The following is a 1,075,471-nucleotide window of genomic DNA, read 5'->3' as shown; positions in this document are numbered from 1 at the left end:
TGTATAAGTACATAAAAATCTTCCTCAGTTGTTTGTTTTACAGCTGCAGTTTTCATTGTATGGATATACCTTTATTTGTTGATTTATTTGTAAATATTTTTAATTGAAAAAAATGCACACAGTAAAAGGCATGTAGTTCAAAAGTCATTACAATGAAAAATAGGTGACTTTCCTACCCTACATACTCTCACCCCCTTCCCAGAGGCCACCACCATTAGCAATTTTTTGTATTTGCTTCCAGAAATTTTCCATGTGTGTAGACACACAAACACACACACACACACACACACACACACACACACATAACGTTGCACGTCAAGTTTTTTTTTAATAGAAATACAGGATACATGGGAGTATGTGCATGCATCAAATTTATTTTATCAAAAATGGGGGCACAATTTTTTTTTTTTTTTTTTGCAGTACATGGGCCTCTTACTGTTGTGGCCTCTCCCATTGTGGAGCACAGGCTCCGGACGCGCAGGCTCAGTGGCCATGGCTCACGGGCCCAGCCGCTCCGCGGCATGTGGGATCGTCCCGGACCGGGGCACGAACCTGTGTCCCCTGCATCGGCAGGCAGACTCTCAACCACTGCGCCACCAGAGAAGCCCCTTGTGTTGTTTTTTAGATTCCACAAAGCTAACTAATAAATGTTTCTTGATTGATCAATTGGTAAATGTGTTCCTCTCAGCGATGACACTCTACGCCTGAGCCAGGAGCCCAGCACTCAGCTCACATCACTTCTCTGAGGCTTTCCTCTCCCATGTGCTCTAGCTCCACATCGGCTCGTGAATTCCTGGAATGCTGAAAGAGACCTTAGAGTTTTCCTAAGGTTTATGACAGCAGTAGCAGCTACTGACTGAAATAAAGGATTTGAGGAACAAATATATTTGGAAAACACTGAGTGAAAGAAAATCTGAATAAGTCCTTCACTGTAGAACTTCCCTAAAGTGAACTTCTCATATTATATTAGCCCATGATATGCTAGGCTGTGTTGGGAATCTCTGAGAAAGGAATATAGTGCCATTTCTCAATACCCTCACAGTGGAACCCTTTTCTCTCAAAGCTTCCCCTTGGACTTGGTTCTGTGGAAATCACCGTGGGACACTGACCCACCACAGGCCCCTCGTTCTGCAGGTGGGAATTCACATCTTTGGATCACAGCGCCAACCCAGCAGTGAGGCTGCCTGCCTCCGGCTCAGTCTCTCCATCTCACTCTGGGGCTCCATCTTGATCTTCTCCACCACTTCTGGCCACACCACTAATTTAGCGCTTTGCATGGTTGGTCGTGTATGCACTTCTGTCTAGAACGAAATTATAACTTTCCTAAAGGGAGGGGCCATTTCAACACTCTCCTCATCTCCTCCTGAGTGCAGAGAGTCAGGCATGGGGCCAATATACTCTGACCGAAGAAAGAATGGCGAAGAAATGAGTGAGAGAGGTAAAAGTTTATCACAGTGTTTTGAAAAGGGATCTTATATATCTCTTTGGGGACTGGAATAGATGCACCATCATTATTCTATGTTCCACTAAACAGGAAAATGCTTTCCATGACCTCACCATACTTCCCCATCATCAACTGTAAGGAGTGCCCTAATTTCAGGACTGTTAAAAACAAATCTGTATCTTAAAAAGTTGATGAAATACAGCAAAGACGTTTACTCAAAGCAAAACTCAGTTCTACAGATAACCTCGTTCCACTGGAAACTCATTTCGAAATTTCCCAAAGCCTCCGAGTAGGAGAGGAGTGGGCAGGGAGTGGGAAGAAAGAAATGTCGGTAGTCACAGGGCTAAAGAAGGACAGTGAAGGGAATTCTGCCAAAGGCCAAAGTTGTAAGTGCCTTGAGGTTTTCAAGGGTGGTGGCCATTGCCGTTGGGTGGACTCCAGCTGAAACCGAAGAGGCAGGGCACACAAATGGCATCAATTAATCTGAGATCGGTAATGACATGTTTGTTTTGGATGGAAGGGATGCCATTGTGGCTTCAGTGCAGTGGTTGGGTTGTTGTGGACAGAGGGTGGGGAAATGTGTGTCCTGGGTACAGTTGTACCATGGCCCTTGGAAGCTAGCCAAGAGGGTTCGTGGATGTTTTTTTGGTAGTTGGGAGTCTCTGGGTTAAAAACATTTTCTCGAAGAACCTCAAACAAAAGCAGCAATTGCTCATTCTGAACCTGAGAACCAGAGGCTAAGACTGACATGCCAATGGCCACGGGGTAATGCTCTAGAGTTGATCTGAACATCTTCACTTTTTTTTTTTTTTTTAAACGGAAGGCTTTTTTCTCTGATTGTGTAAACACTGGGACCAGAAGTCATTTCCCCATTGCCAGAACACTGTCCAAATTCACGAGTTCGACATTTCAAACCAGACCCATGCCCTCAGCGGTCAGGTTGGTTTTCCTTTGGCCAAACACAACCTTCTGCACTTGGACGGGGCAGCCTGGGGTAGGAGGGCACTTACAGGGCTTCTTAAAAAGGACTTCAAAATCTTCTGGGAGAGAAAAGAACTCTTTCCAGAGGGATATTTGTGATTAAGTGCAAATGAATCTGAAACACATGGATCAAATTTCCCTGAAATTACACACAGTTTTAAAAATTAAGGGGGGAAAGGGAATGGGTTTTCTGGTAACCCCAAAACATCTGAAGAAGAAACACACACTCGGGCACACAAAAATAAACCAAACGATGGTGTCTGAGGGCTCCTATAAATGCAGGCTCCAACTGAACTTGTCCTTGAGTTAGGCTAAGGCCTCCCCTTGGAGCAGCTAACATCAGCGAACAGGAGAATCTGGGGCTGGGAGCCCATCTGCCACTGAAATGCCCTGCAATTTTGAAGCGGGAGTCAGGGCAGCCGGGGAAAAAAGCCCATTTTCTGTCCGTTAAGCCTCTCCATTAGTTACCTTTACCTTTATGAATGTTGTTAAGATTGGGGCTTTAACATACATAACTTTAAATCAGTAATATCCTTCATGGTTCCATGATTTGTTGGCTCCATATGTAACCCCTTGGCCCATTAAATTGGCTCCAACTCAAATCCTATGGTTCCTGTACTTTCAGCTCTCTTTTTGCTGGGAAGGGGCATGGAGCGGAGGAGTGTGCAGGCAAGAGAAATGAGAAGAAGCTAGAGAAAGAAGAAAAAACGGAATTCCTTCTACTGAAATTTCTCAATGTGGAACTCATTGTCTGTACTGGCTTTGAGGCAGAAAAAAAAAAAAACCTAAGAGTTTAAATATTTGTTGAAGTCTGGATTTCTCCCTGCACCCGTCCCCACCAACCCCCACCCCCACCCCGCCCCGCCCATTCCCTCTTGTAAAATTAAAGCTGAAGCTAGCAGTTCACATCTCGCTCTTGAAATGTCACCAGCAACACTGCTATTATTCTGATTTTCTGGGCAACGCCCATCGGTTCCCGGCTGCAGCTCAATTAAGCTAACTCTGCTTCTCTCGGATCTGGCCTGACAGCTGCATTGAATTTGGGTTCATGGGGTGATTTATCGGGCCTGCTGATGTGCAGCCACGTGATTTTGGAGTGCAAAAAACCCTGGAATGCACCAAAAAGCAATATATGCATTATTATTAATAATAATAATAAAGATAAATGTCAGCCCCAAGTGACTCTGGTGACCCTTGTCACTCCATTTAACATTTTAACGGTGGCATGTGACCCCTGCGTGGCACTCGGTTCTGTCTGGTGCCTTCAAGGAGGCTAAGAAAAGGTTATTTGTCAAATGCTGGGTCAGAGTTGGAGGGGGAGGGTGGGTATTTTTAAAGCTCTAGGTCAGCCCAGCCCAGCTGCATTCCTGTCCCTGTCATTGAAGGAGCTGAACTTTGTCACATTATTAAGCTGTCAGCAACACCAGGGCGTTGTTTAGATTTCTGGTGGGAACTCCTCACACATGCTCCAGGGCTCCATGGGGATTTTATCAACACTATTGTAAAACATGCACAAATGAGCTGTGCTGGAATTGCCCTGGGAAGACCCGGCAGCCAGGCCTCATCGGGCGGCAATACCAGAGCCGGGCTCTTGTGCTACCCACAGCACCCTCCCCAGAGCCCTCTGCAAACACCCATGCGTGACGGGTCCCTCCTTTCTGCTGGGTCCCTTCTCCCTGAGTGCTGATGGTCGAGAGCCCTGCTGTGGCCTCCGCCAGACCGGATGCGGAGAAGCTCTGAGTTCAGGTTCACGTGGCGCTGAGGTGGCCCAATGGGGCTGTGGTCCAAGTCCAAGTTCAGCCCCGCCCCGTTTATCTCTCTTTCCCCCCACAGGTCAGTTCCTCCCTCACCCCTGAGAGCCGAACGTTCCCTCATTGTTCATCTTCCAGTCTGGGAGCCGGGAAGCCTCCGGTTACACATTAGGGAGGTTGAATGGTCAAGAATTATGGGGTGCACTCTCTCTGTAAGGAAGGGCTGTATTCACAGGGGGCTGGAATCCAGAGTTGGGCTTCAAATTTTAGCTCTCAGCAACAAGACTCCAGGGAAGGGGCTCAGGGCTGGGGGTTTCCAGCAGCCCTCAAATCACACCACGGCGCGCAGCCCACACTTCACGTCCCTATGGAGCTGCCTCCAAATAGGGCAGAAAGGGGCGGGGAGGGGAGCAAGGGCAGAAAGGGGCGGTATGATACTAACACACCATTGTAAAGCGATTATACTCCAATAAAGATGTTAAAAAAGAATAAGCAGTAATGAGAACACCTGCAAGGACACTCCAGAATCCCTGAGGTCTTTATAAAGCTGGGAAAGCATTGTTCCCACCACAGCCTACCCCACTACTGGAAGAGAAGAGGGGAGGACAGCCCGGGACTCTTGGGATCCGTTTAAATAGCAGGCTAGACTTGAGCAGGGTGAAAAAACCCTGTCCCCTGTTCGCTCTGTGACCTCAGACCACGACCGTCTGTACAGTAGATATAGAAGCAGCATGTGCCTTGTGGGCTGTTATGAGGACCAGACCAGATAAAGGAAATATCAATGTTGATTATACTCTGAACGTAATAGCTCTGCCACACTGATTTTTAGAGAAAGCAGATCCGGGCCCCAGTGCCCCTTGGTGTGTCTGGCTTATTCTGCTCTGACTTGTGGCTGTGTTGCTAACTGGCTCGGTGAACTTGGGAAATGACCCTCTGACCAGCAAGGAAGGTGCCCTCATGACTCAGTCCTCCTGTATCTTCTGTGATTCTTTTTCAACTTGCGTGATCAGAAACAGCACGAAGGAGTCAGAGCCACTGTTCAGAAACCCGGGTCCACGTGGGACCGAAACCACGTAGGCAGTGACACTCGCACAATTGAGCACCCCATGCCTAAGTGACAACACATGGCCACTTCACCGCCCCTTTCCAGGGCACACAACACGGGGCTGGTTCCCGCAGGGAAGTGGAAAAGATCGTGTACCTGCTCAGAGGATTCTTTTCCACATAAGAAGAGCCCCAGATCTTTCTCCAGACTTCCCACTGCTGACAACTTTGTCCATCACCTGGCAAAGAACTCCTCGGGGATGGGACACTTCTCCTAACCAGGTCCCTTGTGACCACTGTGGGGCGCCTGCTAACAACCTCATTAGATTGGGTTTGTCCAGGCCTTCTGACGGATGCTCTGGGCACATCAGGTAGAAGCCACAGGCCTCTCCTAAGACATGGAAGGCATTACGATTTCCCCTCCTTTCGAGTTTGTGGAGGTGGATATTGTTAATGACAAGCAAAGATGCTACCACGTTTATTGACAAGCAAGGCAAATCATCACTCGTGGGCACGAGACACCGAGATACTGGGACAGGTCACTGATGCATCGTGCTTCAGACTTAGGGTCTAGATGGAGGGACACAGAGCTACGTCCAGGTCTGCCATCATGTGACCTTCAGCAAGCCACTTCCGCTCACCAGACCACCTCCTCAATTCAGAACAGAAAGTATGAGGATGCACCCGTCCTCCTTAAAAGGCTCTGGGGACTAGGAATAATAAGCGGAAGTGGGCTTTTAACAACACCCGTCTCCAAGAGGATTTCATAAAGCAATACACCTAAAGTTCTTGATACAGAGGGAGGCATGCAGTAAGAGCTCAATAATTATTGGCTATTGTTATCATTGTCAATCTGTCTCCTTTCTAGATGTAGTTAGTGCTGGATGCTGAGCTGGATGCCATGAAAATATTATTTCACTTAATCCTCACAACTTGACGGGGACTGTATTATTTTGCACATTTTACAGGTGAGGAAACTGAGGCTCAAGAAGATAGTTTTTTTCTCAGGTCCTCTAGATGGGGCAGAGATTCATACCCATGCCCTCTAACTCCAAAGCTGGTGCTCTTTCATTTCTAACTAAATGAAATAATGTGCACAGACGTACAATATTGTTGATAACTCTTACCAGTATTATTTCACCAAAGACCCTGGCTTCCTAGTATAATGTCTATCAGTTAGGATTCCATTCATTTGGCCACATGCAACAGGACACTCAGTTATCAGTGGCCCAGGTGATAAAGGCATTATATTATCTTACACAAACACAAGGATGGAGGGAGGTGGTGCTAGGTTCAGCAGCTCTGTGAAGTCAGAACACCAAGGAGCTCGGTTGGCATTTCTCTGATTCTCTGGTCTTCCACCTCATTTCTGCAAGATGGCTGCCAAAGGGCCAAACATCACATCTTCACACCACAGCATCCCAACAAGGAAGGAGGGGAGGGGTCAGAAGAGCTTTTTCTCGTGCAACTTCCTTTTTTGTTATTATGAGAAAAATCTTTTCCAGAGGCTCCCAACAGAGTTCTAGTTATGTCTTATTGGCTGAATTGAGTCGGTGGCAAGGGGAAGAGAGTGGCTATAATTGAACTAGAACAATCAAATCCATATCCTGGGACTTCAGGAAGAAAATTGGAGTTCTGATTAGCAAGGGGAAGGGGGAAAAGTCAGCAGTATTGGGTGGTCAGCGATTCCTTTACATAGTATTCAAGCCCCGACTCCCTTCCCTGCCTCATAGCCCACTCCCCTTCTCATCCCCACCTTTCATTGCTCTCCCATTGGACCCTGCTCTGGCCAGCCAGTCTCCTCATTACTTGACCCATATGCCATGCTCAGGCCCACTTGCACATTTCTTCTCTTGGAGTTCCCTCTGTTTACAATATCTTTCTCCTATACCTTTGTCAATGAAAATTCTATTCTACAATAAAGGACAGTCATAATTCATATTCATCCCCAATAAATGCAGTCCACACCAGTGTTGCTTTCTTATATACTTGGGAACACTTAGAATTTGAAAGAAAGGGTGTCTAGCATGGTGGTTAAAAACATGGACTTTACACAGCTACCCTGAAGGTATTTGATTCCTGCCTATAGTATCTACTAGCTGTGTGACCTTGGGCGAGTCACGTGGTCTCTCTGGGCCTCAGTTTCCTCATCTGTCAAATGAGATTAATAATGGCTTCTACCACACAGGATTGTTGTAAGGCCTAAAAGAATTAATGTAAATGACTTTAGAGCAGTGTCTGACACATGGTGAATGCCATTTGTATACGCTCATTTTACTATTAAACTATCCCTTTCATTACTTAAATCCTAGATTACAAGACTGAAGGAGAATATCCAGATCCGTCAATTCACATGGTAGTTATGTGAATTGAGATCTAGAGTGTTTAAAACTGATATTTTCAAGGTCACAGGAGCAATTACATACTGCTGGTAGGTCCTTGAAATACAGACATTTTGGTGCCAAGGGTACTCTTTCAGAAACTTTGTAAAATGTTTCTGAACTCCTGGATCGGGTTTCTCGAAGCCTGGGACTTCACCACCATCAGAATCCTCATCAGAATCCTCTGGGTGCTTATTAAAAGTTATGATTCCTAGACCCCATTTCAGATTCTCTGAATAAGAGTCTCTATGAGTGAGGCTCACATCTGCTATTTGAACAAACTGTCCAGATGTTTTTTGAACCAAAGATTGGTACCTGCTGCCAGAGGGGTTGGCATTTCCTCCAGGAAGAATCACATGGACAAGACCTAGGATAGGGAGAAGGATATCGCTAAGGACCCAGGCAGACCTTCATGGAGATGGGAAATGACACTCAGCCAGGAAGGCACAAGGTAAGGATCTCTTGGGTCTATTTAATCACTGTCAGTCAGAGCCCTGTGGGATTTTAGAGACTGAGAAATTTGTCCAATGCTGTGAATTTTCTCAAAGGAATCATGTTGGGGAAGGAGACAAGATGGGAAGGGGCAACTCTCCTGAGACCTGGTTTATGACCCAGCTCTCAGTCTTGGGCATTTTTTTCCAGGGCTAATTCCATGGAAAATGTCACTGGAGAAGTCTGACACTTGGAGGACAAATGGGTTAAAAGACCCTTGTATTGTTTTCTTTGGTACATAACAGATTACCACAAACTTCACAGCTTAAAAAAACACACATTTATTATCTCAGGGCTCCTGTGGGTCAGGAGTCTGGGCACAGCTCAGCTGGATCCTCTGTTTCAGAATCTCTCACAAGGCTGCAGATGAGATGTCATCTGGGGCTGAGGTTTAACCTGAAGGTTTGACTGGGAAGAATCTGCTTCCAATCTTATGTGGTTGTTGGCAGCATTTAGCTCTTTACAAGTTGTTGGATTAGGACCTTGGTTCCTTGTCAGCTATTAGTGTAAGACTTCTGAGAGTTTCTGATCATATGGGCAACTTCATCAAAACCCACAAAGTTGTCTGCTACCAAGAAGGAAGTGACAACCTTTGTAACCTAATTATAGAAGTATAACCTGATCATATAACTTAATTAACATTGCTATATTCTATTGGCTAGAAGCAGTTTACTCAAGGGAAGGGGAATATACAAGGCTCTGAATACCAGTACATGGGGATCATTGGGAACCTCCATATTGAAAATTTTCTCTCTCAACCTAAGTGGGTGAAACCATTGGAGAGAAGTGTGGATAATGCAAATACATGATGTGGGCAGGATTATATTAATCCATATATACCACCTCTCAAATTACTTTACTACGTTAGCGAATCTCATATTTATTCATGAAATATTACTGATGAGGGTATAGAAGTAAGTATTTCCAGGCAAACTAGATGTACGAAACAAGGGACTTCCGCCAAGAGGATTTTAATCCAGAAGGAGAGATAAATTATTATAATAGTTGCTTTTAAATTCTCCCTGCCAAATCCTCACTCTAAAGCCACTTCTGGGAGTAAGAGCACAGAATCTCCTAAAGGTTCCTATTAAATGCAAATATATTATCCCTGGACAGAGAACAGAAGTGATGCATTATATTTCAGCAAGATTTGGCTAACAGTCACAGAACAGGTGTAAGCAGAGACACCAACTCAGACATGGTGACAGACTGATGGGGACAATGTGGTCCAGGCCTTGGGGGGGCTATAGAAGGGCCTCTTTCTGACTGGGGAAGGGGCTGTGACAGCAAGTGCTGGAAGGGAATAGGCAAGCACACTACCAAAGGGACATTCTTCACCAACAATTCCGTCCGGGGCGGACTCAAGTTTCAGCCAACAAAAATTTAGCCAAGAAAGGTGCTTGGTAAAGTATAAAATCCTTTAACCAATACCCTCCACTTCCAAGCATTATTAATGCAAAAGGAAGTATAAAAGGAGGGTCATTCATTACTTTCATGTACCCAACAAGCTTTTATTGAATGCTCTCTCTGTGCAAAGCATGGGGGCCCTGTCTCTGCTCCTGTGCAACTTTTTGTGGGACCACAAGCAAGGTAACTCCACGCTTCCTTGTAATACTCAGGGAGAGTTATTCTATAGCTCCCATGGGAATCTGCAAAATATGGCCCCAGTCCTCCTTTCACGGAGCTCTCCTGGAGAGAACAATGAGAGAAGCCAGCCTGACATTTCTAAAGTGGGAGCCTCAAGTGAAAACCTCTTCTTGGAAAGACAGCAGGAAGAGAGGAGCCCGGAGGTTTGGAAACGGCATTTGATAACAATAGCAAGGGGACTGCTTTTCTGAGGGATTTAAACATGTGCACTGAACTCTAATTGGTGTGGGAGAAACTGGGACGTAGAGATGAATGAACCATCTATTGGAAGAAGGCCTGATGCATGCCTCCCAGTACCAGGCCAGGGACAGTGTGCCAGGCTCACTCCAGGCCAGGGAGGTGGGAGGGACAGATCTCTAGCTGAGGTTCCTCAGCAGAGTCAACTGCTTTGTGATCTCCAAAAATCACGTTGGTAGAAGAGAGGAGAGAATGTTTGCCCTGTGCTACCCGATTCTTGTTCTAAGCAGCTGAAGTTCTTTATTAACACGACAAGATCTCTAGCCCACATCCAACCATGTTTTAACCTTGCCTATATTGGTCCTTCAAGTTCATGACAGCTCATGGAAACCCCTTATGCAAATGAAGAGTGTCCAAACCAATGGCTCTGACCTAGACTAGCCTTATGAGCACCAGGCCATTGTCTTGGTGTTCAAGGGCTCTTGACATTCAGCTCATTCTGTGCAGTAGGCATGGCGGCGATCCTCAAAGTTGGACATTCAGAAGCTCTGGCATCTAGAATGGACATCTAACCCCAAGGGCTCTAGAGGAAAGAATTGGAAATTTCAACAGAGATTTGAAAACTTGAGACTCTAGTCACAATGCAATGCAAAACTCGGGGCCAAATGAGGTAAGAAGGTGTTTCTCTATTAGCACCAGAATAACTTGTCTCTCTCAAATCTTACCTTCTTCCATAGATGCTGAGTGACAAAAATTCGTGGCAGCTGGGGAGGAGAGACACAATCTAAATAGGTGGAGGGTCTCTTCCTGAGACTATGCTCATGGTCTTCCTTTGTATTTTAGTTTCTCTCCGGATTTTAATATTTGTGATCTTTATACTATCAGAGAACAAAGACATACGTAACAGATGTCAATTTACTATGATGAGTTTATGTAATATTATGATTTGTTTTCTTTCACATATCTAATATTTACCCCTTTCTTTCCCCCCAATCATTTTTCTTCTGACGCATGAGGACACTACATTAAGAATCACCAGGGTGGCATATATCCAGACAAAACTATAATTCAGAAAGATACATGCACCCCTATGTTCATAGCAGCACTATTCACAATAGCCAAGACATGGAAACAAACTAAATGTCCATCAACAGATGAATGGGTAAGGAAGATGTGGCATACATACATATATATATATATATATGTGTGTAATGGAATACTACTCAGTCATAAAAAGAATGAAATAATGCCATTTGCAGCAACATGGATGGATCTAGAGATTATCATACCAAGTGAAGTAAGTCAGAAAGAGAAAGACAAATACGATATGATATCACTTATATGTGGAACCTAAAATATGACACAAATGAACCTATCTATGAAACAGAAACAGAGCCACAGATATAGAGAACAGACTTGTGGTTGCCAAGGGGGAGGGGGATTAGGGGAGGGAAGGATTGGGAGTTTGGGGTTAGCAGATGCAAACTGTTATATATAGGATGGATAAGCAACGAGGTCCTACTGTATAGTACAGGGAATATCCTGGGATAAACCATAATGGAAAAGAATATGAAAAAGAATGTATATATATGTATAACTGAATCACTTTGCTGTACAGCAGAAATTAACACAACACTGTAAATCAACTATACTTCAATAAAATAAATTAAAAAAAAAAAAAGAATCGCCAGGGTGGGCGATTGATACGTGAGTACTGGGAGGGAGAAGCGTGGGCTAGGATGTAGAGGGGCTACTCACCCACTTCAAATCCCTCCTGTCCCCTTGAAACTATACTTATGAGCAGGAGCAAATCTATCAGATTGGCAGAAAAGTTATTGAAAAATGAGGAATCTCTGAATTTTAGAATAAAGGAGCCACTTAGAGATCCTCTGCTACAATCCGTTCTCAGAAGCCAAGAAATGATAGGGAAGGTACCCAGATCACAACAAAGAGCAAAACTAGGATACAATGCCAGGTGTGTCTGGTTCCCAAGCTTAGATTCTTTCTCCATACTGAGCCACCCCTGAGATGCTCAGACACTGATACCACAGAGGGATTCAAGCATCAGACCCATTTCTCCTCAGGCCATTTGCAAAGGCCACTTTCTACTTGAGAACATAAATCTCTGTCCTGTCCTACAGTGGGTAGCATGTCCTAATTCCTGTTGTGTCTCTTCCCTGGTTCCCCACCCCCCACTTACGTCCAGCCATTCCCTGGGCTCCAGTGGACAAGAAGAGGCTTGTCCAGTTGAGTTGAACCCCATGGTGGCCAAGTCCCCACCTGCCTCCTTTTTGTAAATTTCCCTATGCTAATCTTATAACAACTTACACACACGTATGCACAGAAACGAGCAATAGTTAACAAGAAGAATCTCAGTCGAGGGAAACGTGAATGTTTAAAAAGCAAAGAATATATTTTAGCTCATAGAGCAGGGCTGATCTGGAAATAATCTGGTTTCGATATGCCTCTCGTGTAACCCTTCGAAAATATAAGACCCTTGCAGAACTCCCTATCTCTAATTTCTTTTGTTGCAATTTTCCAATAAAATCTGGCCCTGGCCCAAGTTCTCAGAGGACTAATAAGGATAAGAATGTCCCTGATTTTCCTTCAAAATGAGAAATCATTTCAACGTGAGGAGTTGGGCCGCAACTGGCACAATCCCCCTGGGTCTCTGGATTTCAGGAAAAGGGACCCGGGTCTCTTTCTCTGGCCATCCCAACAGCCTTCCCGACTTATAATTATTCAGTCAGCAGCCCAGAATTGTGGCCTACTTAGTTTTCTCTAAAAGCACTTAAGGACAGTTTAATGAAAGGAAAGAGCAGCAAAGAAAGGGGCAAAATGCTTTTTTTAGGAACAGAACAAAATATCATGTTTTCTTCTCTTTCTCTCTTTTTTCCCTTTTTGCAATATTTCTCCTCAGAGAAAATTATAGTCTTGAAAGCCAGCAATGTGCTCTGTATGTTTTGCTTATTACAGTGGTTAAAACGAGCACCACGGATGATGGAGTATCATTATAACATTCTTGATACCCCTGATATATTTGCGCAAACATAGTTGTGGGCGATGCATGCACAGCGATGAGCCTGTGTTGTCTGGAGAAGTCTCTCCCCATCTTTGTTTATTCGCACAGCCTCCTGCCTTTCTCTGGAATCCGTCCTTTGTATTCCTTTGTACAGCTTCTGTCTCTTCGAGCTCCCCTTTTCCTGAACTTACCTTCTTCCCCACCTCCCTGGAGCAGCATCAGGATGTCTGGGTGCCAAACAATTTGCAAAGGAAATGGTTCAAGTTAGAAATGGAGTAAGATGGAGGCTGTAACCACAATGTAGGATTTCGGGTCGTTACCACTTCATTTCCTTTGGTTTGCATCTGTGCCTTTCTCGATTTTCTGTTCCTGTTTATACAGGATCCCAGGAAGAGGCCCCCGTTTCCTAGCCAGTGGAGCGGGAGGGCGTCTAAGAGCCAAAAAATAGAAAAATAAAAGCATAATACCATTCAAAGGCAATATTGAAGAGCACTGAGTCAAATGCTTTTGGGACAATGAGGAATAATACCCTCCCCCATTCCACTCCTTGCTCTAAAAATGTTTACAATGTGCAAAAAAGGAAAACATGAACGTTTAATAAGGCCAGACAGGTCAAGGGCCATAGGAGTTCAGGAAATAAGGGCCCTCTGAGGCTGGAAGATTCTAGGAAGGCTCCATGGAAGAGCTGGCCCTGAAGGATGGATGGGGCCCAGGAAGAGTAGAGAGAAGTTAGGAGAACTTTCCAAACAGAAGAAGCCGTAAACTTTAAAAGCATGTCACTCACGGTTGTCCTGTGGGTCAATTCAACACTGGAAGGCTGGTGGGACATTCCATAAGAACACTTTCTAAATAAGCATTACTTATATTCTAGATGGACTAATTTGCCCACTTCGTTGGCCTCTGGTGCTAATAATGTAAATCTTTTGAGTTCGAGCCTTCTTCTTAAAATCTAGTATCTACTTAGTTATTGGATTCTATCTGCCTGTGGACACAAACACTTTGGGATTCTGACAAAAGTTATGGACTGTTTCCCTAGAAGCAGTCACATGAACACAAAATGATGCTTGTAATTTCGAGGGCTTCCAGAAGCCTCTTTATGAAACCCAGGTGAAAATGCCTGGACTAAACCATCCCCGAGACAGAGATATTGACTTTGATTTATCATGGTAGCCTGATGTGCAGAACACACTAGTTGGTCACTGAAGGTTGAATGAATAGGAATGAATTCTGTGTTCCCCCACACTTTTTGGTCCCCGGGACTTCCATCCATCTGCCCTCCTGGGGCCACAGACTCAAGTTCCCTGCTGATCCAGATGCCAGTGTGGAAGACTCTCACAGAACCTGCCCATTGTGATTCCAGCTCCTATCCTGGTATCCAAGAACCTGTCCTTTTCTTGAATCCACCTTCTTATTGTTCTGGGCCCATCTTGCATCTTATCTCCTGAGGGCTTGGCTCTCTCTGCCATCTAAGGTAATAGTTAAAGGGATCCGTGTCAACATGATAAAGGAAGAGAAATAGACAAGCCTCTCCTTTCTCTTGTTTCTGTCCCGGGAGAACCCCTTGCATCTTCATGGCTGCCTTCTGGAACCGGACCTCAATCTTACTTTCTAGCCCTGAAGTGCCTCCAGTGAGAGGAACTGAAACCTAGTGGAATGGGATGTATCTCTTGGGAAGGTCAGAGAAGAAGATGCTTTGTGGCAGGAAGAAGCTGGTCACACTCTCTCTAGTCATACTCCATGTTAAGAAAGATGATCCAAAATTTGGAAATAACACAAAAGATGACTGAGTTCCCTTCTGGAGTCATACTAGAGCACTGCCTCACAAGCCTTGATTTTGTCCTGGGGATATAGCTTTTTTAACTTCTTATTTAATACCGATTAAGAGCCCGGACTTTGTAAAGTTAGTTGTTAATTTATAGAAGATTGATAGATGACACATAATTTTTATCTGGTAGAGATGTAAGCAAAGTCTGTCTAATAAAAAACATAATTTCAAGGGATAGAGTTGTATGGTCCTGTAGGACATTACCTAATCTTGTATTTAAAGTTTCTATGTTACTTCATTAATCTGTCTTGCATTGACTATATATACTGCAGTCTCTTTCATTCTCTTGTAAAGTAGTTTTAGCATCCTGCAGTTTTCTTTTTTTTTTTTGGCGGTATGCGGGCCTCTCACTGTTGTGGCCTCTCCCGCCATGGAGCACAGGCTCCGGACGCGCAGGCCCAGAGGCCACGGATCACGGGCCCAGCCGCTCCGTGGCATGTGGGATCTTCCCGGACCAGGGCACGAACCCGTGTCCCCTGCATCGGCAGACGGACTCCCAACCACTGCGCCACCAGGGAAGCCCCCTGCAGTTTTCTTGATTAAAGAGTTCAATGAATCTATGAACTCACTCTAAAGTTGTATGGGAATTACGAGGTTTTTTTTGTTTTTTTTTAAAAACTCTCAGCTACGTCTCAGCTGTGGGCAGAGGCCAATGTCAGAGGTATTTTAAGACCCAGAGTGCTGTAGGGCAGCACTTCTCAGACTCTAGTGGACACACGAATTACCTGGGGACCCTTTAAAATGCAGATTCTGATTTGGTGGTTCTGGAGTGGGGCACTTCTCACAAGCCTCCCAGGGATGCCCGCTATGCTGGTCCATGGAGAACACTTCACTGAGGCTGTAGAACGTACATAGTCTTCACCAAAGACTGGATGGATCTATAAATCTGTGTCTCCACCTCCACCCACCACCCCCTGCCCTTCGAAAGGCACAGCAGAACCAACCGAAGAGACAGCCCTGACTACCAAAGACCTGGGCTTGGTGGAGGGTTTCTGGAAACTTTCGGGGGAGGTTCAAGTGTGTGTAGAAGGGAGTGGGTAGGAGGGTGGGGCAACCAAAAGGAAATGAAGTGATTCATGCTCAAGTGCGATTGCATGAGCATTAAATACAATCAGAGGGAAACCCAATCTCCCTATTGCAAAGGGCGATATCCAACTTGGAGCGCTGCTCTCCAAGCAATACAGCCCCCTCCCTCTCCTGACGGACCCACCCAGACTCTTCCCCAAGGAGCCCTCAGGGCTGTCAAGTGCACAGGCAGTGCTCAGACTTCGTGTTTTCCATGGCAGTTGAGGTCTTTTCACCTCCTTTGGGAAGAGGAGAGGTGGGCCCCTTTGGTTTTCAGTGGGCACATTTCAGTACGTTGGTGTCCTGTCTCCGCTCTGCTACATGCTCTCTTACATCATGGTGCACTCATATTTTTAATCCTGCACATTTCTTGGAAACACATAGATCTCAGAGACTCCAAGAAACACACAATTGGTTTAGTTCACTCCTACCCCTGGGCCTCTACCAAATCGAAGAGGTATCTGTTCCCAGAGAGAATGGAAAGCTTCGATTCTGGAGCTCAAAGACCTGCTCGTGGACTGCACTGCACTGTGATGAGGACAGAGAGAGAGAGAGAGAGAGAGAGGAAGAAAAGGGGAGAGAGGAAGGAAGGGAGGGAGGGAGGGCATTGTTCATACAGCTAGATTTATTCTGTGAAAGAGATGTCCTTTATTCTGAGAGTATCTTCTCTCTGTCTTTTTTGGAGGCCATGTTAGATATCTTCATTGAGATGATATTGGTAGTAAGATGACAGATTTTGTGTTGCTTTGCTTTTGCTTTTGTTTTTTATGTCCTTGTTCAGTAAAATAAAAAAGTTGGCAATCCCATGTTAGTCCTCCAATTTGGGGGGAAACTGTTCTACTCTGGAAAGCCACACATCCCAGAATCACTTACCCTGGGCTCTCAGGCTATAGCTGGGATACCCCTGAGTAACTGAGTCCCTTCTTGCATCTTTCTGGAAAAACAGCCTTTGATTCCCGGGGCTGGCCAGTGTGGGAGCAGGTAACTTTCTTCCTGACATGGGAAGCCCCTCTGTTCCTCCCTTCACCAGTCTGCTTAGAGGGAAGAAACACTTGGCAAAACAGATAACGGAGCATCTTCTACACTGATTTAACATAAAGTTTGGAGACTGGGAATGAGTTAGAGTTTGAATACCTGGGAGTGAGTCTTGGTTCTTCCACTTAAAAACTGTGTGAACTTTTGCAAGTGGTGTAATATTTTTGAAGCTGAAAAAACTTTCAGTTGCCAAGAGAATAAAATCAGTAACATATATGAAGAGCTCTGTAAAACATAACATAAAAGAGCTGTGAAAATATAATCTATTGTTACAAGACCTCTCCCTCCCTCCTACCAAATTTCCACACACAAGTGAAACATTGTTGGGTTTATAGCTAAGATTTCTGGCTCCCTTGTGCCCACTTTTGGTGTGGGGACAATTAAATGATCTCAGAGACAAGCAGTCTAATTTTCAGTTATTTATTAGATTTTAATATCTGGAGTTTGTCAGGGCATCAAGAGCTATCTGGGTAATTCAAATGTGCATCCAAGGTCAATAACCACTGTTTACAGAAACTGGGTAGAGAAAAGATATCTAACCTAACTAGCTAAGTTGCAGCTTATCAAATGTTCTGACATAATAATCTCATTTCAGTCTTAAAAAATTGAGTTTTACTGTTCCCAGTCACACATGAAAAACAGAGGATCTAGAGATTAAATTACTGCCCAAATTCACACCATTAGAGCAGCAAGGACAGGATGCTAATATATTTTGGGGTGATTAAGACGCCCTGCCCTTTACCCATCACTACCTCATGCTATCAGAGAGCCAACAGTGAATCTTAATTCACTCACCATAGGGGAATTTTTTTGACAGGGTACCAACTTGGATAAATGGTCCCAACTTGACCATTTATCAAAAGTGTAACTTTGGACCCATCTCTTTTGATAGATCCTGTACCATTCATAGAAGAAATATAAAATCTTCTCAAATAATTTCCAGGAAAGTGATTACAAAAAAACAAAACCAAAATCAAAATACTTTGCAATTGTAAAAAATATAATTATTAGCTTTCTCTAATGAACTAACTTACCATTAGCCAAGACTTGCTGTTTTTGCCATAACTGAAATGTAATTGAAATGTCATTCATTTTCTTAGTAGGGCTGGTAAATGGAACTGCTCATATCTGAAGGGTTAAATAAAATATTTTTATACTATTTACACTGAGCACTAGCTAACTCCCTGGGCTAATATTAGACATTATCCCATCAGTGCACATTAGATGTAGCATAGGCATCTGTTACTGATGCTAAACATCTAATTGGGGGAGTGGAAATATAATATAATAAAGAGAATGTATATATGAGGAAAACTGAACTCCAAAATGCTTTAAATTACAACATGATGCCTCCCACTTTATTTAATCAAGTCCTTTCTTATAACTCAGTTAAAATGAGAGGGAAGAGAGAAAGGGAAAGTAATACTAAAATTTATTCCTAATTTTAACTCTGAAGTATACAAATCATAGTGATTTGGTGAAATAGTTTGAAGTTTCCCCCAAAAAAAAGAAAAAGAAAAAGAAGAGTTCTGTGTTTTTCCTGTAAGGCCTCTCTTCAAGAAGATAATTACAGAAACTATACCTTAATCATTCTACTATTCTGACCCAAGAAAATTTAGATGTTGTTAACACAGATGCTGCAGAAATAGACATGGACCAAGAGTGGCGGGTCTGGGTGATAAGGGTCAGTGCCAGAAGGTTCCTGGGGTCCTCAAAACCTCAAAAAATAGACAAAAACAAATTCAACTCACCAAGTATTTCAGTTACATCTGGTGAGGTGACCCAGGTTAGCCGGGAGAACCACAAGTCTGCTTCTACATGTTAGAGTATGTTTGACTTAAAAATGGCAGGAGGAAGCAGAAAATAGTCTGTGTCCCTAAAAAGTGCTTGACCTTGTCCATCTCATAAGACGTCTCTCTTCCTTCCTCCTGTCCTGAAGTCACCAAAAGACGGCAGACGCCAGTAAAGACTCCCGCACATAGCAGCAGTGGAAGGTACACTCCCTCCTTGAGGGCTTCCCTGCCCTCAGTAAAGGAACTCAAGGGAGATCTTCTAAAACAGAGGTCAGCAAACTATTCCTGTTTTTTTTTTTTAATAAAGGTATATTGGAACACAGTCATGCAATTTGTTTATGTATTGTCTAGAGCTTCTTTTATACTGGGAAGGCAGAGTTGATTAGTTGCCACTGAGATCACATGGCCCACAAAGGGTAAAATATTTACTACCTTTACAGAAAAAGTTAGCCTACTCTTGTACCAAAAAGGGCACCAGCTACAGAGCACCAAGATTGGTATTTTATCAACTCCCAAACTCTGGTTTGCAATCCTTCTGTAACCCTAGCACACCTTAGGGAAAAAACATATATCCATCGGTAATACCATCTACCTCCTCTAAGGAGGAAGGATTTTCCATGAAGCTAGTGCAATTTAAGCTTCATGTCACTCACTTGCAGAAGGTCTTGGGAAGGACCCTAGGGATGTGTTCATATGGTTAGATGTTTTTATAACATTTGAAAACATAAGAGATAGAGACTATTGTGTCTTTCCATTCCAGCTTCCCTTCCGCTAATCTTCTCCATGTCTTGGGTAGTGCTGGAAGGAAAGTGGGAATTTTGTGGATCCAATTAAATAGAAGTTGAGAAGGGGAGTTGGGGGTACATCTAATTGGGTTTCATGAGACATGGATAGAGAGAGACAGAGAGATGGTGTCTCATAGGCACTTCTCTTTAGGTTAAGTTTCTGCCAGTTCTCCCAAGATATGAATAACTCTCAGGACTCTTCTGAGCGCCCACTGCGCCAAACCATTGTCATTGTGACATAAAAGTACAGGCTTAGCTGTCCTAGCACAGCGGATACGTCCTGTGACGTCCATCGTTGAAAGTGTGTGGTTGCAGGGGAGAAAATTTGTGAAATGTGTGAAGCCAGAAGCTAGTCTATGGGAAATTCTACCCAGGCTCACAGTACATAACGGAAAAAAACATGATAGATTTTCCCCCCAAGATCTGCAAACAGTCTAAAAATGTCAGATGGCACTGTTAATTACAAGTTGTGATGCTAAAAAACACTTTTCTATCAATAATAAAATTTTTTTTCAATCAACCACACTGAAAAAGGTCAAAATATCTATTTCTCTTATAATAACGTATAATGGAAAATAATCTGAAAAATATATATATATTTCTTTTGCTGTACACTTGAAACTAACACAACATTGTAAATTAACTATACTTCAAAGCTTCGAAAGAAAGAAAGAAAGAAAGAAAGAAAGAGAATATCTCTTTCTGTAGAAGATGATATAATATTGCAATTATATAAAGAAATGTTCAAAGAGGATGCAGCCCACACATATAGGAAAACTAGTATTATAGAGTGCATCAAATAATTAAGTAATAAAAACATCATGCTATTTTCTGGATTTTGTGATGTTTGTGGTCACCTTTTTAAAATTAGTAATGTCTTGTGATGTTATCTTCATTCTAAAAAAATTGTATATACTTTTTCATAAATAGGGGCCCCCAGATCAAGTCAGCTTTAGGCCCACAAAACCTGGCCTATGCATGTACATACTTACACACACTTGTGTGTTATTAAAACACAGATTTTCTTTCTTTCCTTTTTTTTTTTAATGCTGGTCATTATAACCCACTACATTGATGCAGTGATCTAGTAATGCATTAGGATTCCCAGTAGAAAAAAGCTTCCTTAAAAATCTACACAAACAAATTATCATTTTAAGTGAATCTATTACTAAGTGGATGTCTCATGTCTTATCCCAAGTTACCTTGCTGCAATGGTCTGGATGGGATAGAAAGACATAAATTGCAGAGCTTGGTTGACCTGGATCTGAATCCTGACTTCACCTTTTTTGCCCTCTGAACTTCCCTGAGACTTAGTTTCTTTATCTGTCAAACAGGGAAATTGGTGCCGACTTCATAAGGTCCTCGTGAAGGGGAAATGAAGGAACCAGTATTAAAAGTGTAGCTCAAAACCTGGTGGACGGCAGGCCCTCCACCCTGGAGGTTCCTTCCCTTCGCCATCAGCATCTCTCTGGGAGCCCCCAGCGGCTCCCGCACAGAAAACACAGCTGGCAAAGAGACACTCCAAGGAAAGCCTCTGTAATTAATGTCATATTCACTCAATTTCAGGTCTAGACAATATTTTTCTAAAACAATTGCTTCCAAGGGCCAGTAATAAAAACAGAACAATGTCAGTCATCAGAACTCAGAATGGGGAGGATAAATACTGCCTGACGGGTCCATTCTAACTTTGATCCGAAACTCTGCATTCCTCTGGGAGACTTATAGTAAATGATTTCCACACTTCTCCATGGCTGTTGGTCCTTGCTGTGCATGGCCCTGTGTCTCAGGAACAAAAGACAAGAATGCAGAGAGAAGACGGCTTTAAGACTCTCCTTTAAGGGATCCAGAAGCCTCAGCGACTGGGGTAGCAGATGTTAATTGCCCTCTGGAGATCACTGTCCTAGATACAGTGTGAGATGGGTCCTCTGAAAGCTATGGACAGCCCCAAATCTCTGACCTAGAGTATTTCCCCAACCAGCATGCCAGGGGTCTGAAATCCTGTCTGCTACTTAGGACAGCTGCCTGTTGTCCTGGAAAAGCAGAGGAGGAGATGAAAGGGAACTGGAATTTTCCCTGGTATTGGGCCTGTTGAAGGGGGTCTCTGTTCTCCCTCAACCCACCTCTACGCTCACCCTATCCTCATTCTTCCTAACTAGTTAGGAGCAGGGAATACGGAAAGCGCTGGCCACAGTCGCCAAAGTATCTCGACTCTGAGAGGGTGCCATTTTGATGGAATTCTTCGCAAATGGCATCTCCTAGAAATGGACAAAGTTGTTGTTCAGGTGCTGGCAATTTAGATCTTCCATCCAGAGAAGTTTCTTCACATCTTCCTTCATGGGGAGAGAGAACAAGAGACTAGAAACAGAGAGAAATGGAGAGGCTGACAAGAGGAAAAAGAGAGAAAGAGGAGGCCCAGAGGGAGACACAGAGAGAGGAAACTGGAGGCAGAGGCTGAGTGGCCTTTGTTACAGTCCTTGGGAATAAACCCAAGGCTCTTCAGTAAATAGAATTCAGCAAAGAAGCCAACAGACGTTCCCACGAACGCAGGGCACAGACCACCCAGCACTCAGACTCCTTCGCCAGATCCTGGAGTGTTGTCACCAGAAGGTGTATCTCGGTCTGCAGAGGCCCTGGGAGTCATTCGTGTTTGCCTACCCCCTGACCTTTAATTCCCATATTTGAATGAGGACAAGCCTTTGTGATCCGAAGCGAAAATCTACATCCTTCTCTCTCCCTCACCCCACCCAGATTCAGTAGCTCCTCCCAGCAAGAAGGAACAGTTCAGCTCAAAATGGCACGTGGCCTCCTTGGGCATGCTCACCCACCGGGCACCCAGCAACCCTCCATCCTTTAAAAATAGGTCTTCCTCCTGCAATTTCTCCAAACAAATCAAAAATCCCCTTCTCCGGTTAAGGTATTCTCCATCAAGTCAAAGGGGAGCCTGATTTAATTAAATCTTACGTATGAGTGACTGATGATCTTCCTCAGTGCTTTCAGGAGCATCTACACTATAAAAAAGCAATTTATGACAAAAAAGAAACAAAGAAACAGGAAGATGAATCTCTCCTTGGTAGGGCTCCAGGGAAGGGGGCAAAGAGAAGGGATAAATTTCAGGAAGGGTGGAGACTTCATGGAAGGCCCAGTTGGTCTGCTAGTGCCCCTAAGTCACACCACAAGGGCAAGTGTTTGCTCTATCTAGGTAGAAAGTTGCTTCAGCATCCGGGAAGTCACAGCTCTCCTCGGATCAGAAACCTGATACACCTGTTTGCTGCCATAGCACCTAACAGGAGAGCCAAGGGAGTGTAAGACAGTGGTCCTCCAATGGCGAGCCCTGCAGCAGCAGCATGGGCATCGCCTGGGATCTCATTAGAAATGCAGAATCAGAAACTCAGGGGGTGGGACCCAGGAATCTCTGTTTCTACAAGCCCTCCAGGGAAGGCTGATGTACTTCAAGGCTGAGAACCATCTATAGCGCATGATGAACGGGGAGCCTTCGTCTTCCTCCAGCTACTTTCAAACCTTGAGTAACTCAGTTAACTTCTGTGAACTTCAGTTTCCCCAAATATCCAATAGTAGGATGGGATTTAATCAGTGTCCTAGGGAAAACCTGGTTTCCTCAAATGCTGCATGAAAAAAAAAAAAGAATAGCCAGATCATTCTGGGAAACCGCTCCTTAGACATCCGTAATACATATTAGCCTATTAAAGACTTCAAAAAAGCCAACCATGAATAAAGAAGCCTGTTTAACTGTGTTTAACTCCGTGTTTGGGAAACATGTTTGAGTATAGATCTTCTTTCTTAGTCACATCCATTAACATTGGGAACAGGAGGGTTTAGGTGATCACCAGGGTCTTTTCCAAATATAGTACCTTGTAGGTCTACATCGTCCTGCTCCAAGGAGGTTGACTCTCTCTGTTCTGGCTCACGTCTGCTGCAGCACATGTAAAGTCAGCTCTAATAAGCAAATGCTCAGCTTATACAGGACCCAGGCCATCTACAGGAGTTTATCTACCTTATGATTTATGTGCATTCAGTAAATTTGTTAGTGCAGTGTACAATCTTACCCGTCTCTGCCACCTAGAGAAAAAGCTAGAGAGGGGCATTATACAGCTTTGAGGGCAAGAGGTGAGGCAGGTGGGGAACAGCAGGAGAGGTGAGGAAGACATCCTAGGAGGGGAGGTGTGGTGGACGGTGAACTGCTACAGAGAATAGAGGGCCCTTGGGAGGGATGAAGCTGACTGTCCTCAGCCATCTGCAAGACTGCCAGTAGCACTTCACAGTTTCTCATTTCTTAACCCTCTGCCCGTCTCAGAGGGCAGAGAAGATGAGTCACATGCATGAAACACCCTGATCTCTGAAAGCAAGGGATGCCAAGAGTAATAATCATTACTAACTAATAATCATTAGAATGTTCTGCAATTTACAGAATATTTCTGTGTAGATCCTTCCTTAATCTTGGCAATAACAAAGCTGCGCAGTAGGAATTACCTTTTATTCCCATTTTGCAGATAAGAAAACTGAGGATCAGTTGGGATTGTTTTTTCCTGGACAAAGTTCAGGAAGGGTGGAGACTTCACGGAAGGCTCTGTAACTGGGAGTAAGTGGATTCACTTCAAGGGCTCTTCCACCATTCCAGGTGACAGCAATCTCCAAGGGCACGTGATCTATCCTTCTAAAGCCACTTCCATTCAGAAGTTCTCTCTGGTTTGTGCAATGTTGAATTCACTTCACATTAGCCCAATGCAGCCCTGACAATCCCCTCCCTAATAGTGTAATGGCTCAGAACATGATTCTAGAACTGATAGCTCAGGATCAAGCCCCAGGTCCTCACACTAGTTGTATGACTTGGGGTTTTGTGGGACTAACTGTGTAAAGTTTTTAGCACAGTGCCTGGCATAGTAAGTGCTCTCTGAATGTTGGCTGCTCATCCGTCATTGTGAGAAGACAAATCTTAGCTGAGTTCAAGCACCAGGAAAGGGAGCAGTAATCACTAGAGGAATGAAAAGTCATGGACTATCCCAGGGCCAAGGAGACCAGTCATGCAAAGAACAATAGACCCAGGACTGAAGGCTTTGGTTGGAATCTTTGCCATTTAATTCCAAGTGGACTTGAGCAAATAACGGAACTGTTCAGTTTTCTCTTCTGCTTGTTGGCAGTTGTCATGTCTTACTTTCTACATGAGGCTGTTAGAAGGTTAGACAGACCAAGCATGACCCTTCTAGCAGACACTCTTGGTTGCCTACCTAAGAGCCACTTACCCCAAATTCTTGATAACTGAACCCTGACTTTGTTCAGGTTCTGCTCTTCTCCATAGTCATTTCCTTTAGGGGATGTGCTCTGGCTGGTCTAAGCTCATAAAGGCAGCTCCATTCCTCTCACCAGTGACTGGTGGAAGTCAGGCATGTAACTCACTTCTGACCACTGGGATGTGAAGCCAGGTCCTCTTTGAACTTGGGGAAAAGATTTTCCGGATTTTAAAAAGATGCATAAGAAGAAATGGTATCTCCTTCCCCTGGACATGGTGCATCTAAATGTGATACTGGTCCTACTGCAGCAGGTGTCTTGCTACCATAGGGTGACATGCATGAGCATGATGCTAACTCTGGGAAGATGGCAGAGAAGAGGGATGGAAAGCACCCGGGTCTCGGACAGTGTTGCTGAGCCACTTAATTAACCAATCCTAAGATGTCCTATCTCTGAAATTCTTTGTTTAAGGGCAGTAGAGTCAGGGTGTTGTGCTGTTTACGTCTGAGAGTGCCGTAGTGTCCCCCAGGTGATAGGTCACTGTAAAGTACTATTTTATGAATCTGTGGAACTATTTTTTGCAGTGAATCCTCCAAACTCTCTGCATAAGTGAGAGAATAACAACAAATTACCCAGCAAAACCCCAGCGGGTCATAGCACTCAGGTGACAAGGCGTAGATCAGTGATGCAGAATAGAATCTTGATACAAAACCAGCCTAACTGAGCTTCAGAGTTTATTTCCCTGTAATGATGTTCAGATCTATGCTCCCCCATATTTTTATGTTCAACAAAAGAGTGCCCTAAAGAAATAATATATGATAAGGGAACACATTCTGCCACTTTACGAAATCCATATGCCCTCTCCTTTGCCATCCAGATTTCCAAAGCTGACATTTACTGTGCATCAGAACATAGGCAAACCAACTGCATGAAATCATCTGGAAGTCACAAGTCCATTGCTTCAGCTTTTAAAAAAGTGAAATAGAGAGATGCTGGCTGTGGCAAGTGTTCCATTTTCTAAATAGAATGCTTGATTTGGCCAGGCCAGATATGACCTAATGACAGAGATTCAATTGCATCTGAAAGGAACATAAATTAGGATATAAGTAGTAAAATTGCATGTTCTTACTAAACTGAACCTATGACAGGATTTTTTTTTCTTCTAATAGCTGTTCACTCTTACTATTTTCCCTGAGTTGACAGCAAATGGTCAATATCTTCAAAATTATTTAAGATCCTGTGGGATTATATTTGTTTTAAATTTTGTATTGGGAAGGCAGGAAACTGTTCCTGGTAAAGAATCGGGAAAATGTCACAAGGATAATGTCTTGGTCGGAGTTGTGACTTTCAGTAATGACAAAGCCTGCATTCACTCCTGGCACATAGTAAGTGCTCAACAGATATGTTTGAAAGAACTAAATCACAGTATCCTCTTTATTCTAAGCAGAAGACCCTGAATGTCCTCTCAAGGTGGCAGTTTAATGTTCTGTGAACAGGTCTGAGATGTAAATTGTAAGGAAGTACTAGGATAAATGTCTTTATTGGAAAATCTATGATTTTTCAAAAATATATGACAGTGATAATTGATGTACATGATGAGCCACAGGGATTCACAACCTCTAAGTACCTTAAAAGGAAGCATTATTGTGAAGAGCATGGAATTCGGAGTCCACAGAACTGGGATTCTGTCCCTGGCTTCTCCACGTAGTAGTTGCATGACCACTGGCAAGAACTTCAACATCTGCACCCATAGCTTCTTTTTTTCCCCCAAACAAACAACTTTTTATTGAAGTGCAGTTGATTTACAATGTTGTATTAGTTTCAGGTATAGAGCGAAGTCAATATATATATATATATATATATATATATATATATTCTTTTGCAGATTCTTTTCCATTATAGGTTACTATAAGATATGGACTATAATTCCCTGTGCTCTACAGTAGGACCTTGTTGTTTATCTATTTTATGTACAGTAGTGTACATCTGTTAATCCCAAACTCCTAATTTATCCCGCCCCCCCTTTCCCCTTTGGTAACCATAAATTTGTTTTCTATGTCTGTGAGTCTGTTTCTATTTTGTAAATAAGTTCCTTTGTATCATTTTTTGAGATTCCACATGTAAGTGATATCATATAATATTTGCTTTTTCTCTGTCTGACTTACTTCACTTGGTATGATAATCTCTAGGTCCATCCATGTGGCTGCAAATGGCATTATTTCATTCTTTTTTATGGCTGAGTAATATTCCATTATATATATATGTATATATATAATATATATATATATTCCATTATATATATCTATATATCACATCTTCTTTATCCATTTATCTGTCAATGGACATTTAGATTGCTTCCATGTCTTGGCTATAGTAAATAGTGCTGCTATGAACATTGGGGTGGATGTATTCTTTTCAAATTAGAGTTTTCATCTCTTCCAAATATATGCCCAGGAGTGGGATTGCAGGACCATATGGTAACTCCATTTTAGTTTTTTAAGAAACCTCCATACTGTTCTCCATAGAGACCACACCATAGCTTCTTCTTCTTTTTTTTTTTTTTTTTTGCGGTACACGGGCCTCTCACTGTTGCGGCCTCTCCCGTTGTGGAGCACAGGCTCTGGACATGCAGGCTCAGCGGCCATGGCTCACGGGCCCAGCCGCTCCGCGGCATGTGAGATCTTCCCAGACCGGGACACACACCCGCGTCCCCTGCATCGGCAGGTGGACTCTCAACCACTGTGCCACCAGGGAAGCCCACTATAGCTTCTTTATTGGCCAAATGGATGGTGACAGTAGTGCCTACCTTATAATGTGGTTTTGAGGATTAACTGAGATAATGCATGAAAAGCACTCTCCAAGGTGTCTGGCATATTAGTCTTTGTCAGAATCACCCAAAATACGACAAATGAATGAATGAAGGAAGGAAGGAAAAAATGAGCTATGTGGTGATAGCTTTCAAATCCAATCTATGATACTAAAGCCTAGTTCTGTTTGACCAATCATGGATGACACATAACAGGAACTCAACTAACCAGACTCTGACTAACCAGAGTATGCTTCTATTACTGTGCTTACTTTATTGTGTCACCATTATTTGTTCGGAAATTTCTCTATAGCTATATTCATCTTCTTATCTCCAACAACCCAGCGTTTGGCATATAGTAAGCACTTAATAAACATTTATCAAATAAGTGAGTGAGTGAATAAAAAAATTTCCCCGGGGTCAGAACGGTTTTCTGTAAAATATTAAGTGACTGACAGGGGACCCATTGGTAGCTGCTAAGACAAGTCAAGATGAAGCCACTACAGAAAGCCTTCGCTGAAGGCGAAAAACTACACGCTCCCACTGCTGGCCCTGCTGCCAGATGAAAACCACATCACGTGGCAATTTACATTGTGCTCTCCTAACATGGACAGATTCAAGACAGCCTGGCTTTTCCATCTTACGAACCATTCTGCCCCAACACACTGGCTACTGTTCTTTCTATTGAATCACAACTTCTTTTTTTCCTGGGTATTGATAAACAGCTGCAGAGTCAAATTAGTACTGTTTACTGTCAAATTAAGATGGAAACCGATCCTTTCTGTTCTTTGTTTACAGTGCCTGTACGGCTTGTCCCAAACCTCCAGAGTAACTAAATGCAAACGGATGGCTTCTGACGGTGGATGCTGTCCCAGATCAAACAGAAGGCAGATTTTGTTTGTCTTCTAAAGTAAACTATCTTTTCAGGTTCATGGGCTCGGAATAACAGCTATCATATTTCTCCAGCTGGTTTTTATTCCTTTACTAATTTTACAGCTAGGTCTTTTAGAAGGAGAGTTCTGTCTTTGTTCCATTCCTATGGGGCTAGTTCTGTGTCAGGGGAACAGAATATTCATAGAAGTTCAGGAAGCCGAGAGAGAGAGAGAGAGAGAGAGAGAGAGAGAGAGAGAGAGACAGACAGACAGACAGAGAAGAGTGTGTCTGTGATTTGGATGCATGGATAATACTGTTCTGAAAACTCATCATGAAATAAAAGTGTTTATTGTCAAAACCTAAATACTGTGGCAATCTCTAAATAATAGAATTTTTAAAATCCTGGTCTTATTACTTAACTTTTATTTTCCTTCCAGAGTCTTTGCCGTTTGTATATTCGATTAGCAGACCTGTATGTTCCTCTAAGTTCTTTTCTTAAAATGTTGAACTAAATGGGTAGCATGCCCCTTAGAAACCATCTGCAGCTTGACATCACTTTGACTGATTCCACCACTTTGGGGGACAAGTTTTCAAACCAGCCAATGCACTGTCTGGCGGTGCCCTCTTCTCTGTTGTTCATCAGCCCGTTATGAAGAAGAATCTTGCAAGTTGTCTCGCTGAAATCCAGACATGCTACTTCTGCTGCCTTTTCTGGGTGAGACAGGCAACACTCACATCAAAGGGAATGATACTGTGCTCACATGAAGAGTTCTCATGAAACCCAAGCTGCCTCCTGACAATGACAGCTTCTTTATTTCATGCTTGCAAACCACAAACCAAATTCCCAATTGTCTGATCTAGAATCTCACCCAAGAACCCCACCATGTTGATTGTTCTGCAATTAGTAGAATCTATCCTCTTACCCTTTATGAAAATGGGACCAATAATTTGCTAAATTCATTTACCATTCATTTCACAAAGAGTCATTTTACGTATGCTATATAATTTAATCTACATGACAATTTTATAGGAAAAGTACCATATTCCCACTTGATAAATAAAGCATCACACAGGAGGTTAAATTCTAGAACAAGAGTTGACCTTCTTGTTTGCCATCCTAGTTCAGATGCTCCTGCCACCAGGCCCTGCCTTCTGTTCCCTGGAATTTGAAGCCTCAGACCTGGCTTTCAAGCCATCTCTAACGTGACCTCACTCTTTCACTTCAAATTTCCACTCTTCTAACACTTGAAGCTCCAATCAAACTGGGTTACTCCCTGAACCTAAACATGTCTGTACAATCCTTCTTCCATGTTCATGCCATTCCCCAGTCCTCGTCACATAGCCAGGTTCCTGTTAAAATATCTCACATGGACACATACAGACAATCACTCAGAGCTGTTGCAGTGACTGCTCAGTCATTTGACAGTGAATAGAAGAGCACCTTGCTGGGAGGACCGTGGGCATTGCAGACATTAAAGCCAGTGAGCTGAAGACTCCAGCTGAAGAAAATACTTAGAGGACCCCCAGGGGCTGGGGCAGATCATCCAGGAAAACCAGGCTGAGCAGACATGGGGCTTGCATTGGATTCGTTCTCTCACTGGTGTTACACCTGGGGACACGGATCTTTCCACCATCTTTAGTGCATCTGATACAGTAGAAAATATCAAATTCATATAGTCTTTGGCAGAAAGACAGTCTTCCCCTGCCAGAATCAAGTGGGAAGACTGCAGCTGGAACACTTACTATTAATACAGTATCACAGGTAGTCAACTACCTGAAGGCAGAAATTGCAAGGTGAGTTCAGGTGAGGACAAGTGGATCGAGGCTATAGTACACATTCCTTGAAGATCATGGGGACCAGTCAAGGTGAGACTGAAGCCTCCTGGAGCACCAGGCTAATGAATGGGTACTCTTTGTATGCTTCTGGGTGGGTGATGGCGAGCCCTTGAAGGTTTTTGAGCAAGGGAGTGACGTGCTGAACACAACGTTTAGGAAGGTTAATCTGGTCATTCTACGGAAAAGGGAAATTGTACACGCCATATGCTCTGACTTCTTCACAGTTGGAAATCCTGAATATTCTCTGAATCTTCTCACTTCTTATTCACCTACACTCATCACAAATTATAAGGAAGCCTGGGATGCAGTTCCAACGTCGTTTTTTCTTGTTGTTTTCTTAATTTTTTTTATGAACAATATATCTACACTAGTTCTAGTTATGCAAAACAATGGCTATGGTCGAGTCACACAAGTTCCTAAAATGGAAGAAACCTCAAGTTAGGGACCTGAATCTGGTGTAGTACAAACTTCATCGTTGTCATCTTAATCACCATCATCACCATCATCACCATCATCATCATCATCACCATCATCACCATCATCATCATCACTATCATCCTCCTTATCATCATCCATCATCATCACCATCATCATCATTCATCATCATCACCACCATCATCATCACCATCATCACCATCATCATCATCACCACCATCATCATCATCATCATCATCATTATCACAATCATCATCCATCATCACCATCATCATCATCATCCATCATCACCATCATCATCATCATCCATCATCACCATCATCATCATCACCATCATCACCACCACCACCATCATCATCATCCATCATCATCATCATCATCATCATCCATCATCATCACCACCATCATCATCATCATCATCATCATTATCACAATCATCATCCATCATCACCATCATCATCATCATCACCATCATCACCACCACCACCATCATCATCATCCATCATCATCATTATCATCATCCATCATCATCACCACCATCATCATCATCATCATCATCATTATCACAATCATCTTCCATCATCACCATCATCATCATCATCACCATCATCACCACCACCACCATCATCATCATCCATCATCATCATTATCACAATCATCATCCATCATCACCATCATCATCATCATCACCATCATCACCACCACCACCATCATCATCATCCATCATCATCATTATCATCATCCATCATCATCACCACCATCATCATCATCATCATCATCATTATAACAATCATCTTCCATCATCACCATCATCATCATCATCAGCATCATCACCACCACCACCATCATCATCATCCATCATCATCATCATTATCATCATCCATCATCATCAGCATCATCACCACCACCACCATCATCATCATCCATCATCATCATCATTATCATCATCCATCATCATCACCATCATCACCACCACCACCATCATCATCATCCATCATCATCATCATTATCATCATCCATCATCATCACCATCATCACCACCACCACCATCATCATCATCATTATCATCATCCATCATCACCATCACCATCATCATCATCATAATCACCATCATCATCATTATTATCGCCACTAACTAACTACTGAGCATTCACTCTCCCCTCTAGGTACTTGCTATGGACTCATTTATTCCTTATCATACTATAAGCTAGAGGAAAGTGGCTGACCTTTACACTTGATCATCACAACATTTTGCTTCCAGGTTCTCTTTGGTGTGTGTCTAGTCCAGGACCAGAACAGAATTTTCAACCTACATCCTGGGAACCAGTTCAGGGCTCAAGCTGGTTATAATCTGGAATTTTTGTTTGCTTCACTCTTTGGTCCCAATCAATATTCAGATCTGGATTGCTTTCTTTCATTCTTCAAATATTTTGTGAGCATCTGCTATGTGCCCAGGACTTTGGTGAACAAGACAGATGTGTTTCCTGCAAGGATGGGTGAGTTTTGCTTGGAATGCTTGAAGGTAGAAGTTTCAACCCCCGTTATGATAACAAAGAAACCTGGGTATAAGACTTGGCTCCGATGCTAATTATTCTGGGACCTTGGCCAAGCATCTAAATCTCCCTAAGCCTCAGTTTCCCTGTGGTTAGAAAGACAGAATTCACCTGGAGACTCTCAGCTCTTCATCAGAGTCTGGTTTTCAGAGTTTAAAAACTGAAGTTATGCTGCAATCAGATGCCTTTCTGTCTCCCCATCTCGGCCTTTCTACTCTCCAGGGCTGAACAGTTTGCTATCAGTGGAGTGAACATGCCACATTGCAAGCTCTTCCCCACTGAGGTTAATTGGAGTCATTCTTGTCTTGGCCTCCCCACATCCCATGGGGGCCTGAGAGGTCCAGCCTGGCTATTTGCTCAGTGTCACTCTGAATCTCAACCTGTTCCTTTTTAACTTGATATTGTGTCTCTGTTTACTTTACCTAATAAGCAAATCATTTCCTTCATAAAAAGCTCATTTTGCAGATGAGGTGGGATTCAGAAAAGGGCGATGCCGGTCATTTTTCCTGACCTCTTCCATTAGCTGAAGTACTTGCTGAGAGGTGATGTCATTCCTTGAAACAGAGGCTAGACGTACAGGGATAAACAAAGTTACTCTTCTCCTCCCATTAGAAGAGACCATGCCAATGGAGTTATGCTGGGTTCTTCAGAAAAGGGAACCCAGGAACTCAATACCAGGCTCATTATATAGACCCCACAAAGTCTCTTTCAACGTAGGACTCTTGACCTAGAGCATGCTATTAAAGTGGAAACAGGATTAAGTAAGGCAGCTGCAAATCACAAAGCACTTGAGCTGTCATTTACTTTCACCCTTCTCTCCTTCCAAATGAGCATGCAATTTCCTTTGTGCGATGGCATTTGGCATATGCCAACCCAAAGCCATTTTGATTTTTCCTATTCTTCTGTGGTTTCAGCCATGCATCAGAGGCCTATATTTTTCCTTTTTGCCCACATAAAAAAAAAATTCATAGTAGAACAAGAAGTTGATGGGAAGACTGGAACTCTTTCACCAAGAGGCAAGAGGAAAAGTATGAAGTATTCAAAGAAGATATTTAACACCTTGGGCCAGCCATTATGTTCTCTGAGCCTCAGTTTCCTCCTTCAGAAAATGGGGATGAAAGCTGCTTCCAGAAAGCTGGAGACACTTCAAGGAGATACTGTATATAAAACACATATTCATTCATTCAACAATTAGTAAGTGCCTACTCTGTTCTACACCGGGATGACTTTTAACTCCCTCAAAAACATGAGAATGCAGACCTAACTACCTATCCTATTAAAATAGATTCAACAATTTGTTTCGGAAAATCACTGGATTTTCATAGCCTTTTTCTCTTTATCTTTTTCCCTTCCCTCCCATCCCAAACTTCAGTGTGAAGAAAAACCTCCTCCTTCAATGGCCCCAACTCAACTCCCTTCTCCATAAATCATTCCTTGAATCCAGTAAATCAGACTCAGAAAAGGTGTCTTGGAGAAAAGACACATATGAGAAAAAAGATGGGTGACTTTTGACTGATTCGGTTCCCAGTAAAAACTCGAAGGGTATGTTCATTCAATTCCACAAACATCTAGTAAGTGCCTATTAGACATGCCATGTGGTAGCTCAGAAAGGGCTGAGTTCTAGTTGGCATTCCATCACTAATTGATTCCCGACACTGGCCAATTCCAATTCCATTGCCTCTCTGGATCTCCTTCTCTATAAGGGCGGCTGGAGTAGATGGTCATTAATGACCCTTCCAACACTAACGTTTATGGTGCTGGTGAGTGCAGGGAACGGAACTGAAAAGTAGCTCCTGCAAAAATGGAACAGCTTTGCCATTTCTGTTCTTTATTTGACCACAATCACTTAAATTATTTAGAACATATTTCCATGTTGAGGTCTAATTACAGAATTTTCTTTTTTTTTTTTTTTTTTTTTTTTTTTACTGCTGTTGTTGCTGTTTGAATCAAACTTGTTTTGCTCTTTGCCTTGGGTGGAAACTTTTAATGCTGAGTGTGTTTTTATGAGTGTCTTTAAAAGCGAGATTTAGATTCAGCCCCTCTGCCTCGCTATGGAGGTCCCTGAAATTTACAGGGGAAGAAAAAATATCTAGTCACTTCGAATCTAGGTCAAACCAAATTTTAATATCCAAAGAATTTAATCAGAAAGCTGGAGTCTACATTACTGTTTTAAGATACCAGATTTGGCAAGTGTTCTATTTTGTTATGAAGGACCCTACCCATCTCAAGGCTAATGCAGTACATATTAGCATTCAGGACCTCAGCAAGTCTCATTTTGTTTTGAATTTAACTCTGTATATCCCAGCATTTGTTAGATAAAGGCCTCTCTGCTTCAGATGTAGTCTCTTAGGTCATATCATATTTATTTCTCTAGTTTAGAGTATTTCAAGAGTTAGTTATCAATTGATTCAACACATTCCAAAAGTAAATGTGATAATATCTCATTAACTCAGACCTCACTAATTTAGAATTTGTGCACCTTGGGGGCACATAGGCAAACCTAAGCCAAATAGTAGTGTAAGTGACATTTAAGAAAATTTTAACGTTCTTAAGAAGACATAGTTTTAAGTACATTAAAAAAAAAACCTCTTGCATTTAAAAAGCAGAAAAGGGTGCTACATACAAATGATCCTAAGTTATTTTCCAAAGCTGACACAGTAGCCCCTCTTTGCACAATATATTTCTGGCCATTATCTGTGACACAGTTTATAGCAGAAATCATTTTTTATACATTCTGCAATTCTAGCTTTTCCCTTTCTGGCTGTACTGGTGCCGCAACTTAGTAAAAATTAATAATATCACTGCTACAGAATATACCATGTTGGAAAATGTGACGTGTTTGATCACAGTGTGAAATTTGCTTTCTATGACTCACCCCAGGGTAATGATGAAAGCGTTTGTGGTGGGAAGAATATTTGAGTTGAGTTTGGGTAAACGCAGAAGGAACGCATGTTGTCAAAGAATTGACCTAGTCATCTCATTATGAACAAAGTAAGGCCCAGAGAAGAAAACCGACGCAGCTCCCTCCTCAGTTTAGCAGGAAGTGGAGCAATATGTAGAAAGTATGGCTCTTGACTATGGGTTCAGGCTTTTACACTACCCAGTCTTTATGTGATGAAAGGGGGAAACCTCACCAGCACCATCTTGCTCTGTCATAAATGCTCTTATGCTGACCCGGTGCCTTCACGCCAAGCAGCCACAGAATCCCTTGTTGAAGTTACACTGAGAGCCTGCCTACAGAATTGTTCAATTTCCCCCGAAAACCATGTACTTAGCCTCTAGATTTGTTTTTGTTCCAAGGCATCTGACTCAGTGGCAGCCCCATAGAGACACAGTGTTTAGGTAGGGGTGGGGAGGGTAGAGGAGATCTATCTATCTATCCATCTATATTTATATATAGATAGATATATAAAAATATATCCTGCCACATTATTGAGCCTGACCCTTCCACCCATTTCCACCCCCTGCTTACTGGTAAACCAAGGGTAAGTGTGTATTTTAAGGAGAATGTACTGAGTGATCACCAAAGCAACCTGAACTTAAGTTGAGCTGAGAACCACAGGCCACAGTAACCTGATTCTTGGAATGTTTACCCCTGATCTTGGCAGCCCTTTTCTTTCTGGTTTACGATTTTCAATAAGATCCCAAACAACCAAAGAGGGGAGGAAAAAGAAAAAAGAACAAGCAAAGGGAGAAAAATCCCTAACCTTCCCAAACCAGCCATTTATCACAGTCGTTCACACAACGACCTCAGGGGAGGTCACCACTACTTAGGAACTGGCGACGGTGCTGTGATGAGCACTGAAAAGGGCATTTTTGGCCTAACAGACCAATTAGCCAATGATCATATCCACTTCCTCGCTCCTTCCTGAATTTCTTAAACATGTGTTTCTTGGAATCCACCTCTATTGCCACATAGACCCAAGTGACAAATCATCAACCCCCAAGAGCCAGTGTTCTGCAGCAAACCAGCAGCAAATGCTGCAACTTGCCAGAGGGCAGGAGGGAACGATAAGCCAGACTACCAAATTTGGTTTAAAAAAACCCCAAAACCTGTTTGTATTGGCTGAGTAGTATATTCCAAAGCACAGTGGTGGCACTTACTCCTTTGCAAAATGTTCTGAGGTCCTATTACACTTAAGAGGAAGCTTGGTGAGAGAGAAGGTGTCATCCGGGGCAGGCTGGCTGGCTCCCAGAGAAGCAGTAGCCTGATGAAGCAAGCTCCAGCCGTCCACACACTGGTCCTCAGCCCGGTGGGTGCAGCAGTTAGATTGAGCCCACATGTGCCCAGATATGAAAGATGAGTTTCTTACAGGCAGGTGTTTGATAATCAAACACATAGGAGGCTGATGTATAAACCAGAAGCTAGTCTGGATCTGACATGCTCTCTCCCTTCTCATCCCTGTCTGGAATGATTCTCTGGTGATGAGATGCCAAAGTCTTCTACTTACAAATTTAGATATGTGATGTTGGGAAGACTTTTCCACAGATTGGCTTCTGGCTCCACACTTTTATACTTGGCTTCTCCTCCAGTCTCATCCTACCAGTGCCAGGCACCTTAGGACACAGTCAAAATGAGATGATTTTGACCCTGCGCCTTTAGGCCATGATGGGAGCAAGTCCACCCAGCGGGTAATAGGATTTTCCCTGACGTTCCTACACGAGGAGGGTTTGCAATAACATAATCGTACATGGGTATGATGACAAACTACACTAATATACACCCAAGAAAACTGAACTTATGTATCCCCAAAGCAATTGCCCTTTACCCAGATCCCCCAAGTGCCCACAGCCACTCCAATGTCACCTGACAGGAAGGGAGGTATTGGAGGGAAGGTTGGGGAGAAAAGACAGAAACCTTGACTACCTTAAAATAGCTTACTTCTGCCAATTTTACAAAGACGTACGAGCACTAGGGCCTCTCGCATGCAAGCGGGGGAGGGAGGTCCTAAAACTTAAGCCTCATCAGCTTCATAGTAAATCCAGCCCTTAAATCTGGACATGCCAGACCTGTTGATAAAGCTCAGTGCAATCCCCTCCTCCCAGAAGGCTGGCTCATCTGATGTCTGGGCTGAGGAACTGATCTTCTAGGTCTGTAGCTAGCGGATGGAGGCGGGGGGCGTCCTGGATAATCCTTAAAATGAATCCATATGTTGCTGGATTTGTCAGATGAGTGGGGAGGAGGGTGAGGAACCAAGACCAGCAAACATCTATATTCAGGGGTTGATTAGCATCGTGGGGGAAGGAGACCAGCGAGCAGCCTGGCGTGGAGTGTGGGAAGCAGGGGATGGGGGAGGGGGAGGAGGATGGCACAGAGACACACACATACACACACACCCACCAGGCCCAAATGTGCGGAGCCAGTGGCTGCCGCACGAAGCTGGAGGGGAGGGTTGCTGAAGGACTTGGTAAGCCATGGGCACTCCGATCATCACCTGGTCAAGCCCCAGGTGACTGGGTGTGTGACAAAGAGTAGGGTAGCAGCCCTTTCCCATCTAAACAGAACACTCATGGCTCTGGCACCTTTAGGAGCCGCCACTCTCCAAGGAGATGACCCTGAACATGGAGGGTGGTGCTCCGGAGGTGGAGAGGCAGCTCACGAGGCCGGGCACAGAGGGCACATCATTGGGAGGGCCTTGATGGGGAGAGGAGAGAGGTGGAGGACACCATGTGCTGACCACCGCTGGCACATGTGACACATCTTCCCAGGATCCCCAAGGTGACTGAGTGGGGCTGTGCAGAGCGCGGAGACCCTTGTGATCTCCTTGTGATCAGATCGCATTGTTGTCATTGAGACCTGGGAAGACGGGAGTTCCATTTCACGGACATTAGCATCTTAGCCTGCTTTTTAGAAGGAACCCATCTAGGCAATATTATTGCTCTGATTTTGAAGGTTGAGGAAGGATAGGGCCACCTCAGGCCCATCCGTTAGGGGTGAGAGGGTCAGATGAGAATGAGGTTCTACTTATGTATTTATTCGTTCATCCATTTAATACTCGTTGAGCTTCTACTATATGCAGGCACTGTTTGGGGGTAAAATAGAGAGTTCCAGCTGATAGACTGCCAAGGGAACTGGCCATCTCTGAGTTAAGGCATCTCTCCATCTCATGGGAGCTGGTGTACAAACTAAGTGGGAGGGCACACCACCCAAAGGTCAAGGTTGTGGACTCTGGAGCCAAATGACCTGGGTTTAAACTCATAGCCAACCTTTACCAGCTGTGAGAACTCAAGCAAGGTACCTCGTCTCTCCCAGCCTCTACTGTTGTAGTCTTTACCTGTAAAATGGGAATAATAATATTTGCTTCCAGGGTAATTTTGAGGATTAAACTGTAGAATCCACAGAAGTGTTTAGCATCGTGTCTGGTGCACAGGAAAGGCAAGGGGAGTGTGAGCTCTTCACAGTATATTTGTATGAGGATGATTCTCTCCTTGTCCCCGTTTGGGAGTGGTTCAGCAGCGCAGAGCTGTGAGCCAGACGGGCACACATAGGATACAGGAAAGAAAGCACAGGCTTCCACAGGCAGCAGAAGACAGCACTGGGGCCACAGTTTCCCCAGAGCATGCTGACAGCAGCTGCAGGGGCCTGGGAACTTGCTCCACCTCCTCAGAGAAGGAAACTGGCAAATGCCATGAGGGAGATGACAGCTGCACACACTAGCACTCAGACGACATCTTCTGGAGACTAAAAGGAAAACTAGAGGAGGGAGCTTTTGAAAGACTGAAGGACGGCTGAGGTTCCCATAGTGACAGATGGTGAAGTGAACTCTGCTGATCGCATTTCTCCCTCCAGGCTAGAGGCTGAGGACCTGCGGGTGACAGAAGAAGTATCCTCCTCTTAGTAGGCCTGGGAAGGGAGGAGGCATTGGCTGGGGATGAATTCACCGGAAGGGTGAATAGGAGTTTTCTAGGTAAGACACCAGCGAAAGGAGACATCAAAGTCTAGGAAGAGGAAAGAAGCAAATGAGAATGAAGTTTGAAAGTTAAATCGGAGGCAGATTGCGAAAACCCTTCTATGCCAAACCTACCCAGTCTCGCAGTTTGGGAGGCCCACGGGAGGTTTATAAGCCAGAAGTAAAAAAGCAGATAGGACAATCGGGCATGCATTTATTAAAGGTTCCCTGTGGCGGTGTGGAGGGTAGATGATAGAGGTGCTGGCGGGGGAGGATTGGGTGTGGGCAGTCATCCGACAAGGTCAAAGTTACCAGTATTCCTGTACCGAGGGCTGCCCAGTTGGCCCGTGAAGATGCACTTCTTCTCTCTCTGCAGCTTTTCTAATCTCCTTTCTTTCTCCACGTGCTAATAGCTCCTGATGGTATCCCCCTGCAGGGAGCGTCTTGCCCCTCTGATTCTTCACCTTGGGGGTACATAAGAGACCAGATCGGTGTCTTGACTTTGCAGAAGTCTAGAAGAATAAAGGAGCATTCAAAGGAAATAAGATGAAAGAGCAACTTATTTTTGAGGCTATCTTTCTAATATCTTAAATATCAGGGCGAGCTAGATGGGGGCCCCTGGGGCTCAAGTTGTGTTTCTGGGCTGACCTGAGACACGAAGAGCTGATTGGAAAACGTTAAGAAATGCCCCTCCAGGCCAGGGTGATCCCCTTTACCGGAATGATTTACTAGAATGGAAACCAGAAGAAACGTTGACCTCGGCTGTTTGCTTCCTTTTTCGGCGTGTAACCACATGGACCTGTGAAGGGGGTAGGGGACGAGAAATGCCTTTTGTTGGAAGCATAGTCCCTGGAGCTGCCCTCCCCCAACCCTCCTCGGCCGTCTTGGTCCTCAGCCCTCCTGTCCCCTTGCTTCCCCAGACACACCTTGCTCCTTCTTGCTTCCCCATCATGGCTTCCACACTCGGCGACATGGGAAATGCCTTCATCCTCCTCATCCCTTCCAGCCCTCCGGGTCCAGAGCACTCTCCTCACCTTCCACTGGCCTCCCCGAATTAAACCAGTCATCACCCAAAATGAAAAGAGCAGTAAGGACAGTCACCCATGCGGAGCCCCACCAGCCAGACACTGGGAGCACTGGACTCAGCCATGCACTCACTCATTCTATAAAAAGTAAGGAGCGCCTATGACAGGCCAGGGGACCAGCCAGGAGCAGGGATTCGGCAATGCATGGGACAGGCTGGGGCTCTGTCCTCGCTGGGCTCTGTGGTGCTTCATAGCCTCCCAGGGACCCTGGGAATAAATAGGCTGTCCTGTTCTTTACAGATGGGATAATGGAAGCTCAGCCAGCCAGAGCATCTTCTCCAAGGCGGTACAACTGGTAATCGGGGGATAAAGCTTTAGACACTGGTCAGTGGGATGCATGGCCCTCCAGCTTTGGACACACGGGTCACCTCCTACAGCGTCTGTAGTGGCACCGTGTCTGACCTCCAGTGCCTACGATGTTTTCTCATTGTTTGGTGTGTGTTGGATGCAGCTCCTTAACTGAGATCATTTAAGGTAGGGGCCCGATCATTTGTGTCATTTTCCCCTATAGCACCTGGTGCCAGGCTGAGCCGTAAATACTTGGGGAGTGAGGCCAGGCAGGCCTTATCTGGCTCTCCAGCTCCTGTCTCAGGTTTTACCCATAAATTCAGCAGCAGAGGGAGGGCCAGTGGGACTCCTGGGTACTGAGACCTATCAGGCTTCTCTCCATGTCCCACCATCTTCAAATCCTCCTACAGACCTTCTCTTGCAGTAGGAGGACTTGCTAATCCACTTGATATCCAAAATCTTCTAAATGTGACATTTAATCATGTCATGTATTCCAAAGATACTGTGTGTTCTTTTTTTCATTTCTCGTGTAAATAATGAATAACAAATAAATCACACAACACTGGTCCCATGCCAGGCATTGTTCTAAAACATGGTGCTTGATATTTTGGGGGCTCTCGCCTTCTGAGATGGCCCACACTCTGTCTGTGGAGTGTGTTTCTCTCTAAATAAATCCATTTATTACCTATCAAAAATAAATAAAGTAAAATAAAACAGCATGCTTTGTTGGACAGAATCAGCATCACCTGGGAACTTGTTAGAAATGCAAACTAAAGGGACAGTCTGGGGTGAGGGTAGGGATCCAGCAATCTGTGTTTTAACAAGATTCCAAGTGTACTGAAGCTGAGAACCACTGTCCTAAGGGCTTTTCGTATATAAACTAATTCCCTGAATTCCCATTCCAACCCTCTGAGGTAGGTTCTATTGTTAGCTCCATTTTGGAGCTGGGGGAACAAAAGTACAGAGAGGTTAGGTAACTTGCTCAAAGTCACACAGCCAGGGAGGGTGGAGTTTCCAATCCCTCAGTAGGGGAGAGGGCTTGACCTCAGGGAATTTGCGGAGTTCATGGTGACATCTGTCTCACCCCTGGAAAACATATCTGGAGACAAGAGGCTGGTGGGCACTAGACAGGGCCACCGTAGGACTTTGGAGGCCTAGGGATGTGCCAGTTTTCCTGGGGTTCATGTGGACCTGTGAACGGTCACTGGCCCCAAGACCTTGAAGAACAATTTGACTGAATGTGTCTGAAAATGGTGCTGTAGAAAAAACAAAGTGCTTAAAAATCATCCTCTGCCATTTGTAGTTATTACAAAATATTGGCTTTATTTCCTGTGTTGTACCATATATCCTTGTAGCTTATTTTTTAATTGAAATATAGTTGATTTACAATATTTTGTTAGTTTCAGGTGTACAGAAAAATAGTTCAGTTATATACATATAAAGAACTAAAAAAGAAAATATATATTTTTTCAGATTCTTTTCCATTATACGTTATTACAAGATATTGAATATAACTCCTTAATTATATTTCTTTTTAACCCATCCAACATTTGGAACATTAATACCACCTATCAGTCGTGTTTTCTTCTTATCATGTTATGTGATGTATCAATTCATTCTAATGTGCAGGCCTGGCTGTATCGAAGGGCTTGTCATGACCTTAGGGAGGTGGAGGATGTCAAGTTGAACACATTTGGCAGGAAGCTGTGATTCCACTGACACATCCAACCAACACTCCAGGTAGGTGAGTTTATGGGCGTGTGATGTGAAGGGGTATTGGGAAGACATTTAGTTATCCCCAGATATCCCTTTCTCACTCATGATACTGAGATGTCACCCTTGAAGAATTTTGGATTTCTCCAATCCCCTGTGACAGTGCAAGGGTCTCTGGCTACGACTGGAAGGGGCAGGTATCCAGCTGAGAGTACAGTCTCTGGGGACTAGACCACTGGGGAGGGACCAAGGAATGAATGTAGAAAAAAGAGAGAGAGAAACAGGGAAGCATTAAAGGGGAGGCACCAAGGACTATTCCACCAGCCCCCCAGATTTCTTCTTCCTTATGACCAGGTAGAAACAGCATCCTCCCGAAGGATGCCAGATGGACAGCATATAAGAGTGCACAGGTAAGTGCACAGGTAAGCGCACTATGCGCTACGTAAGCACTGTGCTGATACTTCACAGGCACTAGCTAATTTAATCCTCACAACAACCCCGTGAGAGTGTCACTATTATTATTTCCATTTTACAGATGGAGAAACTGAGGCACAGAGAGGCTAAGTGTTACACCCAAGTTACACAGCTGTGTGACAGAGTCAGGAGCACAGACAGCTTGACTCCAATGCCATGCTCTGTGCCATCACACCAGAAATATGGCCCTTACGCCATAACACACACACACACACACATATGCCCTTGGAGGATTGTCAGGGAACTCCTGCTTTCAAGAACTGCTAGTTGCCATGTTCTGCCTTTTAGAGCCAATGAGACAATAAGAACTTGTTGGTCGTGTGTTAAGAACGCTTATTTGATACTAACATAGTAGATTTATTCTCTGTCACTCCAGAGCACAGAACTAAAACTGAAAGGGGGGAGGTTCAGGAGGCAGACAGTGGCTCAACAGAGGCTGTGTCATAAGACAAAAGGGCTGTGGTAAGTAACAAGCTCCCCATCAGTGGAAATGTTACAGCTTGGGCAGTCACAGGCCAGGGAAGGTCTATACCCCAGGGACAAGGTTGGAAGAGACCAGAATCAAAGCCCCCCACTCCTCACCCCCAATCCCTGGCAGTCAGTCTCAACACACTTCTCCAGATCTGCCATCTCCAAGCAGTGTGCTCACCCAGCAGGAGATGTCTGATGAATATTTAATATCATCTTCATAGACTTTCTGGGAGGAATTTAATAAAAACAGCAAGCATTCATTCTTTTCGTCTCCTAAGGGTAAGCCCATTCTGACCTGCCCAGTCACCGTTTCTGTTCTCTATCTGCTTCCGGAGAGCCCTATGGGGATTCAGACTTATTTAAAAAAAAAAAAAAAAGCCCATGTATAATAGGGTCTATGTCTTTGCCTCCGCAGAGGAAATGCTCTGTGTTACTGTAAATAATAATTTGCAGGTCAGTGAGGGTTGTTAAATGTCCTTGATGCTTTTTCTCACTTCCCTCCAGACTTTTGTAATTACTACTGCTCTGAACCCAGCTGGCAGAGATGCATATTTCTCTGTCCAGGAAATGACAGCAGTGTGGTACCCTCTTCTCACTGTGGCAAAAGCCTGTATGACTGTGGATCGTGCCTGTCCTGAACCATTCACATCTCTGCATGAAAACAGCCACATGGGAACTGAGCATGTTGTTTCCCCAAAGACCCAAGGCATGGCAGCTGGGTTCTAAAGTTGGCTGTGCCACTATGTGCGTGACTTCAGACCAGGCACCGAAACTCCTGGGCTTCTGTTTCTTGACCTGCAAAGCTGAGAACACAATAGTTACACTGACCAATAAGTATCATTGCTATGAGAATTCATGCTTTTATCCAATATTTCTTCCTAAGTCTTTATGGATCATCGCTAAGGGCCAGGGGGCCAGGCACATTGTAGTCCCTGGGGAGGGGAGGATGCAGTCATAAACAAGATAGGCAAAAGTCTCTCTGCCCCTGAAGCTCCACCGGGGGAAGCAGAGAAATAAGGGAACAAGCCAAACCTACAGAATTTCTAGTGGTGCTAAATGCTTTGGCGAAAAGTAAAGCAGAAAAGGGAGGTGGGAAGTGCTGTGCAGTAATTGGGGAGGACATCTCTAAGAGGCTGCAATTGGAACTTGGACCCAAAGGAGGTAAGGGGGTGGGTCCAGGGAATATTTGGGAGAAGAGCATTCCAGGTGGTGGGAATGGCAGGGGCAAAGGCCCTGGAGCAAGTGTGAGTCTGCAGTTCAAAGATGCTGAGGCCAGAGTGGCTGGAGCAGAGGGCGTGAGATGAGCGGTCACTCTGAGGTCCCAGGGAAGCAGGACCAGACAGGGTAGGGCCTTGTAAGGCCTTTGACTTGGACTCTGATCGAGACAGGAGTCGCTGGATGGTTTGGAACAGAGGCGTGACATAGTCTGACTTGAGTTTGAAAAGAATCTCTCCAGCTGCTGTGTTTAGAAAAGAGAATCCAGTGAAAGAATATTTGCCGAGGGTTTTTGAAAAGCACGACAGAGAGATGAAGCACAGGGAAACCTTCAGTTTTCCAGACCCCTCAGGGATTTGTAGTTCCGGAGACCTAGTGTGGATTAGATACGACCACCCAATCACTGCACTTTCTCTGTTGAGAAGGGAAGTCATTTTCCCTCCCCTTCAATCTTGTTGGTCCTGCAACGACTTACCAAATAAAATACAGTGGGATTGACGCCGGGTATTTTTTTTTTTTTTTTTTTTTTTTTTTTTTTTTTGCGATACGCGGGCCTCTCACTGCTGCGGCCTCTCCCGTTGCGGAGCACAGGCTCCGGACGCACAGGCTCAGCGGCCATGGCTCACGGGCCCAGCCGCTAAGCGGCATGTGGGATCTTCCCGGACCAGGGCACGAACCCGTGTCCCCTGCATCGGCAGACGGACTCTCAACCTCTGCGCCACCAGGGAAGCCCCGACGCCAGGTATTTTTTAAAGGACTGGCAACGCAGGAGCAGGACCCAGGGCTCCACCACTCGGGCCAGAGCTCCAACATCAGGCTCTCTGAGCACAGTTCTCCACTGTGATCTGTAAGTCCCCAGTGAGTCCAGGGAGCCGCTGAAACACCTTCCTATAAGGGATGGTGAAGCCTGGGGGAAATGCTTTGTTTGGTCCCACTACTTACCAGCCTTATGATATCGCACAAGTCGCTTAGGCTGCCCGAGACTAATTTATTCAGGGTAATAAGTTCCACTATCCAAGATCACTATGAAACATCAATAAGAGAATACATGAGTCCCCAGCTCGGTATCAGGCACTCATTCAATTACCATCGCTCCTCAAGATGTAGGAGAAAAACTTACGGTTACGAAGAGGGAAGAAGGGGGAGTGGTAAATTGGGAGATTGGGATTGCCATGTATACACTACTGTATGTAAAATAGATAACTCATAAGGATCGACTGTAGAGCACAGGGAACTCTACTCAATACTCTGTAATGACCTGCATGGGAAAAGAATCTTAAAAAAGTGGATATGTGGATATGTATAACTGATTCACTTTGTCGTGCACCTGAAAATAACACAACGTTGTAAATCAACTAGACTCCAATAAAAATTAATTTAAAAAAATTACCATCATTCTTTTGTTGTGCCCTGTATCAGGCTTAACCCTAACATAGAGTGTGAGGCTCCCTATAGGGCTGGATTTAAACCTTTCTTTCTCCTTGTGACTTTACCTACTTGATTGGAATATTCCACCTCTAGACCCTCCCCTCTGGAAAGTGATCGCAAAGGCAGGAGACTGTCCAGGGAAGGTGTCTGCTAACATGTGTGTACATGGTGGAAGGGGTTATAGAGAGAGCCCGGCCAGAACAGAATCCAAGTTTGCTGAGTCCTGTTTATAGGACTCTTTGCTGGGCAAGGGCTTCCCTAGGGATGTGGAAGAAGCCTGGTTTGCCAGAGAGTGAAAGTTTGAAGAGGGGATACCCCTAGGAGCCAGCAATGAGATGTAAATGCTTCCCATCCCACGCCTCCCCCGTCAGTTCCCAAGGACTGTGAGGCCCCCATACTTGTTTTGGAGAGAATTTTAGTCCGTGCTCAGAGGAAAAAAAGAGAGAGAGAGAGAGAGAGAGAGAGAGAGAGAGAAGTCAGTAAATCAATAACAGATTTTCCTTCCCATCAGTTGGTTTCAAGGTTTGAGCCAATGTCAACCGATCTAGAATTTCGAAGTTGTAAATAAAAAATTGAATGGTAAGATTTTTATCTGAACCACCTCATGAAAGGCACTATTCAGAGTACTGGTTTATCACACTCCTCACGTAGTCTGAGCTAAGGTATGGGTGCAGAAGTGCACACCAGTCCAGGAAATGCAATGGGAAAGTTTTCACTTCTGCCCGGCTTGGGCTATGATGCTAAGATGTGGCACTCTTACTGGGTCTTCTTGTTTCTCCTCCAAATTATTTCCCTCCGTTGATTTCTTGCCCCTTGATCTAATCAACATACCCCCCACTGTACCAGGTACTGTGGAAAGTAACAACAATAATAGCAAGGGCAGTTACTATTTTCTGAGCACCTACAATGTGCCAGGCACTGAGCTTGCCACTTTTCATATCTTATTTCTGATTCTTCTGAAAAATGGATAAAGTGGTCATCATTACCTGTTTTATACACTGATAAACTGAAACTTTCAGAAGTTAAGTAAGTTGCTTAAGGTTGCCCAACTAGTGAGAATAATAAAATCATATGATCATTTCCTTGCTCCCAAGGAGTTTTAAGAAAACCACCTCTCATCAATCACCCAGGATTGGGACTTCCCTGGTGGCGCAGTGGTTAAGAATCTGCCTGCCAATGCAGGGGACATGAGTTCAATCCCTAGTCCAGGAAGATCCCACATGCTGTGGAGCAACTAAGCCTGCGAGCCACAACTACTGAACCCGTGTGCCACAACTACTGAAGCCGCAAGCCTAGAGCCTGTGCTCCACAACAAGAGAAGCCACCGCAGTGAGAAGCCTGCGCACCACAATGAAGAGTAGCCCCCGCTCGCCACAACTAGAGAAAGACAGTGGGCAACAATGAAGACCCAACACAGCCAAAAATAAATAAATTAATTAATTTTAAAAAAATCACCCAGGATTCTCTTACTTCTAGCCGTTCACTAACATTCCTTTGGCCAATAAATGTGCCTAAACCACTTACTATGTGTATCTGCAAATACAACATTGGCAACAGAGAAAAAAATACATAGAATGATTTTTTTTTTCAACTTTGTGGAATATAATGGAAGGTCAGAGAAACAGGACAGCATGGGCCAGAGAACCCAGGGAGAGTTTTACAGAGAGAGTAAGACTTAGGTTGTGTATTGAAAAGTGAAAAAAAAAAATCATTCAAGGGCATTCCTAGTCAGGGGAACGGGATAAGCAAAGGTACTGAGGCACGAATAAGCATGACAGGACGAAGCATAGTGGATGGACGTCTGAAGTGGAAGAATGAAACTCTTCCCACCCCCTACAGGGACTGGCCAGGGGAGGGCATTTTTCTAGGAATTGAACTAGACGATTGCAAATGGTAATTCCAATGCTTCACATTTCTCAGAAGGTTTTAGAGTACTTTTAAAAGTCAAAGAAGAGTGGAAAAAATCAACCAACCAACCAACCAACACTTCTCCGTGTTAATACTTGAATCACTAATTCTACTATGAGAGAAGCAGTCCACCAAACGTGGGGTGATTAAGAAGGTGTTTCTGCCCTTCTTCATCGGTTGAAATCAGAATTTCTCTGAAAATTCATCTTCACCCTCAGAAGATGTGCATGTGTGTGCCTCTTCCAATAATATGTACTTTAGAAACCTGGAAAAATAAGAAAGTGTAACTGCTCCTTATCTTGAACCTGGAAAGCTCTGTGGGGACCAGATCGATTGTGCCCATACCACCACCACCCCCATAGATACATCTGAAGGTCTCGGGATGTCAAAGATCACCATGGAATGTTTTACTGTCCTAGTCTCCCCTCAGGAACCACCAAAGATGGCAGATTATTCCAGACTGAAGAACCCCAATTTAGGGGAAATCTCCTGGAGGGTAAGGGCTGGATTCTTTGGTGAGAGAAACTCCTACCAGGTGGAGTGGCACTTTCTCAAACCTAGGAATTTACATGGTGAAAGTGGAAAAGAAGGAGGTGCTCTTGCAAAGAGGAAGAGAGACCCAAAGACAGAGATGGGGAGGGTCAGGGGGTGGCAAGATTCAGAACTGGGAATGCTTTCAAGGGGACCATCCTACAATGTTTTAACTCCCTGGATGCCCTTGCACTAGGGCAGATTAATATTTAGGTGCCTTGTTGTCTCTTGTGGCAGAGCCTGTTATCCACCCTCCTTGTGTCCCCATCATTTCTGGGTGGTCACTGCTCTATCAGAGGTCTCATTTCCCAGCCCCCCTTGCATTCAAGTAGGGCCACGTGGGGTCTTCCAGGGCCCACTAACTGCCCTGGGCATGGAAAATTTTATTCCTTCAAATATTCCCTTGCTTCCTCATACAGAATCTATTCCTAATAATATTTCAATTGTCAGGATAATAATAGCACGCTAAAATTAATAATTTGCAGTTTAGAATGTTTGTCCATACCTATGGTCTCATTTCATACCAACAAGAACCCTATGATGTGGCTATGGTACCCATCTTGTCCCCATTTTAGAGATGAGGAAACTGAGATTCATGTCTTAATAGAATCTGGTAAGTGGTGGAGCCATAGTGGAGGTAACACACAGCTGAACAGATGCTCTCTAAGTGAAAGTTGGTGGATCCATCCCTATTAAATTGCTTTGCTTTGTTCCTTGCCACTGCTACTCTCATGCTACCCAGCTTTATGATCTTCAGGTGATTCCCACGGATCCAACTCTCCTATTTTTGCACTCAAACAAGCAAAAGGCCAAGGAGTCATCCCTGGTGCCCATGGTTTAACTTCGAATCTCAAGTCAAAATGACGATGACAAATGTAGAGAACAGGTCCAGTGGAAGTCAAAATGTCATGGCCTTCGGCAAAATCTCTGCACACAGGAGTCTTTGCCCAGGTTAGTTGTCCAGCTCTAGAAAACAGAGCCGCGAAACACTGTCTCTTAGCAATTTTCCAGGAATATTCATTGTCTCCAGCACGACATCACATTCATTCATTCAGTCAGTAAATATGTTTAGAGCAGGGTTTCCCAACCTCTTTCTCATTATGACTCCCCTTAAGGAGCCTTTTTAGAAAATTTTCGCCCAACCTCCTCATGAAACTTTAATACCACCGATATACTGTATACCTCTTTACGTACTGTGGCCCATTGAAGGGCCATAAACCATTTCTAAGACATTTTCATTGCCCTCGCCCAAGAATCACTTTCACCCCTTGGGGGCATTATCACCTCTGTGGAGAATGCATGGTTTAGAGGACGTACCATGTGTGAAGGATATGAAAGTAGAAAACAGACCTGATCCTTGCCTTCAAAAGCTTCCAGTCCAATACGAAGAAGGCTATGTCTCGCATTATCAACAATCCTAGTAAAGAAGAGAAACCAGTGATCCTGGGTTGATTTTAGAGATTTCTCTCTAAACCACCAAAGGTGATTTTAAGACCTTTCTCAATCCAAGACTTTAGTAGCATTAGATAGGGTTTCAGTTCTGGGCCATCATCCGTGGGGCTCTACACACAAAAAAAAATTGGCAAAGACCTGTGTTCTGTGTGGAAATATGGCTGGGAGGCACTCACCACACATTTATGGCACGGAGAATAATTTTTGCTAAAAAAATTGTTTAGAGTGAAACACAAGACAGAATGGAACAAATTCCTCCAAAAATTATTTTAAAAAATGGTTTTTTGTTCAATCACTTCTATTGAAAAACCATTCAGCAGGATTTAAATACTCAAGATAATGTTTCACTTTCTCTAACAAGGGAAAGAATTTGAAGCTGAAAACCCAACAGCTCCTTCATTACTTGAATGGAAATCCCCTTGAATTCCATCATCCACTCAATCACAGGCTTGTAGGTTGAGTCACAAAAAGGTAACCAGTGGTCAGGAAGAAAGGGACTGAATGTGAAAGTCGTTTCCATTTCGCTTTAGCACCTTTGAACATGTTATTGTAATGCTTCTGGTGGAAGTGGGGAGGAAAATCTCATGGGTCATGCTCCTTCATTCAGCAAATATTTATTAAGTGCTGCTATGTGACAGGCCCCATGTCAGGTGTTTTTTTAAAAAAAGAAGTCTATTAGGGAAAGAAGTACTTCTCTGACATCTGTAGCATGCCTGGCCTTGTCCTTGATGCGTTAGGGATTCAACTTGCATTATTAGAACATTTTTCCACAGGGATCAGGAGACCTGAGTGGTAGATCCACCTCTGGGTCTAGCTGTGTGGACCTCTATCAGTTGCCTAACATCTCTGGGACTTGATTTCTCCATTCATAATAATTAGGGAGGTTACACTAGTGGTTCTCAACTATGGCTTTCACCTGGGGAGCATCAAAGATATACCTATGCTTGAATCCTATTGGGACCAATGGTCTCAGAATCTCTGGAGGTGGGACTTGGGAGCAGGTATTTTTTAAAAGCTCCCCCCACTGATTCTTCCAACTCTATCTTCTTTGCTAAAGACTAAAGACAAAATGCTAGAGGGGAGTCACCTTAAAACAAGATGGCAGCTCTGGCTTTCTGACCATGGGCAATTCTCAACACAAAGAAGAGAGCAAGGCTTGCCTCCCCTCCTTCCACTTCCTGTTTGAGCATGTTTATGCTTTCCTTCCTCCTTTCCCCCATTACCATCTGTTTCCTGACTCCATTTCTCTCCTGACCCACTTGCTATGGCCTACTGCCCGCTGTCCTTTCCTTCTGCTTTTGGTAAAGCCTACAGTAGCATTCATTTGAAGCTAAAAAGAGTTCCTGCTCTCAGGAAGGATGACCCGTAACAGGAAGATGAAAGGCCCTCTGACCCTGAGAATGCAATTACAGTCCTCAAGCAAATGGGACAGGACACTTCTAAGAGTCGAGAGCAAGGCTAAAATCAAACCCTGTGGAATAGTACATTCCTTGGTTATGCGGAAGAGTTGTATGCCTTCCACCTCCAGTGGAAAATTAGACACAATTTCTCCAGGATTTAACCCAAAAAGCTAAGACATTTGGAGTGGATTGGGAAGTCTTCTGGTCAAACATTTCTGCCCCATGCTCAGGCTCCCAAGCCCATCAGGGAGACTTTTTACTTGATGTGTTTCAAGTTGTGGATGTCCCCCTTTAAAAAATGGAAGTTCCATTAAATTAAAACATGTTTTTAAAGATGTCTATAAACTGAAAACCCCAGGGCCTCTGTAAAGTGCCGTTGTTTTGTCTGCTTGAAGACACAGATGCTGAGCTGTCTAACTTACAACCGCAATGACTTAAACACAGAAGGTATTCAACTAATGTTCCATTCTTCTTATGAAAAAAGTAAAATTTACACTGTTAAAGTCAACCTGGGCCCTTTTTGCTCAAGTCTTTTCTTTTGGCCCCCAAACCAAAACCCCTTGCATGGATGAGAAGAGCTCCCAATTCAACTTTTATCACTTAGCAGAGGGTTTGGTACCAGAATGAATGAATGAACGAACAACTCAGTGGAAGCTTTTGTGATTTTTCTCTCCTATAAGTCATTGTCCCTTGCTTATTCCCCGAACAATACTGTTTGCATCACAGGGAGATCTGGACTACTTTAAGATATAAAGCAACAATGCCTATATGCCGACCACACCATCTGTACTGTGACCAAAGGTCACCCTCACGGCTCTTTCCACGTACCCCATGAAGTCATTGCCCACAGTGGTGGTGTGGTACCTAGGACACTAAGAAGGAACTTTCAACCCTGGGTGTTCCATCTGGCCCCATGAAATCGCCCTGGAGTTTCAGTTGAGGGGTTAGTTATTCATTCATATCACATTTAATAATCTATTTGTAAATTTGCATTTTGAAATACTTGTATAGTCACAGGAAGTTGCAAAAATGTACAAAGAGGTCCCAGGTACCCTTCACCAAATTTCTCCAATTCACCAAACTAATATGCAATGTGGCAGAGTCACTTTTATCAGGTCTTTTCATGTGAGGGAATGGGAAATAGAGTGACTGACCTTCCTGGTTTGCCCAGAGTGGAGGGGGTTCCCAGAACATGGGATTTTTTAGATTTTAAACCAGGACAGTCCTAAGCAAACAGGCACAAGTTAGTCACCCTAAAAATATCCATACAAAAGCAAGCAATATTTGGGGGCATCTATCCCCACTGCTCTTTTTGTGCCTTTTCTAGAACTGGTTTCCATCACCCCCTCTGTGCTCTGTGGCTATTCCATTTCTGCTGTTTGCAGGCTCTCACCTCCCGCTAACTGGATCTGTCTCTCCTCCCAGACCTCTGTTTTGGAATGATCCCCTCATATTGTCCTGAGTTCCCCATTAGCTCTCAAGATTTCTACTTTCTCAACTCCATTGCTGGTCTCAACAAGATATTGGGAGAAAAGCGTTTCATTCCAGTGCAGTGAAAAGAGCCCTGGACTCAGAATCAGGAGGTAAGGGTTCTCATCCCTCTCCTGCTATTGGCCGAGTGACTTTGCGTAAATGATCTTCCAACTCTGGACTCCTGACTCTGAAAATAAGGGAACGGGTCAAAAACAGGCTTTTTCACCTACTGACACTGTTGACATCTGGGGCTACTTCTTCTTTGTTGTTGAGGTCTGTCCTGTGCATTATAGGATGGTTAGAAACATCCTTGGCCTCTGCTCTCTAGATGCCAGGAGCAGCCCTAAGCTGTGACAGCCAAACATGTTTTCAGACACACCAAACGTCCTCTGGGGGCTAAAATCACCCCTGGTTGAGGATTGGTCTGAAATATTTTTCAAGACACTTTCAGTTCTGGAAACGCTTGCTATCATTAATCTGCAGTAAATTATAAGTGATTAATAGTTTCCCCTCCACCTCCCTAGAATATTTGCATTTTCAAAGCATAACTCGTTTGGAAAAAAGTCTAGAAGCAGCTTCAGTGAAACATGAAAATCAGCTCTCTCTAGGCTGTGTTCATAGAGGTTTAATGTTTTTTCTTTTCCTCTTCGTTTCCTTCTCCCCGTACGCCTGCTCCTCCTCTTCCTTGTTTCTTCCGTTTAATGACTACATGATCATGTATTACCTGAGTTATTTTTTATGCATTTTTTGACAAAGTAATTTTTTTGTTTTTACTGAGGTATAATTGACATATAACATTATATTAGTTTCAGGTATACAACATAATGATTCAATATTTGTATATGCTGTAAAATGATCCTCACAATATGGCTCGTTAACATCCATCACCATACATAGTAACAAAAAATTTTCTCTGGTGAGAAGAGATTTTAAGATCTACTCTCTAAGCAACTTTCAAATACGCAATACAATATTATTAACTATAGTCACCATCTCAGCTTCTTCATCTTTAAAGCAAGAATGCTAATACCTGAGTTATTTTTTTAATTGGATGTTTTCAGATCCAAATGAAGTCAGTAGGTTTTCAAGCCAGCACTATGAGTGAAACAGGAAGGATTACAGGAAAAACAGGCACTCACTAAGTCACATCATTCTGAGCTCTCAGACCTTTTCATATAGTTGTACTTACTTTTAAATTTGTATGATGTAATTTTCCACATCAGATTATGTTGGCAAACAAACAAGAGTTTTCAAAATACTCTTCACACCAAAGGCATCCCTCCAGCTCAGGGTACCTCAGCTGGAATGAACAAAACCTCATCAACTCTCCCCTCCTAGAAGCACAGTGCACCCCGAACCCTTCGCCTCTGACACTGGGCCTGTCTGGCTGAGGGAGGGTCCTAGAAAACAGACTTCGTGGAAAAATCTAAAACACCTCCAAAGCTCATGGATTATCCATTTCATACAAATGTGCTAAATATTTGATTTAATCATATGAACTTATTGATAACTGACTGTTTCTGACCTACAAAAACTGCAATTTTATATGGGTTTCCCCTAATAATATTCAGGAACTGTCAAATACATGAAGAATCCCACCCATCAGCACTGGTCCTCCAGCCAGGTGCCTTGACATCAGAAGTAGGTAGGAAGGGAGAGAGAGGGGTGGAGGAAAACCTGCAGGGAGAAGAGACACGAAGCCAGACCTCTTATGAGTGATGGGGGACCCCTGGGGATGATGGTGACCCCCACAGCTGACCTGATCCACGATGTCACCAAGAAGGACAGGTTGAGAATTGGGGCTCTGCCCTGTGCAGTGTGTAAGCTCCCTGAGGGCAGAAACCATCTGCTATTATATGCATCTGTTTGTCTCACTCTGTGCCTCTCACAGAGCGTTACACACAGCAAGGACCCAGTAATCACTGCTGTATGGTTATGTGCATAGGAATATCTAAATCACATTGTGCTATGAAATGCTTCATCCTGGCCTTCATTCATTTACGGGTTCCTTCATCCACTGTATTTGCAAAGAAAAATGCTAGATAATGTGGTCCGTTCAAAAATCTTGCCCCAGCTCTCAAAATATTTGTAGCCTATGCAAATTAGGCCTAAAGAAGTGGTTTCAACGCTAGAATCCAAGTTCAGTGTGGTTCCGTGTATATGGCTTTATCACTGAAACAAGTGAACCAGGGGAACTCCCTTGAAGTTACATTCATGACCCCAGTCTCTCTGACAAAAGACAGTACTCAGTTAAAGCAAAGGAAAAAGTCTACTTGGAAGAAAAAAAAAATTTATTTCATTACTGGCTAAATCTTCACATGCTCAGCAACTCATTTTTGGATTCTCAAAACCCATGAGTTTGCATCCATTGTCAAAAATACACATGAGTAGGAAATTCTCCAAAAATATTCCAATATGCAAAAGTCAGATTGAAGAAATGATGAGGGAGCTCATTCTAAATCTTTTGGATTATTTTGGGGGTGCCTTTTCCTTTGTATGGCATTTATGGTTTATGAACAGAATTGACTAGGATCAGGCCTTCCTAGTGGTAGAAAGCCAATTAGATTTACTCCAAGTGATTAGAGCTACTAGCTCTGACTTGAGGTCAATAGAATAAACAAATCATTACTCAGGGAATGGATGTTCTTCCATCTTTTAATAAGAATTTCAACAAAATCTGACAAACTCATATGTTTGGATCATTTTCCTGTTTTTCCCTGACATTTGCATAACTAACAGCTTCTTCCAACATGGCTTTGGCTGGTGTTAAGTGACTGCCAGAATTTGGACAGGACCATTCATAGGAGGCCCTGTCCCGTATCGGCAGCATGCAGCTGATCCCTGGAACCCACTGACTCTCTTGGTTACCATAACGAAAAGACTGCCAACTTCAGCTTAGTTCCATTATTTCTTCCCAAGAGCACCTGGCCAACCATATCTTGTTTTTCTAACCTCTTATTTAGGCATTCAGGATCTCCAGTGGAAAAGAAAACTACCGGAGGAGAGAAGAAATTTCAGTGCAGGGCAAAGGTCAACAGGAGTTGGCCGACCTGTGTTCACAGCCCACCTTTCTGTCTCCTATGGTACCCAAAGCCAGTCATGCTCCTATGTATCTCATCTACAGATCACAGAGGTGAAATTAGATAAGCCTGAAATCCTTCAAGTTCTAATTCTCTGTTATTCTATGGCCTCAGGAAAAAACTATGCCTCTTTTCTGCTCTCCCTCCTTCCCTTTCTCCCCTTCCTCAATCAATCTCTCTCTCCCTCTCCCTCCCTCCCTCCTTCCTTCCTCCCTTCTTCCTGCCTTCCCTCTCTCCCTCTCTCTCTCTCTCTCTCTCTTTTTTTCCATAGGGCTTGCTGAAGGCTGGCAAATGCTTCCCAGCAGCCAAATACAAGTCATTACCAGAAGCACCGCAGCTAAACAGAGGGAAATGTTTAGGTAAGCATTATAATGGGCATGGAAATAAAGAGACCACAATTCAAAGCATAAGTCATCATAGATGAGAATGCACGTCTGGGGCTAGGTTTATGAGAAATGAACGGGATGAGGCTCGGCTGGCGAATCCCTGGGCTTGTGTTTTCTTAATGCCAGGAGTGATTTATTTTCTGGTAAACAGTTTTGCTCAAGTAGGGCATCCAGTTACTACAAACCTTGTTTGGTATAAAAACTAACTGCATAGAAAAATATTGCCTTAGCAAGGTTTAACTGGTTGTTAATCCAAACATGTGGCAGAGACTGAATTCCAGGGCTCAAAATATCCTCCCGATTCTCAGCAGCATCAGAACGTCCAGAGGAGATCATAATCATCACTCTTAATGAGGCGTGACTCAGAGGTAGCGTATGGAAAGAGGACATTTCCAGAAAAACCATGGTATGGAAACCAAGCCTGCCGGGGGAGGTAAGCTGTCCCTTAGGTAGAAGTTCTACTCAGCTCTTTTGAAGTACGAGGCTGGGCTGCCTTGGGAAGATGAAAAAAAAAAAGTTTTTAAAATCCTTTCCACACAAATCTCTTCACATACAGCTCTGTTCCCTGGGATGTTTCATCACCTTAAGAAATATATTTAAAACAGACACAAGGAAAAGTATCCTTTTATAAGGAAAGCAAAGCTCTGGGCTTTTATTTTTTTAACAAAAAAATTGAATTGCCTCCTTCAAATTCTCTGCGTTTGCCTCTCAGCATCCATGAGACCTAATTGTCATATTTTAAATATTTTGTTTTTATGTTTAAACAAAAGCTTGAAAGAACTGAAGAAAGAAAAATGAAGGAGAGAGAGAGAAATCTGGTCATCAAGAACATTTAGCTTCTATGTCAAAAAAATGTTTTAGAAAGAGAAAGAGAGGAGATAAGTTTAATGTTCAGATCTTCCAGCTCCCACATCTCTTTTCCGCGGGGGTTCCTGCTGCGCTAATAGCTTTCAGTTGCCTCTCCGAGGTGTCCGGTGACCGTGTATTCTGAGCACTGCAAATACACCCTCAGCCTGCATGTCCTGGAGGGTTTGTTTAAAATACTTTTCCTATTTCAAGGTGGCAGTTGGCAGTCAGAACGATCCTAAATGCCCCTGGAGCCGTTGGAGTCTACAGGATCGTGAAGTGTCAGCTTACCCAGCACACAGACCAGCAGCTTCGCCACGAGGCAGCAGGCTTCTGGCTCCACGCACTGGGTTCCCTGCCACGTGCAATACACTCAGTGCAGCAGAGTCAGGGCGCCCCAGGGGGACTTGGCCCACGGAAACGGTCGGCTCAGCCATCCCAGGCAGATATCTAAACCAATCCACCGCGTTGATTCACGCAGATCACATTCATTTAAGAATTCCAGAGATGGGGATTTCATAATCTTCCTTGGTTGTTCGTTCCAATGTCTCACAACCCTTCAACCAGGACCTGCTCCTTCATCTCCAACCTAATCTCCCCTGATGCAATTCCAGCTCCTCCAGTTTTTTGCTTTTTTTTCTGTCTTCACTAGAAATGAAAAACAGCTGGACACCATCTTCCGCATAAAAACCCTGCATAAGCTGGGAGACCATTATTAAATCAACCAGGTCCTTGTCTTCTCTAGGTTACACAATGGATGCCAGCGCCTTCAGAGTTCCCTTATCGTGCTGATTCCTCTCATTATTTTCCTGACTGTCTGTGTCACTCAAATCTAGAAATTTTATGAGGATTTGACTCATACTAACTAAATGTGTGCATGTGTACATGCATGTATAGGAGGGAGGTTAAGCTCACAGTTCCAACATGTTAATTTTGTAAACTCTTTTACTGTGAAAAACAGCAAAAAGAATTTATATAACATACATGCATGGTTTAAAAAACAAATTACAGTGAGAACTCACATACCCAGCACAAGTTCTTTTTTCTATTAACAGTGACCTTGTGTTTGATTTGCTTTATTTGAGAGGAGATGGAGAGTCATTTCGCCATTGTTTGTAGTTTAAATTACATTTACATTTAAATCACACTATGTTTTAAACCAATGATGCTGTTTAAACCCCTTCGCACATGTTTGTTATAGCCTCTTTCCAATCTGACAATATTTAGCTAAGGCATCAGAAATTTTATAAGGTGGCCCATTCTAAAAAAAGCTGAACCCAAATCAAAAAAATCTTTAAATGGGGAATGTTTTCACTGAGCCAAGTTTACTAACAGTCTAGTTCTGTATTATTGAAATATTCATGTCTGAGCTAAAATACAATGTTTTCATCAGGAAATGTCAGGAAACAGGCCATTTAATCATGTTTCTAGCAGATGATATTTGATGGTATTGTTTCCATCATCCAAACAAACTGCCAAGTATCAGATGTGCCCAGCATTCAAGTGAGTCAGAGATTCAAGCCCCTGTAGATGTAGCATCATGACTTTTCTACTTGCTGTTGGTCAAAAAGATGCTGCTTCATGAAAACATTTGAGATGAAGCAAAGTGAACAAACCACTATCATTTTGTATATTTTAGGGGAAAATACACAGATCTGATCTGTGTTCATTAGATCTTCCTTTATGGTCATCCTGAATCTCTGCTTGAGTCAGAAGCCCAAAGGCTTCCTGGACATTAAACCACAACTCTCAGTTCAGCCAACGTGAAGGATGGTGCACGTGCTGTTCCCCAGAGGCAGCTGTGATTCCCTCTCTCACCCATAGGTGGCCCATCCTTTCGTTTTTCTTTTTTTTTTCTTTCTTTAAATTGAAGTCTAGTTTTGATTTAAAATGTTGTGTTAATTACTGCTGTACAGCAAAGTGATTCAGTTATACATACACATACATTCTTTTTTATATTCTTTTCCATTATGGTTTATCATAGGATATTGAATATAGTTCCCTGTGCTATACAGTAGGACCTTGTTGTTTATTCATCCTATATATAATAGTTTGCATCTGCTCACCCCAAACTCCCAATCCATCCCTCCCCCAACTCCCTCCCTCTTGGTAACCACCAGTCTATTCTCTATATCCGTGATTCTGTTTCTGTTTCATAGATAGGTTCATTTGTGTCATACTTTAGATTCCACATATAAATGATATCATATAGTATTTGTCTTTTTCTGTCTGACTTACTTAACTTAGTATGATAATCTCTAGATCCATCCATGTAGCTGCAAAAGGCATTATTTCATTCTTTCTTATGGCTGAGTAGTATTCCATTGCATATATGTACCACATCTTTATCCATTCATCTGTCGATGGACATTTTGGTTGTTTCCATGTCTTCACTATTGTGAAGAGTGCTGCTCTGAACATAGAGGTGCATGTATCTTTTTGAATTATAGTTTTGTCCACATGGAAAAGAGAACCCTCCTACACTGTTGGTGGGAAAGTAAGTTAGTGCAGCCACTGTGGAAAACAGTATGGAGGTTCCTCAGAAAACTAAAAATAGGATTACCATATGATCCAGCAATTCCACTCCTGGACATATATCCATCTCTTCTTAATCTCAGAAGAAGCCTCAGTTTTCCATCTTGGCTCTGCTTTTCCCAGAGTTCTCCATTGCTAACTTTTCCTGTCCTAGAAAAGGATCAGAAGTCAAAGCTCTGTTCTCACCACCTTCATATCGAGTTTTCCTCAAGCAGCCTAAGGCATTTCTTGCTTTTTGTTATTTTTGTTGTTGTTGGGTTTGGTTTTTTTATTTACCTCTCCTGCCAGCTGCTTCGCTACCATGGCTGGGACTCTATCGCACTTGTTTTATGTTTACAGTTTTTCCTTTCATGACTAGATCAAGGTTTGTGACTTGGCAACACACTTATTTTCATTTCTTTCAAGAATCCAGATCTTTTTTGAACACAGACCACAGTTGGCTTCATCACATCGTCCCAAAAAGCTATGCAGAGGCTGGCTTCCTACATCCAGTCCCTTTATCCAATACCAACCCTTTCCCTTGGCTTCAGGTAAAATATTTTTAAACCATTGCCACGCTTCCTGAGAATTTATAAAGACTGTTCGCTTCCACTTTTTTCCCTAGCTAATACCCATGTTTTATTCTGATTCCCTTTGCTGAAATTGAGAAACATGCAAGATATTTGATTTCTCTTTGGTAGCAGCTTCACTGTGGACACTTCTTGCAAGAATTTTTCTCCACCTGTCAGAACCAAGGCGAGACTATTTCCCATCCTTATGGCTGCTCCAGGTTCCAGAACAAGGCTAGACCCACCTGACAGGCTCTGTGCCAGATCCAAGGTCGGGATGAGCCAGGCTACCTGTCTTGAAAGAAAGAAACTTCACCATTAGGACCACCCACCTGATACCATCCTGCAGCTTTGGACTGGTCTTTTAAGAGGGAAAGGGGGAAAAAGAGAAAAAATAACATAGCAAAATTGATCTCAGCACTACCCGTGGAGTCATTAATGTGGTTTCTTGCAAACTGCTCATAAAATTCATGGCAGCAGCTAATTGCTACCATGTTCTTCCTCATATACTCTCATATTAAATTTGAAAGAAAGAAATAAAAGCCCTTTCAAAGCCATATTAATCCATGCACGGCAGTGGAATGCGTGATCTAAAGCGAGCCTCTCGCATCGCCACAGCTATGTGGGCTGGTTGGCAAACGTGGATTTCATGTCACTCACAATACAATGAACAATGTCTTTGCCAGCCACTGGCTCTGCCTGGGCCCAGCTCCCCTGAACCACAACAGCCCAAGCCAGCAAGGAGTGCCGTGTGAGCTCCCACACGTGAGCAGCGGCACATGTGCCTGAGTGTGCATATCGGTCTCGATGGAATTCAAGCTAAACTTGGCGTGTATCTTTCTGCCTCCGCCCCCCCACACACATTTGCTTGAAAGTTCTCAGCAGAAGAGTGGTGGCCCGTGGCCAAGATCTGGTTGCCACTTTACCCTCAGGAAGTTTCACTGCATTTGCCCTGCAATGTGCTAAGAAGACCAGCCTTGCCTCAAGCACCTCTTCCAAGAATTTAAAGAACTAAAAACTCGACAAACCTCTCATACTTTCTTGAAATTCGCACTCGTAGAAGGCTCCTGTTGGAATGAATTATTCCAAGCTCTCCTGGGAACCGGGCTGCCCCTCGGCCGGTCTACACAGGTGTGGTGCTATCAGTTTTGATGGGTCATGGCATCCCTTCTGATTGGGTGTGGCATCTATCCAATTGGTCCTGGCGTCCCTTCTTATTGTTTGAATCAGTGCTGCACTGATTAGTACATATTGTAAGTGTATTAAATGCAATAAATCTAGCCAAGAAACCAATATGTTCAAACAATATATCAGAATAGCTAGGTGACAACTAACCAAAGACATGGCTGAGTCTTCATCTGACAATTTCCTGCTGCTGTATGAAAATATGACCCTCTCCCAGGTATATCAGAGATGTCATTGTAGAATTGCTGCAGATGAATTTCTTATCCCAATCCTGCCTGAACAGGAAAGCTTAAAGAGGACTAATGTGGGTCTCCATTGTCAAGAAAGACAGAGCCCATAGTATCTTATGGATGATTCTTTTATCCCTCCCTCCTGTCCCAGCCTCATGACCTGCAAGACTTGATCTCTTTTCATTACCATCCCAGACCCATTCTGGCCCCAATTCAGCCCTAACCAAGCCACGCAGCAAATCAGAAGCTCCATCCCAACCAATGGGCATGTTTGGTACTAGTTTAGAATTAGTCTTGGGAGCTGATGGGAACAAGGTGAGCATTCTGTGTCCACCAAACCTCTAGCCTTAGCCTCATCCTCACAGTCATTGTCCCCCCACCCCTTATCCCATTATTTCTATGGAGACGGGTGCCCTGCTCTGAAGCACAGCCCACTGATGTGAGTCTCCACCCTAACATAATATTTGTGACTGCCTCTCACCTCTATAAGTAGCTCAAAGCCTCCTACTCCTCTCTAGGTGGCTTCCCCAACACTCTCATCATCTCTCTGCCATTTCCAAGAGGAAGAGTTCTGAAATCACAAAGTCTTAGGACAGTTGGATCTCTGCTCTGGGCAGTGAGCTTTGGACAGGAGGAGATGATGTGGGCATGAAATTGGCCAATATTCTCTTTCTCTTGGGTTCATCATTTTGAGTGCACCCTCACTAAAAGAGAGGTGAGAGTAGAAACCAGTGGGAAGAGGGCAAAGGGCCATGACTTTAGGTCTTGGATTATAGGAGAAAAATGTCTTTATGGTTCATATATGACCCATCCCAGTGCCTTGGGCATGACACCAGATGAGGACATGGGGTCAAAGTCTAGGTTAGAAATAAAGTACGTTTCCTCTGTCCCTCTCCCTCAGGAGTCTGTGGCAATGGTAAGCAGCTGATCAAGTACTAGAGGTTCATTATCTTAGATTCATTTCAATGAACACATGGTTCTAGCCAGGCAGCTTTCCCTGGGTTCAGGGCTTGTTTACCATACTCTTCCCCATTGCCTGGGGTCCTGATTCTCACAAACAGAAGTTCCTGGATGCACAAGGCACCTTACCCTCCAGACAAAAATTTTCACCCCTGCTTAAACACTCTTGCTGCTAAGCCCCAGTCACCACATTGGCATCCTAAGATGTATTCATCAACACACATACAACCCAAGTTCAGGCACTGATTCTGTGACACATACTCAGCCATCCTCCTTCAGGACCTTGAGTCGGTTTCATACATTCTGACAGCTCCCCTCAACTGTTGCCCTATCTCAGACGTTTCAGATCACCCTGCAGCTATAATAATAGAAGTACTCGGTGCATGTCCAAAAGTGGAGCTGCTGTCTCTGAACACCGCTATGTATCTGTGTTTTGTCAGAGGAAAGTAGCAAAACATGAGAAAATTACTAAGCAAGTTACATTTTCATTGGACGGGGGTTCAAGCAACAGTGTTCATGAAAGTCTGTTGAGAGAATTGATATCTTCCCTGAAGGTTTTAGCTTGTGTGCTATTCAAAAAGAAGGATTCTCATAAATAATATAACTCAAGTGACCCCAGGTCTACAAGCTTTGGGTATTAGCTTCTGTCTAATAGTCAGATAAAATAATTCAAGTCTTTACCTTTCATAACTATGGGGAATCCAGTGCCTCTCCAGTATTTCTCAGGATTTTGACAAGGTATTTACAATCTTTTGGAGCTTGCCTCTACCTGCCAGCCCTAAACCCTTGTTCCTGGTTTACCCCCAGTCATCCCTGATTTCAGCCCATGCTCCTCCCACCCATAACACTGCCCCCAAGGGCAGATCAGCCTCCTTTTATTCCCCAAGGCAAACCCAACAATCTTGTGTGGAACAGACTTTGAAGGATTACAACAGAGGACAGGAAACAACTTAAAATTGGATATCTGATATGAATGTTAATAAAGTTGTTTGTCTTAGCCCTTCATGCGGGTTTGGATGTCCACTATCCAAGATGGTGACTCCAGATCCGTCACAAATCAGGGGTCCTTTCTCATCACCTTTCTTCCCCAAGCCTCTGACTGCTATTACCTCCATTCCCCCAATGGTGAGCCCTTAGGCTAACCCAAAGGACACCGAAATTTTCACAAAAATCATGCAAAAACATTTTAGGCCTCTCTTTGATTCAAAGGCATCCATATAAATAGAACAGGATGTAAAATCAAAGGCTCATTAAAGTGTCTTCTTAAAAAAAGAGCAGCTCCCCACTTAGTAGAAGGTCTGCCTTCCTTCTAGGAGGTGGCAAGACTATAACTTTGAAAGGCAGCACCTTTCTTTCTTTGGTTCCACCATGATAAGTTAATCCAAGGATTTATTCCAATCATGGTGGAGGGATTTTAGGGTGCTTAAGGTTTTCTTAAGCATTTCCAGGTGGAGTTTAAAGGTATGCTTGTATCTGGAAGAGAGAGAGGAGACCTTACCTGCAAACCAAGATAGCCTTTGATTTGATGCACAAACGAAGAGAAGTTCAGATGATCCCATGGACTATGTTCTCCCAGGCATCCCCACGTCTTAACGAGATGGGTCTACAACCTAGTGGGATGGATCTTAAAACTAGAATTCCAAAGAAGAGGACATTTGTGGGAAAAGGAGGCAGAGTAATACAAGTCAAGGAGATAGACAGCTATGTTAAAATTCACAGATCTGTTATGGAAAGGTTTCTGGAAAACAAGTGAGTGAGGGGACCAGGACAGGAGGGAGGATGTGTTGTGGTCAGAGAAGATTGTGTTCTACTGGAGGGCATGGACGGTGCCACCCAGATGCAGATAATGGGAGGTGCCAAGAGCAGAGTGCCAAGAGAAAATGTTGGGAAGATCTTAAAAAGGAGTGGGGAAGCAGTTATCGCTGTGATGGAAAATCATCTTTTGATCTCAAGTGAAAGGAAAAAGGGAAATGCCTCAAGTAGATCGAATGGTTAATTTGGGGGTTTTATTTAATTTTAGCCCCTGGTACTGATTCCTATATCCCTTTTAAATAGTAGGGGACCTGATGTAACTTTAAAGAAAATTAAAAGTTGGCCTAGCTTGAAGTCATTTTTAAGAAATTTAGTATCCATTTAAAGCCAAAGAATCACAGAGGAGAGAGTATAAAGTCTGTTGCAAATGTGTGCATTCTGACTAAGACTAATATAGATCTCAAGAAATCCCCTCTCTTAACTCAATACAACACAGCCTTCTTGTGGTTTCGACTCCTTCCCCAAATGATATTAGAACCACCCACGTCAGAGGGTGGAAGCAAGAGGTGCAAGAAGCGGGATATTAGCGGAAGGCATGGGATCAGCTTGGAGATATTTGGGCATCCTTGTGAGCATTTGGTGGCTTGTTAAGCTCCAGGAATTGGCTGTGCTTTAGCCTCCTGCCTTTCTGTACTGAGCGACAGATCAGCTGGCTTGCTTTCCTTATCGATTAAGTAGGGTCATCCTCTTGGTGTCTCAGATCCTTTGTGTCACTCTCTTAGTCAAACGAAGGAGCTGTATGGTTTAGAATTCATCTGCAAATAGGAAAAGAACCCAAGTAGCAAGCCAATTCCTTGAGCAGCTCTGACGCCTCACACAGGATGCTCACGTGGAAAGTCCCAAGTATCCCTTTATTCAATAGAAGTCAAGTGATGTCTCCACCTGATTAAAAAAAAAAATAGGTAATGCAATTGAAATAAATCAGTATTCTTACACAACTCAGAATTGTATTTTAGAAGTAGAGACAAAAGATAAATGGTAAATCAAACATGAATATCATGTGAATGTACATACAGAAGAAGAGTATCAAGGAGGTCATAGTCCTGACAGAGTGACCAGCTGTTCTGGTTTGCGTAGGACTGAAGGGATTCCCAGGACATGGAGTGATGAGTGCTAAAACTGGAAGAGTTCTAAATAAACCAGAACGGTTGGTCACCCTGGTCTACGATGAGTGAGGTTAGTGACAATGCAAGAGTCAAAAGAGATTTTTTTGTGTGACCAGCACAGACTAACTACACAGTCAGAGAGAAGCCTAGGAGCTGATCTCCATGCTGTATATTTGAAGGATGATATACTGAAAGTAGAGCGGTCAGACTCCTGCTTTGCTTTTGTTCTGTCTGGAAAGAAGAATGATCTTCAGGCCAAGAAGAATAAAAACAAAACTGGTTAAGGGTCTACCAAAGCTCAAGATGGATGTAGAGTTAATAAGAATTGACCCAGCTGTTTGAAATGAAATCAAGAGGGCTAACCCAGGAACTTTGAACCTGAAAGAAACAGCAATAGAAACTACCAAATCCTGTGGACAGTATTTAGAGTTCTCAAACTTGAGTGTGCTTGATGTCCTCCTGGAAAGCTTGTTAAAGATGCAGCTTCCAGGGCTCCACCTTCAGATAATCTTATTTGATGGATCTCAAAGTTGGGGGTCTGCAGTCTCAATAAACACACCAAATCATTCCCCTAAAGGTGGACCTTTAAGAAGTGTTTCTTTGAGAAACACTCTTTTAAAGAACACTGGTGAGCAACCAATTGGTGAGCAAACAGTTGGTCAACACCAACAACTGATGGACAAACAAACAAAAAGAAAAGATTAGAGATTAAAAAAAAAAGAAAAATACATATATGGATGTCTATATGTGCGTGTAGGCACACATACATGTTTAAATTTCAAATAAGAAATTTCTAAGATGGATTTCACAAATCCATCTTAATGAGCAGCTTAATGAACCACTTGTAGGTCCTGTCAGATGCAGGCGATGCCTCTCTGGAGGACAAAACAGCTGGTACTGGCAGAGAACACACTTGGTCCTCTGATGTCCAGACTCTCTAGAGACCTTTGGGCTGAGCACTCTTCAGAACCATCTGTTTGGAGTCAATGCCTCCACCCAAAGGAATGAACTTCAAGGTAAGAACTGAAGACACCCTGGACAACCAAAGCTTAATATATTATCACTTGGGTGTATTTTTGTCATCAGCAGGCCAGACAGTTGCAGGTATGCAAATCAGAGTTCTGGAAACCACACCACTGAAAATGCCTGGGCTGGAACCTCATCTCCACCCAGACAGTTTATATTCTAATAATGGCATTTCCTTCCTATCTGGTTGCTAATTCTCTGAGATGCAAACAAAAAAGAAATGAGAAAAAAAGAAATGATTTGCCAATTAGCTCTATGGAAAAATTCCTCCAATTAAGTAAAATAAGTCAGAGGAAGACAGATACTGTATGACATCACTTATATGCAGAACCTAGAAAATACAACAAGCTAGTGAATATAACAAAAAAGAAACAGACTCACAGATATAGAGAACAAATTAGTGCTTACCAGTGGGGAGAGGGAAGGGGGGAGGGGCAAGATAGGGGTGGGGGATTAAGAGATACAAACTATGATATAAAATAAGCTACAAAGATATATTGTCCAACACAGGGAATGTAGCCAATATTTTACAATAACTATAAATGGAGCATAATCTTTAAAAATTGTGAATCACTATACTGTACATTTGTAACATATAATATTGTACATCAACTATACTTCAATTAAAAAAAAAGAAAATTCCTCCCAAATTAAAATTTGTATCTCTTTTTAACTTTGGTTTCTGAAATAATAGCTAATATGTGCATCATGCTTTATTTCTTAAATAAGTCCTTTATGCATGTTATTATGTCTTTATCCTCCACCAGCCCCATGAGTAGGTAGGACAGAGAGTTTAATGACACCTGGGTCCTCTAGGCTGAGAAAGGGCAGAGCACAAATAATCAGAGCTGAGACTCAACTCAGTCTCCTGATTGCAAATCTGAAACCACAGCCCTCTGAACTGGACAATCATCCCCTTAAATCCTTCGGGGAAAAGGGGAGCAGTGCAGATTACTTAACGAGCTAATTCCTCCATTGAAGAAATGGCTCAGACAGTTGTGGCTGTTCTCCTGATCACCGTTATATTTGTGTTTGCTTTTTCTTAAAATTAACTTCATTATGTTCCTGAGTGGCGGATGCCAATGCGTATCTGCAGGGAATTACAATTCTGGGCTGGAAGGAAGCTCCCTCTTGGACGCCTTGCAAGACCCATCAAAGAACCTGATGGAAATTGAGCCTGTCATTAATGAGACAGGGCAATTTGGCACAGAGAAAACAATTTTCTAAAATGACTGTGTCAGCAACCTCATTGGACTCCCCACTGAAACAGAGCAGGGACCTGTTCCCAGAGGGCAGGGGCCATGTGGTTACACATTTATATGCTCTCTGGTACCAAGCACAGTGCCACAGGCAGAGTGGGCGCCCAGGAATGTCTATGAGGTGAACAATTCAGGATGGGTACATGATTTGTGAGCTAGAAAGAGGTGCAGAGAACAGAGCCAAAGAATAATAAATTAAGGTCTGAGGGTTTTCTTCCCAGCTCCAGCCTTGTAAGAGCATTTTACTCTTCTTTCTCACGGGTAAAGTGCTTTAGTGAAGAATAGGACAAGCTAAGCATTTATTTTTCAATAATCTATACAGAATCTGCCAGAGGTGGGTAAGCAAGCAAAGCAATTAAACCACTTTAACAACAGAGGGGAAGCAGTCCAAATTCAAAACCGAGAAACCTAGCTAGGAGAAAAAAGCAGTTTAGGTCACTTCCCTTTGTAAATCGATCCCACTGGCTAACACAAGGTTGACTATGCTTAAGGGTTAAATGCATTACCAGCTGGCAAACAACCTTCTGGAGAGAGAAAGAGGAAGCAAGAGAGGCCAATGCTTCAGCAGTAACTTATTTAATAAAAATCATCTCCCCCTCGCATTTCTGACACCACCGGGCAGTCACACCATCCTACCTTGGGTCACCAGACTTGGCTCTGTGAAGTCAGAGGAAATTATAGAAATCCATCATGGCTGAGTTTTCTGAGCTGGTTATTAGTCGCTGCTTTTTATCTTCCAAACGGTCCCTAAATTTAATTGCTTCATTGTAATGGATTAACCTCTGAGGTCCACAGTAGCACTCATATTGTGTTCAAAGGGAAAGTTGCAGTTTCTGAGCTCGGTGGAGGAAGTTTCACGAGACCAAAATGTCCCTGCTCAGTTCTGGGTAGCTCTGACAGTCACTTGTCTGCAGAGGTCACACAGAAGTCCAGGCAAGGAGTAACCCCAAGAAGACTCTTATTTGACCTAAAGGAACCAATGTATGCCCTCCAAGCTGATTTCAAGATGAAAGAGGAGTGGACAGTGACCATGGGGTTGTCACTCTGCAAATAGATATTAAAAACACTTGGGCTTCCCTGGTGGTGCAGTGGTTAAGAATCTGCCTGTCAATGCAGGGGACACGGCTTCAAGCCCTGGTCTGGGAAGATCCCACATGCCAAGGAACAACTAAGCCCGTGTGCCACAACTACTGAGCCTGTGCTCTAGAGCCCATGAGCTACAACTACTGAGCCCGCATGCCACAACTACTGAAGCTCACGTGCCTAAAGCCTGTGCTCCGCAACAAGAGAAGCCACCGCAACGAGAAGCCCGCGCACTGCAACAAAGAGTGGCCCCTGCTCACCACAACTAGAGAAAAGCCCTCACACAGCAATGAAGACCTGATGCAGCCAAAAATAAATAAATAAATAAAATTTAAATTTAAAAAAACATTGGTTTTCGGGGAGGATTAGACACAGGTCTTACTCTCCTGCTTCATTTATGCCTCTACCGCTTCTAGACCTTTCCCATCATCAAGCAAACAGGCTCTACTATCTCCCATCTATAAAAAGGTGCCTCTCTTGGCCCCAGAATCTTTGCTATTCTTTTTTTTTTTTTTTTTTTTTTTTTTTGTGGTACGCGGGCCTCTCACCGCTGCGGCCCCTCCCGCTGCGGAGCACAGGCTCCGGACGCGCAGGCTCAGCAGCCATGGCCCACGGGCCCAGCCGCTCCGCGGCATATGGGATCCTCCCAGACCGGGGCACGAACCCGTATCCCCCGCATCGGCAGGCGGACTCTCAACCACTGCGCCACCAGGGAGGCCCTTTGCTATTCTTTATAAACAAAATTCTTACAAGTATAATTTACACTCCCCTCCCACTCCAACGTCTCTTACCAGTGACCAACAGCCCTCATTGAGTCAGGTTCCATAGACACTTTTTTTGGTTCATCTTCCTCACCTTGGCAGTGGCATTTGATACAGGGGACTGGTCCCTACATCTTGAAACATTGCTCCCTCCTAGATCCCATGAAACACACCCTCCCCTGGTTTTCCTCCTACCTCTCTGGCCGTTCATTCCCATGTCCCTTCCCTGGTTCTACTCCTCCTACTTACCTCTCAATGTCAGGTTTTTTCCCTGGGCCCTCTTCTCATTTCTCTCTATCCTTCTTTCCTAGATTTTCTCATCTGTCCCTATGGCTCTAAATGCCATCTAGACACTGATGACTCTACAATGTACATCTCTAGCATCTGACTTCTTTTCTGAACTTCAGACCAGCATATTCATAGTTTATCCGGCCCAAATTTAAATTCTTGAGGATTCACCATCTCAGGAAATGAATCCTACCCCTCTTTACCTCTAATCCACTGGCCTGTCCCGTTGCATCTGACTCCAAATTATATCTCATTGGGTTCTGACCCAGGGATTAGAGCAAAGGAGAAGTCTTCTTAGAGTATCTGGAAATCATGTTCAATTTTCATATATGTGTTAGAATTGGAATGGCAAAATCAAGAGGGGTCGGGCATGGAGCAGATATATCTGGTTTGAGTTCAGGGCCTGTGAGCACAAAGTCTGGGAGACAAGCTTGGAGAAAACAGCATACTGCAGTGGTCACTTTTGCAGTGTCCATAGCCAACCCTCCCTCCTTCTTTCATTCAACCCATTTCTTCCACAAATATTCACACAATACCTTCTGTGTGTGTCAGACACAGTCCTGGCAGCTGGGGGCATAAGATGGAGAACCAAGGGAACACAACCCCTGCCCAGATGGAGCTACAGCCAAGTGAAGGAAATAGATATTAACAAACACAGACAAATGCTGTATTTCTTTGATTCTAGAACATTATCAGTTGTAAGAAACACTACTTCACCAAAGGTATACATAAGCTGTAAGATGCAGTCCAGTTTAGAAGCCTTAAAATATTGGGGAGGAGATATGGCACATAATTGTATAATTGTGAGACATGTTATGAAGAAAAAGTACAAAGCACTATGGGAGATGATCACAGGGTGTAGGTGAGACTAATTTAGACTGTGGGAGTCATAGAATCCTTCTTGAAGGAGTAATATTCAAGCTGAGATATCCTTCCTGGAAATTCCCTTTGACTTCCATGTTACTTTGAGGAGTCACTGGAGCCTTAGGTGGTAGATAGTTTTGACATGGGAACACCTCCATCGTATTTAAAACAAATCTCTTTTTAAATAATGTAAGGACATTTTAACACATTCTTTTCTCATATGTTTGAAGAGAAGAGCATCATTTGATGATAAAGCAAGAGTAAGTTCTGTGTCCCAAGCCCAGTCTTGCCACTAATCTTCATCATGCCAGGCAGTTCACTTCATAGGGATGGTCTGAGCAACAAGGATGAGAAAGAACAAAAAACTACAAAATATAAATGCCCACATACACAATCAATCTACAAAATATAAATGCCCACATACACAATCAATAATAATATAACAACAACAAAGACAACAGGCCATGTAGGACCAACCAACCACATCTTCCTAGTGTTGGTGGTTGATGACCCCTCAAACCTATTTCTCACTCATATAATGATCAGCAAAACCCCAAGGGTGACTCTGCCTAAGACTTTTTCTCAGTTCCTTTCAAACCCACATGGACTTTGAGGTAAATCTAATCCACATGTTTCTGATTCATTTACACTTAACTCATCAAAATGTTGTTTTCTAACAGCTATTTGATGGCCAAGAAGTCATTCTTAAAGCTCTTTTCTTAGAAATAGGATGTTGCGGTTTGCCAAGAGAAAAAAAGGCTGAGACCCCAAAGGTTTAAATTCGACTTGAAACTAAGAAATGGTGAAGTTTGGGCCAAATCTGGTCCAATGCTTTCTCATTATTCTTAAGAACCTTTCTGCCCCAGTTGGTTTTTCAACTCTCAGTTCAGTGTGAAAATGCTTGGACTAGGCAGGGTTGCTGGTCCAGGATGACCTTTGAGATGAATTTGAACTAAAAAATAGGATGTGTTCAAAAAGGATGTTTTTCTGTTGGCTCATTTTCCTCCCTTGAAATTCCCTTTACCTCCATAATTTACAGGAAGCCTCTTGTCAGATAAATGGCAGCTCCTTGACTCACCCTGGGGTGCTCCCCCTAGGGTCGGGCTACTCATGGTATTTGGAACCACTGCTTCTTTCTTCGTTTCCTTCTCAATGAAAGCTCTGTGTCAAAGCTTTCAAGAAAACAAAAGTCCTGGAGCATGAAGAATTTCATGGCCCTGCAAAGAAACAGAAGATACGTTAGATCAAATTTAGGCTGATAAACTCACCAACTCCCTTGACTTGACTTTAATTGCAATGACCCTTGTAAGGAGGACTAAAAATAAACACTCATTCATGGCTTTGCTCTGGAATCCCATAAAATCTACACGAATACACTACTTCTGGTTTACTGTAGCATCTCAAGACACCCTGCCCAGATGGATTCGATTCCTGCCATTTGGAATTAAGACAAACCTTTAGCAGCCCTCACAAGCATAGAAACTCTGATCTTCCTCCATGTTTGTTTCTCTTTGGGCAGCTTCCAGACATGGGCCATTGGACACATGATACACTAGTAAGATGAGTTTATGAATTCTCTCTGGTGAAGGAGCAAACTGTGTAGTCTGGCAGCAGTAACTAGGACACAATAAATGTCCAAAAAAATATGTGTTGAATTAATCTCTATCAACAAAACTCAGTGGGTCTATAGACCTAGTGGAATAGAGAAGAGGAAGCATATTTGTACTTTGCAAAGCAAAAGAAGAAATTGACCATGTAGGGAGGGAATGAAATGAGGAGAAATGCAGAGAGAAGGTACCTAGTTAAGTCATTCTGCAACCCCAGCCATTGGTTTTTCTCCCGATATCATATATGTATATAAAATGTGTACGCACACACACACACCCACACATACACACACAAATGGAATACTACTCAACCATAAAAAAAGAAAATCCTGAGATTTATGACAACATGGATGGACCTTGAGGGCATTATGCTAAGTAAAATAAATCAGACAGAGAAAGACAAATAGTGTGTGATCTTATTTATATGTGGAATCTAAGAAACAAAAAAACAAACCCCACCAAACTCATAGAAAAAGGGATCAGATATGTGGTTATCAGAGGTGGGAGGTAGCAGGCGGAAGAACTGGATGAAGGTGGTCAAACGGTACAAACTAGCAGTTACAAGGTAAATAAGTCCTGGGGATGTAATGTACAACATGATGACTATAATTAACACTGCCGTACAGTATATTGGAAAGTTACTAAGAGAGTAGATCCTAAAAGTTCTCATCACAAGGAAAAAAACTTTTCTTCTTTTTTTTGTGTGTGTGTATCTTTATGAGGTGACAGATGTTAACTTATGGTGGTAATCATTTTGCAATATATGTAAGTCAAGACATTATGCTGTACACTGTAAACTCATACAGTGTCATAAGTTAATTATATCTCAATAAAACTGAAAGATAGATAAATAAATAAGTAAATAAATGCCAGCAGTTACAAAATTTTAAACAGATATATTTTCTTTTATTGAAGTAGAGTTGATTTACAATGTTGTGTTAGTTTCAGGTGTATAGCACAGTGATTCTGTTATATATATATATATATATATATATATATATATATATATATATATATATATATATATATATTTTGAGGATAGTTCCCTGTGCTATACAGTAGGTCCTTGCTGGTTATCTGTTTTATACATAGCAGTATGTATATAAACATATGTATATTTTATATGAGGTAAAAGTTTTTGTCTTTTACTGATATCAATAAATATAGATGGGGCAAATTAAACAAAGCTAAAGTTAGTGATAAAAGTGTGGGAGAAATATCAGTTCTTGAAATGGGACAAAACTTGAATCAAAGTCTATCAATAAACTCTCATGAATTTTTATAAGTTTGTGAATTCTTTATGGAATGTGACTAATATAATCTCTGTCAAAAATATATGTATATATACATACATGTATATACAAAAAGTATATACATATATAACACATACATACATGCACACACACACACACAAACCATCCCCAGTGAAGAAATACAGTGATTTATGCTATATATCTGTTTATATAACAAGTTTTACTTAGGCTAATGATGTTTAAGGAGGAACAAGTAATTGGAGATTTAATTAATTAGAGACATGCACTCATGTCTACTGATAGTTTGAATCATATATTTTGGATAGTTTAAACCAAACTATACATTTATTTCTCAAAAGATACACTTAAAATGGCATTAAAACAAAAAAATCATACTCAAGCTAAGAAATTCATAATAGAACTATAAACAGATTTCTGAATAATGAATGTGCAATCTGATTATAAATTTAGTGTATGGCCCAGAGCCTCTGTTCACCTGTCCTATTCCTTAGGAATTAGTTGCTCACAGAACATAGCTCAGAGCTAAGCACCTTAACAGGTAATTGAAAAAAGGCCTGACTCTTGACCAAGTTAAGTTAAGCCAAGTTAAGCCTTTATCTGTATTTCTTTCATGTACACACACACACACACACACACACACACACCAGAGACACTCACATCTGTAGTTAGATTAATGCCTCATTTATCTGACATTATTGTTAGTACATTTCCCAAATAAATAAAGCTCACCCACTGAAAGTTATATATTTTAATTGGAATCACAAAACTTTCTAAAAGAAAATACACACTACTCAAACTTCTTAAACATAAAATTCTCAATATAGTATAAACTGTAAACAATGAGTCATGATGGTTCTAATTATGAACATCAGTCATTTTACTGGGCCCTCAGACTCTGTTGAGGATTTTTTAGCCATCCTCAGGCTATTTATTATTTTTTAACTGCATTCTGAACAGCTGAGGCAGTGAGACGTCTCCCCCTCCTTCAGTGCCGTGCATTTGATGGCAAATTTTGCCTTCAGAATAAAACCTGAGGGTTGATCTCTGAAGACAATAGGTGTTCTGCTTGGGAAGGATACAGGTGAGGTTGAGTCTGAGATAGTATTAAAATAAATAGTTTGGTAACTCTAGCCATCACCCCCATTCGATTCTTAGGGAAACAAAAAAATCAGCTCCACCCAGGAGTAAAACACAGTGAAGGTTAATATCCCCAAACGGAAGTCCTCTTTATTTTGCTCCTTTTGGGTTGCCCAGCCTGCCCATGCAGGGTACCTCATATGGAAACATGTGCCCTGCCCACGTAAGCAGAGTAGGGAGGCTGTCCTCCTATTTATGGGAGGGGACCGTTAGGCAAACAGTCCTGTACAAAAGCAGGGGAACCCTAAAACCAAGGATCATCCAATGTGGAAGGAAAGCTGATTCCATAAAAGGGAAGGATCAGGTGAATAAAGAGATCAACTGTTATTCAGAGAACAGAAGTGACATTAAAATATATATATAAAATTAGTATTTGCAGAGAGTTTTAAGAAGATAATGCATTCAGAAATGGAGAGCAGGGTGCTACAAAAAAGAAGCATTCAAAGAACAAGAAGGAGTTCCTGGAAATTAAAACATAATACTTTTCAAAATATAACAGTCACACCAATAACAGAACCAAGGTAGTTGTCTGGAATCTATAACTGGGCAAGCATTCCATAATATAGAGCAATACAACAAAGAGATGGAAAATGTGATAGGAAGATTAAGAGACCATGGAAGAAAAATCTACTAAATCCAGTCTATGTCCAATAAGAGTTTTAGAAGTAGAGAACAGAGACAAGGGAGAGGAGAAAACAATCAAAGACAGGAGGGAAGGATAAACGTTCCCTGAGCTGAGGAATGATAAGAATCTCCAGATTGGAAGGGGCCCATAAAATCTCAGAAGAATGCCTAAAAAGATCCCACCTAAAGGTACAAGAGATTTCAGGATTTTGAAAAATAAAGAGAAAGGCTTAAAAGCTTCTGAGAGCAAAAGCAGTTTTTATAAGGGAATTTAAATCAGAGTGACATCAGACTACGGTTACAGTAGATGCTAGAAATCAATAAAGCAGTGCAAACAGTTTGGAGACAAGAAGGGACCCAGAAAATGCACCTGTGTATCATAAAGTAATCTGGGGGCTGACACTGCTAGTTTCTTGCCTTCTTTACCATTTTCTTAGGAAGGGGGATATCAATGTACCCAGCTAAAATTATTCACATCACCAGACTCCCGTGACGCTAAGAGTGAGCATATGACCCAGTTCCGGCCAATGAGTGTAAGCAGAAGCTGATAACTGGAACTTCCTGGATAGTGTTTTCAAAGGAACAGAGTCAATAGCCTGATTTTTTTTTTTGTCTATTTGTCCCTTTGCTCTTCCCCCTGCCTGCTTCTCAGAATGTGGACTTGATGCTTGGAGGTTCACAACCATCTTGTGGCCAAAAGGGCCACAGTTTACACAATAAAGATGCTAATAGAGAAGGGTGGAAAAAGCCTGGATCCTTCAGGAAAAATAAAATCATAAAAGTATTAAAAGAAATGTGGGGAAATTTTTTAAAATCGTTTTGGAGGAGAAAGGACCATTCTAAGTGTGACACAAGATGCAGAAGCCGTAAAAAGAAAGATTAATAGATTTGATAAATTAAAACTTTAAAATTACAGTACAGGAAAAAGAACCTCATAAAAAGTCAAATAATTAAAGACAAACTGTGAAAAAAAACATAGCTGCAACTCTTATCATAAAAAGACAATGTCTTCAATATATAATGAAATCCATACAAATTGGTACAGAAAAAAAGACTTGACTCAGAGAAAAATAGGCGAAACATAAGAACAGTTCACAGGCAAAAGAATACTATCACCCTTGTATGAAAAGATGTTCAACTCATAAAAAGATTAATGTAAACTAAAACTATGGTGAAATACCATGTAGATATAGACATACAGATATATAGATATAGTCTTGTTCAAGCTTGTATATTCATAAAATATTCTGGACAGATAAGTAGGAAAATTGTTCCTGGAAAGAGGGAGTGGATGACTAAGAGATAATGATGGTAGAACATTTACTTTTCACCATATACCTCCTTTTATAAATTAAACGTTGTATTTTGAGGTAATTGTAGGTTCACAGGCAGCTTTAAGAAATAATACATGGGCTTCCCTGGTGGCGCGGTGGTTGAGAGTCTGCCTGCCGATGCAGGGGACACGGGTTCTTGCCCCAGTCCGGGAAGATCCCACATGCCACAGAGTGGCTGGGCCTGTGAGCCATGGCCGCTGAGCCTGCGCGTCCGGAGCCTGTGCTCCACAACGGCAGAGGCCACAACAGTGAGAGGCCCGCGTACCGCAAAAATAATAATAATAATAATACAGAGGATCCTTGTATCCTTTACCTAGGGTCCCCCAGTGGTAACAATTTGCAAATCTCTAGTACATTATCACAACTGGGATATCGATGGCGATACTGTCAAGACACAAAATATTTTCATCACCACGGGATCCCTCTTGTTGTCCCTTTACAGCCACATCAACTTCGCTCTCACCCACAATCCCTCCTTAGCCCCTAGCAGCCACTAGTGGACATTTCAAGAATGTTACACAAATGGAATCATATATTATGTAACCTCTTCGAATTGGCTTTTTTCACTGGCATAATTCTCTGGAGATTCATCCAGGTTGCTGCATGTATCAATAGTTTGCTGTTTTTATGGCTGAATAAGTTTCATGGTACAGCTTTCACTCATTGAAGGATATAGGGTTGGCTTCCAGTTTGGGGCTATTTTGAATAAAGCTGCCATAAATTTTCATGTACAGGTTTTTGTGTGAACATCAGTGGTTTTTTGCACTCTGGGCTAAACGCCCAAAAGGGTAACTGATGGGTGGTATACTAGTTGCAGTTTTTCTTAAGAAATTGCCAAATTTGTGGCTGCACCATTTTACATTCCTACCAGCCGTGGAAGAATGATCTAGTTTCTCCACATCCTCTCCAGCATTTGGTGTTGGTATTTTTAATTTTAATTTAACTGATATATGTTTAGTAATATCACATTGTGGTTGTAACTTGCATTTTCCTAATGGCTAATGATTGTTGAACAAGTTTTCAGGTTCTTATTTGCCATTTGTATATCCTCATTGGTAAAATGTCTCTTCCTGTCTTTTGCACATGTTTTAATTGGATTTTATTTTATTTTTAACTGTTGCGTCTTGAGAGTTCTTTATATATTTCAGATACTAGGCTTTTGCCAGATATGTACTTTATAAGTATTTTCTCCTTGTCTGTAGCTTCTCTTTTTATTCTCTTAACATGGTCTTTTGCTGAGCAAAAGTTTTGAATTTTAATGACATCCAATGTATCATTTTTCCTTTTGTAAATCATACTTTTGGTATCAAATCTAAGACTCTTCTCCTAGCCCGAAATCCTGAAGGTTCACTTCTATGTTTTTTTCTAAAAGTTTTATAATTTTATGTTATATACTTAAGTCCATTATTCATTTGAGATATTTTTGTGTAAGATGTGAGGTTTAAGTCAGGTTTCTTTTTTTTGAAGGGGCCATGGATGTCCAATTGTTCCAGTAGCATTTGTTTAAAAAGATACCCTTCCTCCTTCGAATAGCTTTTGTACCTTTGTCAAAAATCAGTTGGGCATATTTGTGCCCATTTCCCTAATGGCTTTCATTGATGTACATGTCTGTCACTCCACCAGTACTACACAGTCTGGATTACTATAGCCATAGGATAAGTCTTTAAATCAAGTAGACTGATCCCTCCCTGTTTATTTTTCAAAATTGCTTTAGCTATTCTAGTTCCCTTGCCTTTCTATATAAATTTTACACTTGATCTGAGCCAAAAGGCCAAGAAGTGATTCCATATGAATTTTAGAATAATCTTCTCTATATCTACAAAAAGCCTTCCTAGGATTTTGATAGGGATTGAATTAAACCTGTACCTCAATCAGTTTGAGAAGAATCAACATGTTTACTATGTTGTCTTCTTACACATGAACATGATATTTTTCTCCATTTATTTAGATAATCTTTGATTTCTTTCATTAGCATTTTGTAGTTTTCAGCATACAATTTCTGAACACGTTTTGTTAGGTTTACATCTAAGTGTTTCATTTAGTTTGAGTGATTTAAATGGTATTGTATTTTTCATTTTGTTGTCCATGTATTCCTTGTTAGTGTATAGGAATACAATTGATGTTTGTATGTTTATCTTGTATCCTGCAGGCTTGCTGAAATCATTTATTAGTTCTAGGAGATTTGGGTGTTTTTGTAGATTCCTTAGGGTTTTCTACATGGACAATCATGTCGTCTCCAAATAAGAACAGTTTTATTACTTCCCTTCCAATCTGCATGCCTTTAGTTTCATTTTCTTGCCTTATTTCACTGGCTAGCACTTCCAGAACCATGTTAAATAAGAGTGGTAAGAATGGACATTCTTGTCTTGTTGTCACTCTTGGGGGGAAAGCGTTCAGTCTTTCACCATTAAATATAATGTCAACTGTAGATGAGGTCTTTATTAAGTTGAGGAAGTTCCCTCTATTCTTATTTTTCTGAGAGTTTTTATCATGCATGAGTGTTCAATTTTGTCAAATGCTCTTTCTGGATCAATTGATATGATCATGTGATTTTCTTCTTTAACCTGTTAATGTGATGAATTACATCGATTACATTCTGAGTATTGAAGCAGCTTTGTATCCCTGGGAGGTACAAATGACAAGGATTATTAATGCAAATAGGTTGTGGTATCTTTGAGCCTCACCTAAATTGTTCTTTCTCTGAGCTCCACCACACTTTCTCTCCTGCTGAAGAGGTTATCAAGGCTGGCTGCAGTGGACACCGATCCAGGCAAAGATCACCAGGCCATGGTGCCAGCAAGTATCACAGGGAAGCAAGCATGCCAAAGAAGAGAGTGCTGTGGATGCACCAGGCTGCGGGGAGGAGGAGTAAGGAGGTATGCCCACCATGACAAGTTTGCTGCCTGCAGAGCCCAATGGGATACCAGCCTTCAGCTGGCCAACAATTCCTACTTGAGGACAATATGGCTGATTAATTCTGACTAATTTTGCCCATAAACATGCAAAGCATGAAGGGAGTATGCATCCAGCTATCAATGGAATGCAGTACTTGGGCAGAGACACTCACATCAGCTTACTTTGCCTTGCTACATTCTAAGAACATATTCTGCATTTTTATTTGTGTGGAACAAGTTGTCCTCAACAAATCCCAGACTTTGTCACATTAACCTAGTGCTCAGTCATAAAAATACCCATAGACCTTGAACACTACTCATAGGCTACAGTAATGCATCTGTGAAAGATGAAATTTAGAAACTATTCCTTTTAGCCCAACGTCTGTATAACAGTTAAGCTGCCTGGAGAAAATAGGCAAGATTTTGTGTGTGGAGGATCTCTCTCTGCACCTAAGACCCCAAGGGAAGCCAGAAAATAAAGTCAAATCTCCATTTAGAAGCAGAGGCCATCTGTAAATCTACTTCTTTCACAAGAGTCATCTAGAGAGCAATTTATATATGTCTAGTGAAAGTGGGAAAACATTGTCCAGCATTTTAGATGGAAAGGGTTCCATTTTTTGTCTATTTTTTCTTCCTTAGATCAGTATTTCTCAAACATGTTTCATTATATCTCCCTCTAAAGCATCTTTTAGGAGATTTCTTTCCTAATTGTCTCCCTGCTTCCATGAAATTTGGATACCACAGATATACTGTTTAGTTTGATGGGTAAGGTTGAGTTTTGGGGGGCCAAAGTTATTGTAATATCTAATTCTCTCCCAATCAATTTTTCCCCCTGGGGAGCAATACTGCCTTGTTAAGAATTCATATCTTAGATAAATGAGTATTTAAATTCTTCACAAAAGCAGAAGAAAGGAATATTCTAAAACCGCTTTTAAGGTTGCTCCCATATCCTGTCCTCAGAATTGCAATGACAATTATTCTCCTTTATCTGGATTCAAGTATACATACTTTAGTCCAGAATCAAGTAAAAAGAGATTTATTATAATCAAAGAAATGTCAGGGAAGTCAGTTTGGGGAAGTCAGTTTCAGAAAGTCCTAAAAGACTGGGAAAGTCACGATCAGGCAGCTACCTTCTCCTTAATCTAATAAGTTCTAGGTGAAGGCTCTCACCTGCTTTTGCCCAGTGCTGTGTGTCTCCTGCAAAATCCAAATGCCTAAATCCTTCGTCCACACAAACTTCCAATGTTCCTTCACTGTTATGTTAAGGATGAGGGGTAATAGAGGGTGAGTTATATGGCACCATTTATTGCAATATTTGATGGCTGGACTCAGATGAGATGTTTAAGTGGACAAGCTTTACTTACGAAATTATATAAAACCTGGCGTTATGTCTTGGACTCAGAGTCCAACAGATTTTTGGTACATGAACCATGACATATTTATCAAGGGTGGTAACTGCAATGTGGTAATGAAGTTGGGTATCTGATTCACCCACATTAAAGATTTCTTTCATTCATTTCTATTGGATTTGAGCAGCCATAACAATGATGTCAGGTAGCAGGAAATCTAAAGCTGTGTGGTGGCAGCTCAGCATGCCAGGGTACCAAGGTTTGCCAGGGAAGACAGTTGCTGGGTTTGAGGGCACCTCTAACAATCTCTCCACAAACTGGTTTAATGAGGAGTCTCAACTCATTGGGAGATAAACCTGAAACAGTCTGCTTTATGGAGTATCTGTTACCAACCAGGCTCTGTGGACTTGCCCTTCCCCCTGGACTCCGTACTGCTAACCATAGCTGAGATGGCAGCATACGTGTCCCATCACCTTCAATTATCAAAGCAGTCTCATTTCAGCTCTGTGAGAGTCAGTGCTGTGAATGTAAAATCTCCAATTCCATATTCAAGGGGAACATTTCTCTTTCCACCTTCCGGACCTCAGGGTATGCTACACTGGGAGCTCAACTGGCTTAGCCAGGGGAGGGAAAGTGAGACATGGTCTGCTCTCACACACCTCCTCCTTCCCCTTCTCCACTCTCATTTTGGGGTGGAGAGCAGAGGGTTAGAAGGTATATATACCTTCTTACGTGACTGCTCACAGTGAGCTTTCAGACTTTTCCCAACTTCATCTTGGTTAGTCCTACCTGCAGACTTGGCTCATTATCTATGAACTCAGAATGGTCAGGTGGTAGTTCCAACAGCCTTGCTGATAAGGGACTCAATTTAGAGATGCTCTGCTAGGCACAGGTGGTCTCTTGAGAGATGAAGCCACCTCTTTCACTTGTCCTCCAGCCAATGGATTCACCTACTTGCTCTGATATTCCAAAACTATCAATACTTCGGTCTCTGGAAAGACTATGGCCCCAACTCCCAATTACCCTTCCCAACCCCAAATGTGGGGTCCATGACACATATAGGATCTATTTCCCATACTCTCAGGAACTATAGAGAGGCAGTCCTTGTCTCTGCCCCCAGGGTTCTTTCTGCCTTTCTGGTCTCCCTGGTATGGCTTCTCAAGTCTGGTGACTTGATGTCACAACCAGGGAATTAAACGTCTAACTTCTTCTACTTGCTGGACTTACTTACCTTCAATGGATTACATGAAAATTTATGAGGGATTCTCTTGAGGTCTCCATCTTTTGGCTTCAGAAAGTAAAACTTCCTTGGGAAGGGAAAGGGAGGATGGTTTGAGAGGCTCATGGCACTCCCTCAAGTAGGAAGTCTCATTCCACCCCCCGTTACCCTCTGATATCTACTGAGAAGAGGGATGGAGAGTAGCAGAAGCCATGCCTCTTGGCAAGCCTGATGGGAGTGTCTGATCCATTAATGATGTGAAAACAGGATCTCACTCCCCCGCTACATGGCTTCTTTCCAAGTCTCTTGGTTCTTTTTCTTCCACAAAGATAGCTTGCAAATATGGTTTTGGGTTGCTATGCTAACAGTTCCAACCACCAGTCCACCTGATCTCAACTCTATTGCTCAATTCCAACTACCTCAATCTCTGGGTCTCAGTGCAAATTTTCAAGAGAGGGAATCTGATTGGCTCCGTCCTGAACAGACGTTCACTACAGTTTCAACCTAATGTGAACAAAAGAGCAGGTCCCCACGTGAAAACACATCTTCATAGTCCAACTCATTCACCAGGGTCTAGGTTAGAATTACGGTATCATCACATCAACTAAGTTGAGGCATTCTGGAGAGCAAGAGGTAGAGTTACCAATAATTCTCCAGGGACTATAGCATACATTGGGAATGTCCTGAACAAACTAATATATATATTCATCCAACCCAGAGGAATTGCCAAAGAAGGAAGAGTGGGTAGACAGGTGTACCAGGTACATTTATGATGTAGTGAACCACAGATTAGTCAACAAGCTCCCTGAGGGAAGGAAGTGTGTCTTGTACACCTTTATATGTTGGAGTCTTTCACAGTGTCTGTCAGACAGGAGACACCTAATGAATATCTGTTGCATAAATGAAAATATAACAAGCTCCAATATCTCAGTGAAAAAAAATGTAGTTAATTTTAACATGGAATCTTTTTTCCTGTAAAAGGGAAAAGGTTCATATTATTCTGAGAGATAATTTTATAGTCTTGCTGATCAAGTTGCCCACACAATGCAATGAGAATTTTGAAGCTTGGGAAAGTACCCTGTTTAGAATTTAGCCTAAAACATAACCTGCACCAAAGCAGCATCTTTTATTTCTAATGAGACTCTTTCATTTACAGCATTTATCATTCTCAACTTTCTATGGAATTTCAGCCCTTATCTACAGGGTTATATTGGCAATCCTATGTCAGGAATTTAGGCAGAAATGTGGTCTCCCTCCCTTGTGGTTGGACACCCTCTGCTGCAGGATAATAAAACAGAGCAGAAAAAATGGAATATGGCCAGGGTTGGTGGATGAAGGGATACAGAAGAGAGAAGTAAGAGAGTAAAAGTCAAGAAGATACCCAAAGACAGGAGTAAGTCCACAGCCAGGAAAGAATTGAGAACAAGCTCTGAACAGCATCTCTGATGGGACTTCTCAGGGACTTCCAGCTCCTCTCCCATGTAGGCTTTCTTCAGGTATCTGCAGCCCTTTCCATACACCCATCTGAAGCCATCTCCAAGAACAACATCTTTGGAGCCAGCAGAGGCACCCACATGTGGCTGGGCAAACCACCCTGCCCCTCCCCCACTCAAGAATCAGAGTGGCACTCTCCTTATAGCTGTTAATATGGCCTTGGTCTTCTAGCTCTGTTCGAGAAGGCATCTCTGACTCCATGACAAAAATAATAACTACCAACTCTGTGAAAGGAAACTTCCTTTATTTTGGAGCATGAGACCATTATCTTATTATATATTATTTTGTTTTAACTGGGTTTATATTTAATGACTTTCTACAAAAATTAGAAGTGATTTGTGTAACAAGAGAAAGAGAAGAGATAAAGGGGAAGAACGAATACATCACTTCCTCCCCCAACTCTCCTTTCATGTTTTGAAGCTATATTTTTACATTTATTTAAATTGTCATAGATAATTTTGTGGTTGATTCTTGTACTTATGAATGTTCAAGTTGCTTTATCTTTTTTCCTCTTAAGACTATATAATTTTAATTAAAATGTGGGCTGAGTAATGTGGATTTCTCTGGGAGGAAAACCCCCCTCCACCCCGTGATCTTGTTCTGTGGGAGAAGCTCTAACGCCAAGCATTTCCCCTCTCTGGGTGGCTGAATCACAGACATAAAGCCTCAGAGTATTTAACTTGGCTTTTGAGAGTCTCCTTGCAAACTTGAACTTAATGAGGACAGGAAAATTATTACAGAGGTGTTCTTGATGGCATCCAGAATGAAGGCACATTTGCCACTGGCCAGTGACAACAAGGTTTACCCCACTCTGTGTCACTGCCAACCTCAGGCTCCCGGAATTTCCCTGAGGCCTAGTTGCCTCAAAAACCCAATAAACAGTCCAGATTGTTTATTGGAGAGATGTTCTGCCTCTCTCCCACTACTCACCATTGCCCTGGGTGGCATGACCACCCTCGCTTTTAGGTTGGGAAAATGGCAAACTCAGGACCATGTGTATGGGACACACTGAATTATCACCTGTGAGAAGAAAACAGAGAAAGAGCGAGAGAGAGCCTCAAGAAATCAGTTAATCTGGGAAGGAGAACATGAATGCGTTTATAGTGTAAGGAAAATAGAAGGGTTACAGGTTTTGGTGGGTTTTTAAGATTTCAAAATGTTTTGTGATGGTTTACACCCACACGATACCATGTTTTAGACCACAGGTTGGCAAACGCTGGCCTGTGGGCCAGATCTGGCCAGCCATCTGTTTTTATAAATAAAGTTTTATTGGAACACAGCCACACCCACTTGTTTACACAGTGTCTATGGCTGCTCTTATGCTCCAAGGCTGAGTTGAGTAGTTGTGACGGAGACCATGTGCGCCACAAAGCCTAAGATATTTACTATCTGGCCCTTTGCAGAAAAAGTTTGCCAACTCTCGTTTTAGACCAACATGAAGGCACAGTCTCATCTTCCTAATTTAACAGGAGGACATTTATACATCAATGCAAAAGTAGAACCTAGGACCCTCCCTTGTAGGTTATGATCACGTCATTGTTTTTCTGCACCCACGGGCATGTCCTAGAGTGGAGGTAAAGAGCAGCATCCGCCTCCATGTTCACCAGGTGTGTAACTTTGGGCCAGCCCCTTAACCTCCCAAGTCCCAGTTTTCTCATCCGTGTATGACGGAGGAGATGGCAGATGGGATGGCGATTGCACCTTGCTCATAAGGTTGTAATGAGATTACGTGAATGAACACACCCTTTGTATTAATGTCAAGAGTCAAGGACAGTGCCTGGCCATAGTGCAGCCTCCATGCACATTGGTTGTTGAGTGGTCCTTTTTCATTGCTGAGCCATTTCTCAACACCCACCATCCACGAGACATGCATTTCTCAGAAAAGTGGTAACAGGAGAGCACGAAAAAGAGGTAGTCACCCATTGGCAATTTAGCAAGATCTAAGTTCCTACCTCTTATTTATTTTTTCTAAAAATCATTCGTAACAATCCATGAACTGGATGTTCTAGGATACGGCCTGCAGAATAGCTCCTATAAAATCCAAACTAACAGTGAACAAGAATGATAATACTTATTTGCACTGGAATCTGCTCAATTCAGTATCTCCCTGGATGCAGCTACTACAACTCACTCTCATGCCCCAGTGAGCTCATTGTTCCTTAAATAGCCTCACCCCTGGGCTCAGCACCCAACTCTCTTCAAAGAGCTCAATAAATCAGTGGCTCTCCCCGCGTATCACTCGTGTGCCACAAAGTCAGATGCACAGGGTCTGGGCTGACCTCAGCTTAAAAACAGGAAAGCTAATCAAGTCATTGCTCCATGGGAATCCAAGGAACACGGGAGTAATTTGCCCCAAACACCCAGTGCTACATTGTCCCTCAACAGAACAGCTGAATCAATTAGCCTAATTAAAAGAGGTGGAAAATTACTCATGGCAAATAAGTTGCCATGAAAGGCAAGTCTTAATTTGGCCTAAGGGAAAGCAAAGAACTCACGCCTATGTCTTGCCAGAGTCTATGAATGGGGAATAATTGGCAATTTATGTGCGTGTGTGTTTAAGGCCATGGTACAAATATGTTTTCGTTGACAAGCAGCTGAGGCTTCCCCTGGTATAAAGAGAGGGTTCTAATTAAGGGATAGTATAATTGTGTGTGTTGGCTGAAACTCCGCATGAGTACTGTGGGTGTACACTTGGGGGCCTGAGACAAACCCCACTGTGGGGATCCAGGGCTGGAGCCAAAATCGACCCCTGGGAGCAAGACCTCACATCAGCCGAGTCAGCCTCTGCTTCCTTCTCAGGGGACATTTCCCAGCTCAGCAGACTTTGCAGGGAGGGTCTGAGGACTCTACCGCAAGCATCCTAGGAAGACAAGCTATGAAGTTAAAAAGTAAAATTAAAAAGGGTGCCTTCATCCCATGGAATCCCATTAAGAATAGTGCTGGAGAAGTACATCTCTGAGTGTAGGAAGGTAATCGAAATTACTTGATAAGAAAAAAACAGCTACATGATGGTCTATGTCAGCATGGGCGCAGCCACCTTGTTCTTCCATCCACAACCCAGCATCCAACCTCTGGGACTGTCCCAGTCCTTTGCCTGCCCCCAGCCCAGCACCATCTGCAGGGAGCACTCCGAGACCCCTGCGTGGCTGAGAGAGCTGTAGGTCCTTGGGATCCTCAGGAAGGGACGTCTACAAACCCAGCATAGCTCTCTCTTGCCCATGTTGGCCCCCCTCGGGCAATGTAACTTTGATATGCTTTTTTTTTTTTGAAAAAAGGAGAAAGAAGAAGAAAGAAAAATGTCTCCTTTCAATGTCTTTCTCAAAGGTCTCTTCCCCAACAGGGATGAGGACTTGAATGAAAGAAGGCTATGGGGAAGAAGAAAACCCTTGCTATACTTGGGTAATTGAAAAATTAAAATATTGAAATAATCACAGGATGCGAACGTCTCCCAACACCCTCTTTCTAGGTTCAGGGAAGGACCCAGAGCAGTGTGGTTCTGAGCCAAGGGCAGGACATGGGATTCTCAGTCACCTTGGCTTCCTCCTCCCTCAACGCCCCATCCCCACCCTGTTTTCCTGGTCCCTCCCATACAGTGCGGCTCTTAAGCCCCTACTGTTTGCCAACTTTTCCTTGTGAACCCAGCTCATCTCCACTGTGGGTTTCTGGACCCTGGACTGTGTCTTACACTCTCCTTTCATCTAGCTGGGGACGATAAATGATTAGCTAATGACCCAGAATGGGGGATAGTCGATAGACCTAAAGGATCCTTGAGAAGAGGGGGCCTGAGGTGATGGAGGGACCCAACAAACACAATCTTTTAATTGACCCAGGACTAAGGCTGCATGCCCTGCGGATACGAAGAAAATCAGTCCCAGTCCCTCTGTGCTGTGACAGGGCTCAGTTTTTGAGATATTAAGCTTAAGAGGCAGTAGAGCTTGGGGTTAAGAGCATCAGCTCTGAAACAAGCCAGAGGGAGGGAGGAAGAAAGATGGAAAGGTGGAAGGAGGGAAGGAAGGAATCAGGGAGAAAGTGCTAATACCAGTTCCATACGAGCCATGTGCCAAGCCATGTGCCGTGCCCTTTACAGACATTATCTCACTGAAGCCTCCCCTCAAACCTGTGGAATTTACCATCCGAAGAAGAAGGGAATTTTAAAGAGAGCCCTCTTGCTAAAGCTCAGAAGCCATATCATTAAACGTCTTATTTGATCTGTAACCCTCAGCTCATCTGGGACCCTCACCCCCATCCCCGAGCATATTCCATCCTCAAACCCCATCTCACACCTAAGATGAGGCTCAGAGATGGGTGGGAGGGAGGGAAGTGTCTTCCTTCTAAGTTAGTCGATCATCTTTAAAAGCTAACATTTGGAGGATTTTCTTTTTTTTTTTTGCGGTACGCGGGCCTCTCACTGTTGTGGCCTCTCCCGTTGCGGAGCACAGGCTCTGGACGCGCAGGCTCAGCGGCCACGGCTCACGGGCCCAGCCACTCCACGGCATGTGGGATCTTCCCAAACCAGGGCACGAACCCATTTCCCCTGCATCCGCAGGCGGACTCCCAACCACTGCGCCACCAGGGAAGCCCTGAAGGATTTTCTTTTAGTGTCATAAACTGTAGTGTGAATGCCAAAATCTCTACCATGGCTACCAAAGCGCCAAGTCAACTTACCATATTACCCACCATTATCCCCATTATACAGATGAGGGTCCAGAGAGATTCAATAACTGGCCCACATTTCCAGAGCTAGACTGTAGTGGAGCCAGGGCTCCAAAGCCACGCGTGTTTGTTTGTTGGAGTGCCTGGCTTTCCACTCCAACACACTGCCTTGCATCCCCGCACCCCAGAAGCCCCACCACCATCCATCTCCCCACCCCTGGCCTGGGCCGGGATGCAGATCTTCTTTCGTGTCCAGAATCATGAACCAGCCTGAATCAGTCCCTTAGCAGCCTTAACTGTGAATGTCCCAGTAGCTTATTGTGTGGAATTGTCTGGAAAAAAAATTGTTCTTGTGAAATGGAAAAAAAAAAATGAAGTCAGATAAGATGCTACAAGAAAAAGCTTTCTTTTCTGACAGGTGCCATTTTTCTCAAACTCACATGGATTTAAAGTGGATCAGATACTGCTTCTTTTAGTATAACACAAGGATCAGGTAAATGGATCTACGGTACCAGTTTCTATTTTCCACTTGCTTTGAAATTGTTTACATAATGTGGGCATGGTCAGGTGTTCGTGCGGGGGAGAAACTCTGGAATTTGGGACAGCGAGAAGATCTCTCTAGGAGAGTCTGCCAAGGCCTGAACGGGACTTTGAGGACATCCTCGGGCTGTAGTTTTCATGAGGGCTTGTTGAACTCAAATTCTTGCTAAAGCCCTGTTTCTTTTCCTTGCTCTTTATTGATGAAGTTTTCCTTTGAAACCTAAATGCACGAAACAACAGATCGTTCTGACCAATCTCAAGAGGAGGGCCATAATGAACCAGAACTGACTCTCTTTTCGACTTTTTAGAAATGGGGGAGAGGTGGCAAGAATTTTTATCTTACTTTGTCAAGGGACAACAAGCTTCCATGGTTAGTCATTTTCCCATTTGATGAGCACGCAAGAGACTGAACAGAGTAGGTAGATATCTCCTTGTTCTAGCCCTGAGGTTACTCATGGACAAAATGATTCTAGTGTGTTCTCTGCCCCTTCAAGTCTGACAACTATTGATTGTCCCTCATTTCTCAGTGTCTGTCAAGATTTTTTTTTTTGAAACATGTATCTTAATTTGAAAGCGAATGAGTTTTTTGGAAAGAAATAATATTTGCCACCATTTTAAAAGGTCTGTTGTGTCCCAGACTAAGACACAAGTAGCTAGAGGTTTGGATGGAGATGGGGGAAGATGGGCTGGCTGGAGGCCGCTCTCCAGACTCAGAGCATCTTGGGTCCACTGTGGCCTGATTGTGACACAAGCTTGTGGGTTTTGGCCTCCTGGATCCAGAAACACATCTGCCAAAGAGTCAGGAAGAAGACAAAATTCTCATCTATCCTGGTGATCAGCAAGATAGAGATAGACAAAAACAAAAAATAATCAAAAACAGGTAAGACACACAAAAAATAGTTTTAAGCCAGAAAACTGCCCTATTCCTTAGTAAAGACATCAAGGATGCCACACCCATGTCTACACCTTCCCCGCACTGCAGAGTAAGTCAAGCCCCCCAATAGTATGTCCATGCCCCATCCCCAATAACATCCCTGGGTAGCAGACAGCCTCAGCAGCCTCTCCATAAGGCTCCAGGACATGGATTCTCACTCCGGAAACCCAGTGGGGGCCCCAAGAAGTAAGGGCTTTTTCCAAGTAACATTCTGAGGTCCTTTTTAAACCTCTGTATCTCTGCTAAATCTGCAAGGCTCCATGGAGTTGGGTTGGAGCCAAGGTGGGATTAAGTGGGATTGTAGAGGTTTTCCGAATAAACAGTTTCCTAGTATTAGCAACTTTGCACCTACAGCGAAGGCTCAACTTTTCCCCCTCCCTTTCTTAGCCAAGAAGTGTATATAATAATTCTGTTGTGTGAGATACATTGTGTGTGTGTGGATGTGTGTGCATGTGTGTGTGGTGGGCCACATATGTGTATGCACCTCTATACACAAGAACTGCAAGACCATATCCATACCTTCCCTGCACTGCAGAATTGGCCAAGCCCCAAAGAAAACATGCATTTTGGATGCCTGCATAAGTGTTTTCAGTGTGTATGCATGTGTGCATATTTCTGTGTATGCGTGTGTGTAAACACATATAAATATATATCCTTTCTCTCCTTATTGATTCTCTTCCAAAGATTTCATCAAATCTGATAACCATTCTTTTCCATTCCTATCCAAACCAGGTTTTCTGTTATGTCTGCTTCAAACATCACAAAACAAAGGTTAATTTTTTTTAACAGCCTCAGTCATAGGACCTAGAACTGCTGTTTCCCCTTCCTTGCTGGCCTTGACCTCGCTGGGATATCTCCCAGCAGAATTCCCCAGAAACACGCCATCAACCGGGTTGCATGGCCAGGCATCTCAAGTCCTCCTTCTGGGTTGTGTTATAAATTTTGGCTGAGACATTGACACATGTCAACATGTTACTTTCAGTGACATGTTTGTCTTTTCTTTGTTAGCTTTGGTTCAAGGCCGTGAATCCATTTGGAGAATCGACTTTTCCAAGCCTAAGTAAAAGTCTTCTAATCTGCTTCATGGATTTTGGGGTTTCTCAATGCCTGCCCCCTCCTTCCATTGCTCTCCCTCCCCTCTTATTTTTCTTAGAAATCCAAGTGAAAAGGATATTTGGTGATCAAAGGGAATTCAACTGGCAGGGCATGAATGAAACAAACCAATGAGCTCCTGGTGACCTCTGTCTTTGGTTGGATCTTGATGAGATCCATCCCTGGTACCCACGTTTGCTGCCCCTGGGGAGTCCGCAGCCATCTCTCCGCTTTTTCATCTGAGCTCTGTGATTCGTTTTATCTTTTCAATGACAACAGTGATCTGTGCTGAGGTTTTAACCCTGCTTTGTCAAATCTCTTCTCTCCTTGGTCATTATTCAAAAGATCTTTGATCTATTTGAAGTCAGACTCCAGGGTACCTGTTGCATTCCTTCCAGGAGTTTTGAGAGCTCCAAAGCCATCTCCCTTTGCCCAGATGGGCTGCTTCTCTGCTCATTTCCTTTTGCCCTCGAGACAGTAATTTCCCTTGGTGGTGCTTTCGTTAGCTGTCGTGGAAAAAGACGAGCCACAGCAGCTCGGCTCAAACGTGGCTTGGGAAAAGTGGCCTAAAAGTGAAGATGTGTTATGCATTCCTTGGGGCCAGCTGAAGGTGGCCAGCAGGAAGCCAGCTTATAGCAAAAGAAACACAGTTTTGTTGTCTCTTTCTTTAAAAAATTCTTCTTGGGCTTTGAACAAATAATATTAATATAAAGCTTGAACACACATCTTAATCATCAACCTTAAATCTAAATCAGTTTTGGCTGCCCCAGAAGTCCATTTACAAAAGGTAAAGATTTACCCCCATTAGGATGGCCTAAAGAATTAGTCACACTCTAAAAAAAAATCTATAGCAGGAGACAGCATGTGAGAATGAAGGGGGCAATTAAACCAGAAGTCAGACAACTGGATTCTAACCCCAGAACGGCTTCTGTGTGGCCATGGGCAACCTATTTAATTACCCTGGGGTTCAGTTTCCTCATCTGTAAAAGGGGAGGAGGTGGGCTGAAACCTCTAAATTTCTATGTTCTGAGCAAGCAAGCAATATCATAATAATCAAGTATTCTCCTAAGGCAACTACTTTGAAGGGAAAATATATTTATTTGGATATACAAGTTCTGGTGTTTGTTTTTTAAAAAAAGATTTTCATTGCTTTATAATCACACCTCGTATATTCCAGCTCCTGTTAGAAGCCTTTTATGACTCTGTCATTCATAAATTTGTCCAAACTCTTTTTTAATCCATTTACATTTCCTGTCTGTACCGCCTCTCAGGGTAATGAGTTCCATAACTTTATTATGTGCTAGGAGAGTATTATTTCCTTGTTTGCCCTAACTTACCTCAAGCTTCCAAACTGCCTGCTTGCCCTGGTATTTCAGAATTGGGTGAACAAGTTCATCCATAGTCTTTGTTTTATAAACTGGAGTTAAAATCATTTTAGGCTGCTTCATAAACAGCAGCCCACCCCACGCCTTTCCCCTAATCGTAATAGTTACTTGTGCAATAAATGTGGAAGCTGATGCTGTTAAGAAAGTCCTGGCTTCAAATGACTGAGAGTCAGGAGAGCCTGAAGGCATAAAGCTTGGGCTCTAGAGTCAGACAAACCCAGGCTCCGATTCCAGCTCTGCTATTTTCTTGTGGTCTCTCTGAGCCCCATTTCCTCATCTGGAAAAGAGAAAACAGTCCTTACGTCAGAAGTTGTTATAAGAGTTGACTGATGTAAATTTTGGAATGTGCCCAACACAAGCCAGGGACGTTGTAAATATCTCCCCAGATCTAGTGGTTGGTTCGGTGATAGTTAATGGATGCCATGACACTAGATAGAGTTTAATGGGCAAGATGTTCTAGAATCATGGCTCATATCGTGAGCATGGGTCTAAATAAGTGGTTGACAAAGAATAATCTAAGCTTCAATGCATGAAAAAAGCATGCATGGGGAGTGACGTTCCATACATGACCAAGTGGGTAGGATTTGAGGGGAGATCTTCGGCAACAGATAGGTAGGAAATGTGATCTGAGCTTGAACTAAAATGGTATCAGATCATGGACAATAAATATTTACAAGGTAGTAGAGGATGTTTTAAACCAAAGAAGGCAGAGGAAGCCAATATACTCTTTCCAAAGCAATGGCCTGAGTGTCTCAGAGAATAGAAATTCAACATCTAGATCTTACTAACAAGTTGTGTGACCTTGAGTAATTCAAAGCTGTCTCTAAGTCTAGGTTTCCTTGTACATAGAATGGAATCAGTCTAGTTCACTGACTTACAATTCCTGTTCCTTAGAACCTGTATTAAGGAAGAGAGGAAAGAGAGAGGGATGAGGATAGGATAAAGTCCTTGTTCCTAATTCAATCCAAGTAGCTATCTTTCTAAGGTCCTAAATGGGTTCATAAAGGAAAATTACATAGAACCAAAATCACTCTTTAAAAAACCCTTAAATCACCCCAATGTATACTGTGATAAGTTCAAAGGAACCAAAACCAAGTGAAGAAAAGCAAAGTCACCTCTCCTGTCTCACCCTGACTCTGGGGTATGCCATCATTGAGCCAAGGGCCAGGCTGACTTCTCTCTCTCTCTTTCTGTCTCTCTGTCTCTGTCTCTCTCTCTCTCTCTCACACACACACACACATATAAACATACATACGGTTCCATAAATGCATGAACTAAAGCTATTACAATGAACTTCCCTTTAAGATTTAAAATTTGGTTTGTAAAAAGTCTTCCTAAGCTGGAAAGAAACAACTGATACCACTTGATTAGATGCTGAGGTGCCTTCCACTCTAACAGAATGAGATTCCATCCAGAAGAATGCAAGCCCTGGCTCCAGGATTCTTATTAGAGAGATTTGGAGAGACTCCTTAAGAGGAAATAGGGACAATTTATTTGCACACCTAATCAGACAACCAACCGGTGAAGGAAGTGTATGGAAAATAAGCCAAAATACATAAGCATTTCTGCATGAATGTGGAAGCCTAAGAAAAACAAAAAGAAACACTTGGCATCCAGTAGATCCATAACCCAATGGGCGTCCCCACAAGAAACTGGTTACAAGAAAGGAATGCAGAAGACTCCATAGTTATTCTCTGAAGACAAGATCCCAATGTGTATTCAGCATCAAAATGACCAATAAAATTTCAGGCACATCATCAGCATGACTGCTTTTTAAAAAATACATAGATGCTTTATCCAACTCCTGAATAAAAACATGGCACAACCCAACTAAGGTAATTTGCATCGTTCTCATTCTTATGCCTCAGAAAGGTGTAATGAGCTGGGCAAGGCAACTCAGAAAACAGAGAGAGAAAACAGGGCAAGAGAAGCAAGAGGAAGAGAGGGAGGGAGGGAGAAATGAAGGACAGACTGAAATATTTCAAAGAGGGGTACTGAAATAATTAGAGTCATAGAAGATTCTTCAACAGAGAACACTTGGAAGGGATGTTACCAATATCCACAAACTATCAACAGAATTACAAAGGAGAAAACAAGGTGGCCAAGGTCTTCAACCCCATTCATAAGTCCTTAGAGAAAAGAGTGTGGGGACTCACCAAAAGCGTACTCTATCCAATAAAGCAACATATATTTAAAGGATATCTCACAGGTATAGTGTTCACATTTATCCACAGGAAATGCTTGGAACTGGTTATTCCACCAGGAGAATTCAACAGATGTTATAAATAATTCAAGAAAAGTTAGGAAAAAAATGTAGATAAATTTGAGAATTTGATTTAAGGAGAATGCAGCTCTTCATATATCTTTGGCCAAAGAACAGTCCATTTCTTATAGGGAACGTTGTCATCTTCAACCTGGAGCATGATTCTGGAGAATACTACTCAAAAGTCTTCATATTTCCCCATTAGTTTGCTAATGTCCAGAGGCAAGGACCAGCTCTTACTCTCTTTTATGTCCTTTGAAAGCTCCTGTCCAGCACAGTACCTCATACATATTCAGCAGTCATTTATATTTGCTGAAAGAAAGTTAATTGCATTGATTCATTGAAAGAGCTGGTAAGTATGGTCTCTCTACAAGCTTTCTTTTTTTGGGGGGGCCACACTGCGTGGCTTGCAGGAACTTTGTTCCCTTACCAGGGATGGAACCCATGCCCCCTGCAGTGGAAGCATGGAGTTCTAACTACTGGGCAGTCAGGAAATTCCCTATACAAGCTTTCTTGGTACTTCCAATGTTCCCTTTGGATCCATAAGATCAGTCCCTAATAATCATTACATTTCTTGTCATCTGGAAAACATTCTTTCTGTGTTTTTTAACTTCTTTAAAAGATCCAACCTATTTGGTTCCCCAAGCATCCATCTAATAAGCCTTTTATAAAAGTATGTGATTTGAATAACAACAGAATAAATGTAGCCTTGGCCTATTGTGATACTAGGAAACAGCCAGTGCCAATCAATTTCAAAACAAATCCCAGAGTTAGTGCATCCAAACACAATGGCAGTCAACCAGCAATTTTCTCCAGAGCATGACCATTGGTGCTGAGCCTGCTAAGGAAAAGCAGTATTTGTGAGCTCTCAGGATTTGTCATCATGTTCTTTGAGGAGCTACCAACCCGGATGTGAGAGATGGAAAGTCTAAGCCCAGTTCTATCATGAAGGCACCTGTGGCCTCAGGTGAATGATTTAGCCTCCCTGGGCCTCATTTTCCTCATCTGTAAAGTGTAGAGCTTACTGACTCAGGTCATAACACCCAAGTCCCAGAACTGGAGCTTCTTAAATCTATTGATTAAGAAAACTAGACTTTTTTCTGTTTCCAGAAAGTGAGGTTTTGATTTCTATATTTGGGAATATAGATTCTCTAACTTACTCTAATTTCATTACAGCTCCATGAGATATTTGGAAGCCCAGAAAAGGTTGTGTGGGGGGATGGGGGGGAAGGCGGGGAGGATTGCATAAGGCAAGAGTTTAATACTACCCTCCCCTTCAACTCCCCTGATTTGAGAAGAAAACCAATCTTCTCTGTGATGTGACCACACTTCATATATTTCCATGTTCATATTTATCAATGAAATAGCCCTTAAAGAAGAAATACTCCTTCTCAGAATCTTCTTAAGATCTATCCTCTACTGCACTGCTGAATGAAAAACTCCTGGAGAATAGACACTTTAGGGCACAGTCCTGAAATTGTTCAAGAAGTGGAAAAGCAGAGTCCTATGTGAAAAGAATGGGGCTAAGAGAGCTGTAAAAAGAAGTTGGCCATGGAGAAAAAATAGAAGTCTTGCTGGAGAAGTCAGAGAGGTGAGGCTTATTCTAGATAGCCGCAAACCCACAAGAAGACAGAAGCCTGCCTCAGAAGATGTTACAGTCCTTCCAGAATTCCAGTTCTTTACCAGCAAATAGAATGGACGTCAATGAATGACGTGCCATGCAGCACTATAGCAATGGGCCAAGACAAAGAAGATGAGGACAAGAAAGGGCATGTTCTTCAAAGGCTCACGGACCAGCATGGCTAGTGATTGGCTCCTAAAAAATGCTATGAGAGTGTTTGTAAATAAATAACATAGAAATAAAAACCCTTGTAGTCCAAAACACACATGAAATAAGAGCCTGCCACAGACATCTTGGAAGGCTTTCAGCATTGCTATCTACAAGACTTTTCCATTCATATAAGCAATAGGCCTGAGCTGTGACTGTGTCCTAACAAGAATGGATGATGAAAGGTCTTGTGCCCTTGCAGCCAATTTCATAGGACCTGGAGACATGCTTTGCCCTGTGGCGAAAGAGGATATAACAAAATAGAATATGAGGACTCTACCTACAAGAACATCACAATCCAATGGGTGAAGTAAATTATGCACGTGCCCAAAGTTAAACACCTACCCAAGAGATGGCATCAGGCAATGTAAGAAATAGCAAAAGACTAGTACAGACAGTATGTGTGATAAGTAAGAAGAATGTGGATGTAAGCAGGTCAGGGACGTTTTCATGGAGAAGGGCTTTGAATTGTGGGCATGAGAGGCATAGTGGAGATGAAAGGAGAGACTTCCTAAAAGCTAGAGGAGTGAATATAGATAGGCACCAGTTCGAGCAGACTAGCACCATTTGGTGGCAGTAAGATATGACCTTACAGTGACTGGGTAGATCAGTTGGCCAGACTAAGCAACTCACACTTTATCCTGTGAGTTGTAGGGAACCTTTGATGATAAACAATGTAAGCTAGGCTCTTGGTCATCCAAAATTCCCTAAGTGAGCCTAAAATATTGATCATTGTTCCTTGCTCCATTGAGTCCTTGCTCCTCGTAACCATAGAAACACTCTTCGGAGCTGCCCGCATCACATGTGGTTTTAACAGATTTTCTTCCTAAATTACAGGCATCTTTGAAAACGTGAGGAGGATCCTAGAATTGGAAGAAGTCTAAGAAGTTGCCAAATCTATTTCTTATCAATGCAGAAAATTTTTCTACAAGACCCTCAAGAGCAACGTATTCCCTAGGCTGGTAGAATACACTGAAAGTAGGAGACACTCAGGAAAGGCTGGTGGCGAGTAAGCAAATGAATTCAACCACTTCTTAACCTTGGTCATTCGGATCTCACTTGCAGGATTGAGCAGCACTGATTTCTCAGAAAGTTCTTTCTTCCTTTGAGTGGAATTCTGTCCTCCTATTTCTACCACCCATTGGCTCTAGTTCTGTCATCCAAAGAAACAAAAGAAATTGACTCATTTTTTCATGTCCCTGCTCTTTTACTATTTGGAGACATTTGTTGGGTCTTAGCCTTTTCCTCTCCAACTAAACACCTCCAGTTCCTTCCTAGAGCTCAAAGGAACCAGCCTGCTATTGTGAATAATGCTGGGTTCCCTTTTCTCCTTCTTAATTCACTGAGAAGGATGGGTTGCAGAAGAGATTGGGTTATAGATTCTAGGGGGAGGTGTCACCCAGAGGCTAGATCAATGAGTCTCTGAACTTTTACATACGTGCCATGCTTCCCTGGGTTGTGTGTTCTGACCCTGCTACAGCTGAGGCCACTTGGCCATTTTCCAGTGAGCCTGATCCTTTCTCCCCGCAAGCTCCCAAACTCCCATGCTGTAGGAGGATCTATGTGACCTGTCATCCTCCCGCTGCTTCCATTTCCATCAAATGGCGTTTTCCCAGGAAGGAGCTTTCTCAGCACCCTGCTGGCAGTCTTTACACTAGCCTGTCTACTCTAAATCGCAGCCATTACCATTTAAGCCCACTTCCTCCAACTTGGTCCCCAGCGCCTCAAGCGAGCAAAAGCAGCTGGTTCCTCATCTTCCACACCATAATCCTTCAAATCCTTGAAAGTCATCATTAAATCACAATTCCACCAATGTCACCACACCCCTAAGCTTCAGGGAAGGCTCGGCTACAAACCAACCTTCCACCTTCTAAGCAGAGGATCGTAGTCAACATTTCTAAAAAGCGAAACAGAAAGCACTTGAGCTCATCATACTTAATAAGCATAAATATGGTTTCTGGAATTTTGGGTTTTTGTATACAGTAATATTTTTTAGTTATGTACAAATATGTCCTATAAGTACATAAATATTCTTCAGGCACTGAAATATTAAATGTCTTTGTGTTGTGGGTTTTGGGCAAAAGAGTTTGATAAACACAGTCTTCTGCCAGCCCAAAGCTGTGGCTGTCCCTAGTTAAGGGCTGTGTAATAAAAAGAGGGATTCTGAAGGTAGACACCACGTCTGTCTTATTCACCTAGGCATCCTCACTCAGTATCTCCATGAAGTAGGTGTCTAATAAATATTTGCTAAATGAATGAGAAACACTCACTGGCTCGGTGACCTCTGAGACTCAGTCCCCTCATTTATAAAATGAATTTTCAGCACTTCTTGGTAAACTTGGAGTCCCCTCCCTCAAACCCTACCCTAAGAATCCATGACTATCTCTGGGTCCTAGAGAATGCTTTTGCCATGGCAAAATTTGGTTCCAGTAACATCTTTCTTCCCCCAAATTCACACTGTACAAATAACCACCACTGGGTAGGAAGTGTAAGGATAAGCTGGTGCTGAAAAAAGGCTAAGAAAAAAAAAAAAAAGTAAATCCTGCCCAGTGTATGTCAGGCTGTGGTTTGTGCTAGATTAATGAAAGCCCCACATGGCATAATTGTGTTTACAGTGAGCTTATAGGAGTTTTCCCTCAAGGTAGGGAAAGCGGATCGGGTTAAACAAATTATTTAGCTTTTCCTGACCTGAACTGGCAACAGTGATGGAGAGCAGTAGTTGAGGAATGGCCTTCCCAATTCCAGCCCAAATTATGCTCACCTTGGGTGCTTTTACAACCAGAGGCTGGTCTTCCATCAGGGAGGTAGAAAGCAATTCCTAGGCACTACCCTAGAAGGTCGAAAGCCCCAACTTGTTTCCTGTGGGCGAACCGTACCTTGTCCAGTTGTGTAGAAGACTCTCAGCTACAAGGCAGCAAGTAACTGGTATTACAGGAATGAAAGGTCCTGCTTTTTGGATGGAAAAAGTGAAGCAAATAAGCAAATTTGATTGCCCAGAACTAGAATCCTGTTATCTTTATTGCTATGACTCAGCTCTTCTTCTTGAAACAGAAACACCTCATGGAGTTACACGCAGCCCACATCCACAGGAGGCTGACACCCTGAAGTTCTGGTAAGAAGAAAACACAAATCTTATCTGCTGAGTCTACACAACACCAAAAATCTAATTTGAATGAACACTTTACTCAATGTATTCGATGAAGGACCTATAGCTCCGGCATAGTTGACTTTGGTCTAAAAGCAAATTAATTTTAACTACAGCTTAGGGTATATGGATATATGTTGCTTAGTTTTTTTGTGTGTGTGTGTGTGTGCGTGTGTGTGTGTGTGTTTTCAGTCAATCCATAGCCACTGCCAGTTTCTCTTTAGTCTCTGAAGATATTTTTAGGTATGAAACTGTACTAACAGGATGTATGTAATTTATTGGCAGAACTTTCCTGTCAACCCGTCAGTCATTTCTGATTCCAAATTACACGGGCCCAACCCAGGTCTGGGATGCATTCACATTAAATGATTGCGGATCGTTTATTTCAGAAATGATAGGTTGGAGAAAATGTGCTTTGCACATGAGAAATGAAATCCCACAGCACATCAGGTTTCCTGTTTCCTTGAGATCCTCCTTTTTTCCATTTAGTCTCTATTTTCACTTTTCCTCCCTCTCACTGAAAGGTCTTGAGAGGATCCAAATACAGATCAGGAAAGGCCTAACTACCCACTCCCTGGCCCAGGGTTGCATAAGACCACGCACGCTCCCGGAGGAGAAGAAGGAAGGAATCCCAGTAACGACTGACACTTGGCACGGCCCTTGGGAGTTCAGCAAGTCAGGAGAGGCGGTGTGATGACCCACCTTTGCAGGCTCAGCTGGATTAGGTGACTTGGCCAAGGTCACACAGAAAGGATGAGGATGCAGGAACATGAATGCATGCTTTCTCGACTGTGTGCTCTTCTCTCCCCACTGTTTGTGAGCTCCCTTGTGGTTCCTTTTACCCAGCACCACATCTGTACCAATAAGCCAAATCTCGTGTCAGTGTGGGTTCAGTCAGAGAAGCACAGCCTCTGTGGATGTCATGGAGGACGGGATACCTTCTGCGGGTATGTCTTACTGTCATGGAACTGGCTTACCGAGCTTCTCTAAATCCTTTGCCTGCTGTCAGTGTGGGCAACCAGGAAGGGAGGAAGAAGGTGAAGTGGGAAACATCAAATCCAACAGGAACGGTGTGCAGCCCTTACCACCTCCAGTCTTTTTTTTTTTAATTGAATGAAAGATTCTTTAAATTCCATAGTGCTTTACAATTTTCAAAAGTTTCACATGCATGATTTCATATAATCCTATAATAACCCTTTTCTCCCCCTATGCCTATATTATCCACCCCCCCCAGTGCTAACAGCTAGTTTGTTCTCTCTGTGAGTCTGCTTCTTTTTTGTTTTATTCACTAATTTGTTGTATTTTTTAGATGTCACCTTCCAAGTCCATCCATGTTGCTGTAAATGGCAAAATTTCATTCTTTTTTATGTCTGAGTAGTATTCCATTGTGTGTGTATATATATATATATATATATATATATATATATATATATATATATATATATATATATATATATATATATATATATACCACATCTTTTTTACCCATTCATCTGTTGATGGACACTTAGGTTGCTTCCATATCTTGACAATTGTAAATAATGCTGCATTGGGGTGCATGTCTCTTTTCGAATTAGTGTTTTTGTTTTTTTCAGATGTATACTCAGGAGTGGACTTACTGGGTCATATGGTACTTCTTTTTTAGTTTTTTGAGAAACCCCCATACTCTTTTCCACCATGGCTTCACCAATTTACATTCTCACCAACAGTGAGCAGAGGTTCTCTTTTCTCCACGTCCTTGCCAGCATTTATCATTTGTGTTCTTTTGATGACAACCATTCTGACCAATCACCACCTCCGGTCTTGATGGTGTAAGGCCTTTCCCTGGGGAGATGCACTCAGGCCTGGCCCGGGAGTTGAAGAAGCTGGATGAGGAGTTCTGGAGGCCTGGAAGCCACCCTGAGCCAGCGAGGCCTGCCAGCATAACAGCCCCAAGAGTGCCTGCTCATACTTCTGTAAACAAAGCTGGCCCATAAACAATTACACGGTTTGGACTTTATGATTGTTCTTAGGTAATTTTTATTATTATTGAGATTTTATTTATTTAAGCTTTTAATAGAGGTATAAGTCACATATTATGAATCTTAGGTGATTGATACTAATAAATGTACACATCCATGCATCCATTTAACAGGAACCCCTATCAAGGTACACTCCATGACTCCAGAAAGTTCCCTCCCAGTCAACACCCCTCCCCTGCTACCACCAGAAATAGCCACTGCTCTGATTCCCTTGGCAGTAGATTCACTTTGCCTACATTAGAACTTTATATAAATGGAATCATACAGTACTTACCCTTTGGAGTCGTGGATTCTTTATGTAACATAACATTTGTTAGATTATCCATGTTGGTACGTGTATCAGTAGATCATTGCGAAGTAGTATTCCATTACATGAATGTATATGAATTGACCCACTCACCCGCTAATGGACATTTGGGTTGCTTTTACTCTGAGGCTATTATCACACAATTACTATGAACATTTTTGCACAAGGCATTTGGTGGGAGGGCATGTGATTTCACTTGGATAAATACTTATGGGTGGAATTACTGAGTCATAGGTAGAGGAATATTTAATTTCATTAGAAACTGCCAAACTATTTTTTTTAAATGAGACGTTATGGGTTGAACTGTGTCCCTTCACAATTCATCTGTTGAAATCTTAACCCCTACTACCTCAGAATGTGACTGTGTTTGGAGACAGAGTCTTTAAAGAGGTAATTCAGTTAAAATGAGGGCATTAGAATGGGCTCTAATCCAATACGATGGATGCCCTCATAAGAGGATATTAGGATACAGATACACCCAGAAGGAAGACCTGAGAAGACACAAGGGGACAATGACCGTCTATCCACCAAGGAGAGGGGCCTCAGAAGAAACCAATCCTGCCCACACCTTGATCTTAAACTTCTAGCCTCCAGAATTGTGAGAAAATAAACATCTGCTGTTTAAGCTAATCAAACAAAGTTGTGGTACTTTGGTATAGCAGCCCTAGGAGCCTAGCCTAGATGCTTGGCTACCATTTCCAACTCATCCCCTGCCACTGTCACCTTCAATTGTCCCACTTCAGCCACCCTGGACATTTTGCCATTTCCTCCACACGCCATACCCACTCCCGACTCTGGGACTTGGCGGTTGATATACTCTGCCTGGAATCTACTTCCCCCGCATTGCTGCATCCCTTCTTTCATCCTCAGCTCAAATGTCACCTCCTCAGAGAGGCCGTCTCTGACCATCCTACCAAAACAGTCCCCATCGCACCCCCATCCCTCTCCATCACCAGCTAACTTTTTTACTTCATAAGAGCTTTGACTTTCTAACGTATTACATCTGTCTTGTCTTATCTCCCAAGGTAGACTGTAAGCCCTACAAAGCAGACACGGAATTGTTCAACACTGTACATTGGAACCCACAGAACCCACAGAAGAAGCACACAGAAGGTACTTATTAATTATTAAGGTAATTAGTAATTATTTATTAACTGAATAGTTTTTTTAAAAAGAGAGAACAAGTTCTACGCACTGCCTGGCACAGAACCGTTGCTAAACAAATAATGCTATTATAATTCTAAAGATATGTAATCATTGAAGCCATAAGAAAATATCATCACGTGGTTACAGTTCTCAATTTAAGACACACAAAAATGGACTTTAAAAAACAAATATAAATTATAAGCATGTTAAAAACATCCCCATATTCAGGCATTAATTAGTTTTCTTGCATTAAGCATAGTTTTCTTTTCCATTCTTTATTTAAATTTTTTAACTCTTTTTTTAATTGTAATCTATACCCTGAAATTTTTCTGCAAAACAAAAACTCCATGGTTGAAAGTCTTACCATGAAATAATTTAAAATAACACTTAGAGTTTTGTATTTCCCATGTCTTCAGGGTCTGATAACTTCTGTATGCCTGTTCCCAGGATGTTTGGCTGTGCTGCAATTCCTACCCCTAGATTTCATGAGTATTCCTTCGTAGCTAAAATAATCACCTTATCTTACTGAACTAGAATGATTCTCTTATTTAATAGAACTTCTTCATTGGGTGTCTGTATCTTGCAATCAATCATAAAAAAATAAAAAGAACAAGTCTTCTGTCTTGTAATCTTTTTTCACTTAACTGCATAATGTGAAAATCTTTTCATGTCAACAGGTATACACATGAATGACTTTAAATGGCTACGTACTATTCCATTGAGTGGCTAAAATATGAAATCTTACCAGTCTTCTATAATTTGACTTTTAAGTTTCAAGGCTTTGCTTTTCTCCTTACAATTTTTTCTTGCATTTTTTTCACATCTTAAATAGCAGTTTATTTCCATAAACTGAATCGCCAAGTAATTCTTAGCTTATTTTAATCAAGTAAATGCAGAGAGCACGTATACCCTCCCACTGAAAAGATCCAAGAAGTGGGTAACACTGAGCATTACTAAATGTAGCAAAACCACTACCCAACTTTAAAATACATAAAATGATCTTATCTAGAACTTGTTCTAAAAGAGCTGGATACATATTTTCCCCTTAAAAAACAGTAAGTGATATTCCCAGTAAAAACATCTTAGGAAAATTAAACTTTAATACTTGCTCATTAAATAGTATAAACTTTAAAATCTTTGTTTTTTTAAATTTTTATTTCATATTGAAGTATAATCGATTAACAAAGTTGTGTTAGTTTCAGGTGTACAGCAGCCTGATTGAAATCGTAAACTGGCTTTTGATTAAAAGACAGAACTTGTATATTTTCTTGTGAAACTTGAAAAGGTAAAAGACTTAAAATGAAAGGATTCAAAATAGTGGGGCATTTTATAGGTTCATGGTGTCTATAATATATCTGAACAGTGAATGGGCTTCAGAATGGGATGTAAAAGAGTTGATGTCACACAGCCTCTGTCCCGACCAGTGCAAGGACAGAGCTGGATGGTGCTGGTCCATTCTGCTGGCTTTGGCAGAAGACAGCACTTCTAAGAGCCAGATCTGAAATCTCGGATGCTAGTTATGCCCAATGAGGATAACTGGATCTCTCTTTCTCAAATCATAGGCTTGAGAAATTCCTTACTAAAGTGTTCCCTAAAATTAATTTTATTTTAAACTTCATTTTATAGCTGGTGCTCATGCAGCTCTGACTACTGAACCCAGGTAGCTGTGCTTTGCAGAGGGGGGCGCTGGTGGAGGTGCAGGGGAGCCCATGTTTCTTTCTTAGCTTGTTTTAGCCCAACTGTTACTCAACCTTTGGATGGAATGGATTCTAAAGGCTCAGAGTGCTCCATTAGCCACTCTAATTATTCCAGAAAAATTGAATTTCCAGGAGTTTAAGTTATTTGAGGAGAGAGAATGACAGGCAAAGGCCTGTGGTCTACAAGACGGAACCAAGAGGTTTCTGGGGTGTCAGCACAAATCACTGCATTGCTCTGAGCCTGATGAGAGGGTTGGGCTAGATGTTCTCCTGTATCTCCTTAAATTCTGAGATTTTTGTGACCCAGTTGTCTCTGGGAGAATTCAAACTTCTTTCCTAAAAGACTTAATCACTTCTTAAGTTAATTTGGAAATTCTCACTTTAGCTGGACATAATATTTTGGAAAAAAAAGTCATTCCCTTATGACTTCTGTTAACTTCTGTAGAGCAAGCAGTTAATTCTACTTATACGTGGGCCTGGGAGCTCATAAAGAGCCCATTCTCACCTGGGGGCTCTGTGAATCATCACAGCCTTGCCGTCATTTTAAATAATTCAATGGAGTTTAATAGCAAGTGTTTAATTCAACACACTGACTGGAATTCACCAGTCCAAGGCACCCTAGACTGAAGATATTGTGGGAGATAACAGAAATTAATGAGTTTCTTTCTTACTTCATTCAGATGACCAGCTGAAGTTATCTCCCTTGCCTGAGTTAGAGAACTCCCTAGCTCTCCTCTCTTCTGCTTCCTGTTCACCTTGGGCACCCATGTGCATTTGTGAAGTGTGCATATAGGTGTATGGAAAAGCTCAGCTGATTGGAAACCCTGCGGGACTTTGGACAAGGGAGTGAAGATCAGACCACAGAGAGTTAACCTAAAGCGCACTACTAACTTATAGCCCACTATTTCTATAGCAAAGGAGCAATTTTAAGGCAGAAAAAATAATATGGAGCCTCTGCTATATCACTTGTATTATAAAAATTGGGGGAGAGGAATCTTCAAAGATGGGAGAGACCTGAGTGACTGAAGCAGTCATGTTCACATTGTATGGAAGGGAAGCATATTAGAAGACAAATCCCAGAGCCGACAGCAAGGCAGATCGCTGGAATCTTCCCTAGATACCTGCTCAACCGTGGGGCCCCCAGGGACCAGCTGGTTGGGCAGTGAAGGGGGTATAAAGTGATAATAGTTTGAATTTGCAATTTACTTTTCTTGACTTGTTTCAACCTGATTTCACAGACGTAACAATGCTCATTTCACACTACAATAAAGTATTGACTAGGAACTAGGGAAAGGGGCAGAGAGATCTAATCCTGGGCTGAAGTGCCATAGCAAGACTGGTCCCAAACTTGAACTTTTAGAGGACATCACCTGAGGAATTGTAAGAAATGGACATGAGGGGAAAAAAAACCTCCTCTAATGCTTTGTCTATGTCTTAAGACTTATGAAAAAAGATATTGAAAGCTGTGGCATCAGAACTCAATCCATGCAACTGAACTTGGGAAAATGTCATCCTAGGAGAACCTGCTCTGTTTCTTAAATCTCCATTTGTCATGTGGCCCTAGAGAATAATAATTTGTCATCCAGGTAGAAGTTCATTCCTACAGTCTCCTGCTGCAATCCAGTTTTGTGAAGAATGTAGCTTCTATGCGAAGCTTAATTGCCTCCATCAGTGTTTTTGTGAAAAAAATACAAAAGAATATAAACTGGGGATACTGCCCACTAATATTTCATAACTTACATTTTGTTTTACTAGTAGGATTTTTTAGCACTTAATTATATAGTGTTTAATTTATATTATTTATACACATTTCAATAAATTTTCAATATGGATAATATCCTGTATGCTTCCTTTTTCTTAGCGGTAGATATCCTTTACATACTTACTTTACGGTTTTACATATATAATTACATATCAATAGTTTAGAACTTTAGGCACTGAGCTTGCAACATTATAATGCAATAAAATGACTCAGAATAGAAAATGAAAAAGAGAGGTTCTAAAAAAATTTAATTAGAGAGGGGATATTGTTTTGTTAAATGCCTGCAATGTAAGCGTAAAAACATTTGAAAACTAAGTTAAGCTTGAAGCTCCCTTGCAGCCTTGGCAAAAAGGGAAACATATATCCTAATGAGACAAAGCCTTTCCCCTGTGCTAAAATATACTTGGCATATTACACAGAGTCCTCTATTTGAGACCTTGAAAATATAATGGATGTCCTCACCTTGAGTTTTATAGAAGACACAAAAATTGTCTTCAGGGCTTCCCTGGTGGCGCAGTGGTTGAGAGTCCGCCTGCCGATGCAGGGGACACGGGTTCGTGCCCCGGTCCGGGAGGATCCCACATGCCGCGGAGCGGCTGGGCCCGTGAGCCATGGCCGCTGAGCCTGCGCGCCCGGAGCCTGTGCTCCACAACGGGAGAGGCCACAACAGTGAGAGGCCCATGTACCGCAAAAAAAAAAAAAAAAAGAAAAAAGAAAAAAAAATTGTCTTCAATATGGCCATAAAATAAAATCTGAGGGTACATTATCCATCAAGATGGACAGGAAACTTGAACATGGGGGCAAAACCCAGCTCTTTTCATGGCAGTTGCCAGGATGATAACAATAACACTATCGGTGAAGGTAAGATTTCCCCAGGGAAAAATGAAAGTCCCACGAGCAGACCATAAATAAGTATAGGAAGAAGCTCTCCACCCTGACACAGAGGATCTTATATTTGAAAGGATAAGTACGAAAATCCAGACTTAACCTAATCCTCATAATTCGTGTTCAAGAGTCGCTCAATTCTCTCTGTTTTTAAGGTCTTGCGAGAAACATTAAAATTCTAATTCTTTTAAAATGAATTGGAGCCAAAGCTGTGTTTTGTTAAACCAACACACCATATTATTTTGGTCAATTTCATCTACTAGTGAAAAAGCAAAGCAGTCAAACCACTGATTTCAAATGGTGCAGATACCTCCAAAAAGGAAAGCAATCAGCAAAAAAAAAAAAAAAAAAAAGCCTTCCATCTCTTTCCTTCATTGTACCAGAGCACCAGTTACTAAGAATCTCAGATGAGTAGAGAAATAACTATTAAAAAATTGAATCCTTGTCTACACAATGCCAAAACATCTAGTAAGTCTGGTTAAAAAAAAAAAAAGTCAACCCAGATGTTTGGCGCTATATAGACAAAACATCCAGATGACTGGCTGAACTTGCAAATAAACTGCTGAAACGGGCCAGATGTTCTGGCTTCTTTGGGCTTCGGAGCCTAGGGGGTCCTTGGGGACATCAGGAGAAAGCAAATGTTCCCTCTGGACCTTCACCACCTGCATGCCTTCCTTGGAAACTGAAGTGGGTGTGCAACAGCGGGGTTTCAATTAAAAACGTCAACGACTGCCTTAGAAAAATCAAGGGAAAAGTACAAAAAGGCCGTAATGTGATATTTATCTGAAATCCGTGTTTTGGGAAGTCACTGAGTCACATCTATCTTGAGGCACTGTGGTTGCATATCTAAATATGCTTCCCCTTGAGACTTTCTCTTTCAACCCAAGTTCTGGGCTACCCTTACCCAACCCAGGGGGCAGTGGTTTTTTTATAGGCAACCGTTAAAGCTGACATCTACAGCTCTCTGTTTCCCCACATCAATTTTGCCCCTTCCTTGCTCCCTTCTTCATGGTTCCTGTTATATCTTTTCTTTCCTACAGAGGTGTGCTAAGTAGGAAAGGGAGAATCCGAATCAAACCAGGGATTCTTCTGGTACAGCCCAGCCATGGGCAGCCCTGGCAGAAAGGGAACAGAGAGACTGGGATGCTGAAGGCTGCTGCGCTCCACAAGGAAGAGACCCACGTGGCTGCCAGCCAGCCAGCAGAGGCTCCAGCAGCACTCAGGCGGGTATTAACTGACAGGGTGAAACAGAGCCACAAAACCCAGAGTCCCCTCCAGCAGATTTGTCTAAAATGGTGCCTCGCAGGAAACTGAGGGCAGCAGGAAAGGAAGAGTCTCATCAACCACCATGTGATTACTGAGCTCCCGACTGTATTTAGAAAACAGCTTCGGCTTCCATCAGAAAGTTCAGATATGCCTTCAATCCATGATCTAATTTTTGTTTTCAGAAAGGGGTCTGTTTTGTTTGTTTTAAAAAACATCATTAAAAAGATCTCCTTTGAGTCAGTCTCTTCTGTAGTCACCTTCCTTGGGAGACTTTCTGCTTCTCTGTGAACGAAAAGCTGTGATTGCTTTCTTGTCCCCCTCCAGAAACACTTATTCAGACGTGATTCAGACAATTTCCCGACTGCCACTGCAGAAGGAGTTTCTGCGTCTCTCATCAGGATACAATTAACAGAACAAATGAAGTGATGTGGGAAGGAAAATAGAAAAAGGAATCATTCCCACTGTCCTACGTGAAGTCGTCCCTGCACTCTGCTGGGCTGAAGGAAATCAGAACAGCAGATTTGAGAGTTGAAACAACATCAGCTACACACCCAGCCCAAGACCCATAGGACACATCCCGATTTCACTCATGTCAAAAGATGGCACAGACAGACGGGAAAATTTAAACACAAAAATAAAGTGTTATTTTCCTCTCTTTGGATTAACAAAAAACTCCTTCTCCCATATCTAACCACCCCCTCCCTGCGTCCCCTCCTCTCTCAGGGGTTGGCTTTATTTAAAAAACTATATTTCTGCCCAGGCATTCAAAAATGCTGAGTGCCTCAAGCAAAGTAGTAGAATAAGCATGTTTCTTACTGCTTCTTGGCAACTCTGCAGCCCAAGACCTGCTTCCAATTAGGGATCATGTGGCTTCAGTTTAGTATTATCATGAAAATGAAATTACCACTTTAGAAAAGTCAAGTTATTTTGGAAGTGAAAACTGCAGGTCAGAGCCCACCAAAATTCCAAAAACTTTGCTCAAGAAACATCTTACTGAAGGGTCAAACTGGTCTGGCTGATAAACATCCTAGGGTTTTGTGATATGTGCCTCTCCTCCGGCAGCGCCACTGCCCCCAACCCGGCCCTAGGTCAAGTTCATTGTCCTTGGGAAAAAGGTATCCCTCTGATGGCAGATCCAAGTTTGCTCTGCTTGCAAAGCAATAGCATCGGCTTCTCTGATCCTCTGATGTACTTGAACCAGCAGACCTCATGCACTCACCTGGCTGGGACATAGTCTACCTTAGCTGGCTCTTTCTCTCCTGAGGTTTCTATTCCCTGCCCAGCCCCGCCGCCCCACCCCCACCCCCACCCCCAACAAGATCGTAAATTCCTGAGAGCAAGGGCCATGTCTTTACTTTTTTGTAGCTTCATAAATTCTTAGAACAGGAAGGGACCAGATCCAATTGCTTCATTTTAAAGATAAGGCCTATTAACTAGTTCTGGCACACACGCTCTGAGGACTGAGGCCTCTGTCCGCAGCCAGGTCAGCCCCGAGCCCACAGGATGTCTGACAACAAGGATGCCCGACAACAAGGATGCCCGACAACAAGGATGCCCTTCAAAAGTGTTGCAGACCAGACCCGGGAGACCTTGCCTGTGAGCACAGTGGTTAAGACCCTTGAGAGTCAACCCAGCCAAAATAATAAATAAGTAAATAGCTTAATTAATTAGTTTTTTTAAGTTTATTTAAGTTTACCCTTGAGATTCAGAAAGACTGGGTTCAAATCCTGGGTCCATCACCAACTAGTTCTGTGACTTAAGACAAATTGCTTTACCTATTCTAGGCTTCATTTATTCATGTGTAAAGCTGGGAAAATAGGGTTTGCTGGGGATTAAAGAAGGTAATGTATGTATTTAGTCCCTGTGCCTATCATTAGGAAGCACTAAATAAATGGATATAGTTTTATTGTCATTTACTATTTGGCATGTTTGATGTAACCCAAACAGAGGGGTTTCTTTTATAGAAAGCTCCAGCGTTTGTCATATGAAAACATGGGTTTATTTGGAGGAAATGGTCTGTATCGACTTTTTGGAACCATCTCTGTTATTATGAAATTCCAGGAACTGGAATAAAATAACAAGGGGATGGGAGAGAGGGTGAGTGGATGGCTCACAAAGCAACTGGAACCAACCAGCCCGGGGGTCACGAACTGAATGAGCACCCACTGTGTGTCAGGCGCTGTGTCTGGTGCTGCAGGAAATCCAGGCCATGTTAGACGTGGCTCGGTCTTCAAATGCTCACAGTCTACTTAGAGACATAGAATTCACGGGAAGAAAACTAAAATTCCAGCTGTGGGTAGTCGTCTCAAGGGGTCTGTTGATCACAAAAACTACAGAAGTACAGAAGAAACAGGATGCCTTCCAGGTGGTGTGGGCAGGGAAAATGTCACAGAGAAGGTGAAACTTAAAGGAGGCTTTGAAATTTTGCCATTTGCAGCAACATGGATGGACTTGGAAGGTATTACGCTAAGTGAAACAAGTCAGACAGACTTGATGACATTGCTTATATGTGGAATCTAAAAAATACAACAAACTAGTGAATATAACAAGAAAGAAGCCGACTCACAGATACAGAGAACAAACTTGTGGTTACCAGTGGGAGAGTGAAGCGGGGTTGGGGGGGCAACATAGGGGTGGGGAATGGGAGGCACAAACTACTGGGTGTAAGAGAGGCTCAAGGATGTATTGTACAACAACGGGGAATACAGCCAATATTTTGTAGTGACTGTAAATAGAAAGTAACCTTTAAAACTTGTATAAAAATTAAAAATAAGATAAAGTAGGTTTTGAAGCACTGGGAAGACTCAGCTAGGTGGAGATGAGGAAGCAGCACTCCTTACGCTAAAGAAAGAGTCTCTGTGAAGTCCCAGATGTAGGGATTTCACGATGTGTTTAGAGGCAGTGAAACCAGCCTGACTAAAGATAAAGGTACACTTACAGGCTTAGGGAACAGAAGATTAGAAGAGTTGCTTGAACATGCACTGTGAAGAGCTTTGAATGCTTTGCTTATCACAGGGCCTTAGCATGACTGTGCTGAGTATGAGTCATTAGTCATTAGCATTGTGCAGTGTACAACCTAAACAACTGTCCTTAGCAGCTTGGCTAAATCTTTGGACTTCATCTTGCAGGTGGTCATGAGGCACTGAAGATTTTCGAGTAAGATATCAGGGTCTGATTTTTATATATGTTGCTGAGGACATTGCACTCAACTTGGAAGAGTTTTAGAAGTGGGTATCACCAATTCCACGGAATAACTGACCACCAATTACCAATTTGGGTGTGGAGAAGGAGGGAAGTCATGGTGCTTTAAAGCCCTGGCCCTTTACGATTCAGTCTCTGCACCTCTGGAGTTTAAGGAATCTTGGTCCAAGTTAACAATTTTTCAAAGCTGACTGGGGAGAAAAGTCTCAGAATAGAACATATTCCAGCTGTCCAATCTTTATTGTGGGCTGTTCTAAAATTCTCCTTCTCTAAAAGCAGAATGTCTGAAAGAGTTTAGAGGAGGGGGGGTAGGCTGTGGGGCTGAGGCGAGGGAGAAGCAGCCATGGTACCAACTAAACCTCCTTAGAGGCAGGAAATGAAGGAACAGGTGGATGTGGGGACTCAGTCACGATTCTTCCATTTTCCCTTTCACTGTCTTTGAGAACAATCGTTCTGTGACTTAACGTCAAAAATAGAGACAAATCCAGGATTGTGCCAAGAAAAACTCCGCTGGATATAGCACAATACTGAGTCTACCGTGAGGTGGAGGGCAAGGAGGGAGACTATTACAAAAGGAAACAGCCGTGTGTGGTCCTCTTCACACACATTGGCAATTGATGGGTGAGTTTCTGTATCACGGGCTACTTCAAATGCCATCCAGCTCGAGTCTTTGACCCACTGCACCGGGCAGACAACCCCACGGCAACCGGAGGCTCCCAGGCACCCCCAGCCCTGGGTTCCCCATGTCATAGCTCCTACTGGCCACCAGGGAAGACTGAAACTCAGAGGAGAGCAGAAATTTTCTGCAAGGCAGGAAAGGTGTGGAGCAGATGCTGGGGATGGGGGTGCCAAAGGGATGGAAACAGATGCCTGGGAGTTTCTGCCATCAACACCTACTTGTAGATTCAAGTTTGAGCCGTCATTTGCAGATGCCTGTGTAAAATAATCCATCTCCCATGACCTCAGTGGAACATGACTTGGCTGGCGGGGACAAAGCCTCCTGAGGAGAAAAGCAGCTTGCCCAGATCTTCACAGAAAGCTGAAAAGATCCCAAGATGGGCCCCACTGCTTTAAGGCAGGAGGACTGGAGAGAGGTCAGGGACCCCAGAGCTACACCAAAGGAGCCTTCCCAAGCCCTGTGGTTGACCACAGGAGAGAGAAAACGTGGACGGAGAACACAGGGGTGGAGGATGGCTCTCCCACACACTCTCCCAGGCCCCTAGGGAGCATCAGGGACCATGTCCCCATCTCCTCCTTCATCTACCACACTCGGACACACCCAGAAGAGTCATCTGTTTCCTCAGGAGAGAGCAGCACAGGCAAAGCCCGGCTGACTCCACAGAATTCCATCCCAGAGCTGCCCCCAGCCCAGGGCAGACCCCTAACGGATGTGCCTGGAGGGACCCCGGGAAGCCCAGGCATGAAACCAGAACAGAAAAGAAAATGACTCCAGATTGCTGACAGGCAGCCCCGCGTCCGTGGACTGCAGAGGTGGGGGTAATGTACAAACACAAACCGAGCAGCTACCAGAGTGGGGTTCTGGGTGGCTGGCATTCCACCAGCACGGCCACCGGGATGGCAGCAGGGATCAGCAGCATTTAGCCTTTTTTCTGTCACTTCTTGCAAATGCTGCTCGGACCATCTCGAGATCAGGGTCTCGCGTAGGATTCCAGAGCACCGCTGGGGCACTCGGTGGGCTGAAAATTCGGGAGGAGAGGATGCCACGAGGCCCCTTGCCTGTGGTCAACACCACTCATTGTGATGAATGGGACATCCCCTCATTTCTCTCTCCTGCTTCTTTCTCTCTGCTGCCTTTTTCTTACACACAGAAGATGTGTGTGTGTGCATACATATATACATATAGAATATTATACATAGATAAAATATAACATAGTATAATACAATACAATAGATCCTTGTGTGTCGGCATAGAGGTCAAGATCCTTGAGACTGACGTTCGGGCAACGGCCGGTTTCATCAGCCCAGCACTTTGAAAATCAGCTCAGAGCAGGGTCACTTCGAGATCTCTGTGCTACCAGTTTTCAGGAGGAACCAGGTGTATTTCCCTTAAGTGTTCCAAAGGTTCTCTGTGAGTGGATTATTTTACTCAGCTCACAAAACCAGAAGCTTCCGTTAGCTTCCATGACTGTCACATCAACAAGCTTCCAAGGTTGGGCAAACAGTTGGTAGCATCTAGCAGAGGCTGGCTCACGCTTGAAGATGGGGAAGGGTCTCCTCGAAGGGCCACAAGCTTCTTCCTCCTTTCCTGACCTTCTCCTCACCTCACCTCTCCTGCAATAGTGTTTTAAGAATGAGCTGTTCCTCCCCACCATCCCAGCTCCATCCCTGTCTCTAGATGGATGGCCGTAGGACCACACCTCACTCTGCTGGGTTGCTGATGCCTCACCCTCCTGGTCTTTTATATCCCTGGAGATGTAGAGATAAAATTCTGAAAAAAAGTGCTCCAGTATCTCTGGGCATTCAAAATATCCACAGAGACCATGAAATCTGAATTTGTGCATAACCCAAGCTGTCACCACCGCCTGGAATCACCCCCTTGTCCTCCTGTACCTACTTCATCTCCAGCTACAGATGCCTGCGTCAAATTCCTTCAAGAGGTCCCGAGCTCATTCACGTGTCAGTAAATGTTTATTGAACATGCACTACGTGCCAGCACTGCCTGTTCTAGGCCCTGGGAATAAGGCGGTAGGCAACACTGCCAAAGTCCCTGCCCTCTTGGGTCTTACAGTTAAATAGTGGAAAAAGAAAATAACTACTTCCTAACATGGTAGGGAGTGATAGGGGCTACAGATAAAAATAGACTTGGTTAAGAGGATTGAGAGTGAACTAAAGGAATTGGGTAGCACAGCAGATGGCAAGGGGCTTGTCAGAGGAGCCCCTCTGAAGGGGGGACACTTGGCAGGGATTGAAGTGCAATCAGAGAGCCTGCACGAGGACATTGTTCACCTATTTAAAAATCCTGAATTCCCTATGGCAATGAAAGGTGGTAATAAAAATTAAAGTTCCTGCGTTATTGCAGCACCTAATCACTTATCACAGGCTTTACACTCACCACTTCATTAGCCTCTCGCTACTCTCTGAGGTGTTATTTGCACTTTAAAGATGCTGATATGGAGTCTCAGAGAGGGGAAGGGACTTTCCCAAGTCCATTCAGAGAAAACCCAGTGGCAGGGTGGGATTAGAATCCGGTTCTCCTAATTCCCAGCCAAATGCTTCCTAGGAGAATAGATAATGTTGGACGACCTCACTATCAGGCATATTTTTGCTTAAGACTTCAATCAGAGATACATGCCCCAGATATATAACTCTGTCTGTGTGCAGCCCCAATTCCCTTCCAGCTGGCCCTAAAATATAACTACATGGCTACAAATAGGCAAATAACTCACTGACGCACCATAGGTATCCCACTCTTAGATAAATAAGAGCTAAATATATTCAATCAGAAAGGAGGTAAAGAGCAGAGAGTGCCCACTATGTCTACTATATTTGCTATAACTACTACATACATGTTTGTGGACTTGCTTACCTCTGCATGTTAATAAATGGATGCCCCTGGACTTTTGACACTTGGGTCCCAGCTTTCCCCACAGACAATGGACTATATAAGGTGGAAAGTTGCCTGTCCTATGTGACTTTGGACAAATCTTTTCCCCTCTCTGACCTCAGTTTCCTCTTTTGTAAAATGAACACTTTGAATTAGATAATCTCTAAGTTTCTGTCACTTCCTGACATCTTACAATTCTATACAAACTCGTAATTTTTAGTAATAAATACAGATATGGTCCTAAGGAAGCCCTTGCATGCTGTGCCACATCATATCTGGCTAGAGACTTTCAACAATATCTTATCACCTTCTTGATTCATTTTTCCAGCAAAGAGACTCTTCCAAACCTAAAAAATTCCTGAGCTTTGCTGAGACGAGGTGCAGAGAATGTTCATTTGTTTTTCTAAATCAGTGTCAATTGCTGACTAAAAAACTGAGGCAGGGTTAAGCCTTTGGGGATGAGTATGAGGACAAAAGGGAACAACAGGAAACGGGAAGAAAACAAGCAAAGGAGAAGAAAGAGTAAGAGAAGGTGAGGAAAGGAAGGAAAAGTAGTGGTGGGTTGTGGGTGATGGAGGGGTGTGGGCAGGGACAGGAAATGTCCTGGAAAGTATTTCCAGAGCTTTGTGATCTGTTTCTTGTATAAGGCATACGGGCTTCATTAATAAGAGTGTGTGTGTGTGTGTGTGTGTGTGTGTGTGTCCTGAAACATGTATTAATCATGCTGGTGACGAGCAGATGAAATCAATGATTCCTGAAACTTCCTCTGAAATCAACTCAAGAGACCACGTACGTGATGTTTCCTCAAACTGGCACCAACGTAGTCATCCTTCATGGGCTGGTGTCCAGGACCCTTTTCTCTTAGGCTTACCCCTCACTCCAGGATCCACCCCCAAACTCTCCCTCCTTCTCCAACCCCATCACTGATTTCTCCTTCTCTCCTGGAAGGGGAAGACTTGTGTCATCTCCCTAGCCAGCTTCAGCCAAGGAAAGTTTTTATTTCTCAACTTTCACACATTTTCTATATGATTTGAGCCTTTTACTCCACTTTTTTCATTCTGGTTCTTTTTTTCATTGAGGTCTTTCCATGCATTTTACCTTCACCTATGTCTATAGCATCTTATATTTTATGGAAATAATCCTCAAACTGGGTGTGTGTACCCCTACGAGGTCCAAAGGCTTTCTTTCAGGCAAGAAAAATGTAAGAGGGGGCTTCCCTGGTGGCGCAGTTGTTGAGAATCTGCCTGCTGATGCAGGGGACAAGGGTTCGAGCCCTGGTCTGGGAAGATCCCACATGCCGCGGAGCAATTAAGCTCGTGCGTCACAACTACGGAGCCCACGTGCCGCAACTACTGAAGCCTGCGCACCTAGGGTCCGTGCTCCACAACGAGAAGCCACTGCAGTGAGAAGCCCGCACACTGCAACGAAGAGTAGCCCCCTCTCGCTGCAACTAGAGAAAGCCCATGTGCCGCAACGAAGACCCAACACAGCCAAAAATAAATAAATAAAATAAATAATTTTTTAAAAAAAAGAATAATGGAAGAGAATACTTTTCCAGGCCCTAAACTTCCATAAATTCTCTTAGATCAGCACCACCAGTCTGTGGCATCTGCTTTCACTTCCCCTTTCAAGGTCACCATTTTCTTACTTGACAAAATATGGTATATTTCTTGCCCATCCAAGTCTTGCTTTGGGGTATGACTTTGGTGAGTAAAAATCTCTGGGACACCACACAAGGAGCAATTTGATAATGCATTGTTCCGAAAGGAACTCCTTGGCAGCAAAGCAATGAGGACTTTAGTAAGAATGATTAAAAGGGCAGAACCTTTTTTCTTCCAGGAAACCAATTAATGGCAGGACTCTGTGACTTTAACTGTGGGACTATCTACCTATCTACAAATTAGAAATAAATAATTGCCATAGGAACATATCAACAAGTATATGTGAATTAAAATTTTAAGTTAGTTTTTTTTCCTGACAAAAGACAAGGCTGATCCGACTGATTTATTTGAACATGCGAACCACCTTTGCCAAGGGGGTTTTATGTGAGTGGAAATGTTCTCAAACTGAATGAGTTTCTAAGGTTATGACAAAATATATGTAAAGCACATATGCAATATGCCAGAAATTATAACATTTGCAACTATTAAACTTACTAAAAAATTTTAGACGGTGTGAGAGATTGTATTTTTATTTCCAATTGTTTGCTGCCCCATTCTTATAAAAGGAATATACCTGGGTCAGGCTCTGCCCTATGACCTGCTTTGACCCATGGAATGTGAGCAGAAATGATGTATGCCATAGCTGCACAGCAGCTTTAAATGTCACCACATGGTTCTGCCAGAGCTCTTTTTTTTCCCTCTGCCACAAGCATGTCATGTTCCAAACAGCAGGTGCTGCTTTAGCCTGGATCCTGGAAGGAGAAGACATATGGAACAGACCCATAAACAGCCTGCAGCCAACATATCAGGTAAGCCAGAAATAAGACCTTGTTACAATAAGCCAATAAGATTTGTGTGCATTTGTTATAGCATCATAACCTAATAAAAGCTGACTAAATAGAGCTACAATATGACCCAGCAATCCCACTCTTGGGCATATAACCAGAGAAAAACATAATTCTAAAAGATACGTGCACCCCTATGTTCGTCGCAACACTACTTACAATAGCCAAGACATGGAAGCAACTTAAATGTCCATCGACATGAATGAATAAAGAAGATGTGGTACATATATACAATGGAATATTACTCAGCCATAAAAAAGAATGAAATAATGTCATTTACAGGAACATGGATGGACCTAGAGATTATCATACTACGTGAAGTAAGTCAGACAGAGAAAGACAAATATCATATAATATCACTTATATGTGGAATCTAAAAAATTATACAAAAGAACTTATTTACAAAACAGAAACAGACTCACAGCCTTAGAGAACAGACTTGTGGTTACCAAAGGGGAAAGATGGGGGGGGATAAATTAGGAGGATGGGATTAACATATGCACACTACCATATATAAAATATATATATATAATTGTATGTATATAAAAAATAGATAATCAACAAGGACCTGCTGTATAGCACAGAGAAGTCTACTCAGTATTCTGTGATAACCTATATCAGAAAAGAGTCTGAAAAAGAATAGATATATGTATATGTATAACTGAATCACTCTGCTGTACACCTGAAACTAACACATTGTGAATCAACTATACTTCAATTATAAAATAAAAATTTAAAAACATAAAATAAAAAAGGAAGCTGACTAATTATAGATAACTCAAAAACATCTGACGGGAAGGGCAAATAACTTTTCAAAATTTATTTATGGAGTATGAGAGTGAAAAGGTTGCCAACCTCCGTTTTAGATCAATGCTCTTTTCCCATTAAGTAAACCACTTTTACACATTTTGTGCAGCTGTGGCATACATCACTTCTGCTCCAGGTTTATGTTAGATGTGAGCACTGGAAATAAAGAAACGAAGAACACATATTCCCCAATCTTCAAGAAATTAGAGTCTAATACAGCAGAGATATACAAGTAAGGTACCACTGCCTGATGAGCATGACCACAGATATGGGTCCAGAGAACAGAAATATCACTTCTAAGATAGAAGACACTGCAGTCAGATACAAATGCATATATAATTTCCTAGAAATGTAAAAGGAGGTGGTATGTTTTTCAGAAGTAGAAACATCTGGCATTGCTGGAGTCCACTTTTCAGAAGCAGTAGAGGGAGCTACAGTCTGTGGCAGACAGACCCTAGATCCCCACCTCCTATTGTTCACACTCTTGTATAATCCTCTCCCTTTGGAAATGGAAAGGTCCTATGACTTACTTCTAACTAATAAAATATGGCAAAAGTGATGGTATTGATTCTAGTCCATTACATAAGACTCCTGGAAAACTCGCCCTGGAGTTTTTCCTTCCCTTGTCAGCTGTGAGAAAGCAAGTGCTCTTTAAGTAAGTGGAAGCTCACATGTCAAGAGACTGTAGGAGGTTCCTAATAGCCAAAGGAGACTTCACTCCTGCCACCATAAGGAAATAAATTCTGCTAACAATCAGAGTGAATTTAGAAGTGAATTCTTCCCCATTTGAGCCTCTGATGAGACTACAGCTATAGCTGATAGCTTGACTGCAACTTGGTTGAGGCTCTGAAGCAGAGATATGAACTAAGTCAGGCCCAGGCTCCCATATAATAAATATGAGTTGTTTCAAGTTGCTAAGTTCATGGTAACTTGTTACACATCAGTAGAAAGTTAAAACACAGTAAAAGTGTGGGGAGGCACTCTTCAAGGAGTCTAGATTTTATTACATGGTTAATGAGGAGCCAAGATGATGGCTCAAGGGAGGGAAATGATACAAAAGTAAGTTTTAGGATTGTCACTCTGACAACAGCGATGGAGAAGGACTTTAAGGGGCAAGGTTAGAAGCCTCTCATCTTCCACAAAGCCAGACATACAAATGAGTATGTGACCACAGACCAAGAAATATCAAGAAACATGTATTTATTGAGCATCTACAGGATGCTGTGTCAGTGAAGAGAATTGTAGGAAGAGTCACAGAGCATGGTTCCCACACTTCAAGATTCTTATGTCAAGCAAGGGAACAAGATAGATGTGCAAACAAGGATTTGTTTGCTTTGTTTCATTTTGTCTTCTTAACTGACATTAATCAGTAAGTAGATAGTACTCGAGAGGAGGGATGGATCAAAGTCTCTTCCCACAGGAGTGGTGAAGGAGTGATTCTGTGAGGAGTGATTCTGAGGTCCATCTTGAAGGCTGAGTAGGATTTGGATGAGCCAGGTAGTGTTTCATGGCCAGCAGACAATTTCCCGGTGAGAGAAAATACAAGTTGGTTTGGAGAGAAAGCCGGGAACTGGGACTTTTGGAAAGGACTTTAGAGGGAAAGACTGAAGTGAGAGATTAGTCTTTCCCCTTCTTATTTGTTTACAGTACTGACTATAGTTTGGAATTTGTTGAAGGGCCACCCAAGAAGGCTTCATGGAGGAGGTGAGACGTGAACTGGTTCTGAAGGATGGCAGGGCTTAGATGAGCACCTAGAAGTAGAGAGAACCTTCCAGTGAGGAGCAGGGTGTGGCAGTGTAGTGGGGATTCAAGGAACGTAAAGAAGACCCATCTGTTTGAGAGAAGAGAAGGAGAATAGAAAGAAATACAGGGAAAGAAGGTTGAGAAAGTTGGTTGGTGTCACATTTTTACCTCAAAAGCTTTAAGATCAATCAATACCCTTTTGAGCTTATACATTCTTAGCCCTTCCACGGTCATGTTACTCCCTATTCATCATCTTTTAAAACTATTAATAGTTTTCTATTATCTCTGGGATAAAGTCAATGCTCCCTCCCATGACCTACAAGGCACTGCCCGCTCTGGCCTCTGCCTACCTCTCTGGCCTCAACTCCTACCCCGAAGGCCCCTAGCATCTGGCCTCATTTCCTCAAAACACCGAGCTTCTTCTGTCCTCGGGTCCTTTACACAGCCAGGGTCAGCAGCCAGGAGGAGGAGGAAGCCATGTCCTAGGCAGTATTTCCCTGGACTCTCCTCACCTCAGTTTGGAGTCCTTCTTTGTCCTAAGTGCTCATGGCACCAGCTTGCTTCACAGCACTTATCATGCATGTCATTACAACCCTGGTTAAGGAGTGGTTGAGTGTCTGTGGGTCTAGCTAGACTCTAGGAATCTAGTCTGTGTTGTCTACCACCATATTCCCAGGCTGTGTTGTGTCTGGCACAGAGGTGGCACACAATAAATATTGACCCAGTGAGTGGGTGGATCCATGGGTCCACCCGTGGCTGGAGTGTAACCCAACATAGATGACAGGAACCAAAGCTTGAAAGTGATGCTCCTACCACTCATGTTCACCCGCCTGGGACAGAAGCACCACTGGACACAAGCACAGACCACTAACTGGCAGTGAGTGAAATACTTCTACAGCCATCCCTCAGAACACGGAAATAAGGGAGGAAAAAGAAATAAGGTCTGGCTTGGCATCACTGCATGCCATATCTCCATGGCTGCATAATGCTTCTATTGGCAAGTGTTCACCACAAACTTACGTGTTGTTTTTTTTAAATCACCCCTCAATAGATAAGAAACCAAGAGATTATGATACACCTGGGGTCACATGGCAAATTGACAGTGGAACTACAGGTTCAAACTCAAAACCACGAGGTAGTCAACATATTCAATGAACAGGCATTGTTCAAATGTGAGCTCTTTGGTTTCATCTGGTGATTTCATTCCAATTGTATGTAGACTGAGAGAAACCCCAGTCTGGCAGAGGACTTAATATTCAGAATGTAAGAGGATTTAGGACTTTCTGGGGTTGATGCCAAACTCTGTGCTGAGGACAGACAGTGAGTTAAGAGGAAATGAATGCCTGAGAAGGGTGACCTTTTTGAGAGAGGTTAAGGGGGATAGGAGAGAGTTGATAGGACTCAGGCTGGGGTGCTGAGGGCCCCAGGAGGCACCTGTGCAGGGCGTGGGTCCATGTTTGGTGATTTTAGAAACTCAGAAGGGTGGTTTAAACATGGGGCCACTAGTCTGGGTCTGCATCCTGGATCTTCCTGTCTTAGTGACCTCGGAAAAGTGACTTAATCTATCTAGTTAACTAGTACCTATCTTATGGGCTTGTTACAAAAATTAAATGGGAAAATTCTTATCAAGCCAGGGTAGCAAAGTTGAGCCACGCTGAGCCTCCTGGCTGTTTTTGTAAATAAAGTTTTATTGGAATATAATGACACTCATTTGCTTACACATTGTCTGTGGCTGTTTTCACACTGCAGTGGCAGAGTTAAGTAATCACAGCAGAGAACATATGGCCTGCAAAACTGGAAATATTTGCTGTATGGTCCTTTATAGGAAGAGTTGCTGATCCTCAATATGAAGCATCTATTACATGTTTAGTGTAATAATTTAGTACTAACTATGTACACATTTAAATATCTATTACACAGTCTGGCACAAAGTAATAATTATTAGCTTTTTTTTTTGCGGTACGCGGGCCTCTCACTGTTGTGGCCTCTCCCGTTGCAGAGCACAGGCTCCGGACGCGCAGGCTCAGCGGCCATGGCTCACGGGCCCAGCCGCTCCGCGGCATGTGGGATCTTCCCGGACCGGGGCACGAACCCATGTCCCCTGTATCGGCAGGCAGACTCTCAACCACTGCGCCACCAGGGAAGCCCCTTAGCTTTTATTATGTAACCCCCTCCTGTCAGATGAAGGCCCAGAGAGAGGGTAAGTGGTTTTCCCAGGGCTGCTGAGCTAGCTTGTATTAAAGAAACAGGGTTCAAGAAAGAGAATTAGGTGCCAAACAGGGCAATCAGGAAACTTGCCCCCAGAGGACTGTGTACCCAGGACACAGGAAGTTCAATTCAAGGAATCTGTAGGTCAAATCCAGTGTCTTATGAGTTGAGCTGGCTATAGAACCAAAATTGATTAATCGAGAATGAAAAGCTAAGGAGAGTAAGTTTCCTCATGTGTTTTTCCTTATTAAAAAAATCCAGGAAGACCGGTCTGGAGAGAAAAGCTATTGTAAAGGATGCCTTTGACTCCTGAGTGATGGTTGTGACAATTTACCGAAAAGTGATGAGAACCTGCTAGCAAATCTTCATCTTAACTAAGGTTGGGGACTGGCTGGTCATGGCAGTCCATGATTTCCCTTTCAGGAAAGTAGACAGAAAAACTTTCCATTTAATTGTGTGTTGTAACCCAGCAAATACAATCCAGAAGGTAAATAATGAAAATAGGCACTTTCAGGTCAATGATGTCTTTGTACAATCAAATAAAAATTTGGGTGCGTCTGAGGAGAGGTAGTTATTGTATATCAGAAGCCTTTGAGCAAGCACGCAGTTTTAACATGAGGCAGCAAAACAGGAGGCAAAAATAAGCTTGTTACTAGGGTTTATATTGCTTTTTTTTTTTTTTTTTTTGCTTACTCATTAACACACAGATGGCAAATACTGGTCTTCTAAATATTGATCGTATGTGCTTCCATTCCCCTATCCATGGCAGACATTACTAATTGATCTTGGCACATTTTCCCACTGATTTCAGACTGCTTCAGAATTTACTTCAATGCCATGCTCTATGAATCTACCAGGTGGCATGCAAGATGAAATAAAATCGCCATCCCCAGATGCATGGCACATGCTGGGGGCTTATTAAATTTTTCTTGAATGATGAATTAATTAATTAATTAATTAATGGATGAATAGGTAGGTGATTCAATAATGGATCTTTCTAAATGCTGCAAACTGCTGTTTGTTCATATCATTGATCACAAGAGAAACCAATAAGGGGTTGGAGCAGATTGTGGGTTTTTACTGGAGAAAAACAACTCCGGCGCATCCTTGGAGTCTTGAGCTAATGGTGACAACTACATTTCTAAAGAATTGAACCTGGGAGGAAATGGCTCTGGAACCAACATGTTGCAATTATCCAGAAGTATGGCTCACTACAGTGAAGCCTCATTCATTTGTTCATTCAATAAATCTTAATTTCCTTAGTCAGGATCCCAGCAGAACACAGATAATGGTAGAAACAGATAAACTCAAAAGGAGTCATCTTCTGAGTTTAATGAAGAGACTATTACAAGGGATAGTACAGGATCCTGGGAGTAGAAGGAGGGAGGTTTTACCATCCCTGTGGTTGACAGGGGCTTGTGGCTGCAGCCCAGAGACTCAGCCAGCTCGATGCTGATATCCCCTGTGCTTTCATTGGTTTCCAAAAGGAAGCTGGAGGGCCAGGGAGCCTGTGTCAACCAGGGTTCTCCAGAGAAACAGAATCAATAGGATATATACAGACATGTATGAGATTGATGATAGGCATTGGCTCATGTGGTTATGGAGGCTGAGAAGTTCCACAATCTGCTGTCTGCCAGCTATAGAACAAGGAAATTCAGTGGTATAAGAGAACTGGGGGCCACGGTGTAAATCCTGGAGTCCAAAGGCCCAAGAACCAGGATCTCTGATATCTGAAGGCAGGAAGAGGTGGACATACCAGCTCAACAAGAGGGAAAGAGAATTCACTCTTCCTTGCCCTTTTTGTTACAGTTGGTTCCCCAACGAATTGGATGATGCCCACCCACGTTACTCGGTCTATCAAATCAAATGCCAATCTCTTCTAGAAACATGGTCAGAAACACCCCGGAGAAACAATACTTTACCGGCTATCTGGGGATCCCTTGACCCAGTCAAGTTGGAGCATAAACTTAACCATCACAGAGCCCATGGACACGGTTCATAGGCGTCAGCCCCGGGGCACAGAATGAGGTGAGAAAAGGTACAGAGTGCATCTGGAGGGGCAAACAGAGACACCCAGCTCAAAACCAGGCAGCAGCGTTGGTGAGACCTTGTTTTGAACATTGAGGACTCAATACAGAACAAGGTAGACAAGGTCCTGGCTGAAGTTGACAGTCCAATGGTGGGAAGAGAAGTACTGAACTAATGAATAAGTGAAAATAACATGATTTCACATATTTTAGAAAACCCAAAGCTGGTGGTATTTTACCAATATTGCTTTGGCTACTTTTTCCTAAATTAAAAGATGAACTATCACCAGCAGATAAGGCAAATGCCAACAGAGACCATTCTGCCTAATTGGCTGTCCATTCTTGAAAAAGAAATGAGGCACGATTTTCCTTTTTTGTCTTTTAATCACGTGCTCGCTTCTCAAAGTCATTCACTCTTCGATAGTTTGAGAAAACAGATTTTTGGTTTTGGAATGGGTGCCTTGTTTAATCCGGGTTTATGCAATCTTGGTAAATCAGGGAGAAAGATATGTCCAGTGGGCAACACAAGAATGTTTTTTTTTGTGTAAGAAAAAGAAAACAGAGATTTTTTTCCCGAGTTGCAGGAATCAAGTCTTGACCATACTTTGGTGTTTCACATCCATTCATCTCTTTATTTCCAATCTGTTCTGGATTCTATCCAAAGAGAACTATGACATTTCTCTTCACCGATACTATTTTAGAGCTTAATACCCTACAGGATCTTTCTTAAATATTGTCTAAGGAGACAGGATTTGGCCAAGGGTTTTGATGGTTTTCTTGGGGGCATCTGAGGGAGGGCTTGGCAAGTGTGAAAGGGGAGAGTTTCTTTTTTTATTCGAATGTGTTGTTTTGTTTTGTTTTGTTTTTTACCAAGATACCAAGTCCCGATCCCCAAATCAACAAGCCATGCCCAAAGTTACAACAGTAGAGAAGGGCTGGCTGAACTTTCAAAAAACTTGCAAACAAATTCACAGTCCAATGGGTTCACAGTCTTCCGCAATCACAAATCCTACAGTGAATTCCAGAACAATGAAAAAAGAGAGAGAGAGACATAAAGACCCCCAAACCAGCTGAGCCAGTATTTAAAGCCTTTTTAATTGAACGGAACTATTTTTTATGGTGTCCAGGATATGTTTCTGGCTTTTCAAGCTGTCACATGATCTCTTGTCCAGATGTGCGGGTGTATCTCTGGGACGGGACCGGCCACAAGCTGCAGTGCTTCCCTTCGGCTTGTAGCTCGTTCCTATAACTCAGCCTAGTCCTCTCGGCTCCAGAAGCCCCGCATTAATCTGTGGTAGAACAACAGTCACACAGGAGGGGATAAAGTTAAACAAAACACTCGCATGAATCTGGAAAAGCAGAGGGGCAGTGGGTGGGGCTGGAGGGGAAGGAGCACCAACTCAGAAGAGGTTTATTTGTCAGCTCCACACAACGCTGAAAGTGAAACCTCCAAGTGTGTGGTGGTCTGAAAACTTCCCTTTTTTTTACCTACTGGGAATAGCTTTTACCCGAGGACAAGCCTTCCTGGAGCCTTCCCCAGGAAATTAGCAAATGCCTCTGTTTGGAAAGTCAGGTGGCAGGAACCCACAGCAAGGCCAGCAGTGCCTCAAGAACCGCAGAGAACAGGGCTTCTCCTTCAAAGAAATTTCTGGAAGCCCAGGCCTTCACCGCAGAGCAGGCGGGAATGGGCAGCCAGGGGGTAGCCGCCTGCCTGGAGCGTCTTTGCCGGTGACCTCTGTGGGGACTAACCCGTCAGGCTGCTTGGAGAGCTTCTGGCAATCAGTTGAATTGGTTAAGCCTTGGTTTCTTCGCGTATGAAGTGGGGTTATTAATAGAACCTGTCTTGAAGGGTATTTTCAGGATTTGATGGAATCGCTGTGAAAGCACTTAGCACAGCGCCTGTCACAGATGAGGGTTTTGATTCATTCTTGAGTTCAAAAATATTGGCATGCCATCTGTGCTAGAGGCTTGGGGACATCTGTGAACAAAACAAAGATCCTGGCCCCGAGGAGCTTACTTTTGGAGGGAAAAGGGGGTAAACATCATAAGTAAGCAAACAAATGTGTGTGCAAAGGTGGTAACACGTGCTACAGCAAAGGGAAAAGAAAGCCCGGTAAAGGGGATTGGGTGATAAGGGCAGGCCCTATGAAGAAAACGATTTTAAAATTCATTCAAGGGACTTCCCTGGTGGTGCAGTGGTTAAGAATCCGCCTGCCAATGCAGGGCACATGGGTTCAGTCCCTGGTCCGGGAAGATCCCACATGCCGTGGAGCAACTAAGCCCGTGAGCCACGACTACTGAGCCCACGTGCTGCAACTACTGAAGCCCACGTGCCTAGAGCCCGTGCTCCGCAACAAGAGAAGCCACGGCAATGAGAAGCCCGCAGACCACAAGGAAGAGTAGCCCCCTCTTGACGCAACTAGAGAAAGTCTGTGTGCAGCAACGAAGACCCAAGGCAGCCAAAAATAAATAAATAAATAAGTGGTCCTTTTAAAAATAAATAAATAAAATTCATTCAGTAAAAGAAATGTGATTTACAATCTTATCTTAATTCATAAAGGACGTCTATCAGCCCCTTAATTCACAAGGAACATCTATCAATGCCACTGGATTCCTAGCCCTAACAGTTGAGAACGAGGGACTTACTCCAAATGAATGTGAGCAACTGGAGAGTGTGCGGGTGTCTCAGAGACCACTCCCCCCCGCATTTAAGATCCGGCTCCCCAGCCTGCTGGGCCTGTTAGCCCGGACCCGGCCTGGGATCGCCCCAGGAGTTGGAGCCATAAGATGTGTCTGGGCCAGTTTGCCTGTGGGTTTTCTCCCCACTGTAAGGCAAGTAGAGCCCAAGGTCCCAAGGTCCCAAGGTCCCCTTTATGATTCTCCACTAAAGGGGCATGAAAGGTAAGAGCCTGATATTTATTAAGGGGGTCTTTATAGTCTTTTCTGCCTTAACTCACACTCTTACAGTGCCACAGCACAGATGCCAGAAGGGAATTCTCTGCAGGGCCTTCCCCCAACCTATTCCATTTTCAGGACACTTTTCCCTCTTCCTTGGAGTGTCAATCCTTCCAAAGCCTCTGTGCTCTACTCGGTTTGACTTCAGCTCCAGTGGTGAGAGGGAAGATTTATTTCCACAACTTTCTGTGCAGAGTGTTTCACAGAAGATGTATTGTTCCGAGTGAGATTTTCACCGGGGCAGTGGAAGAGGTGAGAAATCTGCCCCCAGAAATACTGTCACATTTCTTCAAAATCATTGACTCTGAAAAAGAAAGAAAAACCTATAATCATTTCAGTTAGGTAGTATGCAGATATCTGTATTGTATGTTTAAACATATGTGGGAGTCTGACATAACCCACATATACACACGTTAAATCATATCATCTCGGGGTCAGAAGGGTACGACAAGCAGAAGCCCTTCTCTCGCCGTAATGCGTTCTGAATTATGCCTGCATGAGGTATAACATGGGTTACAGCCAAGGAGAAACATTTACCCCTCTGCAATCTAGCCAGTCTGCTGAAATTCTGCAGATGGCACCCAACAAAGGTAGGATCTTAATTCACAGGCTGAATTATGATAATTAATTTCAAAGCACTTTCATTTAAAGTGAGTTTAAAGGCAAAGAAGTTAATAAAATTACTCTTAATGAGTTTTCACGGTGGTTTTCACCTCTGGGTACACATTAGAATCACTGGGACTTGGTATTTTTAATCCATACCTGTAGAGAATCTGTTGACAGCAAATTCCAGTGTTCAGTATGCTAGGTTCATTTTTGCAACAGAAAGAAATATTCTGCTTATAATAATGAAAACTTGCAGCAAGAAGGCTCATATATAATTTCCCTCCAACAATGTTTAAAATATAAATCACTTCCCTCTCCACCCCATAGTCATACCCTGATTATTTTTTCATTGGCCTTTGCAAAAGGCCTTTTGACTCTTCTTATTGCAGTCGTGGGGAATAGTTGAAAGAAATCATGGTTTAGGAACCCAGAAAGATGGTCTTCCCCTCCTTTGACATCAGCTAGCTGTATGATTTTAGGTGAGGCCTTTGTGCCCTCAGCTCGCTCCTCAAGAAAATGGGCAGATTGTACTAGGCGATCTTGAAAATCCCTTCATTTAGAAAGAAAGCATGGAAATTATGGAAGGAGTCAGAGAGAGGGGAGTTTGAATCCAGCTCGGTCCCTTCCTAGATCTTGGACTTGTCTCGGTTTCAGAACAGCCATTGGTAAACACGTCCTGGGAAAATGAATTGAGATGGCATGCATGAAGCCTCTTTGCAAAAGATACAATTAAATATTCATTTCCATTCCATTTGGTTCTCTTCCTCCCCTCAGGCTCCTTCCTGAGTTGACAGAAGACTCAAGTAAAATACAAGAAGTGGTTAAGAAACCCACCCAAATGACGAAGGAATTTCTACTTTGGCACATTTTTTTTGTCCAGTAAATTACTCTTTTCTCTCCAGGTAGCCCAAAGGAGACAGGCAGTTGCTCATGCTGTCAGCAGGCCTTCAACATTCAACGTGCTTCCTAGAGTTGATGACTCCCTTGGGGACCCTGATGGTGGTGGGCATTGGGGGCTACGGGAGAGATGTTTTGGAGGCAAGCCCTGGATGGAAACCTCCAAATCACATTCCGCAGTCACCCACTGGTTATTCCAGCATTAGATGAGCCCGACTGGTCTCAGCTACTGCCTTTCAGTGCATCAGGGTCAGGCCCTCTGAGTAGCATCTTTGGGTAGATCTGATGCTTCCATCTTTTCATGGGAGGGAAGAGACCATTCAAAAAGGGCAGAAAAGAAAGCAGACGTTTTCTTGACATCTCTGAAAGCGGTATTCCTTCCAATAGCCCGGGTATCCCGGGGGTTTGCCCAGCCCTCTATGCAAAGGACTTTCTACCCTAAAAGGAACCATCCTTCCGATGAGTCGAGCATGGCAAAGCCAATGGTAGATAAAGCAAGCATAATTCCTTGCCATCTTGAGCCATCGTAACTATGGAATATAAGCTTGGTGTGTCGATGGTGCTTTGAGCCTGGCAGTTGGAAAAACATCTACATCGGACTCGTTCCCTGAATGAATATGATCGGGGGTGTCGGGGTGGATGGGAGAAGAGAAAAATGAACCGGAGCTGTGTGAATTTCATCAGTTTCCGTTCACAGGGCTTTGAGTTAACTTCTTTCAGTTTCAATTCATGCAGGTTTCCCTCCTTTGGAGAGCAACTTTGACTTTCAGGTTGAAAGAAGCTAAACGGAGCTGAAACCACATTATTTTAAGTACTTTCAGGTTGAGTCGAGGAGAAGAAAGAGGTGGAAAGGTTGCCCCAGACTCCTTCCAATTTCTCCTACAAAAATCTGCTACTGGTTCACCTCCACAGTTCTGTGATTCCTGGTCAGCTGTCCTCTCAGCTAGATTCGAGTTGAATTGGGAACCCAACTTCCCATTTATTTAGCCTCTCCTGGAGGTCCACTCCCCGAGCCCAAGCCCACCCAAGAGGGAGCGGAGCTGGTCTGTGAGGGAGGGGCAAGACCTACCCTGAAAGACCCATCTGCCCCCAAATGTCACTCTGTTGACCTTTCTGAAATCCCCCCTGGGGCCTGGGATGGTGATCAGCAGAGAATTGGGGTTGGAACCTCACCTCCACAATTTACTATCTGTATGACCTTGGCGGGGTAGGGGAGGGGAGGTTGTTCATCGCCAAACTCTTTTTTTTAATTTTTTTTTTACTTATTACTTACTTACTTATTTATTTATTTATTTTGGGCTGCGTTGGGTCTTCATTTCTGTGCGAGGGCTTTCTCTAGTTGTGGCAAGCGGGAGCCACTCTTCATCATGGTGCGCGGGCCTCTCACCATCACGGCCTCTCTTGTTGCGGAGCGCAGGCTCCAGACGCGCAGGCTCAGTAGTTGTGGCTCACGGGCCTAGTTGCTCTGCGGCATGTGGGATCTTCCCAGACCAGGGCTCGAACCCGTGTCCCCTGCATTAGCAGGCAGATTCTCAACCACTGTGCCACCAGGGAAGCCCAATCACCAAACTCTTGATGCAAATGTTGATGATTTCTTTAAATTCCTAACATTTGTCTGACTACCTCAAAATCACATTGTTGCTCCAAGTTTGGTTCAGTTATTCAACATGTTTAGTGAGGACTCCTTCGTCTGTCTCTAGTCCAGTACCCTTAAAATGCTAAGTGCTTTGGGGAGAAGTCAGGAATGGAGTAGTTAAGAAACATTTAGGAGAATGGGAAACTCTTAGACAACAGGGAGGAAGGGAGATGGGCAGAGTACTCTGAGCGCGGGGAACCCAGGAGGAAGCAGGAGGTTTATGAAGTGGGGCTAGAGGGCGCTGAAGCCAACTCCACTTATTCCACAATTTGGCCCCAGAGAGGAGTTCCACTCATACAAATGCACTCAGTTCCTCCGAAAACCAAGCAGCCCCTCAGTGGAGATTGTGACCGCAGGAGACCCTCTCGTGGGTCTGACTGAGGCCATCTTTCTTTCCAAATTACATCCTGTCCCCTCTGAGAGTCCCACTGAGGAAATGGGTCACAGGGCAGCCAACACCCCTGACCCACGTTCCATGGCATTTCCAAATAGAAAGAAGGAGGGAAGGAGGGAGACAGAGAGAGAAAAAGAGAGAGATTATCCTCCACGTAGGGGGAATCACTGCTCCCAAGGTTGCTTTGATTTCTAGAAATTAATTAATGTGCATCCTGACAAAATTCCTGCTGCATGTGGAGCCACTGTAGACAGGGATCACTTACTGGAATGAGAAAGCAAGATCGGGTACAGAATAAGAGAAGGCGCTCCAATGAACACAGACAGGCCCCAGTCAGTGAGAATGGGGTTTGCTCAATGTTTCCAGTAACCAGAAGGTCTACATTACATGGTTACATGGTTAGAATCTCCTCAAGGAGATTCTATCGGGGATGGTTTTCTCTCTAGAAGAAAAGCAGCTCAAATGTTCAAGGTCTGACCTGGGCTCAGTACTGAGTCAAGCTCATCTTTGACGATGTAAGTTACAGGAACTGACTCCACAAGCCACCCAGGATACTCAGCTCCTCATGGGTACGTCTGAGACCCTTGCAAAGTCAACCCAAGGGCCAACAACTGAAGCATACACACCCACTTTGGGAAGTGGGGAGCCTCCACCCTGTGCAATGGCCTGTTGGACAGTGACTCAGAGAGGCAATGGTTTGGGGGTATGGAGGTACTTTTAATGAAAATCCTTGAGGCATGAATCCAAAACTCTTAGCTTGAACCCAAAGACTCCCTGTTACCAAAGCAAAGCTTGCAGAACAGCATTTCCCCAGAGTCCACAAACTCCCTGTGGCAATGATCACTGACTGTCCCCCAATACCTATTCTGTCTTTCTTCTGCAGTCCTTAGATGCGTGATTTTTTTTGTGGGGCACCTGGCTGCCAGATTAAAGACTGCATTTCCCAGCCTTCCTTGCAGTTGTGTGATTGGGTACCTCAGTCCTGGCCAATGAAGTTAAAGTGGTGTGTGCAACTTGCTGGGAATGGTTTTAAAAGCAAAGTCACGCCCTTTGTCCCCACCTCTCTCCCCAGCCTTTTTCTGTCCCACTGGCTGGAATGTGGCTATTGTGGTTAGAGCCCCAGCAGCAAACTGGGACCATGACATATTCTAGAGAAGCCACGCATCACGGAGTATTCAGATTAAAGATGCCTGAATCCCTGTTGCCACGGAGTCCAGGGGTGCTCTGGACTGCCTGCCTCTAAACTTATTGAATGTAAGGTGTAAAGAAACTTCTACCCGGTTTACACTGTTGCTCACATCTAAACATCATGCCTGATGCATTCCCTTAACATGCTGCGTGTTTTCTCGCTTCATTTCCTCTTCCAGTTATTCCAAAATTTCCCCTTCTAATAATTTCAATTATTCAATTAACAAAGTTAAAATAATCAGAGCTAGCCTTTGTAGAGTGTTTATTATATGCCAGCCACTGTTCTAAGTGCTTTATAGGAATTAATTTATTTGTCACCACAACCTGTGAAGCAGGTCCTGCTTTTTTTTTTTTTTTTCTGTTCAAGGATATTTATCATGAGAATGTTTGCAATGGCAAAAAAATAGGAAATAAACTATACCGATGGGGGACTGATTGAATAATTGTGTGTGTGTGTGTGTGTGTGTGTGTGTGTGTGTGTGTGTGTGTGTGAAAGGGTTATGCAGCTCTCTCTATACTGATATGGGACAATCTCCCAGGTGTGTAGCTAGTGAAAAAGGCAAGCTATCAAAGTGTGCTTTGACCAATCAGGAAACTGAGGCATAACTTGATGTTACGTTTCTTACAGATGGTTTGATATTTGAATCCAAATTATCTAACTTCAACTCTGAAAAGTAAGAGAAAGGGATGGATTGGCCCGGGTCTTCAGCTGCCAGCTGAGGTTCACAGTGGTGGGGGGAATCTATCCACTGAGCAGAAAGTTGGATCAGATGATTTCCAAGATGCATTCTGGTTCTGAAAGTTCCATAATTGCACGACTAGGAGACATTGTAAGATCCTTAGGCCACCAGTGAAGATTCACTGATGTGTATCACACCTCTCTTCCTGAGAGAAAGAGAGTGAACTGGAACCTTTTTTTTTTTTTTTTCGGTACGCGGGCCTCTCACTGTTGCGGCCTCTCCCGTCGCGGAGCACAGGCTCCGGACGCGCAGGCTCAGCGGCCATGGCTCACGGACCCAGCTGCTCCGCGGCACGTGGGATCCTCCCGGACCGGGGCACAAACCCGCGTCCCCTGCATCGGCAGGCGGACTCTCAACCACTGCGCCACCAGGGAAGCCCAAACTGGAACCTTTTAGATATATTTTCAATGCCTTTGTTACAGGATGATTCTAGATTCATCAGAAACTCGGTCAGAACTTGCATTTTCCCAAGTTTCTGATGAATCAAGCCTCATCTCCACCCAGTCATGTTTCATTCAGTCAAGAACAAACCAACAAAATCCTTTCCACATTCAAGTCTCTATGCTACCTGATCAGAGAGATATAAAATAAAATAAAATAACAAGAATATGACACTGTCCATGCCTCCACACCCTGTGAACTCTTAGGATAAAAGAATCATGTAAAAGAGTCTTAGGCTTGAATTCAGAAGAACTTGGCTTATGTCCTGGACCTTAAGAAAGTCACTTTTCCTCTTTGAGTATCAATTTCCTCATATTTGAGTTGGGATTGATAAGACTTGGATGAAAGAGTTGGCGTGAAGATTAAGTAGCATGATTATAACACGCTGTACATCAAAAAGCACTAAAACCATGTATAATTCTTAACTGCCCTTTATAATCTTCATAAACCTCTTTGACACACATTTTCTATATCATTTATTCCTTATCACAATCCAGCAGGATGTGTCACGTGAATAGTGTCACCCCATTTTACAGAGGAGGAAACTGAGACCCAGGGACATAAATTAACTTGGCCAAGTTCACAGTCATTCCGTAAAAGAGTCAGCCCTTAGAGCAGACACCTTCAAGCTGAAATCCTGACTGTGCCGTCTCCAGATGGTGAAGCCGCAGACAGGACACTTAGCAATTTTAACATGAGCTCTGGAGCCAGGCTCCCTAAGTGTGAATCCCAGATCTGCCACTGCATCCTGTGCAACTCTAGAAAAGTGGCTTAACCTCTCTGTGCCTTGGCTCCCTCATCTGTAAAATGGAGACGGAATAAGGTTAGAAGCATGATGAATGTTTAAAGATTCTCTACAATATTTTGTTCACGTACTGAAAGTTTCACTTTCAAATCTCTCCACTGTCTTTCTAAAGGACAGTCCTGTGCTTGGCTTGAAGGAGCTTTCAAGTCTGCTCTTCCTTCAGTTCATGAGGGTCTGGTGTCCACACCTGTTGCAATGGCCCAAAACCTCAAAGGAAAAGGACATCATAAGAGGTACATTGATTCCTCAGCTGGGGGCCAGAACCCCAGGCTGCGAGCTCACCCCGTGCAGAGAATTTACACCTCTGAACAGGGAAGAGTAGACTCTGCTGAGCAACAGAGGAAAAGCAGGAAGGAGGGATAAAATCCTAACTGTCCAGGCTTGACTCTCACCATGTAAACACTCCCTGGCTGCACACGGACACCCACGGCCGCACTGGCGTATACATTTACACTGGGACCAAGCAGATGAATTGGCTCAATTCACTAAGACTCTTGTTTAATTTGGAGGCTTGAACGTCCAACTGCCAAGTGAAATGCCTGTCTTAGAAAGCGCCTGTGTATTTTAAAGGAACATTGCATGCATTTTAACCAGAGATTTCCGCTGTGTGTTTATTTCCAATAGTAGAAATGCCAAAGGGTGGTAAGTTTGTTGCCTCTCGTCTGTGGTTTTTGGGACAAGATGACTGGCCCGCCTGAGGACATTGAATGATGGGCTACAAGGAGTGAACTGGAAATCAGTGGGGTTCCTCTGTGCCCCATTGTTCAGCAACCAGGGAGAGGAAGGGGCTAGTGTTAGTCTGAAGTCTAGGGTGCTTGCTGATGCTATATTTTATCCAAGCCGTCAATGTAATGTTTGAATATTGCTTTGCAGTTAGAATTTTTTCACATGCATTCTGTATGTCACTGGGCATCAGAAAGACTACTGGTCTGGTTACATCCTGGGGCATCTCAGGTTATGCACACAGCCTGATGCTAGCAAGAGCCGTCACCCTACTTAAAATGATGCCACGTCCTGGGCATGTGGTCTTAGATCACTTAACCTCTCTCTGTGTCTCTTTCCTCATGTCCCTACATGTGAGGTCGTGAGGATTAAATGAGTTAATGCATGTAAAGCATTTAGCATCCAAACCATAGTGAACGCTCAATAGGTATTTGTGACAATGATGCTGAGGATGGTCATGATGATAAGGGTGGAGGTGATGATGGTGATGACAGCAAGGATGCTTCTCTCTCCTCCTTTTTGGTAAAATAACAGTATTAATAGATTCCAGTCACTTGAGGTCTATTGTGAGCCAGGAAACCACCCTGATGGGCACTTTATATACATTGTGTCTAATCTGTAACAACCTCTATGTTCTAGCTGGGAAAATGGAGGATCAGGCTGGTTAAGTAACTGGCCTAAAGTCACAGCCCTAATAAAAGGCAGAGGGTTTGGATCTCTGGATACCTCCCTACCACAGTGCACACCTTTTTGCTGCATATCCTGGACAGTTTAGTCCTCTTAAATGCTTTCCAGAAAAGGAGGTGTGTAATATAAAAAAATGAACATACAAACAGATCTTTTGAAAGCTGAGTTCTTGCCGGTTTCCCCTTCCTCTCTACATTTTGTTTTACTTCTGTCTTGACTTTTCTACCTCCTACAAGCTTCTGTTCCCAAGTTTCCTGTTCACAACACCCCTCGTTAGAAAGTGTTTTGTGAAACAAGAGTTTTTCCCGAGGCCCCAGGTTATGGCAATGCCAGTTTGGAAATCCTGGGTTAAGTAGACAATGTATTGATTGGAAATGACAAAGTTGCCTGACTCATTTCAGTGGGCCTGTGGGGACTGAGCACCCGGCATGTACCGGCAACAGTCCTATGTGTAGGAACAAAGCCCCTGCTTCCACCAACCTGCATTCTGGAGGATGATACCTACAGCTCCTATACACAAAAAATCACTAAAGCTGTATTCTTTGCAGGGAAAGCCATGCATTTCAAAGCATTCATGTCTTCAGCCCATTCTGGAGTCAAGAATTTCAGAATCCAACCCCAGCTGGGAGAGACAAGGAGTTGGGGACACTGAGATTTAAGTCTTGGTGCTACTTTCTTCATCTGTGACCTCAAGCAAGGATTAGCCCCTCTGATCTTCAGGTTAGTCCTTTGCAAGGGAGGTGACACCCAATCCCTCGGTAACAATGCTTTGCTTTTGCCCCATACATTTAACCATCACATTTTACATCCGCATTTCCTTTCATTGTGCCAAGCCCAGCCCCCCAGGTCACGGGAGACATCAGCTCTCTGGATCTCTGTGGAGCGCAATGAACTAGTAGCCACCACTGCACGCTGACCATTCAGGGGCTCTACCCCCTTGTGCGGATCGGGACCGAGGATTCCGGGTGGGGAACACAGGCAGCAGCAGATGCGCCGGCTGAGCTGAGAATGAGGGGTGGCCAAGGCCTTGAGAGGAGACTGGTCCATCCTAGACAAGACAGCTTGTGCCCCCCAGACCCTCTTGCCAGCCCACAGTTGCTGCCTAGCTTGTTGATGGAAATAAATTAAGTGAAAGCCATTTAAGCGAAGTGGTGTTTGTGTGTGGTTTCTCTTAGTCAATATCCTGTACCTAGGTCCTTGTTTTGACGTTTGGGTGTAGTTCCTCAGAAAGAAACCTTGACCCTCCAAAACCACTGAAGTTCTGCCTGTGGTCAGGCTGCTTCCTCACTCAGTCCTGCACCCAGATGCAGCAGATTAACCTAGTCTTTGAGATTAACCTAACCGACACTGAAGGGCCCTGAATTCAAGTCCCACCTTTTCACTCACGAGCTGTGTGACTTTGGGAAAGTTACTTGACTTGTCTGTGCCTTGGTTTCCAAATCTCTAAAGTAGGGATAATAATATTGGGGGTTGTTTTAAAGATCCAGTTAAATAATGGATGTAAAGAACTTAGGACAGTAAGCACTTAGAAACTGGTAAAAGACAAAAAAAAAATGCATAATAGCTGATTCTTATCAGGTAGAGTGGGAGGAAGAAGGGAGGGGGCTCAGGAGAAATAGCTGTGCCCAGCATACCTTAAGCATAGGCCCTGGGCAAAAACGCATGGTAATCTAACCTTGTTTCTGAAAAAGAATGGATATGTATATCCATTGCCCGGTGGGCGGCAACACTTTCTTCCTAGTGGAGAAGCAGGCAGGCCCGGACCTCAGAGCCCCACAAAACAGTGGCATCTAGCTTATCTTTTTATTTTATTTATTTATTTTATTTTTTTTTGCGGTATGCGGGCCTCTCACTGTTGTGGCCTCTCCCATTGCGGAACACAGGCTCCGGACGCGCAGGCTCAGCGGCCATGGCTCACGGGCCCAGCCGCTCCACGGCATGTGGTATCTTCCCAGACCGGGGCACGAACCCGCGTCCCCTGCATCGGCAGGTGGACTCTCAACCACTGCGCCACCAGGGAAGCCCTAGCCTATCTTTTTAAAAGCCTGAGGCATTTCATGTCCCAGAGCAGGCCAGAGGGACACAGAAGTAGTTTTGTATATATATATATATGTATATCTGATTCACTTTGCCGTACACCTGAAACTAACAGCATTGTACATCAACTAGACTCCAATAAAAATTTCCAAAAAAAAATCTAACCTTGCTTCAAGTACCCACCAAGAGCTTGACATCTTCCAGACATCTTGGGATAGATATACATTTCCTGATTTTACAGATAGATGAACAACCATGGCTCAGACACACTAAGAGGCTGCCGTCACACAGGTGGCTAGTGAGTGTCTTGAGGAAGGGGACCACTTGGGGTTATTCATCACTGTATCCACCATCCCATTACCCGGCACCTTGTTGCTTTGCCTGCCTCGCCTGGCAGCAGGTCCCTCCCAGATGACCCGTGTCTTACAGGCAAGAGATGAGATGATGCCCGAGACTTGGTCATGGCAACTGAGGAAGAGGGAAGTTATTAAAAACCCTACTTACCAGACAACTTCTGTGTCCCTCTGGCCTGCTCTGGAATGTAAAACCCCTCAGGCTTTTAAACTGACAGGCCAGATGCCAGTTTGTGAGGCTCTGAGGTCTGGGCCTGCCTGCTTCCGCACTAGGAAGAAAGCATTGCCACCCGCTGTGCAATTGTCCACACAGCTTCCGTCTTGGGCATATGGGCCCCTCCATCACCCACCAGCAGGAAGGATGCTCCTGTCTCCTACCTCTGACTCACCTCCCACAGTCACCTCAGCTCCCACCTGGTAACATTCATTTGTGCACGTGGGATTTCCTCCTTCCCCCTTCAATCTCAGGGATTAAGACAGCTGGCCCCAGACCGACACCTCTTCTTGGCCAAAGCTGGTTCCACCCCTGAGCATTGCTCTCCTCCCCACCACATGCCTCCCCTTTCCTCACCTCTCTGGCCAAGCCCCACCCTGGAGCACTTCCTGAGGGTGGGGCCTATGTTGGAAGTTGCCTAGCCCAAGCCAAGGCCACATGGTTCCAGGGCAAGTGGGGCAACAGCACAGTGGATGACAATAGAAGGCAATGAGGGAAGATGCACAAACGGGACGGAGCATCCGCAGAAAGGACAGGTGATCTGGAGAAGGTGTCATGGTGGAGGGGCAAATAGACAGGTAGGATATGGACAGGCCCAACTGGGTGTGGAGGTGATGCCTTACTGAGAACCCTGGTGCACTGTGGGTGAGGAGATAAACTGGGGTAGCCACCATGGAAAACAGTGTGGAGGTTCCTCACAAAATTAAAAATAGAGCTACCATATCATCTAGCAATTTCACTTCTGGGTATTTATCTGAGGAAAATGAAAACTCTAACCCAAAAAGATATCTGCACCCCCATGTTCATTGCAGCTTTATTTGCAATAGCCAAGACATGGAAGCAACCTAAGTGTTCATCAACGGATGAATAAAAAAATGTGATTGATATATATATATATATATATATATATATATATATATATATATATATATATGAATATTACTCCACCATAAAAAAGAAGGAAATATTGCCACTTGTGACAACATGGATGGAACTTAAGGGCATTATGCTAAGTGAAATAACAGACAGAGAAAGACGAATTCCATATATTCTCACTTACATGTGGAATCTGAAAAAACAAAACAAAAACCAACCCCAAGCTCCTAGATACAGAGGACAGATAGATGGGTGGTTGCCTGAGGTAGCGGGTGGGGTGAGTAAAGTAGGTGAAGGGGACCACAAGGTACAAATGGCCAGTTGTAAAATAAATGTCCTGGGGGTGTAATGTACAGCATGTGACTATAGTTAATAATACTGTAGTGCATATCTGAAAGTTACCAAGAGAGCAGATCTAAACGTTCTCATGACAAGAAAAAAAAATTGTAACTATGTATAGTGCTAGATGTTAACTAGGCTAATCGTGGAGATCACTTTGCAATATATACAAATATCGAATCATTATGTTATATACCTGAAACTAATATAATAGTATGTGTTAATTACCTCTCAAGTTTTTAAAAAAGGAGATGGCCTGCTGAGAAATCCTGAACCAACTGTTACATCTGGAAAGGGACCCGAGGGATATTGCACCAGCCTGATAATGTTGAGACAGAGACCCCAAAGGTGTGACAGCTCCCCAGTCCACCTGGAATCTTGGAAAACACGTAGGTTTTGAGGTCAAATCGTCATGAGTTCTAATCCTGCCTTTGCCCTTCTGACCTATGGCACCTGGAGAAAGTCGCTCAACCTCCCAAGCCTCAGTTTCCTTATCTGCCAAATGGGACTGTCAGTATCTATCTCAAGAGAGTTGATGAGAGGATTACTGGCTAGATGTGCATAAATCACTGAGCCCTGAGCCTGGCCATATCCTGAGCTCCATAAATGATTCTCTACTGTCCTCAGGATCAAGGGCAAACCCCTCACTCCATGCTTATGAACTCTCATACAAACATATCCACTATCGTAATTTAATTTTATATTCAGAAATTGATGTTTTTTATTGTTGTCATAATACACACCACAAGATACAAAGTTCAACAAAACCTTAAGCCAGTAGGGATGCAAATTGAAAAAAGGCCCAGATCTGTCCACAGCAGGAGTCAGGCTTCAGTCAGCATAAAATTGTCATGCTCCCAGTAGAGGGCAAGGGTCTTTAAGATTGAAAATCTTGGACTTGGGGGTCTCCTTAGGGTCCCTCTGGCTACAGGAGTCTAAGTCTGACTTGGGGAAGGCTGGGAGGAGCAGAAGAGAGAATCTTATCCTCTGAGCCTGCATGGGATCGGGGATTGAGGTATGAGCGCCGCATGCAGGGCTTGTCTTCCTTGTCTTCCCTGCAGTGGGGTGTAGGAGTGGGGGCCATAGTAGGTTTAGAAGCAGAATGCTTTCTGTGAGCCCCTTTACAACAGAGGACAAACGCCGGAGTCCAAATGACCATCAGTATTCCAGAACTCTCCAGAGTCTTCCTGGAAGTTCTCAAGCCATTAGCCAAGCACTCTCTCAACATTTAGAAGGAAAAAAAAAAATGGCATCTCTTGCTTCCAGAGTACATGCTATAAATCTCTGTACCCATCTTCTACGTACCTTCCATCTCCCCTCCCACTTGAGCCAAGCACTCAGAGGATTCTGGGTGGCTTCTTCATCCCTCACACCAAGTTCTAGCTTTCTGGAGAACCAGGGACCAGCCACTACCACTTCCACTGGTTGGACTGCATAGGAGCATCCTAGGCTTGGCTAGGATATGATGTAAATTGTAGAGATTGAGAAGCAGCCAGACCCCAGCCTCCTCTTCCCCTGCCTGGAGGATCCATCTCCTCTCACATCTGCTTAATCAGATGGACTGCAGACCCATTTTTGCAAAAGTAGGTTAAGGTCAGAGCCAAGACAGCTGCAGAAAGAAGAAAATTGCTTGTGGATCCCCACCTGGGCTATCAGCTCACTCTGGTCCTGGAAATGACTAGACCATGTTTGGGCATCCATGTTGATCAGCTGGCCTCCAATGAAATTAGGTCCCAAGGAAATCTGAGCTTCCATCTCCTTGGAGCTGCATTGACTCTGGGTGCACCTGTCTTATTCACGTTTGTGCCTTGAGAGAACCATGTGGGAACGAAGAAGAGATGCCCCAGGCCAGCCTGGGGAGGAGCCTGTGTCAAGTGCATACAAGAGCCATGCTTACAAGGCCAAGTGTGGGAATACTGGATAACCCAAGCAGGTCATACCCTTGAGCCATGGATGCATCCTCCCCTCACCTGCAACTCCAGCCAGCTGTCTTCATAATACCTGTGTGTAGACAACAAACAAGCCAGGTGAGAGTGTGGGTAGCTCAGGGAAACTCGTTGCCATGACCATAGAAGAACCCAAGCAGCCCTGGGGGTAGAGATAGGCTAGCATCATCTTTAAGTGTAGAAAGGACCACTCTTCTCAGAGTGGTCCTTTCTCTTCTCACAGCTCCATCACTCTGAGTAGCAAACACCTTCTCTACCCACTCAAGTGCTGGCCAGGATGGTAGATGATTGTTCAGGGCTGGAGAAACTGTATCAGTGAGGGTCCTGATCCCAGACCTGAAAGCAACATAGAGATTTCCCTGAGTACAAGGCTCTCCTCCCCAGTGCCTCTCTCCTCTGGTCCTGAGCTCTGGAGGCGGCAGCCCTGCAGCAGCTTCTGTGACGGGACCAATTAGAAGAGCCTCCTCGGGCTGGTCGGGGCCCAGGTTTCCACCCATCATGTCATTGCACTGACTGCCTGGCGGAAGTGGATGCTCTCAGAATCAGCTGGCTAAGCTTGGATGATCTAGGTGGAGAAAGGCTTTCCTTTTCAAATCTGGTTGAATTATGTTTTTATACCATTTCTGCTATAACTATTATGATCACGCTTACAGTGCAACATGGACAAAGATCCGTCTTGACCACAAACAAGAACCTCATAGAAGACAATGTAGTGACTACACGATATCTACTTAAAGGACCCCCTAAGGGCTCCACACCCCCCAAAAGCTCTCTCTAGCTGGTTTGTCACCATCCAAGGAATTGCCATCTTTACAGTTTCATTCCTTTGGGTTAAGGTAGTGTTCCCTGTCAAAGTATAAAAATTCCTGGGAGGATAACACATTGAGTGCTGGTCTCCAGCATCTTAGAATCCATTCATCATGCTTTCATCACCCTCACCCAGACCATCGCAGCAGCCCCCTTGCCAGCTGCCCTGCTCTGCTTTTTCCTCCCTCCCACCCATCGTCTCCTCTTCTGCCAGCGATTACTTTTAAAAACCTCAGTCCTTGCCGCTTCCCTGCCTAACAACTTCCCCTTCTCCTATAGAATCCAACTCAAACTCCTTAGGGTTCAAGGTCTCTCATTTTTTAGTCCCTGCGTGGAGATGGAGACTCTTCGCTTCCGTCACCCACACCCTGACCATTTGTTTCCCGAACAAACAAGCCTCTTTCACATCGCTCTTCCCCAGGGTGTTCCATTTGCCTTTCCTCCTCCCGTCCTCCTGAATTGAGAGGCACCTGAAATTGTATCCCTGTTGGCTGGGTTTTCACATCCCACCCCGTGCTTCTATGAACCCTCTGTCCTGCCTTTCTCTTCACCCAAAGATTCTTTTTGGACCCCTCTAGAAAGACACTCATCCCAGGGCCCCATGATTATGTTTGGGTCTATTGAATATAATATAAAGAATAGATTGTATTATATTTTTTCATATATATATATATATATATATATATATATATATATATATATACACAATAGGTATGATAATATTCCTTCCCCCTTTCTACTGTGAGTTCTTTGTAGACAAGGACTTTGTCTAATTCATCTGCTTGCCCCAGATCCCAGCACTGGCTACACAGCCAGCCTTCAACAAATATGTGTTCTCTGCCACCCCTGACAGTCAGCTAGGAGATTTTGATATGGAAAAAAGGAGTGATGGGGCAGAATGGGGTAAAAGCAGTAACATACTTTGGTCTGAATACAGCAAGCAGTCACTTGAAGCCTGGATCCAGGAGAAGAATCATAAAAGGTAAGAACTCAGGACCGGCATCACCTTCCAAGTCCTGGCCTCCAGGTCAGCCCAACCTTAGCAAAGACTGCTAGCCACTTACAGCTTCTAAACCTCTCTACCAGAGTTGATGTCATTTTATCTTTTTTTTTTTTTTTTTTTTTTTGGCTTCGTTGGGTCTTCATTGCTGCGCGCGGGCCTTCTCTAGTTGCTGCGAGCTGAGGTTACTCTAAGTTGCGGTGCACGGGCTTCTTATTGCGGCGGCTTCTCTTGTTGCAGAGCACAGGCTCTAGGCGCACTGGCTTCAGTAGTTGTGGTGCGTGGGTTTCAGTAGTTGTGGTGCGTGGGCTTCAGTAGTTGTGGCTCGCAGGCTCAGTAGTTGCGGCACACGGGCTTAGTTGCTCCATGGCATGTGGGATATTCCGGGACCAGGGCTGGAAACCTGCAGGAGACCAGGGCCTGTCCCCTGCATTGGCAGGTGGATTCTTAACCACTGTGCCACCAGGGAAACCCCGTCATTTTATCTTGACTCCCAAATTTAAATTTCCAAATATACGTGTGTTATTTTTCTGTCATCAGTTTCTAATTTAATGGCGTTATAGTTAGAAAACGTGGTCTGTGTGTTCCTGATTTTTTTGAAACTTAGTAACCTTTATTGCATAATATATGGCCAATTTCTATAAACATTTACACAGGAAAGACTATGTAAGCCCCAACTGTGGGGCACAGGGCTCCCTGTATGTCCACCAAATCGATCTGGTTCTGTGAGCTGTTCAAACCCTCGACAGCTGTACTAACTCATGGTCTGCTTAGTCTGAAGTCCATTGTATTTAACATCTGCCCCTGTGATGGTGAGATTCACAGCCTCTCCTCCTAATTCACTCTTTCTCGACAAACATTATCTGCTTTCACTTGCCTCAAAGAGTTGTCAGCTCCAGGGAAGAGAGGGTTTGTGAACTACAAAGCACCCCATGCAGGTTAATTATTACTGCTGAAAATTTTTGCAACACCTCTCACCATCTTGAGAAGAATAAAAAGCCTTTTTTTTAAATTTATTTATTTATTTTGGCTGCGTTGGGTCTTCGTTGCTGCACATGGGCTTTATCTAGTTGCAGTGAGCAGGGGCTAGTCTTTGTTGCGGTGCGAGGGCCTCTCGTCGTGGTGGCTTCTCTTGTTGCAGAGCACGGGCTCTAGGAGAGCAGGCTTCAGTAGTTGTGGCTCACGGGCTCCAGAGCACAGGCTCAGCAGTTGTGGCACACAGGCTTAGTTGCTCCATGGCATGTGGGCTCTTCCCGGACCAGGGCACGAACCCAGGGCACGAACCCGTGTCACCTGCATTGGCAGGCGGACTCCCAACCACTGCACCACCAGGGAAGTCCCCTAAAAGGATTTTTAATAGTTCTTTTAGGCCTTCTTCCCATCTTCCTCATCATTGCTCCATGGCTGAACACCTACTGTGTGTGGGCTCTGCTCACTTCATTCTTGGGTTTCCCCTCCGATGCCCGTAAGGAGGTGTCATTAGTCTCAGAGGGAAGAGCCTTGCTCAGATCCCAAGTTCATAAAGCAGCAGAGTCTGGAGCAGAGCCCAGGTTGGCCTGCCTCCAAAACCTATGCTTTTATTATGTTTTGTTTCATTGCTTAAATTGTTTTTCTAATGATGAAATATTTCATATGTATACAGAATCATATACATAACACTATATAGAAAGTATAAAGAATAATCCCTACCACGCAGCCTTAAGCATAGTACATTCTAGATGCTTTTGAATCCACCTGTGTGCCCACCCCATTCTCATTCCCTCCACCCTTTTCTCTGGGGTATCCACTCTCCTTAATTTTATGGGTATTTTTTTCACCTTGCTTTTTTCTCAGTAGTTTTACTATGTGTGTATATATTATACATAGATATGTGTAATAATATATTATTGAGTTGTGCAACTCTGAACTTCAGTTAAGTGAGTTCATACTACACATATTCTTCTGCAACTTGGGAGATTCATCTTTATTAATTTGACTAGAGGGATATATTCATTTTCACTTCTAAATAATTCCACTGTATGAATGTATATCACCATTTATTTATTTCTCCTACTACTGGTGGATATATAGTTTGTTCCTACTTTTTGCTTAACAATGGTGCTGTAAATATGCTTATCTCTTGGTGTACATAAGCAAAAGTTTCCCTAGAGTGTAAATACTAGGAGTGTGTCTTAGCTTGGGCTGCCATAAGAAAATACCAGAGACTGGATGGCTTAAACAGCAAAAATTTATTTATCGAAGTTCTGGAGGCTAAAAATCCAAAATATAGGTGTCAGCATGGTCATTACCTGGTTAGAATTCTCTTCCTGCTTGTCGACAGCCACCTTCTCACTGTGTCTTCACATGGCAGAGAGAGACAGTAAGCTCTCTTATAAGGGCACTAACCCCATCATGAGGACCCCACCCTCATGGCCTCATCTAGACCTAACTATGTCTCAAAGGCCCCATCTCCAAATACCATTCCACTGGGGGGTTAAGGCTTCAACATGTGAATTGAGGAAGGGAGCACAATTCGGTCCAAAGCAGAGTGGAATTGCTGGGTCATAGGTTACACCTATCTTCAAACTTACTAGATATTGCCAAACTGTTGTCTAAAGAAGTCAATTCAAACTCCATGCTCCTGACCTGCTTCCTAACTCAGCCACCTGCCTCCTTCACTATGCCTCCCATTAACATTCTTCACCCAGATTCAAAATGTTCTCTCTCCAAGAGCTTAAGAATCTTTTATGTGTCATGATCTGTTTCTCTTCCCTGCCCCCTTGCCCAGCCACCCTACCTTGTTTGTCTCCTCCCACCATCACTTCTCCCCACCTTCCTGGTGATGACACTGGCTGACACACACCCACACCCTACCTGTGCTCCAGGAATCCAGTGTGCTTTCAGGGGCAGAGTAGAAACTAACATTCCTCTCTCAAAGGCATGTGGAGAGATGGTGCCCCAGCTTCCCTATGGTTAACCACCATGAATAAGCCAAGCAGTGACAGAATCAGTGGGCGCTGAAAATCTTAGAGGTGGAAGAGGTCCAAGCAATCGTCGTCTACTCCCCCTTTAACACAGGAGGAAGTGAACACCCAGAGGGGAAAGTGTTTTGCCCAAGGTCACCAAGCCAGTGAGGGGCCACTGGGCTGGAACAATAAGTCCTGTGTTGTGAGCAGAAGTTACCATCCCGGCAGTTTGTAGGGACAGGGGTAACATTATTCTAATTCTGGTTTTTGGATACAAACAGCGAGTCTCATCATAGTCTAAAGCAGAAAATTTAGGTTGTCCCAAATGAATCACCTGTTTGGGGAGCTGATTTTTGAGGGCTAGTTTTACGTCCAACCAAAGCAGACAATAATGAGTACATTATAGCAAGGGGTTTGTTTCTAGCATAGGACAATGAATACCTTGTTCATACCATCATTCATTCAAAAAGTATTCCTTGAACAGCTGCTATGTGCCATATTCTAGGCACTATACCAGGAAAGCGGGGGAGGGAGGGCAAACAGGCGAAAATCCCTGCCTTCTTGGAGCCTACTTTCTAGTGGGTGATAACAGACAATAACAAACAAAAAAAGATAAAAAATGAACAAGCACATAAATATCAGTGTGTAGGTGTCTGTGTGCGTCAAGTGGTAGCGACCACTCTGAAGAACAGCAAAACCAGGTAAGAGAGAGACAGAAAACAAGGGCCAGCAGGGGGCGCTGTTTGTAATAAGGTCTGTGGGAGGGTAGAAGGAAATGATGTCAGAAAGATGGCAGGACCAGATAGATCATTTGGGTTTATCTCTATTCATTGCTCTATAATAAATTGCTGTAGGCAAACTTTATGGCTTCAAATATTTCAAATGTATCATCTTGCAGCTCTGGAGGTCAGAGTAGGTCATGGGTCTCACTGGGCTGAAATCAAGGTGTCAGTGGGGCTGGGTTCCTTCCTGGAGGCTCCAGGGGAGGATCCCTTGCCTCCTCTTTTCTAGCTTCCAGAGGCTGACGTCGCTCCCTGCCTCCTGGCCCCCTTGTCTCTACCTTCAAAGGCAGCAACAGGGTGTCAGGTCCTTCTCACCTGGAATTCCTCTGACCATCTTTCCATACCCACAAGTCCACCTCTCTGTTCTCAGCCGGGCAGGGTTCTTCACTCTTAGGGACTTGTGGGATTAGGGTTGAACCCACTCGGATCGCCCAGGGTACCTTCCCCATGTCAAGGCCCATCCTCTTAATCACATCTGCAGCATCCCTTTCACCACGTGAGGTAACACACAGGCTCCAGGCATCAGGCCATGGACATTTGGGGACCATTAGTCTGCCAACCACGAAAACCACTGGAGGATTTTGGTAGAAGAGTGACCTGATTTCTAAATGGCTGCTTGGCAAGGAACAGACCACGGGAGGCAAAGTTGGGGGGCGGGGTGGGGAAGGGGACCAGCTAGGAAGCTGCTGCAAGTACCCAGGGCAGGGGAGGTGGCGGGGAAGGAGGAAGTGGATTGGAGCCGTGGAAGTTTCAAGAGGCCTTCTTTCTGCGGGTGTATTTTAAAGGTAGAGGCAGTAGGATTACCTGACCAACTGGACGTGGAGGGTGGTAGGAAGAGAAGAGTTGTGTGATTCCAAGGATTTTGTTCAGAGAATGGAGTTGCCTGTCATCGGAGGGAAAGATGCTGAAAGAAACAAGGGGTGGGGAGGGATGAAATGAGGCAATACTTCCACCCACCAGAGTTAAGCCAATGCCTCTGCTCTGGCCCCCAGCTTTCAGGATTTTATATTTCAGTTGGGAAATCAAGACACACAAGATAACACAACTGATTACTTCTGAAACATCAGAACTTACACTTACAAGTGAACGCTGTCCCCAAAGCTGTCATCTCGGGAAGCCATATACATTTATTCCAAGGCTGCTGCCCAAACAGCCAAACAGCCAAAACATCCTTGGAACTTCTTTCTAGGAACTGGATTGATTTACGGGCTGTAAAGAACATCAGCCTTGTCACTTCTCCATCAGAAGTTCAGTTTGAACATTGACTTTATTCACCGGACCTGACTCAACTTTCAAAGAATTAAAACCATTTTCCCAGAATGATAATTGGCCACCACGGGGGACAGGCACATCTCTAGCTGTGGCCGTGCCACTGGAAAAGTCGGCTGCCATCTCCAGGGAGGACGAATTTCCTTCTACAGACCAGTATCCCATCCAGTGGAGGTTAGAGCCACCTCCCTCCAGAAGCTCCAGTAATGATGTCATTAATATTGGTCAGAGGTGGTCTTCTTAACAGCCCAGCCCTCATCTGGGTGTATAGATTTGGGTATAATATGGTTTAAAATTGTGCAACTTGGTGATAGTGGATCATCCATACATTTCACAGAGACATTTTTTCTTCTGGTTTCAATACCAGGCATATTCATGTTTCTCATAAGCTACTGTATTGTTCAGATTGTATGGTCCTAGTGAAGATGTAACTGGTCATATTTCTTCCTTCATTCTACAGACCAGAAAATTTTCTGTTTGCTCATTTGTAAAATATGGAAGCTTACTTTCTAGTGGGTGCTAACAGACAATAACAAACAAACAAAAAAACACAAAAAACCAACAAACACAGTGTGTAGGTGTCTGTGTGTGTCAAGTGTATCTTCTTAGGGTAGTTTTGAGGAGGAAATCAGACATTCCATATAAAGCACTTCACACGATGCCTGAGAAACTCTTGAGAAATTGTATTAACCTCGGTCCATGTGCAGGATCACGTTTACCAGATCACTGCTCACCTTTTACTTTTCCCTGGAAGAACTTACTCCTTTCAGGCTCCAACTGATGGTGTTGCTTGCTTCTGATTCTTGTCTGGTTTTCCCAACATTCCCTTCGAGTACCTTAGCCGTCCAGTTGGCCGTGAGGATCAAGCGGGTGAGTAGGGGTCTTCTTTTCCTACCTTCACTACCCTTCCCCTTTCTCCTCCGACTGCCAGGCCATCCCAAAGACAGGCAACGGCCCTGCCAAACCAATGTCCTATAAATTATCAGCCCTGCCTGCTGCCTTCATGATGGACCTAATACAGAGGTAAACTACTACCTGGACTTCCCCTGCAGAAAACAACAAAGACTTCATAGGCTACAGGTAGGAAACTTGGTCTTTGCTGGTATCTGGATGCCCAGAGAGAGAGGTGAGCTCTATCTAAGAAAAGCTTTGGGTCTCCATCCCTTTCATTTAAACCAACACCCATGATTTCCATTAACCTGAGAAATAATTACGTGACGTTGCCAGGAGCACCTTTCTTCTCTCACAGGGAATTTTGGGGGCATTTTAACAGAGGCTTCTGGAATCCGTGCGTGGTTCATGCTTCAAATCTGAGTCACTAGTGGCCCAGTTGTTTGGAATTTTAGTCCAGTGGGGGAGATAGTTTTGTCCAGAATATCCTTTAGAAGCACCCCAAAATGGCAGTGAATCATGGCTCATTTTCTCTGTTTGTCCATGACTTAGAGTGGCCCTAAGGGCAGCGTGAGGCCCTCTCTACCCCTCCTGCCCTATTTCTCCTCCTCCCCTGTCCCTACCAGGCCCTTTAAGAGGAGTCATGACCCGTGGTTGATGAGATCATTGTCCGCATTAGATGAGAAAATGGATTTTTAAAACTCCCCGCTCTGTTCCTGGCACATAATAGGCCCTTTATTAATGTCAAGGTAATTTTCTCTCCCATCCCCCATGTTTGCCCACCAAAACCATGAAGGTCAGACCCCAAAAGACAATCTTCAGAGGCTCTGATCTGGCTGTGAAGATCCCCAGCCTCCAGAACCTTCCCCAGCCCATTTATAACATCACAGTCTCACTACAGCTGCTGATGGACCAGCCATGTCCATCTTTCTTTCTGAGTCTCCAGGACTTTATAGAAACTTCCAACCACTTGATTTGACAAATGACTTTCTGAGTGGAAGGGGGTTTTACATTTAATACATATCATAAGAGACATCAGAGCTATGCTCAGGAGATCAAATAGTTTCTTCAGCTAAGAATGTAAGCATGATCCTCATTAATATCTTTCCAACAAAGGCCCTGAGCTCCCCACCCCCGTTCCTCTATGATCTCAGTTTATTAATGTTGCTGTCCCCTCCCCCTGGTTAAGCTGCCCTCACCGCAGAATCTCATTCCAGTCTGATGTACACCCTCCATAGAACACACCTCCTTGGCAAGCATTTAATGTTAAAAAAAAAAAAGTCCTTCATCATCAAACAACTGAACGCCATCTCCTGGGAAATAAAATCTGAAAAGTTAAGAAGGGAAAAAGAGAGGGCTATGATTATTTTAATCTTATTCCAGATGCTCAAGTACGCTCCCAAACAAAACCCTAATTAAACGTGAGCCTTATTCAAAGGGATGATGACTGTGCAAGTGTTTGAGACAAAGTTTGGCAAATAGTAGGTGCTCAGTTAATATTTATCTAAAAATAAATAAGAAGATCCATACAAGCTGTCCCATGGACCACGTTCTGTCAAGCCCCAGCCTGAACAGACAAGATAGGTTACTTTTACTGCAGTCCCCACCTGGACCCAGGGTGCTGTGATTTTTCAAAAGCACCTTCATGCTTACTAGCTGCTTTGATTAATGCAGTGTATCGAAGCTTGCACCTGGCCTTGAGAGAAGGGGGCCTCTCCCAGGTCCCTCAAAGACAGGATTAACGCAGACACCCCACACTGACACACACGAACACTGGGAAAATCTGGTTCTCGCAAGATTTTGGAAGCCTCTAAAGATTTTGGAATCTCTGTCAGCACTACAGACATTGCTGAGATTGGAGCTCTGATTCCTTATCAAAACTAGAGTGAATAAAAACCTCTTTACCACCAACATCAACACCAAAAGTATGTCAGAAGAGTACCGACATTGTAGGATGGACGCTTTGGTCCCTTTGGTCAAAAGGGCCAATGTACCAGCCAGAAAATTTCCCTTTCACTTAGCCACTCCAACCCTGAAACCAATGCCCAAGTCATGTTGTTCCCTGGGCCTCAGTTTATTGCATCCATAAAATGGGAACAAAGAGGTTGGCTTCGTCTCCCTGCTGGCATTCTTGGGAGAATAAAATTAGACAGCCTGAGAAAGATTTCTCAAGAATGGAAACTTACACATACAAATTGGCAGCCACCAGTGAAGGACAGATGATGTGGGTACCAAAGAGAGCCAGCGGGAGCTCCTTGCCAATCTGGTACTAGGTAACAGGGGTAAGGATGCTCAGATCATCGCGGGTTGTGTTCTTCCTTCGAGGGCTCTGTCCTGTCACCCAGGTTCAGGTCATTGGCAGTCCTGGATGTGAATCCCAGAGCTGTCATCTACCAGCTAAATAACTTCATAACCTGAGCTGGCCCCCTGGCCTCCCGGACCCTTCACCTCCTTGCATACAAGGTGGGCTACTATCTCCTCCCTCATAGAGAACAGCCAGAGGTAAGGATCCAATGAGGGAATGGAGGCCAGCGCACAGAGGTGCTGCACAGATGTTAGCTCATCCTGCGAGTTTGTCCTGCAAAGAAACCATTCTGCTCTCAGAGACCCTCAGAGGGGAGGAGGAGCTTCCCTACAGCTGCCTGTGGAAATTTGTCTCAAGTTCCGCCCCATTGCTCTGGGTCTCCTCCTCCCACCCTCTCTGTGGCACTTCCACAAGCCTTGGAGGGTCACCTGCTGGGAAGCAAATGGCCCTTCGCCTCATGCTCTGTCCCCTGCTGGTAGAGGTGGTGGCTGCAGGGGAGGGAAGATGGCCTGAGGTGGTCGCTGGTGGCAGCTCTGGACCAATGGCTCTAGCATCTCCCGCGGCCCCCAAGCGGTGCCCTAAACAGAAGGGGGAATTGGATGAAATCCTCCTGCACGGCGTTCCCATCTGCGTTTCACCACCCTCCCCCCAGCAAGGCCTGGGGCTCCACAAGAAGTGCTGCACCAGATCACCCACCCGACCTCCAGATCCTCCTGTCAAAGCCTCCTTAGACTCAGAACTCTGGGACCCGGATGGGATTCAGAGAGCATCCTATCTGGATTCTAACCTGGGTCACTGAGCCCCTTAAACAGCCTGGTAGGCAGTAATGGGGGTACTAGAGACACTCTTTTATTTTATTTTATTTTATTTTATTTATTTATTTTTTCAGTACACGGGCCTCTCAGTGTCGTGGCCTCTCCCGTTGCGGAGCACAGGCTCCGGACACGCAGGCTCAGCGGCCATGGATCACGGGCCCAGCCGCTCCGCGGCATGTGGTATCTTCCCGGACCGGGGCACGAACCCATGTCCCCTGCATCGGCAGGCGGACTCTCAAGCACTGCGCCACCAGGGAAGCCCAGTATATAATTTTTAAATGCAGCAATTACTACTTAATGAATGCTGTTTGTAGCACTGATGAACTTTTCTTTTCTAAACAAGGAGTCTAAGGGGAAAAAATGATGAAAAGGCTCCTTAGTGGCAAAAGGGGCAAAACCCACCAACCTGTCCCATTTTACAGGTGAGGAAACAGAGTCGCAGGAGTTAGGCCTCTCCCAAATCTGAGCAGCTTCTCTGGAGTAGAAGCAAGATTCCATATTACAACCCCAGAGTTTTGCTTCCTGTGCTGTTTGTTCGAGCTGCTTTGTCTCATCCTGGGCCCCATCCTCTCCACACACACCCGATAATTACCAGGTTACACCAAACAAGAAAACTATGCCTTGTTAGCCAAAGGATGGACACATGTCAACAGGCCCTTCTAAAACTACGTTGTCCATTAGGTAAATACATGTGGATATTTAATTAATTAAAATTAAACTTTACAATTCAGTTTATCATTCGTACTAGCCACATTTCAAGTGCTAGGTAGTCACTTGTGGCTGGTGGCTACCATACTGGACCGTGCAGATATAGACCATTTCTATCATTGCAGGAATTTCTACTGGGCAACACTGGTCTAGAAGCAGTGACTTTGACAGGAAAGAGTCCAGACCCTGTGAGTGGGCAGGGCTTCGAGGTACTTCACACGTCACCCAGGCTCTGCATGGACTCCGAGTCTGTGGGACCCCAAGGACCTGGAGACTTTGAGAGAGAAACAGCCTAAAGGACCACCTCCCTCCTAGACTGGTGCTGCGGTTTCTACGACCAGAGCCTCTCTCGAGATTCAGCCACCCTGAATATTTACAAGTCACTTTGTCACAGGTGAAGAAGCACTCACATGGGCATCAGAGAGGGGGTTTCAGCGCCAGGGCTGCCTTTTACTAGCTGTGTGTCTTCAGCAAATAACTCCTCTTCTCTGGCCCTCAATCCCCCACTAGGGAAACCATTCTGTCTTCTGAAGCCCAAAAATTCGCCGTTGCCCCATCCTCAATTCATTCATCTCTCGTGCGTCTGTGTCTTATCTTTCTTGGGTGTGTGTGCATTTAGAGAAATGTTCATCTTGATCAAGGGCATGGTGGAGAGGGCAGGGGAGATTGCCTTGGCCAACATCAGAATATGGTTTTTTTGTTTGTTGTTTTTTTTACGTCTTTATTGGAGTATAATTGCTTTACAATGGTGTGTTAGTTTCTGCTTTATAACAAAGTGAATCAGTTATACATATACATCTGTTCCCATATCTCTTCCCTCTTGCGTCTCCCTCCCTCCCACCCTCCCTATCCCACCCCTCTAGGTGGTCACAAAGCACCGAGCTGATCTCCCTGTGCTAAGAGAAAAACCTCTGAAGAGACTAAGGCAGCAGAGGGCCTTTGGGCTACTGTTTTCCATGCAAGAATCCAGTAGATGGGGCTGCTGCATAGAGGCGATGTCCTGACAGGCTTTGCCTTAAGCTTGTCATAGCGAGTGCCCAAGCTCAGAGGGCAGGAAATGCGTCTTTTTTGTCCTTGCAGGACCCCAAATCTCTCCATACACCCAGACTTAATGAGTCACCGCTAGAAGCCTCAGTACAGGCCCAGGGAAGCCCCTCGTGCCCTTTGTGTGCCTTTAGCCCTGATGAATTTTCCCTTTCCCCTTCCAAATTATAAAACTGAAGCTATTTTCTCCGGTGCCTTATTTAGTAGCTGTCAAAAGTTGGAACCTGACAAAGATCAACAACTTTTTACCAGCTCAAACTTCACTCCTGTCCCAGGTGGGTTTTCCCCTGCTCTGCCCTCCCTCTCCTTCCCCAGTGAAAACTTTCAAAGTCCACCGAGGTTGCCTGAGACCCTGGCCGCGTGCCTCTTTGGATACAGAATGCTTTTAAGGAAATAAAAGTGCATCCCCGCCATTCACTTTTTCCTAACTGCCTCTTTTTCCTTCCCAAGCTGACGATGGAACTAAATCCTCCTCCCCAGATGAAGGTTGATTGGCAGCCTCGGTCCACAGTCTCTCACCATCTTCTGAGAACAAGACTCACCCAGCCTCAGCACCACAACTGACAGCCAATGGTTCGTCGGAATTTCCAACTCCTATGATTTCTCCCTTCAGTTCTTCAGAGGTAAAGATGAGAGTAAAATATGTCAAGAAGGCCCCTGGCTGTGCGTGCCCACCGTGGGAGTTTTGGGGGACAGAAAGGTGCACATCCTTTGCAACTTCACCGTGAGACTTCCACAGAAGGGCTCTTTTGCTTGTAAATGGCCCATTTAAGGCTTCAGGTTCAAGAGCGTACCTGGTCCAGCCTCACTGGGAGGAGAGGGGGAAGGGCAGCAGAGGAGGGCGACAGTCCGGCAGGCACCCCTTCTGTTGAAACCAGAGGGACCCGTCCTGGTAGGTGAAGCTGCGTATGGCAGCTCGGCTGCTGTCTTAAAGCGATGGATGAGAACAGGAGCTGTAGGTGGAGGGAGATTTCATTCCCTGAGGTTGGTCTCCAAGCTGAATAGACAAAGGAGCAAGAAATGGGGAAAATTCTCAAACAAAATAAGGAGTATTTGCTGGTCCATCTGAGTGAGAATTCTCAGAATATTTTCCAAAGCTCCAAGCTGCTTGGGGACTGTGGCCACAGTATAGAGATAATTGCCCCATGTTCATTAGGAGAGCCTGTGTGTGTAAAGGGAATAAATATTCAAGCTTTGGGGCCAAATGTTGGTTCAAATCTCAGCCCCGTGAGCTTCTGCTTGCATAACTTTAGATAAGTCACCTGGACTCTCTGAATCTTCATTTTCTCATCTTTTATAGATTGATTATTGCCAAGAGTCAATGAAATAATCTGTGTGAAGGCACTCAGCACCGTGCCTGGCATGTAGTAAGTACTCAGATGTTAGCTACTATCTTACTTTGCAAATAAAATAATACCACAATGCCCTTCTAAGTAGAAATAGAGATGTATGAGAAAATTCTCTCTTTCCACAGGCTACGGGAATTTCTTTAGGATTAACATACTAACACTTGTGGAATTTAAGACTGACACCCAAAGAAAAGTCACGGGGGCGTTTGATACGTGCTCCCTAATATTTGCTTCCCGTTCTACCTAACAACCCTTACGAGTTTGGAGTTCTACTGATGAAGCCACGTGGTCAGTATAAATGGCAGCATATTCACCAAAAAACAAATATTTCTCAGATCCAGTAAAACCCTATGAAAACACCACGCCCTTTCTCTCTAACTCAAAACCAGACACGGAGAGATTGGGTCCGTCCTTGTTCTAGCCCTGACTATAATAAAATGACCCTACGTTCATGCTATGGAATATTTTGGACCCCACTAGAAGATCGTAGTGGAGTATGGGATCTGTGTGGGGTGTGTGCCAACAGCCCCGAGGTGGGCAGACACCGCCCTGATGGTGTTAAACAGTATGTGCTTCGTTCCCATTCTTGTTTCTCAGTCAAGGTCAAGTAGATGTTCTTGGAGCAGTTCAGGGGCAGCACAATTCCCAAGGGTTCTAACCCCAGCCCAACTCTAACTCCCGCAAATGAGAGTCACATTATCGTGGGATTAGAACCTTGAGTTTGCACAAATAGTGAAAAGGGAGGGAAGAAAGAGCGTGGTTTCCGAGTTTGAAGACCTCAAGATTTTCTAACAAGAAATTCGCTACGACACGTGTCCCGAGCGATCAATAGCATGTGGCCACTCACAACTGAAAAGTACGCTGGTTTATTCATTCATCTCACAAACTTTTATTAAGCACCTACTATGTGCCATGCCCTGTGCCAGACCCTGGAGAATCAAGAAGGAACTAGGCACAGGCTCAGCCTTCAAAGACCTCACAAGGGTACAGGGGAGGCCGACCATGCAGGGTGACGAGTGCTGTGCAGGGTGACAAGCACCGTGCAGGGTAAGCACAGGGCACTGTGGAGCCCACAGGAGGGAGAGACTGTTAGTTGTAAGCAACTCTGCCTTGAGCCAGGAGGCCAAGGTCCTGAGATGGGAGAGCCAGCGTGCATGGGAGGCCCCCTGGGGACATGGAGGAGGAGTCAGGCTCAGGTAAGAGCACCTGAGGCCAGCAAAGGGAAGAAGGATCAAGTGCAAAGGCTCTGAGTTGGGAGCCTGTGATGGGCATCGCAGTCTGTATAGGGGGTGGGGGGGACGCTAATTCCAAAGCCCACATTCCTCTCCCATACTCACCATGTCTCTGATAGTTACACTTATATTCCAAATGCACAGTCAAAGCACAATTAGCACTGAATCTGAAAAAACGCAATGTAGATGCTTATTCTGGAACCAGAAAAGACCTTCAGGTTTCCTAGGAAGTTTATGACCCTACCCCTCAAACACTGAAATGAAGGCCACGTGTGAGGTTTCAAAGCTCTCTAACGAAGCACATGCCTCAGCGTTCTTTGATAATAATATCTGACCTCTCTCCTTGAAAATCAGGAAACATTTCTTCACGTGGCCTCTTGTCACATTGTAAGCCAACTGGCTATTAGTCAGCATGCATCAGGAATAGAGCGTAATATCATTCATTTAATATAATTTTTTAGAAACCTCATAGAGTGATAGAATGCATAAAATGCCCCAGGCACTGCACTTAACCCCCTCCCTAAGTCAGCAACTCTGAGTGCGAACGCTGGATCTAAGCTGGTTGAGCCAGGCTACGTGCAGATCCAAAGCCAGCTGAGCCCCGCACGTAGGTAGGATTTGAGAGGCACCAAGAAACCTACCCTCAGTGGCAGAATTCCAATAAGTTATTCATATTTTGAGTGAAGGTAGTGGGAATTGGGGGTTTTGTTTGTTTGTTTTTCCTTTTTTTTTTTAATAAAGCAGTGGAAACCTTCCTTCGTGTGAAATCTTGCAGAGTGCCCCATATAAAATCATAATAGCAGATTCTTAAATAGTATTTACTATGTGCCAGATGTTTTAACTTATTTAGTCCAACAACAACACTGTAAGACAGATACAGCATACTGTTACTGTCAAGATTTCCCAGATGACAAAACTGAGGCACAGAGAGGTTAAATGACCTGCCCAACATCACGCAGCTGGTAGGTGGTGAAGCTGAGGTTCGAATCAGGGTGGTCTGGCTCCATAGCCCATCCAATACTGACCCCACTGGGTGGTCCCAAAGCAGAAGGCAGCATGGCCCTGGTCGGAGCCCAGGTGGAGGGCAGGGCTTCCAGGCTCCATGGGGATGGGGTCACCCTGAGGCACATCCATGGAATAATTCCATGAAACACAACTTGAAAGCCATTGGACTGTGGTGTTATCTACCAAGGGTCACTTTACGATAACACCTCCTTCTTGGAAGGAGTGACATGTTAGTGCATTAGTATGAAACCGTTTTCAAAAACCTGGTTCTAAGTCCAGGGAAGTAGTGATGGGGACATCCCAGCCTCAGGGCAGGGATGCTGGCAAGGGCAAAGCTGGGTCCAGGGAGGGCTGGACTCCACAGTCTGAATACTAGGAGGAGAGGGTGATGCGAGAAATGGCGCCTCCAAGACCACAAGCTCCCTGCCTGGCAGGCGAGCGGGAGATCAGGCTAAGAGCAAGGTGCCTGTGAGGCTCCTAAGGAAGGGCCTTAGGGCAGGCAGGCTTCTGGTTGCTGAGCACAAAAGAAGGAGGGTAACTCCTGGCAGAAGCATAGCGTGACTAGAGTTGTAGGGGGCGGGTGAGAAGAACAGTCTGACGTGGGAGTGTCAGGGCTCCCCGTGTGGTGACACTCAGAGTTTTTCAGTTTCTATATTGATAAAAAATTTTGCAACTTTCAAAATTGCAGAACAAATAGAACCATGACTCATACTTCACAATTTGCCTGGCAAATTTACTGTAGTATCATGATTCTGACCATTGCATGTTTTTCAGGGGTGATGAGACATCAGGATAGAATACTTGGCACAAATATGTGACTGTGGGGATGGTGGGACACACATAACCCCCACCTCATGTCTTATGTTCAAGATTAGAAACCAGTGATTTATGTGGATTATGTGTCTCAGTGGACCTGGGGGTACACGTTTTGATGTATCCACGTGTGTCTTTTTGGTCTGCTTTTTAATCAGCTCTGAGCCACATTTTCGTCCTCTGTAACTTCATGAGATTAATTACTTTGGACCCACCATTAAAAGTATTAAAATTTTGAATGGATTTGAAATTTGAATGTTTAAATGGTAGGAGTTTGAGTAGAAACTTTCAGGATAACATAATTTAAGAGCTGATGATATGCACAATTAAATCTTGACACTTGAAAGGAACAATTAAAAAACCAGATTTCTGCCCTTTGGTTTCTATCTGAGGAATCAAGTCAGAAAGTCTATAGTCTCTTGTGGAAGAAATAGACATGAGGGGCCAAGTCTTGTCACTGTTAGATGGCACCTAGCATTGTGTCAGCAACAGAAGACATAATCGATAATTCGCTGAATGAATGAATGAATGATAAATACATATATGCAAACACTCAAATATACAGTCTCTACGAGTTGAAATACAGGCCCCAATCTTACTATACTTAGGGACCGTTTTTCTATTTACGATTTTTCTGGTATTTGTTCCTTTTTAAATGTGTTCATTAATCCTAGAAGTCAGTTTATACAGAAAGAGAAACTATTTTATATCTTGAATTTGTTCAACACCTTTCACTCAGATCTCGTTGACATTGTCCATATTTTCAATTTGCAGAGCACCAGTGGGCTGTCCAGGCCCAGGGTCTCTAATATCTCACACCATCACGTTTTTCACTCTCTCTCTCAGGGGCTTTTGTGGAATAGAAACTATTCTATTAACTAAGAGACTAGTTCTCCTTAGAAGGTGATTCATTTGAATAGTCTGAAACTAGTATTTGGTGAATTGCCTACCTCTACAGGCGTTGGGACAGACCCTTAATCTTTATTTCATTTAATCCTCCCACGTGTAATTTTGCCCATGTTCAGGAGATGAGAAATTGGGGTCAGAGAGATTTATCCAAGCCACAAAGATAGGGAGGGGCAGAATTGGGATTCCAAGCCAGGCTGAGTCCAATGACCATTATCTTTATATCAAGGACAAACAGCATTAGTTCAAATGGTGGTGGTTGGAAGTGAACACCTTAACAAGGCTAGGAGCCAAACCAGGGATTAACCAGGAGGGCTTTTAGGCCAGTGGGTAGAGCTGATATTTGGGGAGACCCTCCTGTTACACCTCAGTTCTCACTGTGTAGCCATTTGGCCAGTTGGATGCTGCAGGGGCCTCCTAACCAGCCAGGAGCCCACTCTGGTCCCCCTCCAGGCCACCTTCCATGCTCAGCCAAGGGGATTGAATGTCAATCAGAGGAGGTCACTGCCTTGTTGAAAGCCCTTTAGCACCGCCCATTGCACTCAGAATAAAGACTCCAATCCCCACATGCCAGAGGTCCCACCTGAGCGGCCCCACCCACCTCTTTGGGCTCATCCACCCCCCCTTCTGCCCATGCTCTCTGCTCTCTAGGCACTGGGCATTCACTTCCTCCTTCCTGCCGCAGGGCCTTTGCACGTGCATCCCCCTCCCTGAGAGCCCCATCCCACCTTGCTCTCCACCAGGCCACCTTCCTCCCCCTTTTCCTGTCTCAGCGTAAATATCCCTTCCTCAGAGAAGCCACTGTTGATGATGATCAGCTTAGGCCCCCTGCAGTGCATCCCAAGGCACCTTGCCCTGATCTTTAATTTATCACTGTTAGAGTGAGACAATTACCTGCATGATCGTGTGTTGAATGGGCACACCCCGCCCAGAGGGAGATTTGGCTTAAGTGACACCCGTGAGGCAGGAACCCATCAGTATTGTTCATCACTCTATCCCCAGCCTCTGCTTCAGCACCTGACATATAGGAGATGCTCAAAACATGCTTTTTCCACCCAGGAAGCAGTTCAGTACAAAATCAGGCACTTGCCCGTCTAGCTTCAGGCCCAGGAATCCCCAGTCGTACTTACTATCTGATTTCCTTGAGTTTTTTCGGAAGCAGTGTGTGAGAAGTCAGGGGAACCAGCGTGTAGCACCCATGTCACAGGAAACCGTTTACCACTTGGTGATCCTCTCTCCCTGCCACGTTTTAATAAGCGTAATAGCAACAGCAGCCAACATTCATTAAGTGCTACACTCTCAGCAGTGCGTTCCGAGATTTTCATTCAGCCTAAGTCCACAAGGCATGATCCCATTTCACTTACATCAGATCCTGGCCTGGCTCCATTCACCTTCCAGAGGCTCCGTCTCACAGGAAAAGCCCCCATTCGAGGCCTGGCCTGTGAGGCCCAGAGGCTGGGTTCCTCTCTGACCTCATCCCTGTGACTCTCCGCCCCCTCATTCAGCTCCAGCCACACCGGCCTCCTTGCAGCTTCTAGAACACTCCTGGCAGGGAAACCCCCAGGGCCCGTGCACCTGCTCTTCCCACCCCCACCACCGCAGGGAGCCCTCTTCCCCCCCGCAGAGAGCCATGGCTCTGGCATCTGCTTTAAATGTCTCCTTCTCTCCCAGCCTCCCCTGACCACCGTCCTGCACTCCCTCGGCCTCTTGGTCGCTACATTTCCTCCATCAGGTACCACCATCTAACATACTGTTATGTTAGATGTTATATTAGCTATTATGTATCTGTTTATGTATTGTCTCCCCCCCACCCCTTGCAAGGGAAGCACCATGTGGGGAGGGCGGTGCCTGCTTGGTTCACAGCTGTGCCCTCCTGCCTGGCACAGACCAGGAGCTCAGCAAACGGTGACTCCACCGGTGTCAAAAGAAAGGAGAAAGCATCTCCTTTCCTCCCAATGCTCATCCTGAGGGATGCACATGCCACCCCAACACCTTCCTGGCCACCTGGCTCTGCCGAGGCTAACGCTGCCCCTGCACCCTCTAGAGGAAGAGACCAGGAAACTCAGCCTCCAGAGATTTGGGGTGCACCACGGCCCCCAAAGTCTGATCTGAGACAAGCACCCTGTTTCAACTTCCCATTTCTTCAGTGAATCCAGATGATGAGTTTCCTTCCCCATCAGTCGTGCATTTGTCCATTGTTTTAACCGAAGCCATCACTTACTCAGATGGAGGAGGCCCCACCCTTGGGGGACTCAAAGTTAAGACGCCGCCTCCCAACAGCCATGTGAGCTACATTCTGTTGAACGTGTTTTCCTTCTCATTTATTTTTCTAATCTCAGATATAGAATTTTGTTACCTTTCAAAATATGGGGCATTTAAGAAAAGCAGTCTTTTCAGAAAGTGCTCATGGCCAGAACTGACTGCACTTCTTTCATACCTCCTGGTCCCAACCTCCAGGGGTGAAAGGGCTGCAGCTTGGTCCCAAATAGGAAAGCACAACATTTTTTTTAACCAGGGAAGGGTTGTGTTTCCACACATAGGACAGGTTCTGAGCCCCGGGACAGCAGGGAACTTGATCATTTTTCATCTCAGACACCACATCTCTGAATTCTTTCCCCGACCCATGACGGCTCAGCATTGCTATCAGTAGCTCCAAATATTTTGCTCGTGTTTAAGGCCTTGTAGTTATCACACAATAAATACCCCCAAACATGCTCCCCACTTCCTGCCTCCATTCCTTCCACTGGTTTCACAGCTCTGTCCTTTTCAAAGTTGTCCCCTGTACTTAGGATGACCCGTTTCTTCTGCTCTATCAAACCACCCTGCTTTCAAATCCCTCCCTCTCTTTAAATCCCTCTTCACTTTTTTTTTTTTTTTTTTTTGCGATACGCAGCCCTCTCACTGTTGTGGCCTCTCCCATTGCAGAGCACAGGCTCCGGACACACAGACTCAGCGCCCATGGTTCACGGTCCCAGCCGCTCCGCGGCATGTGGGATCTTCCCGGACCGGGGCACGAACCCACATCCCCTGCATCAGCAGGCGGACTCTCAACCACTGTGCCACCAGGGAAGCCCCCTATTCACTCTTGAGTGAAACCTTCTACTGTGGTCTCACAAGGAGGGCCCCTCCCTCCTGCCACCCGTCCCCAACAACCTGGAGAGGAAGGAGTAATAGTAGAACTGAAATAATATGTCAGTTTCAGCTAACCTGAGCCAGGTACACTTTCACCAGGTGTTTCAGATCTTGGCTCCTGGGGAAGATAAGGATCCAAAAGAGCAAAAGCTGAGGACTTCATGTCCCCAACACCACAGCCTAGAGTGCCAGTCAGTACCTGCTTTGGAATGGACAGGGTATGGACTTGCCTACACCCTCCGATTAGAGGAATTAGCAGGGCATCGTGCACCCATTAATTCATCAATGTCATCCTTCAGTTATGTAGCAAATAGTGATTGAGAGGTTTAGTTATTTGATTGCTGAAGATTTTACAATCTAACTTTCAAACATGCCCTATTACACTGCAAATCTTCTCACAAGAAATTATGTCTTACTGAACGCAATTGAATTTGATAAAATTCAGTTCCTTCATTTGGCCCTCCATGGTATTTTTCGATGTAGTAAAAGAGCACTGGGCTAGGACTAAGGAGAACTGGAGAGGAATCCCATCTAGCCTACTTAACCATGGGAAAGGCACATGACCTCTCCCAGCCTCAATCTCCCTTATCCATAAAATGGGTGCGATACCAACTGCCCTGCCTACATTACAGGAGTTGCTGTATCTTATTCATCTCAGTGTCCTTGGCCATCAATACGAAGCCTGATCTATAACAGCCTTTCCAAAAACATAGATGACACTGAAAAGATGGTAGTTACATTGAGAAAATAATAACAAAGGACCTTTTTGTTGAGTCAAGCATGACGGACACAAAAGCCTCACCTCTACTTAACAAAATTCGGTGCATCCTTCCAGACCTAATTCAAATGCAATTTTATCCACGAAGTGGCCCATCCCCACAACCCCAAGACAGAAAAGAGTCAAGGAGGTTGTGTGGCATCTGGGACACCGGGCCATACCTAGGAGGTACCACCCCCTGGAATGGAGCTCTTGAGAGCTGCCATGAGGAGAGACCCAGTGCAGGTTGTGGAGTCTGGAAACCCAGGTCCTGACCAGGAGGAGGGATGAGCCAAGGACCCAGAGCAGAAAAGGACTCTGAGCTATGAGAGCAGGGATGGATCAGATGGGTCATCTGAGAACAAAGTTGGGGGTTTTGTGGAGTCAGTAGAGATGGTCTCAAGGGGAAAATGGATAAGGACAGACTCACACTCTGTGTGTCTGGAATGTTCTCTGAATCAGGCTGGATGGAGACCAACTCTCCCTTTCTCAAATCCCATAGCACTTTGCACTTCTTGGGGCACTGCCCATACTGCCTGTCTTCGTGGTTCTTTGAATATGTGCGTCCCTCCCCTAACATCAACTCTTTGAAGGCAAGTCCAAGCTTTACTCATCTTTGTACCCCTTTCTCAGACCACACCCAAAGCCTAGCCCAGTGTCTTGCCTATAACCACTCTAATAAATATTTGTTTGATGGATTATGAAAACATTACCCTCTTTGGTTTCCAATAGGATTAAATAAAACATGGTCCAAGATACTATAGAACCTTATAAACTAGTTCACTCATCTAGTTTTATCACCTGTGTTTTGCATTTTCTCCCTTATCCTTTAGCATTTTACAGCACACAGTTTTCTCCAAGAAAATCACTCACTGCTCACCAGGCTGTGTGTTTCATTCCAAATAACATAAGCATGACTACCACTTATTGAGCCTTGTTGCAAAATGGCCAGCTGTTGGCCAGAAACGTTTGGCACCCCTTAGAGAGTGTGGAGTTATTGCTCAGAGGGGCTGCTAAGCTGGGACTACATTTCTCAGCTCTCCTTGTACCCAGGTAAGGCCATAGGACCGGTTCTCATCAATGTAACATGATGAAAGTGGATGCATCTCACCTGTAAGGATTTTAAGGAACAGCAGGGCTTCTCCACTCCCTCTTTCTCCTTTGCCACCTGAAGTCAGAGGACTTGGAGTTTCTAGGAGGTGGGGGAGTCACAGGGTGGAAGCCTGGATCCCTGAGTCACCACGTGGAGGAAGGCCTCCTGCTTCCCTGTTGAGTCTATTACATGGGCAAGAAATAAACTTTAATTATATGAAACCACTGGAATTTTGCACTTAACTGTTACAACAGCTAGCATTACCTTAATTGTTTCACTAAACCCTTGTAATGGCCCTGCATGGTAGGTACTCTCACCAACCCTCTTTGTATTTTTCAAATCAGTGAACTAAGACACAGAGGGGCTAAGTTACTTAGACAGGGTATCAGAGCTAATAAGTGCTAGAGCTGGAACTCGACCAAGATTTGCCTGTTTCCAAATGCCATGTTTTTCCCCACTACCTTGTCCTGTCTCCCATCCATCAATGACCTTGGACTCTGTCTTTGACATCATGTTTAAAGTAGGGGTTTCTGGGCTTCCCTGGTGGTGCAGTGGTTAAGAATCTGCCTGCCAATGCAGGGGACACAGGTTTGACCCCTGGTCCGGGAAGATCCCACATGCCGCGGAGCAACTAAGTCCATGCGCCACAACTACTGAGCCTGCGCCCTAGAGCCCGCAAGCCACAACTACTGAAGCCCGCATGCCTACAGCCCATGCTCTGCAACAAAAGAAGCCACCACAATGAGAAGCCCGCACACCGCAAAGAAGAGTAGTCCCTGCTCACCGCAACTAGAGAAAGCCCGCACGCAGCAACGAAGACCCAGCGCAGCCATAAATAAATAAATAAATAAATAAATAAATAAATAAATAAATAAATTAGGGGTTTCTGACCTACCCTCTTAAAAAGAAGTTTAGATATATGTCTCCCCTTTCCTTCACAGAACTCCTTCCATCACCTAGAAGAATTATGAATGCCAAGCCCTGGAGTGTTCTACAAAGAACTTAATTTCTTTCTCACCTGTTCTGACATAATTTTTTTTTTTACTACCAGAATTGAATTATTTCTCTAAGGAAATATTTAAACTTAATACTGCTTGGCTTCTGTGTTTTTCACCAGGTATGAAGGTAAGAAGAGAATTCATTATGGGTTTTGAGTGGGAGACAGGAAAGAGAATGGGGAAAAAAGAGAAATCATATGGCTTTATCAAATCCCCCCTGGTCCTTTCTTGCTTCAATAAGCTCTCAAAACCTTTGTACTGGTTCTCAGACAAATTGTTGATACAATTTATGCCACCCACAGTTTTGTCTGTATTAGTTCTGTATCTTTTTCACCTTCTGACTGAGGCATTTAAAAAGTTCAGATGACTTATCCAGAATCATATAGTATCAAGGGACAGAATTGAAAAGCAAATTATATCAGCATGAAAAGGAATAGAAAGAAAGGTCAGTATAAACTCATCTGCAAAAAGGAGCTTTTAAAATGACAGGAGTTTCTTTTCTTTCTTCCTTCCTTCCTTCTTTTCTTCCTTTCTTTTTTCTTTCTTTCTTTCATCACCCTTTACATATAAAATTACAGTTACACAACTTAGAAAGAAAAAACAAGGAGTAGGCAATCCAGATTTTTTTCAGTGGATGAGTGTTTTGCTTTCTAATTATTTCATCTCCTCGTTTTATATCAAGTCATGTGTTGTCATCATTTCCTTGGCCCTTAATTTGCTATTCCTAATCTTCTGTGGGTTGGGAAGCTAAAAGATAGATACATACATACATGGATAGTTAAAAGAAATTGTTAAAAGAAACAACAATTGTTAAAAGAAACTCAATAGAATTTTTGAACTTTCGAACTTTCTACAATGATGGAAATTTCTCTGTGCACTATCAACTTACCACTCTTGAGTCCTTGAAGTATGGGTAGTTCAGCTAAGGAATTGAATTTTACATTTTATCTAACTGTAATTAATTTCAATTAAATTTAAATAGCCATGTGTGCCTAGGGCCTACTGTCCTGGACAACACAGGTCTTGAACAAGGTGCTAAATAAGAGTCCATAAAGACTCGTCTGAAGCTCAAGGGACACATATTTTGAAAACTCAGCAGCATTATTTTTTTTTAATTTACTTCTGCCCTGATATGAGTGAATAATGAAGCCAGTGGAAAGACCCTCCAGCAAACCTGGGCATGGGAGGGGAGCTGGGCAATGATTTGGCTCAAGAAGGACAGTTCAGCCCTTGTGATCATGGAAGGAGGACAAGGGTGCTGCAGGTGAGAAGCAGGGAAGCTCAGTCAGGGGTGCGCCTGAGGCCAGGGGAGCCTGGAGAGAAAAGCTGCTCTTTCCAGGGAGCCCTTCCATCCTGGTCACTCAGGGCAGGGAACAGGGCAGACAGAACCTCCCGAGACACCCAGGACCAGCTCAGAGAGTCCCCTCGAGCACAGCACACATGTGGCACCAGCCTGGATAATGACAGGATGTTGACGTGGGGTTTGGGGCTTTTTTTTAATCCCCAGACTTGCTCACAGTTTTTTTCCAACACAAGGCTTCAAGCGACCAGAATTGGCATCAACACTCTTCTCTATCCCTACCCTAAGAGTCAAGGATCATTCTAATGCGGTTGGGAAGGTTCAGGGACTACGATCTGAGTAGATACCGGGTCTTCCAGGGCGTCTGTGTCCTGTAGGGGATACTTGGTGGCTTTCTGAGTAGGATGGAGCAGCCCTGCTTTCTGAAGGGAGTCCATCCATCCTTTGCAGCTTTGTCCCAGGTATTCCCTGGAGCTACAGCAACCTCAGCAAGTTAGACCTCAAGGATCCCAGACCAAATTCAGGGTCTATTGTGTTCAGAAATGGCATCTGTCCATCTCTGTGCAGGAAGAGAGAGCCTCAGTTCTGAACAATGACACACACATACGTCTTTCCTGGCCAAGGATAACAGTGCTTGTCTGCGGCCTGCAGGTACGTACCACTGACTAGCTCGCCCACTTACTCCCTCATGAAAGGGACAGCTTTGGCCTCAACCTCCCATACTTAGGCACCAGGTCCTATTTCAGCATCAAATCTGTGCAGTTCTTTTCTTTTTGAAATAAAGATATGCATTGATATAGAGTCATGTGTCTATTTAATAGAATATAAAAGCAATAACTGGTCATTGAAGAAAATGTAAAAAAAATATAAGCAAAAACATCCAAAGACCCCCATCCAAAGGCAACCTCAGTTACCATTTGTTTGTTTCTTGCTCGCCATTTCTCTTTGCGCAGAGTGTTTCCCCTCTTGACCTAGTTGTAAGCATTTTATAATCAGTATCTTGGTTTTTGTTCCATCATGAGCTTTTCTTGTAATCATACAGACTTAGCAACCATCACTTGTAGTGTCTGCAGAGCATCCCGTTAAGAAGAGCTACCATATCCGCTTACTCATTCCCCTCTTGAAATACATTTTTTCTAGCATTGCCCATTTCTAAATTATGATAGGAAATGACTCTGTGTGCAAAGGTTTGCCCCCGACACACACCAGTTTTGGGAAACTCTCCTTAGGATGGAATCATAGAAGAGGAATTTCTGAGTCCAGGGTCCAGAAGACAGGGAGCCAAGGTCCAGGGTGGACCAGAGCCAAGTTTATGAACCAATAATCTTGACCTTCTTGGCATTCCAGCTCCCAAACACAAGACCTACTGCCACAGGATTATCTGGGCATTTATTTAAAACCCAGGTTCCCGACAGTTGCTAGGTGATTGCTTGATAATCACTGCTTCTGATCGACCGGACCTCCAGTCAGGAACACATTTTGGAGAAGGTCTTCCTGAGCTTTCTCTTTACCTGTTGCTATTAAAACTGCAGACAACAGGGACTTCTCTGGTGGTCCAGTGGTTAAGACTCCTCGCTTCCACTGCAGGGGGCACGGGTTCGGTCTCTGGTCAGAGAACTAAGATCCCACATGCCGCATGACAAGGCCAAAAAAAAAAAAAAAAAAAAAAAGAAAAAAGAAAACTGCAGACAATAGGACTATTCTTAACCCTTGCCTCTTGGCAGGGGGAAAAACTCATAACAGCAATCAGTTCATTTCTTAGTTCCCTTTTTGAAGTATTCACTTAAATTTTTTTTTAAATCATCCCACGTAAAGGTATGGAAATTGAGATCCCACTGATTAAAAGTCCTGCCTTTACCTTACATGATCTTTGAAAGTTAGCTGTTCCCCATGCGGACTTTTATTCTTTTTGTTCAGTATTTCCCTTGCTGAGCCCGTCCACAAGTCCAGCACTCTGGAGTCTTTTTACTGGAAGACATGGAGAGGGTCTCATCAGTTTTAATCATGAACCTCAAGGAGGTAACTGGAATTTTAGTCACAGAACATTACACATCCACCAACGGCAAAGTGTTTGGGAGTTGCTGATGGGACCCTCCAAGGAGGAAAAGTGAACCTGGCTCAAACCCAAGATGTGCAAAGAACACTTAAAACTCTTCCATCTCCCTGAACCCAAGCCTGCTCCTTCGGTGTTCTTTTATTAGGAACGATGAATTCACATAAAACAAAACTGAGAAATAAAGACAGAGACAGAAACCAAGTCAAAAGCAGAGACCAATTTTTGGAGCACGCAGGACTTCAGGATGAGCTGGGTGTGATCCCAGAGGCTGCCACCCAGTGGAGTTCGAGGGAAGCATCTTGCCTGCCGCATCCTGGCCCCGCATCAAAAAGGGCTTTCTCAGAGGAGGCGCTGAAAAGGTGTCCGGGTATTAATTTGTCTGTTGTGAGAGGTTTTAGTGCAGCTGTAAATCACTGCAAATCACAAACAGGGCCTCCACGGAGGTATCCCTGAGCGGCTTGAGCTTGGTGAGGCCTGAAAAGAAGAAACTTCCGTCCATCGCAGGAGGGATCGGGCGACAGACTACAGGCCAGTGTTAATCACCTGATGTGGTTAAAAGGCAATGGCTCTGGTCCCACAAAATCACCCTACAAAAGTGAACCTGGCAGGTGTTGTGTTTTGGTAGTTGAGAGATTTTTAAGGAAGCATTTCTCAAAAGTTAAGATGTGTTGAGACTCAGAGGCTGTGGTTCAAGGTTAAAAGGCCCGGGTCAGGGAAGGGCCATATACAGTTGTCTGGGAGAGGCTTCCTTTTAATATTAGACAAGCAATCAGCCAAATCCAGAGAGAGAAGTTGAGAGGCTGGCCATTGAGATAGGGACCTGGCCGGGTCATGGGTGTCACTTTAAAGTAAAACAGTTCCCTAGAATTTGAAGTTGCTTCACGCAAGTCTTCAATGATAGTCAGGCCCGTGCATGGCCTGGTACGATGAACCCACCCCAGGGTCCATTCTCTAGTATTCGCAGATGAAGAGAACAGAGGTCGAGGCAGAACAGCAGGAAGCAAGCGCTTGTGATAAAGCTTATTTTCTAACTCTCTATTATTAAGATGCCCCTTCTCTTTAGAGTGGGTAAGAAAGGCTGGAAATCCCAGGTCCAATCACCAACGATCCCAAGGGTGGTCCAGGAGTCTGTGATGTTAACCAGCCCCCTTCCCCATCACATGATTCTGATATCCGTGGTTGAGGACCCGTTGTGACCAGGACTCCCCAGAGCACCAAGCGTGGCTCCACCCATGTCCCCAACGTAACACTTTCAGAGGTGAGCAACCCTCAGATAAGCTCTGTGCTCCTAGGGTGAAAAGGCCATGGTTTCTCAGCCCTTCTTTTGGAATGAATCACAGAAGGAGGACTCTGCATTTATTCTTTGCGGGTACAAGCCAGTGACTCAATTCTGGCAGCAGCATTCTTGTCAGATGGCCTTTGGGGGCCCCATAAGCAAAAGAGATAGTCAAATGCACTAATTCAGCTAGCTGACTGGGGCCACACCTCCCCCTCAGGGTGAAGCTTATCAATCATATTATCATTCCCAAATACTTATCCTCCCCTCCTCATTCCATCAGAGCTGCAACCAAGTAATATGACATAAAAAGAAAGAAGTGTTTATTGTTTTAAACCATTGAGCTGTTGGGGGTGTTTTTTACTGCAGCAAAAGCTGCTTGACACACACAGCTTTGCTCCTTGTTAGACACAGGAATGTAGGATTTTCTTTCACCCAACATACTTCTTTTAGACACCTACTCTGTGCAAGGCATTATTCAAGGATAAATGTACAAACCTTACAAATATAGCATCGGTCCACTCCCTGCCATTCAGCGTTAGCCCCTTCTGCTACAGAAACAAATTATGTCATTCCTACTCAGAGCTCTTCAATGGTTCTCTGGTCAATTTAAAATTAAAGCCCAAGTCCCTTATGATGGCCTGGAGGGCCCCACAGGGTCTGGCTCTTGTCTCCTCTGTGACCTCATTTTCTACCACCCCTCCATCAACCACTTCTGCTGCCACCCTGGCTTCCTTGCTGTTCCTGAAATATGCCAAATGTGCCCCTGCCTCAGGGCCTTTGCACTTGCTGTTCTTTCTCCCTTGACTCTTGTTCCCCAAGATACCACAGGGGTCACTCCCTCCCCTCCTTTAAGTCTTTGTGCAAGTGTCACCTCTTCACTGAAGCCTGCTTTGACCACCCATTTGAATTGAACCTTCCTCCTTTGCTCTCCGGTACCCCTTCCCTGCCATAACTCACTCCTTCGCACCTATCACTGTCTAAGTAGTTCTCAGAGCATGGTGCAACAATCCTGAAGGTCTCCAAGACACGTTCAAACTATTTTCATGATAATATGAAGATGCTACTTGCCCTTTTCCCAGTGTTGACGTTTGCACCGATGGTACAAAGGCAGTGGGGGTAAAACTGCTGGCACCTTGGCGTGAATTGGGTTAGGCACACCAAACTGTACCTTTGGTCACTGTGACCTTCACTGACACACTCACAATAGAAAAGATGCTAGTTTCACCTAAGAATGTCCCTGAGGAAAGGGTGTAGATGATTAATTCTATTAAATCTTGACCCCTGAGCATATGTCCTTCTAATATTCTGAGGAATATGCACAAAGCCCTTCTGTTACCTATCAAGGTATGATTTTTTTGTCTCAAGGAAAAATATTCATGTGATTGTTTGAGTTACAGGCTGAATCAGCTGCTTCTTTCATGGACTACATTTCACTCAAAAGAATGACAGAAAAATTATGATCATTCCAACTTGGGCATTTGACAGATATTTTCTGGAAAACAACTGGTATTTGCTGCCAAAGATAAAATACTGGCTTTCAAGCAAAAATTAAAATTTTTGGAAGACTTGTATCTGTCACTTCCCAAAACTTAAAGACTTTTCTGATGAGTTTGAAGATGACATGCATAAATGTGATTTTGGTACTGGATCATGAAAGGTATGAACATTGGGAAGAATCTGTATAACTTGGTGAACCCATTCTTTGCAAATGATCAATTCGTAAGGCGTGGGTAAAAGACCCATTCAAAGTCCAAGGTAGACCAACAGATTTTAATGAAATAGAGTATTGATATGGTTTCAGATTCGACATTACAACCAACCTTTAAGAGACTACTACTTGTTGAGTTCTGGTGTAGTATCAGAGAAGAATATCCACAATTAAAAGGCTATTCAAATACTCCTCCTTTTTCTAAGTACCTATCTGTGTGAGGTCAGATTTTTCTCCATCTACTTCAGCCAAAGCAACATATCAGCACAGACTGAATGCAAAAGCAGATATGAGAATCCAGCCGTCTCCCACTTCAATCAGAAAATAAAGAGATCTGGGACTTCCCTGTTGGTCCAGTGGTTAAGACTTCGCCTTCCAGTGCAGGGGGTACGGGTTCAATCCCTGGTCGAGGAGCTAAGATCCCACATGCCTTGGGGCCAAAATACCGAAGCATAAAACAGAAGAAATATTGCCACAAATTCAATAAAGAGTTAAAGAAAAAGAATGATCCTCATCAAAAAAATCTTAAAAAAAAAAAAGAAAGAGATCTGCCAAAATGTCAAGCATGCCACTCTTCCTCTAAATTTCCCTTTTCTAAAAAATAGCAATTTTTCACTAGATATATGTCATTTATCCTAAAATGTCATGAGCATATTGTTACCTTTAAATTTTCATATGTGAATATTTTTGGTTGCTCAGTTTTGATTTCTAGTATTGTAAATTTCAGTAGCGATAACCTACATAGAAAAAAAGTTCTTTGAGATCCTCAATAATTTTTAAGGATAGATGGGGGTTTTGAGACCAAAAAATTTGAGAACTGTTTCTATATATAACTTCTTAGTTATTTTTTGTCTTCCTCTTTTATAATGGAAACTGCACTAAGGCAGGGGCTATTTTCTGTCTTGTTCACTATCCCCAGAGGTTAGAAAAGTGCCTGGTATTAGTAGGCAGTTGGTAAAGATCTGTTGAATGAATGAATGAATGAATGAATGCCACCCAGCCATACCCTCCACTCCTATGAACATGTCTGTGGCACAGTCCACAAGGCCTAGCTAAGGCTCTGTACCCATCCATCTGCTCTGAGATATTTTCCAACTTCCTGCCCTCTCCAAACAAAACCATCCTCACCCCACTGAACCATTCTGAACTCCCACTCCACTGACCTGTCTCACTCATCCTGACCCCAAGGCCACCCCTTGCCTTGTCTGTGTGTATCCACTTATCTTCCCACCAGCCTGCAAGATCCCAGAGTATCGTGTCATGAGCCTCTATCTCTTCCTCAGCTTGAAGCCCAGAGCCTAGCACCGAAGAAATACTGTTGAAGTGAAGAGATGCTTTTTAAATGAGTGAATGATATACCACATGAGCATCCTTTCACATGAATAAGCACATGTGTACAAACATGCAGAAGATCCAGCAGCCAATCAAAACCTTTCTCCAGTACTGCCTGGATCCCCCACATTTCTGTACCTATAGCTCAACCCTTGACTCTCTCTTTTTTTTTTTTTTTTTTGCGGTAGGCGGGCCTCTCACTGTTGTGGCCTCTCCCCTTGCGGAGCACAGGCTCCGGAGCACAGGCTCAGTGGCCATGGCTCACGGGCCCAGCCGCTCCGCGGCATGTGGGATCTTCCCAGACCGGGGCACGAACCCGTGTCCCCTGCATCGGCAGGCGGACTCTCAACCACTGCGCCACCAGGGAAGCCCCCTTGACTCTCTCTTGAAGGTTCTCTGGCTGACCCTCACTGGCCCATGTGCCAGAGCTAGTATCCAGACTTCTGCCTCGTGGCCACAGATCCAGGCATTGTTCCCTTGCAGGAGTCCTTGCCTTGGTGATAACAGTAGCATTTCTTGAGCATCTACTATGTATCACTCATAGATATATATAATCCCCCCAGACCTTCCAACAACCTAATTAGGAAGAACCAAAAGGAACTAAGGGCCGTGTCTAATTAATTTGTTGTATCTCCAGCCCCCGGTACAGTGCCTGGTACACAGTAGGTGCTCAACCAGTATTTAGCAAATAAATGGATTAATGAATGAGTCCCACCCCATTTTACAGATGAGCAAACTGAGCCTCCTCAAGGGTAGGCATCCCATCCATCATGTGATCCTCTCTCCAAATATTCAGGGCTGCCAATGGTATACACCTGGCTTTGCCCCCACAAGCCTCTCTACCCAGTTGGACAAACCCAGTCTTCAGGTCACAGACCCTCCTGGTCCTAGCTCATCCCAGTGTTCATTCAGGAACAATCTCTCACTGGCAGCCACCTGAGACAAGGCACCTCAGGCCTCCCAACCCTGCCATCCTTGGCCGAACAAGCAGGTGTGTTTCAAGGTGCATTAAACCTCTTGCATGAAATCTCTTGATCTCAGCTTGGTCCAGACCAGGGACTAATACCACCAGGACCAGCTTGCAATGCAGAGAGCAGCAAGCCGACCACAGGAAGCCATCCTGCTCTCAACGAGAATGAAGCTGAGAGCCCTTCTTTCAGCAACTCCTCAGCTTCCGCTGCTGGGGGAAGAAAAGTGAATAAGGAGGTCGGGGAAAGGCAGGCTGACCTACACACTCAAAACGCACCCAGCCTCCCCACCTGTGGCTACCGTTTTTTGCTGGAAGGTAATAGACAAGTGACCTGGCCAAGCCTAGGGTGGCTTGCTTTCTGAGGGCTTCTAAGAGCTGCACTTGACCAGACGAAACAGAGCTGGGAAGGAGCTAGGAAGTCCAAGGTTGGCCTCCCTCCCCCGTGCCCAGGTCCCCTGGGGAGCTGGCCATAACCATCCTCTGCTCAGTTATTGCCACTTATAGCACAGGGAGCACGTGTGCCATTGTGAGAGCTGACTGTGCATCAGAGAAGGAGCGCCAGGACCCCAGGTGGGATTGGAGGGCCCGGGCCTGTGTGTCGCCAAGTTCAAGGGACAGTACCTACTTAGCGATGGGGGAAGAGACACAAGAGGATCAGTCCCTTCCCAGCAACCTCTCTAGACAACCGAAGGGCTGTGGTGCCTTCACCAAAAAAACAATTTCTTGCTTTATCACTTTAAAAGTGATTCATTTGAGCTTCCCTGGTGGTGCAGTGGTTAAGAATCCACCTGCCAATACAGGGGACATGGGTTCAATCCCTGGTCCGGGAAGATCCCACATGCCGTGGGACAACTAAGCCTGTGCACCACAACTACTGAGCCTGCGCTCTAGAGCTCACAAGCCACAACTACTGAGCCCGCACGCCACAACTACTGAAGCCCATGGGCCTAGAGCCCGTGCTCCGCAACAAGAGAAGCCACTGCAATGAGAAGCCCGCACACCACAACGAAGAGTAGCCCCTGCTCTCCACAACTAGAGAAAGCCGGCGCACAGCAACGATGTCCCGACACAGCCAAAAATGAATGAATGAATTAATTAATTAAATTTTTTAAAAAGTGATACATTTTAAAAGTAGAAAATTTGACTAATACATAAAAGCACTAAGAAGAAAACTAAAATCACCTGTAACCCCACCCACGACCTAACTTGTGAACATTTTGTACAAATCCTCCAGTTTCTTCTTCTATACGTATCTTTATTTTGTAACATAGTGATCTCATAACGTTCAGACTTTTTTAAACAGGTTTTCCACCAAGCACTGCATGGTAAACATTTTCTTCATCACAGTAAATAAGATTTTGCTATCTTAAAAGTATACAGAGGGGCTTCCCTGGTGGCGCAGTGGTTGAGAGTCCGCCTGCCGATGCAGGGGACACGGCTTCGTGCCCCGGTCTGGGAAGATCCCACGTGCCACGGAGCGGCTGCGCCCGTGAGTCATGGCTGCTGAGCCTGTGCGTCTGGAGCCTGTGCTGCGCAACAGGAGAGGCCACAACAGTGAGAGGCCCGCGTACCGCAAAAAAAAACCCCACAAAAATAACAGACATATTGAGGTATAACTGACATACAGAAAGTTGCACGTATTTAAAGTTTTGTAATTTTTTTAATATAAATTTATTTATTTATTTTTGGCTGTGTTGGGTCTTCGTTTCTGTGCGAGGGCTTTCTCTAGTTGCGGCGAGCAGGGGCCACTCTTCATCGCGGTGCGCGGGCCTCTTACTGTAGCGGCCTCTCTTGTTGGGGAGCACAGGCTCCAGACGCACAGGCTCGGTAGTTGTGGCTCACGGGCCTAGTTGCTCCGCGGCATGGGGGATCTTCCCAGACCAGGGCTCGAACCCTTGTCCCCTGCATTGGCAGGCAGATTCTCAACCACTGCGCCACCAGGGAAGCCCCTAAAATTTTGTAATTTTTGACATAGGTCCACATGCATGAAACCATTGCCATAATCAAGGTAATGAACATGTTCATCACCCTTGTAAGTTTCTCTGTGCCCCTTTGTCATCTCTTCCTCTCTCTGCTCTCCCCCTCCCCAGCACCACTGTTCTGTTTTCTGTCACTGCAGAATAGTTAGCATTTTCTAGCGATTTATGCAAATGGATCAGACAGTATGGACATTTTCTCCTCTCCCTTCTTTAATTAGCATAATTATTTTGTGATTCATTCACATTGTTGCACATACCAACAGCTCCTTCCTTTTTATTGCTGAGTAGTATTCCACACACACTTTTAACATTCCTGATACATACCACCAAATGGTCTGTGGGGATCTTTTTGAGGCCCTCCATCATAACAGTACAGTGATTTGGAGTTGATCACCCCTGAAAAGCTAACGTTGAAATGCCACTTGTCCCAAGAACACCATTCTGCCTCCTGAACTGCCTGGCCTCCAACACGAATTACCAGAAACAAATAAAAAAGGCCAAGAAAACATGCAGGAGCAGAAGGGCTGGGGAGGGCAGCCGTGGGTTCTTGGGGTCCTGATGGTTCACATCTCAGCCCTCCAAGCCCAGAAGGGACTGGTTTCCTGGATACTGCACTGCTGGCAGGAACCTGCACTAAATCAGCCTCTGATTGCTGGCAGTAATGGACATTCATGAGCAGGGCTCTGGGACAATACAGACCCCACAACAAGTGTTGGGGGCTGCATCTGCTCTCCCTGTGACCATGCATGAACATTCTATTGATACAGACAAATCTAACTGTAAAATAGCAAAAAAAAAAAAAAAACAAACAGCAAACAAACAAACAAATTTGCTTTGCTACTAGACTGTAAAACCGCTGGAGGGTAGAATCTACGGCTGACTCATCTTTCTCCACAGCCTCTCACTCTGGTAAGTTCTCAATACACTTTCTCAAACGCTGTGGCTTACATGTTCTTTGAAATAGCTCAGCTCCTGCCCGGCACCACAGAGATAGAAATCAGATGACCGCAGGGCAGACCAGCTGGGGGCTGCTACATTCGGGAAGGCTGTGTCGTTGAGTAGTTGTGATGGTTAATTTCATGGGTCACACACCAACGTGTTCATAATAAAAGCAAGAGGAATGCTCATGACAATTTCAGTTTTCATTTCTGTAACTGATCACGTGGTCATAGCTACGGTTTATAATTACCTTCTCCCACTACCCGCTCTGTACTCCCTTTGCCATCCGCAAGCACCTCAGCTGGTTGTGATTCTGTACCTGGTGGGATGACCCAAACCTTCATTCCTGAAGGGTCTGAGTCATTAGTAGTCCTGCCTGGATTGGGTTGTTGTAGTTTTTCATTGACCTTAATCACAGGACATGGAGATACTAAGAGACTAATTTCATGGGCATGGAATAATCCGGGGCATGGAATACTAAGCCCTAAGGGATCTCCTATATTTCAGACACACTCTTCCTTACCTTCACTATGGAGGAGCAGTCCTATTTCCCCTTGGGAGTCAGGTTCAATCACCCCAACCAACACTATAACTCACTATAACTCTGTACCTGTTGATTCAGAGGAAGGAGGAAACCAGAGTGGCTGGGTGGCTGTCTTAACTTCCAGTTCAGTGGAATCATTATTGTGTCTCCCACTGGAAGCCTTCCTCCTTCTGGAACTAAGACCTCTAAGCCAGCAGAGCATAAAGTCACAGGAACGGAGAGCAGAAACTTTGATGGTCACTGGGAGTGTAGCCTTCTCCCCACTCCCCTCCCACAAGCTTCTCTGCTTCCTTCAACATACAGCCCCATGTATTCTCTTTAAAGCCACTTTTGACCTCTCCAGCTGGAGTTAGTCACTACCTCTGTCCCCCTTGTTTTCCATTTTATTGAAATTATTTGTTTATTCATTCGAGAAGTTTATTGGGAGTCTCCCATGTGCCAAGCACCCTGGCCCTTCCCCACATGGAGTCCAGAGTCTAGGGAAGCCAAAGACACTGAAGACAACTTATCTGACCATATGTTAGGAGCAATGATGGAAATGTACAAAGGGCACCACGGGCCCACTGAGGAAAGGCGCCTGTCATGGGGTGGGCAGGGAAGTAACAAAGGCTTTCTGGAGGAGCTGGGCCCTAAAATAAGCCTTAAAGAATGACTAGGAGTTATCCTCTTCAGTAGCTCATAATAGCAGTTATCCTGCGTGACAAAGGAGGCAGGGGGCAGGGAGCAAAGGCAGAGAGGCGGTGGGGTGGGGGATGGGTGCAGAAGGAAGGGTCAAAACACTTACCCACCAGGAGGACCAGAGGCCAATGCAAAGGGCTGAATGGTCAGTCTGGTGGTCAGGAGCATCTACTAAGCGACAAAGCTGGAGAGGTGGGTACCAGCCAGGGCACCAAGGACTTTGTACTCCATGGTAAGTGGGCCAAAGGGAGCCATTTGAAAGCTTGGCTAGGTGACTTAGATGTATATTTTAGGCAAGTCACTCATACATCAGGGTGGGAAAGCGATGAAGGAGGATGAGACCAAATCAGATAGACTGGTTATGAGGAAATTGCAATAATCAACAAAAGAGGTATAAAGGACCTAAACTAGGGGAGTCTTGGATGGGATGCAGAAGTAGAGATGAGTATGATGAATGTTTCGAAGGTAAAATGGATAAGACTCTGTGTTTGATTGCAGTGTGGAGGCAAAGGAGAGGGAGACTCTCAGGTTTCTAAAGTGGCTCGAGTGTGGATGGTCTGTCACCTTCAACCAGGACAGATCTGTACCTTATTCACCTCTCCAACCTCAGAGGCCAATAGAATGTCTGAGACATAGCCAGTGCTTAAAATTATTTCCGAATGAATGAATGCATCAGTCAAGAATAGGGCCATAGTCTTACCTCAGTGTCCAACTCCAAGAGGACATCTACACAGAGTGCAAAGTGAATAGTGCCCTGGAATTGGACAGCTGGAGGCCCTGCCCAGAGACCCTTGGCTTGAGGATGGTCCCTGTCACAATAGCCTGAGCTTCACAGGGGAAAGTGCTAAATGAGGACTCGCTACAGCAAGGAATGGAGGAAGCCAAATAACCATAAGTAGAGGTGACTTAGATCCTTGTCACTTTCAAGCTACTGACAGCTTATCAGGTCTATGTGAGCAGAATCCCAGGAGCTTGACCTAGAGAGAGAGGAAAGGATTTGGAGAATTTAGTCAGCGAAGGGGACTGAACGTGGACAAGAGCCATGTTTACAAAGTCAAAAGGTGGTCCCCCCCTCTTCTTAGTATAAAGAGGTTATTGGAGGTCAACTAAATGGAAACTCTAGTTCCTGTAAAAGGGACCACATAAAATTGTTGAGAGGAGGAAAGATCAAAGACTACAATAGATTTTTTAAAGTGTTCAGTTGATGATGCCTGATAGAGTTACCAGAAGTTATTGGGTATTTGTACAGGATGGGAGAGTTGAGTGTTTTTACCCTCCATCTCTTCTCTTTTTGTCTCAGTTGAGGACTCCTCCATGGGCTTTATGGATTCCCACTGGGAGCCTTCTCAGCCAAGTGTCCTTGAGCAAGCTTTCCATCTCTCATTCTTCAGATTCCTCCTGGTAGAACAGTCACAGAAATACCAACCTTGGAGGGCTTCTATAGGGTCGAGTGAGATCCTACACATTGTATGTGCTCAATAAATGTCAGAGTTTATTCTCAGAGGCAGAACCCCATCATTAACTTAGAACAGATCAACCTTTCTGAGTTTCCCCACAAAAAAGCATGACCATGTTTTGTGAGAATTCAATGAGATAATGGAGTGTTTTGTATCCTGGGAAGAATTTTCTAAAGAATAAAATGGTGATTGTTGAGTGGGAATGAGGAAGGAAATTCAGGCCCCCAATCCTCCTGGAGACAGTGAGGGTTTTCACTCAGAGAGTGCAAAGTTTTGTCTTTCATTCAAGACCTGTGATTCAGATCAGGGATCTGCACACGGGGTTCCTTGAGGGCTGGGCTTGGAATCTCCCTCCAGGACCACCCAGGAGTCCGAGCAGCCACGGGACGCCTGCAGCTTGTTGACTTAAGAATATGAACCATTGGAATGTACTACACCTGTCTGGACTGGCTACCTAGCCTTTTAGTCCTTCAAGGTGTTTAATTTAATCTGCAGAACTCTATACAGGGGACCCTCATTGCCTCTGAGGTTACTGCTTGCTTTTGTAACATCAGGCTTGGAAGTTATAAAATTGCAGACTGCGGGAAAAATACCAAGTCCCTAACATTGTTTTGACCACCTACCAACTCTGTGGTCCTGAGCAGATCATTTCACTTCTCTAAGCCTCAGTTTCCTAGCCTATAATATGAGGCTTCGAATAACCTGTTTATCTTGCAAGGTTAGGAGGATGAAGAAAATATTTTTTGCAGTATAAACAATTATATAAAATAAATATATGAAAAATTTCTGTTCATTTCTGCTATATTAGTTAGGTTAAGTGACACTATGCTCCAAGAATACAACAAAGAGTCATTTCTTGTTTAGTTAAATTTAAATGAGGATTGGGTGGCTCCTGAGGGCAACTTTCCTCCACGCAGTGATTCAGGGATCTAGGCTGCCTCCATCTTGAGATGCTAACACCTCAACATCTGACTTCCTGTATTGTGGAAGAGGAAGAGATGGATGGTGACCCATCCAGGATGTTATCAAAGGTCATGCTTGGGGTGGTTGTACATCACTTCTCCCCACATCCTATTGTCAGAAACCAATCACGTGGCCCCAATGTAACTGGAAGCGAGAGTGAGAAATTTAGGGCAACCCATGAACTAATTGGTGAATACCACTATCTCTGCTACTTCTGCACTAATGACAATGAATTCACTGTTAAGAAAAATGCAGGACAAAGTACAAAGACCTTAGAATCAGGCAAGGCTGGATCCAAATCTAAGATTTGCTGCTCACTAGCTGTATGAGCTAGTTTGCTCAACTTTTCAGAACCTCAGTTTCCTTACCCTCAAAGTGATTCAGATGTATACATATATATTCTTTTACACTATATGTTATTACAAGATATTGAATATAGTTCCCTGTGCTATACAGTATGTCCTTGTTGTGATATGTCTTTGGAATGTACTTTCACTCATTTGTTCTAAGCACTTTCTTCAAATGAGGACAAAGTGGGTGCTAGAGTGTGCTACTGAGAATTACAGGTTCAATATCTTGTAATAACCTACAATGGAAAATAATCTGATATATATATATATATATACCTATATACAAAACTGAATCATTTTGCTGTACACCTGAAAGTAGCCCCATATTGTAAATCAACTATACTTCAATTTTTTAAAAACTTATAGTAAGTTACAAGTAAGAGAAGCCTGAGAAACAGGGACATAAATAACTTAGAAGTCTCATTTTTCCTCATGTAACTAGAAGTCCACAAAGAAGGCTTTCTCAGCATTAGTCCTGGGGCCATACTCTCAGAGACCCAGGCCCTTTCTGTCTTCTCCCTCAGCCATTCTTGTATTGTGCTGTCACCTCAGCATCACATTCTCACTCCAGGCAGGAAGAAGGAGTAGGACAAAGGGGGTCCCCACCACCCCTTCAAGGAGTGCCACTCAATGTTTCATTTGTTTCTCATTGGCCAAAAGAGTGTCACATGACAACTGCTTTCTGCGGGGAAGCTGAGAAATGTAGGTTTTTAGCTAGGCACATAGTTCTGATAGTAAGGAAGAAAGGAGGAACGGATATTGGGTAGACACCTAGCAGTGTAGACTAGATGGTGTCTGTGACCAGCTGATTGACACAAGGGATAAAGGAGTGATAAAAAGTCTAAGGGGTAGGGGGCTTCCCTGGTGGTGCAGTGGTTGAGAGTCCGCCTGCCAATGCAGGGGACACGGGTTCGTGCCCCAGTCCGGGAAGATCCCACATGCCGCGGAGCATCTGGGCCCGTGAGCCATGGCCGCTGAGCCTGCGCCTCCGGAGCCTGTGCTCCGCAACGGGAGAGGCCACAACAGTGAGAGGCCCACGTACTGCAAAAAAAAAAAAAAAAAAAAAAAAGTCTAAGGGGTAAATCCCCACCTCAATCATCTACATCCACAGTAATGCTGCTGCTACTGACCAGGGTCCTTGGACTCCTTAATCAATAGTAATTGATAAGAGGCCAGATGAGGAATTCAGGGAAGGTTTTTATTTTGTTTTGTTTTGTTTATAAATTTGTACATTTATTTGTTTGTTTGTTTGTTTTCGGCTGCGTTGGGCCTCCATTGCTGCGCACGGGCTTTCTCTAGTTGCAGCGAGCGGGGGCTACTCTTCATTGCGGTGCATGGGCTTCTCATTGCGGTGGCTTCTCTTGTTGCAGAGCATGGGCCCTAGGCACACAGGCTTCAGTAACTGTGGCACGTGGGCTCAGTAGTTGTGGCTCGCGGGCTGTAGAGCGCAGGCTCAGTAGTCGTGGCGCCATGTGGGATCTCCCTGGACCAGGGCTGGAACCCGTATCCCCTGCGTTGGCAGGCGGATTCTTAACCACTGCACCACCAGGGAAGCCCTAGGCAAGGTTTTATTGGGGCTTGTGCTGCAGCACAAGGGAGGAAAAACAAGTAGCAAGTACCCTTGCTCGCTAATTGTGGGGGGGCGAGCTGGTCCCTTAAATGGGGTGAGGGTAGGGGTGGATCAGTGGGTCGGGCCAGAGGGGTAGCTTAGGTGGTCGGCCCACCCCTTTGGTGGTGCTGTGTGCAGGGACGATGCTCAGTACCCTACTTTTGCTCCCGGCACCTCAGAAGTGGCAGCTGGGTTTTGGACTTTTTGTATCTTATTGTTCATAATTTGCCCCACCTGTGCATACCTGCATTAACTTTTAGTCCTTTATTTGTATTCTGTTGCTCAAGGAGATGTTTATCTAGGTTCAAGCACTGAGTAAAGAGTCCCAGGTCCCAGCCTGTCTCACTGCCTTGCCATCACTAAGTCTCAGCGACACGCAAGAATAAACATCTAGGGTCAGCTGGGGGTCAGCTAAGAGGCCCTGCTAATCTAGGCTGGGCTAACTCATGTGTCTGGGAGTTGGCTGACTGTTGGCTGATCTAGACTGGCCTCAGCTGAGACAAGTGGGATGATCTGGCTCTGCTCCTCAGTGTCTCCTCCTCCAACGGGTTAGCTTGAGCATGTTTCCATGGCAATGAGAGGCACAAGAGAGCAAGAGGAAACATGCAAGGCCTCTTGGGATCTAGGTTTGGAGCCAATGCACATCACTTCCACTTTATCCTGTTGGCCAAAACAAGTTCATGACTAAGCCCAGATGTAGCCTTGGAGGTCAATGCAAAGTTATATGGCAAAGGCATGGATACAGGAAGGATGAAGAATTAGGATCATTTTTACAGTCTTCCCCTTCCCCCTCCATGGGCCATGGGCCCTCACACCTAGGGGTTAAAAGTGGAACTAAGTGGCTAAAAAGTATTCTCTAGGCAGTAGTGTTCATCACATTTGCACTCATTCACAGGTCTGCTGATAGAAGAGTACATCCAAGCAGCACAATAACTTTATTTCCTAGAGCTCACTTGGGGAGTTAAATGTTTTCCCAGGAAGCAGAGAGAGAATGTCAGAATGTATGAGGGGTGGAAGAGCCAGGATGACAAAGGCGGCATCAGGGTAAGAAGGGGAAATACAAAACCTTTAGCTGCAGAAATGGCCCTTCACCTGAACTTGGCTCTTCACCTAAACTTGGAACTGATGGAAAACTAAGCCTGCTTCAGAGCTGCCTTTCTGCACAGAGCTGCTATTGTGCAATGGGTGGTACAGATTTAGCTAACCCTATAAAATCCATTTCCCTGGACACATCCTGCAAGGTTTCTGTGGCCCCTGGTGGTAAAACACCAAAATGGAGCTCGTTCGTCAAAGAGCGCTGTCGTCTGGCTCCATTGCTCCTAGGGGCACACACTGGAGGAGAGAATTTCTCCTCTGAGGCCTTGGGGTTGTCTGCTCATGATCTTGTAAGTCACAGCAAGGACAGAGGAAAACGTGGGAGAAATGAAACTGGCCAAAGGAAACGGCCAATTGTACAGACACGGTGCTTTCAGGAGAACGTGACAAGGACTTTCTTTCCCCTCAGGGAGAAGGACAAGAACATAGTCAGCATAAGGCTTGCACTAGGATGAAGCGGACTGGGTTGCAAGAGGCCTGAGTTCTACTTTAGATAAGTGAGTACCCCTCTCTGGGTCTCAGTTTCCCCAAACAAGCAGATGAAGCAAGGTGGGACTGAAGTCCCTTCCAGCCCTTGGAGTCTGTGTTTGGGGAAAACCTGGAGGCCATCACTTCAAGGGATGTGTATGGTACCACGTACGTGTCCTCCCCAGAGGGGAGAAGATGGCAGGCAAGCTAGACACTGGCATGACTGGAGAAGAGTAAGAGGCCCCAGCCCAGTAGAGCAGACCCCTTACAGTAAGCCCTTAGGAGGGCAGAAGGGGCTGCGTGGTGTGTCCCCCAGGTGGGGACATCAAAGAGAGGGGGAGGTTCGGAAAACTAACTTTGCTTTAGAACTCCAGAGGAACCGAGACAGAATTCTCTCTGCATATGTGTGGGCAGCATTCACAGCAGACAGCCTTAGCTCCCAGATCCAAAAGGGTGACCACTTCCTACAGGGAGAGCCAGATGGCATTTCTGAACCAGATGTACAGTTCTAAAAGGAGCGCAGATTATTATATTTAGTAATTCAATGTCGGGGCTCAGAGCCCTTGAATGAATTAGATCTAAACATCCAGTCATTGACCAAACATGACCTGATCACCCACTATGTGCCAGTGACCCATGGGGCATCTTGTTCCCTTCCTGCCTCCATGCCACAGATGATAAACACCGTCACCTCTCAGCCACAGGTGGAGACCCCGGCCAGGGAGACACCATGGAACTGCAGATCAGTCTTGACCAGGAACACAACAGGACGGCCTCTGTTTCCCCAGCCTCCCTTCTAGACCGAAATTTCCTGCCCTGAAATGCTGCCGACAGCCAGGCCAAGCAGCCAAAAAAAAAAAAAAAAACAACCCTTTTAAAATTAACGTACTAGGCTATGGAGCTGGTGGGAGGAGGGGATGAAAAGAAGGATCTTGGAAGAACTCCAGCTATTTTATTCCAACTTTTTCATTCCAGTTTGGAGATCTGGGACACATTGATTCACAACTTTATAGTTCTTATTCAGCATTGATTTATGGGTTGACCAATCTGGGCCTAATCTGTTGGAGAAGGATTGGTTTTTCGGTCCAATAATGTTATATTTATGAGCCCATGAAGTGCACCGGGGCTGCAGCCCAGCCTGGAGTCAATAGAACAGAACTTCTAAGATCTCAGAGAGGGGTGTTCACAGACCATCTTCTGCTCCCAGATCATGCTTAAAGCTCCCCTGTACATTAAAGGCTTCTGGTGTCATCTCATATTTGAACTCCAAAGTGCCTGCCCGTAAATCTGTAATGACCGTGAACGGCTCCGACAGTTGGGAACGTTCCTGGTTCCGTTTGCCTGTCACTCTCCTCCCCCGCGCCAACCCCGCCCCCCAGGTCTCTCTCTGATTGTGGAAGTTACTAGCCCGAGCCTGGAGCTGCAGACACCGCTGGGTACTGGCTGGAGACCTCGCAGCTGCGCAGGCCAGGGCAGGATTTGAATGTGCGCCCAGCCAAGGCCATGCAGAGTTCAACAGGTTATCGTCTGCTTCCGGTTCGACTTGTGGTTATTCTGCTTCAGTAACTATAAAGAAATGAGTGGCCTGGAGAGACAGGAACTCGTGGAGAAGCCTGCCTGCCGTGGTGAAGAGGAAATACAGCTATTCAGAGAGCATGCATTTCTGTGTTTCTCTTTGATGGGAAAGACATTTTCCTTGTCACCCTCTGGGCAGTTTTCTGTTCTCAGCCACCACCCGTGGGTCATTCCCAGCCTGGTCATTCTGAGGATGCCTCCGGCAGCAACCCCACAGTGGGTCCCAGTAGTCAATGTCCATTGCCAGCCTTGACCCCCTAATACACCATTGGAAGTCTCCAGACAAGGGGGTCACTGCATGGTTTGCCCTTAGAAGAGAAAAATCTAGCAACAGCAAGACACCACTCAGAGAAGGCACCAGCCTCTGAGGGATGAAGAGAGAAGCTGAAAATTCTAAATTTCAGAGTCCAAGCCCTATAAAGATGACCAGATCGACCTATAAAGGGAGTTTTTAGCATCCTGGGAAGATCATTTACCATCCTTGGATGAGCAGTTAAATGGATTGTCCAGACCAGGAATCAGCAAACTTTTATTTTCTGCAAACAGTCAGATAGTAAATATTCTTGGCTTTGCCGGTCACATACGGTCTCTGTCACATATTCTTCTTCTTTGTGCAGGATTCGAAAATGTAAAAATCATTCTCAGTTCCCAAGCTAAACAAGAACAGGTTATGGGCCAGGGTTGCCTGACCCCTGGTTTAGAAAACTAAAAAACGTTGTTTTCATTTAAAAATGCTAATGCAGGGCTTCCCTGGTGGCGCAGTGGTTGAGAGTCCGCCTGCCGATGCAGGGGACACGGGTTCGTGCCCCGGTCCGGGAAGATCCCACATGCCGCGGAGCGGCTGGGCCCGTGAGCCATGGCCGCTGAGCCTGTGCGTCCGGAGCCTGTGCTCCACACGGGAGAGGACACAACAGTGAGAGGCCCGCGTACCACAAAAAAAAAATGCTCATGCATCCTCCGTGTGTGCACACGTGTGTGCTGAGTGTAGGTGCACCCACTCTGTGCTGGAGGAGGCGGACTGACAGCTCCCAGCAATGGAAAGCTTCACTCTGGGGAGCCCGGAAGAGTGGCCGTTGAAAGAATGCAGGACTCAGGAGACATCTGCTCTGCCTGCCACCCCTGAGCAAGTCACTCGACCTTTGTGACGCTTCCTGTACCATCTGCACAGTGACAGGCCAGATGCCGTCTGACCTCCCTCCCAAGTGCGATATTCCATTTGGTCATCTCAAACGCTTCTGGGAACCAAGTGGGATGCAAGAGAAAGGAATGGGTAAAATCTGTTAGATCCGTTCACTCCAGCACAAAGCCCAGCTAACTTTGAGGTGGCTTAAGGAGACCATCCCCCATCAGAACACCCCACTTTGGGAGCGGAGCCCCCTGGCACAAGCCCGGCCTGGGGAGACCCTGAAGGAATGCTCTGCCCGGGAGTGCCAGCCTTCCCTGCCATGCTCACCACGGAAAAGAGCCATGCGGCCCGCGCACCACGCCAAGAATCCAGGCAGTTGAATGAGCCATGCCATTGTGGGCAGACACCGAGGCTCCCAGAAAACAAGCAAAGGCGAGGCCTGGAAGCTGCAGCGGAGGCAGGTCGTCATGACCTTCCCTCCCGGGCCAGCACCAGACTGGCCGGCCAACAGGTCTTCATCTCCATCCAGGCGGTCCAGGCAGCCCTCAGGATGCAGGAGGTGGCACCCACCGCTGCCAGACTGGATGCCCGGGGACTGCTCCCTCGGTCAACATTTCTGAGCACCAGCTCCGTGCCTCAACGCTGCCAGGCCCCGTGGGGATGGGGCAAATGGGAGGAAATGCCTGCTCCAGAAGAGATGGCTGGGCCAGAGTCAGTGCCCTCCAGAGAGCACAAGGGCAAGAGACCCAGCCCTTGGCGCATTTTGGAGGAAGCAGCTGGAGCACAGAGCCTTGGGTGGTGCCCCTGGTGGCCCCTCATCAGAGGCTTTGCACGTTCGTTTTATGGAAATGGTTTGAGCTGCCGGTACCCCCCCAGCCAACCTCATCCATGAAAGTCAAGGTTAGAGTCAGCCTGCTTGCTGCTTGCTGGGGCCCTTGCTTTATAGGAGGCTTAGCAAATGCCCCCTGGGACTTGGGATCCTGGTGCAGGTGCCACAGTGACCTGCAGAAATCCTTGCATTTTCTGGCTCTCTACACAGAGTTGGTTGTTGGAAGCCAGGTGGCCCGAGGGGGTAAGGAGTGAAGGAAACACAATACAGTTACGGCCAAGTCCCCTTGTACGTGTCATGTGGCTAAGGACATCGACCTTAAAGGACCCGAAGGTTATCAGTATTTCAGAGCCGCCGAGGCGGCACAACCCTCCTGGCCTGTCCTCATCCACTCTTTCCTGTGCCTTGTCTCATCCTCCAGTATCTCCTCCGCCTCTCCATGCCCAGTACACATGATGTCATTGGTACTGTGGCCCGGGGGGTGGGCGGTGCCCTGTTTATTGTTCCAGTTTGCTGACATTTTCTGATTCTTCAGGGACCTGCTACTTCCAGAGAGCAATTCTGCTGTCACCCTGGGGAAGAATCATCAGCCAAAGGCAGTTCAACAGTCCTGGGTCCTTGACCTACTTCTGAAAAGAGAAAGTCCAGTTTAAGAGGCAGCCCCAGGTGGTGGCACAGCCAGGGCCTTGGAGACAGACAGATCCAGGCTCTGTCGGTTACCAGCTATGCGACCATGAGCAAGTCACATGACCCCCTTTCGCCTCAGTTTCCTGATCAATGAAATGGGCTTTATAGGCGCTAGCTCCCAACTTTGCTTACAGGGATGCTGTGAGAAGTAAACCCAGTCCTGTACATAGCACACAGCACAGGGCCCAACACCTGATAGGAGCCCGGTCAGTGTTAGTGCGGACGTCCTTTAGATAAAGGAAGATGGCCAAGGGCAAGTCCAGGGTTGGCTTCCTGCTCCCAGAGTGCAGCACACACCAGTTAACCTACAATTGTCCAGAGCCTAACAGCCCACCAAGAAGGCTCAGAAACCCAGCCCATCTGCACCTGGCAGCGAGGCCATCTCCTGGGGACAGTATCTCATTGCCACACTCTGGCCAGTTGAGTGGCCTCAGATAAGAGACCCAGGGTGCCTTCTGTGAGGTCTTGGCAAGGTCCAGAGGGTCAAGTAAGCACTCATCTGCTGGCACAGGCACTGCCCACGTGGTCTCCCTGGTGCCTCCTCTTGGGTGTGCCCGTGGCCAATCCATTCCACTCTCGGATAGAGAGCTGCTTTCTTCAGATACACCACTACTTTGCCGCGAGTTCCTGCTGGGACTGTCACTTGCTTATTTGTTGTCAGCTGCATTCCTGCTCTTCTTTGCTCTGCCCTGTGTCATAAGGGCTGAAGCCCCACAAACTGCACCTCCCAGACTCCCTCCAGTGGGCCCCCAGCTAGGTTCTGGGAAGAGGAGGCGCTGACAGGGAAGGCGGGAGGCGGGGTGAAGCAACTCTCTCCCTTCCTCCCCCATGGCCCCCGGTGGCGGGTGTCAGGCAGTAGCGACAGCACTAGTGACAGCCGAGGATGACGGTGGCAGGGGCTGCAGCCTGGCAGGGTCGCTCCTGGGTTCCTGCTGAAGCAGCTCAGCTCTACCGCCGAGACCTTGGCATCACACTGGTCCTGAGTCCCCTTGGCATCTCCAGCCCAGGGCTGGTAGCGCTTTCCTGCAGTCACTCCTCTTGGGGTACCCACCTTCCCCTCCACACTCCTCCAGCCTTCCAACACCCTTGCTCCCGATTCCTGAATGAGTCCCCTCTGTGTGCAGAACCCAGATAGCCTCTGTTTCCTGACCAGACCCAGACTAACTCACTGGTCGAGTGACCATCCAAGATTCACATCTTCAGGGTGGTGGCACACCTCTGTCTGGCCCCCCACATGCTGACTTTAAAGTTCAACCTTCAGAAGGCAGACTTGTTTCTATTTCCCCCTTTTTCCAGTTTCCTGGATGGAACCACCCCAAGGTCCCCGTGTTCCTCCTGCCATCCACTCACTTCCCCTTTTGGAACTTTGATGAAGCCACAGCAACAGCCTAAAGCAAGAAGTAGGAACGTATGCCTTTGACTCCACAATTACACCTCCAGGAATTTACATGAACAACATAGTCACAGAAGAGACAAAACATGTATCCCCAGACACGGTCATTACAGGACTGCTTACGATTGTGAAAAATCTGGAAGCACAAATAGAAAACGGGCTAAGTAAATCTTGCTTCATATATAACGTCTATTTTTTAAATAGAAAGACTTTCATCATCTATTATCAAGTTAACAAACAAAACAGGCTACAGAGCAGCAGACATACTGTCCATCTGTAGAATTGGACACACATGTATGTGTTTCTATTGAAACACAGATGTTTCATATAGTAGTTGCCAGAATACTGACAGCAGTTATCTCTTGGGGGTGGAATTTGGGGTGAGTTTTATATTCTTCTTTGTTCTCCTCTGTGTTGTCTGAATTGTTACAACAATTGACAGGTCCCTTTTACAAAACACTTTGTTTTTTTAAAGGCAGTGTGCTGGGAAGACAGCAGTGAACAAAACAGACAAAAATTTCTTCCCTCACGGGAAGCTGACATTCTAAGAACAAAAAATAAAGTAAGACATATACTGGGTAAGGTGGATATTGGTGCGAGGCAAAAAAGCAAGAAAGGAGAAAAAGAAATGTATCTAGGGAGTGGAGGCTGATGGTTAGGGAGCGGATTACAACTTTTAAAAGGATAGTGATGCTTGAGCCACGACCTGAAGGAGGTGAGGGAGCAAGCCATGTGATATATCTGGGAAAGAGTGGTCCAGGCTGAAGAAATAGGCAGTGCAAAGGCCCTGAGATAGGAATGTGCCTGGTACACGGGAGAAGCAGCAAGGGGGCGTGGGTGACCAGAGGGCAGGAGAGCCATAAGAGATGAGGTCAGGCAGGTAACAGGAGACCAGATTATGTAAAACTTTGGCTCTTACTCTGAGTGAGATGAGAGCCACTGAGAGTCTTGTGCAGAAGAATAACCTAGTCAGAAATATTTTTAAAAGACCACCCTGGCTGCTCTGTGAGAATGGAGAGGGAGCAGGGAGCCCATTTAGGAGCCAATTGCAATAACTCAGGTGAGAAAGGATAGAGTGGTTTGGACCAGGTCGTAACAATGGAGGTGGTGAGAAGTGGCTGGATCATGGAACTCTCTAGAAGGTAGAACCAATGTGATGTGCTTTTGGATTGGATATAGGCATGAGAGATAGGGAAGAGCCAAGAACGACTTCAAAGTTAGAGTGAAAGAGTCCTTAAATCACTGCCCCACCGAGTAGAGAATCCCTTCTGCTGAAGCACCAGCTGCTCCCCATCCAGTCTCTGCTTGGTGCCCTCCTACAACAGGGCCCTCACTACCTCACACAGTTGAGTCCGGTAACTGCTGGTAAATCCTTCCTTGGCTGAAGCCTGCTCTCCTCCGCCATAGGTCTTATGCTTGCCTTCAGCTTGCCACCTTGAACCATCGTGTGCTTGTCTCATGATATGCCCACCTGAACGACACCCTAAGCCTTGGGAAAAACAGGTATCAGGACAGATATCGGAGGGAAGTTTCAATCTAGAATCTACAAGACTAGGGAATTCCCTGGTGGTCCAGTGGTTAGGACGCCACACTTTCACTGCCAAGGGCCTGGTTTCAATCCCCGGTTGGGGAACTAAGATCCTGCAAGCCGTGTGGCAAAAAAAAAAAAAAAAAAAAATCTACAAAACTAGATTTCCTTTTTTCTGTCCAGCATCTTCAAACTGATATTTTGTTTGAACCCAGTTCCATCCCACCCCCCATCCCCCACCCCAGAAACTGTCAAATTTCCCCTGGCTGTACCTTCTGCAAGATGAAGGCCATCCTAACCTCTAACCTCCTTCATTCAGCCCCATCTTCAAAAACCCTAAACCAGGCCCAGTCTCTGAGGCCCCACTCACCCAGGACGGGAGCTCAGACTTTTCTCTGGTCTGCCCAGATGGAATCAGTGTTATGTCGGTTCCTTCCTCTGATATCCTCAATCTCAATCTCATACATAGAAACATAAATATATAAATATATATGGGGATTCTGATCAAATGATTCAGTCCCTGCATCTAAATTTAGGATTTATATACCAGCCCCTCTTTGTTCTTGAAAGATTTCGTTTTTTCTTGCTGTTTTTAATCTCACACAAAAGAAGTCAGTTAAAATGAAAACAAAAGACTGTTCAAATGAGTAAAAACCAGAAGCTGATGCCCTCAGGTGTGGCACTGGCATTCCAGTTTAGCTGCTTCTTCCTCTAAAGAGCAGAACAAAGGCTGGTCCCTTTGGGCCATAGATTCTCTTCCTGAAAAAGTGAAGGGGTTAGTCCCTCAGAGCCGGAAGGCAACTCAGACCTGAGTGTGTGATTCTCACTCCACCCGGGGCCTCCTGACTTAGGACCCAGGAGAGAGGAAGTAAAAATGCCCGCTGACCATAAAAAGGCATTTGGACTGCACTTTCAGGAGTGCAAAGCTGCCATCGCGTCCATGTCTGATTCTGATAGGCAGATGCCATCAGCCCCATTTGACACAGATCAGAAGACTGAGGCTCAGAGGGATTAAATAACTGTCCCAAAGTCAAACCTCAAGAAGCCTGGCCTCCTGTGACTGCCATTCTCACCACTTCCTGCTGCTTCAAATTGTTTACATGCTGGGATTGATAATCCCTCTCTTTGTGGGACACTGGGCTGGGAACCCCTGGAAGGCAGGGCCTTTATTCTATTCATCTTTGTGTCCCCCAGGGCATCAGCATTGTAGATATCCAATAAATGCTTGCTGGAACTAGTTTGAACTCCACTGAAGCTTTTTTAGAAGTGGGTGGTTAGACTTAATAGACCCTGGCTTTAAAAAGAAAAGTCCCCCAACGAGCTGCTTTGAAAGTTTAAAGGTTGAGGAATCCAGGCCTCTGCAGGGGCAAAGACAAACAGCAGTTTCTGGGGAACAGTGGCAATGCAACCAGCAGGAATCCCAGAGCAGACAAACCCCTACTCACTACTACACAAAATGTGTCTTGGGCAAGTGGCATCAGCATCCCCTGATGCTGATTTGAAATGCAGAGTCTCAGGCCCACCCCGGAGCCGCCGAAGCAGAACCTGCAACATAAGCTCTCCATGCCAAAGTCTGAGAAGCTCTGGGGGTGCCAGAAACTGCAGAAACCAGGCAGCTTACCAGCTGTGCGCCCTGCAAAGGCTCGAGGTGGGGTTTTACTCTGTGCAATGTGGTTTCCAAGGCTTGGTTTGTTTCTGGAAAGAGAGCAGTAGATTTGCTTCTGGCAAATGAGCACACTTAATTAAAATTCTAATTCAATCAGGAAGGCGAGAAGGGCCCTCTTCCTCATGGGAAGTCAGATCCTGAAGGGCATAGGTTCCTCCAGATTTCTGAAATTCCATCTAGGTCTCCACCAGGGGACACTGGCAAAGTCTGGAGACATGTTTGTTTGTCACAGCTGGGAAGGATGGTGTTACCGGCATCTAGGAGGAAAGGCCAGGGGTGCTGGCTTCCTCCTTGTTGGCCAGTGAATCGGTTTCTGCTCCAATCCAGAGAAAAAGGGTGGATTTACCAAATTTAGGGAGGTCTGGGAGCTTTAGAAAAGAACCATGACAATCTTTAAAAGCTTATTCTTCACAAGCACGAGAAAAGTTGAAATAAGACTCAAGGAGTAAAGTAAGGCTGGGATAGGTAACTGAGAACAGAAGGAGCAGGGGAAGGAAGAAATGTGGCACCGAAAGGCCAACACCCAGAAAGTACATATAAAAATCTTGTTTATTACACAAAATACTTTCTTATTCATAAGAAAGACTTAAATAACCCCCTTCTCCAAATACATCAGGTTTTTCTCACTTCTCTATTTTCCAAACCTCTTGAAATGTGGTTATAATGAGAAAAAATAAACTTCTTTTCCCAAAAATATTTTTTAAAGAAATGTGTAAAAGTCACCAGAGATCAGATACCACATCAACAACTCAAGAAAGGAACACTGGAGCTGCCCTTGAACTAATGCTTTTGTAACATGCTTCTCACTTGCCTTCCCTCCACGGGACTCAGAAGTCACCCATGTGGGCCAGGGAAGGATGATTCTCCGAGCATCTTGCCCAGGGTCCCACCACAATCTTCGGGCACTTGTCCTGCCAGGAGCTCAAGGCCTTCTCCAAAACAAGAGAAGGACATCTGAAGGGCCGGGAGAGCTCCCAGGAGTGGGGCAGGTGGGAGAGAGCTGAGAAAGAGCCTGGCACGGCAGAGAGTGTGAAGACACCATCATATCAGATTGAAATGCGAGGGGAGGTCCATTCCTTCCCATAAGTAGGTTGAGCAGAATAATTCCGTCCTCTGCTGGGTTTGCCAGGCTCAGGGGTGACACAGGCAGGGATGCCTGGTGCATTCTGGATCCCTTTACTGCGCGGCTCGGATACACAGTCCGGGGGCAGCTCCATCAGTTGCCATCCGGGGCATCCGGCGGCGGCTGCGGCTGTGGCCCCAGGGACGAGGCCAGTTTGGTGAGGGCCCTCGCTATGACGTCCAGGTGGCCATTCATCGTCCGCAACTCCACCAGGATGTCCCCGACGTTGGCTTCTAAGGTCGCGGTGGCGGCGGCGGCGGCGGCGGGCCGGGCGCAGGGCGGCGGGGAAGCGCCCGGGTCCTCCGCGCCCTCCTCCCTGCCCGCTGCACCCGGGCGCGGGGCGCAGGTAGCCGGCCGATCACGCTCATCCCCGCGGACGCCGGGAGGGGTGGTCGAGGGGCAGCCGGGCAGCCAGTCGACGAGGCGCGGGGCTCCCTCCGGGGAGGAGGCGACCACCGAGTAGAGGCCGGCGCGCCGGGGGGCGCCCGAGCCCGAGGCGGGAGGCGCAGGGGCGGCGGGAAGCGGCGGCAGCAGCGGGGGTAGAACCGAGGGCCCCGGGGAGAACGCCTGGGGCTCGCAGGACGACGAGGGAGAAGGAAGGGCGGTGGTGGAGGGCCCCGGCTCCTCGGAGGAGAGGAACAAGGTGGTCGAGGACTGGGAGTCCAAGGTGCTGGGCTCTGAATCTGTCAAGGAGGAAACGAGAAAGGGTCACTCGGGCATTTATTGAGTGCCAGCTGTATGCCCGGCTCCATGCTAGGTATAAAGGAACTGAGTTAGAAGGTGGAAACTTATTTCCTACCCCTAGATCCGATACGGAAGAGTGGGTCTCAGGAGCACGGGAATCCATAGGCAGGGGAGACCATGGAGTCCAGCAAGGCAGCCTGGTGGGTAAGGCTCTCTACTGAGGTCTAGAGAGGGGCACTGCTGGGAAGACAGCGAGGGAGTTCCAGGCGGGGGCGGAAGTCGCAGCCTGTTCGCAGGCAGTCTTGCCAAGGACAGTAGGTCAAGGCTGTGAAAGGAGGACCCCTCCACCCTCCTCAGAAGCAGAAGTGTGTTAAGCAGAGGGCTCTCTCCGCTGTCCCAGCAAAGCCAGGCTCTCAAGAGGAAGTTGAAAGAGTTTGGGGCCAGGAGCCAGATCTCAGCGCTGTTTCCCACTCTGCCAGAAAATGCCATGGAACCTTGGGCCAGACCCTTCTCCCCTTGAGGACTTGGTTTCCTATCCCAGCGACCCCTGGGTCCCAACCAGGACTGATCAACCTGCCTTCAAAAGTCTTCAGCTTGGGGCTTCCCTGGTGGGGCAGTGGTTGAGAGTCCGCCTGCCGATGCGGGGGACACGGGTTTGTGCCCCGGTCCGGGAAGATCCCACATGCTGCAGAACAGCTGGGCCCGTGAGCCATGGCCTCTGAGCCTGCGCGTCCGGAGCCTGTGCTCCGCAACGGGAGAGGCCACGACAGTGAGAGGCCCGCATACCGCAAAAAAAAAAAAAAAAAAAAAAAAAAGTCTTCAACTTGAAGCACGGGTCTAAGTTCACAGGGGGCCGCACTCAAAGACTCTATAAGCCTCCTGCTGTGAGTTCTCCCCTAATCCCCTGGGTCCCCACGTAGAAAGTGGGCAGCAACTGGGTACGGCAGCAAGGTGTACCAATCTCAGATCAAAGGATTCACCTCAATGCCAATGACCTCAGCTGTTTCGGCCTCCCTGTTCCCACCTTTGGGTAGACGGCTCGTGCTCACCCTGGAAGCGGTTCTGAGTTTTACTGGAGCCCGGTCTCCGCAGGCTTGCTCCCAGTTCCAGCTGGAGTGTCTGCTCTTGGCTCCCCTCATTGGCAGTTCGGGTGCCCACCTTTATGCCCTGCCCTTGAGGGGTTCCAAGCCTTTCAAAGGCAGAACTTGCTCTATGACCTCGGCCTGTTATCTTGGGGGGGGGGATGTGGGTGGGAGAATGACGTGATGACAGAGCCAGTGAGTAAACACATTCCCCGTTGCTTGTGAACATGTGTGTTCTCGCTGCCCCTCCTGGGTGAGCTGTTCCTTCATTTGGGAGTTGAGTCTTGCGGAGACTCAGAGCAATCATCTGGCGAGAACTTGTTCCCTCATCCTGACTTCAACCCAACCGCATTCTCGCAGTACTCACTGGTCCCAGATGTTCCAATGTCCAGTCGGTGTGGTTGTGAATTTGGTCTGATGGGAGCAGAGAAGCAGTGGCTCCTCGGGGACCGCAGTTGAGGACAGCCACCCGTGTGCCTGAAAACTCCTCTGATGGAGATTGCATGGGCACTTTCTGCTCCTGGCTTTCACAGAACTGCCTCTCTTCCACCAGAACTTAAGTTCCTCCGGTTTCTGTGAGGCTCTTCTTTTGTTAACCACGAATCTCAGACACTTCTGGGCACATAACCCTCATGAGTTGAAAAGAATCAAAGAGAAACCCTACAAACTGTTGGCTCTGCTTTTGCTTGAGAATGATGTTAATAAGCTTCACACATAGCAGACAAGAGGCTGTTTATATATATATATATATATATTATTTTTTTTTTTTTTTTTTTTTTTTTTTGCGGTACGCAGGCCTCTCACTCTTGTGGCCTCTCCCGTTGCGGAGCACAGGCTCCGGACGCGCAGGCTCCGCGGCCACGGCTCATGGGCCCAGCCGCTCCGCGGCATGTGGGATCTTTCTGGACCGGTGCACGAACCGGAGTCCCCTGCATCGGCAGGTGGACTCTCAACCACTGCGCCACCAGGGAAGCCCAAGGCTGTTATATTTAATCGAATAGAAGTCTAACCAGGGAAATGAGATAGAGGCAAGTACACAAAATGTTCTAGCGCAGTGTTTCCTGAATTTTCATGTGCAGGCCATTCCCCTGGGACATTGTTAAAGGGCAGGTTGTGATTTGGCAGGTCAGGACTGGGGCCAGAGACTCTGCATTTCTAGCCAGCTCCCAGGTCATGTGGATGCTGCTGGTCTGGGGACCACACCTTGCAGAGCAAAGGTGTAGACCAAATATACAAGGTCGGCAATAAAGCTTAGGGTTCACAATCATAGAAACTCGAGTAACCAGGGGTAGAGGAACAACCTAGAAGCCTCGTATGATCATGAAGATAGTCATAGTAATGATGCTGATGACCTCGCCTAGCTATCAGAGGAATAAGAGAGGTGGCCTATCCTGCTGTTAGTTTGATGGGTTTCCAGCAAAGCCTTGAACCAGTGAGCACTGGCTTAGGGAGGACTGAAGGTTTCTTAAAGAGGAAAGCCCTTCATTGCTGTTTAAACTAAAACGTCAAAGATTTCTGCAGTGACCATGCATGAACATGCCTTCCCTTGTCACTGGCCCTTAGCAGAAAGTGACTGCTTCCTCCCAAGCCTGTAAGTCAAGGTCTTCTGAGTACTTTCTGTTAAATCCTATTGCTGAGTCAGGCTGAATCATTGCTTGGCTGGTAACTATGTACCTTGAACGGCTGACCTTTTCTATCTTTTTTTACACCCACTTGGCATTCCCTGTCACCACCACTTAAACCCACCTGCCTGGGCCTAGGCTTTCCCTGGGGAACGCCTGTGGAAGAGGTGAAGTGTGCAGCTGGCTACAGGAACCTGCAATTCGTTTGCAAATAAACCCTTCAGATCATCCCCTGAAACCTGCCCCTCTTGCTACCTTCCCCTTCTCAGTAAGTGACCTTCCCTTTGTTTAGCCAAACACCCAGGACAAACCCTTGTCCCATCTCTTCCCCTTACTCCCCACGTCCAATCCGCCAGCAGTGCTTATAGCCTCTGCCTTCAAAGTATATCCAGCATCTGATCAATTCTCACTGGCTCCAGGCAGTGGTCCAGCTACTGGTGGCTGAGCTGAGACCAGAAGACGGGGCTCCTGAGTTCCAGGTCAGTGCTTCCTCTGCCACACCCAAAAGCTTACTGGATTTGAATGAATCATTTAGAACTCTCCCCTGGCTCTATTGTGTCTCCCCAGCCCTCCTGGCCACCCTCCACCATTTGCCCAGGAAAATTGTTTGCTGAGTCTTAGCCTCTTTTTTATATAAGATAATTGCTACATTTATTCATTAAGTCATTCAACAAATATTTATTGAGCACCTATAATATGCCCAGCAGAATGCTCCACAGTGTACAAAGCCAGACCTAAATCCTGACCTCACTGTGGAGGCAGAAAATAATCAAATAATTGCATAAACAAATGTGTAATTACAACAGTGATACAATCTACATGCTATAAGCATCTAAAAGAAAACGGAGGGTTTGACCTAATCAAGGAAGATTCCCTGAGGAAATGCTGTTGGAGTGGAGTAAGGATGAGTAGTTAAGTAGGAAGAGGGGAGAATGTTGATGCATGAGCAAGGGCCTGAGGCAGAAGGGAGTGCTGCAAATATGTGGGACTTCCAGAGAAAGCCAGTTTGCTGGGAGTGGAGAGAACCAGGGGAAGGAAGTGTGAGGTGAGATGAAGCTCAAAAAGGAGAGCAGGGGTCAGGAGATGGAGTGTATGATAAACACTGCCAGTATTGCTCAATACCCATTTTCTTCCTCCTTTTCAGCTGGTCCATGACCACTTAGAATAAAGATTACATTTTCTAGCTTCTCTTCCAACTAGCTCTAGCCATGTCACTAAATTTTGGGCAGAAAAATGTCTGTAGAAGTGCTATGTACAATTCTTTGTTCCTGTGTCTGGGTTTTGGTTGCAATGGCTGGTGCTCAAGCAGCCCCTTTGGACCATGAGGTAGAAACCACATGCTAAGGATTATAGAGCAGAGAACTGAGTCCCTGAGAATTTTAAGGAACTGCTATACAAATTCTAGCTGGCTCAACTGTAGCCTTTTTGTATGAGAAAATAAAATCTTATCTATTCAAACTCCTGTTAAATTGGGATTTCTGTCACTCACAGCCAATCCAAATCCTGATAAACATGGCTTTGCGGAATTTATTAAGGGGGGTTGTCATTATTCTATGAGCGATGGAAAGCTTTGAAAATGCCTTAAACATGTGTGTGTGTTTGTATGTGTGTGTATGTGTGATATGATCAGTTTTGTATTTTGAAAAGTTCACCTGGCTGCATTGGGCAAGAAGTAGACAGAATAGAAGCCGGGGACACAAGTTAGGAGGTTGCCGTTGCAGGTGAGAAATTACAAAATGACAGTGGCTTTTGCTAGGTTGGTAGCTAGAGATGCAGAGAAGTAGACAGCTTCTAGAGACAGCTGGGACCCAGAAACATTAGGATTTACTATCAGCAGGGATGCAGGAGGTGGGGGAAAAGGCATCAGAGAAATGGGTGCACTCCTGGCTGCTGCTTCAGTGCAAGGTTCCAGAAATTCTGGCTGCAGAAGGGGAACTTTCCCTTTCTTGTGCTCTGGAGCCTGGGTGGCCCCTTCCCAGTCCACACCCAGCCATGCAGCATAGCTCAGCTCTGACACACCTCAGCAGAGGCAGCCCGTGGGAACATTTTCCCAGGAGCCTAGAGGGAGGAGAAACAGGGTAGCTTTGGGCAGGGAACCAGAGGAGCAGAAGTCTGTGGGAAAAGGATGAAACCTGTCTGGGGGAGAAGCAACATCTCTCAGCAGTGCAGCCAGGCCCTGGCCTTTGCTGGTTCAGACTTGGCTGGGCCACTGCCTGCTTCTTTCAGAACCCCCGGCACACAAAAGGGAGGGTGAGTGTCGGATGAACTAAACCCAATAATATTCACTCCTTTTATTTTCCAGAAACGTCATGAGACCCACAGGGCAATCTTCTGGTTTTAAGACCTGGTGAGTCACGCCTACAAATACCTCTGACTCAATGTGATCCCAAGTTCTCCCCAGGCATCTCCCAGGAACGTGGCTCAGCAGGAGAACCAGAGCAGGACAGCCTGGCAGGGGAGAGAAGGGCTGGTGTCTCTGGAGGGGGTGAAAAGGGCCAGCTGCAGTACAGACCATGAGATTCCTGACTTGACACTGACTGCTCCTAAAAACAGCCAACATTGACCGAGTGCTATCTCCAAGCCACATGCTAAATTCTCTCTTCTAATCTTCATGGAAGACCATGATGTGGATTCGGTTTTTAATCCCATTTTCTTGTGTAGGAAACTGAGGCTCTGTTATGTGAAGTACCCAACTCACTGTCACAGAGCCAGGATAGGAATCCAGGCAGCTAATGCCAAAGGCTATTGTGTGTGAAGGAGGGCACATGCTTTCTGGAGTTTGCAGGGATGAGACAAGGGCTGAGAAGGAGAGCTAACATTTGTGGAGGGTCTGCTACACTCTAGGCTGATGATTTGTCACCTTGACTGCACATTAAAATCACTTGGGGAACTTTATAAACACTACAGTTGCCCCAGCCAATTAAATCACGATCTCTGGGGATGGTGCCCAGGCATCTTATATTTCAAAAGCACCCATTTTATAAGATAACACTAATACGCAGCTAGGGTTATTCGACCAAAGCAACTTTCATATGTTTTCTTATTTAGTCCCAACAGTGGCCTTCTTCCCATTTTCAAACGGAGAAACTGAGGCTCCCAGAATTTGCATAGCTTAGACAAAGCCCACAGCCACCGAGACCTGATCTGTATCTGGCTGACCCCCATGCCATTCATGTTGATTCCATTCTCTCTCATATCTGGGCCTCCTCCATTTTGAAAGCGTGTGAACTTTCGTCATGTAAATTTCTTTTGCAATTTGCATCTTTTTTGTTCAAGTGCAAGTACTGTTTAGGCCAGCTGTTGGAGAGTAGCAGTGCAGTCTATAGCTACTGAGTGGAATGGGCTGCCCAGGGGCCTCTGAAACCATGGCTATGGCTTCATCCAGGCTCTGCTACAGCCAATGGACCAGGACATCTGAAGAGATGCCCAGTAGCCCTGGCCAGGATGTGCCTGCGGTCTCTCCCAGAACATCGCCCATTCACTGGAGTCCCTGCCTCTGAGGAGCCACCCTCTGAAGATCAGAAGGCCCAGCCCTGAGGAAATCCTTAGTCTCTGCTTCCAGCAGCATTAGTGACTTCCCAAGGATGACATGGGAAAAGTCATCACCCTTTTACTTCCGTGTGGATTATCCAAGCCTCTAATTTCCTAGTGGCTGAGGGCTGCGCTAATGAGAAGGGGTGTTCATCATCAATCAACTTAGTAAAAAAGCAGCTGGGAAGGCAGAAGGGCATCCAGAGACTGATTTGAGCAGCCAAAAGGTTCTCCTGCACGAAGAGTCCTTTTTAAAGAGGGGAGAAAAGGAAGTGACAGCAGGGGTCTATCCGCCCATGCTCATGGCAGGATTATTCACATTGGCCAAAAGGTGGATGCAGCACATGTGGCCATGGATGGATGGATAAACAAAATGTGATATTGATATAATGGAACATCACTCAACCTTAAAAAGGAAGGAAATTTTGATACTTGCTACACGGATAATGCTTCACATTATGCTAAGTGAAACAAGCCAGTCACAAAAGCGGATACACAAAATATTATATGATTTCTCTTGGATGAGGTTCCTGGGGCAGTCAGATCCATAGAGGCAGAGAGGAGGATGGGGGTTGCCAGGGTTGAGGGGAGGAGGACTAGAAAGTTAGTGTTTAATGAGTGCAGACTTCCAGTTGGGGAGGATGAGGACATTCCAGGAGATGGATGATGGGGAGGGTTACCCAATAATGGGAAGGTACTTAAGGCCACAGAACTGTACACTTAAAAATGGGTAAAATAGTGAATGTACAGTGTATATATTTTACCACAATTAAAAAAGAAACAGGTGGGGGAGGTGTGACAGTAATTCACAATTTTATCCATACACTTGAAGGAAGGTCTATGTACGAACTTTCTGGGACGGTTTGTAAAACAGGAATAAGAAAAACTGGTAAATAAATGACTGTTGAGAACATTATAGATCAGATGTAAACACCCCGAAGACTCCCCTAAGCATGAGGACCCTTTACCCAGATCTGGATCTAAACATTACTGCATCATTAAAGACTGTTCCATTTTCAATCAGCAGGGTGAAAAGTTCTAAAACAGTTTTGTTGAGACTGTGGACATAGGTTAGAAGAAAGGAAAGTCTGGAGTCTGACGCTTTTAGATCCACTTTTAGACTCATTCTACTTTCGGAAGCAAAGTGATGTAAACCCTCCAAGCATTTCGCAGCCAAGCTGCTGGCTCCTCAGGGTCCCCCTTTCTCACTAGCACCACTGGCCACCGAGAAAGAGTGGGGATTGTTTCAGTTCAAGAGCCTCAGGTCCTCAGCCCGGCCCCTAGCTGCCCCACCCCTTCCTCGTTCACTCTGCCCCAACCATTTCTTGAAGGTATCAGACACCTTTCGACCTCAGGGCCTTTGCACTTGCTGCTCTGCCCGGCATGCTTCCCCCCTCGAACATCCCCATGGCTCAGTCTGTCACCACCTTCAGCCTTTGCTCAAGGTCACCTTCTCCAGCGGCCTCTTCTGGACACCCTAGTTGAAAGGACTACCCTCATTCCCCCACATCAGTTTTCTGTCCCCCCCGCCCTGCCCAAAAGATGCTGTCACTGTCCCACTCATACCCTGGGGCTCATTCCAGGTGGAGGGAGTTATATGAGGCTTGGGGATTGTGGCCTGAAAGACCATTTGAAAGAGCTGAAGTGTAGGGTGCCCAGGGCTGGGAGACTTGCATGAAATGACTTACTAGGTAACAAAGATGGGGAGCTGAGCGGCTGGTCTGCTAAGGTAAGGAATTTGAGCTTGAGCAGGCAGAGGGGAGCCACTGAAGGATTTTAGGCAGGAGAGTGATAGATTTGATTTGCATTTTTAAGCGATTACTCTGGCAGCCGGCCTTGTGGAGGCTGAACTCAGGGCGTGAGGCTGGAGGCAGGAAGACCAAACGTAAAAGGAACCTCTTGGCTGTTCAAGGAGCTAAAATGATACTACGGCAGAAAGAGACACAAGCGTGAAGTCCAGCCAACCAGTATTAGAAGCAAATTTTTTTTCCAGGAATGGATTGAATTTCAGCAAAAAGAGACTTTCCTGCCACCCTTTATGGACAATACAGTGAAGGCTGCCTTCTACCCTGGTTCAAGTTGTCCACCCTGGGCCGTTCATGCGTCAATATTCAATAAAAGCGAGCGTGGGTTTTATGGGATTGTTTGTTAAGCGTGGAGCCAAGCTTTTCTACTCAGACAGAACTGCTCTGCCAACGTCTAAATTGGCCGTTTTTTGCGTATAGGGTGTGAGGGATATCTCTATGTGTCTTTATGAGCACACCCATTTGGAAGGAGACCTATGTGACTATATATAATATCTTTATGTGATTTTTTGAAGAGATGTTTATACAACCTGTATATTCCTTGGCATGAATATGTTTGTAGCATGGAGAAAGGGAGAGACAGAATGCAAAAGCGATTCCCACACCATAACCGACTTTGGCTCACGAAGAAAAATGCAAAATAGATTATGTTCCCTAGCAATGCCTGCAGGGTTGAAAGATTTCCAAATCCACCCATTTAATCCTTCCTCTTGGAAGGGCACTCACCTTTGAACTTTATTTTTTAAAACTATCATTTAAAAAAATAACAATCGCACAGCCCAGACCAGGCCCTACTGCAGCCCAGGCTCCCCGCCCCTATCCCACACCCCAACAAGAGAGCTAACCAAAGGGGCCATCTTGCTTGCAAAACAAACAAACAAACAAACCAAAAACCCCGCGGGCTGCTTGATGAACTTCATGGAAAGAGCCAGGCTGTAAAAGACGGCATTCTGGCTTTAACAAGGCCAGGAGCCCGGAGCGCCGCCAGCTGGGTAGTCTGAACCAACCCAAGAATATTAGAACCTGGGGTCACCCGGAGCTGGGACGCCACCAGGAATGCGGGGAGGAGAGACGGTCTGGCGGGGTGGGGGTGGGGGGGCGGCGCTGGGTATCACTGGGGCCCCGCGTTGCCAGCTCCTTGACGCAAGTCAACAGGCGGACGGAGAGGCCAGGACAGCTGGGCGGGAGCAGCGCTGTGCCCGCAGCACGGGGCTCGCCTGGGCCCTCTTCACACAACCAGGCTCCAGGACCCCTGGGGTAGGGCAGGTGGACACACACGCGTGTCCACTCACCAGCTCAGCAGGTACAGCACCTCAAGGAGGAAGCCTCCTTGGCTCGTTCCGATGCCTCCTTGCCACGCTGTTGACCCACAGGAAGTAAAGAAGCAGTGGAGCATCCCACCTGCAGAGGAGGGAGGGGTGATGGTCCCATTTCCCAAAGCCATAAGCAGCCAGGTTCTCAACAAAGGTGTTCCCTGAGTCAATGGCAGAGCAGAGGAAAGGGACCCTTCGCATTCCTCTGGACCTAAGTGGCAATGCCCAGCTCTGGACACGCTTGGTAAACGTCTACTAAGTGGATTACCCTGTTTTTCTCAGCATTCCATGCAGCCCTGGGAGCAAAGCCTCGCTCTTAACATCTGACGCCTCTGGTGTCTGTCACCTATTTCCACAGTTCCCCCACCCCACCCCCTGCACATAGAAGCAAATGACCCCAAGAAATGGCCCTGTGAGTTCTCTCACTGCCCCATCCGGACACTTTTAATACTTGATCCTTTCTCTTGAGAATTCCCTGGAGATTAGATCACCCAGCCGTGCCACTGTGTCTCTCCTTAGGAAGCTCTTCTAATTGAGGTCCGAGCTCTCCCTTTCCTTCATTCCATGCCAGCCCTCCTAATGATAACCAGGCTTGTGCCTGGTTCAATTGTGCCAGGCTCAATTACACACACAGCTCAAATGAGCAGCCCCAACTCTAAACTTGGCCCTGTGCATTGGAAGGGGAGGTCTTGGGCATCTTACTCTACCCAGAAAGAAAGATGCTGTTCCCCCAGGGGAAACAAAGCCAAGGATGGGTGGGGTGGAATCTTCTGCAAAAATAAAAGTCAAGAATGAAGAAACAGGGACTTCCCTGGTGGCGCAGTGGTTAAGAATCCGCCTGCCAAGGCAGGGGACATGGGTTCGAGCCCTGGTCCGGGAATATCCCACATAATGCGAAGCAACTAAGCCTGTGCGCCACAACTATGGAGCCTGCGTTCTAGAGCCCGGGAGCCACAACTACTGGGCCCACGTGCCGCAACTACTGAAGCCCACGTGCCTAGAGCCCGTGCTCTGCAACAAGAGAAGCCACCACAATGAGAAACCTGCACACCGCAACGAAGAGTAGCCCCCGCTCACCGCAACTAGAGAAAGCCCATGCGCAGCAACGAAAACCCAATGCAGCCATTAATAAATAAATAAATAAATAAATAAATAGATTTATTTATTTTTTTTTTTAAAAAAAGAAGAAACAGACCAGCTCTGGCTCCCCCAGGGCACTGGGGCTGAAGGCTGATGTTGCATCTTCAGCCAGGCCTGTTAGGACCCTGCCCTGCCCCAGGCATGCCAGAGCAACAGAAGTGCTTTGATTTTTCCCTTTCTAAAAACGTCCTCCAGCCTGACCCTACCTACGCTTTCACTACAGGGTCAGCAGAGGGTGAAATGAGAGCATTCTCTCGGAATTTCCTGACTTCTGTGAATTTTTCTCAAGATCTGGCCATGAGTCAATGTGAGGCACTGTGACACATGGTGTGCCTTGCAGTGGCTCCCCTGCCTTCTGGAACACCGTGAAAAGCATCTGCCAGCTGAGTAACTGAGGACGAAAATCCATAAGACCCCCCCACCTTCCCCCCAACTCTCCTTCCATATTGTCTCCAAAGTAGAGGAGATATGGAACTATATTTTATCAGGATATTAATATTCTCTAGAAGTACGGAAAGATCTGTATTGATGCAGTTGACTTCCTTTGCAGAGTTAAGCTCTCTTGTATGATGTTTGTTGGTCTTTACGTTTCAGGTATTTAGAGAATGGGGCAGGGGGCGGATGAGAACAGCCGTGGAGGAGAGAGGAGGAGATTGCTCAGATTTACAAAGTCCTGGCAAGATCCTAGAACATCCCCTGAAAGGTCCAGGTGAACCGGACTAGGTAGGCAGGTAGATTTATCTGCTCAAATTTATTGATGTTGACAACCAATCTGAAATAGCCAAACAAAACAGATTAATTATAATTTTGCATGCGAATTATCTGACTGCCAGGACTGGATATCACTTCCCAGTGGAGACCAGCTACAACCAGTATCTGCTAGTGATGGTTTATAATCCCCCCCCCCCAGAGTTTTGGGGGGAAGTGCTCAGATCAATGACAAAAGATCCTGGAATTAAAATGAAGGGAATACTACACAGCCATTAAAAAGAATGAAATTTTGCCATCTGTAGCAACATGGATGGAGGTGGAGCGTATTATGCTGAGTGAAATAAGTCTGACAGAGAAAGACAAATACTCTGTGATATCACTTCTATGTGGAATCTAAACAACAATACGAATGCGTGTATATGCAAAATAGGAACAGATTCACAGATATAGTGAACAAACTAGTGGTTATCAAAAGGGAAAGAAAAGGGGGAAGGACAAATTAGGAGTAGGGGAATAAGGGATAACAAACTACTATGGATAAGGCAGATAAACAATAAGGCTGTATTGTATATCACAGGAAATTACAGCTGTTATCTTGTAATGACTTTTTTTTTTTTTTTTTTGGCAGTACGCGGGCGTCTCACTGTTGTGGCCTCTCCCATTGCGGAGCACAGGCTCCGGACGCACAGGCTCAGTGGCCATGGCTCACGGGCCCAGCCGCTCCGCGGCATGTGGGATCTTCCCGGACCGGGGCACGAACCCGTGTCCCCTGCATCGGCAGGCGGACTCTCAACCACTGCGCCACCAGGGAAGCCCCTGTAATAACTTTTAATGGAGTATAATCTATGAAAATATTGAATGACTATGCTGTACACCTGAAACTAAAGTAACGCTGTAAATCAACTACACTTCAATTAATTAATACGAATGGAGTGTTAAAACGAGACTGCTAAATGTTTGTGGAGCCTGGCCTCACTCGGGCTTCTTGGGAACGTGTGTGGAAGCATTTTGCAAACTGTCATATGCTATGCAAACAGCAAGGAATCACCATCCTTAGGGTGTATTAAGACCCCACCTTGGGACCAAAGAAGATTAAGCCTTTTATAAATAGAGCAGAGAATTTCTAACCGTCCTAGTAGGGCCGAGTGCCTCTCTTTCAAATGCAGAAAACGAAGCGCAGACCCTAGGGGAGTTACCCAGACATTGAGGAAAATGAGGCACCTCGTACCCCCTCTGCCTACGTAGCCCCTTTCCCTCCTTAGACCCCCAGGAAGAGCATCCTCGGTTGTAGAAAGTCGAATTTGGGGAGGAAAATCCCAGTTTGAAGCAAAAGCTCTCAGAGCTCCTACACCTTCTGATCTTCTGAGGTAAATGGAAGATAAATATTGTCTGGGGCTCTTTCAACCAAGGTGAAGAAGGTAACTTTCCTCTCCCCACCCCCCATTTCTTCTCCTTCCCCCAACCCCCTCCCTTCTCTTCCTGTCTTCTCACCACCATCCAAAGAGACAACTCTTCGGTTTTCTTCTCGTTCTGGAAAAAACTGTTTTTCTGAACTGCTGTCTTTTCACTGACTTGTGAAGGCAAAACAAGAGAATTAAATGAGGCCATTGGGTAAGAAGGAATCAAATCTTACTGAACTATGATTTCTAAATTAAAAATTTTTTTATTATATATTGTAGATATTTTAGAGATTTATTTTAAATTATTTTTCTTATAACTATATATATATATATATATATATATATTTATAATTTATTTTTTTACACTAATAGACCTTTTCCTTTTCCTAGCCGACCATCTGCCATCTTTTTTTTGTAGTTTGCTTGCTGAGATGCGGCCCCGGGGTGGGCACTGGGGGAGCCGGGATTTCTCTGAGCCCGGGCCCAGCCTCTCTTACTGGCAGGCCCCGGAAACATGTTTCTTCCAACTCCGCCCCATCGTGCTGTGGTTCCCCTCTATACAAAATGGGCAAAGCAACACCCTTCCCTCCCACAGGCAGGAGATGAGGTGGAATCCTTGCAAATTTGTCAAGTGTGTGAAGGTCCTTGGATTAACGAAGTTACTTGAGGGAAGAAAATACGGTTCCAGGGTGGAATTCCACTCGGCGGTCATGTGCTCTGGCCCTCCCGCCACCCAACCTGCCCCCACCCCCGTGTCTTACATGACTTGGAACAAGGACCGTGAGCTCTGAGGGCTTCAGAAAGCCTTTAAGTCATCTCTTGGCCTGCTCTTCTTTACCTTTTAATAAATTCTAGTTCTACTCCTGCTTTTTTTCTTCTTCACGCAGCCAAAACCTTCTCTCTCCTAATGTGGCTTATCAGACGAGGAGCCAGCTGGTTGGAGACGGGCCCCCTCCCATCTTGCTCTTTTCTCTTTGTCTCTCATCCCTGCCTCTCCTTTGCCTGTGCTTCCCTTTGCACCCCCTGTTTTCAACATGTCGTACGTTTCGATAAATTGAAACGAATTTGACTCTGAAGTCTTGGCTGTAAAATTTGCTTCGTCCTCCTGGATTGGCACTCTCTGAAATGGAGCCTGGTGCCTCCTGGGGAGTGTGGGCCACTGGGCGGTGGTGGAGGAGGGCCCTGCTGTCCCCGAGGAGGCTCTTTCCTACTCAGGGCTTCCCGACCTCAGCATCCCATGTGGAATGTGGGAAAACACCCAGGCAGCTGCTAGGGCGGCCGTGAGACAGCGGCCAAGAATGCCCCCGGCCCTGGCCGCAGCTGTGTCCTCAACAGGTGCTGGCTGGCTGCCGGGCATGCCTGCATGTGTCACCCTCTCTTCTGGACACACAGAAACATCCCAGATCAGGGCCACCGACATGGCCTCTCTCCATTCACCCCGCCAGTCCTGAGGCCACAGAGATTTGGGGCACAAGACAGTCCCAGGTGACAAAAAGCAGCCAGAGTCACGTTTCCTCTGCCCTCCACCCTGCGCCCTCAGCGTGAGGCTCACTGGACAAATGAGAGCCACTCCTCCGATGAGAGGCGCCTTCCCGGCCTCACTGCAGGAAAGGCGGTGTTTCCAGAGAAGGGCAAGGCTGACCCTTCACTGGCTGGCTCTGATCACGGCTCCAGAGAGGCTGCCACACCACACTCCCTAAGCTTGGGGACAGGACAGAACCAGCCACCTTCATCCTGCCCCTGGGTCCCCTCTGTCACCCCTCCTGCCTTTCTCTCCTTCACCTGCCCCAGCTTCTCACCTCCCAGAGCCCACCCTCCTCACAGGGAGAGTTAGTTACCCTGGTGGGGCACGTGTGTGTGTGCCTGTCTGTGCACACGCGTGCGTGTGTGTGCCTGTCTGTGCGCGTGTGTGTGCCTGTTTGTGCGCATGTGTGTGCTGCCTCCTCAACAAGACAAGAGTAGGGACTGTGCCATCTACAGCTATACAGCAGCCCCCAAACAGTGGCTTTTTTGGGGGGTTTTTTATTATTATTTTTTGTTGTTGGAGTATAGTTGATTTACAATGTTATGTTAGTTTCAGGTGTACAGCAAATGTGAGCAAAGTGAATCAGTTGTACATATACATGTATCTACTCTTTTTTAGATTCTTTCCCCATATAGGCCATTACACCAACAGTGTTTCACTCATCCCTATGGAAATAAAAACCAAATCAGAAAAACATCACGTGTTAAATCCCGTGTGTATCTGTATATAAAATCTCCTCTCCCAATCCCGTGTGCTTTGGGAAAAATAGTATTTACTTGTGTCTTCCTTTTTTTGCGTTACGCAGGCCTCTCACCGTTGTGGCCTCTCCCGTTGCGGAGCACAGGCTCCGGACGCTCAGGCCCAGCCGCCATGGCTCACGGGCCCAGCCGCTCCGTGGCATGTGGGATCTTCCCGAACCGGGGCACAAACCCGTGTCCCCTGCATCGGCAGGCGGACTCTCAACCACTGCGCCACCAGGGAAGCCCTGCTCTCTTTTATTGTGTTTTACTTTACATTTCCCAAGGCCTGTTAAATGGAGTGCCATGAAAATTCAGTTCCATGACGTAGAAATGCTGGAACATTCGGAGCTGAACAAAGTTAAACAGGACTTTTCAGCATCTTAACACAGTAAAGGGCATGGCGATCATCCACAAGAAATGTAGAAATCAGGGTTTTCCAAATCTGCTTAACCTCAGAACCCCGTCTTTGGAGGAATATTTCAAGGAACTGGCATCCCTTTGGTCAATGCTTCAGTAGACATCAGCTCCTCTCGTGAATGATGTACAGCAGCCAGCAAGGATCGTGCACAGGCCAATATGCTCATTAAAGACCAACGCCTCTGCCTTCCTTCAAGCCAGAAGAATAGAAATGCCTCATCTTCCAGAACTTTTGACAATTACAGGAGGAAGAAGCCCTTTGGCAAGTGACGGATTTGCTCCGGCCTTTGTGTTTCAGCCTGGGATAGTGAGGGAATATCCAAAGCTATTCTTTCCACCAGAGGCCCTCAGAAAAAGCCAGAGCCCTCAGCTATTCATCACCAGCAGTATCAGCATCAGGGCGACAAAAGCATTGCAAAGCCTAGAAAAGTCCAGATCTGGCAGTGAGCCGTGATGACTCTTTTAAATACAACTCTTACCCCGCTGCTGGCCGCCTTCTTGGACTTGGTCTAACTTCTGTTGAGGCCCCTCGTTAATCAACTCTAACCTCCTGGCGCCCCAGAGGCTCTCTTTGGTGGTCCATGCGACAAGGTCCTGGGACTTGTGTCCTTCTTCTGGATGCTTCGAACTGCCCTACAGCCTGGACGTAGATCCATGAACCAATTTTGTTTTCTTCAAATCCAGGGGAAGAGAGGAGTGGTCTGCTAGCTTCCTGGGAATGTTGGTGATGTCAGAGAGTTGGGGTAGGGAGGGGGGAACTGTCGGGGCCAATCCAAGGGACGGGATCAGGGCATCTGGAGAAGCCAGGCCAGTTCCCACAGGGCACCGACTTGGAAGCTTTGTAAACAGAGCTCACTTGGCAAAGGATCTGTGTGGCCACTGCCATCCACGGCAGCATCGCTGCTGGCAGAGTGTTTACTCCCATCACTTCCTCCTCATTTCCCCCTGACACTGTCCCTACAAAGAAGGATGGGAATTGGGTGAGAATCAGGCAGACGATATCCTCTGGACAACCATCAGGGTTTCTAAGGATCACACCAAGCCGCTGCCGGCCAACTCATGTTTCTTCCTCTTCCCCTCCATGGGTGTGAGTACCCAGTGAGGCAGCGAAGAAGCCCAGTTCAGGAGCTTCCCGTGCTCTGGGAGACAGTGTGGTCGCTTTGCTGCTTGGAGCCTCAGTGTGTCCATCTGGGACTTGAGCACAGTGGTTCCCTCCTGGCTTGTCTCACAGGGGCCTCTGAGATGCACGATGGGGAGCGGGGGCTGAGAGAACTAAAGACCAGCCTCCGCTCCATTTCCCCGAAGCTTTCCATTCCTGCACCTCCGCCTCTGTCCCCCAGGAAGATCAAATAGAGACTCCCTCTCAGCCAACACGAGGCCGCAGGAGACCCAAGGTCCCACCGCGTTAGATTCCAATCACAGAATTACATGGTGAGAGTCCCCTGAGCTGCCTTACCTGGGACTACAAATCATATCATAGAAAAGACAGCCCCCGCCCCCTTACCACTTACCCGCTCTCACTATGCCTGTCTCGTCTTCTCTGCCAAGCTCTTTCCTGGGAAGCTATCAGGACTGTGGCTGAGCACGCGTGACTTTGACCCTGACAAAACTGAACCCAAGGCGACCCTACCTCCATCTTCCTAACTGGTCCGTATGGAGTGAGACGGCAGGACCACAGGGAAGAGAGAACAGAATGGGTTCATTTCTGCTGCTTCCCCACTCCCCCGAGCCAGCCTCCAGATCAGTGCTTCCAGTTACAGACGCTCTGAAGCTGGTTCCCAGAATATAAGTCAAATGGAAGACGCCCAAGTAGAGAAGGTGCCTTTCCCCAGACAGAGGAGCCCTCCAGGGCACCCACAAAGAGCTCAGGATAAGCCCTTCCCGTTTCTGGGCTGCATCTCCTTTATCCTCCTGATGGTAACTCGCAAAGCCTTCATCAGCCCCGTCTCAGACCGCAGGATCTGTAGAAGGAGTCCCAGCCCTTCACACACCCTCTCCGTCTGCAGGGACCTGACAGTGGTCATTGCTCTCGGCCTCGTATTTCCCTTCCCTGAAGTCCCAGCAAAACCGCCCGAGCTCAGAGCCTTGCGGTGACACAGGGAAGACACCAGGAGAACCCCAAGCTGTAATGTGGGAGGGTGAGGACCCACTAACCAAGACATGAGAGGAGTGGTGGGGGGGACACAGGAAAGGGAAGGAAAGGAGAAAAGACAGGAAGGGGTATGAGAGAAGGGAAGGGAGAAGATAGGAAAGGAAAGGAAAGAAAAAGAAAAAGAGAAAGGGAGGAACACTTCACCACAAAACCTTTAAAAATGAACTCTCTTCCCCAACAGAGGGATGTAATGGGGAGGAAGGCCACGAAAGGGAGCACAGACAAGTAAATATAAATACAGTTATTTTCGGGCTTGGTGGGGAATGGATGCTGGTGGTCTCCAGCTTCTTCCTGGTGGGTCGGCGCTCATCCCAGGGAGGAAACCTGGGCCATGCCAGCCCTGGCCTTGCGGCCCGACCGGGTGGCCGGCGTGGAACCGCAGGGCGGCCCCAGGGGCGGAGGCTCAGCCACACCTCAGAAAAGCCAGGGTGTAGGTGTGAGCAGCACTGTGATATCTGGCGGAGGAAGGGCTAGTTCTCAAAGCCCCCATTCATGGACGCTACGCGCAGGAGCGGCAAACAGGAAAAAAAAATTGTTTCCCGGTCGGCCTCGCAAGGTGGGTTCCTGTTTATTAATCAAAGACCACATCAAGAATGCAGGGTTACAAATGTTCCTTCTCAGGAGCACAGAAGCTGGTGGCTGGATGTAAAAAAACTAAAAATCCCAACCGGTGGACAAAAAGCTGCCGCTAGGGGGGCGGGGCCCCCGTGTTCGTTTCCGAAGGAAAATTCTACAAAAGGATGGGGGGGCCAGCAGCAGGCGTCCGTTGCCGAGGGCAATGTGCTCTCCATGGGGCTGGAAACAGGCCTCCTGTTGCCGGAAGCTCTTGGGTGGTGGGGTTAGCGGCTGCCCCGCACCCCCTTTCTTCCTGCTAGCCCCCTCTTCTTCCTTCTGAGCTGGTAGCAGTGAGAAACGCCCAAGGGGATTTTTTTTTTTAAGATAATTAGCAATTAGTTCCCTGTGGAAATCGGGGAAAATCGAAAGGAGGCCCTTGGAGGAGGTTCAGAGAAATTCATTCACCAGGCAAGGCTGGGCCAGACCAAGAGGGTTTCCCCCCCGCCCCCCGGAGACCAGGCTGCGCTTCCCACCTACAGCAGGGACCGTGGAAAAGGAATTAAAGAAGCAAACTGCAGATAAGATGGAGGCTCCCGCTCTCCTTTGAAGCTTAATTAAAGCAAACTGATCAGCCTTACACTGGGCATACTGCAGACTTCCCAAATGGCAGCGATAATCGCTAACAGGGAGCAATGTTATTCCAGAATCGGGGATGCACAGGAAGCTGGTTCAGGCTTCCAGTGCGGGTAGAGAAAAATCTGAACTGTGATAATTAAATACAAATCGCGCCTGGGGGCAAACAAACAAACAAAAATCCTTGCTCTCTCCAGCTAAGGGGGAAAGGGAGCAGCAGAAGAAATGGATTCAGGGCCATCTACATTTAATTTCATTCTCGGGCAGATCTAAACTGATTTCTGAGTGAGGGAGATCAAACAGACCTGTCAGCAGATCACAAAGCCGTCTCGAATACGTGCAGGGTGTACCCCATCCAGCACCCAGACCACCGGTACATTTTATGATTTCTTGACAATACAAATATTTGGCAGTGCTGAAATCGCCCCAATCAAATCAACCTGGGGCTTCATCTGCAGTTCTGAGGTGCTCTCCAAGAGTCTGCTGGAGCCCAGCCCCAAATAACCACGGCTCATCTTACTCTAATATTGCAGGAAACGATGTCCTCCTTCCCATGTCTGCTCACCACCCTCTGCAGGGGGAGGGAAGGTCTCCACTTGGTGTGTGTGGTTGTTGCTTTTGCTGTTGACTTGGCCGCTCTTGTTTTCCACACACACGGCAGCCCAGTGGCCTGAGTCAGAAGACCAAGACTCAGACCTTCCCCTCTAGCCCTTCAGCGGCAGGCCCTCCACCCTCCTGCCTGCAGAAGGAGGCCAAGGCCAAGTTCAGGCTGGGAAGCCATAGGGGAGAGCAGGCGTTTCTGAGACAGGGCCAAAGTCAAGGCTCAGAAGGGTCCACCTGAAGAGGGGCCGTGTAGGATGAGCAGGGAAGGGAAACGAAGCAGGAGCTGCTGCAGCTGTGATGCCTCAAGGTGCCCAGGGAACACCAGGCAGGTAGGTGCCATCGTCCATGAGGCTGCTGTTTGCTTCTTCCACAGAATAAGATTTCACCTGTGTTAAGACACTGAAACATCTGCCTCATCTTTCTCTTTGAAATTAGAAGTTCTTGGAGCATACAATGTGGGTTTCACTCAATGCCATTTTGGCCTTACTTTGAGAAGGTGGTATAATTTTCCCTCTTCACAGGTGAGAAAACAGGTACAGAGAGGTATGGGATCAGGAGGAATCCCGGCAGGCTTCCTGGCCTATAAGGAGGGGCCCTGAAGATCTTTCAGGAAGCCTGGAGAAATCTGTACTTGCTTGCTAAGCACCTGTCTCCAAAAGCCTCAATGTCAAGGGTTACCCGTGAACCTAACCCATGAACTTGATGTATAACTTCCTCCATACGCCCATAAACTTCAATGCCTCACCAACGTGTGGAGGATGAGGCCCTGGACAGCAGCTAAAGGACCGTGCATTCCATCCTTACCCCGCTGAGCCAGGCCTATGAACAGAGCAATTTCTATCAGACCCCAGCCCTAAGTGCCCCTGGATTCCAGAGAGTGGAGACATGAAATTCAGCCCTGTTCCCCATCACACAGAGACACCAACCCCCTACACCCCCACCCCCCACCCACCCCCTGGCCAAAAAGTGTCAGACAAGCCCCATGGCAAAGCCAACAAAATTCACTGTTTCTCCCCATGCCACACCACCATGCTACAAAGTGACTACCAACTCCCTTCTTTCAGTGATTGCCTCGCTTCTTTCCTCCTGCCTGGGAGATTGGTGAGATACTAAGTTACTAAACGGGCAGTACTTTGTGTTTGTGTGCCTGCAGTCTGGAGTTGACCTCGATTCCCTGGTCTCTCCCTGCCATCATTCAGCCTGAGCCCAGAGCTTATAATCAGCCCCTCCCCAAGCCTTCCTCCTGAGAAGCCCGTGGCTCTTTGGGGCATGTTCCCCTCGCTGCAGCAAGTTAGTGAACCTGGCTTTATGTGGTGACTTGAATTCTTGGTGATTCTAATCTGTTGCAAAGAGCAGTGCCGGGGGAAGTAACTGAGGCTAAGCCTTGGGTCTGACCACAGCCTCTGCAAACCCAGCTTCCACAGGGATGATACTGATACTCTGCTGAGATATCACCTCGTTATCAACACCTAGTTTTCCAGAGGGAGGTCACAGGCCCCAACCGTGGGGTCAATGGCTCTGTATCTTCTTCCTATTTCTCCTGGAGGCCACTTCTCCAGTTTGGGTCCAGGGTTCTGAGAGGGGAAAAGAGCAGAGGTATACCCTCTGAGCTCTGAAATGTACAGGTTGACTTTGTCTTATTGTTGCTATTTTTTTAATTGAAGTATAGTTGATTTACAATGTTGTGTTAATTTCTGCTGTACAGCAAAGTGACTCAGTTATACATATATATTCTTTTTCATATTCTTTTCCATTATGGTTTATCACAGGATATTGAATATAGTTCCCTGTGCTGTACAGTAGGACCTTGTTATTTATCCTATTGTTGGTATTTTTAATTTTTACATTGAAAATAGTCTTTTTTTTCTGATTCAAAAATAATAAACAGTGCAAAAAATTCAAACTCTAGAAAAACATAAGAAACTAAAACTAACCTGAAATCCACTAGTCTGTTAATCACCACTAACATTTTGGTAATCCATCTCTTTATATCTCTGTCCGTGAATATACATACGCTTTCTATATAAGTGGGAGGTAATACGTACTGGTGTTCTTATATGGTGCACACCTTTTTTTCTTTTATGGTCTTTTTTCTTATCTCCCACCTCCCCATCTTCAACACTTCCCCTGCAGGGCACCAATGCTGCCTAATATGCCCTCCTCCCACCCTGATCTTCGTGCTGCTTTCTCCACACAGCAGTGGAGCATGATAAAAGCCCTGCTCCCGGGAAAGGTCTAGATTTTGACAATGGACCCTGGACAAAGAGACAAAGACAGAGATCCACACTTACAATTAAGGAATCTCTGATAAGAAGTCAGAAGACCTCTAACCCATGTGGTGCTATCATTTTAAAGACTGTTGCTAGGCCATAACTGAGTTCTGCTCAAAATATACCGACTGGTAGGACAAACAGAGCAGCCCCAGATGTCCTCCTCTTCCTCCCAAAAGAAAGTTGGATAGGGTGGGACGGGAGAGGGCATCCTATGTGGATTTCAGCACACCCTGTAGCCCTTTAGATGGTACTTCCAGTCCGTTCTGTGTGTGTGGCAGGGATCTGGTCAGGATGGTACCAAATCAGGGTGTTACTAGCCTCCTTGGTGGCTCCACTGCCCACACACGTCTCCCCACAATTGAAAAGAACTCCTCAACCCTACCAAACATAATTCCCTTCTGCTCCCACAGAGAAGCTTCTCGCTTTCTCTCATTTCTAATTATTTAAGATCGTTCACCGTCTTGTGTAACATCCTCAAGATATCAGCCATGCTCAATGGCCACTTCCTAATGCGCTGCTTTCCACAGCATGTGGTAAAGATGGATGTCATTTTAATCAACTCTATTTTTTGCAAATGCAGATGTACACTAAAGATGAATTTGATGGTGGTTACTTGTTTAAGAATCAATTTATTGCATGAGACAGGGATATCCTAATTGGGGCTACAAAAATACATGATTTGCACCCAACATTTCAGGAGCATATTTGTTGCATTAGAGAGAGATGGGGGCGGGGGCGGGAGCGCATCTGGGTCCCTGTCTGTATGTGTGTGTTTCTGCATCTATAAGCTTGGGCCTCTGGTCTCTGGCCTTTTAAATCAGGACCAGGTTGCCTGCCACATGCCTCTCTTCTGCCTGTCACTCACCAGAAGCGGCCCCTTACAGGCTGGAACTCTGCTGTGCAAACAGGTGCGGCAGAGTTCATCCAAAAGAGTTGAACAAAAAACCTCCCTCCCCCCAAAAAAACCCCCAAAACAAAAGCTTTCCACTCAGAGCAGGCAAGCTTTACTTTTTTCAAGTAAGTGTTACTTAACAGAAGGCCTTGTAAAGCTCATAAAACCCTGGAACATCTGGTAAACGGTGTCAATTTTACACATTCTCCAACACAGGGTACATGACTCTTGTTTCCACTGGCGTAACTCAAGGATACTGGTGCGTCTCCGGGCATCCTGCCCATCCTGATTTTCATGGGATGGTCCCAAGCCAACAGGTCAACTCTCCTTCCACCAGCCCAGCAACAGACAACAGAAAACCTCAGAACCCAGATCCAAGAGGCAAGGGACATGGTGGGGGAGTGGAATCAGCCAAGGACATCACTCCTGCTGTGACAGGCGCACACAGCACACTGGGGGATGGGGGAGGGGGCACAGACTAGGGTGCTGCATGTGAGGGGCAGGATGACTTCTCTGGGTGGCTTTAAAATACCATGAGAATCTGCGGTTTTAATATTTAGTCATTTATCCCAGTTGTTAAACATACCACCTTTGGCCTGAGTTGGATGCCAGGGATTGAGGGTTACTCAAAAACATTTAAAATCAATATTTCCAAAGTTGTCTGGAAATGAGGTCACAGTCCCATCAGCAGATGCTATTTGCTATACATGTTTTTATATTCTGGCAAGTGAGAACCCCAAAGGCTCCACTGTGAGATTCTGACTTTGCTCTCAGAAGAAGGCTTCTTGCTTGCCTGCCAGACTGTCTTCCCACTGTGTGACTTTCAGCCCTAGGGATGGCCGTAAGAAAATGTCAGAGAGACCATCTAAATTTTGAGTCCCCAAGCAAACGTCTCAGAAAGCAAAACCTCACCCTTTTGCAAACCCTCACACTCTTGCATGTCCCTTCGGGATGTATTTAGATCTCAGGATTGTCCCAAAACCCAGGGATCAGGCAGTGCGTGCACCCAGGAATGAGCCGAGGACACCTGGCTGTAGGAGGACTGACTGTGTGTTCTTCGGCAAGTCCCCCACTTCATCTGAGAAATTGCTCTGTGTTTCTCACAGACTTGATGGGAGACTCAAACAACTTAATACACATGAATGTGGTCTGTAAGACATTCCACAAGGGTTACTTACAGTTATACCTGCGTAATTGCTGACCATTTTGTCTTTTCTATAGTCTTCCCTAAAAAAACCCAGTTCTGGCTAATGAATTAACAGAAAGTCTGCTGAAAGATTTCTGGGAAAGAATTTTTGCTGCTGATGAAATACTGAGGTTAGAGAAGAGAGCTCGCTGGTATACCCTCTTCCCTGTGCTTCCTGACTTCAAAAGCAGAGCTGCAGCAGCCATTCTGTCATCATGGGACCACAAGCCCAAGAGTAAAAAGTCCATATGTTGAAGAGGGGAGGGAGGAGGCATAGAAGGGGCTTGGATCCTTGAAGACATCACCAAACCAATGCCAACAAATGCCTCCTTTTGGACTTCTTGTTATGTGAAAAGAAATAAACTCTACTTGTATAAGTCACTGTCAGTTTTCTGTTCCTTGCAGCTGAACACATCAGTCCCTCTGTTAGCCACTTTCATATGACCTTGTATTTTCCTCTGTAGAACTTATCACAGTTATAATCACTTAATATATTATTCAATCCTTAGTATAATTATCTGCTCAATGTCTCTATTCCCATCTACGCTTTAAGTTCTGCGAAGGCAGGAACCACCTCTGTCTGGTTCACTGCTGAATCCTCAGATCCTCGCTCACTGTCCAACATATAGTAGTTGCTCAGTAAATATTGGTTGGTTAAGTGAATAGCTCTGGTCCTAAATGGACACTGGTCACTTTGCTTCTTACTCCCAGTAGTGTTTAGGTTCTGGGGACGTGGAGAGGCCACTCCACCATTTTACTTCCAACACTAACTTGACTCAGATTTTTTTGCCAGTCAAGCCACCCGCCTTGTGGAAGATAACACCCAACATCAAGCCCTTAGAGGACCCTCAGTAAATACTTGTTGAACAGAACTTGCAGCCTCCCAGAGTGGTTTTCAATAAACAAATGCATTTTGCCTTCTAAAGTCTATTTGAATCCTTTCTTCAGAAGTCTGAGCCTCAACCCCAGCTTTGAGAGCAGGAAAACACAGGAAAATAAGTAATACCCGCCCATACGGTTTCTGGATTTTGCTTCAAGAAGAAGGAAGAACATTTTATCAGTGAAAAATCTTCCTTTTCTTGCAGCTCCCTGGGCTGTGTTACCACTTCTAGCCTCAGCTGGAACGAGCAACCCAAAAGCAGCCCCAGAAAAGAGAAGGAAAAAGAATTAAATCACACCACCCACAAGGGATCAGGAGTTTACAATATAGTTTCCCCGTGGTTGGCTGCGAACACCGTCTGGAGGGTGGTCTCTCCCTCCATCTCTGGTCCCCGCGTTCTCCCTGTGCGCCAGGGGTATATATTACCTTTCCCTCTGTTAAATGCCAACACACAAACTCCTGGAAATGGTCCATCAGCAATTCCAAGACAGGATCCCCCACATAAGGCAGGAGGATCCTGAGTTCCAGCTTCCTGTCTCCATTCATAATGTACCTTCCAAACGGAGAGAGAGACTGGGTCCTGAGGGGCCATAAAGCATAACAGTCAAGAACCAGGATTCCAGACCTGGGAATTCTGCCACTTCCTGGTTATATAATCCTGGCGTTTTATCCAATCGCCATAAAACTCACTCTCTGCGTTGCTCAAATCGGGAAATAAGTGAGATAACCCATGTAAAAGTGCAAGCCTGCCACAGAGTAAGCCTCGGAAAAAACTTCAGATATTTTTATCCAGGCTCAACCAGACCCACACTTACCTATTAAACCATGCTTCGGGCTTTGTTAAATGGCCTTCAAGATTTTTCTTCCTGATTGGCTGGTTCCCCCAGCCCTCTCTGGTCCTGCCTATGTTGCCTCTGTGTGCGCCTCTCCTAGCCTCACTCTCTAAACGGGCTACTCCAGCTTGAGAGATGCCTTTTACAGCCTTTGTGGAGCCTGGAAAGGGCTATCTCGGTGAATACCTTAGTCACCCTGAACTTTGCTCTCCGGTTCTCTGCCAGGCAAATTATCTCCCCTCAGCTCGTTTGCATCCTCTAAACATCAGGGGTAATAATCGCTCCCTTGCAGGATTGGTATAAGGTAGAAAAATTAAATAATATTTGCAAAGTGCCAGGCACATAAATTGTACTTAATATTGCTAGTATTAATAAGAATATCCTCATCAATATTATTATTCAAGCTAATCATTCAATAATATTATTCAATAATAATATTGCTATTCAATGATAGTATTAATATTCAATAATATCATATGTTCATTATTATTATTCATATCATTAACATTATTAACATTTTTATTCAGAATTCAAGTTAGTCTACGCCTGAGTTCACCGAAACAAACAAACAGACACACAAACAAACCAGAAGTAAGGGCAAAAAATGTTTTTCTTTTCTTAAAGCCGAGATGCAACTTGGCAGTTGGCTGGGGTCTGGAAAGGGAGCCGGCCAGCCACCCAGCACGCTGCTGCTTCCTGGGAAGATACTGCTTTAAAGCTGAAGCCCCACTGGGCAGGGTCCAGAGATGCCTGGCCCATAATGGCCCCACCACACAAACAAAGAAGAATGTGTGCTTGCAGATACCTGTACAGATTTGGATGAAATAAAGTCCCCAGATGGACCCCACCAAGCTTATATTTTAGAAGGATTTCTTTCTCTCTCTATCCCTCCATGTGTGTGTCTGTCTCTCTCTGGCAATATTCTGGACTCCTGAAAATAGAGGTTTATTATGGAAATGCTGACAGACCCTTAAATAGAGCACTGTATTTGCAACACTGTAATTATGCCTCCATTGAAAAGCTCCAAAGAAAACATGATTTCCTTGAGCAAATAAATCACGCGTGGCTCTAAAGGCCCAGATTTAAATCATTTGAACCATAAAGAACAGTCGTGTTCCATATATAAAGGGAATATAAATAATAATGACTGAAAAAAAACCCAAAAACCTAGGCCTATACCAGGGAAACGTAGACAAACTTTTACGGTCTTCATAAAATTGGACCCACGTCTCACTACCATCCGACTGCATAAGTAGGCACCAGATTAGCCTTAGGACACTGTTGATTTGATTGGCCTAGAAATTGCCCCTGAATAAATAAGAGATCCATACCTTCTCCCGTGCACACCCGGCACCGGACTCCCGTTTCTCTCCCTTTGTCTCCCTCCCTCTCTCCCCCTCTCTTATCCTGACCACACCCTACCTCTCCACGCACCCCCCCCACCTGTCGCCCAGTCCCACCACTAACATTTGCTCTGAGACACTCCTCAGCGATATGATCTAAGGTTAGACCCTGCAATTAACCGCCTCAAGGCGATGCAGTAGCTCAGATGTGTCCGGTGACTACAGACAGGCTCTCACTCCCCGTGGAAAATGACTTGTGCATTTCTCTGTGCTCTCAACACACATCTCATTGAAGACATGAGGCCACCGATCCTTGAGACCAGCACCTTGACAAGCAGCGTGTGTTTGACATGCAACCTGTGTCTGCAGCCTGGGCAAAATTCGCTCCAGATTTCACAGTCACCATACCAAGCACTGAAAAAGGGGCCCTTCTGTGACTCTGCAGCAGCTCTCAGCAGCAATCAGAGAAGCCCAACACAGTACTGGAGGACAGGCTTTTTTTTTCTTTTCCAGCCAGATTGTGGTTTGCTTATTTTCAAACAGTTATTGATACTTCCAAATGGCAGTCACTAAATGACAGGTTTCATTTAGATGATTATCAAAAATGAAACTCGTAAAGTTTGAGGCTATAATTCCTTTTCTTAATAGCAAAAGAAAACCTGCGTTATAACTATATAGACCTCATGTGCTTATCCATACTTATTTATACCTACAAAAACCAAAAGTGTTCTATGGCTTAGTTTTTTTCAACAACATAACTATATCCAGATATTTTTCAGATGTAATTTTCATATTTGGGGGTGAATTCACTCTTACGAGGCCTTTCAAATTACAAATGAGAGATTCAATTATGTTCCTTCTGATTTTCTTATCAAGTTTGTTTTATTATATTCTGATCGTTTGAAAACTGGGTAACAGAGAGTGGCCTAAAGCTACATACCACCCCTATAAACTCAGGGCGCCTGTGACCCCGGCTTGGTACAGGGCTATATTAAAAGCAATTCAATAGAAAACAAATATACTTGAAAGCAATTTAAATCACTTTTGCTTCTTTTTAGTAAAACTAAATTGGGGATGGTGGGGGGGAGACACATGTTTAATATAATAAAACAACTTTAAAACCCTTGTATGGACTAAATTGTGTTCCCCTTAAAAATCATATGTTGAAGCCCTAACCCCCCATGTGACTGTATTTGGGGATGGGGCCTTTAAAGAGGTAATTAAGGTTAAATGAGGTAATACGGGAGGGCTCTAACCCGATATGACTGGTGTCCTCATAAGAAGAAGAAGAGACACCAGGGATGCATGCACACAAAGAAAAGGCCATGTGAGGACACAGCAAGGAGACAGCCACGTGCAAGCCAAGGAGAGAGGCCTCAAGAGAAACCAACCCTGCCAACACCTTGATCTTGGATGTCCAGCCTCCAGAATTATGAGAAAGTAAATTTTGGTTGTTTAAACCACCCAGTCCGTGGCATTTTGTTATGGCAACCGTGGCAAACAAATACAAGGCTCTTTAGATGTCTTTCATGCTTATTCTCTCTCATACCTGTCATTGCTTCCCCACAAAAAACAAAAAAATCCACTTACTCCCTCTCTCTCTATGGCCCTCAAACTCTCCCAAATGCCCATGTCACACCTGCTTTCACTTCTCCCTTCCTGCTCCCCTCTGGGGCTCAGCTCTCTATGATCAACTAGGTCACCCTGGCCGTCTTAGCCTTAACCCATCTTATCCTGTCCAATATCAAAGATCCCAGAAAATTAAAAGCCTTCCTCCGAGAGATGGATGGGGAGAGAGGCTATGAATATTACCACAATCTGCTGTCCTTGTTACAGACTTTAAGATGATAACGTAGGAGCAACTAGGACAAGAAAGAAAGGGACGAAGGTCGAAAGGACAGAAGTGCAAACAGCGCAGCAGCACTGCCTACACGATGTCAAACGTTCAGTAGAAAAGACCAATGATTTCTCACCATTAAAAAAAAAAGCATCCAAATGTTTGACTAATATGTTTGCCATCCTGACAAACTTGACCGAAAGTTTTGACATCCTAGCCACCGGGTATGAAGGTAGCCTGCTTGAAAAGGGTGTGTTCAAGTCTTATCACCAGGCTGGCTCTCTCCAGGTGGAGGCAGAAATGCAGCCAGGCTCATCTGGCCACCCCTAGCAGAAGAAAAACGAGGGAGAAAGAAGGGAGCCGTAAATGCTCAATGGAATAAGGACCATTTAAAAAGCACCAACAGAAAGTCTGATTTTTGTTTTGTGATGGACTTGTTTACAATTGACAACCAAAATATTCAGAAATGTCGTGGGGAGAAAGGGTCACCACCAACTGTGACAAATTCTACTGTTAGCAGAGTGCCTGTAAATCTGGATTCAGGCATCTGGGTGCAATCATGACAGCATTTCCAACACACCCTTCACCTTTAAAGCCCTTTCGCCAGCATTAACTAATGAATCCTCCCAACACCCTGGGAGCGGAGGTGTGATTATTTCTGTCTTGGAGAGAGAGGTAAGGTGGCCCAAAGAGGGCTCCACCTTCCCCAGGCCTGAGAGAGAGGTGACACCTCTGTTGTAGGAGCCACCCAGGGAGGAGGCCACCAGCTTACAGCGGCTGGTCCCCAAGGACAGACACAGCTCCTCTCTCTCGGAGTGAGGAAAGCTCATTTCTGCACCCAAATGGGGACCTCTCCTCCAACCATTAGTTTTCAGAGTCTTCTTGCAACACGTGCTGGCTTTGTCCAGTGTCAACTCAGCTAAACTGTAACTGGGATTCCCAGAATTCCCTTCCCTCTATGGCTCCAGATTAGGGTTGGCCACCAAAGAACTTGGAGTGGGATTTGGGGGGTGGAAGGCAAGCAGCCTCCATCACACGGGGAAGGTGGTTTGGAGCACCAAGCACCTTGGTGGCCTGCACCTGTTGCCACTGGTCCACTAGCCCACTTTGTGGGAGGAGATCCTACAAGATCACCTCCTTCAGCTTCTCTGAGTCCTGGGCCAGGCATGCATGCAGTTCCATGGAGAGACGGGCACCTGCTTCTGCAGGGCATCCATATGGTTGAGCTTAGAGGTGACGAGTGACGCACACAGGTTCCAGGATGTCTTCATGGGCTTCTTGAAGGTGCAATTCCACTTTGTCCTTGGCTCTCCCCCACTTCAAATCCAAGCTTTTCTTCCCAACTGTCAACACTGACCTGCAGTGACTTCAGGCCACCATCAGACAGAGGCAACAGCCTTCCGTAGATTTCTTCACCAGTTGCAGATGGGTGAGCTATAATCCTTACAGAAAATCTCTTATTGACCATATCGCTCATAGTGGTTTGGCTTCCTTGATCAAACCCTAACTGACACAGAGCATTTGACTAATTATGTGATCATAGAACCTCCAGACAAAGTGGGGCCCCCACCAGGAATCTCATCCCCAGGAAGCCTACAAGGCAGGTATGATGTGGTACACAGGCTGGATGGACTTCCCAGTTTCCTCCATTTCTCTCTTGTAGGTAGGCTGCTTGGCCTCCTCCCCTGTGAACCAGAGTCAGAAGACCTGTGAATCGGAATTCTAACCCCAAAGCACATTCCCACTCCTCTCTTCTCCCTCATACTCTCTCCCATCACAGTGACCCCAGCCTGTACTCTTACAGGTCAAGTGTTTATTTAATAAGGTGCTGCCTAAAAGATACTCCACCCATGTACATTTCCAGTGTCAAGAGTGAAGCTAATTTGGGGTGCAGTGGACTCACTAAGCAGTTTACATATTTTCCAAGAAAGGCCAAATCGGGAAGAAAGAGAGAAAAGGTTCAGTACAATCCTCCCAAGGGGCCACCATTTATCTAAGATGAGTACAGCCACATTGCCTCAAATCCACACCATAAGGAGCACCGGGGCATCTATGGATGCATGCTGGTCACTTGCCTATTTGCCCTCAGATCCAGTCCCCACCATTTCCTTGTTCTCTGTATTCAAAGGGGGAGAACCCAGGAAACTACCAAGGCTACCTCGCCCACTGCTACCTGCTTGGTTTGGCCAAAGGGAAGCACAGGCAAGGGATTGGAGGGTGGACTGGAAAGAGAAGCCAGGTGTTCACTTTCACCCCATCCTGTACTTTGGGCTGAGTCTTCCCCATTCAGCACAACTGTTGAACTTCCCATGGAACCAGATTCCAAGAGATAGCCCAGGCTCTTGAGCTCAGGCAATGCCTCTACTCCGCCAGCCCTAGGAAGGAAGAGTAAGCTGTACTTGCTAATATTGGGGTTGCCTTACCTTCCAAGCTTGCTCTTGCAATTCTTCTAAAAATCTTTGTAACTAATTTCCCATATTAAATTTCTTCTATGATATTACTCTGCATGAGTTTTGTTTTTTCTTGAGAGACCCAGGTTGATACATTTGCTTTCAACCCTGAGGAATAGAATTTGCCAAAGCTGACTTCCTTCCAAGATTTCTAAGCTCCCTGGACTAGTATCATTTTGTAAAATGACTGTAGATAACAACACACAGAGTGCTGCAGAAGAGGAAAACTGAATGATAACTCTGCACCCAGCCTTTTTGGGTGGGGGTGTGCAGAGTTGACTCAAGTCTCCCATCTAACCCAACGAGAGCAGACATGTACTAGAGGAGTTTCTCAAGGGATGGCAATGGGTTTCTACTCATGGTAAGTAATGGGTTTCCACACTGTCTTACCTGAAGTTCACAGCTTTCGTATAATCACCAGCATATGACCTGCTAGGCCCTGGAGAGTTGTGATGGACAACAATGCGACTGACCTCAAGAAATGTCCGGTCAAGTAGTCAAGCGTGATCATGTGTGTGCTCATTCTAAGGGCTGCTCATAAACAGAAAGCTGGACTCTTCAAGTTCAACCTCACAGCAATGCCCATCGCTAAGGTCATTCAGATAGAAAGGGCAGTGACATGCACCCCCAGGGAGGAAACCATATTCTTCTCAAAGTTCAGAGCCCGTCTCTTCCGGGATTGGACATTCCAGCCCCTCCTTTCACTGCCCTGTGTGCTCTGATCATGCATCAGGCTAATCAACTAAACCTTCAAGGCTTGCCTTTTCTTACATGTTCAGAAGAGCTTATCTTCCCTCTTTCTCCTTCCCTAAGCCAGATACTGACCCCCCCCACTCTTCAAGTCCCTTAGGATCATGCCTCCATCTCTTCCTTCTCAATCAGCTCTGTGTCTTTCCTCAGAACCTGGTAGGCTCTGACACACTGAAGTCCTTTAATGAGTCTTTGCTTTTTGAATGAACGATTGCATGGGTGCACGGATGATTAGTTTGGAGTGGGAAGCAACCACTGATGGATTCCCTAGGAGTTGTCTGCAAAGCACTGGTCTAGAAATCCTGCTTTAAATATGGTAACACATCCACCCTTGATCATCATTAGAGCTGAACGGCAGAAATAAGACTTACAAGGAGGAATGCAGAGTAACGCTGAAACTCCATCCCTGGGCACAGACCAGGACCAGGGTGTGCAGAGGTGACCAGACCTGCAAAACTGTGACCAGACCTGCAAAACTAGTTTCATCCTAAAATTCAGCCAATTCTAGAAAATCAAGATGTCTCAGGAAAGGTCTGAAGCATTCATTTTGCAGAGTCCCCCCATGAAGCTTGTTCCGTGTGGATTCAATATTTTAAAATCTTCCACTGGCACTTCCAGTTGTAGAAAATATGGATCACAATGGACTACAGGCAGATGGCTCCTGCGTTTTCCTTTGCCAAAGTGGCCTGCAAACCCAACACCCACAGACAATGCCCTCTCTCTGCAGAGGGTAAGTTAGACCCCAGGGAGGTGTCTGTTAGTAGCTGTAAGACTCTCCCTTTTCCCAGACTTTAAACTTTGGTCTCTAGCTTGTTAAAGATAGAAGGTAGACTCCCGTGGGGCCCAGACTTGTGCCCAGCCTACTAGAAATAATCAGGAAGCCAGAGATGACTCAGCGCCTACTTTAGACCCAGGATGACTTTTCTACCAGCCAGCGCTATTGTTCTGAGGTACCCACCCTTTGGGGTTCCTGACCTTGCTTGCCTTGACCTCCAAGACTTGTTTGCCCTGTTCTGCCACGACAAATCTACTAGTTGGGCCTCAGGCCTGACCTCTGAAGACATCAAGTTCATCATTCTTGGCCTGCAGACCCCTAGTCTCGATTCCTGATCCATCTCTGCATGTCCGGTCCTGACAGGAGCCACCCACACCTCAAACTGTGAGTACCTCTTTCTCAGGAGACAAACAAAACAAGACATAAACCAGCAAAAGCCCTAGATAAAGATGAGATGGCAGATTTGCAGTGGCTTGGGCACCATGCAGAATTAACACAGAATGCCTCGTGCCGTAGATGAGACCACAGCCCCCAAACAAGCCACCTCCAACCGTCCCCCACTTCACTGAGACAGGGTGGCAAAGGCCTGCCCTCCCTCTGCCTTCTAGGCAGGAAGTCTTATATGGCTCTTGCATTCCATCCAAAAGACAAAAGAGGGGGTGGATTTCTCTGAACCCTCGCCAGGTCGCATTGAGGTGGGTGTTGGGTCTTTTGAAACTGTCAGAATGAGTATGCTTCTGATTATGGGGTTCCCAAGACTCTGAGCCAGTTTTTTTTAAAAGCACATACATTTTCTTTCTGGACCACAGCCACATTGCTCTGGCTATGTTAATCCCCGCAGTAGTCACAGTGCTTCCCAGGACATCCAGGGAGTTGCTTGTTTTAGGGAAATCCTGTTAGATTGAACTCTGTTCAAGAATGTGCCCAGTGTGCTTCAGCCCAGAAGCAAAGTGAATTTTGCCTGGAGAGTTCAAAGCACTTGGGTAATTGGGGGCCGGGCAGGGATGTGCATCTGAGGGGTCAGTTAGCTCAGCCCTGAAGCATTCTGACCTGCGATCTTGGGGATGAACTAGCTACTGGAAGATTCTCAAGATGACCCAATTAATGAAAGAGCCAGTTAGTACTGATGTGGTGTGGGCAGCTGTCAAGTGGGTCTTACTCCACCTTGTGTTCTAAGACCTTCCTCTCCCACCGGGTTCTCTGGGCCCTCTCTGTGCCCGGGAATTCTCAGCGCAATCCCTTTGCTGATAGGGGAGTATGTTGCCCTTTCCAAACGTTTACCAAAACTTTCCTGACCTGGGTCCCTACAGTGATAATAGGGTATGATCATTAATCCCTGTTAATGTATTTTTAAGGGTAACCTTATAACTAACTGGAAAAGGACATTTCCTCTATGATGGGAATTTAAACACACCAGTTGTTTGCCTCCTTCATCCCATGAACTCTCCACTTCTGATTCAAGACCACGTAGAGGTTCACCATGATGGATATGAAAAAGCAAATCAGAGAGGCCGTATGCTATAGTGGAGAGAACACCACCACTAGGAATCAGGGACTTCTGTCTCCCGGCTCTGCCATTAGCAAGTTATGAGATCCTGGGCACTCACTTCATCTCTCTCGTCCCTTATGTACATGAAGTCCAGGAAGGTCCCAGGAATAATGGCAATTTGGTGGTTCAATAAAGTCACACAGTCCCGAGGACTGCCTGTAAGGGGGTGCTCTCTAAATATTTGATGAACGGATGTGCACCGACCATAGACTAGCCTGCAGGAGAGTTAAGACCTTATGACCACTTACGTATACTTGTATGTTGATCAGATTCTTTCCCGACATTGGGTTTTCTTTAGTTGAGGGAGGGAGAGGGAGAAAATAAAAGAAAGGGGGAGAGACATAGAAAAAAATGAGCTGGAACATAAAACAGGCCATCAAGGAAAGAGAAAGAAAGCAGAAAGGGAGAGCAAAGGTAGCAGCATTGAGCAAGAAATGAGGTTCCTTCATAACTTCATTCAACCCTGCTTCCCTTTCTCATCACCAGTTCAAATATACCACACGGCATGTGGCCCTGGAGTTAATCAAGCTGCGAGACAATGTTCTGAATTTGAATTAGACTCTACCTCTCCTTTTAGCAAAGGTATTTAACCATGATTACTTTCAAGGAAGAGATTCTGGGAATACTATGTTGTGCTCTTTAGAAAATAAGATTTTATAAAATGTGAACATTGGGAAATTTTAGACATGATCAGGTTTTACTGAATAAATTGCTGCATTTATAAAAGTTAATAAATTTAATAAAAACACACTACTGATATACATGAGGCTCAAATTTGCCAATAGCCTTTTTTTGTTGTTATTAAAAATCTATCCTCGGGCTTCCCTGGTGGAGCAGTGGTTGAGAGTCCGCCTGCCAATGCAGGGGACACGGGTTTGTGCCCCGGTCTGGGAGGATCCCACGTGCCGCGGAGCGGCTGGGCCCGTGAGCCATGGCTGCTGAGCCTGTGCATCCGGAGCCTGTGCTCCGCAATGGGAGAGGCCACAACAGTGAGAGGCCTGTGTACCGTAAAAAAAAAAAAATACTGGAACATACTAAAAAAGACAAACAAACAAAAAAACAAAGGTATTTAACTTTTCTTTTCTATGCCCTGACTTCCTCTTTTATAAAAGGAGGTCAACATTAGTACCTAACTCCATGGGTCTGGAGAACTGAGAGCATATGCATGTTAATCTCTGCCCTGCTAACGGATGTTTAGCCTTCCTCACTGAAGACTCGCTATTTGTAAGGTCTTGTTAGTATTTGGGAGGAACACGATGCCCTGAACTCCAGACAGGCGTCTAGAGGAAGACATATTCCTTAAACAGGAGAACAAGGGCGGTGAGCATTGCAAGGCCTCTTGGGTTGAACCCTGTGAAGTGGGAAAATGAGCTGTCCATGATAAGGTCCTTGAAGGACATGCATGAGGTCGATTGATAAACCCCAAGTAATCCACAGGCGCCATGTTACCCAGTGCGCTAAGTGCATCCCCCTCTAAAGGCCAGGTCACACTGCTCAGACCTTGAGATTCACCCCTGCATTGAGGTGAGATCCCCAGGCTGCATTCTGAAATGTGATGGTTCTTGACCAGTGAGTTATGTTTAGCTGAGAATGAACAGGTAGACTAAAGCTCTTCACAACTTAAAAGGTTATCTAGAGATCAGGTCAGCTGAGGCCTGGGGCCACCACCCTGCTCCAAGGGAGTGAGGATGGGATCCTGGGGGTGTTTTCTTCTCAAAGTAGGACTTGGGATTTTTATCACCGATGATAACGATGTGGACTCACAGCTAGGACAACACAGTGAGCTACCAGGGCCTAAAGAAGTTTGAGTGTAAAAGAAAAATTATCTAACAATGTGGTTTTAAAAAAAAAATCCATAGAGCTCTTTTCTGAAGAACTAATTAAATAAAATCCATAGTCCTCACAATGACTTCAATCTTCTACGTGACCCAGCCCCTTTTTGTAATAGATTGAAACAATTTTTTTTTTTTTTTTTTTTTGCGGTACACTGGCCTCTCACTGCTGCGGCCCCTCCCGTTGCGGAGCACAGGCTCCGGACGCTTAGGCTCAGCGACCATGGCTCACGGGCCCAGCTGCTCCGCGGCATGTGGGATCTTCCCGGACCGGGGCACAAACCCGTGTCCCCTGCATTGGCAGGCGGACTCTCAACCACTGCGCCACCAGGGAAACCCCAGAAACAAAATTTTTATGCGATAAATGAGAAAAGGATAGAAAACATCAGTATTTCATAAAACTTGTACTTCCATTTTGTGGAGGTGTTTGTAATGTCACGATCTAAAATAAATTTTTCACCCTGGGTCATCGTTAAAAAGGTTGAAAAGTACTGATTTAGAAGAACTTATTATAGTCCTGATTTGGGGTGATTAAGACCTGAATTGAAGTGGAAGCTATGTGAGAAAGAATAACAAAAACAATAATAACTATTATTATTATTTTATATAATCCTCACAATAACCTGCTGGGTAGGGTTTATTGTGTTATTCTGATTTTTCAGAGACAGAATGGTAGAGAGTAAGTCACACAGCAAATAAGTGGAAGAGCCTGATTGGAACACAATTTGTGCTCTTGGTTTCTCTGTTTACTGCAGATCCTACGGTCCTATGACTAGGCTATGTGCTTCTTCTCAAAGGGGACTGAGGGAGGCAGAAAGCTAAGAAAATTTAGAGTCAATATTGACACTAAGACTTCAGTCCTGAGTGGCTAAGAGAATGCTTGTACAAATGCCCAAAATGGACATGTCAGCAGAGACGATTGGTTTGGGAGGAGAGTGGGATAAGCGTGAATTTAAAGTGATGGAGGGACATCCAAGTGTCTAAGTTTCAAATCAGAAGAGAACTTCAAGCCCTTGGGAGAGATCACTGGGATTTGGGTTTGCACATCTCTGGGTCAGAGCCAGCACTTGTCCCCTCTGTGCAAAGGAGCACCTCCTATACACTCGAAGGGCTGGCTGGCCCTTGTGAACTGTGCACTGGCCTCATCATGGGGCCAGTGTCCTACTGACACCTTCAAATTCTGAGGAACCATCAGCCTTTCCCTGTGAGCACACCTCCTCACCCCCTCTAAACTGTGGTTCTCCACTCAGAGGTCATAGAACATGCTAGAGTCACTTTCTGTTCTGCAGCTTCAGTCTCTGAGGGCGTCTCAGACCTCCTCTAACTCCATCCCCCATCGCACGGAGAAGCATTCATCAAACCTGTCCCTTGCCTCCGTGATCAGCCGCCCTGCACAGCTCGCCCAGTCTCTCTTGCTGCCATGTGAACTGGTTGCTCTCAGAAGATGTGGGCACCAGACAGGCTGTAGCCTTCTGCAAAAAGCAATGACCCAGGGCAACCATATGTTAAGTTAACTGAAAGTTAACCTCACGCCAAAGGCAAAAATTAAGGCTCACATATGGACCAGGGGTCAACAACATGTAACAAACAGAGTTTTAAAAATTCTTGCACCAACATCAGTGTGAAGCAAACTCAGCTAGTGGATGACTCCTCTCCCTCCTCAGCCCAAGGGGACCTCAGAGGTAAGGCATAGAATGAATGATTAAGGGGCTCTGCAGTTAGAAAAATAAACTACGACAACAAAATATATAAATGGCTAAGCTGTTCACCTAGGCCATTCCTAACATTTATGGCTAGGCTGTGCGGTCAGCCGGATAACGGTCCTCCTAGAGATATCTATGTCCTAGCTCCCAGGACCTGGGAATGTTACCTTATGTGGCAAAATTGCCTTTGCAAATGTTAAAGATTCTTGAGATGAAGAAATCATCCTGAGTTACCCAAGAAGGTCCTAAATCTAATCACAAGTGTCCTTATAAAGAGAGAGGTTGAGAGAGATTTGACACATGAAGAGGAGAAGGCAATGTGACCACAGAGCAGAGTTTGGAGGGATGTGGTTAAAGCCAAGGAATGTTGGCAGCTGCCAGCAGCTGAAGAGGCAAGAAACAGGTTCTCTCCTCGAGCCTCCAGAGAGAGTATGGCCCTGCTCACACCTTAATTTCAGCCTGGCAATATTGATTACAGACTCCTGGTCTCCAGAACTGTGACAGAATACATTTCTGTTGTTTAAGCCACTACGTTTGTGATCATTCTTTACAGCAGCCATAGGAAACTAACACAGTCTGGAATACAAAGAGATGTGAAAATGCCTGGTACAAGAAATGGTACATAAAAGACACTCTGTAAAGGTTTGTTTCTTATTTGCAAGTCTTTCTCCATCCCTTCCTTCCTTCGTGTGCTTTCTATGTTCTTATCCTCCTTTTAAAAGATACATCCAGTCTCTAGGGCATAGAAAAAGGAACACAGGCTTTGGAACCTTAGCTCAAATTCCACCACTACTCATTAGCTGAGCTTAGGCTAGTCATGTAACCTTCCTCAGTTCTCACATCTGCAGAATGGGGATAACCCCACTTGCTATGCAGGGTTCTTGTGAAAAGCAAGGGAGATAATACACATCAATCTTTATGCAGTTTGTTTGCATCACGTACCCATTTATTATATCTTGCCGTTTCAACTTTCCGTATTTGGGGCAAAAAGAAAATGAGAGAAAGATCATAATAGCAGAAAATAATTATTTAAATTGTGTTAGTAATTAAGCCTGGTGTTTTTCTCTATAGTCATTTTCTGCAAAGAGCATATAAGATGAAGGATATGAATGTACTCTTCCTTCTGGGACATCCAACCTCAGGTGATTCTGCTGAGTGCGTGTTCTGAGTACAAACCCAACATGTAAAGACATATTTAGTTATAGAACATGGTCCCTGAACACAGGTGCGCTTCTTCATCTGGTGCCCAGCCCCCAAACAGCAGCATACTCCAACATAGAGGAAAAATCACCGGGATGCCTGACACTCTCCACTGTGTGCCTTTCTATGGGATTTAAACCAACATTATTAAGCATGCATGGTATACACCTTATGGCTGACTTCAGAACATGGACCCAGGAAAGATGTGATTCCGTTGTACTGACTACTCAGTAAACTTCCACACATATATGCACTTGGCTGGCCGGCCCTCTCCTTCCATCCCCCAACTAAACCACCCCTCACTGAACTCCTATAGGCACCAAAGGCTATTAGCTTTCTGGTCTTCTGGCCACACTGTAATTCTGGAACAATTATCCTGCTTGTCTCTTATCTCCATCACATAATTTCAGTGCAAAGTTTCAAAGAGGCATAAAGATTCCCCAAAGTTGGGGAAATGTAGAAAGCACTAAAAAGTCATGAAACTCATCAAACACCAAGTTACTGCTCTTTGCCCTCAGCAATTCCCTCAAAGAAGACAAACGTATTTATAGAACATCGGTCTTCCTACAGCATCTCCCACTTCAAACATGATTTCTTTTAATTACAGCAGAACTTATTGCTGAACAACCATGTCTGCATCTGATAGCTTTTGGGGAGGTAATAACACAGATAAGGAGCTCTACTGGAGTCATAACATAGCAAAAACCTAGTCACACCACTGAAAAAAGAAAACCTGAAATGTGCCCTACCCGCCTTAAAATGGGAGTCTCTCGGGAAAAAAAAAAAAAGTCTCTGGCTTCTTTAAATATCTCTCTGTATTTAATTTCACTGAAAACCACGCTTCTGGTCCCACGGTGCCGGCAGCCTTCTCATTACCTCCAGCAATTTACATTGCAGCTTTTTTTTTGAACTCTGAGTTCCCGGACAGAGTGTGGTGCAGCAAATTAGTGAATCATAAAAATTAGAGTCGGAAAAGGCCTCTGGGGTCATAGGGTTATCCTCTGCCAATTCTAGATGGTTCTCTGTGGTTTATTCCTGAGTGCTTTGTTCAAACTGGTTTGAAGTCAACAGTACATCCCACAGGGAGGGGGAAAAAGAACAACAATATATCTCTTGCCTCTCCATTCCCCTAGCCAGCCCAACCCAGGAGAGGGAAGCCTGGGGCCACCGGGAAAGGAGGGATGAATCATGGGATGTGAGGGCTGGAAATGACTTTGGAGGGCATCTCATCCAACATCAAATTTCACAAATAAGGTTCAGGGAGTTTAATGCACAAGCCACAAGGATTACATGAGACCCATGACGAGGATAGCACATCAAAGGTACTCAACAAATATCGGTTCCATTTCCTTCATCAGTTCATCTTGTGCCTTGTATTTGAGTTGGTTGTATGCACACATTAGACTGCGGCTTGTGAACTCCTTGTGGGTGGAGCCCCTAATTTATTTATTTCTATATCTCCCAGAGTCCCTAAATCACTGCCTTGCACATAAAGGATGGCTTAGTGAGTGCTGGTCAGGTTGCATTAAGTTACTACAGAAATAGTTTTTCTTATACAGATCTCACTAGCTTGCATCCATGTATGTCCCTGCCCCCATCTTGTAGACCTAGGAACAATGGTGTACATTATAGAATCAATGTGAGCCGAGCTTTCTATGGATGACACCCAAAATGGACTGCACTGTCGTGGGAGGTGTGTCAGGCAAAGAAGGAAACTGGACAGAGACATAAAGAGGGGACTCAGGAACCCAATCTAGGTTTAGAGTATTGACGTCCGGGGTGCCATCCCACCTTCAAGCTTTTATGATATAAAAGAGCTTTATTTCCAACTGCACATAAGGTTTCAACTAGTTGAATCCCTTAAAAGTCAAAGCCCTCTCCAGACAGATCCCTCTAGCCTCTCACCCTTATAAATCAAAGACATCGGCATATGGCTCCAACCATGGGTATAGGGGGAAAGAGTTGTTCCCAAAGTTTTCTCCCAAATGCACCTCTTGATCTAGCTGAGAGACTTCAAAAGTTATCCTCTGATACACTTTTTAAAACCTCATTTAACATAGTCGAAAGTGGAATTAGTTCTGTGAGTTGGTTTGGCAGAAAGATGAAGTCACATCAAATCCATATTCATTATCGACATCCCATATGTCATCTGTGCAGATGAATGGGGACTCTCGTGTGGGAGAAAGGGTACTTCAACGGAAACACTTCAGAGCTCACAGATACCTGTCTACAGTCTTCCTGTTTTGCCTCCTTTTTTTTTTTTTTAAGAATTTCTTTTTATATATATATATATTTTTTTAGTTAGTTAGTTAGTTGTGTGGGGTCTTAGTTGTGGCAGGCAGGGTCCTTACTTGCAGCTTGCAGGCTCCTTAGTTGTGGCATGAGAACTCTTAGTTGTGGCACACATATGGGATCCAGTTCCCCGACCAGGGATTGAAACTGGGCCCCCTGCATTGGGAGCATGGAGTCAACCACTGAGCCATCAGGGGAGTCCCTGGACTCCTTTTAATGGATTTATCTCAAATACTGGCCAGCCAGGGAGACTCATCCAGTTCAGCTGAAACTCTCTCATGTTTAATACTTCTCTTCCCACTCTTAACACCTAAATAGGCCTTTGAAGACGTTTAAACCTTCTTATGTGTTGTTTTTAAAATTAACTTAGTTAAAACTGAGAATATTATTGTCAAAAAATTAGAAAATGCAGGTAAACAAAAGAAAAACTCTCACCTCTTGGAGAAAATTGCTATGAATATCTAGTAGGTAGGCTTTCAAGCCTTCTTTCTCTGTCTTAGTCCTTTAGAGTGATGGGAATGAGGGTACTTAGAGAATAACTTTATTACCAAGGCTCCACTGAGAGTCAGCTGTAACTTCTAGGTCAACCTCACTCTTGGACACTTGGAAAAGCCAACAGTAGGCGTGTGTGGAAAAAACTTACAGAAATGATACAGGCTGTTTCAAACCAAACATCCTCTCCCTCTTGGAAATTATTCAGATTTCCAATCATTATCAATAGAGTTACTCCACATGTAGCTTACTGAACATGTATAATGTGCCAAGCATCCTTCATCTCGTTGAGTTGACATCTTCTAGAGCCTTCCCAGGGGCGTGATGGTAAAGTTCTAACAACTGGCAAATTTGGGGGTAGAGCCCTGACTTGTAACATTTGCCATTTTCTGTGGTGTAAATACTCCTATGGATTTCAAGTTATGACTCAGAGTTGGAAAGAGGAGCACAGCATCATATAGTGTTTCTGCCACTCAGATGTCATAGTCATAAGAGATGATAGCAAAATAGAGTCATGTAATTAGGAAGTGGTGAGTGTTGTATATTTATTACTTGTGTTTTTTGGGGGTTTTTTGTTTTGTTTTGTTTTGTTTTTGGCGGTACACAGGCCCCCCACTGCTGTGGCCTCTCCCGTTGCGGAGCACAGGCTCCGGACACGCAGGCTCAGCAGCCATGTCTCAAGGGCCTATCCGCTCCACGGCATGTGGGATCTTCCCGGACCGGGGCACGAACCCATGTCCCCTGCATCGGCAGGTGGACTCTCAACCACTGTGCCACCAGGGAAGCCCCTACTTATGTTTTTAATATATTCAATGGAAAGTTTATATAGCTTAATTATCATTAATGGCTGTGTTTAACAACTGGCTTGCAAAATTCCTGAAAAGTAATAGATTGGTTCTCGTGAGCCTGCACACCATGGAGACTTCCTCACCAACTCTTCTTCACCAAGTCATCAGGTGTAAATAAAACCTGATTCATGAGCTTTTGTTTGACCTGGATTTAGGTTTTCTTTCTCTATTTTCCATCGTCAAGATATTCTTCTCCTCCCCCTCCTCTTCTGATCTTGTCTTTCGGCAATAGGAGATATTGGGATGGGAAATGGAAGCTAGACTCCAGAGGGAAGAGCTTTTTCTACGGAACAAAGATTTGAAGAAAGGGAGAGCATTAAAGCCAGAAACGTAAGGCAAGTTCAAAAGGCATGCTGTCCAACATGGTAGCCCCTGGATGCATGTGGCTACTGAGCTTTGAAATGTGCACAGTTTGAATTGAGTTGTGCTATAATTGTAAAATTCGCAGCGGATTTTGAAGACTTAGTTCAAAGCAATATAAAATATCTCATTGATGATTTCATATTGATTGTATGTTGGATGATGCTTCATATCTGTTGAGTTAAATTATGTTATAAAATTGGTTTTACCTGATCCTTTTTAAAAGACATCCACTAGAAAATGTTAAGTTACATCTGTGGCTTGCTTTATCTTTCTATTGGACACCACTGCTCTAGACAGTTACCAGGAATCAAGGATAACCTTTGCTGAAGGTTATTTTGGGTTATTTGGCCCTAAGTTTCACAAGCTGGGGGCATGGTCTCTGAAATCTGCTGGCTTGGTGAGAAGGCAAACCCCAACCCTAATCCTTAGCATCTTTCAGGAATTCAGGCTGACCCTGACTTATTTAGTGCCAACTCTTAGGGACAGTGTGAGCAAGAACCAGCACCAATAACACACTATTGTCATACCACCTGAATTCCTTACTGCACTACTCTCCCCAGGCCCAGCAACATTCACCTGGATCTAATGAGAAAGCCCTGAAAACACCTGCAATCAAGTTATAGCCGCCCCCCCCCAGCAGTTATTAAACACCTATCTGTGCTAGCCCTGAGCAGGGACTATGACAGAGTGGGGGTCAGGAGTATTAAAAGAAGTAGACCCACAGGTATATGGCCAACTGACTTCTGACATAGGCACAAAGGCATTTCAGGAGAGAAAGGAAATTCTCTTCAATAAATGTTGCTGGAATACATAGACATTCATATGCCCAAAAAATGAATCTTGAGCCATACTTCACACTCCATACAAAAACTAACTCAAAATGGATCCTAGCCCTAAAGCCTACAACTATAAAACTTTTGAAGAAAACATGGGGGACAATATTTGTAACCTTGAGTTAGGCAAGGTTAACTGTTGCTGCAGTTAATTCTTTGCTAAGAATCCTAGCAAGTAGACCAGATCGATTCCTTTTAAGATCTGGACCCATATGGCCCCAGTCCAGGGCCAGCCGTCAGCAGCCCTCCCACCTCTCTAGAACCTTCTCCCCCCTCCCACCTGTACTCCCTCCTGCTAGCTGTTCTGAGCGCCCTGTGGGGAGCAATGTTCTCAGCTACTCCCACCCATGGAGGAATTAGTGCCTGAAAAATGTTTGTGTTGTTTCTCTCAATGGGACCTGCATTTTTACAGATCTGTGGAGCAAAAAGACTCAAAAGGATTCATTTCTAGAGGGGACATTTCAGACTCTATTGGGACTTGTGGGACCTTTCCATCACCTGGGCAATGGGCCACATTCCCCTCTCATCTTCTGCAATCACAAGTCAAGAGACCCTTACTCTCCAGTTGTGGGAGTTGCTGGCAGAGGGAAGTTGAGCTTATCTCTTGCTTCCTTTCAAACTGACCGCTCAGGAAGGAGCAGGTGGAAGGAAAGCCCTGGAGCTTTTGCTGCCTGTTGGGACCCCAGGCATGCTGGCCACCAGCTAAGTTCCACCTGAGATGGTGAGTTGCAGGCTGAGAAGTGAGGAACAAACCCAAAGTCCTATTGAGACAGGCTGGGAGCTGGGACCCTTTGCTGCAGCGCCTGCACCTGGACAAATGTCTCCTCAAGCAACAAAATACAAAGAAACTATAAGGGACTAAAAATAACTGCATGCATGCACAGTTGGGGCAAAGTATGGACAACAAGACACAAAAACGAACAAACAAAAACCAACTACCACTTCTGAAGAGCTGAGAGCAAAAGCAGGGTGTCAGGAGCAAAAGCAGGGTACTGTGCATGCCCCCCGCACACAACAGCAGCAAAGAGGCTGGCAAACCACCTATGTCACCCTTCCAAGCCTTACCCCTGAACACGCCACTACCCTCACCCCATGTCAGAAGCTAGCTCACCACCCCTGCTGGGGAGCGAGCAGGGAAAACTCTTAATTGTTTTTGCTCCCCCCCGCTGCAGCAGGGGCCCCAATAAAGCCTTGACTGAATTTCTTGTCTGGCCTCTTATCAGTTTCTAATGACTGGGGAAGGTCAAGAACCCTGATAGGTATCACTCTGGAGGACACCTCCTGGCGAGACTATGCCTGCCAAAGAGTGGCTTGGAATCTACTGGAATGGAATCCTTCTTCCCCCTAGGTAATAATGACGGGCCAGGTTAGCTCCCGATGGGGCTAGATGATGAGCCAGGACCTTGACTCAGAAGCCCCTGCGTTTTGACATGGCCCAGGTCAGCCCTGCAAGCCAGCCCTCTGGAGCCTGAACCACCCAGGGCTGGCTGAGCCCCAAGTCAGAGCCCAGTCAGAGACAGAAAACAACAATGTTGTTTCTGGAGTTTTTTAAACTGCTCTTTAATCTTTGGACAACTTAACACAGGATCAGGAAATCTCAGTTGGAGGAACAGTAGAAGTATTCTAGCCTGACTACCTTGCTGACACATAATCTCAGCTCCATCATCCCTGTCCGTTCTTTGCCTGAATGCTCCCAGTGACAGCGTTCTATTTTCAAACAAGCCCTAATTGTTAGAAAGTTCTTCCTTATATGCAGCTGTGAAAAAGAATGAGGAAGTTCTCTTTGTACTGATGTGGAAAAATCTCCAAGATATACTATCAAGTGAAAGGAAAGAAAAAAAAAAACAACCCCAAAAAACTGGTGTTGAACAACGTGTACCACATACTAACTTTGGAATTTTTAAAAATGAGAAAAACGAGAAATGACATTCATATCTGCTTATATTATGTGCATTAAGAAATTCTGAAACAATATACAAGAAACTTGAAAAATAAAGTTTCCTTAAGGGGGAATGGGGAGAATGAAGCCAAGGATAATGAGAGGAATGAGAGCTAACATGTATTGTGCAATTTACTGTGAGCCAGAAGCTACTCTAAATGCTTCACATGTATGAACCCATTTAATCTTCTCTACAATCCCGCATCATTATTCCTATTTTTCAGATGAGGACGCTGAGGCTCAGAGAGGTTAAGTAACTTGCCTAAGGTCACACAGCTAGTAAGCAGCATGGATGGGATGCAAATCCACGCAGCATAGCTTCAGAGATCCAGCTCTAAGGACCCTGCCAAACTGTTCCTTCCAGAATACAAGGGTGAGAAGGAGGCTTTTCCCTGTATCTGTATTTGTTTTTATACTTTTTGTTAGTTTGATTGTTTGGTTAGTTGGTTAGTTGGTTGGCTGGTTAGCTTTTTTAACCACGTGACTATATTAACCACGTACTAAATAAAATTTTCTCTGGTTGCTACGAGGAAGCAATGTTACAAGCTGGGTGGTGGTGGAGTGGGGTGGGGGGAGTTGGAAAAGAAAGGAAAAAAGAGAAAAAAGAAATGAAAGTTCTTCCTTGAGCTGAGAAAAACAAAAATAAAAACCTGAAGCTTTTTGCTTTTTTTGTCCTGGGTGGGTTCTCTGGGCAACTACCAGCTCCTGCTAAATGGACCTTTTCCCAGAAATGGAAAAGGACATTCTCAGTTCTTTCTGCTGATTCCTAGATGCCTTAGACTTTCATACCCTTCACCATGCTGGTCTGTCTTCCCCAAATAGACTCCAGGATATCACTGTCCTCTTAAGGGTGAGGCCCCAGACTGAACCCAGTTCTCCAGCACTGGTCTGGCCAATATGATACTCCCTTGTTTTGAGAACTGTATTTCTACTAATGCAGCTTATGTTTACACTTGCTTTTTTGGACTCCTCATGTTTCCATTGCAATTAACTGAAATGTCCAACAACTATTCCCACGTGCTTCTGCTTATTCAGCTCTTCTCTGTTCCTGCCTGGCTGAGTTGTTTTCTGAGCCCGTGCTAGGATGTTTAATCTCTTCCCATTAAACATTCTCTTGTTAGTCTGTTTGACCCATTGGTCCAGCCCACCTCAGTTGGCTCCTGAAATAGTCAAGATCCTTCCCAGCCAGACAGGTTTCCATTTGGCAGGTAAGGAGACTTAGTCCCAGAGAGGGGACTTGCCTAAGATCTCACAAATTGTTGGTGCCGATGGGGAGGAATGAATCAAGGGCCTTGGCCTCCATTCAGTGCCCTTTCCAGGAAGCCCTGCTGTCACAGGCCAGTGTCTTCAGAAGACTCCGTCCTACAGGCATGACATAGGCCGCCTCTGACAGGGACCAGGAAAGAGCGCACCGAGGTAGTCCGGCCGGTTGAGTGTTGCAGTTAAGAAGGGAAGGCCGGCATGTGCGTGGCACATGTTCATAGTTGGCTGGTGATTATAGCAGCTTAAAACATCATGTTCTAGATTAGCTGCTTGGGGTTTTCTGAAGCTTGTGCCGAAATCAGAGATGCCGTGGGGATGAGATCTTCCTTATCTGTGAAGTGATGCGATGTGGAGTTATTCAACAAGCAGTCCCCAGAGACCACAGACCAAGGAACCGGTCCAGGAATTCCACTCTCATCTGCCCGCCCGCCTGCCAGATGTGCAGGTTGAAGTGTGTTTCGATGTTCCGCCTGTCTTCTCTCCAAGAGATGGGATCAGACAGCTATTTTGAGGATGAGTCCAGAAAAGGAGGGGGTGCCTACCTAATCCTTATGCTGGTACAATATCCGATTTGGCAAAGTGGGTGGAAAAAGTGAAAACCGGAAAATTCCCTAAGATAAATGAATCCGTGGTCATGAAGACCCCAGAAAACAGGGTAAGGGAGACAGAGAAACCTCAGTTGGGCAGATCCAAGTGCTCCAGGACAATCACCCATGGGAAAAAGTCAGGAAAGTACAAGTAGCAATCAGTGAAAATGCCTTGGAGATGAGGTGACTCCAATCAGATACGGAGGCCAGCTCTCTGCAAAGGTCATGGAGGGTTTGTCTGAGACGTGAGACACACCTCAATATCTCAAATTAAGTCTCAGATGCCATCAGGAAATTTAGCTTTACTGGATCAGGTGGAACTTACAATGAAATCTTACTAACCTGGACCCCAAGATTGTGGTCTCCAGTTCTGACCCTGCCTTACTGGAGGGGCTTTTGAACATTACGTAACCTATGAGCACCTCCATTTCCCCCCTTTGGTGGTGACTCTTGGGAAGGTAAGAGGCCAAATAAGAGAGATGATTAATAATCCCCACTCTACCTGCCTAACTGATGTCCTGTAAATACAGAGACAGTAACGTCAGGAAATTCTTCTGAACTACTTCAAGAATGACAGAGAATAAATAGGAGACTTTGTTACTGCCATTAACCATGAAATTCATAAAACTGCCTATGGGGGTATGTTTTCTGAAATCCCCAAACACAATTTTTTCCCAAGTATGTAACCGACTTCACAATGTCAAAACACTTAACAAAAAGTCCCCGGGACTCCATCATGGGAAATTAAATCTCTGGAAAAGTAGAAAGGCCTCGAAAATATGCCCTTCTGACCCCAAACCAGGAGCAGGTTAGTGCGAGAAGCTGTCTCAAGTATGTTCAGTTGTGAACTGGGTGCAGCTGGCATCTCTTAACGGATAAAACTGGTTCCAAGAATGAGTCATTCTGATTATACCCTTGGGACACCATTCATAAATATCATCTGTCCCCAAAGACTTCCAAAACACAGGAGTGACAGCAAAACACACACACATATATACATGTAAGCAAGGTTTCTAACAATCGGGCCATTGTTCAGTACAGAGAAACCAGGCGCACCCTTTATCTAAGATAAAAAGAAAATGCGAAAGCAATCAAATGAAATCTGTCTTGTCCAACCTGAAAAACGGCAGTTGGATTAGAACATTGTCTATGATCCATTTTCAGCGAGCCACCTTTCCGGGAGCGTTTCAGAGAGCAGAACAGCTTTTGGGGGGCCAGCCCTCCCCGCCTAATGAAGAAACGTTCCCTGCCACCTGTACCCAGGTTCCCTTCCATGACTGTCCTCCCCAAATCGGTCCCATCCTCACTCAAGGAGCCCAACACCTGGTTAACTAAACTTTCTTCTTTCCTATAAAATGTGGTCTCAGAAAAATAGCTCTCTTTTTTTCATAGGGAATAATACTTCAGAAATGTTCATTTCAGCCTTTCAGGCTCCTGTAAGCTTTTGGAGATGGGGCGAGGGAAGGCGAAGGGGATGTGTACATTATCCTCTCCAGCTCCTCAAGGACGAGCCTGCGGTTCATCACCATGAGGGAGTCTCTCCCACCTCCCCCTTCAATCCTGCACAAACAGAAAGTCGGCAGAGGACTAGCCCTATGCAATGGCCACTTGACCCCGCTGCAGCATCTTACCCAGAACAAAGCTCCCCAAGGATGCCTTTCTGCAGAGAGACCTGAGAAGAGTCAGCAGGCCACACAGCATAAGGCCAGGTGTAGAATGTATTCATCCTTGCAGAGCCTGCAGCCCTGGGGTAGAGGCTGGGAGGCTTCAGACTGTCTCTACCCCCTTGGTGTTCCCGGCAGGGTTCAGGAGCCTTCTGTGTGGTCCCCATAGAGAGATGCACATAGAATTCTGTCCCCACAGCCTTTCCCTCTATTCCTCTCCCCACTGCATCTCAGGATTTGGGAACTAACTGGAGTCCTACCCTCTCGTGTGCAAACCCAAGTGTGGCCATGACCCCTACACCCACACACTGCTAGAGCACCAATTTTGACATAGGAATGACGCTCCCCCCCCATGCCTACCCTTTTGAGGGCATTAGACAACCAGCTTCCCACTGGACACACTTTTTTTTTTTTTTTTTTACGGTACACAGGCCTCTCACTGCTGTGGCCTCCCCCGTTGCGGAGCACAGGCTCCGGACGCGCAGGCTCAGCGGCCATGGCTCACGGGCCCAGCCGCTCCGTGGCATGTGGGATCTTCCCGGACCGGGGCACGAACCTGTGTCCCCAGCATCGGCAGGCAGACTCTCAACCACTGCGCCACCAGGGAAGCCCTGGACACACATTTTCTAATTTGCCCCCCAGGAGTTTTCGCCCCAAGTAGAAAAAACTCTAGCGTTATGCTGCGTATTCAAAACACTCAGGCAAAGAGAGAGGCAGAGAGAGGGAGGGAGTCTCACAGGCCACCAGGGCTAGGAGACACCTCCTTAGAATAAGCCAGACGCAGCCACTAATTTTTTTTAAAATTTCTTCAATGGTTATAGATCTATTCATTTTTTAAAATTTATTCTGAGTCAGTTTTGGTAATTTAATAGGAAGTTATCTATTTAAATGTTCAAATTTATGGCATAAAATTATTCAAGATAGCCTTGTATGTATAGTTATGTCCCTTTTTTTCATGGTTTGCTCATGTTTTCTGTTCCTTCTTGCTTAATTTTGCCACAGATTTGTCTTTTCGAAGGACCAGCTTTTGACTTTGTCAATCCCCTCTCGAATCTTTGTTTCTGTTCCTTGAATCCCTGCTCACGCTAGTATTTTTCCCTTCCTTCTACCTCACCTTTACGCTTGCATTTCTCCTAACTTCCTAAGCTGGACACTTAGCTCATTAATGTAAGGATTCTTCTGTTTTCTAGTTGTAATGCCCACTCTCACTCAGGTGGTAATTTGTGTCTTCTCTCTCTTCATTTCTTGGTCTGTCTAGCTACATGTTTGTCAAGTTTACTGATCTTTTCAGAGAACCAACTTTTTGTTTCATTGAATTTCTTTATTGCTTTTCTGCTTTCTCTTTCATTCATTTCCACTCTCTTCTTTATTATTTTCTTCCCTCTGTTTGTTGTTTGCTTAGTTTACTCTTAATTTTCTAGTTTCTTAAGGTATAAGCTAAGGTTATTAATTTGAGGTCTTTCCTGTTTTCAAATATAGACACTTAAAGGTATAAATTCCCTCTAGAAACATTTATGGAATGATGGAGTAAGAACCTCTGAAAATCAACTCCTCCATAAAAGCAACAAGAACATTCGCAAAAATGTTACAAGCAATTTTTTTTTTTGGAATTCATAACAATCCAAGGAGCATTATGACTTTTAAAATCAACTTTTCCATTTCTGCAAGAAAGGCAATTGGGATTTTGAAAGGGATTGCACTGAATCTGTAGATCAATTTGGGAAATACTACAGACATAACAATATTAAGTTTTCCAGTGCACAAAAACAGGATAGCTTTCCATTTATTTGAGTCTTCTTTAATTTCCTTCAACAATGTTTTGTAGTTTTCAAAAGATAATTCTTGCATTTCCTTGGTTAAATTTATTCCTAAGTACTTTCTTCTTTTTGATTCTATTATAAATGGAATTATCTTCTTGGACTGTTCGTGGCTAGTGTTTAGAAATATAATTAATTTTTGCATATTGATATTTTTCCTGCAACCTTGTTGGACTAGTTTATTAGCTCTAGAAGGTTTTCTGTGGATTCCTTAGGATTTTTTATATATAAGAGCATGTCATCTGCAAATAGAGTTTTATTTCTTCCTTTCCAACTTGGTTGCCTTTTATTTCTTTTTCTTGCCTAATTGTCCTGGCTAGAACTTCCAGTACAACAATGATTAGAAGTGGTGAGAGCAGACATCCGTGTCTTTTTCCTGACTTTAGGGGTAAAGCTTTCAGTCTTTCACCAATATGATTTATTTTAGCTCTGGGTTTTCCATAGATGCCCTTTATCACTGGTGGGAATATAAAATGGTAAAGCTGCTTTGGAATACTGTTTGATGGCTCCTAAAAAATTTAAACATAGATCTACTATATAACCCAACTTCCCATTTTGGTATATACCCAAAATAATGGAAAACACATGTCCACACTAAAAAACCTGTACATGAATTTTCATAGCAGGGTTATTCATCATAGCCAAAAGGTGGAAACATCCCAATGTCCATTAAGCCATGAATGGATAAACTAAATGTGGTATATCCATACAATGCATTACTCATTCATAAAAAGGAATAAAATACTGATACAAGCTACAACATGGGTGAACCTTAAAAACATGCAAAGTGAAAAAAGGCAAACACAAAAGATCACATAGCATATAATTCTATTTATAAGAAACGTCCAAAATAGGCAGTCCATAGAGAGAGAAATTGCATTAGTGTTTGCCAGGGAATGGGGGAAGGGAATAAAACCGATTGACTGGTAATGGGCATGGGGTTTCTCTCTGGGATGATGAAATGTTCTGAAATTAGTGGTGAGGGCTGAAAATCTCTCAGAGTTACACTGAAAACCACTGAACTGTATACCTTAAAGGGGCAAATTTTATGGTATATGAAGTTTATCTCAGTAAAGCTGCTATTTAAACAAATTTCCTTCTAAGCACATTAGCTGCTTCATATAAATTTGGATGATGTATTTTGGTTTTCATTCAGTTAAAAATATTTTCTAATTTCCCTTGTGATTTCTCATTTGACCCATGGGTTATCGAGACATGTGTCATTTAATTTTCAAATATTTGGAGGTTACTCATATTTATTTCTGTTGTTAACTTCTAATGTAACTCCATTGTGTCCAGAAAAATACTTTGTATCATTTAAGTGCTTTTAAATTTATCGACAGTTTGCTTTATGACCTGGCATATAACCTGTCCTGGAGACTGTTCCATGTATGCTTGAAAAGAATGCATTCTGCTGATGTTGAGTGGAATGTTCTATAGATCAGGTCAAGTTGGTTGGTAGTGTTGTTCAAGTCTTCTTATACCATTGCCAGTTTTCTGTCTGGTTCCCTATCAATTATTGAGAGTGGGATATTAAAGCCTCCAAATATTTTTGTTGAATTATCTATTTCTCCCTTCAGTTTTGTCAGTTTTTAGTCATATATTTGGCGCTTTGTTCTTAGGTGTGCATAAGTTTATAACTTTTACATCTTCTTGATAAATTGACCAGTTATCACTATGAAATGTCCCTCCATGTCCCTTAATACATTTTTTGTCTTACAGTCTATTTTGTTCGACATTATAGCTCTCTTGTGTTTACTTTTTATATGGTATATCTTTCCCCACCCTTTTATTTTCAACCTATCTGTGTCTTTGAATCTAAACTGCATCTCTTTGTAGATAGCACATGGTTGGATCTTGTTTTTTATCAAATCTGACAAATGACCTTTTGATTGGAGTGTTTAATTCATTTACCTTTAATGCACTTATTGAAATCTTAGATTTATGTCTGCCATGTTCTTTTTCTTTTCTGTATGTCTCATGCTCTTTTTAATTTATTTGTTCCTCCTTTACTACCTTATTTTGTGTCAATTAGATATTTTCTACGGTGTCATTTTAATTCCTTCATTGGATTTTTAAATTATTTTCTTAGTGGTTAGTCTAGGGATTATAATTTATATCTTAATTTATCACAGTCCACTTTGGATTAATACTAACTTAACTCCAGTACAATATTGAGTTTACTTCAATATAACTCTGTTACGTAACTCCTTTTTGCTATTTTTGACGTATATATTACATCTTTCTGTAAGTCCCAAAATACAGTTTTAGAAATTTTGTTTTATGCAGTGATCTTTTAAACTTGACATGAGAAGAAAAGGGAAAAATATATAATACAGTCTTTTATATTTACCTATGTAATTACCTTTTGCAATGGTCTTTATTTCTTCATGTGGATTCAAGTTACTCTTCAATGTCATTTCTTGTAAGGTAGTTCTGCTAGCAATGAACATTCTCAGTATTTGTTTGTCTGGTAAAATGTTTCATCACTGTCACTTCTGAAGGACAGTTTTTTGGATATAGTATTCTTGGTTGATTTTTTTGTCTTTCAGTATTTTGAATACGTCATCCATTGCTTTCTGACTTTCAACGTTTCTAATAGAAATTCAACTTTAATCATGTTGTTTCTGAGTATGTATTGCATTATTTTCTCTTACTACTTTTAAGGTTTCTCTTTGTCTCTGTCTTTCAATAGTTGTACTATGATGTGTCTAGATGTCACTACAGTCTTGGTAGTTCAGGTAACTTCACCTATTTTGGTCTTGATCATACAAGATGCAGATACAAATTGTTTTTATTATGTTCAACCCATGGTCTAGGAGCCAAGCAATGTGCTATCATACTTCAAATTTAATCTTCATAGCAATGCTGGCAGGGAGGGAAGCCTAGTCATGCCCATTCTGAAGATGTGGAAGCTGAGGCTTAGAAACATCTCAGTTTTTAAGTGGTAGAGATAGGATTTAAACACTGACTTTAGACTCTATGGCTTAGTGTTGAACATAGTTCAATGTTCTCCTTAAATTGGGATGTCATCCAGCTGAAATAAAGTGGGGAACATGGGACGAGCCTTGAGAAAATTGATAAGAATAATGCAAGATTTAGGAATAGAAAACTTAAATATTGGGTATTAATTGGTCTAGAAAGGAGCTGAAATAACAATATTTAATATCTGAAGTGATAACAAGGTTTGCTGGTAAGCACTAGATAATTATTTTCACTGAAGGGGAAAAAGCAAAACAAAACAATAGAAAGTGCATTTCTACTGAATATTTCATTGGGAAAATTTTACTCCTTTCAAGGATTCATGAGATGTTAAAGTTTGTTGCCTGAAAGTTTATGTGATCTCATTCTGCAGTAACTCATTGCTTTTCATGTCTCCTTCATATATAGCTTAGGTGAAGGCAAAAGTGGCTTCCCAAGACTCTTTCAGCCCTGCCTGCACTTCTCAAGTTAGAATGACAGGCTCCCCATTCAAGCCCACCAGCGTCTGAGCTCCATATGCGGCTCACCTCTGGTCCTCCACATCGTTCTCTGGTTCACGTAACTAATTAAAGCAAGATTCCAGGATGAAACACCCCTCCAGGCAGGGCCAAACCTCTCTTGAAGAAATAGGCCACCATATGAGTTCTAATACAGAGACGTATAAAAGCCCCACTTGCTCCAGCTAATCTCTCTGACCGAAAATCCCCTATTTGATTTAATACTTTGGGGTAAGGAATGTGCATCACCTTGGGCACATCTATTTAAGTAGATGTGCACCTCCAACTGGCTAACCATATCTTGGAAAGAAGGAGTGATTCTGAGATGATACCAGCTTAGATCAGGAGAAATTCAATTTGTGGACAAAAAAGAAGATAGAGATTTTGCCTTGATGGAGAAATGAGTCAATGGGGGCTGAGAAAGGAAAAACTGATGAGAGAGGAGGGCTAGCTGACTTTCAGAAAACACCACTGTAGACCAGGGATGTGATACTTGTCCTTCACAATTGTCCTTCAGCCCAGCATGGACTCAGATCATGCAACATCTATGCCTTGGGGCCAAGAGTCTGAAGCGAAGACCTGAATGCTGTGCAACTTTGATTGCACCTCAACCAGCCAGCTGGAATCATAAGCATATGCTTTTACATTCACTTTTCTATGAACTTCATTTTGCTAGAGATTTCATTAAAACCCACTTCCAGTCTTGATATGTGCAACATGAAATCCTCCAGATGAATTGGGTCTGTAGATGGTGACAACACTCTCGCCACACTCCATGGATCAAATTGCTCTGTATCCACTTAACTTGGCCGGAATGTAAAGGCAAACGCTGAGCAAATGCTATGAAATCAATAGCTACAGAGTGTTGGTTTCTTGTTTTTTTTTTCCCCCCTAGGCAGACCCCAGAGGAGACTGACACGCAGATTAGACAAATCACTTTTCATAATCCTAAGGACTGCTGCATGACACATCCAGAGTATTAATCAAAGGCTAGGGCCGAGTAAAATGTGAATTAAATTTCTTAATGGAGAGAGACGTGAACTTTCTATTCTCAGATCTCTGGCTGTGGACGTCTCTAAGGCAATGAAAAATTCGGCTACCCAGTTTATAATATTCTGAGAGATATATCACCAAAGTGACACAACTTATCATGGTTACATTTTCTGTTTAGAGAACTTGGTTTCTGATGTGCTCGAAAGGAGCTCTGGGGATGCTGGCAGAGAGCTTGAGGGTAGCCCGTGAAACACAAGGTCTTATATATTTGGGGTCATTTAAAGATTCCTTTCACCAATGTCTGGGGGCCTGTCCTGGGGTCTCAACCAGACTCCAGGGTCTCAACACTTTTTATTTAGCCCATGGAATTGCAAAGAAGTGAAATCTTTTGCTTTCTAAGCCAGCAGAGCAAAGATGAGCCTCAAAGAAATTAGACTGAAAGCAAATGAGATTTAATACTAAAATTGAAAATAAGCCTGCGCCATGGCCTTTTTTAAAGGTCAAACTCACACCAACTAAAGTCCCTGCTAGGACCCTGGTTAAGTTAGGGATAAACAGCAAGAAAAAAGAAGTCAGTCATTGTGTTTGTGAAACAAAGGTTTTTTTTTTCTCAGCCCTCACAAAGATATATTTTGGGGTATATGGCAGTGCAAAGTCCATCCAGGACAACTGGCCATCTGAGAAGGCGTGGGCACAGCAACGGACGCACAGGATTCCTCCTTGTCCGGGACTGTCTCCTGCTCCCTGTGGATGGACAGGGCTACAGACACACATGGAAGTTTTATAGGATGCCGTGTTTGTCGTGGACAACTTTCTCCTGGGGGGTTAAAAGCCTTTTATGGGCATTATCTGATGTATCCCCTGCAACCTCCTGGTAGATGGAGTGAGGAGAGAGGAAGCTAGCCGTATAGATTGGAACACCAATCAGAAATCCACAAAACCTGTTTTAAGAAGTATCAGTGATGGGCTTCCCAGGTGGCGCAGTGGTTGAGAGTCCGCCTGCCGATGCAGGGGACACGGGTTCGTGCCCCGGTCCGGGAAGATCCCACATGCCGCAGAGCGGCTGGGCCCGTAAGCCATGGCCGCTGAGCCTGCGCATCCAGAGCCTGTGCTCCTCAACGGGAGAGGCCACAACAGTGAGAGGACCGCATACCGCAAAAAAAAAAAAAAAAAAAAATGAAGTATCAGTGACTTGCCCAGGAAAAAGCAAGCTGGTGGAAAAAGAAATCAGAGGCATTCAGCTTTCCCAAGGAGACAGGGGCTGCAGGACTGCACACCTCACACACACACACACACACACACACACACAATCTGGGCCTCCCTGGGACTCAAGATTACAGTGTACACCTTGCAGGATTCTGATGAAGATTCAGGGAGATGACCTAAGTAAAAAAATAAATAAATAAAATAAAAATAACTGATCCATAATAAAAGGCAATTCCCTCCTAAAGCCTTCCCTTTCCCTCCTCACTGCCATATCCCTCTAGAAATGGGCCACAGAAGGGGGCAGAACATATGAGGCAGCCAGACTGGCAGCAGGAGGCGTGAAGCTTCTAACAACCCCTCAAACAAACTGATTATAGATTCTGTATATTCTGGGCTATACGGTGCCCATATCCATTAAAGCTCATCTCAAATGTATTTTGCATTTTGTCAGACTAAGAGTGCACTGAATCACTGGCTGAACCTTTGGCTTCTTCTGCCATATGCCCGTCTGCTCCTCTTTGCCTGTGGTGGGTGGAGGTAGATTTCACCCCTCCTCACCCTCCCCAGCTTGGAGACCCAGGGATTTTATCCGCATATGTGCAGTAAATCTTGAAGATCTATCCCCACTTGAACGCAGTGTGCTGTAGCACACCGGGTTACAAGATGCATAATTAGAACTCGTTCGGCTGACAGATTGATGGGGGTGTAGCAGAGGCCAGATGGCAGTAAATTAGGCAGCTAAACACAGCAAACTCTGGCATAACATCGGCACCAAGTTGCATGTCTTTTGCAAAGCTTCTTCAAAGGGTATCTGTTTTAGGAGGTGTTTTCTTTTCAAGGTACCTCAGCATAAATACTTTTATGGGGAGTTTGTCCTCCTGGCTTTCACCATTCCACTGCCCCAACTACTTCAGAATCACCTACTTAATACATCTAATATATCACTATGGCCTATTATTGGATGAACGGTCACATGTATACGTGACAACAGTGACTTCTTAGTAGGACTCAGAAATACTCTCCCTAATGAACTGAAAAAAACACCCTAACAAACTCATGATTTTTGTACAAATGTTCTGATGACCTCATTCTCTGAAAGTCAAATTGGTTAAGAAGAAAGTTAAATTCCAGAATGTTCTGAGGGATAAATAAATAAACCTGAGTGCTACGGGTGTTCTCATTCTAGATAGGACAGCTCGCCAAGATCTCATATAAGACAGACAAATTCATGCCTAAGTACAGGCAGCAGGATCTTCTCTCCCAGGGTCTCCTAATCTTTTTCACCTTTTTTCCACCTCTGCTTAGATTCCTGCAATTTTGAGAGCATTTTTTGATTCCCGGCCTCCTTTCTGTCTATTAATGAGTTGTCCTCCTTGCCTGTGTCTCTCAACTTCCTCTAAACCAGGGGTCTTCAGGAGATTTTGTGTGTGTGTGTACCCGCAAAAGACATTTTTTAAACTACATTTTTCAGATAACATCTACATCTCCTCATCGTACATGTAGTTATAAAGGATGTACCATCTGGCAACTGGTGCACTCTACTTACTTGTACTTTAGCTCTATCCCGTCAAACCCTTATTGCAACAGATTCAGGTGATTCCATTTATGGGAAATGTCTGCCATAGGACCTAAATGACTAAGCAGTTCTCACTGTCAATCCAATTAGTCAAATCAGACTCACTTTCTCACAGAGAAACTCGAACTTCATTTTCCATTTCAAATAAGCGTGTTAATATGTGTCCCCATGGCTACTAACTCATTTCTGAATTGTCATTCTAATAGACAGATGAGTGGGTAGATACTGATGGCAGATACAGACATACATACATGGAGACTTGCCATGAGTTTGTTATGGGGTAGAATAAAGCTCTGTCCCCTTTCAGTATTTCACCCCAAAGCTCTCTTTGCTTTGTTCTCCTGGGACTTTTCCTGGGGTGAAATGTCTTCACAAATTATCCCTTCATTTAGAGACCCAAAGGATATTTAGACCCTGGGGCAATGCTCTACAGTGACACTAGGGTGGGTGAGAGGATGCCTTTTTTGGTAACATCATTGTAAAGGAATGATGTTCTCAGGCTGTTGAGCTATAGAAAAGATGGGGGTGAAGGATCTCAAAACCCATGCCTTGGGCTTCCCTGGTGGCGCAGTGGTTAAGAATCCGCCTGCCAATGCAGGGGACACGGGTTTGAGCCCTGGTCCGGGAAGATCCCACATGCCGTGGAGCAACTAAGCCTGCACGCCACAACTACTGAGCCTGCGCTCTAGAGCCTGCGAGCCACAGCTACTGAGCCCGAGTGCCACAACTACTGAAGCCTGCACGCCTAGAGCCCATGCTCTGCAACAAGAGAAGCCACCCAATGAGAAGCCTGTGCACCACAACAAAGACCCAACGTGGCCAAAAATAAAAATAAATAAATAAATTTATTTTTCAAAAAAATCAAAACCCATGCCTTTAAAGCCATGTGCATCTGCATAACCCCTGGAGAATCCAGGTACCCCCAGAAGGATGCATACTACACTGAAGATGCTGTTCTTGATCAAGCACACAAGATGGGGGTCATTCAGGGGCCAGCAGCGAGAAGCACCTGCTGTACCACCATCTGCCTCTGTTATTCCATCAGTCATGAGCAAGAGGTGTCCCCTCTTCACTCACTCATTAATTCATTCAACAAACACCTGCTTTGTATGAACCACAGTGCTCTGTAGGCTCCCTTGACATTGTGTCCCAGGGATCCTCTTGAATGATCATTGTCAACAAAATCTGGAGACTCCCATCAGCCCTCATTTGTGATAACTATCGTAACAAAACCAGGGTGTGTGTAGAGACAGCCACTGGTTACTTGGGTAGAAAAACCTGCTTTCGGTATTTCCAGACACTTGAGCCATCTAGAATTCCAGATCCCAAATAAAATAAAATAAAAGGGGTGGGAGGGATGCCTGAGGGAAAAAGTCATATCCTAAACTCACTGTTAAATTGCTAGGAAGTGTGAGTGATGAAAATGGCCAGAAAATATGATCCTTTGGTGAATTGGGATCTCACTCATGTTTAATTGGGTCTCCTGTGAGACATTTAAATCTATGGGCAGCTATCAAGGGTGAGAAGTCTGCTCCAGTGGCCCCCAAATGATTTCACCTTCACTTTCATTTTAGTGGTGGAGGAAAGCCAGGACATTTGCTAAAATATCTGAACTGTGGATGTGTGTTTTAAGGCCTGTAGGCGTGTGGCAGTCGCCATGGAGGAAATTCAGAGTCCCATGATCACTTTCAGCGTGTTGCTTACCAAAAGCCAGGGCAGCCACGCTGGAGGTACAGTCACCTTGTACGTGCCCTGGATTTCTCAGTTTCCCAAAACAAGGCTTTTGTAAGAAGTATGGCTTAGAAATGACTATACTCAAAATTTCTTCAAGTACTTCCAAACCTCCTTCAGGCTGAAATCTAGATGCTTCCAAATAAACAAAAATAGTTTGCAAAGCACTCCCTAGCTTCTTCACCCCAAACCCATTCAAAATAAACAATAAACGTTGTTTTTTTTTTTTTTCCTTTTAAATTCCACCTCATCATCACAGGTTTGGGGACTAGAGACGGGGAGGAAAAGCAGTGGACCAGAAGGCAGGAGACTGAAGGTTTAGTCTCAGCTCTGTGCAGGGACAAAGGAGGCTCTGGACAGAGGTTGTGAATCTGCACCCCACACTCCCTTGCCAAGTGATCTTGGATAAGTTACTTAACTACTCTCTGCCTTGGTTTCCTTATCTTTAGAGTGAGAAGCTTCTGAGTGGGTTGTCAAGAATTAAAGGAGATACGGCATGGGAGTGCTTAGCCTGGTGCCAGCACATACCACGAGCGCTGTCATGTTTGCCATTACTGTTGGTGGCAGCGGGCAAGTCACTTAGTTTCTCTTCTTCTGCCAATGTGGGGAGGAAGAAAAGCACATTTTATGGTTTTACCACAATAAAGTTTTACTGCAAGGTAAATGGATCAAAAAGCAGTTTCTCCCTCCATTAAATTGCAAATGTCTTGAGGTCTAAGACCAGAACCTGGCTTTTATATTCTACCCCAAGCTCCCCTGCCCCCGCCACTGCCCATCAGCACCTTATACATGGTGGGCATCCATCAATACACGTTCGTGGACTTGAAGTATCTCTAAGTGTAACTTTGCCATAAGGGAGTGAATGAGTGAGGCCGATTTTGGGGGGGGGGTTGTTAAAGTGCATCTGAGAGAGTCTGTCTGAGTGAGAGTAGGTGTGTTTATCTGTGATTGAGAGAGGGGTGGGGGAGGGGTGGCCACACATGGGTATAAACATTTCTGTAATTGCTGAGCCTGCTCTCACTGACCCAAAGACTGAATCCACAGTAACATAAATCTCCAGCCGGCAGATAGAGATGCTGTTATTAAAATTCTAAAATAATAATAATAATAATAAAGAGGCACATTTTAGATCTCAGATGAATCAGATTTTGACACTGATCTTCCAAAGATAAGTCCGTGTGGGGAGAAAATGAGTTGCATGTTTTCCATCTTTGCCCTTCCTTGCCTTGTTTTATTGAAAAAATACCACCTAGGAGAGAGCTTTTTCACTTCAAAACACACAAAAAATCAACCCCTGCTTCTCCACAGGCCTCCCCCCACCTTCCCTGTGAATACCAAGTGCAGATGAAGCCCTTTGGGACAAGCCTGGGTATCTAAGACTGCCTCAGAAATCTGAGGTTAAAAAACACCTCTAAACAGTGGATGTCCATTTCTATGTCTTTTTATTTTGAAATAAAGGAAAGATAAAACAAAACCAAAACACCCAGTGTTTTACCTGGCATGTGTGTTTGTGATGACTCACTTCAAGAACATCCGGTGAGGGGAGAAAAACCCACTTCACTTTTACCTCTAGAAAATTCCCTTTTCATGGGAATGAAAATCCCGGCTCCCACGTGCTCAGATCTGGGGACATGGGGATGTGGGTCGGTCTTCCTGCCCTGAAGCTACGAGCCCTAGGGCAAGGCAGTGCTTTCTCTCTAACCAGATCATATTTTTCCATCTGAACGGTTTTATGATGGGGGCTTAAGCAACTTCCTACAGTCCCGTTGTTGCTCTTAATTTCTTCGACTTGGAGTGAAACCCCTACAGGGAAGCTGTAAAGAAAATAAAAGAAAGAAAGGAGGAAGAGAATGTTCCTCTTCTCTTTCCTCCCTAACCCCCCCCCATAAACATCCCACCCCATGTCGCAAAATGTATGGCGAGCGTTAAGCCTTGGCAGTATTTTGACACGATGCGCGGTCCCTCACTCCCCCTCTATTCCTTTGAGGTTCATCTTGCAGCCCAGGGCTCTGTTCCACTGCCAACTTGGTGGGAGTGTTTAGTGACTGGAAGGCTGTGGCTTGCTCTCCCCAGAACTTCACACTTCATTTTTCCATATCCCTGGGAGCAGCAGCAAATATTTCACCAGCCTGGTTTGCTGGCTACCAACATAAATCAGACTTAGGCCTCAAAAAAATATCCAGGCCTGTCAAGGCATTAAGCTTTTATTTTCTGACTCCATCCAGTGGTAAATGAGAGCTTGTATTTTCCTTGAAAACTGTAAAGGGATTTTTAAGGATTGTCGCTGGATGGCTGCCAGCTCTGAAAGATACAATACGGAGTGTAACTGGTTAGGAAAGATTTGAAAAAGTCTTAAGTATGAAAAATGGCTTTTCTGAAAGGTTTTTCAATGAAATGAGAAACGGGGCTTAAATTTCATATAGATTTTTTTTTCCGTTTTTTTTTTTTTTTTTTTCTGGAAAGACCTGAACTATTCATGAGAAAAGCATTAGGAAGAGACGTGTTCTCAGAGAAACGTGAGTTATATTAGTGAGGCGTGCTTCTCTCCCTTGCCCCCGTTCTTCCTCTCTTTCTCTGTGTACACAGACACTTGGGCTGCTTTATTAGGTCAGTTCCTGCCATCATTACTGATGATATGACAGCAAGAACAAACAGACTGGACAGTTTTATGTGCTGTGTATTAATTGTTTCATAATTGAGGCCAGCAAACCAAGTCCGCTTTGAAAACGCTGGCTTAAAATTCTAAGCAAGTTTGCAAGGTGCAGACCATGCCTCTGAGATCGCTTCTTCATACCTCCCCTGGGTGAGGAATCCAATCTCACACTCCAAATGTCGAGAGCTTTCTTGCGCTGGGAAGAGCACTGGAGTTAAATAGGCAGGCATTTGCACCGAAACACCATGCAGGTCCAGAAAATCTGGGAAAAGGTGCAAGGAACCGGGCTGAGATCAGGAACTTGGGGTAGAAAAACAACCCCACTTAGATTTTGTGATGTGTCATATTTCATCGAGGTACATGTTGAATTTCAGTGGAATAGGATGAAATGAGAATAAATGTGATCTGACCCCGGTTTCGCCCAGGTCATTGTATAGACTTGCCACCTGGGGTAGCGAGGAGGTGAGGGAAGGCAAGGAGGAAATAACTAAGGAAATAGTGAGCCTCTAGGTTGAAGGTTTCCATGTAGCATTTAAGGCAGGATGAGACTGATCAGGAAGGTAACAGGCCATGTGGACGATGCAATTTGATTTTTGAATCAGGGACCTGGGGATGAGGTGAGTGAGACTGATGGGAACACAGTAGCCATGGACCCAAGAGGAGGAAATGGCAGGTGTGTAGCAGAGTGTCATAAGGAGAAGAGCAGGGAAGACATACCCCGGGCTGACTTCGCAGGGACCCACAGCCCATCCGTCCTCCTTGTGCAGTGATTGACGTACACGGCTCCCATCCAACCCCAAGCCTTTGGTTGTATTAAATCTTGGGTGTTCCCAAGGTGGGACATTGTTTCCCTGGGTGCTTTGTCTTCTTTTTTTTTAATTTAATTTTATTTTATTTTATTTTTTTTTTTTGCGGTACGCGGACCTCTCACTGTTGTGGCCTCTCCCGTCGCGGAGCACAGGCTCCGGATGCGCAGGCTCAGCGGCCATGTCTCACGGGCCCAGCCGCTCCGCGGCACGTGGGATCTTCCCGGACCGGGACATGAACCCGTGTTCCCTGCATCGGCAGGCGGACTCTCAACCACTGCGCCACCAGGGAAGCCCTGCTTTGTCTTCTTGAGAGAGTACAGAAGAATCTGAAAGCAGACTTTCTGGACCAAAGCATTTTGAGCCATGGTTCAAACCTCAGTGCCAGCCCAGAATGAACCCACTGCTACGTTCCTTCCAGCTGATCTGGCTCCACACCTTCAACCCCTTTGGGGGCACCTGGAGCCAAGCTTCCAGCGGCTGAAGCCTCTGCAGCCACAGCCCTCACCTCCGGCTCCCACTCAGTGGTCTGTGACCACCTTCTGTTAGTTCTTTCGATTTGCTGAGCTCTCACCTGCCTCTAGCATTTTCCCTCTGAAAACTGTGTGAAATTCAGAATGGATTCAGATTTATGGACATGGATGTCCATAAATCAAGTTTTATTGGGACACAGCCGTGTTCATCTGTTCATCTCACATACTGTCTATGGCTGCTTTCACGGTAGAACAGCACAGTTGGGTCGTTGTGGCACAGATCGTGTGACCCACTGATGTTTACACCTGGCTTTTTACAGATCAAGCTTGCTGCCCTCTGCACCACTTCCCTTCGTCAACCACGCACACCCACGCTGAGTCTGGCCAGCCCCTTCCTCTTCCTTCAGAGCTGCCTGCAGACTAGCCCTCTGGCTGGTGGTTCCCATGGCGTACACTCTGAACTTAGCCTTGCAGAGCGAATATGTTGTAAACTGAATTCATTTCTAAATGCTTTGTCATTCAAACTACAAAATGGCAAAACTACTAGATGAAAAAATTTTAAAGTCATCCAGCGACCATAAAAAAAATACCCTTCTTGAAAACTGGAATCACATATCCAAAATTTTCATATTGGTTATCCATAAATAGTGATATTCTGGATGAGTTTAATACCCTTTTGACTTATTGGCACTTTCTAAATTTTCACAATAAGCATCTTCTAAATTTTCTCTGTAATGTACATGTTCTAAGTTTTTGAGAACATATATTCTATAATGTTTAAATATGACTTTTATTTTTTTTATTTTTATTTTTTTTGCAGTACGCAGACCTCTCACTGTTGTGGCCTCTCCTGTTGCGGAGCACAGGCTCCGGATGCGCAGGCTCAGCCGCCATGGCTCACGGGCCCAGCCGCTCCGCGGCATGTGGGATCTTCCCCGACCAGGGCACAAACCCGTGTCCCCTGCATTGGCAGGTGGACTCTCAACCACTGCGCCACCAGGGAAGCCCTAAATATGACTTTTAATGGGACTTTTACAAAAATATGTATTGAGCACCTTTTATATGCAAGGCTCTGCGTTAAGTGCCACGGAAATAATCCATGCCCTCAAGGAAGTCTAAAATCTGGTAGCTTTCAAAAAATGGACATGCATAATGATGCTGACAATATGCCAACTTTGCCTATTTTGTTTGAGTATTCAAGAGAGCAACTATCATTTGCTGAGGAAATAGGTTTAAGTGTTATGAAACAATGTATATGTGTCTATGTCTGCACCCCGCCCCCCGCCTAGGGGCATCCACTTATTTACCAGAAGTCCTTGAGTATGTCTCTATCCTTTTTTAAAATGGAGTGTATGTGTTTTCATTTACATTAAAGATATTCTGCTATAATATCATCCTTTAATTTTTACATTCTTTAAAAGAGAGTTATTAAAATTTCCCAAGAAGGTTTTGAGCAGTCTTCTGTTAGGTTGATTCTCAAATTTGTGGTGGGTTTAGCTGCTACTGTGAAGGGGATCTCATTTTCTATCATCTTTTCTAGTTGGTGATTGCCGGTGGGCCATGAATCTTGAATATGGGCCACCTTGCTGGGGAAAGGGAAAAGTCAGTAAAACACAGAGGAGCCTCTTACAGATCACCGTGCCACAAACTACGGAGCTGAGTCTGCACCTGAGGTCTAAGAGCCTGGGATAGGGTGGGGCTCGTCTCTATCTGTGTCACCCATCAGCAAGTCCCATGCTCTTCACAGCTGAGACCCCTGTAGGCCTGCTGCATGCACCTGGCATTTCTTGACACCACACCACCACCACTCTGACTATCCAACTTCACCACATACACACGCCCACCAAGAAACCCATCCTTCCCTTAAAAAATCCCCTGCACTCTCACTGAGGCTCTAAGCCTGTCCTTTCTGCTATAAATCTGTGGGCAAGAAGCAGCACTGACAGAGCCCTTTTTCTCTTTATACCCTCCCAGCTATCCTGGTAGATCGAATGGCCTCTAGTATCCAGCAGACCCCGGTGGGTGGAGCTCATTATTCTTAGGGCGCTCCTACTGGTTTAATAAGATCTGGAAAACTCTAGAATGATCTGAGCACCTGAGGTTTCCGGTCTTGGCCAGTCCCTGTTACCACCACCACTACCTGGGCTGAATCTTTTCATGGGTGTCATAATGTCCTAGTTCTCTCAGGGGTTTGCTGAGAACAAGCACCATTTTGGCAGGAGTCACACGAGCTGGACAAAGAGATACTCTTTGTCCACATCCATGAAATGTTGGGAAGAAGCTTTTGAAAGGCTTGTTGAAGGGCTCTAGATGATCAGACCATCCTTAGCTAATATTTATGCAGGAATAAGCAATGCTACTTCTTACTAGGGCCGGGCCCAACTTTTCCCAGTGATTTGCCCTCTAAGTACAGTTAGTCATCCCAGTTCTTTCCATAACTGGACCAGCGGCTCTCAATCACCTGGGAGCTTTTAACAAATACCAATACTTAGGCCCTACCCCAGAGAAACTGAATCAGAACTTCCCCATCTGCTGGGCCAGCGGTACCATGTCGGGTCTCTGAGCCCAAGCAGGACACGTCTGTCTGTCTGGAGAGGTGGAGGATTGGATTGGAGAGCCTGTCCTCTGACCCCACCTCTCTCTAACCACATCTAAGCTAAATACCACAAAACCAAGTAAACAGGCAAATGAGGGTGAGGTCATGATTCGAAGGAAGGGGGGGTGACGGGGTGGGGAGGATGGATATGGGAGAGAGGCCATGTTGGATGAACAGAGTCCTCTTCGAGGTCAGAATGGACACTTCACGGCAGAAGTGATCTTTGAGGGTCAGGGGAAGGATGGTGCTACCAGTGCCCAGGCTGGAGAGGGCTGAATCTCAGCGAAGTCCAGGCCAACCCCAGGAGTTCCTGCCCCGTCCTCCCTGCAGACCCAGGCCACCCTCCAGCTCCTCCTCTGTGCCCCCTGCCTAGCTCACACTCACTTCATCACCGCCTATGCTTCTTGGGTGTTCCACCCGCCTCTGGCTGCCGTGTGAGAGAATTCACTTCCTAAAATGCCACAGCAGCCTCGTGGGCGGGTTAGGGAACAGCCAGCAGGGTTGGCCACGTGCCTCAGGAGGCCATGTCTCCACCAACTAGAGGTGCCAGAGACTCATTCCGGGGGCCCTCGGGGTGGGATGGTTTGCTCACCAGAGGTGTTTACTAGAAAGGAGGAAATAGTTCTCCCAGGCCTCCTCTGATACTTTCACCAAAGTTACCAAGAAACAGAAAGAACTCTACTTCCATCTCCATTGTCCTGCTCCAACGACCTCTCTTTCCCAGCCAGGTCCTCTTTGCTTCCTCTCTGTAATAATAAACACCTTCGATTGCATGCTAGCTAGCACTGGCGGCAGCGCGTTGAGGGATTCCTGCGTGCACTCTTCTGTAACATTCCATGCCTAGATGAAGAAATTGGGGCCCAGGGAAATTAGGCACATTGCCTCGCATCACATGGCCAGTAGCTGGCAGAGGACAATTTGGACTCAGGCCCATCTGAGACCAAAGCCAAAGCAAACACCATGCCACGCCGAGAGCTTTGTAGGCCAGAAACCGGGGTCATCAGTAAAGTCAGAGCTGGTGCTCAAACAGCCCGACTATCTTCCACCAAACTCACCAGAACTCAGAGCCACTTGGCGGCTCTGGAGGGTAACAGTATAAGCTAGAGTTGAAAGCACCCACAGGCTTTGGAGTCAAACACTTACTTGACTAGCCAAGCTTCAATTTCCTCATCTGTAAACTAGGGCAATAGTACTTACTTCATAGACTTGCTGCAGAAATGAAATAAGATAAGCCAGGGGAAAGGTTTACTACAGTATCAGGCACAGCGTGAGAGCTCCATGATATAGCCGTTTTATTATCAATGGTATTATCGTTAGAAATATAATAACCACCAAACATTTTCTCACTCGTTCGGTGAATATTTACAGAGGGTCCTGCACCGGTCACTGAGGTACACAGTGAAGCAAAGACAGAACACTGCTGTCATGCTCTCCCCAGTTGGAAAGTCCACCCTGCAAAGCAAGTTGCCATCAGAAGGCTGCCTGCAAGTTGTGGACCATCAGAGAAAGACGGCAAGTGTCTTTAAGTTGGGACAACTTGAAGTGGCCCCTTCCTTTCAAACATCTTTGGAGCTAGGGTTCAAGATGGCCTATTGCATGGAGAAGAATTGGGGAAAGATGGAACTAAGCCTTATGGAGCACTTCTTGGGTGTCAGGTGCAACGCTCCTTGCTTGCATGCAGGGCAATGTCTCCCTATAATTCATGATGCAGGAAATGCTTTTAGGCAGCACCTGAGATGCTCTGGGCATCATGAAGTCAGAGCATTAAATAACATTGACCCTGCTGTGCACGAGAAGAAATAGACCCGTGGTGACAACAGCTCTGGAGACAAATCACTTTGATTCTCTCTGTGTCTGTACCCCTAACTAGCTGTGTGCTTTGAGCAAGTGATTTATTCTCTCTCAGCCTTGGTGCCTTTAGCTGGAAAAGGGATAGAAATAATAGGAGTAGCTGTCTCATATGATGGTGGAGTACATGCAAAGAGGGGCTCAGCAAATTTGATCCATTACTATTGTCTTCGGTCAATCTTCTTTACTACACCAAGGAGAGAATCTTGGTTGGCTCTGCTGGTAAGTCTAACACTTGCTAACCTGACCTCTAACAAAAAGAGAGCAAGCCTCAGGCCCACAGAGTTCCACAGACAATAGTACCTAGCTAGGACTTAACAACCTGATTTTTTTCTTCATTGTGGGGTGTGTGTGTGTGAGAGAGAGAAGGAGAGAGAGAGAGAGAGAGGGAGGGAGAGAGAAGGATTAACTTCTAATTGTGGTGAGTGACACTGGTTTTTCATTTCTGCTAGTAACAGAATGCTTCCTTTTAAAATAAACATCTTTTAATTAAAAGAAGAAATCAACTTAAAGGCAAATATTGAGGAAATAAAAGGACAGGTAGCAGGTGGATATGACAGACATCTTGACTGTGACATTTGAATGATGGAAGTTTGGGAAACAAGGATAGGGCAGTCCCCATGTCACACCTTCCAATCTCGTTAGAGACGAGACCCCCAAAGCTTAAGAGCAGTGGAGCACAATGAAGCTCCGAGGGAGGGGTTGTGCCTCTCTCTAGCACCTCTGCCCTTTCCCAGTATGTGCTAGCAACAGACCTATGTCTTTGCTTTCCAGCCACCCATTTTTCAGAGCCCAAAGAGACCACTGCCCGTCAGCCATCCCCTTCTTCTAAGAGGTCATGCACCATGTCTGTGGTTTCATTCCTTGGAGTTGCCTCCCAGGCTGAGCGATACGGCCCCATCCCCTTGGCAGGATCAAGCAGGTTTTCAAGTCTTCTTAGAAACACAACTACAAACCGTCTCTAGGTGTGGCCTACTTTTGCACGTGGCTCACCTCACTCACAGGCTATCGGGTCCAACTGCTTCCTTCCTTAGATGGCAATGGGGGCCCCTGGCTGGAGTTCCTCACGTTCCAGCCACACATCTGAGATAAACGAGCATCTCATAAAGTGGGAGAGACCAAAGCCCCATGAAGGACTCTGTGTCTATTGTGGCTCTGATTTCTGTCTCTCACGTTAGAGAAAGGGGAACTCTGGGTAGATATTGCTGGATAAAGAGTGTTATTTGGCAAAGCTGTGATGGTGGGTCTTAGAAGTCAGTGAACTAGGGGCCCCAGGGGGTGTGGGTTGGGAGAGATAAGAATCATAGTATTTGAGATGTCAACGTTCCCTAAAACTACAGCCCCACGATTCTGCTTCACACACAAGGGGAATGAGGCTGAGAGGTTACTTGACCTGCCCAAGGTCATAGGCATCCCAGTCAGAACACTGCCACGTTTCCCTTTGGGCCTCTGAACCCAGATTGACCCTGGGCCTCATTAAAAATTCTTGCCATGTCTTCTTTCTTCAGTGGATAATTTAAAATAGAAATAATAAATATAACACCTCGTTGTATATGTGTAGCACCTTTCTTCCAATAAATGGTGTTCTTTCAGCTTGCCCACACATGCTGCATGGAGCGGAAGTGTTTCCACTGTGGACTCTGACACTGGTTATTGACTGAACCTCGCCTCAAGCCCACACACATACCTCTATCAAAGGTATAGCTCATGGGACAGGGCCCAAGTCCTACAGGGAGCTCTGTGATTCGCTACTTCAGGGTGGTGTTAAAAAAAAAAAAAAAAACAGCTCTCACACATCATATACATGAGAGACATATTCAGAAAGCTAAAGTTTTAACTGTTTTTCTTCTATCTAATTCTTTGATTCTCCATGCAATAACAGGCCCTTTTGTGTTTTTAGTAGTTTTTGCTGTAGCGCTTGTAGTAGAATAGTAGTGATTACCATCATTTATTAAACTTCGACATTGTAGACATTTATATCCAGTATCTTATTTAATCTTCACAAAAATCTTAATGATATATGTATTATGCTGCCTTATGAATGAAACAAACTAAAGCTCACAGAAGTAATTGCCTGATACAAAAAAGTAAAGTCTTCTATTTTTGACAATAGGGTCAACTAGATTTTCAGGGAATTCCTAAGAGCACTACATAAAATATAACATCTTTTTTTTTTTAATGCATGACAGATTTGGCTAGAAAGTGAAGTAATTCTTTGTGTTGCAGAAATGACCAGAAAGCCCAAATCCAAAGGAGTCATTAGGTGCTGGAGTTAGCATTTCCCACACGTGAGGGACAAATCCTGAAGCCCAAGCTGAGTGAAAGGTCAGAGCAGAGACCAAGAACACTGAAGGGAACCCTCTCAGTAAGTGAACTGGTGAAACCCTGATCCCACAGAATAGGAAGGTGGAGATCTGTGACCACTTGTCCTCAGCTCTGTGTGGAGCAGACCAAGAAAAAGAACCCCCCCCCCCTCCTTATTTCTAATTACAGACCTGGACTTTCATGAGTTTGGGGCCTGAATATACACAACCACTGCGGCTGGAAGAAAAGGTTGAAATGTTAGTTTAAACTGGTTTCAACTTGGTGATACCCTCAGGCACCTGACAGAAGCAAATTCCAATTTTCTGTGGAAGAAAATACTCTTAAATGGGGCCTCAATGAATTCCTACACGTTAAGTTACAAGGAAAAGGACCTTTTTTTTTTTTTTGTCACTAAACACACAAGGAAAAAAGCCACACTGAGAGTCAGCTGGAAAAAGAAACTCTAGAATCAGACCTTCAGTGACCACAGATACTGGAACTAATCAAGCACAGAATATAAAATTAGTATGATTAACATGTTCAAAAATATGAAAGGAGATTGAAAGTATAGCAAAGGAAAAAAGAGACTATCATATCTGGCCAGATTTGATAAAAGATGAGATAGAAATTCTAGAAATGAAAAATGTGATCAATAAAATTAGAACTTTAATGACTGGGCTAAAACAGAAACTAGGTGAACTAAAATACTGAAGAGATTACACATACTCTAGTAGTAGAGGGGAAAAAAGCAATGGGAAATATGAAAATGTTTAAGAACCTTAGAGAATAGTGTGAGGCTATTCTATAGGAAACAATAAAGAGAATGGGAAAAAGCAATATTAAAAGAGATAATGACTGAGAATTCTCCAGAATTAATGGAAAGGTGCCAGTGCATGGATTAAGAAAGCCCAGAGAATCCCAAGCAGGATAAATAAAAAGAAATCCATTCCTACACATATCACAATGAACACAACAACAAAAACAAACAGAAGATCTTAAAGCAATCAGAGAAGAAGCAGATAATCTGGAAAAGAATGACAAGCTGACAGCTGAATTCTTAAGAACGGCAGGGAAAATTAGATGCATTAATATCAACCAATTCGTATCAAATAACCAACAATTTAGAATTCTAAACAAGGAAAGCTATTTCCCAAAGGTGGGGGGAGGAGCAAAAATTTTCAAAGCATCACAAACTGAAAGAATATACTACCAGAACATTCTCACTGTAGGAACTTCTAAAGGAAATGCATTTTAGAAAGAAGGAAATTGATCCTAGAGTATAGGTCTAAAATGCACGCAACTCAAGTTAGCAAAGTAAAAGGTTGAAATGTGGCTAAATCTTAATAAACATTGATGGTATAGAACAACAATAATGTCTAATTTATGGGTTTCTTAAAATTAAGAGGGAATTAAAATCCTGGACAACTGGGTGTAAAACTGGAGGAGAGCAATTAGAATTCAAGGGTTCTTTGCTTCTTTTATCTTCTGGAAAGAGCTTAAATATATTAATTTTCAACTTTATTATGTTAAATATCCATATTGAAATGTCTAGGGTAACCTCTGAAAGAACTGGAATATGGAGAAAAATGAAACTGGGGGGGGGGGGGCGAATGAAACCAATCAATTCAAAACAAGGAAGCAAAGGAGGAAAAAGAAAAAGCAGGAAAAATATTACTAGAAAGTGCAACATAAGATGAGAGAAAGGAATACAGAGAGTTCAATTATTACAAATGATTTCAATGGACTAAACTCTCTAGTTGAAAGACAAAGACTATCAGACTAGAGACTGACCTGGAAGGAGTAGTTGGTCCAAGTTGAGGAAGGGCAGAAATAAGTTTGAGAAGGTGATGCAAGCAGCACCATGTCACACAGGGATATAACAGCTTAGCATTTGACTTTGATTTAACAGGGCTTGCTAGTGTGAAGCATGGGACAGGAGACTGTTGTTTTCCATTATAAGATTTTTTCTATTATTATTTGAATAAATTTTTAACATTTGCATGAATTATATGGATAAATATTTTAAAATTAAAAAAGACTAAAAGAAAGAATCTCAAAAGACCAATCCTTTGGTTTGATGATAGATAGAAAGATACATGATGATGATAGATAGATGATAGATAGATAGATAGATAGGAGATATTTTCTTTTATACACTACTGTTTGTATTATTTGAATTTGGGACAGTACGTGTTATTTTTGTGATTTAAAAAAAAACTCAAAAATAGGCAATGGGGTACTGTAGAATTTTGAGTCAGGGGGACTTGAGAATGAGTTATTATTCGGGGAGTAGACTAGAAGATGGATTGAGAGACCAGGAGACAAAACCTAGAATCAGAGAAATAAGTTGGAACAACTAAAATGATTGTCTGGACCAGTGTGATCAATGTGGCATGGAAAGAAAGGAAAAATCTAAAAAGAAAGAAGTGACGGTCTTTGTTGACTGTTCTTGTTCCTGCAGGCCAGGGGTAGTGAGAGCAACTGAGTTCTTGAAGATGAAGGAAGAGGCAAAAATTATTTAATGAATGATGATGACAATGCCTGTTCTAGTCTGCCCCTGCAGGAGTCACTTCTACCCTAAGCCAGCTTCAGACTCTCTATCTGGAGAGCAAAATATTTACTTATTGGACATTCTGGAGTGTTTGCAGTGACCCCCAGTTGTACTGTAAACCCCTCCTTGGTATCTTTCCTGGAAATAATTTGGCATCACAGAGGACCAAGCACTACTGTAGCCTTCAGAGCCTCCGAAACACAAGCCAACTGGATGAGAATGGGAAAAAAAAATGCTCATTTGCTATTCTCCTGGAAGCTCCCCTAATCCCAGCCCACAACACTGGAGGATCTGGAAGGATCTTGGAATTCCGGATAAATTGTCGAAAAGGAGAGGACAGTACCTCAACCATGTCACAGGTCCTGGCATAGGACGGGCAGGTCCGCTCTCCATGCCCTAGACCAGGTTCTTCCTAGAGCCACGTTATCCCGTGGTTGGATAGGATACTCAGCCCCAAAAGGCAAGGAACCAATTACCAGAAAATGGAAGCACCTTTATCATCATTTCTGGTGCCTCCAGAATGGTATCCAAACTGGCCATTCCCCACGCCTTCTAGAACTTCACTTGTGTGACCTGAGAAAGTCACTGAGTGTCTCTGAGCCCGAGTTTCCTCATCTGTAAATGAGGATGGCAGTAACAGACGTCTAAAGGTTTGTTATAAGGGTTAAATGGGACAATGATTTAGAAATCAGGTGGCAGAGGTTTGGCCAAGGTATTAATTTAACACTTATTTTTTTAATTAGTGGTTTAAAAAGAGATGCTACAGAGAGCCCTTCTATTTCTGGAGAAGTGCCAGGAGAAACGTAAAGGGAAGAGGAGACAGGAAAAATAAAGTGTAGAATCAATAGGACTGAAAGAGCGGGAATGAAAGAAATGGAATCTTCATGAATTCAGAAAATATACACCTGGGCTATTATGTAAAGTGTGCTATCAGTGATCAAAATAAAGATGTCAGGAGGGGAAGTCTTGTCTCTGCAATGGGATCGTAAGATGTTTGAGGCAAGAAACTGTGATTCTTCACCACGGCATTGAGCACAGGTCAAACATTATTTTAGTTCTAAAACACTCAACGTATCTGTTGAGTAAATAATGAATAAGGGAGGGCTTCCCTGGTGGCGCAGTGGTTGAGAGTCTGCCTGCCGATGCTGGGGACGCAGGTTCGTGCCCCGGTCTGGGAAGATCCCACATGCTGCGGAGCGGCTAGGCCCGTGAGCCATGGCCGCTGAGCCTGCACGTCCAGAGCCTGTGCTCCGCGACGGGAGAGGCCACAACAGTGAGAGGCCCGCGTACAGCAAAAATAATAATAATAAGAAGAAGAAGAATGAATAAGGGAAAAAGTGAATGAATGAGAGGGGAAAGAGGGTCGAGGGAGGGAAGGATAGAGCACAAACTATAACACAGGCAGGTGTCCTCTCCTAGGGTTGGGATAGCAGCTCTCGCATGCCAAGGAGGGTGCCACCATGTTATCTATTCCAAACAAGAAGGGATTCTGAACCTTAAGGCAATTTGGACATTGTTAACCAGAATCCTTTCTGAGAAGCTAACACTGTCCCTGAGCTTCGTCCCCTGCTCCCTCATAGCACGTCCAGAGGTCTGAGCCCTAAGAAACCACCCAAGGGCTAGCGATGCACTCAAAGAAGCGTGGCCATCACGGGCCTCGCTGGTCACAGGTACAGAGGCACGAGCTAGGCTGAAGCTTTGGTGCCCGCACGTATCCAGATCTGGCTCCCACCCCAAAGCCAGTGTCCCCCAGAGGCTGAAGCCCGCCCTGGCTCTCATCACTGGTAAGTAAAGTGGTTTCAGACAACCTTGTGCACGGAGTCAGGATGTGGAAGGAGTTATTTCTTTTCCCTGCAGAGAGCTGGTTCTTCTGATAAACTACAGTTTGATTTTATTTTATTAATGCCAATAGTGGAGTGTGTTTTCTCATGATTAAGCTTCTTTTCCTCCCGCCTCTTTAGACTTTGGCTATAAATAGGAGCTTCTTTGTTCTGTCTCCTCTGGGAAATAATTGGAAACATAAAGTAGGGGAGACACCCTCGTGTCCTTCTGCATCTCTTGGTTGTTTCTCCACAAGTAGGCAGTCGCGCAAACAAACAGGCTGCTATGTTTGTATTTTCTCTGAAGTCACAGTTTCTTCCACTAAATGTTTACACATTCCAGCATTTCGGGGACTTGAGGACCAAGACTGACAGTATTTTAATATTCGTTTGAACACACGCACTTAATGTGCTTGGTTAATTGGAGTAATTAGTGGTCTTTTCATGCCAAAGCCGTTGCTGAAATTAAATCAGGATTGTTATTTCTTTTAACGGACTACCTGAAGAATTTTTATTTTGAAAATGAATCAGGACTGACAGACATGAAGTTCAGCTCTGCAACAGAGGAGGAAGGGACAAGGATTCTAGGGACCTGGGGGTCTTTGGGGAGAGTTCCCAGCCTCATTTAGTCCCTCCAGATTTCCATCTGTCAGTAATTACAATGCCCAGGGTGATAATGACTTATCACCCAAACCAGGACACTTCTGAGAACGAAATGGAGTCCCATTACTGATTTCAACAGTACCGCAGTCCTAAACAGTCCCAGGCAAACCAGGACTGTGGTCTCCCTACCCCACAAATGCATAGCTCTTTACACAGGACATTCACGATTTGATCTCATCTGCTCCTCCCCACGAGGGAGGGATCATTCCCATTTAACAGATGACGCAACTGAGGCTGCAAAGTTAATAAGCCACTTGCCCCAGGCCCACCAGGCAGTGGATAGAACCACGCTCAACCACAGCTCTTCTTCAGGGCCATATTCTTCGCCCACCACCCTGACCCACATTCCTTCTGGTCAGCCAGGAACGGCCACAGGGCTGAGTGGTAGCATGTAAACATCTGTGGCAGAATCGGAAGATGGATGGGAAGGTGGCAGAAGGAAGAGCCACAGTAAGGAGCCGGCAGGAGGTCCCAGCCAGGAAGGCGGGTGGACAGCCAGGCTGGGTTTCTGAAAGAGGTTGACCTTCCTCAGGGGCCAAGGAGGTGGCTGGCTAGTCTGGTGTTCTGGCCCCAGATGCCACCCCCCAGGCATGGATGCAGCTCAGACGAGCTCCAGGGCTCCTGTGCGGCCAAGGGAGCTCTAATTATAAAGGCAATGGCTGTCGTGACAGAATTTTCCAGGAGATAATTTTGGGCAAACTCCTGGACTGAGAGGGCTGGCCATACACAGCTGGGGGCTGTTGCGATGACTCTCTGTGTGTCACCCTCCTCTGTGACTCATCGGCCAGGCAGCACTGCTTCTCTCATGTCTACCTGTTTCTCTCCACCTCCCATCTCTCCTGCTCGCCTCATCCTTCCCACTTGGTGAAGGCAAACGTCCTCTGCTCAGTTTAACTAATTCCCTCTGATATCAGCATTTCTATCTTTACAGTTTGGCGTCCCTGTGAAGTTTCCCTTTGTACATTTCCCCGTTCCTGTATTCCCATCATTCAGGTATCATCACTCAATAACCATTCGACAGCAGTAATGCTTTTCATATGGAAAGAATTGGTTTTTTATTGATGGCAAATGTTGTGATGAACGTTCACGCCCACTTGGAGCCAAAGGAGCTTTTTATTGGATGAACCGCACTAAGATGTGGTTCCAAGAAATGTCTTTGGAGTGTGGACTGAGATGTACTTTTGGGAACAGGTCTTGTGGCTGGGGGCGGGGGAAGGAGGGCAGCCTTTCCGTTTATCAAAATCTCATCAATCAAAATGTATAATAGCAACAGTATTAATAACCCCATAGTTGCATAGCACTTGGTATTTTTCCAAGCACTTCCCTGGAATATTATCATTTCCATGTTACAAGCTAAGCAACATTGTAACAGGATGGACCGGCCTCATGAGCAAGGAGTTAGCTGATAAGTGGGTCAGTGTCCCATGAGAAGGATAATTTTTAGCATGTGTGAAAACCCATCTTTGGGTGTCTCTGAAGATCAGAAGTCCTTCCCAAGCTAAACTCTTCTCAAGGTCCCCTTTGCCCGGTCAAAATATAAAATGATGGCCACCATGACCAGGCATAGTACTCATCTCAATGCCACCTCTGTTGCAGTTAAGCATCCTGACACGTAACCCAGATGCAGTGGGAAACCAAGGTTTATTTAGCAACATATGCCATTGGCCTATGGTGTGGCCATCAGAATGTGAACGCCGTGTACTGACCGTCCCAGACTAGAGCCCTTCTCCATTGGAACTAACAAGAGAATGGCAAGCATTGGATGATGGAGGTGGTGATGCTAGCGTTTCCCACCCACATGAGTCAATTGTCCAGTTTGGACTCCAACCCACCTCTGCATTCCTCAGAAGCTAGCCTTAGCACTGGCCTTGGTAAAACAAGGGAATTAGGGGACTAGATAGGAACTTGGAAGTCATATGGGGCTACCACCATCACCATTTTATTAATATGGAAGCTAAAGCCTCAAGACTGTGGAGGGACTTGCCCTAGTTAGCAAGGCGAGACAGGGTGGAGCAGTCCCAAGAACCCAGGACTCTGATGGAGAATGTGGCTGTCTTCACTCAGCCTCCCACATCGAACCAGAGAATTTCCTAACTCACCCTGCCTGCCCTTTCTTCTTCCTTCTTAACCCGTTGGCTTTCCTTTATGCAGCTGGGACTCAGGGACTCGCCAGTCTATCTGAGGTGAGAAGAGGGAATCGTTCTACACATTCGGGTTCCCCATGCTCCACCGCCCAGCCCACGCCATGTCCACACCCTTCATTATAAGGGAGCAAAGCTCCCGGATCAGCAGGGTGTAGTAGTGGCACTTGGAGGCGATATGAACCAGCAGCATGCTGAACTCAACAGGGTGCTTGGTTAGCATCCGGCTGCCATGCCTGGAGGGGTGAGCTCGGGGATGTGTCCTGAGATCTGGTCCCAGACACACTAGATCACGCAGGAATGCACTGGGAGGAAAGGTGCTTTTGTTTCTGCACCTGCTTCCATTACTCATGGGTGTCCCTCACCAGGTCGGCTGCCTCGTTGCTTGTGTTACTAATTGGCTCATAACAGAACATCCAGACTCTGGGGCTCAGATTTTCTGTCCTTTCAGACCTAACCCTCCCTGGCTCGTGTTTCAAGGGATGTTTTCCTGCCTACCCTTTTGGCTTTCTCTAGTTCTTCGTCTGCTCTTTCTGTTTTGCTTGGCTTATGAAATGTCATATTTCATTCTAAGCCAGCAAGCTGCTCCAATAGCAATTCCATTTCAGTCCCAGAGCATCGAAGAGGGGGCCTAGACCACGATTAGCTTCTCTAGACTCTAAGATCGTAGGAAATTCCATCCGGTGCATCCGCAGCTAATTACCCATGCCATAGGCAGGGCTCTTCATTTATATTTTGCTTGGCAAACAAAGCAACTTATGGGGATTTTCCTCCTCAATGTCCCCTCAGAAATCAACCATCTAATGCTACTACCACCACCACTGAGTTAAGGAGGAAGGCAAGGCCACCAGCTGGAGCAGTGGTGACTAATAAGGCCCTGGCTTCATGGCTGTCATGGTCTCTCTGCTCGGTTCCATCTAGTCCTCTGTCCTCCCAGCATCTGTCAGGCCGGGCCTTCCTCAATCCACCTTTTCCAGTCTGGTTCCTCTCAGGTTCCTGGCTGAGGATAACTTAGGGCTTGCTTCCTTGCACATACATGGTCTTTGCTCTTTACATTGGGGGTGTCAAGAATGAAGTACCTATTCTGGGCCAGACACTGTGCTAGGCACCTTGTATACATCATGTACATTATCTCACATGATCTGCACCATGATCTTACACGGGAGCTGTGAGAACTGAGCTCAAAGAGAGTAACGATTACCCAAGGGCCAGGAAAGATTTAAATCATAACTGCCTAATTTCAAAGCCTGTGCACGCTCCAATATTCCCCCAGGTTTTTTCAGGGAGATGATTGTGCAAGTGGCCCTTCACCAAGAAGGAGAACTTTGACCATCAGCCAGCTATTCTCCTTCACCTTTGTATTTAGCTAATTCTCATCATATTGCTGAAGCTGACAACCAGGGCTCTCCCTTCAGGAACGCAGACCCAGTAACCATTTATGATGGCAATCAGCACACACATTCCAATGAACAGATACAGCTTGAGGTGGGATCTCCAAATCGAAAACAGGAAGCCCTCCAGCTTCAGCAACGTAGTCCCAAAGCACAAGCCATTCCCAGGTGTAGCCTAGAAGATTCATCTGTGGTTTCTATGTGTGCTCAAACATGATAAGAGGCTCCAGGATCTCCAGAGATGCCCTAAAGAAAAGGTTCCCAGGTACTTTGCAGAGGCAGAAAGAAAAGGTGCGCTGGGCCGGTTCACACCAGCTGGTGAGAGTCAGCTGTGCCCATCACTTCTCAGTTCTGGTTGTAGTGACGTCGCATTGATAGTTTGAACTTGGCCAAGGAGGGAATATTTACACCACAGAAATCGGCAAGCTACACATAAGGGCTTTTGTTTTTGTTTTTGTTCTGGCGAGCGAGTGGTGAAACATTTACCAACTTTTGGAAGGACGGGTAGCATAATGAGAAGCATCTGAGTAGCCAGTTTACATGGTGGGCTTTGAGGGGCTCCCACAAAGCCCCACCTGCCCAAGACTCATTAGCCGTGTTGTGGCTCCACCAATGAGGGCTATACTCCCAGCCTGGATCACTTCTCAGGACCGGAGACCGGACCACAGAGGCAAAGGCTCTCCTGGAAGTCCTGGTCACCGTGCCTACCTAGGACCCCACTTGTAGGCCAGGCTTTCTCTCCTGCCCTGCCCTCAAATGCAGTGGCTGCCCTCAGATGCAGTGGCCAGCACCCCTTGACCCCATAAGGAAACTGCTACTTGGAAGCACAGGCATGGCTGGCAAGGACCCAGGAGGACCACGGGTCCATGCTGAGGAGGACAGCATCTAAGTCTGAAGCTTTCTTACTCTCTAGATTCCTGGTTGTAGGAAGGAGCTACAGGAACTGTTGGGGAAAGGAAGGAAGGATTTTGCAGAGGCAGGAAGCTGGGTTAAAACTGCAGACTCCTGTGTTTGGGATTTCCCTTTTCACCCTCCAAGTTCTGGGAAAGAACTGTTCTAATTTGAGAAAATCCAGGCCAGGTGTGCCCCTCCCCCATTGTACCGTGGAGCCTCCTCTTCCTGACAAGGACCCCAAGTGCCCCTGCGCTCAGCTCCACAATTTAGGTGAAGCATCTGAACGCAAGAGTGGCAGAGGGGAGTCAGAAAGGAGAATGGAAGAGGAAGAGAAACAGAGGATAGAGGTAAAGCCAGAGGCGGAGGAGGAGAGTCAGAGACAGCACCTTTGCTCTGGAAACCAGAGTAAGGAAGGAGGGGAGGGTGGCGCTAAGAGAGGATGAGAACGAGAGCAAATGCCACCATCTTACTCGTTTCTACCATGAGGGCTTTCTCAGTGTAAATCCATTCTGCAGCCAGCAGCTGGATGAAACATCCTAAACTACTGCTTTCAATAGGTCACTGCCACGAACTTTCAATGGCTCCCTTTGGCCCCAAATCACTAGCTTTGCGCCTAAAGTCTCCCTTATCTGGCCCCAATCTCCCTTCTCAAACACACCTCCCACTGAGCTATTTACAGAGGACGATTCTAAATTAGAAGAGAAGCAGAGGCATGGCTGCTAATGCAAGATGAAACCCTTGATTGAATCCGAGAATTTTTTTTAAGTAGCTGTAAAGAATATCATTGGGACAGTTTGAGAAATTTAATATATTACTATTTGTGACATAGTCATATATTTAAATAATATATTTTAATATTTAAATACTCATACATAATATGATATAATATATCAACATTTCCTGGGTGGGATCATAGTATTTTGGAATATATGATGAAATGTTTAGGTGTAAAGTGTCATGATGTCCACAACTGACTTTAAAATGCTTGAGAAAAAAAAGAAAAAGGGAGTAAATGTGGTGAAATATTAATTAGTGAACAAGCTAGGTGAAGAGTATTTATTTTAAAAAGTCTTTCAACTTTTCTAAAGATCTGAAAATGTTCAAAATTAAAAGTTGGATTAAAAATAAAATAACAGGGCTTCCCTGGTGGCGCAGTGGTTGAGAGTCCGCCTGCCGATGCAGGGGACATGGGTTCGTGCCCCGGTCCGGGAAGATCCCACATGCTGTGGAGCGGCTAGGCCCGTGGGCCATGGCCGCTGAGCCTGCGCGTCCAGAGCCTGTGCTCCGCAACGGGAGAGGCCACAGCAGTGAGAGGCCCATGTACTGCAAAAAAACAAAACAAACAAAAAAAAAAAACAAAGCCTAAAGTAGCTCATGCCCTCCATCCACCATCACCACCAGCTTCCCCAGTCATGTCAGAATAAAATCCAAAGTCCATCACAGCCTACGACTGGTAGTCCATGAACTGGTCCTGGCTCCATCTCCTACCATTTCCCAGCTCTCTGACTAACCCCCAAGCTCATGAGCCTCCCCACTGTTTCTAGAACCAAGCATGGGCATTATAACTATAGAAACAGACAATAATATATAATCTGATAAAGATCGATTATGTGTGAGTGAAAGAAGAAAAACAAAGCATATGCCTGCCTCAGGGCCTTTGCACTTATAGCTCCTGTTGCTTGCAACAGTTTCCCCAGGGGTTATAGCTTACTCACTCACTTTATTCAGGTTTCTATTCAAGTATGACCACTTCAGAAAGATCATTTCTGGCAACCCTACGTGAAACAAAATCCCTGCCTATTCCATTATTCTCTATCCCCTTTCTTTGTTTTTTTTTTATGCAAAGCACTTAGCACAACTTGACATTATGTTATTTGTTTTATTATAGGTTTACTGTTTATCTGCCCTTGTTATAATCTGCAGTATCCAGAAAAGCAGATGGCATGTATTTTATATAAATAAATGAGTGAAAAACTGAACTGTTCTTTATATATTAATTTGATACATATCATGCCTGGCTATGTATTGTTGGTTACCTTGTCCATGTATCTTCCCTCACACCTAGTTCTGGAAAGCTACTTTTTTTGTTAATTAATTCTTTTTTATTTACCACTTGTCTAAGTGACAGTAAGCATAACCATTCTCACTATAAACTAATTTGAAAAGGTAATTTTCTAATTAATAAATATATACCAGTGTAAACTGTGTTCTTATAATAAAATAATTATAAATGCTGCTGACAACTTTGGAAAGAAAACAAAGGTATTTGTTAGTGGCGAGACCTCATGAAAAATCTGATAGTCTAAATAAGAAAAATGGACAAGCACAATTCCCCCACAAGGACACTGGTAAATTACTTTTGATTTAATAATTTTGCCTAAGGATCATTTCAGGCATCATATACACAGATTCTCTCTGTGGAAAGTGCACAGTAAGAGAACTTCTGTTGACGGCCTAGCTCAACCATTTACTGTTTATAGAAACTTGGCCAAGTTGCTTAACCTCTCTGAACCTTTGTTACATTGCCTGTACAATCATTACCTACCATACTTTGCAGATCTATTGCATTAAATAAGATCAAGTATACGCATGCTATCTGTAAACTTTAAAGCACTGTAAAAACATAGTCTATTATTTTATCTCTGAGAAAGATCTGGAGAAAATAAACACGTCGAGTACCATTAAAAATATTAATAAAACTAACAATAGTGCTAGTTATAAAAATGTGAATCTTTCTATACTTATTCTCCAAAGCAGCACTGTCCAGTAGAACTTTCTACAATAATGCAAATATTCTATACCTGCACTATCTAATACAGTAGCTATTAGCCACATGTGGCTACTGAGCACTTGAAATGTGGCTGGCGTGACTGGGGAACTGCATGTAAAATTTTAAACTAACTGTATTAATTTTATTTAGACTTAAACAGTCATGTGGCTGGAGGCTCCTGTATCAGACAGCATGGCTCTAAAGCATCATTGCTTCAAATATGTTTTGCAGAAAACTCCTACTTGGCCCTAACCATAAAGGGATTAGGTTTTGCAAGCATCAAGACGCCTGGTGATGGAAATCTTGTGGTTTGGAGTAAAGGAAAAAGTGTGGAATGAAGTGAAGACGGGAAGAGAAGGAAAGGAGAGGATGGCTTCTTTGCCCTGTGGCCTTGCTGATTTTGAAAAAGCAAATAGAATCTACCCCTTTGGAATTCCAGCATCCCTTCTTATGTGCTGTGTGACCTTAGAAAAGATAGTTAACCTCTCTGAGCTTCAGTCTTTTAACTATAAAATAGGAATCATAATGCCTACTTCAGAGGCATAAAGAAGCTTCATAGGAGTAAATGAAACAGATAAATGATACAAAGTGCCTAACACAGTGCCCTGTACAAAGCAAACAGTGAGCTCTCTAATTCTCCCTTCACACCGGGAACACAGGAGATGGGGGGCAGCACATCAAGTCTCTTGCCCTGGACCACACGGCTGCTGGGCAGCCTGGCCATGAGTGGGCATCCCTCTAGCTGCATCCAGCCTCAAAGCAGCCTGGCTGGCACGCACCCAGCCTCCCACCCTCCCTCCATTCACGCCTCCTGAATGCCCTGACCTCACCCAGCACTTTGCTCTGAAGATCTCTGAGGGCTTCAAAGACTCCTCTTTGGATTCAATACAAACGATGTTCCTTTTGGTATGTGTACACAGGTTGGGGGAAGGCTAGAGGGTGGGGTCCAGTCACCCTTCAAAATGAAGCCACAACTCCCTCTGTTCCCTGAGCTGCCGTTTCCTCCGCTGTCGGTGGAAAAAATGCAAAGTCCGTTTCATCCCCGTGAGGGCCTGGGGGTCCACTGGGACAGTCTCACTCCCTAAAAAACAGGTAGTGGTGGTGACCCCACTTTTCACAGGTGTGGCAAATGGATGTTTCCAGCAAACTGCTTAAAAACCATACTTTACTCCGGATTGCCCAAGGTAGTCCCATTTTTAATTATTGTCTCCATAACCCTTCAAAATATCCCAGAGTTCAAATGTCCAAGTCTCATCTCTTAGATTGCCTTTCTCCCCTGGAAGCAGCACCAAAATCCTTTGTTAGATGGTGGGCTTTCAGTGTTCAGTGTTCATAATCACCATATGTCCGTGACGGTTTAACCCCACGAGTGCCAGCCCTCTGACACTCCTCCCTTGAGAGACAGGGTCCCTTCTCCTTGAATGTGGGTGGGCTTGTGACCGCTTGGACCAATAGATATGGTGAAAGTGACACTGTGTGATTCTGAGGCTCCGGCATTAAAGGCCACACAGCTCCCCCCAGGACGGCTGGGACACCTGTTCTCAGAGCTCAAGCAAGTACAGGAGAAACCCAGTGACCCTGAGGCACCATACAGGGCAGGCCATGCAGAGGGCCCCCAGGAGGCAGTCCCGGCTCAGACTACCCTTTGTCCAGCCCAATCCAGGCACCCAACACATGAGTGAGGACGCCCCCAGCCTTTCAAGTCTTCCCAGCTGAGGCCACTTGTTTACAGTGGAGACAAGCCTGTTCCAATTCCTGACCCACAGAATCTGTGAGAGTAATTAAATGTCATCCTCCTGCACCACTATATTTGGGGGTGATTTATTGTTCAGTAACAGATGACGGGGCCCAAGTACCATGTCTCATAGAACCCAGGAGTCTGGAAAACTGAATTCCACAGACTGAATGCCCTGACTGTCAGGGATAGGGTGGGATGGGGGACCTATGCAGTTCCCACTGGGACTTGTTGATTGAAGAAGAGGCAAAGCTGGACCTACATAAGAGTCGTCTGGAGTAGAATTGGTGGCAGAGGGGAAGCAGGCAGAAGAAGACATTTTCTTTTTTGCTTTAGTATAATTCTGGACTCTGATCTGTCAAATAATTTTTTTAAATAAAGAAATCAATAGCAGAACAAAGACTTACTAATGTGATTTCAGTGGATGGCTTTACTCAAAGATTTTCATGTTGAAATTTGCTGGTGGTGGAGACGGTTTTTTATCTTCTGTTTCGCTAGCATTTTCTCTTCTGGTCACCCCCGTATTTTTCGGGGTCCTATGGAGCACGCTACTCGAGAATGAAGGCCAAAAGTGGCCATTCTGAGTTGCGATGTGTCCTTTCAACTCAAATACTTTGTGTCCTTAGAGGGACTCAAACATCTATGGAACAGAAGGAGGAGCCCCGGGCTGAGAAGAGGAATCACCAATATGATGCTTAACCTTGGGCAGCTCACGTTAACAAGCCCAGGCCTCAGTTTGGTTATTCACAAATTGGACTCAGTGATTTCCAAGGTCCATTTTCTAACATGTTGGAGAGAAAGCAGTTAATACTTATTAAGTGCTTGCCCTGTGGCAAGCACCATGCTAGGCCCTCTAGGCCCTCTATCTACATTATTTTATTTACTCCTCAAAAAAAAAAAACCCAAAAGCCTAAGAACCAGTGTCCCCATTTTGCCTGTGAGGAAACCAAGGCCCAGTGGGATGGAGGTTTCAGCCGCTGAGAGGTGGAGGGATGGAATTCTAGAATCAACAGGGCCACCCTCAGGGGACGCTCCCTCCCCTCTCTGTCCCACAGTGGTTCCCACACCTTGTGCTCAGAGGCTCTGAGAGTCTGGCTCTTCAGTCAGTTCTAATCCTCCATAGTTAAGAGGGAAGGTTCTAACTACATTCCTTTATACTATCATCAGCTACTTAAAGTGGCAAGAAACAATAGACTCTTTCTCTGCTTTCCTGGAAGGGTGGCTCTTGGACCCTTGCTGAATCTCTGAGTGACAACCAGGGCAGCCGTTCCAGCCTGACTGCCCCCCAGGTGGCCCGGGCAAGTCTAGAAGAATCCTGCCACCCAGATCTTCCCCGAAGAATTGTTAAGGGGCGTGAGCTTCTCTCTTCCCCTTAACAAGAGTCCCCCAACCCTAGGTTATTTGGCATATACTCGGTCCATCACAAGACTCAACAAAGCATATAATGACCGTTTTTACAAAATACTAGGGACTCCTCTTTCTCTGACAAACACACACCTTCTCCATTGCCAGGATGTTACTTATCCTTGTGTTTTGCTGAAGAGGGTTCTAACTGTGCAGGATGCTTCATGCTCGAGATCTCTTCTCACACACCTGTTACTGATGTCTGAATCCTGAAATAATCACCAAATGCTGACCAAGTCCCACTGCAATGGGCACTGAGGGGGATCATTGAGAACTGTGATATCTGAGGGTGTGGCTGCAGAGTGGCTTTGCCTCTCCTCTCATGAAGATCTGTGGGTCTACTTCCCCTCCCCTTGACTCTGGGCTGGCCTCTGTGACTGCCTTTGACCGACAGAACACAGTGGAAATGGCCTTGCCCATCTCCTCTTCCAAGGTGGACCTTAAAAGATGTGCAGCTTCCACTTCTGTGCCTCTTAGAAGCCTGGGCTGTGGAAGAATTCTGACTACCCTGGGACCGCCATGCCGTGAGGAAGCCCAAGGTAGCCCTACAGAACTGCCCGGCTGAGCCCTGCCTGCATTCCTGACCCATGGAATCATGAGCAATAAAACAGCTGTTGTTCTAAAGCACTAAATTATGGTGTAGTTGGTTAAGCAGAAACATAGCTAGCCGAAACAGAGTATAAGAGGATGAGAGCACCAAACTCACAGTACAGATGACATAATGGTGTCATTGAGCAATTAGGTCAGAATGGTAAGGAAGTCTTCATAGAGGAGGGGGACCTGAAGGTTTGTAGGAGGGGATGGAGTTGGATGAGTGCAAGGACAGGATGTGGGGAGAGGAAATTCTACAAGATCCAACTACTCCACAGGCCTCTGGGAAAATGCCCTGAACACCCACCGGACTCCTCATTTATTTCTACTGCAGCCACCCGACTGCGGAGAGCAAACCCTTAACTCTGGGACATCAGCCTGAGTTTGGCCCAAAGTAACCCATTACAAGTAGACAATTTCTCCAGAGTCCTGTTTTATCTCTCCAACTCCCATGAATTCTATATTGCCTTCCATAGTTTATTCAACCATATCTTAATATAAAAAATGTTTGAAATGACTTACCAGTTAGATTACTTAACTTCACCCTACCCTAACCAGTTCAAGGAAAATAGATACTCCAGGAAGAGGGGTCAAAATGAGACATGAGACTGTGTAGCTCCAGAACATACGTGCACCCCGAGGCAGGCGTCATAATCACACATCTTCAGCAGACAAATCTAGCCCCCGGCCTCCCCCTTCCTGTCTCATTCCCAGCTTTAAACTAGCCCTAGGTTCACAAGGGGCCCAAATCAGGAGACACCCGGAGGACTCCGTCCAGATGTGGATTAAAAATTAAAGTCACCTGATGCTTTAGTTCTTCTATCTCTGATCCACCCTCCAGGTCAGCCACCCGTAGAGTGTTTGGAAAGCAACCTAGGGTGATTCGCAGCCTTTCCAACACACTGGAATGCTCCCCAAACTTCTTTTTCTTAGTTCACACACAGACACACACACGCACTCTCTCTCTCTCTCTCTCTCACATCTATAGCCTGTGTAGATACGTTGACACTTGGAAGCAAAAGAGAGGAAAGCTTTTATTATTGTTTGCCATTTGAAAATGATTATCTAGCAGGATGATGTGTATTGAAGGAGACGGCCTGCAGTTAGCATCCCGGGGAGAGCTCCCTTCCTAGACCTGGGTGAGCCTGCACTACCTCCCGGCTTCTCGACTGGGGACTACCTGGTGCCAGACTTGGATGCCGGCCAACACAAATTAAAGGAATATACTGCCTCCTAGACAGGACAGGACGCGGGAGAGTGAGAATGCTGAGAATTTTAAAGGGATCATCACCTCAGCAGGAGACCAAAAATCAGCCTCAGAAAGAGCAGCTATCCCAACAGATGGTCACCTCTAGTTCAGAAAGTCTTTGGTTCTGGGTTACCACGTGATTCCAGATGCTGTCTCTCTTGCACCCCACCACCCCCCATCCCAGCCTAGGGCCTCCACCCCTCCCCACAACAACTACTCTCTCCTCTCAGTCCTTTCTGGAAATACAGCCGTGCCTTATTTAAAATCGTGAAGCCCTCACACTGTTGGTGGGAATGTAAATTGTTACAGCCACTATGGAGAACAGTATGGAGGTTCTCTAAAAAAACTAAAAATAGAACTACCATATGACCCAGCAATCCCACTGCTGGACATATATCTTGAGAAAACCATAATTCAAAAAGACACATACCCCATTGTTCACTGCAGCACTATTTACAATAGCCAGGACATGGAAGCAACCTAAACATCCATCAACAGATGAATGGATAAAGAAGATGTGGTACATATATACAATGGAATATTCCTCAGCCATAAAAAGGAACAAAATTGGGTCATTTGTAGAGTTGTGGATGGACCTAGAGTCTGTCATACAGAGTGAAATAAGTCAGAAAGAGAAAAACAAATATCGTATATTAACACATATATGCGGAACCTAGAAAAATGGTACAGATGAACCTATTTGCAGGGCAGGAACAGAGACTCAGATGTGGAGAACAGACATGTAGACGCAGCGGGGGAAGGGGAGGGTGGGAGATTAGGGTTGACATATATACACTACCATAGATAGCTAGTGGGAACCTGCTGTATAGCATAGGGAGCTCAGTTCGGTGCTCTGTGGTGATCTAGATGTGTAGGATGCGGGGGTGGGAGGGAGGTCCAAGAGGGAGGGTATATATGCGTACATATAGCTGATTCACTTTGTTATACAACAGAAACTAACAAAACATTGTAAAGGAACTACACTCCAATTTTAAAAAAATTTTTTTTTAAGGAAAATGAGAAAGGAAAGAAGAAAAGGAAATAAGTAAGGCACGCAGGCAGGAAGGAAGAAAGGATTCCTTTCAAGAATTGGACCTCATTTCCCTGGGTTCTATGTTGTCCTTTATCTTCATATTTTCTCTCATTTTGCTAAAGCTCATTCTGCAGTAACTAATGTGTATGTATATTAAATCATCACATTGTACATCTTAAAAAAATCACATTGGGCTTCCCTGGTGGCGCAGTGGTTGAGAGTCCGCCTGCCGATGCAGGGGACACAGGTTCGTGCCCCGGTCCGGGAGGATCCCAAGTGCCGCGGAGCGGCTGGGCCCGTGAGCCATGGCCGCTGAGCCTGTGCGTCCGGAGCCTGTGCTCCACAACGGGAGAGGCCACAACAGTGAGAGGCCCGCGTACCGCCAAAAAAAAAAAAAAAAATCACATTGTACAACCTAAATATGTATAACTTTTATTTGTCAATCATACCTCTATAAAGTTGGAGAAAAAATAAAATAAAATAAAATCGTGAAGCCCTAAAACGACACTCTGTGGGAAGGCAGTTAACCAACTTGTATTCAAAAATGAATCTAGAGGGACTTCCCTGGTGGCGCAGTGGTTAAGAATCCGCCTGCCAGTGCAGGGGATACGGGTTCGAGCCCTGGTCCGCGAAGATCCCACACGCAGCGGACCCCCTAAGCCCGTGTGCTGCAACTACTGAGCCTGTGCTCTAGAGCCCATGAGCCACAACTGCTGAGTCCGCACGCCTAGAGCCTGTGCTCCGCAACAAGAGAAGCCACCGCAAAGAGAAGCCCGCGCACCGCAACGAAGAGTAGCCCCCGCTCGCGGAAACTAGAGAAAGCCCGCGTGCAGCAGCGAAGACCCAACGCAGCCGAAAATAAATAAATTAATTAATTAAATTAAAAAAGAATCTAGAGGTGGGAACAGGGAGTCAGGGCTTAATGGGTGCAAGGTGTCTGTTTGGGAGTGACAGGAATGCAGTGGTCGTACAACGTGGAGAGTGTACTAAATGCTACTGAATTGTTCCCTTTAATAAATGGTTAATTTCATGCCATGTGAATTTCACCTCAATTTTTCTTTAAAAAAAAAGGATCTTCCAAGAAAGAGTAAATCCTTCTAGAATCCTATTAACCAGCCCACATTTGACTGGGCCTCAGTCCCCTGAGGTGCTCATGGAAGGCTGTGGGGAAGAAGCGGGACCCACATTATCCAATGGTTTCACGTCCTAGCAGGACAAGAGCTTTGGAGGCTCCCAGGACAGAGAGAAAATGAAATCAGCAAGCTACCCCGTAGGCTAAAATTAGCTGACCCTGTCTATGACTTGGACTTGGCAAGGGACTGAACTTCTCTCTTCTTCCTCCTCTGTGAGCCCAAACGTGTCTTATGAGACTACCACGAGGGGCCCATAAAAGTGATGATAAACTCGGGCCAGATCTGGGGGGTGCTATATATTTGGCTCCTATAACTTCATTTCTTTCTCTGCCACCAGCAAGCAGTCTCCAGGAAGTCCCCATGTCAGGTAATGCAGAATTTTTCTTAATATCATCTTCAACAGCCCAGGCCACGTTCAAAATAAAGAGAAGACAGGATGCTGGGAGCATGTCCCCTACAAATTTTAAAAAGAAAATGGAAAAGGTCCTTGTACTCCAACAAGTCGATGTGATACTTAGAAAAGAATCCTTTTGGCTGAAGAATATTTTTACTTCGTGTGTCTATATAAGTAGGCTTTTTTTTTTAATAGAAAGCACATCACTAGTGTCTAAAACCAAACGTGGTTTTGATTGAACCAGACTTACATTTATATCTGAAGCTCATTGGCTAACAATAGAACTGGCTTTCCCATTTGCCAACATCAATGTTGACCTGTTTTCACCTAAATTTTATAGTTGTCAGAAAAGAAACTGTGCGCTAGTCAGTGGCATACCCTGGCCTTTCTCAGCCACACTTGCTTGCATTTTTTGCAACTCCTTTAAATTCCCCTTGTCACAAATACTAACAATAAGGTCAAGTATTTCAGTAAGAAATATTGAATTATTATCCAACGTTGTCAAACAGCCAAGAGCCTACGAAAGCTAACCACGAACTGTAGACGGGCAGATTAACCTCAGGCCTCCCCACCCTGCCTCCATGGCTCGAGGAAAGATTTTTGAAACCAGGGGGGCACCGGGAGGGTTGGGGGGAATGGGAACTGGATGGCTCACAATCACGTCCCAGCCCCCATCCCTCGGGAGTGTCTTGTTGCTCTCGTTTGCTGCTGCAAAGAGCCAGCTTTGATTTTTCTTGGAGAGGGTTCCAGGCACCCTAACATCTCAGTCATGCCAACATCACGAGGCTGCCCAGCTCTCCTGATCCCCTGGCTGTATCCCTGTCTATCAAGGTTAATTTCTATGACAACATAAACTTCATTGCGTAGCCAATAAACTCAAACCTGATGGAACTTGATGTGGCCAGGACGGAGAATGACGAACGGGCAAGATGTCAGGGCTGGAAATAGAACTCGCTTCACCAGCCAGTGGTTTGGGAGGCATAGAGATGGATTTATGTGTGTGTGCATGTGTTTTATTTGCTCTAATAACTGTAATAGATTTCCATTAATCAATAAACTGCCTCTTGCAGAGACAAGAATAAAATGCAAGGCTCCTGATGTAAGCTTCAGGTAGAACCAGGACCCTCTCCCTCATTTTCACTCTAGCCCATAGCAGCTAAGAGCACGGATCCCCTATCACCTCAAGGGATCTGGGCAGGGCAGGGTTCTTGGGCAAGAGAGAGAGAGAGGAGAATGAGGATTGGCTTTCAACTGGACAGGGAAGAGATTAGCCTGCAGGAAGGCAGCAGCCCCAGGACAAGATGTCAAAAAAAATCATCCCAAGGAAATTTCCTGCTCTTTGAGCAGGGTGTGTGGCTTTGGAAGGAAGGTTTTAGTGGTTCCAGAAAACCTGCCTTGAAATGCAAATACACTGACTCCTCAAAGGTGAGGGTCAGGACACTTTTGTTCTATAAAAGAGGACGTCCACAGCGCAGGGGTAACTGGTGTGGGCTCGGAGAGAGATGCGGGGTCCATGGGAGGTCCTTCAGGGGCATGGTGGGCCTCCAAAAGAGGGGTCTGGAGGACTGGGTAGAGGAGACCCCAAAGTACTGTTTTAAAGTATTATGCAGGGTCGGTCATGAGCATAACTCTCGTGAAGTTCTTTGACTGTGTCTCATCCAGAGCATAAACATATCCCAACCATTTATACTTGTCACGCTACTGAATGCTGAAGGGTCCGACGTGCCAAATCATCCCTCCCTTTCCATCAAGACTCCGGTTCACTTGGTAGTAGAGTTTGAACAAGCAATCGGATAAAATATATCTATACTTTGTCCTGAAAATTTGATATTTTGTGCTGTCATTCCTCGACATTTTTATAGTGGTACTTTCTTTTGTTAAACATTAAGAATCGCACATTTTTTTTCTTCATGTTGTATATTTTGATAACATAGGTATTTCCTCTGGTTTTTGATTATCTGATATTGAATCTGGTTTCTGAAGTAGGACTCGTCTCCCACAGAGATTCTGATACCACCCCCCTCACTCTAACGCCTCTGAGAATCCCTCTTGCCCATCCTATTAGTGGAAGTGTGATTTGGAATGCTACCGAATGCCACGAGCTCAGGGCAGCCGTCTCACCCTCTTTTTCTTTCTGGAGAGCTGTCTGTGGGATCTCCATGGTGGGGATCCAGCTGCTGCCAGGTACCACACTGCAGGGTGGATGTGGGGCTGACACGAGCTCAGCTGCAGACCCAGAATGGCAAGGAATTACTCAGCCTTCCAGATCCAGCTCAAGTGTCAACTTCCTGCTGTGCCCAGGAGCTGCTGCCTGAATGGGGCTCCTCTACCCTTGGTTCACATCACTGTTGTGGCACTGCTATGCCGTGTTGTCACTTACAGCTTTATTTTTCTGTCTCTCTGAGCAGATGGTGAGTTTCTTGAGGGCATGGGGTATGTCTCATTCACTGCCATTTCCGTCATTTCTAAGAAGTGTTTTGACATCAGTGTTTACTGAATGAATAAAAATACAGCCCCTCCCTCAAGGTCAGATGAGAATTGGGGATTGTGAAGCAAACAATGACAGCTATTCTCTCAAGCAAGGGATAGGGTAAAGCTACAAATTCTTCCTCTTCTTAGCCCTCCACCTCCTTCCACCCTGTAAATGGCTTTGCACTTGTGTCTGATAATCAAGGGGCACAATAAGGCTATGTCTATCATTAAACAGGCATCAGATGATTAATTACGTTCTAAGTTTTGTGTGATAGCACTACACCTAGTACCTGTGTCTTCCATTCTTGCCCCACTAGCACAGTTTTCTTCTTGCATCTTTAAAATTGAAGAGATCTTTGTTATAGGTAACTCAGATAGTAAGTAGATAAAAGGTAACATTGAGATGGAAAATCTTTTTTCAAGATTAGCTGTCATGTACCATTTGTTTAGATGGCTAGGATATCGTGTTAATGAAGTCCAGAGTGTGGCCTCGTCTCTATAGCCAGAGCATGAAAGACAGAATAGAAAGACCTTGGACCACGACAAGGTCATGACATCTACCCTTAGCATTGAGGACAAGGGGGCCTAGGGACATCAGCTTGAACCATGTTGCCAACAGATAGATCATCTTTATCCAGGAAGGAATGACACTGATGCTCTTAGACTGAAGTTCTCACTAAGTCAGACCTGGGAGCTTTATCTATGATTTTAATGAAGTCATATATAGCAGGTCTTTCTCAATAAGGTGAGCTGGAGTATGGTATGTTGGAAATTCGTATGTTGGAAATTAATTCACATGAGTATAGGAAATTTTTAACAGAATCAGTATGAGTTTATAAAATATGGAAATAGGTTCATAAAAAGTACAAAAGTAAATAAGTGCTTAATGAAAAGACAACACAGAAGAAGCTACTCTTATAAAGGAAGGAAATGTCTCTTCCAGTGAATGAGTATGAGAACGGCTTGGAAATAGAGTCCAACCCTTCACGTCCCCTCATCTGTCTACAGGGTGATCCTGCGTAAGTGATTTGACCTCTCTGGGGTTTCATTTACTAATCCTCTACAGATTGGCCATTTTTGCCAATTCTGTGAGAAACAATGGACCTCGTTCTCTCTCTTAATGCTAGGCAGACTCTACCTGCCTCTTAAAACTCCCCATAATTTCTCCATTCTATAAGCCACTCCAAATCTATAGGTAAGAGTTGCTGCATGGAACCTTAGCATACCATCTAGTAATATATCACTGCCCACATTTAAGGAGAAGGTCAAGAGAGGTTAAGTGGCTTGCTCAAGGTCACACGTTTAGTTGGTAGGGATGTGGAACCCAGATCTTTTTGCCACTAACTGCTTTCCTCCCCTTTTTTTTTTTGAATTAATTAATTTATTTTTTGGCCACGATGCATGACATATGGGATCTTAGTTCCCCGACCAGGGACTGAACCCGTGCCCCCTGCAGTAGAAGCATGGGGTCCTAACCACTGGACAGCCAGGGAATTCCCTCTGCTTCCCTCTTTCAATATACCACTCAACCCCTTAATGCAGAGTTGGCTGCATGACTGTGACAACAAGAAAGAGAAAATGGAAGACCAGCTTTCCCCCTTTGATTATATGAAAATCATCCACTTTTTCAACACCAAGCCTCCCATGTACTGTGGTAGAAATGAAAGGCTTGTATGGCTAAATATAGATGCCAAGTATCTCACAAATACTTGAGTGTTTCAAGAAATGAGAAATGGGAAATGAAATTGGCTATAAGCAGAAATCAAAACTATCCAAATTCTCTCTAGAAACTAATCACTAACTTTTTAATCTCTGTTTTGGGCAACCTGAAACATTCATGAATTCACTTAAATAAAGAATGGCATGGGGGCTTCCCTGGTGGCGCAGTGGTTGAGAGTCCGCCTGCCGATGCGGGGGACGCGGGTTCGTGCCCTGATCCAGGAGGATCCCACATGCCGCGGAGCGGCTGGGCCCGTGAGCCATGGCCGATGGGCCGGTGCGTCCGGAGCCTGTGCTCCGCAGCGGGAGAGGCCACAGCAGTGAGAGGCCCGCGTACCGCCAAAAAAAAAAAAAAAAAAAAAAAAAAGAATGGCATGACAAACACCTCTTATTGGGATGGATTAAGTTGAATAGAGACGCTTTCCAAGGTGCTTTGTAATGGTGCTTTTTTAAGCCTTCCACCATACTGCTCTGCCTAGAGTAGGTGTTCAATAAATATTTTCAGAAAGAAGAAAGAAAAGAAGGCAGAGAGAGTGAGAGGGAGAGAGGTCATTTCTGTTCTCTTGGGATTTTGGGAAAATGGGATATTAATTCCATATAAAGTAAGGAAATAGTCTATAAAATGTTTTAAAACAGTTGGAGAGAAGCCTACTTGTTCAGTTAAAGAGATTTAAATGATTTAGGGCAGAGAACACTGACGCCCCATTCCCAGGCTCCTCCAGGCCCCTGCACAAGTACACAAAGCCGTGCACACACCAGGTATCCCATCTCAGGCCTGGGGCCTCCAGGATCAGCTCTCTCCAGTACACAGCACTGCCTCTTAGTGATGCATTTCAGAAATGGGGGACCTGGGTGCTGCCCCTTTATCAGGTGGTAAGAAGGATCCCAGAGCCACTCCTGGAAACGAAAGAGCTGAAGTTGACAGGAATTTCTTGGCTTGGGCCTTTCTCTTCTAAGATGAGGCCAATGCTGCCAAATCAGGTTCATTAATACCTTCTGCAGTAACAAAATTAACATGAAACTCAATACACCTAAATGGAAAACCTTGGAAGAGATTACAGACTGGGGACTGAGGTTGGGGTAGGGTCAACATTTCTGTTCTGAATGTGCCCGTGTATTTTAAATTTATAGTTTATGTGATGTGATGTCTCTGAGTTCCTACAGGGAAGAACCCATGTTAAACCAATTACCAAACTTAGCCATGATGTTCAGTAGAAAATTAGTTTATAAAATATGTAGAAAAATATTACTTTCAAAGAGCAACATTTTTTTTAAGTGTTAAGAGAATATTTTTTAAAAAGCATTCCACTTTGGGCTCCAGCTCTATTGTGATTCAAACTATTTGGAAACCTTACTGACTCATTTTAAGAGAATCATCTTAGTTATTATGAGTAACGATAATAGGTCCCATCAATTTTATATTTACTATGCTGTGGATACTTTGCTAGGCTTCCTCATATCTCATTAACTCATTTCCTTTCTCCACTATACAGATGATAAAGGAGATTGTGTCTAAAGTTTTAGCTTAGGAATATAGTCTCTGGAATCAGGCAGATCTAGGCTTGAGTCTTAATGGCTGTGTAACTTGGGCAAGTCTGAGTCTCAGTTTCTTCATCAGTAAAATGGGGATAAAAACAATACTACCTTCTTCATAGGTTGCTGAGAAGATTGAGATAAGTCATGTGAAACATTCAGCCAAGTGCCAAGGGCATAGTCCAGTGTGCCATGAAAATTAAATGTTGTTAAGTATTATTATTATTTGATCACATTACCAGTACCAAATACAACTTTTCCCCAAGAGGAAATTAAAACAATGGCCATCAGTGCCATCCCAAGAGGGGAAGGAGGGAAATCATCTTCTGTCTCCATTCCTTTCTCCCCGGGATATTCATATTAGTGGGATGAGGGCCAAGCAAACTTCAAGGACAGCTACAGAGGACGAAAATAGTGAGAAAATAGTTGCTGGGGTGTCCTTTGTGCATTGCAGGGGAGGGAGCAGCAAGCAGGAAAAGGAAGGACCAGGGTTTAGGAGGATGATGGGAAGAAGAAAGGCCATAAGGAGGACTTTGGGGACCTGATGACCGGTACGAGCCTCTCTACCTGCTCCTAACGTCCCTTCCTTCTCTCACTCCTGCAAGCCCCAAGGAGAGACTGTCAGGAAGCGCCAGGCACCCCTGCTCTCTGGGAAGCAACTTCTGGGTGGCATGAGCCGGCAGAAGCGTGCAGCCTTGCCCCACAGAGCCCCACAGCGGCTCTGGCATCTCCCCGGGAAAGAAGAAAGCAGCGTCTTACATGTGTGGCGTATTCTAAAACAAAATAAGAACTGCGAGATTTGATGGACTCTGACAGGGGGAAGAAGGGAGTAAAAAAGATGGAACAAAGATGCCATTTTAAAATTATTGGCTTGGGTTCAGGATTTCACTATTTTCTATGGCAAGGAGCAAGTAAAAAAATTCCTCCTATTGATGAGTATTTTTTTTATAGTCGGTGAAAGCCAAAGGGCTCGGGGCTTCCGACTATTCCCTCCTGGGGCACCTGGGAGCCGGTCCTCTGGATAACTCAGAAAAGAGCTGGATGGACAGCAGGCAGGAGACTCAAAGGCCCCCAGCAAGCAGCATGAAGGAGGCACGGGTGCAGGAGGACAGGCTGTGTTTTCAGCTAGGATTCTGTGATCTCCCTGCCAAACGGGGGTTTACAAAGCAAAAACCTCCAGAGAATTCTCATACTTTCTGGCTTATTCTCCTGGTGTTCATCTTAACAGGAATCAGCTGTTTGCCTTCTCACTTCTCCAGCATGTTGCTGAGGAGAATTTAGCATCTGGTCTGGCTATTATTAAAAACAAGAACATCCTGCTCCGTTGGGAGAACAGCACCACTGGCAAGAGAAGGACAGAGATCTTTGCATTCAGGATTCCAAAGATGGGTTTCGGTTCAATATCTGCTCTCGCTCCTACCCACCCCCCCTCCCCACCCCGGCTTTCGTTTTAAAATTTCCCAGTGCATCTGTCATTTGCATCGTGGTCTCCTCTTTCTGAAACAGAGAGATGGAGAGTACTTTTTCCTTTCACTGGGAGGCAGGAATCACTGGAGTTGTTCAAACACTGACCCGGTCCCGCTGTGTGATAAAGTTGAACTACTAGAGGAAATTTTTTTTTTTTTTACAACTGCGGAAATGAAAAAGTAAACAAGACTGGAGCTGCATCGGTATTCAGGCTCCAGCTTTTTTGTTGTTGTTTTTGTCTTTTGCTTTTTTTAAGCATTGGGCTAGGAGCCTGAAGGAACCGTATAATATGAAAAACCCTGAGAGGTTTTATTAGCCAATAAAAAAAAAAACTGAGTTCCCATTAACCACTTAACTCCTTGCTAAAGTTCCGCCCTTTCTTCCCTCCTGGATCCTTCTCTCCCTCTGATGCCTGTGAAGAATGAAATTTGGTCCATCGGTCTCTCCCCGCACAATCTGAGTTCCCAGTGTGTCCCAGAAGTTGTGGTGGAGAATTACATTCAGTAATTGTCTCTGCATTTCTCATCTGTAAAACCACTAATAAGATCTTGATAAGGAGTCAGATTTTCTATGCCCCCAAATCCACACCCAGAAAGACTCCCTGAGCACGCCTCTAAAAGGACAAAGGTCATCGTGATTTTCAAGATCTCAATACTAAATGACTGTTAGAGAAAAACAGAATCGGGCTAAGACATTGCTGGAATATGTCATGATTCCCACAAAAGGCTCCTCTCCTTTCAGGGCAGAAGAATAGAGAGAGAATAGAAAGAAACTCACAGAGAAACAGAAAGTGAAACTGGCCAGAGTTGTTGCACTGTCAGAGATGGATGCAGTTATAAAAAAAATAAATGACCTAATTTAGGAAGGAAAGGATGTCCAAGGAGATTTAAATCATAAAACCGTTGTATTAAGGCTCCCGCGATTACACATGTCATGCGGTTTTGTGTGTTTGCTTTTGCTGTTTTTAAATGAGACATTTGCACATTTACATCAATCCATCATCCGATTGCATTTTGGGAGTTCCTGGTACCCTCAGCTCTCAAAGACCCCCTTCAGCTCTGCCACTGTATCCTGTATCTCCTAACTCCACTGATTCCACTCTATCTTCCTTCCATCCCCGCATCCGGGCTACCTCTGGCACTTTGGGTTCTCCAGTAGAAATGTCCCAAGGCAGAAGGAGTACAGGGCCACATGAGACCTCGCTGCAATTTTGTGTTCTGGTCTCATTTAGTGTTGTGAAGACAAAACTAGTTCTTGAAGGGCTTGTGTGGAAGAACTTTTGCTTGTCCCCATCCCTCCCCCCTCCCATTTTTTTAGCAGTTTGCTAGATGGTCTTGATTTCTCTATAAGGATGACAGGTTGGGGGGTGGGGGGCAGGGGTGGGATTCTTTCCATCCTATTGGCTGTGGAGTGGCACAGAAAGACCTGGGACAAAAAGACAGCAATCATGACGTGAGCAACCTTTGCAATGCTAAAACATAAAGCAGGTTTTCCAGAAAACCCCACTGAGTGGTCAGACATCATTGCAACAAGATAATAAGCAAATGAAATTAAAATAAATTTTAGTAAAAGTTCAGTGGGTTTCCAGAAACTTGATCCTTCTGCTTTCCAACTGGTTGAGCATGTCTATCCAGGACAGCAGGGCCAGTTGAATCACAAAACGCTTGTGAATAAATGCGTTACAAAAATGAATAATAACCCTTCTTAGATGTCCATGTCACCGTGCTCCTGACATCTCAGGGAGGCGTCCAGTGTCCCCTGTCCCTTCTAAATAACCTATTTGAAGAAGAGTAAGTGCTTGTGGGATGGTGTGCTTTTTTTGCAGAATTTGAGGCAAATAAATGCTGTGTCAAGGGGTATCTGTGTGTGTGCTGAGCTCCGTCTTTCCCCGAAGGTTGCTCTGGCATCTCTTCCCATCCCTCCACCCTCCTCCCTCCCCGCCTCCCTCCCTTCAGGTGTGCGTGCACCCATCACACACACACACACACACACACACACATACATACACACACACACAAACACCCCTTAGTATACTGCCTTTTACATCTTCAGTGGATCCTTTGTCAAATTTTGATGTATAACTTTTTTTAAAATTTCATTTCCAAGACCTCCCGACTGAATGCTGTGAAGCCCCCGGGGAGCCACAAAGAAGCTGGAGGAGGAGGGAGATGCCCTCGCCTTTGCTCAGAGCTCATAATTTAAATGAGAGCCATCCATGTATTGGTTACTACCTGGCCTTACTTAAGCATCTTCTGCAGACCCAAGGCGAGAGCCCAGGAAGGAAGAGCAGAGGTGGTAGAGCAGGGATTGGAGTAGCCTGGTACCCCCAGCGCCAGTGAGCAACCAGCTGTCACCCACATGTTCTCTGCACCAACACCCGGACAGCTCAGGCATCCTTCGAAGGATCCTTCCTGAGCCCTTCGGACCCGATTCGAGGAGCAAATGCATGTGTTTGCCTGGGGTCTCACAGGAGAGCTGGCCCGCGCTCACCGAAACGGAGGAAGTCAGTTGTCCCCAGAAAAACTTAAAGCCTGTAAGATCTTATCATACCACTCGCCCCTCCCCTACCCCACCAGAAAAACCCTGTTTCCTAGGACAGGTCTCTAAAATGGCATTAAGTGATTGGGTCAGAGATTGAAACTAGATTGCCCACTGTTAACCTGATATCTAGGTAGGGTTGTTTGCTTACATCAGACCAGCCAGTACCTGCATTCGTACCCTGGCTCTTGGCTGGGTCAGTGCAATGAACCACCCGCCTCCAGAGGGGATGAAACATCAACACGTGCAGATCTGTGGGCCCTGCCCTCCCTGTGAACAAGGGCTTCCTCTACCTCCTCCCTGGCCTTTTCAGACTGTTCTCAAATCCCATAAATATAAACATGTGGCTCTTCAACCGCATCTGTAGATAATAACTTCAGGGGGCTTCCTGTTTACACGGCAATACCCATTTCCCAGCCAAATAAACTCTGCGAGGGAGAGCTGAGGTGTTTATGGGGCCAGTCTCGGCTGGGATCGAGTTAACAGGAAACACCCACTCTCCAAGAAATGTCTGATGATTAAATATTTGTGGGGCAGGGGGCACAAAGGGTCAAAAACACTGGAGAAATTGCTTTCTTCTTCCGCCTGTCGTTTCCAGTGAGAAACAGAAGCAGCCATGATAAATACAGCCCAGCCGGTCAGGCCTAGCAAAGCCCCACAGCCGTGCTGTTCGCTGGCTGCAGGGCCCGTGAAGCGGGGAAGATGAAGGAAGTGCAGACTGGAGAGTTAGGAGCCTCTGTCCCAACACGTACAGCCCTCAGGGTGCCATCAGGTGGAGGGACGGGGCAGGCAGATGGGCATCCACCCCTGGGAAGTCCCTCAGTCTCCTATTTGCCTGTCCTGTTTCAATGAGCAACGTGTTCTCGCACCAGCTCTGTCCAGAAAGCCTGAGAAGTTAGAGCCTTTAGCCCAGTCGTTCTTAATCGGGGCGATTTGGCCCCCCAGGGAGCACCTGGCAACGTCTGGAGACATTTTTCATTGTCACGACTGGGCGGATGCTACAGGCACGTAGCAGGTAGAAACCAGGGATGCTGCTAAACGCCCTACAATGCACAGGACAGTCCTCCCTACACACACGCCGAAGAATTATCCAGCCTGAAATGCCAGTAGCGCCAAGGTCTAGCCCAGTGCCTTTCCATAAACCAAGAAACTGAGACCCCAAGGAGGAGAGTGATTTGCGGCTGCAGGATAAAGCTGGAGAGGCCGAGAAGGCCACCATGCCCACCTCCCATGCAGTGCCTTTTAAAGCTACACAGATGTTTAATTTAAAAGGATAAATAAATATACATCCTCAAAGAGTTGCAAACAAGTTCCCTGGCCTAAGTTCACCCAAGTGCTTTTAGGATGTCTCCCAGGCTTAGAAATGAGCTGTTTCCAAGATCTCTCAGAAAACAGTGCCAAAGGGGTAAGAATGAGCAGATCTAAAAGGCAGCCTCCAACTCCTAGCGTGACGTGGGCCCCCCGCCAGTGACTGCGCTGTCGGCACCGAGGTTTCCCCGTCCCTCTCTAGAACTGCGATAAGCCAAGGCACACGGACAGCACGGGACAGAAAGCAAGCAACCGCTCTACCCCAGGCCCTCGACCTTCTCGCAGGGGAGGGACTTACCAAAAATAAACTGTGGCCCAGAAAAAAAGTCTCCAAACTAGAGTTAACCTGACTAGTAGTGGAATTTTTCTGAGGCTAGAGCTCTCCAGGCCAAGGTCCGTTTTTACTCATCCTTGTCTTTGGTTGACTTTCTTTTTAAGAACCTAAAAGAGATGTCAGAAGGAAAACAGACTACCCGCTACGGCTGGGCTGCTTGAGCTCTTGGGACTACAGTCAAGGGTTCACCTGTCGGCCCCGTTCATGTGCCCAGAGATTAGCATCATGGAACCATCGAGGCTGCTGTCTTTCTACCCTGACTCGTCCCCTGGTTGGAATAAGGGGCTTTACCCAAGGATGGGGTGAGCACTCCTTCCTTCAGACAACAGGCTGATAAGGAAGTGAGCACACTGCTAGATTCTTCACCCACCCCTCTCTAGGGGTAGCACAAAACAAGAACCCAGCGCTTACCAAGATGGTTTTCCTCTCACCAGTAAATATAGGATCTCAGCTCTCATCCAGCCCTGGCAAGTCCTACGACCAATAAGTGCCCAGGTGTAGGCAGGAGTAGGTGTCAGACTAGAGAAGAAACCGCGGATGAGAAAAGACCCAGTGTACACACATAACAAAACCAAAAAAGCCATTTTATTGAAAATTAAATTCAAACTTCAAATTAATATTACAATCATGAGAAAAATGCCAAATAATTCAATTTACAGTTGCAACATACAATACAAATAGTCCCTTTGAAGTTAAGAGTAAACTCATCCACAATCATGGCCTGTGGCACAAAGCAGAATTTGTACAATATGTGCACAGAAAGCAAATCTTGGGCAACAGCGACTGGAAAAAAATAAAAATGAAAAGCTTGTATTTACACAAAATGCTACAAATATTTTTGTTCCACAGAAATCTAAGAATGGTAAAGCATATCCAAAAAAAATGGAATTTTATTCAAAATACCTAAGAAATTACTGTAAGTTATGGTTTTGGCTGATATATTTCAAAGTACTGCATGAAGAAGCAAACAGTTATTTGTAAACATGAAGTAAACAAACATCTAAAAAATTCTCACATAGAAAATATGTTTCAAATGTGTTATCTTTTGAAGAACAACAAATTCAAGGTTTGGAAGAGTCGTCTTTTATTTATTTTATTTATTATGGTTCTTTCAAATGTCATAGGTATAATTATTGTTTTTGCTAATGCTTTGTGTTTCCATGCATTCACCTAGACTCTGAGTCAGTCCCTTTCCTGGGAATGGAGGGAACTCTTTCAGCCAGCACACACATCTCTTCCCCTCTGAATCTGCAATGGATGGGCCCCAATGGTATACAGTTCTCTGCTCACTTTTAAAAGGCCCTGGTGGGGGTAAGACGGCCTGAAGAGCGAACCACAGCTGATCTGTTGAGTCTTTCAGTTCCAACCTGGATGTCATTTCACAAAAAAAAAACCCTAAAGCTTCGGTACCTGTTCTGGAACTCTGACATAGGTTAGAACAGGTTAAAAAAGTGGCTGTATTGGTCACGCTGTAAACCATGCCTTTTTAATCTGAAGGAAGTAGAGTGCTGGCTAGTTCATGGTTCCACAGTAGCAGTAAGGCTTTGCTTTGGTCTTGAAATCAAAAATCATACACGTGACCCAGTGCAAATTAAGGATTTGGTTAAAAAAAAAAAAAAAAAAAGATAGAAAAATTTAACCCCCGGGCTAAAAAAGGGCTGAATTTGATCTAAGAAATGTAAATTACCCCATTGGAATGGTTTGAGTGAGGGGAGAAGGAAGAAGTGCTTGAATTTTTCCCAAGAAAAAAAAAGAAAACTTTTAAAGTGTTTCTGGGTTGCTGCCTGCAGCCACTATACTAACATTTCAACACAAAAGCATCCCTCAAGTCACTTAGTATGTGTACTGTAAACTTAAAAAAGCCCTTTCAACATTAAAAAAGAATGTACAGATATAGTACCTTTTTTATTAAATAGGGTACAGCTGGCACTGGCAGTAACATTTTTCTGTCAATTAATTAAGATTGAAATGTGTAACCAGACACTGGCTTTTTTAAGTGCTACTGAAACAAACACACATATTTTACACTTACAAATAAATGGACAGTGGCTTGCTTCAAGCTACCACACACAAATAATAAATAGTATCAATTACTACTTCCATCTTCAGTAATAGGAAAGTGGCTTATTTATCTAAGCATACTTGGTATACAACCTTTAGAAGGCAAAGTGTTTTGTTTTGGTTGGGCTTGGTTTTCCCCTCGATCTTTACTAGGAGGAGTCAGGGTGAATTCCCAGGCGAGGTGCACAGGTCCAACGCCCCACGAGCCGTCCCAAGATGCTTGGTGCTCTGTGAGGTGGGCTGGACGATGATGACCGGGGAGCAAGGGGCCTCTGGGGCTGGAGGCAAATCTCTAAAGGTTCTGCCTGGGGGCAGGCACAAGCTTTAAATGAAAGGGCCCTGACCTGTGGGGGAGGTGGGTGGGGATCTGCCTGGTGGTGTCGTGAAGTGGTCCTGGCTTGGATCAAGGATCCACACTTGAGAATCTGCCACGTGGCCGCCAGGAGTGGTCAAAGTGCATCCGACAGGAGGGCTTCGGCTCAAATTCATACGCAGTAGTAGACACCAAATTCCACCTAGCTTTGCCTTCCCTTCGCCCCCCATGGTGAGAAATATGAATATCAGAGGCTGTATTATGGGTCCCCACTGCCTGTATGTTCTCAGATCCGCTGCCTGCTGGAACTTGCCTGCTCCTTCAGACGACCCTGCTCCCAGAAGACAAGGACTTAACTCTGCTCCTTTAAATGCAAATTCTGTGGGAAGCTGCCAGTGGGGCCCCGGGCTAAGGCAGATTTGGGTTCCCCTGACTTACTGTTCGGTAAGGCGTTTTGGGTAACACTCCCTGTAGCAGTTTTGCTTTCCTGTACCGTGTGTATCACGACTGATCCTTCGGCCACATGTGTGGCTTTAAGCTGACTACGTCTTCACTGGTGATGTCGAGTTTTGCTTTAACTATGAAACCACAGAACATTGTTCTGCAGTTCAAGGATTCACTTGTGCTTGTCTTTTTAATATGACAAGAGTCATCATTATTTCAAAGAAATTAGGAAACCACATCACTGCAGCATTTCATGCTGACAAAGAGCAACATAAGTGATAAAGGACTAAGGGTTGCTTTTTAAATCTCTGATTATTGCTTTTTAAAAGGCAAAGCTGTGTTAGAGGCAATCAAAGATCTGAAAAGAACTAAACATAACATTTCCTTCATACATCACAAAAACAAGCTACATCTAAAATATTTGGAGATGGAAGTATTTTTAAAAATCACATTGTGTCTGGATGAACTGAAATTGCTTAGCAATATTTCAGATATGGCTCTAGCCCACTGAAGAAATTTGTTATTTAATAAAGAGCACTTTTAGAGACCGAAGTCAACATATCAATACACTAAGAAATGTTTCAAGGGTCCAAATGTCATTAAATAATTATAAATATATCTTTAAAGTTATATGACCATTCACGTTAGCAAGTTACCTCAGATTTTACACATATTCATAATTTAAAAAAAAAAGAAGACAAATAACACACAGCCAAACGCAAACACTATCTCTACCATTATGGCTATAATAAGGTATTGCCATTTTCAGTTTTGCATAAAAGAAGAAGGGGTTAGGTGGGAAGGGGGCAGTTCGGGATCGGATTTCTTTTTGGTTAAATGGGAAAAGGAAAAAAAAAAGTATAAAAAGGTAAAATAAAATAATCTATCCTGATCGGTACTTTTTGAAGTCACTTTCTTAAAGTAGGAAAAAAATTAAAATAAAAACAACTGAACCAAACAGTTCAAATGAGTACTTGCAGAAAGTGTGAAAGCCAAAGTTTGGAACAGTTACTCTGAATGGATGGCAAGGGAACGGAAGCATTCTTTCTGCCCCTTTTCCCTTCGTGGGCACCTGCACCGGCTGTGTAAGCGGGTCTGCCGAGGGCACTGGTCCACACACAGCGGCACCGTGAGGGTGTGTGGTTTCAAAGCACAGGGGACAAGCGTCTTTGCTTTTCCTCCTGCACTTGGAGTCCACCTCTCTGAACTGGCATCTGAACAGGTTACTGAGGATAACAGACCAAATGACAACAGCAACAAAAGTACCTTTTTTCCTTTGTTTGCTCGCAAAGGTACATGTTTAAATAGAGAACGATCTGGAATGTGATTAGGATTGTCTCTCTTGGGCCTCTTGCTTCTCAAGAGCTACCCTCTGAGGGTTGCAAGATCATGACAGAGTGAGTGAATGCCAAGACAAAAAAAAAAAGAAAGAAAAAAACCTTCTAAAAAATAGGCACTTTGTAGATAGGCTAGTTGATATACATATATATGCACTCTCTATATATGTATATGTTGATACATTTGGGATGTGGCTCCCAGAGGCCGCTGGGCCACTGCTGAGGAAGTTTCAATAGGGTCGCCAAACAGATTCATCCATTCTGCCACTAGAATTCAAAACGGTGGGGGAACTGCTGTGGCTTCCGTCGGCGTCAACGCCATCGTTCTGGTTCGGCAGGTTTGGGTTTAAGAGCGTGCTGCCGTTCGAGGTGGTGGTGCACGGCGGTAGCATTCTGGAAGGAGACCGGTCTCCCCCGGGCACCATGGGGAACTGATAGGATCCTGACGAGGTGCCATAGTAGAGATATGGAGTGCTGCTGGTCTGGAAGGGTCCGCTCTGGCTTTGGGAGGAGCCGGGGTAGGGTGGTGGCAGGTAGGTGTGGTAGTGGGTGGTGGCGGACATACCGAGGGACATGCCTGAGGTGACTGGCGGGGTATAAGTAAAGGTGGCTGGATAGTGCATTCGTGGGTTGGAGAAGCGGCTCTCAGTGAGGGATGAAATGCTTGAGAACTGCCTGGGGTCTGAAAAAGGGCCCAGTTCTGAAGCACCTAAAAATTACAACAGAAGATGGGGGGGGAAACATCTGTAAATAGCAGTTAAAATCATGAAAGAATTTATTTTTTTTACAAGAAAAGAAAGAAAACTTTAGCTTTCCCCCAAAGGAACAGCAAGCCACAAACAGACTTTCAAATGCACCGGTCACTACACAGACTTCTGGGGTTTTTCTGTTTGTTTGTTTTTCACTTTACAGTCTTAGCAGCATTGAGCCTCAAGTTCTTCACCCCCAGAGACTCCCAAAGGGCTTTAAAAGCCCAAATGCGTGCTAGGTCGTGTGTGTAAACCAACCCAACACTCTGATCAGACAGATTCACTCACCAGGCTTTAAGACTGAATCCTCATTGATTTTTTTCCCCTCTCTTTTTGTTCCTTGTTGTACCTCAGATATTTGAAAGTGACCTTTTTACTAAGTGGGACATGTTTCTTTGTCTCAACCCAATATAAAGGAATTCCAGAGTGATCTGTTTTGTTATTGGTACTCTTAGCAGGGCCCCTTGTCAATGAAGGAACGTCAAAAAGATACCCTAGCATGGGCCTATCACTTCAACTCTTAAAATAATGTGAAATCCTGTTTTATTCCTCATCTTGGTAACAGATTTCAAAAAAAATTAAATTAGATTTCAATGTTTTCTGGAACTATCTTACCTATCTGGGGGTGTATGGGGAGTGTCTGACCCTTAGAAATTCTCCCAAGGGGCATAAACTAGCAGGTTTTGAAAGTGGGTGGGGGGAAGGCTTGGTACCTAGGAATCACTGCATTTCAAGTCTTGATGGGAGAAGTAGGACCTGATTAAGGCCACGTGCCAACAGCAGCTTTGGGGAAAGGCTCGCTGGTAGAGGCGATAAAGCAGGAGGGTACCTCACCATCCACCTTCCGGACCCCTGTACCACATCCTACAGAATTAGCTTCAGGCCAGTTGGAACTGGGAACCTGAAGCAAAGACAGTTTTCCTCTAAAATGTAAAGTCCTTGAACTTCTAAAGCTAACAGGGTACCTCCTTAATAGGTATTTCTGGCACTTAACTTATGAAACCACAGTTAGAAACGACTTCATGTGGAAATTAGTTTTCGGAAATGCCAAAAACTTATAGCTGTGATCTTTAAAGACAGGGTTATGAATTTCTATCACTGACAGAATTGTGACAAGCCGTTTTATAATACCAGTGTTCTTAAGATTTTGTTCACACCTAAAATCTTCCAATCCTTTGGATCTCATACATTTGCTTTTCCTACCACTTTTATTTGTAAGGGAAAGCACTCAGTAATCCTTGAAGGTCTTAGTGAGCAGGTACTTCTTCAGCTTCCATTTTTTATAGCCACGTTCTTGGATACTACAATATTTATTAAACGAATCATCCCAATATTTTTCTTTCAAGGTGCTGATCGAGAGTTGTTCATTTTTGTTAAAATGCACACTGCCTGTGTTCTTTATAAAATGCTCGGGGCAAGTGCCCTGATGTGCACTGATAGCAAGAAGTGACTACTTCAAAGCAATATATCGTTAACAAGGTGTTTCTCACTCATGGACAGTCCCAATCAGACAGCCCCACCCAGCCCAGCCCAGCAATTGTGAAAAGTCTCACCTGCCTGGCTCTTCTTACTGAGAGTGGAAGGCCAGAGGCAGAAGTCAGAGGTGGCAGTGTCATCATCTGTAAAATGAGGGGATGAGCTCTAAGTTCCCTTCCGGCTCTAACGTTCTATCACCGTGAATCCCAAGACAGGAGGAGAAGCAACTGCCTTGGGGGTGGGGAAGGGGAGGCAGAGAAGGTCCCACCCCTCACAGTACCTTCCCAGAATCCACAGGCCCATAAGCAGAGAGTAAAAAGCTGGTGAGCAGCTTCTAATACCAGAAGCAAACACTTTCAAGATGACAAACCAAAACTAGCACCGTCTGGGCAGTTACTCTCTGCTTTTTATAAATTCTTCCATCCTCCACTGGCCTCTCCCTAACCCCACCCAAACATGAAATTCTGACAAGCTCACGTGTGAAAAGGTACAAGAAGTGATTAGGACAGAATCGCCAACGGGGCCAGATGAGATCTGCCATCTCCCTGCCCTGTGCTTCTGTAGTGCCTGACACGATACAGGCCCTGCCTAGAGACCAGAGATGTTCTCGGCCAGCCTGATTTTCACTGCAGGGCATCTAGGTGAACTTGAGTTGGCAGAGTTAATGGGTATAGGCAGGCCACTTCTGTGCACTTTAAGTTCAACGCTCAGCTCGTGAGAGAAACCAGAATAATGTGAGCAATTTCGAATGGAAAGATGTCACCCTTAAAACATCAGTGTTTGCCCCCGACAGGAGCACAGAGCTCACACAGGTAGGTTCATCAATGTAAAAAATGCTTCTCGTGGGTATTTATACTTAAAATATACTGTCGTCATGATTAAAATTCCAGGTGGTTTCCCTGCTTTTGATGCAGAAGCCTCATTAAAACCCTTTACGTGGGACCCTGCCAGTAAACTCCAGTGTGGTTTTGAATTTCTCTCTCCACCTCCCACCCCCAACTTCTCGATTTTACCTGATGCATTTGCCTGATGTTTTTATTATCCATCACATGCCAGGATCACTCTACCTTTTTGGCTTCTAAATGCCAGCTAATGTAAATTGACATTCATTTCTCAATTAATGAGCTCTGGCTGTGGTTTATAGAAAACAATGCCACAAACTTCCGCTGGCTTTACAGAACTTTGACCAATGACTTCTAGTCATTTGAGACTGTCATGTCTTGAGGATTAACTCCTTCTGGGCAAAGAGAGCTCATGAGGACTTTAAAGGGATTATATGGTAATTTTTATAAGTTACAAAAAATAAAATTTTCTGGAACTTAGTTATTTCGTGTTACACTGCAATGTGTTCTGTAGGAAGAAATTTTAACAACTTGCTGCAGTATCATGTGAGATCTCTTATATAATAATCAATGATGGGGAGATGGAAGGAATTCTAAACTTAAAAAGAAAGAACTTAAACCCCTTCCTAACCTTCGATTACTCATAATAATTATTACAGAAGCAAAGGATATAACTAAATTTTCTTTCCTTGAATGGGGTTGTACCTGTACTTCTAATCTCCGTTCTGTACAAGATCTCAAGTTTTTCTTTTAGACCATCTTCTCAGGTTATTTCGACCTTGTGTCCTAAACTATTCATACCCATGTCACCAGCCACATTACGTACAGCTACAAACTATCTATAGACCTAGATATTATGTCAACTAAAGTAAAGAAAACATAATATCTACTTATTAAAAGGATCAGGATGAAAGCCTGGAGAGTTCTAAAAGTACTCTTACCCCAATCTAATTTTAGAAATGTAAAGCCAAAGCTCAGTAACGGCCCCAGTGATCTGCCTTGTAGCTTTAGAGCCAGTTTAAAACTCCAGATTACAACCTACCGATTAAATAAAGCCAGCACTGCCAGGAGTTACTTGAAGCCCAAGATAAACATGGTGCATCTTCCTGATAGGCTTGTTTTACCCAGCATGGAGACAAGGGTATGCTGTACAGTAAACATGGACATGATATGGAGTAGAATGCAACACTTGGGTGAATTTTCAGACAAACAAAAAATGACTTCAACAAAATTTTGCACTTGTGAAGCTTTCAACTATGCCCCCAGATTCCCTAAGGTACCCATTTATCCTCCTCTGCTAGTTTGGGGTACTCTGGTGAAAAAAAATCCAAACCCCTCGTTTACTGTTTAGATGATCCTAATCTAACCTGCTGACAAATGGGGAAGCTAAGCGGAGAAGGGAGCCATGTGCTCTACAAAAATCACAAAGCTCCAGAGAGGCAGAACCACAGCTAGACAAGACCTCTTTGACCTCCAACCACTCTGCAGTCTTAGTCACCCTTAAGGAATTCGGTGGACACAACCACAGATATATATTTGCTGTCTTACGAGCCTATCTGCCGAAATAAATTTGCCTAGAAATATTTAAGTAGGTTCTTCTGGTGCCCATGTGCTGCCCAATGAGAGCTACTGTTCTTGGGACACTGTTTAAAAACTCTTCCGGGACCTGTTGATCTAATCTGCTCAACAGTGAGCAACTAATTCAGTTGTTCATGGCATAATGTGAATGAGACCAAGGTCAAGGGCTTGATTCCCTTAGGACCTGCTGGTTCCCTACAGATGCATTTCATTCCACAACTGCTCGCTGCACCCTTAGCCAGTCAGACAGCTGCAGATTTATGTAGCTATCATAAATAGAGCTGCAAGAGCCTTGCTCATTGAAACGGCAGCAGCGGCAGTTTTTCACAACCTAGTGTATCTGGGGAAGAATATATTAATAAAATGCCCATGAAGCTCAAATAAAAATAAAATCGATGTTAAAAGTAAAAATGTCTTGCTCCTCTCCGCCAAAGGCTATGGGGAAAAAGGAAATGGCCTCCCTTTACCCAACCAGGTCTCTTGGGTCTCCCAAGCAAGTGGAAAGTGTAGGGGAAAGGAGTGAAACCAAGATAAGAGAGAATAAAAGAGAAGCTCTGATCTGATTCCTGCAAGCCTCCACTCAGCGCCTTCCACACCCCGATGGCTAAGGAGAGTTATCTTGGGTCATGCTTGAGTCCTAACTAGAGTGAGCTGCGGAGGGCAGTGATAGTCTAATCCCTGTTCATCTTCCCCTTTGGGGCTTCATAACAATGATACTTGATGTTTCTAGGCCTTTACCCAGTACTTTCACATGCATTTTCTTATTCAGTAGACCGTCAAGACATTGTGGTTGGTTGAAAATGGGCCAGGAGAGCTCTCAAAAGGATGGGAATAGGAGTTCGAAAAGAATAGCAGACTGGGGTACTTGCCATTTGGGGCTGTCAGCTAGGAAACATCGTACCCACGTATCACACCCTCTCAGCAGTGGAATTTACACACCCCAGCCAAGGAGGGCAGGTCGGGGTGGAGAAAAGGACAAGGGGCCTTGAATCCAGGTGGAGCACAGATGGGCAAATGCAGAGCCCTCTGCCCTTTTTTAATGCAAGGGCAAAAATATACAGAATGAAAAGCCATCAGACTTCTCAGCTATGAAGCGTTAACTTCAAAGCTTCATCGGGGCCTTTCAAATGGTAGGAGTTGTCGCCACACCAAATCTCAAATAACGTCCGGGTACTTCTTATTAACCCCCTCGCAGCATCCTTTCTATTGGAACATATAATACACGAGATCTCCGCAGAGCCGCTCTCCTCTAAGAATCTTCTTCTCCTTCTACATTTTGGCTGCCACCTTCCCAACTGCTCTATTATATAATTTCCTATTTCACTCCTGTTCGAAATAGCATTTATTTTCCATGTCACTCTTTCGGGCCCTCAGCCACTACTTTACTGAATTATTAGCTGTTTCGTAGCCTGTGTTCTCCAACTACAAAGTAAGCTTTGGATGGTAAAGATGATTTATTTTCCTTTCCTATCCCTCAGAACCGTCTATATTATAAGAGCTTAAATTTTTTTAAATATAAGTGTACGAATGGGTGGATAAATCAACAAATAAGTAAATTAGTTGGGGGATCAGGAACTCTGCACAACAGCTGGTACATTTTTGACGCATCAAGAAAATAGATATTATAATAAACATTAAGTAATGCTGACATCAAACCTAAAATGTAACTCAAATATGATTCCATGCCTATAAAGCCTCGTAAAACTCTCTTTAAAGGGTGTTCAAAGCTCTCCCCAAGCATTGTTACATCGGTTGACTTCACGTTTCAGACAGGGGCCCGCAAATGGCAGTTGCCACTAGTGAACGGATTTCTCTGTTTGGCCACCGTGCTGTTCCCAATATCCTGAGAGCCCGTATCTGTGTGTAAGTCTACACTGGGGAGCCACGGGGAGGAGAGAGGAAGGAGAAAGAAGGCCAGGCCAGAAAGGTACAGCCTGCGGGAAGGCGAGTCAGCACGCTCCTCTCCCTCTGGACCCCAAGGTAACTGCTGCCACTAAGGTCACGTGGTTTATCTGGAGTGGGTTGGAAAGCTTGCTTCCTGTCTGAATTTCTAGATAGTCTATAGAGCCAATATGTCAGCATCATCCAGAGTTGTGGATGACCTTTATAGATGAAGAGATGGCACCCTGGAGACACGTGGATCTGCGTGACATCCCGAGACGAAAACGTGGTCCTCCTGTCTCAGGCCCGAGTGTGCTACTGCCTGTCTGCATCCCTGACAGTGCGTGCCAGCGGGGAAACGTAGAGCTTCGGCCTTGAGCTTCCTTAGATCTGCATTCTATGGAAACACACACAGAAGGGGAAAATCTTCCACCTTTTCAGGCCACACAGGGGCAGAGCCTTGAAACCAGAGGGTGTCATCCCGACCCAGCTCAGGTCACAGCCACCCTTCACCAGGGGTGACTGAGCAGCTCTGCAAAGGGGGTGCGGAAAATAAGGGTGAGGCTATTGGCATAGTCAGAGCCCTCTGTCCTACTCTTCCACGGTCACGTCCCACTACTGCTCAGTATCAACCTTCCTCTTTGTGGCGGGACATGTACTCAGGACCCTCACGACAGCTTTGCTCATCCCCAGACTCACGGCCACCTCTCTTTTCTCTGCCAGACCCGGGTACGTAAGCACTGCCTTCAAAGCTCACCACTACACAAGGACTTGCCAGGTATACAAATGCCTATCACCTTTTCTTTACCCTATACAGCTGGAACGTTTACAGATGTAAATTTTACCACTCCATGCATTTTAAAGTATCATCACTGGTTTTAGAGAAGCATTTTCATTTTCCAGCTAAAGCGAAAGCAAATGAAGAAGAAGAACCATGTATCCTTTGAAATCCTACCTAGTAGGGGCTTCCCTGGCGGTCCAGTGGTTAAGACTCCTCGCTCTTAGTGTAGGGGGCGCGGGTTCCATCCCTGGTCGGGGAACTAAGACTCCGCACACTGTGCAGCCAAAAAAAAAAAAAAAGCAGCTCCCCTACCTAGTTCACGGTATGGTACTGAAAAAAGACGAGTACTTCCAAAACATCTACTAAACGAATCAGTTACTAGCATAGACCCAAGCAAGCAACATGACAGAAGCAGAAATGCTATGTAAACATTACCTAAAATCAACTTTCGACTTTACGCAGAACATTACTTTGCATTTTCCACACTGAGGTTTTAAGAGATTTTTATATCAGTTTTCTTACTTTCCCTGAATTTGTTCCCTCACACTAAAATGATCAAGTATCAATCACTAAATTACTTTTACTTTTAATTTCATTAGATAATAGGTGGAAAAATATACCTCACTGGGGAGAAATGTAATGGATCACACTGATGGAGAAGAAAGCAGCAAAATGAGAATCTGAAATCGATTTTTTGAAGATAATGAGAGGTCAGACTAGCAAGCTCCGTAGTTTTGCAAAAGAGAGAAAAAGTGCCTCGACTATCCAGTATAAATATTTATTTTCCGTGTTGTAATGAATTGTACTTTTCCACTGCACGCTCACAAATTCTGAAAGACCAGCTGATCCCAAGGCTCAGAAAGTATGCTATGCTGAAGGAAAGAGAGAGAAAGGAAAAATAAAAATAAAGCAAAAAACGCACAACCTGGCAATTTTCAGAAACTTCAACCATCCCTTTAACCCACCCAAATTTTGAGGATATGGTTGGAATAATACATTTCCTCTTGGTGAGAAGGAGGGAGGCCATAGATGTGCAGTGCGTGTGTGTGTGTGTGTGTGTGTGTTCGTGTGTGCATGGGGAGGGAGGGTAAGAGAGAAGGAAGAAACCAAAGGGTGAAGGGGGGAGAGAAACGGAGGAAAAACGAGAGAGAGATCTTCTTGCTAGGCCTTGATTAAGAACTTTTTAAAGCCTAGGAAGGGTGGATAGTCTTTGAAACCAGATCCGCCACAGGAAGGAGGCCAGCACCCAGGACACCGTGTCTTTCAGAAGGGGCCACCCACAGTGCCGCGGTGGTCATATGACTGCTCTGTCACATCCTGAAGCCATTTCCAGCCCATGCACACGTCTGTGCTCCCATTTAGAGAGGATGGGATATATGGGGAACACACATATGGAAACACTTTCAGAGAATCAGTTTCCATGAAATTCATAATAAGCCAAGTGGCTTCAGATGTGGTTGCGTTCCTCCGATTAGCCAGGAAAAAAAAAGAAGGAAGAAAAGGAGGAAAAAGGGACAAATCCACCCTTTCAGACCTTATTTCAGTTTCAGAGAAATTAAAAACCACTAATGACTTATGGCTACCAAAACACAGAGCCACAATTAAGACAGGAGGAACTAGGAAAAAGAGGGACAGAGGTTTAGAAGCAATAGCCTTTCCCTCCTAAACATAACAGCTTCAATATCAGTAATCTTGTCTTAAATCAGGGGGAGGCTTTCCTGTGACGGTATCTGCCTAGGGTGGCATAATTTTCTGACATCCTGGCAACAGGCAGTGCGCATGCGCACGTGTGGGGTGGGACCACGCGGACAGAGGCAGAGGCTAGAAGACCGGCTTTTATTCGATAACATATGTGGCCAATTAAGATTATTTTAAAAATTGCAACTAAATGATAAATTGTTCCTAAGTAAATCTTTCCAAAAAGGCTGAATGCAGAGGGGACAGCCTGGTATTTTCCTGTGGCCTGTGCTAATGGTAACTCAGACTATATTAAAAGCAGAAATTTATGAACTGGTTGAGATGTTATATATTAGACAATCAAGCTTAGCTGATAGGAAGGCATGAAATACAAGAAGGGAACAAATGGGGGAGGGACTTTAAAAAGGGACATTGAACTGATATTAGTAAGTTAAGACGTTATTTTGATATTAAAACCAAAGCAGATATACTATGGAGGAAAATTCACATTAATTTTAAGGTATAACAGGAGACAAGAGAATGTCCTCCAAGCAAAAGTTGGGGTTGTTTTGGGTTACATCAGCAGATTGGGGGGTGCAGAGTGGGGAAGGAGCCAAGTTCCCTCTGCCCTTTGGGGTGCTTCAGTGGGAAAGTCTTTCAAGCTAGGTACATTGTTTAGGAATGCCCTGAGGATGGGCTGGGAACCAGCACTGCCTGGTGCTTAACAGACCAGTCTTTGCTCCAAGCATAGGAATCCTCCAAGTGCTTGTGTAGTCACAGCATCCCATGGTGTCACAGGTTTTACTACGGGGCAAGAGATTCAAAGGTGCCCACCTGCAGAGGATCTGTACTCCATGGGAGATGTCTACTCACATTAAATCCTCACTCCAGCCCTGGGAGGGAGACGGTATCACTGACCCCACATTATGGATGACAAACTGAAGCCCAAAGAAGCAAAGTGATTTCTTCAAGGTTACAGACCAGTAAAGTGGTGGCCTGGGACCTGGACCCAGACCTAGGGGGCTCAGCTGCCACAGTCCCCTCCACGGTTCAGGGATTCTGTGTCACTTTCATGCGAGTTCTAACATACTGGTGGCCATTCCTACCTGATCAATTGTCAGTGACAGGCCTGGGGATGGAGGTGGGGATGGGATGTGGAATGGGGTGGGGGTCGGGGGCTGATTCCTGTCCCCTATTTTCTGTGCTCGACTCAGCCCCAGAATTCTCATATGGTCCTTACCGTTGATGTTCTGGGTGATCGTAAGCAAGTCACATTTTATTTATTCCCCAGGTTCTCTCATTGGGTAAGACTCTTGTGAGAACAGGCAAAAGTACACAGCAAATAGTAAACATCTCCATCTCAAAGGGGTATTCCTTCATACAGTATTATTTGAATTAGTAGAGCCAGAGATGAAGGAAAATTTAAAAATTGGGTCCAAGCTAGGAAAGACGTGAGCTGAGAATTAGAATCCTGAAACTCCTGATTCACTCCACACACCCAGCTCCAGGCCCAACCAAACTCTTCTGTTAAAAAAAAAAAAAAAAAAAAAAAAAAGCCTCTTGCAGTGGGAAAAGGAGGCTAGGAGAGCAAATAATCACCATAGCAACCACATTCCACCATCCCCTAAATGCGCAGACTGTTTTCAGATCCAGCTCGATTCTCCCCTTCTTAAAGTAGGAACAGAGAGACTAAATCCAGCACCAATGCAGTTTCAGACTCTCCCTGTGACTGACTCTAGCGCTGACCCAGGAAGGCTCCAGGCAGCAGCTGCCTTGGAGGTAGCATCGCTCAAAATGTGACAAGCTCGGGGCACCGTTTTTTTTCAAATAAAATTCCCTTCAAAGGGCTTAGCGCCCTGGTGTGGTCCCACAGCCCTGAAGCCATCCTGAACCTTAACGCCTGTGTATCAAACCACCCCATGTCCCAAGACCCAGAATGGGAACCAGATGACCAAAGTGCTCTGGTTCAGGCTCGAAGTCAGCTCCCCAAGCTACAGCTCTCGCAGGCCTGATAGGACCCACGTTAATCTGGGATCAAAGCCAGCCTCATGCTGTGTCCTGCCGGGACCTGTCCTTACCCATGCCCTCTCTCCCTCTCCAGTCAGATGCATCCACTTACTGGCTCCCTCTGCCCATGCCTTGGGAGGGGTTCCTGTCCCAAGGAGACCATGTAAGAGGCTTCCTGGTTGTGACAGAAGGTAGCCTTAGATCCAAGGGCCACTTGTGTGTGTGTTGTATCTGCTGCCCAGACGGCTTATCCATTCTTGTCTCATCCAGCTTGCTGGTTCCTCAAGCTTTCCTACCCGTTCTGTGACTTCATGTCACGCTTTTTACTCGGGTTTGTGTGTATGTTTTCAGATCTCTCTATTAGGCACACAGCAAAACATTTGCTGGAGTAACAATCCTGTCCCAACTTACCTTTCCAGCCTCGTTTCTCACTCTCCTTCGTCGGGAGCTCTACAATCCATTCCGACTGGACCCCTGTCCGTGTTCTGTCCTGTCCACCTTCCATGTTCCCTCCTTCAGGCGCTGGTTTTACGTTATTCCCCTCAGCCCTCAGCGTCCCCACCTCCACTCTATCTCAATCCCTTGAAATTCTAAGCAGCCTGTAAAATCTACCTAATAATCTCCCTCCGCTTCCAAGAGTCTTCTCGTGTTCTTGCTTTAGCCCAGAGTGACCCCTCCTTCCCCTGCACCTCGTTCTTCGCTTATATTTCTCTTCTAGGCAGGCATGCACATGCAGAGGACCTACAATCACCTCACCACTTCTACCAGCCTGTAAATTCCTTGAGAACAATAACTCCGTCCTACATATCTTCAAACGCGCTGTAGCTCCTCTCAGAGTGACATTCGGGAAGTTTTTAAATGTGTGTGAGAGGAGAAAGAGATGGTGATGCCAGGTTTGACCTAAAGCCTTGTCTCTAACTGCATTTTGCCTGTGCCTTCTGATTTCTGCCTGTCCATCTGCAGCCAACGGCTTTTCCTGACCTACTACACCTGTGGTTTACTTGCACCGAAAGGGCTCAGGTTAGTTCCAGACCCACAGCACTGCTCTGCCCACCGGTTTTGGGGTGCATCTCTCGCTCTAACCTGTCCCCTGTGTTTGCTCCCTTATACTAAGAGCAAAAATTTGTTCTGGCTTTTTCAGTCCCAAGCAAACTCTCGTGTCCCACGTCAACACTGACTCTCAAAAATAATAGTTCAATTAAAAAATCATGTTGCAAATGTGTACATCGCTTCTTAGGTTGTCACTGTTTTCACATACATCTGGTTTTACCTTCACAAAAAGCCCAACTGATGTGGAAGCTGAGTCAAGGAAAGAAGGCACCAACTCAAGGACGCAGCCAATTAGTGGCAGAGCCAGGATGGAATTGTTGGGTTTCCTAATTTGTCCCTTTTCCCCGCTCAACTTGTCCCTTTAGCGTCTACTACTTTTCATCCTAAGAGAAGTCCTGACAGGGAGAAAGATGGTATTTCTTTAACAACAGGGATCATCTCGATTGAATTTTTTTTTTTAAAGTGATGACCAGCATGCCTTCTCACATTGAAGGTTTATATCCAATAATATCAGAAACCAAACTACAACCTTTTATTTAACTGAAAAACTGACTCACTTTGAAAAGAATTTCTTTTTCTTTGTTGCTAGGATTCAGCCTAAAACCATGTACAAGTCTTCCTACTGTCCTGAGACAATGCTCCTTATGTAACTTCCGAATCCAAACACAGTGTTGCAGTAACTCGTTCCTCTGACATTCTGAGTTTTTCCACTCAGGCCCTGCACACGGAATTAACTCAAAACTTCTGCAAAAAAAAGTCCCTTTTAGAGTTTGATTTGGCATCCATTTCAAAGAGCTGTTTGTATATTTTAGAATATGGAGAATTTTCCTTTGATTGAAACCTCTCTTTTCACAATGGACAAGAGATGATTTCTCTTCTGAGTGATTTAAACAAAAACAAACACATCTTAGTTACATAGAACCTTGTTCTCAAAGTGGGTTTTTTGACACAAATCAAACCCTACAGATTGTAAAGCATTTGGCAAAAGCCTTCCAACAGCCAAAGCCAAATAGTGAAATTCTCCTTGTTGTAGGAGATAAACAAATACTAAGGCAAATCGAAAAGAAAAAAGAAAAAGAGGACCTCCTTTCACTTTCTCCTCTGCTCGATAACATTGCCCTCTCAACACACACACACACCCCTGCAGAGGGGTTGCATCCTCAGTGTTTATTCCTGGTGCTATAGTAATAACCCTGCCGCAAATGGACAATTTCAACATCTGTTTGTGGCTGCTCCCAGACTCCTTGTACTTCTTTAGGACATGAAGACCGCTGTCTCCCAAGTGTAAACAGACACACCTAATTATGTATTAAGGTGTCTGAGAGGAGCTACTTGTTTCGATGACAAAAAAAAAAAAAAAAAAAAGAAGAGGGCCTGGTCAGCTCCATATCCTTGAGAGAAACACACAAAAACAACAAATAGTCCAACAGTAGCTCCTCCAACAGTGGAAGTTCTCTGCCTGCCCAAAACCTGAGCCCTATTTTTCCCCAGCCTGGGAATACTGTCCAATGAGTGCACTCTAGATGTGGCCCCAAACAGCTGATGACCGGCCCGGAGAGATGGTGCTGTCACAGATGTGAAGCAGAGTCTACTCGGTCTATTCATAAGGAGTTAATTCGAGGGTGAAAAGAGGAAAGGGGCAAAGGAGATAATTCAGGGACAGCTTTTTGTTTTCCTTCAGATCACAGTGGCCATGTGCAGCAATAGCAAATAATGTCAGTGGTCTATTAGATATGTAGCAGGAGAATAGGATTCTAGAGCCTTGGGCTAGCAGTCGGGGTTGGGGAGGGTTCTGGTCACAGCAGTGTCCCTAATGGGAAGGGTGATCATGGTGGAGCCCCCTCCCACCCCATTCTTCATCAGTAAAATGATGGAACTTGACTCAATCATCTTTATGGGTTTCCAGCTCTAAAATTCTAATTCAGCTACATATTACAAAACCTTGAGAATTCCAAAAGTACCTTTAAAATTCTATTAGAAGTGCTGTTCCTCTAAAGAAAGGTGCCCATTCATTAAAAAGCAGTATTACAGTCTTTTTTTAAATGAAGTATATAAATCCACCGTGCGAAAAATACCAGGTTTCCCTCGATATACAAAATGCCAATTAGAAAATTAAGTTCTTCCACAAAATAAAAAAAGTATAATTGTTAACAACAGTTTGCAAGGAGGCCAAAAGAAAATGGGAACACTGTTAGCTTTTCAAGAAAGTGTTTCGTCATTAAATTTAGCAGTAAAGGGGGTTAAAATCTGCTTTAGGCTCACACATTCAATGAGAGATACGATGTGAGCTATTTCTCTTTCTTCTTTGTTCTAGACTTTTCCAGCAAATTGTTTTGATCTGACCTATCTGAAATTAATACATTTATATCCACCTTTCCAACTCTTGCAGGATAGGATATATTGTTATGCATAACTTAAGTAGCTTAAGTTTCCTTGCCCCACACATAAAAATATATACCTTCAGGTTTTAAGATTCCATTAATATGTACATGTTTCATCTCAGAATAAAATTCAGGTTTACAAAAATCAGAAGGTGGATTATTTCCACTGTTGTTTCTGGTAGAAATCTGGTGAATTTTACTTTATTTTGGGTTCTCTGACCTGTAAGCATGAACATAGGAAGGATTACTGGTGTTATGTCCCCAAAAGATAGCCTGGAAAGACCAATGTGATAAAAATCCCTCTTAGGATGACACCCAATAGGTTCTGTAGCAAAATCTGGCTCTGATGTGGAGACCCCTATGACAACGCATGGTGGGGAAAGCACACTTGGAGCCCAGAGATGTGGGGTTGAGTCTTTCCCTGCCTCGTCTCCCCATGTGACCTAGAGGTCAAGTCTCTGAATGTCCCTGAGCCCAAACTCCTACTGGGAAAGCAGGGACTATAATAACATCTATACTCCGATGAGCTGCTGTGAGATCCAATGAGAATGTCTGTGAAAGTCTTTTCTATATATTTAAAACACTATCTAAATATTATTATCATTATTAATTCTGAGTTTTGCTATGCACTTAATTTTACTATCACCTTTCGATAGAGTTGCTACTGTATAATCCTTCCTGTTTTCCTCTGCACCTAATCTGTTGTAACGCGGTGTTCTTCTTCTGTAGGCTTTAAGTAACTTCTGCCATCAGAAAAGCCACTGTTATCGATGACGTGAGCGTCCTGGGTCTTTTCAGTTTCCTCTTGGGAGTTGCTGAATAAGAGCAGCAGAAGAGCTCCAGCCTCCCCACCACGAGGACGATTCCTCCTCCCTGGTAGTGTCTTCAGTTTTTCTTCACACGTTCAGGGGCACCTGCCCGAATCTCTACGTCTCCTGGCCGACCCAGCCTTCAGACCAGCATCCTCAGCCTGACGTGCTGCTGGAGGGCCCTCGTCCTCAAACTGCACTGGGCCATGGTCCTTGTCACACCCAGCGTGATGTCACCGGAATCCACAGTCCCAACCCGCAGGTTGTATTTGTACAAATCTCTTTATTCGTCCCCTGTTTCCCTCAAGGCTAACTTGCCTATTTGTTCTATTTGTTAGAGTTCACTTGCCACATTTTTCAGTAACTGCAGTTTTACCTCAGTGTGAATGGCTCCAATTTGCCTTCTACATAATCTCAAGTGGTACTTGCTTATTCGATTTTTACAAACTTTCAGAAAGATTTTTTCTGAAACTTCCAAGCGGAAGTTCTGTTATTTACCATTTGAAATGTTACCTTTGTATTAAAATGTTAGCAGGAAGACCCTTGGGTGGGGTTCACTTTGGTTTTTCTCTTAATTTAGGCACCAGGGAACATGGCAAAGAGCTGGGCAATGCCACGAAGCCACCTGCAGGGACCCAGGGCATAAGCTGTGGCTTCAAGCTGACACTTCAAATACTAGCTTGGAAGGTCTGCACAGGGGCTGAAACACAACCACATCGCCAGTTTTCTACTTCCAAGGTCCCTAAATAGAGGCCTAGTTATCTATCTCCTTGCCCACTTTTGTAGTGATTTTCAATATAATACTGCAAAGTTATAGCAAAAAAGAACAGGACCAAAGCCTTAAAACTGGAGGGGACCATGAGTCTGATCAAGACCACCCCTCGTTTGAGGAAGAAGCAAGTCTGACCATCAGGATTCAGACCTGGCTCCTGGGGAGAAAGCAGCCCTCCTTCTCAAGCCTGTTGTCTTTAAGTTTTATTCCTTTTAAAAAGTGCCTATTTTTTTTTTTTTCCCAGTGGCCTGTTATTTGGTGTTTCTCAATCTGGTTTTGCATCCTCCTTTCACTGAGCCTTTTGGTTTCAATCTTCCTTGACTGCTCTATTCTAAATGACAAAGCCAGAGAGAAAGGCTAAGAAGGAGCTTCCACAGCTAAAGGAATGTCCCACCTGTTATCCGGAATTCCAATCCATCAAGTTTTCAGAGCCCCTGGAATTATTCTACATGTCCCATCCTAGGAGATGCTGATGCCCTTTGGATCGCACCTCATTTTGGGTCCTTTGGGCTTCCAAAACTCAATATAAATCCATCAAATAAATTTTAAGGGGATCAGGTCACCGAGAAATATGCTCCCCAGACTCTGATTTTACTGCTCTCCTTCTTTCCTTTAAAACAGCTAACAAATGGTGGTAACGGTTTTCAGGACACACCTCCTCCCTCTGCACCTTGGCACTGCAGGAAGAAGAGGACGCTGGTGCCCGTGGAGAGCAGGACTTTTGTTACTTTTCAAACAGGAAATGTCAGAAGGGCTCATATCTTCGTAAGATCTGGAAGCTAATTACTAAAACCACAAATGGAAGGTTTGGGGGTGTGGGGAGGGAAGACTCCCCCTTGCAGTCCCGGTTAAAGGATTTGAGAAGGGAGTGACCACTGACTACAGCAGTGACTCTGTACAAGAGTCTCAGCTGTTTGAAGATTCCTCCTTTAACCGTAGTTTGTGCTTATGAGATTCTGCTTAGAACAAGTCCCTCATCCCTTACCAACTCAAGTTCTTCCCAGTTTAAGCCATGTCCCCATTTCTCAGTCCTCTGGGAGGCAGCTGTCCGGGGGTGTTGACTCCATTCCCAGTGCGGACAAGTACTGGTGTCTCACCCAGCTTTCCTTGTCTCAAATGCAGGAGATGAGCTAGCAAGCCTGATGTAAGGAACCCCCAGCCCCTTGCCCAGGGGTCTCTTCCCTTCAGGGCTGTTGCCACACACGCTTCCCTTGTGATCATCTAATAGCCCCTGCACAGCATTTCACTCCATCTTAAAAGCAGTGTATAGCATATAGTGTATAAAGGCCATGGAAGACATAAAAACACAAGACCTACATTTTAAGAGGAGGACACACAATGCGGGTCAGTCCCCCTAATTAATCTCATCAGTGCACTTCACTTCACTGCACTGTAGTCGGGATTTGCACGGTGCCAAGGAAGCGGAGCTACTGGAAATAATCAGATTAATGTGTCAATGAAAACAACCAAACCAAACATTTCAGCTCTCAGAATGGATTGCTGGCCTGAATTTTCCAGGTGGGTGGTTCTGTATTCACCTAATAAATCAAGCAATTCCTGAATTACCACTTCACTCTGGGGTGTATGAACAGCGTCTAAACATTAACTACGGTTTTATAAGATGCAGTATTATTCCTTTAAAAGTAAACTAATGACTGGGGTGGAGGGAGCATTACTGAAACATTTTGATGATACAGGGGTATTTGCAAATACCCCCTCCAATCCCCAGTCTCATCCCTTCCAGGTAAGCACAAACCACCGTCCTGTCACCAGCATGACTGCCACAGCCTCCCAGCCACACCCTTGCTTCCTCCCTCATCCCCCTACACAATTCTCCCCCAAACAGCCAGAGTGACCTTTGAAAGATAGAAATCCATTTTTATCGTGACCTTGCTTAAAATCTGCCAGTGGCTCATCACTGCAGGTACCTGCAAATCCAAACCTCTAATCCTGACCAGCGAGGCCCTGCATGACCTGGAGCCCATCCCTCTGACGGCATCTCACCTTCTACACACTCCAGCCACTGGGCATTCTTCTTGCCCACTGCCTGGGATGATGGGGCAGGGCTACACCTCCTGCCTATTTGGACCTCGGCTTAAATGCTTCTTCCTCATCACATCACCCTGTTTTATTTTTTTCACAGCACATATCCCTAGATAATATTTTCTTATTTTCAATTGCCTACCCTTCCCCAGGAATAGCTAACATGTATTGAGTGCCAGGCATTATTCTAACGGCTTTACATATATTAACTACCTTTGAGTCCTCATAACAACCTTTCGACATTGGTGATATTATTATTATATTATTAGCCCATTTTACAGATAGAAAAATTGTGGTACAGACAAGCTAAGTAATAACCCCAAGATCACACAGCTAGTGAGTGAAGAGGCCTGTATTTAAACCCAGGGAGTCTGGCTCCAAAGACTGAATGTTTAATCACCACGTCATACACCATTAGAAAAAGCTCCCTGAGCTTTTATTAATCACCGTATTAATAAACATTTTTATCATGTGGACGTAAAACACTATGATAGCAATTCATCACTAAAAGGAGATTTGTTATAATTCTAATCATCTTTTTTCTAAATATATCTAATTTCTTTAATATAGAAAGTCTGGTCTCTGATCCCATTTATTCTGTTATTTACAAAATTCACCTGCCCTTTTGTTTTAATAACCTTTAGCTTACAAGATTCTCATTTCTCCAGTGAGATAAAGTACACTTCATTATAACCATCCTCTGGTAAAGAGTGTGTAACAAAGATAAGTTGCATAAAGCCACACAAGGGTGTGTAAAATGTCAATGAAATTAAGTTCCTTAATTTTAAATTAAAGTTGGGGTTTCAAAATCTGTCTGCAGACCCTGACACACATGCACATATATGAGGCTTCACCATGTACAGAAGCTCAGCTGTGGTCAAGTGTCAAGTTCTTGGCATTAATTAACCTGATCTTAGGTTGCTTCTCATCAGAATCAACTGAAGCACAAGACAAAGCTTTCCTTGACATCTGTAGTAGTTATTCCTATAAATTTAGTTCATAAATCAAATACTATACTAGCCTTTATTCATATTATGGGTGGCAGTATCCAGTTTTCTGATGTGCTTTCAGGCCTTAATTTAGAATGACAGACATTCAAAGCTTTACGAATATCTAGCCCAACTAACTCATTTCACACCTGAGGAAACTAAGACCCATGGAAGTTAAGTGACTTGCTCAAGAGCTCAGAGGCACATCAAAAATTAGATGTCAGGTTCCTCAATTCCTAGCCAAGTGCTGTTTCCAACACACGTCCAGTGATGCTATGAGAGTTTAATCACTGTGCTATATGCCTGGGCCTTAGAAGAAATGTTTTTCTGATAAACCAAGTCAATTCAACAGAATTTTATTGAACAACTGCTATTGTATCACTGTTGGGTTCTAGTCTCTTTGGGGATGCGTATCCCAAATTTAAATGCTTCAATCATTTGCTGGATTAAAAAGATTATTTAAGACTTTACCAACCCTCCAAAGAGATACTAATCTAACTATATCAATAATCACATTGAATGTCAATGGTCTAAATGCACCATTAAGACAGAGACTGTTAGAGTGGATCCAAAAAAAAGACCCAATGGTATGTTATCTACAAGAAAGGCACTTTAAATATAAAGGCACACAGAGATTATGTAGAGCAATGGGAAATCCCATTCATTGCTGGTAGGAATGCAAAATGTACAGCCACTTTGGGAGACAGTGTGGCCGTTTCTTACAAAACTAAGCATACATTTACCATGCGATGCGGCAACTGAACTCCTCGGCATTTACCCAAAGGAGTTGAAAACTTATGTCCACACAAAACCTACACACAGATGTTTATATATTGTGAGGTACTCACAATACCCATGAAGTGGTATGGTGTTATTGAAAGACTTGGAGTAGTCATAAATGTATATTGCAAACTCTAGAGCAACCACTAAAAAAAGGTTAAAGAAGAAGTAGAACTGATATGCTAAGAAAGGAGAGAAAAGAGGATCATATAAAACACTCAATTAAAACCACAAAAGGCAGAAAAGAGTGGAAGGCAAAAATCAGATAAAGAACAAGGGCAATAGAAAGAAAAGAGTAACAAATATGGTAGATGTTAATCCAACTAGATCAATAATCACTTTAAATGTCAATGGTCTAAATGCGCCAATTAAATGAGAGAGTGGATCAAAAACCAAGACCCAGCTGATGCTTCAAAGGTATGGTACTCTTGACAACCTATAAACTTCTAAGGTCAGAAAAAATGGAACTTGTTCTATTAACTGCCCAGGGAGTCAAACTCTTTTCTTTTTGGAATCTTTAAGACCAATTCTCCACCACACCTTTAAGCAATACTGAGAATCACTGTTTTCCCAAGGTGTAGGTTGGGAGCTTACAGGTTTGTTATTTTTTTTTTAAATAAATTTATTTATTTATTTATTTTGGCTGCGTTGGGTCTTTGTTGCTGCGCGCGGGCTTTCTCTGGTTGTGGCAAGCGGGGGCTACTCTTCGTTGCGGTGCGCGGGCTTCTCGTTGCGGTGGCTTCTCTTGTTGCAGAGCACGGGCTCTAGGCACACGGGCTTCAGTAGTTGCAGCACATGGGCTCAGAAGTTGTGGCTCGCGGGCTCTAGAGCGCAGGCTCAGTAGTTGTGGCACACGGGCTTAGTTGCTCCATGGCATGTGGGATCTTCCCGGACCAGGGCTCGAACCCGTGTCCCCTGCATTGGCAGGCGGATTCTTAACGACTGCACCACCAGGGAAGCCCCAGGTTTGTTATGTTTGATGATGAGTACCACAACGGTATTATCAGACTTTTTCCTCTTTTCCAAGCCTGTTTTTATTTCCTCTGTAGTTGTTATTTAGAAAGGGTTCTTCTTAATTACATGTGGATTTATTGTATCCACATCAACGGGTTTATTATTGATTTATTATGAATCACTGCTCTCCTTGGCATAGGGTGGAGTGTTTATAACCATCCTTATACTTGTTATTATTATTCCATTAATGCTAACATTATTATTAATTACAACAGGAAGCTGGAATGGTGACCATTTGGGTTGGAGACGGCTGTAGCCAATGTTTGGATACAGAAACATTGGTCTTATCCCAGTCCACCATGCTTGGCTGTTTCTAAGCTGGTCACTTAACGTGAAAGTCTCTCTGGAAGAGATATGACACCTTCCTGCGGAAGAAATCCTTTGAGATATTCAGGGACAATGTTGCCTGAGCAGTATTTTAATTTACATGATGTTCATGGACTTGACATTCATGAATTCTTGAGAGTCACATCAAAAAAATAATAATTTAGACAGTTTAGTCAAATGGGATCCTAGATTTACCTCAGGCCAAGTGACTTATATTCCAACCCAATTTAATAATATACGCCTTCCTATTTGTTTTCTGAAAATGAACTGTTCGAAATAAAATACTACCCCAAAATGACTTTGAACAATTCAAATTTAAGTGCTGTAATCTACGTTTTATCATATAGAATTTAAATTATTAAAAAGCTTTTTACTTGTTTAGTTATATCTTTCTAAGTTCTCCCTTATAACTATTTCTACATATTAACAAGCCTAAAAACTAACTTAATATAATCATGCAGTTTCTCTTTCCCTTTTTCTACCAGCACTAATCAAGTAATATTTCCTGACAAAGCAGTGCTCAATAAAGTAACAAAATAATACTAATAATGTATTTTTCCTGAAAAAAAGTAAGTAGTAGCTTGGTTGATATTTAGGAATATCCCAAATAAGAGACCTGTCAAGAATATTCACATGTATATTCATTCTAAATGTAGTGAATAGGTAAATACATGCACATATGCAGGTATATGTTAGAGCACATATCTAACAGTGTTCCTTCACTTTAAAAGAGACAGTGGAAAATTCTATAACATAATCATGTGCTAGGACCATATTTGTATATATGGAATATGAAATTAAGGTAAATGACAATTATCCTTAGTCTCCTATACAGCCCCACTTCTAGATCTATTAGCCAATTCCTAATGGTCAGAGCATAGTTAACCCTGAGGCATGCAGCCTGGACTATTAGGTAGACTTTTCTTCTTCAGGCACGGACTTCCCATGAGCATCTACATGCAGAGCAGAGAGAAAGTAACAGAGGTAGCAAAGGATTAGAAGGCCAGGTCCTTGGCCTAAGGGGAGCTTTCAATCTAGCTGGGAAAAGACAAGATCTTATATATTCTTGTCATATGTTAAGAAATATTATGAAACCAAACATGTCAACAAGTGTAATTGTTTTTCAGCTGAAAATGTAATTGTTGAAGCAATTCAGAATAAAAATATAATCTGAGCAGAATGGAATTGAATTTTAATTTCCTAAAGGAGAAGACTTTAAGTTTATGCAGGGGCAAAAGAGATTTCCTTTCACTAAAATCCTGAGCTTTTTTTTTTTTTGCATATTCTGGCATCCATACGGGCTGGTATCATAATGTAACCATGTCATATTCCCATCATGTCTTCTGAATGAGACTGAAACCTTCCTGAAGGCAGAGAGGATGTCTTCTATTTTGCTTTTATTCACTGCCTGCCTAAGCACATTTTAAGTCACATACCAAGTATTTGTTGACCCGACTTGAAATGGCTGAAATGAATTGAGGAAAGACATTTGAGGTTGGAAAGAAAGCAAGAGACTACTAATATATTGGGTGACATTAATAAAAATCCAAAGTTCTTGACAGGTAGAAACTATTACCTGAATTCAATAAAATAAAACCTAACAGGAATAACTATAAATTTCTATACTTGGATCAAAAAAAAAAACCTGCAGAAGTTAGAAATGGGAGAATCGCAGCTTGACAGGAAGTGGCAAATATGAGAAAACAGTGTAACATGGCCACCAAAGAACCAAGACCACGTTAGCTGGCACCAGCAGGGGCCAAGAATAAAGAAGTTTGGTTCTGGATGCCAGGCATTAAGAGAGCCACTGAGAAACTGTAGTTTGCCCAGAGACCACTGACCAGGACAGTGAGGTGATGTGTCACAAAACCCCATCATACGGCAAGAGTTTAAAAAGGGTCGGGGGGGGAAGAATAGGTGAAAACAGGAAAAATTCAGAAGACCTTGTGAGAAGTGATAGTTGTCCAAACCAGATCTCTTGCTTTGTTTTAGAGGAATAATTTTGCTTCACTTTATGGCTTAGTTAATATAATTTCTATCGTTTTCTCAGAAAAGATTTTGACACTTTATTACATGACGGCTATAATTAATGTCAGACTCTAAATTAGAAATCAAAAACTCTATTTGATCATTTGGTTTCAAGCTGGATCTAAAGTATGTTTTGGCATGATTACTAACTGTTAGCAGCAAGTACTGGAAACAGATGCAGTCTTGATATGTGTTCTAAATGTGAAACACATTGCAAAGAGACTTGGAAATAAAAATATACACTGCTCATGCACACTCTTACTGTGCTATTTCCTGTCCTTATCAGTCATAAAAGTTTCTCTTGTTTTGTCCTTTATTTGTTTTCCCAGGTGAATAAAATCTTCGTTCTCCTTTTTCCTTTTCTTCTTCCATTTTTTCCTACATGCCAATCTTCCTTTTTTTTTTCTATTGTCTTTTCCACAAATAGTTTTTCCATTAAACAATCACTGAGCACCTACTATGCACCAATATCCTGTGCAAGGATATGTAAGACACAGTCCTGACCTTGGAGAAGCCTACCTCCTACAAAAGGGGAAAGGCATATAATGAAATTATTACTAAAGGAAAATACATACACATTAGAGGTGTGCCCAAAGTACAGAGACGAGAAATGGAGGAGAGAGTGATTCACTTGGAGGAAAGTGGTGGTTGGGAAAAGGATGCCTGAGAAGGATCAGTCGGGCCCTGTCCAGCCAATGCAGAGAAATGGGCTGGCCCATAAGTATGAAGCAGCACAGCATACTTGAGGAATGCCAGGCATTCTTAGGAGAAAAGGAGCATCCTTTACCTAGGAGAGCTGAGTATTTGCGGAGGCAGCTATCAATCAATAACATAAATGGATTGGTATTTTTTAGCTTGGGTCTGTGCTGTACTTGAATTGATGGGAACCACCACCTAAAGGTAAATGTTTCTATGGGCAAAACCAAAGGAAAAAATTTTAATTAAAATATGGGCCAGGGACTTTCCTGGTGGTCCAGTGGTATAGAATCCACCTTACAAAGCAGGGCACGTGGGTTTGATCCCTGGTCAGGGAACTAAGATCCCACATGCCGCGGGGCAACTAAGCCCGTGCGCCTTAACTAGAGAGCTCATGAGCCCTGGAGCCCTTGTGCCACAACTAGGGAGAGAAAATACACATGCCACAACTAGAGAGAAGCCCGCGTGCCACAACAAAGAGCCTGAGCAGCATGCCACAACTAAGACCCAATGCAGCCAAAAAAATAAATAAATAAAATGAATAAATTTTTTTTAATGGGCCAAAGATAAGGAAAACCATAATCTGGACCATTTGGGGACAGTTGCTGAGACAGAGGACTTGTTCCCCCAGGTAGGAATGTATGAAATGCTTTCTAAAAAGAAATATCACTAAGTCAGTAACAAAAGGAAATGGGGTGGTCCTATTCAGAGGTGCAGGGAGAACAGTCTGGATGTTTTTTTTTAATTTAATAACATCCTTACAATGGAATATCATTCAGTGGTAAAAATGAGCTATCTAGCCATGAAAAGATACAGAGGAATCTTAAATGCACATTGCCAAGTGAAAGAATCCAGTCTGAAAAGGCTACATACTGAAAAGGCCAATTATATGATATTCTGGAAAAAGCAAAAATATAGAGACAGGAAAAAGATCAGTGGTTGCCCGGGGATGGGGGGCAGTTGGGGAAGGAGAAATAGGTGGAGCACAGGAGATTTTTTAGGGCAATGAAACTATTCTCTGTAATTCTGTAATGGTGGCTACATGGCACTATGCATTTGGCAAAATCCACAGGAGTACACAACACTGAGAGTGAACCCTAATGTAAACTATGGACTTTAGTTAATAATAATATATCAATATTGGTTCATCAACTGTACCATACAAATACAAGATGTTAATAATAAGAAAAAGTGGCCAGTGGGGATGGTGCAGGAGAGAGATACAGGAACTCTGCACCTTATGCTCAATTCTTCTGTAAATCTAAAACTGCTCTAAAAAATAGAGAATTTAAAAACAAATATATATGATAGTATGTTTCTACTCTTTTGAAGCTAATGACATAACTTAGTTCTTCCACTAGCATTTATCAGGTCAGGCAAGTTTTCTTTACCAAAAGTCCTAAGAACAACAAATCCCTGGACAGACACGATCGTACTCCCTGCAGAACCTCTGAGACACGTAGGTGGGCAATTTTGAGTAATTCACTTACACAGGACCATTGAGGCACAATAAATTAACTGACATACCTGAGAACAGTGCAAAGAGTCTTTAGTGACAATGAAACTAAAACTCAGGTTTCCTTAGTTCAACTGTCTCCACCCTCTTCTTAGATCACAGTGAACCACAGAAGCCACTGTGTCATTCAAAAATTAACTTTAATACTTTTGGTGAAGTTAAGTTCAAGCTCCCAAGCTTTCTTCTATGAAAAGAAAGGGATTAGAGCAAATCTTTCAATAAAATGTGTAACCATGTCTTTGCCATCCCTGCATAAGCATGATTGCTTTCATTACTGAGTCTTTTCTCCATATGTGGGTGGTTGTACATGTATCGAAAATAAATCGTCACAGAAACAACTGACAAGAACCAAGTATAAAGTCAGAGTCAAACCGTGTACACAGGTTTCATTCTGTGCTTTGGTAGCTCAGTCTAGCTACAAGCAGCAGTAACTAGTCATACAACCAAGTTTAGTCAACTTTGTGAGCTGGGCCAACTATCCCCAACTGATCTCGTAGGAACGGAAACCACTTCTTGCATCCTCAGCACCAGTAACTCAAAAGTTATGCTCCACTGAGGTCCAGGGATGCCCTGGAAAACTGGGCCTACAGCAGTAAGATAAAAAATATCCTCTGCTCATGTCAGAAAACAGCCCATTTCTAAAGAAAGCAAGATGAATTTCAACTTACGGAATACAAAAATAACCCAACCAATCACAGTCAATATTATAGGGAAGAATATTGAATGTTCAATTGGTAACACAGGGCTTGCCTTTGTTTAGGGTCCATTAAATTTAATAACTTCCCCCTCTGTGGCTTTAAACAGAGAGCTTCTTCAAAATAAGAGTGGCTCCTATTAAACTTAATTACTTGCCCGTGGCTGCGATGGCAGAGGTGTGTCTACCAAATAGGTGGGTCTTAAGAAAGGAATGGTTCTATAGTAAAAGTAAGTAGATGGTCTACTGTTTTATTAAAGTTGCTTTAACTTTCTGGTTTATTAGTAGTAATGGCTGGAGTTTTCCTTTTTACCTCTCTTAAGGCATCACTCCCTCCTGTGAGCTGAGTGGCCCTGCTAAAATTAATGTCCACATATACTTGAACCATTACTGAAGCTGCTGGTTCCAAACCCTCAACCAGGGGAACTGACAGAAACTCGGCTATAAGTGACATTTAAAAAATGAACTACATCAAACACCTCCGGCTTTGAAATGACATGAAACAATCCTCCCAATAGGCCTTGAGTGATCAAATGGAGTTTTTCCACTGCAGTTTCTAGGCTTTGTGGTAGTAATAAAATAATTTTTAGGAACTTTGTTTATTAGACTAATCCCTATCCTGCTGCCCTTTGGAAATATTATAGTTGAGCGACTAAGAGTCATAAAAATGGAGACATCTTTAATAGTCCTGTACAGTTGATTAAGTGGAATTCGTCGATATTTAAATATCTTGAAAGAAGGAATTCAAGACTATTTGCTTAAACAGGAAAAAAAAAAGACTTCAAAAAGATTACAGTTCTTAACTCTGTCTCATGTAAAATAATCCTACAATTGCAGAGAAAAATCATCCACACAACCTGTCTTGGCCTCTCCCAGGGTACCTGAGGCAGACAATGTGTATGACCTTGCATCTCTAATTCATGTATCCTAAGAGACCTCCAGAAAGGATCAGAGAGGTCCATGGGCACAATGACCAAGACTGCAGAAAAATGCCTGCATAAACCCCTTCCACCTCGTGTATGCCAAAGAGTGGTACAGACTTAGGTTAATCTAAGATACTTCACTCAGATTGGTGGGGCGAGGAGGAGTTATTTGCAGTGAATAACCCAAGGTACAGTCTCCGCTAGGAGGCTAACGATAGCGCACACTCTTACCCACCAGTCAAAGAATAAGACTCAATAAACAGTTGTGCTTCTTTTCCTAAGAGTATGATTACGTAAACTACATTTTGAAAGTCAGTAATTATTTATCAACATACTATTTTTTAATGAGATCCAGAAAAGTAATTATCATCTTTGTGTTAAGCCTCACAAGTGCTTGAACATCAAAAATGCCATGGGTGATAACATTACAGTGATGAAGCCATGCAATGGTTTGGTTTGCTGTCAAGGTTCCTTGCTTGTCTTGCCACACACCTTGCTCTTTAATAGAATCAGTGAGAAATAACTTTGGCTACCTCTGTGTAGTGAATATTCTTTTAGGATCATATAAGATGAAATGAGATAATGTATAGAATCTCTGGGGATTGGGGGTGCCACTTAAATACAGATTATTATGTGATAAGGCCATACTTACCATAGTAAGTATGGTGGGGAGGGGAACCAACCCCTACAGGGCTTCTGCTGCACTAGGTATCTCTAGACTGGTTTCTGCTTGACTTTTATAATTCAGCTGGATATGAACTAAACTCAATACAATAAGGTAGACCCTATTAGTCAACTACATGACAATAATTTACTGTTCAGCCGTAACTTATAACTGCTGCTATTGCTCTTGTTATAATATTGAAGGCTACTCAAGGTTAAGGAAATATTTTCTGAATCTTTGTACTGCCCCTGTGAACTTCAAGATATCTGGGTTTGTATCTTTCTTTGCAATAAAGTAGAGAATGTTAGTGATATATCTTTATCATCTTATTTTATTTACTCCTTGCTTCCATAAAGAATTTGAGGGAGACTACAGGAGCTATGTGGTATAATATCACTGTCATTATCATAATTCATTAAGTTTGAGCATTTGTAGCCACACTTGAAAAATTACTCAGAAGAAAGGATAACAAAAAAAGAAGTTGTAAAATTGGATCCTCTGAAGGTCTTTAAACAGATTAAATCATGGTCTTTCTTTGCAATGGTCTTTTAGGATGAAATGGAATTTCTTTAGGAATACTTCTTTCTGAAAGATCTTTCTGGTCCCCTTTATTCCTATGACCCCTTGGAAAAGAACCTTAGCATGCCTAGTTACATGTAAGTGTAATTTAACATCTATTTTCTGACACTATAACTGAATAGTTATTTTCTCTTAGTGCTTTATTGAGTTTTTGTGAATGGCTCCCAACTGCTTTTAGCTCCATAAAAATTTATAAGTCTATGGAATAATAATAATAATGACAAACATTTATTGAGTACTTCTATGTGTTAGGCACTGTATTAAGTGCTTTATGAATGCCATATGAGTATTAACTTGTTTAAATATTTAAATATTTCATGGTGTTTTTTGTTTTAAATATACTCTGTAGCCATCCATTTTAGAAAGCAAATAATCCCTTTAAAAGTTTAGATTTTTACCTACTGATTCATTTAAACCAGGGCTTGCCTGCAAATTATATACAGACATACAATTTTTACAAAACAATGTTAGCTTCATAATCTCAGCTACAATCTGTTTAGCACATATTGTGCGTCAGGCCTGCCCTAAGCACTTTACACTAAGCATCTCATTTAATCCTCACAGTAACCCCAAGAGATAAATATTATATCCCTGTTTGACAAATAATAAAACTAAGTTTCTGAGAAGTAAGAAACTTGCCTGATATATGTGTGAGTTAGAATTCATACCTGGGTCTGAACCTCCAACCCTACTGTATAAGTGAGGAATTTTATTCTTTCTCACCCAAGATCATATGAGAATGTTTTGTGTATCCCTTCATATAGCGAGATGAGAACTGATGTCTCTACACAGAAAAACAGGAACTGTTCTGGAAAGCATCTCAAAAAGTGAACACAGAGCTACTTGGAGATGGAGACAGAGGTTAATATTTTAGCTGTCTGTGTTGCAGAGACATAGCATCCTGGAACTTAGGGATACCTTTAGACATTGAGGGGAATAAGAAGAAGAAAGTATGCAACTTGGTACCTGAGAACTTATGAGACAGGCTCCTCTCCAAGAAGTGTCCTAGGACCGGTCCCCAGGGAACTGAAAATGGGGCTCACTCCAGATGATTTGGTCCCCTAGTCCACCAGGCAGCGCCCTGGGGTGCAGACGCAGGCCCACACCCAAGAGCAAGGTCAGAGAAAGCAGGGCTCCTCTAGTTCCCTTACAGTCCACTTCTAGTTCTTTCTTCCTGATTCCCTACTGCTGACAAGAAGGATTTTCTGTTCTCTTCGCTTTAATGTTTATACAGAACCTCCCACCCTGGCACCATGTTACTTTGCCAGGAACAACTCATAGAGATGTTTGGGGTGGGAGGAAAAAACTGAACTAAACTCAGTCTCAAACTAGTTTAAAGCAGAGGCCCATTCCCACCATTGGCCTCAGATCAATATACAGCTGGGTAATGAACCAGTTTCTGTCTCCTCTGTGAAATGAGAAAAGCTGTGCTGTGTTCGTTTATGGAAATGTTTTAATTAATTATCAGTAAGTTGCCTCCAAATAATCTGGCTGTTCTGTGTTACACATGTAAATGATAAAATGCCATGTTCAGTGTTATTTTCAACGGTTTCCCCATTGCATTCACATACGAATACACCTCAGCGAGAAAATGCTGGAGGTAAGTGTCTCTAAGGTAAGTGTCTCAAGTGTCCCTGAGGTTTTTTTTTTTTCCTCCAGGTACTGCCAGAGGACAAACAGCAAAAACTGCTTCAGCCACAGAGGGTTGGACAGATGGAAGCCCCAGAGGACCCTAAACAGAAACAAGTTTGCACAAATCTGTCCCGGCAAAGTGTCACCTTGGCCTCACGCAAGACAAAACGGACTCAGTCTAAAATACAGAAGGAATGACCAGAACTAACTCAACACCCACCACCCACCACTATACCTACGATCCCGCGTCAGCCCTGGTTATCCCCCCACCCCGGGCCTTCCTCATCCCTTCCTGTGTCGTTAACTGATGTTTGCCAATAGCAGAGAGTCATTCCAGTCAAGGGAAATGATCACTCAAATGCTATACTCGGCACACTTCCCCAGCACATACCATGTGATTCATGACAATAAGAACAGCGGTCGGAATGAAAAGTGGTCACGTGGTTTTCCAAAGACTCTTGAGGTTTCCCTCCCCCACCCCTTCTTTCCCTACTCACCCCTATGGGAGTCCGTCTGTGGCAGAAAATGTGAAGGCATTAGGACCAGAGAGCCCTTTCCTGCTATTTGCTTGAGAAACAAAGCCTTCCCTCCTCCCAAGTTGAAAGAAATAAAGGAGTCTGAGCTAGTCACAACCTGCAAGCCTGCTGGCGGCCCGTCAGCTTTGCCAGTGGTGCAACTCAGCGGAGTGAGTACCGGCTTCGAGCTTTGCAGAAAATGAGAGAGGGAGAGAAAACAGAGACAGAAACACAAAGAGAAAGAGAGAAAGGCATTAACCTGGCCAGGAGTCAAACAGGTGCATGGAGCCCGAACGCTGAGAAGAGTGTCTGACAAATAGAGGATCCAACTGTGTGTGCCTCTGGGGGGCTGCTTCTGTACTGATGGGGGCAGGGCTGCAGTTTGGATGTCAAGGGGTGGATGACAGATTTTTTTTCTTATTCACAGGACTCATATGGTTGGCCAAGAGCCTTTAACTTTCCTCCACTTGTCAGTCTGACATCTTCGTGGATACTCTCTGGCTCCCTGGGATGAATTCTCCATGAGAGAGGGGCAGCCAGGATGTTGATCACGCACGCTGCCACCATGAGTCACAGAATTTTGTGGTGCCTTTGAAAGAGGGGGTGTGTGAGCCCCGGGGCTGCCACGTTGACAGCAACAGCAGTGAGCTGTGTGATTCGTGGAGAGGCTGCCTCGGTATTGAGCTGGCCACTCAGAGGCCATACGTGGCCTTTGAAGACTCTTACAGCCCCACTGCACTTGGAGTGACACATGTCTGGCAAGGATCTGAAGTTTGCAGGCGCTCTCTCTCAGAACTGGCTACCTGGGACTCCTGGGATTTAAGAGTCTCTAGAAACGGAGGGCTGTGCCCTCAGGCTGTAATTTGGCTTTCAGGCAGATGTTAGGAACAGAAAAGGAACACAAGCAGAGGAAGGCCTGGTACAAGACCCTCAGGAGAAGGCCCCAGTTAGGAGACAGAGCCAACCAAAGGGCATGCAATTCAGTGGGACTAAACTGGGAGGGCACTGAGTGTCATCTTAGACAAGGATGCCATCTCTGGTGGACTTTCAGTCTCTTGACTTCAATTGAAGTTCAAGCACTCAATAGCCCCATAATTCAGAAGACCTGGTTTGCAGCTGTCAGACCCTGTCCACATGCCTCTGATGGAGAGTTACTGTGAGTGTAGCTGAGACAGCTGGGCTCATCCCGCAGTCCCGACCCCACCCCTGCACCGGAGTGGGTTTTGAGTTCAAGTGTGGTCTTTACCTGAAATGCGCCTGGGCACGTCGGTGATGGCAGGCAGCCCGGTGCCCCGGGTGGAGGACAGCGGGGTGGTGGAGTGAATGGACGGGGGCGTCATCTGGCTCAGGTATGAGGGGTAGGACTGGTCGTAGGACCACGGCGGGGAAGACTGCGTCTGCCTGGGATCTGGGCAAAGAAGAAACGTCTTTAGCACACCAGCCGCTGTGGCCTTCGAACACACAACCCCAAACTCAGAAAGGATAAAGCAGGGGAAAATCAGAATATACAAGGACGGTTTATTTCCCACAACTCCACCCTTGCAGGCCCCCTAGGGCACAGAGCTTTCTAGACTTCGAGTCTCTATGAAAGTAACAAAATGGATCTCGTGTGTGAGGACTATTTGTCTCTCTCACACGTAAATATTTCTATTTGGAAAGCCTGTCATTTAAGAAAACAATCTGCTTTGGTTATCGTCACAGAGTTGAATTCCATTTTATTTATTTTCTGCATTTCCTGTATGTTTTTTAATATTACTCCAATGAATATGTATTACTTATTTCTTTTTTAAAAAGTTAGAAAATTTGGGAACAATTTATTTGATTAAAGAGCAGGTAGACTGTGCCTTTTACTGCTACACATCCAGCCACTATCTTTCAGCCTTGCTTTTTGGTTTGTAAATGATTCCATGATTTTAGCATGGTTCGTTTTCTTTCCAGGCAGGTCAATGGGGTGCCCTTTCCAGCCTGGGGTTTAGGAGGCTGGGGTAGAGACGAGCACAGAAGGGGCAGCATGTAAGGAGAAGAGGAAAGAGGGGAGCCAGTTATGTTATTCTCATGCTAAAGCTACGCCAGAAAATAACCTTTAAGAAAAAAACAAAACTTAATTTCAAAGCCAACTAAGAACTGAAAAGCTTCATCGCCATCCAGTTTCAATGTTAAGCACATGAGTTTCTGACAGTAAGAAAATGATCCAAAACACAACAGGGAAATGTCTTCAATCCAATTGGAATCTGTTTAAAAGATGTCACGTGTTTGGAATGTGGCCTAGTGTTACCTCCAGTCACTATAACGATAAAAATAATGGGCTACCAACTGGTTAGAGTGAACTGCTGAGAATGAGCAATATCTTTTGATTTATCTCTATGGAGTTTCTTGGAGGTACAAACAGAATCATAAGCAAATTTCTCTTATCATTTTTTTTCTAACTTCACATTTAAAAAATTTTAAACACTCTAACATACCAGGCTGTTCTCAAGACAGCTTTGTATATTAGAATAGCCATGGACTTTGGAATGTGCAGAATTAGGTTCAGGTTCTGAGACTTCTATTTTCTAGCTGTGCGATCTTGGGTTAATTACTCAGTGACTCTGAACCTCAGTTTCCTAATCTGTAAAAGGGGGTGGGGGAGTAATAATATATGAATCACAGGGATGTGGGAATTGCATGAGAAAACTATGTGGAGAGGGCTAGCATAGGAAGCACTCAGTAAGTATTAATTCTTGTCTTTTAGAAAAACTCTTGGTGACACAAGGATAGTTCCATGGTTAAAACACATCTGAACTGGAGTAAATACTTTTGGAATAGGTTTAATTTTAAATTATTCCTATATCACCTATCAGCCTCTGAAAACAAAAAGCTCAATTTTTAAAAACTATAAATAGGTTTAAGTCAATTTAGGTTTATTGCTACAAATAAAAGTGAGTGTGACAAAACATGGGTTTTCCTGAGATGATGCCTCTTTTAAAGCCTCTCAGTTTTTCTGTCCAAAGCCATTTAGTTTCAGCTATTTCTTGTTTATTTGTTCCATTCAGAAATATTTTATTTAAAGACTATCTAAATAGGACATACTTTTCTTGAGTCAAAATAATTAAATACATCTGGATATTTATCTAATGTTACTGTATCAACAGATGTATAGGAAAATTTCATCCAACTCAATTTTAAGGAATATTTACCTGAGTTTGCAATTTGAATAAAAGTATAGCACTGTAAATGGTTAACAGAAAATTTTCCTTCAGAAATCTAAAGGATGCTTGATCATTAAAGTAATGAACTTTTGTGCTTTAAAATGTTCAAGGCTGACATTGTATAGATCGGCAACATTTCAAATCTGAGTGAGTGGTCCTCGTTATATATCTGATACAGCCATATTTCCTTGCTTTAACCATTAATGTAATTCACTATTCAGATAAACGGTAAATGATCTTCAGATGGAAAAAGATGCATTCCTTACAGCACCAGAAAGCAATCTCACAAAAGTAAGGCCTTCTCTCAAGCACTATTTTCAATAGACAAAAAGGACAAGAACCACATAGCAAAATGAGCAGGGCACACAGGACTCAAATTTGGATTTGAGTTCTAATCTAACATCACCAGATGACTCCCTGAGCAAGCAGTCTAACCTCTATCTCCATCCCTCTACTATAACATGTTACCAGCAGTATTGGGCTCTCTGCCTGCAAGTGGGGGGAAAATACAAAGAAATCTAAAGAATGACTAAAATCATTGACATTTAGACATATCACGAAGGAATTTGGGAACTTAGCTTGGAAGTAAGATACAGCCTTTCATTTCTCCTTAAGCTGAGAGGCACGCCAGTACAGGGGGAAAGAAGGGGGCTTTCTGATGAGAGGATCTGAGTTGGAGTCCCAGCTCTGCTATCTGTGAGCTGGATGACCTCAGCTGTATTAGCTAACTCTCTGAACCTCAGTTTCCTCATCTGGAAAATGAAGCAGCATAACATGATAAAGTGAACATAGCAAAGTGCTCACGTGTGCTGGCTGGACAGACAAGCCTAGGCTTGAATCACAGCTCCCCACTTTGCTGAGCAAGTCACTTAAACTTTGGGGGCCTCAATGACTCATCTGTAAAATGGGAATCATGACACTTATTAGGGCTCTTGTGAGCATTACATGAACTAGGCCTTCTTTAAGGCCGAGTTCTCCTAAGGCCTAACTTCTAAGTTATCTGACACTCTTGGCACATACTAAGTATATAATAAATAGATATGATTATTGCTATCTGTAAAGTGAGTATAATTATAACTACTATCATTTTTATTTACAGAATTAGGTGAAATAATACAAGTAAAAGCATTTTGTAAAGTACTATATGAAAATGATTATTATTCTCTCTAGGAGCTCATATCACGTGGCCAAGGCCCTACTGTGTTTCATGGGGTGTTTCTTAATGTTACTGAGCTTTAATTTCCTCATCTGTAAAATGGGATACTATCTCAGAGCGTGTCGTAGCAATTAAATAACATACAGCAAGTGGCAAATTATCATTATTCAAAATAATTAAAAATCTGACTCTAAACTATCCAGGGTGGTTGGGTTGTCTAGTGTTAAGTCTTGAAGATTTCCAAGATCAGACTCAGCACAATTCAGTATAATGCCTGGCACATAGTAGGTGCTCAATAAATAACCATTGCATGAACCTCCCAGGGTGGCTGGAGTAAATAATAGAATTTTATAATGAAGTAGTAATTAGGCCTTCTCTAACTTCCCCTTAGGCTACAAAAGAACTTGTTATTGGTGACGTTTTAGCTTTGACATAAACTTCCTGACTGCTGGAATATATACTAGAATAGTCTATCAAAGGATAGCTTTCCTTTGAGTGGAGGTCCTTCCTGAAGATATCCAAGATTAGCAAAAAGAACTTCTCACTAGCCCTAAACAAGTGAGAAGATCTCGATCTCTCTCTTTTTTTTTTTTTTTCTTTCTCAGAGGACAGGCTGCAGGCCAGCCAATCTCTCTTCCAAGTTCACTGTCCTAAGATTCTATGATAATGACCTACTTAAGGAGGAAGAGTTACTAAAGAAAAATAAAACACAAGAACTGCCATATAGGGCTCACTAGATCTAGTCTAAGGAATTTTAAAAGGGAACAGTAATCTTTAAAAAAATAATAATAATAATGGTCTCCAAGCACCCCAGGGCTTCTCTAATACCCTGTGAATGAGGCCTCAACAATCCCAGCTCCCCAATGTCTGGCCTGTGTGATACTGGACAAATTACATAACCTATCTAACTTCAAGGTGCTTAATGTGTATAATGGGAATAAATAAGAAGAGCTCCCTCTTAAAGTTGTTTTAAAGATTAAATGAGGTAATGTAGGAAAGAGCTTAGCACATGGAAAGAACCCAATAAATGTTCACCACTGTTAAAGCATCTACTTTACTGAGCCTTCATTCTGTATTTATGTTTCCAGCCCATAACCTCTTATTCTAGCAAAGGGCCATTTTTAGAAAGCTTCCTGTAGTTTTGAAGTCTGCCATTTGGAGACCATATCTGCACTGGTCGCTTTGATACCCTTTACAATCATTTAACCTGAATCGTGTTCCTTCTTAGTCTTAAGCTTCTCCCAGACCAAGAAATCCTAATCTGTTTAGTGTGTTTTCTAATACTGTATGCTTCAACTTTTTTCAAACTTTTAGTGGGGGAAAAAAAAAAAGGCTATAAAATAGCCATAAAATGTCCAATCACTAAGAAAATGTAATCCTATCATAAATATATGATTACATCATATTTGCTTTGTTGTGGACAATTATTAATGCTTACAATAGAGAAAAGTCACCTTAACCTGATCTCATAAACGATTTCTGAACTCAACTTCCTGAAGAAACCTGAGACTTCTGAGATTCACTCTGAACTTGGATGAGTCAGAGCAGGTGACAGATGTTTTTAGGCACCGCCGGTCAATCCTAAGGTTACTAATAGGAAAAAGTGAGTATAGGGCCTAGCTCTGAGACAAACCTACTAATTAACCATTAACAAACAAGAAACTGTCTTCATCAACCTCAGGCCCCACAGGGCTAGTAGAACATATTCCTTTCCTATACCCCATGCAGAGCTGTACTGAATGTTTCGTCCTATTGAGTCTGCAGAAACATGGAGGGAAGTACCCTGTCCTGCCACTCCAACATAAATAAGAATATCCTTGAGTTTTTGGGTCTCAGAGGCTAGAGGTGCCAATCATCGCCTTGATATTACATCCTGGGTGACCAGAGATTACCTATGAGCACCCACAAGTTTTCAGAAAATAACTGAACTCTATTTCGCAGACATTCCCAAAAGACAAGAAAACTGCTGTTGAACTTTAAATCGTTTTAGGGTGCTTTAAAAACAATAATTCATTATTTTCCTATGGCAATCTTCGGAAACAGCATCAATATTATTTTTATTACTATATTCTAGAAATTCAAAGCATTGACAGAAGTTTTTATATAGATATGACAATTTAAAAACAAAACCCTGGGTGTTGATTTTTTTATGGGCACATACTCTTTTGTGCTTGGGAAACCTGAAATACTAAATAGCACAGGAGCATTTTAATAGGACTCCACCCCTATTTCTCCCCAAACTTCTCTCCTATCACCTAACAAAGGGGAGGGGGGAGTTTAAAGGGAAGTCGTAATCAAGTATGACCTGTAACATAAACTTGAGAGAGAAGATCAGGTCTTCCCTATACAATGGGCTGCTGTGCTCACAGCAGGATGTGACTAATCACAATGACTAAATGGGAGAGAAGAGAAAGAAGCAGAAGACTTAGGGCAGGGCACTGGAGGCGCTGGGGACGACATCAAGGAGAAAACAGTCCCCAGTCTAACTGGGAACCCATGCTAAGAACCGCCACCAGGCTTCCGAGGTCAGGCTAGTGACTGGACACCTCAGACCTACAGCTGTACAATTCCACAAGAAACTGTAGACCAAGTCTAGCTACTAAGAGCTCAGGTTAAATAAAGAGGAGCCAGTCACTTGACAAAAAGAATCCCTTCAGTATTTGTTCCAACTGAAGCAATGTCTGTTGGACAAATTTTAAAAAGACACCAGAGAGGCACAAACTACTGGGTGTAAGACAGGCTCAAGGATGTTTTGTACCACAAGGGGAATATAGCCAATATTCTGTAATAACTGGAAATGGAAAGTAACCTTTAAATATTGTATAAAAGCTTAAAAAAAATTTTTTTAATTTAAAAAAAAAAGACACCAGAAGTCCAGGGGCCCACATACACTTTGCACTTTCTCTCCCAACTCACTAAAGTTGAGGGCAAGGTTCTTATTTAGCTATCCCTTTTCCACCTACAAAGTACCAATCGTCATTACTGCCACCTTAACAGGGCTTTTGGGGTGGGGCGGCAGTTTTTACATGCTATTCTGGTGAGTCAGCAAACTATCCATTTTTATTGTGACGAACAGCTTCTGTACGCCTACGTGGCAGTGCAATGGTCTAAGGGATAGATAAGTAACAAAAGATATGTCTTGCCATGCAAAGGCTTATACGTGCAGGTGGGGAAAGTAAGACTAACAGATATAAAACAAGTAACTTAATGTTCAAAGCATGTACCTGTGTTTTTCAAAAAGCTCTAAAGATAGACATGAACCACAGGGCACCAATATCCGTGTGAATTTTGTAAGATCTCCTTCTAGGGTGGTGTTCCTTCAGCTTAGGCTACTTGGAGGTTGAGCCATCTGCTTCCCATTCTATAGACCCCAAAACGTAAAAGTACAGGAGGCAACATTCCCAGGAGATGCTCAAAAATGGATGCTACTTGGGGGAGAAGTGGTTCACACATCTTAAGTGGTCTTTGCATCAGGCAAAAAATGGAGACAACCATTTATTTAAACCGTGGATATGAGGAGAGCAAGCTCTCTCCTTTGAGTTGGACCACAGCTTCTGAAGTTCAATAACAGATATGGGGAAAAGGAAGTAAGGCCATCCATTTCCTAAAATGATTTGTAAAGAGCCATGGGCTCTAAGAGTATCCAGGCTTTCAAATGACTGAGAAGCTAAACTTCATGTCTGCCTACGTGAACTCTGAACACTTGGGGTCATAATAAGAGAGGAATAAAAAAGAGACAGATGGTTAGAAAAAAAGGCACCGTAGGAAAAAGAACTGACTCCAAGAGAACAGGTAGAAGTCTCTTAATGAAGAAGTTTGAGCCGGGAGAGCAGAGTGGGCAGAGAGCTTTAGAAAAGCCCAGGGAAAGGTACACGTGGAAACTCAGTGGTGGCTCTTAATGAGCCCCCTTTGGTAAACACTCTGGTTAGACACCTGTGGGTGTGAACGAAGGGCTGCTTTCCTAAGAACCACTCACAACAGGGCAAACCTTGGACACAGTGCTGAACTCCACGCAGAGACGGGAGGAAACAAGTCAACAGGGGCCAAGGCTGAACCAGCACACAAGCGACTGCTTCCTGTCTGTGCGGCCAGTGGGCTGCTGTGTGACGTGGCAGGACAGTGGCCGGTGATTTCTGCCATGTGCGCCCCAGTGAGCACCTGCTGTATCTGGGGAGCCCAGTCCATTCAGAGAGCATCACATTCCCACCCCTTCTCCTCCACCCATTTCCCCCTCCTCAGCACTCAACTCGGGCTGCGCAAACCTCTGATATTTCATGAGAAAACTGGGGTACTTCAAATGAGCTGCATAGAGATAGTCCTCCTAGTTGAAGATTATGCCTCTCCCTTGAAACCAGGGTCAAAGTCAATCATCTCAATGGAGAGAGGCAGCTTTACAATTTCCTATCCTAGGCTATTTCTGTCATATTACTGTCATTCATAAGACAAATATACTCACATTCTTACCTCCGTGAGTTCCCATGTCCAAACATTTACACTAAATGCTAAATCTTAAATTCCATGTCTTCTCTAATAACTCTGCTAACTAGACTGGAGTTTTAGAATGAGCTTTCCCACTCACTTCCCGTTCTCCTGACCAAGAGGGAACACCGTCTGAAAACAAACAGGCACTTCCAAGGGCAGGGGGAGCACTGGATGGGGGGCTCTGGCACTAACTGTGCAGCCGTGCACCAATAGTTCACCTTCTCTGAGTATCGCTGTCGTCAGGTATAAGATGAGAAGGGATGGGTTATCTCTAAGATGTTTTCCAGCAATGAAATGCTATGATTCTAACTACTCGGAAAATTGGGCTCCCAACCCTCAGTCCTTTCTGGAGTCGGTAGTTGCAACAGCAAGGACCGAAGCCGCCCTGAGCTGATCTGGGGCGGCTGGGAGAGGAAGTGATGGGGGCTGACACTCGCGGTGTGTCCCATCACAGAGCGTTGTGGATGTGGGCAGAGAAGGCACCGTGAGCGGGATTTTGACTCCCCTCCTGTCCCCAGCCAGGCGGTCTCCAGCTGACTAAGGTGGCCACCAGAAATGCTCGGCAGACCACCAGCCAAGCCGATTCCAGAGCTTAAGGCTGAAATCTGAGAAAAAAGCAGCAACCTGTTCGGATAGAACTGGATGCTACACGGGATGCACCAGGCATGACGAGTTATGTGTCAGTACAAACAATGGGAGGAGGGGGACTTAGGAAATCCCAGGGGACCATGGTGGGGAAGAGAATGAGAAATGACAGGTACAGCCTGAGACGTCACAGCCCCTAACAAAATGTCAAAAGAAAAACCAGAAGGAAGTTAAGACAAGGTAATGAGAAGTGCCTTTTTTCAGTACCACCAATTTGGGGCTGGATGGAACTCATCACTGTCTTACAGATAATGAGGGAATTTCCTTATTTTCTTTTTAGTTAGGGCTTCTCGTTGACAGGGCAGAGTCTGCAGAGTTCTTCCTTATATTAAGGAAAACATGTCTCCCTGGAACTCCACTCACTCCTCATCATTGCTGCCTGGGATTCCTCGTCCACATGACAGTTATTACATTATTTGAAGATAATGCCTTTAAAGCTTACTACATGATAGACAGTACTTTTACATTCTCTTACCCCATTTACCTAGAAAAACCTAATAGAAGAAACAAAAGGCTATACCATATGTCACACCTAACCTGGCCTCAGCCTCAGCACATCCGGGACCTCAATGTAAAGGTAGCAGAGGGAAGGGAACTAGCTACAAACAGGTAGGACCAGGATTTGAGAAATAACTGGGATGTGGTGCTGGCCAGGGGAAGTGACCTTAGTTCAAATCACAGTATTGAAGTGGATGCAGGAGATTCAAGTTCAAATCAGGCTATTAACATCTAGCGGGTGAGATTATAGCAGTCGGGGTGTTACAGAAGGTCCCCAGACATGGTGAATCCTGTTGTCGGATGGATGATGGTATTGTCCATGGTTCCAAGAACTGGCTCCCACTCCTTCATTCAAAAAATATCTATTGAGTACCTCCTCTGGTACTCTGCTAGGTTCTAGAGATATTAATGATGAATAAAGAGTCTGCCTGCCCTCATAGAGTTTACAGTTTGGTGGGAGAGGCTGACATTAATCAACTAATCATATAACTGTGATAAGTGCTAAAAAGGAGATGTCCTTCGCATCATAAGAAAGTACAGTGGGGGACTCCAGCCAAGGCTGGGGAAGGCTTCTCTAATGATGTGATGATTAGAGAAGGGCAAGCAGAAGTCCAGTGGATACGTAGGTGGGGTTAAGAGGGCTTTAGGTAAAGCGAACAGCATATATCAAGTTCCTGGGATGGAGGCAGTAGAGCTTTTCTGAAGAGTTGAGAAAGCCAGGGTGGTTGGACAACTGACAAAAGGTTCAAGACAGTGTGAGAAGAGACTGGAAAACAGGCAGGGAGGACCCAGGCTATGCAGAACCTGCTGGGCCACGCGAGAGGTTTTGGTCTTTATCCTAAGTGCAGTGGAAGGTCACGGGGGTGTTTTTAAGTATGGGGTGGCATCATCAGACTCACATTTTTAAAATCTCCCTCTGACAGCATCATAATAGAAACAGGGCAGAAGTCCAGCCCAGGACACACACAGGGAAGGGTGTGTAGGGAAAACAGCAGCTGAAACAGATGCAAGGGTGGAGTCCAGGAGCCGCACTCAGGGAACCAGGAAGCAGCCTGAGGCACTCAGCTGCCTCTGCACATGGTCCAACCAGGGGGATGAGGTCCTGAGATGCCTCAGCTGCATCAGATTGGCTCTGCGTGGGCAAGGTGAGCCTGCGATCAAGGGCCTTGGGCCTGCAGCTGTGATCTGGGCAGGCTCCACCTCATACTTTCTGGTTCACGGGTAAAGCCTGGGCATCTGTACAGCTAACAAGCTCCCCAGGTGATGCGAATACACGCCAAAGTCTGAGAACAACAGGCATCATTTTTACTGATGATTGTTAGAAAGGAAAATTACCCAACACTACTCTGAATTAATCTTCCCTATCAGGAAGAATGATCTTCAAATAGAATGAGCAGAACAAACATGCTTAAGAGGAAATTAAGACCCAAGAGACGTGAGGAGATAAGAGAGAGCAACCCACTGCTTTAAATGAATTCAAGTTCCTGCTCCAAGATGAACTACGCCCCACAATATTGCAAGAATGTATGGAGACTGGCAGATAAAGGGCTTCTCATTGACAGAGCAGGGTCTGCAAAGTTCTTCCTTGTATTAAGGAAAACGTGTCCCCCTTGAACTCCACTCACTCCTCGTCGTAGCTTCGCTGCCTGGGATTCCTCGTCCACATGACAGTTATTATTTGAAGATAGTAACTTTAAAGTTTACTACATGATAGACAGTACTTTTATCTCTTTCCCCATCTACCTTTCCTGAGAATGGCATTGCCATGGGTAAAAATCTAAATTGCAACTAGTTTTTTGGAGCCACTGCTTGCAGACCACTAAAAACACTTGAGTCCCTTTCAAAAGCCTGTGTATAATCAACACTTCACACTTGATGCCCAAAGTGACTATCAGAAAGCAGAACGGGTTCACTAACAACTTGTTTCCTAGGATTATGAGAACAATAGGTTAAAAGAAAGCTCCTCTGTCTGCTGTGCATCTTGACCTCAGCAAGATACACACCTTACCTCTAAAGGGATGTACAGGTAGTTAAAAGGCCCACCAGGAAGTGGTTGTTGATACGGGTCACGGTCAGCTTCGAGAGAGGAACACAGTGGCATATTCAAGGACATGATAATCCTAGTTAATGTCCTGCATCTTCAGCAAAGTCTTTAAGAATGAAAAGCAACCTTCCTAAGCTTCAAGATGAGACAAAATTGGGAAAAACAGTCAACATACTGGATGAGGAGCCAGAGCCATAAAATAACCCTACAAGATGGAAGGAGGAGGTGAAAGTGACACAATGAAATCGACAAAGAACAAGGGTACCCTGTTGCATTTGGTCAACTCCAAGACGGGGACGGGGAATTCTGCCCTCAGAGCAGAGTTTTTCATGGACTGCAAGCCACAGTGTGATGGGATGACAAAAAGTCAGCACAATCTTGAGATGGATTAACAGAGCACGAGTGGACCCTTACCCCACGGGTCAGTGCTGGAGGGTTGTGTTTTCTCAAGGTAGGGTCAGCCCAGAGCCCTGGAGAAGACAGAACAAGGCATGGGACCTCCATCTGTCACACGAGGAAGGGTTAAGGAATGGCCAAGAGCTCCCATCTACCCTCAGCCTTTCCATGAGGCACCTACTTCCCACCTGAACTGAAGTTTGGATTTCCCCAGATCCTTCCTCCTAACCTTTCCACTTAGCTATTGCTCATTCTCTAAGGTCACTAGATGAGCCAACTCCTCTTCAGAAGTTCTTCTGTCTTTACCCGAACCTACCCACCTCCAGAACATTCTTCCACATTGGTAAGTGGCTCAACATCTTCCTCGTTTCCCTGACTTGCACTGGGTCTTACTGAGTCCTAGAGAAACTGTCATTCCCACTGACTTTACCCTAACCTACCCACCTCCAGAACATTCTTCCACATTGGTAAGTGGCTCAGTATCTTCCTCATTTCCCTGACTTGCACCGAGTCCTACTGAGTCCTAGAGAAACTGTCATTCCCACTGACTTTACCCTAACCTACCCACCTCCAGAACATTCTTCCACATTGGTAAGTGGCTCAGTATCTTCCTCGTTTCCCTGACTTGCACCGAGTCCTACTGAGTCCTAGAGAAACTGTCATTCCCACTGACCATCAACCACTGCAGAGCCCACTTCTGTTCACAAGCTGCAACCACTTCAGGAGACAGTCACTGCTGACTGGCTCTTCCCAGCATCTCTGTCCTTACCTGGGTCCTCAGCGATGCTCAAAGTCATTTTCCTTTCCCCCCCACTCAGCTTGCTGACAGCCCCAAAGGTGTACTGTTCTTCTACCCTTTCCCCTACACCCTCCCCACCTAAAACCACCTTGCCAGACGTCACCTTCCCGGGACACTGATTTCTAATTTCAGCCCTGAGAGTTCCAGAATCTCCTGGTGCCTAAGTTTTCTTTCATTAAACAGGGTTCACAATACTGACTCTTCTGTGAAATCTGTCCTCTTACTGACTCTTCTGTGAAATCTGTGACAACCAGCTGTTTTTAAACAGTTAAAAAGCAAGTCCTTATCAAAATAAACAAAGCCCTGGAAAGAATCTGATGGTCTTAACTGGGAAAAGTGCCATACAATTTTATTCCTGGAATACTTCTGCATATATTAAAATGAAAAAAATGGAATGAAAATACTTTTCAAACTGATAACATCTGTAATATAATGTTGCTGCTATTAATACCACATAGTACAATAAACTCCAGCTCTCTGTTTGAAGGCCTGGGTGCCCATCCACAATTCAACATCAAAATACACCATTAGAGCATCCATTATATCAAACCGCATGCCTGACTCGCCCCTCTCCTGGGGTAGCCCCGGAGGTTGAATATTTCATTCAAAGTTAGACTCCTATTCTGATCATTCTTCCCAGAATCCACAGCAAAAGGTAAAAAGGGGCAAGAAGGGTCCCTAGGCAACTAGTAAAGACGCACATACATGTGTGTACACTATACACATATACAGATATGTAAAGCTCAAACTAAATATAAAACTAAAAAGAGAAAGATGATGCTTTGGAAAACAATGAGAGAACGAAACCCAGACTTCCTCTGGGCAGAGTCCTGAAGTCAGGCTAGAAATGGAACAGCCTTGGGGAGGGACAAGGAGAGGCATCATGAAGGAGATCGATTCTCCTTATCATGATTCGATATTAACTGAGCATCTTGTATTCCAGACAGGAGAACATTACAATGACAAGATTTTGGAATTTAAGAAATTGATTTTTCTTGGAACATTACCCGTCTTGTGTTTTTCTAAAAGCGTAATAAAGTCAGAACATCTTCAGTTAATAGGGAATTCCAACCGACAGAAGTCCAGAGACCTTTAAGGAGCTCATCTACGAATGATGCCAACAGTTGCAGTGACCACACAGCACATTGACAGCCAGCCCTTCACAGGGTCATACTGAGCTTTAGCCTTCAAAGCAGCCCAGGTCGTACCTGAACTCCACTCTTCCTTAGTAGACGGCTGCCAGAGTTGAAGAGATGTGAAATTGTGTTCACACACAGGATTTGTGCTATTTCTTCATAAGAACTGTAACCAGCAACCTCCTCTGAAAAGCTTTCCCGCTCACACGTGTGTGTGGCAGCAGCAAATTTTCCTGGCTATTCTGCCCAAAAGATCTCAAAGGAAGAAGACAGGACAAGACTCTGCAGTAACTTCAGAAATGAAAACACAGCACCACCCAATTGAAAGAACAGAACTTCCAACCACCTGCCTTGAGTGTGGTGATTTCGGTTCCTTAAGACACAAGGTGCACATAGGTGAGTAGGACCACAGTGATCGTAAAGCAGGGGACCTCATTTGACTCCCACTCCCCACATCCTACAATTCTTCTCATGCTGAAGGCACCCCCTGCTCAGTAACAGTCACGGTGCCCCTCGTGGGTTCATCCTCTTCACACTCACAGCCACCGCCACCCACCCTCGCCCACTTCACCTCCCAACCTGTTTCACCCGAAAGAACTACGGGGTCACTCGGCACTTGAATAGGACGGTAGTTTGGGACACGGCTGCTCAGCTGTGCTTTCCTATTTCTAAAAGGCTTTGCTAGTAAATGTTTCAGTGCAAGCACAGCGGCCTGAGGGCTATAACAGCCAAACACATACACAGCTGAAGCCCAGCTGGCCAGGATCCTCTTAATGCTTAAAGGAGCATGTTTGCCAAGGGGACACAGCAGCAGACTGAAGTCGGGCGGAAACAACTTCGCTTCGGGCAAGGTAACTGCTGATAAGATCATCATCATCCTACGTGATGCCTGGCAAGTTGATTTTCAGGATATCCCTAAAAAGGTTACCTTGAATATAGGCTCATATATAACTGTCCTTTAATTAGCAAAAGCAATTATATTGCATTTTAAAGCTTAATTCAGATACTCCTAATGCATCCCTTTTATGAACATTTCGTCTCTGAGGATCCTAAATAATATCTGATGGAGAAAGAAAAAGACATTGGTCCATTAGGACACGTGCCACTTAGACAGTCAGCAACATGGCCGACTCAATGGCCATGAGGCTGGTTGCCCACTAAGAGTCTGGAACTCACAGTCAACTATAGTAGCTCAAGAGGCCTTTAGCAGCTCACTTCTCGAAGAGTCCATTTCCTCCACCTATAAAATATGTACTTTACAGAATTGTTTTAAGGCTTTAACAAGAACTTTATGTAAAACTAGTTTGTAAATGGTAAAGAGCTGCACAAAGTCTGAAATGGGAGGAAACTGGGCCAAGAGAGACGTACGCTTCAGCCTCCTGAGGGTGCCTGGTGGTTGAGTGCACAGGACCCTCCAGCTACATAAATCTGGCCTTAATTCCTATATTTATGACTCACTGGTGTGTAAGTGGGACCTTGAGCAAGTTACTAGCCTCTCGGACCCTCAGTTTTTACAACAACGCTACCCATCTCATAGAACCGTTGTGAGAAATGCCTGCTACATGATACACAGTCAATAAATGGCAGCTATGAGTAATCCAATCAAAGAGGTACTAGAAAAATATTCAGGGTAGGATAATAATGGGTCACACTTCCTGAAGAAGTCAAACACCTGTTCATTCATTCATCACCAAACCAAAAGTCACTAAGCAGTGGGCACCACAGAAGACAACAGGGACACAGAGGTCAGTAAAACATGGCCCTAGACTTTGAAAGTTCAAACTCTGACGGAGGAGACAGACATGTACACAAATAATTGTCACCATGTGCAACGGTGGTGTGGGAGCCTTAGACTCAGCTTGGGTGGGTTGGAAGAAGCCTGACAGAGGTGCCAGAATTTGACCTGAGTTCTGAATGCGACCATCCTTAGTTCCCTCTGGGGCTACTGCAGTCACTTCCTAAGGATGACCCTGCTCCTACCACTGTCCCCTTACGATCCATGCTTCACACAGCAGCCAACGGAGTTCTTAAAAGCCTGTGAATTAGATAATGCCATTCTCTTGCTTCACATCCTTCAATAGCGCCCCACTGTGGTCTGGACAAAACCCACACTCCTTACCAGGGCCTTGAAGACTCTCCTTAATCGAGCCCCTGCCCGCTCCCCTTTTTCACTCCACTCTACCTATCCTGACCTTCCTGTCCCCTGCACACACCGCATCACTGCTCCCTGAGAGCCTTTGCCTGAGTTTCCCCTCGACCAGAAATGCTGCTCCTCAGAGATCTTCAAAGCTCTTCAAACTTTCCCATCAAACTTAGCTTCTTCCCTCCCTACACTGCTCTCTCTCCCATTACTCTATTTCATTTCCCCAAAGCTTCCATTATTATCTGAAATTATCTTGCATGTATGCTTATTGACCCAATCGCTGACTATATGTCACCAAAATGTGAGCCCCTGGTGAAGAGTAACTATACTATCTTGTTCTCTTACACTAATGCCTGGCAAAAAATAAGCACTCAACAAATATTTTTTTAGGAATGAATAACAGAATCGCAGAATGCCCACCCCCAAGGTTACATGGATTTCCCAATCCGCCAAGGGCCTGAGTCAGCTTTCTTTTCCTCTAGATGCGGCTCACCCATCCAGAGAGTACTGAGTTCAAAACAGTGCTTATCTTGACAACACCTCCTAACATAGTCTCCCTACTCCACTGCTACCACCATGTTCTGAATCCAAAGAAGTGGACATTTGTGACAAGCTAGGTGTTTCCTAGCACCCAGAGACAGGCAACCGATGTCTGAAAGATTAAAAAAAAAAAAAAAAAAAAAAAAAAAGGTGCCGAGGAAGCAACTTCCTCAGGAAGCCATGGGGAGGCCCTGGGCCCTCAGGCAGAACGTCCCCATTAAAGACCTCAGCAGAGTGACAGGTCAGACCTGCACTGCATAGAAGCCAGCCCACCATATGGCCAGGACCTTGAGCCCTAGGAACTGCAAGACACACTAATATGAAACAGTAAAGGCTTAGGACTTCTTCACTTTACAATTCCTAATTTCATTTCACTCTTCTGGGAGTTCAACTTGCCTTTTATGCTGGTATGTAGGAGAACTCCTAATGACTATACAACCATGATCACTGTCTACAGTTTGGGGGTAAGAGCTTGAGACATCAAGAGAGCCAAGCCAATCGATGAGAGATAACTGGGCCCTTTCTGTTACAAATACCTTTATCCAAAGGATTACGTGAACTAAAATGCAGGTGTGGCATATTGGAAAGAAGTTACAAAATCCAGTCTCTTAAGGAGAATTTAATCATGTGAAAATGTAGACCCTAAACTGGAATGATACCAAATGGTTTAACCATGGACGTGTTCTACTGAAATGTGATTTCTGCTGTTATTGTTCATCGGAAGGGAACAAAGGCACCCTGGGGTGGGAAATCAGAAGGAACGGTCAACACGAACCAGGCATGATAGTCCAACCCTTCTTGCAATGATTTCTTCTTACCTAAGCTTTCATTCATTCAACATTTAATGAGACGCTAGCTACCACTGTGCTAGGCACAAAAGAAAATAAATGTCTGGAATAAATCCCTCAGAGAATTTCTAATCTAGAGGGGAGATACACAGAAGCCATAAAATGAGGCTATCTCAACTGAAGCTTAGAGGATGGAGAGGCAGCCTCTAGATGAAGGTTCCAAGACTTTCATGAAGAAGATAACAGTGCCTTGAAGGATGGGTGGATCTTGTCAACAGAAAGAGACCGCCATAGCTAGAACAGTGTAAGTCAGGGGGTACAGAGGGAAGACGTGTATATTATAGACTTGGGATAGAATGTGGCTGTGCAAGGGCTGGGAAAGATAACTCTTCACTTAGACTTTAACTCAAGGACAGAACTTTTCTGCTCTCCCCCGTGTTCCCTAAGACCCAATTCTCTACATGTGGTTCACTCTAACTTACACTTATTAAATAAATAAGAAAATTAATCCAGGGAGAAAAAAATGATCTATTCAATTCACTTTGAAGCTGCTGCTGCTATGGATGTTTCTAGGTTGTCCTAATAATCCGGGTCATTGTAGAACTCCGCATATCCTTGGTTATGGGTAGACACTTGTATTGTCTCACTAACGACATGCGGGGGTTTAAAGAAAGGGCATGTGGCCAACAGTGGGTAGGGGCAGCATGAAGGTGTGTGTAAGTCTGCAAATTTGGAAAGTTCAAGGAAGTTGTAGGGCCCAATACCTTGTGGATGCTTAAAAAAATGAGGAGACTCATCTATGAATCAATTCTACTGATGCCATCATCCCAAAATGCAGAGCTAATACTCTTGTACTATAATTCCAGAAAGTGATATTTTCATTTTTAAGAATACATCCAGTGAATATTGAAATACTGTTTTTAAATGATCATGATGGAATTGCAGCATGATATTGTATAAGACCAAACATACTGCCTTAGGAGTCAAGAGACCGAATTCTGCTCTGTCACTAACGTGCTGTAAAACTGCAGACAAGGAGCTTAACCTCTGTGAGCCTCCTGATGGGGAGGAGGCTGATGCCTGGAGGTGAGCAGGGTCGGTGGAGATGGCCAGGCTTTTGCTCAGCTCACATGCTCATCCGGCAGCGACGTGCCCCGGGTCTCCTCGGAGCCTCCCTCTCTGCACTCATATGTGGGGTCAGGGGTGCTGCTAAAATGTAGATCCTCTTCACAACATTTACCTAGCTTTCGGTTAATGATATCTAAGGGGGCTTTGGATTCTAAAATGTCCTCTGGGTCCTATTTTCTGGTGTCATCTTTAGGTTTGAGGACAAAGCCTTCAGAAAAGCATCTTCTTAAATGCATCTAGCAGCACACAGGTTCCAAAGGCCATTTTAAAGGCTTTAGCCATTAGCAAAATATAATTAGTAAACAGTTAAGGATTAAAATATAGAAATCACACATTTAAAGAACCCAGGGGTTGCCAAATCATAGAACATATATTTTTCTCATATATATCTTATTAGCCATCATAAGACCCTTACAAATCATATATAAACACTTCTATATATGTATACACATACTTCTACACACATACACACACACACACACACACACACACACAGAATCTAAGGATTACTATAAAGACAAAAGGACAGCTATTATGAACCTTAATCAATGATCTAAAATCCATCACTTTAACAAACTACTGTATATAAAATAAATAACCCATAAGGATGTATTGTATAGCATGGCGAATACAGCCAATATTTTATAATAACTATACACAGAGTATAATCAATAAAAATTTTGAATCACTACGTTGTACATCTGAAACTAATATTGTAAAAACTATATGTCAATAAAAAAATAAAAAATAAAATAATTCAGTCCATTACTTTAAATGTAGTAGCACGCATAGCGACGAGCTTCAAATTCACAAGTTGGTGTGAATTTCACCCTGGCATTTTCATCAAGGACCCATTTCTAGTGAACACACTAACCTGACTCCTACATTTCGATAACTGGAGATTTATTTAAACCTAACACATGGCTATTCTTCACAGAGTTCTACGTTTCTTCTCTCATGCAGATATCTGGTTCTCTTCAGTGTTTAGATATTTCATTTTTATAGTTCTATATTATTTTAAAAATACATACTCAGGCATATCCATATATTCAGACTAATACACATAGACCCACAGAAACCTAAGTAAATATCCAAAAAGACATACCTAATAAGGGCAGGACAGAAGGAGAGGTAGGTCATTTCGTTTATAAACAATTATGCTTATAAACCGTTAAAGACACTCAAAACCTAACGGCTACACACAAAAACCTAACCATTAGAAAAGATCCAAGTTGAGAGTTTATTGCACATTTTGAGTTATTTTCCTTCCCATCTAGTTGCTCTGCCAACAATAGTAACTAGATGACATGTTGAGTTCCTTGCTGCTCTCAGTACTGTGATCTGCAAATTAAAGACCTATGATGATTAGCGCACTCTCTTGTCACCATGGCATAAAAGCAAGCAGACTAGTCCTACAGGAAGATCTGCTTTTGCCCAAGTGGGGCAGGAAAAAAAAAAGGGTTGGGAGTCTTAATGCACCAAATGTGAATGATTAGTCTGTAATGCGATGCTGATATTCATTTTTAAGAAGAAAGGTAAAGCAAGCAGCACACTGGAATGCATAAAGAGAAATGTCACATGAAGAACGGGAGCTCAATGTGAATCAGAGGGGACCTCGGTCTGCCCGATGGGCCACTCCTTGGTCTTGCCTTATAACCACCAATTAAGGCTACCTGTTATTAGCCCAGGGCGATTTTCCAGCCAACTTAATGAAACAGTTATACATGTAAGAAACATTAGCCCAGATCTGAGATGGTAATGCTAATTTTCTAATAGTGAGGGTGTGATGTTATCCCCTGCACCACCCGGACACAATATAGAAACTGACAACAAACATTCTCCCAGACAGCATGGTATTACCGTCCCACCAGTGTGCAGACTGACATCGCTACAGAGGACAGCATCAGTAGAAACTTCCCCCAAATTTTATCCCAAAGTTAGTGAATACTGGTATTTGGTTTTTATTAAAAAGAAAAAAAAAAAAAGAAGGCCAGTGTCTTCAAGTGTTGATTTCTTTCATCATAAGCCATTTCCCAGCTCCAGAAGCTTTGAAGTGAACGCGTCTCATCTGTCAGGCAGCCCCTCACCCCCAGCCTGCCGGAGTCTGCGAAAGTGAGACCTATGAGTCTGTCTTACCTGTAATCTGACTCTGTCCTTGTGGATTAAAAGGACTTGGTGCAGAGTTCAGGGAGGGCCGTGGGTTCTGAGGCGGGACACCTACTCTCATACTGGGATGAGGAATGCGCCCTAAATCACTGAGGCGGTCAGAGAACAAACTAGGTTTAGAGTCATCAAGCTTCTGTCTGTGCCCTGGAAACAGCAAATCATAAAATAAAAGCATATTAATTAGCTGAACAATTGACCATGCTAAATAGATACGTGAACATACATACTAGGGGTTTAAGCCAAGGAATTGTCAATACTGATCTTTATAATGATGCGTCTATATAATGCCTTCCATTTCAAAGGGCTTTGTAATAAGCATCGTCCGGTGGCAAGCATCCCTGGTTCTGTTCTAGGAATGGAGAGCGGAGGGGCCCAGAGGGTGACTCGGGGCCAAGCATCAGCGGTGAGGCCCAGACACCAGAGCCCAAGAGGGACTCTCTGGGCGCCGCCTCTGGCCTCTCGGGGAGGCTGGGAAAGGTGACTGTGTCCTGGGCTGTGTTTGCTCATTTCATGAAGGAGGAAACCTCCCCTGAAAGTTCAGAATCTGTGCATGGGACACACAGTGGGCCATACTTGGGGCAGAAACAGAGACAAACACATCTGTTAAAGGGACACTTCCATGATGACCATAAGTGACTTTTTCTTTTTTATGTTACCACTGTACCTTATGGAGACTCCTTTCTGAAAAATTAAAACTCAAACCGAGAACCCCTTTAAGAGGAAAACAGAAATACAGGCAAGGAAACTCAAATCCTCGAGAGGAATGTGGATATTTTGTGATACGCCAAAGCCTGAAAGCGTATAATAAACTATGTTAAATCAGAGAGAATGCTATTTTTATTTTAAATTTAGTACTGTGGTTCTGTAAGAGAAACTGAAAAATACCCTTTGGGTTACCATTGTGAATGTGAGAATCCGCTATTTAAAAAAACAAAAACCAAAACCTCACTTTGTCTCTCTTCTAGTTTATTCAAGTGTAAAATCCACAGAAATTCTAGATATTAAAGAACTATGTAAGTTGAAATATAACCAAGGTACTAAGACTTTTTAAAAATCATCCAATCATTCTTAGCAAAGAACATGGTATTGCCTTGGTGCAGGTATAACTGGAAAACACCTGAATCTTGATGCGACATTAGTTAAGTGTAAATCTGTAGAGTGGGACTATGGTGAACAAGTACAATAATGCCTACTGCCTAAACAGAAATATATTCCATATTCTGTACCAGTGAAGCCCTGGTATGTTGCCCCAACAGTTTAGTAAAATGTTAAGCAACGGAAGCTGATTCAAGGAAGAGCCATTTAAGATGATGACTAGAATAAGAATTTGCAGGAAAAATTAAGGGTATTAGGAGTAGTATCTATAACAGAAGAAAACCCTGAAGGAGGATTATGAAGAGCCTTCAAGAATGGGAAGGTAGATTCTACAAGTAGCAAGAACACCTTATCTCCCACTTAGTACCGGACAAGAGGAATGTATCAGGACAGGGTTAAGCTGAACATTAGAATTTCCCAACTATAAGCTGTCTTCCTAAGACAAATTCCTTATTTTACTTGCCCCCAAATGTATTTTCCTGTCTCCTTTTTCATTGCCTACCCAGCCCAAAGAAAACAGACAGGAAGCCAAGGTTTGGTAATAGGAGTGTAGCTGTCTCCCCAGCCAAACATGTTCCAACTAAGGCCCATTAACTGAAATGCACCCACCACCCTATTTCCTGCTAGTGTAAGTCTGGGGCATGTGCTACAAATGAGGGGCTAAGATTGGGAGAAAAATGATCAGGAAAAACTAGGGAAACTCATTGCTTACTGATAGTCGTTTTCCCCACCATTTATGACTTTTTATCCAGATTACACATAGATTTTAGAAATCTAAAGGACCTTTAGGGATTACCCAAAACAGCTCGAAGACCCCAGGAAGTGAGGTGTTCATAGATGAAGTGACCAAGGCCTGCAGAGATAAAACAACTAGCCCATGGGTCTTAGCTATTGACTAGCTCAGCCTGGACCAGGATGCAGCCCGGGTCCTAGGGGACTCAGCCTTCCATACATCATGTGGCACCAACCATGCTGGACCCCAGCTTCTCCCTTCCTCTCCCAGCTGCTACGAAGGACTGAAAATATCCAGATCGCCAGAGTGAGGCACCTGAGGACTAAGCCCTGGGAGGTGTCAGGCTGGTTTTCAAGGCAGGCAGAAGCAGCAGCAAGGATTCAGTTACAAAGTTAATAGCTCACCCATTACCCTAAACAAACTTCCATCAGTATACCTCGCTGTGTCTTACAAGGTTCACGATTAGAGAATCATACAGTACTTGTCACACTTAGATCCATGGATTCTGTTCCTCATACACATACCAAAAAAAAATAAAGGATTGCTGTAGTGTTGATACAGCTGTAAACATTAACAAGAAAGCTTATGGAATTGTCCCTGGAAGTTATTTAATAGGCCATATTTTTGGAATGGCAGATTCCCTGAGGGCTGGCGGGGGGGAGGGCTACACGATCTTGCATGGTTCCTTTATATACTGGGGCTTTATGTGGGCCATGGGTCACAAGAAAATTTAATAAGCTTTGCCTCTGCTTTCTACAGCCCTTTCGTTAGGTTTTCACAGAGACCGTATGAGATGTGAACTCGGTACACAAATGTGTGAGGACACGTTTATTTTCTCTGAGTTCGGTGCTTCGGGGCAGTAATAGGAGGTCGTAGGCAGGAATAAAGGACCTGGAGGAGTACGGATGTGTGCGAGAAATTTAAGAGCAGGTGAAATTTGAAGAGCCTCAATCACCTTTTGGAAATGATCTTCGAAGGCAAACCACCGAGTAACTACACACACCCTAGAGTAGTTCGGGGAACATCTATCTGCAGCTGCATCTACACAGAAAACATACCCATTTTTCTTCCTAGAACGTCTGCCCCTTCACAGCCACCACCACGACCACAACAAAATTCTTACAGGAGAATGAAGAGCAAAAGCCGAACGGGTTCTTCATCCTTCAACCATGACAAAGAACTGCTACCGCTAAACCACATCAGGGTGACACAGGAATGACGGGCTGAAAGAAGACGTACTTAAATCCTCAGCACCCAAGCCGTCCCTTCGGAAACTGGGGGCTCGGAAGACAAAGGGCACACGGACTTCAATCAAGGACAGGCTACTCTGCCACGGTACAGGGAGAACCAAACCTCATCCAAAGGGCCAAAGAGTGGATCTTCCAAGCAGGAGGAAGCGATAAAGAATGGAGAACTGCTGTCTCCATGTTGCACAGTCTTGCATATCTAAGACTATGCAAAAGCTCGGTCCTGGATCTCCTTTTCTAGTTGCACTGCCTGCCTTGATCAGTGGCTCTGCCACCCAAGCTGAATAAAAATATCCTCTACGGAGCTTTGAAAAATATAGATGTCCATCAGCTCAATTAAATCGGGAGCTCTGGAAGAGGGTCCTGGGGAAAGTTATTCTTTAAAAGCTCACGACATAGTCCAACGTGCAGCTGAGGTAGAGAGCCACAGCCCAGGACGATCCCACAACCCCACTCGCTCAAGGCCACCGACTCACATCCATGCCTCCCCCCATCACTAGGGTGAGCCCTGACCTCTGTCCTGAGTTCCAGGTTTGTGTGTCCCTCTGCCTACTTGACTTTGACTCTCCCCTGGGACATCTCAAAGGTATCTTGAATTCAGCATATTTAAGACACAATTCTTGCTTCTTCTCTCCAAGAAACCCCGTTCCTCCCTAAGAGTCCCCCATCTCGGATGGCACCAGCCACTCAGTCCCTTAAGCCAAAAACCTTAACACTTCCCTTGATTTCCCCTTATCCCCCACTCCCCACATTCAATCCATTAACAGGTTTTGTCATTTCCATCTTGAAAGTCTATCTTGAATCTGTTCAGTTCCACCAGCACAACCCTCACCCAGGACCCCATCATGTCTCTCTGGGCCTCTGCCATTGTCTCCCTTAGTGTCCCATTCCAGGACTTTTCCATTTTCCTGAAATGCTCTCCCCAGGATTCTTTATACAGCCCACTCCTTCTCATCCCTTAGACCTCAGGGTGAACACCACCTCCTATGAGAGGTGCCTGCCTACTAGACCCAGAATAGGTGCCCTCCCCTCGAGCACACCCTGTTTATTTCTTTGATGGCTGTAACCACAATCTGTAATTATCTCATGCATTGATTTGTCTCCCCTGCAAGACTATGAGTCCAACAAGAATGACTGCTCTGGCATGTTTACAGCTGTAATTCTCACAACCCAGTTCAGTCCCTGCCGTGCAGTAGGTGCTCAATAAATGTTTATACAATAAATGAATGAATGTTCTCCTCTTTTAGATAAATGTCTTGGTTGAGAGAAATTTTTCTGGCCCAGGATATCATATTATAGCACTATCTTTCCCAGAAAAACTCTTCCCTTCTTATTTGGCAGTACTGTGAATCCAGAAGGGAAACCCCTTTTTTAGAGACCAGCCTTTATTGATGTTTCCTAAGAAATTTCCCTGAAGAACATTCATTTAAGTGAAAGCTTGCTTGCTTGCTTTCTGAGAAAGCTGCATTTGCTCTTACTATAATTCTTAAGCATTGCTGCAAGTCATTTAGAATCATAGAGCTGAAAAGGACAAGAGAAATCATTTTGACTCTCAGTTTTAGAGCAGTGTACTTCTTTAATGGAGAGGACTCTGAGTCGCTGAGAGGGGAAATGACTTGCCCAAAGTCACATAGTTAGTGTCAAGACGAGAACTCAGGTCTTCTGACTGCTGGTCTGGGACTCTTTTCCCTCCCATTTGCCAACCAGCTTGTTTTAGATTAAAACAGCACATCATCAGTCATTCAGAAAAAAATCACAGTCAAAAGTGAATTTCAAGTGGAAAAAAAAGTAGTTTTCAGAACAAATTTCATTCAAAAAGTTAAGTGTGTTTGGCTAAATATGACTTTTGTTGCAACAAATTCAGGGGCACAAGAAGAAAGTGTGATGGAAGGGTCACAGCATTCACACATCCCTAGAGCAAAGACACATGAGGAACGGTTAAGTCACCAACCAATAGTCTAATGGTCCCGTTCTTCCCCACCCGGCTCTTTCAGTCCAAGGGCAACTCACCCATGGTGAAAGATGGTAATGTTGCCTTTAGAACTTCTGCTTAAAAAATCACGCTTCTGAAACTGGTCCATGAAGACTCTGAAACCGTGGTATGTGAACTACGAAAACAAACGTGCCACTCTGATGTAACCCATTTTGCCCATTTTTATAAAAGTCGATTGAGCACTGCTTCACAACTCTGGAGAGGCGGGTGGGCGCCCAGCCAGAACCTCATGCTCTGTGCCCTGTATTCACAGAGGGATGCACTATGCCAATTAGTGAGCCCTCTTGAAGGATGCCCAAGTGCACTTACAGAAGAGTACGCCTTTCACAACAGGCAGGGCGTGTCACAGCCCCTTCGCTCTCACGTGGCACAGAAGGGTCATTTTGCTGGTCACTAGGGCATGATGTTTGACAGCTCCTCTCTTTACAGTGGTATTTTATATTTTATTTTATTTTATTTTATTATTATTATTTTTTAAGCCAGAAATGGTGGGTCAAGTCCTTCTCTCTGACTTTTCTATTTCATCTCTTGTTTCATGCCTGAGAAAGTTCTTTACTTTTTTTTTTTTTTTAAAGAAGATGTTGGGGGTAGGAGTTTATTAATTAATTAATTTATTTTTGCTGTGTTGGGTCTTCGTTTCTGTGCGAGGGCTTTCTCTAGTTGTGGCAAGTGGGGGCCACTCTTCATCGCAGTGCGCAGACCTCTCACTATAGCGGCCTCTCTTGTTGCGGAGCACAGGCTCCAGACGCGCAGGCTCAGTAGTTGTGGCTCACGGGCCTAGCTGCTCCGTGGCATGTGGGATCCTCCCAGACCAGGGCTCGAACCCGTGTCCCCTGCATTAGCAGGCAGATTCTCAACCACTGCGCCACCAGCGAAGCCCTACAGTAGTATTTTAAATCAGTTTTAAACACTCACTTCTTTTATTAGGTATCTATCTACTTGTATCCTGGGTATCAGGAAGATACAATGTTTAAATAAAATAAAGTTAAAAGGCAGATCTGCAATAAAGCATCAATCAGGAATCAGTATGGCGTCCAAATTCAGGTCAGTTAGTCTAGCTAGTGTGTGCTGGGCGTCTACCATGTGAGTCTCACTAGGCATTTTAAGGAGAATGGGGGAGAAAATATATAAGATAACATCCTTGCCCTCAAGCAGTGCACAGTCTAGTAGGGAAGAGAGGCAAGCAGTTAGGTCTAACTGCAAAGGACTGTGTGAGACAATCACTGAAACGCTACAGTTTGGGGATCAAGTGAAAAAATATAAATATGGACTATTTCAAAATATTAAGAAAGAGGTGCTTTTGGTGATTATGTAAGAGTATGCCCTTAGGTTTTAGAACGGGTAACTAGAGGTTAAATGTCCTGATGTCTGGTATTTGCTCTAAAATATTTCAGCAAAATAACAAATGAAGCAAATACAGCAAAATGCTATTAATTATAAAACAAGTCGATGGGTACCTGGGGTTTTATGAAATATAATCTCTTTTAATGTATGTTTGAAATTGTTCACAATAAAAAAAACTTTAAAAACTAATAAAATGCCATTGGAAGAACAGGGGAACAACTGATGCTGACTAAAAGGGAAGAGGAAACCCTCACCGATGAGATCATTACGTCCTTGAAGGTGGAGGAGGATCCTGATAAGCAGAGAAGGGAGCAGAAAAGCTAGTTGGAGGACAAATGACAGAACCATGATAACAAACGTCCTGTGAGACAAGATGGTGCTGAACATATATGTGATATTAACCTAACCAGAGGCAAACCATCTTCAAATCACTTGACACTTCTCATTTGACAACATTAATTCTTTTCAACGATGCAACATATATGGAAATCTGTCTTTTAAGACAGATCTTTTCATCCCCTGACCAATAAAACAACACTTTGGCAGCCCCTGAGACTCCTGTGCCATGCTGTCAGGCCTACCTGGAGGAGAGGGGGGGTCTGGGAAGACATGAGCTAATTTTGCTGCCAGCAAGTCAAGTGACAGAATGAGATCTGGTCCAATACCCCAGGGCTCAAGCCACAGGGTAGAGCCATCTAAGAATATTGTGACAATGACTTAGAGAGTAAAAAGGAAAAGGGGAGAGGACTTGAACCAGAATTACCATTTTTTAGAGTAAATTGGTTATATGCAACAGAGATGCTATTCCACAGCAGTTCTGGGGGGACAAAAATGATGCCTTCAATTCTAATCTCTCTACCCTGAAAGTGGCACATGAAAGAGTGTTTGCAGGGAGGGGTTAGGGAACAGGTTGACTAATTTTTTTTTTTTTTTTTTTTTGCGGTACACGGGCCTCTCACTGTTGTGGCCTCTCCCGTTGCGGAGCACAGGCTCCGGACACGCAGGCTCAGCGGCCATGGCTCACGGGCCCAGCCTCTCCGCGGCATGTGGGATCTTCCCGGACCGGGGCACAAACCCGTGTCCCCTGCATCGGCAGGCGGACTCTCAACCACTGCGCCACCAGGGAAGCCCAGGTTGACTAATTTTAAAGTCATAACTCAATTCCAAATGAAATTACTTGGAATTTTACCTCTGAGGATGAGCGTTACTTCATTCCCGCAAAAATGGAAGATGACACAGACTCAAGTGAGTTCTTAGGGAAGCCACGCAAAGTTTGGGTCCAAATACTTTATTGAGGCTCTAGGTTAAATACCTTGATTTTCTGCATTCCTACATACATGTGAAAATGAAAATACTATTGAGAAAAGTGAAACTCTTATCTGTTTACATTCAGATGACTACATTTCACTGGTGGTTTGCGAAAGTCTAAAAATCGAAGACCTGTACCCTTGTCATGCACCCAATGTTTAGATAAGTTCTTCGCCTCTCCCTGACACAACTCCCTATGCCACTACAAACAGTCCCAACCAGCTTCTCCTCTAATTTCCCTGTTTCCATTAATATAACTGTTTTCTAGTCTCCCAGGCTCAAAATCCAGCCTAGGTCTTTTCCACCTCCCTTTCCTAGACCCCAGCATCCGGTCAAGCCCATGCCTGTAGTTTCTGCAGGTCTAGCCCATATACAGGGATGAGCCCCTAGCTTCCATTCCCACTAGGACCACTCCTAACCTCTCACTTGTGGTTAAGATGCCAGAGCAGCAGGCTGGCATATATGAAAGGGCACCAACCAGCTGTATGACCACAGGAAGGGTTTAATGGAACTCTCTGAGACCCAGCAAAAACGAAGAGTTAGTTTCCATAATTTCTAAAGTCCTTTCAGTCCCTAAATCCTAACATTAACGTTATGTACCTGTTCAAACTCTTTCAGTCGTCTTACAGTGTCTATCAAATTAAACAGAGCCGCCTGACCCCAGTAAACAAGAACCTGGAAAAGACGGTCTCAATGTACCTTATCACACTTTCTTCCAATGGCTCCAACCACACTGCTCCCGGCCTATGCCCCACTCACACTGGACTCCCCACAGTTCTTCAGAGTCCCCGTGCCTTTGCCCAAGCTGCCTCCTCCACTCAGAACTGCCTCTCCCCAGCACCTCCATTTGGCCAAATCCCTTCCCAGTCTCAACCTGGTCACCACATTTGTTCTGGTCTTTTCTGTCTCTAGGGCCTCGGTGAGCCCTCTGGTTTCTATCACAGCAAACTGAGAGCAGCTACAACTGCTTTTTGTCCACTACATGTGGTTATACTTAAGTGTAGTAGGCATTCAGTAAGCATTAACTTTCTGTGAATTGATATAAAATATTTATATAAAATTTCAAACCCTAATATCTTAGATTCTCCTGGACGTGACTGTGAACCCCCTGAGGATGGGTGTCACGTCCTACATCTAACACGTAACTTTGAGCCTAGGTACAGAGAAGGCACACAACAAATACTTGTTAAATTAGTAAATAAGAACCTTGTTACATTTAGAATTATCTCTCCTTTTGTCCAGTAAAAGTCAGAGAGGAGGGGGGAATAAAAAGGCTGGTTATTGGGCAACATTTCCCACAGTTAAATTGATGAGTCTCTAATCTTTGCTGGGAAAGGCTGCTGAGTCATCCTTTTTCCTAAGACTATGCTGTCTGGTTCAGGTCAAAAACTATTTCGGGACTAGAATAATGAAATGGACTAAGAAACTGTCTTCATGTTTAAGGAAGGCCTGGAGCCCCTCCGAGCCACTGGAAATTAGCAGCCGTGGAATATGATGTGTGCATGGGGCCCCAGAGCTCACACAGGACGGCCCGTGAGACAAGACAGCCCTAGACCACTGTTAGTGTGTGGCTTCAGACAGAGGACCACAGATCATAAACAAATCCCCTTCCAGGAGATTCTTCTCTGATGGCATTTCAAAAATGAACTAACAGATCTTCCCTCTAAGGGCCTTCTTAATATATAAACCAATTTCTAAAGGAAAAAAAAATGATAATCACTACCACATATCTTGAAGAGCTCTCTTTCGAGCCCTTGAACAGTCAGGCATGTAGAATTCAGAGTTTATCAGGAAAGAAGAGAAGAAGAACAATTTCACCCAAGAGAGGTCTGAAGCCTTCCAAGTCTCTTGGGTAAAAACATAATTATGGGAAGAAAAACATAATCTACTCAAGAGACATAATTACATAGTTAAGCCATAGACTCCATAGAAATATTCTAGGAACTCCAGTTCATAGAAAAAAATGTTAAAAGCTTGAATTTGCTTTCTTTTAATAATAAGAGGCGCCAGTTTAGATCAGTGAGTAAAAAGTTCACTCTCCCAAACTCGTATGGAGTCATTTTTTAAATATAATTAGATGCATGAGAGAGATCATTGAAGGACAGCCTCTTTCAAAATGTAGGCTTCTAAAGGTTAAAGAATTCAAGATCTTTTGATAAATACATAAATGAAAGAATTGTGAGATATTAATTCACATGTATATAAATGCAAGTTACTCTATAACTTAGATTTTAGGCTGTGGCAGATCCCGACAATCAAAGAATAAGTATCTGGAAGAAAGGACCGTCGCTCACCAGGGAATAACCCCTGAAAAACATATGCTTAGAGTACAATCCTTTTTCTTGAAATAATGGAGTCAAGCAACCTGAAATATCTAAAGAAAGAGAAATTCATGGGAGGTAAGGAGAAAAAAAGATTTTAAAAATGTAAAGAAAGACCAGATGAAAGCGTAATGGAAATACACAGGAGGAGATGTAATATTTTTGCAGGCGGTGGAAAAAGAACTAAATCGGGAACCTGGCTGACTTCAGCTCAGCCCCTCTCCTCTGTCCTAATACGTCTCTAATCTACTCTGCCTCTTTACCTCTAAATTCTCTGGCACTTTCTTTCTAGTTCCGATCCTGCTACCCTTGACTTTGCCTGCCTGTTGTTTCCAAGGGATGCTTCTTTCCAGCTTTACTCGCATTCAAAATAAGATTATATGAATTCGAATTTTTCAGAGCTGGAAGAGAATGTGGATTTCACCAGACCATGTTTTATTTTAGAAAAGGAATTGATGCCCACAAAACCCCTGTGACTTGTTTGAAGTCACGGAAGTAGGCAGTGACACTGGACACCAGCCCCTGACCAGCCTCTTCTGTCCTCTTTTTCATATGCCAGGCTGCCATACAAGGAAAGAAGGAAAAAAAGGCTAAGAAAAAGAGACCTAAAAAGAACAAACTAAGAAAAAGCCGAGAAGCTTAATTCAGAGATTTTGTTACATTATACCCAGTCTTACTGACTCCGTTTTATCACAACACATCTTGTTCTACTAATTACAACCCAACATCCACAACTGTCCTGGGCCATCAGAATCCGCATCTCTCCCTTCAGTTTCTGGGAAATGAACAAAAGATCTCTTTCTCTATGTCTAGACTTCACTCACGAAACTTAGTAAAACTCGAGTGTGTTAGTTCTGAAAACATTTCCTCTGCCTTCTTTGACTATAATATATTCATACACACCACAGTTTTGTGTTACTGGCCTTTACAGAGACCCCACTGAGAGACGTAAAGATTTTTTTTCTTAACGGTAACGTTTTAGGCAATGGAAATGGTAGTTTCCATAGTTGAACAAAAAGCATCACTGTTTATTTGCCAATAATCTAGCTAAACATGGATGGCATTATTCTTCAAAGAGTCTAGTGACAACTAGCCTACAGACTGTCACGCAATTCCTGGATCCTGGCTGAGTTTCCTTAGCATGCGATCTTCTCTGTTTCTCTTTCATTATTACGGTTTGGGGCATGTGCTGTGTGACTCTGTGTGTGTTTCGAGCAAAGAAAAAAAAAAGCACTACATCGAAGCAATTAAAAAGTGCAAAGAGCTCCTCTCTTGACATTTGCTGCTACAGTCGAGGAACATCATTTTCAATTTTCCCCTTTGCTGCTACAGCCGAGGAACATCATTTTCAATTTTCCCCTTTCTGTAACAGGAAGAAAATGTTAAAAAGTAATAACCGAGGAAAAAGTCAGCCAGCTCCCGCAGCCTGGTCTTGCTGTGCTGAATGGCAGTGAAGATCATAGAAGAAGAAAAAAGAAAAAGACAGGGGAGAAAAAAGAGGGGGAGGGGGAGAATTTCTTGCTTAAACTGGACCTAGTCCAGCTGGCAAGAAGAGGTGGCTTTCTTAACGCTTGCAAAACCTGATTACTTTTTTAAAGGAATGAAGAAGAAGGAGAGGTAAACACAGCCATTAAGACAGATTTAAGGTACTTAGCTTTAATCTGGTCTAAGGCCTCTCCAATTGTCTGCCGCTCTGCAATTCTCTGCTCGCTAGACAGGAACAGGGGGTATGTCAGTGTCTTCCGAGCGGCCAGTGCTGTCAGCTGAGCTCTGTGGTTACCCTCTCAGGTCAGGCATGGAAGGAACAGCGGCTTAAGCAATAATGGATGGATGTCTGTTATGTGCTGTGTCTGTCAGAAGTCTGTTCTACTACATTAAAGGACTATTGTGTTTATATCTCCACAACAGGTCTCAAACAGACTGTTTAAACATGCTTAAACAGGAGATGTCTTTGAAATAACCCCCCTAATAAAAGTCAGATGGGTAAGGAACTGAAAAATGCCATCAACAACATTAAAAAAATAACAACCTCATTTCTCTCTAAACTGCAAGGGAAACATGATATAAACTCCAAAATAAAACAGTTTACAAGTTAAACTCAGAAAAATTCCCTCGTGGATCAGCAGCCTTTTCCAATGGAAGAGCGCTTATCCACCCATCCATACACCCTTCCTAAACGCTGTTGCACAATGTACTAGAGTCTTGATAGACAGATAATTGCTTTGTTCAGCCATGTGTAATGAAGGGAGTCTATTGTGTTAATCCCGGTACTCTTATCTTCTGCGAACTCTGAATAAAGAACTGAAAACTCTACCCTCTTCATTCCAAAACAACCAGAGTTTACTCACTTTCAGATCTGCTAAAGTGTTCTTACATTCCACTCTGTCACTAAAGGTGCCAAGTATTTTGAGTAGGATCAAGTTATTGTTATATAAAAGGGAATCTAAAGTGGTGTTAAATGGAGTTAGAAGATAGCAAGTTTTACCTTTTTTTTTTTCAAAGCACAACAGACTAGAAAAGTGCATTCTTGTCAAACCCAAGGAAGTGGGTTGGCGGCCATTTTTTCAGAGCTCATCATCAGCACCCCCTCAATGAAAGAACATGATAGAGACACCAGCTCAATATTTTTTTTTTTTTTTTTTTTTTTGCGGTACGCGGGCCTCTCACTGTTGTGGCCTCTCCCGTTGTGGAGCACAGGCTCCGGACGCGCAGGCTCAACGGCCACGGCTCACGGGCCTAGCCGCTCTGCGGCATGTGGGATCTTCCCGGACCGGGGCACGAACCCATGTCCCCTGCATCGGCAGGCGGACTCTCAACCACTGTGCCACCAGGGAAGCCCAATATTTTTTTAAATATTAAAAAAAAGAACCTTCAGGTGATTAAAATTAAACCTTTTTTTCCAAAAGCAGATGTAAAGTTTTAAAGATTTTTGTCTGCTGGCTTCGTGCTGAATTATCTAATCAGTAATGACAGTTGAAGATTTTTCTTTTGTCTGCATAAAATGTATAAAGTATTGGCTTTTCCACATACACATATATATGGTTATAAATTTACATTATCTCTATTACATGCATACATATATATGCACAGAGAGCGAGAGCCCAGTGGAAGGGACAGAGATACCACCAATGTCAGTTCCATGTCTCTTTCCAGGTAACTGGGATGTTGTCCTCTTGAGGCCCAACATGCTATATACTCTACTTACACCAGGACACCACAACCCTTCTGACTACTGAACACACCATCAGCCTAATTAGATGCCTTGGTTTTGTTTCAAAATGGCACATGCTCAAGAATCCAGGAGGTCCACTGGAAAAGAAGGAATATGGTCTGGAAAGTGGGGTAACCAATGAAACAACATCCTCATTTTATTCCTACCCTTCTAGGTTCTATCACTTTCATGGACCTTAATGGTCACAGAAATGATATCCTTTCTGCTCCAAAGGTAGGCTCTTCCCAAGAATTCACTGGCCTAATGGCTCAAGAAGTCCTACTAAAAACCCATGAGATTCAACCATAAAACTCTGTCCAATAGAAATGAGGATTGCCCAACATGTAGTAAGAAAGATAACACGTGACTAATCGTCAGGAGATTTGGGTTCTGCCACTAATAGTAGCTTGTGAACTTGTCGGGTTCAGAATTTTCTCATCTGTAAGATAACAAACTACCTAACTTACAATTCTAAGAATCAGTGATGCCATGGATGCCTCACCTGTCACCATGGGTTACACACACACACACACACACACACACACAATTAGTGAACTTAATGGAATAGTTAAAATACCAAACCACCGTCTGACTAAAAGCAGAATCCCGTATCTAAATCTGGGCCTGACTTTACAAGGATCCGAAAATCTGGAGTCTGTTCCTGGCTTTGCCACCAACTTGGTTGTGGAGCTACAGGCAAATAATCTATCATCTCTATGACTCAATTTCCTCCTATGACTCAACTTCCTCATCTATCAAATGAGGATCAAAGTATTTGCATCACAGGGACATCATCAGGATGAGATGTAACAGAGGTGAAAATGTCCTACACGGAGGAAACCACGATGCAAATACAATATTCGTTTATCAATTAAAATTTCCTAAGCACTTATTATGTACCATGAACTATGCTACACCAGGGGGCCCAGCATATACTTGGGGAGGCATCGTATAAACAAATAATGACAGCAATGCGACAGATAGCATAACTGAGGTCTGAATAGGCAAAGGGGAACCAAAGAATAAATGCTTAACTTCCAAGAGCAGACGGGAAGGGCTCACAGAGGAGATGGCATTTAAGTAAACTTAAAGGATGAGTAGAATTCAGTCAAGCAAATGCAGAAGAAAAAGACATTCCAAGCAGAAGGAACAGCAGGTGCAAAGACAGAGGGGTTAAAAAAGCATAGAGGGAACAATTTGGCGCAGCTGGGGGTGTGGGAGGGAGGGGGTCGGGCAGGTCAGATACTGAAAGGCCTTGTCCACAATGTCACAGCATCAGAACTTCACCTTGTGAATAACAGGGGATCACTGAGATATTGTAGGCAAGGGTGTGCCATGGGCTGATTTATAGTTTCAGAGGACCACTTTGCTTAAAGGGGAAAACAGATCTAAAAAGCAGTGCAGTTTGAGGCATGAAACCAGTTAGGGGATTATTTTTATATTATAGACCAAGAGACAAACACTGAGAGTGTGAACTCAGCTACAGCCAGGCTAATGGGTATGCAGGAAAGCATTTCAGACACAGAACAGAGACAGACAGGGCAGTAGAACAAGAAGATGTAAGAGGTAAGGTGGAGGGCTTCCCTGGTGGCGCAGTGGTTGAGAGTCCGCCTGCTGATGCAGGGGACGTGGGTTCGTGCCCTGGTCCGGGAAGATCCCACATGCCGCGGAGCTGCTGGGCCCGTGAGCCATGGCCGCTGAGCCTGCGCGTCCGGAGCCTGTGCTCCGCAGTGGGAGAGGCCACAACAGTGAGAGGCCCGCGTACCGCAAAAAAAAAAAAAAAGGAAGATGTAAGGTGGAGAGGATGAGTCTCCGGTTTCTGGTTTGGTCAAATAGGTGACTGTGGGGCGTTCAAAACTGGTGAAACTAGAGGGGGTTCCTATTTGGGTGGAGAAGTTTGGTTAAAGTGAAGGTGGGAGGATCCCGAATCTTGTAGGGGACATCAGTTGGAAGTACCTATGGGACATACTCAGGTGGAGATGCCCTGGAAGCAAACCAGAATTAAGAGTCTGAGATTCCGAAGAGGACGGAGATGCATTTTCAGTGGTCACAGGAACGTGAAGCCATCGGTGTAAATGACTCGGTCCCTCGGGGAATGGATATAGAGAATGAGTGGAGGAGAGTATCTTAGAAGGAGTCTAAAAAGCACAAACACTTAAGGGGTCGGCAAGCAAGAGGAGCCAGAAGAGATGGAGGAAGAGGAGGAGGAGGGGCCAGTGGTGCCATGGAAACCAAGGAGCAGGTAGCCCTCCTCCTGAAAGGACACAGACCAGGAACCACCGCCCCACTGCTACTTCAGGGGCCCGAGGAAGCCTGAGGGAAAGCATCCTCTCCTTCTACTCCGGGACCAAGGGCACAAAGTTAATTCAGCCACAATGTAAAAAAGATAACTCTCCTCCACTCCCTCTGTACCCATTCCCCAAGTGACCTCATCCACATCTATGGCTTCAAATGCATCTCCAGCCTCTCCTGAACCTGAGACTCACATTTCTAGTTGCCTCTGGGCATCTTTTTAATAAGAATACCTTCACCAGTGACTGCAAGTGTGCCTAGGGTCTTCTGAGTTCAATCTTGGTCATGTGATTTTAAAGGAATATTTTAAAGCCTCCCAACTGCAAAGCGATCAGCCCTCTTTGGGCCAAGCCACAAGTCAGACTGTGACTCTGTACCTGTCACTGGCACAGGGTCAGAGGGTAACCAAAGTGTGTTCTGGTCTAAATATTACCCTGGGAACACCTAAACCAGTGTCCAAGAGAAGGGGAAGCAAAAGAAAACATGAGGCGACAGCAAAAATCTCTAAAACTAACCATCTTTCGCAGTATAACTCTGGAAGAAAATCCTCCAGAATCCTGTGCAGCAGTATATGTGACCACTTCTTAGCCTGCCATTTGCACTCCAATAAGCTTAAGAGAAATACAGAAACAAAATCAAATAAACCCAATCCCTCTTCTGCACCCTCCCCCTTTCTGCAGTCTCACTCCCAGTGTCAATCAGAAAGTAACCAACCCTGAAGAATGTATATGGGGATGGAAGGAAAGAATCCATCTGCTATGGATGGAGACGTGGCAGGGGTCCAATGCAAATAGTAGGAGTGATAGCATTTAGAGAACTGCAAACTTAACTAATAAACACATATCAAAGGACTTTGAAAAGAAAGTCTGAGCCACCAAGTTGGCCTGAAGATCTTTAGACCTTTTCCTTTCCCCTCCATGAATGCTGAAGTCCAGAGGTTGCTAAAGTCCAGACCAATTTACAATTTCCCTTGAAAGAACATGATTATCACCTCTACTGATTCTGCAATGGGCTTTTTTTTTTTCTTCCTGTTAATTCAAAATGAGGTCCTAGGCTGGTCAATCATTTTAGGTACCAGGTCACAGCATAAATTTGTATTCCTTAATACTAATCTGAAAAAACAAATTTCAGTGTGCGTTTTAAAAGTTAATTCAATTACCTGATCTACTTTGTTCCACTGAATTACCCTCAACTGAGTATCTACAAGGGGCAAAATGCTATTTGAACTTAGCCCTGAATGTCTAGGAGGCCCCAGATTAATAGAGAGGAATGCAGAAGAGAGTTAAAACCGATAAATACCACCCCAGCCAAAGCACCAGGTCATAACTTCCATCAATGGTCTGCAAAGAGTCAAGATGGAGATGTTTTTGTTTTTTGGGTTTTTAGGGAGTCTTTTTGGCAGGGGGTGGCAGGCGTTAATCATAAAAATAAAAGAGATTTAGTGTTAGTCTTCTGAAAGTCACCATCTATCTACCTAGAATTTCATATTCAAGAATTTCTGGGCTTCCCTGGTGGCGCAGTGGTTGAGAGTCTGCCTGCCGACGCAGGGGACACGGGTTCGTGCCCCGGTCCTGGAGGATCCCACATGCTGCGGAGCGGCTGGGCCCGTGAGCCATGGCCGCTGAGCCTACGCGTCCGGAGCCTGTGCTCCGCAACGGGAGAGGCCACAGCAGTGAGAGGCCCGCGTACCGCAAAAAAAAAAAAAAAGAATTTCTGCCAGTAAGTTTAACTGCTGACATTCGAGATCCAGCTCACGGGCCTTCACATCCATAAAACCTTCCCTCCACCTCCCAAATTGAAGTAAAGCTGCTCCTGAACTTCCCTGTCGCTTCCACTGCCACTACCTTATGCCCCTTCTCTTTTCCTGTCACTTTATGTTACACAGGCACAGGCATGAATACCCATGCTTTCTCCCCTTATCTGAGCTGCCTTCCGGGCAATCTCTACGACTAAGTCATCTCTGCATCCCCACAGCCCTCTTTAAAGTACATACAGGTACCCAACAAGTGTCTGTTGAATAAATAAATGGGCCAGTGACTGACAGAATCTATATGCTAACAACCATTCTCTCTAGTAAAAAACAGTTCTCATTACACAAACACCGAAGGCAACAGGAAAGCCTCATAACCATACCTATCTTGCCTTCTTTTTCTAGGATGAGAAATGAAAAGTTGGACTTAATATCTATGAAGCGCTCCCTGGGAGTCTGACACTTAAGGAGACACTCTAACTTCCTAGTATTTCCAACAGCCAGACGAAGCTCTACAGATTCTGATCATATTTCAGGCTTATTAACAGAAATGAACAAATATCAACTTATATTCCTTCTACAGCAAACACTAGACAGGAAGACTATCCCCCCAAAAAATATGAAATGCACAATGATTCATCACAAGGTACACATTGTATTGTGTCCTTAAATACTTAAATACATATACATGTAGAATATGAAAATATTGTATCCTTTAATATATTTACCAAACCTAATTCTCCCTCAAATATTCCCTTAGCCATTATACAAACTGTACTCTTATTCACTTTACCCTTCTCTCTAAGATAGCTATATCTAGGGCACGCCAGTACTGTGACAAGTAGTTCAGAGGAAAATTTTACAGCCACTGATGCTGGACAAGGGGAAAAAATAGCAAAGCAACTGAATCTGCATTAAGGGTTTGGGCAGACAGAATATAATTATCCTGACCTTAAGATGTGCTTTCGGTGTTGACAAATCACATGTTTCACTGGATTAAGGGCAATTTTTCTTTGCTTTTAAGAAGAAAATCGCTTGGCCCAGATAATAATTCAAAGTGTGTATACCTGAGATGGCTGGACCACTGCAACTCCGCCAGCTCCATCCCAAGACCTTATACCTGTTGCCCGAGGTGGCATTTGTGAAAAAGGCAAGAGAACGAACATCTGACTTTCACAACTAAGCAGGAGGCAGAAAACGTTCTCGGACATATGTGACTCCTTTCAAGAACTCCTGACTCAAAATTTTAGAGGGAAGTGGCCCTGTAATAACATCTCTTCTGAGAATAGTGCCATATGGTTTTAACAGAGGTTTATTTCCTGAACCCAAAGAGGGCTGCTGATTCTCAATCCAAGGAAAATAATTATGCAGACAATTTCATTCTATTACTCTCAGTGAAACCCATTCTGTGTGGTCCACACATGCCTGCTGACACCTTCAAAGAGACATTAAGCCATTTTTATGTACCGTACCCTTAATGGGTAGAATGCAAGGGAAATTTCCCTTTAGATTAGCACCTGTCGCCATGCATAAGGGTCCCACACTTTGACACTCACATGTTAATGCTCTGAGCAGGTCAGGAAAGAGGAGGGAGATGAACAGAGCTTGCAAGTAACAACTAATTATCAGTCAGATAGTAGGGCAAACACACACACACACACACACACACACACACACACACACACACACACACGCTGAGAACCTGAAATACTGCATCTCCCAAAGTCAACAGCACTGCTGCGAAATTACTTCAGACACAATTGGCAGGTAGGAGGGCTGGGGGAGGGCAGCGGGAGGCGGGGGGACGGGGGAGGGTAATGGAGAACCACTGCCTTATGTAAATTTTAGCAACATTCAACTGCTAACCTTAAAAAAAAATCAAGAGAATAGGAAAATAAAACCCCTCCAATGCCAAAGTTGAACAACACAAATGCTGTAAAAATAAAGATTTCAACCAAAGAATACAACCATTAAATAGGCTTTCAAAGAAGACCACCCTTTAAGCCTAAGAATATTCCCTTAAGAGCAGAATACGCTGAGCCACGCCAGGTTGCCCCTGACTCTGAATTTTATTATAGTAGTTGGCTAGGAAATGAACTAGTTTCTCCCTTTCAGACGATTAAACATCACCGAGTTTGAACATGAACCCAGGAAAACTATTTTTCATTTTGCTAGCGTACTTGGCACCTTGCAGAAAGTCTCTTTTCCCCGCATTAGATCTTTGCCTTCCAATACCTACCCACCTCTCTTTGAATCAGCAGAGAAACAACCAAAAAAAAAAAAAAGTAAAATTTCTGGAGATGTCCACAGGAATTTCACAAAATCGAACCAAAATCACAAATATTCCCTGAGAGAGAGAGACAGAGAGACAGACAGCCTTGTAGGGCAAGCAGTGTCCAGGCCCAGGGAGGAGGAACCAGATACAAGCGGTACAGTATTCACGACGAGGCAGGCCAGGACTGTTTTCTTTAGACTGCCTCAAAGTCTTGCCAAGAAACAGACGGATGCTGCTGAAAGAATATCTTCCACAGCTGGGCATCTGGGTTCTGTGACAGACAGCCCTGCTCCTGTGTGTGTGGCCTGTAGAACGTCTCAAAAGCTTGGGAGGGAGTTCTTAGCACAACAGGAGAAAACCCAAGGATGTTCTTTTTGCGGGGAGAAGGAATGAAATTCCAACATCATACACATCAGAGTGAAACTTTGCCTCTGTTGCCGACACCCCAGACTTAAATTTTGTTTCTCACTTGCGACCCTGTGTCTGCTGTCTGCTGACTGATCGGGCGGAGAAATCTCTCTGCTCATTTTCATTTCCAGTAAGACTTTTACATCTCGTTATTGTGCCAGCCAACACTAAGGCATTTTTGTTTGGAACAATCCAGCAGAATGTTTAAATAAAAAACAAACTGGAAATCTTGAAATTTCTTAAAAACAGAAACAACTGGAAACGGCCTAGCCATACCTGAGAACTATGCTGCCAAACAGGTTTTGGTTGAATTTTCTTAAATTAAAAAAAAAACGCTACTTACCTTCCTTGATCAGATTTCTCAAAACACTTAGCAGTACCAAAGTTTTACTTTGACAGTATACTGGCTAAAACAGTAAAACAAAAACAGAGCCCTGATAAATAAAAAAAAGTCAGCCTCTACTGTGTGTCCTTCAGAGTAAAAAGTCAGAGCTCAATAGAGAAAAGGAAGGCAAGCCTGGAAAATTAACAATAGAAGGTAGCAGCCAGCTTCCAATCTCAATGGAATAATAGGACACCACCTTCTTGCTTATTCCATTCAATTTAAATAGCTTTGAAGATGCCTGGGGTGAGGCATACAGGTATCGCTTGAGTTCCTCAGAGAAAAAAAACACATGCACAGAACACAGACCCTGCTTTTTAGAAATTTAAAAATAGAACAATTCTCTGATTTATATCCATAAACATCACCCAAACAGTAGCATTTTGTATGAAAGCCATACATACTCATAGTCAGGAATTCCTCTGGTCTGGACATATAACAAATCTGGTGACGCCAATGACGGGGAACCACTCTACCCAATTTAAAAGTTGAGGCACTTTTGCTAAAAAGCACGGGAAGACACGCAGTAATCTGCCACCTCCACTCCTGACACCCCAGCGTCACCCCTTCTTAAGACGGCTCCTGGGTTGGTTTTCTATTTTCCTTGGTTCTAACTGGCAAGACTGAACAGCTATACCGTTTTTTTTTTTTCATGTGAGACTTTTTTTTTTTTTTTTTTTTTTGCGGCACGCGGGCCTCTCACTGTTGTGGCCTCTCCCGTTGCGGAGCACAGGCTCCGGACGCGCAGGCTCAGCGGCCATGGCTCACGGGCCCAGCAGCTCCGCGGCATGTGGGATCTTCCCAGACTGGGGCACGAAACCGTGTCCCCTGCATCGGCAGGCGGACTCTCAACCACTGCGCCACCAGCGAAGCTCAGCTATACCGTTTTAATTACCGCCATATCATTATTATGTAAGTTTTTGTTAAATCTCAAATGTGGGGACTTGAATCCACAAAACCTGCAAAAATTTCCCTGGGTGGTGGAGGGAGGAAAGTTAAAATGAATCCGTTTCATTCCTTTGGAAACTTTTTGCCTTCCCAGAAGCCACAGTACCTGCCAGAGTCCTGAGCTAACAAACGTAAGAAATACAGACAGTTTTGGGCATGTCTTCAAAGAGGTGTTTTATGAAAAGGAACAGGCCTGGGGGTGACCCATTTTTAATGCCTTACCTCGGTGTTACAGAAGACACAGTGTCTGAGCCCCAACGGAAGCTCATAGTCACCAAGACAAGTATTCCAGGTATCAAAGAAGGACAATCTGATCAAAGAACTATTGTCGACTCAGAAAGAGGCCACGATGCTTTTTCTGAGTATCGGGGTCCACAGTGATCTTGTCCTAGTAATCTGCAGAACTCTGGTCTCTATCACTCCTCTGACATGTATCATATACTTCTTTTCTTTGTAATCTCCCCTGGAGAGTATTTCTCAACTTCCCAGCTCTACGTGAGGTCCCTGAAGACGGAGCCCATCTTGATTCTCCATGGTATCTCCCAAACTACAAGAAGAGCTGGTTTTTAATTGACTCATTTGGCCAATGTCTGAGCTTTTTCTAACAAGATGGGGTCTGAACAAGGCTCAAATGCATATGAGTCAAGAGATGGAAAGAAAATAATGAAAATTGATGATGTCACTTGGCCGTATCACTTTCTTAGATCACTTTACATGGCCTTTACATTCAAAGACAAATACTTCCTGCTTCAAAAAAATTATGTAAACAAAGAGCTGTTAATTTTCTCGTCATCCTCAACAGTAAAAATTCCTTTGTTGATGAGCACCTATGGCCTGACTCATTATTTAATACGTGAAAACACAACCATCAAAACTACAATTTGCCAGAGTGCTGCAGCTGGATTGACAGAAAAAATAATATCTACTTTTCCAGTGGCAGTGGTGGTGTGCAGTAGCTTAAATGTGGTTTTCATTGTCGAAGGGGTCTGATTTCTTTCATACGGATATTGTTAGGAAGCTGAGGATTGGTGATGGAGTTAAGATGACAGAAAATGAAGCCGTGGCAGGAGAGACTGCACAAATGCTTCATGCGCCTCTAGTTAGAGATGAAAGGTGTGTGTGGAGTGAGCCCTGGGCTCATGTCCTTGGAGAGAGATGCTCAAAAATGGAGTATAAAGTGGAAAAGTTGAAAGCATTGAGTTCTTGGAAATCTTGCTTATGCTTTAGACCCTATGTGTTAGAAGTAGATCTTGAGGGAATTACCCATAGTGGTTTTGAGGTTCCGGAGTAAAGAGGGAAAACAAGGGAATTGCACAGGCATCCTGACTGACTTCAAACGTTGATTTTTATCTGTACATTTCAGAACTGAATGAAAAAGAGGCACTTTATCCACATTTTCCCTACAATGTGTGAATGCTGGTTTAATTCTGCTCCAAACTCTTGCTCTGGATAAAGAATTGTCTTATCTTGAATAATAATTCCAACAAACACATATCATAAAATACCATAATATATTTAGACAGACCAAACCTATAGACCCATTGACTTGTTATATGCTTTTCCGATATTAATTTGTACCATAAGAAATTTGTGACGTGAAGGTAAAATGTAAATATCACTTAAAAAGTAAGTTTTAAACGCTAAAATCAGAACCAATCTTTCCTTTTCTTTTTCTCTACAATATTCTTTACAAACCATCCATTCATTTACCTAATAAACATTAATTGGGTATGTACTATGTATAAGGCCCTTTCCACCAAAACTGAAGAAATAACCTCCCATAATAGATGGTATATATCCTCAAGGATCTTATAAACTGGTAAGTGAGATAATACCTATACATAAGTAACTAACACAAAGCAATATGTTTTAAGAATGGTAAACTGTTGCAGTCAAGAATGCTGCAAGATTTTAGATGCCAGGCATTCCTCCTAAAGGAAAGCTTAATGGATTATGCACCATTTGAGCTAGAGAGGTGGGTGAGGTTTCAAAAGACAGAAATGGAAGAAGCATATTCAAAGCAAAAGGCACAGCATGAAAAGAAACCTGTGACTGGGGAAGGGCAAGGCACATTCAGGGAGCAGTGAGAACAGTTTGTCTGCAGCCATGGCTCTCAACACGGAGAGTGCCAGCCCCTGGGGGAGCTTCAGAAATTCGTGGAGGTGGTTTTGATTGTCACATGATGCACTACTGGATTTTGGTGGGCAGAGGCCAAAGATGCTAGTTGTCCTGCAACACATGGGACAGTCCTACACAAAGTAGTTTTTCCACATCCCTCAGGACTTTTGGAAAACCCATCAGGCATTCATGTAGGTGGAAAAAAATCTGGTTATAATTACCTGACCCTACAACCTAACTCTACTTAAATATAAACATAAAGGGTTTTTTTCCCCCTGAAGTTTTAACACACTGGATTTTCTAGGAATAAAACTACCTAAAAGTCAAAGGAAGGGGCTTCCCTGGTGGCACAGTGGTTGAGAGTCTGCCTGCCGATGCAGGGGACATGGGTTCTTGCCCCGGTCCGGGAAGATCCCACATGCCACGGAGCGGCTAGGCCCGTGAGCCATGGCCGCTGAGCCTGCGCGTCCGGAGCCTGTGCTCTGCAACGGGAGAGGCCACAACAGTGAGAGGCCCGCGTACCGCAAAAAAAATAAATAAATAAAGTCAAAGGAAGAGCATACTTTTTGGTTAGGAATTTTGCCTAGAGTTGTACAACATTTCAGAAAATCTTCACCAACAGTCATGTCATTCTGGGTGTCTGAGCCCCTAACACACACCTGGATCAATCTCAATTTGTAGCTGTCACACGTGAGACGGTTCTACACACGATCAAGCAGCTGGTTAGTCCATTATGTTTTCTAGCCTATTCTTCTCCAAGTATTTAGATACTAAAATATATAATTTTGTTTTAAATTAAGTTCTTTGATTTTTCCTTTATACTGCAATCCTGGCATTACGTTGCTCTTTTGGAAATTACTATCTAGATAGATATAGAAAACCTATGATTTCTTTTCAGGATAAGTAAAGGGAGACTACTGAGTTTTTGTTATAAAAAGAGGGTGCTGGCTCTAATACATTTGAGAACTATTGGACTAGAAAGTGTGTAGGAAAGTGATGGGAGATGTAAAGGTAAGACAGGGCCAGGTGACTGTGGCTTTGAGAAGCCTGTAGGTGACTGGGTAACAACTAGAGCCCCACAAGGGTGACACAACAGAAAGCCCTCACGTTGATATGATGAAAGCTGAGCCTGGGGAGGACTGAGCTGCAACTCTGGGTGAAGAGAACTTTAAGAGGAAAGAGTCTGGTGGCGACAACAACAGTTAGTAACCCTCGCTTGTCACTACAGTTCTCTATGTTAAGGTAAGGAAGGGATAGTTTTTACAGGGACATATTATTTAAAGATCATAGGTCGAAAGGATTTAAAGGTCAAAGATCAAAAGGATTTTGTGGCATTCATTTTAGGGATAAGGGAAACGGGGCAATTGAAGATGGTTAGGATGAAAGATAAAGATTTGGAGGGGTGTTCATAAAATCAAGGTGATTGCTCATGTGACAGTGCCTTAAATGAGCAGGCAAGGAAACAGAGAGAGGAGAGCCGAGTCCAGAACTCTGGGTGACGTCCACTTGTAGGAGGAGGTGGGCGTTTATAGCAAAAATAGAAAGAGGAGCAGTCAGACAGGCAGGAGGAAAGCGGAGTACGATCCAGCAGAAGCCAAGGACAGAGGCGGAGGACATTATCGGCAGGGTTAGTGCACAGAGAGGTCGAGGCTGGAGACCAGGAGGACGGCTGCCAGAGGCTCAGGCCTTCCTAGCAGCCGTCAGAACAGTCTCAGTCCAGCCCAGGGAGCGGAAGCCAGCCTGCAGGAGGCCAGGGGTGAGTGGGCGTGAGGAAGCGGAGGCGACAAGTCTAAGTGACTCTTTCAAGAAGTCTGGTGGTTAGAAAGAAGAGAAATAAGATATTAGCTCAAAGGAGGCGGAAAGACAAGGGCCGTCTTAGGATGGTAAATCTGACCAGATAAACAACAAAATGTTGCAGGGACTGCTTTTCAGTTTCTTTATCTGTCAAGTAAATGAACTGAGCTCCAGGGGCCTTTGGGACAACCCTAAGATTCTCTGATGAGTGGCTCGGTACAAATCACATTGGTTAGGAAAGAAAGCATCGTAACAAAAGTCTTGTGTCATGGAAACAGGGTTTATTTCTCCATGAGGTTTAAAGAGGGAAAAGCAAATGTCCCACTCCTATGAGGCTCCTTCTATAGACTACAAAGCATTATAAAACTTGAAGGGCTCACCACGCCCACCATTGAAGAGGTGTCAAAAGCCAGACCGCCTCCTTGCTTGGGGACCTGAGAGCCCACTGCACGACCACGTCGCAGCCTGGCAGGAGCTCAGGCCCTGACGTCCGTGCTGGATTCCAATCGTGGCTTTGCAACCCACTGGGTCTGAGGACTTGGACGTGTTCCTTAACTTCTCCAAGCCCTTTCCTTTTCTTTCACATTTAAAGTGAGATCCTACCAGCATCTAGTCGTAGGGCTGTCATGTATATTATAGAATGTAAGGTATTATTATTGGTATTCTTAACATCTCAAGATTAGAGTTACTGCTGCAGTTTAACAGGTACGGAACTGAGGCATGGAAAGATGAAGTGGCTTTCCTAAGTTGCCACAGATGCAGAATGGAAGGCAAATTTCTAAGGTAGCATCACAGTGACCATACCAGCTAGCCCAGGCTCCTTCTTTTTTTTGCTGTACACGGGCCTCTCACTGTTGTGGCCCCTCCCGTTGCGGAGCACAGGCTCCGGACACACAGGCTCAGCGGCCATGGCTCACGGGCCCAGCCGCTCCGCGGCATTTGGGATCCTCCCGGACCGGGTCACGAACCCGCGTCCCCTGCTTCGGCAGGCGGACTCTCAACCACTGCGCCACCAGGGAAGCCTCCAGGCTCCTTCTTAATTGACTGAATAGTTTGTACCAGCTCAGATTAACAAAGTATTGATAGTGATCCACAAGGTAAGTGTGGTACCAAAATTAGAGTCTTTGAAGAACAAGACTCTTGTGACCAGCGATGTTTACCTCTTTCTAAATGCATTAGGCAAAACCCCCAAATGCTATATAATTAACCATGAGAGATGAGTATTTCAAAAGAACGGATTCAAAGCTGTAATGTTTCCATTCCACCGCCATCTTCTGATCTCGGAAGCCCGACCCACCTTACCCACAGGCCAGAGCAGGGTATGGGAGAGAAGGACATCTGGGATATGGTGACCAGGGGAGCCCAACTGACTGGCACTAGGGCCACCTGAAGGTGTCCCGGACGTTTGGCTAGTGTGTTCTTCTCAGGACTAAGACCCCCTGGGATCACTATGGGAACCTGCAGTTTTCGGAGTATCTATGGAACTCCCACAAAGAGCGGCCTGGCCAAGGCTTATAAATATGTCACAACACAGGTGACCTGATTTCAGAAACAGGCCCCAAAGCTACTGGGTGAATTACGAGAAACTACAGTAGAGACAAAAGAAAGAGGGTCACACGTAAACTCTAAAACATTTCCCTCAGTTTATAAACATGATTTGCTATAAAAGATAGCAAATCATGTACACTCAAGTATCAGTGAAGCTCTCCTTAGAGTTCCCTTGTGTTTTAAAGCAGTGATGCAGCCACATTACCGACAAATGTCCCAGATACATAAGACGCTACCGTGGTCTCACTGCAATGAGAGAGATTGTGATTCACACCCAGCAGAGGCCTTGTCCAGACAACTTAAAACTTGTAAATCCAACTGAGACACAGTCAGGTGCCTACAGCTATCAAAATGACAATGTCTGCTATAACTAATGATAAGAGGATATTCATTAGGGTAAAATGAGCAAAGTGAATGAACAGGCTATATATATCTGCTCAATCCCATACAGATTCTAAAGAAGGAAATCCCTCTATTTCCTGTAAGAAAGCAAGTATTGGATAATGCTGTGACACGGGTCTCAGCTGGTTTTTCCAGCTCTGTAAAGAGCAAAGAAAAGGACCCAGTAATCTGGTTTGAGGCAGCTCATGCCAACCAAGGACCACTGAAGAGGCAGCTTCGGAAGGCTGACACTGCTCAAAATGAAATAAAGGATTTGCATTTCATTTTACATTATTCTCATGTCATCCTCTTAGTCCGCTAAAGAGAAAAAAAAAAACATGCTTATATTTCGGGTGCTTTCTTGGGTTTAGCCATCACTTAACAGTTCATTTACTCATTCTAAACATTAGAGTTAACTAGTGCCTGATGTACTGAGCTGGGTACCTGTGCATTAGGATAAAAAGAGACATGGTCCCTGATAAAGAACCTATAAATGTTTGTTTAGGAGCTCAACTATCTCAGTTGTTGAGACATTTTTCTAATTTTCAACACAATCTACAATGAGTCCAACTCATTGTCTAGTTGGTCTTATCCCACAAATTAATAAAGGTAAAAACATTTCCATAGAGTAATTTATTTCCAGGATAAAATAAAGACCTGGATGCAAATAGTTCACTGTATTCTTCTAGTTAAAGAAGAAAAACAAATAAACTGAGCTACCCTCTTCTTGCCAGGGAAAGCTAAACTGAAAGAAAAAAAGAAACAAAAGTCAGAGAAGAATTAATGTTTTAATAAAAAGCACTTAAATATATGTGAGCATCACTGTATCAATTTCTTTGGTTTATGACTATGACACTTATGCTGAAGGAATCCATCAGTTTTAACTCTACTGGCAAGACAAAAGGAAAAAAAAAATACCCAACATGTACCAAATGAAATAAAGACTAATGTGGGAAAAATTTTTTTGCTCCGCAGCTAAAAAGGAAATATCTCCATCCTTTTGGAATAATAAGGGAACTTAAAATGCCTTAATGTCCACCCGTTGAGCATATAACCCACCTTATAGTGTTTACTATTTACTTAGTCAATTCACTCAATTTTTAATACGCCTGAGGATGATATAAATGCTTCCTTGTATAGACTTTTCCTCTTGCTTCTGTATGGAAAGATTTTATTTCTATTGAAGAACAATGACATGCGTTTTATTTCCATTAGAAGGTATCAGAATGTCTTGTTTCCCGTACTCATAAAACCAAAAGGAAGACAAAGAAGTGACCAGGAACAAAACTACTTGGTAAAGACTCCTCCCCTTTAAAAAGTCACTGATCAATATTTGGTGGAAAGAGAACCTGGCTGTGACACGCTCCTGTTTCGGCTCAGACACACAGTGGCTGTGGTTCTGAGAGGCTGCCTGCTTCAGTGCATCATTCACACAGGTCCAGATGGGGATAACTTCAGCCTCGGGTTCTGGCCCGTCTGTACAAGCATGGGCTCAAGCAAGTAACTTGTCTTTCCTGACATGAGTACAGAGAGACAATATTACACTATGGCTCATAAAAAGTATGCAAAGTGGTGATGCTTTCCGGACATCAGTGTCAAAATTAACTAGTCGTTGATGCCTACTTGCTTACGTTTCCTTCGTTTGAGTTCAAATTCTTTTGCTCCGAAAGGGAAATGTTTACTCTTGTACACATTTTGGTTTCAACCTCTGAAACCATTGCTAGAAATTCATCTGAACCACTGAACATCTGCTGTAAAACCCAAACCCAAATCCATCATTTTAATGACATCAATTACAAGTATACTGTTTATAAAATTCTACTGTGAATTGTTGTGCATTGTCACCACACAAGCCATTACGTTAAAGCCAGCGCCTTAGTCCTGATGAATTACTCAAAACTATAGCTCACAAATTAGTGAGTGCTCATTATCTCATGCTGGAAGCTAGTTTTTAGCCAGTAAAGAGTTCTCTTATTCATGTATATGTCCATTCTCACCTAAATCTCCAGGTGCATTGTTATGCGGTCTTCTTCTACATATATACACAGACCTATCAGCTCACCAATATCAAGGAAGAACAATGACAGAACTGCCACACCCTGTCCTCTTAACACTGAAGGAGTGACAGCGGATCAGCCCCCACCCCCCATTCCTATTCCCTTGGTAAGGATCAAACCAGCACTTCCCACCGGATTAGAAATAGAAAACAGCTTACTTCACTGATATAAATAACTCTGCAGTGCCCTTCATTGAGTCTAAAACCTTTCATGTATTTAAACCAATTTCCTTAAGAGAAACTGTCAGAAATGGAATCATTTTTTCCCTTTATTCTGAATCAATGTTTCTCTGTATGCTTTCTGAATCTTAGTTAATATCTTCTATTTTTAGTGTTTACTTGTGTGAGTGTCAAATGAATGGTGATGGGGTGGGGGGGCTTGAATTTGATAGTATTCTAGTTGGACAAGCCAACTGTGGTCATGCGTCCTAACCACAGCTGCCCTGGGAACATTTTTAAGGCTAGTAATTAATGTCTACTGACAAATCATGTTTTTTAAAAAACTGTGGCAGCAGATTAACATGGCTAATTCATTTAACAGGTATTACAGATTCATGTAGCAAACTGTATGATAGGCACAGAAGAATATACAGAATCCCGGTAAGATGTAATCCCTCACAAAACAAAAAGACGAAAAGAAAAGGAAACTTAAGCCCATTTTTGTCACCGTTTGGCTTCCTCCCACACATTTCCTGCCGTCAAGGGTATGTAGTCCATGCTCAGATGGCACTGGGAAGAGGGCCCAGAGGAGGGCCAAGAACTGCAATGGCACATAGTAGGTGCTCAATAAATACCTGTTGACTGGATGGAGACACACCTTCCTTCTGCACTGTCCTCTCCACGGTGTTAACACTGACTTCAATGGCACAGACACTCCCAAACAACAAGGTTCAGTCAACCCAGATTCTCACCACTCTTGGGTCATGGAAGCACCTTTCCAGCTGGCCTCCTTGCCCCCATATGCTCCTTACCTCCTGTTTCCTCCTTGTTTTTGGTTCCTCCTGCTTCCCCCACCAAATTAAAACATTCCACTCACAACCCACCACTGGAGCTCTTCCACAGACGGAGGCCGAAGTCGCTGCAGTTTCTGCAATTCCACATGATGTAGAAATCCAAAGCCTTCCACTCCCACCTCTCCTGCTGGCAAACCCACTGAGCCGCCCTCCGGCTGCCCCATCAACTCAGGCTCTTCTGTACGGCCTTCCAGCCCTGCATCCTTCGCCCAGTTCTACCATCAGCTGGATTTTCCTCTTATCCCCTCCGTGCATGCTCTGCCCCACTCTGGCCTTGCTGCTGACTCCCTCTTCACACCGCACGGTCCCTCCCTTCCCTGTGCCTTTAATGAATATCTTCAGTTCACCCAGCAATTCATCCCCACTTTCTTCAGGACTCAGCTTCCTCCAAATGATCACATCTTTCTTTAGAATTTCTACCACACGTTAAAGATGCTAAGACTTTGACATTCATGTTGCAGTTTACAACTGACAAACTTATTATACGTGATCCGTTATGATCACCATTAGAGGGAGGTTTCAACATTCCCATTTTTCCATTGACGATGCCAAGGCCCCAAGAGACAGACAGAGCAGTGTGTCAAGGACACTCCCTCCTGAAGGATCGACCCTGGGGATCCAGGTGTGTAACAAAGTCCAAATGGTCCTCCTTTTGTGCCACCTCCCCCTGCAGGTCCTCTCCGCTTCCGTAATCCCCTTACAGTGAACACTCTCAAAGGCTGTGAACTTTCTAAATTCCTTTCCCACTTCCTGTCCTCCGTTTCCTCTTAAACTTTACCAAACCATCTTCTGAACCTGTCCTTCCACGGACATTTCCTGGCCAAGGTCACTGATGGTTTCTGTATGGCCAAACCCAATCAACAGAATCTGACACGGTTGGTGATGTTATTCTGGAACTGAGTCCCTGGCTTTCTGGCCACCACACTCCTTGGGGCCCCACCTACTCACTGACTGCACCCTCTCGGTTTCCCTCACTGGTCCCTTCTCCCAATTCCAATTTTCAAATGTTGGGAACCACCCCAGGGCTTTGTCCTTGGCCCTCTTCCCTTCTCTATCTAAAAATATTTTGGGACTTCCCTGGTGGCACAGTGGTTAAGGATCCACCTGCCAATGCAGGGGACACGGGTTCGAGCCCTGGTCTAGGAAGATCCCACATGCCGCGGAGTAACTAAAAGCCCGTGTGCCACAACTACTGAGCCTGTGCTCTGGAGCCCGCGAGCCTCAACTACTGAGCCCGTGTGCCACAACTACTGAAGCCCACGTGCCTAGAGCCCATGCTCTGCAACAAGACAAGCCACAGCGATGAGAAACCCGAGCACCACAATGAAGAGTAGCCCCTGCTCGCCGCTACTAGAGAAAGCCCGCACACAGCAACCAACGCAGCCAAAAATAAATAAATAAATACATACATTAAAAATAAGTAAATAAAAATACTTCTTTCAGTCCCATGGCTCTAAACACCACTCCAGACCTATTCTGTAGCCTGAACTCCAGCCCCTCAGTCTAGATCTATTGGGTTGGCCAAAATGTTCGTTCGGGCTTTTCCGTAGTTAAACGAATGAACAAACACTTTGGCCAACCCGTATATGGTCTAGCCTTCCAACACCGGCCTCTGCCCCCGACTCACCCTGCGGCCTCCTCGCCTACCACTTCCCCCCTCACTCTGCTACAGCACACGGGCCTCCTTGCCACTCCTTGAACATGTCAAGGAGCTTAGCCTCAATGCCTTTGCTCTTGACGTTCCACTGCCTGGATCCTTCCCCAGATATGTAATTTAATTCAGGTCTCTGCTCAAATGCCACCCCATCAGCAAGGCATGCCTGACCTATATGAAAGAGTACCCACCTCCCATCCGTGACCTCTATCCCCTTACCACGATGCCTCCTTTTCCTTTAAACCACTTATCACCACCCTGCATATTTGAATATTATATGTGTATGTGTTTGCTTATGCCTCTTCCAATAGAATGCAAGCTCCATGAGGGAAAGAAACCTGTCTCTTTTGTTAAAGACTATCTCCCTGACACCTAGAAAAGTGTCTGACATATTGTAGGACTCAATAAATACTAGTTGAAGGAATGAACATATGATAACATCACACAAATGAATAAGTATGTATCATCTAATTGTTTAGTAATTGTAAATGCTATCACCCGAACCATATTTTAATTCCTTAAGGGGAGAACTTTGTGCCTTACATTCCAAATGTGTATGTAGTTGGCATAGTTGTGGGCACGCAGTAGGTGTTCAATAAAGACTGTGGCTGCCTGACTGATTTGAGCAATGCAGAGAAAAGCAGGACCAGAATTTCAAGGATATTCAGCAAGTCGTTATTTTTAGGTAACTCTATGTATGCAGATTTTTACAAAGAAAATGAACTGATAAGAGTCCCTGCCCTGTGGGAATATAGTTGTATGATATTGAAAATGGAAAATCATAACGTATGTGGAATTTTAAAAAGCATATAAATAACTAAAAATAGGTCAAACACTTACGGCAAGAACCCACGCTGAAAGAAATTCAACTAAAAGATAGAATAGGGGTTAAGGCTAAAGGGGGAATATGGGATTTTAACTCAAGAAGTCTAGATAAAACTAAGAACTGAAGAATGTTCCATACAAAGAGGAGAGGGGAATTAATCCGGAGAGAGGAAGGAAGAAGGTAGCGGTCCAAAGCTACAGGTGCCTGTCAGGGTTTAGGACCAAAGAACACAGCCCCACATCCCTGTGGACAAGTTGGTTCTGAGAGGAAGGAATGCGAGGTTTTGCATCAGTGGCACCACTGACTTGAGAATCAGAATCATTAATAAAAGAGCAGCAGCTCTGGAATTTCAGGGTGCTGGGAGGTTCTGTAATGTTTCCAGATCATGCTTCCAACCAGTCCCTCTGTCCTGCCACAGATCACTCCCAATCAGTTTTATTTAAAAAATGAATATGTGAAACTTGACAGGTTCATTGAGCTAACTACTAGATGATTCCTTTAGCAGTCTGCTATTCACATACTTTTAATAGAATTTTTTATACCCGAGAGGAAAAATAATCAAGAAATTATTTTTGTTGACTTAATTTTCATGGCAAAAAGGATTAGAAACTGAAGAAGGGCATACTGTATTTGCCATTGAACACACTGTTGGCACTGAATAAAAGTATAATTTGTGGAGGTTATCATAGCTGGTTCCCTAGTAACCCAGTACTTCTTTGTGATTTTTCAAGGTTACAAAAGTGAAATAAGAACTCTAGGTAGTTCCATCAAGAATTTAAGGTGCTTAACAAATACTCTGCATTGCCTCTGAGTTAGCACTGGCTTGTTTTTATTGTTTTTTGTTTGTTTGTTTTGTTTTGTTTTGTTTTTGGCTGCCCACGGCATGTGGGATCTTAGTTCCCTGACCAGGGATCAAACCCGCACCCCCTGTCTTGGAAGTTCGGAGTCTTAACCACTGGACCTCCAGAGAAGTCCTTGGATTGCTTTTAATTTCCTACCTCAGAACACATCAGTGCCTCTGTCATTGGATCAGAGCACCTTTTTTCATCCTAGTCCAGACCCATAAGCTTCCTTGTCTTATTAACAGGGAAAACGACTTTAGAAAGACCTCTGCAAACTTTTCCCAGAGCTTTGGGCCACGAAGACTGACTGAGCCTCTCATTTTTTCCCCTCAGTCACAGGCCCTCCTCAGCCAAGTCATCATTGTCCTGGCTTATTTCTTCCACCTGGTTCTGTGGGGCAGACTCCCCAACTCAGCCTCCCAACGTAAGAAGCCTGACACTAGAAGGGCTGGTTTCGTTTTCACAAGCTTTGAATAAAAAATAATAATAATTCAAATGACATTTCCAGGTAGATGAAGTAGCTTAACACAAAGCATCTGCCAAACAGGATGCTTCTTTCTTTTCCAGATATCTTTATGAACTGAGCAAGTTTTAGATTTTAGGGATTTCTAAGAAGTTTGAATATACGTTGTATCATCTTTCATGCTTCTAGAACTTCAGAAATAGGTAAAGCCACTGTCTGACACTGGATCTTCCTTTCACTTGCCCTTCACCAGACACCCTCGCTCCCAAGTAGATAGGCCATAAGAGAACGAACAACTGGTCTACCCACTGACTCTCCCTATAGCCTTCCGTTGGGAAAGATAAACCACTATCTTTCCCTTCCATTCCTGATAACGTGTGAGCTACTACACTGAAGAGACCATCTTTTTTCCTATATCTATTTTCCTCCATGAATTGATTTAAATTGTTTTTTTTACTTGCATTTGATCCCTACTTACTTTCAAAAAAAAAAAGGCATATAAAAAGGATTAATTTTTCTAGTTAGAATAACCTAAAGTCATTCTGACTGTAGTAATGTTTTCTGCACTTTGCTTTAAATTATCAGCAGGAAACTTTTCTTGAATTTGTTTTGAGTCATACTAAACTGTTTTTAAACATTAAATGTTCAATCAAGATGTGTGACCCTGGGCAAGTCCCTTAACTTCTCAAGCTTCTTCCTCACTTGCAAAACGACATCTTCTCTGCCTGCTTCACAGGGTTATTGTGAAATCAAAAGAGTTAACATAAACTTTGGAAACTACACAAATACAGCATATGATATCCTAAGTGAGGGCACACAGGACCACTCCGAAAGAGGACGTATGAAGATGGAGCCTCTAAGAGGCTTGAGAAGAGACCCCCAAAGCATGATTATGGCACCCAGCATAGCATATTCTTGGTCATTTAGCATACCAGACATCACGTGAGCACCTATAAAACAGAATAAAGGTGAAAGGAAAAAGAGAAAAGAAAAGGAGGAGAAAGTACAATTAATGTAAGTTATATTCTGAGACAGGCAACTATATCAGGAACTAAATAATCCCAGGAGCTATAATATTTTTAAAGGAACCAAAATAGGAAATTTTTTATGCCAATTTTAATAAGCTAATTTTCACAATGTTTATCTTTACCAAACAGAAGATTTACCACTTTGAGATTAAGAATCAGGATGCAGCCCAATTCCTTCCAATAAGTAAAAAATAAAATCAGCTTAGAAGATATGAGCAAAATTTTGTCAAATAAAATGCGTGAACATATATGCATACACACAATTATGCACTTAGGAAATATATACATATATGCATATACACAAATATGCATTAGGAAAAATATTAAAAGTAAATACATCAAAATACTAACTGGGGTTATATTCGGTGTTGAATTTCAAGTGACTTTTACTTTCTTCTTCATATTGCCTGCATTTTCTGAAATTTCACAGCAAATGTTTTTCTTATGTAGTAATTAAATTAAAACAAATGTTACTGTGAGTGGATAAATAAGCTGTGGTATATCCAGACAATGGAATTCAGTGTTACAAGAAATGAGCTATCAAGCCATGAAAATGCAGGGAGGAATCTTAAATGCATATTACTAAGTGAAAGAAGCCAATCTGAAAAGGTTACATACTGTATGATTCCAACTATACGACATTATGAAAAAGGCAAAACTATGGAGACAGTGAAAAGATCAGGGATTTTCCAGGGTTTGAAGCGGGGTGGGTAGGGATGAATAGGCAGAGCAGAGATGATTTTTAGGGCAGTGAAACTACTCGGTATGATACTATAATGGTGGACACGTGTCATTACACATTTGTGAAAACCTACAGAATGAACAATACCAAGAGCGATCCCTAATGTAAAATAAGGATTCAGGGTGATAATGATGTGTTAATCAATGTAGGTTCATCAATTGTATCGAGTACCACTCTGGCGGGGGGTATTGATGATGGGGGAGCTGTGTGTGTGGGCGGCAGGGGGTATACAGGAAATCTCTGTATCTTCCTCTCAATTTTGCTGTGAACCTAAAACTGCTCTAAAAAATTAAACCTTAAAAATAAACACTATTTGAGTTGGGGGTTTTCGAGCACAAACCACCTGTTCTACTTGCTTGGCCCTGCAATAAACCTTTCCCTGCTCCAAAAAAAAAAAAAAAAAAAAAAAATTCTACTTAAAATGTAAGAAGAAACAAGTGGGCAGCACTGAACATCATATATGTTTTTGTTACTCTTCCCACAAATGTTGTATTTTCACCAAAACAACATATTTTCCACATAATCTAAACTACCGAAAAATAAAAGTATTAATACTTCTCTACCATGGCAGAGCATTTATCCACGATGGCACTAAAGACTAATAGGAAAAAACAGGGCTTCCCTGGTGGCGCAGTGGTTGAGAGTCCGCCTGCTGATGCAGGGGACACGGGTTCGTGTCCCGGTCCGGGAAGATCCCACATGCCGCGGAGCGGCTGGACCCGTGAGCCATGGCCGCTGAGCCTGCGTGTCTGGAGCCTGTGCTCCACAACGGGAGAGGCCACAATGGTGAGAGGCCTGCGTACCGCAAAAAAAAAAAAAAAAGACTAATAGGAAAAAACAAATCCTGTTTATTAGTAGGTGAGATTATTCGTCTCCTATGACTAATAACAATTCTAATTTCGCTAAGAAGAAAAGATGGCTCCATAAAGTTAAGCAAGGCTCAGAGGAGTCCAAAGTGGTATCGCTGGTTGTCACACGAGACTCTTTACCTGGTCCCCCACCTTGCACCCTAGTCCTTCACTGTTCACACTGAACAAAGGACAAATCAAACGACTACAAAAATATATGTGGGTCTAAGTTAGCTTTGTCTTAGCCCCTGATAGAAATCTCTATAAAGTTTCCCCCTCAAAATACTCACAGATATTCAAAGCCTTTGTTATCAAACAGCAGAAAAGGGGACTTCCCTGGCCGTCCAGTGGTTAGGACTCGGTGCTTTCACTGCTGGGGCCTGGGTTCAGTCCCTGGTCAGGGAACTAAGATCCAGTAAGCCGCGTGGCATGGCCAAAAAAAGAAAAAAAAAAGCAAAACAGCAGAAAAAGTACGGACCTGAAGTAAGAAAATGGAGTCGACTTTCCTAGTGTGAAGGACTAGGAAATGCAACCCCATGAGGTCTCAGTTTCCTCATTTGTAAAAAAAGAAGTTAACAGACATAAGGCATCCAGCCCGGAGCCTCGTGAACTAATGAACATTAATTTTTGTCCTCCCCAAGCCACCCCCCAGCACAGACACACTTTAACTTGGATGAATTTTGTTACACTCCATTCGGCTTTGGAACCCTTTCTTAGAGTCAAAATGTCCTTGGAAGGCCATTTTGTAAGGCGGAACCCCGCTCCTGTGGAAGGGAGCGGTGAAGCTCAAAGGTGCGGGGCAGGAAGCGGGTCTGGTGAGGGACAAAGGAGTGAAGAGAATGGAGCGACAGGATAAGCTGAGATAAAGTGGGAGGTGGTGGGACTGAGTTCTCAATGAGGGCACTGAAGGCTGTAAGGAAATGCGGATGTGGCCAGAGAGGGGACAGCTGACTATAAAGTATGACAAGTAAACCGTAAAGTTCTAAGTTATGAAAATAAAAGCTGGGACCCCGCTCGTTCTCTCTACAAATTAAGCGCTTTACATCCTGATGTGTTCAAAATAATACTGTGTGCTACCCTTGGCTCTTTCAAGTTAGATTCTCAGTTATTCCATCAGCACCCAGCATTCAGAGGCTCTGACACAGAGCAGGCTTGCTAGAAATGTCTGTCCAATTAATATAGATACAGGCTGACTTTTCTTCCTAAGGTTATTTTAACTACCAAAGTCATCATGAACAAAAGGGTCGAAGTATCAACATTGGGATTTCACTGCATTGCTACAGGTTCTTTGTAAGTGTGTAGGGGTCTTGGGATTTCAGATCCTAATGTACAAATAAGAATATTTTTTAAAGCAGTTATTTTTAATAATTTACAAACCATGAGTCATCCAATAGTCTGGCTAAATGTGGAAGAGACTAGTATGACTACATTTTCCTGAGGTGAAAACTATCAAACTCCATTCCCAGAACTGGCCAAATAGTACCAGGGATAGAACTAGGAATAGAGCTCAGCTATGTTTCGCCTTCAGAAGCTCTTTGTAGTAGCAAAAATTTTTTTTTTAAAGTTGTCTTCCAATAGATTTTTTTAGTGCAATTTATTCCTATTTTGAAAAGAATGAAAGGAGACATATATAAATGAGCCAGAAATGCCACCTACTCCTTCCAACACAAGGATCTCCCCATTCCCCCATAAAAGCCTTTATTTACAGCTGAATTTGGCTCATCCTGTTGAGTGCCCAGCCTAGAGGCACACAACAAAAGTGGTAACAACCAGAGGCATCTATCTAGATCATCAGATTTCCTTCCTCTGGTCAGTGGGTGCCACAAATCTCACGCTGCAAAAGCTACAACTCATCCTTCACTGTCATATTTCTTCCAATTCAGTTGCAAATTTTTATTTACTTTTATTTCAGTTCCTCCAACAACAGAGAATGCAGAAGTGGTCGCCTCCACACCACATAAGGGCTTCTCCTGAGCCGACGGTGGAAGGTGGACCCACAGCAAAGAACAGGTGGCCGGTGCTGCTACATCTCATCCCGTTCTGTTACTAACTTCAATTCGCAGGCCACCACTGGGCCAGTATGTGACAGACAAACTACAGTCAAACCGAATCCTCAGTACAACTCCTAGACAGCCTGGATGAAAGCAAAGGGAAAAGGCACGTGTCCGTCTTGGGTTATTCCAGCTACTTGGCTCCACCAAGGAACGGTGGAATCGGAGCTTACAGTATATAGAACCAACATAGAACAGATTAAAAAGGGGCCAAAATATGTTCTGTAAATAATAAAATGGGTATATATCCTACATTTTGGTCCATCTATGCTTTCCTAATTATAGACTCCAAAAACTCCTGTATCCCTGGCCCCAGAAAATTTCCTTGCTATGTCTGATCTGTGCCAGCAATGTCTAAAACTACCCACGGAGACCCCACGAGGGAACCCCCTGAGAGGTGATCAAAGCACAGGACCTTCCGCCAACGCGCTATCCAAATCATCCACCTTTGCTCCCTTTGGACCTTTATAAAAACCTTCATCCTTCATGATTATGCTTTAGACATTACCACAGCCATGTGTCCAGCCTTCTGTGAAGTCCTGACCACTGAAAGCTCTCACTCTGTCTCTATTACAGTTTTCCTAAAGGAATGGGAGGTTGGTTCACAGGTCTTAAGTCCTCAGGGAAGAAAGGAGCTCAGAGAAGAACAGACAACCGAACAGTTTCTGTGGACACACCAGTGGGTTTTCTGTTGCTTCAGATAAACCAATACATGATCAGTTTTACGGCTCATTCCTCGGGGAAACCTAGCCAGCCTTGGTTCACAGTATTTCAAAAGTATCACAGAAAATAAGGAATAAATTCCCTTCCACTGTCCACATATGTATAATGAAGAGACTTTTCCCATAACAAAGAAGGATTCAGAAGAGGGCTCCTTTTTATAATAGGAGGAAACCACACCACTTGTCAGTTGTTTTTCCTTCCCACTATCAATCTCTTGGCCTCAAGAGCAGAAAAGAAGGGCCACTGATCCCCTTTAGGTCACCTTTTCCAGTGGAAAAGGCAGCTGTAGGTTTTAAGAATCCTAAGGATGGGGTTTTGAAAATAAATTAACTGAGGGTGAGGGATACCCAAATGTAGAAATCACAAAAATAACTCAATAAAGTCCCAAAGTGCCAAGGCCATTAAGAAAATACCACAGTCAAGGAAGAAAGGAGGCCCGTAAAAGGAAGCAGGTTGTGACTTCTGACCCAACTGAGGGCTGTGGGTGGCTCTCCAATGGTCAGCAATGCCTTGGAAAGGTCAAGTGTAGTGGCTCAAGGGTCTAAATGTGCTTAATGAACCAAGGAGCCCAAGTTATTTTAGGAGGAAAGAAAAATATGTTTTCTGAGTATTTTTCCTTTCCCCTAGCTTAGCACCACACCCACCTAGCCTTTCCAGTCGTGTCACCTGTTTCAAAGTCTGTTTCTTTGGTCTCTTTGATTATTTCTTTTCCTTTAGAGAAAATTATATCCACTTAGTTCAAAACAAAGAACCCATCTGAGAACACTACATATGTGTGTGCTTTGTTTTTCACAGTGCTTCAAGCAAACCATCTGCAGGCATGCTAATTTATGATTACAATAGTTGCTCAGACAGGTATTTAATCAGTGAACGAGTGGATTAAGGCATAAATTTTAAAATAGAAACCCTGACACTTGGCTTCACGAGAAAGGTTAACCCAGGAAGCTGGGCTCTTTGCTTCCCTGCGGCTCCAGCTCCATGGTGGAAAGGAACAGTGGATAACGTCAGCCCTTCTCAGATTCGCTCTGCTCAACTTCTCCCCTGCTGTGCCAGCTTTTAAATGCATGAAGGTTTGTTTTCAGAAATAAATCCTGCCTATTTCCCCTCTCCTTCCTTCTCCGTGCGGATAAATTCCTTGAGGGTGATTTTTGGATTGCGTCTCTCAAGCTCCAGGTTATATGAACTTCGGTGTCACCTGGAAATGTTTTTAATTTCTCCCAGTATGGAGGGAACAGAGAAAAATGAATCGACTTCCTAAAACTTTACCTTTTGAATATGGCATACCCAAATCAAATAAACCTGAGTTTTTCTAAGGATAAAACAGTCTTACCCTCACTCGGACCCAAATTCTTAATAATGTATCTCTTCTGATTATCAATAACAATTTTTTTTGACCATGTGGCAGATCCGTTTCTCTTGTTGGTCATATTTTTTCTCAATTAAAGATTCTAATGGCCATTGAAGCAAGACAAATTACCCTCATCATTTATGTCTATAAACCTCTGTGACTCTGAGCTTCAGAATTATAATGGGAAACAGAAATCGTGCCTTTGATTTTAAAAGCAGAAAGGTGGCACTTTGTTGCACTTCATAAACACACAGAGAATCGAGAAAACGGAAGAGATTCGAATGAAAAGCCCTCCAGTCAAAACCTCAGCTTTCAGCCACCCGTTCTATTTAACAATTCTTAGAGTCAAGAAGTTCTTCTTTAAATCTAACCTACATCCATCATGCTTCAGTGAAAACCTACTCTGTCTGTGCCAGAAACAAAACAGCTGGTCACCATACACAGCTTAATAACTCCTCATAATTTTGAAGTCTGTTATTAAGTCATTTTTTAGTCTCCTCTTCTTGAAGCTAAATAATCCCAAGTCTTTCAACTTACCCTTATAGGTTCAATTTTACAATCCTTTAATCATCATCAATGCTCTTTGCTAAACATTCTTAAGTTTTCCACATTGCTCTTATGTTTTGAAACCTAGCTCACCTTTGGAATTGCTTCTCGTTGTCCATAAAAACCCAGGACTTTAGTGCATTACACACAACCCACAGAATGTACTCGAATAGGAAACCTACTGCTTTGTTTGGGTTCTTTTTGGTACAAACCTACTCCGCCGGCTCCTTCTCTAAGGAAAACATGTTCTTTGGGAACCAGTGTTCTCACTCCTATGCGTTCTTCCCGACCAGAGCTCTTCACGGCCTTTCTCAACCCACGTTCCCCAAACGATCCTGTTATACAATGAGTATCTAGCTAATCTGATCCACTTATTTAAACCAAGTTGTTAACCAAAAAACGTCTTAAAATATGCTATGCCTTGCAGATAACATCTATGAAGGTCCTGTCCTCCAAGCCTTAACTCAAAGAAGAATCTCCGGCACCTTCTCTGGTGAGAATCACACGAGACACGAGGGAGGTTGGGGCCAGTCGTGATGGACGTGGAGACCCCTTCTGTGCTGCTCAAACTGCACCACACCAGCCGTGGGTAGAACTGAAGGCAGCTTTGGGGTGTGTGATTCTAGTCAACTCTCTCTGCAACCTCCTCCAACCATTTAGGCGTTCCCTATGGCCTCTCTTCTATCGAATGAAATATTAGATTCTGACACTGACTGTGCCCTTCTCCTTGAAGCCTCTTCCCCACTCTTCCTAGAGCTGGCTCTCTCTCACCCTCAGGTCTCTGCTCTAATGGAACCTCCTTCCCTTCACACTCTAGAATAGGTTCCTAGCTGTCCCCCAATGCCCCATCCTTCTTTATTACTACATCAGTTCCCCTTACAACACTTGTCACAACTTGCAGTTAGATGCAATTATAGATAAAGGTTCGTTTGTCCACTTCTTGACTGTCTTGCCCACCGAATGGCTCCTCAAAGGCGGGGTCATGTCTGCTCTGCTTTGTATGACTGGCACTGGCTAACAGCACACACTCAATTTTTGAAGGAATAAATGTCTCCACTGCTGGAAATATGTACATTTTAAAACATATCTAGGGGGCCAGGGTGGGGGGGAGGGGGAATGGGATGAAGGCCATCAAAAGGTAGAGACTTCCGGTTATAAGATAAATAAGTACTAGGGATGTCATATACAACATGAGTGATCTAATTAACACTGCTGTCTATGATATATGAAAGCGGTTAAGAGTAAATCCTAAGAGTTCTCATCACAAGGAAAAAATATTTTTCCTATTTCTTTAATGTTGTACCTATAGGAGATGATGGATGTTGCCTAAACTTGCTGCGGTGATCATTTCATGATGTAGGAAAGCCAAACCATTATGCTGTACGCCTTAAACGCATTCAGTGCTATGAGTCCATGATATCTCAATAAAACTGGAAGGGAAAAAAACATCTCTAACTGTCTTATAAAGGGCTCTGTCAGCTATTACAAATAGGGTTGGTATTTTGGGGGGTGTTTTTTTTTTTTTTTTTTTTTTTTGCGGTACACGGGCCTCTCACTGTTGTGGCCTCTCCCGTTGCGGAGCACAGGCTCCAGACGCGCAGGCTCAGAGGCCATGGCTCACGGGCCCAGCCGCTCCGCGGCATGTGGGATCTTCCCAGACCGGGGCATGAACCCGCATCTCCTGCATCGGCAGGCGGACTCTCAACCACTGCGCCACCAGGGAAGCCCCTGGAGGGTGGTATTTTTAGCAGTGGGACAGGGTGGTGGGAGGGATCCCACCCAGATCCGTCTGGTTTAATCATTCAGACATAGCCAGGGCCACGCCCTGCCCTACCCGCCCCCATCACAGAGACAGCTGCTGCCTCTTCCAAGGCTTTAACTGGAAACTGTGGTCGGTCCCATCATCTTGCTTCTGCTCCTTAAAACAATTAATCTCATGTCCAGTTATTCTGTCTCCTTTCAGCTTCAACATAGTCACGCCTCTTGTAGCACTCCCATCATCTTCCCGATGCTATGTCCTCATGGCTGAGCCCTTCACAGAGCCGGCATTTAATTTCTAGGATAATTTAATGAGTAATGAATATTATTTATTAATATCCAGGATGTATCATTGGCAGTGGAAATCTTTGGAGATGCAATTATGGACCTTTTTAAATTTTTCTTCTTTTGATTAATTTTTATTCTCTATAGTTTTTCCACCATGTACTTGTCTGCATTTTCTACTTGAGTGATTTTTTTTTTAAGGTTAACTAGCTTTATTTCAATGGTATTCAAAGTGAGATTCTACTGAGGGTTAACTTACAAAACTTGTGTTCGTCACACAAAATTCGGTGTTTTCAGCTCCGTTCAACTTTCATCTTAATGAATTCAAGACATTCAACAAAGATATAGATATTCACACACATACACACACACACATATTTACCTATATATATATATGTCTTCTGTGTGTGAGGCCTTATACCTTGGGACTTGTTTACTATACAGCAAGGCTACCACATCACCAGGCTTGCCTCTCAGGTAATACTACTTCATAACGTCAACCTTCTTACCCTGGGCACGATACCAGAAGCTCCCACAACTTTAATGACGAAGCATCAGGGAGTCCAAGCAGTGAATAACTGAACAGGAAGAGACCTGGGCTCCTTGCCTACCTCCATAAATCATCTGCTGACTTGCAGACCAACATGCAGCAAATGAGTTTTCAAGTGCCCATGCCTCAGTTTACCCACCCATAAAATGCACAACGCACCCCTCAAAGGGATGTAAAGAGAATCAGTGAGGAAACAGTCTAAGCCTTTGGAACTCCTTGGCAGGAAGGCGCTACATCATTACTATTTGGTATTTAAGTTGCCCTTCATGCGTGCCAAGTACTTTATGATCATTCCTTAGGAGTTACTCCCTGCTATTCTGAAGTTGTCTTCGTGTCTATTTCCACTAAAAGGATGAAGAAATTGAACTGGAGAGAAGTGTAGCGATTTGCTCAGGGTCACTAAGATGGCATTGAGGTCTCCGAAGACGACTTTCCAGGTCCCCCAATTTCCTCAACCATAGCTGAACCCACATCTTCAACACAAACTACCAATACAGATGAAATCCCTGTAAAACTGCTCTGAAAGAGCCCTCATGGTACAAAAAAAATTGTACCTTGTTTTTGTAGAATAGAGTGAATGGCAAGGAGGTGAAACAGAAACCAAAGCTCTAGAATTAGTAACCCAGACTTCACAATCAGCCTTTTTTTTTTTTTAACACATCTATATTTCTCCTCACTTCCGGTATAACAGTGTTTCAGCACCTTCATAATCTCTCTGAAGGGCCCATATTTTTCTACGAATAATTTCCAGGACCAACCCTAAGGAGGCATAGAGCCCAGGTTAAATCACCCTGAGTTTTTGCCCAGCAAAATACATACTGGCATTTTCACCCAAGTTGTAGCTCATGAAAATTAGTGTCAAGAAGGTAAAGAACGAGAAGATGCGCGTCACACAGGGTGCGTATACAGTCCGAGGAGCCATGAAAAGGTGGAAAGTACCAGCTTGCTTGAGTGTCAGCTGACCTCTTCCCACCAGCCACTTCCTGCATAACTCCAAGGAGGCGTGCACAGAGCCAACGCTGGAGTCACCCCATCTACTGTGCTTACAGACAGTACTACCCTGGATCATGGCCCTGGTTCACCTGAACCATGTTCCTCTAGTCCACACAGCTGTCTTCTACCCCTGCTTCATTCAATGACTCATGTACCTTCTTTCGCTAAATGAAGCATCTTTTGGCTCTGAATCCTGTACTCTCACTAAAATGACAGAAGACGTGTGGACACAACATCTAAGAAGTGCTGCTCTGGTTGTTCAATGAGCAGCAGCCAGATGACCTCAGAGAACCAAGTGCAGTGATGGAGTTCTTTACCATAAATTTGGATAGAAAGTTCCAGAGCACCACGGGCCCTGCTCAAGGCAAAACAGTGAAGTTGGGGGTTGAATTTCCTCTCCCTAAATGTCCCTTCCTTTGACTGTCTGTGGGAACATTCCCTCCCACTACCTCTCCACCCACTGGCTCTGGACTTTTCAGAGCCCCTATTTCCCTTCACCCATCGTTCATGAAAGTATACCTGTCCTGGATTCCACTCCCTTAACTACTACTCCACTAACCTGATCATAATGGCCTGAAAGTCTCAGCCTAGAGAATGGCTAGGAGTGTGGCTACCAGACTCTCCATAGGGTGCCTCTCACACCATGTCACGCTGGCAGCCAGCAGCCACAACTGCTCACGTTTTCAGGAAAAAAAACGGAGTTTACGACAAACAGGTTCTCGCTGAAGGAGCTACCAAAGGACCTACATCAAGAAAACTGAATCCAGAAGGAAGAACTGAGGTGCAAGAAGGAATGGTGAGCGAATAAATCGATAAACATACAGGTAAATATGAAATAAACAATTTAAATACTGATGATGACTAATTCGGGGAGCATAAAACAAAGATAAAAATATCAGACAGGGACTTCCCTGGTGGTCCAGTGGTTAAGACTCCACGCTTCCACTGCAGGGGGCACAGGTTCGATCTTTGGTTGGAGAACTAGGATCCTGCATGCCACACCGCGTGGCCACAGGGAAAAAGAATCAGACAGCGACATCAGGAGAGACGGAGTCAAACTTACAGTTACAAACGGGGAAAGGGGGGATAAATTAGGAGATTGGGATTAACTGATACACACGACTATGTATAAAACAGATAAACAACAAGGACCCACTGTATAGCACAGGGAACTATACTCGATATCTTGCAGTAACCTGTAATGGAAAAGAATCTGAAAAAGAATATATATATACATAACTGAATCACTTTGCTGTACACCAGAAACACTGTAAATCAACTATACTTCAACTAAAAAGGGAGAAAAATAGAACAAGATCTCTCTAACTCAAAAAAAAAAAAAGAGAGAGAGAGAGTGACTGCAGTTAAAAGTATGCTAAGGTTCTTCTATTATCCAAGAGGTAGACAGAGATTATGATGAGTTTTATTAAGACAGATATACACTTTAGAATAGTAATGATAATTACTAAAAGAAAAGAAAGAAATTGAATGATAATTTGCAAACCAGGAGAGGAGAAAAGCTGGCACATACCTAGAACAAAACTAGATGAGAAATACTCTTATTAAAGGGAAATGTTTGCAAAAGGGGGAAATATGGAAATATAAAAACCCAAACTCACAGCTTGAAATTATAAAATCCTGCACTCTTAGTAATACACCAGACCTGAAAAGCATCAGGAATCCACACTGCAACAGCTGACCTGCAGCAAAATTGCAACACTTGAACTTGGCAATGACTGCCTTCAAGGCTGGCCAAGGCCCTGCCTGCCCACCTGACTCTCTGTTTACTTCTAGTACCCAGGACTTGGCTGATTACTCTCCCTTTATCTCCCCAAGACCGCTGCCAATAAAGGATTCAAGATGACTTGTTTTTTATCTTAATACGAATTTAAGTCTGAGTTACCTTTCTCAGAGGTGTCTGGATATAAGCCGTAATCCTGAATTTTAATGAAGTTCTTTTGTCTGCTAGCAAAGAGTCTCACTGCCAGTGCATAGCAGCAGAGAAATCTGGAGGGGAACGGGGAGCCCTTCCTTTGCTACATAAGTACCACATCCCAAATACAGACTCCCGCATATGACCTTGAATAAATATTTTCAATTTGTGTGCTTTTTTATGAACTCCCTTAATTTCCAAGAGTTTCTCGAAAAACATGAGCAATTATTTTCCATGCCTGCCTAAATAAAAACTTCCAAGATTTTATGGGAAGACCAAAGATAGGCTTTAGTTGACATCATAAAGGTGTGCTATAACATGCGAGGTAGGGACAAGTGTGAATATGAAGAGCAACATACCAAATCTTTTTTCTCTGCTATTTTTAAGTATTTCCTATTCTCCTCTGGTCCATCCCTTCCTGAAGCAAACGCTAGAGTACAAACAAAATAGAAGTAAAGTAGTTCAGTGATCTATTGGGAATTCTCTCTCTTGGGAAGGAAAATTTATCTTTTATAAAATAAATAAAGCCAAAAAATTTTGTCCTCTCTCTCAAGTCCCTAACACTGTTTTAAGAATGAATGATTTCTGACTTACAGTGAGATATAAACCGGTGACACACTTGGATCCAGTCTGTGTGTGTTTTGAGAGCGTATATCGCTTGAAAACCTGCCACGCTATATTTAGTTACAAGTAAATATATCAACTGGAACTGTGTCTGTGGACAAGGTGTTCTTACTGGGAAAGCCACACTCCTTGTGAACACACGTCCGATACACTGAGAAAGCACATTTGGAACTGGGAAGCCAGGGGAGAGTGCAAAGGAGGGACACGAGCGTGTTTTAACGGCTGCGACAATTTGCCATGAAAGGATGTGAAGGCCCAGCTCCTTGCTGCAGCATGCCATGTGCTGCTGAATTCAATTACTGCCATGCCGTCTGCGAGCAAAGGAATGTGTAAACAGGCCATATAGCCTTGCATCAGTTCCACAGAATGTTGCACAACCCAAAATGCCTCTCGATGTGTCATTTCCTTCTTGGCCATCTTCCCAGCCCCTGACAGTCAGTCAACAGAAAAAAATAGTACTGAAAGAGATTTTAAAATGCTCTTCTCAAGAGTACATTCCACCAACCACCAGACTTAACCTCCACCAGCGCTTCTGACTCTCCCTCACCATCCTCCTTAAGGAAAGGGGGAAAGGGAACAGTTTTTTAAAACTGTGATTATTCTCTTAAGTCAAAGATGTTCAACAAGACTTCCCTGGTGGTGCAGTGGTTAAGAATCCACCTGCCAATGCAGAGGACACAGGTTGGAGCCCTGGTCTAGGAAGATCCCACAGGCCGTGGAGCAACTAAGCCCGTGTGCCACAACTACTGAGCCTGTGCTCTAGAGCCCGCGAGCCACAACTACTGAAGCCCGTGCATCTAGAGCCCATGCTCCACAACAAGAGAAGCCACTGCAGCGAGAAGCCCACGCACCCCAGTGAAGAGTAGCCCTGGCTCGATGCAACCAGAGAAAGCCCGCATGCAGCAACAAAGATCCAACACAGCCAAAAAATAAATAAATAAATAAATAAATTTATTTTTAAAAAAATGTTCAACGATGTTTTGTATACTAGTGACTAAAGGATGAATATTTATGACCATCAAACTGCTGCTTGTGTTTGCTGACTTGTAAATATCAAACATGACATGTACCCATCACGTCCATTCCTTGGGCACTTCAGAGACAGGGAAGAACCACTGGAAGTCTGCAAGTCAATAAGTCAAGTGCTTTTTTGCAGCAACATGGATGAACTTGGAGGGCATTAGGCAAAGTGAAATAAGTCAGACAGAGAAAGACAAATACTGTATGATATCACTTATATGTGGAATCTAAAAAATACAAGAAACTAGTGAATAAAACAAAAAAGAAGCATACTCACAGATATACAAGACAAACTAATGGTTACCGGTGGGAAGAGGGAAGAGGGGTAGGGGAAAAAGAAAAGAGTTATTATGGGATTATTTGAAATCATGTGTGTGAAACTTTTGAAAACTGTAAAGCACTATAGAATTTAAAGAATCTTTCATTAGGGGCTTCCCTGGTGGCACAGTGGTTGAGAGTCCGCCTGCCGATGCAGGGGACATGGGTTCGTGCCCCGGTCCGGGAAGATCCCACATGCCACAGAGCGGCTGGGCCCGTAAGCCATGGCCGCTGAGCCTGCGTGTCCGGAGCCTGTGCTCCGCAACGGGAGAGGCCACAACCGTGAGAGGCCCGCGTACCGCAAAAAAAAAAAAAATCTTTCATTAAAAAAAAATTGTTTCCCCATTAAAAAAGAGTTAAAGGCTTTTCTACTAATACCTTCCACCAAAGACTAAAATTCAGGTCTGAGGCCTCAGGAATATGTTACGAGGCTTAGCAATAGCAAGGGTATCTCAAATTGTCTTCACAGACAGCAAAAATGTGCACGCAAGAACTGTGTCCAGATGTATCAAATAGCTTTAAAACAATTCTGCTGTCCCTCCATCCAACACACTTTATACATGCCCCCCATTTTCTTTCACAGGTGACCTAGCTTTATATTAGCATCCACCATGGATAAATAAGGAAAGGTCATGGGCCAGCCATCATCAAAAGCCTATTCCTTCACCCAACTAGGATGAAGAGCAGTGGAGGATAAAAGCCAGCTGCCGCTGACACCATCTGCAATCAGGCAGAGGAAATGCCAAGCTCGCCATTCTCGCCACCCTTCACGGGACCGGAGGTGACCCAGTCTCAGAACTGGGTGGAACAGCACAGGAGAAAAATGAGATGATTCTGTGCCCAGACCACTCTGTTTTGATTACATCTGTTACCTTCAGTTTATAAGGTAAAATGTCTGCAACTAGAAGTGCCCAAGAATATGGAAAAATAAAATGTTCTCTAAAGAATTAAAAATGTGCTGACGAACTGGACACAGGTGAGAAGGAACAAGCAGGGAAAAGAAAACAGTTTGGCTGCAGGACACAAGCCTGACAAGCTGGGTGAAGCAGGGTGTTGAGGCAGCGTGCTGAGGCAGCTCTAGAAACACACATGTACCCTGCACGTCCAGAGAAGCTCTCGCTCACCTAAGCACCAGCCTTACTGAAGTCACAAACGGAGCCTAGCAGAGCACTGCTGCAGCCATGCGCTCCAAGCCTACAGGAAAGGAGCCGGATGGTGGGAAAGAAAAGGCAGGGCTTCCCCTTCACCCACCAGGTCAGGACAGGTAGCTGGCCAGCAGTGACCGGGAGTGTCCCAGCAGTAAGGACACAGGTGATGGCTCTGGTCTCTCCCTGAGTGAAACTATTAACTATGATTTACTTCCCTGGGGCACAACACACAAAAGCTATTAGAAACCCATCCATGTGTGTTAGGTATCAGGTTTGCAGGTGTGCTGGCAAGTGAGACTTTTCAGTGCTGGGTGATGTAGAATACAAAGCCTCCAGGCTTGCTCATTTGAAGAGTCATAAGATACTTTGGCTACAAGACTTGCCATGTTGCCAAGCAAGGCTAATAACCTCTTTATGTTCAAAGATCTAATGTTCTTCTCAAATAAGAGTATTGATCTGGCTTGGCTTGCTACTGACCTGTTAATGCCAAGCACCACAAGGTAACACCCACCCTTAATTCATCTGGTAATTACCAAACTGGTCCAATTCAGAGTGAAGCCACTATCACCAAAACTTGGAGTCACCTTGTAGAACTTTAAATGTCCCCCAGATTAAAAAGTCAAGAGATCTTTTCAGGACATGGTACCTCAAAAAATTATTTCTCCTGTTGCAACAATGACATTTCCCATCTAATCACTGATGGAAGTTGGTGATATTGGTAGTCCAGTGAACCACTGCCTTATCATTAATATCCTTGTGGGGTTACGCACCCCCCTTGAGGTTAGGCTGCACCTGTATCTTGCTTTAACCAACAGAATGTGGAGGAAGTAACTCCATAGTAGTTCTGAGCCTTAAGAAGCCTTACAAAGACCTGAAAGCTCGCACTTTTGCACCTGAGGGAGACCTGAGCTGCCATATAGGAAGTCAGACTCTGCTAGAGAAGCCGCATGGAGAGGGGGAGGCTCTGGGACTACAGGAGAGACAGAAAGGCCCAGCTGTCCCCTTATTCCACCGAGCCCAACCTTCCAGCCATCCCACCAAGGCATCAGACATAGCAATGAGGCCATCACGCATGTTCTAGCACTAGCCACCGTGTTACTGCAGACACAAGAAAGACGCCAAGCAAGACCACAGAAAACCCATCCAGAGGAACCCCAGTCAACCCATAGAGTCGTGAGAAATAATAAACTGGTTGCTGTTTTAAGCCATTATGGGGACTTCCCTGGCGGTCCAGTGGTTAGGACTCCGTGCTTTCATTCCCGAGGGCCCAGGTTCAATCCCTGGTCGGGGAACTAAGACCCCACAAGCGGCACGGTGCAGACAAAAAAAAAAAGTAAGAGCCATTATGTTTGGGGATGGTTTGTTGTTTAGCAATAGATAACTGACAAAGTAGCAAGAGAATGGAAAGGCTTCTGACGGTGTAAAAGGCGATTTACTTTTTTTCATCCTCTGCACAGACAATAATACCCTTCCGATCAGTCCTCTTCCCTAACTCAGAACCACTGCAATAGAACATGACAAAGCTGAGCAAGATTTCACCTTCCTGGAGACATTCTTTCAATCAGACTGCAGCTGGAACCAAGTGCATACAAGGAACAAAGGATCCTAATAGAAACTGATGTTTAAAAGCGGTATCCAAACGCATTACTGTTGCTGCTGCTCCACTGACTTCTGCTGGCGAACATACAGCAGTACCTCTTCAGAGCTAACTTGCCAACAGGAGGTCAAAACGCCTTGCCTAAACACAAGACTTACAAATTTGGGATCTTAAGTATGATGTCATGTCTTAAAATGATAAGCTGGCAAAGAAAATAAATGGCATTTTGTAAAGATGTGCACCTTCTCATGTTTACGCTACTTAAGATGAAGGTTCTAATAAGTCATCAGCTATGTTCCTTGAAAGGGAAGTTTTATAACTGAGATGAATCACAACTGCAAAAGATCAAAGTTAAAAAACATCAATGATGCCATGGGGTACTTTTTAATCTTGTAATGAGTGATGATCATGTGCTCTTATGAAGTTAGTCCAACTGCCAACGCCAGATGTGTATATTAAGAAAAGGAGTTGTTTGTGATGTGACAGCACCAGTTCAGCTGCCAGAGACAGAAAACATAGAAGGATGAAACCTTTCTGATTTTTGAGTGAAAAGCAAGTCTTGGCAGATGCGCTGATAAGCAGGGCCTCTAAGGAGGGGTACTAGTGCCAGAGCATCCTCTCTTGGACTTTGCTGCAAATAAATTGTTTATCATCAGTTCTGTACAGCTGTCCTCAGGCAGCATGAATACCTGCTCAAGCACAATTTATAGCACTTATTAGTGTTATTTACTGATGAGCAGAAATTAGTAAAGCCATCTGCAAAAAAAAAAAAAAAAATTACCCTAGAGAACAGAATCTAGATGGTATCTATTTCCTGGAAGCGTACTCTAAGCAAAACTACAGCAAACTTCTGACACTGAAATTGATGTAATAATAGCTCATGCTTAATTAGCACTTACTACACGATAGTCACTGTGCTGTGCATTTTACATACATGACATCACTGAACATCTTTGCAGCAACTGACGAGAAAGACACTATTATGCTTCTTCTCACTAACTATTATTATTATTCTCACTTTAACAGAGGAAACTGAAGCAAAGAGAACTTAGGTAACTTGCCTACCACCACACAACTGGTAAACAGCGGAGCTCGGCTTTCAGTCCAGACAGCCTGACACAAAAGCCCACACCCTTAATCACTATGTTATTGCTGAGTAAAGACCCAACCAGTAAACGCAGAACTTGTCCTTGTTCAAACAGCTCATCTACCAGAAGTAGCCTGTTCGATATACACTATGGTCTTCCAAAGAAGGACTGAAATTCCATTAACAGAAATCAAGAGCACGAAACACTCAACCCCTTCAAATCACTGCAACAATAAATAGGTGTACATTCTTTCGATGACAACCACTACTTAAAGAATTACAATTTTGTGGGAGAAGATGCTAAAACAATTGCATTCATTGCCTTTTTTTCCTCCCCTCAGGAAAGCCTTTTTCTGAAGTCCTTCTCTGTTAACGGTCGAAAAAATAAGCCACTTTGAAGTCTAGAGCAGTGATTGGCAAACCACAACTTGTGTGTCAAATCTCACCCACCACCTGTTTTTGTAAATAAAGTTTTATTGAAACACAGCCATAACCATCCATTTATGTATTGGTGAAGGCTGCTTTTTTTTTTTGGCGGTACGCGGGCCTCTCACTGTTGTGGCCTCTCCCGTTGCGGAGCACAGGCTCCGGACTCGCAGGCTCAGCGGCCATGGCTCACGGGCCCAGCCGCTCTGCCGCGTGTGGGATCTTCCCGGACCGGGGCACGAACCCATGTCCCCTGCATCGGCAGGCGGACTCTCAACCACTGTGCCACCAGGGAAGCCCGAAGTCTGCTTTTGCGTTACATTGGCAGAGCTGAGTACCTGTGACAGAGATAGTATGGCCCAAAGGGTTGAAATCATTTACTATCTGGCACTTTACAAAAAAAGTTTGCCAACCCATGTTCTAGAGGATTCTCCATTTACCATCACATACACGAAAATCAGTCAAAATCCTATCATACTCACAGTTGAAGGAAGTTGAAAATCCTGGGCATTTTCCACACCTGGGAGTCTCAAAATTAAAGAACCATATTGAGATGAGAGCTATACTTTTTTTTTTTTTTTTTTTTTTTTTTTTTTTTTGTGGTACGCGGGCCTCTCACTGTTGTGGCCTCTCCCATTGCGGAGCACAGGCTCCGGACGCGCAGGCTCAGCGGCCATGGCTCACGGGCCCAGCCGCTCTGCGGCATGTGGGATCCTCCCAGACCGGGGCACGAACCCGCTTCCCCTGCATCGGCAGGCGGACTCTGAGATGAGAGCTATACTTACAAACATTCAGTGCCCAGATGGCCAAGAGCAGGGCGGAAGGAAATAATCCAGTACAGAGAGCCCAGGTTGCAGGATTAAAATGTTACTGATACCAGACCCTTCGTTACATCCAGACACTGAGTTTGACCAGTCACCTCGTGATGTCAGACAAATGACATCACATTTCCACAGATATTTTTGGATCATGAGCAATGTTACTCAGGCTGATCTAGGGTGGTGGTCTGCCACTCGACTTCTGTATCTGCTTTCCCCTCAGCAGCACCCAAAGCCTGAACTCAGGTCACACAAGTACCAGCTGCCCCCTCTACCCCTAACCCTCATTGCTTTCAGAGCACTTCTCTGCCTTCACAGGGCAGTGAACCTAGCAACTATTAATTCTTCCAACAGCCTCTTGGGAATGAGGTAATACTACCCTCGCTTGAAAGAGAAGTGACTTTCCCAAAGCTACTGTACCTCCTCCCTTTTGTCACCACTTTCAGAATGAGGCAGCACCCACCTTTCCCCGCTTCCTCTCCCAACCATCAACTCTGAGCACCAACCCGTGAACATCTGGACACACACACACACACACACAAACATATACACACACACAAACATATACACACACACAATGATGGTTTTTCCAAGAACTGAGAAAAGCAGCTGAGATCAGCAGGAAACATCTTTACAAGACAAGTATTAGTCGTGTTAAATGTTAAAAGACTACCATCCTGCTTTATGCATTACTAAGAGGGATGCCCCTGCCTTTTCAGGAACGCAGGGGCTAATTAGATTAAATGCTAGAAGATGTCTTCCATCCTCAGGCATCGTCCCAGATGGATGGCAGTCCAGAAAAGTCAGACAAAACCCCAAACCAGGCCAGATGGCCCTGCGCTGATCGATTCACCTGCACTGCATGACCACTAGCCCTGACAACCAGAGACTTGGGGTGACCAGAGATGTGTGTGTGGCCACAGCCAAATCGGACATTCTCAAACTGAGCAGACAGGTCCAGCACTCCCAACGTTGGAAAATCTAGAAGAACGCCATACACATGAAAGGCGGAGAAAAGAAAAACCTCAAAGAGTGGCTTTTGAGACAGGAAACCTCCCTAGTTCAGGCAAGCAGTCAGCCTTCGTGAGATGAAACAGCGGCCAGAGGAGCGGAAGGCAACACGTGTTCCCACCGCTCAAGGACAGGCTGCCAGGGGTAGAGGCAAAACTTCACCAGCCCTTTGCTCTCGGTTTTAGGGGAAGAAGAGCTATGCCACTCTCACTGTCTAGGTAGGTGTATTGTTATATAACAAATATTTCTGCCAGCTGTCCCTCCACCACAAACCAAATTAAACTCTCCAAACACAATGGCTAGGCCTCCAATGAATTCACTCATCAAAAGCAGAGTTCTGTATGATGTTTCCATTGGCATAGAATTTTTAATGTTGTATATATCAAATAATCTTTAATCCTTAAATATATTTAAATATTGCTCTGGTGAGTATGTTCAAATTAGTTATGGGGGCGGGGCAGGGAAGGCAAACCTGTTTTAATTTAGGTTTAGGAGGAAAATGATATTAGCCCAAATGGATTGTGCGCACTGCCTTAAAATGATGCTGGTTCAACCTTCTAGATGTCTCAGGAGACAAATAAATCAAGGTGGATTTAAACATGGCTTGACTCTGTTAAAGAAACTATCTATGGCCATTACTAGAACAAGACCAAACAACAGTGTTGTAACAATCAAGCAAGTTAGCCTTTGCAAATAAATTCTTCGTAATTAAGCAGTGTGCTCTTTATAAAGGGAACTGAGTGTGCGAGTTAAAAAGTTAAAACTCATTCTTAGACCATGGGAAACACACGCAAATGCTTTTTGACTAAGCTCAGAATTTTTCAATTTATTGTTTTCTTCCTCAGCTCTCATGGGTCTGTTCTGCCTTGTCTATTGTGCCCAGTGGATGAACAGAATTTTTAGTAAAAAATTACAGCGACGGAAAGTCACAAAGTTATGTAGGGCTTAGCAATTTTGCGGCAAAGGTGAAAAGTGTAATTTGATTTTCTGCTAACTGTGAAGTTCTCCTAATGGTCCCTCATAAAAATATATGCAGATAGCAAACTTGGCAAAGAAACTATGTGAAAATAGCACTAACTTGTTTGGGATAAATTCCTCACAGGGTCTCTGTAAACTCTATTCCCATTTCCAGTAGGAAGGCAAGCACTTACTTCTGGGTTCCCGGGGTCCATCCACTGTAACTTTAATAGCTCTGTGGTAGGTGGCGACTTGAGGAGGATTTGTGAAGACAGTTATGGTCAAGGTGAAACTCTTGCCTGCAGATAGAAAAGGGGAAAATCCACAGTGAATATAAAAAGACAGTACTGATGATAAAAATAGCAGTACAGATGTCCAAACTGCATTTAAGCATCGCTGAAGAGGGAACAAAACAACAAGGGTCAGGACTCCTTATTCTAATGAGAAACCCTCTGATGGCCACCTTAGGGAGTTGCCAAGCTCACTGAGTGCTAAGATCATCATCTTCATGGCAGTCCTGTGCAAGGAGGCTCCAATTCCAAAAAAGAATTGCTCAGTAGCAAGAGCCGTAATGAAAACAAAAACTGGACCTCTTGAAGAGGGTTCTCTTTCCCTTCAGTTTTGTCCAACATCAGGAACACATCCAAGCAGAAAATTTTAGAAGTCTTTATTTAGGATTAGGTCATGACCCCGTGAGAGAACAATAGTAAATCACTGTTGATTATGCTATTGACTTCACATGGCTTTAGCATTTCATTTGCTTAACTGCACTACAGTGAGAAGATGAAAGAGGAAGGTTCTTATGGGAATCATTTTAACAGGAGCCAGTGTCTCCCGTCCTGGCCTTAATGTGCCTGTGGTATGATGATTTCATCATTACTGGAACAAAGTTTTTTTCCTCCCTGCCCACCCCTTCCCTAACATACATCCTCACTCAGCAGCAATCTTGAAATGACTCCCTGACAGTGACTTATTTTTGGCTAAATGTACATGACATCTCCCAATGTAAATACGAATACTTGCTTTTAGAGCAGGGTGTACTTCATCGAAATATTACATCTGATGTTTCAAATTAATGAGCTAAAGGTGATGAACAGAGGTTGGGGGGAAGGCGGCGGGGGAGGGGGGCGGGGGGGTTAGTTTAGGAGCAGATTTGGATGTTTGCTTTCTCCAGAAGAAGATACCAGACTCTGTTACCCAGACTCACTGACAGTTGTAATCAGTTAGATTTGCAACGGTTAGTCATGTCAGATAGTCAAAACTGCAAACTGTTACAAGACAGGAAGAGGTGGGCGTGAAGCAGTGACTCAATAAAACATTCAGCAATCTCAGGCCAGAGCATTCATTTAGCCTGCTCCTGGGACAGATCTTTAAGAAGCTCATTTCGTTTTGCTTTGTTTTTTGGTCAGAGACTGTTTTTCCCTTTACTGAAAGCAGAGGGTATGAAATCAAAACACAAATCTTAAACAATATGTAGCAATGCAAAGTTTAATGCAATCTTTTCAAAGCTTAATATGGAACAGGTTATATACAAGGCTTAATGTGGAACAGGTCTTTGGCTGTCAAGTCTAGTGAATGGGTTTTCTTTTCAACCCAGACCACGTAAGTTCCTAAAATATGTTTAAGACACATATCATTTGTTACTCTGTATATATAGTTTTAAGTCTCTTTGGCTATACTTTGGCCAAGAAAAAAAAAAAATAGGAAAGAGAGAGATGCAGGGGGAGGGGGTACAGGGAAAATGAATATTGATTAGAAACCTATTAAGTGCCAGTCACTTCATACACATTATCTCATTTAATACTACCCAGTCAAGTTTATCACCCCCATTTCACAAATGAGGAAACCGAAGCCCGGAGAGTATTGGTAATTTAACCACACAACTAATAAGTGGAAAAAATCAGGACCTGAACCCAGGTCTTCCAGACCCTAAAATTAATGCTCTTCCTTTTAACTTTGTCAGAGAACATTTTTAGAAATTAATAGGTAATTTATTGCTACATGTGTCCCAAACAGCTCTATCAGACCAAGAAGCAAATATAAATCTACTAATGTAGTATGTCAGCCAGAATGATGAAATCATCTATTCTTAAAGTGTCACTGATATATCGTATTTCAGCCATTATATATTGAATGTTACATGGATTTAAGTAATTTAATTGTCTGGTTGGGGAACAGAGGATTTATTATAAACATTAAGACTAACCAGAAGAATAAGGCAGCCAGGAGTCTAAACTAGTCACAGAAAACTGAAAGTCTACAGAAATGGAGATTAGAAAGTTGAATAGGAAGCCACTGGATCCAGATCAGGACCTTAAAACAATGGGAAGTTCTGGAGGAGTGAATGGGCTGAACCCCTAGATTGAAAGTTAATTTGCATTAAACCATAAAAAGATCCATTCTGGGTTGGATCAATGGTCTGTGAGTCAGGATCGCATTTCTATCAGTGGCTCTGAGGGCAGTGCTTGGAAGACAGTTGTCATCTGTGGCACAAATCTTCATAAGTCAAGGATGTACACATCTCAATTGTCCTTAATGACTCTAAATAACCTGCTAGAGACACTGCCCATGAGTTTATATAAACTGGTTCTAACAGTGTTGCTGTTTGAGACTTTTACAACGCACTTAGGATATTAAAAGGCATCGATGCTTCTCCCAAATTCAGAGGAACACCTTAGGTAGGAACAAAAGCCAAATATAAAATTCACCCTCCAAGATAAAGCATCTAAATGTTCAAAACAGAACCAGTTTTCTATAAAGACCTCTTTTAAAAAGAGGTGGGTTTGGGGGAAAGGAAACAAGTATTTGAGTCCGACGGCGGTCTTCTAAAATCAAATCCTAAGGATCAAGATGTACTTTAACAACTAAAACAAAAACCAAGGAGGTTCCTTCCACTTCTCATTGCCCCTTCAGAAGGAACATGAACGTAATGTTCAAGAAACTTCCACCCAATTAGGTAATTTGTTCTTCCCCCTATAAACAGTGATACATTTCCTAAGTCAAATGTTTATATGCATATTCATGACTTCCTTAAATTTAAAAAAAATTTCCAAATCCCATTGTTTATTACCTTCCATAATAAGTGATAAAAACGCAGGCTCTTAAGGAGCTAGCGCTCATTAGACAACTAATTGTAGCATCCTTGGCTTCATCTAGGAACTAGTTCTGCAGTGTGTCCTCAAGTCATATATTTTCTGAGATACACATAGGAACTGTCATTGAAAGACAATTCCAACCTAGCCCGAGGGGCTGTCAGAAATTGTCAGGAAAGTTAAGATTATAAGCAGGGATTGTATCCTAAATTGACAATGTACCATGCTCTGTACACTGCAGGTGCTTAGAAGTGCTTGTAAATTAAAAGCAACATGCTTGATGTCAAAAGTGAGGAAACACACCAAGAAAACTTAAGGACCAAAGTCACTTTAAATACTTCTGTTTAAAATATAAAGGAGAAAAAAGGAAAAGACAATTTAAAAATATAAGCCACTCCTCACTTAATGCAAGTTTCACCGATGCTCTACTTTTATTCCAAAGTACTTCATAAAAGTTGTGGTCACTGGATAACCCATAATGCCAGAGTAAATAGTGATGTGACTCCCTTATAAATCAAAAACTGCTTTGCAATTTCTGAGAGTTTATATTTCTACCAGTGAAAAAAATTGTACCATTTGAGGAACTTGGTGTTTTTTTATTTTTTAATGCTACTGAAATAGAAAATTTAAATAGCTGGGGAAAAAATACAATGGTAGCAGCATGTTGACCCACACTTAAAAACCTGAGAGAAATGTAGAAGTGTGAAAATCAAAGAGGAAGCTGGAAAGAGTCTGTTAGAAAGCAGGTCAGGTACACGGGCAGGTTAAAGGGTTTCCTGCCACTGAAGAACTGACCCATTTTTTTTTTTCAAAGAGTGGTATCTCTTGTCAGTATTCTCTGTCCTTTTTTCCTCTTCATTTCAGCTTGATATTACTGTTTCCTTTCATATAATGTTAATGTCATGATATAAAAATCTATTATTAGTGATAAATCAATTTTTCTTTCTCTCTCCACCCGCTCCCCCCACCCCCAATCTAAGTCTCGAAGACAAGTCTGGACCAATTTCTCCATCCTGCCTCTGGCAGCAAACTGTAGCATTTCAGATCCTCCACCAAGTCCCGGCTGCTTCAAAGGAAAAATCCTACTTTCTTCAGTTAAGATCATAAGAAATATAGGGGGAGGGGGTCAGCTCTGTTTGGACATAATTACACTTCATCAAAAGAAGCTTTCTTCATCTTCCATGCGTGAAAAGTCTGCAAGCAGTTAAGTCTGTCTTTTTTTTTTAAATATAAAAATTGCTATTTGGGAAACCAGCCAAAACTCAGAAAGCCAATATAGTAAAACAGTGCACACCCTTTGTTTCTCTTTGAAGTTTCTTAAATAAATATGTTGAGGGTTTACAAAGTACACTATCACTTTGCCATAGTTTCTACTCAAATTGATCAGAGAAAAGTTATAGAGCATCTATATAATACAAAAGCAAGATAAATGAAAACACTAGTTTTTATCTGTAAAGTAAAATGAAGTATAGCGCCCAGTCTTTTAAATACTAAAATTCATTACTCTAGTTCAAAACAAAGTAATATTACATAGAGAAAGATGCAACTCAGAGCATACAGGTAAATCATCATGTTCAAATTTTTCTTGATCCTTACTAGAAAAAAGAAATTTTCATTGTACTGTGGACCTGCACCAGTAACTGAGGAAAAAAAAAAATGAATACACACACATACACACTTCACACCTAATCAGTCAACAGTGAGACAGAATGTGTCTTTTTTTTTTCTTTTAATGAAAGTGAACTAAACCTGATGCTGAGATAACCCCTTGAGTTTTGATTCTACCAGAGGCTCTGAGCCTCATTTTATTTCAAACCTTTCAGTAACAGTATCTCATTAGCATGCATCATTTTTTTTTAAGTTAAAAAGTACAACTTCTTGGCCCTGTTCCTAGAAAGTACACTAAAACTACTCATCGGAAACAGCCTTGCCTGAACTTCCCTTATCAAGTTTTTACAATGGTAATAATTTGACATCTGATCCAAACTAAAGGGCAATTATTGGACATGGTTTAAAAATTGATGCTTCTTATTTCCTAATTCAAACCTGGGTTGAAGTCACCCCATAGGTCTTTATAATTTATTTCACCCCAGTCCTAAAGTGGTCTATTTTCTCTCTTCTCATCGAAATACTTAACATGGAAATATTAGATTCAATCAATAAATAAATGAACATAATACTTCTAATGAATGATGATTAAAAGTCTCTCTATAGAATCAGTAAATAAAAGCCAAATATTGGTTTTCTTTGAGACTTTTTTAAGAACATTAACCCCATTTATAAAACAGCTATAAAAACCCTAAAAGGGATTATTTTCTGTTTCATGATCTTTTGATGGATTCCTAATATTTCAGTGGGGGTGTGCATGGTGGAAACTCTTAAATAATGTACAAATATTTAGAGTCCTGATCATTCATCTACATAGTCATACTAACATAAGTAACACCTTATTCACTTATTCGAATGAAAAGCCTTCTGTAAAAAACCATGATTTTTAAATAGGTTCATATAGAAGTAAATTAAATCCTATAGAGGCAACATATGTGATAAGTGAAAAGCATTATGCTGCTGTCCTTGCTACAACTTAGAGCAAAATTGATATTACCAGGAAATTGATCCAATGCATTCCCTTTTCTTTGCCCTTTGCCACTGAATGTACTCAGTTACTTGGCTCCTGTAACTCAGAACTTGAACTTCCAACTGTTCTTCCCTCCACCTTATATGCTCACACCCAGTGAAATTAGGAACTGGTTCTTCTGAAAACACTGTTTGAATTTTCAATATCATAAAACAAATGAAAAAGGCCTGAGTACTCACTAAAACACTCAACCTCATCTGGACGTATTTAAAGAAAACCTTTAGTAATTCTATTCGGTAGAAAGTACTGATTTGAATACAGACAGGCCTACATTTCATCAGAGGATCCTAATGTGTTTATTCCATTATCCATATTAAAAATCAGAGACCTACCTCGTCCACTCCGGCCCACAAATCTCAGATCGTTGAACCTTGCTACTTGGTTTTTCATAACAGCAGAGGCATTTCGGAGCTCAGCAGAATAATTTTCATCATTACCCGCCATGACGGTAACCACAGTCCCATCTGGTACCTCTCCGAGGGCTACCACCTACATAAAACAGGAAACACAGCAACAATAATGGAACATCAGAAAAGCTTAAAAACTGAGAATATAGTCTCGTGGTAAATGATGCATCTTATCAGGACTTAGTGCTCTAGTCCAGTAATGGCAGACAGGAATGAGGCATCTGCATATGGGTTCGGATGCCACTTCAAAGAGACCAGTGCTTCAGGGTCCACCCATTCCAAAGGCAGGCAAAAGTTTCCTTCATTTGTTGTTGGATTCTTCACAGAATGCATGTACATTTTTATTAAATCCCCATGTTAAGTTGTCTATAGGAATTATGCCACAGAAGGAAAGCTGATGCCCCATCTGCAGATTGCATTGTACATATTAAGGCACCGCCTGTCTGCAGCCTGGAGCGCCCTGAGGTGTGGTCTCACCCAGATCACAGGCCAAAAAAAAAAAAAAAAAAAAAAGGAAGTCTGGTCAGCTCTATGGGAGAAGATATTTAGGGGGAACCTTACAGTTACTGACTATAGGGGAGACTAAATATAGTGTGGTATCCAGAACTACATTTCATCTCCTTACTTTGAGCTAGAGATTCAGCTTTCAATCACACTGCAAAGAACTACTGAATGCCCACTCTGCAGTGGGACCCATGGAATATACAAAGCCATCAAGAAGCCTAAAGTCTAGGTACAGGATAAAGATATATAAGAGGCTGAATATGACCACCGACAAATGAGTGGTATAGATAGAAAATACACCCTTAGCCAAACTTCTGTCTTGTCCCATCTGCCATCTTGGAATGACACACTTGCCTCCTTAATCTTCAACAATTAACCTGCAGCCAATTAACTCGGGCAAGTCAGGATCCAGAATAATCAGTCTTTGAGTCTAATAAACATTTTCACTGCTGCAAGGCAAGGATCACACTCCAGGGTCGACTAACTTGCAAATTGGTGCCTCTGATTAACATGGAGCCCGGAAGGGAAAGCCGGTGCAGGGTCTTTGCTGTCATATATAAAACACACTATTCTTAATCCATGAATTAAGGCCTTGCCCCTTGATAACATCCTTTCTCTCAACTAACTTCCAGGATCCTATAATATTCAGATGGGTTCCATCTCTTGTTCGTTCGGCTTCCAGATGCCCATGTGGTGACTAAGCCACAGCTCTGGCTACAGTAGCCCCACTACCCTCCAATGACAATATCCATGTGTGCTTGCCTGTCTGGCAAATATTACCCTCATCCTTCTGCTACTCCCTCCTTTGTCAAGATGTCCATAAGGCAAACCAAAGCATTTAATTCCATGCTCCCAATACAATTTGTATGTAGCTCTCATTAAAGCAGATTTCTTACAATGTGATGAAACAGACATTATCACTACACTTTACAGCTGCATTTCCCTCACCCTTGAACCCTACCCTAACACCCCTCCACTATACCCTCTGCTCAAGCCAGGGAAACAACCAAACAAACAAACTTGTCAATATTTTTTTCACCCTTACTGTTCTCTTAGGCTGTTTCATTCCTTCTTTAGCACTTTGTTATTCAGTTTAAAATCTTAAGGCTGTCCTTAAATTAAAGAAACCACTTCCTGAGCATCCCACTGGACTCAAATGACCCTCATTTCAAAGTACATATAGGAATGACCCATCTACTCCTTTTGATATGCTAGCCCAAAGCTATGAGACTCCCTCTTAGGAGTCCAGATTATATTAGACTAGAAATTACACAAGGCAAGGGCCTTCATCTGTCTTGTTCACCACTATACACCCGGCTCCCAAAACAGTGCCTGGCACAGAGTAAGTGTTTGATAAATACTTTTGAAATAAATAAATGAAAGAGCTCCACAAAGAGCACCACTTCCCACTGCCAATAGTCCATGAGAGAACCAGTTAAAGGTTGAGTCAGCATCCTCAGCTAGCGGCAATATGCCCTTGCTCCAAACTAGTTTTCTGACAACTTTTTCCATCCCAGAAGAGAGGGAATCATGCCCACTATCCTTTACCCGGAATATACGGTTACTCTATTCAATCTGAGAAGCCTCTCAGGTCAAGGGTAAATCCCTTGAGAACATGACTTCCTTCCTGCATACTTGACCTAGTGTCTCAAGTGGCTGCTGAACACAGGTAATGCTGTACCCCTGATAGGGGCAATGTACTTTTCAACTTTTTGAATTCACAATGCCAAAAATGTGCACATTTGAAAAATACTGAAATACTGCAAAAACTGACTGCTTGCCAGTATTCATCTGAATGTTTGACATTTTTTACACTCAGCATATTGTGTTTTAACACCTGCTGTGAGGCTTTCTATGTCAAAGTAAATATGGAACCAGTAAGTGCACTAATGAAGGTAGAAAAGTTGTACTGTTTAGAAGAGAATTAATGCACCAAAAATCAAGAGGCCCCACTTCTCCCCCACCTCTGTTACACATCTGCTATGATCTCAAGTAACTTCATCTCCTGAAACTACTGTTTTCCAATATAAATTGGAAATCATTTTTTTAAAATCTGTAAAATGTAGAAGATACTATATAAGTATAGAGTACAATTATAATCATGTACTTTTTGTAAGATGAGCAGGCTAACTTCTGTTCCAAGTCAGCTGTGTGCTCAACACAGGCTTTTACTTATAAGCTTCCTTAAAGGGTTCAATTGAATATGTAATTCTTTACTTCATGTCCTGAGATATTTTTAGGTGTTGTTGAGAGATACAGGAGGACTGCTGATAGGTTTCACTCCAGACTGGCTAAATTTCATTTAAAAAAAAGTGAAGAAATCTGCCCCAATATAAAGATTTTTAAGAGCTCTGGGACATTATTATTTTACTGCATATTTTTAACATAATGGATTTTTTTTAGTTAGAAGAAAAAGAAAATTGATTCAATATGGGAAAATACAAAAGAAAAGATCCCTAAGCGTGAAATACATAAATCCATTTTTCTTTGCTTAAGCAGTATAATTAAATATTAAATATTGGTATGTTTTATGCATTACATTTAATAACAAAACAAATAGGTCATCACAAAATGTGTGAGTCTTCTATGAGGCTTACAACTTGGCCCGGAAAAAAAAAATTGCTAACTAACAAGATATAGTGACAACTTTTCCTGTTATGGCTGAATTCTATTTTAATGGCTAAATATATTGGTTCTTTCTGCTATTCACTCTACCAAAGCAGATTGCCTAATGTTTTTCTGAGGAAAAAAGGGGGGATAAGAAGTAATGTATGTGCTTTTATATCAATCAGAAGTGTAATTATATGTTTGAGGGTTTAAACAAAAAGTAGATCTCTGAAGCTAAAACGTTTCCCTTGGAGATTCTCGACTGTGTTTATCTAAAAGAAAACCAAAAGAATCAAGAAATTTTTACACATTTCATCTGTACCAAACCCAAGCAATGGAAAACACTTTAAGGGGTAGAGAGTAGTCAAAAATCACCCTTTAACTAGTTAGGAGTTAGCACGCATTAAAGTTCATTTCCACACTACCCAATATAAAAAGTTGTTCTGCAAAGAATAATTTGTGATGAAAACTTGACAGTTATTTTTCTAGGTGCTTTTAACATATAAAATCTACAAATTCAAGAAACTTCATGGGGAAGAGGGAAGTAATTTTGTGTCCTGACATTTTAGAATAGAGAAAGAAGTTCCTTTATTTAGCACACCTCATTATAACTAGCATTTAAATCACATGATACGGAGCTTGTGCAAAATAAAGTAAAAGAATATTTAACTCTAGAAACGCTATTGAAAATTTTTATGAGACTCCCTACGACTAAATCTGTGAGTTACTCTGAAAGAGGAACAATGGAGAATTAACTCAGGCCCTTAAAATTGTTTTTGTGGTCTTATTATATGGAAATTTAAATTGCCTATGACATTTCCACGTACAGAAGTCTAGTCTTCGCTAATCAATTACTCTTACAGACCAATATCACTGGGCACATTGCACTTGCAGCAAAACAAATATAATTATTTTTCAAGATAGAATCTTATAAAATCTTTCTTTGGAATACAAAGAGAGGTAAGGGAGTAATTGCAAAAAGGAAAAGTTTTATTTCTATGATAATTATTTAAAGATAACTTTAACTACCAAAAAGTTTCACAAATATTACAGTTACTTCTTAGAATCTAACTTAGAATTTAGAAAAACCTGGTTGAACTGTAGAGAAAAGAGTAAATACAATATAAAATATCATTTCATAAATTTTAAAATACATGTCAAAGAGAAATTTGATGGAAATTATTTCAATTTAAGCCAGAAATGTATGAGCCATATATCAAGCTGGTTTAGATCATCTAACAATGGATATTCTGGAATTTTGAAAGGATACAAACAGCAATGCCAATGGGGAGAAAATAATGAACGATATTTTACCGTGCCTGTTTTCAAATATAAGTTTTCTAAAATTTTTGAGTATTTATTTTCCATCTAAAATTACTTGTTTCCATTACCTTACCAGTAAGTTTTATATACTCAATCCTAAAATTTTTAACTTTAAATAATTTTTATTGCATTTAAAGGCATAACACAAAAATGTGTCTGTCTTTACATAACTTGAGATCTATTACGATTTACATATTTTGCACGGCAACTCATAGTAGGTTTAGCAAAGTTTTAACAGGTTTAATAACCTGTTTTTCTTTATTTAGGTATAATTACATTCAAAAAGACACAAACATAAAATCTGATTATTAAACATGTAAGGAAACTACAACTCATTATGTCAAATAGTTATTAGCTGCATACTTGCTTATGAAGAGAAAAATGGCCAATGATGTTGAAAAATTATTTTCAAATAGAAATTGCTCCATCATTTTGAAACCCTACTTATGACAAATACTGAAAGGTATCATTAAACATGCAGAATTAACTATGAGCAATAGATCAGATATCTAAAACTGTGTTTTTTTTTCTTTAACACTGCCAGAAAAACATATGATACTGGTAAATATATAGTCCAGCGTTTGCTAACTTAAAACAGTGCAATAGTCTTACACTACTTTTAGCTTTAAAATATACATCTGGACTTAAATTTTCTGCATAGTGTTTCAGCTTGAAGCTATTTAAAGCAGCTGAGTTATGAACCCTGAACACCAGGCTTCAGGGTGGAAATGCTGACAGACCCCTAACTTACAAGGGTGCTACTGGATACAGGGCTAACATTTTCTCTCCACTATTTCTACCTGACCATTAACTAATGAGCTGAATTTGCGTATGGCTTTTTCATCACTACAATTACCTAGGACAGAAAGGGCCTGGGATCTTCTAATAGCATGCCTTAACTATTTTAAGCTTTCAGTGAGATACACCTGAGAGAAAGGTTAAAAATATTTATTTCCATTTCCTTGACACCTGGGAGCACTGAACATTTCAAAACTGCAGAACTTTGTTAAAAATATAACGCTAATAAACAGCTTGGTGTATTTTAAAGTATACAAGTTGTTTTTGCACTTTTACACGTCAGAGTATAAATGAATTAACTACTTTCGTATAATCCTAAAACAAGATCAGATGAACAACTCTAATACATGACATGTCTTAATACAATACATTGCCAATATCATTCTGAAGTGCTGTTTTAAGTTAACGTATCACAACACAGTCTACTGAATTCATTTCTGATTCTCTACCTTGCTGAGCTCAGTGTCATGGACATAAAATATGAGCTCAATAAATATTATATTGATTTGAATACCAGACTTCTCAACAATTAAGTCCTGTATTAAATATATTTACCTGTCTGCTATCTACCCAACAACACTATAATTTACTTTGCACATAGCTCTAAATATGACAGCCAAATTGCTGTCACCACTTTTAAAACTGAGACTTCTTCATATTACTTCTTCTTTGCACATGTATTTGATTATGTTGCAAGAGTCTAGAAAGTCTACAGCTCACAGGCTTTTATCTCGAAAGTAAGGTAAAAAGAGGTTGTTTTCACTAACATTCAGATGAAAACAAAAAAAATATTGTCAAAATCTGGATGTTCCAAATATCTACACATGTTTTTGACAGAGACAAAACTTCTATACTGAGTGGATCTCAGCTGTCGCCCGCTATTTGAATTTTGTTAAACACAGATAGGGGGGTAGGAAAACATGAAAGTCAAGTTTTTGGTTAACTCAATTTAACTTTCAATTAATATGAATTAAAACATTCAATTTAATATGGCCGTGTGTTATCTATGGTTTTGTTTACTGGTTAAAAGTAAACAATCTGTAATTAAAAATAAGTATGATGAATAGCAGAGAAAGCAATTTATTTTTAAAATAATTTTTAAAAGGTGGTAGTGAGAAAACCAGAAGATAGCCAAATTATCTGAGAATAGCTTTAACTAAATTGTATTCTATCTTTATGCCAAAAACATCCTTTCTATCCAAAATATTAATGCTCAGAATCAATTCAGCACCATAAATGTAAGAGTATAGTTCAAGACAGTTATACCTTCAACATGTTTAGCAGGACAAACGGAATGTAGAACATCAGACATCTAAAGGACATCTTTTAAAAATGTAGGCACCTATCCTTAATTTTTTCATACCCTAACTTGTGGCATTTTATATATAAAATATCTATTTATTTGTATTATTTGCTGTTTTCATCCCGTGTTTTTTTGTTTGTTTGTTTGTGTCTTGAGGGGTTGGGGGGGCGTGGAAACAAATTTCCGCTCTCACATAAGGCCAATTAGAAAATTCTGGGCCCTTGGAGGATGAATTGTAAAAGATATCTCTCATGTGAAAACCCAAATTTCTACGATTCGCCTATACTCTGAGCTTTTCATATTTCAAGGAAGAAAAGCTTAACCTACAAAATGAGTGGTTTATAAAAGGAGAAATGGGACGGTTAAAACACACACACATTTCTTGAGCCAGCTGCAAAATGAAACTTGCCCCAGAACGCAACATCCCCTTTCCATAACAATTCGTTCGATTTCTGTTCTGATACAAGACATAGCGAGATAACCAGCTCTAATTGACCTGGACTCCTCTTTCTTTCCACGCCACCCACGCACGGAATCTGAATTGGTGCGCGTGGGGAGGGGGCGGTCAACAACCGGGAACTGCCAGTGGCCCGTGGGAGTTTGGCCCGAGGGTCCACAAGGGAGGAACTGGCAGGATTCCTCCCTTCCCCCCCTCCCCCCCAAGGCCTGGCTTACCCTGCTCTCCACAATCCCAGAACCCAGGGGACCCAGGCCCACCTTCGAGGGTTCAGAGGCTAAACAGGGCCGGAAGCATCTTCCTGGGAGCGCTCTCGTCCCTGTCTGGCTCACCGCCCCCTCCATCCCTGGCGCCTACTCCCGAGAGGGAGCACGGCCCAGGACCCCATCTCCCCAGCAACCTGGGACGCTCCCGGCCCTGCGGGCTCCGCGAGGGGACGAGGGCTGCCCGATGGATCCCGATCGCCTTACGGAGAGACTCCGGACCCTACACCCTCAACCTGCGGAGCCGCTGCCCGCGACTCCGGCTGCTGAGACCCGCCCTCAAACTAACGGGCCGGGAGGGCGGAGGAGGCCGCGAGGCGTGCGCAGGGCGCTCTCCAGCCCGGGAGTCACTCCCTCGGCGCCCAGGCCACGGGCCCGAGCCTCCCACGACCTCTCAGAAACGGAGGGACCTTTGGGGTCTGAGTCCTTAAAAGTAAGAATAAGGCGAATCGCACAATATCACCTCAGTTTTCAAGGCGGGCGAGCCAAAGGCATTTCACAGGTTTCCCTTCTCCCTCCCGGGCGCAGCGAGGCGGGGAGCGGGTCCGGGTGGAAGAGGCGGCCCGAGCCACCGACCCCTCCACTGGCCCGCGCCGTCTTGCACTTGAGGGTCCGGCGCCGGGGACTCCCGGACTCCCCCGCCTCCGGGCGCGCGGCGACCCCTGCAGCCCCGCCTTCCTCCCGGTAGCGGGAAGGGGCGCGGGTCTGCAGACGGAGAAAACGCCCCCGTCCTGTCTGCCCCTCACTCGCTCCCTGAGTCCCTAGGTTCGCCCGGGACCCTCTCGGATACTGATAATGCGGCCCACGCGCCGCAGCCAGCAGCCGGCACGCGGCGCCCCGCCCCGGGCGCAAACGCCCGGCGCCGGCACCCCACCAACACCGGCCCCCGAGTCCGGGAGGGGCCGGAGCCGCCGAGGCGCAAGCGGGTCAGAGAAGGGGGCGCCGAGACGGGCGGAGGGCGTTCGGTTGGGAAGGGAAGAGCGCGGAATCCCGGGGAGGGACGGCGCGGCGGCCCGCGGTGCGGGCCCGGCCGGGGTGCCGGGGAAGGGGACGCGGGAGTCTCGGGGGAGAACGCCGGGGATCCTCGCTCCTGGGGAGTGGGGGCGGGGTGGAGCACATCCCGGCGGCGCCGCCGAGAGTGGGCACCTGGGGGCTCCTGGGGGAGGGGAGACCGCTCAGAGGAGTGGGTCGGGACGTTGGCCGGGAGGCTCCAGGGGTGATGAACGGATAAAGGGGACAAGGGCTGGAATGGTGGCTACGGACACAGGTGGGAGAGGGAAGCGCGGGGTCACTAAGCCCCGAGCCCGCTGTGGGATCCAGAGGAAGAGGGCCAGACGGGGGTCCCTCGGGTCAGAACCACCGAGGTAGGAGCTTTGGAGGCCGTCCGAGTCAGGGGCCCGGCCCCCGTGGGCTTGGAAACGCCGGCGGGCAGGTCCCGCGGCACCCGGCCGGGGGCGGGGAGCGGGGGGCGGCCGCAGCTTCTTACCTTGAAGGCCACGGGCAGGGTCTTGTTGCAACGCCAGTGCGAGGGCAGCACGGAGCACAGGAAGTTGGGGCTGTCGGTGCGGACGAGTTCAGCCGGGTGGTCAGCGATGATCTCCACCATGGTGCGGTTGTCGTGAGGCGGCCGCAACCGGGGCACCGCGGCCGCCGCGGCCGCTGCCGCCGCCGCTGCCGCCGCCGCCGCCTCCTGCTGCTGCTGCTGTTGCTGCTGCTGTTGCTGCTGCTGCTGCTGTTGCTGCTGCTGCTGCTGCTGCTGCTGTTGCGCAGCCACCACCGGGCTCACGTCGCTCATCTTGCCGGGCTGCAGGCTGCTGGAGGGGGGGCTGAAGCGCCGGCTGGTGCTCGGATCTACGGGAATACGCATCACAACAGCCACAAGTTAGCGAAGTGGCCGGGGGAGGGGGAGGAGGGTGGAAATGAGGGGCGAGGAGGAGGAAATTGGGGGGGGTGGAGGCGAGACGGGGGAAAGGGGCTGGAGGTGATGGGGCTGAGGAGGTGAGAAATCAAGTTCGATGAAGCCGACTGCCGGGCGGAGTCTGACGGGAGCCAGAGGTGGCGGTGCGGAGCAATCGGGTTGGCGGGTGGGGAGACCCGGGAGGCGCAGATCTTGCCGGAGCCTTTGGAACACCCGGGGTGGCAGCTGCGAACGGGCACCGGGATGTGTCTGGCCCGGGGAGGCGGGAGGCTTCAGTTTGCAGCAGCTTGTAGTGGGGTCCCGTGGGGCACCGCGTCCTGGGTGCGCTGGCGCCCCCTCCCAGTTCGAGTCCGGCGGTGGGGCCGAGTGGGTTCAGCAGTCCAGCCCCGAGGCCAGCATCGCCGCGCGCTGCCCGCCACCGCCGCTCCGCGCCGCGCGCTGCTGCCCAGCTGCAGGCGTCCGCGCCGCCGCCCGCCCGCCCGCGCCGCTGCCGCCGCCGCCGCCTCCTCCGCGGCGGCCGCCGCTCCCCCCGCGCCGGCTGCACACTCAGATTCCTCCCGCGGCGGCTGCCAGCCCGGCTCCCCGGCTCGGCTCCTTCCTTTCCCTTCTCCTCTTCTCGCCCTCTCACCGCCACCTCCTCGCATCCACTCTCTCCTGCTCTTTGCAAAGCTCCCCTGACCCTCGTGCTTCGAGGTGCCAGGAGGTAAGTCGCGGGCAGCGGATCTCGGGGCAACGGATCTCGAGCCTGCGAATCGCAGCCGCTGCCGCCGCCCGCCGGCCGCGAGAAGGAGCCCCCGGGGCGCCGCGCGCAGCTTCGGAAGCCGAGAGAGGCGGCCCCGGTCTACGGGGATCTCGCCTGGTCGCGTCCTCTTGCTTCTCGCCTCCTCCCCCCAAGACAAGGAACCCCCTCTTGGTCGGAGGAGGTTGAAGCTGAGACGCCAGAGAGCCGCCGGCTGATCTGACTGTCGTTATTTTTCGTTGTAACTTCAGGAGAGGAGGAAGGAAAATTCTTGAGCGTCTGTGCTGACTTCTCAGCTCTCTTCACCCTTCCCCCACCCTACCCCCCCCCTCCACCTCTGCCGGAGCGGCTCCCGAGGGAAAAAAAGATTTTGCAGGGTTTGGGTGGGGTTTTTTTTGTTTTGTTTTGTTTTTGTTTTTTACTTAAGTGACACAAAAAATTGGGATGGAGGGGACACTTGTCAAAATACTTTTTAGAAACTCAAGTGGGTGGCTGGACACTTTTTTCTTCTGTATTCAGACTTGTCGTTCCTAGAGAACAAGGATGAGTTTTTTAAGGACTGGAAAACTGTCAGCTTGATGATTAAAGTAAGTTGCAAAAACCCTCGCTGGGGGAAAACCCCAGCAGTTTTCCATGAATCTCAATCTTTTATTGTCTATTTTGCATCTAAAACTAGGTCTAATGTCTTAACTTTCTCCCCCACCACTCCCGGAGAAAAAAATAAAACTACAAAATAAAATATTCAAAATGCTTCAATGGCTATTTATTTATGTATTTATTTCCCAATGTGGGTTTAAAAAGCGACTTTGGATCCCCAAAAAAGTTGTGGTCGAGAGGATGAAGGAGCGCAGAAAAAAACGGCAGTTTTACCTAAAATGTGGTTTTTGGAGGCTGGGATTTCTAATGATTAGGTTTTTGTGGTTTATATAGACACGACTCTGGCTAAGGCGATCATTACGCTGATGAGAGTCAGAAGCACGTGGGTGTCTCAGACCAGCCTCAAACTCCGAGCCTTCAAAACAAAACAATGTGGGGCGCCCGCAGAAGCCGGGAAATCCGCTTGAGGCTATTGCACCCCTAAGAAGGGGGTACCGGGCCGTTTCCCCTCCTCGTAGTGTACTGCTATGTTCCTTGCTGTCAATCTCCTTTAAACCTCGCAAAGCTTGAAAACTTGTCTGCAAAAAGAATCATCAGTTGCCAAAGTTTTAAAGATTCCTAACAGGGTAGCTGACACTAGACAGTAGTAAGTGATTTTATAAAAGAAATGAAGTTACAGTGCCTCCTCTTCGGAGTATTCAGGAAGAAACCTCGTTGAGTCATCACTCATCGCCCCCCCCCCCATCTTATTTAAATCAATCCACGTACCCATTAATCGGCATTTTTATTGCTCAGAGCAAACGCCTCTCTCACCCCGGTAGCGACCTGCCACGACTCTCTCTCACGCTTTTTAAAGCGTCGCTTCCACTAGCCCAGCGGGCACTTGGGGGTCTGCGCCTTTGAAGGGGCCTGGAGAGCTTGGGGGGCGCGGAAGAGGGGACCTGGTGTCTGTCAAGGTCTCTGGAGCCTATTTCAAGCGCAAGATGAACTTGGAGAGCTGTGGTTGAGTGGCTTGGGGACCAGGATTGCCCTCTAAATAGATGCTCCCTCGACTGAGGGGCCTCCAGCCGTGCGAGCGGAGGTGGGGCGGGGTGCTCGGCGAGCGCCCTCGCGGGGGTAAGGATGCGGTCCAGGGGACACTGCACTTTCCTCTTTGGGGCTTTAGTTTTACCTTCCCTTTCCCCATCCACAACTCCACGCGTCCCTCGTCCGGCTTTCCCTTCCCCAGTTTTCTCCTCCACGTTCCCGCCTCTCCCCAGAAATCCCCCCGCGGACGCGAGCCTCCTCGCCGCGCCCCTCCCGCCTCCTCGGCCTTCCCACGGCCGCCTGCCACCGTGGATGACTCATTCTGCATCACCCGCTGGGACACCCCCTGCCCAACCTACTCCTCGCCGCGGCCCACTGGCCTCGGAGCCCGGGCGCCCCCGGCATGCGAGGACCCACTTATCCCGACGGACTTGATGCGCAGCGAGGAACGGAGCTGTCTCCTGCGCCTGTGATTTTTAATTATCTTTTCGGTCACAGGGGAGAGCTCTAACCCCGGGCACTGCCGCGCTGCCGGCGCGCGCCAGGGTCGGGTCTTCCCAGCCTCACGCGGCCGACCAGCCAAGGGAAGCCAGGCTTACCCTTGCAAAAAAAAAAAAGAGAGAGAGAGAGAGACCAGACTGCCTGCGTTAGTTTCCTACCTTACACCCCCGCCCCCCCCCCCCCCACTTAGTCACATGCACCGGAGCACACACGCCTCACACATCCGCACACTGACACATAAATACACATACACAACTCACACACAAGGCTTTTTTTTTGCCTTTTAGCGAGACAGTTTTATTTCGGGCGCATTGCACCTCAGTCTATCAAAGATCTCTGACTTTTTTTGTTGCGTTTTTGAATGTGTAGGGGCTGCAAAGGAGGAGAGAGGTTACCGGAAGCTGATTATTTCTGTGGTCAAAGGGAGATAAAAATTCAGTAACTACCATAGTCGGTGTTATGCCGCCTTCTTTGGAGTTGTCCTCTCCCACCCCAAAAAATTCAGTAACTACCATAGTCGGTGTTATGCCGCCTTCTTTGGAGTTGTCCTTCTCCCTGGAAATCCACAGAACCGGGAACTACCAGAAAATGTGGTGCTCAGTAACAGTCAGTATTTCAAATATGGGCGACCAGACGGGCTCTTTTGAATAAGAACTTCGAGGGCAGTTGAACTTAAGTAACCATCATGGGGGCTTTTCCTTCCTCTTTCTTTCTCCATTGCTGTTTTGTCCGTTCTTTGTTTTACTTGGTGGATAGCAAAATATGCAGGCCTCAATGTTTGGGTGCTTTGACTGGGGATTTTAAGGGCTATTTAATCAATGGTGAATTATTTATTTTAATTAATCATATCCGGTAATTCAGCTTTATAGCCATCCTTGGACATCCTCCCTCCATTTCACATTTCAGTGGAGCTAATATAAGCAACTCTTGGAAGTTACTAGTCTTGGATCCCTTAAAATATCCTACAGTTATTTATAATGGGGAAATGAAATTTTCCACCGAATACCCTAACAACGTTTCAGGTACCTGGCACAGCGGATTTTCAGTCTCCTTTCAAAAATATCCTCTTGCTGAACGTTCACACTTTCAACTGGAGCTGACTGAGCCCGGAACTGATGATGTCTTGGCTCAGAGTGTTATACTTAAAGGAAGAAAACATTTTTACAGACCCCTAAACTGAACCTCTCCTGGTAATAGTAGGCACAGAGGGAAACTGTGAAATTTTACACGTGTGTATTTTGTGCTATAGTTTGTATGATCTCACTCTTGGGCTTAGATTTTTTTTTCTACCCTGAAACATTCAGAACAAATCACCCAAAAGATTTCTCTTCAGAAGCATGCCTCTTTTCTGTTGTATGTTATGGCATTAAAACATGCACACGCACACACACGTTTTTCTGAACATGTGCCTATTCCGGAAAATATAAGCATAATTTTCCCCTCCATCTCCTTTAACGTTTAATATAACTGTTTAGTAACAACACCTGGAAATTCTGACTTTCCAGACAAAGAAAATGAGATGTGAAACGGTCAAGTTATTTATCTAGTCAAAGAACTGAACTCCCAAAACCAAGACCAGAATCTGTGCTTCTTTCATTCAGGTTTCATCTTCTAACCACTAAATTATTTTATATATACTTTTTTCTTCATGAAAAGTGAAAAAGTCACTGTGAAATTGTAAAACAATTTTCAATGGGCCAGCTAATAAAGTGGGTCAACCTTTCAGACAGGCAGTAAAAAATAATGGACATATCGATGATTGCTAAAGTTTTGAATGGTTGTATGGGAAAACTTTATAAATAGAACCATCTTTAGAGAGTTTTCCTTTGAACCGTAATTGAGTGAAAGTCACCCAGCCCTTGTAGAAGTAGCACTGCCAGTAGACCAGGTGTTGTCACACTACAGCCCACAGGCCAAATCTCGCCTGATGCCTATTTTTGTATAACCCACAAGTTAAGGATGGTTTTTGCATTTTCAAATAGTTGGGAAAAAATTAAGAGGAGAATAATATTCACGCATATGAATCTGATGTAAATTCAAATGTCAGTGTCCACAAAGCTCTATTGGAACACGGCTTTATTCATTTAATTATGTATTGTCTGTAGCTGCCTTTGCCTAAAACAGCAGAATTGTGTAGTTGTGGAAAGGACTGCATGGTCTGCAAAGCCTAAAATATTTAATATCTGGGGTTTTTTTTAAACAGAAAAGCTTTGCCAATCCCTGCCCTGAAGAGAAAATGATGCAGGATTCTGGTGGAATGGATCAGCAGAAAGAAGTAGCTATTTCAGAAGATGGAAGGATGGAGTGTGTGTAAGGTCCAAACTGGTTCTTTAAAAGTGAAAATTTTTTCATTTAACTTATTCTTTTCTGTATAAAATGTTAATCAGTTAGACTAATATTTTTTCACTTAATCATTTTAGATGGGCCAAAATGAAAATCAGAGAATGAGAAGTTAGTGCATTTGCATGAGCTCTTTAAGCACCATTGTCTTACACATCTCTATACGTCAGCATCTTCCATTATCCTTCACAGTGAGAGCACATTAACTGCATAGATGAGAAAAGAGTAAAGAAACTTCCATGTAGTCTGAATGTGAAAAAAAATACGTATGGCTTGCACAGGTTTATTCCCTGTGTTCTACAAATGATTACACAAGAAACGTAAATGAGCTTACCAAGAATTTTCTGGTATACAAGATTTTCACAAGTCCTATATATACTTTTAAGAGAGTTAGCTTAATAACTTAAGTGATCCCAAAACTTTCTGACATATTTTTTTCATTTTAATTTTTTATACAGTTCAATACTGTATGATTTGTTGTAAGCTCTCTCAATTTTTCCCTTTGTCAGTGGACCTATAATAATTTGCATGGCTGTAACAAGAGATGAATATCTGTAGTTAGAGGGCTTAGCATCATAAACCTTTCCTTGTTGTACCAGTTAGCATTTCCATGGACCATTTTCAGGTATTTCTAAGAGAGTACAGCATTGTCATAAAAAGGCTGATGGCTGCCATATCATTTTCACATTTATGGAGCACCTGTCTAATTGTACTTCAGGAACAACGCTGACTAGAGTGGCACATGTGTTTGACGATAATGTCAACTTACTGAATGACACTGTTTTTACCTCAAGCGACCAATATAATTTCTAAAAATCTCATTTATTACCCAGGAGTCAGAGAAATAAAACTCATCTTTTTAAATCAGCCCTTTGGTATTTTGGTGTTGGTAATTGTCCTATGTTGGTGGCAGTGATCTCCGAGAAGTAGTGCAATATTATATGTAAAAGTTTACAAATGTCTGTGATGAAGCATCTAAGAACACCCTAAAAGGAAGTAATAATTTAACTTCCGTAGTAATTTAACGTAGTAATTTAACCACTCTTTATTGATGTGCTTGCATTTTACTTTCAAGGCACCAAGGCAGGTTGCTATCCAATTCTAATCCCACTGCCCACGGTTCTACAGTTTCACTCTAGACTTTGGGATGGTGGCCTGAACCATTTGTCCCCTCTCTCCAACTTGCCTTCAGGGTGAGAAACATAAATCATAGTAGTCTTAGTCCAAATAACAAAGTACAAAATCAGCATTTGCGCAGTCTGAGAAATTTGAATTACCAACTAGAAAGGTAGGAAAAATAGAAGAGGGAAAAAAGAACAGACTAGCAATAATCCAACTTGGTTCTCTTAGCTGCAATCCTAGGGGATGCCAGTTCTGGGTCACCATCCTAAGTGTTTTATTCCTCTGTATTTCATATTCAGAAACTCTTCCTCCAGTGTTTGCCCCCAGGATTTCCTGAACTAGACTTTTCTCAGAGAAAGCACTTTCTTTTTCCCATCTAGCCATAATCAAGTTCTATATGCAATGCTTCTTTTATCTTTTTTAACTTCAGATGAATTATCTGAATTATCTTTTTGTCGGGCAAGATCTGTTAATCACACTCCTATAAGTCACAATTTTTCCCCAGATCATTTTTCTTCCCTAGAGGAGCCAGTTATCAACTTATTACCTCTCACGTCCATATTCGTCTTTTTACCTGCTCTGTGAAAATGGATCTGGGCCCTTTAAATATTACTCCTTACCAGCTGGCATTGACATTTTGTCAGTAGGGGGCATTGGAGAAACGTTACAGAGGGAAAAGGGTTTGCTTCCTGGTTCCCTTGTGCTCAACAGGGCAGGTTGCTACAGCCCTTCAAGTGTAGCTTCTCTAGCTCCTCGCTTTTCCAGCACACACTCCAGCAGTTTCCCCAGGGCCCAGCTGCTGTAGCAAAGTTGGTTTCTCCAGTGCCAGGGTCCTGCTGTGCACAGCCAGCTGCCAGCAGCACCCAGCATTTTCCCCCAGCACCCTCTACCTTTGACTGTTTTATAGCAATGTGTCTCTGGTAAGTCACCTACTTGGGAACAGCTTTCTCTAGCAGACTAGAGGGCAGATTGCCAGCAAGTTCCACTTGTGACTTCTCTACCATCCAGGGAGTCAAGGCTGTGCTCTCCCAATAAGATCTGTATCTCAGCCCAGGGGGAGGAAAGAAGAGGACTCTTTCTTGGTTGCTCTGTTTCAGTCCTGAGGATAGTGGATGCTCTTATTCCTATAGTCTTTAGAGTTCTCTTGACTTCTTTCTAGCCAATTCTTTGTTACTCCAATCCATTTTTATAGTCCACAATTATATTAAACTTTCCTTGTTCAAATTACTGTGTGGTCTCGCTTTCCTCATTGTTCCAAGACTGATATTACAAGCATTTAAAATTTTCTGGCTCCCATGATGTACTTGTTCACAGTGTTTTCCTTTTGTGGTCACACCTTTTGGGTCATTATAAGATGAGCATTTCCAACATTACATCACATCTATTTGACTTATCTCTACCTGAGAAGTATGATAAATATATACTTAGAAGACATTGGGAATTCCCCTGGCGGTCCAGTGTTTAGGACTCAAGGCGCTTTCATTGCTGGGGCCTGGGTTCGAACCCTGGGCTGGGAACTAAGATCCCACAAGCTGCATGGCACGGCCAAAAAATAAAAAAAGAGGACAGCGAGTAGAGGTAAAATGGGTCAATATTCTCCCCCCCAGAGTCTCTTGACATCTGTCATGAAATCCCATAGTCCACACTTCAATTAAAATATACATGAATAAAATCACACACAAAAATTCCAGAGCTGGGCTTCCCTGGTGGCTCAGTGGTTGAGAGTCCACCTGCCGATGCAGGGGAAACGGGTTCGTGCCCCAGTCTGGGAAGATCCCATGTGCCGCGCAGTGGCTGGGCCCATGAGCCATGGCCGCTGAGCCTGTGCATCCAGAGCCTGTGCTCCGCAACAGGGGAGGCCACAGCAGTGAGAGGCCTGTGTACCGCAAAAAAAACCCACAAAAACAAAAACAAAAAAAATCCAGAGCTGCTCCATACCTAGATCCAATAAAAAGCCAGAATCAGGGAAGGTGGATAGATATCTTGCAGGATCAGGAGAGCAAAATGCTACTGCCCAGGAAAGACAGGGAGCCGGATTAAATGATGCAGCCTTATTGTACTTGAAGTCAGAGACTAGGCGATGCTATGTTTCTACAGTAAAATAAACCAGAGAAACACTGAATGAAACAAAATAAATAGAGTTAGTACTGCCAATTTTCTCCCAGCTTTTAATATGCTATAGGTATCTTGAACCTCCATGGAAGAAACTAGAATATAGTATTTCCCAAATTTACTTAATTATTTCTTCTGAGCAGATTTAAAGTTCTTTGAAGTATTTTTAGAAAATCCACAGCTAAATCAAAGTGGAAAAAAATTGTTGGAACATTAAAGGGACTATCCTGTCTAGAAGGGAATATTGTAATGTAGTGGGGAAATAAAGTTGGCTAAGCTACTTATAGCTAGGTCACAGGGACCTTGGTACCACGATTCCTACCTTTGTACACATTTACAGGAGGGAGAATGTTTAGGCTGCTTCTAGAAGCCTTGCTCTTGGTCCTCATCCCACTATCCCAGCCCATTCGCCCTTCTTGATCTGAACAGAAGAGTTGAATGGAAGCTTTTCTGGGCAGGGCCAGTAGGAGGGTGAGGCAGAAGATCCTGCAAGGGCGGGGTCCCATCCTATCTTATTTTATTTTATTTTTTATTTTTTGGCCACACTACAGGGCATGTGGGATCTTAGTTCACTGACCAGGGATCGAACCTGTGCCCCCTGCAGTGGGAGCATGGACTCTTAACCACTGGACCGCCAGGGAAGTTCCCATCCTATCTTTATTTATAGTTTTGATACTTTGCTAATCATGGATCTTTTGGTATTAAATTTGATTTTTAAGAATACTGCATGAAAATATTATCTTGAATAATGGGTTTCTTGGAACGCCCTTAAATTTTGCACTCAAGGCCAGTGCCTCAATTCATTTCATCCTAATCCTGGCCCAGCTCTGTGGGGATGTGGAACTTACAGAGCAATTCCTGACCTCCCTGCTTTGTCACCATCTTTCCTTTTTTTAATATATTACTAAATGTAAATACAAATTGCAATAATTCCATATTCTCCCACAAAAGAACATACCTTATAACTTTTAGTACCTAACTGAGGTTTCAATAGCAGATATAACAGAAGAGTTTGACCTTCAGTAATATAATAAATAATATGTAAGGGTAACTCTGTGTGTGTGTTTACCTGGTTATCACTCTTTGGCAACAAAAATACAAATCATCTGCTTTTAATTATGCAATTTTTTTGGCCAGTTGGTTGTGGGATCTTAGTTCCCTGATCAGGGATTGAACCTGGGGCCTCAGCAGTGAAAGCGTAGAGTTCAACCACTGGACTGATAGGGAATTCCCTATTACACAATTTTAAAAGGCAAGAATGTCTCTTCCTTGTAGTTTAACTCTGTTTTAGAAGAACTGTCTTCAATTTTATTTAAATTAAATACATTGCAAACACGATACACTTAGAGCCTGTTATTTTTCATTTCTGTAAGTGTCGTATTGGTGTTGAATTCATTAGATTCTTTTAATAAATTAAATGGATTCCATTATCAAATCTTTATAGGAGTTTTATAAGAGACAATTCCTACTGGTGTCAATGTGGTGGAAATAAACTTTCACCAGAGTGGGGAAAAAAAAGTAAGATATTAAAAAAAAAAAAAAAAAAGCTTACTTGGCCACTGTTCTTTCCTCTGTCAATACAGTTCTTTTTCTGTTAATTCACATCTTTGCCCAGAGAATATATTTATTTCTCTTTCCTAAGTGAAATCTCTAACTTTCTATAGTTTTTGATGACCAGGTTTGAGGCTTAACCGTGACGTGTTGATTCTTAGACATTCTGAAATACGGATTTTTCACATGCCTTAAAATCAAACTTTTTACTTGACTCTTCCTAGCAAGTCTTAATTAGGATTTTGACTTCAACATTTAGGTCAGACTTATATGTATATGGCTAATGAACAAATCTAAAATCTTATTTGACGCTATTCTCATTATTGTCAAGTAAAAAAGAAACTGATGAAATGTTCCAGATCTTCATCTGATTTACTTAGTTTAAAGCTTATTCTTCTCTAAGATTGCTGAAAATGTGGGTTGCATCTAGTACTTTCATTGAACATAGCTGTTTTTTCCTGTTTTTAACTTGCTTCACTGTTTATCCTTATTGAAGGGTATTATTATGGTGTGCCCATAACTGTAAACATGGAAACTAGTTGAGGTGTTAACAATTTATTACATATTGTCATTCAAGATTTAATCATGGCTTCTTTGATGCTGACAGTATTGTTGACACAAAAATAAATATCTTTTTTCAAAGGTATCTGTGACAAAACTTGAACTATGGAAAATATATTAATAAGCAGAGAATTACTAGAAGTATGATACATAGAGCCATAACTTAGAGTCAGCTTTGCAGTTTGAAAGTTTTTCAATTCTCAACTTTGTTTTACAAACCTTTATAAACTCAACAATAAAATTTCCCTCTGGCAAGAATATTTCCATTCAGAACCAAACTTTCTATAGAAGATTTCCTACTGTCAGTGTTAAAAATTAAAAAACTGGAAGAAAAATAGTTGGAAAGTTGCATTGCACTTGTCATTGAAAAAAGGAGGGGTGGTGGCTTATATCTAAATAAATGAAAGTCTAAACAGTCCATCAGCGATTTTTATTACACATGTATGAAAAGAAAAAGAAATTTGCTTTAATTCATTCACTTCACCCTTGAAATCATTGTATTATGTGAAAATCTTATGTGGCCTTGATAATTTTAATACAAGTTGGTCAACTTTCTTTTCTTCTCTGTCAGAGAGCGTGCAATTTGAAGCCACTGAAAGAAAAAAAGCTTTCAGAAGGTTTATATTGGAGTGGAGACTTGGTCTCTTCCCTCTGAACTCCCTTCCAGGAGCACAGCAACATGACCACATGTGAACTACAGCTCTTCTCGGCACATTTTAGAAAAGAGGGTAGAGGTGCAAAATGGGAAGTGTACTGGCACATCTTTTTAACTAATTCCGCATAAAACCTGGAACAAGGGCTCCAGACCAACATGTCCTATGACCTCACAGAAATTTCCATCTGAAGATTCATTCCATAAACCAGTCAAGGTCAATATGTCCAATATACCTAGCTCATTGTTCCAAGCAGAAAGGGAAACAAGGGACAACCTTTATACTGCAAAGGCCCACTGTACACAGTCCTTATTCCCCCCTATCTTTATTAATACTCCTACTGAACACAGGTTTGTGAACTCCGTAATGGTAGGGACTATATTTGTTTGGCTCACAAATAATCTGGAACCATACCACTGAAGAAGTCCAGGGAATTCCATTCCTACTATGTTCCGCATGTACACAATGTGAATAATGTTCCCTGGAGTGGTGTGACATGGTAGCCCTAGATAGCCCTGGCAGCTAGCATAAGGCCTGGCTTACAGTATGTGACCAATATATATTAGTTGACTGACTGAATGAATATTCCCTGTTAGGCAGAAACTTGGGTATCAAGATAAACTAAGAAACTTGAGTATTAAGATAAACTAGTCTTCATCATTTTTCACTTCTAGTCTATCACCTAATTCTATTAATGCTACTTCCTGAATATCATTCATATCTATTTTCTTTCCATCTCTATTACCACTGCGTTAGTTCAAGCCTCTATCATCTTGAATCTCAACTGTCAGAGACTTCTAATTTATCTCCCTGACACCATTCATGCCTGCCTCAATCCCAAATCATCCTCCATGTTACCATCAGGGGTCTCTTTTTATAACACAATGTCAACCAAGTCATTGCATGGCTTGAAACTCTTCAGTGGTTCTATATCATCTATCACATGGGACAGGGGATAAAACTCTTCACGATCCGGCCTTCTCAAGTTATCATCACAGAACCACAAGTACAGGGGTTAAAAGGTGAAACCCAAATTTGAAAACAAACATATCTTATGAAAAACCCCAACCTACACATCTCCTACTATCCCTTGCCCCCATATCAGCCACATTTTCTCTCTCTCTTTCATCAATGCTATTGCAATTTGCATTTACTTCCATTATTGCACTCATCACCTGAATTCTCTGTTCACATACATGTCTCTCAAAGAGAGTGTAAATTCCTTGAGGGCAGGGATTTGTTTTATTCATTTTTCATCCTCAGCACTTAGTGTAATATCTAGAATACAATAAGTGCCTATAAATATTTGTTTAAATGAGTCAATGTATAAATAAACTTACTTAAAATTCTGTTTCGACCTGAATTTTCTGTCCTTTAAAATAGGAACTTTTCGTGTTATTAAATCCTATGGTTCTGTCTGAAATGATCAAATACTGATGAGGATGTGGAGCAATGGGAAATTTCTTACATTTTATTGAGACTGTGAATTGCAGGGAAAGACTTGGGATCACAGCTTGGTAATATCTAGTAAAGGTGACGCTGCACATATGCTCTGTGACTTTGCAATTCTACACCTAAGTATCTACCCTGGATAGGGAACACATAGAAAATGACGATAGGTTACACGTTTTACTGGAGTAAAGAAATGAGAGACTTGTGCTTGCAGGCAAGGAAGGGCGGCTTCCACTACTTCAGCCCGCCCTGTGTCCTGAGTGCTCAGGGATCAATACTTTTTGCTGTATCAGTGGTCTTCAAACCTGGTATAATGTGGTTTGCTGTATTATTTAAGAATACTCACTCTGCTTTAGAAAATCAGAGAAGCAAATGAGGATAAGTGAAACTAAATAGAGAAGCTAGTCGTTTGTAAGACACATTAGACATAAAGGAAATAGAGCGTATGTGTACTTCTTTTTTTTTTTTTTTTTTTTGCTGTATGCGGGCCTCTCACTGTCGTGGCCTCTCCCATTGCGGAGCACAGGCTCCGGACACGCAGGCTCAGCGGCCATGGCTCACGGGCCCAGCCGCTCCACGGCATGTGGGATCCTCCCGGACCGGGGCACGAACCCGCGTCCCCTGCATCAGCAGGCGGACTCTCAACCACTGCGCCACCAGCGAAGCCCAGCGTATGTGTACTTAACGTCAATTGGAAGGGTTAGAAAGACCAAGAGCATCAAATAATCACGACACACTAAGTAAATATGAGGCACTCAATATTCCCAGGGTCTTAAATGGGCATCCCATTGATGACATCCATTCTGGCCCATGTGTCCTCTGCCCAATAAACTCAATAGCTGCTTATCAATCTAATGGGTAAGCTACAACTATGACCAGGTGTACCATAAGCAAGTGTGTACTGGTTCTAGGTACCTTCCTTCTGCAGAACACTGTTGCATAAACCTCCACTCTGGCTTGTAACCACACCATCAGGAGAATGTTAAAGCATCAGAGAAAGAAATGAAATATACAAACTTTGCATAATTTGTAAATATGCACCCTCTTTGCACCCTATCCTAAGTGTATCAATCTATCATATCTATCCTCTTGCTTCTTCCTCTGATTTCAATTAATTCAACCAATTGCACGATTCAAGATTCTTAATGTGGTCTGTATGCCTTTAGTTCAGTGACAAATAGCTTGCCTTAGTGTTCTTAGAGGCTACCACTGATTGCATCAAGATAATTTCCCACATAATGCTGGGTTACATGTACCCCTACAGGACATGAGAACTTTCCAGGAACACAAATTGTTTTAAGAATTAATTTTAAAATCCTCAAAGTCATATATACTTAGAAGTGATCTTCCTGGGAATTTGCCTGTGCTTCGCATTTTCTCTCTTTATATTTCCCCTTTCCCACTTCACAAAAGAAAGGATACCTCCTGGCCACCTTCCCTTCCTATTGCACATTGCCCCAGGGCAAATTAAAAATCTCCTGGCTGCCACACAGAACATCCATTAATCAAGACACCAAAATCACCATTTCAGTCTACTCCTTAATGCATTTCCAAAAAAAGTTTGACTTTCATGTTCAGTAATTATTTATAAAAGAATATAATGTATTTATGTTGTTTTAATCAGTTGTATACTATGGGAACACTAATAATATAATAACTCAAACCAGAAGAAGTATTTTAACAATTAGAAATGTATGGACCTAGGAAGCTAACAATTTCTAATTTACATACCTGTTAATTTATGTACCTATTTTTGCTGCTGAAAAATAGTCCAGCATTACTGGTTGAAGATTTTAAAGCATAAAAATATATTACATTAAGACACTTTCTGTGCAGGATGTATGATAGAAGTGGGATGAAAGGAAACAATGTAAAACTTTTGACTGACAAGGATCTTGTTCATATATTTTTACATAATGGTCTCAAATCACAATGAGATACTGCTTCAGATCCACTAGGATGGCTATAACAAAAAAGATGAACAATAAGTGTTGGAGAAGATGTGGAGAGATTAGAACATTGATGGTGGGAGTGTAAAATAGTGTAGCCACTGTGGAAAATAGCTTGGCAGTTTCTTAAAAAGTTAAACATAGGGCTTCCCTGGTGGCGCAGTGGTTGAGAATCTGCCTGCCAATGCAGGGGGCATGGGTTTGAGCCCTGGTCTGGGAAGATCCCACATGCCGCGGAGCAACTAGACCCGTGAGCCACAACTACTGAGCCTGCATGTCTGGAGCCTGTGCTCCACAACAAGAGAGACCGCAATAGTGAGAGGCCTGCACACCACGAAGAAGAGTGGCCCCGCTTGCCACAACTAGAGAAAGCCCTCGCACAGAAACGAAGACCCAACACAGCCAAAAATAAATAAATTAATTAATTAATTAAAAAAAAAAGTTAAACATAAAATTACCATAAAACACAGCAATTACACCCAAGAGAAAAGAAAATGTACATTCACACAAAAACTTGTACACAGGTATTCATAGCAGCATTGGTCATAATAGCCAAAATGTGGAAACTACTTAAATGTCTATTGACTGGTGAATGAATAAGTAAATATGGTATATCCATTCAATGGAATATTATTCAGTCACAAAAAGGAATGAAGTACTGATCCATGCTCTAGCATGGATGAACATTGAAAACATTATGCTAAGTGAAAGAAGCCAGACACAAAAGACCACATATTGTGTGCTTCTGTTTATAAGAAATGTCCAGAATACAGAAAGTATATTAGTGGTTGCCAGGGGCTGGTGGGAAGGAGTAAAGGGAAGTGACTGTTAATGAGTATGACATTTCTTTATGGAGAGATAAAAATATTCTGGAATTAGATAGTAGTGATCATGGCACAACCTTGTAAATATATTAAAAAACTACTGAATTGTGTGCTTCAAAGGGTGAATTTTATATAATGGGAATTATATCTCAATTTTTAGTTAAATTAAAATTTTTAAAAAATGAAAGGGGCTTCCCTGGTAGCGCAGTGGTTGAGAGTCCGCCTGCCGATGCAGGGGACACGGGTTCGTGCCCCGGTCCGGGAAGATCCCACATGCCGCGAAGTGGCTGGGCCCGTGAGCCATGGCCACTGAGCCTGTGCGTCCGGAGCCTGTGCTCCGCAACGGGAGAGGCCACAGCAGTGAGAGGCCCACATAGCGCAAAAAAAAAAAAAAAAAAAAAAAAAGAATGATTGGGACTAGAAATATATTGGGGGAACGGAGCTATAGCACTTCAGCTGGGAAATTATTCCAGAAAGAAACCTGTACATATGTGCTCTAGGAGAATATATGCATATTCATAGCAACACTAGAAACATCAACAGTAAAGGATAAACATACAGTAGAATACTTATGCTGTAGAACTATCTACAGTGAAAATGAATACACAACAGCTACACACAGTATCATAGATGAATCTCAGGAAACCAATATTGAACTAAAACAACAAATTGCTTCATTATAAAGACATATAGGAGAATGATCATAGCCATGCTCTTCATAATAACCAGAAAGGAAACTACCCAACCAACGTCCACAGTAGAATGGATAAATTATGATATATTGACACAATGGAATACTATGAGCAATGAGAATGAATTAAGTTCAATCTACATGTAACAATAAGGATGAATCTCATAAAAATAATATTGAATGGGAAAACCAGAAGTGACAGAGTACATACTGTATGTTTCTCTTTATAAAAAACTCAAAACCAGGCAAAACTAATCTACAAGGTTAAAAGTCAGGATACTACATACCCCAGGCAGAAAGGAGGGTAGTGACTGTCAGGTGGCCAACAGGGGCTTCTGGGATGCTGATAATGCTGCTTCTCTATCTCAGTGAAGGTTAAATGGGTATATTCACTTGTATAAATTCATCAAGCAGCACACATATGAGGGGTACACTTTTCTGTATGTATGTCATGTATCAAATTAAAGTTCAAAAAGAAAACAGCAATCATTTGCTAAAGAATTATTAGTTAAATATGATACCATTTATGTGAAATTTAATAACATATAAAATTAAATAATATATTGGAGAAACTAATATTTGGTAAAATTATAAAGGTAAGAAAACAATAAACCCCAAATTCAAGCTTGTGGTTACCTCCAGAGTGGATCAGAGACCAGATCAGGGTTTCACAGATATAAGTAATACTTTATCTCATATGCGGGGTTGTAGGTACACAACTTTTCGTTGTATTGCTATTCCTTACACTCAACAATATTTTATAACATCCTCTTGATACTACTCAATATTTAATAAAAGCTATTTTTAAAAACTCTATGGTTCTGAGAGCCAAAGTCTATAACTTAAAGCACATATGCTTCCCAGTTTGGGGTTGGGCTGGAGATTGGTTTGGAAAATCTGTCATTATTTTTCCTATTTTACATACTGTTAATTATTCTATTGGTTGATTCAAGATCTTAGGGAAGAAAAAGTTTTTAGTCAAATCCTGTGTGAATCAGTTAACCCAGAAAAATCAACCTATTCGTTAACTTCCAAGTATACAATTCAGAAGAATTGTATTCTTAAATTTTGTTTGCAAAAGGATTTTGGGGAGTTGGGAATACTTTTTCCCATAAAACAGTATTATAAATATTGGTCAAATTCCCACCTGGCCCAGGAAAGCCTATTTAACCTGCAGTATAACTAAATATAATACCAAGTCTTATATTCTTCCATTGATTCTGTGGAAAATGAGGTTTAACTTTTGCCTGTGAAGTCAGGATGCTAGAACATACCAGCTACTGCTCTAGCCCCAGTCTCTCAGCCAGTGATCCTTCTCCTGTAAATATCTAGAGAGAGAGATTTTCATCCTGTGGTCAGCTTCCCTTATCATATGGGTAGGTGAAGAAGAATTAACTGAGGCAGCAGAGAATGTGTCCTACTCTATACAGCAGAGGCATTGTGGGAGACGATGTTGCAAAAATCAAACATGGTTATACTGGGGACTTCCTTGAAAGCTTCACAGAGCAGCTGAGAATTTATGAGATAGGTAGATGGATGATCTAATAAAAATTAAGCTATCAGTTATTGAATATTTACTATGTACCATGGATTTTTTCCAAGTAGTGTACATGCACATACTCATATACTACTCACAACAACTTTATGAAATACGTAGATAATTCAATATCCTTATTTTCAGATGAAGAACCTGAGAGGCAGAGTAGTATCAGATGACTAAGAAGCAGAGTGATATTTCACCCGACGTCACACAACTAGTAAGTGGTAAAGCCATATGCAAAGCCAGGCCATTGATTTGTAGCATCTGCCAATTTCTAGGGTGTATATACTTCCATCACAATTGACCTTAAGCTACCACCATGATGTCACCAACACTGGGTTGGAAAGGGATATGCACAATGGGCTCTAGCAAAATGATATGAGCCAGCTCTAGTGCAAAACTGAACAATGATTTATCAGTGCTTATTGTATACAAGAAGTACTATGCTAATGCAAAACAATTGTTCAGGCTCCAATTCCTGCCCTTCTGGTAGTGACAGGATGAATGGAGAGACAATATTTATGTTAATGAAATATTGAATAAAACATATATATGTAACTTTATAAGAGGAATGAGAGTTCACATTTAATTGTCAAATAAACGTTGTAGTTTAGAAGCGGAAAAAAATAACAGTGGCCTCTATGGACAAGTAAGGTTTTATGGAGAATTAATGTTATTAAATCATTGCAGAATTTGCGTGGGTGAAGAGGAAAGCATTCTAAACAGGGGTAAGAACATGAACAAAAAGCGCTATTTAAGTGAATTAATGTTTTTTGAAATCAGTTCAGTTCACGAAATCAGACTACAAAAGGAAATTGTAGAACCTCTTTCAATGGAAATTTTTTTCAGTGACCTAGATCAGCTTCAACATTGATTTGCCAAGAGGCAGGGGGATGAACCAGATGACATTTTGAAATCTTTTCCAAGTTTTCTAATTCTTATAGCTGTAACTCTTTAGCCTTTCTGATCTTAAAATACGTTAATGAAGAGAGCATTTAAATCTAATCTTTCAAAATGCGAGGTTCTGGTTCTGGAATGCTGAGAATCTTCCTCTGGCTAAAATACGAATTTCACATCCTTTTTTGGGGTTAAACTGTGAGTAATCAATCAAGTTGGTCTGTTATGTTGATGTCTAGTGTGTTGTTGACAGATATCCTAAGAATTGGAAATTCTATTCAATTGCATGGATATTTTAAAGAATGAATTAATAAATGTCAATTGACAACAACGCTATCAAAAAGAATGAATGAGTGCCTATAGGGAGAGGAGCAGAAACGGGTTTCCACACAGGCTGTTTTTCTAAGCAGGGAGAAGGAGAAACACCACGGAAGGGAACAGAGGAGGTGGAGAGGCAGGGATTGAGGATGGAGACCTCTCAGAGTAAGAGACCATCTCAAGAAGGTGGGTCCTTTGCTCTTGCATTTCTTTATGCGTGGAGCACTTTTCTCCAGGATATCTATATAGTTCACTCCCTCATCCTTTGTTTTTGTTTTTTTTTGGCCTTGCCAGGCAGCTTGCAGGATCTTCGTTCCCAGACCAGGGATTGAACCTGCACCCTTGGCAGTGAAAGTACAGAGTCCTAACCACTGGACTGCCAGGGAATTCCCTCCCTCATCCTTTAAATGTCATCTTCTCTGAGAGGCCTCCCTAGACTGTATATGTTAAATAGCAATTCTGGCCCCACCCCACATCTCACCAGCTGGCTCCCTTATGTCCCTTCCCCTGTGTTGTTTTTATCCATGTCTCTAATAGTTCACGATTTGGTATACCTGTTTATTTCCTTATAATCTGTCTTCCCTCTTCCGCCAACTCACACATGTATTAGAGCGTCAGCTCCGTGAGAGTGTCTCTGTTTTTGTTTACAGCTGAATCCACAGCATCTGTTACAGTGCCTTAAGACACACAATACGTACCCAATAAATACTCATGTGAATACAAGTAAATGAAGATGGGGTGATCAAATGAGCCAGAGATGTTCTGGTTCCTCAAATAGACTACATCTCTAACACTGGTCAGCTAGATTAAACACACCTCTATCGATTATAAGGAAAATCATAATGATTAAGTATGGAAGAAGACAGCTTGAGCCCACTGCCAACCGCTGAAGATAAAACAAAAGAAATCCTTCAGTCCTATTTTTGTGTTAATGACACAGGTAGTACAATGAACTTGGATCCTTACTATAAGGTTGTTGTGATTATATCCTTGTAAGTGTTTTATAATCCTAAGAAGAAAAACGTCCTGTGAGTGTGGGTTACTTTTTAAAATCACATAGTTCTGCCAAAATGTTTTGTAGACACTGTGGTAAAGGTACTTTAAAAAAACAATCTACATTTCTGCCTTTCCAAAAGAACCTCTTAAATAGATACTTAAGTATTAATTTTTAGGTCCAAGATTTTTGAAACATGCTCTATATAACTGATTATTATCTTTTGGCATTTTATAAGAAGCTTTATAATTCCCAAAATATTCACTAAGAAATATAGAAAATATTAATACGTATTTAACTAACTTCGGTGAAACCATTTCAGGGCCCTTTAAAATCTTTTGTGTTCTTCTTTTTAAATGTTGGTTTCAGATGACTTTCTCTGGGAAGACATCCTGATATAGACTGGTCTTTCATAATTCAGCTTGTGATATATAATTTTGGCAACTCCAAGATCTGTAAGAGGCCATTTGCAAAATTTGCCAGTTGCTGAGGAAACAATTGTTTTTAAATTCCCATTAATACAATCTTCAGCTAAGGAAGTAGGCAAGTTAGAAGAGGATAAGGGATGCTTACACTGTTTTCACTTTAACCAACACCTTGCATTACCTAATTTATTTCTCATAGTGTTTGAAAAGGTTGAATCAGACATTTTTTGATGCTGCAGAAATAACTACTAGAACCCAACGCACTAGGACCTAAAGCTAAGAAAGAGAAGTTGGGTATCCCCATTACCACTGTTTGGATTGACATGGATGCATGAGATTTGTTTGTGCCAAGTGGGCACTGCAGACAGTAACAGTACTAGAACCATCTGGACAGTAGCTCATGGAAGAGGGCTGCCACTAGTCTTAGAAACGGGAAAGGAGAAGGAATGCCCCTGGAAGAGGCTGAGCTGCCACATGAGGAAAATGTATTGGCTTTTGAATTCCTGTTGCTCATTACCCAGAAAGGCAGGGACCCCCAACAGTCAGTCACATAAACAGGTTCTGCCCTCTTTTCATTATCCAATAGTTCAATTACTGGTTCTAGTTTTTAAAAGCCCACATTATCCAATTTAATTCTTAGGGCAATTCTGTGAGGTAGGCATTTAAAAAAAATCATACCTCATTTTCAGATTAGGAAACTTGTAAATGCACTCAGAGATGTTATACAGTGAGTCCAAGGTCACACAGTAAGAGAGCCAGGACTTAAAACAACTTTTTTAGGCTTTGCCCTCATTTAATGTGTTCAGTGTCTCTTTTGGACAAGGCACCATTAAATGCATTAAAGATTATATAAATACCTAAGATAGTTCTTGCTCTTAAAGAATTCTTAAGGAATTGTTGAGGAGAAGATCTTAAGTAGCTTGGGTGAAAAGACAATAAGAGTGCGATTAGTAGGAGATAATGCAACAAAGAAAGCTGAACTGTGTTCCATTAGAAATAAACAGAAATTTTGGCAGGGTTTCCCCACTGCAGAGACAATCAGAATTGGAGAGAGAGAGAGTGGGATGAATGGCTGAATGACTTGGCAAAGAGACAGAAGGGATATTTTTGGTTTTGTTTTTTCCAATCTTTTATTATGAAAAAATTTTAAACAAACAGCAAAGTTGAAAGAATTTTTACAGCCAACACCCATTTTCTTACCTACCTATATTCTACATTAATATTTTATTACATGTGTTTTATCACACATCTATCATCCCTCTATCTCTCCAGCAATTCATCTTTCTAAAAACAAAACAAAACAAAAAAAGGATTTCAAAGTAAATCGTGGACATTAGTACAGCTGCAGGCATTTTAAAAACAGGGATGTATTGTATTCCATTTAAAGTTATCTGTGTTGCTGCACTGTAATTCTTCATGTCTCCTTACCTTCAGTAAAGCTCACTCTACACAAAGAGGCCTTGTAAGAATAGTATTTTTAAATAATAGAAGTCAAGAAAAGTGGCTGACTTCCAAGTGTAAGTAGATGTAGAATTTGAGATAAAAGAATATACGAGACAAAGGGGAGAAGCCAAATTTAGTCGAGTCAGGAAGTCAGAACTAGAGGTGAACACAAGATTATCAACTCCCTGTACTGTGGAGGAGTCTTGGGGAGAGCATCCGACTTTGCACAAGGCAGAATTAGGGATCTGAGGCTGTCTTACACAGATCCTTGAAAGGCCAAGCAAATACCAGTTGACAAGTAGATTACCACCTCTTTCTCAGTTACCACTAACTAGAACTAGAGGTGTTCCATCACTGGAGGCAATGCCTGTGATTAGAAGGAAGGGGCAAGGCAGAGAGGAAAGAAAACCTTGACTTGAACCCTAAGACCCAGCCACTGCCCTGGGTCTCCCCTGTTTTCCCTACCCACCCCTTACACCTCCTAACTTTTCTTCCTTCCTTTCCTCCTTCCTTCCTTCCTCTCCCCCTGTCTCTCCTTGTCTCTCTCTCTTCTTCCCTCTCTACTTCTCTTACTCCTTCCTTTCTTTCTCTGGAGGGTGAAAGAAAGAGAGAAATAGGGGAAGGTAGAAGAAAGAAAAAATTAGGAAGAAGAGAAAGGGAAAAAGAAAAGAAAAGAAAAAAGGAAGTCACTTTGGAATCTGGGCCCTTCTCTCTGCCTCCAATCTGATCAGGCTCAATTTCTGCTCCTACTTTAGATCATTGATTATCACAGGTAAGACAAAGAGAGGAGGAAACAAACTACTCCTGGTGGGGGGATGAGGTGTGGAGCCAGTAGAAAAATGGGAGAGAAGAGAAGGAAAAACTTGTATAAGAGAAAACACTAATTCTTTTTTTTTTTTTTTTTTTTTTTGCAGTATAGGGGCCTCTCACTGTTGTGGCCTCTGCCGTTGTGGAGCACAGGCTCCGGATGTGCAGGCCCAGCGGCCATGTCTCAAGGGCCCAGCCGCTCCGCGGCATGTGGGATCCTCCCGGACCAGGGCACGAACCCGCGTCCCCCGCATCGGCAGGCGGACTCTCAACCACTGCGCCACCAGGGAAGCCCCCTTGTTTTTTTTTTTTTTGAAATCACTAATTCTTCTAAGCATTATTCCTACCCACATAAACCCAAACTCAGTCCCAGAAAGTCAGTCTTACAGTCACAGGTGCCTCAGTGACTTTTTATCCCTAATTAGAAATTTCTTTACAGTTTGCTTTTGTAAACAAAACTTCAAACACCTCTTCTCAAGTCACATGAGAGTCACACAAACACTGGATTAAATACTAGCTCTTTATTTACTTGTTATGTGCCTGAAGAAAATTATATAACTGCCTTGAGTCTCAATTTCCTTGCACCTAAAATAAGGCCAATAATACCTCCTTTCTTAGGTGGTTGTGAGGATTAGAGATAAAAGGGCATTAAAGTACATGCCACATAGCAAGCCCTCAATAAAAGTCAGCTGTTACTGTTACAAGGTGGTAAGCCCTAAATTGGAACTCTAGGTGACAAACTGGTGCTCAGGTTTGAGAAGCTCTTTTGAGGGACTGCCTGATTTCAAAATAAAGATTTAAGGTGAATTAGAAAAGAACATGTTTTATATAAACCCAGGGAATGATGATAGACTGTGGTAAAGTAATATTTGCTAATATTTAAGGTTTAGTAATAAAGCTACCATATTGTATCTAGTTGCCAATCTCTTTGAAACTTTGCTGTTCACATGTCACCTTTTGATTATTGAGAGTGTTGTTATGTGTTTTGGTTTCAAAAGAAAGTTTACACATATAAGTATATTTTAGGGGAAAATTGAGGGGGAAAAGCAGCTGACCTACCTCTCTGTTAATGAAACAAATAGCTGAAGTCTGACTGTTCGGACTCTAACAACCAGTTAGAGTAATAACAGCTAATCTTTATTGAGCGCTTATTTTGACCAGGCATCGTGCTAAGAGCTTTATGTGGGTAGCCTCATCTCCTTCTCACTACAGCTCTATTCAGCAAGTATAGTTAATAGGTGACGAACCTGGGGACTGATATAAGAGACTAAGTCACTTTCCCAAGTGTACACAGAAAGTCGCAACAACAGGCAATCTGACTCTACAGCTCGCACACTTAACTACTGCATTATACTGCCATGTGTCCAAGAGCCAAGGAAGCAGCTCAGTGGAACCCCTGACAAAGTTCCACGGAGGAAAATAACTTCACACATTCTGAATTTCCAAACCTAAGTGTAAACTATTTAATAACCATCCACTGGACCCACAGAATGTTTTAGGCACAGTGCTAGGTTCAATGTTAGATGCAGGAAATACTAAGATGAGATAGATTCCTGCCTTTGAGGACTTCAGCAGGTCAATACTGATATTCCGTTGTGTTGTTCTTATTTAATGTTATAAGGTTAAAGATAATTAATTGTACTACAATTATATTTATGTATATGTGTAATTCCTGAATAAAAAAATCAAATTGAATCTAAATGGTGTATCTGTAATTCTTTAATTTGGGTTCCTTAGAATATTATGTAACTAGCAAAAGATTTGGATATACATTTCACTAGAGAAGGTATACAAATGGCCAATATGCCTTTCTTGTAATATTAACAAGTATCACAAATCTGACACCATTAGTCATTGGGGAGATGCAAATTAAATCTACTATGAGATACAATTTCACACCTACTAGAATGCCCATAATCAGAAAGACAGTAACAAATGGTGGCAAGGATGTGGAGAAATCAGAACCCTCAAACATTGCTGGTAGAAAAATGTTAAATGGTGCAGCCACTTTGGAAAATAGTTTGACTATTTCTTAAAAAGTTAAACATACGAGTTACCATAAAACGCAGCGTCTTTTTTTTTTTTTTTTTTTTTTTGTAGCAAGTCTTATCCTAGGTTTATCCCTATGAGTAGAATTGGGAAATGAAAATATACATCTACACAAAAAAATTGTACTCAGGTATGTATAAGTATTATTCATAGCATTATTTGTAATAGCCAAAAAATAGAAATGACCCAAATGGTCATCAACTGGTAGATGGATAAACAAAATACGGTACATCAATTCAATGATTTCTGTTATTCAGCAATAAAAAGGAATGAAATACTGATACATGTTACAAGATGGATGAACCCTGAAAACATTATGCTAAATGAAAGAAGCCAGACACCAATGGCCACATATTATACGATTCTATTTTTATGAAATGTCCAGAAAAAGCAAATCTGTAGAGACAGAAAATAAATTAGCTGTTGTCTAGGGCTGGGAATGAAAGCAAGGATTAACTGTAAATGCACGTAAAGGATTTTACTGGGGTGATGAAATGTTCTAAAATTGGATTATGGTGATAGTTGCACAACTTGGTAAACTTACTTAAAACTATTGAATTATACAATAAACATAAGTATATTTTATGATATGCAAATTATGCCTCAATAAAGCTTATTTTTAAATCCTAGACAAAATAAAATAAAACCAAAAAAAACCAAAATTTTTTTTAAAAAACATTAAAAATATCCTAAGCAAGTATGGAACTGAAAGTCTCCGGTATTTTAGTTATTAATAGGAACTATTTTTGTTTTATATAATATTTATTTTAACAAATATATTCAATAATATATATATATAATTATATACTATTAAATATATAATATTATATATTATATATAATTACATAATAGAATAGAATATGGGGGTTTTCTGTACTAAAGCTTTATAATTGCCTGTCACTTGATCATGTGTATTCAGGTTTAAACTCTATCTCAATTTTAAAGCAACTACTCAATTAAGAAATAGTGTCATAAAGCAAATAATCTTTTTATAATTAATATAGTGGTTTAAAAATGTCTTGGATTAAATAGTGCATGACTTGAAATGTTTACTTTTACAGGCTATAGTATAAAGTAAAGAACCATAGAAATTGCCTCCTTTTTCATTGAATTTTTGTGACATTTCTTTCTTGTCCAAATGTTTTCTTATATAGTCTTAGTTTACCCTCCAGTAATGATTTAGGAAGAATGGATATTACCCCCATTTTACAGTTGAGTAAACATGGGCTCAAGTGGGTTGGGTGACTCAGCATCCAGGAGAGTTAACAATTATATCTGAGCAAAAAACAGTGTGTCCTTCAACGATTGGATACTAGAGTGGCTTCGACTGATAGAAATTAGGATTCTAACATTCACAGATTATTTCTATATATGAAATTAGAGTGGACTTCCAGTCTCCGGTCAGACATATAAAGAGCTTGGAAATTGTCGCTCTCCCATCCCCACAAGAACAGAAAAAAGCTGAACATATTGAAAATCAGTCATTCTTCTTAGATCTATCAGAGAATTGAGGTTGCAGGGCAAACCACTGCCCCAAACACTGGAGAGACAGATGCCTTTGCTTGCCCTCAAGATAAACTATTTTATCAGAATCTAACTGACCTGAGGGAAAGGAAATACCTAATTCCAGCCCCTTCTAGTCTTATACCTAGAGGAAGAGAAATACCAAATTCCAAACCCCTCTAGCCCTCCTCTCCTACTTAATAGCAGGGAGTTGGGGAGGAAAAGATGAGCTCTCAGGAAGGTCACAGCCCAGGGACACAGGCTCACTGAAAACCTCAAACGTAATCATAGGCTATGGAACACTCCTCCTGTCCCATACTTCACCACCATGTCACTCAGATTCCTGTATAAAAACAAACAATTACAGCTAAAAGAACTACAAGCCTCAGACCCTACTAAAGAAGGACTCTCTCAGGGGGACAAAAATAAGGACATTAGAGGAATTTTAGCCTCTGACACTATGGCTGCAGCAACAGTAAACACAACCTAACTCCTAGCCAGATAAACACAAAACTTCACATTGAATGCCCTTACTTACTTTTACCCAATACATCATGTCCGGCTTTCAACAAAAAATTCCAAGGAGTGCTAAAAGGCTAAAAACTCAATCTGAAGAGGCAAAGCAAGGATCAGAACCAGACTAAGATATGGCAGAGTTTTGGGAATTATCAGGCTGGGAATTTAAAATAACTATGATTAATACGTAAAGGGCTCTAATGGAAAGCGTGGACTACAATGCAAGAGCAGATGGATAATGTAAGCAGGAAGACGGAAATGCTAAGAAAGAATCAAAAAGAAATGCTAGAGGACTTCCCTGGTGGTGCAGTGGTTAAGAATCCGCCTGCCAATGCAGGAGACACGGATTCAAGCCCTGGTCTGGGAAGATCCCACATGCCGTGGAGCAACTAAGCCTGTGCACAACAACTACTGGGCCTGCGTTCTAGAGCCCGTGAGCCACAACTGCTGAGCCTGTGTGCCACAACTACTGAAGCCCACGTGCCTAAAGCCTGTGCTCCCAACACAAGAAGCCACCACAATGAGAAGCCCGTGCACCGCAACAAAGAGCAGCCCGCACTTGCCGCAACCGGAGAAAAGCCCATGTGCAGCAACGAAGACCCAACGCAGCCAAAAAAAAAAAAAAAAAAAAAAAAAAGAAATGGAGCCAAAAAAAAGAGAAATGCTAGAGATTAAAAAAAACGCTGTAATCAAAATGAAAATGCCTTTAATGGGCTCATCAGCAGAAATGATACAGACAAAGAAAGATTTCAGTGAGCTTGAAAATATGTCAATAGAAACTTCCAAAACCAAAAACAAAAAGAAAAAAAGAGGGAAAATATCAGGACAGAGCACCCAAGAACTGTGGGACAATGAGAAAAGGTGTAACATAACTGTAATGGGAATACCAGAAAAAGAGGGAAGAGACAAAAGAAATATTTGAATAATGACTGAGCATTTTCCAAAATTAATGACAACACCAAACCACAGACTGGGAATCCCAGAGGACACCAAGCAGAAGAAATACCAAAACAAATCTACACCTAGGCATGTGGTATTCAAACTGCAGAAAATCAAAGGGAAATTGGAGCATGGATCCAAAGTGTAAAGGGTTTTTGGTTTTGTTATTTCCAATTAATATGACAACTAGGGTTTCCCTGGTGGCACAGTGGTTAAGAATCTGCCTGCCAATGCAAGGGACATGGGTTCGAGCCCTGGCCCTGGAAGATCCCACATGCCACGGAGCAACTAAGCCTGTGCACCACAACTACTGAGCCTGAGCTCTAGAGCCCGCAAGCCACAACTACTGAGCCCACGTGCCACAACTACTGAAGCCCGCGTGCCTAGAGCCCGTGCTCCGCAACAAGAGAAGTCACTGCAATGAGAAGCCCGTGCACCACAACAAAGAGTAGCCCCCACTTGCCGCAACTAGAGAAAGCCCGCACACAGCAACAAAGACCCAATGCAGCCAAAAATAAATAAATAAATGAATTTATTTTTAAAAAAATGACAACTACTTGGTCTCCCTTCTTTTTCTTCTGACTTTCCCCGACCACCTAAAGTCTCTCTGTCTGGGGAATATGGTAGAATTGTTACAGGGGCTGTATAACTTAATTATTTCCCTCTTTAATAAGGAAATTATTTAAATATAAAGAACAAAAAATAGAATGTTCTATTAGCTTGGTCTCTCCAAACGAACTGCAGATTTCTTGAAGGCAGGGATTATATACTGCATAATTCTGAATCCCTTAGAGTGTGTAGTGCCATCTATAGTGTTGAAGCAAATGACATCCTGTTGTTTTAACTGGTTGGAAATAACTGTAAAAGCCTAACTACACTGGGACCTGCAGGTTGGGACTGGAGCCTGGTGAAGAGGAAAGCCACGAATCAAGTGGATTAAATAGTTTTGAAGTATTCTTTAAATATTTAAAAAGTAAAACTCATTCTCTCTATGGTCCCATAGTATGTTGTGCCTTTATAAGACCTGCAATGATTTGTTTACAAGTCCATTTAGCCTCTTAGAGTGTAAGCTCCTCTAGGATGGGGTCACATTTTTTTCCTCTTTTAATTGTGAGAGGCACTTAATTCACGTTTGGTAAATAAAAAGTTAAGAGATTACTGATGAAAGGAAAGAGAGTCTAAAGCCATTCTATAGTAATAAAGCTATGCATTTAAAAGAAGTACCTAAATGTTATATTTCAGAGGAATTTTTTTTTTTTTTTTTTTGCGGTACGCAGGCCTCTCACTGTTGTGGCCTCTCCTGTTGCGGAGCACAGGCTCCAGACACGCAGTCTCAACGGCCATGACTCACGGGCCCAGCCGCTCCGCGGCATGTGGGATCTTCCCAGACCGGGGCACGAACCCGTGTCCCCTGCATCGGCAGGCGGACTCTCAACCACTGCGCCACCAGGGAAGCCCTCAGAGGAATTTTGAAGGGGTTTTTCCCAGAGAAGCGATGTGACCCCTTTGCCCCCAAAACCCAGTCTTCTTAGGGAGCCTGGATTCAACTCAGCCCCTCTTCTTCTACCCAATGGCTTTCATATCTCTGTTTCTATTGGCTCCTTCTCTCTTTTTTCCTGATCTAATATCCTTTTCATGGGGGTGGGGGGAGAACCCAACAACAAAAGAACCAAACCTCTTTGCATTTGCACCATTACCCTTTCCACCTCCCACCTTGCTTCCTTCCTTTCTTTAACGGCTAAACCTCTCAAATGGGCGATCTTCAAGATACTCACATTTCCAACCCCTCCACAGCATCAAGACTAGTTATGTTAAGGTTAAAGGATTTCTGACTGAACTCAGAGTCGTTTCTCAGTTTCTCATCCAATTTAAGTTCCCTGTGCTTCAAAATACTTTCATGAAGTAAATGATCCTTTTATGAAGTGAATAATCACATGCTCCTTTATCTGTTTCCTGGAGTTGTTCAGAAAGGAAGGCAGGTTTCCAGGTTGGGGTGTTGCCAAGGGGGGCTGTCTTAGTCGCTCCCAGTGGAGCTGGCGTTTGGGGTTTGGCTCCCTAGTGCTCACCAGGCAATATTATCCCTGTTTCAGAGCTGACTCACCCTGACTCATAAGAGACCCAGCATAAAAACCGAAATGCTGAGTTATTGATTGGTAATGAGGAAATATAACTGTTGGGTGGAATGAACCGTCCTATCAGCCTGGTCATCCTATTTCTTGGAAAGCTTCATGGAAGCCAAAATAGCTAAAGATTGCTGGTCACAACAGAATCAGGATAAGAAGAGTTAGCTACCTAATTTGAATTCTTGAATATTAGGACTCTGATAGCCTGACTCATTTATCATTTCCCACTCGTCTCCACCATACAGGAATGTGCTATGCCAATTTGTTCTAATTCTGCTTTTTCTGTGCTTTGTAACTAACTAACCTCTCTTCTTATTTACATACTATTTTAATCAGGTTATAATTAAGGCTTATTGTGTTGATCTATATCCCTTCTGCGATCCATTTCTTGTTTATTGTACACATTGACTTTCAGAGGTTGGTCTTATTGGTAATTAGAAAAATGTCTCACTGTCGTCTGCACCTATCGATTGTAAATATGGATTTCCGCGTATTATGTCATGTTTCTTTTTTTTTTTTTCTGCAGTATGCGGGCCTCTCACCGCCGTGGCCTCTCCCGCTGTGGAGACAGGCTCTGGACGCGCAGGCTCAGCGGCCATGGCTCACGGGCCCAGCCGCTCCGCGGCATGTGCGATCCTCCCGGACCGGGGCATGAACCAGTGTCCCCTGCATCAGCAGGCGGACTCTCAACCACTGCGCCACCAGGGAAGCCCCTATGTCATATTTCTTAAAGCAAGGTACACCAGGATAAATCAGCCTGATCGCCCACCTGCCTACTGGCTGTAAGATAAGTCTTTAAGATTCTTCTAGATTGTGACTGTTGGCTTTTCCATTGTTTCAGGTATTCAAAAGAACATCCCCCCACATCCTGAAAGTAGTCCTAAGTTAGGTTACAAATATTTGAGCAAAGGCAACATTGTTGGAACAATGGTAGTAGAAACTGACTATATTTTTGATATGTAGTATAAAAATCACAGTCACAGACGTGTCCAATTATAGAGAAAATATTGAACTAAGCATGACTGGCTAACTTCAAGTTTCTTTAACATTCATTTACTATTTGTTCACTTCTTTTGTAATCTATTAGCATTTTTTTGGTAAGATAAGCAGTTACAAGGGCCAAAAGTTTAAGAAAAATTTATGGGAGAATAACTTAAAATTGAGAAAATTCAATTCATAAACTTTCTCCCCATGAATTGAGAAGTGATCACTATTATTAATTAGAATGGGAGGATACTAATGCAGGAGCATAATTTGAGAACTGCTACTATATGGTGAGTTCCTGAATACTTTTGATGGAGTAAATAACAATTTTATTATTTCTATTATAAATGTAGAAATTGAATAGAGAGGAAAAATGTTTTACAGTATTTGCTTGGTAGAACTTAGAAGAAAGGATTCTCCTGGTTCAGATTTTTAATCTTATAGCATATCCATTTCCAGAGAGAAACCAGCAGAGTTTTAAAAATCCTTAACGATATTGTTCTGAATAAATATATTTTACTATGATATGAAAAATGTTACTAAAAAATAACTAGAATATGGTCGAGTAGCCTAGTTTGTGCTTTATTATTTGCTTGCTAGTTGGGGGAAGTCACAAGTTCTGTAGAAGTTATTTTCAAACATTAGGGAACCTCAAAATCCTTTGGAGGGCTTGTGAAAGCAAATTGTTGAGCTCTATCTCAGAGTTCCTGATTCTGTAGGTGTAGGGTGGGGCCCAAATTTGTACTTCCAACAAGATGTACCATATTTTAGGACCACTGCTCTATATACCCTGGGCTATCTTCCATTTAACAAGCTCTTGTTTATCTTTCTCCCATTTCTCACAGTGGTTTAACCAAACTTTATCACCTCACACCCATTTTACTCTATCATCCCCACTTTTGTAGCATCCCTACTTTCCTACATTTCAGGGAGAAATTGGGGTCATTGGGTATGAACTGCCTCAAGTGCTTATTCTTTTCTTCCAGTTAGTCCTTTTCCATTGTAAGGTTCATCCCACTTCCTGGACTCTTGATCAAAAACCTTCCCATTTCTTCCAGGATCTAATTCCATCTTTATGGCCTAAAGATTTCGCCACTGGCCCTCCTCTATATCAAGTGTTCAACCTCTTTACCAGCTTCTTCTCCAAAGCTCGTGGATAAGCTCAAGGCCATAATCTTAAAAAATCTATCCTGTGACCTTGAATATTTCTCTAGCTATTCTCTTTCTTCTTCACAGACCAAGTTCTTGGAAAGAATAACACACTTGATTTCTCAACTTCCTTATCTACTCTTCCTTTTTCAAGTTACTACAACCAAGTTTCTAATCCTACCACTTTATGCTGCTTTGGAAAAGGTCATTTTGAACTGGCTAAATCCAATTAACTCTGATTCATATTTTAGTACCTTTAATTTCTCTTTGAAACCAAAGGTATTAAAATGCTCTCCTGGTTTCCATGACAACACTGCTTCCTCAGTGTCCTTCATAGGCTCTTCCTCTCCCTCTCCTACTGAATGTGGGCATCTAGAATTCAATCTTTGACTCACTTCTCTTTGTTCTATGCATGCTCTCTTGGCCATTTCATTGTCTCTGTTGGCTTCAGTTGTGCTCACAGATCCTCATGAGAATGTTTTCTGGCCAAAGCTGGGAACAGGGCTAAATTCTACATCCAAGTGATGTGTGTGGAATGCTGTACGCTACTGGTTCCCAAACCTAAATGTCCATCTACTCTCTTGAACTCCAAACTTTATTCTGGCTTCTATCACCACGATTCTATCTGGATAGTCCAGTTGGCTACTGCTTTATAGCCACCTGCAATTTTGTTATGGTCAACTTAAACTTACCAAGACTAACTTGTCTCTCAGTAAGTTGAGAAAACTTGGAATCATCCTATTTCCTCTTTGCCTTACGTCCATCCTGATATCTTACAGTTAGTTACTGGTCCTATAAATTCCACTCCCTTAGTATTTCTTCCATCTGTCGTCTTCTATCATTTCCTAATCCACTGATGTAGCTCAAGCCCATATCAGCTCTTTCCTGAATTGTTAACTTCTTCCAGCTTTTTCACCCTTCCAATATTTCTTGCACATTACTGCCAACTTACTAACAGGCAAATTTAATCATGTCATTAAAAAAACATATTTCCAAGTTTCCCCATTTTTTATTAGATAAAGTCCAAATTCCATAAAGAAATGCACAAGACGTTCTATGATCTGGCCCTTCCCAAGTTTCTGGCTTCCTTTCTTACACCCTGTGATCCCATCATACTGGACAACTTGCAATTCCCTCTAAACACTGTGGCTTTGCTCATGTTACTCCCTCTGCCTAAATAATCCTTCCTCATTTTGTTCCACTATTACTTTTCAAGACTGAGTTTTTGAGTCATTTTCTCAATAGTAATAATACTAATAAAAAACAAGATGTATTAAGTGCATGTTATGTACCAGATACTTTACATACTTTCTCACTTTACATGCAATCCTCACAACAAAACTCTGAAGTTTATAACACCCTTGTCATAAATTATGCTAATAAGTGGCATGAAAGCCCATATTTTTTGGGTTAATGAAGTTGTTTTAAGTATATTCTGGAAAGAGAAAATATACCTTATGCTGCATCTATGAAATACTAAAAATAAAGTAACTTGGTCAAAATTTTTGGTATAAATCCCTGATCACTAGCAATTGATCCGAGCATTCCTTAGTCAATACAGGTTTATTGCATCCAACTTCAGAGTATGAACTAGGAATAGCAGGCTGCATTAGCTATACTGTGGTTTATTTCACTCATGGTACTGATTCATTTTGGGCCCTGTTTCCATGTATCATAGAAAAATAAATGTATATGCATAATATAAAATGGAGGCCGTTATTCAAATAATTCACTGCATTAGATCCAGTTTTACATCTAAATTTTTCAATGAAAGTACTTTGGGGAATTGAATATTTCTGTGTATTTGTCTCAACTGAATGCTCTACTTTATTTTCAGGTATTGACAGACCCCCTGCCAAAAAAACCCCCCAAAACAGTTATTCTTTTCTTTTCTTTTCTTTCTTTTTCTTTTTAAACAAGGGGATGTTTAGCTTTCCTCACCTCTTCTTAAAGCAAAAATAAAATATTCCTTGACATATGTTAGGTCTAGATGGACCTCTATTATGTGAGCAGGATTAGAAATTAAATTATTATTAAAAGAGTTACAAATACAAACTTCCCTTCATTTCCATAAGCATTTACTTATGATGGCAAAAACAATAAGATAATACAAACACTGCACTTAATTACTTATTTATGCCTAAAACTGGATTCTTGATCTCTTACACTTGGATTTTTTTTTTTTTTTTTTTTTTTTGGCTGTGGCCACATATCATACGGGATCTTAGTTCCCTGACCAGGGATGGAACCTGCGGTCCTTGCATTGGAAGTGCAGAGTCTTAACCACTGGACTGCCAGGGAAGTCTCTGGATTCTTGATCTCTTACACCCACCCAACATACTCCATCCCCAGTCCTTTCCATCTCAGTTCATGGCAAATTCATTTTTCCACTTTCTCAGAACCCTTGAGAGTCACCCTTGATTCCTCTCCTTCTCTAGAATCCCAAATCCAATCTGTCAGTAAATCACAATGAGTTTCAAACTATATCCAGAATCCAACTATGTCTCATGGCATCTACTGTAACAACCTTAATACAAGCTACCGTCATCTCTGGCCTGGTTGCTGTCTGTGCCTCTACAGACTATTTCCAGCCCAGCAGCCAGAGTAATCATTTTAAACCCTTAACCACATCATGACAATTCTCGGCTAACAGCCTCCTAGTCCCAGGCACACAGACCTTCCACCATCTGGTCTCCTAGTTCTTCTGTGACCTCATATTACACTATCTTCTTTCTGGGTCATTATTCTTCAGCTAAAATGGCCTCTTGGCCGCTCCTGCAACTTACCAGCCCCGTTCCCACTACTGTCTGGAAGGCTCTTTCTTTAGATATCTACAACTACCTTCTTCCTCAAGTCATTATTCAAATGCCACTTCCTCAGTGAGCCCTACCTTGCTTGCCCAATACAAATATCACAGTTCTCCTATTCCTCCTGTGCTTTTTCTCATTCCATAATCCCTTCCCTGTTGTATAAAATTTTCCCCCTCTAACACTCATAGCCTTTTAACATATTACACAATTTGGGTATTTATTTTATCGTCCAACTCCTTCTAGAATGTGAGTTTGATGATGGCATGGAGTTTTGTTTTGTTCACTGCTGTATCTGCAGCTCCTAGAATAGTGTCAGGCACATGGTAGGCCCATCATAATAATTGTCGAATGAACGAAATAATTAGCACCTATCACTAACACTCAGCAAATAGACCTTATTTTCAAGGGGAGAAATTTAAAAGTTGTTCGTTTCCAGTACAAGAGGTATTTTATATTGGATTCTATGGGAATGGGAGCAACTAAGTTTCCATATGTCTAGAGAGTTCAGGGGACCCATGAAACCCTGATATTCTATGATTCCCTTCCCATCTAAGTCTCAAAAATGATCATTTTCTAGCAGCCAAGCACTAATTTTAAAAGATCCTGGGGCTTCCCTGGTGGCGCAGTGGTTGAGAGTCCGCCTGCCAATGCAGGGGATGCGGGTTTGTGCCCCGGTCCGGGAAGATCCCACATGCCGCGGAGCGGCTGGGCCCGTGAGCCATGGCCGCTGAGCCTGCGCGTCCGGAGCCTGTTGCTCCGCAACGGGAGAGGCCACAACAGTGAGAGGCCTGCGTACCGCAAAAAAAAAAAAAAAAAAAAGATCCTGGAGTGTTAAACCTGCAATGAGAGATTCCTAAGAGGATGGTTCATGATTATAGTTCTACAAGCTGCTCAGTGCTGCAATTCTTAGCATTTCTTCTCTCATCACTGTGTTGCTCTTCCTACTTCAAAACATATGAATATAACTGGAAGGTATGGGAAGCCAATTTGATTACACTCTGAACAGTTATGTGATGCACCCTCCCTCCAGTGTGTCAATAAATTTGATTAATATATATCTTTTCATGTTGGGCTTTCTTTTGAAATACATAACATCAGTTGATCCAAGTTGGCCTAAAGCAAGAGTCCTGCATAGTCACATAATTTTTGGTAGCATAAATATAAATGCTGAAATTATTCTGTACACCTTTAAGATTCATCTTTTGGTTATTCCTACTTTAAAGAAGCATGGAGTTTTAGGGTTACAGGTTTTATTTCATTTGGTTTGATCACCTCATTTTACAGATATGAAAACTGAGGACCCATGATATAAAATGACTTGCCCAGGTACCACAGAGCTGAATAATTGTTTTGGTCAGAACTCCTCGTTCTAAAGATAAAACAAGATACCTCTGAGATTGCAATTGAAAAAAAGTTCTTAATATTAGGAAATTAACTGAATATAGCAACAATTTCAATATGCAATTCTAAACAATATTCAGTTCTACCTGGTTTATTTCCATGGTGACTATATAAACGTTAGAATAGCAAATATAGCAAAGGGTGAAATAATTGATAAATAGGAAAAGAAAAGGCCTCCACAAGCACCCTAATACATGACAGTCATGGGTCACAAAAGAGTAAGAATTTGCAGGTCACCTGGAGTAAACTGTCTGCATGGCATCCACAGGAGAAGAAACCACTTTATCACAGAGATGGCTCCATACTAGGCATGGCTTCTGCTATTATTTGGAGGATTAAGCCTTCTTTCATTATCTAATCTAGTCATCTTCTAAGATGCCAAGAGGCATTTTTGCTTAGATATGTACCCTTTCTGTTTTCATTAGTCAGTCTATATGAAGGTTATTATACCAGAGGAATGTAAAAATCTACAGTAACAATGCTTCATTTTCCTTTAATGGCTTTGTTCAAGGGATGAAGACATTTTTGTGGTGTGATGAATTCACTTGGTCTCCTGATGTGTTTTTTTCACATGCTTTGGAAATCACGTGTTTTTCTGAGAGGTGGTAGTCATCAATGTCTTAATTTCAGCACCATTGCTTTAGCTTTGTTATAACGAAGATATCTTAGTAGCACTGATAATTTAGGATCTTTGATATTAATCGAATGGAGAATATTTTTGACCCACTGTGGGTAGAAGTGCTCTCAAACTACAAACAAAATTATGACTAAATCAAATTTTTAAAATAGATTTTAACAGATTCCAGGAGGTAGGAACACTAAGATAACTCATGGGACTGCAAAGCTAAGATCTCCGCCAACAGCAAAAGTCACAATTTCCTAAGAGTGAAATTTTGAGCTCCCTCTACTAGGGCCTGTTTAACTCGGTTTCCCTTCTCTATGGCACACTTTGATTAACTCCTGCTGTGTGTGATTATATGTAGGTTAGACACCAGTGGCTTGAGAGTAAGGTCTGGGTTCTGTCCTGAAGAACTAGGTCAAATCTGGCCTCCATGTGATGCAGGTAAAAGTCCCATGAAAATATCAGTACGGCAACACTGACTGAACATAATTTTACTTGAAAGGATCTCCTTCCAGTTATATTTCCTTAGATGTACTATTAATATTTTTCTTAATTTTCTTCTATTTTCTTGCTAATGTACTTGAAAGGGCTTTTCAACTATTGTATAAACCAGTCTTCCTTCATAAGAAATAATGACGATTCTCTCTCACTGTTACTTTCTTCCCTTGTACACTTTGCCCATCAGTGGATTGAGCCCTGATTTACACATTATGGTGAGCTTTTACATCCTAAACAAATTTATTCTTTTGGAACTTTATTTGGCAAGTATTTAAGTGTTGGGGAGATTAAAGGAGAGCTAAAAACAAAATTAACAAGAGACTGAACTACAATCCACAGACGAAATAACCAAATAAGTTGCTATTTTAAACAATGTAAGCGAATAGGAGGGATTATTTCAGAACACAAATATTCATAGGCAAGAAAATAACTGAAGTAGTAATGCTTAAAAAAGACTTGATGAGGGTTAGTAGTTGAATCTCTGAAATATAATATTTGACGTCATAGGCATGGACTTAAGTGGGTAATAGTTTTCTTTCCTGAGCAGCTGAAAAGAATGTTAAAAATATAAATAACAAGACCACGTAAAATAATGAAAGCAACTAAAATCAGTCTTATGACTGTATTATTTAAAGAAATACATCTGTATCAATCAATTCTGACAGGATGTACAGCTCAAAAGTGGGAGTGCAAGATTTTAAAATAAGGAGAAGCAGGCTAAAATTCTAAGGAAAAAAAATAGGATCATCCATTCAGAAGCCTTGAAATAGCAAATAGTTTTCAATAAAAACGTGGTCATTAAATGCTTGAGCTTGGTAAATTGAATAGGAGGGGAAAATTCGCTGCAGACTATCATCTCCCACTGCCTCTGGAACGACTATGCGCAGGGGAAGGGTGGGGAGCGGTGATGTGCGAGGGCCGGCGTAAGAGGGGGTGTTTCACGGTCCCAGAAAGGGTCGCATATCCACACCCCGGCACCGCGGTCCTTTGGGGGAGGAGGGCCTTTCTGATGTCTCCGTTTCCCTGCATCATCCCGGTAAGATCCCGGTTCACCCCAAGTGCGGACAGGACCGTTACAGAGGTCAATCTCTGCCCTGAAGCTGAAAACAAACTTCCAGCCTCGGTCACTAAGTCCCTCGAAAACCCTAGTCCTCTCAGCTCATTCTTAAGGAGGCCAAGACCGGCCTTGAACACCCTCCGATTCTCAGCTCATCCCCACTCATCTCCCAGCAACCCCCGCTCTAAGGACCGCCGCGTGGCTCAAGGTCGTCCGCCTCCAGCTCCGCGCAGCCCGCGCAGCCCGCGCAGCCCGCACCAACGCCGCACGGAAAGCGGCGTCCGGCGCGCTCCGCGACGCCCCGCCCCCAGCGAGCGTGGCGGAAGTGGCTGCCTAGAGAAAAGAGACCGCGCGCCACCTGGCCGAGCGCGCATGCGCCAGCGCCCGCGTCGGGAGTGGCGGGGGTGTTTGTAGCCCTCCCTCCTCCACCTCCGCCACCCCCGCCCTACAGTGAGAGTCGGGCTCACGCCATCTTGCCCCCCCTGTCCGCGCCCAGCCACCTTTCCCTTTAGACACTCTCAGCCCCCTACCCCGCCCCTTTCCAAGCGTGTCCCGGGCCGCCGCCGCAGAAACCGCACCACCTCTATCCCCACATTCTCCACGCGGGACGCGCAGCCAGGTCTACAAGTGTTCTTAGAACAGAGGTTGTAGGGGGACCGGGGGAGGCGCGGGGGCGGGCGGGGGAGATGGCTGAGGGCCGGGAGAGGCGCCGAGCCCTGCGTGTCTGGGCCCCGCCCCCCTGCCCCCGGGAGCTGCCGCGGGGGTCCCGGTCGTTCGCGCGGGAGGCTGAGGGACACACAGAAGCAGCGTCTCCCGAGGCGCTGGCCCCGCGAGTCGGCCGGGTTCTCTCGCGGCGTGTGGAGTTGGCCTTGACTCCTCCCCGTAGGCGGGTGGGCGTGGGGCCAGGGGAGCTGGGCGGGCGAGCGGGAGCTGGCGTCGCTGGGTGTGTTCAGAAGCACCTTCCGCGTGTCATCTAGGTCGTGTTTTGGGGGGAAGAATTCTTAAAACAAGGAAATTGTAGCTTTATGGGCGAGGTGGAAGAAGAGTTAGGTAGCGTTAGTAGAAGTGTAGCGTCCAGGAAAAGGAAAAGATCGACTCCCTTCTCTCTGGGGTGAGCCCACATCTGTGACCCCTGGGGAAATTATTTAGCGTGTCTTTGGCTGGGTGTTTTGATCTGTAAAATGGGGATAGTAATAACCTAGCTCAGAATTGTGAGGATTAAATGAGGTAATACAGGTTAATGCTTGTAACAAGCTCCAGGCACTGATCAATTAACTGTCAGTTACCTGTCATTTTTATCTCCCTGTTTAAGGAATTCAGAATGACTGTGACCTGGCTTTCTAAGTGGAAAAATCAAGAAACTGGTGTGGATTTTTATAGGGGCAGTGGAATGTAATATCTGACACTCAGAGGCGATCCTGGAAATGTGTTGTTAACGTACACGTGGATAAATGAGCTTAACTCCGTGAGGCTTTAGAAACTTTAAACTCTTTCGTTCCAGAGAAATGAGGATGTATTTAGCTAGGAGGAGAGGATGTAGGGATTTAGTATATGTGAGGGCAGAACTTTGGAAACAGAATTAAATTACCTCTGTCAAGATTTACTTGAAGACCAAATTGAGGATGGAACTTGTGGAATTTCTGGTGGATGTTTTAGAGAGGCTGGATTTCACTGAATGTTATGAATAATTTCCTGATAGTTACTACTTTGCAAAACTAAAGTGCACTTCATTGTGTTATTGCAAGTTTCTTATCTCTGGGAATATTCAAGAAAAGATCTAGAGCAGCCTAGGTCTAGAGCAGCCCTGTCCAATGGGACTTTCTATCGTTGTGGAAATATTCTGTAATCTGTGCTGTCCTAATATGGTATCCACTAGACACAAGTGGCTCTTGAGCACTTGAAGTGTGGCTAGTAGTGCACTGAGGTATTTAATTTTTAATTTTATTTTAATTAACTTAAATGTAAATAGCCACATGTGGCTAGTGGCTGCCTTATTGGACAGCTTAGGTCTAGAATCTAGCCTTTGAGACCTTTTCCAGTTCTTGATTTTGTTGAGTTCTAAGTCAGAGAAGCCAACTCTTAGAACATTTGTTGCTTTAGGGAATTATAATTATATTCAAATAATGCCTTTCATTCATATACTGTAATTCAAAGCTTGGGTCTGTTAATACTTACTTACAGCTTGAAAATTAAAGCAAAGCATTCTTTTGACTCCCAGGTTGTACGGCTAACGGCAGATTTGTTTGGAGAGTCATAATAATACTAAGTGGAGTTTCCTTTAATCATTGTACTGTTTCGTGACTGGGTTTCCACTATCTTTTATCACTTTAGTTTTCAGTGAAAACCTTTCAACTCTTTTACTCCTGAGTTTTTTCAGGTTGAAAGATGGTGCTTTTTCCTTAACTTTTTGTATAAAAAACAATTTGATAAATTATAGTAGTAAACTGAGCGTTGGGCCATTTCAGAAGTAGTTTTGTGGTTATTGGTATTCAAAACTTTTGAAGAGATAAGTCTGAAATTTGCAGATATTTTGCAAGTTTGCTTTCTTTGAAATACGTAGTGTTTTTTTTCAAGCAAATGTTTATAAAGTTAAGTTTGAAAGAAAAACTTAAAAAAAAAAACCTACTTTGTTTATAGATAACACACCCTTAACTCTGGCCTGATGTTTGTGAAGTGGTACCCTTGGTCTCAAGGCTGATGATAACCCTTGGATCTGGAACAAAAACTTAAAGCTCACGAATTAAGCATATACAAAGTGCAGCCCATAACACACAAATCAAAATGGGTTGCTCTTATGTATACCCTGCTTTTTCTGGGGCAGTCATGGTTTAGAGTCTGTTTGTCTCAGGATAATTCTTAATAGAACTCCTTCCATTTTCAAAAATGTTCCAGTTGGGTCTACTTAATAATATGGTCACCCTCCTTGCAGGCTTGTTGAAATTTGGAATATATGATTTTAGGAGGATTAAACGTACTGCAACCTCAGAAATGTACTTGCTTTAAAGTAGTGACAACTTTATTGCTTATGTGCTTAAATAACAGATGAGCTATCTGGAATAAGGCCAGCAAGTGACCTGTCCATTTAAGTCCATTTAAGGTAATTAACATTTTCTACTTTTCTCCATATAATTGGATAGAAATCTTGGGCACCTTGATTTTTGGTTCTCTCTTGATTTTTGGTGTAGGAATCTGCAAAGAAAGTTAGGCCATGCCAGTTAAATTAGAACATTGAGTATTCTTGTTGAAAATAATACTTGTTTTACTTTATGGTGAGGTTGAATAGTGAAATTAGTTAGAAATCTACTTATTATATTAAAGACTGGTTTTGCTGATGGCTCACCTAAATAGTAAAGAAAAATAATTCAACTTAATGTTTTATTGTATTAATTGAATTTATTCTGTAGTGGATAAAATATTTTATTGAGAGTCAAACACATTTGGTTTGATTCCTTACTGCTGAGGGTTAAATGAAGTAACCCATGTGATGTGTGTTGGGTGCAGCGAAGCACATAAGAAGTATGTACTCAATAAATATTGGCTGCTCTAGCCTTAAGTTTATTGAATAATGGATCTGGAGAGATATTAATGTTCTGAGATGCATTGTGGATAGGTGCAAAGAGCACTTAAAACTAATTTCAGAATCTAGATGTAGCCCTTTTCTGCCCTAATTCTCCCTGTGTGATTTCAATTAAGGTATTTAACTTTTCTGAGTCTCAATTTCCTCATCAGTAAAACGGAATTAGTACCTAACCTTATCCCACCTCCTCCCAGGATCGCTGGAGGCTTCAGATGAGAATGATGTAAATTGTTGTGATGTTTTACAGACATTTAACTATTTAATTGGTTTCCTCTCAACTTGTCTACTGACTACCTCCAGTAAATCTGCAAAAACTGTTTACACATATTTTAATTTGTGAAACAGCATAGAGTGTAATAGACACTGTTACCTAAGATCATTCTCTTTGACAAATAATACTGAACGCCCCAGTAATGGTGCTATATTGATCTGGTTACAGTATATTCCCTATACAAAACAACTCCATACTACTGCTGAGGGAGAACCAACGTTTTCATGGGCACTTGATGTGTTCCAGACTAATGCTCCATCTCATTTATTTATCCAAACGTGTCATTCCCACTTAACAGGTGATACTGATGAGCCTCTTACTTACGGATCTGTACGGTTTTTTTTACATTATACTACTGCCTCTGATAAAATCTGACTGATAGTGGATATTGAAGGTTAAATAAGGTTATGAATATTAAAATAACATGCCAACTGGCTTATAGTATATACTAGTTGCTGAAAAACTGCTGTGTTCATTGAATTCATAGGGCAGTAAATATAAAATACAAATATAAACTATTTAAAAATCTTGAAGTGTACTTTTGCTCTTTCAAATGCTATAGCAGTTTTATGACTGAATCCTTTATATTTTACTTTATTCATATTATTTGTTTCTGAAGCTTTAAAAGACTATTCCTAATCATAATATTCTTCCCTGAGAATATACGTGTTTAATAATAATACTTTGTGATATGTTTTCAAGAAGCTATACTTTTGCTTGGATTCTTCATCATCATCGTCATCATCATGAACTGAGTGCTTTCTAGGTACCAGGCACTGTCCTAAGTGCTTTGTATACATTACTTGATGTCACCTATAAGAGGAGTATTTTTAATCTCCTTTTTAAAGATGAGGGAACTGAGGCAGGGAGGTGATGTGACTTGCCCAAGGTCACCTGGTAAGTGTTAGAGCCTGTGTTGGAATTCCAGAGCCCAGCTCTTTACAGCTAAACTGTGAGTCGGCATAGACAGATAACTTCACAACAAAGTTCACTATGACAGACACATTGTGGAGGTCTTGTGAGTTAATTATAATCAACTTTTATTTGTGTGTTCCTTGTGGGATAGTAGAAAGAACTCTGGACCAGGAGTCAGGGGACCTCAGTTTTAGTCCCAGCTGTATCACTAAATAGTGATGTGTCCTTGGGCAGTTCAAGAAACCCCTCTGGACTTCAGTATCCTCACCTGAAAAATGAGGGATTTGGATGAAATTAGTGATTTTCAAACTGTAGTTCTGAACGTCAGATGTCTTTGGTTCCCTCCTCCCGCCAATTTCCATAGTTATACTTTGTCTGTTATAGTTGTTTATCCGTCTGCCTAAGATTTACTTTTAAGCACAGAATTCCTGAACTTAACTTTTAAAGTCATCAGGCTTCAAGAAAACTTAATGACAAGTCCCCTGGCTACTATGTGTACAACTTCTCAGTAATTCCATATTATTTTAGTGTGTTAAAACTAAGGTACTAAAATGGTAGGGGATTGGTGAATTTTAAAAAAATATGTATGTAGATGGAATATTTCAGGTTACCTGGGATCAAAGCCTGTTTTTTGTGTTAGATTTGTTACCTTCACCCAGTGTTTTTACTCTTACCTTCTTCATGAATACGGGGGAGATACATGCCTAAGAGGGTGGTTGTGAAATATGTGAGCTAATACAGGTGAAAGACCCCTTATAAACTCCGAAATGCTTATACAAATTCACTTCTTTTTTACATGCCTCCAGTAAATCTCCCACTCCTTTTTAGTCACATGAACTGTGTTTTTAACCACATGAGATCTTTTATTGAATTGTTTATATTTAATATGGACTTCTCATAAGGTTTAATATTTCTAAAATGTGAATCTGGACTGGAAGAGAATCTTGATGTTTAAGAGAGCTCCTTTTTTGACATCCTTGTCAAATACACTTACTTCTTACTATTAGAAGTATAATTGATTCCAAATTTTTGCATATATCTGGAACGTTAACCATTGTCACTCAATTATATAATATTCTATGTAAAAACAACAGTGTTTTCAATATTGGAAAAGTAAGCTTGCCATTTTTTCAGGGTTTGGATGTCATGTATTTTAGGATGATCTGATAGGCACATTGGCAGTGCACTTTAAGAACCGTTTTTGCAAAGAATAAAATTTTTTTTGAAACTCAGTACTTCTTTGAGAGTACTGGATATGAAAGCACATGGAGTAGAAACCTACATTAATATCAGACTAAAGAAGAAAAATATAATAATAGAACTTCACGTGTCTCTGAGCAGTGTGTCACGGCTTCTATGTCTATAGGTTTAAAAAAATGATCGCTCATGTAGACAACTGAGATAAGTAAACTCAGTTTACAATCCGTCTGTCTATAGGGAATTTTCATAATTTACAGGTGTTTTGATGTTTTCAATTCACGTATATTTCTTGAGTGCCCATTATGTTGCAGCCACTGTCTTCTTTACAACACTCCTCTGAGACAGGTAGAAACTATTCTTGACGGATGGAGAAACTGAACTTGAGAGATTAGTTGATCATTATTACCAGGTTCTACTATGTTGATTAACTTGAATTGGGGCATATATAAATATATTGGAATTATCATTGTGTTATACCAAAACTAGGTATAGAAGTTTTAGAAGTTTTAAAATTTTGCACATTTTAATTTTTTTTTTTATTTTTTGCATTCTCAGTGATTGAATGATCGTTTGGTATTATTTTTGCACAGCAGGAGAAATTTAAATCATGATGTAACTTGAGTTTTTTTTTTTTTTTAACAACAAAACTGAAATGTAGTGTCTAATAGTGTTGGCTTAACCATAATTGCTTCCTGCCTTTGGAGGTCTATGAAAATGAAAATGTTCTGATTATAATAGTTTTCTATTAATTTATATTATGTGGGATGCTCAGATTATGAGTGATTGAAATTGAGACTCTGTAGATGTGCAGAATCAGTACATAGGTCTGCTGAATTAATATTTCTCAGGAGTGAAACAATTTAAAAATTCCACTGTCTTTTAGTAAATGGGTAGGCTGATGGATTTCACAATCCAGATTTTTGACACTGTTTTGAGGGTGTTGTAACTAGTAACTAGTAATAATGTTTTCAACTCTGAGGTATTTTAAGCTGAAGATGTTTCATGGTATTTCTTCTTTGGTCATTTAGTCACTAAAAATATGAGCTGTAGGGCTTCCCTGGTGGCGCAGTGGTTGAGAGTCCGCCTGCCGATGCAGGGGACATGGGTTCGTGCCCCGGTCCGGGAAGATCCCACATGCCGCGGAGCGGCTGGGCCCGTGAGCCATGGCCGCTGAGCCTGCGCGTCCAGAGCCTGTGCTCCACAACGGGAGAGGCCACAGCAGTGAGAGGCCCGCGTACCGCAAAAAAAAAAAAAAAAAAAAAAAAAAAAAAGAGCTATAAATAGAAATGCAGTAACATGTTCATTACATTTTCATTTAATTCACATTTGTGATGTATAACTTTACTACAGTTAAAATTTTTTTGTCATGGCATTTTCTGAGAAAAGGGGTATATCCTTAAATTTCATTATTGTTATTAAAAGATGTCAGTTTTTCTACTCTGGAACAGAATTTTACAGGTGTGACATAGTATTGGCTACTGGCTTAATAATTAGGTTTAAATATAAGTATTAATCAGAGATGAACTTATTCCTTGAGTTCACATTTAAACTGTGGCATGTTGAAATAATCTGGGTCTCCATCTGCACATCTGAATTCATTTTGTAAAATATGGCAAACAGCTGCATTTCAATTGAAAGCTAAAACAACTGCAGGACATTAACCCATTGAGAAGATTACAGTAGGTTTTCAGTTCCATGTTAACTGTATTTATTAGAGAAAATTGACTTGAGTGCTTCTGCTTTTAACCGACATTTTTTTTTTAATGTCCGGGAGATAGGAAATAAAGCATTGGAATGATAGGACTTTGATGTGTAAAGAAGTAGATGTCTAAAGAAGTTAATTATCTAAAACATCAAACAAAATGTGTGCACAGGAAATAATTATTTTAAAGATTCTAATGCACTGTCAGCTCATGATGTCAAGAAAAATGTTATTCACCTGTTTGATTTAAGAAGTAAATAACTTGACTGTGAAAGGATGATCCTGGTTATAATAAACTAGGATTGGGATCTTTTCACTCTTACCAATAAATACTCTTGATAACGAAACATTGGCAGTAGGGGCACAACCTAAGAAAGCTGGGGTTTTAGTATGCATTTACTTTCTGAAATGTCTCTTCTTCAGAGAGTGTTAAGGCAAGGTGACTGGATTTGCAAAATGAAAGGGGGCAATAACTCCAGCAGTGTCTCAGCATAATCCCAAGAATGGCATGCCTTCAAATCTGACATGAGTCAACTTAAATCATAGACTGGGGTTAATACATAATCTTTGAGTTTAACATCTTCTCCAGGATGTCATATCTCTGTCAGTCTTCTCTTGGGACAAGTGAACCATTTTGTAAGGTCACTGGAAAGCCAAGTTTCTTTTTGAACTTGCTTTCCTGTTTTATTATTCCCCAACCTTGGACTGATGATGCGATTTTTTTTTTTTAACCTGAGTTCCAAATGGTGTTGATTCTTTTCCTCTATTATTTGTAGAAAAAAGTACTTATTCCAAAAAAGTCTTTGTGAACAAATAGGACAAATTTACGCTTAAAAAGACCGATGGTCTTTCATAGCACTAGCTTCTTTATGTGTTTTAGAACTTTGGTTTTCAGGTTCAGTTTGAGTGAAACTTTCTTCCTTCTCTTTCTCTGCTTTTGCAGTCTCTGTCTAGTGGTTTTTGCCTGGCTCCTAGGGACCTTAGGTTAGACCAGGGCTTATATTGGCAGAGAGTTGGTCCTGCCACAGAGTGATATTGGGACATTCCAGATCTAGCCACCCAGCTAGTGTGCTGCTTGTCTTAGGTCTCTGTCCTTTTGCCTTCTCAAAAGCTTCGTATGTGGCCCATCTCAGGCAGTGGTTTGTAGTAGTTAATTTTTTCAGCTTTCGTTCATGGGACCCAGCCTTTCCATCTCAGCCGTCAGTGAATGACCCTGGTTCAAGTTTCCTTTATCAATTTTAAGCCTCCATTGCCCACAGAAGTGGTCAGATTAGAGGATGTATTAAGAAGATAACTTTGATAGCAGTGTGGAGAGTGAACTGAGCTGCAAAGAGAGAAGCTATAAATAGAGCTCAACAAGAAAGGGAGGAGGTAAAAACATAAAGTAGAATTTATTTGGCTTCTTACAAATTATAGGGTGCAGGAGAAGGAGTCAAAGATGATGACTGAGATTTTAAGCCAGGCTGACTAGTAGCAGTAGTAATGTCAGTGTGAAAACAGAACTTATTTTATACGGAAACTAATTAATATTTGTTGAATTGTATTGAGGTCTTGTAGTGAAGATATTCAAGTTTCTTAAAGTTTGTGATTATGAAATAAGGATAATCAAATTTGTCACATAAAAGCTTTTAGCAGGCCAAGAAAGGGAAAATTCTTGAGTTCTTTCTGTTTATAATAGTTAGCATTGTGTACTGACTGTGTGCTAAGAACTATTCTGAATGCTTTGCTTATGTTAGTTCATTTAATCCTCACAACAACCCTAAGAGTGTGCGATTATCATTCCTGTTTTACAGATGAGGAAACTGAGGCACAGAGACGTTAAGGAACTTGCCCCGAGCCCTAGTAAAGTAGTAGAGCTGGGATTCTAACCTAGGCAGTGTGACTTCTGACTCCTAATTATTTTACTGTACTTAAAGTTCTCAGTACTGCTTTACTTTATTATATATTTTAAATCTGTTAATTCTTCTTTAATCAGCAAAGTATTTTTAAAAGAAAATCGTAGTATTACAAAATTTATATAAACATGAAATAATAACTAACATTTATTGAGCACTTACTGTGTCCTTGAGGTAAAAGCCTGAGGCTTTTATCTACTTCTATTACCTTAATGTTATTTTCACTAATTCTTGTTTGTGGGATTGCCACATGTAATAAGTAAAATGACGTATATTAAGATTAGCATCTAGTTTTCCCATTATGTGTCAGCTTAATTTTATTGGGAAAAAAGTCACATTTTATTTTATTTTATTTTTTTAAAAGTCATATTTTAAATTGATGAGTAATTTAACCATAAGATTATAAAATATCACAATGCTTACTTCTGATCTACTGATTGACTTTATTTGTATTATTTGTATTTTAGGCTATGGTTCAAATGGGAATTAGATTATGTTTTGGTTTTCTAATTTTGTATCTTACAGCTGTGCAGCTCTTTCTTTAAATGAAATCTTACTTGGAACCCCAATATATGAAATAGAAAAATCAGAGTTCTTGTGTTCTGGATGGAACTGCTTGGGGGCCACTGGGAGCTCACTGAAATATTGCTGGGGAATCTTTGGGCTCCATGGAATGGATTTTAAAAACCACTGAACTTTATTAAAATATTTTAATGAGTATTTTTCTTCCAATACTTATTACAAAATATGTAATGAAAAGTTTATCACCCAAGTGAGTAATTTTTTTACATCATATTTGACTAAGCAGTTTTCTACCTTACTATTTCATTTTAATAAAGAACAAGTATGGACAAATCAGATTTACGTAAAACAAATCAGAATTTAAAAAATTTCTATACTTTTTTTTTTTTTTTTTTTGCGGTATGTGGGCCTCTCACTGTTGTGGCCTCTCCCGTTGCGGAGCACAGGCTCCGGACACGCAGGCTCAATGGCCATGGCTCATGGGCCAAGCCGCTCCGCGGCATGTGGGATCCTCCCAGACCGGGGCACGAACCCGTGTCCCCTGCATCGGCAGGCGGACTCTCAACCACTGCGCCACCAGGGAAGCCCAAAAATTTCTATACTTTTTGAAGTAACTTACAATTGCTTCCGTTTTCCATGCATTTACTTATAGCTAAATACATTTTGTAAGCTGAGTTCTCTTTTTTATTTAGATGAATAACACTGCAGCCAGCCCAATGTCTACTGCCACGTCAAGTAGTGGAAGAAGTACAGGGAAGTCTGTAAGCTTTGCAGCAGAATTGCAGAGTATGATGTAAGTATGGCGCTGTGTCTCGGTTATTACTATTTTAAGTTTATTCATGTTGATAAAAGACAACAGAAATAACGAGATTTATAAAACTTAACTTGGAAATTTGTACTTAAGTAAAAATGAAATAGTCTGATAACATTTTAAATAGCTGTATATGGAAGGGACAAATTGGTTAAAAATGCTACAGTGATACTGTATTCAAAAAGTATTGGTTCATCTTCATAAAAGAATGAATACTCATGTAGACGTTTGTGCTCTGATTATTATCTGCCCAAATCTGTGTTATGGATTGCTTATTGCTATTTTAGTTTTAGATTTAGAAAATTTTGACATTGATTATATTCTTGGATAGTTGGAAATATTTTCACAGAGTTCTCAGTTTTTCTCAAGTGTCAGTCATAATAATTCTGTGAGCCTAATTTAGTTTTCAGTTTTGATAATATTTGAAATCACTGTGTTTGAGAACTTGAGAAAAAACTTAGGACATTTAAAAAACACATTTATTTAGTTTTTGAGAAATTGCATAGTCATTAACATTTCGTTCCTAAAGCTTTTTTCAGCTTGATTTCTGGCTTCTTTCACTGAGTGAGACTGCATATCTTGATTTGATGAGAGGTAGCATATTTATTAGAAATGTCTGCTGGCTCATATTAGTTTTTCTTTATTATTGGTCCAGGAGACCGTTTTCGGCATAAGGGGGACAACACATTAGAGCTCTTCTTTTCCTATGGATACATTATTCATGACATACCCAGCAATTTTAAAAGAATGTTTCTGTTGAAGGTTTAAATGGGTGTATATTGATAGCCTTCATAGTGGATTAACTCCACTTTGTGATGATTATTGTTCAAAGGAAAAATGAGTTTGAGCATATATCTAATGGTTGCTTGGTAAACATACTTTAAACAGCATCAAAAACGTTCAGGTCACAGGTTCTCAAACTTTGGCCTCGGGATCCCTTTATACTCTTTAATTATTGAAGACCTTAAACAGCGTTTGTTTACGTGAATTGTTTCTATTCATATTTATTGCTTAGAGTTTAAAACTGAGAAATAAAAATTATTTACTAATTTATTTGAAAAAATAATAAACCTATGATATGTTAATTGATATATACCCTATAAAATAATTATATTGTAAAACCAAAAATTGGTAACACATTTTGTTAGCTGAGACTAATAAAATGTGTTCATTTAGGAGTTGTATGAGGTGTGGCTGTCTGTTAAATTACGGAAAATGTTAAGGGTTTATGCTTGTATACACTTTTGTATGTTTAAATTTTTTAGCTGTGGTTTAGTAGCTTTATGTTAAACTTTTATGTTGTACTATGTTGATTATGTTTAAAAATACTAGACATGTTTTAGAATGTTTATGGTAAAGTGAGGAAATTAATTTTCCTGTAGAGCCAATTCATTGATCTACCTTGTATTTTTAAAAACTTTTAATTTTGAAAATTTCAAACTCATAAAATTATTGTAATAGTATAATGGACTCCATGCATCCATCATCAGACTAACGCTAATTGTGTTTTGCCAGTCTTCTTTTTTTTTTAATTAATTAATTTTATTTTATTTTATTTTTGGCCGCATTTGGTCTTCGTTGCTGCGCGCGGGCTTTCTCAAGTTGTGTCAAGCAGGGACTACTCTTCGTAGCAGTGTGTGGGCTTCTCATTGCGGTGGCTTCTCTTGTTGGGAGCACGGGCTCTAGGTGCACAGGCTTCAGTAGTTGTGGTGAGTGGGCTTCAGTAGTTGTGGCCCGCGGGCTCTAGAGCGCAGGCTCAGTAGTTGTGGTGCACGGGCTTAGTTGCTCTGCGGCATGTGGGATCTTCCTGGACCAGGGCTCGAACCTGTGTCCCCTGCATTGCCAGGCGGATTCTTAACCACTGTGCCACCAGGGAAGCCCCTTGCCAGTCTTCTTTAACCTTTCTCTCTGCTCTTCACTTTTTTTTTAATGAAATATTTTAAAGCAAATCCCAGACATCATATTTCAAATTTGGTGTTATTTATTAAAACAACGTATTTATTAGTAGGTAAAAAAACAGGCTTTATAGCAGAGGTCAGCAAACTGTGGCCATAGACTGGCTCCTTGTTTCTGAAAATAAGATTTTATTGGACCACACTCATTATTTATCTGTTATCTATTGCTGCTTTCATGCTACATGGCAGAGTTGAGTATTTGTGACTGACACCATATGGCCTGTAAAGCTGACAATATTTACTATATGGCCCTTTATGGAAAGTTTGCTGACCCCTGATCTATAGAAACAGCTCTCTATAAGAAGAAAGCTGTATTTCCTTTTGTCATTTATACTTAGGAGAGGTTCTACTTAGTGCATTGGATAGACTGCAGGCCACTTAAGAAAACAGAAAAAAATAAAATAAAAGCTAAATTCAGCACTTTCTTATGAAATACTTTTGCAAACATCTTCCCAACTAATGTGCTTAAGCTAGATTCAGAATGCGAAAGTTATTGTTGGCCACAGCTTTGGAAGAAATGTACATTTTCCTTCTATTTCAGACCTCATAGAGAGGCCACTCCTAATAGTTATACATTCATCATTTATAGTCTGAAGTTATTTTTTCTTCTTATGAATTGCTTCGTAGAACAGGAAAATAGGGCTAAGATTAGGGGAGTCCTTTTTTTTTTATCTACCAATATTTTCTATTGACATGAGGTTTTCAGGCTTTTGATTATGTAAAATTAGAATCAATATGCATTTGATCCTTGCTTATATGATTTTAAATGAGAAAGTGCAGACTTAAGTCTCTGTGTTAATTTTGTGTTGTAGGAATTTCATTCTGTGATCTCTACTTTTTTTCTCCTGCATTTTCACAGTTCTTCTAAGCCTGTTTGTGTGGTATATTGGTGTTTTTTAATCCTCTGGCTACTGTCTTCCCTACTTATTCACCACTAATGAGCTGGTTTTTCTTGGCTCCATGCCCGCTAAATAAGTAACAGTATTGTAGTGTCAGTTCCAGGGAATGGCTTCACTGAAAGGCATCTAGTTGTCAGGCACAAATGGAATTGTCAGAATCTGCTATTAAATATAGAACTGGCAGCCGGTTTGTTCTCCTATTAGAGCCTTGATGGGACTGACCACATTTTAAGTTTGGGTGAGAAATACTACGACTGCAGCATTCTCTAGGAAATGCTTCTACAAATTTTAAACTAAAGGATTGGTGGTCAGACAGTTGCTGGTGGGTTGCAGATGACAGCATCTTTCTCTTACCTAGTGCATGTAACTGAGCACGTTTGCTACATGCTCCTTATCACAGCTCTTAGAATAACATGTGCTGGAAGGGTCCAGAGGCTTTTCATTTTTAAGTTATTGAACTCAAGTAGCCTGTAAATTAGAAAGTGAAATCTTTTCAATGTACGTTGCAGGTATTTTGACAGACTTCTTAAGAATTTAAATTAATTTAAATTCACTTCAAGGAATCTTCACTGGACTTTCTTTTCCTTATTTTACTCATTTATAAATTTCTTTGCCTCGTTATATTGTACTTTTGCAGGTTTATAGGCCTGGTGATAATGTCAGGTTTCACTGCTTGGTAGCGTTTAGTAATTCTCATGTGACCAAATTTAAAAAAAAATAAATAAATAAAATTCACTCTCTTAGTTGTACTATTCTGCAAGTTTTGCATTTAAAAAAAAATCAACATTATTAAGCCCTTATATAGCAGGACCTAAATGCCTTCAAGATAGTCTAGCAGTAGAGAATGGTTGTGGAGACTAAAAATTGTCATGTAATAGGATGTGAAAAATTCCATGGTAATACAGAGGAGGGAGTGGTGAACTTCTGAGTGTAAGCTTCCTCACTTTAGGTCTGTACTTTTGACTGCTTCCTGAACGTCCATTAAGTATTCTGTTAGCACCTCAAACTTAGTATATCCAAAACTAAACTAATAATTTTCTTAGTAAGATTCGCTTCTCTTGGGAATTTTTGAGATACATAGCAACAACCATTTATTCATTGCTACACTAGAGTAGGACATAGTTGTATATGTGAAATGGTATCATTTGGCTGTTATTTAACATTATGAAGTTATGTGCTGTGAAAGAATGTATTCCCAGTTCTATCCTTACCTTAATCTGACTTTAAAGGGACCTAATATATAAATGAATCAATTAGTAATAGATGTTTATTAAACTGCCACAGGGTTCCTTCAAACATTGAGTTTCCCTGGTGCATTTAAGGTTTTCAGGAAACTGGAGGAAAGAAACTCTTAATGGTAAAAAGTGCTAACATTAATATATTATAGTTTTGGAGATGCTTTAATAATGCCAGTGATAATAGCGAATGCTCTTATGTGTACCAGGCATTCTCCTGAGTACTTCCACATACCATTTCACTTGCTCCTCCCACAGCCCTGTGAGGATACTCTTAGTCCCTTTTATAGATGGGGAAACTGAGACCCAGAGGTTCCTAACACCAAAAATTGCCATTACAGCAGGTGGTAAAACCTTGATTTGAACCAGGAAGCCTAACTCCGGAGTCCATGCTCTTGACAAATTACACTAAACTACATTTCAACCAATAAAACTTATTTTGATTTATAAAATTTAGTTTACAAATGAACTTTTACCAACTTATGTATGACTAGTGTGGTGTAATGAGGTAATAATGGGAAAGATGAATAATTGTTCAGTTAATTACTGTTATTTGTGATGAGGTCTAATTTTTATAATAAATATTGGATTAAGTTGCTATTTTCATATTATCATAGCATTTATTTCAATTTCCTATTCCTAACCACCAAATCTTTTTAAGCAAGGCCATATCGGTGACCAAGAGAAAGTATAATTTTTCATAGAAATTGAATACTAATATACTCCTTATTGGATGCTTATATTTGTGATGGTTCATAATTTTGGATATAAACTTGGCCATATTGTTGAATATTTTAAATGTCTATCCTACTTTTATATTTTGTCACTATTAAAAATTTGTCTTAATTCCTGACATTTAAATTACATTAAAATATGTGGATAAACTTATCCTTGTACTTTTTGTGAACTGTATCTATTTGGAATATTTTAAGATATGCACTGGTTTATAAGTATAATAATAATGAAGATTTCCAAGTTATAAAATTGGTCACAATCTTTCCTGAAAGTGAGAAAATGTGCAAAAGTTAATTGAGAACATAGAAGCACTGTGTAACTGAAGGTTGTTTATACTTTTTTCCTTTCAGAAATGAAACAAGGTAATGTTTAAGTTGCTAGATCCAACTGAATTAAGTGCTTGCATTGAAAGAATGTATCATTTTATAAATGTGACAAAATACAATTTTGAATTTATATTAAATATCTCTATCAATTGTTTCATGAAAAGAAGATACCTAGGCCTTTTATTTTAGGATATGTAATTACGAGAGGGAAGAACATTTTGTTCAGTCTTAGAAATGAATTCTTGAAATTCAGGGAGATTCATTTTAATAATTCTGTGTTGAAAATCCTTAGTTATGTGGGGAAAATAGGTAAAAATTCATGGATTTGTCATTCTAAAATTCTAGTATTGTATAAATGCAAGTTATTACACTGGTCAATGGGAATATCTGTTCTGAACTAGTTTGATGGCAGAACCAGGACCTAAATGATATGTGGTTATTTATTGACTTCACTTATCTTTGGTGTTAATATTCATACATTCTTCTGTATTCCTGATTGCTTCCCTAGACCCTGCTGAGGGTGTTATGTAGCATATGGTTTTTGTGTAGTATTAACTTCCTTTTTTTTTTAAAAAAAATTTATTTATTTATGTGAAAGAATGTATTCCCAGTTCTATCTATGGCTGCGTTGGGTCTTCATTGCTGTGCACAGGCTTTCTGTAGTTGTGGTGAATGGGGGCTACTCTTTGCTGCAGTGCGTGGGCTTCTCATTGGGTGGCTTCTCTTGCTGTGGAGCACAGGCTCTAGCCACACGGGCTACAGTAGTTGTGGCACACAGGCTCAGTAGTTTTGGCATACGGGCTTAGTTGCTCTGTGGTATGTGGGATCTTCCCGGACCATGGCTCGAACCCACGTCCCCTGCATTGGCAGGCGGATTCTTAATCACTGTGCCACCAGGGAAGTTCCTAGTATTAACTTTCTAAATCTGAAAACTTCCGAATTGTGAAATACATGTTTCAGATAAGGCATTGTGGACTTGTATCTACCTCATAGGGTTTATATGAAGATTAAGTGAGGTATATAGAGTCAAAGCACATAGTATTGTTCCTGGAGTATAGTAAACACTGTCCTGTTAGCATTTATCATTGTATTTAAAAGAATAATTATAATCATCAACATACTAATTTAGGAAGTTATAAAAATGTTTCAGGTGCAGGGGGGAATGTTTGTAGTTTTATGGGAAGAATTTTTATAATTATATAGAAAAAATTGATTTGTCTATTACAGCATGCTGCCCGGTAGAACTTTCTATAGTAATGGAAATTTCTATTTCTGTGCTCTCCAGCGTGATAACCACGAACCACATGTACCTTCTGAGTACATTAAATGAGCTAGGTAACTGAGCAACTGAATTTTGCATTTTATTTTAATCCATTTAAATAGCTACTTGTAGCACATGGCTACCATATTGGACAACACAGAAGAAATATGGAAAGTACACAGAATACTTCTTTTCTGGTACGCTTATATTTTTATTGAAATTGGGAAAATACATTTTACATGTTACATGATTTTATTCTGTATTTACTCTTAACACTGTCATCCATTTACTTTTTACTTCTCCCTCTTATTTTGGATTGTCATTGTCTTGCAGTTCTTTAGTGATTGGGGCTGTTAATTTTTGGTTACTTTGGGAGATCAGATTTGATTGGGAGGTTTAATATTACATTCGTGTTCCATTTTGTAGGCAGTCTGGATAATATTGAAGTGTGTTTCTTAAAAATGTTCTTTTGTGAATTTACTTAGTATATTTATACTTAGTCCTTCTGAAAATCCTGTGACTATAGCTCTGGGTATATTGTATTGCACTTGATTATCATGCCAGTTGTGTAACTGAATATGTAACAGCATTGTAAGTTTTGGGCACTCGTTTTCATGTAGCTAGATTTGCAAAATTTACTGGTAGCTATAAGTTAGCAGTATGTTAACGTAGCATTTTGTCAATTCATTGTTTTTATTTTTAATATGCTGAGATTTTGAAAACTTATTTTTAAATGTATATAGGTCAAAATTAATCTTTGAGAAAGTTACTCGATAAAAATGGATTCTTCAATACTGAAAATATATCAGAAAGTGGTTAGTAATTTTGGGTAGGAAATTAAAATTCGTTATCTATGATTATGTGCTTTCTTCCTTACAATAAATTCTGTTGATACAGAATGTAAACTCTTAAAATTAAAAAGGTGTGATTTTATAAAAGAATAGTAGATTCTTAATATAGAGGAATGGATCTTTTTGATCTTGACTCTGTTGAGTCAGAGGATCCATGGCTGTTTTTAAGTTTACAGAGGCACTGTTCTGATTCTCTCTAGATGTGAGACATGTGCAGTTTTATATTACCTCCAAAGAAATGGGAATTGACTTATTCTGTGGTGTGTTTTAATATGTCAGCATACCTATGTATGTGTGTGCATATTTTTAGCATATTTAAAATACATCACAAAAGTATACATTGGTATATATATTGGTATGAGTATGTCACCTTTTGCAAATTTTTCTTTTTTTTTTTTGACATCTCTGCATAGACATTTAAACAATCTCAAGTAAAACACCATATGCCTTTTTAAAAATACTGTAGTAATTAGGTTTTCTAACTGGCATAACATTTTTTCCCAGGACAGAATAAATAGAGTCACAAACCCCAGTTCTGGGGAAGAGTAGTGAGAAATAATCCTTAACCTGTTGTCTTTGAATAACTGCTTTCTTCCTGTTTCTCTGTCTTGAAAGAACCATGTTATGACCAGTTTTTGAGTGTTACTAACCTTTTGTGGCTTTCTACCTATTCCTAGATTACGTGGGTTGGTAATGTGTGTTTAATAGGGATAACAATATACTAGTAATATGTTTCTGCCAATTGTGGGTTAAACTTTTTGGACTGGCCTGACAGTCAATTAGTACTTATTTCTACAACAAAAATAACATTCTTTTTGTGTGGAATTACTTCCAAACAGTCGAACTTGGAGTACAACCCATTTCTAAGTCAAATACTGTTTGTAGTTTTTAATTTTGCCTCTTCCAACCTAGAATTTGGGATTATCAGCATCCTTTATGTCTCTAATCCTTTAGAAGGATGTGAGTAGAGATAACATTTGTTTTAAATATACAATAAAACTTCACTTATCTAGAATTTGTAATAAAATATAAATATTTTAAAGGATAAATTAAGGACAGTAATACCACATATAAGTGAGTGATTAAGATAACATGGTACAATGGAAAGGACTGTAGATTTGGAGCCAGAAGATTTGGTTCACTTTTGTATTGGTGGATTTCATAATGTTAAGAACAAAATACCAGGGGCTTCCCTGGTGGCGCAGTGGTTGAGAGTCCGCCTGCCGATGCAGGGGACGTGGGTTCGTGCCCCGGTCCGGGAGGATCCCACATGCCGCGGAGCGGCTGGGCCCGTGAGCCATGGCCATTGAGCCTGCGTGTCCGGAGCCTGTGCTCCGCAACGGGAGAGGCCACAACAGTGAGAGGCCCACATACCACCAAAAAAAAAAAAAAAAAGGAACAAAATACCAGGCTTCCCTGTTGGCACAGTGGTTAAGAATCTGCCTGCCAATGCAGGGTACCTGGGTTCGAGCCCTGGTCTGGGAAGATCCCACTTGCCACAGAGCAACTAAGCACATGTGCCGCAAATACTGAGCCCACGTGTCACAACTACTGAAGCCTGCACCTAGAGCCCGTGCTCCGCAACAAGAGAAGCCACCACAGTGAGAAGCCTGCACACTGCAACAGAGTAGCCCCTGCTCGCTGCAACTAGAGAAAGCCCGCGTGCAGCAAAGACCCAATGCAGCCACAAAAAAAAAAAAAAAGAACAAAATACCTGCCCCCTCTAAAAAAAAATCACAAACCATGCAAATGTTATGAGTAGGGGAATTATTATATCAATACTTTTTTCAAAATGAAGTAATTTTTTATATTTTAGAAGCAATTCATGTTATTTTCTGAAAAGAAAATACAGAAAGATAATAGAGAACACTTAAAACTTGCTGAATTAAAGCACTGTTAATGCTTTGCTATTTATCTTTCCACTTCCTTTCTAATGCACATAAAAAATAAATGCTAAAATGCCATATTATAGCTGCTGTTGTGTAACTTGGGTTTTTACTTATTATATAATATCATAGGCCCTTTCCATTTTGATAAATATTTGGCATTATCTTCGTAGCTACAATAGTTTGTATTCCATTATGATGTCTTTAAGCAGTCTTGTTAAGTATTGATACATTAGGTTATTTCTAATTTTTCAGTTTTATAGATAAGATTGTAATGAACTTCCTTTACTTACAGGTATAGATCTCTCTCCTCCCTTTCTTCCCCTTCTCTTTCCTTCCTGCCCTCCTCTCTGCCCCCCCTTTCTCTTCCTCTGTATCTATACCTTTGAGCATGTGACTGGATATTTCATTAGGAATAATTCCTTTAAGTTTCTTTTTTTAAAAAAAATATTTATTTATTTATTTTATTTTTGGCTGCGTTGGGTCTTAGTCCCGGCACGTGGGATCTTTGTTGTGGCACGTGGGATCCTCCGCAGCTGCTTGCGGGCTTAGTTGCCCCTCTGCATGTGGGATCTCAGTTCCCTGACCAGGGATCAAACCCAAGTCCCCTGCATGGGAAGGCAGATTTTTAACCACTGGACCACCAGGGGAGTCCCTCCTTTAAGGTTTTTGGTGACCTTCCATAAAAGCTTTAATGAATTATAATCCTACCAATAGTGTATGTATGCCTTGCCAATATTGAGTAATGTGACATGTATATGATATGTATTATTTATATATAAATAAATTTATATTTATACATAATCCTTTAATTTATACATATTTAAAATATATATTATCATGAAAGAATTGTTTTAGCTTAGTTTTTAATTGGTAGTAATTTAAGGATAGTTATACAGTAAAAAGTTTTCCTATTCCTGTTGCCTGATTTCTTCCCTTTAAGTAACTTTTATTCTTTCTTGGGTATTCTTTCTGACTTTCTTTATCCACATTATAAGCACATAATGAATATACACTTATTTTTTCCTTTTTACACATGGAGTACCATTCTGTAGACATTCTTTTATGTTTGGTGTAAAAAAAAAATGCACCAGGAGATCTCTGCATAGCAACATGTGAGAGAGAGGGAGGAGGGGAGGGAAGGAGGAAGGGAGGGAGGATGTATTTTTTTTTTTTTTTTGCAGTACGCAGGCCTCTCACTGTTGTGGCCCCTCCCAGTTGCGGAGCACAGGCTCCGGATGCGCAGGCCCCGCGGCCATGGCTCACAGGCCCAGCTGCTCTGCAGCATGTGGGATCCTCCCGGACCGGGACACGAACCCGTGTCCCCTGCATCGACAGGCGGACTCTCAACCACTGCACCACCAGGGAAGCCCGGATGTATTTAATTTAAAGTTTTTCTAGCATTTTTGGGGGGGGGTTCACTCTTATTTTTTTTTAATGTTTTTTTTATTTTGGTAAAAGTCACATAATATAAAACATACTATTTTAAGCATACTTAACTGTATAGTTCGGGGGCACTAAGTACATTCGCATTGTTGTGCAACACTCACCATCATCCATCTCCCAAATTTTTCACCTTCCTAAACTGAAACTTTGTCCCCTTTAAACACTAACTCCCCATTCTCCCCACTCCCCCCATCCCCAGCCCCTGGCATCTACCAGTGTACTTTCTGACTATGAATTTGACTATTCTAGGTACCTCGTATAAGTGGAATCAAACAGTATTTCTCTACACCCAAGAATATGAATGACTAAGTTTTTTAAAGACTTTATCAGGAATAGATATTTTATCAAGTGTCATTTTAGCATCAACTTTTTCTAGCATTTTGTAGATGAGTTACTGTTTGATGAACTCTGGAGCCTAAATAAAGAAGGGAGACCTTTATTTTTCAAGGAAACTGAGGCAACTTCTAAATGAGTTACTTAAGTCAGAAGAGGTAATAAGGTCCTCACACAGATAAGCAGCAAGAAGAAAATAAAAGCTATCTGTAATCTTTTACCAAGAGATGCTTATATTTTGGGTGTGTGTGTATGTGACTTACTGAAGTCTAAAAGCTTTTTTTGATAGTAACTTCCTAATTTTTCCTCCAAGAAAGTTAGATTTTTTACATTTCTATCAATAATTATGAGAGTACCCCCCTCCACCTCTCTCTGACATTTTAACAGTAGAAACATTGTGCTTTTCTCTAACTATTTTACATTACAGCTTTCCTTTGACTAATGAGTTTGAAAATATTTTGGCCATTTATATTTCTTCATTTGTGGGTGTATGTTCATATTCTTAGCACAATTTTACTGAGTTCTTGTTTTTTCCCATTGTTTATTAAGGGCTTTTAATATATTAAAGGCACTGAGCCTTTATTGATCATATATGGCAGTCTCCCCACAATCCCCCATACCCTTCATCATTTGGTTTCCTTAAGGTTTATTTCTTTTTAATATGTTTGTTTTCATTTTTAATGTAGTTAAATCAGCCTTGTACTTTATTACTTCCACTTTGACAGAAAGTCCTACCCTCAACTTTTGTACAAATCATCATGTACTTCTTATATTTCAGGCTTTTAGTTTCTACAGTTTAATATTTAATCCATTATTTTGTTGTGTTGTGCCAGGGAGGGTTCTAAGTTAAAACAATTTTACTTTAAGTTGGTTTGCCAGTGGTCTCACCACCACAAATTATATAAACCTCCCTTTTCTCTCAGAATTGAAATGCTACCTGTATCAGATAATAAATTATTATTTTTGAGTTTTCTGCTTTGTCCACTGAATTGTCTATTCCTTTGCCAGTACTACATTACTTTAGTTATTATAGCTTCTTAATATGTTTTAATATTTGGTATTACAGTTCAGGGTCACCTGCATAACTTTTCTTTTTAAAATATTTCTTGTCTCTTTTCCTATTTTTATTCTTCCAGATGAATTTTAAGGAATCATTTTATCAAGTTCCAAAGCAAATTCTAAGTGCAAATTTTAAGCAGTTTCATTTTTCTTTTCTTTTTATGCTTTCTGCTGTATACTCAAATTTCAGACATTGGTCTATGTGATTCATTTTACTTTTAAAGTTGATTAATAAAATAATTTTACTTTTAGAAAGTTTATTTGAAACAACACTGGATAGAAACTGACTAATGAGTGACTTGGTTAACTAGTGTGTGATTAGAGATGCTGAAGAACTTCTCAGTTTTCTTTAGTATTTGTTTTTCTTGCTTGAATGTAGAATTGTGCTGTGCCTGCAGTATGTAAAAATCAGCCAAACTATCTCCTCAGTTTTTAAATCGTGCAGTTATTGTCTTATTTTTGAATGGAGAGCATGACTAGTAACAAAAGACAGCTTAATTTTTTTATAGGGATGTAAATCTGTATTCTGACTAATAGAATTAAATACAAGGGCATCCATGCCATATATATCATAGAGAATAAACATTTAATATATTTATAAATACATGAGTTAATCTAAGTGATGAAATGGATCTTATTTTGACCATTTTAATGAAAATATTTCTATAGTAAGTTTATTATAGCACATTTATGACTATGTATAAATGGAATACCAGGTACAGTTTAATCTTTTTTTAACTGAAATTTCATTGTAAATATCAGGTGTTGCAATCTACTTGTACTATAGTGATGCCCTAGGGTACCATAGAGGCATGAAGTGTAGTTTGCTTCTATAATAAATAGTCCTACTTTGCTATGCTCTTTTAATTTATAATTTTTTTTGGTAGAGTTTTATGTTTTCTCTCTTGTTTACATCTGCTAATTTTATTGCTGTTCTTGTGCCATGCTCTGGCAGTGTTTCACCTCCCCCACCTTTTGCATGCAGCTTCCAGCCTACTATAGACTAGAAATTAAATTTATTAGATTTGTATCTAAAATAAGAAATCATACTCTAGGACAGCCTGATACACTTTCTTTTCTGAGAAAAGTTACTTGATCTTTGGTGCATAAACTTAATATCAATTTTGAGAGTTGAGTTTACTTATTACTTTCGGTTTTTGGCTGTGTTTTTAGTAGCTGAAATTGTCAGGTAGCAGGTCAGAGTTTATTTTTAAGTCCTTTGTTTGGGACTGAATCTGTTTTCACAATGAAACCATGTTAAGCATGTTAGGTTTCTGGGTTAGTTCAGTACACACAAATTTTTTTTTTACCCATAAAAAATAGCCTGAAGTAATATTTTCAGCTATGCGTAATTATCATTCATACCATTTTGAAGAAGCAGGCAAGGCCACTGGCTGGGTTTGGCAAGGATGGGAGGTAGGGAAGCTTGAGAGTGGTGAAGGTTTGTAATGGCAACAGTGGAGTTAGGGAGAGAAAGCTAATTAGGAATATGCTTAGTGTTACCTAATTTGTCAAGGGCTCTGCAGAGCTTATAAAAGGGCTCTAATAGCAAGGTTGTATAATTTTCCATAGCAGTGCTCAACTGCTGGGCATAGGACTGGAAAAGAAAGATGATTGGGTTGATTTAGGGATTTGAAGGGCAGATGTAACAGAAGAATATTGAAATTCGAGGTGTTTGAGTCTCTGATCACTGAGCCTAGGCTGGTGGGGAGGGATGGAATAGAAAGGCGTGAAGGAGTTGACCAATTTGTAGAAAAATGGGAGAAGGAGAAGGGTTTGGAGAGTTCAGTGAAATATGAAATTAAGTAAAATAGAAGATTAATTAAGAGAACCGGAGGTATAGAAAATACAACAAAATGGAAAATATCAGCTTGGATGTTTCATCTTCCAAGAAGACGTCCTTGGCCTGTCCAGTCTTGTTAATTCCTTTCTGTGTGCCGTGGCACCTTGTAGTATACTCTTACAAAAGTCCTTATTTTACTGTATTCCAGGGATCTATTTACTTGTGTATTTCTGTTCCCCACTGTAAGCTTCATGAGTACAGAGCTTGTTTTAATTTTCCTGTTTTACAGTACATGGTACCTGTTAGGTACCTAGTAGGTGTTGAATTTAATAGAATGAATAGGAAGTTGTGTTCAGAATGGGATAGTATAATTTAGGAGGATAATCTCCATGGGAGTTGCTAAAGCTGAAAAGAGGTTAGAACATTTTTATGTCACTCATCACCTATCTATTTTGCTTTCTTTCTTTTTAAAATTTATTTATTTATTTATTTTTGGCTGTATTGGGTCTTCGTTGCTGCGCGCGGGCTTTCTCTACTTGCGGCGAGTGGGGGCTACTCTTTGTTGCGGTGCGCGGGCTTCTCATTGCATTGGCTTCTCTTGTTGTGGAGCACGGGCTCTAGGAGCGTGGGCTGCAGTAGTTGTGGCATACGGGCTCAGTAGTTGTGGCACACGGGCTTAGTTGCTCCGTGGCATGTGGGATCTTCCTGGACCAGGGCTCAAACCCGTGTCCCCTGCATTGGCAGGCGGATTCTTAACCACTGCGCCACCAAGGAAGTCCTTAACATTCTATATTTTGAGTGTCTTTGATTTACTTGAAACCTCTACTGCTTCCTTAGAAAATTGTAGCTATATGTCATGGCTGGTTTGTAGAAGGAAGAATGGTCTTGTGGAGTCATACAAATCTGAGTGAGTGCCATTAGTTCTCTTTTTTATATTGCTGGGAATTCTATTTGTAAAATTCAGATAAACATATACATCTCTCAGATTTCTTATGTGGATTGAATCAGATTGTGTAAATCATTTATATAGAAAATAGAAAGGTGTTCATTGTAGATCTCTATATAAATGTCTATACCTTTTAATTAGTTTGACTTTACAGGGTTATAGATAGAATTGAACCTCAGCATATTTTTGTAGGACCACCTATCTGCCTTTATTCAGAAACAAAGGAATCCGGATAGTATCAGTTACTTTGGCTGAATAGAAAATCTGAGAGTCTTTTTATTAACTCCTGAGGAAACTGAAGAACAGTGAGATAAGGTGATTTGCCCTAGAATGTGTTTTGGGTTAGTTTTGGGTTCAGGGCTATATACCTGGTCTTCTGAATATCAGTCCAGTTTACTTTTGCAGAGCCTGTCTGCTATAAATTAGTGTTAATTTGACTATTCCTCACTTGTTCCTCATTTTTTAAACCGCCAGCACTGGCTCAGTTCTTTGTTTTACTTTTATATTTGAGATGACACTACGGTATTGGACCCACTTTAAAGTAAGGAATGAAGTATATACTTGAAGTGTTTATGTTAACTTAGAGCATAACTTCTTTACGTGCCTTAATTCCTGTGATTATCTATTATAAAGTGCTCTGAAAGTATAAAGACTTCATTCATTTAGACACTGCTGGGATGTCTGAATTTCCTGATTAGAACCTGCCATTCGGTTGACAAAAAGAATTTATCCTTAAATTTTTTGTTGCTTTCATGTTGCATAAGCTTCCTTTAAAAGACACAGTGACCTAATTATGACCACATTTCAGCAGCCAGACATTATTTTTACAAATTATTCTTTGGTTTGAAGTTAGTTTCTTTTTGTTTTTTGTTTTTTTTTCCCCCTCTCATTTCAACTCCCAACATTTAGTCTAAAGAGGTGCCACCCAGTGTAGCCAGTATGTGAACTGTTTCTCATTGTCTTTTATGAGATAAGTAGCTTGAGCTGGATTGTAAAAGTCCTCTGCTTCCTTCGTTGAGACAGTTTTCCTGTGTTACAAGAGGAATTAAATGATGTGCACAGTGATGCACATTCTGGTGCAAACTCTTTAACTCACTGTGGACTTGTAATAGACAGTCTGAGACTGTCACTTGTAGGCACACCACATTTGATATAAAGGATTATTAAATGCTAGTGCTTTTCATTTATTCATTCAACAAATGCCTGTTGAGTGCCTACTACTGTTTGCTAGGCAATATACCAGTGAATAAAACAACAAAACCCCCCCAGATCTCATGAAGTTTACATTCTAGTTCTGTTAGAAATACCATTATTATTTCTCTTTTCTCAGAAGTTCTGTTGTTTTTTTTATTAAAGCTGTATTTTTGCAGTTTACAGTCTTATGCATTTGAAGCTGTGACTTAATTCTGTATATGTTTACATATAGTGGTAATACTACTATAAAAAATTAAATTAAAAAAATTTAATCAGCTTAATTTTTTAGTGGATTCTTCTGAGCTTTCTAGGTAGAGAATTGTATTATCCACAAATAATGCTTCTCTTTTAAGTCAGAACTTCCAGAACATTAATAACTAGGAGTGAGGATAATGGATCTTTTTATTCCTGATTTTAATGGAAATGTTTTTTGTATTCACTAGTAAGCATGATGTTGACTTTTGGTTTACAATGGTTTAAATCACTTTGAGGAAGTAGTTTTATATTTCTGGATTTAAAAAAGAAAATGAAGAGGATTTGAGTTTTATCAAATGCCCGAAAGGATATCTTTGAGACGATTGCTTTTTTCACACTTGACCTACTGATGTGTCATATTATGTTAATAACTTTCCTATCATTAAGCCACGTTTGCAATCTTGTTGTGGAAGTTTACTATCATTTATTAATGAATTATATCTCTGAAATAGAGATTAATCTAGAACCCTTTTGTATCTCTAAAGATTAATCTAGAACCCACTTGAATCTTTGACTTAATTGTGTATATCTTTACATGTAGTGGTAATACTTTTAATTACATTTTTGGCTTAGATCATTTTCTCTTTCCTGTGACTTATAAAACCTTTGAAAACAGTGTTTGTATTGTTTGTCACCTTCTAGCTTTACTCGAAGTTAGTGGTTCTGAAGCAAGGACCTTTTTAGGAGGAGATGTAGAGGGAGTTAATTTATAATAAAAGAAAACAGTGACATCATGAATTGACTACACAGCATATCTGGATAGAACAGTGTATTAAACAGTCATTCTTTGGTTGTCTGTCTTATGTTTCTGACACATGTCCTATTTCTGATTTTAGAGTATTTTAGAGATTATGCTCCAATATTAGAAGTTTAATGATGAACTATAAAGCCTGGCAAATTGATGAAAACCGATGAAACAGCCTATTGCTTATAAAGACTAAATCTGCTAATGTGATGGTTCTCAAACTTCAATGTGCATTAGAATCACCCCAGAGCCTTGCTAAACCCTAAGACTGCTGGACTTCACCTCCAGGCTTTTGATTCAGTAAATCTAGGGTGAGCCCAATAATTTGCATTTCTAGTAAATTCTCAGTTGATTCTGGTATTGATGGTCCAGGGACCACACTTTGAGAGCCAGCACACTAATGTTATCTAGCAGTGCTCCCTGACTTGTCAGTAAATAGCTGATTTAATCACAGTTCTAGCAGGTGGTGATTAAAAGAAAACTCAGTGGGTAAGCTAAAAGCCAACAAAGAAACTTGAAATTTTTTTTAACCTTTATTTTTAGTAGACTCATTAATGGAAGATCAAAGGACAAAATGTAGTTACTGTGATTCTGTCATTGTGACTAATTATGTAGAGGTAGACTGAAGTACCAGTGATGGGATGTTCTTTTCTTTCCCTCATGCAGTTGCCCCCAGAAGTACTAAACTCAAATTTAGATAGCCCATTCATATCACAGTCAATAACAGTTATAAGCAAGATCCCACTGATTATATAGAGACAAAATTTTAATGGTATCAGTGGGAAGATTACAAATTGAAACATCTTTATTCATAAATTAATTAATTTATAATTTACTGAGTATGTATGGTATGCTATGCACTGTGGATGCATTTGTATAAATAAATAATTATAAATTCTGATGATTATTAAAGGAAAAGTACAGGCCACTATGAAATAGTGGAATATAGGAGCTTAATTTAGGGAAAGCCTCTCTAAGGAAGTTCATTTAAGCTGCAGCCTGAAGGATAAGTAGGAATTTTGGCTCCACAAAGAGTTACAGGAAGAGGAAATACTACTACCATCACTAAATAGGCATTATGCACTAACATCTTTCCATGATTTCATTTACTAGCCCTGTTAGTTGGATAATATTATTCCCAAATTTTAGATGAAGAAACTGAAGATTAAAGAAGTTAAATAACTTTTCCAAAGTTACCCAGCTATTAAGTGGTGGAGTTGGGATTTCATTAGGTCTTCCTGACTCTACATCCGAACTTTTAACTGCCATGTTACATTAGGGAGATTTGAGAATATTTTCTAAATTATCAAATTATATGAGTTAACTTCATATTTCACTTTTTCTCATTTTTACACCAGGGTCCTGCTGTTTCTATAAATTAGACTAGAGTAGGCCATTTACAAACATACATATTCAGATACACATATCTATACATACATACATATTTATATTTCTGTAACGTTAACTTTTTCTCATTGTAAAGGTAACACTTTTGAGAGATTTTGAAATCTCTAGAAGAAAAAAGAAGGAAATAATTTCATCATTCAGAGATAATCATTTTGACATTTTGTTATGTTTGATTATTTCAGTATTTAGGCATTCGTTATTTTTAAAAAATTGTAATCATACCTTGTATACAAAATTATTTACTGATAAATAAATCTACAATGTTCACATGAGATATACATCTGTTTTTGGAATGCTAGTAATTTTGTAATAGTTTCATTTCATAATGTATTGACTTTAGCCTTCATGTAGTTAGTGAGAAGGGGAAGGGGTTTCACATATTTCATGAAGTCAGATTAAAAGCTTTCTGTTATAGTCATCTTTGGGAGTCAAATTTGGTAAATCATTCTTTAACCTTGTTGCTCTGATGGAGTGAAGTTTTTTTTTTTTTTTTTTGGCTGTACGCGGGCCTCTCACTGCTGTGGTCCCTCCCGTTGCGGAGCACAGGCTCCAGACGCACAGGCCCAGCGGCCACGGCTCACGGGCCTAGCCCCTCGGCGGCATGTGGGATCTTCCCAGACCGGGGCACGAACCCATGTCCCCTGCATCGGCAGGCGGACTCTCAACCACTGCACCACCAGGGAAGCCCTGGAGTGAAGTTTTTAAAAGAAATATTTGTAATCTAGTTTCTGGGCTGTTTTTCTCATTTTTAAAGGAGTATAAATAACTTTAAGATATAATCTTTACTTGTAGTTTACCGTTCAAGAGTATTGTGCTAATAATGTCACTAATTTTTTTATGCTGTTACTTTTTTTTTTTTTTTTTTTTTTTTTTTTTTTTTTGCGGTACGCGGGCCTCTCACTGTTGTGGCCCCTCCCGTTGCGGAGCACAGGCTCCGGACGCGCAGGCTCAGCGGCCATGGCTCACGGGCCCAGCCGCTCCGCGGCACGTGGGATCCTCCCAGACCGGGGCACGAACCCGCGTCCCCTGCATCGGCAGGCGGACTCCCAACCTCTGCGCCACCAGGGAAGCCCTGTTACTTTTCTTTTATTGATTTTTATCCATTGCATGAAGTTTTGTGTGTTTGTTTTGTGAATACAGAAAAATCATTTAGATTTCAGCCCTCTATTTAAACCACAGTCCAATGGGATTATGTTTATTTGACTTTTTTTTTTTTTTTTTGTCTCTAGCATGTATATACTCCTTTGCTTTTGTAGACAGACCCCCAAGGATGCCAGAAGAGTTTAAAAATCTGTGGACTGTAAGCCTTGCCACATTTTATGTTTATTAACCAATTTTCAGAAATATTAAAGGTCAGATTTTGTTTTATCAAACTTAACATCTTGCCTTTAGTGACATATGCCTACTCCTTTTGGGTTCATTATATGTCATAGTGATTTGTGTTGAGGTATTTCTTTTGTGTACATCTACCTCCAAAAGATTTTAAATACAGTTGCAGAACTTTACATTTGTAACTTGAGAAACAAGGAAACACATTTTAAAAAGAAAATCAGAACACCATTCCATAACAGTCATACATAAATTAGTGAAATAAAATTCATTTAAAAAAGCATGCTGATCGTTCACTATAGTTTAATTTAGTATAACTCTTATTTTTAAGCTGTTGGATGTAAATTGAGTTTAGATATTAGCCAGTTAATCATATTATTCACACATAAGCCTTAAAATGATGTGTGTAAATAATTCTTTCATGTTAGCTTCTTTCTTTGGTAGTAAATTTTTACTGAAAAGTCTCAGTTTTTAAATATATAAAGTACCACTGTTTTTCTTTTCTAACCATAAAAGTTATGTGTAAGGTGTTTTCCTTTTTTCTAATATAGTATTTCTCTACCATGTCTTTTTTCTGTACTTGTTATCAAATGCCTTTTCTAAGTCTTATGTTTTGTTTAGACAACTGTTCATTCAGCTGTTCATCCACTTATTAATTCATTCAAGAAGTGATTATTTAATTCATATTATATGCTAGGCATTTGACTACATGATGTGGAAAGAAAGTATGGGGAGGAAAAAGGGAATGGGAATTCTTTTGTACTGATGCATGTCTTAGGTATGAAGTATGACTTTTATGTGTCTTATCTCATGTGGTCATCACATGAGATAGATTTTACCATTTCCATTTTACAGATGAGGATTTAGGTTCAGAGGGATTAAGGGTTTGCATAGAGAACATAGTTTATAAACATCAGAGCTATGATTTGACTCCAGGACTCTCTGATTTTACACAGTGTTGCCTTCCTACATGGGAGATAGGCGAATAAAGTGAGTATACTGCTTGTCTTCACAGACGGTGTGGTTTGGTGTGCTGTATCTCTGTGCTTTGTGAAGATGTCTGCAGAGAGCGTGAAGTTCTAGCTATCTTCTCAGCCCTTCTCCCTTGCAACCAGAAAAGCTCCTTTAAAAGTCCATTTTCCTTATTAGGCTTTCTCATAGCATCTTATGTGAAAAATGGATTTTACAGCTAAAAAAAAAAAAGGCTTCAGAGTCACTGGTCTAGGAGAATTGTATATGTTTACATATATGTGTAAGTAGAGAGATAAATAGTCTTATACACAGATAGAAAGAGAATGATAGGAGATGAATATGTGAAAAATTAGATATACTGGTTTCGGAATACAGAGGTAGGTTAAGGGGATTTTCAATTTGGAGTTTGAAAGCTTGTTAAAATAATGCCATTTGAGCTCTGTCTTCAAGGATGGCTAATATTTGGCATTGTAGAAATCTGGAGGTAGTGTGGCAGTGAGGATAGGTAGGGAACACTGCAAGTAAGGGGAACAGCATGACCCAAGACCCAGAGGCAGAGATGAGGCATGTGCGACAGAAATTTTAATGTGTCCAGAGAGAAACTTGATTGTAGGAGAAACAGACAAAACTGTTGATTGGTATCAGAATGTGGCAAGCTTTGAATGCCAGACTAAGGAGTGTAGTCTTTTCTCTAGGTAGTGGGAAACCTTTAATAGGTGTTTGAAAAGATAAAGGTGTGATATGTGGTGATACTGATTAAGAAAGATTGATTGTAAGCAGCATGTAAAATGGATTGGCTGTGGGAAGACCTGTTGTACTACAATAGTCGAGGTGAGTGGTAATGGCAGTGGGAATGAAGAATAGGAAATGATTATAAGTGATAAAGCAGCGGCTAGATTGTTAGGTATTGGGGGCTGATGGAATTAGTGCATCAGTTACCAGAGATAATTCCGAGGTTTCCCTCCTGGAGGAATGGGAAGCTGATGGTGCCAAGTGGCAGGTTTGAGTGTTGAATTTTATCATTTGTATCTTAACTGATTCCAAAAAGATTTGAGGAGTTTGTCGTAATTGTTTATAATAGGATAGAAAAAATGAGAGTTAAGATTAAACCTAAAAGGAGTGGAGATGCAAAATTAATACAGGTGGAAAAAATGCACTGAGATGCATATAATAAAGTCCCTCTCTGATTGCCTAGTTGGGACAAAAGTTTTACTGTTAAGCCTCCTAGAAAATAGGAAAGGTAACATTGTATACTATACTGTCTCAAAAGAAACTAGATTCACAGTCCATGATATAACACATAGTTATTAGGGTTTAACATTTATTGGTACTGAGGCCTGAGAAAATTTTCTTCCCTGGAAGCCTGTAGAGGGACACTTTATTATATAGTCAACAGTATTCTTAACTGTGTATCGGCAGTAAATATAGTCCTGAGTATTCAGCTGATTCTTACAACATCTTTGACTTCCAGCTAAGGAAACAGCACTATTGAGTAAAAGCACATTTATTTATTTATTTATTTATTGTACTTTTTTTTTTGAACTTTATTTTTTTACACAGCAGGTTCTTATTAGTCATCCATTTTACACACATCAGTGTATACATGTCAATCCCAATCTCCCAATTCATCATCCCCCCCAGCGCCCCGCCCCCCACTGCTTTCCCCACTTGGTGTCCATACGTTTGTTCTCTACATCTGTGTCTCAATTTCTGCCCCGCAAACTGGTTCACCTGTACCATTTTTCTAGGTTCCACATATATGCATTAATATATGATATTTGTTTTTCTCTTTCTGACTTACTTCACTCTGTATGACAGTCTCTAGATCCATCCACATTTACTTATTTATTTGGTTGTTTGTTTATTTGTTTATTTATTTATTGTGGTACGCGGGCCTCTCACTGTTGCGGCCCCTCCCGTTGTGGAGCACAGGCTCCGGACGCGCAGGTCCAGCAGCCATGGCTCACGCGCCCAGCCGCTCCGCGGCATGTGGGATCCTCCTGGACCGGGGCACGAACCCGTGTCCCCTGCATTGGCAGGCGGACTCTCAATCACTGCGCCACTGGGGAAGCCCCACATTTATTTATTTTTATAGAGGTTAATGGAAAGTCTGATCTCAAGATTAGTTGTTTCAAATTGTGCTTTCTGGAACCGTAGGTGTTTCATCATGGACCTCCAGGTTCTGGTTCCCTTATTCCCACTTTAATCAGAGCAGCTCTGCCTTTATTTGTTTTATAGATTTGGTTTGCATTTTAAAATTTGGTATTGGAACAGAGCGTTCCATAGCTTAAAAAAGTTTGAAACCACTGGCTTATAGCAGTGGTGTCAAAGTAGAGTTCAGGGAAAAAATAGTAATACTTCTATTTATATATTTTTTCATGCCTTAAATTTTCTGTTTTTATGAATAATTTATAAGGTAAATAATGTGTTAGAAAGGTAACATATATATATAATTTATAAACAAATGTACAGTGGTGGTCATTACATGTATATTTTATTGATGGGTTACGTTACATAAAAGTGGGTCTCAGAGGAGACCCACTGAGCTAGAGGAATGTATAGATAGAGTAACTCTGAGATAATTTGTAATGAATATTGTATCACAAAGTTTAGTCTTCAAAACTACTTGGTTTGCTGAAAATTTTAAAGTTTTATTCTTTGGTAAAAAACTGGCCAGCCCATATCCCCTATTGCCATTTAAAGGCACAAGCATTTTTTTTTGGCGTATTCAAGTTTGAACTTTTTTTTTTTTTTTAACAGTACTAAATTTTAATGACTTCATATGATATAAGTGAGATTTTTTTTGAGCTTTGACGTATTTTATCTCATTTAAATCTCAAAACATCCATGCAAGGCAGGGCAGGTAGGTGGATTTTTCCTCCTATTTCACAGATGGGGAAACTAAGGCATGAGGGGGTGGTTATTTTTCTAAAAGCCATGCAGGAAAGTTAAAGGGCTCTAGAATGATGTTCTTCCATCTATCTTTTTCATTACCTTTCTGCTTCTAATCACTGCCCTGCTAATGCCTCCTTAAAACATGCATCTAGGACTGCAGAAGCAAAAACTCAGAATAAAAGATTGATGTCAGGATTCAGTAGAAATGAGCATGGTTAGATGAAAGTCAGGAAGAAGAAACTGAATTTTAAATGCAAGGATAAACCCTCAGTCAGGCATGTAATGGTAAAAAACTTCTGCAAATTCCTGTTGTTTATTAGTGGCTCCCTGAAGACCAGAATTGAGAAGGATTGTGGTTATGCAGGGTCTCAGTGGGAAAAAATGCCTTCTACCATGATATCTGCTGTGGATGGCCTTCTGCTAGCCAGGAAGTACTATTAGAAATAATCTTCTATCCTGAATGTAATAAGTATGGCAGAGACAGAGAATTTGGAAAAGCCATAGAGAGTTTTATATAGTTCAGTACTGGTAAGCGATGAAACTGAAGCTCAGAAAAACTGTTTTGTCTTATATCATCATAACTCTGTAACTAGATCTTAATTCTCTGACTTGCAGCGTAGTCCTTTAAAAATCCTATCATACTAAAAAAGTTGGGATGAGGTGGGAAGCTTGGGAAAAAACAAGAAAACTAAACCATGTAAAGAAATCAAAAGGAATAATTTATTAAGACTATGTCCTGTGACTATAATTAATCTTTCACTTTGACTTTCTGATATCCTGGCTGGCTATCATACTTTGTATTTTTAAGTTTGTTTCCTTTCTGTTAGATATTCATATGCTGAGCAAGTGGATACTGGTCATGAGGAACATTTTAATATACAGCCCTTTTGTTAGCATAAATCAGTTTGTTTGATTTTGATTCAATTAGGTTCAGTGGAGACATTTCTAGACTCATAAGAGTGAAGCCAGCTTTAGAGAATAGTATATAGCAACTACTAAACCACGCTGCTTATAAATAGTCCCTTACACATCAGATTTAAAAATTCTCAACTTCCACTTGTTTTATTGTCTCCCTTGTCTAACTCATCATTCTTTATTTCTTAAATGAGCTTCCTTTCTCCATCCACTAAGTATATTCCTCTTGTTGTCTTTAAGGCCAATTCACCTTTCATATTCAGGTTTCTTTTTCTCTAAGTCTTCCTAGCCAAGAGTAAAATGCTGATTCATACACAACTTCCTTACCCAAAAAGTTGACATGCTTTTATCTGTTCTTAATTTTCAATGAATTGTAAATTTGTGGTAAGCCTGTCTTTCTGTGGGCTTTTAATCATTATAGGTGTGCCCATCCTAAATTTTACTACTCTAGGTAATTTTCAAAGGGAAACCTACACATATGGACCCTTCCCTGGAAGTTTGGAATCTAAGGCAGTGCTCATGTGGACATGAATGAAAAGAAAGTTCAGGTAGGAGAACGGAAAGAAGAAGGCAGTACCTGAATGGGCAACTAAGGGTATGTCCTTTATAAGGGTAGAGAGCAAGAATAAGTATATAGGTAAGGGGAAATTTAGGCTGAGTAAGTGAGGGAGTTCTCAACTGTACAAGAAGTAAAAGAAAGTTGAAAGTTCTGTTCAAAGCAGTCTAAGAAATCCTTCAGAGGAGGTCAACTTCTAGGAGCTCTGTGATAGTCTAAATCATATTAGTGTACTGCTGAATCTAGTAGATGTTCTTTTTCTTTGTGATACTACTTCATGCCACTTTTTATTACTCTAAGTTAGGAAATTTGAATTGCTATTTTGTCTGACAATTTTTCATATATACAGTTGTCTTCTGTGTTTCCTGTTTCATTCAGTTAGTTGCCATGGAATGGAAAAAAGACAAGACTGGGCACCTGCAATTGTAAAATACTTAACAGTAAATAGTATAAAATATCAAAGAGAGGAATTAGTTTTCAAAATGAAAGTCCGAATACCTCTCAGCTTGAGGCCTCTGAGCTTCTAGAATAGGTTCTTAAAGACATGATTTGTGAGCCACCTAGAAGGTGAGTACTGGAAGCCAGAAGGTTGTACTCAGCAGTAGCCGTGCCTCACAAACTCTGTGCTGCCAGGGATACTGGGGAGCCGTCTCAGGAGCATGGGCCAGATAGAGTGTTTTTAACTTTCAGTAAGGAATTGAGAAGTTTGCGGTGAGACTTCGTGGACAACATGGGTAAATATAGCCTGGTACCTAGTTAATACAGTTGTGCAGCTTAATAATTTTTAAAGTGTAATTATCCAATTATTAAAAAATTTGAATTTATTGAATTCTTAAAGACATTGTTTCACAAGAGAGAGTTATGTACCACAGGACCTGCTCGGTGGATTAATTGAGGGGTGAACATGAGAGTTCTCTTTAGGTTTGAAAAGTATGTTTTGGAAGTGGAAATAGATTAGACTTTCCATCGGTTTCTAGCTAGTCTCTCAGAATTAGGAATTAAGAGTAAACTACGAGGTACTCTTCACTCAGCATCAGAAAGAACTTTGGGACAGAGATGGAGTGGACAAGTTCAGGGAGCTGGTAGTCCTTAATTGAGTGTTATTTGGAACAGGGCTTCTCAAATTTTGGTTTTCCCAGGGATCTTGTGAAAATACAGATTCTGATTCAGAAAGTTTGGGGTGGAGCCTGAGGTTGTGCATTTTTATACAAACTTTCAGGTGATGCTGTTGCTGCTGGTCTGTGGACCACACACTAAGTAGTCAAATTTAGTCTTTTAAGAGGATCTAAGAATTGGAAAGTTGATTATGTGTAATAACTGCGGTGATTTTTTTCTGACTGGGTATGAGTGCTTTACACGTGTTATCTTACTTTTCACAGAAAACATTCCAGGTAGGTGGTAATATTTTTACGGATGAAGAAATTGAGACACAGGGAGCTTAAGTACTTGCTCACGGTTTGTAATTGGTGTGACTGGGATTTAAACTTAAAAGACACCAAAACCCTTCCTAGGTCTGTCATATTTCCATGAGATTCTGCGGTTTTTGTGAAACTGATTTTCACGCTTAAAAATAGTTTCTAATTGTGGGAATTTACTCTATTTCATGCATGGGGGGAAAAAAACAACCCAGCATTGTTTCCAGTACCAAATTTGTTGTATGGGTTCAGGAAAAATAAGCTTTTTAAACATCAAAGCATACTGTCAACTAAATTTTAAAAATTATAAAATTTATTCATTCTTTAGTGGAAAAATATTGGCAAGTATAAAAAAAGGTTTTCCTAATTCTTCTGAATTATCTAAACATAATGATTGCTACTGTTTTGAGTTTTTCTGATACACATGCATACCCCTGTATACTTTTTAAAAAATTAAAATTGTGTTGTGTACACCTGTTTTTTCCCACTAAGCACAACTTTAATAAAGACATAAGAAAACTCTACTTTACCCTTTCCTGTTTTTCTCTTAATCATTGGCAACCTCACCATTCTCTCCTAGGCTGCAATCAAATTTTCCTTATTCTTCGTCTCTCCCAGTAATTGCTGCCAAATTCTGCTATTTCTTTGTATTATCTTTGTAACTTGCTTGTGTTTTTCACATCCAGGCTAGATTTTTTTTCTACTAGTTAATGATGACTAAATCACCATATAATTCTTAAATTCATTCTCTGCTTCATTGGTTGACTATTTTGGCTGCACACAAAACCTTTAGTCTTTATTTTCTCACATCTTTTTGATGACTTTGATGAAATCAGTGTGAATACTTGTGGAGTTTAAAGCCAGTGAAGTATCTGACCCTATTAGCTTTTATTTCTAACCAAAAAATTTTTTTAACTTCTTGCCTCCATTGCCAGATACGGCACTGGTTTGCATATTTCCTTTTCTAAAATGTAGTATCTATGGTTTTATACTTGCATGTGTGTTTATTTAATGTTAATAAATAACTCTACCTTATTTAGGCTTTCTCAAGTTGTTGGTTTGATCATTAAAACTTTACGTATCAAATTAAATATGGGTGCAGAATGACTGGAGAAGTCTGTTGATGTTTGAAGATGCTCAAACAGTTTTCTCAGTTCTTTATTCTTTGCAAAAATGTCTCATCTACTTATCACCTGTGGCTTCTGGTCAGTGCATCTTCTCTCAGTGGATCCATGTAGATTGAGAAATGTAATCTCACAGCTTTATTCCTACCCTCTGCCAGAAAAAAAAAAAAAAAAAAAAAGCAGCTAGAGCTCTTTTGTGGCTTTTCTAAGATTTTTTGTTTTGAATAATAATGGAGAAATGGTTGTGGATGAAATTGGGATGAACAGTGCATGTCAAAAGATATACTTCCTAAAATCATGTATATAATCTCTTCAGTAGGTAAAGAAAAATGTACCCTTATCCATGGATCTTCGGGAACATCAAAGATTTAAGTGAATAAGAATTTAGGAAAGTATAGTTAGAAATTAATATTTAGAAATTAAAGTTGTCTCGGTCACTTAGCATAAGTGTGTGCATATAGGCCTTAAATTTTAGGTAGGACAGTGAGACCGTGGCAAAGGGAATATTGTGGATAATTACAGGAACTAGGATTTGACTCCAGATCTGACTGACACCAAAGCCTGTGATTGAAATGATTATCGTTTTAATTTTATAAATAAGGAGGATTATAAATTCCTTATGTTCAATTTAAGAGCTTAATTTTTAACTCCTAAAATGGTATTTTCATCTCATGTTAAGTATATACTGTGTGGTGTGGACATTAAATAAGATTATTGATTATAATGATTGGTTAAGAATTATTTATTTCCTTGGAACTTGCATTTTCTGATTAAACCTGACCCAAATCTTATCCCTTGGTATCTTCTTGTTTCATTTTTTCTTAATCTTTTTGATTCTCACTGATCAGTATTACTAAAAGTTATACTTTGGGAGTCTTTGGAGATGCAAAGATTCTCTCTTTTTTTGTATTTTGTCAATTTAATAAAACTTTAATTATGTTTCTGAGAACTAATACCTTTACAGATGAAATTAGGGATTAGGAAGTCACTTCATTAAGGTTAGGTTTAACACTATAAGGTAGTAATTAAGAGTGAGAAGGCTTGGGTTTGAATCCCAGCTCTTTAACTGTGTGACCTTGGGCAGATTTTATTACCTCATTTTCAGTTTCCTCATCTGTAAATAATTATAATGCCCATCTCATATAAGAGAGTTGTGAGAATTAAAGGAAATAATGTTTATAACGGGTTTAGTGTAGTGCCTGGCACAATAAACAGTCAAGAAAGAAAAGCTAACATAAAAACAAAGTACAGTTTCAAGGTATTTTAGGCACATATATTTTCTTAAGATATGTTACTGTGAACTTAATTAAATGAATTTAAAGTTTAAAATACTAGGTTTGTAGAATAGATTGAGATGATATACTTAGAATAGTTATTTAAACCTAAAATAAAAATATTAATTTGGGCGGCTCTATTCATCTCATTGAATTGTCTATGCTTCTGATTTTATTTTCCTTATTAATATTACTTGTTGGACACATCACCATTGACTAACCGCTACTTGAAGAAGGGGAAGTAAAGTAACAAACTGAAATTTTAATGGTTTCTATTTTGTGAACAAGCTTTACAAATGTTTAGGGAGGAGACAATTTGGAAATTTATATAATTAATATGTATAACTTGTCTTAATAAGCTTATTATAAGTTGACTATTGGCTCTCAAACTTGGCTGATTTACCTGGAGAGCTTTGCTTAAAAAAATTCCCAAGACTGCCTCTTCTCCCTTCCCCTCCCCAAGACCTATTCCTCAAGTGATTCTGTTGATTAGTCAGATCTGGATGTCACTGGGCTACAACTCAAGTGTAGCTCTGTGAACCCTATAATGGAACATACTTAGTTCTTTTTTTTTTAAAACAATAAGGCAACTTAGTTTACTTTGAAAGATATTTATGGCAAATATAAGTCTCCTTTAAAGAAAATTTGTGCAGTCTCAGAACTCTTAACTACTCATTATAATATACAGTGAATAAAAAAATTTACATTTAAGTTGGAGTGGTTCCTTTTTTCTTTTTTTAGAAAAATGTAAATCAGATAAAGATAGAAACATTTTTAATTTTCTTATTCTTATATTATCATATTTCTGTTTATGATACCTTGCTTAGAATATGTCTCATGAAATGCTTTACGCTAATGTGCCTCCGGAGGAGAACCTGGGCCTAGAGTGAGGCAAGCAGAGTGTCCAGGGCACAGCGTTTAAGGAGGCACTCACTGTCAGGGCTGTTGCCTGAGGATCTCCTTAAATTTTGAACCATAGGTGCCTGCTTGCTTGCCTCACTCTTCTTCCAGCCTTGCTCCAGGGAAGTAGGCTGCATATAAATTATTTTAATTTTAGTTTAGCATAATCTTATGCATGCTTGTATGTTTCATAAAAAATACTGACAATGAAAATAATGTAGCCGAACCCAAATTTATATTACCCAGAAAAAAATAGGTTAACTATTTGAAAAAGATAATATTATGATTTTATTCTTGCATGTTCAGTAATTGTCAGAGTGTCAGAAATTCCAGTTCAGTAGAATCTTGTCTCACACTGAAATATGCTTGTTTTATCTACTGGCAGCTATCTGAAATCATTAGTGCTCTATCATAAGTTTCTTAATTTGATAAATAGTACATTCAGCTCTTGAACTTGTGGATGATCATTGAAGCAATAAGTGGTAACTCCAGTTTTACCATATTTTTATTAATAATTTCAGAATTCTTTGCGAATTTGCCTATGATTTTTCTCTTTTTTTTTGAGTGCCACATCTGGAAATGCTCAAAACTTGTTTGCCTTTTTAAGAGAACAGTTTGCAGTGAAAGTATAACTTCTTTAGAGGTGAGGTTCAAGTTAACGAATGATGAACCATAATGTGAGGAAGCATAATATTGTGAATTATTATTTGGCAAACATAACTAATGCAGGCCTTAGCTGCTGAAGCCATTAATAAAGTACCACTTGCAGAAAGCTAGAGAGATAGGCAACACAGAACTTTCTCTGTAAACTCTCAGAATGTAAACTACAGTACAACCTAGTTTATTCAATAAGGACTAAATTCTTTAAGTTTGATATGTTTGTAGGTTCCATGATTAATGTGTAACTAGAGTATAAAAGGAGTATTTAGAATCTGTTAAAATTTGTAGATGTGACATCATTGTCAAGTCAGGCGTTTTATTTCTTAAAGTTAGAATTTATTTAAATGCACTTTTTTTTTCCAAAATAAATTTTTAATTTCTTCTTACAGTGGTGCCAAAGTAAGTTTTCCTAAATAAAATTATTTAATATTTAGGTCTGTTGATAGTGTTTAAAGTAAACAGAAATAAACCCATAACAACCAAGGGTGGAGGAGTATCTAGATTTGTTTTTGGCTTTCTTTTTCATGGTTTCTCAGAAGTGTATCATATTATAAATACATTCAAAATGTTTTGCTCTGAGGATATGTAGCATTCCTATAAAGGTTAAATCAATAAAAATGATTTGGACACATTCCTAAGCATGGCTAGAACAGGTAGCCCGTTGTTTTAGGTACCCTTGAGTTTTTGGAGCAGATCATTATGGCGTAGCAAAAGAACTTACTAAAAGTTGCTTTCTATGTGTAGATGCGTCAGCTTAAAAAAAGCAAGATTTTCTGGCCTTCTAGAAATGAATATTTTTACAGTAGCCTGTGAATATTGATTTAATGATATGTTTTAAACTTTGTTAAAGTTTGAAGCTTTTTTTTTCTCTTCTCCGAATGCTGAAGATACACCATAATTGATAAGGAAGAGGTACGTACAGGAAAAATGCAATGGGCAAGCCTTTCCAGCCAGTTTAGAATAAATGGTAGTCTTATGATTAAAGAAAGTATCAGACATTATAATTGCAAAATTAGGAATTAGATGTGATCCTTTTTAGTCTTGCCAGTTTAGAAGAAAATTCTGTAATCACTGGAATGTTATCTGTTCAAAATGTTCAAATGCAAGTTTGCATTTGAAAGTTTATTTTAAAAAGTGTATGTGTTTCTCCTATGCTCAGGGTTGACTTCTTAGTGTGGTATTGTTGCTAGGTAGAGTTTTATTTTATGCCATTTGTTTGCTGTTTTCTTGTTCATTTCATATGTTTGAGTATGTAAGTTTTAAGTTCATATGTAAGTTTTCAGATCACACACTTTTCACAGCTACTTTTCAAAAAATTCCTTTCTGTCAGCTTACAATAATAAGATGATTTTTCTTAAAGTTTCCTTTAAAACAGCATTCAGGGTATTAGATGTTTTTTGATCATGGAAACACAATGAATTGACCATGTATTTGGCTGAATAAGGTTTAAATCAAAGTAGAGAATTTGAGTTACATATATTAGTTTCATTATAGAAAATCACTTATCATTTTGTACATGTAATATATATTTACTTTGTACATAAATACTTTATCAAAAATACTATGTTATTTGTTGGAGCACATGATTTCATTTCATAGCCAAGAAAATAGTTTGAACATATCTGGGTAAAAATGATTTTTACACATATAAGCATATATAGAATGGTTTAACCACTTAATAATGAAATAATTTAGCAATTTAAGCCAAATATTTTGCTCTCTTAAAAAATAGTTATAGTATCTCTTGATATATTCTGATTTATCATTACATTAAAAAGTAAGAACATTTATAAAAATAAAAATAAGCTAAAAATCAGCATATGTCTCAATTTTCTTTCTAGATACTTGTGAATGATGATTAAAAATAAATCTCCGTATGTGTTTTCTTTGGTCCTATTGGTGCACTAAAATATTCTGCAATCTGCTTATACATAGTATATGGGAAATATATTGTTAAATCTTTATTACTAAATCAAGAGTGATGTTCTGACAATACCGATTGTCTTGATCTAGCTTAGATAATAGTATTTTAAAAATAAAGTGGATACTTGTGGTAAAAAGTTTTAAAAATGTTATAAGTTTTCCTCCTAAAATAGAATATATTATGTGTGTTTAGTTTTAACAACTGAGGGAATGTAAAGAATTCTGTGTAACCCTGGAGTTTTAATAATATGAAAAAGAGGAGTTTCTACTATGAAGAGAAGGTTGGATTAATGATCAAAGGTTTGGATTACATTGACTTTCACGTTTATATTGCTTTACGAACATACTGTAGTACATTGTCTTTGTAAGTATATCTGTTTTATGGATTATCTTCTTAAATATTTTAATTTTTGTTTTGAACTCTGTAAGAGCAGTAGCAGTTTTTTCTGCATTCTGTCAAAAGACGAATTACCTAAAAGCTTTACAAGTTTCGTGAGAAGTAAAAATTAATCTTGCTAGATTACCTTTTGTAACCAGTTATCTTGCCTGATATTAGGATGGAACTGTCTTGATGGAAGTTTTCTTGTAGGTATCTTCTTATAGTGTCTTAATATTTTTGAATCGGGTGCTAAGGTCCTTAGTATGAAATGCTTGTATATTTTTACGTTTATACATTTTATGGAAAACACAGTGATTGATAATAATGTAGACTATTAGCATAAAGAAGTTTTCTTTCTGTGGTAGTATATTATTGCAGATTTCTGTAATCTGACAAGTTTATAAAATAAAGTGAGAATTCACTTTTCTTCAAAAAATAGGTTTTCTTTAAGGTGTGTTTACAAAACTTATAATAAAGTTATCATTGATTAAAGGGAACACGTACCCTGTAACTTTTGCATACTCTTGTGTCTAATTCTGGGATCAAATTACACTAATACTGTAAAACCAATGAGATAAATATTAATTGTAAAATACAGCACTTTTTTCTTTTCAGGTTCATAGTGAATTCACTTTGTTTAGATCCATTTAAGTAATTCTTAATCATTTGGTAGAAATGATGATACCTTTCCACTTAAAGATTATCTGGAAATTTGAAGTTTAAATTGGGAACTTCAGTAGAAAAATTTAAAAATAAAATTAATTATAATTATTACTATCAAAATGAAATAACCTAATTAAAAATCACAATGCCTAATTTAACTTGTTTACCTAGGTTATATGGGCAATGAGTAAATATACAGAAAATATACCTGTTTAGCTTCAAGCCAGAGTTGTTCTTTGAGATAATGTATGTAAATAGTATCTGTTAGCAGATTAATTACATTCATATTTTCCCTTGTGAACTGTAATAATTTGTTTAACTGATACCAGTTTTTAATTTAAGTTTATAACTGGAAAATAGTGTCCTTGTGTTTTACAAGTATAGTTTTTGATTATTTTAATCTTGTGTACCCTAACAGATGCCTAATCTCTGTTGTTGGTTTTACAGATTAACATTTCTCTGTTAGTATACATGCAAAAAGTAATTGATTATCTTTCCAACAGAACTACAAATGATACCTCAGTTAACTAATTTACAGTTGTTTTCTTCCTGGTTTACAGTTATTATCCCAAGTTTCTCTAGTCACTTGTGTGTATGCATTCATATGCATTCACAGGTAGATTCATATACTACATATTAAAATTTTCATAATTGAAAGAAATTGAAGTTGTATTTATGTGGCAAATATTTAGCTTTTGTATAAAAATATGTCCATGTCTATAGAAAGTTCTGTGGAATACCGCAACATCATTATTCGAATTTTTCCAAAGAAAGACATTGCATATACATGCCTTAGAACCTTACTGTTTGTTATTGTGATTTGGCTAGCATTTTTCCTTTATTTCCCCCTTTTTTTTTTGGCTTTTGCTTTTAACTGATCCACAAAATGGATTTAGTTGTAAGATACCTGACTACAAGGAATATCTAACAATAAGGAATGTATAAACAAAGTCTGGCACACTCATGGTTCATATGATTTTTGTGAACCTGAAAATGTGTATTTAAATGTTTGAGTTTTTAGCTAAGTCTTTTATGTAAATATATTTTTATAGTTGAGGGTATAATGATTTCAGTAGACACCATTGATACAAAGACTGAAAAGTATAAAATAAAGTTATTTGATTTTGTGGTAAAAATTATTGGCCTTGCACAGGATACTTGGATGTACCTTGTTAGACTCTCACTTCTCTAATGTAATTCTTATGTATAATTTCTTAAGGGATGGCAGTAGAAGTAGTGCAGATAACAGTCTTTAATTGCCACCATAATTTTAAATACATGTCTGAGAATAATGTAACTTGGTAAATCTCCTGACATCAATATAATAATTTTAAAATATCTTAAACATCATTAAAATTGCATTCACTTAATATATGTCTGTATGGTGCAGAATTCCTTGTTTTGTGGGCAGTTGATTTAAAAATTGAAAATCACTTAATTAGAGGCAAAATCACACTCAGTATGATTTTTAGTCCTGGACTACATATTGGATGTTGGATTTATGAGTATTAACAAGAATAAAGAGTACTTATAGGAGGTGTATCAATAATGAATTTTTTCTTCACTGCAAGTATTAAATGCTTATCTGGACTCAATTCTACAGCTCATTTTGTTTGGGAATTATCTTAACATATAATGGTGAATGATTAGGTTTTTATTCGTATAAGACACATATTTATGAAAAAATACACTTTAGAGTTAACATCCTGTTCAACAACAACAATAAACACCCGAAATGATTGGTATGGTATTGCTTACATTCAGCACTGTCCAAAGTTGAATCCTACATCCTTAGTAAATAATACAAAGGGGAGAAATTCCTAAGAATTCAACATAAGATAAAGATTTTGTATACAATGTAATAAAAGAGCATTTAATCTCAGTTGCTCTACAGATCTTTAAAAAATTATGTGGGAATGTATGTGTGCTTGTTGTTAAATGGACAAAAGCTTGTGGTCAACTGTGGTTAAAATTGTAAGTAAAGTCCCTTTGAATAAGGTATAGAATTTCCCCATTATTTTTTTGAATTGTAATACATTAATTAAAATACATCTCCACCGAATTCCATAAACTTTGAAATGGCAATAGATTGTATCAAGGTGTATATTTTCATTATGTGAGACTTCCTTTTCTAAAGATTTGTTTTAAAACATTAAATATTTCCTATTTCATGAAGAATTTCCATATACTTTAGACAGCTTAGAATATTTTTCTCTTTAGAAAATACTGAATATGGAATTTATTGTTATCCTTATTATGGGAGGCTAATGACAGGTTTTTTTTTTGGATGAAGTTTTATCTTCAGTGAAATTCATTGGTATAGGAGAAAAAGGTAGTGCATTTGGGTAACCTAATGGGAATACTGCTTAAATTAGCATTGGTTTTGTTAGCACCCATTTACTAATAAATCTTGCATGGCAGATGACTAGAAAAAATAGTTACGCTTTGTCACGTTTACAGGTTTATTGTTTGTAGGAAGGATTCTTTCAGATTGAAGGTATTTGTCTGTTTGACCATATGTGTATTATTTTTACAGAGACACACTGTAGAGGTAGACTGTTCCAGTGGATCCCTTATGTAAAAATATCTCTGTAGAGTTTTGTTAGGTAATTAATTGCATTTGCAATGAATGCTTTTGAGGAGATTTGCATGACCTCACTATTGACTTAGAGTTGTCACATTTTAGTATCTTGCAACAAGGGTTAGAACAGCATGGAAGGTTGGCATTTGTATGCTTTGGAGAGGAGTTTGAGATGTTACCCTGTTTTGCCATCAGTTTTCGAGTATGCATGGGTGCATCATTAATCATAGGAAATGCAAAAATAAATAATCCAGTCCCATTGGATTTTTTTATATGAATACTTACCTTTTCCCTTTTTCGTATATACAGTTGAGGTATTTAGGTAACCCCTAACCTTTTGCTTCAACAAAGAAGTACAGTATAAAAATATTACCACAGTTTTCATGTGAGCAGCTCTTGAGAGGAAAAAAAAAAGCCCTCTAGATGAATATTTGTTGAAAAAAAAGTTGTGATACAGAATGTCTTAACTCAGCCCCAATACAGTACTTGAGGACCACCAGTGTATAAAATTGAAAGCACATGAGTTTTGAAGCACTAGAAAAGGTTTGTAATTGATTAGCGCTGCTTGAAAGTACTGAAGTACAGTGAGTTTTGATTTGTGAATGGTTCTATTCAATAAAGATTAATTCTGTGTGTTTGATAAAATCTTAGTGCCTTCAATGAGTTAGTTTTTTCCCCCCTCTGCAGTTTATTTAACCATCAAATATTTCAGTGTTCTTTTAACAAACTGGAACATTTCTATCTTACTGAATTTAACTTTAGCATGACTGATTTAAACAAGTCAAACTATCAGTGATTAGTTTGAAGGGTGTAATTGAAGAGATTAATTTTTTCTTCTTTTAAAATAACTAAAGTATATCATAATGTAACCATGTATATTTCATGCTTTCTTGTCATTTAGAGACTATCAAGAGATTTATATAGACTAACAATATTTTTCTGTGATTTGTTTTAAATCTTCTACATTCTAAAATATTTTTAATGTTTAAAAGTGAAATCTTTGCCAGTTTTCATGTAAAATTATGATTATTTACTATAATGTTAAATAATAATAAGAGTCTTTGGAAATTGCATCGACATTGTTAGCTTTTAATAGGAGTGGTCTTCTATGTATGCTCTTTTTAAATCATCTCCCTGGATTTTGGAATTTAGCTCTCTTATTTTAGAAGCAAGTTGTGACACTTTGTCGCTGTTAAATCTTGAAACTATAAAATCACTATCATTGATATGGACCACAACTATTGTTTTGGAAATCAGTCTTCACACATCACATGCAGTCGGGCACTACGGTCAGTTACAAAGGTTTTATGTAGAAATTTAGTCTGTCAGCTGATATATTTTCATAAATAAGTTCTTAATGGTAAGATACTCCATGAGTTACCTCTGTTCATTTTAACAGACTTCATTTATGATAAATAATGGACAGATTTTGAGTAGTGCACATTGAAAATTCACACACGCACACACACACACACACACACACACACACACACTTTTCACTCATTATTTTGAGGTGAGGCAGTTGGTCACTGTGTTCTTTTGTACCTTACCTAGGAAGAGCCTGAACTTTTAAAGCTATTTTACAAAATTGGAGCACATACTTTTGACATTTCATTAGGTTGTTTTGATAATCAATTACTTAAGAATTTAAAGCCTGAAGTGAGGTTTCAGACTTCAGATAGATTCCAGAAGGGGGAAATGTTTGTAGTGTGATGATAACCTATACATTATGTCCACCACCCACCTGTAATTAGTCCCGTGTAGTGGGTTCATCTTATGTTCTCTATCCAGGCTCTCAAATACTATTTGGGAGTGGGAGAGGGTAAATTCCACTTTTCAGAAGAGGAAGACTTAGTTATGATGTATAAAAATATGTGATGTGATAGAAGATTATTTAATTCATTATCATGCCTGTTTGAAACTGGGTCAAGTTTTGAAAATTTTACTGTAGAAATAGTTACTAAGGATGTCACAGAAATGTAACACTCCCTCATATGACAGAATAAAGAACATTTTAACGTATTCTTTGTGTCTATGTTAGTAACTTTACATCTAATGCTGAAATAGTCCTTGAAATTTGTGTTCCCAATCTGGTTTGAAAAATTCTTATTTTTTAAAAAATAGAGTAACATTGTGAAGAGTAACTTAACTGCTTGAGATGCTGTTTCAAGTTATCCCTCCATATAACAATAGTTTTAAGCATTTTTTTCCCCTCTTCTCTTGGATGTGAACAGCAAAAGTTTCCATGTATGAGCTATAATTATAATAGGGGTTGTTAATGCAGTCTAGTTGTGTATATGTTCTGCTTCCTTAATGCAGAAATTTTTACAGTAATGCTTATTATCTTCCATTAAATTAAAAAAATAATCTGTGATTATTGTATGTATTATAACTGAGGGGGCCCACTTAGAACTATTGAGGGAGTCACTACAGCAATTTTACATTTTTTTTTGTAAAATACATAGTATATTTCCTCACCCTTTTAAGAGAAACCTTTTTTCTCCTTCAGGTTTAATTATTTCTCTTTGACTGAAACTAAGACCGATCCTCTGGTAGCCAGTTAAAATGTGTGAAGTAGGAGGAGTAAAAGAAACTCCAATCGTTAGTTGTAAGTTATAAAGCAAAGTTAATACAGGTATACACAGCAAAAGGATTTATTTTAAAGGATAAAAGAAAATTTTATAAACTTGCCTTGTAGAACATGTTGGACAGCATAAAGAAAATCTTGTAAGTGTTTAGATATTTTACTATAATACCATCTTAGCTGATGAATGTTGAAGTAGTTTACTTTTGTGTATTAACACTAACTTTAAATTAAATATTAATACTATATTATGCCTGTTTTCTTTTAAAGTCCAGCATGACTTAATTGGTATGGCTCTTCTAAATCATGCAGAGTATCCTTACAGAGTTTTCTTTTTTATGAGACTAAACGATACTCATTTTGGTAGGTCAAAGAATATGATTAAAAGAATCCTAGACGTTTTAATGTTTGCTATGTTTATAACAATTTCTACTTATGGATAATAGTGTGTAGATGTAAACTAAAATTGTATAGGAAGTTATGATTGCATGTAAGTTTTTGACGACTTCTGTGAGCTTTTTAATATCCTGGATATCCTGGGCAATTATAAAGATCTTTTAAAAATGGCTATTACATACTTATCATAATTTTATTTCAGTTGAATATATGCTTCAGTTATGTAAAGTTGCTTAGAAACAAACTTGTACGGATATCTTATGATGCAGTCTAAAATTATAAGTAGATTTCTTGTAGTTGAGCTGGTTAAAATGTAAGTTATACTGCAGGTTTATTTCTCTGTTTTACATAGTAGAGTATAATGTCAAGATAATTCTGTGGTCTGTTATTTTGTAAAATTGCTTCCTTTTAAAAGTTTGCTCAAATATTGGGAGCTGCCGGAGTGAATACTTCACAATACTTTGATTAATTTAGTGTCTAATTTTATTTCAGTGAAGGTTAATGAGAATATTAAACTTGCCTTTACTGTTTCAACTACCTCACTTCTATAGCTCTAGAAAACATTTAGACTAATGTGAGATAATTTAATTTTTTCTATTTCAAGTCATTAGTCCGAGAAGTAGATAAGTTACAGATGCCAAAAGCAAATTTGTACAGCAATTTCATTTTTCAACTTTTAGTGCAACAAAATAGCATCATTATGATCTTTAATATAATGTTAGCTGGCAAAGCTAGCAAGTTTATCCGAGAAACATACCTTTATGTTTAACAGGTTCATCTCTTATAGGATTTTAAAATATGAGAACACTTACCCCAAAAGAAGTTTTGCTGACATGGTGTCACTGTGCTGAAGAGGCTGTTTGATGCCATAGTCCCTCCTTTTATTTTCAGATAGAACTTGTACCCTCTGTTGTAAATTCTGCTTGCAGCCTTAAACTGAAAACACAAACCATACCCAAACCTTGTTTTAGTTTTACAGTATGCCTGCAGTACATAGACTTGATATTTATTTTTTTCTGTCAAGAAATTATGTAGCTGGTAACATGTGAAAAGCAAGGAAACAAAACAAAAAGAGAATGAGCAAATATTGGAAGGACCTACTATTACTGCATAGACTGTGGTTAGAGAGCACTCACTGACTCTGTTGGTCTCGGTGGCTGGTAGTGACCTGCGGAGATTAACCATTTAAAAACCAGAGACTTCTTGCTGTCCTCCTGGAGAAAGTTTGCACCGCACTTGTGGTTCTGTGGTTGTTTGTGAGGCGAATGAAGCATTCACACAATCCAAAAAAGCAAAAGCTTTCAAACTCCTTTTTTTTGCAAGCACTATTACTGGAGAGACAGAATCATGTGGTTTGTGACCTCATAGTACTCACAGTCAAGTGGGACTGCCTACCACTGTGGCTTTCCCCCCTTGCTCATGCTCTCTCTTTCTCTCTCTCTCTCTCTCTCTCTCTGACAAAAGGCTTGTGGTAAGGCCCTTCCTGGCATCCAGAAGGATATAGCTTTTTAATTTTTGTGACTCATGAGGATTTGGATAGAATACAAATGCTGAAGGAGCCCAAACTCCTGTAAGGTTAAGCGTTTGTAGAGCAGAACTCTGCTGTTGTGGGCTTTCCTTTCTATCCCCCCACCCCTACTTTTTGTGCCTCCTCCTTTTATTTAGTTCATTATTGTGTCTGTGGAAAAGTGAGCAAAATTGGCTCAAGAGGCTGTGTGTGAAATCCTGAACAACAGTGATGATTTACAATAATTTACATCTTTGGATTGTATCACATTCTGGGGTCTGCTTCATATTTGCTGGGTGATTGGAGTCCTTCTGTTTTTCTTTTTCTTGTCTTCTTAAACTCATGAATCTGTAACTCATTGTAAAAAAGTTTACCTTTCCTAAGGTCTGGTTGCAAACTGCTTGCTGGGCTTGACTGTAATTGGCTGTCATGAAAGTGTTAGTCTGGGGATTCCTTTACAAATATTAAATCATGTCTGTCTAGTTTATGTATGATCAGTATTAGATGCCGGCTCCTACAATAAAGATTAAATATAATTAGTATCTTTTGTATTATGTTTACCTTTATCTCATGGCTAGTTTGAGTATCTTATAAAAATGAATAGCAAAAATTGTAGCATAAGTTTATTGGATGAATCTTAGTTTTCTTTATGTTTGTAATAATTTTTATTTTTCAAGGAAATATACTCATTTTGTATACTCATTTTGTATAGTTTACTTGGATATTAACTTCAACAGAGCCTTTGATAGCAAGTCTTATACAAATATAAAGTAAAATTCTTATGTTGTAACTTAGATTGTTCAATGTTATTGATTTTTCTAAGCTCAGAATGGAGTGGGTTAACAGAAGCTGTATTTTTTGTTTATAATAGAAGCTTTTGAAATAAATTACAAAATGCTGTGTGTAGTAAGGAATAATGCACACAGAGTATGTTAGTCGTCTCGATTTGCTAATTCTGATTCAGAAGAAAATTGGAAACATCTTTGGGAAACTATCTCCTTTTTTGCCCCTTTGGACATGTATGTATAGAACTCATTTTCTTATTAGGAAGATTATATATCATAGGCAGAGAATTTCATATTTATGAATAGAGCTTCCTGTTTTCATCAGTTGAGAGAGATGGGGTATTTTTCAGCAAAAATTATAAAGCTGAACAGACCAATTTTCTAGGCATTTTTTTGCCATTTATCCATGCCACTCTGAATTTGCATGTTAGACTTCTTCCTAGTGTGATAGTAACCAGGAGTGGCATGAAGTAAATGAGTGGGAGGGTGGGCGGAGACAGTGAATTACAAAACATTATTTGGGGTGTATAATGGGGTAAGGACTGGGAAATACTGAGGAGGATGCTAGAGCCAAAATACCCCTTCGTATGGTCATCCTAGCACAGTTCATTATCTGCTTTTGGTTTATATTCGATAAAAGATAAATGTACTAATGTGTTCATAAGTTTCTTACAAAAAAGGAATTTGCCCAAAATACACTGGGAGGACATGGGAATGACTTTAATCCTTTATTATTCAAATACCTAGAACTTTTCCATAATAAATTTTTAGTGATAAAAAACCAGAAATACGTTTTAGTGTTTTATTTAAAATACATATTTATCATGCCTCATTGTGTATGTAAACAGGTTTTACATTGAAAAGTAAAAGCTTTCATTTAACATGCAGTTACTCATGCAAAAGGGAAAATTTATTCATTGATTCTCTTTCATAAATAAGGCGTACAGTGGGATCTGTAGCTCTAATTAATGTCTAAAGTAAGTTAAAGGAGGGCTTTGTCTATATAATTTGTGGAATTTTCAAACATAGTTCCATATGCACATACAATAGCAGCAGAATCAGGCAATTGAAAAAATTTAGTAGTCTGCTAAGTAAATGCTTTTCTTTTTTCAGAATGAGTTTTCAGTTTCTGCGTTTGGATTTGCTGACATCTTATAACTTTTTGCTAAATTTTTTCTCCCTTAAAATTTTTTGTTTTTATTAAGTGTACTTTGGCCCTCCAAATTAACTGTATATGTATTTGAATAATTTTTAACATCCATGTGTCTCTTAACTGCTTGTTCTGTTTTTGCAGGTAACCCTCCTGCACATAATTTTTGGGTCAGGGTAATCACTCTTATTGCTTAAGAGTTTAATAGATGTTGTTGAATATTCCCTTTCTGTTCTGTGTGAGGCCCATCAAATTCTGGCAGGAGAAAGCAGTGAAGTCATGTGCTTTAAAGTTTGTATATCCATTATCCGCACACACACAAACACATGCATACGTACATACATACATATACTTTTTTCTTTTTATAAATTGAAAATCTATCCTCTTTGGAGCAAATATTACTTTGTGGTAAAAATTTAAAAACAACAGTGATAACTGGTACACATTTGATAATTGACAGTCTGTTTCATTAGAAATAGCTTACCACATGTGTTGAAGAGAGACTGACTCAGAAAAGTCACTGCAGATAAAGCTCTTGATTATGCTTAAAATCAGAAATGCAAACCACAGGTTTTTTTTTGGTTTTTTAAAGACCCTCAAAACTTCATTCTTTTAGGGGATATATTAGTATTTGCTATGTTGAAGTAAGTATCGAGTTTAAGTCTGCTATATAAATTATGTATTATAATGCCATGGAAATGAAATATAGCTTTGAACTTGAAAACAGTTTCACAAAAAGTAAAGAAGTTAGTTATTTGTTTTCCCATTGCCTTGTATTTAATACGTTTGTCAACATTGGTCGAATTTTTTATATTGTATATTGTTATATGATATGACTATAATGTTTTAAATGCTACATATATATCTTCATTGTTACCTTTTGAATCATTTTTTAATTTTCTGAATTAATGATCCTATTATATAATACAGTAGTTTTATCAATACCAGTCTTGTGCCCATTTCTATTTTTTTTTTGATTGTTTTAAACTTATATTTGTTGCTGTTCTATTTTTCTTTTAATTGAAAACAATAGAAGCAAAATAGGTTTGATGTAGGAATTTTACAAATTGTAGAAATCCTATTTTGGCTTAAAATGTTCTCATTGATTATGAGGTTTTAGCAAGGAATTTTCTGAATTTTTTGTTTCAACTTGGTATGTGACAATTTTTTTTGGATTTGATGTATAGCTATTGAGACTTACATAGCATTTATTGAGCCTTTTATTGATGCTTTGAAAAATTTTTACGTTAGTAAAATATGTATAATTTTATTGCTATTTTAAATTATGATGATTATGAGAGATTTAATTCCACTTCCTTATTTTAATGGGGTATATATCCATGTTCACAGCTGCACACACGTGTGGTTGTATGTGTGTACAAGGTATTATTTTTTGGTACTTTAAAAAATTTGCATATATGTGTGTGTGTATGTATATATATACTAAAAAAAGTGGTATTTTTTGTAATCAGAGTATTCTTTGTTTTTCTCCTCAGTTTCTTTAAATTTTGTAAAAACCCAAAGCACTACCATATCCATGATTGTTTGAACAATTTCATTTGGTTAGTATTAGCAGCTCTCTGTCTAATGTGAGATGATGTGGAAGTTGGATGCCAAAAGAGAAAGTAGTTAACTTTTGTGTCTCCCTCTCTCCCCTTCTCTCTCCCCTTCCACTCCTCCCCCTTTCTTCCCTCTCTCCTCCAGGCTTTTTTGGTTTCTCTTTCTCTGTTTTGACATTTATAAAATCTCAAAGTAGATTCTTAAGGTTCTAGTAGGGGATATTGACATTAATCTTCACTAATGAATACGTAACAGGTTTGAAGCTTCTAACATTCAAGGCAAATCATTGTTCTGTCTTGTTATAGTACACCTCATTTGTTAGATGGTATTGGCATCTGATTACAGAGATTTTTTCTTTTAACATTTTTTAATTCCTTCCTCTGTGTTAATTTACTTTAACATTGTTTCATATGAATTTAGCCCTTTAATTATGAGGATTACTTTTTTCTCCCTTTGACTGTTCAAAGTACACAGTGATCCATACTTGTTTAATGTAACTGTATAAATAATTCATGTTTCTTATAATTATTAGAACAATTCATCTTCTGCTGTCATTTTTCTAAGAAGAAAAAAAAGTCGAGAACTTGCAGAAAATATGGGAAACATGCTCATATGACAGCTGAGGATGTGGCTAGGGTAAAGCAGGAAACTACTACCCACAATGCAATGTTACATATACTACCACTTAATAAAATTTATATCAGACATGCTACTGACAAAACCAAAGGAAAATAATATCCCAACTATACTAGTTAACATACTAAATATATCTAGGGAAAAGTGAAACTAATCTTTTTGGAACCTTTGTACTTAGAGAATATAGTAAATGAAAGTGTGGGACATCATAGTACATTGGAGCCTTTGTGCTATGGGACTTGTTTGTAGGTGAAACTCTCTTATAATGAGAACTTCTTGGATATTCACTTTCCTGGAAAAGGCACAAAAGGGCACCCTTTTCCTTTTTTGATTGAATTGTTGCCGTATTATATAGGGTTCGAGGACATTGTCATCTAGTAGGAAAAATAAGTTAAATTATGAGATGTTCATCACGATTATTTAAACTTTTCACCCAGCCAGGTATATTTCTTTACATTTTGCTTTAAGTTGTTTTTTATTGCCAGGTTTGAGATGGGGCTTGAATTGTTCACTGAAGCATTTTTCTTTTCAAAGTAATTGTTTTTCTTGCTCTTTCTTTTTATTTATCTTAACCTACCTATAGCTTACCTGACCAGTTTATATGCTTTCTTAAAGGGGGGTTAATCTAAAGCAGAAAACTGCTTTTATAATGTGGTTGGAAAAGATACAAAAATATCTTATAAAAAAAAATCAGGTTTTAGTATATTTAGGGTTTCTGTGTTTAAGTCTTAATCTTTTGTGCTCTTAACTGTCAGACTTTAGTAATTTTGATGAATTTAGTACCTTAGTAATTTAGATGAATTTTGAGGTTTTATAAGGGACGTTTTTAAATATTTAAATAAGGGAAACATAATAGTTCTTTTGAATTGGTAAATAATGTATAGAAATTGTATTAGATAAAGAATAGAAAAGACTATTAAGTTAGTGTTACTTATGAAAGATTCTTTAGTATTCCAGTGTATAAGTTGTCACTGTTTCCGACCTTGCATGGTATTTGTCATCTCACCATTTAAACATTAATATATTGTCTATCTGTCTGTATCTCTATTAAGGCTGATTTGCTTAATTGTTTGAAGTATTTTCTCCTTAAGAGACTGCTTATCAATAACAGCTGTAGCACTGTGGCTTTTCTCCGTGGACTCATGGTGGTCTTTGGAACAACGTTCTTCAACTTTGACAGGTGAGACAGAGGCTCTCCAGTGCCACTGCATTTGGATGAATCTAGCTGTGGTTGGAGAAAGTGCATCTTGCCAAAATATATGGGTGAGACCACACACAGCCTTTAAAATAGTTATTGTAGGCTTATTTTTAGGGATACATGTCTTGACAGTTCTTTTATTTGCATGCCAATTTCATTGCTGTGTATAGATTTTTCATTGGTTTCTGTAAAGGCAATTGCAGATTTAGGTCACTATTTGTTAAGCCTTGTGTATAATTTACACTGGAAAATACTCTGAGTTCAGCCATAATTAACAATATAGAGAATATATTGGAAATGAATCACTAGAATACTGATCTTTTTGTTTTTATAAATTTGACAGTATTCCCATTGGAAATCTCAATTTCGCAGACAGCTTAGTAGTCAAAAATTGCTCCAATTTGAACTTTAAGATTAAATAAATTATGAAAGAATTTGAAAATATTTATATACTTTAATTATATTAATAATAAAAAAATTGTGGTTCATGTTATTCAGAAGTACATATTTTTATAATGGTATAATAAAGCATTGTTCAAAATATAAGTTTTACACTTTAGTAAAAGCTTGAAAATTTTGAAACAAATTGCCAAAGAAGTCGGTTTCTTAGTGCATGGGCATAATATGCAAGCTATTCAGTCTTTTTATGGGATGATTAAAACTTTATTTAACTTAGTGAGCTATAAAAATTGACTACATTTTTTTTTAAAGAGTATGTTTTGTCTTCTAAAACTGGCTTTTTCAGTGACCAGTAAAGAGCATGCTTTAGACTTTTAGAAAATATTGTTTCTTTTTATAAGATATAGTATTTGGATAGTTATTCATGATTCTTATTAAGTTATTAGTGATAACAGTATTAAAGCTTAATTTCTTCAGTCCTGGCATGTCTTAGTCACAAGACTTTTCACTTGATGATCAATGATGTTGGCTAGGTATATATTTATAAAAAATGAAATCAGCTATGATAAGATTGCAGTTTCATTCTAGATATTTTCATAGTGAAAACAGAATCTACTGAGATAATTGGAAATTCAGTTTACTCCCCACCATTATCCCAGTACCTTTCCATTGCTGAATGGTTCTGGCAGGAAAGTACTGGGGAAATTGTGTTCCTACAGCTTTTCCAGAGAACAAGTTTTCGGAAAGGAGAGAGAAGATAGTATACACAAAAAGACTGTTTAAAGAAAAATTTGGCCCTTGTCTCTCAGAAATTGGTCATGTATGTGAACCTTGACTGGATGCTAGATTTTTTAAAAAGCTTCGTAAGTCATTTTTAGGATATTTGAGGAAACTTGAATATGGAATTGATATTGATGATACTATGGAATATTTATTAAGTGTGATAATGCTGTTGCACATATATAGGAAAATATCCTTACTCTTAAAAGAGGTGCATGATGAGTTATTTTCATGAAGTCAGTACTATACTTAAATTCATACATAAAACAGATGTGGCAAAATGTTAACTATTGGTGAGTCCAGGTGAAGGGACTTTTTTTTCTTTTTTACTATTTATTTTAGGCATTCTGCTATTTTTCATCTTAAACAATAACTTCTTTTTTTAAACATCTTTATTGGAGTATAATTGCTTTACAATGGTGTGTTAGTTTCTGCTTTATAACAAAGTGAATCAGCTATACATATACATATAACAATAACTTCTTAAAGGTGAAACATGTTTTGGAAAAGGTGTATGGGGATTTGATTTCAAAATGAAATCAGATAGATGGGGAAAATTCATTTATTTTTATAAATAGTAAGTTTTTTTTTTTGGTAAAGAAGTGAATATGGATAGCCTGGGCTATACATAGCAATTTTAGGTTTTAGTTTATAGTTTTATTTTTTACATTGAAATTCCATTCACATTAAAAGAACTACTTTTCACAAAATTATACGTGGCAAATATAAATTGAAAATGGTAAAATATTTTTGAAAATAGCAATATAAAAAATTTTACCTTTTTATTATAGTAACTCAAGTCTAGACCAATAAGCTAGAGGTTTTTAGAGGATCAAAATAAACATCTGTTATTACTATGTCCTTGTTTATTAATTGGATGCTTCTAAGATATGTAAAAATGCCTTTAAAAGTTCGTTCACGTTAAATAAATACTACTGAATTGTACTACCGCTACTAAATTGTTTATACTATTAAATTATACTCTTTGAAGAAGTATTTTAATGAGCAGAAGCCTATATTTCTGTATTTAAATTATTCTGAATTTGTGTTTTTTTAGTTAACACCCTACCAGAGATGTTTACATTTTTTCTGTAGACGGCTAGATAGTAAAGATTTTTGCCTTTGTGTGCTGTAAGGTCCCTGTTTACTACTCAACTCTGCCATTGTAGTCTGAAAGAGAGACAGTAAGTAAATTAGACAATAGGTGAATGAATGGGCATGCCTCTGTTTCAGTAAAACCATATATGCATGAACAGGCAGCTGGTGTGCCACAGTTTGCCCACTCCTGCTACCTCTGTACTTTTATATATAGAACTTGGGTCCTAGTGGATAGCCTCTTTTATAGGAGAGGCAAGAACAGTTTGAAATAATGATCAAACTTTTAATTTACTTATTATAATGAAAATCTTTTCTTAAAGTATTCTAAAAATCTGGGGTTTTTTTTTTTTGGTTTTTGTTTTAATTGATTGTTATGTGAAAGATCATATCTGTGGGGCTTTATAACTGTCTTTTGAATTGAGTAGTGTAATTTCATCTTGATCATATAATTATATTGTGAATAGTTTTATAAGGCACCCCAAAATTCTTTTAGGAATAGGGTTGGAATCCAAATAAATAATCTTGATTATAATGTATCCCCAAATTATCATAAATCTCAGTATTTATATTAGTCGTTCATTATTACTAGTAAGAAGGATGGTAAAATTCCTATGCCTTTTATCCACAGAAATGTTTTCTTTTCAGAATTCACGGGATTTAATGCCCAAGCATAAAATATTTAACAGAAATCTTATCAGAGATTATGAGCTATTTTCTCTCGTTTTCATTTATATTTGAATTTAAATCTGAGTAGATAAAGGAATTAATTATTTTTGGTATTACTTAATCTCTAAAACATTCATTGCACCCATCACTGTACATATTATCCAAAGTAAACTAGTTTTCTGAGGATTCACCTACGTTAGCTAGACTGACTATTATTTATTGGGTGATGATGATGATTACAACAACTGAGCAGGAAAAGAACACATTTTTTTCAATTGGTAAAGAGCAAATGAACCCATATTTTGATCTGAATTTGAGACCTTTAGTGTATCATTACTACTATATAAATCTCATGAAATTTCATCATAAAGTCTTCCTCCCTTCTTTCTCTCCTGCAAGCTCTGGTCATTGCCTGCTTGCCCTCATTTTTGATAAAGTTCTTACATGATTGTTTTTATGCCACACCCCTTTCCCCAATATTTAATTATAAAACAGACACATAAATCATTGCAAGTAATGAGAATAGCCGTCTGGGGACTAAACACACAAAAGTACTAATAGACCAAACCTGAAAAAGCATCCTCCAAGGTCATTTAATGTGGATTCAGACTACCCTATCTACCTTAATAGATTTTTTTAAAAGGTAGCACTGTGCTGAAAGCAGTTTAACAAACAGGAAGAACATTTGATTAAACATACTTTGTTTAAAAAGTTAAGGAAATATTTAATATGTAGGCAAGATTTTTATAAATTAATTCAAAAGAGTTTTGGCATTTAAAGTTTTAATGTTCATTTAGTAGGAAGATGAACCTTTGAGGAATAAAACCTGGCCTAAAAATTAATGGTTAAATACAGATTTATTTATTATGTTTTGCCTTCTCTTTGTACAATTTTAAATTTCCAGGGTTCTTGTCCTTTTAGCTATCAGTTCAGTTTTTAAAAAATTAAGAATCCTAAAGTTTGCGTACTTCTGGAAGAGCTTATGGATTATTCCATATAATTGATATATATGACAGCACTGCTCTGTAGTTATTTACTGTCTGAAATCTTTATAAAGCTTAATACTGGAAGTGTCAAAAAGAACAATTTAAAAACTTAATAGGTTTTATTTTTTAGAGCCATTTTAATTTTACAGAAATTTGAGTGGGAAGTACTGACTTCTATATACTTCCCCCAGCCCTCAGTTTCCCCTACTATTAACATCTTCCATTGGGGCCTGTGTTTTCTACAGTTGATGAACCAATATTGGTATGTTATCTCCTGAAGTCAGTAGTTTATATTAGGCATCATTCTTTGTTGTGCAGTTCTGTAGGCTTGATCAAATGCATAATGTTATATACCCATTATTATAGTATCATACAGGATATTTTTTTCTAGACATCGCCATAAAATTTTGGTTAAATACGCATAACAAAATTCAGTGTCTCAACCATTTTAACAACTGGTGTTTTTACTCTCTGTATAGTACTGTCTGTTTCAGAATGTCATATAGTTGGAATCATACAAAATGTAGCCTTTTCAGACTGAATTCTTTCACTCAGCAGTGTTCATTTAAGGTTCTTCTGTGTCTTTTTTGTGGCTTAAAAGCTGATTTCTTTTTACTGCTGAAAAAGATTTCATTATATGGATGTACCACAGTTCGTTTATCCATTCACCTATTGAAGGAAATCTTGGTTGCTTCCAGTTTCTGGCAATTAAAGCTGCTATGAATATGAGTGCTGGTTTTTGTGTGGACATAACTTTTCAACTCATTTGGGTAAATATCAGTACTTAGGAGGGCAATTTCTAGATTGTTTGTTAAGACCGTGTTTAACTTTGTAAGAAACTGCCAAACTGTCATCCAAAGTAGCTTTTACCATTTTGTATTCAGAGCAGTAAAGAATGAGAGCTCCCATTGCTCCACCCTTGTCAGCTTTTGCTGTTCTCAGTGTTTTGGATTTTAGCTATTCTGATAGGTGTGTAATGATACCTCATCATTGTTTTAATTTGTATATTCCTTAATGGCAAATGGTGTTGAACAACTTTTCATATGCTTATTTGCCATCTATATATCTTAGGGAGGTATCTGTTCAGATCTATCCCCCGTTTTAAATTAAAATTTTTTAAATTGAGTTTTAAGAGTTCTTTGTACATAGCTCATTTGGTTTGTACATTCATTTGTTGATGGACACTTGAATTATTTCCACCTTTTGGTTATTGTGAATAATGCTGTAATTGAACATTGATGTTTAAGTATATGTTCAAGTTCCTGTATTCAGTTCTTTTGAGTGTATACCTACGAGTGGAATTGCTGGGTCATACAGTACTTCTGTGTTTAGCTTTTTGAGGAGCTGCCAAATCAGATATGTGTTTTGCAAATATTTTCTCGCAATCTGTGGCTTGTCTTTTCATTCTCTTTACGGTATCTTTCGCACAGTGGAAGTTTTTCATTTTAATGAAGTCTAGCTTATCAGTTTTTTCTCTCATGAATCATACTTTTGGTGTTTGTATCTAAAAAGTCTTTCCAAATTCAAGTCATCTAGATTTTCTCCTATCTTCTCTTCTAGAAATTTCATAGTTTTGAATTTTACATTTCGTTTGTGGACTATTTTGAGTTAATCTTTGTGAAAGATGTAGGGTCAGTGTCTAGATTCATTTCTTTTACATTTGGATGTTTAGTTATTCCGGCACCATTTGCTGAAAAGAGTATCTGTTGGACTGCCCTGCTCATTTGCGTGCATCTGTTTCTGGACTCTCTATTCTGTTCCATTGATTTAGATGTCTCTTCTTTTGCCAATACTGTGCTGTCTTGATTACTGTAGCTTTATTATGGTGCGGTGACATATCAGTTTGTTGATATTCACAAAGTAACTTGCTGGGATTTTCTTTGGGATTGCATTGAAGCTATAGATCCAGTTGGAAAAAACTGATATCTTAACAATTTTGAGCAGGAAAGCTGTGTCAGTGAACACAGAATGTCTTTCCATTTTATTTCAGTCTTCATTGATCTCTTTAATTAGAGTTTTGTAGTTTACCTCATATAGATCTACATAGTTTATTAGATTAATATTATATATAAGTATTCATTTTTTTAATGTCAAGGTAAATGGTACATATTTTTAAAATTTCAAATTCCAATTATTGATTGCTGGTATGCAGGCAAGTAATTGGCTTTCATATATTTACCTTATATTCTACAACCTTGCTATTATTAATTGCCTATTGTTTCTAGGAGTTTTTTATTGATTCTTTGTAATTTTATACATAGACAGTCACGTCATCTGTGAACAAAGATAGTTTTATTTCTTCATTTCCAATCTTTATACCTTTTATGTCCTTTCCTTAGCTTATTGCATTAGCTAGAACTTCTAGTATGATGTTGAATAGTAGTGGTGGTGAAAAGGGAATATCCTTGCCTTGTTACTGATCTTAGAGAGGAAAGAAAGCATCTAGTTTCTCACCATCAAGTATGACATTAGTAGGGTTTTTGCATGTGTTTGTTATCAAGTTGAAGGATTTTAATTTGCTGAGAATTTTTTATTATGAAGGGGTGTTGGATCTTGTCAAATTTTGTCTATTGATAGGAGCATATGGTCTTTCTTTTTTAGCCTGTTGGTATGATGGATTAGATCAGTTGATTTTCAAATAAATCCCACTTGGTTGTGGTGAACACTTCTTTTTACACGATATTGAATTTTATTTGCTAATATTTTGTGGAGGATTTTTTTTGCATCTGTGTTCATGGAAGATATTGTTCTGTATCTTTCCTTATTTACAGTGTCTTTGTCTGGTAATAGAGGAATGGTAACCTTATAGAATGAGTTAGGAAGTGTTCTCTCTGGATCAGATTGTAGAGAATTGAAGATAATTGCTTCCTTATATTTGCTAGGAGTCACCAACGAAGCCATCTGGGCCTGGCGCTTTCTGTTTTAGAAGATTATTATCTATTGACTCAATTTTTAAAATAGATATAGGCCTATTCAGATGATTTATTTGTCATTGTGTGAGTTTTGGTTGCCTGTGTCTTTCAAGGAATTGGTCCATTTTATCTGAGTTATCAAATTTGTGGGCATAGAGTTGTTCACAGTATTCCTTTATTATCTTTTAAATGTCCATGGGATAAGTAGTAATGTTCCCTCTTTCTCATATTAGTAATTTGTGTTTTTTTTTCTTAAACTGGCTAGAGGTTTATAAATTTCATTTTTTTCAAAGAATCAGCTTTTGGTTTCATCAGTTTTCTCTATAGATTTTGTTTTCAATATCTTTAATTTCAGCTCTAAATTTTATTATTTCTTTTGCCTACCTTGGTTTTAATTTGTCTTTTTTCTGTTTTCCTAAGTTGGAAGCTTAAATTACTGGTTTTAGATCTTCTTTTCTAATATTAATATATGCATATAATGCTATAAATCTCTCTCTAAGCACTTCTTTTTCTGAATCCACAAGTTTTGGTGTGTTGTATTTTAGTTTGAAATATTTTGAAATATTTTCAAACTTATCTTGAGACTCTTTCTTTGACCCATGTGTTTATTGATATAGTTGGTTTAATATCTACATCTTTGTAACTCTTGTCTATCACTGATCTTGTTCTTTGTTTCTCTCTCTCTCTTTCTCTTCTTGGCTTCCACTCTTTTTATGCCTTTCCTGGTTGGTGTTAATTGAGCATTTTATATGATTCCATTTTCTTTCCTCTCTTAATATATCAATTATACTTTCCTTTCTTTAAAAAGTTTTTTTGTGGTTATTCTGCAGTTTGAAATATATGCTTAAAACTATTCTGAGTCCACCGTGAAATAATGCTATATGGCTTCATGGGTAGTGCAAGTCCCTTTTTTTTTTTTTTTTTTAAATAAATAAATTTATTTATTTATTTATTTATCTATCTATGTATCTATGTATCTATCTGTTTTTGGCTGCGTTGGGTTTTCGTTGCTGCACGCGGGCTTTGTCTAGTTGTGGTGAGCGGGGGCTACTCTTCATTGTGGTGAGCGGGCTTCTCATTGTGGTGGCTTCTCCTGTTGTGGATCATGAGCTGTAGGCCTGCGGGCTTCAGTAGTTGTGGCATGCGGGCTCTAGAGCTCAGGTTCAGTAGTTACGGTGCGTGGGCTTAGTTGCTCCGTGGCATGTGGGATCTTCTTGGACCAGGGCTCGAACCCGTGTCCCCTGCATTGACAGGCAGATTCTTAACCACTGTGCCACCAGGGAAATCCAGTGCAAGTACCTTATAAAACAGTATTCCCTCCTTTATAGCATTGTTGTCATTCATTTCCCTTCTCTATAAGCTATAATCATGGAATACATTGTTGCTATTATTATTTTGAGCAAACTAATATTTGTTAGATCAATTAAGTATAAATAAAATTTAAAAAAGTTTTATTTTACCTTTTTTATTCCCTGTATAATGCTGTTTCTTTCTCTATATAGACCTGTGTTGCTGACTTAATCATTTTCTTTCTCTTTGAAGGATGTCTTTTAGCATTTCTTGCAAGGCAGGTTTGTTGGTAACGAACTCCCTTAAGTTTTTCTTTGTGTGTGTGAGAAAGTCTTTATTTCTTTTTCAGTTTTGAAGAATAATTTTGATGGACACAGAATTCTAAGTTGGTGGCTTCTTACTTTCAGCACTTTAAATATTTCATTCACCTCTCTTCTTACTTGCATAGTTTCCGGAGAGAAGTCCAATATAATTATTATCCAATATTATCCTTGACCTCTTTAGGTAAGGTCCCCCACCGCCCCTCTCCCCCAACCCCCCGTGAAATGACTGCTTTCACCAAAATTTGCCATTGTTAGGCTTTGTTGCAAATCATGTTTATATGCCAATTTAGAAAAATGGCAAAATGTTGCATAATATAAAGAACAGAAAACACTAATAATTCTTGTTCCTAGAGATAAAAATTTTAAATCAGTGTTTTTTCTTTTTGTATATATTTGAGACATCTATATTTATACATATATATGTGACTTTTTTAACTTAATTTTTAAGTTAACGTTATGGTATGTTTTCTAAATATATTAAGAATCTCTATAATACCATTTTAGTTACTAAATAGTATTCCTCCTTGTGGGTATTATAGCATTTTCACATGGTTGAACTTTTAGTTCTCTGTTTTTCTCTAATGTGCATGTGTGTATTTAAAACCTGTTTTTGTATTTGGGATCTTCAATTATTTTAAGATTTCTTTTGTTTCAGAGGCTGCTTGTTTTAGAGCCTGTTACTGCTTTTGTTTTTAAATAGTCATCAGTTTAACATTATTGCTTCATGTAATTCTATTGAATACAAAACATTTTTACTTATTTTGATGCTTTTTAAACTTCCAACTTCTGTGGTTTTATGGCTTTGTGCCAGGGATAATGAAAAGCCACAAGATTAAAATGACCCATATTTTTGAAGCATCAATTTTAATTTCTGGTAAGTAATTTTAAAAATATAATTATAAACATGGATGTATTGTGAGATCAAGGTAAAGTTAACAGGAAATTTAAATCTAAAACTGGAGATGTCAAAAAATTTTGATAAATTCTAGTATTTTGGTGGAGAGTTTTGAGAAATAAATTGGTTTAATTTGCAGCATGTGATATTCTCAAATTTTATCACTTAGTTCATGAAATAATGATTATGTTCTTCATCATCAGTCATTTACTTTTCTCGTTTGAGCAGACTTAGTAGCTGTGTATGTTTTACAATGTATTGTTATGGACTTTTGAGTTATTTGTCATTAAGAATTAGGTAACATTTTAATAAATATTCTTTACATTTGTTAGACATATCTTGTAAGATTTGTTCCTGGTTTTTGTAAATGATTGTTTTGATATGTTACAGGTAGAACAAGACACAGATGTCTGGGAATTAACTGTGAAACATCTTTAATTCTCTTCTTCAATCCCTTCTTTTTCCTTCATTTAAGCAATTAAATTAAAATTAAATGAAAAAGTATTATCAGTAGTTTTTCCTGTTATGAAGTTTATACCTGTATTTTGTTGAAATGTAGAAAACAAAATTTCTTAATGGCACCATCATTCTTCCAGTCACTGGATTTGCTATTTTATTCATTGACTCCTTTATTTTAGTTGATTCTTATCACTTGTTTCTCTATAGCCTTTCTTTCCCTTCTGTTTTTCCAACTTGGTTTATACTCTAAACTTCCTGATCCTTGCCTTATGAATTATGACCTCATTTCTCTGTCTCGAAATTTATCCACTCTAGTACTTTTTTGTTTTTACTTTTATTACTACAAACCTCTTATATACTTATGTGTAGTTAGGTAGGTTAAATGCTTGTTCTAGGTAATGGTGCTAAACGTCATTTTCCAAACTTATTTCTTGCTGTCTTCACTTCTCTTTATTCCTGTGTCTGTAATGGCTTGCTTGTCTCCACTTTCTGAAGTCCTGGTCATACTCCAAGTTATCACAAGCCCTGCCTTTCCTTAAAACTTTTTAGTGAACTTCAGAGTGAGAACAACATGAGGTTCTAGAAAGGAAACAGCTCTGGAGTTTGTCAAAACTGTGTTCCATCCCTGGCTCTGCAAATGATCGACTCTGTGATTCAACCTCTGGAATTTTCTGCTTCTTCATCTCTAAAGTGGGCATAATCATTTAATGAATATTATGAAAATTAGATAATGTTTGTAAAGTGCCTAATACGAGGAGCTGATAAGCAAATTATTTATTGAATCATTTATTCAGTACATATGGGATGTCTACTCTGTGCCCGATTTTCTCTAGGTGATGAGCTGCACAGGGAAGTAGATGTTGAAGTGTTAAAATTTTACATACCATTAGTAATTTAGGGGAGGGGAATTATGAAGGTGAGAGAAAATAAGATTGTCTTTTATGTTTTCAGTAGCAAAAGCAAAAGTCCCTATGCTTGAATGTCAGAAAGACCTACTCCTGCTGCAGCTTAAGAGACTATGTACAGAATGTTTATCAACATATCTTTAGGTCTTTTGGAACCAGGGCAGCTTTAGGATGGTGTGATTTTGGGTAAACCTCAACCTCAGTGTTTTCATCTATAAGACAGGGTTAAGAGTGTACTCCCCCTATCCTTGGACTTCTGTAAGGATGTGATTAGATAATGTATGTAAGCAAATTAGCACAGGGCTACAGTGCTGTTGTCAGTCCTCACAGTAACACTGAGAGATGAGGAAGTGGAAGTACATGAATTCTAAGTGACTTATCCACAGTCTTGCAGTTAATAGTAATGGCAGCAAAAGCAGCTGCCATTACCACCTACCTCTCTCACTGCCTTCTGTGAGTTTGTAGTTTCTGGTCTCACCAAAGTTTTGTCCATGTTGTTTCTAATGCAGATCTGTGTTACACAGGGGAATAGGCAAGGGGAGAGAATCACAGTGGCTTTTCCTTGGCAGTTATGGTTGATAGGAAGTTGCATATCAATGATATTTGCTGATGGTCAAGAGTCTAGAGAGTCTGGAGAAATACTGTATGTCCAGAATTACTGTTAGATTGCTGAAAGGTCAAAGGATTGATAATCTCATTGTGGTTCAGATTAACTTCTAAGAGAACTCTTTGTTCTACTTGGTGGTACCATTGATATAAGAGGAAAGCTGTGTTATCTTTGAATTTTGAAGGGTATAATTTAAATTTTTCTTCTATCACTTAATAACTGTGACTTTGGATAAACCACATAACCTCTGAAATGCTATCCTAAATCATTAAAACTGATGATAGTGCATCTTGAAAGATTATTGTAAGGCTAAAATGAGATAAAGTTTAACTCCCTCTGACATAATGCTTAGCTCATAGTAGATGTGGCATTCATGAATTATCTCATTCCTTTGTCAGCTGTGAAGATTCTTTTTATCTCCATTTTGCAAATGAGGAAGCAGAAGCGCAGAGAAGGGTTGTGTGAATTGACCAAGGTCACACAGCCAATAGGTAGTGGATCTAAGATTGGAACCCAGATCTGTCTGCCCCCGTTGCTAACTAGAATTCTGTATAGAAGAGTTATGTTTTAGGTGGGGTTTAGACCGGAAAATATTTGTGAGATTTGTTAGATTTTATTTTCTCAAGGCCAGCCTTCTCAGTTTCTCTCTTTTGCTTGCAGTATAGTGGTTGAGGCAGACTTCTTGGGGAAACTTGGCTTTCCCATTTATTTGCTGTGTGACTGGATGCGAGGTACTTCACTTCCCTGACCCTCTGTTTCCTCATTTGTCAACTGGGAGTAGCAAGGTATCTCTCTCAATGGGATTTTGTGATGTCATACTGTGGAATGCTTCAGTATATAGAATAAACCCTCAGTTGGTGTTAGCTGCTGTTATTATTTGACATTAGAATCAATAGTGTGGAAAGAGTTTGGAATTGGATAGACATGGAATCGGTATAACTCTTCACACTTAGCTTTGAGTGAGTTAATTGTTTGGAAACTTAATTTTTTTCTTATCTTTAAAAAGAGATAATAAGACCTACCGTACAGGATTTTTGTTGATGTTTAAAGGATAACATATTAAAAACAGTGCCCAGAAGAGTATATACAAAATAAATGTTAGCTTTTTCTCCCGTTCTACTCCCCACTCCTGCCATTTTTTGAAATCTTCAGCGTACTGGTCCTTCTCCAGAAGGGATTCATTTGGTCCTAGGACAGTTCAGTTCAGAACTGACTGCAGCGCTGCAGATGTAGTGCAGCCTGTGCCTGGCAGACAGTCTCAGTCTCAGGTCTTCTGGGCCATATTAGCTTAGTAGTTGTCTTCCTTTTTGTCTCCAAGTGAAAGCAAGAGACCTTTTTACTTCACAAATAATTTTAAAATTTAGACTGAATTTGTCCAAAGAAAGATAATTGTATTTTAATATTTAAATAAGAAGTTGTTACTGTTAAAAAAAATTCATACTTCAGTCTTCTCTGTACTGGTGTTAACAGCTGACTATTACGATTTTTCTTTAAAATCTTTCAGCAAGCATATTTAGTAATTATCTCACCCTTAGCTGTCAGACTCACCACACATGACATAATGCAGGTATTACTGATGGATATTTTCTTATAGTTACCTCTTTTTTAGGAACTGAGGATAAGAAAGGTAATTATGCATAAATATTTTCTAAAAAGTCTGTATATTAGTCTATCAGTTAATATATTATCTGACTTCTCAATAAATTATTATGATATCTTTTGAATATAATACCACTAATGATTAGATAGTATTTCACAGATTACTTTCTTAAAATTTACATGGTCGGGCTTCCCTGGTGGTGCAGTGATTGAGAGTCCGCCTGCCGATGCAGGGGACACAGGTTCGTGCCCGGGTCTGGGAAGATCCCACATGCCGCGGAGCGGCTGGGCCCGTGAGCCATGACCGCTGAGCCTGCGCGTCCGGAGCCTGTGCTCCGCAACGGGAGAGGCCACAGCAGTGAGAGGCCCGCGTACCGCACAAAAAAAAAAAAAAAAAAAAAATTTACGTAGTCATTGTGAGAGTAAAATATTAACATTTGATGAGACCCTTGAGGCTCACCCCCTTTGACTAAGTGACTCAAGTCCCATTGTGTATGTAATTCCCAGAGCCAGGACCAGATCTCAGATTTTAGTTGATATTTTCATGAAAACATCATTGTTTACTTATAACCTTCCTTGTTCCAAAAAGACCTTAAAATGACTTTTAAAAGTGGGAACAGCATTGCAAGATGGAATACATTAAGAGTGAGTTATAAAATGAGGCAAAAGGAATATAAAGTCAGAAAATAGGATGGTGTTCAGGAGTCAGGTTTGTATGTGAAATGCATACAGAACATAAAAGTTTAACTCTTGTTAAAGTTTGAAGCAGCAATAAACCTGAGAACCTCTCACATAGGACCGGAAACTGAGCACAAATAAATATGTATAAAGTATTCATTGCAGCATTGCTTGTAAAATCAAAAATAAAAACCAATCCAGATATCAAATAGGGGAATGGATTAGTAAGTAGAAACAAATACATAGCATGGTTGTTGTTGGACAGTTTAAATGAACTAAGTCAATAGGTACTAACATGAATGGATACATTTTAAAAACAAAGGAGTGCAAAAAGTAGACTGTAGAGGGACATGTACAATAATGACATTACTGATGCAGATTTTTTTTTTTCTGAAAATACTACGTTTTATTCACCTCCCTGTGGTAACCAATAACCATACTATTAGTTAGTAAGATTTCTTTATAGTAACTGTCACCTGAAATACAAAAATCCATTAACAATCTAAGTTATCAGGTGTGGCCTTACTGGAAATTCTTAACCATATACATGTCTTGACAAGTGTTGTTTTTTAAATGATGAATTGTCTTAGTATAAGCCACTGTATTTCTGTAACAAAGTAATGAAAGGCACAGCTAGTGCAAGCGAACTTAAACCCATTCAACTACCCGCTGAAAAAATACTTTGGTTCTTCAGGAAAAAAATTAGCAAGACAAAAAATCTGGTTCATTTCACAGTTCTGTTCATTTTCATAACTGTAATCTAATAGTTACAAGATAAAAATACTCCAGGAAGAACCAGATATGTAGTAATGAACAAACATGCGTGAGAGAATTTGTGCATTCAATGTATCTGGCAGAAAAACTAGTTAAAATGCTAAGTAGAGGGCTTCCCTGGTGGCGCAGTGGTTGGGAGTCCGCCTGCCAATGCAGGGGACACGGGTTCGTGCCCCGGTTTGGGAGGATCCCACATGCCGCGGAGCGGCTGGGTCCGTGCGCCATGGCCGCTGAGCCTGCGCATCCGGAGCCTGTGCTCCGCAACGGGAGAGGCCACAGCAGTGAGAAGCCCGCGTACCACACACACACAAAAAAAAAATGCTAAGTAGAACAAATTTGGTCTTTAAAATATCAGTTCCTTTCCTTTAAAATAAGAATGAGTCTACCAAGAAAATACAAAAACATAAGGCTGTAAGTAAATAATAGTTGTGTTTAGGCTATTGCAGTTCAGGTTATCCTCAAGGCCACATACATCCTGCTTCACTGCTGCTTGCATTCTGCTGGGTTTTGATGCAGATTTTTAAAACAACACCATACCATGTTTTATGCATAAGAATAGTATTCCAAAACATGGTGAGAAGGATACATACCAACTATAGATTAGTGGTTATTTCTGAGAAGGGAAGGGGAGAGAGTGAGGGAAGATAGTATAAAATGGATATCAGTTATATCAAGCAATGTATTTTAAAAAACTGGTGGTGACTTCTTAGTGTATTTTCAGTAATGTTCTATCTTTAAAGTAATCCATAATTTAAAAAATGTTAGCATGAGAAGTTTTAACAAAAAACAGGTAGCAGTGTATCATTAGAATTTAATAACATGTTCTTATTTTTTACAGTTGTCTTTATAGTAAATGATTCTGGATTTTTATTTATGGTAGTGAGTAAAAAGATTTCCCATTAAAATTGAAGTTAAAAAAAGGGTTGATATTTGAAGAAATTATTAAGTAAATAAGAATGTAATAGTATGTTGGTATGCAGAATTGTTGAAGATGGAATATGAAAAACACATTGGGAAACACCAAGTTTTAAGATTCAGTTTCTTACAAGGTTAAAAGAAGTATGTTACTCATTCTTTCCTGATGCTGAGACTAGAAAATTTCCTATGGCCCCTATAGGGAAGACAGTATATAATTTAATGTGTGTGACTTGTATCGTAAATGCAGGATGCACTCGTAGGTACGCGTCTCCTACAGTGCCTTGCTATCGACTGACATTATCACTCCAAAGTGCAGTTAAGTGGAGGAGAGGAATGTTAGGTGGGAAGATGGGTTGATGGACAGCGAATGGGCAAAAAGTTGTGTTCTTTCCAATGATTTATCTTTATCAAGGGATAGGTTTTAAGAGTATCTTAAAGTAGCTCATAGCTCGATTATTGCAAGGAATAGTTGGATTTATAAATAGTACTCAGAGAATATTGAATGTAGACTTTAATATGTTATGCCAAATATGCATGCTACTGTACCTCTGTTACATGTAAAATTTACATGTAAAGTACAAATACGTTTTAAAGCATTACTGGATGCGTAGTAGCTTTTGTTATCTGTATTCATCAGTGTGACATAGCTATTATGTTTGAACATGCGACTTTTTTAATGTTAAAAACGCAATATGCTGACTTAAAATGGTTGGAAATCACTATTGTTGAATTGCCAAACTGCATATGCTTCAGTCTCTTTCTAAATATTGTTACTTTCAGTTCTCAGTGATGATTCTTGAAAGGTACATAGGTTGCAGCCCTTCTTGGTTGCCGATTAAGTAGTGACTTATGTCTCAAGGTTAAGGTGGAACAGATTTGACATCATATTGTGAAAGTTGAGGAGCTGAAGGTAGATGTGCCAGATAAGGGAGGTGAGCTTAGGAATTACCTGATGGCAGCACTGGGATTTTCTTTAGAAAATAGTATTAGGTAAATTTTAGTAGGAAGTGAGTACTTGAGGCCCCACAATTTCGTATAATAAAAGTGTGACCATAGTAATGTTAACCTGGAAACTTTTTAAGGCAGATAGAACAATTAGCCATTCTCAGCCATAAAAAGATAAAATTATAGGAAAGCAGTGTGCAGCATATCTAACTCTGAATAATGTATAATTTTAGTATACAAAATTAATGCTAAATATTTTTTAAAAGTTACAAGATACACAAGTAATAACTAAGTGTGGTGGTTTGCCACAAGTAATAGGGTAAATCAGTTAAAGTTGGGAAGATGCAGTTTAGTCTTGGAAATAAGAAAAATTTGATTTAAATTTATTAATGTTCATACACATTTAAAAATTGTAACAGACATCTATATGTATATACATAAATTTTGCCATTTTTACCATTTAAAAATGTACAGTACAGTGGTCTTAAGTATATGGAATGGTTGTCTAACCATCACTACCATCTATCTCCAGAATTTTTTCATCTTCTCAAATTGAAACGCAGTACCCATTAAACAATAACATCTCATTCTTCCCTTCCCCAGCCCTGGCAACCACCATTCTGTTTTCTCTCTCTATAAATTTGACTGTTCTAGATACTTTATATAAGTATAATCATACAATATTTGCCCTTTTGTGACTGGCTTATTTCCCTTAGCATAATGTCTTCAAGATTCATTCATGTTGTGGTGTGTTTCAGAATTTCTCTCTTTTTTTTAAAGCTGAATTCTGTTGTATGTATATACTACCTTTTGTTTATCTATTCATCCTTTCTGTGAATTAGGATAGGTGTCCTTTCTGGGCAAATCAGTTAGAGTTCCATTCTGGGCTAAAAATCCTTGACGATACAGACTGGTGAGAAGATGACACCTTCGGATTAAAAAGCAAGAAACAACAACCACTCCCTTCTTCTGGTGTACTTTGCCTTGCACCAGGGTGCACCCCTGGATGGTTCAACTTGTACCTACTCACTCAGCCAGGTGCTTTTGTGCAGGGTATAAATCCTCTAACCATGCTTGATAGTTCTGCTCGTTTGTGTATTTCATATCTTTAAAACCATGTGCCTTATCCTTTACTACTTCATTTTTTTTTCCATTCATCCCTTGTACTGGTTAAGAATATATAGTACATGTACTTAGTGCTGGAGACATAGAATGGATAAAGGACATTAAAGTGTATTAGGGGTAAATGGATGAGCAAAACAACATTATAAGGATGGCAGAGGAGGGGTACATAACCTAGCCTCAGGGGATAACAGTTGGGCTGAATGTGATACTTAAACTGAATTTTTTTTAACATTTTTATTGGAGTATAATTGCTTTACAATGGTGTGTTAGTTTCTGCTTTATAACAAAGTGAATCAGTTATACATATACATATGTTCCCATATCTCTTCCCTCTTGCGTCTCCCTCCCTCCCACCCTCCCTATCCCACCCCTCTAGGTGGTCACAAAGCACTGAGCTGATCTCCCTGTGCTATGCGGCTGCTTCCCACTAGCTATCTGTTTTATGTTTGGTAGTGTATATATGTCCATGCCACTCTCTCACTTTTTCCCAGCTTACCCTTCCCCCTCCCCATATCCTCAAGTCCATGCTCTAGTAGGTCTGTGTCTTTGTTCCCGTCTTACCCTAGGTTCTTCATGACATTTTTTTTCTTAGATTCCATATGTACGTGTTAGCATACGGTATTTGTCTTTCTCTTTCTGACTTACTTCACTCTGTATGACAGACTCTAGGTCCATCCACCTCACTACAAATAACTGAATTTCGTTTCTTTTTATGGCTGAGTAATATTCCATTGTATATATGTGCCACATCTTCTTTATCCATTCATCCCATAAACTGAATTTTAAGAGAGTAATTATAGCTAACACTTGAAGTGTATCTTGCATGGCTCATACTCGTTAAGGCTTTATATACAGTAACTCATTTACATCTCAACCTTATATGATAGCTACCATTATTGTTAAGGTTTACATATAAAGAAGCTGTGACACAGAGAGGTAAGGACTTTGCCAAGGTGATACAGGATTTAGTTCAATTTGGAATAAGGATTCAAATTCAGGTAGTTGGCCCCAAAATCTGTGCTCTTAAACATATTGCTGCAGTGTATCTCAGGACTCGTGGAGTCCCAGGGTTGGGATAAGAGAGAGGGTTGTGACACAGGTGGTGGTCATTGTGGGGTCTTTAAGGGAGATAAGTTTGGGAATTCCAAAGAGATGGACTATCTAGATGGAACATCATGTGCAATGTCATAGAGGCTTGAGAGAGCACAACCATTTTGAGGGAACTGCAGGTTCTGTGCTTGGCCCTTGGCTGATATTTGTGAAGGGTTGGTGGGCGATGAGACTGGGAAGTAGATGGATTTAGATAATGAAGGACTTTGTATACCATGTTGACATTATCCTGAAATCCTCCACTGCTTTGAGGATGTTAGTCTGTATGTTGGTTCCCTCGGTCTATGTTTAAGTCAAAATTTATCCCCACGTCTACCTTCGTTTATCAGTACATCTCTCTGAGTGGAGGGAGGAGAGGTGGGGCAGGGCATGTTGTGGAAGATGAGATTACAGACATATTAGGGGCTCCATTATGATGGGCTTTTGAATAATATAAGTGAAGAACAGGATTCCACAGAATTTTAATTAGTGATAATTTTCTCATTGTACTTGGAATCTGCAAGTTTTAAATTTCATGAATTTATTTGAATATTTTTTCCAGGAAGATTATTCAAATATTCATCTTGTTTTACTTATGAAATAAGCTAGTTATCAAAAATTTATATCACAACTCCTCTGTCAGTTAAATTATTTTTATATTGCTTAAAGGTCAGAATAAGCACTTTCTGTGTTTACTGTCTTATTCATGAATGATTTATAGTTCTCAATATGTCTGCTTGTTGTCCAAGAATGCCACAGTCAAGTGTTTTTTAACTGATTGTTCTGTCATTCTTTATAATCATCTTTATTGAACAAGTCACAGACTTATCATTGTACTCTCCTCAATGTAATTCTTGCTCATAAATTGTAGTGCTTTGAAGAAATCATTCAGTTCTTTTGAAATGACATTTAAAATGAAATCAACTTTTAGTTGTTAGAAAAAGTAACAGCTGTGACTTTGTAAGCTACTGTTAGTGGCTTTGGAAGCTAGTTGGTTAGCTAGTTGTCATAATGAGGTCATTTTCCAAAAGAAGATGAAGTCATTTGCCATCTTGTTTTAGTCATACTGGGCTTTTTCTTTGACCAAATATTTTCAAATTACACACTCCCACCCACTTATTTTCATAGTTACTAATACCTTCATGGAATAAGATAATGATGGAACTTTTAAAAGGCAACAGTTTATACTTAACATAGTCAGTATGTGATTTGTGTTTTATATCAGAGTTAGAAAAAGGCCTCTATAGACTTGAAATATTATTAATTTATATTTCCTAATGGGAGAGCTGAGTGGTGTGCGGTATTGTGTGCATAAATCTCAGCACGCAGAATTTGAATTCTACCAAGAATTCTGTTCTCCCAAGTCCCTGTAAGTTGATGATCTAATCAGATCCATGTAATCTCTACCTGCTTGAATTCCTGTTTTTTTTAATTAGCAATGGTAAACTTTTAAATTAATTAATTGATTGATTAATTTTATTTTTGGCTGGGTTGAGTCTTCGTTGCTGCACGTGGGCTTTCTCTAGTTGTGGCGAGTGGGGACTACTCTTCGTTGCGGTGCACCGGCTTCTCTTTGCAGTGGCTTCTCCTGTTGTGGAGCACGGGCTCTAGGTGTGCAGTCTTCAGTAGTTGCAGCATGCAGGCTCAGTAGTTGTGGCTCGTGAGCTCAAGAGCACAGACTCAGCAGTTGTGGCGCACCGGCTTAGTTGCTCCACGGCATGTGGGATCTTCCCGGACTAGGGCTCGAACCTGTGTCCCTGCATTGGCAGGCAGATTCTCAACCACTGCACCCCAGGGAAGCCCTTGAATTCCTATTGCTTCACCGTATGTCACTCTAAATTCTTTTCTTGTCTCTGGCCCTCCAGATCCACTTGTGATGGAAAATTAACAGGTAGTAGAGATAAGATGCAACTATCCCAGTTATGCCCATCTGTTTTTTACTGGTGCCTGAATTGTCTTTTCTTCAGGGTTGTAGCCCATATATACCTGGATGTTTATTTTAGCCTCATGATTCCAGATGTATCAGAAGGGCTGATTCTAGATACTTGATGACTGTCTAATCCAAGTGTCCTTTTCTTTGTGAAAGAAGAATAATTAGTATATGGTTGTTATTCAATAATATAAAAATAGTTATATATAATTTAGAAAGATACTTCTGTAGTGAAAACTCTGAGGTATTAGAATTTATCTAATAATAATTAATCTGAAATCTGGGATAAATGGAGAGCCCCAAACTAGATTCAGTTGCAATTAAAAATTTACTGTAAGAACCATAAAACAAGAATAAGTAATTATTAAATAATGTCACATTGGATTACAGAGTTTAATATAAAGATAATATAAGAAAAACTTATGGAAAACAGAAATGCAATGGAAAACGAATTTGTTTTCAGTCGTAGTAAATATGTCTCTGTTATAATATTTAAAAGCTGGAGTTTTTTAAGTACTGATTTTTGCATGTTAAATGATTCTTGCATTTCTGGAATAAACTTTACTTAGTTTTGCATTATCACCCTGTGTATATGTCTGGATAGCATTTTGATGGATGTTTAGTCCAATTTTTATTCACCTTTTAGTCTGTTTTATTTGTGTATGTTTGTTTGAACTTTCTGTATAGTAAACAGTGATGCTGCAAATATTCCTGCAGCAAAATCTTTAATCTCACTCTTTGCATAAATTCTGTGACTGGAATTACTGTATGAAAGATCTATTTCTGGGAGAAAATAAAATGCATACCTATCCATTTATGTATTTGCTTGCATATACATTAAAAAAATCTCTAGAAGGGTATACAAAAAACCAGATAATATTGGTTGCCCCTCAGGGAACTGGATAGATGGCAAATGATTGTAGGAGGGAGATTTTTCAGTCTGTATAACTTTTAATTTTTTAACTCATTGAATATTGAGTCATGTAAATGTATTTAATCCCAAAATAAAATTTTAAACTTTTATTCTGAATTAATTTAAGCTTTTCAGAAAAGTCTCAAAAATAGTACGATGAATTCATGTATAATCTTAACCCATCTTCCCCTAATGTAACAACTTATCTATCCATAGTACAATTATTAAAACCAGGGAATGAATTTTAAAAAGCTATTAACTAAATTACAGACTTTATTTAAATTTCACCGGTTTTCCCTTACTCGCCTTTTTCTGTTCCAGGAATCAGTCTAGCATCCTGCATTGCATTCAGAGGTTCTGTCTTTCCTTTTGTCTTAGTTTCTCCCAATCAGTGACAGTTCTTAATTTTTCTGTGTCTTTCATGACCATGATACTTTTGATGAGTACTAGCAACCATTCTGTAGAATGTCTAAGAGATAACTTTTTAAAAGGACTTTTTATAAGAACAAATTTAAAGATATGTCAGTGATTTTTCCCTTTTTCTAAAAGATTGATGACATAAAACACACATAGAAAAGAACACAAATCATAAGAGTACAGCTCAGTGAGTTTTTGCAAACTCAACACACCCATGAAACCAGCATGCAGATCAAGAAATAGAAGATTGTCTTTGTCTCAGAAGCATCCCCCTTCATGCTCCCTTACAACCACTGAGCCCTTCACTACCCTGCTTCCCAGTTCATTTTATGAAGCTAGTATTTTCTTGATAGCAAAACCAGAAATCACAAGGAAACCATAGACTATATTATCTCTTACAAATGTAAGCACAAAAATCCTCCAAATTGCTAGCAAACTGTAACATATAAAAAAGATTACACACCAAGACCAAGTGGGATTTACCCTAGGAGTGTAAGGTTGGTTCAGCATCAAAAACATCAATTAATGTAATAATGCTATATCAATAAGGGACAAAACCACACGATCATCTCAGTAGACACGGAGATAGCATTTGACAAAATTCGACATATTTTTCCAATTAAAAACACAATAAAGTAGGAATAGAAGAGAACTTCCTCAACTTGATAAAGAACATCTACAGAAACCCACAGCCTACATAATACATGATAGTGGAAAACTGAAAGCTCTCTGTTTAAGATCAGGAAAAAGAGAAGGATGTCTTCTCTCACCATTTTCTTTTTCTTTCTTTCTTTTAAAAAAAATTTATTTCACTTATTTATTTTTGGCTGCATTGGGTCTTCGTTGCTGCGTGCAGCCTTTTCTTTTTTTTTTTTTTTTTTTTTTTGCGGTACGTGGACCTCTCACTGTTGTGGCCCTCTCCTGTTGCAGAGCACAGGCTCCGGACGCGCAGGCTCAGCGGCCATGGCTCACGGGCCCAGCCGCTCCGCGGCATGTGGGATCTTCCCGGACTGGGGCACGAACCCGTGTCCCCTGCATCGGCAGGCGGACTCTCAACCACTGCGCCACCAGGGAAGCCCCCAGGCTTTTCTATAGTTGCGGCGAGTGGGGGGCTACTCTTCGTTGCCATGCACGGGCTTCTCATTGCGTTGGCTTCTCTTGTTGCAGAGCACGGGCTCTAGGTGTGCGGGCTTCAGTAGCTGTGGCTCATGGGCTCTAGAGCGCAGGCTCAGTAGTTGTGGCTCACAGGCTTAGTTGCTCCGCGGCATGTGGGATCTTCCCAGACCAGGGCTCGAACCCGTGTCCCGTGCATTGGCAGGCGGATTCTTTTTTTTTTTTTTTCTTTTTTTTACATCTTTATTGGAGTATAACTGCTTTACAATTGTATGTTAGTTTCCGCTTTACAACAAAGTGAATCAGTTATACATAAACATATGTTCCCATATCTCTTCCCTCTTGCGTCTCCCTGCCTCCCACCCTCCCTATCCCACCCCTCTAGGTGGTCACAAAGCACCGAGCTGATCTCCCTGTGCTATGTGGCTGCTTCCCACCAGCTGTCTGTTCTATGTTTGGTAGTCCATATATGTCCATGCCACTCTCTCATTTTGTCACAGCTTACCCTTCCCCCTCCCCATATCCTCAAGTCCATTCTCTACTAGGTCTGTGTCTTTATTCCTGTCTTACCCCTAGGTTCTTCATGACATTTTTTTTTCTTCTTAGATTCCATATATATGTGTTAGCATACGGTATTTGTCTTTCTCTTTCTGACTTACTTCACTCTGTGTGACAGACTCTAGGTCCATCCACCTCACTACAAATAACTGAATTTCGTTTCTTTTTATGGCTGAGTAATATTCCATTGTATATATGTGCCACATCTTCTTTATCCATTCATCTGATGATGGATACTTAGGTTGCTTCCATGTCCTGCCTATTGTAAATAGAGCTGCAATGAACATTTTGGTACATGACTCTTTTTGAATTATGGTTTTCTCAGGGTATATGCCCAGTAGTGGGATTGCTGGGTCATATGGTAGTTCTATTTGTAGTTTTTTAAGGAACCTCCATACTGTTCTCCATAGTGGCTGTACCAATTCACATTCCCACCAGCAGTGCAAGAGTGTTGCCTTTTCTCAACACCCTCTCCAGCATTTATTGTTTCTAGATTTTTTGATGATGGCCATTCTGACTGGTGTGAGATGATATCTCATTGTAGTTTTGATTTGCATTTCTCTAATGATTAATGACGTTGAGCATTCTTTCATGTGTTTGTTGGCAATCTGTATATCTTCCTTGGAGAAATGTCTATTTAGGTCTTCTGCCCATTTTTGGATTGGATTGTTTGTTTTTTTTGTTATTGAGCTGCATGAGCTGTTTGTAAATTTTGGAGATTAATCCTTATTCAGTTGCTTCATTTGCAAATATTTTCTCCCATTCTGAGGGTTGTCTTTTGGTCTTGTTTATGGTTTCCTTTGCTGTGCAAAAGCTTTGAAGTTTCATTAGGTCCCATTTGTTTATTTTTGATTTTATTTCCATTTCTCTAGGAGATGGTGTTTGGGAATGTTCTAATCACATACTTTTACATGCACCTGTCCAGTTTTCCCAGCACCACTTATTGAAGAGGCTGTCCTTTCTCCACTGTACATTCCTGCCTCCTTTATCAAAGATAAGGTGACCATATGTGCGTGGGTTTATCTCTGGGCTTTCTATCCTGTTCCATTGATCTATATTTCTGTTTTTGTGCCAGTACCATACTGTCTTGATTACTGTAGCTTTGTAGTATAGTCTGAAGTCAGGGAGCCTGATTCCTCTAGCTCCGTTTTTCATTCTCATAATTGCTTTGGCTATTTGGGGTCTTTTGTGTTTCCATACAAATTGTGAATTTTTTTGTTCTAGTTCTGTGAAAAATGCCAGTGGTAGTTTGATAGGGATTGCATTGACTCTGTAGATTGCTTTGGGTAGTAGAGTCATTTTCACAATGTTGATTCTTCCAATCCAAGAACACGGTATATCTCTCCATCTATTTGTATCATCTTTAATTTCTGTCATCAGTGTCTTATAATTTTCTGCATACAGGTCTTTTGTCTCCTTAGGTAGGTTTATTCCTAGATATTTTATTCTTTTTGTTGCAGTGGTAAATGGGAGTGTTTTCTTAATTTCACTTTCAGATTTTTCATCATTAGTGTATAGGAATGCCAGAGATTTCTGTGCATTAATTTTGTATCCTGCTACTTTACCAAATTCATTGATTAGCTCTAGCAGTTGTCTGATAGCATCTTTAGGATTCTCTGTGTATAGTATCATGTCGCCTGCAAACAGTGACAGCTTTACTTCTTTTCCGATTTGGATTCCTTTTATTTCCTTTTCTTCTCTGATTGCTGTGGCTAAAACTTCCAAAACTATGTTGAATAAGCGTGGTGAGAGTGGGCAACCTTCTCTTGTTCCTGATCTTAGTGGAAATGGTTTCAGTTTTTCACCATTGAGGACGATGTTGGCGGTGGGTTTGTCATATATGGCCTTTATTATGTTGAGGAAAGTTCCCTCTATGCCTACTTTCTGCAGGGTCTCTATCATAAATGGGTGTTGAATTTTGTTGAAAGTTTTCTCTGCATCTATTGAGATGATCATATGGTTTTTCTCTTTCAGTTTGTTAATATGGTGTATCACGTTGATTGATTTGCGTATATTGAAGAATTCTTGCATTCCTGGAATAAACCCCACTTGATCATGGTGTATGATCCTTTTAATGTGCTGTTGGATTCTGTTTGCTAGTATTTTATTGAGGATTTTTGCATCTATGTTCATCAGTGATATTGGCCTGTAGTTTTCTTTCTTTGTGACATCCTTGCCTTGTTTTGATATCAGGATGATGGTGGCCTCATAGAATGAGTTGGGGTGTGTTCCTCCCTCTGCTGTATTTTGGAAGAGTTTGAGAAGGATAGGTGTTAGCTCTTCTCTAAATGTTTGATAGAATTCGCCTGTGAAGCCCTGTGGTCCTGGACTTTTGTTTGTAGGAAGATTTTTAATCACAGTTTCAATTGCATTGCTTAAGATTAAAATTGTGATTGGTCTGTTCATATTTTCTATTGCTTCCTGATTCATTCTTGGCAGGTTGTGCATTTCTAAGAATTGTCCATTTCTTCCAGGTTGTCCATTTTATTGGCATAGAGTTGCTTGTAGTAATCTCTCTTGATCCTTTGTATTTCTGCAGTGTCAGTTGTTACTTCTCCTTTTTCATTTCTAATTCTATTGATTTGAGTCTTCTCCCTTTTTTTCTTGATGAGTCTGGCTAAGGGTTTATCAATTTTGTTTATCTTCTCAAAGAACCAGCTTTTAGTTTTATTGATCTTTGCTATCATTTCCTTCATTTCTTTTTCATTTATTTCTGATCTGATTTTTATGATTTCCTTCCTTCTGCTAACTTTGGGGTTTTTTTGTTCTTCTTTCTCTAATTGCTTTAGGTGCAAGGTTAGGTTGTTTATTTGAGATGTTTCCTGTTTCTTAAGGTAGGATTGTATTGCTATAAACTTCCATCTTAGAACTGCTTTTGATGCATTCCATAGGTTTTGGGTCGTCGTGTCTCTGTTGTCATTTGTTTCTGGGTATTTTTTGATTTCCTCTTTGATTTTTTCAGTGATCACTTCATTTTTAAGTAGTGTATTGTTTAGCCTCCATGTGTTTGTAATTTTTTACAGATCTTTTCCTGTAACTGATATCTAGTCTCATAGCATTGTGGTCGGAAAAGATACTTGATACAATTTCAATTTTCTTAAATTTCCCAAGGCTTGATTTGTGACCCAAGATGTGATCTATCCTGGAGAATGTTCCATGAACACTTGAGAAAAATGTGTATCCTGTTGTTTTTGGATGGAATGTCCTATAAATATCAATTAAGTCCATCTTGTTTAATGTATCATTTAAAGCTTGTGTTTCCTTATTTATTTTCATTTTGGATGATCTGTCCATTGGTGAAAGTGGGGTGTTAAATTCCCCTACTATGAATGTGTTACTGTCGATATCCCCTTTTATAGCTGTTAGTATTTGCCTTATGTATTGAGGTGCTCCTGTGTTGGGTGCATAAATATTTACAATTGTTATATCTTCTTCTTGGATCGATCCCTTGATCATTATGTAGCGTCCTTCTTTGTCTCTTGTAATAGTCTTTATTTTAAAGTCTATTTTGTCTGATATGAGAATTGCTACCCCAGCTTTCTTTTGGTTTCCATTTGCATGGAATATCTTTTTCCATCCCTTCACTTTCAGTCTGTATGTGTCCCTAGGTCTGAAGTGTGTCTCTTGTAGACAGCGTATATATGGGTCTTGTTTTTGTATCCATTCAGCCAGTCTTTTGGTGGGAGCATTTAATCCATTTACATTTAAGGTAATTATCAATATGTATGTTCCTATTCCCATTTTCTTAATTGTTTTGGGTTTGTTATTGTAGGTCTTTTCCTTCTTTTGTGCTTCTTGCCTAGAGAAGTTCCTTTAGCATTTGTTCTAAAGCTGGTTTGGTGGTGCTGAACTCTCTCAGCTTTTGCTTGTCTGTAAAGGTTTTAATTTCTCCATCAAATCTGAATGAGATCCTTGCTGGGTAGAGTAATCTTGGTTGCAGGTTTTTCTCCTTCATCACTTTAAATATGTCCTGTCAGTCCCTTCTGGCTTGCGGAGTTTCTGCTGAAAGATCAGCTGTTAACCTTATGGGGATTCCCTTGTGTGTTATTTGTTGTTTTTCCCTTGCTGCTTTTAATATGTTTTTTTTTGTATTTAATTTTTGACAGTTTGATTAATATGTGTCTTGGCGTGTTTCTCCTTGGATTTATCCTGCATGGGACTCTCTGTGCTTCCTGGACTTGATTAACTATTTCCTTTCCCATATTAGGGAAGTTTTCAACTATGATCTCTTCAAATATTTTCTCAGTCCCTTTCTTTTTCTCTTCTTCTGGGACCTCTATAATTCGAATGTTGGTGCATTTAATGTTGTCCCAGAGGTCTCTGAGAGTGTCCTCAGTTCTTTTCATTCTTTTTTCTGCATTCTCCACTGCAGTAGTTATTTCCACTGTTTTATCTTCCAGGTCACTTACCGTTCTTCTGCCTCCGTTATTCTGCTATTGATCCCTTCTAGAGTATTTTTAATTTCATTTATTGTGTTGTTCATCGTTGCTTGTTTCATCATTAGTTCTTCTAAGTCCTTGTTAAATGTTTCTTGCATTTTCTCTATTCTATTTCCAAGATTATGGATCATCTTTACTATCATTACTCTGAATTCTTTTTCAGGTAGACTGCCCATTTCCTCTTCATTTGTTAGGTCTGGTGGGTTTTTATCTTGCTCCTTCATCTGCTGTGTGTTTTTCTGTCTTCTTATTTTGCTTATCTTACTGTGTTTGGGGTCTCCTTTTTGCAGGCTACAGGTTCGTAGTTCCCGTTGTTTTTGTTGTCTGTCCACAGTGGCTAAAGTTGGTTCAGTGGGTTGTGTAGGCTTCCTGGTGGAGGGGACTAGTGCCTGTGTTCTGGTGGATGAGTCTGGATCTTGTCTTTCTGGTGGGGAGGTCCATGTCTGGTGGTGTGTTTTGGGGTTTCTGTGGCCTTATTATGATTGTAGGCAACCTCTCTGCTAATGGGTGGGGTTGTGTTCCTGTCTTGCTAGTTGTTTGGCATAGGATGTCCAGCACTGTAGCTTGCTGGTCGTTGAGTGAAGCTGGGTATTGATGTTTAGATGGAGATCTCTGGGAAATTTTCGCCGTTTGGTATTACGTGGAGCCGGGAGGTCTCTTGTGGACTAATGTCCTGAAGTTGGCTCTCCCACCTCAGAGGCACAGCACTGACTCCTGGCTGCAGCACCAAGAGCCTTTCATCCACACGGCTCAGAATAAAAGGGAGAAAAAGTAGAAATAAAGAAAAGAAAAGAAAAAAGAAAGAAAGAAGATAAAATAAAACAAACTAAGATAAAATAAAATAAAGTTATTAAAATAAAACATAAAAAATAATTATTAAGAAAGAAGTTTTTTTTAAAACGTTAAAAAAAAAAAAAAAAAAAAAAGGACGGCCAGAACCCTAGGACAAATGGTGAAAGCAAAGCTATACAGACAAAATGTCACACAGAAGCATACACATACACACTCACAAAAAGAGGAAAAGGGGAAAAAATAATAAATCTTGCTCTCAAAGACCACCTCCTCAATTTGGGATGATTCGTTGTCTATTCAGGTATTCCACTGATGCAGGGTACATCAAGTTGACTGTGGAGATTTAATATGCTGCTCCTGAGGCTGCTGGTAGAGATTTCCCTTTCTCTTCTTCGTTCACACAGCTCCTGGGGCTCAGCTTTGGATTTGGCCCCGCCTCTGCATGTAGGTCACCTGAGGGCGTCTGTTCTTTGCTCAGACAGGATGGGGTTAAAGGAGCCGCTGATTCGGGGATTCTGGCTCACTCAGGCTGGAGGGAGGGAGGGGCACAGAGTGCGTGGCAAGCCTGCGGCGGCAGAGGCTGGCGTGATGTTGCACCAGCCTGAGGCGCACTGTGTGTTCTCCTGGGGAAGTTGTCCCTGGATCCCGGGACCCTGGCAGTGGCGGGCTGCACACGCTCCCTGGAAGGGAGGTGTGGATAGTGACCTGTGCTCGCACACAGGCTTCTTGGTGGCGGCACCAGCAGCCTTGGCGTCCCACGCCCGTCTCTGGGGTCCGCGCTTTTAGCCGCGGCTCGCGCCTGTCTCTGGAGCTCCTTTAAGCAGCGCTCTTAATCCCCTCTCCTCGCGCACCAGGAAACAAAGAGGGAAAAAAAGTCTCTTGCCTCTTCGGCAGCTCCAGACTTTTTCCCGGACTCCCTCCCGGCTAGCTGTGGTGCACTAGCCCCTTCAGGCTGTGTTCACGCCGCCAACCCCAGTCTTCTCCCTGCGATCTGACTGAAGCCGGAGCCTCAGCTCCCAGCCCCGCCCGCCCCGGCGGGTGAGCAGACAAGCCTCTCGGGCTGGTGAGTGCTGGTCGGCACTGATCCTGTGTGCGGGAATCTCTCCGCTTTGCCCTCTGCACCCCCGTGGCTGTGCTCTCCTCCGCGGCTCTGAAGCTTCCCGCCTCCGCCACCCGCAGTCTCCGCCTGTGAAGGGGCTTCTAGTGTGTGGAAACCTTTTCTCCTTCACAGCTCCCTCCCACTGGTGCAGGTCTCGTCCCTATTCTTTTGTCTCTGTTTATTGTTTTTTCTTTTGCCCTACCCAGGTACTTGGGGAGTTTCTTGCCTTTTGGGAGGTCTGAGGTCTTCTGCCAGCGTTCAGTGGGTGTTCTGTGGGAGTTGTTCCACATGTAGATGTATTTCTTATGTACCTGTGGGGAGGAAGGTGATCTCCGTGTCTTACTCTTCCGCCATCTTCCCCCTCTTCCGGCAGGCAGATTCTTAACCTCTGCACCACCAGGGAAGCCCTTCTCTCACCATTTTTATCAAGCATTATACTGGAGGTTCTAGCCAGAACAATGAGGCAAGAAAGAAGAAGAGAGAGAAAGAAGTAAAACTCTTTCAGTTCTTGCAAATGACATGACCTCCTAGAAAGAAGATCCTAAGACATCCACAAAACAACTGTTAAATCTAATAAATGAGCTCAGCAAGGTTGCAGGATACAAGATTAATATATAAAAATCAGTTGTATTTCTGTGCATTAGATTGAATAATCTGAAAATGAAATTAAGAAAGTAATACCATTTATGATAGCATCAAAAAGAGTAAAATACTCAGGAATAAATGTAACCAAAGACCTGTAAGACTTGTACCCTGAAAACTACAAAACACTGTTGAAAAAAACAAGACTCAAATAAATGGGAAGACATCCTGTGCTCCTAGTTTGGAAAAATCGGTGAGGTGGCAGTATACTCCCCAACCTGATCTATAGATTCAATGCAGTTGCTATCAAAATTCTACCTGCTTTTTTAAAATAGAAATGGATGGGCTGATTCTGGAATTTTTATGTTAATGCTAGATTCTTGCATGGAAATGGCCCATATTCTGGGTCATATGGGGCACAGATTAGCCAAGACAGTCTTGACAATAACAGAGTTGGAGGGCTCATGCTTATCGATTTGAAAACTTAGTATAAAGCTGTTAGTAATCAAGGCAGTGTGGTATTGGCATAGGGCCAGACATTTAGTTTAGGCCAATGGAATAGAATTGAGAATCCAGAAATACAGCCCTCACATTTATGACCAATTGATTATTGACAAGAATTCTGAAACAGTTCAGTAAGGAAGGAAGTGCCGTTTCAACGAATGATACTGAGACAATATGCAGGTGGAAGAATTTAGACCCGTTATTACACCATATACAAAAATTAATTGAAAATGGAGTATATAGATCTAAATGTAAGAACTCAAGCTATAAACTTCTTAGAAATCAATATAAAAATAAATATTTTTGACCTTGGGTTAGGCAAAGCTTTCTTAGATAGGAAACCAAAATCACAAGCAACCAAAAAAATAATTAAAAAAAAAAACCAAACTCAGCCCAATTAAAAAATGGGCTAAGGATCTGAATAGATGGCTCTCCAAAGAAGATTTACAAATCACCAATATATACATGAAAAGATACCAGTCAGTATTTCTGGCTATCAGGAAAATGTAAATCAAAACCACAGTGATAGGCTATTCCACACCCAGTAGGTTGTCTGTGATTAAAAAGACATTAACAACATTGATGATTTGGAGAAATTGGGAAATGGAACCATTTTGTGTTGTTTATGAGAATGTGAAATGGTGTAGCTGCTTTGCAAAACATTTTAGCATTTCCTCAAAAGGATAAACAATTTTACCATGTGACCCATCAGTTCACTCCCAGTGAAGGGGGAATGAAGAGAAATGAATACCATACAAAAATCTGTACACACATGTTCATAACAGCATTGTTCATAATTGTAAAAAACAACAAAAATGTCCATAAACGGATGAATTGATAGATAAATGTGGATTATTCATATAATGGAATGTTATTTGACAATAAAAACAATGAATTACTGATTTTTGCTAAAACATCGATGAACCTTGAAAGTGTTAAGCTAAGTTGAAGACGGTAATTACCAAAGACCACATATTGTATGATTCCCATATCATCTAGATACTTCTATTCTGAAGTATCTAGATTAGGTAAATCAATAGGAACAAAATACATTGGTGGTTGCCTAGGGCTGTAGGCAAGGGTCAAAATAGGGTTGGGATGGGGGAGTAACTACTAATGGGTACAGAGTTTATTTTGGGGTAATGAAAATGTTCTAGATTTAGATTGTGGTGATGGTCGCAAAACTATAAATTACTAAAAACCATTGAATGGTGCAATTTAAATATGTGAGGTGTGTGGTTTATGAATTATATCTCTATAAAATTGTTAAAATGATCAATAGCCTTTGCCCTTTAGACATCTGTCTTGTATGGGAAACAAATGTGTAAAGCAATTAAATTTATAACGTGATGAGTTAAATAAAATGAAGGTATTGTGAAGCTTCAAGTTTGACTAGTTGCCTATCTGAGAGACCTGGGAAAGGGTTCCCTGTAGACAGAATTGTCTCTGCTAAGCATACAAGTGTGAGAGGAGACGATACTTTTAGGGATTGACAGATAGTCTTGTTTAAGTAGGAATAATGTATGTAAATAATATTCAGCACTTAGTGACTCTCAAATTGTAGCTGTCATGATAGTTACGATGAGACAACAATACTAGTGATGTTAATAATTTTCTTTTAACATATTTATTGGAGTATAATTGCTTTACAATGGTGTGTTAGTTTCTGCTGTATAACAAAGTGATGACGTTAATAATTAAAGTGGCATAGTCTGCAGAACTAGTCCTTCCTCAACATTAGCCTTTTCTTAAATGCCCTGAGTCGGGCATCCCTTTAGGTGCTTCTTGAAGAAAAGCTGCTAAGGTTAAATAAGTTTGAGCAAAGTGGTATTTTTGGTGCTTAACACTATATGTACTCTATTGAAGGCTCTGAGTAGTCCTGCAGTAAAGAAACTGTTGTTTTAAATCTAGGTTTCCCAAACTTAGTTTATCCACCGTTCTTTTGTTTTCACCACACCTATTAACATGTTTTGCAGTTTGCGTTCCCTGAAACACATTTTATTAAATCCTGCTCTAATTTCTCTATCTTTTTCCCAGGTATGTTGATGGTAGTATGACATAGCCAGGCTTTACTTATTTGGGTCCTTAGATGAGTGACTTTACAGAACAATACCTTCAGTTACAATGCTCCCGTTTCTCTATCAAAAAGCCCTGCATGACCCTGTCCTTTTGAAGATTTGAAAAAAAGTTATATTTTCCTGACAGACACTTGTGCTTCATTTTATTAGGTAAAACAATGGGAGCCACATAACCAATATGCTTTTCTTTTAAGTTTAATTGGCATGATGTTCAAAACAAAGATCTGTGTTCAGTTTATTAACTCAGTCTAGGTTGTCTGAAATAATTTTCCTTCCGAAACTATCACAACTATCTTCTTAGTTATCTAGCCTTTTAGTTTTGTTGAGTAGTGTCAGTTTTTGTTTATCTGTTCCTTTCTTATAGTTTACTTTAAATACTTTTTTGAAAATAGGTGAACTATACATTTGTATAATAGCTCAGAATGAGAAAAAATTCATATGTTGATTTATACAAGAAAGTGTTGTGGTTATGTTAGGGAGATTATATTTTAAATGACCTCCAGTTTACCTTAATCATTCATTTAAAAATATTCTAAGGCATTTCAACTGTACTTTTACGTTGGATGAGGTGTCTTTTTCTTTACTGTGTTAGGAGGTATACAAACCATGTGTTTACTTAGATGCTAAGCAATGGAAAAACACATCATTTATCATTAAAATTTGTTTGAATTTTCATAGTTTGGATGATTTACAGTTATTAATTGCAGTGTTCCCCACATGCCTCTGATTTTTTTTCTAAATGTGTTTATTGGAGTTGTAAGATATAAATTATTTGGGTTTCTGAGTCTGTCATTTGTCACAGCAGCAGGATTATGACTTCATACAATTATGGAGATAGTGAAAGGAAAAGTCTAATTTTTTTCAGTGGTGTGTTTACTTTAACAATTTTATTCCCGTTTGGTTGTATGTTTGGAAATCAAGGTATTTGATTCTATGGAAAGAGAATAATTTTATATTGTTGATGTTTCAGTTGGTGCCAAAGAGAATAGTCTACCTATAACTCATTTTGCTATTGCAACTATGTCCCCAAGCACAGCCTGTTTGTTGATCAGTTGACTGGGCTTACTCAGTCAGCTCTGCTTCTGACTGCACACATGTGGGTGGGCGGGGGCGGTTCTACTCCCCTTGACTTTCCTCTGTATTTCATGGGGTACCTAGGGAATGTTCTTGTTTTGGTGATGGCGGAGTCTCAAGAGGGCCTCTTAAGGCCTTGGTTTATAACTGGGACATTTTGTCACTTCTGCCCATTTGTCATTCGCAAAAAACTTTCACATGGCCAATTTGAAGTCAAGAGGCAGAGAAGTACACTCCACCCACTGTGAGGCCATGGCAGTGTTGTGGCTGGAGACATGGAGCCCATTATGTAAACTACCACAGTTTGAGAGTTCAAAGGAGATAAATTAATTAGACACTTAAATGATTTGAATATTAACTAAATTCTCCTAATCACCATCCCCTAATATCTTTTTTTATTTATATTTTTTTAATTGAATATCAATTAACTGCCTTGAGATACTATAATGTTAGGATCATTTTAAAGCTTAAAATAAAAACAGTACACTTAATGCATGTGCAAGAGTGTGTGCATATATGTATTTATGTATGAATATGGTAGAGAATTAAAGAAAATATTTTGTTTTCACTCTAGACCTATTTTATAAATTAGAATCTGAGATATGTGTGGCATAGTCAGCCTTTTAAAAAAATTTATTTATTTTTGGCCGCGTTGGGTCTTTGTTGCTGCACGCGGGCTTTCCCTAGTTGCGGCGAGCCGGGGCTACTCTTTGTTGCGGTGCGCCGGCTTCTCATTGCCGTGTCTTCTCTTGTTGCCAAGCATGGGCTCTAGGCACACGGGCTTCAGTAGTTGTGGCACTCAGGCTCAGTAGTTGTGGCTCACGGGCTCTAGAGCGCAGGCTCGGTAGTCATGGTGCACGGGCTTAGTTGCTGTGCGGCATGTGGGATCTTCCCAGACCAGGGCTTGAACCCGTGTCCCCTGCATTGGCAGGCGAATTCTTAACCACTGAGCCACCAGGGAAGCCTTAGTCAGCCTTTTCATTAATACTATTGTATTAAATTTGTCAACAGTTTTAGTAAAGAAGAATTTCCATGTTGGCTATTTCTGTTAATGTTTGAAAATATAGTTTTCATCTTATGCTTTTAAGTTGGTATATATACCTGAGTATAGTGTCCCTGAATATAAGGCAAATTCCTTTGTACTGGATGAGAAGATTGAAGAGTTTTTACCAACTTGAGTGTGAAAACTACGAGGGATGTAGATGTCCTAAAATTTCTGTGCACGATAATTTCATTGTACACATTTAAATTATTATATAAATAAAAGTAATTTAGAAATGTGATTTTCCCATTTAAATTTTATGAATCTTTTAATTGTTCACATGCACCTGACTTTAATATCTTCATCTGTGCTAGAGCTGTGTTTAAGATTCTTGATCAAGGTACAGAATAATTTAATGTAATAATTAGAAATTTTTACCAAGTCCTAAGTAACTATTTATTCTTTGTGGTATCTACATGATAAGTACTTCGATCTGTTTCTTTTTTAGCATTAAAAAAATTTTTTTACAGTAACATCTAGCATTTCTAATTTTGAAGTAATTCTCCCAGGAATAACAATTAAACTTGTATTGAATTACCTTGTTGCCTCTCTCTCTCTCTCTGTCTCTCTATTTTTTAAATCTTAATTTTGTTAGGTGACTGTTAAAAGCTTCCAGAACTAGTATTGAGTGAGGTTGATTCAGGCTCCTGTATGTTTCCCAAATTATACTTTCTGATTCTAAATAAAATATCGTGGTAGAGTGCCCTGTAACAGGAGAACCTTTGTTAGGATTCTAAGATGAGACAACTCTTTTTCTGAAAGATAATTTTGTGAAGAAAAGAAGTTTGATTTATATTTGGGCAAAAGGCATACAAAAGTTCATTTTTAATCACCTTAAGAAGACAAATTTTAACATATTGTTATTTCTGTCTTCTTCACATATACAGTTTTTTTTCCTTTAGTGTAGTCTTGTTTTTAACTATTTTCAAGAGATTAATTGATCAAACATAATATTCTTGCATGCATAATATATTCAGAACCTCCACTAAAAGAAATGGTGTAATTTTCATTGGATTGCTGCAAGGACCACACAAATTTTATGTGGTTTTTCATGGCCATGTGACATCGTTTGTACTTTTTCTGAAGAATTATTTCCAGACAGGCGGTAGAAACCCTAATTTGGTGTGCTTTGCATATTTAAGGATTTTAAAAAATTACTTTAACCTTAATGTGTTTAAAGGTATTATCAGTGTTGCTCAATGTGCAGTCCTTTCTTGCTTACTTGAAAGTTGTGATTGCTAAGAAGACTTACATCCTAGGAGATAGAAAGGTTAAAAAATATTTTAAGACCTCATCTACTGAAGTCATGCTAGATGTTACTAAATTAGCCACAACAATTGTTTGTTGCTTATATTCGACAGGACAAAGTTCAGTTTAAGCATTCTCCGTCCATCAACAATTTAAAAAAACTCTACATAAACAACGGAATACACATGTTTATTTTTGTGATGCCATAAAATGTAATTGAAATTTAATATGGAATGAAACAGATATAAGGTCTTAAGAAAATCTCTAAATATAATTAGTCATTTAATATGATTTTATTAAAATTTATGATCATTTACAATAAACTGATAATGTTAGATGTCTATTGCGTGCTTTTTTGTACTGTATGTATTCAATTCACTTAAAAATACTGCATTAATCAAAAGAATAAAAATTCTCTTGAGGAAATATACTGGTCTTGAAATAATTGTATGTATGCCAAGGAAAACTTTAATTATAGCTATTGTCTTCTCAGCCGAACACTTCATAGGCGAAATTTCAATTTAAATTAATGTAATTAAGATTTTTTTTCTTTCAATAGGTAAGTTTGCCCTATTTACATTTATTGTTCTGATATAAACGTATCAGGTCTTCTCTCACTTAAAAATACTTAAAAAAAAAAAAAACTGGTTCCTGTATTTTCTGTTTCGCCCCCTTTTCTTTTCTTCCTTTTTAAATTTTGTCTGGAGAACATTTCTTTCAGGGTAGTCTGCTGGTTATGAAATTTCTTAGTTTTTCTTTGTCTGTGAAAGTCTTTAGTATTCTTTCTTTACTTTTAAAGGATAATTTCACCAGATATAGAATTCTAGGTTGGTTGGTTTTTTCCTTTCAACACTTTAAATATTTCACTTCTTTCTCTTCTTGCTTGCATGGTTTCTGATAAGAAAACTGTTAATTCCTATCCTTGTACCTCTGTATTTTTTTTCTTCTTGCTTTTTTCAAGATTTTCTCTTTGTTTTTTGTTGTTTTGATTTTTGTGTTGTTTCAGTGTGATACACACACACACACACACACACACACGTCTAGGTGTATTTTATTCTTCTAGATATCTTCTGAGCTTCCTGGATCTGTAGCTTGTCTGTTACTAGTTTGGGAAGATTTTGGCCATTATTATTTGAAATATTTCTCTATTCTCTCTCTACCTTCTGGTGTTCCAATAATGTTTGTGTTATACCTTTTGATATTATTTCACATTTCTTGGATGAACGGTCTGTTTTTGTTTTGTTTTCATGCTTTTTTTTTTTGCTCCTTGCATATCAATTTAGGAAATTTCCATAGACCAATCTTCAATTTCACTGATTCCTTTTTTGTCTCTGTTGAGTCTACTGATGAGAGCCTATCAGAGGATTCTTCATTTCCTTTACTGTGATTGCAGTTTCCTTCTTTATCATTTCATTTTGATTCTTTCTTAGAATTTACAGGTCTGCTTATATTACCCATCTGTTCTTACAAGTTGTCTACTTTTTCCATTTGTCATAGTTTTTTTAAACTCCCTTTTTGATAATTCCAGTATCTGTGTCATATACAAGTTTGTTTCTGATGATTGCTTTGTTTCCTCTGTGTTTGTTTTTACCTTTCGGCATAACTTGTAATTTTTTCTTGACATCAAGACGTCATATTTGGTAACAGTTACTGAGATAAATACATCTTTATGGGTTTGTACCAGTCTGGCTGAGAGTTTGCCTTTGTTTGCTTTATCAGTAGGTGCCAGAGACTTCAAATTCTTCTGATGTTCATGATTTTGTCTCATCTTGAATTTGGGCCTCTCTTAGTGCTACCCCTGATAAAATGTCTGTTTCTTGGAGCTGTTTCACCTGTAATCCACTGTTGTGATACTGGTTAATGATTTGAGATCTTTCTTCCTCTTTAATGTAAGTATTTACAGCTGTGCATTTCTCGCTGAGCATTGCTTTTGCTTTATCTCATAAGTTTTAATATTGAGTTTTCATTTTTATTCATATCGAGGTATTTTCTAATTTCTCTTGTAGTTTCTTCTTTGACCAATTGGCCGTTTAGGGGCGTGTTGATTAGTTTTGACATATTTATAAATATTCCAAATTTCCATCTTTTATTAATTTTATTGACTTCTAATTTCACCTCATTGTGGTTGTGTATGATGTCACCTGTTTAAAATTTATTTACACTTGTTTTGTGTGGTTGCTAGGATATTGTCTCTTTTGGAGAATGTTCTATGCAGTCTTGAGAAGAACAAAGTGCATTCTCTTGTTGGTTGGATTGGTCTATAAATGTCTGTAGGTCTAGTTGGTTTCTAATGTTGTTAAAGTCTTATATTTTCTTCTTTCTAATTGTTTTATCCACTATTGTAAGAGGAATTTTTAAAGCAATTTTTTAAATTGAAGTATAGTTAATTTACAATGTTGTGTTAGCTTCACGTGTACAGCAAAGTGATTCAGTTACATATATATATATTCTTTTTCGGATTCTTTTTCATTATAGATTATTACAAGACATTAAATATAGTTCCCTGTGCTATGCAGTAGGTCCTGGTTGTTTATCTATTTTATACATAGTAGGGTATACATGGAGAGAGTAAAAATGTCTTGGATCATTACAAGTTTGCAGCAGTTAGATTGAATTTTTGCTGAAATTTAGACATTTCTAGGCCCCTGGTTTAGACTTAATAATGTCTTAATAATTTGAGCTTAATAATAAAATTTTAGTTATCAAATATAATGTTAATATAGTGGGAAGCTTTTCCAGTGAAAGGATCCGTGCAATGATTTTGAAGAAACTGTTTAGTCCCACTTATTACTATTCTTATGTCATTTATTGAGAAGGAAATTTGTTTTTCCTTCCTTAACATAGGCTTAATTTTCTTGAGAAAGTTAGCAAATGAACGAAAAAATGTTGGCTGATGAACTTTTCCCCATTTTCCTTCACCACAACAGTTTAAAAATGTATATAAATACACTTTAAATAAAAACTGGCTTATTTAGTGATGCAGGTAATATAATGGTGGATAATTTCATTTGTTTAGATGAGGAATTTATTGCAAGGAATTGGACTAGGACTGACATGGCTGGGTCAAGTCTTTCCCTCTAATTCTTATCTTGGTGACTTCCCTTGTAGCCCAGTTAAGCCTTTCATGTATTTCCTACTGGGAGAGCAGGTGTCTGATTGTGATGTTTTGTTTGGCTATTTAGTCAGCTTGGTAAGAAATTCTTCTGTTGTTCAGATGATCTTTTATATAGGTAATTGATGTAAGGATTTTCAGGGGTTTTCTGCTTTTCATAAAATAGTGAGGTTTCTATGAACATCTTTGTACCACTGCTCCCCAAGAAGTTGGTAAAAGCTATTACATATTCTTATGCAGTTAATGTTAATTCATTGTTTTATTGGTTCAATTAAAATGTAGGGATAAAAGACAAATGATCTGTATTATGAAAGACCTAAACAATAATAAAAATTGACTTATTGTTCAATATACTTATAGGTTTTATAATGATATATTGCCATTCAGTCAACAATACTACTAGAATGCTGTCACTTAGCTTAACTTTTGTCTAAATAGGTTAAGTTTTTTTTTTAATACATTTGTTTATTTATTTTATTTTTATTTTTGGCTCTGTTGGGTCTTCGTTGCTACGTGTGGGCTTTCTCCAGTTGCGGCGAGTGGGGGCCACCCTTTGTTGTGGTGCGCGGGCTTCTCACTGTGGTGGCTTCTCTTGTTGTGGAGCACGGGCTCTAGGCAAGCGGGCTCCTTAGTTGTGGCTCACGGGCTCTAGAGCACAGGCTCAGTAGTTGTGGCCCACGGGCTTAGTTGCTCCGCAGCATGTGGGATCTTCCCCGGCCAGGGATTGAACCCGTGTCCCTTGCATTGGCAGGCGGATTCTTAATCACTGTGCCACAAGGGAAGTCCCTAGGTTAAGTTTTTTTTTTTTTAAGACACATTGATTTCTGATAGGAATAAATTGAACGTGCAGTGACTGTGGTGGCTCTGGCCATAATTTTTTTAGGTAAACCACAACTAATTCATAAAGGGCTGTGGACCCTTTAATACCTACCAGAAGCGGGCAGGCTGTCAATTTGGAAGATTCCATCTAAAACGTATTCCTTTACTTGGCCCTTGAAAAACTCTCCCGCAGTACACTGCATAGAATGTAGTTTATTTATTGAGAAGAAGGAATGGTTGAGTCAACTCACAGGAGATAAATCTGTGGTAGGTGTTACAGGCTGATTTTTAAGCCACACACCATCTCCCTCTTTTAGTTTATTTTACTTGCTAATATGTAAATTTTATTAACGAAGCCAGGAGGGCTCATTCAGAGATATTTTAGACTTCTTTTCAGTGAAGGAAAACGGTGCTTTTGTTAGGCATGACAAATTAGTTTTGTCACCAAGTAAGTGCAGAGCTTTTAGGAGGGGATTAAGTTCTTTATATAATCTCTATTAAAACAGGAGAAAAGTAACTATCCAGTGTTAATTTATATTTTTAATAGTTAACTTACAGTGTCAAATGGTTATATCCAGTGTTACCTTCCTTTAGATTAACCAGTAGAAATGAACCTGTTATTTTCAATATCAGTTTTGAGCATCAGTATTAAGCTGCCTTCAATGGAGGGGATCATTGTGTATAACAACATCTAGGTTCCAGCCAAGGCCCAGACCAGGCACCAGAGTAACTAGTTTTTACATGGCTTGATTAAAAAAGAGGAGGCTCCTATGCACTGAAATTTTCTCTTTTAAAATGGGCACATTTCCCAGCATAAATATGATACTTCTATACTAATCAGGATGGAGTCTTATCCTGCAATGGGACTTACATTTTGGGCTTTTCACCACATCATTGCTGTTTTCTATGTGGTCAAAAATAGATATAGAGTAAACCAACCCCAAAAGTCAATTACAGGGTTTTATAGTGATGTACTGTGAAAAATTTGGTCGTGTTTTTCATTATACAGAATGTTCTTTCCAAAGACATAAACAGAAAAAGCACATATGTTTGATTTTAAAAATAACTCTGCTTAGCTCTTTAAAATGCTGGAGACATTTTGGATACTTTTAAATGATCAGCATTATAATTACATGATAAACCCTCTTTCTAAAGGCAGGCCTGGCTTGTAATTATTTATTCAATTTCTCCCCCAACCTTAATTTTTTTTTTTTTTGTGAGGGATCAACATAGATGCTTTGAAAGTATTTCCAATATATATTTGAATGATCTGGTAAACTCATCTTATTTTCTAATCTCTTCCCAAGAAGCAAATGCTTTATATGTATTATATCATTTTGGGAGCATATATGCTAATTTACAAGTAATATACTATAAAATGTATGCAAAATGAAAACCATTTGTCGATTATGAATTAGTACTTTATTTAAAATATGATTTATGAAATCTATTTGCTAATATAGTTGCTAAAGTAATATAAAATAGTACTTAAAGTTGTTTTAAGTTAAACTGTACATTCTTAAGGAAAACTTATCTAAGCCTCACAGAACCTTAAAGTGAATGAAAAATTTTGTTATAATGTTATTTTATTGGAAGAGAGACTTTGAAGCCTTATAATTTAAAATGTTATTTTTTTAATTAATGATTATTTGTCATTTTCCAGCTTTAAACTGCAGTTAATTTGTATTTTGGCTGTTTGAAAATGTACAAATAAATGTTTCATATTTAATGCTTTGGTTCTATAGTTAAGGCTTAATTTTCCATAGCCAGATTTCAGCCTAATGCAAGTCTTGGTTTCTTCGCTTTATTGAAATGGTTGCTTTCTTTGTTATCTAAGTCTTACTCACTGACTGACATTATAATTATCCATTTACTCATACAAGTAACACTAGCACAGTAGTAACTGAGTGGTAACTCTTTTTAAACCTCTTAAATTCACTCATTTCTGAGATGGTATAAACAAGAAAATCAGAAGTTTTGTTTCTTTACATATATATCTGTAGTAGACATTTTTGATTCAACTGATTAAGAGCCATTCTTACCTTCTTTCTTTCTTTCTTTTTTTTTTTGCGGTACGCGGGCCTCTCACTGTTGCGGCCTCTCCCATTGCGGAGCACAGGCTCCGGACGCGCAGGCTCAGCGGCCATGGCTCACGGGCCCAGCCGCTCCGCGGCATGTGGGATCTTCCCAGACCGGGGCACGAACCCGTGTGCCCTGCATCGGCAGGCGGACTCTCAACCACTGCGCCACCAGGGAAGCCCTTACCTTCTTTCTTTCTGGAAGAGTCTTGATTTTACAAAAAAATCCTGAATAATCTAAACCAATAATGATGACCCTATTCTTATCAGTAATTGATTTAGGAAGAGTCATGTGACCCAAACATGGTCTGTGAGATATGAGAAGTCTGAATGGCTCCTTGGGAAGGTTCCCTCACTGTTAAAACAAATTACCTGGAAAAGGCTGCCCCTCTTCCCCTGGATGGAAAACATTGGAACTGCTGCACCATTATAATGTAAGGCATTGAGCTGTGAAACCACCCACCCTGCCTGTGTTAGAACCATAGCTTTTCCCTTACTAGCTTTGTGACCGTGGGCAGTTTATTTCACCTCTATCTCAGTTTTTCTTATTGTAAAAATGGGGCTAATACAGTTGGAACATCAGTCATTAGAGAAAAATCACTATCATCACTAGTAATTAGAGAAATCAAAACCACAGTGAGATACCACTTCATTACCCACTAGGATGGCTGGAGTCAGAAAGTCAGACAACAGCAAGTATTGGTGAAGATGTAGAGAAACCAGAACCCTCATACACTGAGGGTGGGAATGTAAAATGGGTCAGATGCTTTGGGAAACAGTATGGTAATTCCTTACATGATTAAACGTAGAGTTAACTGTATGACCTAGCAATTCCACTCCTAGGTATATATGCAAGAGAACTGAAAACATGTCAACACAGAAACCTGTACACAAATGTTTATAGTAGCATTATTCATAATGGCAAAAAGGTAGAAACAACTTGAATGTCCCATCAGTGGATGAATGGGTAAATGAAACACAGTGTATCAATACAATGTATTATTTGACCACAAAAAGGACCTAAGTACCTTTGATACATGCTGCAACATAGATGAACCTTGAAAACATTATGATAAGTGAAAGAAGCCAGTCACCAAAGACCACATGCTACATTATTCCACTCATATGAAGATCTGGAGTAGGGAAATTTACAGAGGTGGAAAATAGATTAGTGGTTGCTTAGAGTTGTGGGTGGCAGTAGGACAGGGGATGGGAAGTGATAGCTAAAGGTTACAGGGTTTCTTTCTCAGGTGATAAAATTGTTCTAAAATTGACTATAATGATGGCTGCCATTGAATTGTACACTTTAAATCAGTGAATTAAGTGATATGTGAGTTATATTTCAATAAAGCTGTTAAACATGGGGCTACCTTATAGGCTGTTGTAAGAAATAAGTTAATGAGCATAAAGTTCTTTGAATAGTGCTTGGCTCATAGCAGAAACTCAAATAATGATAAGTATGCTAAAAATTAATTAAAGCCCCGAGAAGAGCTAGTCAGGAAACAGTATACAGAAGAGAGAAGGTCCTAGAGTTGGAAAGGACTCAGGCTGCCTTGCTTTGGGGCTACTTATGTGATAAAATAAGTTGTGTGATTCAGGTCTGTTTCTTGAAGCTGAAGGCATCTTACTGATAAAACACCTTCATTTACTCTATCTCAGTGCATGTTAGCTGTCCCCTTCTCGTTATACTTAGAGGCTTTACCACCTTTGGCCTTTGTATATGCTAATATCTGTATTTTTATTTTGAGTTTGTATGTCATCAATGAATTAAAAATTCTTTGCTTATAGCATGGGCTATGTTTTAAATTTTAATGTCCTTTATATTGCTGAGCACAAGACTGTGGTTGCTAATAGTTTGTGGTTAATCATTTGTTAGTAAGAGAGAAAAGGAAGTGACTTCTAGGTTTTCTTGGCATAATCTTAACTGACTTTATTTTTGTAGAGTAATATACTTTATTATGAAAGCCATCTTTCTCATATTTTTTAATTAGTGGAAAATAATCAGTTTCAGTTGCAACAGAATGACCTATATTTAAACTAAGCAGTAAATCAGCATCAAAAAACTGTATATAACAGCTTATAGACACCAAATCATGATTCTTCTCTAGGATGTATCTGTTTGTAGTCATGATTTTATGGTTAATATGCAACTACAGTAACAGCCATAAAATTGACTTATTTTTGGACGCTCATTTCCTCTGCTTCTGTCTTGCACTTGTCAGCGCTTCATGATTGAAGCCTCTCTTTGCAGATTTAATACAACCTGAGTTCCTATTTAGATTATGATTGAAGTAGAAAAATGTTTAAAATGCTAGTAGTTACCTACCCCAGCCCTTTACCTCAGTTGCTATATAGAGGAAGTTGTTGTTGGTTCCTGATCATAAAAGTAGCACATACTCATTTACAGAAAAAATGCAGATGTAAAGTATTTTTTAAAGGCACAAAATACTAGTAAACTCAGCATTTCAAAATAATTTCTATTGTTTGGTATATATTGCTCAAATATTGATATAGGTATAGGTATAAATGTGTGTGTGTGCATGTGTGTGTATGTGTGTGCGTGTATATACAGAGAGGGAGAAAGAGGGAGAGAGAGTTTCAGTGCTTACACTTAGTTTTGATTGTGAGTTGGGGATGGCATGGGGGCAGATGAAGAAGTGGATTAACTAAAATTTAAAACTTGACTGCTCATTTATGCTCTTTTCGAGGAGTTTACTTCAAACTGCCCAGTAGTGCTTGGTAATTAGGTAGTCAGCAAATTATCCCTGAGTACAAAATGTTTGTGACTTCTAGATCCTGACACTTGCTTCAAACAGACTAATTTCTTTGTGAATTATTTGTTATTTCTTACTCATTTTAAAAAGATAGAGATGTTTATATTCCCTTATTGAGTTATAAGAACTCCACGTATTAAGGGAAGGTCTTTAAACCTTCGTAGTTTGTAATTCAAAGCTTTATTAGTTTATTATTTGAAATAATAAATTTGAGTGTTTATCGTATGATTTTCATTCAGAAGTTTTAAAATCTATATGTCAATATAACATTTTTTTAAAATTAATTTATTTTTGGCTGTGTTGGGTCTTCGTTGCTGCGTGTGCGGGCTTTCTTCAGTTTCAGCGAGCGGGGGCCACTCTTTGTTGTGGTACGCGGGCTTCTAACTGCGGTGGCTTCTCTTGTGGAGCACAGGCTCTAGGTGCATGGGCTTCAGTAGTCATGGCACGTGGGCTCAGCAGTTGTGGCTCACGGGCTCTAGAGTGTAGGCTCAGTAGTTGTGGCACACAGGCTTAGTTGCTCCGCAGCATGTGGGATCTTCCCGGACCGGGGCTCAAATCCGTGTCCCCTGAATTAGCAGGCGGATTCTTAACCACTGTGCCACCAGGGAAGTCCCACATATAACATTCTTATCTGTGGTTTTCTGACTTTGGCTCGTGGTTGGTGAATACTCTCGATAGCATTAGTATTTAAAGTCACCTCATAGCTGATATGAATATCTCATTGAAGATGGTAGGCTTACATGTTGGCATTTTTGGTCTTTTTTAATGCTCATTAGACCTTGAACCAGTTCTCCCAGGAGTAATCTATAGGATTTAGAATATTTGGTTTCTTGGCTTGTTTTTTGGTGTTCTGAGACATTATCCCTGATTTTCTTCTCTTCTTCATAACCCCAATCCTAGTTACTTACTAATGTCTGTCCTGTTATTTGCCACTAAATATGACTGGCATATGATAGGATGGTAGGAATTTTTTTTTTTTTTTTTTTCAGTACGCAGGCCTCTCTCACTGTTGTGGCCTCTCCCGTTGCGGAGCATAGGCTCTGGATGCACAGGCTCTGGACGCTCAGGCTCAGCGGCCATGGCTCACGGGCCTAGCCTCTCCGCGGCATGTGGGATCTTCCTGGACCGGGGCACGAACCCATGTCCCCTGCATCGGCAGGTGGACTCTCAAACACTGCGCCACCAGGGAAGCCCAGCAGGAAATATTTTTGAATGGAGAAATAAACTTCCTGAACTGGTTTAAGAGTCACCTCTTCTGGTATACCTTTTCTGAGAGCACCCCCCTTTTTTGGTGCCTATTTGTATTATACCTTAGAACTTTTAATCCTTTCTAATTTATATGTTTAAGTGTCTACTCTGCCATTTCCAGATCTGAAATTCCACTGGAGAGAACTTTGAGTACCAGAACAGTGCTTGCCATATAGTAGAAAATGACAAATATTGAACTGAACTGATAAGCAAATTGAGCAGAGAGACAGCATAGAGACAACTGGCAAATACCATTTTTCCTTGAATCTGTGTTGTTTCATTATTCCAGTAGAAGTATTATGGGCTTCACAGCATCATAAACACATATTCAGATGAAAGTATAAAATTTCATTTTAAAATTGTGTGTAAATGAGTTTTGGACCAGAACAACATCAACTGTAGAATTAAATCAGAAGCTTCTTCTCCTTATTAACTGTGATCTTGGACAAGTTAATTAACCTGTCTCATCATAATTTCCTGTCTAAAATAGAACTAACACCTGTTGATGAGGATTGAGCGAGATGTCTATAGTACAATATATGGCACACAGTTGAGAATAAGTAAATATTTGCATGTTGTTGTGATCCAGTTTCCTTTTGGACCTAGAGCGAAATTTGGGCATGTCCCTTCATCTTCCAGTCAGTTGACGTTTTTTTTTTCTTCATTTCCACTCCCTCCCTCCCTCCCCCATATGATATTTCTTTATTTAAACATAATTTATTGAAATAGAATATTTGAGATAATGGTCTGATTATGTTCTCCTTTAGATAATCTTTATTATCTCAAAGCCCTGTCTTTTACACTTAAGAAAAGTTAATACCTAAATCTTTGGAGACCAATATAGCTTAGTGGAAGTAACACTATAGTTTACCATCATGGTAATTCATTCGATTAACCTGGCTTTTGTCAGTGGTAAAATGAAGCCTTCTGGCTTGACATACCTGTATGAGGTATGTGGAAGTACTTTGAACTTCTTAGAGAAATAATTATTAAGTTTTATGAATATCAGATGGTGATATTTTATTGAAGCATATCATTTTCTACTTGAAAAGTTCATCTTTTCTATCAAATCTATCCATTTAAATTTCCCAATTTCAGTGTACTCTATTATAAAGAAGATTTTTTGGGACTTGAAAATTCTGTCACTGGCTTGCTGTTCTGATGGAAACTGACAGGCATAAATTTCTGTAGAGTGAACTGTACATGGGGATTACCCACAGCAAATTTTTAATCTTACTCCGGCTTTCTGCTGGCATTGAGCACTTTTCTTGGCAGCTTTCCTTCATAGTCATTTAGTATCCACTTAAAGAAGAGACTAATTTCAGCATTCGTTTTAGAAAAACATAATTTAGATGTTAACTATTGTTGAAAGATAAACATGAATTCTAAAGCCAAGTGAGAATGGAATACATACCATACATTTCAGATCATTTGTGTATACTTTTCAAATCATTTGACATAGGTTTTGAGTTGCAAATCATTCTCTCTTAAAAGTCTGAGGCCTTTCTCCCACTATTTTCTAGCTATTATTGTTGCTATTGACAAGTCTCATGTCATTCTGCTCTAGGAGCCTTTATATGTGACCATTTTTTTCCCACCTTACTCTTGACACTTTTAGGATCTTTTCTTTCTTTTTTTTTTTTTTTGTGGTACGTGGGCCTCTCACTGTTGTGGCCTCTCCTGTTGCGGAGCACAGGCTCCGGACGCGCAGGCTCAGCGGCCGTGGCTCATGGGCCCAGCCGCTCCGCGGCATGTGGGATCTTCCCAGACCGGGGCATGAACACATGTCCCCTGCATCAGCAGGTAGACTGTCAACCACTGCGCCACCAGGGAAGCCCAGGATCTTTTCTTTATCTTTTGTATTCTGATATTTTATGATAATGTTGGTATGATATGGGTCTTTTTTCATCCACTTTGCTGGGTACTCTTATCTTTCAGGTTTTAGAAATTTTCTTGAATTATTGTTTTGCTAATTTGTCTCTCTCTCCCTCTCCCTGTGTATTTCTGTCTCCGTGTCTCTGTATCCATTTCTCTTTCTTCATTCCTTGTTTCCTTCTCTCCATCTGTCCGTCCATCTTTCTGTCTTTATTTCTCTCTCTCTCTCTCTCTCTCTCTCTCTCTCGAACTGCTATTATTCAACTGTCAGATCTCTTAAACTGGTTCTTCAACTTTCTTACCTTTTCTATCCCATTTACATTTTTGGTCTGCTTTCTAGGAGATTATCCTTAACTTCATCTTCTAAATTTTTTATATTATTAATATTTTTTCTAGTTATAATTTTAATTTCCAAGAGTTCTTTTTTGATTCTCTGAATGTTTCTTTTACTTATTTATTTTTTAAAAAGTCCTCCTTTGTCTTTTCATGAGTGTAATATTGTATCTCAAGAATATTTACGATTATATGAAGTTTTCTTTGAGATCTTTTATTTTCTCTGCTTCATTTGATTTCCTTTTTATTCTCTTTGTTCTAGTTACCATCTTTTATGTTGGAGACTTTTCTTATTTTTAAGTTTGGAGGGTTAATTATATATTCTGAATACCAGTCCTTCAGAAGTCTTTTGCCCAATATGTGATTTGAAAATATTTTCTCTGAGTTTGAGCTTGTCTTTAATTCCTTGTACAGTAACTTCTACAGAGCAAAAGTTTCTTATTTCGATTAAGTCCAATTTATCGATTTTTCCTTTTATGTATTATGCCTTTGGTATTGTATCCAAGAACTCTGCCTATCTGAAGATCACAAACATTTTTTCCTGTTTTGTTCTAAGAGTTTGATAGAGTTCTTATTTTACGTTTAAGTGTATTTTGAATTAATTTTATATGAGTTGTGAAGTATGGGTTAAGATTGACTTTTTTCCTGCTTATGGACGTTCAGTTGTTCTAACACTATTTGTTGACAAGTCTGTCATTTCTCTATCGGATTGCCTTTACACCTTTCTGAGTAATCAATTGACCATACTTGTGTGGGTCTATTTCTGGACACTTTTTTTCTGTTTCACTGATATTTGAGCCTAGCCTTTCTCCATTACTGTACCATCTTGATTACCATAGCTTTATAATAAGTTCAAAAATCTCTTAAGATGAATTCTCCAGTGTTCTTCTTTTACAAATTTTTTTTGGCTATTCTAGTTTCCTTACCTTTCTCTATGACATTTAAAAGTGGCTTGTCTCTTTCTATAAAAATTCCTGCTGAGATTTTGATTGAGTTTGCCTTAAAGCTATAGATCAATTTGGTGATAATTGTTATCTTAACTGTACTGAATCTTCCAACCCCAACTGATACTTAAATGTTGAACCAGCCTTGCATTCCTGGGATGAATCATACTTGGTTGTGATGTACTGTTGTTTTTATATATTGCTTGCTGGATTCAATTTGCTAATATGTTGTTGATGATTTTTTTTTTTTTTTTTTTTTTTTTTTTTGCGGTACACGGGCCTCTCACTGTTGTGGCCTCTCCCGTTGCGGAGCACAGGCTCCAGACGTGCAGGCTCAGTGGCCATAGCTCACGGGCCTAGCTGCTCCACGGCATGTGGGATCTTCCCGGACCAGGGCACGAACCCGTGTCCCCTGCATCAGCAGGCAGACTCTCAACCACTGCACCACCAGGGAAGCCCCCTGTTGAGGATTTTTGATCTATGTTCATTAGGTATATTGATCTGTAATTTTCTTTTTTGTATTGCTCTTTTCTGGTTTTGGTATCAGGGCAATGCTGGCTCCATAAATGAATTGGTAAATGTTTCTCCTCTTTTGTTATTTGGGAGAAATTGTGTGGATTCAATGTTATGTCTTCCTTACATGTTGGGTAGAGTTCCCCATTGAAACTATGGCATGTGAGATCTTCCCGGACCAGGGCTCAAACCTGTGTCCCCTCCATTGGCAGGTGGATTCTTAGCCACTGCGCCACCAGGAAAGCCCTAATATATGCATTTAATGCTATACATTTCCCTCTTAGTAGTGCTTTGTTGTGTCCCACAAATTTTGTTTTGTTTTATTTACATTTTCATTTAGGTAAAAGAATTTCTTAATTTCCTTAAGACATCATTTTTGACCCATGAATTGTTTAGAAGTTTGTTTCATAATATCTGATTATTTGGGAAGATTTTCCAGTTATCTTTCTTTTATTGATTTCTAGTTTAGTTTACTTGTGGTCAGAGAATATATGTTGTAAGATTCAATTCTTTTGTATCTGTTAATATTTGTTTTATAACCTTGAATATGGTCTGTATCGGTGAACTTCCATGTGCACTTGAAAAAAAATGTGTATTTTAGGTCATGTTTGGTGGTGGTCTTCAGGTCATACATATCCTGCTAATTTTCTATCATCTTGTTTTATTGGCTACTTGAGAAGAGTGTGTTGAATTGCTCATGTGTATGAATGGATTTGTCTATTTCTCCTGTGAGTTTAATCAGTATTTGCTTTATGTGTTTTAATGCTCTGTTATTAGGTGCATACATATTTAGGATTGTTATATCTTTATGATGAAGTACTGTTCTTATTTATTCCTTGTAATTTTTCTTGTTTTGAAGTCTATTTTGTATGATATTAATTCAGTCACTCATTTCTCTTGATTAGTGTTTACATTTTAGGTCTTTTTTCATCCTTTTACTTTAACCTATCCATGTCACTTTATTCAAGCTGGGTTAAGCCTTCCTTTTTTCTTTTTGATGCCTTCATCTATTTAATGGATTAGGAAGAAACTTGTCTTTTTGTACCCATAAATGAAGTAAAAGAGATGTTTGGGGATTAACCAGGAATTGAGGTTATTACTGGATTTTATTTTATTTTTATTTTTATTTTATTTTATTTTACAACCACTGGATGTGGCTGTAATTAGATTGCACCACTGGACCACAGTCCAGTAAAGTAGTAAAAAGAATGAGAAAGTTCCTTCTAAGAGCAGTTACCAGGTTTTCTATTCTGAGGCTTGTTTGCAGGCTTTTTAGCACTCTCCATCCCTAGGATCCCTAAGCACAATAAGCAGTGTCAGTTCTCACTGACAATTTGAAGTGCAGGCAGAGGGCTAAGAGCACTATGAGTAATATCTAGATATTTTGGGCATATAGTTTTGGTGTTAAATAAAGTTTGCAGGAAATCCCTAACCTTTTCTTTCTCTCTTGGTGCTCTGTAATTTCTTTTACATTAGCATTAAAATAATCACATTAGGTTCAGCTTAGAGCCTGTGTCTGCATTTATATCTGTTCTCTTTCATCTGTACTCCTATATATTCTGTACAGCTTTGTGGAATTAATTTTTCTGGGAATATACACCCAAATCGCAAAAATATGTTATAATAAAATATTCCTCTGTGTTTTTGGAAATGGAACTTTAGATTTTCAAATGCAAATCTCAGTGCTTATATACTAATTAGGGAAATAGGGAAATAATTTCCCTGGTCTTTACTTTGTCTAGAATCTTTATCAAGAGTAACTACAGAGTAAATTATCCATAATCTTTCTCTAGATTATCTCATCTTTTCAATTTAATTAATACCATTGATATTCTCATGACAAATTTATGTCTTTGCTCTATACTTCTTTCCTGATTTACAGGTTGTTATATCTAACTGCCTACTTGATATCGTCATTTGGATGTTTAATAGTTTAAAACAACATCCTTGATTCTTTCTACCAAACATTTTTCTTTTCTACTTTTTTCATCTCAGTTTGATGTCAAACTCCTTAGCATAATTCTTAATTGTTCTCTTTCCCTTATTCTCTAAATCTACTTAAAAACAAGTCCTCTCACCTGTATCTTCAAGATATGCTTAAATCAGGCTACTATTCCCTAACTCTAGAACTTTCTACACATAAGTATTTCCACTTCTTTTAAGATTCAGCAGAGGATAGTGGTTAAGGTCATAGTCAAGGGAGTCTACTGCCTGCGGTTATAGTTCTAGTTTTATGATATCCTAGTTGTGATCTTTGGCATGTTTTTTTAACCTCTGTGTGTCTCAGTTTCCTCATCTCAAAATAGAGATGCAGTACTTATCCCGTAGAGTTGCCATTAGAATTAAAGGATTAATATTTGTAATCTTAGAACAGCACTACATATTTTTTAGTTAATATATATGCTTATCCCCCTCAATCTGTTTTTCTAACCAGTAGCCATGTTTTCCTTAAAGAATGTAAATGATTCGTTATTGTTCCTATGCTCAAAAACATTTCAGTGTTTTCCTATCCCAATCAGTGTAAAACTCAAACTTCTTACAGTATTTTTTAATATCCTACATGAATTAGTTCTAGTTATCTCTCAGATCTGTCTCCTGTGCATATACCATTCTAGCAACACTTTCTTACTGTTTCTTAAATGTAACAATCACATTTCTCCCTCGCCATCTAAAACATTCTCCCTTCCCCTCACAACTCTTTATTCTCATACCCTTTTATTTTTCTTCACAGCAGTTATTATCTGGAATGATATTTAGTATCATTATATATTACATTATAATATATTCCATATTTTTTGTTTGTTTATTTGTCCTTTTGTTTATTTCATATCTTATCCACAAGGATGTAAGCTCTCTGAAAACAGAGACTTTGTATGTCTTTGTCTGTAATCCTTAGTGCTTAGAACAGTGTTGGCACATAGTAGAAGTGAAATTAATTAAATATTTTTTGAACGATTGACTGATTCAGTGAATGAAACAAAATAAAACAAATTCTGTACAGTCATTTTCTAGACAGTACAGGCTTGGAATCTGGGAAGTTTTTGCTCATTGTTTCCTTAAATATATTTATAATTGGAGGGGAAATGTGAGACTCTCACATTTTATTACTTTCTCTTAAAATTAAAGAGAATGAATGAAGACAGAGTTAGGAAAAGAACTCACATTTTATGACTGTTTGTTCTTTTCACTATTACACATTTCTTTCCTGAAGTATGTGGTGATGGTGGTGGTGGAGGCTGAGATCCCAGTACAGTGTTTTGGTTTCATACAACATAATAGCATCATGTTTTCCTATTTTATTTTATTTTTGGCCACACCGCACAGCTTGTGGGAGTTTAGTTCCCCGACCAGGGATCTAACGTGGGCCCTCGGCACCGAGAGTGTGGAATCCTAACCACTGGACTGCCAGGGGATTCCCATGTTTTCCTATTTTAAATTCACATTACTTTTTATTTTTACATCCTGGTAGGAATTAAAGTAAATATTTTTTCTTTATTCTAAAGAGTAAATGCTTTTTGTAATTTGGAGAAAATTAACCAGGGAACTGATAACTTTAACTTAGTTGCTGAGTTATACTCTATTTTCTGTTTTGATTTTATATATATATATATATATATATATATATATATAACTTATTTAGATAATATTTTCATGTCAGCTTAATCACTGTAAAACATCGCCCTTTCCTTCGTGATAAAATAGTTGTCTTTTTGGAAAAGATTTTTGAATTTCTTAAACAGAAAAATTTACATTTTTGCTGAATGTTATATATTGAAAATCTGTCTTACCCTATCTTAGTTGTCATACTCCATGATCAGGAGAAGTCACGATGTGAGTACCATGCTTTTGGACCTCCCATATAGGATGGTGCTTTGGACTCATTGTACTCTACAGATTGACGGTTGATAAGAAGCGTAAATTTAGATTTTGTCATGACCTGTATTCTTGCCTGATCCTTATCCTTATTGTTTTCTGAAGGGTTAATGTCTCCTTTTTCTAGCCTTGGCCTCACAATGAAGCACTTTGTGCTCTAACAAAGTCTATTATAATGGGGTTCAGTGTTAGTCACTGTATAGTTAGGGTTAATGTAAAAACTCTTCATTAGTTTGGAATTTAATGATAGTTTTCTACTTTTGAGTAGTTATATTTCAGAAGTTCACTTGTAATGATCAGGGACTTAAATGTAAGAGCCAAAACTATTAAGACTGTTAGAAGAAAACACAGGGGAGCACCTTCATGACACTGAATTTGGCAGTGGTTTCTTGGATATGACACCAAAAGCAACAAAAGAAAAAATAGGCAAGGTGGACTTCATCAAAATTAAAACCTTTTGTATACCAAGGGACACTATCAAGAGAGTGAAAAGGCAACCCACAGAGTGGAAGAAAATATTTGCAAGTCATATATTTGATAAGAAGTAAATATGCAGAATATATCAAGAATTCCTAGAACTCAACAACATAGAAACAACCCAATTAAAAAATGGGCAAAAGACTTGAATAGACATTTCTCTCAAGAAGATATACAGATGACCAACAAGAATATGAAAAAATGCTCAACATCACTAATCATCAGAGAAATGTAAATGAAAACCACAATGAGATACCACCTCACAACCATTAAGATGGCTATTAACAGCAACAACAGCAACCACAAAAAAAGAGAGAAAAGAAAAGAAGCCTTGGCAAGTCTGTGAAGCAGTTGGAATGCTTGTGCACTGCTGGTAGGAATGTAAAATGGTACAGTTGCTGTGGAAAACAGCGTGGTGGTTCCTCAAAAACTAAAAATAAATTACTGTTTCTAAGAAGTTACTTCTTTTCCCTAATAATATTTGGATTAGTATCTACAAACTTTTTTCTCAGAAGTGATGCTCCTTGAGCCTTGCAGGGTTCAGAAGAGTTTATTCTGGATTTTGGTAATGTTGGGTGAAAAGACATATTTATATAGAGGATGTGATGTAGTTTGTCCTTTACCAGTAATTTAAACTTTTCAGACATTACTACTGTTGATAAGTATTTATAAGGAGAAATTTTTAGTTTTTAGCCATTTAGTTGATTTCTGTTATGGTTTTTTTCCCAGGGTCTTTCTTTCCTTTCTGTCTTTCTAATCTAATTTCTGTGTCCTTTTTTTAAATCTGAAAAAAATTCCCAAGGGAGATATTTTCCTGTTGGGGAGGTTAGGGCAGAATTTTGCAAGATGTCTGGTTTATTTGGCTGTTATATTTTATTAAGAAGACCTTTGTATTATATTGAACTGTTTTTAGGGGTTTTAAGAACATGAAACTATTCAGTTTTATACAGATCTGTTGTAACCTGGAGAAGCCTCCAATCAGCAGAGATCTCCTTGGAAAACATCATTTAAATGAAGAATATTATAAATTGGCTAGAAAGGTAGTAACTTGATACCTAGCTATAATTTGTTTATACTTTCAAAGTCTTTAAGTATAATAATTTTAAATTGTTATGCTGTAGGGGTAGTGATTAAGCTAGGTAAACAAAGAGAACAAAATATATAGTATTTCTACCAAAGATTAAGGAAGTCTCAGTAATTGTTTAATTTGAAAATAAGTATTCAGTCCAGTAAAAAATAAGAAACTTGAAGTAATATACCTGTTTTTATTCAACAACTTTGATGTGGCTTACCAAAAGATTAAAGTATTTTAAACAATTGAACAAAACATCACCATTTACTCAATAATATATTTTATGCAAGAGTTGAGTATACATAGGTAACATTTTAAAAGAAAATGTTTGGAGTTTTTATAGGTTCACCAAGAGAATACTTGCTATACTTCATAGCTTTTTTAGAATTTGGTACATATGTAGTGAATATCTTTCAAGAAGTGCCCAACCATTTTTTTAAACAATAAGAAATATTTGAGATTATGTCTTTTTTTTTTTTTTTAAGTGATGTCTCTGAGTCTCAGAATAAAGGGCAACTCATCATCAAGAAATCTAGAAACAATAAATGCTGGAGAGGGTGTGGAGAAAAGGGAACACTCTTGCACTGCTGGTGGGAATGTGAATTGGTACAGCCACTATGGAGAACAGTATGGAGGTTCCTTAAAAAACTACAAATAGAACTACCATATGACCCAGCAATCCCACTACTAGGCATATACCCTGAGAAAACCATAATTCAAAAAGAGACATGTACCAAAATGTTCATTGCAGCTCTATTCACAATAGCCCGGAGCTGGAAACAACCTAAGTGTCCATCATCGGATGAATGGATAAAGAAGATGTGGCACATATATACAATGGAATATTACTCAGCCATAAAAAGGAACGAAACTGAGCTATTTGTAATGAGGTGGATAGACCTAGAGTCTGTCATACAGAGTGAAGTAAGTCAGAAAGAGAAAGACAAATACCGTATGCTAACACATATATATGGAATTAAAAAAAAAATGTCATGAAGAACCTAGGGGTAAAACGGGAATAAAGACACAGACCTACTTGAGAACGGACTTGAGGATATGGGGAGGGTGAAGGGTAAGGTGTGACAAAGCGAAAGAGAGGCATGGACATATATACACTACCAAACGTAAGGTAGATAGATAGTGGGAAGCAGCCGTAGAGCACAGGGAGATCAGCTCGGTGCTTTGTGACCGCCTGGAGGGGTGGGATAGGGAGGGTGGGAGGGAGGGAGACGCAATAGGGAAGGGATGTGGGAACAGATGTGTATGTATGACTGATTCACTTTGTTATAAAGCAGAAACTAATAAAAAAATTAAAAAAAAAAAGAATAAAGGGCAACTATTTTGAATGTAACTTATGGTTTCAGCCATACTGTTAGATTTACTGGAAAGTAACACATTTCTCCCCAGGGTAACTGTTGGTATAGTGTAGTGTGAAGAATGTGGGCTTAGAGTCAATCTGGAATTTGAATGAAGTTTTAGCCAGTTACTAGTTGTGTATTTTTGGAATAGTTGAGGTGTTTGGCTTCAGTTTTTTCATATTCAAAGTGTGGCTGATGATGTTATCAAGGTTGGAGGCTGTTTAGGAAGAATAAATGACATAATACGTATGAAGTATTTAGAACACCATCTATGTCTGGAACATAGTAAGTGCTCAGTACATGTCAAATATTGTTATTTTGTTGTAACCAAATACATGGCTCATATTTATATATTTCTCATTCTATGTATTATCTGATTAGGAGGCCATATCACCTCTCAGAATGAAAAATTCACCTAAATCAGAAAACTGCTCTTTCAGTGTAAGTTGATTTATACTTCTCCTAGGAGAAATAATGATTTCTAAAGGCTTTTAGCCCCTCCTCTGATACATACAAAGTCCCAAGAAGTTCATTAAATAAGTAGTTACTTCAGTGAAAATAGTTATTACAATAATAATAAGTAAAAATTAAAAAAAAAAACAAAATCAGTAATATTTTTTAAAACTTACTCTTTTTAAAATTCATGACTTTCATACAACAGGATGCTATAATTTTGATTTTACATATTTTTTAAATGTTAATATTCATCCTAATACATTTTAGAGTGTTTGTTATTTCACTGATTCAAGTAAAAGACTTTTGTGCAGGATTATTTCTTTTCAGTGTCATAAGCTTCAATAATCCTGTTGATAAATTGATTGTAAAGAATTTATTTTTGGAAGATGTATTAGTCAGGGTTCTCTAGAGAAACGGAACCAATAGGGTGTGTGTGTGTGTGTGTGTGTGTGTGTGTGTATGTGTGTATATGAAGAGATTCATTGTAAGGAATTGGCTCATGCAATGGAGGCTGACAAGTAAGGCTGGAAGCTTCCAGACAACTAGAACAGCTGATGTTTCAGTTTGAAGGCTGTCTGGCAGGAAGAGCCTATCAAAGGTGGGAGAATTTTTTGTTATTTGTAGGAGGGTCAGCCATTTGTTCTGTTGAGACCTTTGCCTGATTGCATGAAGCCCACCCGCATTATGGAGGACATTCTGCTTTTTACAGTGTACCGATTTAAATGTTAATCTCATCACAATACCCTCATAGAAACACCCAGAATAATGTTTAATCAAATATCTGGGCACCCCCGGTACATTCAAATTGACACATAAAATTAACCATCATAGAAGATAAGCAGAAAATAATAAAAGCGAATGCCATTGACTTGACTTACTGATTTTACTTGAGGAACAGCTGGAAGGTGATTTAGTTGTAGAGCTCACTCCTTCATATGTGCTTTTGCCATGGCATTGCTCTTACTGTGTGTTTTCAAATTGTCAAAGGCTTAATATGTACTTTGAGTGTAGATATTTTGTTTTGCTGTAGCTTTTCTTCCCCATCCACCTTATTTTGATTAAAAAAAAAGAAAAGATTTTTTATTTTTATTTTTTGGAATATATTCTTTATGCCCACCAAGTCTCCACCATACTATCTGAAAACATTAGCCATTCTAAAGTGCTCTATAACTTGTGTGTGTTTTTAAAAAATTTGTCCGGGCAGACAAAATGGTAAATTAAGGAATAGTTACTGTTAAGTTACTTGGTGACTTACCCAGTACCTATATCTTTGTCTTTCTTTTATTTCTTACCTTTGTCTCTCACTGTTTGTAGCATAAATCTACCAGGTGGCTCTTCGTATCTTATCTGTCTAGAAAACCAGTTGTGATCTGGGAACAACAGGTGTCTGGTCCATCTTTCCATTACCTAATGTTATATATAAGTTTCAAATCTGAAAGACAAAATGGAAACTGAAGGCAAATATAAATGTTCTTTTTCTTGGAATCAGTCTAAAACTAGCAGAAAAGCCTAGTAATTGAAATTCCATAAATTTTATTTTTTTAATGAGTAGTATCTTGTTTTCTGGTAATCATTTGTGTATTTTAAAGGCTGAGATCTAGAACTGAGTTAAATAACTTAAGCATAGTTCTGAAGGGATAAGCACATGAACTTCATAGGGTTACGGAATTCATCAAATTAACATCTTACAAATACTGACTTTCTGAGAGGAAAGAGAATTTTTTTCCTAGGATATCTAATACAGGTAATTTTTTGTAACTATTTTCTAGAAATTCTTCTGCCATGAAGACATCATTGTAGTCTCCTCCAATCACTGAATTGCCTTTTAAATGTGACTAGAATATGAACCTATTTTTATGATGTAAGAATTTTGGCTTCTTGGAATAACTCTATGGATATAGAATGTGGAACTGTCCTTGGATTGCTTTACTTTGAATGGATATTTTCTTTCACTATTCCCTTTTCAGTTAATTAGGCTTTATGATAGTGTAAGTGGAGAGTATTTTCAGTATTCTTTAATTTCATAGACTACAAATCATTAAAGAGATAAAAAATTTGAAAATGTATTAAGCCTCTTTTACCAGCACATTGAATCATTATGCACACTTTTCTTCTTTTTTCCTGTATATGAGTAAACAAAGTTTTATATATATATATATATAAAACTCATATATATATATATATATAAGTCATAGTGTATCCTTGATGGCAGAAAACTAAAACAATTTAGCTGCCTTAAAATAGGAACATTTTCTGCAACAGAATTTACAGTTTTAATACACTCAACTCAAAGATGTCATTATTTCCTGGATTTGATATATCTGTTGTGAAATTGTAGCAGTAGTATGTAGGACTATTGAGAGGATAAGTTTAGTTAATACATGTAAAAGACATGGTTCTTGGTAGTTTTAAGTGCTCAGTAAATCCAGTACTTACTCTCACATATCTGAAGATTACTTTGATATATTGAAGTCTTATGAGGATGATAGTATTTAGGTTAGTTTTTTTTCCTGTAATGGATTTATGCTCCCTCTCCAATTGTGCTAAACAGTTTGCTTCACACTAGTCACCTATTATGTAAAATAGGGAGTTTTTTAGTTGTGTATTTTAGTTTCACTAATAAACCGCTATAGCCATGTGGAAAGGGGGAGGGAAAACTGTATGTCTGTGTGTCTTTTGGGAATGTGTCTGACATGTGGGTATAGTAAGGTTCTCATACATATTTAAAAGTATGATGAGGATCAAATATATTAAAATTGTTGCAGTTTCTGTGAAAAAGTGGAGTTGTATTATGCATTCTTAATGAATGACCTGAGACAAACTTTAAAGATATTATCAGGGTTGGAAAAAAATATACTAGCTAACCACCTACTTAGTGATGAGGAAGAGGATGGTAGGGGAAAAAAGATAGTGGTAAATTCCAACCAGCTAATCTCTCTTCATATTTGAAATGGATACAAACATTTTTACGTTTAAATTTTTTTTTTTTTTTTTTTTTTTGCGGTACGCGGGCCTCTCACTGTTGTGGCCTCTCCGTTGCGGAGCACAGGCTCCGGACACGCAGGCTCAGCGGCCATTGCTCACGGGCCTAGCCGCTCCGTGGCACGTGGGATCTTCCCGGACCGGGGCACGAACCCGTGTCCCCTGCATCGGCAGGCGGACTCTCAACCACTGCGCCACCAGGGAAGCCCCGTTTTAATTTTAATAAATGGTAAAACACTTAGTGACTGCAGCTGGGGTTGGTATTGACAATATGATTGAATAGGTCTTAGTGTGCTTTGATGTTGAACCTCAGCCTTGAAAATTAAGGCATATAAGAAATTCCAGGGCTTCCCTGGTGGCGCAGTGGTTGAGAGTCTGCCTGCCAATGCAGGGGACACGGGTTCGAGCCCTGGTCTGGGAGGATCTCACATGCCGCGGAGCAACTAGGCCCGTGAGCCACAGCTACTGGGCCTGCGCGTCTGGAGCCTGTGCTCCGCAACAAGAGAGGCCGCGATAGTGAGAGGCCCACGCACTGCGATGAAGAGTGGCCCCCGCTTGCCACAACTAGAGAAAGCCCTCGCACAGAAACGAAGACCCAACACAGCAAAAATAAATAAATTAATTAATAAACTCCTACCCCCAACATCTTCTTTAAAAAAAAAAAAAAAAAAGAAATTCCATAATATGTAGATTAAATCAGGTAGCTATTTTTGCCTAAATGTCCTTTTGGCTTTGTAGTAAAGAACATAAAAATCCCTTTTCAGTTGATTATTAAAAAGTGTTTAAAAATAAACTAAACAGCTGGGAAGTTGTATATGTTCAAAAAGATACATAATTATGAATAACTTTTTGCTCTTTCCTCATTCAAAATTTACTGTAATGTTAATGATAGACATTATAGTAAGTAAATTTTGTTGCCTGTATTAATACTCTGTAAAATTTGGTATACTTTTAATTAACTGTTATATCCCCATTTGTCCTTTCGTGAAATGATGATAACATATAGAGATTTAATTTTTTTGAGGTTAATTGGTGCCAAGATGCACCAACTAATGTGAAGTGTCAATTAGTGTGAAGTGTCAGTACTTTTTTCTTTTTTTGATAGTAAACTCTGTATGTGGGTAGTGGCAGAACCACACAGGGAGAAACATTTTTTTCACTGTGTCGTGGTTGGTTCTGCTCAAACCATGAGGTACTGTAGATCCTTTAATAATCCCATTTAGAGAATTTCATGCTATTTAGGGGGAGTACTTACATATGGGTAATGACAACATTTTTAATTAGGCTATACAATGGGAACGGGAAAGCTTCAGAAATAGTGGATGGTAAGAATGATGTTGATTAATTTTAAAAGGACATGTTTACATTTTATATGACTACATATTATGTTTGATTTTGAATCCTATAATGAATTTTAACTGAAAAGATACTACCTTTGATTCTTTATGGAATTTGATTCAAGAAATATGTTTTTGGTGGATTATCAGTTAGTTATATGTCCTAAACTTAGTATATACATCTTATATATTTTTCAACTCAAATATTTAGGCATATTTTATTATGATTTTTTCATGTAATTTAATCTTTATAAGTATATCATATTTATAAGATTGTAACTTGTAATTTAACATCATTAAATTAAAGTTATGGGGGCTTCCCTGGCAGTCCAGTGGTTAAGACTCCATGCTTCCAATGCAGGGGGCACGGGTTCCATCCCTGGTCAGGGAACTAAGATCCAACAAGCTGCGCAGTGCAGCCAAAAAACTAAAAAAAATATATGTGTGTGTGTGTGTGTGTGTGTGTGTGTATAAATTAAAGTTACAGTAATTTTTTTTTTTTTTAACCCTTCCCCCTCCCCATATCCTCAAGTCCATTCTCTAGTAGGTCTGTGTCTTTATTCCTGTCTAACCCCTATGTTCTTCATGACATTTTTTTTTCTTAAATTCCATATATATGTGTCAGCATACAGTATTTGTCTTTCTCTTTCTGACATACTTCACTCTGTATGACAGGCTCTAGGTCCATCCACCTCATTACAAATAGCTCAATTTCGTTTCTTTTTATGGCTGAGTAATATTCCATTGTATATATGTGCCACATCTTCTTTACCCATTCATCCGATGATGGACACTTAGGTTGTTTCCATCTCTGGGCTATTGTAAATAGGGCTGCTATGAACATTTTGGTACATGTCTCTCTTTGAATTATGGTTTTCCCAGGGCACATGCCCAGTAGTGGGATTGCTGGGTCACACGGTAGTTCTATACAGTAATGTTTTTGATTAAGAAATTTAAAATAAACTTGGAATTTTGAGCTTCACAGTAAGTTCTTAAATAGAATTCTAAATTTGATTTTATTAATATGTTTGTGCAGTAAGTATAGTAAATGCATTCTTAAAGTTAAACTTAAAATATTTGCTACTTTGAGACTTCATTGATTCAGAATTTCCTGGAATTTGATGTAGCATACAGCTTAGCTTTAGTTTATTTGTTATAACAAGGTTCTTTTTCTTTTGTTTGTTTTTTAAATTATCTTTTAACTTTGACATGTTTGTAGGTTCAAATTTAGCTGTAAAAAATAGTAGAGAGAGATGCTGTTTATATTTTACCCAGTTTCCCTCAGTAGCTACATCTTGCAAAAGTGTAGTGCACTGTCACAATCAGAATATTGACATTGATAAAATCCACTTATCTTATTCAGATTTCTGCAGTTTTACTTGTACTCATTTGTGTGTGTGTGTATTTTTATTGCATATAGTTCACTTGTGTGTGCATTTTCATTACGCATAGTTCCGTATATCTAATACTACAGTCAAGATACAGAACAGTTCCATTACCACATTATTCCTTTTATTACCTTTCTATAGCTGCTTCCCATGTCTGCCATCCCATCCTTATCTCCTGGCAACCACGAATCTGTCCTTTATTTCTTTAATTTTACCATTTTAAGAAAGTTAAGTGGATTTCTACAGTATGTTATCTTTGGTATCAGGTTTTTCATGCAGCATAATTTCACGGACATTCATTCAAGTTGTCGCATGTATAAATAATTCATAGCTCTTTATTGCTGAGTAGTATTCCATGGTATGGCTGTACCACAGTTTGTTTAATATTCACCCATTGAAGGATATCTGGTTTTTTGGTTTGTTTTTGTTTTTTTTTTTTTGCAGTTTTTGGCTATTACAAATAAAGCTTCTGTGAACATTTTTTTATAGGATTTTGTGTGAAAATTAGTTTTAAATTTCTCTGGAATAAATACCCAAAAGCATGATTGCTAGATCATATGGTAACTGCATATATAGCTTTTTAAGAAACTGCTAAGCTATTTTCCAGAGTATCTGTACTATTTTACATTACCATCAACAATGTGTGAGTGACCTATTTTCTCTGTATCCTTGCCAGCCTTTGGTATTGCTGCTGTTTTTTATTTTAGTGATTCTGATAGGCACTTAGTGATAATTTTGGGGTTTTCATTTGTGTTTTCCTAATGGTTAATGTGTTGGACATCTTTTCGTGTGCTGATTTGCCATCTGTATATCCTCTTCTGTGAAGTGATACCTTTTGCTGTTTTCTAATTGGATTATTTGTGGTTTTACTGTTGAGCTTTGAGAGTTCCTTTTAGATGTATGTACTAGTCCTTTGTCAGATATGTGGTTCACAAATATTTTCCTCCCATTTTTTTTTTTGTTGTTGCTTGTCTTTTCATCCTGTTAACAGGGTCTTTTATAGAGCAAAAGATCTAAATTTTATAAAGTCCAATTTATAATGTTTCCTTTTGTGGATCATACTTTTGGTATCAAGTCTAGCCTTTACATCCCAAAGATTTTCTCCTTTTTTTTTTCCCAAAAATTCTGATATTCTCCATTTAGTACTGTGATCCATTTGGAGTTAATTTTTGTATAAGGCATGAAGTTTAGGTTGAGGTATATTTCTTTGCCTATCGTGTGCAAATGCTCCCTCACCACTTGTCGAAATGGCTATAATTTCTCCATTGTACTGGTTTGTATTTGTGAATCACTAGACTATATTTGTGTCTATATCTGTGTTCTCTGTTTCATTCCATTCCACTGTTCTGTGTCTCTATCCATGCAGCAGTACCACAGTGTCTTGAATACTGTACCTAAATATAGTCCTTGATATCATGTAGAGTGAGTCTTCCTACAATTTGTTTCTTCTTTTTTAAAAAAATTATTTATTTATTTATTTATGGGTCTTCGTTGCTGTGCGTGGGCTTTCCCTAGTTGCGGCGAGCGGGGGTTACTCTTCGTTGCGGTGTGTGGGCTTCTCACTGTGGTGGCTCCTCTTGTTGCAGAGCACAAGCTCTAGGCGTGTGGGCTTCAGTAGTTGTGGCATGTGGGCTCAGTAGTTGTGGCTTGCAGGCTCTAGGGCACAGGCTCAATAATAGTGGCACACAGGTTTAGTTGCTCCATGGCATATGGGATCTTCCTGGACCAGGGCATGAACCTGTGTCCCCTGCATTGGCAGGCGGATTCCCAACCACTGTGCCACCAGGGAAGTCCTGTTTCTTCTTTTTAAAGTTCATTTTATCTATTCTAGTGCTACAGTGTGGAATAAGATTCCTCATGTCTACAAACAACCTTGCTTTGATTTCAATAGGTATTGCATTAAACCTGAAATTTTGGGATAACTGGCATTTTTTATTATGTTTATTATCTTTCAGTCCATGAAAACAGTGTCTCTCCATTTATCTGGGTCTTCCTTGGTTTCATTCATCAACATTTTATACTTTTCAGTATATAGCTCCTGTTCATATTTTGTTAAATTTATATCTAAGTATTTCATTTTCTTTGGAATTATTATAATTTGGAGTATTTAAAATTATTTTCACATGTTCATTTTTAGTGGTTAGAAAAAACTTGATATTTGTGCATTGATCTTGTATTCTGTAACCTTAGTGAACTCATTTATTAGTTCTAGGAGGTTTTTTGGTAGACTCTGTGGAATTTTCTTTGTAGAAAATAATATTTTCTAAAAACAGTTACATTTCTTCCTTTTCAATCTATATGCCGCTTGTTTCTTTCTCTTGCCTTATTGAAATATCTAGAAGTTCTAGTAGTATGTTGAGTAAGAATGATGAAATGGACATCTTTGCCTTGTTCCCAGTCTTTGGGAGAAAGAATTTAGTCTTTTACCATTAGGTCCAACGTTAGCTCTAAGTTTTGTGCAGATACTCTCTATCATGTTGGGGAAGCTTCCCTGTATTCCTAACTTGCTGAGAGTTTTTAATCATGAAATGATGTTGGATTTTGTCAAATGTCTTTTTCTGCCTCAATTGATAGGATCTTATTATTTTTCTTTGTTAGCCTGTTAGTATGATGGATTACATTAGTTTCTTAAAATGATGAACCATCCTTGCATACCTGGAATAAATCTCACTTGACCATGACGTATATGTAATTAGGTTTGATTTACTAATATTTTGTTGTGTTTTTTTTTTTTTAACATCTACATTCATGAGAGAAAATGAACTGTGGTTATCTTTTTCTGTTAATATTTTGTCTGGTTTTAGTATCAGGATAATATTAGTCTTATAAAATGAGAATCATTTTCTCTATTCTTTTTCTTGAAAAGATTGTGAAAATTGATGTTATTTCTTTTCCACATGTTTGCTTGAATTCTCTACTGAAAACATTTAGGCCTGGTGATTTTGGGGGTAGCTTTTAAATTATGAGTTAAATTTTTAAAATTATTATAGGACAATTCATATTATCTATTTCATCTTGGTTATGTTTTGGTAGTGTTTGATTTTTAAGGAATTAGTCTCTTTCTAAATTGTCAAATTTATAGCATAAAGTTGTTTGTAGTATTCCCTTATTATCCTTTTAATGGCTGCGTTGTCTGTAGTGCTGTCCTCCTTTTCATTCCAGATGTTTGTGATTTGTCTTTTATCTATTTTGTCAGTCTTCCTAGAAGTTTATCAATTTCATGCATTTTCCCCCTAAGAACCAGCTCTTTTATTGATTTTCTCTATTTTCTTACTTTCAATTTTTTGTCTTTATTTTTTCCTTTCTTTTGCCTGCTTTGGGTTTATTTCCTCTTTTTTTTTTTTCTAGTTCTTTGAGATAAGAACTTAGATCATTCACTTTATACCATACTTTTTTCTGATACTATTAGCATGTAATGCGCTCAGGTTCTTTCTCTACACTGCTTTAGTCACATCGAACAAAATTAGATGTGTTCTGTTTTTATGTTGTTTCAGTTTTATGTATTTTAAAATTTTTGTTGTGACTTCCTCTTTGACCCATGGATTTATTTGGAAGTGTCCTATTTAATTTCTACGTGTTTAGAGATTTTTTTCATTATCTTTCTGTTATTGAATGCCAGTTTGATTCCATTATGTTTAGATGACATGATCTGTATGACCTTTAAATATATTGAGATTTACTTTATAGCCTAGGGTATAGTCTGTTTTGGTGGATGTTCCACAGGCACCATTGTTGGGTGGAGTATTGTATATGTTTCAGTTTGATCCTGTTGGTTGTGCTGTTCAAATTTTCTATATCCTTTATAATTTTCTGCTGAATACTTCTGTCATTTGCTGAGAAAGGGTTGTTGAGCCCCCAGTCATAATTGTGAAATTGTCTCTTTCTTTTTGCAGCTCTGTTTTTCCCTTATGTATTTGGAGACTCTTGTTTATTGTTGTGTGAACTTTTGTAGAATTGTTATGTCTTCCTTGTGGATTGGTCCTTTCATCATTATGTAGTATCTTCCTTTGCCTCTTGCAATTTTCTTTGTTCTGGAATCTAGTTTATCTGATATTAATATAGTCACTTCTGCTTTTTATTAACTAATGTCTACTTGGTATGTCTTTCTTCAAGCTTTTGCTTTCAAAGAATTATTTTCATGTGTTTCTAGCCACTCTGCCAAACTGTGCTATTTTAATTGGTGAATTGTTACCATTTCCATTTAAGTTACTTATTAATATGTGATAGCTTGTCTTTCATTTTATTTTTTGTTGTTTGTTATTTTCCTTCTTCTCATTTCTCTGTTTCTCTTTTCTGGCTTTCCTATGTGTACTTGAACATTTTTTGGGATTAAATCTTGGTTTTTTTTTATAGTATTTTTGAGTGTATTTTCTATAATTCTGTATAATTTTCATAGTGGTTGGTTGCTTTGAGTATTATAATATACATATATGAGCTATCTTAATTTACTGGTATCAACTTTTTTTTACTTCAAGTGACATGTAGAAGCCTTATTTCTGTTTAGGTCCCTTTACCTTCCTCCCTTTTACATATCATGTTTAGTATCAGATGGTGTTATAGATTTTGTTCTAATCATCAAATACAATTTATAAAACTTGGGGGAGTGATAGTCTACTGTACATACCCATAGTTCTGCTTTTTCCTTGCTTGTGCTGTGAGGTTCCTTCTTTTTCATTTCTTTTATTTTTGACAGACTTTTTTTAGCCAGTTATCAAGAGCAAACTCCTTCATTTTGTTTTTACATACAAGATTATGTTTTCAAAGTAAATGTACTATATACTAAAGACATTGTATGTTTTAGTGGTATGAGGAACAATTAAAACATTTTCTTATACAAATGAGATATATTGTACTTGGTGAGAATGAATAAAAATATTTTTGGACTGTAAGAAAGTGCTGTAAGAACATGTCTGATTACACTGTGCTAGCTTTGAAATAATGATGATAAGAATGAGTAAGAGCTATTTTTCATACTTTTTGTTTTTAACGTTAAGGGAAGATCTAAGTGTTGTAATTAGGCTGCTGATTAGTATGTTCATCTGTGCTGATTTCTACTCTACTAATAGTGTCTTATTAATAATACACACAGTTTGTACTTAATCTATAATGTTCCCCACCAATTCATATTATAAGTGAAAGAGAGTAAGATTTTCAAGTTGAGATGTCAAAAAAGTGATTTTTAAAGGTCTTTCTTGTTTTGGGGTTTCTTAAATTAACTGGAGCTCTGTTTCTTTGACAGTATATCTATATAAGGTGATGGCTGTTAACTTTGTAAATAGTTACATGTGAATTTTGGTACCTTGTAAGTTATGATTATAAAAATTGTTGATACTTATGTTTTATGTGAAAGCATTTGACTTCTGTTCAGTTATATAAACAGATGCTATTGACTGTCCTTAATGTTCTCACAAATGTGTTTTTTCTGAATTTTCACAAATGTTTGGCATGGGATAACATTTATTCTCTATTTCAAAACAGTCTATACTTTATGATCAAAATTTATGTATTTTTAGTGTTTTAAATTAATAAATTCATCTCTAGACAAAAATTTCTGTATTTCTTTCAGATGATGATTCTCTTTTATTAGTTTTTTATTATTGTCAGTTTTTTGATTGCTGTCCATCAAATCACTCTCGCATTTGGCATAATTTATACTTTTCTTCATTTTTATATCATTTTTCCTGTTATTTTCGCTCCTCTGTAACTACATGGATTGGGAATGTGTGTGGTCAGATATTTAAATTTTTTTCATAACGTGTTGTGGAAAACCCATTTCTTTCTTTTGAGCTGTTATGTACTTGGGTGGTCACTGAATCGTTTGATACCATAGCTGTGAGCTATGTTTGCTCATTTATACATTGCTTTATTGTTTAAAATCTCTTCCTGGAGCTAATTGCTTTCAGTCTATTGACTTTTTTTTTTTTCTCTTTTTTTAAGTTTCCCAATCTCAAAAGTCTTTTGAATGCTGTTGTGTTGGCATAGTTGTTCACATTATTGTTATGGGTTTTTATCTTTGAGTGGTAAATTTTGTAAATTTACACAAATTTTAGAAACTTCGAAATAAATCCTGTTTAGTACCAACTTTAAAGATTCTCCATAGTATACTAATTCCTGTATGAGAATTTAAGAGATCTTTAGGTTAAAATGATGGTGCTTTTGTACTAAAGACTATTATCTTAATTCTCAATTTGGAGTAATTTTTTAAGACTTAGGCTAAAAATCTTCCTAGTGACCCAAGAAGATTATTTGCTAATAAACAAATTCAGGATGATTTTTTTTCTTTTGATCTTTTCTGTATTACACACATATTCAATATGATTTCAAAATTATCTTTATAATCAGAAAGCTGAATAAAACTTTTAATTTTGGAAACAAAGACATAAAACCTTTTTAAACCTTGTGATAGGTTGTGGACATCTTTCCTTGTCATTACTTACAAGTCTCCTTTGTTATTTATATATCTGCATAGCTATCTATCCTTGGCAGTCTCTATTGGACATTTGGATTGTTTCCAGCTTCTAAATATTTTAGCCAACACTTAATGGACTTCTTTGTTCCTGATAATTTGTTCAATTTATTATTACAGGATATATACCTGGAAGTGAAACCACTGTTTTAACAAGGTTGGTCATTTAAAGTTGTGATTAATTTTACCAAATTGCTTTATGAATGTATTGATTTATACTCTTATTAAAACAGTGGCTATGAGAACTTGTTTCTCCAACAGCTTTACTAACCAACACTAGTGTTTACCTGTTTTATTATTACCAATATAGAATTATAGCGTATTTAATTTACAATTTTTTTTAGTAAACATAAACATTTTTTCAAAGATTTTGGCTATTTATAGTTGCTCTTCTGTTAGTTACAAACAGTTTGTTCTTCTTTTGAGGCATTGATCTTTTTCATATTAAATTTAAATGGCTTTTTATGTATTATAGATAGTAATCCACTTTGTAGTATGCATTTGTCATATTCTTCATCCAGCAGTTTGCTTTAGATTCAGTTGAACACCAGAATGCTTGTGTTGAGGGGTCCTATTGTTTCAAAATCATACTCAGTCTCTCTAGACACATTGTGTGGTGACATGCTCAAGCTAAATGAGACATGAGGGGACTGAATCTGAACATACACTGACAGGGCATATACATAGTTGAATTGTGTGGCAAACAGAATTGTTTTCTCTTTCTGACTCTTGTTTTGCAGTATTGAGGAGAATGGCACTAAACTGGTTTGTATGTGTGTGTGTGTGTATATTTTTTGAAAAATTTTTCTCCAATTTTTTTATTGTGACAAAATACGCATAGCATAAAATTTCATCATAATCATCTTTAATGTACAGTTCAGTGTTATTAAATACATTCATAATGTTTCTCAGCTATCACTACCATCTATCTTCCTAACTCTGTCTTGTAAAACTGCAACGCGATAGCCATTAAACAATAGTTCCCAATCCCCTCCCTCCTTCAGCACGTGGCAGCCACCGTTCTATTTTCTGCCTCTATGATTTTGACTTCTTTAAGTACTATATATAAGTGAAGTCATACAGCATTTGTCTTTTTGTGACTGAATTATTTAACTTAGCATAATGGACTACAAGTTCATCTCTGTTGTAGCATGTGTCAAAATTTCTTTCCTTTTTAAGTTTGAATGGTATTCCATTGTTATATTCCACACTTTGCTTATCCATTCATCCTTAGATGGATACTTGGGTTGCTTCCATGATTTATCTATTACGAACAATGCAGCTATGAACGTGGGTGTACAGATATCTCTTTGAGACTCTGCTTTCAGTCATTTTGCCTATATACCCAGAAGTGAATTGCTGGGTCGTATGATAATTCTATTTTAAATTTTAGGAACTGCCATACTGTTTTCCACAGCACTGTACCACAGGAAGCTTTAGAATCTGTAAAAGGCACCTCAAGCCTCTAGAAGGAATGCAGTCCTATTGACACTTTGTTTTTAGCCCATTGAAACCCATTTCCAACTTCTGATCTCTAGAGCTATAAGATAGTACATTTGTGTTGTTTTAAGCCTCCTAGTTTGTGTCATCAGCAGTAGGAAAATAATATAGCCATTAAGCCAACATCAGCAATCACCTACCTCTGGGCTTCTCATTATATGAAAACAAACCAACCAAAACCCTTATGTGTTTAAGTCTTCCTTATAAACAGCCATGAACAATTCTAGCAGAGAGGAGAAATTTCCCCATTTAATGCCTCTTTAGAACCATTGATATCGGGTTAAGATTATGTGTTTGCAGACGGTTTTATTTAACTCAGCTATGAAACTGTCTAGGCCTGTTGTGTGTGTGTCTGTATGTTTGTGTGTTTGTAGAGGGGTAAGGGTTTGGTTTGCTTTTTTACCTGCAGATTGAGTTTCTTTAGTAGCCATGGGTCTATTTAGGTTTACTATTTCTTTTTTATTCACTTTATTAAATTACAATTTTCTAGGCAACTGTCCAGTTCGTCTTGTTTTCAGATATATTTTACTAAAGGTATATATAGTATTTTCTCTGTGTATGGTAGTGTTATCCTTTTCATTCCTAATATTGTGTCTTCCTTTTGCTTGATCAATCTTGTATAAACTATTTTCAAAGAAGTAACTTTTAATTTTGATGATACTAAGTTTTTTCATTGTTTTCTATTTCATTGTTTTTGCCCTCATAGCTGTTTCTTTTCTTTGCCTTTCTTTGGACTCACTCTCTACCTCTGCAGCATCTTGAGTTAAAACACAGAGCACATCGATATTTCATCTTCTAAAGTATGCTTTTTTGCCTTTTTTCTATAGTTTTAGTTGTATCCCACATTTTGGTATAATTCTGACATCAATTCCAATGTGTGTGTTTTTTTCCACACCACCAAGCCATGTCCCACAGGTTAATGGCTCAGTCCTACAAGACTCCCCACTCCCTCCACTTCACATGTCAGTCGCAAGTCCAGGTTGTTACCAGTGCTTCTGACTGACCAGCTACACATCGTGCCATTAGTCCCCTCTCTTGAGTTCAATTAATTTGCTTGAGCGGCTCACAGAACTCAGAGAAACATTTTACTTACTAGATCACCAGTTTATTATAAAAGGATATAACTCAGGAACAGCCAGATGCATAGGGCCTGGTATGTGGGAAGTGGCATAAGAACTCCATGGTCTCTGAGCACACCACTCACCTGGAATCTCCATGTGTTCAGAGCCTTGAAGCTCTCTGAATCTAGTCCTCTTGGGTTTTTATGGAGGCATCAGTACATAGGTATGATTGATTAAATCATTAGCCATTGGTGATAGAACTCAATTTCCAGGCCTCTCCCCTCCCCAGAGGAGGTAGGGAGATAGGAGTGCTGGACTGAAAGTTCTGACCTTGGCAACCAGCCTCATCTTTAGGCTACCTAGGGGCTTTCCAAGTCACCTCTTTAACACAACAAAAGAAACCTTTGTTACTCTAAACACTTAGGATGTTACAGAGTTTTAGGAGATCTGCCAGGAACTGGGGTGAAGATCAAATACGTATTTTTTATTATAAATCACAGTATCACATTTGGTACATGAGCTTTCATTGTCAGCCAATTCTAAATATTTTCTAATACCTATTATAATTCTTTTTTGAGACATTTATTTGACATTGTATTTTTAAATTCCTCAACATTTGAGAGTTTGGGTTACATTTTTATTTGTTTCAAATTTAATTGCATTTTAATGGGAGAATGAGATCATTATATTATCCTCTTACATCTGTGACCTTATCAAATTACCTAACTTCTCTGAACTTTACCTTCTCTACTCATAAGATAATAATTATTCCCTTTTGGGTTCTAAAGTCTTGTGAGGTTAAAATCTCTGTAGAGTTGATTAATATGTAAATGGATATGTGTAGTAATGGATACTTTCTGGATCCAAACATCTTGTCTTTCAGCTTACTTTAGTTACTAATTTCCTTGGTCCCATTTTTAATCTTGTTATTATCAATATTGGCAACGATTTTATAAATTCAGTTTCAAGACTTCTACTCTTTGATCACTTCTGTTTCTCTTTATAGCATACCTCTTTACTATTCCAATGTAACAAACCCATTGATTTGGCCACTTTTTTATTCTCTTGTCCTTCTTGAATTCTTACCTTCCTCCTTTACCTATCTGTAGACTATAGTTTGTCACTATAATCATCACAATGCAGATGCTCTCAACTCTTCAGTCTCTTTTGCTCTTTCTCCTTCCTCCCTCCTCACTTCTTTTGCTCCTCTCTCCCTCCTTCCTTGGATTAAATTCACCTTTCTGCCTTCTCTGTGCTTACATAGGCACAAGTCAGTGTGTCTGAAGAAAACACACAATACTGATGTTGTGATTTAAATCATGACCACTAATCTCAACTTGTACTTCTTTGCAAACTTTCATCCTCCTAGTCCATTCCCTATTCCATTTTTTTAAAATAACCATTTCATACATTCTCCTTTCTTCGTAAACCTTCAACACCTCTTCCCTTATCCTTACTCTCAGTTGCTAACTTTGCCCTCTATTTCATTGAGAGGATGAAACTATTTACTAGAAAATTTAAGTAAGTTCCCAGCACCAAATATACATACCCATTTGTATCTGTCTATGCCCACTTCCTAGCTCTTACTGTGGATGAACTATCTGTACTCCTATCTAAGGCCAACCCCTGCACCTATGCATTTGATTCTATTTTCTCTCACCTCCTCAAAGACATTACACCAGCATTTCTTTTTGTTTCTTATTTTACTGATCAACAGCATACGAAGTTGCCTAAGTTTCCTCTTAAACAGTAAACAGCAGCAACAACCACAGCATACTGATGGTGCATCACTCTCACCATCCCCATTACTCTGCTCCCTTTTTAACAGAACTCTTCAAAAGAGTTGTCTGTTCTCACGGTCTCCAGTTACCTTCCCTTTCCCTTGAATTCACTTCATTCAGATTTTTGCTTCCATCACTCCACCAAAAGTGCACTGCTCAGGGTCACCAGTGACCTCTGTATTGCTAAATCTAGTGGTCATTTTTCAGTGCTTACCTTCCTTGACCTATTAATAGCATTTGACACAGTTGATCACCTTTCTTGTTGAAAGACATTATTCATTTGCATTTGAGAATCTCACTCTTCTATTGACCTATTTAGTTACTTCTGCTCATCTCTTGGATGTTGGTTGCTTCTCATCTCCTGGTCGCCTGAACAATGGGGTGTACCCTTCCCTACCTTACTTCTCGCCTTATTTGTCTTATTTATCACTGTTTGACACTGTAAATATTTAACTTATTCATTCATTTATTCTTTCATATTTTATCACTTTCCCCTACTAAAGTGTTTTTTTCATGAAGGTGGATATTTTAGTCAGTTTTGTTCCCTGTTCTATCCCTGGCGCTCAGTAAATATTTGTTAAGTGAATGTTACCATTCTGCACAGGTAGGAAGGCAAATAGCTAAAAATTACTGTAACCAGGCTTTTTTTTCCCCAGTAAACTTTATGACCTATATTCAAACTCCTGCAGTCTGAGTCTAGAGCCCTGTCATAAGCCCTTGTACACTATAAGGTCTCCTCTGAAGACAGTTGGAATAGAGCTGGACTAGAAGGAAAAGGGGTGCGCTGAGCTGCTCGTGGTCTAGTTCCTGGCCTACCATTAACTTTGATGTGTGACCTTGAACAAGTTGCTTACTTTTTTGAGTTTCATTTCCTCATCTGTAAAATGCAGGTTGTAGGGTATATGTTATCTAATGTCTTTCATAACCTCAGTAATTTTATGTTGTGTAATTGTGAGATTTTATGCCAAGATTTAATGTACCTAAGAAGTACAGAGAATGCGTCAGATATAAAGATGGCTCCTATAGTTTACACTTGTCAAACTAAGAACACGAAGTTCTACTCTACTGTGTCTGATGTGCCTCAGGAACTTAGGCCATGCAGCTTTGGATCTCTGGTTTAGATAGGCAGAGAGGAGAGGCGTAGAGCATCCTGCTTGAATGATGATGATGTACTTTTGAGAAAACTGATCAAAGAAGAAGGAAGTCTACTAGGTTGAATAGGTGTTTTGGGCAGGTTGTAGAAGGAGGATTTTAAAAACCAGGGAGGGGAATTTGGTTTTGTTATGATATTAAACTGGAATCCATCAAAAATTTCTGTTACGGATACAACAAAAGTACTGTGCGAAGGAGGGTTCAATGTGGGTGTTTTTAAGGAAGGGGAGATTGGAGTTAAGTAAGCTGCATAGGATTAATTACAGTAGTAGTAGTCATTACTACAGTAGCTGCTGTAGTAATTCCATGAACAAAAAGGATCTAGATCTGTTTTAGCCTGGCAGCAGTGGAAATGGGGATAAGGGAGGGAGGAATACCAGGATCTGGTGACTGATTAGATGTGGAGGAAAAAAGGAAGCAGAGAATTAAGATGATTTGAGCTTTTAGCCAGGGTGACCAGGGTGGTTTCTATTAGTATGTTAGGATGTTAGAAGTGATGGCTGGAGGAAGGGATCCAATATGAATGGATGGCCTACAGGTCAGAATTTGGAAATTATTTAGCACAGAGGTTTTCAAGGTTTTTTTTCCCCAAATGAAATGTTGTGTAAAGACACAACATGTAAAAATGCATAAAAATGAAGCTGATTTGGTTGGATGCAGGGCAGAAGTTTGTGGTAAATGGGACCGACATCTTGCTGGCTGGCCCTCCTCCTGTCCTTTGAGGCACCTTGTTGAATCTGAGGGCTCTGATGAGTCTAGTCAGAAACTACTGAAGTAAATCATCTGTAAATGCTCCTCTAGATTGAATATTTGGTGACCTGAGAGTCTGTTACATCCTCTGAGTTTTCTGGGTGACAACATCCTCTTGTGTCTCCTTGCCTTAGCATTTAGCAAATATTTATTTTTTCAGACTCTTGTCTAGGCCCTGGGGAATGGTAGAATACAAAAAAGATATAGTCCCTCCCCAATAGAACTTACAGTCTATTATTATAGAAAGCCACCAGTTAAAAGATAATAAAAGGCCATCAAATAACTATAATCCGTAAAGTGCTGGGACAGTGAAGTAGCAGTTGATCTGAGCTTTTAAAAACACCTTGCTTAGTCTGAGGGATTGAGGAGGGATGATCAAGGAGGACTTCTTTGTGAATGTTACAGTTGGGCTTGTTGGAGATAAAGAGGTACAGAGAGCAGGTTGTATCTGCTGCTAGCGTATAAGACTTTATGAAGTTAGCTATTAAGAAAGGCTTACGAAAAAAAAAAAAGAAAGGCTTATGGACAAAATTGTTTAAGCAGTCTTCCTAAACTGGACAATTGACTGCTTTATGAAAGAGATTATTGGTTAAAACCAATCCATTAACATTGTAAATGCTTTTGAATTTACTGTTAGATAAATAGTAACCTTAAATTTTCATTATTGTAGATTTTTGCTTTTTAAATATGTTTCATCAAGAAGTGCATAAGGCCTTCACTCTATTCCTTTCTTCTCTTTGTCCTCTCTTTGTCCTTTCTCTTATAATAATTACTTTGATTTTAATACACCCTCAATCTGAAACTTCTTTGAACTCATTCATAATTATCTGAAATATAATTTTGTAGACATTCCAGTGAGAGTATCATTGTTAATTCAAAGATTCCTAGGTCATATTTTAATACTGCATATTTATTTTTAATTTATAATTCTTGAGTAGATCAAAATAAAAGTAAAATTTTGAAAATTGATAGGATTCATTTTAGCATCTGAATTTGCGAACTTTGTATTGGAGAAGATATATTCAAAGTGAAATTAAAAGTGAATTCACATTGATTCTAAAATATAATGTATCCCATTTTAGGAAGTTGCCTGAAGGTCAGTTAAAATCAAGTGGAGTTTCAGAAACGTTGGAAATAACTGATGTAAAATGTTGATTAGGTATGCAAATGATACTATTTTTAACATGTTAACATAATTTGAAAATTTGAACTATATTTTATGAGCTTAACTAGTTGTAAATTAAAACAAAATAAAACTACAATATTTTAAAAACTAAGCATAAGGCATTTTGGTAAAGTTTAAGAACATGAATGTTTTAGTTGGAACAGATGTGAAAGACATATTATTTTAAAGGAAAATGAGGTCCACAGCTATCTGTTTGGAAATGTCTTTCAATTACAGTGGCGTCCATGAATGTTGGATTTGAATGAAGATTTGGCTAGAACTTTTCTATATCCTATTCTGTATTTCCTTTTGAATAAGAAATAGCATGTGTGAAATACATTTACTATAATCCATTCCATACTGTGTAATAAAAATTTTGTGAAGAATGATTATGTACGGTATGAAATTATCCCGATTATATGTTCTTTTCACTTTTAGCTAGCTAGTATTTTAAAGTTTATATAAATGTTATAGAGTGTGTTGATATATTAATTTATTTTTCAAAATGGGAATATGGAATAACGTACTCTCATTATAGATAATCACATTCCATTGGTGGTGTAACTTCCTATATTTAGCCAAACATGAAACATTGTTCACTGCAAAAGAAATAAGAGGTTTACCTGAGTGAACAACAACCCAGCAATTAGAAATGAATTCTTGCTGAATGAGACATTCAGGGGAATTGCTGAACAATATTATTTGCATTTAACAATTCTTGTATTAAATTCTTGTATTAAATGGCCTTCAGTTTTTTAAAATGCAGGATAATTGAGTCAGTTGAACAGGGTAAATTTTAGTTCACAGTAAAAGTAAAGTGAATGATTGCTATATTATCTATATTATTATTCATTTAAACTTACATATTAAAATTTCAGTAAATAAAATGTGGTTTAGTATATATTGAATTATTTTATTATTTAGGTTACTAATCATCAGAAAATATTTTTATGCTTGATTTTAATAAGTTTGGTTATATTGAAATCCTCATGTTCCCATAAGGAAATTGTATACATGTGCTTGTGTGTATATGTGCACATATGACTGTTTAATTTAGATCAAGTCTATTCAAACTTTAGGTAAACATTTGATTTTATTCCTTTGAATGTAGAAGATACATAATATACAGAATGGCCATTTGTTACAAGTACTGTACAATAATTTTATATAAGGCTTAAGGTATGTATGTATGCTCGTATAGTAATCTTTTACATATTTGATCCAGGCATTATGTTAATGAATATCACATTTTTCTTCAAATTTTAAAAAGTCATGTTTTACTGTGATGCTTACTTACAAGGACAGACCTCAAGAGCATGGACTTAGGAACCAAACAGTCTGCTGATTAATAACTGTGTGACTTTTAGTAAGTTACTCACTCCTAGTAAGTTACTTTTCATCATCTATAAAATGAAGGGGTGCTTTGACTATTAAGTTCAAAAATACAAAGTCTTTAACATCTGTACCTTGCATGTAATGAGTACTATCAGCATAAAATACATGTGAGATTATTATACTAGCTGCACTTAAATATGTGATTTTGGAATCTTGAAAGTCTGCTAATTTTAAAAAATGTGAGTCAAAATTAGATCTGCTTTAGCTATTTTACTGGACATTTTGGTTGTGGGCTCGTTTTTCATTAATGTATTAATTTATACTTGTTTTCATTTAACATTGGGCAATTTAACTGTCATTTAATATTGGTAACTTTTTAGAAATAGACAATAAACTATACATGACAATTATATGGACAAAATTTTCTACAGTAATCCAATTAGAGAACAAATTTCAAGATGCTTATTATGGAGACCCATAGCATTTGATCAAACATGGAACTCATTATGTTCACATATTAGAGTTTCATTAATATTTGCTGAGTTAAATAGAAAATGTTACATAAATGTATTATATAAATGTATAGATGTGTTATTGCTAATTAATTTTTTAAATTATAAATATTTTATTTCCTCCATCAATTTGCTTTTCTTTTATCTCTTATCTGTTGCATAGAGTAATGTTTGTTACAGTCTATGATTTCATCGAAGGGGGATGCAGCATTTGATTGTCTTCCTTTGCACATATCTATATGGATTGAAGCTAGATGGTGTTTAAGATGCAAACTGACTTTCCTTGGAACAGAAAAATTTTTGTCAGTTAAGCCACAGACTCAAATAAGGCTCTGGTCTTAAAGAAACAATTTTTTTTTTTAATGTTTAACTGATCTTTGAGAAATCTTGAGTTTAAAGTCATGCATTGCAAAAAAGGAAAACATTTCTGAATTATGAATGCTTTTTGTACTGTAGACAGATAAAAGATATTCCTTTTAGAGTTAAAGATAGAAAAAAAGCACCCATAGCGAAACAGAAAATGTGTTATAGGTTTAACAGTGGTTTCAAGTAATGTGAAAAATTATGCTACTGTGAAACTACTGAAGAATCATCATCGAACTATTGAATTACCTACAAATGTCAATCTTCAATATTTGGTGGGGTTTGTTGCCTGACCATAATGTAGGAAAAATAGTCTATTGGATTACCAAGTATTTTTGGTATATACTTTGTTCCAAAACAAGTGACTTTTTTCAACATAAGCCCATGAAATGTTTTTCATGTGGTTAAAGAGTAAATGTGCAAATAATATTTTTTTTCGTAAAATTATTTAAAGTGCTGCTGAACTGTGAAGATTCATGCTTTAATTGGTAATTTCTCAGATGATCATAGTAGGTCTCAGGTTACATTATTTGTACATGATTTAAGTTTGTAATGGTGTGATAAAATATTTTAAAATTAAGCTGATTTTTTTTTTCTGGCAAGGAAAAATAGACTTAACTCTGTATTAGAGGTATTCATTAACTATATACATACTTTACTCCAACATAACAACATTTAAAATAGTTTTTTAAAATAGATCCATCTTATTATTCTTGGGTAAATAAATTTTGAAATATAAAATTATTTGTATTTCTAATTTTAAGGAGACTCCATCCCTAAAGATGACAGCAGTCTTAATAAGCACTTAATATTTCTTTTCTTATATTTTAACATGTTATAAAGTAGCACAAATATTTGTAAAAGAAGTAACAGTACAGGAAATAAAGTGTTATAATCAGTCTGTTTGTTGTGCTTTTCTCACATTTTTCTATGATTGAATTCCATATTTTTCAGAGCTTAGAATAAAAGATATGATTAGAAATTAATGTGTCTACTCAAAAAGAATAGGTAACTGTTTCAATAACTAAGACATTAGTGTTCCAAATGTTATAATCTCAGGTAATGTGACTTAACTCGGAGTAACTCAAGGACTATGTATATAGAATTAACAAGTTATATCTCTTTACGTGGTCAAAAACTATTCATGTAGGCTATTGTAATTAACTTAGGATCAAACGAATTTTCTTCAAAATCTAAGTTATTTTACAACTTAAGAATGAAAGTTCTTTTCAGTATATCACTGTTATTATAGATGACACATTGATTCATTGTATGGTTATTCCCAAGTTCTGAAATTTGATTTGATTCACAAATGAAATATTCGGCAAATTATTGTAATGTATTAAAGACTGATTCTTTTTTTTCCTCTCCATTTACTTATGGTTAATTTTTTAAAGTGTATTTTAATCAAAAGCTGTTATATTAGGAGACTTTATACTTTTAAATTGCAAGGTTTGTATGTTCCAAAAGCTGCTAGTGTTTAATTCTTAACTTCTTTCCACCTCAGAACTTGTGATTATAGCAAATGAGGTAGACATTTATACTTTTACTCTCTTTTTTCTACTGTTGATGAATAAAAAATGACATTCGATTTTTGTGAAAGTGATCCTATTTCAAATCAGAAAACTGCATCACTAGAATATATATTCCTATTTTGAAAAGCTATTTTTAAAAATATTATTTTCTTTGTGGCTTTCATATTGATTCGACCATCTCTTACTTTAGGAAAATATGATTAAGTATCATTAATGGGCAATTCAAAGCAGCTAACCTTTCAAATGATATCTTGTTCAGCAGAAAAGATAAAAGATAAGTTGAGAACTTTGAGAGGTTTCTAGATAATTTCTAGAAATGTAATGGTTCAGTATTATCAAGTTTGTATTAAACAGCATTCAAAGTAAGAAATTAAGTCTGCATGCTTTTAAAAGTCCACAATCTGAATAGATGCTGACTGTAGATGAGAAAAATATATTGTTTCTTAATGTGTGATGTAATTTGGGTGTTTTTTAGATTTTGGTTAGCAGTTAGGTTCACTTTCCAGTGTGTAAATTCAAAGAAAAGCAATTGTCTCCCCAAAATCAGATACCTCTTACAAGACATGGGGAAAGAGCAATGTTTACATAACATATAGGGACTTAAAAATACAAAGCATAATAGTTTTATAGTCTTGACTTTTTTTTTCAGTAAACTAAAAATTATAACTAATTTCTTTTTCTGCAAGTACCCTGGAACTTTTGTCTTTCTCATTCAGTTTGTAATTTTCTTACATTGCATATTTTAATCTGAATTTTTCCTTATATATATTTTTTACTTTATAAAACATAAGGGAGATATAAAAGTTTTCATTGAATCTCATAAGCATGCACTTAGTGAATCTTTGAAAATATTTCATAGGTAAGTATTTTTGGTAAAAACACATATAAAGAAGAACCACCATGAAAATTAGGAGCCATTAAAAAATTCCTTGGTAGTTTTATTTTCCTTTCAAATCTTTTAAGTAATTAGAAGAAAGTGTAGACTAATTGTTCATCACCTTTTGAATTATTCATTTAAAAAAATCTCATTAAAAGCAAAAATTATCTGAAATAACCAAGTGCCATTTTCTCCCCCATTTAATCATTTGTTCACTCAGTATTTATTCAGCTTTTTAAAAATTTTATCAAAAGATTAACAAATAATCCTCCAATATTCCTAGCACTGGTATTTAAAAACCAGTTTAAATATGTAGTGGCAGGAATTTTATTGCTGTGAGGAGAGATAGAGTATTGAAGAACTATTCCTAATAACAAAACTCTTTCTCCATTGTTAAGTTTAACAGTAAACATTATTTATTTCAACCTTTGGTACCAGGTTGTTTTTCTTTTCTTTCTCTGCCTCAGAAGCTGAGGATATTTTATGTTAGATAAACCGTATCAGGGAAGAGACACTGAATCCATGTTGTTTTTTTTTACATATTTTCTAAAACAGGCTTTTTTCTCTTGTGCTTTATAACATCACAGTACATCAGTCCTCTCTATGTTTCCCTGAATCACTTTCATATTCTCATCGTTTAGCAGTAGTTTTCACAATATTTTTGTGGGGCCAAATGCCTAATAATTGTAACACACGTAATCTTCTAAGAAGTTATGAAAATACAATTCTTTTGCTTAACGATATCCAGAAAGCGTAATATTCTGAAAAAAGAAATCCCCTTTAGTCAATTTAAAATTAAACACCCTAATGCAAAAGGATATCTAAGGTGAAAGATGTTTGTGTAATGCTAAACATAACCAAAGAAACTGTGGTTTTAGCAAAGGTACTATTGCTCTATTTTATCAAGTGCCAGAAGTTGCATAATGAAAGTCTTTCAGTTAGTGAAAATATAAGTAAAAAAACATAAAAATACCACCCAGCTGGTAGAGATCTTCCTAATTTTTACCTGATTGTATTTCTGAAGAAATATGGCAGGGCTGTCATAAATTTTCAACATGAACTGCATTTTTGTTGCCAATTTCCATATCCTTTAAAAAGTGCTGAAGCGTGCATTTGCTATTTATGTTTGCAGTAGACTGAGTACACTTTTACTATTTGTGGTTTTAGAAATTGGAAACAACCAAACAGTGGTGCTATGGTCTAAAAAAATAAATTTTAAACAGCTGTGGGGACAGTATTTTTAGAATGGTAGGAGTCCTTCTAAAGCAGTATTACTGTCCCCCACCCCCTTTAAAGATGGAATATGGTCACATATATAAAGTCAGGGTTCCATTGTATTTTATCTAGGATAGATAAATGAAATGAAGAGTATGCTTTTGTTATATGTGAAACATACTTTTAGCATCCTAGAGTCAGCTGTCTTTGCTAACCAGCAGATGTTTGTTAATATACCAGGCTAATCACTTTAGAGACTTGAATCCTCACAAAAGACCCTTCTGTGGATAAGAATTATTATCCCTATCTTACAAATGGGGAAACCGAGGCTTAAAGAGAAGGTAAATAACTTGCCCAGAATCACAAAGTTTGTAAGTGGTAGACCTGAGCTTCAAGCGAGTACTCTTCAACTCCAGACGCACTAATCCAAGTGCTTTTCAACCTTGTGTTTTGTCCAGATCCCGTTAAAAGGGAAAAGAAATCCTCATCAACCCCAGTATTAACGTAAAATATTTTTGTGCTAACATTACTAAAATATGTACAAACATAAAAATATAGATAGCATCTTCTTATTGCATTTAAATCTAATGAAACTATAAATTTAAAAGAAATTTAGAAATTACAACTAAATCCATAATACCAATAACAATCAAATTAATGTTCTTAGTTTAATGTGACAGACTTTTCACTCCTGGATAAATCCCCTTCCTCAGTGTGACTGCTGTGGAATAAGAGTTATGTTTTTTTCAGTAGTTTACAGTGTTTTTTGCACATCATGGCACAAGTAAAAATGATAGTAGTATTCATAGGGCCATGGAATGTAAAAGCACAAGGAGACAGCAGGCCAGGGAAACCCTGAGTACCCCTGGGCCCAGCCAACCATTCCACAGGCTGAGGGGATTGAAATCTGTGCACTTACACCCAGTTGCACAGGACATGCAAAGGACCTGCGTTGGGAAGCTCTGATCATCGCTGTCTTTTCCCTTGTGATAACTCAGTTTCCTGTGACTTTATTCTTGTTATTATGAAATCTGTCTGTAGTGTATCCTCACATTATTTGACCACTATTTGCATATTAAGGTAGCATCATTCCATGTTCTCTTTTCCCTGACTCCCCATTGTTGTGCCACAATTAAAGAGGCTTTGGCTGCCACTTCCTTATATTTTATTGACACAAAAATTTAATCTTGCAGGAAAATTACTGGAAACTTGCATATTCCCAAGAATTAGGTCCACAGTCTTCAATTAAGAGACACTATTCTGCTATTTACAGGTCTTTTCACAGTAGTTTAAACATTTTAATGTGAATCTTTTGTGACTTGGTATCACGGACACATAAATTTGCTAAATGAGTAGTCAACCTGTTTTGGAGTAAAAATTACTAAGCAGTGTGAGATTACATGAATACTACTTGGGATGATATTGGGTTTAAATGGGGTTGACTTAAGTCACTGTAATAAAAACATCACAGCAGATTCAGCTTAACTTTCTACTGCAAAACTCGTTAGTTTTGTTGCGTACAACCATAGTATATTTTCTCTAGAACCAAATATGTATTTATAGTAGCTTTGATGCCAATTTGGAGAGCTGAGTTTGATTGTGTATATATGTGTATATTTAACTAAAATGTTTTGCTGCATGTACCTATAAAGCCATTAGAAAATAAACCAATTTTACTGTAACAATTTAATTATAGAGATTTGAATAAAAATTTTACTCTTTTTTTGGTGATAAACAGTCATCACCAATACAATAAGCACTTGGATGATTTTCTTTAAACTTATGATTTTTAAATAAACAATTGGTTAAGTAAAATAAGTACATTTATATATATATGGTTGAATACATAATAGAGGTGTGTTTTTTTCCTCCCTGCACCACTGACAAAACTTTTAGATACCATTCGGAGTGCTGATTTCTTTCTTGTTAAGCAAGGCCATAAAGCATTTTTCTCCTGGAGAGAGGGGCATATGTGTATGTAGTTTGCAAAATATAGTTAATATCAGAAGGTGGTGTGTTAATTTGGAAGATGGAAAAATTGTATATATTATATTTGTAATACAAACTACAAAATATAAAGTTTGACAGTATATTTTTGATCATTAAGTCATGTCAGTTGTGAAACACTAACACAGTCTATGTAATGACCTACGAATGATCAGTAAGAATTTGTTCTTAATTTCTAGTGCATGAATGAACTGGTAAAGGAAGGTGAAGACCCTGATGTATAACCTGGTATTTAAAGTTTCTGATGTGAAACAGTTAAGATGATCTGCTCAATGTCTGTATAAATGAAGACCTATCTTATATAAGACAAAATAATTAAAATTTCAAAAGCCATATATAATTAGTTCTTATAGAACTGAAGTTAATTTCTTTGTTGTTTGTCAAGGTCTTTTAGTCTGTATGAGGGCTCACTTTCTCTAAGAATTCTATATAATAATCTTTGGATTGAATTCCTGGTATAGATTATGACCTCCTGTAGCCATAGACCTTTTCCATGAAAGCTAATAGGAATACATTATCTTAAACAGTTTTGTTCAGCAATCAAATATTTATTGAATTCATACGCTTAGCTAGGCCCTGGATATAAGAAAATGAATTTGGTACAGTGTCTTAATATTTAACTTGATTTTACAGGTCTTGTTTTTTATGATACAGTCTTGAAATATTAAAATATCTTTGGTAAAAATACCCAAGATGCTTAGTAAAAACAACCCATTTTAAAGTTTGGAACTGCATGTTAAAGCATCATATTTTATTTGGGACTTCACACAATTTGTGATCATAGTCTATTTACAAACATTACATTTGTATATTAAGGACCAATGAGCATTTTTTTTTTTCAGGTCATGTGAATTCTAAGAATTTATTTGCCAAGTTAAAAAAGTTTGATTTCTATTTGTTACAAAATGATGAGATTTTTGTCTCATTTGGAAATCTTGTAATTTACAACTTAGATTCTTTGTAAATAGTAGACTTTATGTGTGTGCATGTTTGTAAATAGAGCAAGGAAGAGATAGGTGCAAGAGAAAAGAAAGAATCTGCGAAACCATGCTGTCATGGCTTCTTCTGATCTTCATAAAGTATGAGAGATACTTGCAAGTTTATTGGTACTCTAAACAATGCCTGTTCATTTGGCTTTAGGAATGCTCCATAAAATGCTTTTTCTTAAATAAGAATTTCCCATTGTAATATTGTCATCAGTAGCTTATATAAATTCACTTAAGTTTTGCTTGCATTATTTTTTATACTATACGTACATAAATGATCTCTCTACAGAGTAAATTACACTTTTATTGGGCAATAAGAATTTTGACTCCCCCCCCTCCCAATTTTTCAGCTAAAGACTGTTTTATTGAATTTTTTACTTAGGATTTTACTTATTTATCTTTGGCTCTTTTCACCCATTCCTCTGACTCCCTCTTCCAACCTCTGGAAACCAGCAATCTGTTCTCTGTAGTTATGAGCTTAGGTGTTTTTTTTTTTTTTTAAAAATGATTCCACATGTGAGAGAGATCATATGGTTTTTGTCTTTCTCTGTCAGACTTAACTTATTTAGCATAATGCCCTTGAGGTCCATCCATGTTGTTGCAAATGGCAACATTTCATTTTTTTGTAGGGCTGGATAATATTCCATTGTGTATATATGTACCACAATTTCTTTATCCATCTATCAATGGATACTTAAGTTGTTTTCTTATCTTGGTGATTGTAAATAGTACTGCAGTGAACGTGGGGGTGTGGATGTCTTTTCCAGTCATTGTTTTCATTTTCCTTGGATAAATACCTCTAAGTGGAATTGTTGGATCATATAGTAGTTCTTTTTGATTTTTGGAGGAACCTCCATACTGTGTATTGTAGTGGCTGCACCAATTTACATTCCGACCAGAGTTGCACTAGAGTTTCCTTTTCTTCACATCCTTGCTAACATTTGTTGTTTTTTGTCTTTTTGATAATAGTCATTCCAACAGGTATGAGGTGATACCATATTACAGTTTTGATTTTCATTCCCCTGGTAATTATTGATATTGAACATCTTTTCATGTACTTTTGTCCATCTATATGTCTTTTTTGGAAAAATGTCTATTCAGGTCTACTGCCTATTTTTAAATCACAGGTTTTGTTTGTTTTGTTTTGCTATTAAGTTATATGAGTTCTTTATATATTTTGGACATTAACCCCTTATCAGATATATGATTACATATATTTTCTCCCATTCAGTAGGTTGCCTTTTCATTTTGTTAATGGTTTCCTTCATTGTGCAAAAACGTTTTAGTTTGATGTAGTCCCACGTTTTAATTTTTGCTTGTGTTGTTTTTACATTTGGCATCAGATTAAAAAATATCTTAAAAACCTATGTCAGAGAGCTTATTGCTTATGTTTTCTTCTAGGAGTTTTATGGTTTCAGGTCTTATGTTTAAGTCTTTAATCCATTTTGAGTTAATTTTTTTTTTTATGGTGTAAGATAGTGGTCCAGTTTCATTCTTTTGCATATGGCTATCCAGCTTTCCCAACAATTTTTATTAGATACACTGTTCTTTTCCCATTGTACATTCTTGGCTCCTTTGTTGTAAATTAATTGACCATATAAGCATGGGTATATTTCTAGGCTCTCTATTCTGTTACATTGATCTGTGTGTGTGGTTTTGCGGTATGCGGGCCTCTCACTGTTGCGGCCTCTCCCGTTGTGGAGCACAGGCTCCAGACACGCAGGCTCAGCGGCCATGGCTCATGGGCCCAGCCACTCCGCGGCATGTGGGATCTTCCTGGACCGGGGCAAAAACCCATGTCCCCTGCATCAGCAGGTGGACTCTCAACCACTGCACCACCAGGGAAGCCCTGTGTGTCTGTTTTAATGCCAGTACCATACTGATTAAATTAGTACAGATTTGTAATATAGTTTGAAATCAGAGAGCGTTCTGCCTCCAGTGTTGTTCTTCCTCAAGATTGCTTTGGCTACTCAGGGTCTTTTGTGGTTCTATACAAAGTTTAGGATCATTTTTTCTATTTCTGTGAAAAATGCCATTGGAAATTTGATAGGGATTGCATTGAATCTGTAGATTGCTTTGGGTTGTATGGACATTTTAATTATATTATTCTAATCCATTAACAGACTCTTTCTCCATTTTTTTTTTTTTTTTGGTGTCTTCTTCAGTTTCTTTCCTTAAGGTCTTGTAGTTTTTAGTGTACAGTTTTTTCACCTCCCTTGTTGAATTTTTTCTTAGATATTTTATTTGTTGTGATGCAATTGTAAATGCAATTGTGTTCTGATAGTTGGTTATTAATGTATAGAAATGCAATTGGTAAAAACAACCAACCCAATCCAAAGATGGGCAGAAGACCTAAATAGACATTTATCCAAAGAAGATACACAGATTGCCAACAAACACGTGAAAGAATGCTCAACATCATTAATCATTAGAGAAATGCAAATCAAAACTACAGTGAGATATCATCTCACACCGGTCAGAATGGCCATCATCAAAAAATCTACAAACAATAAATGCTGGAGAGGGTGTGGAGAAAAGGGACCCCTCTTGCACTGTTGGTAGGAATGTAAATTGATACAGCCACTATGGAGAACAGTATGGAGTTTCCTTAAAAAACTACAAATAGACTACCATACGACCCAGCAGTCCCACTACTGGGCACATACCCTGAGAAAACCATAATTCAAAAAGAGTCATGTACCAAAATGTTCATTGCAGCTCTGTTTACAAAAGCCAGGACATGGAAGCAACCTAAGTGTCCATCGACAGATGAATGGATAAAGAAGATGTGGCACATATATATAATGGACTATTAGCCATAAAAAGAAATGAAATTGAGTTATTTGTAGTGAGGTGGATGGACCTAGAATCTGTCATACAGAGTGAAGTAAGTCAGAAAGAGAAAAATACCATATGCGAACACATATATATGGAATCTAAAAAAAAAAAAAAAAGTCATGAAGAACCTAGGGGCAGGACGGGAATAAAGATGCAGACCTACAAGAGAATGGACTTGAGGACAAGGGGAGGGGGACGGGTAAGCTGGGACAAAGTGAGAGAGTGGCATGGACATATATACACTACCAAACGTAAAATAGATAGCTAGTGGGAAGCAGCCGCAGAGCACAGGGGTATCAACTCGGTGCTTTGTGACCACCTAGAGGGGTGGGATAGGGAGGGTGGGAGGGAGGGAGACACAAGAGGGATGAGATATGGGGATATATGTATATGTATAGCTGATTCACTTTGTTATAAAGCAGAAACTAATACACCATTGTAAAACAATTATACTCCAATAAAGATGTTTAAAAAAATGCAATTGTTTTTTTAAATATTGATTTTCTATCCTGCAACATTACTGAATTTATTAGTTGTAACAGTGTTTTGTTGGATTCTTTAGGTTTTCTACATATGTATCATTTCATCTGCAAATAATGACAGTTTTACTTCTACCTTTCCAATTTGGATACCTTTTATTTTCCTGCCAGGTTGCTCTTGCTAGGATTTCTAATACTATGTTGAGTAAAAGTGATAAGAATGGTTGTATTGTCTTGTTTTAATCTTAGATGAAAAGCTTTCAGCTTTTCACCTTTAAGTATGTTAGCTGTGGGCTTGTCATATATGGCCTTTATTATTTTGAGATACATTTCCTCTATACATGCTTTGTTGAGAGTTTCTATCATAAATGGATGATAAATTTTTAGATTTTGAATTATTTCAAATGAATTTTCTGCATCTGTTGGGGTGACTATATTATTTTTATCCTAAATTTTGTTCATGTGATATCACATTGGCTGAATTGTGGCTGCTGAACCATCTGTGCATTCCTGTAATAAGTTCCAGTTGATCATGGTGTATGATTCTTTTAATATATTATTGAATTCAGTTTGCTGATATTTTGTTGTTGAGGATTTTTTTTTTATCTCTGTTCATCTGGGATATTTGCCTGTAATTTTTTTTTCTTGTGGTGTCCTTGACTGTTTTTGGTATCATGGTAATGCTGATCTCATAAATTGAGTTTGGAAGAGTTCCCTCCTCTTCTTTTTTTTTTTTTTTTTGGGTGGTACACAGGCCTCTCACTGCTGCAGCCTCTCCTGTTGCGGAGCACAGCCTCCGGACGCGCAGGCTCAGCGGCCACAGCTCACGAGCCCAGCCACTCCACAGCATGTGGGATCTTCCCAGACCGGGGCACGAACCCGTGTGCCCTGCATCGGCAGGTGGACTCTCAACCACTGCACCACCAGGGAAGCCCATCCTCTTCTATTTTTTACAAAAGTTTGAGAAGGATTAGTATTAATTCTTCTTTGAATGTTAGGTAGAATTCACCAGTGAAGCCATCTGGTCATGGACTTTTGTTTGTTGTGAAGTTTTTGATTACTAGTTCAATCTCCTTAATAATAATCAGTCTATTCAGATTTTCTATTTCATGATTCAGTCTTGGTAGGTTGTATGTTTCCAGGTGCTTATCCATTTCACATAGGTTATCCAATTTGTGGGTGTTGTAATTGTACATAGTGGTCTCTTATGATCCTTTTTATTTTTGTGTTATCAGTTGTAATATCTCCTCTTTTATTTCTGATTTTGTTTATTAGAGTCCTCTCTTTTTTTCTTGGTGAGTCAAGCTAAAGGTTTGTCAACTTCATTTATCTTTTCAAAGAACCAGGTCTTACTTTTCTTCTTCTTTTCTATTGTCTTTTTATTCGCTCTTTCACTTCTATGCTAATCTTTGTTGTTTTCTTCCTTCTATTGACTTTTGGCTTTGTTTGTTCTTTTTCTAGTTCCTTCATGTGTAACAATATGTTGTTTGAGATGTTTATTGTTTCTTGAAGTAGACGTCTGTTAACAATCAAATTCCCTCTTTGAACTGCTTTAGCTACATCCCATTAATTCTGGTAGTTTATGTTTCCATTTTCATTTGTCTTAAGGTTAATTTTTGATTTCTCTTTTGATTTTTGTTTTGATCCATTGGTGGTACAGTTTTACATTGCTTTTAATCTCCACATTTTTTAATTTTCCAGTGTCCTTTGTGTAACTGATTTTTTGTTTCATGTTGTTTTGGTTAGAAAAGGTGCTTGATAAGATTTCAGTCCTTAAATTCATTAATATTTGTTTTGTGGCCTAATATAGGATCTATCCTAAAGAATATTCCATGTGCACTTGAGAAGAATGTGTGTTCTGTTGCTTTTGGATTAAACGTTCTTTACATATCTTTTAAATCTATCTGGTCTAACATGTCGTTTAAGGCCAATGTTTTCTTATTGATTTTTTTCTCTGGATGATCTATCCATTGATGTAAGTGGGATATTATAGGTCCCTCCTATTATTGTATTGCTGTCTGTTTCTCCCTTTAGGTCTGTTACTATTTGTTTTATATATTTAGGTGCTCCTATATTGGGTGCATAATATTTACATATGTTATATCCTCTTGGTGGATTGATCCCTTTATCATTATATAACACTGTTCTTTGTCTCTTAATACATTCTTTTTTAAAGTTGATTTGTCTGGTATAAGTAGCACTGTCCCAGCTTTCTTTTGGTTTCCATTTGCATGGAATATCTTTTTCCATCCCTATACTTTCAGTCTGTGTTTGTCCTTATATCTAAAATGAGTTCTCTTGTAGGCAGCATATAGATGAGTCTTGTTTTTTAATCCATTTAGTTTATTAGGGACCAATGTTCATATATTTATACATAAATGTATGTAGGTATCTTTCTTATGTGTTTTTGTGTGTGTGTGTGTGTTTATGAATTTGAATCAAAGTTTCAAAGAGCAACAATTATTCTTAACTACGCATACATTGAACTTGATATTTCACTTTTGAAAAATTGATGATCATGATCCCCTAATGATTCATAACCTGAAGTGTTTGAGAAACACTGTCAAAGAGTATTCTTTGGAACCCTATCAGTATTATTTCTGTTTTTGTCCTGATTTGTACCATAAATACCCTCATCAAATCTAGAATATTTGAGCTGGTTCACAACGTCTTTTTATATGGCTTAAAGAGTAAAAGAGTGGGATACAATTTCTCAGAATTTTACATTGCTCATGTTTGCCTGTATTCTAGAATACTGGAAGTTAGAGTTTGTATTTTTTTGTCTGTTTTAAACTTTATGGAATTTTATATTTCAGAGCTAACATGTACATTTTAGCTAAAATTTCTCTAGTAGATATCTAACATAGTGTGAAGTGGTGAGTCATAATCACCAAGCTATTAAGTGCATTGTACCTTTTATTCTCAGGGATAGATAACCATTTTGCTCTGATTAGAAATATTAATTCAGAAACATTTTGAATTTTGCCTTCTTATGTGATCAATCTTATAAAATGTGTAAAATATTTCTTTCCTGAGACCCAGGATTAAGAACACTTATTTAAGCTGTTTTAATTTATTAATATCTATACGAGAAACAGAAAAATTGCCTAATTATTCACCATCGTTAGGCTGACTTATTTGAGATATAGTTAAATATACTTCTTTAAAATTAAAGATCAAATAAATTTAAACTTATTCTTTGAAGTAATTAAAACTGACTCAGTTTTAATTTTAAAATGATCTTAATTCCCCATTCTTATTTCAAAGCACATACTTCTTACATTTAGTCAGATTTTTGCTTTTCAAACCCTTTTGTATTAATAAAAATGCTATGTAAATGAGGAGGGTTTTTTTCCCCTAAAACCCTGATTTTTTTCCTCACAAAATTAATATTAGAACCAGGATCTATTGTGCCATAATTAGAACATTGACTTTTCCTTTTATCAGAAAACTAAGAGAATTCAATTGACTAATTTAATTTGAGTAAGAGTTCAAATGTCTCTTGTAAAAGTTATTAGAAATGTCCTGGGAATAACATTTCTAAAAAATCTTAATAGAAGACATTTAGAGAATGGGAGTGGTGGACTAAGATAGGTGATGTTATTACTGTGTCGTAGCTTTCCTGTGAACTAATGTTACGCTTTTGGATGCAGCAGTCTCTCTGACATCAGTTTACTCAGTAAATTAAGTGAATATGAGGTGACTGCGATAAAGAGTGTCAGACACATAGAGCAGGTGTACAATTTGATGACATCAAGTAAGACACTAGGTTTTAAAATATTTTTTACTCTCATGACCTGAGTTGTTTTAAGCCTTGGACACTGGGAGTCCTGGGATAATATTCTTTCCTATTCTTTTAGAGTAGATAACATAAATATTTAAAAATTAGCCTTATTGTGGAATTTGTGATTTATTAAAAATAATTATTTCATAAAATTTGAGTGTAGATAACGTTTTTCTTCCTTGAAATGCTTGCTTTTATTTTATTGTGTTATTTAAAATTTTATAGTCTATTTTTTAAGAGCAGTTTTAGTTTTAGAGAAAAATTGAGCTGAAAGTACAGTTCCCATATACTCCTTCTGCCACCACTGCTCCCCCCCATTTCAATTAAAATTGAATAGCCAATATTGATACATTATTCTTTTTATAGATTTATTTATTTTATTTATTTATTTTTGGCTGCATTGGGTCTTCGTTTCTGCGTGTGGGCTTTCTCTAGGTGCGGCGAGCAGGGGCTACTCTTTGTTGTGGTGTGTGGGCTTCTCATTGTGGTGGCTTCTCTTGTTGCGGAGCACAAGCTCTAGGCATGCGGACTTCAGTAGTTGTGGCACGCAGGCTCAGTAGTTGTGGCTCACAGGCTCTAGAGCACAGGCTCAGTAGTTGTGGCACACGGGCTTAGTTGCTCTGCAGCATGTGGGATCTTCCCGGACCAGGGCTGGAACCCATGTCCCCTGCCTTGGCAGGCGGATAGTTAACCACTGCGCCACCAGGGAAGTCCTGATACATTATTTTTAACTAAAGTCCTTAACTTACATTAGCTGCTCATTCTTGGTGCTGTATATTCTATGGGTATTGACAAATGTATAATGATAGGTATCTACCATTGTAGTATCATGCAGAGTAGTTTTACTGCCCTAAAAATCTTCTGTGTTCTAACTGTTCATCCCTTCACTTCTCCTGAACCCCTGGAAACCACTGACCTTTTTGCTGTTTCCATAGTTTTAACCTTTTCCAAGATATCATATAGTTGGAATTATACAGTATATATAGCCTTTCTGGTTGTCTTCCTTCACTTAGTAATACGCATTTAAGGTTCTTCCATGTGTTTTTGTGGCTCCATAACTCATTCTTTTTATTTTGTTGAATAATATCCCATTGTCTGGATGTACCACAGTTTGTTTATCCAGTCACTTAACAAAGAACACTTTAGTTGCCTTGAAGTTTTGACATTTATGAATAAAGTTTCTATAAGCATTCATGTGTGGGTTTTTGTGTGGATGTAAGTATTCAACTCATTGGTTAAATACTAAGAAACATGATTGCTAGAACATATGGTAGGAGTATTTTAGTTTTGTGAGAAACTTTCAAATTGTCATCCAATCTGGCTGTGTCATTTTGCATTCCCACCAGCAGCAAATGAGAATTCTCATTGCTCCTCATCCTCAACAGCATTTGGTGTTTGACAACACTAATGTGTTGGGAGTTTGGCCATTCTAATAGGTGTATAGTGGTATCTCGTTTTAATTTGCGTTTCCCTGATAACATTTGCTAATTTGACATCTAGATGTCTTTTTTGTTGAGTTCTCTGTTTAGATCTTTTTGTTCATTTTCTATTTTATTTTTTTTTATTAGTTTCTGCTTTATAACAAAGTGAATCAGTCATACATATACATCTGTTCCCACATACCTTCCCTCATGCATCTCCCTCCCTCCCTTTTTGTTCATTTTCAAATTGAATTCTTTGTTTTCTTATTGTTGAGTTCTAAGAATTCTTTGTATAGTGTGTTTACCAGTCCTTTATCACATATGTGTTTTTCAAAGATTTTCTCCCACAATGTGGCTTGTCTGTTTGTTGTCTTTAAAGATTTATTTTAAAAAATTTCACTCATAGACTCCATATTTTTTAAATCTCTATTTTCTTTCTTACCTAAAGTATCTACTCTTAATTTATTGAGAATGACCCAAGAAAGTCTACTACTTAACTAAATAGTGAAGTATATTTTCACAGAGTTTAGCACAAATAATTGGCCTGTTTACAGAGTTTATATATGTAAAAACATTCATAAAAGTTTAAGATCTGATTTGAAAGCACAGGGCATTTGTTGTGTCTTGCTTTGGGAAGCTTTGCTTTGAACCCACTGATTTCTGTGGGCCAGTTAGAATTTTTCATCCATCTTAGTTTGCACTTCTAATAGCGTTTCTCAAACTATATTCCATGGAATTTGAATATTTTTCAAGGTGTATATAGATTTTTACACACTAAGTTTTTATTCCTTAGTCATATATTTTGGGAAATATTCATACTTTATCTCAGCATTTGAAGATTTGCAATGCATATTAAATCTTCAAAAGAAAGTCTTTATAGTAAAGAAATGTATTTTATTTGTTTAATGCAGTGGTCCCAGAAGTCTTTGATGATGGAACCTTTTTGGGGTGAACGCTTACTGTAGCTTTCACAGTGCTGTTCTGCAGAAAAGTAGTGAGGAAAATGATGCCCTGAAGTTGCATTCACTGGGAAATTCCCTTCGCCTAGTGCCAAAGGGAAGATAAAAAGTTAAAATATGTAATTTTTAGTATGAGAATAAAGGGATTTTAAAAATTCTGTTATTATTGATAGTGTCCAGTTGTGTTACACATAGCTTTTGATATCAAGGAACATGGAGTTACTACTTAATGGCTTTCCAATCAAAATAAAATCATTTTGCTCTTGTGTAAAAAAGGGGTTTGAAACTTAAGGGTTTTGATTTGTCTCACAAATAAATTCTCTTTGAAGGAGTATTGTTTTCTTTGGTGGTGAGGACTTCCTCTTTTGATTTTACTAGATTTTTCCAGTGAAAATGTCTTTGGGTGGTCTTTTAGGCTGGGGGGTCGATACAAAATATTAATTTACCTTTTCTGATAAGTAGTTACTGCAGTTCTCTTATTTAAACCCCATCTTTTGGTTTCCTCTGTAGATCTGGTGAAATGAGTAGAAATGACAGATGTGCTTTTCTGAGGGTTGCTTTTGAAAAAGGTAACCATGTTTCTCTGAAGTCTTGGATTGATGAGAACCTTAACATTTTTCATTAGTTGAACTGAAATGAACCTGAAATATAATTGCATTAAAATTTGTATTTGTCACTTTAGAGACTGATATTTCAAAGGTTTTCTTTCTGATTGAAGACTCTGAGCCTTTAATGCCAAGTTATGATTTATGAACATGGCATGGAAAAAATAGAACATCATCCTTTTGGTTTTTCATTATTCCTTAAAGTGTTTTATGCTTTTAAACTTACAGAGTAAATTTATACCTAGTGTTCTTTGCGTTTCCTTGTATGCTTATTCTCTTTCTTTGAATATTTTGCTTTTGCTGCATCATTAAATTTTTTCAGTACATATATTATGTGGTTAATTATTTTCATGTTGTAGGAGATAGTTGAGGATGGTTTGTAACTGATTGGCTTTTAAAAATGATTTCTTAAAGAAAGGAGGAAATGGGGAAAACTTTATTTCAACCTTTTATCAAATAATGAATATTAGAATAACTAAGTAAGAGCCCTTAGTGATACAGTAATTATCTAAAGGATTTTATTTTTCTTCCCAGTGTTTTTAACATACAGACTTTGCTTTTGCTTAATATAATTTGTTTTGTTTGGGAAATAAGGCAAATTAAATGACCTTTGACCTTTTATTTCAAGTTCTTTCTAAGAAAGTGCCAACGTTATTAGCCACTTTAAAGAGGATTTATTATACAATGAATGCTTTTTTTCCACCCATAAAACAATAAAAAGACTGCTGTCAGGTGAATTCAAATTACTTTTAAGAATGAGTAACATGGTTTAATGGTGGTAAGCTCTGAGGTATATGCTGTGCTACAGTGGAAAAGGGATATGAACCAGAATGCAAGGAAATTGGTTTTTAGATCCTGAAATACATCTAGCGTACACCCTCCAAAGAGCTTTGTACTTGCTGCTTCCTTCTCCTGGAATTCTCTTCTTAGTTGACCCCTCCCAATGTATGCAGTATTTTACTCAGGTTTCTCCTAATGTTTCCCCTTCTGAGATTACTACACTAGCCACTACCTTATTTAATATAATACTCATCACTTTTTATTCTCATTTTAACTATTTTATTTTACTTCATTGCTCTTACTCCTGTCATTATATTATACATTTATTTGTTTTTCACTTTTTTTGTTATCTCTGTTAAAATGTAAGTTAAGAGTACAGGGCCAGTGCTTTTGTTCTTTGCTTTATCTCTTAATCGTTTTTGTATCTACCGTAGGTTTTTGCTTACAGATTAAAGACTTAAATTAAGACCTGAAACCATAAAACTCCTATAAGAATAGGTGGTAAGCTCCTTGACATCATTCTTGGCAGTCTGGTAAAAAGAACTCACAAGAGAAGATATTCTAGAGCATTTAATAGAATTTATAGACACTAAGAATATATTCTAGGAAATACTTTAAGACATTGGTTCAACCATTTTAAAGATGTACCTTTGAAAGTATTTCATACAAAAAATTTTCTATTGGACTCTAGGAGTCAAGAGCCTTGGGTTCTAATTTCTAATTGATTTGTGATTGTAACTGGGCAGATTGCCTAACCTATTTGAGACTTGTGTTTCACATTTGACTAGAATAAGGAACACTATAATTTTTTTCAGCCCCACAATTACAGGATTCTGTGAAATATCATATGTCCTTGATTCTAAGATATGTATTTTAACTTACTGAAGGTAGTGTGCCTCTTAAATTGACAAATATCTTTAAAGTGATATTTGTTCTTATTTTACTTACATAGCTTTTATTAATCAGTGGTTTCATATTTATAATCAGCAGTGTCTCAGATTTAAGGAGAAATGTCAGTTATCTATTTTAGTGGTGTGTATTTAAAAGTAACATTTAATAATCTCAGATTAAAATTTAGTTGCAGAGTTCCATATTTTGCATGCACATATATTTTCTGTAATGTTTATAAATGTCTTTACATAGAGAACATGATGGTAATACAAATCATACACTTTTTTTATGAATTAACTATTAACAAAATATAAACTTGAAACTGTATTTTATGGAACCATACTATCCCTGAATTATGACTAAGAAATTGAGGTGGTAGAAAAAAATAATAGAAATAGACTTGTTTGTAAACTTTGAATCTAATTTTTGCTTTGCCACCAAATTGTTTTGTTATGTTGGCCAAGTTGCTTAACTTTTCTGTTAATTTTTTTGAGTAGAATTAAATTATCTGCCCTCTAATTTTAAGACCCAAATGTTGTAATAAAGCTCTTCTAAGATTATATGTTTTCAAGACCTTTGAAAATTTTGAAGCCTTATACAAATGCATGATTTGGCCCTGTTTGTAGCTCTAAAGTGTTCTCTGTTTTTTCCCTCCTTCTCTTAGTGAAAAAAGAAAAAAAAGAATAAGAATACTCTCCTACCTGAAATAACACTGAACTTCCCTTTTCATGAATATCTTCTAACAAAGCTAAGGAAAAAAATAATGGAACATTATATGTTAAGATCTTATGGCTTTAAAACTTATACTGGATTTTTTAAATTAAACTTTTACTTTTGAGATAATAGATTCACGTGCAGTTTTAAAAAATAATACAGAGAGATCCTTGGCACCCTTTGCTCATTTTCCCCAACGTTAGATCTTACAAAATTATACTTCAGCATCACAGTCAGCATATTGACATTAATAAAGTCAAGGTCCAGAACAATTTGTTTACTACAAAGAGCCCTCTAGTTACCCTTTCATACGCATACCCACTGACTCTGCCCCCAACCCCCATCTGCTCTTACACCCAGCAACCACTAGTCTCTTCCATTTCTACAATTTTGTCAATGCAAGAATTTTATATAAAGGGAAACATACAATATGTGACCTTTGGGGATTTTTTTTTTCTCTCATGGTAATTTCCTAGTGTAGTTGCATGTATCAGTATTTGTTCATTTTAATTGCAGAGTAGTATTTCATTGTACTGTACCAGTTAATTTAATCACTCCTCTGATGAAAAACATTTGGGTTGCTTCCAGTTTGGGGCTGTTATATAAAGCTGCTATGAATATTTGTATACAGATTTTTGTGTGTGAAGATAAGTTTTCATTTCACTGAGGTAAATGCCTAAGAGCGCAGTTGCTGAGTCATGATAATTGAATGATTAGTTTTATGAGGTACTGCCAAATTGTTTTCTGGAGTGGTTGTACCACTCTACACTTCAATCAGTAATATATGAGTGATGCAGACATTGATGAGTGATCTAGTTTCTCTGCCTCTTTTCCTGCATTTGGTGCTGCTATCATTTTGTTTGTTTGTTTGAGGCATTCTAATAGGTGTGTAATGGCATCTCTTTATGACTTCCATTTGCATTTCACTAATGACTGATGATGCAGAACATTCTTCATGTGCTTGTTTTCCATGTATTTCCTCTTTGGTGAAATGATTGTTCATGCTTTTGCCCATTTTATCATTAGATTATTTATTGTTTACTGTTGAATTTTAAGAGTTCTTTACAGATACTCATCCTTTATTAGATATGTGCTTCACAAATATTTTTCTCACAGTACTGTAACTTGTCTTTTCATCCTTTTACTAGGGTCTTTTGCAGAAAAAAAGTTTTAAATTTTGAATGAAGTCCAGTTTATCAAAATTTCCCTTTATGGATTGTGCTTTTGGTGTGAAGTTTAAGAACTCTTTGACTAGCCCTTTATTTTGAAGATTTTCTCCTATATTTATTTTTCTAAAAGTTTCATAGTTTTAGGTTTTACACTAAGGTCCATGGCCCATTTTGAGTTAAATTTTGTGTAGGGTATGAGGTTTAGTTTGAAATTCTTTTTTTTGTTTTTTGCCAATGGATTCTGTATTGCTCCTGTACCATTTGTTGACAATGCTATTTGTCCTTCCTCCATTAGATTGTATTTGCAACATTTTCAAAAATTAGTTGGGCATATTTTTGTGTGTATACTTCTGGGTTTAGATTCTGTTCCATTGCCCAATGTGTGTATTTCTTTGCCACTTCCATACTGTTTTGTTCATGTAGCAGGCCTGAAGAGTAGAGAGATTGATTTTTTCCACTGTATTATTTTTTTAAGATTGTTTATTCTAGGGCCTGTCCCTTTCTATCTAGATTTTAGAATTAGCTTGTATGTCTACAAATAACATTGCTGGGATTTTGAAGGAAATTGCATTGAACTTAAAGATTGATTTGGGAATTGACGTCTTTACTTCATTGTGCCTTATAATATATGAAAATGAGGTGTTTCTCCATTTCATTTAAGTATTCTTTGATTTCTTTCCTCAGCATTTTCTAATTTTCTGCATATAGATGCTGTACTTGTTTTGTTAACTTTATAGCTAAATAGTTCATTTTCTTTGTGTGATTATACATAATATTTTAATTTTGGTTTCCATATGTTCCTTTTTGGCATATAGAAATTTAATTTTTTTTGTTAGTCTTGTATCCTGTGACTTTGCTGAACTAACTGAACAGTTTTAAGAGTTTTTTGGGCAAATCTGTTGGAATTTTCCATGTAGAGAAGCATTCATCTCCAAAAAGAGATACTTTTATTTCTTTTTACTGTCCTATTGCAGTGGCTAGAACTTTCAGTGCTATGTTGAATAAGAGTAGTAAGAGCAGACAGCCTTGCCTTGTTCACATCTTAGGAGGAAAGCATTTGATGAGAATTTTTATCATGAAATGATGTTGGATTATGTCAGATGATTTGTCTGCATCAATTTACATGATCTTATGATTTCTCTTATTTAGTCTGTTGATATGGTAGATTACATTGATTGATTTATAAATATTGAACTGGCCTTGTGTACCTGGAATAAATTCCAGTGGTCATTGTATATAATTCTTTTTATATTGATATATTGCTGGATTTGATTTGCTAATATTTTGTTGAGAAGTTTTACACCTAAATTTATGAGAGGTACTGGTCTATAGTTCCTCCCCCCTTTGTTATACTGTGTTGTGGTTTTGTTGTGCTTTGGACTCCTTTTGTTTTGGTATCAAGAGTAATAGTCCTGAAATAAGTGGGCGCATTTTTCCTCCTTTTTGATTTTCTCTAACAGATTGTGTAAAATCTATATTAATTCTGCTTTCAATGTTTGATAGAATTCTCCTGTGAAACCATCTGGGCTTGAAGATTTTCTCTGTCATCTTAACTATAGCATTGAGTTCATCCACTGAGTTTATGTCGTTTATAATATTTTTTCAGTTCTATGCTTTCTATTTGATTATTTTAAAAAACTTATTAATTTGTGTTAGCAAAACTTTAATGGCTTGTTGAAGCATATGTTGCAGCTGCTTTAAAATCCTTGTCATCTGATTCATCTTGGCTTGACATTTGTTGGTTTTTTTCTCATTCATGTTGTGCTTTCCTGGTTCTTGGTATGGCAGTGATTTTTTTCAATTATATCCTGATATTATGAGACTCTTGATCCCACTGAATTTTATATATCTATATATTTAAATCAGCTAGGCCTCCTGTTGAAGTGTAACACAAGGGTTGGGTGTTTGTGTATGTTCAGGTTCCCACTAGGTTCCTCGCCAAACCATACTCCAGGACCCGTGTAGCAAAAGTAGGACACTGACTCCCACTGCCTTGTTGCAGATGGTAGGTTGGACATTCACCTTCCCCTCTTGGGGTTTTGGGTTATAGTGTCAGTTTCCTGCTGAGCCTACCACCATCAGGGTCGGGATGGAAGGAGTGGAGTGCCAACTAGCTCTGCATCCCACTACCTCCTTTGGCCTTGTGAATTCAGAGTTGGGACTCTGCTTCCCCCTGAGCACTGCTGACACCAGGGGAGTGGGGAATAGGAGTGTTGACCAGCCCTGCTTGGCACTGCAGGGTGGGTATGGAGATTCAGCTCCCCACTGGGCCTCAGTGACACTAAGGGAAGAGGGAAAGTGAAGCAGGGGCTAGTCTCCCCTTGTGCAGTCTTGGTCAGTCTCACTGATTGTGAGGGAGTTGAGGCTCAGCTCCTTCGTGGACTGCACCGACAGTAGGAATCATGGTGACTCGCTCTGCCTTGGACTGCCTTCTTAGTACATCTCATTGCTGCTGGGTAGGGGAGGAGGCTCAGCTTTTTGCTCTGCCTTACAGATGCTACTTCACTGGGGGCATTCTAGCGACTGAGGAGAATGAGCAACAGAGGGGAATCTAAGATCAGCTTCCCTCTCAGCCCACTGACAGTTTCCCAGCAGGGGAGTTAGTGCACCCCTTGGTTTTCCCTGGTGGAGGATGGAAGATCAGCCTGCCCACCCAACTTCCTGATTGATTGCTGGTGGGTGAATGAGGCTGACTGCTTCTGTGTGTGAAGGATAGGGTGGGGAGCGGGTGAGGCTGGAACTTTAACTTCTCATTTGTCCTGCTGAAAGTGGAGCATGGTTTTTCCATTAGTGATTGGCTGGAGGGGGATAAGTATTGCCAAAAATATTTTCTGTTGTTGGTCTACCCTTTTCCTGGTCCTTGGCTGGGGGGCGGGGGGAGGCTTTTCTTGGAGGTCCTGCAATCAGTCTTCTGCAGAGTACCCTGCCTGGGACACATGGGGGGCAGTAGGAAACCCGGGGCACGCACTGCCATGTTATTCCTCCAGAGGTGAGGTTTCTAGGCAGCCAGCCTTCTTTTTCTGCCTTTCAGAAACTTCCTATGCTTCTTTGTTGTGTTACATCTAAGGTTTTTTAGTTGTGAGAAGAAAGACTTGGGTCGTATGGGGCTTTCCATCATGACAGAACCAGAAGTCCCTCAAGATACTGCTTTTGTCAACATGGAGCACTTAAAAGTAAAATTAAATATTCTTATTATAGTGGAATAGTATCTCATGAAAAATTTTTCCATTAAGATTTTCACTGATTTCTACATTGGATTGTAATTCATTATTAGCATTTTTTCCCCTAGAATCACAGAATTATTTTCTTATCAAACAAGGAGTGTCTCAGATCCTTTTTATTGTGGTAAAATATATGTAACATAAAATTTGCCATTTTAGCCATTTTTAAGTGTACAATTTGGTGGCATTAATTATATTCACAGTGTTGCACAACCATCACCATTATCTATTTCCAAAACTGTTTTTTGTTAATTAATAGACTTAAAAAAAAAAACTGTTTTAGCGGCTTCCCTGGTGGCGCAGTGGTTGAGAGTCCGCCTGCCGATGCAGGGGACACGGGTTTGTGCCCCAGTCCGGGAAGATCCCACGTGCCACGGAGCGGCTGGGCCCGTGAGCCATGGCCGCTGAGCCTGCGCGTCCGGAGCCTGTGCTCCACAAGAGGAGAGGCCACAACAGTGAGAGGCCCGCATACCGCAAAAAAAAAAAAAGAACTCTTTTAGGTTTATAGGAACACAAGTGGAAAGTACAGAAAGTTCTCACTACCCTCTTCCTTCTCCCCTCCCCCACCTTTCCTCTATTATTAGCATCTTGCGTTAGTGTGCTACATCTGTTACAACTAATGATGTGACATATACATTCTGTGGGTTTTGACAAGTGTATAATAACATGTGTCCACCTTTTACAGTGTCATACAGAATAGTTTCACTGTCCTAAGTATGCCCTGGGCACTACTTATTCATCCTTCCTCCTTCTCTGCCCCACATTTCCTAGGAAACACTTATCTTTTTACTGTACCTAATTCAGTACCCTAAAATATCCATATATATTTTTTAAGTTAGTTCATCAAAACATTTGGAGAATATAATTCAGTTTCAGAACATTAAGAAGGTGAAATGTAATGTAAAAACCATTTTTATAAATGTTCATTTTAAACAGTCTGTTACTACGAACTATTCATGTGTTGTTCTGTTAGTGTTTTGCAAAGGTGATATTTTGATTGATAGCTCATAAAAGTGAAAGCCCTTTTAAGCAGTTAGCATTATGCACCATTGTGGCAGTCGATGTTAATGTTTGCTCAGTTTTCCACTTACCTCACTTTTTATGCCTGGTGATTCTTAAAATGCCTCATGGTCTATGTCTTCTTAGGTTTGGAGCATGTGTTATAGATTAGCAAGAAAGGAGTCAGACTCTGAGATAATATGATTAAAATATCCTTATGTTATAAAGGAGGAACCAAACTCCAAAGATGTAAAAGGTCAATTTTTTATTTTATTCATTTAGAGAAAAGCAAAACCTAACATATATTAGACACTTATTTTGTGACTGTAATATGTTTTCATGTATTTTTGTGTATTGACAAACCAGAGGATTAGAGAAATGGGTAATCTTGCCCACGATGGTGCAGGGAATTCATGAGCAATTAAAACTGTGGGCTCTCAACGACTGTCTGATACTTCAGCCAGGAAGGTCTGATACAGATGTCCTATTTTCTAGTAAATTTTGAGGGTATGAGAGGCACAAAGATAAAAAGGCAGAAGGCAGTAGGTTGAGTAGAACAATAAAGTAGATAGTGACAGTACAATGCGATTAGCGCTGTGATAGAAATACTTTTGGGTATACAAGATAGGACATCAGGGATATCGTCCCCTAAGAAAGACACAGCCAAGCTGAATTTTGCTCTTGGCATTGTTAAAGACATGTTACTGTCTCTGAAGCATCTACCTACAGGACTTTTGAAATGTATTTGTGGTACTTTCTGGCTCTGTGCTGACAACAGTCCTCCCCAACCTGCTAAGATTCTCAGCCCCAATTGAGAAAGCATGGTTTGCAGTTGTTGGTTTAGAACCATTAAAAAGAATCATACACTACAGGGGAAAGATGTTTGTGACAGTGCCATTTAATGAAAAATAGCTTGTTTTGTGGTAGTAAAGGTTCAGCTCTGGAGTTAAGTAGAACTGATCTGATCGAATCTGGATCCTGCAATTATGTGACCACGGATAAAGTGGATAACCTTTGTAAAACAGGGACACTACTGTTTTGTAGATTAAATGAGATTATGCTTATAAAGCTCTTAGCACAGTGCTGGTGTATACTGAGTACTGCGTTAGCTGCTTTTATTAATAAATGAGCCTTACCTAACTGTGTTTGCAATTATAAAAATATAATATTAGTACATGTTACTTTGGTGCTAAATTTGTGCTTAAAATAGTTGAGAAAATGTTTTACTTAAGTTTATGTAGACTTATAATAATATTTCCAGTAGTAACCGTAAATATAAACACGTGTGAAGAAATGAGAATTAAGAGCAGTCCTATTTTGGTAAATAGATATTATACAGTGTTTTTCTAAGAAAACCACAAAGAATTTACCCATAGAGTTCTTCAGTGTGTGGCATCAGGATGTTTAACATGTGATTGTTTACGTGTGCCCTCTCCAATAGTTGGAAGTCTATATGCTTTGTGTACATTTTTATTTCATCACATCTTTGGACCCAAAAGTTTTTGATAAAGAAACTTCTTCTTTCATTTCTTCTTTTATCAGGGTTGAAGGATTCCCAGTACAATTGCTCAACAACTAAATTTTTTAATGCCTTCAGACTTGTTTTTCTTTTTTCTTTTTTTTTTTTGAGTATATTGGGTCCATTGTTAATCATAAGCAAGTTTGGATTCCTGGATTAAAAGAGTTTGAAATCTGAGATGAAGAAGATTGATACAAATATATACAGAGTAACTTAAGAATAATATTTTACAAATAATACGAATAAGAAAATAAATAAATGACCATATTCTACTGGAATCCCACCCCATCACTTTAAAAAAAAGCAAGTGGAATTTTTGTGAATGCCTTACTAGAAAAGGATAATTTCAAAGAGCTGTCTGCACTTTAAAGGAGCAATGTGTTGGTCTTACCCTAGATTGTGATCTTACTTTTATCAGTCTTGAAGTGACTCACTGTTTGAGTTGGGGGCGCTGGTTTGAAAGGTCCTCTTCAGTTATAAGCCATAAAAATGCCATGGTGGTTTGGGGTTTTGATTAAAAATAGAGTGTACTGATTTCTGTGTAGGCGTGCTTGCCATATTTGTTTACATTTATTCAGTGTTGGTATTGCTTTTATTTCTAGCAAATATTTCTGAAGTGTATTTTTGTCTTGTTTGTGTTAAAAACAGAAAAAGCAAAACTAAAGGTATAAATTCATACACATTTTGTAACATGTTAAATAACGTATTTGTTTTTTCAGATAACATCAGAGAAGTTGCCCTTTTTTCTTTTGCCACTTTTTGTACTTTTGATTAATAGAGCCCTGAGATTAATTAAAATCTGTTGCAGTTTTGATCATTTTAAAGCTGATGCTTAAAACTAGTATAGGCACAAAAAACTGTTTTTTAGATATTTAGTTATTATGCACATGAGCTGTTCTGCTGGAGAGCACAATACTCAGGATTCGTAATCAGTGAAATCAGATGTGACAGAAGTGGGCTCATTTGGGCATCTTTGTGATTTGAAGCAAGTCTGTAAGAACCTTTTGTTGATAGTCTTCATTGGCCAGAGACAGAGACTTTTATAGATTCACTTCAAAATACAAATTAAGAAACACCAGCAGCTAACATGTATGTGATAGTTTACTATTTATAGAGCCTTGTATGTACAGGATGTCCTCTTCATCCTACCATCAATTTGATGAAGGGGTATTATTATCTCAGTTAAATTGATTTGCCCATGATCATAACACCTAGTAAGTGACACCACCAAGATGTTACGCTAGAAATTCCATGTTCTTTTCTACATTCTCCAAGAACATGTCTTGATTTTAAAATTAATCTTACTGAATATTGGACTCATGATATCTCAGAATGATTTTGTTTGATCTTCCATTGCATTTTGGAAAAAATAATTAACAAAAGGTACCCCAGCATTCTTCTGTTACTAGTCAGAAGTGACAACTATGGAGGTGCTGGGGAAGTGTTAGGCCCTACGGAAATCAAAGTAATTGTAGGATCCAAGTTAAGTAAAAGAAAATTATTTTTACATTCTCAGCACAGAATCAAGTGAGAATTTCAAATTCAGTATTTTAAAGGAAAATAAAATAAAAACAAAAGGAAAACTAACCAAAACACCAGTTTTCCGTGTAGTGATGCTGTACTAATATGCCTTTTAAAGGTAGTGATGATGTACTAACACATCTTTTAAAGATGATGATAAACTGCACAGATGTACTTTAATTCCCTTAAACAGGATTTCCTTGAACTCATTTCACCTACAAGGGAATTATGGACTTAGTTAGTCAACAGTCAGTGAACATAAACATTTCATTTGGCTGGAGAGGTCAGAAAGGTTTTTCTGTAGGAGAGAGAGGAGAAATGCTCTACATATGGAGACTGAGGAAAATTTCATATGCTATGATTTTGTTTTAGTCAGAAAAAACTTTAAGGAAACACAGGTCCTACCTAAAGTCCTCCATTGCTATTCCATAAGGCTCACATCTGCGCCCAGTGTAGGACTACACTTACAGAATTGTTCAAAAATGATTTTTTTCTTTTTCCACCAACCCACGAATAATAATTCCATCTATGTAGCCAATGTAAGTTATTGCCAGTATGCCCTTTAAAAGGGTAAATTTCTTCCCTAGAAGTCTACCAAGAGTTGTTTTCCAAATCATAGCCTTTCCTAAATCAAAGTGAGGCAACTTGGTAATACTTCCTGTGTTGAAAGATAGGAGTGGGAAGTATCAAAGCAAGCTGCAGGGGGCAGTTTCCTATTCCCACCTCCTGGGACTGTGCCCTAGGGATCTATTTTGAGTTGCCAGACTCAAAGTAAATAATTTTATTTAGCATCTTCTTTATACAGTGGCTTGTAGCTTAACTTTATAAATTAAAAATATATTACATTGCAGGGCGATTATCCTTCTTAAATGATTTTTGTCACTTTTCATATATTTTGACTGCAGTTCTTGAAATACTAGGATGAGTCTTATGTACTGTAAAAGAAGTAAAGAGATTTTAAATATATTATTGTTCTGGCTAGAAAATATTAAAACTACATTTCACAGACTGAGTCTTAGTGGTTAGAAAGAACCATAGATCACTGACCAGGGGGCCATAGAAGAAGAATCTGAAGAACTTTTACACGGATTTCCCCAGCTCATTTGATTGAATGGCTTTGAGGTGGCTCCTGTACATGGCACATTTTTTTTTTTTTTTTTTTTTTTTTTTTTGCGGTACGCAGGCCTCTCACTGTTGTGGCCTCTCCCGTTGCGGAGCACAGGCTCCGGACGCGCAGGCTCAGCGGCCATGGCTCACGGGCCCAGCCGCTCTGCGGCATGTGGGATCCTCCCGGACTGGGGCACGAACCCGTGTCCCCTGCATCGGCAGGCGGACACCCAACCACTGCGCCACCAGGGAAGCCCCATGGCACATTTTTATAAAGCTTCTAAGGAGATGATTCTGATTAACATTCACAGTGAAGAGCTGCTTCATTTGACTGTTTCAAGCGATGCCCAAAGACGTGAACTGGTTTGCCTGGAGACTGCTGATGGCAGAGCCAGAACAGATTCTGGTCTCCTGCCTCAGGTCCGATGTGGGGTTTTTTTTCCACTTTATCAAAGTCACTTCCCAATTTGGATGTTTACACGAATACTGGAAAATCCTCTTTTCTTTTCTCACTTGTTTCAAACTTGTGAGATTGTGGTTATGTGAAATGCATAAAGAGTCTAGCGCATTTTTTTATACATTTATTTATTTTTTATTTATTTTTGGTTGAGTTGGGTCTTCATTGCTGCACGCAGGCTTTCTCTAGTTGCAACGGGTGGGGGTTACTCTTCATTGCGGTGCGCGGGCTTCTCATTGCAGTGGCTTCTCTTGTGGAGCGCGGGCTCTAGGCGCGCGGGCTTCAGTAGTTGTGGCTCGCGGGCTCCAGAGCACAGGCTCAGTAGTTGTGGCTCACGGGCTCTAGAGAGCAGGCTCAGTAGTTGTGGCGCACGGGCTTAGTTGCTCTGTGCTTGTGGGATCTTCCTGGACCAGGGCTCGAACCCATGTCCCCTGCATTGGCAGGTGGATTCTTAACCACTGTACCACCAGGGAAGTCCCAAGATTCTAGCTCTGATATCAAACTTTAAGTAACTTCAAGATGAGGGCTGAAGGTAGTAACTTCTTTGTTTTGACCTCTCACCAATGTTTTACATAGTTCTTATATTGTAAGCACTTGAGAAGTGCCTATTCAATGAGTAGTGATTCCTTTAATTAATTATAAATGAGTAGTCTTTGGAATAACGTAACATCTAGTGCAATACACATTTGGTTCTTGGCCGGTGTTCAAGAATATTTATTGAATAAAAATCAGTCTTCAGGGAGTCTTCTTACAATATTAGCTATAAATATCCTTTTCCACATAATTTCTGCATAATTTAGAATAATTTTTATGATTTAGAATGATGTTTATCTTCCCAGAATAATTGTTTTGTTTTGCTTTTTGTGTAACAGTAACATAGTTGTTGCTTCTGATAATAAGATCACATTTGAGTAGTTAAAAGGGTAATGGATTTAATGTTAGATCAGATTATATCACTATCTTGGGCTTAATTTTTCTCTACCTGTAAATGAATGAATTAGGCTAGATTTCAGGTCTAAAATTATGTAAATATATTTTGTTGGCTCTGTTTCTCTCTATATATATAAAGACATATCCTGTTGTCTCTGTTTCTCCGGGGAGCCCTGGCTAATATGATCTCTGTCTTTCTTTTTTGTAAAATGTGTAATGTAAATGGTGGTAATCCTAAGCACTTTGAAGGGCTAAAACAGGAGATAGGGGACCAGAGAGTGATGGGAAGTGCCATTTCAAACAGAGTAGTCAGAGAAGACCTTTCTGAACAGATGACATTAGAGCAGAGTCTTGAGAAAAAGTAAGGGAGTGAGACAAAAGGATATCCTAGGGGTAGAGGGAAGTGTATGTTTGTAACAGCTTCATTCATAATTAGTCAAAACCAGAAACAGTTCAGTGTTCATCAACTGATAAATGAATAAACAACTTAATGTTTATTCGTAAGTTGTATACCTCTATACAATGGAATCTAGCCAGCAATAAGTAGCAACAAATTATGGATAACCACAGCATGAATATATCTCAAAAGTATTGTACTACATGAAAAGATTAAGCCATAAAAGAATACATACTGTCTGATTTTATTATTACAACATGCTAGAAAAGGCAAAACTATAGGAACAGAGAACAGATCAGTGGTTGGCAGAGATGGGGGCAAGAATTTTCTATAAAAGACACGACTTCTGGGAGTGATGGAAATACTTTATCTTGATTGTGGTGGCAGTTACACATCTATATTCATTTGTCAAAACTTAAACTATACATTCAAAAAGGGTGAATTTTACTGCATGGAAATTATATCTCACTAAATCTGCCTTTAAAAAATTATTTGTAAATTACATAATATGAAGTAAACCTGATGCCCACTGAAGGCATGCCATTTGTGTTTTATGACTTTCTATTGTCCTTGGAGAGGGAAATATACCTGGTTCCAGTTTGAGAAGCATGGGGCTAAGAAAATTCTCACAGATAGTTAATCATGCTACTTATGATAGCTAATTTATGAACAATTTCCGCTGTAATGAAGTACTTCTTAGCATAAATTGTGGAAGTCTCAGAAAACAGTAGTTTCTTGAGGAACACAGGTAAACAATGCTCTAATCACAAACTAAAACCAAAAGATATTGTTAACAGCATGATCAGGGATACAGTTTCATATGATTTGAGAAGGGAGCTTTAATTGCCAGTGTCAGAATCAAGACCTGAATCAGGCTATTGCCATGTTTCATCAAAAGTTCAGTAAATATTTCTCTCAATGTTTTCATCATCTTCTAAATTTTCCTTATTCCAGGCAGAAAGGAAAAAAGTCAGCCAAAATCACCAGTCTCTTCCTTCCTAGGGTTTTAAATTATATGCCAAAATCCCTAAAGAAATAAATGTTGAGTCTAACCAAAAGATGCAGATGATTAAGACTTGAGAAGTATAAAGCAGCTAATTTAGCACTTGAGCAAAGATAGAAAAGATAAGTAAAACAGAATTCATCAAGCCACCCCCCACTCCCCACCCCCCGCTTTTGTTGGTCACACCAACAAAACTTACCCTTAAAAAGTTTCTTAACATGACTGCATCCCAGTCACTCAGAGTTATGGATTCTAGCAGCTTTACAGGGAAGACAAATGCTTAGTTGTCACTTAGCAAGCCTGTTGAGAGCAGTGGGGCCAGATGTATAGGTCTAAGGAAATTCCAAGAGAGCATCAGACGTTGGTATACCTGAAATACACACTTTTTGTTGTGATCACTTCTTTCCCTCTTCTTTCTAGCCATAGCATTAGTTTAAAGGTGGAAAGAAAATAATGACTTTGGCTAGGCTTCAGAGTGCCTGTGCATGAGAGTTCTTGTTACTTCACATCCTTGTCAACGCTTGGTATTGTGTCTTTTAAATTTAAGCCATTCTAGTGGGTATGTAATGGTATGTAAGTGTGGTTTTCATTTGCATTTCCCTAATGACTAACGATGATATGCATTGTTTCATGTGCTTATTAGCCATTTGAATATCTTTTTTTGTGAAGTGTCTATTCAAATCCTTTGCACAGTTTTTATTGGTTTTCTTTTTATTTGTGTATGTATATTTGGGGAAGTGGCCTTTTTATTATTGAGTTGTGAGATTTCTTTATATATTCCAGATACAACTGTTTTATCATGTATCTGTTTTGCAACTATTTCCCCCCAGTATCAGACTTTCTTCTCCTTCTGACATTCCAATTTTATGTATGTTAGACCATTTAATATCATCCCACTGCTCTTGGATCCTCTGTTCTCTTTCTTTCGGGGTTTTTTTTCCCTTTGTATTCCAGCTTGGATAATTTCTGTTCACCTTTTCAAGCTTACTGATTCTTCCCTTAGCTGTGTCCTTACTGCTGATGAGCCCATCTAAGGAATTAATCTGTGATACTCTATTTTTTATTTTTAGCTCTTCCATTTGACATTTTTTATAGGTTCCATCTCTCTGCTGCAATTCCCCATCTGTTCATGCATGTTGCGCCTTTTTCCACTAGACCTTTAATATATTGCTAATAGTTATTTTAAATTTCCTATATAGTATTTCCCACATCTGGATCATCTCTGATCCTGGATTTGTTGTCCACTTTATCTTTTGACAATTGGTTGCTGTTTAATTGCTTTTATTGTGTGTTTCATAACTGTGATTGAATGCTGTATATTGCTTGTAGAAGAACAGTATGTATTTTGCTAAATAGTATTTACTCCTGGAAATGGGCACACCTCTTCTACTGTTAAGCATGGGTGATTGAGTCAACCAGCAGTTGAGCAGAGTTTGGATTTTTTTGTTGCTGCAGTCACCTTTAAGGCACCAGACTTTGATTTTCTCCAGTGGGAGCTGATGTTACCTTGTGCTTATTGTGGGATCTGTGGTGCTGGTGGGTTTTTCTTTCAACACAGAGATGCCTGCATCACAGAGAGGGCATCTCTCTCTGTGCTCTTGCTTTTCTCCCAGCAGTAGAATGCTGTTTCTTGTGTTGTTTCTTGGATATGGGGCTTGTGGTTAGGACCGGATGGAAGTTTCTCAATTCTTCTTGTGCAGCCTTAATCTTAGGTGACCCTGTGCATATGGGCCTTGGGAGTGTGGCCTTCTCTGTGTACTGGCTCATCCTCCTGTGGAATCAAACTTTGCCTTGTATCTGTGGGGTCTTGGGCTTTAGCAGACTTACACCAAATCTGGGCAAGAGGATTTTCTGCTTCTCCCGTAGTAGCATAAGCTTTTGTTTAGTATAAGATAATGTTCTGAGGAGGTGGATGGGGTTTTATATATGTGCTACTGAGGCCCATGCTCACCCTTTAAAATTCATTAAAATTTTACCTGTTTTCTTCTTACCCACTTTTATAGGGGCCACCTCTTTCTCCATTGCTCCGTCAGTGGTGAGATAGTTTGTGTATCCAGTCTCTCCTGAGAGGCTTTTGTTACTCTGGAATTTGTTTACTTGGTGCCTTGTAACCCCAGCTCTCTGATGGGCTCAAGAAAAGTTATGATTTTATAGGTTATCTGGAGTTTTCTCATCCTTCAGTTTGGAGCAACATTCTCTTGTGGTTTTCTACATCCTAAAGCAGAAGCAGAACTCCAAAATAATTTTTATATATTGGGATGAGTTTTTATGATAAAATATGAGTCTGTAAAGGAATAATCTGTTTATGGCACGCTGTTTTGTGGCACATTCCTCAAACTGTCTGGCACACATGTTCTTCTCCTCTGACATTGGGGGAACTTTTGTGGAAAGTTTGAGAAGTACTGAATCTTAGGCCAAGCAAACAAAGGCAGAAAAATTCACCTTAAAGCATTGGTGAGTCATCAGTGACGTAGACACTTGTAGGTTGGCCACTCATTTCCAAACCCCTTCCATGTCTACCTCTATAGAGAGATGCCTGGAAAAGGTAAATATGGTTGATTTTTGTTATTGGCAAAAGGTAGATTCTGTAAAGTTGCCAGGAATCCTGAACCATTGCTCCTATGGGAAGTATGTGCGTGTGCGTGCACACACACACCCCACTCACACAGACTATAAATGTAAATCCTAAAAACAACTCATTTTAGTAGAGTCTAATTTCTTTATTTTATAAAAGAGAAAACGAGGCTCAGAGTGTTAACTCACTCACTGAGGCTTCCCCACTGTCAGGTCCCAGACTTAAGATTCATACCCCATCCAGCTGGCCCTAGAGTAGGAGCTTCTTGCACTACATTCCTTTGCCTCCTCTGTCCCCATCCCCTGGTCACCTCTGTATGAGAGCTGAAAAGAGAAGGCACACTGTCACCTTGTTAGACCTCAGCTGGGATTTCGTATATCGGCAACTCAGATTTTTCTGCACATGTCCGTGAATGATTGTGAAAACACTGCAAGTATTGATTTGGGGATTATAAACAGATTTTAGTGAGTAGATGAATTTGCAAATATGGAATCCGTGAAATAGGATTAATTTTATCTTTTCCAATCACCCTAATAGTTAGAGGTGGGTAAGCTGATGAGTAGTAAGTAAAAGACTGCTGTAAGGCTTTTGCTTTTTTTGATAACGGTTGCAAAGTGACTGGTACTGCATCACCCTTTTCCTTCTGAGATGAATGTTGATATAAGTTGCAAAGTGTGGCAGTAGTCCTCTGACATCTAGGTGACAAGCCTGAGGATGAAAAGCAGAACTGTAAGGTGGAAAGATCATGATTCTTGGTTGTACCTGGTGAGCAGCTAACCCCATTCTTACAATGGAGAGATTTTACTGGTGTCTGTGCTCTTAGAAACGTCTCTTATAGAAAAGTATTGCCCTGAATAGGAGTCAGGTCTCCTGAGGTGAGTGGAGTCAACCCAAAACTTAGAATGTGGCTATGAACTAGTGTTCCTTATTCTGTGGCCCAAGAGTCATGTTTACAACCAGGCCCAGGTAATGCTTCCTTCTAAACACCATAATTTATCAGTTAAACAGAGTAATGTTTCAGAGGCAGGAAAATTTGTGGACTGGTTAAAAGATTTTGTAGAAGGAGTTTCTTAGCAAGACCTAGAGTAGAATCTTTGGGTATCTAGATTTTTCCTTGTATAACAAAAGCATTGTATCTCCTATAAATTATACCTCCTTTGCTTCTATGAGTAGTCTTACTGTGTTCTTTTTTTTTCTTTGTACTTACTTTAATTTCTTATTGTACTCTTCTCATTTAAACATACAAATTTTACAGAATTTTTTTTGGTTTCAATTCAGTATTCATTCCAAGCAGTTAGGAAACTCACCATAATTCACTTACATGTAAAAAATGTTTTTACCAGCTAAAACAATATTTTTAGTTTCAGATTTTGCTATGCTTGCAGAATCTGTGTGTTGTGCTCATTCATTTTTATGGAAAATCTTTATATCTCTAGACTGTAGACATAGTACTTATATTTTTGGTCATCTAATTTTAGACTAATTTTCAAGAAAACATTTGGTCATGCATTTAAAATGTTTTCTACTGCAAAGCCCTACTCTGGTGCTACTCCTCCAAATACTTGCAATAGATCTTTTTGTAGAGGCCCTTTTAACATTCCAGAAAGTTTTAACTGCCTTGTTTGGAGACTTACCTCATACTAACAGTTTTTCAAAATAAACAATTAGTGAGTTTGTATCTTAATTGAGAAGAACATAAATGACTTACATCTCTTCCTGCCAGATGGCTGTTTAAGAGAAACACATTGGTATCTTTGTTAATGATCTTGGTTTTAACCATTTGAGAAGTACATGCCGTGCTTTATAATAGCCGTTATGGTCCCTACATTTCAAATGATATTTTCAAGTTCTATTTCATTTCTCTGATGACTAGACCATAAAGGACCCAAATTTCTTTTGTTATTTATAACCTATAACTAATTTGGGGGATGTTGGGACCATCTTGTTGTTACTTTTGTGTTTTTAAATTGTGGCTTCTGTTTCTACTTCAGGAAACAGGCTTAGACTAATAATTGTTTTTGAAAAATTCCTGACATTACTGAACGAAGCAGAAATGTATTCATATTTCAATCTTACATTTCTGAAACCAACAGAAAATAAAATAGTTCAAGAGCAAGACCCACCAACCAACAAAAAATGTAATAGGGAGAAGCTAACTAACTATGGATCTCAGTGTTAATAGCTAAACAAAGAAAATAATTAAAATACTTTAAGTTAAAGATCATAAATTTATGAAAGAGTTGTGTAGAAACTAAAAATTTGTAGTCTATTTAAACTAACATGGAATTGCTGACTGTTCAGAAACAGTGTAGTTGAATTGTGGGTTATGGGAGAATCTGCATGGTTCTAGCTAGTCTCCATGACACCTGTCTCTGAAGAAAGGTGGATGTTTAGGTATTGGGTGAGGCTGTAGATGACAGTAGATCCAGTGATGGTAACTGCCTATCAGTAGATCCTTTCCCTGGGATGCCAATTTTGATCTGCACCTCAGATAATCTGAACGGTCTCACTGACTGTGAAACTTTAGATGCCCCGCTGGCAGCCAGTTAAGTATTTGGGTTGTGATCTCATGAGAAGTAATCTGAGCAGGTACATTCAAACATGCCCAGTAATCTTTCACCAGAAGGAAAGGTGGCTTTATCAAATTCAGTATTGCCATGCATCATAGGAAAATGGGCCTGTTGCATTGCCAAAAAGCTTGAGCAAATCTGGCATACTGTCATATTTGATGGCATACTGACCATGAATTGTAGAGGCTTGCCCACCTGCAGAGATGACTGGAGAACTGGATAGCTTGGTCATGCCCTTCAGTGGGAGTGGGAGGGTAGGGATGTGAGGCAGGATTTCAACACAGTTGCATACATTTTTTGACGTACTCCATTATGGATTGTGGAATGCAGCAATGAGATGGATACTCAGTCAAATCGAGAGCCATATTCGTTACCACTTGGATTTGAACCCCTTTGCTGTCTGTTATTTCTTTGATATTGCAACCACTTTCCCCAGTGAGAGACCCCCAGTGCCTAGCAGGGACCATCTGCCTCAGGGTGACTGGTAGTGGTGGGGGGGGTGTTGTTGTTGTTTTCACACTGTCTACGTATTCTGGGTGCCAGGAGCTCTACCACGTGTTTATATCACAGTATGACTTCTGGCTTTGCCCCTTCATAGCATAAAACAGATGAGTCAATACAGTGGGAAATAGGACTATTTCTGGAAGCCATTCCTATATGCTGACAACTGGCAATAACCATACAAGGACTGTTAACCACTAAATATATCACACTAACCCCAAACAAAAGGTATTCCCATTTCATCCTTCCCTTAGCTGGATTCTAAAACTGCCTGTGACCACTTCAAAGTCACCTAGCAAGAGGAAACTGTGATGGATGGAAGTTAGTATGGAAAGAGACAGCTTTCTTAACTGACTACAGTGAAAATACTTTATTTTTGTTGATTTTTTAAACAAAATCATATGACCATGTATCTTAGATCTCACCAGGCCCCGGGAAAGAGTTGATACAAACGAGGAGACCTGAAGATTAATTTCGTTAACTTCATGATAAATCTACTCATGTATGTTTGTTAAGTGTGTTTGTAAGATAAACTTGAAAATTATTACGGGATCAAGAAGACACAACACAGATAGACAAAACAATAAGAGTTTATTAATATGGCATTGTGAAGTAGTAAGAGCTTTTTTTCACTATTTACATATCTATATATATACATATATTTAGTTTGCTGAATAAGCTATGTTAAGACCTCTGACTTGATTTTTTAATTTAAATCAAGTATTTATTTTAGGTCTAGTTTTTACTCAGCCTTATGTTGGGGTTCTGTGGTATTACAAATGTAATTCTTGTCTTTAGGGAGTTTATAAGTCCTATTGGACTAATATACCCATGTGGAATAATTTAAGAGTAATTTACAACATTATGATAATTATACCTAATAACTGTGTGTATTGTTTATGAGAATCATGTTATCCTTACAACTCTCTGAGCTACCCTGAGAAAAGAAAGTAGTTTTATAGCTGCAGAAACAGAATCAACAAGTAATTCTTGGAGCTAGGATCAGGATCCATATTATTTGCCTCTTTGTCTTTTTTTCTTAATTAAAGAAAATCTTTTCCCTCTTTTTGTAAATAATGAAACACTTCTTATAGTACTCTGTTTCACAAAGTATAATTGCACTGTGTTCGTTTCCTAGGGCTGCTGGCAGCAAAGTATCACAAACTGGGTGGCTTAAAAGAAGATACATTTAGGGCTTCCCTGGTGGCGCAGTGGTTGAGAGTCCGCCTGCCGATGCAGGGGACACATGGGTTCGTGCCCTGGTCTGGGAAGATCCCACATGCCGCGGAGCGGCTGGGCCCGTGGGCCATGGCCACTGAGCCTGCGCGTCCGGAGCCTGTGCTCCGTAACGGGAGAGGCCACAACAGTGAGAGGCCCGCGTACCGCAAGCAAAAAAAAAAAAAAGAAGATACATTTATTGTCTCATAGTTCTGGAGGCTAGAAGTCTTAAATCAAGGTGTCAGTAGGCTTGGTTTTTTCCTGAAAGCTCTGAGGGAGTATCTGTCCCATGCTTCTCTTCTGGTTTCTGGTGATTCTAGCTGGTAACCGTTGGGACTGGTGGGTTTTAGATGAATCATGTCATCTCTGCCTCCATCTTCACGTGGTGTTCTCTCCATGTCTGTGTGTCTTCACATGGTCATTGTTTTATTAGGACAATAGTCATATTGGATTTGGGGCCCACCCTACTGCAGTATGACCTCATCTTCACTAATAGCATGGATAATAACCCTATTTCCAAATAAGGTCACATTACAGGGTACAGGGTACAGGTCCTTCATCTTATCTTTGCACAGTGCAATATACCTGGACAGATTATTTTTGTTTGAAAAATCTCATTTCCCTGTTTGAAATTCTGTCAATAGAAAATTAAAACAATTCTGAATTTGGCCACAGAAGCCACATTACTTTAAGCGAACCCTTATCCTCTTGCTGTACAGGGATAAAACCCTGTTGTGTATGACTTACAGTGTGCCTTCGAGAATCAAGTGAGATGAGACTTTAAAAATGATACTACTTGAGGGCTTCCCTGGTGGCGCAGTGATTAAGAATCCACCTGCCAATGCAGGGGACACGGGTTCCAGCCCTGGTCCGGAAAGATCCCACATGCCGCAGAGCAGCTAAGCCCGCGTGCCACATCTACTGAGCCTGCGCTGTAGAGCCCGCGAGCCACAACTACTGAGCCTGCATGCCACAACTACTGAAGCCTGTGCGCCTAGAGTCTGTGCTCTGCAACAAGAGAAACCACCACAGTGAGAAGCCGGCACCACAACGAAGAGTAGCCCCTGCTCGCCACAACTAGAGAAAGCCCGTGCACAGCAACAAACATCCAATGCAGCCAAAAATAAATAAATTAATTTATTTTAAAAAAAATGATACTACTTGATTTTTCCAAGGAAGTATTAAGCACCTTTTATTTTATTGAGGCTTTAGCTTTAAACATTGATACGTAGTTATCGAAAAGCTGGTTTCTACATAAAGCCCTTTTCAAAGTGTTCCTTGTAGGTTAGGATTAGAGTTATTAATGAGGAACATTGGGGTGCATGTATCTTTTTGAATTAGTTTTCATCTTTCCTGGATGTATGCCTAGGAGTGGGATTGCTGGATAATATGGTAGTTCTATTTTTAGTTTTTTAAAGAACCTCCATACTCATCTCCATAGTGGCTGCACCAATTTGCATTCCCACCAACAGTGCAAGAGGGTTCCCTTTTCTCCACACCCTCTCCAGCATTTATTGTTTGTAGACTTTTTAATGATGGCCATTCTGACTGGTGTGAAGTGATACCTCATTGTGGTCTTGATTTGCATTTCTCTAATAATTAGTGATGCTGAGCATCTTTTCATGTGCCTGTTGGCCATCTTTGTGTCTCCTTTGGAAAAATATCTATTTAGGTCTTTTGCCACTATTTATAATAGCCAAGACATGGAAACAATGGGAAGTCCAACAGCAGACAATTAGTTTAAGAAGTTGTGAGATATACACACACACACACACACACACACACACACACTATGGACTCTTATTCAGCCATAAAAAAGAATGAAATATTGCCATTTGTAGGAACATGGATGGACTTAGAAAATATCATACTAAGTCAGTCAGACGGAGAAATACAAATGCTATATGATAGTTCTTACAGGTGGAATCTAAAAAATAATACAAGTGAATTTACATATAGAACAGAAATAGTCTCACAGATATAGAAAACAAACTTATTGTTACCAAAGGGGAAGTGAGGGGGGGAGAGCTAAATTAGGAGTATGGGATTAACAAACTACTATACATAAAATAGATAAGCAACAAGGATTTACTGTATAGCACAGGGAAATATATTCAACATCTTATAATTGCCTATAATGGAAAATAATCTGAAAATAAATATATTTATAACTGAATCGCTTTGCTGTACACCTGAGACTAACACAATACGGTAAGTCAACTATACTTCAATTTTAAAAGGAAGAATTAGTAATGAAGAAAGTTTTAGTGGTATTATGACTTGACAGTTTTTGAAAGAATTTTGCATGACAGTTGTGGAACTACTTTAGATACATAAATGTGTACACTGTATAAAGTAATCAAAAAAGGATGTTTGGAGGATTCCTTATTAAATAATCCATTTTATTTTATTTTATAAGGAAGAATGCAGAGGTTAGAAAATAAATGTAGATCAGAGTTTCGGAAAAGTGACTTTGTTAGGGCTTGAAATTATAAAATAATTATATTAAATAGTTTTCAAAAGTTATAATTTTAGATATCTAAGTTTTAGAACGCTGGTCTTGACCTAGAACAGTGATTCTCATCCTTGACTAAATATTAGATTCACCTAAAAAGCTTTTTAAAAATATCGATGCCTGGGCCCTACCCAGACCAACTGAATCAGAACATCCTGGGGATGGAGTTCTGGTATTGGTATGTTTTTCAGATCTTTAGGTGATTCTAATGTGCAGCCAGGTTTGAGGAAAGCTAATCTGGAATGAGGGAATTTCACTTATAATACATTATAAGTAAAATGTTAAATTGTGTATTTATTTTTGGAAACTGATTTTAATTACTGCATTTTAAAATAATACGACATTTTAAAATATAAAAATTGACATTACTTTTTCTGAGTCATATGTTGTTAAGCCTTTTAAATTATTACGACATTATTAAAACTCCTTTCTGAAAACAATGTTATATATAAACATAATAGAATTGAATAATAATCCTTTGAAGGTGAAAGAAGGAAAAATGAAGGTTTCATCATTGTTTATAACAGAAAAAAATTTTACTTTTGCCAGCTAATTGCACTTTCATTGAAAATTATTAGAAGTGGAATTCCATTTACTTATTAGTGTTGTCTGATCAAATCAGCAGAGATCAAGGATATATGGTGATGGCTGTTAAATTCTTTGCACTTGTATCTTGATTTCAACATATTTTTCAGAATCCTGTGTTCTTTTTTCACTAGTACTATAGAAATTATGGTATTAAAAAGTCACAGAGGGGAGCTCCCTGGCAGTCCAGTGGTTAAGACTCGGTGCTTTCACTGCCGTGGGCCAGGGTTCAGTCCCTGACATCTTGCAAGCTGTGTGGAGCGGTCAAAACAAAGTCACAGAATTACTTACTTTTTTAATCAAAAAAATTACAAATTATTCTTTCAAGTTAGTTATTCCAAAAATCTTTCTGATCAAAAGTCAAAAAATTCATTATTCTAATATATATAGTAGTGAAGTCCTAGATACTTTTTTATGATATGTATTTTTTTTTTCTCACACTTGTTTGTAATCCTGTCATGGAATTGGAGCACTAAAAAAAAAACTTGCTTCTTGTCATGCTCATAAAATTGTTAATATTTTATTTGGATTGATGAATGGATACTGCAAAGCTGCATTGATTTAAACATTTTTAAAAGCAGAGATCCCAGAAACTTTTTTTTTTTAATTTATTTACTTTATTTTTGGCTGTGTTGGGTCTTCGTTACTGCACGCAGGCTTTCTCTAGTTGTTGTGAGCGGGGGCTGCTGTTCTTTGTGGTGCGTGGGCTTCTCATTGCAGTGGCTTCTCTTGTTGTGGAGCACAGGCTCTAGGCACACAGGCTCAGTAGTTGTGGCTCGTGGGCTTCAGTAGTTGCGGCTCACGGGCTCTAGAGCGCAGACTCAGTAGTTGTGGCGCATGGGCTTAGTTGCTTTGTGGCATGTAGGATCTTCCCGGGCCAGGGCTCGAACCCGTGTCCCCTGCATTGGCAGGCGGATTCCTAACCACTGCGCCACCAAGGAAGCCCCCAGAAACTTTTTGAAATCAGTCTTTATCATGTGAGTAGCAGAACAGAAAAGGGAAAGGAAAGGGAGATAGCGTTTTGAAATGTGTGTCAGTCATTGAGCCTGTGCCTTTAAATGTGGTAATAAAGGTTGTCCAGAGAAGTGTTTGCATTGAGCCTTTTGACCATTCTTGAACTCAGGAAGGATGCAACAGTTTTGTTAGTTAAAAAACACTATACAAATGTTGAGGATGTCTGCATGAAATTAGGGGATTGAAATCATTTTGTCATCCTGTGATAAGAGCAAGACCAGGTGGCTCTATTCTGTGGCTTAGGATGTGGGTTTCTTTGGCTGTGCTAGTCTCAGACACTGAGGGAAACAAGTTACATATGCAAAAGGAGCTGTTTTTTTATGGTCCATGTAGCTTGGTAATATAATTATTGGCCATGGGATCTGTTTTATTGACCATTTCATGACAAGCTATGTTCTATTTTGCTTTTTTGGCTGCAGTGTAGATAGGTCATGCTGAGGAATTACGAATATATTGTTTAAGATAGAAGAACTGAGTTTGGCTTTATTCTTATTGTATTTGAATGTCAGATGAATTATTTGCTGTAATGTGTATTTTGAAAATGAAAATTGCCCAATTGAAGGTAGAATGGCATCTGATGTTTAAGGCAACTTTTTTTGATGCTCTTCAGCAGAATGCCTCATACTGGCAGCTGACTTCATTGCCCCAATTCATAGTGACCCTAGGACCTCAGTCTTGTCCCTTGGTCTTTCTTTTGTTTTAATTTGCTTTTATTCATTGAAAAACAACATTCTCAGTCACTCATTTGTAATGCAAAATCTACTTACTATTTATGAGAAATTTATGGTTCAACCTATATATTAACTCCTGCAGTTGTCTTTGAACCTCCATTTCCTTATCTTACTATAAACTAGCACGTGGACTGGAAGAGGCATTTTTCCCCTTTAGAGTTTTTCCCCTTTGGAGTAAGTGAGATGAATATTGAATCCTAGGGGAATAAACAGTCAAGATTTCAAAGTCCCTCTTCTTTCCAGACTCATCCTTTTCCCTCCATCCCCGTGCCTAAAATATATCCATTTAAATTTTACCTATTGGGCTTTGATGTAAGATTTCAGTTAAGGACAAGATTCCAGCTGCTTAAAAAAGAAAAGTAGTTTTAAGTCACTGGGCTTGGTCTTTTCTTTTCCTCCCTTCTTCACTATTTCCTCAAAATAAGTCTGTTATTCTAAGATGATTCTAAATATGAGGACGAAATCAAATTGAATTTTCTAGAAATTTAACTTTTGTGATGGATATACTCTTCCATATCGTGTTAACAACAAGTAGATGAATTATATAGAGGATTTTTATGTTTACAAGTCATTGTCTGAGTACATTTTGAATGGTGAAGGATGATTCATGGAAATACATGGTTAGACAGGGTGGGGTTATAGAAAAATCCCCATCTCATGTTAGTACAAAAAAACTAAACCTACTGGAGTGAGTGAACTTTTATAACCTATTTTAATTATGGAACTGTGGACTTGGCAAGTCAAACAATATAGTACTTCGTGAATGTTGAGCAATAATTTTTGACCTGTCTCTGGTAACACAAATATACACAGTCATTTCTCATTTAATATTGAATAATGTATTATAGTTCCTACGAAGGTTTAGTCATCAGTTTTCTCTTTATTATTCCATTACTTATTATACTTTATTATCTAAAGTTGTTTAATGAACAACTTTAATGAGAAATATAGTCTAATGTCTATCTCTTGTCCGTATTAAAGTGACATTCTTTTGTCCCGATTAATGTCCTTATTAAGAGGTAATTCATTCAACAAATTTTACTCTATTCCTACCGTGACTGAGGCAGTGTTCTAGCCACTGGGGCTGCAGTTGTGAACAAGATGAAGTTTCTGTTTTCATGAAGCTCACATTTGTAGAGATAGACAGCAAGTAAGTAGATATATGATATATCTGATACTGATAACTCCTAGAAAGAATAATTAAAGCAGGCTAAGGGAATATAATATAATAGAAGTGAATATTTTCAATATGATGGCCAAGAAAGGCCAATCTGAAAGCTGATATTTGAGCAGAGATATGAATGATGCCAATTTTGGGGGAAGGAGCACTTCCCATCTTAGGGAATAGTGAAGGTAAAAGCTTTTAAGTGGGAACATATTTTGACTCTTCAAGGAACAGTGAGAGGGCTGTTTGGTAAGGGAAGAAGGAATTTGGTGAATAAGGGCAAAGAAGCCAGACCTTGCAGGCCATGGCCGGAAGTAATGATTTTATTTAAATGTTTTTTAATTGGAAGACTTTGATTAGGGGAGAGATGTGTTTGTTTTTAAAAGGCTCAGTCTAGCTGTGGAGGAAGGACATTAGGTGGGACAAAGGTGTAAGCAGAAAAGCCAGGTAGGAGGCTACTATAGTAGCCCACGCTGGAGATGATGGTAGCTTGAAATAGGTCAGTAGCATTTGGAGATGTGAAAAGTGGTCAATTTCTAGAAATATTTTGAAGGTAGTTGGCAAGATATATTAATAGATCAGATGTGGGACATAAGAAAAAAAGAGTTGATTCTGAGGCTAAAGAATTGGGTGAATGAATATCTATAGTCACAGTAGTACATGTGAAAGAGAATTGGAAGTTTAAGATGTTCAGAAAGCACACCGTGTGCTAACAGTTTGGGGTGAATACATAAATAAAGGTGGGAGACCCCTTAACTTAAGAGCATTGACTCTGATATGGGCAAACTCAGATATCGCTCCAAAAGAGTTAGTTCTGCTATAATGCACCATAACATATATGTTGCTAAAAAAAATCATCATGCTATGCAAAATCACACAGCGAAAGCCACAGGACTTACGAGAAAATGAGATTATGGCACAATATTCAAAACCTTGTCAGTGATATATTTAAAAAAATTTAAATGTTGAATGGTTAACAACTAAATACTGCAATACATTTGACACTTTACATTGCAAAATACGTTATTCCCTCATGGGAGTGGCTGTGGAAAGGGTTGCAAGATTGTGAGTTTCTTGGAGTGATGGAAGGAAGCTTACTGAAATCTAAAGGGAAGTTGTGACACCAGATGTGAACGGATGTGATTCACACCTCACATGGTGAACTGGTAGCTGGTAGATAAATGTTTGAGGCATGTGCTTTTGGCATATTCCTACATGGCCTTATGTAATGGGGTGCAGTTTTCTGCATTTACCTTATGTTTCTTGTGGATGAACTTGCTCATAAGCAAACACAAAATGTGAGTTGTATTCACACTGTTCCCTACTATATCAATTTACATTTTCAAAATTAAGTGTTACAGCAGAACTAACTGTACCATCTAGTGACCTTTGACACTTTGCATAACTTCTCAGAGCCTTGATTTCCTCATACGTAAAACAGGGATAATAGTATTGAACTTTAGTAGGGTTTGGGAGAGGGTTAAATGAACGTGTACATGTAAGTTTAGAGTAGAATATGGTATATATTTGTTAAAAATGAGGCACTTTCCTATAACCTCTGTGTAGAAATTGTGCTATCTGAGGAAACTAAAAATGTAAAAAGATATGTTTTTGTGATTTTTATTTCTCTAGTTAGGCATAGATGTAGGAGTATAGATTTAGCTATTTATAGGTGGTTTAAACCTATGCCAGTAATTCAGTTGCTATCAGTAATAATGCCATGCTTTACTATGGGACTACATGGCAGAAAGTTAGTGTGTGATTATTGCTTAATTTTCTCTATAATGATAAATTTCTTCATTAAAATAGCATATTTGTTTAACTGCTAACTAATTGACACGATTTCTTTCATCTTCTTTTCTTTTTCCCTTTACTTCCAGTGTCTCAGTTGAGGACTTAATCCTTCATCTTTATGTTTACAAGTCATTGTCTGAGTACATTTTGTATGGTGAATGGAATTGGATTCTTCTGTCTTCTGCCTCTTTCCCTGTCCCTGGTACTAAGATGTACCTTCTTCCTCCATTGCCCCAATTCATCCATCCTCCATACTGCTGACAAAGTGACAAAATGATAAGGTCACTGCCTTGCTCAGAATTCTCTCCTCACCTTCAAGCCATCTCTTCCTGTGACACCATACACTGCAGCCATCCTGGATGATCTAGTTCTTGGCCTGTGTTGCTGGAGATGTCTGGAGTGGATCTGTCTGTTCCAGTCCCATCCACCCTTATGTACATCCCTCATACAACAATTACACTATATAATAATTCTTTTCCAATTATGGCCTCATAGATGTCTAAGCCTTTTGTTTTCAGAGATTTTGATTTCTTGTTATCTCTTGGGTTTAGCACATAGTAGATGTTTGATAAATATTAGGGAATTAAGTGAAGGAAAGAAGGAACAAACATGTAGCGAAATGTAAATTAAGATTTTAAAACTTGAACACCTGGGTTCAGTGTTAGTAAGTTATTCACATCAGCTTTTATTGTTCATTGTCTAACTTAACTTCTGATTCCTTTATTTTGTACAACCACGACAAAGTATTTTAAATACCTTAGCAGTATAATGTAGGGGTTAAGAAAACAGTCTCTGGCCAGACTGCCTTGGGTAGATTCCTAGCTCAGCCACTTACTAGCTTGAGGACCTTAAGCAATTTACCAAACTTCTCAGTTTCTTGATCTGTAAAATGAGAAGAATAATAGCATTTACCTCATAGGCTTACTGTGATAATTAAATGAACTGCGAGTTGAAAAGTGTTTAGAATTGTAGCTGTTTAGAATGTAAGTCATTCCTACTGTTCTCAATTATTATGAACTGTCCTGAGAACAGATGCTCCTTTGCCTTTCCTCTCTAGGTACTAGGTTCCTCAAGACATTTTATTTTCTGGCTTTTCCAAGGCTTCAAGGCAAGCTCTGGCAGGCTTTTCACCAGCTCTTGTCTCAGCCAAGGGTTCCGGATGGTATAATTTGCTGTTAAGATTCAAGGACTTTTTCCCTTCTTTCACCGGAGAGCATCTTTCCTCCTGCCCTTCTTTTGATTTCATACATTTATATGTTGGAATTTGTTTTTGTTTTTGTTTTTGTGGTACGTGGACCTCTCACCGTTGTGGTCTCTCCCGTTGTGGAGCACAGGCTCCGGACGCGCAGGCTCAGTGGCCATGGCTCACGGGCCCAGCCACTCCGCGGCATGTGGGATCTTCCCGGACCGGGGCACGCACCCATGTCCCCTGCATCGGTAGGTGGACTCTCAACCACTGCGCCACCAGGGAAGCCCTATATGTTGGAATTTGATTATCACTGTAGTGTTGGCTAACACCTCTATCACCTTGAATAATTATTATTATTTTGTGTGTGTGGTGAAAACACTTAAGGTCTAATTTCTTAACAAGTTCAAGGTCTGTAATACAGTACTGTTGCCTGTAATCACTATGCTGTGCATTTGATGCTATCTACTGATTACAAGTTTGTACCCTTAAACAATATCTCCCCAGTTCCCCTACCCTATACTCTTAAAGTACATTTCCCCAATTCCCCCACCCAAAGCCCCTGGGAATCACCTTCTACTCTATTTTTACAAGTTTAGCCTTTTTACATTCCACATATTGATAATATTATGTAATATTTGTCTCTGTGTCAGACTTACTTCACTTAGCCTAATACCCTCAAGGTCCATCCAGAACCACCAACGACAGGAATTCTTTCTTTCTCACAGCTGGACAATATTCCGTTGTAATATATGCACCACATCTTCTTTATTCATTCATCCATTGAAAGACACTTGGTTTATTTCCATATCTTGGCTATGGTGAATAATACTGCAGTAAACACAGGAGAGAAGATACCTCTTCAAGATCCTGTTTTTGTTTTCTTTGGATACATATCCAAAAATGGGATTACTGGATCATATATATGATGGTTCTATTTTTAATTTTTGGAGGAACCTCTATACTGTATTCCATAGTGGCTGCACCAGTTTACATTCTCACCAACAGTGTACTAGGATTCCCTTTACTCTACACCCTTGCCAACACTTTTTATCTCTTCGTGATGATGCCATTCTAACAGGTGTGAGGTGCTATCTCATTGTGGTTTTGATTTGCATTTCTATGATGATTACTAATGTTGAGCATCCTTGCATGTACCTGTTGGCCATTTGCAAGTCTTCTTTGGGACTAAATGTTCATTAAGTTTCTCTGTTGTTTTAAAAATCAGATTGTTTTTATTTGTTATTGGATTGTACACATTCTTTATATATTTGGATATTAACCCCTTATCTGATATATGATTTGTAAATATTTTCTCCCATTCTGTAGGTTGCCTTTTCATTTTCTTGCTTTTAGTATTTCTTATAAGGCAGATCTGCTAGCAACACATTCTCTCAGTCTTTGTTTATCTGGAGACGTCTTTATGAAAAATAGTTTTACTGGCTATAGAATTATTGGTTGATAATTTTTTTTCTTTTAGCACTTTGAACATGGCATTCCATTGCTTCTTCGCTTCATTGTTTTTTTATGAGAAGTCAGCTGTTAATATTGTATGGAACTACTCATTTCTCTTTTGGTACTTCTAAGATTTTCTCTGTCTTTGGCATATAAAATGTATAGCTATGAATCTCTTTGAGTTTATTCTGTGTGGAGTTTGTTAAGATTGGATGTATTGGTTAATGTTTTTTATCATTTGGTTTTCAGGCATTATTATTTTAAATATTTTTGTCTTCGTTTTCTCTAACAACTTATGGTACTCTTTTTTTAGTTATATTGGTATACTTAATGTGCTCTGAGGTTCTGTTAATTTTTTTTTCAATCATTTTTTCCTTTGTTTTTCAGAATGGATAGTTTCTATAGGTCTAATTCAAATTCACTGAATCTTTCTTTTGAGAGCTCAGATCTGCTGTTGAATTCCTCTGGTGAATTATTCACTTCAATCATTGTACTTATCAACACCAGAATTTGCATTGTTTATTAAGTAATATTGCCTTGTAATATTCTATTTAGTAGATCATTGTTGTCATACTTTAGTTCTTTAAACATGGTGAAGCATGTATAGTTCTTTGAATGTATTTATAATAAGTGTTTTGACATCTTTATCTGTTAAATCCAACAGAGGGAGCTTCAATTGATTACTTTTTTCCTGAGTCAGTAGGTTACACTTCCTTGTTTCTTTGTATGTCTCATAATTTCTTTTTGTTGAATACTGGACATGTTAGATAATATTGCATAGCAATTTTAGATTCTGAGTTTTTTCCCCTGAGGTTTGTTGTTATTGTTGTTCTCTTTGTTTGTGTGTTTGGTAATTCTCTAGACTAAATCTTCACCCAAACTCTGAGGCCACTGATCTCTCTGTTTAACTTTTTTTTTGTTTTGTTTTAACTGTCTTTATTTTTAAGCCTCTTCAGTCAGCTATTGGTCAGAGATTGTGATCAAATAGTTTGAGCCACTAAGACTTCCTCTGTCTACTTATTGATCTTTTTGTGGTTTGGGGGGTTCAAATTTCACTGTTTTAAAGTTTCTCCTGGCTCTTATTTTCTGTTGGGCTCTCTTGTGTCTCCTCTGTGTGTTAACTTAGGTTCTGTCTTCTAAGGATGTATGAGTGGCTTGCACCACTCCATTTTCTGCTGTGCATATATCACCCTCAGTCAGTGTAACGTACTTGTTGATCTCATCTAGCCCCATGGCTGTCTCACCTTCCAGAATTACCTATTAAATTCCTTGCTTGCCTGACAGTCTATTGCTTGCCTAAAAAAGAACAATACTTCAAACTAGTGGCGGCTGTGGCCTTCCCTCTTCATGTGCCACTAAAATCACCATTTTCACTGACAACATTTTAAATCAAGTGAGCTCCTCCTCAACAGCAGCAGGTGAACTTCCAGTTATTCATCTTGTCTTGCCCTAATTGAACTACTGTGTATACAGAGCTGAGAGCTTGTTAGAACCCTCAGGAAAATCACCACAGGCTTGTGCTTTTCTTACTTATAGTTCAGTGATCTTTACGAACAACCACTTCTCAGTTTGTTGTAAGCCTATGGTCAATGTTCTGAGTGCTGAAAAGGTTGTTTTTGACACTTCTGTTAAGCTGTATAATTTTTTGGGGGAATGGCAGAAGACTTGTCCTCCCATCATGCAGGAGTGAATCTGCATTAGCTTTTTAACCAAGTATGTGGTGCAATTTATTTTCAGGCCTAAAATGATTCAAATATGATAGATAATCTGAAATTCAGGTTTGTGTGTCTGTCCTCTCCTGCTCTCTGAATATTGAATATTGGAAAGAAAATTTCCACTAGGGAAGAAAAGAGTCTGTTAATTCACATTTCAAACAATTTTTGAAGTTAGGACTGCAAGAGACTAAATACCTGCGTTGAAGATCTGAACAAGTTGTATGGAGTATTAGCAAGAAGAAAAGATGTTTGTATCAAATCATTTGTTCCTCAAATTTAGAAAGTTTATACTGCCTCCTCAATCTGAGTGAGTCCTGCAGGCTGAGCAATTAAGTAGACTTGGGCTGAAAGTAAACAGATGAAGATTCTAACTACTAATTGTGTATGTGTGTTTACTTTTTTTTTTAACATCTTTATTGGAGTATAATTGCTTTACAATGGTGTGTTACTTTCTGCTGTATAACACAGTGAATCAGCTATACATAAACATATATCCCCATTTCCCTTCCCTCTTTCATGTCCCTCCCACCCTCCATATCCCACCCCTCCCGGTGGTCACAAAGCACTGAGCTGATCTCCCCGTGCTATGTGGCTGCTTCCCACTAGCTATCTACTTTACATTTGGTAGTGTATATATATCCATGCCACTCTCGCACTTCATCCCAGCTTACCCTTCCCCCTCCCCACGTCCTCAAGTCCATTCTCTACATCTATGTTTTTATTCCTGTCCTGCCCGTAGGTTCTTCAGAACCTTTTTTTTTTTTTTTTTTAGATTCCATATATATGTGTTAGCATGCAGTATTTGTTTTTCTCTTTCTGACTTACTTCACTCTGTATGACAGTTTTTAGGTCCATCCACTTCACTACAAATAACTCAGTTTCGTTTCTTTATGGCTGAGTAATATTCCATTGTATATATGTGTCACATCTTCTTTATCCATTCATTTGTTGATGGACACTTAGGTCGCTTCCATGTCCTGGGTATTGTAAATAGAGCTGCAATGAACATTGTGGTACATGACTCTTTCTGAATTATGGTTTTCTCTGGGTATGTGCCCAGTAGTGGGATTGCTGGGTCAAATGGTAGTTCTATTTTTAGTTTTTTAAGGAACCTCCATACTGTTCTGCATAATGGCTGTATCAATTTACATTCCCACTAACAGTGCAAGAGGGTTCCCTTTTCTCCACACCCTCTCCAGCATTTATTGTTTGTAGATTTTTTGATGATGGCCATTCTGACCGGTGTGAGGTGATACCTAATTGTAGTTTTGATTTGCATTTCTCTCATGATTACTGATGTTGAGCATCCTTTCATGTGTTTGTTGGCAATCTGTATATCTTCTTTGGAGAAATGTCTATTTAGATCTTCTGCCCATTTTTGGACTGGGTTGTTTGTTTTTTTCATATTGAGATGCCTGAGCTGCCTCTATATTTTGGAGATTAATCCTTTGTCAGTTGCTTCATTTGCAAATATTTTCTCCCATTCTGAGGGTTGTCTTTTCATTTTGTTTATGGTTTCCTTTGCTGTGCAAAAGCTTTTAAGTTTCATTAGGTTCCATTTGTTTATTTTTGTTTTCATTTCCAATCTCTAGGAGGTGGGTCAAAAGCGATCTTGCTGTGATGTATGTCATGGAATGTTCTGCCTATGTTTTCCTCTAAGAGTTTTATAGTGTCTGGCCTTACATTTAGGTCTTTAATCCATTTTGAGTTTATTTTTGTGTATGGTGTTAGGGAGTGTTCTAATTTCATTCTTTTACATGTAGCTGTACAGTTGTCCCAGCACCATTTATTGGAAGAGGCTGTCTTTTCTCCATTGTATGTTCTTGCCTCCTTTGTCATAAATTAGGTGACCATACGTGCATGGATTTATCTCTGGGCTTTCTATCCTGTTCCATTGATCTGTATTTCTGTTTTTGTGCCAGTACCATATTGTATTGATTACTGTAGCTTTGTAGTATAGTCTGAAGTCAGGGAGCCTGATTCCTCCAGCTCTGTTTTTCTTTCTCATGATTGCCTTGGCTATGGGGGGTCTTTTGTGTTTCTATACAAATTGTGAAATTTTTTGTTCTAGTTCTGTGAAAAATGCTGTTGGTAGTTTGATAGGGATTGCATTGAATCTGTAGGTTGCTTTGGGTAGTATAGTCATTTTCACAATGTTGATTCTTCTGATCCAAGAACATGGTATATCTCTCCATCTGTTTGTATTGTCTTTAATTTCTTTTATCATTGTCTCATAGTTTTCTGCATACAGGTCTTTTGTCTCCTTAGGTAGGTTTATTCCTAGATATTTTATTCTTTTTGTTGCCATGGTAAATGGGACTGTTTCCTTAATTTCTCTTTCAGATTTTTCATCATTAGTGTATAGGAATGCAAGAGATTTCTGTGCATTTTGTATCCTGCTACTTTACCAGATTCATTGATTACCTCTAGTAGTTTTCTCATAACATCTTTGGGATTCTCTATGTATAGTTTCATGTCATCTGCAAAGAGTGGCAGTTTTACTTCTTCTTTTCCGATTTGGATTCCTTTTATTTCTTTTTCTTCTCTGATTGCTGTGGCTAAAACTTCCAAAACTATGTTGAATAATAGTGGTGAAAGTGGGCAACCTTTTCTTGTTCCTGATCTTAGTGGAAATGGTTTCAGTTTTTCACCATTGAGAATGATGTTGGCTGTGGGCTTTTCATATATGCCCTTTATTATATTGAGGTTAGTTCTCTCTCTGCCTACTTTCTGGAGTGTTTTTATCATAAATGGGTGTTGAATTTTGGCAAAAGCTTTTTCTGCATCTATTGAGATGATCATATGGTTTTTCTCCTTCAATTTGTTAATATGGTTTATCACATTGATTGATTTGCATATATTGAAGAATCCTTGCATTCCTGGGATAAACCCCACTTGTTCATGGTGTCTGATCCTTTTAATGTGCTGTTGGATTCTGTTTGCTAGTATTTTGTTGAGGATTTTTGCATCTATGTTCATCAGTGATATTGGCCTGTAGTTTTCTTCCTTTGTGACATCTTTGTCTGGTTTTGGTATCAGGGTGATGGTGGCCTCTTAGAATGAGTTTGGTAGTGTTCCTCCCTCTGCTGTATATTGGAAGAGTTTGAGAAGTATAGGTGTTAGCTCTTCTCTAAATGTTTGATAGAATTTGCCTGTGAAGCCATCTGGTCCTGGGCTTTTGTTGTTGGAAGATTTTTCTTTTTTAATTTTGTGGTATGCAGGCCTCTCACTGTTGTAGCCTCTCCCGTTGCGGAACACAGGCTCCAGACGCTCAGGCCCAGCGGCCATGGCTCACGGGCCCAGCCACTCCGTGGCATGTGGGACCTTCCCAGACCGGGGCACGAACCCATGTCTCCTACATCAGCAGGCGGACTCTCAACCACTGCGCCACCAGGGAACCCCCTGTTGGAAGATTTTTAATCACAGTCTTAATTTCAGTGCTTGTGATTGGTCTGTTGATATTTTCTATTCCTTCCTGGTTCAGGCTCGGAAGGTTTTGCTTTTCTAAGAATTTGTCCATTTCTTCCAGGTTGTCCATTTTATTGGCATATAGTTGCTTGTAGTAATCTCTCTTGATCCTTTGTATTTCTGCAGTGTCAGTTGTTACTTCTCCTTTTTCATTTCTAATTCTATTGATTTGAGTCTCCTCCCTTTTTTTCTTGATGAGTCTGGCTAGTGGTTTATCAATTTTGTTTATCTTCTCAAAGAACCAGCTTTTAGTTTTATTGATCTTTGCTATTGTTTCCTTCATTTATTTTTCATTTATTTCTGATCTGATTTTTATGATTTCTTTCCTTCTGCTAACTTTGGGGTTTTTTTGTTCTTCTTTCTCTGATTGCTTTAGGTGTAAGGTTAGGTTGTTTATTTGAGATGTTTCTTGTTTCTTGAGTTAGGATTGTATTGCTATAAACTTCCCTCTTAGAACTGCTTTTGATGCATCCCATAGGTTTTGGGTCATCGTGTTTTCGTTGTCATATGTTTCTAGATATTTTGTGATTTCCTCTTTGATTTCTTCAGTGATCTCTCGGTATTTAGTAGTGTATTGTTTAACCTCCATGTGTTTGTATTTTTTACAGATTTTTTTCTTTAATTGATATCTAGTCTCATAACATTGTGGTCGGAAAAGATACTTGATACGATTTCAGTTTTCTTAAATTTACCAAGGCTTGATTTGTGACCCAAGATATGATCTATCCTGGAGAATGTTCCATGAGCACTTGAGAAGAAAGTGTATTCTGTTGTTTTTGATGGAATGTCCTATATATATCCATTAAGTCCATCTTGTTTAATGTATCATTTAAAGCTTGTTTTTTCTTATTAATTTTCATTTTGGATGGTCTGTCCATTGGTGAAAATGGAGTGTTAAAGTACCCTACTATGATTGTGTTACTGTTGATTTCCCCTTTTATGGCTGTTGGCATTTGCTTTAATTATTGAGGTGCTCCTATGTTGGGTGCATAAATATTTACAATTGTTATATCTTCTTCTTGGATTGATCCCTTGATCATTATGTGGTGTCCTTCTTTGTCTCTTGTAATAGTCTTTATTTTAACGTCTATTTTGTCTGATATGAGAATTGCTACTCTGCTTTCTTTTGATTTCCATTTGCACTGAATATCTTTTTCCATCCCCTCACTTTCAGTCTGTATGTTCCCTAGGTCTGAAATGGGTCTCTTGTAGACAGCATATATATGGGTCTTGTTTTTGTATCCATTCAGCCAGTCTATGTCTGTTAGTTGGAGCATTTAATCCATTTACATTTAAGGTAGTTATCGATATATATATGTGTTCCTATTAACCATTTTCTTAATTGTTTTGGGTTTGTTATTGTAGGTCTTTTCTTTCTCTTGTGTTTCCTCCCTAGAGAAGTTCTTTTAGGATTTGTTGTAAAGCTGGTTTGGTGGTGCTGAATTCTCTTAGCGTTTAATTTCTGTGTCAAGTCTGAATGAGATCCTTGTTGGGTACAGTAATCTTGGTTGTAGGTTTTTCTCTTTCATCACTTTAAGTATGTTCTGCCACTCCCTTCTGGCTTGCAGAGTTTCTGTTGAAAGATCAGATGTTAACCTTATGGGAATTCCCTTGTATGTTATTTGTTGCTTTTCCCTTGCTGCTTTTAATATGTTTTCTTTGTATTTAATTTTTGATAGTTTGATTAATATGTGTCTTGGCGTGTTTCTCCTTGGATTTATCCTGTATGGGGCTCTCTGTGCTTTCTGGAGTTGATTCACGCTTTCCTTTCTCATATTAGGGGAGTTTTCAACTATAATCTCTTCAAATATTTTCTCAGTCCCTTTCTTTTTCTCTTCTTCTTCTGGGACTCCTAATTCGAATGTTGGTGCACTTAATGTTGTCCCAGAGGTCTCTGAGACTGTCGTCAGTTCTTTTCGTTCCTTTTTCTTTATTCTGTTCTGCAGTAGTGATTTCCACTATTTTATATTTCAGGTCACTTATCCATTCTTCTGCCTCAGTTATTCTGCTATTGATCCCTTCTAGAGTATTTTTAATTTCATTTATTGTGTTGTTCATCGTTGCTTGTTTCATCTTTAGTTCTTCTTAGTCCCTGTTAAATGTTTCTTGCATTTTCTGTATTCTATTTCCAAGATTTTATATCATCTTTACTATCATTACTCTGAATTCTTTTTCAGGTAGACTGCCTATTTCCTCTTCATTTGTTTGGTCTGGTGGGTTTTTACCTTGCTCCTTCATCTGCTGTGTTTTTTTCTGTCTTCTCATTTTGCTTATCTTACTGTGTTTGGGGTCTCCTTTTTGCAGGCTGCAGGTTCGTAGTTCCCGTTGTTTTTGGTGTCTATCCCCAGTGAGTAAGGTTGGTTCAGTGGGTTGTTTGGGCTTCCTGGTGGAGGGGACTGGTGCCCGTGTTCTGGTGGGTGAGGCTGGATCTTGTCATTCTGGTGGGCAGGACCGTGTCCGGTGTTGTGTTTTGGGGTGTCTGTGAACTTATTATGATTTTAGGCAGCCTCTCTGCTAATGGGTGGGGTTGTATTCCTGTCTTGCTAGTTGTTTGGCATAGGGTGTCCAACACTGTAGCTTGCTGGTTGTTGAGTGAAGCTGGGTCTTAGCAGTGACATGTAGATCTCCGAGAGAGCTTTCACTGTTTAATATTACGTGGGGCCAGGAGGTCTCTGGTGGACCAATGTCCTGAACTCGGCTCTCCCACCTCAGAGGCTTAGGCCTGACACCTGGCTGGAGCACCAGGACTATGATTGTGGAGGCTTGGTGAATCCAAAATCTGATGTAGTAGGCCAGCAGGCCGGAGACTCTGGGAAGAGTTGCAGCCCAAACGACGGCTGCTGCAGAATCCCCTGTGTGTTTACTTTTAAGAGACTTCTCTCCCTCACCCCTTTATCATCCATGAGACTTTTAAGTCTCACTTTTCTTTTTTGTAAAGGGATGATAATAATAATATCATTTTCATATTCTCTGAGGATTGAAGTACATTGTTTCTATTATTGTTATAGTTTTATTAATTTCTAGGCTGACACTTCTCTAGGCAAAGTGTTGAATAATTTTGAAAAGCAAAGAAAATTTTGTGTAAGAAAATAATTACTTCCTAAATTTACTTTTGTCAATTCAGTGCATTGTTTTACATTCTATCTGAAAATTTATTTTTGTGAATTCAGATGGGTCGTTCTCCATTAGGTTGTTCCAAAGCATAGTGTGCTAGTATATTTGGATTTGGGTTTTTTTTTCCTATAAACAATCACCAATGAAAAATGAATGCTAATTTGATAAATCTTTTGTAGAATTATAACAATTTTCAGTCAATGTTTAGCACACTTTATTTCAGATAATTTAATATGTAAAATGCATTGGTCTCAGGAGAGGTCCAGAGGTCAAAGAGAAATGTAAGAATGTGAAAAAAAAAAAAAAAGGAGGATTGTTTTTCTATTCTGTTCTGACCTTTATTTCCTTGGCTGGACTTTGGAGTAGGCTATCAGGTATACGTTTAAAGTAGGTGAAATCCATGGCTTTATTTTCTGCTTTTGTTACTGGTTTAATATGGAGACAACCACGGAACCGTTTGAAGTCATCTTTTGCAGCAATTTTGAATGGGAAAATAGAATTGAAAAAGGCCTTACTATTATCTGACAGCCTGTTTGTGTATCAAAGTTAATGAGAGGTTTGCAAATAGTCTGAAGAGGCAAAACTTCCTACCTCTCAGTTTGGACTGCTTCCACAGAATACAGTGATCCAATTTTAGAGGAGATTTGGAATTGCCAGTACCTAGAACTGGAAAATAAATCCAACATTGTTCCAACCAGCCTGAAACGTCTGGTCACTATAATTACACTGAAATAATACTTAACTAAAGCTGTAATTTACTTGTTCTTCTCTATTTCACATTGCTTCTTGGGAGTAATATTTATTCTGTATGCTTAGCTAAATTACAGTTGTTAAAAAGTAATGAGTTAAGAATGGTATTTGATTTTGTTCTTTGCTTATATTTTTATATTGACATTCAGATCTTCCAGCAATCTGAAAATATTTTTATAAATGATGTAAGGTTATAGGCTAAGTTCTTTTTCTCCCAGATTGCTAGTCAGTTTATTAGTAACACTAACTGAATAATCCATTCTTTCCTCATTGACTTGAGAATACATGTATTGTTCTTACATATAAATGGTGATATTGCTGCATTCTGTTTTGTTTCATTTATTTATTCATTCATTAAGCAAATAGGTCTTGAGTACCTACTGTGTATCAGGTGATATGTTACAAAGTAGGAATACATTAGTTGTTGAGACAGCCATTCAGTAAATGTTTTGTATATAATGTAAAATTGCTAATAAGTGCCACAAAGGAGAAAGGTGTTTAATGCTATGAGAGCTTACTACAAAACATTTATCTATTTCTGAATGTTACACTGTTTTAAGTATACTGTATTTTGATATAACATAGTACCTTCCTCATTAATCTATTTCAAAGTCTTTTAGGTAGTTTTATGTATTTTACTTAGATTAGTTTTAAAGTTTATATTAATTCCTTTTGAAATTGTATTGAATTTATGGACCAACTTTGTGTAAATCAACATCTTTATAATAGTGAGCCTTTATATCCAAAAGTATATGTTTTCCATTTCTTCTATTTTCCTGTATATGTATCTTTAAAATAATTTTTTATTGTGGTAAAATACGTATAACATAGTTTACCATCTTAAGCATTCTTAAGTATACAGTTCAGTGGTATTAAATACATTCACATTATTGTGTAACTATCTCCACCATCTACCCACATAACTCTGAAACCCTGTACCCACTAAGTGATGTCTCCATTCTCCCCTCCCCTAGCCCTACCATCCACCATTATACTTTGTGTCTTTATGATGATTTTGACTACTCTAAGTTCCTCATGTAAGTGGAATCATACAATATTTGTCTTTTTATGACTGGCTTATTTCATTAGCGTAATATCCTCAAAGTTCATTCATGTTAGTGTCTTGTAGAATTTCCTGTCTCTTTAAAGTTGAATAACATTCCATTGTATGTATATACCATATTTCACTTAGCCATTGATCATATAGTAATTCTATGTTTAATTTTTTGAGGAACATTATACTGTTTTCTCTAGTGGCTGTACCATTTTACATTTCCACCAGTGGAGCACAGGGTTCATTTTTTCTACATCTTCACCAGCACTTGGGGTGTGTTGTGTGTGTGTGTGTATGTTTGATTTTTGGATAGTAGCCATCCTAATTGGTATGAAGTAGTGTCTTTTCATACTTTTGATTTGCATTTCCCTAATAATTAGTGATATTGAGCATCCTTTCATGTGCTTACTACTCATTTGTATGTCTTCTTTGGAGAAATGTCAATTTAAGTCTTTTGCACATTTCTTAATTGGTTTATTTCCCTTTTGTTGTTGAGTGTTAGGAGTTTTCTGTATATTCTGGATGTTAATCTTTTATCAGATATATGAGTTACAAATATTTGGTCTTATACTGTGGGTTGCCTTTTTATTCTGTTGATAGTATCCTTGAATGCACAGCATTTAAAAATTTTTATGAAATCCAATTTTTCTGTTTCCTTTTTGTTATTTGCACCTTTCCTGTCATATCCAAGAAATCATTGCCAAATCCAATTTTGTGAATCTTATGGCCTATTTCTTCTTGTAAGTGTATACTTGTTTTAGATCTTATATTTAGGTTCTTAATCCATTTTTGAGTTAATTTTTGTGTATGGTTTCAGGTAATGATCCACCTTTATGCTTTTGCATGTGAATATCTAGCTTTTCCAGTATCATTTGTTGAAAAGACTGCTTTTTTCCCATGGAGTGGCCTTGGTACCCTTGTTGAATTGAACGTAAATGTGAGGGTTTATTTCTGGGCTCTGTAGTCTATTCCATTGGTCTAATGTGTTCTTTCCTCATGCCCATACCACACAGTTTTGATTATTGTAGATTTGTAATAAGTTTTGAAATCAGGAGTCCTCCACTTTTGTCCTTTTTCAAGATTGTTTTGGCTGTTCAGGGTCTCTTGAGATTCCATATGATTTTTAGAATGGGTTTTTCTGTTTCTACATGAAACAGTATTAGAATTTTGATAGGGATTGCATTTGAAGTAGATCACTTTAGGTAGTATTGACATTTTAATAATGTTAAGTTTTCCTATCCATGAACATGGGATACGAGTCCATTTATTTGTATCTTTTAAAATTTCTTTCAGTAACGTTTTGTAGTTCTCATTGTGTAAGCTTTTAACTTGTTTGGTTGAGATAATTCCTAAGTATTTTATTCTTTTTGATGCTTTTATAAATGGAAATGATTTTATAATTTCCTTTTCAGATTATTTTTCTTTGTGTATAGAAATGCACCTGATTTTTGTGCATTGACTTCATGTCTTGCTGCTTCACTGAATTCATTTATTAGTTCTAACAGGTTCTTTTTGGAATCTTTAGTGTTTTCTACACATTAGATCATATCATTTGCCAAAAAGATCATTTTACTTCTTCTTTTCCATTTTGGATGCCTTTTGTGTCTTTTTCTTGCATAGTAGCTCTGGCTAGAACTTCTAGTACTATGTCGAATAAAAATGATGAAACTGGGCATCCTTGCCTTGTTCTTGATCTTTGATTTAATGTTTTCAGTCTTTCACCATTGAGTGTGATGCTCGCTGTGTGTTTTTTGTATTGGATTTTATTATGTTGAGGTGTTTTCTTTCTATTCCTGTTGAGTGTTTTTATCATGTAAGTGTGTTGAATTTGTCAAATGCTTTTTTTCTTTTTTGCATCAATTGAGATGGTGATGTGGTTTTTTTTCATGCTGTTGATGTGGCATATACACTGATTGATTTTTCTTTGTTGAACTTTCTTGCATTCAGGAATAAATCCCACTTGGTCATGATGCATAATCCTTTATATGCTGCTGAAATGTTTGCTACTATTTTTTTTTTTGAGGATTTTTGTAACAATGTTCATAAGGAATATTGGTCTGTAGTTTCCTTTTTTTATAGTGTCTTTGTATGGCTTTGGTATCAGTGTAATGCTGGCCTCGTAAAACAAGTTAGGAAGTATTTCTTTTTCTTTAAAGTTCTGGAGAAGTTTACTAGGTTTGGTATTAGTTCTTCTTTGTATGTTTGGTAGAATTCATCAGGGCTTTTCTTTGTTGGGAGATTTTTGATTAATTATTCAATGTCCTTACTAGTTATAGGTCTATTCATATTTTCTTTTTCATTATGATTTACTCTTGATAGGTTTTATGTTTTTAGGAATTTTTCCATTTCATCTACGTTATCGTAACTTATTGGCATACTATTCTTTTAGTACTTTCTTGTAATCCTTTTTACTTCCTTTGAATTTGTAGCAATGTCCCCACTTTTTTTTCTGATAGTAGTAATTTCAGTCTTCTCTCTCTCTCTCTCTTTTCTGAGTCTGTCTAGCTACAGGGCTTTCAATTTTCTTGACTTAATTTTAAGAAACAGCTTTTGGTTTCATTGACTTTTTAAAATTGCTTTTATATTCTCTTTTTTGTTTATCTCTGCTTTCGTTTTTATGATTTCCCTCTTTCTGGTAGTTTTAGGTTTAGTTTGGTCTTCTTTTTCTAGTTACTTAAGTTGTAAAGGGAGGTTGTTGATTTGAGATCTTTCTTGTTTTTAGGTGTTGATTTGAGATCTTTCTTATTTTTAGTATAAGCATTTATAGCTGTAAGTTACCCTCTCAGTATTGTTTTTGTTGCATACCACATTATCCTGATACTGAAACCAAAATATTTTAGGAAAACAACAAATCATTGTCTCTCGTGAACATAAGATGCAAAAATTCTTAGGTAAATCTCAGCAAATCTAATCCAGCAATATATATAAAGTAAAGACTTTGAAGAATTTATCCCAGCAATGCAGATTTGTTGCAACATAAAGAAAATCCATCAGTATATTTCTCCACATTAACAGTATCTAGGGTAAAAACCATAATCATCTTACTAGATATACAAAAGATACTATAAATGGAAATATGCTTAAACTGATTAGGATCATGTATGAAAACCTGCGTATAATATCATAATTAATATATTAGATAGACTATTTTCCCTGTAAGATCAAGAACAAGGTGTGATGTTTGCTCTTACCACTTATATTTGATATAATACTGAAAGTCTTAGTGCAGGAAGGCACCTGAAGAGAAAAGAAACATTCTAATTGAGAAGGAAGTAAAATTGTCTTTATTCACAAATTACATAATCTTGTATATAGAAAATGCTAAAGAATGATTGAAACAATGATAGTTTAAAGACTACCGGACCTGGGACTTCCCTGGCAGTCCAGTGGTTAAGGCTTCACGTTTCCATTGCAGGGGGCCCGCGTTTGATCCCTGGTCAGGGAACTAAGATCCCACATGCTGCATGGTGCGGCCAAGAAAAATAAAGACTACCGGACCTAATAAAAGAATGTATTAAGATCACAGGATATAAAGTTAATAAACAAAAATTCCATGTATTTCTATAACTAAGCAGCAAAGAATTAGTAAATGAAATTTATTATTCACAGTAACCAAAACATGGAAGCAACCTGAATGATCATCGATGGGTGAATGGATAAAGAAAATGTGGTACATACATATGGTGATACTATTATTCAATCTTAAAATAAAGGAAATCCTGCCATTTGTGACAATAAGGATGAACCTGGAAGACATTATGCTAAGTGAAATAATTCAGGCACAGAAGGACAAATACTACATGATACTACTTACGTGAAGAATCTAAAACAGTCAAACTCATAGATGTAGAAAGTAGAATGGTGATTGCCAGGGACTGGCATGAGGGAAAAACGGAGGTATTATCAGAGGGTACAAAATTTCAGTTATAAATAATTTCTAGAGTTGTATATAGCATAGCACCTATGGTTAATAATACTGCATTGTATACTTAAAATTTTTCTAAGAGGGTAGTTTTTTTTTATGTTTTTAAGGAGTATGATTTTATTTTCTTCTCACTTATATTCAGATGCTTTTAACAGAAGTTTGAAATTATCTTTCTCTGATTTCATCTCATTAGTTTCGAGTGATCTTAGTGCCACTCTAAATACATATACACATGCGTATATATGTATGTTTCTAATAAGCATACCTCCTAATTATTTCTCTATACATTTGTACATTTTTGATTGTACTAGATAGTCATATGAAAATGAAAAATTCTTTCAAAAACTACCAAATTCAAGCATCTGCTCGGATTGTTCAATATTAAAATTTGGGACTTAACCTGTGGCCTAGAACTCTGTATTTAGTACCTTTGACTCAGTCAGCTGAACAAGTTTTTCCTGCACATTTTGTGGCTTTTTTCTTAGGCCAGCTGCAAGTGCCTGTTTGCTTTGATATTGGTCTTTTACAGTTGGTGCCTTCTAAATATCACAAAATTGGCTGGTATGGATAAGGATAAAATAGCCCAATCATTTAAAATATACATACATGAGATCCATTATTATGCTCATTTGGGAATTTTGTCTGCACTTTAGTTAAAGTTAATAGATCTGAAGCTTCCTTATTCCTGGTTCCTAAAATAAATCTGCAAGTCAGATCCGCAAATCATTAAATGTAATTTAAGTGGGCTTTATTTTAAATTATACTTGTTTTTTAAACCACTTTATTGAGGTATGACTGATATAAAAAATCTGTACATATTTACTGTGTACAACTTGATGACTTTGGAGGTGAGTATATATCCATTTCGGTGAAACCATCCCCACAATCTATGCCATAAACATATACATCGTCTCCAAAAGTTTCCTCCTGTCCTCTTTATTTACTTCTTTTGTGTGTGATAGGAACACTTAAAATAAGATCTAGCCACTATGGGTTTAAAAAACAAGTGTAATTGAAATAATAAGAGGCTTCCCTGGTGGCGCTGTGGTTAAGAATCTGCCTGCCAATGCAGGGGACACGGGTTCGAGCCCTGGTCTGGGAAGATCCCACATGCCGAGGAGCAGCTAAGCCCGTGCACTGCAACGAAGAGTAGTCCCCACTCGCCACAACTAGAGAAAGCCCGTGTGCAGCAACGAAGACCCAACACAGCCAAAAATAAATAAAATAAATTTATTTTAAAAATAATAGCAATTATAATTAAATGATAACAAGTATAATAATTAAATAATAAGTATAATTAAAAACAAGTATAATTTAAAATAAAGCCCATTTATAATAGCATTAAAAATCATACAGTAGGAATAAACTTAAAATATGACAGATCTATACAGTTAAAATTACAAAATATTTCTGAGTAAAAACAAAAGTAAATGGAGACTTATACCACTTGAATTTATTGTCAGTTCTCTCCAAATTGATTTACAGTTGAATGTTATCCCAATCAAAATCACAGTAGGCTTTTTTAAAAATAGAAATTGACATGGCTATTCTAAAATTTATATGTCTGCAGAAAATAGCCAGAACAATTTTTAAAAAGAATAATGTTGGAGGCTTTACATTATCCAATTTCAAGACTCATTAAAAAGTAAAATGCTGCAGTAATCCAGACATTGTGTAGTGGCAGAAAGATAGACATATATATTAGTGGAACAGAATGGAGAGTCCAGAAATAGAGTCACATAGACGGCCAATTGATTTTCTACAAAGATGCCAGGGTAATTCAACTGTGAAAGGATACCCTTTTAACAAATTGTGCTGGATCTACTGAAAACACATATTGAAGAAAATGAATAGGTAGGCCACAGACTGGGAGAAAATGTTTGCAATACCTATGTCTGACAAACAAATTGTATCCAGAGAATCTGTGTAACTCACACTTCAATAAAAAGTTAAGCAAACCAATAAAAAAATTGGGGAAAGACTTGGCATTTTACAATGGAAGGCATACGAAATGCAAATTAGCACATGAAAACTACTGAACATCATTAGTCTTCAGGAAAATGTAAAATAAAACTATAATGCGATACCATTACATACACCCTGTAGCAGTTTACTATTCTTGAGATTCTTATCTCTCTGGTTCTCTGTGTACTTATTGTGGCTTCTTTCTCTTTTGCTATATTCCTCCTCTTTACTGTCCTCTTTTCTGTCTTGCAGTTTTTGATTACTTGGGCTGCTTTCCTTCTTGTGTTTCCTTACTTTGCCTATTCTACTTCCTGTTGACTTCGTCAGTTTTCCAAGAGAATAAATATAATTGGGTAATACTTTATTGTATGGCACAACTGATATGTTTGTCCACCTCATTATCCGCTGGCTTGTTGATAGATATGTGCCTTTAAGGTTAAGCATTCGTCCCAATCAGGTACAACCTGAGTACTCTTGAGATTATCAGGGTAAGTGCCTATTTCATTCCTTGCTTTATGCCCAGTGCCCAGGCCAATAGTTGTCCCTAATAGGATGTTCAATAAATAATTTGTTGAATGAATGAGCTACCTCTGAGGATGAGGTTGAATGTGTCTCCTTCCCTTGTAAGGGACATGATATGTCATGTTCAGAATATAATTCTTCTAAAATGATACTTTCAAGGAACTATGCAACTTCTTGTTCTTTTTGAAGATCTGGAATAGCCTAATACTTAGGAGCACTGACCCTGGAACCCGAGTCTCAGTTTGAATCATAACAGGCAGTTTTACTATGTTTGTGACTTTGAGCAAATTACTTAATCTCTTAGTATTTCACTTCCCTTATGTGTCAATGGAGATAACAGTATCAGCCTCATAGCATGTATTGTTGTAGGGATCAAATAATTTAATGATGTCAGATGCCTAGGAAGAGTACTTGGCACTTAGTATGATGGGAGGGTTCATAGTTATTATTATTACCATTATTATTATTATTATTATTATTGATTTGGAGGGGAAAAGCATTACTAAGAACAGGTACAGAATGTAAGTCAGAGTCTTCAGAGCCTACAACTTCTTTTATCAATGTAATTTTTTTTCAGGCAAGCCTTTCTCTTTTTCTCCTCTCACTCCCCGTTTTAAGAGAAGAAGTTAAATTACAGAGGTATTTAAACATTAGAAATCACTGTGGAATCTTACAAAAACACTTTGAAGTCAGTAGAGAAAAGATACCCGATAAAGCTTTGCTCCATGTCTATTTCATCCTAACTTCCCTGTGTGGCAACTACTGTGTATTTTTTTATTCTCAATTCCAGGCCCCTCCCTTAGAGGACAGGCATGCTCAGTGCCTTAACCCTCACATCTCTGATGCTGTCATTCATATCTTTTTTGGGGAACCTTTAATTATCAACCTTAGAACATCCTATAAATCTTCATTAGGAAATTCCTTTTGAACTTTTGCTGAAAAGTAGTTACTGTGCACTGTATGTGTAGCAGCTGTTTGCCTAAGTTAAAAAAAAGTTGACCGTTTTAATTTGCTTTAAAAATATCCACTGGCACTGGTTCTTATTACAGATGTGTGGTTGTAACATTTCATTTTTAAAATGTGTATCCATCTTTTTTCAGTTCTAAAGGAGTCCAAAGAAACCATCTAAAACCTTAAAAATAACCACTAAACCTACAGTGTTTTTGGTTTTTAAAAATTCTCAAGGGAGGACATTTTTTATCTTGGACTTAAGCTTCATACAGGGTGGCCCATTTAAAAGAGGCCCTGTACACAGCCACATTATTAAATAGGAACTGTTTTAAATGGGCCACCCTGTAAATCAGGACTTTTTTTTCCAATGGATATTTACTTCTTTGCACACTTGTGAGTTTAGTTCAAGTTTTCAGTTACTATGCTTGATAAGCATCCCTGAAATTTAAATTTGGGCACCTCAGTGACATTGAAATGCACAAATCTGAGTTCAGAGACATTAAGAAACTTGTAAATTTGTGTTTTGAGAGATCATGTTTGGATCTCTTTGAAAATTTGGCCAACATTCTATGCGAATCTCCTTTTTCAAAACATTTTTTTTTAAATGGATGAAATACAAATAAACTGAAAATGGAAACTTTAACATAAACAGTAATACAGCCTTGGACTTTCTTTTACTGGAAATCTTTAAAAACAGGAAAGATGTCCACTTTTTTTGGAATAGGTTAGGGTCAGTAGTTCTTAATATTTTTAATCCAGAATTTCTAAACATACTCTATTCTGTTTACTTACCAAAAGTTAAATCTGTGCTAGAAATGAGATAGAAATAATACCTTATTTGAACCATAATGTATCTGATTCAGGTTTTGCTCAAACCTGCTCCCCAGAATGTGTAGGGCAAAGAGTAAGAATTTAAATGAAGGCACACATACCATGTGTCATCATAAATATACCTGAAATCACAAATCAGAACAGGAAGAGAAGCAAGAAAATGAATCCTTGGCACTATTTGAAAATGGTGCTTTGTAATGAAAGAATCTTTTGCATTCATGCTATCTCAAAGAAAGATTTGAGAACTTCAGCATTTCTACCACCTAATCCTCCCAACTCCCCGGAGCAGTGTGCATTTCCCATGTCAGTAGTAACACAACCCACAAACTTTCATGGCATTCTGATGCAGTAGCCTTTTTTTTTTTTTTGCGATACGCGGGCTTCTCACTGTTGTGGCCTCTCCCGTTGTGGAGCACAGGCTCCGGACGCGCAGGCTCAGCGGCCATGGCTCACAGGCCCAGCCGCTCCGCGCCATGTGGGATCTTCCCGGACTGGGGCACGAACCCGTGTCCCCTGCATCGGCAGGCGGACTCTCAACCACTGCGCCACCAGGGAAGCCCTGCAGTAGCCTTTTGTTTTGAGAAATGTGGAGAAATTTTTCCCTAGGGGCTGAATGGTGTCATTCATGAGAATGGATGATTTTGGTTATGTGCCAGTGATGAGTATTGATGTAGTTGTGTTCGTGACATTTAGTCTCAGGTAGAGTTCTCGCTTACCACATCTTAAGGTAATACTGTTAAACTCAAGTATGAGTTTTATTGATTGATTGTAGAAATCTTAACTTTTACTTTAAATATAAATAGAATCTGTGTCTCCAAATTTGTATGCCTCTACTAATTTACTACCACAGGGGTCTTTCTGTACATTTCCCTGACTCTAATATTTGCCCAAAGAAGTTTTTCTTATCTTAGTACATTATAGGTCATTATCATCTTGGGACCATGGTTAATGGCTTGGATGGAACCTACCACCTTATTTTAATTCTACACATTATAGAAAACAGTACATTGGGAAAACAGATTAGAAAAAATTTCAGATAAAGTGTTTGTATAAATTGGAAACCTGAGAAGGAAAAACAAAATGAGGAGTTATAACAGCTAAATCTGGCCTAGATCCATCAGCTTTCTCTTTAACATTCCTAGTAAACTCACATTTTCAGAGATGTTCTGTTAAAACATAGGATGAAGATAACATGTGGTATCTTATAATTTGAGTTCTTCTTAACTCTTAAAATATTCTACATTATACAAGCCAAAGTTAAATGATTGATGTATACTCTTAAAATAACAAAAAGGCAATCTAACAACTCTGGTAGCCTTGATGTTGCTGACTGACTTTATTTTTACTGAGTGGCCTCAATCCAAGACAATGTCCTGATTATTTTTTTTTTCCTAAAGAAGTATGGCTTGTGCTCAGATTTAAAGCATTAACAGACCATTTAAAGAAAATGTTATAGCATAACTACTGCACGAAAGAGCTCCTGGACAAGGTAGGTATGCTTTTATTTGCTTGAGGAAAAGGTTTCTTTTATTCTTTAATGTGAAGCTCCATCTTGAAAAAAAGTATTGACGTGGATCCAAATGAATTTCCTGGTTGCTTATGTTACCCCCATTGGGAAAGAAGGTGGTCTTGGTGGTCATTTCTTGGATTACTCAGGAGCACACTATGCCTAATGAGCAGAAATATGCCATTTGGACATTGAGGACACCTGGGCCCCTAATTGCAGCAACTTAATTACTCAGCTGCTTCATTCAGGAAACTTTCACCTGACATCAAGAGGCAACAAGATAAGTAAGTATGACTGATTTTCTGTCTGCTTGTTAGATGTCCACCTTAGCCAAAGAACATCTGGTTTGAGGTATTGAGGAAAAACACAAAAAAACAAGGAATGACTTGTTTGGTAGCCGTATCATGTAAAGAAAGTCCATTTAATTTTAACATGACAATTTTCATGCACAGTTTATTTTATTTCAGACTTAATATTTTATTTGTTCATTAAATGATGACGTGTTATTTGAGTACTGTAATGATAGTCTTACAAAGTGAAAAATGGCCTTAACACTTTGTTATGTTTGTGTGTTAGTTTCCTAGAGCTTCTATAACAAAGTAGCAAAAACTGGGTGGCTGAAAACCACAGAAACTCATTATTCCATGGTTCTGGAGGCTAAAATTCCAAAATCAAGGTGTCAACTGGACCATGCTCTCTCTCTGAAGGTTCTAAGGGAGAATCCTTCCTTGTCCCTTCTAGCTTCTGGTGTTTGCCAGCAGTCCTTGACATTCCTTAGGATGGAGATGCATCACTCCAGTCACATTGCTACCTTTTCCCTTTGTGTCTGCACCTGGTCCTCCCTCTGTGTATCTGTCTCTGTGTCCAAATTCCTCCTTTTTATAAGGATATTGAATTAGGGCCCACCCTGTTGAACTTGCTTTAACTTCATTACCTCTGTGAAGACCCTATTTCCCAATAAGTTCATATTTATTATTTTAAATGTGAATAGACAATATTTCAAAAAGCTTACCAATTTCAAAAATTGGTAAGCTGTACATACAGTTTAAACAACAGTATGATGCTTAATCGCTTGTTGTTTACTACATGTTTTGACAAAATATGATTTTTTTCCCCAGAGTGGAATAACTTTCTCACGTATACTAACTAGATAGAAGCTGCAATAAATGAGTTCTCATTGTCCTTAGATCAACTCAGGCTCTAGCTCAAGCTCTTCTTATTCAAAGAAGTATTTCTTGATTGTTTGGTCTTATTCCTTTCTCCTCTCTGAACACCAGTAACAGCTATGGTCAGTACCTTCTAGAATCACTCTAAACTCATGTATTATTTGGTATTGGTGCTTGATCACACCAAGAGTTGGCAAACTATGGCCCAAGGGCCAAATCTTAACAGCTGCTTGTTTTTGTATATCATGTGTAACTAAGAATGCTTTCTACCTTTTTAAATGGTTGGAAAAAAATCAAAGGAGTAATAATATTTTGTGACATGTAACAATTATGTGAAATTCAGATTTTAATGATCATTAATAAAGTTTTACTGGAATATAGCCATGCTCCTTCATTCATTAATGGATTGTCAGTGGCTGCTTTGTTGCTACAGTGGCAGTTGTGTAATTGCGAGAGAGACCTCATGGCTCACAAAGGTGAAAATATTTACAGTCTGGCCTCCCATAGAAAAAGTTTGCTGGCCCTGGATTTACCAATAATTTATTCCCAACCTGTTAGTCTACCTCACATATGAAAAAAAAAAAAGTAGGTAATCAATATAATTTTATGTTCGACTATAAAAAGGACAGTTGTACTGGTTTATTTGTATGCTTGTTTACCAGTTGCTACATATTATTTTTAGAGTTCACAAGGACTTGGTGTTATTCATGTTTGTGTTTCTCAGCCTTTAGTGGAGGACTGGTTATGGTTCAATGAATATTGTTAAACAATTAAATTTATATGTAAATTAAGATGTATCTGTGTGTTGGACAACTAAGTAGCATACCTAGAATATTTAGCTGATGTAAAGAAATTTACCCCAAGTCCTCCAACATATTGATGATAAAGCTGAAAGTAGAGCACATATAGACTCTTAAATTTCCACCTTTCATCTATAATATACAATCCAAAATGAAAGAATTTAGTGAGTTGCAGATGATTATTATTCTTGTTAACTGGATCTGGGAGTTTAGTATTCAACGTGATTTAATCTTAGAAAGAAAATACACACAAAGCGCTTCTCCTTGTTTAATTTGAAAAACACCTCCTTCTGATGTGACCCCTCTCCAACAGTGCTCCCATTTTGTTTCCTTTTCACAAAAATTAAAAACAAAACTCTTTTATGGGGATAAGAGCAACCCTCTCTTCTATCTTTGCTCTTTTAATGATCTGTGTGGTGATTTAGCCTTAAGACATTAGGATGAAGTTAGTTGCCAGAATAAAATTAATGATGGTTGGTTTAGTACCCTTTCAAAATCTGTTTTGTTTTCTTAGCAAATAGATTAAAAAGAGACATTTTAAATATCAATATTTTATACATTTAAAAATATAAATATTTTTATAAATATAAATATTATTTTTATTCCAGAGGTGCCACCAAATTGTTCTTAAATTAAGTTTTTTAGAGAGAAAATGTATAAGGGCTTTAACTATAAAGCGTATGTGAGTTTAAGAAAATTGAGGTAGTTATACTAAATTGAACCATGGTTTTTCTGTTATGTGTTATTCCTATAACATTTACTAAAAGTGCTACGGACAACCTTGTTAGTTTTCTACTTCCTCACCAATCCCCTTCTCTCACCCCAATCTGGAATAGATTGTTGTAGACTATTGCATTTTAACAGCATAATAAAGCTGTGAAATATAGCGAATATACCTATGTGAAAATATAATAAGGGTAAACAGATTAATTTGGCACTTTCTTTTTTAAAGTTAAAGCTTATGTATGTAGAAAATTAGTGTTTCCTCACTCTGGCACTCTTTATTTTCCCCTTTCGTTTTTAAAAAATGAAACATCTCTTTCACTTAACTTTTTTCACTTAGGGTTCTAAGAACACATCTATAAGTAGAAACAAGCTCTCTGAACTTAATGAGGAATTGCATAGTACAATATGAACACTATAATTTGAAATGTTAAATGTTATTTCGATTCATCCACCTGTGAAAGATATATTTTGACAATCACCTGAACATAATTTCTTAGCCTTGTGAATCTTTTGAATGAGGAGGAGCTCGCTGAAGCTGAGAGAACTCAGATTGTGTTATCTCATATTCTGGTTCCTTATTAATACCGAGGGAGACAAATTGTTACACTTGTTTGACTCTTGGGAACCTCTGGGCTCCAGGGCATGGAGCGTTACACTTTCCCCTTTTCCCTCTCAGAGTGGCCTAAGGATTCTGTCTATAAAGGCTAAGCAGAAATTCGCCAAGGGGTTTGAGATGTGAAATTTGTTCACGACAAAAGAAGCTGGAATTCTTCTGTGGGAACCTGGAGTTATTTGGGGAAGCCAAATTCTTATGGGCTGAGATTTTTCTCTGTTTATCAAACACTCTGTGTTTGTTATATGAATGGTATTGGTATCTTTAAGCTACAAGGAAAATTTCACTATGAATATAATAATAATCACATACCTTATTCATCAACCTGTCTCTAAGTATCAATTTTTTTTTTTTTTTTTTTTTTTGCGGTACGCGGGCCTCTCACTGTTGTGGCCTCTCCCGTTGCGGAGCACAGGCTCCGGACGCGCAGGCTCAGCGGCCATGGCTCACGGGCCCAGCCGCTCTGCGGCATGTGGGATCTTCCCGGACCGGGGCACAAACCCGTGTCCCCTTCATCGGCAGGCGGACTCTCAACCACTGCGCCACCAGGGAAGCCCTAAGTATCAATTTTAATCTCTGTAATCTTTATTATAACACATCTAGTATGATGAAATTAACCCTACACTTACTGTTTTAGTATTTCTGCCTTAAATCATAATTTTTACCAAGTTTTAGTTTGGGAAAGTTTTACATTAATTAGTAGGGTGATTTCTGAACTTTGTTCCAGAACCCCAGTGATTTATGCATATGCATCTGTGATTTATGCTTAAGGGTGCCATGGATTTTCCCAGTTATGCATTTTTAATATTTACAGTAATTCTTGAGACTTAAAAGATGAATTTCATGTCATAAGCGATTTGAATAAATAAGAGAGGAAGCCATTGATTTGCATTTGACTTGGAAGATGTTTTTGTTTAACCTTCCAGTAGATTTCTTCTTCTGGGTCTTGATATGAAAAGCATTTGATGTTCCAATTCTCCATTTTTTTTCCTCTTAATCCTATAAACTTAACTATTGTAGCTTGTTTATACATTTGTTTATTTTTCCATGTGTTCCACACTTAATTGTCAAAAAGTCATTCATAATTTATCTGTCGTCCAACAACCTAGTGCAAGCACCCTAATTGAATATATGCTTACATCGTTTTAAATTTTTTATTTTATTTTTTATTGTTTTAGAAACTGAAATAAATGACATATGAGGTCCCTTCAGTTCCTATGAAAGTATTACAGAGCCGTCAGGGGGTTGATTTTTAAAGTTTGCAGTTAGACTGGTGAGGGTTGGAATCCTATTTCTGCCACTCATTAAATGTGTGACCTTGGGTAATCTAGTTAAATTCTTCAAGCCTAAAAATGGAAATAATAGTACCTACCTTATGGGCCATTTTGACATTTAAATCAGTTCATTAGTGTCTAGCAAATAGTAAATTCTCAATATGTATTATAAATATCATTTGCTGTTACTTTCCTCATTGCTGTTATTATGGTGACTATAAATCTTATGTCCTTTCAGATTCATTGATTTTTTTTTCTTTTTTATATACGCTGCTGTGAAAAAATTATATCATAATCTGACACTTTTTTGAATAATTTTTACCTGTTCCCCAAAGTATACCAACTATAATAAAACTTTTAACACTTTTTTCCTTGTGCTGTTGTTTTATTCAGTAAACATTTATTGAGTTTCCACTATGTGCTGTTTCATTTCATGATGAAAAAGATCAAGTCTCTACCATCATGCAATTACCACTAATGTAGTATTCTTATGCTATAAATATGTGTGTATAGATTTCAAAGGGTATAATTAGTTCTTCTTTGGATAGGTGTTAGAGATGATTTCATAGAAGGGGAAACATTTGATCAAGACCTTAAAAGATATAATGGTATTAAACAGGTGATAAAAGGTGGTGGCACGTTGAGGGAGTGCAGCCAGGCCTTCTAGGTAGAGGCAAAGTTGTAGAAGCAGTGGTATATGTGTATGGGCTTACAGGAGAAAAAAAATGGGGGCTCTTTTCCTTTGGCATCTTTACAGTTCTGCCTGCTACCTCTACATGTGAAAATGTTAAGATTTCGAACATACACCCTTTGATTCTCTGCCCTGGTATCTTCTACTGCATAATGTAATGCCACCCCATGCTGTTGGCCAGAGTACTACAGTTACTGGCTCTTTCCTGCTAACACTGTATTCACAAGTCACATGAATTGTAGGTATTTTTTCTAATCTAAGAGACAGCTATCTATGTGCTTTAAGGTTTTGCTCTCCTCTACCAGTATTTAGTGTGTGTGCCCCACAGGGCAGAAGACTCCTTGGAACCTGAGATCTCAGTGAAATCAGATGGGAGGTAAATCCCATCGAAATAGCTGTCCTTCATCGCCTGTATGTTTTTCCGTAAGAATGTTTTCTTCTTCAACACGACAGTCCTTTTGATTCTTCCTTTCTCTTTCTCACCTCTTTCCCTCCCTCTTTCCTTCTTTACTTTCTTCCCTCCCTCCGCCTTTCCCCCTTTATTTTCACAAACATATATTTCATGCCAACATGCAACTGGCATTGTGTTAAATGCTGAGAATACAAATTTAAATAATACATGCTCTCTCCTCTACAGTCTAGGGGAGAAGAGATAAATGAGTCACTATAAACGTGTGATGTAATATGTGCTATAAGTGCTGTGGAAGCATCTAGGAGGGTGGATCTGTTATTTCCTACCACAATAGTGCTGCATAACAAAAAGCCATAAAACGTCAGTGGTAAAACCTCAGCATTTGCGTTTATGTGTCTGGGATAGTAGATTAGGCAGCTCTACCAGTCTTGAGTGGGTTCTGTCATCTGACTGATCTAGGGTGTCTCGACTGAGAGAACTGGAGTGACTCATCTCTACTCCGTGTGTCTTTAGTCGGCCAGCGTACTAGCCTGGGCACATTTTCATGGCAGTGGCAGAGTGCAGGAGCACAACTTGAAATACTTCAGTGCTTCTTAGCCTCTGCTCTGCTTGCTAGCATCCTATTGGCCAAAGCATACAACATGATTGAGTTCAGAGTTATAGCATGAAGACACTTGAAGTTACTTAGCAATAGGAATGGATATAGTGTGTGGTAAAGAGTTAGGGCTATCAATGCAATATACCACAGAGAAGCATCTAAATTAAACTGGGGATTAGGGAAAACTTTCCAAGGGTGGTACCCCTTGAACTAAATTTTGGAGGAATTAGTTGAGTGAAAGAAGAAACAAAGGCCAGAGAGAAACATCACATACAAAGGCCAGAAGATGTGAAGCACATTGTATCGTCAGCTATATTCAGGTAGTCTTTGATATATCAAATGGGAACAAAGGATGCATGGCTGGAAATAAGGCCAGAACTGAAGGCAGAAGCCAGATTTCAAAGGTTTTTATATACAAAGCAAAGGAGTTTGAAAGTTGTAGGATTCTATGATGGTTCTAAGCCTAGGTGTTAACTTCTATTTTATTGATATTAACTATTATTACTATTTTTATTTGCTACTATGGAGCTAGTCCTTATGCAGATAATATATAGACTGGTAGTTGATACATGACATATGTTTTAATATTTTTAACACGTTTAGAAGACTGCACGTTATTCATTGTAAGCAACTAGAAATACAGACTAAGAATTTCATAATGTTATTAATTTAAAGATTAACACATGACTTTCACTGATAATGTGTGTAAATATCTATGAAAGAGTCTATACATGCCAAAATTTTAAATTAAAACCAAGAGATCATTTATTATATCCTATATGTTTATTCTCAGTAGAATTGTTATATATAATTGTCTTAACGTCTTTCTCTTTTATCACTTTTTTATCCATGTTCTTGAGAAAGATTTAAAATGCATTTTTTCTGGGCATACTAAATTTTATTTTGATTTGAGGGAAATTGTGGAAGCTAGAGATAAACTTTTTCATAGTTTTCTCAGAACGAAAGTGACCGATCATTGTCCAGTTTACATATTCTAGAAAGATAATTGTCTTGTACACCTCCTGATTGAAACTGAAGCCCTTTGTGAAGGAGCAAATGGAATGTATTATGTACTGCAACTGGAATATATTATGTATTTTCCTGTTGGCAGGCATGAATATTTGTACAATTAATTTCTGAGTTGCTTAATTGGTAATATAACAGTTTTGTACTGTTTTCCATATATTTTAATTTACAGATTTATTTAGTCAGTATTACAGTATATGAGACTGAAACCATTGTTTTGGGTGATAAATTAAATCCTGGAAATAAAAGTACATTAGGAGAGAGATTATTTACAACAGTGGTATTAATTATTACCAGGTGGTTTTTCTAGAATGCTATTTAAGGAAGTGTAATTAAGTTATAATTTTGGCACAAGTTTCTTCAATTAAAAAAGTGACAGGGGAAGGGAGGTTTCTAGTCATTACACCCTTGTGAATTTGACATCAATCTCAATAAAAATTCTGGGATCTGTAATGAATGAGTAGGAACCTGATGAATTCACAATTCATACTTGAGCAAAATAATTTCCATGCCTGATAGAGTATGGCAGTAGAGTACAAAATTTCAACAAGATGTTCTTATGGATGAGATGGAGAATTATAGTCCAGACAAAGGCAGCTTGATAGTTGGTTCAACTCTTCCCGGCCCACAAAGCGTTGATTAGTGAATCTTTTGTCTAAAGGATATCTCTTAGCTTACAGGATTTTATATTTGGCTTATGACTTGTTAAACACTTAAATTATAGGTTTTCATTTCTTTTGTTTATTTAAAAATTTTGGAACCTTTTTTCATCAAATGAAATCTTGGGCAGGACCCCAATATCTAGGCCAAGTAAATGCCAAACTGCTCTGATTCAAGCGAGGATTGGAAGTGGTGGTAATTGGAAAAGGATACGCCCTTTTAGAGAGAGGGTGCATGGCTTCTTCAAGGAGATTAATGGTTGCCTGGGGATAGGGGTGAGAATGGGGATTAACTGTAAATGAGCATGAGGCATCTTTTTGGAACGATGGAAGTGTTCCATAATCCAAACTGGATTATGGTGATGGTGATACAATTCTTTAAATTTACTAAAAATCATTGCATTGTACACTTTAAATCTGAATTTTATGGTATATAAATATCTCAAACTGTTTTAAAAAGATCCTATTTACCCGAAAAAAAATTTAAGAAAACTTTTTTCATATTTTTGAAGACCCATCATGTAAAAGATAGATTTGATATTTTATCTAGTTCTAGGTGGCAAAACTAAGCCCAGTGTATGGAAGTGAGCAAACAGAACTTCACTTACTGTAAGGAATGTCTTTCCAAGAGGGGCAGGGATAGGCATAGTGATAGTGGGTTATGGGGTCTTTAAGAGGTTTAAATGACATAATTCATGTCAGGTACATGTAAAGCACTCAATAGACATTTACTGTTCAAAGAAAAATAGAGATGGAGATCCAAGTATATATGTATGTAGTGTGTAATACGTTTTTGTACGCATTTATATAAATATGTGTGAGAAAGCAAACGTGCCAAAATGTTAACAGTTGGTGATATTAGTTGAAGGATATATAGGTGTTCATTGTGCCATAATTTCAATTTTTCTGTTTATTTGGAATCTTTCAAAAAAAAAGTGGGAGAAAAGAGAGGAGGAGAGGTTAGGCTGACAGAGTTGTGAAAGCAGTCTTTCTCAAACACTGTGTGAAAGTGTAATGAGACCATCATTCAGCATTCAATATCTGAAATAGAGAAAACTAGATTTATTTTTTATTACCGTAAAGGAAAGGTATATGCTGGTCAAACACGATCTCGCAGCAGGGAAGATTGCTGATCTTACATAGAGTTTTCAGGAAGCATGGAGTTCAGGGATTGATTGGTGTTTTCTGGAGCCTGACGTCATCTGTAGATGAGAAGTTACTCAGATGAGACTGATGTGCATTGGTTGATACTCAGAGGCAAGTTGAGTCCGTTCCTAATTGACTTTCAGAAGTGGGAGCTGCCACTGTTAGGTGATCTAGATGAGCTTTAGTCAGGTTCTGGCGGCTGCTTACCGGAGCCACAGAAGAATCCTTAGTTTGTAATAACTTTAAAAATCCTCAGCTGGTGTATATTTCTTTTAAATAAATTTATTTGTTTTATTTATTTATTCTTGGCTGTGTTCCGTCTTCGTTGCTGCGCATGGGCTTTCTCTAGTTGCGGCGAGCGGGGTCTACTCTTCATTGTGGTGTGCAATCTTCTCATTGTGGTGGCTTCTCTTGTTGTGGAGCACGGGCTCTAGGTGCAGGGGCTTCAGTAGTTGTGGCTCACGGGCTCTAGAGCACAGGCTCAGTAGTTGTGGCACACGGGCTTAGTTGCTCTGCGGCATGTGGGATCTTCCCGGAGCAGGGCTCAAATCCGTGTCCCTTGCATTGTCAGGCAGATTCTCAACCCCCGCACCACCAGGGAAGCCCCAGCTGGTGTAAATTTCTGTGCCTAACATATAGAACCACAGTGAGTATCTATAGAATGAGTAAGGGAGAAATCAGACAAACCAACTGCTTGTTATTATCACCACCATCATCTCATTGTTTAAAACTGAAGATCCTTGGGACTTCCCAGGCAGTCCAGTGGTTAAGACTCTGTACTTCCACTGCGGGGGGCATTGGTTTCATCCCTGGTCAGGGAATTAAGATCCCACATGCCACGTGGCGTGGCCAAAAAAAATCGAAAACAAAAAAACTGAAGAACCTTGACCTTCTAGCACCTCAGGCTGCAGTGTATTTGGAATCCCATTACTAAAGTTTTTAAGTCATATTGGACTCTTTTTGCTTATGTCGGTGTTGCCTAAATTGATTTTCAGTGCTTCATAACTAAGTGGGCTTAGAAAAATGATTATATACACAGTAAATACCTTGAAAACCAAAAGTTTCTTTCTTCCAGTACTTTTCAGAGTGTCTAAAATAGTAACATGCATTGCAAATCTAGAGAATAAAATATATTTCCTAAATTTATTTAACTATGGAGTAGTATTTTTCTGGGTAACAGTTTGGGAAGTGCTGGTATAGTATGCTCACAATTATATATTTTGCTAATTTTCTAAATATCTGTATAGTGCAAAATTCTCCTCTCTCTAAGTGACCATCTCACAGCATGTAATTCTGAAGTTTACTATGGCTAACGCCATGGGCAAATCTCTTTAACTTTCTTGAATCTCTGATTCCCAGTCCATGAAATGTGCTTGAAAATTTGGCTTAAATTTGTGATTATACTGTGTCTATATCCAATGTTATAAAAAGTTAATTTTTGACTGTTAAATTTCAGCAATAATAAGATAGTTAAATCCTTGTGTTATTTAATGTTTTGAGGGCCTAAGGGACTAAAAATAACTTTCTTGAAGTTATTACATATCTCTCTACAAGCTTTAAAAATTTATTTAGTTATACAAATTGAACTGAGTTTCCTTTATATTATTTTGTTAATCGTAATCTTAGATAAATGAACATTTAAGGTTAATTTGTCTAATTTGTTACAGTTTTTGCACATTTAACATGGTATTGCAGACAAAGAATTCTGGACAAAATAACTTCTGATTTGTGACCCTGAGATGGTTATTTAACCTCTCCGACCTTTATTTTCATTCTGTTTACAGCAAGATGGACTAAATCTTTTAGGTTCTTCCCTGACCTAACAAGCAGTGATTGGTATACTTCTCATTCATTCTCTTTTCTGTCCTCAAATAAGGAGTGCTTATAACCATTAGCTTTATGCTGCTGTTCATTAGAGTCTGAATATGGGGCTATTTGCTTCTTAGGAATGTAGGATATGTGAGAAAAATTGCCCTAGAATTGTTAGAAGAAATTCATGTACATATTAGGCTAATTTTGTAAACTTCCTCAGATGCATATTCCCATGCCTTGTGCTCTGTTAATTCTCAATGAGCTTTCCTAGGTGAGTATTTGGTTTTTACCAAGTTTTCTGATTTTTCTCTCTTTCCTATTTCTTAAAAGCCATTTCTTTCACACATAAAAATTAATAAATGTCCATTTTAATATTCACACTGCCTCCCTTCCCCTATCCCACACTTCCCATTTCCTGATCCTGTTCTATGTTTTCTTTTTTCCTCTGTCATCATTTTATCATATAAATCATTTATTTAGTAATTTATCATGTATGTTGTTTGTTTTATCCTTTCCTCATTGGAATACAAACTCCACTCATTTTTTTTTACCTGTTTTGTTCATTGATGTATCCTAAGCAACTGAGCAGCACCTGTTGCATACAAGGTACTCAGTAAATATTTGTTGACTGAGTATTAATACCTATAGTAATGAATACTGATAGGTTATTTAAATGCTTTTTCAAAGTTTTACCCGGTGTTAACTTTTGTTTTACCTTAAACAAATGTATTTATTAATATATCTCTTTTTTCCCCATCAATATTATAAATTTTGCATTCTGTTGATAATTTCATAATCTTGCTTTTCTTTTTTTTAACTTTTTTTTTTCAACATCTCTTTGGAGTATAATTGCTTTACAATAGTGTGTTAGTTTCTGCTTTATAACAAAGTGAATCAGTTATACTTATGTCCCCATATCTCTTCCCTCTTGCATCTCCCTCCCTCCCACCCTCCCTATCCCACCCCTCTAGGTTGTCACAAAGCACCGAGCTGATCTCCCTGTGCTATGCGGCTGCTTCCCACTAGCTATCTGTTTTACGTTTGGTAGTGTATATATGTCCATGCCATTGTCTCACTTTGTCCCAGCTAACTCTTCCCCCTCCCCGTATCCTCAAGTCCATTCTCTAGTAGGTCTGTGTCTTTATTCCTGTCCTGCCCCTAGGTTCTTCTGATCATTTTTTTAAATTCCATATATATGTGATAGCATACAGTATTTGTTTTTCTCTTTCTGACTTACTTCACTCTGTATGACAGTCTCTAGGTCCATCCACCTCACTACAAATAACTCAGTCTCATTCCTTTTTATGGCTGAGTAATATTCCATTGTACATCTGTGCCACATCTTTATCCATTCATCTGTTGATGGACACTTAGGTTGCTTCCATGTCCTGGCTATTGTAAAAAGAGCTGCAATGAACATTTTAGTACATGACTCTTTTTGAATTATGGTTTTCTCAGGGTATATGCCCAGTAGTGGGATTGCTGGGTCATATGGCTAGTCCTATTTTTAGTTTTGTAAGGAACCTCCATACTGTTCTCCATAGTGGCTGTATCAATTTACATTCCCACCAACAGTGCAAGAGGGTTCCCTTTTCTCCACACCCTCTCCAGCATTTATTGTTTGTAGATTTTTTGATGATGGCCATTCTGACTGGTGTGAGGTGATATCTCATTGTAGTTTTGATTTGCATTTCTCTAATGATTAATGATATTGAGCATTCTTTCATGTGTCTGTTGGCAATATGTATATCTTCCTTGGAGAAATGTCTATTTAGGTCTTCTGCCCATTTTTGGATTGGGTTGTTTGTTTTTTTGATATTGAGCTGCATGAGTTGCTTGTATGTTTTGGAGATTAATCCTTTGTCAGTTGCTTAATTTGCAAATATTTTCTCCCATTCTGAGGGTTGTCTTTTGGTCTTGTTTATGGTTTCCTTTGCTGTGCAAAAGCTTTTAAGTTTCATTAGGTCCCATTTGTTTATTTTTGTCTTTATTTCCATTTCTCTAGGAGGTGTGTCAAAAAGGATCTTGCTACGATTCCTGTCATAGAATGTTCTGTCTATGTTTTCCTCTAAGAGTTTTATAGTGTCCGGCCTTACATTTAGGTCCTTAATCCATTTTGAGTTTATTTTTGTGTATGGTGTTAGGAAGTGTTCTAATTTCATTCTTTTACATGTAGCTGTCCAGTTTTCCCAGCACCACTTACTGAAGAGGCTGCCTTTTCTCCACTGTATATTCCTGCCTCCTTTATCAAAGATAAGGTGACCATATGTGTGTGGGTTTATCTCTGGGCTTTCTATCCTATTCCATTGACCTATATTTCTGTTTTTGTGCCAGTACCATACTGTCTTGATTACTGTAGCTTTGTAGTATATCTGAAGTCTGGGAGCCTGATTCCTCCAGCTCCGTTTTTCTTTCTCAAGATTGCTTTGGCTATTTGGGGTCTTTTGTGTTTCCATACAAATTGTGAATTTTTTTGTTCTAGTTCTGTGAAAAATGCCAGTGGTAGTTTGATAGGGATTGCACTGAATCTGTAGCTTGTTTTGGGTAATAGAGTCATTTTCACAATGTTGAGTCTTCCAATCCAAGAACATGGTATATCTCTCCATCTATTTGTATCATCTTTAATTTCTTTCATCAGTGTCTTATAATTTTCTGCATACAGGTCTTTTCTCTCCTTAGGTAGGTTTATTCCTAGCTATTTTATTCTTTTTGTTGCAGTGTTAAATAGGAGTGTTTTCTTAATTTCCCTTTCAGATTTTTCATCATTAGTGTATAGGAATCATAATCTTGCTTTTCTTATGTCTTAAGATATTTATACTTATTTCATAAAGGGTTATAAAATTCTAAAATATTGTCAAAGTTCACTTTAGTAAGATATGAATATATACTAAAGTAAAGGATGGGGGATGGATGTTGAAAAATCAAGCAAGCAATGAGATAAATGATCATATCTAGAAAAACTGTTGGCTTAGGTTTTTTTTTTTTAACATCTTTATTGGAGTATAATTGCTTTACAATGTTGTGTTAGTTTCTGCTGTATAACAAAGTGAATCAGCTATATGCATACGTATATCCCCATATCCCCTCCCTCTTTCATCTCCCTCCCACCCTCCCTATCCCACCCCTCTAGGTGGTCACAAAGCACCAAGCTGATCTCCCTGTGCTATGCAGCTGCTTCCCACTAGCTATCCGTTTTACATTTGGTAGTGTATATATGTCAGTGCTACTCTCTCACTTCATCCCAGCTTACTCTTCCCCTTCCCCATGTCCTCAAGTCCATTCTCTACATCTCTGTCTTTATTCCTGTCCTGCCCCTAGGTTCATCAGAACCATTTTTTTTTAGATACCATATATATGTTAGCATATGGTGTTTGTTTTTCTCTTTTTGACTTACTTCACTCTGTATGACAGACTCTAGGTCCATCCACCTCACTTTAAATAACTTAATTTCGATTTTTTTTAAATGGCTGAGCAATATTCCATTGTATATATGTGCCACATCTTCTTTATCCATTCATCTGTCGATGGACACTTAGGTTGTTTCCATGTCCTGGCTATTGTCTTAGGTAACTTAAAATAATTAAATAAATACCTGTCACTTTGGCTTTCTCAGAGCCATTGCTAATTGAATTCATTTCTTCCTTTGGAAAACAGGTAGATAAAATCATAGAGTTACAAAGGTTAGTGGTATTAAAAATTGAAGAGTAAGGAGAATTTGCATGTGTTTATGACTGTCTGATTACCTTAAATGACTGGTCATGATCAAACTTCTGTACTTTTTTTCCCCGTTGGACAGAGGATAAATCAGTCTCAACAAATATTGGGTAATAATGACATAAACAGTACGATGTCTGTGTTTGCGTGTGCTGTCTAGTACCAGGTTAGCTGACTGGAGTGTATGCTAGGGCTCCAGCCTGCTATTCACTCTAATTCCAGTTAGGAGAAATTCCTGGGTATTATAGTAATACCTAGCCTATAAAAGTATAATCAAATAAGTGGTTTTAAGAGAAAAAGGAAACTTTCTTTTGGGGACAGAAAGTCACCCAGGGCCTTCTTACATCAAGCAGTAGTCACAGTGTCCATTCCAAAGTAATATCAATTACCTGAGGTAGAAAATGTTCAAAAAACCAGAAGTAAAAAAAAAAAAAAAAAAAGCAGTTACTAGCTCCCAAGACCACAGCAATTACTTAACCACAGTATCCAGAATAATTTAACCACATTAGAGTTTATAGCCAGTGGTAAGTACTGAAAGCAACTCAGCATCCAAGAAGACACACACAAGGTAGTAAAGAAATGTCTCTTTGTCCTTTTATGTTAGTTCCTGGATCTTTATGAGCTGATCTGCTTGTGGGCCTTGTGTTCTTCAGGACTGTTCTAGCAGGCTCTCTGTCATGGATTTTTACTAAACTTACTGCCTTGGCTTCTTTTTCAGACTCTCTCCCCACACCCCAGCTTTACTGAAGTATTATTGACCAATTGTAAGTTATTTAAAGTGTACAATGTGATGCCTTGATATACATATACATTGTGAAAGGATCTCTTTAATTAAGAATCCCCTTAATTAAAACTTATTCAGTCCTTCCACTCTGTTCTTAATCAGGGCTTGAAAATTTGAAAACAAGTATTTTAGACTCAAAAGCTGACCCTGTCAAATATACTAAAGAAGAATAATATAGAATTCTGTGATACTTTCCCCAAGTACAGGCACTATCTTGTTTTGTTTTGTTTTGTTTTTAATGTCTTTTAGGGGGCAATGGAATGTTTCTTGGAAATTATTTCCACATATAGGACAGGAATAAATTTAGCTTTATTGCTCTTCCTCTAATTGTTTTTATTTGTTTATTTTATTCTGTGTTACCCATTAAATTTTTTTTCTTTTTTCTTAATTTCATGATTGTTGCCCAATTTACTCAGTTTAGTAAGATTTAACTTTCTTACAAGAGTTATAAAAGTGATTTTCTTAAAATATAATTTTCTTATAATTCTTGAAGACAGAAGTTTTAGGGATTTAAGGATTATATCTGCTTGCATACCCAGAATAAATATCTGAAAGCACATCTTTAAAATCATTGAATCCAGTCCCCTCCTTTCATTGTGGAGGAACTGAGGTACCCAGAAATTCTACTTGCCCGAGGTTACAGTACTACTTAGTCACAGAGTAGGAACCAGAACCAGGTCATCTAACTTTCAGTCTAATTTCTTTTCATCATAACTGATTGCCTCTTCTTTGTAGCTGATGGCCAGGATGCAGTGAGACTTTGAGCTGCATTATTGTAATCTTCCTAATTGGATACTGGCCATATGAATTGTATCTGTTTATTCTCAGCTCACATCTCTGGCCCCTCATTCAGCTGGTGCTGTTTCTTCTTTGAGTGGAGGCAGTGACTGCAACGAGACTCAGCTGGGTTGCTACTCCTCCTGCACTGAGTACCCTACCTTAGTCCTCAACTGGACAGCATGGAAAAGCATTATCTCCAAATGAAGGGTCAAATTCCCCAGGTGCTTTTTGGGGACTCTAGAACAAAAATAATAGGGTAATTGTTTGAAAGTAAATAGTATACACACTTATGTATTATTCATTCATTCCCTTAAAAAAAGAAAATTTTCTGACTTTTTTTTGGATAAAAAATATGTCATGACCTTTTAGTATTAATTAGGCTGATTTCTTTGGTAGAAAATAATTTGGAAAATCCCTGTCTCAGGCAAACTGGGAGTGTTGGTAATGCTAATAATTTATATATATGTATTTAATCAGATCAAAAAAGTTTTCTCATTTCAGTAAAGAAAATAATACTTATTTAAAAATATTGTTTGATACATTTTTACCTCCTTTGAAATTTCTCTTTTGTTTTATACTGTGTTTTTGTACTAATATCACATGTATGTTTGTATGACTTAAAAAAAGATAAATATACACGTACTGTATATGCTTACTGGAAAAGTTTGTTTTTCTTACAGTTACAGCCATTAAAAGAATTTGGGGTTGATGCTTAGCATCATACATCATTAAGGAATTAATTGCAACTTAAAACAACAATGAAATAGCACTACACAGCCATTAGAATGACTAAAATCCGAAACACCCAGTGTTGGAGAGGATGTGGAGCAACAGCAACTCTCCATTGCTGATGGGAATGCAGAATGGTACAGACACTTTGGAAGGCAGCTTGGCAGTTTCTTACAAAACTAAACATACTCTTATTATATGATCCAATAAACACACTCTTTGGTAGTTACCCACATGACTTGAAAAGTTACGTCCACACAAAACTTGCATGAATGTTTATAGTCACTTCATTCAGAATTGCTAAAACTGGGAAGCAACTAGTATGTCCTTCATTAGGCAAATGGATAAACAAACCATGGTATATCCATACAGTGAAATATTATTTAATATAAAAATATAAAATTTAATATAAAAATATAAAAATATTATTTAATATAAAAATATAATAAAAAAGAGTTATCAGGCCATGAAGACATGAAGGAATCTTAAATGCATAATGCTAAGTGAAAGAAGCCAAGCTGAAGAGGCTACATACCATATGTTTGCAACTCTATGACATTTTGGAAACGACAAAACTATGGAGGTAGTAAAGAGATCAGTTATTGCCAGGGACTGCAAAGGAGGAAGGGATGAATAGGCAGAGCACAGAGGATTTGTAGTGAAACCATTTGTATGATACTCTAAGAGTGTATACATATCATTATACATCTGTCAAAACCAATAGAGAAACTCATGCAGAGTCACCCTTAATGTAAACTCTGGACTTTAGTTAATAATAACGTATCAATCAGTACTGGCTCGCTAATACAAAATGTTAATAATAGGAAACTGGGCATGGAGGGAGATGAAGGGATATATGAAAACCCTCTGTACTTTCCACTCACTTTTTCTATAACTGCTTTAAAAAATGAAGTCTATTATAATTATTAAAAAAAATAGAATTTGGGGTTGATTTCTTTTCAACAGTTGGTGATAAGTGGATGTATGAAGAATGGGTCTGTGGGTAGATACATCATCAGATATATATATTTACATAAGATCTGGAGGTTAGCAAAAGATTCTGATAAACAATAATGTGTCAGAATTTCCAGAGACATTGAAAGTGTATCACCATACTCAGGAAGCATCTAGGCATAAATTACTAACTAAAGATGTCAAATAGGGGTTCAACAGAGAGTAAGATAGCAAATATCTAGCATCTTCCTTTTTTTAAAAAACTTTATTTTTTTTTAACTGAGGTTAGAAACTATTGAAATGAAGTTTTGTTGTTTTTTGGAAACACATAGTGACTGTAGTAATATTCAGTGTGTATTTTTAAAAATTTGTTTTCTGTGTTTTGGAAATGTTTCTGTAACTAGTTCTTTTTTTAAATTTTTTTTATTAGTTTCTGCTTTATAACAAAGTGAATCAGTCATACATATACATCTGTTCCCACATCCCTTCCCTCATGCATCTCCCTCCCTCCCACCCTCCCCATCCCACCCCTCCAGGCGGTCACAAAGCACCGAGCTGATCTCCCTGTGCTCTGCGGCTGCTTCCCACTATCTATCTACCTTATGTTTGGTAGTGTATATATGCCCATGCCTCTCTTTCGCTTTGTCACAGCTTACCCTTCCCCCTCCCCATATCCTCAAGTCCATTCTCAAGTAGGTCTGTGTCTTTATTCCCGTTTTACCCCTAGGTTCTTCATGACATTTTTTTTTTAATTCCATATATATGTGTTAGCATACGGTATTTGTCTTTCTCTTTCTGACTTACTTCACTCTGTATGACAGACTCTAGGTCTATCCACCTCATTACAAATAGCTCAGTTTCGTTTCTTTTTATGGCTGAGTAATATTCCATTGTATATATGTGCCACATCTTCTTTATCCATTCATCCGATGATGGACACTTAGGTTGTTTCCAGCTCTGGGCTATTGTGAATAGAGCTGCAATGAACATTTTGGTACATGTCTCTTTTTGAATGTAACTAGTTCTTACTCTGTTGTACTCTATACTTTCTATTAATAGATTTTTCTTTTTACTTTAACAGATGTCTATGTAAAGGCTATCTCCCAATTTTAGACTGTGTTAGGCTTACACATAGCACACAAAAATACTGAAAGGCTTAGTGGTAAGTTCTGCAGAATTTTTGGAACAGTATCCCATGGTTTCGTTCAGCACACATCCTCTTCTAAGTGTGCAGAAGTATAACTTCACCTCATGAATAGTCTTGCTTATTTCATACTTTCATTATGCACTTGACAAGGGAATTGCAAAGTCAGCTGCTCTAGTGATCACGAAACATTTGATTCTGGAATTGAATAAAACCAATCCTGTTTGGGTGAGAGGATGGGGTATAAGTGGCTGTGCCACTGTCTTGATTAAGTGGAGTCCAGCAAGAATGCTCTGGACTTACTTGTTGTGACCATAGTTATCAAAGTTACATAATAACTAAAATAGAGTCTTGTGTGTTATAGCAATGAAGCTACTGCAGAAGACCAGGGGAGGGACAACTTTTTCAGGAACGTTTCCTGAAAGACCTTTAGTGGAAGCTGGTCCAGCAGTACTGGTGTTGTTATAGGCATCTAGGCAGTATGTGAAGGATTTGAGCATCAGACCTTTTTGGTTGGGAATAGACCCAAGACAAGTCAGTCAAGGCATCAGTGAGTAATAAGATAGGTTTTTAATGGGGGGGGATCAAAAGATATATATAAGTACCAATTACTTGGATTTTGTCTTTAAGTGACTTAAAAATATTATATACATTGCAGAGCAAAAAGAGGTGACTATGGCTAGGTACTGTGGCTTTCATTTCTATTTTCCAGAAACCATTAAGACAATATCTAGCTTTCTGCATGTGGGAAAAAAAACTTAGCAGACGTAATATGAGAAAAAATGCAAATTTAAGCTGAAGAACTAACAACCCTGAAAATTAAAATAATATACTCATCAAAATCCCATCCCTATTTATATCTTTAGCTGGTTTTAAGTACTTTACATGTTTATGTTAATGATGATTATTTTTAGTAGAAAAGTATATAAAAGCTTGAGGTAAAACTTGGTAATTATTTGTACATTTTATTAATATAAGAAGTATTTTAAAATATTCTTTTTACTAGAGATGTGAATTGTATTCATTGTTTTATCTTTGAGTCAATTATTTCCCTTTGATAACTCTGTACTTCGTCTTTCGTGCGATTTAAATTAACTTAAAATAATGGAAGAGAAATTTTGTTCCAGCAGCCCAAAGAATTAAATATTGAATATGTCAGTGAACATAACAGAAGATTTTTGCCATTGTGGAGTTTACTCTCTAATGGGGACTTTTTATTCTCTTTCTGTTCTGTTGGTTTATTTGTTTGTCCTTGCACCAGTAGCACACTACCTTAATTACTATGGCTTTATAATAAGTCTTGTAGGAAATCTCCTTCTACTTTGTACTTCAAAAGTGTCTTGACTATTCTTGGCTCTTGACTCTCTCACATAAAGTTTAGAGCCAATTTATATATTTTTAATTGCATTTTCTGTCTTTGTGTGCTGTTTTCCCCAACTTTATTGAGATATGATTGATATTATATAAGTTTAAGGAGTACACATGTCGATTTGATATACTTGTTTATTACAAAATGATTACCACCATAGCTTTAGCTCACACCTTTATCACGTCACACAGTTACCATTTCATTTTTGCAGTGAGAACATTTATGACTTACTCTCTTATCAACTTTTAAGTGTATAATATAGTACTGTTAACTATGATCACTGTGCTGTATGTAACATTCCCAGAACTTACTCATCTTCTAACTGGAAGTTTGTACCCTTGAAGCATCATCTCCCTGTTTCCCCCACTCCCAGCCCCTGGTAACCACCACTCTGCTGTCTGTTTCAATGAGTTCTGCCTTTGTGTTGATGATATTCAGATTGCTCTTATAGCTGAAAAACTTGCTGGCTTCCTTTATTAATTGAAATAATTTGTCTCCCCATTATTTTGAGTTTTCTGTGTAGATACTCAGATTATATGTGAATAAGAACAGTTTAGTTTTTTCTTTTCAATACTTATATAGTTTAAACCTTTTCTTGCCTTATGTTGTCGCTGTAATCTTAAGTATTATATTGACTAAAAGTGGTGATAGTGGGAATCCTTATATTGGTCTGAATTTCAAAAGGTTTGAATGCTTCTGAGTATGTTGTTCCCTATATGGTTTTTGGTAGATTCTCTTCATCAGATTAAAGAAAATCTTTTTAGTCGTACTTTGCTAAAATTTTTGTCGTGAATGATTGTTTAGTGATTTTCCTACGTCTTGATATGATCATACAGTTTTTTTATTTTCATATTTTATGTAGTTAATTATATTAATAGATTTGTGGGGTTTTTTTGTTTTTGTTTTTTTTGTGGTACATGGACCTCTCACTGTTGTGGCCTCTCCCGTTGCAGAGCACAGGCTCCGGACGCACAGGCTCAGCGGCCATGGCTCACGGGCCCAGCCGCTCCGCGGCATGTGGGATCTTCCCAGACCGGGGCACGAACCTGTGTCCCCTGCATCAGCAGGTGGACTCTCAACCACTGCACCACCAGGGAAGCCCTAATAGATTTATGTTTTGCTCTTGCTTTCCTGGCAGCCAAAAAAAAGTATACCCAGCAAAGTTATCCTTCAGAATTGAAAGAGAGATAAAGAATTTTCCAGACAAGTGAAAGTTGAAGGAGTTCATAAGCACTAGATTAGCCTATAAGAAATGTTAAAGGAACTTCTTTGAACTGAAATGAAAGGATGCTTGTCAGTAATAGTAAAATGTATAAAAGTACAAATTCCACTGCTTAAATTCAGAATACACAAATGTTTTAATGGTGGGTAAATCAGTTATACATCTAGTTTGAAGGTTATAAGACCAAAGTAGTAAAAATAATCATAACTACAATAATTTGTTAATGATACACAAGGTAAAAGATGTACATTGTGAAATCAACAACATAAAATGTGATGAGGGGAGGGTAAAACTACAGTATGAAAATCTGAGAAGCAGTAGAGCTGATGGTGTCCCAAAATGAGTTCAAAGGCAGTCAAAGACCAATGTCCCAGCTTGAAGATAGGCAGAGGGTGAATTCTCCCTTACTCCTCCTCTTGTTCTGTTCAGGCCTTCAATAGATTGGATGAGGCACACCCACATTGGAGAGGGTAATCTGCCTTACCCAGTTTATGGATTCAAATGTTAATCTCACGCATAAATACCTTCAAATACATATCAAACTAATGTTAACTACCCCATGGCCCAGTCAAACTGAGCCATAAAATTAGCCATCACCCATATCAACTTGGGCACCCGTATCTCCTTAAACTATACTTAATCTCCAAATAAAGACAATAACAAGGTCATAGTTCTGCCTAACGTGATAGTTATCCAGCACACAACTGAAAATGTGCTAACCCCTTCTCCAGAAGATGAGGTTAAGTCCGTGAGTGATGTTTATACTTCTCCTAGCTTAAATACTATGATATAAAATGAATATAAAATGAATAACAAATACAGTAAGTCCAATACATTTTATGTTACATGAGGAGGGAATAAGAGAGGGAAGGAAACAGATATTTCCCCAACACTCACATTCATACATACACACAAACGTATTCATAACAAAATAAGGGAATACTCATGACGGTTACAATCCTCTTTCTATAACTGGTCATAAGGTTGTAGCTGGTATTAATAACTACCTTCTTCCACTACCTAATCTGTATTCCCCTGCCTTCAGCAAGCACCTCAGCTGGTTGTGGTTCTTTAACTGGTGGAGTGACCCAAACCTTCATTCTTGAAGGATCTGAGCTATTAGTAGTCCTTCCTGGATTGGGTTGTAGTTTTCCATTGACCTTAATCACAGGGCATGGTAATACTATGAGACATCCTAAGGGATCTCCTGTATTCCAGAAACACTCTTTCTTACCTCCACTGTGGAGTACCAGTCTATTTTACACTGGGTAGTCAGTATCACTCACCCCAGCCAACACAGTAACTCCTTCTTTGCTTGTTGATTCAGAAGCATGTGGAATCCACAGTGACTCAGCTGCAGTCTTAAGTTGCATTTCAATGGAATAATTGTGTCAGTGGCATAAATGTGAAAGCATTCCTCCCTCTGGAATTAAGACCTCTAAGCCAGCAAATAATAAGGCCATGGGAACGGAAAGCAACAATTTTGCTAGTGAGTCTCTAGGAGTAATAATGAGTGGTGCCTCTCCCATTCTATCCCTTGATTCCTAGACCTGTGAATTCTATGTGTGGGAGAAGCAGCACCACATATTAGATGCTGGTTCTAGACTGTATAGTCTTCTGGAAAACCTTGCTCCAGATCTACAAGGTATTACCAACTTGCTGGCACTGTAACTCAGTCTTCAAAAGGCCATTTCATATTCCGTCAAACCAGCTGCTTCATGATGGTGGGGAACATGTTAAGAATAGTGAATTCCATAAGTGTGGGCCCAGTGTAGCCCTTCTCTTGCTGTTAAGTGAGTTTCTTGATCAGAATCAATGCTGTATAGAATATTATGACAGTGGATAGGCATTCTCTAAGTCCACAGATGGTAATTTTTGCAGAAGCATTGCATGCAGGGATGCCAGTTCCATATCCAGAGTGTCTATTCCAGTAGGAATAATACACTTCCACTGCCATGTTGGAAGTGGTCTAATGGCATCAACCTGTTACCAGGTAGCTGACTGATCACCCTGGGGAATGGTACCACATAGGGAACTCAGTGTTGATCTCTGCTGCTGACAGATGGACACTCAGCAGTGGCCTTGGTGAGTGGAAGTCCATCCTTCCCACCACAGCCACCTTGTTCATAAGCCCATTGGGCAATGATGGGGTGATTCGGGAAAAGCTGATGGTATCCACTTGATCATTAAAATCTTCCTTTGCTGAGGTCACCTATGAGCATTCACACAAGACACAGATATCTTCACTTTTTTTTTTAGTTTTTTTAAATTGAAATATAGTTGACGTCTTCACGTTGTTGTTGTTGTTTTGCCTATTTAGAGATATCTGTCTACCTCTTCCCCAAATTTCCCAATTTCCCAAACATACTCCTTCCATGTCCCTTACCATTAGCCACTCATTGGTCATAGCCCATGAATCAGTATAAAATTACACATCTAACTACTTCTCCTTTCAAGTAAACAACTAAGTGCACTGCTGTAAGTTCTGTGCACTGGGAAGATTTCCCTTTACCACTGTCTTTCAGGGATGTTCCAGAAGGGGACTATAGGACTACAGCTGTTCAGTTTCGGGTGGTGTCTACATATCATGCACATTTCCACAGTGGCTGTACCATTTTGCATTCCCACCAGCAATGTACAGGATTTTCAATTTCTCCATATCCTAGCCAACACTTACTGTTTTCCATTTTGTTGATAATAGCCATTCTTATGGGTTTGAAGTGGTATCTCCATGTTTTTTTTCATTTGCATTTCCTTAATGGCTAATGATTTTGAGCATCTTTTCATGTGAAATTAGCCATTTGTTTATTTTCATTGGAGAAATATCTGTTCAAGTCTATAGCCCATTTTTAAGTTGAGTGTTTTTTTTTTTTTGCGTTATGGGCGTTCTTTGTATATGCTGGTTATTTATCTGATATATGAGTTTCAAACATTTTTTTCCCATTATGTGGGTTATCTTTTCTCTCTCAATACTGTTCTTTGATTTATAAAAGGTTTTAATTTTGATGAAGTCCAATTTATTTTTTTCTTTTGTTGCCTGTGCTTTTGGTGTCACACTTAAGAAACCTTTGCTAAATCCAAGGTCATGAAGATCTCCCCTTCTGTTTTATTCTAAGAGTTTTATAGTTTTAGGTCTTTGATCTATTTTGAGTTTATTTTAATATGTGGTACAAGGTAAGAGTCCAACTTCATTCTTTTGCATGTGGACATCTTGTTTCCCTGCACCAATTGTTGAAAAGACTGTCCTTTCCAGATTGGGTGCTCTTGCCACCCTTATTGAAGATCAGTTGACCATTATATGTTTATTACTAGGCTCTCTGTCCTTTTCCTATAGTCTGTTTGTGCCAGTACCACATTTTTTTTTCTCTTTCACTCAGCCTGGGGTAAGACAGGCAAAGTGCCTTCCTTGGAGTGGTATTTTCCTAGTTCACACACTGAAAGTATCACCATCTGGGTGTTGCTTTTCTCAACTTCAGAGTAGTTTCCTCAAACTGACCTCATACCTCTCTTGAGGTCCCAGCGCTCTTTCCTATACCTTGAAAACTGTGCTGGTTGAAATCCAAGCTATAGGCTACTATAAAGAAGTAGATGCTTTCAGAGTAAATTTTGGCTCCAGGGCTCTCTTATCCTGTGGAACTGTGTTTTCTCATTTTCTCTGACTTCTTTTTTGTTTTCTCTACTGCTGGTTAAAGTATGCTTTAAATATAAGTTTTTAATATATTACTGTATATTTTCAAATGTTCTTTACCAGGACCATCTAGTCCACAATATGAAAATAGAGAAGAGGACTTTTAAGATCAGCTTTGTCATCCATTCTTGATAATCTGCTTGTATATAATTTGAAATAATAGTTTACACCATTTACATGCATTTTTCTTAGCAGTTTTCATTTTAATTACATCACATGCTTTTTTTAGTTTTCTACGTGGCTATTACTGTGTTACTGTACAGTTGTCCCTCAGTGTCTGAGGGGGATTGGTTCTAAAAACCTCCTGCAGATACCCAAGTCGTCAGATGCTCAAGTCCCTTATATAAAATGACATAGCATTTACTATATAACCTATGCACATCTTTCCATATACTTTATTTTTACTTTAATAAACAGAATTATTATTTGTAGTGTTTACACACATAGTCTTCCATGGTAATGTTAAAGTTACCATTTTCTTCAAATGCCCCTCAAAATAACACACTTTGCCTTCCTAAGTGAATCTTGGACAAGGAAATTCAGTGAAAGTGATCTACTCATGACTGTGTCCCATGTCTCTTTTTCTTTTTTTTTTTTAACATCTTTATTGGAGTATAATGCTTTACAATGGTGTGTTAGTTTCTGCTATATAACAAAGTGAATCAGCTTTATGTGTACATGTATCCCCATATCTCCTCCCTCTTGCATCTCCCTCCCACCCTCCCTATGCCACTCCTCTAGGTGGACACAAAGCACGGAGCTGATCTCCCTGTGCTATGCGGCTGCTTCTCACTAGCTATCTATTTTACATTTGGTAGTGTATATGTGTCCATGGCACTCTCTCACTTCGTCCCAGCTTACCCTTCCCCCTCCCTGTGTCCTCAAGTCCATTCTCTACATCTGCGTCTTTATTCCTGTCCTGCCCCTAGGTTCTTCATAACCATTTTTTTTTCTTTTTAGATTCCATATATATGTCTTAGCATGCGGTATTTGTTTTTCTCTTTCTGACTTACTTCACTCTGTATGACAGTTTCTAGGTCCATCCACTTCACTACAAATAACTCAATTTCGTTTCTTTTCATGGCTGAGTAGTATTCCATTGTATATATTTGCCACATCTTCTTTTTTTTTTTTTTTTTTTTTTTTTTTTTTTGTGGTATGCGGGCCTCTCACTGCCGTGGCCTCTCCCGTTGCGGAGCACAGGCTCCGGACGCGCAGGCCCAGCAGCCATGGCTCACGGGCCCAGCCGCTCCGCGGCATATGGGATCCTCCCAGACCGGGGCACGAACCCGTATCCCCCGCATCGGCAGGCGGACTCTCAACCACTGCGCCACCAGGGAGGCCCTGCCACATCTTCTTTATCCATTTATTTGTTGATGGACACTTAGGTTGCTTCCATGTCCTGGCTATTGTAAATAGGGCTGCAATGAACATTGTGGTGTATGACTCTTTTTGAATTATGGTTTTCTCAGAGTGTATGCCCAGCAGCGGGATTGCTGGGTCATATGGTAGTTCTATGTTTAGCTTTTTAAGGAACCTCCATACTGTTCTCCATAGTGGCTGTATCAATTTACATTCCCACCAACAGTGCAAGAGGGTTCCCTTTTCTCCACACCCTCTCCAGCATTTATTGTTTGTAGATTTTTTGATGATGGCCATTCTGACTGGTGTGAGGTGATACCTAATTGTAGTTTTGATTTGCATTTCTCTAATGATTAGTGATGTTGAGCATCCTTTCATGTGTTTATTGTCAAATCTGTATATCTTCTTTGGAGAAATTTCCGTATACTCTAAATTGTTCCTAGATTACTTATAATACCTCATACAAAGTAAATGCCATGTAAATAATTGTAAATACAATGTAAATGATATGTGAATTGTTACCACCACATGGCAGAATCAAGTTTTGCTATTCAGAACTTTCTGGATTTTTTTTTTCCGAATATTTTCAATTGGTGGTTGGTTGAATCTGAGGAACCTGCAGAACCTGAAGATATGAAGGGCCAGCTGTATTGGTTATTTGGATATGGTAACAGTTTTCTGGTTGCCAGTATTATGAACTGGGTGTCTTTAAAATTTTGCATTTTGAAATAGTAAATGCCCTCAAAAATGCCTACACAGATCAAGAAATAACATTGATGACACTGCACTTTTCTCTGGAAGTTTCAGCTTATGTAGGAAAGATGCAATTCTTTGTCCATAGAAAATTGAATACATACTCTGTCATTTGAGAGGACAGTTTGTACTTTATTAAACAGTATTATGATAAATATTTTTCACTTTTGCCTTTCTTAGTTTTACAGTCCTTAATATTGGTATGTTTGATTTTCTTTGCAGGTTTTCTCTAGGTGATTCTAGGAGGCCTCTTCATGAAACAGCAGTTTTGGTAGAAGATGTAGTACACACTCAGTTAATTAACCTGGTAAGAGCATATAATCTTATTTGGTATCTCTCCTCTGCATTCCACTTATATTGGCATCACAACCCAAGATATATTTTTTTTTACATTTGGAATTCTTTTTTTGTCAGCTCTATTGAAGTATAATTTTCATGTAACAAAATTTCACCAGTGCATGACTTTTGACAGATGAATATTGTCATGTGACTAGCAATGCAATCATTATATAGAAATATTTCCATCATCCAAAAACATCCCTTTGTACCCCTGTGTAATCAGTCTTTTCTCCCACTCCTGACCTCGGATAACACTGATCTGTTTTTTATCATTATAGTTTTTTTAGAACTTTAAAAAAAAATTTTTATTCTGAATTTTAGATGTCTGGAAAGAGAATTGCACAAATATTACAGAGAATTCTCAGATACAGTTCACATTCCTCTGTTAACATCTTGCATAACCATAGTACAGTTATCAAAACCAGGAATAACATTGGTACAATACTGTTAATAAAATTACCAACCTTATATGAATTTCATCAGTTTTCCCATTAATGTCCCTTTTCTGTTCCAGGAGCTAATCCAGGATAACACACTGTAGTGAGCTGTCATGTCTTTGTGGTCTTCTATCTGTGATAGTTCCTCAGTCTTTCTTTAAAGTCTTTCATGACCTTGACATTTTTGAAAAGTACTAGACAATTATTCTGTAGAATGCGCTTCTTTGTCAATTGGTCTAATGTTTTCTTATGGTTAGAATGTGGCTATGCCTTTTTGGCAAGAATACCACAGAAGTGATGGGCTTTTCTCACTGTATCATATCAGTGAGTTCATGTTGTTGATGTGTTGTTTGTGATCTTAAATTAACCTTGATAACTTGGGTAAAGTGATATATGCTGAATTTTTCCACTATAATGAAGTTTGGTTTTTTTTTTCATTTTGTTGTTAATAAATGTCTTGTGGGAGATATTTTGTGACTATGCAAATACTGTTTCTCTGAAACATTTTGCATATTAATTTTAACGTTTATCAATGGGTGTAATCTGAGACAGTTATTACTGTGGTATTTGCATAGTAATGATTTTCTATTTTCTTCTTTCCTTTTATCTTTTTTAATTGTAGTTATTCTGAAAGGAATAGCTATTCTTTATCACCATTTATTTATTAAATTTTTAATGTACATGTGTACGGACTAATGTGTATTTAAATTTTATTCTTTGGTTCATTATGCAGTAATATTATTATTTATTTTTATTTCTCAAGAAGTTTCAGTGTTGGCCACTAGGAACGCTTTCATGTCCTTTCCTCATTTTTCTATCAAGTTTTTGGTCCTGTGTCTCATAAATGTTAGGTATATCAGTCATTTGTTTGTGGCATATGATACAAATATATTCTTCTTCTGTGTCAGTTACAGTTATCTTCTGACTTTGTTTTTATGAGCTTTGGGGAGGCATACAAGTATTTTTATTTTAATGTAGTCAAATGCATCAATCTTTTATTTCCTTTGGATTTTGAGTTATAGTTAGGAACACTTTTCTTATACTGAGTTTAAAGAGAAATTCATCCGTATTGTCTTCTAGTACCTGTATGGTTTCATTTTTAACATTTAGATTCCTAGCCATTTGTGGTTTATTCTTGTTATTGTGTGAGATATGGATCTAACTATAGATTTTTCCAAATGACTACCCAGTTATACCATCATCTTTTATTAAAAAGTATCTACTTTCCCTAATGATTTGAGATGCCTCCTTTATCATTACTAAATCAGCATATGTATTGGGGTCTATTTCTGATTTTATATTCTATACCAATGGTTTATTTGTCTACGCATGTGCTAATACAACATTTTTAATTATATAGGTTTTATGGTATATCTTAAAGATTGTTACAGCTAGACGCCCCTTCTAATTTTTTCAGTGTGTTCCTGATTATTCTTATATGTTTATTTTTCCATGTGAACATTAGTATTGAATTTTCTAGCTCCATAAAATAACTTGCTGGTATTTTTATGGGGATTGTGTGAATTTATAAATCAATTTAAAGAGAACTGCATCTTAGTGTTGAGTCAGTCTAAGAAAAAGGAATGTCTACATTTTTTCAGGACTATTTTTGTGTCTTTCATGAGTGTTTTAACATTTCTTTTTATAGGCTTCACGTATTTCTTGTTAGATATATTCCTAAGTATTTAACCTTCTTATTTGCTATTGCAAATAGGCTTTCTGTATAATTACATAATGGCTGAAAACGTCTGGAATTTACTAAAATATGTAAATCTATAGATTTAAGAAGCTGAGCAAACTCCAAAAAGGATGAGCCCAAAGAAATGCATGTTCAAACTGCTGACTATGAACGGCATAATATAAATGTTAAAAGCACCCAGATTTATTACCATAGGGGAACAATGATTTGAAAGACAGCAGAATTTTCATGAAAATATGGGGACTAGAAGGAAATAGCACAACAGTTTTAAAGTACTGGATTCCCTTTTCTCCACATCCTCACCATCACTTGTTATCTCATGTCTTTTTCATAATAACCATTCTAACAAGTGTTGGCCTAAAACATACATGTAGATCAGTGGAACAGAATAAGAGCCCTGAAATAACCCACATATATGGTCAATTAATTTATGAGAAAGCAGTCAAAATTGGAGAGCCACATGCAAAAGAATGAAACTAGATGCTCTTTTACACTGTACACAAAAATTAACTCAAAATGGATTAAAGACTTAAATGTAAGACCTACAACCATGAAATGCCTAGAAGAAAACATAAGCACTAAGCTCCTTGACATAGGTCTTGGCGATGATTTTTTGAATCTGACCCCAAAAACAAAAGCAAAAATAAACAAGTGAGACTACATCAAACTAAAAAGCTTGTGCACAGCAAAGGAAACCATCAACAGAATGAAAAGGTAACCTACTGAATGGAGGAAAATGTTTGCAAATCATATATCTGATAAGGGGCTAATATCCAAAATATATGAAGAAGTCATACAACTCAATAGCAAAAAATAAACAATAAATGGGCAGACAATCTGAATAGACACTTTTCCAAAGAAGACAGACAGCTGGCCAACATGTACGTGAAAAGATGCTCACCATCATTAACCATCAGGGAAATGCAAATCAAAACCAAATGAGATATCACCTCACACTTGTCAGAATGACTGTTATCAAAAAGACTAAAAATAACAAGTGATGATGAGGATGTAGAGTAAGGGAGCCCTTGTGCGTTGTTGGATTGTGCATTTGTGCAGCCACTATGGAAAGCAGTATGGAGGTTTCTCAGAAAATTAAAAACAGAACTACCATATCATCCAGCAATTCCAATTCTGGGTATTTATCCAAAGAAATGAAAATACTAACTCAAAAAGATGTATGCATGCCCATGTTCGTGGCAGCATTATTTGTAGTAGCCAAGATATGGAAACAACCTAAGTGTCCACCTATGGATGAATGGGTAAAGAAATTTTGGTATGACTATGCAATGGAATATTACTGAGCCATAAGAAATAATGAAACCTTGCCACTTGCAATACCATGAATGGACCTCAAGGATATTATGCCAAGTGAAGTAAGACAGACATAGAAAGACAAGTACTGTATGAGCCCTTTTATATGTGGAATCTAAAAGAAAAACAAATCAACTTCATAGAAACAGAGAAACAGATTGGTGGTTGCCAGAGGCAGGGGGTGGAGTGGGATGAACTGTTTTTTAGTTTAAATAAATTGAATTTAAATTTTTTTAAGTAAATTAGTTTTTAAACATTATGATAACTGGTAATGCTGATATTCACAGGGAGAGATGGGGGTTTTGACAAGAGGTATCTAGCCTGGAATTCTTCTTGTTTTTGTATATACATGTCTATATAAAAATATATGTTAAATCTTTCATAGGATTCAACATATATTTATTAAATTTAATTGAGGAAAGTAAGCATCATGAATAAAGGTAAAAAACTCTTGACCTATGCATAGATGTAGCATAGAATCTGGTTTTACTTGCACTATATTAAGATACAAATTTAGTTGCCAACATTTTAAAATTAGATCACTTTTACATAAAAACTTAGGATTTCTGGCTATTCTTGAAAGATTAAAATTGGAATGTTTGACAGCATAGGTATGACTTTTAATATGGAAATCTGAGCTCAGGAGCCACTTCTACCTGGTTTTTACTAGGCCGGCTTCATTTGCTTAACCAGGAAAGTATTCAGTGTTAATGGATTTATACAGCACATTGTTGCCATATTTCCCATATCCATCTTCAATTTCAATTTTTCAAGAAAACATACTTTTTAATTTTGGAAGAAAATGATGTTTTTTAAAGGAATTTTAGTTTTCCTCAAAAGTTGTGGAAACTGTTACGTATGTCATAGAAGTCCATAGACAAATATAATAAGGAAGTTGTTTTTATGTGATATACTTTTTCCCCCTATGACTTTGCTCTGTTAATGCTAGAGTGATCTATCAAAGTGCTTTGATAGTGTACTATCCAAGGGAATACATAACTTATAGAAGAAATAAAAAGCATTCAGATTCTTGCTACAGCCTATTTAGAAGGGAAGAAAGTGATTCCACTCTTACAACCTCTGTGGTGCTGTGTCTCCTGTTCAAAAAGCACCTTTAAGTAGTGGGGTAGTGAGCTAGAACTTCAGTTGACTCGTTCTTTCCTCAACTGCCGGCCCTTAATACCTTAATCTAAAACTTTAAAGGGGAAGAAAATCCGTTCTTCAGTCTCTGGGATCATTTTGGCAGTGGTTGCGTGTTGTTTCATTTGGGAAGAGGTTTTCTTTAAATCTTTTGTCTCTTGTTTCTTGGACCTATGATTCCCATTCGAGACCTGTGCCCTCTCGTCCTACCCCTGATTCTTTCTCAGTTCTTCAGCCAGGCCTGCCCTCCAGTCTGAGTGATTCCACCTAACTCTACTCTGTTCCACTTGCTAGGTTGTGACCAGCTTAGGCCCCAGTTAACTGTTCTTCACTGGAGAAGATTATAGAATATGTTAAATCATGTTAAATCATGAAAACATATAGTTTAAAATCTATATAAAGCTTTTGACTTTATTCAAGAACAAGTTAGAATACTAAAGTCATAGGATTTTAAAGTTGAATTATACTTCAGCAATTATTTGTTATATAATACTTTGAACCAAATGAAATTGCCTTTTTTCTAAGTCATGAATGGTTAAATATCAGCAGTTTTATGATTCAGTGCAATACTAATTAGTTGTCACTAGAGAGAGTTTTCAAAACTTTTTTCTTATTTTGTAAAATAACAATACTAATACTTACTTTATACAGTGGTTATAGAGGGTCATAAAAATTAGATATATTGTATATTAAAGGACTTAGTGAAGTTTCTGAGGCATAGTATCCTTTCTCTAAGTTAGTAGTAGTAAATGGTTACTATTGTGATTAATTCTAAGATAACAGGGCTATTTAATGGCATGATTTAGATTAGAATTGGATTGAAAAATCCATTGAAATTCTCTTTCAAATTTTCCAGAAAGATGCAAACATTTTCATATCCTAAGCTTCCCTCTTCTCCCACTCCACAGGGTGAGCTACATCTACTTGAAGTAGGTAAAGATTTATGCCAACTTGAAATTGTGTGATAGAGTTGCTATTATGATACTGTCAATAATAATAACCTTTCAAGTTCCAAAACTGTCATGACATCTGATGGCTAGATAGCTGCTTTCATTTTTTTATCCATTCAAAATTAAATATCAGAGGACCCTGTTCATTGTATGCACAAAGTATAACTATCTACCATTCCATTTCAAAACATATTGGATTTTCACTATATAATCTACCAGGCAACTAGTAAGCTCCTCAATTTGTTGTACTGTTTTCACATCAGAACCACTTTCTCAGGGTTATTCTAATAGTCTTTAGTTATGAAAATTAATAACAAATTTGTATGTGTCAAAAGTGATTGCTTAAGTCTCCCATCTGGATTAGCATACACTGAGTCATCCCTTCCTCCACCCCACTTACTTGTAATGCTTTTTAATTTGACACTCTATCTTCCTGATAGAAGGAGCTCATGCAAGGCAATGTTCAGTCCTCATCACCACTTCTGTGGGGCTGTCACTTATGTCACCTCAGTAATGGTTTATGAGTATGTTTTAAAATAGCGATAGAATTTCCTGTGCAGAACTTCAGTTATAAGGGTTATAAAAATAGGACAAACTAATATAATTTGTGATTGCATAAAGTAAAGGAAGTAGAGGTACCATGGGGACCTAATGAATCACAGAATGGAAACAGTCTTTTAGCTGACTAAACATTCAGACTTTGTACTAAGTCAGAGCGTGGATATGTAACTCAGCAAACCGGAACACACCACTCTGTGTTTACTTGGATGGGACAGAGAAATTCACAAATACCATCTGGGAAAAAATTCTTGGCTTATTTGTCTGTTTCTACTGTAGAGTAAATGAAGTACCACATATTTAGCATAAACAGACTGAAAGCACACCTGCTTTGTGGAATATACACACACATGTGCACACATATACACACACAGCATTGTTCAAAATATAGAACATTGTGTGTCTTGAAAAGTGATTCCTTTCCTTCGTTTTTGCTTCTTTTTAAAGAGTGTATTGTGGAAAATTTACTAATTGTTTTGAATGGCACTTGTTTCTGATCGATTGCTCTTAATATTTTCCATTACTTAGCTGGATTTTCTCTCATATTACTACCTCATACCTCAAGAAATAGTATTGTATCTTCTGTTTTTTAAGAAATAATGTTTGTATTGCAGATGACAGATAATAGTTTTTAATCTGTGACACAAAATGGGCATATTCTAAGTAGATTGCCTTTTTTTTTTTTTTTTTTTGTGGTACGCGGGCCTCTCACTGTTGTGGCCTCTCCCATCGCGGAGCACAGGCTCCGGACGCGCAGGCTCAGCGGCCATGGCTCACGGGCCCAGCCGCTCCGCGGCATGTGGGATCCTCCCAGACCGGGGCACGAACCCGCTTCCCCTGCATCGGCAGGCGGACTCTCAACCACTGCGCCACCAGGGAAGCCCCTAGATTGCCTCTTTAGCTACGTTTTCCCCGCCAATTCTCCTGGGTAATTTGCTACAGGCATAACCTAGAGGACCAACCAGGAAAGAATTTCCAGTCCTTTCCCAACTCTCAGCATGTCTTCTTTTTCTTCCTGTAGTATATTCTACTAATAGTCAATTGTTCAACTCTTCAAGGTAAGAGAATCTCAGAGTACAAATTGTTTATAGTTCCAAGTAAGTTAAAAGCACTGTTTCATATTATTATACATGGTTTTCTTAGCGGAGGTATAAAACAGTGTCTTGCCTCCTTTCCATGTGTGTCAAGGCTTTTCCTTTAGTGTTCTTCATTTATTCCTGCCGGTCAGCTAGGATCCTGTTACCTAACTTAAGCTAAGCTCTGCTAGCTACTTGGATCCTATGCCAAGTTTGGATTTCTGACCTGTGCTGAAACTCAGTTCTGGCTGCAGCTCCTATTAAATGCCTAATGTGTAGTTTCCAAGAATTTCAGATTTACCAAAGACATGCAGGCCATTCATAAAATACCCTCTCTCCAGACTGAGTTGCATCAGTTAATTAAAATAGGTACAGATTTGTGCCAACTGGAAATTGTGTGACTGAATTGATATTATATGCTGTCAATAATATGCTTTTGATAATACCCATTTTTGCAGTTCAAAAAATACCATAATTTTTGATGGCTGTATAGCTACTTTTATTTCTCTATTTACTCACAGTTAAATATCGGAAAAATCACTTTGTTTTATGCACAGAATATAATTACCTACCATTCTACTTAAAAATCATACTGGGTTTTCACTATATGAATTTATCAGCCAAGTAGTAAACCGCTCAATCTGTTGAATTCTGTGTTCATATATGAATTGGTGTTCAAAGTTATTCTAATAATCTTTATGAAAACTAATAAAGAATAAACTTAACAGGTGTGAGGAGTAACTATCTAACCTCCCATCTGGATTAGCAGGCACTGAGTTTCTCCTCCCCTGTTTGTTCTTCTAATGCCTTTTACTTTGGCACGTATCTCCCAACTACTGTATTCTCCTTCATCACATTTTGTGTTCTGTCCTGTATCTGAACCAAGAGACTTCTTTTCAGACTCCTGTTCTTCAGTACCTTTTCCAAGGTCTTTGAAAGTCTTTTATTTATTCATAACCCTATATCTTCTTTTCCCAGAGTTGCTGTTTCTCTTGATTAGTGTGGAGATTATGCAGAGAAGAAGGAAATAAAAGTTCATATCTACTATGTGCCAACCAGTCTCCTAAACATTTTTTATATATTATTTTATTGTAGATACATAGGCCATTTTCCAGGTTTAAAAAAATAACAACTATTATTGCTATGTAGCTTTCTAACATAGTTTAACCCAATTTGACATGGCCTTATGTGTTATATGGATATCATTAGACAGCTTTATTTATTTCCCAGATCCAAGTATTATGTATTAGTCTACATTTGAAGAATATGTAACAGTTCTTTTTTTAAATATGTTTTTTATCCCTTCAGATACTCACATTCATCCTGATGTTTTATTAGGGGTTTTATTTTACTGACTGTGATAGGGAGCCATTTGTTTATGCTTATAATTTCAAACGTTCTAGTCATCTTTATATCTCTCGATGAATTTATAAATCACATTCTGTTTCCTAAGAATGCACTAACTCTCCTTAGATACTTCTCTAGAGTAAGTGGTTCTGAATTCTAAGTGATGTAGATAATCTGAAATTCAAAAGATATTATTTATGTTTGAAGACTGATATAAAATTGACTTCAGATTTTTAAAGTGAATGGAAAGAGAAATAAGGTCCAGCAAATAAATGTGTCAATTAGAAAAGGCTTAAGAGAACATGTTAAGAATGTTTTGAGACTAAATTTGAAAGTAATGTTTTATTATCAGTAGAATCTTACTGACTTTGCACTTCTAATCCAGCTAAGAATCTGACAGTAAGCGACAGAAAGGCAATAGACACTACTGTAATCGTGCTCATTACTCAGAGTGGGTTTAATCTAAAAGTTTATATATTTTTCTTTTTCACAGTAGAGTAGATGCAGCAGAATGGTGTGGAAGCAGGTGCTGATAAGAAGCAGCAAGAAGTTGGGAGAGTGTAGGAGCTAAGAGGGAAATGATTGCTAAAAAACAGAACTACACAAAATTATAGGTATCTCATTGGTCTAGGAGTACAATTTATAAATTATGTTCCAGAAAGTATGCATTGAAATACCTAACATCTCCTAATACATTTCTTTGGTTGTAGAGACCATCACTCTTATATACTACAAGTATATTGATTGATATTCATATTGAAGGCTTGAAACTATTAGAAAAAATTGATACATTCAGGATACTCTTTGATAGTAAAGATAGTGTGTGATACACTTAGAAAGATGTCTCTCAATAATAAAGTTTATTTTTTTTAATCTGGAAATTTAGTTATATATAATATAGCATATATTTCTTAAAAGATCAAAAAACTTTTTTCCCTAAAACTTTGTATAAAGATTCCTTGATTTAGTAATGTCCTTAAGAAATTTTTTAAAGTATATTTTCTTTTTAAACTTTCAATTGTGCATACTTGGAGAATGACATCTCTTATAATAAACATTTTACTTAATATTTGCGATAAACCTGGAGAGTTAGAAAATATTTTGTAGGTGTGGAAACTGAAGAACAGAAAGATTAAGCAACTTGGCAAAAGTCTCACAGTTTATAAAGTAGGAGATGTGAAATTCAAGTAATTTCTTTTTCAGAGAGTTTGAGTAGTCTTTAGGAAGAAAAATTCTGATTCTTTTATTCTGGTATTTACTGACTGAATTTACTGTGTATCTCTAAGGTCCCTTCTACTTTTGAGTATTCTGTGGTTCTCTGTAGTGAAAGTATTGATTTCAGAATAGATTCATATTTTGCAGAGGGTTTATGGAGAATAGTGAACAAAAAGAAATGGTTAGAAAAGAGAAGCCCCAAGAAAAGTAAGTAGAACCTTCTTCTGGTGTGGAAAATACAAATTCAATATCAAGTATCTGATAAAGATATCCTGTATTTTAAGTCTGCAAAGAGAAAAAGTAACATTCTTCAATGTGAGAAATGGTCATAATAGCCAGCAAAACATTTTGGCATAATGAATAATTTTGTAACATTAAAGTAGGCATCATTTGATAGATCTCTGGACAAAGGTAATTAAATGTTAAGAAAGAAGAGATTAAAGCATACTCAAAAAAAGATATTTAAGATATTGTGAACTTTTCTGGAAATTTACCATTTGCTGCTTGCGTTGGTCATTGGCTTCAAGAAGAAAAGTTTTAGATGTTGTCAGGAGTAGAATTCCTATTTTTAAATATCATATAAATTGCCCAGAGCTTGCATTTTATGCCAAGAAATCAAATTTAGCCATTGGTTTATATGAAATCACCTTGATCAAGCCATGTGGATTTCCCACTGGAATATAATTGTTTCTTAAATGTATTCTGTAGAAAGGGATGAAAAAGAAGGTTGGGACTAGATATTCAAGGTCATTGAATTACAAACTGAGGAATTTTTATGTAATTCTATAGATTGCTGGGGATATTGAAGATTTTAGAAAGTGGCATAGTCAGGAAAGTGGATAAAATAACCTGGCTGTTTTATATAAGGTAGTGAAAGACTCAAGATGCCACTTCCAGAGAGGTCTGTTTGAAGAAGGATGTTGAAGTATTTAGGCGAGAGATATTACTACCTCTGAGTTGGATGGTGACAGGTTTCTGAACTACATTTGCCATCTGTAAACACTAATCCACTATGGCTGTAAATTAAATTCTGTATCTGTAAGAATAAACAAATTCAAAACAATATATCAATCAAATCCATTATGACGGACATCAGTGTTTATCTGAGTAAAAAACAGGTAGAAGTTCTGAGTTCTGAGTACATTTAGATGTACCAATTTGGCATAGTCTCACTTACTAGTCATTGTTCTAAATGGGACCCTCCTGGTTACTTTTGCAAAACCCACAAGAGCTTTTGAACCTTCAGCTGGGAAATGCTGGTAGAGTGGAAAGCTTTTGGAGACAGACATCCCTGGGTTTGAATTTTGGCTTCCTTCATAACTTGCTAGTTATGCATTATTGAGTGTTATTTCTTAATCCCTTTGAGTCCTGGTTTACTCATCTGTAGGAATTTACCTACCTTGTAGGCATTATATAAGATGATGTACATAAATGGCTTAGCACTCGTCGACACTGTTGATGAAAACATGATTTAATTAATGCCAGCCAAAAATTTTAATCAAAAAACTATACAATTGGAGTAACACAGTGTTAAGGGCAAAGACACTAAAGAGCCAGAAGAGAGCTTGAAGAATCATATGCTGTATGTATTTCTGGGGCCACTTTCCTGGCTTTGAATGTCACACTGTATACAGTTCTGTCTTGATTTCTCCTACTACTACTTCTCACTCCTGGTATGCTTTAGATATCTTAAAATTCTCAGATATCAGTTTAGATAATTTGTTATATGTGAATTTCCCTGTTCTTCCTTGTCTGTTCCCATCTAACTTGATGTCCCTGAGAAGAAACCATCAGATGCGGAGTGGTTTAAATTGCCTTTGTTTGAATCCTGGGACTTGGAAGGCTTTTCCATAAGCTTCATGCTTTCTCCTCTTATGACTGCAGTTCAAATAGAACTTAACTGTCAGTGAAACAAGAGTTTCTCCATCAAATACTTGAATGTTCTCCTAAATGATTTTTTGAGTCCCAACATTTTGTATTTTAGTGATGACTATTATGTCTAGTTTTTTCCTTTCCCCCAAATGAATGACTTTCAGAATATTGTATGAAGAAGTTTCCCAACATGCTTGAAAAACACATGGAAAGATGTACTAAGTAGATAGTAACGTGGAGTTTGAGAGATAAAACAGAGAAATAGATAAATGGGTGGGTGAGAGAGGACAGAAAAGAGAGTTCAAGCCCCCAAAATGACCAGTGTGCTAATGAGTATAGATTTATTATATAATTATTTGGGGGCCTAAATCAGGTATTTGCTATGAATATACTTTATAAGATATGAGGCACTATATTTTATGAGTATTGCTAATAATAATATTTTCAAAACCTATTTTGAAAATCTTTACCCTGAAGAGTCTATAGAGAAAGCTTTTTATCTGAAATATTGTTATAGTTAATAGATGCAGTTTTTATCATCAGTATTAGCATTCATAGTTAAGTTACAACCTCTAGGTACCAAAATTTGGGGAGAGTCAATCATCCTTCCTGTGTTCATGTGTTCTTTCCTCTGTGAATTGACCCTGTAAGCATCTTAACTTGTAATACCTTGGTATTTATGTAGGAGACTTCGGGGAAAAAGTTAAAATTCAGTATTTTCAAATTAATCATCCAGCATAGTTTTTTTAAATAATTGTTTTCTACCAACTAAAGTCATGCAACATAATACTTCCATACTTATACCTGTATTTAACACTATTCTTCAAAATATGTATTCTTAAAAGTAAAAGTACTTGCTGTGCTCTATGTAACTGAAGTTACAAAAGACTTGTAACTTCTAATAATCAGCTTAATCTGATCTTAAACTCTTGATGGTTTTGGAACAGGAATTTTTGTTTTAAAGAGCTTGTTAAATGAATTATGCAATTATAAGTAAATGTGGTCACAGCTGTTTTTGATTTCTTTGTTATACACCTGATTGGAAACAAGTTTTTAAAAATATTTTTCCATTTCTTACACTGACACCTAGTGTTCACTATTCCTGATATCTTGAATATCGAAATTTAGTTATTAATAGCTCTGGAACTAGAATTACATTAAAACTTCTTTTTTTTTTTTAGCAGTGCACCTGTTCACAGACCAATAACTCCTATTTTCAACATCAGTGAGACAGAATTTTTTCTAGTTATGTATATGACACCATTATGAATCAATTGCTGAGGCTATTTTGAACACAGCAAAACTCAAAGAAGCATAGAGTTTTAGAGGTGAAAGGAACTTGAGGAGGTTTTTTTTGTTTTGTTTTGTTTTTTTTTGTTTTTTGTTTTGCAGTACGCGGGCCTCTCACTGTTGTGGCCTCTCCCACTGCGGAGCACAGGCTCCGGACGCGCAGGCTCAGCGGCCATGGCTCACGGGCATAGCTGCTCTGCAGCACGCGGGATCCTCCCGGACCGGGGCACGAACCCATGTCCCCTGCATCGGCAGGCGGACTCTCAACCACTGCGCCACCAGGGAAGCCCATTGAGGAGGTTTTTAAAACCAAGATTCTTAAGACCCCAGTGCTTTGTTATGTACACAGTTCCTTCAAGTCCAAGTGGATGGTTTTGTTTATGTGAGTTTGGTTCCTGGGCGATAGAGTAACAAATCACATTTAATCATGTAAGCATTTAAGATTTGATATTAGTAGTTGGCCAGGAAGTAAGACTGAGTTGTTTCTGATTTTTCTTTTATTGAGGTATAATTGACATAGAACATTATATTAGTTTCAGGTGTACAACATAATGATTCAATATTTGTATATATAGAAAAATGATCACCACAGTAAGTCTAGTTAACATTCGTCACCTTACATAGTTAAAGAAAATTTTTTTCTTGTGATGAGGACTTTTAAGATCTACTCTCTTAGCAACTTTCCAATTTGCAATACAGTATTATTAACTATGGTTACCATGCTGTACAGTTTCTAATTTTTGTAATGGGTGACCTTGTGATGTTATGTGTATACTATTTCCTGTGACTTCCTAAGGATAATTTAAGTACTCCAGCCTTTCTGGTAATACACTTTAAAGATCTAGAAGGTTAGTATCCGATTATCTGCAATTAAGTGAAAATGTATATATAAGTTGGAGAAAATTTATTTATGCAGTAAACAATTGTTAATCCAGGTGGCCAGTGCACATAGTGAAATTTGTTCATTTCATTTTTTATATTTTTTATTAAAGTAGGGAATGATATTATTGGTAAGATTAAAATTTTAGAGAAGCTTAAACATTTAATTTGCTTAAGTATTTACAAAGTCAGTGACAGAGTAAATTTCAAGTCATTTCTAATTTAATTTGCTACAGACTTCAGAGTATTTGAATATAGAAATGTATCTTTCAATGGAGTATAATTTTCTCATAAGTAAAAATCAAACATTTTAAATATAGGAGATAATCATAATTGAATTAGATTTATTGTTAGTAATAGTTATGATGTTTCTAGGTAATCTAAGAACTTTGAGAGGGGAACTCTGTCACACAAGTGTTTTATATATAATTTATAGTTTATATTTATTATGTAATTAATATTTATAATTTATATTTATCATCGGCTATTTGATAGATACTGTTTTTGATGCTTGAGATAAGTGTCTAATGAGGTCTTCATTCATATTGTTTTGGTTAACAGAAATGATAAGAATAAAGAAATGTAGAAAGAAATTACAAAAGAATTTTGATTACCATTTCTTCATTTTTAATAATTTCCAATATATTTCTCACATTATTTGGGGGCTTGGATTTCAATACATTTCTGAATTCCTGTTTTCAGGATTATCAAGTTCACCCCCAAATCAACCAAGTTCTTGGAAAAGAGATGCCCGGTCCCTTTAACTATGTGACATGAAAGGACCTTGTCAGATATAACAAAAATGAGTAATGAAGTAGGTAGCAATTGTGGAGTACATAATTTTTCCTTGGCTTAAATGTGTTGAAGTTTTTAATTTGGAATATCAGCATCCATTAATGTTGAATGAAGATTGGAGCAGTAGTAGATAATGTACATAAATACAGTGATTCTCTGTGTATAGATACTTCAGAATATTTAGTAAAATATTTAAGTCTTTCTGTTGTAAGTCAGGCAGTAGGATTCCAAATCACATTTTTCCTAGGCACTTAATTAAAATGCGTAATGTGGCACTTTTTAAATTTATAAGTCCATTGGCTCCCATTTTATTCAAATTGCTTATTTCATTTAGAAGCCCAAATAAAATTAAAGAAAGGCATCACACTCACATATAAGTGAGTAAAAGTTCACCTGGCTTTTTCCCCTTTCTGTTCCAGGTGCAAAAATTGGTTGAAACTGCTGGGACAGGCAGTTATTTTTAGAATAGTTTCTGGTTTAATGTTTTTTCAGGCCCACTAGTAAAATATTCTTCAACTGCTGCAATTTTATATTGCTACTCTCAAGGCAGAACTCTGTTAAAAATAGTGTATAATTATGTGGATCCTGATATAAGTAAAATCCTGTCTCCTCAATATACTGTATATACAAGAGGTTGAGTTAGACTGGATGGGATTGTTGGCCTCACATGGGTTCCATCATTCATTGGTTCATCAATGATTTACTGATGACTGTGCCAAAGCGTTGTTTCAGGCATTGGGGATGTCATGGTACATAAAGCCCCTGCCCCCATAGAGCTTATCTTTTGGTGTGCAAGAAAGATAATAAATGAATAAATAATATCAGATAATGTTAACTGCTATAAAGAAAATAATGCAGTATAAGGAAAGGGAGAGGTAAAGTTAGATTACTTCAGAGGAGATGGTATTTGAGTAAAAAATTAAATAATGTTGAATAGAATACCATACAGAGATCTAGGGGAAGAGCATTCCAGACTGAGTGACAGGAGGTATAAAGGTCCTGAGACTGGAATGTGCTTCAAAAACAGAAATATCAGGGTATTTGGAGTGAAGTGAGTGGGGTCAAATGGTAGGAGATGATGTGTAAAAGGGAGGCAGGGGCCAGATTATGCATGCATTGTGTTGCTCTGTGTCACTTTCACTGTTTGACTTTGTACGGACAGAAGTTTTTAAAAGGTTTAATTTACATTGATATATCTTGCTAAGGAGTTGCATTTTGTTCAAAGTCTGATAGGAAACTACTAAAGTTTATAAGTAGGGGAGTGATTTGTGCTCTCATTTAAGGGTATTTTATTTATCTTTTTTTAGAATTTATTTGACTTTGAAACAAAAGCACTTGAGTTTCAAAAATATTTTTGTCCAAGTGAAGTAAATTCACTAATTCTTTTTTCACCATTCCAGCAATTTCTAAATGTGCAGTACAGTATTTTCAGCCACATGTACATTGTGCAACAGATCCCCAGAACCCTCTGGATGATTTAAGATTTTTAAAAGATCACTCCAGCTGGCTGTAGCTGTTTTGGAGTGGAAGCAGGGAGACTAACTAGTTAAGAGACTTCAGTAGTGGTTTCTGGTAGCTCACTCACTGTACTAGTGAGAAGTGGTCCAGTATGGCTTTATTTTGAAGGTGGTATCAACAGGACTTGCTAATAACAGAGTGGATATTAGATGTGAAGATACGGAAGAAATCAAGGATGACCTCTAGAACGTTTATCTGAGCAGCTAGATGAATAGCAGTTTGGGGCCACAATTTAGCATTTATGTGTTAAATGCATTTATCATACTAAAGTTGAGAAACCTGTAAGACAGTTAAGTGGAGGAGTAGAGTAAGCAGTTTAATATATGACTTGAATTCATGAGAGAGGTTGGTGCTAAAGATAAAAATTTTGTAGTCATTGGCATATTAATGGGATTTAAAGTCATATAAGGTAGTATGAGGTCTATTAGGAAGAGAAGAGAGAAGACAGAGAGAAGACTGGAGAGCAGCCCCAGGAGGTATCCCAACACACACAGGTTGAAGAAATGAAGACACAGGCCAGGAGATGAGTGACACCAACTGTATGGTATCCTGGTAGCCAAATGAAGAGAGTGTTTCAGATCCTGTTGAGAAGTTGACTAAAATGAGGACAGCGGGTCGATTATTGCATTTGATAAGTTGTGGCAAGAATAGTTCCAATTCAGTGGTGGGAACAAAAAGTCTTTTTAGAATTAATTACCAAGAGCCCTGGAGATGAGATAGTGAAGGCAGAAGTAATAGTCAATCCTGAAGGGATTTTTGCTGTAAAAGTAGTATAAACGCATCCTGGCTTGCTCAGGGAGTCCTGCTTGGTGCCCATCATCCTAGCATAATTATTATCAGCACTCCATTTACTGTCAAAGACTGAGAGGGGGTGTGGTATCAAGGGAGGATTTTAGTGAACCTGATTATTATTCTAATGGATCTAATAATATAAATGAAACCTTACAGTGTATATGCTTCTGAATCCAGCTTCTTTTACTCAACATCATGTTCGTGAGTTCATCATGTTGTTATTCTCGTGCAAGATGGCATTCCATTGTATAAATTTGACAATTTATTTCTTAGTTTTGATAAATACTTGGGTTAATCCAATTTAGAGCTATTATTAAAAGTGCTCCCATGAATATTCTTGTACAGGTATTTTGATGAACACATTTTTGTCGGTTATACTTAGGGGAAGAATTTTAATATAGTAGGATTTGCTTTTCTAATACTTGTATAATGTAAGGTAGGTTGGTATTCTACAAAATGACTAAGGTATTATTGTATTTTATAATTTAGACATTCTCAAAAAGCAAAGCAAAACCTGATTTTAAGTCATTCCTTTGGCTCAACTGTATTGAGGTCTTCTGAATGTCTTATATTGTACTTTAGGGGTACAATGAGGGCTAAAACCTTCAAAAAGTACCATATAGGATGACTTCTGTGGATACCTTACTGGAGAGGTTATATATAGTCCAGCAGAGGATATGATAAATTATTAAATGAATATACTACTAACGAAGATGTAATATATGAGATGTTATAGTGGTTCAGTGAGAGAGAAATTAGTTCTTCCTCTAAGAATCAGGAAAAACCTTATAAAGGAAATAATTTTTGTGCTGGGCTTAGGAATTAATGTCTGATCTCGTAGAGACTAGAAATAATCTGGGAGTTAGATAGTGGAAGGTATAGATAGGAGAATAGTTCGAGAAAAAGGAGTAGTTCATTTTGAGGGGTGTATAGCATCCATAAAGAGAAACAAAAGGAAATAGAAATTTTAAAACTCTGAGACCATATTTAATAGAAATTGAGAGTCTCTTGAAGTTTTGGCCTTATTTTTTTCAGTTGCTGTTTTTAGATGACAACCTAATATCAGTACATGGAATAATTTGGGGCAGAGAGACTCTTGTTGGAGGCCCTGCTGGGATACGGGGCATTTAGACTCCCAGGGCTTGACCTTAAGTTAGGTGGTTATAAGATATGGTGTGGGAGCGTGGCGTATGCAGTGGAGAGCGAACCTTTTGTTCTGAGCTGATAGTAAGCAAACGTTAATGTTACTCAATAGGCTGTAACTTAATCACTTTAGCAGGAAAGAAGAGCTAATAATTAAAAGTGTTCATGTAAATTTTTTAAACGTTTGGCCATGTATGCTGATTGTAACCTTATTTCACTCTATTATAAAAGTACAAAAGCATTCTGATGCTAAAGAATCTTTGACTTTGCTGGCCAGTGTTAGGTGGGAAGAGCTTATCTGTACCACAGAAAACATCAGAATCTCTGCCCAAGTTGTTTTTTTCCCTTCATATAGCGTATGCTCTATGATGTCAGACATAGTAACAGGAAGAACATCTCCATCTGGTAGTCATTACCTGTAGCTTGTATGTGTCTTCTGGAAGTTAACTTTTAATGTTAAACAAAGGAAGCTGATCAAAACCAGCTGTAAAACCTTTACATAGTTCATATTTTATACAGTCAGCATTAGGTTACCATTCACATAACTGCATGTCTGAAGTTTAAAAAAAATAATAAGGTAAATCTTTTCCTTTTATTAAAATAAATGTAATCCTGATTTTATAGTTGACACAACTTTAATTGTTTTCCTGTTTGGCAGGAAAATTTAATGCAGTTGGCATCATTATGTATGTATTTTACACACCTTGGAGAAATAATGGCTCATTTATTAACTATATGTGCCACCATTAATATATTTTGGATGTAATCAAAATAAAAACAGTAGGTTGAAATATAATTTTCTAATATAAAATTATGGGGTTAGTAAATGTAGAAACGCTCCAGCTAAACACGTAACAGGCCATTAAATGTATTATGTGAACTAATTCTATAGATAATGAAAATTACTCTAGTAATACCTTCTTTGACACATGGCATTTATTATAATTTTAGATACATGCAAACACAGTAATTTTAGATCATTATTGGTTATGATAAGAAATGACTCAGAGAATTTTAAATCACGATGACTTTTTTTCTTTAATTGAACTTAGAAGAACTAAGGAATTTGGAAAAATCGGAACATTCTGGGCCATGTTTTGCCTACTGTTGGTACACTGTGTATGTTTAATAACAGTTTCTTCTGCCTGGAACTTGCAGTTGTTATATTTAGAGAAATTTTGAAACCACAAAGAAGCACATGAATTTGTAATAGCACATGCTTTTGAAATATCTGTAACAACAGTGTTGAGGATTTGCTACCATGAAATGGAATTTCCTATCAAGAAAATGCAGCAGATAATGTAATGACTCAGGCATAACAATCGAGGTGGAAGACAGTAAGCTTTTCTCTACCAAAGAAATATTTTGAAATTCAGTGGTTCTTTTGCAAGTGATTAGCGCTGTTTTGTTGGAAATGTTCTAGTCTGTAGCAACCTAAGTATTGCTCACAAATACCATTTAGGCAGAGAAGCCAAGGACAATTCTGACCATCCAAGTATAGCACCATATCAAAGTGTGACCAAGATTTGACAATCTGTTGTATAGGTGCTTTTCTCAGGCCTTGGTTAACTATCTAGCTTTAGAAAGGTATTCTAAAATGTATAAGCACATAAATAGAAAGTAATTGACAGCGAACATTAATAATTATTAAAATAATGTAATTGTAGTTTTCATTTCTGCAAATAGGGGTGTACTCTGTTTTTAAAAGATATGGGATATCTTGTATGCAGAAAAAGTACTGGACAATGTTACCATCAGAGAATTGACAAGTTACCATTCCTTAGGAGGGAGATTTAAAGAGTGTTTTACTTTAATCATAGTATTTGTATTGGAACATTTAAGTCAATTTAAGATATGTTCATATCTAACACAAAAACAAGTAATTTAGCACATGCTAGGAACTCAGTATATGTATGTCTATTAAGTTACTCATTGTCTAAAGAAGGCTTAGCTAAACTCAATACTTTTTCTTAGACTACATATATATATATGTTTTATATAGAGAGAAAGAATATATGTAAATATGTACATGTATTTAATGTAAGTAAATATACAAATTTGTACATTTAAAATTAGCACAAGAAAATGCACATTTTAGTTGCTCAGTTCAGGGAGCTTTTACAATTCTATATTACCGTGTAACCATCACCCCAAACTAGGACTAACATTTCCATTCCTTAAGGAAATTCTCCTTTCCAGTCACAACCTGCCTGCTGCCCCCAGGTGATTGCTCTCACTATAGATTAGCTTGTCTGCTCTTAGATTTCATGTAAATGGAATTGTATAGAATGTACTTTCTTGTATCTAGCTTCCTTGGGTTTGTTAGTCTTTTTATTTCATACATTCTAGTGGGTATGTATTGTTATCTCAGTGTGATATTTCCTTAATGATGAATGACATTCAGTACCTTTATTTCTATTTCCTTAATGATGAATTATATTCAGTACCTTTAAATATGTTTATTGGCCATTCATACGTCTCACCTTGTGATATATCTGTTCAGTTTTTTTGTCTGTTTTTTTCATGTTATTTGTACTTCCCATGCTTTGTCCAATGAATCTTTGTGTACACCAAGATCATGAAAATTCTCTCTCAGGTTTTTTTCTGGTATTTTTATGGTTTCGATTTTATGCTTAAGTCTGTGATCTACATTGAATTAATTTTTACTTGTGGAATAAGATAAATATTGGAGCTTATTTTTCCCATCCAGTAGTTACAGCCACATTTGTTACCCATGTTTCAGCAACATTTTGGATAAAAGACCATATGACTTTTAAATTATTTGTACAATTCATCAACATTTCAATTCTCTTAGCTCCTTTTAATTTAATTACAGTTTGTCCACTGGTGAATTCACTAAACAATACCTGCCCACAACATTTCAACGAGTTGGTGTCATCATGCATTCTAGTTCTCTGTTCTCTTCCATTTGTATACTCATAGACCAATTACTTCTATTTGTCAGTATGGAGTGACTTTTGGTGAATTTGTATCTAACTTCTATCTTAAAGTTCTCCTCAGAATCTCAGTTAATCTGTTTTTCCCGCTCTTCTCAAAGCTAAGTGTAACGACAAACCCCACAAGCCATAAGATCTTAAGTATTTTCTAAAACTATTCAGCTGAATTTTTAGAACATGATGCCCCTAACGTGTTTTAGGTGTGGTAGTGTAATGTAATGGTTGAAGCCCAGTTGCTCATCGATATAAGATTTCTTAGGTTTCTGTGTTCATTTTAGAAACATTTTGATGACTCCCATAAGTTATCAAAACACTGATTTGCAGTTTTTCAAATTAAATAATCTTATTTAATTGAGTAGTCTATTTTCACCCTAGACTTAATTTATAAACTGATTATAATTAATTTGATCTTTGGATTAAGGCTGATTTTTATCTTTATTATTCTTCTCTATAGTTTCCAAGCTTTCCTTGATAAACATGTATTGCTTTTATAACCAGGAAAGAAAGAGTAGCCATTAACAATGTCCAAGAGTGGAATATGTTCTCTAAACTTCTGTCAATGCCTAATTAATTAACAGGACATATTTAGATATCAGAGTATTTTGGCTAATGAATTTTCAAATTAATATAAATAGAAGATGGAGAAAATTGGGCTTCTAGAATGCTTTGAGTTGGTGTGTTTAATTATATTGTTTGGGCTATATGGATCTGTATATTTAAATAATACTGCTTGTGGACTACCCATACATCTACTATGTAGATAATGAAGACTGTCTGCTGAAGTATCAGCCAAAATGTTACTTATGAGGGACAAAAAACAGACTACAGGGGGAAAAGTAATTTTTTTCAAACTTTTATTTGGGTAAATAACAGTCGAGAGCATGAAGAAATTTTAGAAATGACAGGGGAACAAATGATACCATTGTTTTATGAACTCTGAGCTGATTTTTTTTTTACCCTGGAACTTTCTGATGTTTGAATGTATAGTGACACAGCTCTCATTGCCTGAGTCCTTCTTGTAAGATAAAGAGGGGATCCAAGTTTGAAGAGTGCTTGTCCCTGTCTGGGATTAAAACCCAGGAGCTGACTGTGGAGCAGCCTTGGTAACAGAGGAACATGAGTACAGGTGACTCTGCATCAGAAACAGATTCGGAAGAGTCAAACTTCTAAGTCAGTGCTTCCTAAACTATTTGAAGTAAAAGTCCAGTTTTTATTGTTATTGTTGGTATTTTTTACCTTTACCACATTTATAAAATATAATAAAAAATCATAGTGATGTCAAATATTATAAAAGTTTCTAAACATTAATTTTCTGTTCTTGTCTTGCTGAAGACTGACAACAGTTTGTGATGTGGTGCTAGTCAGGGCCCGTATTTTTTTTTTTGTGGTACGTGGGCCTCTCACCGTTGTGGCCTCTCCTGCTGCGGAGCACAGGCTCGGACGCGCAGGCTCAGCGGCCATGGCTCACGGGCCCAGCCGCTCCGCGGCACGTGGGATCTTCCCGGACCGGGGCACGAACCCATGTCCCCTGCATCAGCAGGCAGACTCTCAACCACTGTGCCACAATGGAAGCCCAGGGCCCGTATTTTGAGTGGCGCTGATAAGAAAGCATTGTATCACTTTAATTGGCAGTGTATTTTTTTTCTTAGTGCTAAAATAATGGTGATCTTAACACTTGATGATAATAGAGGTTTGATGAAATATTTGGTATATATGGCTTAATTTCTCTGAAACCAGGGTTTCTGGGGTCAGACTGCCTCATTAATTTGGGGGCAAGCCCTGTATCCTCAATCTCCTTGTTGTAAAGTGGGGATATTATCATTCCTAACCTCATTGCATTGTTTTGATGATTAAATAAGAAAATTCATGGCAGTTGCTTGGCATGACATAGTAGGAGTGTTATATATATTAAGCCATATTGTCACTCTCATCCAGACTTTTTATCCTAGGAACTCAATGACAGGCCACTTTAGAGGAGTGATTAGCATGCTAGGTCCCATTGGGAAAAGTCACAGGAGATTACCTCTCTTTGTAGAGCTGGCTATCAAGCACCAATAAACTCAGGTTTAATTCAGGGGATACCAACAGCCTGTGAGTTTCTTCTGGTAGGTCTGCACATCAGGTATCTGTGTCAGATTTAAGGAGGGATATCTATATGGGCTGAAGTAGGTCTTTAGGAAGCAATTAATACAAAGTCAAGATCTGCCTTTCCAGGGAAAGGGATCCAATAAAAGCTAAGATGGGTCACCAGGACTCAGTTTCAAGAGACATGTTCATGACAAGACTCTAGCCCTAGAATAAAACTGGACTGCATGCTAATAACCAGAAGAGGTACCTAGTCAGGAGGTATGGTATACATGACAGAGTTCTGGGAAAGCTGTGTCTTGGTTGACATGTGAACATATAAGAACTTATTGTGCACACTGGATATCAAGTTAAAACAAGAGACTCTCTTTTGCCTTTTTTTGGCTGATGACTCGTTCTCATTGGCTCCATACCTAGGAAGATCTGAGTTTGCAGGTTAATGGTCTTTAATAGATGTAATGGGCAAGGCAAAGATAGGCAAATAATGAAGAGTTATTTGGTTAGGTAGGTTCCTCACCTGTGACTTTTGCAGCTTTTTCTAAATGTTTTCTGAACAGTAATTTTAAAATGTAGATTGGAGCTTCTTGATGTTGACCTTAAGGAATCCTCAGTTCACTGTCCTACGGAATGAATAAAAATGTGGGTTTCCCAGATGTCTGTTAACCATGGCTTCGTTATTCCTGTCACTCAATAAACTTGAAACTCTTGCCAAATAGGAACCTGCCTGAAAAGAAGATACATGTCTTTCTATTACTTTATCCATTTTTCTTCATCTTACATTTTCCAGAAGGCTAGACAGAAATAAAATACTGAAAAACTTCTTTTTCAGTCAAGGGTTTATTACTCTTTATCATATTTGTTTTAATTTAAGTATAGTGAACATACTGATTATGTTAAGAATAAATGGCAAGAGAAGACATAAAGGAATATGAAGTTTGTTTTGTGGCTCAGATGTTTGTTGTTTATACATCTGCTTCATTTCCTGTGATTTCATTGGTGGCTTTGAACTCGTGGGCATCTTGCTGTATACTGGTAGTGACAGTTGCTTCCATGTCATCACTCCAGTTTGTAAAAAGAAATTGCTTCCATTTTGAGATGAAAGGATTTAGTTTTCCCAGCTGTTGTCCATGCATGCAACCCCTTCAGCAGAAACTTATGTCTCTGAACACTGAATAAGAATAGATTGATCCTATAGTTTACAGACTGGCTTTGGGGTGGTCTGAAAAAATCAGAAATCTACCTTTTGATCTAAAAGCTCTATAAATTCTCATAGATTTCAACATGTTTTAACTCCCATCTAGATAGTGACTGTTCCTTGTATAACATGGGTTTGTTGGGTAAGCAATGATCTTTTTCCCCTTAAATTTCCAGATTATATGAAATAAATAATGATACGCTATTTACTAGATTCATAGCCAATGAATATGAGCAGATTTTCTTCAATGCATTTGGTAACTTCAGAGCAGGCTCTGTTAGAAGTCCTTTCTTGGAAACAACTGGCCAAACGTAGTGTATTGATACATGGTATTCATCTGAGGTCTCTTCTGCATGTGGCCACTTTGTTGCATAACTTTGCTGAAGTGAGCGGAGCCATTTCCCTCTCCCAGCAGTTAACAAATGCTGCTACCAGTAGCTACTGGTGGTCTCCTCTCTAGGCATAATTGAAGAGGTGGAATGGAGTTACTGTGTTTTTCCTTTGTGTCAGAGTAGTTACCTAAGACCTGCAGAGGAGAAGGTAGCTCAATATTACCAAATATTTTTCAAAAAATAAAACCAATTCAGTTACTTTAAGGGTTCTCTACAAAATATAATTTTGTTAAACTGTGGATTTTTTGGTGGTTTCCTCCCACTCTTCTCATATATCTCAGATTCTTTTGGTATAGTGCTGAAGCAGTTACTCTCTAAAAAAACCTCTTAACAGGAACTTTCTAGGAAATATGGAGGCGACTGTGAGTATACTGTTTCCTTCCATTAGTTTACATGTACTTATATGAATCATACGTACATTTTTTCCCTCCCAAACTTCCTAAACCAGGCTAAATATGCTGTGCCAATTTATAAGGGCCTATAAATCTAAGCAGTATTAGGACTGCAGATCCATCCTTTTTTCTCGCTCTTCCTACAACTGTAAAATTAGTCCATGTGGTGATCTCTGGATTTCAGTTCTAGCTCCCCTTCTGACACATGCTGTTAATCCGTAAACACAACTTTTATCATGTCACCCCCCCCACAACTTGAGCCCCCCACCTCCCACTCAGAACGCTATACTGTTGTTTAACACCTTCTGCTTTGGTTTGTTTAATACCTTTGTTTGTATTGATACTATCATTGTGGTATTCACAATTTGCTGCCTTGTTTTACTATCTTTGTAATGTTTTTGGTGACAGGATCCATAATTCTCTTTATCTCCCCAACTTCTAAGTCAGCATTTTATAGTCACATATTCTATATTTATTGACCCTCTGCTGTGCTCTGGGCACTGTAAAGTACATTGAGGAATCACAGACGAAAGCTGTAAAATACACTCCTAAGAAGCTTGAACTACTTTGATGCTCCATATAATGTTTGTTGGCTGTAATGTTGGTGAGTATCTCATAATGCTAAGGAATTTGTCTAAGAATAATAATTTTATAATATTTACCAGCATGCTCTGATTTATGCTTTTAAAAATTGAGGGCTTCCCTGGTGGCTCAGTGGTTGAGAGTCCGCCTACCGATGCAGGGGACACGGGTTTGTGCCCCGGTCAGGGAAGATCCCACATGCCGCAGAGCGGCTGGGCCCATGAGCCATGACCTCTGGGCCTGTGCGTCCAGAGTCTGTGTTCCGCAACGGGAGAGGCCACAACAGTGAGAGGCCTGCGTACCGCAAAAAAAAAAAAAGAAAAAAAATTGAATTTATTACAGTATACTAATTTTTATTATTTTAATTTTTGCAGTATTGTATGTGTTACTTTATTTCATAAGTACTTTATAAATTACTTTGTAAGATACATGGTTCAACTTTTGAAAAAAGTGCTACAACAACCTTAAGTTTATCATGGACTGGATTGAATGATTAGCTTAAAAGACGCATCTGTATCCTTTACCCTATCAGGCTCCAGTGTAAACACTAGGTAAAGTGTATATTCATATGAAAATTTGTGTACTCTATATTTGGAAGTAGATTGATTCTGGGTACTGTTTAAATTGTTTATGAAAATTTGGTATGGAATAACTCTTTCATTTTAACAGTGTGTAGATGTTCATACAACACATTATCACTCAGTTGAATCCCCTTCAGTTAGAATTTGGGCTCTTGCCAAAAAAGCACCTCAAGGATAAAAAGCTTACTGTACCACAATTGGTTTTGGAACAGAACTCTGAATTTAACAGCTCAGAACAGTGGGTGCCTCTTTCAACAGTGGATAGCATGGCTAGAATTCTTTTAGATGTGAATGTTATTTAAAATATATTAGTCTAATGTTGATTTATATACTCATATATAATGGATTTTTAAACTATTATACACATATAACATTGCAAAAGTTTAAAATAATAAAAATTATGGACATACATTGTAATAAATTCTAGTTTTAAAAGTATCAACAATTGATAATTTCTGAATAGGATATGTTCCAATGTAGTCTACCAAAAATTGTGCTAAATGTTGAAGGAAAGCAAAGCACAGATGAGCAAAACACAGATCCTACCCTCCTGGTGCTTCCTGTCTCATTTCTATGAAACATTATAAGTACCATAGAAGAATACAAGGAGCTTACATATTCAACCAAGGGAGAGATCACATCTACTTCAAAGATCAAAAACATCTTTATAATGCATAGGGAATTTTGGGGTGAGTTTTGAATCGGATTTCAAGTGGAAAGATGGATAAATGAAGAGGGCAGGCATTCAAGGCCAAGAGGAATAGATAAGTGTGAACATGTGCATTTGAACAACTTCACTAATTAGTAAATAGTGAATAATGAGTTTGGCTAGAGCTAAGAACGATGAGGGGAAAAGGGTAATGAAACTGGAGAGTAGCTGGAGTCATACTATAGACTTCTCAATGTTTCTCAATGACAATTATGCCCTCCTTTTAGTGGGAAGGGTTAGAACCTTAGGATAAAAGAAAATCAATGTGTATGTGAGGTTTTAAAGAACCCCACAGGTACATCTAATATGGCCTTTCAGGTATGTGTGCTCCCTAAAATTGAAAATCACTCTGTAGACTCTAACGCTTCATGTCAGACACTACTCTGAGTACTTTGCTCACGTTAATACCATCTGTATTACAATGGGCCTGAGCCTGTCTCCCTAGTCTTAGACACTTATGAGCACTTCACATATGCATCTGAAACAAAATTCCTTAGCTTACCTTCAGATTCCTCTTTGCCAGCAAATGTTTAATTTCACATGTGGGGATACTGCCTTTTACCGAGTAAATAAAACTAAAAACCGGGGCTTCCCTGGTGGCGCAGTGGTTGAGAGTCTGCCTGCGGATGCAGGGGACACGGGTTCGTGCCCCGGTCTGGGAGGATCCCACATGCTGCGGAGCGGCTGGACCCGTGAGCCATGGCCGCTGAGCCTGCGCGTCCGGAGCCTGTGCTCCGCAACGGGAGAGGCCACAACAGTGAGAGGCCCGCGTACTGAAAAAAAAAAAACTAAAACTAAAAACCATAAAGTCATCCTTGACTTCTTATTTTCTCTGCTTCTCTCTCCCCTCACTCTCTCCCCTCTCTCCCTCCTACTCCCCACTCTCTCTGCCTGCGCCTGACTCACTCACACACACACCTTTTTCTTGCCTTCTGCCTTGCTTATACTTTCTAATGCCTAGAGCACTCTTTTTCTTTTTCATACTCTTCTCCCATCCCTCCTTTTCTGGTCTGTCTTGCCCATCAAAGTATGACCTCCCTGAGGATGAGGACCACATTTTAGTCATCTTTGCATTCCCAGCCTCTGGTGTAGCGTCCAGTACACTGGAGATCCTCTCAGGAGCGTGAGGTAAGGTACAGTCAGTCTGTGGATTTGTTTCTCCTGACAGTAGGACTAAGGTAATGTCTGTTAGTAATAATGGGGCATTTTCTAAGAGCTGTATTTATGTAGAGGTTTTGTTTTGCTATTGCTTTAAACTTGGTTAAATAAGAGTGTCTGCATCCAAGGTGTTTAATTATATTGACAATCATCATCTACTGAGAAATGCAATCTGTACAAAATTCTGCCATTGGTATGATTGAATTTTTGCAGAGCTATTGAAACATATTCATGCCATAATTTGGAAATTATATTCAGCACATTCCTAGAGAACCTTTGAGTAAAATTTGGTATGAATGTGTATCTGTTTAACAATCTTTCTTAGCTCTTAACACCTCTTAGAAACAAAATCTTATGCCCTTCTGTAACGTTAATTTAAATTTCTGAATGAATCAAATACAGCAAAACAGACCGTAACAATCTTATTTTAAATATGCTTTTTCAAACTTAACAACTTCATAATGGCATAATTCTTCCACCCCATTAATTATCCCATTTCAGAAAATGTGTTTTAAGTCCTGTATCACTGACTCATCTCAAAAAACCTTTTTGTTCACTTCCCAATTATAACTAAAAATATTATTCCATCAATAATACCTAGATCATTCCCTCTGATTTCTTAAAAGATCTGGTTCATTTTCCTGTCCATCATACTCCTCTTGGTCAGTTCAGTAGTTACATACATGATCTTTCCAATACCCTGGTCTTTCACTTTCATTTCTTTTTCTCCAGTGATATGGTCATCCAGCCTACTTCAGCCAGAATTCCCATGGTCATACCTGGGACCTTGTCAACAATAACTGCACTCCCTCTACAATTTCACTTTAAAGTATTCTGCTCTCCAGTCACCACCTCCCCTTATCCCTCACTTATTTTTAGATTTCATGGTCAATAATTATAATCATTCCCTTGCATGCGCGTTAATTCCCCTTTGTGTTCTACCTAAGAAATTCCCCTCTGTGTTTGAACAAATGCAAACAATCCAATGAAAAATGAACCAAAAAACTCATGAAGACCCTTCTTAAAAGGACATTTGTGAATAACCAGTAAGCACATGCGAAGGTGCTCAACATCATTAGTCATTGGGGAAATGCAAATTAAAACCAAAATGTGATATTGCTATATCTCCATTATAATGGCTAAAAATAAAAAAGTTGAAAATGGTTATCGTTGGTGGGGATGAAGAGCTGATGGGAATGTAAAATGGTACAAACACTTTGGAAATCAGTTTTGCATTTTCTTATAAACATATTCTTACCATAAGACCCTGCAGTTCTACTGTGTATTTACCTAAGAGAAATGAAAAGCCAAGTGAAGAGAAAAAGGTCTGCACAATTACTTTTACGTGATGGTTTTAAATAGCTTATTCATAGTTGTCCGAAATTGGAAACAACTCAAGTATCTATCAAAAGTGCAATGGATAAACAAATTGTGGAATATTCATACAATGGAATACTACTCAAGAATAAAATGAATGGACTAAAGATGCCACAAATAACAAGGATGAATCTCAGAAAACATTATGCTGAATGAAAAACTCCATACAAGATTACATATGGTACGATTCCATTCATATGAAGCTCTAAAACAGAGAAATTTAATCTACGGTAATGGAAGACCTATCAGTAGTTGACGGGGAGTAGGAGTGATTGACCACAGAGGGGCATTGTGAGGTTTGGGCGTTATAGAAATGCCCTAGATATTGATTGTGGTGGTTAGGGCAAGGGTGTATATATTTTTCAACACATCAAATTTTCACTTAAAAATGGGCATTTTATTATATGTAAATTGTACCTTAGTAAAGTTGACTTCTACTTTTTTTTTTTTTTTTTTGCGGTACGCGGGCCTCTCACTGTTGTGGCCTCTCCCATTGCGGAGCACAGGCTCCAGACGCGCAGGCTCAGTGGCCATGGCTCACGGGCCCAGCCGCTCCACGGCATGTGGGATCTTCCCGGACCGGGGCACGAACCCGTGTCCCCTGCATCGGCAGGCGGACTCAACCACTGCGCCACCAGGGAAGCCCGTAAAGTTGACTTTTAAAAAACATATTTGGGTATTTTTTCCTTTTGACTGTTATCAGTGAATATCAGTTTAGTTCATTTCTGCCCCTTCCTCATCCCAGCCACACACATCTCACTGATTCAGTGTCATTTTTTGTGACTTTTTTTTTTTTTGCAGTACACGGGCCTCTCACTGTTGTGGCCTCTCCCGTTGCGGAGCACAGGCTCCAGACGCGCAAGCTCAGCGGCCATGGCTCACGGGCCCAGCCACTCCGCAGCATGTGGGATCTTCCCGGACCGGGGCACGAACCCTGCATCGGCAGGCGGACTCTCAACCACTGCGCCACCAGGAAGCCCCAGTGTCATTTTTTGAATATAATAAAACACTAAGATGATTCAGAAGTCAAAAACATATTAAAGAGATTTCCCAGTAAAGTCCCATGCTTTTTATATTTATGTATATACACACATACATATACACATATTCAGACACATTTACATATATGCATACATGTTCATATATTACATAAATAATATAGATATCTTCACAAAGATAGTATTCTTTATAAATTTTTTTGCCCCTTTTTGTTGTTGTTTTTTTAACATTTAGCAGTATATCCAGAGAATGACTCCATATCAATTCTCTATAAGTTGAGAATTCATTCTTTTTTTCCATAGCCAAATAGTGCTACATTATGTAACTGTACCATAGTTTATTCAGCCAGTCTCTATTGTATGGGCATTTAGGTGGTTTCCATTATTTTGATATTTTAGTATTTACAATATTTTGTATACAAAATAAGCGATGGCGAATAATTTGAGCATACGTTTCTTGCATACTATTGGAGTTGTATCTTTAGGGTCTATTTTCAAAGTGGGTTTGCCTGGTAAATCAATGTGTTAATCTTGTTAGATGTTGCCAAATTTCCCTCCACAGGGCTTGTACCATTTTACTCTCTTACCAGCAATGGCTGAGAGTTCCTATTTCTCTATCCTGGATAGTAAAGTCAAGCTTTTGAATTTTTATTCATCTTATAGGCAAGAAGTAGTATCTCAGTGCAATGTTAATATGTTTTTCTCTGATTTCAAGTCAGGTTAAAATCAATGTTTAAAGGCTTTTTGTAGATCCATTTCTATGAACTGTCAGTATCTTTTGCCTATTTTTCGAGTAGCTTCTTTTTTTTTTTTCTTGGATTTTTACTAGTTCTTTACAAATTAGGTATATTAGTCCTTTGTTCATATGTTGCAAGTGTTTTTTTCCCCAGTTTGTCATTTGTCTTGGTTTTTCTTACAGTGATTTTTGCGTGTAAAAGATTTTTGTGTTCGTAGTCAAATGTACCATCTTTTCCTTTATTGCATCCACATTTTAAAATCACAGTTTGGAAGCATTTCTCCATACCAGGTTGTAAAAGTTTACTCATATTTTCTTAAGGTATTGTATGACTTAAATTTTTTTACATTCATATCTGTGATCCATTTGGAGGTTATGCTTATATATGATGTGAAATATTGATCCAATTTTTTTTCCAAATGGCTGTCCAGTTGTCCCAACTTCATTTATCAAATGGAGTTTAATAATTTCTACCTTTACCCCAGTGATTTGAAATACCATTTAGAAATGTAACATACTGTATTTCCATATGTCCTTGGATCCATTTCTGGACTTTCTATTTTGTTATGCTAGTCTTTCTGGCTGTTCATATGCTAATACCACACTTTCTTAGTTATAGAGACTTTATAGTGTATTTTAATAATTTGGGTAGGGCTAGTCCTCCTTCATTGTTCTTCTCTTTCAAGTTTTTATTGTTATTTTTGCATGTTTATTTTTCTCCATGAGTTTTAGAATAAATTTGGCTCCAGATAAAAACATATAGATGTTTTTATAGGGATTTCCTTGACTTGATAAATTATGTAAGGTAAACTGACATCTTTATACTATTGAGTCATCCTATCTATAAATAAGGAATTTTTTTCATATGTTCAAGTCTATAATAGTTTCTAGGAGTTTAAAAAATGTTTTCCTCCTATAAGTTTTGCGCATTTTTTTATGATCTTTAGTCCTAAAGTGTTTTTTTTCACCAAAAAAGGGTGTTTTCTTCCATTATCTGTTTATAGTTATTGTTTGTGCATCTCAGAGCTATTGATTTTTGTATTTTAATGTTATATATCTGTGTTGCCTTATTGAATCATTCTGTTGTTTGAATCCAATTTTTATTAGACTCTCTCAGGCAGATTTCACCCTCCCCCACCTCCTCTGAAACTGCTCTTATTGAGACAAGAGACCTCCATGCTGCTGAGGCTGGTGGTGGTTCTCAGTCCTCATCTTACTTATCAGTCATATTTGATAAGTTATACATTCTCTTCTCTGTGAAACAGTTTTTTAATTTGCTTCTGGGGCACTACACTCTTTTATTTTCCTTTGCCTCACTTTCCTCAGGCTCCTTTGCTGGCTGTTCTTCTCAGTCTGGAGTTTCCCAGATATTGGTCTTAGCACTTTTTTGCTTTGTCTTTACTCTCCCTCCTGGCTATTCTTTTCTAGGATACTGATACCAGATATATGCTGGTAAGTCCCAAATTTGTATCTCTAGCCCAGACCTCTTAACTGGTCTCCAGACTTGTATATCCAGTTTACAGTAGGCTTTACAACTAGTCTCTCTGCTTCTCATGTGTCCTCCCTAGAGTTTAATCTCAACAGAGCAGACAGAATGATCTTTTTTAGATGTACGTCAGATAGTGTCACTCTTCTGCTCAAAACCCTCCACTGTTTTCTCATCTCACTCAGTATAAAAACCAGAATCTCTTGGAGCTTCCCTGGTGGCGCAGTGGTTGGGAGCCCGCCTGCCGATGCAGGGGACGTGGGTTCGAGCCCCGGTCAGGGAGGATCCCACATGCCGCAGAGCGGCTGGGCCCATGAGCCATGGCCGCTGAGCCTGTGCTCAGCGGAGCCTGTGCTCTGCAACGGGGGAGGCCACGGCAGTGAGAGGCCCGCGTACCGCAAAAAAAAAAAAAAAAAAAACCAGAATCTCACAGTCACCTGTGAGGCCCTACAAGATGTAGTTTCCCGCCACATTTCGTCATCCTTTACGACTTTAACTCTGTACATTCCTGCCTCGTGGGCCTCCTTGCTGTTCCTTGCCTTTGGGCCTTTGTATTTGCCTTGCCTAGAACCTCTTTGCCTAGAACATTCTTTCCCTAGGTACCTGCCTGTCTTGTTCCCTCACTTCCTACAAATCACCTTCTCAGTGAATTCTTCCGACTACTCTGTTAACAGTAACAGTACCCCTCTTCCTTCCCAGTGGCACTTCTTATGATCACCTGTCATACTGCTGCCTTTTCCCTATTTATTTACCTCTTTTTCCTTACTAGAATATAAGTTCTAAGGTGAGAAAATGATTTTAGACTGTTTTCTTTTCTCTTCCCACTGTTGTATCCTCGGCTCCTTAAATATTCCTGGCACGTAACCAGTGACTGATAAATATTTGGGTTCTTCCTGCAGAGTGTCAAGACTACTTTCCTGTGGCTCATAAACCTTTAGAGAAGACAGTGCTCTCAGTGATGATAGCCTTATAGACTAAGAATATAACCATCTAGACAGGCTGCTTTAAGTGACACACTGGTTTGGTTTTATTTTGTTTAGATACTGACATTAGGAATATCTGATAAAATTCATTTATTAAGTCCTATTTTTCCAGAATGACTGCTGGTTCCACTGCTAAAAAAAGAAAGAAATTTAAAAAGCTAAATAAGAGCTGCGTTTATGTGTACATATTCTATACAGATATCCATGTTCACACATATTAGAAGTTCAGTGCCTTATTAATTACAACTGTATAACTACATCCCATAAACAAGGTGGTTTGGGGTTATGACAGTATTTTAGAAGAATTTAAAGGTCTTTAATACTTTGGTGTTTTTGGCTTAAGAGGACAGTGTGTTCCCCCAAGGGCATGGGGAATTGAGTTCCTGAATTACTGAGGAAGAAGCAGCTTCGTTTCTTATAACATTGGTTCTCAAAGTGTGGTCCCCACAGACCGCTGACGGGCTCCTCGGGGTCTCTGGGTGGTCTCCCAGCTGGTTTCCTCTAAGGTTTATAATATGACAGTGTCTGCAGTCTGTTTTATGGCCTGGATTAATAATTTACTTAATGACATTTCTAAAGTATTTTCTCAGATGCCATTCTTCCCATGAGTAATGATGAGGTTTCTTTTCAGTAGCAAGCGAGTATAGATGGGGTTGGTGGTCCACTCATTCTTTTTTCGTCTCATGAAATAATCCACAGGGTGAGATTGAGAACGGCTACCTTAGAGATAGCAAACTGTTTATATGATTATTAAAGCTTTGAGAAGTCCTTCACTGGCAATTTGAAACACTAAAATAATTTTTTTATAAGTGAAATGCCAGTTTGCATGATTTAAAATGACTCTTCATCTGGCTACAGGGTGGTGGCTCTGTTTTCATCCTGGAAGAAATCATGTCTAAGAATCTAAGATCATACTTTCAGTTGGCAGCATAGGGTCACCTGGCCTGAAACCCAGCAGGCCTAGATTTATTCCTGATTCCATCACCTAGTAACTATGAGACCTTAACCAAGTTATTTTCCATCTCTGGAATTACTCATAAAATGTTGAAGTATTTATTATGCCACATTGACATTCCTAGAATAGTGCCTGACACATTCATTCATTCAACAAAAATATTTTGAATGTGTATTCTAATGCTAGATACTGGATAAGATGTGATTCCGGAACTCAAGGAATTTTGCAGATAAGTGGTACAGATAGAAAAGGAAATCTCCCCTTCTGGTTCAGAGCCATCATTTATTCAGCAGTGCTCCAGGCATTCTGAGAACAGGGGATTAGGAGGGGTTTCCTAGAGGACACGAAGCCTGAGCTGAGTTTTGAAGATTGAGTAGGAGTCAGCTAGACACAATTGGAAAGGTTATTCAAGCCTGATGGAACAAGAGATTCAAAGGCATAGCAGCAGGACTTACGTGGAGAGCTTTTGGCCTGGTAGCAGTGAACAATGGCTGGGGAGAGGGGTAGGCGATGAAGACAGACATTGGATTTGGACAGGGGCTTCAGAAATCAATAACCAGACACTACACTGCCACTACTTTTTTGCTATTATCATTTCAGATGGCTAGATGAATGAGAGGGAACTGTAGCAGCTCCACTTGAATGAAATCATTTAGCTCACTTTGTTGCAAGTACAAGTAGAGGAAAAAATGTCTTTTCCTTGACTCACATACCTGAAATCGTTAGATTCTCTTCCTAAGTTACATATTTCTGAGTTTCTCATTTTTCAGAAAGGCAATGAATGAGTGGTTCCTGAAAGCCCTTCCACCTTGGAAGGCTGACTTGTTTGTAACTTCAATACATTTAGTAGTCAGTTTTCTTCAGTGAGTAAAAGCTGAATTTCCATGACCAGCGTGTCCCAACAGTTACAAATTTGAAATTAGTGAAAGCTAAATTAATGTGATTTTATCAAATAATAGTTATGCAGAGCTATAATCAGGTCATATTTATTTATGAATTTCCGTATGTTTATTTTCAGCTTCTGAGATGTATGTATGGGCTCCCACACTGGGATAGGTTCCCTAAAGGCAGGCTGAGGCTTTATGCTTTACAGTTTTCCACTCTTTTTTTTGTTCTTAGCTCTAAATAGCATGTAACATAGTGCTCTGCAAGGAGAATAAAGGAAATGTTCAGAATTTTGTCAGAAAGTCTTTTTTAACTTAACGTATAAGTCTGATTATTGCTCCCTGTGGGAATTTTGCCTAAAGAGGAGAGGGGCTTTTTTAAAAGAACTAACAACATTAAAATATTTATTTCTACTTGTGTGTGTGTGTGCTTATGTGTATGGGTGTTGTTGTTTATCTTATTTTCATGGATGGAGAATAAAAGGCAATTAAATGGGGATTAATTGAGTTAAGGATTTTAAATTCTCTTTGTAGTCAGTCTTGGTTTTTTGTTTGTTTTTTAGATATGTCTCCCAGAACAGAATGCATTTTACGTGATAGTCCAAATAACCAAGGAGATAGAAAAGATCCTTTTTACATATGTAGGCCAGATACTATACTGTTTTAAATATTTAGGAAAGGAAGATAATGCCACTTGGTAAAGTCCTTTTTAGGACAAAATGTTAAGAAAGGGATACTTCTTTAATAAAAATAATTACATGTATATAACTTAGTACCAGTAGTTTCTTAAGCACTAAGGTAGTTTTCCCTAATAATACCTTACCTGGTGTGCCCTCCCTGTTCTAGGCAGGTAGTAAGCAGTCTTAAACCATGTTCTAGGCATTTTGCATACATTTACCACTATAAGGGGGAATTAGACTAAATGGATTCTTAAGTAAGTTTGACTTTTTAAACATCTTTTAATAATGAAATTTAATTCTGTACTATAATGTAATGTATTCTGTACTTACTGTCTAATACAGTTGACACTTCTGGAAGATGTGCTGCATGTTTCTTAATCTTTAGTTTTTTTTTACCTTATTGCATAGGTCTCTGGAGTATCTTTGTACCCTTATAGGAGAAGCCCATAATCATCTTATAATAACCTAAGGAGAAGTAATTATTATTATCTCACATTTCAAATGAGGAAACTGAGGCCCAGAAAGACAAAGTCACTGATTCCTAAGAATATACAAATAGCTTTGTAATGTCCTGTTGGCACAAGACAGTTTTACCTGGTTTCAGGACTTGTGACTAGTAGTGAGGAGGAGATGTTTAGACTTCTTTTTTTATCAATCAGTGCAGGATAAGAATAAGGGCACATTCTCTCTTTTCATTTTGTGTTCCTTGAAATTTCCGTTTCATAAGCAATTTTCTGATGTGGAAAGTTTGCCATTTACAATTTATTAATTTTGAAGGTTTATAAAGAAATGCATCTGAGTTAAACTTCAAACTTATAGACTTGTAAATTAATGAAATATTGCAAATCTATGAAAAGCTTATGTTATTGATTATATTGGTCTTTGTAAACTAAGGAAGTAGATATCCAGAAATCTGAGTTTAGCTTTACATATCTACTCCTTGAAGGCAGAGACCATGGCTATTTTTTTCAGTATGGTAACCTAGCTCCTAGCACAGTGTGTAGTGTATAGTCGGCACTCAATAAATACTTGTTGAATAAATGAATGAATGAAGACAAATTGAAAGCCAAAGCTTGCTTTAGTCTTGTTTCTATAAGACATGACACAAAATTGCCACCTGTTCTCAGTTGAGATTTCTTGGCTAAAATCAATACTAACTCACTTTTGAAATGGAAGAAATAAATGACACATCAAGATCTTGACATCCAACTTTTTGACCACACATACAAAGGAGAAAAAAATCTCTCAAGAGAGAGGAGATTGGGACTTCCCTGGAGGTCCAGTGGTTAAGTCTTCGCCTTCCCACGCAGGGGGTGCGAGCTCAATCCCTGGTCGGGGAGCTAAGATCCCACATGCCTCGCGGCCAAAAAACCAAAACATAAAACAGAGGCAATATTGTAACAAATTCAGTAAAGACTTAAAAAATGGTCCACATCAAAAAATTTTAAAAATCTTTAAAGAAAAAACAGAGGGGGAGGTATAATTAATTTAAATGTAACAAACCCAAAGCTATTGGCTCGTTGGGGGTTTGTATTCTGGATTCCTTATCACTGGCGATATATTTAATCAATTATGCATCTTAACGTTGTGGTGATTCTCTGTCATTCAGCAGAATTATTGATCATCAGTATCAGGAGAATATAGTAGAGATACAATATTTAGTGTGTTGCTCAAGAGTACACATTTCTATTTGAAAAAGGTTTTTGTTTCTGTTTTCAGTGCTATAGTCTGTGTAAGAGTAAAAGCATTCAGAGAAGATAGGACTTGGCAAGTATATACTTTCCAAATAAAGTTCAAAAGTTCTGAATGCTATTTTAGTAAAATAGTTTATAAGATCATATCAAAACTTCTGAACAGCTAATATAACTAATCATGTGTTTTTCCGACTATTCTGTATCTGCATGTACATACATGGATTACATATTTAAACTCTTACGTTTGTGTTGGGTTTTGAGTGCTTTTCTTAAATTTTGTTTTACTTTACAGAATAGCATTGTTTTTCTAACACAATAGATTTTTATATTTTCCCCATGACACTTTAGACCGGGGGCCAGGAAACTATGGCCCGTAGGCCAAATCTGGCCCTTTGCCTATTTTTGTAAATAGAGTTTTACTGGAACACAGCCATGCTCATTCATTTATATATTGTGCATGGCTAGATGTGTGCTACAGTGGCAGAGTTGAGTAGATGTGACAGAGAGTATGACCTGCAAAGCTGAAAACATTTACTCTTTGGCCCTTTACACAAAGAACTTGCTGGCCTCTGCTGCAGATCACATGAAGGCTGTGACCGCGTCTGATCTGTCCATCACTGCTCATCTGCTTAGTGCCCTGCTAGAGTCTGGCCAACTCCAAAATCCTCCTGCAGGTTAAAAAAGCTGAAAGCCTTTATTCTTATTTCCATAACCATTGTCCTGAACTTGGTACATCTTGTAAATTTTATCCAAGCATGGCAAAGATAAATCCTACTTGTCTAATAAAATTTTCTTAGCTGTGTTATGTCAGAGTTTTTTTTGTTTGTTTGTTTTCTGTTTTTTAAGTAAACTGATGGAAACATTTCAGAGCAAAACCTAAGTTCTTTAATACTACAGAAATACATATAAATCAATCCTAACAAGCAGTTTTTTATTTCTTCCTTCAGTTTTGACATTGCTATTTTATGGTTGATTTTTGTTGAAAGCCTTTCACACCTTAGGAAAGTAGATTTGAAATGTTTAGGCAATGCCTATCCACATAGTAAAACACTTTTCTTCCCAGAGGAAGTATAGTAATTTATTCTTTTAGGGGTGTTGTGACTTAAATGCATCTTTTTCTTCCTGTTTCTTGATCCAATGTAATTAAATAATAGATTTTATTTCATAACTTTTCAGAAGGAATAAAGGGGAAATTATGTTCAGCAGACTTGTTTATTTTTTTCTGTGCCCTTCTAAAGTTTAAATGGGATCCTTTCTCTCTGCACTAAAGGGTAGTAAAATAGCCCTTTCAAATCAGTGTTCTTGGAAAATGAATGTTAATTAAAATACACTTTAAGAACAGAAACCTAATTTTTTTCTGAAATATCTAATGGTTAAATCTAAGTTAAATGCTACACTGAAATAATGCTAAGATTTTTAATAACATTTAAAAATCAGTGCCATAATATACACACAGTGAGGTGTAATTTAACTAGTTGCCAACTTAATCCTTATCAAGTAAGTCTTAGTTTTTATACCAAGAGAAGCAGGTACTTAAACCTTCTAAAAATCATGCCTTCTCTTCAAATTGTATTTTTTATCTAATATGCTACATTCACTTATTTATGTTATATATGTATATTATAACGTAATATACTTAGGTTATGTTTGTATAAATATACAGAAACATCAACATATATAAGGTTTTCCCCCATTGTTACTTTTTTTTATAAAAATGGGACTATATTATATATACTTTTCTGCATCTTGTTTTTCTTGCTTAAAAATTCTTCATAGAAATTCCTTTCAGTCAACTAGTGAAACTCTATTTCATTGTTTTTTAATGACTGCAGGATGTACCATGACATAGGGACACCGTAATTTATTTACCTTTCCTCTGTTGATAAGCATTCTTTTTTCATCATTAGTTTATTTGATTAATCTTAATATATAGTCAGATTCTTTTCCTCATATTCCTGTTAGCAATAGAAGTTGTAACTCCTTTTCATTTTTGCCTGAATACTGACTGGAAGAAATAGCTCGTTTTACTTGAATTTGCAATCTGATTTCTGGTAACTCTGAGCGTCTTTGTGTTGGTTGACATTTGGATTTGATCCTCTTTAAATTGCCTGTTCCTATTCTTTGTCCATTTATCTATTGGATTATTTTCTTATAAATTTCTAAAAACTTTTATTACATATATTACATCTCTTTAATTTACATTGCAAAATTTTTTCAAATATTCCATGAAAGTGTTTTAAATTTTTATATAATCAATTGTGTTTATATTTTCCTTTTTGAACTTCCAGCTTTCAGTAAGGATGTCTTTCTAAAACTTAGATTGTATACATTGTGTCCTAGACCATCTTGTAAGGTTTTTATTGTTTTGTTTCTTGCTGTGTAACAAACCACCTCAAAACATGGTGGGATTAAAATCAGAACTTATTTTATTGTTTCTCATGGTTCAGTGACTTGCCTTGACTGGGTGTTCCACTCGTCTTGCTTGTGGTCTCTCACATGGTTGTGCTCTGGTGGCACCTGGAGCTAAGCCATCTGGAGTCTTGGCCAGTATTCTTAGGAAGGCTGGACCTCTCTGCTTCACTGTGTAGACTCACAGCCTCTCCTCTCCATCTGGTCTGGTCTCTTTATATGGTCTGTCAAAAGAGTCTTACATGGTATCACCAAACTCCCAAAAGTTTGAAAGTAGAAGCTTCCGCAGCTACCTGCTTACCTAGGCAGGTAAGTCCTGGAGCATCGCTGCCTCTACACTCTGTCCATTAGTACGAGTTGCAGGCAGCCCAGATTCAGTGCTGGAGAGAAGTACATGAGGGCATGTGGGCATGAGGGACTTCTTTGGAGACCAGCCACCACAATATCTACATTTTCTATGTGAGCTTCTAGCCACGCCTACAAATGCCTTCCGTACTCTTGGATTGTATATATAGTTCCCTAGATAATCTTTCATGATTTTTATCATTTTGTCTTTTACATTTTAAGTTTTTCTTTTTTTTTAAGGTAGTAATTAAAACTGCCCAAGCAGCAAAATTTATTGGTATTGCACTACTAAGAGTAAATTTAACATGATAATGTTTTTACAGAAAGCCAATGTTTGAACAATCAACTGTAAAAATGTTTTAAAATACAAAGGAAACCTTCCATCATTCAGACCATATTTAAGGTAAAAGGTTTCTCATTTCTCAACTGGTGTTACTTACATAAAAAGCTTTCAAAAAGAGCATAACTGTTAAGACACAGGACTTTGTTCATTTTCTCAGTGGAGAGTACAGCTGGCATTTCTAGTCGACTCTGGAAGTTCAGTAATCCTGTAAACATCTGAACTCCTGGTTCATAAACATGAGTCACTGGAAATCCTTTACTTATGATAGACACTCAATATAAGTGAAAATCAATATAAGTAAAATCCTTATCCTTTCATTAACACTGAGGGGAAAAGAGAAAACTATTCAGTCAGAATGTAATAAACCCTGAAACACAAGAAGTAATACCACTCTAAAGGTTATCAATTCATTTAACTATAAGGTGCACCAACAAGGTTGGTTTTGGGGTTCCTTTTCTGCTTTTCCTAAATGTTTGATAATCAAAACAAGCACCAAAAACTTCATTATTACCATGGACAGAATCACTCCAATGGTTTACTTACACAGTCTTTCTCTAAACATTAAAATGCCCTAGAAGGTAAAGTAATAAAACGCTGCTATAATTAAGGTAAAAATTAAATGTTAAATCATTTTACACGAGGCAAAAATTATTACTGAATAAAGTTTACAAACCTATTTAGTTATCACATTTACTCTAAAGTTCAGTTTTCTCAAGTGGAATATCGTGTTTAGCGAAACCATTTCATTAATTTTTTTCTACCAGATTTTGTAGGTCCCAAATTACTTGTTTAACATGACTCAGCATAAATGTCTTCACCTTTTTCAGACTAAAACCTACTCCCAAGAAAACTGTTTTAAGACTGCGTATCTTCCATGAACATTACCTAGTCTCCACAGCATCAAAGACACTTCAAATCTTGTTTTGGAAATAGGCGGGAAATATAAAGAAATCAATTCTTATTCCCTTTCCCATCCAAACTAAACTGTATGCCCTTATTTTGATGGTCACTTAAGTTAGTTAATACATGAACCATAATTCCATTTGATTAATCATTTTATTCTGAAATAAGACTTTTAACTTTTCATTAAACAGGTAAAATTAAAAATCTGAGTTGTATGAATAGTTAACAAAGACAAATTTTTAATAAAGTATTAAGCTAATAAGCAAACTTCAAAAACAATTAGAAAAAATATGTATATTGTGTGTGTGTATATATATATATATACAAATATATGTATATGCAAAATAGTTCATGGTTTTATTTTCCTTCCCTATTTATTACTGAAGAAAAACAGTTTATAATATTTATAAAATGGAAGTCAGGTTAGCTGTCTCCTGTCCTAACTTTGGAATGAAATTAGCAAAAAAGTAAAATTAAAGAATCAGTTCTTTGGGCTCTCACATTTGAAATTAAAAGGTACTTGTACAAGATCCAAACACAAACCTAAAATGACCACTAGAGACAGCAGTGCCCTGGGACAGTAGTGAAATGTACAAAGAAAGTCTGCCGATATGTCTTTTGTGCTTTTCTATCAGTGCATGTCGTATGTGTTAAGACATGAAGAGTACTGCTACTCTTTTGTTCCAAAAGTATTCAATATTAACACATCTAGCTAACCAAACTGCTGAGGAATAGTTACTACCTTTCTCAATTTCATTCACAGTTGAGAACCTTTGCTTCCATTTCCTGCCATTTTAAGTTTTTAATTCATCTGAAATTTATTTTTATATATTGAAAAAAATAAAATCTTTTTTCTCTTCAGATAGTTAGCTGTGTTTCAAACCATTGATGAAAAATTCTGTTTTGTCACTGAAATAAACTGCCCCTTTCCTTCTGTCTTAAATCCTCATCTATTTCTCATTCTGTTCTACTTTCACACATAACCTCTTCCTTCCTTTTTATTCCTTTGCCTTTCCTTTTCTCCCTCCATCCATCACCCCTCTTTCACTGCAGCCACTTCGACTCCAAGTGGGAGGTGTTCTCCTCCAAATAAACTATGTGATCCAGCGATAGAAATTGTAATTACAGATTACAATTATAAGTTTTTTAGTCATTGTTTACATTGTTTTGACTCTCAGATCACCTGACTTCTTAGCTGAGTTGTGTAGTATACCATATGTGCATTCACTTACTTGTAATTTTTGTTTTAGTTTCCTTGAAACAGTCGTCTTAACTTCTTTTTAGTACTATATTTATCTACCAGTAATTCCTACCCAGATCTCCTCAAGTGTGTATCTCCTTTCAGTATAAATAAAAAAGGTGTGTGTCCCATAATTCCATCTTTGTTAAGGAACACCTTTCCCAGCTCCCTCCAGTCTGGAGAGGTTGCTCTTTCTGCTCGTTACACATCTGCCAGCCTGGGTAGAGCTACTTTCACATCATGGGAACATCCTCCATTCTCTGTGGGATCACTTATGTCTTACATTACTTCCTACAAGGCAGTAAATCAAGGAAAATTCTTCTTGTTTCTTGGTTTATTCCTGTGTTTTGTTGGAACACATTGTCCGTTAGCTTCCTAAGAAAGACTCCACGGAAGGTGAATGTTTATATAGTTTGCATGTCTTAAATTACTTTATTCTACCTTCACAGATTTTTGACTGTTTGCCTATGTGTGAAAACTTATAGGTTAGAAATTATTTTATCTCAGGATTTTGAAGGCATTTCTCCATTACTTTCTGGTGTTAAAAGTTGTTGTTGTAATGACATTCTAATTATTTAACCTTTACATGTAACCTCGTTTTTTCCTTTCTTCTGTAAGTTTTTAGTATCTACTGTTTGTCCTCAGAATTCTGAAATTTCATAATGATACATCTAGAATGTTTTACATGACATGCACCGCTCCCCCTTGGCCGCTTCTCTGATTTTAACCCTGACTGTTTTCCTCTCCACAGCCAGACTAGCCTCCTTTCTCTTCCTCCAGCATGATCACACATGGTCTTGTCTCAGAGCCTCTGTGCTTCCGGTTCCCCCTGCATGGAATGTTCTCCCAGATATCCGTGTGGCTCACCCCCTTATTTCTGCTCAAATGTCACACTAATAATGAGTCCTTCTCTGATCACCCTGATAAAATAACAACCCGCAGCCACCCCTCCCGTACACCTTATCCTACTCACTCTTTTTATTTTGGCCAAGGGATTATTATGACAAATTATTTATTATTCATCTCCTGACCACTAAAATATAAGCTCCATGACAGTGTGGACTTTGTCTATTTTGTTCAATGTTGTATTGCTTAGAATCGTGCCTGGTTCTCAGTGGAAATTTGGGAATGAATAAGTGAATGTGACTTGGTGTGCCCTTTTACATCCATCATGTTGAGCAATTAGTAGATTCAGTTTGGAATCTTATGTTCTTCAGTTCTGGGAAGTTCTCTTGAATTATTTCTTCACCTCCTTTTTCTCTTCCAGAATTCTGTTTCAGGATGGTAGACCTGGATTAATCCTCTACTTTTTCATTTCTTGTCTTAGTTAATTACTTACACTATATACTAGGTTAAGTGTGTTGGAGAAGTAAAAATGCAAAGTGAGTTTTCTACTTACGATTATTTTTTAATCTATAGTAGTTACTTATATTTTTTACCAACTGGCATTATCACAGAAGTAAATCGTTTGGGGTGGTTTTTTGTTTCTAATTCATAGCTATGACTGTGGCAATACATATGTAAAAAAATTATTTAAACAAATACATGTCATAAATATTGATAGGGGCAGGGAAAACACCAGAATCTATAAGTATATGACACCTGAATCCAATTAGTTGGTGAAAATTCCCCTTCCAACCTCCACCCTTACCTATAAGGGGGCAGAGAGAAGAGCTTCTAGTCAGGTTCTGTGCTAGTAGTTTTCACATTAACTCCTACATACATCCTTTTGGGAAGAAAATGACTAAGGTACAGTAGGAATGAATATTTCTTGAGAATTTGATACGAGAAATGGTACCAGCCACTTTGCATATATAATTTAATATGGTCCTTACACAATTCTGAAGTACAAATGTCATCACATCCATATTAAAAATGGGAAATTGCAGGTAAGACACATTAATGACTTAGCACGAGGTCACACAATCAGTATCAGATCTGAAACATCAACTGGTAACTTTGAGTTTAAAGTTTTTTATTTTATTGAAGTATAGTTGACATACAATATTATATTATTAGTTTTAGGTATACAACATAGTAATTTGATATTTTTATAGATTCTATGCCATACAAAGTTATTATAAAATATTGACTATATTCCCTGTGCTGTACATTACATTCTTGTAACTTTGAATTTTATATCTAGTAGTTTGTATCACTTAATCCCCTTCACCTATTTTGCCCCTCCCCCCAACACTCTCCCCTCTGGTAACCACTAGTTTGACCTCTGTATTTGTGAGTCTGTTTCTGTTTTGTTATAATTGTCTTAATAGCATGTTAAGACTTCTAAAGTAATTGCTATGTGTCTAAGAGTAGATTTGTATGGGCCATATGAAAAATTCTTTTCCTACTCCAAAAAACAAAACACACTTACACAAAAATATTTACAGAAAATTATCAGAGACTTTAAAAACTCCATTAAATCTATATTGAACTGCTAATTCTAAGTCCTGGAAAGTGCTACATGTTGACTGGTCGAGTTACTGAATTTTATATATTTAAATATTATTTTATATAAGGATACTATTAAGTATAGTTTACATGAGGAAAATGGAAAAGTTAGCTGTCTACTAGCTGTGGGATACAGTGGAAACAGAGAGATATTGTCTGACAGACTTGGTCTAATCCCATCTTAGTCATTTTAATGCTCTGAGCTGCTGATTCCTTATCTAAAATACTAATATCGCTTAACCTGTAAGATTTTTGTGAAGATTAGAAAAACTAACAATTTTTAAAATATGTAAAAAATGTCAGACACCTTGTAGTGTATTCAATAAATGCTAGTTTATGTTCTTGTTACTCTTAGTATTGGTGCTATCCTTTCTAAAATTAAGTATTGAAATCTGTAATTACAATTTCTATCGCTGGATCACATAGTTTATTTGGAGGAGCACACCTCCCACCCATTTCTATATTTAAATTGTCTGAACAGAAATATTTTTAGAATGGGATGAAAAACATTCTGCTTTAGGTGTTTGGGGGAAAAGTGGCCCTAGTAAGGTTATCCTTGATAAATCTGAAGACTCACGTGATAGTGGATATCTCATGTTTGTCCCTCCAGATCCGCTATTCACCCTTCCTCCTTTTCTGTAACCTGGGAGGCTCATCTCTTAATCTGCTTGCCCTCTCACTTCTGGTTCAGTGTGGCCAGTGGGAGATGCCAGCAGGAGACCTGAGAGTGGTATGAATGTAAGGCCAAGGTTGCTTGTGTCCCTGTCAGGTGACTTTTCCAGCTTCTAGGTTCATAGGACAACTGCCTTTCCCTTAACCCTCTAAGCCTAATTTAACAGTGGTTTCCTGTTGTTGTTAGATCCAGGAGGATACCACACTATCCCTTGGAATTTCCCAAAGCCCTCCCCTCATCTTTGTAAATAGTTTCTGTTTCAGCTCTTCCTCCAGCTACCCGGTTTAACTGTGCTTTTTCCTTCCAAGCCCCTGACTGATAAACATCAAATAACTATCAATGATCCCATGTGGGTCATCCCCAAAGATGCCCCAGACACACATACATTAGCTGGGACTCAGCCAGATAAATTCTAAAAATTGAGGTTTTCTCTAAATCCTGATTAGAGACTAGGAGGCACAATTTGATTTGCCTTTAGGCTGGAAATTAATCATGGCTGATATCTTAACTGAACTAACTCCAGTGGAGTCAGGATATTTTTTTTAGACATTTTAGATAATTTGTAGCAATGTCTTGGGACTCTTTTCAGATTAATAACCTTAATGTACTGTGTGGCTTCCTTGTGGAACATTTGCAAAGGTGTTAGCTGATTGTACTCTTCAACACAGTATACAAGTTACGGAACTTATTTCCCAATTCTTTGATTTTCAGCATTAACTTGTTCAACTTATTTTAAATAAAAATTTCATAATATATGCTGTTATTTATTATGCATCTTTACTAAAAAATAAGCACAGTCTATAAAATCTATGAGATTAGAAGCCATGTTTTGATTTTTTTTTTCTTGTTGTTTGCTTGCTTGCTTTGCTTCTGACCAGTTCCAAGCCCAGTGGTTGGCCTATACTAGGTGCTCAATAAATATGTATTGAACAAACCAAGGGCCAGTATTCAATTAAAAGTGATAGATTTTTAACCTCCATGCTTACTTACTTCATTTTCGCCTCACCTACAAGACTGCAGTTGGAAAGGCTGCCCTTCCGTGGCTTCTCTTTTTGTAATATCACTGCCCTGCAAATCCACAGAAGGAAATAAAAGACTAATATTTGTGGGTCAGATAATTATGTTTTAGGCATTATCTTTTCTGTGTTCATTTTTTCTTCCTCACTTCTTCTTTTTAACATCCCTGTTAAAGGATGTTAAAAGATAACTGTTATTTTTCCTGGATTTGTTTGTTTGTTTTGGTTAGCACAGTCTCAGTTATGTTTACTTATTGGCCACATTCACACAGAGCTCATACTAAGATCAACAGTCCTCAGCCTTCTTCCTCTAGTCCCTGTGCCAATTTCCACGCACCAGTCATGCCGCTTCTTGTTTTACGTGGTTTTTGCCAAATTGCTTAACACGTTTTAATGGAGAGTTTGCATTCTGGAAAGAAGCCTTTATCTCGTAAAAATATCTTTACAAAATACGGTGATAATAGTAAGCTGACTGAAGTCATACAAGGTCCCCAGGAAGCACAATGGAAAGGGGATGTTAGGTCTGTGCTTGAGTTAGAGGAGATCTCAGAGGCTGTGGCACCTACCTTGCTTTTTTTTTTTTAACATCTTTATTGGAGTATAATTGCTTTACTGTGGTGTGTTAGTTTCTGCTTTATAACAAAGTGAATCAGCTATACATATACACATATCCCCATATCTCCTCCCTCTTGTGTCTCCCTCCCACCCTCCCTATCCCACCCCTCTAGGTGGTCACAAAGCACCAAGCTGATCTCCCTGTGCCTTGGCAGCTGCTTCCCACTAGCTATCTGTTTTACATTTGGTAGTGTATATATGTCCATGCCACTCTCTCACTTCGTCCCAGCTTACCCTTCCCCCTCCCTGTGTCCTCAAGTCCATTCTCTACATCTGCGTCTTTATTCCTGTCCTGCCCCTAGGTTCTTCATAACCTTTTTTTTTTTTTTAGATTCCATATATATGTGTTAGCATACAGTATTTATTTTTCCCTTCTGACTTACTTCACTATGTATGACAGACTCTAGGTCCATCCACCTCACTACGAATAACTCAATTTCGTTTCTTTTTATGGCTGAGTAATATTCCATTGGATATATGTGCCACATCTTCTTTATCCATTCATCTGTTGATGGACACTTAGGTTGCTTCCATGTCCTGGCTATTGTAAATAGAGCTGCAGCGAACATTGTGGTACATGACTCTTTTTGAATTATGGTTTTCTCAGGGTATATGCCCAGTAGTGGGATTGCTGGGTCGTATCTACCTTGCATTTTTGAAGGACATAGGGTTCTATCTTCTCTATGCTGTCTGCTTTCTTAGGATGTGACTGTATGAATATTGTTGGAAAGTTGTACCCTTTTATGTCTGATGTGAGTGAATCTTTTAAGAATATCCTGGTTTGGGTTTTAATAGCAAATCTAAAATTTTCTCTGCCTACCAAATTATCAGTAAATTTTTCTTCTTTTCTTATGTCGACTGCTATTCCACCTTATTCATCCCCATGCAGTATCTTATGCTGGCAGAGCGCTTGGTAGCTCCCCAAGTGCCTGCCCCACATCATTTCATCTCATCTTCACAGTGACCTATGAGTGTAACAAGATCTGTACTATATCACCTTCTTGAGCCCATTTTAATAAATAACCTTTTTAATTCTTGAGTGGAATATGGGACTGACGTCTGAGCCTCAGAAACCTGATTCTCATTTAGTTTTACATATACTACAGCAAATTTGATAAATACTGTATACAACATTGATTGGTTTGCCTGTGTAAGCAGTGTTTGGATACAAAATTTGAATAAGGGCTACTTTCTCTGACGGACTAAGGGGGAAGTATATACAAATTACCCCTGCTCATCATATGATAAAAGCATAGGGCACAGTGGAAGTGGATAGAGATCAGTCTCTTCTATGCATTAGTAACTGCATTGCTTTAATCCCATTTTGCAACTGTCTTTGGCTTTCAAATGTATCTGGACTATTGGATAGGATACTGGAATAGTTAACTATATCACCTGTGCCACACTCATACAGATAGTTGGATTGGTTGCCATTTCCACTGGTATAACTAAGAGGATTTTCCTTTGAAAATTGACTCCCATCTGCCTCTCACCAAGTTGTACTATTTCTCCTTGCATTCTTCTTTTTTATTTCTTCTCTCATTGATGCAAGTGCTTAATTATGGAGCCAAAAGTAAAGTACACCTAGGTTTAAATACTAGAATCAGAAAGGGAAAGCCAAAAGGCTTTTCATTCTTCACATCTGTTCGGTTCCCACTTGAAGAACTTGAGGATCAGAAAGATCAGCTATCCTGTTCAAAAGTATGGCTTCAAAAATGTATGCACACTAACACATGCATTGTATTTCGTGGTGAGTTGATTCCACAAGAGAATTTATTAGAGAAGCTATTAGTTCTCTATCAAAAGAAGTTCATATAGTTTCCCCGTTAAATTTAAGTAGAGTTACTTTCTTAAAATTTGTAAGAAAGTGGTTCTAGTGATATATACACACGTGTATATGAGTGTGTATATACATACAAATAATATATGTGTGTATATATGTGTGTGTGTGTATATATATATATATATACACACATACATATAACTTATCCACACAAATTATTTACATTCTAAATTTGTTTATAGTAAAATCAATAAGTGCTAAGTAATAGTCCAATAGTAGCCTAGAAGTTATAAATGTTTTTATGATGGCCCTGAAATTTAATTTCTCATTTCTAAATAAATGTAGATAGCCTTTATTCAGGGCTTACTATGTGCCGCATGATATAATCTCCCTTAAACATCAAACTGTAGGCATTTTAAAAAATTTTATGAGAGGAAAGAAGTTAAGATGGTTTTGGAAACTTTTTTAAAGTAATGGGTTTTTTTTTTTTTTTTTTTTTTTTTTTTTGCGTTATGCGGGCCTCTCACTGTTGTGGCCTCTCCCGTTGCGGAGCACAGGCTCCGGATGCGCAGGCTCAGCGGCCATGGCTCACGGGCCCAGCCGCTCCGTGGCATGTGGGATCTTCCCGGACCAGGGCACGAACCCGTGTCCCCTGCATCGGCAGGCGAACTCTCAACCACTGCGCCACCAGGGAAGCCCTAAAGTAATGGGTTTTTAAAGCTTCTTTATTAAACTACTTGTGAAATCAATTTGTATAGTGCCTTACATGGAGATAATCTGTTGAGTTAGTTAGATCTTAAAATGGAGGCAATAATCTAAATTCTCTGGAACTCTCTTCAGGATACACAGTACTGACAGAGAAAACCAAACTTTAACTGAGTTTCATAGCAGACCCTTTCCCTCCTTGTGCATGGATGAGGTTCTGAGACCCAGCATGGGTGCAGTTCTAAAATTCTAAAGTTGGCACTTTATCCATATATTTTCTCAACAAAAAGACAAAATTATAAAATTGCTTTTGTCAAAATAAGGGTGATAGTAGCAGAGATAAAATTAGAAATCAGTTTTCCTCATTCCTCATGATTATTCTTTAACATTATTCTTTCCATTTGGTAATTTTTCCAGTCATTACATTGGTCTGTGTGTGGTCTGGTGTAATTCAGTGCTTTTAATACCCTGATCTAAACATGAAGATTTAGGACAAGACCTGTGTTTATTCCTAAACATTCTAGGGTGAAATGAAACCAGATTATCATGTGAAAAATTAGGTAGCGTTCTGAAGAAAAGTAATTAACTGAGTCTTATATTTGTTATTTTTTTGTCCTTTGGAGAACTAAGTAATGGCTACAGTTCTTTTGGTAGATGCCTTTTTAGAAGTGTGAACAGAAGGGAACATGGAGGGAGGCACAAAGATGCCAAGAAATAAGCAGAGAAAAAAAAGAGACATTATTAATTGTAGATAAAGAAAGTATACATTTTGTAGGCTACCAGAAATTACGCTTCTAAAATTTTAAGAAATGCAAATGAAATGTACATATTTGTACATGTAAACTCTATCGTTTTTCAGTTATTGACTAACGGAAAGATAGCTGTATATAACATTGAACAAATTGAAGATCTGCTACCATCTTTGTACAATTTTACTTGTATTTTAGTTTAAATAGTTAAGTAGCAGTTTAGTTTTAATAGTTAAATAGTAAATAAATTTTAAATAGTATTAACTGTAGTTAGTTAATAGCATAGTATTTAAGGTATAGTATAGTATAATATTTAAATTATAGTCTAGTTTATTATTTTAATTTCAACCTTAAAAAATTTTCAAAATATCCTTTTGCTTTCAAAACTTGATGTGTTTAGACTTGAAAATTGCTTATGAATAACTTATATGCAAAATAGTTTAAACTTTCAAATGGTTGCTGTTCTCCCACTTTCACATTTAAATAAGAATAACCAAAGAATTAGTTTCTTGTCAGGGTTGCTGTTCTCATTGGACATTTTTTAAGCATTGCAGGCTTATATTGATTGTGTCTTGGTCATTCTTTAAAATGCATATATAAATAAATATGAATTATTTGAGTCATGAGATACTGATAATTATAGGCTTATCATATTTTTAAAAACTTGACTAACTGTGTTTGACTTACTACTCTAAAAAGAAGAGTTAAAATGAAATTCTAAAAAGTTAGGCACATCTTTTATCAATTTATATACTTGTTTATGTTTCAAATGTCTAAGACAGTGGAAGACTAGTCACCAAAAAGAATAAGGAGATCATATGATAGGAAAAGACTAAGTCAAATATCTTACATTTATAGTATTCTGAACATTGACTGTATTTAGTTACAAATCCCTTTCCTTTCAAACATTTGCTGAGTTCTCAATCCTTAAGCTGTGTCTGCATGAAGCAACTGACTTGAATGTTTTGATCCAAACCTTTTTTTTGGCAACCATTTATTTGCCAGCAATGAAAATGTTTTGAAAGGCAAATAAATGTTTTTGTGGGTAGATTTTCTATGCAATGTAAAACTTCATTAAGCCTTACATACCTTCCTGTATTCCGAATAAGAAATTAATCTTGGAGAGAAAGATGAATGGCTTGATGTTAAACATTTATTAATTAGTACCAGTTTTGTGTACCTGGACATCTCTCATAGGTTTGTTGTGAGGGTTAAATGAGATGATATATAGAAGGCAGGAAGCATAGGATACATTCAGTAAATGTCAGCACACAAAAAGGAGCAACAGCGTCTGTTTAAACATAGGTGATACACTGCTTATCTCCAAACCTTCTCAAAACCCTACTAAATGATAGCAAAATAATTTTTAAAAGCATAAATCTATGAAGATCAAGAAAATGGGAGATTAAATAGCAGATGAGACATATCAAATAATTATGGAAGTTTAAAAGTGGGTAGAAATGCTTAAAGGTTTAACAGATTTGAGAAAAATGAAACCTTGGAACCTAGAAAAAAATCAGCATTCAGGATGCGTCTGAAGAAACAGGAGCACTGGTAGAAAGTAAAGGAGCAGTTTTATTCCAGTGCCCTATCACAACCACAAAGGCAGTCAACTACCTCTTTGCCATTCTGACAAAACAATGTAGGTTTACCTCTGGAGAGGTTGAATAGAAAGAACTCCGGTATTAGAGATCCCAGGCACAAAGACCACTGACATTTGATTAATAGATATTCTGAAAAAAATCCAGAAAACAGAAGGAAGGAAATTTTCAGAGTAATCCCAGAAAATTTCCCAGACTTGCAGGACAAGAATATATAGATTACAGTATCCGTGTGAGTACCAGGAAAATATGTGAAGAAAGAGCCTCACCAAGGCATAGCACTGTGAAATTTTAAAATTTCAGGTATAAATAGAAGAGTAGTAAAAGTTTCTCATGGGGCGGGGGGGTGGGCAGTAGGGGGGAAGTCACCTAAAGGCTTAGGAATCAAAAAAAAAAAAAAAAAGACGTGTCTTCTCAACAGCAACATTTTAAGCTAGAAGACAATGGAGCAGTGTCTTTAAATTTCTGAAGGAAAATGATTTTTAATCTCAAATCCTATATCTAGGTAGATTATAAATTAAATATAAGGGTGGCATAAATGAATTTTCAGACATACAGGATCTTTAAAACTTTATTTTCCATGCACCCTTTCTCGGGAACCTATCAGAGGTATTTTTCAGCTGCAGCCCACCACTGGAGGAAGGAGATAGATACTGCAGTTTGAATTCATTTTACTTATCTGCCTGTTTAAAAAAATTGATCAATATTCTTCAGAGGAGCATAGCAGAATCCAGAGTCCTTACAATGTATCATTTATAATATCTCAGATAAAATCACAGATTATCCTTAAAATATGAAGTAACAGGGAAGCATGACTCATAGCCAAGAGAAAAGACAAAATGGTGACTGACTCTAAGATGACCCAGGTATTGAAATAGCAGACAGGGATTTTATAAAGCAACTATTATAGCTATGCTCGAAAACAAAAAAGAGAAACCTCCAGGGAATGTGCTCTACCAAAATAAAGGAAGTAAATTAAGAACAAAATGGGATCAAGAAAACAAAAATCCAAAATGTAATTGTTGAAGAGAGTCTGGCAGACTCAGGATGAGTCTCTGAGGAAAAACAAAAACAATGAAATTGAAAGAAATCCTTACATGTTTCAAATCTTTTAAATAATGTAGATGAAATAGTGTTAGATTCACAATAAATTAAGCAAAAAAAGAAAAGGAAATTCTGAACTACAAAAAAATTTTTTTTAATTTATAAAAAGAAATTTGATCATGGTGGCCAAGCTGTAACAGTGTTTATGCAGTCATAATAATATAAACACTAGATACTAATTTAACAAAAAATTACATTTTTAAAATAATATCAAGAGGGGAGGAAGGAGATGGTAAATATGAGACATCTGTGAACACTAAATCTTCATCTTCCATAGTAAAAAGTCAATCGATAGTATTTAAAGCTGAAAAATAAAGCAGCCTTGTAAACGTATTTCAAATGTGGAGGTAAATAACAGAAGAACAAGCTAGAAAAGTTAAAAGTATTTTCCTTTGGAAGTAGAATTACAGATTGGAAAGAAGTATGGCTAGGTATTTCTGTCTGTCGTTATAAAACTTAGAGTATTATTTGACTTTTTAATGTTATGTACATTTTAACTTAGATAATAATTTTTTAAATAAATTTATTTATTTATTTATGGCTGCGTTGGGTCTTTGTTGCTGTGCGCGGGTTCTCACTGCGGTGGCTTCTGTTGTTGCAGAGCACGGGCTCTAGGCGCGCGGGCTTCAGTAGCTGTGGCTCGAAGGCTCTAAGGCACAGGGTCAGTAGTTGTGATGCACGGGCTTAGTCGCTCTGCGGCATGTGGGATCTTCCTGGACCAGGGATCGAACCCGTGCCTCCTGCATTGGCAGGCGGATTCTTAACCACTGTGCCACCAGGGAAGCCCTTAACTTAGATAATAATTTTAAAATTAGAATTAAATGTTTATAATGCACATAGCACAGTTCCTGTACTGCCTAAGAACAAATTAGGTACTTAATAAATTATTACTACTAAGATTTTTTATTAACTCTCCTTCTAGTCATTAAAATCATTGCTTATCCATTTCAATTGGAAAAGAATACATAAGCCTACAAATCTAGGGAAGTTATTTGAAGTATCTGAAGTTATGTAGTTACTTAGTGGCCAGAACTGGAGTCCGGATTTCCTATCTCTTAATTCTTTCAGTCACAACATGGAGGATTCAGAGAGGATCTTTGAGGTTATCCGTGGCTGACAAATATGGTTGCAAGCAGAGCTGTTCTTTCCTAGCCTAACCTCGTATCTGGCCCGATAACTAGTGTGTGATAGACAAATGGATAGAAAGACAAATAAATCTTAGGCCAAGTGATAACTTACCCTAAGATTTTGCCTCTTCATCACATAGCTTTTAATTCCTATATGTACTATGTATTCATTTATTTATTCTCAGAAAGGAAGGATCCAGAGATTTAGCCAGAATCCAAAAGAAAGAGGTGCAATAGAAGTGTGGTTAAAATGAAACACCTTCAGGATGCTAATGATTGTGCAGTCATTGAATTGATTTTGCTGTACTTTTGAAACCTTTTAGAACTTTAGAGAAATCTTTCTGCTGAATTTACCTGGGCCCCAGCCAATTGCGGGGGTTATTGACTTCATCTAGCTCAATTTATTTATATTTTAGATGGGAAAACTGAAAACAGTCAAGGGGAAATGGATTGCCAACATTTACCAAACATTTATAAATTGCCTGTTGGGGGAATGGTGGTCCTGGACCTAGAGATATTATTCAGAAGGAAGTTGGGAGGTGAGAGCATTAGGTAACTAACTGGTTGAGGAAGATAAAGAAGAAACTTGTTCACAAGTACAATTACGATACTGTAAACTGAGCGTGTAAGTTCCATGCCTAGGTTAGGTAATAACACTATTGTCTGAAGATAATCATAGATCTTTTATTTTTTTGGAAAATTATTTTGAAGTCTGTATTTTAAAGGAGAAAGTGCTGCATCCCATAAAGAATCAAGAATTTCTCATAATTCGAGTATAGTACTGTATTAGAATTCTCCAGAAAAACAGAACCAATAGGATACGTGTGTGTTTGTGTGTGTGTGTGTGTGTGTGTGTGTGTACAGATAGATAGATTTATTATAAGGAACTGGCTCGCATGGCTTTGGAGGCAGAGAATCCCAAGTTCTGTAGTTGGCAAGCCAGAGACTCAGGAGAGACAGAATGTAGTTTGAGCCCAAATCCAAAAACCTGAGAACCAAGAGACGGTTTAGTCCAAATCAAAAGGCTGGAAAGGTCTATGTCCCAGTTCAAGGCAGTCAGGCAGAAGGACTTCCCTCTTATTCAGCCTTTTTGTTCCATTCACCTCTTCCATTGATTGGTTGAGGCCCACTAACATTAGCAGGGGCCGGTGGTGGGGAGCGGCAATCTGCTTTACTCAGCCTAGGGATTCAAATCTTAATCTCATCCAGAAATACCTTCACAATCACACTCAGAATTAACATTTGACCACATTGTCTGGGCACCCTGTAACCCAGTCAAGTTGACATATAAAATTAACTGTCACAAGTACACAAAGGCTTAAGATAGAACTGAAATGATTGGAGCTTAAATGTAGAATAATGACAGAAAAACAAGAAATATAATGAAGAGGATGAAGGTATACGGAAAAACATCTGTGAGTCAGTCAGTCTTTAAAGACCACACTGAAGTCAATAACACTGAATTATCATAGATCCTGGAACAAGAATTGTGGACATATTTGAAGAAGATCATGTTAACACTTAATCTAGGGTACATCATCATTTGGAGACATTGAAATTTAGAAAGCAGTAAGCAAAAAGCCCCAGAGGCCTACATTCAGATGAACACTGTGGAAGTAGAGAGCAAATTCAAGACCCTGAGCCAATTAAACCAGCAAAATCAACAGAAGTTGGTGAAAATAAAATAGAGAAAAAAAAATTGTCCGATTGTTAGTGTCATTGATAGAAATGAGAAATTGAGAAGAGATTTATTTGTGGGCTCAAAGATGTAAAGTTTAAAGTGTACCTTTTATGCTCAACCTGCAAATAAAGTATCATAAAGTATTTAAAATGCAAACATGATGAGTGTTAATATGCTAGGGGTAATTTTTTTCTTTGAAGCAGTTGTTACAAGTATAATATTATTTTTAATTTACTTTGAAAAATAGAAATAATATTTATCAGAAACAAATCAATGCTTTAAAAGAGTTCCTGTTGTAGAATAATGCTTTTAGCAAAGTATTTTACTGAGTTACAAATAAATCTCTATAAAGTTACTATCATCATACCTTTATCCATATAGTTAAGAAAATTTGTATACCCATTCAACCAGTAATTGGTCTTAAAGGATTCCTCTGCTCTGTCAATTCTTGCATATTTTATAAATGCAATTAAATGTATACTACTTTCATTGTAATAAAAAATTATAAAATGTACTATCATTTCATGTCATTTTAGTTACTGCCAGAAATACTTGACTTGCTGCAGTGAATAATGAAGTACAACTTCCATTTATTTTCAGGGATTAAAAAAATTGAGGGGTTTCTTACAATATATTGATAGAATCAACGTTTTGTTTTGTTTTTTTTTTGAACACTGAAGGTATTAGAAATATTTCTTGATTTTGGTTTCCTGGTTCTAGTATTGTTTTCACACTGAGTGCACCGGTCCTGAGCTCAGCCTCCTGTGGAACTGGACTGCCAAGCTGCTAACTTGCTTTTTAAGCTTACGATGTTAAAGAGAAGTTTCTTTAGTCTTTTTGGTAATTGTAGACAAAAGTTCTAGAAGTTAGCCAGTGGGCAATACACACTTTAGTGTCATCACTGTAGTTAGTTAAGAAGCTTGCCCTCCTCACTTTGTAGAGAAGAGGAGGTGAGAGTGTGAAGGAGGTGATTTTGGAGTGTGGGACTCGTCGGGGCCAGACGGGCTTGCTGTGCAGTAACACAATGATAACTTTCAGCCCTGAGGACTCACTACGTGGGAGTCCAAGGCATACTGGAGAGTGCCAACAGTGCCAGTGCTAGTGAGGGTACTAGGTTGGGTGAGGGAAATTAGTAAATAAGGTAGATGAAAGCTAAAGTTTTCCTGCTATTTATGGCAACATAACTGTGACATAAATTCCAGATCTCTACAATGGTTGTGTACTGGTTTCGAAAAGGTGTTTTAAAATGGCTAACTCTTCCATGTGTTTATTTTTCCATTTTCTTCTTTTTTTTCCTACTGAATGTGTTTATACACTGACATTTTGGAGAGTGTTATAAATACAGATTATTTACATGTATTGTGGATAAACAGTTGATTTATTGGGAAGACAATTTAGGGAGGTATACTTATCCTGGTCCTTTCTTAACATGAGTAAAATTACTTATATCTGTATAGTATTTTAGAGTTTTCAAATCATCACCATCCTCCATTTAAGAAAATAAAAAGTTACTTGAGAGTGCGGCCTCCTGGTTCTCTGTGTCCAGACAAATGGATACTGAGCCCATATTCTTCTCCACATTGATTATGTGTATTTTATTCTGTCATAGAAATGTTTTTGTTTGAAAAAACACATGTACACATATTTCCCTGACATTCTTCGAGTTTTTAGAAAAATATGTTCACATTTTTCCCACTGAAAACTTAGTTTCTTTCTGGGTAGATATATCATCTTTTTAAAAACCTTTCCCCCAAGATTTCTTTTTAAATGGTTCACAGTTAAATTTAAATTTCTATATTTAGGTAGAATTATGTTTATATACCAACCACCAGTATCCAGGAAATTCAGTGGTAAGGCTGACACATAGGGAGTTTATAGTCTATTTTGTAGTCTGTGTATTTAGACAAGGTTTGAAGCTTACTTAGCAAAATCTCTTGACCATTCAGAATTTCTTTAGTACAAATGCACTATTTGATTTCTTATACTTGTTAAGATAACAGTGTGTCATTTTTTAAAGATTAGTTCTTAGGAATATGTGTTAGATTTATTCCTTTCAAAGAAAGATGCATTCAGGAACAGCTTTTATATGTAAATATTTTTATAATATTGGATAGAGTTGGTTTGGTGCAATCACCATGGTTTGATCAAATTTGGAAGAAGTTACAGGCACATTTTTGTAGTGTTTTCTCCAGCATCTTTATTTTTTTCAGCTGGATGTATTTTATGTTGCTTCTAACTAATCAAAATAAGAAACTGATTTTGCCTGTGCCAAAAAATAGAACTATCATTTTTCACATTCTTTTATTTTCCAGGTCATTTTCAAGTAAGATTGTGTTTCTAGGACTTCTGAATCCCAGAAAACTCTCAACTTTGTAGATATAAGCGCCCAGATGAACATTTCAGGGGGAATCTAACTTTTCATGCAGTATGTTTTGTGTTGTGCATTCCAGATACAGTTAACTTTTTGTGTGTATGTGATTAGTGTGGAAAGAAATTAATGCAGTCCAGTATTATGATTTATGGACTGAATCCTTTGCCCACTGAAGACGTGCCAAAACTAAAACTATTTTTTTTCCTTTGGATATTAGAAACAGCTACTGTTTTTGTTGATCTTTTAAAGTTCTGAATGGGCCTATTTCAAATCATACCAGCATGGGAGCTCAGATTAATAATATACTTATTCAACTAGTGATACTGAGTGAAACCATTGCTCACATGGATATGAGGATAAAATTTCATAAAATTATTTTCAGGTGCATTAATGCATTTCTGGAAGCTGCATATGATTTTTCTTTTGCATGAAAGAAGTCAAGGATTTCTCTTTATTGTATCAGTTACAGGTGGGCATATAAGTTAATTTAATTGCATTTTTTTATACCTTAAAACATAAGACATTTTGCTTTTAAAAGCAGTACTGTGATTGCTGGATTATTCCCAACGGCTTTTAACTCTTAGAATGTTTATCTCTCTTGAGACATCATGACTGTAGTATATTTAATTTAGATTATTGAGAAAAATTTCCTTTGTTGTTAGTTACAGCAAGCTGCTGAAGTTTCTCAGCTTCGGGGAGCAAGGGTAATCTCTGCTGAAGATCTTCTGTTTTTGATACGCAAAGATAAGGTAATATAAAATAATTTCATCATATTGAAATGCCAAGCTTGGTGATTAATTACACTTATATAAGGAAGCTACCCTTGTTTTATAGCTTTCACATTGGAATCGTAACTGTTGAACTAATATTTGAGTCCTCATAGTTTGCATAACAAAATGGTTTACTACAAAAGAATTTATTTTTTATTTTTACATGGACAAGGGTACTTATGTAAAAGTGTGCTGACAACTAATTCTCACTTATCCTTAAATATATATTTAGGCATTTTCACTGCTACATAATGTTCACTAGTTATTGACCAGGTGCTTTGTTTTGGTAACTGGGATATAACTAAGTGGCATATTTATTTTTCTTCTAATTTTATACAGGCTTTCATGGAATAGTTTTTTCACTTGAAATACAAAGTTTTTTCTGTCACACTGGTTAAAAGGAAAAAAAGCAAATCAATCAAGATGAATATTGTATAAGATAAATATACACCATAATATCTAGGTTTTTTAATAGTTAAAGATCTATCTTTCTTACTCTTTGAACTCTGACATTAAAATATTTATGCTGGTATTTACATGTATAATTTTGTCATAACTATCTTCCAAGAGTAGCTAGTTTGAAAATATTTTGTGACATTTTGCATGTTTTTAATAAAATTTTCATCTAAAAGTTACATGTGGAAAAACTAACTGAATAACCACAGCGTGTTATGGTAGACTCTAACCCGAGTGAGCACGCAGTGCTGAGTTCCTAATGTTGCGTCTTTCATTTCTCCATTGTTTTCCCCTGGCATCTTAATTACATTTACCCATTTTTGTATGTTTGTGGCTCTGGTTTTTATCAGAAGGCATCCCATCTGACCTTCTGGATATCCTGGTTAACATTCTTTCTGTGATACCCAGTTACTTTATATCTTTATATCTTATATCTTTATATCTTTATATCTTTCCTTCTATATCTTTCCTTTCCTTCTGACTGACTGAAGATTGACTAAACTTGGATGACTAAACTTTCTGCAGTGGGATTCAGAGATGTACAAACTGCACCTCGACCAGTCTACCATTAAATTTTATAAATTTTTAGTTCATTAACTCTTATATGGTATGAGGACTATAAAGAGAAAAGAAATGTCTTCACTATCAAGAAGCTATACTCCGGTTTAGGAAATCTGTATGATTTAGTTGAAGAAGCATTTTGAGACTCACAGCATTTTAAGGTTGTGTGATTAGATTGGAGAGGCTGTAGGATTTGTTGAAGTGGAGGTTTCTGCCTAGGGTGAGACTCATGCCACTATATGCAGCTATATGTAGAATGGAACTAACCAGGATGCAGGCTCAGTAATCAAGGCAAACTGTGATTAGTATGATGGCTCTGAAAGTGGATGGGAAGGAAGAATTCAGAGAGATGGTGAAGAGTAAGAATGTTCAGGATTTAGTGACTTCATTAGGAAGACGGAGAAGTAGGCACCATATAGCAGTGGTGCTGTGAGGAAAGAGCCTGAAGGTGCCGTTGGCAGGAACAGGGACCTTGAGCCAAGATCCTTTACGAAGGCAGCTGGAGGGCAGTGGAGTTCGCATCAGTACTTTACAGAATATGTCCAGTCAGTTTTTCTTTTTCATCGACAGAGGTAAACAAGCCAGCACAAAAAATAGTCCACATTGACACTTTTTCCTGCCTTTCGGGGAAGTCAAAGTTTTAAATCGTGTGGAAACTTCAGGAACATACACTGATTGTCAAAACCCTTCTATTGTCTAGAAGGACTGTTAATCAGAACCTTTTTAGCAACCAAGAGCCTAGCTGTAATATGATAAGTTGCCAGTATTCTCATCTTTCTCCTCAAAATAATAATTTTATTTATATGCTGGTGTGTTCCAAACAGAATTTAAAGTAGTTTACATGACTGTAATATAAGACAAAATAAAATCTAAAGTACTGAATTTTCAGGAATCAGAGGAAAGAGAAAAAAAGGGTAGCAAACACCTATATACAGGTATATGTTTTTTCTCTTAATAATTCTGGTTTATATTCAAGCAGAAGTCATTGACTGCCTGTTGTGTTTTCCATACTTCAGTAGGCAGCTTCACTTATTTTCTCATTTATTCCTCACAGTAGTCCTCTAAGGTAAGTACTTTCTTACTTTGTAAATAAGGAAACTGGGGTTCAGAGGTCATGTTCTACTTCTGGTCCTGCCATAAGCTCCAGTTGTGAGACTATCTTTAACCTCGGTTTCCCTATATATAAAAAGGAGACGATTATATTTGTCTGTATCTCAGGGCTATTGAAAATTTCAAATAGAATGCATGTAAAAGAGCTTTGTAAAATACAGTTTATTTCAGCTGTCATTAGGAATCTTAAACATGAAGACCAGGAACCAGTAATAATCCATTCTAAGTGTAAGCATACAACAGATGACAAAGTATTATCAGTTACTTTTAAAGTTAAACAGTATTATAGTCTTCTAATAAACCTAAAGAAAGCCATCATTAAGACTCAACTATCATTCATCAGCTTTGAGTTTCATAAAAATATGTTTCTCAGATTACAGAATGTTTTCCAGAAATATAAAACATAAACCAACTCTTCTAAATAAAAGATTCTCAGAGAATTAAAAAAAACAATAAAAAGGAGAGTGCTTGGCTTTTTAAAGCAGTTGTTACAAACTCCTTGTCTAGCTGTTTGTAAATCAATTAGAAAAATAAAATTTGGTTCTGAATGTGTACAAAATTCCATAAAGTCAGTATTTGCAGCATAGTGTGGAGAGTTTATCACAATCTTCAGAAGGAATTTAACCAAAAAAACCCAAAAAACAAAAATCATTGTGATTCTGGAGTATCTGGATACTTGCAAATGAAAAGTGCTTTTAAAAATGCTACTGTTGGGGCTTCCCTGGTGGCGCAATGGTTGAGAGTCCGCCTGCCAATGCAGGGGACACGGGTTCGTGCCCCGGTCCGGGAAGATCCCACATGCCTCGGAGCAGCTGGGCCCGTGAGCCATGGCCGCTGAGCCTGCGCGTCCGGAGTCTGTGCTCCACAACGGGAGAGGCCACAACAGTGAGAGGCCCGCATACCGCAGGGGAAAAAAAAAAATGCTAGTGTTGTAGCTTTTATGTTTAATTTGATGACTAAATTTTGTATTCACAGTACTATGCTGAGAATTGCTATATTCCCCCCCCTCAGTGATCCTGGGGTGCACGTTATTAAATTTAGTTATCGTAATAGTCTTTCATCAATAAAGCGAATGTATGTGTAAGGTTTTTTATTTACTTATTTCATATTTTTAATAGAAAAAACTTAGAAGACTGCTAAAATACATGTTTTTCCGAGACTACAAATCAAAGATTGTCAAAGGCATTGACGAGGATGATCTTCTGGAAGGTAACTTGAAGCAATAAACTAAAACCAATAGAACACATGTATGCTGATGACACATTTATACAATGTCAATGTAGATATTCCCATCAGAGTAGAATATATGTACTTCTGTTAAATAATGTAGTTTAGAAACTGTCCAGATATTTATATAGTTGGCAGTTAAATCTTGTATTTTCCAATTATGTGACTTCAGAGTAACCTGGTATTTTAATTCTTTTTTTAATAAAATGACCTGCTTTACACCGGAATATCATGAAACTAAGAAAATTGTGTTGATTTAAAACATAATTGATTTTAGCAAGCATAATTTTTCTGTCCTGAATGAAGGGAGCCAGAACTATTATATTTTTGAAATTGACATGCATGGTTTTTTGTTAATTTATTATAGAAAGTATCTGATATGTTCTATAATGTAAAGTCACCTCATTTTAATGTGTTATTTCTATGCTGTTTGAAATCTAACAAAAAGTCTGACACAGAGTGGGAAATTTTCCTTAGCTGATTTTCCAACTCAATTCCCCATTTTAGGATATTTAAGGAAAATATTTATGTTGCAAAATCAAATAGTGATAAGCTAAAAATAGATAATTACTAAATAATACTTATTAATCAAAATAAATATGTTGTATTTTTGAAGTAATTCATCTATTTTGTATTGAATATAGTCACTGCATAGTAGTATCATTTGCTGGTAGATACACTGCTAAAGTAGCTAAACAAACTCTACTGTATGCAGAAGAATTCCAGAAAATTGCTCAAAATTGCTGAATCAAAAAAACAAAAAACTGAAGAGTTAACTAACTTTGAAAGAGAACCAGTTACTTTCATTGATCCTCAATAAGTCAGCAAGTGTAATGGCCATGCCAAAAAAAAATTCTGATCAAATGTCTAATCAGTGTTGTCTATTTAATATTCCTGCAGTTCTCATAGAATTTAACTCCAAATGAATTTAATACTTCCCTTTATAGAGAGCATAAAGAATACAGACTTGGAGCAAAACAGACCTAAATTCCTATTAATCCCAGGTTCTCTGCTTTCTTTCTATGTGTCCTTGAGGGTCAGTTTTCTCATTTGTAAGTCATAAATTATACTACTGACCATGAGAGTTCAACATAATGTATGAAAAGCACCTGATACATTCCCGCCACTGAATAAGTGATAGCTGTTAATACTGTGCTTCGAATACCAAGAAGCTCAGAGTAGTGAGACTAGTATTCAGTTTTACTAACACTGTCATATCAGTTTGATGCCCTCTCCTCCTTATTTATTTCAAACCTCCCCTCTTTATCATTTAAATTTTCTAATCTTGTGTGTCTCATATAAAGTTTTAAAATACAGTTGACCCTTGAACAATGCAGAGGTTAGGGGTGCCAACTGTCTGCACAGTCAAATCTGCCTTTAACTTTACAGTTGGCCCTCCATATATGCGGTTCCACGTCCCCAGATTCAACCAACCTCATAGAGTCACATAGTACTGTAGTACATATTTAATGAAAAAAATTCATGTGTAAGTAGATACATGCGGTTCAAACCTGTGTTCTTCAAGGATTCACTGTAGTTGATATAATTTGTAAGGTAAAATACTCAGGTAAAATACATCTAATACTGAGATGGGAGTTCTAGAGTGGCCTTGTGAGGAACATGGTAGACTCTTTTCCCAGTGAAACACATTTAACTGGTGAACATTTTTAAAATAATAGTTCAAAATCTTTAGAAATGGTCCTAAGGGCAGACAGCAAATGGAGGAACATATTCAAAAAAATCTACTAAATCTCTTTAAGAACAGTGAGAGTCTGTTGTGTTTGAGCCACAATATACTCCCCTCATTTCTCTCCTCCTCTCCCACCCTGCTGTCCCAGATCAAAATGATAGAAGCTTTACTCTGGGCAAATGTGTCCAAGAACCATGAGCACCTGCTTCTGTACCTCCCAATCTAGGGTGACAGTTTCACCCCAAGAGGGGCAGGAGATCAGCATCTCTCATCTCCTTCATCTCTGTGTTGCAGAACCTCTGTGCTAGGCAAGCACAGCTAAAAGGACTGGGCCTTCCTCTCATCTTCTAGTCATAGGGAAGCTCTACTACCCCAGATGGACCCTGCTTGCTGCATCCTGGCTTGCTCACAGGGAATAAGCTTCACACCAGAAGAGACAAGCCTCGAAGACAAGGGGCTACCATCTCTGTCCAGATCCTCACTCTTAGATCCAGGAGAGTCTTTCAGGGAGAAGCTGCTTGCTATTCCCAACCCCAGCTCTAATACAGAAGTACAAAGATTCAGCCTGTAAGAGAGAGCCAGCCCTTAATAACAGAGAGCTCTGCAGCTCTCCCTGTAGGGACTGACTATTTGGAAAAGAGCATTTGAAGTTCATGGCTAAGGGTGTTTTAAAGCAATGGAGATCCTGGTGGTGAGGAATTAAGGGGAAGCTGGTCACTCCGTGATACTAGTAACAACAAACAAAACAGTGCACCAGCTAAAAGTTTAACAAAGGAAAGAGATAGCTAAAAAGAGTCTTCCTGGAGTCAGAGCAAAACTTAAAGGCTGCAGAGTGACCTGAAATTATTTAGATCAATCTGTGGAGCAATTTATGCCCAAGAGTATTATCAAAACAATAGAACTGTCAGCCAGCAGTTAGTGGAAGATAACAGCTGTGTATCATACCAATAGAGTCACACCAGCCAGAAACTTAGTGGAGAGATCAGGAAAAGTGACAGGTAAAGAGAACTTGACTAAAACCACAGTCATCCCTGGTGATTGAGGAGACTGTTCACATGCTCAAGGCTGTACCCTCTGAGGAGCAACATCCAAGGCTGCACACCGATAGGGAAAGAGACTTTACTGAATTAGCCCAGCCAAGTCATTAAACAAATAAACAATCAAACAAGCAAACAATAACAACAAGCCCCAGGAAGGAGAGGAAATTATTATCTAGAGTTGCTCCAATATATTACCTAAAATGTCCATTTTCAGCAACAACAACAAAATACTAGACGTTCAAAAAACCAGATATGTATGATCCATAAAAACAGGAAGAATAAGCAGACAACACAAACTGCCTTCTAGGGGGTCCAGATGTTAGACTTAGCAGACAAAAACTTTAAATAGCTATTATAATTGGTGTTCAAAGAACTAAAAGAAACCATGTGTAAATAACAAAAGGAAGGTATGGTTACTGTGTCTCACAAAATAGAGAATATCAATTAAGAGATAGAAATTATAGAAACAGGTGGAAATTCTGGGGTTGAAAAGTACAATGACTGACATGAAAAATTCAGTAGAGGGGCTCAATGGTAACTTTGAACTGACAGAAGGAAGAATCAGTGAACTTGAAGACAGACTGTTAAAGATTATACAGTCTAAAGAACAAATAGAAAAAAGAATGAAGAAAAATTAATAGTGCTTCAGAAAAATATGAGACACCATTAAGTGAGCCAGCATATGCAATGGGACTACAGAAGGGAAGGAAAGAAAAAAAGGAACAGAAAAAATATTCAAGGAAATAACGATGGAAAACTTCTCAACTTTGGTGAAAATTATTAACCACATCCAAACAGCTCAGCAAGCTCCAAGTAGGATAAACATATAGCGATCCACACTCAGACACATTCTAGTAGAAATGCTGAAAGACAAAGACAAAAAGAAAATCGTGAAAGGCAAGAGAAAATCACCTCATCAAATACAGTGGAACCTCAACAATATTAACAGCCGACTTCTCATTAACAATGCAGGTCAGATAGCAGTGGGATGACGAATTCCAAATGCTGAAAAGAAAAACTGTCAACAGCAAATATGTCAAGAAACATGTTCAGCAAAACTGTGTTTCAAAAATGAAGGCAAAATAAAGATATTCTCAGATACACAAAAACTGGAGAATTTTTTTGCTAACAGACCCATACAAAAAATACTAAAGGAAGTTTTTCTGGCTGAAAGCAAGTTGTACCAGACAATAATTTGAATCCACACTTACACACACCACACACACAACAAAGAGTATCTATAAAAGTAATTATGTAGGTAAATATAAGAGAATATAGAATTGTGTTATTTATTTTCCTTTCTTCTCTTAATAGATTTAAAAGCAAGTGTATAAAACAAGATATATAATTGTAATATTATGTCTATAATATATAGATGTATAATATATTTGATAGTAGCAACATAATTGAAGTGGGTGGTAACAAAGCTGTATTGGAGTAGGGAGTGACAGGTTTTTTTTCACCCTAAGATGTTTGGGTTGTCTTTATTTGGTATAGGAGCACGTAATTTGTCACATTAAAAAATAATCTAGCTCTTCCTCACTAATTCACACTGATACTTTTGTGTATTAAACTGTATTAATTACCTTTTGCAATATTACATTCCTTCCTGACTTTCTGCAGTAACTTTCTCAGAGTTATGTTTTGCTTTTAAATAAGTATGATAGTTTGATCTCTTATGAGAAAAAGAGTAAGATCTCATCCCATAGGTTTCAAATACATTGCCACAGTAGTGTACCTAGTATTTTCTTCTTTTAATTTCATGTCTCAATCCTGATGTTTTTTATTTGTCTTTGTTTTTATTTATTTTCTTAATTAGGCTTGCTGTAGCAGGATTCTTTTTCCAAATCTGAGAGCCTTTCCTTTTTTTTTTTTGTAAGGAATTTTAATCCATTCACACTTATTGTGCTAACGGATCATTTGGTTTTATTCTCTCAATCTTATTCATGACATAAATAGATGATTTAATGCTACGTGACTTATGCTTTTGTTTTAGATGCAAGGATTCTCCTTATGAAGATTATTATGAGAGAATTCCAGTTCTGAATTTTATATGCAGTATTCAATACATATGATTGGGGCTGATGTAAACCTATTTAAGAACGTTTCTTTTTTCCTTCCCTTATCTTCATGAAGACAAATTGAGTGGCAGTAATAATGCGAACAAAAGACAAAAAATCGCTCAAGACTTTCTCAACTCCATTGACCAAACAGGAGAACTCTTGGCAATGTTTGAAGATGATGAAATTGATGAAGTTAAACAAGAAAGAATGGAGGTATAGTACATGCTTCCCTTTTTAGGGTAATAGAATAACTGCAGTGCATATACTATTTGGTTCTATTCTTACGTTCTTTAAATGTGGTCTGAAATGTCCAAATCAGTGGTTTCATGTCTGAAGGCATCATTGTGTAGTGGAGTAACCCTGGAAAGGATGTCAAACTCTGCCTTCATAGCTGACTTTGGGAAACAACTTCAGTTTTCTGTTTCTTTGTTTCCTCCTTTGAATATGAGTAGGTTTCCCTAAGCTTCCTTCTGGATCTCACTTTTACTGATATTATTTTATTCCATAAAAGCTAGTTTATAATTAAATATTTACTTAGTTTTTGTACCAAACCATCCAGTTATCTTTGTGGACAAAGGTAACCCTTACTGCTTTTGTGTTGGCATATGGTGTGAAGAGCTATTTTTCCAGCTGTAGTTGCAGCCTCTGGTTGGACTCACCAGATAAGGTAGGATCCAGGGCAATTCCGTGCTTTATATCACTGTAAAACACAGTTAGTGACATGTGTTTGGATTCCCTGGGTATGTTTTAACAATGAATATGAAAATTGTATGCCTTCTATTTACCCTAGCTTTCTATTCATAAAATGGTTCCCTTAAATACTTGTGGAAAAATAAAAGTAGTGATTGATTTCATCTGAGTGCCCTCCAAAATATAAGGCATTATTCTTATCATTCTTATTCTTACAATACTTTTACATGTAAAAAAACTAATCTCCATTTTTCCCCTTCTCTTTAATTTGGTCAAAAGAGGTAATTCCAGAGCTCTGAAAGATCGTGCTAAGTGCTGACTTTATCATAGTCTCTGTGCATGCTAAAAATATAATTATTTCATGTTAAATTTTGGAGGAAGTCCAATAGACATATATGCTTTATAAAATTTAACCACCTTCTTTAAAGAATTAGTATGCTTAGATCATGAACTGTGATCTAAAGGCAATGTTCTTCTTAGGTATCAATTACCTTAGAAATGTGTGGTTATCTTGGTTTGAGGCAACTGCAAATGATTTTAGTTCGCCTTGGGCCAAAAACCTGCTAAGTTGTCCAAAGCAGATGATAAACATGTATTTCTGATGTCATTATGGCCTAAACAGGATATGATTGTTTCGTAGCATGGTTTCACTTATGATGCATTACACAGAGAGCAAATATTGTTTATGCTTTATTTTTTAAACATTTTTATATTATACAAATGGGCATTAAGAAAAATTTATTAAGGAAGGACTCTACAGAAAACATTAGTAAAATTGAACAAGTAGCTTTTCAGTTTTGACGGGAAGATCTCTGTCAACCAAGCCTGTTGCCCGGAAGGGCATTTCACAGTCAAGGAGAAGAGAAGAAATGGAGTATGTTGTAACACTGAGCTCATAATAGCAGGCTACTGTAGGCCTGGAAGAGTGATGAGCCAGTAAGGTATAAGTTCAAGTGAATAAAATATTTGGAAGTGCAGGATAGAAAAAGCTTGGGAGCTTACGTGGTTTATATTTCTCTCCCCTGTAGTTATATTGTATATTACATAGTGGTAACCAGGATAATAAAATATCAATAGTTGATAAAAATAGTTACAAGAAAGTCAGCTTCACCTATACAATAAAAATTACATTGGCAGTTTCTCTAAGCTTTGTATCATAACTAAAATCTCTAACCAAGATAACAAAGAGTAGTTTTGAGATTCTGTTCATCCAAATAACAGAGTTTAAACTGGATAAAAAAATGCTGAACTTGTAGACATAACTATAGACAGTAAAAAGTGGAACCGTTAAGCACATAGGCCTTGCCTGCTTCTAATTTGACAGGTTATAGTTTCAAGCGTAAACCACAACTGTGGCAGTCCATATGAAACCACTTTGGACTCACAGACTGCAATCCCTTGCTTTTAAAGTGCAGTAGAATAATCAGTCCTGGCATCACTCAGTGATTTAATTTTCCTCTAAGCATCACTTACAGTTGTAGAAACTTTGTTTACTACCTTCTCCCCTAGAATGTATGAAAATGGTATAGACCTACCAACAAAGCTTGTTATTGGTTTTTTTTTTCTTTTTTTTTTTCATTTAAATGTAATTTAGAAGAGAAAAAAATTTGTAGACACAAGCTCACTTGGGACCTAGATTTTTCTCAAAATATTGAGCAAGCATATGAAAAACAGTTCTTTCCCATTGTTTTCAGCTGATTTCTGTGTGTGCCTGGCTTTGTGTTTTACTCATAATTTACTTCATTAAGTATTATGTGATTTGAAATATAAAAAATGTCTGAATTTTTATATCCATTTCTACTTGCTAGTCCATTATCATATTAAGTTAACTAACGCTTACCCCATTTATTTTTCTCCAGCACCAAAATTTTAACACTTTGGTGTGTGTGTAGTAGAGATCTGTGATCCATGACCTCTGAAGACCCTTCTAAATTATCAAATAAAGATTAAATAATGTTCAGAATTGCTTTAGTGTATTTGAGGGACTGGGAAAGAGAAGCAGGGAAATGATAAGCATAATACATATAAATACTCACAACACCCCTCCAACCACCCCTCAGACCCCCTAAACCCACCCCAGGATGACCCATGTGTGTTTGGCTGTTGATCCTGTTTCTTAAATTCTAAGTTTTTGAGATCTAATCAACTAAATGTGACTGTGTCAACCAAAGGCCAAGGAAGGGTCACTAAAGCCTGCAGATAGCTTTGTGTTTTCTTGCCAGAGGACCTGTGGTCACTCACAGAAGAGCTTGCCTAAAACCCCACTGCTCTACTGTGAAGGAACTTGGAGAAGCTCAAGTTTGTCATTAATCAAGTAAAACATCTGGTCTACTGAACTGCTAGGTTTTGTGAAGAAGATGTAAATAAGGAGCGCCTAAAAAATTGGGTGAACTCTCTACCTTCTGACTAACCCTCAAACTGGTAAAATAAACAGGAGAACAAAGATTAGAGCTCACCAAAGAGCAGCCTTTAAACAGTTTAGGGTGCTGAAAATCCCCAGTGACTGTTTATCTTGTGTTTTTAAGTTAGAGGCCTAATCCTGGAATCTAGAGAAAAAGCAGAATGGAATACATAAAATGTAAGGCAGCCTAAAAATTGTTTAATTGACTGAAAGTTGAGTAAGATCCCAGGTGGTCATCTGAATTTAACCTGAAGTGACTAGTCATAGATTTTTAAATACAAAGTTTCTCATAAAGGTTGAATGATCACAGAAATCAGGTATACCATTCAGTTATGCTCCAAGTGTAATAAGCTTATGATCCTTGGGGGTTTTGAGTCCTAGTGTCATGGTTTTTGGAGCTAAGTAGACTGGAAACCTCGTTGAGAGAGGTGGATGACTTTAGAAGTTCTCCGTCTTCTCCTGTTTATGAAATGTGATAGTTCAACACTTCCCCTTTTCTATCTGTCATGTTTTTTTTAGTTATAAAGTAAAGTAAAATAACAAGCCTTCAAGACTGAGCTGAAATATAATATCTTAGATAAGATTTATCATAAAAAGGCTAATTCCAATAAGATAAATGTTTACAAATACCAAAAAAATTGAAAAGATTGAGTTAAAAAACTGAAACCCAGAACAAAGTTTAAAATATACATATATATGGGATTAAGAAATGCAGAATTTATATACTATAGAGATATAGTTTATATACATATATACATTCATGATATATATAAATATGCATATATATTTACACACATGCATATACTATGCCTACATGTGTGTATGTATGTATCTTCCAAAACCCCTCCCACCCACAGCAGCTGATAGGATGACATGCCCTGATTGGCTTAGCCTAAGTCATATGCTCCATCTCCAAAGAGGGTACAGTTAACCTCTGTAAAAGAATGAATCCCTGAAGCTTTAGGAAGAAGTAGTGGATGCTGGAAAGGCAGCCACGAAGGTTGTTAAGTGTAAAGTACCTCTATTTTATGTGTAACAATTCAGAGTGGTGCATCACAATCTTGACTCTCTGCTCAGATCTCTGGGAAGTTTTCCCTAAGAGACAGCATGTTAGAATGAGTAGAAATCATTTTCTTTGGATTCAGGCAAACCATCCATCCATCCTTTCACTCTTTAATTCATTCAGCATTTATTTGAGGTTCTTTTGTAAATCAGTCACTATTTCTAGGTCCTGAGGTTATGACTATAAAAAAGGCAAAATATGGTTTCTGCCCTCACAATCCTTTAGTAGTAACTGGCAAATCAAAAGGTAACTGAGTACTCTGGTGAGGGGAATACAAGCCCAATAAATGGTTGCCATTTTTATTATTATTACTATATTTGATCTTGAATTTTGAACCCTCTAGGTGGATTATTGGTTGTGTGATGGAGCCATGTATATTCTATTTCACTTGCTATTTTATTTGAAATTTTGTTTATCCTGAAGTAAAGCACATTACATTTTCAAGAAATTTTTTATTATTAACTTCAGACAGGTCCATAGAATTAACTTCAGTGTGGTTTGCTGAAGAGGGCACAGAACAGAAAAATGAGAAGTAGGCTCCATTTTAAAACATGAAATAGTGTAATATGTCAGGATTAGTTTCTGAAAGAGATTCAAGAGAACACATCAATATGTCTTTTTTATTCTTTTGAAAGTAACTTCTGTTCAGATAATTTAAAAATTCTCTATGAAATCATTCTTCAGGGAATATTAATAGAAATACCACCCAAAACCTTTGGTAATTCTAGCTATACAGAGCAGAATTAATGTAATTTAGTATATGTTTTTCTGGCCTAGAAACTGCAGAACAGGGAGTGTTACGTGACTTTAGGAGAACCCAAAGTTTGGTGTAATGTGTAGCTCTGAAACTGACTTCCAACTCTATCAAACTACTTTTTATCCATACCTTCTGATTATGTAGTGGTAGAGATCTGTATATTCATTGCCATAAAACATCTGGAGAAGATATTTTTCAATTAATGACATGAAAAGTAAGTTACAGATCTTATAAAAATAGAACATTCCCTAACTCTTACCCAGGTACTTACCATTCTATAGCTTAACACATCAGATGTGACAGATGGTCCATGTGAACTCTGGGCTCTTAACCGTGTGAACTGAGGGTAGAGTCAGACTTCTGCTTTGCTTAGAGTGCCCCACATACCAGGTGTGAAGCTAGAAGTGGTTGGGTGGTGGTGGTAGTAGTTTAATCAATCTCTTGGGTTATGCTTTGCTATAGAAAAATTTTAGAGCAAGATCAGTCAAATAACTACCATCTTTATGATAAAAAATTTAGTATCACTTCCATTTTTGTCTTCCACCCTCAGACCCATTTAGAATTTTTTACTATTTAGTGTGGGTGAAATTTAAAAGATTCTTCTCCCTGCCCTTTCCCTAGTCTATTGAGGAGTAAAATACATGGTAACAGCATTGAAGCAGTACTCATAGTAGTCATATTTCCTTTAATCCAAATCAGGGCTTATGATCCGATGTCCACAAGTATCTTTTGTTATGGAGACAGGCATATTTTAAATCAGGCCTTGGTAGTAAAATATAGGAACAGTGATTGCTATTCACTTCCACCTTCCCCACCGAGGAGTTTCAGCTACAGTAAAGTAGAGAATCATTTCTATGGTGAAGATGTGCACCAGTACTGCAAATTGATCATCCGTGTCTCCCAGCGCTGATGTGCCGGCGTGGGCTTTACTGCGCTGCACTGTTCAGTCTTGCTAAGTGGATATTCGACTAACACATCTGAATATACTGTCCAGTTAAGTTTTTAATAGAATCAATCAATATTTTCTTTCTCAAATAATTTCAATTTGTCCTTTTGAAAATGAAACCCTTCTCTTTTAAAAGATACATTTCAAGGGTTTTCTCAGAGATCACTCCACCAGCTTGTTTATAAAACACCTTGGTGGGGAAGAGTTTTAAAATATCATCGAATTTCAGAACGCCACAGGATTTACCACTAATTTACATTTAATGTTTGTAGTTCTCAAGTTGTGGCTGTTATAATAACCAAAATGTTTTTTCCCTGAATATTTTGTAGATTATGTTTCCCGATTCTTTCTCCTTCACCCACATTCCCCACAGTAGACGGGCAGATTGTTGTTACATAGTCTGGCCTTTTTTTATCTTATTGGTTTAATCTCAACAAGTTAGTCCTTCTAAATATGAAAATAAATTTATTCTGTGGAAAGAGTTTTGTCTTTTTAATGCTATCACTTCTTTAGTGGCATTAACAGATCATTAATTGTTTGGTGTAGATAATTTCCCTCTATCCCTTAATTTGCTGCCTTAAGATCAGCTCTTATTGTTCACCACTTTATGGTAAATCATGCAAATCAGGCTGCTTAATGCAATTAGACTTATTCTTAGCTCATTGTATTCCTCATTTAGAATTCTGGAGTAAGCTGTAAATATTTAGTGATCCATGTAATCTGTTGCATGTGGATGTCTGTTGGAAACTCTCCTTTTCATAAGCATTGGTCCGAAGGACAGATCAGGTGCTGCCAGGCTTCTGCTTTTCGTGACTCTCCATTTTCTACAGTAGAAACTTAAGTCCTTAGCACATTATTCCGCATCTTTCATGATCTGGCCCCAACAGACTTTTTCATCTTCATCTCCCACCATTCCTGCTCCCCCCGTATTACCTCCCAAAAGACACATGTACACACACACACACACACACACACACACACACACACACACACACACACACACACACACACACACACACACACACAACCACCACCACCACACACGATTTAAGGAACCCCCTCGGACTTATAGTTCCCTAAATAGGCATTCAGCTTTTCTTCCCTTCCCCTGAACTTTCTCCATCTGGCAACATCTCAGTTCTGATATTTTAGTATATGACAGATTGTAACTAGTAGTTTTTTCTTAGTTTGACTTACTAAATAAGGTCCTTGAAAGCATGCACTTCTTTTATTTACTTTCATATCTTCTGTACCCATCACAGTGCCTTGAACATTACAAACTTTCATTAAATATTTGTCCAAATATGGTGAATAAAATAGGTGATATATGCAAATATTATTAATCTGTCCTTTGGATGATCTGAATTTTTTTTCTCTTTTGCTTAAAGAATGCAGTTTCTGGGTGTATAAAGTTAGTCTTTTCTTCTGATTCACGTAGGATTACAAAAAAAGCTATAGATCTTTATGAAATTTTTGTCAGGAGCTCTTCAACACATCTTTTACAGGTGCTTTCCAGTTGCTAATGGTTTTCATTGCTTGAATAACCTCCTGTTCAAATTAGAGTAGTGGCTTTTCCACAGTTCTAGCTGTAGAAGTTCTCCTAACCACACTGCTTCAGTATTGACCTGCAGTGTTCCAGATCTGTCTACAGGCTGATACTGAGCATCAGTTCTAATTTCAATTAGCAGACTTTTTTTTCAAATGGACCAATACCATATGTGACTATTGGTTCATTCTCGCTAGTTACCAATTCAGAACATTTGGCAGTAAATGTTAAACACTTTTCCTTGTGTATTTGCTATTATAAGATTTTATGATTTAGCATCTTCAAATAATAACATATGCTTATTCACTTCTCTGATCCATTAAATATCTCCTCTGGGCAATTCTTTTAGTTATTGGTTGATTTCTACTTAGAAAATATCAATAGTTTGAATTTGCATATGCTTTAGGTTACTGTTGAATTTTTTGTGGCGTGGAAATTTTGCATTTCCATTCATTCTACTTCATACAATAGGAAACTGTTTTTTCACTCAGTCCTTCTAACACTAAGGAACAATTGACCAACAAATCACCAGATTCACAAAAGTTACTTTTGCATTTATCTGCCTCATCTACTATATTGATCAGACTGTGGGCTTGAATTTAATATTCAATTCAAATTAATATTACATTCATCATTAATTTTTACCATCACTACTTTGGCTATTATATTCAGTTACAAAGGGGAGTGTTTTGCCATACTCCCACAGTTAATAACATAGCCATGTAATGAACTTTTTAAAGTGTGGTATTTAATTTTAAAGTGACCAAGTAATAAGTATTAACAATTTGGGCATTTTATCCTACTCTTTAAAAATATTTATTAAATATTATTTTAAATGCCGTTACTTTTTAAAATTTTTTATTCTTTTGATTTCCATTCTTTTGAAAATTTTAATATATCTTAGACACTCATCATTATACAAATCAATCAACAGATTGTTAATTCTATTAAAATTTTGTAAAAAGTCTGAACCAGAATAGGTCTTTATCATTCCTCATGTTGAGTATGGTTAGCTGCTGCATCTCTCAGATGAGTCTAATATCATTTGCTTAGATCAGTGGTTCCCAGTCACATGGGGAGTTTTGTTTTTTTTTAATTGGAGTATAGTTGATTTACAATGTTGTGTTAGTTTCAGGTGTACAGCAAAGTAGATCTGTTACACATATACATATATCCACTCTTTTGGGATTGACATATACACACTACTGTATATAAAATAGATAACTAATAAGGACCTACTGTATAGCACAGGAAACTCTTTGCAATACTTTGTAATGGCCTATATGGGAAAAGAATTTAAATTTTAGAAGTCCTTTTAAAAGTCCTTGAAGAAAAGCCATCTATTTCTTTTAGTAATTCTGCACCTTAAATAGAAGACAGCCATTAATAGTGGGTTTATTGACCTGCTCTCAAATATGGAGAAGCTGTAAGTACAGAAGTGACCACCTTTGGGAAGACATACTGTGGAAAAATCCAAAATCACTGAGGTAATTGTTTTAATTTTGAAAAAAATCTTATTATTTAAAAGCTCTAGCAGAGCTTTTAAATAATTTAAAATTAGGCTTTATTTACCAAAATTCAGTACGTACAGAAATATCTCAAAATACTGCTGTATTCCTTTGTTATGTCTGTAGAAATTATCCAAGTGAGGGAGAGACTGAAAGAGGACTAAGAAGAGAGGGAGGGAGGGAGGGAGAAAGAGAGAGAGTGAGAGAGAGAGAAGGAAAGAGGAAGAAAGAAAGAATTGAAACCTTTTTCCCTAGACGGTATCTCTGTGTAAAGTTCTATTATCCATCTGGGTTTAGCAGGGAAGATATTTGAATCTTGGAAGACTTGTTCCTTGTAGCCCTACAATAAGTTCATTACAATTAATAAAATAAAATAGCCTAATGTAAGACAGTTATCACTCTTCATTTAAAAAAAAAAGGCTTCAAGTGAAATTTTTGGGAATTTCCCCCATCCTCTTAGGCAGTTCTTTTTTGTGGGGGGGGGCTGTGAATGCAGGTTCTTAGTTCTCCGACCAGGGATTGAACCCGTGCCCCCTGCATTGAGAGCACAGAGTCTTAACAACTGGACTGCCAGGGAAGTCCCTTAAGCAGTTCTTATTGATAATCCATCATATGTTTTTTGTTTGTTTGTTTGTTTTTTATTATTTTTGGCTGCATTGGGTCTTCGTTGCTGTGCGCTGGCTTTCTCTAGTTTCTCTAGTTGAGGCGAGTGGGGGTGCAGCGAGTGCGGTGCGGTGTGCGGGCTTCTCATTGCGGTGGCTTCTTCTGTTGCGGAGCACAGGCTCTAGGGCACACAGGCTTCAGTAAGTTTTGGCGCGCGGGCTCCAGAGCACAGGCTCAGTAGTTGTGACTCACGGGCTTAGTTGCTCTACGACATGTGGGATTTTCCCGGACCAGGTCTCAAACCCGTGTCCCATGCATTGGCAGGCGGCTTCTTAACCACTGCGCCACCAGGGAAGCCCCATCATATAGTTTTGAAGTAGAAAATGTGGTACATCATTTGTATAATTAAATATTGCTTAAACTTTTCCTGTGACTCATAGAAACTCATCATTTAATTTATTGTAACCAAAGAGTGATGAGGTATCTTGATGGCCTGGATATTATTTCTTTGGGCTATCGGTCATCTCAAACTCATCAACTCCTCTAAAAAATTCTTCTAATAGTACCCCTTGGTATTATTTTAAATTCTTCCATCCACTTGTGTGGGACTTGGGTACTTTCATATATAATGACTATAGGCCAGCTGGTTATATTCAGGAGTTTTTCAAAGAATTGTGGATTCTCTGAGGCAAGAAAATTTATAACTCACTTTGATACACTTTAATAATATTGAACCTCATCTCTCAATCTACCCCCTTCCTTCCCAGAAACCAAACCAAAGCTGTGGGGGCGGGGGTGGAAATTGCATTTTATTTAACCTAGAAAATGTTTTTGTTTAAATTGTACCTAGGATTATTTAATGTTCACTTGGGTGTGGAGAAATAGACTATATTAGTGGGAACATAAGTTGATACATAGCTTTCTGGAGAAAAGTGTAGCAATATCTATCAAACACATTAATAAAAAAAACCCTATATGCCTTTGATCCAGAAATTGCCTTTCTAGGTACTATACTAAGGATATAATTGAACAGAGACTTTTTTGAAAAATCAAATGTATTCATTGTTTATTTATAGCAAAATTTTTGTCTAACAATGGAAATATTAAAGTTGTAAAGTTTCTTCTTAGCATAGCTTTTGCTATAGCCCATAGCTTTTAACAATATATAATACTTCTATGATTTAAATACTGTTTTGTAAATATTCTCTAGAATTGCCCTTTAGCCTAATTTATGTAAGAGAATATTTGACATATATGGGTATATATTTTCCAGGCTGGATGTCTTGTCTGTTTCAGCCTCTATTGGGTGTTTTAGTTGTTTTATTGCATAGTAGTCAGATTGTTAGCTATATTCTTTTTAGTGTTAGGAATTCATTAGAACTTACTAGGTATCCTATCCTAATATGTTGCAACTTTTTGTAAATGACTCATTGACAGGCTAGGGAGATGTTTATGTATCTATTAGATCATTATTATTAATAGTATTCACTTGCTTTTCATCTTCTTTCTTAAAAGTAAGCCTTTTATTGCTGTGATGTATTTGTAAATATCTCCTTTAATGTCCCACCATTTTTCTTGTATATAGTCCAGTTCTCCTACATTAGGAGGGAGAAGTTCAAGAGTTTTTCTTCATTGTTGGTAGACTCTTCATCAGTAGAAACTGGTTCTCTTGGTCCAGTGAATACCAGGCTTGCTATGTCTTTACCTGTCTTTACTGTTAATCTTTCTGAACCAATTAGTTTGGGTGTAACTGTCGTTAATAGTATATTAAGATTATTTCCTTTAATTTCTTTCAATTGATGACATTACCCTATTTACCTTTATTTACATAGCACATATGTTGTTTTTTCTTTTTATTATTTTTTAATTTAATTTTTATTTTATATTGGAGTATAGTTGATTTAAAACGTGTTAGTTTCAGGTGTACAGCAAAGTGATTCAGTTATATATATACATATATCCATTCTTTTTCAGATTCTTTTTTTTTTACTTCTTTTTCTTTTCCCTATAATTTTTTTTCACACACACACACTGTATTTTATTTTTACAAGAGATAAATAAACTGACACCAAGCATTGTAAATGTATGACCACAACAAAAGCAACAATGATTGCAATTACCAAACACGAAACACACTTATACTATGTCATAATATTGACATTCAGTCCAGTAATCCTCCACTGTAACAGCTCCTTTACTCTGCAGTGAAAATTGATTTGTATATTTTTTGCTGCTGAGTCCTTGTGGGATTTTTTTTTTATTCAAACAGAAAGTCACAAAAATTATAATCATCCTCATCAGTTCACTCAGTCCCATGTAATTAATTTTTTTTATCTTGATCTTTTGTTAGCACTTTTATGAATTCATCAGTTTTCCATTAGAGTTCTGAAAATGCTTATTCATTCAGTTCAGAAGTATAGTCAGTTACCAGAAACCTGTAGTTGTCAGAGTCTTTTCCATGAATTCTTTGAAGATGAAACCCTTTTATAAGAACATTTTTGCAAAAGCATCAGAGTACACCCAGAACTGTCTGTAAATGACAAAAGACTTTAAAATGACCATGGTTAAAGATTTGATGTAAGTTCATAATAATGTAGTTGACAAGGAAATTTAGTTATTTCTAAGATATACATTTTAAAGTAATAACTAGAATTATGACTTATTATACCAGAACATATAAGATTTTTCGAAATTTCATGTAATGTCTGAAACATTTATATTAACATATTTCCATACAAATAACCCAAAGAAAGTTCAGTATTAGTTGGGTTTTTGTTTGTTTGTTTGTTTGTTTGTACTGCAGGTTCTTATCAGTCATCAATTTTATATACATCAGTGTATACATGGCAATCCCAATTGCCCAATTCAGCACACCACCATCCCCACCCCACTGCGATTTTCCCCCCTTGGTGTCCATACGTTTGTTCTCTACATCTGTGTCTCAACTTCTGCCCTGCAAACTGGTTCATCTGTACCATTTTTCTAGGTTCCACATACGTGCGTTAATATACGATATTTGTTTTTCTCTTTCTGACTTACTTCACTCTGTATGACAGTCTCTAGATCCATCCACGTCTCAACAAATTACTCAATTTTGTTCCTTTTTATGGCTGAGTAATATTCCATTGTATATATGTACCACAACTTCATTATCCATTCGTCTGTCGATGGGCATTTAGGTTGCTTCCATGAACTGGCTATTGTAAATAGTGCTGTAATGAACATTGGGGTGCATGTGTCTTTTTGAATTATGGTTTTCTCTGGGTATATGCCCAGCAGTGGGATTGCTGGATCATATGGTAATTCTATTTTTAGTTTATGTTTTCATCTTACTGTATTACTCTGCTTTTTTTGCTTCCTTGCCCATTTCCATTAATTTTTTTAAACTGTAGTTTCAGAATTAACTTGTAGTTAAATCTTTCAATGGTTATTTTTAAATTCTGAGGAATCATAAATCTATATGTCTTAGTTTATGAACCTTAAAAATGAATTCGGTTTTTGTTTTGTTTTGTTTTGTTTGGCAATACTGCGCTGCATGTGGGTTCTTAGTTCCCTGACCAGGGATCAAACCCATGCCCCCTGCAGTGGGAGTGTGGCGTCTTAGCCACTGGACCACCAGGGAAGTCCTTATTTTATTTTTTTATGCCAGCTACTGTACTAGATCATGGGGACATAAAGTAGTGTTCACAGTGCAGTTGTTTTCTTGACAGGACTTGTAATATACCAGAGAAGTAGACATAGTAGTAATAACAACAGAGTCCTATGCGGTACATGCCACACAGTGCCAGACACTGTTCTAAATCCTAACATAGACATCAGCTCACGTCACAGTCTACTCATGAGGTCGATTCTGTTATTATTCCCTTTTTGCAATGAGGACCCTAAGGCACTTGCCGAAGGTCACAGTTACAAAGCAAAAGTGCTGGGAAGGAAAACTCATGGGTACCAGCACTATCTGGAAAAGGAAAATAGCAGGAAAGTGTCCTATTTCTTCCAACCTGGAAAAATGTATCTGGAAGACATTGAGTTATATGGTATATGATTACTAGCCTCCCTAGCTTCAAGGAAAAGAAAGTTATTTTGTTTTACTTTTGCTTTTCTTTGGCCATTTCAGGTAATGTCTGAACAGAATCACACATTTTAAAAGATAACAGATTTTTTTCATATTTGTTTTAAAAATGTGAAACCTCATTATCTTAAATCCACAATTTTCAAAGCCATAGTTGATAAGAGATTACTGTTTCTTCTTTCAAAATTTTTAAAAACACATGCAGGGCCAAGGACACTCAGTTATTTACATACTTATGTGAATCAGATTGCTTACCTCTTAATCATTAGCTGAAAGGGTCTTTCTTTAAAGACATTTAAAAGGTCAGCAAAGAGAATAGGTAAAGTAGTTTTGAACTTTAGAGAAATTTAAAGAGTAGAAAACATTAAGCAATGTGCTATATTGTATGTTTGCAGGAAAGAGAAAATTCAAGAGAGATATGCTAGGAAGTTGAGATTTCAGAAATAAAGTGAGAAGACGTCAAACACCAACTTTGTGTTTTTATAATTTTGTATAATACTGGACATGGACAAAATTCTAAATTAATTATGCCTCTTCTGATCCTTACATAAACTGGATATAGTCCAGATGCATGTGGGTGTTAAAGAGGTTTTTGTAAGATTACTTGGGAATCTACCCACCATTTAAGACAATATTTCTATGAGAAGATACAGTCTGAATTTAAAACAAACTTTCAGGATATAAGTTGGAGGATTTTGTATTTTAGTTTTAAAAGTGAATTTTTACATGTTCCAAATTTTCAGTGCAACAGGACTGCTTATCATCTCTAGAAACTGTTTTATCTGGCTTGTTTTCTCTGGAAACAGAAAACTACTGGTATTAGAGACCAGTAAAAAAAATTGGCACCTCCATCTGATATTTTGTAAGGTTATTTAGGATGATCATATTTCCTACTGAGTGAAGGACTTCATGATTGCATTTAGGACTTTATATAATTTATGTCCAAGCTACTGGCAATGTCCTGATGGTGAATTAAAGAGGTATATTAATTCAGTGTGCTATTAAATTTAAAAAGTGTTGGTTACATATAGGAAAGAGGTCAGTTTTTTTCAGGGTGATGATGCAAAGTTGTCATGGGAGTTACACTTCAATAAGAGTTAACACTATTCTTTCTGTGATTGGTGTACAGACTGTACAAACATCATGGATTCATTTAGAGGCTAAGGATGACAAGCTAAATTTGTTCATTCACTTATAACCTATTTGATATGTTGTTTAGAAAACTATTTAGCTCTGCACATAGACAAATTTATTGTGTAAGGATCTATATCTTCTAAGCAACCCAAAAACGGAAATACAGATGAGCCTCAGGAACTGCAACTCAGACACCAATGAAATCAATGTTTTGTTCACTGTTTCTGATCTCTTGCTTCTCTCTCTCTGCATAGGCTTAATTTTTCTCTTCCTGTCAATTTACTGCTTGTATAATATTCCACCAGCAGGTGCTCCCAACTTAGCTTCCTCACCTAGAGAGAGGCAGACCCAGCACTCTGGGATAACAATCTCAAATCTCAGCAAATGACATCTGATTGACCCGGTTTGTGTTGGGTGTCCATGCTGGGGCCTGGCAGCATGCCTGGAAGCCAGGGCCATGCTGTAACTTCTCTGCTGTGGAGGTTTGTAGGGCAGCCTTGTAGTGATGGAGGCAGCAACACTTGGCAGCCAGTACGTTAGGTGCTTACTGCACCCAGCCATCCTTCCATTCATCCGCTCATCATTTACAGTGTGCCCACACATATGGTAGAGTTGACCTTGAGACTATGAGTACTTTACTTCAAAAATGATTATCTTAATCTAAATCTAATTTCATTTTAAAAGCTACAGGGGATACTATCCAGTTATCTTAGACTTAAAAGAAAATGGCTAATGAAAGAGTAAATATAAAAATCCTGCTAAAGTTCACAGAACGACAAAGAAAGTAAAATATTCTTCAGTCAGGCCTTTTCTCATAAAAAATATCCTCACTTAAAACTGTAAAACATTTCAACAAAAACATTTCTTCAAATATGTTATTTTAAATACTATATTACTTAAGCAAATATTTAAATACTATATTAGTTTCTCTGAATACTTGACTTGAATTTAATTCTACCTGTCTGCCAAATATGTTGAAACTCCAAATCCATTTTCATTTGCCAGGTTAAATGTTTATTTTGTTTTCCCACATAATATGTTCTTTAAAGTGTCACAGGCATACCAAATCTGATTTCTTTTTAATAGGGACTTGGTAGGGATTTTTTTCTTTCTTCGGTTAATGGTAAAGGATATGCTTCTCTTAAGGAATATGCAAAGGTATATTCACATTTCCTACCTACAGAAGGTATCTACTCTGTTAGCTGTTGGAAAATAGACATTAACTTTCTTAAAGGAAGTTTAAAACGTGTCCACTGCATTTGCCTACATATTTGAAGCCTCACTGTTATTTCCTTACAATCAGAATACCGAAGACTTTTCTCGTAGAGTGTCTAGTTTTATCTAACAAGTGACTCTGTATAGACTAGTACAATGAAAAAGTATTAGGCTACAGCAATTTATTTGATTACAGGGTTTCCCTTTCCTTCTGCTCATCTATGTTTATGTGATCAAACATCCATTTGAAAATTTTGTTCTTATTTTCAAAGAACATTTGTATACCTTTGAATATTGTAGTCTCTTAGATATACTTCTCTAAAAAGAACTAATAACTTTCAACATATATCTTATTTATTTTAAAAAGATAGATTTACTATTTAGCCTTCATATGAATTGCATAGTGGTTTGTACTTTTTGCAAAGCTTATTAGTACATCTTAGGTTTCTTATATTGGACCTAACTCACTACAGTAAGAGCATCTTGAGGGGGAGGTATTTGAAGCCATTGTGATAGCAATCTCCCTAACCTTTAACTTGCCGGAAAAAGTGTACCTAGAATTCCTTTTCCTTTCTCCATCTATAATGAAAGTACAGATTCTTATGAATGCCACAGTGTCTCTTCAATTATCAGTATTACAAGACCTCCTGATTTCCTAAATCCAGTGCCCTTCTGTGTGAGAGAAGGGAAGCATAACAAAAGTTGCTGCAGTAGTTAAGTAGCCGTCTCATTGCTACAGGTGAAGTGGTTCACACACGTTTTCAGTTTTGAAATATGTAGCTGTTTCCCAGAATTTAGGAACCTGATGGCTTCTCCCAGTGATATTTCTTCTATATAAGAATCACTGCAAATAGACTGAGGCTGTTTTCCTGTGTGGACTTGAATAGGTTGTCTGATCTCTTAAGTCTTAGGAACTATGGCTCTGAAGTATTTCTGAAGATTTCAGGACTTCCCTAAGTACAGGATACACATAGAACCACAGAACATCAACTCTATACAAAGAAGAGAGAACTCAGTCACAGTAAGATAAAGCAACTTAACCTAGAGAGTCCCATTTTGTGTTAGAGGCAAAACAAGACCTAAAGTACAGGTCTTCTGATTCCCAGGTCAGCATTCTCTTCAGTGGTCACTTTAGTATTTTTCTGATGGAATAGAATGAATCTCAGTATTATATAAGAATATATATCAGAGCTTTAGATTATGATTAAAACTCAGTAGTTACTGTTAAGAACTGTTGATTTAGAATATATAGAGATTGAATTGGAATTGTATTAACCCTATAATGTACCCTATCCATTCCTTTTCAAATATATCTTGAATGCCATCTTATTTGCCTTCTGTTTGTATCTTTTATCATCAAAATAAAACTGCATAAAAGGAGAACTTCTTGAGAAGTATACAGTGTTTGCCCTTTTTTTGGGCAATTTTAAGTTTTTCATTAAGAAGCGAAGCAGTATTTTTCAGTCATTATGGCCTGCATCTTCATTAAAATCCATCCTGCATTTATTTATATCCATCTCTCAAGATATCCTTTATTACTTTCAAGTTCTTTTGTTCTCAGGATCACTTCAGCCCTCACCACCCCCCGTCTGCTTCAGTCATCTTTTCTCTCATTGATGAAGTTTGAGATAGGTGGCTTTTCATTGGCTATATCTAGGATGCCAGTAAAGCATGAAAATAGGACAGGTCAAAAGCAGTGTCCGGGCTTCCCTGGTGGCGCAGCGGTTGAGAGTCCGCCTGCCGATGCAGGGGACACGGGTTTGTGCCCCAGTCCGGGAAGATCCCACATGCCACGTAGCGGCTGGGCCCGTGAGCCATGGCCACTGAGCCTGTGCGTCCGGAGCCTGTGCTCCGCAGTGGGAGAGGCCACAACAGTGAGAGGCCCGCGTACCGCCAAAAAAAAAAAAAAGCAGCGTCCCCATCCTGCCAGCCAACATTTATGTAAGATGCATAGATTAAAAATGGTAAGCATTTAAGCACCCGTTGGAGTGAATTGTTTGTCAAGCCCCTTGTCAAGTCACTCACCTTTGTTGAATTGTTTATGCTATCCCTAATTGTGAATAGGTAAATGCAAGTACATCTATTTCTTTTTAAACTAGAGCATCTCAGTCTTTCTGGAGTTAGGATAACATTATTGGTTATTCGTTTGACTTAATGTCCTATCCTTATCCCCTGAACGCACTCCCTGAAGTTAAAAAATATATAAAATAAGTTGCATTTTTTAAAAATGTTGGTGAGTGTTGTGAGGAGAGAGAATCCTCACTCTTAAGCTCATTCACGATCCCTCTGACTACTAAAAATCAGGTCTAGAAATCAATATAATAGATCATGTAAATGTGTAATGACTTTTTTTTTTTTTTTTTTGGCGGTACGCGGACCTCTCACTGTTGTGGCCTCTCCCGTGTGGAGCACAGGCTCCAGACGCACAGGCTCAGCGGCCATGGCTCACAGGCCCAGCCACTCCACAGCATGTGGGATCTTCCCGGACCGGGGCACGAACCCATGTCCCCTGCATCTGCAGGCGGACTCTCAACCACTGCGCCACCAGGGAAGCCCCCTGTAATGACTTTTATACTTCAGTCTTACACCAACATGATGGAGACAGCTGCTTGTCACCCAGTATCCATCCTCTCCATCTTTCTTTGTTACAAAACTCTGATTTGTAGCTGGATATGTTGCCATCCTAAGTATCACATCCCTCTTCTTACCTTGCAGCTAGGTTTAATCGTACCACTGAGTTGTGGCCAATGAAATGTAAGTATAAATATTCTACTGGACTTCTGTTAGTTTTCTTAAAAGGGAAGGGGTACACCTTTTTTCTTTCTACATTTGATTACTTTATACAGATGTGATATCTGGAGCTTTAGAAGCCATTCTGCATAATGAAAAGAAAGCTACAGCCTACACAATTTTATACATCAAATGTATCTCCGTAAAGCAGGGGAGGGGGTGACGGGGAATGAATGAATGAATGCATAAATACATAAATAAAAGGTGAAAAAAAAGCCACAGCTTAGAAATGACAGAACAGATGCTGGAAGTGACTGAAGTTCTCACGGTGTCAGCAAGCAGTTATGTTAAGCCTGAACTACTTGCCTCCAGAATTCATATATATGAGGAAAAATAAACTTCTGTCTTGCTTAAGAAACTATAATTTGTAATCATATTGTATTCAGCCAAAAATATTTAACTAGTAAAACCTGTGAATGAGACCCCTAGGTTGATAAAATTGAGAATATACTTCTAGAAAGTAATTAGTTTCTTAGAGTAGACCTGGTCTGGGTCTTTTACTTAGGGCATTGATTTTTTTCCCCTTTGTTAATTCCAAGATAATTGACAAATTAAGTCTATTTTTCATATTGAAGGAATATTCTGTCATGTGGCCTGTGATTTTCAAAGAACTGTCATAGCCACAGGACAAGCATTAATATCTTGATGTGTTTCAGCCTAAGTCTCGTATTAATTAAAAGTTTTGTTTATCAAAACTTACCAACATCAAAAGGTTGAAGAAATCACTCACCATTTATTAATATGTTTCCTGCTTAAATTCCAGAGGAAAATACAGGAAAGGATTTGATTTTAGATTTTTTGTTTGTTATTCAAAATATCCATCCTGCTACTTAAGAAATTAAAATACTGGGCTATAGAAAATAAGTACCATCTGGCCTGTGTGTTTTTCTACCTCCTCTAAGGAACACTATGCAATGGAGGGTGTGCAACGTAACAAGGCATGCTTCATTTAACTATACTTATGGGATACCTGATGTGGTAAATAGGAGTATTATTTAAAAATTGTATATAAATTTATAAATAGCAAGGTTCTGTTGTATAGCACCAGGAACTATATTCAGTATCCTGTGACAAACCATAATGGAAAAGAGTATGTAAAAGAATATATGTGTGTGTGTGTGTGTGTGTGTGTGTGTGTGTGTGTGTGAGTCATTTTGCTGTACAGAAAGAACTAACACAACATTGTAAATCAACTATACTTCAATAAAATTAAAAAAGAAAAAAGTTGTATATAAATCAAATTGTTGTTTATTTCATCATATTGTAAATGTACCAGGAAAGCACCAATATAAAACAACTCTAGAGGATTGCTTTTGTGCTATGAAGAATCTTAATGTGTTATTTTGTTAAGGTCATCATTAACAAATGTCATCATTCATTTCAGTGTTGTCTATGTGTTGTTTTTTTTTAAAATTCACCTCTAACATTTGGGCAATCTGGTTATGAAACCTGTAATATGAAAGCCCAGTAATCATCAGTGTTATTGGACTTCTCTAACTGGCTAATTAAATTCTGCTCTCCCCACCTCACTTTCACCCTGATCCTCTCACATGTAGCCTTCTTCTTGCTTCTTACTCTTTGGAAGAGAAACATCCAAGACAGATGAGAACATGCTTATGTCACTACAGTGCATTCCCCAGTTAAAACCTACAAACTGGACTTCCTTGGTTGCGCAGTGGTTAGGAATCTGCCTGCCAATGCAGGGGACACGGGTACGAGGCCTGGTCTGGGAAGATCCCACATGCCGCAGAGCAACTAAGCCCGTGCATCACAACTACTGAGCCTGCACTCTAGAGCCCATGAGCCACAACTGCTGAGCCCGCGTGCCACGTGCCACAACTACTGAAGCCCTCACACCTAGAGCCCACGCTCTGCAACGAGAGAGGCCACCGCAGTGAGAAGCCCACACACTGCAACGAAGGGTAGCCCCCGCTCGCCGCAACTAGAGAAAAGCCTGTGTGCAGCAACGAAGACCCAACGCAGCCAAAAATTCAGTAAATAAATAAATAAATTTATTAAAACAAAAAAAACCCTACAAACTAACAACACACACACACACACACACAGACACACACACACACACTCTCTCTCTACATGTTCTCAAAGTATTTAGCCAATGTATTTGTTTCCTTGGCATCATTTTCCTAATGAAGGATGTCAGTCACCACAAAAGAGTACAAAGTCTTTATTATAGAATGACAGTTTTTTTAAATCTTTTACCAAGCTATTACCAAGCATGGTATTATGATCAGAGCATCAGCTTTGGGGTCAGACAGACCTAGGTACTCAAATCATGGTTCCATCCCTTATCTTGTCCAGGGTATCGTTGTTAGTACCCTAGACAAGTTACTTAACGTTTCTGACTCTCAGATTCTTTAACTGGAGCCACATCTTAGAACTGTTGGGAAGGATTTGTGAAAACGTATGTAATGTACCTAGTTCAGTGCCCGGCACATGTGAGTTTAAGAAACAGTATCTGTCTTCGACAAAACCTTCTTTATGAAAATGTACAATAAGACTACATTCCCGTGGATATACATACAAATGGAATATAGTTTAGGTACCGTCTTCCTTTCATAGTGACTACAGTCAGAACCAGTCAAAGAATTTACAACATATATGAAAGATCAAGTTATTGGGATATCTTTCTAACTTTGACTGCTATCTCTCAGTAAAATGACTCAGAAAATGTACAGTGTATCTTCAGAAGGCACTATGTAAGATAATTCCGTAACATTTGTCCACTTATATCTCGTTAAATATCTTACGTTAGAATGCATTTCTAAATCTTATCAAAGCCACACATAGCTCAAGTTTTAGGGTTTTCGGAGCCACTAAAGTGCATTTCAGGTAGAATTTTTTAGATTATTGCACATCTTATAGGTGTCTAGAGTTATAACAGGTAGCAGCAATCTCCAGTTGAATTCTTTGGGTAATTTTACTTGGGCAAAATTTACTTGGATAATTCTATCTATATTCAGGCAGAAAATTTTATATCTGAGCAAGGAATTTTGTTTTAGAAGTCAGAGATATAGTGGAAAGAGCGCTGGTTTTGAAGAAGGAGTCTTAACTCTTTCTAGCAATATGCCTTACCTTAAGGAAAAGCCACAGAAACTCATCCAAGAACTGAACACACCTGACCCTGCTTGGCTTTTGAGATCAGACGGGACAAGGAGTCTTTGGGCTGGTGGGGCTGGGGGAAGAGTACACAGGAACTCTCTGTACTGTTTTTGTAAGTTTTCTGTAAATTAAAATTATTTCAAAATTAGAAGTTTTTTTAAAAGCCACAGAGGGTCAGTGACATCAGCATCTTCATCTGTAAAATGGTGATGATAGTAATAGCTGACCTTCCCACCTCACACAGTTGAAAGAATCAACAAGCAAAGCAATACATAAAACTCAACAGTGCTGCTCTTCTGTGCTGAGTCTTCCTCACTTGACGTCACCCGTTTTACCACCTCTGATCTTCCATTTTTCTTGCTGCCAAAGTTGTCTTTGTTTCTTCAAAACTTTTGTAGTTACTTCATATAAGGTGAAGCGCTGCCTAACATCACCAGTTACTAAAACAATTCTCCTTTCTTCCTCTCTTTGTAATCCATTCCACACCCTCTGTGGCATGCCTTCTTTAAGCCTTCTTACTGAAAAACCCAGCCTAATGGCCACTGACATTTAATCAAATAACAGTTATGATACATTTACTCATGAGTAAAGGCTGATTTAAATTTGGGCACCGACATCTGAGGATGGGAATTTCATCATCAAATATCTTAATAGAAACCATTTTGTTAAATAACCATAATTATAGGTTTTACATTTATGATTCTAGGGGATTTTGCTGTTCTGCATTCTTTGAAGCCCAAGAGGCTGTCATAGCATTCAGGCTGCTTGCAATACTGAATCTAAGTACATCCAGGGCTTCTTCAGGAGATAAGGCCCTACAGGATTTCATCTTTCCAAGGTTTTGAACCCACAATTATCTTAAAGATGATTTCTGGTTTTGGTTTTTTTTTAATTAGGTACAGTTTTTTAAGGTAAGTGAAAATAAACAATTTTTTTTAATGTGTAGACATTTCTGCTTTTTCCTGTTAATAATTTAGGAATTTTCATTTATTACATTTGAAACAAAAGCAATTTGGATAGCTATGATTTCTCTTGTATTCTCATTATAGTCATATTTGGTCAAGTCTGTTTCTGGATTTTTTTCAGTGATCACATCTTGGCATAGTCAGGAAATCCTTTTCTTTTTGTTTGGGGTTAACTCATGCTTGCAGCTACATCAGTCTCTGTGGCAGGTTTCTGTTGATGAACTTGCTCATTTCTGACTCATGAAAACAGCTCAGCCAGTTATGAGAAAAGAAACGTCAGCTTTAAAATGATTAAGAGCATTCTCTTCAGGGGAATAAACAATTTAATTTGGTTTTGTTTCTAATTCTAACTCAGATGGTGTCCAGTTATAAAAGCATATTTTTCCTCTATAACATATTCCCTTGAGAATTTTTCCTAGATTGGTGACTTTGTTTCTTCACTGGTGCATAATGTAATAGACTTCATTATTCCTCTTTTCAAAATTTCTTCTTTTTTAATTTTTAAAGCATGTGTGATTCAAATTTATCATTAAACATGGTTTTTTGTATCCCTATTTATCTCACAGTTTGTTTACAGCAGTATTTTCCTTCAGTTGAAAATTCCTAAATGAAAAATTTAACCATCTTACTAGAATACCTTCTTACCTAGAGTACTTAAGGTTTACTATATGAAGTGCCAATTTTCTTTTTTGGCTACGTTGGGTCTTCGTTGCTGCGCACGGGCTTTCTCTAGTTGTGGTGAGCGGGGGCTACTCTTCGTTACGGTGTGTGGGCTTCTCATTGTGGTGGCTTCTCTTGTTGCAGAGCACGGGCTCTAGGCGCGTGGGCTTCAGTAGTTGTGGCACGTGGGCTCAGTAGTTGTGGCTCGCAGGCTCTAGAGCACAGGCTCAGTAGTTGTGGTGCACAGGCTTAAGTTGCTCTGCGGCATGTGGGATCTTACCAGACCAGGGCTCTAACACATGTGCCCTGCGTTGGCAGGCGGATTCTTAACCACTATGCCACTAGGGAAGTCCTGAAGTGCCATGTTTTTAATTGTTTTGTAAACTAAGAGATTGAAACTATCAACATAAATTATAGGAAGCGGAGACTGTGAACTGGTTATTCTAATCCATCACTGAGCCAGTTATCTCTGCTACTTCTCAACTTTTCTGGCAGCAGTAGTGTAGCTTTGAGATAGAGAGTAAGATTCTGATGAGAGGCGAGGGCAGGTCCTGGTGTATTGGTTCAGGAGGGTTGAAAGAAGCAGCGTTTGTTGTGGTCCCTGTTTTCGGAGCTCTCTTTTGTCCATCCTCCACAGATAAGCCTGTTGTTTTTGCAACAGACCATGATGTCAGAACCAAGGAGGGATTTGATAGAAATGACACATGATTCCATTTTTAAAAGGTCACTCTGACTGGTATGTGGGGATGAGTTGTTCCTTCAGTATCGTGGTCACCCCATGAGTCTCACAGGTGAAGTGGCCTCTGTTTTGAAACCAGATGTAGAGGCACAGTGCTTGTTCCTTGAAGGGCAGGCAGCACAGGATAGCACAGTGCTTTTCAAGTTCTGCCCTGCAATTTTTGGAGTTTCATTGAGAAATATCTGCAGAGGAGAAGGAAAATTGGAGGACTCTAAGACTCCTTCCCTCCCTACTATCACCTCTGCTTTACAGTTTCATTAATGAGGATTCATTGTAAAAAGAGCATAGACTTTGAAGTGAGACAGACCTGGGTTCAGAATGCACGTGCCTTACCTGCTTAGCAAACTTAGATAAGTTACCTAACGTATCTGAGCCATAGATGCTTCATTTTAAAAACAGGGATTATATCTGCCCATTGAGATTATTGGAAGAATTGAAAGAGAAAATGAAAGGACGCAGTGTGGCATCCACACATAGTAGTGGGTCAACCAGTGTTAGTCCCCTTCGCCTTAGACTAGTGGTTCTTAACTGGGTGTGATTTTGCCCCCAGTGGGACATTTGGCGATGTTTAGAGACATTTTTGTTTTTCACAGCCCACGAAGTGGTGGGCAAATGCTATTGGCATCTAGTGGGTAGAGGTCAGGGTTGCTGCTAAACATCCTACAGGGCATAGGACAGACCCACAACAAAGAATTATTCAGCACAAAATGTCAATAGTGCCAAGATTGAGAAACCCTGCCTTAGAGGTATTAATTTTTATATTTTAAAAATATAGACTTCCGGGTAAGATGGCGGAAGAGTAAGACGCGGAGATCACCTTCCTCCTCACGGATACACCAGAAATACAGCTACACGTGGAACAACTCCTACAGAACACCTACTGAACGCTGGCAGAAGACCCCAGACCTCCCAAAAGGCAAGAAACTCCCCACATACCTGGGTAGGGCAAAGCGGAGAGATTCCCGCACAGAGGATCGGTGCCGAGCGGCACTCACCAGCCCGAGAGGCTTGTCTGCTCGCCCGCCGGGGCGGGCGGCGCTGGAAGCTGAGGCTCGGGCTTCAGTCAGAGCGCAGGGAGAGGACTGGGGCTGGCGGCGAGAACTCAGCCTGAAGGGGGCTAGTGTGCCACAGCTGGCCGGGAGGGAGTCCGGGAGAACTCTGGAGCTGCCGAAGAGGCAAGAGACTTGTTCTTCCCTCTTGGTTTCCTGCTGCGCGAGGAGAGGGGATTAAGAGCGCTGCTTAAAGGGGCTCCACAGACGGGCGCGAGTCGCGACTGAAAGCGCGGAGCCCAGTGACGGGCGTGGGACGCTGGGGCTGCTGCTGCCGCCGCCAAGAAGCCCGTGTGCGAGCGCAGGTCACTGTCCACACCGCCCTTCCGGGAGCCTGAGCAGCCCGCCACTGCCGGGGTCCCGGGATCCAGGGGCGGCTTCCCTGGGAGAACGCACGGCGCGCCTCGGGCTGGTGCAACGTCACGCCGACCTCTGCCGCTGCAGGCTCGCCCCGCACTCCGTGCCCCTCCCTCCCGCCCGGCCTGAGTGAGCCAGAGTTCCCGAAGAGGCTGCTCCTTTAACCCTTTCCTGTCTGAGCGAAGAACAGACGCCCTCCGGCGACCTACACGCAGAGGCGGGGCCAAACCCAAAGCTGAGACCCGGGAGCTGTGAGAACAAAGAAGAGAAAGGGAAACCTCTCCCAGCAGCCTCAGAAGCAGCGGATTAAAGCTCCACAATCAACTTGATGTACCCTGCATCTGTGGAATACATGAATAGACAACAAATCATCCCAAATTGAGGAGCCAGGAGTCAGTACTGTGCCTCTGAGGTGGGAGAGCCAACTTCAGGACACTGGTCCACAAGAGACCTCCCAGCTCCACATAATATCAAACGGCGAAAATCTTCCAGAGATCTCCATCTCAACACCAGCACCCAGCTTCACTCAACGACCAGCAAGCTACAGTGCTGGACACCCTATGCCAAACAACTAGCAAGACAGGAACACAACGCCACCCATTAGCAGAGAGGTGGCCTAAAATCATAAAAAGTCTGCAGACACCCCAAAACACACCACCAGACGTGGACCTGCCCACCAGAAAGACAAGATCCAGCCTCATCCACCAGAACACAGGCACTAGTCCCCTCGACCAGGAAACCTACACAACCCACTAAACCAACCTTAGCCACTGGGGACAGACACCAAAAACAACAGGAACTACGAACCTGCAGCCGGCAAAAAGGAGACCCCAAACACAGTAACATAAGCAAAATGAGAAGACAGAAAAACACACAGCAGGAGAAGGAGCAAGATAAAAACCCACCAGACCTAACAAATGAAGAGGTAATAGGCAGTCTATCTGAAAAAGAATTCAGAATAATGATAGTAAAGATGATCCAAAATCTTGGAAATAGAATAGACAAAATGCAAGAAACAGTTAACAAGGACCTAGTAGAACTAAAGATGAATCAAGCATCGATTAAAAACACAATAAATGAAATGAAAAATACTCTAGATGGGATCAATAGCAGAATAACTGAGGCAGAAGAACGGATAAGTGAGGTGGAAGATAAAATAGTGGAAATAACTAATGCAGAGCAAAATAAAGAGAAATGAATGAAAAGAACAGAGGACAATATCAGAGACCTCTGGGACAACATTAAACGCACCAACATTCGAATTATAGGGGTTCCAGAAGAAGAAGAGAAAAAGAAAGGGACTGAGAAAATATTTGAAGAGATTATAGTTGAAAACTTCCCTAATATGGGAAAGGAAATAGTTAATCAAGTCCAAGAAGCACAGAGAGTCCCATACAGAATAAATCCAAGGAGAAATACGCCAAGACACATATTAATCAAACTGTCAAAAATTAAACACAAAGAAATCATATTAAAAGCAGCAAGGCAAAAACAACAAATAACACACAAGGGAATCCCCATCAGGATAACAGCTGATCTCTCAGCAGAAACTCTACAAGCCAGAAGGGAGTGGCAGGACATAATTAAAGTGATGAAGGAGAGAAACCTGCAACCAAGATTACTCTACCCAGCAAGGATCTCATTCAGATTTGATGGAGAAATTAAAACCTTTACAGACAAGCAAAAGCTGAGAGAGTTCAGCACCACCAAACCAGCTTTACAACAAATGCTAAAGGAACTTCTCTAGGCAAGAAACACAACAGAAGGAAAAGACCTACAATAACGAACCCAAAACAATTAAGAAAATGGGAATAGGAACATACATATCGATAATTACCTTAAATGTAAATGGACTAAACGCTCCCACCAAAAGACACAGATTGGCTGAATGGATACAAAAACAAGACCCATATATATGCTGTCTACAAGAGACCCACTTCAGACCTAGAGACACATACAGACTGAAAGTAAGGGGATGGAAAAAGATATTCCATGCAAATGGAAACCAAAAGAAAGCTGGAGTAGCAATTCTCATATCAGACAAAATAGACTTTAAAATAAAGACTACTAGAAGAGACAAAGAAGGACACTACATAATGATCAAGGGATCGATCCAAGAAGAAGATATAACAATTGTAAATATTTATGCACCCAACATAGGAGCACCTCAATACATAAGGCAAACACTAACAGCCATAAAAGGAGAAATCGACAGTAACACAATCATAGTAGGGGACTTTAACACCCCACTTTCACCAATGGACAGATCATCCAAAATGAAAATAAATAAGGAAACACAAGCTTTAAATGATACATTAAACAAGATGGACTTAATTGATATTTATAGGACATTCCATCCAAAAACAACAGAATACACATTTTTCTCAAGTGCTCATGGAACATTCTCCAGGATAGATCATATCTTGGGTCACAAATCAAGCCTTGGTAAATTTAAGAAAATTGAAATTGTATCAAGTATCTTTTCCGACCACAATGCTATGAGACTAGATATCAATTACAGGAAAAGAGCTATAAAAAATACAAACACATGGAGGCTAAACAATACATTACTTAATAACGAAGTGATCACTGAAGAAATCAAAGAGGAAATAAAAAAATACCTAGAAACAAATGACAATGGAGACACGACGACCCAAAACCTATGGGATGCAGCAAAAGCAGTTCTAAGAGGGAAGTTTATAGCAATACAATCCCACCTTAAGAAACAGGAAATATCTCGACTAAACAACCTAACCTTGCACCTAAAGCAATTAGAGAAAGAAGAACAAAAACATCCCAAAGTTAGCAGAAGGAAAGAAATCATAAAAATCAGATCAGAAATAAATGAAAAAGAAATGAAGGAAACAATAGCAAAGATCAATAAAACTAAAAGCTGGTTCTTTGAGAAGATAAACAAAATTGATAAACCATTAGCCAGACTCATCAAGAAAAAAAGGGAGAAGACTCAAATCAATAGAATTAGAAATGAAAAAGGAGAAGTAACAACTGACACTGCAGAAATACAAAAGATCGTGAGAGATTACTATAAGCAACTCTATGCCAATAAAATGGACAACCTGGAAGAAATGGACAAATTCTTAGAAATGCACAACCTGCCAAGACTGAATCAGGAAGAAATAGAACATATGAACAGACCAATCACAAGCACTGAAATTGAAACTGTGATAAAAAATCTTCCAACAAACAAAAGCCCAGGACCAGATGGCTTCACAGGCGAATTCTATCAAGCATTTAGAGAAGAGCTAACGCCTATCCTTCTCAAACTCTTCCAAAATATAGCAGAGGGAGGAACACTCCCAAACTCATTCTACGAGGCCACCATCACCTTGATACCAAAACCAGACAAGGATGTCACAAAGAAAGAAAACTACAGGCCAATATCACTGATGAACATAGATGCAAAAATCCTCAACAAAATACTAGCAAACAGAATCCAACAGCACATTAAAAGGATCATACACCATGATCAAGTGGGGTTTATCCCAGGAATGCAAGGATTCTTCAATATACGCAAATCAATCAACGTGATACACCATATTAACAAATTGAAGGAGAAAAACCATATGATCATCTCAATAGATGCAGAGAAAGCTTTCGACAAAATTCAACACCCATTCATGATAAAAACCCTGCAGAAAGTAGGCATAGAGGGAACTTTCCTCAACATAATAAAGGCCATATATGACAAACCCACAGCCAGCATCGTCCTCAATGGTGAAAAACTGAAACCATTTCCACTAAGATCAGGAACAAGACAAGGTTGCCCACTCTCACCACTCTTATTCAACATAGTTTTGGAAGTTTTAGCCACAGCAATCAGAGAAGAAAAGCAAATAAAAGGAATCCAAATTGGAAAAGAAGAAGTAAAGCTGTCACTGTTTGCAGATGACATGATACTATACATAGAGAATCCTAAAGATGCTACCAGAAAACTACTAGAGCTAATCAATGAATTTGGTAAAGTTGCAGGATACAAAATTAATGCACAGAAATCTCTGGCATTCCTATATACTAATGATGAAAAATCTGAAAGTGAAATCAAGGAAACACTCCCATTTACCATTGCAACAAAAAGAATAAAATATCTAGGAATAAACCTACCTAAGGAGACAAAAGACCTGTATGCAGAAAATTATAAGACACTGATGAAAGAAATTAAAGATGATACAAATAGATGGAGAGATGTACCATGTTCTTGGATTGGAAGAATCAACATTGTGAAAATGACTCTACTACCCAAAGCAATCTACAGATTCAATGCAATCCCTATCAAAATACCACTGGCATTTTTCACAGAACTAGAACAAAAAATTTCACAATTTGTATGGAAACACAAAAGACCCCGAATAGCCAAAGCAATCTTGAGAACGAAAAATGGAGCTGGAGGAATCAGGCTCCCTGACTTCAGACTATACTACAAAGCTGCAGTAATCAAGACAGTATGGTACTGGCACAGAAACAGAAAGATAGATCAATGGAACAGGATAGAAAGCCCAGAGATAAACCCACGGACATATGGTCACCTTATCTTTGATAAAGGAGGCAGGAATGTACAGTGGAGAAAGGACAGTCTCTTCAATAAGTGGTGTTGGGAAAACTGGACAGGGACATGTAAAAGTATGAGATTCGATCACTCCCTAACACCATACACAAAAATAAGCTCAAAATGGATTAAAGACCTAAATGTAAGGCCAGACACTATCAAACTCTTAGAGGACAACATAGGCAGAACACTCTATGACATAAATCACAGCAAGATCCTTTTTGACCCACCTCCTAGAGAAATGGAAATAAAGACAAAAATAAACACATGGGACCTAATGAAACTTCAAAGCTTTTGCACAGCAAAGGAAACCATAAACAAGACCAAAAGACAACCCTCAGAATGGGAGAAAATATTTGCAAATGAAGCAACTGACAAAGGATTAATCTCCAAAATTTATAAGCAGCTCATGCAGCTCAATAACAAAAAAACAAACAACCCAATCCAAAAATGGGCAGAAGACCTAAATAGACATTTCTCCACAGAAGATATACAGACTGCCAACAAACACATGAAAGGATGCTCAACATCTTTACTAATTAGAGAAATGCAAATCAAAACTACAATGAGATATCATCTCACACCAGTCAGAATGGCCATCATCAAAAAATCTAGAAACAATAAATGCTGGAGAGGGTGTGGAAAAAAGGGAACACTCTTGCACTGCTGGTGGGAATGTGAATTGGTACAGCCACTATGGAGAACGGTATGGAGGTTCCTTAAAAAACTACAAATAGAACTACCATATGACCCTGCAATCCCACTACTGGGCATATACCCTGAGAAAACCATAATTCAAAAAGAGACATGTACCAAAATGTTCATAGCAGCCCTATTTACAATAGCCCGGAGATGGAAACAACCTAAGTGTCCATCATTGGATGAATGGGTAAAGAAGATGTGGCACATACATACAATGGAATATTACTCAGCCATAAAAAGAAATGAAATTGAACTATTTGTAATGAGGTGGATGGACCTAGAGTCTGTCATACAGAGTGAAGTAAGTCAGAAAGAGAAAGACAAATACTGTATGCTGACACATATATATGGAATTTAAGAAAAAGGTCATGAAGAACATAGGGGTAAGACAGGAATAAAGACACAGACCTACTAGAGAATGGACTTGAGGATATGGGGAGGGGGAAGGGTAAGCTGTGACAAAGTGAAAGAGCGGCATGGACATATATACACTACCAAACGTAAGGTAGATAGCTAGTGGGAAGCAGCCGCATAGCACAGGGAGATCAGCTCGGTGCTTTGTGACCGCCTGGAGGGGTGGGATAGGGAGGGTGGGAGGGAGACGCAAAAGGGAGGGGATATGGGAACATATGTATACATATAACTGATTAAATTTGTGATAAAGCAAAAAATAAAAAATAAAAAAAAAAAAAATAAAAAATAAAAAATAAAAAAAAAAAATATAGAAAAAAGTATTTATGGGTTTGTTCCACTAATATTTATGAAACACTACTATGTGTCAAGCTCTGTAGAGGCTGTGAGGATTTAGCACTGAATAAAATAGGCATAGTCTGTGCTGTCAGGGAACTTACATTCTAGTTGAGGAGAAATAGGCAATAAATAAGTATATAATGTTATTGTGGCAGATGGTAGTAAGAGCTATGAAGAAAAATGAAGCAAAGTAATGGATAGAGAGTGACCTGAGGGAGCTGCTATTTTATATTAAGTGGCCATAAACTGCTTCTCTGATAAGGTGACTTTTGAACAGAGACCTGATGGAAGTGAGGGAGCAAGCCAGACAGTAATGTGGGGTTAAGATATTCTGGACAGAGTATGATAAATGCAAAGACCCTGGTGTGGGAATGTATTTGGCATTTTCAAGAAAGTTCACGATAGGCCACTGTGGCTACAGTGGAGTGAGAAGGGCAGTGGTAGGAGGTGAGATGTGAGAGTAATAGGGAACCAGATGACGTTGGGATTTACAGGCCATTCTGAGGATTTGGGCTTTTCTTCTATGTGTGGTGAGAAGCTGTTGGAAGTTTTTGTTTGTTTTAATTTTTATTTTATATTGGAAGGAATAGATACATGGAAGTTTTGATCATAAATAGCATGATCTGATTTTCATTTTTTAAGAGATCACTCTGGCCATTGCTTGGTGAGTAGATGGTCAGGGGTGGGGATAGGAGAGGAGGAAGAGTGGAAGCAGGAAGACCCACTAGGAGATGATCACAGTAATCCAGAGGAGAGATGATGAGGACGGCTTGGACCAGAGGAGTGGCAGTGACAGTGGAAGGGCATGAAAAGTAGTTTATTCCAGATATATTTTTAAAGGTAGAGCTCATGGAAAACAATAATTCAAAAAGAGTCATGTACCACAGTGTTCATTGCAGCTCTATTTACAATAACCAGGACATGGAAGCAGCCTAAGTGTCCATCAACAGATGAATGGATAAAGAAGATGTGGCACATATATACAATAGAATATTACTCAGCCATAGAAAGAAACGAAATTGAGGTATTTGTAGTGAGGTGGATGGACCTAGAGTCTGTCATACAGAGTGAAGTAAGTCAGAAAGAGAAAAACAAATACTGTATGCTAACACATATATATGGAATTAAAGAAAAAATGGTTCTGATGAACCTAGGGGCAGGACAGGAATTAAGACAGAGATGTAGAGAATGGACTTGAAGACACAGGGAGGGGGAAGGGTAAGCTGGGACGAAGTGAGAGAGTGGCATGGACATATACACACTACCAAATGTAAAATAGATAGCTAGAGCTTCCCGGGTGGCGCAGTGGTTGAGAGTCCGCCTGCCGATGCAGGGGACACGGGTTCGTGCCCCGGTCTGGGAAGATCCCACATGCCGCGGAGCGGCTGGGCCCGTGAGCCATGGCCGCTGAGCCTGCGCGTCCGGAGCCTGTGCTCCGCAACGGGAGAGGCCACAACAGTGAGAGGCCCGCATACTGCAAAAAAAAAAAAAAAAATAGATAGCTAGTGGGAAGCAGCTGCATCAGACAGGGAGATCAGCTCGGTGCTTTGTGACCACCTAGAGGGGTGGGATAGGGAGGGTGGGAGGGAGATACAAGAGGGAGGAGATATGGGGATATATGTATACATATAGCTGATTCACTTTGTTATAAAGCAGAAACTAACACACCATTGCAAAGCAATTATACTCCAATAAAGATGTTAAAAAATAATAATATAAATAAATAAATAAAAATAAAGGTAGAGCTCATGGAACTTGCTTAGAGGGAATTAACCAGTGAAGTGAACTAAGATAAAAAGTGTTATTTTCACATATAAAAAAAAAATCCTTGGTGAAAACACTTAGATGTATCACATAGTAGCAACAAAGGGTAATTCCAAGGGGGACTCTCCCTTGTTCTGTGCAGAGTTCCATGGATCCTTGAAGAGGATGGTGAGGGCCATGCTGCATTGACAGGCTCCCTGCTTCACAGGATTTTATTTTAAAGGTGCCAGACTTTCCCACTATATAAGTGAAGCCAGCCTGCGTTCAGTATGTGTGTTGGACTGCTTGAGAATTTGATTTTGACTAAATCAAAATGGAAAGGTCTGCAGCTCTCACTCAAGGTTAAAGAGAAAGTATGAATTAAATTTTGTGCAATAGTTGCTTTATATACATATTTTCCAGTTGTAAAGTTTTACCCTAAATGACCAAAATATTTAACTGTATCCTTGTACATTTGCTAGACTCTAAAGTTATGTCGACTCATCTGGATATTACATAAACCTATGAGAATTTTTAGGAATATTATTCAGAATACCTAAAGAGCTACATATATTAACCTGATATGTTCACTTTTGGATATACAGCCAAAAAGAAACCACAAAAAAGGGTTATAGCACCCTCAATCAGGAACATAAAAAAGAAGTCAAGCTTCTATCACTTTAAAGAACTAGTTTGGGCAGAAACTCACATAGCTTTTTATATTATTTGCCAACTTAGTTATTACAGAGCATGTTTACAATTTCAGGAAAACATCAGTAAAAATTAGTACTAATACTACGTGAGGGTTTACAACTAAACATGGGATTAGGTTGTTTGGTACTAAGTTATTGGAAAAAAATGATACTTTTCTTAGCACACATTTTATCCCAAGACAGGAAATATTTTATTGGGAACAATTCTCCCCACTACTAGTTTAATAAACTCAGATTAAAAAATTTGAAGCAGGCATTACCCCAATTTAAAGTGTAGTATTTTGATTTTTAATAACAACTGTATTTTCCTTATATAACCAATCATGCTCATTCTTCATACTTTAAAATATATAGAAAAGAAAAAAAACTCCTATATTAACATTAATATATTTAGACCCAAAGAGTATAGACCCAAAAAAATCCAATATTTTGAAACAACTCTATTATGAACTAATGTCACAAATATCCTTTTGTGTATTTCTCAATCACTGATGCTTTGTACTTGCTGAGAATTACTCACTTATTTTTAGCACAAAATTCCTTTTAAATCCCTTGAATGTTCTCCTAGAGTCTACAGCTATTTCATTGGGAAACTTCATACAGCTATTACAATACATTCTTAATACCTTGGACACATAAAACTGGTGGATTATAAAAATCACTCTGGGGGAGCAAATCAACACTAACGGAAACCTTTATTTTTAGGCTAGGAAATATATTGTATTTTTATTCAGTTAGAAAATTCTGGGTCAAACTTAAATGAACTTCTGATTTCAAGATTACATCAGTCAGAATTCCGAGTTGGCTCCCTTAACATTGCAGTAACATTCTCCTCTCTCTCCCTCTTTCACTCTATCTCACAGAGAACATATATCCAAGCCTCTGCTATCTCTCTGTGATTTTCTGCCTCTTGAGTAACCACTTTGATTATTTTACTGCATATGGACATTTATTTAATGACCTTCTGTAAGGCAAACAAGATTTCTTTTTTTTTTTTTTTTTTTCTCGGTACGCGGGCCTCTCACTGCTGTGGCCTCTCCCATTGCGGAGCACAGGCTCCGGACGTGCAGGCTCAGCGGCCGTGGCTCACGGGCCCAACCGCTCCGCGGCATGTGGGATCTTCCCGGACCCGGGCACGAACCAGTGTCCCCTGCATCGGCAGGCGGACTCTCAACCACTGCGCCACCAGGGAAGCCCAAGATTTCTTTACTTTCAAAAATCTTTTCTTTCCTGATTGTAATTCAGTTAAGAAAAAAAATTTTAATTACTGCAATGTGTACCTGAAAAAGTAAAAGTTCCCTATAATGTAACCCCCGAGATTAATACTATTAAAAGCATAATGTATATACTTCCAGGTGTTTGCATACGTGTATGTATGTCTCATGTGCACGCTTGTGTGTTTAAACGTAAATGGGATCAAGGTACGTACATTCTGATTCTCAACTTGCTTTTTTCAGTTAATATGTTCTCGCAGCTATAATCTCTGAGGGCAGACAGAAGTAGGACACCCAGAAAAGTGCAGGGGTATCATATTATCTAGAAGAACATGTGTGATTCGGAAGAGAGGAATCAATGTGACCTGGAATCTTGAGGGAAAAGTTGCTAGAGGAGATGGTACTTATGCTGAAAGGGAAGGAGTTAAATTACCATGGGGATGGAAGAGGGGGTGTCCAGCACCATCATGAGGGAGGGGCAGGGGACAGCAAAACATGGCAGATGTGACAAAGAGTAACCTTTGTGCCAAGGTCTTTTCTCTTTGTTTTTACTTAAAGTAATTGTACCCAGATGAGTTGGGAGAGTTAAAATATTTGGAAGGAACCAGCAGAAACCTGTTGCAGTACTCCAGGCCCAAAATGATGAGCACTGCAGTGGGCATTAAAAGCGGGGGAATCTACCAGATGTTTTGAGGGAGACTCACCTACCTCTTGGGTAGGGGAATCTAGTACATTACAAACTGATCCAGCAAGCCGAGCCAGCACTCACCCGCATACCGGGTTGCCTCTGCAACGATCCAGATAAACCCTAAAACCTTTTTGGACCTCATCTTCCTTATCTACAGTGAGTTGGGGGTGTATGAGGTTTCCAAGGTGCTTCAGCATTCTGTCGCGTTTACTGATCTGTGAATATCCTTCTGCTGTGGACCACAGCATACATGAACATACATAAACATTCCACAGTTCACATGTTGTCACATTGCTGGATGCTGCTGCAACCATTCTGTATGAAGTTTTCAAGTTCAGCAACCAGTTCCTGCCTAACATGAGGTATTTGGTAGATTACCATTGACATTTGGCCTTTTCCATGCAGAAAGGACTTTGCATTTCAATTGTAAGACTTCTAAGTGTAATCAAAGTAAGATTTTTTTTTTAATTCAAGGTGGAAGTGAAAGCAGATGAAAACTTTCATCTTGGTTTAAAAGTTATGTTCTGTGATTCTGTGTTGCTGAAGAAAGTCATGTGTCTTGAGAAGCTGCCAAGAGATACGCCAGCACATAGTTTCTATAACCTTTACGTATGCTTCAGTGAAAGCATTCAGAGAATTTAAATGAAACTGCATGCTGCAGAAGTAATCCAGCCTCATACCTCAAACTGATATAGGCAGGGGCAAATGGTGATTGTCACTGCTGTCCTTGAAAGTATTTTTCAAAGACACAGCAATTTCACATCCACTGACATAAAAACTTTTCACTAAAAATTTAAATTAACAATTATATACTGACAGACTGTTATGTTCAGGTATTGAACAAACAAATTATACTACCTACTGCATTTGTAGGGATATTTGCTCCCCTGTTTTCATTTAGGTAAGACCCAGAAAGTAAGTTTATCTGACATGGAATTGTGCCTTCTGTTTTGCAATAACCAGAAAGGCCCCTAACCTTGATAATGAGATGAATGACTATAGCATAACTATTCTCTATTACCTTTTTTTTGAAGCTGTGTCAATTAAATTTTGAAATATTGTTGGGTATTTGGAAAATTTTAGGAATAATTCTTTCAAAGGTAGTGCATCCATGTATGCCCCTACATGGTAATACTTTGCTATGTTGTAGTACTAGTAAGGTTCAATTTCAGAGAAGCCTCTGAGTTCTTAGCATATTTTTATGAGCGTTCAGAAGCACTGCTGATACCTAAAGAAAGCAACGAGTGGGTAGAAGCTCCAGATTAAGCAGAAGACGAACTGGACTTGCAGATGCAAAAGCATGAGTAAGCCAGAGATGACCTGACATGTATGTGGCAGTCTGAGATCATCCTCATCACGCGGATGTTCAGGAAGAATAAAAGCTGTGATTAACCTGATATGGTTATTCAGTGATACACCTCAGAACAGGTCATTCAAGACCAGCCCATGCCTCTTTATTAACTGTATACTTTAATTTTTTTTTCTTTTTTTTACTTCTCTACATCTGAGTGTGCTCAAGCTCAACTTCTGAAATGGAGCTATGAAAAAAAACTTTATCTTAAAGTTTATTGTGCTGCTCTATGTAAAGAGTAGGCATTGTTATTCCGGTCATGCTATTTTATTAGGCTTCTTATTTTTTTCCCGCTTGAATCTTTTTCCAGAGATTTCTTAAAGTTCCAGGAATAGAAAAGGACAGCCACTGTGTACTTTAGTGTGAATTACAGAGGGTGATCTGAAGAGAGGCAGAAGGGAGGTGGATTTAGGACAACACAGAAACTAAGAGCCAGCCTTAGTTAATTGTTGGCCAGTGTCTTGTTTTTTATGGGTCTTTGGCTTAAAAAACTGTCTACCCTCTCTGGAATTTGTACAATTTGTTTACAAATATTACAGTTCCTGTTCTGAGATCAGCCATCAAGGATTTATGTGCATTTCTTTTGCCTCAATCTACCCGTCCATCTGCCCAGTCATTCAGCCAGCCAGACCATGTTTACCGAGGCCCAGGTAAATCCAAGCTAGGAAATCTCAGCCAACACTGAGATTATAGAAGCAAAATATAGTTACTATCTTTGAAGAATACATGGTCCATGAAGATTAGGTATTTTCTGACTTTCCCAGTATTTCAGGTGATAGTGTAAGATCAGGAGCTAATATAATCAGACGCTGAATGATTTGGATGCTTTTATGAGACCAAATTTGTCCCATTTTTTTTGGTTATTTGAAACAAGTCCTGGGGAAGAGAGAGGAGTAAACAAAAATTAGCATGAGGAGCGGATCTGAACCATCCTCATCATCATCAAGTCCCAGTTAGTGTCTCTGATTTCCTGTTGAGCACACTTGACCGTGCTGTGAATAGCATGCATGCCCAGTGACATGCAGTGTATATTCTGAGGACATTAGTAGGAGTGCTTCCCAACCTCTTTTATGTCATGGCACGCATAGAAAATGATAACATTTACCAGCCTGGGGTTTCTGCTGCCTCAGCCTTGTGAGGCATCCAGAAGGTTGAGGAGAAACAGTATCCCTCCACACCTGTGACGTGTTTGCAGCACCCCCGTGTACTGTCAGTTACCTTACAGTTTGTACACTCTGTACTAGGCTATCCCCAGATCTGCCTTCTTTGCTGACCCAGGGCCTCACTAATTTCATTTTTTCGTGAACAGTTTGGGCATGTTAATTACAGTGGCTCCATAATACCTTTTAGTAAGATAATGTATAGAGTTTAGAGGATCCCAAAGAAAAATATTGGAGTAAAAAATTACTATATGTTAGAGACAGCTCTTTATAATGAAAATAGGCTTCCTCAAGGAATTGAGAGTCCTGGGCTTCAGTTCTAACTTGGTCACCTTTCACAAATCATTTCCCCCCGAATCTTAATTTCCTTATCTTTAAAAGAGAGAGATTGAACAAGATGAACTTTATGCTGCTCTCTAGCCGTGATTTTGTACTGCCTATAAATCTTTGCTGTTGAGTCAACTGCTTCACATTGTGTGTTTGCTGTATGCTAGGCACTTGGTGAATAATTTCTACGCATACCCTAGTAGCTTCACGGGGCTCCCAAGATCAAAGGTTACTGCGTAGAGGCTAGAGGACTTAAAATACATCAGCTTACCATAACGATGGATACATGTCATATATTTGTCCAAACTCGTAGAGTGTACAACACCAAGGGTGAACCATAATGTAACCTGTGGATTCGGGGTGATAATGATGTGGCAGTGTAGGTTCATCAGTTGTAACAAGCACACCACTCTGCTGGAGGTGTTGATGATGGGGAGGCTGTGTGCATCGGGGAGCATGGGGTATTTGGGAGCTGTCTGTACCTCCTTCTTAATTTTACTGTGAACCTAAAACTACTCTAAAAAATAAATCTTTAAATATGAAAAAATAAATAAATAAGATAAAATATATCAACCATCTAAGCTATCTAAGAATGTTTACAGAAGCCAAATCTTGAATGTCCAATTTTTGGAGGAAAGTTAGTATTAAGAATCTCCTTAGGAACTTTCTTTTTCTGTAGTCATCTGATTCCTTTCTGTCTAGCATGTGTTTGGTGGATGAGGCTGCTTAGCTGGAGAGTAGCAGAGAAGACCTGGAGGAACGCATGGATAATGAAGGATTGGCTGCATTATAGCCATTTGCCTACATCATAGACCAAGATGGTAGCATTTGTTTATTCCACAAATGTTTTATTGTTCATTTACCATGTGTCAGATATTTTTTAGGAGCTAGAAATTCAAACCTAAGAGATTCCTGCTGTAGTCAGACACAGACAGTCAGATGCACATACAGACATGCATACGTAATATGTACATACATTAAAGATATCAGTCTCAGAGGTTTTTGTTTTAATAAACACATTAGTAACTGATTTGTCATGTTCAAAACACGTAAATTATCCCTTACTTCCTGTTTTCCATTAGCAAACATTTATTGAGTCATGTATCAGATACATTATAAAGGACAAAACTAAATCATGCATTCATATATCAAAAACTACTTCTGAGTACATAAAAAGTTATCCAGTAATATACCCTTAAGGAAACATGCTGTTTCAGATACACACACAACAGGATACATGTACACATACAACACATACATATACCTGCACGTGTGTGGGAGTAATATTTACTTGTACGTGTTCAAAAAGGATAGTTGAACCTAGAGAATAAATAAACAAGAAGTCTGGGTTTGTGTCAACACATATATGTGTTTGTGAATATGTGTGGAGGAGGTTAGGAAGGAAAAGGTGGAGGGGAGAGAAGGAAGGGAAAAAATAATCAGTGGTCTTAGAAGGAACCACAGTAGTTAGTAAATTTTGCCTTAATTCCCACCCCCCATCTATCTTTTCTCTGTGGAGCTGCAGCTAGTGTGCCATTATTCATTCAGCTGATAGATCATTGGAATTAAATTGTCTACTCACCCAAATCAAACAAGAGGAAAAAGAATAATTTCAGTTTTAAAAAAATATAAAAATATCCATAGACGTTAGAAGTGGTACTTATGTATTCCACCAACTGTGATAAAGAAAATTTGCTGAAAGTCCTTCCAAAGCAGAAAAAAATTTTAAATCTCAGGGAATTTATTTTCCTTTACTGGCCAGAAACTCATTCCAAGAAGTACCAGCCTGTCTCATTTCAAAATGCTTCCCTTGCCAAGGAAGCGGAAGCGGTCATATTCTTTCCCACCAAACTATGGGTGAATTATAATTATCCTACCTCTTGTGGGACAATGAAGCAGCAAACATCTGCTATACTGAATCCAAAAACCCACGAATGAAACTATACCAAACTGTGAATCATACCTGGACTCAGATTAAAGGATTTGTGTTGTGTTTACCTTTTTCTTTATTTTCTTTGCAATTTAAAATATGGATTTGTTAGCTCTGGCTCTGTGTTCTAACTGAGGGGAAATATATGGATTCCATTCGTTGATTCCTATTTTAACATTGAAAAATCCCAGCTTTAAGGCAGATAGGCAATAAGAGTTCATAACAAATTTTCTGTTTGATTTGTTATACCTCACAGTTTTCTTTTTCTTCAAGAGTGTGGTACAGTTAAAGAAAATTTAGAGGTGCACAGTCTTAAGAAGTGAGGTCCTTTAGTTTTTTCTTCCACTGTAATAAAAATAACAGAGGACTGGAAAATGGTTTTTAAACTTTATTTCTAAAAGAAACAAGCTTCAAAACTACTGTTATCATAATTTTATGTATCATGGTATTTATGGTGGTACTAAACTATTCACCTAGAGTAAGAAAAGGAAATGGAACTTCAGTTCTGGGTTTTAGCTGTGAAAACATAAAAGTCTACTTGCTTTAAAAATGATGTGTCTTTTTATTTTTATCTATTAGAGAGCAGAAAGACAAACTCGAATTATGGATTCAGCTCAATATGCAGAATTCTGTGAAAGTCGACAGTTAAGTTTCTGTAAGTAAGCATTTACCTTTGCTTCATTATACGTTTGAGATTATGTGTTACAGATACACTAAAGTACAGCAACATCTGTGTTCCTTAGACATTGGTGAGTTTAATACATATATACATAGTTATAACTATTATGGAAACAGCCTCTGCATTGTAGGGGAGCCTATAAAAGGTTTTACCCCACTCTGCTGTTTTGCAGTTAATAGTATTAAGAGGTTTTTAAGGGTGCTGGTAATACACAGAGAGCCATGTTAATTATTCACATTACTTTTAGTCAGAAAAATTCCATTTTTTGTAATATTCCCATTTAAATTTCTTTTTTGGTTTCTTAGTCATTTTTACACTAGCATTGCTGATTGTACTTGACCCATAATGGACTGTAGTAGTACAGTCATGACATTTAAAAGCCCCTAATGGTAATAAATACCAAATTTTCCCTTCATGTGTGCATTCTCATATTACCACAATAGAACATATCAACATAAACAGTCTCTTCCATCTTTGTCTGTAACCTCCTGCTGTGGTGTGCATTCCACGTTAGCAAATTCATTAGTCCACGCTCTTGTACCTATGGCAAAATGAGTGCTGTCCCACCCCTGCACACAGCTTACTGAGAATAAAGGCTCTTGATAAATAGTGGGCTAGATTGTGTACAAAACATCCTTACAGCAACAGTTCAGTGATGAGTAAGACTCTCAGGGTGAAGGTCAAAGCGTAAGTGTGATGAAAAGTCCAGTTAAAAATATGACAAAGTAGCACATGACCCTAATCTGAGGGATCATGGACACAATGGTGTCTTTAAACGAAAAGCTATTATGTGGTCACAATAACAATGTATTTGATTTGGAAAAAGAAAATGAGAGCTTCATTTATAGATCATAAAGTGCAAATAAATGACACATTTCAAATACTGCCTCATGTAAATGTCAGTAAAATATAGGAAAACATGTTTGGGAAGATTTTTTTTTTCCTAACTAAATATACTTTGCAGCCTGACTAACAATTTGGCATCATACATCTGTGAAGCATTAAGTAAATGACACTTCAGATCATGGCAATTTCAGCAAATGAGAGGTTTTTGTATTGTAAATTTTAGGTTTAAAAATGGCATTCAAGTCTTTTATAAGTATAAATCTCCATTTTATAAAGTAACATTTAGTGCTATTGAACTATTTTTTAAATCATATTTTAAATTTAATTTATTTAAAGGAACAGAAGTGCTATTTCACACTAAAACATGTAGTCATTGACGCGTCCTAATACATCTTCTGTTTAAAAATCTGATTTTTCATAACAATTTTTTGATTCATAACTTAGTAGTAAACTTAGTAGATTAAAAATTAATACATTCCATTTCTGTATAAAATAATTGTAATATAAAGAGTGTCTTATGCTTGGTTTTTTTTCCTTTAAAGAAGAGGGATTTGGGCATTTAAAAATATTTCTTTATGTGGTACCCATAAGTGCTTCATCATGAAACCTTCGTGGAAGAATCTGTTTTTTTATATGCCACAATACTGTCGTTGGGAATGCTCAGTTGAGACTACTAGTGCATGAGACTACTAGTAGTTGAGACTACTAGTTGAGACTACTGGTGCATTTCAAAATAACATGTCTGTAACTTTATAGGCTGAGGGTAAGTTGTAAAACCAGGACACTGATCATGCTCACCAGTGTTTTGTTTTTACATTTATGTAAGTCAGATAGTCATTTCCCTTAAAGTCTTTTAAAATCTGATATTAATTCACAAAGCTTTAATTTAGTTATAATTTGATATACCTGTTTCCAGTCCTTTCAACCTTTTGTTTTATGTGTGGATTTTGTAAACAAATTTCAATTTACTGTGCTTTTTTATTTGGTTTTCCTCCTTTTCTTTGGATTGATTGGGTTTTCTTCATTCCATTTTTCATCAACCAGTTTGTATATTATATATTCTGTTGCTGTTATTTTAGTTGCTATCCTTAATTTTTCTAAAGTACACCCCTGACTTAAAATTTTTTAAGTTGGTAACTACAGGCATACCTCATTTTATTGCTCTTTGCTTTATTGTGCTTCACAGATAGTGTGGTTTTTTTAGGAATTGAAGGTTTGTGGCAACCCTGCATCAAGCAAGTCTATTGGTGCCATTTTTCAAACAGGATTTTTTTTTTTTCCAAACAGGATTATTTTTAATTAAGCTATTTTTTTAGACATAATGTTATTTTACATTTAGTAGACTACAGTATAGTGTATATATAGCTTTTATATGCACTGGAAAACCAAAAAATATGTGTAACTCGCTTTATTGCAATATTTGATTTATTGTGGTGGTCTGGAACCAAACCCACAGTATCTCTGAGGTATGCCTGTATCTAAACTTCCCTTCTCAGCCTAATTTTGTTTTTCCCAAGCCTCTGTAAGTGCTTAAAGCACTCATTTCTGTCTTAAAAATGGCTTTATTTTGCCCTCATACTTAAATGATAGTTTAGTTAAGTAGGAAATTGTAGACTAATAGTTATTGGTTAAAACATGATTCCATTGTCTTTTAGCCTCTGTCGTTGGTTAGAAATCTGATGTCTACTTGTTTTATGTTTTCCCTGTGGGAGAAAGAAAGAGAATGAAGATATACCCTCGGGTATATGGGGAAATGAACAGGCTGGCAATCAGTAGCCAATCAATAAATATGTATAAAAGAAAAGAAAGAAGGAACCCCTACTATAGAAGTTTCCAGGGAAAACCATGCCCTCTGAGAAAGGTTATTTTCGATATATTCAAAGAACAGTGATTTTGAAGAGATAGAAGTTGCAGAAGGTTTTCTTCGGAGTGGAATGAGCATTACAGAGGGCTCTGCAGGAAGGATCAGGAATGGAAAGGCTGGTGAGAAGGGATGTGGTAGAAATAATGAAATAGTGTGCAGGGGTGAGAGAATGGAATATTGAGAGGAACTTGAATTTTACCATTGATCACTGATGAGAAAGATAAAGTGTATGAGAATTGACAACCTTGAATTTCCATATGAAATTATTAAGTAAAGTAGTTTTATTTCCAGCACAGGCTGAAAACTCAGGTGTGTCAGAAAGAGGATAATCCCAGGAATTTTTGACCTTTGGTCAAGGTTCTATTTAGACTGTTGATCAATTTCCAGGATTACCCTTTCCCCTGATATTTTGAGAAGAGAGGTGAAGGAAGAGGAACTCATTCAGTTTCATGCCCCCTTACTTCTGGTGAAAACAAACTATCATAACTAAGAGTATCTGTGCCTCTTTTTTTTGGAACCAGCGGCACCCTGGAAAGGTCCATCTTTGAAACAGTCCTCCACGTGACAGGGAGGGAATTAGCTCAGAGAACCTTCACCTGGAAGATTGCTGGCATAGTAGTAACCTAAGTGGTCTTATGCATCTTTTTTGATGTATGGAAAAGTTTGGACCCTACCCTTTTCTTAAGGAATCTCTTTCATTTATTCATTCATTCATTCACTTCTTCCTTCTGGAAATATTTATGGTGAGTGTGCTAATGTCAGGCACTGTTCTGGGTGCTGGGATACCATGGTGGACCCATGGTCCTCACCTCTGCATTCTCAGTACGTAAGATCTAGTGAGAAAGCTGACGATTCTGTTGCTTAGGTAGGCAGATCTGACAGAATACCAAGAACTCTTCTTTCCCTTACTTTTAAAATTAAGTGTTCAGAGCAGTCACAAAATAACTGTTTCCATGTTGCTGTCTGCAAAGGGAGAAGTGAATAGGGTACATTTTATTGATCTTGCCAAATTGCTGCCTGTTGACTTGAACTTCAGAAGTATTCCACAGATGTTAACCAAGTGTTTGTGAGCTATTGCAGCTTACTAGTTAGATGGAATGTTGCATGTCAGAGAGCATTGGGAAGATTGGTTACTTTAGGGAGATAGCTTTAAGTGGGATTATCATAATTCTGCCACAGTTGACAGCTTTGGATATGTGCTTCGATAGCAGGACTTAATGTCTCCTGTGATTTATTTCACAGAAAACTCTTCTGTATGTGGAATCCATGAAGACTTTATCTATAAGGATCAAAACATCATGCTTGGAGTTACTGTTAAGTGTTTTATAGACCTGTGGGACCAGATTAATCAAAAGAATAATCATTGGATTTTTAAAAAGATGATTATGTTATAGATATGATAAAATCTTCACTATCAATCTTTTCCCTCTGGGTTACTAGTTAAATTAGTAATATCTAATGAAGGAACCTATGTCAAGTTAGATTCTGCTTAGCACTGTGGTGGTTTAGAGATATTTAACAGAAGGTTCCATATGTGCTTGGTACTGTTAGGTATGCATGAGACGTGACGCATGGTGTTGGTCCACAGAAAACTTGTAATGTGGCTTGAGAAATTATAAGCAGGCACAAAAGGATCTCTGGTGATATAAGTGTTCAGTAAATGACTAGAGTTGAGGATGTATACCTTTGGCTTGTATGGGCAGAATTCATACGAATGAAACAGTGATAGAGAATCCCATGCAGGGTGAACACAGAGGATTATACTCAAGGCCAGTGACATTTTAATAGGGAATAATATAAAGGCAGGTTGGAATCAGTCTGGGTGGTTTTGAGAGTCAGGCTTAAGACTTTGGACATCTTTGCAATCAGGAAAATGTAACCACAGATTTAGATCAGACCAGATATCAGTTTATTCTATTTAATTCTAAATTCACAACTTTGAGCCTATTCAAGTAATAGGCACATTTTGAAAGGTATTAAAAATACAATTTCTATATGTTCCTTTTTTATCACAGGTTCTTTCTTGCAGGATTTTCTTTCCACAAGAATAAATTAAAGTTACATCAAGCAAGTAATTCTCTGACTACTGTTACAACATAAGCTATGGCCAATGATAACTTATTCCGACACATTGTAAGAAGTGCTAAACATTAAGTGGTTTAGTATACAGTGTTATGTAGCAGAGATACTAAAGATGCAAATGTATAAGGGATTTCTTGGGGCTAGAATATAAATTCAAAAACGTTGCATATTATATGCATTGTTTTTCATATGCAATTTTCAGTAGAAATGTTTTTCATTCTGTGATAGTAATATGCAGTATTAAAACACTTCCAAAGCTAAATTTTCTATACTTTTTTTTAATGGCTAGCCAAAAAAGCCTCCAAATTTCGAGACTGGTTGGACTGCAGCAGTTTGGAGATAAAGCCCAATGTTGTCGCTATGGAAATTTTAGCATATTTAGCGTACGAAACTGTGGCACAGGTAAGAATTCTAATCTATCATATCAGGCCATACATAGCTGCTTTCTCCCTACCCCTGTCCCTCATCAATTCTTCTTCCACCTGCTGCTCTACCAGGAATGAGAACAGCCATGAGTTCTCTCCTATGATAATCTCATCATTTTCTAAAATTTAGTTCAGTTATGTTTCTTTGCATCCTCAGCCCCGGTGGGTGTTAGGCTAAAAGTGACTGTTTCTTGCAACTTTAGCCAAACCAGAAATGGAATACTTGCATACTTTTCCTCAACACTGAATTCTAAGTACACATCTCTCTTGTTTAGAGATTATTTTTGAGCTTTGAAAAACAGCTTTCTAGAAATGTACAAGCTACTGAGTGCTTACCAAAATCTGAGTCTGGAATCACTGCCCTCTAGTTTCTCAGAGCATGGTTCTTAGACTACAAGCATCAGCATCTCCTTGGTTCTTGTTTAAAATGTAAATTTCTCAGCTACACCCCAGAGCAGACCTACTGAATTAGAATCTTGGAGCTTGGAACCCAGAAATATGTATTTTAAAATGTTTCCCAGGTTTTCCCTGGTGGTCCAGTGGTTAAGAATCTGCCTTCCAGTGCAGGGGACACAAGTTCAATCCCTGGTTGGGGAACTAAGATCCCACATGCCACGGGGCAACTAAGCACCTGTGCCACAACTACAGAGCCCATGCACTCTGGAGCCCACACACCACAACTAGAGAGGCTGTGTGCCGCAACTACTGAGCCTGTGCACTCTGGAGCCCATGCACCACAATTAGAGAGAAGCCCCCGCTTCAGTGAAAGATCCCGCGGGCTGCAACTAAGACCTGACTAAGCCAAAAATAAATAAATTAATTAATTTAAAAAATTAAATAAAATGTTTCCCTAGTGATTACAGACTTTGAGAACCACTCCACTAGGAGGTCAGAATATATCATTTATGTTCATGGTTAGGTCCATTTACCAGCCAGTGAAAGCATATGCTCATGTCCACAATACAGATTTTTAGGCAGACAATATTATCAATAACATTTGGGATATATTGCTTTTAGCTTTACCATTTCAGTGACACTGATGATTATTTCCATTTGTGTGACTTTAGTTTCATTGCTCTGATCTTCTAGTTAGTGGATCTGGCTCTTCTTGTGAGGCAGGACATGGTAACCAAGGCAGGAGACCCCTTCAGCCATGCCATTTCTGCCACCTTCATTCAGTATCACAGCTCTGCTGAGGTAAGTATTAAAAAAATCTGTCTTTGACCCATCTGTGGATTTTTTTCTCATGTCTGGTATTTACATGTAGTTCTAAGAAAAAGACTGTGTAGGAATATATAGCCTTCAGTCAATGAATCTTAATACATTCAGCATTCAAACAAATACGTACTATGTACCAGGCCCTAACAATCCACTTAATACAATGATTTTTTTTCACCTTCTCCCGGCCTTATTTAGCTTTCCTGGCCCTTCGGTGAAAGCACACCTCTCATTTCCATGGGAGATAAACACCTGGTTTAGATAATTGAATAACATTGAGAAAAGTTATTTCTTTTTGCTTCAAAGATGAGAGAATTATTATTATTCGTGTAATAATAATTCCTGGCATTTATTGATAGTTTTACTTTCCAGTTATTGATTTATCTCTAAACATGATTTAAAGAAGCATGGCTCCATTTATCCTTCGTGTTTCAATTGGCCCTATCATATGATAATCACATCCTTTCTGATCGCATTTATGTTGCTGGGATCCCCACCTGTGGGGACTATAAAGTCATCTTGCCAACTTTAAGACTTTGTGTAATAACTGTGCATCATTTTTGGCATAAAAAATATTCTCTGTAAGCAGCATGTGCCTAAAAACCAGAAATATAATATCTATTTAATGAATTTGCCAATAATTTGACTTTTTTTTCCTAACATAAACATCAGTTTCATATAATTCAACCTAATAACCATAGAGAAGGCAGCAAGGAGGTTAGGTTAACATATGCATGTATAATTGTGAAGTGAACTTTGGATCAAGTTGGGTGAAACATATAACCTGAAAATGGCTAAGCCATTCAAAGAATCTGAAGAAAACTGTAAATCCTTTCTCCATAAAGACATTTGCAAATTTTGTACACAATTTCAGGGTGTTGAGAGACCGTCTGAAACCATTCTGCAGATATAAGGGATCTGTGAACCCAGTAAACTCCAAATTTAGGTATATCTCTGCTCTAGGATACATATAAAATATATAAAGATATATTCCTATATCTTATTACATGCCAAAAGTTTGACATCTTTTTATGCCCCTTGTAGAACCAGATTGGCTTAGAACTAAAGTAGGAATTTAAATGTTTATGCTCATTAAAAATCCATTTTTGTCTTGGAAAAGGTCATACATTATTATCAGCGAATATACTTTAAAAGTCCCTAAAGCTTACCCAGTTGATTAAACACTATTTGTTTTCTTTATGTTACAAACCCAAATTATGATGTCAAAGAACACCCTTTAAACTGTCTTTGATACATGTTCACTTTATGAATATGTGTATAAGTATGCTTTTCATTAACATCAGACAAATTCGTTATAACATTTCTAATTGAAGAAATTTACAGTGAACATAACAAGCCTAGTTTTCCCTTAACATTCAAGGGATTGCTTACGTGGCTAGGAAAACTCTTCATGTCCCTCCCACTTTCTCGGTTCTCCAGGGTGGCCAGGCTGCCCTGGGCAACTGCTCAGCAACCACAGCTGCTATTCCCAGCTACCCAGCCGTTAAGAAAGATGGCTTATGTGTGCTGAATTTCCTGGGCTCTCTGGGAGGTGGGAGCATGAGCATCAGGAAGTACCCTGGCTAAATATGTTAGTACAAGCCTCAAGCTTTTCCCTGACTTGCCAGACACCCCTCCTTCAACGTGACTGGTGGTCAGAATGAACATTCGGAGAGACTGGAAGTCTTTCTGCCCTTTATTACCTGATGACACAAAAAGAATGGCCACTCTAGAGAAGGAATCTTACCCATCAACATTGCAAATCAGCAACCACTGTCAAGGGCCTGCTTTAAGGACTTTACCAAATTAGGTACAAATGGGGGCTCTGAGACTAATATGGTCTGTATTTAGGGAGATAGAACATTCTTTAAGACAACGAAGGAAGTAAATTAACACGCAAACAAACAATTCAAGATTGTATGTACTAATTTCCAAATGAGTGGCGTAGACAGAAATTTCAGAGATTAAAAACGACTCCCTAATTACCATGAAAGAAGACTTCAGAGAGGAGGTTGGGTGTTGAAGGAAAAATAAGACTTTTATCAGATGGTAAAAGTGGGGAAAATACTCTAGGCCTCAGAGGCAGCAGAAGTGTAATTGTACTGGGGGGAAAAAAACTGTGATTAAAATATTCAAGCCAAGAATTCATTGAGAAGGGGTAGTGGGGAGTTAGCTTAGAAAATAAAGGCCTTAGACGCTTAGAGTTATTAAGGAAGAATTGAAAGTTTCTTGGCTAAAGTTTGATGAGTTCAAAAGGGTATTTTAAGAAGATCCAGATGGAGGTGCTATGTACAGTAGCTTGGAATTGGAAACTCAAGGCATGGAGTTAACACAGTGCATTCTATTTTAATAATTATCGTTCTTGAACACTAACTATATAAGGAACTGAGCTAGTTAAGCTTGGGTTTCTCAGATTATCAAGGTTAATTTTAATTTGAGTTAATTTTCTAGATTTTGTTTTCTAATATATGGTTCATATACTGGAAGCAATGATCTCTAGGAGTTACCTTGTTTTTTCTAAGAACAACTCATGCCACATTAGGTTTATTCCTTCTTGTTTGATGCTTCTAGGCAAGCAGATCAAAGAAATACTATTGAAAACAATATCTGAATTTCAGCAAAACATTTTACCAAGCCTAACATAATTTTTAAAATACATGACAGAGAATTGTAGGCCAGTAGATAGTATGAGGATAATGTAGAATTAACAATACCATACATGAAAAAGACTTAGAAACTTTTATTTGCCTATACATTTCTTAGGAGCCAATATTGTGATGTTACTGAAAAGAAAATGTTTTTTGTTTTGTTTCAGTGTTTAGGCACCATCCTATAGGATGGATATTGACAAAGTGAAGGCTGTCTAAAGGAGAGTAATGGGTGGGAGGAAGAACCTGAAAGCATGTCTCATAATAAGTGGTGGAAGGAACTTGAAGTGTTTGACCTATAGAAGAGAAGAGGCTGTGAAATAAACAGTCTTCAGTATTTGAAGTGCTTCCACATGGAAGAGAGAACAGACTTGCAGTCATAACCAAAGAAAGCAGATAGATATGAGGCATATTCTGAATGAAGGAAGGAACTAGGTGTTGGAGGAGCTAGAGATATATCTACAGTGACCTTAAAGCACTGAGTTTGAGTTACTAGGCGAAGGCTGGTCACCATGTTACAAAGAATGTCTGGAAGGCATCCTGTTTGGGGGGAAAGTTTAGAACTTCCTTTTGAGTAAGTTTGAAACACTGACAAAACTTCTCAGTAAAAATATCTCTATTTGACAAAATCAGCAGAAATTTTGGAAGCTGTATCTGAGGAATCCTGATTTTTATCTAAATGATCACACAGATTAAAAATTAATATGTTTAGACCCTTGGGGTAAGATGGTGGCATCATTTCTGTGGACTGGATAATAATAAACTGTGTTTTTATAACTTTCAAATATTACTGAATTCATGAGATGTTAAACAAACTCAAATGTTAGTAGAAGTTCTGGTTGCTTGATTTCAAAGCCACATCTCTTTGGACAGGGGTCTTGCCTAAGGTCTTACCCAGACTCTCCTGAGAACACACCTCCTCCTACACCGAGCGCTCCATCATCTGGATCACAGCTCTCAGGGAGAACCACATCAGGATCCCTAGGGAATGGGAGTGCTGGACAAGACTCAGCTAAAACCAAACAAAGGAAAAGAAAAAAGGTCAGTGATATTTTTTCTTTTTCTTTTTTTTTTCCTTTCTTTTTTTTTTTTGCTGCAGAATGGAGAGGTCTTGTTGAGTACGGAAACTGTGTTCTATTTTTCTCATAAATCTATTTTTAGAAGCAGCCAGTTTACAGCAAGATAATTGATTTTTTCTAATATAAAAATTTTCAAACACAAAATAGTTAAAAGAATTGTAGAGCGGATACCATATATCTGCCATCTAGATTCTACAATTAACATTTTTTTTAAGATTTTTTTTTTTAGAGTGGTGGTATCTCAATGTGGTTTTTTTGTTTTGTTTGTTTTTTTATTTATTTTTGGCTGTGTTGGGTCTTCGCTGCTGCACTCGGGCTTCCTCTAGTTGCAGCGAGTGGGGGACTTTGTTGTGGTGCGTGGGCTTCTCATTGCGGTGTCTTCTCTTATTGCGGAGCACGTGCTGTAGGCGCGCAGGCTTCAGTAGTTGTGGTACGTGGGCTCAGTAGTTGTGGCTCGCAGGCTCTAGAGCACAGGCTCAGTAGTTGTGGTGCACAGGCTTAGTTGCTCCCTGGCATGTGGGATCTTCCCGGACCATGGCTCAAACCCATGTCCCCTGCATTGGCAGGCGGATTCTTAATCCCTGTGCCACCAGGGAAGCCTACAATTAACATTTTACTATATTTAATATATTAACTATATATTTACTATATTTGCATTTACTATATATATGCATCCAGTTGTTCTTTAATCCATCCATGTGTTCATTTTTTTTAATACATTGAAAAGTAAGCTGCATACATCAGCTTACTTTTCATTCCTAAACACTTCATTATGTATACTTTGTTTATGGTTCCTTTTTGTAAAGGTAACATTTATATTCAGTATACCACTGAATTCTTAAGTATACCATTTGATGAATTTTGACAAATGCATAAATTTGTTGTTTTCTAATCCCCTCTCAAGATAAAAAACATTACCATCAGTTCAGAAAGTTCCTTCATACCTCCTCCAGACAATCCTGTCACCATCCTCAGAAAGGCAAACACTGTTCTGTTTTTTTCATCATACATTAGTTTTTTCCATTCTAGAACCTCATATAAAGAGGATATAGTATGTATACTCTTTTGTGTGAAATTTCTTTCAGGACATTTTTGAAGTTTATGTTTTTCAGTATAAGTATAATATATTCTTCTTTATTGATGAGTAAGTTGCTTGTATATATCTGTTTACTCATTCTCATTTTTGGTGGACACCCAGGCTATTTCCAGTTTTTGAGGTATTATGAATAAACCTGTTATGAGCATTATTGTACAAGTCTTTATGGACAAATGCTTTCATTTCTCTTAGGTAGATAGCTAGGAATGAAATTACTGGGTCATAGAGTAGCTACGTGTTCAGTTTTTAAAGAAACTGCAAGAATTTTTTTCCCAAATGGTTGTATCATTTTATACTTTCTTAGCAATATATGAGAATTTCAGTTGCTCCACATGCTCATCAACATTTGGTGTTGTCATTGTTTTTACTTTTAACCATTCTGATGGATATTTAATAATAATTCACTATAGTTTGAGTTTGTATTTTCCTGGTGACTGATAATGCTGAGCATTTTTTCATGTGCCGATTGGCCATTCATATATCTTCCTCAGGGAGGAGTCTCTTCAAATATTTTACACAGTATTTTTGAGGTAGGGTTGTCTCTTGTTTCAATTTGTAGGAGTTCTTTATATATTCTGTATAACAATCCTATGTCAAATATATGTTTTTCACATATTTTCTCTCTGTTTGTAGTTCACCTGTTCATTGTCTTAATGGTGTATTTTGTTGAGCAGAAGTTTTGAACTTCTAATGAAGTCTAATTTATCCAATTTTTTCTTTTGTTTATTGTTTTCTGTGTTCTGTCTAAGAAAGCTTTGGCTACTCCCAATTCATGATGATGTTCTCCTATGTTTTCTTCTGGAAGCTTTTTAGCTTTACCTTTTATGTTAAGTTCCATTAACCGAGTCAGATTAAGTTTTGTGTCTTTTATGAGTTGAGGCCATGTTCACTTTTTTACATATATCTAGTTATTGCAGAACCATTTGTTGAAGACTCTTTTCTCCCATTGGATTGCTTTGGTGGCTTTGTTGAAAATCAAATGACCGTATATCTGTGTCATTTTATTTCTGGGATTTCAATTTTGTTTTATTGACTTGTCAGTTCTTTTGTCATTGTCATCTGCCTTGATTACTGTAGCTTATAGGAGATCTCAAAGTCAGGTAGCGTAGGTCCTCAAACTTTATTTTTCAGGTTTAATATGGATATGTTGTATCCTTGCATTTCTATGTAAATTTTAGAATTAAAATTTAGTTTCTACCCAAAAAAGGAAAGAAAGAGAGGGAGCTATAGAAAGAGAGAAAGAAAAAGGAAAAGCCTAGTGGGATTTTGAAGGGGATTGGATTGAAATCTTACATCAATTTGAGGATATAAATGTCTTCACAATACCAAGTCTTATAATCCATAAACATGGCATATCTCTCCATTTACTTATCTTTATGAAATCTCTCTTTTCATCACTGGCAATACTATCCATCTTGAACTGTTTTATCTGATTAATATAGCTATTCCAGCCTTCTTATGCTATTTAAATGATATATGTTTTTCTCTCCATTTCCTTTCAGTATATCTGTATCTTTAATATTTAAAGTACATCTCTTGTAAACAAAAAATTGTTGGCGCTTCTTTTTCCTTTCTTTCTGTATCTTTTAATTTTAGTCTTTAAATCTATAATGCTTAATGTGTGTATTGACATGGTTCGGATATAGGTCAGCTATTTTGCAACTTGTTTTCTCTATTTTTTTTTCTGTTTTTCTTTCCTATCTTCTTTTGGGTTTAATTATACACTCCTTCAGAAATCCATTTTAATGTATCTACTGATTTCTTAGTGATATCTCTTTGCATCATTTTTTAGTGGTTATGCTAAGGACTACAATATAGATCCTTAAATTTTCAATGTACTTAGAGTTGTTATTGTACTGTTTTACTCACATTAAATGTAAGACTTTTATATTTATATAGGTTTATCTACTTTAGTCTTGTTCTTTCTGCTATAGTTGATGTACATCTTATGTTGACATGTTATAAACCATAACACTATTTTTGCCTTAAATAATCCAATGACTTTAACATTTACCATTTCCACTGTCCCTCTATTTCTTTTTGATGATCAGACTTTCCTTCTGGTATCATTTTCCCTTTTTGTTCTACTAAATTTTATTTAGCACTTACAGCACATGCTGGCTGGTGATGGTTTCTCTTAATTTTCATTTTTCTGAAAATATCTTTACTTTTCCTTCATTTCTGGAAGATATTTTCTCTGGCTATAGAATTCTGGATTGGCAGTTTCATTTTCAGTACTTTAATTATATCATTCCACTGTTTTCTAGCATCCTTTTTCTTTTAATCACGTCAGTAGATTTTGTAGTTTTGTTTCTGTGTATGTAATGTATTATTTTTCTCTGGATGCTTTCAAAATTGTATCTTTATTTTTGGTTTTCAGCAGTTTGGCCATGATATCCATAGAAATGGTTTTCTTTTGTATCTAGTCTGTTTAGGGTTCACTGAGCTTCTTGAAAATGAAATATTTTTAAATTTGGGGGGGATTATCAGCAATTATTTCTTAAGATATTTTGTCTGCCTCATGCTCCCTCTTCTCCCCTTCTGAGACTCCAAGTACATATTCGTTAGTTACTCGGATATTGTTCCACATACCCCTGAAGCTCTGTTTAATTTCTCTTTCAATCTTTTCTCTCTGTTCTTCAGATTGGATAACTTCTATTGATCTTCCTTTATGTTCCAAACTCTATCTACTGTCAGCTTCAGTCTTACCACTCATCCAGTAATGTCTTAGTTCTGATATTTTATTTTATAGTTGTATAATTTCCTTTTGATTTCTTTTTGTAGTTTACATTTTTCTTTTATTTTTTGTCATTTATTACAAGTTTATTTTATTTCATAATAGCTGCTTTAAAATCCTTGTATGATAAATACCTGGATTATTTTAGTCTCCATTGAGTATAAGTCACAGTTTCTTGCATTGTTGCATGTCTAGTAATTTTAAGTTATATCCTGGATATTGTGAGTAATATAGAGATTTCAGATTCTGTTATATTCCTGTGAAGAGAGTTGTTAGTGGTGGTGGTGTGTGCATATGTGTGTTAAGCAGGCAGTTTACTTTTCTAGATTGAACTCTAAAGTCCAAACTCAAATTCCTCTTCAGCAGCTAGATTCTCTCTTCACTTCACTTCACTTTACCTGATTACCTGGGTTTTTTGGATTTGGTACCACAAAGGAATAGTTAAGAAGTTAGTCAAAGACTGGGTAAAATTTATACACTGAATTTGGTACTTCCCTTCTTTGATTCTGTCCTTTTGGGGATTTTGTTTTTCACTTTACACATACTATGGTTGCCCTGAACTCTGGCCAATAGTTCTTCATGCCTCTAAGGTCATGTCCTCCCTATACTGACTGGAGCCTACCCTTGGGCTAAAACAGTAAAAACAGAAAACTCAACCCACAGCCATTCCCTTCTTCTAAATATAGGTACACTGCCTTTCAGTTTCTGCCTGTGTTAGATCAGTCTCTTTTGTTTTCAGGTACTTGTTTTTTATAATTTGTCCAAACTTTATACTTTTATCTACAAGTTCGTTGGCACAATAGGAACCATTTGCCATTACTAGCAGTGGAGCTATGCCTAGATATAATTTTATAACTGATAGTAAGCAGATTTAAATTTCATCCTCACATCTGAACTCCTCCTTTTGTTTTCAAAATGACAGAGCTCACTGATTATTTATAAAGGGAAACTCTGAACTATAAGGAACTTCTATATTAGAAAGTAGTTCTAAAGATTTTCAGCTGTAGTGCTCCCCAACTCATTCAATAAATAAAACTAGGCTAATAAAATGTTACCTAAAAGACCTCTTCAGTGGATTTGCTTTACAAAGTATGTAGGAAGTTGTAATTAACCTGGTTATTATGCATACATAAAATAATTAATTTTTTCTCTATTTACTCATCCACATCTTTCTACGTTCAAGCTCTTGCTATATTTTGATTTTTACTCACTGGAAACCTCAGCTATGTTGGTAACATGGTACAGTTCATTCTACGTAAAATAATAAAGCCTCTATTATATACTAGCTATGTGTACTAGAAGCCAAGGGATTTGATATATAACCATATCTTAATACTATCATTTTAATCTTGGGAGTGTCCCTTATCATCTATAACATAGGGAAGGAGTTGGGGAAGTTTAGAATAGATAATATTGTGTGTTTTTTCTAAATTTTATAATTATGAATCCTTGAATTTGGTGATTCTTTCTTCTCTTCAATATGTTTTTTAGTTTTAATTTCCTTAGTTTAAAAAAATCTCTTCCTAGTTATATAGAATGACAAATTTAACATCTCAATTAAGTTTTGAAATGAGAAAATTAACTGTATTATACTATAGCCTTTAGCCAAAGAACGGCCCAACTTCATCTGAAAAGAAATCCTCTTTAGACACAAAGCACTGAGAGAGCTCTGTGTACAAGAGTGAGGAGAAGGAAGACACTTACCTGCCCACTCAGGTCACATCAACCCATGTGATCAGTGAGTGACAGAAGTCAGTAATAGTGCTACTAACCTTTCACTTGCTCTAACCTGAGATACGTATTACTCCTCTGTAAAATCTAATATTTCAAGTTTAACGAAAGGTCTAGTCCACCATTATGGATGTGAAAAGAATAAGAGGCAATTATCTGAGATTCCAGGTCCTTCTTAAATATTAGATTACCCGGCAAGGGGAAGGCTGAGAAAGGATAAAATTTCTTTAAAAGCTGTTTCTTCCCAACAGCTCTTAAGTTCAGAAGAAAAGAGTCAGGAGAGGTACAGACTTTTGTAAGAGATCCTGGGGCAACCAAAGTTTCAATGTAACTTCTTGTACCACAGTTGAGAGTTCAAGCTGTTGGGGAATTTTATTCAATACAAGCCAGCAAGTACAAGCAGAGGGACAATACTCAAATGTGGGAAGCATGGAGGACTCTATATGATACTTCAGCTTCCAATACCCAGCAGCAGTTTCTGAATAAAAAGACTTAAATAAAAATGAAATGGAAGAATACAAGAATGGAGTATGAATGCAGCCAAGAGGAAGAGCACCTGACATATGAAGAACTTTATGAAGCACCTTGTACTTTACTTTAGGAAATAAAGAGTTTAGTCCCCACAGAGATTTTGACAAACACACTATAGACAACAGCACTCAGTATTTTATCAAACATGTGGGTTTCATTTTTGAAAACTTAAAGAATATTCTATAAGGTGGGCACAAGCAGAATGAGAAAGCTGAATTGGTACATAAATGTAATATTCTTTATATGTATTTATAACATATAATAGTTTTATATTAGGTAGCAAATACACAAATTTAATGCTAATCCTGTAACAATTTTGAAGACTATTACAAGATTTATGAAGTCACTGCTGAAGTAAAAATTCTAAACTTAATATGAATTTTGAATTTAAACAGATTTCGAGTACCTTGGTGAGGGACTAGATATTTACAGAAATGAGAAGATACTTATTGCGGTCGAAACAATACTGCAAATACAACATTTTAGATTTAAAGGTTTCCTTCCAAAGAACTCAATGGGCAAATCAGGAAAGTGTAGAAGTGCACATAGTAACTTATGCTGATGTTTACATTTGCTTAATTATAGCAGGTAAACCTGAAACTGGCAAGATAGAAATTTTAATGACATTTTTCACAAAAATGAATATTTTTATTTTTATGTAGGTTAGCTTCTTTTTAGCAGCGATAACATGATTCAAACAGGCCTGGCTTACGTGTTACCACATCTTACAAATAGCAACCACAAGTAGTTTCTAACTTATGCTTCCTACTTCAGTGTTCTCAAGTCCCATTGGATCGCCATGCCAGAGGTTCTGAGAGATTTTGACCAAAATGTTCTATACCAGAACCAAATTTATTGGGGAAAGTAGAGAAAGAGTAGACTCTCCATTGGCCATGGAGAAAAGAAATGAAAAATAAATCCAATTTTCAAGGAGAAAGGAGCTTCCACAGAGGAATGCACTGGAAGGACTCCCCACCCACTTAGTCTGCAGGATATTGACCCTCTTGATGTCCCCCTTTTGTGTTTCCACTTGAGTTTCCACTAGAAAACTTAACTTTAGATTCCAAATCCAGCTAATTATTTGCATTCATTTCCACAATTGAGTAGAATGCCTCAACTTACTTCACAAGTATTTGTTATCCCTAGCAGATAATGAGTCTGTATTAGTCATATTCACATCTTGGAGCCAAGTGGACTTAACAGAAGAGTCTTTAGCCTTACTGGGTACCTGATAATTGCATTTATTCTAATATATTCCAACTGAAACAAAGTATTTGGAATGAGAATCAAGAAAGCACAATTTAAAAAAAGAAAGAAAGAAAATGAAAAAACTCTGTGTGTGCACTTCTATATGAGTGCCAAAGTGAGGGGTTAAGATAACTTAATCCTTGTTATTGTGGGCATAGCTGATGTGTTATTTAGGGTATTGTTGGAATGAAATTGAGAAAGATAGCCTAGAGTAAATTCCTATCTGGCTTATTTCAAATCTTGTTAAAATAATAAAAATAATCAAGATCTGTTTTGTTTTATATTTTAAGTCTTATTTCAGGTTCAGCTTGGATAATTAGCTGATGCTCTTCATAGGAATTTTTACAATTATTTTACTAGTTTATAATAGAAGAAGCACAAAAAGTATATTTAAAAGGTACAGAAGGACATACAGTGAAAAATATTTCCTCTAACCCATGTCCTCCAGACACCCACCTATACTACAAGAGATAAGCACTGTTACTGATTTTTGGGGTACCTTTGTGGAAATATTCTAAGCTTAAATGAGCATATAATGTTCAGCTTTTTTAAAAAAAACAGCTGGCTAACATAGTTATCCAGTTGGTCACTTAGTATTTCTTCAAACAATGTATCTTAGAGATAGCTCCATAGGAATATGTATGGAACTGCTTCATTCTTTTTGGTGTTGCTGTGGCTTCTGTTGCATTGAATGAATGTATCATAATTGATTTCATTGTTCTCTCGTTGAAGAACATTTGCTTCATGAATTCAGATAGCACAGCGGTGAATATCTACCTATCTATCTATCTATCTATTATTTTGTACCGTGTAATGTGTCTTTAGGATAAATTCTTAGAGGTGAAATTATTGGGTCAAAAAGTGTTGTGTTTTTTCATTTTGATAAGATTTGCCAAATTGCTATCCATAGAGGTTGTACTAGATATACTCCTATAAGGAATTCTGAGAGTGGTACCTCTAGACCAGAGTTATAGTAACACACAGGCTGCTATTTCTTTCTCTTGATTCTTTAATGTTGATGACCTGGCATCTGGTATCCACTGCACTTGTAAGTAAATTAGCTTATCATTTCAAGAACATGGAGGTTCCATTTTTAATGTAAATAATAGCCTAATGCTGTTAATAACTAACATGTGTCAGGCACTGTTCTAAGTGGTTTACACATATCAACTCATTTAATTTTCACAGCAACCCTATAGAGCAATTATAATTATTATCCAGTTTACAGATGAGAAAACTAAAGTGCAGAGATATTACATAACTTGACAAAACTGGTAACTGATATGGCTGGGATCTGGACCCAGGTATTTGGGAAGCCAGAGCCTACAACTGAATCATGAGACTATAATGCCCCTATTTTATTTTTTTTAAATCATGTTGCATACATTTCTTGAGTTGATACCCATAGTCTTATTGCAAATAATCTTTCTGTTTCTTGTGTTTCTTTGTACTTTCAAACCTGCCTTTTACAGATGAGGCAGATTAAAATAGAAAGTTTTTGTTTTATTTTGTTTTTGCATGGAGGATACCTAGAAAACTAGGAACCAAGTTGAAATGATCTCTTATGACAGTCCACAGTATTATAAATAAATATATAGCAATTTTACATTTTTTATTTTAAAATTGATGACCCTCAAGTTATTTCAGAAATATGTCCAACAGGCTCCCAAGAAACATTTATAATAATAAATGTTTAAATGTTTTTAAAAAAAATAGTTTCCTGTGGTCCTTTCAGCAAGCCCCTATGACACTTTTCATCTGCACGCAAGTGGCTGTATTCTTCTGTACCTTGACATGTAGGCCTAGGTGAAATATTGGGGGCATAAAAATTGCATTTGGTTGGTCTGCTAGGAAGGGGTCGTGTAAAAGTCATCTTTGATTTGTTAATGGAATTTTTTTTTAGATGTAGTATATGGCAGCAATGATGTGCATCCTAAGGGAAAAAACCGTCCATTTTATGAAAGTTTATTTTCATATTTTATACACTGTAGTTCTGTTGTGTGTTTTTGATTTAGTAACAATTTATGTGTTTTTCTGTCGCAGAGCACTGCGGCCTGTGGTGGTGAGGCTCACAGCGATGCCATCCAGCCCTGCCACATCAGAGAGGCCGTTCGACGCTACAGCCACAAGATTGGCCCCCTTTCCCCATTCACAGTACGTAATAACAGAGTTATAAAAAGTTATATTTATAATCTGAAAGAATTTTGATTTTCAAGTGGTCAAATGAAGCAGCAGTGGAATTGTTGAAAGCAATTTGTGGTGACTGTAATTTTGTTGTATAAAAGTGGCATAATTCTCTTGGGAAATAAAAGTTAGTCATTTTTGTCTCTTTTTGGAAGGACAACTTTTTTTCTACAAAATATTATTTTCTTTCAATTACAAATTATGCTTTTTTTGTTGGGGCTTATATTTTCTATTTTTTAAAGCTTAGGTTATAAAACTTTTTTTGTCAAATTATATGTATCCAAATATTGCTAGAAGCACTTTATATTTTAAAATTGGTTAGATTGGCAATACCACTTCTATCAGATGTTCTGCTCCTAAACATACTTTGAGTTGGAAGAAGAAGAAATGATTTCTTTACTGGCTTTGAAGTAGGCTGAAAGGCAGACAGTCTTCCACATCTTCAAATGGTTTTAAAGCTTATAATCAAGGTTTGTTTTGGGTTTTTTTTAATGGAGAATTAAAGACTTTATATTTCAACAGCCTAAAGAAAGTGTGTGTGTCCATGTGTGTGTGTCTGTGCGTGTGTGTGTGTTTTAATTAAATGCTCATCTTGTGACCCTTTTAAAAAAAATCTTTATTCATGTCAGTATAACTTTCTCCAAGTCCTCTGTTTATAAGGAATTGGTTTGATTTTCAGAAAGTTAGGTTTGATTTATGACTAAAGAACAGTGGAATTTACCATTTGTTTGTTTTTTTGTTTTTTTTTTATTTATTTATTTTTGGCTGCATTGGGTCTCAGTTGCTGCACACGGGCTCTCTCTAGTTGCAGTGAGGGGGGGCTACTCTTTGTTGTGGTGCGCGGGCTTCTCATTGCAGTGGCTTCTCTTTTTGCGGAGCACGGGCTCTAGGTGCACGGGCTTCAGTAGTTGTGGCTCTCGGGCTCTAGAGTGCAGGCTCAGTAGTTGTGGCACACGGGCTTAGTTGCTCCACGGTATGTGGGATCTTCCCGGACCAGGGCTCAAATCCGTGTCCCCTGCGTTGGCAGGCGGATTCTCAACCACTGAGCCACCAGGGAAGCCCTGTTTGGGTTTTTTTTGGACTCACATCTGCTTTAACATACTAAAGCAGAATATATATGTATAACATTACACATACATATGTACATAAAATAATATGTGTTTTTTCCTAAGAGTGGATTTTACTATTATCTGTTGATAGAAGTCATGATTTCTTCTAAATTATAGCATCTCCTTTTTTCTTGTGTTTCAGTTAAAGAGAATGCTTTCTTACCATTCTTTGTTTTCATTGTTATTGTTAATTGTATGCATTCTCCGTGTGACAGCAAGAATGTGTCAAAGCTTTTTATATATGTCTCTAGAAGCTTTTTGTAATGGTGACAATTATTTTTACTTCTGATTAATACCTTAAATTTGTCATATATTATAAGAATGTGATTTATCATATTTATATTAATCATATGTTGCTGATTAAGCAATATATCCTTTTGCATGAGTGGTTTTAGATTATTACAATTGAAAACAAGGAAATCAATATCTCTTGTTTTATTTTTTCCTACATGACAGGTGAGGCTATTTAAAGCAATAAGCCAAAAGAGATGAAATTTAGAAAAATATGAGATGATTGGAAGAATTTACGAACCAACTGAAGTTGAAAGCACCAATTTATAACAAAGGATTAAAGATATCAAATCCATAGATACGAGCCAAATAATGACTAATAGCCTGAGGCAGTGGAGAAGAGAGAGAAGAAAAAGACAGAGTCGGTAATATCTAGAAGTAATTAAAGGGTAGCAAGGGGAAACAGGATTTTTGAGAAATAACCTAAAATGGTAACTAAAAGTAATGGATAAAATTAGATAACGGAAAATATATCTAATGTAAGGGGAAAATCTCCTAATCATGAAGTCTGTGATGTTTCCTCAAAAGGAAGTGGTGGCAGTGGTAGCTGTTTAATTCTTCAAGTTTTTTTATTTTTAAAAAGACTGGACAGATCACTTGAGAACCATCTTGGTTGATGACGTGTGTGTGTGTGTGTGTGTGTGTGTGTGTGTACATGTGTATTCATGATGCTCTATTACTCATGTATTATTGCTTTTATAATCTAAGATTGTAGTATATGGTCAGGAAATATACTTGAAATATTCAGAATATATATATTCAGATATAGTTTAAGCTAATTTTTGTCTAACAAACATATAACTAATATGGTTTTTAAAACTAATAATGCAATTTTAAAATGCTTAGTTTAAATAGATCTGGAAAATAGAACAAATAAGCCATGGTCTTGGAGGTTCCCTTAGCTGCTACCAGAGCAGACGAGCAAAATCAACAGCAGATGAGAAAGAACTCCACCACAGAAGGACACTGAGTTTTTATCACTCCTCGGAAAGGACCCACGTTGAAAGGTCTACTCCATTACCTGGAGTTATAAGAATTTGCCCAGCCTACAGGACTGAATATACCTACTCCATTTTATGTCATGAGTAGTAGGATCAGGCAGACACAGTTTCTTGGTATATATTACAATACTTAAATCTGCCTTTTAAAGTTAAAAATTCTCTTTAAAGTAGAATAGATTTGCAGACTGTGTATATTAACAGTGTGAACACCTGTCCTGGATCCCTCCTACCTTCAGTGCTTAAAGGAGGTGCTCCTGATGCTGGGGAGATGCTGATGCTGAGTTCCCTGGTGCCCACTCCCTGAGATGATACTTTATGCTGCACTGGGGACACTTTGCTTCCTAGGCTTTGAGCTGCGGCTCCTGAGAGGAGGCATGTGGGCTGTGTCTATAGCAATCATAGACTGAGACTGAATTTTATACAGAAAGGCTGAGCTAACTTACCTCCAGTATAAAATTTCCTTTGTAAACTAAAATGGCCATGAACAACTAGTTTACATTTTTGAAACATAGAGATTTTGTCTTTGCAGCATTTCATTCTAAATCTCAAGTGCTTGTCTAATGTATATATAAATGAGATGTCTAATTTAGAATATCCATAACTCGATTGATATATAGCTAATTCCCAATAATTTGAAATTGATTTGGAGAATTAAAATGACTGAACCATGGGCTTCCCTGGTGGCGCAGTGGTTGAGAGTCCTCCTGCCGATGCAGGGGACATGGGTTCGTGCCCCGGTCTGGGAAGATCCCACATGCCGCGGAGCGGCTGGGCCCGTGAGCCATGGCCGCTGAGCCTGCGCGTCCGGAGCCTGTGCTCCGCAAGGGGAGAGGCCACAACAGTGAGAGGCCCGCGTACCGCAAAAAGAAAAAAAAAAAAAAAAAAAAAAAAAAATGACTGAACCAGTAGGTTACATGGAAACTGAATTCCAACATCAATCAATAAACCAAGAAAAATTTGCTTTTGGTGAGGCATCATTCTGTCTTCTACTGTATGACTTCCGATGATCAAATTCAGGAATACAATTCATTGTATAAAGAATTGTAAGTGAGTTCTTCCCCTTGGGAATTAGTTGAAATGACAGAAGAAAGGAATAATTAAAGCCACATTAGGTGGAGGGGAGAAAAGAGTACAAACAATGCTTTGCACTGAGTAGCTGCTGGAGTGGAGAGAGAAGGGGCCTCATGGTGGAAACATCAGTTTCCTGCCACTCATATGAGGGCTATGGAGACACTTATAAACTACCCATCCCCACTCAACCAATTATAACTATGCTGACTTTGGCATGTTGGTTTTAATCGATGACTTCTTTCTTTTCTGTGTTGTTATTTATTCTTAATCCTATGCAGAAGATCAGAAGAGAGTATCATACCTAGAAGATTAAAGTAATTCTCCTGACATTAAGCTATTCATTAGATTTTTTTGCAACTGTTCCCACCCCTGTATTCCTGATCTTCCATATACACATGCTAAAGAACATTTAAAGAGACTAGTTTACCTTTTGCTTATTATTTATTTTTTCCTAAATAATTCTGAAAATCGCTTCAGTCTGTGATGTGTAGTCATTACTTTAGAGTACTTATGCAAACTGGGGGTGTCCTAAGTCATTTTGATGCTTGTCATCTTATCTTGTCCTTTTACTCATCGTAGTTGGCATTACGTGCGGTTATATTGTGTGGTGATTAAGACTTGATTCTAGAGCCAAATTGCCCAGATTCAGATCCCAGCTCTGCACCTACTAGCAAAGTAGCGTAAGGAAGTTTCTTAACCTCTCTCTGGTAGAATAGAACATACCTCATGATAGAATCCAACGAATACTATGAACTTGAGTGGTAAGCTCTTAATGTATTATATTAATAATAGTGGAAGTCATCATAGCACGAGTAGCTGTAGTATATTTTCTAAAAGGTTTCAGATAAGGATACAAACGGACTAAAGTAGAAACCATTCCCCCCACCACCAACCACACAGACATACAAACAAACACAGAGGCCTCACTTTGTAATGCTAGAAGAAACTAAAACTCGAATTATAATGTGATTTCTTTACAGACTTATAATTTATACCATTAAAACTTAAATACTATTTAAAGATTATTGTTCCTGAGAATAAATTAATGTTCATTTTCACTTTTTGAATGAATCGTGGTTGAGGAACTTTAATGGATTTTTTTTATCACCACTGTCACGTTAAAAAATAAGGTCTCAGTAACTGAGTGTACATAGTTTCCACTCGATTTTTGCATACTAGCTCCTGTGAAATAGAAATCTAAGGAACAAACCGCATGGCCTCAGATATATAAAGCTGCATCAAATTCAGTTTATGTGAGTTTATATATTTGTGTAAGTTACCAAAAAATGTTTTCAGAGACTGATGTGTATATCAAAGTTGGTGATAATTTTTTAAACATTAATTATTACTAGCCTCATTTTTTTCAGTTTTTAAAATTTCCTCATTTTACTGATTATGAAAGTAATGCTAGGATGTTAGAAAATTAAGAAAATATAGAAAAATAAAGGATAAAATAAAACTTACATTAAAAAGAGCTTCAGGGCCTAAAAAAAAAAGTTTAGCGAAAGCTTTAAATGAATTGTCCTATTAGACAGTTAACTGGTATTTAATTGTTTTAATTGAATTTAATTATTTAACTGAAGAGTATTTTCTTGCAGCCTAAAAATTCAAATGCTTTTGGCAATGGTTTTTTTTTTAATTCTTATAATTATGTGGGTCTAGAAGGAAAAAGCATTTAAAAATTTTGAGAATGAAGTAGACTTTTATAGTTAGAGCATTTTGTTTTTTCTCTCAGAGAAAATACCCCCAAAGAGTAACCCAGTGGACTGTGTTGTCTATCATGAAAAAGATGGTCAGACATGTGTTTTATCTAGATCCTTGCTGTGTACAAGCAGTGGGTGGTGCCCATGGTTACCTACTCTGAAGCCCAATCCCAGCGCTCAGCGAGAAGTGCTGGAAATGGCTGATAGAAAACCAGGTCTATAATTTTGAAAGCCAGAGAAAGCAAACTGTGTACACCAAATGGGATGACATAATCCCGTGTGTAATGCCTAAATATATTTTAGTTTCTCCTGAGTGATATTCACAGTAGGAAAATATCTCACACCCCCCCCCAAGCTTACATATTATCAGGTGTCTTTCTATTGAAGTAGAATAGCAAAACAATAAAATTTCTCATTTAAGGATGGTCATTCATCTAAATGGTACCTTAAATGCATCCCTAAAAGTGAGTGGCTTCAAAATCCACTCAACTGTATTAAATTGTGAGACAGCTGGCTAAGTATTTTAAAGCTGGCTAAGACTTGAGAAAATCAGTTAAACTCAGTCTCAGAGATGCTTTGCCTTGTACCCAGTGGCACCTTGTAAGTGAATGCCGGGGCTGACCCTGGAATCCAGCCTCCTGACTCTCAGCTGACTGCTCTTCCACTGTGGCCGTTTAGCTTGATGTATATATGTCTATTAGGGGTGCTAGGGATGCTCTCATATCATTGGTCCTTCAGAAGTGTTCACAATAGACAAATAAGGATCAAAATAAAAAAATTTCCTTTAAGAATCCCTCACATTAAACTTTTAAAAACAAAAGTGGCATAGCAGATTGCTTTGACTATTTTGATCTAGAATTTCACATTCATGAATAATTCTTAGGTCTTGAGTGTATTAGATTTTGTCTGCATTTTATGTGTTCAACCTGGAAAATTAAATGTCACAAAATATTAGAGTACTCTTCAAATGTAAATACCAAGTAGAAACTGGGTACGAATTCTTAAATATTTTTTAAGAATTTTGTTTTTTACTGGAAGTAAGAATTTCTCAATAAATTTTTTGGAAGTACTAAGTCTGTCGTTATAGGTTGGAACCGATTACTTTTTCATAGTTAATGGGCCACTGGTTCTCAGAAAAAAAATTAACGTGGTATATTTATCATATAAGAATAACCTAAAAGTGGGCCTTCTCTAGAAAAAAAATGTAAATATTTTAATTTAATTGTTTTTAATTTTAAAATAAGGTGAGACGGAAATTACAATTACAAAACGTATTCTGTCGAATTATATAAAATAACAGCTTCCCTAGATTATAAACAGTTGAGTATCAGAAATTTTATATGGTTCAACTAACACAGTGTTCAATTAAGAATTAGGGAGAAAATGTTTGAAATGTGGTAATAAAAACATTAGAAGAAATTGGGAGAGAAAATCATTAGAATCCAAGAAAAGTGTTGGGTGATCAAATAATAACTTTTATAATATTTTTAAAGAAACTTTTCACCTGCATTGTGTTATTCTTATAACACAGCAAGATGAGTGTTGTTATCCCCACTTTGTAGATGAGAAAACGGATATTTAGAGAAAAATCAAGTAACCAGCTTAAGGTTACATTGTAAGTACCAGAGCTCTATCTGTGGACAGGAGCTAAATACTCTGTGGTTAACTGGGACCACAGGCTTCAATGAATTCTCACTAATTAAACTCCGTCTTTGCATACTGGCCTCTATTCTTAACTGTTTAAGCAGTCTTATCCTGAAAATGTGAGATAGCATTTCCTAAACTACATTGCGTAGAAGACAAGTGTTGCAAGAGGTATTAAACCTCCATAAGAGAAGGGTTTCTTTATCAAATATTCCAGCAACTCTGTATGTAGAAGATCCACTCTTAAAATCTCATTCAATAAGAATAGTGAAGGTGTTTGAAAATCAAAGTTATGATGTAATGTTATATTCATCACAATATCCACTTTATTTCCATATTTTATTTTATTTACACGCTTCTCTTTATTTGAGACGTTTTCATTCACAGATGTAGCAGTTTTTAATAACGATCTACACAGACCTCCAATAGTCTTGGCTCAAAAGAGAAATAGTAAGAATTTTTTGCTCAAAAGTTGTTTCACTAACAGTATCTAACAAGTGCTCACATTTTTAAACTGATAATGTTTAAAGGGCATCAATATATGGATTTCTTATCCAGTATATAATTCTTCATGGTTTTCTGGAAATATTTTTAAGGTATCGTAAAAACACTATAAGCTATTCAAAGATGTCATAAAGAAAATCTCAGTCACCTGAAAATCCTTCCCTGAAAAATACTTGTTTAAAGTTTCAGGGTCATGTTTATTTTGCTTTGCCTGTGGAATCCAAATTTGCTGAATTCATTACTGATATTTTTTTCTGCTGTTGTAAGCACAGCATCATAATTCTGTGTTGGCATAATCATGTTACATTGTAAAACTGTTAATGTTTTTTAATCATCAGGCAGAATGCAGGGAGAAGGGAAGAGAGATCTTACGTCATTTGAACTTTCTGCAGCAACACCTTAAATTGGGACAGTGAATTTGTTTACAAAGAGTTATCCAGTTCCATTTTTTAAAATTATGATGTTATTAACAGCTGGTTTGTCTCTTCAGTAAATAGGGACTATTCAAACACATTTTGCTTTTTTCTGCCTTCACTTTTATATCAGCAGTAAGGACCTCACATTCAGTTCAGCATGGGCTATACACTCTAAGGTGACGTACTCACTTGCACAGTTTTACATAGAGGATTTATTTGGGCTGCTTTAAATACCAAAAAACAAAACTAACAGGCCAGAATTCCAAAACATCATTTCCTAAACAACAAAACATTTACAGGAAGTTCAATATAAAACACAAGATGACAGAACCTTTATTTCGAGTAGCACAAAAAATTGGAAATGGACATTCTCGTCAAACGTCTGTGAGGCCCCTAAAAGTCCTGCAGAGAGTCCTAGAATTTTCAGGAATATAATTTGAAAAGGAGCAAGTCAGTGTTCTCTAATGGGGGACATGAATTTGAAGTTGTTCAAGAAGGTAACATATTTCTATTCATTGTTAACGGCAGGCTGTATCGTGGAGAACAGAGGAATTTGAACATGAGTACAAGGAAAGGAGTAGTTGACAACTAAGAGAAACTTTTTGAGCAGAATATTCTAAAAGGACCACATCTTGAGATTTGAATGTGTTATTATGGTTTCTAGGTTTTTGCAGTCTTCTGAGGGAATGAAGATAGAATAGAAAAATATTTTGAGTGACTCCCGAAAGGAAATTGTTTTTTCTTAAAAAAAAAAAAAATCACAGGACTCTTTTAACTCACAAATTCATGAAAGCAGCAAGAAGATTAGTTGGGAGGAACTAAACTAAGCTGAGATATTTCTAAACTTAAAAATTATGCTCTGCAAATGGCAAGAAATTTTCCTTTTAAGTCTATAAATAAGATTGTAAACACTGAGTTAGACATAAACTCAATACATTACATTGGTCAGGTTCACCTAGCAAAAATACCATTAAAATTTTTCAATTAACATTTTATATCTAAACTAGATGAATATTAGAAAAGAACACAATGGTTTTATTGGGATAGATTCTTTATTAACCATTGCCAGAAACATCTAACCGTCATAAGCATGTTTTGTTTAAGTGAAACATTTGCGTACTGTTTTATTGACAGTGTGACAGAAATTCCCTCCAAACAGCCATGAGGAGAGCCTGTTGAACTGGAGTTGATTTACTTTTTGATGATTTCTTAAATAGCGTTATACACTTCAGTCACACAAAAATAATCATTGAACTGTCATTTAATTTACTGATGTAGTTGCAGAGTTAATCCTACAACATAATAAGTGGATTGTTTTAAGTGGAAAGTTTACACCTTCCAAAAACGAAACTGATACCTAGCTGTTATTGTGCCCAATATATATTTAAGGCTGTATCCAAGGTAGGAAAAAAAAAAAACGCAGGAAAAAAATAATTATGCCTTGTTTTCCTGACTGGTGTTTTAATTATGATTTGATTTAAACCAAATCCCCTAGGCTATGTATGTGCAGATCAAATATTCCACTCCCACACACCACCTCTGCATGACCCCAAGCTGTGAGAAGAGAAAATTCATAGCCCATATGTCAGTCAGATGTTAATTCTTGCCCTGGCACCTGGATAGGCTCTCCCACCTGATTGGAGTGCATTTGCAGTTCTGGGCATATACCCAAAATGTGGAGTAGGTTCTCCAGATCTGGAAATATTTTGGCTGATTAGTTCTCAGAGGTCACTAGGGCAGAGCCCAGTGTCAGTGTCTGAATTGGCCCAGGTGCATTCAAGGTGACAGTTGGGCAGCTGTGCTGCTGCTGGGAATACCAGGGAAGGAGTATCTGAGTTACCTCTCTGGCTCCTGAAGCTCACAGCCTGGCCTACAGGTTCCTGTCGATTCCAATTCAAACACTTGTGCAGATTTTATAGTTTCCAGGAGAGAAGTTAGAGACTATATTTCTGGCTCCGATTTAATTCTACATTCCTAATCTAACCTAAAACACCCACTCCCATATTCTGGACTAATTAGGTAAGAGCCTAATAAGTAAATAAGTTATAGTTGACCACATTGGTCATTGAAGCAAACTTTTGGTGTTTAAAAAAAGGGGGGGAGGGGATGGTGGGGGAAAAGAGGAGAAAAAAGAGAGGAGAGGAGAGGAGAGGAGGAAGAAAACCAGCCTAGGCTCCACACTGTGCTTTTCTCTGAAGCCACTGTCTAAAGAAGACAGCATTAGGGATTGATCCTCATGTGGGTAAACTAACAACACTTCCGTTTTTGGTGGCGCAGTATCTTTCACCCACACAACCAGCTCACAAATGATTAAGAGAAAAAAATGAATAAGGAGGCAGGGCAAGACTGTACTGCTCTAAGTCAATCTGTCACCTGCAACTGCCGAGAAACAATTCAAAGTACGTGCCTTCCTGAGAGGATGGAGGCACCCTTCACATACAAAGGATAGCACTTGCTTTCTGAGTTTGGACTAGGTAATGACAGTCCATTTGGCAGAATCTTCATTGGTAAGATTGAAGTAGACCTGATTTAGAAGTGGAAGGACCAGTAGTGACATCCGTACGTGGCCTAAGATCCTTACAGCTCTGGTATCTCCGTTGATTAATTCAATGAACAATTGCCAGGCGTTGTTTTAGAAATCTGTTGAAAGGGGGCTATGGGAAATGGAGATGAGTAGCTGGGTGTTCCAGTCTAGTGAAGGAGATGTGTATATAAGCACTGCCGTGTGGTTGGCACTATAACTGCGGGGGTGCGGGACACAGTGCTTCTGGCGCAGCGGAGACCGAGATCTGTCTGAGGAAGTCAAGGAAGCTTCCTCAGATCACTAACATTTGAACTGAGTTTATGAGACAGAGGTGAGGGAAATGAGTGAGAATTGCAAAAAAATAATTCAGGCAGAAAGAAGAGCAGGAATAAAATCGGGGGGAAAATGTAGGAAAGCAGAATGGCTGTTTGGGCCAAGGTGAGGAACCGAGGAGTCCATCGAGAGGAGGAGAAACGTCAAAGGGAGGCTGATGACAGTGTGAGAGGGACTTCGAGTCACATGGCCTTCATGACGCAGGCCAGCAGTTATCTAACCGTGCTCTGCAGAAACCCTGACTTATTTTACAGGTATTCTGCAAAATAATAAAGAGTTTTCCCTAATTAATACAGATCAATTTTTATCTCTGATAAATATTGAGTTTTCAGTAAGATTTAGTTTGGAAAATTTCTTTTTAAACAACGGATACAGCCTTCAAGGAGCGATTTTAGAGTTTTTGAACAAGGGATTGATATGAACAAATTTGTATTCTAAAAAAATAACTCAGCTGATGGGTTGGAGGAGGGACTGGAGTTAGGAGATGTAATCGGCAGAGTGATCAGTCGGGTGACCGCTGCAGTATTGCAGGCAAGAGGGCAGAAAAGCCTCTGCTGAGGCAGTGACGTTGAGACCAGAGAAGACGGAATGTATTCAAGAGATACTTGGCTTAAAGAAAAAGTAGAACAAGATCCTGAACGAAAGACGAATAATAGATGACAAGTTGGTCATTTGGGTCAATGCATAAAACAGATAATTAGAAGTAGTCTCAAGAATAAATTCATTACTCAGATGCTTACAGAGAACTTGCATGAAGTTTAAAGATTCAACAAGAAAACTAATTTCAAGGGGGAAATTTCCTTGGGGGAAGGGGGGAAAGCTCAATGCGTAGTTCACCTGAACCTAAAAAAGGAAACAAACACAGACATTCTAGCTTTCTGTTTGAACTTCTGGGAGTGTTTAGATATATGACCAGAAAGTCCCACAAATTATTATGCTGTTTGGATGAGCAAATTGACTTTCTAATCCATTAATGAATTTGGTCACGCATTCCTGAAAGATGACTCTAAGCTAGCCAGATTTTGCAAATATTTTCATCATTAAAGCCATGCCTCCAATAGCTTTGTGCTGGTGTAAGTTCCAAAGCATCTTTTTTCTAAACTTTGATTAGTGGCTTTCATCTCTGTGTGAACCCAGTATCTCTTCCCCACCCCCACCCCCAAAAAAGAAACTCTAAGGGAAGTAATGGGAGCAACACTGACTCAGTCACCAGATTTTGGAGGACTGATGAAATGATATGTCATTAGCATTTTTCCCTTGTTTTAACAGAAATCCAGTCTTACTGATGGTAGCGAGGCTTCTAAATGGAGACGCGCTGTGCGCAGTTCATCCTCACCCTACACTCCCTCCTCAACAACACGTCCATCTGTAAGAAGCACAGTCTCAATTTCAGACTTTCTACCCTTCCCTGCCATGACTCCCTCCTTCAGATTTATGAAAGAAAACATTTCTTTCTGTGAAAGGTTTTTGTACACCCGCATCTGGAAGTGTTTATTTCAGTGGCATGTAAGCTATCTGTGGATTTAGTTAGCACCAGACCCCCTTTTGTGTACTCCTGACTTAAAAATTTTATAAATGATCTTATTGAATTTGTGCCAGTGTGCACGTGGTTTGGCTGATTGCTGCATATATCCTTTACCTGCCAGTCACCTTTGATTTATGTTCCTTCTGCTAAGCTTTTACTTTCCAAAAATGGTGCCACTGAACTGTCCTCTAAATCATCTTACTGGTTAAATTACTCCAAGACGAGTCGGTATGTTTTGGGTTGCCTACAGACAGATGAATTTATGTTTTTCTGCCCTTACCCACTTCTAGCAAAGCCACTTATAGAGGAGGATTGGGCATGTTATGTCGTCGATCTCTTTATTCCAAATGAATACCATCTGAAACACTGTGCCAAGACCAAAGTGACAAAGAAGTGTTCTTTAGCATCCCCTTCTGTTCTGAGACCTTCTTTTACACATAAGTCTGTGCCTTGAACTGAATCTGATGTGAGGACTTTTCATTGCTCCGAAAAGAGGAAATAAAGTCTCTCAAACAAAATAAGTAAACTTCATCAGAAAGACTGAGACTTTGTAAAGTCTTTTGCTAACTTGTGAGTTTTATGATGTTTCCTGGAGAAAAGCAGGTGGCTTGGCAGTTATTTTAAATGTTGGCTATTTGTGGCAGTGGTTTCGAGGGGTTTCATGTTTCTGAAGAGACATCCTGAAAAGCTAATTCTTAAGAATGTTTGACAAAATGATGCATCATTTTGAACTAATTTTCCAGGAGTTCTTTGGTCACTGACCATGCCGTTTAACTTGATCTTGCAGGCTACCAGCTATCACCACAGGGGGTAACCTTAATACTTATGGTGAATTTGCTGACTAGGAAGCCAGTACTGTGCTGACAGAGCAAAGCAATACTGATAGAATTTTTAAAATAGCTTTTAGACATGCAAATAGCTCACTTAAAAAAGCTTTGCAAAGAGCTGCTCTTTTTCTGTTCCATGTGGTGATAGGGGAGTATTTTTAAATTTCATGATTGTACTTGAAATGATGTGGAAGCATTTCAAATACTTGGATTACACAGATCTCAGTGTCATAGTTCACAAACTACTGGAAGCAAAGGATAGAGCTTCTAGGCTACTTTGCTGTGGTCCCACCAGGCCTGGAGGTATATATTCCAAAACACTCAGGAGTCTTCATTTATACTTCTAAAACTTTGTGCGGGGCTCCCTGTGTTCTGCCAAGGTGAAAGATGTCTCAGGAGTGTGTCAGTCACATTTGCACAGCTTAGTCAGTCATCCTCCTGGCATGCTTTTCAGAGACATGGGGGACTACGGTTGTTAAGAAATCAGCACCAGATATGTGAGCAATGTATTTCCATTAACATGTCGCTTTGATTAAAAAATATACATGTGTGTATATATAGTGTTTTAGATAGGTGTAATTTATATATATGTATGTGTATGTATACACATACACATATATATAGTCTCATTTAAAAAGATTGTCTTGGGACTTCCCCGGTGGTGCAGTGGTTAAGATTCACCCTGCCAGTGCAGGGGACACGGGTTCAAGCCCTAGTCCGGGAAGACCCCACATGCCATAGAGCAACTTAAGCCTGTGCACCACAACTACTGAGCCTGCGCTCTAGAGCCCGCGAGCCACAACTACTGAAGCCCGCGCGCCTAGAGCCTGTGCTCTGCAACAAGAGAAGCCACAGCAATGAGAAGCCCGCACACCGCAACGAAGAGTAGCCCCTGCTCGCCACAGCTAGAGAAAGCCCACGCACAGCAACGAAGACCCAACGCCGCCAAAAATAAATAAATAAATTTATTTTTAAAATATAAATTAAAAGATTGTCTTCTAAGGGTGTTAAATGTATGATATCATTTAATCATTACAACAACCTAGAAGATAGCATGATTATTAGTATCCTAAATAAATAAATATTAAAAGATTGTTTTAAATGAACCAAAAATTTCACTGATACTGTTTCATGTAAATCACTATTTAACATTCTACTGTCTTTGATGGCTAGAGTCAGATGACTTGCCTGAGCCTCAGTTTAATCATTTGTAAAAAATAAGCGATTTTTAGCAAATATCAATATTTAGTAATAACACTTGAAAGCTCCTAGCACTGTGCCTAAAATATAGAACATGAAAATGCAAACACAGTGTTTTCTTTTAAAATGATTATCATCTGAACAAAACTCGAGTAGAGATGACAAGGCTAGTTTCCCAACAGTGCCCTTCTGAGAACTGCAGAGGGAGGCCCAATCTGATATGTGAGTTTGGGGTGGAGACCCACACCCACTGATTGGCTTTCTTTGTAGCCTTCAGAGAATTCCTACTGTTTTTGTGTCCAGTTTCACATGTATAAAATGGGTAATAACGTGTTCTTTATAGTTTCAGAGTACCTTGAGATTCATGACCGCTGGACTCCTTTCCTGCCCCATATTGCTGCCCTTGTGTGGGCAAACAGGCCCATGCTGAGGACCATTTTACTTCCGGTGGTGGTGGCATTACTGACCACATATGGGAAGTGAGGCTTAGATGCAGAAAGAGTATGGTAAAAAGATGAAAAGCTACAGAAATTGTGGGTTGCAAAAAGTGACTGCCAAAAGCTTTTCCAGGAATGAGAGCTTAGAGAGGTTGGAAGATTTAGATTGAAAGGAAAGAATCAAATATATAGTACATTGCAAACTGATTTTAATTATGTTTCCAACTTGAGGATCAGGGAAGGACCCTTACCTAGAAAAGTTCCTACTCCTGCTTTCACTGATTCCTAAACTTCTACTAGGAGAGTCACTGACTTCTCTTAAAAATATTTTTTGTACCCATGTGAAGATTTGACTTCAGATATCTAGGTGAAAGGATTCATAATTCAACAAAATTGTTTGGTGATGATACTTTAGGTTTAGTAACTAGTATGGTCTTGGTGTGTTCTCTCAGTCCATTTCAGTAGGATCTTACTTAAGTTATTCAAGATAAATGAGAATTTATACTGTTTCCAAAAACCTCCTAAATATTTAGCTGTGAAATCTCTATTTCCCAGGTTATTCCAGTATCTAATCCTTACACACTTTTCTTCCAACTTAAATTGAAAATTTTTATTTCTCCATCATGGAAAGAGAAATACTATATTATATGAACAAACTCTCTGAGGCCCTTTCTAATTTTGGTAGCAGTATTTCTCACACTTGCTTGGAAGAATTTTGTCACTGTCTCCACTTTAATCTCGAGACAGCTTCTGTACACCCATACTTTTAGGGGTTGGGGTCTAGAGGAGGAAACCTTTCCAGACTTGGAAAGATCTAAGCCCAGGGAGCTCCTGGTGATTCAGGGCATGGTAGAAAGAGTCAAGTCCCATCTCTTTCTTATTTCCTTGACTCTCTCTGAAATGTTTTCTCCTTTAGAGCCAAATTCTAAACTTTGACCTACTTTCCTCCAAGATACTTTGTATTTCCCAGTCTGATCAAAACCTACTGAGGACCTATCCCCAGCAGACCAAGGGACCATATTTTAACCATCTTGTATCTCCCTCAGTAAAGTACAATGCTTTTTGCTTAATTGGAGCTCAACATAAAAGAAGGATGAATGGATGGACAGATGGACGAAATGATGGTCTGAAGAGAGAACAACCTTCCAATGGACAAAGTCCAATCTTAATCTCCCTGATCAGTTTTAGGCCCCCCTGAACTTGGTATACCCTATAAATGTGGATACTCCACTACCTTTGATTAAACAGTTTATAGATCACTGCAGGGCAGTAAAAAGAATGATATGGTTGCTTCATTATTACTATCCAGCATTAATCATTGATTCCTCTGGAATCTAAGGCAAAATAATGCCCAAGTTATCTCATCAGCAGAATCTATTTTAAAATTAATTTGTTCAATGGGTAGTTATGTACCAATCATATTGAAGAATTCTTAGGTATTGGCAAAGTATGAAGCTCAGCTCCTAGCATCATGTTGGAGCCATAATCAGAGCTAACATATACCTGTTTAATTGATTGACCTTTGCACTCTGCACCTTGATCAGCAATGAGGAACAAAGCTCCACATACTCAACCAATAAGAAGGAATTTTGCTATCGGTTGTAAGGCTGCAAGGATTATCTTTTTTTTTTTTAATTTTATTTATTTATTTATGGCTGTGTTGGGTCTTCGTTTCTGTGCGAGGGCTTTCTCTAGTTGCGGCAAGTGGGGGCCACTCCTCATCACGGTGCGCGGGCCTCTCATTATCGCGGCCTCTCTTGTTGCGGAGCACAGGCTCCAGACGCGCAGGCTCAGTAATTGTGGCTCACAGGGCTAGCTGCTCCGCGGCATGTGGGATCTTCCCAGACCAGGGCTCGAACCCATGTCCCCTGCATTGGCAGGCAGATTCTCAACCACTGCACCACCAGGGAAGCCCAAGGATTATCTTTTAACATCACTCTTCCATCATTTTGCAGAGTGGCTTTAGGAAATTAGATAATATATATAAAACATCCAATCCTCACAGTTGTTATTTTTTATCACAGAAACTAATCTTGTTTACATATATGTTATTTTTTTTAATTTATTATTTTTGGCTGCATTGGGTCTTCGTTGCTGCATGCGGGCTTTCTCTAGTTGTGGAGAGTGGGGGCTGCTCTTTGTTGCTGTGTGTGGGCTTCTCATTGTGGTGGCTTCTCTTTGTTGCGGAACAGGGGCTCTAGAGCACAGGCTCAGCAGCCGTGGCGCACAGGCCCAGTTGCTCCGTGGCATGTGGGATCCTCCCGGACCAGGGCTCAAACCTGTGTCCCCTGCATTGGCAGGCGGATTCTTAAGCACTGCGCCACCAGGGAAACCCTACATAATTGTTCTTGATGGCAAGATTTATATATATATATATATATATATATACACATATATATATATATATATATGTATATATATATATATATATATATATATATATATATATATATATATATATCCAGGAAAGCAATGCCCAATTATTGGGCTCTAGAAGTGGCCTTGTTATAGAAAATTCTGTTTTGTAGATGAAGTCAGATTTTACTGGTATGGCTATTTTATGAGCTATTAAACTGATAACATTTAAGGAGGACTAAAGTTGATAGTGAATAGGTTGGTTTTTTTTAATAACAACAATTATAAATATGAAACTATACCCTGGTAGAGGTGGCATGAAACATCGCTCTCCATTCAGGAAGCTTTTGGCTGAAAAATTATAGGCACCAGAAATAACCACTCGGAAAATAAGATGTGAAGAACCCAAAATAACAGAATTATTTGTATATTAAGATACATCTGTTTGTTAGATGATTATGAATTCCCATAGACACAACCTAACGTTTTTGATAAAAGTGCCTTTGTTAGTGTATGCTCCTGTACGGTTTCAGACACATTTTTATGATACATTTTTATGCATGGCCATCAATTAGGAAGAGTCTAGACATCTTGTTTTCAAATTTGGGAGAACTGTTTTCTCATTGGATAACAGCTTCGCATGCTACCATGAAATATGTCAGGTTCCCACACAGACTGTAGTTGTCTGCTTTCTTAGTGAGCAGCTTTTCTCTCGCCCCATTAAGAAATACATTCCCAGCAGATAATATTTTGTGCTAGAAGACTAAAGAAAATCACTGGACAGCTACAGTTTGAAGATGAAGCCTCACGTTTCCTCACTGGAGGAGGATTCATCTTTCTTTTTATGCCAAAGAAAAGCAGACACCCACAGGGATGCTGCGATTCTGCTTTGGGAGAAATAGAATTCTCAGGATTGTAACAAAGGAAGAATAGCACAAAGGAGTATATGTCCTGATGTACACTGTCAGCTGGAAGGATGGTGATTCTGCTCCAAAGGCAGATGGAGATAAGACTTGGGAAGGAAAAGAAATCACCCCTCCCACATATAATTAGGAAAACCAGTTCTCTGCATCCTCTGTCTTTTTCCTGACGGGTATGTTTGTTCAACTTTTCTCACCGGGCAGGGAGATCAGTTCCCCTGATGGGCAGGGAAGAATAAAAGTCATGAGTAATTCACATATTTTGTTAGGAAGAAATCATTTTCCATTTAATTGATTAATCAGCTATAGTTTTGAATTCCTGGTAATGTGGTTAGTGCCATGTTAGACACTGGTGAAGAGAGGAAGGAAAAAAATGAACATCTCCTGAGTGCCATCACCTAGTGCGGGAACGGGCAGGCTGAGAACCAGTCTTCACTTCCTTCTCTGTTAACTACCAGCACCAACGCCTGGGAATAGAAAGAGAGCTTGAAGTTCAGGTGGGGGTGGGGAAGGGCAACAGTAACTCTGTAGATAAATATTACACTTTACTTCATTGATTGCAGGTGCTTTAGGAATTCAGAGGGAAATATACAGCTGGATTAATTAAGAATCTCCATCAGTGATTTTTGGGGGGTAGCAGTACTCTCCTAAACCCTGGTGGGAAGGCCTGCTGCCTTAAACCCCACATTGTGTGGAGAACCTCCTATCACAAACACTGCTCAGGCCCCCTTCTCCATACCATGCCCTTAATCAAAAGGCAAGCGCTAATGGATGAGACAAATGTGGTCTATGCATACAGTGGACTATCATTCAGCCATGTAAAGGAATGAAGTGCTGATCCATGCTACCACATGGATGAACCTTGGAAACATGCTAAGTGAAATAAACCAGACACAAAAGGACATATATTATATGGTTTCATTTATGTGAGATATCTAGAAAAGGCAAATTCATAGAGACAGAAAGTAGATTAGAAGTTTCCAGGGGTGGAGGAGAGGGAGAATTATTGTTTAATGGGTACAGAGCTTTTGTTTGGAGTGATGAAAAATTTGGGGAAATAGTGGTGATAGTTGTACAATGCTGTAAATATAATTAATGCCACTGAATTGTGCCTTTAAAACTGGTTAAAAAGGCAAATTTTTTGTTATATATATTTTTCACTCTCCCCACCCCCAAAAACGGCAGCTGCTGCTGAATGCCATGAAGGTCTGTGGATTGTGCTGCTGCCAGAGTCTTGGGGGGATATTGCTTAAGTCGGAGTAAGAGGAGGATTTGAGCTGCAGAAGCTTTTAATAAGAGAAAAGGCAAATTAACTCATCAAATCCTTCTTCTCTTCACGTTCTAGTTCAAGATTCAGTATATACTCATAAATTAAAACAGTATCTACAATGGTTGCGTGTGTTGGCTGAAAAACAGTATGACTCATATTACTCTTAAATTCGTTGTTATATTTGTAGGTCTAGATAATAAGTGCATGAAGTTTAGTAGTCATTCTTTATATTGGCAACTAGATGGGCATTAAACATTCAAATTGCAAATATATTTATCTTAATAACAAATATAATGATTCCATTAAATTTTCAAAAGATTAAAATAGAAATCTTTATTTTATTTAAATAATTTAAAAACATATCAAGGGCAAGGCCATCATAATGGTATTAACACAGCTAGTAAAGGAAAAAGGTATACATGACAGAATTTTGGAAAAATGCCCATAGTATTTTTTTACGCTTTGCGCAATGCATAGTCTTTTGAATTTGTTACTGGAAGTTGTGGTCACGACTCTGCAAATAACAGTGACATTCTTTGGAACAATTTGAAGGTTACTTATGATATTTTCTGGATCTACCCAAAGAAAGAACATCTTGATGAAATAGATATCAAATTTGACCTTGCAATCACCGTCAAACACATGGTGGGAATGCTGACTAAAAACAGTTAAAGTGATTCTATTTAATGATCGAATGATAATGAGAAGATACAAGATGAACCAAAAAGAGAATGACAGAAGTTTCTCAAATCAAGAATAAACCAAGGTCTTTGGAGGAAAAGAAATCAATTTTAAATTGTGCTATCCACAAGTTACTTGGTATGAACTATTGATTATTGTGAATAATGGTAGCAAAAGCTTACCAAAAAATTATATCAAAAATTTGGTTAATTCATTTATAAAAGAAGTCAACTTTTTTTTTAATTTAAAAGAAAATAGTTTTCTAAATCAAAGGTAAATTCAAACAAGGAAATGAAAATATTTGCCTAATTATGAAGAAGAATTTTCACAAACAAATAATCTTACAACTAATTTCTGTAGAAAATATTTTCTGTTTATTATAGATCAAGGTATATTATTCTAAGAAAATCATTTCAATGAATCTCTTATCACTTTATTTGTTTTGTTGTTATTTCTGGAAATGTTACTTAAATTCTATGGGGTGAGTAAGGGGATAGGCATCGTTTGAAAAAGTTTATCATTTAATTTTAATTTGGAGAACAATATTAATTTTGAAGTATAAACTATATGAAATAAACAGTTGTCTCCAGCAGAATATGTGGTGGAGAAGCTTTGGAAGATAACCAGATTGGGAAAGAGGGAGAGGCACGTCAGAATGAGAAGCTAATGCGAAAGGTTGGGAAACAGGGGAGGTGGGAATTCAGTGAGGCCTTCACAGCCCTAGGATTCAGAGTCTGAAGGAAAAGAGGCAGGAAGGAGAAGGAAGAGGCAGGGAGATTCTGCACATGGGGGAGAGATGAGCCATGGCTCCAGGCACTCAGAAGACAGGGAGGAAACAGGCCCAACTGCAGCAAAGGATCTGAGGTCACAGTGGAGGGAAGTGTAGCCTGTGGCCCAGAAATCCCAGTAGCAGTTTTCTTTTTCCTCTAAAACATCTTAAGACCTCTGGTATGTATTGCCCAAATGCATTCTAAAAGGCTATGCCAGTTTACTCTCCCACCAGCAATTTGTGAGAGTTCAAATTTCGCTGTGTTCATGCCAGTATTATTGTAAGTTTTAAACTTCATTAAAAGTTTAATAATTTGATAGTCTGCCAACATTTCTAAAATGTAGCGTGACACTAAAACTAAAACCATCCCTGTTTGTAAAATGTTCCTTGGAGAATCACAGTGCTCACTGCCTTTGGTATGGGGGGAAGAACCCTCGCCCCCCAGCCATGAGGACAAGTCCACGAGCCTCTCTCTCCATCTGTAATGTGAGTCATAATATAGGTCCTGCTGAGTCCCAGAGTGGTTAAGAAGATTAAAGGACATGATAAAGGTGAATATTCGTAAATAGTAAAATGCTAGATAAATGTAAATTTTAAGATAATTGGTATATATTATATTAGCATAGCATATGGTAAAACTTAACCTGAGTACCTACTTTATAAGATTGTGTGAGACATAAAGATACATCACTTCTGAGAGTCCAGCGGCTGGTGCGCGGAGCGGTTCAGCGTCCCCGGAGCGGTTCGGCCCAGCCATTAGCCTAGGCGCTCAGGCCCGGTGCGCGCGTGCGTGAGCGCGCCTGCGCCCCAGGGCCGCTGAAAGGGGAGGAGAGCCGCTGCCTCAGGAGGACCCCTTCCCCCCCTAGAAATTACTCAATGCTGAGACCTTCCAAAGTGACATTAGAGACATTGGAAGCACCATGGATGGTTTTTATGATCAACAAGTCCCTTTTATGGTCCCAGGGAAATCTCGGTCAGAGGAGAGTAGAGGGCGGCCTGTGATTGACAGAAAGAGGAAGTTTTTGGACACAGATCTGGCTCATGATTCTGAAGAGTTGTTTCAGGATCTCAGTCAACTTCAAGAGGCTTGGTTAGCTGAAGCACAAGTTCCTGATGACGAACAGTTTGTCCCAGATTTTCAGTCTGATAACTTGGTGCTTCATGCCCCACCTCCAACCAAGATCAAATGGGAGCTGCACAGCCCCTCCTCTGAGCTGTCGTCCTGTAGCCATGAACAGGCTCTCGGTGCTAATTATGGAGAAAAGTGCCTCTACAACTATTGTGCCTATGATAGGAAGCCTCCCTCTGGGTTCAAGCCATTAACCCCTCCTACCACCCCCCTGTCACCTACCCATCAGAATTCCCTCTTTCCCCCGCCTCAGGCAACTCTGCCCACCTCGGCACATGCCCCTGCAGCTGGCCCAGTACCAGGTGTGGGCCCCACCCCCAGCCCTCATTCACTTCCAGAACCTGGACCACAGCAGCAAACCTTTGCGGTCCCCCGGCCGCCACATCAGCCCCTGCAGATGCCAAAGATGGTGCCTGAAAACCAGTATCCATCAGAACAGAGATTTCAGAGACAACTGTCTGAACCCTACCACCCTTTCCCCCCTCAGTCAGGAGTTCCTGGAGATAATCGCCCCAATTACCACCGGCAAATGTCAGAACCTATCGTCCCTGCACCTCCCCCACCCCCTCAGGGATTCAAACAAGAATACCATGACCCACTCTATGAACATGGGGTCCCAGGCATGCCGGGCCCCCCAGCACATGGATTCCAGTCACCAATGGGAATCAAGCAGGAGCCCCGGGATTACTGCATTGATTCAGAAGTGCCTAACTGCCAGTCGTCCTACATGAGAGGGGGCTACTTCTCCAGTAGCCATGAAGGTTTTTCATATGAGAAGGATCCCCAGTTGTACTTTGATGACACCTGTGTTGTTCCTGAGAGACTGGAAGGCAAAGTCAAACAAGAGCCCACCATGTATCGGGAGGGGCCCCCTTACCAGAGACGAGGTTCCCTTCAGCTGTGGCAGTTCCTGGTTACCCTTCTTGACGACCCAGCCAACGCCCACTTCATTGCCTAGACAGGCCGAGGCATGGAGTTCAAGCTGATAGAACCGGAGGAGGTCGCTCAGCGTTGGGGCATTCAGAAGAACCGGCCAGCCATGAACTACGACAAGCTCAGCCGATCTCTACGCTATTACTATGAAAAGGGCATCATGCAGAAGGTGGCTGGGGAACGATACGTCTACAAGTTTGTCTGCGACCCCGATGCCCTTTTCTCCATGGCCTTCCCCGACAACCAATGTCCGTTCCTGAAAGCGGAGTCTGAGTGCCACCTCAGCGAGGAGGACACCCTGCCACTGACCCACTTTGAAGACAACCCTGCTTATCTCCTGGATGTGGACCGCTGCAGCAGCCTCCCCTATGCCGAAGGCTTTGCTTACTAAGTTTCCGAGCGGCTGAGCGGCCAAACCCTAGAGCTAGCAGTTCCCATTCAGGCAAACGAGGGCAGTGGTTTGGTTTGTGTTTCTGGCTGTTCCCAAAGCTTGCCCTTTGAGTATTATCTGGAGAACCCAAGCTGTCTCTGGATCGGCACCCTTAAAGACAGATACCTTGGCGGGGGAGTGGGAACAGGGAGGGGCAGAAAACCACCAAAAGGCTGGTGCCTCAGCTCTGAACCTGACAAGGTTTCTGGGAAAGCAATTGAAATGGAGCCTCCTTCCCATGGACAATATATGCAAAGCAATACCTTATTCAGGTTAGTACCCACAAACCAGGACAGAGTGTGTGACAATCTGCATTGATCATGGACTACTAAATGCCTTTACGTAGAAGGGCTCTGATTTGCACAATTTATTGAAAAAGATGTCACAAACCCATAGAAGAGGAGGTAGGCAAAGTTGGGGAGGCTCAAACCATGAAGGGTTACAAATATATCTTAAAACTCAGAGAGCTCTTCCAGCTTAATCTGAAATGTTTCCTCTTGGTCTGGAAAGAAGGGGGAAAAGGATGAACGGCTGTTACCCACTCCATGGTTCTCAAATAATAAACCATTGCTACCCTTGGGAACCTTCTGGCCATGTGGTCACCAAGTAGAGCAAGCCCCCTTTCTCTTCCCAGTCACATGGCTGTGTGTGTGGATGGCTTTAGTTTTAGGAGAAGGGTGATTAACACTTTTGACAGTATTTTGTTTTGCTTTGATTCGGGGGATTGTTTTGTTTTGGTGGTTGTTTTGGAAAAACAGTTTATAAACTGATTTTTGTAGTTTTGGTATTTAAAGCAAAAAAAACAAACCTTTTGGTAACTGTGCACTGTGCCCTTTAAACAGGGCAGTGCCAACTTATGAAGACGCTGCAGCTTGAAAGGGGCTTTGCTGGGGGCATCCCCTTAGCCGAGTACAAGCCCTCTTTTATCGCCTGCTTTGTGCTTTCTGCACCAGACAGCCTGATGGAACATTTGCACCTGAGTTGTACATTTTTGAGGTGTGCAGGGCAGCCTGGACACACCGTTTAGATTCTATGTGTATAGTCCCCCATGTTCCCTCACATGCCCTCTCTGGAAAGCATATGTACATAATACATGTCATGTCCATTTGAAACCTGGTCACCTGGTGGAAACCCTAGGTAGGGATTCTTCCCTGGGCATGACTGATGACAATTTCCATTTCAGTTTGTTTTGTTTTCCTTTTTCTTTAATTTTTGGACTTTAAACCCTGCATATGATTCCATAGGGTTTGAGACTTATGTGCGACACTGACAGGTAAAGCAGTACTAGCATCTTAGTTTCCTGCCACTTTTAAAAAGGTTTTCTCTGATTGCTATATTATATTGGGAAAGTTTTAAATAACCCAGCTAAAGCTATATGAAAGTTAAGCTCAAAGTAGTGGAAAAAGAATTAGAAAGTGGTAGCACCTTGCTGCCTGCTGATAGGATTCTGTGCTTCCCCTGACACCTAGCACACAAAGAATGATTGTGCTACTCTTCATATGCGAAGGACAGTGCTTTGAGTTGTTTATTGATGGAACTGCTCTGTAGTCTCAAACAGTCCCCCTGGTGACCAGGAGCACATTTGTGAAGAGGGTCACAGAGATAAGGGGTGCATTTTATAGCTATGGAAATACAAGATTTTCCTCTCTTGGAAGCTAATTAGCCCACAAAGGTGTTGAACTTGTAGCTTGGGCCTTAATTAGCACTGTATTCTAATCAAAGGACTTTCCAAACCGGTATTTATAGCTTTCTAACCTACACATACATAGATGCATATTTTACCCCCAGCTGGCTAGAGGTTAATTTGTTGTAAATGCTGTATAGGATTTGTTTTTTCCTTTCTTTACTTATCCGGGTTTGGGTTTTGTTGGTTGTTTTTTTTTTTTTTTTTTTTTTTTGATGGATTTATGCTGTCTTAGCAAGTACTGAAAAGAATCCTCTGTAGCCTGAGCTCCCCTCCCCTGCTGTAGCCACGTGGCCTGTGCTGTCACGGGACACAGGATGGCAGCATCACCATTGCATTCCCATCGGACTCATGCACCTCCCTGATGGTTTTGTTTCTTTGTTCTTCTTTTTGCTTCTTTCCAGAGTGTGGAAAGTCTACAGTGCAGAAAGGCTTTAACCTGCCAGTTGATTTGAAATACTTTCCCCTGCGCAGGGCCGTTTGCATCCTGCCAAGCTGCGTTATATTCTGTACTGTGTACAATAAAGAAGTTTAGTTTCAGTTTAAAAAAAAAAAAAAAAAAGATACATCACTTCTGACCCCAATTTTTAAAATCCAAGTTTGAAGTGGGGGCTGGACTAAATAGGCAATCCTAAAGTTCATATAGAAAATCAAATATGTAAGAATAGCCAGGATAATTCTCGAAAAATATAATCGGGGGAGGGAGTATTAATTAGCCAGGCCAAATATTAAAACATAGTACAAAGCTATAGTAATTCAAAGTTTGATGTTGGTGCATATATAGATTAATTGAGAAGCCTGGAAAGACCAAAAATATACCCAAATATGGATGGTGAATTTAACACATGATAAAGATAGAAAAATCATCTCCAAAAATATGTTTGTAACTGAACCAAAACAACCACCAAAAAAACCTAAGATATAAAGCAACAGAAAGGTATATTCTGTTATTTATATTAAGAGGGGTAATTGAGGAGAATATCTGTCTATACGAATATGTCTTTGTCTATACACATATGCTTGTTTATGCAAAGAATTATCTGGAAGGTAAAAGTGGTTGTCGATGAGTGAGTTCAGAGGGAAGCGTACTATTTAATGTTACCCTTTGCTATAGTTTGAAGTTTTTAAACCAGTTTCAAGTATTACCTATTTTTAAATATTTTAAAGAAAATAGTAGCTCAGAGTAAGGCAGAGCCAGTGGGAAATTTTACAAAGGAAATATCTTGATGATTTTTTAACTTTTTCTCAGGTATTTTAGTGTACTGGTATTTAATGTATCAGGAGTTGTATAAACCTACCTTTCTGCAATTCTTTGCATAGTCCCGCGCACAGAGTTGGCTTGTAGTGAAGAGTTTCTGGAGTGTGAAGGTAACTTTCCTTTACTATGGAATGGGTCTAATTTAAGAAGCAGGGTTGCAGAGTTGGCAGTCCTCTTAAATACTTTCCCCATAGTACCAGTGTGAAATATCAAACTTTTGGCAGCCAGGCGAGTTCCATGAATTCATGTGTAGCATTTCTTTTCTGTTTAGAATTGAGATCCAGTGCCCAGTGCTTAGTTTTTAAATTATCTTTCTGAAAACCTTGCTACATTTTTGCACTGGTTGAAATGAAGCCCTTTGAACACATGGGAAGTTGTTAAAATTTCTTCCTTTGGGAAGTCACTTCTGACTGGATTTCTGCGGAGGGAGTTGTTTCTTGCTGCTCTTTCAAATTCTCCTTGTTTTTGGTCCTTCCTCACTCCCCTACAGTCAGAGCCACATCACAACTTATCTTCAAAAAGTAAACTCAGCATTTTCTCTTTTTTAAAACTTAGCATTGGAGAAAATACAGATAAACATATATTAGCAGTAATTGTATCAAATCAGGAATTTTGCAAGCCCATGAAGTCAGCATCTCAGAAAATGGAGACAGCCATGTTGTATATATGATCATCTTGAAAAATATCACTTCCCAAAATAATAATGCCTATAACAACCAGATATAAATCAAGATGTAATGATGTAACTGCTGACTTTTTGGCCAACTGTGATCATTAATAGTAGTAGGGTGTGTAATAACTAAAGGAATGATGGTGGTTTATGGGTGATAAGAGAATCACAGTAAGCTGTTGCATGCTCTCAAGGTTGGCAACGGTATTCATTATCTATTGTATCATATCTGTAATATCTGTAACAACCCCAGAACTTAGTGTCTTAAAACAACAGTAATCATTTAATATCGCATAATTATTGTGGGCTAGGAATTTGGGAGCAGCATGGCTGAGCAGTTCTGGCTTGTGGTTTCCCATGAGATTGCAGTCAGGTGTCAGCCAGGTGCTCGCTGAGGCCAGACCGTCCACTTCTAAGATGACTCACTTACATGGCTAACGTGGTTAGTGCTGCCCATTGGCTGAGACCTCAGTTCTCCATGAGACTAATTAAGTGTCCTCATTGCATAGCAGCTGGCTTATTCAAGAGCTGGCAACCCAAGGGAGCATGGTGGGAATCACAGGGCTTTCTGCGACCTAGTCCAAAGGTCACATACTGTTACTTTCACCAACCCTGATTCAGTGTGGGAGGGAGCTACACAAGGGCAGGAATGCCAGGGGGCAAGAATTACCCAGCGCTGTCTTGGAAGCTGGCTACCACAGCAACCCAAGCAGGATATAGTCTTTAGGAAAAGAGCAATTTGGGCTCAGTTTAAAAAACAACAACAACAACAAAAAATGCGACACAAAGTCAGAAGCTTCTTCTCATCTCCAGAAGTACAAGTGCTGAAGATTAGGCCATATTACATCCAATAACTGGTGATTTTAAAGGAGGACATTCCTATTGAGTAAAGGACCACAGCCAAGAATTGCTGAATGGGTTCAGTTTTCCCCCCACTAAATCTTAAGTGAACATTTTTCTATCATTAGATTTCTGTAGGATGACTAATGGACTGTAGGGTAATTCAGCCATTGTTTTTAAAAATCCATCTTGGCAAAGAAAGCTGACATTCTGCTGAAAGAGTTGAGGCTAACCCCCACTCTTTGAAAAGTACTGAAGGGCCTGTGTGTCTTCTCCACAGAGAAAAGGCTCCGTTCTCCATGACTAGCCCAAACCCCACACTACCTAATCTGCCTGGCCTTCAGTTTCTCCTGTTTCGTAGGACCTTGGGCTGAGTCAACACAACTGGGATTTGGAATCTTGACGCCAGAAAGTCTGCATTTTTTAAACCTCAGGCTCAGCCATTCTCTGATTTTAAAGCTAATAACATTTTAAGTTCTATATTCTAAGGTAGATTTAGCATTAAATGAGATAGTGTACATAAGATGCTTTGGCACAGTGACCTAAAGAGAATCAGGTTGCGATAAATGAGGTGGTGTCAGAGTCATCTTAGTTGTGTCGTCATTATCACGATCATACACTTGACCTTGACCTTCTGTCCAGCTGTACTACATGCAGACTTCGAGGTATCCTGAGTTTTCTAACCTGTTTTTTAAAAAGTAGAAGACAACTCTTCGGACTTTTCTACCCTAGAGAAATGTAAGTGAAAGACTATTATGAAAATTACTTAGAGAAAAGCAAAATAGGAAAGAGGTGCTTTAAAAGTCCACTAGAATAAGATCTAGGAAGGTTCAGTGGTTTCAGTTAAGCTCTTTTGTGAACCTTAGATGCCTCATATTTACAGTTAGAGTTTAAGACTAGATGATCATAAAGATCCCTTTCATCTCTCATCATCTGATTGATTTTGTATTTGATCTCACAGCAACCCTATGGAATAAGAGTTATCTTTGGGCAGATTACTCCATGACTCAGTTTCCTCATGTAGAAAATGTGACTAATGATAGTACCTTCTCATGGGCTTGTTAAGGATTAAGTGAGTTAAAATGTATAAAGCCCTTAGAACAGTGCCTGGAATGTAGTAAGAACTCCATAAGTCTTAGCAGTGGTGCTGCTGATGATGTTATGATGATTTTGCAGGTGAGGAAGCTGAGATTCATGAAAGTTAATTTTTTCTGAGCTCACACAGTAGTAGAGGTGGAACTTGAATTCAAGTCTTTTTTTTTTTTTTTTTTTTTGCAGTACGCAGACCTCTCACTGTTGTGCCCTCTCCCGTTGCGGAGCACAGGCTCCGGACGCGCAGGCTCAGTGGGCATGGCTCATGGGCCTAGCCGCTCTGCGGCACGTGGGATCTTCCCAGACCGGGGCACGAACCCATGTCCCCTGCATCGGCAGGCGGACTCTCAACCACTGCGCCACCAGGGAAGCCTCAGGTCTTCTTTTAAACCACATTACTTGTGCGTGTATCTTTCAGACCTTTGTTGTCTATTTTTTAAATATAGAATTGATTCTCACAGCATCTAAACAGCTCCGCCAAGATTGTCTTACAGAAGAAGGTAAGGAATGAGAAGATGGGGTGTTTTTTGTCCCTAAGATTCTGAGTCTGTGGGACATATGGCAACGCCTCCTTCAAAACTAAGTCCCACCAGGGCATCGCCACCTAGGAAGGTGGAAGAGAATCCTACTTAGTTCCCAAGGACTATTTGAGCTGCCTCAGTTGCGCTAACAATGCCTGTGAGGTAATCACTAATTTTACCCTACCTCAGTTACATCTTCACATTTCTCACTTATTTGGATAAGGAGGATGAATTTCATTTTAGACTGTACAGCCTATTAAAGCAGTAAATAATGGTTTGGTTTTAAAATAGATTCTTTGTTCTCCAATTCTCCAGTCTTTTCCACTAACCGTGATTCTGCTTTGGGTGAATGCTCGAAAAGCAAGATCTCATTGTCTTCAATGCAGTTATTGCATTAGGAGTGGACCACAGCCCCAGACGATGCAAACATCATTCTAGCCACGTTAAAAAGGCAGGGGAAGCTAGAAGCTATCTGACTAGTTTTGTTATTCTTGTTGTTTGTTTTGTTTTCAAATATAAACAGAGCATTATTGCTCAGAGTCTGTGTCTTTCAAAACTAAATGTCCTTGAATAGCTCTCCAGTTCCAAACAGTGCTGCCTTTACTCAAAATAGTTTTGAAATTACTCTTTGGTAATTATCTTCAGAGCTTGCAACACATTCTTTTGAAAAGATTCAGTGGTGACGAATCAATTATTTTATTAGCACACCATATAGTTGTAGATTCGAACTACTGCTGACATAAATATGAAAAGAAAAATTATGGAATGGATTGTCTTGTGGCTCAATTCAGTAGCTGTGTATAGTGAAACTAAGTTGATGCAGAAAATTAAAGAAATGTTAAAGAAAAAGTTTTAAATATCGACTGGTAATAATAGATTATTACCATTTCTGGACGTCACTGGCATATTTCCACTGTATCCACATCATTAAGAGTATTTATCTTCACACACTCCAGTTTACCTAGTGGAAAAGTTAAATAAAATGTTCTGTAAGAACTTTTTTAAAAAAAATAATGTTCAATTATTATACTGTTCAATTTTTATATTTTATATTATTTTTAAATGTTATAAAAACATATTATTTTATTGCCCTATAAAACACACAAGCTCATTAACCTGGTTTTCTTGGTCTGTTTATGAGAGTGTTTTATCAAATGGATATTTTAAATGTAAAGATGTAATACTGTGCTAAATTAGACTATAAATGATTAATTTGGAAAATGAATACATTGTTATTATTTTTCTAAAATGCCTTTATATGTTATAATAGGCAACTACTGGGAAGTAAGATGCCTTCCAATGTACACGTATGCTATCTTTGGCACACAGGCCTCTGCTGTAAATGAATAATTGAGTCACCATTTGTCCAAATTTAAATGTTTTTGCGTGTATACTTATCTTTTGTGTACTCACACACGTTTTTTATTTGTTCAGAAGACTTTGCTCTAGTTTTTATTCTGTGTGAGTAAATTGATTTGTAATAAAAAAAAATAAGAGTAGAGGGAAAAGTACAAAGTCAGAAAAATGGAGCTAAATTCTTGAAATAGATTTCAGTAAAAGGAAAGAAATTAGATTTTTGGCTGCTAACACTTGGCTCAAGGGGTTTGATTTACTGAAGCTGTGTGGTGTGGTGAAAAGAGCAGAAGTCAAGAGGCTTGGGCTTAAAATCCTTGGCTCTGCCACTAATCTTTCAGAAGGATCTCAGATGAATCACTTGACCTCTTTGAGCTTCTGTTTCCTCGTCTGTAAAATGAGAGTTTTGACGACATGGTTGCTGAAACCTCTTCCAGCTACAACATTCCATCATTCTAATTCTGAATGTACTGATTCAGATCTTCTCCCTCTGTGTTAATTGCATGCAGACTACTTAAATATCCACAGATGGTTAACTTCCAGGCTTTGTATTAGTCAGCTCAGACTGCCATTACAGAATACCATAGACTGAGTGGCTTAAACAACAGATGTTTATTTTCTTACAGCTCTGGAGTCCAAGATCCAGGTGCTGGCCAATTTGGTCCGTGGTGAGAGCTCTCTTTCTGGCTTGCAAATGGCCAGTTTCTTGTTATCACCTCACATGGTCTTTTCTCAGTGGGAGAAATCCCCCTCTTCCTCTTATAAAGCCACCAATCCTATGAGGTTAGGACCCCACCCTTCTGACTTCATTTAACCTTAATTACTTCCTAAAAGTTCTGCCTCCAAGTAGAGTCACACTGGGCTTAGGGCTTCAACATAGGAATTTTGAGGGGGAAACACAGTTTAATCGATAGCAGTTCCTCTCAATATTTCCCTCTAGACCTTCTCTGCATTCCAGGTGGTTTGTACTCACCATCCTCCTTTTTAGGTTAAGAAGAAAAAACATAAAATTTCACGAGCTTCCAAAATCAGAGAAATAATGAATATACCATCAACAAATGTGTAAAAGAAATAGAGGTGCAAATGACTTTTTGATGAACCTGTTCCTCAACATTACTATGGAAACTTTGTAACATAAAACACACAAACTTACAGAAAAGTTGATAGAATTTTATGGTGAGCACCCATATACCCACCACCTGTATCCACAGTTAATATTTTACTCTTCTTGTTTTGTTGCAAATCTGTCCATTCTCCATTCATTCGCCAACCATCTCTTTTTATTTTAAGCATTTCAAAGTAAGTTCCAGACATCAGTACTTAAGCATGCATATTATTTACTAACGTTCAATTTTTTTTCTTTTAGATCACCATTTTAAATCACGCTATGTTGTATATACATGTTAACTGAAAGAGTTAATGTCATGAGAAAAGAGACACTGCTCCATTAGTAGAAGCTATTTATAACTTATACTAGTTTTTGAAAACATCATTATTTCAGTCACCAAAAAGGACCGAGCTGGGAAGTAGGAGAATGAAAAATGTCAAAATTATTTTTTAAATAAAAGGCAAATTTGGCAGATGATTAGGAAAAAACAGGTTACAGGCATTTGAGTACTTTTTACATACATATATAAATAATTTGCTTTCTCCCTTTGATTTGTAAATGTGAGGATAGGGAAATGGAAAAAAGATGTTGTTTCTCCTTGTACTCTTATCCCTAGAAATTCTTTCTCAACCAAGAGAGGATCTCAAATGTTTCCTAACATGTGGTTGTCACCTTGTAAAGATGGATAGATGAATGAGTGAATGAGTGAAAATGAATGAGTGACTGTCGTTAGCAGTCAGAGAGTCCTTTCTAGGGACTCCTGAACTGATGGCTGTGAGATAATTATGATTATCTTCTGATGGATCATGCACTGCCCTCTCTCAAACTGTGAGAGTAAGGGATTCCAGGCAGGTTAGAAAAGGGCTTTATCATTCATAGGCATGCATAATTGGCTTAGTTTTGTTGCTTTTATATACAGTAATACATATAACATAAATAATACAGCTATATGTAACATATATAGATTTGTAGTTATATACAGACACACATTGTCTGAGCATACTAGGAGTAGTCATCAACGGGCCTCTTTTGCTAGTCGCTGAATTAGTTGTAGATTCCTCAGAACAGTTGCAGTTTAAAGTCTGTCTGAATCTGCTGGAGTCTTAATTGCTCTTAGTGGTATATATCTCAGCTCTTTGTTCACCACTCATAGCTCACCACTGTCTTAATGAGTCATCCCAGCATTTAGCAGCATCCAGGGCTATTTTTCTGCAAAGTCACTTGAAGTGAACTCCCAAGCACTGGAAGGAGTTGTTTGTATAGGCGACAGTTGGTAAAGGACTTTTTTGGAATTGCCACAGTCCTTGGGGTGTGATATGCTATTCCAAGCAGGCACTCTTAGAGCGGGGGAAAAAGGACAAACCAACATATTCTCAATGTGGAGAATTGTTTACTTCTGATGTTTGGACAAGAGCTGGCACTGCTAGAGAGGGTCTGCCTTTTTAAGCACTGCTCATGCCATCCACAAGGACACGAAGCCTCATCAACACTCTAATCCTACTGCTGATGGCTTCACATTGTGGAAGTGGGTAATGGAAATGTCGGTGAGATTTGGTTCTTTTATTCAGAGCAATCCAGAGTGACAGAGAGGAGCCAGAGTCAGCAAGTACATCCACCATCTGGGGTGGTATAGACAGTTACCAAGTAAGTCGTCATCACAGAAGCCTTGCCTTGAGGCCAAAGCACGGGGATCAACGATTGCACCAACTGGTCTGCAGTTGTGGACCTCAGACAAAAAGCAGCACTGGGGATCTATGACTGGGTGACAAGGAATCTATCCTATCAGGAGTTTGGGGCACAGGAAGCTGTGGCTGGGGTGAAGTGCAAGAACTAAGGAGCTCCAAAGATAGGGACACAGGCAGGAGTCTACGTAGGTATGGGAATGCCTATGGCAGAAAGGACAGCTGACAGGATACCAGCAGTGGAGTCCCAGTGGGAATGGTGGAGCAGGGTGGTTGGCCCAGCAGCTGCACAGTCAGTGGAGTGGCAAAGTGCACAGGGCAGGGGCCGAGCAGAGAAATTCACCTACTCACAAATGATTTTCTTGTCATCCTGCAAGACAGAAGCATTGTGAGAGGCAGCCTCATCTAGGTAGGCAGGTGGTGACATCATCCTTAAAAGGCTGAAATGGATGGTTCCATGCTTAAGAGTTTTTTCTTTAAAAAGTATAATTACTGGGGCAAGAAAAAAACGTTTTGAACTTGGTTTTTAAATTTTACTTTACATTTTCTTGGGGTTTAGTTCTATTTGCTTCCAGCATGATCCAAATACCTACTTCAAAGCAAGCATTCTAACAAGAACTTGTTAAAAGGAAGGGAAACCAGCTCCTGTGGCTTCTTGTACACCAGCTATGGAGGCGATCACAGAACCACGTTTGTGAGTTGAGTGTAAATGAATCCGAAACCTACAAATTAGATTTCCCTTGAAATACACATGGGTTTAAAACCTTAACGGGAAAAGAACTTGGCAAGTCAAACCTGACCATATTCAGTGAAACCTCACTAATTTGCACTAATGACCAGGAGATCCATTGAGAATTACTGATTTTTTGTATGTTAGCATGGGAACAAATACCAAAACGGGTGCGGGGATGAGGGGGTATGGAGCGAGCGTGGGACGGGGAGAATCAAAGTTGCAGCATCAACCAAATACACTTTCTGGTACAGTGAAGAATGTATTTGAACAGTTCCTGGAATGAAACTCACTAGCTTAATGAGGGCCTGGCTGTGGCGCCTCTGCCAGCTGCGGGGGCAGCCGTGTCATCCAGCCTGCCTGAGCCAGCAGTTAACGTGCACTTAGGTTAAGAGGCTTCTGCTTTCTCGCAGGTTGGGGGGTTGTGGTTTTTGCAGGGGTGTGAACCAACGAGATTCTGCCACGTGTCACACACGTGTGTGACGCGGGCTTGCACAGACAAGCTGTGATTGCAAATTGGCATTGGGGTGGGGTTGCTTATCACCACTTAAAAGCAAAACAAAACACCAAGAAGTTACCAGAAGAGATAGCAAGGGTGGTTGGAATTCTGACTAGCTGAATCTTCCTTAGATGTTAGTGAACCATACTTGTAGTGGAAGATATTTAAATTTTTCTGAGTTGAAGATTGACTATTTAGTAGATGTTTATCTTGATGTGTTTTATTTCACTAAAAATAAAAGTTGTGTCTTCCTTTATAAGCAACTATCTAAAAAGTTCTTTGAAGATTTAATTATCTGTGGCCCAAATTTCAGTAATTATAGTGACTTTTTAATTCATTTCATTTGAGAAATAGAATACTTTCTTCCAGTTGTTACTATTTAACAATTACAGTTAAAGGACAGTGATGATGCTTCCTTTGACTTTCCTCTCCATAATATCTAAGAGTATCTAGGGTTTGGATATTCTTTGCAACTGAGGAATTTCTCTTAACTAAATGTTCTATTCCTCTGACTTAAGAGCAGCCCAGGTAATGATTTGTGTTTGAGCGATTTCAATCGCTCCTTCTTACTTGCCTGACTGGGAGCTAATGTTTTACCAGCTGAAGAATAATTTAGAACTTCCACTCAAGCAGCCATGGAAGGCTGTGGGGAATAATAAATACATGTAGCCAGAGCTTTCTTTAGGACCTATGTTGAGCAAATAGTTTCAAGTCTTCTCGTGCTTCCCCTGGACCAGAAAAGGAGTTGTCACCCCAGCTGGCACAGAAAAAGACTGAACCTCACTGGACTTAAACTAAAACCTTCTGCTTTCATCATTTTTAATCTTTTCCTTCTTCCCAACTACCCAGTTCAACAATAAAACACGATTCATGCAGACCTTTTGTGCCATCACCCCTTAAGTCAGGGGTGGGGAAGCGTGGACACGTGAAGGGTTTATGTGTCATTAGCATCCCCAATAGGAACTATACCAAACTGACAACTCTTCCCAAACCCCCAGGTTTGCCCCCATGAGTCTCAGGCGGGTGATTTGCTTTGCTTTAAAAAAAAAGAAAAAAAAAAAAGGAAACCCAAGGCCAAATGTAGGCTTTCTAAATTACTTTCTTCTCCACCTCAAAATTTCTGTAGTTTAATTCCTTTTTCCTTTCTTGGACCTGTTTCTGAGGAAGAAGTACTCATTGCTTTGTCAAGCAGGAAGCCTGAACTCCCCTCCCCCTGTCTTGAGTTCTGTTTTTGACATTTCAGTTTACTGTTACTATTACTGCCCTTTTCCAACAGAACTCCTTAGAAGGTTGGAGAACATTCTATTTCGTGTGTGTGATGTGCTCCAGGTCTTCCCTCTAATGCCCTACATGAACCTGCCCCTGACAACCTCTCCTCACTCATCTCCCATCCCCACCCTCCTGCTCATTCTGCTGCAGCCATGCCAGCCTGTCTCCTGTGCCTCAGATGCTCCACTTTGTCTCTTACCTCAGGGTCTTCTCACCTGAAATTCTCTCTACCTAGATTGTTCTTTTGTCCTATATGTTCATGGCTTACTCCCTCATTTCCTTTTGGTCTCCGATCAAATGTTAGCTGAGCTGACAGGCCTTCCATTCCTCACATGTAAGAGTAACTCCATCCCCTCTTCAGGGTCCCCGTTGCCTTTTCCCAGCTTAACATTTTCCCATAGCACTTATCACCCTGTCATACCATGTGTGTATTGTTTGTGTGTTGTGTATTTCTTCCACTGTAATATGTTGCATAAGGGCATGGACTTTGCCTATATTACTCACAGATGCATTCCCAACACCAAGGATAGTGCTGGTGACTAGTGGGTACTTGATAAATAATTAACGAATGGTTGGCTAAAAGGTATAATATAGATACATTATAAAAACTCTACGAATACGTACTGACCCTTTCTCTGGTTAACTTTATTATTTTGGTTTTGGTTCTTAATTAATGATTTTTTTTTCCAGTTTTTTTCTTTGAGGAAAGATTTTAAAACAGTTTTTAAGTAGAGTGCTGTTCTCTCTGACTGAACCTTCCTACTGCTTCATAACAAATAGATAAAATAACAGTCAAATCCTTGTTGAGACCCATTGCTTCATTTCTTCATTAGCTTGGAAATAGGATTTTCACAACAAGAGAATAAGCTGTACATTTTCAAGGGCTTTTTCAGAATTTTTTTTTTTTGACCCAAAAAAGACTGGGTCTTCTTTGCTGCATGGGAGCTTTCTTTTTTTTTAGTTGCAGGGAGCAGGGGCTACTCTTTTTTTTTTTTTCAACTTTATTTTTTTTTTTTTACACAGCAGTTTCTTATTAGTCATCCATTTTATACACATCAGTGTATACATGTCAATCCCAATCGCCCAATTCATCACACCCCCACCCCCACCCACCGCAGCGTTCCCCCCTTCATGTCCATACGTTTGTTCTCTACATCTGTGTCTCAATTTCTGCCCTGCAAACCGGTTCATCTGTACCATTTTTCTAGGTTCCACATATATGCGTTAATATATGTTATTTGTTTTTCTCTTTCTGACGTACTTCACTCTGTATGACAGTCTCTAGATGCATCCATGTCTCTACAAATGACCCAATTTCGTTCCTTTTTATGGCTGAGTAATGTTCCATTGTATATATGTACCACATCTTTATCCATTCGTCTGTCGATGGACACTTAGGTTGCTTCCATGACCTGGTTGTAAATAGTGCTGCAGTGAACATTGGGGTGCATGTGACTTTTTGAATCCTGGTATTCTCTGGGTATATGCCCAGTAGTGGGATTGCTGGGTCATCTGGTAATGCTATTTTTAGTTTTTTAAGGAACCTCCATACTGTTCTCCATAGTGGCTGGATCAGTTTCATTCCCACCAACAGTGCAAGAGGGTTCCCTTTTCTCCACACCCTCTCCAGCATTTGTTGTTTGTAGATTCTCTGATGATACCCATTCTAACCAGTGTGAGGTGATACCTCACTGTAGTTTTGATTTGCATTTCTCTAACTATTAGTGATGTTGAGCAGCTTTTCATGTGCCTCTAGGCCATCTGTATGTCTTCTTTGGAGAAATGTCTATTTAGGTCTTCTGCCCATTTTTGGATTGGGTTGTTTTTTTAATATTGAGCTGCATGAGCTGTTTATATATTTTGGAGATTAATCCTTTGTCCGTTGATTCATATGCAAATATTTTCTCCCATTCTGAGGGTTGTCTTTTCTTCTTGTTTATGTTTTCCTTTGCTGTGAAAAAGCTTTTAAGTTTCTTTAGGTCCCATTTGTTTATTTTTGTTTTTATTTCCATTACTCTAGGAGATACATCAGAAAATATCTTGCTGTGATTTATGTCAAAGAGTGTTCTTCCTATGTTTTCCTCTAAGAGTTTTATAGTGTCTGGTCTTACATTTAGGTCTCTAATCCATTTTGAGTTTATTTTTGTGTATGATGTTAGGGAGTGTTCTAACTTCATTCTTCTACATGTAGCTTTCTTGTTTTCCCAGCGCCACTTATTGAAGAGACTGTCTTTTCTCCATTATATATCCTTTCCTCCTTTGTCATAGATTAGTTGACCATAGGTACATGGGTTTATCTCTGGGCTTTCTATCCTGTTCCATTGATCTATATTTCTGTTTTTTGCCAGTACCGTGTTGTCTTGATTACTGTAGCTTTGTAGTATAGTCTGAAGTCAGGGAGTCTGATTCCTCCATTTTTTTCCCTCAAGACTGCTTTGGCTATTCGGGGTCTTTTGTGTCTCCATACAAATTTTAAGATGTTTTGTTCTAGTTCTGTAAAAAAATGCCATTGGTAGTTTGATAGGGATTGCATTGAATCTATAGATTGCTTTGGGTAGTATAGTCACTTTCACAATATTGATTCTTCCAATCCAAGAACATGGTATATCTCTCCATCTGTTGGTATCATCTTTAATTACTTTCATCAGTGTCTTATAGTTTTCTGCATACAGGTCTTTTGTCTCCCTAGGTAGGTTTATTCCTAGGTATTTTATTCTTTTTGTTGCAATGGTAAATAGAAGTGTTTCCTTAATTTCTCTTTCACATTTTTCATCTTTAGTATAAGAATGCAAGAGAATTCTGTGCATTAATTTTGTATCCTGCAACTTTACCAAATTCATTGATTAGCTCTAGTAGTTTTCTGGTGGCATCTTTAGAATTCTTTATGTATAGTATCATGTCACCTGCAAACAATGACAGTTTTACGTCTTCTTTTCCAGTTTGTATTCCTTTTATTTCTTATTCTTCTCTGATTGACATGGCTAAGACTTCCAAAACTATGTTGAATAATAGTGGTGAGAGTGGACATCCTTGTCTTGTTCCTGATCTTAGAGGAAATGCTTTCAGTTTTTCACCATTGAGAACGATGTTGGCTGTGGGTTTGTCATATATGGCCTTTATTATGTTGAGGTAGGTTCCCTCTATGCCCACTCTCTGGTGAGTTTTTATCATAAATGGGTGTTGAATTTTGTCCAAAGCTTTTTCTGCATCTATTGAGATGATCATGTGGATTTTATTCTTCAATTTGTTCATATGGTGTAACACATTGATTGATTTGCATCTGTTGAAGAATCCTTGCATCCCTGGGATAAATCCCACTTAATCATGGTGTATGATCCTTTTAATGTGTTGTTGGATTCTGTTTGCCAGTATTTTGTTGAGGATTTTTTGCATCTATATTCATCAGTGATATTGGTCTGTAATTTTCTTTTTTTCTAGTATCTTTGTCTGGTTTTGGTATCAGGGTGATGGTGGCCTCATAGAATGAGACTGGAGTGTTCCTTCCTCTGCAATTTTTTGGAAGAGTTTCAGAAGGATGGGTGTTAGCTCTTCTCTAAATGTTTGTTAGAATTCACCTGTGAAGCCATCTGGTCCTGGACTTTTGTTTGTTGGAAGATTTTTAATCACAGTTTCAATTTCATTACTTGTGATTGGCCTGTTTATATTTTCTATATCTTCCTGGTTCAGTCTTGGCAGGTTGTGCATTTCTAAGAATTTGTCCATTTCTTCCAGGTTGTCCATTTTATTGGCATAGAGTTGCTTGTAGTAGTCTGTCAGGATGCTTTGTATTTCTGCGGTGCCTGTTGTAACTTCTCCTTTTTCATTTCTAATTTTATTGATTTGAGTCCTCTCCCTCTTTTTCTTGATGAGTCTGGCTAATGGTTTATCAATTCTGTTTATCTTCTCAAAGAACCAGCTTTTAGTTTTATTGATCTTAGCTATTGTTTTCTTTGTGTCTAGTTCATGTATTTCTGCTCTGATCTTGATGATTTCTTTCCTTCTGCTAACTTTGGGTTTTGTTTGTACTTTTTCTCTAGTTCCTTTAGGTGTAACGTTAGATTGTTTGTCTGAGATTTTTCTTGTATCTTGAGGTAGGCTTGTATAGCTATAAACTTCCCTCTTAGAACTGCATTTGCTGCATCCCACAGGTTTTGGATCATCGTGTTTTCATTGTCATTTGTCTCTAGGTATTTTTTGATTTCCTCTTTGATTTCTTTAGTGATCTCTTGGTTATTTAGTAATACATTGTTTAGCCTCCATGTGTTTGTGTTTTTTACATTTTTTCCCTGTAATTGATTTCTAATCTCCTAACATTGTGGTCAGAAAAGATGCTTGATGTGATTTCAGTTTTCTTAAATTTACTGAGGCTTGAATTGTGACCCAAGATATAATCTATCCTGGGGAATGTTCCGTGTGCAATTGAGAAGAAAGCGTAATCTGCTGTCTTTGGAGAGAATGTCCTATAAATATCAACTAAATCTATCTGGTCTGTTGTGTCATTTAAAGCTTATGTTTCCTTATTAATTTTCTGTTTGGTTGATCTGTCCATTGGTGTAAGTGAGGTGTTAAAGTCCCCCACTCTTATTGTGTTACTGTCGATTTCCTCTTTTAGAGCTGTTAGCAGTTGCCTTATGTATTGAGGTCCTCCTATGTTGGGAGCATATATTTTTATAATTGTTATATCTTCTCCTTGGATTGATCCCTTGATCATTATGTAGTGTCCTTCCTTGTCTCTTGTAACATTCTTTATTTTAAAGTCTATTTTATCTGATATGAGTATTGCTACTCCAGCTTTCTTTTGATTTCCATTTGCATGGAATATCTTTTTCCATCCCCTCACTTTCAGTCTGTATGTGTCCCTAGGTCTGAAGTGGGTCTCTTGTAGGCAGCATATATATGAGTCTTGTTTTTGTATCCATTCAGCAAGCCTGTGTCTTTGGTTGGAGCATTTAATCCATTTACATTTAAGGTAATTATCGATATGTATGTTCCTATTACCATTTTCTTAATTGTTTTGGGTTTGTTTTTGTAGGTCATTTTCTTCTCTTGTGTTTCCCACTTAGGGAAGTTCCCTTAGCATTTGTTTCAGAGCTGGTTGGTGGTGCTTAATTCTCTTAGCTTTTGCTTGTCTGTAAAGCTTTTGATTTCTCCATTGAATCTGAATGAGATCCTTGCTGGGTAGAGTAATCTTGGTTGTAGGTTCTTCCCTTTCATCACTTTAAGTATATCATGCCACTCCCTTCTGGCTTGTAGAGTTTCTGCTGAGAAATCAGCTGTTAACCTTATGGGAGTTCCCGTGTATGTTATTTGTCGTTTTTCCTTTGCTGCTTTCAATAATTTTTCTTTGTCTTTAATTTTTGCCAATTTGATTATTATGTGTCTCAGCGTGTTTCTACTTGGGTTTATCCTGTATGGGACTCTCTGCGCTTCATGGACTTGGGTGGCTATTTCCTTTCCCATGTTAGGGAAGTTTTCGACTATAATCTCTTCAAATATTTTCTCGGGTCCTTTTTCTCTCTCTTCTCCTTCTGGGACCCCTATAATGCGAATGTTGTTGCGTTTAATGTTGTCCCAGAGGTCTCTTAGGCTGCCTTCATTTCTTTTCATTCTTTTTTCTTTATTCTGTTCCATGGCAGTGAATTCCACCATTCTGTCTTCCAGGTCACTTATCCATTCTTCTGCCTCAGTTATTCTGCTATCGATTCCTTCTAGTGTATTTTTCATTTTAGTTATTGTATTGTTCATCTCTGTTTGTTCGTTCTTTAATTCTCCTAGATCTTTGTTAAACATTTCTTGCATCTTCTCGATCTTTGCCTCCATTCTTTTTCTGAGTTCCTGGATCATCTTCACTATCATTATTCTGAATTCTTTTTCTGGAAGATTGCCTATCTCTGTTTGATTTAGTTGTTTTTCTAGGGTTTTATCTTGTTCCTTCATCTGGTACATAGCCCTCTGCCTTTTCATCTTGTCTATCTTTCTGTGAATATGGTTTTCCTTCCACAGGCTGCAGGATTGTAGTTCTTCTTGCTTCTGCTTGAGCAGGGGCTACTCTTCATTGCGGTGTGGTGGCTTCTCTTGTTGTGGAGCACAGGCTCTAGGCACGTAGGCTTCAGTAGTTGTGGCACACGAGCTTCAGTAGTTGTGGCTTGAGGGCTCTTGAGCACAGACTCAGTAGTTTTGGTGCATGGGCTTAGTTGCTCAGCGGTATGTGGGATCTTCCCAGACCAGGGTTCGAACCCATGTCCTCTGTATTGGTAGGCAGATTCTCAACCACTGTGCCACCAGGGAAGCTCCAGCATTTTTGAAATTAAAATTTTTTGTTCAAGTTCAGGATTTGTTTTTTTATTCCCTTTCAATGTCTATATTAAACTTTTAGGCACTGATAATTTAACAAATGTAGAAGAGAAAGGTTTTTATCAGAAGATGTTTATAGCCCAGTTGAAAGAGACAGTGTAGAATTACATGATTTCATTATAATGTTTAATTACTGTGATAATCCCTCATGGGACCAAATGGGAGCAAGTTTGGGTGTTCAGAGAAGGCTTCATAGAGGAAGGATTGCCTGAGCTGAAGTTTGAAGAGTAAGAGGAGTTTAGCCAAGCAGAGGGACGAGATGCAGAGGGAACATGAGCAAAAGTAGAGATCCAAGGAGGTGTGAAACAGCATTGCATGGTCAGGAAATGACCAACAGTTTGAAAATATTAGCACATGGAACACATGGTGAGAATGGCTGGAGATGAGGAAAAGAGGGGAGATGGGGGCTGAGGCATGGAGAATGCTGTATTTAGGAGCTTGGACTAAATCCTTGATGGGGTGTAGTTGTAGGACCTTTAAGCTGGGGAGTGAATATCAAAGTTAGGAGCAATATTGTAGTGCTTTAACCTTTTGGTGGTTTTTAAACTTTACCACATAACTTGTTTTTCAAACAAAATCTTACGTATTAACTTAATATCAAAATTAGATCGAAGCAGAGCTGCCCAGTTGAGGTTGGGTTGGAAAACTCAGAGCTTCCTAGCTTGGTCCCCCCTCACTCTTCTCCTGGCCCCTTTGTCAGCTCCTAGGGCACCATCATAGAACCTCCATGGCTTTTCTGAGCACACTTAAAAAAAAAAAAAAAAAAAAAAAAAAACCTTTCAGTTTATAGACTAGAAAACTGGGACTCAGGATGTTAGAGTATCTAAACTATTGATAATTCATAGAAGAGCCCAGAATAGAACCATGTCTCTTGATTCCAAATTTAGTGGGTGTTTTTTCAGTATAACATACTATCATTGGAGAAAAATTTACTATTTCATATAACAGAAATTCCTCGCTCCTGTTATGCAGATGTAATATATGAGACAAAGAAAAATATCAATAATTGTCCAAGTTAGAGTTAATTTTCTACATTTAGTACATGCTTATTAGTTTTATGCAGGTTTTTTTTTAACATTTTAGATTGTTTTAGAACTGGATCCAGTTTATACAGTTCCCTTTGCCTTTTCATGCTGAGAAAGTACCAAGTTATCCCTCAACTTGAATTTGTAGGAATTAGATACAGGGAGTTTACTGTTAAGGTGTCTTGTTGTTGGAATTCTCCCCATTAAGTGTTGATAGTGCCTGGGTTTACTGACCTTGTCTAAATAGTATATCATGGCTGAAGCCTGTTCTAATGGCAAAAGCAGTGGAATAAGAGTCAGGAGACCTGGTTCTACTCCCAGTCCAGCCATTAACTGGCTGAATAACATTTGGAAAAGTCACTCAAGCTCAACTGTACAATGGGAAGATTGAACTAAATTACCTCAAAGGCCTACAGTCTGCAGCTCCTACAGTCTGTGATTCTAATTACAACACATGTTGTGTTTTATCTTTGAGAGTGCTGATGTTTTATAGACTGCCATAAGCTGTCATTTTTGGTGGTCCTAAAGACTCAAGATAGTTGGGTACATGAAGCAGCTGATTATGAACATCTTGAAAAAGAAGTGGGCATCTACTCATTTACTCATCAGGCAAAGGATATATGCTAATGAAATGAGTTAATTTTATTTGCAACTATATTCCCAATCTGGGAATTTGAGTGCCTTCACTGAAATTCTAGTAATGCATTCCCCATGACCTTATCAATGGACAACTCAGCCTTGGACAGCCCACATAGCAGATAGGAGAATGTTTACGAAAAGCTCTGCTTACCTCTGTGAAAATCATGGTATATAAACTCTTTCAAGACTCAGAATTGTAGAAGTCCTTTAGAGTCCTTCTCTGAACTCCCCTTTCTGTTTTTGGTTCCCCAACCTCATTTTTCTGCACGAGCCCTTCCTCAGTGTGCTATTTAAAGTCCTTTCACATCAAGCCCTACTACTTTAAGAATAAGTGTGATGTAACAAACAATGACATTATTATAGTGTAAGGACAAGAAATAGGGGGTGAGTTATAAAGCAGAACATTTTTATTTACACAGCAGTGTTTTACTAACCAGTAAAATTTTGGAAGAGAACTAGAAAAATAGTTAAAAGATAAATGGACTTATGTTTCAATGTTATGATTTTTCACATACACTAAAGTTCATTTTTACTTTCTTTTTTTAAATCCCTGAATTTCGGACAGGACCCTGGGAGAGTTGTTGGCATCCTTTGGTCAACATATTTGTCAGGGTATTTTTTTTCAATGTCCTTCTATGGTTCTATTAAGCAATAACCTCATTAGCAACACATTCTGAGTGGTATAGTGTGATAGCTTTACTACAAAGGGGTTCTGTATTTCAGTTGCCAGGATATAACACTCTTATGACAGGGGAGAAAAAGAAAACTTGCTATGAAGGGGAAGCTTAGACATTATTTACTCTAAATATCGGAGCTTTCCATTTGAAAGTTTACAGAGGCTGAAGAATTGTTGAATTTGGAGATTTCGAAATAAAAATCTCCAGCGAACTTTTAAAATGTTTCCACCTTGAAAACAAATTCTATTCCCTCCTGTGAGCATTTGCCTTACAGAGTTTGGGATTAGCCTATAAATTATTTTCATCACAAATACCTTTCACTAAGAGACACAGTATCACCCTCTTCTGGAGTGAAACAAATAAAACATTCCGATTCAGGGCTGGGCAACTTGAGAACAGACTGTCAGTTGTGCTGAGTTACACAGAACTCAAAAAAAAGGTAGACTTTTTTTTTTTTTTTAACCTCTTTATATCAAGTCTATTTTTTAGGCCACACCAGGTTGGAGCAGTGCAGGCTCCACAAGGCCCAATCCAAAATAACCCTGGCAGTATTCCAGAAGTGCTGGAAATTAGCAAATTTAAATAATTTTCAACTCCAAATTCTTTTTGTTCTTTTACCTTTGGCTTTATGTCATCATATATGAGTTAAAACTATGGAAAAATATGTTGTTACTGATTTTACGCCTTTTTTGGGCCCTTGGCTTGGTCTACATAGGCAGAATGTATTACGACCAATGTCATTGTTCACAGAGGGTTATATATGGCAAAGAGATCATTAAGTCTCAGACAACCACAGAAACAAGGCTCTGTTGACACAGTTTAAAAGAATCCTATGCATAAATGCTTTCTGTGGTCCCTATCATGTAGGACATGACAGCATGACAGTATGTAGGACTGTGGTGTTTCCCCAGCTGTGGGTGAATGGGGTGGCGCACATGGATGAAGACTAAGCTATAGCTGAACTCCATACGTGAGGTCAGAGCATATGAAATTGCCATATTTGTAAGTCAAAACCAGTTGAATGTCAACAGTTTCATATGGTTCAACCTAATAATTATTTTGATCTGTTTCAATTCAACTTTGTTCCCAGCATATTAGCTAAGTTCACCTAACTTGACAAGGATTTCCAAAACAAAGCAACTCAGAAAGATGCAGAAGGTTCTCTGTTTCTTCATCTATAAAATGGGGATGGTCACGGTGCCTGCCTTGTAGGATTACTGTGAACATTAAATGTAAAGGGCTTAGGAGAATAGTTCTTGGCACATGATAAGCACTCAATAAATTTAGCCTTTATAAAACATTGTCGTCATTATCAGCATCTTACTAATTTATCGGTTCAACAAATATTTATTGGTATTTGACTACATGGGAGGCTGAGTGTCTGGTGCTGGGACCAAATTTCTGAAGAGGCTGTATTCCCTACCCTAAGGAGCTTACAAGCATGTCTGTGGCAATTATAATGGAGTGTGGTAAATGCCTACTGTAGGGTCAGCAGGTGCTGGGGACGCACGTAGGTGAATCCTATCTCTGTCGTAATGGTCAGGGAAGATTCTGAAACCCAAAGGACTAGTGGAAGTTAGTCAAGGAAAACCAGAAAGATCAGTCTCATCAGCATGAGTAAAAAGTATAGAGGCCTGAGGAAGAGGAAGCATCATGTGTTCGGAGACCTGCAAGTCGTTAAATGTGGCCCGAGCAGGGAACAAAAGGTGAAGTCACTAATTCCCTCCTGCTTTACTCTCGTTACCCCATCCATCAGCAGGTTTCATCTGTTGCCACCACAACAGAAACGTATATGATTTCTACCCATCTGATCAAGAGCTTATTGCCAGTTGCCAATTCGGATAGCTTGAGAGCTCTTACCAAGGGATTCTAACTATGATGTTTTTGTCCTGTACAGAAGTGGCTACATGTATAAAGGTGTTTTTTATAGCAAAGGTCCTAGGTAGGAAAAATAGACTAAAAAAACTGACCTCTGGAATAAAAAAAGGACTTTGAAAGAAAATCTGTTCAGAATGCCACATAATAATAGCAATAGTAGTAAGATTGTAGAAGCTGGATGACCCATTTATCTGAATAATCAACAGGCACATTTTTTAAAAAACAAAGCCAGTTAACATTGAGCTAAACATGGCCTTAAAAACATGGACATCAACCTGACTGATCTGGATTTTTTCTTCTCTTGAACAGAGTAAACCAGTGAATGCAAAAGATTGCTGTAGTCAGGTCCCTTCCAGCGAGGCTGTTCCCCCAAACAGAACATCCCTTTCCTTCACCAAACCCATCTGTGTTCAGAGGATATGTTTTTCTTTCTCCTTTTGTCCTCTTACTGAGGTAGAACTTGCATGTGCATTATGGTACTTTATGTTTGATACTGATATTATAAGTGATGTCTTACTTTTCTATTGTATTTTCAGAATATCTATTTTAGAAAGATTAAAAAGGTAAGTAGTGTGGAAGAAGCAAAACATAGACAATAAAAATGAAAAAGGTAATTTACCCATCAGTATTCCATTGAGCACCTGAATATTTAAGAAAGGGATGTATTTCTTTCAATCTAAAAAGACTGCTTACTGTTCAGCCTAAATGTTTTAGATTAGTTTATGAGACAGAAAATTGATTGGATTGAAATGTATATCTTTCTCCCATATAATAACATACCTAACTCTACACTCATAAATGCGACAGTCCCCAAGATTTCTTTATTACAGATTTTATTCTCATTCATGAGTTCCATGTTAAACTGTTAAATTAACGGAATCATCATCTTAGCCTTAGATTAGCATAGCACATCATTAGGGAAAGCAATGCTATACATTTAATTGCTGTTTTTAAAAGTTATATCATGTTGCCATGCCCTGCATTTGTGTTCATATGTTACCGTGTTTAATTTACAAGGAGTTTGTTTAATTTACAACAAGCTTCTGGGCTGCTTCCTGTTGTTCGCTAGCTCCCTCCAAGCGCAGCTATTTGGTAATAACTGTGGCTATTGCTACGTGAATATTTGAAATATAGTGAAACTCAAGTGATATAGGATAAGAGGACAAATGTTAGAGAATTGGAAAAATAGAAAAACAGTGCAGCATGAAATGTCAAACCACATTTTAGGGTACTTTTTACTCTGTTTCCATAAATGCATGCGGGAATTATGTTGCAAATACTTGAAACTGTTTGTTTTCATTTTTGGCCTGATTTTCTAGCATTGAAGAAACCATATCTAATGATCTTGAGTGTTCTTAAAGAGAAAGAAATTATATTTTACATAATGGTTTGCATGTGTGAGTTCCCTCTGGCAGCAGCACTATAATTAGGGTGTCGTCTCTCCGAGGAGAGACTCTCTGTCTTAAAGATGCCATGGCCACATCTGACTGCCGGAGCTGAGTGCAGAACATCATGATTTTGTTAAAAGATAAACACCGTCTCTTTTCGCTTATTCATTCCTTCTCCTTCCTGCTTCTTTGGCTCAAGCCGAAGAAGCAAAGGACAGCTGAGTACAAACCGTTTTCTTCCTTCCTCATTCAGCAAACCATGGAGAAAGATCTTGGCTTCTTGACATTAATAACTTTGCTTCAACTCTACTTGGAACTATTTGGGCAGCTTTTCAAAAATGAAAAAGGTACAATAAAAGAGGACTGAACTTCCTGTTTTACTCCTAAAGTAGCAGATTCAGCGAAGTCTCACTGTCTTATGGGAATGACCGTATTCTTCCCTGGGGACCCACAATTGTAGAATATTATTTCCTTGCACAACTTTCATTGAAACTATTAAAAGGCAATCAGCTTGAGTAGGCCTAGTGGCAGACAGTAGGAAGCTTTTCAGTCTCATTATTAAATAAGTGTAACGGCCATATAAATGTTTGACTGTCTTTTAGACAGTCAGAAATGTCCCTGATCATAGGAAGGAGGGGGAAACCTAAAGGCTGTTCTTGAACCTAAATAGAAAAAAAAAAAAATGTGAACACTTATATAAGGGGTGTATGTAATGTATGAATATATTTGACATCTATCTGCCTTATATACACATGCTCACAAAATCATACACACACCATCTCTGTCATAGTGACCATTGCTGTATATTAATTTTTGATTCCCTGCAGTATTTGAGAAACTGGAATTGTCCAGGGGTCAAATACAGCACATTTCAGGTCAATACCTGTGGCTGCACAGTAGGAGGAATGGCAAGATGTGAAGAAACCATTCTATGACTAAAAATGACAGTTTCATTAGGAGAGCAAAATAAGAAAAACCGTGCCTTCTGATTCTGTTTTGCATTAGTTTGCATTTGTTTCTGAGCGCCCTAGAGACAGGATGTCTGCTACCCCTTATCTGTTACAGTGTGGGCCATCAAGCCCGGGAGATGAAAAACTGCTGTCTCAGTAGAAGCATCCGCCAGTCAAAACTGGCCAACCCAAGAGATGGGGCTCAAGCCCATCAGCAGCCCCCTCCTCCATGGTAGAGAGATCCAGGTGGAGGCGGGCAGAGTTCAGCGTGCAGTGTCCTATGACCCTCTCAAGAAAGCGCAACATGTTTAGATGCAATTCCGTGTGATGGAAGGAGCCTAAGCTTTGAAATCAGAAAACATGAGTTCCTCCTTCAGGCCTGACTGTTCTGTGATAACCCAAGAACTGCAAGTTGCAGAACTGAGTGGAAAAGAACGAACTCTATGGTTGTTTTCATTCTAACATGTACCTCATCAGGAATACATTTTGTGCTTCCTCCTTTTCATTTTTATCTTTCAGATAAGGAAATACTGTTTTTATCTCTGGGGGGTTTCTTGAAACTTAAGGAATACAGCTAATCCTGTTTCATAAGCTAGATCTTCAGGTATTTGAAGACAGCTATCCTGTTTCCAGATTCTGTTCGAAAATCTTTAGAAGATAAAAGAATTATCTAAATGGTAAATGAGTTTCTTTTTATCTTTTCTATGAATAATATTTTTAAATCACCCTTTAGATATATTTTAAATGCTTGTGCTTTTGCTTTAGTGTGTTTTTGGTCATGAGCAGAGACAGGAACAGGGCGCAGAGAGAGGCTGGCAAAAGCAGGTTGGAGCCGGGTCTACAGAGGCATAAAGAGAAGAAAGGGGGACTCTGGCTGGGGGGAGGTAGCATATGGGGACAGGGGAGGAACCTCTGCAGAGGGAAGCTATTCAGTGATGTCGACCCCACTACGCAGTCCCACCACGTAGGAACCAGGTTCAACCAAGGACCAAATGACTCACAGTATCTACTGTTTGGTATTCGTTTTTCCTGATTGACTGATTGCTTCTTTTCAAAGTAGATGATACAGGGTCACTGCCTGCTGTGAAGAGAGTGTCCCATAGGCCAGAAGAAAAGCAGGGAGACGAGTTCAGAGGTTATTGTAAGAGTCCACAGAGAGATGTTGGTACAGTGTATTTTGCTTTGGGAAAGTTGATTTCAGCCAGTTCTTTTTTTGCCTGTTACTGCCATTTCTGCATTCACTTTTATTCCCCTACTTGGGGCCACCTCTGTCTTTACTTTTGTAATTTGCCCTACGTGCATTTCCCAGCCCCAGGCATTGAGTAACTATTCATTTGTTGAAATGACCACATGCCATGCCAGTAATGTCTGTGCCTCATTCATTCTTCTATCTTTAGTGCACAGCCCAAGGTTAGGGATAGATTCAACACTCAGCATGCGTTTATTACATGCATGCATTCAGTGAGTGTGTGTTTCTGTGATGATTTTAGAGCTTCCTGAGGGTGTCAGTGATTCAAGGCCAGTATGAAATACAGCTTGAGAACATGGGCTCTGGAGCAACCGCCTAGGTTCACATCATGGCTCCGCCACTTAGTGGCTATGGGACCTTGGGTACATTGTATAGCCTTCCTAATAGCACCCACCTCATAGAGGTGTTGTCAGAATTACGTGTGTTAATATGACTAAAGTACTTAGGACGGTGCCTGGCACAAAGGAGACACAGTATGTTAGCCTTTATAATTATCATAAAGAAACAAAAGCTTATTTCTCTTTTATCTCCAGAAGAGCAAGGCAGCCACTAGGTGAAATACTTCTACAGCCACTAGGACATTGTTTAGAAATGTTTAAGATATCAATTTAGAACCTTTCTGTTTAGAATAGTTTTGAACTGGGTAGTGGAATGGAAGCTCCCTAAGACAAAGGGTGAAACTCCATTGTTGGGCAGTGAGATGATGCTCCAGCACCCCTTCCCTCTGCCTCTCCTAAGGTCAGCTCACAAAGAAAAATACTTAAGATGCAGCATTCACTTTACACAAATTAACTATGAGTTTTGTGGGGGAACAGGACTATTTGTGTGCTGATAGCCTTTTTGTTTAATAAAACACTAAAAGGTAAAAAATATAGAGAATTTATCATAACCGTTCTTCTATGAAAATAATCTCCAAATTAGAAGAATAGGTGAACATAGCATAACTTTTAAAATGTTTTCATTCTGTTCTGATGTTCATGAACACTGTTTATTGTGGAGTGGTTGGAAGGGGGCATAGTGAGAGGAAGAGGCATAAGAGAAGAGAGGGTTCCTTCTCCACTCAGTTTTTCAAAAGATTCAGTCCTTTAATAGCCTTACAATCAGAAGTTTAAGTAAAAATGCAACATTGAAGCCTTGCTAAAACTCCACCTCTAAAGCTGTTTTAAGGTGGGTGCCATATTATAGCCTCACAGCTCCATGGTGTAGCTTTCAGGATAGTTAATGAAGCTGACCAAAGTCTAAGCATGTCACAGCCAAGCATAGTGCATAATTAGGGGAAAAATAGAAGAGTGGAATTAGTTGAAAGGTGAAAGAAAGCAAAATGGAAAAAGTGACTGTAGTGGGGAGTTTGTCTAGTGTCACCAATAATTACTTTTCCTCAGGTGCCCATTTTCCTATTCTGGCTTAACGACTTCTAAATAGTTGATTCTGAGCCTCTTCCTTCCTCACTAGAATACAATAAAAATTAGAAGCAAAGGTCTTTTGAGTTTCCCTAGGCTGGAAAATAGGAGATATGGTATCATTACCATGAATTAGTCTTCAGATGTCAGAGGATGATGGATTTTCCATTTCCTTTGGCATCCAAATTTATAGGAAATGCCTGTGGGCCCCTCTTCTTTAAACAAGGAGTCAATCTTCATCCCTTTGGCAGGTTAAGTTCCTGGAAAAGACCTGACAAGTCAAAATGGTATGAGTCAATCTTAAACTTTCCCATAGAAAGTGTTCAGTAGGAGTTTATATTCTTCACCAAGGGCTTGATGCCCAGCTTTTTATAGAAATAACTCCAGACACCAAGATTTCATCAACTAAATCAATTAAAGAAGGGGCTCTGGTGTTCCAAAACTTAAGACTTTTATGTATTTTTACTGTAAGGTCATAGTAGACCATATGGAATCTTTCAAAAAATTATTTCTATCACATTTTTATTTTAAGGAACTAGAAGGCGACAATATGTCTACCTTAGTATGGAAATTTAAAAGGCTGTTTGGAGAATATTTTGACAAGTTTCTTCAAGGAGATGTAGGGCCACTCAATGATGGCTCTTTGATAAAGAAATCGCACTCTTCTCATTGCTAATTCCATTATAACCAGCACAAGTTTTAGAAAACGAGTGCTTTGGTAGAGGAATTTGAGGTCCGATTCATTTCCTCATAATTGCCTTATAAGTCTATCTGTACTGCCAGCCGTAACTGCTGCGGATACTAACACAGGCCTGCTCATTGCCCTGAGTCACATCTGTGTCCCTCCAAGACTTCCTGTTTACCAATGAAAGAGAATCTCTTGTATCCCCACGTTCCACTCATCCCAGCCAGTTTGGGAAACTCTCTTTATTCCTTAGATATTAGTGTGGCTTTATCCTACTCTTGTATTTAGGTAAATTTTATATATAAATTCTTCAAAAAATATATCTATTGATAAAAAGCCTCATGGAAAGATGTCATTCAGAATGATTGGAACCATTCCAATGAGGAAAGCTAACAGCTATTCCCTTCCTGTGGTCTCTGCACATGGACAAGTCTTCACGTCTTGATGCTCATATCTAGAATTCCATCCCATATACAACATTCGGGGTTCATTTTATATCACCTGCCAGTGGTCACAGACTCCTCATTAAATCTTGATCTCCCAAAAAGGGGAAGACTTATTCTATGGGTGTGATCCCTTCGCTAGCAAATCTTGAACATAATCTGAATCTGTAACTCTAGATGAATCAGTAGCTTATTACGAATATGTGATTATTCAAGAGGTAACTGAAAACCATGATAAGTAGTGACTCCACAGCACCTGTACATGTGTTGTATATACACACAGATACAGATGCATTTAGATAGATAGATGGATAGTATATTAAACCAATAACAAAATAAGCCCAGCTTCCCCAGACTCTGACAAAGAACAAGATAATTGAAAAAAGAGAGTTCAGTATTTCAGTCATAAATTTCCAAGACTCATTTCTATTTGAGAATGTTTTTGTCTTGCTAACCACAGAGAACAGTTGGAGTGAGTGGGTCATTTTCTTTCGATTGCTTCTCCAGCACTGACCCTGGGGGGACAGATCTGATGATCTAATAGGTCATTTCCACCCCTAATATCTATAATTTTGGCTGCTCTGTGGCAGCTTCTTATTGCTTTAAATAAGCCATCTTAATTCAAAAAACATACATCTGGATTTGACCTGCCTAATATATGTCAAGAAGTGTGTGTCCCACCAAAGCCCCACCAGGAACTCTCTGAGAGACTAAAGAAACTGAAAGGAAGCAAGAAAAATGATCAGGGAGAAGTGAGGAGACTGTGAGTCAAACAATTTTCTGTTTATTTTATGTAAGTTTTTATTTTTCAAGAATGAGATCGACCCTTAGGCCTCTTTAAATCTTTTTTTGTTCTGTTAAAATCTAATCTGAACATTCATACATCTTATTTTAGTAATTTTTAAAAACAGTTGATTCATTTTCTTAGAAGTTGTCCTATCATAAACTAGCATTTTGATGCTCAGATCATCTCTGGCCAATTCTTGGCCTCATATCCACTTTGCAACTTCTCACATTGAAATGCCTGAAGAGGAAGTGGCATCTGTGCACGGCTCCAAATGTCAGCCAGTTGTGGTCCTCTGGCCAGGTGTGTTGGGAGCTTTATTACAAATACATAATAACTATCTTCTCCCCAGCTAAATACAACACTATGAATTAGCTTTTATGAATGTATGAATACGCAGCCTCTATAGTTGTACTTCAGGTCATAGATCTGGTTGACCGGCCAGAATAGCTATCCTTTATTCTTCCTGCACAGTGATTTTCATTTAATATGTAGCTTTTTATAAGCTGTTGTCAGTTAATATTTTCTCCTGCACACATTTAGTTACTTCCTATAGAGAACCATGTCTGTGTGTCTTATTGTCCATTAGTCTGCCTCTGTCTTCCTGCAAGACTAATTCAGCCTCAGTGCTGAATTACTTTTTCTGACCCTTTCTCCAGATCATTAGGGTTATAGGCAGATCAAACCAAGATGAAAATTGGGATTCATTTGGAGTGCTTATCTCTACAGCTGTTCTCTATAGAAAGGTCATATCCATTGCCAGAAGTAAGTAGGATTTTGCACATTTACTCAGTCAACAAATATTTGTTGACCTCATACTATATTCCAGGAACCTCATTAAATTACATTAAACTGATTCCATATACGGCACCCAGTGCTTCAGCTATAACCTATCCTCTCATACCATATTTGAAGTGAAATGAGTCACAAGATAACAAGAAAGTCATCTCTCACTCACCTCTATTCTCCTTCAAAGGAAGGTCGGGTGGAATGAAATCACGGAATTTGGGCTGGGTTGGGAGTTAGATGTCCTGGCTTCTTGTCCTGCCTGTGTCTGTGCTCTAGTCCTTCCTGAACTCTGAGATTTAGACACGTCATTTATTTAATTTCCCTGAGCCAGTTTTCTGATGTAAAATGGGCATAATAATCCCGCCTGCTTTCCAGAATTATGGTGAGGTAGGTGCACATGAGCTAATGCTTATAGAAGGACCTTGTCAACCACAGACCATTGTGCAGACATGGACATAAAACGTTGGTGCCAGCTAAAACTAAATGATGAAGATAAATCAAGGAAAATGTCTCAAAAGCAAGCAGTTTGGACTTCTTTACTATCTAATGGAAAAAGTTCACTTATAAGCTAACCGACACGAAAACCCTGATGAGAAGAGGCCAGTTGCAGATATTCACACAACAGTGTACACGAAATGTAACTGTAATACTATTTGTGTTTAATCACAAGGAATTCAGGCAGCAGGGAATTAAAACTCAGAATGAGCCTGAAAGACAAAAGAGGATTTAATTGTTTTTCCCCTATGTCAGTGGTTCTCCACCCTGATTGAATGTTGGAATTGATGCCCCTGCCCCACTTCCAGAAATCCATGATCTAGGGTGCCGTCTGGGCCTTAGGATTTTATAAGATTCCAAGGTGATTCTACTGCAGAGTCAGCTGGTAGTGAGAAAAATCACTGTGCTAGAGAGATTTAAAAAAAAAAAATCTCTAAAAGTCTAGTTATAAAGATGAAATTTATGGACACAAAGAGATAACTGTCAGCAGTAGAAGAATATATGTGTCTAATGACCGTAGAGAAAATTGCTGGTACCCATAGGCCTCCAACAGTAGTCTTACAGGAGCTTAGCTGACATCTCACCAGGTGGAAATAAGGGCAGGAGAAGAAAAGACAGAGGGAGTTATAAAAATCTTCTCAGAATTGTTCAAGTTTCCATTTGAAAAATGAGTTTCCAGCCAGTAATATGATAGCTATAGAGTAAGTCAAGTGGCAATAGGTATATGTAAACATGAGCATTAAGTGTTATTTTCACAATTCTTGTTTCCTCTAGTAAATATTTATATAACGGCTAATCTGAGTTGTTATAACTAATCATGGCCAGTTCCCTTTAATGCGCAGACACTTTGATTGTGACCAGACTTGTAGTCTCAGGTCATTTACAGAAATGCCAAAAAAAAAATCTTTCCGCAAGAAAGACAGTGGCATTTTATGCTTAGCAAAATAACTGTATCAGCATTTGGAAAAGTATATAGTAGTTAGCACAGTCCCAAAATAAAATGCAAGAAACAAAGTATTAGCCTTTCATTGTGGTGCTCACAGTCCAGTTCCCAGAGCATTGTCCTGATTTATGCCCAAGGGTTCAATCTGATCCTTAACGTCAGTTACCGGGAAAAAGTTACATTTCTGTGTTTTCAAGTTCTGTTTTTAAACACAGAAAAAACCAATAAAGTCAAAGAAATTGTAATGCTTAAAACTCCATTCCTTTAAAAAATATTTTCATTTGGGAAAAGACAAAAATATTCGGAAGGGCCAGGCTTCCCATGTTCTCTGCAAAGACCCTTCTCAGTTTCCCTGTAGTATATACACGCCTGTCTCCATCTTACCTCCTTTCCCCAGTTTTCCTGAATTCTAAAAGCTCTCTTTGTTTCTTTTGCTGTCTGCTCCCCGTGGTTTTTTGTTGGGCTCTGAAGTTCCTCCCCAAGGCTTTTTGGTGTCTATACTACTCCGGAGCCAGCCTCTTGTCACTGTCACCTGTGGTTCGCTTGTTGGGATATTTGGAAGTCTAGCTCTTGAAGAGATCAGAGAACCCAACTGCTTGTTTTTTTTGTTTTTTGGTTTTTTTTTTGCGGTACGCAGGCCTCTCACTGTTGTGGCCTCTCCCGTTGCGGAGCACAGGCTCCGGACGTGCAGGCTCAGTGGCCATGGCTCACGGGCCCAGCCACTCTGCGGCATGTGGGATCCTCCCAGACCAGGGCACAAACCCGTGTCCCCTGCATCGGCAGGCGGACTCTCAACCACTGCGCCACCAGGGAAGCCCAGCTGCTTGTATTTTTAACTAGCCTTTTGCATTAAGTTGAGGAGAAGCTCATGATTGTCAAGTCAAAAATGATAGTGCAGAAAGGAGCAAAGTTGGAGAGCAAATTGGTGAAAAGCACCAAGGGTCAGAGATGGTCCAAAACAGTTTTTCAAAGCCTGCTGCTTCATACACTTTCTATCAAAGGACAGTTCTCCAGAATTAGATTTCAGGCACTCCACCAAGCAGTACCATTTCAGGGCTTTTTACTGATTGCTAATAATTTCCACTGATAGGGTGTGAATGGATGGCTTAGATCTGCTACATGTGAGTCCCTGGAGATGCTTTTTATGCCTCATCTGTCTTCCTCCCACATGGTGCCTCAGCCAGTGCCTGATACATAGTAGGCATTCAATTAATGTTTGCCAACTTGAATTGATTTTATAAATATATACACATTTAACTTTGGTTTTAACAAAGTAATTGTAGCCACATATTTTTTCTATTCAACTAGACCTTTCTAATGAAAACATAGAATGCTGCCTTGGAAACTTACTAAGTGTTGTCTTTCATTTCCTAACACTGTTCAAGTCTGAATATTCTTCCTGCCTGTGATATAGATGTCCTGACCATCCCCAGAAAATCATATTTATTTGTTTTTTGTTGTTGTTTTACTGAAGTGTAATTTACATACAATAAAATTCACTCTTTAAAAGTATATAGTTTGATGTGTTTTGACAACTGTACATGGTCATATAACCACCATCACAATTAAGATACAAAGAATTTCCATTGCTGGGAAAAAAAAAAAATCTTCATGCCCCTTTAAAATCACTCTTCTCCCCTCCCATCCCTAGTCTTGTCAACTACTGATCTGTTTTCTGACCCTATAGTTTTGCCTTTAGAATGTCGTATAAATATGGAATCATACATTTGTACCCATTTGAGTCTGACTTCTTTCATTTAGCATAATGCATTCAAAACCCATCCATTCTTTACCTATGTATTAATAGACATTTTGAGTTATTTCCAATTTGGGGCAATTATGAATAAAGGTTACATTAAAATATGTAAACATTCACATATAAGTCTTTATGTGGGCACATTTTCATTTCTCTTGAATCTGTAAGTTTTGAAGAAGTCCAAGTTGTCAGTTTTTCTCTTTGTGTATAAGTATTAGCTAAGAAATCTTTGCTTATCGTAAGGTCACAAAGATTTTCCCCTTTGTTCTTCTAGAAGTTTTATAGTTTCTAATGTTTGGGTCTGTGATTCATTTCTAGTTAATACAGTTGACCTTTGAACAATAGGGTTTTGAACTGTGTGGGTCCATTTATAAGCAGTTTTTTCAATAAATATACAGTGGCCCTCTATATTTTCCAGTTTCGCATCTGAGGACTCAACACACCAAAGATCGAAATTTCCATCTGAGGTTGGTTGACTCCATTGATGTGGAACCCGTGGATACAAAGGGTCAACTATGGAACTTGAGTGTCCTCGGATCTTGGTATACTCAGGGGCTCCTGGTACAATCCCCAACAGATACCAAGGAATGACTGTTTGCATAGGGTGTGAGGTAGGATCAAGGGTTTGTGGGGGGTGCTGCATATGGATGTTCAATTGTTTGAGTTTTATCTTTTGAAAAGATTATTCTTTCCTCCACTGAATTATCTTGGCACCTTTGTTGAAAATAAGTGCACCATATACATGTGGCTCTGACACTCTCACATCTGTTCCATCTACATCTTTATGTGTATGCTGTTACCACACTGACTTGATTACTTTAGCTTTCTACTAAGTTTTGAGATCAGGTGGTGTATGTCCTCCAACTTCATTCTTTTTCAGGATTTTTTGACGGTTTAAAGTCCTTTGCCTTTTCATTTAGAATCAGCTTGTCACTTTCTACAGAAAAGCCTGGTGGGGCTTAGAAAGGAATTGCACTGACTCTATAGATAAGTTTGTGGAGAATATCTTAGCAGTACTGCTTTGTGATCCACGAACATGGTATAGCTCTTCATTTATTTAGATCTTTTTAAATTTTTCTCATTAACATTTGGTAATTTTCATTGTACAGGTCTTGGATGTATTTTGTTAAAATTTTCCCTAAGTATATCATGTTTTTTCATGCTTTTGTAATTTCTTAATTTCATTTTCTACTTGTTCATAGCTAAAATACATAAGTAAAATTGATTTTTACATTGACCTCATTCTGAAACCTTGCTAAACTCATTAGTTCTACTATCTATTTTTTAGGTTCTTTGTTGTTTTCTGTGTAGACAATTGTGTTGTCTGTAAATAGAGGCAGTTTTATTGCAGCGTTTCGAATTTGTTTATTTCTCTTTTCTTGACTTATTTCACTGGTATTGATAGTGAATAGGAATGGTGCGAGTAGATATCTTGCTTTATTTCTGATCTTATGGGGAATGTGTTCAAATTTTCACAATTAAAATTGATGTTAGCTGTGGATTTTTCATAGATGTTCTTTATCAGATTAAGAAACACTGTTGTTTTTAGTCTGTCTTTTTCTGTGTATGTGTGTATGCCTCATTTGGAATTTCTAAGTCTTTTTTATGTATGTCATTAGGGTGCTAATACAAAACAGCTTGTAATTCTACCACCAAGGAGTCTTTTGTTATCATGCCAAAGTGTATCTGTCCTGAAACTAGACTTTTAGTTGTTATTATTTCTAAAACGTCTGTCCGTATTGGATACTTTCTTATCTAATCCATCTCGTTATCTAGGTGGCCACAGTGTGCCCAGGTAACAATATCCTTCCACATAGCAATATGTTTCTTTTCAAAAGTCAGTGGACTTGAGTCTTTTTCATTGAGCAATGTCTCTTTGTTCCCACCAAAAGCAAGTGACATCATTGAACATTTGAAATGATTCATTCTGATGTGAGCATTTATTCACAGCCACTACCATAACCTTTGCTGATATATGGTAATATGATACATGGTCCCCTCGTATCTTACAGGAAACTGGATAAGCAAGCCTGTCTGTTACCACACAGTAATCATATCTCCTTGTGTGAAAGCACTGACCATCAAACTGCTCTTATTATATCACTGTCATTTAAAAAATTTTTTTCTTGTCTTTGTATATCTTCTTATATTTTTTAAATATATAGATATATATATATATATGATTTTTAAATAGGTATATGAAAGCATGGGAAGCCTTTGAATAATTTATGGCTGGTAATATCTCTCTCTCTTTCTAGTCATTTCCTTATATTGAAATAATCCCAATTGGGCAGCACTGAGCAGCCTCATGATCTCGTGTTCTCACAGATTTCTTATTAAACTGATACCAGTTACCCATTTTTCTATAGGAAGCAGAACTTTCACATTTACTTCTAAACCCAACGTACTTTAGATAGGACTTCAACTATCCATGCCCTAGCATTCTCAACAGTTACTAAAACCCCCAGTGTCTCCTATTGAAAGAGTTTGTATTAGTCGCTGTGGATCAATGAGCTCTCTATGAGACCTCAAAATTAAAGAAGTGGCAGGTCATGCATAATGTATGATGTACTTTGAGTTCCTCATAAAAGTGATATTGGTAGGCTGGTCTATCAGAGTTGCAAGTAAGTGCCCCAGATATACACCATCTCTTCCTCCCAGATGACTTCACAGTGGAGCTGAGATCAGGACACATTTTCCTTCTTGGCATGTTGATGTTCCCATGCTGTGTGGCACTGGTTGGTTTAAAGGACTTTGTGAGGGAAAGATATCACTAAAAATCTAACCTTCTCTGGGGAAAGATATGTTAACTGCTTGAATTGTATTGAGAGATTTTTTTCATTAAAAATTATTTGGAAGGTGGTTTCTTTCTCATTTACAAATATGTCACTAGAGAGCTCACACTCAGCCCTTGCCAATGAGCATTAGAACAAACTCCTGAAAAACAGCCAGTTTGTTTTTGTTTTTGTTTTTTTTTTGTTTGAACCTATGACTCTGTCACTCACATGGGACTGAGCCAGGCTGTAACCAACCTTCTAGAAAAGGTTGTGTTTCATAGTTTATTTGCGTGAGTGCATGTGCATACACACACAGGCATACACGTATACATCTAAGTGACTTCCCCCCTCTCCTTTCCCCCTGACCCAGAGCAGGATCCTAGTAAGAAGAGCCATGATTGGATCACTGCTTCAAATCCTCAGAGCCTACCAGGTGCCTTTCACAGAGGATATACACAAGAAAATGCTGAAAGGAAGATAAGATATTTTCAGCGTTACCATTGTCATACCAAGGTTTCCCTTTCAAATATGATTTCTTTTATGCCCCCCACACACTGCTGCTATGATTCATAGGCCATCTGCGCTTTGGTGTCTGCACGGCTTCCCTCCCTTACTTCATTCGGGCCTCTGAATGTCACCTTATCAAAGAGGCAACACTCCCACCCCATCTCTGTCTGTCCCCTCCCCCTACCTTATTTGTTTTCATAGCACTTATCACCACTGTCATAGTATGTATGTATGTATGTGTGTATGTATGTATGTATGTATTTATTTATTTATTGACTTACCTACTAGAAAGTCAGATTTAGTGTATTCATGACGTGCCCCACAGCACTTAGAACACTACATGACATGTCGTAGGCACTCAGTAAATACTTGTAAATCAATAAATAAACAAATGTAAGCCGGGGATACCATTTTCAAACCTGTGAACCTGAGTTCCCCAAGAGCCTTATAGTTAGAATGGGACACCCCTAGACCCAAAGACACATAAGTGCTGTGTATAAAGTGGCTACCAGAAATACAACTCCCATATGTGTTTTAAATTTTTTTAAATATTTCCCCATAGACAAATTTTTTTCACCATAATATATGTTTTTAATATTCTCTTATATGTTATAAAGATGGGAATTACTGATCCTAGGCTTCACTAGGTCAAAAATAAAGTAACTTGATCTTAGTTATTAGGTTAGCCTTAAAGCAGAGGCACGATGGCCATTATCAGGAACTGAGCTTTAAAAATATCTCAGACTTCTTCTTTTAAAGGCCAATACCTTGATATTCTCTTTTTTAATACTTTTACACAGTGTTTGAGATGAAAATGCCACAGTTTTGAAGATATCACTTTAAGTTCTTTCCCCCCTAGATTTATCATTTAGGAAAGACTTGCTTAAAAATACATTTTGTTTCAAGTGGCCATGGCACCCCTTTACCTGCTGTGAAAGCCAAAGGTAAAAGTCTGGCCAAGTGGAAGCAGAGCTGATCTCATTTGACCCTCTCAGCCCAGAAAAGTAGTGGTTTGTTTTTTTTTTCTTGCAAAAGCAGCTGTTTCCACTTCTTAGACTGAAAGGATTTCAGCAATGGCCTTAGTTTCCAGACTATTTGTTTAAAACCATACTGATCTATAAAAGAAAATAGTGAATGTACGTGAGTTACCTTAGTTTTTTAAGACTGCTGTATAACAAAGTACTACAAACTGGGTGGCTTGAAACAACAGAAATTTATCATCTCAGAGCTGTATAGGCTAGAAGTCCGAAATCAAGGTGTCAGCAGGGCTGGTTCCTTCTGAGGGCTCTGAGGGAGAATCTGTTCCAGGCCTCTCCTAGCTTTTGGTGATGACCAGTAATTCTTGGTGTTTTTTGATTTGTAGATGCATCTCTCCAATCTCTGCTTCTGTCTTCACATGGTGTCCTCTCTGTGTGTCTACCTCTTCTTTAAAGGTCACCATATTGGATTAAGGAACACCTTAATGATCTCATCTTAACATGATTACATCTGCAAAGACCCTATTTCAAGTAAGGTCACAGTCACTGCTGCTGGGAGTTAGGACTTCAACTTTTCTTTTTGGAGGACGCAATCTAACCAGTAACACCTTCTCCTTACCATTATATCAAGATAGTAATTGTAAAGAAAATTAGTCTCAGTATAAAAGCCATAGAAATGGCTTTGCTGATTTTATTATGGTGAAACAAATAATGAGAAGAAGGAGGAGAAGAAATTTAACATGGAACATTAAAATGAGGGGTAAACAAATTTACCATCATTACCTCTCCATTGTTAATAAGAATTTTCAAAATGACTGAAAAAATATCAGTACAACCTAACTCTAGAACAATGCAATCATGGAATACCTTCCCTCCACCTGCTCATTTATAGTCGAGAATGGTCTTTGATATTGATATCCTCTCATCACACCTTTCTGCCTCAGCACAGAGCACGCTCAGGTGGCCTTAGGATCTGAGTCCAGATTGGAGGTTTTAGGAGCTGGTCACTCAGCCTACTCAAGGAACCGGCTCTCCCAAGTTCCCTCTGCCCTTGAATGCCAGGACCCTGCCATTTCTTGCCATACCCTACCTGGATGGCCCATCCTTGTGCTGGGGCAAGACCACTGATTCCCAACTATTTGTAGTATTAGGACTTCACATAAGTATATTTTATGGATACCTACCTCCTTCCCCATAATAGCAGTTGTACACCCTTTATTTAGGAAAATTTACTCTGCCTTTTGTTTTATTAATCACAAATATAAAGTAGTATATGTTTGAGAAGTTAAAATTCTCAATTTATGAAATAAATCATTTTGCAAATACAATTGTCCACGTATATTGGTTTTCTTTACGTGAGGACTACCCAAGTTGAAATAGGCTTTTTCTTATTTACCAAATATTTATTGAGCATCCAAATGTAAGGCATTATGGGATCTATAATAATGGCCAAAATAGAGCTTGAAAGGTAGAAGTTATTAATTAATTAATTAATATATTGAATTATATTAACATTTTCAAGTAGAAATATGTATTATTAGAGAATTATAATCAGAGTGCTTCCAGAGTTGAGAATATGCATTTCAGTGAATATGCATTTGTTTAAAAAATTCTCCAAGCATATGATTTGGTTATATATCATTATAACTATAACTGGGATAATAATACATACTGTATACAAAGCCAAACACCCTACCCTTATACAGGGCTTCGCATTTTACCGAATACTTTCATGTGCATTATCATAGCCAAAACTTCCAAATCTCTCTTCTCCAAAGTTAGATTGCAACATCATATTTTAAGGCATTACAACCTTACTTGACTTTTTTTCATTATAAGTTTGACTCTTTAATATCATCGTATAATTATGTTTACATGAAGAATTGGAAAGAAGGCATAGAGTCTCCATATGTTCATTTCAGCCTGGGTGGCTAAATGGCTTATAACAGTCAATGCATGAAAATGGTCTAGATTGAATAAATTAGCAAAATCACAAAAGGAAACCACTGTAGGAAATAGTTTTACACATGTAATTGCTCAAATCCTCTAGTGAATGTGTCAATCTGTACTAACTAAATAAATTTGTTTATAGACATGTTCTGTATTAGCTTCCACTCTTTCACAGCCCTTTGCCAAACAAAATCCCACTAGAAGTAGGATGTTCACACCCGAGTAGGAGTTTCTTGGATAAATATTTTTACTATATTGAGACCAAAACCACCTCTACAAATTTCAGACTTTGATTGAAATACTATATTTCTTTAGCTTTTTTTCCCTTCCATCTTTTCTCCTGGCAGCTATTCATGCATTAGCTTACCTCCCCTCACCTCCCACGGCTGTGGTGTACAAGAAGAGGCGGGCTGCATGCACAGGGGGCCAGTGGACCCTGGGAATGATGGGACCTGCCCATTCAATCGCTCCTACCACCACATGGACTAGACAGACAGAGAGACTCGTGTACAAAAGAACTTTCCCTTCCCTTTCCTAAAACCTGGTTGAAATGATTCATTGAATTAATTTCAAAGTAAAGATTACACATCCTGAGGCTATGCTTTATAGAATGCCTGCTTACATTCCATTTGAGCTCTCCATGAATAGAATACATAAAGGTAAAATTCACACAGCCCTTCCTAAAGAAATCAGGGTAAGAGTTCTTGAAATATAACAGCCACATTCTTTCGGAAGGATGTCTCTGATCTCAACTTTCACCAACAAGAATCTCAACTGATTTCTTAGTTCCCTGGTCCATGGTTGGTGCTGAATTTTTCATAGACCTTTTGAAGATCTATTTTTAAATTTTTCTGTTGACTAATAATTTCAAAAGAAAGTATTTTTAATAGCAATAACTCTGTTAAAAGTGAAATTAAGAACATTGCTTTTTAACGCGCTAAATCTAAACCTTCTCGATGTTTTTGAGAGACAGAATAACCAGTAAACAGTAGACTCAAACAACAGTGGAATAGGGGTGATCTGAGCCAGTGCAGTATCCTAGTTACCATGACCCAAATAGCCCACCTTTTAGGGTTAATTAGCATAATGCCCAATAACATGAGCACTGTCACTGCTGTAGAAATAATATATCTGACATGGAATGATTTCATACTTCAGGAGATTTAGTCATTTAATATGATAGCTCTGTTCAAATTAATCTTTCACACTGGAGAACACACTTTGGTTATTTATGATACTTGCAGGTAAATTTTTTAAATGGCTAAGGCAGATTGTAAATGTCTGTGGCAAATTCCATTAACACAGCTCTGTTATAGAAATAGAGGTGTATAATATGTACAAAAATATGTTCATAGTGCCTCAAGAACACTTAATTAGGGAAGGAGACACAAAGGCATGGAGGAGGCATGCCTGTCATTGTCAGTCAGTACACAGCAGTTTAGTTTTTTTATACTTTTTTAATTGATGTATAGTTGATTTACAGTGTTTTTCAGGTACACAGCAAAGTGATCCAGTTATATTCTTTTTCAGATTCTTTTCCATTATAGTTTATTACAAGATATTGAACATAGTTCCCTGTACTATACAGTAAATCCTTGTTTTTTATCTATTTTATATATAGAGGTGTGTATCTGTTAATCTCAGATTCCTAATTTAACTCTCCCCTCTTTCCCCTTTGGTAACCATAAGTTTGTTTTCTATGTCTGTGAGTCCAGTTCTGTTTTGTAAGTAAGTTCATTTGTATCATTTTTTTAGGTTCCACGTATAAGTGATATCATATGACAGTTGTCTTTCTCTGTCTGACTTACTTCACTTAGTATGATAATCTCTGGGTCCATCCATGTTGCTGCAAATGACATTATTTCATTCTTTTTTATGGCTGAGTAGTATTCCATTGTATATATGTGCCACATCTTCTTTATCCATTCAACTGTCGTTGGGCATTTAGGTTGCTTCCATGACCTAGCTATTGTAAATAGTGCTGCAATGAACATTGGGGTGCATGTGTCTTTTTGAATTATGGTTTTCTCTGGGTATATGCCCAGTAGTGGTATTGCTGGGTCATCTGGTAATGCTATTTTTAGTTTTTTAAGGAACCTCCATACTGTTCTCCATAGTGGCTGGATCAGTTTACATTCCCACCAACAGTGCAAGAGGGTTCCCTTTTCTCCACAACCTCTCCAGCATTTGTTGTTTGTAGATTTTCTGATGATGCCCATTCTAGCTGGTGTGAGGTGATACCTCACTGTAGTTTTGATTTGCATTTCTCTAATAATTAGTGATGTTGAGCAGCTTTTCATGTGCTTCTTGGCCATCTGTATGTCTTCTTTGGAGAAATGTCTATTTAGGTCTTCTGCCCGTTTTTGGATTGGGTTGTTTGTTTTTTTAATATTGAGCTGCATGAGCTGTTACTGTATTTTGGAGATTAATCCTTTGTCCGTTGATTCATTTGCAAATACTTTCTCCCATTCTGAGGGTTGTCTTTTCGTCTTGTTTGTAGTTTCCTTTGCTTGCAAAAGCTTTTAAGTTTCTTTAGGTCCCATTTGTTTATTTTTGTTTTTATTTCCATTACCCTAGGAGGTGGATCAAAAAGGATCTTGCTCTGATTTATGTCAAAGAGTGTTCTTCCTGTGTTTTCCTCTAAGAGTTTTATAGTGTCTGCTCTTACATTTAGGTCTCTAATCCATTTTGAGTTTATTTTTGTGTATGATGTTAGGGAGTGTTCTAACTTCATTCTTTTACATGCAGCTATCTAGTTTTCCCAGCACCACTTATTGAAGAGACTGTCTTTTCTCCATTGTATATCCTTGGCTCCTTTGTCATAGATTAGTTGACCATAGGTACATGGGTTTATCTCTGGGCTTTCTATCCTGTTCCATTGATCTATATCTCTGTTTTGGTGCCAGTACCATATTGTCTTGATTACTGTAACTTTGTAGTATAGCCTGAAGTCAGGGAGTCTGATTCCTCCAGCTCCATTTTTTTCCCTCAAGACTGCTTTGGCTATTCGGGGTCTTTTGTGTCTCCATACAAATTTTAAGATGTTTTGTTCTAGTTCTGTAAAAAATGCCATTGGTAATTTGATAAGGATTGCATTGAATCTATAGATTGCTTTGGGTGGTATAGTCTGTTCACAATATTGATTCTTCCAATCCAAGAACATGGTATATCTCTCCATCTGTTGGTATCATCTTTAATTACTTTCATCAGTGTCTTATAGTTTTCTGCATACAGGTCTTTTGTCTCCCTAGGTAGGTTTATTCCTAGGTATTTATTATTTTTGTTGCAATGGTAAATGGGAGTGTTTCCTTAATTTCTCTTTCACATTTTTCATCATTAGTGTATAGGAATGCAAGAGAATTCTGTGCATTAATTTTGTATCCTGCAACTTTACCAGATTCATTGATTAGCTCTAGTAGTTTTCTGGTGGCATCTTTAGGATTCTCTATGTATAGTATCATGTCACCTGCAAACAGTGACAGCTTTACATCTTCTTTTCCAGTTTGTATTCCTTTTATTTCTTATTCTTCTCTGATTGCCATGGCTAAGACTTCCAAAACTATGTTGAATTATAGTGGTGAGAGTGGACATCCTTTACTTGTTCCTGATCTTAGAGGAAAAGCTTTCAGTTTTTCACCTTTGAGAATGATGTTTGCTGTGGGTTTGTCATATATGGCCTTTATTATGTTGAGGTAGGTTCCCTCTATGCCCACTTTCTGGAGAGTTTTTATCATAAATAGGTGTTGAATTTTGTCGAAAGCTTTTTCTTCATCTATTAAGATGATCAGATGGTTTTTATTCTTCAGTTTGTTAATATGGTGTATCACATTGATTGATTTGTGTCTCTTGAAGAATCCTTGCATCCCTGGGATAAATCCCGCTTGATCATGGTGTATGATCCTTTTAATGTGTTGTTGGATTCTGTTTGCTAGTATTTTGTTGAGGATTTTTTTCATCTATATTCATCAGTGATATTGGTCTGTAACTTTCTTTTTTTGTAGTATCTTTGTCTGGTTTTGGTATCAGGATGATGGTGGCCTCATAGAATGAGTTTGGGAGTGTTTCTTCCTCTGCAGTTTTTGGAAGAGTTTGAGACGGATGGGTGTTAGCTCTTCTCTAAATGTTTGATAGAATTCACCTGTGAAGCCATCTGGTCCTGGACTTTTGTTTGTTGGAAGATTTTTAATCATAGTTTCAATTTCAGTGCTTGTGATTGGTCTGTTCATATTTTCTATTTCTTCTTGGTTCAGTCTTGGAAGGTTATACCTTTCTAAGAATTTGTCCATTTCTTCCAGGTTGTCCATTTTATTGGCATAGAGTTGCTTGTAGTAGTCTCTTAGGATGCTTTGTATTTCTGCGGTGCCTGTTGTAACTTCTCCTTTTTCATTTCTAATTTTATTGATTTGGGTTCTCTCCCTCTTTTTCTTGATCAGTCTGGTTAATGGTTTATCAATTTTGTTTATCTTCTCAATGAACCATCTTTTAGTTTTATTGATCTTTGCTATTGTTTTCTTTGTGTCTAGTTCATGTATTTCTGCTCTGATCTTGATGATTTCTTTCCCTCTGCTAATTTTGGGTTTTGTTTGTTCTTATTGCTCTAGTTCCTTTAGGTGTAATGTTAGATTGTTTGTTTGAGATTTTTCTTGTATCTTGAGGTAGGCTTGTATAGCTATAAACTTCCCTCTTAGAACTGCATTTGCTGCATCCCATAGATTTTGGATCATCGTGTTTTCATTGTCATTTGTCTCTAGGTATTTTTTGATTTCCTCTTTGATTTCTTTAGTGATCTCTTGGTTATTTAGTAACATATTGTTTAGCCTCCATGTGTTTGTGTTTTTTACATTTTTTTCCCTGTAATTGATTTCTAATGTCATAGTGTTGTGGTCAGAAAAGATGCTTGATGTGATTTCAGTTTTCTTAAATTTACTGAGGCTTGATTTGTGACCCAAGATGTGATCTATCCTGGGGAATGTTCCATGCATACTTGAGAAGAAAGTGTAATCTGCTGTCTTTGGATGGAATGTCCTATAAATATCAATTAAATCTATCTGGTCTATTGTGTCATTTAAAGCTTATGTTTCCTTATTAATTTTCTGTTTGGTTGATCTGTCCGTTGGTGTAAGTGAGGTGTTAAAATCCCCCACTATTATTGTGTTCCTGTCAGTTTCCTCTTTTAGAGCTATTAGCAGTTGCCTTATGTATTGAGGTGCTCCTATGTTGGGTGCATATATTTTTATAATTGTTATATCTTCTCCTTGGATTGATCCCTTGATCATTATGTAGTGTCCTTCCTTGTCTCTTGTAACATTCTTTATTTTAAAGTCTATTTTATCTGATATGAGTATTGCTACTCCAGTTTTCTTTTGTTTTCCATTTGCATGGAATATCTTTTTCCATCCCCTCACTTTCAGTCTGTATGTGTCCCTAGGTCTGAAGTGGGTCTTTTGTAGACAGCATATATATGAGTCTTGTTTTTGTATCCATTCAGCAAGCCTGTGTGTTTTGGTTGGAGCATTTGAGCCATGAACATTTAAGGTAATTATCTATATGTATGTTCCTATTACCATTTTCTTAATTGTTTTGGGTTTGTTTTTGTAGGTCATTTTCTTCTCTTGTGTTTCCCACTTAGGGAAGTTCCCTTAGCATTTGTTTCAGAGCTGGTTGGTGGTGCTTAATTCTCTTAGCTTTTGCTTGTCTGTAAAGTTTTTGATTTCTCCATCGAATCTGAATGAGATCCTTGCCTGGTAGAGTAATCTTGGTTGTAGGTTCTTCCCTTTCATCACTTTAAATATGTCATGCCACTTCTTCTGGCTTGTAGAGTTTCTGCTGAGAAATCAACTGTTAACCTTATGGGAGTTCCCTTGTATGTTATTTGTCATTTTTCCCTTGCTGTTTTCAGTAATTTTTCTTTGTCTTTAATTTTTGCCAATTTGATTACTATGTGTCTCGGCGTGTTTCTCCTTGGGTTTATCCTGTATGGGACTCTCTGTGCTTCATGGAATTGGGTGGCTATTTCCTTTCCCATGTTAGGGAAGTTTTCGACTATAATCTCTTCAAAGATTTTCTTGGGTCCTTTCTCTCTCTCTTCTCCTTCTGGGACCCCTATGATGCAAACATTACATTGTTATGTTTAATGTTGTCCCAGAGGTCTCTTAGGCTGCCTTCATTTCTTTTCATTCTTTTTCTTTATTCTGTTCCACAGCAGTGAATTCCACCATTCTGTCTTCCAGGTCACTTCTCCGTTCTTCTGCCTCAGTTATTCTGCTATTGATTCCTTCTAGTGTATTTTTCATTTCAGTTATTGTATTGTTCATCTCTGTTTGTTTGTTCTTTAATTCTTCTAGCTCTTTGTTAAACATTTCTTGCATCTTCTCAATCCTTGCCTCCATTCTTTTTCCAAGGTCCTGGATCATATTCGCTATCATTATTCTGAATTCTTTTTCTGGAAGGTTGCCTGTCTCCAGTTCATTTAGTAATTTTTCTGGGGTTTTATCTTGTTCCTTCATCTGGTACATAGCCCTCTGCCTTTTCATCTTGTTTATCTTTCTGTGAATGTGTTTTTTGTTCCACAGGCTGCAGGATTGTAGTTTTTCTTGCTTCTGCTGTCTGCCCTCTGAGGTGGGTTTCTTTTTTTTTTTTTTTTTTTTTTTTTTTTTGCGGTAGGCGGGCCTCTCACTGTTGTGGCCTCTCCCCCTGCGGAGCACAGGCTCCGGAGCACAGGCTCAGTGGCCATGGCTCACGGGCCCAGCCGCTCCGCGGCATGTGGGATCCTCCCAGACCGGGGCACGAACCCACGTCCCCTGCATCGGCAGGCGGACTCTCAACCACTGCGCCACCAGGGAAGCCCTGAGGTGGGTTTCTTATAGACAACATATAGTGGGGTCGTATTTTTTGATCCACTCTGATAATCCCTGTCTTTTGATTGGTGTGTTAAGACCACTGACATTCAAAGTGATTATTGATATAGTTGGATTAATATCTACCATATTCGATACTGTTTTCTATGTGCTGCCCTTGTTCTTTGTCCCCATTTTTGTCTTCCACTCTTTTTCCATCTTTTGTGGTATTAACTGAGCATTTTATATGATTCCGTCTTCTTTCCTTTCTTAACATGTCAGTTATACTCCTTTTTTTTTTTAAGTTTACTTTTTTTAGTGGCTGCCCTAGTGTTTGTAATAACACATTGACATCTAATCAAAGTCCGCTTTCCAGTAATACTTTACCACTTCACAGGTACTATTAGTACCTTATAAGAACAAAATAATATTGATTCCTTCCTCCTGTCCCTTGTATTGTTACTGCAATTCATTTCACTTATACATAAATATACAGAAACACGGGTATATCTGCAATGTAATTGAATACATTATTGCTATTATTTTGAACAAACCATTATCTATTAGATCAATTAAGAATAAAAGTTTTTATTTTACCTTCACTTATTCCTCCTCCAATGGTCTTCCTTTTTTTATGTATATCCAGGTTTCTGAACTATATCTAAAGAACTTCCTTTAACATTTTCCTGCAAGCAGGGCTACTAGCAAAAAAAAAACTTCCCTCAATTTTTGTTTGTCTAAGAAAATCTTTATTTCTCCTTCACCTTTAAAGGATTACAACACAGAGTACAGAATTCTGGGCTGGTGGATTTTTTCTCTCAACACTTTAAATATTTCACTCCACTTTTTTGCTTGCTTACATGGTTTCGGAGAAGTTAGGTGTGATTTTTGTCTTTGCTCCTTTATAGGTAAGGTGTTATTTTTCTCTGGCATCTTTTAATTTTTTTCATTTTTCTGCAGTTTGAATATGATATGCCTAGGTGTAGTTTGGTTTTTGTATTTATTCTGCTTGGTGTTCTCGGAGCTCCCTGGATCTGTGGTTTGGTGTCTGACATTAATTTGGGAAAATTCTCAGATGGCGTTTTTTAAAATATTTCTTCTGTTCCTTTCTCTTTTTCTTCTTCTGGTATTCCCATTTTACATATGTTATACTATTTGTAGCTATCTCACAGTTTTTGGATATTTTATTCCATCTTTTCTGGTTTTTTCCCTCTTTGCTTTTCAGTTTTGGAGGTTCCTAGAGAACAGTTCTTGGATGTTCTGTTCTTTTTTTCCAGTCTTTTTACTCTTTGCTTTTCAGTTTTGGAAGTTTCTAGTGCAGTATCCTCAAGCTCAGAGTTTATTTCCTCAGCCATATCCAGTCTACTAACAAACCCATCAGAGGCATTCTTTATTTCTGTTACACTGGTTTTTTATCTCTAGCATTTCTTTTTGATTTTTTCTTAAAATTTCCATCTCTTTGCTTACATTGCCCATCTGTTCTTGCATGCTGTTTACTGTATCCTTTAGAGCCTTTAGCATCCTAATCATAGTTGTTATAAATTCCCAGTCTGTTAATTCCAACATACCTGTCATAAATGGGTCTGGTTCTGATGCTTGCTATGTCTTTTCAAACTGTTTTTTGCCTTATAATATACCTTGTAATTTTGTCTTAATACCCAGACATGATATACTGGGTAAAAGGAACAACTATAAATAGGTCTTTATTAATATGGTGGTAAGATGTGGGAGGAGGGGATGCATTCTATACGGCTATGATTAGGTCTTAGTCTTTTAATGAGCCTGTGCCTCTGAACTGTGACCTTCACAAGTGCTTCTTAGTGTCCCACCCACCAACCTATTAGTCAAGGTGGCTACAGTGTACTGAAGTTGGGTATTTGCCTTTTCCCAGGTCAGTTAGGCTCTTACAAAACCTCTGCAGGTTAAGCTCTGGTTAAATAGTTCCTCCTGTAGGTAGACCTTGTTAAGAAGAACAGAATGCTTTGGTGTATTTCAAAATGCTTTTTACCCCTCTCCCTGCCCGAAGCATGAGGAGAGTCTTCTGTGATACTCACTTTGAGAACCTGGTAGAGCTCCAGGAGGTAAAACTCAGAAGAATGTGGTCCCCTTCCCCATCCCCCATGACTGAGTCCCCCTGGAGTTTTATCTCCCCAGTTTGGCCACACTACAAACCTAGCAGTTTGTCAGTTACAGTTCAGTTTTCCCTACCCCAGCACTGGTCCCCACAGAGGTTTTTGCTTATAGATTTGTGCTCCATTATGTTGTGACTCTCTGTATTTGCCTGTCTTGTCTCTCTGATTTTAAGGGCATTGGTTTTCCCTGTCACTTCACTTCTCCTTTGGATCTAAGAAGAAATGTTGATTTTTCTGTTTGTTCAACTTTTACTTGTTGTTAGGACAGAGTGGCACCTTCCAAGCCGCTTACATGCTACCTCAGAAACGAGAAGTCCTCTAGTTATTCTAATTTAATATAAGGAGTTTATGTCAGGCTCTAAAGTAATGATTCAGAAGAATTGGTTGAATGTTTATATAACATGAGCATTTCTTGCCTGAATTTTGATAAACCCTTCAGTGGTAGGTGGTGTGAGTTGGTGTCTTGGATTTAATATTTATTGTGACAAGCATAGCCTGTAGACTGGCATTTGGGAATAAGATAAGTCAGGCTCTCTCTCCTCTGGGTCTTACCTAGAACATTTTTCTGTCCTGCTACGCATTCCCCTCCCATCCCCAACTCAGGCCTCAGCTGAGTGTCTTTTCCTTCAAGAAGCCTCCTTGATCACCACCACCCACCTCTCCTATCCTCTTATATGGTCCCATTACACTCTATTCTCACTTTGTAATGTAATGTAACTTTTGTCATTTCTCATTCAATATGTCTCCCCCACTAGACTGTTCAACATATGAAGGGTAGAAACCACTTCTGTGATCACTGCTGTGATCACCACTGCACCTCACAACCTATATTATTAAATAAATGAATGAATGAATGAATGAATGACAGTAGTTTCATACAGAAATATACCTTCTCAGGTGGCCACCTCAGTGATTGATATTAACTACCGTGTCCTGATAGTTCTGTGTCATAATTTTATTATTCACTGTCTTCCAAAAATTCGTGAATACCTTAATTATAATTTATTTACTCTTCTAAATTGGTGTCTTGACCATGGGTAAACAGCTGTTGCTATTCGTGTTCTTATTCCTCATGTTGTATTTTTTGACGTGGCAAAGGCCATTGAGGCAGTATTTTCTTTTCATTTTTATTGTATCATTGTTGACAACTTTGAAAATAGGAAATATAATTGAGTAACATTGCCACCCAGCCACGATTGTTAAAAAATTATTTTATACTACTATAAACTTTTCAGTAACAGAATATTGGAACTTAAAATGTTTAGATGCCACAAAACAATTTAACAGTGTTGTTTTAGATGACTTGGATTTTTTTTTTCTGGCAAACAATGCAGTTGGCTCCATAGATGCAGAAGTTTTTACTCCTGGCAGAAAACAGTAATGAGAAGCCCAGAAATGATCCCACTGGGAGCTGTGAACTAACATCAGAGTAACCCTTTGCTTTGCTGCATTGCTTATGATTGAATTATTAAGGTCACTAATTTATTTTTCTTAACAATTGCTGCTGACGGTTATCTGGTGAAATGATAAGTGTGTGATCTAAACCTAATTTTTCAGAGCTGAGAATACCCCAGCTCCTGCTCTCATGGTGAACACATGTTAGCGTTTCTCGTTGTCTGGAGGAAACTAAGGTACTTGCAAGTCAAATGCATTCATTCATTAGATGATTGTTTATTGAGCACCTACTTATGTGCCGTGCATTGGGTTGCACCCTGGACATACGGAGATAAATAAAATAGCAACTTCCTGGGGCTTCCCTGGTGGCGCAGTGGTTGAGAGTCCGCCTGCCGATGCAGGGGACACGGGTTCGTGCCCCGGTCCGGGAAGATCCCACATGCCATGGAGCGGCTGGGCCTGTGAGCCATGGCCACTGAGCCTGCGTGTCCGGAGCCTGTGCTCCGCAACGGGAGAGGCCACAACAGTGAGAGGCCCGCGTACTGAAAAAAAAAAAAAATAGCAACTTCCTGCCTTCTGGAGAGCTTTGAGTCAAACAAGAAAAATGAGAATTAGCTGTTGTTATACTAAACTGCCCCCCCCAAAATGGAGATTTTGATTGCTAACTCCTGCCAGTTTGGCACTGTTTATACATACACTACTTATATGTGCTTGCAGCTTGGAACAATTCAGACATCTGTGTTTTGTTTACAGTATAGGTAGCTGAAGAAAAGTTTAATATTATTGCCATTAAATTATTATTACCATAGATGTATTTAAGTGCATACAATATCATGGAAAGAATAATTTAAACATAGAAATGGCACACTTTTAGTTAGACTCATGTAAAGTTGCTAAAAATGACATTCACAAAAAACTTTTCTCCAAAATGCAATGCTATTTGTATCAACCACATAATTATTTTTCTCAGCAACAAGAAATTAACACATCTCTCATATAATTTGATTGCAATTACTTGGGCAATTAGAAATGGTAATTTTTAATAATTAAATTTTAATTTAGAGATGTTTATATTCAGAATCCTGAAATAACTTATAAGAAGAATATGATACAGACTTAGAGAAAAACATGCATAAAATGACACATTCCTCAAGATTTATAGGCTCCAGTTACTTGGAATAGAATGGGAGTTAATGCTATGTCTTTTTCCTATTCTGCCAGCCAGAGAAGACCTCTTATTTAGAGGGCAGGGCTCCCTCCACTGTCTTAAATCAAGGCTCTGCTGTCTGACAAACTGCCCTCCATGATTTTCTCTGGATATTTATAACATGGGGAAGTACACAAAAAAGGAAAACGTTTAAGGAAGAGCTTTGCATGTTACAATGCTATACATCATATGGTTCAATTTAGATTCTCTGAAATATCAGAGTTAGAATGAAATTATCAAAAAGGGGAAAGTCACATGGCATTGGTACAAACAAGATGTGCCTATTTGTATTTATGTTTGCTAATGAATTTCAGCCATGATCCCCACTTTGATTTTAAGCGTCTCAGACCACCATTCGGTTTTATTCATTGTAATTAAATCTCTTGCCCACACGCAGACACAAGGGCAGCAAGAAAAAGGGGCATATTTTATCTTTTCAAAAGCTATTACGTAGCTTTGATATGAAGCTCCAGAGGTCCAAAGATTTATAGTATTAAAGCAAAACAGTATGTCTCTCAGGGCACTGTCACCTCCTTCAGCAAATGGAGGAACCAAGAGAGGGCTTGGACTCTGAATCCAGTGACCCCACAGAGGGCAGGTCTGAATTTGTGCTTACGGGAGCAGTGGAATTTGAGGCAACTTGGTGTAGTCTCCGATGTTGCTTCCGGAAGAGAGGTAGAAAAAGGCCAGATAAAAGCACAACTGGTTTCACAGTAACTTGTGAGTGAGTTGGGGCAGAGAGGAGGGCTAATTCAGCTGTCTTGTGGAACAGCATTTATACGTGAAATGCAGAGATGTAGATACCTTCCCAACCCCAGCCAACCGAGTGTTCCAATAAATAGAACACTTAGGCTAACTTAATTAGTAAGGACTAGGGAAAGACTTGCTTTCGGTCACTCTCCAACCTCCCTCACCTTTTCCTTCCAGCAAAGCCAAGCCCGTAGCTGTAGAACCTCTGCCCTCTGTGCCCTTTTCATCCCTGTGGAGTGGAAAAGAGCTTTTGGGAAACCACCAGACCCTTGGTAACCAGGGCGGCTCCTGTGGCCCACAAATCATCCAAAATGCAGAGAGTCTACCCTACACTTAGTTAATTGGGACTTAACGGTAGTTTGGGACAGGGTGAATGTATGCTCCAAATCTTTTCCTTGTCCTTCTTCTACTGGATTCAACCCAAATTCACCAACTCCAGACAGACCTAGGCAGGCCACATTATTTGCTTGGCCCTAAATCAGACACTGAGCACAGCCTTAGTAAGACTCCAGCATGAACAAATGGTACGTCGTTCCCCTGAAGGCTCTAAAGGTGCATACTTTTGCCACAGAACCTTTCAGCCAAGTTTATCTTAATTATTTTGCTATTTCATCCATTTATCCAAATTATAATTTGGGGCACTCAGGGATATTAGGTGATTCTCTAAGGGAGAGCGAATCATATAGCAGGAGAGGCAGAAGTAGAACCAAAAGCCCGTGATGGCTGCCTTGTTCTAACTACTCAGCTGTCCTGTTTTGGACGTCATGAAGTCCCTCCCTTCGCCCGGTCTCTTCACTTTTGTTCTGCTCCCAAGGGTACTTTATCTGGAAAAATGATTTTTTCCCCTACATCTGTTTTCCCCATTAAGGTCAGAGAAGCTGAACACACAGCTCTGGGCAGAATGAGAACCATCCTGGGTTCTCTCCACATGACCATGGATGTGTCTCTCTTTCTCTCTGGGCAATGGTTTTTTCATCTGTTAAATTAGGAATTGGGCTAGAGGAGTTCACAAAGATACTTTCCAATTCCGAAATTTTATTGTTCCTTGATTTTAGATGTAAGCAAAAGATTTGTTCAACTTGGTTTAGTAGGCTTAATTTCCAAATCACTTTGTCATTATGGAATGAAACCTGGTGTGGCAGACTGAAGGACTGTGCTGCCTAACAGCAGCATCCAGCATCTGGGAAGGAGACAAACAATGACTAGTGTACAGATGACCCACAAGTAAGAAGTGTGAGAGATAACAGGTAACCCGTCCGCTGTCTGCGTAAAAGGCACGGTCCAAAAACCTAATTTCTGTTTCTTCTGTATTAAATTAAATGCTAAGATTAGGATTTCCATTATGAAATATTGTTTACTATATAATCATGACAGACTCTGAGAGGGTTCCATTTATTGACCAAACCATTTTGGGATCCTGTTAATGGTGTACTCACCTATTCCACCACCATTCTCAGCCCTCACCTGCATCCAGGTCACTGGGATTGCTTCTCAAACATTCCAAACTCGAACTCAGACCAATTGACTTTAAAGAAGTGAAGCCAGAGTATCTGTTATTTTTGTAAAGCTCCCCAAGTTATTTGGATGCACAGTGTTTTTTATTATATACTATTCTTTAAATTAGTCTGGAAAATAAGCGCCAGTTGAGAGTGCCTCCAAACTGAAGATGATTTAGATTCAGGTCCCATCTTTGCACTCTGAAGGATTGTGCCAGGCTAATCTAGTTAATTTTAATTTACTTTAAGTGATCTTTAGCAAGAATTGAGTTTATTAGGATTAGGAGAATATGTATATCTATAGTAATCTGGATGGAATAAATTAGGCCAGATTTCAGGGGGGTTTTTGTTTTCTTTTGTTTAATGTAAGACAGCGTGGTATAATAAAAAGAATACCAGCCCTGGGTTTTGAATCATAAATCTACTCGTCACACACTAGACATGTCACTTTAAAAAGGAGAATAACAAGACCTTTTTTTTTCTGCTAGTTGTGGTAAGGCTAAATTAGATATGGACATGAAAGTATTGTACTTCATAGACCATTTTTTTAAAGTGTAGTATATTTTAATATTTGCCCCCCTGCTTTAAGAAATATACAATCTCATGCCCTTTTAAGTGTTATTTGAAATTAAATATTATGATTAAAAGTAAAAGAGAAAACAAAAAGGCTGCCTTGTTTTTTCTCTTTCCCACCCTTGAAAATGACCTCTCAATGCATTTTACTTGTGGTGGTTAAACCATTAGCATTAAATTGGAAGCTTTAGTGACTGCAGGGACTGTGTTACACTTATCCTTGTGTCCTTTGCACCTCCAAGCACAAGCGGTGGTGCAAGCAAGCACCACCAAGCACCAAGCTGGAACTCTAAATAAAGAGTTGCTAAAATCCAATTCTGCAAATTTATAGGAATTCAGATAATAGAACCAAAATCTTCTGTCTTAGGCCTTTGAGGAATGAAGTATTTGTAAGTGAATTTGAGGCCTGCTATAATGAAATTTTCCCCCTTTTTTTCCAGCTTTATTGAGGGATAATTGAAATATATAAGGTTATATAATATATAAGGTTTGGTTTATTTAAAATCTTCCCTTTTTAAAAAAATTTTTATTGGCGTATAGTTGATTTACAATGTGGTGTTAGTTTCAGGTGTACAGCAAAGTGGTTCAGTTATACATATATCCACTCTTTTTTTTTTAAGATTCTTTTCCCATATAGGTCATTACAGAGTATTGAGTAGAGTTCCCTGTGCTATACAGCACGTTCTTATTAGTTATCTATTTTAGTAGTAGTGTGTATATATGTGTGTATATGCCAGTCCCAGTCTCCCAATTTATCCCTCCCTCTGCTTATCCCCTGGTAACCATAAGTTTGCTTTCTACATCCGTGACTCTATTTCTGTTTTGTAAATAAGTTCATTTGTACCCTTTTTTTTTAGATTCCACATATAAGTGATATCATATGATATTTGTCTTTCTGTGTCTGACTTACTTCACTCAGTATACAATCGCTAGGTCCATCCCTGTTGCTGCAAATGGCATTATTTTCTTCTTTTATCTGGCTGAGCAATCTTCCATTGTATATATGTACCACATCTTCTTTATCCATTCCTCTGTTGATGGACATTTAGGCTGCTTCCATGTCCTGGCTATTGTAAATAGTGCTGCAATGAACACTGGGGTGCATGTATCTTTTTGAATCATGGTTTTCTCAGGGTGTATGCCCAGGAGCAGGATTGCTGGGTCGTATGGTAATTCTATTTTTAGTTTTTTAAGGAAGCTCCATACTGTTCTCCATAGTGGCTCTAAAAATTTACATTCCCACCAACAGTGTAGGAGGGTTCCCTTTTCTCCACACCCTCTCCAGCATTTATTGTTTATAGATTTTTTGCGTGATGGTCATTCTGACCAGTGTGAGGTGATACCACATTGTAGTTTTATTTTGCACTTCTCTAATAATTATTGATGTTGAGCATCTTTTCATGTGCTTTTTGGCTATGTGCATGTCTTCTTTGCAGAAATGTCTATTTCTTCTGCCCTTTCTTTTTTTTTTTTTTTTCCGGTACACGGGCCTCTCACTGTTGTGGCGTCTCCCGTTGCGGAGCACAGGCTCCAGACGCGCAGGCTCCAGACATGCAGGTTCAGCAGCCATGGCTCACGGGCCCAGCCGCTCCGCGGCATGTGGGATCTTCCCGGACCGGGGCACGAACCCGCGTCCCCTGCATCGGCAGGCAGACTCTCAACCACTGTGCCACCAGGGAAGCCCCCTGCCCATTTTTTAATTGGGTTGTTTGGGGTTTTTTTTATTTTGAGCTGCATGAGTTGTTTTGTATATTTTGGAGATTAATCCCTTGTCATTTGCTTCGTTTGCAAATATTTTCTCCCATACTGAGGGTTGTCTTTTTGTTTTGTTCATGGTTTCCTTTGCTGTGCAAAAGCTTTTAAGTTTAATTAGGTCCCATTTGTTTATTTTTGTTTTTATTTTCATTACTCTAAGAGGTAGATCAAAAAAGATCTTGCTGCGACTTATGTCAAAGAGTGTTCTGCCTATGTTTTCCTCTAAGAGTTTTATAGTGTCCAGCCTTACAATTAGATCTTTAATCCGTTTTGAATTTATTTTTGTGTATGGTGTTAAGGAGTGTTCTAATTTCGTTCTTTTACATGTAGTTGTCCAGTTTTCCCAGCACCACTTATTGAAGAGACTGTCTTTTCACCATTGTATATTCTTGCCTCCTTTGTCATAGGTTAGGTGACCATAGGTACATAAAATCTTCGTTTTTTTCTTAATGTAGGCATTTATCACTATAAACTTGCCTCTTAGAACTGCTTTTGCTGCATCCTTTTGTTTCATCTTGAAGAACTCCCATTAGCATTTCTTGTAAGGCAAGTCTAGTGGTGATAAATTCCCTCAGCTTCTGTTTGTCTGGGAAAGTCTTTATCTCTACCCAGGAACTACTTTCATGGGTAAAGTGTTCTTGATTGGCAGGGTTTTTTCTTTGAACACTTTGAATATATCATCCCTTTCTCTCCTGGCCTGCAAGGTTTCTTCTGAGAAGTCTGCTGATAACCTTATCTGGGTTTGCTTGTATGTGATGACTCTTTTTAAACTCTTGCTGCTTTCAAAATTCTCTTTTTGTCAGTGATTTTTAAGAGTTTGACTATAAAATGTCTCAGTGAATAGCTCTTTGGGCTAAATCTATATGGGAATTCCTGAGCTTCATGTTTCTGGATGGTCATATCTCTCCCCAGATATCTGAACTTATTTCTTTTTTTTTTTTTTTTTTTTGTGGTACGCGGGCCTCTCACTGCTGTGGCCTCTCCCATTGCGGAGCACAGGCTCCGGATGCGCAGGCTCAGCGGCCATGGCTCACGGGCCCAGCCGCTCCACGGCATGTGGGATCTTCCCGGACCGGGGCACAAACCCGTGTCCCCTGCATTGGCAGGCGGACTCTCTACCACTGCGCCACCAGGGAAGCCCTATTTCTTCACATGAGTTTTCTAACCCTTTCTCTCTCTTTTCCTTCTAGGACTCCCATAAATCAAATACAGTCATCCCTCAGTATCTGTGGGGGATTAGTTCCAGGACCCGCCATGGATACCAAAATTTGCAGATGTTCAAGTCTCTTATATAAAGTGACATAGTTTTGCATGTGACCTCTGTAAATCCTCCCATATATATTTTAAATCATCTCTAGTTTACGTATAATAACTAATTCAATGTAAATGCTATGTAAATAGCTGTAAATACAATGTAAATGCTATGTAAATAGTTGCCGGCTCACAGCAAATTCAAGTTTTGCTTTTTGGAACTTTCTGGAATTTTTTTTCCAAATATTTTTGGTTGGTTGAATCTGCAGATGCGGAATCAGTAGATACAGAGGGCTGACTGCATTATTTCACTTAATGGTGTCCCGTAATTTACACAGACTTTTTTCACCCTTTTTTCATTCTTATTTCTTTTCTCCTCTTAATGGATAATATCAAGAAATCGGTCTTCAAGTTTGCACATTCTTTCTTCTGCTTGATTCTGTTTTTGAAGCTCTCTCTTGCATTTTAGTTCCAAAATATTTGTTTAGTTCTTTTTTTATGATTTCTATCTCTTTGTTGAATTTCTCATTTTGTTCATGCATTGTTTTCTTGAGTTCATTGAGTTGTCTGTCAGTTCTCTTCATCTCACTGTGCTTTCTTAAAATAATTATTTTGAACTCTTTTTCAGGTAACTCACAGATATCCATTTCTTTATGGTTAGTTACCGGAAAATTATTGAGTTCCTTTGGTGGTGATATGTTTCCTTGCTTTTCCACGTTTCTAGTAGCTTTGCATCGATGTTTGCACATTTGAGGGAGCAGTCAACTCTTCCAGCCTTTTCAGACTGACTCTGGAGGGGAAAGACTTTCACCTGAAGGTGTCTGTGAGAGCTCTGGCAGGATGGGGTTCAGCACCTCTGATTCTGGGGAAAGCACAGTGGCATAATCTCTGTGCAGCTCCATCAGCTGAGGTCAACTTGGGCAAAGACTGTAGGGGCCCAGACTGCAGAGGTTCTGCAAGTGGCAGTGATACCTAGGGCTGTTGGGGTTCTCGATGGCAGAGGCTGCTGCTGTGGTCTTTCTTTTTTGCCTGTGAAAGGAAGTTCTAGCCAAGGGCATCCATTTTGGTACAAGGTTTAGTGAGCTGGCACTCAGTGGCAGTGGAGCCGGGGTTCTAGGATCAGGCACGTGTGGAACTACCTTGGTCCTGGGGCACAGGTGCACTTGCAGTGATGGTAGTGCCAGTGTCTGAGGTGCAGGCATGTGTATATCTTCCAAGGACCCAGGGTCTGAGTTCTTGGGGCTTACCACAGTGATTTGGGCCCCAGGGTGGGGAGAACAGCAGTGGCACAAGCTTTGGGGTGACAGGGTACAGTAGTGGCTTGGGCTCAGGGTGCAGCAACAGCACATCCTGGGGATGGTGAGTCAAAGTCCTAACTCTGGCGCCATGGAACAGGGTGCAGAGCAGCAACAGCTCAGCCTCAGTGATGCCAAAATTAATCAGGGAATGTAGTAGTAAGAATAAAATACAGGTCTGAACTGAGGGGCGTGGTTTTATCTATAATTAAAGCCTTACTAATTAGGCTAATGGCATAAATAACACACATATAATTATATTCAAACTGCAGTATATGTTTTATAGCATATTTATCTTCTTTTGCTTAAGATAAATATTAATCTTTTGCTTTTTAATATTAATTTGCATTCCTTAAAATGTGTAATTTATGATGAACCATAAAAAAGCAGAAGTAAACCAGTTTGGGATTTAAATGTTTTCTCTAGCTTGTTCATTGTCCATATGATTTTTTTAAGCCATATTTTAAAAGTACACCCTTAATTAGTTAATTTCCCCACCAGTGCTCAGTGCAGCAAGTAGAATCAATGTCTGTTTATCCAGGTAGATTGAGATTCCAGTAAAAGGTCATAATTTGGAGCTGAATGAATAAAAGAATGTCAAAATGGGGAGCTAGCTTGATACTCAATTAAAAAGAAAAAAAAGCCTAAGAACTACAATTGGTCCTTTAAATATATATATATATATATATATATATCATCTTTGCTGGTAACTTTGGGAGATGCTAAAATATCTGAGCTGTTCAATGCATTTACATAGGAGCCAACAGTAGTTGAGAACAGAGCTCTATTAAGTAAGAAGTAAAGCTTAAGTGGTATATAGCAGTAAGAGCTGGTTTGGCGGGGGGGCGAGGTCTGTGTTATTGATTAATTTATACTTTTCAGTAGCTGGGGAGGTCCTGGCTTTTTCTGGTCAAGGTCTGGGTTTTACTAACTAGGGGTGTCTGTGAATCGTTCATAGGATCTGACAGTAGAGAGTGAGTTGGATACAGAATGTTTCATGAGAACATGGCCTCTGGAAGGCCCTCACACCAAGCAATGTTTAAATTTAGTTTCAGCATTCACAACACAAATAGAGAGAAATTCACAGTTGACACAGAGATGAGTTGTCTTCATCCATCTTCCTTTCAAGTTGCTTACTCTGGAAGGGATGCCAAATTTGGGACATTCCCATAATTACCCTACACAGACAGACAACATACATCCTTTATACATCAAAAGGAAAAAGCAGTGACTCAGGGTGGAGGACCCTAGGGGATTGGTTTGCTGAAATTGTTCTTCACTAATTACACATGCCCGTTTGTTTCTTCTTTATTTTAGAATTAGAATAGGAAGAACTTATTCCAGAAATCTGGGTCAGCTCTAAACTTTGTTTTCTCATTAAACTTGGCTACTTGAGTGTCTATGTTATTAAATAAGCCTGTCATCTTTTACTTGTTTGCAAACAATAGTAATCAATTATCCGTGAAGGTGACTTGATTTTTGAAAAGTGACCTTTTCAGTACTGGAGCGAACCATTTCATATCGCCCACCCTGGAAAGATTTAATGTGGTAATTTCTCAGGTGAGCTCAGCCAAGATTCAGTCTTCTCCCGAGCCAAGACTGCTTTTTCAAGGAAGGCTCACCTCAACCATTTACCTTTAAGAGGAACCCAGCTTTATTCCCAGGTCCATTTATCTCCATGTAAACCATCCCTGTGCTTTCAAAATTATGTTATGTTAAAGGTTGTCACTGTGGTTGTAAACTGTAAAATATCAAGGTTAAGAAGCTGAAAGTATTACTTTGGCGTGAGCCTCTCGAAGGCGGCTGTGGTGGAAGGGGCTGTTTCAAGGCCTGAGGCTCCCCTGCCTGTAGTTGTGGGAAGACACCTTATCCGTTCCTGCAACTTATTTGTGGCTCTCCAAGGAGCTCACTTAACCACTGTTCTCCGGTGCACAATCTTAGGAGCTAGAGCTGGAATTTTCTAGCCTTTGTTAGAATGTTTGCTTCAGTCTGAAAGTGCCCTGTGGCACAAAAAGTGCAATGGTAAGATGGAGCTCCCAGAGATCCCTGAGAAAGGAAACTTGGAATCTGCCACTGTTTTCTCATCCTTGATATGCTGATCTGGAGTGAACTGTGTAACAGCATAACCCACCGATGAAATTTCAGCCAGGGCGCCAAAGCCTGACAACCATAGTAAATCCTGTGTAAGCAGGAGATTTGGAGGGAAGGTTTTGAAGTTAATTGAATTTTATGATTAACAGAAAGTTATCTGGAAAACCATTTTTGTTTCACCTCATATTGGTAGAAGTCTTTCTAAAAAGCTTGGGGCCACTTTCCTTTTTTTTTTTTTGTATAATTAAAAATAATCATGTTTTTAGAATTAAACTCTCAGCACCTTCATAACATTATCTTAACCATAAAAGCTTATTCTGTATTTCCTATAATATGGCTACTGAAGGTAAATTTATTGGACCGAAAGTTTACAGACTCCAGAACAGCCCAGAGTTACTAGCTTAAAGGAAAAAAAAAAAAAAATCCCTGATACGAGATTTTGTCATTTTTTCCATTTTTCTGAAAACAGATTATAGAAAAGTTCCATTTAATTGAGGGTTATGCATTCTCTGAACGTTGCTGTTCCTAGTTTAAATAATGAAAACTATGGTGGTGAAAAGGGGTATTTTATTCCTAAATCCTGGATTTTAATTCTGCTTCACTCTGGGTCTCATTGTGAGAATGAGGACGAGTCACAGAGGCCCTGTATGGCCCAACTCTTTCAACTCTGAAATGCAGAATATATCTCTTGAGGTGAGAAATCACGCCATTTTACTTTCTTTACTGGAATATATTGCATTATTGCAATTAGTATCTATTTTCCCATTTTTCTTTTAAGGGAGTATTTTTATCCCATCATGAATATCCATTTATATATCTATATGTACATGAATGTATATAAAATTATGTAAGATTCAAGTTTTCTGTAATGTCTATAATGTACAGAACTCCTTAGAGATTGCCATATTTGTGGGGGGGGAGGTGCTCTCTTAGTATCTGTTCCCATAGCTTTTCGCTGAGACTGTAAGTTAGGCCTGGGAAGGATATAATGAGTCAGTAATTTACAGACTATTAAGAGACTTAGTTAGAAGTGATTCTTGGGCATGTCCAATAGAGAGCACATGTTTATAAAGGACAAACAGATTCAACACAACATGTCTTTGACCTAACCAAGCCCAATCAATTAACAAAATGGGATGTCTTATTTTAGGTATCTCCCACTCCCCCAAAATAGAATCACTAACCACTTGTTAACCACACTGACTTTTTAACAGAGTGGCTGCTAAAGCTTTGCCACCAGAAATGTTCAGATTAAGCACTGTATTAGATTGTAGCCAGCAGAGTCTACAAAACAGGAAGAAAGTTCTGTTTGCTCTTTTGCTTCCTTTCCTGGTTTGACTTGATGTGGTAATTCACTGCAGATTTCTTTTTCTTTGACAGAGTGCCTACCGCAGGAATGGGATGGCTTTTCTGGCCTGCTGATGTGACTGTGACTGAGACAACAGGAAAGGCAATGTTATATTAAGGTGATTTCTGTTCCCCTCCTTGGGCAAAATAAAATACAAGTTTACCTTCTCCGCATCCTTCGGAGTGGGTTGGTTGGTTGTGACTATCAACTGGCTGACTCCAGCCCTTTTCCAGCCCCCTCAACGCTTAGTCTTGTTTACTAGATGGGCCATTTAGCCAATTAATGGCAGGATGTTTGGGATGGTGTGTAGGTGGACAAGAATGCACAGCACACAATTTTGAAATTTTAATTTGGAATAGATTTACTGCTCTCAGCTCACATAACTTAAAAGCAGTGACTTTTTTTCCCTCAGTGTTTAGTCTGTGTTTTATTTGATGCATTTTGTAATCCAGGTTTAGGACAAAGGAAACAAAATTAAAAGAACAGTCAGTTTTCCCCTTGCACTGTCCCACCAACTCTACCTTCTGACATTTGATGTCTAGATCTACATGTATTTTACAGACAAGTGTCCATCTTAGAAGCTCACACTAATCAAAGACCTAATTGGCCTGATGAACTGTCTGTTCCCATCTTCTCTTCCCTTCACCCCACGTGTAGTATATGTGTCATTTTCATGGCCTCTTCCCAACTTTCTGAGTATCTGCCTATCGTGTGTTTTTCCCCTCGTAGACCCTCTTCCCCATCTTCATTTTTCTCCTTCCCCTGTCCCTCCGATCCCCAGGCCCAGGCCTCACACACAACGCTGTACCCATTTAGAAGCAAAGCGGTTAGAATCAATGGATGGGGAGCCAAGTGATCTGCTTTCTCCCTCCAAAGCACTAACACCTAGACTGAAATGTGGGCTGGGCAGTTTCTTGCTGGTAGCAGCTGAGTTATCCTTCTGACATCTATACTTTCTCCAGTAAACGAGGAACTGTAATGAAGCAAACCAAAATATAGCAGTTATATGCAGTTCTTGATTGAACTTGAATTGCAAAGAAGGAAGTTGTTTCTTTAATTCTTTATGAGTTTTGTATAATTTTACTTTTATCATGGTTTCTACACACACTGAGATAGCCTTTGTAAAGAATTAATAAAAACAGAAATGAGAAGCATGAAAGATTTTCCTCCTGTGACCAAATCACAGTGAGGCTCAGCTAATGTGATTGTGCCATATTATTCACATTTGTTAACTATCAATCACTTACCTGTTCTATGTTAGTCCTTCTGGAAAAAATCTTCATGTCAAGAACAAAAAATGCAGATATATAATATCAAAAAATTGCCAAAGGGTTTTGATGTTCCATCTGTGCTTGGTGAAATGTATGATTAAACTTTTCTTTTTATCATCATTCTTATTTTTCTTGGCATCTCTAATCATGGAAAATTATAAGCTTGCAGTAAACATCCTAACTTTTAAAATGACAGCATTTATTGTATTTGGTTTCTGTGCCAGGCTTATAGATGTATAAAATTTTCAGGAGCCGATTTTTCACATCGAAATTCCTCGTCTCCCACATTATACATTTTAAAGTATGCACAAGGCAGAAAATACAGGGTTTAGATTTTTTTTTCCCTTCATTTTATTCTACCTGATCTCCTTATAGTCCCAGAGAAGGAAGACTCAATGTACATTTCTCTCAGAAATATGACAGGTCTGTGTTTTTGTTGGTCTGGCGTATGTTTGTCTATCTTGAACAGTCTGACAGGTAATTATTTATAAAATCTGGTTTTGCCCAGTAAGTCCATATAATAACCTTTCACTTTTCATCATAAGCCAGTGAGCTGAATTTAGAATAAAACAAGGTCATTTATGTCTGTCCCGAACCAGCCTAGATGTCCCCGTAATGGCTCAATATTAATATTTGTAATTCTTTTTTTTTCTTTTCTACACTTAGGTTCTTTTTCTGACTCTTTCCACAACACTAAATTTGAAGTGAAATAAAATTTCCTTAGGCAGTGAGTATAGGGGAAAAAAATTTATAAAGGGAAAGTTTCAGAAAATGTGACTTAAATAAATTTCTTTAAAGATTAAATTGTTATGTAGAATCATAAACTGTCAGAGTGGAAGATGGTCTTAAAGGTCATTGAAAACAACCACTCATTTTACAGATGGAAAATGATGGCCTGAAGAGGGAAGCTGACTTTACCAACGTCACTCAGCAATGCTATGACAGACCAGAGACCAGACCATGGTCCCTAATTATCAGTCTGTCTAGTCTTATACTCCACCATACTGGGTTTGCATTAGATATTACCAAGACACATCAGGGTTTTATGGCATGTTTATCTTAGACAATAACCTAGATTTATTTTTTAAATGATTCTAATTATGGACACATCCTAAAGCATAAGTGTTATATTAAAATCTTCTTCAGAGGGACTGTGATACTAATTAAATAATGTGTTATATGCCAGTTATACATCAATTTTTAAAAAGAGGTCTGTAAGCAGAGGAGAGGGGAATTAACATACTTTGAGCACCTACTTTGTGTCAGGAACCTTACCTTTGGTAGTTCATTTATCTTCCCAATGACTTCGTGATGTTGATGCTAGAATAATGAAAATAAAAACAAAAATAAATAAATGGGACCTAATTAAACTTAAAAGCTTTTGCACAGCAAAGGAAACCATAAACAAAACTGAAATACAACCCACAGAATGGGAGAAAATGTTTGCAAACGAAGCAACCGACAAGGGATTAATCTCCAAAATATACAAACAGCTCATGCAGCTAAATGTAAAAAAGAACCCAAATAACCTAATCAAAAAATGGACAGAAGATCTAAATAGACATTTCTCCAAAGAAGACATACAGATGGCCAAAAAGCATGTGAAAAGATGCTCAACATCAATAATTGTTAGAGAAATGCAAGTCAAAACTACAATCACCTCACACCGGTCAGAATGGCCATCATCCAAAAGTCTATGAACAATAAATGCTAGAGGGGGTATGGAGAAAAGGGAACCCTCCTACATTGTTGGTGGGAATGTAAATTGGTACAACCACTATGGAGAACAGTATGGAGGTTCCTTAAAAAACTAAAAGTAGGGACCTCCCTGGAGGTCCAGTGGTTAAGACTCCGCACTGCCAATGCAGGGGGTGCAGTTTTGATCCTTGGTCGGGGAGCTAAGATCCCACAAGCTGCACAGTGCAGCCAAAAATTGAAAAAAATCAAATTTAAAAAATTAAAAGTAGAGCTATCATATGATCCAGCAATCCCACTCCAGGGCATATATCTGGAGAAAACCATACTTCAAAAAGATACATGCAACCCCAGTGTTCATTGCAGCACCATCACAATAGCCAAGACATGGAAGTATCCTAAATGTCCATCGATACATGAATGGATAAAGAAGATGTGGTACTTATATACCACATAAAAATAGATGGAATATTACTCAGCCATAAAAAACAATGAAATAATGCCATTTGCAGCAACATGGATGGACCTAGAGATTATCACACTAAATGAAGTCAAAGACCAATAACATATGATATCACTTATATGTGGAATCTAAAAAATGATACAAATGAATTTATTTACAAAACAGAACAGACTCGGAGGCTTAGAAAACAAACTTATGGCTACCAAAGGGGAAAGGTGGGGGAGGGGTGGTAAATTAGGAGGATGGGATTTACATACACACATTACTGTATATAAAATCAACAAGGACCTACTGCATAGCACAGGGAACTCTACCCAATACTCTGTGATAACCTATATGGGAAAAGAATCTGAAAGAGAATAGGTATAACTAAATCACTTTGCTGTACACCTGAAACTAACACAACATTGTAAATCAACTATACTCCAATAGAAAATGAAAATTTTAAATAAATAAAACAAAAATAAACAAAAAGTCAGGCTTAATTGTAAATCAAATGTGAACGCACAAAATAGTTTCTATTTCCGTAGGCCTGTGTTTGGGAGATGGAATTTGAAAATAAATAAGTAAATAAATAACTTCTCTTATGGGAAATTGGCACTGCCTTATAGACTTGAGGATAAAGGAAACAGAAATATATTTCTCCCTTCACCTGAATTTGGAAATGCAACTTTCTAAACATGCCATTTTGAGGATATGTCATTAACCTTCTGCCTTCACGTATTACAATAGTTGAGATTCAAAAATAATGTTCCAGTTTTAGAACCAAGAGTTGTTATTTAAAAACCATCAGAAGCACAAATATTTTTTAATGGTGTATATACTTCCTGTACCTGGGGAGGATTCTTCATTTATTACTGCATGTTCTTTGTTCCTACAAAATAATAAACAATCCACATTTAATGCTTTTACAACGTAGAAGAAAAATAAACATAACTTGTGATTCTTGGTCTGAAAGAAAACAATTTTACTTGTCTATAAATTATAAAATTTAATTTTATGGAAAAAATTTTGTATAGTTCCCAAATCAGGTATTTCTTTCCAGTTCATATAACCCCTTATGTAAAACTGAGTCACTACAGAGAAAGTATTTCCTCAATCTGCCCTCCTGGAATTTAGATAGAACCTTCCCAAGTTGCATTTAAAATTCTGCATCAACCATGTATACATCTCATAAAATATTTTATAGTTTCCTGTATGCTCTGGCTGAACATTTCATAGTACATAAACACTTCTGCAAATAATATAAGGGCATCAAGTTGAATATGTCATAGCAGTGGCAGCCACATAAAGCTGATTCTACCTCAATTTATTTTCTTATTTTTATCTTCTTATTTGAAATGCAAGGTGAAACTTTCTGTGCTCTTCTTGTACAGTTGGTTGGGGGCAGGGAAGGGGGGCAGACCAGGGGACTCTAGCAGTTTCAGTGGGGTTGTGTTCATTAAAGCAAAGGCTTTCTGCAGAGGGCATCAAGCCAAGCTTAAACAACAAAACCATGCCTGCAGAAATTGGATGTAAATGTGATGGTTAAATAAGGGCCAGATGCCTTTAAAAACTCAAATATTAAAAAGTCATATCTCTTAAAGTAAGTTTCTAGTGTCGTGACTGGGATAGTGATACTATAGCACTTTAAAAAAAGAAAAAGAAGAAGAAGAAGAAACAAAGAGACTTACATTTGTCTTCTGGAAGAAAATATCAAATATTCAGCCTGTCATAAGTCATGGGAATTTTGGCAATTGAAGCATATTTTAAAACAATCAATTCCTACAAAGTCATGAGAAACCCAGATACAGTATTTCATTGTTGGAAACCACTGTAACTCTGTATACAGTATTATATTCATGTTCCCTTTTCTGCTCACCACCACCACTCATTCACTCTTCCCTTTTATTCAAAGGAAGATAAAAATAGAAAAAGATATAGGAAAAACCAAGAAGCAAGAGGATTACTTATATAACTGTTTAAGTAACAATTTACTTGCTATCAAAAATGATGATTTATTGTATCAGTATTTTAATAATAAGTTTTACATAATAATTGTAGGACACCGTGTGCCACCCTGTATACTAAGCACTTTGTGTGGCTATCTCATTAAATCCTCACAACCCCACTATGAGACATGCATTGTCATTCTCCCTGTTGCCCAGAGGTGATAGAACGCAAATTTAAGAACAGAAGCTTCACTGCCTTATGCAGAAGTGCCCAAGATGGCGCTAGCATTTGTACCCAGCACTTTGACCCCAGAGCTTATGCTCTTAACCACTGTTGTGCAGCACGGATTGTACTAAAGAGTTCTGATAACATATTAAAGAGAATTGCTGCCCTGAACCTAGAAGCACTTCTCTACTAGAAAAACTTGATTACAAGAAAATTTCATTTTAATTTAACATTCCTTCCCTAAGGCCAAGTATTATGTATATAATAGAATATCATGTAATGTATAATAGACTATAATTATATAGAATGATGCCAAGTCCTCTGTAATGTCTTAAACCTTAAGATAAATACATATGATCAATGCACATACTGAGAATCCCTGTAAAACTTATGAGAAAAACTTCCTCAAAAATCCTTGTGTACAAAGACTCTCCTTTGTGGAGACTAGATTTCTCCAGAAGGCTCTTATTACATAGGCTACTATTTTATGCTTTCATACAAGGTATTTATCTCATGTTATAAAGTAATCCCCATCTTGTGTACATGTGTTTGCAGTGGCAGATACAGAAGTACGTATGGCAACCCCTTGTGACTTTATGCAAATGTTCCTTTTAGATGTTTGCTTGTTAGTTGTGACATAGTCATTGTTTCTCCTAGCCCAGGATGTGTGTGTGCTTGGGGGGAGTGGTGGACAGAGAAAAGAAGAAAGTGGAAAGTTGCTGAAAACAATTTGAATTAGAAATGATGGTTTTCATAATTCAAAAAGACACATGCACCCCAGTGTTCATTGCAACACTCTTTACAATAGCCAGGTCATGAAAGCAACCTAAATGCCCATTGACAGACAAATGGATAAAGAATATATGGTACATATATACGATGGAATATTACTCAGCCATAAAAAGGAACGAAACTGGGTCATTTGTAGAGACGTGGATGGACCTAGAGACTTTCATACAGAGTGAAGTAAGTCAGAAAGAGAAAAACAAATATCTTGTATTAACGCATATATGTGGAATGTAGAAAAATGGTACCAATGAACCAGTTTGCAAGGCAGAAGTAGAGACACAGATGTAGAGGACAAACGTATGGACACCAAGGGGGGAGGGGAGGTGGGATAAACTGGAAGATTGGGAATGACATATATACACTAATATGTATGAAATAGATAACTAATGAGAACCTGCTGTATAGCACAGGGAATTCTACTTCACTTTGCTGTACAGTAGAAACTAATACAACATTGTAAAACAACTATACCCTAATTAAAAAAAAGAAAGAAAGAAAGAAAGAAATGATGGTCTTCCTCCCTCATCAGTGATTAGCAGCTTCTTTAATTCAACCCTAGGTCTGTTCTGCCTCAGAACAAGTCGCTTTCTGAGTTTTGTTTGTTAAGATGCCAACTAGCAGTACAGCAGCCTGTGGTACTACGTACCTGCAGCTTTCTCCTCTGAATGGCATTGATTTACTTCTTCCAACCACTTTACTTGGGAAAAGTTAATCACTCCTTCCAGACCTGTATGTGCCAATCCATCGAGCAGTCTCTAAGCAGCAGTGACTCCTGCAGGTTGGCCAGCCACACTTCCATAGGTTTGGCCTGGGAGGAGACAATGAGCCCAGATGGTGCAGGAAGTTTGTGACTTACAGGGCAGCCTAAGCAAGATCAGCATGGTGTCAACTTTCCATGGTCCTAATCCCACGGGAATATACCAAATCTAGCGTCCAGATGACAGAAGACCAGAGTGATGCGTCACTGTGTCATGGAGGCACCAACTCTAAACCACAACCAAGCAGTTTTCCAGCTTTCATCCATACCTAAAAGGAGGTCGAGGTGTAAAATCCCATGTGTCTCCAGAACCAGGGAGGCAGATGATTCCTTGTGGCAGCTTCTCCCAAGACTGGCTGTCTTGCTGCATCCCTGGGATGATCACAGAGTGAAGTGGAACCTTGCCTACGTGATCCAGATGGAGACATGCAAGGTCACTTAGGGTGCGTTTCCCCTGCAATATACAGAGTCATGTGTCTCTGTAAACCATACGAAAAATCCATCTGCCGCTTCCTCCCTAGGTTTTCAAGGTGCTCTCCTTCTCTAGCTCTTTTCCATAAAGCTTCCTGCCTGCCTCAGGGCACAGTGCCTTCTGCATCCTCTGAATTTTTATTCCCCTGTTGGTCTCTATACTTCCTATTTTCTGTCCCTAATCATCTCTCAGTGTGCTTTGTAGCCTGCCTCAAAAAATTAAGAATTTCTTGAGGACAAGTCTTAAAGCTATACCTCTTTGTAATTGCCACATGCACATATTAGGTATTCAATAAACATTTTTTGGTTGTTTAACAAACATGAGCACAGAATTCTTTCTTTTTCTTTCTTTTTTTTTTTTGGATAAGTCTTTGTTTAATCTCTTATTGATGCTCGTTTGACTTATTTGGCTGCAAATCTCAAGAACTATAGATGATCACAGCCTTTTTCTTAAAGACAATAATACAGTGTCTCAGAGAAAGCAATTCAAAGCAGGCCATGAGTCAGGTTTCTTGTGGCCTTTATGAGTAGGTCACTCTGACTACAGTCTTATTTGAAGGGGTTAATGACCTCAGGGAGGGAGGTTACCTTAGTCACATTGGTATACTACTAAAGACCTAAGAACCTTTGTGTCCTACTTGAGTCTATACAAACTTGAAAAAGACTTAGAGACATACTCCATTTTTGTTTATAGCAGCATCTTTGAAAACCTGCTAGGCCTCCCACTAGTTTACTTTAAAGACAACAAGCTATTTTAGGATGAGATTTCCCTAAAGGTAATGGAAATAACATGTTCACTGAACTTAGAGCATATATGAAGATCTATTTAGACTGAAAATAATGAGATTTTGTGAACCGGAAGCAACAGTTTTTCACCCAACAGTAGCTTGCAGCTAAAACGTCTGCTTTCTTTATCTCTGTTCATTCATTCAAAAAAACTTTTCTTAGCACCTGTGAAAGCCAAACAATCAACATGGTGTCGACAGTTCCCAAACAGTGAAGCAAGGACCTAGGGGGAACCGTAGAGTTCCAAAAAAGGGCTCAAGAAGCCACCTATGGGCTTCCCTGGTGGCGCAGTGGTTGAGAATCTGCCTGCCAATGCAGGGGACACGGGTTCGAGCCCTGGTCTGGGAAGATCCCACATGCCGCCAAGCAACTGGGCCCGTGAGCCACAACTACTGAGCCTGCGCGTCTGGAGCCTGTGCTCCGCAACAAGAGAGGCCGTGATAATGAGAGGCCCGCGTACCGTGATGAAGAGTGGCCCCCACTTGCCGCAACTAGAGAAAGCCCTCACACAGAAACGAAGACCCAACACAGCCATAAATAAATAAATAAATAAATAAAATTTTTTAAAAAAAGAAGCCACCTACATTAAATTATCTATAGATTAAGTATGTTACATGTTTTGCCCATATGGGTGCCACTCTAAATATTTACATATGTGCCATTGTAATTTATAAAATACAAACATAAATTTATTTTAAAATGACACTGAAATCCTTGTAGCTTTTTGACATTTTTTTTTTTCATTTAAGAGGTAGCAAAAGTACAAGTTATAGAATGCATGAGTCAGGGAATTTGTTAAGGTTAAAAAGTGATTCTCAAGCTCAAAAAAAAAAAAAAAAGATATCTGTTGTCTTCTGTGCTTTTACAGTAACTGCCATTGTCTCCGCAGCCCTTCAGTGGTGAGTAAGTTGTGCCCTCTGAAGGTTTTAAGCTTCTTTAGCTTAAATTGAAGGGTATTTTTTTCTTTTGACATTAAGTATCACCCGAACTTTTTTCATATGTCTTATTTTGGGGAAAATTTATGATCTTTTTAACATTAGGAAGTTTTGCTTTTCCTGACATTTTATTACTTTGCATATTTGAAACATGTCAATCCCAGACAATAAATATTATGTGATTATTATTTTCATATGGATAGGCTATTTCCTCCTGTTTTTTCTAACCCCCTTTCCTAGCTAATACTCAAAAACTTATTGATATTAAACTGTGCCATTCAGCTTTTTCAGAATCGTGTATAATGAAAATTGAAAGAAGGGCAGGTTTGAGAGAGGAGAGGTAGTAGTAGTTGAAAATAGATTGAAGTGTGTGGTTTTCTTTCAGTTGGATTTCTAATATTTCTTGTTTGGTTGAAATGAAGATTTATTCTGTAAATCATTTTTATAAATTGACATAACCAGTTATCACATTAAGTGGTATCTTTTTATATCGTTATTATGGAAGCTAAATGGGTCTCAACAAAGTGGACGGATGTTAGCTGAGTACACCATGAGAACTCAGTGTTAAAAGCACCCACCTTTAAAAGCTCTCCTCTTGGCTCCCTCACCTGCATCAGTTCTTTTCTCAAGTACCTGTTCTTCAATAAGGCCTTCTCTAAACCCCCTTTTAAATATTGAAGCCCTAGCCTCTGCCTTACATACGATATCCCGCTTCCTTGTTTTCCTTTTTTTCACTAACACTTCTGTACCATTTCTTAGACTTATTTATTTTGTTTATTATCTCCACCCTCTAGAATGTAGACTGTCTGAGATTCAGGATTATGGTCTGTTGTGTCCCCAGCACTTAGAGCAGGGCCTGACACTAGTGCATGTTCTGTCAGTATTTTCCAACATGAATGATTGATCAGTCCTTAATTCTAAAAATTCTTGCAACACTATACCCATGTCATTGTCCTCTGGTTCTTCTCCAGCCTTTAACTTTCTTCTCACTTCTGTCCTGGCTTCTTGTCTGACTCTATGCCTCAACTATTTGCTTTCCCTTGACTTTCCAAAGTCCTCTGAATTTCTTCAACTGTGTTCTTCAACATAACTCTTTTTGTACATTTTAGTACTTCCAAATTCACAATACATCTTCAACAGAATAAGAAATTTGGCCACCACAAGCAAGAGTTATTATGATGTACTTAGTTTTTCATTAACATTATTTCGAAGTTTTTGATATATTTCACGACTTATTGAATTTTTTTCACAACTCCAAGTTAGCAATTTTTTTTTGGCCACGCCGCGTGGCTTGCGGGATCTTAGTTCCCCGACCAGAGATCAAACCTAGGCCCCAACCGTGAAAGAGCCGAGTCCTAACCACTGGACCACCAGGGAATTCCTGGGTTAGCAGTTTTTTTAAGTGCATTTATTTATTACCTCTTATGTTGCAGTCGTTTTTTTTAGACACAGCACATATATTTATTTCTTTTTTAAAAATTAGCTTAATGTAGTATAGTTTACATATAGTAATAACCCGTTTTTAGATGTATGATTCAATTCAGTGACTTCTGACAAATAAGCACAGTTGTGTAACTGCCACCAAAATCAATATACGTGAATGCCAAAAAGTTCTCTCATGTTTCTTTGTAATTGATCTGCCACTCATCACTAACCCCTGGCAACCACTGATCTGATTTCTGTCTCTGTAATTTTACCTTTTCCAGAATATCACATAAAATGGAATAATTCTATATAAATTTAGATTTAAAGTTTTTGTGCCTTCTTTCACTGAGTGTAATGCTTTTGAGATTCATCCATGTGGTTGTGTGTATCAGTAGTTCATTTCCTTTTCTTGCTGAGTAATATTCCTTTGTGTGGATGCACCACAGTTTGTTTATCCATTATTAAGTGTACCTTTCGATTGTTTCTGGCTATTAAGAATATAGCTTCTAAAAAAAAAAAAAGAATATAGCTTCTATGAACATGGATGGACAGAGCTTTGTGTAGATTTATGTGTTCATTTGTAATGGGTAAACACTTAGGATTGGGATCACTGAGTCATATGGTAAGTGAATATTTAATTTTATAAGAAACAGACAGTGTTTTCCCAAAGTGCCATACCATTTGGCACTACCATCAGAAATATGAGATTTCAAAAAGGAGACCCCAAACACAGTAACATAAGCAAAATGAGAAGACAGAAAAACACACAGCAGGTGAAGGAGCAAGATAAAAACCTACCAGACCTAACAAATGAAGAGGTAATAGGCAGTCTACCTGAAAAAGAATTCAGAATAATGATAGTAAAGCTGATCCAAGATTCTATTTCCAAGATCCAAAATCTTGGAAATAGAATAGACAATATGCAAGAAACAGTTAACAAGGACCTAGAAGAACTAAAGATGAATCAAGCATCGATTAAAAACACAATAAATGAAATGAAAAATACTCTAGATGGGATCAATAGCAGAATAACTGAGGCAGAAGAACGGATAAGTGAGGTGGAAGATAAAATAGCGGAAATAACTGCTGCAGAGCAAAATAAAGAAAAAAGAATGAAAAGAACAGAGGACAGTCTCAGAGACCTCTGGGACAACATTAAACACACCAACATTCGAATTATAGGGGTTCCAGAAGAAGAAGAGAAAAAGAAAGGGACTGAGAAAATATTTGAAGAGATTATAGTTGAAAACTTCCCTAATATGGGAAAGGAAATAGTTAATCAAGTCCAGGAGGCACAGAGAGTCCCATACAGAATAAATCCAAGGAGAAATACGCCAAGACACATATTAATCAAACTGTCAAAAATTAAACACAAATCATATTAAAAGCAGCAAGGGAAAAACAACAAATAACACACAAGGGAATCCCCATCAGGTTAACAGCTGATCTCTCAGCAGAAACTCTACAAGCCAGAAGGGAGTGGCAGGACATAATTAAAGTGATGAAGGAGAGAAACCTGCAACCAAGATTACTCTACCCAGCAAGGATCTCATTCAGATTTGATGGAGAAATTAAAACGTTTACAGACAAGCAAAAGCTGAGAGAGTTCAGCACCACCAAACCAGCTTTACAACAAATGCTAAAGGAACTTCTCTAGGCAAGAAACACAACAGAAGGAAAAGACCTACAATAACGAACCCAAAGCAATTAAGGAAATGGGAATAGGAACATACATATCAATAATTACCTTAAATGTAAATGGACTAAATGCTCCCACCAAAAGACACAGAGTGGCTGAATGGATACAAAAACAAGACCCATATATATGCTGTCTACAAGAGACCCACTTCAGACCTAGAGACACATACAGATTGAAAGTAAGGGGATGGAAAAAGATATTCCATGCAAATGGAAATCAAAAGAAAGCTGGAGTAGCAATTCTTATATCAGACAAAATTGACTTTAAAATAAAGACTATTAGAAGAGACAAAGAAGGACACTACATAACGATAAAGGGATCGATCCAAGAAGCAGATATAACAATTGTAAATATTTATGCACCCAACATAGGAGCACCTCAATACATAAGGCAAATACTAACAGCCATAAAAGGGGAAATCGACAGTAACACAATCATAGTAGGGGACTTTAACACCCCACTTTCACCAATGGACAGATCATCCAAAATGAAAATAAATAAGGAAACACAAGCTTTAAATGATACATTAAACAAGATGGACTTAGTTGATATTTATAGGACATTCCATCCAAAAACAACAGAATACACATTTTTCTCAAGTGCTCATGGAACATTCTCCAGGATAGATCATATCTTGGGTCACAAATCAAGCCTTGGTAAATTTAAGAAAATTGAAATTGTATCAAGTATCTTTTCCGACCACAATGCTATGAGACTAGACATCAATTACAGGAAAAGATCTGTAAAAAATACAAACACATGGAGGCTAAACAATACACTACTCAATAACGAAGTGATCACTGAAGAAATCAAAGAGGAAATTAAAAAATACCTAGAAACAAATGACAATGGAGACACGACGACCCAAAACCTATGGGACGTAGCAAAAGCAGTTCTAAGGGGGAAGTTTATAGCAATACAATCCCACCTTAAGAAACAGGAAACATTTCGAGTAAACAACCTGACCCTGCACCTAAAGCAATTAGAGAAAGAAGAACAAAAAAACCCCAAAGCTAGCTGAAGGAAAGAAATCATAAAGATCAGATCAGAAATAAATGAAAAAGAAATGAAGGAAACGATAGCAAAGATCAACCAAACTAAAAGCTGGTTCTTTGAGAAGATAAACAAAATTGACAAACCATTAGCCAGACTCATCAAGAAAAGAAGGGAGAAGACTCAAATCAATAGAATTAGAAATGAAAAAGGAGAAGTAACAACTGACACTGCAGAAATACAAAAGATCATGAGAGATTACTATAAGCAACTCTATGCCAATAAAATGGACAACCTGGAAGAAATGGACAAATTCTTAGAAATGCACAACCTGCCAAGACTGACTCAGGAAGAAATAGAAAATATGAATAGACCAATCACAAGCACTGAAATTGAAACTGTGATTAAAAATCTTCCATCAAACAAAAGCCCAGGACCAGATGGCTTCACAGGCGAATTCTATCAAACATTTAGAGAAGAGCTAACACCCATCCTTCTCAAACTCTTCCAAACAATATCAGAGGAAGGAACACTCCCAAACTCATTCTACGAGGCCACCATCACCTTGATACCAAAACCAGGCAAGGATGTCACAAAGAAAGAAAACTACAGGCCAATATCACTGATGAACATAGATGCAAAAATCCTCAACAAAATACTAGCAAACAGAATCCAACAGCACATTAAAAGGATCATACACCATGATCAAGTGGGGCTTATTCCAGGAATGCAAGGATTCTTCAATATACACAAATCAATCAATGTGATACACCATATTAACAAGTTGAAGGAGAAAAACCATATGATCATCTCGATAGATGCAGAGAAAGCTTTCGACAAAATTCAACACCCATTTATGATAAAAACCCTGCAGAAAGTAGGCATAGAGGGAACTTTCCTCAACATAATAAAGGCCATATATGACAAACCCACAGCCAACATTGTCCTCAATGGTGAAAAACTGAAACCATTTCCACTAAGATCAGGAACAAGACAAGGCTGCCCACTCTCACCACTCTTATTCAACATAGTTTTGGAAGTTTTAGCCACAGCAATCAGAGAAGAAAAGGAAATAAAAGGAATCCAAATTGGAAAAGAAGAAGTAAAGCTGTCACTGTTTGCAGATGACATGATACTATACATAGAGAATCCTAAAGATGCTACCGAAAAACTACTAGAGCTAATCAATGAATTTGGTAAAGTAGCAGGATACAAAATTAATGTACAGAAATCTCTGGCATTCCTGTACACTAATGATGAAAAATCTGAAAATGAAATCAAGAAAACACTCCCATTTACCATTGCAACAAAAAGAATAAAATATCTAGGAATAAACCTACCTAAGGAGACAAAAGACCTGTATGCAGAAAATTATAAGACACTGATGAAAGAAATTAAAGATGATACAAATAGATGGAGAGATATACCATGCTCCTGGATTGGAAGAATCAATATTGTGAAAATGACTCTACTACCCAAAGCAATCTACAGATTCAATGCAATCCCTATCAAACTACCACTGGCATTTTTCACAGAACTAGAACAAAAAATTTCAAAATTTGTTTGGAAAAACAAAAGACCCCGAATAGCCAAAGCAATCTTGAGAACGAAAAACGGAGCTGGAGGAATCAGGCTCCCTGACTTCAGACTATACTACAAAGCTACAGTAATTAAGACAGTGTGGTACTGGCATAAAAACAGAAAGATAGATCAGTGGATCAGGATAGAAAGCCCAGAGATAAACCCACGCACATATGGCCAACTTATCTTTGATAAAGGAGGCAGGAATGTACAGTGGAGAAAGGACAGCCTCTTCAATAAGTGGTGCTGGGAAAACTGGACAGGGACATGTAAAAGTTTGAGATTAGATCATTCCCTAACACCATACACAAAAATAAGCTCAAAATGGATTAAAGACCTAAATGTAAGGCCAGAAACTATCAAACTCTTAGAGGAAAACATAGGTAGAACACTCTATGACATAAATCACAGCAAGATCCTTTTGGACCCACCTCCTAGAGAAATGGAAATAAAAACAAAGATAAACAAATGGGACCTAATGAAACTTCGAGGCTTTTGCACAGCAAAGGAAACCATGAACAAGACCAGGGGACGACCCTCAGAATGGGAGAAAATATTTGCAAATGAGGCAACTGACAAAGAATTAATCTCCAAAATTTATAAACAGCTCATGCAGCTCGGTGGCAAAAAAGCAGACAACCCAATCCAAAAATGGGCAGAGGACTTAAGTGGGCATTTCTCCAAGGAAGATATACAGACTGCCAACAAACACATGAAAGAATGCTCGGCATCATTAATCATTAGAGAAATGCAAATCAGGACTACAATGAGATATCATCTCACACCAGTCAGAATGGCCATCATCGGGAAATCTGGAGACAATAAGTGCTGGAGAGGGTGTGGAGAAGGGGGAACACTCTTGCACTGCTGGTGGGAATGTGAATTGGTACAGCCACTATGGAGAACAGTGTGGAGGTTCCTTGGAAAACTAGAAATGGAACTACCATATGACCCAGCAATCCCACTGCTGGGCATGTACCCTGAGAAAACCATAATTCAGGGGGAGACATGTACCAGGATGTTCATTGCAGCTCTATTCACAATAGCCCGGAGCTGGGGACAACCTGGGTGTCCATCATCGGATGAATGGATGGAGAAGATGTGGCACATATATACAATGGAATATTACTCAGCCATGGGAAGAAACGAGACTGAGCTATTTGTAGTGAGGTGGATGGACCTGGAGTCTGTCATGCAGGGTGAAGTGGGTCAGAGGGAGAAAGACAAATACCGTATGCTAACACATATATATGGAATTAAAAAAAAAAAAAAAAAAAGGATGTCATGAAGAACCTAGGGGTGAAACGGGAATGGAGACGCAGACCTACTTGAGAGTAGACTTGAGGATGTGGGGAGGGGGAAGGGTAAGCTGTGACAAAGCGGGGGAGGGGCATGGACATATATACACTACCAAACGTGAGGTAGATAGATAGTGGGAGGCAGCCGCAGAGCACAGGGAGACCAGCTCGGTGCTTTGTGACCGCCTGGAGGGGTGGGATGGGGAGGGTGGGAGGGAGGGAGATGCATGAGGGAAGGGATGTGGGAGCAGATGTATATGTATGACTGATTCACTTTGTTATAAAGCAGAAACTAATAAAAAAAAAAAGAAATATGAGATTTCTAGTTGCTCCATATCTTTGCCAGCATTTGGTATGATCTATTCTGTTGTTTGTTTTGTCTTGTTTTAATTTTAGCCATCCTGATAAGCAAATAGTGGTATCTCACTAGGGTTTTACTTTGCTTTTCTCTGGTGACTAATGATACTAAGCACTTGCATGTATTGGTTTACCATCCATATATTTTCTTTGTTGGTTCAAATTTTTTGTCTATTTTAAGAAATCAGTTGTTTGTCTTCTTATTACAATATAAGAGTTCTTCATATATTCTTGGTACAGAAATGTGTTTTTCACATATTTTCTCTGAGTCTGAGGCTTGACTTTTCTTAAAGAGTTTTTGGAGGAGCTGAAGGTTTTAATTTTGAAGAAGTTTGATTTATCAATTTTTATTCTTTTATGGATCAAACTTTTTTGTGTCTTATCTGAGAAATCTTGATCTAACCTAAGCTCACAAAGGTTTTCTCCAATGTTTTCTTCTTGATATTTTAAATTTCAACTTTTACTTTTAGGTATTTGATTCATTTTGAGTTTACTTTTGTATATGGTGCAAAGTAGGGTTTAAGATCCCTTTTTTTTTTCTTCCCCTGCACATGGATGTCTGTTCCAACACCATTTTTTTGAAGATTATTCTTTCCTCATTGAATTACCTTGACACCTTTGTCTAAAACCAATTGACCATATATGTGTGGGTCCATTTTGGATTCCGTTTTGTTCCATTGATCTATATGCTTATCCTTAGCACCTCACTGTCTTGATTACTAAGTCATGAAATCAGGTCTTATGAATCCTTCAGCTTTTCCTTTTCAAAATCTTTTTTTATTCTAGGTTCTTTGATTTTCCATATTTCTACAAAACGCTTGCTAGGATTTTGACTGGAATTGCTTTGAATCTATAGCTCAATTTAGGGAGAATTGATACTGTATTAGGCCTTCTAATCAATGAATGTGGAATAGCTTTTCATTAACTTAGGTCTTTTCTGATTTCCTTCATCAATGTTTTATAGTTTTCAGAATGTAAATCCAGTACATATTTTATTAGATTTATCCATAGATATTTCAATTTCTGGTTCATTGCTAATATATAGAAATAAAACCAATATTTGTATATGAACCTTTTTGCCTGTAACCTTGCTGATCTCACTTATTAGCTATAATAGTTCTCAGGGTTTTTTTGTTTTGTTTTCTTTTTGTGTATTCTTTGGAATTTTCTACATAGATGATTGTTATTTGAGAATAAAGACAGTTTTTTTTCTTTCTAATCTGTATACTTCTTATTTCTTCTTCTTGCCTTATTGCAGTGACTAGCATCTCCAGTACACTATTGAATAGTCATGGTGAAAACAGACATCCTTGCCTTTTTCCTGAATTTATGGGGAAAACATTCAGTCTTTCATCATTAAATTAGCTGCAAGATTTTCTTAGATGCTCTTTATCATATTGAGGGAAGTTCCTTTCTTTTTTTTTTAATAAGTTTATTTATTTATTTATTTTTGGCTGCGTTGGGTCTTCATTGCTGCATGCAGGCTTTTTCTAGTTGCGGCAAGCCGGGGCTACTCTTTGTTGTGGTGCACGGGCTTCTCATTGCACTGGCTTCTTGTTGCGGAGCATGGGCTCTAGGCGTGCAGGCTTCAGTAGTTATGGCACGCGAGCTTCAGTAGTGGTGGCTCACAGGCTCTAGAGCGCAGGCTCAGTAGTTGTGGTGCACAGGCTTAGTTGCTCCACGGCATGTGGGATCTTCCCAGACCAGGGCTCAAACCCGTGTCCCCTGCATTGGCAGGCAGATTCTTAACCACTGTGCCACCAGGGAAGTTCCTTTCTATTCTTAGTTTGCTGAGTGTTTTTATAATCAATGGATGTTGAATTTTATCAATGGTTTTTCTGCATCCTTGGAGATGATAATATAGTTTCTCTTTTTTTGGTGGTACATTGAATTGATTGATTTTTTTATTTAAGTATAAATGACTTACAACATTATATTAGTTTCAGGTGTACAACATAGTTATTTGATATTTATTTACATTACAAAACGATTATTGGGATGCATGTATCTTTTTGAATTAGCATTTTTGTTTCCTTCAGATATATCTGATGTATCTTTCTTGGAGTTTATAGAATTTCTTGAATCTGAGGCTCGATGTCTTTCATCAATTTTTTTTAACATTCTCAGCCACCATTCTTCAAACATTCTTCTAGGATTTTAATTACATGTATGTCAGACTTTTCACCATGTGCAAGATGTCTCCTATGCTCTTTTTGGAATTTCCCATCTCTTTTTCTCTCTTCTTTATTAATCTGGATATTTTCTACTGACTGACCCATCTTTATTAATCTTCTCTTTTGCTGCATCCAAAATTCTATTAAGCCCATCTAGTGAACTCTTAATTTCAGGGTTTTTTTTCAGTTATGCAATCACCATTTGATTCTTTTTTTTTTTTGGCTATGTTGGGTCTTCGTTGCTGCACATGGGCTTTCTCTAGTTGTGGCAAGCGGAGACTACTCTTCTCGTTGCGGCACACGGCCTTCTCATTGAGGTGACTTCCTCTGTGGAGCACAGGCTCTAGGCTCTGCAGGCTTCAGTAGTTGTGGAGTGTGGGCTTCAGTAGTTGTGGCTCCCAGGCTCTGGAGCACAGGCTCAGTAGTTGTGGCGCACGGGCTTAGTTGCTCTGCGGCATGTGGGATCTTCCTGGACCAGGGATTGAACCTGTGTCCCCTGCATTGGCAGGCAGATTCTTAACCACTGCACCACCAGAGAAGTCCCCATTTGATTCTTCTTTTAAAATTTTATTTTAAAAAGTCCCTTTCTGATGACCCCAGTGTCTGGGTTGCTTATAGACCTGCTTTTGTACTCTGGGATTTTTTCCTCTTAGTTTTCAATCACTTTGTTCTGTATCCCACTATGCCTAGGATTTTTTTTGCTGAATACCAGACCTTGTATGTGAAAAAATGTAGAAGCTCTGGATGATGATTTCTTCCAGAGAGGATTTAATTTTCTGGCAAGCAGATAGGGATGTAGTCAGATCAAGGTTGATCTTTTTCTACTTTGCCCTTATTCATAGAAGGTATACCTAGGGTCTCAGCTGAGAGCCTGTGGTGTTTACCAGACCCTTCAACCTTGGTGAGCACTGAAATCCAGCCCCTGACTCCCTGGACCCATAAGATGGATGAAATTTCTGCTCACCTCATTCGCCTCCTAGCTTCTACTCTTACCCCATACATGTGCAGCTTTGGAGTTGACATATATTTCAAGGAGAAATTTCATGTAGAATTATAGGCTCACTTCTCTGCAGCTACCTCCTGTCTGAGATTGTGGTCCCTCATTACCTCTGTACCTCAGCCCCAAGCTCCAACCTCTGCCTCTCCAGCCCAGTGAGACTGCCGCAAGCCCTAGACCACTGCTTCCCATGCCACTTCTCTTACTCTTCTATTTAATTGGCAAATTCCCTGAAGGAGAAAATGAACTTTCCTCTTCTTCAATTTCTAGTCCCTCAAACCCTGACTGCCTTGGCTTTTTACTGATGCCTCAAATAAAGTGTGCTTCCCAAAGATGTCCACATTCACATCCCTAGAACCTGTGAAGATGTCACATAACAAAAGGGAATTAAAGTTGCAGGACTGGAATTAAGGTTTCTGATCAACTGGTAATCAAGGGAGATTATCCTAGGTGATCCAGGTAGGCCCAATCTAATCACATGAGCTCTTAAAAACAGAAGAGGGAGGCAGAAAAGTGGGGAAGATAGTGTGACATCAGAAGGACTTGACACTGCTGGCTTTGAAGATGGAGTAAGGGTGTCATGAGCCAATGAATGTGGTGGGCCCTAAAATGGCTCTTGTAGCTGGTAAGAAAACCAGGACTTTGGTCCTACAGCCAAGAACTGAAAACTCCCGACAATCTGAGCAGGAAGTGGTTCTCTCCTACAACCTCCAGAAAGTAACATACCTACCAACACCTTGATTTTAGTCCACGAGACCCATAGCAGACTTCTGACCTATAGAACTGTAAGGTAATGCATTTGTGTTTAAGCTGCTAAATGTGTGGCAATTTGTAACAGCAGCATAGAAAACTATTACACAATTGTTTTGCATTTTGTCCAGCTTTTCTAATTGTTCTCAGGTCAACGATTAGTCTCGATCTATCAGTCAGAGTACCGTCAGAGTCAGAACCACTGTGCTTATGGGATAAAGGTTTTATTATAGGAATCAGATCTTCCAGAGCTGTGGGAGGATTTGGGAAAGTGAAACCCTAGCAAGGAAGTTGGAGGATCAGAGAAAAAGTCCACAACCCATCAATTTGGGAAGCAAAGCACAACCACCTGACAAAGTAGCTGCAGAGTGACAGCTCACAGGAAGGTCTATAGGAAGCCATGCTTCTGTAGAACTGCTACCTCTGTGGGTCTACCACCAAGTGTCTGGTAGTGAGCTTGGTGCCTCTGTTGGGAAATAGGATCCTCAGTCAGGAAGAAGAGCTGGATGGAGAGTGGAGGAAAGGGAGGGTAAGCTAGAACCACCAGCACTTCTGTGGCGGTAACTGCATCTAACCACAGTGGACTTCAAAGGTTAATAACTGCTTCACTGCCATCTTCCAAATCTTGCATAAATCTCTTTTTTAGCCAACTCTACTCAGAACCATATAGGGAAGGGAATTCTGGAAATGTAGTTTCAGTTTCACCAAGTTGACACAGTACCAAATAGTCTACCCTTTGTCAACTTGGTATCCATACACCATACACTTTTAACTGTATTATTAAATCCTCCAAATAAAGACAATAGCAAAATGCTTCCCCCTAGCATGACGCATGCTAACCCTCTCCTCCAAAGAGGATATGAATACCTTTGTGGTCTTCCTCCTGAAAATCTATAACCTCAGTCTAATCATGAGAAAAGCATCGAACAAATCTCAGTTGAGGGATATTCTACAAAACACCTGACTGTACTCAAAACCATCAAAGTCATCAAAAACAAGGAAAGTCTGAGAAACTATCACAGCCAAGAGGAACCTAAGGAGACATGTCATAAGTAAATGTAATGTGGTGTCCTAGGTGTGATTCTGGAACAGAAAAAAGGACATTAGGTAAAAACTAAGGCAATCTAAATATAAGCATGGGCTTTAGTGAATGATAACATATCAAAATTGGTTCATTAATTGAAATAAATATACCATACTAATGTAAAATATTAATAATAGGAGCAACTGGGTGTGGGGTATATAGGAACTTTGTATTATCTGTGTAATTCTTTTAATAAATATAAAACTATTCTAAAATTAAAAGTTTATTTTTTTTAAAAAAGGATATAGTCCAATATGACACATCCATTTGGGGTGATGTTTGTTCTTTTCTATGAGTTGATATCCTGCAACTTAAATACTGAGATATATGGCTAACCACTATTAATACCTGATAATAGGGGAAAGGGAGAAGGGGAAATAATAAAGAATTGTTTAATACCCAAACAAATACGCTGTATTCACATTGAAGTAAGGAGACACTCACAACCACTCCTGTCATCATTTCTGTAACAGGTCCAGTGGTCATAGCTAGTGCTTATAACTTCCTTCTTCCACAAGCCAGTTCATACTCCCTTAGCCCTCAGTAAACACCTCAGGTGGTATGGTTCCTTGCTTGATGGGGTGAGCCTGCCTCTTTCTGTTTCAGTTATATTTTGCTGTATAACAAATCCCCCCAAAACTTAGTGGCTTAAAACAGCAATGATTTATCATTTCTCACGATTCTGGGGAGTCAGAGATTCAGGCAAGTCTTGGCTAGGTAGTTCTGCTCCGTATGGCATCATCTGGTAGTTATCAGCTGCATTCAGCGGGCAGCTGAGCTGGACCAGAAGGATCAAAAAGGCTTTGCTCATCAATTTGGAGATTTGGAGCCTCAGAGCTCTACATGATCTCTCCTTTTGCTTCTGACAACCTTTGGCTTCCTCACACATGATAGTTTCAGGGTAGTTGCATTTAAAAGACAACTGGCTTCACACAGATGGCCAACAGGCACATGAAAAGATGTTCAACATTGCTAATTATCAGAGAGATACAAATCAAAACCACAATGAGGTATTACCTCATACTGGTCAGAATGGCCATCATCAAAAAGCCTACAAATAATCAGTTCTGGAGAGGGTGTGGGGAAAGGGAACCCTCCTGCCTCTGCTGGTGGGGATGTAAATTGGTGCAGCCACTATGGAGAACAGTATGGAGGTTCCTTAAAAAACTAAAAATAGAGTTGCCATCTGATCCAGCAATTCCACCCCTGGGTATATATCTGGAAAAAATGAAAGCACTAATTTGAAAAGATAATGTGCACCCCAGTATTCATAGCAGCACTATTTACAATATTCCAAGACATGGAAGTAACCCAAGAGCCTATCAACAGATGATTGGTTTAAGAAGATGTGGTATACACATACAATGGAACACTAATCATCCATAAAAAAGAATGAAATATTGCCATTTGCAGCAACATGAACGGACCTAAAGAATATCATACTAAAGGGGTGTAGGCATGGCTTCTCCTATTCCCAGGGTCCTCCCGTGTGAGGAGGGGTCCTCAGTGCCCCTAGAGGCACTCCATCTGTGGCCCAGGAAGCAGTAACTTCAGGGCAAGAATGTTCTGGGCATTTGTCCAAATGCCCAGCTTGTCAGGTGTGATGCTGGTGGTGTTCCCTCTGCACCACGGCTCTCACACTTTTATGGCCACGATCATTTATAAAGCACATGGGAAAGTGTGTGTGTGTGTCTCTAGGCTCATCCCTCAGAGATTCACATCCAGTAGTTGGGAGAGACCAGAAATGGACATTTTTAAAAAATGAGTCCTTCCAAGCAACTTGGATGGACCTAGAGATTAACACACTAAGCGAAGTAAGTCAGACAGAGAAAGACAAGTATCATATGATATCACTTATATGTGGAATCTAAAAAACAATACACATGAACTTACTTACAACTAATGTCCTTTTTCTGTTCCAGAATCACACCTAGGACACCACATTACATTTTAAAAGCTTGAGACTTATCCAAATGGCCCTCCAGTTGGGTTTTTCCAGTTTTCATTCTCATTAACAATGTTTGAAAGTCAGTTTCCTTGTGCCTTCACCAGCACTAGATATCATTACCTTTTTTAATCTTTTCCAGTTTAAAGAAGGGGAAGGTCTGACCACTGCATTTATTTGCATTTTTGAATACCATTGAGGTTGAATATTTTGAATGTGTTTATGGCCATGTGTCGCCGTTCTTTTTTGAATTGCCTAATCTTGTACTTTGCCCATTCCTCTCTTGGGCTATTCCTGGGTTGAGTGCTGATGTTGGTCCGAAAACTGGGTTACTAAAGTTTAATTGACCTCAAACAACCCAACTAGGTTTTTAAATATTATGAATTACTCTCACCCAAAAACTATCTATCTCCATTTTCATTTGTTTATTCTCTACTTCCCTAGATCATATCACCTTTTTCAGTTCTTTCTTTTCTCAGATTCACAATATTAGAACTGCAGAATCACCTCATTTTTCAGTTGAGGCTTTTGACGACAAAAGAGGAAAGGGTCTTGTCCTTTCTAAAGGTGGGGAGTCTATTCAGTTTGAATGCATGGAACCTCTCTTTTGGCTTCTGGTCAAAACTACGCCAACAATGCATTTAGCCCCTTTACCAAAAGGGTTGTGTCCCTGTGTCTGGCACTAAGAAATTCAGTCCATCCATAACTTTTGCCTCAAGAATAACTCAGATCCTAAATTCCCCCTGCCCCTACTTGGCTGTGTGACATTTTATAAATTGCTTTAACTTTGGGGCCTTGGATTACCCATCTGTTAAGTGGGAGCACTGAACTTCTACTCAATGATTCTGAGACACACTTTTTACTCTTGAAGTCTGTTTTTTAAGAGGGTATTAGAGAGAATGGATTAGGACAAACCAGCATAGGTGAAAGTTGACCTTTAAGAAATTTATTTCGGCCTACAATGTCTATTTTTGAAGGTAACCTAATCAAAGCTTTTTAAAAATAGTTTTTAATTATAGGTTTGAAACTTTGTGTTATTTGTAATACCTTTTTAGAAGCATGAAAATAGCATTTCTCTCTGTACCAGCTTTGTGCTTTCCCATTTGGTAAACACTGATTTTATTTCTATCTGTTGCCTGTAGGAGTAGACCAAGCCAACTCAGTACTTCCTGTTTACCTCCTGGTCTTACATATGGTAGATTGCCACAGACCTGCTCTCAAAATAAGCTTCCTTGGTTTAATTCTGCATTTTCTGGTTAGGCAACTGGCCTGTCAATACTTGAACAATGAAACAATTTGGCTACTGAAGACTTGTTCTGACATTCCCCCTTCAAATTGTCAGTGGAAAGGAAAGTCACTTAATGTAATGGCAGGGATAATGTAATAGTAGGATTTACATTTAAATGGGGGCATCACACAGTACCTTTCATTTGAGAATATCAAAGCATTTCCAACTCTTAAACTTGGAATGTGTGACGCTGGCAAACACAAAGATAGTAAATAACCTGATTTCCTCTGGAGATTCTCAGTGCTCTAAATATCTATTTTTTAAGGAGGAAGATTGATTGAATGTTATGTGTATTGAGTGAATAGAGTGTAAGCTTAGAAATAGTTTATGTTCCCATCATAGTTTATTCTGCTTAGCATAAATCATCAGCGCCAACCATAACTTACCATTTACTGGAGCTTTTTCGGTGGTATTACACTTTTCAGTTGTATTACACTCATGTCAGACACACCTTCGTACAAGTCCCTCCAAGGTCAATAGTTTAGAAATTCTGCCTCTTCCATCCCCTTCTCCACTCAACACTTATGGAAATATATGCTAATTGGAACAGAAGCAGCCTACACAACTAACAGGATTAGACCACTCTCAACACAAGATTAATGAAACAGAAGTTTAGGGTAAAAATAACATTTTTCAAGCCCTAAGAGTGTCGATGCCAAGTAAAAGCCAACAGCTCTCCAGGATCAGTCAAATCCCACGCTTTGCCCTCCTTCAACTTTGCTCAATGGAGTTGAAGAAAAGAGGAAATCCTGTACGCCCACTGTTGCTCTGGCCACTGTTGCCACCCTCTGGCCCTCCCACCTTCCCTGAAGCCACAGCTCAGCAGTCACCATTGTGGAAAACAGGACTGCAGACTCAAGGTGCAGAATGAGACTCTACACATTGTTTACTGAGGTGACACGCAAGCAGGAATGATGAGGCACTTGAGCACAGGTAGCTACCTGTATTCATGGCTGGCCTTTGTAGGTGTGAGATTCATGTCCATAAGAGGGCATTTAGAGACCACAGATATCTAAAGTGACAGATATTGGCAAGAAGTTGAGTTTTTGAAGTATTCTACATTGCTGATTTGTGACTGAACCATGGGTTAAGAGACATCTAGAGCTATCAGAGGCTTAGAGAACAGTATTTGCTCAGAGGGAGAAAAGGCTAAGGATCTTATCAGTTTGCTGAGACTGGAATTGGCATCCTGTGTGACAGATCTGTAATACTGGGGGTGAGGGGGCTGATTTCCTTTTAGATTTCCAGGATCTTTCAGGATCCAAAGGCAGCCTTCACCTCTGGATACTCAGCTCTTTATAGACACCCTGAATTCTTCCAAACTGACCAATCACACTGGAAATAAATTTTACACACTTAAAAAGTGATACTCGGGCTTCCCTGGTGGCGCAGTGGTTGAGAATCTGCCTGCCAATGCAGGGGACACGGGTTCGAGCCCTGGTCTGGGAAGATCCCACATGCCGCGGAGCAACTAGGCCCGTGAGCCACAACTACTGAGCCTGCGCGTCTGGAGCCTGTGCTCCGCAACAAGAGAGGACGCAATAGTGAGAGGCCCGTGCACCGCGATGAAGAGTGGCCCCCACTTGCCGCAACTAGAGAAAGCCCTCGCACAGACAGGAAGACCCAACACAGCCAAAAATAAATAAATAATTAATTAATTAAGACCACATATTAAAAAATAAATAAATCTTTTTTTAAAAAAAAATGATACTCGTTCGCATCTAGTACCCAGATCTTAGTTTCTAAGTATTCTCCACTGATATTCAGGCTCCTTGGAAAAACAGCTGATTCCAGGACTGGGGCAGGGAAAGAGGCCTTGAAAAATTAGCCTGGAACATCTTAATTCACCAGAAAATAAAGAGTTGCTCAAAGAACCACAGGGAAATATAAAAACTGGGAGCTTGAAGAGGCTCCCACTGGCTAAATCTGGGAAATTTTGATTATAGTAATGGATTATCATGCATAGAATAAGATAAATAATTTTGAGTTCATACAATATAAATGAGTAAATAAATAGAGAAAGTGAAAGCTCTTCTTTGCCATAGAATGCCAACTAATAAATATAGCTGGAGTTATGGCATTAAAAGATCATCAATGGGGGAGAAAGACTGATAAGGAATAGAAATTTACATAGTCTCAAATTATCTCCCCACAAATTACCTATTAGTTACAAAGGAAAATTAGTAACAACAACAACAACAAATCTGATGTTCTTTCAGTTCCTTGTAAATATTGTTAATTAAATTTTTTTATTGTTTTGGTTCACAAATGTTAAGCATTTCTTTTGCTTGAATATTGTCTTTCTTGAGGTCACGCCATTAAATAAGAAATGCAGACAGAAATTCATATATAACAGTTCAAAGAATACCTCCAATGATGACAAATCCTTTGATAAGATACACTTTGGGTAAATGCCTAATCCCACTCTTTTTGTTCAGACCTAATAAAATTGTTCTCCCCTCCGAAAGCCAGATCAGGCTAACCCCGCAGCACAGCAGAGACATAAAGGAGCAGAACCCACACACCCCCTCATCCCCTGCACTTGGATTAGAGGGAGCCCGAGAGCTACAGCACTGGGTGGGCAGAGAGGTGGCCCTTCCAGGTGGGCCACTGAACTACATCTGGTGCCTCCCCTAGGGAGGATCCTGACCTTCTTTACTTCTCCTTTTGTTCTCTGTATAAGACCAGAAACACTGTTTCCAGTTACTGTGGTGTTTAGGTATCTGTGGCAGGCAGGATGCTGGTATCCAGAGACGGCAGGTGGGGTAAACAGAACCCCTAGATATTGCTGGCTCAGCTGGGCTCCTGGCTACCTGGTTACGTGATGAACTGCACCAGCATTCCAGGGAGACAGGACAGACACCTCGAAGACTACATTCAGACACTGAAATACACACCCACCAAACAGCCATCCCAGACCTCTAATCTTACTTTATGACCAAACTATAATTACATTACAGCAATTACTTGAATATTACATTTTTATTACTGTTATGTCATTATGTCTACTAGGAAAAAATATGCCTACTTTAAGCAGTAAAATTCTTAATGACTCATTTAAGCTCTTTAAGCTCATTTAAGCTACCTGAAACCCCTGACTTAAACATTTTGGCCAAAATAACTTTTAGAGCCTGGTGGGAAGAAGAGGGTTAATCTCCATCTATATTGTTGCCCAGAAAGCAAGAAAACTTTCACTAGTGGATGTACTTCTAGAGATTAAAAAGTTCCAGCCAAGGCTGATCAGAAAGTTATGATAGTTACACTTAAGAGCTGTGTTTATAAAGCCATCAATTCTTTATCATCTATTGATCAGTTCTAACTACTGACAAAAAGTAGAGAACTCAGGAAACATCCATGTCTCCATCCTCCAAATGTGTGGAGGCATATTTCCCATCCTTCCAATGTCAAGCAGGAAGATTCTTTAGAGGCCAGCTTGGCCCATTTTCCAGCCCTTTCTCTGGAAGCCAGTGGTTTATTTGGAACTCACAAAGGATGCTCCTCAAATAGTTACTAATGTAAGTTACATTTTCTAATCATTATATTTTACTTCATTACCTCTTTTTAGGTAGTGTCTCATTAGGCCTGATCTTGCTGAAAGATTCCAAGCTGTCAGACTCAGTATATTTTCTCAGCAGGGGGTCCTTTGACCCTAACCACTTTGCAACTTAACCGTGTCCCTTTCCCAAGCAGTGCAGGCCCAGACAAGCATATGATGCCTCTCGTCTCAAAAATAATTCTATACTTTGAGAGCCAGGATTCAGACCCTTGAATTTGGGGAACTTACCATATGAGCTGATGAGTCAAAATATCCAGTTTTAACCACTTTTGAATTTTTTTACACATACATTTACCCCTAAATACTCTGTACATTGAATAAGCACTTTCCTACAAGAAAATGAAGCAGCTAACAGGTTTTGCTTCCCTTAGGTAAACCAAGCCCAAGGTTTGTTTTTTGCTTCATTTTTTAAAAAGTCCTTTTGGCAAATATATGTCCTCTATGTTACTGTGTAAAATTCAGTGCCTAATTCTAAAGTTATGTACATCTGCCGGACATATACGCTGTTAAACATTCATGGCTGCCTACCAATGTGAAAGGTATTACCAGGTCTATTTTTAACATTGTTTTGGCAAGGCTGTAGCTGTGGAAAAAAAAAAAATTCCTATAGAATTCTTAATGAGAAAACTGAATGATTCTTTGAAATGTGGTTGTGATTCCCTGACTTATTCAGCGGTGATGTCACAGGTACTGAGAAGCAAGAAACAGTAGACTCGCTCGTTTGCCAGCACGCTCTCAAGATGCACCAGAGGGGAAATGAAACTCATCTCGCATGTGGTTTGTGCTGAGCTCTGCTTCCCGCCACTGCTCCGGGGGTCACACAGGCCCCTGCTCGGGACATGTCTCACACACTCGGTTTGTCATCCCCGTGAGCCTGTGTCATGGAAGGGTGTGCTGTTTGCATGTGTTTCTTATAGAACTTGATCGGCCCGCTGGCCTTTCTTCTGTTCATTACCCACATTTGTCTTAGAAAACAGCCACCTTGTTCTAGCTGTTGGAGAAAGACAAGGCTTTCCTCCAGCTCACCTGAGTCCCCTCGGTCGCTTAATTAGCAAGTGGCAAGAAGTTCAGAGAAGTCTGTCAGGACAGCAGAATGTGCTCCGGCCTCCTTGTCACCTAATTTGAATCCTGGGCCACACTCTTGGGCAGAGGACACAATGGCACATCAGGTAGTGTCCTGGTCAGGTCTCAGGTGGGTTTGTAATATTAAAAGAATAATATAATATTAGTGAATGTGAGGCAGTATCTGAAAGGAAAGCCAACGTTCCCTTGACGTTTATAAAAACATTATTGTAACAAGTGAATTCTTTCTGTGGAATCTGTTAAACTAATATGCAGTAAATATAATGGTTCAAAGTCAAAATCCCATTCTTGATTTATGGATTTACCAAACTAACCTGCCAGACTCTCATCCTTCTTGCAAAGGCAAAACTACAGAACCTTTCCACAGTCACACTTCAATCTCTGGCTACACATTCCAATCCCAGACCTGTCGCTGGCACCACGAATGTTTTCCCCCTTCTCCTGATGTCGTCTCAACATCTCAGGGTCGTTGGCGTCTTCTCAAGACTGTAACCCTTATGCAGTCGTTTATGGGACCAGCTGGTGACCTCACACACTCCCCAACTGTGCTGCAAACCATTTCAACACAACCCCATGCCTCGGAGTTTTGATAACTTGACCTGGAGCTCCTGGGTCTGTAGCAACTTGGGGGCAGCTCGGTACCTACTAAGGTATTGCTTCCCCCACCCCCGGCCCCCCAAAAGGGCTGTAAAAGGTTAGGGTTCTGAGAGGTGGGCAGAGGCTGTGGCACACACGCTCCTGGGCCCACAGAGGAAGGCCTCTTTCCTCCTCCTCCCTGGCACATGTTCGTTCTGACGCCTCCTTTGCTAAGGGCCCTGTGCTCCAGACCAGCAGCCACAGCATGAGGGGCCAGGATTGGGGTGAAGAAAAGAGATGCCGAGGCATCCTCATAAGGACGCTGTCCTTCCCCTCACACATCATCCGCTGCCCGCAGCCCAGCTCCCCAGAAGCCCTGGAGGGGCGGCCACGGGCAGAGTGAAGCTGACTCAGAAATGCCCCCTTTGCGCCTCTTTTGCCAGTAGCTGAACTTCAGCAGCAGAACTTGGTCTTTCGGGAGTCTCTTTGGGAATCGCTGGGTCTTCTGCTTTTAACAGCTAAGTGAAGCAGTATCCCCTTATAAAAGGAAAAATGCCGCTTCAAGATTTGCTCAAGACAGAATGATGACACTTGGCAAGTCCAAAAAGAAGAATACTTCGCTGCCTGCTGTCTGCTCCCAGATGTTTGGATCACCGAGAAATGGTACAGCCAGGGTGAGGGGGTGCGAACTGCTTGTTTATTTGGCGTCTCCTTGGGGGGTTATAAAAAACAAACAACAAAAACACACACACAAAAGCCCGACACAATAAATAAACCAGTGACAGTAACCTAAGCCGAAGCGCTCCTGCGAGCTTCTGAGCCTGTTTGTTGCTGTTCTGCAATTAGCCGAGGATGCTCGTGGATTGTGCTAACGCAGCACTGAGCCCCGGGCCAAACACCTTCTCAGGTTTTTTTCCCCTCTGTGTTTTGCTAATCCCTGGATGAAACATAATCGCAGAGCAATGTTCAAGGTTGGACGCAACAGGGAGGAACTCGGCGTTGGCTCCCACCCAGTGGAAATAACATGCCATTGGACTTGACAAGGCAGGAGGAAGGATGTTAAACAAATACACTCCCTCCAGCCCTCCTAGCAATGGCTCGCCGCTCTCCACAGAAGCCCCAAGTTTCCCCAAGCTGCTCACTCCGCTTCCAGGTTTCATCACCTGAGATATGTTGTATAAGATAAATAGGCAGGGAGGCCAACGAGCAAAAATTCCAATCAGGAAAAGAACGGAAAGAGAATTAAATCATTTATTCCCCTCTAGGGCAAAATTAAAGTAACAAAAGTATTTGTATATAATAAATATATAATTATACATAATAATTAAACTCCAGCCACTTGCAGTCATCATTCTTTTTCCCTTTCTCTCAAACCAGAGGAAAACATTTCTCCTTATTGTGATTTCAGGTGCAGACTTCTGAATCAGAAGTTCCAGGTACCACCTGACTCCTTGTCATCTTGTGTTCTGATGACAGCATGGGAAAGGGAATCAGAGAATGGGACAGAATTTTCTCCAGTGAACAGAGAAGGCTGTCTAAAAGCACTCATCTGTTCCACATAAAGTTACCTGAAATATACACACACGCAAGTGTATGTATTTGTAACTCATTTAATCTTTTTAAAAATAAATTTATTTTATTTATTTATTTTTGACTGCATTGGGTCTTTGTTGCTCCTCGCGGGCTTTCTCTGGTTGTGGCCAGCGGGGGCTACTCTTCGTTGCGGTGCGCGGGCTTCTCATTGCGGTGGCTTCTCTTGTTGCGGAACACGGGCTCTAGGCGCACGGGCTTCAGTAGTTGTGACGTGTGGGCTCAGTAGTTGTGGCTCGCAGGCTCTAGAGCGCAGGCTCAGTAGTTGTGACGCATGGGCTTAGTTGCTCCGCGGCATGTGGGATCTTCCCGGACCAGGGCTCGAACCCGTGTCCTGCGTTGGCAGGTGGATTCTTAACCACTGCCCCACCAGGGAAGCCCTCTCAGTTAAGCTTTACAACAACGCTCTGAGATTGATACTGTTATTTTTATTTTACAGATGGAAGTCTGGGGTTCAGAAGGGTTTAAGACCACACAGATTCAACCATGGAATGAACTGGAGATGTCCATGTGGTTCTAGACAGAAAAGTGGGCTCTGAGGAGTCAGGGAGGCAAAGCTAGAGGTTAAAGACAGTAACAACAGCAAATCCCCCTACTGTCAGGAGACTAACAAGCAAATAAATAATAAATAATAGAACCTGGCCTCAGTGCTCAAACTTTTCCTAAGGAGCTTAGAAAGTGCTCAGAGGTGATCTTGCGTCTTGTCCAGTTATAGTTGAGTTGCGTTGTAGGTTTGCCTGAGGGCATTGTCATAAATTTGTGCTGAAACCAAACCTGGAGCAGGTCTCCCCTCTCCTGTCGGTCCAGCTCTCATGAAATCAGATGTGATGGAACCAGGAGGAGAAGCATCAGCATTTTTACCTGATCCTGGGATGGAGAAGGTAAAATGGTGGCCTTTGTTACCACACCTCCCAGAATGGATCCATGTGGCCTTTCACTGACTCTCTCTGGGCTTCTCTCCTTTCCTCTGAAACCATGAATCCTCTTTGACCTCAAGGCCATGAAGCCAAATATGACTGCTGGCCCCGGACGAGCTCCTATGGCTGTTACCGGTGTCTGCAAGCATGGCTATCACTCCATCTTCCTGCAGATCATCCAGGACCCTCTGAAACAGCCTTTTCTCTTTTATTCCGTGAGCCCTCAATGTGTCAGGCACTGTGCCACGTGGCACAGGAAGGATGCAGCTTCTGCAGTGTTTGCTCAGCCAAGTAAAGTGAAGCTCGTCTCAGTGTAGACTATTCACTCTGTGATTCTCTCAGCCCTACTGCCTACCAGAGTTTGCTGAACTTTCCTGGACATGGAGACAAGGTGAAGTACTGAGAACTTCCCTCCAGGCTTTGAGTTCTGGCTCTGGTCCTGGTCAGCTCTCCACCCTTGGGCATGTCTCCTGACCTCTTGGAGCTTCAGTTTCCTCATCCATAAAAGGGAGGAGATAATTCCTACCTCACAGGAGTTGAGCGGTGCCACTGTGACCCCACCTCCAGCTTTCATCAGCATCTCTCTAACTTTGTGGTTTATTCTGAAGATTCTTTTAAGTAATCACCAAAAGCCAAATGTTCCATCCACTCCCTGTTTTTTGTTTGTTTTTTGTTTTTCGTTTCATGATTTCCTCCAGAAAAGTGTTTTGCCTGTCTCCTGGGTGAACGTATCCCTTACCAACTTCTTTGAAAGCCTTTGACAGAGGGGAACACGCTTCTACTAAATGCCACCGGGGAAGAGAATGGAGGGAGGGACAGTACCCCCCTTCTACCTGGAGAGCCTTTCACAGACGCAGTACTTCCTCACCTGCAGCCTCAGCTCATCCCACAGCAGCCCTGGGAAGTGGTCAAAGCTGAGACTATCAGCCCATCTTCCAACTGAGGAAACCGAGGTTCACAGAGATTGCGTGGCTTGTCTGGGGCACACAGCTGACAGGTGAAGCCAGATCTCTAAAGCAGGTCTCTGACTCCATATCAGTGCTCCTTCCACCACAAAGAACCTCTTCGGGGAGAAGTCCTTTTCCTGGTTGCAAATCTAAGAGGGAAAGTTTTTGACTATGGCCTAGGTTATGAGAGTGGGGCGGCAAGGTGACCCAGGCCTGCCTTACCTCCTGCATTTGCTGGAAGACTCTTGCTATAGCTTCCTTTTCCAGGAACACAGAGAGTTAGGGCCTCTGTTTCTGTAAGTGGTGGCATTAATCCAAATCTGGAATCACTGTAAGTCCAGGATCTCATCCACCAGCCCAACCTCACCCAAGTCTCCACTTGTTACTTCATGTGAGGGCTTGCATGAGTAATTATTCTGTTTGAGCCTTAATTTCCTCATCTTTTAATTGGGGATAATAATACCTACTTCTCATGGTTGGGATGACGTATTCTCATATGTCAACAATTACCATATTGTAGGCATCTTATGTGGGTGTGTTATGTGCCAGGAATTATTCTAGGTACTGCAGGTAAACAGTGAACAAGATAGAAAGGGACCTTCCTCTTGTGCAGCTTACCTGCTAAAGGGGGAAGGTCAATAATAACCTGACTAACAATAAACAAGATAAGTCCCAAAGAGTAATAACTGCTGAGGAGATGTATGATTGAACATATAAATGAACATTTAAAAGTACTCAAACTGAAAGAAATAATCTTAATTGAATATTGTATGGTGAAACAGCCACACAGAGAAAACAATATTTCAGGTCATTTTTTAAATACAGTTAAAAAAGAACATATTTCCTAGATCTTTCTAACCATTGAAAAGGCTTAGAAGCTGACGACCCAGTAGCAATAAGTTCCTAGTTTTGTGGTCTCTAAATCTGATTTAATGACCACAATAAAGGAGCCAAAGATTCATGGTGAACTGGTTGATTCCAGGTCTAAGGCAAGAGATATACAAGATGAGCCTTGGTTATCTTGCACAAGAAAGCAAGGAAACAACCAAAGTCTAATTTTAATGCATCTATTCAATAGAACAGAGGACATTAAAGAGTGTTCTTGAAGGGGCTTCTCTTGGCCTAAGGATAATTTGAACATTGAAAAGATCAAAACACATCAAATATATATATATACATTTTAGCCACAAGCTTAAAACAATTCTAAAACAAAAAGTCACATGTTACCTCTTTGCAGGTTACTGAGCCACCAACTCTGAAATTTGCTTTTAAATTTGCTTTTTAAAATTGGGAGGAATTAACCATTTATCCCATCTTTGCTGCATTTTGGTATAACCAAATTGTTGTATGGGGAAAGTTTTCCTTTGTAGAAGAATTCCAGGTAATAAATGCAAGAAAGACTTATAGGGGCCTCCCTGGTGGCGCAGTGGTTGAGAGTCCGCCTGCCGATGCAGGGGATACGGGTTCGTGCCCCGGTCTGGGAGGATCCCATATGCCGCGGAGCGGCTGGGCCCGTGAGCCATGGCTGCTGAGCCTGCGCATCCGGAGCCTGTGCTCCGCAACGGGAGAGGCCACAACAGTGAGAGGCCCGCATACCACAAAAAAAAAAAAAAAAAAAAAAAAAAAAAAGACTTATAGAAGTATAAAAATCACCATTTTGAAACTCAGTGAAATAGTGTATCTAGCAACAATCATTGAAGGCTGCCGAAATCATTGGGTAAAAGGTTGATGGGGAGCTTTATGATGGAAGAGTCAGACTGACACCACCTCAACCGCCCTCCCCACCACCGTCGATCTTAGCATCACGAAAGGTGGGACAGATGAACATGGTGTGTGTCATGATGTGATGTACCCCTATGAAGTATCACCAAACAAACTTGAATCTGAGTCTGTAGATCTAACTACCAGCGTACAGGAAGTCCAGTGGACGGAGGAAAAAATCAGGAAAAACAATCAACCAAATTGAAAATGTGGGACCTCCTTCAGGTCAAATAACCTGATTTCTCCACCAGATAGATGACGTTAAAAAGGTAGGGAAGGGGGGCTTCCCTGGTGGCGCGTGGTTGAGAATCTGCCTGCCAATGCAGGGGACACAGGTTCGAGCCCTGGTCTGGGAGGATCCCACATGCCGCGGAGCAACTGGGCCTGTGAGCCACAATTACTGAGCCTGCACGTCTGGAGCCTGTGCTCCGCAACAAGAGAGGCTGTGACAGTGAGAGGCCCACGCACTGCAATGAAGAGTGGCCCCCGCTCGCCACAACTAGAGAAAGCCCTCACACAGAAACGAAGACCCAACACAGCCATAAATTAATTAATTAATTAATTTAAAAAAAAAAGGTAGGGAAGGAAACAACCTAAGTGTCCATCAATGAACGAATGGATAAAGAACCGTGGTGTGTAGAGAGAGAACGGAATATTAGCCATAAAAAATACAAAATCTTGCCATTTGCAACAACATGGATGGACCTCAAGGGCATTTATACTAAGTGAAATAAGCATAATAATAAGTCAGACAGAGAAAGACAAATAATAAAAATACCATATGATCTCTCATAGCTATATGGAATCTTTAAGATAAAAAAGCTTATAGAGGGACTTCCCTGGCAGTCCAGTGGTTAAGACTGCACTTCCACTGCAGGGGGAACGAGTTCAATCCCTGGTCAGGGAACTAAGATCCCACGTGTAGTGTGGCATGGCCAAAAAAAAAAAAAGTTTACAGATATCAAAGATACAGACGACAAATTTGTGGTTGCCAGAGGTGGGGTGTGGGGCCGGGAGAAAGAGGGGAACTGTTTTTGTTTTCATTTTTCAGTTTAAATAAATTGAATCAAAATAGAAAGAAAAAAATGCAGAGGTGAATAGAATATCCATGGACTGGGAGACAACTTCAAGAGGTGTAACATATGCATAATTGGAATACAAGAAGGAGAAAAAAGCAAGAACAGAACAGAAATACGTTTGAAGTAATAACAGCCAAAGTTTTTGAAAAATCAATGACAACACAAAACCACAGATCCAGGAAGCCCAGAGAATACAGTTCAAGGTAAATACCAAAAATTCTACACCAAGTATGTCATGTGTGTATTATTAGTCAGGGTTGTCCAGAGAAACAAAATCAGTAGGATACGTTGGATTGGCCGAAAAGTTTGTGCCATAGGATCTTACGGAAAAATCTGAATGAACTTTTTGGCCAACCCAGTATATGTAGCTATGTAAGAGGAAATTTATTATGGGAATTGGCTCACATGATTATGGGTGAAGTCCCACCCATAATTACATTAATAATTATAAAAAATTAAATTAAAAGGTTGGGGGGTGGTAGGTAGGGGAGGTTTTAAAGAATGGGAAAAAAAAACTTGGGAGATATAAAAACCAAGTGCCATGTGTCGATCTTGGTTGGATTTGAACCAACCAACTGTAACAAATCAGGAAGCTTTGAACATGGACTGGCTATTACTGATTTTAAAGATATAATTTTACACTTTTAAAATATGATGTCACAGAGATATACCTTAAGCGTTAGAGATGGACACTGAATTATTCAGGGTGAAATTAAATGATGTCCCTGTGTGACAGGCAGAATAATAACTCCCCAAAATATCCACATTCTAATCCCTGGAGCCTGTGAATATGTTACTTTACAAGGCAAAGGGGATTCTGCAGATACGACTGAGTTAAGGATCTGTAGATGGAAGGATAGCCTGAATGGGTCCAGTCTAATCACATAAGTGATGGAGGAAGGAGGCCAGAACTCAAGAATATGGGAAGCTTCTAGGAGCTGGAAAAGGCAAGGAAACAGATTTCCCCCGAGAGCCTCCAGAAAGAAACACAGCCCTGCCAACACCTATAAAATAATCAATTTGTATGTTATGCCACTAAGGTTTTGGTAATTTGTTACAGCCGTAAATGAAAACAATGCATATGGGATCTGTTTTAAAATGCTTTAGAAAAAAAAAGTGAAAAATAGATGAAAGATTAGAAAAATATCAATAACTGTTGAAATTGGAAGATGGGTACTTTGAGATTCATTATACTATTCTGTCTACTTCTGCTTTTGAAAATTTCCACAATAAAAGGGTTTTGAAAAATGACTGCAGGGTGGGGAGTAGTTGGGGGGAGAAGGAGAGGGTTTGAAGGACAGGATGGTTTCATGGTACAGCATGAGATTAGAGGTCTCAGACCAAAGCCCATCAAGAGTGACACGTTGCGTGGATTAGAGAGCTGGCTCCTAGTCGCCAGTGTGAGGCTGAGTGCTCTCTGTATGGACCAAACCAGGAGTAAAGGACTCTCTCCAGAAAGAACAATAAATCACTCATTTCCTGAGCGTTTCTTGAGCATCTCCTGTGGCATTGATCACTAGACGTAGCCCTTGTGCTCTAAGATCTTGACCTCATGAAAGAAACAGAAATGTAAACCAGAAAGATGGCAGAATTCAAGGCCCGCTCATTGAAATCACACACTCCTTTGGCGGAAGAGGTAGGAGTGAGGTCTCATTTGTCTCTGAGAGGGAGAATAATTTGTGTCCATCCAGCCCTGGCCACACCCCACCCCATGAAAAGTACTTGTGTGCTCACCAGCCTGGTTGGCACCCATTCCAGCCACATGAGCTCCTGAACCCTTCACACTACCTCAGGTGGGAAAAAAGTAAACATTCTTTCAAACTGGCTGAAGGAAAAGGGGGGTTGGTAATGAGGGGTCAGGGCAGTAGCTAGGGCAGACCTTACGAGGGACGACCACTGGGACCGAGTTGGCTGTAGAAACACAACTTCTCTCTGCCAGCTCTGCCCACCAGTGCTCTCTCCCTTGTATGGTGGGATAACATGCTGAACAATTTGCTTTCCTTGGACCGGATCCTATTCAGTCAGTGGCATCCATTGTCTCGGAGTATTGGGGCTGTTAAGCTAAAAGGAAGGGAAACAGAAACCATCAGTGCCCGTTTTTGGAAAACAGACTTCTGACATTAATAGCAAAAATATTAGTGCTGAAAGCCAGGGTTTTTTATTGGTGAGAGCCAAGCTATTGTGGAAGCAAAAGAGTCTGTTGCCCTCTAAAAACCAGATTTAGGAAACACAAAAGGCAAAATCCTGAAGAGCTCTTATGCCATGGGCTAGACCGATGGCCTCGATGATTAGGAGAGGAAAGAGGCCACCAGGTCCCAGAGATTAACTGATCCACAGGCTGGGAAACAGACGGGACAGACAAAGGGAAATCAGCAGGGTCCAGGGTGAGAGGATGGAAGTGGGCTCATTACCTAGAGGCGGCCAAGCCAGCGCCTGAAGACTCCTGGGTCCTATCGCCTGCCCGGAATCCCAGTGGGGAGTCTCATTATAAGTCCAGTATCTCCATTGGTAGCAGCCTTCCAGCCCGAGTAATGCCCCAAGACGCTGCTCAGCCCATCCTAATTGCATCTACTGTAATGGCGCAGGACACACATGAGCTCCCCAAACGGAAGTGACACACAGAAGGGGGTAGAGTATGGAAGTGAAGGCTCCCAGCACCTTCCTTTACATGAGACTGAACAGCCCAGGATCCTTCCCTAAGTGAAAAGAATGGTGAAACACTGCCCTCTTAGACAAAACCAGCCACTCCAGACACAGAGGCACTGATCCATCAGCTGGAGTCACTGCATGGAGTCCTCAGGCTCAGGATGGACAATCCAATTGGCTCAACTTGGGTCAAAAGCCTCCTGTACCTCCCATCTGTGGTTGGCCTACAGCTTCCTTCCCAACAGCATGCGCTCTGGTTCCCCCCATGTCAAAACCTGTTCTCCAAGTCTCACCCCTTGCCGTGGTGGTCATCAGCGACCCCACACTGCCAAGTTCAGTGCCACTCCTCTCCTTAGTCTCTCAGCAGCTTGCGGCCCAGCTGGCCACTCCCCCCTTTGCCATACTCTCTTCTCTTGATGTCAGTGATGCCATCCTTGCCTGGCTTTCCCCCGACCCCAGGAGCTATTCCTTCTCAGTCTCCTGGCTGGTTTCTCCTCCTCCGATCACACATTTACTGTTGGCAAGCCCAAAACTTGGTCCTTGATCTTTTCCATCCACAGTGTCTCCCTAGAGATCACACCTACAGATCTTCCTGGACTTACGATGGGGTTACATCCCAATAATCCCATTATTAAGTTGAAAATACCATAAGTCGAAAATACATTTAATACACCTAACCTACCAAACACCATAGCTTAGCCTAACCTACCTTAAACGTGCTAAGAATGCTTATGTCAGCCCACAGTTGAGCAGACTCATCTAACACAAAGCCAGTGTTATAATAAAGGGTCGAATATCTCATGTAATGTATTGAATACTGTACTGAAAGTGAAAAACAGAATGGTTGACTGGGTATAGAATGGTTGTATCGGTTGTTTACCCTTATGACTGAGTAGCTGACTGGGAGCTGTGGCTTGAAGCCGGTGCCCGGCATCACCAGAGAGGATCATACCACATATCCTGGCCTGGGAAAAGATCAAAATTCAAAGTACAGTTTCTACTGGATGCGTATTGCTTTCGCACCATCCTAAAGTCAAGCCATCATAAGTCGAGCCATCATAAGTCGAGGACCATCTATGGTCTTATGGCTTTGAACACCATCTCTTTGCCAGCCACTCCCACATTGATATCCCCAGCCCTGACTTCTCCAATGAGCATCAACCTGATATATCCACTGCCTACATGACATCTTCATTTGGATATCCGATTCAAACTCCATGTGGTCCGTGATAACTCTTTACCAAATTTATGCCAGAAACTTGTTCTTCCCAGTTTCAGCAAATGGCCCCAACATCCACCCAGGTGCTTAAATTCAAAAGGTAAGGCGTCGGGCTTCCCTGGTGGTGCAGTGGTTGAGAGTCCACCTGCCGATGCAGGGGACACGGGTTCGTGCCCCGGTCCAGGAATATCCCACATGCCGCGGAGCAGCTGGGCCCGTGAGCCATGGCCACTGAGCCTGCACATCCGGAGCCTGTGCTCCGCAACGGGAGAGACCACAACAGTGAGAGGCCCGCGTACAGCAAAAAAAAACAAAAAAAACAAAACATGTAAGGCGTCATCCTCAATCATCCTCTATCCCCAAACCTCATAGCCAATACATCAAGCCAAAAAATGTCCCCTTATTCATCTACTCCTCTCCATCTCCACAGCAACATCCCTAACCCAAGACCCCGTTACTTCTGAACTGAGCTCCTGGAATCTTCTCAGTAACTCCCTGCTGCCGCGCCTACATCCCTACAGACAGGACGTGGTTGCTCCCTCCTGTCTTCATAGCTCAGTGTCCCCTCCTCAGCTTCCCTCCCTGACTGCCCGAGGCTCCCCTCCACTCAGCCTCTGCCACATCACACTATTTTCCTTTCTTTATATCATTCAACAACTATCTTGTTAATTGACTGTTTTATAGTCTCCTCTCACCAAAAGCAACTTTTATGAAAGCAGGGACCTTGTATCCCTAACACCAGGCATTCAACAAATATTTATTGAATGAAGGAATCCACAAACTAATATGTAGCTGGAGTCAGTCTTTCTTTTCTCAAAGAAAGTCTGGTTTACGAGTACAAGACAAGAATGGGTGGAGGTCAGAGGGAACCTAGTCCAGGCTGGGTATACGCAGAAGGAAAACTGTCTGTGAGGATCTGGGAGAGAGGACAAAAGCAACAGTGCCTTCCGTTTTGTAGCACTTTCCCAGGGGTCATCTTATTTGGCTGTCACAAACCGCCTCCCAAGGGAGAACAAGGGTCATCCCTCATTTTCTTCATTTTTTTCACTAATGAGGGATCAGGAGGGGCGAAGTGATTCCTAAGGTCACACAGCCAGTTGATAGGACTCCCAGTTCAGTGCTCCGTCATGACCACATACAACACGTGTCCTACTAGTGGGCCTCTGGGAAGGCTGAGCAATAAACCACCTGAGTGCTGTGAGTTCTGTCTTCCATCCCCTGGGAAGGTCCCCAGTTTGAGGACCTGGGCAGGACAGGAAGGCACCAGATGCTTCTTTGCTGCAGATGGCCCACTGCACAGACCCCCTTCCTCGGTCCCACCGGACACCTGCTCGGGATCTCATCACATAATTACCCCCAAGCTTCCATCAGGCCTTTGAGCCACAAAAGGGACATGAGATGATTTGGTCCAAACCTCTCATTCTACAAATGAGGCACCCAAGACCCAAAGAGGAGCGTGACTTGCCCCAAGTCACATGGGGAATTAGTCACAGAGCTGGGGGACACCCAGGTGACCTGCAGACAGAAAACTATAGTGAATAATATACCTGCGTCCCAGCTCTGTTGAATTCTTACATTTTGCAAAAATTGGCTACAGTTTCTGTTTTCAAATAAAACACTGTGACACAGTAGAAGGTCCCTGGGTGCCCTCCCCAATTCCATTCCTCTCTCCTCTTGCCAGAGGTTACCACCATCCTGAATTTGGTGGTTCTCATTCCCACATGTTTTTATACTTTTGCAACACATGTATAGATCTCCAAACAGTACGTAGAATCATTTTGTATGCTTTTAAACTTGATATAAATGGCATTACACTGCACAGGTTCTTCTGCAACTTGCTATTATGGTCTTGAGATTGAACCATGATGATAAATGCAGGGCTGGTTCAATCATTTTAACTACTCAGATACCATGATTTATTAATCTTTCCGTTGATGGACATTTAAGCGCTATTTCTTCACCGTTACAAATAATGTTGCAATAAGCATTCGGGGGACAAAACTTTTCCATTCTCCTGTCCATGGATGCTTTTTTCCCAATGTGTTGCTATCCCCGCCAGTGCTGCAGTATCTCCTGGACATGTGGCCCCAAGATTCTCCCGGGACTTCTCCTGAGAGGAATCGCCAGGATCCGGGACAGGCATGGCTTCAGCTCTACTAGCTATTGCCCGTTTGCTCCCCAAAAGTGGTTGTACCACTTTACACTCAGCTCAGCAATCTTTCCATTATGCCAAGCTGCTGCCTTATTCTGCTTTCAATTCTTTCTAATTTATGAAAGGAAAATATAAAAGAGGTGCTATTACCTTATTAAAAAATCCAGCTTCCTTTCCCTGCAGAAAGGAGAGGAGGAGAGATGGGGAATTGCTTGTTGGATGAGGGCCTGGCACGCATTCATCAACTTTATAGTAGCGCTGGCTTGGAATTCAGGTCTCCTTAGGGGGGAGAGCAGGGCCACTGGAAACAAGAGATACTTTCACCGTGGCCTCCTCCAGGAACGCAGATAGAATTTACTCTAAGGTACAAAAACGTTTGCACTTACAGCCTCCCTGGTTCCAATCAGGACATGAAGGGAAAGTGCCAAGACACCAGAGGATAAGCCAGTTCTCATAAACTTTCCAGCCAAACGGCTCTGGAAGGTAGAACTGAGACTGGTAATGAACTCGAGCGCTCAGCCCAGGGCAGCTCTGGGCAAGGGTCCTCACTTCTCCCCCCGAACCATGCCACCCAAATGCCCCGCCAACCTCCCTGACTCCAGCTGTGTGTCTGCCCCAGGCCAGCACCCTCTCCCCCTAAAGGAACCCCCTGGGCTCTTGGTCTCCTTCGAATCCTTCTCAACCTCCCCGCCCCCCACCCCCGTGCTCATCTCTGTCACGGTGGTTAGAGCTTCGTCGACTGCCTGGATCCAGACTTGTGAGTGGATCTGTGGTCCCCAAAGCCTGTGGTCCCCTGAAAGCAGGGACTGCGTCTTCCTCACCCTGGTACCCTGCCTGGTGAGCACCCACTGGTTTGCTATGGGAGGGAAAAAGGAAAGACAACCAAAACCACCAAACAACAGTTAACGGGCCCTCTTCCCTCGCCCTCTGTTCCTTTCCATCCTGCACTGTGTCGCTCTAATCTCTCCACGTTGCGATTATCTGCTACAGTTTTTTGTAGCAAATAAAAAAGGAGGGCTTCCCTGGTGGCGCAGTGGTTGAGAGTCCGCCTGCCGATGCAGGGGAAACGGGTTCGTGCCCCGGTCTGGGAAGATCCCACATGCCGCAGAGCGGCTGGGCCCGTGAGCCATGGCCGCTGAGCCTGCGCGTCCAGAGCCTGTGCTCCGCAACGGGGGAGGCCACAACAGTGAGAGGCCCACATACCGCAAAAAAAAAAAAAAAAAAAAAAGGATAGTCGAGTTTCCCTATTAGTCCGTGCATCACTGGAGAGCAGGGGCCTTGCTGTGGGTAAGTGTCAAGTGGGGACCAAATGGCACTTAGTAGGTGTGCATTGAACTGGGCGGCGTTGACGCTGTCAGTTTCAGATTCGACCCCGTTCCCCCGTGTCTAATTAGCCACAGGTACCTCTTTACTGGTGGAAAGAGAACGGAAGACTGCGTTCATTAGAGTTTGGGGTAGAGGAAAGAAATACGAGCCCTGATGATGCCCTGAGCGAGACCCGAAGATGAGAGAGCGCCTGAGGGGAGGGAGGGAGAGACCCGTTTTAATTGGAAAGCTCTTTCTCATTTTCCTTTTCTTCTTCTTGTTTTTAAGTTCCAGTCTTGGATCCTAGAAATTACAGGCTCTTTCAGCATTGCCTCTGTGGTTGGAAAAAATGCTCATTTCACTTTTAAAACAAACAATGGAAAGTTCCTTTCAAAGGAAAAATCTTATTAGCCCAAGTCCAAAGAAATCTGCGAGAGTTTCACTCAGATGTGCAGGGCTGGTCCGCAGGGCAGAGGTGGCCCCCCAGGAGGCAGCCCCAGGGAGGGTCTGTCTGACCTCCTCGCCCTCGAGGGCTCCCTTCTCCGGCGAAGCACCCATCCAGCCCTCCCTGTGGGGCCAGGAGTACAGAAGACCTCACAAGGAACACAGGCAGGAGGAAACCACTCAGACATGAAAGGGCGGAGAATATCCTTTACCCAAATAAACAGCCAGACAAAGATGCAGAGGGAAGCAAATCCCATCAGACAAAGCCACAAATTAAGATCACAGAGACCGGGCTTGGGAGCCGGGCTCTGTCTTTAAAACATCTTCCAGGAAGCTGCCCCTGGGGCAGCCCTGTCATCCTGCCTGCCCCTCTGCTCATGCCAGGCCTCTAGTGGTCCTACAGTGGGTATCTGGGCATGTGCTGAGTCATCAGTGATGTCGGGAAGTTGGAGGGGGCCTGAGCGGCGTGGGGGTGAGATGGGTGGGTCAGTCTAGGTCAGTGATGCATAAGGGGGATGGAGGTTGGGGGGATGTGGCCCTTCACAAAACCCTGGGTGGCACCAGACAAGAGGAAGGTGGCCTGGACCCTGAGCTCCCTCTCTGCTTCTGACAAGCCCTCCCCACCCACAAGCAAGGCTGTGGGCATCTGCATAGACTCACATGTGGCCACACACCTGGATTCACCATTTTGAAACTGGCTCTGCTCAAGCTGCTCATCCCTTCCCCCATCACAGCCTTGGACGTGGGCCAGCAGTCAACTGTGGGGCAAGTCCCAGGATCAGCCTGTCTCTGCTGAGATGGCACCACTTGTGTAGTGGAAAGAGTGTGAAGGCATTCTGATGCCACCTGAAGGCTCACTGGTCTTGTTTAAGAAGGAAAAATAGAACATACCTGCAGATACTGTAGAGATTAAACAGATAAGAGGATATCAGGAACAACTTTATGTCAGTAAATTTAAAAATTCAGATGAAATAGATAAATTTCAGAAAAACGCAACTTACCAAAAGTGACTTAAGCACAAATAAAGAATCTGGGTAAACCTATAACTATTAAAGAAATTGAATCGCTAGTTTAATTTTCAAAAAGGAAACATCAGTCCAGAAGGCTTCATGGTGAGTTCAATAAGTCATTTAAAGAATCATTCATTCCAATACAAACCAAGGAATAAAGTAAGAGAAAATTATCCCCTCCTCTTCAATTTATTGAGGAGGCTAAGAGGATGAATTCCTTACAAAGCATTAGGTAAAATTCAAAAATTCGTGAGAAAACAATGGTTCTTAAGAATAGAACTAAGAATAGAACTCTTAAGTCTGACAAAGAACACCTACAAAGAATTTGCAGAAATCGCAGGTGCCCTTTGAAATTCCAGAAGCCCTCCCTTTCAGATCAGAAAGACTAACAAATTTAAGGATATTCATCCAACTCATTAGAGTGAGTACCTATTGGAAATAAATGAGAATGTGAGTCAAAGAAAACGTGGACGTGGAATAAAATAGAATGAGAGAAGGGTCTTGCTGGGGCTGTAAGACGGTGCACAGTGAAGTAGGGCACATGATTATCTCTCTTCCGCTCCTGAAGTCTAACAGGGAAAACAAAACAAACAAACAAAAGCTGCCAATGTTACCTCAATGAGAAATCCCTGAACTTGACATTCAAGGCTGTTTCATTCTTCTTGTTCTTGGTACCCATGATGATTTTGTGAAATGTCCCAAAATCCCATCATAGAGTGAACATATCTTGAATGAGCACCATTTTATAATTATTAGGTATTTTAGGTTGGATTTCCTAGAAGCGAAACCTGAGACACGGATTCTATGTGTAAGTGTTTTCTTGAGGGAGTGAAGAATACAGGATAGGACAGGGGATGAAATTCGGCAAAAGATAGGTTCAGCTGAAGTCTAGCCTTCCTCTGATCCCATGGGGTGCTCTGGAGTATGGGTGATACCAAAAGTTTATTTATGCCTCTTACAGGCAAAGAGATCATCTTTCTGTATCCCAGTATCAGCCAGGTGTACTGCGAGTCACACCAGGGGCAGGTGTAACATCCCAGGTATTTCCTGACAAGGTGACTCCTAATGGGGGTCATCTATGAGACCGGCTAGCACAGTCTTCCCTTTGCCCTCCCCTAGATCCATATCCACATGCAAAACACTCTCACCCCCTCGCAAGATTCCCAAACGTCTCATCCCAGTACAGCATCAGCTCAAAGTCCAGAATCTCATCATCTAAATGAGGTCTAGGCAGGAATAAAGACACAGACCTACTACAGAATGGACTTGAGGATATGGGGAGGGGGAAGGGTAAGCTGTGACAAAGTGAGAGAGTGGCATGGACATATATACACTACCAAATGTAAAATAGATAGCTAGTGGGAAGCAGCTGCATAGCACAGAGAGATCAGCTCCCTGGTGCTTTGTGACCACCTAGACGAGTGGGATAGGGAGGGTGGGAGGGAGAGAGATGCACGAGGGAAGAGATATGGGAACATATGTATATGTATAACTGATTCACTCTGTTATAAAACAGAAACTAACACATCATTGTAAAGCAATTATACTCCAATAAAGATGTAAAAAAATAAAATAAAAAAAAAATAAATGAGGTCTAGGTATAAGTATAGTTCCTTAGGTAAGATCCTTGAATACAGTACCTTTCTATTTTAAGACCTCCAAACAAGAGAGACAACTTATTCCCCCAACAGATCATGTGGGAACATGGTAGGATAACTATAGGTGTTCCAGTTCAAAAAGGGGAGGAATGGGAGGTACAAAGGAGTCACTGGCCCATAGAAATTCTGAAATCCAGTAGAGAACATGTTGAAAGTTCCTTGATAAGGACTCAGTCCTATTCCTTCCAGGAAAGAATTCTCCATGCCTCTTGACTCTACCTTCTGGCTCTTAGTTCTACTCTCTGGAGCTCTCAGCTTCATCCTCTGAGTCATCCTTTACCTTTTGTTTTTTCTTTCTTGCTGGTAGAAGTTTAGAGGTTCAAACCTCTATTTTGTATTGTCTCTGTCCCTTTCAGTCCAACCTGAAGATATTTTTGTGAACATAATTATCTTTAAAAATGTGTGGTTTTCCTATGAATGATCTCGGGGTTTTCTCCATTAGACAAAAGCCACACACACAAATCTCTTTGAGATAATCTCTTCTCTACCTTGGGCTTCTACTTCAATGACTAAGCTTACCTGTAAGCTTCTTAGAAGCCCTATGTTTGATTGAGAGGATCTGAATCAAACGTCAGAGCACCTTTTGTCTAGCTGAATGGTACTCTAAGGCACCCTCTTCGGTCTTTCTGAGGTCTTAACAAAGGATTTAATAGCCACATCCACAGCTTTATGTTTCGACCATATTTTTCTGGCATAATTTGCTCTTTGGTTGAAAGATATTTCTTAATCTTACAACCATTTGGCTGCTGGAGTTTCTTGGAATTGTCGAAATCAGCAAGTCTTTGTTCCTTTTTGTTTAGTTAATCTTTCCTTTCGTGCATCTGCCTCCTGTTGCATTTTAGTACAAGGAGCAAGAATCAGGGAAACTTTTATCACTTTGGCTAGAAATATCTTAGCTAGGTCACCCAGCTCATTGGGTGCATCTTCTATTTCCACATAACTACAGGTGACACTGTTGCTAAACTTTCTGCCACTGCATATCAGGGATTCTCCTTTACCCAGTTTCTAATAATATGCTCCTCATTTCCTGTTAAGCCCACACCAGGAGCCTTCTCAACACCCAAACTGTTCAAGGCACTTTAGGCTTTCATTTACACTCTCATCAATGTCCTTCTAGCTTCTACTCACTTCCTGGTTCCAGAGCCATTCCCAGATTGGTAGGTATTTGTTATGGCAGACCCCCCCTCTTCCAGGTACCAAAAATCTGTATTAGTTATGGATTACTGTGCAACACTATTACCACACATTTTCTGGGGTTCGGGAATTCAGGAGCAGTTTAGCTGAGAGGTTCTGGCTCAGGACCTCTCACAGAGTTATTGTCAGGACATTAGCAGAAGTCAAAGTTGTTAGAAGGTTTGCCTGGGACTGGAGGACCTGTTTCCAAGATGACTCACCTACATGGGTGTTGGCAGGCAGCCTCCATTCCTCACTGCATGGCCCTTGCCTAAGGCTGCTTAAGTGTCATCACGACATGGCAGCTGGCTTCCCCCAGAGCAAGTGATACAAGAGAGAGTCTAACTTTACATTTTAACAGGGATCATTCTCGCTGTTGTGTGGGGAGCCAATGGCAGAAATGGGGGACTTATTAAGAAACTAATAAAATGATGCAAGCAAACGATGATGGTGGCTTGTACCGGAAAGGAAGCAGTGGACATGTTAAGAGAATGCTCAGATCCTGGCTATATTTGGATATTTTGCAGGCAGAGCTGATAAGATGTGCCGATAGATTGGATAAGGAATCTGAGAGAAGGGTCAAGAAGATCAATAAGGTTTTGATCTAAGCAAACTGGAGGAGTGAAATTACCCACTGACCAATATGGCCACCCTGCATATAATTTGAGAATCTTTATTATCCATAGTTTACGAGTGAGCAAAGTGAGATTTTGAAAGTTTAAGTCCTTTGCTGAAAGGCTCCCAGGTAGTAGGTGATGTAGCAGGTTCTTAACTAGTGTACACTACTGTCCACTGAGCCAGGAATATTACTAGATGGAATCACTTGTCAACATCCTTCACTAAAAGCAGCTGGCAGGTGCCTGTGTGGCTTCCAGATGGCCGGCTGAGCCGTCAGGCGGCGGCAGAGAGGGAGGGTCACTGCTCCATTAACACGCCTATGCCCTTGCTATCCTGGGACCCTGCAGGGGCCGGTGCTGCATGTGAGTCATACTGACGGGGAAGCTTCCAAAGAGGCACCAAATGCCCCAGAGAGAAGGTGAAGGTCAAGGGAGACCTGTCCCCCTCGTGCCACCAGGCTGCCTGCTTTCCAGCTGGAGGATGTTAGCACCACTTTAGGAATCCACCACCAGGGCCAGCTCTGCCCTAGAAGACACCGAGGGCAGGAGCCTGAACCATTCAGCCAGGGCCCCTGAGACTGTCACTTCTGCAGCTGCTCACAGCAGAACTGCCAGAGGAGGCGGAGTCTAGCATTTCCTGCTCAAACTCAGCTTCCACCCTCACCTCCTAAGCCACAGTCCAGTTCCTGAGGAGGAGGGGGAGGAGGAAAATTCCGAGTGGCCTCCCTAGGGAGTAAGGGGTCTTGTTTCTGAAGGTTCCCCATTCACCTTGTCCCTGCTTGAGAATCCCTTACAGTTTCAGGCGTGAAATGTTTTCCCTTTTCTTTCTTTTCCTCATCCTTCCCTACAGGAGATTATGTAATGGATGCTTTATATACCTGATGAAATTTGTGGATAAGCCCCAAAACAAACAGTGGATTTGTTTCATCCTGTATTAAAGAAAAAAAAAAAAAACAAAAACCCTCAATGGGGCCAAGCAAAGAACATTTCAGTGGTTCCACCTGGGGCCTAATTAGGAGAGTTTCCTGGGGGCATCTAGAGTGCAGGGACCTCGGAGTCTCCTATTGACCCGGGAAGGGGTCTGGTGTCACCACTTTTTCATTTCCAGTAGAAAACACAGAGACTCAGAGGGAGACCAGCAGTGAGGACCACAGGTCTCTGGGACCCTGTCCAGCCTCACTGGGAGTGGAAGAGACACAGTTAAAAACAATTAACCGGGCTTCCCTGGTGGCGCAGTGGTTGAGAGTCCGCCTGCCGATGCAGGGGACACGGGTTCGTGCCCCGGTCCGGGAAGATCCCACATGCCGCGGAGCGGCTGGGCCCGTGAGCCACGGCCGCTGAGCCTGCGCGTCCAGAGCCTGTGCTCCGCAGCGGGAGAGGCCACAACAGTGAGAGGCCCGCGTACCGCAAAAAAAAAACAAAAAAAAAACAATTAACCGCTTTTCACCCATCAAATCAGCGAGGATGTTTTGAAATATAAATCCAGCATCACCGAGGATGTTGTAAGACAGCTGTTCCTGAGGCTAAATTGTCACAACTCTCGGTAGGCAGTTTGGCAGTTTGTATCAAGAGTCTTTAAAACACACCTGCCCCTTTAACCCTTAATTCCTAAACTACAGGTGTGCTGTAAACAAATTGTCCTGGAGGTGCACAGGGCTTTGGCTAAAGGAGTGTTTGCAGCAGCTTCACTTACATGAGAAAATAGTTGGAAACAATTACAGGAAATTGGTTAATAAATCATGCATCCAAATGCTGACATTAAAACTTGTGTGGTTGAAGAATATTTACTGATACAGGAAAATAGACATCTTGTATTGTCAAATGAGAAAGCAAGATACAAAAAGGGGGACACATAAGATACAGATCATATACTGCTCACAGATCTACATCATATCTGACCAACAACAGCCTATCAAAATGACTAAGGACTCAAAGTCCATAGTCATATAACCTGGGCAGTCTAAATGACTCTCTCAAAGCCTCAGCTTCCCCACCTTTGAAATGGGGATCAAAGGCCCTTCCTCATGCCCGAGCTCAGAGGGCTCCAGGCCGCCCAACCCTGGCCATAGCTCTGGTCAGCAGTAGGTCGGGAGATCACGTCCCCTCAGTTCCTGTTCTAACTGTACAGTGCCAGGCCCAGTCCCCTCCATGCACACCGTTAATTCAGGCAGTGATAGAGCACCCATGGGCAGTGCCAGGGCAGTGCCACCACAGAGGTGGTAAGTGCCCACAGGAACCGGAAGTTTCCCACTGAGCCAGGACCGCCACCTTCACCCGCTGGGCTCCCCCACCTTGAGCATCACTCTCCTTCCTCTTCTCCCCCACCCCCCGCCCTGATCCTCCCCAGCCTTCCAGGCCACGCTCCAGCCTCACTGCCTTCAGGAAGTCTCCTGGGGCCGCCTTAGGCCCCAGTGTGTCCTCCACTGAACACAACCCCACCCCTCCCTTAGCACACTCTTCCACCCCTTAGCCTTCATCCCCAGAAACGGACCTGGCTGCAGGCTTCCTACACGTGTGCCCGCGACAGGTCACCTGATCCCACAGAGCCTCCATTTTCATCTGTAAAATGGGGCTAATCCCGCCGCCTCAACAGTGCGTCAGGCATGAGAAACAGAACCTGCAAAGCAGTACCTCTGGGTGCAGTCGCTCGGTGAAGGGTAGCTATTGCGATTCGAAGCCCAAGGTTCCTCTCCTGGTGGCATTTGCTCTCCCGTCTACGGAAGGGTGAGCAGGCTGTGGCTGGAGGCCTGAGGGGCTCAACCGTGGGAGGGAAGCGCACGGACCTCTTGGCGGCTTGGCTTTTCTGCCTCCTTCACAGGTCTCAGCTGAGAGTAGTTGAGGAGGTTCCCAGCTTGTTACGTGATTTAACCATTTTGTACAGGTTTCTGTTCCCCTTTGGAAAGTGTGTTTCACCTCCAATGCCACACGCCCTGAATTTGAGTAAAACTCTCCAGGACTTTCCAGGTTTTGAAAAAACTGCTCTGTGACAGAATTTCCCACCCTGGTGAGTCAGTTGAGGAAGCGGCATTGGCTGAGACCACCTGTATTTCAGACATAAATAAGGAGCTGGCGTGTGTCTTGGAAGGACTCACCTAGGAGACCACAGGCATGCAAACCACCATCCAAGCCACAGTCCGAGGGGTGGCAGGGCACCACTCCAGTGGGAGGAGAGGGCAGTCACAGGTGGCTTCCAAGGTCGGGGCCTGGTGACACAAGGAACATAGGCTGAGCTAAGAAAGTATGCAGTGGGGTCCACTTGGAGGCCTAATGGTCTCCCAAGCTGGGTTTCACCATGTCTGAAATTCCCCCAGAAGAGCTTCATTCCCCTGGGTTCCTCTCTTTGACATGAACATAGTCTGGGTGAGGAATCACTCAGCTACCCATGCTTACCTGCACTGAGATGTTGCCAAGAAGGACCAGAAACTCACCTGAAACATGGCCAAAGGGTATGAACAGTGAGTTCACAGAAAAGAGAATATAAAGGACCCCTACATATATAAAGAAGTAGTCAGTGTCACTCAGCGTTAAGAGAAATATCCATTGAGGTACAATTTCTCAGCTATCAGGTTGGCAAAAATGCAAACGTTTGACAACACACTTTGAGGTGTGCCAGTTATTAAGCTATTCACTCAGCTCCAAACTCCCCCTCTCTCTTCGGCTTTGTGACGCTGAGGCTGAGACTCTGCAAACCACACCTCAGCTTTGCCGGCAGCTCTCTCTCAAGCTCTGCCGTTAGGGGGCGCTAGAAGGGGCCTGCAAGGTCGGAGGAGGGAGGAGGAACTAGCTCCTTCCTACCTACTTTGCTTCCTGCCTGCTTCCTGCTTGTTTACTGTTCTTGAGAGGATCACCCTGGCCCTTGACTGATAAAATTGGTAAAGCTGGTGAAAGCACAAAATGGTACAACCCTTATGGAGAGCAACTTAACAATATGTAAATTACAATCCAATGACCGTTTGGCCCAGTAATCAACCCTTCTTCATTCTAAGTGGCACATGTTCAAGATAATCAATTGCAGCATGTTTTGAAATAGCAAAAAAATGTCCATTTATAGGGGACTGGCTAAATAATATTCACACAATGGCTACTCTACAGCAGTAAAAAAGAATGAGAAAAACTTAGATTACTAACTAAAAAAAGCAAAATGCATAATGATGAGTGCAGGTTCCGCTTTTATGCAACAACAGGTTAAGATTCGAAAACATATTTATATTTGCTTACAGTTGCCTATAGAAACCCTGGGCAGATACTCAAGAAACTAGGAAAAGCCGTTACCCGGATGATTGGAGTCAGGGTGTTGGGAGACAAATCTCTGCACATCTTCTGATCAGAGGCCCGACACTGTTTTGTTGTGAATTATCTTTTCAAAGACGTTTGTGTAGAAACAGCCTTAGAAGATAGAGATAGTGTCTCCCTCCAGAGCAGAAAACAAGTTTGTTTGCTATCTGATAAAATTAAGTTAATATCTCCCTGCAGGGCAAAGATTGGGCAGGTTTGTTTTTCTCAGCCCAATGTCAGAGATTGGGGGTTCCTAAGCTCGGGGTTCCTCAGCTGTGAGGCAAAACCACTGCGTGTGCGGCATCTACCTGGGCCTCTCCATGGGGCCCCCATGGAACCTGGGGGGTTTAGAGGACCAATGTGAGCAGCAGGTTTTCTGCCTGCTGGACCACAGGTAATGAAATTCCTGTCTCTCCCTAATTGTCACATGTCTCCTGCCACGAAAAAGTGGCAGGGTTACTTGTTAGCTCACAAGTAGGGTAAAATCTAAGACCCTCCACAGTTCTAGATGGGGAAGAGGGGAATGTGATATTTGGGGAAGGAGTCAGATGAGACTTCTTATGGTATATCTTTTCATATTATTCTGTTTTGATCCACATGATTGTATTACCTGCTCAATCGTTAAGTAACATTTAATTTGAACTAAAAACATTACTCTTATACGAGTCACAAAACTTTAGACTTGTGGACCTGCCCATGAGAGGGCATCAGTTATGACCCTGGACTCCCACAGAGGAGGAGGGTAAGGTCAAGGGTCATGATGTGACACCCAGCTCGTTGCTGGCGGATCCTGGAGGAACCTAGACTCCTTGACCTCCCATCCAGTGTCCTTTCTAGCATCCAGGCTGGGTCGGGGAGACCATCAGGTATAAGTGAGATAAGGATGTGGAAAATAGGGATGAAGACCATGATTATGACTTCACAATTTAGCCCAGAACCAGTCCCACCTGAAATTATCCTACCAGCCTCTCAAAAAGCTCTCAACATTTTGTTCTTACTGTAACATCTACTGCAGAACATACTCTTATGGTGAATGGCCTCGAACTGTGTTCAGAAGCAAACAAAACATTTAAAAGTTGCATGCTGATGTGCTAGTCCGACCTAAAAGACTCACCCATCCTGTCATAAGCAACTATGGAGAGAAGACAGATTCAAGGCTTCCTGGAATTGCCCCAAATTCCTGAAAGTCAGTGGTGGCATGAAATGGAAAAGATAAATGTGGGATATAGGGTTTTGGGGGTGGGAGTTCTTGTAGGAAGATGTTCAGAGGCCAAGAATGAGGTCCATCTGTCCAAGAATCATTCCTGGCCCTTCAAAGGCACAGTGGCTCTAGAATGTGCCTAATAAAAGTCTGTCGAATGAGTAAGTGAGAGAAGTAAGTATTGCTATCACTCGGGTAAATGTCTAGAATCAATAATATCAGGCTTGCTAATACCTGAGAGCCCAAGAAGGACCACACCATTGTTCCTGTTGCCATGGAGCTTGATATAGTGTAGAGAAAGGATACAGGATGGGCCCTGGGAAGATGCCTCTTCAATCAGACCAGCTCCACTTGATTCCATCCACCCATATAGCCATCCATCCATCCATCCATGTATCCATCCATCATCTATCTATACATCCTCTAACCAATCCTGGTCCTCCAGGAGCTTCGAGTCTGGGTGGAGGGGAGATGTGCAGATATCCCTAGAATACAGTCAGAAAAGTGCCAAAGAGTGCTAATATCTAATGCAGATATGTATGGGATAGAAGGATAATGGAAAATGCTGTTTGTCTATTGCCCTGTCTGTCTTCTTTACCAAATGGTGAGCTCCTGAAAGGCAGTAGACTGAGCTTTATTAATTTCTGTCTCCTCTGGTTTCAGGATGGCACATAGTAAGTCAACACTTGTTCAATAAAACAATGCATGTACGTGTTAGTATTAGTCAGAATGAATTAGGTCATCCTGTGGTAACCAATAAAACCAAAATCTCAATGTCTTAGAACAAACACAAAAGGTTGACTTCTTGCTCATGAAACATGTCCTGCAATGGACCAGGAGCTCTAAACTGCCATCACACTGGACTCGGGTGGATGGAGCAGCCATCATCTGGACCAGTGCCTGCCATCATGGCAGAGGGAGAGCTGCAGAATGGTGAGCTGTTCATTGCCCAGAAGTGCCCCTCCTTACCTCTGTTCATGTGTCATTGAGCAAAGCAAGTCACCAGGCTGCACCACCAGGAGAGAACAATCCCCTGTGTGCTCAGAGGGAGGTCAGGAAGTACTCGTCATGGGATAGTCTGACCTTCTATTCACAGAATATTTCACTCACCCTCTTCATCTCATGAGAAATCAAGTCCCCTCCTCCCTGGGGGAGACAGTTGGAAAGTCCCCTCAGACGTCTGGTGGAGCTCCAGTGGCTCTGGGTGATGCACAGTAGCTCCTTGCCAGGTCTATGTGTGGCTCTTCCTGATAACTTGATGTCAGTTATCTGCCCCACACCCCCAAGGTACCAGGGGGCCCAAGGAAGAATGACACTGCAGCCCTGATGGGGAGCAAAGGGAGACCTGTGCAGATGCTAAGATCCCAGCTTAAAGACACCCATCCTCTGACGAATTGTTTCCTCTTTAGGTCCTGATTTCACTCTCTGGAGAAGCTCCCGTTGTTTTCTGAGACCTCTGGATCAGCTCTCTGGAAGATTCTTTGTCTCTCATTATCCTCTTTGACCAAGTCAGGAGTGAGCTTCGGAGACTATGTCACCCTGGGGGGCTGAGCAGCTTTCCTGAGCCTCCACTCTCATGGCAGAGGGGACGCTCGGGCATGGAAATCACATGCTGGCTCTTAACACTTCCACCACGAAGTGACACGTGCTTCTTGGGTTCACATATTTCTGGTCAGAGCACGTCACCTGGCCAAGCCTGGCTCCAAGGGGGTGAGAACTGTAATCCTCCCAGGTGCCTGGAAGGAGAATTGGGAATCCCGGCGAGTGAGTAACCTTTGTGCTTGCTGAGTAACTTTCATCTGGTTCCGGAGGTCAGGCCAGCCCTCCAAGAACTGGCCTGTGGTTAATTTAGAGAAGGTGCAGAGAGGGGCAGCTTTGACCAAAAAGAAGTGAGAGGAGAGGAAAGGAAGCCTGAGCCTGGGGCCCATTCCCTCAAGACCTGAAGCTGAGAGGGGTGAGGTCCAAGGAGAGCGGACAGGCAACAGCACCCACCCCACTCCGACCCCATGAGTCTAATATGAAAGGTTCTGCAGTGAGGGCCGTGGAGTTGAGTTCCAGAAAATCAAAGGAAGGTCATGTCCTCCACGGGGAAGTGGGGACCGTGTTCTCCCAGCTGGGGATTCACGGAAGACCCACATCATCTCTTAGGTGACGCATGGAGGCCCGAGAGTCAGGAAGCTATATATGCTCGGAAATGTCCCTCACCTTTTGAAGGCGGTGTCACCACATCTTCCAGCCACATCCCCCTCACCCTGCCTCTGGCACTGGAAATCAGAGGGGACCTGGGGACAGCTGGATGGCAATCATTATAGGCCTACTGCCTGTGAACTCACTGGAAATAAATGGACTTCATAAAAACTCTCAATTACAGACTGTTCTTAAGGCAATCAAACACTATCTAAAGAAATACAGCTTATTCCTTCTAAGGACAGAAAGTAGCCTGACACAGGCTATTGGCCAGGAGAGAGCCGTGGTGCCGCCTTCGGTGCAACAGTGAAGAATGAAGTGGAATTAGCACCTCAATTGGTCACACATTTGTTCTCTTAAGGGCGTTAAACAGCTCTCCTCCATCTTTCTTTTTTCCCCCTCACATCTTTCTGCAGTCAGTGAAACAGGCAGCCCTGGCCCAATCTCGCCCCTTCCCTGCCACCCCTGGGTTCTTATGTGATGTTACCCTGCTAACAAGCATCATTTTCTCTAGGCTGGCTTCCGCACCTTGCCCAGAACTGTCTTAAATCGTAGACTATTTCTCTAATCAGTAGCAAACACAGGTGTCTGAGGTTCCTGGTCTTGATTTTGAGTAACTTCAGCACTGTGTGCATGTGGAGGAAACCCTTCCGGTCAGGAAGGGTGCAGCGAGTGAGCAAACACCATTTGCAGGTGGAGGTGCTCAGGGAGGAGGCTGGGGTCCCCTGAGGTTACATTTTTGCAGCTAAGGGCCTTCTCTAAGCCCTGGGTTCAAGGAGCTGTGCTCCCAGAGGTCCCAGGAAAACCCTTCTTGTGGCAACACAAACTTGCAGCCGCCCTCCTACGTCTGAGCCATTTGAAGCGATTTACTGGGGGAGAAGCCACTGCGACATTCACGTGTGCTGTGTTTGTCCCTCTCTGTGGCACGTAGGCAGCCTCTGTGCCCTGTTCCTCTGGAGAGGCTGGCAGTGCAGGCCGGGGGGTAAAGGCTGCTTGGGGACAATCCATCTTCCAGGCCTTTGCCTTCTAGAAACCGGAGAAGCTTAAGGGGATCAGGCAGTGGGAGGGAGGGCAAGAAGCAGGGAGGCGAGGTGGCCTGTGGACTTCCCCTAGTCAGTAGGACCTTCAGCCTCCCACCTCCCACCCCACGGAGGTGACAGGACGTCCCAGAGATATGGTCACCCAGGGCACCTGGGTGACGGAGGGTGGCAGAGGGTGACCCACCGTTCCAGTTTGCCCAGAACTGAAGGGGTTCCCCAGACAAAGGACTTTCAGCTCTAAAACTGGGAAAGTCTTGGGCAAACCAGGACCAGCTGGTCACCCTGGGTGGGGCAGGTGTCCCCCCTTTACCCTAATATGAGAGCCTCCGACTCTGAGCCACAACCAAGAGGAGCTAAAAGTGACCCTGCCCCAGTTTTGTGCCCCACAGACTCCCTGATTCTTGTGTCAGCCCAATAGAGGAGCTCCCCAAGTGGCAATGGGGACTCAAGGTCAGGCTTAAGTTGATTTACAGCAAATAATGAAGTTTGACCTTCCTTCTACGCCAAGAGCTGTCTGCTTATCTCTTTCTGTCTCTATGTCAAGTCTTCCTCCTCTCTCTCCTGTCCCCACATTAGACCAGATGAGATCTCCCGTTGGTTCAGGGCCACCAGGGTGACCAAGGATGGGCCGAGCATCTGGCTTCCCTCTTAGCCCCAAGCCTAGACCCAAGATTTTTGTGTCAAAGAGATGCTGCCCCCCAACCTCCCCGGCCCATCCTCGAGGGCACGGGGAAGCCCCGCACAGCAGCTTGGGGGGGGAGGACTCAGCTCGCTCTCAGAAGCTGGCTGCATCAGCCCGTCTGAGGGGCCCTGCCTCACAAACCCTCGGACAGGAGGGAATTCCTTGGCAGCTCTTGCTGCTCAGATAACCGGGAGGTCCCAGAGCGTGCCAGCCCTCAGCAGAAATGAGCAGAAATCACTTCAGTGTGTGCCATTTGTTCTCCAAGGCTCGGCCTGACCCTCACGGGCTGCAGCGGGGGCCCTGAGCTGTCAGGAGGCATTAAGGCGCCAGCCAGCATCAGCATGCTCCGGGGAAGCTGCCGACACAGCTCTCGCTCACGGAAATCGCCAGAACCCCACGATCCGGCAGAGGCCAGGTGAGGGAGACCACGATGGGGCTCCAGCCCCAGAATCCCAGCTGGGACAATGGCTGTGCAGTTAAATACAAATTCCCATAGAAGCCATCGAATCTCCCCCAAGGCTTGCAAGGTGACATAACCCTGCTGTCACCTAGGGCCACCTGCCCCTTAGGATACAGACCTGACAGGCTTGTCCAGGGCCGCCCCACCACCCCCGCCCCACCCCACGCCACCCAAGCCTTTGGGAATTTTTGGAGATTCACATTTCTTCTGGCCTCCTCTGGCTCTGATTCCAGGCTTCTGCTGCAATGTCCTTCTCTCTGGGTTTTGTCACTCTTCCTGTGATGCCTCCCCAGCACTGACCCAGAAATGGGAGGTCACTTTTCCCCGAACCCCAAGCCTCTGCATACAGTCAGGCATGCAGGTTGGGCGTAGAGATTTTTCTGAAGATTCAGGGGCAACAGCAAGAAGCATCCGTCTCACTCCAAGCTGCAGAGAAAATAAATAGTGGAATTGGAAGTTCTTAAGAAGTCTCTGGAATTCTTTCCTTCCCTGCTGCTCCAGCCCTCTCTCCCCTACACCCATGATCACCTCCTGGTCCTTTCTTATATAGACTGGGATGTTCTCTATTCTTCCTCTTCCTCCAGCCTCCCTGGGGAGCCCCCTCCCACCCCTAAATGTCCTGTCTGTGCATTTTCCTAAACTAAGCTTGTTCCTTTCCTAAGTGAAACTGATGCAGGTTGCGGTGAAATGGTCACTTTCTTCCTCTCAGAGTACCATTCTTTACGGATGAGGACATTTGGGCTCAGACCGGCTAAGTGACTTAGTCAAGGTCGCACTGCAGGTAAGGAGCAGAGCTGGGATCCCACTGGGATCTGTCTTCACACAAAGTTGCATTTCTTCCTGGGCTGACCCTGGGCCTGGCTGAGGCCTTGACCTGTGGGGGGGCGGGGGGCAGCAGGAGGAACCGGTGGTTCCGAGAGGGGGTCTGCACGGCCCAAGCAGCAAGCAGAGGTGCCTGGAGTCCCGAGGGAGCAGGCAATCCTGAGATCTAGAGAGCCCATTGTAGGTGCTGGGCCAAGACCACCAGGCCAGGGCCTGGGGGGAGAGGCTGGCAGAAGGCAAGGCCGTGGCCCCCAGGCAACAGGATTCAGGGTGGGGGAGGGAGTCAGGGAGGAGGAAAGCGGGCAGGCCTGGGAGGGTTGGGGGGAGCCCTTAGCTCTACACAAGCTACCCATCCCCTGGGCTCCTTTGCCTGCCCTGCAGGGAGGTGGGGGACCGATGAAAATACAAAATTGGAAGCACTTGTGCATCTCAGATGAAAAGCGCCACGGTGAGAGAGACAGTCACAACCGCATTGCTGTCCCCTGCAGGTCACATTGCTTTGGGCGATTTCTATGTGGGTGTGAGGTTTAGGGTTTGAAGGGAAAACGCAGCGCATTTCATAGAGCTATTATGGGATTTTCTCTGCAGGAGCAGACGGTCTCTGCGCAGCCCTGAAATGTTTTGACAGCTCAGGCAAATCCTCAGGGAAACCGGAGGCCAGAGCATGCCAAGGAGATGCTTATCACTGGCTCTCCCCCGCCCCAGCGTGGTCCCAGCATGGTCCCGGGAGCTTCCCCTGCCGGCGCCCCGCCCGCACAGTCGCCACCCTGTCCGCTGGGACCCACGCACAACGCCCCGTTATGAATCAAGTTTGTCCTCCCGTTCCGATGCGGGAAAATGGGATGATGAATTCATTTCCATCACCACGCTGCCCATAAGTCACAGCTCCAAAGGCTTTTTTTTTTCTTTCGGAGTTTCCAATGACAAAGATTTCATTATCCGAAGCAATAATTTTTAACCAGAGCAATGCAAGGCTTCGCTCTACCTGAATTAGGCCCATATGTGAGAGGGAAGCCCAAACGTCAGTGTCTGGAGGAGCAGAGGAAGGGGTGGGGGAGGGTTAAGCCTCCTTCTGGGTTCTCGCCGCTCCCACCCACCCCCATTCTCTTCCTTTTTCTCTCCCTGTGTCCTGCACCCTCCATGGTCTTCTCCCCCAGGCCATGACCCCCTGTCCCAGTGACAGCCCCATTCCCCGGGTCCACCTTCTCTGTCCCCTCTGCCTGCCGGCCCTCTCCTCCCCCACTCCTAACCCCTTCCCCCCGACATCAGAGCCAAAAAAGGACAGAGTTGCATGTCCTAACCTAAACTGGCACTGTTTGCAGATGACATGATACTATACATAGAAAATCCTAAAGATGCCACCAGAAAAGTACTAGAGCTAATCAATGAATTTAGTAAAGTCGCAGGATACAAAATTAATGTGCAGAAATCTGTTGCATTCCAATACACTAACAATGAAAAATCAGAAAGAGAAATTAAGGAAACAATCCCATTTACCATTGCAACAAAAAGAATAAAATACCTAGGAATAAACCTACCTAAGGAAGCAAAAGACCTGTACTCAGAAAACTAGAAGATACTGATGAAAGAAATCAAAGATGATACAAACAGATGGAGAGATATACCATGTTCTTGGATTGGAAGAATCGACATTGTGAAAATGACTGTACTACCCAAAGCAATCTACAGATTCAACGCCATCCCTGTTAAATTACCAATGGCATTTTTCACAGAACTAGAACAAAAAATTTTGCAATTTGTATGGAAACACAAAAGACCCCAAATAGCCAAAGCAATCTTGAGAAAGAAAAACGGAGCTGGAGGAATCAGGCTCCCTGACTTCAGACAATACTACAAAGCTACAGTAATCAAGACAGTATGGTACTGGCAAAAAAACAGAAATATAGATCAATGGAACAGGATAGAAAGCCCAGAGATAAACCCATGCACCTATGGTCACCTTATCTTTGACAAAGGAGGCAAGAATATACAATGGAGAAAAGACAGCCTCTTCAATAAGTGGTGCTGGGAAAACTGGACAGCTACATGTAAAAGAATGAAATTAGAACACTTCCTAACACCATACACAAAAATAAACTCAAAATGGATTAAGGACTTAAATGTAAGACTGGACACTATAAAACTCTTAGAGGAAAACATAGGCAGAACACTCTATGACATAAATCACAGCAAGATCCTTTTTGACACACCTCCTAGAGAAATGAAAATAAAAACAAAAATAAATAAATGGGACCTAATGAAATTCCCCACGAGATGAATCCTCTGCATTATTTTCAAATGGAGCCAAAGGACTTGTTCTTTCTAAATGGAAAACCAATTTCAAAACCACTACAAGAGGGCTTCCCTGGTGGCGCAGTGGTTGGGAGTCCACCTGCCGATGCAGGGGACACGGGTTTGTGCCTTGGTCCAGGAGGATCCCACATGCCACCGAGAGGCTGGGCCCGTGAGCCATGGCCGCTGAGCCTGCGCGTCCGGAGCCTGTGCTCCGCAACGGGAGAGGCCACAACAGTGAGAGGCCCGCGTACCGCAAAAAAAAAAAAAAAAAAAAAATTTCTTAAGGTGAAATTCACATAACATAAAATGAACCATTTTAAAATGTACAGTTCAGTGGCACTTAGTACATTCACAGTGTTCTGCATCTACTATTTCTATCTAGTTCCAAAACGTTTTCATCACCAGAAAGGAAACCCCGCACGCCCATTAAGCAGTCACTGTCTATCCCCCTCCCCCCAGCCCCTGGCAATCACTGATCTGCTTTCTCTCTCTATGGACTTACGTATTCTGGACGTTTCATATAAATGTAATCCTATAATATGCGACCCTTAGTGTCTGTCTTCTTTCACTTCGCGTAATGTTTTTGAGGTTCGTCCATGCGGTAGCTCGTGTCAGTACTTCATCCCTTTTTATGGCTGAATCATATTCCACTGTATGTAGATACCACCTTTTGTTTATCCATTTGTCTGTTGGACATTTTTTTTCCACCTTCAGCTGCTGTGAATTATGCTGCGATGAGCATGCGTGTACAAGTGTTTGTCTGAGTCTCTGCTTTCATTTCTTATATACCTAGGAGAGGAATTGCTGGGTGATATAATACTTCTATGTTTAACTTTTTGAGCAAGTGCTGAAATGTTTTCCACAGGGGCTGAGTCATTTATGTTCCCACTGTGGAAATGTTCTGAGAATCCTCAGACAGGTAGCAAGTGGTAGAGGGTTCCTCTGGGGGTTTTGTGTGATGCGGGGGAGATTGAGATGGGGCCCCTACCTGGTGTTCCCGGGGCCCCCAAGTTCCCTGCCTTCGGTGCCCAGAACAGTGTGGGCTCAGAGGCCCTCAGAGTCCAAAGTGAGAAGGAAGGGGACGCGGGAGGGGCGCTCTAGGGAGGCAGCCATGATAGAGGTTCTGGGACACAGAGTTCTGAGACACGACAGAGCCACGCTGAACGTCAAGGCCAAGTGCCCGAGACTGGCCAGACTTCCCCACTTGGGCTCCTCCCGTAGGCAGTGGTCTGGGGAGCCGGACGTCTCTGCAGATCCCATTACTGGAGATTGGGCTGCAACATGAAATGATGAAAATGTAAAACATGAGGGAACAGGCTGTAAATCACTTATTGGCAGCCCGCTCTCCTCCCAGCTACGCCCAATCCGAGGGCGATGCTGCGGCTGCTGAGGATTTCCTAGCCGCCTGGACCAAGCTCTCCCCTCGGCCGCCAAGATCCTGACCTGAGAACTGAAACCGTGTGAGGAAAACACCTCAGGGCCTGACTCATCCCGCCCTCCAGCCGGGAACATCACCCGCCAGGCTCCTCCCGGCAGGACGCCTTGAGAAAACCCTGCCGTTCCACGCCTGTACTTCCCCGGCTTGTGACATGGTGACGGTTGGCTTGACAGCCTCCCAGGCCCTCCAGCCTATTCCAGATGTGTCTTGGATTCACAGGATTTCCCGCAATCCTGGCTCTCCTCACTAGGTCCCAGGGAGGAAATTGGGAAACAGAGAAAAGAAGTGACCGGTTCAGGGAGGAGGTGTGGGACCAGTGTCTGCAGTGAGGTCCCTGAGGCCAGGTGTCCACCACCCCTGCTGTGCTTGGCTCAGCCAGGTGGGAAACGGGGCCGCCTGGGAACACGTAGGAGTCCGAGCACAATGCACACTTCCTCAAATGTGTGCTGAAGGTATGGCTCCCTGGAAGCCACACCCAGATTAAAAATCAACTAAGAAAGAGAGTAAAGGACAGGCTGCCTGCTTTCTGAAAGGACTCCTCTCACTATGCCTTTCCATGGTTTGCTTCAAGTGGGGTTGTATGTCCACACTCACGCAGCATCCTGTGCATCGTCTGAAGCAGAGATTAATGTATATAGCATTGCTTCAACTGGGTGCACTTTTCCAGTCCTGCTTGGAGCTGTCCCCTTCCATCCAGCTTGGCTTGGCCACCAAAGCAACTCTGAGCTGGAGCCAGGGACAGGAAGAGAGCAAGGTGGGAGCTGGGGCTGAGAGGCCCTCGGACCACAGCTGAGCTGAGTGATGGAGGTGTTTGGAAACCCACGTGCCCTCCGGTGAGCCCTTCTCGGCTCTGGGCCTCAGAGTCCTTCTCTCTACAGTGAGGACATCAGCCCCAGGAATCTCTGGTCTCTCAGCTCCATGTTCTAGGCTGTGGGTCTTCAAGGAGCAGCCGAGTATTCATGAAACTCTGGGCAGGCCAGTCCCAGCCAGAGCCAAGAAGCACCAGCAAGTCCCCCTCCCACCCCCTAAAGGATGAGGATGGTGGTGCAGTCCACACACAGCTGAGCATACGGCTCAGTCCCCCATCTCATCTGCTCCCTTTGTTCTGAGGGCCCATGTAAATGATTCCCTTTTAAGCTCACGGGGAATCAAGTGTCCTGCCACCTGAATATCATTTAGCAAAGCGGGGGTATGGCTAAATGAAGTAACAGGTCAATGTGTCCAACCGCCCCATCCTTGTTTACCAAACATATCAGCTAGAACAGCTTTGCTGTGCGGTGACATGTTGGGGAAATCAGCTGTCTTTCCTCCCTGTGCAGTGAGTTTACTCTGATGCTTCTTCAGTCTTACCTCGTGCAGCCATCTCGGCTCCCCAGATTCATCTTTCCCCATGGGAGTCCTTTCATTATCAGCCCCTAGAGCTGGGCACATAGCGGGTGCTTCATAAATGTGTGTGGATCCGTTTCCAAGAGCTGTCCCGGAAAGGAAGATAGCATTTCAGTTACCTGTGGCTGCTAAACAAACCACCCACAACTTAGTGGCTTAAAACAACTAGGATTTATTCTTTCTCATGAATCTGTGGGTTGGCTGGGCTCCCTCAGCAGCTGCATTCACCTAGGAGCTGGATTGGGTCTCTGTGGTCTCATCTGGACTTCCTAACAACAAGGTGGCGCAGTTCCCAGAGGGATCATCCTGAGAAGACAAGTCCCACGTACAAGCCCTTATTAAGCCCCTGCTTGCTTCACATTCGCTCATGTCCCTTCTGCCAAAGCAAGCCAGATGGCCAACCCCAGGGTCTACATGGGAGGGACCACACAAAAGTGTGAATTCTGGGAGACGTGGCCCATTGGAGGCCACCAAGGCAATCATCCACCACAGCTGGTGAGTCTCCCCGCTGGTGGGGGCAAAGCCATGATTCCCTGCCCCATCCTCCCTTCTTCCCAAGGAGGAAGAGCACAGGGCAGGTTTCTCAGCAGACAGAGAGGGTCCCTAGAGTCACCCACTCTCGAGGTGGCGGAAGGTTCTTCCAGTCTTTATCACGGTCATGCTCGAATCTTGCAAAAAGCATGCCGGGATTTCTTTTCGGATCCTGGAGAATAAGCAGGGCCTGTCACTTGCGTGCATGCCTCCGTTCTTTAGTTACTTCATTCATTCACTGAATACAGTGCCTGAGCACTGCTGTCACAGGGCACTCAGGGGATCAAGGTGTCACAAGGCCATGCCTGCTACCACTAGCAGCCTATGCTGGTCCTCCCACACCCTATGGTCCATGGGGAACAAGAATGTCATGCAGAGGTTAAGAGCATGGACCCCGCTCTCTGGTGGCTTGGCTTCACACTCCAGCTCTGCCACACACCAGCTCTGTGAACTTGGGCCCCCTGCCTGACCTTCCTGAGCCTCATGTCCCCCGTCTGAATTCTCTTGAGGGTTCAATCCCCGTACAGCACTCAGAACAGCACTGGCAGGAAATAAGCACCAGACAGGCATTTGTTAATACTACTCATGATGAATCCTCACAGAAAGAACTTTTTTCCAACTTACAAAAATAATATAGACTAGATGTAAAAAAGAAACAAACCAACCTTGCAATATCTGATAAAGAGAAAAAGGAAAAAGGCACCCTCACTATCCCAGCATCCAAAGAGAAGCCCAGTAACCTGGCAAAGGGGCTGAAATACCACACGTGTCCATTCTCTTCTTTACAAAAATTTGTCTCAGGCTATTCATACTGTTCGCAGCCTGTCAAATGAAACTCAATGATATGTCGAAAATGTTGGTCATAAATATTCTACAATTTGACCTTACTGGCTACATGTATGTGTTTCCTTGTTTGACGGATCCCTTATTGTGAGACATTTAAACGATTTGGGATTTTTCATGCACATATTCCGTTGTGTTGAATATCCTCACCCCGTGTCCCTGGTTATGTCCTCTGAACGAACTCCTAGAAGTGGAAATGTCAGGTTCGGCAGGCAGGCCCAGCTTTAGGGTTGTTTGGTTCAGATATTGCTGGACTGGCCTGGAAAGAATGTGCATCCCTCGAAGGCACAACAGCAGAGGGACAGGTGCACGTCCTCCCTTGTCTTTGTGGGCCATGGGGATCGCCTTTTCCCTACTGGAGAGCAATAGTGTCAGCCTTGAGAGCCATGACACCCTGAGCAGGGACATCCTCAGGGTGTGGCCTCCTCCTCTCCCCCCAGAAGCGGGCAAGGCCAAAGCCACCTTCAAAGCCCCAGGAGCCTTCTGCCTGCCCGTGACCACTGACGTGCCCCAGGTTCCCACCTGACCCTCCAGCAGCCCTCTCTACACACCGGATTTCCCCGGCTTTGATAGCCACTCTCCAGCAGGTAACCCCAAATCCACACACCCTGCTCTGATGCACACCTCCCGCCTGGACCTTTATCTCTGCCAGACCGTCCCACAGGGGCCTCGCACTCACCAGTCTAACCTGACCTTTCCCATGCCCTGCTTCCTGCAGCCTGCGTGAGCCGAGGCCCAGGCGTCGGGGTCAGGCCGCCTGGGTTTGACTCCTGGCTCTGCCATTTTCCAGCTAGGTGACTATGGGAAAGTGACTTCCAGTTTTTCCCAGCTGCAGAATAGGGATCGTAATCCCAGCCTCTCAGGGCTGTGAGGATTCAGTGAGGTGACTTCAGATCATAATGCAGAGTCAATGCTTAACACGTGGTAACAGGAGCAAGGTTTATTATTATTCTTGTCATTACTACCCGCTGCTCCAGTTGGAAACCTCCTGGTCACTCTCCCTACTCCCAGGGTCTCTGCTCCTCCACAAACCTTGGAAGTAAACTCAGAAATAGCCCTGCTGGGGACTTCCCTGGTGGCGCAGTGGTTAAGAACCCGCCTGCCAATGCAGGGGACACGGGTTCGAGTCCAGGTCCAGGAAGATCCCACATGCTACAGAGCAACTAAACCCATGCACCACAACTACTGAGCCCGTGCACCACAACTACTGAACCCATGCGCCTAGAGCCCATGCTCTGAAACAAGAGAAGCCACTGCACACCACAGCGAAGAGTAGCCCCACTCGCCGCAATCAGAGAAAGCCCGTGCGCAGCAATGAAGACCCAACATAGCCAAAAGTAAATCAATAAAATAAATAAATTAATATAAAAAAAATTAGCCCTGCTGCCCTGCTTCATGCACGTGCATTCAGAGGGCTCCCTGCCAGCACACAGCGGATGCCTGGAAAGCTGCTTGAGGGAAGTCCTCTGGTCCCAGCTCTAATGAACCGTGTGACTCGGCAGATCACTTCCTCCACGTCTCTCTCTGGACACTGCTTCCTCATTTGTAAAGTTATCTCCCAGGGCTCCGGCCCCAGGGAACTCGGGAACCTCGTCCCATCACTCAGGCAGGCAGATTCTGAGCGGGAGTGGACGAGATGACAGCTGTGGAGATAACTTCTCCTTTCATTTCCTAAACCATCAACCCTCCCCAGGATTTCTGGACTACTGTCCCTTGGCTGGCTCAGACATTTATTAGCTCTACCGATATTTTCTTCTGTAGTTCTGTAAAGCAAGCTCAAACTCGGCGAGCACTGCCTATGCAAAGACCTTAAACCACATGTTTATTTTCCTAAGCTATAAAAGGTTTATAGGGGGAGCTGGACTCCTTGTCTGACACCAGGCTCAGAATCGCTACTGCATTCCACAGGAAGACAGAGGGCTCTGTGTCAGCCCCGGGGGCAGTGGGAAGGGCTGGAGGAAGGCTGTCCACCCCCCGTGGAAAGCGCACAGGGCGTGGGGCTGGACAAGGGAGTTGCAAACTCGTGGGGTGGAGGGGGAGGTAGGGAGGAAGGAGGGGAGAGGATGGAGTGTGGACCAGCGTGCTGCGAGCTGACACAGTCAGAATGCAGAAGGCATGCTTTCTCCCAGTGTCTTTCTCCTGTCCAGGCAGCTTTGGGGACACTGAGTCAGCAGAACCCTGGGCTGGCCCTGGTGGAAGCTCACCTTCTGACATAGTCTCTTTATCCTAGAATATGGAGTCAGAGATGCTTGACTCTGGAATAAACCACCAAGAGTAGACACTTTCGCTCAGTTGCTCTCCAGTTGGCACTGACCTCAGCCCATCTGTTTACTCATCTCCACCCAGCCCAGTGCTTCCTGAGAATCAGACGTCTGGTGTCATTTGGAACTCAGGCACCAGGACCTGCGCTGAGACACAGTGTTTTTATCCACCAGCTTGGATTTCTGGGATCCCTGATATGGACTGAGCCTTTGAGAGTTGAGTATTTCCACTTGGCAGGCAGGCCTGGGTTTTGCCACTGAGCTGGTGCCTGGAGCTTTCAGTGGACATCTTAAGTGGCTCTTGGACCCCAGCATCTGTAACACCTCCTGCCGAGACCCGTAAGACTCGTGGAGTTTGAGACCTTGGTCCTCCAGGCTCATCTCGGGCTCTGACCCATCCTGGCTGCATCACAGGGGTCACATCACAGGAGAAAGGAAGCAGACGGGGGTGTGAAGACCCCCAGTCCTCACTCCTACAGCACAGATTTGAGCCCTGGATGGAGGCAGGGGCAGGACCGGGTGCCCTTCAAGGTCTCTTCCAACCCTGAAATCCTATGATTCTTAGGAAAAGAAGGAAACTTCCATTTACTCAGAGGAGGGATTCTCAGCCTTCTCAAATGCAATGCCTCTCCTCTATTATGAATAGTTCATAATGCTCCTTTACTGCCCAGAAAGGGAAGGAAAAAGTAATATGCCTCTACATACAATATTTCAAAAGGACAACATCTTGACTAAAAAAAAAGAAAGCAATTTATGATAAATTAATATGCGTTGCCACATGCGAATGCCCGGGCATGACTCTTCTGGAAGCCCCAGTGAAGCTTGGCAGCACCTGGGACTGGTTCCCCTCCCCCACCCCCCCACCAAACCAGCTACACCACTGATGCACAGCGATGCAGGTGGGTCATCCTGGGACTCAACAATTTTATGTACTGGTTGCATTCCTGGGATGTACTCTAAAACCATGCGAAAGTAATTTCTTGGGTTCTGATATAAGATGAGAAAAGCAGGCTTTCCACCTCCCGGAATGACTGTCCAAGCTGGGCATTTGACAGATGTTCAGGCCAAGGGACAGTTCCTTCTGTGGGACAGTCCCTTCTGTGGGACAGTCTCAGGAATGGCAGGCGTCAGGCATCCTTTGGCCACCTGCTAAATGCCAGTCCTGGCCCGCTGGCTGGTGGTACCATCCTGTTCAGAACGGCCGAAGTGGAGTCTCCTCTGTGCCCTTGAATTGAGAGGCAGGAGGTGGGGACACAGGGCAGCACGGGTTAAGGAGCTGCAGGATGTGCCAGGACATCACTCTGATTTGCTGGACCAGACATGGCGGTACCCAACCACGCCCCTGCCCCCTGCTTTGTCTCTCAGGTGGTCCTCTGCCTCTACCCCAGCACCCCAACATCTCAGGTCTCATGTAGCTTTAGCCCCATTTATAAACCAGGCTGATCCCACGAGTGGCCTTCTCTTATATGGGATGCTTTCAGAAGAAATTGGACACCCTCACTTTTAGACCAGACAGTCCTTGGGGGTGTAATATACAGCCTAGTGACTACAGTTAATAATACTATATTGCATATTTGAAAGTTCCTAAGAGAGCAGATCTTAAAAGTTCTCATTCACAAGGAAAACAATTTTGCATCTGTGTGTGGTGACGGATGTTAACTAGCCTTATTGTGGCGATCATTTCATTATGTGTACAAATATGGAATTATCATGTTGTACACCTGAAACTAATATAATGTTAAGTGTCAATTATATCTCAATTTTTTAAAAAAAAAGGAGTGCTAAATTTCAATTTGAGGACAGAAAAATAAAAATGTACTTTTCTTCTTATCCAAATTGGGGACCCCTTGAAATCTCAACCCCTGATTAGGAAGACCTGTGCTGGAGAGACATCCCTGGGGGAGAATCTTAGAAATTTGACAGGCTGAAGCTAAAGGAAAAGGTCTGACAGATGTGTGAGTCCACCTTCCAACCATGCTGGTGACAAGGCAGAGCGACCCGGCAAGTAAATGTCCTCCCCGTTGCCCCAAGTCCATCCTTGGTCATTGGATGAACTCAAGCCATGATGAAGTACACTGGCCAGGATTTGCAGAACGTTGGCGCACTCTGCCCTCTGCAGTCCCTTGCTGACTATCCCACCTCGCTGAGCTTTGACCTCCAAGTGCTCTGGAGGACATCACCTCCCAGGTCACATGGTCCTTTCTGGGAACCCCTCACTGCAGAGGAGGCGAGGGATTGCTCTTCCGGAGGCCCAACCGTGGGTACCACGCCATGGTGAGAAATGAGGCCTTTCGAAGCCCCAGAAGTCAACAACGCAGTCCTCCCAGCCACATCTTGAAGCATTTTTACTATCAAGAAGGATCTGCATGCAAATTTCAGAACCTGTCTGCCGGTTCCCTTCGCAAAGAGTGTGGGAGCCGTGGCATGAAAGGAAATCCAGAGAGACAGGGTAATGGGTGTGGGTGACTGCTAATGGGACCCTCAAGCCACTGGGCTGTCAGCCCTGTCTCCCTTAAGCATACATGTGGAGTTCAAGTTCAGCAAGGTGGAGGTGTGCTCTGATTTGTTGATTTTTGGGGGGGAGAAAAGGAAAGAAGAGAAAAATCACTCATCTTATTGGAGTCTTTGTTTTTAAAAAATTGAATATTTTAACCATTCATGTATCCACTGAGGGCAAGAGCTTATTTTCAAACATTAGGTTGTGGGACTATTATGAACAATTTTCCTCATATGCTAAACATTATTTCTTTGTGTTCTGTTCCACACACACTATGTATGTGGGAAGAAAGAGTGACATTGCTTGTGAACGGGAGGATATTTCTTTATAACTTCTGTTACTGGTGTTTATTATTTTTTTCCCAACAGCTTTTTCCTCCTCAAGATGAAATATCTGAAGACGGAAAATTAACCTGAAAATTGTCATAGGAATACACTTGGGATGTCTAATTTCACAGTATGGGAGTCAAAATATAACCCCCCAGGACTGCCTCAAAGGCAGTGCTTGAAACTGTGGTGTGTTAAGTCTCTCTCTCAAGCCCGTCCCTCTCTTCACCCTCTTTCCCTGTAGGTCAAGGAAACTCCAAAATGTCAGTCTGGCTGTGCCCAGTGGATCCTAGCTATGTAGGGAATGAGAGACTCCCTCTCTGCTTACGGCCACTGCCTTAGCGTAGGAAGCACTGTGGCCATTAATGAGAGTCCTGAGCCCTGATCACAGCCTCCTCACTGGAGGCTTATTTCAGGAGGTTATGCACTCCCACATCCCTGGATTACAGCCTGGGGTTTAGCTCCATCCTGACTAATGTCCACAACTTGACATCTCTGGGAAGAGGGACTGAGGGTACATTCTGGTTTCTGCCAGCAGGGTCCTGAGTTCCTTATGCAAATTTAGTCACATCTTGCCAGTAAGTTTCAAGTTAAGTCATAGGCAAGCTGCCAGGGCAATCAGCCTGCTATAGACGGTGTATCAGTTATCTTTTGCTATGTAACAAGTCACCCCATAACTTAGTGGCTTAAAACAAGAACCACTTATTTGCTCATGATTCTACAGTCTGGAGGCTGCACTGAGGCTGAATAAATCAAGAAAGCCTCACTCACATGCCTGGCCCTTCAGTTGCTGCGGCTGGAACAGCCCAGGGCTGATGGAACCTTTCTCTCTGGAGGGCAGTCTGACTTACATGGGGTGGCTCAGAGTTTCAGACAGCAGAAGCCGCCAGGCTTCTTAAAGCCTCGGCTCAGAAGTCCCAGAATGTCACTTCCACAAAGTCAGCCCAGATTCAAGGGGAGAAGGAATAGACCCTCCCTCTCAATGCCATAGGGATGGGAAGAGTTGTTATTGATTGTATTTGCAGACAATCTACCCCAATAAGAATAAGCCTTTTTTAAAAAAAGAAATACAGAGGGAAAAGAAATCTAATATTCAAATACTTGCAGATTCCATACACATTAGCTTTAATATCCTCATACTAATATGCTTCAGGACCACTTCTGATGATTATAGTTTTACAAGACTACGTGTGCCCCAGGACCAGATTCATTCATAACTCAGACTGACACTACATAGACATGCTTTGTAATCATTTTCAATTGAAAATTTTGAAGTTCTTATAAAACAAATACGTATTTAAATATCGGTATTAGTATTTTCTTATGCAATTAAACAGCTGAAAAAAAAAAAACAAAGAATAAGTCTTACCCGTGGACAATTTTCCAGAAATGACAAGTGCACTCCAAACTGGCAGGACCCGTGACGGTGTGGGAGACTTTGAAGGCTGCACCCAGGTGAGTGTGAGGGCGAGACACAGGCGCAGTCATGGTGCAAGGTGTGGCAGGGGAGGACACCTCTGCTGTTCTGAAAGGCGGGGTCTCTGGAACCCCTCTCCCATAGGCCAGTTCAGAAAACCTTAGCAAAACTAGAAGTGAAAACAAGAAAAAACCCTCAAGGCCTGCGGAAACCATTTCACGCAATGTTCGTTACTGACAGCATAATAAGTAGTTAATAGAAACACAATTTTGGTTAGTAGGTCATTCAGCCTGATCAAAGGCAGGAGGGGGCCACAGATCCTCCAACACCTTCCAAATGAGGACTGCAGAGAGATGGGAAACACCGGCAAGCAGAGTATGCGGCAATTGATTTTGGGCCAGTCTTTTCTGGCAGAGCACGTGAAGTTTACCGGGTGCTTTGCCATTACTTATTTAATACGGCTGATTTAAATCCATCTCAGAAGCTGATAGCTCAGGCTCTAAGTTCATGATATTTTTATTTACCCACAACCACTGTTTATCTTCATCGGGGCACACAGAAGAGGCCTCAGATGCAATTTGGAGTCATCTGGGTGAGTCTGGGAAGCTCACAGTCAGGGTCACGAGAAGCAGATGTGACCGGAGGAACAGGGAACACCTGAAGGAACACAGCCCAAGAAACAAGGCAGCTACATGGGACCAACTTGACCCAGTTAAGAAGACACCCACCGGAGTCAGAGCGAAGCCAGGGTTCTGAAGAGTTTGTGCCTTAAATCTGTGACTCTTGTTTGTCACCTCTGAAACACACATCGATTTGTTTTGGGGACCTAAGAAGATAAAAGGCTGAGGGCAAACAAAAGATGTTTCACTAACAAAATCTGGAAGCAGAATAGCGGCGGGGGGGAGGCTTCGACAGTCCCAAATAAGAGGGGGTCACTGCCCCACAGACCACAGGCTGTGTCTATGGGGACCACTCCCAGAAATACTCGGTGGGGGGTGGGCAGGGCAGAGGGATCCTACCTGAGCAAACAGAGGGGTGACAGCCGGTGAGAGACGTGTGGGATCTTACCATTTATGGGCCTCCCTCCCTCCGTGCTTGTAGCCTGGGGACACGAGGATCCCTGGGGAAGAGAATTAGCCCTGGAAAAGTGATGTAAAAGAATCACAGGATGTTCAATTACTAATGGTTGTTCTGTTAGAGACCTAAATCTCTGTTCAGTTTTTGAGATACGCTCAAGGAAAGTTCGAAAACACACTCCTGGGTGATGGATCACCAGGGACTTACCAGGGAACTAGGGGATCCTATTAAGACATGTATCCACCCTCCTGAAGACAAGAAAATGGTGGAGGTTGGAGCAGGACACCAGACAGCAGGAGTGCCATTGGTATTTCTCGTGCCCTCACGTGACGTGGGGTGACTTGGAAATTCACTTAACCTCTCTGGTTCAAAGTAGTTGGGAAAATATGTCTAAATGCAATTTTTTAGTGGATGGTGCCAACATTTTCTATAAATTCAGCAGTTTTCACATAGGGTGAGGCTAGAAATTAAAATACATCAGTGGGGGGCTTCCCTGGTGGTACAGTGGTTGGGAGTCCGCCTGCCGATGCAGGGGACGCCGGTTCGTGCCCCGGTCCGGGAGGATCCCACGTGCCGCGGAGCAGCTGGGCCCGTGAGCCATGGCCGCTGGGCCTGCGCGTCCAGAGCCTGTGCTCCGCAATGGGAGAGGCCACAGCAGTGAGAGACCCGCGTACCGCAAAAAAAAAAAAAAAAAACATCAGTAGGCATGAATTTAGAGCAAATATCTGCTGAACTTTCAGGTTAAGACCTGGTTCTGCCGCAGACTCTTCCAGGTGCCTGTGGGTTTGGAGGTAAAGCTCTTAAGCTGCTTATTACCAAAAAAAAAAAAAAAAGACAAAACCAAAACTGTCTCTGCTGTGGTCCTTCCATGGGGGAGACACATGGTTCTGAGGCCTCTAAGGCTGTCATGTTTTGAGATGCAGAGGAGCCATGCTTTTCAAGGAACTTTTTGATGAAAAGCCTGAGACCCCAGAACTTGCAGGCTCGCAGAAGCGCTGACCTCTCGCTAGAGCCTCTTCTTGGGCTTGCTCTGGTGAGCAGCAGAGAAAGAGCATCAAAATCCCACTTTCGGGCTTTAAGCCGAGTCAAGCTGTGCGCCCCCCAAATCAGCCCAAGCTTCTCCCTTCAGCTAAAAGCCAAACCAAACCCAAAGGCTAGTTTGCAAAGTTTGCCACTCACCAAACCAAAGATTTTCCAACAGCCCAGCAAACCTACTTTGAAAAAAATAATTGGACCTGTCTACATTTTAAAAAATGAAAATAAAAACTTGAACTGGAACAAAAACAAAGCCTAAAAGTGCTCTCCAAATCAGACGGTTATTTTACTTGGTTCAGGTGTCTGGTAAGTATAAGGTCATAGTCTGTGTTAAGCTGTAGAATTCAGTCAGAGAAAGCCTGTGTCTTATAATAAGAGTTGTCTTCCTGGGAGTTAGGTGACTTCTCATGATTTTATTCATTCAATTTCCCTAATATCTATGAGACCGTTTCCATTTTTGTCCCCATCTTTTAGAAGAGGAAACTAGGACACAGGGAGGTGAGGAAGTCGCCCTCGACTAGCTGAGCCACCAGAGCTGCATTTGACGGCTTTGCTGTACCTCCCGGGTGACAGAGGCAGCCCATGAAACTGTACAAGTGGGACCGAGCAAGAGGCTCCTTAGGGGAAACACTGGCACTGAGGAAGCTTTCATCATGTGTGGAATATGAAATGATATTTTTATTACCCAGTCATTGATGTGGGTTTTTAAATGAGACAGCTCAGGAAATAGCAGCTTATAATTTTGTGGCACATGTTTAAATAGGTTTGACACCTTGGAAGACCCCTCAGCTCCCATAAGCAAGGCCCCAGGCCCTGCTCTGGAGCTCCTGGAAATCTCAAGGATACTTTCCCCCTTCCTCTGCTCATCCTGCTTCCTCAGCTGCTGTCTCTGGCTGCTCGTTGCCTCCCCCCACCCCCACCTCTCAGTAAAGAGGCTCAAGGCGGCCTAGCGTTTGGTCATGCTTGCCTTTGCTTTGGGCAAGGCCATTCGGAACTTCCCTGGCTCCATCCAGCAGCCTAGGGGTCCTTCCTGGGCCCATGGAGCCCCTCCCAGGGGACAGCACAGGGGAGGGGCCTAAACCTTTGGCCAAGTGGAGCCTCCAACAGTACTCATCCCTGAGGAACGCAAAGCATGTCCCTCTAACTCTCTCGACTCCAAGGCCACACACACCCCTGGGTGGTCGGTAACAGCCGTGCTTTATCGACCTTGCAGAAGGAGAGAGGATTTCTTGGAGAGGCAGGTGGATGAGGATGCGCAGAACCGTTCCTGTGCCCGAGCCCAGGACCTCCAGAAATACCTGGGTGAGGTGGATAAGGTCCTCCACTCGTGCTAATACGGACTTGGAGCCATCGGATATTGGATATTAATGTTGGCGGGGCTTCATTTGCACCCTGTATTTGTGAGTGTGGGCTAAAGTGTTGTAACAAATAGACCCAAACCGTCCTGTCTCAACACAATACAAGCTTATTTCTTGATCACATAGGTAGTTCTGGACAGCTGTTCAGAAAGGTAGGGTGATTCTCTTCCATTTCATTCAGGGACCCAGGCTCCTTCTGTCTCAGGGAAGGAGAAAACTATGGTGGATCATACATGGGAGACTTTATGATCAGGCCTGGAAGTGGGACGCCTCACTTCCTCTGAATTCCCTTGGCTAAAACTCAACCATGTGACACGTCTTCCCAGAGAGGGAAGCTGGGAAATGGGGCCGGTCATGTCCCAGGAAGAAGGAGAGAAAAGATTTTGCTGAGCAGCTACAGATCCCTGAGACCTCCTGAAACCATTTGGAAGTCACTTTATAAAGAATTTAAGGGAAAAGAAAGGAAATCAAGAGAGAAAGAGACATAAAAATGATTACTGACCACAATGAACTAAATAAATGCGAAGTTACAGGTTAAAATAACTAGCCCAGGGGCTTCCCTGGTGGCGCAGTGGTTGAGACTCCGCCTGCCAATGCAGGGGACATGGGTTCGTGCCCCGGTCTGGGAAGATTCCACATGCCGCGGAGAGGCTGGGCCCGTGAGCCATGGCCGCTGAGCCTGCGCGTCCGGAGCCTGTGCTCCGCAACGGGAGAGGCCACAACAGTGAGAGGCCCGTGTGCCGGAAAAAATTTTAAAAAATAAAAATAAAAATAACTAGCCCAACCTAAAGAATCCATTTATCCTGAGAAAATCATTCTAAATCTTTTATGCAAAATATGTTAATCACTGTTTTACTGTTCTATGTGTAATAATTGACTATGAGACATAAAGTAAATTCCCATTCACAGGGGAAAGATAAACTGAATCTTGGGTATATCCATCCCTTTAATAATTATATATATATATATATCTTTTTTGGCTGCACGCCAGGCATGTGGGATCTTAGTTCCCCGACCAGGGATGGAACCTGTACCCCCTGCATTGGAAGCTCGGAGTCTTAACCACTGGACCGCCAGGGAAGTCCCAATACTGCTGTTCTTGGTGACAAAGTAATAACCTAAAAAATGTTTAGGTTTAAATGAAAAAAGCGGGACAGAAAGTTATATATACAATATGATGTCTGCTGTGTAACACTTTCAAAAACCTGCACAGAGAAAAGGCTGGAATAAATGCATCAAAATAATAGCAATTGTTGTCTTTGGATAAGGGCTCTAGGAGATTTGTTCCCCATAGATCTTAATTTTCTGTAATGTTTAAAAGTTTCCAAGAGAGCATGCGTTGTTTTGTAACGGGGATAAGGTATCGAAGAAAAAGTCAAATGCCCTGAGAGGCACCCCGGCCCCTCGTCTGTCCCAGGTCAGCCTTCCTCCCGCCCTCTCTTTCTCCCCTTCATGCTCCAGAGTGTTGATCAGGATTAGACAACACTGTTCTGTTTCCCCCTGTGCAATGGAATGTTCATGCTTTCCAATTCATTTACCAGTGACAGCCGGTGTCCCAGGATCCCATCTTCCACTGCCAGGAAAGAGGAGAGAGGCCCTTGCTCACAGGACCACCATGGCCAGGGGTTCCTGAGCTGGGAGGGTCCAGGGTTACAGTTGGTGTTTTCTTTGTGAGTATTTGTTCATGGACCCCCAACACTGTTCCCATCATCCCCTCTTCACCAGTGCTGTCCTCACCGGGGTCAGGAGTTAATGTACATGTCATGTGTTGATGTTGTGTGTTTGTGTATGTGTACATGCAGGCAAACGTACATCCGTGTGCTAACACGTATCAAAGGCTAAACAGACATTAAGATTGGTGCCAGAAAACTTTTCTATTTTCAACTCTAATCAATAGCTGACTTCCATAAGAGGTCTTGGGGCTTTGGGTCATTATTATTAATTATGAACAAATAGGAGAAGGCTTTTAAGCTGAGACTCGAAGGAAGCAGGAGGAGGAACCAGTGATGTGTGTCTGTGAAGGGCCTGAGATGGAAGGACGGGGCGTAGGTGATCCCAGGGAGGCCGGGATGGAGTGCAGAGGAAGACAGGGAAGCAGGGTGGTGCAAGGTTTAACCGTCACAGTGAGAAGTTTGGATTTAATTCTAACTACAGTGGGAAGCCACTATGCAGTTTTATTCAGAGAAATGCATAAAATGCATCATGATCTGAATTATGTTTTGAGAAGAAAGATGGCCCCTGGGGCAGTTTTGTGGAGGATGAATTGGCAGAAAGGCAGACAGAACAGCAGGTGGAGACGGCTGAGGCCATCTTGGAGGGGATTGAGGTTATCCAGGCAGAAGATCCTGGTGGCCTGGAGGATTCAAGAATATTGGGGGCCTGGGAGTTACACTTCTGGGGCTTCCTGATAGACTGGATCTGAGGAATGAGCAAGAGAGAACAATCAAGGAGGAATCTGAGATAAAATGTAAGACAGTAACAGAAACAAAGAGTCCCAGTTTAGATGTGTTCAGTGGGAACTAATCAATTAATGAATGTTTTTGACTTTCATGGAAGGAACACAGTTAGGCCTGCGGTGGAGTGTCTAAAATTTTCAGTAGAAGGGTAAATTCAGGACAGACTAGGAGCGATCCCCAAGCATTTTTCATTCTGCTGTCCTTTTCAAAATATCATGTCCCAAACTGGAAAGCAGGCTTGGCCTTTGATGGATGAAGAAGGCTGTGTGGAGGTGGTAATCACAGACTTGGGTCAGTTTTAGAGTCACCCTGCAGAGCAGACTGGAGAGCCAGGGGGGCAGTAGCTTCTCTCGAGAACCCTGCAGATATGGAACAAGTGCGGCCACGTGTGTAGGAAGAGCAAAGACGAGCCCAGGAGCCACTGCTGGGACGAGTCATCGTGTCCAACTCCACTCCCACTTTTGAGCTCAACAGAACCCCATATGCATTTGGGCCCCAAACGCCCTTTCTTCTGCACAGAAGTCCCTACATATTTCAGGGAAATCTGTAACCGATTTGTGAGCAATCTGCCTACCCTGGAGCAACTTTGTCACAAAATATAGTATTTTCGCATTCTTGTTGAAACCACTGATGTGTCCGCCCCCGCCCCCGCTCCCCCAGCACACTCCCAACCCCACCAATCAGGGCCTCCTTCCACACATGTAACGGTTGCAGATCGGATGCCAAACCCAGCAACTGGCTATCTCCAAAATGCTTTCCATCCCCCATGGGGCCATGTACTGCAGGGGCGTCGTTAAGAGAAGGTATACTGTAAATTAGAACAGCTTATTTTCAGAAGCCGCGTCTTAGAAACTTGATAGCAGCTCTGGTTCTTGATAACCACTCTTCTGGAGGGCCGCGCACACGTCCCCTGCGGACGCTGGGCTGGAGACTCCCAGATGAGCTGGTCTCATCAGGCAAGTGGCTCAAGCCCCTCGTCTTGTATTTGGGCTCATGGAAACCCCAAACACTCCCCCTCCCCACACCCTCTCTCTGGGTTGAAATTCTGTGTATTTCAGATAAATTGTATCCATCTGTTTCTGATTCATGTACCCCAACTCATCATGATATTTGCTTTGCAAGAGATATTCAACAACTAAAAAGTTACTTTCAGATTCTTCATAGGCAAAGAAGAGTGTCTGATCTTGTCAAAGTACCCAAATCCCTAAAACAGAGTCAGCAGAGGAGTTGAGATGGTGAGAATTAGAGGTTCAGAATCTGACTGCATGCCTAACCCCCATTTTTGCCAAGTCCCAGTTGTGGAGGAATCAGAAGGGGACCAGCTCACGTGGGGTTCCAGGCTTCATTCCTGGGATGCAGGATCAGGGAGGGGGGAGCAGACACGTCCCAAGTGATCACCCTGGAGTCACGTGCTAAAGCCAGCAGTGGTGCAGGGGGTGGCAGCATGGGGTGAGGGGCTCCTAGCGGATGGGGCGGCGGTGCCAGCTGAAGGCAATCCGTGGAGACCCCCAGCTCCAACCCCACAGAACCAAAGATGATATGGGATTGTTCCTCTAATTATGACAAACACCCTGCCTTATTTCAGAAAGGGTTTGAGGCTGCTTATAATAACGGGTCCAGAGGCCACAATACAGGCAGTACACTGGAAGGGCAGAGTCCTCCGGAGTCAGGAGAGGACCTCTGCCCGGCCAGGCCTCTTCTCGGTGGCCGGACTTGGTGGGCCCCAAGAGCATGGCCATGAGCAAGTGAGGAAGGTGACCCTCAGAGGAAGGAGGGACATAGCCCCTCAGAGGGCCAGACGCAGGAGCCCAGCCGCTCTTAAGGGCACTGGCTCGGTGGCTGGTCATTTCCATGATGGTAGTGGGGTTTTTGTGGCCATCCGCCCCTCTTGCCAATGGCCTCGACCTTCTGCTGCCCCTGTGCATCTGGCTGCGGCCACAGCCAAGGGGACGAGGGTCCGGCTCCTGTCACCACCAGCATGTCTGCCCCGCTGGGGCTGAGGCTCGGGGAAACACCGAAGCCCAGGCAGAGGCGGGCGCCATCTGGGAACAATTAGAGTCTGACTTTTATCCCGAGGCCTCTATAAACCATCCATCAGGGAGGCCAGGAGAAAAAAAAAACACAAGCTTCTTTCCCTTTTTATTTATTTATTCTCTGTTTTGTTTATAGTGACAGTGGTCAGTTTCCCTGAAAGGAAATCACTGAAAATTACAGGGTGTTTGGTTGGACTTTTTAAAAATTAATTTCCTCTATTTTTGCATGAATTTGATTTGCTCTCATTCCCTTCCCCTAACTCACGCCTAGTGAAAAATCTCTTTTGATTTGTTCTTAATGTGGAAAACGTTGGTAGTTCCACATGGCAATTGGAAAAAATCCGAGGAGCACAAACCAGGTAGAGCTTTCGGCTGGCTTCCCAGGGCGAGGAGACGGTCCCCCTGAGACCTTTGCCCAGCTCAACCCGCAGGTCCTCCTGGTCCAGCCTCTTACCCAAAGGCCTGCTGTCTTTCTCCCGCTCTCACGGCTCCCTTCTCTTTCCAAAAGAATTTACCCTGTTAAAGACCCACTTCTCCTGCAAGGTGTCCCTAGACTGGAAATTCACTCTTCTGAATTTAGCTCAAGATGCTGCATCCTGAGCTGGGATGGCTGCTATAAGCCCAAAGTAAAAGGTCTTGAGGATTCAAAACAGGTCCTGCATCTTACTGCATCACAAAGATGAAACTCCCAGACACTGGGCATCGAAGGACACAGTGGCCTCCAAGGCAAGTGCCAGGATTGGGGCAAGAGCTCCCGAGGGAGATTCAGAAAACCTGGTTCCAGACCCAGTTCTAACATTTCCTGACTGAGTGACCTTGGACGAGTCACTTTACCTCCCAAAGCTTCAGTTTCCTTAAGGATCATCATCGTTATCGTTGTTATTATTATACCTTCTGTGCATGCAGGCCGTCCTGTGCCAACTCAGAGCTAAGCTCTTTACTCACCTTGACTGCCTTCATCTTCATAACAACCCCAAGGTGTAGGAGTTTTTAATCCCCATTTTACAGATGAGGAAAAATGGAGGGTCAGAGAGATTAGATTGTTTTTTGAGGATTAAAACCTGGGACTCAAACCCAGATGGCCTGATTCTAAAGCAAATGCTCATAACCATCACTGTTTTCTTCTGCCTACCTTCTGATAATAAAAGTGAATAGGGGCTTCCCTGGTGGCACAGAGGTTGAGAGTCCGCCTGCCGATGCAGCGGACACGGGTTCGTGCCCCGGTCCTGGAAGATCCTACATGCCGCGGAGCGGCTGCTCCCGTGAGCCATGGCCGCTGAGCCTGCACGTCCGGAGCCTGTGCTCCACAGCAGGAGAGGCCACAACAGTGAGAGGCCCGCGTACCGCAAAAAAAAAAAAAAAAAAAAAAAAGTGAATAGTGCTTGGGCATGTACCCCATTCTATGTGTCTTCTGTGGCTTAAGTCCATTAGCCCTCACCAAGCCTTTTGAGATAGACCACCAGGAGGGGATGAGGCCTGGACCTGAATGTGGGCAGTGAGTCCAGGATGAACACACCAACCACGGCACAGGGAGGGACGGATGGAAAATGTGTCACTTGGATTGTTATTAGAAAAACAAGGATGGTCAAGCCTGAGCAGTACCCAAGGGTCCAATTCTGCAGGCACCAAAGGGCCCTGTAAAAGGCTCTTCTACAGAGGGCAGTTTAAACCAGGTACTTACGTGACCCCAATTCTCAACTCCTGTGTGGAAGCTCCATTCTTGGTACCCACACCATGGTACCATGCATACCATGACCCCCACAGTCCAGCATTGTCCAGCCCATGGGTAGATCTTGTTTAGGTCCCTGGTTTTACTAGGGTGTCTGGATCATGTCCCTGAAATTGACCAGAGTTCCAAGCAAGCTAGATAAAAATAAATCCGCCACCCAGAACACCAAAGACAATGAAAATATAACAAAAGCAACTAGAAAGGAAATACCTTTAAAAGAATAACAGACTGATGGTAGACTTCCTTAAGCAATAATAAAGGCGGGAGTTCCCTGGCAGTCCAGTGGTTACAACTGCATGTTCTCACTGCTGAGGGCCTGGGTTCAATCCCTGGCCAGGGAACTAAGATCTCACAAGCCACGTGATGGCCAAATAAATAAATAAAGGCCAGTAAACATGCAATAATATCCTAAATGTGTTGATGGGCAATAACTCCATCTAAAATTCTATGTGTAGAAAAACTGTCATTCAAGGAAATAAAATAGAGATTTGTCTAGTAATACAGAGATTAAGAGAATTTATAACTCACAGACCCTCATTCAAAGATCAAAAGAACAAAAATATTTCTAGAATTTATTAGAGACCCCAAGTGCAGAGCATCATGCCCAGTTCACAGCACCTGTCACCGGCCGATCTGCAAGGTCTAGCCCTTGGTCCACTGAGTCCCCATGGCCTGCTCCCAGCCCGCTGTCCCCATAGGCAACCCTCTAGTGTGTTTCATAGGCATCCTTGAATTTGTATACACACTTTTTAATGTGCAGTGTTGTATTTAAACATGCAAATATTTACTTTGTATAAATGATATGGTCCCACAAGCCTCATTCTGTTTCTTAGATTTCACCTCCACTAAACGCCATGTTGTTAAGACATACTCACATCAGGCCACGCTTCCCTGCTATGCCGTACTCCGTAGCGTGCGTTCACCAATTTTACTCGTTTACATCAAGGTTACCTCCACCTCCTGCTTCCACAACAATCTGACGTGAACATGCTTGTATGTATTCCCTTATGGACCTGGAGGATGAATTCACTGGGCGACCTGTGCAGGAGTGGCGCTGCTGAGACATAGCACGTAAACACACCTCACTGACTGTTTCCGGTGGTTTTCCAGCATGAGTACACCTATCTGCACTTCTACCAGGAGTCCACAAATTTCCTATTTCCCCAGATCCATGAAACTTTGGCATTATCCAGCTTTTCAATTTTGACATCCCAGGGTGTGTAAAGTGTTACACTATTGCTAATTCAATTTGAATTTCTCTGATTTCTAATGTGTTCGAGCACTCCCCACCTGCCATGCTTCTTTAGCCATTTGGGTCCCCCTTTTCTGTAAATTGCCCATTCACATCCTTTGCCTATTTTTTTTTCTATTTGGGTTTCCTTTGTAATACATATTAATGTCAGGTAAGGTAAGTCTCTCCTTTTTGCTCATCTTTTGTTTATATAATTATCTGTGGACTTCTCTGTCTCCATAAAAATTTTAGAATAAATATATTGAGTTTCTCAAAAAATGCAACAGATTTTTATACATTAAGGTCATATTGAATTTGTAGATCATTTGGGAGAGATATTTCAACCTTATAAGGTTATGCCATCCCAACTAAGTGTATGGAGTATCTTTCCCAGTTATTTAGATTTTCCTTGGTATCCCTTAAAAGAACTTTAACTTTATTCCATAGTGTATTCTTTAAATTAAGTACTGGATGCATCAGTTTTTCTGTTATTAACAATAATATTTAATCTTCTCTTACATTTTACTTGTCTATTGGCAGGAAAAAGAAAACCCTATTAGTTGATTTTTTTTTTTGTAAGTTAAACTTATCTAGCAACCTTGCTAATCATACTTATCAGTTTCGAGTTTGCTGATTTTTTTTTAACATCTTTATTGGAATATAATTGCTTTACAATGGTGTGTTCGTTTCTGCTTATCAGTTATACATATACATATGTTCCCATATCTCTTCCCTCTTGCTTCTCCATCCCTCCTACCCTCCCTATCCCACCCCTCTAGGTGGTCACAAAGCACTGAGCTGATCTTCCTGTGCTATGCGGCTACTTCCCACTAGCTATCTGTTTTATGTTTGGTAGTGTATATATGTCCACGCCACTCTCTCACTTTGTCACAGCTTACCCTTCCCCCTCCCCATATCCTCAAGTCCATGCTCTAGTAGGTCTGTGTCTTTATTCCCGTCTTACTCCTAGGTTCTTCATGACCCTTTTTTTTTTTTTCTTAGATTCCATATATATGTGTTAGCATACAGTATTTGTTTTTCTCTTTCTGACTTACTTCACTCTGTATGACAGACTCTAGTTCCATCCACCTCACTACAAATAACTCAATTTTGTTTCTTTTTATGGTTGAGTAATATTCCATTGTATATATGTACCACATCTTCTATATCCATTCATCTGTTGATGGACACTTAGTTGCTTCCATGCCCTGGTTATTGTAAATAGCGCTGCAATGAACATTTTGGTACATGACTCTTTTGAATTATGGTTTTCTTAAGGTATATGCCCAGTAGTGGGATTGCTGGGTCATATGGTAGTTCTATTTGTAGTTTTTTACGGAACCTCCATACTGTTCTCCATAGTGGCTGTATCAATTTACATTCCCACCAACAGTGCAAGAGTGTTCCCTTTTCTCCACACCCTCTCCAGCATTTATTGTTTCTAGATTTCTTGATGATGGCCATTCTGACTGGTGTGAGATGATATCTCATTGTAGTTTTGATTTGCATTTCTCTAATGATTAAGGTCGTTGAGCATTCTTTCATGTGTTTGTTGGCAATCTGTATATCTTCTTTGGAGAAATGTCTATTTACGTCTTCTGCCCATTTTTGGATTGGGTTGTTTATTTTTTTGTTATTGAGCTGCATGAGCTGCTTGTAAATTTTGGAGATTAATCCTTTGTCAGTTGCTTCATCTGCGAATATTGTCTCCCATGCTGATTTTTTTTTCTTTTTTGCAAGTAAGATAGCTATTTCTTCTCTGCTAATCTTTATGCCTTTTCTTATTGTTGACTTGTTCCATTGTGTATTCTGGGGTGGGGGGGGAAGGGGAAGGGAGGGTACTTACAGTTTTGTTTCCAGGACTAGTACTTTGCTAAGTCACAGCAGCAATAGTGAAATCCCTGTCTTGTTCCAATATTAAAGGGGATGTCTAAAGTTTTGCCATTAAATATGTTGTTTACTATAGCTTTTTGACATATATGACCTTTACCGGGTTGAGGGAGCACCCATCTATTTCTAGTTTATAAAAAGGTTGTCTTCATCCTTTCAGGCTGCTATAACCAAAGAGCATAGACTGGGTGGCTTATAAGCAACAGAAATGTATTTCTCACAGCTCTGGAGGGTGGAAGTCAGCATCAGGATGCACACATGATCCTGCTGGTGAAGACCTTCTTCTGGGTTGCAGACTTTGTCCTCAAATGGTGGAGGGGGCAGGTGGTCTCCACCATGTCCTGTACCCGCCCTGATCTTCGATGCCCCTCGGACCTGTTGAATCCTCTCTGGTCCCCGGTCAGTCAGGGAAAATGGAGAGAGCACAGCAGGAAGCTTTTCCCTGGAGGAGGAAGACCTCCCTGGTCACTGCCTGCTGCTCTACACAGTATATCCTCGAGCCGGTGGGGGAGAGACGCAAACTGCTTCCTCCGAGAGGCCAAGGACCTTGAGCAGGAGGTGAGCACGTTATCCTGCACATCTATGCTACTATAAAGAAAAGGGAGGCCCCTAAGTCTAAGGTCTTGTTTTCATTGGAATATAAATGAGACCTTCAGGAATTCCCTGGTGGTCCAATGGTTAGGACTCGGTGCTTCCACTGCCTTGGGGCCAGGTTCAATCCCTGGTCAGGGAACTAAGATCCCCCAAGTTACATGGCATGGCCAAAAAAATAATAAATTTAAAAAAATAAATGAGACCTTCATAACCTCTTGGTGGAAAATAACATATTTTTTCTCCTGAATTTCTTTGATCCCCCTGTGTCTCCAGGGCTGGGTTCCTTGACCCTGTGGAGACCACTTCTCAGAAATGATGGGAAGTACTTCGGAAGCTGGAGGGGGTCACGGCATGAAAACCAACTTGCAGGGCATCCCCTCCCACGTGGAGAATCTGCAGAGTGTCCCTCAGCAAAAGCAGCCACATATAGTGACACTTGTAATAGGTCCACTGAGCACTGTCGGGGGCCACTAAGTGTCATGAGCTCATGTAATTAACTGACCAACCTAATAGGCAGGCCTATGATCCCCATTTTATAGATGGTGCAAGCACGGTTCACAGAGGTTAAATAACTCGCCGAGGGTCGTACTGCTTGTTGTGCATGGAAGGGCCTGGATGTAAACCAGCCTGTTTTACTGCCTCCCTGAAGCTTTTAAGTGACATGACAGAACTGTGCAGACATCTCAGAAGGGAGAGCACGATAAAGGAAGTCCAGAAACCCAGTCTCCTCCCACCTCTGCCCCCTACCAGCTGTGGGCCTCTCTGAACCGCTGTTTCCTCATCTATCCAGTAAGCAGGCTGAAGAGATGAGTTTTAAAGGCCCTTCCAGCCATGCTTTAAGGGCCAAGAAAACATCACACACTATTTCACACTAAATTCCACTAAATTCCTCACGCCCAGAACCAAGCGGCTCACATGGAAGAGCCTCCAATTAACAGTTTTGTGGGTCTGGGGTGTGGACGAGCGACCTCTCAAGCAAACAAGCCAAAACCATCCCACAGGCAGAGACCACCAACGTGCTTTCCAAACCTGTGTTCTCAGCGGCTGGCCCTGATGGAAATCTGCAATTAGCTGTTTTAATGCCTAAAATAGCTTTGCTACTGTTGCACATAGTCACGTAAGAAAAGGAAAAACCAGGGGCCACCACGGTCAGGTCAGGGGGAGTTGGAGGCTCAGGGGTCCGAGCGCCAACCTTCTATTGGAGTCGTGTGTGGTTGCAGATAATGTTCTGATTTCCAGCGAGCTGACAGCTGGGATGAACGGCTGTTCAACCCGATTAGATATGCCTCGGCCACAGACTCTGGGGCCACAGACAACTGCTCATTTGAAATGCATGCCACTGGCACCCGACGGAAAGAAAAAAGGCCGGCCTCAAACAGACAACACATTCTTGGATGCAAACCTTATGGTTTCAACACAGCTAAAAGGGTTTATAACCGCCTGGGGTTCCTTTTCACTGAATATTCTTTGTCGAATAGTGTTTAGATCAACTTGTAACTTTAGCACTTTCCTGTAATTGTAGCTTGTCATTTAGGACCTGGTGGTATGTGAGGAACCCAGGAGGCGAGGGGGTAGGGGGTGGGGGGACCAAGAGCTACTGAGTTCCCACGTTTAATCCTCTCTGTGTCCCCTCAGACCCTGGGGGTAGCTCCTGACCTTCCCCATCAGGACCCTGGTGGAGCCAAGGAGCCCTGCTGTCTTCCTGCTGTTGTCAGGATGGCACGGCATCTATTTTACCGCCAACTGGAATCGCTGCTCAGAGGATATCTCCTCGTTGATGCGCCGGCCCCCTGCTCTGTCCTGGTTCTTAGAAGCACAAGCCTCTGGAGGCATCTCCGGGAGCTGTTGCAGCATCCAATGTAGCCCTGTGGATGGTGGGAGGGGTCGGAGGGACTTCTTTGAGTATTTTTACGGTCCATTTAAATGCAAGCACAAGACATTATGGTCTGAGCACACACTATCGGCCTGGTATCGAGGACTACACCTCTCTAGAGCTCCCCCTGGAAGGACCAGCTTTTCCTTCTGCCCGTCTCTCCAGGGAGCCCTGGGGCCCGTGTGTACAATGGAGGTGCACATCACACCCACAGGAGCAGCAGGGAATCCACTCCTTCACAAACCACATATCAGAGCCAAGTATACACACTGAGGCATATCAGTCATCCTTCTACACTTTGAAATGTTTTTTTCAAAAGCTGGAACCTACTCGAATACTAATTGTAAACTATGAATCTTAAATCCTCCTGTTTGCTTGTCTCCAATTGATGGACTTTTGCAAAAGTCCTTTAATAGGACCTCCCTGGTTTCCCTCTCACCATAGTAGTTTGAATCTACAATCTACCTCTACCTTGGGTTTGAATCTCTCTCAGTCTGAGCCTCCGTTTCCTCATCAGTTAATTGGAGATAATATGAGTATCTGCTCACAGGATTGTTGTGTGTGCAAAGTAGGTGGCAGAGGACCTGACTCACACGACAGGCTGAGTGAACCTGAACTATCATTATTGTCATCAATAATCCATCCTCCACCCAATCATCAACTTTCACTTTGCTTGAACCCCCCTTTGACTACTTTCCTAACTTAAGTTGCCCCCAGGGGGACAGTATTCTGCCCTGTCCAGTCATTGTTTGGGTACTTGTCTTCTTCTCTTCATTAGAGTCATAACTCCTGGCTGGAAGGAATTGGGTATAATTCACCTGTGAATTCTGTGCCGGGCTTCTCACACAGCGGGCTAGTTATAAGTTAGCCCTGGCTCCAAAACCCTCCAAGGTGCTCCAGAGCCGTCTGAGAGAGGTCCAGGCTCCTATCTTGATGTCTGAGGGTCTTCACTTAGAGCTCCAACCATGCCTTGAATTCCTACCCCCTCACGCATTTGCTCATGCTGTTCATGTTGCTTAGAACCCCCTTCCCACCTCTACTTCTTGAACTCTTATTCATCCCTCAAAGCCCAGATTAAATCACACACTCTCAGGACAAAAGTCAGATGGGCTTCCTTCTGCCTCTCATCTCAGATAAAATTTGACTCTAGTCCAAGGGTCAGCAAATTGCTTCTGTAAAGGGCCAGATAATAAATATCTTTGGCTGTGTGTGTTACAGTTATGCAACTTTGCAAAGCAGCCATAAAGAATATATGCATAAATGGGCATGGCTGTGTTTCAATGAAAATTTATAAAAACAGGTGGCAGACCAAATTTGGCCTTCAGGATGAAGTTTGCCGATCTCTGCCCTAGGCTTTTATGGTGTTCATCACAGGCTGCCTTTATATTATGCTTATTTGAGGTCACATTTCCTCTCAACTTCTAGAATAAAAATTCCTTGAGGGCAAGGACAGTATTTTTCTGTTGCCATCACTCATAATAAGCACATAGAAATTACTTATCAGATTTTTGAAAACAGGCAAGAGAGCCCCCAGCAGAATCTTCCCAGTGCAAAGGTATAGAGAGATTAAGAACAGAGTATTGGGACTTCCCTGGTGGTCCAGTCCGCCTTCCAATGCAGGTTCGATCCCTGGTCGGGGAGCTAAGATCCCACATGCCTCATGGCCAAAAAAACCCCAAAACATAAAATCGAAGCGATATTTTAACAAATTCAATAAAGACTTTAAAAATGGTCCACATCAAAAAAAAAACTTAAAAAAAAAAAAGAACAGGGGTTTCCCTGGTGGCGCAGTGGTTGAGAGTCCGCCTGCCAATGCAGGGGACACGGGTTCGTGCCCTGGTCCAGGAGGATCCCACATGCCGCGGAGCGGCTGGGCCCATGAGCCATGGCCACTGAGCCTGCGCATCCGGAGCCTGTGCTCCGCAACGGGAGAGGCCACAACAGTGAGAGGACCGCGTACTGCAAAAAAAAAAAAGAAAAGAACAGAGTATTATCGGCTGAATCGTGTCCTCCCAAGTTCACGTGTTGAAGTCCTAACCCCCAGTGCCTCAGACTGTGACTGTATTTGAAGATGGGACCTTTAAAGAAGTGATTAAGTTAAAATGAGTCTGTTAAGATGGGCCCTAGTCCAATCTGACTGGTGTCATTATAAGAAAAGGAAATTTGGACACACAAAGAAACTCCAGGGATGAGCGTACACAGAAAGATGACCAGGTGTGAACACAGGAAGAAGGCAGCTGTCTGCAAGCCAAGGAGAGAGGCCTCAGGAGAAACCAGACCTGCCAACACCTTGATCTTGGACTTCCGGCCTCCAGAACTGTGAGAAAATAAATAAATTTCTGTTGTTTAAGCCGCCCCAGTCTGTGGTATTTTGTTATGGCAACCCTAGCAAATGACACAGAGAAAGGCCAATTAGAAAAACAGAGAGGGAAAGCCCCAGTAAATATTAATGATTTCAAATATTTTGCCTGTTGTTTCTCAACAATTATAGCTTTCTGAGGACATTGGGATTTTATTCTGTTGGGAAGTGAGGATAGGGGGCAGTTAAGAATGGATTCAGTTTCCAAGTCCTGGGTTTCAAGTTTGTAGCTCCAGGCTTGCATTTCTAATACTGTCAAACCCTGATGATTCTGACGAGGGCTGTCCCGCCCGCTTCCCCACAGTTTTCCAGAAACATTTCTTACATATCCACTCAAACTTAATCACCAAAATACCTGCCATTTCTCATGGACTTTTGAAGGGTTGTGTTTGCTTTGTGGAGTTTAAAGAAAGCATTTGATTTTTCTCCCCTTGTAAAAACTCCGGTTGGAAGAAATTATTTTATTTTCCCTTCTAGGTTTATTTTGTTTAGCTAAAGCCATTAGAAGTAGCTTCAGTTTTACATTTTTCTTGTCTGCTTGCAAAGTGCGTTGCCACGGTGGTTGAATTTCAGTGGTTTGGATTGTTTTGAATGACTTCCGTGTTTTGTTCCCAGTTCCTCAAATACTGGTTGCTATCTAGGTGACCAGGTGAATGCGTTAATTAGTAATAGGCATTTTCACTAAGTATAGGTTTATATGCATATTTTGAAGTTGAAAATCTTGATGTTCCCATAGATAAAAGACAATTTGTGTACCAAGAGACCCAGAGGCCAGTATTTCCTCTCTGGAGCAATTGACTCTGAGACCTCACAAAGACAAAGCTTTAGGGCGGGGCTGTGGCCTCCATCCCTGGGGGCATATCCTCTGCTGGATCAATATAGGTCAGTAACCAAAACCACCTGGAAGGTTGTGCTTCCCTGGATCCCATTTTCTGGAAAATGGTGCCATAGGAAGTTTCCACTTGACTAGTATAATGTTGAGGTGCTGATGCAGATTTCTGGACTTCATTACATTTTCTTGACCATCCTCTGGAGTTAGGTCCTGTTTTTGTTATCATCATCCCCATTCTATAGATAAAGAAACTAAGGATCAAAGAGGTTGTCAAAGCTGCCTTAGATTTCGGTTCTCTTTTGTGACTGTGCCTTGCCAATCAAAAGCTTGCTGGTGGGGGGCCAGGACCTGGTTTCTTTCACTCCTCGGTGTCCCCTCTTGGTACTTTGTAATACTAGAAACAGCATTGCGTGTTACGATTTTCACTAGTACTTGCAATTTACCAAAATTAACAAAATCTTAGGCTGAGGGAGTTCAGGGATCCGTGAAAAAAGGCAGTATGGGAGAAATGTTTTTGACCTGAAACTTTCCTAAAGGCATTCCTAAAATCACACTACAATGGTGGCAGCTAATCCTGCCTCCCCCCACAACCCATCCCATAAACCTGTTTCTTTGTCAGACAAACATGCCCTGAGGTGCACTCACTTCCCTAATAAACTTCTGAGATGGATGAGGAGGGATGGTCCCCAGAGGGAGGCCCTCCTTCCCAAGTGGAGACGCTCTCTCGCCAAACAAGAAGGCTGTCTCCTGAAGTGGGTGTGCAGGAAACAGCAGTTGGGATTGATCCCTAGGAGGAAGGTTAAGTTTTGAAGGATGAACGTCAGGCCTGGGAGAAGTATGAACTCCTACCCACCAGGAGATTTTTTCCCCCCTTTCTGCCAGTTTGGGGCTATTGGGAGTTCAATTTTGCTGAAGAAACCAAGCATTTATGCACACACATCAGATTAAGAGAACAGCCTCTGACTTCTTGCCGTGAAAAAAGACTTCTGCCTTAAGCATTCATTCCGAATTGGCACTGCTCCCTTATCAACTTGGAAAGCTGCCCCATCCTGACAAGGTCCCTCAACTGACAGCGCCCCAGTGCTCTGGCCCAGATTACAGCCCTCACCCCCAGCGGCCTTCACACCTGCGGCTCCCTGATTTAGTGAGGGCTGTCGGGGATTATCAAGTCATGAACTCGCTTGCATCCGCCAGACTCTCATGAATGAGGCATTTTGTTCAGCTACCTCTCATTTCGTGTTTCTTGGAGCCAACGCAAAAGGAAAAGGCAGTAAGTGAGCAGCTATTTTGGGCCAGCGTCTAATAGTTGAATATTGCATGATGAAACAGTGGACCTATCAAGTCTGTTATTTTTGTGACTTTCTTTTCTCTCTTCCTCCCACCCTCAGCCTGGCCTTCTTAGCCCTGCGATGCCCTTGCCGGGGGGCTGGTAACTCTGCAGCCAGTGAGTCCCAGCTCGGGTAACTGAAATGGAGAACATCTGCCCTGCAGATCCTGTGATGAACAGTCACTGGAAGTGGACCTATGAAGAGGAGGCCGTGGGCCAACATCTGAGCTCCCTGAGCCGGGCGGATTTCAAGTCCGACCCACACCGAATCCTTCTTGATCCAAGTTCATTTTCTATGGGAAATCCGACGGGGCAAGGCTTTCTCATTTAGTGGTGTTTTGAGACTTAAACAACACTGGTCAATAACAGAAGGAGAAAATGGTCGCTTGGATATTCAATGGCTTTTGGTTGACAATATTTTGATCACGAGGAGTTAGGGGAATTTTCAGTGTGAGGCCCTCCTCTAGGGAGAAGGCTGAGAGCACAGCAGGGCCAGCCTTTGGCCTCAGGCAGGATTCTCCTTATTACAGTAATAATTGCCGTTATTAACAATTATGAGCAATTATTCCTCGCCTGTTTTCTAGCCATCAACGCTCGGCTGCCTTTGGAGAAGAGATCACGATGATGGTTCTCATCCCTTCAACACCTCCTTGCTGCCAGCCCGAAACTGCCTTGAGTGGGAGTTTACGGTTCATAGGATTCTTTCCCCTATATTCCAGGCAGAAGGAAAATCGTATCTTGGTTTCAAATTTTTCTCCAGTTTTAACATTATTTTTCCATCTACACTGAGGAAGTAGTTCTTTCTTAAAATACACCAGCCCCTGGAACCTCAGAGAGTCTGTAGACAGAAAGGCAAAGATGGAAAACAAAAGGTAATGTGCCTGGAGGTTCATAGGTGAGAGGTCAGGGGGCAAGGAACCATTGTGGAGTTGGTGATTATTAACACAGATGGGAGCAAGAAAGTAGCTCTTTGTGGCTACTGGACTGGCTCTACCACAAACCATTGGAACACTCTCAGCTTTGAAGGATGAAAACACCAGCCCTGGACTTTGGTGTCATCCTCCGACCGGCAGAGGCTGTTGGCTAGACACGTGTCACGTCACGTCTGACACTTGATGGGCACAAGGGAGCTGCCCCACCCCCATGCCCGCTCTCCATCCAGCGGGGACCTTGGCACTTGGCTCCATGGCCGGGGCCCTACGGCCGGGGTAAGGATGAGTGCGGCCATGCACAGCTGCGCATTGTGGCTGAGGCTTCTTGTGATTGCTGTGGACGGAGTGGCGTTGACTGTGGTGTCCTGTAACCAAGATTAGTCGGCAATTCCGGAAATCGGAGGGTAAAAATAACTGTAGAGCCGCCAGCCCCGGCCGATGCCACCACTGGAGAGAGGAATGGTGTCTGGAAAGTGCTGAGTGTCATGATCTTTGCTTCCTTCCGGTGGTGGGAGGTTCTCAGAATAAGATCTGGGCTTTGGATTTCCCCCAAAGGGTTTCTCGGTGCTCCACGGCCTGCTGAGTCAGTGGAGTCGGGCCCGGGTGAACTTTCAAGGAGGGATGTTGGGTTTTCAGAGAGGGGGCGAACAGAGCGGCCAACTGGGGCTGAGCCCAGGGAGGCAACCGCTGAGGGCGCCCACTGGTTGTGTGGACCTCCTGTGGCTCCAGCATCTGTCACCGAGGGTTCGTGGCCTCCCGACCACCTTCCGAAGTAGATGCCTCAGACCCAAAGCCTCTTCCTGCTCCGTTTTTCTTGCCTCTTGGCCAACTCTGCTTCCAGACATTGACATCTATTGACTAACATCCTCACCCAGGTTCTTCCTCTTCTGTTGCCCCAGGAAATCTGGTTAAATGCCAAGTTCATGGTCCAGTTCCCATCCCTTTGGTACCATCACACACGCTCTGCATTTGGTCTTAACCCTGAATCCCTCTGTACCGTATTCTCCATGTTTTTCTGGGAAATGTTCATTGCAAAACACCGCTCTGGGACCCCCTGAGAAATAGAAAACAGAAGCTTTCTACTCATGGCCCACGGAGAAGCTGGACTAACTTGGACTGAGGGGAACGTACATTTGAACTGAATGTGCATCTAAATTCTAGAACACCCCGAGGAGGGGGCAAGTCTTATTATTTAAAAGCTCACATAATAATTTCAACTAGGCTTACTAAAGTTGAGGTGGTATCAGCCTTTTGATCTCTTGCTTTGATATCCAACTTGATGGGAATAATTCTAATCACTAAGTTAATCTTTCAAATTAAAAGTGTTTCTGAAGGAAATGTGTTTCTAAAATTGGTGAGTGCGGCTTAAGCTTTTCTGGACCTTGCCAAACCCAATTCATTCCTCTGGTCACAGTGCTCATGCAGAACTTGATTTTTTTAATTAAAAAATTTAAACGGTGTGTGTGTGTGTGTGTGTGTGTGTGTTTATACACTTAGATGGTTGTCTCTGGGCTGGACTGTGAGCTCCCTTTGAAAGGGAAAGATTCATTCAGTTCTGTATCTCCAATGCACTTATGAAATGTTTACTGAATTGTAAAGGATTACATGGATTAAAAGTTCTTCTGGGAAATCCTGTTTACATTATTAGTTTGCTTGGCAAGTTCTTTCTTTCTAGATAGGAACAAGACACAATTCATTACCAGCCTCTGTTCAAATTTAAAATTCCACCTTAGTGAAGCGCCATCATCTTTCTGTGGGTCTGTGGCTGGATATCGCCAGTCAGGTCTTTATTTCTTCTCCAAGTGTTCCTGGGAGGACTCCAGCCTGCAGTCTGGCTCCATTGCCTGCTGCGTGAGGTCCATGTGGCCAGAATCAGGTGTTTGGCCTGCTGTGTCCCCTCAAACCCATAGGCCCGGTCCTGTGCCCTTGGCCCAAGTCAGCCACTGTACACTTGGTCTCAGAGGATGGAGTGAAGTTGGAAGGGCCCATCTGGTACCCATGGGGGTGGCGGATGGTGTTCTGTGGGCTTTGGCACCAGACCCAACTGGTACAAATCTTGGCTCCCGCACTTTCTCTGTGCGTGGCCTTGGTCAGTTCAATTATTCTCACTGAGTCTCAGTCTCCTTTTCTGTAAAATGAAGAAACTAATGCCTTACCTGTGAGAATGCTGAAAGAATTGGAAATAAGGATGCAAAGTGGTTATTGCAGTGCTGGGCAGCTATTGATGGGATGGAAATCTTTTAAAGATGTGTGACACCATCTTTACCAAGGTCAACACTGAGCTTCAGAGTCAGAGGCCAAGGAGATGCTGAAGAATCCAGAGGCCAGGTCTGGTTGGCAGGAAGCAGTCTTGGCCCAGGAAGAAGTCAGAAAAAATAGCAGCCGTAGTGCTCAACCAAGCACTATGCTATGCATATTATGTGGAACATTCTATTTAATTCTCACAATGCCCATTTTTTCAGCTTTACTGAGGTATAATTGACAAATAAAATCATGAAATATTTAAAGTGTACATCATGATGATTTGATATATGTATACATTTTGAAAGGATTCCTCCCATCTAGTTAATTAACACATTCATCACTACCTTTTTTTTTTAATTTAGTGGGATGCGAACATTTAAGTTCTACTTTCTTAGCAAATTTCAATTATGTAATCAGTGTTATCAACTATAGTCACCATGTCACACACTAAATACTCAGGCCTTATTCATTGTATAGCTGAAAGTTTGTACCCTTTTACCAGCCTCTCCCTATTTCCCTCACCCCCATCCCCTGGCAATCACTTTTCTATTTTCTGTTTCTATGAGTTTGATTTTTTTTAATTCCACATGTAAATGACCCCTTGCAGTATTTGTCTTTCTCTGTCTGACTTATTTCACTTAGCATGATGCCCTCAAGGTCCATCCACGTTGCTCTAAATGTTAATTCTCACAACTCCCATTTTACAGATTAAAAAACGAAAGCTCAGAGAAGCTCAATAACATGTCCAAGTTCACCCAGCCAGATGAGGTCAGCTCAGCTCCAGATAAGAGCCAGGTGTTGCTCATGCAACTTTTGGCCTCACAGCCTCAGCGGCACCCCTGACCTCTTGAGATCGCCCTTTCTGTGGGCCCCATAGCTGGGGTCCAGCTCAGGGCAGGAACACAGGTAAAAGGAAAAACAAGCCAACAGGGATGGTAAGAGGTGAATGGAACCACCCTTTCCATGAGGAGGCAGAGGCCTACAGAGGTGAAAGGAAACCTTTGTCCCTTCCTGGGACTGGTTAGGGCAGAGAGAGGACCAACCCAGCCCTTCCGTGTGGGGATCAGCTCAGCGGGAGGGACCAGCCCATTTCCGTAGATCCTCGGCATCCCCTTCCTGACTCACGCCTTACACGCCTGCAGGGCGGGGGCGGGAGGAGGAAAACTGACAAAACCAGTGATAGAAAAAACCCGGATTGGAACATTTAGCTTCGTTCAGGACCAACTCTAACCGCACCTCTGCCTGCCAAGCCCTAATCGTCATCTCATGTCAGAGTCCCTTCTTAGTCACTGTCTGCCCCTCCAGAGGGACTTGTAAGACAATTACAAGAATTCAGCGATAATCTCTGCCTATTTACATCTTTCAGTTTTTATTTCCCGGCTTTTCCAGAATTTGCTCTCATTAAACATCCAAACCCAAAGCCAACCGAAAAGGCTTTACAGCGTATGTTACTGTCTCCCTCTGCCTGATTCTATTCCTCAGATCGAAGTCCCATCACAGTCCTGGGGTTTTGTGTCAACTTCAAAAAGATCAAGAAGGAAACAATAGGCCCTTGGAAGGGAACAGGTGGGAGGACCTGTGAGCGAGCTGGGCTACCAGTTCCGTGGCCTCCTTGTATGTTGGTGTTGGAGGTGGAAGGTCCAAGCCAAGAAGGGGCTGCCTGCTGGGCACAGGGGACCTGCACCCTGAGGGGCATAACCCAGTGATGCTGTCCCCTGAGGTCTGGGGAAAAAGCCAAGTCTGGTGTGAGAGCCACAATCCATCACAGCTGGGCGATGGACACAGAGAATGAAAGTTAGAGCATGGCTTCCATGGGGGGCACTGCTTAGATCCTGTACCTCATCCCTCTCTAGCTAACCCTCACAGCACCACCCATGCACGTGCACACACACACACACACACACACTCTCTCTCTCTCTCTCTCTCTCTGCATCAAGAGGGGATGTTTGGAAATGCTTTCAGAGGGGAGTCCTGGGATGACAAGGACTTAAAGACACTGCTTCTTTGAAAGGCTGCCCTCACCCTTCTGAGGTTAGAACTTGGTTGGGACTGAGGGGAGTGGTCAGAGCTATGGGTTATGGAAGGCCTGTGAGACCCCCGCAGTATCGTTCCCCCAAATCCCTGAGCACCACCCCCTCTTCTGCTGGTGTCTCATCACCTTGGTCCTTTCTACATGTCCCTGAAAGGTTGGATCCTGGAGAGAGGGATCTAACTTTTCCTCTTGGATTCCACATACCACACCCTGACCTTGACCTTTTATAGTTTTAGCAAAATACAACCTCTGCAAAAAGTAATTGAGGAGTACCTCCCAGACTGGGGTAGTAGTTATGACGGAGGTTGTGTAAGCTGCTGAAACCAAGAGCCCAATTAGACTGAAGATTACTTCTCTGTCTCATGACAGCCTGGAGGTGAGGCGCCCGGGCCGGCTGGGAAGCGCTGCTCCACATGGTCACTCGGCCCCCCGGCTCCTTCTGTCTCGTTGCTCTGCCATCCTCCAGAGAGTTGTCTTCATCCATACTGTCAGAGCTTTTGCTCACGGGAAACAAGGCAATTTATTTTCATAGTAGAAGTGGAGGGCAATTTATTTTCATGTACAAGTGATGCAGAATTTGCACACCTCAGTTCTGCTCATATTCCACCAGAGAACTTAGTTACGTGGCCACACCTAGCTGCAAGGGAGGCTGAGCAATGTGGTTTCTAGTAAGGTGAAGGTCTGTCACTGCAGGAGTTAAGGTTTTGTATAAAAATGTGGATGTGAGCTCTTCACTGACAGTGCTAGACAATGAGAGTTCATTCTTCCAAGGATGACTCTGAGACACTCCTAGATCCCTATCTATCTGTCTATCTATCTATCATCATTCATCTATCTATCATCAATCAATCATCTCATCTATCTATCATCTATCTACCTATCATCTATCAACCTACCTGTCATCTATTTATCTATCAATCAGTTATCTATCTATCTATCTATCTACCATCTATCTATATCATCATCTTCACTGAGAATATGGTGGAAAGTTGGGCAGAAAGATAGACTCAAGTTTAAAACATCAAGTAAACTGACCATCTGTTAATTCATTCAACAAACATTTATCAGGTTCCAGGTGCTGTGCTGGGCACTGAGAGATACAGATGTGGAAGGCATGTTCATGACTCTGGGTAACCTCGTCTGTGGTTTCTAATCTTGCCAGTCCACCCAAACTCCCAAAGGGACAGGCGAATTTGTTTTTAAACAGACCTCAAATGATGCTTCTTAGCTATCTCTGTTTAATTGAAGGGTAACCTAAGATTGAAGCTAATTAAAAACAATTACTATTTGCAGCTACTTACCTTCTTAATGACCTGCAACAACAGCAGTTGCAGATTAAATTGAATGCTGATGTCAATGGGATTATAACCGTCAGCCCTAATCCCGAAGTTTCCATTTTGAGATCCATCAAAACAGCATCCCTGTGCTCATTTATGGGCTCTACAATACACCAATGTTATAAGACTGAACTTTAAAAAGTATCACTTTTGGTGATTTCACTTTCTTTTGACAAAACTACTGGAAAGATTTAAAGACCAGTGGAATCAAGCTTCTAGATTCTTCCAGCACAGAGGCTCTGTGGCCCCCTGATTCTCTGTGATGACTTGTGGGGCTGGGATGCGATGTGGGACTACTGAGAGGCAAAACAGCATGAAACAGCAGGGAGAGGTCGGAAAGATGGGTAACTTGGTGGTTTGTCAAGAGCCCCAATCGATAACCGCGAGTGGGTGAATCGGAAGGTTGCCCTCACTGCATCTCTGGTGCAGAAACACACTGGGTAGGAGTCAGAAGTCTGACCAGGCTTGGAAAACTCCTGGGCCAGGGATCTACATCTCCTGCGGCTGCCAGACTTTGTGTTGAAGGACAATTATGTTCCTCTCAAATATGTGCTTGCAACCTCCACTGGTGCCTTGCATGTGGGCTGCAGCAAGTGCCTAGACAACCCTCTCCAGGCACCCCCAGGGTGACCGCCAAGAAAGGCTGGCCTAACGCAACCAACGAGTGTGATGCCAACAGACTGTCACTCTCCAAAGCGTCTAGAGCTGAAGTTGATTTGGAGGGTTTCAACATCGTCAACGTCCAAATCCCAGAGGGACATGATGATGACCTGGCACAGCCTCTGGGTTCCAAGAGCAGGAGAGGAGATGCCCAAGGTCACATGGTGCATTAGTAGCTGTGTCAACGTCCTGTCCCCTGTTCTCTCCAACATGTCAGCCGTCTTGGTCAGCACAAACGTGCAAGTGGTTTAATAAGGAGCAATAATGATCACAATGACAGCCCCCACTGCCAAAGCTCTGTGAGCCCTCTGTGTCATTTTAATCGTGCGTATACGATGCTCTGTTCCCTGCCGGCAGCCTTACAGAGTAGATGGGGCAGGGATGATGCACAGCTTCAGAGGAGGCAGGGGTGGATGTTGAGAGTGTAAAAGCCTGAGCACCAGCACACTTGCAATCCACGTAGTATCTGTGATTTGCACCAGATCTCCCACCCCGTCCAGAATGCTCCCTGCTCCACTGCTTGGCAAGTTGCCACCTCCTTAGGTCCTGATTGGCTCATCTGCTAACAAAAGGGAGAAGAAGAAAACAAAGAAACAGTGACAGTGTCTAAAGACATCTACCGTCCTAAGGCTCATAACCAGGGCTGCAAGGGGCAGCGAGATCCCCAGCACAAGGCACACGGATGATTCCTCTGTCCCAACTCATTACCTCTGGATCTGGCAACCTCTGGATCTCACCCAGTCTCTGCGGGGTGCTCTCTGCGTGCTAGGTGCTGCCGGTACTTGGGGACGCACAGCAAGGCCTCTACCTTCGAGGAAGGGAAAGAGAACTGAGGAAGAAAAGTTAGAGTAGTTGCCAACTGTGCTAAGAACCCCACAAGTATCATTTCACTTAATTCTCCCAACTGCATCCTAAGGCATGTGTGATTGTCCCCCTTTTATGAAATCAGAGGCTCCGGGAAGTCAGGCAACGCCTGAGGATCATACAACTAGTAAGTGGCCAAACTGGAATCTGGACCTAAATCCACCTGAATTCATGAGCTTTCCAGGCTTAGCGCTGGGTCTGGTATGCAGTAGGTGCTCAATAAGTGTGTTGAATACATGAGTGGGTGGAGTGAGAGCAGGCCAGGCCGAGTAGGGAGACGTGAACTGGTGGTTCCTGGTGCAGTGGATAGAGGTTGTTGTCCTCACTACCAGGAAAAGGATACTGTGGTCCCAGGGAAGATGGGGGAGGTGACAGCACAGCCACCGCTAGGGGGGCCAGCCTTCCCGAACAGAGGACACAGCTGAGGAAGGCAGCTGTTTTTCTCTGCTCCCGTCCTCCATGCTCACTGGGCCAGGCAGCCACGTTCATGTGCATGGTTGTCCCCCAGGAGTGGAGGTGGTGCTCCCCTTGTCCCCGCTACCTTCCCTTCCCTGAGAGAGAGAAGTCACGCGTGCCCAGCAGAGTCACGCCCGGGAGCTCACTGCCTCGCTGCCCATGCCTTTCTTTCCAGAGGTGATGTAAGAATTAGCAGCCTGAGAAGAGGAGCCCCAGGGCCCAGGCCCACCTCCGAGATAGTTTGATGCTCAGGGCTGGGCCCCGACAGCCGGCTCAACCGAGACACATCTCCAAACTGCGGGCGTGGGCCGCCCTTCGTGAACTGTCTCTGAGCCTCCTCGTGGGGCATCGCAGCCTGACACTGTGGTTCCTAAAGAGCTGACAGATTCTTCTGTGCGCTCTGAGCGTCTCAGGAGGATTATGACTGTCTGCCCCATCCTATTACCCCCTCCTGCTGCCTGGGTCCCTGAAGAATCCCTTTCCAGTGTGTAAGGATGTCACCATCACAGCCACATTAAAACCATTTGTAAGTGACATTCTCAAAACAGGAGCGTGACTGATGTGTGTGTGTGTGTGTGTGTGCGCGTGCGCCCACCACTCTAAGCCATGAATATTTGAAATACATCCCTCTGGCCTCCCGGGGTAGGAGAAAGGGTTGAAGCAATACATGAACTGTCCTTAGGGTCCTGTCCAGGTCTTGGTCCTGACTGTGATGAGCTTTTCCTCTCTCAAGACCCCCTGTCCCCAGTCCTCCAGCATGAAGGGAATCCATGGTCCAGGAGGGGCCATCTGGAAAGGCACATCTGGAGACCAGCCTCGCAGGCACAGCACAGCAGCACGCCGGCCTCCCCTCCTGTTCTGCACCCCAGCACGCCACCCTCCCTCTCCTTGAGGCCCCTCCCCAGCCCACACCTCCTGCACTGGATGTGTGTCAGAAGTTTCCATGGGAGCCCCCCCTCACTCAGGAACTTCGTCAGACCTGGCAGGTCTGGTTGAGCCTCATGCAGTTGCTGCAGACAAGACTCTGGTGTGCGCTGTCCCCGGCGAGGCCAGAACAGGCCTGTGTCCGTGTTGGTCTCGCTCCAGGATTGTGGGATGTCCCCTGTGAGCTGGTGGGGCTCAGAGCCAACAAGAAGCTTGAGGGAGACTCCTGTCTGAATGGAGCAGGCAGCATCCCCACAATGGGTGACACCCCACATCACTGGAGAAGAGTCTGCACCCTCCAGACTTGGAGCTCGGGTCTCCCAGGAGGAGCAAGGTGGTGAAGCAGATTATTGCCGATTTGGAGCAGTTTTCTTTTGCGGAGACCTAGGGAGCAGGCTCTCTCTGGGGGTCCTGCCTCTGCCATCCCAGGAGGCCTGCTGTCCCTACAACTGTGCACAGCATCCTGGGCTTGAAGTCAGGGGTCTCCATTCCCAGCGAAGATGGGGAGTCCATTTCTATCCCCTGAGACCTATGCCTGGAAACAATCACGGATCCTGTTCCCTCAACTATTTCCTAAGTTTTATGAAAAACTGTGGTTATGATTCAACCCCAGACAATGACCAAAAGAAATCGGAATATTGCTTTGTTGAAAAAAAAGTAAAGTGTGGGTTGTGTTATTTTAAGTTCTGTACTTAAATTGGTTTCTACCATCTATCATTTATTATTATATTAGGAGCACCCTCTGTTATGGTAGATGCATGGGCACTAATAAAAATATACAACCACTCATTATATATTATAAATTTAATACTGTTATACACTCTACATCTCCATTATTGAAGGAGTCATACAAAATCATTTATTGGAATGTCATATTTAATTAATCAGCCTCACTTTATTAATTTTGTTCACTTTTAACCCAAATTTTATTTAGTCATACTTCAGAATTCAATAAATCAAAAGAACATAAACATTCATTATATTTTTCATTTTTTTGTTGTCAAACAATAGATATTTTTCTTCCTTAAGAAAAAAAGTCTAACAGTTTTTCTTAAAAAAAAAAATCTAGGGCTTCCCTGGTGGCACAGTGGTTGAGAGTCCGCCTGCTGATGCAGGGGACACGGGTTCGTGCCCCGGTCTGGGAGGATCCCACATGCCGCGGAGCGGCTGGGCCCGTGAGCCATGGCCGCTGAGCCTGCGCTTCCGGAGCCTGTGCTCCACAGCGGGATAGGCCACAACAGTGAGAGGCCTGCGTACAAAAAAAAAAAAAAAAAAATCTAACACAAATAACAAATGTTGGCAAGGATGTGGAGAAAAGGGAACCCCTGTACTCTACCAGTGGAAATGTAAATTGGTACAGCCACTGTGGAAAACAGTATGCAGGTTTCTCAAAAAACTAAAAATAGACCTATCAAATGACCCAGAAATTTCACTCCTGGGTATGTATCTGAAAGAAACAAAAACACTAATTCGAAAAGATACATGCACCCTGTTGTTCATAGCAGCATTATTTACAATTGCCAAGATATGGAAACAACCTAAGTGTCCATCAACAGATGAATGGATAAAGATGTGGTATACACACACACACACACACACACACACACACACACACAATGGAATACTACTCAGACATGAAAAAGAATGAAATTTTGCCATTTGCAGCAACATGGATGGATTTAGAGGGCATTTTGCTAAGTGAAATAAGTCAGTCAGAGAAAGACAAATACAGTATGCTGTCATTTATATGTAGAATCTAAAAAATACAGCAAACTAAAAAATACAACAAATTAGAATATAACTAAGAAGAAGCAGACTCACAGAGAACAAACTAGTGGTTATCGGTGGTGGTGGGGAGCGATGTAGGAGTAGGGGAGTAGGAGGTACAAAGTATGGGTATAAGATAGACTCAAGGGGGCTTCCCTGGTGGCTCAGTGGTTGAGAGTCTGCCTGCCGATGCAGGGGACACGGGTTCGTGCCCCGGTCTGGGAAGATCCCACATGCCACGGAGTGGCTGGACCCGTGAGCCATGGCCACTGAGCCTGCGCATCCGGAGCCTGTGCTCCACAACGGGAGAGGCCACAACAGTGAGAGGCCTGTGTACCGCAAAAAAAAAAAAAAAAAAAAAAAAGATAGGCTCAAGGATGTATTGTACAACATGGAGGATAGAACCAATACTTGGTAATAACTATAAAAGGAAAGTAACCTTTCAAATGGTATAAAAAATAAAAATTTTAATAAATAAATAATTTTTAAAAATCTAATGGTTTTTCTTCCCCCCTTGGAATAGATACTCTTTATTTGTTGTTTCAAATGGATATAAATCAGTCAGGGTCTCAGCAGGAAACAGACCGCACACTCAAACTGGGTGATTGGAGTAGCATTTAGCAAAGGGACTCAGAAGGGTGGCCAGGAAGCGTGTGGCACCCAACAGCTGGTAGCAGTGGGGAGACCTCACTCAGCCCAGGCCTGAGGGAGAGTGAGCTGGGTGGGAAGGGCGGCCGCTGGCCCTTAGTCAGACTCCCCCAGGGAGGGAACCGGCTATGATCACTCTGACTTCAGACCTCTTCCTTTCTCAGACCTCTTGCTGATCCTCCAATTTGCCAAATCCCATGGGCAGGCTGAGTGCCTGGGAGCCCAGTGAGCCCCATCAGGTCAGCTTTGCCAGGACAGAGAGCAGAGCAGAGAAGAAAGGAGAGATGATCTTTGGGGACAAATAAGAGGGTCACCTGCTTTGTCTCTGTGACATCTTCTGCTTCTCTTTCCTAGTTTCCTGTATTTACTCGTATATACTGTCCCCAAATTAACCATCACAGAAACTTTTTTTTTTTTTAAAAGCTCAAGGAAGAATTGGTATTTTTGTTAGGATACCACTTATTAAAGCTGAATCTCTAAAAAATTATTTTCAAAATGTTCAACTATTGCTATCCATGATTTCTCTTTAAAAATATCCAAATGTTGACACAATTTTCAACCTGCTTTTGTAGCTCTTACACTGTAAGAGGCCTCTCAAGGTCTCAATATTCTTCCAGCTTTTATTGTTTAAATTCTGAGCTCCTCATATTATTCAACCCCTAATCATGTTTTATTTGTAGAATAAAAGTTTATGGAAGAAACTTTAAAGTGATTTACTTTATTTGCATCTTTCAAAGGTATCTGAACACAGTGACTTACCAAGTTAAAACAGATTGGAAATTTTTCTAAAATCTTGGTTGAAATCTCAGATATTCTCCATAGCATTATACTGGTACTCTGTACAAAATCCAATGAGATTTTCATATAATTATTGCTCAGTGAAAAATTATTCTTCTTAAGCACTGATGATGTTTAGATATATTATTTCAAATGATACTACTTCCAGTTCGTAAGATAAACAAAATCTATTAAACTAATTTCAAAGTCTTAAATTTCACATATCAGTAAATTTTTAACAACACTTCAATGTGAAATAGCTGAAGCTTTGTCAACTATGACTGACATTTTATTGCTTTGACATATGTTTTCCAAAAAGCAATTTCATGTTTTAGTAGGTAAATGTTTTATAACAATCAGGACCATAAATCTAGACTATAATAATAGGCCCATATTGAAATTACTGTTTTTTGAAGTCCATTAGATATTTTATATCCGAAAATACTGGGTTTTTTAACTAACCACTTGATATTGTTACAAAGTCTAATTAATCGTAATTTCCAAATTTTTTATTTCTTTATTGACAGTCACTGATAAACTTTTTTTCACAAATTTTGATGATTTCAAATGCTGTTTTATATAAAATTGACTCCTGGTAATCTTTTACTTCCTTTCTCCCTGATGATTGCTAACTTTCTTTATTGGGACCGTGAGCTTCACTGGAAGAGAATTACCATTCTGATTATAAAGCGTTTAGCACTTTCAACTTTTTATGGTGCAGTTTTTGAGCACTGTTTGCATCCCACATTTCCATTACTAGCAAAATAAGCTAGTCACATTTTTGTTGAAATAATCAAGTTGTAAATTGTTTTTCATTCCAGCAATATAAGTGATCTGGTTTATTTTGTACCAATACTTCAACAATATTCACAAGACATTCTGTTTGGGTTTGTGGCATGGTGTTGGGAGATGTTCCAGGCTACAGTTGATGATTAATATCCTATCTTCTTTGTTTTCCTGCAGAGTCAGAAGATTGCATGTATGATATTTTCAAAGGAACGTTAAGAAACTTATCGCAATTCGATGTGTTTTCATTCTGAGTGTTCAGGGTTTTGTTTGTTTTTAAGTGAGCACTTATCATTAGTGGAACCAGCAAGATGGTAAGGCTGATTCAAAGAAAACAGGAGTGAGCAAACTATTTATACCGACTAATTTAGAAACATAACTGGTTAATATCCCACAGAGCAAAAACACTGTAATCTTTGGAGTTATCTTTTCTACCAGACAGAAGTAGTTGTATCTCCTCTGAACCAGATTCGTTTACATTGTTATTGGGCAAAAGTCATTTGTGTCACTCTTAGTTTTCTAAAGGTTAACACTTATCTTTATGGATCTATAAAATATCCTAAATCAAAAGTAAGTAGTCTTTTTCCTATTGTCTTGCTCTATTTCCCATAAAACCTTAGCCAGCTTTGGCAAAATTTTACATTTTACATTTCATTGCCTTTTTTGAGACATTATTTGTAGGTATTATAATTCAAGGCAAATAAAATTCTCTTTTCACAAACCGTCTACTACTTCCTCTGTTCATAGTGTTTTTTTCTGTAAGGAACCTTAGCTGTGATTATAACTTGCTGTTAGTTTTATGAGTTCTAGCAAACCAGCAAACTTGAAGATAGTCTTGAGAACTTAGCTCTTTTCGAAAATAAGAAAGTCTTGTAGTTTGCTATGTTAAAAACAATCAAAAGCATGAAAACAATAGCACTAAGTACAGAAGGTCATTCTGAAATATGGAATCTCTGCCATCTAGGTAAAGAAAAACATTTTACTACCACTTGTTAAGAGCAAACTGGGTACTCCAAGACCAATTTGTCACCGTAGTAGAAAGAAAACAAAATTCTGACTTTTGCATTAATATTTGACAGTACATGCATAACAGGTTTCTGGGGTGTTTTTTAATCTTATGAATAAACCCATAAAACCTTAGCCAGCTTTGGCAAAATTTTACATTTCATTGCCTTTTTTGAGACATTATTTGTAAGTATTATAATTCAAGGCAAATAAAATTCTCTCTTCACAAATCTTCTACTACTTCCCCTGTTCATAGAGGTTTTATCCCTCCCAAAGCCAGAAGTCCAGAAGAGGAAGTTCCTAGTATTAGTTCAGGGGTTACGGATTCCAAGGTTGAGGTCTCAGCAATTTCGTTGGCCTTTCCCTCCTGGTCACAACATGGCTGCTGAACCTCCAGCCACTGAGTCCAAATTCTAATCAGAAAGTAGAAAATAGGAATAAAGAACAAGGAAAAGGGGGCAATACTGGTATCGGAAAAGCAAAATGTTTCCCCCAAATCTCCAGTAGACTTTTGCTGTGGTTTATCGGTCAGAATAGTACTTGGACATGGCTGCCCTGCTAAAATCAGGATTCTATTCATAAGGAAGAAGGTATGAAGGTATGAAGGGTATTGAATATGTGTATCTGTCAGAAAACCAGAACCCAATTTATGTAGTTCAAGGAGAAAGAGAATTGATACAGGGAATTGAGTGTTTACAAGACTGCTGAAAGGACCAAAGGAGAGAAAGGAAGGCTGGTGCTGGCTCTCACATCCACTGCTAGCTTTCAGGACATCAGGAAGTTACTACCACAGGAAACCACTACTAATTCTAGAGCTCTAGCTACTAGAACTACCCATAACACTGAGGCAGGTGATTCACAGGGGAAAAACCAGAGGTGGCTGCAAAACCCCACATCTGCCCAAACCAATGTGTCTGCCCACCACTGCTGGAAGAAACATGTGGTCAGTGTCTCCCCTCTGCCTTCCAGTTCTCAGATGAGTGTCCTTCACTGGGGAATCTAAACAGGAAGCCTGCTGGCAATGGATTCCGGGAAATGTAGTTCCCAGGCTCCCAGCCCCTGCCTTCCAGAGGAGATGGGGGCCCGAATGGTGCTGAGTACCAAGGGTCCATTTGGCACGGAGGCAATGGCAGTGTTACCTACACCCATGCAGAGTGCAGGCGTCAGACTCCGTGCAAGTGTGGAAGGGTTGGAAATCCCCCCGGGTGCTCCTACTACAGGATCACTTCTGAGAATCACTTCTCCAAGGGAAGTGAGGTACAAATGCGTATGCTTGGTGCAAGGACAATGGGTTATGTCCCGAGGAGCAGGGAAATTCTTAAAATAATTTGAACGTGTGTAACTCAGATCCTCCTCTCTTTTTCATACTCCTTTACCCAAAGCCTTCCAACATGAGTTACCTGGACCTGGGCCAGAGTTCCACAGAAAGGAGGTTGGGAGAGAAAAAGGATTGTGTCACAGGCTCACAGCTCATCACCTTGGGGCTGTCAAGGGGTGGAAGCGTGTTTGTTCACTGTAGTCCATCGGCACTCAGAACAGAGGCAGGACTGCAACAGAGGTAGCAACCTGGGAGCTCCCGGCCAATGTCAGGGGGAGAAGGACCCTGAGTGAAAGAGCCACTGAGTCACCCAAGTCTCTATGTGGAGCAGCAGCCTTGGAGCCAGAGACCCACAAGGCTAAGACACAGGAAGATGTCACAGAACGTCCAGGATGACTGTGATTGCAGAGCTGGGGGAGGACCTGAGACAGGGTTGTCACAGTTCTGAGCGACAGAAATACTGTTTCATTACTGTTACTGTGGCCTTACTGGCCCCCTCCCCAAAGATAAGGATCAAACCTCAGCACCCAAGTCCCAGATCTTATGAAACTTTTTACACGAACTGCAGTGAGCGGCTCTGGGCAGAAAACTAGATCCTGCAATAGGAGGGATGAAAGTGGTGAGGGGTGAGTTCTGCCTCTCTCCTCCTGGTGTAGCCTGCAAGCAGCCAAGCTCCTCTGTTGCTTTCTATGTTTTGAAAATACGAACATATTTAAAGGGGATTTGAGAAATACTTGGTTGGTGGTTGCAGGGATTTCCGCAGAAGGGCTCCAAGGAGCCAAAAGCATCACGGGCCTCTGTCCTTTCCCTCAGAACGTTGGAATGGTCGTTACATGAGCTGCAGTTGACCTCAGCGGCTGGGGAGGTTTGCAGAACTTAAGTAGCTCTTTTTAGGTAATATGGAGTAAGTAAGACCAGTGGCTTTGGAGCCAAACCCTAAAGTGGATGTGAACTCGTCAGAGGAGCCAAAGCGGAGGTTTTTAGAACAAGGGTGATGTCACAAATGACTGGAGTTCACCTCAGTTGCTTGGCCCTCCGGTCACAAGTCTGAGTTATGGCTGGAGTCCAGCCTCGGCTTTGCAAGCCAGAGGGTGGGAGGGAGGGAGGGAGGGAGGGAGGGAGCGACAAGAAAGCAGAGGGGAAGGAAGTGACACACAGGAGTCTGGATAGAGCTTGGGACTGACGTCTGGGCTTCCATCCCTGGAGCCACTATTGAGGGGCTTAGAGGGGTGACGACCATCCCATGGAGAGGAAAACCCAGATCCTCAGTGAGTCTGAAGACTGTGGGTCGGGGGGGCTTGCTGACTTCTGGCCGAGGAGCTCTGGCGGTCATGTCCCTAGCATGGACAGAGCTGGCGGTCGCCGCCAAGGGTGCTGCCGTGGAGTTTGTGAGGAAAGGACCACCCACCTCTGCTGATGGCTCCCCTTTCCCTTCTGGGGAACCAGAAGGTGCCCCCAGGACTCTTTCCGGAAAGACGTGGGACCCCCAACGGATCCAGGTCTGCTGGCTCAGACTCCCTCTCCTGAGTCACGATATCGGCTGGTACACAGTTGAGCTGAAGCATAAGAAATAAGAGGAGAGGGACACCTTCCACACTGGGTGCCTCTTGGGTATGTGGGTGGGGTGGGGTGGGCCCCAGTTGGAGGAAGGAACCAGCGCTCCGGGCGGGACCCAGCACCGGTGCCCTTTGCGAGGACTCTCAGCTGGTAGCATTTGGATTCTGCTTAAGAAAATGTAGACTCTTCCAGGGTTGACCTTCAGCAAACCACAGGGTGACCCAGCGACCACAGGGCTGGGATCAGAGCACAGGGACAAGCTGGGTCAGAGAATGTGCATTGACTTAAAAGAGAAGCCTGCCCAGTGGAGCGGAGCGGGGGGGCAGGCAGGGGGTGCTTAAATCGCGACCAGAGATGCCCAGGAGTGCCTGGGTCATGGGGGTCAGAGCCCACACTGGAGAATGAATGAGGGGCCCCAGCAGGATGAGCGGCCACAGGTGCAGGGAGGGAGTGGAACAGGCCCCCAGAAAGCTCTCCGCTTGTGTGAAAGGAAGTAATTGCTCTCTGACAGCTGGATGCACCGCAGGTCTCTCCATTCAACAAATATTAAGTACCTACTGTATGCAGAGCTTGGTCTCGATGTTGGGGAAACAACCATGAGCAAAACAAAGTCCAAGAACAAACAATGCAACATCGTGTGGAGGCGAGGAGACACGGCCACAGGCACAGCCACGGAGCAGCCGTGTGCCTCTCGTGTGTCACCCCTGTGTGCTCTCATTTAATTGAGGCGGGCTCAGTGTCCTCACCTGGGATGAGAAAAGCGAGGCTCAGAGAAAGAGAGCGGCAGATTAGGATAAAATTCCCAAGGCCACACAGTAGCAGGTCAGTGGAAGACCTGGGAAGCCAGTGCTTGACCTGAGTTTAATAACTCCATCCCCAGCATCCTCACTTTGGATAGGGAAGTAAAAAACCCAGATTCACACCACCCCTCTTCTGCCTTCTCACCTCCTTTCTAGAACTCACGGTCACATCTTTACAATAATTGACTAAGGATTTGGGTCTTGTCACCAAGTGCCCAGCCTCATTTTAGCCTTTTTAGGAGCTGCAAATAATAATGATAATAATAACGGTAATATTGAGATGTACTCTCTGACCTTGGGGAGCTTACACTCTACTGGCAAGTCTGATTGCACACCTCTGAATTAGCCTGAGTCTGCTTACAGAGCAACCAACACCACAAGTGGAAAACAAAAAGCCCCTCTGCTAATGGACACCAAATAATAGGGCATCAGGGTAGAGCTGGGGCAATAGGGAAGGCTTCCTGGAGGAGGTGGGGTTTTTTTCCTGTGGTACGCGGGCCTCTCACTGCTGTGGCCTCTCCCGTTGCAGAGCACAGGCTCTGGACGCACAGACTCAGCGGCCATGGCTCACGGACCCAGCCACTCTGCGACATGTGGGATCTTCGCGGACCGGGGCACAAACCCATGTCCCCCTGCATCGGCAGGCGGACTCTCAACCACTGCGCCACCAGGGAAGCCCTGGAGGTGGGTTTTAAAAGGGCATTTTAGCAGATACAATATACCTAATTGTTAAAGAAGCGAGAAGCCTGCGTTCTGAGAAGGTGTGAACCAATCACAAAAGTAGGAAGGATCTGGGGGCAGGGGAACAGGACTTTGGCCCCTATGACCTTCACTCTTGATGTTAGCACATGTGAATATGTTATGTCACGTGGCAAAAGGAACCTTGCAGATGTAATTACAGTCAGGGACCTTAAAACAGAGAGATGAGTCTGGATTATCAGGGTGGACCTATTCTAGGCACAAGTCCTCAAAAGCGGAGGACTTTCTCTGGCTGGAGTCAGAGAAATGAAGCAGAAGAGGAAAGCAGAGATTCGAATCATGAGAAGAACTTGACTCACTTTTGCCACTTGAAGGTGGAGGGAACACGATGACGGGGAATGTGGTGGCTTTAAGAAGCTGAGAGAGGCTCCCAGCTGGCATCCCACGAGGAACTGGATTCTGCCAACAACCTCCCCCAGAGCATCCAAATAAGAGCCTAGACCAATGGACACTTTGACTTTAGCCTTGTGAGACCCTCGGCTGAGCCACACCATGCTAGACCTCTGCCCTGGGGAACTGGAGGTAACAAATGGTGTTGCTTCAAGCCACAGAGTTGGTGGTGATTTGTCACAGCAGCAATGGGAACCAATACCTCCTCCCAGCTGGCTGTGCAGGGCCCCAGTGGCAGCTAATGCCTTGGCTGGTTCCTTAACCGTATAGGAGAAATACACTACCTGCTCTCCATTCTAGGCTCCTATGGCCTGGGAATCATAAGCTAATGACTACTAATCTGCAAATGGCAGTGACACAGGTGTCTTCTGGCTGAGGCTTTGGAGCAGATTGAGTAGGAGACTTGTCGACGTTTGCAGGAATCAGGGCAGTGGTGCAAGCCAAGCCATCCGAGCTGACCCCTGTCCCAACCTCGCCTCTGCTTATAGGTCTCACATCTGCATCACTTCCGAGAGATCCAGTCACCGGAAATCGCCTGCAGGCTGAGTGAGGCACCCTTTCCGCTGACTCAGCTGGGTCTTATGGGATTTGAACCCCAGGCTCCGGGGTGTTTAGGACTGGGGCAGGAGACCACAAAGCCAGCATCCCCATCGGATCCAGCCAGGGCTGACCTGCCAGTAAATGCCTCCTTACGCTAAGTGGTGACTGCCTTTGTTTCCCGGAAGTTTTCTCATCAAAGCTTCTAATCATCTCCCCCTCCGGGGAGACAACCAACTTGAAAGACAAAGATCTACACGGCCCACTGGCTCTCCATCTGGCCTCTGCTGGCTCATAGGCACAGCCACGCCACTTCAACCAAGCCACTAACGAAAATGCTCATTGGGACAGAGTTGAGGACAGCTTTGCCGGAATGCTTGGTTCCAACGTTCTAGAATGTGGTTCTCCTCTAGAAAGTGCCCTCCAGGTTGACACCCATCCAGTCTCTGTATCCCCATGAATACGGCTGTTCAACATGTTACCCTCCCCCCCAACTGCAGCACATGGGCAGAGTTCTCAGTCTTGGCCAGAAACAGAGATTTCTACTCTTACTGATGTGCTCGTCCTGAAACCCAGTCGAGGAAGGCAATGTAGATGGACTGACATACTTGCTCCTAGACGGTCAAGCTCCCCCCAAGAGGCACTCACAGGGAAGAAAGTGTGGTGCAGTGGTTAGGGCCCAGGCCCTGCTGCTGGGCCCCCTCGATGTGAGTCGGGCTGTGTGTTCTAACTGCTCACCGGGCAAGCTGTTTAACCACCCTCTGTCTCACTACCCTCATCTGCAGAGTCGAAGTAATCATGGTACCCGTCTCATAGGGTGGCTGTGAGGATTGAAGGAGCATAGAAAGCCCAAGTATTAGCGATTATTTTTACTACTTGCTTCTCTAGGTATAGGCAAAGCTCTCCCTTAATAGTCCATTCTAGAAACCTGGCCACAGGGTCTTGAGTTCAGGGTTGATATCTTCTTTGGCTGCGTATTCCAAGAGCATCCCTTATTCCTGCTGGGTGGCTATCGTTATACTCAAGGACAGTACTGCTCTTTTTTTTTTTTTTTTTTTTTGCGGTACGCAGGCCTCTCACTGTTGTGGCCTCTCCCGTTGCGGAGCACAGGCTCCGGACGCGCAGGCTCAGCGGCCATGGCTCACGGGTCTAGCCGCTCCGCGGCATGTGGGATCTTCCCGGACGGGGACACGAACCCGTGTCCCCTGCATCGGCAGGTGGACTCTCAACCACTGCGCCACCAGGGAAGCCCAGTACTGCTCATTTTAAACATAAAAAGGCACCTTTCCTCAAGGCTGGGAACAGTGACAGGGACACATCTGACCAGCACGCAGAAGTTTTCAGACCTTGGGCAGAGAGGCTGTTTGGTTTCAACGTACTAGGATGCAAATCCATGGGGGTGGCAATCCTGCTCTCTTTATTCTCCCATTGTCTCCAGCATGCTGCCCAGCAGATGCTTGGTGCTCGATTGATGTTTTCTGAATGATTGAGGGAATGAATGAGCAAATAAATGAACTGAGAAATACCACACAATTAAAAGGCAAGTATTTTGGACTCTTTCATTGGAAGGCCTACATCTTACTGTCATTCTTTTCGAGAGATTGAACTTGTTGGTAAAGCGTGGCTCTGACAATTGAAACTTTTTTTCCCAGATGTGGCAGAGTGCAGGCCATTTTGGAAATATCATCCATTGGGTTATCTAGTATCCTGAAGGCCCCTCACCCCTGAGCCCAGCTTTTAGGCTTCAGTCTGCATCTCCACAGCAGAGATTTGGAGAGAGAGGTGCTCAGAGGTCCAGCCATCATCCAGGAGAAGGTGGCCTGTTTGCCTGGGTCCCAGGCAGTGGTTCTCCATCAAAGCCTGTGGTGGAGAAGCGGAGCGGTTGATCTGTGTGGGACCTTTGTCCTCGGAGGTGCCAGCTCCACCCTGGGTCATTTCTGTGGAGCAGAACTACATTTGGAAGCCAGGAGACACGGGTGACTAATGGTCCCAAGGTGAAGGGTGGAGACTTGCATACAGGTAGGGTGCGCTTCTGTGGGCTGGATTAAGGCCAATTTAGGAGTCTAATAATAGGCTTTCTAACAGGTAAACTCCTGAGGCTGGTTCAATCCTCCCAGACTCTGGTGCCTGGGATTGACTCATCTTTCCAGTGCCCTGGGCAGGTTTCTATAAGGCGCCTTCCTTTGGGGAATTCAGATGCTGGGTTTTCTATTATCTGTGGGCGAGGCTGTCAGCACAGCTCATGACAGAGGCATGGCCTTGACCTCATTGAGATCATAGCATCTTTCTGAGCAGGGCTGTTGGGCTGGGGTTCTGCCCCCGAGCCTCCTTCCCTACCCTGTCTGGTCTGCTCCCCCATTAGAGCTCAGCTCTTACAGCTGCATGGAAATATAAGGATCACCATAAAGGCCTTCACAGATGCGTATTAGGAAGTCTGGAGCATTCATGGGCTTCCTCCCAGGTTCCTTCTCTCAGAAAAACTCACCAGCCTCTACCGAGTCCTCTCTCTCTCCACCCCAGCACTTAACCCTTGAATTTGTCCCTCCTTTCTGTTTTTCCTGCCACCCTAGTCCGAGCCATGACCATTTCTCTCCCATAAAAGCCTCATGGAGGATTCTATTTCTGCACTTTCCCCTATAATCCATTCTCTCCATGGCAGCCAGGGGGTATTTTTAAAATGCAAATCTGATCATGTTGCTTCCCTTTAAAAATCCTCCAGTGGTTTCTCATTGCTTCAGGAATAAAAACTCAAATCTTTAACCCCGCCGATAAGGTCCTGCATGGTTTGACCCTCACTCCAAGCCCCCCTTCGATAAAAATCTCATCGTACTCCCTACTTTTTCTTCATTGCATGAATCTGAGTCTTCAATTATATAATGGTGGGTGTTTTGAGTAGAGAGTGTGTGGAGCACTTTGCGTGGCTGTACAGGTTGTGCTAGGGGGTCATTTACTTAGATTGGGATGTGACTGGACACCTGGAATGGTGCAGTGCACAACCTGTACAACCATACATGGCAGCTCACGGTGTTTTCAGCTCCTGCCAAAGTACCTGGCACTTGCTAGGTGCTCAGCAAATATTGGTTGAATGAATACCTGTTGATGCAACTTCAACAACCTGAGAGGATGGTATGAGCATCCTATAAATCTTAGTGAACCCCATATATAATAAAAAAAAAGATTTAAGAATATTATAGCTGTAATGAAGAGAGGCCCTTCAAATACAAATATTTTGTTGGTATTTGACCATAATAAAAATAATATTTATCTGTAATCCGTTACTCCTTGACACAGTCCTAGGTTGATTGCCTGCTTTATTGTACTCAGTCTTCACAACAAACCCATGAAGTGAGCCCCATTATTATTTCCTTATTGCGAATGAAGAAATTATTCCTTGGGCAAAACCACGCGGCTCTTAAATGGCAGCACAGGAATTGGAACCCGGGCTATCTGACCCCAAAGACCATCTCATCCCCTGAAGCATGACATCCATGTCCAGGATCAGCACTGCTCCTTTATTTCTTCCCAGAATCTCTCTTGGTACTTTGGAAGCAAACAAGGTTTTCAAAGCCTCGTGCCTGCCAGTTCTGAGTATGTCACCTGGAACAACCTCTCCCAGGATGCCCTGAGGTAGCGGATGTGGAGATCAACTGTATCTCCATGGTCCCTGACTCACCAAATGCCAGAAGGACTGGAAAAGGCTCAGCAGGTCACCTGAGGCTTTTGAATTGGCCTCTGTCTCAGATGCAACCAAGGGCTTTTCCCTTCCAGTAGGGGGCAGTGGTGGGGTGGGCAAGGGACAGACAGAGCCTGCCACTGAGCTCAGGAGTTTAAAACTTCTCATATCACAATTACTGCTACCACCTATCAGGTGCCCTTGGTGTCCAGGCATCACACAGATCTGAATGTATTACTTCTCTGGAAGGCAAATGGAATTATGCCCATTTTACAGCTGAAAAAAACTGAGGCTCATTGAATTTAAGTGACTTTTTAAAGCTTCCTTAACCTGAGAGTAACTGACCAAATGTTTCAAGCTCCAATGATTTGAGCTCCAAATCGGGTCTGTCAGGACCTATAGCCCATGCCCTCCAGCTCAGATTATATCTAAGACCAAAGACCAGCTCCCTGGGGAGGTGGACAGTGTGGTGGCCTTCCAGCACCCCCTCCAGCCCTCTCCCACATGGGGCAGCCACGTTTGTTTGGGGAAACTAATCCCTCTCCCAGATCCATAAACCAATCAGCACAGTCTCATCCTTCTCGCCACAGTGATTTGTTCAGGGATGGGAAGGAACCCAGGCCTAAGCCAATGAGACCTCACCGTTCTCCAGGCCACAGTGACTGGCTCAGGCTGGCCCGATCAGAGTGAAGTATGGGACTCTTGTTGAATATCTGGGCGTGAGGTGGGGGCAGGAGAGCTCTCTCTCTCTCTCTTGCTCTCTGTGGTGTGGTATAGGGATGGGAAGCCTGGAGCTGTTGCAGCTGTTTTGCCACCATCTGGGAAATCAGGCTTCAATGAATCCAAGCCATCCAAAAGGGCAGAGTCAAGAGGATCACAGAGAAAAGGAGACATAGCCCTGATAAAGCCACGCCTGAAGGTTGAACCACTCCTGGACTTCCATTCCTTAATGTACTATTTCCTCACTGTTCAGGTCATGTTTTGAGCTGGGTTTTCTAATAATTGCAGTAGAAATTATCACACCCAGAAACTCCAAGAAGTTGGCTGGGTTTGGCGCTTCTAACAGAAGATTGCAGACGGAGGGGAGAAGGAGTCCTATGGAAGACCCAAGGTACAGGGAAACAAAGGGAGCTGGTGAGAGCAGGTGAGGGATGAGGGAGGTGATGGGTGAGGGATGAGAGAAGGCAGTGAAGGGTGAAGAGGCTGAGGGGGTGAAGGGTGAGAAGTAAGGGGGTAGGAGCCATGAGAAGGGTAAGGGATGTGATGGGGTGAGAGCGTTTGGGAGGGAAGGACAAGAGGGTGGAGCTAAAGAGTTGCAGAAAGTGAGGGGTGAGAGAATAAGGGGGTGAGGGAGGTAAAGCCCACGAAGGAACCAAGGGGGCATGGGAGTGAAGGGGGTGAGGAATTGAAGACGGTGAGGAATTGGGGGAGGTGGCCTCCCAAAGGCTGCCCCAGGCCAGCCGGCTGCGGGAAGTGCCCCTCTGGCTGCCAGCCAACCCCACACCTGCTGGGCAGGAGCTCTTGTGGGGGTGTGCGGGGTAGACCAGGAGTGAGAACACGGAGCCTTTGACGCAAATCTCTGCCTTCCATATTTTCAGTTCCTCTTTGCTTAATCAGAGGAAGCAAGCCCTGGGTTTTCAAGACCCTTGTTCCAGAAACATAAGAATTCACCTGCTTCGGGGAGAAGGCAAGTTTTGGAATGAAAATGCTTCCACACCTCCTGCCTCAGCCTTTTGTCCAGAGAGCGAAGGGAAGAGCTTGAGTGAGACTCCAGAGGACGAAAGGGGCCCCATGTACATAGACGCTGGCTGTGAAAGTCTGGAATTACAAAGGAGAACTGAGGGGCCAGCATGATTACAGAAGGTTTTCTGTGACAAAGAGAGGTTGTATAGTTGTCCTGTGAATAGTGAGCTATCCAAGGGTCTTTAAAATAGGTCTCAGTTTACAGGAATCTGGTCCCCTTTTTTACAAAATCGATCGCTGATTAGAAAGCAAGGCACACCCAAAGGTAGAGCACATCTAATGGCATCCCCAGGAGAATGGCTTCAATTAGCCTCCTCTCCAGTCCCTCCCTCAGCTGCTCAGCCTCTAATCCTTCTAAAAGTTGTGCAGCCAGGGTCCCTCAAATGCCCCCAGACTGGCATACTGGACCTCCTCTCTCTAAAAGACACATATACCTCCATCCAGGTAGACACATATACCTTCACCAGTCTACCCTTCTTTCAAAACTACCCTGCAAGTTTTAGGTCATGGAGTGGTAGGCAAATTAAAAATCTTGTCCACATCTAGCTGTGTGACCTGAGTTATGTTTCTTAACCTCTCTGAGCTTCAGTTGGTTTCTCTCTAAGTGGGAGTAATTATGTCACAAGGCACTTGTCATATTAAATAAGAAAAATGTGCATCAAAGCACAAATTCTGACACTAGTAGATGCTGAATAAATTGTTTGAAGAAAAAAATCTATCTGGGCCATGAACAGATACATTGACCTGAGTCAGTGGATGGATTGACCTGAGTTGGTCTTAGTTGCAGACAACAGAGTCCAGTTTAACTGGTCCACAGAAAAAGGATTTATTAGAGGGTATTGGGGAGTCTGTAAAATGACTTACAAGGCCAAGGAATCAAGCTAGGAACAATTCAGACTGAGGAAACACCCAACCACACCTCAGGACAATTTCAGTAGAAACTCCACACCTGTGATGTTGGGGACCAGTCAGGACGGTTGCAGAAAAAACAAATTGCCTCCTCCAGGGAATCTGATGTCCCCACACCCGGCAGCCGCCTCATGTTGCTCACTGCTGCCTTCCATGCCTTATGTGGGCCACCATTTGGCATACCTGGGCCATCATTAGAACTCTGGCTACAACAGGTCAGATTCTAAGACTCAGGAAGGCTGGTGGGGCAGATGTTTAGTGAGCCAGCCTGTGGGGTTGGCATCCACGTCCAGATGAAAGAGGTAGGCTACAGGACCTGCGTGGTCCCCAACACTGGTCTATAGCCAGTAGCTACAGTGTCAGTGTCGGCCATGCTCATTGATCTGCTCCAAAGGCCTCCCAGAAGCCTGTCCAACCTGCTCCCTCGGCCTGGCCTTCTACCTGTTCTCTGTAGGAATCCTCTCCTCCAGGCAGCTGAGCTGACTAGCTTCTGCCTCCTGAGACGCTGTGGGAGATAGGGGAATGGTGGGTGCTGTGCATGCAGGCACACAAAGCCTTGATTTCAAGTCCCGACTCTGTTATTTATTTGCTAGCTGTGTAACTAGGACACATGATTTCCTTTGGGATTTAAATTTCTCATCTATAATCGGGTGATCATCATGACACCCGCCCTGGTTGTGAGACTCCAAAGAAAGAATAGGTGGGAAAAGCGCTTGGTAAATTGTAGAGGGCTTGTATCATCATTCAGAGCTTTCCTGCCCTTCAAGGCTCAGCTCAGTACTGGCCTCGCCCTCCAACCCCACCGGGATCTCAATTCTTCTGGAATGGCTCCCAGAGCCTGCTCAGCATTCTTGGAAATGCCCTCCAAAGATTGCTAGTTCTCATTATTTGAGGGTTGATCTGATATTTAGAAGCAATTGAGAGCCATTTGAGTCCAATCCCGGGGAATTAGGTGAGTAATCAAACTGGGTAATAGAATTTTTCGGTCAATAACGAGGTGAGGCAGGGTGGTTTATTTTTTTTCCGCGTGGCCCACACAAATGGACTCTGAAGGCAATTCCAAAAGGGATGCCACACGGTACTTGAGCAATGGCAGCCTCCCTGGAATAGGATGGAGCTTTCCAGTGGAATGTCTTTGGAGTCCTAGTCTGTTTGCTGAAAAAACACAGTCATTATTTTATAATCACAGCTTGCATAAACATCAGCTTTTCTCTCCTGGCTCTGAAACTGGCATATATAAACAGTGTTCCCTCAATTTATTTTGAGCAAATGACCATACTCAACCAGCAAGAACCTATAAAAACAGAATAGATGTATGTAGAATTGCAGTGTTGTAATTAAATCAAACTTACAGTGTAGTGAATCTGATACATATTTAATCATTTACATAGCTGTTGCTAGGCGGCTTGGTAATAAGGCATAAATGATCTTCGTAAATGCTGGGCTTAACAACTTGAAGCGTTTTGGACATCGGCTGGGATAGGGCGGGGGCCGTGGGGGGAGGGTTTGGGGCCTCCCCGAGCCCTCTCCCCTGACATCCCTCCCCAGCAGGTCTGATCCTGGCACGGGAGGCTGCCTCGCCTTAAGCTAACATTGAAACTGAGCAGGACCCTGCGGGGATCTCTTCTACTTCACCCAAAACCCTGTCTCTGACATTCAATTCGGTACCCGTGTACGGAGGCCGAATTCCGGCTCCAAGATGTGCTTCTGGGGCTGTCTGTGGGCCGGGCCTCCGAGGACAGTGGGCCCTGGATGCTCAGTCCTGTCTTCTGAAGAAGAAGAATGAGTCAGAGCTTGGGAAGATGCTTCTGAGGCCTCAGGAGACAGGCGGTTCCTGCCCTGTAGGCTGACGAGGCCAGGTGTGGACCAGGCACGTGGCCTCGAGCATCCTAGCAACCTCCACAAGGCTCAGGGGCCCCCGTGATGCAATCTCAGGATCTGTGGAGCATAAAGATATAAATCTGGGCGCACAGTAGGTGCTCCATAGAATAAGTCTGTCATCCCCTCTCGCTTTTCTCCCCAGAGAAGCTAAGAGGCCACAGAAGCCCATCAGCAAGGTCAGGGGCACCGGACGGGAGGCAGGCCCAGGACGTCATCAGCAGAAACTACACAGGGCTTTGGGGAAGCTCTGCTGAGGAGTCCTCTATGGGGGTGTTCAGATGTGAGAACTGCCTCTTCCCCTCCCGTTATTTACCAGAGTAATTCCTAACGCCAGCAGTAAGGGAAGAGGCGTTTTTATGGGGGTAGAAGAAAGAAGAGGCTCCCTCAAGAAGTAATTATGGAATGTGGAGTATTTCTGAAGTGCCCAATGGCTGAGTGATGCCTGGGGGCAGAGGGGCAGGGGGGCAGGCCTGGTAGCAGGGAGAAGGGGCCTGGAGAGTGGGCTCGGATGGGGTGGGGGGAGGGTGGTCTTTAAGGTATAGGAGGGAGGCTGGGGGAAGGCTCCAGAAGCAAGACGGAGGTCTTCTGAACTTTCTAGAAGCTAAGGGATTGTTCTTTAACCCTCTGATGTAGTAGGACCAGTCCTCCTCCCCCGGAGGGGGTGCCCTTGGTTTGGGGAGCTGATAGAAGGCAGACGCTAGGGGATAAATCAGAGGTGGTGGTGAGAAGCCGGACTCCAACAAGACCCTCCGCAATGAGGTATGGGGTTGGCCTCCCAGATTCTGGGAGAAGCCGGCTACACATCCCTGTAACTTGGCTGGATCTTATCCAGGGTGGGCGGTCTCGTCCTGGGGCCAGGAGGAGGGAGGAGAAAGGTACTCAAGTCGTGTTGCTTATTAATGGGAAAGAGCCCTTCTCAGGAGACAGAGACAAAGAGGAAGAGAGAAACAGCAGCGGGTCTGAAGAGTCGGAGAAGCCAGAGAAAATGAGATCGTCAGCTCTCCAGCCCTCCCCAACTCTCCTTTCTGGAGCATTTTAAAGGCCTAAAGACGACCGTGACTCATTCATTAATTTGAAGAGAAAACAAGAGAAGAAAACAACAGAATAGTCCAGACACAAGCATTCTTTTAATGCCTTCCATTCCCCAAACACACATTTTCAACCAGATTCCTTTGGCTTCCCAGAATGTCTTAATTTTATGCTTTCATGAGTCATTAGAGAGAAGAATTTTGAACCCTCTAGAAGGGGCAGCAGTCAGCAGTTAGTGATATTTAAGGACTGAGGCTTGGAGGCTTGCATGAGGGAGGCCCAGGCTGTGGGCCTATCCTGCAGGCGGGGGGCCTGAGACCTGCACCCACTCTCACCCTTGCCCCCTCTTCCTTTACCTTCCCCTCTCCTTCTCTTCCCTCCCTCCCTCCCAGTACTTCCCTTACACCCTCTCTTGCCATTTCTCGCCCTCTGGATGTCCCTTAAGGGACGGGTCACCTTGGGTCACCGGACACAGCCCCTTCCCTTGTCCGACAAAGCTCTGGTTCCCAAAACTCCAGCCATGCCAAGAAGAACGGTCTGCCCAGGCTCCTTTGCAATGCAGAACAGACTTACCTGGCTTTATGCACGGCTTAACCGATTATTTTAAAAAGAAACAGCCAACTTGGAACACTATGTGAAGGGACTTTTCTTTCTGCTTTTGCTTTTTCCTTTTTTTTTTTTTCTTTTTTTTTTTAACCAGCATCTTCTCTTACCATCCCTAGCTCCTGCTGGACCCCTCCTCCCCCAAATGCTTGCTTTGGCTTGGGGAAAAGGTTTTCGATATCTGACACCTCTTGAAAGTGCAGTTTGGCAAAGGAGAATTGAAATCCACTCCAGCCGGCCAGGCCTGCACGGGGGGCTGCATGAAAACACCTGGGCACCTCCTCAGGTCCAACGAAAACCAGGCCTCCTGTCTACAAACACAGCACCCTGGTCTTTCCACCGTTCCGGCCCGCTCCTTGCTCAGCTGAAGCCCTGCTCTCTGGAAACTGAAATGAATTGAAAACAAAAACAGGTGGTAGAAGCCAGCCAGAGGAGGCCCGGGCAGATTTGGGTGGTGGCAGGGGTGGGGGGCATCTTGCAAGGGGTCAGACAGGCGACGTTTGAGGCTGTGGGCCACTGGGTTTGTTCCCTCCCCTCCCCTTCCTCCCCACACGCCCCTCCCCAGGGTCCAGCCTCCTCCCAGACCCTGCCACGACCATCCTCAAAGCCTGGCAGATGTTCAAACTGATTTAAGACATTCCTGGAAATGACAGGGGAAATTGTCAAGGTGTCTTTAGCGGGCCTCACCGGAGAAGCCCTGCTCGCCCCTGACCGCCGGGAGAGCTGTTACAGCTGCTCCACCTCTCTCTCCCTGGGAACCGAAACTATTTTCCAAGGCCTGGATGTGGGCTGGTGTCGATTGCCCTATATAAAATAGCAAACAGCCCGTCTGAAGGAAACAGTTTTTAAGGTTCAGCAGAACACACCATAATGGAGAAAATTCTGGACAGGCAAGCCACGGAGGGGCAGATGGAGACACGTGCTAGAGGTGTGAACTGTTAAACCAACAGGACGGTTCACACGTCGTTGTGCTGGGCAGAAGGGGGACCTACTTGCAGACACACACACACACAACGTGCGCGCGTGCACATGCAAACATTCCCCTGCCATGACAACAAAGGGTTTTTGCATCGTGCGATCTGTACTTTTATTTTACCCATTATATACCTCATATTTAAAATCTTTTTCTTCTAGGTGTAAATGATTAGGGGAGAAAAAGAGCATGAATTCCAGTTTCTCATTTGAAGTGTGTTCCCAAACAGAGTCATGTTGCCGAGAGCCGTTTTCAACACCCCCAGCCTTGCTTTGAGGGCAGCACCGGTCCTGCAGAGGCACCAGCACTGGGGCCCCGGTGCCTGGGTTCTGTCTCAGCTTCCCCACCAGCCAGCTGGGTGGCCTGAGCAAGTCCATTGTCTCTGGACCTCAGTTTCCTGCTCTGCTATAAAGTGAAATTTTAAAGCTCTTTCAGCATTGGGTGGTGGCTTAAAACCATAAAATGCAAGCTTCAGCTCCTTTGCAATTTACACTTTTGCCCCCATGCCCTTCCAGCCCAGCCCGCTGCCTTTGCTTATTAGGCTTTCCGTTTGGGACAGGCTGTGAGCATTTCTCTGGGGAGGTCTGTCCTGGTGGCTCTGAAGGGAGCGGGAGAAGGGTGGCTAGGCAGCCTCGGGGGCGCTGCAGCCTGTGTGAGGGCCACGCCGGGCCAAGCGCCAGAGCCCCTCAGTCCCCTGGGTCACTGGGCAGGCGCAGGCAACAGTCTCAGAGCCAAACTGTTCATCTGGACAGCTTCAAGGCCGGACCATCTAGACTGTACCTGGGATTTCTTATTTATCTAACTCAAATATCTCCATGTACAGGGCTGGGGGAAAAAGAAAAAAGCCATGAGCTCAGCTCAGTCCCACTCGGGCTAGGCGCTTAACTTTTCTTTGGCCCCAGACGCATGTTCCAAATGCGAGGGTTTACATATAGACATATCTATTTGCAGATAATTTGTCTGAGCCCTTATTATCCTGTAATTGGGTTAAATACTGCTGTGTAGGCAGCAGCATACCAAAGCCATTGCCGAATCCTTGCAAGGCATCAGACCTGCCTCCCTCGTCCCCCTTTCCTTCTGCAGGCCTATTGGAAGGAAAAGGTAGAAACATAAATTAAGGCAAGGAGAGCATATTTCTTTCTTGGAATGAGCTATTTAAAGAACAAGCCAGATGGTGCAAAGAGACATTTTCCCCTTGCTCTTTACATTTTCAAAGATTGTGTGTGTGTGTGTGTGTGTGTGTGTGTGTGTGTGTGTGTGTGTGTGTCTGAAATATACCATTCTCCTCTGCCCACGGCACCACCGTGCTTTCCAATAAGCGCCCCTTGGGTGGTGGGCCTGATGGCGGCAGGTTCGGCCGGGAAGCCCCTTGCTGCAGCAGTAGCACCGGGTCTGTGCTCTCCACAAAGGCCACCCACACAGGCCTTCTCTCCCAAAGACCTTTCTGCTTTCCATGAGTCTCTAGGTCAGACACAGGCCTTCTAGGGGATCAGCTCACCACTCTGGCAACTCCCCTTCTCCTGCCAGGAATGACAGGGCCTCTCCGGGAGCCCGTACTCCCAGTGGCTGGAATACAGCTTTTACAGTCCCCACTGAGCCTGGGAACACCAGCTCCTGAGTGACCAGGTTTTCCCCAGACAAGGCCCTTGGATACTTTGCTTTATGGAAATCTTTCTAAAACATATTGTGCCTTCCTGCCTTGTTTCCTGCATATTGATTGTGTTGAGCATAATTTAACGGAAGACGTAAAATGAAGAATGACCCTGGTGGCCTGGAGCAGACTTAGGGCTGGGAGTCAGAGCTGGGTTCAGATCCAGATGGCATCACTTACTATCTATGACCTTGACAGATCCAGGAGTCTGTCTCCTCACAAAGAGAAGGTTTTGACCCGCAGGGGTTTGGGGAGGATTAAAGGACATAATCCTGTCATCCTCTTTCCCTCCTCTGTGTCTCCTCTGCCTGCACACACACTCTCCCTTGCTTGCCTGGATTACCGCCAACAGCTAAATTAACCTCTGCTTTTGTCCCTCTCCTCTCCCTGATGCTTTCGTCCAAAATAACCTTTCCAAAATGTAAATCACGCGATGTCCCTCCCCTGCTTAAAATCTTCAGAATTCCCTCTAGCTCTGAGAACAAGGTTTGAATGCTTGGTGTGTTGCACAGAGCATCCTAGCTCGGCCTCCCCTCCCTCCCTCCACCCCACCCCTCCAGCCTGTGTGCAGTACTCCAGACCACACTCCTTGCTGGTAAGAGTGACTGGGTCCTTTTGTCCCCCTTCTACTTGGCTACTCCTCTTCAACCTCCTCCAGGAAGCTTTCCAAGATTGCATTTTGTCCACCTGGTTTGGGGGCTTCCTCAGTTAGGGAATTCATCTCACCCCACTAAAATCCTGCCTGTGTGCCCACTTGAACCTCTCAAGGGCCGGGGCTGTCCTTTCCCTGTGCTCCTTAGCTCTCAGAGCAGTGATGACCAACCAGTCAGCCCTCCATCCTCTCAGCACCAGTTCTGATGACTGCGGTGGTAATTACAGCCCTGGGGCTACATGAGTAAGGCTATTTATCACCACCCTAAATAGGCTCAGATCACTGGGGTTTTAAAATAGTCCTGTTTGTTCTTCTGCTGTCAATTCTCACCTCTCGCTGTTGACCGTGTGTCTTCTTTCATGCCCAAATATTGGAGGAGAGCCTCTCCTGTCTTAAAAACTAAATTGCAGAGCCCTGAGCTGTTTTCCTCCCAATGCAGGAGCCTTGTTCTCTACCTTTGTCTCTGTGGCTTTGTCCTCAACTGTTGGGGTGGAAGGAATCTGGCTTTTGGACAACTGGTGGGGGACGCTGGGTGGGGTGTGTGTGAAATACCTCCTGTAGATATGGGGACAGACAGCGTGCCCACTGCAGAAACCAGAGCTTCCAGGTTGTTCTAAGGGCTAATTTGATTAAGAATAACTTTAATTCCTGGAACCTGCTTTGAAAGCCTGCATCTGTATAAATGTCAAGTTTCTTAGTGTCAAATTCAAAACCACAAAAGGACAGATGTTTTGCTTAAGTTGGAGGATGACTCGCCCTCTTGGGAGAAGGATGCACAGGGAGGCCAAATGGGGCCACCGGGAGAGTCCGTGCCCTCCGCCAGTGCCTCTCCTGTGACCGGAGGGCTCCCGCGGCGGTTCCCACAGGCGAGCCCTGACTGCAAGGCAGGTCGGCCAACAGCACAGGGACCCAGCTGAAGGCGAGCAGGGGGTGCAGCCACTGAGGACCATGCCCGTGTGTGTGAGGGGCCCAGGCACAGGATCCACCTTGAGGAAACGTGGGGCGATTGAATCACCAAGTTGTAGAGCATTCAGAGTTCAGAAGGATGTGTCGAAGTACATCACAGAGGTACACGGAGCACATCCAGAGCAGCGGGACTCTGCAGGGCCTCCACAAACTGGATTCCTCAACCAAGAGACTGCAAGGAAAAAAGAGAGAGGTGGAACCTCCAGGTCAGGGTTTCTCAATGTCAAAACTCTTGACGTGGGGGTAGGATAATTCTTTGTTGTGAGGGCTGTCCTGAGCATTGTAGAATGTAAGCAGCATCCCTGGCCCCCATCCACTAGATGCCAGTAGCATTCCCCCCACCAAACCAATGGCAACAACCAAAAATGTCTCCAGACGTTGCCAAGTGCCCCTTGGAAGCGAAATTGTCCTTAGTTAAGAACTACTGCTATAAACTAAAAGAGACTTAAAAAACATACTGACTAGTCACAATGCGTGGATCTTATTTGGATACTGAGTCAAGCAAGTAAAAATTCAACTGTTTAAAAATAAAAAGTAAACATTCATGAGACTATACAGAACTATATATTTGAGTTTATTAAGGAATTAATTTTTACATGTAATGGCATTACGGGTCTCTTTAATAGTCCTTTTCTTTTATCAATACACATTGAAACATATGAATGAAATGCTATGGTGTCTAGGCCTTGCTTCAAAATAATCCAGAGCGGGGGACAGAGACTGAGACAAAGATGAAATAGGACTGGTCAAGAGTTAAAGATCATTAACGTCTGGTGGGGTCATGGGGTTCATTACACCCTTCTCTCTACTCTTGTGTGTGTGTGTAAAATTTTTCACATAAAAATATGTAAAAGAAAGAAAAAGAATAAAAGAAGGGAAATAGTAGCTGGGATTCTGAAGCTGGAGATACCTTTTTCTCCTCAAAGAACTGCTGTCACTTCTCTCCAGCTTTTCCAAATCTGCCCTTTAATCAGATCCCTCTGGGCTCCTCTGTTGATGCACTCACCACCCTGAAAGGCATCAAGCTGCGCAAAGAGAAATCACATTCCGCTGAGTCCTTGCCTCATGAGAATTTTAACAGTCAACGGTATCTGCATGGCCCATCTCATCCCAGCAGTTCTTTCTATAATGAGTCCTGGCAGTGCAAGGTAGACACTCCACAGACGGTTTTTGCATGCGGGCATCCATGAATGAATGAACTCGTGAATGGGCAGGGTTCAAGGTAGTCTGCTGGGCTGTGGGAGAGACATGGCAATAAGTAAGTCAAGGTCCCTGCCCTTGAGAAGTTCACTGTCCACTTGGGGCCAGAGATGTTTAGACAACTGTCGTGAAAATAATTCAGAATGAAGCCAATGCTAAGTAGACTCTAGGCAATGGCTGATTTCGAGGAATGAAGAGAGCAAAGTCCCAGCTAAAACCTTGGGGACTGATGTCAGTAAAAGCATCACAAATTCTTATGACATCTAGTTGCTTTTTTTTCACGTCTTTGAGTTGTGAAGTCATAAAAGCCGCCATACTCGAACAGATTCACTGAGGGTACTTGGCTGGCTGCAGAGGGGAAAGTCTGTTTACACTAAAAAGAAAAAAATATCAGTTCAACTACTGCAAGAAAACCAAAAATCAGAAAAAGCTGTCGATGGCTTAATATGCTCTTTAGCGGCTTCAGAAGATCTGAGTCATGCCTTTTCCTAATATGTCTTCCCGTGTCAAAATCCACCACCTCAAAGGGGAGCGGAAGACAGTCTTATGGAGACCGCGCTCAAGACAGCCGCGTGTGAATGGTGCCAATGTGTTAGCTCATCGCCCGGAACGCAAAGTCCTTTTAGGAAATTGATTTTCCTTGGATAAAGTCACTTCCCCTCTCTGCACCTCCGTCTCTTCCACTGTAAGATGAAGCAGTTGGATGAGATCAAGCATGGCAAATTTGTGGCATACTCGCTATTCCCTACCGCTCGGTGCCCACAGCAGACATTGCTAATTGATCTCAGCATCCTCCCCCACTGAGCCCAGCCACACTGGGTGTACTCAGCAGAGGGTTCCAGGCCCCCACAATCCATCAGAGGGGACTCAAACCTCCTTGCTATCTCTGGCCTTCAACTTCCTGGAATGCTGAATTTAAAAGCCCTGATCAAAAATATATCACTGGAGAAAACCCAAGCACACCCTTATTTCGCACTGTCGTTATCAACAACTCTGTGGCTTGCTGGGGGCTGTGATAGGAGCTGAGATACCAGCAAAAGATGTGGCCCACTCACCCCCCTCCTCCTCCTACTTAAGGGGCTTATGATTTGGGTAGGGAGAAAGGAAATACAGAGGAAAGACAAACCACAGTGCAACTCCAAGGGCCTGGTGAGCCACCATGGATAGCCAGGCTGCAGGAGGTGGAGGTGACACAGAGGGAGGGGGCAGTTGGAGCAGGTTTCCTAGGAAACAGAGACGATTTAAACCTTGAAGGATGAGCAGAGTAGACAAAACAGCGAGCAGAGCCAAGGTCACCAAGAAATCAGGCCCTGCTCAGGGCTCTCCCTCTTCATTCCAGAAATAGGACTGGCCAAGGCAGAACCTGCAGATGAAAAGTCTGCTTTAGCTGTGCAGCTAATGGGACAGACCGTGTAACAGGAAAAGGCACAATTTAATATATGTAAAGAGAAATATACTTTGATGTACTACTGATTTCTAAAGTGGAATAATTTGAGAACACACCTCAGCCAAACTGTAAAGGGATGTATTGGAAGTTGCTTTCTGTGTCTCCCTGGGTCTGGCCAAGGCCAAATGGACAACAGACTCACAGCATGTCTTCTCTGCACAGTGGCCAGGTTTGGGTGAGAGCTGGAGCTTACCACATCCTAGGACTCTGAGCCCTGGGCAAACCAGGATTCATACCACGCTGCCTTGAGCAGCCCCCACACCACCAATTATCCAGTTGGTCAGACCTTCTCCCCACTGTGCGCTGAGCTCTCTGTCCCTTAGCATGACTTAGATTACAGAGGACAGGATGGCCACGTGGGCCTGGAGGTGTGCCCTTGTGGACAGAGGAAGCAGCTGTCCGTTTGGGGTCCAAAATGGCCGGGAGAACAGGGGACTGAGACTTGGGAGCTGGTCTTGGCTTTTCTAACTCTGTGACCCTTTACCCATAAAGGTCCCCAGTTCATTTAGGAAGAGGATGCTGAGGGGTGTCTTGCTTCTCTCACTGTGCATCAAATCATAGTGTGTCTGAGCCATGGAAATTTCAGGGATCATTTAGTCCAACCTCCTCCACCAACATGTCCCCACCCCCTCTATTTCGATGCTTTTCATCTGCTATTGTCTGAGAAATCCACTCAACACCTTTTTGGACTTGAACGTCAATTAAAAATACATAGCTTGGGTCTTTCCTGGTGGCGCAATGGTTGAGAGTCTGCCTGCCAATGCAGAGGACATGGGTTCGTGCCCCGGTCCGGGAAGATCCCACATGCCGCAGAGCGGCTGGGCCCGTGAGCCATGGCTGCTGAGCCTGCGCATCTGGAGCCTGTGCTCCACAACGGGAGAGGCCACAACAGTGAGAGGCCCGCGTACGGCAAAAAACAAAAAACAAACACATACCTTGGAAGTTGGAAGGTACCCAAATGTTCATCAGCAGTTGAATGGATCTATGAATCCTGGTGTAGGCACACAATGGAATACTACACAGCCATGAAGATGGACAAGCTACAACCACACACAGCAGTACAGAAACAGGTAAGAGTAATCCAGGACACAGAAGTCAGGAGGGTGGTTCTTTATGAGGAGCAGGGCTGAGAGGTAGAATGAAGGGCTTCTGGGGGGAGGTAATGTTCTGTTTCTTGATTTGTGTGTGGGTTAGTTGGGGGGGTCTATTTATGAAAATTTGTCAAGCTATACAGTTAGGATCCGTGACTGTATGCATATTATACATCAATAAAAGTTTTTTAAATCTATATCTTACATAAGAAGTTACACAGTATATGATTCCATTTTTATGAAACATCCAGAATAGGTAAATCCAAAAAGACAGAAAGCAGACCACAAGTTGCCAGGGGCTGGGACAGGGTGGTGGGAGGGAGTAACTGCTTAATGGGTAAGAGGTTTCCTTTTGGGGTGATAAAAATGTCTTGGAACTAGACAGAGGTGATGGTTGCACAACATTTTGAATGTACTAAATGCCCCTGAATTGTTCACTTTAAAATGGTTAATGATTAATTTTATGCTATGTGAATTTTAGCTCAAAAAAATAATCTCTATCTAGGATGGGCCACCTGATAAAAGCCATCTCTGTTGCTGTAATTCCTGCAGCTTGACAATCTCTCCATCTCTCCCAGCTCTTGCTGTGATCACAGAGGGCTGAGCTCAAGGGGGCTCTGATCTGAGCTCCAAATAGCTGGGGGTTCCAGGGTGATGCCTGGTCATTACAGTGAGCAGGCTCACAAGACTTCAAAAGCCCATCACACCTTCAGGGTGCCCTTGGGTGATGGAGCCTGGGCTTGCAGAGGGCCAAGCTTCATCCTACTGTCGTGTTAACACCACTCCAAGGCCAAGGACTTCCCAGGCGGTCAGCGGCGTCCTCGCCCCTGTCCTGAGCCGAGCTGGGTCTGGTGGGTTCCCTTCAGCCTCGCATGGAAACTCACAAATGCAGCAGTGAGCGAGCCCCGGCTGGAGAGAGATGGCCGCTCACACTATTATCCCTTTCTTAGCAATAATGTTTAGGTTCGGGAAAGAGTTCCAAGATATATATAATTCCTCGTGCTGAGTAAGGGCTCCAGCCCTGACTCCACCGCTGCCCCGGCTACTGCTCTATCCAGGAATGTTATTACACCAGCCGTTGGCCCCGGTGCTATGGATGGGTGTCTCTCAATGTCCTCATTATGTGCTCCGTATTTCAGGTCATGTAATTCAGCTGTAAAAATTTGCCCCTGGCTACACCTGGCATAGGAGTGGCACAGAGGGGTGTGTTTATTTTTTAAGGTGCTGTTAAAAATAAATTTAATAAGAGAAAGGGAGAGGAAGAGAGCAAGCAAGGGATGGAGACCGTGTTTAATTTGAATGATGGAGGAAAAGACATGAGCAGAAGGTCTGAGATTCTTGTGCTTTGGGCGTGTGTGTGTGTGTGTGTGTGTGTGAGAGAGAGAGAGAGAGAGAGAGAGACAGAGACAGAGACAGAGAGAGAGAGACCAGGCGCGGGTGTTTCTCCTGAGTAACTCAAAGCCAGCTTTGTTTATTAAACCGAGATTTTCCAGATCGATAGGTTGTGATGTGGCTTAGTTTATACTGTGCAACATCCCATCTTAAATACACACAGGTAGGTAAGTGAAAACCAACAGAGCTACTTCAATTAGTAAGAGTATGGGCAGCAATTAACGTTAAATGAACATTTTCATGAGTTTTTTTCCTCCCCTTCCTTCCCTCGGCCAAGTAATTAATGAGTCTCTGAATGAACTCAGTCTCTATGAGACTAGAAGATTTTTGGCTCTGGAATCCACAACATGAAGATGGAGAGGAACGTAAGGGTCTCCAGGCTGAAAGCTTAGGTGGCGGGGGCCTGTCCTTCTGGGCACGCCATGGGTGAAAGAGTGCCACCTCCCCTGCCCCACAGCTCCCAGCCCTTAGGAAGATAACATGCACCTTGGGTGACCTTACCATCTAAACCAAACCCCAGAACATTTAGGCTGACGGAAGAGTTCTATTCTACTTCTGGCTGAGAGAAGATTTTTGGGAACTACCATGTTGAATATTGGGCTTTCTAGACTATTTTCAGTGATTTGTGAGGAAAGCTGGGACGTCTGAAATTAACATGTCCTGCAAGGACTGAGGTAGTGCCGGTAATGGGGTGATGGGGAAGGGAGGGGGAATATTGACACATCAAGTTATCCTTTCTCCACTTGAGCTACGTTGCTACGTTATGGGGGCTGTCGTGTTCCCTGGACCCGAGATGTCCACGTTTGCACCCAAACGTGGTACCACACTGAAATCAAGAACCAAGGCTCCGTGGACGGTGGGAGAAGGGCGGGGGCCATGGATGGAAAAGCCTCGCTTCTGAGGGGCAGCCCCCGTGTCAGAGTCCTCTCCTGCCCTCCCTGGACTGAGATTAGAAGCTTGCGGTCTAAGCCTGACCTCTCGGATGTAACTGCATGCATCTGCTGGTATCCAACAAGGGCACCGTGGAGGGACACCCGGAGCCAGGGGAGGGCTGGGAACGGGCCGTCCCAGATAAACCGAAGGAGCCCTCCCCCTCGCACACACCTTCCGCGTCCTGTCGCCCTCACCTGCCTGGCAGGACCCTGCGGCCACAACCCCTGCCTGGTCACTCTGCCTGGGGCAGCCGGAGAGTGGCCTCAGGGGCTTAATGCTGAGATAGGGCACCCTCACGTAGTTGCTCACCGAAGTGTCACCCGACCGGAGCTGGGACACCTCTCTTTGGCTGTCGGTCACCTTAATCCACTCCGTCTGACCGTGTGTGGCTTGTTCTTTCCCCTCAGAAAGAGCCTCCCCTGAAGCTCCCCATTTGGCCTTACTTGGGCGCCACCTGGTGTCCAAGAGTGTCACTGCCGGTGGGTTCCGGCCAAGTGGAAAGAACAGGAGGTTTTTGCTTTTGTCTTTGTTTTTCCTGCTCTTCTTTTAGGCTCTGTGGTGAAAGGTGGGGCTGGTCTGGATTACAGTCGGGAAGCAGGCACAGCTAACTTGGGAAATTCCCTGCCCCAAAGGACACGCTGTGCTCTGGGTTGGTTCTCACACGGCACAAGGAGCTTTCAGAGGCCTCCAGTCTGTGTTTTATTTTGTTTTGTTTTTAATAAACAGGCATATATATATATATATATATATATATATATATATATATATATATATATATATATATATATATATATATATATATAGAGAGAGAGAGAGAGAGAGAGAGAGAGAGAGAGAGGAAATTTGGGGCTAAAGGATCAGTTAGGAGCCAGGCTGAGTTTATGTCTTATCTCAGCCACTTACTAGGTACGTGATCGTGGGCAAGTTACTTTCATCACTCTGAATCTGTTTCTTTCTCTGAGAAAAAGGAACCGTACCCACTTCAGAGGGTCCATGAGATTTAAAATGAGAAGGCCTGCCAAGTTCTTGACCACTGAGGGTGTTCAATCATTGTTAGTTCCTTCTTTCCTCAGCAGATGTAGGGAGATGGAGATAATGACCCAAGTAATAATTAAAGTTTAGTGACCCTGTGAAAGTAGGATTTGTTTTTCTTGGTGTGTGTGAGGGGGATGGGCAGAGCAATGGTGGGGAGGGTAATGGAGGGAATGTCTTCATTCTCACTTCCTCCAAGCTTCTCAGTCTTTGCAGGTCTGGGAACAGGAGTCTGGACTGTGTGCAGTGACTCTGACCACACCTCCATGGGAGAGATTAAAGGCACACGTCACTCCAAACTTTACACCGACTGGTTAATAAGGAATAAGGCAAGTCACTGAGGACTAAGCTTTGTTTGGAAAGTTCTCCAGAGACTAGTGTGCCCAGCTCAGATCAGCTTTCACCCCATAATGCTCATCGCTATTTACTGAGCCCCTATATAGGGGAGGCACAGTTAAGAATGTGACAAGCATTGTTCCTGTACTCTTGTAACAACCATTCCCAGGTCAGTATTACTGTCCCCATTACATAGATGAGGAAATTGGGGCTTGGGGTGATCAAGTCACTTGCCAAAGGTCACGCATCTAGGAAGCAGTGAGGTCCACGCAGCTCTAGATCCAGCTTGTCCCCGTCCTGCTTCTCCCAATGTCCCTCGGAGTCCAGGGGTCTTCTGGAGCAGCAGCCTGTCTCTGAACCAACCGGCAGCAGCTTTCTGCCCCAGCCCCTGGCATAAATCACTTCTTGGTTCCTGCCCATGGGTCATTGGTTGGGCTCCCAGCTGTCTTCCGCCTAGTTCCAGGCGTGCGGCTATATTAAGAATGTGAACCGTAACATTAACACTTAAAAAAAAAATCCCAAAGAGAAAGGCAGAAAGAAAGAAATACCCCTAAAGAGTCTAATGTCAGGTCCAGCCAAGGGTCATAAATCAATGTCGGTAAATTTATAAACAGTTCATAAATGTAAGTGCTTTTTACAGGGCTGTTTGTTATTGTGGTGGGGCTGGGATGGGGCGGGGCCGTCCATCCATCTGTTTTCCAGTCGGGAGCCGCTCGGATGGCTCCAGCACCTCCAGCAGCAGAAGCAATAAGAACCGGGCCAGCACGGCCAGGTGACCTTGGCACGACGGAAACTTGCGGGAAGGTGGGAGAACCAGCCTGGATGATGCGTGAGCTGAGCCCTGAACCTGAATTGAGGTTTTGAGGACATTTATAGCAACAACATCACAAAGATGATTTTTTCTCCTTGTTCTCTTTTTGATGTTTCTAATAGATTTTTCTAAGTCTTCTGCTTTTAGAAGCTCTGGTGTGTCCTGAACTGAGGTGCATGGCCAAAAGGGAATACTCCAAAGCAGAGAACCAGACTCTTCAAACGGAGCTCCCCCTGCACACCTTAATGGCATCCCACCTCACCTTCTCTTGGCTCATTCCAGGATCCAAAACCCAGAGACTGGGTTTAAAGACAGGCTTGGCCGGGACATACCCTCTGCCACCGCAGGAGAGGTTCTGGCTAGAAATTTCTGGTTTTTTAAATGAAACGGGGAAACGGTGACCCCCGCCTCCTCCCATTCTGTCGCCGTGTTGAGAAGCAGCAGTGCTTGGGCCCTGGGAGTTCACAGAGCAGGTCTTAAAAAGAGCTTCTTGGCTTCTCTCCATCAAGACTAGGAAACGCACAATATTCCCTCCACCATCTTTATTTTTCTCTCCTTTGACATGACCACAATCCACTTCCCCATCAGCCCCAAATCAAGACCTTATGCAAATGAGCTGGGTCCTGGGGGTGGAGGACAGAGAGTGGGGTTGCCTCCCTCTTCTCCCCAAAAGCTCCAGTTTCTAGAGCTCTGGCACTGGCCCAGCCCAAGCACCCTGTGGTATGTCTACCTCGACACCTGCTAGCCAGGTAGCCGGTTGGTAAAGGTGGAATGAGTGTGGGTGGTGACCTCTAGCCTCAGCTGCCCACTTCCAAGCCCTGGGCCCCTGAGCTAAGTCATTGATGATCAGCTCAGAACAGTCATGAAGAACTGAAGGATTAATCCAAGCTGAGCCAGTATGACTTTACTATTATACTCCACAAACTTAAGATCTTGTCTCTGTGGATCTTGAAGGTAGGTGATAATGAAAGGAGGTGCATAGATCCAATGCCTTCTAGAAACTTCTCCCACAGCAATTCTGAAACACATACATTTCTATTTAGCGATGATATTTCTGACACAAAGCAGCTCTTCTTATAGTGAGACTTTTAAAAAATGCATTTGCCCATAAAAGTTGTTTCATTATTCTATAACCTTGTCCCCCAATTTCCAGGAGACTCTGGTCCCTCTTCAAGAGGCCGCTGGGTCTGGGGGAACCATCTCGTATGGACAGAACTGCCCATGAAAAATCCCTTTACCAACTGTACCTTTCCAGGCCAGTGCTAAGCAGGGATTTCATTTATTTGAAAAGTAGGTATTAAATATGTCAGAGATAGGAAGTTAACTGTAATGGGCCCAATTCCACACTCGGTTCCATATGCGTAAATCCCACTGATGGAGAACAGAGTGTGGCTGGCGCAGCAAAAGTGAGGTCCCTGGTCTGTGGGAGGAAATTGCGCTCTGGATGGATCTTAGCTGACATTCTCATGGACTTGGGGCCGCGGCTTTTAAAACTGGAAGGGGCCCTGAAGTTCCTGGTTGGGTTGCTTGGTTTTTGTTTTTGTTTTTGTATTTTTTAATCTTTAGGAGTTGTCACATTCCTGCTTTATTCCTCGGTTTTATTTTCTAACTCTCGGTAAACATTTGCCATTTCTCCTCAGTTTTGTTCCAGTTCAGCTGTGCTTGAGTGCAGTTTTCCAAGAGGGTGGCCAGGTGCTTGGCCAAGGAACAAGTAAACATTTCAGAGCCTAAGTTTGGGGAGCAGTCTGAAGGCCCCCAGCCACTGAAACTACGTGTAAAGTCTTGCTACTCAAAGTGTGGGCCCTGGACCAGCAACATCAGCATCCCCTGGGAACTTGTTAGAAATGCAGGGTCTCGGGACTTCCCTGGTGGTCCAGTGGGTAAGACTGCGGGCTCCCAATACAGGGGGCCGGGTTCGATCCCTGGTCGGGGAACTAGATCCCCCGTACATGCCACAACTAAGAAGTCCACATGCCGCAAATAAGAAGCCTGCATGCTGCAACTAAAGGATCCTGCATTCCTCAGTTAAAGATCCCATGTGCCGCAACTAAGACCCGGTACAGCCTAAACAAATAAATAAATAAATAAATATTTTTTTTAAAAAGAAAGAAATGCAGGGTCTCAGGCCCCACCTCAGACTTACTAAATCCAAGTCTGCATTTTAACACAATACCAAGTGATTCATGGGCAGATTACAATTTGAGAAGTCCTGGATTAGAGAACAGAAACTGGGCATGACCCTTCTTTGACACGAATTTATCATCAGGCATTATCTTAAGCACTGCAAGAATCCGGTTCAGATGTTTGTGATAACTCTGCAGTGGTGACTCACCAGCCCAGTGGCTCTCTTCAGTGGCTATGCCTTAGAATCACCAAGGGAACTTTTTAAAAATGGGGATGTGCAGACTCAACCCAAGAGATGGTGATTCAACTGGTGGCTGGGAAGGGGCTTGGACATTTGTATTTACTTAGAGCTCCAGGTGATTCTACTGTGGAGTCAGGGCTGGGAGGTCCTGGGATAAAATATCACCTTGCCTAGTGAGACTTCTTTAGGAAGGGGAGTGATGTAATTTTCTGATTCTCCCAACATTCATAGCACGCTGGACCCCATGCATGATGCAGAAATGAATACCGTGACTGCTTTCCAAGAGCTTGCATTTCAGTTGAGGATAGAGTGAGATGCATAGCGAGAGGTGCATGGTTTTGAGAAGTGCTGATGTTCTGTGAGGAGGGTTGAGGGGTGAGTTTATGGCAGGAAAGGATGGAACAGGACGGAGCAGAAAGAGCTGGAGTGCTAGATCTGAGAGGAGATGCATTCACATGGCATGTGAGAGCTGGGAGGACCTTAGGAATCTTCCGGTTTTGCCACAGAATACCATAGAGCAGGGTTTTTCAACCTCAGCACCATCAACGTTTGGGGCCCGATAATTCTGGACCAAAATAACAATGTGGGGATGGTCCTGTGCATTACACGATGTTCAACAGCATCCCTGGCCTCTACATGCCAGGAGCATCCATGCCCCAAAATGTCTCCAGACTTTGCCAGGTGAGCCCTGGGGGCAAAATTGCCCCTGGCTGAAAAGCAGTCCCATAGAGCAATCAGGGAAGATGGTGGTAGGTTCAGACACTGACTCGGAAGGTGCGCTGGGATGTGTTGTTAAGAATAAAAAGTAAGTTGCCCATAATATGGATGTTAGTCCCAATAACAAGGGGTGTGTTTGTGTGTGTGTGTGCACGCTTGTGTGTATGTCCAAGGGTTGGTTGCAAACAGTGGAAGTGATATCTCCTCTCTAAGTGGTTAAAGCATGGATGCTGGCACTCAATTACCCGGGCTCCAATCCCAGCTCTATCACCTATTACCTACCCTGACCAATGTCCTTAATTTCCATGTGCCTCAGTTTCTCCATCTTTACAATGGGACTAGCAGTGCCTGCCTCAATGGATTTGTTATAAAGATTAAGTTCAGTCGTTCCATGGAGATAAAGTACGTGGTAAAGCAGTTCCCAGGTTTGAGCCCTGACTGACAGCATCCGCTCTGAAGACACGAGTGGAAGACAGGGACAGAGGACACAGGGAGACTTTCAAGTTTTGCTCTGTAAACTTCTGTTTGAATCCTCTCTAATGAGATTTCTATACTAACTGTGTAATAAAGCACACACACAGAAGAAAGAAACATTCTTGCTCAGCCCACCTCGTCTTTTTAAATAAACTTTTTATTTTGGAATTATTTTAGATTTACCCCAAAAGTTGCAAAATAGCACAGAATGTTCCCTCACGCCTCTCACCCAGTGTCGGTTTCCCTTCATGTTATCATCTTACATTTTCATGGCACAATTGTCAAAACTGAGAAATATTGGTACATCACTATTAACCAAATTCCAGACTTCACTTGGATTTCACCAGATATTTTATGAAAGTCCTCCTTCTGTTCCAGGGGCCCATCCAAGACACCACAATGCATTTAGTCATCCTGTCTCCTTAGACTCATCTGGGCTGCGCCGGTTGCTCTATCTTTTGTGTGTGTTTCATGACCTTCACACTTTTGAAGAGCACTGGCCAAGCATTTTGTAGAACGCCCCCCAATTTAGGTTTGTCTGTTGTTTTCTCATGGCTAGACTGGGGCTATGGGTCTGGGAGAACACCACAGAGGTGAGGTGGCCTCCTCGTCCCATTACGCCCGGGCCACATGCTGCCACCACGACTGTCACCGGTGAGGTGGACTTTGACTTCACCTTGACCACCGTGGGGTCTGCCAGGTTCCTCCACCATAAAGTTGCCCCCTCCCCCATCCCACACTCTACTCTCTGGAATCAAGTCACCGTGTCCCCAGGAGGGGACCGCTTAAGCTGAGGAGGGAGTGTCTAGGTTTTATGTGGAGTTCTTCTGTAGGAAGATTTGTCTCTCCTCCCCCATTTATTTACTTACTCAGTCATTTATTTATACAAGTATGGACTCATGGATATTTAGTTGAGACTTGGGTTTATAATCCAATACAGTGAGATTGATTTTGTTGTTCAAATACCCACTTCATTTTCATCAGTGGAGAAGCCCTGAATTGGGTTAGGGGTTGGGGTAGGGGGCAGCTGATTTGTAGATCAGGGTCTCCAACAGGGAGATGGATCACGAGTTACAGACACGGAGCGGGGTCTTTGGTTTGGGTTGGACTCCGTGAAGGCCACGGCCAGTGGGGAAGCAGAAAGAGCCAGGTCCATGGAGCGTGTGACAAAGCTGCTGCCAGTGCGGCTGGGGGATGGGGGAGCTTCAAGGGTGAGCCGTGTAGACAAGGGGACCTAAATGTGCCATTTCAAGGCATGTCCCATCTGTAAAATCCTGGGGAAGCCAAGGCCATGGTGAGGTTGAGAAAGAGATGCTGTGGAAACCGAGGACTTTCGCAAGGATCAAAGAACAAAGTCTGTCAGAGCTGCAGGCTCTGTGTTCTGTGGGGGAAGGGAACGCAGGCCTGCTGGAATCCCCAGGGTGGGAGTGGGGAACACAATGTGGTGTGACAAACACGGAATCACGGGCTCTGACGTTCAAGGGCGTGTATCAGCCTTGCTGCCATTAGTCAAGCTTGAACAGGGAGCCCCACTGGACCCAACAGTCTTGACTCCAAGGTTGAGTCTTATCTCCTGCCCCATCAAGAGTCCACAGAGATGTGGGAGGCCCTCTTTCCTCCCCCTGCGGCTTCCCAGTGCCTGGACCTTTTGCTCCCTCCCCCAGGGTCCCGCCTCTCCCTTCTCCTGGCCTCCCATGTGAGCTCTCAGGTCCTCTCTGGTCATTCTGGCCCCACTGGTCTGAGAGCACGGCAAAGGAGGGGAGAGGACGGAGAAGGACTCGGATCCTGCGAGCTGACCTCTTGCCAGAGCTCGGCCTTCCAGAGCCAAGCTGGCCCCTGGGGCTCCTCCCTGCCTGGAGTTCTCTCTCCCAGGACTCTCTCCCCCACCAACTCCTCCGTGCATTTCTCCAGGAGGGAGAGAGGACCACCCGTCCTCTCTCAAATTCTTGTCAGACATCCTATGGGAAGAGTAAGAGACTCCATTGTTTTCACAGAGGAAGAGACAGAAAGGGCAGCTCTACAGCATCTTCTTGGCTGGTTGGCCTGTGCCTAGAGGGGGCCCACCTGCAGGGTCAAAGGAAGCAATGACTGTAAAATAATCACCATTCTTAACTGGAGCCATCACACTATCCTTTAGTGGTAGGGGGAGAAGTCGTGGGGTTTTAACATTTATCAGAAGGAGAAATGGGTCACAGATCAAGTGTGGAAGCTCAGGCCTAGTCCCAACCCCGGGTTTGGGCACGTGAGTGGACAGGCCTGGGATGGAGGGAGTCTTGAGGGGTCCCCTTGAGGAGCCTTTGCAGCTGACTGGAAGCCGTGGGCTTCTTCAAGACTTCGTCCCATGGGGTCTGTCTGGTCAAGGCAAATATAAGTCACACTGGAAGGAGAGGTGAGTCAAAGAGGATGGCTTCCAGGAGAGGGCAGAGCAGACTGACCACAGACAGGCCCCCCAGGCAGCTTTCGACTCCCACACATCATGGGAGAGCCTTCCTGGAAGCTGGAATCCTCTGGCCAGGAAATGGTTTTTTTCAATACCAAAGTGAGCCATATGTAGGTCCTGGGACCATCGAAGAGGAAGAGGAGGAGGGATGAGAAAGCCCTCGAAGAGGTTGGGATGCAATTGCACTGTCCACAGATGGGCTCCCAGAAACCACCAAGGAGGTGCCATGGAAACGGGAGGATGCCCCCGAGTGCAGGAGGGGGCTTAGCGTGGCTCAGCCAGGCGTGGCCACCTCTCCTGACCACTGCCCTCCAGGAAGGAACCCAGCCTGGCCGCCCCCAGCTGGAGGGGCTCCCACTGCCCAGCAGCCTTATTTCTAGAAGGAGCAGGTTTCTGTGAAGGTGGAGAGGCTGCCGGCCATCCTCTCTGGCAGGAGCACAGGAAACACACGTGGCTGATTCTGTTTCCAACAGGAGGTGGTAACGGGGCTGCACAGGACATGGGAGACACAGTCCCTGCCCTCAAGGAACTGACCGTCTTCTTTTTTTTTTTTTTTGCGGTACGCGGGCCTCACACTGCTGTGGCCTCTCCCGTTGCGGAGCACGGGCTCCGGACGCGCAGGCTCAGCGGCCACAGCTCACGGGCTCATCCGCTCCGCGGCATGTGGGATCTTCCCGGACCCGGGCACGAACCCATGTCCCCTGCATCAGCAGGCGGACTCTTAACCACTGCGCCACCAATGAAGCCCCTGACCGTCTTCTTGAAGAGACAAGTCTGGTCTGGGAAATAGCACAGCCTGGGGGTCCAAATGTGAACTGGAGCCTCAGTGAGGCCCTGGGGGTTAGCACCTGCATAGATGGTGTCATGATTATCTTCCTCATGTTACAGATTAAGAAACAGCCCAAGAGCAATGCACATTACATGTCAAGAGAATCAACTGAGGGTCTTGGAGGTGGGCGGGACATGAGGGATGGAAAGAGGACAAAGACAACCCCATGAATAACTTTCTAGATGGACTGCAGAGGGCCAGCTTGCCATGGACACAAATCTGGTTGTGACGTCACAGATTCCTTCTGCAAAGCAAGCAGTTATCGCCCCCTTGGTAACACGCCCTGATAGTCCCTTCAGCCTGAGGGCAGGTGTCCTGGCTTTCCCGCTCACCTCTGCTTTTCAGGCCATCATTGCCCTAGGACATCTGCAGTCAGTGTCTGGGTGGGAGACTTGATTACCCAGGAAGCCTATAGTCTCACTGCCACCATTTCTCCGGAAAGTGCCCTGAGGCTGGATCTGTCATGGAGCCCATAGCTTCAGCCCCAGGCCCACGTCGCCTTCCTTCTCTTCTGTCCCAGGGAGTAGAAACAGACCCTCTTCAGGACCTGCAGCTCCTGCCCAGCTTCTCATCCAACCTCTCCTGACACCAGGAAGCCTGGTTTGGAAGACCCTAGGTGACTCCCACTGCCCCCAGACTCAGTCCAGGGAGGAGAGTGACCTTCAGGGTTCCTCCAGTGTCTCTGAAACAGGAACGTGCTGGAAACCCCGGAGGCCCCAGGAGCAGCAGGGTTGGGCAGAAATGTCTCCACAAATACTTCCCAGGGGCTTTGATCTGACGTTGCTACACCAATCTTGGAAGCCCTGGGACAATCCGTAACAGAGATTCAGGGAAACCATGTCCCATGTTTCTGCGCAACTCCATCTTTTTCTCTTTCATGGTTAATTTTTTGACTCTGGCCCTGGTGGAATTTTGGGTAGAATTCTCCAGCAATAGTAACCACGTCATTGATGATGGCTACTGCACTAAACACTGGCCCGTATGAACCAACTCCTGGGCTAAGTGATTTATAGGTATTATTTCTCGTCTCTCTTTTTTTTTTTTTTTTTTTTTGGCCCCTCCGTGCAGCATGCGGGATCTTAGTTCCCTGACTGGGGATCGAACCCATGTCCCCTGCAGTGGAAGCGTGGAGTCTTAACCACTGGATCAGCAGGGAAGTCCCTACAGGTATTATTTCTAATCCTTATAAGAAAAATGCAAAATAGGTGATAGTTCCATTTTACAGATGTGGAAACTGAGACCAAGAAAAGCTAAATAACTTGCTCAAGCTCACATCGGTGGCTGAGCAGGGACGGAACATAAGTCTATATGACACAGAATTCTTATTTTTTTCACTAGATCATTCTGCCAATCTCGACCATATCCTATGGTACAGATACTCCAACTCAGGACCTCCCAATCTTTTTCACGTGATGGCACACATATGAAGCACAACATTTGTATGGCACAGGGCAGCAAACAGGTGAGGCTGCTTGTTGAGGCGATGACACACTTGGGGGCTCTGGCGGTCCCACACCTGGCTCTGCAGTGAGGATGAGTGGACAAGGAACTTGCACTCTGTGACCCATTCCCAGGACCTCTTCTTGGAAATTCTGTCCTAAATTATTGGTTCAAGCAGTAGTTTCCGACTTTGGCTAGTCACTAGAATCACCTGGGGAGCTTTGAAAATTGCCTAAGCCTGGGCCACCCATACTCTCTGGAAGTGGGGCCTGGTTTAGGTATTTTTGAGAAGGTGTTGGCTCTGTGCTGTTCTTGCTGATGACTCAGCCACACTCCCCCACCCACCCCCTACCCTTGTCCAGTCTCATGTTCCAACTCCCTTCAGGTACACATGCACATACACTGCGTGCCCTACAAGAGCAAAGACCATGTCTGTTTTGTTCACCACTGGGTCCCGTGACTAACACAGTGTCTGGCATGTAGTAGGTGCACAATGGATTCTTTTTTAATGAATAAATGTTGAAGATCTTGGAGAGATTTCAGGCAGGCATCTTCCATGTTTCTAGTTGAATGGCAACATTTTACATAACCCAGTAGTTCATGTCACATAGAGGGCTAAGATTCGTTCAGTTAACTTTTCTTTCTCCACATTTAGAATTTGAAACATCGGTTTGTACTTTAACACAGATGTCTACATACTGGTCACAATTCTCATCACGTGTGTATATAAATATACTACCCACATTGATTGATTTGCAGATATTGAACCATCCTTGCATCCCTGGGATAAATTCCACTTGATCATGTTGTATGATCCTTTTAATGTACTGTTGGATTCAGTTTGCTAGTATTTTGTTGAGAGATTTTGCATCTATGTTCACCAGTGATATTGGCCTGTAATTTTTGTGCGTGTGATATCTCTGTCTGGTTTTGGTATCAGGGTGATGTTGGCCTCATAGAGTGAGTTTGGAAGTGTTCCTTCCTCTGCGATATTTTGGAATAATTTCAGAAGGATAAGTGTTAACTCTTCTTTCAATGTTTGGTGACAAGAATGTATTGTACAACATGGGAAATATAGCTATTATTTTGTAATAACTGCAAATGGAGTGTAACCTTTAAAAATTATGCTAAAAATTTCAAAATAAAAAGTAAAAATAAATAAATATACTACCCAGACCAAGTGTTTTTATTCAGTTAAGAAAAATGAGCTATTTTTCTCCCCTGGCTCATGAGAAAGTATTTTGTTGACATTCAAATAAAGTAGAAGGAGTGACGTTTGCCCAGTGATAGTCATAATGTTCACTTAGGAGGAGAGAAAACAGGGAGGAACCAAAGTAATGGGGGGGGAATGTAAAATATGGCACATGAGGAAAAAGGGAGAGCAGGAAGCTTACCATCCTATGTAAATGGGTCAGCTCTGGGTCTTGGACAGGCTAGAAAGTGAAAACAAAAAACAAAAAAACCCAGGCTCAGATGGTCTCCCAACTGGAACCATCCATCACCCACTGATTAAGAGTCAGCTGTCGGGCTTCCCTGGTGGCGCAGTGGTTGAGAGTCCGCCTGCCAATGCAGGGGACACGGGTTCATGCCCCGGTCCGGGAAAATCCCACATGCCACGGAGCGGCTGGGCCCGTGAGCCACGGCCGCTGAGCCTGCGCGTCCGGAGCCTGTGCTCCGCAACGGGAGAGGCCACAGCGGTGAGAGGCCCACGTACCGCCAAAAAAAAAAAAAAAAAAAAAAGAGTTAGCTGTCTCTAATGCCAAATGACTAACTTGGTTAAATCCAGTTGAAGCTCTGAGGAAGAAGAAACCCTATAGGATGAAGAGGTTGTGGAATGCTTCCTAGAAAAGGTAGGATTTAAACTGAGACTTCTGCTTCTAGCAATAAGGTAGACCAGGTGTCCAGGCTAGACTTCCTACTCAAAATACTAAAGATGCAGGGGAAAATATTGTGGGGTTTTACCTATTTTCAAATGCCTCCATGAGTTAGCAAGAAAGTATGGAATACTCTGGCTAAAAAAATAAGTAAATAAATGAAGGCAGAACTCAGAAGTTGAGAAGGGGACTGAAGCCGGCATCTGCCTTGAAGGAATTTTCTGGATCTACTGAACTTGAAAATTGATGTTTGGAGCCTTATGAGGTTTGGTGGACAGGAGATCAAACCCAGGTCTGCCCAAGGTAGATGGTCTAATAGAAGATGTCCCATAGAATTAGAACTTCCAAGGGCCATATATTTAGTGTAAGAAAGGACTGGAAATAAACCCAACATCCTTCCCAGATTTGGGGAGCAGGGAATACCTGCAAGGAAAATTGCTTATCTTGAATCGTGGCACTGGAGCAAAGGGGGAAATATCTGTCCTGAGAACTACAAGCCAGAAATCTTGTGTATTTGTAGTCTAAATTCAGTAAACATGGGTCATCTGAAAAAACAAACAAACAAACAAACAAAACAACAGCAACAACGACAAAAAAACAGGCAGAATGTTTAAAGTGATCCCAGACTAGGCAACTAAGGAAAAAGCAAACAGAAATTTTATTTGAAGGTGTTCATCTTTTCCCTAGGTCTCCAAGAATTCCCAGCAATTTCTAAGGAAGATGAGAAGCTTGCAGCTAAAAATCACTACAAATATAAGGAAACAAGGCACCAAGATCAAGAGCCAGCAGAAATGACAGCAGAATAAGCCTGCAAAGACTTCTGGTTTGGGAATTATCAAGTGGAATATAACTTATTTTCAATAAATGGCAGAGAATCTTTTAAATATGAGTGAAGGGTCCTCAGATTTATAAATGAATAAAAAAGAACGTCTGTAAAATAAAAGTCTGGAAATAAAATGAAATAGAAATTAAAAACTTGATGGAGACAATTAAACAGCAAACCAGCACACAAAGAGAGACTTTGTGACCTGGAAGATAGTACTGGAGAAATTATACAGAAGACAGCCATATGCGATAAAGAGGTAGAAAATGTAAAAGAAATTAAAGGCCACAGAAGACAGAGTGAAAAGGTCCAAGATATGTCTAATCAGAGTTTCAAAAGTTAAGGAAGAAATAGGACAGAGGCATAATAGCTGAGATTGTCCCAGAACTTAGGACTGACTCCAAGCCGCAGATTCAGGATTTGAGCTGAGCTGCAAAGATAGAAAGGGTGGAATTTGGATGCTTGGAGATGAAGCATGTGAAAAGCAGCAGGACCTCAGACTGTGCTGATGGGGCCAACACCCTGAGCACTAGCCTCCTGGGACCGACAGAAGTTTCAGAGCCTTGGCGCGGCGTTGAAGCATGGAACCTCACCATTCCTCCTGCTGGAGAATCAATGGGAAACATGCCCTGCTCCCAGATGACATAGCAAAAACAGCAGGGGTAGTTCTGTTTTGTCCTTGGGGGTCAATATCCTTCTGAGAAAGGGAGAGAAGAATCCTGATCCATCATATGGATTGGGGAACTGAAGCACAGAAAACAGAGATTCTGAAAACAGAGTTCTAAAAAAGTTAAGTGGCAACCCAGGGATCAGAGCTCTTTCTGTTCATCCCTGGGGCAGGCACCTCTGGGTAACTCTCTCAGACACTCTGATTCACTATGTGTTTGGTGGATCAGCTGCAGAGTTGGATGGAGCCACTGGCATCCTTTTCAGCCCTGATGAGACTTTCAAAAGTAAAAGTAAAGCAAAAAGCACTCCAGGACCCAGGTCTGGATGCCTTCCCTACAGACTAAGTCCTAATTACCCATGACTGCCTACACCTGACGACTTGGACCCGGCCGATTTTGATGCAGTGTTGACATCTATGTGAGTGACGTGCACATGAGTACATCTGGACCTAACAGCTGTCACTGGGATCTGAAAACGGGTCTGACACATATGGTTCTACATGCAACGTGGTGGAACAGCAGACAGAAACTCAGCAGTGCCGAATCGCATCGGTGTATCTGGTTCCTCCTCTACCTCTATCATAACTTTCTCCTTGGTCATTCCAAGATGATTTTGTTTGTTTGTGTTGCTAGTGGTTATGTTCTCCAGTTCATCTGAACTCGAATTCCAAGCCTATGACTGTCACAAGTTACTTAACATCTTTAAGCCTCAGTTTTCTCACCTGTACGATGGGCTCTGTACTATGTCTTGGAATTAAGCAAGACTACATACATTTTGGTACATTTATCAATAAATAATATCAGGCTTATTTCCCATATTATGATTGAGTTAAACAGCTAAAAGATTCAATTCGCCTGTAATCAGACATGGTTAGTTTGGGGTTAAAGTTTAGAAGGAAGACTTAGAAAATTGTCGTTGAATTTCAAAATGAAGTAGCAAGAATGTCAAAAGAAAGAATAAAAATGCCTAAGGGGGAAAATTAAGTGAGTTAGAGTTTCACTTTCTTCAGGTTCATATTTGACAGTGATTCTTAGCTGGGACAGCCTAACCTTTTTCTGGATCTCAAAGACATTCTTCCTGTTTTGCCACATTCTGCATTTTCTTACTTCACCATGCTAAATTTGGCTCAGAGATTGAGAGTAGGGCTGTGGGACCCTGGCACAAAGAGGTAATGTTTGTATGTGTACATATTAGAGAGTCAACAGTGTGGTCAGACAGATGGCTGTACCTGGAGCATGTCTGAGTCTAAGGGATGGGACAGACCCCAGTGCCACAGGCATAACTGCTGACAATTCAAAAAGTGTGTCAGAGACCAAATAATGTTGGGAAATTCCAGTCTACGCATTTGAAGAGCAGGCACAGTGGGTGGTCCTAAGGGATCCAGCAAGCACATGACAGTAGGAAAAGAAGGAAAGGAAAATTAGATTCAATCAAAGGGAAAAAAAAATTCCAAATGGTAAGTTCGTTCTATTTGGCTATGGTATAACCCCTCCAGGGAACATGGTGGAACTTGAGTCATTGAAACCTTGGCTGGGAATAGTCATGGAGGATGTACAATAGACAAAGCTGGAGTTTGGATTAGTCTGGTGGTGAGAGCAAGAGACCCAATAGGTGATTTGCATCCGCATTGCTCTGATTCAGCAGACATGCCCCCTGCCGACAGAGTCTGCTGAGAGGCTGAGCTGGGCCAGGAGGATGCACTGAGCCTGGACGCGTGTGAATGGCTGTGTGTGTAAAGGGAAGTGTTTTCCAAGTCATCATTGCCTCGTTTCCTCAGGCTGACTAGGATGTTTGGATAGTTAGCACGTTCCCTCTCATAATAAATTTCACATTTCTTGCAGAGAGTTTGTTTCACAGAAAAAAAAAAAAAAAATAGAAGCAGGGGAAGGATATTCCATCTGAGTTTGCAGAAAATAATCTTTTTAATTAGAAAGCTGCCATACATTTCGGATTTTTCAATAGTGCTTAAGTTCACTGCCGTCATGTGTATGTGTGTTTTTTAGAAAAGCACACTACGTATTAACTATTTTTTTTTCCTAGAAAGTACTGGTGGAGGTGTGATTTCTCTGAGATTAGACCATTTTGGGTGATCCATGTGATCAATACAGAATAGCATGTTCTGTGGAGTTGGGTTCATAAAGTTATTTGAAGCCAGGAACCATCACTATAAATATGGTATAAACCAAGATGTTACGTCCAATATCATCCATACCTAGCACCAAGCTGAGTCAACAGACAGTGGTCAGTAATTACATGTTGATTGATTGATTGATTTGGTAAGTTGCCCAAAGTAATATTTCCTCCAGGGTCTCTGTAGCAAGCAAATCAATGATAACTAGCTTTTTCAAAACCAGTTTGCTTTTCATTTCAGAAATACACGGGAATCCAAATGGGGGGTGGGATCTAGATTTTACATTGAGACCTGAATTTGAATGCCAGCCTTTTCATGATTCATCAGAGGACTTAAGCAATAGCCCACCAGCCCACCCTGCCTTGGTTTCTGAATCTATGAGATCAGGGAGCTAGTTCCGGTACTTTCTGCTGTTCCCCTAACCTTGCGACACTTTGCCCTGCTTGGCAACAGCCAGAGCCACACTGCCCGGTTGTTATCCAGTCTGCAGCTGCCCAGGAGTCAGCGATGGGCACCACAGCTACTGCTGAGGAAAGACGCAATGAGAATATTCTCATAAAGTAGTAGACGGTTTACCCTGGGGGTTGCCAACACAGCAAAGCAAAGAGAAATCAACAATTAAAAAAAAAAAAAGAATAAGGACCCCCCGGGTTCTGGCTCTAATTCTGTTTTTGACCTGACTTGCTATCCGATCTTAAACAAGCCATTCAGTGTGGGTCTAGACCAAGTGGCACACAAATATAAAGAAGCATGATCACAATTATTACTAGCAGTGATTCATTAAGGGTATGTTTGTCTGCTGTTTTGTTTGTTTAAGCAGCTTAAAAATGAGGTAACGCCCTAAAGAAAATCCAGATCAGACCCCCTTATCTGGCTCTCTCTCAGTACTTTAATGCTGGTTGTTAAAAAGACAACGAGCCAGTGGTTGTCCTGTTCCTATCCAGGTCCCGCTCACTGACCCATTAGTCATGTAACTGGGGGAAATCACTTCACTTTCTGGAACTTGGAGTCTGCGGTGGTTCTAAAACATGTCCTCAAATTCTTTGCTCCCTTCCCGTAAAGATATGATGCCTCACTCACCTCCGTTTGAATACAGCCAGCTCCATAACTCACTTCTAACTCACTAAAGTACAAAGTGCGGTGGAGGTGACGTTACGTGACTCTAAGGCTAGGACTGGCACGCTGTCGCAGAACACACACCTTTGGACCCCTGAGCTGCCCTAGAGCCACCTTGCTGGAAAAACTGCAAAGAGACAGAAATAAAGAGAGATGCCTGTGCCCCCAGCCATTCCAGTTTCCCAGTTGAGAACCAGGCATATTCATAAAGGAGGCTTCAAGATGATCCCAGCCACTGGCATCCTGTGACTGCCCCCAAATTCCTGACCCACAGAAACTGTGAGATAATAAATGCCCAGGGTCGTTTTAAAACACAAGCTTTGGAGAGATGCGTTAGCAGTGATGGGTACCTAATACGGGGACTTTCCATCCTCCCCTTTCCAAGGAACGCCTAAGGACTCAGCATTATTCAGGGGGTGGGTCTCAGGCGGCAATCTCAAATACTTCTTGGGTTTCCATTACAGGAACCCACATCCCATGGTTTTCCTGAAACAGACTTGGGAATCCAAGGAGCTGGAGACTTCTAACTCTGATACTGATCTTGCGCAAATCAGTTCCTTCAGACCTCAGTTTTCCCTGCTGTAAACAGAAGAGCCTTTCTCTTCTCTTTGTACTTCCCAGGAGTATAAATTATACAATCTGGAACTCACAGCTCCATGAAGCATTTTGAACTCCTCTGAAGGTCCTGTTTAAATTCAAGTACTGTCATGACACGTCTTCGCCATAAATTCCCTATGCGGGCTCAGCATCCTTCCAGGAGGCAACAGGAGAAAAGGCCTGGCTCTAGTTCTCCTGCTTCTGTTCTTTCCAGCCCTTGGCAAGTCACTCCACTGGTCACAGCTCTGAGCCCCATCTTGCCTGTAAGATGGGTGGATTGGCCAATATCCTCTCAATCCCTTTCCAGCTATGAGATGCTACAAACGAGACAATTGAAAAGATAGACTCACTGCTTCTAGATGTTTCCAACCAGTAAAGAGGCAGCCCAACTGCTGTAAACACCAGGAAACAATAGGCAATTTAATATGAGATGGGGTGGCATTGAAGACAGGCACATCTGCAGAATCCAAGGCTCCGGACAGGGTCGTAGAAGTTTCTTCAGCTGCTCTTGAAGGATGGTGCTATGGATGGAATGTTTGTGTCCCCCACAAAATTCATAGGTTGAAGCCTATTTCCCAATGTGATGGCATTAGATAGTGGGCCTTTGGCCAGTGATTAGGTTAGAGGGTGGGGACCTCATGAATGGCATTAGTGCCCTTATGAGAAGAGAGATGATACCTCTCTCCACCATGTGAGGATACAAGGAGAAGATGGCCATCTGCAAGCCAGGAAGAGGGCCCTCCCCAACACCAGATCTGCTGGCACCCTGATCTTGGACTTCCCAGCCTCCAGAACTGCGATAAATAAATGTCTGTTGTTTACACCACCCAGTCTGTGGTATCATGTTATAGCCACCCCACATGACTAAGACAGATGGAGTAATAGCCACAATCCTTAGTTGCAAACAACAGCATCCATTCTTGTTCATTTAAGGGAAAAAAGGAGTTTAATCAAGACGATTAGAGAGCTGGCAAAATGTCCAGGAGGGCCTGACTCTGAAGCCATCAGCCATAAAGTACCCAACCACAAAAAGGAGTTTCTTAGAGAAGACCCCACAGCCACTCTGGACCTAGGACCCTCTGCCCTGGAAACCAGGAGCTCAACCCTACACCCTCCAGAATCAAGGGTCTCTGCTGCCCCCTTGTGGTTCCCCTGATGGGGGCACCACCTCAAACCCAATTCTCATGTGGACGCATCAGGTACAGTTCAAGGCACAGAGGTCTAGAGATGTTTTCTAGCTTCTCCCTTGGTAACGCAGGATTTGTAATGTGGGAGATACCCCAAATGTAGGGAGGGTGTGCAGAGATGTGCCCCAGACAACAAGTGCCCGCAAAGATGGGTAGAGTGTGAGTCAGGAGAGGACTGAAGAGAGGGAGCCCTTTTGAGGGAGGGGCCGGGCCAGAAATAATGCGGGCACAGAACGCCTCCTGAGCTGGTGTGGAAAGGCAGGCCGAGTGGCTGAGGGCACAGACGAATGGAGTGGGGCTGACAAGCCACGAGCCCCACATCTCGAGATGCCTGTCGCCTGGCTGTCTGCGCCCCTTCCTCCTGGCTCGCCCCAGTCCCGCACGGCCGTTTGGAAGCAGCCGTTCTTCCCAGAGCTGGCGTTTGGCAGTTGGCAAGGAGCACCCCACCTTCTCTCAGCAGCCGTCCGTCTTCTTGTCTTCCCCTTTCCATCGGGGTGAATACATTTCTCTTCTGCTGCACATGCCAACATACCTCGAATTTGCTGGCAGCAGGCACTTCTTATGTGTTGGTTTTGGAAACTTTTAGCAGTTTGTCCTATTTCTCTTCCATCTGGGCTAGAAACATGCCAACCAGGATTTCTCTGGATTTTTTTCTTAATCCCGGGCTGCAACCCAAGGGAGTGAGCATCCAGGACCCCCTGGGTCTCAGGGTCCATCACCACCTGGTACCTGCCTCCCCTCCCCAGCTGTCACTGGGCACCATGGCCCTCGGTCCCCCAGGCATAGTCCCAACTTGTGGTGACCTCTCAAACTTAGTGCCTGGAGGCCAGGTTATTTCAAAGGGACATTTGAGCTTCCACTGGAAATTGGTAATATATATTCTTGGCAGCAGTAAGGACAGGCTGTGAAAATTCTTTTAGTGTTGGACTTCTTTTAAGGAGTGGAGCTTGGTTTTAGCATACTCCCAGGCAGGGAAATGGGAAAACCAGGCTAAAGATGGAGATGTACGAAGGTGGCAGGTGGAACCCAGAGCCCGGGGTCCGGAGAACATCAGTGCCCGCCACCTGGTAGGGGCTCAATGATCATCTGCCGCTTGGATGACTGGATGAGGTGTAGCAGCAAGCAACACATGGTGACATTTCAGCTTCACTCATTAGACTGACTGCGTCCCATCAGGTCCACCTCCTAACCGTCCAGGTCTGTATCGCCCCTCCCTGCTCCCCTCCTGCAACAGCTGGAATGCCTGACCTCAACCCCTCCCACCAGGCTCCTGACCAACTTTGTCCCAGGTTCCCTGGCCTCCAGACCCCAGCCTCTCCAGTCCACTCTGCAGACCACGGCTACTGTTTATCTTCCTAAAAACAGAACTGCTAAATGTGGGATCCTGGATGGGACCCTGGAACAGAAGAAGAGCATCAGTAGAAAAACTGGGGAAATCTGAACAGAGCCTGAAATTTAGTTAATAGTAATGTATCGATGTGAATCTCCTAGGGTTGACAAATGTATCTAAGGCATTAGCAATAGGAGGAACTGGGGAGATGGGTAAACTGAACTCTCTGTACTATCTTTGCAACTTTTCTCTGAATCTAAAATTATTCTTACAACAAAAAATTATACCAAAAAAGCTAATCTGACCATATCACTCTCCTGCTTAAAATTAGGGTGACCAATAAAGCTTATCTACGAAACAGAAACAGACTCACAGACATAGAGAACAGACTTGTGGTTGCCAAGGGGGAGGGGCATGGGGGAGGGATGGACTGGGAGTTCCAATTCTAGAATCCTACTCCATAGAAATACATATGCCTCAAGATGTATGCACAAGGATATTCTGCTATAGTGAAATATTGGAAATAATCTGCATGTCTATCGATAAGGAAATAGCTATATAAATTGAGGTAAATTCAGGTGCTGGGCCGGGGGAGGGAGGGGGTGGCAAGGGAGGCTTGGGTGTACGACCCCAAGGGTCCCTTAGCCCTGGGTTCTGGGCCGCGGGGCGGAGGCGATCCGTTGGTGGGGTCGGGGTCTGGGGACGAGGTGGACGCGGGCCTGGCCTTCCCGGCAGTGCACCGACTGCCCCGCGGGCTGAGGCCCCGTGGGGTGGGGGCCCCATGGGCGCCCCGCGCTGGAGCTGGGAGGAGCTGGCCGGTGGTTCCCTCCCGCAGACCCGTCGGCCCCAAGATGTCGTACATACTCCCGCACCTGCACAATGGCTGGCAAGTGGATCAGGCCATCCTCTCGGAAGAAGACCGCGTGGTCATCGTTCGGTTTGGACATGACTGGGACCCTACTTGTATGAAGATGGACGAGGTTCTGTACAGCATAGCTGAAAAGAAATGGCAGATAATGGGGGATCTTCCTCATCTTGCTGCGAGCCCTGTTTGGATACCCCAGCTGTTTTAAAAGTTAAAAATTTCGCAGTTATTTATCTTGTGGATATTACAGAAGTACCTGACTTCAACAAAATGTATGAGTTATACGATCCGTGCACTGTCATGTTTTTCTTCAGGAACAAGCACATCGTGATCGACCTGGGTACTGGCAACAACAACAAGATCAACTGGGCCATGGAAGACAAGCAGGAGATGATCGACATCATCGAGACGGTGTACGGGGGGTCCCGGAAGGGTCGTGGCCTGGTTGTGTCTCCAAAGGACTACTCCACCAAGTACAGATACTGAGCCCTCGTCCAGTCCTGGTGCACACAGTGCCGTGGAGTCATTCTCACGTGGAAATATTTTCAACTATTTAAAGCCTTTGAGAAAGCGTTTGGGAAAGTACACATAGCTCAAGGAGCTGAAGGGTTTTGCAGTGAGGGTGGCATTACCTCAACTTTCAGTCTGCCTGGTCCTTGTATTTTTGTATCAGCAAATATCTGTAAATATCTAGCTGATATAAATAAAATACATGGTGATGGGAAAAATAAAAATAAATTTAAAAAAATAAATTGAGGTAAATTCATACAATGGAATACTGGGTAGCCATTAAAACAATGAGGTAGATCTCCATGTATTAACAGGAAGAGATCTCCAACATATAATCTACATCAGGGGTCAGTAAACTAAGTGCCATAAGCCAAATCCAACCCCTGTCTGTGAATGTACTGCCCACGAGCTAAGAATCTTTTTTACATTTTTAAATGCTTGAAATGCAATCAAAAGAAGAGTAGTATTTTGCAATATTGAAAAGTACATGAAATTCAAACTTCAGTTTCCATAAATAAAGTTTTATTGGAACATAGCCACACCCATCATTTACATATTGTCTATGGCTGATTTTTTAAAAATAAATTTATATATTTATTTATTTTTGGCTGTGTTAGGTCTTTGTTGCTGCAAACTGGCTTCCTCTAGTTGCGGCGAACGGGGGCTACTCTTTGTTGCAGTGCGTGGGCTTCTCATTGCCGTGGCTTCTCTTGATGCAGAGCACGGGCTCTAGGTGCGTGGGCTCCAGTAGTTGTGGCACGTGGGCTCGGTAGTTGTGGCTCGTGGGCTCTAGAGTGCAGGCTCAGTAGTTGTGGTGCACGGGCTTAGTTGCTCCGCGGCACATGGGATCTTCCCGGACCAGGGATCGAACCTGTGACCCCTGCATTGGCAGGCGGATTCTTAACCACTGCACCACCAGGGAAGTTCCTATGGCTGATTTCTTGATGCAGCGGCAGAATTGAGTACAGGTGACAGGGACCATATGGTTCCCAAAGCCAAAAATATTTATTATCTGGCCTTTTACAGAAAAGAAATTGCTGACCCTAATCTAAGTGATAAACGGCAAATCACATATTGTATATGTATAAAATTCCCTTCATAAAATATGCTCATAAAAATTATATATATACATATATGTATTTAAGTATATAAATTAATAGAATGTATGGGAGGACCCACCCTAAATGGTTAACAATTGTTCCTTATGAAAGAGGAGCAGGATTAGAGAAGGAAAATGGATAAAGGGAGATTACATGTTTTATTACTTTATATTTATATATGTATTTATAGTCTTTCAATTTTATACTGAAAAAGTATATATATATCTCCAGTCAATTCTTGTTACTTGCAGTAGTTATGTTCTATAAAGTCAATGAAAACACTGAAATACAGAACACTGAGCCGTTGCTTCTAGGGGAAATATGAGGTCAGGTTCCTGGGAGTCTCTGGTCAAAATATTTTCATTAGCCAATCAATCCATAACCTTGTTTTATGTGTGATTCTGTATAAAGACACCTGATTTAACATATTTTGTTGATCCATTAACACTGAACTCACAGCCAACAGCTCTGTAACTCAGACCTGAATGAAGCTTACCTAACACATGTATTTTTTCTGTAAGGCACATCACAGCCTTCTTTGATTTAGCAACACTAGACAGATTTTTCAGGGGGCCATTTTAAACAACAAAATCACCAACAAAAAGCACAAAAATGCAAAAAAAGTGGCACTCGTGAGATGGGGGAAAGGATCCTTGTTGACAGTATGAGAGCTGAAACAGCATCACTTTGTTTGACCTCAGCTGGGGCTGCGCTCATGGGTGGCTCAAATCTTTTGTCCCTCTGTCCACGTCCACAAATGGCTGAGAAAGCACCATGTCTATTGATTTGTGGGTCACAAATAAATTTTAGTGAGTAGAAAAATCCACATAATGGAACTGGTGAATAAGGAAGACTGGAGATAGATATATATATATATACACACATACATATGCATTGCTTTTGTAGTTAATCAACAAAAAATATGTTTACTATTTGCCCTTGACCAGAGTTGTCTGCAAAGTCTTTCTTTTGGGCAGCAAGCAGAGGGTCCCGAGCCATGTCTCTGATGGGTAGAGATGTTCATTTTTACATTAAGACAGCCCACCTTTCACCAGGACCCCCAACAGGGCACAGTCAGCACAAAGCAGAGGACGTGTTAAGGCTACCTCATGGCTGTTTCCCAAGTTGCAGGGTTGACTTCTTGGGTATCTGTGAACAGCTGTGTCCTGGACACACACGGTTGGGCCAGCTAGAGGCGTGCAGTGAGCGGTTTGCCTCTCCTCACCCAACTTCCATTTCTTCATTCATTCATTTACTCACACCATTCATTCATGCTGTCAACACATTCATGAAAGACAAAGTATCATATGACATCCCATATATGCAGAATCTTTCAAAAATGATAAAAATGAACTTATTTACAGAACAGAAACAGACTCACGGGCTTAGAAAACAGACTTATGGTCCCGGGGGGAAGGGTGAGAGGGAGGTATAGATTGGGAGTTTGAGACTGACATATACACGCTGCTATATTTAAAACAGATAACCGACAAGGACCTACTGTATAGCACAGGGAACTCTGCTCAGTACTCTGCAATAACTTAAATGGGGAAAGAATTTGAAAAAGAATAGATATATGTGTATGTATAACTGAATCACTTTGCTGTACACCTGAAACTAACACAACATTGTTAATCAACTATACTCCAATATAACATAAAAATTTTTTAAATAAACTAATAACTAGTAAAAAAAAAAAAAAAAAAGCGCAGGAGCAAAAGGGTGCTGCTGTAGAGAAGGTGCATGAGTCAAGTAATATTGTTTCCAGGTGGAAAAGTTACTTTCAACTCTTCTCCTAAAATGAAAAATGTAACTTCAGCACTGCACAGGGCACTAACTTACATGTATTCATCTATTTGTCTAATGGGGTGTTGATCTCTGGCTCATCTTCCCACTGGCCTTTTTAGAGTCCCGTGAGTAGAACTGTGTCCTCCTGTCCTCCACACTCCCACAGAGCTTATGGAAGAGCTGAAGGGGTGGGGGTGGGGTGGGGGAAATCAGAGCTGGTCAGCAGGTGCAAGTCAGACCGAGTTAAGGCAATCAGACAGGAAAGAGAGGCACACCCAGGCCCACATGAAACGAAGTCTCAGCCTGACCTGAAGACATTAAAGGAATACCAGACCATCAGGCCTCTGGAGGTGAGGTCTGGTCCTTAGCGCTGGACACCACCCCTCAAGCTGGGGCTCCTACAAAGCGCTGTTGCCACCTTGTGGTGAGCAGAGGTGGGCCTCGGAGCTTGCTGACTTCTCCTGCTGGTTCTTCTCAGGTAACGAGCTCCGGAGGCTGACACACATTCCTGGAAACGCATCCCTCCCTAGGACTTCCCACCCCCCAGATTGTGCCCCAGACCAGGCTCCAGGGGATGAGCCATGTGGCCAGAGGTGACTCCTCTCGGGGCCCTGTCCCTCCCCTGTGAAGCTGCAAGTTGTCCTGGCATCACAAGCCCCCAGGATCCCTTCTAGTTTGTACGGTGAGGACCCAGAAGCTCTAGGAGCTGCCCCACAAAGCACTCAGCCTCAGGCTGGGGTTGCCCAGAGACTGTGCCCTGAACCAGCCTGAGGTGTAAGGGCCTTACTGCTCTTCCTTTGAGAATTTCCACAGTCAGTGTCTCTTTGTAAGTAGGGAATGTGAACCTGTCTCTTTTGTGTCTGCACTCCACACCCAAAGTGGAATGCACTCTCTCCACATGTGGTGGCCAGAGTGACAGGGCAGGTAAGACATGGGAGAGGGCGTGCAGGGGTGTGTGTGTGTGTGTTTCTGTGTGTGTGTGTGTTCTGGTGCCTGTTCCCCTATGAGAAGAGACAAGACCTGGAGGAAGAGGGAGGTAACAGAGGAGCTGGCCTGCTGGCATCTGGGGAATCGAAAAAAGCCTGCTGGCTTTTCTCCCATGAAAATCGAGGCTGCGCCTGAGGAAGCAAACAGTTCCAGTTCCCAGGGGTGGCCCTCAGGACTGGAAGCTGCAGCCTTTGTGGCCATTGTTTCAGCTGCGGGTGAGACTTGTATTGTTGTGACAACAGTAGCAGAGTGTCCTACTGCAGGGCAGGGACCCCAACCGGCGTCTTCCCGGTCCCCCCAGCAGATCCTGCGCCTCAAGCTCTAGAACGCCCCTCCTCCGTCCCTCTGTCTGTCACCTGAGCTGCTCTGTCCTGGGACCGAGCCGGCGGGCTCCAGCCCCGTCCCGTCCACGCCATCTCGGGCTCACAGCCAGGCTCCATCTCTGTCACGGTCCCTGAGCAGCCCTGCCAGAATTCCTGGGAAGAGGTGGGTCCTCCCTGTGAATCCAAGAGCAGTGATTGGAAACTCTGGGAAGTTTGGCTTTCATACGTTCCAGAGGGAATGTTGCTGAACCCCGCCCAGGTTGGGTGGAATGGGGAGAGAGGGAGAGAGTACCAAGGGGCTGGGGTGGTCACCATTGCACTGTGAGGGAAAACAAGCCCGGGTCTGGGGAGTCTCACAGGTCCCTAGGAGCACTGGAATTAATACATGAAACTTCTATACCCTTTGCAAAAGACGATAAGTCAGTATTACTGTGTCCATTTTACAGGAGAGAAAACTGAGGTGTGAGTCCATTCATCCATGAGGTTCATGGTTTCAGTAGCAATACTATTTATATACATATATTTTATACTTTACTATATATATTTTATACTTTACTATATTATATCTATCTATATATACACACACACATGCACACTTTTCACCTCTATTTCACATTTTTACTTTCCCATCATCATTCTTGATCCCGACAGCTCTGTGAGACAGAAAGGTCAGTCTGACAGTCTCTCAGCCCATGACAGAGCTCTGCTAGAACAGGTCTCCTGCATTTCTGGTTGGGAACACAGTTGATTGCTTAACTGCTTTCATTTCCAACTCACTGTCCCCCTGCCTTCCTTACAGAGTCCAGTTAAAGCCTCCCCCTGTCCCCCACCCCCGCCCTCATGTCATGCCTGGGTCCCAGGGGAATCGGATCCCAGCAGTTAGGGTGACTCAAGTCTCTTTGCTTGTGTTGCGTTCAGAAGCCTGGGTTAGGCCAATCAACCCAGGATATCAGCCTAGTGGCTGCTATTATCCGGGTAGTGGCTTAAACTGACCAGTTCAAACTGAAAGGAAAAGGTTTCCTCTCCTTCTCTCTGGACGTGACCAAAGAAGCAAGTGCCAGAGCTGCTGCTGGCAGCCATCTTGCAGCCATGAGGCGAGTCAGCCTAAGGAAAAGAAGTAGAAGAGGGCAGAGTAAGCCGGATTATAGGAAAACAGAATTAGCACCCTGATAAAACCCTACCTGAAGCCCTAGCTCTGGGCTACTTGTTAGATCCTATAGTAAACTCCTTACTGTTTAAGTCAGTTTGCATTGACTTTTCTCTTCCTTGTATCCGAAACCACCTTAACGGGCAGGTCTGGACGGACACACTTTCTCCCACTTCTGCTGTCAGACTTCTCCTTGCTTTCCTCTGGCTCCTGTCAGAGCCAAGTCAGCACACATTGAAAGGGCCAGGGCGGACTAAATGCGTCTCCTGGACACCACAAATGTCTTTGTGGTATCTTAAGACTTTAAAAACTGTGCAGGGAGCTGCGGCCTAGCTCGGTCCTGCTTCCCATTAGGATAAACACATCCCTCAGCAGAGCGACCCATGCCCAGCTCCAGAAATAGCCTGCCCACCAGAGAAAATGCACTTTATTTGACAGGCTTCCACAGCTATATCATTATCATATAATCTCTTTTATCCACCCCTTTCCCCTGCCCTGGAACTCAAATTGCATCTTTAAAATGTCTAAATAGCAGTTTGGTGATCTTCAGTGATGCTATACTTGATACTGAGCTGGGAAAATCAATGTCAAATGCCCAACTTCAGAGAAGTTTGGGTGAGGGGTGAGAGGGATGTTTTACATCCAATTACTTTTCTGTGAAGAAATATGGATTGCAAATACTTGACAAGGGACTAAGTTTCAATGTCCACAAGTCCAGCTTTTGACTTCCTAATCATGAACATCAACCCCACAGACCTCGCCTGAGCGCCTGTGGGCGACTTTCCAACCTCATTTCCTCCTATGAAAGTAGGAGAAGGTGGGGACTCCTTTTTTTGGCTTCCTCCTCCCAGGCTAGCACAGCCCTGCATGGGTACCGATGCCCCAGGGGCTCCAGGAGAAATCAGGCAAGATGCAAAGAGGCAGCCCCAGGAACAAATAGTGACGGTATCCAAAAATGCCCACTGGTAAGGGACAGCGTCAGGACTGTCCCCGTAGGGGCTGCTCAGGGCAGTCACAGTATCAGAGTGAAACAAAGGAAGCTCTCCAGAGGAAGAGGGAGTCTGCCCGGGGGTGTGGAGGGCTGAGGATGCCTGTTTTTGGAGGTGGGTGAACTCCATTTACCCAGGGCTGGTTCTGAGCAACACTGGGAAGTGGGCGGGAGTCTGTCTCGGAACGGCCCATCACTCTGGGCCGCAGTGCCCCGCCAGGTGGAGCTTTCACATTCCTCTTCCTGTTACTGAACACCTACTCCAGATCCTTCCTGGACCGAGTGACAGACTCCAGCTCCCAGGGCTGAGCGAAAAGCCAGGGAGGCAGCCAGGATATAGGAGGGTGGCTTCCTAGAAGGGAATTAAGCCTTCCTTCTGCCAAATCCATTTCCAGCAGCAGCCTGGAGGACTTGTTAGGAGAGGAGAATGTGGGGCTTCTAATCCCCTGAGCACCCGCTCCGTACCCGACACTGTGCTTACAAGAGTTGCATATCATGGAGACCACTGGGCCAATTTACAGATGAGAAAACTGAGGCTGAGAGAGGTCAAGGAACTTTCCCAGGATCACACTAGCAAGTAAAGTGGCCAGTGAGATTCAAGTCTAGTTCTTTCTGCCCCTTGAGGCCTGGCTTGTTGTACTACCTACCTGCTTGCCTGCTTAGGTGAGGTGAACTCTGACTTTCCTAACTGCCTCTTAAACTGACCTGGGGAAGCAAATAACAACTCCCTTCATTGGAGCCCACAGTATGCAGAACGGGGCAGGGGCTGGTAGTTACAGACCTTAAAACCAACCCTTTCCTCTTCCTGCAAGTTGCTCCTGATCAATGCTGGGCACCCCTGGCCATCGCAGGAGAAAGGGCAATATGGAACTTCCTGGAAGTTCTCAGGATCCCCACCGTCCCAACGCACACACATACACACACATACACATGCCTTCACACACAGACACATGCCTGCACACACAGACACACACAGAGATGCACACACAGACATACACACACAACAATCAATTTCTCTTGAGACCAAAATAAATGAGCTATATAATCATATTTTCTTCAAGATTACTGGAGTATCAAAAATTTTTTTAAAAAGACCATTATCCCTACACTTTTGGTTGAGGAAAAATTCAATCATCAAAATGAAGTACAGAGAGGCACAGCAGATCTGTTTCTCATGAAGAAGGTTTGGGGAGAGGCAGCTCTGCTGCGGGCACGCGTGTGCACCAAATGCCTTCCGTTGGTGCACGTGCTGCGGGTAGGGTGTTGTCCTGCTTGATCGTGACCCCTCGTGCAACTCCATGCGTCTGAGCGTGTGTGCCGAAAGATCCAGAAGCACCAGAGCCCCTCGTCCAGTCAGAATCAGGCAGCAGAAAATCTGCATTTAATTGCAAATGTTGTAAAAATAATCATGCAGAAGACCGAGCTAGCATTGCAACTATGTGTCCTTGACTTAGTGCCTGAGTGTGGGACGTCTTTCTGCGGAAATGCTTATAGAGCTGTAAACTCTAAGCCGAGATTTCTTCAAGAACATGTCTTCTCTCGTTAGGATGATTTTACTTTGGAGGGTGTTCCCAGCCTTTTCCAGGAAAAGAAGATGGTGGGGGGTGGACGTGGGGGACTTGTAGGGTGAAGAAGGGGGACAGGGAGGCCGACTCAGATGTGTCTTAAAGATGTCTTTGTTTTTAATTATCCGTGTCCTGGGCTACGGCGCAATCAGCCTCTCTCCAGAGTTTCAACTCAGATCAAATGCTCTGTGCTGCAGTCTTACTCTCCACCTCCCAGACGGCGGCCTTTCCCCATTTGAAGATTATTTATTGCTTCTCAACCACCTTTCATGCTGCTAAATGTTTCTCCATGCTCAGTGAAGAAAACAGCCCAGCGGGATTTTATTTTATTTCCCTGAGTGCCGGCCTGTCCTCCCACTTCATCCCAGGGAGCATTTTAGGCTCGACAGTCTGCACAGACCCCCCCCCCCCCTCCTAGGGCAGCTCCTCGGCCTGGGCCTGGCCAGGGGAAAGGTCTCCAGGGTCCACTGGTCACAGGCTGCCTCTGGGCCTGCACGACTCTACTTTCAAAGAAGGGGGAGAAAGAAAACCGCTTCTAGAAGCTTGCTGAGAAGGAGCTCAGTCCGAAATGCTTTCCTTCCAACTCCTCCACCCCCCAGGATATCCAGTAGGTGGGCACCCCTCCTGGACTTGAAAATGCAGATTTAGCCTAAGTGGGGTGATGCCAGCCACCACCCTGACTCCCCACCCAGGTCCGAAATAAATTTACACCTCCTCATTTCTGTCCTATTAATCAGTCAGTCTGAGGAAAAACAAGCCAGCCAAGCTGGGCCAGTTGGACGAGTCACAGAATATATGTTTTCAGGTATTTTAAAATTAATTTTATTTCCTGCTCATATTTAAAATTTTGCTTCCATTACCAGAATGCAACTGTGCTGGACCTCTTGTAAGGAAAACTGCAAATTCTATAATTAGATTTCCCTCACCCACCCCCTGAGACTCCGTGCTGCTCATCCTCATAGGCTGTAACCCTGGTGGGTGGGCGGATCCCAGCCCCTTCCTCCTTCAGGTTCTGATTTTCAGCTCTGGCCCCCCTCCCTTGCTGGGCCTTAACTCTCACTTCCTGGCCCGGCTTGGATGGCGTCTAGGGGGCCCTGAGAGCACCACCCACTCCCTGGCCTTGGGGGTCGAGGTGCCCCCATGTCAGCCTTGTCCCCCAGCTGCCCTGCTCTCCCCACCTTGCTCCTCCTCTTTGCAGTCCTTGCCCTTGAATGGTCCTCCTTCTTCCACTCCTGGGTCTCTTTAAAAAAATAAGAAGCCTAAAGAGCCAGTGGAAAAAAATTTTTTTAATATATATTCTTTTAATATATGAATACAAACAATAAGTGAAAGAACAACTATCTTCAAAAGTATCTTTTCCGGGCTTCCCTGGTGGGGCAGTGGTTGAGAGTCCGCCTGCCGATGCAGGGGACACGGGTTCGTGCCCCGGTCCGGGAGGATCCCACGTGCCGCGGAGCGGCTGGGCCCGTGAGCCATGGCCGCTGAGCCTGCGCGTCCGGAGCCTGTGCTCCGCAACGGGAGAGGCCACAACAGTGAGAGGCCCGCGTACCGCAAAAAAAAAAACCAAAAACACAAAAATATCATTTCTGTAAATTAGTCTATCCCAATTTTTAAGTACAGAAAACGTTGGCCTATGTCACAATATGCTAGGAAGAAATGATTCTTGTTTTATGACTTCAGGTTTGTTTTTTTAATTTTGTTTACCTATTTTAAATATAGCAGCATGTACATGTCAATCCCAAACCCCCAATTTATCCTTCCTCCTCCCCCTTCCCCACGGGTAACCCTAAGGTTTGGGTTTTTTGTTTGTTTGTTTTGTTTTGCGGTACACGGGCCTCTCACTGTTGTGGCCTCTCCTATTTCGGAGCACAGGCTCCGGACGCGCTGGCTCAGAGGCCCTGGCTCACGGGCCCAGCCGCTCCGCAGCATGTGGGATCTTCCCAGACCAGGGCACGAACCCGTGTCCCCTGTATCGGCAGGCGGACTCTCAACCACTGTGCCATCAGGGAAGCCCCTAAGTTTGTTGTCTAAGTCTGTGAGTCTGTTTCTGTGTTGTAAATAAGTTCATTTGTATCTTTTTTTTTTTTTTAGATTCTGCATATAAGCCATATCGTACATCTGTCTTTCTCTGTGTGACTTACTTCATTTAGCACAATAATCTCCAGGTCCATCTATGTTGCTGCAATTGGCATTACTGCATTCTTTTTAATGGTTGAGCAATATTCCATTGTACATATGTACCACATCTTTTGTATCCACTCATCTGTCGATGGACATTTAGGTTGCTTCCATGCGTTGGCTATTGTAAATATTGCTGCAATGAACATTGGGATTAAAGACCTAAATGTAAGACCAGAAATGTTTACAAGAAACTTTAAAATCCTCTCTACAGACAGAGCCCATAATAATAGCAAACATTCACTAGAGTTTACCGAGCTCCAGGCATTCTCCTAAGCACCTTACATGGATTAGTTCATTTACCACCCAGAACCCTGTGAGGTGGATGCTGTTATCATCCCATATGAGGGGGGCCAAGGAACAGAGAAACCAAGACTTGCTTGAGGTCACCCGGCCAGGATGCAGGAGGGCCGGGCTTTGGACACAGGCAGCTCTTAACAATTGCATTATTCTATCCCTCTAAGGAGAAATTTTCTCTAAAGGGAGAAAGGCTGATTTTAGCCTTCTTACTAGCACAGTGATATTCCATTTGTAAATTGGTCAATTACTTGATAATCTCAACCATACAGGCCTCGATCAAGAACTGAAAACATAAGTAAAGGAGACCTTTGAGAAACTAAAGAATGTGTCACAAAATTCAAATCCAAAGTTTCCTGAGGAGAGCCGCTCAGGCCTTCCCGCAGGATCTCCAGATGACAACTCTTACCTTACATACAGTCCTAACAGGCCTGGAGGGTGTTTGCCCAGCCTCATCTTATTAGAAACAACGAATTAGAAAGAAGGTAAAATCTACCTTAAAGGGAAGCATGTTAAACCATAGCATGGTGCCCAGTCAATTGGCTGTATTTATAGCCAATATAGATGATGTTTGTGATGAGTTTTAAATTAATACAGGGAAATGCTTCTATTATCATTGTATCTAAAAATAAGCTGGAGGCAAAATTACATCTACAGTATGACTTCAACATGTAAAACAAGCAAACAAAACTCAAAATGATGAAAAAAGAGAAAGTAGGAATATACCAAAATGCCTTTTTCTCTGGATGCCATGGGTGATTTTTTTTTTAATTTCTACTTTTTTTGATGTTTTTATTTCAAATTCTGTGTAGTGTGTGTGTAGTCTTTTAAGAATGCAAAAACTCCCACTAAACTTTAAGAAAGAGAAATAAGGAAAGAGGAAGAGAGAACGTCAAGGGAGGTTGGGGGGAGGATGGAGGGGAGAAGGCCACCCCAATCAGGTGCAAGCCCTACCGCGGGTGATAAACCAGAGGAAGAGAAACTACTGCATTCACATCCAAGAAATCAGAATGCCTGATGGTCTAGGCGCCACTTCCTGGAAGGGCAAATTGCTCTCCATTAATCAATCACCTTGAAAATATCGTGATATAATCAACTGGCAATTAGAATAATAACTATTGTTGACTAAGCACTTACCTCTTTCCATGGAAGCGCTTTACTTACAAAACGACTGGGCCTCAAATAGGCCTTGTGAGGGAGCTATGCCTTTCCTCAATTTACCCCTGAAAACCTGAGGCATGACAGTTAATATCCATTAGAGTGAAGGTTTGATTCTGTTCATGAGATCAGGCTAAGAAAGCCTAGAAGCAAGAAACCCAAAGTAGACAGATTCTCATTTAAAATATCAAAAATGAATGAGAGCCTTTTATTTGTTAAAAGGTGAGTTTCAAGCGTGAGAACCACTTACCTAGCACACCTTGTGGTGCTAGGTCGTGGATACCTGGGGATTCCAGGTGAAGTTCGCTAGAAACCCTCCAGCCCCTACGTCCTGCTGGAAATGGATCCTGCCTTCTCGCACCTTGAAGGGGTGCATTCCCTTCTGCGAGGGTTATACCTAATACTGCCCTAACACTGGGCTTCGTGCAAATGAAGCTCTCAACGCAAGGGCCACTGAAAGGAAAGAAGGGGCAAGGGAGGGAGGGAAGAGGGGAGAGAGGAGAGAGAAAGGTTCTGTGACCCGGGGGGCCTGCCTGCAACTCTATTGCACAGCCCCAGCTACCCAGGGAGCCTCGGATCATGACATCCAAGTAATCCGTTAAAATAGAAATGGGATCCAGGAAGGCTGCTTAAGCCATTAGGTCAGCTGTCTAATGAGCATCGTGTTAGAGAGCAGAACACAGTAGGGATCAATTTTGATGAAGGAAGAACTCGGTGCGCCTGGGGAAGGGAGATTTTGAGTCTTTTCCTTAGAGTCATAGTTAATTGAAAATAAAGTTGTTTTCATAGCATCATAAATTTTAGCTCTGAAAGATACCTTAGCCATTATCTGGTTTCTAGTCCAATTTCCTTCCTTTACACATAAGGAAACTGAGTCCCAGAGAGGGGACTTGATCTACCCGGGGGCACACTGCGAATCCGTGGCCAAGCCTGAAGCAGAAATCACTTTCCTAACTTCTTGCTACACCAAACTCATTTGGACGGTGGGAACCTGAAACTGTAGTTTCTCTTCAAACCCAGCTTGCTGCTGCTCTGCTCTTTCAAATTCTCTGTGAAGTAGGTTCCCCGGCCACATCCTCCTGCCCTTTCCATCTGGAATGGCTTGAGATAAGGGTCTTGCAAATGACCACCCTGTAAAACCCAAACCAGGAGGGGCCTCCGCCCTGGCCTAACCCTAACCTGCACCCAACCCAAATACCAAGCTTTTTGCTGAGCCACAAAAGGAACTAAAGTCTTTCAGAGAAACTCCTAAGGAAGCGTTATGAACCAGAACCAAATGGATAGGTTTTCAACACAGCTAAAGCAGAACAGAACCTGGCATGTCAAAATGTCCTCTGACACTGAGAAGTTCCAACTCTGGGCCATTAGTGGGTTGTGGATAAAGAAGAGAGGAGGCAGGGGTAGGAAGAAAATTCTCTCCCGGTAGAGAGAAATGGAAGGTAGTGGTCAGCTACCCGCTGATATGCTCTTCCCAGGTCCAAGCCCTCTTAGGGCATCTGAGACTCCTGTTTATGGGGAGGAACAGAAAGCTGAGCTCTGTGCCTCCGTGGCATTGATCCTGGGGGGTCAGACACCAGACACTCCCTCCTGACAGAGGTGAAGCCTGAAGACAGAAGGAACATCAATGTGGTGCGTGTTTTGTGCAAGTGGTTGACCTGTGCTCTTGGTTATGGAGGTGATACTGAGTTAGAAGACCGTATTGAAAGAACCCAACGTGAATTGTATCTGGCTTCCCATCAGAGGGGCAGCATTTTAGGAACCTAGCAACGCGTTACATTGAGGTGAAAGCAAACAACACATGTGCACTTCTGTGAACCGCTGGAGCGTGTACCTTGGGAATGCCAACGTATCATTTGAGGCCAAACTCTCATTCTTCTTTCACTTTCCAAATCAGTGTCTTTCCCTCCACTGAATGCACTTGATTATTCCACACACCCCCATGGTGGAAACAAATTCTCTCCTCTGAACACTGACATAAGTATAGCTACATTTCTCCTAAAAGGGTGAATCGCTTCTACTTCTGATTATGGCTCTAGATGCCTGTGAGCTACTTGGGGAAAGGTCCCCTGCCTGCCCTTTCTCCCCTCACACAGCACTCAGTGTGTGACAGCCACACAGTGAATGTTTACCAAATGAACAAATGGATTTTTAAGTTTGCTACCTCTTGAGTGTGGATTCTTAGCCTCCAAAGATGGGCTAAAGAGGAGTCATAAACCCTCTGAAATCATATGCAAATTTATGCAGACAGTCCATGCATATGTGCTGTTTGGGGAAGAGAGTCCAGAGCTTTAATCCGATTCTCAGGGGTATCCAGTTTCCAAAAAGGTAAGAATCATAGCTCCGGGATTGCTGTGAGGACAGACCAAATGACACGGTGCCTGTGAGAGAGCTTGGAATTCCGTCTGGGGAATGTCTCGTGTTGAGCTCCTGGAAGTCGGCAGACAGGCCACGCTTCCACTCTCTCCCTCTGTCCACACTGCACTCAACAGTAATAACATTAATAACTACCACCATTTTTCAATGGCCTCTTGGGTGCCAGGCTCTGCTCTAGTGTTTGCTGCATTACAAATGAAGAAACCAAGGCTCAAAGAGGAAGAGGTCACTGAGGGTCACAGCTGGTGAGTGCAGGGCTGTGTTCTGAACCCGAACCTTACTCCTCTGAGGCTGCTAAGAGGACACATGCAAACAGGACTCCAAATAGTGTTCCTGGGATGGCAGGGAACTCCAATTAGAAACTCCCAAAGTCCCAGCTATATAAAATGTGTGTTTTGTGTAACAAGAGATGGATAGATGGATGGGTGTGTGGATGGATGGATGGATGGATGGATGGATGGATAGATGGATGGATCACTGGATG

At 41.0% G+C, this 1,075,471-nt stretch overlaps 4 protein-coding genes across 10 annotated transcripts; 3 read left to right on the top strand and 1 right to left on the bottom strand.

The window, feature by feature from the left end:
- Nucleotides 1–300,445: 300,445 nt before the first annotated feature.
- On the bottom strand, nucleotides 300,446–511,703 carry RUNX2 (RUNX family transcription factor 2; the record flags this gene model as incomplete). Of its 4 annotated transcripts, XM_079712414.1 has the most annotated exons (8): nucleotides 300,446–300,924; nucleotides 302,518–302,583; nucleotides 331,865–332,026; nucleotides 351,698–351,871; nucleotides 407,735–407,839; nucleotides 413,603–413,759; nucleotides 422,419–422,783; nucleotides 511,631–511,703. In XM_079712414.1, the coding sequence occupies 8 exons, from the start codon at nucleotides 511,686–511,688 to the stop codon at nucleotides 300,446–300,448; spliced, it is 1,566 nt and encodes a 521-aa protein (XP_079568540.1). The 4 variants fall into 4 exon arrangements, with proteins under 4 accessions (XP_079568540.1, XP_079568541.1, XP_079568542.1 ...); XM_079712415.1 differs by lacking the exon at nucleotides 302,518–302,583 and having other exon boundaries at nucleotides 511,631–511,688; XM_079712416.1 differs by lacking the exons at nucleotides 351,698–351,871; nucleotides 511,631–511,703 and having other exon boundaries at nucleotides 422,419–422,799.
- On the top strand, nucleotides 471,818–907,668 carry SUPT3H (SPT3 homolog, SAGA and STAGA complex component; the record flags this gene model as incomplete). 4 transcript variants are annotated; one of them, XM_079712419.1, is made up of 11 exons in its annotated part: nucleotides 471,818–471,918; nucleotides 692,785–692,869; nucleotides 752,549–752,635; nucleotides 755,902–755,992; nucleotides 760,877–761,016; nucleotides 802,137–802,212; nucleotides 807,318–807,430; nucleotides 808,543–808,650; nucleotides 812,193–812,360; nucleotides 821,785–821,895; nucleotides 907,531–907,668. In XM_079712419.1, the coding sequence occupies 11 exons, from the start codon at nucleotides 471,818–471,820 to the stop codon at nucleotides 907,570–907,572; spliced, it is 1,122 nt and encodes a 373-aa protein (XP_079568545.1). In that variant the 3' UTR covers nucleotides 907,573–907,668. The 4 variants fall into 4 exon arrangements, with proteins under 4 accessions (XP_079568545.1, XP_079568547.1, XP_079568546.1 ...); XM_079712421.1 differs by lacking the exon at nucleotides 812,193–812,360 and having other exon boundaries at nucleotides 752,555–752,635; XM_079712420.1 differs by lacking the exon at nucleotides 812,193–812,360.
- Nucleotides 843,358–844,958, top strand: LOC307059368 (ETS translocation variant 5-like; the record flags this gene model as incomplete). Its single annotated transcript, XM_079713272.1, is given in 2 exon segments — nucleotides 843,358–844,589; nucleotides 844,593–844,958. Coding segments are annotated over 2 exon segments (1,530 nt in total). The 5' UTR covers nucleotides 843,358–843,425.
- Nucleotides 907,669–1,060,559: 152,891 nt separating the features above from the next.
- Nucleotides 1,060,560–1,061,059, top strand: LOC307059666 (thioredoxin-like protein 4A; the record flags this gene model as incomplete). Its single annotated transcript, XM_079713789.1, has 2 exons — nucleotides 1,060,560–1,060,693; nucleotides 1,060,789–1,061,059. 2 exons carry the CDS (start codon nucleotides 1,060,560–1,060,562, stop codon nucleotides 1,061,057–1,061,059), a joined length of 405 nt encoding a protein of 134 aa, XP_079569915.1.
- Nucleotides 1,061,060–1,075,471: the final 14,412 nt, after the last annotated feature.

Source organism: Hyperoodon ampullatus (genome assembly GCF_949752795.1).
Source record: "Hyperoodon ampullatus genome assembly, chromosome: 10".
Taxonomy (NCBI): domain Eukaryota; kingdom Metazoa; phylum Chordata; class Mammalia; order Artiodactyla; family Ziphiidae; genus Hyperoodon; species Hyperoodon ampullatus.
Note: the sequence above shows the minus strand (reverse complement) of the source record. Positions and strands in the feature narration are given on the sequence as shown.